Source organism: Pan paniscus, chromosome 12 (assembly GCF_029289425.2).
Source record: "Pan paniscus chromosome 12, NHGRI_mPanPan1-v2.0_pri, whole genome shotgun sequence".
NCBI lineage: Eukaryota > Metazoa > Chordata > Mammalia > Primates > Hominidae > Pan > Pan paniscus.
The window spans coordinates 18,055,913-19,209,345 of record NC_073261.2 but is presented as its reverse complement, the minus strand read 5'-3'; the positions used below and the strand labels follow the sequence as shown (position 1 = coordinate 19,209,345).

Below are 1,153,433 nucleotides of genomic sequence, written 5' to 3'. Positions count from 1 at the left end.
AACCGTGTTATCAATTTTAAATTGCCCAATATTAAAAATGAAGTATTACCATTCAAATATTTCTCACTAGCTTTAATCGTCTTGAGAAAAGCAAGTAAATTTCAGCTTAAACTGATAAAGTAAATGATTGACATTTTAATATGCAAGGAATTTATGAACTACTTACCAATGATAAATGATATCTTGCCACAGTGTATGGAAAGAGCTAACGCTGGCTGGGGTTGCAGGACTCTGCAGATGGGCTCTCTGGAGTGGGTGCCAATGCTGGGGGCAAGGGCGGGCCTAGGGAATGTGAGCTTACATGCTCAGCTGGGAGACAGCCCTCATCAGACAGTCCAAGAGGTCCCAACACAAAAATTTTAAGAATACTTAAACTAACGTATATTTCCAACTTCCACAAAAGGGAAAAAATGTGGTAAATACAAGGTGAATTGTGACACAGTTGATCAAACTGATCTTAGATGATTTTGGAAGTCAGCAGGGAGGGATGCGCCAGATGCCTAGAAATGGGAAAGGCAAGTGCTGGGAGTTTCTCAATGTGTTGTCAACATTGCCCAGGACCCCTGAGCTGACACTCAGGTCTTTTGGTCCTCCTGCTGTGTCCCCAGGTTGGGACAGGGGCAACATGCAGGCAAGACTTTTTTTTTTTTTTTTTTTTTTAGATGGAATCTCACTCTGTAGCCCAGGCTGGAGTGCAGTGACGCGATCTCGGCTCACTGCAACCCCCACCTCCCAGGTTCAAGCGATTCTCCTGCCTCAGCCTCCAAAGTAGCTGGGATTACAGGCACCCACCACCACGCCCAGCTAATTTTTGTATTTTTAGTAGAGACAGGGTTTCACCATGTTGGCCAGGCTGGTCTTAAACTCCATATCTCAGGCAATCTGCCCACCTCGGCCTCTCAAAGTGCTGGGATTACAGGCGTGAGCCACTGCGCCCAGTAGGCGAGAGTATTTTTGACTACCTGGCAGTTACCTTGCTAACTATCAAATTTAAATTTAATATCGTATTTTAATCACCAATTTCCTATGCATTTGGTTAAGCAATTCATTTCTCCAAGGCCTAATCACTCATGCCTAAAGTGTCACAATGAATCTGTACATGAGCAGTGATGAGGACACACCCTGAGCATTTGGTGTTCCCAAAAGAAGAGGAGCAGAGAGTTCTACTGAATCTTGTTCTGATTTGTTAAATAAATGGAGCTGAACATGGTTTTAGGGAATTTGGGGGCATTTGTGTGTCTATGGTGAAGCAGCATTAGCCACACTAAATGTTCTGTCTAATGGCCAGTGATAAAGACAATTTCCAGCTTTCTTTGAAAACTTCTAATTAATAAATAAAAGATATATAAGAAAAATTTCAATAAACAAACCAATAAATATACGTCTTTGGCATGGTTATTACATAGAGAAAGCCTCAAGCCAAGAGTTGTTATAATACAGAGCACATGGCTTAGCCTCATCCCTTTGGTTCATAAATCATTCATTCATTCATCAAAGTTTAGGAGATAAAACAGATATAGATCTCTCAGATTGGGAAAGGCAAACACATCTCAACCTCAGGTGGAAGAAGTACAATTTTCCTGAGGGAGACACCTTGTTTTGAGAGTTCTGATAAAGGCAGTAAAAGATAGCTTAAGGGTCAAGGAAGGAAACAGGCAGGGAAGAGTAAATGCTTTGTTGTGGTTAGGAATTTTAAGGCTGCAAGGAAGACAAAAGTGACCTGAGTTCTCACAAAAACACAAAAAGAATTGAGGAATCCAGGAAAGTAATCTCAGCCACCTCCCAGCTAGGCACCCCCACCCCAGCCACAGCACACTGGGACATCATGCAGGGAGGAAAGGACTTTGGGAGGGAAGGTTATCCATACAGCCTTCTGCAGCAGAAGTTCTTGCCCCTAATTCAGTGTTTGTCCATCATGATGAGTCTGCTTACATAGGGTGACCAAATAATGGACTCCCTCTTTCTAAGCCTGAAGTTCAAATTCTGACCAAGCAACCATATCTAATAGTTCAGCCAGCAGGCAGCTGGGGGTTGGCAAACTATGGCCTGCAGGCCAAATCCATCCACCAACAGCTTTGATATCACCTATGGCAGGCATGCACCAACTAGCATGTAGAGTAGCGGACACAAAGCCAGCACATCACTGCCCCTTTACCCCCAACTCTGGCTTCCCTGTTGATGGCTACCTCTTGCCACTGCCTACAACTTGCACTGGTTTCCACTGACACACTAAGGACTCTGCTGCTGGCAACTGCTGAGCACCGAGTGGTGGCAGTCCAGAGACAGTGACTCAGGCAGTCACCTCGCTCCAGCCAAGCTCCTCATGGTGAGACAGCCATGATTTCCAGGGAATCCCTCCAGATCTGGGTGTTACAGTATAGAAAGGGAAACTGACCAGTGCCACCAACTCACCTCATCCTTGGCCTGCCAGGCTCTGCCCCTCAGCAGTCACTCTTCTTCCAGTGGATGCCAGGGGTACAAAGCAAGCTCACCACCAGGGATGACTCTCCCCAGGCAGAAAGGACAGAGCAAGGCAGCAGTTCTCCCTCTTGTTATTGAAGTACCTACATAATATCCTCGATTTTTATGTCTCTACAAGAAAACCTGAAATATTCACTATCTGGCTGTTTACAGCAAAATTTGCTGACCCCTTCTCTACCAGACAGAGCCTGTCTGGCAGAGCTAATGAACTACAACAATTCTGAGGCCACCGAGCATCTTCTAGGTGGGTCAGACACCAACCCCTTATCAGACAGGCTGTTGCCCGAGGTAATGGGTCATTCTGCAGAGCATGACGCGCTAGGAATAAGCAGCTCCCAATGAAAGAAACAGTAATTGTTGCCTCCTAAAGCTCCTGAAGAGTGACAGGCAGGCCCATTGCTGGGCTAGCACAGCACGTCCTTTGCAGGCTGGGCTGTTTCTAACATGTCATTGAACCAACTCTTTGCCTGTAGCTCAGTGGGTGGCACGTAACACAAGAACAGAACAAATATCTATTGTGTGCTTAGCCTGTGCCAAACACTGTTCTAGGTGCCCAAGTACAGTGATAATTCAAAGTCCCTAATCTCCTAGTGCGTCTTTTCCACCAAGGTAACATTTTAAAATTATTTCACTTAACATCACCATGCCCAAGCACAGTGATAATTCAAAGTCCCTAATCTCCTAGTGCGCCTTTTCCACCAAGGTAACATTTTAAAATTATTTCACTTAACATCACCATTCCCAGCATCAGATCACATAGGCAGTAAGAGTCAGGGTGGAAGTGTGAAAATAGCTCTGGCCACTCTGTAAACCATGCCGTTTCTTCTATGGCTTGTTATTTTGAAGAACAGGTGCTTAATAAAAATATTATGTGAAATTGAATTTGAACAAAGCATTTTTGTCAGAAAATATTAAGCCTGCCTCCTCAGCCTCCTAGCATATTTTAGAGCTATGGAACATAAGACAGGATGTTTTGATGAGAAGCAATAGAAAAAACAGGAGCAGAAAGAGCCAATCATGGCTGCTAAGTATAGAGTCAGAGGGGAAAATGTTTAATATTCAAAGGGTAGGAAAGGCGCTAGGCCTGGGGCTGGGGCTAAAGGGGAACACAGGAGTAAACAGAAGATGCCAAACAGAAACTTCACCCAGTTCCATTTTTGTCTAGACCGACTCTGATTATGAGCGTGGATGGGCAATCTAAGTACTGAGACATGGCAGTGACCACTGGATCAGGAGAATTGTTATTAGACAGCCAGAGAAGGCGGTTGTCCTAGGGATTTAGCCCCAGTGATGGTAGCAGAGCATATTACAACATTAATATACAAAGGCTATAATTTTACCGGTAGGTTCCTACAACTGCATAAAACTTCACAGCAAAACCCCAGCTCCTCATTGCTGAATGACTGACTTCAGATGACAGTGCCGGGGGTTCTGCTTGCCTCAGGATCCCCCACCTTTGAAATTCTCAAAAAAAAGGACTTTGAACCTAAATTACAACAGAATTAGGACCCTTGATAAATCTACAACGCTGCTGAAAAAGAACAATGCCTCTTTATTCATAACCCGTAACCTTTATTAATAACTAATACATGCTCAACAATTTATTAGGTTTTCTGGTCATATTTGAGGAAACATTATGTAACAAATGGACTTAAACAGGCATTTCTTTTCTTGTAACCAAATTGAATTGATTTCAAAGTAGTGCAAAATTTTTCTGGAAACCAGGGATTCAGTGAGGTGGTTGTCCTATACATCGGGCTTGAGTCTCTTTCACTGTAGAGGAGAAATACAGGGGCTGTGAAGATTCCACGACAAGGAGGTATTGCAGTACCCCAGGACAGAGTGGGATGAGCAGTATCGGTGAGTTAACACCAGAAAATGATGTTTCAGCAAAAAGTGATTCCATTATCTTGCTGGAGTGAAGAGACAGATAAATGACAAAAAACCCTGTTCATAGGAGGAACGGACATCCATGATTTGTTCTGAGTGTAATAACCATTTGGTTTTATGCGCTACACCATCCTCAGTCACGCAGTCTTGCATAATTACTGCAGAGAGAATAGCAGTAATGGTAACCCTAGGGCATTACAAGAACCTGAACCATTACAGAATGAATTCATGCTCACTGTATCATACTTGCTCTAAGCACACTGATGTTCTTTACGATGATTATCACACTATAAAAAGAAATAAGAAGATATAAAAGAAATAAAACAAAAAAATAAAAATGGATTCTGTTTACCAAAGTATTCAATAATGAGACCAACCTCTCTTCTGAGATTTCTACTTCATTATGATTTTAATGCATGCTTAAGTACAGATATGAGCAATTTCGAGTTTTGCCCACTAAATGCTTTCGTAAACATTCATGTGAGGTTTCGATTACATTATAAAGATGTGTGGGCGTTTATTCAGTTCCATCATGTTCCTTAGTCCTACAACTGTTCCTAAATATTGTTTTATGCCATTAAGATAACTTTTTAATTAGCGATGAAGAAAAGCTGTTGATTTTTCTTTTTTTCCCTTGTAGATTGCCGTTGTATAGAAAAAAAAAAGAATTCCTAATAATCTTTACTTTGTTTGATTACTCCCTGAGTTATTTTCGGTCCTTCATTTTAAAAAGATGCATAATGCATTTGTCTAGCTTGAGGAGCTTGTTCTCTGAATTACAGAGAATGAAGAAAGGAGCAAATTATCATCACTTAAAATTCGCCCAGATAATGCTGGCACACAATGGGACACACTGCTCCCTGAAGCTGTAACTCATGCAGTCCTTTAACCACCTACAGGAGCTTCCTCCTTCTCTCCTTGCAATCCAGGATTTTGAGGAAAAGTACATTTGGGGAAATGCATTTTCCCTCCAGTCTTAGGCAAATATATACTTGTGTTATATGTTAGCGGTATGTCATTACAAAATGTCATTTGCACTCTGCATGAATTTCCCACCTTCAGCATCATCACCTGGGCCAGGCTGAGCTAAGGGGATATGGGTACCAGTATCAGTAGTGAGTGGTCAGTCCTCCAACCTAACCTCTTCAACCTCACCCCCACCTTTGGCTGGCTCTCTGAGTAGCTTTCACCTGTTCCCATTGAGGGTCTCTGCAGCCAACAGATTGGGTTTGCTGCTCCACCTCTGGCACTGCTACCTCCAACCCCACTATTTCTAATGATGCCAGCCCCCTTAAGAGAGACTCAGGTTTGCAGTTTCCATGATCCCGGGGTTCATCTTGCCAAGGAGTGGGGAAAGGCTCTTCTTCAGTAAGTCCTAAAATTACATTATCAAACCCTCATTTAGGAAACATTTTCTGCTTTTCAGCTGTGTTTGATTACTTTAATTAATATTCAAATACAACGCACAAAAACTTGATTAGATTCTGGTGCAAAAAAGAATTACTTGTAAAAAAAAATTCTGTCTCTCAAAAAAACATTGCTTTTCACCCTTCCCACATAAACTTTGAACATATTGTTTTAATAAATAGTATTTCTTCCTTTTTCATGCTTTAATTTCTCTGAATTTGGCTAGTGAAAATTTCTCCAAAGTCGCACCTATGTTTTCTGTTTTACCTTGAAACACTCACATTAGTCTTAGAGCAATTTTTGCTTTCTGGCCTATCAAGATATTTTAGGCTTATATTATATTTTTTCTACTCTAGGCCCAGAATCAGCCATTTCTCTAAGGTGTTCTAGTTACTTTATGTGGGAAAAATATTTAGAAATCAATATCTGGGTGCTCGGTGTGCCCATTGCTGCCAGGGTGTTATTTTAGATTATTTTAGAAGGTAATTCTGGGATACCTTACTCTCTCTCTCTCTTTCTCTCTCTCTCTCTCTCTCGCTCACTGTCACACACACACACACACACACACACACACACACACACATACACACACACACCCCTCTTTTTGAGTTTTGAGACTCTCATTACATATGAGTATTCAGGGATGGTGACAGTCAATAGAGAGTTAGTGATTCAATATTAATTGAGCATTTACAATGAATAGGTATCAACACGAGGAACACACAAATGCAAACATCTATGTCCCTGCCTTCCTGAAGCTATGTTGTACTGTTAGATAAAGATAACAAGCTAATAAATGTACAATGTAATTTCAGATAATTATAAGTGTCGCAAAGCTAATTAAACAAGATATGAGAACCCAAATTGTAAGTTTTCTAAAAAGAAAAAGCCCTACTTTCGATTGATCAGGGAAGTTAAAATTTGAGGAAAGGCTTGACTAAAGTGTGAGAGGCAGTCATAAAAATATCAAGGCAAAGAGAATTTCAGGAAGAAAGAACAGCAAGGGAGAAGACCTGAAGGTGAAAACAAGCATAGCATGTTCAAATATTGTTGAAAAGGCTAACAAGATTGCAATGAAATAAGGATTTAAGAGTGAGGGCACTGATGGAAAAAGAAGCGGAGGAAGCAGGCAGGGCTGAAAAGCTGAAGGGTCCTTTAAGCCATTGTAAAAACTTCGACACTTTTTCCCAGTATGAAAAGATGGAATTGGGCAATTTTGAGCAAAAAAGGAGGCATAACCTGGTCTTCCTGAAACAAGACCACTCTGCCTGTTGATAGGAAACAAGACTAGCCAAAACAGGAAACTGGCCAATACGGTTAGCGTGATAGTTCAGGCAAAGAAACATCAGCTTGAATGCATAAGGTGGCAGTGGCTTTCAGGAAGAAGTGACTGTGTTCGGGTATTTAGAAGGTGGAACTATCAGAAATTGATAATGAATTAAATGAAGGTATGAAAGAAAGAGAGGAAATAAGAATGATTCCTAAGTTATTGGTACCATTTGCTGAGAAGGGAAAGCCTGAGAAAGAAGTGATTTGTAGAATGCATGAAATGTTTTAGTTTGTATCCAAAGTGATCTTCAGATTCAATGCAATCCCTATCAAAATACCAATGAAGTTCTCCATAGAAATCGAAAAAAATACCCTAAAATTTGTATGGAACCACAAAGCATTCTGAATAGTCAAAGCAATCTTCAGCAAAAAAGAACAAAGCAGGAAGCATCACAGTACCTGACTTTGAAATATACTACAAAGCAATAGTAACCAAAATGGCATGGTACTGGCATTAAATGCATAGACCAACGGATGAGAACAGATAACACAGAAATAAATCCAGATATTTAGAGCCAACTGATATTTAATAGACATTAAGAACATACACTGGGGAAATGACAGTCTCTTCAATAAACGGTGCTGGGAAAACTGAATATCTACATGCAGAAGAATGAAACTACACTCCTATCTCTCACACTTACAATGCTCTATTCAAAATGAATTAAAGACTTAAATGTAAGACCTCAAGCTATAATACTACCAAAAGAAAACATAAGGGAAAGGTTTAATGACATTGGTATAGGCAAGAACATATTTGGATAAGACTTCAAAAGTACAGGCAACAAAAGTAAAAATTGACAAATGGGATTATATAAAACAAAGTTTCTGCACAGCAAAATAAACAATCAATATAGTCAAGAGACAACCTAGAGAATTTGAGAAAATATTTGCCAACTATGCATTTGACAAGAGGTTAATATCCAGAATATGTAAGGAATTCAATAGGAAAAAAGTCAAATAATCTGATTATAAAAGAGGCAAGTAATAGGAATAGACATTTCTCAAAAGAAGATACACCAATGGCCAATGAGTATATGAAAAACTGCTCAACATCACTAATAATCAGGGAAATGCAAATCAAAACCATATGACATATTAACCTACACCAGTTAGAATGGCTGTTATGAAAAAGATGAAACATAACAAATGCTGTCAAGGATGTGGAGAAAAAAGAACTCTTATACACTGTTGGTGGGAATGTAAATTAGTTCAGCCATTATGGAAAACAGTATGGAGGTCCTCAAAAATTTAAAATAGAATTACTATATGATACAGCAATCCCTCTACTAGGTATATATCCAAAGGAAATAAAATCAGTGTGCCAAAGAGGCATCTGCAATCTCATGTTTATTGCAGCACTGTTCACAATAGCCAAGATATGGAATCAACCAAAGTGTCCATCAGTGGATGAATGGGTAAAAATATGTAATACACACACACACACAGTGGAATATTATTCAGCCACATAAAGCACAAAATCCTGTCACTGGCAACATGGATGAGACTGGAGGAAAATATGTTAAGTGACATAAGCCAGATGAAGAGAAACAAATTCTGCATGATCTCATTCAAATGTGGAATCCAAAAAACAAAAAAAATGTTGACATCTTGGAAGCAGAGTGCAACAGTGGTTACCAGAGGCTGTGAAGCCAAGGGAGTGGCAGGGGCAGGGGAGAGAGGGAGACATTAATCAACAGGTACAAAGTTGCAGTTAGATAAGAGAAATAAATGCATTTTAGTGTTCCATTGCACAATAAGATGACTATAGTTAATACTAAAATATTGTATATTTAAAAATAGCTGGAAGAGAGGATTTTGAATGTTCTTACCACAAAGAGATGATAAATGCTTGAGGTAATGAATATGTTAATTACCCTAATTGATCATTACACGTTTTATACAAGTACCAAATAATCACACTGTACTCCGTAAACATGTATAATTGGCATGTGTCAATTAATTTATTTTATTTTACTTTAAGTTCTGGGACACAGGTGTAGAACTTGCAGGTTTGTTACGTAGGTATACATGTGCCATGGTGGTTTGCTGCACCTATCAACCCGTCATCTAGGTTTTAAGCCCCACATCCATTTGGTATTTGTCCTAATGCTCTCCCTCCCCTTACCCTCCACCCCCCGACAGGCCCCAGTGTGTGATGTTCCCCTCCCCTTTCCATGTGTTCTCATTGTTCAACTCCCACTTATGAGTGAGAACATGCGGTGTTTGTTTTTCTGTTCCTGTGTTAGTTTGCTGAGAATAATGGCTTCCAGCTTCATCTATATCCCTGCAAAGGACATGAAATCATCCTTTTTTATGGTTGCAATTAATTTTTTTTAAAAACTTTAAAAAAGTTTTGGTTTGAAGCATGCTGAATTTGAGATGCCTGCTAGATATCCAATGGGAAATGCAGAGTGCAGAGTTGGACGTGTGGTCTGGAGCTCAAGGCAGAGGCTGGAGCTGGAGAGGTCAATTTGGGAAACATTGGGCTAGAGATGCCACTTGAAGATGTGGAGCAGAGCAGTGAAAACAGAAAACTTCAAAACTGAGTTTTGGCCCAGCACAGTGGCTCAGACCCATGGTCCCAGCACTTTTGGAGGTGGAGGAGGGAGGAGGGCTTGAGCCAGGAGTACGAGACCGAGACCCTGTCTCTACTAAAAATAAAAAAATTAGCCTGGCGTGGTAGCGCATGCCTATAGTCCTAGCTACTCAGGAGGCTGGGGTGAAAGGATTGCTTGAGCAGAGGAGGTCTAGGCTTCAGTGACCTATATGATTGCACCACTGCACTCCAGCCTGGGCAACAGGGCAACATCTGTCTCAAAAAGTCAAAAAACAACAACAAAAAAAACTGAGCTTTGAAGCCAGGACAAGGAGGAGGACCCTCTAAGAAAGATCCAGAAGGAGCAGTCAGGGAGGCAGGAGAAAAGTCAAGAAGGTATGGTGGCCTGGAAGCCACGCGAGAAAGTGTTTCAAAGTTGGAGTAAATCAGCCAATACAGCAAGTAAGATGAGGGCTGAGAAGTAATCCTGGGATGGGGCAGCATGTAAGTTACCAGTGACCTTGACAAGGAAAATGTTAGTTGGGTGGTGAAGACAAAAGTCTGGGTAACGTATGTCCAATGAGAAGGCAGAAGAGGTGGTGATGTGGAGTAAAACAACCCAGAAAGCTTCTATTATAAGGGGAAATGAAGAAATACAAGGAAATTATCAAGTAGGAAGGGAGATTAGGAGAATGGGCAATGCCTTTTGCAATCATCAATAGCTGGCACAATTCCAAATGAGATGTGCGCTACGGTCGCCAGATGGCTCTAACAAAAATACCCGGCACATATTGTGAAGGTTCATTATGTCCCATTTTTAGTTAATAAGCAAGTTGTCATAATAGCAAATGGTGAAAGTCAAGAGAGTGAGCAATAAAATTAATGCCTAAGCCATATTCAGATACAACAATAAAAACTTTCTTAATTTGAAAAATGCAAAGCATCAGATGCTGAATATTTTTTTAAACTTTTTTTCTCCAAATACAGCACTCGAATACTAGACAATCTTCTTCTAAAGTGAACATGCAACTCTAACAATAATTGTTTCACCATAACTTTCTGAGTAGTAGCATGTGCAATTTATAAGAGAATGTACAGTTGCTTGGGGTGGTGGCTACTCCATTTAAAAAGATGCTTTCTACCTCTAAAAATCTCTCTCATTTAAAGTTCCACTGAGGCCAGGTCTTCATATTACATTTGACTAGATACTGCTAATAAAACTATTAGCATTTTTCATTTTTAAAAATGGCCATTATTGATAATTTGTCTTTTTGCTGAATCTCTCTCTCGCTCCCTTTTTTTCTCACTCCCTCTCTCCATGTCCCTCCCTCTCAACTCCCTCTCTCTGCCACCTCCTCATTTCTTTGGTTTTGAGTAAGTCAGAACTTCAAGGCCAGGTCACATGACGATGTCATTTCCAGAACTTTCCTAGCTTCCCTCACTCTCCCACACTCATGCCTTCCTTCTCTTTTCCATTCTGTTTTTCCCTCACTGCTTCCTTCTAATCACTTAGTCCTTTTACTTTTCCTACCAGTTACTCTGTTATTCATCATTGTTTTCACCTCTCTTTTGACAAAACCTTTCCTATAAGGCATTGCTTCTCAAGACACTTTGCCTTCCTCCCAGCTCAACATTCCCTATGTCTGAATTGCCCTTCTTCCTATTTATACAGGGGCTGCAGAATCCAAACACAGGATGACAATCCAGACCTTTCCACCTGCCAGCTACAGTTTCTTTGTGTGTATAACGGGATGACAACACTACACACTCCAAAGGATTTTGATAAAATTTAAATGAAACGTAGAGTGTAAAAGTCTTAGCATGGCGTCTGATTTGTGTTTATGAAATATTCGTTGTTATTCTTATCATTTCCTTGACTTTTTATTATCTCTGTCATTAGAAAATAATGAAGATTGAGGAAACTTAAATTTTCCAACAACCAAATTCTCAAATGGAACAATGTCGATATGGAGTTTAAAGGCCTAATTAATAATATATGCGATATGTATACCCATCAGGGTACAGACATGAAACATATGACTAACTGAAACTGGAAAATTTGAGGAGAATTTAACAATGGAATATTTTCAAAATGGGCATGGTATAATGAAACAAGAGGTAGTTCAGTACCCTGGGACTAGCAATATCAGGGAGCCCTTACCCAAGGCCCTAAAAGAGCAAGGGGGTGCGAGCAGGTGGAAAAATAGCCAGGAGGTACATGGAGAGGGTTGCCTAGCAGGAATTGTGGCCACAAGGAGAGGATCACATCATGCCACTGGAAAGATCCAAAGGAATAAGTTCTCCAAACTCTGTCCTCCTTGCCTTTGATCCCTGAATGCTCCTGACTGGTCATACCCAACACATAGGTCAGCTTCATGGGATACACAGCAGATGCAGAAGGGTGAAGGATGTATCTAGGGATGGAAATCCTGATTTGATGCTGGAACTTTTACATGAGACCCAGGATGTTAATCTAAGTCTCCCAGTCATGTTATACAGGCTCAATTGCAATTCGCACAATTTCTATGTGCAATTAAATGGATTAAAAAGTCTGCATAGTCTGAGTTTCTTGTCAACTTAATAACAATCTCCATCTTTAAATTTGAACGAAATACTTTACCATGAATTGTTCTAGGTACTTCTAATAAATTCATAACCACATTTATGACCTGACATTACAGCTGTAATTGGCATTATATTTACATATTTGTTATAATGACTATGCAATAAGTGTGCCTTAATTAGATGATGATATTGTAACTAACAACCCATACCACTTAATTTATAAAGGAGATTAGAAACAAAATATCATATGCAACTTGTTTTAATTAGCTCCTCTGAAGCACCTTGGGCTCTACACTGCTATTTGCAATTGAGGCAATTGTTGTTTGAGGAGGGATAAATCAGTGAATTAAATGCACATATCCCTAAAACCGTTTCCTCCTTACTGATTGTTAGAATTAGATAATTTGCCATATATTCTGGTTGCCTTGGCTAAAAGGAAGGTAAAGACTCAGTTTTTTGTTCAGATATTGGTACAATTTAATAATTACAATCAAAATGCTTTATTTTCTTTATAATTTTACTTAATTTCCCCACATTATATTCCAATTTTTATTTTCTTATTTTATGTTCTTTTAAACGACATTAAAGTTTTGAAGGGTTTTTGGAAAATACGTAATGTGCAAATTTTTAATATTTGGAAATTCCAGATCAGGCATGATTTATGAGCTATGTGGATTATTTTCTGATAGATGCCAGTCCCAAAACTGCAGAGCTCATTTTTCATGGAAGATCGATTTGCTTATCAAATTATGCAAAATTGGTACATTTAGCATCTATTGCTTTTCTATTGAACTGAAATCAACCACAAACACATTTTTATGGCTGCACAATAATAATAACAATAACAATATATGGAAGTAAACTTCCAAATAAGAAAACCCTTTAAAAAAAAGAAAACCTCAAACAGCTCAGTGCAGAATTCGGTAATTCCACCCACATGCTATCATCATGAGGAGCAAATGTTTATGTTGCCAAGTTCACAAAAATGGGAGATAAAGCTCTCAAGAGAAGAACATTCCTCACTCATGCAATACTAGACATTGAGAACAAATTTCATTTGTCACTGCTCCTTCATGTTGGCACCAAACAATACAAAACGTTATATTAATAATCAAAAGAAATGCTGGTACATTCAGAGGTATTTAGGCTAGAAAGATATTTGAAACCGCAAAGCTTTTATGAGTCGGCCAGATGTTTCATGATGAATTATTCCTAACAAAGGTGCCAAAAATATTTCAAGTTAGTACTGTGAAATTAGCTTTCCTTATTGATGAGAAGCAAGAAGGTGTCGAGTTTAAGAGTCTCTCTAGATACATTCATCTACCTTTTGGTACAGAACATGCCAATGAGCATTTCCTAACAATTTGCTTTAATCTGAAAGGATGAAATGTTAGCCACTTAAATATTACAAGCTGCCACATTTGTTCTCAGAAGGTAAATCTTTTTAAAACAATTGCAAGTGGAGCCTCTAGGAAAAGAAAACCAATTTCCTACTTAACTTCCCAGTAAAATGTAGCCTCCATCACCAGAATCTCACTTACTCAGTGCTTAGTGCAACCCAATATTTTCATGATGCAAGTCGCTGAATACTTTAAGAGCATCGACTGTTTTTAGCATTAGGCCATATAATCTCGATTTTGGGGGACTTTCTACAAGCACTCCCTAAACAAGAGGTGGGATTGAGGATTAAAGGTTTGTACCAGCAGATGGATAAAACTAAGCTATAAAATATGCATTAGACTGCACTTCACTAATTTTGCTCCAAAAGAAGTTGATTATTTTGATTATTTTAGGCTTCCCATGTCAGGATAGATGTTTTTAGACTTTCAGGACTGTGGATTAGTGGCTTTGAGCAGACAATACATTACAGGAAAAAAAAAAAAAAAAACCAGGAACCGTTCCTTGCCTCGTAAAGTGTAAGATAGAAAAAGACACAGGGTTTTATTTTTAAAATACTTAACCATTTTCTTCAATACAGTTGTTAACAGGAAAATTTATTTTAAAGTGGTGAGGTAATTTCTAGTAGGTAACAGAAGCTTAGGATGCAGGCAGGGTCTGCCTGTCAGGGTGGACACTCCACTTTTGACAATAAAATGACAGCGACTTGCTACATTGCAGCCTCCCTTCCTGGCTAATGATTAATAATCCCATAGAGTCAGGGAAAAAAAGGAGGCCTCTGTCAGGTTGACCCAAGTCTACCTGTGCTGACCTGTTGCCTGGGGGGTTAAACTACTTTAAGATTTGTGAATTTAGTTCAGCATCCTTGTTACAGTTTGTTTAAAGGGAATTTACTGGTCCTGATGCTGGCCATTATGTGGGGTCTTAAGGACTCTATAGATAGGACTATAGGGAGCATTGTCAAATACATTTATCATAGGAGTAACTGAAGAGAATATTGGAAATCAGGAATATCATAGAAAAGCCTGAATTCAGCTAATGTACTTTCTGATCATGCTGCTCAATTTATAATACTGGTTTTTGGTTCTTGATTTGCTTCACATACCTCTGTTTAATATCTCATGTTCTGTTTTTGTTTTGTGGGATGCTCAGCTCTAATGTCCAAAAATAATCAATTATCTGACAAAGATCAGTAAAATGATCTGAGAATTAATATCCCCAAAGCTAACATTTTTGAGGTCTCGTTTTATACAAGCAATGTACTAAATGCTATACAAGCATTAACTCGTGTAATTTCTACAACAACCCTATGATGTATATTTTGTTATTATCTTAGTTTTACAGATGAGAAAACAGTGGCAAAAAGAAGTATTGTAGCTTGCTCAGGGTCATGCAGTCAATATAGAGCAGAAATAAGGTTCAGACCTGGGATGACTCTAATCCAGACCCTTAAATACTACTGGACAAGCAATAATAGAATTCTTTTTATTTTGAATCAGTAACTTGATAGATAGCCAAAAGAATCCTGTGGCATATTTTTTATGTGATAGACCCTAGTGCTAACACCGTGCTGGATGCTGTGAGAAAAAAAAATAAGAGTTAAAGACAGTATCCACCCACAAGAATTTAACAATCCAATGGATAGCTAAGTATTAAATCTGAAGGTTAAAGGAAGGCTATTCGATTTTGGTAAATGTGTGTTGTATTTATATAGAAACACATGAATTTATATACACTTAAATATATCTCAGCCAATTTTGAAAGATTATTGGTTTCCAGATTTGTTAATTAATTTAGATAACTTAATGATGTAAAAGTAATTATGCTAATTTTTTTAAAAAGGAAAATAATCTCATTTAAGTATGTTTAACTCCTACAAAGACAATATTTATATAAAAGCAAGCCATCACATGTTGAAATGAAGACCAATTAGAAAATACATGCAAATGATTACCAAAATCTCCCAGGTTAACATGCAAAAGGAGTAAAATACAAGAAAGGCATTAATATGAATATAATGGAGCTGCCAGGTTTTGAGGGAGTGAAGCAGATATTAGATTAGTGCAAAAGTAATTGTGGTTTTTGCTATTTCAATGGCAAAAGCCACAATTACTTTTGCACCAATCTAATAGTTCCAACTGTGACACACACCATATCTTGGAATTATGGTTAACAGATTCAAGGTTACAGAGGAAAATTTTCTTAATCAAATCTTATTGGCTTGGGTACCACAAAATTCGCCTCTGGTTTCCTGGGTACCTACTGCACTCCAGTAGGAGGGGACCTTCACAATTCTTCTACTTCTGGAAGATCCAGGGATGGAAATCCATGCCTTTGGTGAGAGACGTACTACCGATTGGCTCTCATTTGTGTGCTTCCCAATCCAGCTCCGGGATTGTATTTTGAAAACCTTGGAAGAGACAACGATGGAAATCAAAACTGAAAGAGTTGGAACTCTTTATAACATGAGGACACAAGAAGCATGGCTTTGCTGACATCTAACTGTGTGTAATCCAAGTGTAGGGATGTAGTCTCCCAAGTCAACAGAAACCACTGGGCAGCTTCATTTCTGTGGGCCTCTAAGCCTAGGGGTGCCCTGCAAGAAGAGTTCTGGGTCTAAACATAGTTTAGGGGATGGGGATCCTGCATTAGTCCTTGGTGATGAGACTCAGTGGAATTCAAATTGCTACAGATTGCAGTGAGGCAATGGTAGTGGAAGAGCTGTGTTGTGAGCCTTGGGCATGCATAGATAGTAGCTGTGTGAATTATCTGTCAAGAACAGTGTGATGGGAAATTTATTACAAAATACAAAAATTAAAATAAGAAAAACCTCGTTCATTCAATTTAAAAAATAGATAATTTCCTATTAATTTTTGTATTCTATTTCTATGTTGTCATTCAAGGACACTGTAAAAACTTAAAGATGAGCTTGCAGCCAAAACCAGGAGAAATTGTAAAGTCAAAAAATAGTTAATATGTAGCCAGAGGGCAGTTACACGGTCAATCACTGAAAAGGGTATTAAACAGGCACAGAATCTAGACAGCAGCACCAACAGGGACAGACGTGAGTTCCTGGTTCATTCCTGCCCTGGAGTCCCAAATCCTTCAAGCTTGCAAAGCTCTCTTAAAACTTGCAAATGAGGTACCAACCCTACAGAGAGAAAGAAATCCTTGACTGTTCCAAGGAGAGAACTGCTGCAATTTTCAAAGCTTCCCTTGGCCCTAGGAATAAAGAGTGCTGGCTGAACCTCCAGATTGCTTTTAAAAACGAGATATGAAGACATCCCTTTGTATTTCAAATAACAGATTAAGATAAAACCATTCTGTAATTTGCAACATTTTCAACATCTTACTCTCAATAGCCACCATGGCCTTTTCTTGTTATGTACAGACCATATAGTCATTAATCATTTTTCTGCATAAGGTTGAATTCATTAGTTTTTAAAGCTGATATAGATTCATAGCTGTTAGTCATAATTAGTTGCTTAAAAGAGTGTGCGGGGGGCAGTGGGGTGATTAATGCCTCATTAGCACCTCTCTGTTTCTTCTAAAATACTAGCAAGCAATTAATGCAATGAGAAAGAGACCACTCATGTTCTGAAGAAACTGACCCATCCTAATAAACTGCTTTAAAAATTGTACTTTGTCCTTCTGAACACAAATTATTGAGCTAGAGCTTGAGACGGTGCTTTTTCCCTGCACATAAAGCAAGCGAATTCAGGGGAAGGTTGCTACATTCTTAATTCCAATCAACAGACATTTATGGTCTCCTCGTTGCATGCCTGCTACTGTGCTTATTATAGGTCATACAAGAGAAGACTATCACGACACCTATCTACAAGGAGCAGAAACCTGTCTTTGAGATGATATGGAAATGTTCACATCCAGGAAGCAGTTAGAAAACAACAGAAGGCTTCGACTGGAGGCATCATTATTAAGCTGGCCAGCTCAGTAGTGCAGGGCTGGCTGGCAGAAGATATGCTCCTTAGACTGGCTGGGAGGTCAGGCTTCCAACCACAGCTCTGCTGCTTACTATATCACCTTGGACTGTGCCCTTCATTTTCCTGAGTCTTTTTTTTTATTTCTCAAAGTCAAGCACTGACAAACTATATGAAAATCACTCCTAACATAGTGCCTGACCATAAAGAACTTTGGACAGAGAATAGTGCCAAACACAGCTTTATTAGGAGATGTGTGCGCTGTGCCCTTTAGGAAGGCTTAGTTGGTGGGGATAGTCAGAGAGAGTCCAGCATGAGAGGAGTTCAGGCTCCTTTCTCTGCTGAATCTCTCCTCATAGCTGGGTATTACGTTCATCGTCAGGCCCACTGAAAGGTGAGAGATGTTGGTGACAAAAGAGCCCTGGTAGTCAGGCCCTCAGATGTGAGTGTGCTAAAGATTCAATAAGCTAATACATGAAAAGTTATCAGCAGGTGCCTGGCACACAGTACACATTCAGTAAACATTAGCTATTATCTTTATTGTTATTATTTAATAATAATTAAGTAATATTATTATTTAATAAAATATCTGGTTCAATATAGGCATTCAAAATATAAGATCATAGTATATAAGGAAATATATGAGCGCCTCCAGCCATTTAAAAAGCTTTGCTATAGAAAGAGGCAGTGGAGGCTGGGTGTGGTGATTGACACCTGTAATCCCAGCACTTTGGGAGGCTGAGGTGGGAGGATAACCAGCTCAAGAAATCGAGACCATCCTGGCCAACATAGTGAAACCCCTCTCTACTAAAAAAAAATACAAAAATTAGCTGGGCATGGTGGTACACACCTGTAGTCCCAACTACTTGGGAAACTGAGACAGAAGAATCACTTGAACCCGGGAAGCGGAGGCTGCAGTTAGCCAAAATCGTGCCACTGCACTCCAGCCTGACAACAGAGCGAGACTCCGTCTCAAAAATACATAAATAAATAAATAAATAAATAAATAGAGGCAGTGGAGAGGATTCAGTATTATTTAAGTATACAGGTCTAAACATACTTTAGGGGATGGGGATACTGCATTAGTCCTTGGTGATGAGACTGAGTGGAATCAGTCAGTCTCATCACCAATTTTGCCTATGGCCCCAGCTTCTTTATTGATACGGTCCCTCTCACTCTTAAAAGGATCCCAATTTGGAAGATACTTTGCATAGCCAACCTAGTGTCTAATTATCTAGAATAGAACGGATGATACAGGTGTAAGATGAGAACATGTTGGCGATGGCGAGGAAGATAAACTGAACATCTGGCCAAAGTGGGGTTCCCTGAGAAGACTGAGACCCCACCAAAATGATATGGGGGAAAAAAATAAAGAGGCTGAAAACCAGCCATTTTAAGTGTTACAGTTTTTCTTTGGACGAGCCTGAATGGGGATCAAGAGAAATTTGAGGACTGGTAAATTCCTTGTTAGAATCAGTAGTTATCTTAAGTAATCTTTAGAGTTGTGTTGACGTATTCTGCGGTACACCTCGCTTTGGCTGTTTTCACCAATCCTTAAAATTCTGATGTTCTACTTACTATTTTGTTCTGGGGAACTCTAAAATCTTAAGTGAACTAAAATGAACTGTTCTTTGAGAATATTTTGAGATTTTACAAAAGTCCATCAGATGGTGGGAGACATGTCAGTCTAAGGTGTTACAAAACCAGAATTAAGATGTACAAAGATGTTCATTGCAGATGTGGTGGGTGGGGACAGCTGCCATCTGCTCATGTGTGGGAGAGTGGGCAGACGAAATATGACTGCACATCCTAGAACTCTATGAAGCACCTAGAAGTGACAGATTAGCTGTGTGCGTCTTGTTATAACTGGATCTTGAAAACAGGCTGCTGAGGGAAAAATTGAGAATCTAATTAATCTATTCAACATGAATTTGGTATTCAAATAAATTTAAGATTTATATGCACAGAACAATTCTACGTAACTGACTAGAATGATGCAAAACAATATGAATCGCCTTAAGCACCTTAGAATATTGAGCTGTGGTGGGTGGTTAGGAAGTGGGCTATGGAAATACAGATAATAAATATATGAGTAAAACATGAGCCTGAAATTTGATGGGCAGGGTGATAAAAAAAATAAGAGATCACAATTTTATTGGAATCTATGCATTGTTAAATAATTTTGCAATCTTGAGCAGAAAAGTCATGTTAAATCAAAATTCTTTTATGGCTATTTTATCTCTGTATCCCTTCAATCAGATGAAAGGGAACAATTACTATTGTAAATATTGAACACAGCTAGAAAGTTTGGAACATTGTTTTCCAAGGTTTTTTCAGCTCAATCATTATAACAAAATTGAGCTTGAAACTCAGCCTATTAAATTACATCAGGAAATATTTGTTGGTACAATTTCCAATAATATTCTGTCCTACCTAGGTGAACTTTACAAACTTCAAATTCAGAACTGGAAAAAAAAAAGATTCAGATTAAACACTGGGAGAAACTAATCTGCAGCTATTAAAAGAAAAAGAAAGACCAAGATTGAATCATGAAGAAATAAAAATTCTGAATAGATCTGTTACTAGAAAGGAGATTGAATCTCCTAACAAAGAAAAGTCCAGGGCCAGATAGCTTCACTGGAGAATTCTACCCACCATTTAAAGAAGAATAAACACCCATTCTTCTCAAACTCTTTCAAAAAAATTGAAGAAGAGGAACACTCCCAAACTTATTCTATGAGGTCAGTGTTTATTTACCCTGATACCTAAGCCAGAAAAAGACACTGTAAGAGAAGAAAATGACAAATCAATACCTTGATGAATACTGACGTGACAATTCTCAACAAATACTAGCAAACCAAATTCAACAACCATTAGAAGTATTACACATGTGACCATCCTGCAATGCAAGAATGGTTTAATATATAAAAGCTGATAAATATAACATACTACATTAATGGAAGGAAGGACAATAATGCCTCTGTCACCTCAATTAAAGCAGAAAATTATTTGACAAAATTTAACACAGTTTCATGATTTTAAACAACTCTTAATGAATTAGGAACAGAAGAAAATTACCTCAATATAAAAGAAGACCATTTATGAAAAGCCCACAGCTAACACTTAATGTTGAGAAACTGAAAGCTTCTCCTTTCAGATCAGGAACAAGACAAAGATGCCCAGTCTCGCCACTTCTGTTCAACATAGTACTGGATGTCCTAGCCAGAACAATAAGTCAAGGAAAAAAAAAAAAAACATTGGAATCAGAGACGGAAAAGTAAATTTAACTCTGTTTACAATGACATAATCTTTTGAGTAGAATACTCTAAAGATTTCACACAAAAAAACTCTATTAGAACTAAAACAACAATGCAGCAAATCAGTTGCATTTCAATACACTACCAATGAACAGCCTGAAAAAACAACTAAGAAACTAATCTCATTTACAATAGCATCAAAAAATATAATAAAATGTTTAGGAATAAACTCAACCAAAGAGGCATGAGACAGGCACTGAAAACTACAAAGGACTGCTGAAAGAAATTAAAGAAGACACAAATAAGTGGAAAGATATCCCATCTTTATTGACTGGAAGACTTTATATTGTTAAAATGTTCATACTATTCAAAGTGATCTACAGATTCAATGGAATCCCTAACAAAATCCCAATGGCATTTTTTTCAAAATTGGAAAAAATTTTTCAAAATTATTTAAAAAATGCTAAAATTTATATTTACCTCAAAGAACCCCAAATAACCAAAACAATCTTGAGAGAGAGAAACAAAGCTGGAGGCCTCACACTTCCTGATTTCAAAACATATTACAAAGTTACAATATTCAAGTAGTATGGTAGGAACATACAGTCATGTAGACATATGAAAGAGAAGCTTACATATATCATTGAGTGACCTTTAACATGAATGCTAAAACATAAAAGAGTGCAGTTCAGAAGGGCCAGTTAGCACAGGATAGCCATCCCTCACTTAGGGTCACAGTAATCCTTCCAACTGCATGTTCCTACAATATAACTGCCTAAATACAGATTTACTTTTGCACACCTCTTTCCAAAATAATGAGTGTTTATTTAAATTTATAAAAGTCATTCCTTTTAGGAAATAGTAACAAAAAGGAAAGTAGCCTTTGGGGAGGGAGAGGGCCCAGTGGTGGGGAGGGACTTTGCAGGGCCGCTTTGGGTGCAATGTTTCAGATTCCAGACATAGACCTGCATGGGGAAGATGAGAAAGGAAAGGTCAGCGGCTGGAGACAAAATCAGAAAAGGAGAGATAAACAATGCAAGATCCCCTTGGCATATTAAATAAAATAAATCCACTCCATCATTTCAGAGGAATTTTCAGGTAGAAGATTAGTAAATAAGAGATGATAAGGATACATTTCATTTTACATATCTAGTATTATAAGTTTCAGGTATGCAAAATACTAATGATAGCCTCTTTTTTCTCTTATATTATTAGGTAACATAATCGTACATATATATGGGATACAGTGACATTTTGACACTAGTGATAGCCTTTTTATTTAACATGGTACCATTATTTTAATAAATGTCAAACTATTTTAAACTGTTTTTGTAGTTTTTCTCATAAGCAGGGAGCACCAAATATTATTACCCTATAACATATATAAGGTCCTCAACCTCGAATTTTCTACCGTGGGATTTTGGGATATAACACTTGTAGTTGGAAAAGGAATGTTTTTCCATGATTCCTGTTCATAATGACAACAGGCATATCAGAACATCACATTCACACATGCACACCCCCCCCACACACACCACACAAACCAAACACACACATACACATATCCCAAAACCCAACACACATAGGCACACACACATACACACACACCCCACACCAGGCAGACCAAACACACATATACACACAACACACAACACACACAGGCACACACACACATGCACACTCCCCCCCACCAGACAGACCAAACACACACACACATCCCAAAACACAACACACACATGCACACATACTCCCACACAAGAAAAACCAAACACACACACACACACCCCAACACACACGTACACACTCCACATCAAGCACACAAAACACACACACCCCAACACACTACACACATGCACACCCACACCAGACAAACCAAACACACACACACACCCCAACACACACACATGCATACACTCCACATCAGGCACACGAAAATCACATACACACCCCAACAGACAATACACACATGCACACACTCCATATCAGACACATCAAACACACACACACTGAAACACAACACACACGATTATATTCAATGTATTTTGCGGGGAGAAGAAATTGTATACTAGATACAAGAAATATTTTTATAAAATTTGGTAACACTTTCAGGATCATGAATAGATAATTGCAGATTATATAAAATATTCCCCCTCCAGAATGACACATTCTACAGTCTTCCTGTCACAGGTTCACAGATGCTGGGTGCCCGGTTTTATAACTACCAGCTTTATTGCATAAAAAATAGCATCCCATTCATCTTAGACATTGTACTAGGTACTTTTAAAAATGTTCCCTATTTAATCTTCACAGGAAATATTATAAGACAGGGACTGTGAATCCCAGATTTACAGATGTTAAACCGAAACTTAGATAAGTGAAAAGTTGAGCTTCCCTTGCTGAAGGCTCCAGAAGTCCCCTATAGATATCCTCAGGGCAGCGCTCTGGCCAAGGGCAAGTCTAAGGATGTACACAGCAAACAGTCATGCTTACACAGAAAACAGGCTGTTCCGGAGATCCTGGGTTCATTTGGGACAGCTAGAGGGAGGACTGGAGCTGAGTAGAAAGGTGAAGGTAAAGGTGAAGTCCCTCCCAAGGACCCCTTGACCCTGACACTCCCTGAAATTTTCTCAGCTTCGTTGGGATTAAAATCTAAATCTGCCTGTATGCAAAGTCAATACATTTTGTAGAGAAGAAATCTGCCATCAGAATTGAGAAAAACGAGACTCATTTTGCATTTTTGTGTCAAAGCTCATCTGCAAGTTTTATAATCACTCTTTCTGAAAATTAGAACAATAAAAGGCACTTACGGGTAACATTAATTTTCTAAATTCCATCATTTGAGGACAGTGGGAAGCTGAGACACTAGAGCAGGTGTTCAGAAGTTTGCAGTAAATGGTATCATTCCTTCAGCGTTTCTACTACAACAGTCAAGAGTCAGTGTACGGTCTCCTGTTTCTGGAGCTGTACATCTTCAGATTTCCATTCCATTTATTCACCAAATTTAGACTTTCATAGTCAAGGTCACTGCCTTGATTAATGACTCAAAAGTTAAAATGAAATTTACAGGCAAGAGAAAGAGGAAGCGGCGGTTTGCACTGGGAGGTGGGCAGCACGGGCGGCACAGCAGCACTTCACTAAGGATAATACACTCGCCTGATGAAGATCAATGATGCAGATCTCCCAGCCATTAGTATTCGCTGGCAGTTCATCTCAAATGGAGAGATTGATAGCACCAGCTATTTCTTTGAGAAAAGTTACACAGTTTGACATACTTCCTGTCTCTCTTTTCCCCCGGAGGCTCTCGAACACCACAATTAGGGAAAATTACTGTGTTAAAGGCAAGCAGTACAAAAATCCGGTTTTCTTTGTCCTGTTGGCAACTCTCTGCTTTCTCGTCATTTATTTTTACTTGTATTCTGTGAATAAAAGGGCTAATTTTCTAACAAAACTCCCCTGACAGTTCATTTAATGGCAAATGCTTTACGGATGCAGCCTCAGCAGAGTGATAGTGGTTAAACTGCTGTGTTTACTATGTTTGAAAGACTCCCAATAATACCTGCTCTCAAAAATGGGTATGAGTCAACCAAGATATAACCAAATGTTAGGCATAGCCTTTCAGATCAGAAAGTTTTCCTGACGTTTTTGATAAATGCTGAAATTTTTTTCTCCATGTTATTTCTTGCATGTTTGCATGTTATGATTGCCACACGGACCCTAAATTAAGTCAAACCAATTTAATTCACTTTTAGCAGATGTGATTTCTGTGCTGATCAGTTGCACATACAATACAGCTTTGTCAAAATGTAAAGCAAAGAAAATCTAGGGTTTGTGGATGTTAAAGGGGAGAGTGAAGATCAAAAAAGAAAGTGCAAAGAGTGCCCAAGGACAGTGGGAGGGCAGAGCAAGGCGGCAGTGCAATGGGAAGCAGTGCTGGTGACATCATCTGTGGGGCCAGTACAAAATAAATACGCAAGGCACCTTGTTCAAAACGTATTAAGAATTTCAAGATGGTCACAGTAGAGCGTAAAGCCAAGAATAGAGTTGCATAAAACTGCACAGGTAGGCCAGGGGCAGTGGCTCACACCTGTAATCCTAGCACTTTGGGAGGCTGAGGCAAGTGACTCACTTGGGGCCAGGAGTTTCAGACCAGCCTGGCCAACATGGCAAAACCCCATCTCTACTAAAAATACCAAAATAAAATTAGCTGGATTAGCTGGGAGTGGTGGCGTGTGCCTGCAGTCCCAGGTATTCGGGAGACTGAGACATGAGAATCACTGGAACCCGGGAAGTGGAGGCTGCAGTGAGCCAAGATCACACCACTGCACTCCAGCCTGAGTGACAGAGTGAGACACTATCTCAAAAACAAGAATAAAAAAAGAAACAAAACAAAAAAACTGCAGAGGCAGCATGCTTAGGAAGCAGCTCTGTAGGGAAGGGATGAGAAAGGAGAGCGCATATCACCTTGTACCCAGAAAGGTCTGTGTGTCAAAGGACACTATCAGCAGAGTAAAAGGCAACCTATAGAACAGGAGGAAATGTTGGCAAATCATATATCTGAAAAGATGTTGGTGTCAAAAATATATAAAGAATTCCTACAACTCAACAATAAAAGATACATATAACAACTAAAAAGTGAGCAAAGGCTATGAGAAGATTCTCAACAACAATAATCATTAGACAAATGTAAATCAAAGCCACAATGAGATATCACCTCACACCATTAGGATGGCCACTATCAACAGAGAATTCAGAAAATAGCAAGTGTTGGTGGGAATGTGGAGAAACTGCAACTCCTGTGCACTATTAGTGGGAATGTAAAATGGTGCAGCCACTATTGAAAACAGTATGGAGGTTCCTCAAAAAATTAGAGACAGAATTACCATATGATCCAGCAATCCCACGTGTGTGTGTGTGTGTGTACACAAAGGAATTGAAAACAGGATCTCGAAGAGATGTTTGCATGCCCTTGTTGATAGCAGCATTATTAATAATAACCAAGAAGTAGAAGCAAAGCAAATGTCCATCAGCAGATGAAAGGATAAACAGAATGTGGTGTGTGTATATAAAATGAAAATGGAATATTATTCAGTCTTAGAAAGGAAAGTCTGACACGTGCTACAATACGTATAAGACTCGAGGACACTATGCCAGTCACAAAAAGACAATTGCTGTATGATCCCACTTATATGAGGTACCTGGGGTGGTTGAATTCAGAGACAGAAAGTAGCATGGTGGTTGCCAGGGGCTGCAGGGAAGAAGGAGAAGGGAGATGAGAAGCTGTGGCTTAATGGGTATAGAGTTTCAGTTTTATAAACAAATAGTTCTAAAGACTGCAAAACAATGAGAATGCCCTTAACACCATAGAACTGTACACTCAAAAATGGTTACGATCATAAATTTTGTTATGTGAATTTAACCACAATTTAAAAATAACAGAAATATTTAAAACAATAAATGACATCACAGACTAGTTCTCAAAGGTTACATCCCCTCTTAAACTGGCACTGCACCACTTACCTCCTTAACAGAACTACCGTGTTTTGGCTCATGGGCTAAAGCATATGTTTTCTAAGAAATCCATGTTGCTTCCCTTGCCGAGAAAAAAAACATACACAGTACCCCTTTGGTTCGAGGCTTCTGCTGGGTTTCAGTCCACTTCCTATGTACCTCATTTCCTGGAATCCCAGAGAACTCCTAAACTCAGAAGTTTATCCTTTCTCTCATGACTTTCCAAGTTTGCATTCACCTCTTTTAGCCTAAAGTGGTAGGAAAACGGGGATAGAGATGCTTCATTCTCCTGAGAGACCTCTACGAAATCACTGAATCTGCCAGGAAAAGGTGTGTATATTCTACCAGTTTATATTATAAATATACATACTATTCACCCTGCATCACTGTTGTCTTCTGTCTGCATATTTAGCTCTATGCAGCTTTCAGAGCAATCTTTGCAGTGGGAAAGAATATATTCAGATTCCAAGTTCTGGGAGTTTAGAATGCATAGCATCAGTTTTGCTGTCATGTATGTAATATCCATTCTTCTGGGGTTGATCCCAGGGCTCCCTTGCCCTTCCCCTACAACTGGGGTGTCCTCTCATGCCCATGGTGCTATCCCAGTTTGTTTGGGTTTTGTTTGTTTGTTTGTTTGTTTGTTTGTTTGTTTTTGAGACAGAGTTTCGCTCTTATCGCCCAGGCTGGAGTGCAATGGCAAGATCTCAGCTCACTGCAACCTCCGCCTCCTGGGTTCAAGTGATTTTCCTGCCTCAGCCTCCCGAGTAGCTGGGATTACAGGCACGTGCCACCACGCCCAGCAAATTTTTGTATTTTTACTAGAGATGGGGTTTCACTATGTTGGCCAGGCTGGTCTCAAACTCCTGGCCTCAGAAGATCCACCTGCCTCGGCCTCCCAAAGTACTGGGAATATAGGCATGAGCCACCACACCTGGCCTTATTCCAGTTTTCATACTCAGTTTAGCCTTTAGTTTCCAAGAAATGCTCCCAGAGCATCCAAGCCTTCCCATGATCCCTGGCCCATTTGTCTGAGAGAGATTGTGCAAAGGGATCCATTGAAGCATAGCAAGCAAGTATAACCTCTATTTGCAGTTATATTTAAAATTTTATCCTTTTAAAGTAATTGTTCAGTTTTTGTGCTTGTTTTATGAGGTACGTGTATGATGTTTTGTTTTAAGAAGTACAATAGAACATTTATATAATTTATATAAAATAAATGTGTGTATATTGAGGAAGAAGGTGCTTTTTAAAAAATAGGGGTGCAGGTAAAATATATTGGAACAATGAAGGCACAGTCTCCTTGACAAGTCTTTGGCGCTCAGCCTTGTTCTCTGATGATCCAAGGGTTGGCTGAAGTCCTGCTTTAAACTGAATGGCCCACTGAGAAGCGTGACTATTAAATGTCAAGAGGTTCTGCTACTCTGCTCCAATCCTCAGCTAAGACTTGATTTGGTGTTAAAATCAATCCAGTGGGATCCAAGACTTCTACATCCCTTTGCATCGCTACATCCCATTCCTCACTCTCAGCCTCCAGTATAAAAGCAGTTTGATGGAGGTTAAATCTCTTAGTTAGCCCTTCTCTGCTAATCCAGACTGCAGAACCCCCACATTATCTGAAAAACCCTTATCAATCGTGACGGTTTTATGCCTTACAGGCTGCTGGATGTGTGTGTGTGTGTGTGTGTGTGTGTGTGTGTGTGTGTGTGTGTAGAGGGAAAGGGAAGACTGTGAAATATAGCAAAAAGTAAGAAAATGGACTTGGGGTGGAGGTTAGGTGTAGCCACACTTTACCTACATTTTGCTGCTTTACAATTTGCTGAAAGGCCCCCTTATACCTCCCCGTTAGCACCCTGTATTTATGCTTCTAAAACACATCTCGTATCCTCCCTTCCACTTTGGCGCCACACCTGACCAACCATGATGGGGCTATGGAAGGAATGAGGTGCCAGAAGTTACACCACTGAACTTACATGACAGTAGCCGTGGTCTCATTTCAGTCTCTGAAAAATAAAAGAAAATTCATCCCATCATCTCCCATTTCATATTAACCCCAAGTCTTGAAACTGGTTCAGAAGTACATTTTACTCACTTCTATGTCTATATGAGGAATGTTCTAGAAATGAATATTAAATGGTATTGCCAACAAATATCATATTTCCATTATCTGATGCAATAAATCCTGCCAGATTATATAATACCCCGCTGTTCATTTTCAAGATAATAAGATGATAAGAAGATATAAGAGCTATAAGTGGTAACAAGTTAATCACTCCTGAATCTGCACCAAGATGTGAGCAATTTTTACTTAAATTTTGGCAAAGTCTTAAATATTTTTCCTTCATATCTAATTTTCAGGTTTAATTAGTGTTGGAGCTAGACTCAAGTAAATGGAAGACTTTCCTGGCATCAAAGATAGTTAATTCTGAAGAATAGACTGAAAGGGAAATGGCGTGATGGTGTCCTTGGCCTGAATATGCAGTCCTGGCACCTCAAAGTTTTAATCTCCCCAAGGGACCTGGCCTTAGGGAGTAGAGCAGATTACCTCTCTATGTCATGGATTTCCTGTCAGTCCCAGTTTTATCCACTCTACACCTTAGGGGATCCTTTTCAACATGACATCAGTTGTTGACTACTCTTAGAAAAATGACTGTGATAAATAAAAAATGATAAATCGTTTGAAAGAACCATTTTTAGACTAGTATTTAAACCATGTTAGCAGAAGGGAAAGTTGAAAAATCGTGAAATTTCACTTCACCTTCCATGACAGGACTTGAAAGGCTAATTCAGAGCCAGACAGAACGTAACTGCTATGGACACTAAGAAGTTGAGTCAGACTGCACCGTCTGCCTGGGGCCCGGCATTATCCTCAGCAAGGTTATAGCTGTTACCCCAAACAACAGCTCTCCCATTCTTAAGAGTAAGGTATTATTAGTCCTGTTCTTACATGAGAGGCTAAGGCACAAACATGGAAGTAACTTCCCATCGTGTTAGTGAAGTGCGACAATTTAAGTCGATCACCTCAAAACCCAAACACTTTCCTACTGGGTGGACTCCAGTTGTAGGGCAAAACTAAAGCTGGGAAGAACCCACAGAAAATCAGAGGTTGGCACACTGAGATAGCAAAGGGCTTCCCTGAGCCACAGAATACGGGGGGAGAGTTGATCTCCTTTTGTAGCAAGAAGTAAAGGAAGAGGCCGGGCGTGGTGGCTCATGCCTGTAATCCCAACACTTTGGGAGGCCAAGGAAAGTGAATCACTTGAGGTCGGGAGTTTGAGACCAGCCTAGCCAACATGGTGAAACCCGTCTCTACCAAAAATATATTTTAAAAAAAATTAGCTGGGTGTGGGGGCACACGCCTGTAATCCCAGCTACTTGGGAGGCTAAGGCAGGAGAATCACTTGAACCTGGGAGGCGGAGGTTGCAGTCAGCCGAGATCCTGCCAATGCACTCCAGCCTGGGAGACAGAGCGAGACTCTGTCTCAAAAATAAATAAATAACTATTTAAACAAAATTTAAAAAGGAAATAAAGGAAGAGGTTAAAATAAGTCCAAAATGCATCCTGATGTTATTGGCCCTGGGTTAAGGTACCAGTGAAGAGAAACTAAATCATGGGACTCATCAGGGGCAAAAGAAGGCTTAGGTAGAATCAGTGATGGAAATCCACCCCAGCAATATTTAGAATTAATTGTTTTCTCTTCTTATCTAATAAAAATAGAAGTAGGATATTCTTTAAAAGAGAAAGCTATTTCCAAGTGAAACTATTTGAAGTTGAAAAATAATGTTTTTATACTATCTGTGCTAAACTATGTCTATCTGAAATGTACACCTATGCTACTTGGGGAGCATGAAAATGCAAGGCAAAAATAGTGCTGACTTCCTTGCTGCTGAAACTCGCTAGTGTGTTCATGATTGCTATAGAAATGCCTGCCGTAAACTGTTGGGGGACACTCAAATTAGGCCATTTCAAGATTTGTGCAGACCATAAATATTCAGTAATAAGTGTTCGTGCTTAATGGCTCTGGGAGATCTTGCCAAGTGCCCTATGTTTTTGGCAAGTACCTGCCCTAGATTTAACATCTACTTATGAGCATGACTATTTCTATTTTATTTGTTTCGAGAAAACTAAGAGTTTTCTGCCTTCTGCGCCTTCAGACAGAACAGACTTTGCAAGTTTGTTCCTGAGGGCTGTGCTAAAAATACAAGGCTGCTTTCCAATTACATAAAACCAAATCACACACAGAGAAATGAAGACAACTCCCTCCCACCCCACAAATGCCTAGAGTGGCTACAGCCTACCTCACCAACCTTAGTTTCCATCATTCCACTCTTGGCATCTTCTGCTTCCAGGGGCTGAACTGCTCTGAGGGCTCTGCACAGAACCTGCACATCATCTCTGCACCCACTGTCCTGCTCCTGGAACGCTGTCCCTGCACACCTCCTGGGGTGCACCAACTCTTCACCCTGCCTCGTGGATGCCATTCCTCACGTGGAGCGTTTCCTCTGTCTGAGCATTTCAGGTGGAAGTAATTTCTCTCCTCAGAATTTCCATTTTCCTCTCATCAATAATACTTGCTTATTATCCAAAATTTGGAAACAATAAAGAAAAACAAAGGAGAGAGTTGGAAAGAAAAGCAAAAAAAGATGGAGAGAGAGCAAAAGGAGTAGAAAGAGAACATAAGCAGAAGGAAATAAATAGAAAAGGTGACAAAAAAGAAAAACTCCTCTATAAAAATATATTATGTTGGATTTTCTCTTTTATATTCATTTGATTTATATTTGAGTGTAGTTGTAATTTGTGCTAAGTGTACACTTTTCTATGCTGTCAACCCCTACTCAAGCCCTAACCCCCACACAAACATAACACGGACACATAAAACTGTCTCAAAAGATCACTTTTAGTAATATAATATTTTATGGCTACGTAATTTTCTACCTCTGAGCAATGTCATGATTCACATACTCATTTCCTCTTCTGTGGTGTGCACAGATAATTTTCAATTTCTTTTTTTTTTTGCAAATTACTTTGTCTGAAGTTCTCTTATGCAATATGAAATAAGGTAAAGAGCTTGGCATTTGGAATTTGATCTGAGTTCAGTTGGTGGGTCTGCCACAGAGTGGTTACATGACTTTTGACAAACCACTTACCTCTCTCAGCCAGTGTTCTTTTTCATCTTAAAATGAAAATTGTGATTAATAGTTTCACTAGATGCATTTGATCATATCTGTGAGCCCCAGCTTCCTAATCATACTCTTACAGCAGAGACCTATTTGATAGCCAACACATAACCATTGAGTAGCTATGATTGTGCCTGCCCAATCTAAGCAGGGTAAGAAAAAATGGTGTGGTGCTGCATATTATCAAAGCAAAACATTACTTATGTTTATGGTTTATATTCCCTTACAGGTTAGCATCCCTAGATCCCTGTATCTGTTTTCATTTTTTCTCTAACTTGGAGGGTGGAGGATTCGGTAAATAGTAATTGAATAAATTAAGAGAGTAAATCTTTTGCTAAATAACACAGAACCAACAGAAATAGTAAGCTGCAAGTAAAAACAAACATTTATGGAGTGACTAGTATACGCCGTAATCTGTGCTATGCAAAAGAAGAGTAATTGTTGCCCACCTGGCTACAATTCAGCACCTCCTTTAGTTGCCTCTGCATTGTCGCTTAATATGGAAAATTAATATTTCCAAACTGATCCCAACTCACAAGTTCTTGATAATGATAGTATTTGAATAGCATTTTTCTATTACATATTCTTCTATTGAAAAAAACACTGTGGTGACGCTCCTGAGTCTCTGCCATTCGGTCTTCAAATTTTTAGAAGGTTTAAATGAAATCTGGGGCTTTTCTAACACGTCCTTAAGATGACTGTGCCTGTTACCTTCCCTTTGTAGTAAGCTCCCCACTTATATGTCTGTTTTTTCCTGATGACCTGGCAATCTGCAAACCCAATTTTTCTGCTCATTCCCCTTGTGAGCTCAGGAACCACTGTACCATTGCTACCCAACAGCGGGTGAGTGAGGCTTCAAAGAGGTAGCATCCTTTCGAATTCTGATATGTGGGACAGGTAGATTCTTACTGTCTGTGACTACTACGTGCCACCAAGAACTTCCCACTGGTGATGCCAAAAACGTGGAGCCACAGATGGAGCAGTCTATTTAAAATGGAGTTACTGGAACTGACAGTAGCAGCAGATTAAAATTCAAGGAGCTGCGAAAACACAGGACAGAAATCATATTTAGATAATTCATCATTAAAAATCAAATGATGGCTAATGCTTGCAAGAGGAGATGTGAAAACTGTACAGAACACCAAATGCAAATACACTCCAGGCAGACAACTCTCTCCTCCCAGCGAATACCTGATCAGCAAGGCAGGTCCCACAGAAGGGGGCGAGCTAGAGGGATAGTTATGATTATTCTTGGTGGCCAGAGAGATCCCAGGTCTACTCCTCTCCTGGGTAACACAGGTAGAATGTTGATTGCAGATAAAAGCTGATATAAGAACTATTCTAAGACATAAACTTCCATCTGTGCAATCTTATTCTAATAGGAAAAGCAATAAGGAAATCTCACCGTATTAGTCTACTAAAGCTGCCATAGCAAAATATCACAGCCCAGGTGCCTTAAACAAGAGAAATGTATCTTCTTATGGGTCTGGAGGCTGAAAGTCCAAGATGAAGGTAAAGGTTGGTTTCTGGTGAAGGCTTTCTCTCTAGTTTATAGAACACCACCTTCTTGCTGTTTTTTCAACTGCCCTTTGCTCTGCAGGGAAAGAGAGAGAGAGAGAGTGAGAGAGCCCTCTTGTCTCTCTTTCTCTTCTTAGAAGGACACTAGTCTATTGAAACCTTACCCTGATGACCTCATTAAACTTTACTTAACTCCCTAAAGACCCTATCTCCAAATATAGTCATGTTGGAGGTTTGATCTTCAACATAAAAATTTGGAGATAGACACAATTCAATCTATAACACTCACAAATTCTATGTTGACCACTTGGAAAATTCATTTGAAACTAGTGAAATGACTCACTTTTTGTTCCGCAGTTATCCAGCTTCTGAAGGGACAACTGCCAATAGAGCTCTAAACTGGACTGTGAATTTCAATGCCTTCTTCAGCATCCTTGGTCCTAAAAACCCTGGAAATTAAAGGTGGGACTCTCATGCATCTTCAAACTCCTAAAAGTATGACCACATCTAGCTTTTTATTATTTATGCCTGCTAACACTCACCCATTTGATGTTTACACCTTAGGCTAAGCGCTAATACTATACACAATCAACAAATATTTATTTAACAATCTATTCCACCTGTGATTCTTCATGAGGTGTTTTTAAAATTTATGAGAGTGATTTTTGGCAGTTGGAACAATTGAGAGACCCTACGAGAATGCAGTGATTGCGATTGAGGTATGCTACACTTCATGCAAAATACAGAATAGTCTCATACAGCGAAGCATTATTTTGCATTCTGCTCAACTTTCAAACAACCCAAGGAAAATTTATATGAGTGAAAAAAATCTATTTAAAATTATGTGAGCTAGAACCTAACTCTGTTTGTTTGTTTGGTTGGTTGGTTTTTGAAACAGAGTCTCGCTCTCTCGCCCAGGCTGGAGTGCAGTGGCACGATCTCGGCTCACTGCAAGCTCCGCCTCCCAGGTTCAGGCCATTCTCCTGCCTCAGCCTCCCAAGTAGCTGGGACTACAGGTGGCCGCCACCACGCCCATCTAATTTTTTGTATTTCACCGTGTTAGCCAGGTGTTAGAGACAGGGTTTCACCGTGTTAGCCAGGACCTAATTCTGTTTTTATATAAAAATCATAAAAATGTTGCATGTTTTTATTATACACTGAATTTTCCAGGAATGCAATGCTGTATAAGTTAAAGAAAATTTGTATTTTGCTTTATTCAGAACTTTCCAAAGTTCTGTTCACTATTTTGGAAAATCATATCTCCTGGACAGGATCACTTGTGGTATTTGGGTAGTCTGTATTTGCTACTTTCTCAGTCACTGCATTACATATATTTAAGACTCGCTACCTATGTCTTCTACCGTAATTGTGTCTAAGCACTTACTTATTGAAATATATATCATGCCACAAGTTATTGTCATTCTATTTCTCCAATAAAATACAATGAGGGGATTTTATTGATTTTGAAATCAAGGGTATAGATTCATTATGTTATCTATGATTTTCATTTCAGCACAGTAATGGGACCATTTAAAAATACAGGCATCTCCCATTTTGTCATTAATTCACTTCCTAAAATCAGACATTCTTTACAAAAATGCAAACTAGAAATATTTCTTCCTTAGCTTGAATGTAAAAAAAATGCAATGTGTTGTATATTAAGTCAAAATGCCTAACAAATTTCTTAGCACAATGAAAACACAGTAAAATATTTTACAGAAATAACAAACTATAATGTTAGGATAAAACTTCTCACAAAATTACTTTTTGATCACAAAACAACTAGTATTGTTAAATATATATATATAGTTGCTCTTTGTACAGTTACATATACAGGTTGCATGCTGAACTGTAAATACTATGTTACAGCAAGGCAAATAATAGACAATAAATGAATTAGAAAAATCCAAACAAAGCCTCCAAAAAATCAATGTTATGTAACAAACTATGAATACTCTTAAATAAATAAAGTGGAAGCTTGAAATATGAAGAAAGCTGAGAATTGAAGCAATCATTTTTTCACTGGTGAAAAAAGGTAATAGAATAGAAAATCTGGGTAGTGAAAAGGCAATGTCAAGCATAGTAACAGAATCAACATTGTATTAGTAGTTCCATCTCATGCAATAACACAAAATTAATAATAAATAAGAGTCTATAGATAAACTATTAGCATCAATAAGTAAATATAGCAAATTCCCTATGCCTAAGGTGAACCATCAAAAATCTAATGTATTTCTATATACAAACAAAAGGCAAATAAAAAATACAATTTAAAAATAATACCACTTACAATACAATAAAGATATATCAAATATCTGGAACTAAATACTACTTTACAGAAAACTAAATAGTACATTTTGCATAAACTAAAGATCCTATATCAACAAAAAATATACAATGTTCATGAATATGGAAGACCCAGTGTGCCAGATACATTATTTCTTCAAGTGATGACAGTTTCCCTTATCAAGAATTTGTGTTAGAAAATTGACAAGCTAATTCTACATTTCATATGGTGGACTTACATTAACAGGTAGACTTATTAAAGCCACAGCAATCAAGAAAGTGTGAAATTAGTGCAAAGACAGATAAATCAACAGATTGAACAAAATAAAAAATGCAGAAAAAGACAAACATACAAGTAGTTACTTGGTTTATAACAAAGGTTCTAATGCAGTACAGTGAGGAAAGGATGATCTTTTAAATAAATAATACTGAATCAATTGGATAGGAATATGGAGAAAATAAATTTTTACCTCTACCTCACACTAGGTGAACTGTATACCTAATAAAAGGTAAAAACAATAAAATTTCCAGAAGATAATGTAGAATGACATCTGTATAATATCTTCATGGCCTTAGTGTAGTCAAATATGCCTTAAATAAAATTTAAAAATAAGAATTAACACATGAAAAATTTAGACAGATTGGACTTTTATAAAAATTATGACCTTTTTGTCAAAAGATACCATTAAGAACATGAAAAATTAATTCAGAGAATGGGAGACAGTATTTGCTATACATATACAAGATAAAAAGCTTATACAGTAATATATAAAGAAATATTAAAAATTCAGGAAACAACCTATGCTGGAGAGGATGCGGAGAAATAGGAACACTTTTACACTGTTGGTGGGAGTGTAAATTATTCAACCATTGTGGAAGACAGTGTGGTGATTCCTCAAGGATCTAGAACTAGAAATACCATTTGACCCAGCAATCCCATTACTGTGTGTATACCCAAAGGATTATAACTCATTCTACTGTAAAGACACATGCACACATATGCTTATTGTGGCAGTGTTCCCAATAGCAAAGAGTTGGAACCAGTGCAAATGCCCATCAATGATAGACTGGATAAAAAAAAATGTGGCACATATACACCATGGAATACTATGCAGCCATTAAAAGGATGAGTCCATGTCCTTTGCAGGGACATGGATGAAGCTGGAAACCATCATTCTCAGCAAACTAACACAAGAACAGAAAACCAAACAGCACATATTCTCACTCATAAGTGGGAGTTGAACAATGAGAACACATGGACACAAGGAGGGGAACATCACACACCAGGGGCCTGTCAGTGGGTGGGGGGCTAGGGGAGGAATAGTATTAGGAGAAATACCTAATGTAGATGATGGGTTGATGGGGGCATCAATCCACCATGGCACGTGTATGCCTATGTAACAAACCTGCACTTTCTGTGCATGTATCCCAGAACTTAAAGTATAATAAAAAAAAAAGAAATTGTCAAAATCAGTAATTAAAAGATAATCAATTTAATTTTTAAGTGGCTGAAGTACTTAGACACTACTTTAAGGGAGATATCAAAGTGCCAATAAAAATTAAAATGTGCTTAACCTCATGAGTAATCATTGAAATGTTAATAAAAACCACAATGAGATACCACTTCACACCCATGCAATTAACTAATACTGAAAAAGATAAAAGCAACAACAAAACAAAAACACCGATGATATCAAACAGTGATGGCTAGAATACTTAGCCATTATTGGTAGAAGAAAAAATTGGTAAAACTGCTTTGGATGTTTTTTGGCAATACCTATTAAAATATATATGTGGCTGGGTCCAGCGACTCATGCCTGTAATCAAACACTTTGTGAAACTGAGGACAGAAGATTGCTTGAGCCCTTAAGTTTCAGACCAGTGTGAGCAACAAGGTAGATGCTGTCTCTACAAAAAAAAAAAAAAAAAAAAAAAAAAAAAAAAAAAAAAATTAGCCAGGCACTGTAGTGGACACCTATGATCTCAGCTACTCGGGAGACTGAGGTAGGAGGATTGTTTGTGCCAGGGAGATAGAGGCTGCCGTGACCCATGATTGTGCCACAGTACTCCAGCCTAGGCGACAGAGCAAGACTCTGTCTCAAAAACATTTATAAGTAAGAGATAAGAATAAAAATATATGTACTTTATGAAACAGCAAGTCCATCCCTGGCAATATATTCAAAAATATTGCATATCTATGTTCACCAAAAGACATATACAAAAAAATTCACGGCTGAATCACTCATAAAGTGATAAATAGGAAATGATACAAATGTCCACCAATAGTAGAATAAAAATATAGTGACACATTTATATAATGAATTACTATATCGAAGTGAAAAAGAACTACCACTACACTAAACACAAATAAATTATATAAATATAATGTCAGACAAAAGAAGCCTAATGGAAAAGACTGCACGATGTACTTTTCCATTTATAAAAACAAACCAATCTGACCTTTGCCTGAAAGAAGGTGGCTAGGTAGTAAATAGGTAGGAAATAATAGTGACTTCTGGGGTACTTACAATAGTCTATTTTTTTATTTGAGTGGGTTTAAATTGGTGTTTACATTTTTAAAAATAAGTATCTTTGTGATTTATATATATATTACACTTTAATACAGTTTACTTAAAATCTATATACGTATATGCATAGATGTACATGGTGTGTATGTGTATGTTTTTGTATATAGACACATACAAATATATACATGCACCCACATACATACACACACATAAATACATATATATGTATACATATGTGTATATGTATGTACGTATATATATACGTATATGTATATATGTATACATATATGTATATGTATATATACACATATCTGTGTATATGTATACATGTATATATAAATAGACATATATGTGTATGTGTGTGTATATATATATATATATATATATATATATATATATATATATATATACCGATAGAAAGACAGAGAGAGAAAGAGTAGAGACCTGTAGGCTGGATTGAGACTAAACATTAGACAGCTTTACCTTAAGCTACTGTGAAATATAATTGATTAATGGATTGATAAGGGCAGTATCTTATTACAGAATCTTTAATGCTTTAAGAAAATGGGCATTTTGCTCACTTTGGTCACTGACATACTACTACTGGGAATAGCTAACTAAGCACATTCTAAAAAGACATTGTTCCTTTTGAGAAGGTCAAGTCTTCCTTCATTGTCTTGGTCTACTTCTTAAGGCCATCAGTACCCACCAATCTCTCCATGAGGTAGAGGGACACTTCTCCTACTGTGAATTCTTTGGCATTTTGCTGGGGAGATATATGTTGCGGTTCACGTGGGAATCTGATGATCCATTCTCCAAAAGATCCTTTCTCTTACAGGAATTTAATTTAAATGAAAATTTTTACAGAAATGCCTCTATTCACACATTCCCATAACATCATTTGTACAGGTAGTAATGTTACACATTACAAGGATAGGTAGATTGAAAGATCCATGTGAGTCTACATCTCCAGCATCTTGTATTGTATCAGCCTATTTGTATTGCTGGTTGAATGTATGAGGTATTCTACACTAGGTTTCTTAACTCAAGGTTCATAGAAATGGGAATCTAAAAGTTGGCTTTGGAGGGACTGTTAATTAATAGAAATTACATGTCAATTTTGTGTGTATGTGTGCCTGCAAATTTCTGGTTAGAGATGTATAGCTTTTATGTGGTTATTAAAAGGATCCTCAACTTTAAAAGGTTAAAAATGTAATCTAGTAAATTCTGAATGCCACAATTATCAAGAGAGTGTGAAGTGGCAAAGTAGGTTTGGATAATTTGATTAATAGAATGGTAAAGTAACTTTGGGACACTTACCTGCACCTTGAGTCACTTTGAAGTCAAATAGCAGCTGCTGTCATTGTATAAATTTTCAGGCAATTTGAATTTACTGTGAGCTTGACCCCTTGAGAGTGATTTACATATGTTGACTCTTCAGTCATCACTGCTAGGATGCCAGAGGTGGTGGTCTGGACTGCCTACTGGAGCTCCTGTTTGCCCTCTCTCTTTCTTCCACCTTGCACTTCTTCCCCAGGTCAGGACCGGGCTGGGAAGACCAGGAGATCCAATCTCTGCAGCAGTCAGGGAAATTTTAGCTCCAGATTAAGCATGGGTCCCATGGATGGGGGTTGGTAGGAAGGGTATTAAGGGTCAACTTTGTGCCTGGTACTGGGCTAGACACCAAGGATACAGAAAACATTGATTGAGCAGCTTTTATGGGCACGTACCTGTCCCATGGCAGCTATTGTGAGTGATACAGAGATAATCAGGATAAGAACATACTGCTCAAGGAACATAACTTTTTGTCAAGGAGCTCACACTCAGATGTGGATCTCCATGGCACATGAAAGCTGACATATCTTCGGGAAATACAGCCATTTCCCATGCACTGTGCTAGGTGCTTTACACGTACTCTAATTTAATCCCCACAATATCTCCTTGAGATAATAATTACCTCCATTCCACAAACAATAAAAAAGATGCTCAGAGTAATTATGAAATCTGACTGAGAGTGCCAATATATGTTGTAAAAGAAGATATCATCCACCAAGAACTTGACCCAACAGTCCACCAGTTCACATGTTATTGAATTTCACAGAGAAGTACAATCAAATACCTGTGAGATTAGAGTGAGACCCACATAGCTTAGGGAAGTTCTGTAGGAGAATGTCTGATATTTACACTGCATTATTGACTATTACTATGTTGAAGACAGCGAGTACAGCAAGGAAACAAAGAAAGGATATCTCTCAGGTTCTCTTGAGCCTTCTTGGATGACATGTCAAGTGACTTGGGTTAGACTTTGCCCTTGGTAGTTTCACTAGAAGCAGGACACCATCACACGAATATCAAATCTAAAATTGGTAATGACAGTCACTACTAAGAAGAGATGACCACACTGATTCCTAGGAGCTGTGCTGATTATCACCAGCCACCTACATTGATAGGGAAGGCTCCCTGGACTCCCAGATTTCATTTGGCAGTACGAGAATTTAAAGAATGTAAATCCAACTTCTGTACTTTCAGACATCTTAATATTACTCACAGTGTGTATTTATAAAACTGTTTTCAGCTGCTAATGGTGCCATGATAATCAAAAGTGTTTTAACAAAGATGAAAGATTTAATTTTGAATGGGGCTGTAAGAAATAGATTAATAGGACATAAGGAGGTAAGGAACTAATGTTGTCAAGATGCGACCCCCTTAAAGCAAAACTTCTAAAACATGGCAAAATGGCAAAAAGGACCATTGTCTCAAGCAGTAAGAAGTTGTGTCTAATGAAAGATGGAGTAAGGATTTAGCAAACAGGGATGAAAGATTAGATTCAGCCCACACTGAGAAACTAGCATTTAACCTGTAGTTCCCTAAAAAACACTAAATGAGAGTATGATTTCTCTAAAGTAGTCGGTCATGGAGACTTTTATTATTAAGTAAACATGTGCCTTCCAAACATGAGCACCTCGCCTTACCTTTGTAGTACAGAAGCTGATTTATCTAATCCAGTGGTTCTGAATTTTTCTTTAGCATTTCTATTTTTGTAGTGTTCAGAGAGACTTTACTAAAGAAAATGTTGAAGTTAATAAAGAAAGACCCACCGTACATTGCAGTCTATACTAATCTAAATTTATATAGTATTAGCATGTATATATAAACAATTTTGTCATCTATATAAGTGATAGGCCTACATGGTCCAGTCTTAATAGAAATTGGTTCCCAAAAAATCCCAGTCTGAGCATTAAAATTTTAAAAAGGAAGTAGAATTTAGATCTTTAACTATCATCTCTTGAAAAAAAATTGTTAAATGAGTCTAATTTATTTTACTCTTCCATTAATACTTCCCATAGCCTCGTTTCACCCAACTCTCTTATATTTCGTATGGATCTAGAGTATATTATTAGCCAAAATTACAGCTCCCAAAATGCATTTTTTGGCTCCTCCTCCCTCTCCTATTTCCAAGTTCCTTTCTGTGTAGATGGCCTTGGTCTCAGGGCTGTGTTCCCTTCTCTCTTTCCTCCAGACAATCTGTTCTGGTCCTGCCATTCTCTAGCTCTGCAGCAAAATCTCCAGGAGCAACACTGGCAATAGCAAGACTGTCCTGGAGAGGGTGTGACAGAGGATGGATGGGAAGCAGGAGAGGAAGCACAGGTCCGTGGGCAACAGTAAGGGAAACAGTGGAGGAGAGAGGAAGAGGACTCCCTCATAGCACATGTTAAAAGTGCTGTGCTAAGGACATTCATGAAGAAGCCAGAGTATCCAAATAAGGTCTGCATTTTGGTTAATAGTATTGTACTGGTGCTAATTGGTTAGCTTTGCTGAATGTGCCATAATTATGTAAGATGGTAACATTAACAGAAGCTAAGTGAATAATATATTGGAACTCTCTTACTACCTTCACAACTCATCTGTAAAAAAAAAATTAATAACAAGATATGGAAGAAAAAAAATCACTGTGTACATAGTATTTTGGGTTCTATTTGTGTTCCTCTAAATCATTATAAATATACATTTTCATGTAGCAGCATAATACATATACCTGTTATTTACTGAAGTAGAATTTTCCAAGGTTTTTTTTCTTTGAACTTTTGTTCTATAGAACTATCATTTGAACTATTTTGTCTCTATCCAAGTTACAGACATTTAAAATTGTAACAATCCATAAGCAGAACTAAATACAAAGCTCAAGGAGTGTCTTTGTAAAGACAATTAAAATACATTTATCATTTTCCTAATATATTTAGATGGAAAACAATTTAAATTTAATTCATGGAATGATCTCTAGGTTTTCAGAGTAGGATGTGAATCTCCTTAAATTTGCCTCTAAAGAAAATTTCAAGTAGATAATTCTTAACTTTTTAATAATAGTATGCAGAATCACATCTTCTTATTTTCCTTCCTATAGCTTTTTCCTTTCTATTTCCCAGCTCATTACTCCCTTAGCTAGGCATGATGAACAATAAACAACCTCTTCAGATGGCCAGCTAGAGGAACTAGAGCATAGTATGTTTTCAATGACTTCCCAAGGGTTTGATTAGATCTCTTTAAAAAGGCAGTGTGAAAGAATTATAATCATCACATGGACTCAAAATGATTTGGCAACTGATCCATGTGATTCAGAGCAAAGAGCCTGTGCCTTCAGATTCAGTTTTTTGGCTCACAAGCCTTGTTATCTGTAGGAATGACCATCAGTGAGGAACCAGGAGATGCCGGTGTAGATCTGTCTTGTGTCACCCAGCTTCTTCTCGAGTGTTTGTTGTAACTCTAGAGAGAGAATTGCCCTTTTCCCTGGCTCCGTGTGTCCACTTGGAAGGACATTAGCCAGGTTAGCTTTCTTGGTCTTTCTGCATTCCTCATTCACTCCTCTCCATCAGAAGGAGTGTGACGTATTTTCATTAGTGATTTTGGAAAAAGGAGTAGGGTAGGTGTGTGGCTGGGCCTTTTGTGAGCTTTGTTTTCTTAGCACCTGCCTGCAGAGAAATTTCAATCTGGGGCTGATTTCTCCCAGGCCACAAGGAGTTGTAACTTATTCCTCTCACTGGGTGACTTAATTTAGCTCTGGTGTAAAATATTAGAAAGACTATCATGATTACACACAAAGCCATGTATTCCAGTCTAGGCTCTATTAACAACAAAGCTGATATTTTGATTTTCACTTTGTCTGATATCTATGTCAATTTTTTCAATTAATTCTGAACTCAAGAAATTAACAAAGCGGTGTCTGTATTGACCTTGCTTCAAAATCTCAATTGTAACTAATATTTGTTATTTACAAATATGTACGATTTCATGTATATATATGTGTGTGTGTGTGTGTGTATATATATATAATTTTTGACAACCCCATGAGTTGATTATTTACTTTTTAAATAAACTTTTAGACTTAGAATAGTTTCAGATTTACAGAAAAATTGCAAGGCTAATACAGAGAGTTTCTATAAACCCCACACCTAGTGTCCTCACTAGCTAACATTTTACATTACTATGGTGCATTTGTCACAGATAATGAACCAATATTGAAACAATATTATTAACTAACATTAAGATTTTCCTAGTTTTCTCCAATTCCTTTTTCCATCCCAGGATCTCATCCAGGATCCCACATCACATTACATTTAGTCATCATGTCTCCTTAGCTAACCTTGGCTGTCACAGTTTCTCAGACATTCCTTGTTTCTGATGACCTTGACAGTTTTTAGGAGGAGTGGTCAGGTGTTTTGTAGACTGTCTTTCAATCTGGAAGCATATAATATTTTTCTCATCACCAGACTGGAGGTATGTGTCTTTGAGAGGAAGATCACAGAGGTAAATTTCCATCTTTGTCACATCATGTCAATGTGACTTACCACTAAGGATGCAAAGCTTGATCAAAAGGCAGAGTTTTTCACGTTTGTCCACTGTAAAGTTACTTCTCTGTTACCTCGATTACTGTACCCTTTAAAGAAAATCATTATTACATTATTTGAAATTCTGTATGGGAGATTTGTATATTTTCCCCCATTTATTTGTTTAATCATTTATTAATAACAATACAGATTTATGAATATTTATTTTATACATTGGTTATATTGCAATACTGCTTTGTTTATTTTGTTGCTCAAGTTGTTCCAGGTTTGGCCGTTGAGAATCCCTTCAATTGGCATCAGTGTCCCTTTGAAATATTTCTGACATTGTGTTTGTGCACGTGTGTGCCTGTGTGTGTGTGTGCACTTCTTTATTTTCTGGCACTGCAAAAGGCTTCAGGTTCATCTTGCATATTCCAGCTAAGTGTTAGAATCAGCCATTTTTCCAAAGAGTTCCAATTCCTTTCATCAGAGAATGATTCTCAAAACCAAGATCTGGATGCTAGGTGCACTTGTTGCTACAGCAGTGGCATTGCTTCCAGACCTTCTTAGTACATGAAAATAGGTGTGGATATACTAAATCATGTGTGTGTGTATATATATATATATATATATATATATATATATATATAATTATTGCAATATGTTTTTATTTATATGTATGTTAAGGTAAACATGAATTCATATTAATGCCTCCAACTATATAGTTCAGCAGCATATGGTTCATTCTGGCCCTACTTTCTGTTTATCTGTAACTTCCTTCTTCAATGGTGAGAAATCTGGCTTTCACTTTCTTTCATCCATTTACTTACTTACTCAATTTCAGCATACTTGAGTAGTGGTTTCAGAATTGCGAGCCTATACCTCCATGGAAAACAACTTTATCACCTAGAGTGCAGCAGTCATGTACAAGTCCTTTAATTGTTAGTCTTACTGTCTCCATTCAATTCCAAAATTATGTAGGGCAGCCCCTTTTACTCTATCTTTTTCAGTGAGAATATAACATACATATATAATACAATTAGATTCTTTTATCACAGTCTGCATTCTAGTCTGGAATTTTAAAACCTTTTGCATGCATTAAGGTTTACTCTTTTTGCTGCAAAGTTCTATGAATTTTGACAAATGCATAGTGTTGTGTATCCACCACTTCAGTGTCATACAGAATAGTTTCTCTGCCCTAAAAATATCCTCTGTAGTTCATCTATTCAACCTCCCCACCTCCTCAAACCCCTGATAACCACGTCTCTCTTCTCCAACTTTACCGTCCTGCCTTAAAAAAAAAAAGTTACATAAAGAGAATCATACACTACGTAAACTTTTCAAGATACAGCCTTTCATTTTGCAAAATTCATTTGTGACTCATCCACATCTTTACAAGCCTGACAGGTAACTCCTTTAAATTGCTGGATAGTATTCCAATGTGCAGATATACTATAGGATTTTTGCTCATTCACCTATTGAAAGAGTCTGTCTTAGTCTGTCTGTGCTGCTAGGACAAAACACCTGAGAATGGGTAATTTATAAAGAAAAGAAATTTCTCACAGTTCTAGAGGCTGGGAAGTCCAAGATCAAAGCACCAGCAGGTTCCGATGTGTGGTGAGGACTGCTCTCTTCTCCCAACATGTGTCCTCTGGAGGAAGGGAAGACTGCATCTTCACATGGCAGAAGGTAGGCGGGCAAGACAGCCAAATGCTACCTGGAGCCTCTTTTGTAAGTGCCTTCACCTCATTCACGAGGGAGGAGCCCTCTTAGATCCACCTCTTAATACTATTTGATATAGTTAATACTTAATACTACTTGATATAGTTTGGCTCTGTGTCCCCACTCAAATCTCATGTTGAATTGTAATCCCCAATGTTGGGGGAGGGACCTGGTAGGAGGAAATATGAGGCATATTTCCCCCTTGCAATTCTTGTGATAGTGAGTGAGTTCTCATGAGAGCTAGTTGTTTAAAAGTGTGTAGCACTTTCCCCTTCACTCTCTCTTCCTCCTGTTCCTACATGTGAAGATGCGCTTTCTTCCCCTTTGCATTCTGCCATAATTGTAAGTTTCCTGAGGCCTCCCAGCCATGCTCCCTGTACAGCCTGCAGAACTGTGAGTGAATTAAACCTCTTTTCTTCATAAATTACCCAGTCTCAGGTAGTTCTTTATAGCAATGTGAGAACAGACTAATACACTATCACATTGCAACACTTGAATGTTGGAGGAGACACTTTCAAACCATAGCAAGCATCTTAGTTGCTTCTAGTTTGAGATGATTATGAATAAAGCTGTTTTGAACATTAAAAATGTAGTTTTTCATATCAGTTGGGTAAATACCTAGAAGTTAAATTACAGGATTGTATGGTAAGATAAAGTTAGGCTACGTAAGAAACTTTCAAATTACCTTCCAAAGTGGCTGTGCCATTTCCCATTCCCAACAGCAATGAACAAGAGTTCCTATTGCTCTGCATCATCAGCAGCAACTGGAGTTTCCCATTTTGGATTTTAGCCATCCTAATATGTGTGTAGTGACAGTTTCTTGTCCTGTTGGTTCTGTTTTCCGAAGAACCATGACTGATACGTGTGTCATATCTGAGTCTTCTTCTAATACTTTCTTTGTCCCTTCAGACTGTGTTTCTGCTTGCCTTTGATATGCCTTGTAATTTTTTGTTGTTGTTGTTAAACTACAGACATATTGTAATGGGTCATAAGAATTGAGATAAATAAGCTTTTTATGTGAAGATTGGTTAAGCTGGTAGAAGTTGAACTGTGTTTAAAGTTTGTTGAAACTAGAGATACTAGACATTGCGAAGTCGTCAAGTGATCTTATTTTTGTCTCCCCTTTTGGCCTTGCAGCTTCCTGCTCTGCTTCTCTCAGGGAATCTGTGTCTTGCAGTTCTTCTGGCTATAAACCGCTCTTCCTATACTGGAGGCTTGTCAGGGCAGAGGTGGGGTGTGGGGGAGGGTATGAAGGTGAGGTGTGAGGAGTCTTATCTGACTATAAGAATGCTGTGTCTTAGGGCTGTGTCCTTCATGTGTGTTTCTGTTCCTCTTCCAGAGGTATAGCTCATTCCTCGTTTTTTGGATACAACCTTTCCAACAAATTTTTCAAAAACCATTTCCCTTATTGACTGTGTTCCCCTTTACCCCTTTGGTAAGACTGGCTGGAGTGGGTGGAATTTCTTTACCCAGGTGAGATGAAGTTTGAGAATCTCTCTGTGATGAATCCCTTCCCTTGGAGTCAGTGCCCTTGTTAGGTGAACCATCTAGAAATGTTTCATGGTGGCTTGTCATTCCTTCTTCTTTGAGGGCCACAAGGGGATCTTGCTCAAACCCTCACCATGAGAACCTGGTGGAATTCCTCCAGGTGAAGTCCACAAGTGTGTGGGGCTCCCCTATGTCTGTAGTCCTTAGGAGTTTCTCATGCTCACACTAGTCCATGCCTGGCCTTCAACTATTTGTCAGAATTAATGTCTAAGTGTTTTCTTACTGATTTATGTAGCCCAGTGGCTTCTGCCCCAGGTAAGAAAATCTTGGATGCTGTGTCTCTCTGAATGTACCTGTCATTCCAGGTTGCATGGTGGCAATTTGCCTGGTTTATTTATTTCTCTGTTGATTTCACTTTTCCCAGCTTATTCTAGTTGAAAGGACAGGAGTTGACAGTTTCCAAGTTCTTCATGTTTTGGAACTGAAACTAAAGTCTCGTTATTAATTTTATTATTCCTATTTTATATATGAGAGAGTTGAACTTGTGCATTTTTATACAGCTAGTAAGAGGTCGATGGTTGATTAGCCCAGATCTTCTGATGACACATCTGTATAGTCTCCAACTCCAAGCCTTGATTTCAAATGGCATGTGAAGTGTTTAGGCTTCTATCTGAATTCCTCCTAACTATGGCATTATATGACTCACCAAGCATGTGCTATGCTATGTACAAATCATACCCTACGTGACTTAGGGAGATTCTAAAGGAATAGAAGATAAAGTTCTGCTCTCAATAACCACACTCTAATTGGGAGACTAAATATACATGAGGCAATTCAAAAAACAGTACAAAGCCACATATATGCAAGTCTAAAGTCAATGGTATTACATATCATGTCCTCAGACCCTATGGAACCTGCCAACGTATTGTCAGGAGTCCACAAGTTTGCAATAATAGTTTTTAATTAAGTAAATTTGTTTTGTGATAATATTTTAGAAAATGCATTGTTATCAAATTTTAGTCTCAGTGTTTCTGTTTGATTTGTTTTTATGAATGTGTTGGAGTCAAATGGCCATGTAGAGTGATAGCGTTTAATTTTTAACATCTTGCAGAACATGTCTGTCCACCCTGGAGTCATCATATTGTAACATCAAAATGACATAATCATTCTTCATTTGCCATGGAACTTATGAATTTATTTTACTGGATATAAAGGTGGCAGAAATGAGGGAGATAATTCACAACTGAAAAACACACTTTACAGTAAGACCTAATTTTATAAATTATTTATTAAATCAAAATCCCCAGCAAATAGTCACGCAGCGTCCACATGAATTTCTCCAGCGCCACATGGCACACAACGTTCTCCTCCCCAAGGGAAGCAGTATCTTCCATCTCAATGGCGGCAAGCTCAGATCAAGTGGAAACAACGTAGCCAGCCTTCCGCTTGAGGAGCCAGCTCTGCGTCTCTGGGGTGGCTTGCTTTTATGCTGCAGCAAAAACATATGACAGCTAGAACCTTCCAAATAGACAAAAACTGACGCCAGCTCTAACACACCTTTTGAAAATTGCATATGGTTTGCATCGTATGTTGTCGGCACAAGCATAAAAAATTCTCATCAGATAAACTGGGCTTGTTACCTCATCCATATTGCTGCCAACCTGGAAGGATACTTAGCAAAACTTAAAAAGTTGTATCCCAGCACTTAAGCAAGAAGATCCTTTACTGCTGCTCTGACAGCAGCAGCAACAGGACGTGTAAATCATTATTAACAGTGTTGTGTATATGAGAAAATAACTATATCACACCACTGTTGAGTGAGAGCTGTAAAGGGAGGAAGCTCAGAACAAGTAACAATAATGCAATTAGCCTGGAGGTCCCTTCTTCTGTTGAAGAGGAAATTAATCACATATTTCTAAGCATCAAAGATGCCATCACCCAACCCACACAACTGATGGAAACAGCTTTTGTTCCCTCCCCACAGTTTGTAGTTATGACATTTCAAAAGGCAGAACTGTCAAGGAGAGTCACGTCTGTGGACTACCAGATTCCTCATGGTAATCGTCACGACAAAGTGAGGCAAGCGCCCCTAAGCAGATGCCTAGGCTGAGAATGCCTGAGAAGGGTTGTGCCATGATCCTCTCAACCCCAGATACCTGGGTGGGATGACAGTCTGGGTGCTTTGGGTGGGTCAGTCCTCTTCTAGATAGCAGGCTTCATGCTGGTTATTAACTTATCCTAAAAGCAAAGCAGTTTCTGTCAAGGCACTATTTTCCTTTCTAATGAGGCATCAAATAAATGTTCTTGCATGGAGGCATTTCCCTAAGTCATGTAATGTTCTTTGTACTTCTCATATAATTACACTCAAGAAAGAAGAACTGCCAGGGTTTGTAAGGGAAAACAAGCCATTATTTTCCTTCCTGGGAGACATGAAATTCTCATCTTATTTCTTCTGACTTGATCCTGCCACAGATTCCTGAGGGTGACCAATGGCATAAAGATCGGCTCCTCCTTATGGTGTTTAGAGTAATAGAAAAAGAGAGGCTCCCTAGACGCTTCCTCTACTGCACAGATGCCATCTGCCTTCTGATCTTCTATCTCTCTCTCTACCACTCCACCTCACTTTGCAAGTTCTACTGATTGAAAAGATGTGCCAAGCTGGAAAATTAAAATTATTTTGTATCGGCATTATTAGTTAGAAAGTAGAAGTGACAACTTTGGTTGCCTGCCATACATTCTATAGGGAAAAGAAACCCACGTAAACACTATATTCATGAAATTCTTTCTCCAGCTGGCATGGGAGTTCAAGGCAACAATGAAGCTGGGTAATGCTGGGAAGACAGGCATGGAAATGAGAAAGAGAAAAGCCTAAAGGAGTTAAACAAAAAAATAATATCTCTTAGTACACCCTTCACACAATAGTACTCCATGGATTATAGATTTAACATTCATGGATCTTGTGTCCTTATTCTCAATTCCCCACCACAGAAATAACGGCAAACCCTCTCACAAATCGGGACACTTACAGTTAAATATTTAAGAATGCAGCATATATAATTTTGGACAGAAGGGAATTTCAGGAATAAACTACTCCTTTAAAAATCATAAAAAGTGTCTGGTCTATAAATTATAAAGTTGAGGCTTATTTGTAGGTAAAAGGTCAACTCGCTTTAAAATGCAAACCCTCCTATCATTTTTGTGTAGTTCATGGGAAGAATTATTTTTATTCTCATAAGAAGAAATGTAGAAAAATAGGGGCTTTGTCTATGCCCCAGGTAAAATGTGGAAAATCTCAGCTCATCACTCAGCTGCTGGAGGACAGCTGAGCATCCAGCACTAGGCAGGTAAATATTAAGATGTTTTCCTGGCCGGGCATGTGGCTCATGCCTGTAATTCCAGCACTTTGGGAGGTCGAGGTGGGTGGATCATGAGGTCAGGAGTTCGAGACCAGCTTGGCCAACATGGTGAAACCCCTCTCTACTGAAAACACAAAAATTAGCTGGGCGTGGTGGCATGGACCTGTAATCCCAGCTACTCAGGAGGCTGAAGCAGGAGAATTGCTTGAACCCAAGAGGCAGAGGTTGCAGTGAGCTGAGATTGCATCACTGCACTCCAGCCTGGGTAACAGAGCAAGACTCCATCTCAAAAAAAAAAAAAAAAAAAAAAAAAAGATGTTTTCCTAATAGTTCCTTCCAGATCCTTTGATCCTGTGTAGACCCTACCTTAATAACTTTTGTAAGCCTTCTCAGCATGATCTCCTCTTTAGACATAGCTCTGAAATTATTCAGTAGCAATAATGGCAGTAGCTTTCATTTATTAAGTGCTGCTTGCTTGGTATTTATCACACATTTCTTCAAAGACACATATCATCCAAGATAAATCTGCTCTCATTATATAGAGGAGTCAGAAAGAGGAGAAACATGACCCCACATCATAGATCTAGGAGTGGCAAAGCCCAGGCTGCATCTACACAGAAACCCCCACTCTCTGCCCAGCCTGCTCACCAAATTTTTAACAGTCACAGAGAATTAGCTCAGACAAAATTATTTATTAAGAAGCTGCTCAATTTGGAAGAGTAAGAGCTAATTTTACTTCAGAGACATACTTGTTTCTGTTAACGTGTTCTTTGACATGTAATCATTTGATGTTCCTACAATATTGGTGTTTTGAATGCAGTGCAGTATAGTGGGTACAAGTGTAGAGTTTGGAGACAAACATATTTTCCTGGAGTTTGAATTCAGCACCTGTACCTGTACCTAGGCCAGTAACTAAACTTTCATGATCTTCAGTTTTCTCATGAGTAAAATGAGTATATCAATCAAACCATCTCATTGAGTTGTTGGGGTGATTAAATAAATTAGTCACATAAAATTATTTTGTGCACAATAAGCATTCATCAGATATTATTATTGTCTTAATGTGATTATTAAAATAGTTGTTTTTGGTTATTGCCATCAGTTTGTATGAAAGTTTGGAAGAAGTTGTGTTCTTTTAGTCCTGTATTGATAAAGATCAGGATAAGCCTTGCCCTGAAGACATGCTGTCCAAAACTTTGAGTCTGATCACCATTCCACTGGAATATATGTATTCTTTTGCTGACAGTCTACTCTTATATAAGTTCACATCATTTAGATATCTCTACTGAACCAGTATCCTCTTGGGTTTTTAATGTATATGCAGATTATTCTTTCTGCATTTATTAGGAAGGTATTGGCTTGACTTAATCGTTGCCTTCCCTGATAATACTTGATTCTAAGGGGATTTGCCTCATCCCCCAGGCCGTGCTACCTAAATGACCACATTACGTATACCACAACCCAGGATCTCCGAAGATTTGTAGACCAACAAATGTCCCTTGATGAAAGGGAAGAACATCTAGATTATGGCTGGTCACCTAATTAGTGCTGATTTGAAGCGGTGAGTTGGTCTATCCAGTTATAAGTCCTTGAAGAATGTGAAAAGCAACACAACCACAGCGGTATCAGCAAATGTGTGGCACCCCAGACTCCTCCCCTCACCCACTCCTTAGGTATCTCTTGACCCCTTAATTCCTTCCTCTGTGCAGAGGGCTCTGCCTTTGTCAAAATAGCTCCTTTATCCTTTTGTGATGAAGAACTGAGAAAATAGACAAGGAATCAAAAGAAAAAAAATCTATACATATGGATTTCTGAAAGGCAGGTGGAGCAGAAAAGTTCAGAAAGCAGTGGGTGATTGGGGAAAGTGACCTGCTATGAGCAGATGGAGAGCAAGAAGGGAATGAGAGGAAATGTTCTTGGTAGTGGTGGGGGGAAGGTTCTTTCCCGTTGCAGAAGGCTAGTGACAGGAGACAGAATCATTCACTAATCATTGCTGAAAACTCTATGGGGTCCATTTGGACTGAGCCTCTGAATGGGATGGAACAAGGCGGGGCTTGACCTACTTGGCCGTGCTCCAGTAGAGGTGTGACCTTAGAAGGTGTGTGAGGCTCTGGGAAGAAAGTCACAGATAGCAATGAGAGTGGATGTAGAAAGGAGCCAGAGAGATGTAGAGCCAGAGATATAGAAAGGCTGGCCACAGTGAGCATGTGGAATGCAAGGCTGTGAAGGGACAGCCATGAGCACTCATCCAAGGAGGGGTGGGAAGGAAAAAGAACCACTCAGATGGCCAGAGACAGACTTTCCTTGGTGAGACTGATCTGAGAATTCCTTAAGATGAACTCCCATTTTTGGAAGATGATATGGAAAGCCTTTGTATTTTGGTACCCCAAAAAAGACAAACTAACAGAGAATGTCAACGACATCAAGATGCCGTGGCACCAGCCCTTGTCCTCAAAGAGCTTCTCTCCTGGAGTGTGTGGGTTTGCAATAAGTCACAAGCATGTGTGGGAGACACCTCTAAGACAGCTGCCATGAGGTCCACCACCTTTTTGCAATGTCCTCCCCTTGAGAGTGGGCTGGACCTGGCAATTTACTTTCAAAAAATAGAATATGACAGAAGTAAAGAAATTTTACTTCCAAGGTTAGGTTACAAAAGCACTCTGACTTCCATCTTGAGTGGTCTCTCTCATTCTCTCCTTCACTTTGAGGGAAGCCAGCTGCCATGCTGTGAGCTGCTCTAAGGAAAGTCCATCTGTGAAAGCAGTGATGTTCCAGCCAGCAGACAGCAACCCAGGCCTGCCGGCCACCAGGACAGTAACCTGGAAACTGATCATCCACTGCAGACACCTCAATCACACCTTCGTGAAGGGCCCTCTGCCAAGCTGCACCTAGTTCCTGACCTACAGAGACTGTGAGATAATAAGTGTTTGTTGTTGAAGCCACTAAATCATGAGGTAATTTTTAGGCAGCAAGAGATAACTGATACAGCAGGATTTGCCCCTTAAAAGTGTACAAATCTGGTGGAGGAAAAAAAAATAACTGAAAGAGGATGAAGGGGGTTGATTGCCTTTTCTGAGAACAGATTTCAGCCTGAAATCTAAGGCTGGCTGAGTTTGCAGAACAGAGAGGAAGGAGACATCAGTGTGACTTTGATCCTGCATTTTATGCTGGTGTGGGTGGTGCCTATAGTAACAGTTACGGCAATCTCCGGTACCCTGTAGGATTCTTTAAATCTCGTGGAGCTCCTTTGAAAGGCGTACTTTTGGCTTTATAGAAACTCTTACAGGGAACACAGTCAGAAGAGTGTTGGAAAAAATTACAGGCGGGAACGACAACTTATCCTCATTTCCTGCCCTGGAAATAGAGTAATACAGCCGCCCACAGGCTTCCATTCTAGTGTCCTTCTTACCTAAAATTGTAACTTTCTTTCGTTCTCTCAATTGTAAATTTGTTTTATCAATTTTGTCTGATGGGACCCTCTGTAATGATGAGATCTTAGATTTAAAATTTATTTTCAGTCTTACCTGAGTAATCAAGAGCTTACCTGAAAACCTTCTCTTGTAACAAGAGAAAATAGGGGTATTTATTTGTTGAGAAACAAAAAGCAGAAAGAGGTGAGCATCAAGAAACAGAAAGAGAGAGAGAGAGAGGCTAAAAGAAAATTCATAAGCTGGAAACATATCAAAAATCCTGAACACAGAACTTATAAACCTTGGGGAAGTTGTGTGACCTGCTTAAAAATCAATTAACTCTCTGGACATTTAGGGCCTTTTGTTAAATTTTTCTCTATCAGTCCAAATGGACAGTTTTATTTAGTAAAATAAATCAATGCCCTCTACCTCTGCTGCAGTCAGCCTGAGAAACAGTGGAACTGACTCTTAAAGAACGCCAACAATAATCAACTCCTGACATAATTTCTATTTATTCTTTCTCCTCCCCCTCCTTTTGATTAAGCACTTTTTTGAATTTTGAAAAGAGCTTCATGAATCATTCTGTGGTTGCTTAATATTAATAGTAATGGGATTTATTCTATTGAAATGTGTTCATTATCATGCCAGCTGCCAGGCTTGCATCTCCAAAGAGGTTTCTGGAAATAGGCTGTTCTAAATACCTTTCTTGCAAGAGGGCTGCAGACTAAAATAGGAAAATATACAAATATTGCCCAAGTTTACACTCAGATCAACATGAACTGACAACAATTCAAGCTTATCTAAGCACTCACAGCAGTGTCCCTTGCACTCACGGCAGTGTCCCTTACACTCCCTCTATAGATTTATTTTGGTTCTCTGTCTCTTCCTGAAATTTTCTTACTTCTGTATCTTACTACCTCCTCACCATTCAGTGATCTTTCAACCTACCCAAATCACGTCTCTTCCATAAAGCCTTGCTTATTCTCTCTGGTCAGAAATAATTTCTGCCTGCCTTGTGCATATTTGTGGCATTTGAATCTGTCCTTTCCAGAACATTCTAAGCTCTTTGAAGATGGGGCTGTATCCCTGTTGCAGCATTTAGCACATCACCTGGAGCAGAACCATCATTCAGCACATTGTGTTGAGATCCCTGGGCCGTCCATGGAATTCCCAGCCTCTGTGACTAGCACCGGGCATGGCATTCACAGAATCCAGCATGTGACATTTTAGGTAAATTCTTTCAAATTGGGAAAACTAGAATTAAATTTCACATACAAACAAACAGGTAAAAACATAATTTAGAGACACTGTTGAGCGTATCCACTGAGTTTAAGAAAATCTTCCAAAAAGGAAAGTCACAAGAGGAAGACTAAATTGATTCATAAATTAGCAAACAGGGTAAAGAGTCTTCATTTCCTTTGGACACTATAGGACTTATTGCTTAATTATGTGCATGCCTATTGCCAAGTTGTAAGTTCCCCACAGCAGAGACCACGTGACCGTGCTGGGCACTATGGTAGGTATTATTTGAATTACAATGAAAATTATATCTTTTCATAAATTACTGATGGCCAGATTAAAAAAAGAGAAAGAAAAGAGAAGCAGGCAGGAAGTACACAGCCCTGACAAATTTGAAATTAAACATAACCATCTTTCCTTAGATGCTCTTTAAGCATTAGGTTTCTTTTTTTGTGTGTCTTTTTAAGAGAAGGAGTGTCACTCTGTCACCCAGGCTGGAGTGCAGTGGCATGATCTTGGCTCATTGCAACCCCCACCCTCTGGGCGCAAATGATTTTCCCACCTTGGCCTCCAAAGTAGGTGGGACTACAGATGCACTCCACCACACTCAGCTACTTTTTCAATTTTTTGTAGAGATGAGGTTTCCCTATATTGCCCAGGCTGATCTTCAATTCCTGGGCTCAAGCAATCCTCCTGCCTTGGCCTACCGAAATGCTGGGATTACAGGCATGAGTCACTGCACCTAGCCTCAAAACGATTCTTGACAAGCTACAGACTAACATGTCTTTGCATGTGTATGTATGAGTGTGTATACAAATCCAGTTACATCTAAAATATATAAGAAGAACCGAATACTAAGAGGAGCTCTTTGTCCATTGTGCAAATCTGAATCTTTTTATAGTAAGCTGGCTCTCTGTGGCACTTGCCTATATCCATTTCCAGGTTCAGTGCTCTTTCCAAGGGAAGGGAGAGACGGTTTGCTCTTTGTAGAGAAGCATTTGCCTGGCTTAGCCTAACCCATGTTTAGAGAGACTACACAGCAGGGAGAATGCCAGATGGCAGCAGGGATGGGAAACCTAGATTTCAAAGGGCAAGTATGAGGGAATCGCCAAAATTCTGCTACTAGAACAAGTAGAACAGACCGAGCAGCTGCTCTGGCCCTAGGCGATGGTCGAGGAGGCCAGGTTGGTATCTGGTTCCCTCTTTCTCCAAGGAAAAAAGACTCTGCTGTCCTCTGATGCCATAATCCTTTTCTGATTGTTTCTGTTTGTCTTACATTCTGGAGAGAAAAGTCTTCTACTTAATAAAATGTATTTTTAAGCAACCTTTATGCAAGCTCTTCTCAACATTGAAACATCTAGTGGCACTCAGCAAAGTACCCATTTGCTCTCTTTTCTCCTTAGTGTCTCTTCCTTCTGTCCTGATTTCTTCCTACTTAGGAATCAAGAGATTGATCTTCTTCAAATCTTATCCCATCTCTTTGATCCACTCCTCTTCTTTCTCTCCATTTATTTCTGTCAATAGAAACAAAAAAAAAAGGAGAGACAGAGAGAAAGAAGAAAAGCAACAGGAGGAAAAGGAAGGAGAGAGAAGGCCTTCCTATAGAGGTTAAGGAAAAGGGGAGGGAAATGAGGAGAAGGAGCTGATGGAAACTTTGGAGCATACTTGGGGCTGTATTTTGTCATAAATCCTACAGCACTCATTCTACTGGTTTGCTATTTCTTGGATTTTTAAAAATGTTCTTGTTAAATAAATCATTGCAGAGATAAAATGACTGTTTGTATTGAATTATCTCTTTTGAATGCAATATTATTTATTCACTGTCCAGAGAGATTCACTACATCAAATCTTTGTGTTCTTTCCTTATCTGACCAACCATTACCACCCGGTGAGATCAACATTATCATTATCAGCTCTCATAGGAGAGAAACAGTTGGTGTTAATACCAGCGATTGTAGTCTACTCCACAGGAGGGGTGAGAATTGTGGGAATTTGGGTCCAAGATAGGGAACTCCTGAAAGAGTTCTCCTGACCTCTTCTGGGAAGCTGGGAAACCTTGCCAAAGGCCTGCCAAGCACTTCCTGTAGGCAGAAGTCCACCTTTCCCAGGCCTATGCCAGTTCTATATAAGACAGCTGCTTAAGCGAGCACTGTCCTGGAAGAACAGTCTACCCCAGTCAAAGCAGCAAACAGCCCATCCCCTTATGGTGACTCTATTCAATCACTTGGCTCAATCCGGCACAAGGAAAATGAATAAAGAGAGAAACAAAAAATTAAGAGCAAAAACATAGAATCTGAAATGAAATAAAAACTCAGCAAATACTTTACAAGCATAGTTTCGAATGGTCGAAATATACTCCACTTATTTCTGCAAAATCTAAGATGAATTTTTAATTTATGATTATTATACACTAAATAGTTACATGTTCATATCTGCTGACTTTTAAGCAATAAAGTGTTTTTCCAGATGATTAGAGAACAGACGTGTAAAATTTCTCAAAGGAACTTAATGAGGTGGTAACTTAAGAAAAACTAATGATAATGATGAGAATTTTAGTAGCAATGAGTAAATACCTGCAAAGTCCTGAGAACGTCAACTTCAAAAATGCTAAGTGGGAGCTCAGTGTGGATTCTGAGTCCAGAGAATAAACAGAGCCTCATCTCAGGTGCAGAGATAAATCTGGGATGGACACCCAGGACAGAAGACAGCAACCTAACAAAAGGATCTCCGAAGATACAAATTATGCTCAACTGAAAGGAGGAGACTTGGGATTTCCAGCCACTAGTTCTGGAGCAACTCACACTGTGGTCAAATAATTCCAAAGACCTAAGGAAGGCCGGACACGATGGCTCATGCCTGTAATGCCAGCACTTTGGAAGGCCAAGGCAGGAGGATCGCTTGAGTCCAGGAGTTTGAGACCAGCCTGGAACCCCAGAGATGGAACCCTCTACAAAAAATACACACACACACACACACACACAAAATTAGCCAGGCATGGTAGCACATGACTGTACTCCCACCTACCAGAGAGCCTGAGGTGGGAGGATCAATTGAGCCAAAGAGTTCAAGACTGCAGTGAGCCATGATTGCACCCCTGCATTCCAGCCTGGGTGACAGAGCAAAAGCCTGTCTATTTGAAGGAATGGCTGAGTGGGTAATACAGTGTTTAAGAGCACAGACTCTAGGGCTAGGTATCTGGGTTCAAGTCTTTCTTCTGACACGTAGCAGCTGTGTGACCTCCAGCTAGTCACTTAACTTCTCCATGCCTCAGTTTCCTCATCTATAAAAGGTGAGTAACAATAATAATAATAACACATAATTGCTGATGAATTAAATGAGATAAGGCATAGAAAGCATAAAGTTTAGGGCCTGACACAATAAGCCATACTAAGTGTTTACCATGGGCCAGGTACTGGACGATGTAGAGAAGACGAAGAAGCTCTAGTCCTTGTCCTCAGGGGAGCCTAAGGGAAAAGGCATGATGCACAAAATCACAGGGTGCTTTGAGAAGTTGGAGGACAGCACCCTAATAAGAGAAGGCTGCATGTAAGCTGAGTTTGAAGGGCAAGCAATAGAACTGCTGTACCCCTGATAAAATTATTAGAATCCCCTTAGTAGCCAATCTTGTTGATGACTCTAGCAATTGAAACCATAGAGGTCAAAGATAGGTGTAGTGGTAGCACATCTAATAAATGTGAGTTCTTACCTGGCTTTATGTTATCAGCGTGCTCCAGAAGACTATGCATAAATCAAATCAGGTTTTAAATGCTCTAGAAGAATTCAGGATGAAAGGGACATTACATTTAGAAGAAACTGTCTATACTGGAAAAAGACATATGATGAGTCATTTGTAGAATGGTTATGTATTTCCTCACATACCTGAAATTCCTGCTGTCTCTTCTCTCTGTCCATCCAAATCTTATCCACTGCCAGGTCTCCTGTAAGTGCCTATTTTACCATTAAACTTATCCTGAGCACCACAGCTAGCGGAACTGTCTCCTTTCTGCACAATGATAAAGCCCTTACCCTCTCTTCACCTTCCGTGTGTTCCTCTGTACCGACTGCTTTGTATTTTGGTTTGATGTGTGTGTGCATATCTTTCACACTCCCTGAGCACAGGGACCTTATCTTGCATTCCTCTGTGCTTCTACGGTGCTTAGCAATGTGGATTGGGTATGAGGCACGCAAGGTATGTCGGTAGGTGAAATTCAGATCTTCAGGAATGACATTTACTTCCCATGACTCAAACTGGCATAGATCCCAACTCTAACTTCAAGAGATGAAATGATCATTTCCATCCAGCCTCAAATGCTACAAGAGAGGATAATTTTTATAAGGAGAAGAGAGAACTGAAATACCAACCTCTTAGTAAACAAGAAAATTCTGTCTGAGTGCTTCAGGCATCTAACAAAGAAGAAAAGCAAAAAGAGATGAGGAAAGAGAAGAGTATGTGTATGTGTGTGTGAATAAATGTAATTAACTCACCTTCCATGTGAAAGTCTGGGGGAATGTAATAACTGTCATTAATGTTTCTTCTTCCTGTCACAAGAAGGAAGAGAAATCATACAAGAGTCACTATCTCCACCACACTGCAAAAATGGTAGCCTACCAGGGGATTCCAAACACACGGTCTTCTACAAGGCCGTCTAGTAGAAGAAATTTATTTAAAAATATGTATGTAAAATAAAGCTTGATGGTAGTTATTAAAGGAATCTAATACAGAATCAGGCTGTAGTCCAAGGTTCCAAGGGTGCACAGGACATCTTAGCCATTATAGCTCGTCTTGTACAAACACCTTATTTTTATTCCACACGTGATTAAGCCCTTTACTTTGCAGCACCTCTAGCTAAGCTGCTTTGGGAAAACACCTTAGAAAAATGTTCCCTTCTTACCAAATACAAGCTTGTGTAATCATTGTCCCATATGAAATATGTATATGAAGTGTTTAATACCATAGAGACCTCGAAAGCTGTCTATATTGCTTATTCTAACTCAAGTTTCTCAATGAATAACATTTGATTGATTCTTTTAATTCAATATTTATAGCAATTCAGGAATATCAGTACCTTGGTACTTGAATAAATCTCCTTGAATAACAGAGTAGTCACGTAGATAGGAAGTATCCACTTGCTGGTCGAGGAAAAATTGATTTTACCAATATTCCATGGCTTCCTGACAGGAAGTTTTGTGGTTGTGAAGGCACAGGTCTGAGAATTTTGTGGAAGGTGTCTTTCTAATCAGCCTCGTAACAGACCCTTGAAATACATTGCCTGAGGATAGGACTCGAAAACAGAAGTCTCTCTCATAATGGCCATACTTTCCCCTGAGTACCTTTCTGCAGCATTCTTCCACACACAGCCTAGAATGTCAGAAATGCAGTGTGGCTGTCACGTTTAATATTAGCCTATTAACCGGACACGGCCCTACCCCCTCTACAGCTTTCCTCAGCATGGAGCTGCTCTCCCTCTGGCTCCACCAGGAAAGAAAGTTCTAATCTTTCTAACTCACTGAACCTCACAGTTTCTCCTTCCAGATCCATCATTCCTGGATACTCATGGTCTTTCTCCATCAGAGAAGAGTTCAGGTCAAAGCTGTTTTAGCCTTGCTTTAGTGCCTTTCAACATTCTGCAGAACTGAGATTTTTATCCCCAACAATACAACTTTCGTCAATCTACAGCTTAAGTTATCTACTAGTCTTTCTTATCTGTTTTACTTTTTTTTTATTTTTCTGACTTATCAGCTACTTCATTACCTCTACATCTCTCAGCTCACTCTGTGTGCTCTCTGCTCTTATTGAATCTCTGGTTTCTGTAAAGACATCAAGTACCTCTGGACCTGATGTTCTTAGGGCTGGAGGCTTACATCCGCCCTCGCTCAGGACACTTCCCTTCCCTCCCTGTCCACTGCTCTCACTAGGGATATAAATCCTCTCATCTCTGGCTCTCCTATGTTTCTTTCATGGAAGCAGTTGTATGGATATTAAACCTGCAACACTTCTTCTTTTGTTAACATTTTTAACTCAAGGCAGCTTTCAATCACAATGTTTTTGGATACTTAGGAGTTTTCTGGAGAAGGTCGTGGGGAAGAGATAATGAGCCAGGAGGTAAGGTACTACAGACATACATCTCAAAATTCCGATTCAGTCCACTTATTCATGAGAAAGTAGCCTAAATTATTAGCGTGTCAGATGCATTGGTGTCTTAGACTTTAAACAACAAATCTTCTCTGCAGTATTGCAGTCTCCTTTGAATTTGCATATAATCTATGCACATACTTTAATCTCTAGAGTACACATATGGTATAATACGGTGTAAATGCTGTGTAAATAGTTGTTATTTAAATTTTTATTTATATTATTTTTATTGTTTTTGTTATTTTTTTCAAGTATTTTTGATCTGTGACTGGTTGAATCTGCACATATATTACAGAACCCGAGGATATGAAGCACCAAGTATATAAAATCAATGTGTAAATAAACGTTTTATGGAAATATAGTGTGTGTATATTCATGTATATGTATATATATATGTGTGTGTGTATATACACATATAAATACAGAGGGAGAGGTGCACAAATCATGTGTGTATGCTTCTCAGTGAATTATCAAAAAGTGATTACACATGTAACCACCATACTGGTCAAGAAATAAAACATAATTAGCATCCAGATATATCTCTTTGCGTGCCTTCCCCGAGCAACTAATCCATCCCCCACTTCCAAAAATAAACAAACATTAGTTGTACCATTTTTTTGCCATTACATAGAGGATAATGCAATAGGAGTCATTTGTCTCTGACTTTTTTTTTTTTGCTCAATGTTACATTGCAAAAATTATCCATGTTACTTTGCGCAGCAATTGTTTGTTTTCATTGCAGTATAATATTCTTCTGTATTGCAGTAGCACAGCATATTGATCCTACTGGCTTGTTTCCATTATTTGGCTACTTTGAATAATGGCATAAGCTCAGCAGTCTCTGAGAGAACTCTCAATGATCGCTGTTTCCTAATAGTCACACTCTTTGTGGAGCTGCCTCCTGAAGGACTGGCATTTTCTTGGTCACTCTTGCTGGCTCACTTGGGAAGGAAAGCCAGCTGCTATGTTGTGAACTGCTCTGTGGATAGCTCCATGGAGAGGGAAGCGAGGGTGACCTCTGGCACACATTCCACAAGGAACTGAATCTTACTGCCAATGCTGTGAGTGAGCTTGGAAGGAGATCCTCCCCAAGTCCAGCCTTCAAAGACAGACCATGATCAGCCTTCAGACAAGACCAATGCTTTGCTGGAACCTCATGAGAGACCTTGAGCTGAAGGCTCCCAGATATGCTGCACACAAATTCCTGAACCACAGAAGCTGTGAGATAATAAATGTTTATTATTGTAATCTGCTAAGTTGGGAGGGGACCGTAATTTGTTACTAATATAGTTATATAAACGTTTTGTACCTATTTTATGTGAACAGTTCTATTAGATATAAACAAAGGAATGGCATTGCTAGGTTCAGCTTTATTGTATCCTGACAGTTTTCCAAAACAGCTGAAGCAATTTATTCTCTCTAACACCAAATATCACAGTTCTAGTCCCTCTGCAGCTTTACCAATGGCTGGTATTGTCAGGCATTTTTATTTTAGTAATTGCGACAGATAGGCAGGGTTATCTTTTCTTTTCTTTTTTTTTCTTTTTTTTTGAGATGAAGCCTTGCTCTGTCACCTAGGCTGGAGTGCAGCGGCACGATCTCAGCTCACTGCAACTTCCGCCTCCTGGGTTCAAGCGGTCCTTCCACCTCAGCCTCCCGAGTAGCCGGGATTATAAGTGTGCACCACCACACCTGGCTATTTTTTTTTTCTTTTTTTTTTTTTTGTACATGGTTTCACCATGTTGGCCAGGCTGGTCTCAAACTCCTCAGGTGATCTGCCAGCCTCGGTCCCCCAAAGTGCTGGGATTACAGGTGTGAGCCACTGTGCCAGACCAGCAGGGGCATCTTAAGGTTCCCAAAAACAATAATGTTGAGCACCTTTTCATATAATTGTGGGCCATTTGGATATCTTATCTTATGAAGTGCCTGCTTTTCTATTGAGTTGTGTGTCTTCTTTTCTTATTGATGTGAAATAACTCTTTTTATATTTTGCATATAAGGTCTTTGTTATTTATATAGTTTGCAGATGCTGCCTCCCTAACTAACATGGTCTGTCTACTTTCTTAATGGGGTATTTAGATGGATGTAAGGTTTTTTTGTTTTGTTTTGTTTTGTTTTGTTTTGTTTTGTCTTTTCGAGACAGAGTTTCACTCTTGTCACCCAGGCTGGAGTGCAATGGCGCGATCTCGGCTCACGGCAACCTCTGCCTCCCAGGTTCAAGCAATTCTTCTGCCTCAGCCTCCCAAGTAGCTCAGATTACAGGCGCATGCCACCACGCCCTGCTAATTTTTGTATTTTTAGTAGAGACAGGGTTTCACCACATTGGCCAGGCTGGTCTGGAACTCCTGACCTCAGGTGATCCACCTGCCTCGGCCTCCCAAAGTGCTGGGATTACAGGCATGAGCCACCGTGCCTGGCCAGGTGTAAGTTTTTAATATTGTACGGTTTATCTTTTTATAATTAGCATTTTTTATGTCCTGTTATATCCTCTACTTCAAGGTTATGAAGCTATTTTCCTGTGTTGTTTCCTAGAAGCTATACTGTTATCCTCTACTTCAAGGTTATGAAGCTATTTTCCTGTGTTGTTTCCTAGAAGCTATACTGTTTTACCATTTATATTTAGATCTATGATTTACTTGAGATTGGTTTTTGTGTATGATGAGAAGTAGGGGTCAAGATTTATTTTCTTCTCTCCGAATAACCAATTGACTCAGCATCAGTATTTTGAAAAGACCTTTATTACCCACTGCACTACAGTGCTTCCTTTTGCTATAAATCAAGTTCATGCATACAAGGGTCTGTTTCTGGGCTATATATTTATCTATTGGTAAATATATACCCTTGAGCCAAAAGGACGTTGGATTAATTACTGTGGCTTTACAATAAGTCTTCATATCTGATGAAATAAGTCCTCCCACTTCTTTGAGGTTGTTGGTGCTATTCTTACCCTTTGGCATTTCAGTACAAATTTTAGAATGAGCTTGTGATTTCTACAAAACAAATAAATAAATTATTCTGAGATTTATATTGGAATTGCATTTAATCTATAGATCAATATGGAGGTCATTATTGTTTTATAATATTGACCCTCTGATTCATAAATGTGATATGTGACTTCATTTATTTAAATGGTCTTTATTTTTTAATAATAAATTACAATTTTCTATGTGGAGGATGAACTTTTTTTTTACATTTATTCTTAGTTATTTGAAATTGTTTGATGCTTTCCATTAAATGTCACTTTCTGTTACTTACATTAAATGTTAAAGTGCTTTTTGTAGAGTGGCCATGTACACAGAAGTCTGGCTAAATTATTAATTCTAAGAATGCATCAAGTACATTATTTTGGATTTTATGCATACACAATCTTATCATGAGCAAATAATTATACTTTCATTTCTTCCCTTCTAACCCTTCACAGTATTTATTTCTTTTTCTTACCAGATTGTATCGCTTACGACGCCCTTTAGAATGTTGAGTAGACATAGAGATAGGAGGCATCTTTGTCACCTTCCTGACCACAGAAGAAAAGCTTTCAACATTTCACCATTAAGTACAACTTTTTCTGTATTTAGATAATTGAAATTATCATTATAAAATCACAAAAGTTACCTTTTGTCTTAGTTTTCTAACAGTTGGGTTTGTAAAAAAAATATGGTGTTCAATTTTGCCTAATTTTTAATATATTTATTGAAATGATAATTTACATTTTCTCTTATATTCCATTAAAAAGGTAAATTACATTAATTAGTATGTAAGCATTGAACCAGACTTACATTAGTATGAGAAACACCACTTGATTGTGATGTTATCTTTTGCGTATTGCTGGATTTTGTTTGCCACTATTGTAGGATTTTATCATGGCCATTCATGAGAGATTGGTCTGTGATTTTTCTTATCATTGAATGTTCTTTTTAGACGTTGGTATTTAAGTTTTGTAGGTTTGTTTTTTGTTTGTTTGTTTCTTGAGACAGAGTCTCACTCTGTCATCTAGGCTGGAGTGCAGTGGCTCGATCTGAGCTCACTGCCAACTGCAACCTCCACCTCCCAGGTTCAAGTGATACTCGTGCCTCAGCCTCCCGAGTAGCTGGGACTACAGGGGCACACCACCACTCCTTGCTAATTTTTGTATTTTTAGTAGAGACGGGATTTCGCCATGTTTCCAAGGCTGTTTCAAACTCCTGGCCTCAAGTGATCCACCTGCCTTAGCCTCCCAAAGTACTGGAATTACAGGTATGGGCCATTGCGCCCAGTCCAAGTTTTGTAGTTTTCATAAAATAAGTTGGGAACTATTTGCAATATTTCCATTCTATAGTGGATTCTGTGAAATATTAAAGTTATTTCTTCTTTTGTTATTTGTATAACTTAGTTGGGTAAAGCTAATGGAGCCTATTATTTTCTTAATGGGAAAATTTTTCATTATGAATTTTTAGCAGGTATGAAACAATTCAGATCTTTGATTTATTTTTGTGCTACCAAAATTTTCAAATATTTTGGTGTAAACTTATGTGTAATTTCTGCTTATGATGTGTACGTCCATAAATTTAATAATGATATTCCATTTTGTCATTTTTATATTGGTTTTGTTTGTCTTTTTTTCTTAAATTCTTAATTAGTTTTGCTAAGTATTTATCGATTTTATTAGTCTCTTCAAAGAACTAACTTTTGGGTTTGTTGATGCTTCTAATTACATGTTTATTTTTTATTTAATTAATATCTGCTTTTATCTTTATCAGTTCCTTTTATATGTGTTTGGCTTAATTTGTTGTTCTTTTGTTTCTTTTGAAGTGGATGTTTGGGTCATTATTGCAGCCTTTGTTTTCAACATATACTTTTAAGACTACAAATTATCTTCAAATCTGGGCTTTAACTGCATCCAACAAGTGTTGAAGTACACAGTTTTTTGACCATTTATTATCCCAGTAATCTGGGTGTTTACCAGGGCAGGTAAACACCTGCCCTGTCACAATGTGACAATTCCTCCTTTATGGACCCAGAATTGCAGTCTCTGTTAACCCTGCCTTAAACATAAGCTGAGAGCACAACTAAACATTTCAGTCACTCGGCCGCTGGTAATCACACAGAAGGGAAAGAGGGGGCAAACACAGGGCTCAACTCTCAGTTCCTTCCTCCTCTCCTGCATTTTAATCCTACAATGCAATGCCTTGGTAGCTTTCTGATGCCTTAAAACAGAAGCTTTACATATTTTGACCAATATTTCTAAATGCTGTCACCTGGAAGTTTGGTCAGAAACCTTCTAGTCTAAAATTGCCAGAAGCACAACCTATAGTCATTTTGGCTTACTGCTAAAGTAATGTTATCAAGAGTTTGCCCTTATATTGTTTGATGTGATACAAAAGCTAGTAGCTTCTGAAAGTAAAGTGGCCATATGTATACCAAATTATCTTGGTATTATCAAACAATGCACTGTAGTGGAAAAATTTGTAAGATTCATGAAAGTTGATTGTAGAAAGTTTAAATATAGAGCTCAACGTGAGATCTTTAAAAAGTGAACAAATCATTCTGAATATCATCTACAAATGGAGAAAAATACTACCTTCTTCAGTCTTGTTGAGACCATTGTAAGTTTTGTCAAAAAATAACAATTATTTTTGATTTTAGAGACATTAGGCAATCTGTGAAGTTTACAATCCCACATCAAAAATACAAAATCATTATTATTATCCACTTGAATACATAAAATCACAAACATTTCTTTTTTGAAGTTCAGTAAAATTCCATATTCTTCATCTGCTTTTGGAATATGCTGTCTTCAGGCTTGTGTCCTTGTTAAATTTAACCCCTCCAACACTAATGAGATAAACTCTAATGAGGTGAAATAACCTATAAGAGCTTCTCAATGGATATCATATCCAAACTCATCTATCTCCAGCCTAAGCCATCAAGAGTAAATGATATAAAGCCATAATTGGTCTGCTGAAATTTCTAACTTATTCACTAGTTTACCTTAGAATATGACTAGACAATGTGACAATGATCAGAGTGCGATTGTCTGTATAATACTTCATTCCACTGCCAAGAAAGCTCTGAATTCAAAGAAATAATGTAATAAACTTGGCTCACTTAAACAGTTTGTCTGGAAATTGGAACATTTTTCTAAAATAAAGTCAAGATTATAGACAATAATTAATTACTGTAAAACCTTAGAAGTTATGAAATGAAGTGTAGGCAATTCATAAGCATGTTTCATTAAATATCCTTAAGCAATTTACCTTTTTTATTGTTTTTCCACTATCCATAATAGTCTGATTAAGCAGTAATTCAACCTAAGTTACTGCTATATAAATGTATTTAACATTTATACATTTTAATGTGCGTGATATATCTTTGTTTAATATATTTCCTTTCATCTGTTTTCCATTTTTAAAAACAATACTTTCCAAATGGCATTTGTACTCTGTTAGAAAAAAAATTCATTTTTGACGTATAACAAGGCATATATGAATCTATATTTTACACTTTGAAAGCTGTTCTATTAGAGTGCCTATTTACATCCCAAACATCTTTCAAACCAAGTGATTAGACTATTCATTTCAGAATTCCTGAGTGCTGTTTGCTTCATCCTGGAGTTCATTGTTAACTGAATTATTCCTTTCTGTTTATGAAATATTTTAGCAAAATTTCTCCATAGCAACTAAAATGACATGGAAAAGGATTTACAAAAACTCTGCCATTTTCTTCTTTATGAATGGTTTTACAGTGATTCAAAAAATCAAGGGAATGGTCAGAGTCTTCATATATATATTTGCCAAGGAAGAGCATTCCTAAACCCCTACTTCTAACTTCACTCTCCAAGTCACTGGCACCCTTTTCATCTTAATAGGATCTGAAGTCTGCATTTGGATTTCACAATCCCTGCTGCAGGATTTCAAGCAGCAGAGACATTTTCAATAAGGAGTATAAACAGAATTGCAGCTCAAAGTAGCATTTGGAACATAAACTAAGTCTCTTATTCTTAGCTAGCTTAACAAATTACACTTTACTTGGGCTAGTGCTTTTGTTCCAATTACTTTTGGAACCATTTCATTAGATTTGTTTGATTGTAGTATTCCGAGGCTTCTGAGATATGAGATCAGTATATGAAGATAAAGCATGCATTCTAGCTGTTCCTGATTTCAGCAAACAGGCCACTACCCCAGATTCTTCTCGGGCTTTTCTATAAAATTGAGCATAATTGTGTGTTCTTTTGTGTCCTGTGTGATAGAGATAAATAAATAGAAAAGAAAAGTACTTCAATTACCTTTAAATCAGAAATTTTATCTCTAGATATGCGCATATTGCTAATAGGTCTACGTTAATGCCTTTGTTATCTTGCATTCACTTGCTATCTATAAAGTTCATTTTTAAAATCATTTTTCTACACCTAAATAGTTAGGGAGCTCTCATGTGGGATATCTTCTGCCCCCTGAACGCTGGCATACACTACCTTCGGCCTGAGGCTGAGACTCTCATCTCCTATTCACTTTACCTGGCTAACTTGAATGCATCTATCATGTATCAACCTGAACATTATTTCCTGAAATATCTCTCACCAAAGTAACCAGAGCATCCTGACCTCCTTCTTTCCTGTACTTTGCACCCTTCTAATTACTTATTTATTCATAATTATGTGTTTCATATGTGCACTTCTACCACGTCTGTTTTTCCTCTAGTTACCGTCCCCAAATCTGCCATAAGCATACAGAGGGGTGATCAGTAACAGCTGAGACTTCAGTGGTAGCAACAGAAGGGCTTGGAGTGGTTTTAACTCTTCTCCCAAAAATGTCATGGGTAACCTCCCCAGCCATAGCAGGCACAAATAATTCATAGATTAAAATCTCATGGGAAGGATGAATCTGTGAATCACTGAAAAACATTTAGGTGTTTATTGACATATTACCTACAGTGCATGTAAAAACTCTTTGCTACCCTATGAATACAGCTTCAAGATAAATCTTCCTCCTTCCCCTGCTTCTGACCGTCACGTTTTACCCTGAGAACCCTTGCAAAGTGGTTCCTGTTACAGAACTCAGCCATTTTTATTCCTTGTCTATTTGCAACTTTTAATCCCTGCCTTCTATTCTGCTCCCATTATATTTAGGTGAAACTGATGGTTTCTTATGTCCTTTCCATGACTTCAAAAACTGTATCTTACGGTACCTTTCAAACTGGATGTGCTATTCAGGGTGTAGATGCTACAATATCTCTGGAAAGTAGATCGGTGGTCTTAAAATTCTCATTCCCTTTGATTTAATATTCTCAGATTTTCAAATTCTTCCAAAGAAATCATCAGATGTGTACACATATTTAATCTACAGTATTATTCATTGCAGCGATATTTCTAACAGCAAAAATTGGGAACAAAAAATGCCCAAAATAGAGGAGTAATAACATTCACGGAAATGCTATGTGAATCTTTTTTTGCTCACAACCATTATTTAGGATGATTATATAAAGGAAATGTTTATAATGTCATGTTAGGTAAAAAATCCCATTTCAAATGTGTATACACAGTATGATATTGACTATTTAAAATGAGTCTTTATTGAAAAGGCTGGAAATTTTTCTAATATACTAACTAGCAAGCAGAGCATCTGCATTTGTCAGATCCCTCTGCCCCCAGCATCTCCTCCTTATAGAGTCCGTGTGATAAAGAAGATTCGCTCTGCTCTGATCTCCAGGCTGACACAGTTGTGGTATCTTTAGTGAGTAGTTTTCTGTAAGGTGAGGCTGGTAGGTTACTTCTTCCTTCCATTCCCAACCTGTCTTCTTGTTGCATCTGCTGTCTCAGTTCATCTCCATCTTCATAGCCTTTCATCTCTGCTCAGATACTTCTTCCGCATTTATTTTATAATATCTCAGGATTCTTAGACATGGTACAATAAATTTTACATTTCTAAACTTTTAAACCTTTTATTAACTTACTGAAAACTGCAGATCTGTATCAGCCTTCTCTATGGCTTTGCAGAGCAGCTTCTCATGGCTGTTATAATAAATTACTACAAATGCAGATGCCTTAAAAGAACCCCAATAAATTATCTTACAGTTCTTCATGTCAGAAGTCTAAAATCAGTCTTGCTGGACTGAATCTCTTTCACAAATTGTCAGCATGGCTGCATTCCTTCTGCTGGTCCAAGGCTGAATCCACTGCCTGGCTTTTCCAGCTTCTAGAGGCCGCCCACACTCCTTGGCTTGTAGCCGGGCTGCATCACTCCAAACTCTGCTTCCCCGGACGCGTTGCCCTCCCTCTGACACTCCTGCCTCCCTCCTTCCCTTACAAGGACACTTGTGATTACACTGGCCCCAGGACAGTTTGTCCATCTTAATCAAGATAATCAACTCAATCCCATCCACCAAATCCCAGGTAAGGTGCAGGGATTAGGACCTCACCGTTAGTTTGCCTACCACAGTGTTTCAAACAGTTGACCATACTTAAATGCATTAAAGAAATTATGTGCTTAAATTCAAAGAGTAAAATAATCACTTAGAATCTAATCCAATTACCATAAAAAGTCATGATCACAGGTCACATGCCAGTGTAAACCCCTCTGGACATATAATCATTCTTGATATGGACACATGAAATAGATCTAGCTGAATCTAGAAGAAACAACCTCAAATGGAGTATCTGTATTTACCTCTAGGTTATTTTTTCCTGCTTCTTTTTACTATACTTGCCCAATTTTCCACTGAGTGCATATTGCTACTTCTTTTCAGAATGATGGTTATAGCAAATTCCAAGTAAGAAAGAAAAAAGCAGTAAAGTAAAAACCATACTTTCCCTCAATAATGAGAGACCACCAACATACCAATCTTTCAGGATAAACTCAAATGTGATCTCCTCCAGGAAGCCTTCATAAGACCCTGACCACCACCTCTCACCTCCCCCGTCCATAGAGTTGAAATTTAACAGCTCTTTCCCCATATATCCCCCAGCATTTGGTCTATAGTTTTAAAGCACAAAGAGGGTTCAGCATACGTTCAGATCCATAGATGCAGTTGAGTCTTTCTATTGGATTGTGAAGCCCAGGCAGAGAGAGAACACAGTATATTCATTTCTAAGGCCATTCCACTGCCACCCTCATTTTGAGTCTGCCGCAGTGTTCTCACAGATTATCATTAAGTTGCAGATTATGAGGGTATAATAGATAATGTTAATATGGCTTATCATCAGATATATATTTTTATTATAAAATCACAAAGTCTATAAATGAGCTAATGTCCATGAAATGCAAAAAACCTGGGGTGATTATGCCTACACTGACATTTTTCTACTTAATGGTTTGTTTACTTGTCTTTATTAGGGGACCTTAATTCATTAAAAGGGTACTTGTTTTTTCATTCACAAATAGCCTTGGGACAAAGTAGTAAACCAAAGCAATTTATCACCTTTCCAGGCTAAGCAAACATTGCATATGGCACTGTGAAGAAAACACTAATTAGATTTAACTGAGGGAAATTAACACAAAATCCAAATAGCAAGTATTTTAAAAGAAACTGAATCTTATGGTTTTAAATACAGAATATGGAATCTCCAGCTAACTCTTAATAACCTGCACCAAGTGGCAGTCCTACTGGGCCTGTTTAACAAATAAGGAAGATTACGCTCTACTGAGCATATTATTTGTTTGTGCTCAAATTAATGCTGTTAAAATATGTAATGTTCTCCAAGTTTCTGGCTTCCAGAGTTTTTCTTGTGAAAAGACTTTCTGTTCTCCATTCCAGCCTGTGCTCCCTCACCAGGTAGACTTCTCCCAGTGACATCCCAGGTTTTCCATTATGGTCCCTGCCTACCTCTCAGTAGGTGGGGATTTGGAGCCAGATAGAACTGGAGCTCTTGAAAATCTCATCTTCAGCCATTCTAAACTCATGTGACCCCAGCCTCCCAGCAGGCTGCTTTTGCCATGACATCATCTCCCTCCCTTCCAATAGTGATAGATATCTCTCTTATCTATGTTCCCAGAATACTTTAGATGGGTTATCTTATTTAATCCACACATGGAGCCTGGCAAATACGTGTAGTTGTCTCTTTGGCAGAAGTGGAAACTGAAGCTCTGTGAAGTTCATGACTTAAAAAAGGTCACATAGTAGGTGACAGAACCAGAATACAACTCCAGTTCCATCTGGCTCCAAATCCCCATATCAACTTCTGAGCAGTTCCTGTATCCCCAAAAGTCATCAGCTCCTCCGGTACCCAGCTAAAAAATATTTTTCACCTGGGCACAGTGGCTCATGCCTATAAATCTCAACACTTTAGGATGCCGAGACATGAGGATCACTTGAGGCCAGGAGTTTGAGACATACCTGGGCAACCTAGAGAGACCCCCAACTCTACAAAAAAAAAAAAACAATACAAAATTAGCTGGGTGCAGTGGTATATACCTGCAGCCCTAGCTACTCAGGAGGCTGAGGTGGGAGGATCCCTTGAGTCCAGGAGTTAAGGGCTGCAATGAGCTAGGATCATGCACTCTGGCCTGGGTAACAAAGCAAGACCCTGTATTTAAAAAAAAAAAAAAAATTGACCCCACTTAAGCTTTTTCAGAACTTTCCCAGGCAAAGTTAGCTATTCTCTCCTCTGTTGTTTTTAAATAACTATAAAGACCTTCTGCTCTTCTCTGCTTTGGAGCACATGTGAACAGAAGTAAGCCTAACAAAGACCATGCTCTACAAGGGTGATGCTCATAGCCTGCTCTCCTCACATTGAGGGCAATGGTCAAGTCGATGTGGCTGACAAAGATCTCCACTTCAATATCTGTAAGGGTTCTTTAAGAAGGGACCTACGAAAATAAAAGTTGCCCATTCTGACTTAGAAATCAATATATGTTATTAACTGTTAATGGAAAGAGTATGTTCTACCATAAAAAACATGAAGGAGACTGAGGCAGGTGGATCACCTGAGGTCAGGAGATCAAGACCACCCTGACCAATATGGAGAAACCCCATCTCTACTAAAAATACAAAAATTAGCCAGGCATGGTGGCGTGCACCTGTAGTCTCAGCTACTTGATAGGCTGAGACAGGAGAATTGCTTGAACCTGGGAGGTGGAGGTTGCAGTGAACCAAGATCATGCCACTGCACTCCAGCCTGGATGACAGAGCAAGACTCTGTCTCAAAAAAAAAAAAAAAAAAGAGAGAACATGATTGACTTAAGATTAATTATATATCAGAAGCTATAAAAAATATCTGCTAGGTTAGGTGGTAACAGTTTTTCCTTAGGAAGAGACTAGGGACATACATATGTGTCTGATAGTCACAATAATGATGAAGATAATGAGCTCAGCTGTGTTCTCCATGCTATGAGTTCTATAAGTAGTAACACCTTTAATGATCACATCTCTGCCCCTGTCTGGGACTGATCTGGATCACTATCAAATGGAGTACAGTGAGCCAGGACTCATCTTCGCAGGAAGAATAGCATCCTGATGGGGGCAACCCTGAACTCCTAAAGCTCATTTGTCAGAGCCACAGGCACAATGACATTCACCTCATAAAACCACCACACAACCTCCATGGCTGCTTGAAGTCAGGAGTATTGCTTGCAAGTATTTCACTTCCAATTTTGTGAAGGCTATAACAGAAATAAAGTTAGTATCTCTCTATTCCCAGACTATGGGCTTCTCAAGGACAAGGTCAGATTCTTATTTCCCTTTGAGTCTCCAGTGTCTGAGATGCAGTAAAAGCTGAATGATGTTTCTGAATCAGCAAATGAATGAATGAATGAGTGGAATTACTCAGGAAAGTGGGGAAGAGATTTATGCCCGTGTGTGGGTCAGGCCATCTGTTTACTCAGTCAGACAAAACTTCCCTGTGTGTTTTATTTCCTGGAACTTTGAGAAGGTGGGTAGGAGATTGTACCAAATCATACATAAAGTTCTTGTTAGACCATTTGAAGCTTCATCTGTTCAAAAATTTATTCCTACACATTTTTATCAAATAAAGATGAACTTAATAAATCCCTTTTAAAAACACAGTCATGTTATGCTGGTGCGGTGGTGGCTCACACCTGTAATTTCAGCACTTTGGGAGGCCGAGTTGGGTAGATCACTTGAGGTCAACAGACAAGCCTAGCCAACATGGTGAAATTCCATCTCTACTAAAAATGCAAAACTTAGCCAGGTAGGTGGCGTGCACCTGTAATCCCAGCTACTAGGGAGGCTGAGGCTGAAGAATTGCCTGAACCTGGGAGGTGGAGGTTGCAGTGAGCTGAGATCACGCCACTGCACTCCAGCCTGGGTGACAGAGCAAGACTCTGTCTCAAAAATAAAATAAAATAAAATAAAATAAAATAAAATAAAATAAAATAAAATAAAATACAGTCATGCACCACATAATGATATTTCAGTCAACTATGGACTACATATAAGATGGTGGTCCCATAAGATTATAATGGAGCTGAAAATTTCCTTTTCTATATTTAGATATGTTTACATCTACCAATACTTACCCTTGTATTGTAATTGCCTACAGTATTCTGTGAAATGACATGCTGCACAGGTTTGTAGCCTAGGAGCAATAAGCCATACGAGGGAGCCCAGGGGTGTAGTAGGCTGTACCACATAGTAGGTTTATGTGAGTAAACTCCATGATGTTCACAGAACAACAATGTCACCTAAGGATACATTTTGCAGAATGTACCCCCATCATTGAGTGATGCATGACTACATAAGTGTCCCTCAAAGAGAGATTACATAATCAAATACTAAAATAAATTAGGGGGCCTATGGGACTCCAGGTTGCCAGGATGGTGTCTGGATCAGGTGGGGAGATGTCCCAGCCGAAGTGGGGGTAAGCCAGGCACAGAATTACTTAAAAAGCCCTGAAAGTACATGAGGGTGACTAGAAGGGAGGAATAGACATTGGAGATTAGAAATAGAGGCAGAACTGCAAATGAAATGAAGCAAAAACACAAGAAACCTGTTGTCGTTCTACTTGGGGCCACACATGAACTAGGAGTGGCTGTGGCCAAGATTGGTGGGTGCAGCTTCACACCCAGTTAACCACCCTGCACCACCTGCCTCACCAGGCTAGTACAGTCTCTGTGCTTCCTCCGCTCCTTCCTGGGTAAGCCTCCTCCAAGTTTAAGCCTGCCCAGCCTGGGCTGGGAGAACAGGGAAAGGGAAGAGGGGTAAGAAAAAGAAAGCAGCATGTTGAGTGCTGCATCGCTCCTTCTCTTGTATTATTCCTCGTGTCTCAGCAAGAACTCAGACAACCCTTGAGCTCTAGAGCCTTGGTTAAGGAAGCATGAGAGGGAAAACCCACATGCACGTGAGCATATGTATTTATGTGCGTGTATGCACGCTTGAGTGTATATGATATTGCAATTGAGTCTAATCTTTCACTCTGCTACATAACATTTCCATGCATATTTAAATTCCATTAAAACATTCTAAATTGCTGAACATCAAACCAAAGTGTCCCAGGAAGAACATGTGCTTTGTTTATCCTGTGATTTCTTTTACACCAAACAATTTTTGCAACATTCAGTTTAAGGAGTCTAACAGTATGTTCTATTTTGGCATGTTCTTATTTCAATTTCAATGAGAAGAACCGTACATTCCTATCAAGAGGGCAAGATACACTTGATATTTTATTCCCTAGTTAATTCAAACATCTCTTCCTTTCAATCTTGTCCCCAGTATTAATGTATTCATTAAAATTGCTTCCAGTGTCAGAAAAGGAAACTTGAGTCCAACCAAGCCACATGTTGACAGATCCCACACTTGGCTCTGGGCAAGGCTTCATTGCAAAGGGCAGAGGGGCTGCATCTTGGCAGGAGTGGGCATCAGCGCCATGTGGCTGGATTCCCACACCACAGTCAGGAACACAGGGAGCTCCTCTTCTCCACTGTCTATGGGGTCCTTCTGCCAAGGAAACACCTAAAGAAGCAGATACATAGCAGCAGTAATCCCTGTATTTCAAGAATAGTGATAATGAAAATGCCTGTAATTGGAAAGTCTGATTGAGCCTTTATGGAAAAAACAAAGTGTTGGACAACTGAAATCTCAAGTCCACCTGTAAAACCCCTTATGTAAACTTTTACATTAAAATAAAGTTAAAGACAACGCAGTAAATGTATAGTTTCTAATTGATGTGTTTTGTATTACTCAGATAAACAATACTAGGCCCTCCACAATTAATTTCCACTTGAAACTTTAAGGTCCTTAGTCTCCCATGCTTTCAAAGCAATTCCTGTCAGGTTTTGGTTTGAAAATTCAGGTAAGAGGCATTCTTTTCTCACTAGGAGGCATTTTTTTCCTGGGTCTCTTTCTCCATCCGGAATGTTCCAAGGAAGAGAACAAAGGGAGAATGAGGTGTGAGGTGAGTGGAGGTTTGATGGTCTGGCTTCCCCACCAAATGCATCACTCCCATATGTGTTGTGAATCTCCAAAAACGGGGAATATTCTGTGCTGAAAACCAGATCTTGGGAACTTTCTACAATATTTCTTATTCGCAACATATCTGTCAAAACAGGCAGACCCCTGCCCAGAACCTCCAAAGAAAGGATCACAATTGTGTGGTCAAACAAGTCTGGATCCAAGTCCTGATATAATGGGACTCACCTTCTCCTGAACATGTGTCTCTTCACCTGTGAAAATAGAAGCACTTACATTTTCCTCCAAGTTTTATGGTGAGCACAAACTGGAGGGCAGAAATGATGACTCCAGCTTAGCATCTGCTCTATCAGGTGCTGAGCAAACGCTGCTTGATTTCCTCATAAACTCCAAGATATGTAACATCATAAGTACCACAAGCACAGAAAACAATCAGAGGATTGGGTATTCCTCAAGCAGAACAAGAGAGGCACCCTTGGGTAACCACAAAACACCTGGAAAAAGCAAAAACACGTATGAAGGTGTAGAATATGTATGTGAGTATTTGAGGAGGCACGGGAAATTGCCAGGAGAATGAATCAGGGAAGGCTTAGAATATTTTGATAGACTTTTTGTAAACCTACATGTAGATATCAACCAGAATAGAGTTTGGTTAGTTATCTGAGGTCAAAAGCAAAGCTTCCAGATCAGAATGAATGGTGATGATGTGAGTGCCTAGTCTTCTGGAGAATAGCTTGGCTCTTGTTCATTTCATAAAATGCATTGAGATACTCTCAGCTACTTCATGTATCTGCCTTATGTTCTTTCAGAATGAAGCAGCAGACATCTGAATGGGGAAATGGATGATTGGATGGATAGGCTAGGCTAGCAAATAAATACCATTTATCTGCCATTGTTAAGCTACTGACCCAGGAAAGTCAATTTAGAATATCAATGCAGTTCTAAATTGGCTTAGAAAATTTGAGAAGCGGTACCACCAAATAAATGCTATGTACCAACAGTATGTGTTTACCTAGGCTTCCTCAAAGACAGCCTAAATGAAGATCCAAGATTCAGCAGGCAGCATGTGAAAACTTTACAAACTTGGCCTTCACCTGTGGAATATCTGTGGCCCCTGCTCCTGCTCACCACTAAAACACTCCAGAACCAGACCAACAATTCCTTGCAGTAGAGACCATCCCCACTCATGCCTTGCCCCAGATCCAGCAAGAGCAATCAGTCAGGCTTAGCAATGCCATCACATTGGATATATTGCCACATTTTCTGACATGGCAACACTTTGCCACAGTGAGGCCTCCACAGGGTGCTGCCTTGATTATAAAACCTAGTTTGAGATGATAGCATAACAAACATGTAAGCCTGGACTTATAGGAATGTGATATAGGCAAGCTTGTTGAGAGTGGTTTCAACAATGCTCAAAGGTCCATTTCCTTTTCATGTACCCTCTTCTCGTGCTCTGAACTTCATAATTCCACTTTCAGATATTCCTCTCTATACCTGAGGACTTTGGTCTCTGTAAAATTATAAATATTCCAGGGAAGTACTTTAAGGCATCAGTCATTTGAACTCAGTGCAAATTGTTTATGAGCAAGATACAGAGAGAAAAGGTGAGTTCATAGTCCAGTCTAGGCCCTGCTGGAAAGTCAGGGAAATAGGTATAAACAGATGTTAGGGAGCCAAAAAACAAGCCCCTGCCACTTCCTGACTTTTATAGGCTCAGTCCTGTTCACAATCTTGTTCAATTCCATTCAATTTTGCAAGGGAATCTGCTGAACTGTGTACTGGATGCCCAGGTATACCTATATCTAAAGGAACTTAAGTGTGCTGGGTGTAGTAGGCATGTCTAAAACTGACTTATGTAGCAGAGTTATGAGCAACGTAGGAAAAGAATGGCCAGTTCTGATTGGGACCGTTCAGAAAAGGATCAGTGAAGGTGAGGGCAAAGAAACTCATCTTTCATTTTCCGTTTCTCACTGTGTGGTTTTCAGAACACGGCCCTTGGAGGAAGGCCATGCAAAAGGAAGAAACAGGCAGAACAGGAAGTCATGCATTCCTATCTGGGAACTATTGTAAGCAAAGGCCAAGAGAGTGAAGAAGAAAGAGCATGTTCGGTAAATATGATCCAAACTAATGTGGCATCCCAAGTGTCACCCAACAGTGGAAAGGATAAAGGCTGATCTATCTACACAGAGGATAATTAAAAGGTAAAACTACTGATATACTCCAAACGTGGGTGAATTCCAAAGAAATTACACTGAGTGAAAGAAGCCAATCTGAAAAGTTTACATACTGCATGATTCCATTTATATGACATTCCAAAAATGACAAAACCATAGGGATAGAGTGCAGATTAATGCTGACAGGGAGTGGGGTAGGGGGAGGGTCTGAATGCAAAGTATTGAGGGGAATTTGTTTGGGTGATAAAAATTGTAATTATGTTTATACACATCTCCACATATGTTAAAACCCTTATAACTGCACTAACACAAAAATTAAATATTATGGAATACATTTTTTTAAAATAAAAATTTATTTTTTAAACAAACAAATTCAAACTCCTCTCAAAAGTGGCAAGGTCAAAGGATAAGAGAGGTACTATAATAATAAGTGATTCCATGTAAATGAAAAAATCACTTATGGCCAGATTATGAGGGAAGTTGAACAGCAGTGGCCTGGTAACTGCAGAGAAAGGCCGGGGATTCTGGGCATATCCCATTTGCTCTACATCAATATCCTGCACTATGCAGATCAAGAAGACTGGACTTGGAGAAACTAATTTCTTGCCAATGAACATGAAGTTATTAAGTGGCATACCAGAATTATAACTCATGTCTCTGTCTCTCCTAATTCTGAGCTGTTGTGCTAAAACACAGAAAACAGGGGAGTACCATCTCTATGACATCACTGGTAGAACACTGACGGTACATAAATGGCTTAGGGTATGTTGTTTGCTGTTCTTTGGTTGTTTTGTTTTAATTGTCATACTTGGAGAAAAACCAGAACTTACAGTAAAACTATTGATTATATATATATACACACACACATACATATATGTGCGTGTATTTCTAAGTATATATATGTGTGTGTGTGTATTTCTAAATATATATATGTGTGTGTGTTTAGAAGAGTATTTCAAAAGTGAGCTGGTAGCCAAATTATTCCAAGCAGAATTATTATTCCAAGCAGAATTCAGTGCCAGAGGATTTCAACACAACTAGAAAATAAAGACAGTGCTTTCATATGGAAGAATGAGGGTATCAGAGCTACCACAGTTCAAGAGCAGAGAAAGAGATGATGGAAAGTTGTGTAGAAAATGGATGAAAAAGATGATGGAAAGTAGTGTAGAAAATTCCCTGTGACTTTCCAGTTTTCATCAAATAGATGTGACAGTACTGGTTACGGGTGAGTCAGAAAAATAGATATTTTCTTGGTAATGTAGAAACAATCTTACTGCCCAAGACTAAAGTGGGTTCAAAATTTCTGACATCTTTTAAATCATTCTATGGAGGGAAAAATCAGTATAAACCTTGAAGGAAAAAAAATGATTTTCTGACTTTACCTAGAATAATTACACAAAAAGTCAAATTCAGTTGTTGGCCGCTTCTGAAATCTGAAGATTAAAGGCACTAAAAGAACAGCTTGCTGTCTCCCCCAGAACAGTTAAATCTTTCTATTCACCACAGCACAAGCCTATATTTTCAGATCCAAGCATATATCTTCCTGGGTCTTAATTCAAAATAGCATATGGCAGGTGGCCCTGGGAACCACCTAGAGGAAGACATGGCTCCTGAGATGGTGGTAAACCAGCCCCTTTCAAAGCCTGAATACTCCGATAAGCATTTCTCATGGCAGTGGGGTGATTTAATGAATTTTCATGTACTCTTTTCATTATCTGAAATCTGTTACACTTATCTGAATCTTTTTCCTTTTTCTCTTCCACAGTCTTGGGTTTTTAAGGCTTGGCCAATAAAATTAAGACAGTGCCCTCCTGCTATTCCAAAATGAATCTGTGTTCCTCTCTGTGCATTTCTCCATAATTACGGAGACACTCTGTTGGGGACATAATGTGTGTGTGTTTACACATGAAAGTCCAAGGAAGAGAGTAGAATGAAAATACTACACCTCAGCCTGTCTTAGTCATAAAATCCTTTCTTGAGTGGTGACTATTCACCTTCATGGCATTCTTATCTACCTATTGTAGTTTACTAGTATCTTACAATGTTGTTCCTTTTTTAACAGCTTTATTTAGGAATAATTTACATAGCATAAAATCTGTTTAAGTGTTCTACATTGGGGTTTTTAAGATTATATTTCTATTGCTGCCATAACAAATCACTGTAAACTTAGCAACCAACACAAATTTATTCTCAACAGTTTCTATAGTTAGAAGCCTGTCTGGGTGCAGCTAGGTCCTCAGCTCAGGGTCTCAAGGCTGAAATATAACTGTCAACAGCGGTGCATTCTCTACTAGCAGCCCTGGGCAATAATCCACTTAAAATATTTTGCAGGTGGTTGGCCAAATTGAGTAGCTTCTGGTTGTGGGACCAAAGTCCCTGTGTCCTTGCTCACTGAGAGCCAGGGCTGGTCTCCACTCTCAGAGGCTGCCTGCTTTCCTTCGCATGTTCTTTATGTGGCTCCTTCTGGCAATGGTGCATTGAGTCCTCTCACAGTTCACTTCTTTCCAATTGCTTCTTTTGCCTCCTCCATCTGACTCCAGCCAGAGAAAGTTCCTGGCTTTTTAAGAGTTCATGTCATTAGAACAGTCCCATATGGATTACCCAGGATCCTCTTCCCATTCTAAGGCCCATACCTTCATTACTTCCACAAAGTTTCTTTCGCTACGTAACACACATTCACAGCTTCCAGAGATTTGGGCATGGACATCTTTGAGATGGCATCCAGCCCACTTTTATTTTTATTTCTCCATGAATCGGATCCTCCAAAGATCTGATTAATGGGGCAGCTTATAGCTTTCATGAAACGTCATAGCATGTGGACTGGCCCAGTACTGGAGTTTTCTTTTTCTTTTTCTTTTCTTTTCTTCTTTGTGTGTGTGTGTGTGTGTGCGTGTGTGTGTGTGTATAATTTGATTCAAGGTATACTGACTTCTTCAGGGCAAAGGGGTAAGAATCTGACATATTTTTGTTCCTCTCTATGCCAAGCACTTTCAAATCAATATTCTAATATCAAATCAATATTCTCACTTTATCCTAGTACCATTATTGTCCCTATAATACAAACAAATGAGAACGAGTGAGGGTAAGTGATTTGCTCCAGGTCACACTCGGTAGAAGAGCCAGGATTTGAACTTGGATCTTCTCTAAAATCCAAATTCTGTCCAGATGAGGTAAAATATGGACAAAATTTTGTCACCATTTCCTAAGTGTCTCAGCTTCACCACTGAAAAGATTTTGTCCTAGAGACACAAATCCTTTGATTCAGTCAGCACGTGTTTATGGAGCTCTTGTTTGCGTCAGCTACTCTTTTAGGACACTGAGGATTCAGCAGTGAAAACAAAAACAAAACAGGCAACACGTCTGGCTTTTGTGGAGCTCACATGCAAATGCTGAGACAGACGACAGCCTAACACATAAATTAGTTATATGGTGTCCTTAAAAAGCAATAAATGCCACTGAGAAAAATGAAGCAGGATATGGGGCGGGGGCAGAATTGGGATGGGGTTAGATGAAACGGGTAGGACTGAGAATTTTAAATGAGAGAGTCAACGTAGGCTTCACTATGAAGGGGATGCTTGAGCAAAGAATTAAAAGGGAGAGGGCACACACATAAGCAAAATGTACATAGGGACAGAATAGACTGCTACACAGAAGCCGGAAACACGGTAGTGTCATTAAATCAACTCTCATTCTTTCCCCAGGCTTAAAGCGATTTGTGCTCTAAGGTCAAGATGATCTGTGGCCTCCTGATCATAAGAACAAACATTTATCGAGTAGGTAGAACATGCCCAGGCTAAGTACTTTATATGCCTCATAACAACTGTAAAATAAGCATCTGTCATTGTCCCTGTTTTTACAGAGGTGTTATAGTGTTTATCCAACGTCTCCAGGTCTCTGGGTGGCCCACACCCCATCATAGGCTTGGTTCCCTGTTTTGTTTGAGGAGGGACAGTAAAAAGGCCAGTGATGTCCTTCAGACACTGTACAGAATGCCCTGGTCTCCACTGCACGTCTCCATTCACGCAAAAAATCCCCCAAACAGGGAAACATAAAATTGCAGGTTAAATCCTAAATGCACTCACAAACTAGAATCGACATGCAAGAAATTTACTTTTTATATTGCGCTTTTATGAAGGGAAAGGGCTTGTGTACAGGAGGGAATCTTTTCAAAATTTTATACAAATCGGGACAGCTAAGTGCAAGGCAAAGGACAGGCAAAGGGCACCGTGAGGTTACAAAATCATAAGTTCTCCCAGGCAGCTTTAGCAGCCTGGTGATGGTCTCAGACCTCACCAGTTCGTGTTTTGTTTTCACTGCTTCAGGAAATATATCCCCTAATTTATTTGTCAAAACAAAGCAGATCCCATCAGATAGGGCAAAGCTAGTAAATAGTTCACAAGTTCATCTTACCTACTAACTCACATGAGAGTTTCTAAATTGCAATAGTCTTTTTTGGAAAGGCAAACAAAAGGGAAAGCAGAGGGAAAAAAAAGAATCAAATGAGAGAAGAAAGAGGAAAAGAGAAGAACAAAAGATCAAAAGAATCAATTTCCATTATGACTTTCCCTTTGCAACTTAACTTTGCCCAAAGCCAAGAAAGAAATGCCTATTTCTTAGCTCAGATCTGTTGAGATTATAGTGTTTATTTCTTTGAATGCCAAGTCTCATATTTTTATATTACTTTTTATCAATGATCCAGTGAAGGCAGCTTCCTAGACTTGTTTCTGTCCTTATTTCTCTCTTCTTTTAATAACTCAGAAATCAAACATTCTCTGCCCAAATCCATTGGTTTTTATTTAAAAAATGAAACATTTCTTGGATAAAACTTGAAATGGCATAACCTGCTCAACTTAAGTTGATTTCATTCTTATATCTTGCAAGCAGTGGCAGAAATCTCAAAGTTTGGTTTGAATGCTTTTATAAAAAATTTTTGGAAAACATCCCTAAAAAAAAGATTATGGCTTTAAAAGAACACATTCACAATAATTCTTTGACCGTCTTTTAAAGGTTGAAAATTCAAGTTCTAGCTTGAAGAGCAAATCATGATTTGAATGGATGAGATTTCGGGTTTCTTCAGGCTGAACATGCGCAGAATTGAGAGGCAGCAAGACAGGTTCTGGGGCAAGTTACATAACTGTAGAGCCAAAGGTTAACAAGAGGAGAAAATTATTCACCAGGTCTGTATGTAAATAGGCATTTTGAGCATTTCCACTGAGTAGGGACCCAGTACTCTTACTCCTTCCTTGGTTAACACATTTGGATGCTGCAAGTTGACAATGAATAACACTACTTTCCTCATGTAATTAAAAAAATCACATTTATTTAGGTGTAACATTCAAACAGAAAATGCAGAAATCTTAAGTGCACAGACTGATGAATTATGACGAAGTGAACTCACCTTGTAACGTGTGCCCAAGTCAAGAAATAGCTGTGTGTCTTTTTGCACTAATAATTTTGTGTGTGAGCTAACAAGTTGCCAATTTATATGTCATTTATTTATTTATTTATTTATGTGCTTATTTATTTTTACAGAAAGGGTCAGACTCTTGCCCAGGCTATCCTCACACTCCTAGGCTCAAGCAGTCCTCTCAGCTCAGCATCCCGAGTAGCAAGGACTATTGGTGCAGGCCACCGAACCCTGCTAGGTTGCCAATTTAAACATAATTTAAAGCCTGCCTGATGGGCTGAGATGCTCCTGACCAAGGCCAGTGTGCAGGAAAGCACAAGGTCCCTGGGGGAAAGGAAGAAACTGCCTGACGTTCCCAGCAGGGTGTCAAGGTGGGCCCTCTGTGAGAGGATAACAATATCCCCTCATTCCAGTGCCCCAGGGATAGTTCACCCCACTCTCTCCACTCCAGTTACCTGGGAGGATTTTGAAGTACCCAACATCTTGGGCTCAGTTATTTTGCCGTGAAGTTCCCTAATTAAACTTAACACAGACACACACTAGCTCTTTCCACCAGCTAGGAAATAAACCAGGCTTTCAGCATCACAAACATTAGCATAATCCAGCTTTTCATACTGACTACAGGTTGGAGAGTTGGAATATATAAAGGCAGCTTGCAGTTACATAAGCCATCTGCTCCTTAGTTGAAACTAATTAAAATCTTGATAAGCAATATTGTTTGCAAATCTGAAGTTTAAAACAAACTATAAAATATTAAATTAAGTCAAAAATCAAACATACCACAACATATCACATAATTATTTTAAATTTTTAAATATTGATTTGAATGTCAAAAAGCCACCCCAGTTAGATTTACCAAGAGGTTTTTTGATCATTGCTTGATTAGTATCACGTGTTTTTTAGAAATTACACAAAGTACAGGAAACATTTTACGTTTTTTACAATATCTCTAATGAACCACCTTAACAGCTCTTAAAAGGGAAATGGAAACAAGTGATCCACAAAATAAGGAAAATTATAACACAAATTTAAAGTGCCCAGAAATGCCATGGATAAATAAAAAGATATCCTTGTTTTTGTGTGAAAATACAGTTTCACAGGAGAGACCTCTACAGAGAAGTTAACCTATTTGTGTAAAGAATTACACTATTTTTCAAATATCCATAAGAAAGAATACAGGATCCCATAAATAGCTATTGATTTCCCATGAAAGAAAAGAGAATAGTCAGTGATAAGACACGATCAAGAGCTTCTGCTCTGGCCTTGTTTTTATGACCTTGTCTGCTTAGGTTTCGGATGGAGGCTGGGTTGTCCATGTACCCACAGGCCTGAGCAAAAAGCAACTGAGCTGTGGGAGAGTCCCATGAAATCTGAATGTCTTGTGCCCTCAGCCTGAGCTCGCTCCTCCTGTGTAGCGGATTACAGCCAGAGCCAGAGTGCCCCGTGTCAAATCTCTCCCATGCCACTGACCTCTGTGTGGTCTTGGGCAAGTGGCTTAACCTCTCTGAGCTTTAGTTCCTTCTCTGTGCAACAGGTATTGAAAGACCCCCACTTCCTAGTGTTGCAGTGAGGATTAAATGAGATGACATATGTCTACAAGAGCAGCTGTCACTTAGTAAGTGCTCAGTAGAAAAAAAAGCTTTTATTGTTATTTTTGTTGGCAACAATTGCCGATGCTGCAAAATAAAGTTCAAACCCTGTCATTCCTCACAAGAACTACTGAGCTTGGGAAAGAATGGAATGCACTTAAAGCTGACAAACACCAGCCTCGAGCAAAGAATATGAGATGAAGTGGCGGAAAGTCTGATTATGATCAGGGTCTTATGTCACAAGTTTGCGGGGGCTCCATCCAAGGCGGGAACAAAGAAAGCAGGCCTGGACATAGGAGCCATCCGTGCCATGGCTGGCCGTTGGCCTGGCTGTCTCTGAGCATAGGCCTCTGTGCACCCATTGAATCGGTAAGCCATCCCACGTTCTCACATTCTGTGACCTGCAGTTGGGTATGGGAAGGATGTGAGACCCCACCAGGGAACCCCATTGCAAATATAAGGATTCACTGAGTCAGGAGACAGAAGAAAGGATGCAAGAGAGCTGTGGCCTGACACTGTTCCCACCATGAGCCATGCAGATTATTGTTGTCATCGGGGAAGACAGCAGGCTCCTCACTATGAGTGGCTCTGAAATCCAGTTCAAAAGCAAATCCTGAGAAGTAGCCGATTTCCCCCAAACCTGCTGTTCTCCATTCATCCCTTATCTTGACATGAGAGAGATGACAGTAGGCAAAGGAGTAAAAGCCTGAACTTACAGGCATGTTCAGGGCATATGGAGAAGTGTACTGAAGCATAAGGCATATTGAGGGAAACAGAATAGAAAGGGAATGCTAGGACAGATTGTCAAGGGCCTTGACTGCCACATTATAACAGTTAGACTTCCTATGGCAGGTCACAGAGAAGTCGTTAAAGTATCAACACCATCTGTCCACTCTCCAAAGCCAAAACAAGGGTACATTTTCCCTTCTTCCATCATTGGGTCCCTACCCTAGTGTAAGACAGCGGTAACGAGTTGTATAATTCAGCAAGTTTGAGCCACGACAGGAGAAGGTGCTGGAAGCTACGTCAGCCACCACAGAAGAAGTCAGAATCCAAAGAAAAACATCACTGCCCAGTCAGTGCAGGACCAGTGACTGGAAACACCACTATCAGAAGGTGTGGGTGACAGGATGCTCTGAGGGAATAACCATGTGCCAGGGGAGCCATGGCACTGAGCAGAGCCAGGGCCACCAGGGGCCCCCAACCAGGGCCCTCCGTGCAAAGGAGGTGTGGGTATCAGCCCTAATTGCCTGAGATTTCTCTAAAAGACATCGCCTCTATGTGAAACACAAATGGTTTCAGCCTAGAGGCTTCATATGAAAAGGTTATTTATCTTTCAACATAATTCTCACCCAGACAAAAGAATAACCTTTCCTTAATAAGGAACTTACTGTCTTAAAAGAACAAATATATTGGGGTGTGCGATGATTCAACTCTGGAAACATATAAAGATAATCTGACCTTCAAATTCCCAACAGAGACTGTGGCTCAAGAACAGAGGATTATAATAAAAAGGAAAAAGAAACTATGGTTGCAGAAGGTAGTTACCCGGCTCTCTAAGCTTACGTGTCGCTTAACAGCACAATCATTTAGAGAATCCTTTCCGCGTCTTTGGGAAGGCATTTGCACAGAGCTGCAGGAGCTCCAGCAATAAAACAAGCTAAGAAAAATATTGAGCATTAGGTGTGTGTCTGCTGGACTAGATATAAATAATAAAGCAAAGGCATATTGATTATTCTCAAAACCTGACATAAATACAATTAGCTGTGTCCACCTCTGGCTTTTTCTTCTGTTTCTGCCAGACATGTTTTACTGGTGTGCCTCCTAGTGAAATGTGATTAAGTTGGGCTCCTCTTGGCAATAAGAAATAATGAAGATGACAAACTTCCCCATTTCAGGGCTTCTATGTCAAGTTTTTGTTGTTGTTGTCTTTTTTAACGGATGCTTGATTTTAAAAGGAAAACCTTCGTCCTCTGCTGCGCATGGCTGAGTGCACAAGTGCTCATTAAGAGCACACAATGCACACTCTCTCTTCCTAGACCATCAAAGTACCCGCACTTGTAAACAGCAAAGGATGGCAGTCAAATAAAGAACTCTTTTATTTCACAAAAGAATGCTGCAACTTTGAACCCAACAGATGAGATGGCTTGCACTGCAGCAGTTACATGCATATCCCCACATTTATTTTAAAAGCAGAGTTCTGGGAGCAATCTAAATGCATCTTTTCAGCAGAGCTCTGCTGGGGGGCACCAAAATGCAAGGGAAAGCTTTATCCCATCTGAATTCCTTGAACTAATTACTACAGGGCCATTCCTGTCTCTCCTGCTGTCATTTCCATAACAAGGTAAGAAGGTTTACCAGAAAAATTAAGACTTGGGTATCAAAAACAAAAGGTTACTTTCATTAAAATGTGCAGACTGCTTTCCAAGATAACTTTTATCTTACACATAGGGAAGTCGAAAAGATAGACATGAGCTGAATTTAGTGAGAAAAGATTCACAAGATCAAGAAAGAAAGACAAATACCTCGAAATGGTTTGTGTTGTGTATAACTGCCACAGAATGGAGGAGGAGGCTTTCCTGCGAGCAGTGCTGCAGTCCCAGCTTTCTAGGGCTCAGGAGAAAGGGGCATGGACCCTGCTCCTGGAACAGGGTCAGCTCTCTGGCACCATCCCCACGTCCTGAGTTGATCTGACCACACCCACAAGCCACACAAGGGTGCTGAAGCCAGCACCTTCCTTTACAGGGAAACAGGCTGTGCCGGAGAGTTTCTGCCAATCTTTCTTGCCGCTGCCTCCGCGGGTTTAAATCCCCTTTCTCTGTCTCCTTGCCTCTTCTGCACACATCCAAAAATGTTTAATTAATGTTAGGTTAAAACAAATTTTAAGCAAATGAGAACAAGATGGGATGATGGCCCTCATGAACAAAGGAATGCATTCTTTAAAAAAAAAAATAAAAATTTTTTTAAAAGTCTGTAACACTCTAGAATAAATGTATATTTAGAGAGCTGACCTCACATATTCCCAAAAAGGACATAGTCCCAAAAATATACTCCTCACATGCTTCCAAAAAAAAAATCTTAGGAGATTTTAATGGCTCCTTATTCCATATAGCAGTAGTTTTTAATTTCCTTTTTAAGTCATTAAACTCATTTGAATCATTTGTTCAACAAATATTGATATTTTGTGCCAGGTTCTATTCTAAGTTTTGGGGTTGGGGAGAATGCTGGAAGGGAGGGGAAGAAGCGGGGCATAGTGCAGAGGGAGGGAAAAGGTGGAGGGCCAGGCCATGAGGGGCTCTGGCTAAGAGAGTGTGGGCTTTTACTGTGAGAGCAGAAACACCACAGAGCAGTCTTGAACATGCCACTCTGTTGAGGCTGGATCATAGGCTAAGGATGGAGCCTGGGATATGGGTTATAGGAATGGAATATTTCAGGAAAGCCCAATGCAATCCACATAGGATCAGCAGTGCCTTTCTGTCTACCCAGCAGAGGAGAGCAGAAAGCTGAAGAGTTCACCTGTTATCTCCTCAGAAAATCTTTGTCAGAGAATTCCCAAGGGGTATAAGAGCACATTCTGAAAACACCGACCAAAAGGATGCCTCCAGGTTCACAAGTCTAGCTATAAGAACCAAAATTCAGTGAGTCTGTCTTCAGGATTATCCTAAGTTTCTGTCTTGAATGATTTTTTCTTGCAATAAAGCTATATTCCATATGCAAAAATAAATATATGCATATTTAGAGTTAGATATATAGTTTTGTTATTGAATAAAAATTATTTGAAGTATGAAAAAAATCTATTTCCATATTCAAGGCTCCTCACCATTTGGCTGCAACCCCCATGTCCATTTTTTCTCACACCTGAGCCTATCTAAGTATTGATGCTCTATCCACTTATGGGTAGTGAAGGCCCAGGGGCCCTGCCACAACCTCCTCACTCTTGTGCCCCATCCGAGACACAGTTCATTTCCCACATTGGTGCCTCTGCACTTTCCTGAACCTTCATGCCGGCCTCTATCTTCACCGGCTTCATGACTTGATTGATCCCTCCTATTATAGCAGACATGGTAGCCAAGACCACTCAGAGTTCAATCACCACATCCACTTGTATTTGATCATCAGACATCAGTCCGGCTATACTTAACCTCCAAGTCTGTTTTCTCAACTAAATTTTAAGTTAGACAAGAGCATGTCATACACTTCTTTGCAATTCCCATGGAGTTTGCTTGTAATGCATCTTCAATAAAAATATCATGACTGTTACAAAATTCTGAAAGCCAGAGGGATGGTGAAAATCATCTAAATTAGTGCTTCTTAACCTCTAGTGAGCAACCCTCCTAGCTTAAATCAGGAAGAATTAGAAACCCTGAACAGACGAATAACAAGCAGCAAGATTGAAATGGTAATTAAAAAAAAACTACCACCACCACCAACAACAACAACAAAGCCCAGGACCAGACAGATTCACAGCTGGATTCTATCAGACGTTCAAAGAAGAATTGGTATCAATCCTATTGAAACTATCCCACAAAATAGAAAAAGAGGGAATCCTCTCTAAATCATTCTATGAAGCCAGTATCACTTTAATACCAAAACTAGGAAAGGACATAACAGAAAAAGAAAACTACAGGCCAATATCCCTGATGAACACAGATGCAAAAATCCTAATAAAATCCTAGCTAATTGAATCCAACAATATATCAAAAAGATAATCCACCACGATCAAATGGGTTTTATAGCCGGGATACAGGTATGGTTTAACATATGCAAGTCAATACATGTGATACACCACATACACAGAATTAAAAACAAAAATCACACGATCATCTCAATAGATGCAGAAAAAGCATTTGACAAATTACAGCATCTCTTTGTGATTAAAACTCTCAGCAAAATCAGCATACAAGGGACATACCTCAATGTAAAAAAAGCCATCTATGACAAACCCACAGCCAACACAATACTGAAAGGGGAAAAGTTGAAAGGATTGTCTCTGAGAACTGGAACAAGACAAGGATGCCCACTCTCACCACTTCTATTCAACACAGTACTGGAAGTTCTAGCCAGAGCAATCAGACAAGAGAAATAAATAAAGGGCATTCAAATTGGTAAAAAGGAAGTCAAACTGTCACTGTTTGCTGATGATATGATTGTATACCTAGAAAATCCTAAAGACTCCTCCAGAAAGCACCTAGAACTGATAAATGAATTTAGTAAAATTTCAGAATGCAAAATTACGTTATACAAATCAGTAGCTCTGCTATACATCAGCAGCAGCCAAGCTGGGAATCAAATCAAGAACTCAACCCCTTTTACAATAGCTGAAAAAAAAATTAAAATAATTAGGAATATACCTAACCAAGAAGGTGAAAGTCCTCTACAAGGAAAACTACAAAACACTGCTGAAAGAAATCATAGATGATACAAATAAATGAAAACACAACCCATGCTTATGAATAGGTAGAATCAATATTGTGAAAATGACCACACTGCCAAAAGCAGTCTACAAATTCAATGCAATTCCCATCAAGATATCACCATCAATCTTCACAGAACTAGAAAAGACAGTTCTAAAATTCATATGGAACCAAAAAGGAACCTCTATAGCCCAAGCGAGACTAAGCAAAAAGAACAAATCCGGTGGCATCATCACATTACCTGCTTTCAAACTATACTATATGGCCATATTCACCAAAACAGCATGGTACTGATATAAAAATAGGCACATAGACCAATGGAGCAGAATAGAGTACCCAGAAATAAACCTAAATACACACAGCCAACAGACCTTCAACAAAGCAAACAAAAACATTAAGTGGGAAAAGGACACCCTATTCAACAAACGGTGCTGGAATAATTGGCAAGCCACATATAGCAGAATGAAACTGGATCCTCATTTCACAGCTTGTACAAAAACCAACTCAAGATGGGTCAAGGACATAAATCTAAGACCCAAAACTGTAAAAATTCTAGAAAATAACATCAGAAAAATCCTTCTAGACATTGACTTAGGCAAAGACTTCATGACCAAGAACACAAAAACAAATGCAACAAAAACAAAGATAAATAGTTGGGACTTAATTAAACTGAAGAGCTTCTGCACAGCAAAAGGAACAGTCAGCAGAGTAAACAGACAACCCACAGAGTGGGAGAAAATCTTCACAATCTATACATTTAACAAAAGACTAATACCCAGAATCTACAAGGAACTCAAATAAATTAGCAAGAAAAAATAAAACAATCCCACCAAAAAGTGGTCTAAGAACGTGAATAGACAGTTCTCAAAAGAAGATATACAAATGGCCAATAAACATTTGAAAAAATGCTCAACATCACTAATGATCAAGGAAATGCAAATCAAAACCACAGTGCCATACCACCTTTCTCCTGCAAGAATGGCCACAATCAAAAATAAATAAATAAATAGATGTTGGCATGGATGCAGTAAAAAGGGAATGCTTCAACACTGCTAGTGGAAATGTAACCTAGTACAACCACAGTGGAAAACAGTGTGGAGATTTTTTAAAGAACCAAACGTAGAACTACTATTTGAATCAGCAATCTCACTACTGGGTATCTACCCAAAGGAAAAGAGGTCATTATATGAAAAAGATGCTTGCACATACATGTTTATAGCAGCACAATTTGCAATTGCAAAAATCTGAAACCAGCCCAAATGCCCATCAATCAATGAGTAAAGAAATTCTATATATCTATATACACATACACACACACACACACACACACACACACACACAATGGAATACTACTCAGCCACAAAAAGGAACGAATTAATGGCATTTGCAGCAAAAATAAAGAGGGAATACTATTCAACTATAAAAAAAATGCCTTTTGTAGCAACTTGGATGGAGCTTGAGGCTATTACTCCAAGTGAAGTAACTCAGGAACAGAAAACCAAACATCGTATCTTCTCACTTACAAGGAGAGCTAAGCTATGAGAATACAAAGTCATAAGAATAATACAATGGACTTTGGGGACTCAGAGGAAAGGGTGGCAGGGGGGTGAGGGACAAAAGACTACAAATTGGGTTCAGTGTATACTGCTCGGGTGATAAGCGCACCAAAATCTCACAAACCACCACTGAAGAACTTATTCATGTAACCAAATACCACCTGTTCCCCCAAAACCTATAGAAATAAAACATTTTTAAAAATTTTAATGCAATAACTAGATAATAATGAGAATAATGTATTACATACATGACAGTAAAAGATTTAGATTACGTAGTTTCAAAATAAAATGTAAACTGTGTGTATGTTTGTGTATTGTGAATTAAATAAATTATGCTTTCTGGGAATAATAAAAATAGTATGTATAAAAAAACAAATAAGAGGAGAGAGACTACTCAGTAGATGGTAATGAAAAATATGGAAAAAAAGAATGCTCTACCTCAACTGAACAACTACCCCACCCAATACAATGTGAATCCTAGGAGAGTAAACACATAAAAATGAAATGTAAAATTAACAGAACAAAATGTAGGAGAATATCACTGTGAGTTAGAAAAATTTTAAAAACACAAATATAATAATGCAAAAAAAAGTGCTTCAAAAGAAATAAATTTTAAGGCAAACTTTCCCCTCTTTTATAATGGGGAGACAACAGCATCTTAAGTTGACTGGAACACCAAGGAATTATTTTGAAATATAAAAATCACCACAAAAAAGTTTTAAATCAGGAACACCAAGGTATTATTTTGAAATATAAAAAAGTACCACAAAAAAGTTTTAAACAATCACAAAATTAGTAAACTTTGATTACTGTGGAATGTGGAAATTGAATTCTGGTAATATCCAGAAAGTGTTTCTTTTCATTTGATAACTTTGAATATCCTTTGAATGTTGTTACAGTGTACACCAATCACTTCTAAAGACTTTCCTCCTCCCTCCTTGTGCATAGAAACTTTATCGAGCAGGAGAGAAGGTCATTATGAGTGGAATCTAAAATCAGATCTAGAATCAGGGAGCTTTACTTGTTTTAATCACCTAGAAAAAAAATGCTGTAATAAAAGGTTTTCTTTTTATGCAAAATAGAAAGTTGAATATTCTGTTTATTGATCAGATCAAGACTAATCCGTGTTGGGAAGTCTCTAAGTTAATGAGATCATTTAAGGAAATTTATTTTTGGTCAACCTTTTTTAGAAAGGCCATCACCAAAAATGCTCCCGCCATCCCATCCCCTTTCCAGACATCAATAAGTACCAAGTAGAAAGAGGGAAGGTGGGAAAAGGAGCACTTCTTTTATTTGAATTGTTTCCTTTTATGGGGCTTTGCAGAAAATCCCATGTAACACTTGCATTTCCATCTCCCTGCCCACCACTTTCTTACATTCCTATTTAAAATCTTCCTCCTGGCCAGATAAGTTTCATGTATTCCCAGTATCATCTTGAAATTGTGTTATCTTTAAGAAAGGTGTAAATGTGTAAACCGAAAGGGTGTGAGTATTGATTTAAGTTATTAAGTCTCTACAATTTCTCAGTTACAGAATATTCTTCGAAATCCAAATCCTTAAGTTGAGAATTAGACCTAAATAAGTTTATGCCTACAGACTAAGCATCTACTCACTGTGTATAAATTATTTCATTTAATATTTTAATTGATTTATAGAAAAAGAAAGCCCATGTAAATTAATACTTAATGACTATACCTGTGGAACTAAGTCTTCAGGAACCGTCTCGTTCTCTATCTTAGGAATATTTTGTTATGCACACTTTACTATACAGAGACTACTATATGGCTTTAGAATTCATATAATGCCCTAAAAGACAGTATTAGTGGATTTCAGGTTACATAACACAGTAGCCCTATCCAGTGCCAACTAAACTTAGCATTATAAAAGAATATCAAACAGGGAGCATAAGAGCTTGCAAGAAAAAGCTTTTTGAAAGTAGCCAGAAGTGATCATCAATGCCCAAAACACAATGTATGTCTTGATCTTGAGAGATGAGCACTGACACACATGTAAATCACACCAGCACAGGTAACTCCCCCATCTGGGAGTTGTCAGCTTAAATACATTGCTAGTTTTGTAGCACTTGGATAGATCAGTATCCTGTTTTTGTTATTTAATGCAGCTAACAGTAAATTACATGTGACCAAATAAACAATCTGGACAACCAGGAATGGCATGCTTAGGAACGTTCTCAGATGAAATCAGTAACTAGCAACCCAGCAAGACTCTCATTTATTTCCAGGGGATATATTCCTTCACTTGATATTTCAAAAATGTTGGCTAAGGATCAAATTGTTCTTCAGCATCCTGGAGCCACAGGAAGGATTATAGTGCAGCTCTTCAATTCCTTCACAATAAATAACTGGTATTTCAAAATATACATTCTTCCAGACAACTACACCAGTAAATATAAAATACTGCAGTCAGACTCTGTTCCTAAATAAGATGTTTATGTTATATTCATGTTTGCAATACTTTTACCACAAGAAGTACTACTGTTAAGTGCGTATAATTTTTCTACAATAGTGAACAACAAAGTAAAGTTCCATTAATGTACATGATAGATATATTCCAAGTAAATTATATTTAGTGGAACATTAGAGATTGACGTTCATTGGATATGTTTTATATCTACTCTCCCCCACCTCTGCCCCATATACTACATGCCTATGGTACTACTTCGGTCATCATGAAAATTTAAAATTTCCCCAGAAATTTAAAAACTACCATCTAGAACTGGGAGAAAGATTAGATCATGATAAGCTAGTTGAGGACCACTTGCCAAAAGTAGTCTATTTACAGCTTTTACAAAGTGGATTTAATTATTATTTCAATTAGTTTTGGGGAGAAACAAACTATAATTTATTAAAAGCCTTTTCATGAATTAAAAAAGTCAATAAAAAGCCTTTAAAGTTTAGAAAACCAAAAACTACAAAACAAAACAAAAACACAAAGAGTAGACCTCCACTCATGCATTGTCTAGCCCCTATCACAAATCTCCATCGACAATCACTTTAAAAAAAAATGTTTGACACATAATAATTGTACACATTCATGAATACATACCGATGGTGTAACACACGTATACAAATCAGCTGAGGGTAATTGGTATGCCCATCAATTCAAGCATTTATCATTTCTTTGTGTTGGGATCATTCAATGTCCTCTTTCTAGCTATTTGAAACTTAACCTCTGTATTTAGCTACTTATTCTGGTCATTGCATCCATATTTTCAAGTGTTAAGTTTATCATGTTCTTTTACATTTATTAATTTTAAATATTTTATTGAGTTCATAACATGATAAATATTTATTTAGACCTTCACCATACCCTTCTTTAACTTTTCAAATAGTTAACCACTATTTTTAGTTAAATTAATAAGTTATTGAGCAATTTTAGTTAAGTCAATAAACAACATTCCATCACTTATTCCTATATAAATACTGTTCACTATAGAACCTAGTCAGATACAGCTTTTTGTTTTCCCTTGAATTAATAATTGCCTCTTTTTCATTTGCATGTTTCCATTAATCCACTTACTTTTTCTGGATGTTCTATCATCTACTATCTCATCTAATCTATAAAAACTAAATTATCCAGGGGTCCTCTTGTGGTCCTCTCTCCTGCTAAAGGCTGGACTAGCTGCTGTCTAGATCTGTTGCAGTCCAGTGAATTCTCTCCAATCCTCTTTATTTAAAGAAAAATTTCTGGGATTCTTTGTTTTCTACTTTTTACAATTATTATTAAACGTTTGTTTAGCTAAAAGAATCCTATGGCTTTCTAAGGAAGGATACAGAAAGGTAAAATTAGAGTCTTTGCATATCTAAAAAAATTATTAATCTGCTTTTTCAGTTAAGTGATAGTTAAGCTAGGTAGCAAATTCTGCTGAAATTTTTTTTTATTTTCCCAACATTGGAAGTTATTCTTCAATTTATTGCTGTTTGGGGTATTCTTATTCCTTTTTTAATTGTCAAAGTTTTTTCAGAATCTTTTCTATTTCTGGTAATTTAAAATATTATCATGATTAGGCATATTGTTCTTTTTTCCCCTAGTGATTCCATTAAATTGATTAGCAACTAATCCTTCATAATCGGAAGAAAAAATTCTATTTAACAAAAGCTTCTAAGGCTATGTATTTTTCCCTGAGTGTAACTTTGACTATATTCCGTATGTGTTCAAATGAAATAGTCTCCTTTTAGATTTTCTGCTTGTTCAGTTATTGTTTATTTTGTTTTTTATTTTACTTTAAATTCTGGGTTACATGTGCTGAACGTGTAGGCTTGTTACATAGGTATACATGTGCCATGGTGGTTTGCTGCATCTATCAACTCACCATCTAGGTTTTAAGCCTCGCATGCATTTGTCCTAATGCTCTCCCTCCCCTTGCCCCCACCCCCCCTACAGGGCTTGGTATGTGACGTTCCCCTCCCTGTGTCCACATGCTCTCATTGTTCAGCTCCCACTTATGAATGAGAACATGCAGTGTTTAGTTTTCTGTTCCTGTGTTAGTTTGCTGAGGATGATGGTTTCCAGCTTCATCCATGACCCTGCAAAGGACATGAACTCATTCTTTTTTATGGCTGCATACATTCCATGGTATATATGTGCCACATTTTCTTTATCTAGTCTATTATTCGTGGGCATTTGGGTTGGTTTCAAGTCTTTGCTATTGTAAATAGTGCTGCAATAAACACACATGTGCATGTTTCTTTATTGTAGAATGATTTATATTCCTTTGGGTATATACCCAGTAATGAGATTGCTGGGTCAAATGGTATTTCTAGTTCTAGATCCTTGAGGAATCACCACACTGTCTTCCACAATGGTTGAACTACTTTACACTCCCACCAACAGTGTAAAAGTGTTCCTATGTCTTCACATCCTCACCAGCATCTTTTGTTTCCGGACTTTTTAATGACCGCCATTCTAACTGGCATGAGATGGTATCTCACTGTGGTTTTGATTTGCATTTCTCCAATGACCAGTGATGATGAGCTTTTTCTAATATGTTTGTTGGCTGCATAAATGTCGTCTTTTGAGAAGTGTCTGTTCATATCCTTTGCCCACTTTTTGATGGGGTTGTTTGATTCTCTCTTGTAAATTTGTTTAAGTTCCTTGTAGATTCTGGATGTTAGACCTTTGTCAGATGGATAGATTGCAAAAAGTTTCTCCCATTCTGTAGGTTGCTTGCTCACTCTGACAATAGTTTCTTTCGCTGTGTGGAAGCTCTTTAGTTTAATTAAATCCCATTTGTCAATTTTGGCTTTTGTTGCAATTGCTTTTGGTGTTTTAGTCATGAAGTCTTTGCCCATGCCTATGTCCTGAATGGTATTGCTTAGGTTTTCCTCTAGGGTTTTTATAGTTTTAGATTTTATGTGTAAGTCTTTAACGCATCTTGAGTTAATTTTTGAATAAGGTGTAAGGAAGGGGACCCATTTCTGTTTTCTGCATATGGCTAGCCAGTTTTCCCAGCACCATTTATTAAATAGGGAATCCTTTCCTCATTCCTTGTTTTTGTCAGGTTTGTTGAAGATCAAAGGGTTGTAGATGTGTGGTGTTATTTCCGAGGCCTCTGTTCTGTTCTATCGGTCTATCTATCTGTTTTGGTACCAGTACCATGCTGTTTTGGTTACTGTAGCCTTGTAGTATGGTTTGAAGTCAGCGTGATGCATCCAGCTTTGTTCTTTTTGCTTAGGATTGTCTTGGGTATACCGACTCTTTTTGACTACATATGAGTTTTAAAATAGTTTTTTTCTAGTTCTGCAAAGAAAGTCAATGGTGGCTTGATGGGGTTAGCATTGAATCTATAAATTACTTTGGGCAGTATGGCCATTTTCATGATATTGATTCTTCCATGAGCATGGAATGTTTTTCCATTTCTTTGTGTCCTCTCTCATTTCCTTGAGCAGTGGTTTTTAGTTCTCCTTGAAAATGTCCTTCATGTCCCATGAAAGTTGTATTCCTAAGTATTTTATTTTCTTTGAAGCAATTGTGAATGGGACTTCACTCATGATTTGGCTCTCTGCTGTCTGTTATTGGTGTATAGGAATGCTTGTGATTTTTGCACATTGATTTTGTATCCTGAGACTTTGCTGAAGTTGTTTATCAGCTTAAGGAGTTTTTAGGATGAGACAATGGGGTTTTCTAAATATACAATCATGTTGACTGCAAACAGAGACAATTTGACTTCCTCTCTTCCTATTTTAATACCTTTTCTTTCTCCTGCCTGATTGCTCTGGCCAGAACTTCCAATACTACATTTAACAGGAGTGGTGAGAGAGGGCATCCTTGTCTTGTGCCAGTTTTCAAAGGGAATGCTTCCAGCTTTTGCCCACTCAGTATGATATTGGCTATGGGTTTATCATAAATAGCTTCTATTATTTTGAGATATGTTTCATCAATACCTAGTCTATTGAGAGTTTTCAACATGAAAAGGTGTTAAAAACTTTTATCAAGGCCTTGTCTGCATCTATTGAGATAAGTTCAACATACACAAATCAATAAACATAATCCATCACATAAACAGAACCAATGACCAAAACTACGTGATTATCTTATTCCTTATTTTATTCAGAACTTATTTAGAAGGATGTTTCTAAATTTTCAAGCACTTAAGTTTTATCACAACTGTTGTTTTTTGACAGGAGTGTTGTTTATTTTTTTCACTTTTTTTTTTGTTTTTCTTTTTACTTTTACCATATATTTATTGTTGATTTTTAGTTTTATAATAAGAAAACATGACACATAAAATCCTAGTTTCTGGGAATTCATTAAATCAATATTTTTAAACTTTTTTTTAACATAATAGTATACTTAGAAATAATATATAGGGAGGGTGGCCGGGCGTAGTGACTCACGCCTGTAATCCCAGCACTTTGGGAGGCCAAGGCGGGTGGATCACAAGGGCAGGAGATGGAGACCGTCCTGGCTAATTCGGTGAAACCACGTCTCTACTAAAAATACAAAAAATTATCTGGGCACGGTGGCGGGTGCCTGTAGTCCCAGCTACTCGGGAGGCTGAGGCAGGAGAATGGTGTGAACCCGGGAGGCAGAGCTTGCAGTGAGCCAAGATCGTGCCACCGCACTGCAGCCAGGGCAACGGAGTGAGACTCCATCTCAAAAAAAAAAAAAAAAAAGAAAGAAATAATATATAGGGAGGGTGAAGCAAGATGGTGGAATAGAAGCCTATACCTTTTGTCCCCCTCACCAAAGACCAAATTTTAACAACTGTCTGCTTACAGGAAAGCACTGTCCCAAGAATCAAAAACCAAGTGAGCAATCATAGTACCTGGTTTTAACTTCATGTCATGGAAAGAGGCATTGAAGAGGGCAGGAGAAAAAGTCTTAAATCGCTGACGCCACCCTTCCCACATCCCCTGGTAGTGGCCATGTGGCATGGAGAGAAAATCTCTGCACTTGGGGGATGGAGAGTGCAGCCACTGGGGGACTTCACATTGAACTCAGTGCTGCTCTGTCACAGCAAGAATAAAGCCAAGCTGGGCTCATCTGGTGTGCATGCACAGAGGGAGCATTTGCTCCAAGCCACAGGCAAATTGCCTGTATCAGTTTTCAGAACTTGAGTTTCTCAGGAAACCTAGCTACCAGGGGTTTATTTGTTCCGGGGTCCTAGGTAAATTTGTAAGGCAGTCTATGACACAAGGTCTGCAATTCCTAGGCAATTCCTAATGCTAGACTGGGCTTAGGCACAGTGAACTTGGGTGACGTGTGACCTAGGGAGATATCAGCAGTCATGGCTAAAAGAAGGCTTAGCTTCTTTTGCACCATTTCTTCTCCACCCCCAGACAGTGCAGGTTATAGCAATGACAGTGACTGCTTCCTTCTGCTTACGGGGAGGAGAGCAAAGAGGACTTTGTCTTGCATCTTGGATACCGGCTCAACCACAGTAGGATATGGCACTGGGCAGTCATCAGGCCCCCCATTGTAGGCCCTAGCTCCCAGATGACGTTTCTAGACATACCCTGGGCCAAACAGGAACCCACTGAATTGAAGGGAAGGATCTAATTCTGGCAGGATTCATCACTTGCTAACTGAAGAGCCCTTGGGCCCTAAATAACCACCAGCGATACCCAGAGAGTATGCTGTGGGCCTTGTCTCTGAGATGTGCTGGCTTCAAGGGAGACTCAGCACATTCCCAGCTTTGGTGGCTATAGTGAAAGATTCCTCCTGCTTGAGAAAAGCAGAAGGAAAAGTAAAGGGGAGTTTTTCTTGCACCCTAGGTACCAGCCTGGACACAGTGGGGTAGAGCAACAAGCAGGTTTTTGGGTCCCCACATCAAGGTCTAGGCACTCAGACAGCATTTCTGAACTTGCCCTGGGCCAGAGGGGAGCCCACTCTCCTGAAGGTTAAGTCCTAGACCTGGCAGCATTCACTACAAACTGATGGAAGAACCCCCGTGCTTTAAGGGGACATCAGCAGTGGACTTGTAGAATCCCCCATGGACAGTGGATGTGGTAGCCACAGAGAAAGGTTTCTCTGTCTGTAGAAAGAGGAAAAGCAGAAAGGACTTTATATTGTAGTTTGAGTGCCAGCTTAGCCACAGTAGAATAGAACATCAGGTAAATTGCTAACGTTATTGACACTAATCTCTGGCTTCCAAACAGCATCTCTGGATATTCCTGGGCCCTGGGGAACTCACCATCATGAAGGGAAGGGCCCTTGGCAAGGCCCAGTGTTGTGCTGGCTTCAGTTCTGACCCAGCAGAGTCCCAGTGGTGATGGGGCAGAGGTGCTTAGATCACCACACCCCCAGTTCCAGGTGGCTCATCACAGAGAGAGCATCTTTATATTTTCAGGAGAAAATAAAGGAAAAACCATAGCGTTATTGCACTTTGGGTCCAAGTCCCTTTGAATATCTGGAAAGCCTTCCAAAGAAGGATGGGCACAAACAGTCCAAGACTGTGAAGACTAAAATAAATGCCTAACTCTTCAATGCCTAGACACTGACTAACATCTGCAAGCATCAACACTGTGCAAGGAAACATGACCTTGCCAAATGAACTAAAATAAGTCACCAGGGACCAATCCTGGAGAAACAGAGATATATGAACTCTCAGACAGAGAATTCAGAATTGCTGTATTGAGGAAACTCACAGAAATTCAAGATAACACAGAGAAGAAATTTGGAATTCTATCAGATAAATTTCACAAAGAAATTGAAATAATTAACAAGAATCAAGCAGAAATTTTAGAGTTGAAAAATGCAATTGACATATTGGAGAATGCATCAGAATCTCTTAATAGCAGAATTGATCAAGCAGAAGAATCAGTGAGCTTGAAGATAGACTATTTGAAAATATACAGTCAGAGGACATAAAAGAAAAAAAAAGAAACACTAAAGTATGCCTATGAGATCTAGAAAATAGCCTCAAAAGGACAAATGTAAAAGATACTGGCCTTAAAAAAGAGGCAGAAAAAAAAATAGGAGTAGAAAGTTTATTCAAAGGGATAATATTGGAGAACTTCCCAAATCTAGAGAAAGATATCAGCGTTCAAGTACAAGAAGGTTATAGAACTCCAAGCAGACTTAACCCAAATAGGACTATCTCAAAGCATTTAATAATCAAACTCTCAAAGGTCAATAATAAAAGAGGATCCTAAAAGCAGCAAGATAAAGGCAACAAATAATATACAACCAAACTCCAATATATCTCACAGCAGACTTTTCAGTGGAAACCTAACAGGCCAGCAGAGAGTAGCATAGCATATTTAAAGTGCTAAAGAAAAAAACTTGAGTAGTATATACACTGAAAATATCCTTTATGCATGAAGAAGAAATAAAGAACTTCTCAGACAAACAAAAGCTGAGGGATTTCAGCAACACCGGACCTGTCCTACACGAAATGCTAGAGGGAGTTCTTCCATTTGAAAGAAAAGGATGTTAATAAGAAGAAATCTTCTGAAGGTATAAAATTCACTGGTAATAGTCAGTACACAGAAAAATACAGAATAATATAACACTGTAATTATGATATATAAGCTTCTCCTCATTTAAGTAGAAAGGCTAAGTTATGAACCAGTCAAAAATAATAGCTACAAAAACTTTTCAAGACATAGACAGTACAATAAGACAAAGAGAAACAACAAAACTGAAAAAGTGGGGGAATGAAGTTAAAATGTAGAGTTTTTATTAGTTTTCTTTCAGGGTATTTGTTTGTTTATGCAATCAGTGTTAAGTCGTCGTCACTTTAAAATTATGGGTTATGGGGTAGTATTTGCAAACCTCATAGTTACCTCAAATTGAAAACTACAACAGATACACAAAAAATACAAAGCAAGCAATTAAAGCATACCACAAGAAAAAAATCACCTTTTCTAAAAGGAAGATAGGAAGGACAGAAAGAAGGAAGAGAAGACCACAAAACAATTAGAAAATGAACAAAATGGCAGGAGTAAGGCCCTACTTATCAATAATAACATTGAATGTAAATGAACTAAATTCTGCAATCAAAAGACATAGAGTGACTGAATAGATACAAAAACAAAAAAACAAATCTCAATGATCTGTTGTTGCCTAGAAGAGATACACTTTGCCTATAAAGATACTACAGGCTGAAAATAAAGCAATGAAAAAGATATTCTATGCCAATGGAAAGCAAAAAAGAGCAGGAGTAGCTATACTTATATCAGACAAAATAGATTTCAACACAAGATATATAATATTTGCTTTATATATCTGGATGCTCCAGTTTTGGGCACATATATATTTACAATCATGAATTGGCCCCTTTGTTGTATTATTGTATCATTACACAATTTTAAAGGGGCCAATTCATGATTGTAAATATATATGCACCCAACACTGGAGTATCCAGATATATAAGGCAAATATTTTTAGAGCTAAAGATAGAGATAGATCCCAACACAACAATAACTGTACACTTCAACACCCCACTCTCAACATTGGACAGATCTCCCAGACAGAAAATCAACAGAAACATCAGACTTAAGCTACCCTATAGAACAAATGGACCTGATAGATATTTACAGAACATTTCATCCAATGGCTGCAAAATATACATTTTTCTTCTCAACACATGGGTCATCCTCAAAGATAGATCACATGTTAGGTCACAAAAAAGTCACCTTCTCTGACCACAATGGAATAAAACTACTTGTTATTAATTCCTCATCAATAACAAGAGGAATTTTGGAAACTATGCAAACACAGGGAAATTAAACGATATGTTCCTGAATTACCAGTGGGTCAATGAAGAAGTTAAGAAGGAAATTGAAAACTTTTTTGAAACAAACGATAATGGAAAAACAACATACTAAAACCTATGGGATACAGTGAAAGCAATACTAAGAGAGATATTTATAGCCCTAAGTGCCTATATCAAAAAAGAAGAACAACTTCAAATAAGTAATCTAATGATGCATCATAAAGAACTAGAAAAGCAAGAGCAAACCAAATCCAAAATTAGTAGAAGAAAGGAAATAATAAAGGTCAGAGCAGAAATAAATGAATTTGAAATGAAGACAACGATACAAAAGATCAATGAAGCAAAAAGTAGTTTTTTTGAAAAGATAAGGAAAATTGACAAACCTTTAGCCAGACTAAATAAAAAAAGAGAAAAGGCCCAGATAAATGAAGCAGAGGTGAAAAAGGAGACATTACAACTGATACTGCAAACATTCAAAGGATCATTAGTGTCTAGTATGGGGAACTATATGCCCATAAATTATAAAATCTAGAAGAAATGAAGAAATTTCCAGATACATACAGTTTACCAAGATTGAACCATGAAGTCTCCAGTTAAAACAAAAACAAAAAACTGGGACTTGATCGCTTCACTGCTAAATTCTACCAAATGCTTAAAGAATTAATACCAGTTCCACTCAATCTGTTCCAATAAACAGAGGGTGGAGGAATACTTCCAAACTCATTCTATAAGGCCAGTATTATCCTGATACCAAAACCAGAAAAAGGCACATCAGAAAAAGAAAACTACAGGCCAATATTCCTAAGGAATATTGATGTGAAAATCCTCAACAAAATACTAACAAACTGAACTTAACAACACATTAAATAGACCATTCATCATGACCAAGTGGGATTTATCCCAGGATGCTGGGAGATAATTCAACGTATGCAAATCAATCAATGTAATACATCATATTGACAGAACGGTGGACCCAAACCATATGATCATTTCAAATGATGCTGAAAAAGTTCAACGTTCTAAAATTTGGAAGCAACCTGAGTGTCCATGAACAGATGAGTGGATAAAGAAAATGTGGTATTTATACATGATGAAGTACTATTCAGCCATAAAAAAGAATGAAATCCTATCATTTGCAACAGCATGGATAGAATTGGAGGTCACTATGTTCAGTGAAATAAGCCAGGCACAGAAAGATAAACATCACATGTTCTCACTTATTCTGGGATTTAAAAATCAAAACAATTGATTTCATGGAGATGGAGAATAGAAGAATGGTTACCAGAGGCTAGGAAAAGTAGTAGGGGACCAGGAGCCTTGTGGGGATGGTTAATGGGTACAAAAATAAAATAGAAATAATAAATAAAAATAAGACCTAGTATTTGACAGCATAACAGGAGAACTGTAGTCAATAAGACTTTAATCATACATTAAAAAATAACTAAAAGAGTATAATCAAATTATTTGTAACACAAAGGATAAATGTTTCAGGGGACAGATAAAAATTATTTTTAAATTTAATTTTATCAAAAAATGATATTTATATGACACATTGGATAAATGGATAAGATTACCTGCAGTTTGGAGTCCTGACTACCCCAGCCAGGCATTGCCCAACTTTCTGTATAACTCAGGGTTAAATAAGACCCTAATTTTATTTAATTTTTCCATTTTGCAAAACCAATTATTAAATAGTTTATTTTCAAAGATTTCTAATGCTTCCTCTATTAAATACCAGGGTCATTTATATGCTTTGGTCAGCTTCCTGAGTTGCCATTCTGCTCTATTATTACATTTATCAACCCTGTATTTCTATTTATTGATCTAATAAAGACAGTGTTGTAGTATCTTTTCATGTGTAGTAGGGTAAATCCTTTTGCTTTCCTTTAAAGTTATTTTTAAATTTATTCTGATGCATAAATTTTAGGAACTATTGCTCAAATTTCATAAATAATCTTATTGGGATTTTTTAAAATTTGATTTGAATTTACAGATTAATTTGGGTGAGAATTAATATGATTATCATATTGAATCTTCCCACTCATGAACATCATATATTTTACCATTTATTTAGATTTTATTTTATGTTCTTTGATATTATTTAATAATATAATCTGTAAAGATACTGTATTTCTTTTTAAAACTTCTTTTTCCTAGACACTTTATAATTTGTGTTATACCAACACAATGCAGACTAAGACAGGTTCCTATTATTTTTTCCTATTTGATTGTGCTGCTGTAACATTTTTCATGTTTTTTAACATGTGAATTTAATCCTTAATGTTCTGCAGTTTCATTGTGAGAGATATAAGTAAAGATTTTTATCAATTTGTCAGGATACATTGTCAAGATACATTCAAATGGAGAAAGTTTTATTTTTAAAATAAACTGTTGAAAACTCTTCGCCATTAGTTCTTCACATACTACGTCTTCAATTACTCTAGTCAGTACATTTAGACACATGCAGGAGCCTCTCAATTTGCTCAATGCCTCTTGACATCATAAACATATTTTTATCTATTTATCTCTCTGGGATGCTTATAATCTTTCTATTTCATCTTTATATTTCAATTGACTATCTCACTCTGTGAGTGTCTAGATGAAATTTTGTTACATTTAAGTTTTTCTTCTAAGTTGGTGAGTACATTTTCACTAATCAATAATGTAACTTATTATTGGACTGCTTTATTTAATAATTTCTCACATTAGAATTATGAATATTATACATCTTTATATTTTAGCATCTGTATGTCTTATATATGCGATATAATTCTAAAGTATCTCTATGAACAAAAGAAGGCAGTAAAGGAGAAACAGAAGAATAAATCTACCTGTATATTGATCTATTTTTTGCAGTCTTTTGGTTTCCCAATTGTCAGCTTGTTGGCTGTATTTCCACTCTTTCGTGTGTATCTATACCCCTATCATTTAAAAACAAAATTAGAGTGTACTGCACATTAACACTCCCCTCTGGCATTGCATAGTCTTCAAATGCATTGTTTTTTTATTGCTTTGTAATATGCAGTGACATGAATGGTCCTTAATGTAGTTAACCGTTTTTCTATTTTTGTCTTTTAATTTGTTTCCAACCTTTTACTTTACCATATATTGGATTATTTCTTTAGGATAAATTTTTAGGGCAAAATCACTGGATTAATAGATTGGAACATGTTTTATTTATTTCAGTACAAGTATTATATAGCCATTTGGAGAAAAATTAAACAAAGTTATATTTCTATCACTAGTGTTTGAGAGTCAACTGTACCTTTACCAGTACTGACATGTTTTTTTGTGTTTTTTTTTTATATGGAGTCTCGCTCTGTCAACCAGGCTGGAGTGCAGTGGCGTGACCTCAGCTCACTGCAAACTCCACCTCCCGGGTTCATGCCATTCTCCTGTCTCAGCCTCCCAAGTAGCTGGGACTACAGGGGCCCGCCACCATGCCCGGCTAAATTTTTTGTATTTTTAGTAGAGACAGGGTTTCATCGTGTTAGCCAGAATGGTCTCGATCTCCTGACCTCGTGATCTGCCCGCCTCGGCCTCCGAAAGTGCTGGGATTACAGGAGGACATGATTTTTAAATTTTGCTTGTTTTGAAATGGAAAAAATGGTGCCTGGTGATTATTTTAATTTGCATGCCATTTATTATTGATGAAGGAACCTATGTTTGTGTTTACTAACAATTTTCACATTGTTTTTCTTCTCTGAATTTTCTATTTACAACTTTAGAATATTTTTTAATTGGTGTTTTACAGTTTTTCCTTTCAACCGTCTGTGGGCTTTATATATTACCCATTGTCTCAACAATTTTATGTCAGAAAGAATTGTTTTGATAATGTGAGAGGATGGAACAAACTAAGACACGTATCTTAGAGCAGTGTCTGCCTCACAGAAAATTTTCAATGGTTATTAGCTATTTTTTAATATTCACATAACATTTTTATTGCTACACTGCAATTGTGTATGTTTATGGTGTATACTTTGATGTTTCAATACATATATATTATAATGATCAAATTAGGGCAGTCAGTGTATCCATCACCTATGCATTCATTATTTCTTTGTGGTAAAACATAAAAAAGCCTCTCATCTAGCTATTTTGTAATAAACAATGCTTTACTGTTAACCATATGGTCACATTACACCATAGAACACCAGAATTTATTGCTCTTATCTAATTATAGTGTTTTACCCCTTGACCAACCTCTCCTCATCCTCCCCTTCCTCTCCCTTTCAAAGTCTCTGGTAACCACTGTTCTACTCTCTGCTTCTGTGTCAACTTTGGATTTTGTTTTGTTTCATTTTGTTCTAGATTCCACATATGAGTGAGATCATGTGGTATTTGTCTTTCTGTGTCTGATTCGACATATTTCACTTAACATGATATTCTTCAGAGTCATCCACATGGTCACAAATGACAGGATTTAATTCTTTATAGTATTCCATTGTGTGTGTGTGTGTGTGTGTGTATTATACACCACATTTGCTTTATCCATTCATCCATTGCTGAGTACATAGGTTGATTCCATATCTTGGCTATTGCAGTGCTGCAATAAACATGGGAGGGCAGCTCTTCCACATACTGATTTCATTTCCTTGGGATACATACCCAGTAGTGGGATTGCTGGATCATATGGTAGTTCTAGTTTTAATTTTTTGAGGAACCTCCATATTGTCTTCCATAGTTGCTGTACTAATTTACAATTCCACCAACAATGTGTAAGTGTTCACTTTTTACTATGTTCTCACCAACACTTGTTTTCTTTTGTCTTTTTGCTAATAGCCATTCAACTGGAGTGAGGTAGCATTTCTTTGTGGGTTTTATTTGCATTTCCCTGATGATTAGTGATATTTAGCATTTATATATTATAGATATAGAAGTAGATATGTGCCATTTCTTTATAAAATGTCTGTTCAGATCTTTTGCCCATTTTTGTATTTATTTCTATTTTCATTTGGGGACACTTTCATTTAATTTTATTTTTTTTAACATTTATTTTAGGTTTGGGAGTACATGTAAAGGTTTGTTGCGTAGGTAAACACATCTCACAGGGTTTGTTGTACGTGTTAATTCATCACCCAGGTAATAAACCCAGTACCCAATAGTTATCTTTTCTGCTCCTCTCCCTCCTCCCACCCTCCCCCTCAAGTAGACCCCAGTGTCTGTTGTTTCCTTCTTTGTGTTCATAAGTCCTCATAATTTAGCTCCAACTTATAAGTGAGAACATGTTGTATTTGGCTTTCTGTTTCTGCATTAGTTTGCTAAGAATAATAACCTCCAGCTCCATCCATGCCCCTGCAAAAGAAATGATCTTGTTCTTTCTTATGGCTGCATAGTATTCCATGGTGTATACATACTACACTTTCTTTATTCAACCTGTCATTGATGGGCATTTAGGTTGATTCCATGTCTTTGCTATTGTGAATAGTACTGCAGTGAATATTCACATACATGTGTCTTTATGGTAGAATGATTTATATTGGTCTGGGTATATACTCAGTAATGGGATTGCTGGTTGAAATGCTAGTTCTGCTTTTAGCTCTTTAAGGAATCACCATACTGCTTTCCACAATGGTTGAACCAATTTACACTCATACCAGCAGTGTATAACTGTTCCCATTTCTCTGTAACCTCACCAGCATCTGTTATTTTTTTGACTTTTTAATAATAGCCATTCTGACTAGTGTGAGATGGTAAGTACCTCACTGTGGTTTTGATTTGCATTTCTCTAGTGTTCTGTAATGTTGAGCTTTTTCTCATATGCTTGTTGGCTGCATGTATGTCTTCTTTTGACAAGTGTCTGTTCATGTCCCTTGCCCACTTTTTCATGGGATTGTTTGATTTTTCTCTTGTAAATTTAAGTTCCTTATAAATGTTGGATATTAGATCTTTGTCAGATGCATAGTTTGCAAAAATTTTCTCCCATTCTGTAGGTTGTCTGTGTGTTGATAATTTCTTTTGCTGTGCAGAAGCTCTTTAGTTTAATTAGATCCCACTTGTCAATTTTTGCTTTTGTTGTGGTTGGTTTTGATGTCTTTGTCATGATATCTTTTTTCATTTATATGTCCAGGATAGTAATGCCTAAGTTGTCTTCCAGAGTTTTTACTAGTTTTAGGTTTTACATTTAAGTCTTGAATTCATCTTGAGTTGATTTTTGGATGTGGTGTAAGGAAAGGGTTCAGCTTTAATCTTTTGCATATGATGACCCAGTTATCCCAGCACCATTTATTGAACATGGAGTATTTTCCTCATTGCTTATCTTTGCAAGCTTTGTCAAAAATCAGATGGTCATAGATGTGTAGCCTTATTTCTGGGGATCTCCATTCTGTTCCTTTGGTCTATATGCCTGTTTTTGTACCAGTACCATGCTGTTTTAGTTACTGCAGCCTTGTAGTATAGTTTGAAGTCAGGTAATGTGATGCCTTCAGTTTTATTCTTTTTGCCTAGGATTGCCTTGGCTGTTTGGGCTCTTTTTTTGGTTCCATATGAAATTTAAATTAGTTTTTTTCTAATTCTGTGAAAAATGTTGGTAGTTTGATAGGAATAGCATTGAATCTGTAAATTGCTTTGGTCAGTATAGCCATTGTAATGATATTGGTTCTTCCTACTTATGAGCTTGGGATGTTTTTCCATTTGTTTGTGTCTTCTCTGATTTCTTTGAGCAGCGTTTTGTAATTGTTATTGCAGAGATCCTTCACTTCCCTGGTTAGCTGTATTCCTAGGTATTTCATTCTTTTTATGGCAATTGTGAATGTCTTTCTAATTTGCCTCTTGGTTTGGCTTTTATTGGTGTATAGGAATGCTAGTCATTTTTGTACACTGATTTGGTAGCCTGCAATTTTGCTTAAGTTGTATATCAGCTGGAGGAGCTTTTGTGCTGGGACTATGAGATTTTCTAGATATAGAATCATGCCATCTGAAAACAGTTTGACTTCCTCTCTTCCTATTGGATGACTTTTATTTCTTTCTGTTGCCTAATTGCTCTGGCCAGGACTTCCAGTACTATATTGGATAAATGTGGTGAGAGAGGGCATCCTTGTCTTGTGCCAGTTTTCAAGAGAAATGCTTCCAGCTTTTGCTTATTCAGTATAATGTTGGCTGTGGGTTTGTCATAGATGACTCTTACTGTTTTGAAGCATGTTTCTTCAATACCTCTTTATTGGGACTTTTTAACATGAAGGAGTGTTAAATTTTATCAAAAATTTTGGCATCTATTGAGATAATCATATGGTTTTGGTCTTTAGTTCTGTTAAAATGGTGAATCACATTTATTGCTTTGCATATGTTGAACCAACCTTGCATCGCAGGGATGAAGCCTACTTGATCATAGTGGATTCGCATTTTGATGTGCTACTGAATTTGGCTTGCAAGTACTTTGTTGAGAATTTTTGCATTGATGTTCTTCAAGGATATTGGCCTGCAGTTTTCTTTTTTTGTTATGTCTTTTAGCCTCATAGAATGAGTTGGGAAGGAGTCCCTCCTCCTCAATTTTTTGGAATACTTTCTGTAGGAATTGTACCATCTCTTATTTGTAGCATCTCTTATTTGTACATCAGGTAGAATTTGGTTGTGAATCCATCAGATACAAGGCTTTTTTTGGTTGGTAGGCCATTTATTACAGATTCGATTTTGGAGCTTGTTATTGTTCTGTTCAGGGAATCATTTTCTTCCTGGCTCAGTCCTGGAAGCATGTATGTGTCCATGAACTTATTCATCTCTTCTAGGGTTTCTAATTTGTGTGCCTAGAGGTATTCATAGTAGTTTCTGATGGTTGTTTTTATTTCTGTGGGATTAGCAGTAACATTCCCTTCATCATTTCTAATTGTGTTTATTTGGATCTTCTCTTTTCTTCTTTATTAGTCTAGCTAGTGGCCTATTTTATTAATTTTTTTAAAAAACCAACTCATGAATATGTTGATCTTTTGAATGGTTTTTCATTTCTCAATTCCCTTCAGTTCAGCTCTAATTTTTGTTATTTCTCATCTTCTATTAGCTTTGGGGTTGATTTGTTGTTGACTCTTTAATTTTTTCAGTTGTGAAGTTCAGCTTTTAATTTGAGATCTTTCTAACTTTTTGATATGGGTGTTTAGTGCTATAAATTTCCCTCTTAATACTGCCTTAGGTATATCCCAGAGTTTCTGGTATGTTGTATAATTGTTCTCATTATTTTCAAAGAACTTCTTGATTTCTGCCTTAATTTCATTGTTTACCACAAAGTCATCCAGGAGCATGTTGTTTAATTTCCATATAATTGCATGGTTTTGAGTGATTTTCATACTCATGACTTCTATTTGTATTGTGTTGTGGTCTGATAGTGTGTTTTGTATGGTTTTGGTTCTTTTACATTTGTTGAGGATTGTTTTATGTCCAATTATGTGGTCAATTTTAGAGTATGTGCCATTTGGTGGTGAGAAAAATATATATTTTGTTGTTTTGGGATGGAGAATTATGTAGATATCTATCAGGTCAATTTGATCCAGTGCTGAGTTCAGGTTCTGAATCATTCTTAATTTTCTACCTCAATGATCCGTCTAATACTGTCAGTGGATTGTTGAGGTCTCCCACTGTTACTGTGTGGGAGTCTGTGTCGCTTTGTGGTTCCTTAAGAACTTGCTTTATGAAATTGGTGCTCCTGTGTTGGGTACATGTATATTTAGGATAGTTAGGTCTTCTTGTCGAATTGAACCCATTACCATTATTAATGCCCTTCTTTGTCTTTTTTGATCTTTGTTCGTTGGAAATCTGTTTTGTCTGAAATGAGAATTACAACCCCTGCTTTTTTCTATTTTCCATTTGCTTGGTAGATTTTTCCTTCACCCCTTTACTTTGAGCTTATGAGTGTCATTACCTGTGAGACGGGTCTCTCAAAGACAGCATACCATTAGATTGTTCTTTTTTATTCAGCTTGCCACACTGGGGTATTTACCCCATTTACATTCAAGATTAGTATTGTTTTGTGTGGATTTTGATCCCATCATTTTATATTAGCTGGTTATTACGTTGGCTTGTTTGTGTGGTTTCTTTACAGTGACAGTGGTCTGGGTGTTTAAGTGTGTTTTTGTATTAGCTGGTAGGGGTCTTTTCTTTCTGTATTTAGTGCTCCTTTCAATATCCCTTGTAAGGCAGATCTGGTGGTAATGAATTGCCTCAACATTTGCTTATCTGACAAGGATCTTATTTCTCCTTCACTTGAAAAGCTTAGTTTGGCTGGATAAGAAATTATTGGTTGAAGACTTTGAAGATTTTTTTCTTCAAGAATGTTGAAAATAGGCCCCCAGTCTCTTCTGTCTTGTAGGGTTTCAGCTGAGAGTTCCACGGTTAGCCTGATGGGGTTCCCTTTGCAGATGACCTGCCCTTTTTCTCTAGATGCCTTTAACATTCTTTCTTTCATTTCTACCTTGAAAAATCTGTTGATTATGTGTCTTGGGATGATTTTCTTTTGTAGAATCTTGCAGGAGTTCTCTGTATTTCCTGAATTTGACTATTGGCCTCTCTAGCAAGGTTGGGGATGTTTTCATAAACAATATTCTGAAATATGTTTTCCAGATTGGTTGCTTCTCCCCCTCAGCCTTTCAAGAATGTCAATGATACATAGATTTGGCCTCTTTACATAATCTCATACTTCTCAAAAGTTTGTTCATTCCTCTTCATTATTTTTTCTTTATTTTTGTTTGACTGTCTTATCTCAGAGAACCAGTCTTCAAGTTCTGAGATTTTTTTCCTCAGATTGGTTTATTCTGCTATTAACACTCATGAATGCATTGTGAAATTCTTGTATTGTGTTACTCACCGCTGTCAGGCCCATTAGCTTCTTTTTTTTTGCTGGCTATTTAGTCCTTCAGCTCCTTTACTGCTTTATTGTGATTGTTATTTTCCTTGGATTGAGTTTGGCCATTCTCCTGAATCTTGATCTTTGTTCCTATCTATATTCTGAATTCTATTTATGTAATTCTAGCCAGTTCAGCCTGATTAAGAACTCTTGTTGGAGAATTGGTCCAGTTGTTTTTGGAGGATAAAATAACTTTGGCTATTTGAGTTACCAGAGTTCTTGCATTGTTTTTTTCTCATCTCTGTATGAGGGTGTTCCTTTAAGAGCAATGTATGTTGAGTACAGTCAGTAGACTTCTTTTCTGGATATTTTTACTGGGCTGAGGCTTTGCAGAGGGTCGTTATTTGAAGCTTACCTCTTGTCTCTAGTTTCAGAGGGGAGGTATGTTAGTAAGGTATTTTTGGTGTTGAAGCTTTGGAGTGTGATCCAGCAGGTGGCATTTGGCTTATTGGTAGACTCTTCCTCGGTTGTGTGGCTTGCCTATGTTTTCTCACAGTTGCAGCCATGTTTCCTCTCAATGCTCTGAAGCTGTGGGTTCCTCTCCCCGTCGAGTGTTGGCTGTAGATTATGACTTGGCACTACTGGGCTGCCCACTACAACTCTAAGGTGATCTCAGTGTTTATGTTCCTTCCCCAACTTGGAGAGAGCAGGGTAACGGCTCTTGGTAGTGGTTGTGGCCAAGGGTTGCTTGCTGGTCTCCTGGGAACTCCACCCCAGAGGGATGCAGGTCAGCAATCGCTCAATGCAATCAGCCCAGAATGAAAGGTCTGTGGTGTGGGTCCAAGCCAGGGGTTCCCTGTCCTGTGACAAGCAGTGGGAAGTGTGTGGGGCCCGTGAGAGATGGACTTGCCTCTTCTCCTTGAGTTAACTGCACTTTGTTGGAGGTGTGAATAAGGCACTTATCTTTCACTCCTTTGTTAGTCCAAGGGTGGCAGGGGCAGTTCCACAGCAGATGCAGTAGCAGAGAGGCTTTCAATTGCCCCTAGAGACTCTGTCGAGGCTGTTTCTGAGTTGGTATGGCTTGATAACTTTAGCAGTGGGGTGGCTTGAAGCCCAGACCTGGAGGACTTGCCCAGTGAGAGGATATGGGAAAGGGGACTCAGGTCACAGTCTGGCCACTTTCCACAGGGCTCCCGTGGTATGCTTGAGGACCACTCCAGTCCCTAGTTGCCTCAGATTTTCCAGTACCTAGAAGTATCAACAGTGAAGGCTGAAAACAGCAAAAATGGCAGCTTGTCCCTCCTTCTGGGAGCTTCGACCCAGAAAGATACAGGCCTGTTGCTGGCTCAAAGGCACCTGTAGGAGGTGGCCGGAGACCCCAGTTGGGAGGTACTACCCAGTGAGGAGGAATGGGATCAGGGACCTGCTTAAAAAAGAAGTCCAGAGACATTTTGGTACAGTAGCTATGCTGTGCTGGAGGTCCACTTCAGCCCCCAGTTGCCTCAGACACTCCAAAGCCCAAAGGCTGGAATGGCTATGTCACCAAAATAGCAAAGATGTTGGCCCACCCATCCCTCTGGGATCTCCATCCCAGGGAGGTTGCAAATCTCTGTTGGCTGGAGAACACTGACAGGGATGACTGGAGTCCCCAGTTGGGGGGTCCCACCCAGTGAGGACCTGCTTAAAGAAGCAGTCTGGCTACATTTTGGTAGAAGAGCTGTGCTGTGCTGAGGAATTCCTTCCTCCCCCGGTCAGCTCAGACTCTCCAAAAGCTGCAGACTGGAACAGCTAAGGAACCCAAACAGCAAAGATGATGGCCTGCCGCTCCTCCTGGGAGCTCCTTATTTGGGAGGTACAATGTCGCTACTGGTGGCTGGCTGGAATCCCAAGCCAGTGGGTCTTATCTCATGATGTGCCCTGGAAGTGGAGCCTGCAGGCTGTTGCTGCTCAGCCGCTTGGATTCAGCCTCTTTCTTAAGGGTATATATAGAAGTCTAACAACCTACTTTGCTGGAACTGCAGCCACTTTTTCCAGAAAGCCTGAGTATCTAAGGCTCCATGGTCTCCCCACATGACTGAGCAGCTGCTCTGCCAAGATTCCACATAGCTCTTTCTGTCAGAATGAAGGCCCTGGTGGAGTGGGTTCACAAGGTCTCCCGACCTGAGGGTGCAAGGATCTATGGAGAATGCATGGTTTCATGAAAGGTTTCATGAAAGCTTTCAAGAAAGCAGTTTAATCCAGGGGGCTGAGCAGCAACAGCCTGCAGGCTCCACTTCCAGGGCACGTCACGAGATAAGGGTCACTCATTCACTCACTGCTTCCTTGGGCAACGGAGGTTCCCCTGGCTCCATGTTGCTCCTTGGTAGGCTGTTGTTCTGTCTTGCTTTTCTTCATTCTTCGTGGGTCAAGTTGTTTTTTGATTAGTCTCAATGCAAGTACCTGGACGTTTCAGTTGAATGTGTTGTATTTATTCACCCCTTCCATTCCTGTCTGTGCAAGCCACTCACACTGGCTGCTTCTAGTCAGCCACTTTGGCCACTCTTCTTGCCCACTTTTAAATTGGGTTTTTTGTTTGTTTGTTTGTTTGTTTGTTTTGCTGTTATTTAAGTGCCTTATATATTCTGGATACTAACTCCTTGTCAGGTGTATAGTTTGCACATATTTTTTTCCTTCTGCCGATTGTCTCTTCAGTTGTTAATTGTTTCCTTTGCTAGGCAAAAGTTGTTTAGTCTGATATAATCCCATGTGTCTATTTTTGCATTTGTTGCCTGTGCCTCTGAGGTCTTAGGTCTTATTTTAAAAACCCTTGCCCAGACCAATGTCATGAAGCATTTCTCTTATGTTTTCTTCTAGTAGCTTCGTAGTTTCAGGTCTTACATTTAAGTCTTTAATCTATTTTGAGTTGATTTTTTTATATGGTGGGAGGTAGGCATCTAGTATCAGTCTTCTGTGTGTGTGTATCCAATTCTCCCAGCATCATTATTAAAGAGACTGTCTTCTCCCCAATGTGTGTTTTTGGCACCTTTGTTGAAAATCAAGCGGCTATAGGTATATGAATTTGTCTGGGGGCTCTCTATTCTATTCCATTTATTTATGTGTTTGTGTTTAATGCAAATACCATACTGTTTTGGTTACTATACCTTTGGAATATATGTTGAAGTCAGGTATTGTGATGCCTCCAGCTTTGTTTTTTTTTTTTTGCTTAGCATTGCTTTTGTTATTCAAGGTCTTTTGTGGTTCCATATTAATTTTAAATTTTTTTCTATTTCTGTGAAAAATGTCATTGGTTTATTGATAGGGATTGCATTAAATCTGTAGATTGCTTTAGGTAGTATTGCTGTTTTAGCAATATTATTTTTTTCAATCCACAAAGACAAGATGTCACTGTTTTTGTTAGGAATGACAAGGTGTTGCTTTTTATGTCCTAGAGGGAAAATTTCAGTGTAATCTTATAAATCAGTCCTTGCAAATGAGATTCACGTTGGGGGAAGGGTTAGGCTCTAATATGAATATATAAGGTGAAAAATGCAAAAAGTAAAAATTTGGTATGAAAATTTCTAAAGAAAGTAGGGACATGGATGAAGCTGGAAACCATCATTCTCAGCAAACTATCGCAAGGATAAAAAACCAAACACCGCATGTTCTCACTCATAGGTGGGAATTGAACAATAAGAACACATGGACACAGGAAGGGGAACATCACACACCGGGGACTGTTGTGGGGTGGGGGAGCAGGGAGGGATAGCATTAGGAGATATACCTAATGCGAAATGACGAGTTAATGGGTGCAGCACACTAACATGGCACATGTATACATATGTAACTAACCTGCACATTGTGCACATGTACCCTAAAACTTAAAGTATGATAATTATAAAATAAAATAAAAATAAAAATAAAAGAAAGCACCATTTTTAGGGACTAGCATCTTGTGGGTCTAAATGTGTCAAACATTTCCAGGATATCTACCAATATTGGAGTGATTGATATTGGTTTACTTCCAGGGACCTTGTTATAACCCAAAATTGGAAGTTTAAACAGCAGAATCAAATTCGCAGCAAAGAGTCACTAACTCAGAAAAGCACTTCAAAATGTAGACTGAGGTAACAACAGATTCACATCTCTGCACTGTGTTTACAAACTTTTTGAAAACAATGTAACATTTTTTAAAAGTTTCCCCTCTGCATAAAGTTGAATTCAGAAAACTTATTTACGCATGGCAGATTTTCAACCAATATTTATTTTGTGGACCTAACTAAAGACATTGCTTTAAAAATCTGTCACCACATCTTAAAATTACTACTGTGTTTTAAGGAGTCACAATATTAAGTAATTATAACTTTCAAATATGTATAATATTTGAGAGCAACTTTTTTCAGAAAAATTTAAATTATAATGAGAATTTCAGCTTTTACATTTTTTTAATTTTCCTTTGTTCCTCACTCATATGTGTGTCCAACACTGCAAATAAAAACATGATGTTAGTGAGCATTACTTGGTTGAATCAATTATTATAAAATTATATAACCAGGTATATTTTCTAAATTTAAAAATTTTGTTCTTCCTCTGCTAAGATCAATACAATAGTTTTTGTTTGTTTGTTTGTTTGTTTGTTTCCTGATACAGTTCTTTCTCTGCAAAGGAAAAGTAGTCCATATAAAACAATAGCATTGAGTTGCTATTGTCAGAGAAGGGGTAAATTATCAGGTGACTAGAGCTTATCTCTAGCATTACAAAAGCTCTTTTTAAACTTTCAGCCATTCTGCTGAGGCCATTATGATATTTGCAACATACATCCTTGCTTTATTTAACTGATTGCTCGTGACCTTGGGTTTGCAGGGCCAATCTTATATAAACTCTATTTTATTCTTAGAACTATCTTTCTAATTTAGGAAGTTTCCATTAGCCAAATCACAATGCTTCTGACAATGTCACATGCATGTCTCAGGATTTCCTCAGGTGTGAATAACTGGCACAGTTTGCATAACATAGAATTCCCATAAAATAAGATAAAATGTCATTATTAAAATATTAATATCTACTAAAGTGACAGTCAAATTAATGGTTTAAGCAATATAAATCAAGATTTAAGGAAACAAAACTATGTAGGTTTAAGTCATTAAATTGATTTTACAAATTACTCATGTAGACTTTCATATACAACATATAAACTCTTTAATTTATATTTAATATATGAACAATATGTTATAAATAACTTTCTAGGTATCCTTATGTTACTTTAGAAAGATAGTTGCCAAACATTGCATGATAGTAATAAAGCATAATGTATCTGATTATTCCACTGTTGTTGGGCATCTAGACCATTTACTGTTGCTTCATTTAAATGTTTCATTTTAATATCACAATTAATATTCTCATACATATCTCCTTATCTACTAGTACTTTTTATTATAATTATAATACTCCCCTTTTCACCACCACCAACAACAACCAAACATAGTGGGACATGGAGTAAAAAGCAAAAGAGACAAGAACCTTCAAACTCCCTTCAGAGACCTGCCACTCCTGGACAGGTCCGTGCCTCCGGGAGGTAACTGCCACTATCACTTTGGTGTTTATAGACTTTTATCTAAGTATTTGTAGCAGAGGATATCTTTACACAGCAATATTAGTGAATATGCCTGAATATTTCTCAGGAATGTGTTCTCTTGAGTCTCTAGGTCAAGGGATCAGTATAATTTAAATAACCATTCTTTCACAAAATAAAAAATGCTGTTCCAACTTAAAGAATTAATCAGCAAAAAACTAGAGAAGGATCTGTTTTTCCCATGACCTTGCTGACGTTGAATATCTATTCTTTACTTTGTCAGGTAGCTCTCTTCCCTCTGCTACCACGATCATCCAAAAAAGAAAAAAAACAATACCACCCATATACCACTCGATTTGCATTTCCCCATTAAAAATGAAACTGCCTTTTATTTGCATTTCTCCATTAAAAGAGAAATCCCATTAAAAGTAAAACTGGCTTTTCATAAGTTTCTTTGTTACTAGAATTTCTGTATTGGTGAATTACTTTTTATAGTCTTAGACCATTTTTATATGATGTTGCTGTGTTATTTATATTGATGCATAGACATTATTTGTATGTATGGATATTAATCCATTACCTCTTATACCCATTGCAAGTAATTTCTTCCACTCACTTTTATGTCTTTAACCTTAAACTGAAATTTCATTTTTAATAATTTTCTTCATCTTCTTAATCTCATTTAATAATGTTGCCCCTAGGGCAAGATTTTACAAATATTTTCTTATATTTGATTCTACTTTTGATTTTGTAATTGTCTCTAGTTTATACAGATGTTTCATATGTGTATGGTGTGAGATAATAATCTAATTCCGTTTTTTCCCAGATAAATTTCACTGTCAGCTTTTTACATTCCATGAAAAGACTCTGTTGGGATTAGGGTTGGTATTGCATTGCATTTAATGATTATTTTAGGGAGAATTGCCATCCTTACACCATTTATCGTCCTCATTCCCACCCCTACCATAGTTTGGCCCTTGGTAAATGACAACTTTGCCTTCTATTTGCTGAGGATAAATATCATCATGTTCATCCCTGATTAGTCCTTGTTTTGCCTACACCATATCCAAACCATCAGTAACTTCTCTTAGCCCTCTTTTAAAATCCATCCAAAGTCTGACCATTTCTCAGAAAGTTCCCTCCCACCCTGCATCCTGAGGAAGCTTGCTGCTTTCACTATTAAAAAATCCAACACCGCATGTTCTCACTCATAGGTGGGAACTGAACAATGAGAACACTTGGACACAGGAAGGGGAACATCACACACTGGGGCCTGTTGTAGGGTGGGGGTAGCGGGAATGGATAGCATTAGGAGATATACCTAATGTTAAATGACGAGTTAATGGGTGCAGCACACCAACAGGGCACATGTATACATATGTAACTAACCTGCACGTTGTGCACATGTACCCTAAAACTTAAAGTATAATAATAAAAAAAAGAATGTTAAATAAATAAATAAATAAAAATAAATTCCTTCTTTGAGTCATTTCTCAGTTTAGTTACCAGCATGGCCCTCTTAAAATGCAAGTGGACTGCCTCCTCTACTGGCAGTCCATCAGTGAGTGACTTCCCATTCCTCAGGCAGAGAAGCCAAGGGCCCCGAGTCTTTCCAGGGCTCTACAGCCCCACAGGTCACCTTCCTCCCCTGCCCACTCACAAGCTCATTGTTCTCTGATGCACAACTCACCAGACACTTGCCTGCCCTGCACACTCTTCCTCTTGAAAGCTAATGATCTAAAATACGACCTCCCTCATGAGTACCTTGATGAACATTCTATTAATATTTAAATGGCATTCCCACCCTACGCATCCAGCACCCCCAATCCATTTTCACAGCATTATTTTTCCTCCAAAATACTCATCATCATGTGACATACTATGTATTTTTACTTCTGTGTTTAATGTCTGTCACTCCCTTATTGCAGGAATTACTTTTTCTTGTGTTGTCTTCAGTATGTACTAAAATGTCTAGTTTATAGTATGAGCTTAATAAATATTTGTTGAATAAAGAAATATTGAGTATTTATATTCAGAAACATACTATGTCTCTTAATTTTGTCACCTTAATTTTGGTCTTTCAACTAAGTTTTTAAAGTTGTTATATAGGTTTCCATGCTTCTATGTGAAAAGGATGCGTTTTCTATCATATTTTAAATTGGTTATTAGTATAGAAAAGCTATTGGTTTCTGAATATTGATCTTTGATTCAGCCATCTTGCTGAAAATTTTCATTATTTCCTTTTCCAATTTCTTGATAGATCATAGATTTTCTGCAAACAATGCCAATTTTTCTTTTTTCCAGCATTATTATTCCTTCCTTTTTTGCACCTTCCATTAAAATAGTGACAGTGGGCAGCTTTTCTTATTCCAGGCTCAAACAGGAATGACTGATGTTCTACTGTAAATATGATGTTTCCCATAGCTTTCTAGTAGACAATCTTCATGAAGTTAAGGAAATTACCTTTTATAAGGTTTAGTAAGTATTTTATCAGAAATGGTAGAGTTCGATTAATTGTTTTTTTGGCATCAGTTGAGATAATCACGTTTTAGCTTTATTTTTCAATAAATAATTAATTCTCATAAATCAGTGTCCTAATGTTAAACCATTTATGTATTCCTTGGATAAATGCTAGTTGGTCATTGATATAGTTTGGCTCTGTGTCCCTACTCCAATATCATGTTGAATTGTAATTCCCAGTATTGGAGGAGGAGCCTGGTGGGAAGTGATTGAATCAAGGGGGCGGACTTACCCCTTGCTATTCTCATGATTGAGTTCTCACAAGATCTGGTTGCTTGACAGCATGTAGCACCTCCCCATTCTCTCTCTTTCTCCTACCAGTCAAGTGAATATGTGACTGCTTCCCCTTCATCTTCTACCACGATTGCAAGTTTCTTGAGTCCTCCCCAGCCATACTTTCTATACAGCCTGCAGAACTGTGAGTCAATTAAATCTCTTTTTTTTCATAAATTACCCAGTCTCAGGGATGTCTTTACAGCAGTGTGAGAACAGACTAATACAATTATAAGGTATTATTCTGAAGTATTATTATTTTTTAAATTTTTTTGTATAGTTGATGCATGTGTATGTACAGATTACAGTTACATTATGAAGCATTATAATAAAATCAATAGGCTGGGTGTGGTGGCTCACACCTATAATCCTAGCACTTTGGGAGGCCAAGGTGGGAGGATCACCTGAGGTCAGGAGTTCAAGACCATCCTGGCCAACAAGGGAAAACCCTGTCTCTACTGGAAATACAAAAACTAGCTGGGCATGGTGGCATGTGCCTGTAATCCCAGCTACTCGGGAGGCTGAGGTAGGAGAATCACTTGAGCCTGGGAGGCAGAGGTTGCAGTGAGCCGAGATCTGGCACTGCACTCCAGCCTGGGAGACAGAGCAAAACTCCATTTCAAAAAAATTAAATTAAATTAAATTAATAATAAAAATCCTACATAAGAAGAACTAACCAATACCATTGCTATCATCTCCTATCATCTTCCTGATTCCCCAACTGCCCTGAATTCTGTAATTGTCACTCCTTTCTTTGTTTGTTGATAGTCTCATGCACACACAAACACACACACACACGCGCGCACACACACACACACAATTACTTAACGTCTCAATATAAACAAACCCTTCAGGGTTTTTAGATTTTCTTGTCTATTTTTATAGGACCCAGTTCAACATGGAGGAAGGTCTTTGAGGATCCCAAGGGAAGAAAATACATAAGACCAAGGGGAAACCATATTATTCCGTGGTAAAGCATGCCTGTTTCATTTTAATTATCTCTTTTAAATATTTTCATAGACAGTCAATGATCTAGAATGGAGGAAGTTGCTATTTATTATTCAGAGGTGGGTAGTTCAAAACGGAATCTTAGCCTGTTTTCTTTCTTCTCTCTCTCTTTGATCTGTGAATTGGCTCCAATCTTGCTTGTGTCGAGAGGCAAAACTATGGCTCCCTGCCAATTCTTTTATCTCTGTACCCTGGGCAAAGGTCTTAAAAATGAACCCTAGGATGTTGTATAGACACTATATGAGCTCCACATGTGTCAGCTTGGAAAGAATACTGTTCTAAGATATTTAAAAGTCACCACAGATGTTCCTTTCAGAAGCAGACCAAACTGAAGTTAAAAAAAATAAGCATACTTACAAGAATTAGAGAAAAATCCAGATAATTACTGAACAATCTGTCAGTGGTCTGGAAGCCAAGTCTTGCAGAATACTATATAATAAAATTATTTGATTGTTGAATTTAATTGAAGAGGAGAGTTTATGTAATTTAATATATTTTAATATGTATCTGCTTTCATATGGCAAAAGGAACATACTCCGATTCTTTGATTAGCAAGGATCAATTCAACTGGAGGAAATTTAAAAAACAAACAGGTTTTTTTGGTTGTTGTTTTGTTATATTTTAGTTTGATTTAGTTTTTTGTTTTTGTTTTTGTTTTTGGTGGGGGGATTGTGACAGTGACTGTTCAACTTTGAAAACTTACATAAAATTGATGGTATATTGAAATTTATGAATTTATGGTACATAAACTATATCTCAATAAAGCTCTTAGAGGAAAAAATTGTTATATTTCACAACATACAATGCCACAATTACATACTTGGCAAAGTTTTCGATCTCTCACCAATAAAATTTAAATGCACAAGAGACAACTTAAAAACGTTTTAGTAAAACAGTATATTTGTAGGCAAAGTTCACAGTGAAAACTGAGCTTGATTCTAGCACTTAGCCAGCAGTGTGGGGTTAAGTGTTGCTTGGGGAATTTACTGTTCAACTACTCTGTGGGACTACAGATTACTTGTCAGTTTTTGCCAGTTCAGCACAATTCCTTACTTCTTTGAAGTCCTACTCAGCAATAATTCACAAGGTGCTGACATGGAATATCAACACAAAGATAGAAAATGACTAAACTGCAGTTAAAACTACTTGACAATGCAGCTCAGAGCATAGAAAAATAATTTTAGGTATTTTATATGTGTGGAGATTTGTGTATATTTGTACAAAAAATATCAAAACAGTAACTGAGTGTTGGCTGGACAGTTAGCCTGTTAACTGTGCAACTAAACAATATTCCCAAAGGAGGCAAAGGTAAATGACAGAAGGGTGGGAATTTAGAAAGACAATTGAAATGACAAAATTGGACAAAAGAATTGCTGATGACTGGAATGGGTTTCAACACACAAAAATATATGATTCTACCTTCAACTTAATATGAAAACAAAACAACAAAACATGATTCTGGGTAAGACATTAATTCATGTCTTACTCAACGTTAGTAAATTGTTAAAGAACCTAATGCCTGGAATACTCTTTCAGGGTGGAAAGGCCTCCTAAATAAACCACTCCTTGTTGGATGCCTTCTGCAATCTTCCTGACAAATCATGACTCTCCCTCTTTTTATTTGTGGTTCTTACCTCCCAGCATTCATTTTGGTATTGGGAACCAGCCCTTTCCACACATGGGAATAGCAATCCCTGGAGCTGTGCAGTGCACAACTGCACACATGGCTCTCACTGGCCTTGCATAAGACAAAGTGAACCATATGATGCAAACTGGACCAATCAGATGCCTGTGCTTAACTTGGAATCAGAAACTGAGTTGAGAAAGACATTCAACCCAAAGGTGACATTCTGAAAAGATACCCCATTCGTTTTTTTTCTAGCTAGGTCCCAGAAGCTGCCCTGGTTTCTGTTGAGACCTAGTTCTTTAGCTTTTTTTTTTTTTTTTTGGTATTCTGGGGTACTTGAAATCCAACCTATATATATTTTCAGAGACTGTTTCTATTAATGGCAATCTAAGAACCATGCCTGATGCAGTGCCTGTCCTATGATGGGAACTCACCCATTCTCCATGAACCTTGTTCTTTGAACAATTCTGCATATAAAGTACTGCTCCATCATACTGAGCTGACATTTGTCTTCCAAAGACTCCTAACCCATGGCCCTAACTCTGTTTCCTGAGGCTATCAATGAAATTGACTCCTTTTCCATGTAATAGGTCTCTAAATTTTTAAAGACTGGTTCAATGTTCACTCTGCCCAAATTTGGTTAAATCTCCCATTTCTCCAGCTGCTCCTTTGTTAGCATGTTGAATCCTCTGTAGATATTCCTTTCACGCTCCTTCACTTTGCATGAAGGAAATGTATAATCCATGGCCCCCAAATATAGCCTAAAACTTAACAAGCACCTTGCTAGGTATATTCTTAGTTGTAATTGATGCTCAGTTGAATGAATGTGGATATTTCAAAAGGTGTCCAGCATCCCACCTGGGAACGCAGCACAAATCAACAAGGAGCTATGGACAGGTTTATGGGAGTTTGGATTTTTTGTCAGTAAGACTCCAGAAAACTACTTTGTACAGAACAGACAATTTATAATTAGGCCTTCTCTTTATCAACCTGAAGTGGTTACTTCTGCATTAATTCACTTTACAGGTTAGTTTGTGGGCAATAATTTCCTTACAATGAAGAATGTTCGCTTGAGAAACAGGGCCCCTTGTTTACGTTAGCTGAGATTCCTGGCTGACTGCATACTTTCTAGATTAAGATCCTCCACTTTTACGATTCTTTATGACAGTTAAGATGGTAAATATATTCAGCTCAAGGCTCCCAAGTCCGAGGTGTGAGACAGTGGACACGATGACTCAGGGGTGATACAATGACTCAAGGGGCGATACAGTGACTCCTCCAACACACACCCCAGATATCTTGGCTTCCTGCAGCCAGAAAGACTTTACAAGCTTCAGGGTGGGTGGGTGGGTGGCCTCGCCTCTGAAGTCGACTAAACTCAGGTAGTTTCTGCCATCCTGTGCATTTTATATCTGTTGATTTAAGTTAATGTTTTAGCTTATGTGCATATGTACTAAGGGAGTTGCAAAAGTCCATAGTTGTACAAGTCAAGTCAATAGTCATGGTAAATACCAATAAAACCAAAATATCATACTGGGAAAAATGAATCAACATGTACTCTGTGGAGATTCTCTTTGTGAATTGAAATAAAAAACTTTTCCATATTACCGATTTGTAATACATTTATTCAAGGGGTCTCCACTTGTTGCAGTCTACACAGGATAGTATGTTTTGCCAGTGGCCACTACTGTGCTCCCACTTCCTACCCATCTGTGTCAGTCCACAGCAAGCCCACAGCCCTGATTTAACTTAGGACTTGGGGCCAAAATTCTGGGCCTGTGGATGCAGGCAGGCTGAGCCTTCTGTACCTCTAAAAGAGTGATTCTGTCTCCTCTTCCCTGGACCATCCCATCTCTCTCGAAGGCTCCAGGAACACCAGGACTGCAACACAGCAAGCCCCTGGCTCAGGGAAAGACTTGGAAGATAATGGCCATTAACTGCTTCCCAAAGCCACGTTTCCCTTTGCAGCAGGCCCTTTTGTGAATACGAGTCCTTAGTTACGTAAGGCAGGCCCAGCCTCTTCCACAAAAGACAAAACCCACCCTGTGTTTCTGGAGCATAGGAATGAGATAATAAATAGAAAGAACTCAGGATTAGTATTCAGGACTTTAGAGCTCTATCCTGAGAGGTACAAATATGTAGGAGTGTAACCTTGGACAAAATATGAAATGTTGCTAGGCCTTAGATTTTTCATCAATAAAACACAGAATACAGACTAAGTGACCCTTAATGCCTTAGATTCATATGCTATGATCCTCTAGCTTCTTTCCAAGGAATGAAGAGAAAGTGGAATTGCATCTGCTTCTCTATGCCCAGGCATTCATTATTACAACAGTAATCATTTGTAATAGGGTTTCATTGTTATTAAAACACTGATAGTTTCAAAGACTTACAAAAGGGAGGTTTTTTCTTCCTATATATGTTTGAGAACTATCGTTTCATAAAATCACAAATCTATTTTGTGGAGGCTTTGTCACTTGACTAGGCTGGACTACTGTTTGCAGAACTCCCTTCTTTGTGTGTTTCTGGTTCTGTTGGGTCACAAGAGACCTTCCTTGCAAGATCTGGTGGCAGAAGTGAGACAGCAGCCATTTGGTACATGATGCGTATTACCTTATGTGATGGCTACCTCATTGGCCTGGGGCAACAGATGGAACTGAAACTGTGACACCTCTCCCTGAATCCTCCCTCAGTTTCTCTCACTCCCTGGCCCGATGTGTATTTGGCTCTATGATAAAGGTTTTAACTTGTCCTGTAGGACCCCAACCATCAAGGTCAGAAGCAATCTGATGGACTTCAGCACATTCTCATGGATTTCAGTCTCTCCCTGCTGTCCTCCGCTTCACACCACCTTCCATCCCATCTGCCTGTGCTGTAGACTTCAAGGTCTGGCACCAGCTACAAAGGCTAAAGGCTTACAGAGCCTGCTCAACCAATTCCCATAATCTGTGAAGTTCAAGTTCCTGTAACAAGTTCCTTTTTACCTGTGCATATGCCTCCTAATGATTCTGCTTTTCTTATTGAATGCTGACAGATACACACTTCTTTAAATAATTTTTAAAGGAAATGTTACCTTATCTGTCCCTTTTTAAAACATTTGACATATATTAGACTGGTAGGAATCTTAGGAAGAGGTCATGAACATCAACCCCTTCATGTTAAGAATGAAGAAACTGAGGATCAAGTTTGTAAAGACATATACTATTAAAAACAATTATTAAACTATAGACTTGCTGAACCTAGCTCAGCAGTATAAAACAGGACTTTTGACATCCAACCACATTTGCAGAACAACTTTTTAAAAGCTTACTTGCTAATGGTTGTCAGAAAGACAGATATTTGGTCACAATTTTCTAAATTAAAATTTGACCAAGAATTTGACTTATGAATTGTTCTTCATTCAGTAGAGATTCTAATTTGTGTTCATCAGTGACATGTTTATATATGTATCTGCATACGTGTCCCCTGATATTAAGAAACTTAGCACAACTTAGTAAAGCTGTCTCCTTAACCTTCTGTTAGCCTCTCCATTCTTCAGTGTGGAGATGCAGTTGAGAAATGACTACTTGTATACTTTTAGAAGACTTTCAAACATATAAGAAGTTTGGTATTGTAGAGCTTACACTTTATGGAGTAATCAAATTGGTGATATTAAAATTTCCATTGGTCCTGCTGAGGGTAAACCTTCAGCCCAAGTACTTATGTTGTCAACTAAGGCAACTAATAATTTCTTTTTAAGATTCCGGGAGCTCAAAGAGGAAGGGAGGAAAAGTTGAAGACTGTATATGGTAGGAGTTAGGTAATCCAATCCTAGTTACTTTAAAATATGAAAAATTTATGACTTACTTTAGGGGAAAGCAAATTGAATGCTGCCTGTCTCAGGAAAGTACATGAGCATTATAAGTCATGGCAGCCAGTATAAATCAAGATTTGATTATTTTTTTCCTTATGGAATATCTAACAAATTTTAGATCTTAAAAAATAGAATTCTGTGGGTTTAAACAACTGACTGAATGAGAAAACAACTTTATAATAATCAATATGTGTCCGTATGATATGGTTTGGGTCTGTCTGTGTCCACGCCCAAATCTCATGTCAAATTATAATCCGCAATTTTGGAGGTAGGGGCTGGTGGGGGGGGCGATTGGATCGTGAGGGAGGATTTCCCCCTTAGTGCTGTTTCCCTGATAGTGAGTTACCATGAGATCTGGTTGTTTAAAATTGTGTGACATCTCCCCGCTTTCTCTCTTGCCTGCTTCCCCTTCACCTTCTGCCATGATTGTAAGTTCCCTGAGGCCTCCCCAGCCATCCTTCCTATAGGGCCTGTGGAACCATGAGCCAATTAAACCTCTTTTCTTTATAAATTACCCAGTCTCGGCCGGGCGCGGTGGCTCACGCCTGTAATCCCAGCACTTTGGGAGGCCCAGGCGGGTGGATCACAAGGTCAGGAGATCGAAACCATCCTAGCTAACACAGTGAAACCCTGTCTCTACTAAAAATATAAAAAAAAATTAGCCGGGTGCGCTGGTGGGCGCCTGTAGTCCCAGCTACTCTGGAGGCTGAGGCAGGAGAATGGCGTGAACCCGGGAGGCGGAGATTGCAGTGAGCCGAGATCACACCACTGCACTCCAGCCTGGGCGACAGAGCAAGACTCGGTCTCAAAAAAAAATAAAAATAAAATAAAAAATAAATTACCCAGTCTCGGGAATTTCTTTATACCAATGTGAGGACAGACTAACATACCATGTATTTCTAAATGTTACTATTTATGCAATTATACTTACTTAGAGTGAAATGAAGCACACTGTTAAGTTAAATTACTAAATCACTGGGAGAATTTTTCCAGGATGTTTCGGTTTCTAAAAACAAAATTGCCAGCATGATAGGAGTGATCTCTATTGTTCAACTAAACTCTCCCCTTGGTGATGGGCATCTAAATGAAGGTGTCAAAAAACACCAGTGTCATTTATGTCAGCTAAGGTACACAAAGAAATATAGGCACCCGGGGAAGCAGGGTCCGCAAGATCACCCTGCACAGTTGATTGAGATCAGCCACACTGGGGACAAGGGTACTCAGAGGCATTTAATAAATGCTTGTTTTTTAAAAAATCACTCAAACAACACAATTAACAAACGAAAAAAAAACTGACTTTACAAAAACTTAAAACATTTATGCATTAAAGTATACTAACAAGAGAGTGAAAAGACAACATACAGAATAAGAGAAAATATTTGCCAAGCATATATCCAATGAAGAAATAACATCCAGAATATTTTTTTTAAAAAAACTTCTATAACTCAGTGACTAAAAAAAAAAAAACCCACAAATAACCCAAATCAAAATTTGCCAAAATATTGAATAGACATTTCTTCAAGGGAGATATGAATGATCAATAAGCACATTAAAGATATTCAACGTTATTAGCCTTTGGGGAACTACAAATCAAAACCACAATGAGATACCACTTCACACTCATTAGGATAACTATGTCAAAATAAGAAAATAACAAGTGTTGAAGAATATGGAGAAATCAGAACCCTCATGCCTTCCTGGTGGAAGTGAAAAATCATGCAGCATCTGTGAAAAACAGGTCAATGGTTTATTTATTTATTTATTTATTCTGAGATAAGGTCTCCCTCTGTCACCCAGGCTGGAGTGCAGTGGCTCGATCTCTGCTCACTGCAACCTCTGCCTCCGAGGTTCAAGCAATTCTCCTGCTTCAGCCTCCTGAGTAGCTGGGATTACAAGCATGTGCCACCACGCCGACTAATTTTTTTTTTTTTTTTTTTTTTTTTTTTTTTAGTAGAGACAGGGTTTCAGCATGTTGGTCAGGCTGGTCTCGAACTCCTGACCTCATGATCTGCCTGCCTTGATTAAACATAGAATTACCATGTGATTCAGTAATTTCACTTCTTGGAATATACCCAAAGAAATTGAAAGCAGGGACTCAGAAACATATATTTGTACACCAGCATTCATAGCACACTATTTACAATGGTGAAAATGTAGAAACAACCAAATGTCTATAATTGGATGACTAAATAAACAAAATGTGGTACAATCAGCCCCTTGTATCTGTAGTTCAGCACCCACAAATTCAACCAATCTCAGATCAAAAATGTTTGGAAAAAACAATTTAAAAACCAACAAAAAATAATACATATAAAAATACAGTATAACAACTATTTATATAGCATTTACATTGTATTACATATTATAAGTAATCTGGAGATTATTTAAAGTATACATGACATATGTGTAAGATATATGTGATTACTACATCATTTTATATCAGGGACTGGAGCACCTTCAAATTTTGTTATCTGCAATGGGTCCTGAGTCCAACCCCCGAGTACTGAGGGTTGACTGTGTATATGTACAATGGTATATTACTTGACCTTTAAAAGAAATGAAATTTCAATGCATGCTACAACATGAATGAAACTTGAGGACAGGCTATGTGAAATAAGCCAAACATAAATGGACAAATACTATATGATTGCACTTCCACGAGATATCCAAAACATTCAACTTCATAGAGGCAGAAAGTAGAATAAAGGTTCCAGAGGCTGAGGGGATGGTAAAATGGAAAGTTCTGGTCTTGTATTAGTCAGGGATCTCCGGAGGGACAGAATATATATATACATACACACACACACACATACATATATATATGTATGTGTGCGTGTGTATATATGTATGTGTATATATACATATATAATGTGTATATGTGTGTGTGTGTGTATATATATATATATATAAAGTATTAACTCACGCAATCACAAGGTCCCAAACTAGGCCATCTGTAGGTGGAGGAGCAAGGAGAGCCAGTCTACTTTCAAAACTGAAGAGCCTGTCCAATGTTGGAGGGAAGGAAGCATCCAGCACAGGAGAAAGATGTGGGCTGGGAGGCTAGGCCAGTCTCTCTCTTTTCACATTTTTCTTCCTGCTTTATATTCTAGCTGCACTGGCAGCTGATTAGATGGTGCCCACCCAGATAAAGGGTGGGTCTTCCTTTCCCAGCCCACTGACTCAAATGTTAATCTCCTTTGGCAACACACTCACAGATACAGCCAGGATCAATAGTTTGTATCCTTCAATCCAATCAAGTTGACACTCAACATTAACCGTCACAGGTTTCATAGGTACTATGTTCAGGATGATAATAAAGTTCTGGAGATGGATGGTGATGATGGTTGCCAAACACTGTGAGTGTACTTAATGCCACCAAATTGTATAATTAAAAATGGTTAAAATGGGAAAGGTTTTGTTATGTATATATTTGGCTACGACTTTGAAAAAAATAACTTAAAAATGAAACAATTTAGAAAAGTTTACTTCTTTAAAATGTTGAAAGAGAAGTATAAACTCTTTTGTTTTTCCTTTATCTATGTGGGCTAGATGGAATTAAACCAAGGGCTGGATTATGGGATAGAGGTTCATCATCCCCAAGCAGTATAAACAGCCTTCAGCAATGTTGACTTTTCTTAACTAAATGGAAGAAAAGTAGTCACAGCATTAAGATTTGAGAAAGAAAAGGAAAATAACGCAGAGAGGAGTGTGTTGTGTTTTTTACATAAAATCAAATAAACATTTGCACCCTCTGCTTTCTGTTGTGTGAATAAGTAATTTTGTGAAGTTAAGTAATAGAATATTAAAATATGTGCCTATCATCAGATAACATTACTAAACACAGTAGCTGAACTTGACTGCATGCCCTTTAAGAGGCAGGCATTCCACCAGGTATGTTTAACCCTTTTAAAAAGATGTGTGTGAACTGGGTATTAATACTAAAGCCAATTTACAAAAAAAGAAATGAAATGAGAGCGCTTAAATAATGTGCCACTGAAAGCACACCTAGAAATGGTCAAGGTAAGATTAAAATCTAGGTTTTCTAAGATGAAAAATCCAGTGTCTGCTCCACTTCACTATACATGGCAAAATAAAACACACACACACACACACACACACACACACACACTTTAATGTTTTAAAAGAATCACATATCCAGTTTTGATCATTCATCTGATTCAGATTCATCTAATCCCACTTTTGGCCTGCCTATTTGCACATATAAACCCACATAATAGGTGAATTCGTGTGTCTGTGTAAGTATTTGGCAGCCTGTGGAAAGAATGTAAATTTCAGCTATTCTCATCTGCTGACAAAGGAGACCACCAATCTCCCAACCTCACTGGGCACGCCCTTTCTGAATTAGCTGAGGCTGGTGTTTATGCTTTTCTGGATTTGATCCACCCTACTCATCAACATGATTCCACTGGGACCTTAGAATGATCCACCTTTAGTTTCAAATTGCAAGTGGTGACTATTTCACTCCAAGCAAACAACAAAAACACAAAGGTGGCAAACCGTCACATCCTCTGCCTTGCTGTTATCTCTGCATCTTGTTGCCCCCTGCTTTGCCTTTAAAGGATCAGGTTTTAAAGCCTGGAAATTCAAAACCATCAAGGCAATGAGGAGGACTGGCTATCCTTGTAGTAATTGAAGGTCCCCTCAACTGGGCCAATAGTTCCCCAGGGTGAACCAACCTTGACTCTCAAAATAGAACTACTCGTTGAGGCAGGTTTTCTTCACCCTAAACAGTGCGATTTCCTTCACCAAGGTTGTCAGCATGTGTCGATTTATTATCAAATGAGATTTGCTTTTGAAGTTGCAAGTATCACATTACGTTGATTTTTGTGTGAGTCTTTAATGAAATATTGCAAATTACAAGGTGCTCTGTTATGCCTTGTCCTATGTGTGTGCTGATTTCACTGACCTGACACGGCTTGAGGTACAGCCCAACAGCTGTCTTGAGAACAAATCCTCCAAAGCCTATAAATTCACCCAGTCTTCATTCACTTTAAGCCATCACATGCAAATATTTGTGTTGTTTTCCTTGATGGTACTATTGGGAAACCATATTTACAACAATCGAGACTTTTGGCAGTTATTTCCACAATGAAAATTTGCTATTCCTCCTTCTCATCTTATTAAACAAAATTCCATTTTACATGAGATCCATGTATTTTTCTATTCTTGTCTTAATCAGGGGGCCAGGGGAAGGGGTCAACATTCAACAAAGTTCTGCTTTGTATTTTCAAACATACCCATGACTGCCTTGCCCAGTTAGCATGACATTCTGTGGCCTCATCACCCTTTCTAGCTCTGGAAGACACCCATAAATATGATTTACATAAGACCACCCTGCAGTTATTTGCCAAACAGACAGCAAATGATGTTCTTGGCCCAGACTTCCTCTCCCAGCCACCACACATGCATCAATTATAGGGGCTCCATGCAATGGGAAGGCATCTTGCCTCTGTGCTTCCACAGATGGGAGTTAGACTTAACAAAAAAAAAAAAGTGTTCTCTTCCTATCACTCCCAATTTCTGATGAAGCTCCTTTCTATAATCCTTCCCAGAAGATAATGCAAATCTTCTCACTTTCCCTTCTATCGTGTCATATGCAGCTTGATTTCTGAGGGCTGGTTTCTGCTAAATGAAAGCTAAGCACGAAAGTGTGGCAAACTGAGTCAATAACAACCATAACAATGGGGGTGGATAATTCTTATGTACTATTCATTGAATATGCATGTCTGCAACACCCTAGAGCATCGTGTAGTTCTACATCAAATCTGCACATATACCATACTATGACCATACACATATCTGTGTGCATGATGCCTGGGACCCACTTGTATTAGTCCATTCGCACATTGCTATGAAGAACTACATGAGACTGGGTAATTTATATTTTTATATATATATATATGTATATACAGGAAACATGACTGGGGAGGCCTCAGGAAACCTACAATCATGGCAGAAGGTGAAAGGGAAGCAGGCACATCTTACCTTGGAGCAGGAGAGAAAGGGCGAGCAGAGGGGAGTGCCAGACATTTATCAAACAACCAGATCTCATGAGAACTCACTATCACAAAAACAGCAAAAGGGAGATCTGCCACCATGATCCAATCACCTCCCACCAGGCCCCACCTCCAACACTGGGGATTACAATTCAACATGAGATTCGGGTGGGAACACAAATCCGAACCATATCACCACCACAACCAGAGACCTCTGCTAGCTGGCTTACAATGAGCCAATGATTCAGTTGCCTGGGGATGGGAGAAGCTGAGGGCATGTTAACAATCCAGAGAGAAGAAATAATGACTTTAAACATTCCAGCACCTCTCCCTCATGTAGAAAAGCTCAACATGTATACAGGTGGGTCTACAGTTTCCCCTTTGCAAGGGAATGAGGATGCAGAGTCACCTCTGCCAGTGTTCCATCATCATTGTGTGCATCATTCAGCTTACATGTAACATACCCAGTGCTGCAGGATAATGTGAGGAAGGGCGGAGGGTAGAAGGGAAGGAGGTAGGAAGGAAGGAAGGAGGGAAGTGATGGTTTTTGTAACACAGAATGAAAAATTGAGAAAAACATATTAATTTAAAAAATCTATACTTATAATATTACAACATCAAAAAGTGCTGTTTAATTAGAGATACATGGTGTTCAAAGTGAGGATAATAGAGAGACTTGACCTGGTTAGATCAGGAAAGGGATATGGAAAGTCTCCTTTGTCTTATGAAGCAAGACCACTGTGTATCTGTGGGGTGTGTGTGGTGCGTGTGTACGTGTGTGAGTGTTTGTTGGAGGGAGTTGTCTAGAACCCAAATGAAGACCTCAAATACAGTGAAACAACTGAAAAGCCATATTTCTTTTCCCCATAATATTGCACACCTCAGTTATCAAAGGATTTGAGGGGGTATTTATGCCCTTCTTGTTATTTTTCATCTTCCTTTTTAAAAGTGATGCATACCGATAGGTATTAATAATGGAAAACTGGCTGTTGAGGGAGTAGAATCCTGCCCAGAACCCAGGAAGGCTCTGTAAATGTCAGGCACAATTGTTATGTAGGGGGCCTGGGAGTGGCCTCAAAGAAGGCCTGCCCAGCCCTGCTCCAGCCAGGAGTCCTGGCATTGGAAGCCATAAGTTGCCCATGAGCCGGTCTCTGGAGTTTCCCTGGCACAAGGTAGGGCTAAAATTCTTGAAGCAGACTCCCCTCCAGCTGCTCTGAGGTTGAAGTCTTCAGATAATACCCAGGAAAACGCCCCAGAGGCAACACTTGTCTATCGGAGCAGGCTTGCTTCAATTTTGAAAGATGTCATCTGAAGCCCTCCAAGGCTTCCTCCACACCTCAGACTCTCTTTGGGTTCTTCCGCCCTGGGTGCCTCAACCCCACTCCACCCGTAAGTGCTCTTAATTTCCCTCTCTTTCATATTTCCTGGGTGTTTTTGTAGATTTCTGAAATCAATCAAAAAACTATTTATCATGAATATGATGGTGTCAGGAATTGTATGAGCATGAACACGCAAACACTAAGTGGAAACAGCTGATGTGCAAGATCGTGAAATTTTTTTCCTTTTACAATCAAAGCCTTTTGTGTTGTTGTTAGTATGTTAAATATACATGTTACAATTGAATCCAGACTGTATTTTACTATATCAAAATAGGCAGAGAAAAACAAACACAACATGATTACATTACATTTTAAAGGAGCCATCCTGATAGTGATAGAAAAGGAGGGAATACCATTCAATATTTCTGTTGTTTAATAGTTATTTAAAGATATTTTTAAATCTCAATAATAATATAAAGAAAAATTCTTTAAAAAGTGTCATGCATTTATTTTCTGTCTACCACACCCCACTACATGTCTTTAAGAAAGTGCCAGGCAAGGAAACAAGACTCTGGAATGACTGAGTCACAGAGGAGACACCTGAACCATCTAGGATTGTTCTAAAAATGCCCTTGGACAATGGTCTTTGTAACTTTGGGAATATCTGAAACTTGATGAGCACAACTTTTCTCATTCATATTTAATAATCTAGATGGATTAAATGTCCAAGACTGAAACAATAAAAGATACAGGAGAAGAAATGCTCCCACCAAAACACTTAGCCTATGATAACTCTGAAAATATACACACTATGGCAATTAGCTATACTCTAGAGATGATATGTCCTTTCCCTTTGAACCTGGAATGTGAGACTTCCTTTTGACATGACCAAAGGCTTGAGTTTTTCGAGCTGTCCCTAGATTAAAAATGATGCAACTTTTGATCATTTGAACATCGCTATTAAGTGGTCACAACATTTTAAGCAGACTATGCTAAAAGACATGCTATGACTCTACCATATTACATCATCATGTTCTAAGGAAATATTTGTGAAAACATAAAAAACATAACCAACATATGAGAACCAATTACATTTAAAGTAAATTCTCGTTAATTAAGAATTTGCTAACTTAAAATTACTGGTAATTTAGACTGTGTGTCATTGGGCTTCCTCAGCAGTTTTGATATCTTTGAAATCTTTTGACCAAAGTAACAGTAAACAATAAACGACAATGATAAGATGACAGGGGACATTTGTGAATGTGGTAGCTTTTCCTTTAGACTCGTTGCATGCCTTGCATTATCTGCCTCAGTTAATGGCAGTGCCAGCCAGCAATGCCAGTCAGTCGGTCTTCCATGCAACCAGTACTCACCAAGGTTGTGCCTGGTGCTAGGCAGGGAAATGAAAGATGAATAAGACCCAGGATGTGTGCTCAGAGAGCTCCCAGTGTAGCATGACAGTTCAACAAATAACCACAATGTGTGTAGGCGGCACTGTGATTGAGATAACAGGTATTTGCAGAGCACAGATTAAGGTGGACAAAGCTGCTTAGGAGAGTCAGGAAAGGGGAGAAGAGGACCCTGAGCCAGACCTTCAGTGATGGGTCAGAATTTTCTCCACCTCCTTGTAGGCCCCATCTTGTCTTTCCTGGGCTGTTGCCATCACCTCTCTTATTCTCCCAACCAGACTCCACCAGTGGAGCCTCAACACCCCTTCCAGAGTAATGTTATTGAAACCTGCCTTGAAATCTCCTCTTCTACTGTTGCTCAGGACTGTTTCTCAGCACATTATATTATATTCTAACTCATAGCTGGGAATTGAACAATGAAAACACATGGACACAGGAAGGGGAACATCACACATCACACACCGGGCCTGTTGTGGGGTGGGGGGAGGGGGAGAGGGATAGCATTTGGAGATATACCTAATGTTAAATGAAGAGTTACTGGGTGCAGCACACCAACATGGCATATGTATACATATGTAACTAACCTGCACGTTGTGCACGTGTACCCTAAAACTTAAAGTATAATAATTAAAAAAAAAAACTTAAAAAAAAAAAAGAATCCGGAGACTAAAGATGGGGGAGCCACACCCCCAAGGGTGTCTACTGGCTGAGGGCCAATGTGCTGGCTGCATCTACAATGTGTCTCTGAAGTCCCCTGCTTTATGTATCCAACATAGATAAATTTTGAATTATAGTTTATATGATGCCCATGCTTATTTCATTATAAAAGTAGTTTTTATGTTTTTTGTTTGTTTGTTTGTTTGTTTTCCCCCAAAGCATTTAAGGAACTTGAATCTCCAAGCAAGTGAGTCACGCTGACATGGTTGCTTCCCCCAGCCCTGTGAATGGGCACCAACCCCCTCTAAGAGAATGCCCCGGGCCATGGGATGAAACCCAGCACCTCAGGACAACATGCAGTCCTCACAGTTTTATCAGGCAGAATTGTCCAGAGAATCAGAATCGAAAGGAAGGTTATACATAAAGAAAGTTTTATTTTATTTTTTATTTTGTATTTCATGGCACACCTCTCAACTGTGAAAGAGAGATTTATTTATTTATTTATTTATTTATTCGCTGGAGTGCAGTGGCGCGATCTCGGCTCACTGCAACCTCCGCCTTGTGGGTTCAAGTGATTCTCCTGCCTCAGCCTCCCTAGTAGCTGAGATTACAGGCATCTACTACCACGCCTGGCTAATTTTTGTATTTTAGGAGAGAAGGGGTTTCACAATGTTGGTCAGGCTGGTCTCAAACTCCTCACCTCAAATGATCTGCCTGCCTCAGCTTCCCAAAGTGCTGGGATTACAGATGTGAGCCACCACACCCAGCCAAGAGAGATTTATTTTAAAGAGTTGACTCATGGAATTATGAAGTCTAGTAAGTAAAAAATCCTCAGGGTGGGCTGTCAAGCTGGGAACCCAAAAGAGTTACTGGTGCTGTTCAAGTCCAAGGGTTGTCTGCAAGCAGAGTTTCATCTTGCCCAGAGATGAGTCTTTTGTTCTATTTGAGCCTTCAGCTAATTGGACAAGTCCCACCCACATTATGGATGGCAATTTGCTTTCCTCAAATTCCACCAATTTAAAATAATCTTATCCACACAAATATACAGAGTCTTCACAGAAATATCCAGAATGATGTTTGGCCAGTTCTCTGGATGCATGACCCAGCCAAGCTGATGGGTAAAATTAATCATTACCACTCTAGTGTTTGTGCCTCTCAGACTGTGTCCTCCTCCCACCTGCTCGAACTACCTTGTCTTGGTCATGCTAGGACTTCTTATCACCATTCATTTCTTCAACATTTATTGTGGATACTACAGAGCAAAAATAAATTCAATTCCTGGCTTCTTGGAACATATATTCTGGCAAGGAACTTCTAATGTGTCTAGAGAACCATTAATCACATAAACATAAAAATGAAGGCAAAATTTCAAGGGCCATAGCTGTTATCAACTGGAAGTACAAAGTGCTAAAAGGCAATGATGCAGAAATTTGACCCAGCCTGGGAAGTGAGGGGAAGTATCCCCAAGGGAGAGGTGCTTGATGGGGAGAGGAAAGATGTGTAAGCATGCTGAACTGAGTCTCACAGTATAACTTTTCACTGCACCATCCATGTCTTCAAGATGTCACGTCAATGTAGCATGTGTCAATGTGTTAAAAATTACAGGAGCCACATTTAAGAATGTGCTCAAGTCCTCCCTTCCATCCCTGGGGTAGCATTGTTTGATTCAATATGGGGACTGAGAAACAAGGAGGCCTCAAGAATGCCTTCCAGGGTTTTCAAGGGCAGAACTGATGAGACTGAGCTTTTATTCCATCCAGACTGCACTAGAGCCACAGGGAAAGAGGTCTTCAGGGAGCCAACAGCCAAGGAGGGGAGCAAACAGGTGAACAGTTAATTATCTAATTTTTTGAACCCTGCACCAGACTCTGTCAGGGTGTTGAAGCAGTCCTGGGGAGGCTGAAGGAGAGGAAGGGAGGTGATGGGCAGACAGATGTCCCAGAGGCAAGCTACAAGCTAAATCTTAAAAGATGAGTCCTAATTACCTGAGTAAAGGAGAGAAAAGGCAGTTCATCCTAGAGTGGAAAGCTTGAGCACAGGCCCAAAGGGAAGCAAAACGTCCTAAAGCTTCTGAAGTAATCTGTATTGGCTGGAGGTCCAGAAGGAAGAAGCTGTCTTTGAAAATAAAGAAGTAGTCAGGAGGCTTCTGAAAAAGTGTTTTCCAAATGTGTTTGACCATGACCCATTGTCAGAAATGCATTTTGCCCCAAGACCCTGTACACACACACACACACACACAGACACGTCCATAAAACACAGCATAAATGTGATGAGCTGGGATGTGTGCTTAGACTGATTTGCAATGCATTTTAATATTTCCTATTCCAGTTTGTCATGGTTTTTATAAGATAATAGTCCTGACTCACTAAATGAATTTTATGACCCACATCACCGTTGCTTATAGCATTTTGACAAACATGACTCTAAGATATGCTAAAAAGTATTCATTTCATCTTGAGGGCACTAGAGAATTATTCAAGGATTCTAAGCTGGGTGGGAGACATACAAGGCTTACATTTTATGAATATCCTTGTGGGAACGTTGAGAGAAGGAAGTAAGGGGAGCCATATCTAGGGTCTCGAAGTCAGATCGAAGGCTATTTATGTTAGAGCACAGCCTGAGAACTTGCATTAAAGGAGCGGAGTTGTTGCTAAGGAGCTAGAATGCTCCAGACCAGGGACTGAAGCTAAGGAGGGAAGGAGGGGAAGCAGCAGTGGGACATTAGTTTTCTGCATGAGGCAGGACATGGACTAAGGAAAATGAGATGCACATGAAGGGGGTCGGCCTTGGACATGTCAAAGCACACATGGGTTGGTCCCAGTGGAAGTGGCCACACAGGTGAGGGCTCAGGAGAGAGGACTGTGTGATTTGGGGACAAAGTGTCCATCCCCAGGAAACTTTCAGAAGGCTTAAAGGGGTCAAAGCAGTTTTATCATAATGCTACGGTGTCATTTGCCTCTTTCACCTTCATTCTTTCATAACTGTACAATGGTCACTTCCAGAGGTTTCGCAGCATGTGGTTTTGAAAAAGGTTGACTGCAGAGGCAGATGTGAGTATCTGGCTGTTTGCTCTGAAGTTAGACATCAAAGACATTGGCCACTCCTCTCATGAACTTTTTGTTTTGGGAAACGTATTTATTTTTCATAAAATATAGTATTTATGACAACATGTAATAATACCTTATTATGTTTTAAATGAATAAAGAAATATTTTAAAATATAAACATTTCTCAGTTTTAATTTCTGATTAGTAAATATCAGTATATAGAACACATTGTTCTATAAACAAAATTGTTAAGATTGTAAAAGTCACCTGGGACCAAAAAATTTGAAATTCACTGACCTAGAAGATCATCCCCTCCCTCATCCCCTTCTTCATCCCCTCCCTCAGCCCCTCCCTCAGCCCCTCCCTCAGCCCATCCTTCAGCCCCTCCCTGGCTTCCACTTCTCAGCCACAACTACCATTGGCCTAAGTTCAATTCTTCCTTCTAGGTTAGGTTCAGGTGCCCCTTGTCTGTGGAGTCTTTGCTAAGTCCGTCAGCATAATTCAGGGCTGCCTCTTCTGGGCTCACCAAACCTTAGCTCTACATATCTACTACAGTACTACTGCTATTATTTTTTTAAATATTTGTCATTGAAAAAATGTGTCATTTACACTTCAGAAGATATTTTGAGCAACCTACTCAAAATATTTGTAGCCACCACAAATAAATAGGAACAGCATAAGAAACAGGCCAGAGAGAAAGACCAATCCAAACTGTGGGTTCAAAGTTACCTCGCAGTTATCAGAATTCCCTGACAGAATCTGGAGGCTTGCTACTATTCTAGCACATAAGGACCTGTGAGTACTGAACTATTAAAGAGGAGCATGTGCATTGTTAGGGAAGGAATCAACAGAGGGAGGACAGGAGGAAGGGAGTGAGGAAGGGAAGGGAGGGAGCCAGTTTTCAATTACCTGTGGTGTAAAAAGACAGGATTAGGTTTAGTTAATGATCCTCATGGATAAATAGACTCCTAGAAGTCTAATTTTAGCAAACAATTTCTTTCCCAAACTTGAGATGTTGGCGTTTCTTTTCTTTCCTTTCCAGGTACTAATGAGCAGTGAAGATATAGCAAGAAAAACAAGAAGCCTTAATAAGTTCAACTTTTGAATCTGGAAGTAGTACATCAGAGCCAAACAGTTGACTTTCCAGCCAGAAGATGGTGAGGATCTACGTCATAATTGAAAGATTGCTCATTCCAACCCAACTACGTCATCACTAATGTCTGTGTGGATTTTGCCTAACATAAACTTATTGTTCTGAGACTACTATGAATTTTAAGAAAAGCCCCTACTGCAATTCAATTTATTTTCAAAGACCTATCAAGGAGTTCACTATTCACCCTCAATATTTGCAAAATTAGTGTGCAGTGTCAGCCTGCTTCACTCTGGAAAAGTCGAATACTTTTCCAAGAACAAAATGACTTCATGGTTTGTTCTGAACTACAAAATTGAAAGATTAAATGATACAAGCGTATTTAAAGCAGGTTATGTATATACTATTTTCTCAGTCATGTTTTAAAGGCTTAAAATGTCCCCAGTAAAGCTTCAGTGAGCTATGCACGAAATAATACATGCAACTGCCAACCAGATTCCTAACTTGTGGTCCACAAAAGAAATATACAAGTTTCTGTGTCAGACAAAAGAGGCCAGACTCAGGGCAGCAATACCAGGTGGGTCCTCACTCACACGTACTCAGGGAAAGATCTCTTCCTAAGTGACACTTTAATGAATCTCTTCATAAATATAATAACTTCTAAAGTATCTAGAGCACACTTTTCATTAATGTCACTAATTATGTAATGAAATGCCATCTAACGTTTAGAATTTTGTGACATTTCATGTAAAGAAATTTACAAATCTGAAAAATTTTTATCAAACTATGAGTCTCAATTTGGATTCCTAAAAAGATGGTCAACATTCTTATAAAAGGTCCCTGGACCTCGTGGGATGGGATCCCTGATCAACTAGAGACGCTGCAGAGAGGACCAGCCTGGCTCCACCCTGTTAAAATCCCTATGTAACATTTAGAGTGTGAGTGGCTCAGAGCAAAGAATAACAACTTGCCATTTCTGTTTTTAAAATGTTGTCGTAGTAAAAAAAAAAATTAATTAATTAAAATGGAACAGCTTATCTCTCTAACTGTCCCACCCTTCCTTTTCACTTGCTCTTATGGAAAAATGCTGGATCACAAATGGGCAAATGACAGCCCGCCGCCAGGTCCACACCAGCCACCTGTTTCTGTATGGCCTGTAAGATAAAAAGCTTTTACATTTGCAAATGCTTAAAAATGCCTAAACAAGAATTTCATGACACATAAAGCATGAAAACTTCAAATGTCAGTGTTAATAAAGTTACATTGGAGCACAGCCAGGTACATTCATTTACAATATCCTCAGTGGCCACATCCTGGACGCAGCATAGTAGAGAAGTTGCAACAGAGACCATGTAGCCCACAAAGCCTAAGAGATTTATTACCTGGCCCTTAACAGAAAAGGGTGCCCACCCCATGCTTATAACCTGAGCTCTCAAGAAGAGGGTTGTGCACAGAGGAGCTCATGCCACCTGTTCATGTGACTAAATATTGGGAACTTGTGAGGATGCTCTGCAGACTTAACCTTTGAAATGCTGTCCAAGGCAACCAAGAAAAAACACTCTACACGCTGACAGATACTACCTTTGTCCTCCTTTCCATGACATTTACATCATCTAAATTTTAATAACAGGCCGATCATAGACAGATAACCCTTATGAGTCATCCATGGAAGAGCATAAACTTTGTTATGTTTCTAGTCTCAATTTCTTCAGGAACATCTGTTGCAGTCTAGAGCTTGACACTTTAAGAGGGATGTGGGAGCTTAGAGAATATTGAAAGAGATAATATAAGAATGACTGGGTAGTTGATTCATAAAGTCAACAATCCCTACATGAATACAGATTGAGAGTGATAATGCAAAAGCCTAAGCAGGATGTGATGTTTAGCAAGTGTATGAACAAGCTCTTTTGCAAGTAAAGTGTATGACTTGTCTCTGAAAACATAAGGACCAGATCAAAATGAAATCAATGAAACAGGCAAGAGTGTGGAGACTTGCTCTAAGGGACAAGATTTCCTGAGAGTGACTAAATGTTCAAATAAGTCCTGGAGATTCCCTACTGGAGTCTTTCAACGGGAGAACGGTTTCTTGTCTTGAGGGCTTCACTGGAGGCAGAGAGAAGGAATAGATGCTCCTTCCCTACACATCCTGAACTATGACCCTTATGATAAGGAAAGAGGTTGGTTCTTTCCTTTTGGCTGGTCCCAGGCAGGATTCCGACCCTTTCCCCAGGATAAGTGGAGAGAAGAGACAGTAAAAAGCCTGGGAGGCTGCTCTTTGGGGGAAAAAAAAGTGAGATTGTTCGTCTGTTTTCCTTATAATATCCCTGCTGGGTATATTTAATCCTGGCTGACAACATTATCCTGCTCTTTTGGAACTGGTGTCTGTGATGGCTCAGAAGAGAAGGAGAAGCTGAAATAGGGGAAGTAATTTTTCTGAATCCAGAGGGGTTTGCTCTTCTCAAGGGTGTGCACATACACACCTGCCGGCTCACCTGCCTGGTCTGGGGGTCAAATGCACATGTGGGTGATTCAAGGTCATCATTCAGATCTGCAGAATAGGTAGAAAAACCAGATGCCTTGTCTTTGCTATCTCTTTTCACTGCAAAACTCGATTCTTTTATCTAGGAAGAGGGTAGGAAAAATGAGAGGGAGAAGGATAAAGCGGCATTGACTATGAGTTGACTGTTGAAGCTGGCAGATGTGCTCATCAAGTTCATTGTATTATTCTCCCTACTCTGTTCTGTGTTTGAAAAATTCTATACTAAAAATTAAAATGTAGTGCTGGTGCTCCATCAAGTTGGTAAATTTCCTGATTCCAAAAATACATTATTTTATCAAATTATTTTTTTCTCTCCAGTACTTAGAGTTTCACAAACCTTGAGCAAAATTTGATACACATGCTTCAGTTTCACTTGCTCTTTAAAATAGCAAAGTGTAGGATTTCTCTTTAGGAGCGATTAGATGTCCCAGATGGTTTGGCTCAGACTGACAAAATCCTCCATCCTAGAAGCAGGAAATCACAGCTGCCAAACCAATGTTAATCTGAACTTCTGGATCTAAGAGACCTTTGAGGAGCCCATGGTCATTGCAAAATCATACAATGCTCATTTTTCCTTTGCTCAGGTAATGTATAGCAATAGCAGAATCCAGGAAATTTTCAACATTTGTATCCTATACAGAAAGAAAAAGGTGAACATTGTGTCAACATTTTCAAGGGTGGAACTGTTAATGATAATGGCCCAGTGATATCTCATCTGAATGTGTTTCTCATCCTCTGTATTCTTGGACTCTATCAACCAAAAGGCCCACCTGCTTCAGATCCCAAATCAGCAATATACACTGTTATGTCCATAAATTTTGTAAAAAGTACAATTTTTGAATACTGTGTTCTGAAATTCTGGAATTCTGAGTGAATTTAGATGGTATGTTAACATTATATTATAAAATTATGCTGGTTATACACTTGTCGTTTCTCAGTGACACAAAGCCAGTGGGTGCTGTCCCTCCCTGGCCCCCTGCTCCTTGTGGAGCTGCCACTCATGCTGTCCCTACCACAAAGAGAGTGGCCTCCTCCCATCCTCCCTCTCTAAGGTCATGAGAAGTTGTCCAGGGCCTCAGGTCAATAAGGGACTGGCTGTATTGATTTTCTATGCTACATAATAAAATATCACAAATTGAGCAGTTGAAGACAACATACATTTATCTTACATGCCAGTGATGCAGGATTTTTCTCGGCCCCTCCATTGGACTCACGACAGGGGTGAACATTTACTCCGACCGCCATACTCAACCCCTTGTGGGAGGGAGCACATGAATGAGGGAGTGCAGGACCCAGCCAACCACTCTGGGCACCAGCAGGAGCAAGCTCTGCGGGGCCCACGGCCAGACCAGGTATGAGTGAGTGAGTGTGGGATCTGGCCACCACTCTGAGTGCAAGCTCCACACAGGCCTGCAGCAGTGACCAGATGGGGGTGCCTGTGACCCCGAATCCCCAGTGGGAGTGTTACATTGCTGTTTTAGCCTCCCCCATCTGTAGACGGCTGTTTGTTTATGGCTTAATTGGCCCAATGCCTCGTCACATAGGGTGGCTGCCCTCCACCAGCCAGGGCAAAGGGCTGGTGTGACAGCCTTTTAGGGTGTCCGCAGTTGGTGGGTCCTGAGCTCTTGTCCAGCATCCAAGAAGAATGAGATTGTGCAGATATTTGAAGGATGGTGAAAGCAGAGAATTTTACTGAGTGATGGAAATGGCTGTCAGTGGAAAGGGGAGGTGAAGAGGGGACAGGAAGGGCAAGTGGTCTTCCCAGAAGTCAGGTCATCTTCTCCCCGAAGTCCAGCTGTCTCTTCCCTGACATCAAGCCGTCTCTCTTCTCCAAAGTCTGGCCAACTCTCTCCCCTACCAACTGAGTCTGGGGTCTTTATAGGCATAGGATGGGTGTGGGGCAGGCTGTAGTTAGTTTTGGAAATGGCAACATTCGATTGATAAAAAGACATTATTCGGAAAGAACCAATCGGGAGAGAGCATGCAAACAGGAATAGAAGTTCTCACTTCTGGCTGCAGGTTTCAGACTACTTTGGCTTGAAGGTGGGGTTTCACTGTGGACCTGCCCCTGTCTCCCTAAAATCTCCCTGCCTCCTGTCTCTATCACCAGGTGTTAACAGTCTAGGAACAGCTTAGCAAGGCCCTCCGATCAGGGTCTTGTAAGGCTACAATCAAGGTGACAGCTAGGGCTGAGGTCTCATCTGATGTTTAGGGTTTGCTCCCAAAGGCATTGTTGGTCAAATTTGTTTCTCACTTCCACAGAATGCATATCAGCTTCAAGGCCAGGAGGAGAGACAGTATTTTAAAGAAACTGATTAGGACAGGTCTACTCAGGATCATCTCTCTTTTAATTAACTCAGAATCCATTGATTGGGGACCTTAATCGCATCTGCAAAATCCTGTCACTTTTGCCATATAAGTAATCTAATCGAAGGAGGGACACCTGTGATATTCAGAGGCTGCCCCCATACTCAGGGGAGGGGAAAATACTGGAGGTACCCCCTGTTGGGGGTTGGAGAGTGGGGATCTTGGGAGCCATGGAGGACTTGACTCTACCATGGAGTTCAACACTTCCTAAAGGCTTTGAGCTCTTTGGCTGTGAGTAAGTAAAGACAGCACTGGTAACAGACAGGGACAAGTTCTATCTTCAGATAGGATGAGTGGTTCTAAATGCTACCTGTACTAGAATCATCCGGGAGATTTCAAAAATGCTGAGCTAAACCCAAAGACCAGAGACAGTGATATGTTGGTCTGTGATGCTGCCTGGCACTCTAAGACTCCTCAGATGATTATGCTGTGCAGCCAGGGTTGACAATCTAGCCTTGTAGGAAACATGTTTTCTCCCACTCAGTCCTAATGAAGAAGGCCATTCCAGAAAAAGGAGGGTGGTAACACAGTAGTGGCAGGTTTTGGACTTTACAGTTTGGCAAATGCAGAACAAGTTGCATCGTACAAAACTGTATCTCAGATGATCCTGAGAAAGGGAATCTGTTGGGGCAGATAATTCTTCTCACCACTTTTTTTTTTTTTAAGATAAAAAGATGTAAATCTGAGACTTACTCCAGATCACACAGCTGCTAAGGAAAATAACAAAACTAGGATTCCCCTCTCCATATTTACTGGTTGTCTAACTTTGGACAAATTGCTGAATTCCTCTGCTCCTCACTTTCCTCATCTATAAAAGAAGGGAACTTTAGTGCCCAGCTCAGAGCATCGTTGAGAAGATTAAGAGAGTTGCTTTGTGGAAACAAATGGCTTGAGCCCCAGGCTGAGGGGTCCAGTAACAAGTCCCTGGTGCTCAGAGTTAGAGTAGGACAAAAACTTTGTGACAGTACAGAAGAGCTTGGCCATCCTTGGAGTCTGGATTAGAATTTGTATACAATTGGATTAGATTTCACTGGGAATGGATTGAAAACTAAAGGGGGAAGGGTGCACTGTCTATTTGATATTCTTGATTGGGATTGGCTCTAGGCAAAGGCAGAGTTGAATTTGCTTCAGTATCCAGCTGCCACACGTGTCCTTTTGTCACATCTGAAGTGCCTTTTTATCATCCTCCACCCCGACTCAGACTAGCACCTCACTGATGCTTCTTCTGCCCTCCACCTCCCGAGAATCCATACTCTAAACAATTCCACCCTGGTCCTCACCCTTTCTCACAACTGAATCTAGGTATCATTTGTATAATTACTGTCCCCACACTGCAATATCTAGATCCCTTCCATTTTCAGACTCTAACTCTGCATTCTTAACTACGGACTTGCAGTATGCAGTCCTGCAGCCCATAAGCATCTCAAACTCCACAGCTAAATCTGTCCCCTTCTCAGCAAATGTGCCTTCACCCTCCTCAAGGCCAAATCTGGCACCTGGGGCCAACTTAGAATCCTCCGCTTCCTCACCCAGGTGGCCGAGCACAGTGGGGTCCTTCCACATATGTGCCCATCTCCTCTGGCCTGTGGACAGTGCTTCAGGTGTTCAGTGACTTCAACAGCCTTCTCCATCTCGAGTCTTACCATCTTCTCTCCAACTGCTTCCTGCACAGCAGCCACAGTCACCTTTGTAAAACATTCCACAAAAGGGGCGATGTCACCTCCCTCTTTAAAAGACCTCATCACCTCTCTGCAGAGTTCCAAAGCTCTCCTCCCTCCCACAGCTTTCCATGGTGCAGTCCCCACAGTGGGGTTAGCTGTCCTTCCCAGGTCCCCACACCTACCACGAGACCAGCACCATCACAGCTCTGATCTCCCTCTGTTCCTGAGTCCCATCTCCCCTGCTAAACTGTGAGCTCTGTGAAGGCGAGAGTGGCTTGGCAGGTACAATGCCTATATACAGTATGACTCAGTGAATATTTGTTTTGTTTATTGATGCTACAGTGCAACAAAACCTAGCTTCCTGGGGTATCTGTATTTCAAGCCATAAGCTTTTGAGGTAATGGAATATATTAACTTCTCAGCTCCAAGCTGGATTAATTCCCCTCCTCTGTTCTTCAGTGAGGCACCCATATGTATAGGCCACTTTTAAGACATTGTCTCAATCACGAAAAAAATTCATCAGGGTCAGTATTGTGGTGACCCTTTAACACATGGCAAAAGTATGTACTTTAAGAGAGTCTCAGTCTCTTCCTCTTAGAGCATAGGAAGAACCCAAACTAAAAATGCCCTATAGACTATGGACCTCAGAGCAGGGTGATGACTCTCCTCTGTTTAGAACCACAGAAGAGGAAAACAAGGCCAGCAGGCTGGCTCCCTTGATGTGGTCAAAGGAAGGACCTTCCAGCAGCAAGACAGGTCTCAGAAGCCCAGATTGGGGGCAGAGGAGTGCATGTTGGGGAACACCTCATCCAAGGAGAAGGCAGTGCTATCCATAAAGCTGCTTCATCTTGGTTATGTTTTCCTTCCATTAAAATAAGTAAAAATTTCATCTTAAGCATTTTTCAAAATTCCTTGAGCCAAATCTAGATTCTTTTTGAGGCTTGGGGGAGGCAAGGGAAATGCAGCCGGGTTTAATAATAATTAATGGCGCCCAGAACCACGGCTGTGCACATTGATGTTTTGCAGGAGCAGGTGACTGTGTTTCTGCCGTCTGGCTGAATCTCATCATCATGAGTGCTTTCGGATATAGAGCATGTTTCCAAAAATAAGTGCCCTATATTTCTCAGGGCTGGTAACTGTGCCAACAGCTGCAGCAGAACTAGGCAGGCACTGAAGAGGTTAAGCCAGCCAGCAGCATCTCATCAGTGGCCCAAATAGCTTAATGGCTCCATTTTCTGTGTGTTTCCAGTTCTCACCTACTTCCTGAGCAATTCATCAGGAGTGGAGGGGCATGTGCAGGATCGCCATGTAACGTGAATCCTGATTCCACGTTTGCCTTTTGTGGTCGGCTTTACAAAGTGGAAATGCTTCCAGTCGGTTTTATGACCTGCAGCCACCTGCCGGAGGAAGCTTCTGACAACCAGGCTTTCCAAAAGGCAGGATTGGTTTGTTTGTTTGTCCTGTGGGATCCTCCTCTCTCCTATTAATCTCCAATCAGCTAATGGCATCACAAGATCGCCCTGGGTAGGAAGCAATGTGATAAAGGACAGGTGAAGGAAGTCAAGGAGAGAAATGATGTGGAAGGCTGGAGGGGAGGCTCCCACCCACAGACACAGGGGCCACAGTCGGTCCTGGACACACAGAACACCTTTAAGAAGGCATAAGAACTGGAAACCTGAAATTACTTTCTTCTGACATTGTCTCTTTCTGGATCTGCTCAGCTGGAAAGCCCAATGCAGAGCGATTTGTCTTTGTTCTGACTTCTGTTGTATTCCATGTGAAGCCACCACCCCAGGAGACTCGAATTTCCTGTGGATGTTGATGTGCCCATATCTGCAGTGACAAATCAGCGAGTAACTTATTTTTAGAGATCTTGTGTTCACCCTGCCAGAAATACCTTTTTTTCAAAAGGGGAAAATAAATTACAAACACGCTTTAGTCATCTCTCTCAGCCGTACAGTGTGAAAAATGTGTGATTTATGACCCTGTTTTCTCACAGCCTATTATATTTCCCTAAGCCTTTCCCCAAGACCTGCTGGGGGCTCCATTAGCCTACATGGCCATTTCAACACACATCACATTGAATACAGTTCCCAGGAAACTCGGGGTTTCTGGGATGGGAGCTGAAGGGTTGCAGGGAGCTTGGGAGGGGTGAGAGAGCCTGAGGCTGCCACAGTGGCCTTCCAGGCACCCAGAACAGCCCTGTACCACTGACTCCTTGATCAGCGCTCTCCTTCTCCTGCCCGGGGACAAGCCCTGCATTGTCTTGGTTCTAAAAAGAACTAGAGGTTAGCTGTGGTGGTTACATGGTGGAGGAATTAACTTGAGACAGGTTGGTTCCAGAAATCTTCAGCAGAGCCCCTTAATTTAATAAAAATAAATGTGTGTGAGCTCTTTCAGGTTCTATGGTATTTTTAGAGCCTGGAATCCTGTCTGGCTCATAGTAGCGTGGCTCACAGTTGCCTACGGTATCAACATGGGTATCATGGATATTCATTGATCGCCTATTAGTGCCCTTCATCACAAACTCTGTGGAAAGTACAGCTACACACTGTCCTTCACTGATTCTATTTTTTATTCATTCAATTAATATTTATCAAGCATCCTTTTCTGTACCAGCTATGGTTAGTCACAGGATCTTCGCTGATGGATGAGACCTAGTCCCCAGGTTGCTCACAATGTTGAGGGAGATACAGATGTAAATAAACATGAATCATGTGCTGAGTCTTGAACAATATTATGAAGAAAATGTTGCAGGGGTAGCTCGGTAGAGAATGACTAACTTGGAGCTAGAGGATTCTACAAACAGTACGATACTTGAATTGGACCAGAGGATAATATATTAGTCAGGGTTCTGCAGAGAAACAGAACCAATTGAATGTGTGTATGTGCATGTGTGTGTGCACTGAGAGACAGAGAGAGCGATGTATTGTAAGGAACTGGCTTACTCTATCATGGGGGCGGGCAAGTCCAAAATCTGCAGGGTTGGCTGGAGACTCAGGGAAAACAATCAGTTCCTGTCCAAATGCAGTGTTCTGGCAGAAATCCTTCTTGCTCAGGAGACCTCAGTCTATTTCCTAAGACCTTCAACTAATTGGTTGAGGCCCACTACTTCAGGGAGGGTCATCTGCTGTACTCAAAGTCTACTAATTTAAGTGGTAATCCTCCCCACTCCTCCCATAATCACCTTCACAGAAACATCTAGAATACTGTTTGACCAACTATCTAGGTACTAGGATCCAACAAAGCTGACATACAAGTTCAACCATCACAGATAGAGGCAAGAATTGGAAGGTCAGGAAAAGGAAAGACAGACTTTTAAGTTTTTTCACCGCCCTTCCTGGTCTTCAAGATGAACACCACATTCCTTAGCAAGCTAGTCAAGGCCAATCACGGAAGGCTCCTTGGCAGTGTCTTCCAGCCACACATTTGCCACTTCTCCATGTTAGATTCATACACCAGCCAGAGCCAACTACTTGTAGCTGCTGAAGGGGCTCTGTGCACTTGTAGCAGCGGGGGGCACCCTCTTCCCTGGCCCAGCCCACCGCCAGCCTGGACAACTCCCAGAACCCTGTAACCTGGGAAGCCTCCTCTGCTCCCCAGCTGAGTCAAAACCTTAAATTGCAAACCTTAAATTCTACAGTGAGGCATTTCAACTTTATCTCTGGTCAAAGGGAGTCATTAAAGTTTTTTAAGCAGGTCAGATTTTTAACTCAGATCTGGTCTGACTTTCTAAAAAATCACCATGGCAGCAGACAAAGATGGATTCGAGGAGGAAGAGGCCACAGGCAGGAGCCAGGTGGTAAGGTAATGAACTCAGGATGGATTCGTGGAGATAAAAAATGTATAATCAGGTAGAAAAAATATCAAAGCCAATGTGAAGATCATAAATTTATACCCTCAGAGTTCATGTGAGAGAAAAGAAAATAAGCATTTATGGAAACCCTGCTCACACATACCACCTAATTTTATGCTCATAATAGCTCTTTTTAATAGTATAATTACCCATTTTCAAACCCGCAGAAAATAAATTTAGAGCAAAATTACCCTAAGTCCCAAACTAGATTCAGTTCAGGTTTCATGAAGTCTGAAGTATTTTTTACAATTTTTGGCACTTCTTGGAATACAAAATCATAAATATAAAAGTAGATATGAAAGTGCACATATACTTAAAATGAGAAAAAAACTACAACTTCTTTTTTTATTTTTATAGATTCAAAGATACAAATGCAGTTTTGTTATATGCACATATTGCCTACTGGTGAAGTCTGTGCTTTCAGGGTACCCATCACCGGAACAGCAAACATTGTACCCAATAGGTAAGTTTTTCAATCCTCAAGCCTCATCCAGCCTCCCTGCTTTTTGAGTCTCTAATGTCTATTATTCCTCTCTGAAATTACAACTTTTAAAAGCAAACCAATAAGTCCTAAAACCCAGTAAAATAACATGTTTTCAAGAGTTAACTATCAACTTTTGTAATACATTTCCCCAAAATGTTTATGTGTATATTCCTTGATCTTTTCTATCACCATGGTTTTATAATATTTTCTATGAAAAGAATAGAAATATAATTCTACATATTTTTCTCAGCTTATACTTGATGAGGTGAGTTACCCCAGGGAACATTCCTTGAAGTCAATCCCATACTGGGCTAGCAATATATAAAAGCATATAAATAAAAATAAAAAGCAATATACAAAAGCACATAAACATACCCCTCTAAAACTAAATTAAATACATTCCTCACTCAACTCCTTTTAGCTACATCCCAAAATTGATCAGAAAAGAAAGAAAGTTTCTTTTACCTTCACAACTCTATTTTGTAATGTCACGTAAGTTTTTACGATTATTGTCAAATTTGGGGAGATTTTCATCAAGTTTCTTTTTAATATGATCTGCAAGCTTTCAGAGCTTTTCAAGTCTTACTCAGTGACTCATCTTAGATTCTCTTTGAATTGTAAATGGTTGGTGCTTCTGGCTCCACTCAGATATTTTCCATGCCAGGCACCATAGGATTTTTTTGCCACAGGACGTCTAGCCCCAAATCCCTTTGTTACTATACCTGGTGAGATGAGTTAGCCCAGGGAACATTCCTCAAAGTCAATCCTATACTGGGCTAGCAATAGCTGACCAATATACAAAACCACATAAACCTACCCTTCTAAAACTAAATTAAATACATTCCTCACTCAACTTCTTAGCTATATCCCAAAATTGCTGGCTGCCCTTTCAATGGCATTTGAAGTGAGAAAACGTATAAGACAGGGAAAGTCAAGTGGAAAGATAAAATGGCCTTATTAACTGAGATGAAACAGCTTGTTTTTGTAAAATTTGAAAAATATGTGCCTCAGTTAACATGTTGCTAGAGCTTCTCTCAATACCTTGGAAGTGGCCTTTGCAAGAAGGGGCCCCAGTCAAAGTCAAAGTCTATGAGAATCAAGGTCAAATCTAGATCCACTAACTGAAAAGCCCATTCTTTTTCTAAAACTCTGAGTAATCCTCAAAGCTACTTTTTAAAAATTTACCTGTTTAGCAATTTTTTAAAGTACTGTTCAGTGGCATTGAGTAAGCTCATATTGTTGAGCAACCACCACTGACATCAGTCTCAAAAGCTTTCATCTCGTAAACTGAAAGTCTACACCCATTAAACAATAGCTCCTGATTCTCCACTGCCTTCCACCCCAGATAATCTATAAATTTGACTGTTGGAAAGTGGAATCATACAATATTTGTTATATATATATATATTGAGATGAAGTCTCACTCTGTTGCTAGGCTGGAGTGCAGTGGTGTGTTTCTTGGCTCACCACACACAACTTCTGCCTCCCGGTTTCAAGCAATCCTCCTGCCTCTGCCTACTGAGTAGCTGGGACTACAGGCGTGTGCCACCATGCCCGACTAATTTTTGTATTTTTAGTAGAGACAAGGTTTCACTATGTTGGCCAGGCTGGTCTCAAACTCCTGACCTCGTGATCCACCTGCCTCGGCCTCCCAAAGTGCTGGGATGACAGACGTGAGCCACCGCACCTGGCCACAATATTTGTTCTTTTATATCCGGCTTATTTCACTTATATGTTTTCAACGTTCATCCATGTTGTATCATGTATCATAATTTCTTTTCTTAAGGCTGAATAATATCCCCTTGTATATGTTTGAACATTTGGTTTATTCATCATTAGGCATTTGGGCTGCTTCCACTTTTTGGCTACTATAATAATGCTGCTATGAACATGAGTGTACAAATACCTCTTCCAATTCCTGCTTTCAATCCTTTCAATAAATATCCAGAAGTGAAATTTCTGAATCATACAATCATTCTATTTAATTTTTTGAGGAACCACAGTATTGTTTTCCATTGCAGCTGTACCTTTATACATTCCCACCAACAGTACACAAGAGTTTCAATTTGTTGACATATTTGCCAATTCTTGTTATTTTCTAATTTTTTTGTCTTATTTTGTTTTGTTTAGATAACAGCTATCCTAGTGGATGGGATCTCATTACAGTTTAGATTAGCATTTCCCAAATGATTAGTAATATTGAGCATTTTTCCTTGCCTTTATTAATATTAAAGCCACTTTTAACAGACTTATCCAGTTAAGTCCATTGATGCTGTCATGAAAACTTTGATTTTTAAAAATTAATTAGTTTGTTCACTCAATAAAATAAGCATGACTAACTTTCAATGGGTCAGACAACAGAGGATTCTCTTGAAGGATGAGGAGTGGGTTTCAATCAGAAGAAACAGAGTCCTAAAATATACAGTCACTTCAAAGCATATCTGGACTGCAGACAATACAATTCAGGATTAGAGTCACTGCATTCATGGATTTACCATGAATAGGGGGTGTTTCAGTGGGAAGAATACTTAGTAACTCTAAATTTTGACAGTATGGTTTAAAGATCCCTAGAGAGCCTTCTAGCTTATTCTAGAATCTCTATCTCCAATTGGAATAGTTCATAATCTCGCCCATAAATATGTGTGTCTATTATAAAAGCAAGCTACCATCTCCTTTACCAACATGTGCCAGTGTTTGTCAATCTTTGCTGTCAGGAAATATTAGACCACAGGCATTTATATCAGGTCTCTTCACAAACATGGGGTAGAGCCATGGGCAGTGTCACTGTTCACATTGACATCCTTTGGTGGAAAACACATACTTGCGGTCATGTTTTAGTAGCAATCATCTGTAGACCTCCTCTGTTTCCAGCAGCCTCACAGAATGAATCAGACGCCAGATAGGATACCGTGCAAATTAATTCAGTCTGACCTCCTGTCTCACCATCCATTTGGCAGACATGAGCAGTGTCTGGATTGGTTTTCACTCTAATACTGTCACAAAAGAAGAGTATAATAGGCAACTGCAGAGGCTAGGACAATGGGTACAACTTCCTTAAGTATTAATTGGCCTAACATTACACTATATATCTGAGAAGTAGAAACTATTTCTCAGTCAATAACTTCAAAGGACATAATGGAAATGGTGCATTTTAGCCTGGAATGTCTAGAACAAGATAACTAACACATGTATGCAGTAAGTACCAAGAAGAGTGGCCACTTACATGGCCCCAACATAAATTTCAGAGAACATTGCTGTAACTGAGGATATGGTTAACTTCTTCCCAGTGCAGGGGCACCTGTTTAACACAAAAGTTGTAAACTGAATGCCGAAGTTAGGTACAGGGAAATGCATCTACCAGAATGTTCAAAAGCTTCTACCAAGATTTACTAATAGAATTGTGAAACACTAGAGCCCATTATACAAAGAAGGATCCTGTTTATGATCGGACTGGGCTGTCCAAACTGAGTTACCACAGTGTTTATTAGTGTTTATTTCAAACACCACTTTGTGAGGATTTATACTTCAGTCAGTTTATGACACTCAGAACCAATCTTCTTCATGGCTCCAGCTTTAAAAAGAATTTTATTTAAAATTTTTAAAATTGCTTTAGTCAAGTATTAAAAGTTATGTCTCTATAAAAAGTTAATTTTTAAATGATTTCAGAAGAACACTCAAAAAGTTTTGCTTAATATACCCTTCAACGCCTTATTTCAATCGGTGATTTTAAATGTCTATTTTTAATATTGCAAATAGTTACCAATTTGCTAAAGTCAGCAGTTGCACAAGTGTCAAATCATGTCAGTTTAAAGAAAATGAACATCGTTATAATTTGCAATTATTATAAACTCAAATAAAAAATGCTGCTGGTACTTGTGACAGTTTCTGAGATCTACGTATTAATTTATAGTAAGAAAGGAATCTTTTTAGCTGAATGCTTCCTTTTAAGTGATTTTTCAATCTTTTAAAAATACTTATAATAAATTCCCAATCCCTTTGAAAAATAGAAAATGGCTTTGTTACACTGGTCTTTAGTTTTTGAACACTAAGGTGGGAGTTAACCAGCTCCTACTACTTTCTGGTAAATGAAGAAAAAAAAAGTTGATGTTCATCCTTCCTGCAATGTGAATCCACTGAGTCCTCTAAAACACAAACCATGCAATGCTTCCTCTGAGTTTCTCAAACATATATGCAAAAATTCAAGTATTTTGGACTATGATATTGTCACCTTGCAAAACTATGGCAAAATCTAAATTCAAATGGAAAATGAATACTTTAAATCAATTTTGTCTTCAGTTCCCCAAAAGGTAAATTGAAAACCTACAGCTATAGTATAGTTCAACTGAAAATAAATACTGCAATTATCCTACTCTTGATTATTATAAAGATAGTGCTGATCGGAGAGGTTAACACGCCAACACATAGAGAAAAGTTAAAGTTGGAGGGACAGCTCCTATCAAGAGTGTCAGGGGAGCAAGGCTTTGAGCCTAGGATTTAATCACCTTCCTGTCTCGTCAATCTGCTCTTAATTACAATTCCCTTTGGTGGAGGAGACAGTGAAAGCACACTTCCTTATGCAGATCTTTCTCGGCAAGTAACCCGTAATTAAAATAAAGGTGATGAAAAACAAACAAAACATGAGAATGATGGGAGATCAAGCCCAAATCATAAAACTGCTTTTGCAATCCTTTAGAAATGCAAATAGAATTTTCCTTTTGCATTAGCAGACACCATGAAATCTCAACAGAGACTGGCCAAGGCTTCATGCCTCTGACACTTTTGAATATTCATGGAACTCATGGATCAACAGCACTTCCAGATAAATCCTTGTAGATAGAACCACCTACTCCCAATGATCTGAGATGGAGTAAACAATAGATAGATTACTTTACTTGCTTTCCTGTTTCCTTTAGTGGGAATAAATAATTGCAGTCAATCTTCACCTCTTCTGGAAATAGGATTTAAAGTAGAGAGAGGCTCCCATCTCTGCTCATCTGAGCTCCAGAATGAGCCCCCTGCTTTCCCATACGTTTCCCTGATTCTCTGCCCAGTACCCCAGGGTTTGCTATGTTCCAGATTGTTCTTTCATCTCCCTCTTCCCCAGACCAAATTTGATTGTTTATTGATTACCCTTCCCAATTCTGGAGGCTCAATACTTTATGTAAAGAAATGTCCATAATTTGCAATTCCAGGCAGAAATTTTGAGAAAGGGCATTCTTTGTGTTCCTTGTAAGATGCCCTCAAATATCCCTGCAGGTTCCTCCAAACTCTAGACCAATAGTCATTTGCCCTGTCTCCCCTGACATCTCTGCTGCTATCTCCACCCCCATATTGAATTACAAAGTTATAAACTCTTGCCCCTTGTTAATAGTGTTAGTTGTCATTTTACTATGTCATGTCCTGTACCAGGCATTCTACAACTATCAGCTCATTTAATTTTCACAGAACTTTACCAAAAAATTTGTTAAAGCTACTGTTAAAAGAAAAGTTTTAGCCAAAATAAATTTAAAAGAGTTTAGCTGAGCAAAGAATGATTCACCAATCAGGGAGCCTCCTGAGCCAGAGTAGGCTCAGAGACTCCGGCGCAGCCACATGGTGGAAGAAGATTTATGGATAATAAAAGGAAAGTGACGTACAGAAAATGTAAGTGAGGTACGCAAACAGCAGGATCAGTTATAGCTAGGCATTTGCCTTATTTGAACAGGGTTTGAACAATGGCCACCTTTGAATGGCCAAAACTTGATGATTGGCGCAAGAGGCTACAGTCTTTTTACAGGGTCACTTAGGTTATAATTCATGATGTACAGAAAAATCTTTAGGCCAAACTAAAAATGTATAAGGAGGCAGCTTCAGGCTAAACTTGATTTAACACTACTATTATTCTCATTTTGCAGAAGAGGGGATTGTGGCTAAGATCACAGAACCGGTATTCAAACCCAATCTGTCTTCAGACTCCATCACTTCCCTCTCTCACACTCCCACGGTGCCCTCCAAAAGTGCTCTCATAGAAGGAAAGTACTAAATAAGAGAAATGTTTAAGATTCTGCTCCAGTTATGAAAAAAAAGATAGGCCACAGCCCCCTTGAGTTATCTCATCTGCCAAATGAGGTGGCCAGATTAGTACTAAAACTCTTATTCACAGGGAAAAAACTGTATCATTGCCTTGTATTCTGCCTTGGTCTTAAAGTCTGCATAAAAAAAGAAGAATGTTTGAGCCCTTCTTTTGTCATTATCTCCCTGAACTTACATTTTCTACTGAATTTCGTGTTCTTCATAATTTCCCCCTAGTTCTATGATATTGGCTTTCCTCTCTTGCCCTGGGTTTTATTTGTACTGCCCAGAGCTTGTCAGTCCCTTTTAATTTTGCAGTTGAATGTGGTTTCTAACAGGCATCTGAGCCCAATTACAAGCATTGACTCTGATCTCCAAGTGACATAGTTTTATTCCCCGTGTAACTTCAAGGTTTGATCTACAGATCCACCATAGGAGTGGTTACCAGGCTTAGACATGAGGGCCAAGATGCTCTTGGGATTCCTATTTCTAACATTTATTGTCTAATGTGAATTTGATAGGTTAAATCTAACTGCCAGAGAGTAAAGAATTGCTCTGGAGAAGCCAAATTTAAAATAGACTATTTCAAAAATTCTCAAAACCACATCATTGTGTAATTATGTGCATTGCCTTCCACGAGGAGTTTACACCAACTCAGCAGCTCAAGTTCATGTGTTTGCCAGAGACTTCGGACACCAGAGAATTGTGCAGAATGTGACTGGGATTTCACTGATAAACAGCACGTACTTCCACAGGAGTTACGAAGAAGCAGAAATTAGGACCACACCATGCATAACACTGTACTGTGTACTATAGACATTTGACTCCTACCTTCCTACCTGCTGCATGAGCATTTCCTTACACTAAATTTATGATAAGTTTGTATATCCCTAACCCCCCAAAATATAAAAAAGATGTCATAAATTGTGGCCAGGTGCAATGGCTCACATCTGTAATCCCAGAACTTGGGAGGCTGAGGCAGGTGGATCACCTTGATGTCAGGAGTTCAAGACCAGCCTGGCCAACATGGCGAAACTCTATCTCTACTGAAAATATAAAAATTAGCCAGGTATGGTGGTGGGCACCTGTAGCCCCAGCTACTCTAGAGGCTGGAGCAGGAGAATTGCTTGAACCTGGGAGGTGGGAGTTGCAGTGAGCTGAGATTGTGCCACTACACTCCAGACTGGGCAACAGAGCAAGACTCCATCTCAAAAATAGATGTCATAAATTGCTTATATTGTTAGTCAAAGCATAGATTTTTTTAAGTTCAACTGAACCATTTCTCCTGGTTTTTATTATTCAATAAACAAGTTAAACCAACAATGGTATTAAAATAGCATTAAGATTCCTAGAACAAAACAAATTCTAAGAAGCTTTCAAAGTTTTGCCCTAAGTAACATACCTACTATGAAGGAACTGTTCTCCCGCTGGTTTCCCAGTATCCCCTGATATTCTATTTGAAGAGCACTACCATGAATGTAATATCATATATAATATTTTAAAGGTAATGATACCATCACTAAATACTTTTTAGACAGGAAAGTTGTATCTTAACTCTAAAGGATCAATGGCTACATAAAACCAGCTGTGGTTTTTGAATGCCAAATTATTGTCCTATAGAGAGAAAATATTTTTTGATTGTATTTGAACTAATTTGAGAATAGATTGCATATCTAGTTTTGAAATAAAGCAAAAACAAACTCTAAATAAAATCAACATATAAAACCCAGATTTGCTTAAAAGGAAGAAGAGGAGGAGGAGAAAAAGAAAAGAGTATCTCACTTCCAAAATAATTTATAACTATTTTTTCTGAATCAATAAAATGTGATTATTACTTCCTGTTTACAGAGATGAATACAATCTTTTTTGAAGAGCAAGATAAACCCTTATGAAAGTCACATAATTTTTATTTGTTAAGAGGCTTATAACATAATTAAAATCCAAAACCCCTAGCCTGGCATTCAAAGCTCTTCACAGTCTGCTTAGACCTAATGTTGCCAACCTCATCATCTCTCATTGTAGCACATCCCTCACCATTTTCCAGCTACATACCACTGCTTGCTCTCTCCAGAAAAGACTGTGTCTTCATCTTCCACACATTGCTCCCACATTTCCTGCACCCTAGAATGCCCTTCTTTTCTTTTTCCTTTCTCTCTATTTTTTTTTTCTAATTCCAACCCCTTCACATTTCCCCTGTCCAACACTTAGAAATTATTTGGTTTCTTCTCTGAAAGCCCATGTCATTTTGCTTGTTCTATCACTGGTGTCACTTTAGTTGTTTGCATCTCTGTCTCCTCTGTTGAACTGCCTCTGAGCCTCAGAGGCAGGAGATATCCCATAATTATCCTCGTATTCTCAGAGCCTAATGTAAGTGTTGGCCCATTGTCAGTGAACAGTAGTTGTTGAAAATGAATGAAGAGGTAGAGACTGAACTACTCAATGAGTTAATTTTTACAAACACTGATCCAAAGACCTCCTTTTGAAAGAAAAGCTGTGTCACAAAAAGATGTTGAAACCACAAGTATCAATATCTGTAATTTTAATATCAATAATGCCTGAGCTCTGAATCCCAAAGGGCATACTTACATTGAGCCTTAATTCTACACATACATCTGTCCTGACAGAATGCCTTATATTTTATTGTAAGCAATAAAAACAAAGTGACCTAATAATAAACAGTTATCTCACAGGAACAAATGTTCCAAAGAAGAACAACTCAAGAATCGGCTCACTGAAGTCATCAAAGTCCCAAGTTCTTTCCATTTTTCTGCTCTGCTCTTTGCAGCACATTACTTTTCCCATTAGATTGGCAGTCTTCATGGTCTCAAGAGGGCTGCCCGGTTCCAGCCATCACTATCAGATGTGACATCACCCTCGGCTTTATGCTGCAAGTCCCTTGTAATAGAACCCTCTCAGTCCCAGCAAAACAGGAAGGTTAGGCACTTTACAGCAAACTCAAGACAAATGGCAAGTTTTCACGCACAAGTCTTTAGAACCTAAGAAGGTATTTATGGGAAAGGGCTTCACCTTATTTTGCTCATATTTCACAGAACACCGCATAGTCTATTAGGCTGAAAACCATTGTAATTATTATTTAAAAAGTAAAGCACTACCAACACATAGACTGATTACTAATATCATCCTGCGATAAAAGGAACCAGGTCTCCCAGGAGAAATGGCTGATTCTAAGACTGTAGCATGGAGCATGCAAGATGAGCCTAGAGCAACTTCAAGTGTGGAAGTCAAGATGTGCTCAACAATGACACAAGAATGTCAGAAGGTCACAATAGTCACCCTGAAAGAACTCCTAATGGCCAATGCTGGAACAATTTGAGCAACAAAACAACATAATACTAGAGTATAATGCAAGATTGAAGATATCCATGAATATCTACTGATATAAATAAATAAATGGTGGCGGTGAGGGGGAGACAAATCTCCTATACGAGAGAATTCCAAATAATTCATGTAGATACCACCCCCCTCAAAGAGGTGTGCTTAGTTACTTGCTTTCAAAAAGTAAAGTATGGAAAAAGGAGGATGGGGTCTTTACAATGCAGAAAACTGGCAAACACTATTTTGGCCAGATGGTCACGATTAGCATCATTGGTGGTAAAGGATATTGACAGCATGTACCTTAGTTACAGGGTGATGAGAATGGCACTTAATCTCTGCGGTCATTTTCTTAAACACCCAGAACCCCAGTCTAATCAGAGGAAAAACATCAAATGAATGCAAATTTCAGGAGAGTCTACAAAATATCTGACCGACTCCTCAAAACCATCTAGGTCATCAGAAACCAGGAAAGTCTAAGAAACTGCCACATACCAGGCAAGGCTAAGAAGACCTGATGTGACTAAACCCAATGTGGAATCCTGATTTAGGTCCTGCAACAGAAAAAGAAAATTACGAAAAAACTACTGAAACCAAATAAGTGTGGAGTTTAATTCCTAGTAATGTACCAATATTGGCTTTTTAGTTGTGACTAATCTACCATAGTAATGTAAGATGTTAAAATGGGAGAAACTGAATGAGGGCTATATGGGAACTTTCTGTATTGTTTTTGAAACTTTTCTGTAAACCTAAAACTATTCTAAAATTAAAAGTTTATTTAAGAAAATATAAGCCATACCTGTTGAAAGCATAAAAGGTAAAAAGGGAAAATTAATAAACTAGACCTTATCAAAAGTTAAAATTTTTGCTCTGTGAAAGACCCTGTACAAGATGAAAAGACATACAACAAACTGGGGAAAATATTTGCAAACCACATATATGACAAAGAACTCATATCTACAACATGTAAAGAACCCTCAAAACTCAACAATGAAAAAACAAACAATGCAACTAGAAAATGGGCAAAAGACATGAACAAACATGTCAAAGAGGATATACAATAGCAAATAAGCACATGGAAAGATGCTCCAATGTCAATAGCTATTAAGAAAATGCAGATTAAAACCAAAATTTCACAACTACTATAACTGAAAAATAATACTAATGAAACACCAAATGCTAATGAGAGTATGGAGGAGTGGAATCTTCCATACATTGCTGGCAAAAATATAAAATCATAAAGCCACTCTGGAAAAGAAGAAGGCAATTTCTTAAAAGATAAATATGTACTTATCATAAGACCCAGTGATTATTCTCTCAGGCATTTAACCCAAAGAAATATTAACTTAGGTTAACAGAAAAAAAAAATACACATAGCAGCTTTATTAGTAATTGCCAAAAACTGGAAACAACTCAAATATCTTTCACTGGGTGAATGGTTAAACAATTCTAATACATCCATACCATGATGATTATTAAGCAGTAGGAAGGAATGAGCTATTGATACATATAACCTAGATGGATCTCAAGGAAATTATGCTGAGTGAAAAAAAAAATTCTCAAAAGGAAACATACTACTATATAATTCTATTTATATAGCGTTCTTGAAATGACAACATTATAGAAATCAAAACAGATTATTGGTTGGCAAGGGTTAGGAGAGGGATGGGGAAGGGGAGGCAGGACACGTGTGTATGGCTACAAAAGGTAGTGTGAGAGATTCTCACAATGGAACGGTTTCATATGTTGACTATGTTGGTGTCACATGAATCTATGGATATGATAAAATTGTATAGAACTAAATACACACATACACAAATGAGTGCATATAGAACTAGTGAAATCTGAAGAAGGATATTGATCCTATCAATACCAATTTTCTGATTTGATATTGTACTACAGTTATATAACATGTTACCACTGGGAAAAATTGTGTGAAAAATATACAGGTTCTCAGTGTATTATTTCTTACAACTGCATGTGAATTTTAAATGATCTCAACATTAAAAGTTGCAAAAAAAAATGTAATCAATGTAGAAGAAAACACCAGGCTATAACAGGCGATTTTTTTTTTCAGGATTGAAATATCTGCATTTTCACCATCTAGTTTTATCTAACTAATTCAGAGGAAAAGAAAAATAATTAAAAGTGCCCTAAAATGCAGCAGCTATGTAATCCATCCCCTTCTGCTATGTCATGTCAGTATATCCCAGGGACCACAGGCTCAGCAAATGGAAGCTCTACAAGAAGCCAAGAACATAGCATTTGTATAATTCTGTTGTTGGCTTGTTGTATGAGCCTTTAGGAAGAAATTTTCTATTTAACTCTCTGTAGGACAGAGCCAGAATTCTATGGCATATTTCTAGGTTCCCCTAGGTTGATGTTGACTTATTAATCTCTACTCTCCAGACACAATTGCTCAACCAGTTATAAATTTACCTATTGACAGTACTGTTGAATACATTTTTTCCTCTATAGCTATAAGCATGTCAGTTTTTAAAAAGTGTTTTATTGAAACCAGGATAGTCTCCATTTATAACATTTCCTGATCTATATTTGCCATATAAAAAGCCTTCTTAAAAAATGTGGTTAATCTGGCATGGCCTTGTTTTACATAATCCATTCTGACTCATTGAGATTTCTCTCTTTCTTTGAAATGCTCTAAAAATATTATAGAGTTTGTTTCAGGAACAGTACTCAGTTTTCTTATCTCTAATTTAAAAATGTACCCTTATTGTATTTTTTGAAAATTAGAACAATGATAACTTCCTTTACAAATATTCACAGTCCAAAAGGATGGAGAGACACAAAAATGTACAAACAGGGAGGTGAGGGACAAGAGTAATTTTGCCTTAGCCAGGAGATTTGGGAGTTTTAGGCTTCCCAGTGCAGCTAAGCTTTAAGCAGATTGTAATAAACAACAACTGCTTAATTAACAGTTGTTGAATATATGATTAATGAGAAAATAAATAAGAAAAGTAAGCTCATATTTGTACAAGATATATGTGCAAGTATGTTTTCATTTATAATAGAAAGTAATTCAAACTAAGTGACATTAGAAAGGATCTGTAATCCCAGCACTTCCGGAGGCTGAGTTGGGAGGATCACTACAGCCCAGGACTTCAAGACCAGCTTGGGCGACATAGTGAGACTCTGTCTCTAAAATAAAAGAAAAACAAGAAAAAGGTAAAAGAAAAGAGTTTGGTTAAATGACACATACCATGTAATTATAACAGTTGTTAAAATAAATGAAAAAAAGCTGTAAGTATTGATTTGCAAAGACACCCAAAATATCATATTAGGTAGAATAAATGAAAATAGAAAATTGCAAAGATATATGCATATATGCATGCATAACCTTATATGCATGCATAACATATATGCATGCATAACATATATTCATGCATAACCATATAAACAATATCATTTCATTTAAATATAATAATAGATTTGTTGTTATACATAGAAATCTAGAAAAATACACAATAAGTTATTAACCATTGTCTGTGTGGGGAAAGATAATGGGTACTTTTATATTCTTTTTATTCCTCTGATATTCAACTTCTTAACGTAAGCTTTGTTGAGAATGAAAAAATAATCAAGATACGTAGGCGCTGCATCATCAAAGAAGCGAAAGGTGTTGTAGCCTAGGAACAGTTTCCATAGGTGTCACACCTAGGAGACACCATGTCTCCTGATACATCTAAGGCCTGGTCTTGGAGTTGGAGGCCGAAGAAAAATGTTCAGTAGCATCTTAATTTATACGTTTGGTGTTAATATTTTCTATAGAGCATGGGATTTTAAGAAGGGGTAAAATCATCAAGCCTGCATTTTAAAAGGTAATTCATTCATGTTTTCATCCTTGATGATGGCACCTCTGCCTATCTTGGGGCTATATTTTGAGGTCCCTTGAACCATACTCATTTTTTTGAGATGTCACTTCTCTGCCTGTTCCTCCTCTATTTCTCACTGGGCTGCTATGTAATTGCACGGTAAGAGCCCTGTTCTTGAGAGCCACCATCCCTCCTGAGCCCTCTTTCCTTCACAGTGTAGTGCCTTTTAGCTTTTCTCTGAACATTTGGAAACCTTTATTTTCTTTAAGTTATGAGTTTGTAGTTGATTCTGCCCCTCCTCTCTTTGCTTCTATAGTTTCTAAGGTAACGTGATCACAGTCCCATTTTCTGTCATTTACTCACCCTTAGCCAGTTTTTCCTTATTTTCCAAAGTAAATCAAAAAGAAATTTTTGTCACTGATGCTTCCAACTCCCAAGGCCCAGCTCCCTCACTGCTGAGTTGAGATGACCGATGCCCCGAACAAGCTAAACGCCCATCCCAGAGGCAAAACTAGAATTGCGATGCCTTGCTCTCACTTTCCACTTGGCATTTTTCCTCTATATTGAATGACTCCCAAAGGGGCAGATGGCATGGTGGCTGGAGGGAGGTTAAGGAGCAATTTTCTTCTTTAAGCTGGTGCTTTTCTCTCACGTAGGATGTGAGAGAAGAAGATGAATGAGGATGCATAAAATGAATTATACCTTATTTTTTTAAATAATTTAAATCCAAGATAGACCATTTCTTGTCTTTACCTCAAACTCCAGTCTTTGAAAGAGACCAATTTAATATCCTCTTACAACATAATGTAAGGCTCTGTACTTTAATAGGAGTCGACTAAGGCATCTAAATCCTACTAGTCTTGTCTCTTGAGCTCTTTTTTACTCTATAAAATACAAGCCAGAGAAGATTTGCAGTGGAATATTTCTACCTATTCTCGTCCACCTGTCTAGTGCCCTACAGTAGTCAACTTCCCCATATGCCACCACCAGCACCAGCATTTTTCGCTGGGAAACAGCAGGGAAAACCAATTTGGCTCACATGCACTTGAGATTGTGTTCATGCCTTCAGAAGACTCAGCTCTGCCACATGCAGACTTCAGAAATGAGTGGAATCTAAGAAGCATCACTAAAACCCTGAGCTAGCATTTCTACCAACACGAGTGCTGTGTCCTCCCACAACCGGAGGCCTCGCCAGGTAATAAAGAGAAGTCCGCAGCTGAACGAGGAGACCGGAGCTCCCATGACCATGGCTGCTTATGATCTGCACTTAGGAGCGAGAGCCAAGTCGCGGATGGGGCAAAGTCCCAGCAGGTGCAAGTGATGCTTATAGGGGACCTGTCATTGTCTATAGGATTTTATGTACTTTTAGTCACAAATGGATGTGCACTTAAGAGAAAACAGTGTCGTAATCCCAGCACTTTGGGAGGCCGAGATGGGCGGATCACGAGGTCAGGAGATCGAGACCATCCTGGCCAACATGGTGAAACTCCGTCTCTACTAAAAACACACACACACAAAAAAAATCAGCCGGGCGTGGTGGTGGGCGCCTGTAGTCCCAGCTACTCAGGAGGCTGAGGCAGGAGAATGGCATGAACCCAGGAGGCAGAGCTGGCAGTGGCACTCCAGCCTGGGCGACAGAGTGAGACTCCGTCTCAAAAAAAGAAAAAAAAATAGAGAAAACAGTGTCCCTCCAACCACCTAGCTAGACTCTCTAGTTAGGTCTTGCAAATAAATAAAATATTAATATTTCACCAGCCCACAGCTCTGTGCGGTCAGTCTTTTTTGGCCACATGACATAATTTAATGAAATAGCTTATATGATCATTCTTATTTATCTAGAACAAATTATTACTTTCCCTCCACCAATGGGCAATTTAGTTATATACAACTCAATGACAGCCAATCTTTATGGTTCCTTGGACATGGAATCATAGGATTCCAGATCTCAAAGGAGCCTTGAAATGTATCCCGCATCATTCCACGCACCCCCATTATCACCAGCTGGCTCCTGGGTCCCAGCCTCCCTTCTCAGCATCCTGGATAGGCTCTGTGACTTTGCCATCAGACTTTTTGTTTGGAACAACTTTTTCCCATGTTCTGCCTGAAAAATTTTCTCATTCTTCTAGGTGCAGGCTAAGGGTTACTTTCCTTGGAAGACTTCCCAGCAATCCCAGATACAGACACAGCTGCTCTGGACTCTACGTGTCTTTATATATATTTTTATTACAACACATAAAACACTGCATCGCAGTTACTTGTTTGCCTATCTTTCTCCTCTATTCTCCTGAAAAAAATTCCAACAAGCCTCTAATGTATTTGAGGACAATGACTTTCTTTTATGTTTTAATCATGTTTGGAGGCAGAGAGATTAAGTGATAAAGAAGAGGGAGGAATCTAAGTGACAGTGAAATCAGGGTGGATATGAGCAATTATATCTGTATACATGCATGTGAACAGATTCTTTATATACTTATCTGTGGCATGCTTTTATGTGGCTGCGATGTTATTATATGATTAGGGATAGTATTTTTAGCCATTCACAATACTTTTAAAATAAAGATCTATGAAAAGCAGGGCGGGTTTTCAAATCCTCTCTTAATCATTGCAAAATAAAAGGAAAAGGTGATTGTGTGCTTTTCGTGAACAGGCTTTTCTGTTTCAAGTCTGAGCCTGAGGCATCCACTTAAAATGGCTTCCAAAAGCAATTCTAGATATAGCCTCTCCCTTCTTACCATGAAAATGTTGAAGAATACAGAAAAAGCCTAACTCTTGTACTACCTCCCAAGATCTAAGACTAACAGTTTGATTGGAAGAATCTGGGAAAATTTCCAGATTCGCCAAAGTCACTGAACACAGAGCCCAAAGGTGTAGCCCATCCACACTCTGATGCCACAGTCACCATCTGTCCATGGTGCCCTGACACCAACCCTACAGCCCTTTACCCCACCCCTGACACCCAGTCCCATCCTCACAGACTCAGAATCTGAAGCTGTCTTAATCTAGGGTTGTCTGCTCACCAGGCAAAGAAACCTGCTGAAACTGGCCCAGGTAAAGGAGTAGTAGGTGTAGCTCAGAGAACCCCGGAGCAGGAAAAACAGCCTCAGGTGCTTAAACTGAAAAAAGAAGCTCAAAACTCACTTTCTTCTTCAGGTCTCAGAAGCTGCACTCTCTAAGCTATGTGGGTTTTGTTTGTTTGTTTGTTTTTGTTTTTTTCCTGTGTCTCCCAAGAACTTCCTGCATGTGGGGCTCTGATGACTTCCCTGAGGCCTGACGACCCATGATCTCCCAGTCCAAGAGCTTCACAGAGCTCCAAGGCCTTGTTCTGCACTTTCAGGGGCAGGCTGTCAGCTGCCCAGCAAAATGGGGATGCACAGTGTGGCTAGGGAGAAGGGGTTGCATGCAGCAATACAGTGTTCTTCAGCCTTCCAGAAAACAGCTATTGACGGGCCTCCTCAGATTCTGGAATGTGTATGTACTCATTTGCTAGGGCTGCCATAACAAAGTACCACAGACCGGGGGCTTAAACCACAGAGATTTATTGGCTCACAGTTCTGGAGGCTGGAAGTAGGAAAGGGTTGGTTCCTTCTGAGGGCTGCAAGGAAGCATTTGTTCCAGGCCTCTCCCCTTAGCTTGGAGATGGCCATTTCCACCCTGTGTCCCTCATATCTTCTTCCCTCCACGCATGTCTCAGTGTCCACATTTCCCCTTTTTATAAGAACTATTTGTCATAGTGGATTAAGGCCCAATCTAATGAACTAATTTTAACTTGATTACCTCTACAAATACAGTAGGTCCAAATAAAGTCACTTTCTGAGGTCCTGGGGTTAGGGATCCAATGAATGAACCTGGGGAGCAGAGGGAACACATTTTACCGCCTAACAGCACAGTTCCTAAACATGAAATCTTTTTGCATAGACCCCTGGGAAGTCCAGTGTTTGATGGCCTGCCACTCCATGTTTGGTGGCCTGTCATGTCAGAGTGGCAGCCTGTCTTGCTGCATCTAGAACTGTTCAAGCCAAATGCTCATCAGAAACTGAGACTCAGATGAGGGGTGTATGGGCACCAACCTGCCTTTCAGGTGTGGCTCTGGGAAGAGGGCTTCCAAGCATGCTCAAGTGCCTAAGAGTCAGCCTACTAACTAAAATAATACAAAACAAGACAGCAACAAGATCACATTTATGTCGATCATACTGGCAGAATGTTAAGACAGGACTGCATTTTGAGAGGAGCACACACACCACGCATTGCTCATGTCAGCAAAAAGTGGAACCACATTTCTGGAAACAATTTGGTGATGTCATCAAGGGCATTTTAAAAAGTTGTATAATTTGACCCAAGATTCCTGATTTTAGAAAGTTTTCTTAGGAAACTAACAAGGGCTACATTGAAAATTTTCTATTAAAAAAAATTCTTCTCAGCATCAATTTTAATAGTTAAAAAAAAAAACTCTGGAAAACAGCCTCAATGTCCAATAAAAAGGGGATATGGCGTATTCATATGATGGAGTAGTGCAATGAAACTAGGAGTTTTCAAATAATTAGATTTAATGACAAATTTTTTTGATATAAGGTAAAATATTAAGTGAAGCAAGCTACAAACTTATAATACATTATGTAACAAACTATATTTAAAATACTCATAAAAATAATGGAAATTTTAGCAATTTTTTTGGTGATAAGATTAGAAACTTTTATTTTCAAATCTCTGTATTTCCTAAACTTCTTGCAAAGAATATATTTATACATTACCCCTGTAAAGCAGAAAGAATAGCAATTTTTTTTAACTGCGTGCTTCCTTTTCTATTTTCGCTTCTCTTCCTTCTCCTCTACCCTTACTTTCAACCAAGGCTAGAGGTTGAACAGTGACTTAATGCTCACAATGTCTATTGCCCTATTTGACCCAATAGCTTTAGGTCTATTTCTCATTATTATTGCATCCACTGTAACTTTTTCCATACCCTGATGCTCATGCAAATTACAAAAGAATTTCCAGTTGTTTAACCTGTTATTGTCTGTTCAACTTGTGATTCACTTTCCCGTTGCTTTGGCTTGTATAGTGACACTGGTGAAAATGCTTTAGTGAATGAGAAATTAACTAACCATGGAATCATAGTAAGAGTTATAAGGACTTGAAGTGGAAATACCCTGGTGGAATTACTGTCACATATAGACTACATTTTTCTATATTTCTCTTGTAATTCCTAACTTTGAGTTCCTCCCAGTAGGAATACACTGTCCTTCATGTACAAATATAAATATATAAATATAGCAACATTATAGCACTTCAAACTTGTCATGAACTTTTCCAATCTTTTTAAAATTCTGACAAGATGACTTTCTAATGAAAGAATTTGATCATGTTAATTCCCCAGTTTAAAAATCTTTTAGTGGATGTTGGGCTATGCTACCTAGGTCCTCCTTTGGGTGCTGTGCTGTGCTACCTAGGTCCTCCTTTGGGGCTGAGCACCCCTTCTCCACAGTTGCCAGGAATGTTGGGGCTAATGTCTGTCAACTGAGTGGTTCCCCAGAAGGTACCCTCAGCTGAAGACAGCAGCTTCACCCAGGGCCACACCCCCTCCCTAGGAACAGCCAACCTCTGATGACTGGTCAATGCAGGGCTGTAGAGCTTGACCACCTTGCCTTCAGTTGGGGCAAATCTGAAGGGTCATCTCAGCTCTAGAGCTCCCTGTAAGATCTGCCCTGCAGGTCACTTCTTTCCCCTGCCCACCTCTCCTTCCTTCATTTGCCTACAGATATTGTTCCCATGAACACTCTCTAATAAACACCTGCATGCAAATAAATGTCTGCCTCTGTGTCTGCTTCCTGGGGGAGCTCATTGTAAGACTTTGTACCAGGAGTAGTCTGAGGAAGCAGACTCTAAAATGGGGGTCTCTAAATAGAGTATAAAGTGGGGACGTGGATGATCCCTGATCAACTGGTTATGAGAATCCTATCACAGATGGTAAATGGAGCATGCATAGCCACAGGCATCCTGTAGCAGTGAAATTGCTAAAGCTTTTCCCAGTAGTGAACTGCAATTGGATACCAATGGAAAGGAATGCACTAGGGTGAGAATTATCTCAGTGCTTGAGAAACTTTAGGAAAGCAGAAATTCTAAGAACTATGGAATCAGGTATCTATTTTTGGGTGCAATCAATACACTGAAGGAAAATAGTTACAATCTGAGGGTTGGGGAGCTTAATCTAAGAGTTGGAGAGCTTCATTGGCATGATATAGAGTTCCCCTCATCTGCTGAAGAAAAAGCTTCAGATCAAAACCCAGGACCTGCTTATAAGAGAGTAACAGAGCTTCAGAGGAGGTTGAATCCTAAAGCTCATCAAGTCTTCTGCTGCCAAAGTCAGGGCTCTTGGAAAGGCACAGGACCCTGAGACATGGGATGGGAATATCTGAGCTAATGCACTTGAAATCTTAAATGCCAGATCCCTGTGAAATCTCTGCACCTGCTAACACAGTCTCCTCTTTACTGTTACAGGGTAGCCCCCCTTCCCCACCTTGATTGAAGATGATGAAAAGCAAGGGGGAAGGTCCTTGCCCTTACAAGATAATACACACCTCTTTAAATGCCTACTCCATATCCCCTCCTTGACACACACAAATAACTAGGATTAAGTCATATCATAAATTTGTCAGGAAGGTAATAGGCTTGCTAGGAGAGAAAAGAACTATTCCCTAAAGAAGCCACAGGACCTAGCCAACATGTACCAGCAGGATCTGATAGATGAGACTACATCTTGAAGGCACTGGATCAAGGGAGGTGGCAAAGTGGTATATAAAAGAAAGTTTATTGATATAGAAGTACTCTCCCATGATACAACATTTAACACCCTGGCAAAGACCCAGTCATGCTTGAATAGATTTTGGAACCTTGAAGAAAGCAATGGTCCATGTATATAAGGTCAACATGGAAGAAAGCCCATGGAAGACAATAAAATAGATGATCAAAAGCTCAGAGAAAGGAATGTGGTAGAAGGAATGTACTATGCAATGCCAGAAAACCAACTTGCTGACTATGTTCTGTGGGCAGCATGGGGAAAAGCATTCACCAAAGCAGTAAAAAATGCACTGGTTAGAGGTACAACTGCATCCCTGAGAATCTCAGAAATGGCTGCGTTCTATAGGCCAGGGCTAACAGTGGGAAATGATCTTACAGAACTGGGCACCCTGACAGCAATAAGAATGATAAAATCCCAAAATCAGAGAGGTTGGATGGCGCACTTAAATATTAGAATCAAAAGGGAACAAGTTTTCTAATAAAATACAAGGTCATTGTAGCAGTCCAAAAGCTCTGGGGGTAGTAGAACATGTCACACAGACAGTATAGATGAGTAGGCAACAAGGTTAATGTTCAGTTTGTACAGTCTACATAAATCAAAAATGGATGATCAGAGGACTGAGGAAAGCTGTCCCAGTAAATCGTCATACTCACTTTTCCAGCTTCTGGACCTAAGCATTCAGACCCAGATCTCACAGACTGAAGTAGAGACCATGTCCCCTGAAGAAACCTGCAGTCCTATGGCAAGTGCCTCCACTAATGATATCTCCAGTCCTTTTCCAAAAGGACACAGGGCCTTTTAAATGAGTAACCATACAGTGGGGAAAGGAAAATACCAAAATACTTTATGACTGGTACACAATGTGCAAGCTGAGAAGATACTGGGAGACCCATGATCCCCCTTTTAGAGAGGGGTTAAAGGAGGACTGAGTAATGAATGAAGCCCCGGCTCAGATCTGGGTTACAGTGGGTCCAGTGGGTCCATGACCCAGCCAGCGGTCATTTCCCCTGTTTTCTAAATGTTGATTGGGAGGGATACATGTGACAGTTGGCAGAAACCACACACCAACTCCTTGCCATGTGAGGTAAGAGCTATCACAGTGGGGAAGGCCACATGGAAGTCTCTAAGCCCTCCCCCTTCCGTCATCGATACAGTTGTGCACCATGTAATGACATTTTGGTCAACTATGAACCTCAAATATGACAGTGGTCCCAAAAGATTATAACGGACCTGAAAAATTCCTATCACCTAGTGACATTGTAGCCACCGTACCATCTTAGTGCAATGAATTACTCATGTGATTGTGGTGATGCTCGTGTAAACAAACCTACTGTACTGCCAGTCATATGAAAGTCCAGCACATGCAATTATGTACAGTATATAATCCTTGATAATGACAATAAACAACTATAGGCCTGGTTTATATATTTAGTGTACTATCCTTTTTATCATTATTTTAGCATGTACTCCTAATTAAAAAAAAAAAAAGTTACCTGTAAAACAACCTCAGGCAGGTCCTTCAGGAGGATTCCAGAAGAAGACACTGCCATCACAGGAGACAAGAGCTTCATGTGTGTTATTGCCCCTAGAGTCCTTCCCGTGGGACAGGATGTGGAGGTGGAAGACAGTGATATTGATGACCCTGACTCTGTGTAGGCCTAGGCTAATGTGTGCTTTTGCGACTTAGTGTTTAACAAATGTTTTAAAAAGTAAAACATCAAAATCAAAAATTTAAAAATAGAAAAAAAACTTACAGAATAAAAATATAAACAAGAAAATATTTTTGTACAGCTGTACAATGTGTGTTTGAAGCTAAAGCTAAATATTGTTAGAAAAGAATTCAAAAATTTAAAAAATTAGCTTATAAAGTAAAAATGTTACTGTAAGCTAAGGTTAACTTATTACTAAGAAAAAGGTTTTTGTTTCATAAATTTCGGGTAGCCTAAGGCACAGTGTTTATAAAGTCTCTAGCAGTGTGCAATAATGTCCTAGGCCTTCACATTCACTCACCACTCACTCACTGACTCACCCAGAGTAGCTCCTAGTCCTGCAGTGCCCTGTATGGGTGTAACATGTCTTTTCTTTTATGTAATATTTTTACTATACCTTTTCCATATGTATATATATTTAGGTGGAAAAATATTCAGCATTATGTTACAGTTGCCTGGAGTATTCAGCACAGTACCACGGTGCACAGGTTTGTAGCCTAGGAGCAACAGACTACACCATTTAGCCCAAGTGTGCAGTAGGCTGTACCATCTAGATATCTGTGAGAATGCTCTATGATGTTTGCACAACGATGAAATCACCTAATGACACGTTTCTCGGAACATACCCCCATCTGTAAGCAACACATGACTATATAGTAAATCAGGCACAGTTTAGCATAATGAAAATATTTCAGAGATTATTATTACCATTAAAAACATAGAACACAGCAGGGCTGGCCCCCAACATAAACCCATTAATTCACCAGTTTAACGGAAAGCAATCCAGAGAGAAAGCAATCCAGAGGATTGGCAGTGGAGTGTCACAAACTCAGCCACGTGGTAATACCAACTGCAGTCTGTGCCACACAGGGCATCTCTGCTAGTGTACAGCCACACTGCCTCAGGTGTGTGTTTTGCCACCATTGATCTGATAAATCCATTCTTTTCCATCCCTACTGAGGAAGAAGATATGACAGAGTTTGCATTCACTTGGAACACACAAAAGTATAATTTACAGTTCTTCTCTCTGAGAAGATCTTACCACCTGGGTATCCTGTCCACTACAGTGGTGACATGATGCTAATCATACCAGATGAGGGAAAAGTAGCAAATATGTTACAGACCTTCGTAATTTACATCACATCATTTCAGAGGATGAGAGATAAATTTTATGAAGATTTAGGGGCCCACCATTTTAGTAAAATATTTGTCGGGGCATGCTGGACCCTTCATTGTAAATAAAAAATTGCTGCATCTGACACTTCTTATCAGGTGCAAGGAAGCATTATGCCTATGACCCACTCTAGGCCTTGGGAATTTCTATGCTGGGGTTCAGTCCATTTACTAGGCGTATTGGTCAGGGTTCTCCAGAGAAACAGAATCAATAGGATGTGTGTATAGAGAGAGAGAGAGGAAAGAGAGAAACATTTATTCAAAAAAAATTAACTCACATGATTACGGAGGCTAAGTCCATGATCTCAGGGTAGGCAGGAAAATTAGAGACCAAGAAAAATGCTGCTGTTGCAATTTTTTTGATGGCAGTCGAGTCTGATGGCCACCTGCTAGCAGAATTCCTTCTTGTTCCAGCAAGGTCAATGTTTGTTCTATTCAGGACCTCATCTGATTGGGCGAGACCGACCCACATTACAGAGGCAACATGCTTGACTCAAGTCCACCAATGTAAATGTTAAACTCATCTGAAGAAACACTCTCACAGACACATTCAGAATAATGTTTGACCAAATATTTGGATACCATGGCCAGCCATGTTGAACATAAAATTAACCAGCATACCAGGTAACATCAAAGGTTGCCACCTTTCAGTGGGGCCCAAAAGAGAAAGTCAAAGCTGAAGGCAAGAAGCCCTATTGTTACAGTAGGCAGCTAGTCAGGCAGGAGAGGGCCCTCCCACCCCCAACGAATGTCAAGTGACCATATGGTCAGGTGGTTGTCACACTGTCTCTAAAATAATAATTGGTCACAGCCAGCACCAGGGAAAGGCAGTCTCTCAATAAATAGAAATACCAGAAACTGGTGATAAGATCTCAGAAGTTGGGGAGTGGGCCCAAGGATGCGCATTAAGAGGCAAAATGGCAGAGTTTTAACTGGTATATGACCTCCTAGGGACATTCGACCAGTAAGGGAAGAACACCTCAAGTGAGCATGTGTATAACTCCAGTGAACACACTGTGCATGCTTCCCTCCCAAGGGCTAGCAGGCGACTGTGCATGCAGACAGACCACCCCAAGCAGAGAATCAGGCAAGAAGGGATGCAAGACCCCAGAAGCATGCCAATGTACACCTAAAGGTATCAGGGGTAGGAAAAAAGGTGCATGATCATAGGGTACCAAGTGACCATACAGACAGAACTTTCCATTATGACCTGTGTTGTGTAAGACTCCCCAAATCACAGTATCACAGCAAAGCAAAAACAACTTGTAAAATGCAAATGTTACATCTGAGACCAGGCATGAATAGGGCCAGAAGACACAGATAACCTACATGAACAAGTGGCCCAGAACCCGTTGCGATCCACCACTATGGCATGGGTGCAAATCTTTTAGTTCAAATCTTTAGCCACATGGGGTGTCCCTTATGACCAGCCCACCAAGAGGGAGAGGATTTGTTTTAGTTCCTAAATGCATCGGCTCCACAGGTGGGAACAAGCTGGAAATTGACTGCCATTGCTCTCTAGTTCTATAGCAGTGAGGATAAATCCTCCCAATGGGCAGAGCTGAGGGCAGGCTCTGTGTGGAAAGAGAAGTGACCCAAGGTAAGAATGTGTAACACATGGGAGGTAACAAATAGCTAAGCTGGTTAGTTGGGGCCTGGAGGGAAGATTGAAAGATGGAGACAAGGAAGTCTGAGGAAAGGCATTTAGGTGGCCTGGTAAAAGTGGGCAAGAAATATGAAGATGTTTTTATCTTATGGTAACGCCTACCAGAGAGTATCCCCCATGGAAGGAGTACTATACAGCCATGCAGATACATGTGTCAGCCAATCAACACCACCAACCTCTGCCACTAGCCATTCAGGCCTGGTACAGTGGGAGCATGAGCAGAGTAGCCATGGCTGCAGGGATGTGGGTTTCATAACATAAACATGATTGAGTCAATCACTGGCCACCTGATTGAGCTCAATCTCCAGTCCATCTCCCCTCCTTGAAGGTGGAGCTGTCCCAAAATTTCAACCCTCTAAATACGTGATGGCCCCCAGTCTGAAGCCATCCAGGGGCTCACCCTGAGTTACTTCATTAGTATAACAAAGACAGTCTTACCACTCAGGAAATTCCCAGCCATTCTGAGCTCTGTACCAGGAATTAGGAAAAAAGATCAGATGCGTTCCTTATACCACACAAGGTGACTGCCCCTCCTTGAGGGCAGCCTGCATCCAATGGCTTCTCGATGGGAGATGTGAGCTTGGAGCGAACTGCCTCATGGTAGAACAACTCTGAAGAGCCATCCGGCTCCAAAGCTCCTCTGGCATCAGCTGTAGCTTTTGTTACAGTTTAAGTTCTCCAATTCTCAGGAGGCGTTGACATGGAAAAGCAATCTCCAATAAACTTTCCCCATGCCTGCCTTTTTTTAACTCTACTTCCAAGGTAATCTAACCTAAGACACTTTTCATCTACTGGCAGGACAAAATTCAGACATCTCAGGAAACAAGGTCATTCATGTGCTCACTACCTAGTTATCTAACATCAATTTGTAGAATCTTTGAACTTTGCACTTCGCCATATTGAATTTCACTCTAAAGTCCCTGAACCCCTTCATTTAGCTGCTGAGTTGCCTTCATTTAGCTGCTGAGTTGTGTTAGCTGGTGCACTGGGTTAATGGGCACTCTCCAGCCCCCTGTAAACTATGCTGGCTGCTTGCTGCAGGTGGACTATTCATAAAGATCCCCACACAGCTGTGATTCCCCAGTTGTATTAGTGCACACCTGGAAATAGTTCTTCCCAAAATGGTTTATGCTGGCACTTATTGTCATTGCCATAGTATAATTTAATTTAAAACTACATAAATCAGTAAAATAGGAAGATTAAAAAAAGAGATTGTTTCTATGAAAACTAAATTGAATGTATTAAAAAGGCTTGACAAAGGTGAATTTCTGATTATATTGGCTCTCTAATTTGGATGAAACAATAATAAAACAGTGAGAAAAGGGTATAACTCTCTAGAAAATGTTCTCAAGGAGCTTGTTTCCCCATGACTTCAATTTCTCACTCCACTTGAAAGGAAGAGAAACAATAATTCAGAGGGTACATTAAAGATGTATGTTATGCAAGGAGAAAAATGTAGAACAGTATATATACAATCAAGCAAAGTTACCCTTTATAAAAAACTAGACAAACATAAGTACACTTACATGTTTTAATGTAATATGAAATGTTTAAGGTACATGTGTCTTCCTTTAATAATAATGTGTGTCAACCAGCAGTCTGAACCTGAACCAACCAGGCTCACGTCACATGAGAACATCTCCCCTGGGTGCTCATTCCTTCAGGCTACCCACCCTGCTTCTGTCTAGGCCTTTCCACACACTGCTGGAAGTCCTGAAAGCTCTCCCACCCTTTCAAAACTCAGCTCAGCCATCACTTCCTTCAGGGAGCTTTCCCAGACTTCCTAAGATTTCACAGGCTCCTCCTTGCCCTCTGGATGGATGTACATCTCATAAGTACTTGGGGTATTGCATTTGTCTGCTGATTTGTCTTCCCCATAAAACAATAAGCAATGCCTGCCTCTCAGTCCTCCTGACAAACCTGTGTGCATTGTCTGGCACATGGTCAGAATTCAATAAATATGTTTTCATTAATAAGTTTATGCATAATTTGTCGATATTCCATTTTCTTTCTGTAAGAAATTTGCACACAAACCCATATCCCCCCCTTTTATTCTGGCTGCTGTCCTCCCTCCCCTTACATAAGAAAATGAACTTGTAGATGTCAGGGACATTTTCAGATGGTAGAAAGTGAAGTCAAGATAACTGTGAACTTTAGAGGTGAAATTGGAAAACAGAATCTCGAATATTTACCAACAATAGCCAAGAAAGGTAATTAACACAGGGTTTATGATAGCATCCTTATAGCATTTTTAAGTTAATGAAATGGAATCGCAACTTACCTCAATGAAATGTATCTTTGGAGGAAAAAATATACATTGATGGGTTTTACTAGCTTGGGTAAAAGAAATATAGACATAAGGTCATTTTTCCCTGTCTTCCTGTTTTTGGAAATAAAGCCCAAATTATCCCCCATTAAAATGCCCACAGCTGCCAGATCCTTTTTTCTTTGATTTTTTCTTTCTTTTTTTTATTCCTATAAATATCTTGAGAACATACACAATGGCTATAATAATCCTAATATTCTAATTCTATGAAATCAAGTTCATATAATGGCCCTTTATTGATTAAGGAAGAAGATTACACTTCTTCAGGAAGATAACTAACCATTGCCTTCAGAAAAAAGGTGCAATTTGTTTGTAAATTACTGTGACGCCAGTAGCAAATTGCATTAATTAATCTACCCTCCACACACAGCATTTCACCATTCCTAGAGGGATCAAACAAGTTTTGGTGCACTTTGTGTAGAACTTGTTACCTGATGATACATTGCTATAATAGCTGAAAATTTCAGTAGTATTCTTGACAGTGTTGCAAAGTCAGTACGATGACACTGTGCCAACTGGATTTCAACTGGAAAGTAACAAGGAACTTCTGTCATTTGTGACTCAGTGTTTTTAGTAGGCAGAATCCTGCCGGCTCCCTTCCTCCCCAATCTCCATTCAGAAAAGATGCCACTGCAGGAGGTTAGTGGCAATGTCCCAAACAGAGATCTGCACTTACCTGCTTATTATGAACTCTGAGATTGCTGCTCTATCAAGCAGTTAGAACAGAGAACAAACAAACAACAATGATAACAGTGACAAAAAAAGAATTCTTCAGTTTGTCAGCATTTAGGGAAATTCTTAAGAGCTCAAGAAAAATCCTCAGAAGCCGTGCATGTTTTCAATTCAGATTTACTAATATGAAGAGTTAATAAAGAGTCATAGCAGATGCAGCCAGCTTGGTGTTGACTGTCCTTAGGCTTCCAGACCCACTTTGCCTGTGGTAGGGGAAACCAGGAGTACCTGGAAACTTGGGGGGTAGCCCTTTATCCACAACTGAGTGGGTCAGTGGCATAAATAATCGGCTACTTTGTCCCTGATGGCTTGAGCCAAAGTTACTTTCCCTGGGGCCTTGTTGGTAGCATATTTTGATTGGTCTCCTGCCCTTTCCCTCCCAGCAAGGGTGACCAACCACCCTGGGTTGCCTGGGACTACACCCGCTTTAGCGCTGAAAATTCCACATTCTAGAAAACTCTTGGACAGTTGTTCATCTTGTGCTTTTCTGATCCTGTACCACCACATCTCCTGAGAACGCTCCCCAGTGAGTTGCCTTCACGTGAACCCTCATCTTGGGATCTGCTTCTGGGAAACCCAAGTGAAGAAAACAATCCTTAAAAACATTGGCCACCTAATAAGAAAACCTCTTTAACCGTCTGCACATCCACCAGTACAACAGAGCACTTCAACAAGCAGAATCGACCCTCAGAACACTTACAAGGAGAGGAGGTTGATCTCTTAAGACACAAGCAGACCTTGTCCACTTTTCTTCCACGCCCACTGCCACCTCCCACGACCAAACCATTATCATCACCTCTTGCTGGGACAACTGCAGTAGCCTCCTTGGGTCCCTCTTCTTCTGCCGCTGTGCCTGCAGTTTATTCTCAGAGTAACCTAGTTAAAATATAATCCAGTTCATGGCACCCGTAGTCACAAACCTCTACAGTTACTCCTTAGCTTACTCACAGTAAAAGTGAAAGTTCTGCTGGCATGGTGGCTCACACCTGTAATCCAAGTACCAGAGTACCAGAGGCTAAGACCAGGAGTTTGAGTCCATCCTGGGCAACATAGCTAAAAAGAATAAAAGGGGTTTTTTGTGAGTACTCTTTAAAATTATTTTTATTTTTATTTTTTGAAATGGGGTCTTGCTCTGTCACCCATGCTAGAGTACAGTATTACAATCATAGCTCATTGCAACCTCAACCTCCTGGGCTCAAGCAATCCTCTTGCTTCAGCTTCCTGAGTAGCTGGGACTACAGGCATGGACCACCACACTGGCTAATTATTTTTTGTTAGAGATGGGGGTCTCACTCTGTTGCCCAGGCTTGTCTTGAACTCCTGGGCTCAAGTGATCCTCCCCAGTTGGCCTTCCAAAGTGCTGGGATTACATGTATATGCTACCACCCAGCCAAAAGTTTTTTTTGTAAAAAAAAAAAAGCTAAAGTCCTTACCATGAGCCTACGGCTCCCCAGTGGGCTGCTCTGACCTCTCCTTCTGTCTCACTGTGGCCGCCTGGATCTGTGCCAGATGTGCCAGCCCACCCGAGGGTCAGGAGCTTACTCTCCCCTCAGTCTGGAAGATGACTGACTTCTTTTGGGTCTTGTCTCAAGTCACCATCTCAGCAAGCCCTCGTTTGGGGTCCCAGCTAAAAGGGACATGCCCTCTCCTCTGTGGGCAGCCAAGCTCTGTCCTGCTGCCACCCCTCTTTTTGTACCACTCTTCGCTTTCTCTCCTTGCATCTGCCCTGCAGGGTGTAAGCGCCCTGAAGGCAGGTCTGTTTATTTTTTGGGTTTTTTTTTCCCACATATTGTTTATTTAATAGCAATAAAATGAGGTTGCATTAGATTAGAAAAAACTTGGGTAAAAAGTATGATTCCTTTGCTTCAACTAAGACAGGTGCCCTTGTACATGGAGTTCCCAGACACACAGTCAGCTTCCTTCCTCCTGATTAACTGTGGCCAGTGAGAAAGAAAGGCGTGACAGGGAAATTGAAAGAGCCAGATGGATACCTCCATATGAGAGAACTTTTATGACATTTTAAAAACTCACACTTCCACTTTAACAATTAAGAAACACACCAATCCAGCCCAGAGTTTTTGTACATAGTGAGGAAACACTGGGGAGGTGGTCAAGAGACTGCAATAATTATCCTCCTTCACACATAAAAGAAGAAATATGTCCTCAGATGCAATCAGTGTTCCATTCTTCCTTATCCAAGATTCCTCTCAGACTCCCAGAGACCAGTCCCATGAGTCAAACACATCCAGCTCCCAGTAGTGTTTCCCAGAGGAGAAGCCCTGGACTCCCAGTGCAGCAATATAGTCAGATCTGTCAGAATTCAAAGATCCATCTTCCTGTCATGTCTAAGCCACAAACTTCTCACATCCTCAAACAGCCTCATACTGCGATTTGTTACTTCATTACTGAAGGAAATCCCTACCATGGAAAGAAGATAATGTTCCAATCTAATGCAGTTTATAAACTCTTTTTTTAATGTACTAGCCAAAATTTTATTAAATACTTATTATTTGCCATGAAAATACATTAATGGGTAAACCATCATATAAATCTTCTTTAAAATTTTTTATTTACTTATTTTTAATTTTACTTTAAGTTCTGCAATACATGTGCAGAATGTGCAGTCTGTCTGTCTGGTGCCTGCCACTCACCCCAGTCCTTGACAGTGCTGGGATCACAGCAGATGCTGTCATGACTGGTGGTTGTTCTTCATGTCTCTCCATCCTCCTACCTTTGCTGAGCCTCTTGAGACCAGGGTATGGTGTCAGAGGCCCTAGCTGAGTTCCCCACATGGTTGCTTGCCAGTGACCAATAGTGATTCACACAGTTGCTCCTGCCCCATGCCTGGGCAGCCCAGGGATGCAGCAGGCTTCCCTCCAGGCATCCCCTCTAAGATCAGGAGTGCAGTTGGCAAACAATAACCCAAATCAAAACAGAATATCCAATGGAAGAAAACGAAGCTCAAAGCCATGTGGGTGCATTTGGGCAAAGTCAGCTGGAGAAGCATTCCTCTTCCCAGCCCAGAGGCATGCGCCTTTGATGACACCTTACACTTCAGGTGTAAGACAGCCACAGCCCAGCATAGCACAGGGCTTCTCAAAGTGAGGTCCCCAGAACAACAGAGCCAATATTACCCGGAACTTGTTTAAAATGAAAGTTATCAGGTCCCACCATAATCCCTGGATCTACTGAATCAGAAACTCTGCGGGTGGGCCCAGCAATGGGTGTCTCAACAGTCAAAAGCCCTGCCCCCCCCAGGAGATTCTGACACACTGAGTCTAGAATCACTGGCCTCACAGGTAGTTCACATTGGGAATTATCTCTCTAGAAAACTCTTACTATGGTTGTTTCATTGCAATCCCCTAGATCAGTGTTTCTCAACCTTGGCACTATAGACGTTTGGGGCCGGATAATTATTTGTTATAGGGGAGTGCCCTGTGCCTTGTGGGATGTATAACAGCATCCCTGGACCCTCCGTGCTAGATGCCAGTAGCACCCCTTCACCTCTACCAGTTGTAACAAGCAGGATGATCACCAGCCTTTGCCAAATGCCTCTTGGAGGACATAATCACCCCTCGTTGAAAATCAATCCCTTAGACAATACTTGGAAGGCAAGAACAGCCTCAAATTGTGATGCCACTGAGCCTGCCAACATCAACAATTGGAGGCAGCCTCCCATTTTCAACAGCTTGATCCCAGAGCATCTGTTACAGGTTGGGCTCCCTGGGAACAGACTTTAAGATTGGCATGCAGGAGGTTGAGCGGGCAGTTTGCACAGGAATGACTCCTGTACGGGTGAGGAAAGCAAGAACAGCCAGAAGGAAAGATTGGGCTGTGATACAACTGAAATGGAGGCTCCATAGGGAGCTCTGGAGCGGGATGGCCCTGCAGTGTTGTCCCAACAGAGGCACAGGAAAAAGCCCTTTACAGCCACTCCAATTGATCCATCATACCATAGATCACATGCCATTTCCCTGAGCGTAATTATAGGTGAGCTGAATTCCTTCAGCTGTGTCAGTTCTCGGAGAGGGACTGAGCTGTGAGCTCTCAGCAGGAACACACCAGGTATCAGCATACATGTCCTGGGTGACATGCCACAGAATCCACAACAGCATCTGATCTCCATGGAGCTGAGACTTAATCTTATCAGAACACCTGTGACTCTAGTGCATGCTATTAAGTGCTTAAATCCCAACCACAGTTATCTAAACACTTGAACAAAGAACGTTTGTTTATTCAAATGACATGTTATTATTCTAAGGCACATTGTGAACAGATCCAGTAGTTCATACTGTATCACTCTGTATTTCACTGGAGTGATACTTGTTCTCATAAAAATATAATCTGTGGAGTTGTCCTCCCCAGATCTTCACCAAGGAGCCGGTGTGAATCAGGCCCAGGGATTGATTTTCTGGCTCTGATATGACTCTTCTCTGGAGGAGCTAATTATAGTTGACGAGAAGATTTCTGGGTGTGCAGAGTCTTGTCTTCTGTTTGGTGTCTGTTCAGAATGACAAACAAACGAGCAGTAATTAGCACTTGTCAGTTCAGACCAGCCCTGCTTACCCAGAGACGGGACTGAGGTCTTCAGCCTGCAAACGTAGTACTGTCTGCCTTTGAACCAATCAGAGTGGGGCCCATGTTGTTCTAGAAGTCACAGACTCCTCTGTAGGAGCCCCTGGAATTTGTCTGGTCTGCTTCCCCAAGGCAGATATCTGGATATTTGTGTGTGGGTCAACATGCCCTCAAAGAGGAAGTCTCCCTCTCATTAATCACTGTAAGTAAAAATATACATAAATGAAAGCTAGCATAACATGTAAAGGAGGAAATGCCTTTTGTCTTTTGTCTTTTCAGGAATTTGCCCCCAACACAAACTCTTATCTCATCACCTAGCACCATTTCTTGAAATGATGAGTTCATGTGGCTGTTTCCACCCTAGAGTATAAGCACATAGAGGACAGGAGCCACAGACTTATTTCTGTTCCAATTGTGTAAGTTTAGGAGCTGGTGGGTAGTAGTTAGGGGGATGACAGTCTGAGATAAGGGAAGACAAGAGAACTGTTGGAACCTCAGACATACCATTTGTAGAAGATTTTGTAGGAGCTTTGGCTCCTCCTCTGTTTGGACTCACACACAGCTTTGTGAATGTGATTCATTTTCCTCAGCACCACCACACCTACTGAACTTATCTACCTTTGCATAGACCTTTAGGGGCTTCATCAACTTCAGACTGCCCACCCACTCTGAAGTCCAGGAAAGAATTCCAAGCCCCCAGACAGAAGAGGTGCCTGTAGCTCCTCTTACCTCTCCCTGGCAAGTGAACTACCTGACTTTCTCAGAAGCACACAAGAAGATAGCATGTTCAACCACTTTGTGTTACGGCTGCATAAAGTTAACACCAAGACACATTCTGTGGAGTGAGTAAGAGCATTGAAGTGTGACACACGACTTCCATCACTCAGCTCTCAGCCTGCATCTATTTTTGCCTCAGAAATATTTGGAAGAGTGATGGCCTGTAAATACATATAAGTGCATAATCATGGAGTTTCACAGAAACCATTTTCATAGAATATAGAATGTGTCATTATGAAAATCTTCAGAGGTATTCTCCTCCCAACAATATACATTTTAAGAAATAAAAAAGTGGGCAAAATGACGATTAACTCATATACCAACTGATGGTAATAAATACACTCTTCACAGTATATATGTATTCACATTCCAAGCATTCATATAACAATACGTCAAGTCTAATCTCTTAGTAACTCAGATCTTAATTGATTTTTCATTGTTAGAGGAGAAAAGAAAATGCTGCCTTGGGCTCAGAATTTGATGTTTGGTTGTGGCTTACACATCTTTTGACAAAGTTTTTCAGGTTGAAGTAAAATTGTTTAGAGAATAAAGCATAGATCATTTTTACCAGGCTCCTCACCTAAGAAATTCTTCAACATTACTCCCCCATTCTCCATTCATGAAATCTTCTCCAAGACTCCTTTTTTACCTGTTTAATTCTTACTGTGATGATATAAATACTGGCAATTTTGCCCTAGAAAAGTCGAGTTGTCTTTCAGGAAGGGCATAAATTCAACTGCCTCCAGGAAGCCATCCAGGAATGTGCAATCCATACACCACTCTCTCTCTCTCTTTAAAATTCCTATAGCACCTAAAGTTCATAACACTCCTTTCAATAGTAAATTGCATAAAACTTGGTTTCAAGTATGGGTAGCATCAGCGCAACCCATTTATGTACTTCCTGAAGGCTGAACTCCTGGCTATAGAATGTCCAAATGTGTGACCCTGAGCAAGTCCCATCAACTCTGAACCTCAGTCTCTTCCCTGGGGAAGTCTCATTTCAGGGATATTTTGACGATTGAAAAAATTTCTCAGCATTGAGAAATTTGTCAGGAATGGACAGTAAAATCCACAATGCTATCAATTTATTTCATGAACAATAATTGTGAAATTCTTATCTGGAAGAGAATGCTTATAGTACTTACCAAAGTTGAATCGCCATCTTAACTAAAACTAATGTTGTAGTGTGTAGTAACTGTCCTGGTAAGCACAGGCTAGAGATATCAGACATTCTGGAAAGCTTCTATCCCAAATTCAAAACATATTAAAACAAACCACTTATGTCTGGGCACGGTGGCTCTCACGTGTAATCCCAGCAATTTGGGAGGCTGAGGTGGGTGGATCACTTGAGGCCAGGAGTTTGAGACCAGCCTGGTTAACATGGTGAAATCCCGTTTCTACTAAAAATACAAAAATTAGCTAGGCATGGTGGTGCATGCCTGTAGTCCCAGCTACTTGGGAGGCTGAGGCATGAGAATCGTTTGAACAAGGGAGGCAGAGGTTGCAGTGAGCTGAGATCGTGCCACTGCACTCCAGGCTGGGCAACAGAGCGAGACTCTCTGAAAAACAAAACAAACCAAAAAAAAAATCAAAAACAACAACAACAACAAAAGCACTGCTTATAAGCCAGTTTATGGAAAAATAAAATGATTTTTGTCTTAAAATGTGGTCTCCAATATAAAGAGATGAGTCCAAATATTTCTGTATACAGATATCTGTTGTCAGATTACATATAAGATTAAATACTAGAAAACATCATACATTTCTAAGAAATAGGGTCTATACAATGTAATATTATTCACCCATTAGAAGAACATTTTAGAAAAATATTTAATGACATGGTAAATATTAAAAATATATAACATTATGTACAATAGAATTTTGGGTTTATTTTAATGTATTAAAATCTGAAGAAAAAAGTAAGTAATTTTTAAAAAATACAGTGATTAGCACCTGGTAATGGGAACTTATTCCTCATTTGCATCTTTCTGCATTTTAAAAATTTCCACAATGTACATATATTACTTTTATAATCAGAAAGGAAGTAGTAAAGATATTCTCAAATAAATGTGATACTCCCCTGTTGAAAATATAGTTTTTAAATAAAACTTCCGGTTCTAAAGCATAATTTTTGTTAATGGCAAGAAAAATGGTGAGAACATAAGGTTTTCTCTGATACATTTTTAAAAAACAGAATTTTTTTCAATAGATTTTGTTTTAGAAATATGTTCTCCAACAACAGAAACCAGGGATCTTCAGGGTAATTACTGAATTCCAGGTCTAAGGCAGGGAAAGTACAGAATGAGCCTGGAGCATCTTAAGATGCCAGAGACTAAGGACATGCACAAACAACGACGCAGATGTAGCAAAAGACACAGGCGGCAGCTCAAAGGGCTCCCAACATCCAAATTTGGGAAAAGTTGAGCATGAAAATAATTACAGAAGTGAATTATAATCCATAGAATGAAACAGATGTCCATGAGTCTATACTGATATGAAGAAAGATGATAGCAGATACATAGATAGATACATACAGATACTTAAGTGGATACAAAGATATGTAGGTAGATAGACATATATAAATAGATGAACAGATAGAGAGTAATAGATTTATTGATTGCTTGATTGGGAGGTAAATAGAGATGAATGAGAGGGAGGAAAATCTTCTTACTGTAGAATTCCAATTAATAAAAGTAGTTTTAATTATTGTACTGTGGGTACATAAAATGTTACCATGTGATGAGGTTTGTTCTAGTTTGGCAACTTTTTGTAAATTTAAAATTATTTCAAGATCAAAAGTTTAAAGTTAAAGTAATCTAAAGAAAATGGTATAATTAGTTTATATTACGAAATTGGTATATTTATAGAAAATAGAAAAGGAGAAAAAAAAATCACAACACATAGATCTATGATACAGAGATGCATTTCTACTGTCTGTGTTTTCTCCTGGCTACTTTTAAACTAATACTTAAAAGGCAAGAATCTAAAAAGATCTAAAGAGAAACTTGTGATGCATCCTGGGTTTATTCAGGTCTATGACCCCGAGCTCTTAAATAGGATGCTAGACAGCCATACTTCTGGTGCTCTGAGTCATAGAATTAAAGCCACATGTGAAAACATGGGAGGAATCAGGCCAGAATCAGGAATGCCAAAGAGGGCCTCTTCCGAACCACTCAGAGGAGGTTTCCTGCCTGGAAACCACCATCACCATCAGCTCTCCCATCTGGAGAGCATTAGCAGGAATTTCCACTGGTAGCATCAAAATCCCCTACAGGCATAAAGGAGTCTTCTGACAGTCTGGAGATAGTACTAAGATTTCCAGTGGCAGAGAAAGAGTGCAAATTATGTTTAAATTATCTAAAATTGCTTCTCTTAATATGGAAACTTGATCAAACACCATCACATCAAAAATAATTACCAGGCGTCTACCTGGTCAGTGTCATTACATGATTTGTAAGCAAACAAACAAGAGGCATTGAAACAGACTTTGCCTCTATTCGCATCCACTAGAACCGTATTTGCTCATAGGATATTGTGTGCCCCCATCCCACGCTGCCGAAATGGCAGCTTACAGCTGGACAATGGGGAAAAGCAAGCTTATAGTTCTGTGGGAGCCAGCGCAGCGATCCTGTTCTCTCCAGCAGGAACTAGGTTGTTGCTATAGCAACAACCAAATGATAGACAGATTTTTGAATGTGCTGTGGTCTACTGTGATAAGAGCTCCCAGGATATCCAGTCAGTATTTTCAAAGTGTGCTAAAACATGCACACTGTGTAATTATACTAAATGCTATGTTTCAAGATCAATTTTCAATGCCTTTCTTTTAAAAATTGAAATGATAGAGAATCTGAACTATTTTTAGTTCTAAATAACCGTTTGTGCTAATATCAGTTTTATTCACTACCATGTCAAGTCAAAACTTCCATTCTTTGTGCAGCACTTATATGCTTTAAGGAAGTTTGAGTCGAATTAATGAAAAAGTGTAATGTCTCCAAGATAATAGTAACTTCTTGCTGAGGTGAATTTCATGGCAGGTGTTGTATAGGTTCTAAGAAATCAACATAGTGAAAACAGGGTAGAATGCTTTTGACCTTCTCTTGTTCTATATATTTGGCTTGTTCTCTTAAGAAAATAGTGTAACTACAAAGCAATTTCATTGCGGTTGAACTAGAAATGAATAATGCCCATAGTACAGTAGCATTTCTACGCAATCAAGATTCAATTCTCCAAGTTTTACGCAAAATGACCCTGACTTCAATACATCTAAAATACTTTTAACACCCCACATTAGAAAAAAATGCAGTGAGATTCTTAGAACTGCTAAAATTTGGAGCAAGTAGCTTCCTCAGATCACTGCTTAGCAAAGACCCTCATCATCATTTATGCCATAGCTAAGGTCTAAAGGAAAAATCTTAAAATCCAGGCAAAACTTTTTGTGATTTGTAATCATAATTTAAGTTTCTTGGATGGAATGCAGATTGGCTTTACCAAGAACCACAGGTTAAAAATCATCTATCTTGAGGCGAAGATTTTCAGACTGATAACTGATTTTTTTTTCTTTCTTTTTATAGAGTTGGGGACTCACTCTGTTGCCCAGGCTGGAGTGCAATGGCACAATCATAGTTCAAGCAACCTTGAACTTCTGGGCTCAAGTGATCCTCCTGCCTCAGCCTCCTGAGTTGCTGGGATTCAGACTGATTTTCTTAAATAAAAGTTTTATTGCAGTATGTTATATTCAAATAGAAAGAAGTAGCCATATCATAAGTATAATCAGCTTAATTCATTTTTGCCAATATAACAACATACTGTGTAACCAGCACCTAGCTTAAGAAACAGAACAGTATAAGATCAAAAGGAGGCCCTCGCTTTGCATATGGGGGATGACTAATGATCCCCCAATGATAACTATATCTTGACTCCATGGGTTAGTTCTGCCTGTGTCTAAACCTTATATAAGTGGAATCATACAGTATGTGCTGTGTTTGGCTCATTTAACTTAACATTATGTTTGTGAGATTCATCCAAGCTGTCACTTACAATAATTATTTGTTCATTCTCATTGCTGTACAGTATTTGATCCATGGATTCATTGGAAGAAAGATCTGGGTCAACTCTAGGAAATGGTTATAATTTTCAAAATAACTTTTTCTTGATGCTAGATAGCAAAAGAAGTAACAGAAAGTTGGGAGGTGCAAATGTGCTTTTCTTCGAAATTTGAGTGATCATTATTCCATTTTACTGTTTGGTGGGAGTTAGAGCAAACTTCAGACATGATAGACTTTAAGAACTGAAAAGTGAAGAGAAATATCAGTATTTTTTAAAGTCATCCTAATTTTTTGTGTGTGATATGTTCAAATCCCACATATTTTTCCACTTCTTAAATGCATCCTGGTATTCAGTAGAAATGTTTCAGCAAGATGCTAATTTATTTCTTCTTCTTTTTTCAGTCTAAAAGGCCTAAAATGATTATTGGCAAGGAAAAAAATAACACCCTGTCAGCATGGATATTTTTATATGACCAGTCAGAAGAGGCAAAATTTCCATACCTCTGGACCTGTTCTTTATCTTCAGAGATGTCCCCGTTTTTATTATGATTGTTGGAATTGTCAAGGGACAATTTGCAACAGCTCCAAAATAAATATATTATTTTCAGAGCCTGTAACATCTTACACAAAGCACAACTCTAAATTTAGATTGCTTTCTTAGAGATTGCTTCTACAAATTTCTACCATATCATCTAAGAGGAGATAACATGGTCAATGATTCATTCAAATGCCTAATATTCTGAATCTCATTTCCATAAAGAAAAATGTGGCCTCTGTGTCTAAAGGCAAATATAGACCAAGGCTTAAAAGTCAAAATTAATTCTACTTTTTACACTCTGCTGCATTAACTAACGAATCAAATACAGGCTCTCTTTTCTGAATATAAGAGCTTTAGAAACCAATAGAAAAGAAACCAGGAAAATATTTTATCTTACATTTACTCCAAAAGATTTAAAAATAAAATTCTATTTGCCTCTGGGGTCAAGACTAGCTATGAGACTTTTGGATCTTGGTTTTCTTATAAAGTGAAAGGATTTGACTATACAGTCTAAGTTTCCCTCCAAAACTAACATGCTTTCTTTCTATTTCAGGAATAATAAATCAAGTTGTGAAAGCCAGGTCAAAGCAGAGGCCAGGAACTTGGGTGATTACAGTTAGAGGGAGCAGAAGCCCTGGCAAGTCGGCAACAGGTTAAGAATAAATAATTCGACCTCTAGGGATTTGGGAGAGGATTTGGGATCTAGGAACGCCAATAGATATGCCAAAATGAGCCTAATCCTAGTGATCTTTGAATTTCCTGCTGAGTAATGGTGTGTGCAAGACACAATAGCAACAAAAAACTGAGTCTGTCCCACGTGGAGGCAGAGTTCGGGGAACAGACATGACAGGAAGGTGTAGCTCCTCTGCCCTGTTGGAGAGAGGAGCAATTCAGGGTAGGATATGGGATTTGAATTTTTTTAATACAATTTATAAATAATAGGAAAGTTGAAGAAAATTGCAAAGATAGTACAGAGATTTCCTACCGAGTGTCGCCATTACTAAAATTATTAGTTATTATGAAACATTTTTCACAATTAATGACCCAATATGGGTACATTATTATTAACTGAAGTGTATGTTTCATTCGAATTTCCTTAGTTTTTCCTCATGTCCTTTTTTCTGTTCCAGGATCCTACCCAGGATACCACATTACGATTAATCATCACATCTCCCTAGGTTCCTTTTGGCTATGACGGTTTCTCAGGCTTTTCTCATTTTTGATGACCTTGACAGCTTTGAGGGGTATTTGTAGAATGTCAGTTGGGGGTTGGCTAATGTTTTCTTAATGAATCAGAGTTGCATTTTGGGATCTGGGGAGAAGGACTATAGTGATAAAGTGTCCTTCTCATCACATCATATCAAGGATGCATACGGTGAACATGGTTTACCGCTGCTGATGTTAGCCTTGCTCTTAACCAAAGTAGTGTTTGTCAGGTTTCTCCACTACCAATTTACACTTTTTTCCCCTCTTCATGCAGTAATATTGAGAAGGAAGCCACCATGTGCAGCCCACAGGAAAGGGTGAGGAGTTATGCTCCACCTCTTTGAGAACAAAGTATCTGCATACATTATTAGGAATAGTTATATCATCATGGACTCATGGGTATTCATTTTACAATTTGAGTTAAAATCCAATAGTACTTTATTTTCTTGTTTGAATTGTTCCAGCTTTGACCATTGGCAGTTTTTTCAGTTAACACCCTCCCATGTCCCTGTGACATACCACTATCATTGCGGAGTTGTTTCATCTGACAACTTTGGAAATTTCTGGGACCTGGGATTTGCATTTTGATAAGAGTGGCTGACCTAGGATAATTTGGTCTTATGCGCACTGTTTTGTTCCTTAGCTTTTTGTCCTGCTTAACTTTGAAATTATCCAGATAATCTTTACACTTAGACATTTTCAGATTTTACTTAAATATCAGGCAACAAAATGTAGGATTGCTCTCTAATTGCCTTATGCAAAAAAGATATTCTCCATGGCACATTATAGTCAAACTCTCAAAAGTGAATGGCAAAAAGAGAACTTTAAAAACAGCAAAAGAAAAATGTCTAGTCACTTATCAGGGAACCTCTATCAGAATAACAGAATAATAATTTCATGGAGGATGGTGAGTATTTCTCAGCAGAAACCTTATAGGCCAGGAGAGATTGAGATGGGATATTCTAAGTGCTGAAAGAAAAAGAAAACTATTAGCCAAAGATACTATACTCAGTAAAGTTTTCTTTCATAAATGTATTTCCTAGACAAACAGAAGCCGAGGAAATTCATTACCACTAGACGGGACCTACAGTACATGCTTAAGGGAGACATGTACTGGAAACAAATGGACTCTATCATCACGAAAACACACAAAAGTAAAACAAAACAAAACAAATCAAAACAAAACAAAACAAAACCTGTTAGAGACTGGGCACGGCGGCTCACACCTGTAATCCCAGCACTTTGGGAGGCCGAGGCAGGCGGATCACAAGGTCAGTATGGCAATTTCTAAAGGATCTAGAACTAGAAATTCCATTAGACCCAGCAATCTCATTACTGGGTATATAACCAACGGAATACAAATTATTCTACTATAAAGACACATGCACGTCTATGTTTATTGCAGCACTATTTACAATAGCAAAGACATGGAACCAACCCAGGTGGATCACAAGGTCAGGAGATCGAGACCATCCTGGCTAACACGGTTAATACAAAAAGTTAGCCAGGCATGGTGGTGGGTGCCTGTAGTCCCAGCTACTCGGGAGGCTGAGGCAGGAGAATGGTGTGAACCCAGGAGGCAGAACTTGCAGTGAGCCGAGATCATGCCACTGCACTCCAGCCTGGGTAGATGAGTTTCTTGTAGACAGCCTAGAGTTGAGTCATGTCTTTTTTATCCGCCAGCCAATCTATATCTTTTAGGTGAAAAATACAAAGGATCAATAAAACAAAAAGTTGGTTTTCTGAAAAATAACCAAAATCAACAAACTGAAAGCCAAGCTAACCAAGAAAAAAAGAGAGAAGACTCAAATAAATAAAATCAGAAACAAAAAAGTGACAGTAGAATTGATAACACAGAAATAGAAGAGTTCATCAGAGACTGTTATGAACAACTATACACTAACAAACTGGAAAGTCTAGAGAAAATAGATAAATTCCTGGACACACACAACCTACCCATTGAATCAAGAAGAAACAGAAAACCTAAACAGACTAATAATGAGTAAGAAAGTTAAATCAGTAATTTAAAAAAAAGTATCCCCAAAAAGAAAAGTCCAGGACTGTACAGCATTAATGCCAAATTCTACCAAATATAAACAGAAGAACTAAAACAAATTTTCTTTAAACTATTCCAAAAAAATGGATGGAACTCTTAGAACTGCTTTTGCTGTATCTCATTGGTTTTGGTGTATTTTGATTTTTATTTGTTTGAATAATTTTTTGGTTTTCCTGCTTAATTTATACCTTGATTTCTCAATGTGAGAATTCGCTGAATTCTCCCTTACTCATTCTGTGATGCCACAATTACCCTGATACTAAAACCAGACAAAGATGTAATATATATATATATATATATATATATATATATATATAAAACTAAAACATCATGCTATTGGTATTAAAAAAAAAACACATAGACCAATAGAACAGAATAGAGAACCTAGAAATAAGTCTACGTATTTATAGCCCACTGAGTTTGGACAAAGGTATCAAGAACATATGTTGGGGAAAGGATACCCTCTTCCATAAATGATGCTGGGAAAATTGGATAGCCATATGCAGAAGATATGCAGAAGAATGAAATTGGACTGCTATTTCTCACATTGTACACAAAGCAACTTATAATGGATTAAAGACTTTAAATGCAAGACCTGAAACTATAGAACCACTAGAAGAAAACTTACGGGGAATACTTCAGGACATTGGTCTAGGCAAAGATTTTAGCGCTATGACCTTAAAAGTACAGTCAACAAAAACAAAAATAGAAAAATGAGACTATAGTAAACTAAAAAGCTTCTTCATAGCAAACGAAAGAATCAACAGAGTGAAGAAATGACCTGCCAAATGGAAGAAAATTCACAAACTATTCATCCAACAAGGAACCAATATTGAGAATATACAAGGAACTTGATGTGGTTGGGCTGTGTCCCCACCCAAATCTCATCTTGAATTGTAGCTCTCATAATCCCCACATGTCATGGGAGGGACCTGGTGGGATGTAACTGAATCATGGGGGCAGGTTTTTCTCATGCTGTTCTCATGACTGTGAATAAGTCTCAGGAGGCATGATGGTTTTATAAAGTGCAGTTCCCCTGCACAAGCTCTCTTTCTTGCTGCCAAATAAGGCATGCTTTTGCTCCTCCTTCACCTTCCACCAAGATTGTGAGGCCTCCCCAGTCATGTGAAACCATGAGTCCATTAAATTTCTTTTGCTTTATAAATTACCCAGTCATGGGTGTTTCTTCATAGCAGTAAGAAAATGGACTAATACAGAACTCAAAAAGCTCAACAGGAAAAAATTAATAATATGTAATAAAAATGTAATCAGATTAATTACATGCCACTGGTTGCAAAGCGGGTAAAGGACAAGAATAGACATTCCTCAAAAGACATACAGATTGCCAATAGGTATCTAAAAAATGCTCAACATTACTAATCATCAGGGAAATGCAAATCAAAACCACAAGGAGATGTCCTCCTACCACAGTTAGAATGGCTATTATTAAAATGACAAGAAACAGCAAATGCTGGTGATGTAAAGAAAAGAGAATTCTTACTGGTGGAAATGTAAATTAGTACAGCCACTATGGAAAACAGTATGGAGGTTTTTCAAAAAAACTAAAAATATAATTACCATATGATTCAGTAATCTTGCTACTGGGTATTTATCCAAAGGAAAGGAGATCAGTATATAAGAGACACCTGTACTCACATCTTTATTGAAGCACTATTCACAATAGCAAATATATGGAATTAACCTAACTGTCCATCAACAGATGAACGGATAATAAAAAGTGGTATATATGCACAATGGAATACTATTCAGTCATTAAAAAGTATGAAATCATGTCATTTGCAGCAACATGGATGGAACTGGAAGTCATTATGTTAAATGAAACAAGCCAGGCACAAAAAGACAAATATCACATGTTCTCACTCATATGTGGGAGCCAAAAATGTTGATCCCATGAAGGTAGAGAGTAGAATGACACTTACCAGAGGCTGGGAAGGATGTGTAGGTGGCAGGGGGAGGGATAGAGAGAGGCCGGTTAACAGGTAGAAACATACAGTTAGATGGAAGGAAGAAGCTTTAGTATTCAATAGCAGAGTAGATTGACTATAGTTAACAAAAATATGTGTTCAAAATAGCTAAAAGAGAGGGCTTGAGGTGTTCCCAACACACAGAAATAACAAGTACTGGAGGTGACGGAAATCTTAAATACCCTGACTTCATCATTACATAGTCTATGCAGGTAACAAAGTATCACATGTACTCTATAAACATGTACAAACATTATGCAACATTTTTTAAAATAAAGTATAAAAAGTTATTTGGGCTAGTTTCTTCTCCCTCTTTGTTGCTGTAATATTTTTTAACACTTTCTTTTTCTTTTTCTTTTTTTGGTGGGGGTGTTTCTAATTCCTGTTACTTACTTTATTTTCTTTAGTATGCATTTGGTGATGGTTTGCTGTTTTGTTTTATTTCTATTCTGAGTTCTGTCAGGCTGTGTTTAATAGTGTCTTGCTTTCTTACATCTCTTCCCCAAGTTCCACTTCTTCTTCATTGTATACTTTTTAAATGGCATTTCTTTGAAATTAATGAAAATTTTATTTTTTGTAATTTTGGTCTCCCCCATAACAATAATTTTCTGGGGAATACTCTTCTTCTTTGGGTGTTCTTTGCTGTTCTTTTCTTCCCCTTTTGGTCGCATCTTTGTATAGATGTTGTATATAAAAGGTTCTAGTCCCTTTTCTAAAATACCATTCATATGACTGGGTGTTTTTGAGCCAGCTATCTGCAAGAGATTTTTGTAGGAGGAGTGAAGCCTGTGTAAGATTCCAAATTTGTTGCTTTCCACAAAGCACACATTCATTCTCTGCTCCTCAGCCTCCTCATGCAACTGCTTCCTGCAAAATTTTATTTCTATGCAGTTCTACATTTAGGCCACCTCTTTTGCTTTGCTTTACTGTGTTACATCATTTTCATACTGTCTTTTTTTTCCCAATTTTTCCCTCAAGGTGAGCAAACACTTTCTCAGACTTTACTTTTGTTAGAACTTTTCCAAGTCTGCTGCCACTGAGTTCTGTTGTTGGGAGCCTTTGCTAATAGTTGTTGTATCTATATTATATTTTCTTATGCCCTTGACCTCTGAAGATTACAGCTGCCTATTGCCAAGAGCTAGTAGCTATTTTCCTAAGGCACCAACTGAAATGGATTTAATGTATTCATCTAAAACAGTGCCAAATTTGTTTTTATAGATGTAACTGTTCCCAATATTCTCAGGCTAGTTACTCAAAGAGCAGAGCCTGAGGCATAAGCCTATGTGGTATTGCTTTATTAAGCAATGTGATCTCATGCACCAGGAGTTTGAGAAAGAAAGCAAGGAATGGGAAGAGACAATGCAAGAGTTCATTCCTGGCTGGCTACCACTTCACATCAAGCAAGCCTGACTGTTCATATTTTGTTACTGTCTTTTGAGAGGCCCTTTCTGAAGCTTTTATTATAGTTGGTACATAGAAGAAACAAAAATATCCACTGACTTCCATTGCTAAAAGACTTGCTCCAAAAGGGGGTTAATTTTCTCACCTTACAAGTTGCACATGCATGGGCACTGCTATGGTATGAATATTTGTGTTCCGTCCAAAATTCATGTTGACACTTAACTGCCAATGAAACAATATTAAAAGGTGTGGTCTCTGAGAAGTAATTAGGCCATAAGGGCCCCACCCACAAGAATGGACTTCTGCTTTTATTAAGAAGCTGGAGGGAACTATTTAGGCTGTTTTGTCCTTTCACCTTTCACCATTTGAGGACTCAGCATTCAAGGCACCATCTTGGAAGCAGAGACCAGACCCTCATCAGACACAAAACCTGCCATTGTCTTCATTTTGGACTTCCAGCCTCTAGACCTATAAGAAATAAATTTCTGTTCTTTATAGATTACCCAGTCTCAGGTATTTTGTGATAGCAGCACTGACGGACCAAGACAGCACAAAGCTCAGACTGCTATTCTTACTAAACTTCAGAGTCAACAGAGAAGCACCAATAACAGTACAGGTGGGCAAACAGAAATCTCTATTATATGGTGGCTGCAGGACGTTAGTTGCTGACATTCGGATGGCCACAGGTTCTGCTTTACAGACAGAGTCCCAGTTTAGGTCTGTGGTGGCACTGTAGTATTAAAAGCACTTTTTTTCTAAAACTTTTTTTTCTCTAAAACCTCTTTTTAATTTTTTTTTCCTTTTTGAACTTGCTTTTTTTATTATTATTATGCTTTAAGTTTTAGGGTACATGTGCACAACGTGCAGGTTTGTTACATATGTATACATGTGCCATGCTGGTGTACTGCACCCATTAATGCATCTAGGTATATTGCCTAATGCTATCCCTCCCCCCTCCCCCCAACCCACAACAGGCCCCGGTGTGTGACGTTCTCCTTCTTGTGTCCATGTGTTCTCATTGTTCAATTCCCACCTATGAGTGAGAACATGTAGTGTTTGGATTTTTGTCCTTGCGATAGTTTGCTGAGAATGATGGTTTCCAGCTTCATCCATGTCCCTACAAAGGACATGAACTCATCATTTTTTATGGCTGCATAGTATTCCATGGTGTATATGTGCCACATTTTCTTAATCTAGTCTATTGTTGGACATTTGGGTTGGTTCCAAGACTTTGCTATTGTGAATAGTGATGCAATAAACATACGTGTACATGTCTCTTTATAGCAGCATGATTTATAATCCTTTGGGTATATACCAGTAATGGGATGGCTGGGTCAAATGGTATTTCTAGTTCTAGATCCCTGAGGAATCGCCACACTGACTTCCACAATGGTTGAACTAGTTTACAGTCCCACCAACAGTGTAAAAGTGTTCCTATTTCTCCACATCCCCTCCAGCACCTGTTGTTTCCTGACTTTTTAATGATCGCTATTCTAACTGGTGTGAGATGGTATCTCATTGTGGTTTTGACTTGTATTTCTCTGATGGCCAGTGATGATGAGCATTTTTTCATGTGTCTGTTGGCTGCATAAATGTCTTCTTTTGAGAAGTGTCTGTTCATATCCTTTGCCCACTTGTTGATGCGGTTGTTTGTTTTTTTCTTGTAAATTTGTTTGAGTTCATTGTAGATTCTGGATATTAGCCCTTTGCCAGATGAGTAGATTGCAAAAATTTTCTCCCATTCTGTAGGTTGCCTGTTCACTCTGATGGTAGTTTCTTTTGCTGTGCAGAAGCTCTTTAGTTTAATTAGATCCCATTTGTCAATTTTGGCTTTTGTTGCCATTGCTTTTGGTGTTTTAGTCATGAAGTCCTTGCCCATGCCTATGTCCTGAATGGTATTGCCTAGGTTTTATTCTAGGGTTTTTATGGTTTTAGGTCTAAATTTAAGTCTTTAATCCATCTTGAATTAATTTTTGTATAAGGTATAAGGAAAGGATCCAGTTTCAGCTTCCTACATATGATTAGCCAGTTTTCCCAGAACCATTTATTAAATAGGGAATCCTTTCCCCATTTCTTGTTTTTGTCAGGTTTGTCAAAGATCAGATAGTTGTAGACATGTGGCATTATTTCTGAGGGCTCTGTTCTGTTCCATTGGTCTATATCTCTGTTTTGGTACCAGAACCATGCTGTTTTGGTTACTGTAGCCTTGTAGTATAGTTTGAAGTCAGGTAGTGTGATGCCTCCAGCTTTGTTCTTTTGGCTTAGGATTGACTTGGCAATGCGGGCTCTTTTTTGGTTCCATATGAACTTTAAAGTAGTTTTTTCCAATCCTGTGAAGAAAGTCATTGGTAGCTTGATGGAGATGGCATTGAATCTATAAATTACCTTGGGCAGTATGGCCATTTTCACTATATTGATTCTTCCTACCCATGAGCATGGAATGTTCTTCCATTTGTTTGTATCCTCTTTTATTTCATTGAGCAGTGGTTTGTAGTTCTCCTTGAAGAGGTCCTTCACATCCCTTGTAAGTTGGATTCCCAGATATTTTATTCTCTTTGAAGCAATTGTGAATGGGAGTTCGCTCATGATTTGGCTCTCTGTTTGTCTGTTATTTGTGTATAAGAATGCTTGTGATTTTTGTACATTGATTTTGTATCCTGAGACTTTGCTGAAGTTGCTTATCAGCTTAAGGAGATTTTGGGCTGAGACGATGGGGTTTTCTAGATACACAATCATGTCATCTGCAAACAGGGACAATTTGACTTCCTCTTTTCCTAATTGAATACCCTTTATTTCATTCTCCTGTCTGATTTCCCTGGCCAGAACTTCCAATACTATGCTGAATAGGAGTGGTGAGAGAGGGCATCCCTGTCTTGTGCCACTTTTCAAAGGGAATGCTTCCAGTTTTTGCCCATTCAGTATGATATTGGCTGTGGGTTTGTCATAGATAGCTCTTATTATTTTGAGATACGTCCCATCAATACCTAATTTATTGAGAGTTTTTAGCATGAAGCATTGTTGAATTTTGTCAAAGGCCTTTTCTGCATCTATTGAGATAATCATAAGGTTTTTGTCATTGGTTCTGTTTATATGCTGGATTACATTTATTGGTTTGTGTATATTGAACCAGCCTTGCATCCCAGGGATGAAGCCCACTTGATCATGGTGGATAAGCTTTTTGATGTGCTGCTGGATTCAGTTTGCCAATATTTTATTGAGGATTTTTGCATCGATGTTCATCAGGGGTATTGGTCTAAAATTCTCTTTTTTTTAATGTGTCTCTGCCAGGCTTTGGTATCAGGATGATGCTGGCCTCATAAAATGAGTTAGGGAGGCTATCTAGGAAGAATCAGTAGTGGACGAGCCAGGAACAAGTGTCCAAACACCTGAGTCTGAAAAGAGCAGAAGTGGCATCAAAGAGGTGCCTAAGGTGCAGTCTGCAACACTTTTCTGGTTATCTTCTACCTTCAAGTACACTCTCTAATCAGTTACACGCTCTGAGAGGATGAGAATGACTTTTCCTTTGTTGGAAATGTTAATATTGACGTCCTAGGGATCTCACTTTCTTGGCCATTTGCCTGTGAATATTTCTAGATATTCATATAAAAAAATGATAAAATGCATGAGGGAGGGATAGGGTGATGGCCTGCTCTTCCAAAGGGGTTGATGAAGTGTTTATGCAGATGAGTATTCAATGTGACCTTAGACTATAGCCTCAATCTAGTGTGACCTTAGACTATAGCCTTAGACTATAGCCTTAGACCTTAGACTATAGCCTTAGACTATAGCCTTAGACCTTAGACTATAGCCTTAGACTATAACTTCAATCAAAAATGACTGCAATTTCAACCTAAAAATGATCAACTTTTAATATGATTTCAATGCTGACATTCGTTGATGGAGTTTAATTAATGGCCCATAATATACTCCTGAAAAGTATCTCTACTCAAAACGACTTCAAGAAAATGCATGTAATATGAAAAACTGTTACAGAGTTCTAAATTCTGCCAAATCTAGAAAGATCATAATCAAGCAAATTGTATCTTCCTAAATAATCTCTAAATATTTTCAAACAGCCCAGACATAGTATCCAGAGTACTGTTCCGCTTATTGTAATTTTGGCTTCAAAGGTAAAAGTTAATTGGATATATTGAACACCCCAGCAAAACTCCAGAAGTAAAAGTCATCCATTTTAATTAGGAACTGTTCAGAGCATATCATGGTCGGCAATCATCCGAAATGCAGACCATGAGTCATTCTAATATGCAAACCACAAAGCAAGGGGCAAGATTTTTCAAAACGTGTTCTCTCCCACAGACTGGAATTTGCATTTAAAAGCACAAAAACAAATGTCTGAAAGATTTGGTCACAATATCAGCAAAAAGAAGCAAATCAAGAGAAGCGTCAGCTATTAACTGCCAAAAAGCCCTTTTGATATATGACTTGCTAAGGCACACAGAAGGGAGTTCGGATGGGGGCCACAGAGCCCTTCCAATCAACCAACCAACAGACCAAACAATTGTATGTGAGTTTAGAATAAAGTGATTGCAGATAAAATGCTGGAAAATTAAAGCTATGAGAAAAACATGTACTTCCATACTCTAATACAGAAACATATTGTTTCCTCAATTTGATGACACCATCAAATAGAAGCTGCATTATCAATTTAACAGCAGGCTTTTGGAGAAAAAAATGTGCATTTTTTTGTATCTTGTAGGCTGCTTTTTTTAATTAACTAACCACCAACAGCATACATTTCACATAGTAATTTATCATTCTTTCCTTTTGCTAAAATTTTTTTACTTACATAGACACAGAATTATTCTAAAAGACTTTTAACATTATGGTGGCACACTGCCTTTCAAAATTCATGCTTGTTTGGTTTTTGATATATTTAGCAGCTTTAGGATTACAAGCATAACTTTGAAACATTTCAGAAATATTAAATTTCCTATGATTAAACGTATAGCTTAATTTTTGTCTTATTTGAACCATATTTTGCTGATAGTCATCCAGTTCTTCTTGAAAGTCAGACAGACATTTTAATAGGTAGGTAGTCACTGTCTGAGAGATAGAAATATGAATTAATTATAGCAACTATTTCAAGCTTTCACTATGAGAGTTTTGGCAATTTCTACTTCCTTTGACTATATTGCCTGGATGTGAAAGGCATTTTTTGGTATACAAAATGACTGTATTTTTAAATCTATAGTTGTTAAGCTAAATTTCTTAAATATTTTAAGCAATGAATTACAGATCCAAAACTAAGTTAAATTGCAAATGCTACTACTACTACCACCACCACCACCACCACCACCACTACGACTAATACTAATACTCTTATAAATAACTCAATAGACATACCTGTATTTAGAGGATGCAAAATACTTTCACAACAAGGCCAAATCCATGGACATTAATCAGTGCTAGTCAATAATCATTTACAGATAATTTTCTCTTCTGGCTATAATGGAGTGGCTTGCAGCAGAATGACATTATTCCTACTGTAAATACTTACAAATTTATTTTAAATCCTTTTAAAGAAATTGGAGGGTGTCTGGGGTACTCCAAAGATTTGAGTGTCCAGATTTTGAAGGAGAGAGGAAGTTCTTAAGGTGCACCTATTTATCTGCATATTGCTTTTCTTCTCAAAATATTTTTTGATTCATGGACCATAGGAAGAGTCTGAGAAGCTGGTCAGTGAGTGACCACTAAGCGGCAGAGAAGCCAGTAATAGCTGTAGGCAACACCATAAGCCTGAAAAGACAAAAAACAGAATTTGGGCCCACCAAGGTAGCCAAGATAGGTTTTCACAGAATCAACATTCAACCTCTTTAATTTTCTTCATCACTTGTTTGCTTACTTTTGCACTGATTTCTGCTCTTCTCAGCTTTCTCTTATAGACAGCAAAGATTTGGCTCTGCCTTTTGTATTCAGTCTGAAAACCTCTGCCTTTTAATTGGAGTGTTTATATAATTTACATAAAAAGTAATTATTGAGAAGGTTGAATCTAAATAAGCCATTTTGTTATGGCTTTTCTATTATTCCCATCTGTTTTTTGTTACTCTTGGCCTCTTTTCCTGCCTTCTTCCAACACTTTTTCTTTCTCATTCAAAGAAAAAGAATTTTAACTCAATATGTAATCAGGGAGCCATTTAAAAAAATTAATACTCTAAAGGCATAAGTAGAACAACCTTAGATGTCATCATGCACTTTCCCAGGGTCATTTCTTTCCTGAAGAAAGGAGGTATATCAACAGAAAGGGAACACCAAGTTGCCACGGATTTCTATGCTTAGGCATTCTGCCCTGTTTGTGGATCTTCATTCATAGCCAAAGTAAAAACTACCCTTTACGGTAGTCAATAGTGATGTTTAGAAAAATTCAGAGGTCAGGTATGGTAGCTCACACCTGTAATCCCAGCACTTTCAGAGACCAAAACAGGCCGATCACTTGCGCTCTGGAGGTTGAGACCATCCTGGGCAACATGGCAAAACCCCATCTCTACAAAATAAAAAATTTAAAAATAAAAAATTAAATTAAATTAAAGAAAATTTCAGCTTCTTCTTCTTCTCTTTCTAAGCACATGGTAGGATCTACTTTCCCTGCCCTTTGAAATTACGCATGGACATGTAACTTGCTTTCATGGTGAAACATGAGTTGAAATAGTAAGTATCACTTTTGGGCAGAAACTCTAAGAGCAAACAAACAAACTGCAACATCTTCTCCAGCACCTAGATCATAAAAGCCATGTAAAGTCAGAGTCTCTGCAGCCTGAATACCTAAGTAGCTGCAACAAACCTCCTGCTGGCCGTGAGAGAAATAGAGTGTAACTAAAAAAAACAGACAAAAGAAACTGTGTGGCAAGTTGCTGATTTGGGGCTGCTTATTACTGCAGCACAACTTAACTCATCCTTTCTGATACACCCTTTAGAATCTTTTGGCCAGTGTCTCACCGTCAGCAGTGGGTCAACTGCAGGCTGCTAAGGGTCAAGTGCCAGCGGCTAAGGGCACGTAAGGAGCTGCTACCAGTTCAGCGTTGGCTCTGGCGTCAGGGTCGTTGTGTCCTGACAACCTCTCTGGTAGCCGTTTCTGAGACAGCAGGTGCAGGTGCGGCCGCTTTAGCCCTGAGCAGGCTCTGCCGCTGCTTGCAGGTCTCTGCTAGCGCCCGACCCTTCTCTTCACGGACCTTGAGCCCACAGCCCAAGTGCTGGGCAATGGCAGCCTCGCACCAGCCCATCAAGGGGATCCTGAAGAACAAGACCTCCAGGACTTCCTCTATGGTGGCGTTGTCGGAACAGCCCTGCAGAAGTGTCCACGAGGAGCTGAGTAAAAAATGCCAGAAGTGTGATGTAATGAACATCCTGTCGACATATCGTCCAGCAGACAAAGACTATGGTTTAATGAAAATAGATGAGCCAAGCCCTCCTTACCATGGTATAATGGGTGATGATGAAAATGCATGTAGTGATACAGAAACCACTGAAACCATGGTATCAGATATCTTAGCTAAGAAATTAGCTGCTGCTGAAGGCTTAGAGCCAAAATATTGGGTTCAGGAACAAGAAAGCAGTGGAGAGGAGGACCTCTTAGCTGAAGAATGAGAAAAAAACAGACAATTTGAAATGAAAAGGAAGCTTCACTACAGTGAAGGACTCAATATCGAACTAGCTAGACAATTAGTTTCAAAAGACCTACATGATGATGACGAAGGTGAAGAAATGTTCTAGACTACAGATGGAGAAAGCACGAATACTAAAGAATCAAATTAAGGATCTACTGCAAGTGACCAACGGCTAAACAAATCACGAAGTTCATAGATTTGTTCAACACTGCAACTGTTGGATATAAACCCTGTTACTATAATACATTGCTTCTGGTTTTCCACAATTCATGACTTAAGTACCAAAATGCATACCAGTTATTATAAATTTCCAAGAATTAAATGATAACCTTAGAGACTGATTAGACTGAAAATGCCTAATTGATATATATATTCTTGTGTCTAGTACTTTACCACAAATACAGTGTAATATCATCATTCCAAAACTGCATTACTTATGTAAAACACTTGTTAATATGTATAAGATAGTATATAGCTTTTTATGCTTTAGAAGTTAAACAGTATCTTTAAGGGGGAGAGGAAGTAATTTATTTTCATCACTCTAAATGTGGTGGTATCTCTTATAAAGTGTGTTGGGTTTTTTTTAATCAAAAGCCAATTGAACAACAGGATATATAGACTGATAAATATTAAGGCTGAATAATATTTTAACAGTTGTCTACAACTTGATTTGTCTGTTTAATTGAAAAGGATTATAAGAGTTACTGTTGCATTTTCTGGCCTACGAACTTTAAAATTCCTGTTGAGTTTCTTTGTATTTACAAGGAAAGGACTGAACTTTATCTCATCAAAACTAGCTTTTTCCCCACAAATAAATTATCAGATTAAACTTGCACTAATGTCGGCTCTGTTTTTTATTTTGCTTTATTTTGCTTTTTGTTTTTTATGTTTTTGGTACACTGGGCAGACTTCAGAGCAGTTTTTTTGAAATAAATATTCTAATGGAGCTATCTCGGCATTCCCTTTAAATATGTGTCTTAACCTTCTTCTTTTATTTTCTACTCCTTTCCACACATACGCACACAGTCCTTTACCTTTTAAAGGATCATTAAGATTGTCACAACATTAGGAACTCTTTCTCTCACTCTTCTGTCATTTGCTGTGATATTGAAATTCTTATTTTGACCATCAATGCCTATTAATTCTTCTAATACATGAAGAAAATAAATTGAGTAGCAGCAGTACTATAGACAGGAAATAATTTAACTGCTGAATTTCTATACCTCCCTGATTTACAGCTTGCTAATTAAATTGCTATTATTAGTTTGTTTGGCTTACTTAGACTTAAGAAAACAACGAACTGAGGTTTTTTGGTTGTTTTTTTTTGGAGGGGTTTTTTTTTGCATGAGGAGAGAATTGTGTGTAACCAGTGATACGATTATTCATGAATGTACAGACAGAAGTAAGCCTGACATTGTTTAATTTAAAAATTTTAAATAGTCCCCGCTTTAAGGGAATACAATAATGTATACTATGACAAACGTACTTTATTCTTCTAACACAGTAAGAATTACTTGGAAATTTTTTTCCTGAAATGAAGTGCAGGAAAGCCCTGTGTGTCTTGGTTTAGTGATGGTTTCCTCTCTAGCCAATTCTTTGTATCTTAATTTTTGTTAGTACCAAAATAATCTGTTACATAAACAGACTTTTAAAATAATTTCTGTATACTCTATATATAAGAAGGCTTTTATTGAACAGCTTATCTTCCACTTGCAAGTTTACAGAAATATCAGTATGTCAAAATAAATAAAAAGCGGGAGAATTCATTGCTGTTAGAAGAATATGCTTATTATTTTGATTTTTTAAATGGGATATAATCAAAGTACTGCTGAACTATAGGTGCAGTATTCTACTAAACATTTCATCTAGTAATACCACTGATTTAGAAACAAAACTGTTTATCTCTGCTTTCTGAATTTAGAATGTTGGGATTACCTGTTAAAATCTGTTTTGGCGGATATGGAGATTAAGTCTGTACATATGTGGGCACATGTATTCATGCACCCAGACTTCCGATATTGGTTTTCCCATTTTTGAGTTCTTTGAAAGCATCCACATACTCCTTGTTTTTGGTAGAAGTAGCTTGTTGTGCAATGAAGAAAAGATAAGACTTTAAACAGTTGATTCTTTTTGTGTTTTCCTCAAACTATTTTTTGAAATGTAAATCACAAGCAAACTGATTTTCTGGTTTTTAGAAAGTAGATGACTTTCATCTCATTTCATTTCAGAGGAATAAGACATGCCAAACAGCATGCTCAGTAGGATTTTAGATAGTCAAATGCATCTGAGGAAAGGTATTTTCAAGTTATAAGTGGCTAATTGACATGGTATGAACTAGTCAAAATATGAACCGTTATGATTCAAGTTAGATTTTCCTCTGGAGAGATAGATCTGAATGTTCAGTTCTAGTCAAGGTAGATTTTACTTTCAACTTTTTAATCAATATCACTGTATGTGCTTAATTCTTTGGTGTTACCTTGTCTCTTTTCAGTTGTCTAAAATTCTGCAGTGATGACTAAAATTTGACATAATGGTATAAATTGATTGTTAAGAGTAACTTTAAGTTGAAGATTGAAGCAAGATGCCATTTTCCCCATGACTTTAATTTTGTTTACATATATCCCCTTAAGTTAGTATACACTACACATATTGTAATAAAATACAATAATATGAAAATAAATAAATTTAAAAAATATTTTAGGTGAGATAATGCAGATTTTACAGCTTTGTGTGCAGACAAACACACAAAGACACACATAATTTGAGTTTCTTCTAAAACATGGTTGTGTTATATTTTGCCAATATTCATGGTCTGATTTGTACTTTCATACTCAACTTTACTCAACATAGAATTTAATTTTTTGGCTTCAGAAATTATTGTGTTAATATGTAGAATCACATGCTTTGGGTTATCATTAGTGCTTTCTGTCTAGTCCTCTTATAATTACACCTTTCATTCTCAATATTCAATCTAAAAAAATCTATTCTTAGAAAAAAACTAATTCATCAAAAGGAAAGTTTTGGGAAAGACTACTTAATATGTATATCCCATAGGTAGTCTATATATTGCCTTATTACTCAAAGACAAGAAAGTTATTAAAATCACATTTTGTCAATGAAAAATGTTAAATATTGGGCTTAGTAAGGCATATTATTGGATTCCAACATATCTATATTTTTAACAATGATCTGTAAATTACAGAATAAAAACTTTTAGCCTGTACCAGCCACTGAGATCTGTTAATAGTAAAGTTCCAAATCAATGCAAATAACTTTTATAGAATCATAAAATTATAAACCTTATTTCTTAATTCAATATATACTAATTAACATAATTCTCAATCATTACTTTTTATGTAACTTATATAAACACTCTAATTAAAAGGCAGAGGTTTTCAGACTGAATACAAAAGGCAGAGCCAAATCTTTGCTGTCTGTAAGAGAAAGCTGAGAAGAGTAGAAATCAGTGCAAAAGGAAACAAACAAGTGATAAAGAAAATTACCGAAGTTGAATGTTGATTGTGTGAAAACCTATCTTGGCTACCTTGGTGGGCCCAAATTCTGTTTTTTTTCTTTTCAGGCTCATGGTATTGCCTGCAGCTTTCTTGCATTCTTACAGAGGAGTCAGATAATAAATGTATTTATATAGTATAACATATATAAGATGGTAAGACCCTAGAACATTGTAAGTCATCAAAAATCTGAGTTTTCCTCTGCTCCTTATGTGTCTCAGTTCCTCTGTGCTTCTGCTTCTTTAGTTTAATTATACTGTTTCCTCCCTTCTGACTTCTTCTATTTCTATCCAAACATTCACTCTACATCACGGCTTCTGATTAGCCATAATTTTTGTTTTCTCCTAAGTTCACCTTCCTTAGACTCATATTCTACCTCATGGTCTTTCTTGAAGCATCCTATTAGTTTCAGAGCCAAGTTCCAGCTTGTTCTATCTCTTCATATTTTTCAGCTTAAATTTCCAAGAGAGAGATTCAGATTGGTCCAGCAGGTCTTGGCATAAACCACTTACAAAGCATGTAGACCCCCCATACTTGGATGAGATGCCCACCTCAATCAGTCAGAACCTGAGGAATAATGTCTTCCCTAGGCACACAATGGACTGGGGACAAAAGGGTCAGAAGCAGGGACATCTCCCTTGAGGAAGCACTAGGCCTGGACCAGGATTATTCTGCCAGTTATAAGTGTAGAAAGAAAAAAATCACCTCTACTTAGACTACAAGTTTTTAGCTACCTATTCAATCCAAAATAAAAATGAGGAGTATGAGGGTTAATATTGAGTGTCAACTTGATTCGATTGAAAGATGCAAAGTATTTTTCCTGGGTGTGTCTGAGAGGGTGTTGCCAAAAGAGATTAACATTTGAGTCAATGGACTAGGAGAGGCAGACCCACCCTCAATCTGGGTAGGCACCATCTAATCAGCTGCCAGCATGGCTAAGATAAAAGCAGGCAGAGGAACGTGGAAGGATTAGACTGTCTAACTTTTCTGTCCTCCATCTTTCTCCTATGCTAGATGCTTCCTGCCCTTGAACAGCAGACTTCTAGTTCTTCAGCTTTTGGACTCTTGGACCTACACCAGTGGTTTGCCAAGGGCTGTTGGGCCTTCAGCCACAGACTAAAGGCTGCACTGTCAGCTTCCCTACTTTTTAGGTGTTTGGAATTGGACTGGCTTCCTTGCTCCTCAGCTTGCAGATGGCCTATTGTGGGGCTGCACCTTGTGATCGTGTGAGTCAATACTCCTTGATAAACTCCCTTTCATGTATACATCTATCCTATTAGTCCTGTCCCTCTAGAGAACACTGACTAACAGAGGGAGCCACTACAGACTCGATATGTTACAATGGAAAACTAAACTTAAACTAAATTAAATTAAAAAGCCAACACATCCATCAAAACATGGTGTTTCAGTAGGACAGGTTAAACATCACCTTCATATAGAAAAAACAAACAAAACAAAAATTTTGATTATCTGCGCTATGTATAAACGTAGACAAAATCTGTTTCTGTAATAGATGGCCAGCTATTCCCCCTGCAGTTCAAGAAAAAATAAAACTGAAGATCATCAAAATAAGAGCAACTGAAAAGGTTATGGAGATGGGATGGGCTAAACACTTGAAACTACTCAGATTGGAAAGTCAGAGACTCAAATAAACAAAGGGACAACAGCCAGACTGTATATAACATTAGGACTCTGACCTACGATCTGTAGCTAATAGTCTGGGAAACCAAATCACAAAGTCTGCCACAATCAACTCATGTTGGCCAGGACTTGGTCAATGACTGGCAGCTCCCCTACTTTTTGCTCTTACTTCTAACAAAGGGCCAAAAAAAGAAAGCCACATATGCTCCCAAATCAATCACAAGGGATGCCTCATTTCTGATTAGGTTGTCTCCAGCTTCCCCAGGTCAACAGTCTTCAACAGGCCAACAAGCTTCAATACTTTAAGCCTTCTCTTTTATCACCTTATAAAGCTTTTATACTTGTACTTGACTTTGCATTTCTGCAAAAAATAAGTAATAGCAACTAACTCCCTGGAACAGATAGCTTTGACTAAATCACCTCTGTTTATTTTCTGTTAGTGGTCTTCGTTTATTTCCACAAGAAAAAAGGTAAGATGACAAATATCCATAAAATCATAAATGATCTGCATGAGGAGAGCAGAGATTTAAACAATAAATTTTGTTCTTTGATGAGGATGTAATAAGTTACTCAGTGTCTCTTAAGATTAAAGTCAAGGTCAGGAGATGTTCCCTGTGAAAATGATTATAACAAAGTAAATAAATCATATAGCCATAAAGAAACCTATTCTTAAGAAATTACTTGTAAAGTCGATATTACTGTATACAGTGTTACTTCTGTTTCCTCCAAAATCAGGCCATCAATAAAAAATTTGATTGAGACCAGTAAAGTAGTAACTCCATAGTGACATACAGAAACCAAGATATATGAGGGTTGACTCTGGTCCCAATCCTCTTCCATGAGGTTGTTCCAGATCTTTTCAGTGCTCTGCCTACCATCTATACTGCCCTTATAGACCATGGTCTCACATGACCTATACTCCATGTTGCATATGATGCATGAGTGAGTGAATAATGGCCCATGGGTCTTGCTGGTGTTTCATGAGTTAATAATTTCAGCTCCCTCAAGCAAATGTTAATTCTCTGAGGATAAAAACATAGAAAGTACATTTCCCGAACTACTTGCTTAGTAACAACACAGTTTAATTAAGTCAATCATAAAGTTTGACTTCAGAAGGAACCACTGTCACATGTACTTATGATACAACTATGATTACCTACATCACGGTTGTATATTGCAGTTGTTTGTTTTGTTATTATGTCCACTACCAACTAGAAAGCCCTTAGGGCAATAACTGCTTTGTCATTGTTGTTCATTTTGCATTTCCTGTACCTAACAGAGTAACTGGTTCATGATAGGCCCTTGATATTCAATGTCCTGTTTGCTGTCAACTCCTACCAGAAAAAGAATTGTATATGAAGCAGCAGTGATCTGACCTAGGTAGCAACTGGTGCATTTTGCATTTCAGGGGTTAGAAAACTTTACCTGAAAAGAACAGATGGTAAATTTTAGGCTTACAGGACATAGGGTCTTTGTAGCAACTACTCAACTTTACCCTTGTCAGCCAAAGCAGCTCTAGACAATAGTAAACAAATAGGGATGGCTGTGTTAATAGTACTGTCTTTACAAAAACAGATAGAGGACTGGATTTGGCCTGAGGCCTGCAATATGCCTACCCATGAACATGGAATATCCATAGTTCAAAGAGAGATAGGAATTGTATATACTCTGTAAATCCAAATATAAGCAATACTTCACAAAGCCATAATTGGGGCCCCCAAACTGTTCCCAAATGTGATGCAATTTGCTGCCTATATTCAAAATGGAGGGAAATGTTAAATTCCAGCTTGCGCTTCGTGGAAATACAGATGGACCTTGGCTAAATAACCCCTGCTCTAGGAGGAATGGAATTTACCATTTTTCTCCATAATAACACTGTTTATTGAAGGACAACTTACTATGAACCAAACTTTTAGTATACATCATTTATTCAATCCCCAAAGAACACTACAAAGTAGGAATTATCATTTTTATTTTAGACATAAACAAGTAGCAAAATAGCTTAGTGAGTGTATTGTTTGAAGTCACGAGATTTGTGCAAGAAAAAGACAGCTTCAAGCCCAGGACTACCCAACTGCATGAGTCGTGTGCTTTGCAGACTGCAGATCCCTCAGCAGGAGAGGGGAGAGCTGGTGTCGTGGAACGTGTGTATATTAAAACAATGACCTACATTGATCAAATAAACATAGCTTCGACTGAAAATGTGATATTTAATTTTCTTTTAGACCTTGAAATTTGTCACCCAAAGATTGGAAGGAAAACGTATATGATGAAATGAAACTCTCAGGAATGAATTTAACAACTACATTGAAATTCTATTCATTATCTATACAAAATGCAACAAGTTGCACATATTTAAATAAAGAAGATTTCATATTAAAATAGTTCTAGCTATTTCTAAAATAGAAAATACAGTTTTCTATACTAAATCAGACTATTTTTATTTAAACACATTTGAAAGGTGTTTAAAAGTCCTACTTTGCAAATTCTCACTAGTGAGAGATTGAACTTTTAAAATGTAACATTCATACAACTTGCCATGTACTCCACTTCTGGTAGATTTCTAAAATTTTTCCTTTCCTATCCATGGTCTTCCTTGATACAGATTCTACTACAAAGAAGCATGAGGATTTTTCTTGCAAACACACACACACACAGACACACAAACACAACTGTTATATAACTGGCCCAAAATTCACTAAAATATCTCTGAAAGTTAGTTTGTTCTCCAATCTATTTTGACCTAAACTGAAAAGGAGTTCCTTTTTGAAGAATGCAACTTTATAGAAGCAATGCAGAAGCAAATGCTAGATTCCCAGTTGTACTACTGGAACTTTTCTTTTTGAGATGCTAATAAAGAGGGGTTTTGTTGCAAACACACACACACACATACACACACACACACACACGAAAGCATATATACACACCTCAATAGTTCAAATACATTCTTTGTTAGAATTCAAACGCTTCCAAGCCTGCACCCTCCTGCTCTGGAGACTTCTCACTGACTCTGTACCCACCCCCGCCCCCAAGGAGCCCTCTTGTGGCAGGGGCACCTCAGAATACTCCTGCTCTCCCAGAAGTCTCCATTAACCTTCCCTGCAGACATTAGGAAACTCTTCACCTATGGTATCTTTTCCTTTCTTTTCAATGGTTTTTAAAAGTCAAAATTTTATCTCTTTTTTTAAAATAGCAACTTAACATTCAGGTTGTTTTGAAGCCTCCCCAGTCAAAGACTGCACAAATGAAGGCTCTTTTAGCACTCTCACCCACATGGTCCATATGTTATATTTTGAATAGGCAAGATGTTATACACAGCTTTGGTAAATGCAGTGAGGCTAAATGAAGTCAGAAATTGTGATATTTGCATTTACTCTTTAACTGTGATTTTGCCTCATTGTACCAAATAGAGACAGACAACTTTGAGCACAAGAGGCAACAACAATAACAAAAAAACACCCACTTGTCTATTTGGGTTGGTGTTTTGTATTTTTTTTAACCACCACTTTGTGAACACATTTAAAGTTTCAACTTTATTACCTCATTCTAGTTATTTTTTATTTTTGTTTCTTCATTTTATTTTTTTTAGTTATCTCATTTTTATCTTCTTTTATAGCCTCCTATAATACCTAGAATATAGAGAAGGGAAGTAAGGAAATAACATTACTGGATAATAATCTCCAGGGCTGTTTGGAGTTCAGATTAGAATGCAGCAGATTAGACTTTCCTTGAACTCATGACTCACATGATGTAAGTTACCATCAGGATGAATGCTGGAGTGTGTTTGTCATTCAAGGATACTGATATGACCGTATAGTGAACGGAAAAGCTGAGGAGGAGTGTATCTTTGTTGTTGGATTTCAAGTATATTCCCAAATGGCTCTTGACAATGACAGAAGAGCAGCGCTCAGATACTCTCCTTGTCAAGCTGTGCCAAACATCTGGGTGAACACTGACAAAGAAAAATCAGCCAAATCACCTGTCGTTGAATAGTCATGAAGTGAAATGCTGCCTTCGGAAACATCAAACACAACCTTTTGATGTTGTCTTTGAAGCTAAAATTCTATGAAAGATGCTTTGTGCTTCTCACATAAAAATCACAGTGTCTCATGTACAGAATGAAATCACTTAGAGAGGAGTGGGAGAGTGAGGGAGAGGGTGTTCTTGGGGCTGATGTATCCCCTAGCAGAGAAGATGGGAGGCAGAGAGCCTCCTCCCAAGGTGCTGCTTTTAAGAAATAGAATGGGTGCACCACCAAAGAGAGGCTAACAGTTAACATCTAATGAGATCTCTCTATGCCTGCATGGGGCCAAATATTTCACATACATTTACCCATTTAAGTAAGCCTGAAAACAACTGCAGGGTATAGTTTGTACTGCTACTATTACTGCTAATAATACTACTAATAATAGTAGCTATGACTTAGAGAGTGACTGCTATATATCAAGAACTGTTCTAAGCACTTAATATTGATATTTATTCATTTAGTCCTCATGGCAACCAATTAAATGACCCTCATTTAAAAGATGAGGGACTTGAGACCCAGCAAGGTTAACCTACCTGAATCAACGTACCTTAGGGAAACAGGAATCTGTGTGAAACAGGTGCTCTTGTTTTTTGTTTTGTTTTGTTTTGTTTGAGATGGAGTCTAGCTCTGTCACCTAGGCTGGAGTGCAGTGGCATGATCTAGGCTCACTGCAACCTCTGCCTCCTGGGTTCAAGCCATTCTCTTGCCTCAGCCTCCCAAATAGTTGGGACTAGAGGTGCCCGCCACAATGCCTGACTAATTTTTGTATTTTTAGTAGAGACGGTGTTTCACCATGTTGGCCAGGCTGGTCTTGAACTCTTGATCTCAGGTGATCCACCCACCTCAGCCTCCCAAAGTGCTGGGATTACAGGTGTGAGCCACTGCGTGTAGCCAAAGCAGGTATTCTTACAGTGTGCTAGAAAGCATAACACATTGTATATGTCCCTGGAAATCTGTGACGGCCTCCATCTAAAGTATTCTGCCAGGAGATCACCCTTTGCTTATTCACCAAATAATAATTAGAAATAGCTATCCCTTATGGAAAGTTCATTGTGCAAATAAACACTGCACTAAGTGCTTCACGTGTATTAAATTTCTGTATTTTATTTTTTGTTTCTATTTAGAAAACTGAAAGTCAGAGGGGTTAATTAACTTGCCTAAAGTCACACAGCCACTAAACAAGATAGACTGGACTTATGCTATGAGACTGAAGTCCTGCATCACACGTGGCAGTAAGCACCACGCTATGTGTTCATTTTTGAGTAAGTATCATGGTAAGGTCTTGGTTAGGTATCAGAGATGCTGAGATGAAAAAGCAAGCTCCTTGCCAGAGAGGAGGTAAGGGTCCACTGAGCAAGACATGGACCCTTGTCCATGTGTAAACCAGCAATTACAATGTCTTAAAAATGGTTGTTTTAACTAAATGGGGTGCAGCATCAGGAAAGCACCTCCTATAGGACATAGCACTTGACCTGCCACTTGAGTGCTACATGGGAAGTTAACTGTCACGGTGACATTGGGCTAGAGGCAAATAAGGGTCTGACAGAGAATAAGAATATGCTTTTTCTTGTTTTAAATATCAGCCTTCTAATGATGTCACAGTTGGAAAAACATGTTTAACATGCAAGCAATATTTTACTATGAAGTATTTTACTATTTTGCATGGGCTTATACCATACCATGGCCTGGAATGCCCCTTCATCCTTCTCTCAAATTTCCATCTCACCCACCCTGTTTTTACTCAGATATAAGACTCACTATTCCTAGGAAGATTCAAATCATACCCTCCTTTTACGAAGTGTTTGTTTAGCTCACTATATTGCAATTATTTCTTTCCATCTCTATCCCACCCATTGGATTGTGAGCTTTAGAGATCAATGGTGAGGCCCTACATATTTATCAGTTTTAGTTTCAGGAAACTCATCAGGTTCTCAGAATAAAGATTGGAAAAGCAAACAAACAAACAAACAAACAAAATCTCCCCTCTTGCTTCTGTCAGGGGGAGAGGAAAAGTAACATTTTGAAATATGCTCAAAATTTTGACCTCCTTATGATGTTTGCCCTCAAGGAAAACTATTTTACCAAAGCCTAAGTGATTTGGGATTCACAAAGCTCTAATAAAAGGGAAGTAAAGTGGGGAGGGAGCTGAACAGCATTCATGAAGGTAACAGCTCAGGGGCACAGTCTCGTGAAAAACCTGAGACCTTGTCAGAAGACTATAGAACATCTCCTCTTCACCAAACACTTTACACTACCTATAAAGGGCTCATTTATAATAACAAGACTATAGCTAAAAGAACTGAAAGCCTCTCTAAAACCCTATTTAAGAAGGAGTGTCTGGGGAAACCCAGTAAACACAGCCTTACACCTAGTCAGATAAACATGAAACCTCACACTCAAGATCTATTTACTTGAGTTCCTTTACTGAATATAACATGTCTGACATTCAACAAAAATTATAAATCATGCTCACAGGGAAAAAACACAGTCTGAAGAGATAGAGAAAGCATCACAGCCAGACTCCGATAGAGCAGAGATTTTGGAGTTATCAGACTGGGAAATTAAAGTTCCAATGATTGATATGCTAAAGGATATAATGGAAAAAGTGGAGAACATGCAAGAATGGACAGGTAATATAAGCAGAAAGATGAGAACTCTAAGAAAGAATCAAAAGGAAATCGAAACACTATAATAGAAACTGAAAATTCTTTTTATTAGGCTCATCAGTGAGTAGATACTGCCAAAGAAAGTGCCAGTGGTCTTAAAGATATGTCAATATAAATTTCTCAAATAGAAAAATCAAGAGAAAAAATGAAATAAACAGAAAAAATTAAGAAGGTTGGGACAATTACAAAAGGAATAATATATGCATAATAATAGTATCAGAAGGATAATAAAGACAGAAAAAAACAGAAGTATTTGAAGTAACAATGTCTGAGCATTTTCCAAGATTAAAAACAGACATTGTACTACAGATACACAGGAAGTTCAGAGAACCCCAAGCAAAATAAACACACATAAACATTTACATCAGGACATCTCATATTGAAGCTGCAGAAAATTGAAGACAAATAAAAAGCTAGAAAGAAGCCAGAAAGCAGAAAGGGGAAATCAAAACACTTCACCTATAAAGGACCAGAATTAAGAATTACATCAGTCTTATTTTCAGAAACAATGCAAGTAATAAGAGAGTGGAGTAAAATATTTAAAGCATTGGAAGATAAAAACCCACTAATCTAGAATTCTATATCCAGCAAACTTTTCAATAGTTCCCCCAATTTTTGTCAATGTGAAGGGGAAATAAAGACTTTCTTAGAGAAACAAAAATTGAAAGAATTTGTTGCCAGTAGACCTATTATGCAAAAAAATGTTAAAATGTTCAGAGAGAAAGAAAATGATACAGGTTAGAAACTCAGATCTACATAAAAGATCACTGAGAAATAAAAAGGTAAAATAAAACCTATTTTTCTTAGCCTTAGCTGATCTAAGACTGGTGGTAATAGCCTATAGATAATTTAAATGAGTGATAGAAATGTCATAAGAAATAGGAAGGAGAAATTAAGAATACTCTGTTATAAGGTACTTACAGTGACCATGAAGTGGTATAGTGTTACTTGAAAGTGGATGTAAATTAGTTGTATATTGTATATATTAGTTGTATATGCCAACACTAAAACAAACACTAATTTCTTTAAAGAAGTATATTTGATATGCTAAGAGAAAAGATAAAATAGAGCCATATAAATGCTCATTTAAAGCCAGAGAAGGCAGAAAAACAGTGGAAGACCAAAAGGAAAGAAATAAAATATAAGTGCACCAAAGAAAAAACAGTTATAATATGGTAGATATTAATCCAACTATATCTATGATCACTTTAAATGTGAATAATCTAAATATACCAATTAAAATACAGTCTGTTAGAGTAGATTAAAAAAACTATATGTTTCTACAAAAAATCCACTTTAAATATAAAGATACAGATAAAGTGAAAAAAGATAAAGAAGATGTACTATGTGAATGCTAATCAAAACAAAGCTAGGATATTTATATTAATTTCAGACAAAGCAGCCATCAAAGCAAGAAAAATTATCAGAGATAAAAAAGAGAATTATATATTGACAAAGTAGTCAATTCTCTAAAGACATTACAATTCTTACTGTATATGTACCCAATAAGAGTGTTACATAAGTGAGACCAAAAATGATAGAACTATAGGAAAAATAGACACACTACTATTGTAGTTAAAAATTTAGGATACCTCTATCATTAATTGACAAATCCAGCAGGCAAACAATCAGTAACCATGTAGTTGTGTTATGGGAAGGCAGGGGCCCCGAACAGAGGGACCGGCTGGAGCTGCGGCAGAGGAACATAAATTGTGAAGATTTCATATTAATATGGACAGTTACCAGTTCCCAAATAATACTTTTATAATTTATTATGCCTGTCTTTACTTTAATCTCTTAATTCTGTTATCTTCGTAAGCTGAGGATGTATGTCACCTCAGGACCACTGTAATAATTGTGTTAACTGTGCAAATTGATTGTAAAACATGTATGTTTGAACAATATGAAATCAGTGCACCTTGAAAAAGGACAGAATAATAGCAATTTTTATGGAACAAGGGAAGACAACCATAAGGTCTGATTTCCTGTGGGATTGGGCAAAAAGAGCCATATTTTTCTTCTTGCAGACATGCAAGTAGGAAAGATATTGCTAAATTCTTTTCCTAGCAAGGAATATTAATATTAATACCCTGGGAAAGGAATGCATTCCTAGGGGGAGGTCTATAAACGGCCACTCTGGGAATGTCTGTCTTGTGCAGTTGAGATAAGGACTGAAATAAGCCCTGGTCTCCTGCAGAAGCCTCAGGCTTACTGGGGTTGGGAAACCCCGAGCTGGTAAATTTGTGGTCAGACCAGTTCTCTGCTCTCAAACCCTGTTTTCTGTTGTTTAAGATGTTTATCAAGATAATACGTGCCACTGAACATAGACCCTTATCAGTGGTTCTGCTTTTGCCCTTTGTTCTGTTCCCTCAGGAGCATGTGATCTTTGTTAGACCCTTATTAGTGGTTCTGCTTTTCGCCCGTTGAAGCATGTGATCTTTGTACCTACTCCCTGTTCTTACACCCCCTCCCCTTTTGAAACCCTTAATAAAAACTTGCTGGTCTGAGACTCAGGCAGGCATCATGGTCTTACCAACATGTGATGTCACCCCTGGTGGCCCAGCTGTAAAATTCCTCTCTTTGTACTGTCTCTCTTTATTTCTCAGTTGGCCGACACTTATGGAAAATAGAAATAACCTACGTTGAAATAATGGGGGCAGGTTCCCCCAATATAGTTGAACTGAACAACACTATCAATCCGTGGTGTTTATTTGACATTTGTAGAATACTTCATCAACATCAGAATGCTTATTCTTCTCAAGCTCACATGGAACATTCACCAAGATAGAGGGCATCTTATAACGCACAACACATTTAGAAGAATAGAAATCATAAAAAGTGTGCTGTAAGAATACAATGGGATTAAACTAGAAATCAATGAAATAGGTAAAAAAAAAAAATCCCAAAATATTTGGAAGTTAAACAACCCACTTCTAACTAACACATGGGTCAAAGAATTCTCTAGAGAAATTTTAAAAATATTCTAAACTAAATTAAATAAAAATATTACTTATCAAAATATGTGAGATGCACAAAAAGTTATTTTAGAGAGAAACAGCATTAAATGCATATATTAGGGAGATTTAATATATATATGGAAATAGAAAAACATATAAAATTAAATCAAAAAATGCAAGAGAAAAAGATTAAAATTAAAGCAGAAATAATTGGCATTGAAAACAATTGGAAAATAAGTCAATGAAACCAAAAGCCAATCCTTCAAAAAGATCAATAAAATTAATAAATTTCTAACCATGCCAACCATGAAAAAAGAGCAAAGATATGAATTATTAATATCAACAATAAAATAGGGATCTCTATTGATCCTGTAGACAATGAAAAAAATAAATATTTTGAATGGCTCCATGCCTATAAATTTGATAACTGACATGAAATGGACCTATTCCTTGAAAGACACAATATACCAAAACTCATGCAAGGAGAAAAAGATAGTCAAATATCTATCTAGCTATATATATATGTGAAATTAAACTAATAATTAATAACCTTCCAAAAACAAAACTTTATGCCCCGATGGTGCCTCACTGACTAGGTGTGTGAAACATTTAAGAACGAAATGATACCAATTCTCTACATCTGTTTCAGAAAATAGGAGAGAGAATATTTTCTAACTCATTCTGAGAGTCTAGCATTACCATCGTACTAGAACCTCACAAAGACATTACAAAGAATGAAAACTACAGACCAATATCTCTGATGAATATAGACACAAAAGTCCTCAGTGAAACATTAGCAAGTTGAATCCAAGAATATATAAAAAGAATTGTATACCACGACCAAGTGAGATTTATTCCAGGTATGCAAGACTGGTTCAGCATTCAAAATCAATTAATATAATTCATCATATCAACTAACTAAAAAAGAAAAATCATAATATCAATAGATTAAGAAAAAGCATTTAACAAAATTTAAAATCTATTTATAAAAAATAAATAAAACTCAGAAAAACTAGAAATAGAAGTGAACTTCTTCAACTTGATAAGCACCTCTACAAAAACGTAGATCTAATATTATATTTTAATGATGAGAAACTAGAAACTTTTCTCCTAAGATAAGTAATGAGGTGAGGATGCTCACTCTCATCACTTCTACACAATATCATTTGCAAGCCCTAGCTAATGAAATAAAAACATTTAAAAAGTCATAAAGATTGGGAAGAAATAAATAAACTGCCTTTGTTTGCAGATGACATAATTAGCTATGTGGAAATTTCCCAAGACCTAACAAAAACAAAATAAAAACTTTGGAACTAAAAGGTGATTGCAGCAAGGTTGCAGATTACAAGGTTAGTATACAAAAACCAATTGCTTTCTTACAAACCAACAATGAACAATTAGAATTTAAAATTAAAAACACAATACCACTTACATTAGCACCAAAAAATGAAATGGGTATAAATCTAACAAAATATGGATAAGAGCTACATGAGGAAAACTTTAAAACTGTGATGAAAGAAGTCAAAGATCTAAATAAATGGAGATGTATCCAATGTTCACTGATAGGAAGACTCAATACTGTCAAGATATTAGCTCTTCCCAATATGATCTGCAGACTAAATGCATTCTCAATCAAAATCACAGCAAGTTACTTTGTGGCTATCAACAAGCTGATTCTAAAGTTTACATGGAAAGACAAAAAATCTATAGTAGTCAAAGCATTAATTTGAAAGAACTTCAAAGTCACAGGACTAGTACTATCTGACAAGAAAACAATAAACTAATATTCCTAGTACATACTGAAACAAAAATCCTCAATGAAATACTAGCATATCACATCGAATAGCATATTAAAAGGATTATACACCTTGAGCAAGTAGAGTTTCTTCCCACAATGCAAGGATGTTTTAACATGTGAAAATCCATCCATGTATTACACTACATTAACAGAATGAAAGACAAAACCACATGATTATCTCAATTGATACAGCAAAGGCACTTAACAAAATTCAATATCCTTTCATGATAAAAATACTCAACAAACTAAAAACAGAAGGAAACTACCTCAACATAATAAAGTCCATGTATGAAAAGCCCACAGCTAACATTACACTCAATGGTGCAAGATTAAAAGCCTTTCCTCTAAAATCAGGAATAAGACAAGGATGCCTGCTCTCGTTACTTTTACTCAATAGAGTCCTGAAAGTCCTATTCAGGCCAATTAGTCAAGAATAAGAAATAAAAGCCATCCAAATAAAAAAAAAGTAAAATCAAGAGGATGACATAATCTTATATGTTGAAAACACTAAAGAATCCACACAAAAAACTGTTAGAACCAAGAAACAAATTCAGCACAGTAGCAGAAAACAAAGTTAACATGCAAAAATCAGTTGTGCTTCTACACACTAACAATGAACAATCTGAGAAGAAAATTAGGAAAAAATCCCATTTACTGTAGTAACAAAAAGATTAAAATACTTGGGAATAAACTTAACCGAGGAGATGAAAAGCTTGTACACTAAAAATTACAAAACATTGCTGAAAATAATGAAAGAAAAGAATGAATGGAAAACCATCCCATGCACATGAATGGAAAGACTTAATATTGTTAAATGTCAACACGACCCAAGGCAGTCTACAGATTCAATGTGATTCCTATTAAAATCCCATTGGTATTTTTGTTGCAGAAATAGAAAAAAATCATATCAAAACTCATGTAGAACCTAAAGTGACCCTAAATAGCCAAAACAATTTTGAAAAAGCAGAACAATGTTGGAAAACTCACAATTTTTTATTTGAAAACATAGTACAAGGCTACCATGACCAAAACCATGTGGCATTGACAAAAAGACAGACATAAAAATTAATGGAATAAAGAGCATAGAAATAAATCTATGCGTACATGGTCAACTAATCTTCAACAAGAGTGCCAAGACCACTAAATGGGGAAAGGACAGTCTTTTCAATAAAAGATGCTGTACAAACTGGAAATCTACATGCTAAAGAATAAAAGTGGAACTTATCTTACTCCACATACAAAATTCAACTCACAATGAATTAAAGGCCTAAATATGTGCTTAGTGTAGGTTGCTATGAAAGAATAGCACAGATTAGGTTATTTATAAAGAAAAGAAGTTTGGCTCATGATTCAGGAAGCTTGAAGGCCTAAGGGCCTTGTTCTGGCTTTTGGTGAGGACTTTCATGCTGCACCATAACATGGCAGAAAAGCAGAAGGGTGAGTGAGAGCATGTGAAAGACCAGAAGCATGTGGGACAGACTTGCTTTATAACAACTGACTTTCAGGGTAACAATAGTAATCCACTCATTAGTGACCCAACCCCATAAGCCAAACACGTCTCAGTAGGTCCTACCTCCCAAGAACACTGCATTGGGAATCAAGCTTCCAACACATGAATTCTGGGGGACAAATACTCGAATCATACCAACTATAAGGCCCAAAACTATAAGTCACCTAGAAAAAAGCATAAGGCAAAAGCTTCATGACATTGGATTTGGAAATAATTTCTTAGATATGACACCAAAAACACAAGCCACAATTGTAACAATAGACAAATGAGACTACATTGAACAAAAAATTTCATGAATCAAAAGACACAATCAACAGAGTGAAAAGGAAACCTAGAATGGGAAAAAGTACTTAAAAATCATATATTTGATAAGGGGTTAATACCCAGAATATAAAAAGAACTGCTGCAACTCAACAACAACAAAAAAATCAAATAAACTTGTTAAACAACAGGCAAGACTTGAATCAACAGTTTTCCAAAGATGATACAAAAATGGCCAACAAGCACATGAGAAGATATTCAACATCACTAATCACCACAGAATTGCAATCGAAAGCACCAGCTATCATCTCACACTCATTAGGATGGCTAATACCAAAAAAAGAAAGAAAGAAAGAAAGAAAATGACAAGTGTTGGTGGGGACGTGGAGAAGATGGAAGCTGTGTGCTGCTGTTGGGATTATAAAATGGTGCAACCACTGTAGGAAAGAGTATGAGGGTTTTTCAAAAAGTTAAAAATAGAATCCAGCAATCTCACTTCTGCATAAATATTCAAAAAGAAATGAAAGCAGGGTCTGGAAGAGATAGTTGCACGCCAATGTTAATAGCAGCATTATTCACAATAGCCAACAGGTGGAAGCAACCTAGTGTCCATTGTTGGATGAATGGATTTTAAAACGTGGCATATATGTACAAGGTAACACTATTCAGCCTGTAAAAAGAAGAAAATCTTGTCACGTGCTACAACATGGATGAACCTTGAGGATGAAGGAGTGACAAACATACCACTCTGGCATATTTACTACTTACATTAAAGGCACTTTCAAAATGGCAGGTGCAAAACGATCACTCTGACTTTTTTGCTGTTTCTTAAAAGCAGAAGAAGAAATTCCCATTGAAATTTGTCCTCCCTATGCTAAAGAAAAAGCAACATTCTTATCATCAAGGATGAGAAAATTGAGGCAGAAAGAATTTTGTACAAACAAGCCTTGTTAAACTAAACTTTATCTTCCTAGCAGTTTCTCCACCCAGTTAAATTTCCTACCACAATCCCCTTTGCTTTATCACATCTTTGCAGCTTACTATTCTTTGTCTTATTCAGGTTATAAGTAACTGACTCTAACTGCTTCTTTGAGTCTTCATTTCTTTATGAATGCTCCTGTACCACTTAAATCTTGTATTAGATATATTTGCATGCTTTTCTTCTGTTAATCTGTCTCCTGTCAATTTAATTCTTAGACTCACTAGGACCCTAAAAGGTAGAGTTTCCCCCCACACACAAAGACATTATACTAAGTGAAATATTTGTGTCACAAAAAGACAAATACTGTATGATCCCATTCATATGAGGTACCTAAAGTAACCAAATCCATGGAGACAGAAAGTAGAACAGTGATTTTTCAGGAGTTGGGGGAAAGAAAATGGGGAGTTGTTTAATGGATATAGAGTTTCAGTTCTGCAAGAGGAAAAGGTCCTGGAGAGCTATTTCACAACAGTGTGAACATACTTCACTATGGAACTGCACACTTAAAAACAGTTAAGATAGTAAATTTTATGTTATGTATTTTTTATCATATAAAAATAACCCTTTTTTTTTGAGAAAAGGTCTCACTCTGTTGCCCAGGCTGTAGTGCAGTGGCACGATCATGGCTCACTGCAGCCTCAAACTCAAGCGATTTCCCCACCTCAGCCTCCCGAGTAGCCGTGACTATAGGCACGCGCCACCATGCCTGGCAAAAAAAAACATTTTTAAAATTAGTAGTTGCTAGAGGTTAGGGGAAGGTGAAGAGGAATAAATGGGTGGAGCATGGAGGATATTTAGATCCATGAAACCATTATTATAATGGTGGCTATGTGACATTATGAATTTGCTGAAACCCATAGAATATACAACACTTAATGTTAACTGTGGACTTTAGTTAACAGTATTGTATCCATGTTTGTTAATTGTAGCAAATATGCCACACTAATGCATAATGTTAATAATAGAGAACATTGAAGAGAGGATGAGGTGCACGGAAACTCTGTACTTTCTGCTCAATTTTTCTGTAAACCTAAAACTGCTCTAAATAATAAAGTCTATTAGATAAAATTAATTAATTAATTAATTTGTAAAGAAAGCAAAGATGAGAATACATGTCTTTTCGAGCTCTGTGGCTCCATGCTACCCACGTGTCATCTATTCCTACCAAGACCCCTAGTTTTAGAAGTCCCCCTTGGCATTCATATGTTCTTCCACATATGTTTGTATACTATAGTCTATATCTTAATTTAAGCATTGCAGAACTTTAAAAATCATTCATTTTAAAAACAAACATACTGTCCATGAATTTGTCATCTGTTTCTGCCCACAAGGGCCAGCTTTACACTCTCTCACTCCTAGATGTCCATATATTTCTCTCCTGTTTAATGTATCCAGGGGCATAAACAAGCATAAAATTCTGTCTCCAATAACGGAATTAGAACATCCTGTTACACACACCCCCAAGAAAATAAAAGATTAAAGTACACCAAGTTAGAAGAAGGGCTCCTCAAAGGTGCTCCATTTGTGTCTCATCGGACTGAGCCTCTGTCCCTTTGGGTCCTGGACATTTGCTCTGGGTTGTTTTCAAGGGTACTACATACAAATGCATCTATGAGCAATCTCATGACCACACATAATTTCATCTCGTCTCTCCTTCCGCTCCCTGTCCTCATACAGCTCAGCAGTAAGAGCTCCTTTACTCAATTATTAACAGTACTGAATAAATTGAAAAAAGACACAGGAAAATCAACAGAAGAGAGGGATTTTGGTTCTTACTTTATTCACCATGATCTTGACAACTCATACATTTTTAAATGTTAGCAGGCAGTGCTCTAATATTTACTATGCATGTGTCTTACACTATAATATATTAATATAAGTTCCTTCTTTTTAAGGATGAGATCTTTTGGTTTGACCTTTTAGAAAAAAAAGAAGCATATTTCATTATAGTGCCCTGACTTCCCTTTCAGATTTACACTAAGTGAAAATGACTTTCAGGTATTTATGTCATCCTCACATTTTTCACGATTCACACAAAGCTGAGAACAGGAATTCATGTGGGCTTGTTTACCTGGAAAAGGTAGACTATTTCAGCTCACTATCATCAACCGGGCCAAGTAAAGAACTTTAGTTAGCATCACCAAACGTTAACAATATCATCCAGTGTCCTCATTTGTAAATAAATCAGGAGAATGGTGAGAGAATTGTGCCCAGAATCATTTCACCAAAGAGGATTTGGGGGTTGAAACTAAAACCAGGGCACCATCTCTGAACCTGCTGCTGTGTGACAATTATAATGCTTTTCTAACTTAACTGTTAAAATCCAAGCAGCACAGGCAATTAAAAAAAAAAAACTGAGGCAGAATGCTTTGAGCCATTTAGCTTAAACAATAAACAGATTTATTATGCCATAAAATGAGAAGTCCAGGTGCAAAGCAGTTTGACAATTGGCTGAGAATCACAACTGCCCCAAGGACTCAGGTTTTCTCCACTTCTTGTTCTGCTATTTGACTTTTACCACCTCACTTGTCCCTTCCACGACTGCAAGAAGGCTGAAGCAAGGTGAAGCATCCTATCTTCACATAGCAACATCCAAGACCTAGAAAGAGAATGGTCCTTCTTCATGCCACCTTTTAATAATGAAGGAACCCTTTTTAGAGAGCCCCAGCACCGCTACTACCAGTATTGAATTCTGTTCAGATGTTAGGCCCATTTAAAAGTTGGGTTGTTTGTTCTTTTATTGCTGAGTTTTAAGAGTTCTATGAATACTTTGGATACCCATCCTTCATCTGATATGTGTTTTGCAGAGATTTTCTCCCAGGCCATGGATGTCTTCTCATTCTCTTTACAGTGTCTTTCACAGAGCTAAACTTTTTCATTTTAATCAAATCCAACTTATTCATTTTTTTTTATTTCACATATCATGCTTTTGGTGTTGTATCTAAAAAGTCAACAAGAAACCCATGGCCACCTCGATTTTCTCCTGTTATCTTTCAGAAGTTTTATAGTTTTGAATTTTGCAATTATTGTTATTCTATTTCTCTTATCCGTGATTGCTGTAGGAATGGGCAGAAATATATTTGCATTCCTACAGCCATCTCTGGTAAGAAGAATGGACTGACCATAATTGTTTTCAACCATTGACTATTAAATTTCTCCTGACGTTCGAGTCATCTGGCCTATTAGTCAGGATTCTCCAGTGAAACAGAAAAATGGGGATGTGCATCGAGACTTATTAGAAAGAATTGCCTTACATGATTATGAAGGCAGGGGGTTACAACATATGCAGTCTGGGCCAGTACGTTGGAAACTCAGAGGAGCCAATGATGAGCTTCCAGTCTGAAGGCAATCTGATAGAGAATCTCCCCTTGCTGGGGGGAGGGGGAGGTATCTTTTTATTTTTCTATTCAAGCCTCCAACTGATTGGATAAGACTGACACACATTGTGGAGGACAATTTGGTTATTTAAAGTTCACTTATTTAAGTGTTAACCTCATCCAAAAACACCCTCCAAGTTGACACAGAAAATTATCCACTACATGTCTAAACTTGTCAACTTGGCACTCACATGCATCTCTTTAAACCGCACGTAGCCTCCTAATAAACACAAGAACAGTCACACTTCAACCTACCCTGAGTGCACTAACTGCTTTCCTCAAAAAGGATTAAAAGTCCTTTTTTGATGTTCTTGATGATGTTTACTCTTCTCGATATCTTATAACTTATATACTATGATAAAAAGCCAATACAACTTATGTTACCGGATAAGGGGAAAAGAGATGGGAGAAAACAAAGATATTTGTTATATATGTATGTGTATGTATGTACTCATGTGCCACATAATTCTGTTTCAGTCAGTGATGAGCCACATATATAATGATGGTCCCATAAGATTACCATATACTTCCCATTGTGTTACAGTTGCCTACAGTATTTAGTACAGTAACATGCTGTACAGGTTTGTAGCATGGGAGCAATAGACTATACCACGTAGCCTAGGTGTATAACAGGCTGTACCATCTACATGTGTCTAAGTTCACTCTATGATGTTCACACAATGACAAAATTGCCCAACAATGCATTTCTCAGAACTTACTCCCTCATTAAACAACACATGACTGTATACACACACACACACAAACACACACATACACATATTTATAACAAAATACAGAGAACCTACTCATAAACATTACAGTCCTCATTTTTGTATAAGATTACTTATACATAGATGGTATTCATACCACATTCTTCCACTATTCATTTCATATTCTCTTTCTCTTTCTCTCTCTCTTTTTTTTTTTTTTTTTTTTTTGAGACAGGGTTTTCCTCTGTCACCCAGGCTAGAGTGGAGTAGCATGATCGTGGCTCACTGCAACCTCCACCTCCTGGGTTCAAACGATCACCCCACTTCAGCCTCCTGAGTAGCTGGGATTACAGGCACACACCACCATGCCTGGCTAATTTTTGTAGTTTTTGTAGAGCCAGGGTCTCACTGTGTTGCTCAGACTGGCATTTCATATTCTCTTTACCTTCAGCAAGCACCTCAGCTGGCCATGGTGCTTTAGCTGGTGGGGTGACTCAAACCTTCACTCCTGAAAAGTCTGGTCCACTCGGATTCTGAATTGGGCTATTGTCAATTCCTATTGATTTTAATCACAAGGCATTGCGATACTCAGAGATGCCCTAGGGGATCTCCTGAACTCCAGACATGTTCTTCCTAATCTCCACTGTGGAGTAGTCAGGATCAGTCCCTCCTGTGAGCACAGTAACTTTCTTCTTTGCCTGCTAATTGAGAGGTATAAGGAGTCCAAAGTGGCTGGGTGGCAGTCAACTTCCAGTTTAGTGGAATCATTTTTATGTTTCCTGGTGGAAGGATTTCTTCCTTTGGAAATAAGTTCTCTAGATCAGCAGAGAATAAAGTCATGAGGAGAGAAGGCAAAAATTTTGCTAGTGGGTTACTAGGGGTAATGGCGAGTGGTGTTACTCCCATTTCTGTCCGTTGATTTCTAGACCTGTGAATCTTGGATATGAGAGAAACAGGATGATACATTGTTGCTGATTCAGGGCATACACAGCCTCCTGGACAATATTGCTCCAGCCCTGCAAGGCATTGCCACCTTGCTGGCACCATACTGAGTCTTCAAAAGGCCATGCCAACATGCTATCAAACCAGCTGTTTCAGGATGGCAGAGAACATGGTGAGACTGGTAGATTCCATGAGCTTGGGCCCATCACTACACTTCTTTTGCTGTGAACTCAGTCATTTATCAGAAGCAATGCTGGGTGGAATACCATGACAGCAGATACGGCATTTTGTAAGTCCACGGATGGTAGTTTTGGCCAAAGCAGTGCATACAAGGAAGGCAAATCTTTATCCAGAATAAATATTGAATCCAATAAGGGCAAATTGCTGCCCCTTACATGATGAAATGGTCCAATGTAATCAATCCACCACCAAGTACGTGGCTGATCACCCCAAGGAATGGTGCCATGTGAGGGACTCAGTGTGATCACTTTTGCTGGCAGATTGGGCACTCAGTGGTGGCCATAGCCAGACTGGCCTTGGTAAATGAAAGTCCATGTCACTGAGTCCATGCATCATCTCCACCCCTGCCACCATGGCCACTTTTTTCATGAGCTCATTGAGTGATGACTAGAGTGGCTGGAGAAAGAGGCTGACTGGTATCCACAGAATGGGTTGTCCTATCCACTTTATTAAAATCCTCGGCTGAAGTCATGGCACGCAAATGTCTCCATATTTTTGCCAAATTCAGAGAAATCTATCCATATACCTCTTTTTGAAATTTCTTTGTTGCCAAGTTTTCTCATCACGTTCTTTCCAAATTCTTGACCATCCAGCCAAACCACTGGCCACAGCCCGTGAATTAGCACATAATTGTACTTTTGGTTCTTTCTCTTTCCAAGCAAAGTGAGCGATCAGGTGCACTGCTCAAAGTTCTGCCCACTGGGAGAATTTTCCTTCACCACTGTTCAGGAACGTCCCAGAGACAGGCTGTAGTGCTACAGTTTTCCACTTCCAGTTGGTGCCCATATGTTGTGAAGCCCCATCTGTAAACCAAGCCTGAGTCCTCTCTTCCTCTGCAAATGGATCCAAAAGAACTCCCCATGAGGCCATAGATGCAGGTTAGGAGAGTGAGGGCAGTATAGCAGGAGTGGGGCCATGGGTACTTGGGCTACTTTTTCACGTAAATTACCTGTGCCTTCAGGGCCTGCTTGAGTTCAGCCTTATATATACCACTTCTATTTGACTGTTGCTGTGCCTGTCAATCTTAATGGCTTAGTGGATCAGATTGCACTGGTTCATGATGGGCAGGACATGTCCCATAGTAACTCCATGGTCAATGGTTAAATGTTCAGTCTCCACTAAGGCCCAGTAGCAAGCCAAGAGCTGCTTCTCAATAAAAGAATAGTTATCTGTGCACTGTGATTCACCTGTAGGGACCTGCCAAAGGTGCCAAACAGCATGCCTATCTGCTACTGATGCTTCAACCACCACTGGATCTGCTGGATCATATGGCCCAAGCAGTAGAGCAACTTGTACAGCAGCCTGGACCTGTTGTACAGCTTTCTTCTGTTCTGGGTCCCACCGCTCACCATTACCCCTAGTGACCCACTAGCAAACACTAGCAGCTTTCTGGTTCACTCAATAAATGGGCCACAGCAACATATCCAAATGAGAATTACATTGCTTTCAAAATCCCAAGAGGCTCCCTAGGCTTTGTGCCTATTGTTTGTCTGTGTGTGTGTGTGTGTGTGTGTGTGTGTGTGTGTGTGTGTGTGTGTGTTTTAGGAGGGGCCAGATGCAACAACTTATCATTTACCTTAGAGGGGATATCTCAAGGTGCCCCACACCACTGGACCTCCAGAAATTTCACTGAGGTAGAAGCCCTCTGAATTTTTATCAGATTTATTTTGCATCCTTCAGCATGCAAATATCTCACCAATTTGTCTAGAGTAGTTGCTACTTCTGGCTCACTAGGTCCAGTCAGCATAATGTCATCAATGTCATGAACAATGTTATATCTCAGGGAAGGGAAAGGTGATCATAATCTCTGTGAACTAACTTATGACACAGGGCTAGCGAGCTGATAAACCCCTAAGGCTAACTGCTTATGGTGGATCTTATGGACAGGGAAGAAGAAAAAGGGATTTGCCAGATCAATAGCTACATATCCGGCACCAGGAAATGTGTTAATTTACTCAAACAATGTAACCACATCTGGCGTAGCAGCTGCAATTGGAGTCACCACCTGGTTAAGCTTACAATAATCCACTGTCATTCTCCAAGATCCATCTGTCGTCTGCATAGGCCAAATAGGAGAATTACATGGGGATGTGGTGGAAATCACCACCCCTGCATCTTTCAAGTCCTCGATGGTGGCACTAATCTCCACAGACCCTCCAGGAATGTGATATTGCTTTTGGTTTACTATTTCTCTAGGCAGAGGTTGTTTTAGTGGCTTCCACTTGGCCTTTTCCATCGTAATAACCCTCACACCATAGCTCAGGGAACGAATGTGGGGATTCTGCCAGCTGCTGATTAAATGTATTCAAATCATGCTTTCCAGAACTGGTGAAATAACCACAAGATGAATTTGGGGACCCACTGGGCCTACGCTGAAATATATCTGAGCTAAAACTGTATTGATCCCCTGACCTCCGTAAGCCCCTGCTCTGAATGATAGACCATAGTGATGCTTGGGTCTCCTAGAATTAGTGTCAGTTCAGAGCCAGGGTCCAGCAGCTCCCAAAATAACTGATTATTTCCTTTTCCCCAATGCACTGTTACCCTAATAAAAAACTGAAAGAAAGATAGGAGAAAGATGAACAATATAAATGTTTGGTGGTATATAAGGGTCCTTCCTCAACAGGATGCAATGCAGCCTCCCCTTCATCCAAGAGGTTCTAGGTCTGTAAACTGACTCAAGTCTGTAATCAATTGAGTGACTTCTATTTTTACAGTTTAGGTTAGACTTTTGTTCACTTGACCTAGAACTTTCTGCTTATACAGATCAAGTAAACATTTAGTAGGCTTGCTATCTATTTTGGTTCTAGGAACACCATCATCAGCTAGCCCATGCCCTAAGTCTGCAGTAGTCAAACCCTTCTGCTTGCTGCCTTGACTCTACTGTCCGTTGCCTTAATCATGCTCACCTTGCCTTTGATGGTTGAGTGCAGCCCCCACTTGGCCCTTGCCACCCTGGGATTCAGTTACACCCATTGCATTTAGGTTTCTCAATTAAGTGGCCATAGTTCCCACTGAAAGGTCTGGACTACAGAGAAGAGCAATTACGGAGCTCATCAACAATAATCCAGCTCTCTTCACAAATATATTTCTCACAGTATTGGTGAAGGCAAGTCTTCTTTATCCTCCCAATGTGGATGAGTAGGTCTTAAATGACATATCCACCATAACATTCCACTGTAAGCCTTTGAATCCCTTCCTCCACATTAAATTAGGATGCACTAGACATTTCCAGGTTGCTCACCATGGGACATCTTTTGGTCTGTATTTCAGCCAACCAACCAGACAGAACCCTTTATGACTCTGCAAACTGCAATATTTAATGCCAAATCTCTATTTAGTGAGCTCATATCCATAAATTGGACCTGATTCAAATTTATTTTCCTTCCACCATTATCCCACACTCTTAGTGTCCATTCCCATTCCCTTTGGGTCAAAGGTACAAAGCATATCTTGTCATGGGTCAAAGCACACTTTGTCGTGGGTCGTACTTTGTACCATTAGGAGTCTTCTGGGATTTGAAGTAATGGTCTAGAAACAATGAGAGATGGTGTGGTGGGTACTGAGGAGGAACAGTGTTGTCTTGCATAGCAACTGCCTGAGGAGAGGCTATTCCACTTTACTCAGGCAACACAGCATTATATCCCTGAAATAGGGGTGTAAAGGCAGGTATCACTAAGGGTGGGCTGCTGCCATGGGGATGCAGTAGCTTTTTCCACTAGGGGTGGGGAGACCTCTTTCACTAGCAAAGAAGACTCAGAATTTAGGGGCTCAATTTCCACAACTTCACCAGTACTTTCCTACATGTCCCCAGTTCAACTTATAGGGTCCCATTCTTTCTCAGTCAACGCTCTCAATCTAACAGTAGAACACTATGAGGCAGGGGATTCAATTCAACCAGTGACAAGATGAGATTCTGCATTTGATTTTCAGCAATCTCAGCTCTGCCGCTACAGGAGATAAGGATTTCCTTCCAGGCACACATTAAAGCCTTTGAATCATTTATACGGGACTGGAGCCAGGAATTCAAATCGCCGAGCTCAACCTTTTCTTTCACCACTTTATCCAGTGACATTAGGAGCAATTAGCCAACCTTATTATGTTCATTAGTTTTCCAAAAATATTTCAAAATATTACATGTACAGTTACCCAGCTTCTTGCTTCTTATAAGTGGTTCATAAAGAGTACCCATGCAGATATATTGCATATTATTATTGCCAGATCACACCATGAACAATCAGAGTTCTCCTTAGTACTGAAAACAGAGTCATCAGAATTTTAAATCTAATCAGAATACAGAGCGAATTCCAGAAACCCCAGAGCAAATTCAGAAAACTCATACTTAAAATTATATTTCTCTATAACTGTTTTTGCTTCCAAAATCCCTGTGAGTCAAGGATCTCCAGAGAAATAAGACCTATAAGTTTTATATATACATATATATATACACACACACACACACCTATAGTGCTCTCTCTATATATATGTATATATGTATATATGTGTATGTGTATATATATATGTATATATGTGTATGTGTATATATATACACACACACATCCATATATCTGTAGATAGATACACACACACACACACACACACATATATATATACACACATACATACATATAAAGAAGTTTATTATAAGGAATTGGCTTATGTTATTATGCAGCCTTGTGAGTTCAAAATATGCAGTGTGGGCCAGGAAGCTGGAAGCCCAGAAAAGCCTATACTGCAGATTAAGTCTGAACACAGTCTGCTGGAGAATTTCCTCTTGTTTAGGGAAGTTAGTCTTTTTCTTCTATTCAGGCTTTCAAATGATTGGATGAGGTCCATTCATATTATGGAGGTCAGTCTGCTTACTCAGAATTCACTGATTTAGATGTTAATCTCATCCAAAATTACCCTACAAGATTATGCATAAAATTAACCATTGCTCCTGGTGCATTTTATAAAATACTGATGCCCAGGTCCCATCCCCAGAGATCTGGATTTTCTTGGTCTGGGTTGCAGTCTGAGCATCTGGAGGTTTAAAAGTTCCCAGAATGTTTCTATTATGCTGCCAAGGTTAAGAACCTCTGGATTTGATCAATTAAGATTTACACCCTAAAAGCTGGAGGACAGCCTGGCCTTTCTGGAAGCACAGGCCTCTGGATACCCAAACAAAATTGGGGTTAGCAAGAAGCAAGAGAGACGTGCCACAGTTAGTGACTCGTTTTATATTAGGAACCCATCATCTCTACCACAAACCTTAAACATAAATTATTTTTCTCGTTGTGTATTAATATTTGCCATCCTCCTTGATTTATACGTGACTATTTAAATTTAAGTGTATATAAATTAAATATAAATAAAACTAAACATTGGATTCCTTAGTCACACTGGGCACTTTTCACATGCTCAGGAGGCACCTATGACCAGTGTCTACCATATCAGTCAGTGCAAAGATAGGCTATTTCCATCTTCACAGAAGGTCTGCTTGTGCAGCACTGACCTGGAGTAACACATATAAGCCCAGTTCAGTTTGCTCTGTGCTGAAAACCGAAGACATAGAGATTATTAAGGCCCAATTATACCCGCACAAAGCTTACCATGCAACTGAAGGAACATGGGATGCAAATGAATAATTACAGTAAAGTGTGATATTAGCAATCATAACATATTCACTCCACAAATATTTTGGAGGAAAAAGGTATCATAATCTACTTCTTCATTTTTTGTTTTTTTGTTTTTTTTTTAATTAACCATCTACTTTTTAAAGCATTTCAGGCCCATTTTCCCCCTAGGTATTAAAACAATACTTTCAAAAGAAGAACGTCTATAAGCTTAGTTAACAGAGTGAGTGGGATAAAAGAGACTTCTTTTTTTTTTTTTTTTTTTTGAGACAGAGTCTTGCTCTGTCACTCAGGCTAGAGTGCAGTGCTGCAATCTCAGCTCACTGCAGCCTCTGCCTCCCAAGTTCAAGTGATTCTCCTGCCTCAGCCTCCCGAGTAGCTGGGACTACAGGTGCACACCACCATGCCTGGCTAATTTTTGTATTTTTAGTAGAGACGGAGTTTCACCAAGTTGGCCAGGATGGTCTCGATCTCCTGACATCATGACCCACCCGCCTTGGCCTCCCAAAGTGCTGGGATTACAAGCGTGAGCCACCGCGCCTGGCAGACTTTTCCTTTTTTTTTATACTTTAAGTTCTAGGGTACATGTGCACAACGTGCAGGTTTGTTACATATGTATACATGTGCCATGTTGGTGTGCTACACCCATTAACTCTTGATTTACATTAGATATATCTCCTAATGCTATCCCTCCCCTGTCCCCTCACCCCACAACAGGCCCTGGTGTGTGACATTCCCTACCCTATGTCCAAGTGTTCTTATTGTTCAATTCCCACCTAACAGTGAGAAAATGAGGTGTTTGGTTTTCTGTCCTTGCAATAGTTTGCTCAGAATGATGGTTTATAGCTTCATCCATGTCCCTACAAAGGACATGAACTCATCCTTTTTTATGGTTGCATAGTGCATCCATGGTGTATATGTGCCACATTTTCTTAATCCAGTCTATCATTGATGGACATTTGGGTTGGTCCCAAGTCTTTGCTACTGTGAATAGTGCCACAATAAACACACGTGTTTTTATAGCAATAAACATGTGTCTTTATAGCAGCATGATTTATAATCCTTTGGGTATATGCCCAGTAATGGGCTGGATGGCTGGGTCAAATGGGATTTCTAGTTCTAGATCTTTTAGGAATCGCCACATTGTCTTCCACAATGGTTGAAGTAGTTTACAGTCCCACCAACAGTGTAACAGCATTCTTATTTCTCCACATCCTCTCCAGTACCTGTTGTTTCCTGACATTTTAATGATCACCATTCTAACTGCTGTGAGACAGTATCTCATTGTGGTTTTGATTTGCATTTCTCTGATGGCCAGTGATGATGAGCATTTTTTCATGTGTCTGCTGGCTGCATAAATGTCTTCTTTTGAGAAGTGTCTGTTCATATCCTTTGCCCACTTTTTGATGGGGTTGTTTGATTTTTTCTCGTAGATTTGTTTAAGTTCTTTGTAGAGTCTGGATATTAGCCCTTTGTCAGATGGGTAGATGGTAAAAATTTTCTCCCATTCTGTAGGTTGCCTATTCACTCTGATGGTAGTTTCCTTTGCAGTGCAGAAGCTCTTTAGTTTAATTAGATCCCATTTGTCAATTTTGGCCTTTGTTGCCATTGCTTTTGGTGTTTTAGACATGAAGTCCTTGCCCATGCCTATGTCCTGAATGGTATTGCCTAGGTTTTCTTCTAGAGTTTTTATGGCTTAAGTTTAACATTTAAGCCTCTAATCCATCTTGAATTAATTATTGTATAAGGTGTAAGGAAGGGATCCAGTTTCAGCTTTCTACATATGGCTAGCCAGTTTTCCCAGCACCATTTGTTAAATAGGGAATCCTTTCCCCATTTCTTGTTTTTGTCAGGTTTGTCAAAGATCAGATGGTTGTAGATGTGTGGTACTATTTCCGAGGGCTCTTTTCTGTTCTGGTCTATATCTCTGTTTTGGTACCAGTACCATGCTATTTTGGTTACTGTAGCCTTGTAGTATAGTTTGAAGTCAGGTAGCTTGATGCCTCCAGCTTTGTTCTTTTGGCTTAGGATTGTCTTGGCAATGCAGGCCTTTTTTGGTTCCATATGAGCATTAAAGTAGTTTTTTCCAATTCTGTGAAGAAAGTCATTTGTAGCTTCTTGATGGGGATGACATTGAATGTATAAATTACCTTGGGCAGTATGGCCATTTTCACTATATTGATTCTTCCTATCCACGAGCTTGGAATGTTCTTCCATTTCTTTGTATCCTCTTTTATTTCGTTGAGCGGTGGTTTCTAGTTCTCCTTGAAGAGGTCCTTCACATCCCTTGTAAGTTGCATTCCTAGGTATTTTATTCTCTTTGAAGCAATTGTGAATGGGAGTTCACTCATGATTTGGCTCTCTGTTTGTCTGTTATTGGTGTATAGGAATGCTTGTGATTTTTGCACATTGATTTTGTATCCTGAGACTTTGCTGAAGTTGTTTATCAGCTTAAGGAGATTTTCGGCTGAGACGATGGGGTTTTCCAAATATACAATCATGTCATCTGCAAACAGGGACAATTTGACTTCCTCTTTTCCTAATTGAATACCCTTTATTTCTTTCTCCTGCCTGATTGCCCTGGCCAGAACTTGCAACACAATGTTGAATAGGAGTGGTGAGAGAGGGCATCCCTGTCTTGTGCCAGTTTTCAAAGGGAATGCTTCCAGTTTTTGCCCATTCAGTATGATATTGGCTGTGGGTTTGTCATAGATAGCTCTTATTATTTTGAGATACATCCCATCAATACTTAGTTTATTGACAGTTTTAGCATGAAGGACTGTTGAATCTTGTCGAAGGCCTTTTCTACATCTGTTGAGATAATCATGTGGTTTTGTCTTTGGTTCTGTTTATATGATGGATTACATTTATTGATTTGCGTATGTTGAACCACACTTGCATCCCAGGGATGAAGCCCACTTGATCGTGGTGGATAAGCTTTTTGATGTGCTGCTGGATCCTGTTTGCCAGTATTTTACTGGGGATTTTTACATCGATGTTCATCAGGGATATTGGTCTAAAATTCTCTTTTTTGTTGTGTCTCTGCCAGGCTTTGGTATCAGGATGATGTTGGCCTCATAAAATGAATTAGGGAGGATTCACTTTTTTTCTATTGATTGGAATAGTTTCAGAAGGAATGGTACCAGCTCCTCTTTATACCTCTGGTAGAAATTGGATGTGAGTCTATCTGGTCCTGGACATTTTTTGGTTGGTAGGCTATTAATTATTGCCTCAATTTCAGAGCCTGTGATTGGTCTATTCAGGGATTCAACTTCTTCCTGGATTAGTCTTGGGAGGGTGTATGTGTCCAGGAATTTATCCATTTCTTCTAAATTTTCTAGTTTATTTGCATAGAGGTGTTTATAGTATTCTCTGATGGTAGTTTGTATTTCTGTGTGATCAGTGGTGATATCCCCTTTATCATTTCTTATTGTGTCTATTTGATTCTTCTCTCTTTTCTTCTTTATTAGTCTTGCTAGCGGTCTATCAATTTTGTTGATCTTTACAAAAAACCTGCTCCTGGATTCACTGATTTTTTGAAGGGTTTTTGTGTCTCTATCTCCTTCAGTTCTGCTCTGATTTTAGTTATTTCTTGCCTTCTGCTAGCTTTTGAATGTGTTTGCTCTTGCTTCTCTAGTTCTTTTCATTGTGATGTTAGGGTGCCAATTTTAGATCTTTCCTGCTTTCTCTTGGGGGCATTTAGTGCTATAAATTTCCCTCTACAAACTGCTTTAAATGTGTCCCAGAGATTCTGGTATGTTGTGTCTTCATTGTTATTGGTTTCAAAGAACATCTTTATTTCTGCCTTCGTTTCGTTTTGTACCCAGTAGTCATTCAGGAGCAGGTTGTTCAGTTTCCATGTAGTTGAGCGGTTTTGAGTGAGTTTCTTAATCCTGAGTTCTAGTTTGATTACACTGTGGTCAGACAGACAGTTTGTTATAATTTCTGTTCTTTTACATTTGCTGAGGAGTGCTTTACTTCCAACTATGTGGTCAATTTTGGCATAAGTGCAATGTAGTGCTGAGAAGAATGTATATTCAGTTGATTTGGGGTGGAGAGTTCTGTAGATGTCTATTAGGTCCGCTTGGTGCAGAGCTGAGTTCAATTCCTAGATATCCTTGTTAACTTTCTGACTCGTGGATCTGTCTAATGTTGACAGTGGGGGTGTTAAAGTCTCCCATTATTATTGTGTGGGAGTCTAAGTCTCTTTGTAGGTCTCGAAGGACTTGCTTTATGAATCTGGGTGCTCCTGTATTGGGTGCATATATATTTAGGATAGTAAGCTCTTCTTGTTGAATTGATCCCTTTACCATTATGTAATGGCCTTGTCTCTTTTGATGTTTGTTGGTTTAAAGTCTGTTTTATCAGAGACTAAGATTGCAACCCCTGCTTTTTTTTGTTTTCCATTTGCTTGGTAGACCTTCTTCTATCCCTTTATTTTGAGCCTATGTGTGTCTCTGCATGTGAGATGGATCTCCTGAATACAGAACAATGATGGGTCTTGACACTTTATCCAATTTGCCAGTCTTTGTCTTCTAATTGGAGCATTTAGCCCATTTACATTTAAGGTTAATATTGTTATGTGTGAATTTGATCCTGTCATTATGATGTTAGCTGGTTACTTTGCTTGTTAATCGATGTAGTTTCTTCCTAGCATTGACGGTCTTTACAATTTGGCATGTTTTTGCAGTGGCTGGTACTGGCTTTTTCTTTCCATGTTTAGTGCTTCCTTCAGGAGCTCTTGTAAGGCAGGCCTGGTGGTGACAAAATCTCTCAGCATTTGCTTGTCTGTAAAGGATTTTATTTCTCCTTCACTTATGAAGCTTAGTTTGGCTGAATATGAAATTCTGGGTTGAAAATTATTTTCTTTAAGAATGTTAAATATTGGCCCCCACTGTATTCTGGCTTGTAGAGTTTCTGCCGAGATATCTGCTGTTAGTCTGATGGGCTTCCCTTTGTGGGTAACCCGACCTTTCTGTCCAGCTGCCCTTAACATTTTTTCCTTCATTTCAACTTTGGTGAATCTGACAATTATGTGTCTTGGAGTTGCTCTTCTCAAGGAGTATCTTTGTGGCATTCTCTGTATTTCCTGAATTTGAATGTTGGCCTGCCCTGCTAGACTGGGGAAGTTCTCCTGGATAATATCCTGCAGAGTGTTTTCCAACTTGGTTCCATTCTCCCCGTCACTTTCAGGTACACCAATCAGACATAGATTTGGTCTTTTCACACAGTCTCATATTTCTTGGAGGCTTTGTTCATTTCTTTTTACTCTCTTTTCTCTAAATTTCTCTTCTCACTTCATTTCATTCATTTGATCTTCAATCACTGATACTCTTTCTTCCACTTGATCAAATCAGCTACTGAAACTTGTGCATGCGTCACATAGTTCTCATGCCATGGTTTTCAGCTCCATCAGGTCATATAAGGACTTCTCTACACTGTTTATTCTAGTTAGCCATTCGTCTAATCTTTTTTCAAGGTTTTTAGCTTCTTTGCGATGGGTTCAAATATCCTCCTTTAGCTAGGAGAAGTTTGTTATTAACGTTCGTCTGAAGCCTTCTTGTCTCAATTCGTCAAAGTCATTCTCCGTCCAGCTTTGTTCCATTGCTGGCAAGAAGCTGCATTCCTTTGGAGGAGAAGAGGCACTCTGATTTTTAGAATTTTCAGCTTTTCTGCTCTGGTTTCTCTCTATCTTTGTGGTTTTATCTACCTTTGGTCTTTGATGATGGTGAGGTACAGATGGGGTTTTGGTGTGGATGTCCTTTCTGTTTGTTAGTTTTCCTTCTAACAGTTAGGACCCTCAGCTGCAGGTTTGTTGGAGTTTGCTGGAGGTCCACTCCAGACCCTGTTTGCCTGGGTATCACCAGCGGAGGCTGCAGAACAGCAAATATTGCAGAACAGCAGATGTTGCTGCCTGATCCTTCCTCTGGAATCTTCGTCTCAGAGGGGCACACAGCTGTATGAGGTGTCAGTTGGCCCCTACTGGAAGGTGTCTCCCAGTTAGGCTACTCGGGAGTCAGGGACCCACTTGAGGCAGACGGTCCATTCTCAGATCTCAGACTCTGTGCTGGGGGAACCACTACTCTCTTCAAAGCTCAGTTGGAAATGCAGAAATCACCCATCTTCTGTGTCACTCATGCTGGTAGCTGCAGACTGGAGCTCTTCCTATTCAGCCATCTTGGAACCTCTCCCCCAGCAGACATTTTTTAAGGTATCTGCCCATCCCACAAAAAACGACCTGCCCATCATTTTCCTCAGATCAGGAGTTGACTCGTAGCAGCCATTTTTGTAAAGTGTGAACCCAAACTCTTAGCCATATTTGATGGGACAAGGAAGACTTCCATCTTAGTGCATCTGTGTTGCTATAACGGATTACCTTAGGGTGGGTAATTTATAAAGAAAAGAGGTTTATTTGACTAATGGTTCTACAGACTGTACAAGAAGCAAGGCACCAGCATCTGCTTCTGGTGAGAGCTTCAAGCTGCTTCCACTCGTGGCGGAAGGTGAAGGGGAGCTCGTGTGTGCAGAGACCACATAGTAAGAGAGGAGGGAAGAGTAGGGGGTGCCAAGATGTTTGTGGAAAACAATCAGTTTTCAACCTGAATGGGAATGAGAAGCATGAATCCTGAAAGTTCACCAGGTGTTGGCCCTCCCTTGGAAAAGCCAGAAGACACAGAGGTCTGCAACCAGAATGCAGCATGCCAACTCTGACATTTACAGTTAAGCTGATAAAGACATAATTTAGGCACTCTGGTATAGACAAGCTCTCTGGGCAACCCAGTCATGAAAGGGTTGTGTGGCATTACAGTTATTCCATTTGAAAAGGGCAGTCTGGGGTGGCCTGGAGTGCCACTGTCACACACACAAAAAAGAATACTCATCAGGCTGTCTAGACATACCAAGAAAACAGGGACCTCAATAGTGGAAAAGAGAAATGGACCCATTTTGGAAGTTTGATTTTTTGGTCAGCCGGTGAAATATTCTTTGTCTTCACTCTTTCTTTGGCCACTGACTCAATCCTTGCCACTAAATTTCCTAGCAGAGACCTGTTTTAAGACATTGTGTTAGCTCTTGTTTTTGCCACTCCACACTTCCCCCCTCAGGCTGAGATAGATGGTCCCAGGACCTTGGTCTTGCCAATCAAGATCTTCACTCCTGATAGGTCTGTCTGGAGCTGACCAGGGGTGGGAGGTGACCAGAGGCCTCTGATCTCTGCAGTTGTGGAGGTGACCAAATGAGAAGGTGACCTCAATTCTTGAAGCCCTGTCCCCTGCCATGTGGAGGAAGCTTCTTGCACTAGCAGAGAACAGTGGGCATTTGGAAATCTTTAGAGGAATTTGCAAATCTTTAAGTGGATTAGTAATGTTTTTTCAGAGAGCAGAAATGCTGGAAAGGGAAAATATAAATAGAGAATGAAAGATGTTTGCTTTTCCAATATAGCCTACTGTTATTACAACTTTAATTCTGGGAAGTATATCTTAAAAAAAAGTGCTGAAGTGAATTGAATGATGGTCCCTAAAAAGATATGTTCAAGTCCTAATCCTTGGAACCTATAACTGTGACATAGTTTGGGCAAAGGGCATTTGCAGATGGAATTAAGGATTGCAAGATGAAATCACCCTAGATTATCCAGGTGGGCCATAAATCCAATGACTTCATAAGAGACACACAGAGGAGAGAGACCTAGAGATACAGAATGCTTTGTGAAGATTAAGGCAGAGACGGGAGTGATACAGCCTAAACCAAGGAATACCTGGAGCCACCAGAAGCTGAAAGGGGCAAGAGAGGATTCTCCCTAATAGGGTCTTCAGAGGGGGTCATCTTACCAAAAGCTTGATTTTGGGCTTCTGGTCATGAAAACTGGGAGGAAGTAAATTTCTATTATTTTAAGCCAACGGTTTTGTGGCAATTTTGTCTTCACTCTTTCTTTGGCCACTGACTCAATCCTTGCCACTAAAATTCCTAGCAGAGACCTGTTTTAAGACATTGTGTTAGCTCTTGTTTTTGCCACTCCACACTTCCCTGCACAGTTTTCCAGGGGAAAACTGATACAAATGCTGCATAAAAATCATGGTTTGCTGAATCATTCAAAACTTTGGCTTTAGGAGCTATATACCTCAAAACTTTGGCTTTAGGAGGTATATACCTAAAACCAGCTTCCTGTTTGTGTTAATTCTTGGTCTAACATTAAAAGAAAATTCAATAAAATGTTTGGTGTTTATCCAAAAATATTTTCTTTCAAGCTAAGCCAGATTTGGGGAAAGTCCTGACTTGGTTTCACTGATTGGCTTTGAATTCTATTTCTTAAGTGAAAATCCATGTCATTTTTGACTGCCATTAGAGGTAGCAGATAAAGAGAATTTAAAAGAGAATCTTTATCTTTAAATCAATTGGCATTTAAAATGGTGTTCCTTGTCAGATTCCATAATCTTACATTTCAGGCTAAGATAAAACATGCAGAAAGGGTAAAGTTGCTGTTACCCTTTAGGAAATAGGGGACACAGTCTCTTCCATACATTTCTTCATATGTTTACATGTTTCTAAGGCTTGCAGCAACCAAGGAACAGAAATGGTACCTCCCTCTTACAAAGCATCATAGGGTCCCCAGCAAGGAAATCATCCTATGTGATTGTAGGGAAAATTAAACAATTATATTTTAATTGATTCTTACAATGCCCCAGTGTGGTGGTTCATATTTTTTCCAATCTCTTGATGAAGAACTGAAGTGTTAAATTATTTTCCCCACAACCTTCAGTGGCTCAGGAAGGATAGAGCTCTGCCTCTCAGGCATTTGCTTTAGAACACCAGGTCCTAAGTATTAATTTAATCATCCATATTGCTCACCTGCCTAATCAAATCTTCAGAGAGGCACTGCTTGTCCTTAAGTTGAAGCCAGATGTGGACTGCTTCCAGAACAGCTGTAGGTGGCGACCCATTTGCAGTTGCTTATGTCTGTTATCAAAGCCAGAAAAAATTGAAGCTGGCATCTCCCTCCCACCCCACAACAGGCAGCCACTCTCAAAGGCTCAGATGCCTGAAATGCCATTAGATCCTCACTCTCCTCTCAGAATGCAACTCAGCCTGCAGTGATAACACACTCAATTGCTATCATTTCAGCATGGATTTGTCCAATGCTATATAAAGAGATTAAGCGTGGGGTTCTTGAGAGCACGGGGATGCTCTTGAAGAAGACTGGGACAGGGAAAGTTCTCACAAAGGGGAGTGGAGATGCTGAAGCATTCCTCCTAAACAATGCTCCCATCATACAGAGAAACAAAAATCATGGAGGAAGGATGCAGCCAAAGGAGGCATTTTTTAAAATCCAGGTATTTTATGCTGACTACCCAAATGTGGCAGTGGAGCATTACAGGTACCATCTAGGTAATGTTGCTGATGCTGTGGTACAGTGCCCACCCTGCATCAGGCTTTGCCACTGTAGTGCACCAGGCTGACTTCCAAAAGCCATTATTCCTTTTTTTTTTTTCTTTTTTTGAGACAGTCTCGCTCTGTCGCCCAGGCTGGAGTGCAGTGGCGCGATCATGGCTCACTGCAACCTCCGCCTCCTGAGTTCAAGCAATTCTCTGCCTCACCCTCCCGAATAGCTGAGATTACAGGCACCCACCATCACGCCTGGCTAATTTTTGTATTTTTTAGTAAAGATGGCGGTCTCACCACCTTGGCCAGGCTGGTCTTGAACTTCTGACCTCATGATTCACCTGCCTCGGCCTCCCAAAGTTCTGGGATTACAGTCGTGAGCCACCGCGCCTGGCCCAAATGCCATTATTTCATCTTTGTGCCAGGGAACATTCTCTGGCAGCTGGAGTCCTGTCACTCCAGCTTGGTAAAACCCCCTTCATCCCCAGGCAGCCCTTGAACAGAGACTCATGCATCCATACCCCAGCTGTTCTGAAGCATTCCTCCTAACAGGAACAGAAAATCGTGCATCCACACCCCAGCTCCTCCACATTCTGAGCTATGCGTACCGTGCTGGTACCCACAGCATCTCAGCAAGATCGAGCTCCAATGCCCAGGTTGGTCATTTGCCTCACGGTGCACTCCTTTTTGGCTGTCTTTCTTTCCTGCCTTCCTTTTCCTTCCTATTAGTGTTTCCTGAGATCACCTCCAAACAAGCACATGCTTGTCTCAAGGTCTGCTTCTGGGGAAACCAAACTAAGAGGGTTGGAAAAGTTGTCTGTAGGGAGAACCTCTCTTCTGCCTAAATGACTTCTGGCTTTGCATTTCCAAAGGCTTCTCTGTTGAAGTGCGCTCTCATTATTTCAAAAAAGCGTCAGCCAGAATAGTTATCTGGTCTAAATTCATATTTTCCTTCTTGCCTTACGATTAATTGTTGACAGATAAATACTTTCAGATCTATCATTTTTAATATACCTAGAAAGGATAATATGCCAGGGTACCAAGGTGGTATGGGGGGGTCGGGGGGACTAGGTGAATACCTAAACTTTCTCCCTACCCAACAACACCGGGGAGTCTGACCCTGACCCCAGCTATCAACAGAGCCAAATGAAGAACTGGGGCTTTCTCCACCACCTTGAGAGTAACCAACTGACAGTCACTTTTCCCCAATGGAATGGTGTCAGATGGGCCCTTCTGAAACACAGAATTTAAATAAGATCCTGAATCTTATATTAGTCAAAACTCTCAAGTTTCAATAAAAAAATCTCTTGTCATACAAAACACTAGGAAGATCTCAAACTAAATGAGAAAAGGCAATAGACACCAACATGAAGATGAAATCAATGTGAGAAATACCTGACAAGGATTCAAAGAAGCCATGATAAAAATGCTTCAATGGCCAATTATAAAAAGACTTAAAACAAATTTTTAATATGGAAAAATCTCAGAAAAGATTTGAAGATATAAAGAAGAGCCAGAAAAAAATGTTTAGAACTAAAAAATACAATACTATGGAGAGGTCTACACATATAATTTTGACAACTGAGATGAAATGAACCTATTTCTCAAAAAATACAAACTATCACAACCCACTCAATGTGAAATAGTAGATGTGAATTGCCCTACAACTATAAAGGAATTGAATTTGTAATTTTTATTCAATTAAAATCTCCAGGCTCAAAGGGGAATGGAGAATTCTAATAGATGTTTTAAAAAGAATTAACACCATTCTACACAACATATTCCAAAAAAAAAAAAAGAGAAGGAATCGCTTCTCTTTTGATTCAGGTTAAAGACCTAAATATGAAACAAAACAAACAAAACCACAGTCCAATATCCCTTAATAATATAGATGTGACAATTCTTAATATAATATTAGCAAATAGAATGGTCGATATTATAAAGACAAGGTAGGCCTTTATGTCATGACCAAGTAGGGTTTATTCTAGAGATGCAAGACTGGTTCAATATGCAAAAAGCAATCAATGTAATCCACTATATTAACAGGTTAAAGAAGCAAAATCACGTGATCATATCAATTGATACAGAATTGACAGTCAAATATAACACTCATTAATGACAAATACTGACAATACAGAAAGCAATGAATAAAGAATAACTTTCTCAACTTCATAAAGAACATTTCTAAAAACCTACAGCTAATATCATACATAGTGGTGAAAGAGTCCATTCTTTGCCCTTACCACCAGGAAAAGGCATGGATTTCCACTATTAACACTGCTATTCAACATACTACTAGAAGTTCTAGACAGAGCAACAAGACAAAAAAGGAAATAAAAGATAAACAGATTATAAAGAAGAAATAATACTGCCCATATTTACAAATTTCATGATAGTCTATGTAGAAAATACCCAAAATAATCTACAAAGAAACTCGTAGAACTAATAAGTGAACTCAATGAGTTTGCACGATACAAGATTGACATACAGGCATACATTGTATGTTTATATATTAGCAATGAACATGCGGATGAAATTCTTAGAAATAAATCTAAAACCTGTACAGGAGTTGTATGCTAAAAACGACAAAATACTGATGAAAGAAATCAAAGCAGATAATAAATGGAGAGGCATACCAAATTTATAGATTAGAAGACTCAATAGAGTCAAGAAGTCAATTTCCTCCAAATTGACAAATGGATTTAACAAAATTCCTATCAAAATCCCAGGAATAATTTCTGTAGATATAGACACCATTATTTTAAAACTTATGTGGAAAGACAAAGAAACTAGATAAAATAACTAAAACAATTCTGAAAATAAAGTGGGAGGAATCACTTAACCCAATTTTAAAACTTAGAAAGCTACAGTAATCAAGACTGTGTAGGACTGGGGTAGTAATGACACAGAGATCCATGGTTCAGATTAAAGACCTACAAATAGCTCTATGCAATTATGACCAACTAATAACAGAGGCATAAATGCATTTATATGAAGGAAGGCTAGTCTTTCTAACAATCAGTGCTAGAGTGATTGGCTATCTATTGGCAAAAGGTGAACCTAGACCTAAGCCTCAAACCTGACTCAATGTAGATTTAAATGGTAAACATAAAACAATTAAACTTTTTAGAAGACAGTAGATAACATCTTTGGGACCTGGGTCTTGGTGAATAGTTCTAAGATATAACACTAAAAACATAATTCATAACAGAAAAATATTGACACAGTGGACTACAACAATATTTGAAACTTTTGCTCTGCAAAAGACCCTGTTAAAATGAAAAGACAAAGTAATATTTGTAAATTTCATATTTAACAAAAGTCTAATCTATACTGTATAAGAAAACTCTCAGAAATCGACATTAAAAACATAATCCAATTTAAAAATGTCTAACAACATGAAGAGATATATGAATGGCAAATACTCACATGAGCAGATGTTCAACGTAAGTAACCATTAGGAAAATGTAAATTACGACCATGATGACATATCTGAACACATGTACCAGAGCAACTAAAATTAAAAATGGGGACAATACCAAATGCTGGCAAGGATACAGAGAAAATGGATCACTCATACATTGTTGGTGGGAATGTAAAATGATCCAGCAATGCTCAAAGGACATGCATTCTTTGTCCTTTGTCTGAACTATTTCACTCAACATTATGTTTGTGAGACTCACCTATGTTGTTGCATGTAGCTATAGTTTACTTATTTTTATTATTGTATAATATTCCACATATGGATATATCATATTTTATTTATGTTTTATGGTTGAAGGACTTTGGAATGCTTGCAGATTGGGATAAATAGAAATAATACAGTGACAATATTTATAATTATTGGTATCATCAGTCTTTTATTAAATTTTAAGAATTCTGTTATGGAAAATAATTACAGATTTAATTTTCATATCTCTGATTACAAAGGAGGTTGAACATCATTTCAGGTTTGTGGGTCATCTGCACGTCCTCTTTTGTGAGTCACCTGCTCAATCTTGCTTATTTTCTATAGAGCTGCTGTGCTTCTTCATTTGTAAATGTTGCAGGTGTCTTCTTCCATTCTGTGAATTGCATTTTCTCTTAGTAATGTCTTTGGATGAGCCCTTTTTTATACAGTACAGAGAAATCTCCTGTTTCAAGGGAGGAGAGAGGCCAAGGCACTACCAGGTTTCCATAAAAATGGTGTAGTTTTAAGAGCCCGCATCACCAAGTCAATCCTAAGCCAAAAGAACAAAGCTGGAGGCATCACGCTGCCTGACTTCAAACTATACTACAAGGCTACAGTAACCAAAACAGCATGGTACTGGTACCAAAACAGAGATATAGATCAATGGAACAGAACAGAGCCCTCAGAAATAACGCTGCATATCTACAACTATCTGATCTTTGACAAACCTGAGAAAAACAAGCAATGGGGAAAGGATTCCCTATTTAATAAATGGTGCTGGGAAAACTGGCTAGCCATATGTAGAAAGCTGAAACTGGATCCCTTCCTTACACCTTATACAAAAATCAATTCAAGATGGATTAAAGACTTAACCATTAGACCTAAAACCATAAAAACCCTAGAAGAAAACCTAGGCATTACCATTCAGGACATAGGCATGGGCAAGGACTTCATGTCGAAAACACCAAAAGCAATGGCAACAAAAGACAAAATTGACAAATGGGATCTAATTAAACTAAAGAGCTTCTGCACAGCAAAAGAAACTACCATCAGAGTGAACAGGCAACCTACAGAATGGGAGAAAATTTTCGCAACCTACTCATCTGACAAAGGGCTAATATCCAGAATCTACAATGAACTCAAACAAATTTACAAGAAAAAAACAAACAACCCTATCAAAAAGTGAGCGAAGGACATGAACAGACACTTCTCAAAAGAAGACATTTATGCAGCCAAAAAACACATGAAAAAATGTTCATCATCACTGGCCATCAGAGAAATGCAAATCAAAACCACAATGAGATACCATCTCACACCAGTTAGAATGGCAATCATTAAAATGTCAGGAAACAACAGGTGCTGGAGAGGATGTGGAGAAATAGGAACACTTTTACACTGTTGGTGGGACTGTAAACTAGTTCAACCATTGTGGAAGTCAGTGTGGCGATTCCTCAGGGATCTAGAACTAGAAATACCATTTGGCCCAGCCATCCCATTACTGGGTATATACCCAAAGGACTATAAATCATGCTGCTATAAAGACACATGCACAAGTATGTTTATTGTGGCATTATTCACAATAGCAAAGACTTGGAACCAACCCAAATGTCCAACAATGATAGACTGGATTAAGAAAATGTGGCACATATGCACCATGGAATACTATGCAGCCATAAAAAATGATGAGTTCATGTCCTTTGTAGGGACATGGATGAAATTGGAAATCATCATTCTCAGTAAACTATCGCAAGAACAAAAAACCAAACACCGCATATTCTCACTCATAGGTGGGAATTGAACAATGAGATCACATGGACACAGGAAGGGGAACATCACACTCTGGGGACTGTTGTGGGGTGGGGGGAGGGGGGAGGGATAGCATTGGGAGATATACCTAATGCTAGATGACCAGTTAGTGGGTGCAGCGCACCAGCATGGCACATGTATACATATGTAACTAACCTGCACAATGTGCACATGTACCCTAAAACTTAAAGTATAATAAAAAAAAAAAAATGGTGTACTTTTGGAAGACGGATGAAGCCCATAGGTGAGGATGCTGCTTGGAGCACCTTTGGTGTACTGAGACAACAGCAAGCAGCACTCTCAAACTGTGGTGCCAACCCCAGGACGCAAAGGAGACACCGACGGCTTGAAGGGCAAACAATGCTCAGCAAGGACTGAAGCACATGAAAGCTTTTCGTACACAAATGAGATCCTACCCTTCCCTCCTTCCTCCAAATTCAGGAATCCTGGAAATAAAATGGGCAAGACTGAGACAATGCAAAGTGTCTAGCGATAAGGAACCAGAAAACGAGCTTGCAAAATTCCACTTGTTAGGGTTGATGATGCTAGGATATTGTGACCTAGTGGGGAGCAAGAAAGGTGGGCAAACAAGGAAATACTTGCTTGGATTTCAGAGAGTTACCAGTCTCATGATAGAGGTAGCTGTTACGGTATGGAAGCCAAAAGGGGAAGTGGCCAATGTCAAGAAGGGATAGCTCCATTGGGTTGGGAAAGAAAACTGAGATATACATAACTTGGGGAGGAGACAGGTTTAAATGAAAGTTCCTCAAACTTAGTTTACCATGACCTCTAGCGTCTCAGAAATGCTTCAAGGTGCATCTAAGCCAAAAGAAATGTCTAATAGCATAGCTCCATTTAATCATTAGTTAAGTTCGCACAATTTAAAAAGTATCTGTTTTGACAACTTACAGAGGATCCTCATTGTTTGCCTACTTGCTACGTGTTTGTAACCCCAAGACCAAGCCTCGCAGTGCTTTTTCAAGTCACTCAGGGACATGCACAAGATGGTGAACATTTTGAGTCACTTGAGCCACATGTTCCCAGCAGAGGTGACAACACGTTGCTCTGTCTTCCTGTTGAAGTGAATGTCCTTTCTGTGGTTTGGTGCCACATTTCTCTCATTTTTTTGTGCTTTATGTTAGTGAATTTGCTGTTTAAAATGACCCAAAACATAGTATTGGAGTGCTTTCTAGTGTCCCTAAGCTCAGGAAGGCTGTGATGTAACTTAGAGAGAACATATATTTGTTAGATATTCTTTGTTCAGGCAGGAGTTACATTACTGTGCTGTTGGCCAAAAGTTCTATATTAATAAATCCACTATAAATAAAACAAGGTGTTTTTAAACAGAAGCTCACATAAAGCAAGGTTATGTATTGGTTGGCTGATGAAACTGTTGTGGTCAGAAGCTTGCAGGAACCACTCCTGTATTTCCCTTAGGAATAATAGTTCAGTATTTGCTAATTCACTGTCTGGGGTGACTTTATGGAACATAACTACTGCAGCTAATGAGAATTAATTGTAGTTATTTGAAAAACAGTACATATAAATTGAAGGAATAAACATGCCTTCACTTCATTCTTAAATATCCCAAATTGCTTAAGAATGTGTGTTCTTGCTAAGTGCTACACACGTTCTCAAATGTAGAATCAGATTGAGAACTGCCACCTTCATTTCTGGTTCCACTTTGCTTTTCACATATGTTTAATAAGAGCAATCACTGGAAACACAATTTCAAGAAGATATAATATCATTAATACAAATATTGCATGATCTAATGATGAGACTGGCAAGTTACATTATCCCACAGGAAAATTGTGTATGCGTATTCTGTGTTTCCCATGGAAATTTAAACTATCCTGCAGAATCTTAGTAAATTTGCTGTGACTTCCTGGGCACCTCAGCACACTGTTTGGGAACTGTGGGTCTAATTAAAGAACGTATAAAGCCAGAGTGAAATTAAATGCCGTTGGCCAATGAACAACATAGATTTGAAATGCACGGGTCCACGTATACATGAATTTTTTTCAATAAAAGTTACAAGTGGCTGCATTGTATTCCATGGTGTGTATGTACAACATTTTCATTATCCAGTCTATCACTGATGGGCATTTGGGTCGATTCCATGTCTTTGCTATTGTGAATAGTGCTGCAATGAACATACACATGCATGCATCTTTGCAGGGACGTGGATGAGGCTGGAGGCCATTATTCTCAGCAAACTAAGACAGGAACAGAAAACCAAACACCGCATCTTCTCATTTATAAAGTGGGAGCTGAACAATGAAAACACATGGACACAGGGAGGGGAACAACACTCCCAAGGGCCTTTTAAGGGAGGGCATTAGAGAAAAGAGCTAATGCATGCTGGCTTCAATACCTAGATGATGGGTTGATAGATGCAGCAAACCACCATGGCACACATTTACCTGTGTAACAAACCTGCACATCCTGCACATGTACCCCAGAACTTTAAAAATTTTTTTAAAAAGTTACAAGTGGAGTGTGCTTGCCTCTCCTGCCTCCCCTTCCACTTGCCTCCTCCAACTCCTCCGCCTCCTCCGCCTCCACTGTTCCTGAGACAGAAAGACCAATACCTTCTCTTCCTCCTCCTCAGCCTACTCATCTTGAGGATGCCGAGGATGAAGACTGTTAGGATGATCCACTTCCACTTAATCAATAGTAAATATATTTTCTCTTTTTCATGACTTTCTTCATAACATTTTCTTTTCTGTAGCTTGCTTATTATAGTACTGTTCATAATGCATATAACATATAAAATATGAGTTAGTTAACAGCTTATATTATCAGTGAGGCATCCAGTCCATAGGAAGCCATTAGTAGTTAAGTTTTAGGGGAGTTAAAAGTTATATGTGGATTTTCAACTGCACAGGGTTTCAGCACCATAATGCCTGCAGCAGTCAAGGATCAATTGTATTCTGTTTAAGAGATAACCAATATGGTTATTTTTCCAATATAGAAAAATTATAAGAAATGGCAAAAATGTGGCTGGAAAATGAATTTTGAACTAGCAAATGAATACCATCTTGAAAGTGTTTAGTTTTTGTTCTGAAGCTCACAGATTCAAAGAAAGTTTTAAAGAGGAGAGAGTGGATTGGTAAATCTGTACATAGATAAGCTTATACATAGATATTTCTATGCATAGAGATAGATAAACTCGTGTGTGTGTGTGTGTGTGTGTGTGTGTGTGTGTGTGTGTGTGTGTATTATTTTTATGTTTTAGGAGCATAATATGGTGGCCATGAGGGGTGGATTGAATTGAGGAGAAATTATAGTTAGGGAGACTGGCCCATATAATAATTTTAGTGCAAGTTGAATAAGAAACTTACCCAAAGCATTAGGAAAATATTCTTTTCAAGAATATATTAAATTGGCTGGATATAGTGGCTCACACTTGTAATCCCAGCACTTTGGGAGGCCGAGGTGGGTGGATAACCTGAGGTCAGGCATTTGAGACCATCCTGGACAACCAACATGGCAAAACTCCATCTCTACTAAAAATCCAAACCTAGCCAGGCATGGTGGTGGGGGCCTGTAATCCCAGCTACTCAGCAGGCTGAGGCAGGAGAATTGCTTGAACCTGGGAGGTGGAGGTTGCAGTGAGCCGAGATCGTGCCACTACACTCCAGCCTCGTTGACACAGTGAGACTCTGTCTCAAAAAAATAAATAAATAAAAGAATATATTAAATAGATTATGTGAATACAAGATCCAAAGGATTTAGTTAGCTATTAGAAATAAAGTGATGTATACATATCCTCTGACTCCTGGCTTCTTAGATTGGGCACCTAGGTGGAAGAGGATGCTATTAGCTAAGCTACATCCTGACCTGCCTTTTGTATTCTTTCCACTCCTGTGAGCTGTGGATAAATTAAAACTCAGTTTAGTCTGCGTGTCAGCTGATCTCTAACATCATTGCTGATGTCCATCACTGTTTCATTTTCTATCAATGCCAAACCATATTCCATGCTGAAGACATGGAATATTGTTAATTTTAGTTTCAGGGGCCCATTCCTATACATTCCAGGCTATTTTCAGATTTTGTTTTCAAGTCAAGCCTTATTAAGTCAAACCTATGCCCATTGGTAAAGGCACCCACGCAACTTTTCTATAATGAGCACATATGGGTAACAGTTAACACCGGCCTTCCTTCTGGATTGCAAACACTGCCCATTAAACACAGAGACAGGGCTTACTAGGGGAGAAGGAGGTTGGCGTGAGTGTGGGCTTGGGTAATGAGTTTGACCACAGTCAAAGCCTGAGGAGTTCTAGGTACCCAGTGGGCAGACACACTCTTGATCTGGCCTTCAGAAGAGGTCAGCAGGTGCCCCCCCCCCCCCACAGACAGGGAGACATCATCTCAGGAGCAGGCTGGTATCCTGCTGCCCCGCTGAGGAGCTGAGCATCCCTGCTGAGGGAAGCCTCCATTGGCAGGGTAGGTTGAGGGAAAGAAACTAAAGCAAGGGCAGCCAGTTTTTACAAGCAAGAGGACAGTGTACTTAGATGGAAGCTACCTCATGAATGTCAGGTGAAGAGGCAGAGCTAGCACTGATCATTCGGCATTCGCCTAACAAATATTTACAGAACACAGAACACAACAGATGACATCCTCGCTATTATTGATTCAAGCAGGGAAAGAGATGTCAAAGAATATATGTAATTACACTTTAAAAGTATTTACCGCCTTAATATTTAATAAATAGCTCACCTCTATTATCATTGCTTCTTGTTATTCCTTCTTCTCCTGATATCCAGGGGCTTGATCTTGTGGGATTTTCTCATTCACCTCTTCAGCAAGGATTTCGCCATGTTGGCCAGACTGGTCTCAAATTCTTGGCCTCAAGAGATCCACCTGCCTCAGCCTCCCAAAGTGCTGGGATTACAGGCATGAGCCACCGCTCCTGGCCCCCAAAGAATTTTTATTTGTGTGGGCTTTATCAGCTTTATCTATTGATACGTATTGTACTTGAAATCAAAACTGCGAAATTTTAAAAATAATTCATTTAAAAATAACAAAAATAAGCTATTACAGTAGCCTCGCCTTCCTGGTGGGGCATCTGTTTCAACACCCCCAGTGGATGCCTGAAACCAAGGAAAATACAGAACCGGATAGCTGTCAGTCTCAACATGTTTCCCTTTGTGTCTTCCACCCACAAATTTAATGACTTTTTCACCTTAACTAAGCCCCTAGCACTCACTGTGGCCATAACTTCTGCAGTTTGAGATGTGACAGTAAAGCCAGTACAATTTTTTTCTTCATTGAAATTTCATGGATAGAAGATTCATTCTCACTGCAGATCTTAGCAACCTCAGCATCTAATTTTTTTCTCAGTAAGTCAGAAACTTTCGCTTTTGCTTAAAGGAAGAAATTTATAGCTTTCTCTTTGGCATATCCAAATTGCCAGCGTCACCACTCTTGTCCTTTGCGGCCATTATGAAGTAAAATAATGGTTTCTTGCACACAAATACCACAATACTCAGACGGTGTATCTGATCGCTGAAACAGCTGAGTGACCAGGGGGTGGGTGGCAGAGACAAACGTGGAACCATTGGACAAAGGGAGGATTCACATCCTGGGCAAGACAGAGTGGCACAGCAAAGATTTCATCACACCACTTAGAACAGTGCACAACTTAACACTTAGAAATTGTGTATTTCTGGAATTTTCCATTGACTATTTTCAGACAGTGATGGACCATTTCTGCAGGTAACTAAAACCTCCAAAACAAAAACCAAGTTTAAGGGAGGAATACTGCACATGCTAACTGAAAGCACATATTTTGCTGGAAAAGTCACTCTATTTTTTAAAATCTCATGAGATGAATCACATCATTGCTCACTTTTGCAAACTGTTTTAATGTCTGGCTTAAAAACCAGGTAGATCCTCATGGCTGCATGTGCAGTCACTGTGCTGCAGTATCACATGCTACAACCTCAAGAAAATCCACGTTGCCTCACGAGAGATAGCGAGTGAAAAAGGCAAATGACACTTAGTAGTATTACAAAAATAATACATCTGACTCCACCAGCCCTTTGGACAGGGCCTTGAGCACCCCCAGAGCCCCTGGCCACACATAGAGGCCTGTGGCCCCAAGAACCTGCCTGCATGTGGCCAGCCCATGCTGACATCTTTGGACTGTGCCTTCTAGAGCATTCTTCCATGGACGTTACCATTCTCAACAGTAGGAAAATCATGAACTTATATGTATTTTTCCTCTTATCATCTCTCAATGACTCATAGATAGGAGCATCCGGAGCATCCTCCACCACCCACGTGTGTCAGACCATCCTTGCATTGCTATAAATAAATGCCTGAGGCTGGGCAATTTATAAACAAAAGAGGTTTACTGGCTTGCGATTCTGCAGGCTGTAGAAGCCTGGCGTCAGCATCTGCTCAGCTTCTGGGGAAGCTTCAGGGAGCTTTTACTCATGAGAGAAGGTTAAGCAGGGTGGGTGCATCACACGGCCAGACCAGGAGCAAGAGAGAGAGTTGGGGAAGATGCCGCACACTTCTAAACAACCAGATCTCTTGAGAATTCACTCACTATCAGAAGACAGCACTCAACAAGAGGTATCTGTCCCCATGACCCAAAAACCTCCCACCAGGCCCCACCTCTACCACTGAGGATGAAATTTCAACATGAGATTCAGAGGGGACAACATCCAAACTATATCAGCATGTAAACTAGAAAAAAAGGGCACATTTTAAAAAGTGCTAACCTTTTCAGAACAAATTATTCATTATGTCTCATCAATACTGCCACCATAAGTTAAGCTGAACTGAAAGGGTGGAAGAAATTGATTCTTTCCCTCTCATATTTCTACATGTCACAAGATAATTAGTTCCCCTAGCCAAGTCACTCAAAAATTTAAAAATTGTTTCTTGCATGTAATGTAATGCAGTTTACTTTGGTATTTTTTTCAGTTTTGTTTATTTTTTGAATTAAGAAATTTATGGATATCTAGGCCAGGCGTGGTGGCTCATGCCTGTAATCCCAACACTTTGGGAGGCCAAGGTGGTAGATCACGAGGTCAGGAGATCGAGACCATCCTGGCTAACATGGTGAAACTCCATCTCTACTAAAAATACAAAAACAAAATTAGCCGGGCGTGGTGGTGGGCTCCTGTAACACCAGCTACTCGGGAGGTTGAAGCGGGAGAATGGCATGAACCTGAGAGGTGGAGCTTGCAGTGAGCTGAGATCACACCATTGCACTCCAGCCTGGGTGACAGAGCAAGACTCCGTCTCAAAACAACAACAACAATAAAAAAGACATTTATGGCTATCTAAATTGTGCTATTTAATATATAACTTATGATCAATCCCAATCATGTAAGAATACTCTTGGGAAGCATGTATTGATTTTAAGCTGTGTTGGAGACCTAGAAATATACTGGGGGGAATAACTTGAGCTGAACAAGAGAAATATGAGGCAATCTAGTACTACTTTTAAAAAACTGTGTAAGGTTTTTGAAAAAAAAATTAGTCCGAAGTTTCTACTTTGTATTCATACTTCTGATATCTCTTATATTAGCATCATTATTTTCCATTAGTTTCTATAACTAAAGCTATTTTATACCAGTTCTATCATTGACTGAAAAAAATTAAATTGCTGTAGGATTTAGACTTCTGAAATGGAATGGTGTTTTCAACTCTGCTGCAATTGTGCGTCAGTACAGGCTGCTTCACCTTAGAGTGATTAGGGTTTTGTCAGAGATGTATAACAAATTGCAGGGCTAATCAAGGGAAAATTACCCAGCAGTTGAGGTGGGTTTTAATTAATTATATTGCTAGCTTGTTAGGGAGAGGTCTTTGAAAAGGTAATCAAAGAAACATCACATATGAGCTGTTTGTTCTCTTAGCACTATTTTTAAAATGGAAAATTCTTGACTACTCTTCAGTCCATCTTCAAAGCCTCTCAAGGTCTTGGAGCGGAGTTAGGTGTCCTTCTGGTAACTTTCCGATTTGTCTCCCTTCTGCCTGTGTGGAAATAAACAAAAACCACTGAAATAAGAACAAACGAAGGGTGTTTGTTCAGAGCTTGCCATAGCAAGGGAGTTGGCCACCATCACCTGTGTTGGCAGAGACTCAAAGGCAGGCAGAGGAGTGGGAAAGCTTCTTGGTGGAAAGAGGGGAGGGAAGGCTCCAGGTGTGCCCTGATTGGAGGCTGTTGGTGTGGAGGAGCTGGAAGTGACTAACTAGAAGTAGGGCCTCCTGTGTGATTGGTTAGGGGGGTATGTTTGGCTTACTCTGTTGCCTGGAAAATATACTAGACAGTAAGAGCAGGCACCTGTTCCATTATTAACATCTATATCCACAAATTCTAGAACTGAACTCCTCTTTAAAGGAAGGTGACAGAAAGCACTTGCACATGGTGGGGGCACAGTGGCGCACACCTGTAATCCCAGCACTTTGGGAGGCTGAGGCAGGTGGATCACTTGAGGTCAGGAGTTCAAGACCAGTCTGGCCAACATGGTGAAACCCCATCTCTACTAAAAATACAAAAATTAGCTGGGCGTGGTGGTGCATGTGTGCCTATAATCCCAGCTACTTGGGAGGCTGAGGCAGGAGAATCACTTGAACCCAGGAGGTGGGAGGTTGCAGTGAGCCAAGATCACGCCACTGCTCTCCAGCCTGGGTGACAGAGCAAGACTCTGTCTCAAAAAAAAAGAAAAGAAAAGAAAAACACTCCTTTTTATTGCAAAACACTAACCACAAAGTGCAAAGGAGCAATGAAAGAAGAAAATCACCAGCATTGCAGGTGGAACCATAAATGGTGGCTAAAACTAGCAATGACTGTTTCTCACCTTCTGTTCCTCTTTGAGACAGCCTCCAAGTATGTCCACATACATTACCTTTTAATTTGAAAGGAATGACTAATAACTTCACAGTGGGGAAAACTGGTAGGTACCACCTTAACCAAGTAACCAGTTAACCTCACCCAGGCCTGGAACAAATAAACATAATGGGCCTTTTGCAAAGCATGCACTGAGAGGAACATAACACTCTGTGGCCTTCCTGGTGAAAAAGATAAAGATACAGGACAAAAAGCATAACCTAAATTTAATCTAACTCTGATCATGGGGGAAACAACAGATGAGCCCAAACTGAGGAACATTTAACAAAACAAATAGTTTGAATTCTGCAAAAATGTTAATATCATGTAACCAGTACACAGAGGAACTGTTTCGGATTAAATAGGCTAAAGAAACATGACAGCTAACTAGAACACCTGATTCTGGATTGGATCCTGAATGGAATGTGGGGTTTCTTCTTTGTTTTTTGCTTAAAGGACATTAGTTGGATAATTGGTGAAATTTTAATAAACTCTGAGATTAGATAATAGTAGTATTATCTATTTCCCTAATTATGCTATTTCCTTAATTATGATAACTGCACTCTTGTTACATAAGACAATGTTCCGGTTCTTAGGAAACACAAAATGAAGTATTTAGGGTTAAAGGGGTATGTTGTATGTTACTTGCTTTCTGACAGTTCAGGAGGAAACATAAAACAGTTGAGGAATGATAAAGCAAACACAGTAAAGTGGTGATATTTGGGAAATATGGACAATTGGTATTATTTATCTAGTTTTTCTGTAAATCAGAAAGTATTTCAAAATAAAAAGTTAAATGTGAAAGAAATTGAAATAAAACCTGTTATGAGGATTAAATGAGTTAATGCTTACAAAGGATTTAGAACATAGACCTTAAAATATTAATGATTAGATGTCATTATTATTACCATAGAATTAAGAAGTGGCAAGGCTACCTCTATCCGGCCTATACACCCTTATCCTTAATTCCCTCATCTCTGCACTTCATCATTCAGAGTTTGGAGAAATCCAATGAGACAATGGATAGAACTGTGAAGTGCTGTGGTTTGGTGAATGTCTGTAAGCTTGGATATGAACTCAGATTCTTGTGTGCAGCTATCTGATGATGTTTGTCTCTATTGCTGATGAGGTGGTTCTTTGGACTCAGAAAGTTCAAATAACATCACTAAAGGGACAAAGTCAGGATTAAAACCCAGAGATACAACTTTCAGTTCTGTCTTTTTAATATTGGATAGTGGGCTGCAAGGAGAAGTTTAGGAAAGGATAGTTTCTTTCACATACTGACACGTTTTTCTATTGCTCTGTCTGGTACAGCTCATTGCCAGCTGAGGTCAGGTTGTGGCCCCAGGACCCCGCCTCTGAGGCCAGCCTCTATTTCCTGGACGGCAGCCCACAGACTAGCGCGGGTGTCAGCAAGCCTAAGGGTAACCAATTGCATTTTGGTTTTATTGTTCCTACTGCAGATACTGAAAATGGCATCATTCCTATATCTGATGCTAAAAAATAATGTTTTTCTCTCCACCTGAAAACACTGACAGAAAGGTAGAAGAAGCTCCTGCTGGCTGAGGATTTTGTCTCCTATACATATGCAAATACCTGAAGCATTTTTTTTTCTAATGGTGGTCTATTTCCTTATGAACATTTCCAAAGACAAAGGGAACTACTTTTTTAAAAAAAAAACCTATGGGTTGGCTAGGAAACAAATGTTTCTACCTAATCTTGTCAGTGGATAACGGGTTCCAAAAAGCAAGAATCTGAAATTCTTTTTTTTTTAAATACTGATCGGCCACATGAAAATCCGTTTCACTGATTAAATAGGAGGAGCCCAGATATAGATTTTCCTTTCTGAGGTACTAATTTCTCAAGCAAGGGAAGAAATCAATGTGTTTTTGCAATGCTACAGATGGAAAATCCCAGGTAAATCAGAAAACGAAGGCATCTTGTTTAGAGAAAGTGGCCCTGAAAGTTTCTATCGGTGAGTTTTCCCATCTGTAAAATAATCTATAGTTTTATTGTGAAATTTGAGTGGCATAATGAATGGGAGAAAAATATATTTATATGAACAATAGGTAAGTGAAATAAAATAGCCCAGATTCACCAATGGTGGAGTTAGAAAATATTTACTCTTCATCCCTGTCCCACCTGAATGCTTCTCAGCTGAGTAACTGAGCTTCCTGATTTGGTTGATTGTTCATGATGTGCTTCAAGTTCCTGAAACAGGAAGGAATTGTCCCTGTGAAAGCTCAGCTGGTTAGTTAACACAGGGTGAGAAAAGGAGAATTGAGGAACCCTGAATTTAAAAAAAAAAAAGAAAGGAAATTCATATTATTATGAGCAAATGGATAACAGCAAGGGGATTTCTGAATGCTGCCTATCTGTAGGAATAAGTTTATTGTGTTTTGTTGTTATTGATGATTTTGTAAGGAAAATAATATTATAGTGCCAGAGGAACTCAGGAATTCCTCATGAATCTACAGACCAATAAAATAATTAAATAATCTGCTCCTTGTGTCTCTGAGTAAACTAAAGGGTGCCAAAATATTTTATTTACCATTACACTTTGACAGAAGCAATCATCAGCATATAGCTTCCTGTATATAAACTGGCTTTGTGGTTCCTTTGGGAAGCAATAGATTTAAGTCGGTTTAGTGACTGTGTATTTACTACCTTGATCATAAGTAATGAACTCAATCCACTTAAAGTTTTACAACAGTAATTTGCATATTTGCCTTAAGATGGTAGTTTTTCTACTTCTATAAAGTTGACTGTTATTTGGACACTTTTATTTAACTCATTAAAATTTCTTTAAGATATCAACTTTGGCAGCATTTACGCAGAAAGGATAGTAAGTGTATAAGATATATATACACTATAAAAAGTGTACAACTTTTTCTGTTTCAAGCTAAAGTGTTTTAATAATGGCCACTGTCATTTATTAATTACTACAATGTATTAGGTATAATATGTCAGGCACTGGGGGAGATGCTTTTAACACTTGCTCTCTACTTACAACAAACCTTGAAGATAGATACTATTTTTTTTTTTTTTTTTTTTTTTGAGAGGGAGTCTCTCTCTGTCACCCAGGCTGGAGTGCAGTGGCACCAGCTTGGCTCACTGCAACCTCCGCCTCCCAGGTTCAAGCGATTCTCCTGCCTCAGCCTCTCGAGTAACTGGGACTACTGGCGCTTGCCACCACGCCTGGTTCATTTTTGTATTTTTAGTAGAGACAGGTTTCAACATTATGGCCAGGCTGTTCTCGAACTCCTGACCTCGTGATCCGCCCGCCTGGGCCTCCCAAAGTACTGGGATTACAGGTGTGAGCCACCGCGCCAGGCTGAAGGTAGGTACTATTACATCCATTATACAGAAGAGAAACAGAAGCCCACAGACTTTGCAACCCCCTCTGCGCCCCTCTACTATTAAGAAAGTGAGTCTTTCTGCAGTATTTCCTTTCTCTATCCCCACCAGCTATGGGTCTCTATCAGGTTGTTTGTTTCTGTTTTGTTTTGGTCACTTTTAACCACACTGTATGTATTTCACATTTATAAAATATAATTTTTCTTTTTAAAAAAAATATCTGTGTAACACATTGTTCATTCAGGCAGTTCCGCAGAATTCCATGTGTCAGACATAATTAATACAATTGGGGAAATACTGAGTAAGCGTTTTCGGCCAACACTTTTGTTTGAACACAGTGCATTATACCCACTCGATTTTAGTTTAATTTCCGTGCTGTTTTACATTTCTGTAAACTCTTTGAGGGAGTTCTGGGCGCCCACTGTCTAGCTCAGAGTTCCAGGCTAAGGTAGGCACTAATGAATGCTGAATGAATTGGGTAGCCAGTTAATTGCTTTTTCCCCCCTAAAAAAAGTCTAAATTACTTGAATAAAAGTACTTGTGGATTTTTAAATAATACATTTAATGGAAGATCTCTGTCTCCAAAACGTGTGTCCTTCTAGCGACTGAGGGTGTGGGGTGGGGTGAGGGGTGACTAACCAGTCCCCCTGAGATGGGCCCAACCTTAGCAATATTATCCATCTACCTGGGATTCCCCTACACCTGAACAGCTCTTTGGGTCCGCGAGAGAACCAGCGGGGTGGGGCGTCCAATGCCAGGAGTGCGCGCGGAGAGACACGCTGAAGTTCACAGGAGAGTATTTACCAGCAAACAAAGGGCGGCGCGGTTTGCGGTCCTAGGACCAGCTGCCGCCGTCTCGAGAAAACGCAAGGGCCGCGGTGACAAGTGGACATTCCGCACGCGACCAGACGGACTACTCGATGGGCACCTCCCCGCGGCCCCGCCCGCAGGCTCCAGCTGCCCAGCTCGCAGCCGCCCACTGGCTCCGGAGGCTGCTTCACCACGTGTCCCGCCGGCTTCTACCCCAAGAACTTTCCGTCCCTCTTGGGGTTGGGGACCGGCAGTATGGAGGGGCGGGCAGGTGGGGGTCTCCAGGGAGCACCGTCACCGGACTTGGCGAGCTACCCTTCCCAAATGAAAGGTGGCCCGCTCCCAAGTCCATCCCATATCCTTAGAGAAGCTCTGGGAGCGAGGGCCAGGCGGCAGCGCGGAGCCTGGTTGAGCGAGATGAACAAAGGGAGCTAGCGAGCCGGGGAGGATGCTGCGCTCCCCTGCGCCCCACCCAGCCGGCTGCCACGCGCTGCCAGGCGCGCAGGTAGCCCGGCCTTCGGCGCTGGCGGGGGGAGGTGTTGGAGAGGGTACACAAAGACTCACTTCCGCGGGGGCAGGCGCCGGGACTCCCTCTCGGCCGCCCACAGCCTGTGCGCATTCCTGCATTCCTGCCGCCGCCCGGGACCCGAGTGCCCCGGGGGTGTCCAGGCGCGGTGCCAGGCGGGTACTGTGCAGGTAACCTTCGGCAGAACTAGGGCTGGATGGAGGCGGCGGCCGGGGAGAAACACGCCTTTTTAGGCAGCCGTGCTGCCCCGCACCGCCCCACGCAGCCCAAGTCTGCAATCACTCTCCGCGACAAGCAGAAATCCGCGCGCAGCCAGGGAGCGCCCCGCCTGCGCTCGCCGGCGGGCCGAGCTGCCGGGCCGGGGGCGCGGGGAGGGGGCAGCCCAACTTCCCAGTGCCCGGCTCCCGCCAGCTAGGTGAGCCTGGAGCGGGAGGGATGAAAGGGATGGCGGAGAGGGAGGGGGCTCTAGGGCGAGCGGAGGGGGCGAGCGGAGCTCGGGGGCGGGGCGCGGCGCAGCCTCGGTGCGTGGGCCGGGAACCGCCGCCTCTCCCCGGGGCTCGGGGCCGCGGTTCCTCTGGCCGCGGGAGCCGCCGCCGCGCTGCCGGAAACAATGAGGCGTGCGGCGCGGGGCTGAGCGTAGCCTCCCGCCGGCTTTGAGGCCGAGCCACCCGCTGTGCCCCGCTGCCCGCGCTTGCAGCTGCCGCCGGCGCGGAGCAGCGCTGGCCCCGGAGAGGTGATCCCGCAGGCCGCCTGGGACGGGAGCGCGGGGCAGCTCCGAGACCCCACGGTGGCAGGAGGAGGACTCGAGCCTGCGGCAGGACGACTCCCGCCGCGCACTCGCCTTCTGCAGCCCCCAAGTTCCGCGGCGTGAGTCGGGGACCCCGGCCAGGGTCCCAGCTCTAGCGGGCGTCAGTGTGAGTGTGGGAGCGCGTCGCGCGCGCACCCGAGCGGCTGCCGGGGAATAAAATGTGACACGCACGCCTCGGACTCCAGTGCCGCGCTGCCAGGGGGAGCGCCGAGCACCACGGTGTCGTGCGCTTCGAGGCGCGGCGTGGGGAGAAGGCTGGTAAGGGAGGGCACTGGGTAAGGGTGGGCGACGCCTTCCTTGGTGGCGCTGCAGTCTCCGCGCTGCTGTGCGCGGAGTTACACTTCGTGTTTAGGAGCCAGACCCGTGTGTGGGGAATGTTGAAGGTGGTTTGGGGAAAAGCAGGAAATTCTGGAGAAGCGAACGGGAGGACGGCTTGCGCTTTGGGGACGGGCGGATACAGTTGTGCCCCTGTGGCTCAGTAACGGTGATCTTTTATTTTGGTTCTTTTGGCTCTGGAAGGGAGTGAAGATTTTTGTCTTTCTTCAGCCAACCCCCGTACAAAACTGCACTTCTTAAAGGTTAAAGTGTGTTCTGTTCATTTCTGGTTCTCTGTGGCTATAATGTTTGGGGTAGTAGGGATCTTTAGAATCCTAAATACCCGAGTGTTAATTCTTATGTAGTTGGCAGGCGGCAAACTCCGCTTTTGGGTTTACTTTCCGCGGTGTACGGAGTGGATGTTTGATGCATTCTTTTGAGTAGGGAGTGTGACGTCCATCTCATTCGGATTTGCCGGTTCTGTGTTGGGGGACTGAGTGAAGTTAAACTCAATGGCTCCCGCAAGTGCTGCCTTCCAAAGAGCTGAATAGCTGTGTTTGGAGAAGCTGTGCTTTCCAGGAATTTAAATGAGACTTTTTGTGATTGCCTTCCAGGTCTCTCCTCCTAGTACCATATTTGTTTTGTCAGGCTGAACTTTCAAAGCTGTTTTGTAATCTGAGAAGCACTTTTTGGGGGAAAGTAATGCTTGGCTGGATTTTTGTGAACTTATTTTTATTGGACATGCGAAAAATTTGGCGAGAGGCAAACCATATTTGGTTGAAATCATTGTCTTTTGCACCACTGCCGTTCTGACCATAAAGGGGCATGCTGGCCCTCCTCGCCGAGGACTGCCTGCTTGGGTGAGGGGGGTCTTTGGTGGGCTGGAAGCACATTTTGTATTTAGAGAACTTTCTGCACACTTGAAAAACCCCATGCTGGTTACTTTGATGCTTCCCTTTTTTGAAATTCTGATCAACATTTTTTGCCAACTTGAAATATAATTTATGACCAAGGAAGAATTCCAATAAAGTGAAGTGCTATATATATATGATGTATATGTATATACATACACATATTATGTATATGTGTGTGTGTGTGTGTAGTGTATATATATATATATATGTGCGCTGCAAATTTAGGGTTAAAACTTTTTTTAAAGGAAAACTGATGTGTGGCCTTGAACCTGTTTTTACCCACTCTCCTTCCCCCATTATTTTTCTGGAACTGACAACCAAAATTTTTATATACCACTTGAGGAATTTTGTACTAATGCATTAAAAGAAACTGTTGGCAAAGGTGAATGGATATTGTGCTCAAAACTGATGAAACTCTAAAATAATAGGTGAAGTGCCTTGAATTTTACTGCAAAGTTAAAAAGGCACTCTATCCAATTTTTGCCGCAATAGATACAAATGGTAGCATCTTACATTTTTGCTTGGTGCTGTGAAAGCTTCTGGAGTTTTGAGTTAAATCTCTTGTAGAGATTGTGATAGGAGTCACTGCTTGATATGGAGTACTGAGCTCCACAGTTTAGAGAGGCTTTGGATGGATACTCCTGGAAAGAGTGAGGTCAGAGCAAGGACCAACATTTGGTGAGTTTGCTATGTGGTGCACAGGATCTAGGAAGCAAGGATACAAAATTCAGGATTTTTAGACTAGAGGATTCAAAGTTGAGACAATTTAACATTTGAAAATATGTGACTGATTTATTATGCAGAAGAGGGCAGTTATCTGTGTTGAGTTTCTGATGAGGATAATTAAGAGGGAAAAGGTTTACTCTGTGGGGTGAAGACATAAGTTGAGTCTAGGGAGTTGTGGCCAATCCAGCCAGCAAAGATTAGTTAAATAGTGAAGGGACTGCTGAAAAAATTCCTGTACGTGCTTGTTTCTGGAGGTTCCACCCCCCCACCCCCGAGTTTCTCCTCTTTCTGAGATGATTTCAGTGTGTGAGGCTCTGGTCTATTGCTTATACTGATACTGACTGAAATTTTACCCTCCAGGTTTAGAATTTATCCAAGCATTTCTCAAATGATTAAATCTTTTCTGAAAGACAAACTGATTTCTAGGCTTCTGCCACTCCTGCTTAGGTAAATAAATGATAGGTTCCTTTCCAAAAACTTGGAGATATTTGTCCGCTGGGAAGCTCTTAATTAGTTTGCAGATTGCTACCTCATGGGTGAGACTTTGAATAAAAATATCTTATGCATGATAATAAGGACAGTCTTTGTTAATGCATTTGCTCTTTAAATGTATTGTGTTATTCCTGATTGATTGAGTTTTTTCTTTTCCTGGATTTTCTGTAATACGATCTTAAAATTTAATTGCTTAAATTAAATTAAGTACTTAATTCAGCATGCATAAATGTCTAAGGGAATCAGATAGTACCCTCATGGCAGGTGTATGTTAAGCTTTGATTTTCTAAGCATTGAAATCTGAAATCTCATCCCTTAGAAAAAATGGGATGAAATTCCCAAATGACTATAAAAGTAACAATCGCATATAATTATATACTAATTTTGGAAAGTGGAAGGGAAACACAGATGCATATTTGCACAGAAATTTTCAATGTTCTTACACCAATTGTTGATATCAATGCCAAACACTGAATGGGCTGTAGATGACCAGCCACTGTTAGTGGATTACCACATTTTCAGTTTAATATACCTACCATGTTTCCGAAAGCTCTCCTTCCAACTTTTGAGAAATTTCTTTCTAAATGTTATTAAGTACACAATGCGAAGATATCAGTGTTAGAGAAACACGGATTTATTATGCCCCTTCCAAAATTTGAAATTTACCCTTGCTTGGTCCCAGCCACCTCCCACCCCTCCCATTGAATGGATAGGGGAACAGTTGCAATTCAAAATACTTGGCATCTACCTAGTCCACAGGTGAAATACATTTAAAGGGGATGAAGTGTGACCTGGGCAGTCCTAAGGCTTTGCAGGAGTTGGTGATCTGGTCCAGCTCCAGCATTGGTCCTAGCCCTGGTGAAAGCAGGGTCCCAGCAGTTGTGACTATTATCTTCACTTTGCCACCTGCGGGTTTCTGATTATCCCACAGTACCCAGGGCCTACTGGTTGGTTGGGAGAATTGTTCTGTGCATGGAAATGACATCAGAGGCATGCTGCCCACTGTGGAGGACTTCTATCTGGATGGAACTGTTCTGTGCCATCCTGGCTTCTGCTGCCCTCTGTGGTCTTGTCTAGGGAAGAAGTCCAAATTGAAGGCATGCAGTGGCTTTACAAAGCTAGAAGCATGTGAAGGCTAGGTTTATAGTTTTGCACTGGACTTTCTTAGAGAGCAAAGGAAAGCTATTGGCCAGTGCTTCTGCAGCGACCAGCACTGGAGAAAGACAGCCTTATCAGAGCTCAGTTTCCAAGGCTGGAAAAGGAAGGCTTACATTAAATCCTTTCCCACATGTCTTCTGGTGTGAGATTCCACAAAATTGTTAATTGCAAGTTGTGGCATACTTAAAAGCTAATTCCTGTGCAGCCCCAGGAGATGGTAGTAATTCAAAGAATAATAATAGTAACTAATTTGTACTGATGATGTACTACATCCTGCCATTTGCTTTGCACAGATTATCAAAGTGTACTTTAGCCACAATCCTGGGAGGTATCATTGTGCCCATTTTACAGGCGAGAAGACTGAATGAACCTCAGGAAGGTAAAGTGCCTTGGCAGAACTGGGATTTGAACCTGTGTCTGGGTGTCCAAAACCCATGCTATTAGACTGAGATCCCCTCAACAGAGGAAAACAAGAATGACAACTCCTGTAATTGTGTGGGGCCAGAGACCAACTAAGACTATAAATTTTCATGTCCTCAAATCAGGCTGAGCCTGCTGGATGGGGAAGATTGTATATGATGGAAGAGGATGTCAGGGAGCCCATATATACAGAAAGCATGTGTTCATCAGAACCTGGAAGCAGAAAAAGTTTTAAGCTGCAACTTAAAAATGGGCTATGAAATGTGGAATATCCAGGCAGTCATTATTAGAATGAAATTTGGGCTGATACGAAGCATGTCATATCAAGTGAAATTTCCAAGGAAAAATTTAGGCTAAGATTCAAGAAAATGATCCATCTGCTTTGAGTTACTGGATTGGTAAGGAGAGCAAGTTCAAAAAGTAGTCTCCTGGGACATTTAAAAATACATTGGCTAAAGCATTAGAGAATACACTGTAAAGAAAAATTCTGCAATATCTTAATTATAAGTCTTTGTTTTCAGAAGTTTATAATTCACACTAAGTTCTACTCTGGGCTGCTTCTACTGTTTGAGCCCGAGAGAAAAATGCTTTATTAAATTTAAAACAATTGGTTTTCCATGTTCAAATTCTACAAATTTTTCAAGTAGAGGTTCTTGCATGTTGGTAATTGTGGTTTCTAAAATGACTTAGCTTTAAATTAAATATGGGAAAGGGTAAGTCTCTTAGATAACCCAATAGCTTTCATTATTCAGAAGTAAAATGTAAAAGTAGCTTCTTTGAAAGTGTAATGATGACTTTTCTGAAATGTAAGTATATTGCTATGTGCCAAAAACCCATAATTGTGCCACTGACCTCAAATGGGTAGAAAAAAGTACAGTTAATATGGGATTTGTTTTCTAAATGATAGAGCTAACCCAGTTACAAAATGGAACTGTACATATAGGATTAAATGAATGGATTTGTTTGTACTGTTAGAAGAGGGATCTTGCTATGTAAATTATATTTTAAAATTAGGGAAACTATACCCCATTAGAAATCTCTGTATGGGCCTGGTGCAGTGCCTATAATCCCAACACTTTGGGAGGCTGATGCAGGCGATTGCTTGAGCCCAGGAGTTTAAGACTAGCCTGGGCAATGTAACAAGACCCCCGTAACTACAAAAAAAATTTCAAAAATTAGCTAGGTGTGAGGGCATGCACCTGTAGTCCCAGCTACTCAGGAGGCTGAGTTGGGAGAATCACCTGAGCCCTGGAGTTTGAGGCTGCAGTGAATCATGATCACTCTGTTGCACTCCAGCCTGGGTGACAGAGTGAGACCCTATCTCAGAAAATAAATAAATAAATAAAAGAAATTTTCATATGAAAAAGAGGAATGTCTTTCAAAAGAACACATGTGCACACATACACACACAGACACATTCACACACTTGCAAGTAGGTACCAGAGGAATAAATTCCTGCATTATGTGTTGTTACATCAGCAATCAGGAGTGGGAACTTGAATTAGGATACTTCAGCATTAACTGTTGGGATTCATGGCTATTGCCTAACAAAGTCAGGACAAGAGCCTAGCCCTTCTAACTGAAGGAAGAACATTCTTTTTCCTATGTGGCTTATCTTTGGGAAAATTTTATCTTCCAAATTACATGGCTTTTGAGAAACCAACAAAAATGTTTAAGGTTTAAACTTTCTCTTAGTTTATTATAAATAGGATACATATGGAAAACATACTTACGTGTGTACATATATGTGAATGTGAATGTTTGTGTAAATGTTCTTTATGACAACAGCAGACATCATGCTCAACATGCAAGAACCTCTACTCCCTTGGTCCCTTTGGTGAAATGCAGAATGCATTTGACTGTTGAGACTAACTTTTGAGATTGTCTTCTCAGGCAGGTCCTTCGGGGAACCTGGCCCCAGGCTGATGACTGGAATCCTACATATTGGTTAGCTGTTCTCTGTGATGACAGAGATGAACCACTTGAGATGTTTTAGGTCAGCCAGAAGTTCACCAAATACTATAGGTTATTCAGTCTTTTTTCTGGAGAGCAGATGACTATTTGGAATTGCCCTGAATTATAGTGTCTTTTAGTCACTATAGACATAGGCAAAATAATTAAAACCATAAGCCTAAGAGTTATTTTAAAAGAAAATTATATGCTCTAATTTCTAAGGTAAATTTTAAATAATTTATGAATAAATGGGAAATAGACAAGTGTAATATGGTTTTCTTTTAAAAGTATGTCAATATATGTATAGATATGTATATAATTGGTCTATAATTTTATTATATACATTAGATATGTATATAATTGGTCTATAATTGTATATAATTGGTCTATATGTATATATAATAGTATGTAATTGGTCTATATGTATATATATAATAGTATATAATTGGTCTATAAGTATAATAGTATATAATTGGTCTATATAATTGGTCTATAAGTATAATAGTATATAATTGGTCTATATGTATATATAGGTCTATATGTATAATAGAGTATAATAGTTTATAGATTATCTATATATAAATTATCTATATATAATAGTATATAATTGGTCTAGATAATTGGTCTATATGTATAATAGTATATAGTTGGTCTATATGTATATATAATATATAATTGGTCTATATAATAATATATAATTGGTCTATAATGTATATAATTGGTCTATAATATATAATTTCTATTATATACATTAGATATGTATATAATTGGTCTATAATATGCATATAATTGGTCTATAATTTCTGTTGTTTACAGGGCAGCTTACCCCCTCTGAGTGACAGGGTAGTTAAAAAACATTCTTCTGCCTGATGTTCAAAATTAGTAGCTGGGAAAGTTGAACTAATTAAGTAATTGGCCTGACTCAATACTTGATATGTTAGAATAACATTCATGGGGTGCCTTTAAGTAGGTTATTTCATTAACTATTTGAGGTGGGAGAGTTTCCAAAGTTGAATTGATAGTAGTAGGAAAGTGTCAGAAAGGTATGGCTTTAAAATAATGTGATTGCTTCCGTAAGTTAAATCTAAACATTTGTTACTTGCTTCACTCTACACTTTGCCCCACAGAGTTAAAACACATCATGCTGTATTATCATCATATCCCACTAATACCCCATATATCACCATTGGATACATACACAGAAGAGGCAGGGTTAATTTTTTTTGTTTGGCATTTTTTCAGTATTGTCTCATGACTGTTAAGCACAGTATTTGATGTAGAACCAGAAGTGGGTGAAAGGAAAGCTTTAGACTGTATTACACAATGTGCTTCTTAAGGGGTAATGGAAGGACTCCTGGCCTAAGGAACCTCGGTTGTTTCTAGATGGTGTGTATCTATCCCAATTATAATTTGGAAGCCCATGAGTATAATCAAGTGCTTAATGTGTGTGTCTTACAGGTAAAACTAAACAAACTCATTTTACTCCATGTCGATCCCTGTCTTTCAATTGCCCGAATTAGCTCAATCTTGTTCTTACCACACTGTGTTGAAAATGAGAGGTGGGTTTATGATGTAGAAATATAGTCATCCCTCAGTATCCTTAGGGGATTGGTTCCAGTATTCTCCATGGATACCCTAATCCATGGATGCTCAAGTCCCTGATATAAAATGGCATAGTATCTTTGCATAACCTAGGCAGATTCTCCTGTATATTTTAAATCAATTGTTTCTAGGTTACTTATAGTACCTAATACAATGTAGATTCTATCTAAACAGTTACGCTGGTTTTGTTTTTTTATTTCTGTTTGAGAGATAGGGGTCTTACTGTTCTCTCCAGGCTGGTCTTGAATTCCTGGACTCAAGCGATCCTCCTACCTTGGCCTCCAAAAATGCTGGGATTACAGGCACATGCCACCACGCTCAGCCTGGTCTTTGTCTTTTACAATCAGGGTCTCACTCTGTTGCCTAGGCTGGAGTACAGTGGTGCAATCATGGCCCACCTCAGCGTCAATTTCTTGGGCTCAGACAATCCTCCCCACTCAGCCTCCTGAGTAACTGGGATTACAGGTGGGCACCACCACACCTGGTTTTAAAATTTTTTGGAGAGACAGGGTCTCACTCTGTTGCCCAGGCTGGTCTTGAACTTCTGGTCTGTAGCGATCCTCCCGCCTCAACCCCCAAAGTGCTGGGACTACAGGCATGAGCCACTATGCCAGCCTATACTGTATTTTTATTGGTATTTTATTGTTGTATTCGTATTTATTTGTTTTTCCAAATGTTTTTGAGTCATGGTGGGTGGCATCTGTGGATGTGGAACCTGCGGATGCAGAGGGTTAACTGTGACGGGCGTACAGATTTCGTTTGGGAATTACTGTGTGCATCCAGCACCTAAGCAATAGCCGCTGAATTTTCAGGGTGGTGGGCACAACCTCCAGCCAGGCACCAGGGTGCAGCCCTTCAGGTCCCTGCTCAACCCAGACAGTAGGACCTTGGTCACAAGGCTGTTTCTTAGAACTGTTCCTCACTGAACTGAAAGGCATACCCATATTGATTGGTTTGTTTCTCCTTTAAGTAACATTCAAATTTGTCTGTGTGGAGAGGTTGTAGGGAACAGAATTGTAGGAAGGTGCTCACGCCTGTTTTTGTTTGTTTGTTTTATGTATATATGGTGGGTAGAAAATAAGGATGAATGAATGCAGTAAGGTATTTGAGCACTCTTGTTTATCTTGTGTAGGTGCCAACCAAATATTTTTATAGAGATGTGGTTAAGCCTCTTGGCATGTTCAACTGTGCACTTCAAAATAAAATTTTCTTCATTTGGTACTGACAGTCTCTAAGGTGGGGGAGAAATAGAGACTAAGTCACAGGCCCCATTGTTTATGATGGTAGAATGGGAGGTAGATACTAAATTTTACCAAAAGAAGCTCATAGGTGCTGATGTGTTCAGACGCTTGGGCGAGTAACATCATTGCACACAATGAAGGTGTGGAGCTCGCAGGCCTTCTATCGTGTGTATATACATGTATATGTAATATTTTAATCCAGATTTACTTTCATGTGACATTGTCAGCTCCATGTAATCTCACATGTCAGAGTTCATCAACTTCAGGTACAAAAGACTGAGGTGGAATATTGCCCCCAAACCACCTTCTGGGATCGAAGGTCTGCAAGAAGCCAACTTGGCTATATCCCCAGCTTGAAAATCACAGAAGGCCATAAGAGGATTTCCTAAACTTTCTGAAGGTGGTATTGTAGTCAGTAACCGCTGGCCCATGGGGTGCATTCCCCTCATAGTCTTCAAACCAGAAATGTCAAATGAACATCTCTGCATGATGTCAAATGGAATTTGGGAGGAGAAAAGGCTACAAAGAAACATGTCGTCTTTACTCCCCCACCTACCACCGTTTTTCTCTCTAAATAGCCTCTTTGGAGTCCTGAACGTTTCTCTTCCTCATTTTCTGCCTCTCTAAGCACATGTCTTTCTCACCAATGTGCTGCTTCTGTCCACAATGCAGAGGAAGGAAGCTGTGGCGCCTGCTACCTCCAAGGCACAGGTTTACTCCGGCTTTTATGCAGTTACCCTATCTGTCGTGTTTTCTTCAGCCGTATACCTTAACCAGAAAATTGCTACATGAAAAAATTAATTATTAAATCTTTTGCCAGTGCCAACTTGCACAGAGCATGCGTACGGTTTGATGAATTTTCATAAACTAAATATACCTATATAACCAGCACATCAAGAAGCAATTCTTACCAAGACCCCAGAAGCCTCCTGATGCCCTCTTCTGGTCACTGTCCCCCAATGGGTACTCACTATTCTGATTTATATCAAAGCAGATTAGTTTTGTGTCACCTGCTCACCAGTTTATGCTTAAAGTTTAAACGAAATAACTTTTAAACAATTTATCTTTTTTAAAAAATAATTAAGGTAAAGTTAACCAGGAATGAAGTATTGGTTGTGCTATTAAAATACAAAAGTTCAATATTTGTTCATCATTGAAACTTTCATGCTGTCTGAAGTTCATTTCGTTATAAAAACCCCAGGATTGCTATAACAGAAGAGCTTAGTTTTGCCGTTTGTTCAGTGCTTTAGATCTTCCTTCAGTAGACTATAACCAGAAGACCAAAAGTAAATTTTAAAATGCAGTGCAAGCCAGTACATTTTACTCTAAATCTTGAAGATGTATTTTAAAATATTCCAGTGTATTAAAAATAATGCTGGACATACAACATTTATATGAAAAAAACACTTTAAACATGAAATTTGTGTCCAGGCATGGTGACTTGCACTTTTAATCTCAGCTTCTCAGGAGGTTAAGGCAGGAGAATCTCTTGAGCCTAGAGGAGTTCAAGATTGCAGTGAGCTATGATTGCTCCAGTGCATTTCAGCCTGGGGACAGAACGAGACCTCATCTATTTACAAAAAAAGAAATCTACTAACTGAGTTCAATTTTATTTGGCATTTAACTTGTAGCCTCTGAATTGTGAATTTGGAAAAAATTTAATATTGCAAGTGGACATTGATATAGGACTCTTAGCCCAAGGAATCTCTGTTGTTTCTAGATGATATATTTCTATCCCAATTATAATATGGAAGCTTCCTATATGGTCAGTTCTAGAAGCTTTTCTACATAATATAATTAGAATTCTCTTAGGAGATGTTTTAAAGAACTAGCTCATCAGGAAAAGTTCATCAGGACATGGAAGATTAAAGTCATATAGATTCCTTGTAGTTTTGTTCTTATAGAGAAATTCTACATTACAATTTGGAAATAATGAATGTAAATATAAAAACCCAGTCCAGGCCTGTCCCATACCCCATCAGTTGCTGGTCTGTACTTGGAGTGTGCTGACCAGCTTTGAGAGATGTGTCCATGATACCAAAAACTAAAGTTCAAAGGAATATAAAGAAAAAGTGGAATGGGCTGGGCGCAGTGGCTCATGCCTGTAATCGCAGCACTTTGGGAGGACAAAATGAGTGGATTGCCTGAGCTCAGGAGTTCAAGACCAGCCTGGGCAACATGGTGAAACCCCATCTCTACCAAAAATAGCAAAAATTAGCCAAGAGTGGTGGCACTCACCTGTGGTCCCAGCTACTCTGGAGGCTGAGTTTGGGGGCATGGCTTGATCCTGGGAGGCGGAGGTTGCAGTGAGCTGAGATCACACCCTGCACTCCAGGCTGGATGACCAAAAGGGTGGGACCCTATTTCAAAAAAAAAAAAAGGAAACAAAAAAAGTAAAGTGATATCTTAAAATTTAGTAGAATGGAAGAGAATAAGAATAAATGTGATTTCAAAAGTGAAAAAAGGAGAACAGACAGACTGCCTAATGAAAATCAGATGTACTCATATTATATTGTATAAATTCAGAATTTTCTTAAAGCCAAAGAAGTTGGCTTAAATACAGAGCCAGATGTAAATGGTACCATTTGGTATGGAGCTGCATATTTGGCAGCCAAAGTTGACACAGCGTTAAGGTTCTAATGATTTGGTGTCTGTTTCCTGAAGAGGAAGCTGCCTCTGCTACCTGCTGCTGCAAATGCTGGCTTGTCTATAATGTGCCCTTGGGCACGTGCTATTTAAGTGGCTTGAAAATATGTGATTATGCTTCATATGCTTGTCCACAGTCTCTGCCCTTATGGAAACAGTGACATTTACAGTTTCTAGGGAGTGAAGAGTTTCTTGGGCTTCAGCATCACCTGTTTATCCTACTCTTTAAGGAAAAAATTGAGGGGAAGCAGTGCACTGCTTATAGCTAACAGAGCATTTTATATTAGAATTCATTTTACAGATGTCTCCATACACTCTTCCGCTCCTGCATACCCATCCCTTTGCCGCTTTGGCCAAGAGTCCTCCTTCCAAACCTTAAGCTCAATTGTGCTGCATTCTCTTCTCCTTAGATTCCCCAGTCGTCCTCCATTGCATATGGAACACTGTCTGCCATTTTTAGAACATCATGTGCTTCTGGCTTGGATCCAAGCTCATGGTCTCCACTTTCCTACTCCCCTCTTAGCCACAACTACCTTCAGGATCTCTCCTTGACCCGATTGTTATGGACTTGGTTCCTTCCCTCTCCTTCTGCCCGCCTCCCAACCCCTAACTTCCACCAACTCCCATTAACTTACCAGCAAGCCTTCCCTGACACACACACACCTAACATGATTTAATGATCCCTACTTGCAGCACAGCATCATTTCTCTGTTGCTACACTTGCTACTCTGTTATAATTGACTTTGCTCCCTTCCCATCCCTGCTAAACTGTAAGTTCCTTGCAGGCAGCCTCCAGAACTCCGTGTCCCAGCTATCGAGCATGTTGTGTGGTACTGAGCCCTGGAGGTTCTTCATAAATCTATGTCGAATGGATGGATCTAAGAGTCCTATTAGACTGAAAGGATGGCTGCCCACTCCCTAAATGTGATTTCTGAAACAAAAGAGAGTAGGTTGGATTTTTTCCCTCTTTCTTCAAGTTGAACCTCCATGAATAGAGCTCCTCAAATTCTAGTGATCTATTTATAAACAGAACATTCTCTAAGGACAAGAGACCATGGCCCAGATGGGCCATTCTGCACATACACTGTCTTATACTTCAGAGTTGCCACTAATCACTTTGGAGAAACACATTTACTAGCAATGTTAGGAAATCACTGCTAAACCATTCAACCTCATAATTTTTGTGCCACTTGTGAATCTCACAGAGAAAACCTGAAATTCTCATTTCTGTTGAAAATGATTAAAAATAGCATTCAGCATCTTTGTTTCTTCCTTCAGCAAAGCATTCGAAACTAATGGACATGTGTAATCAGTAAATAATTAGAAATATATTGGGTTGGATCTGTCCATGGAGAATTTATAAAAGCACTTTGTCTTGGATTCATAAATGTTGTCAAATCCTACAATTAGAACTACATACATTTTCAGCACCTGGTGTGATAATAAGGCCGTTCCAGAACGAATGGGCTCAGCAGTGTTTTGTTATTATGCTGCCTGCCCAAGAATCATCTATGAAATTTGAAAAAGGTAGTTCTACACCAGTGGGAGTATACAACATCAGTTGTCCATGAAGAATTATAAATGCAGGGCCTCGATCTTGGGTTTAGCCCAACCCCATTGCAGATGGAGAAACTAACACACACCTTTAGCTTAAAGCCCAGGAAGCTGCTGTGCTGTCCCCTGCCTGTGAGTATCAGATGCATGGCCACAACCTCATTCTGCCATCGCTCCCTGCAGGAGACGGCCACAGGGCTGGGGACATCTACGGAGAGAGATGAAGGGTTAGTGAGCATTTGGAGTCATTAGAGTTTATGTGGAACTTTGTATATTTTCAGAATCTCTTCCCAGACTCACATCCTTCTGAGTAAGCATTTTGTTTAGTTTTATTTTGTTTTTTTGAAATTTTGCAGCTTCCCAAAGGCGAGGCTAAAATCAGGGGAATGCCTGGCACATGTCAGTTAATTAAAAGGACTCTTTTCCTTACTCTGAACCTGTACTAGAATCGAAATTTAAAAAATTACCTGCAACTGAAGTTAGGAACATTAAGTGATCTTCAGTATTAAATAGAACTTCACAGGATGTAATGAAAGCACATGAAGTTTAAAACAAAAGGAACCTCGTCTCTACTAAAAATACAAAAAATTAGCTGGGTGTGGTGGCGGGCACCTGTAATCCCAGCTACTTAGGAGGCTGAGGCAGGAGAATCTCTTGAACCCGGGAGGCGGAGGTTGCAGTGAGCCAAGATCATGCACTCCACCCTGGGTGACAAGAGCGAAACTCCGTCTCAAAATAATAATAATAAATAAATAAATAACAAAAGGATGTATGTGGGGCATTTGAATAAATGATGTCACTTCTCCATTTACGTTAGGCACAGGGACCTCTTGTACAAGTGAGGAAAGAAGAGCCTAAGTGTGGATGTCCTCACATCCGTGGAAATCATTTTAAGTCACCTTCATAAGCAACTTAAAAGGACTTCAGTGACTTCATGGATGCTGACTGTTAGTGGTTGTTATTCTGACTGTGTTAGCTTGGCAGTCCCCACCACTGCCTGAGGCTGTTCCTGATTTCCACAACATAAGCACAAACTCAGGTTTGGCCCTGGACTCATGCACCAGGCAAAGAAGAAAACTTGATCTTCTATTAGGAACCTAAGTTGGTTCCTAGAGCACTTCAGCATTGCTGTTATTTCAGATAGTATACGGTCAAGTGCCACATACAACATTCAGTCAGTGACAGACGACATATAACACAGGGGTCTCCTGAGATTATAATGGAGCTGCAAAATTCCAATCTCTTAGAGACTTGTAGCTGTTGTAAGGTTGTACTGCAGTGTGCATTACTGCATTACGTGTATTTTAGTAGTGATGCTGGTATAAACAAACCTACTATAAGCCAGTCATAGAAAAGTCTATCACATACAATTATGTACAGGGCATAATACTTGATAATGATTATAAACGATAATAAAGTAATGGTAATAAATGTGTTACTGGTTTGTGTATTTACTGTACTATACTTCTATTGTTCTTTTAGAGTGTACTCCTTCTAATAAATAAAAAAGAAAGTTACCTGTAAAACAGCCTCAGGCAGGTCCTTCAGGAGGATTCCAGAAGAAGGCTTTGCTTTCATAGGTGATGGCAGTTCCATGCGTGTTACTGCCCCTGAAGACCTTCCAGTGGGACAAGATGTGGGAGGTGGAAGACAGTGATGTTGATGACTATGACCCTGTGTAGGGCTAGGCTAATTTGTGGGTTTGTGTCTTAGCTTTTAACAAAAAAGTTTAAAAAATGAAAAATAAAATAATTTAAGCATAGAAAAATGCTTATAGAATAAATATAAAGATATTTTGTACAGCTGTACAATGTGTTTGTGTTTTAAGCTAAGTGTTACAAAAGAGTCCAAAGTTCTAAGAAAATAAAAAGTTTATACAGTTAAAAAGTTACTAAGCTAAATTACTAATCTTAAGCTAAGATCTATTATTGAAGAAAGAAAACCATTTTTTTTGTAAATTTCATGTAAACTTACACTTTGTCTAAGTGAACAGTGTTTATAGAGTCTACAGTAGCAAGTAGTAATGTCCTAAGACCTTCACATCCACTCACCACTGACTGACTCACCCAGAGCAACTTCTAGTCATGGAAGTTCCATTTATGATAAGTGTCCTATACAGCTGTACCATTTTTAAATCTTTTATACCATATTTTTACTGTACTTTTCCTATGTTTAGATATGTTTAGACACAAATACATTGTGTCACAATTGCCTAGTATGCAGTACAGTGACATGCTGTACACGTTTGCAGCCTAGGAGCAAAGCAATAGGCCATACCACATTGCCTAGGTGTGCAGTAGGCTGTACCATCTAGATTTTTTGTGAGTACATGCTGTGATTTCATACAACGATGAAATTGCCCAAGGATGCATTTCTCAGAATGTGTCTCTGTCATTAGCATGGCATGACTGTATTAAATTTAAAAATCTGTTAAAATTCTTTCACTTTGCTTAATGATCTTAGATCCCCGCACACCCCCAAGCCCTTTTCATTTTCCTTATGAGCCGTGCTATGCCATCTTAATAGGGTTTACATTGCTGGTTGGTTTCTCTGCACTTTTTAATTATATTGTTGTCCTGGAGAAGTTTTTAGATGACTGGATGTGGTTAGAAAGGTCTGTGACTGTATTCCGGAATGTTAATGTCTAGGAAGCCCTCATCCTGTGCCTAAACCAACCTGTGAACCTGAAGAATGTTGCACTCTTCAGGAAACCCATAATCATTGGATATTGGCACTGGATTTGAAAGGATCTCAAGCTTTTGGGAGAAGAGATGAACTTGGCCTGGGCACACCTTTAGTAATGAGTTTGGTGTTTTGCTTGTTTATTTGTTAGATTGCTTTTTCAACTGATTTATATTCCTTGAGAACGTGTACTCTCAGGCAGTGAAAGTAAACACAATTTTGTGGCTTCCTAGAAAACTGGTAATAAATAATATGGATCTAACAAGAAGTGGCCTGGGTTTACCTGTTTGCATTTCATGACTATCCGAGCTAACTGGAAGTTTTCACATTTTTCACCCTCTTAGTGAATTACTATTAAACATTCAGTTTATACATCAAAATAACTATCTTTATTCGTTTTTGGAAAGAAAGGCTGTCTCTTGGTGTCCAGGAAAAAGAAGACTAGCATCAGGCTGGGGGCTCTGCACAATTCCAGGACTCTCTCTCTGGCCAATGAAGGGTGGGAAGAATCTCATTCTGTGGGTATCAGACGATTCCTATGCAAAAAGCAGCAGACTGTAGCGCCCCCCATCCCCCAGGTGACTGCCTGTACAGAGCTGGCTTTCCCACCCTCCTCTCACTGGCCATCTTGCAGACAGACCCCAGGTACGTCACCTTCGTTAGTTGTGTTGGTCCATCACACCACCGAAGTGGAAAGTGGCACAGCACAGTGGCTAGCCTCATCGCAGTCTCCACAATTTAGGATTGGCTGTCTCCCTGGCTCAAAGGTCAGGTGCCTTGTGGGCAGGGCCCTCTGTTCAGTCCTGCTTGGTGTCGGGAAGGGGTGAGGTGCAGAGAGGACAGTCGGAGGCCCAGCCATCTGGGCAGGTGCGAGGGACAACGGCCAACGGGTGTCCCCTTGGAGCTGTCTAGGCTTAAACATTAGACTTGGATGCCCCCCACCGCTGTGTGTGAGCCTCCCTATCAGTCAACTTAATGAGAAGAGCTTAAAAACAAACAAACCCTTTCTTCCCTCCCCAGGGTCTTTCATGTTCTCAAAGGTCTGACTGACAGCTTTGAAGGCCCTGCTTCTGCCCAGAGAGCCAAAGCAGCAGCAGCAGGAGGGGGCGTCTGCACTTTGTAAACAGTCAGCCCATGCCCTCCCTGACTGGGTGGGAGCTGGAGCCTCTCTGCCCCATTTCCAAATTGCGGGCTTCCTAGGATGGGAGCAGTTATCCCTGAGTTTAAAGGGCGGTCGATATTTTGAAGTTCCTGCGGGAGAAGATGAAAGGATGAAACAAGATGTGTTACAGTTTGCTGCAGAAAATTAACAGAGTAGCCCTAGTTTGGTTTTTGTCCAAATATCTCAATGGAAGAAGACAAGCTCTGTGCACAAGGAAGCTGCCAGAGGCCCACACCCCTTTCCCCATTGGTTGTACCTGTTTGAAAGGTGCCCCTCCCCTCCAAATGAAGAATTCTAGGGAGTCTGCAGCTCCCTTCCAGGCCTTCCTCTCCTGGAGTATCTGTCTTGTACTTGTGGAATATTCTGTTCACCACTCCCCAAATCCCCTCCAAAGCCCACCACCCCTCCCCTGCCACCAGTTCTTAAGATATGGGAGCTCATCTCATTTGCCTTTATATCCCCAGTGGTTAGCAGATTTCTTCCATAGATGTTTGTTAAATAAAAGAAACTCCTTTCACCATAGATTTGGCTTTATTACAACCTAGCAATGGCCCACCACCAGTCTACTTTGAATCTTACCACCAGCTTAGAGCAGAATGTAATGACACTCCCTCAATGATGCATTTCATAAGTGGTTTTTTTTTTTCTTTTTTGTATTGCACTCCGTGATTCATGCTGTCTAGCCACAATTCACACATGTGGGGGCACAATTTCAGACATTTGAAAAACAAGTTGACCTATGATGTTGTCTCTGAAACCCCCAAACTCTACACAGATGGTAGATTGATGACAGTTTTGTCATATTGGATTCTCTCCTTGGCATTCTTCAGTTTCTAGTCTCCCAATCTGTTTCTTTCTCATCTCCCATCTCTGTCTCTGATAACGGCAGTTCTAAGTATTAGCAGCAAGCATGTTTGAAGCACTGCTAGAGGCTTCCGGTGCAGCGATCTTCGCTTTGGGACTTGTACACAGATATTTAGTTTATTATGGCCGGTTCTAAAATTTTATGACCTATGAAGAGTTTATTTTCAGTAAAACTGAGGTCAGAATTGGACATTTAATCTGAAATCCATATGGCACTGAGATGCGCGGTGCATGAATGCACTTTGTAACCTGTAGAGGGCAGCCTGTGAGGAGAGACTGGGGCTTTGGAGTCCACAGATTTAGTCTCAAATTCCAGGCCCTGCACCTTGCGGGGATTTGTGTGAGTTACCTTTTTCTCTCCTTCTTTCTTTTCCTTCTGTTTTAACAAACCGTGAAAAAATTAACCGTATTCCAGGCTTCCGTTCCTTCCCCTGTAAAGTGAGCGTAAATGATCTGGTTCCTTTTGACAAACAGTATTTTAAATTGCCAGCCAGCACAACTGTGCTGGGCTCAAAGGTAGCATTTGTGGCTAGTATGTATCATTAGGACACAACAGAAGAATTAAAAGAAATAGAATTGGCGTCATGTCTAGTACATTTTTTGGCTCTTTCTTAAGCAGTGTAAGTGGCATAGGGTTTTGTTTGTTAGTTTCGCTCTTGCCTTACCTTCTTATATAATACCTTATTCTTTGTGATGACTTATGATTGATTTAACTTACAACCCAGACAGTGGCTTTTGTGGGGGGAGGGAGAGGTTGAGGAAGAAAAAAAAGAAAGTCCTGGATAGAAATCCCCTGACTTTGAGTCCTCCAAGGGACACAAGCAAACAGAATTTTAATCTGCTGCTTCTAGTCCACATTTGGTGTTCAGTGGAACAAACCCTCTTTGAAACTGAATGCCTACTTAGCAGCCAGTGCTCATTTTGGCGGCTGGGGTCGGGCTGGGGGTGGGTTCCTAACCACACTGTGCCCTGAAAGATTAGACCTGCATGAAGTGCAGCCTCTGCTTAGAGAGGTAATCAAGTATTAGGAGGGAAAAAAAAGCAGAAGGACTTTGAAGTTGCATAAACCTCGTCATTTGGGATTTCTGAGGTTCTTAGAAATGACTTCGCCTTTGTTGTCTCCAAAATCATAGGCTTTGCCGATGCACCACTGGGTAACAGAGTTAGATGTCCCTGGCACAGAGTGAATACTTGTTCAATGAATGGAGAAAGCACAGCTGAAATGATTCAGAGAAAGGGGAAAAAATTAAGAAAAAGAAAGAGGGATAAACAATTGTCACATGTCCAGATTGCCAACAGTGGAATCATGACAAAAATTTTCTGAAACTGAAGAGCCCTGTTGTTTAAAATAAAAGGCTGAATAAAATGGGGTCAAAGCAAAGGAGCTTTGGAGTCAGTTTGGATTGAGATACTGACTCTGATGCTTCCAAGTTATGTGACAGCCAGGGCTGGCTGTGGGACCCTGTGTGAAATTAGAATGTGGAGCCATTTATTCAAAAAACAGGAAAGAAGTGCCCTCCAAGGTACTAAAACAAAATGTTTTGCCCTTTCCTTCCCACTGCTTCCCTGCCCTCCTTTCCCTTCTCTTCCTTCCTTCTTGAATTGTCACAGTATTTTTAATGTTCTAAGTAAAGAAAAATTAAAAGTTTAATTATTGGGATTTTTTTCTGTTATTGTTAACTCGTGCAATGCCAGTTTTAAATGCAAATTTAAAAGCATTTAACTTGTTTGCATAATCACTGAAGTTACACAATTTGTATTTCATAGCTGTTACATTCCTATGTATTTCTTTCTGACCAGAACAGAGGAAACACTGCCAAAAACTAACTCTGTTGTTTTTATTTTACTTCTTGATACATGCGTGTTTTACCAACACGTTCTACCTTCAACTTCCTGATGAATAAGGCAGGGATTTCCTTCTGTGTCACCATTTGGAGCACAAGTGTTTGGCCAATACAAGGAAATAAGAAAGGACATGATACGGGCCTTGGTTGGTTGTGTTTCTTAAAGTACAATTGCCTTACTTTTGTGTTTGAAGCTAGTTCTGGTTCTGACAGAAAGCATGGCCTCTGGGAGCTGCGGGATCCTCCACTTGTCGTAGAGGTACCATACTCACCTTGCACTCGTTTTGAGTCCTGCTGAACTCCCAAGCATTGTGACCTCACCAGAGTCCTGTGCTCATGAGGCATCATGAATGTTAGACAACTTTCAAGTGGGCAGCAAGGAACGATGGACAGGATGTGGCACACATATGACCCATGTCTGCTTCATCGTTCCACTCTCTCCCATCTGACTTGAGGTACAGCACACAAAGTCAAAGACAGAGTTATTGAGAACTTCAGGCCAGTGGCAGGAGAACATTAAAACAAGTGTGGCTCTTCTGGGTGTCGGGTCCCACATGACTGCACAGTCACATGCCCAGCAAGCCAGCCCTAGAAACTTCTGATGGATTCTTAACCTCAAGGAGTCTTCATTTCTTCATCATAAAATTGAGGCCATAATATTACCTAACTCATAGGTTGTTCTTCTGTTTAAATGAAGCCATCTTTATAATTTATTACTAATATCCTTGGTACCTAATAAGCCTTTAATAAAAGTTAATTCCTGCCACTTCTACTGCTGAGCAAGTTTTCCAACGTGATGGCTCTATGGTGGTAAAGACAACCTAATGCAAATGCAAGTCAGGGTCATTAAATGTCACCTCCGGAACTGAGCAGGCTGCAAACAAAATTTTATAAGTCACAAATATATTTTATTATCTCTTGAAAACAGTGTACAAATGAATAAGCAAATGAAACATAGTAGCCTAAAGGCTTTGGAGAATTAATCCATTTTATAAAAGTATAAGGCCTGAATTCCAGTCCCACATCCCTTTAAGTGTGGGCAACTTGCTTTCCTCCTCTGTACCTTCGTTTCCTTGTGTCTAAAGTGAGAGTGTCACACATGTCTGACATGGGCCCTAAAAATTGTTACATCGTGGCTTAGTGTCTTACAACAAGGATGGACCTAAGGTAAAAGTTAAGCCACATAAATAAATGTTCGTAATAAGGATGAGATGGAGAGAAGAGGTGTAACGAATTTTACTATTGCTTACTACCTGTTACTGTTACCTGCTGACCGGGTGTTTTCATGTGTTAAGCACTGTACAGCTTTCTTTCTCCCCAGACAAGGCTCTTCCCTAGCAGAACTGATGCACATGTACAGCACGTCAGTATCACGTAGACACATACTGTTTTGTAGCCACATTTCACCCCTGTAGAAACTCTAAGCATGTGCTCTCTGCATCTGTTTAAAGGGTCCTGCATAAATAAAGCTCTCTAGGTAGGCTGAAATGCCTGGAATTAGTACCCTTCTAAGGGCAGAGTTTTCTTGATGGAGTAAGATACAGTAGTGTGCAGGAGTTGGCTTGTACGTTTTCAGGAATTTTGTGAGCCAGTTTAAAAACAAAGATGGCAAATACTCCACACTCATCACTTTCTGATTCTTTTATTTCATTTTGCAATTTATTTCGTATTATCTGCGCTCTCGGAAGTTATTTACTTTTATTGTATCTGTGTGGTGGAAATACTCATACAATGATGAGCTCTTGCACATCGCATCCCAGTTCCGTTCAGTAACATCCCATTGGTAGTTTGAAATTGGCTATAGTGGAAGCGTTTACACCATAGAATGGGCAAACACTAACAATCAGGGTTCTTCCTCCACTCCCCTCCCTGAGAGATGATTGTAAAGCATTTGATAGCACACTACTGAGTAGGAATCAAATTTACTGTCGGAGTTCCTTTTGGAAGATTTGTTAAAAGCTGTGGCTATTGCAGACTATTAGAGAACCCATTAGAAAGCGTGAAAAGGGGAAAGGACAAGAAGAGAATGAAGATTCTTTGAGCATCTGTGCCTGGCGGTACATTAATTGCCTTTCCCGTGGAGCCCAATTAAAATCTTCCTGAAGGCGGGCTAGGTTGTATGATATTACATCTGTCTTCCAGTTGAAGAAACTGATCTGAGGTGTAATAACCTGCCCAAGTTGATACAGCTAATAAATGAAAAAAACTTATGTTGGAAATGTATCTGAATCCAGGTATTTGTTACTCAAATGCTTATTATCTTTGCCTTCTCGAATGGGAAATGTGAATACATTTTGCAAAAAGAATAATGTTAAATGCTATAGTAAGATTTTTGTGAGTATAATGAATTCCACGTTGTGTCTTTCATTCAAGTATTTGTACATCACACGCTGAAAGTAAAATGTGCCGATCACTGGTCATGGAAAGGTTCTACCCAGGGAGGAATAGTTACCTATGAAGTATTGCAGGAACAGGGGAGAAGACCAAGGGCCATCAGAGCAGGAGGCTTAAGAAAACAACCCTTGCATAGGCTTGCAGGTGTGTGTCTGGCAGTGCCTGTAGTCTCCAGGGCTTGAAGTGCTGCAGGGAGAGGGGTTGGTTTTGGTAGAGGTAACAAGAATTACAGGATTGCGATCAGGCAGACATCTGTGGGTAGTTTGGAGATTCCAGCCAGTGGGTTGAACATTGTTTCTGTGGAATGCGGTTGCCCATCTTGCCAGCCTCCTCTGGCTTTTACTCCCTGGATCCCTTCTAGTGCAGTCCTAGGGGCATGCAATCCAAAGGAAAGTTTTGACATGACAGGATCATGGGCCATGCCCACCCAGATTTCGTTTCAGTGAGTCTGGGATAGAACCCAGGTAGTTGCGTTTTAAACACACCTCCTTAGAGGTTCTGAGGCAGCACCAGGCACCACACTTCCAGAAATAATATTGTTTTGTAGCTTCTGTGCTGTCTTCCCAAGTAAGAGGAAAGAACATGCATGTAATGATAATAATATCTCTTCCTAGCTCCACATCATCTTTTATACCCAGTCTCTATCAATCCCCACAATTACCTTGTGAGATGTTCAGAGCAGTTAATTACTCTTCTTACTTTACAGTTGGGAGAACTGGGGATGGGAGAGGTTAATGAAGTAGTGCCAGGTCCTACCTTTAGCAAACGGAGGACCCAGATTTCTCAGTGTTTTGCAGGTGTATTTCCTTGGTTGCACAGTGCCCCATAGTGGCTACTGCCTACACGTTCTACAGGTGCCACTTCATCGTGGTCTGCTCTGGAACCAGCCTCAGAAACATTGTGCGTTAGACAGGGGGTCACCTGTGCTCCCCCAAAATATTTTGAACCCCGTTGGAATGATTCTACACACTTTACAGTGTGTAGTTTTGTTCTTGAGGTTCCTCATTCCCAGTTTCTGCAGCATCCTGTTTAGCTACAGAACTCCAAAACACTCAAGAAGCAAAAATCCTGATCCAATCTGTTCTGTATCATTGGATGACAAGGAGCATATCGTGAGTGGAATAGATTTCTGTAGGTTGTTAAGTATTTCGGTCCCTTTCCATCACTTAATGACAGAGAACAAGAGAGCAAACGTGAGCCAGGCAACCTGTCCTCTCATTCTGTGTCTGCCTCCAGCTAGCTTTGTAACCATAGGTAACTCGCCTCATTTCTCCAGACCACGGGCTCCTCATTTGTAGAAAGAAATCTGGAGTCCTTGTAAGGCCTGTCCCAGCTGTAACACACATGATGGCAAACTACCAAGGGAGAAAAATATCCCCAGGAATACCATGTTCTTTAGCTTTTCTAATAGAAAAAAAAAAAAGACATTTACATTATAAGCAATGCACTCATGATTCTATTATTGTATTCATTTATTTTTAGGTTGGGAAAAACAGAAACATATTTTATCAAATTAATTAGATTTAAAATAGCTCGATGACTTGTTTTCTCCAGCATTTAGTCATTTTCTTGGCTGATTCGCCCTGTCTCTGTCTAGAAATGTTTTTTCTATGCCCGGCCTCAGATTGGTGCCCGGGTCATAAAGTAAAGCCTAATAAAAGTAAAATCCTCTCAGCCCATGCTTCTTACTTGTTTTCACTTAGACTGATATTTTGTTTTATTGCAGAATTGGGACTAACGATTTTATTCTGAGTTAAGCAACCAAGACAGAAATGCTTTTTTTTTTTTCTTCACATAATTCAGTGTAAACCCATAGTAGCCATACATGCCTTAACTTGAACTTTACATTCTGAGAGAGCCAGAACATTTTTAGGGTATTTTTTTTCTTCGAAATCAAAGTAATAAGCCTACGCTGTTCAGAAATGAATTCTAGGTATAGATTTTTGTCAAATTCATCTGACACTTTAAATAAATTTCAGACTGATGAATTCAGTGTTTGTTTGATAGAGATCATAAACATTTTCCTTTCTTGAAAAGCAATCTAGGGAGTATGTATTTGTACTGTAGTTAATGCTGTGTTAAGTCAGTGTAATATAGCTGCTGCAAACATTTGTAGAGCAAAGAAAAAAAGCCTTTATTTAAATCTTGCCAAGAGCAGAAATAAAATGAGCAAAAGCACACTGGAGTGAGAGGCAACATAAAGATTGGTACTGCTTCACGACTCTGGTGCAGCAGCATTAGCATTTCATTTAAGCTGCATATCATATACGGAATGATCACTCGTAATTTCATGTCTGACTGTGTGGCTTCAAGAGATGTTTGTTGAGTGAATAAATGATGGATTAGTGCTTTCTTTTGTGATACAGAACTGTCATTTAATCAGCGTGGAAATTAGTTGCAGATATCCTTATTGTAATTCCATTTGTATATTTACATAAGAGTATGAAATAAGAATGAATGAGGTTGGATGCCAATAAGAATGAATGGATTGGAGGCTCATGCCTGTAATCCCAGTGCTTTGGGAGGCCAAGGGCGGGCAGATCACTTGAGGTCAGGAGTTCAAGACCAGCCTGGCCAACACGGTGAAACCATCTCCATCAAAAAATACAAAAATTAGCCAGGCTTGGTGGCGGACACCTGGAGTCCTGGCTATTCGGGAGGCTGAGGTGGGAGAATCTCTTGAACCTGGGAGACAGAGGTTGAAGTTAGCCGAGATCACGGCCGCTGCACTCCAGCCTGGGTGACAGAGTGAGACCCTGTCTCAAAAAAAAAAAAGAAAAGAAGAAAAAGAATAAATGAACATCTATTTTATTTAGTAATGAAATATTCTTGGCTGACACAGGCACAGTGAAGACTTCACCAGTTATTTCCACTGAATTATAGGATCATGGAAGATAAGGATATGTTGTATTGTCTTTTCAGTCCCCACCATCTAGCACAGTGCCTGGATATATAATAAATGTCTAATCCACACACACAGACACACAATTATATATAAAAATGGGTATTCTCATCAAGGGGTAGGTTGGCAGTTTATATGCCATGACTTATTCACAAATTGGGAGAAAGAGATTTCTATAGGTCAGAGAGAGATTAGGGCAGTAAGGAAAAAGGGCCAGGATGGGCTGAGATGAGAAGATAAACAGATTACTTGTTTAATATGGATATCAAAGCAGAATTCCTCAGGCTTTGTGATTCTTGGTGTCATCTCAGACACACAATTTTTAGATGGTGTTTTTCTTCCCCTTTGCTGTGCTATTTTCCTGTGTCATCCTAGTTAGTTTTATGTTCATAGTCTGATGATTTAGCCACAATTAGGGTCTCACTCTTCTACTCTTCTTTTAATTTTTATCACTGACATTTCAAGAGCAGACTCAGGTTTCCGGCATTTGGCGGGGGTGCCTCCTAAGTGTGTTAGACTGTAAAACTGCTGAAGCCAGCAAAAGTTTTGTGCAGTCAATCAAAGCAGGGAGGGTATAACTATGTTACTGTTTTCACTTTTCTCTTTTTCTAGTTCCATGCAACACACAAAATAAACTTTCAGACATACTTCTAAGTTTCCATATCCATTGTATGTGGTTGAGTTTTAGCCAAAACCATTTGTGAGGGAAGGCCTTTACTGATCTGGGATGGGGATGCTGAAGCCCATTGCACCTTATTCATGTCATTAGATGTGATAAAAACATTAAAATTATATTTCAGAAGTTGTTGTTAGTCTATTTCATAGAAGCTTCTTTCCATATCACAGTGGATATGGAGTGTTTATGGAGTCAGTAACAAGTGGTTTGATCTTTATAAAGAGCACCTGTGATACGGCCATGTACCTGCCCGTGTTGCAGTACGTGGTGTACAGCTCTCAGCTGCCCTACCCTTTGCAGCTCTTGTTTCCTCCATGTGAGATGTACTCCATCCCCAAGTACCTAACCCCTCACTAGCCATTTGTTCCCTGCTTAAATTTTTCTGCCTGCAAAAGACCTTCCCAGGCTCCCCCATTGAAATTGTGCCCTAAGTCTTTTGTCTCACCACAGCACCTTAAGCATTTCCTCCTCAATCTCCTTCCTGGACTGACTGAGTACTTACTATGTGCCAGGCACTGTTCCAGGCTCTGAGGATGCTTGGTCAGCCAGAAAGACAGATCACCCTGCAGGAGCTTAGAGCTCACTAGAGAAGAAAGGCAGTAAACAAATAAGCATATCCAGTGGCATCAGTACCAAAAATCCAAACAAAGATGTCCAAGAGAGGTAGAGAGAAAGGGACGCAAACATGCTGGAGGGAAACCCTTACTAAATAGGTGGCATTTGAGCTAAGACTTCAACAAAACTAGGAGGAAGCCAAGCCGGGTTCTAGAGCAGGCTTGTCCCAGGCAGAGGGAAGGGCCCAAGCAAATGGCCAGGAGCTGTGTGAGCTGACTCAGGGGCAGCAAGGGGTCGGGTAGGAGGGAGCAAGGAGCAATGGGTAAGAGAAGAGAGCAGAGAGACAAGCAGGAACAGAGCCTTGTAGGCCACGACAAAGGGTATCTTGTTTTTTTTTTAATTTGAAGTATAAGGAAGAATAATGGAGGGTTGAGCACAGGAATTGGCCATGTTAAAGTTCCATTTGAAAAGTGTCACTCCGACTGCTGCATGGAGCATCTACAGAAGAAAGACAGGATAGAAGCAGGGAGACCAGTTCAAAAGTTCTTCATAGTTCAGGTGAGAGGCGACTAGGTCCACATGGGGGCAGTGGAGAAGGCAACGTATTGTCAGAGTCTAGATGTGTTTTGGAGTTAGGGTTATCTGGGTTTGCTGGTGGTTGGGATTGGATGTGGTTGTAAGTGGAAAAAGGAATCAAGAAAAACACCAGAGTTTTAGACCTGGGCAACTGAGTGACTGGCCATGCTATTTACGGGATGGGGAAGACTAAGGAAGGAAAAAAAGAATAACAAATATTTGTTTGGACATTAAGTTTGAGATTCTCAGAACACATTTAAGTGGCGATATCACATAGTTTATTGATTATGTGGATCTGCAGTCCAGGGGAGAAACCAAGGGTATAGATATCAACATCAGTATATAGAGAACACAGCACAATTATAACTGTGCATATGTGTAGCAGATGTGTATTTTCCATCCACTTCCAAAAGTATTCAAAAAATGGAACTTTAACTAAGTTCAACTTAGGCTATATTTTGAGACCCCATTCCACTGAGAACAGGGAAGTTTTACTGTCAATTCAGCCAACGCTTTTAGGTGATTAAATAAAGTTGACATTGTAAACATAGGTTCTTTATTCTCCCTCTAACTCCTGGGGGCATAGACAGCCTCATGACATCAGGAAGATTGTCTAGTCCTTAGTTAGCATCCACTTGCACATATGTTGTACTGTCGCAGCATTGGCAGCCAGCCTGGTCTCCTGCTTTGTGAAGCATTACAACATGTGCTGCCATCTGCTGCCTGCCCCCACTCCCATGCCTGCACACCTTCTTCTTTCGTTGTGCAGATTTTTCCTTTTTTGGGGCCCATCTGGCTGTCCTCCCTTGCCATTCTGAGCACAGACAACTCTGGCTCACACATTCATCACAGTGCTTCCATTTCCAGTGGGGTGGGGAATTCCTGCAAGATCCTCACATCTAAGATGCAGAGGTGCAGAGTGGATCACGATCCCTTCTACATTCAATCCCCAAACTTACCTAGGGCTCTAGTGTCCTCTTCCTCTTGGTGCTAGCCCAAGAGGGTTTGGTGTTGGCAGGATATGGGAATCCTCTTTGGAGACACTTGCTGGTATCTAACTCATCTACTTCAACTCCCACTCTTGTTATCCATCAGCCCAGAGATAATTTTTATCTTCCCTTGGCCAAAAGGAAACTGGCTTAGCAAGTATTCTTTCCATTTTTTGACCTTCCTTCTTCACTCCTTGAAACACAGCTTTTGAACTTAAAAGCCAAGAATTGACATTACTCCCCTCTGATTCCTTTGCCCCAATTATCCTTTAGGGCTGGGGAGTCTTGTGTTTATCACTGTGAATGGAGGAAGGTTGTAGGGTAAAAGGGAATGGAAAAAAGTCAAGTAAAACTACACAGTATCCTGAAGAATTTGTGTAATTTCTCTCTTTGCCACATTACTGTCAGCTGAGTGCGGGAGAAGTTCTTTTTGATTTGCTCAGCATTTTTACCTAGACTTCAATACAGAGCAGGTGCTCCAGTGTCTGCAAAATGAGTAAAGTGAGTAAAAAACATGAGTAAAGTGAGTAAAAAAGTAAAATGAGTAAAGTAGGTGAATGTGTAGTGCATGATCAGTTCTGTGCTCATGTGTACACATGCGCACATATACAAAAAAGCTTTTATGCTGCTGTTCACAAGGGAACAGTGACTCACTGGCCATGACTGGAGTTTATTGTTAAGAAGAAGATATGACAGCAAGCTAGTCCTCAGAGGTAGAAACCTCAAAAATTATTTTGTAATATTCAGAAATTGCTCATAATCTAGTAGTATCTTTCTTACTGGCATTGAAAAGTGAACACTGGACAAGTAGACTGGAGAGAAAACACCTGACCTGTGTGTAGGTTATTCTTGTCAGCAGCGAGGCGTTGTTCTTGAGTGTCACCCCAGCAACCTCCTTCGGCCATGCTGCTCACACCTGCCCAAAGAGGCCACTCTACGGACAGAGAACACTCAGGTCAAGATGATCAGAGGGCAGAGCCTTGAAAACCCTACACTAAGAAATTTCTTTGAAGGGTCATATTTTGTATTAAATATTCAAGTTGATTTTATATTTGACTCCAGAACATGTGTGTATATGTGTGTGGTTTTTTTGGTTTTGTTTTGTTTTGTTTTTGAGATGGGGTCTTGCTGTGTTGCCCAGGCGAGTGCAGTGGCACAATCTCAGCTCACTGCAACCTCAGCCTCCTGGATTTAAGCAATTCTCCTGCCTCAGCCTCCCGAGTAGCTGAGATTACAGGCATCTGCCACCACACCCAGCTAATTTTTGTATTTTTTAGTAGAGACAGGGTTTCAGCGTGTTGACCAGGCTGGTCTCAAACTCCTGACCTTAGATGATCCTCCCACCTTGGCCTCCCAAAGTGCTGGGATTACAGGCATGAGCCACGGTGCCTGGCCGTATATGTGTTTTAATATAAAAATTAATGAGTTTCTCTCAGCCCAAGTCTTCTATTAAAATCAACACCTCATGGCTGGCTTTTCCAGTCACTTCTATGGATAATGTATCCCATCATAAAAAGCAAGATGTTAGGTCATTAGCAACTTGGCATTTTCTTTGAATAAGGTCTTAAAATTCCATCCTCAAAAATAAAACTTAAGTAATGTCGATACTACTCTACCACAGCCTTTACAAAGCCTTGCAAAGCAAACAGCTTCCATCTGCACATGCCCAGAAAAATGCTTACCTGTCTATGACTTTCACTGGCACCTCTGCATCTGCCAAGGTGATTTTTGTGTATACCAGGATCATCTTTTCATTTACACTTATTTTATGAAACCAAAAATTGACCCAGATTCCTGTGGCATATTATTAAATCTAAATATTGACTGTTCCTCATGTCATGAAAATTGAACAAATTGGTAGAATATCTAAATTCAAAATGTTCTTGCCAATGCATTTTTTCTTGGTTATTTTTAACAACACTGGGAGGTGATGAGAGCAGATGTCATTGTCAAATGTCCTTATTTTGACTGCCTTCAAAGATACCAGGTCCTGTCCTAGCTTCACCACACAGTAACAAGCAGTGCTTTTAAGTAATTAATACCTTGCTGTCACTCATTTTTCTCATCCATAAAATGGGCTTGATCATAGCTCCTCAACCATAGGATGTGAAGGAAACTGAAATGGTAACTGCTCAACACCATAGTTGGTGCCACGAATGTCAAACAGAGGAGGGTAAAATCTCAAGGGTATTAGTGAAAAAGCCAGGTGAAGCTTTTGTCCTGGAGATGAGCAACAATTTGGGTAGCCAATCCTCCCTTTTCCCTTCCACACTCAAGTCTAGATCTTGAACAAACCCATTTGAGGGACAGTTTGGGTCTACAGAGACTCACACCATGATCCGTGTCTCTCAGTGGACTGGGGACTCCTTTTCTGTGGGAAGGATTAAAAGGTAGAGTGAGAAGCCAGGGTTGTTACCCTTGGGTTGTCTCTCAACATGGAAAGAGGAGAGATGCCATTATCCTAGGCAGTTAGGAGCCAAAATGGAATACATGAGTGCTTAGCTCAGCCTGCAGGCACACAGCAGAGCTGGGATTTTTACATATCTATTGTTTATGGGAGTTATAGTTTATTTGCATTTTCTCTTTTAAAATATGTTATTCTATGACAACTCTGTGAGGTTGGGATGCTCTTCATTTTACAGAAGATGCAGCCAAGGTGCAAAGAGGTAAAGAAACCTGTCCAAGTTTACATGGATAGTAAAAGTCACGATTGTAATCGTTGTTCCACCGGAAGCTCAGCACTCTGTGAAGCTTTCATAAAGCATTATAGCATTCAGTAATTCTTGTCTTGACTGGTCATGTCAAGACCAGGAGAAAGCTTTAACTAAATCTGGAGTTCAGTGTAAAATGTTAGATGTATGTTTTGTGTTACCAGATCAGCAAGAATTGTCACTTAAGGGGATTGATTTGGAAATAGAGATGTAAATATAAATGATTTGTCTTATTTTAGAACTTTTTACAACTTTTATTACAACTTTACTTTTATAAATTTTCATTGTTTAAAATTATTAAATACTTTAAATATGTGGTAAAATAGAAAAACTAATATAATAAGAGTTTATGTACCTAGATGTAACACATATTAATATTTTGCCATATTTACTTCCAATTTTTGTTTATAAGGAAGGAATACTTTAGTAATGAAGCAGGCATCCCCTCTCTCACTCATCCAAACCCCTTTCCTCCGTCCTCAGAGGTAGCTACTAGGTGATTTATATTATGTGTTTAAACATTTTACATAAATGGCCTAGTTCTGTATGTTTGTTTTGCAGCCTCTATTTTTCTCTCAACTGTTACACAGGAAGTTTACCCACAGAGATGGAGCTAACAGATTTAGCTTTGCTTTATCTTTTTAAGTGTAGCTCTTACCACATAAAACACCATTTCCAAAGAGAGAAACAAATGCCATGTGGGGCCTTTGCAGTCCTCTGAATGGGTGCCCCTAAGCACCCTTTCTTCCCTGGGTTCTTGTGAGAGGCCTCACTGGTCTGGACTGAAGAGAGATTCTGGAATTTGAATCTATAGTATCCTTTCGTTCATGCTTGTTACTCAAGCATTTAAATACTTCCCAAGAATGAAGTCACTTCTCCATGGGCAAGGTATCATGTGCTATATATGCCACCTTATGATAGACTTAATAAATATTTGCTGAATTATAGCAGCATAAATTATAATAAGCTGATTAACACAGTGAACCCATTAGAAGACATTTATCAGGTATTCAGTCCCTGACAGGGTTACTTTTTATGACTGAGACACTAGAGAGAGGTCTTTATTTAGGCAGGCCTTATTCTGTGCTTATTAGCTTGAGTCAGACACTCGTGTTTATCTAAACCGGGGCGTGTTAGTTTATTGTCAGTTAAAGAGAGGTGCCTCCTGGTAAACCATCAGGTTTATACACATGGCACCAATACGGTGTATTATAATACATATAATGTAACATATAAATTAAATCACTGTATGTAATAGATATTAAATTATTTAGTATAATATACGGTAATATCATACAATACAACACACTAATATACAGTGAAATCCATGTGTGTTATGCCACCTTTTCCACTTTTACAGAATTTCAAAACTTGGACTGAAAAATATTTATTGTGCTCTCTTTTTGGGCCAGGCACAGTGCTAAGCACATTACTTTATTCATTCATCTCATAAAGCAGTGATGATCTTACAACTCACATTTGATGAAACAGGCTTATCCGAAATTAAGGCTTATCCAAAATTATGCAGGTGCCAACAGGCTTTCTGGTCAACCGTGCATGGCCTTTACTCCTCAGAATAGGTGGCATTATCTATCTCACTCTGTAACACCCGCTGAAAGAAATGTGGCCTCTGCTGGTACAGAAGCCTCCTTGTAAAAGCCACCTGCTGGCCACCTGTGCTTTTACCTCAAAGCCCACTTCACATTTTAGGAGTTCACCTAACCTTTCAAGTCTCAATGGCAGGTATACATCTTCCATCTTCTTAGTATTAGCCATCAGGACTGAAGCGAATTTACAGCTCCAGTCATGAGCCTTGGCACATTTCTGGTATGAAGTATAAATATTTGAATGCTAATTATTGTAAAACAAACAGGCCACTGAGTCCAAAGCAGATGAATGCTGTTTCTGGAAGCCAGCAGACCCTAACTAGTAGGCAGCTTGTGTTGTGTCTCTGCACAATCACTGATAGACGTCTGGAATCATTTCCACCTCCCCCTTCCTCAACTGGGAGATGCCCAGAGTGGCTCACATATGTGAATCTTTGCCTTTTAAACTAGTTCCCATCTGCCCTGTCTCTTGAGCAAAAACCCTGTACTGCTGGAATGACCTGACCCAGAAAGATAATGGTATCATCTTCTAAGAGCAGCTCACCCTTGTCCAGCCCCAGCTCACATGAGTCTGTCCAGCATACACATTCTCATCCCTGGCACACCGGGCCCAGGCATTCCACTGGCTTGAAATCACTGATTCTCCTCCATACCCGTGCATCCTTCGACGTCCAGCTCTGGACCTCCTCTTCTTTGAAGCCTTCCAGGCTTACTTTAATCCATATTGCTTGTCATTTATTCAGCAGTCCTGGGACCATGCAACAGCAAAGGCAGAACTGTTTTGCCTTCCTACCGAGGTAGAAAACCCCTGCAACCATGGGCCTAACACCTGTAGTCTCTTTGGAAATGTTAGTAAATTGGTAGCCCATTCTGCCTAGGCAAAATCCGCTTGGCAGGTGTCCGAAAACTAAGCTATCTCTGACGAAGGCAGGGCATGCGAAAGTATGGATTGTAAAGCCTAACTGGGAACATCATTTACTCCAGCAAACAAAGATACGGATGCCAGAGGATCACTTGTTCTGCTAAATGTAGGGAGCTGGAGTGAAATTAGACATAGTACTTTGTGGCCAAAAGGAAAAATAAATCTTATTAAAATTTTAAGGCTGGTGCTTGAGTTGACCCCAGCAATTTTTTCTGGCTTCGTGTTCTAGTGAAAAAAAAAGACAGGGGCTTTGGGACAGTAAACCAGAAGGGAACCACTTGGAGCTTTCATAGGCCTAAGGAGACAAATAATGTTTACTAAGGAATTTGTTGTCAAGATTAAACCGAGACGAGGAATTGAGACAATGTGAGTGAGGTGCTAGATACAGCGCCCAGCACAGCACAGGCATTTGGCCAGTGGCAGCCTGGGATACCTTCGCTGCTCGTGCACCCACCAGCCCCCTGACTCCTGCCATGACTGCTGTTAATGACTCAGGCCTAGCCCTACAACAGCCTAACCATGATTTTGCCTGGAGCCACCCAGACACCTCTGCCAGGCTGAGCAGCACAGTAAATGAGGAACCCTTCCCCTCCTGAACCAACCAACAGACCCTGGTCAGGCAATGCCATTACAGTACATTCCCCCCACTTATTTTCTTAATTTCAGACATTCATTGATTGCAGGAGTATTTACTGGGAACCTTCCACAGGCCAGCCCATGTTGGTTGGTGGGAATACAAGAATGAATAAGATGTAGTCCCCACCTTCGGGAACCTTACAGTGGGTTACTCAAACATCTGAATTTTACATTAACCGGAAGCCCAGCCACCAGTGTTTTAAACTTATGCCTCAACCAAGCGAGGTCACTGGCTCGGCCAGCCCTAGCAGTGCCCTTCCTAGCAGGTGGGATTGCTCCATGCATTCTGGTGTCAAACAGCGCCATCACAAGGAGGGGGCACTGCCTGCAGGGGGGCTGCCCTTCTGAGGAGGCAAGGACTTGGCAATCCCGCAGGACTGTACTCCTTAGAGAGGGGGGTGTCCTCCCGCTACCACAGGCTCCGCTGACCTGGCCGACCTTTTTCTTTCTGTTCTTCTGGACATTAGCTTAAGAATGGGCAGAAACTAGAGGGATAATGAATAAGGGAGTGCCTCTTTGGTGTTCTGCCTTTAGCAGTCTGGAGACTTTCTCACATTTACCAAAAGCAAAAGAAAAGAGAAGGGCCCATTTGTAAAAAGTGCCAATAAGGGTGTTAAGAGATAAAAGAATTCCAGCTGAGGGAGGTATCTTCCTCTTTGCTGCAGACTGGGTGTTTTCTTGGATATGTGACAAGAGCTAATTTTAGAAAAAATGATTCTCGAAAGAAAATGACTGCTGAAGGCCATTAAGATACACGAGTATCTCACCACAGCTCACATGCTAAATCTTCTTTATTATTTCAACATTAAAATAAATACTTAGACTTAGCATTAGTCCAGACAACTCTTTGACACAAAAAAAGGACGTGAGTGTGTCTCAGACCCACAGAAGACTTGGCCAGCTGGCAATTAATAGCAGACACATCAATCAAAATGTGAAGAAAAAAAAGAAGAAGAAAAACACTCTCCAGTCAAGAAAATGGGCAATAAAGCTTGTCAACCACAAGGCTTAAGAGGGACATCGTTAAAGTGGTAAGACCTAGAATTAACTTCGCTTTGCCCTTGAACAAAATAAGAAGTTAGCTGCATTAACCTTAAGCTGCAGTGTAATGTTCCTCTGTGGCAGTGTTTACATTTCATAGTTTCATCTGACAACTCGTAATAAATTGTGCCTTTTGGAAAATGTGATTTCTCTCAGAACAATTTGAAGGAGAATTTAAACACTCTTTTGTGCTAGTTTAACTATCGCTAAGAAATGTGACTCCTGTCTTTGGGCATTAGTATTTAAGATATGGGCACTGACCTTCCTAAGCAAGTGGAACAATCACCGTGATTTCCAGCAGTGAGTCACTTTTGATTTTGCCTCTAAAAATAGAAGTTCCCTAGAGGCCTGGCCAGAAAGGGCAGAGAACAGGGAGAAAGAATGGAAATGGAAAAAAGTAGTCCAAATAGGCAGAGAACATCCACTGGGAATTCAAACCTTTGCATTGCCAGGTAATAATGTTAGAATTGCAGTGGAAAGGAAAAGAAAGTCACACCCAATCCAGTATGAGTATAATCTTGCCAGTGCTCTTCCCAGGGGAAAACTGGCAAGAACTCGACAGCCCCAGTCACTTAAACCATCGTAGACAAAGCACATGTGAAGGTGTGATTAAGGAGCACTGTTCCATTGGTGCCTGGGGATAGATGATTTGCCTGATGGGTCTCTTATATCCCCCGATGTCATTTATATCACACCAGCTAATGATGGGATATGGCAGTGAGTATTACTGACGACTTTCTTTAAGCTGTATAATTATAATATTTCAGATATACTATATCAGAGGAAAAGATGTGTTTTCTCTTGCTTAGCCGAGCCTTCCTATTAGGCTTATGGTCATTTCAAGGAAAACGATGATCCAGGGCTGTAACATTGATGATGTCCCTTGCCTCTCTCTAACCTGGATTTGTTACAGATATGCTGATGACTGAGACCCATGATGCAGATCGTGATTTCTGTAGCATTTTGCTAGCAGAGGATTTGACATTGCCTTGAGACTTAATCATTTTGGAGAATGTTCTCTCAATTGGCAGCAGAAGGTTTGCAGCTCCAGAGGCTGCAGTGGAGGCTTTTGGATTATTAAAAGTTGAGACCTAATCACAAATTGAGGCAGTGCAGCAAATCCACTCCTTCCTATTATTCCTGTGCATTAGGAGCCACTTAAGCTCCACCTAATGAAGAGTCTTCATTCTTTGCATTGTAATACTCCTTTAAAGATGCTCAGAGAGCTTCACAAATCCTGCCTCTTTCTACTTCCCAGCACAGCGGGCAGAGAGAGCAAACTCTGCCACAGGGTCCTGTCACCGACGCAGCCCCCTCTATCCTGCCAGGTGCTTCTTCTCTCTATTTGTGTCCTCTGACATCCTCTCATTCTTCTCCCTTCCTTTCCCGTATGTCATCTCCCCATGACAAACAAGGGTAGTTTCTTCTGGGTAGAAACTAGGCGTTTTCATGTAATGGAGGCTATGTCTGTGTTGATGCAGAGAAAAACAGAAAAGCCCTGTAAAATATTTAAACCTGAGCCAATGTGAGTGACCATGGCCCAGGGAACAGTCTTAGGAAGTTCTGAGAACGTGTGCCCGAGGCAATTGGGTCACAGGTTGGTTTTACACACTTTAGGGAGACAGGCGTTGTAGATAAAATCATTAATCAATACATGAAAGGTGTGCATTGGTTTAGCCTAAAGTGGTGGGATATTTTGAAATGCAGGTTTATAAGTCATAGGTACATTCAAAGATTTTCTGATGGGCAGTTGGTTGAAAGAGTTAAGCTTTGTCTCAAGGCTTGAAGTCAATAGAAATAAATGCTTGAGTTAAGAGGGGTTGTGGAAGCCAAGATTCTTGTTATAGAGATGATGCCTCATAGGTAGTGTCCTTCAGAGGGGATAGATGGTACATGTCTCTTTTGGGAACTTAAAGGTGTTACACTCACATTTAATCTCTCCTAGGTCCAGGAAAGGCCTAGAAGGGGAAAGGTAGGTTGCATTAATGGAGATTCTCTACCAATGCAAATTTCCCCCACAAAAGGCAGCTTTGCATGGCCATTTCAAAATATGTCAAAGAAATATATTTTGGGGTAAAATATTTTGATTTCCTTCAGGGTCTTCTGTCACGTGATGCTATACCAGAGTCAGATTGGAATTTGGCATCTTATCGCCACAAAGAGTTTGGTCAGCTTATGATGTCTATTTTAATATTAATCCTGGTCAGTTGTGTCCACATATCAAAGGGAGAGGGAATGTATGGAGGCCTGTCTGACCTCCCTTCCAGTCATGACTGGAAATTCAGTTTTTCATGTTTCTCTGGGGTCCATCTGGCCATGAGGGGGTCTGTTGGGTCAGTTGAGGTGCTTAGGAATTTATTTTCAGTTTACATCTGTGTCAACCTTAAATAATGAGGTTCAGGAAATATGATTAAGTACAGAGTTTATTTGAGCGCAAAGCTTGAGGCTGGCCACCTGGGAAACCACCAACTTCAGATGAATGGGGTCAGTGTTTCCAAAACAGAGAAGTTAAAGTTTCAATTATATAGGCAGAGTCAGAGAAGTTCCAGCAGAATCACAGCATTTTCCATACAAGACCAGGTATATATGCCACAGCTGTTTGATTGGTTACAGATTGTTCCATTTTAAGCAAGAATACTTTATTATTCCATGAGGAGGTGCAGTGATCTGAGAGGGTCTTATCTCTGGCGCTGCTTGGTCTTTCTAATTATTTGCAGGAACAAAAAGGCAGAAGTTGCAGCTGTCTGACGCAGGCTACATAGCCACATTCCTCCCAAGGCTCAAGATAATTTTGAGTTCCAATAGCTTTAAGTTTGAATTATTTTAATTTTGAATTATTTAATTTTACATCTGATCATTTGAATCCTGCCACGAAATTTCCCAAGTTCACTTTCTCAGCTCAAGTTCCTGCGGCTTCTTGACTCGTCAAACCAAGGTCATATTAGATTATCTGGTGTGGCGGCGGGCACTGGCTCTCAGCCCCAAGCCCTCTAGGCCAGAGATTTTGAGCTCCTCCCAACAGGTCAAAGCTTTGTTTTTGTTGTTTCACTTCCCACCACTGTGCACACATCTCATCTTTGCCTTTGTTTTTAAAAAACATTTTCTGGAGCAAATGCGGAAATCAGAAACCTGCATTTCTCATTTGTTAGTTGCCCACCAGAGCTGTTGCTCAGTGCAGGGAAACCAGGAAATGGTGACTACCATTCAGAAACAAAAAGACTGTCTTTTAAATCAGCTGCTGCAGCCTTGGTATTCCCAGCATGGAACTTCTAAAACTTTTGGAATTTCCTTAGCGATAGGACTGTTTTCATTCTGCTAATGAGGGAACTCACTTTGTGCCCTCAGATAGCTTCAGCTTGGGCTCTGATCACCAGAAGGATCAACCAGATGAAATTGCAGGGTTTCAGGAGGCTGAGGCAGGAGAATCACTTGAACCCGGTTGGCAGAGGTTGCCATGAGACAAGATCGTGCCACTGCACACTCCAGCCTGGGTGACAGAGCGAGACTCTGTCTCGAAAAAAGAAAAAGAAAAAGAAATTACGGGGTTTGAACTTTCTGAACTTTGGGCTGCCCGACATCCAGGGAGAAGAGTGGCACTGGAGATTAAGTTCACTCACATGGCCAGTGATTTAATCAATCATGCCTATCTAATAGGAACCCTAATAACAACTTTAGATTCTGGGGTTCACTGGAGCTTCTGGTTCATGAACACACTGATGTGCTGGGAGGGTGATACACTCAGATTCCACAGGGAAAGAGGGTGGAGCTGCATCTCCCCCAGATCTCACCCTGTGTGCATCCTTTACAATAAAACCATAGCCATAAATCTAGTACTTTCCTGACTTCTGTTAGTCATGTTAGCAAATTATCGAACCTGAAGGGTGTCCTAGAGTCTGGGGATTGGTAGTTGAACAGTTAAAAGTGTGAGTGGCTTTGAGTAACTTGTGAGTAACTTGCCCAGAACCACAGAGCTAGCAAGCAGCAGATAATTACATGCAAATCCACACAGCTGGCATGTGAAACGAGGGCAGTCTCCTGGAGGCCTGAGCCCTTAACACATGGGGTCTACACTAACTCCCAGTAGCAAGTGTCAGAATTACACTGCAGTGCACCCAGTGGGATGCAACAGAATAACTTTTATTAAGGATAATTTTGCAATTTCTTAATAGAATTCTTGAAATATTAGAAACAGCTTCTAGACCTTTATGTTGGTCATTACAGCTCAAAGCACTGTCCCTGGGTGGACAGGTTAGACAGATCATGTGGAAGGTGCTACTCAAAGTGTGGGCCCAGACTAATGCACATCCACAACTGTTCATTACCAGTTCCTGGTAAGATGTTTACAGAACTTGAGAGCAGGCATTTAGAAACTTTTATAGCAATTGTACAATGCCAAGACATTCAGAAATGGAAATATTAAAATATCACACAGTGACAATTTGGGGGAAAAATTACCCTTCACCACAGATAGTTTGGGGAGTGTAAATTTAGAAAAGGTAGCCTTGGTTTGTATGACCAGATGGAATCAGAACTTACTGTGAAAGGTGTGAGCCATAGGATGAAGCAGATGGATTTGCATGTAATATCTGCTGCTTGCTAGCTCTGTGGTCCTGGGCAAGTTACTTAATTGCTCTGGGACTCAGTTCCCTCATCTAGAAAATGGCTATGACAGTATTTCCTATCTAATTCGATGCTGGAAAGACCAAATAAAATAATCCAGAACAAGTGCTAACCACAGACCTGTATATATAGTAATCTAACTGCGGGTATTAATTCTTCTACGCTCGCTTCTTGGCATCTGTGGTTCCGGCTTGGTTAAAGTATATTCTGTCTATGTAGGTTTGATGTATTACTGTATATAAAATCTATAGCCTTGCTCTCATGTGAATACAAAATAAAGTAAACACAGTTTAAAAGCCACAATTTATACATGTAAGCGAATGTTGCATTTTGTAGAATCCCTCTGAGATGCTAGAGTCTTATCTGAAAATGTTGCAATTGTTGGAAGCATTTTTAGGACTTCTTCTTTTTGGCTTAATTTTTCTTTTTAATTATTATGGGTATAAGATAGTTGTATATGTTGCTGATGATTTCTGGAACTTATTTAACATTTCCATTAGAACCTGTTCCAGTGATCTTCTGATGTAACAAATCACCTTAAAATGTAGGAGTTTACTCAGCATCGTGCAATATGCCCCTGTAACAAACCTGCACATGTACCCCTGAATCTAAAATTTAAAACAAATACATATATAGGTATATAAATGTATTTATACACATCTATACATATCTCAAACAAAACAAATAAAAAATAACTTCGTGGTTTAGAACAACAATCTATCATTATCACTCACCGTTGACTGACTGGGCTAGACCGGCTCTCCTATCCGGTCTTCCATGGGGTTGCAGTCAGATGTTGGCTGGAGATGGAGTCATCGGAAAGTGCAACAGACTGGACATCCAGAATGACTTCTTTGCGCTTCACATTTGGTGCCTGGGCTGGGATGGCTGGGACGGCTGGAACAGCTTGGGGCTGGCTGGGTATCTCTCATTCCACGTGGACTTTCCTAGCCTGGGCTTCCTCGATGCATGCTGGGCTAAGCTTAGGGATATGTCTTCACTGGTGTCTGGCTTCCCCCAGAGTGAATGTCCTGAGAGGCAGAAAGTGGAAAATGCTAGACCTGGGCCTGGTAGCTGGCATAGTATCACCACCGCCATATTCTACTAGTCCAAGCAGTCATCGAGCCTGTCCTTATTTAATAGCGGGAGACACAGAACCTGCCTCTCTCTGGGTGGAGGGTCAAAGAATCTGTGTCCACCTTTAACCTGCCATAGAGCCACAAAAGGAATGTAGTTTTCTTAGTTTAGCATGTCCTTTCCCACCAGCGACATTGTATGACTTCCCAAGGTGACCACGTTGAGGTAGGAACATTCATTTTGATTTCAGTTCCTATCTTTTTTAGTGAAAGCACAACCATTGTATTACAGCCATGCCCTACATGCCTTTGTGTTTTGGCATTGGTCAGCCTGTACTGGGGAAGGAGCGTGGGGGTCACACATTTCCCCTGGCAGACCCTCCCCTCAGAATCACCCTACTTTCTGAGTATCTGATTTCTACTAACGACTTCCTTGCAGTCTGTGTTGCCTCCCTGCACTCTTCTCTACCTTACTTACCACCAAGGAATCTCCTGAAAGCCCATGGAACCAATGCATAACTCCTTTGCTCTCAGAACTTCACTCTCTCCCTATTTCTTATACGGCATGTGCCCCAGACATCCAGGTAGGCACTCCACACCCTCCACAGCTGGAAGAGGATAGCTTTCCAATTATGTTTTCCCCAAATGGTCTTGCTTCTTCTTCCAGCACCCCCACCAAAACACCCATCATAGCCACAGACACACAAGGCCCTCTGCAAAACACACACAAACACAAGCTCAGATCATTTACCCAGCCAATATTTATTGAATATCTGCCTGTGCTTGGTTTGGTGCTCAGCTTGAAGTTCCAGCAAGCTTAGTTATTATTCCACAAACATACCTTAGGTTATTTTCCCTTTCCAGGACTTTGCTTAAGTTCCTGAAGTTAGGAGCATTTCTTATTAATGTTTTTGTGTTTCCTTTGGTACTAAGTGCTGTGTGCTTCCCACATAGCAATACATATTAGTTGCAATGCTGTACAGAGGAGAGGTTCATTCTCTTTCATTGTATCTTACTTTTCATCTCTGCCCCTTTTGTTACCCTTTCTCTGAGTCTCGTCTAGAATCAGCAAGCTCTCTCCTCATCTCTCCTCCTATTTCAAGTTTTAATGTACTTCCCTCTTATCTCACCAAAAGTTCACGGTAAGGGTGAAGTAGGAGGGTAGTCTTGGGGGCATTGTTGAAGACAACAGGCACCCTGAAATAACATTCACCCACAGACACAGTCACTGAAGCATTGCTTTATTCAGTGCCATCAGTGGACTTCTGGTATGTTCTAGGCAGCCTTCCAGACTGGGGAGAACAGGAAGAATCAGATAGGGTTGTCACTCCTTAGAAGTGCACAGCAGCGCTGCTGTAAAATCTATGAGCTCTGAGCTTTCGGTGGTCTGATAAGCAGACAAAAGAGGGCAAACCATGCTTACCTCTCTGGCTTTGCTTTATCAAATTGGAATTTTATAATCTCAGAAGTAGGGGGAACTTGTGGGCAGGGGCACTACTGTCTATCAAAGTGGGAAGGCAGATGTGTCCCTGAGTCACATGGGGAGGATTTTGCAAATATACACTCATCCATCGCCTCTCTCCAAAGACTCACCTGAGATGGCGAGATCCCTTGTTTTGCAGAGGTTGGTGGGAGGTGGGGGGCGGGGAGGGGGACAGATATGACACCTGGATTTAGCTAAAACTCCTGGATGATTCTGGTTTCTAGTGCCCCTTCTACAACCCCACCCCACCACCTACAGAAACACTGCTCAAGATAGAATGTCCCCAGCAGCATCTGAGCAGATGCCCCATGTTGGCTAACTGCCATCTGGCTGTTTTTCAGGTTCATTCTGCCACCCATCTGCATTAAGACACAAGGTGCTGACCGCAGAGACCTGCCATGAAACCACACTTGAAGCAATGGAGACAACGAATGCTTTTCGGAATATTCGCTTGGGGGCTCCTCTTTTTGCTGATTTTCATCTACTTCACCGACAGCAACCCCGCTGAGCCTGTACCCAGCTCCCTCTCCTTCCTGGAGACCAGGAGGCTCCTGCCGGTGCAGGGGAAGCAGCGGGCCATCATGGGCGCCGCGCATGAGCCCTCCCCGCCTGGGGGCCTGGACGCACGCCAGGCGCTGCCCCGCGCCCACCCAGCCGGTTCCTTTCATGCGGGGCCTGGAGACCTGCAGAAATGGGCCCAGTCCCAAGATGGGTTTGAACATAAAGAGTTTTTTTCATCCCAGGTGGGGAGAAAATCTCAAAGTGCTTTCTACCCGGAGGATGACGACTACTTTTTTGCTGCTGGTCAGCCAGGGTGGCACAGCCACTCTCAGGGGACATTGGGATTCCCTTCCCCCGGGGAGCCAGGCCCGCGGGAGGGGGCTTTTCCGGCTGCACAGGTCCAGAGGAGGCGGGTGAAGAAGAGGCACCGGAGGCAGAGAAGGAGCCACGTGTTGGAGGAGGGCGACGACGGCGACAGGCTGTACTCCTCCATGTCCAGGGCCTTCCTGTACCGGCTCTGGAAGGGGAACGTCTCCTCCAAAATGCTGAACCCGCGCCTGCAGAAGGCGATGAAGGATTACCTGACGGCCAACAAGCACGGGGTGCGCTTCCGCGGGAAGCGGGAGGCCGGGCTGAGCAGGGCACAGCTGCTGTGCCAGCTGCGGAGCCGCGCGCGCGTGCGGACGCTGGACGGCACCGAGGCGCCCTTTTCTGCGCTGGGCTGGCGGCGCCTGGTGCCCGCCGTGCCCCTGAACCAGCTGCACCCCCGCGGCCTGCGCAGCTGCGCTGTCGTCATGTCTGCAGGCGCAATCCTCAACTCTTCCTTGGGCGAGGAAATAGGTAGGTCTCAGCGGGGGGACCAGGTCGCCCTGTCTTGAGCCAGTGTGTCCCTGGGGGCCGGTTCTTTCTGAGCGCGCCTCTGGATCTCTGACGGGGCAAGCTGGGGTCTCCGCACCAGGTGTTCCTAATATTAGCTGGAGATTCTTCAGGTGCTTTCCCATTGCTGGCACAGAATGAGTCTGCCTGGGGTCACAGCAGAAGTACTCTTCGGGAGACTCTTAGAGCAGGGATTTGGGGAATGCTAGGGAGCAGGAAGGGTCCTCCCCATAGCTGATGCCAGTAGGCAGTGGAAGGAAAGCGCCGCCCTTTGCCCCCGGCGTCCTTCTCATTGTTCAGACTTCGTATCCCATAGAAACCGCAGTCTGCATGGATATGCCCCCAGGCTGTGGCCCCTGAAAGCCCGGTGAACCCATCCTGCCGTGGGAATATGGGAAGGGAACAAGAGGAGGAGGCAAGAAAGCAGAAGCTGCCCAATCAGGGCGTCAGCTCCAAAAAGCAGGGTGCATGAAGATAATATTGGTTACTGTGGGCTCTGAGAAGAGCCCAGCTGCCGTTGGGAACATCTTTCCCATGGGAGAATAAGTTCCGGCCTCCCAACTGTTGGCGCAAATCCAACCTTTGGGGCACTGCCAGTGCACCTACCAGGGACCTTCTCCAAGATGGTAAATAACATGCAACACCTGGTCTTCCTCCCTCCCTGCCAGGCTCTGTCTTCACATCCCTGTCAAGAGCCCTGGAGCACATCTGTTTCCCAGCTCCTGTATCAGTCAGGGTTCTCCAGAGACTCACACCAAGAGGATATGTGTCTATACAGAGACAGATTTATTTTAAGGACTTGACTCTCATGATCGTGAAGGCTGGCAAGTCTGAAATAGGTAGTGCAGCCCAGCAGATGGGAAACTCAGGCAGAGTTTCTGTGTTGCTGTCTTGAGGCAGAATTGTTTCTTGTTTAGGAAACTTCAGTCTTTGTTCTTAAAGCATTCACCTGGCTTGAGGAAGCGCACCTGCATTTTGAGAGTCGTCTGCTTTTCTCAAAGTCTAGTGATTTAACTGTTAATCACATCTTTAAAACACCTTCCCAGCAACATCTAGACTAGTGTTTGACCAACCAGCTGGGCACTGTGGCCTAGCCAAGATGGCACACAACATTAGCCATCACTATTTCTTCCTAGTTTTCAAGTAAAATACCAGTTCTAATCTTTTTTGATTGATGGGGGCATGGCAGGGTTCAAATACGTTTCCCTCCTGCAGAGTGGTGTAGGTTCTGCACCAGATGGGCCTGCATTGGCTGTCCTCAGAATTCCCCTTCCTCGCTGGATCACATTCATTTCCCCACCTGCCCCAGACTCTCACCCTGTCTTGCCAGAGATACCCAGGCTCTTGTGTTGCCATAGCTGGGCTCTCCCTCAGCAGTTTCAGATCCCTTTGCTCCTGGAACTCCCCTTCTTCCCAGGCTAATTCCACTGCTAGACCAGTCAGCAAGCAGCTTGGCCCTTTAGGCTCATTCATTTGACAAATATGTGTTTAGCCCCTAATATGTGCTTGATTCTGTACTAGGAGCAGTAAAACAAATGTGAGTCAAATACAACGTCAGCCTCAAGTCCAGATATAAAACAATCATGTCCTGTACACTCTCACAGTAGGCGTTGTTAGGGCATAACTGGTCTGGAAGTGACATTCAGGGAGTGTTGCTCCCTCTTTGCAAATAAGTAATCTTTGTTGTCTTCATTTTAAGCGGATCCATTAGTTGTTCTGTGTCCTTGAAGAGTGGCCTATGTTCCAGAGTTCTCTCGGAATAGGGTGAAGCCACTGTAGGCAGGCTCAGAAGCCCAGATCTCAGCTCAGCAGAAGTCCTTGGGCATGAGGCTGAATGAGAAATATTTGTAAAGTTAAAAAAAACAAGACAGTGAGTCTGGAATCAAGATCTGGGGTACCTGTGTCCCTGTGCTGACATTACAGCAGGCTCATAATAACACAGTCCATGTGTCATATAAGCTTGTAGCCAAAGCCGGAGCAGAGCAGCCTGCAATTTATTAAGAAGAAGCAGTGGTTTAGAGGTCCCTGGGGTGAAATAACACCACAGTTCTTTCTCATTTCTGAGAGCCAATATTAATAATGTGGAGAAGGAATTTAAGTATTATGCTTGAAGCAGGCAGTAACTTGCTTCCGGTTTGGTTTTGTTTTAAACACCTCTGCATCAGAGGTGAAGATCTGGATTGCTCTTGCATGTCAGTGAGCAGTCCCTCGTTCTTTTTTTCTGCATAAATATCCCTGACCAGAATCTTGTAAACTCTGTTTACAATTTGGAAGAGAACATGAAAGACGCTGAGAAGTCCATGTTTCTGGGAAACTTGAAATGCCAGTTATATCTTTGTTAATTTCTAGTATCCAAATCTAATTTATTTGGCATGCACTTGCATGAGTCTTTATGATTAGAACTGTAGAATCACAACTGAAGAACATGCCTGGAAATTTCTTTAAAATTCTCTTTATTGTTTTGTCTAGGGTCGTTTGGATCAGATTTTGTATCTACTATTTTAAGAACATGTAACCATAGCATGGCTCAATTTGTATAAACAAAAAGTTTCATTTGTATAAGTTGGTATCTCAGCATCAGCAGTGTACATGCCAGGTGCCGACCTCGCTCCTTCCTGTTCACCTGAATATATGCAAGCAAACCCACATAGTTATGAATGGCTTGCAGAATATAAACAAACTCTGGCAGCAAATTCCTTCAGGCAGCTTAGAATATTGGGGGCATGGTGTAGCTAAATTCGTGTTGGCCCCTAAGTATCTACTTGTGAATTGGCTAAATGAAGATCAAAAGACTTAACAAAGATCACGATCTTATGAAAAATTGAAGGCAGAGCTAGGAAGTGTCTCAGATGATCAGTGCTTATCAGCCCTACCTATGTTCTGCCAGGAGGACCCCTCTCTATGCTGATGTCAAAGGGAGACCCAGTCAGTCTCAGGTTTGCTTACTGGCTGCCCTTTCGCTCCCCCTGGTGTTTGCTCCACTGGCAGTGCAGCCCCCATCCCCCTACCCTTCTGTTGGAACTGGGTCACACAATGGAATTGGTTTTGGTTAGAAAAGTAGAGCAGTTGTAAACACTTCCACTGTGAATATGTTATTGAAAAACAAACTAATTGTTTTGGAAACCTGGATCATTCTTTCCTAGAGTTATAAGATGATCTGTTTTCACCCATGCATATAAGCAATAATAATTTGCTTCTATGCAGTGCTACTAGCATTCATGTGGAAACATGTTACAGAGGAGAAAGGTCTGCTCTGAACCACGAGTAATAGCCTTCATGTGGGAAACCAAGATCTGTGTACCTGAAACTCGAATTCTGGCAAGTGCATGGGAAATGGGACATGGAGGGAGAGACTAGGGGTGGGATGCATAGACTGGTGGAGAGGGCTTGAGATTTGACATGTCCTGTTACCTTTTAAAAAAGCAAGAAAGAAGAAAGCAGTCCATATACTCATCCAATTAGCATTATTTATTGATCACCAACTCTTCACCAGATCCCGGGCTAGACACAAAAATGAATAGGTCACAGGCTCAACTATCCATACCGGCACACTTCAGTGGTAAACAGACAATTCCAGTGTTGTGGGTTGGAGAAGGACAGAGAGATATGTAGGCTGACAAGGCAGAAATGACAACGGATTCCTAACTCCCCTGAGGGCTGGTAGAGAGAAGAGATTGGTAAAGACTGCTCCAGGGAGAGGAGACCAAGCTGAAGGCCCAGCATCATATGGAAGTGAGAACCAGCATGTTGTGCAGGTGGTGAGAGCTACAGGGAGTACATGGGCTCGTAGGGACAGAAGAGAGAAGCAGGCTTGGAAGGCAGATCATCTTCCTGGATGCCCTTGCAAGCCACTCTATGAAAATTAGACTTCACTTAATTGAAATCAGGTACCACTTATAGTACAGACAAGGCCCTGTTCAAAATGCTCTTGGTTTTTTTTGTTTGTTTTTTTGTTTTTTTGAGATGGAGTCTCCCGCTGTTGCCCAGGCTGGAGTGTAGTGGCACAATCTTGGCTCACTGCAACCTCCACTTCCCAGGCTCAAGCTATTCTCCTGCGTCAGCCTCCCGAGTAGCTGGGATTACAGGCACGCGCCACCATACCCGGCTAATTTTTGTGTTTTTAGTAGAGATGGGGTTTCATGATGTTGGCCAGGCTGGTCTTGAACTTCTGACCTCAAGTGATCTGCTCGCCTCGGCCTCCCAAAGTGCTGGAAGTACAGGTGTGAGCCACTGTGCCCAACCCAAAATGCTTTTTATGTGCTAACTGTTGTAAACCTTACAACCCTAAGTGATAGATAACTTTGTTCCCATTTTACAGATAAGGAAATGAAGGTACCTCCAGTCGCATGTGCAGAGTCTGGATTCAAACCCCAGTCTGGGTCTCCAGAAACACTAGCTCTCACCCCTGTGCCCATGATGTGCAGCCATTGCAGATAGTCACTGTAGAGAGATCACTCCAGAGCCTGGACTTGAGGGTGCAAGGGAAGTACATCAAGAGGTGAGGGTTACAGGTCCTGGGGAGAAACAGGGCTTCCAGGGTGACGGAGCTCCCAAAGCGATGCTTTGTCCAATCCCAGGCAGGCCATTCTCTAGTGACTGGAGAGGCTTGCTCTCCTGCTGTTTGAATTTTCTCATAAGTGTAGGAGAGGGGGATGATGTGGTGAATGGGGCCTGGGGCAGGGCAGTGACCGGGTGCTGGCCCAGCAGCTCCTTGAAGGGCTTTAATTTTCCTTCCATGGATGCACTTGTCTGGCTCCATTCTCAAGGACAACACAGCATGGTTCTGGCCTGGAAATGCCTTCTCCAGAAATGAAACTTGACTTTCTTCCCCTTGTATTTGCCGTCTGACCTATTCCTTTTTTTCTAAATATGAATGGACAGCTTCTATTCTCACAGTGCATTATCAAGGAATGCACAGCCAGGTGTACGTTTACAAAATGTGTCTGTGTGAGAGACAGTCTCAGCGCACCCTCCCCTTCCATCCCAACCCCACGCTGCTCGTAGTGGCTGTTCATAGAGGGCTTGCACTGGGCCTAGCCACAAGCCTACATGACCCTGCCTCCCTGCCCTCTCCATGCAGGTGGCCTTTTAACTCTGCAGACTAATACCACCTCCAAAGGAATTACACTGCGTTATCTTTCTGTGCCCTGTGCCTCGTGAAGTCCTTGGATGGTTTAGAGCACAGCTCCACAATAAGACAATGGGCATTTAAATGCTGGGATGTTTTCAAGGGTGATGCAATTAATTCAGATTTATTAGTCAAATAATAGAAATGCACCCACCGCTTGAGGCCCTTGGGTAGGCTGTGTCTGAGGGGTGGGTAGCGTGGTTTGGAGAGAACTGAGATTGAGGATTGCTGGCATCACACTTCCTCTCTGGCTTAGGGCTGATTCCCTCCCAGCACCTGCAGTCACCGCTAGTGGAGTCTCCTCTCACTGTCTGCAACCAGAGGGTTTCCCTAGCTTAGCAGTGGGAACAGTGAGATCTAAGCTTACCCTTAGCCTTTGCAAGGCCCTTTCGAGGGTCCATGAGAAAAAACTATTCTGGTAAGTATACTCAGAGTTCTTTTCCTTTCAGTTGTTGACATTTGCACTGGTGGTACAAACACAATGAATGATGCATGAGACTGGGGCTTCTTAGCACAAGTCAGAGCAGCAGAACCCAAAGCTCAACCTTTGAATACACGTGTTTTTCAGATTCAGTGGGGCACATGGGGAAATAGGAGAAAAGCACTTATGTGTGCCAGTTCACAAAGGAAAAGCCCTTGGGTAATTGCACTGTGAGCCGAACTAGCCACTTTTTTCATGAAATACAATTTTAACTTGAAAAGAAACGTCAATTATTCAGACTTGGATATTTGGCAGATATATTCTCAAAAAGGAATCAAGCGAGCCTGTCACTTTTAGGAAAATAACTGATAGTATTTGTTGCCAATGATAAAATTCAAGCTTTGAACCATGAACTTGGAAGTTTTCCAGACTTTAAAAACTGGGGAACTCCATGGTGATACTAATCAATGTGGTGTTTCAATTCTTTTTTTTTTTTTTTTTTTTTTGAGATGGAGTTTTGCTCCTGTTGCTCAGGTTGTAGTATAATGGTGCAATCTTGGCTCACTGCAACCTCTGCCCCCTGGGTTCAAGCAATTCTACCTTAGCCTCCCGAGTAGCTGGGATTACAGGCGTGCACCACCACGCCCAGCTAATTTTTTTTTTTTTTTTTTTTTTTTTTTGTATTTTTAGTAGAGACGGGGTTTCTCCATGGTGGTCAGGCTGGTCTCGAACTCCCAACCTCAGATGATCCGCCCACCTGTTCCTCCCAAAGTATTGGGATTACAGGCATGAGCCACCATGCCCAGCCAGTGTTTCAACTCTTTATAACAAAATGCATCACTATTTGGAATATCTGACTAACATATTATATATATATAACTTATGTATAACTATGCCTAGCTGATAGTTTTCAGCTGATCATTGTACAATATTATACAATTATGCATGAGTGAAAGATCCATTTTAAGAGAAAAATAGACCACAAGTTTTAATGTAACAGAGCACAAAAAGTTCATTGATAGGTTTCAGATTCCAAATTATAACCAACCCTAAGAAACTAGCCCTCGTAGTTTTGTTAGGTATCAAAGAAGAATATTCACAGTTCTTTGGAAGGATTCTTTAAATAGCTCTCTCAATTCAACAGTGTGTCTGAGCCTTCATATACTTCAAATAAAACAACATATTGCAACAAGTTGAATTCAAAAGCAGATGTGAGAAACCAACTTTCTAAAAAACCAGACCTTAAAGAGACTTGCAAACATTTAAAACGGTGCCAGTCTTCTCAGTATTCTTTTGGTTTTTGAAAATATAGAGGTTTTTTAAATTGAAAAAAAAGCTATTTTAAAATAAATTAAGAGACATTTTAAAATTCCCTGTTTTACTTTTTAGTATGGTAAATATCAGTAGATATATTCCGTCTGCCTAAAAAGTGTTTGGATTATCAATAAATTTCAAGAGTCTACTGTTTTGGGTAATCTAGTTTTTCTACCTCAAATATTATTTGAATTTTTTGACAAAACATTATTCAATAAAAATAAATAAGAACTCCATTACCTCAATAAAGTATGAACAAATCCTTAAATTGTGAAGTAAAGAACTGGTTTTAACTTGGAGGCATTCATGTATTTTGGCATCATTCACACAAAGAATAGATCCCGTTGAACCTAGAGATTGGCAGACTTTTTTACAGAGCCTGGTAGTAGATATTTTTTGTTTTGTGAACTGTATCTCTGTCTCTGTCTCAACAACTCAACTCTGCAGTTATAGACAGCGTGTACAGTGAGTGTGTCTGTGTTATGGTGGAACTTGATTTACTAAAACAAGTGGCAGGTCAGATTTGGCCAGAAGGTCATAGTTTGCCAACTCCTGCAAAATTTCCCCTAAAAGAACATTGCAGGGTTTTGATGACACAGCAACCTACGCTTTACGCATTCACGTGTTCCAGAAGTGAATTAATTTTGGTGCTAAAGCTGGAATTTGAATTTTTTTAAGTTTAGGGTTTGTCAGTGAAGGCACCTTTTTAAACATTGCTTTAGTGGGGGCATGCATGGTGAGTTTCTGCTATTTGGGGAGCAAGAAGACAACTCCAAAGGAGCAGATAGCAGGAACTCAGGGAAGAAGGCAGCTGCCTTAGGCACTTGTGCGGGCTCGGGGACTATAAATGCAGCTCCCCTTGGGCATGACAGAAATACCTCTTTTCACCTCTCCCTCACAGACAGGCACTGTCCTTGCTCCAGGCCGAGCTTGGAATCTGCATGAGATATTTAAAGCTAAAGATGGCCCTTAGAAAATTGCTTTCTTCCTCATTGACTCTGGCTTCAGGCTGGTTTCTAGGAATTTCAAGATGCCTGTATGTTTATAGGCTGCCTTCTGTAAAGGGAACATATCCCCTAGTCCCAATGCTAAATCAGGTGAACCCACTTTCCTGTGCGTCCCACTCTTCACCTCCTTGTCAGCCTCCAGGATAGGGGTACCTTGTTTTCATCCAGGACCTTCCAGCCCAGCATTCAGAGAACTTGGGCAAGTCGGGCTGTCAAGTTGAATGAAGTGAGATGTAGATTTACGTTGCATTCATAGTTCAAGTTTGGTGAAGCATGGTGTGTGGTTATAGAACATAAGAGCCCTGGCAGCTGGTGGCATTGGTGGTCTCTCCATCTCACCCATCCTCAGGGGCTATGGTGGTCTAGCAGGCTCTTGCTGCTAACGCAGAATGCTCTTAAGGTTGCTCCCACACAGGTCTTCTTGCCATCGGCGGCAGTATGTAAGGCTGCGTCCAAGTCAGGGCTGACTTTCTTTTTTCAACATGACATGCAGAATCTCTGCTTAAGGGCTGGCTTTCTTTTTAAGCATACACCAGCCCCAAAAAGCAGCCCTTGCTTTCTAGTGTCTTTATCTGCTCCAGTACTGTCTCCCTCAAGATGTATTGGAAGCTTTGGGAGAATGGCTGCATCAAGCATGTCACTTGTAAGAATGTTGAAAAGGTAGCAAGTATCTAAATATCACTTAGATCATACAGTCTCGCCCATAATTGAACAGATTTTATATCTGTATATATCCATATTGATGTTTCCTCCAGCCAAGATCTCATTCTCAGTGAAGAGTAAATTCTCTGAAAATCATGTGGGGATATCTTAACTTTATTGGTGATGTATAATTAGCTTCAGGTATTGAAAGATTTGCTTTAACATTTTTTCCTAGACTATGTGATTCTACAGAGAACAAAAGTAAGCTTGTCACTTATGTGCCCTTAGATTCTCATGATGCAGTTTTGAGATTTAACTCTGCTCCTACACGTGGTTATGAGAAAGATGTTGGGAATAAAACCACCGTACGCATCATTAATTCGCAGGTAAGACAGATGGAGTGCTTTCATGGATGTATGTTTCTTAGGTTTAACTGGATGAGTGAAGAGAAATGAGTTTAACCGGATGAGTGAAGAGAAGTTACCTGGTTAATTATGACCGTGGTACTTGTTTATTTCTATCAATCTTATAATTAATAGAAATTAATGAAGAAAACTGCAGAGAAATGGGAATTTAGACATGACATGAATAGGAGGAAATGAATAAAATTAAAAGGAAAAATCAGTAGAAATAGAAATATATATTTATAATCATAGACTTAGCATGTTGCATTTTGTGAACTGACAAAAGTTAAATTTAGAAGAAATGGCAGTAAAGAAAGCAGAGGATAAAGGGGAGAAAAGCAAAGTATAAAATCTGAGTTCATAGGAGATCTTTGCAACTTTAGTCTGCCATTTGGAAATTTGAAAAAATGAAAAGGAATTGTTTAATTGGAAAGGAAAATACCTCGTTTCTTCACGTTCTTAATGAGAATGCCTTGCAAATTTATAGCAAAATTATCCTCAGAACAAACCACAACAATTTCTGGAGTTTCAAAATATGTAGAAAAAAGTGAGGTGATGAGTGATTTATGGTGAGTTGCTTACAGAACAAAAGATTAGCTTTCTGCACAGTTCACTGCACCAGGCAGCCTGCCACAAGGTAAGAAACAATTACCATATTTCCTTAATTCAGAGATGTCATTTGACTGTAAAATCTGCCATTCATTTAATAACAACTTTTTACAAAGGAGGAGGTAAATGCCACCAAATTAGAATACATATCATTTGTAACATACATTCTAACTGAGAAACTTTAACATGTGAAGGAAAAAAGTACATCGTAATAATGGTTAAAAAAAAAAAGTATCTTAAAACTGAGGGAAAATAATACGTTGTTTTTTCCTGAAATAATAATTTTAAAAAGATGATTGGCAGCTGAGATTGAAGAACTCATTTAGAACTAGGTAGGGCCACAGAGGGAAGGCTGCGGCTGGCACCCTGGAGGCTCCTTCTGAACTCACTTCATCCACACCTGCAACTCTGTCTCCAAATTACATGTGAAGGCAATTGTAGAAGAGGTTGTGCGGCTTGAATTAGCTAGGGAGTTGCATCGTTCAGGATCTGGATTCAATACCACTGGACATGAGTACATTGCTGGTGAAAATGTCAGAACTTGTGCTTTTTTTAAAAAAAAGTAATTTCCTCAAACGTTCTTTAAGTGCTTCTGCATGCAATGCCTGCCTCTCTCCCTCCCCCAGAAGAAAATACAACGTCTGAGCCACCTTTTTCTTGCCCCAGTTCTTTTTAATTTTCACCTCTTTTTAAAATGCAATTTTTAACAACCAAACCCTGGCTTTGAAATGGTTTTTCTGTGTGTTTGCAGATTCTGACCAACCCCAGCCATCACTTCGTTGACAGTTCACTGTATAAAGACGTCATTTTGGTGGCCTGGGACCCTGCCCCATATTCCGCAAATCTTAACCTGGTAAGTGTTTCCCTGGATTCGCCCACCCCAACGGTCAGACAATGGCTTTGACTAATTAATCATAAGAGCAAGGCAAGGATTAAGCTTTGACAGACAATGAAAGTACCCATCAATATCAATTTAATGCATGTCTGTGAACACCACGTTGATACCCAGTTACAGTAGCACACTTGTGAGCATTAGTCATCTAATGCCAAAGTGCTTTTGTGCAGAATCGGTGGGCAGGGCAGCCGGGTGGGGCAAATGTAGAATATCTAAATATTCAGAAATTTCTAGTTACACTAAAGGGTTGACTGATTAAACTCAGAATTGTTTCATTGTGATAGGGCTACATTACCTTTCAAGTCGTTGGAAGACCTTTTGAAATAAATTGAAAGTGATGCACGAAAATCTCAACTTTGTGAATCCACAGCTCATTTTTATTTAAATGGGGCCTGTTCCAGGCTCTTCTTGAGTGTGTTCCTCTGGCCTCTGCTTCTGAATCTGTTGAATTTTATGCAATAGGGCTGAAACAAATTTATTACTAGCCATAAAAACACAAACAGGTTATATTTGGGACATTCTGGTAAATCATTGCCTGTCTAAACAAGCAGCCAGCTACTTTTGATGAAATCTTTCATGAAAAGCCAGCATGCTTGTTTTTCAGTGAGGGCTGGAAAAGATGGATAGTATTTAGCCTAGTAAGAGATGCTGTCAGTTCTGTAAATGAGTGTCTTTGACTTGTTTAGTCAAGACCAGAGAGGATGCAACCTTCTTAAGATGAGTGTCAGGGAAAGATCTTTGCTTCTGCGAGAGGTAACCTCCCAAGATAGAAGCGGCTCCTGGAGAAGGAGCATTTTGGTCACTGTTGACCTAGAGACTGAGGCTGGACATTTACCTCATATGATTACTTACAATTCTTGACCAGGAGTGCAAGTCAAAATCACCTGGAGAGTATTTTTCAAAATCTGTCAGAGGCCCATCTCCAGAAATGGAGGATATATATAGCCTCAATGTATATTTTTTGAGAGGGCTCTTTGATTCTCATATGTACCCTCCACTGAGAATCAAGCATCAGATGGGTGTTTGAACCTTTCAACTTCCTTTCCAGCCTGAGGTTCCCTGGTTTTAAGCTCTCACAGCTCTCTTGCTATTTGTGAACAGACTTGAGAGTTTCTAGCTATTGGACCTTATTTCTTCCTCTGTTAGAAGCAGCTCAGCCCAGGGCACAGAGCTGGCCACCCAGCAGTGCTAAAATCCCAGTGACAAGGCCGCTTTCTGTAAGGCCTTTGCTGCCATGTGAGGCCCCAAGAGGAGGGAGGGTAAAGGAGCGACTCTCCCTCTGGCCCCACATTCCTCTTGCTCCCTTGCCAGTGCCACATGGTTTGGGGCTTCATTTATGAAAGATACTCTGGTCCAGTCATTCTCAAAGCTTTTAAAGCGACAGTGCCATTTCACTAGTGGAATATTTCCTGTGATCTTAATATATACCCATTATATACCCCGATGTCTGTTTAAAGGGAGTTTGATGAGCTAAGCTTCTCCCTACCCTCTCCAAATCCATGTCATGGTTACAGCTGAGATGCTTCTGAAAACTTCCTTTTTAGAAAACATCTTTATTGATTTTTCATACAATAACATACATGGTGTAAGCAAATATAAATGTACATTTTGATGAATGATAAATTTATACACTCATGTATCTACCACCGCAATGAAAAACTGGAATATTTCCATCACCCTAGAAAGTTCCTTTGTTAATCAATCCTAGTTAATCTTCCCAGCCCCAACTCAGGCCCAAGCAGCAACGATACAATTTCTGTCACTGTAGATGAAATTTGGAAAACTCGTATTTGAAATACACTGATCCAGTCCCCAGGGGTCAACAAACTATACCCATGGGCGAAATCTAGTCACCACCTGTTTTAATAAATAGTGTTTTATTAGAACACAGCACGCCCATTCAGTATTTATTGTCCATGACTGCTTCCGTGCTACGATGGTACCGTTGAGTAGAGACGACTGACTCTATGGCCTGCAAAGCCCAAGGTGTTGATTATCTGGCCCTTTGTGGAAGAAGTATGCTGATCCGTGATCTAGTCCATTTTCCTCATTTACTTAAGCACAAAGCATTATATCTGCTAGGGCGAGCGCCCTGGTCTGTCTTTGTTCTTGTCCCCTCATCCCAATGAGGAAGTGTCTGTAGATGTCATGAGTCATGACCTTTCCCCATCCTCTAGCCCCAGCCTGGCCCCTCTGCCTCAAATCAATGAGCCATGCCCTGTCTCCTTTCACAGTTTAGTTCTTTCTACTTGACTGCATTGAATTTTTTTTCCTTAGTGGTACAAAAAACCGGATTACAACCTGTTCACTCCATATATTCAGCATCGTCAGAGAAACCCAAATCAGCCATTTTACATTCTTCATCCTAAATTTATATGGCAGCTCTGGGATATTATCCAGGAGAACACTAAAGAGAAGATTCAACCAAACCCACCATCTTCTGGTTTCATTGGTAGGTGTTATGTTAAAAATTGGAATGATTGGGGGGCAGACAGGATGAGATCTAATATTTAACAAATATACAGTTGTGTTATACAGGTTGAGAATACCTTATCTGAAATGCCTGGAACCAGAAGTGTTTCTGATTTTGGATTTTTTTTTTCAGATTTCAGAATATTTGCAGATATTTAACTGATTGAGCATCTCTAATCCAAAAATCCAAAATGCTTCAATGAGCCTTTGCTTTGAGTGCCATGTAGGCACACAAAAAGTTTTGGATTTTGGAGCATTTAAACTTTTGGTTATTCAGATTAGGCATGTTCCACCTGTATGGTAAGAGCCATTAACAGGTGGCTTTGGAGGGAAGGTAGGTTAACTAAGGAAAAAAGAAACACTCGTGTAACAGACTACTCTGAAATTCCAAAGTGTAAAAGCAAGAACCGTTTTATTTTTCTCATGGTTTTATGGGTCAGGACAGGCCTGGCTGGGCAGTTCTTTCTGTTCTATATGGCATCCATGGGGGTTATCTGGTGTATTCAGCTGCTTTGTGGGATTACTTCACACCCACATCCATCCAGTCCCTTTGCAGGGATGGCTAAAGGCCCAGCTCAGCTGGGACAGTTGACCATGTGCCTTCCCATAGTCTCTCTTGCATGGTGGTCTCAAAGTAATTAGACTTCTTAAATGGCAGCTTATGGATCCTAGGGAGAATGTTTGAAAACACAGAAAATCAAGAATTTGAATTCTTCTCTGCCACTGCCAGTTTCTTAAGGCCAACACCTAGTGACTGGTACAGCATCACATGTGCAATTCTATTGGCCAGAGTCACTGCAGGGCTCACTTGATTCCAGGGGACAAAACATAGACCCCCGCCTCTTGAGGGAAGTGAGGGAGGCATGTCCAGGAATGTGCAGCATCGTGAATCCACCATCCATGCCTGTTCACATAGCTTATGCCATGCTTGGTTGTGGAGCTGAATCTGTGACCACAGGATAGTGTGTTGTGTTTCAAGATTATGAGTAGGTGCGGGCTTTGATGAGACTAGTTCCAGTACCTCATTTAGCTCTCTTAACCGAAGAGTACGCCATCTTTCATCTACAGATGGGTTTTATATAACAAGAGCATCACACTGGGCCTACATTGTTTTCCAGTCTAGCTTTGATCCTCAGAGTTTTTGGGTTTTACCCCATTTCTTTATCTGTGTTTTAGCTAATCACCCCATTGTTTCTTTGATATTACCCGAGTAGGGTAATATTAACGAATATCCTAGACCCTTTTGGCAATATTAAAACCTATACAAGAACCAAAGGGTATTGGTTTTGTCTTTAAAGAACTGTAATGTTCTCTTCCCCAATTTTAATAAATTTACACCTCTTTTCCTTTCTTGGGCTGCACAGTAGTTCCCCATGAATAAAGGAAAGATTTGTGGAGATAACACTGGTTTGGTTATGAATTCAGGACACACAGGTATCCTGAATTGAAGCTTGCAGATTTTAGAGTGGGTTTTGGTATTGTAATAATGTGAAATATTTTACATATAATTTAAAAACAAAATATACAATATGACTGCATATTATTTTCCTTAAGCTCAGCTTTTTTTCTCCCTTTTAAACTCATGCCTTTGACACTCTTTGTTTCCAAATCACTCTTTTGAAATCCTAAGTTCTTTATCTTTTGTGTGGTTTCATAGGATCTTGTTGATTTAGGAAAGAAAGTATAATCTAGTTTGTCAGCAAAGGATAAACAGGATAGAATAATGCCTAGACAGCATAATAGGATGTGACAGAAGTTTAATAAAGTCTTTTTCATATTGTCACCCTCTCATGAATTCATGTGGCTAATATTTGATTAGAGCAAAAGTTTTAAAGCACAGTTAGAGGGGCCTGTCAGATACACTTATTATCAACATGGGGTTTAAAAAATTCAAGTTAGATAGTCATAACTGAAAAAAAGTACTTTCCTATGTTGTTTTTGTTAAAAGATTTCATGCCATATATAGCCAGCTTCCTTTTAAAGCTATTTACTGAGAATTTAAAGTTTCAGAAGCTGAAGATTATCTTTAAGCCTTCTTTGACATGAAGAAGGGGCTGCAGTTTGATGCAAGAAGTTGAGGTTGTGCAGGGTGGGTTGAGTTTGAATTCCCCTCTGCTGCTTCCTAGCTTTCTGACCTTGGGCAAGTTAGTTAATCCTCTGACCCTGAATATCCACAGATGAGAAATGGAAATACTAATAATCATTATTATTTTCTAACACTGTACTGACCAATATGGCTACTTATGTTTCAATTATGTCAAACTAAATAAGAGGAAACCTTTTGTTTCTCAAACTCACTAGCCCAATCTCAAATTCTGAGTCACCGTGTGCTCCTGATGGCTGCCATATTGGACAGTGCAGAGAGAGAACAATTCCATTGTCCCAGAAAGTTATGTAGACAGCACTGTTACGTTTTGCTAGTCACAAAAGAAAGAAAAACAGCAAGTTGATAAGAAATCCCTCAGTTCCCACTGGGCAGGCTGTGCTCTGTGGGTAAGGGTTGGGGGTGGGCGAGGATAGAAGAGGCAACAGAAGATGTGGTCTGGTGTTGTTAAATTTATTTGTGGCCCTTGTGCCTTGTCATGGTGAAGCATGTGAGAACCCTCACCAAGGATGGGCAGTGGAGACAGCTTGGATGAGTTCTGCTCAGAAAAACTCCAGCACCTTCTGATGACTCACAAGACTGCAGTAGTCTTTGCCCCTCTTCTTTGATCTTGATCATAAATAGGCTGAGAGCCAGAATCTGTTTTATAATTTATCCAACATCCTTAAATAGCAGTAAAATGATGTCACCCACATCTCAATCTGTCTGCTGTAAGAATTTTAAAAATCAATGACTGGTTTTTTTTCTGCTATCAAAAAGTGTTTTCCAAATGCCCCCTTCATGCTCTGAGGTCATGTTGAGAAGGTTTTGACTTGTTGTCTCAGCACCTCATTGTTTCCAAGTGCTCTAACCTCTAACGTCAGCTCCTGAATGAAAGAACTCATCGAAGAGCTGTTAGAAGGGATTAGATCATTTCAGTTTGCACAGTCCCATCTTCAGCCCTGGGTACACCAGTCAGCAGGACGGTCACCATCGCAAAAGATCACCCTGGCAGTGTCCCTGGCCTCCGGTTGTTCTGATCCACAAAGGGCTGCACTGGAGGTGAAGCAGTGTGCCCCATTTCCTATACTGATATGCTCATTAGATACATGTATATACACATAGCTGCACACATGGTTGGCTTCATAGTGCTTTTGTTTTCCAATATTTTTGGCTGAAACCTTTACTGATATGTTCATCCTTATAGTCTCCCATGCAATTACTTATATTTCTAAACCCTCTGACATAGTTTGGATATTTGTCCCCACCTAGATCTCATGTTGAATTGTAATTCCCAATTCACCTGGGCCTGGTGGGAGGTGTTTGGATCATGGGGACAGATCCTTCATGGCTTGGGGCTATCTTCATGATAGTGAGTTCTTGTGAGATTTGGTTGTTTTCTGATTTTTTTTTTTTTTTTTTTTTTGAGACGGAGTCTCGCTGTGTCACCCAGGCTGGAGTGCAGTGGCACGATCTCAGCTCACTGCAACCTCTGCCTCCCAGGTTCAAGCAATTCTCCTGCCTCAGCCTCCCAAGTAGCTGGGACTACAGATTTGGTTATTTGAGAGCATGTGGCACCACCTCCCGCCCACTCTGTCTCTTGCCCCTGCTTTCAACATGTGAAGTGCCAACTCTGACTTTGCCTTCCACCATGAGTAAAAGCTTCCTGAGGCCTCCTCAGAAGCAGATGCCAGTGCTGTGCTTCCTGTACAGCTTGCAGAACTATGAGCCAATTAAATCTCTTTCCTTTATAATTTACGCAGTCTCAGGTATTTTATTATAGCAGTGCAAGAACAGACTAACACATCCACTGCATACATTTAACAGGCTAACACAACCACTGCATACATTTTCTTTAAACACGCTTAGGAATCTGCATGTTTGAAATAGAGAGACTCTAAAAGTTGACTCTTTTGAACACGAAAGACATTTCTTTGTATGGAGATTATCCAGCGGCAGTTAGATTCCCAGGGAGAAGTTACTGAGCCCCTTAAATGTAGTGCTATTAGTGCAATTCAAGGCCTTGTTACTGGGGCCTGAATCCTTCATATAGGCGAAAGGTGGTGAACAAGGAAGGTAAGGGTCACTGTCAAGTGGATATTAATTGCCCACTTACTGTGTGCCAGACACAGGACTGGACCCCAGAAACCTGGTGGTGAAGAAACCAGACAAGGGTCCTGCCCACCCAAAATTTGCAGGACAGACATAAATAAAATCATTATAAAGTATGATAAGTCCAACGAAGGAAAAGAAAAGGATGCATCAAGGAATGGTCGGTGTCTGTTTTGCTCATCATTGTATTTCTGCTGTTAGCCTGGTACATAGCAGATACAAATAATAATTACTTGGTGAATGAATGAATGTTTTAGCTCAATGTTTTTCAAAATTTAGCATGTGTCAGACTCACACAAAAGGTTTGTTTGCTAGTAAACCATTGCTGCAAAGCAAAAGTTAGATACTAAAAAGATTAATAAGCATTTATTCTCTCACACAATTTCCATGGGTCAGTAATCTGGGAGAAGATTGGTTGGATGATTCTGGCTCATAGTGTCTCATAAGGTTACAATGAAACTGTCTGGATTCAGGCTGGATAATGTGTTCCCAAGATCACTCACTTGCATAGCTGAACACAAGAGGCCTCAGTTCCTTACTGCATGAACCTCTCTCCATAGCACTGCTTGGGCATCCTCACAACATGGCAGCTGGCTTCCAGAGAACAGGGGATCTGAGAAAGAGCAAGGAGGAAGGCCCAATGTTTTTATGATGTCATAAGCTAACACATCTGCTACATTATCTTTGTTATACACAAGTCAGCACCATTGTTATGGGAGGAAACTATACAAAGGCATGAATAGCAGGCACGAATCATTATGGAGTCAGTTTGGAGGGTGGCTGTCACAGTTTTGTAAACCAGATTACCGGGCCCACCCCTAGTGTTTTTGAGTTGCCGGAGGTTGTGAGAATTTGCATTTGGAACAAGTTCTCAAGTGATACTGACACTGTTGGTCCCGGGGCCACGCTTTGAGAACCATTCTTTCAGCTTTTTGGAATCTTAAGAACTTTAGAAGTCTAGTCCACAGGCTCCGTACTGATGGAGGTACCAGCAAGGTGATATGCATTTGGCTCAGTAGGAGGACACAGGAATCTTGAATAACTACTAATCATGTACTTATTGCAATCTTTAATCCCAAGTGGGATAATTATTTTTATTTGTATTTAGTTAAAACAATGTAATGTATTACTAAAAATATAACATTTTTATATATTTTCATCTTTTGAAATTCCATAACATTAAATCCTATATTCCAGCAGTATCGATGTTTCTGTTTGTTTGTTTGTTTGTTTGTTTTGAGACGGACTCTCGCTCTGTCATCCAGGCTGGAGTGCAGTGGAGCCTTCTCGGCTCACTGCAACCTCTGCCTCCTGGGTTCAAGCAATTCTCCTGCCTCAGTCCCCCAAGTGGCTGGGACTACAGGCGCGTGCCACCGTGCCCAGCTAATTTTTTGTATTCTTAGTAGAGACGGGGTTTCACCATGTTAGCCAGGATGGTCTCGATCTCCTGACCTCGTGATCCGCCTACCTTGGCCTCCCAAAGTGCTGGGATTACAGGCATGAGTCACCTTGCCTGGCCTATTCCAGCATTATTGGATGTTTTAACTACAAATACAATTATTCTTTTTGTTTCTTTGGAAGACATAACTATAAAATTTACTTGCTTTACTAATGAACTCAGTTTTTGTCCTTAAAACTTCTTGTGAAATGACATACATTACAATGTGAACTGTAAATCCTTTTCTTAAAAGTGCATTTGTGTTTGTTCCTATCAAGTGGGGACCCAGATTCTTGAATATACTGATTAGTGGGGTATAAGTTTGCAAAAAGCAAGCAAAGTTCCAACTGTCATTGATTGCAGGAAGGCATTCTCTCACTAACATTTGGGCAGATGCAATTTGGTGTGGTCGACTTGAATGTTTCTCCCTGTAAAATTTATATGTTGAAATTCTAACCCTCAAGGTGATGATATTAGGAGGTGGGACCATTGGGAGGTGATTAGGTCACGAAGGTGGAGCTGCCCTCATGGACAGGATTAGTGCCCTTATAAAAGAGACCCCAGACAGCTCATTTGCCTCTTCTTCCACTGTGTGAAGACACAGCAGAAAGATGGCCATCAATGAACCAGTAAGTGGGTCCTCACGAGACATTGAATCTGCTGCATATTGTTCTGGGAATTTCAGGCCCCTAAAACTATGAGAAATAAATTCTTGTCATTTATAAGCCACCCAGTTTATTGCATTTTGGAACAGCAGCCCAAATGGAATAAGACATTCAGCCAACACCTCCCTCTCAAAAAGCATAACATACTTTTTGCACTTTCATTAGCAACCCCTAGCCCAGTACCAGTAGTCTCTTTGATGGCTCATACATCATGTGTTCTTGCCTTATTGGATTAGGAAATCTCTGTGTGTGTGTGTGTGTGTGTGTGTGTGCCGCGCTCACACACACATGTGTGTTTTCTGCTGGGAAAAGGAAAGCAATAAATGTTAAAGGGAAAAGGAGTATAGAAACAACTTCTGTTCAGTGCACCAGTCTGAATGTTTCTTGGTTAGTAGGCCTGGAGATATTGTGACATCAGAATTGTCATGATCTAGTACCCCATAGGCACGGCTGAGCTTTTTCTTTGGTGCTGTAAGATCTGTGCATTATTTCCTATGGAGAAGAAAATCAGATTTCCTAGTGAAATCAGATTTGGACAGAAATACTTAGTTTGCAACCAAATAAATTCTTCCTGTTTTATCTGAAAATAACAGGGCTTCCTTTTCCACTTCAAGAGAAAGAACAATAAGTTTCAAAATGTGAAGAACACATTGACCTAGCATTGAAGAAAGCAAACTCTAAGAACCTCTTCACCAAAAGTCATTTTATTGTTGGAAAAACACCTGATTTCAGAAGTTTGCAACTTACGTACATAGAAAATTTATCAAAGATAACAATGATTCTGTTTTCCTTACAATAAATGAATTCTAAAACATGCAAACAATTACATTATTGACATAATATAAATACATTTTAATATGAAATTAAACTATGCTTTCATTACAAGCTTACTTCAATATTAATAAGATTCTTATTAATGGAGAAACTGCATGGCAAAAATGGCAAAAACCACAATTACTTTTGTACCAACCTAGTATAGTTTGAAGTCAGGTCATGTGATTTCCCTAGTTTTGTTCTTTTCACTCAAGATAGTTTTGGCTACTCTGGGTCATTCTATTGAATGGGTCTTTTGTGATTACATATAAATTTTAAGTTTTTTTTATGTTTCTGTGAAGAATGTCATTGGTATTTTGATAGGGATTGTATTTAATCTGTGGATTGCTTTGAGTAGTATGGACATTTGAACAGTATTGATTCTTCCAATCCATGAACATGGAATATATTTCCATATTTTTGTGGCCTCTTCAACTTCTTTCATGGATGTTTTATAATTTTCATTATAGAGATCTTTCACTTCTATGGTTAATTCCCATGTATTTTATTTGTAGTTACTGTAAATGGGATTACCTTCTTGATTTCTTTTTCAGATTGTTCATTGTTGGCATATAGAAATGCTACTGATTTTTGTATGTTGATTTTGTATCCTGCAACTTTACTGAATGTTTATCAGTTCTAATAGTTTTTTGGTGGAGTCTTTAGGTTTTTTCAAATGTAAGATCATGTTGTCTGCAAACAAGGATCATTTGACTGCTTCCATTCGAATTTAGATGCCCTTTACTTCTTTCTCTTCTCTGATTGCTCTAGCTAGGACTTTCAGTGCTATGTTGAATAACACTGATGAAAGTGGGCATCCTTGCCATATTCCAGATCTTAGAGGAAAAGTTTTCAATTTTTCTCCATTCAGTATGAAACTAGCTATGGGTCTGTCATATATGGCTTTTATTGTGTTGAATTATGTTCCTTTTATTCCCACTATTTTGAAGGTTTTTATCATGAAATGATGTTGAATTTTATCAAATGCTTTTTCAGCATCGGTTGAAATGACTATATGTTTTTTGTCCTTCATTTTGTTAATGTATCACATTGATTGATTTGCATATGTTGAACCATCGTTGCATCCCAGGGATAAATCCCACTTGGTTGTGATGAATGGTTTTTTAATGTGTCATTGAATTCAATTTACTAGTATTTTATTGAGGATTTTTTAAAATCAATATTCATCAAAGATATTGGCCCGTAGTTTTCTTTTTTGATGTGTCTTTGTCTGGTTTTGGTATCAGGACGGCTTGTAGAATGAGGTTGGAAGTATTCCCTCCTCCTTTATTTTTCAGAATGGTTTGAGTAAGATTGGTATTAGTTCTTCTTTAAATGTTTGGTAAAATTCAGCAGTAAAGCCGTTGAATCCTGGACTTTTCTTTGCTGGGAAACTTTATTACAGTTTTGATCTCATTAATTGTTACTGGTCTGTTCAGGTTTTGGATTTCTTTATAACTCAATCTTACTAGATTGTATGTGTCTAGGAATGTATTAATTTTTTCTAGGTTTTCCAATTTATTATATACTATTAATATATATACAATTTAATATATACTATTATAGTCGCTCATAGTAGCCTCTAATGACCCTTTGGATTTTTGTGACATCAGTTGTATTATGTCTCCTTTTTCATCTCTAACTTTATTTATCTGGGTCTTCTTTCTTTTTATCTTTATCTGGCTAAATATTTTTCAATTTTGTTTATCTTTTCAAAAAGCCAACTTTATGTTCCATTGACCTTTCTATCATTTTCTTCATTTCAATTTCATTTATTTTGCTTGATCTCTATTGTTTCTTCTACTAATTTTGGTTTTGGTTTGCTCTTGCTTTTCTGCTTTTTAAAGATACATCATTTGGTTGTTTACTTGAAGTTGTTCTACTTTTTTATGTAGATGCTTATAGCTATAAACTTTCCTCTTGGTACTACTTTTGCTTTATCTCATAGGTTTTGGTATGTTGTGTTTTCATTATCATTTGTTTCAAGGAACTTTTAAATTTTTTTTCTAAATTTTTTCACTGGACCACTGGTCATTCAGGAACATACCATTTTATTTTCACGTGTTTATATAGTTTCCAAAATTCGTCTTTTTAATTCCAAAATTCCTCTTGTTAATTCTAGTTTTATTCCATGGTGGTCAGAGAAGACACTTGATACAATTTCAGTTTTTTCAAATTTTTTAAGACTTGTTTTGTGGCCTAACATATGGTCTATCCTTGAGAATGATCCAGGTGCTGAGGAAAAGAATGTCTATTCTGCAGCCATTGGATGAAATGTTTTGTAAATAATTATAGGTCCATTTGGTCTGTGATACAGATTAAGTCTAATGTTTCTTTGTTGATTTTCTGTCTGTATGACCTGTCCAATGCTGAAAGTGGGGTGTTAAAGTCTCCAGCCTTTATTATTTTGGGGTCTAGCTCTCTCTTTAGCTCTAGTAATATTTGCTTTATGGATCTGAGTTCTCCAGTGTTGGGTCCAAAATATATTTACAATTGCTATATCTTCTTGCTAAATTGACCCCTTTATCATTATATAATGACCTACTTTGTCTTTTTTTTATAGGTTTTTGGCTGGAAGTCTATTTTATCTGATACAAGTGTAGCTACCCCTGCTTTTAGTTGGGAGGTGGGTTCCATTAGCATGGAATGTCTTTTTCTATCTCCTTATTTTCAGTCTATGTGTCTCTTTATTGGTGAAGTGTGTTTCTTGTAGGCAATAGATCATTGGGTCTTGTTTTGTTATCCATTCAGCCACTCTGTGTCTTTTGACTGGAGAGTTTAGTCCATTTACATTCAGTGTTACTATTGATAAGTAAGGACTTACTCCTGCCATTTTGTTGTTTTCTGATTCTTTTGCAGTCTCCTCTTTCTTCTTTCCTTCCGTCTTGTCTTCCTTTTAGTGAAAGTGATTTTCTCTGGTGGTATTTTAATTTCTTGCTTTTTACTTTTTGTGTACCTGTTGTGTGTTTTTCAATTTGAGGTTACCATGAGGTTGGCAAATAATATCTTCATTATTTTAAACCAATTGCATAAATAAAGAGAAAACCAATAAAAATTCTACATTTGTGTCGTCCTCCCACTTTTTAAGTTTTTGTTGTTTCTCTTTATATCTTTTTTTAATGTCTGTGTCTTGAAAAGTTGTTATAGTTATTATGTTTGATCATTTTTCAGTCTTTCTACTCAAGATATGAATAGTTTACAGGCTATAATTATTATAATATTCTATGTACTTAATATAGTGAGTACCTTTTGTACCTTCAGATTTCTTATTGCTCATTAACATTCTTTTCTTTCAGATTGAAGAATTCCCTTTATCATTTCTTGTTGGATATATCCAGTTTTGTTGAAATCCCTCAGTTTTTGTGTGTCTTGGAAAGTCTTTATTTCTCCTTTATGTTTGAAGGATATTTTTGCTGGATATAGTATTCTAGGATAAAAGTGTATTTGTTTTTCCTTCTGCACTTTAGATATGTCATGCCACTCTCTCCTGGCCTGTAAGGTTTCCACTGAGAAGTCTGCTACCAAACATATTGGAGCTCCATTGTATGTTATTAATATTTGTTTTTTTTTTCTCTTGCTGCTTTTAGGATCCTTTCTTTATCCTTGACCTTTGGTAGTTTGGTTATTAAATTTCTTGAGGTATTCTTTTTCAAGTTAAATCTGCTTGGTGTTCTATAATCTTGTACTTGAATATTGGTATATTTCTCTAGGTTTTGGAAGTTTTCTGTTATTATCCCTTTGAATAAACCTTCTACCCCTATATCTTGCTCTACCTCCTCTTTAAGACAAATAGCTCTTAGGTTTGTCCTTTTGAGGCTATTTTCCAGATCCTGCAGGTGTACTTTATTCTTTCTTATTCTTTTTACTTTTGTCCCTTCTGACTATATATTTTCAAATAGCTTGTCTTCAAGCTCACGAATTCTTTCTTCTGCTTGAATAATTGTGCTATTAAGAGACCCTGATGCATTCCTTGGTATGTCAATTGCATTTTTCAACTCTGGAATTTCTGCCTGATTGTATTTAATTATTTCAATCTCTTTGTTAAATTTATCTGATAGGATTCTGAATTTCTTCTTTCTGTTATCTTGAATGTCACTGAGTTTCTTCAAAACAGCTATTTTGAATTTTCTGTTCAAAGGTCACATATCTCTGTCTCTGTGGGATTGGTCACTGGTGCCCTATTTAATTTGTTTGATGAGGTCATTTTCCTGGATGGTTTTGAGGCTTGTGGATGTTTTCTGGTGTCTGGGTATTCAAGTGTTAGGTATTATTGTAGTCTTCACAGTCTGGGCTTGTTTGTATCTAACCTTTTTGAGAAGGCTTTCTAGGTTTTTGAAAGGAGTTGAGTATGGTATTATGATCTAAGTTTTTGGTCACTTCAGCTGTATCTGCATTAAGGGGCACCCCAAGCCCAGTAACACTGTGGCCCTTGCAGACTTGTAGAGGTACTGCCTTGGTGGTCTTGGATAAGATCCAGATGAATTCTCTGGATTGCCAGTCAGAGACTTGTTCTCTTCCCTCACTTTCTCTCAAACAAACAGAGTCTTTCCCTCTGTGCTGAGCTGCCTAGAGTGGGGAAGGGGGGACAAAAGCACCTCTGTGACCACCATCACTGGGACTGTACTGGATAAGTTTTGAAGCCAGCATAGCACTGGCTCTCACCTAAGGACCATGGTAACCACTGCCTGGCTACTGCCTATGTTCACTCAATGTCCTAGGGCTCTACAATCAGCAAATGATGAAGCCAGCCAGCTTGTGTCCTTCCCTTCAGGCTAGTGAGTTCCCCCTGGCCCCAGGTGGGTCTCGAGATGCCATCTGGGAGCCAGCGCCTAGAGTCGGAAACTTAGGATTCTACCTGGTATTGTATTTAGTGCAGCTGACCTGGCACCCAAGGCACAAGACAGAGTCCTCCCCACTGTTCTTTCCCCTTTTCACAGCAGACGGGTGTCTCCCATGGCCACTACTAGCCCAGGCTCACAGTGAGTATTGCCTGGCTTCCACCAATGTACATTTAAGGCCCAAGGACTCTTCAGTCAGCTTATGGTAAATGCTACCAGACCTGGGATTTTCCTTTCAAGGCAGGGGGCTCCCCTCTGGCCCAGGGCAGGTCAAGAAGTGCTGTGTGAGAGCCAACGCCTGGAATCTGGCACCCCAGGAGCCTGCTTGGTGCTCTAACCCACTTTGCCCAAGCTGGTACCTTTGCTGCAAGACAAAGTGCCCTTTACTCCTCCTTTTCCTTTTTTCAAGCGGGAGTCCCTCCCTGTAGCCACCACCACTGGGAAAATGCTGAGTGTCACCTGAAGCCAACATGGCTCTGAGTCTCACCCAAGGCCCACAGTGAGTACTGCCTGAGTACCACTGCTAATTATTCAAGACCCAGCAGCTCTTTAGTCAGCAGATGATGGATCCTGCCAGGACTGAGTCCTTCTCTCCATGAAGCAGGTTCCCTTCTGGCTCAGATGTGTCTAGAAATGTCAGCCAGGAGCTAGGGCCTGGAATGGGGGCCTCAGGACTCTATCTGGTGCCCTATCCTACTGTGGCTGAGCTGGTATCCAAGTTGCAAGACAAAGTTCTCTTTACTCTTCTCTCTCCTCTCCTGACAAGGAAGGAAGGAGTCTCTTCCAGAGCTGCAGCCTGTGCTGCCTGGAGTTGGGGGAAGAGTGGTGCAAGCACTCCCTTGGCTGCCCTAGCTTGTGTCTCGCCAGGTCACATGCCTCCAAGTCCACTGGCTCTGAGCCCAGCACAGCACTAGGACATGCCCAGGAATGGAAGTCCTTGTGGCCTAGACTGCCATTGATGTTTATTTAGGACACAGGAGCACTTTAGCCCCTGGTGACGAGGCTTGCCAGAACTCAGGTTGTGACCACTGGGATGGATGATTTGCCTTTGGCCAGGGCTGGTCTAAATGCTCCTTCCATAGGTTCTGGCTGAGTTCTGCCCGGTGTTGCTTTCTGCTGTAACAGGGCAGCCCCGAGTTCCATTGCAAAGTCTCCCAGTCACTGCACTTTCCCTCCCCACAAGTGCACAGATTCTCCTCCCTGCTGGGGGATGGAGGAGGCACGGTGTTGGCAAGGTAAGACTGAGTTTCCGACTCTCTTCAGTGCTCCTTTCAGTGATAGAAAATTAAAACCAGGTACTGTGATCACTCGCCTGGTTTTTGGTTCTTACAAAGATGCTTTTTTTGTGTGGATAGTTGTTGACTTTGGTGTTCCTGCTGGCAGGACAATTAATTGGTGGAGGCTTCTATTCGGCCATCTTGCTATGCCTCCCTATATCCTTATTAAGGTTTTAAAACTAATGTGTACTGAAGTTAGCCCTCTCAAATTTCTAAATTAATATTTTTAAATCTTGTTTTCTGTGTTTTTAACATCAGGTTTTTGTTATTACTGAGCAACTCCACCTCACAAAATATTCTCAAGAATCATTATTAGAGTTGACTATTTACTGCAATTAATCATGGAAACCTGACTCAAAGTTGCATATCAATTATTGATAATTATCTTTCAAAACATTTAAACCATAACTTTGCAAATATGTTTTGACTTTTAGTATCAAGATTATTTCTTGGAATTCAGTAAAAGCCTGACTAGCTTTTTAACAAATCCCATTTTATTAACATATGTAAGGCTGAGGAGGTTTAGAATTACTATTTATCCTCACATAAGTATGTGTCCAAAGCTTTCACCAAACCTTAAGGAAGAGAATGACTCTGCCTTACTTTATTAGTTTTTCTTTGCAACTTTTGGGATAATCTCCTAGAACTTTGCAGTCCTTATAAAAAGAAGCAAAATAGTAATATAACTAAATGTTTATACAATTTTAAAAACACCAAATAACTCCACCTCCCTTTCTGGTACTGCCATCCTGACTTTATTTTAGTGTATACCCTTCCAAATCTTGAGCACATCCAGATTTTAACGTTGTTGTAATGAACACGGCTCCCTCACTGTGAAGCAGCACAGCACAGTGCATGGTGTTCCCTGATTGAAAAAACAAATGAATGAATGGGAGGCTGTGATTGATGTCATCTTATAGACTCTCACCTTTGATTTAACTGGTCTCATATGTAGAAGGGTGGCCACCCTCCTGGCCTGTCACTTTATGTGTGCACTGTGGCTAAGACCTTAGATTCTACAGAGACCAGAATCAAGTCTTGGCCCTACCACTGAGTAGCTATATGACCTTGAACAAGTTACTTAGCATCTCCAAACCCCAGTTCCTTCATCTGTAAAATGAAGTTACTGATAGTACCTTTAGCTTTGAATTATCATGTGCCTAAACACAATAACTAATGTTTACTATTTGCTGTTATTGTAATGCGTGTCATCTGAAAATGTATGCTAGGTCAAATAAGACTCTTTCCCAAACAGAAAAGGACTGTTCTTTCATTAAGACCTATAATCAAGGTGAAAATAGACTTTTGTTTTCCTTGCTATTACAGAGATCATATAATTACATCAAACAGGTGTATCATAATATATGCCTTTGTTTAGTTGTTGATATTCTGGTTGTTTCAGAGTGCTTGATATTATCAAACAATTATGTTGACAAGTCATTACTCTATGTATGTACTCATGCAAATTATGTGCAGTAAGTGACTATATAGACTTTTCTTTAAACTATTTCCTTAAGATAAATTCCCAGGAGTATTAGTGCCAGTGCAAAGGGTATGGCATTCTGGTGATTATTGATAAGAGCTGATATATTGCTTTCCCAAGAATTAGGTAGTTGAGTTTCTAATTAGACTCCATATTTGTCCTCTGGGTTCACAGAAGAAAGTACACTAGTAGATATATTGGATTGTGTTACATGTACTATCTCCTTCTCTAGAGAAGCAATAAAGGAATTCATACACCTATTATTGGACTGCACATGTATTTTTAAAACTAAAAAGATGTAACATGAATCAGGGTAATTTAGATGATCCATAAGGACTCGTTTCTTTGGAACAACTTCTCCATCTCATTAGCTTCCTCACACTCAGCCCATTGGGAGCTACTTGTTCACATATGAAGAGCATTTCTCTCTTTCATCCCTAGTCAGATACTAGAGATTTTATCTTGTTATTCAGTGCAATGAAGTCATTTTGACTGTGCCTGACTGAGGATAAGGAATAATTTACTTGGAGTCCTGTAGCTTCTATTTTGCCCACGTAATGACATATTTTTATAGGTGAGTGATCTCACCTGGGGTCTTCATGCACAGCTGGATGGGTTTGCCACCTGCATGCAGTAGGGCATCCAGGCACACCAGTAGGCACCAGCCTCACCCACCCCGGCTCCCAGCCTGAGTGTTAACAGGCAGACAGGCCTTGTAGCCAGGGCCTCCGCCCAACATACACACACACGTGGAACTCCTTTTTAAGGTACAATTGCCAATTCTTTTTATTGCAGAAGCCAGCAACACCCCCACCTTGCCTTTTTTTTTTTTTTTTTGAACGCAACCACTACTCGTAATATTGTAACTAATATTTCTGAAGTTTACAGGTGCAAACACTGTAATTTCAGGCCAATTTATAGATGCACAAGAATAATAGGCTTAAAAACACGTCATAACTTCTTTCTTTTCCATTTTATATTGGCTTTTGGAATCTCATTTTTTAATGTGTCACCCAAACTCAGAACATTAACACAAAATAATAAGCTACTTAACATCTATATTTAGGATCGTGTCAAATGTGTCACAGTTTTGTTGGTTAGGAACAACTTTTTGTATTTTCCTGTAAATAATGAATCCTGAGTGTGTGATAACAACAAATAATGCAGTGTAAATGAGCTAAAAATTGACCTTCCAGTATTATTCTTGCATTATACTATTTTGTTTAGGGTGGTAGAGTCTTCTTAAATTACATCAGGTTCAAATTTCCAAACCATCTTTTAGTTACAAATATTTTCTAGAACTACCACTTAAAAAGTCACTTTTATCTCTTTAAGAATCTCAAGTGTAGCTGTCATTATTTTCCATTTTATGATTGAATTTAAGGAGAAACCACAAAACAGCTGCTAGAGTTCTGTTAGTCTGGCATATTTAATACACTTAGCCTTTCACCCTCACCCCTCATTCGGAAAAGTGTTCTGCAGTGTTCTATTGGTGACTCTTAGAAACTGCTAATTTACTTCATGTGTGAGTTATATTCCAGTGTTTATTAGAATTGATTTAAACTGGTAGTTTTCCTGTTACTTGTATTATGTTCTGTTTTATATCCAGAGCTCATTTTGCTATTTAATGAAAGGCTATTTTCATCAAGGAGAAAATTTTGTTTTTCTCAATGATTTGGGATGTTATTTTAAATATTCTGCCAAGTGGAAAACAAGATAGTTTTGGCATAACCACAATTAAGCTAAGTGCTAAATGATTATACTAGACTCTGATAACACATCAAATATATCTATATATGCCAATTAAAGATGTATAAAGGAAACCTCAGTCATCTAGAATTTGTGATAATCTGAACATGTGTTAAAGTTTGCCTTTTATTCAGGTTTTGGAGCAAATAAATAAGTGCCCATTCTGCTTATTATGCTGAATCATATAACATGACATTTTATCAAAACCAGTAGAAATGCTTTTTAAATGGTTTGATAATTATCTTGCATTATATGATGTTTAAAAGCATACAGTTCAGCAAATGAATGCCTCCTGAGTCACAATTGCCTAGAAAATACTAATACTTATTTTCTTCAAATGAATCCCTCATATAGACTCATTTGTAAAAATTGGCCATATCAGAGCTTGCAGTGAGCCGAGATCACGCGACTGCACTCCAGCCTGGACGACAGAGCGAGACTCCGTCTCAAAAAAAAAAAAAAACTGGCCATATAAGAAACTTAACATTCATATTGTTTAAAGATTCAAAACAGCTGGCCCCATACCCATTTGATTGGCTTGAAAAAATACATTAAAACGTGTCTAAATCTTGATCTGCCTATCAAAAAGTCCAGCCTCATGTTGAAAGCAGTAAAACTTTCATTAGTGATTAAAGTTGTTAATTTTTTGTAGTTCTTAAACAAAATTACTTAACAGTTTCTTAAATGCTTTTTAAAAGCTGTCCTTTACTGAATTGCATGTTATTAGATGATTTGTATTCTTCTTGCATTTTATGTAGTCCTGAGCAGACATAAGAGAGGAAATAAAAAAACAATCAATAACATTTTTAGCATAACCAGATGTGAATTCCCCACATCAGTCTGGCATGGGGAAATGATTACAAAGTAATGTGATACTTTGAATTTGTGCATATATGGTATCCGGGCAGAAAAGACAACACCGCCAGCTTGACTGCTTATCCTCAGGAAGGCCTGCTTATAAGACTGGCCCTTGGCTGATGTCTGGGAACTTGGATTTTTTGGGAAGGTTCCCACCCCTCTAACTGATAAGCGTGGTTCACTATGTGTGTACTGTTTATGCAAGAAATGTGGTTTATGCTGGATACTTGCTTTCCTTCCGAGAGTCTGGAATTTTAGTACATGCCAGGCAGAGACTGCTGACATGACCAGTTTCAAATAGAAACACTGAGGACTGAGTCTCTCAAAAGCTTCCCTGGTTGGCAAAATTTCATTTGTGTTGTTGTCTCCATTATTTCTGGCTGCTATAACAAATACCATAGACTGGGTGTCTTAAACAACAGAAATTTCTCTCTCATGGTTCTGGAGGTGAGACGTTAGAGAGCAGGCGCTGGTCAGTTTGGCTCCTCTTCCTGATTCAGAGACAGAGCCTTCTTGCTGGTTCCACACATGGTGTTGTTGCAGAGAGAAATCATCTCCACAACATCTCTTCTTACAAAGGCGCTAATCCCATTCACGAGGGCTCCACTCACGTGACCTAATCACTTCCCAAGGCCTCACTTCCTAATACCGTCACATTAAGGATTAGGAAGGATCTCAACCTGTGAGTGGGGATGGACACATTCAGTTCGTAGCAGTGGTCACCACTCATTGCTGGCGGAATTCAGTCCCTGTGCCACTCCCTGGGAGTGGATTCTTGAAGCTCGCACCTGGTTCCCCTGGACTTTTTACCCTGTACACTTCTTCCTTGTGGTGATTTTGCTTCATATCATTTTGTACAAATCATCATCGTGAGTAAAACCCTATGCTAGATTCTGGGTCTTCCTATTGAATCATTGAACCTAGGGGTGTGTTGGGAACTGACACAGGACCTTAATGGTGGTGACTCAGAGTTCATTTGAGAGCTGTGTGCTGTTGGTAGTCATTTGTGAATGACAAGGCTCAGCATTGGGGCATTGCAGAAGAGATCTGGTGGTAGTTCATAAACATTTTTCTCAGTATGACGTTTAGGATACTTTCTTCAAGGCATCCTAAGAATGGTCATGGGCCTTCTACTGTCTTTAAATTTAAAGGTGAAATCTTTAGTTTTATTTAATTTCGTTACCTTTTTAAAGAAAGGTGCTCTAAATTGCCAATGATTAGTACTGTGGTCAGCTTCACAGATGTTGAATTTAATTGAGGAGGCCTCAAACAGCACTTAAAGACTCTATTCTTCCCTAATCCTGTCCCCGTCCTGTCTGCCTGCAGTATCTACTCCCCACATACCCCATTCTGAACCATGTAAGAGCTATTGTTATGTATGTCCAAACATTGACATCTACCTAGTTCTCTTTTGCAAAGTATGAAGAAATTTATTCTTCAGGTGTTTGTGTATTGCTAAGTACTATTATTAACTCTTAGGAAAATTGATATGTAATTTAATACTAATAATTTTCACTATTTATTATATGACAGAGTCTGAATCTAAACTCAAATTTATGTATAACAACAGCCTTAAAGAAAATTAAAAGACTATGCATATGCTAAATGAATTGATCATGCTGCCTGAAAAAAAAGTTAAAATTTTGTTAAAGAATATTCTACATCTTTGGCACCATAAATCTCCTTGTCTACCTTTCACATTACACAGTTTTATTATTACTAGTTTTATTATTTATTTATTTATTTATTTTGACAGGATGCCACTCTGTCGCTCAGGCTGGAGTGCAGTGGCACAATCATGGCTCACTGCAGCCTCAACCTCTGGGCTAAGGTGATCCTGCCACCTCAGCCTCTTGAGTAGCTGCGACCACAGGCACGAGCCACCATGCCTGGCTGCTATTTTATATATTTTTGTAGAGACGGGGTTTCACCATGTTGTCCAGGCTGGTCCCAAACTCCTGGGTTTGAGTGATCCACCTGCCTTGACCTCCCAAAGTACTGGGATTACAGGCGTGAGCCACTGCACGCCCTACTCCACAGTGAGTTTTAAATTATTTTTTTCCTTTTTTTTTGAAGATTCCTCCATACCAATTCCGTATCAGTGGCTGCAGCTGGCTGCCGCCTAAACACTCAGGGTAGACTCTACTGTTACTTTAATTTTAGGATGCTCCAAGCCATGGTTCATAGTTTCAGGGAGCCACCAATTCATGAGACTACAAAACAAGATGGAGAAATCATTGTTGCTATATCTCTATCTGATAGGCAAAGATCAGGAAGAACTGTGCAGAAAACTCAGGACAAACACCCACTCTCATAGGATCTATTGGCTTTCAATTTGGACTGCCATGAGCTAACTGACAAATCCCTCTATTTCTGAAGCTGAAGAAGTTCTTTTTAAATATAGAGTACTTATATAAGAAAATACTAAAAGTGTACCTATTTACATATATTGAAAGCATAACTATTTGCATAGTCTATGACAAAATCTATATTGTATATTTAGCAGATAACATGATTTAAGATATAACGGTTAACTAGCAGCAAGGGTAAAATTTTTCTCTGGAAAAACAATCAGATTCAAGCATCTGATAGCTCTTTGAGTCTAAGAGGATAGCAAGGATGTATAGGGAAGCTCCCCAGAGTTACTTGGATTTGGTAGCAGTTCAAATCTAGATCAGATGTCAACATGCAGAATGTCTTGCTACCTATGAGACAACTTAGGGATTCCTCAGCAGTTTTCAAAAAATATGTGTGTTAAAACAACCTGGTCCTTAAAGCATGGAGAGTAGACCAGCACTGGTCCAGGAACGTGTGTTACTGGCCTACAACTAGATTAGTGTAGAAAATGGAAGGGTTTAGACACCTTATAGCAATTTCACATAGCCATGGTTTGAAAACCATCCAGTTTAAGAACCAGAGTTGCAAAGGTCACAACTCCAACACAACTGACTCCAGTCCTTACGGATGCCATTGTGTTATTAGCTCATAGAAATGCCCAAGTAGCAAAGAACTGTGGTTTCTGGGTACAGTTCCACTGCTAGGTTATACAGTGACTTTGTGTAAAAGACACCCTTGAAGCCACCCCCCTGCCATGTGCAAGGAAAGTGTTGTAATAAATATATTGATTAATGATGCCCGTGATGAAGTCCACCCCCTTCAACGTGGTTCCTTGTGCAGAGCTGGCAGAGCAGATGTCATGCCCAGGAGATGGGGAGCTCCCAATGCTGGGCAGTGCACAGCAACTTGGTCTGTAGCCCCTGATTAGAAAACATGAAGCCGTCCTCAGCTCCACAGACACAGGCTCTGGGAAAACTTCAGCCACCAGAGAACATTCACACCAGAGCACTTCTTGTTTGTTTAGGTTTTTTTGTGGGTTGTTTTGTTTTGTTTTGAGACAGAGTCTCGCTCTGTTGCCCAGGCTGGAGTCCAGTGGTGCAATCTTGGCTCACTGCATCCTCCGCCTCCCAGGCTCAAGTGATTCTCCTGCCTCAGTCTCTCAAGTAGCTAAGATTACAGGCACATGCCACCATGCCCAGCTAGTTTTTTGTATTTTTAGTAGAGACGGGATTTCACCATGTCGGCAAGTGACTGGAAATAAAAGAATGTAATTCTCCATGGGCAGATGTCATTCACCATGTGAATTCCTTGTTTATGATTTTATACAGGGGAGAAAAAATGTTTGAGAGCAGTCATTACTAATCAGGAGGCAGACTTTTGACCACTGCACTCATGTTTCTCCACGGGTGCAGACACTTCGAGCATCTGGGGGGTACTGCTTCCTTTTTCTCAATTGGTGCCACCCGAATGCCTGAATCACAGTGCTTTAGGCTGATCTAAGGGAGGGGCAGCAGCCAGGCAGCCATGGAAGAAGGAAGGAAACTGGTAGAAGGACCTGGGAGAAAAACAAGAGGAATTGACCCAGTAACTTGAGGTTCTGACCATCGCTCTTGAGAGCAACTTGACTGCATAGAATTTGAAGTGCATAATCCCCTTGTCTTTGTTAGGAGTGTGTTTTACTCTCAACTATGATACCATATCATGACTCTGACATCTACTACACAAGCTATCCTTGCTGACTCTGGAGCAGTATCCCTTCTCCTGTTTCCTTCTACCCCTTGTCCACCAGGCAGCCCCTTGAGCTTCACACTTCTCCACCTTTGGGCAGCCTTTCTGGATCCCCTCAGCAAAATTAGGCCCCTTCTCTCTTCTCTCCCAGTGTCCCTTGTACAGGACTCCTCTGGTATGGGATTTTTGTGTTGCACACATGGTTGGTTAATTAGGGAATATTACTGTCATCTTCAGATAAATATTGGCTATAACAAGAATAACTGTGCTGCTTTATGTTTTTTATAACAAGGGACATCCCTTTCAGAAAAGAGATGTCTTTTTTTTAACTTTCAAGTTAATAGTGGCATGGTGGTGTTGAGAAAAGAAAGAAAGCCATTAGTCTAGATAAAGAATAAAATGTACTCAGGCCTGGCGCGGTGGCTCATGCCTGTAATCCCAGCACTTTGAGAGGCCGAGATGGGGGCATCACGAGGTCAGGAGATCGAGACCATCCTGGCTAACACAGTGAAACCGTGTCTCTACTAAAAATACAAAATATTAGTCGGGCGTGGTGGTGGGCGCCTGTAGTCCCAGCTACTTGGGAGGCTGAGGCAGGAGAATGGCGTGAATCCGGGAGGCGGAGCTTGCAGTGAGCCGAGATCGCGCCACTGCCCTCCAGCTTGAGCAACACAGTGAGACTCCGTCTCAAAAAAAAAAAAAAAGAATAAAATGTACTCAGTGATGATTAGCTGTTATAGCTGATTATTTGAAACATTAAAAAATTAAAACTCTAACACTGATAGTTCAGTGAGAAAAATAATTTTAATATGAATCTTAAACTCTGTCCCTTTAATTCCATTTCTTTCCATTCAGACAACTATAGTATAAGAGCTGATCCATTGTACAGTTTTATGTTACGAGTTTTCAAACAACTGTATTATAGTCAATTTATAATCAAGCAACTATTTTATAATTTAGTTTTTATGGCATTTCTTTCTTTGGAACATAACTGTCCCATCATTGCAAACCAGATGGGACATGTGTATAGAATGTGATACAGGAAACTCTGATTTGGGGGTTGCAAATCTGTCCTTCACTAGCGTGTGGTTCCCTTAAGTTCACTGACTTCTTTTCATCTCTCCTTACCAGGCCCACAGTGATAAATTAAATGAGCGAATAGATATATATATATAGTATTACATTTTAATATGCCCCCATACTCCATGAACTGCATACACACCACTTAATGGAAGTTATAACATTGCAAATGCAACAACAACAAAAAAGTGAGTGCAAAGCAAGTGTCTCTTGCCACAGTCATATCCCATCACCACCACCCCTCCCCCAAAAAACTCATCCCTCTCACATGGAGTTGTTCATTAGGTTCTAATTTTTGATTTTCATGTCAGGAATCCTCATCATGATGTCCATGTGCAGAGAGGTGCACGTGTATGAATATATCCCATCCGTGCGGCAGACGGAGCTGTGCCACTACCACGAGCTGTACTACGACGCAGCCTGCACCCTCGGGGCGTACCACCCACTACTCTATGAGAAGCTCCTGGTGCAGCGCCTGAACACGGGCACGCAGGGGGATTTGCATCGCAAGGGCAAGGTGGTTCTGCCCGGCTTCCAGGCAGTGCACTGCCCTGCACCAAGTCCAGTCATTCCACACTCTTAAAAAGGGTTTCTTGGGAATCAATGTGCAATAAGGTACTACTGTTGTACTCAAAGTCACAAAAGAATACTTGAAGATAGATTTTAGACAGTGTAGTTTTGAGTCTTTAAACAGTAATTTAGTGGTGGTCATGAGAATCCTTCTCTTTCTAAGCCATTGAGTATGTATTACTGCTTTGAACATAGAAATGGTTTTTTTAAAAAAATAAGACTCAAGAAAGATGCAAAACCAAGGATAGCTAGAAAGAAAACACGTGTATGACCATGGGTATGATGATACCTCCAGAAATGTTAACAACTTATTCTTCTGCCATGAGTACCCCTCGTCAGGGTTGGTTTCAATGACAGGTTTTGGTGATGTTCCTGACCATATGAAGTGGTTTATGTTTAGAAACATTCATATTGAGGGACATCATTTACAGCATCGAGTGTGTCAGTTATACATGCATTCATCATTAAATATCCTAGGTTTTATGACAGACATTGAAATTATCACTCCGATGTGTTTAACAGCAAAAAATTCCCAGCACATCCTGGCAAAGGCTTTTATTTCCAACCGTTGCATTCTTCATCTCTGCCTCCCATTGCCCACTGAATGCTTTGCTTTCTGTGCATCAAGACCGAGTTCTAAAACCAGAAAACATCCATCTTGAAAGGTCCAAGAAAAAGCCAAATTCCATATAGCACCACAGAGGAGGCCCTTTGTTTCCCTGCAGTATTTCAACCAGGAACATTAGTATCACATCCACCAGGAGGCACATCACTGGCAAGTAACATAGAATCACAGGGCTGCAGGTGCCCCTGGACACTCCCCGGTTCTGGCTTTTCTGCCTTGTACCTCCTCACCTGCAGATCTACCCTGCAGCTTTTGCATAGTCAGTGACACACTTGACAATTGGCACAGCTGCGCTGGGGAAGACGGGAAACACCTTGCTCCTTCCAAACTAGAAGGAAAGATTTTGGAGCCATCACCCTGTGCTTCTAGGGATGCACGCCTGTCTTTATTATACAGGTTTCTTGCAGGTTTTTATCAGCCAGTGGGAACTCCACAGTGATGAGCACTGAATCTTCACTAAATCTTCCTACAGACATTTAGGAATCCAGTCCTTGCTTTTGCAGATATGTTTTATGTCAGCAGCATGACAAAGCCATATAATTAAATAATTTATGTGAAAGCATTGCTTATTAACAAGGAAAATATGTAGATGCGTCAGAGGGAAAGGCAGCTAGAGGGAAATTTTCATCCCAATATGTTAGCTATATTCAGGGTTGATTTTTTCTTTAATCTCAACTGTCACTGATACATTGAAAAATTTTTGCTATGAATATAGTGAAACAGAAACATTCTGTAATACCTTAATTAAACATGCTATTATTTCAATGTATAACCAAAACATATCTCCATGGTACAGTTAAGACTTGTTGCAATGACAATAGCAGCTTAATTAAATGCGTTCTCCCTTGCAAAATGTATGAATGTCAGGAGAGTTTAGTGGAAAAGTTTTCTTTGTTTCAGGATTGGTTTCTTCTAGACTGTTCTCAGGACTACTTTCTTGAGCAAGAATGGCTTACAGAGACTGAAGGCTTCTGTTTGGTTAGTCTATTCAGCAGATATGGAGCTGGAAAACAAGACATCTCCTATAGCTTGTTATAATAGTGAAGGAGAAATTGGAAAGTTTTAATCACAATAATATCCAATAAAAGCCCATTTTGAGAGTTTTGTTACTAAGTCAATGAGAAGGGATAGGTAACTTTGTCCTATATATTAACTTACGTCTAAATAGACATGGTTAAGCCATGTTCCTTTCTAATTTCTTTTCTTTTCTTTTCTTTTCTTTTTTTTTGAGACAGTCTCTCGCTCTGTCGCCCAGGCTAGAGTGCAGTGGTGCGATCTTGGTTCACTGCCAGCTCTGCCTCCCACGTTCACACCATTCTCCTGCCTCAGCCTCCTGAGTAGCTGGGGACTACAGGCACCCGCCACCACGCCCAGCTAATTTTTTGTATTTTTAGTAGACACAGGGTTTCACCGTGTTAGCCAGGATGGTCTCGATCTCCTGACCTTGTGATCTGCCTGCCTCGGCCTCCCAAAGTGATGGGATTATAGGCGTGAGCCACCACGGTGCCCGGCCATTCCTTTCTAATTTCTTGAAAAAACTTTGTCTTGTCCTTATGTTTACATGTGTGTAATAATTTCAGCAACTCTGGAATGTGGGTGAGGTGGCTCTGGTGGATGAATGTTACTCCCTACCCTCCTTGGATCTTTCTAGATCTTCCAGGCCATTAAATGCCCCTGACTATTGAAGCTCCTTTTATAGTTTTGCAAGTGGATTTACTTGTAGACATCCTTACTATCCAGCACAATCCCCCTTGGCTGACATGAGAACTTGGTTAGAGGAGTATTTATTGGGGTCAGTGTAAATATTCAAGTTCAAAAGCCTCAGAACCCAACACTTTAAAGATTTTTAAATGGAATTTTGTCGTAGTCATTGTACTTTTAAAATAGTACTTTCAGTTTCATTGAGGTTACAAGAAAGACTGAAGAGTACAAAGGGAATTTAGTTACAATTTTTGCATTTATTATGGCCTTAAAGACTCTTGGGAATCAGGGTCTGTTCAACAGTCAATAAATGTAATACACACATTAATATAGTACTGACTGGGCATTCTTCTATAAAAGTTTAAGTTCTTTGGCTTCTAAGAAAATGTTGGGCAGTTATAGTTAACTTGATGACTACTTCTAGTATTAGCCAAATGGGTCCTAAGTGGCAGCATTTTGCCAGACATTGACTAAATCCTTACATGCCACATTTACTGAATTCCAATAAACATACAGTTCTTCTGTGGAGTAGTTAACAGTAAGTGGCAGCTCACTGAATTTCTCCCAGGTTCTGTCTCTTCCAAAATCTTCCATCCTCTCTTATGAAGGGAAACTGATAAAAAAATCCTCTTGGTGCAAGCTGAAGCTGTTAAGGATTCCTTTTTTCACTCTCAGGACCAACAAACATTCTTTTGTATTTCAAGATAATTTCACCCGTTGTTGTTGTTGTTGTTGTTATTATCACAAAGAAACAAATTTTGAGCAGCAATGACAATTCAACCACATCTAGATTCTCCCTAACTTATTTCTCCAGCCAGTCACACCAGGTAGGTGGGTAACCTTTAACAGACCTGGTGTTCTCACGGAATACCGATGCTCGTCCCAGGGAGCTGACCTTTCCCACTATGTCCTTATAGAGCTGCTCTTACAGAGAACTTTGTGCTTAGGACCAAGGGATGGTCAGTTAAAAGTTGCATGTAAGCATCAGGCTTGTGCATTAAAATGGGCAAGGGAGGGCTTTTATACATCTTTGAATGACCAGGTCTTTCCTTGTCTGCCTGAAGGCAGAGCTTCGAGAAACAGCACTTCCCATGTGTCTGGTCCTCTTGGTCTCTCAGCCAGACACTTAATCAATCCTGGACTCTCCAGTAGTCCTCAGTCATTGTAGCCATAGCATCTGCAAAAAAAGAAATGCTAAAATAATCATTAGCGTTTTCAAAATTAGGAAATCAAAGTAGCTGGGTCACTCTCTTACATGTGTATGAGCCAGTTCATTCTGCTGGACAGATCATACTTACGCTGCTGATTGACTCTTCTGAGCAGTAACACATCTCCTGAATTAATTAGGTAGGTCCCGTTTGGGTGCATTAAGTGGGATCAGTCTTAGATGAGTGCCAGTATGTGATCGAATTTCATACGCACAAATGCCATGATTCAAGTTCTCTCTCCAGTTTTTCTTATAGATCAACACACAGTACATGTGGTCAGTTACTTGGTTGAATTTCTGCTTAGCTGTGGTAAGAGACTGAGAAAGGGAGTGAGGTGGGACCAGGGGAATTATCAGAAAGACATGAGTGAACCTATTGGCCAGGTAGCTTCCAGGTATGTTCTATCGTATTGTCTGTTTTGATTCTGATAGTTTAGAACTCTTTCTGATAGTTTAGAACTCTTACCCAGTGGTTACATGACTGATCAAGGCAACTCCATCTGGAAATTAATTGCTTAGGTAAAATGTCCCTGAGTTTCAACTTGTCTTTTATACTCTGGATGTTCTCTTATGAGATTATTATGCATGTTTCTGTCACATGGGCATTATTTACACACTTGATAAATGAAAGGTATTTCTCTGTCCGTTCAAGGAAATAAAATGTAAGTTCTTGTTTTATTAAATGAATGAAGCCTTTTGGTTAAAAAAAAAAGTAATGTAATATGTTTCTGTTCAAACTTGAGCTAATGACATTTAAGGAATTAAAGACATTGATCTAGTTCTTAGTATAAAAAGTGTACATGTAGTAGATATAGTTATATAATTGTGTATATACATATCTACACACATGGTTGGTTTTATATTGCTTTTTCATCAATATTTTTGACTGAAACCTTTACAATAAATTTTATTTTAATTATGTAACCACTAATATTTTGAGAGAAGGAAGCAAATGTTATATGTCCTTCTGTTAAAAGAAAAAAAAAATTCAGTCCTCCGCCAACCGCTTCCCACACACTCATACTCTGCACATCTTGGCTACATTAAAATGGTCTGACAGAATTATTTAAAAGGTACTATGAAGGTAGAACACTACCTTAATATTTTATCCTAGTCAGAAGCCTGATTTAACACTGAACTTTGAAGGGAAGCTTAGCTATAGCTCATGGCTTTCAAAGATTAGAAGAAACATTTACTGGTTCTATGGAAAATAGTCTTGCTAGGTAGATTGGAAACAAAGAAATTGCATTGGTGGTGTTAAAATCTAACATTTATAACAAATCCTGTTTTATTCTAGATGAAATACTTAGACAATTCTTCCAGTGGAAACCAATGAACTTTTTTAACAGCTTTGGGAATTCTTTTGTATGATAATTTTTAAAATGAAATGTGTACTCTTCAAACTAATTAAAGCTTGAAGTTTTCCAGGAGTCGCATTTTAAAAGTGTTTGTACACATTTTAACACTTTGATATTTTCTATTTTGGTTTTGTATATTTTTATGTATACACAATGTACAGACTTTTTTCTTGTAAATAAAACATGTTTTCATTTGTCTAGAAGTTTCTTGTTTTAATTCGTAGAAGTTACACATACAAATGAGCAAGTGGCAAAATAACAGTCCATCCCTAGGAAAACAAATGGCGAAGCTGAAATCTAATTAGAAGACTGAGTGGCGACAGAAGGAACAGCAGCAGGCCTTCAGCCATGAATATGGACACAGCCTGGGCCTAAAACCACAGGTGGGCAGGTTTCTTTCTTCCAGGGATTAATGGCCACATGCCGGAGAATGAAAGTGGCGAAATCAAGTGGAAAAGGCATATTTAGGCTAACAAATCTTGATGTTGACTTAATAACCCAAGATTTTGATGAATGCATGGCTTTGGGAGACTCTTCCTCAGCTTGACAGGGCATTAAGTCTTGGAAAACATAAATAAGTTATTCGAGGAAAGCCTAAAGACAGCTGAGTCACCTACAACCCACCACAATGTCAAATTGGCCTTGGTATTTTCATACTTGTGACATGAAGGGAAAATCAGTTAATTAGGCTCCTGGAAAGAAATTCTCGGTCATTTGCGCTTTCTGTTTAGAATGTGAGGAAATCCTCAAATCAAGAAAGTCTTTGGGGTTTTTGATGTGAGGACAGTGTGAGCAGGTAGGAAATTCAGAGTCATCCATCACCTCAAACAGCTGTGCTGAATCAGAGAGGACTCTCACCACCTTCATGCTGTTGTGTTTCTTTCCCCACAAGATGACCACTTTCTTCCAGCTAATTAAAAGGTAGACATGGCTGCACCAGCCCTGATCGGGAAGGGCTGGAGTGGATCACTGGAAGGATACTGTTCCATGCTCTCGGAGAAGCCAGGCATGCGCATACTCCAGGGACTCTGAGGGGCACACACAGGAGACTTGGTGTCCATTAGCACTAGATGCTGCTGGAAGGATTCAGAGGAAGAGAAAGGAATTGTATAAGATACGTTGCACTCAGAGACAGCAGGAGCTAGGGGAAGGAGGTGAAGTGAACAGCAGAGAGAGAGAGAAGGCTAAAGTGAGAGGGAATGAAAAGTAAGTCCAGGGGTCCCAGATGCCATTTGCATATCAAAATCATCAACTCAGAAACAGAACTACCTCACAACCAAAGGCATACCCAGTCAACCCCACTGAATGCGCTGAAGTGCTATGTTCAAGAGACCCTGGTGCACAAAATGTGGCAGGGAGAACGCCCTCCTGCACTAGATCTCTGCAAGCCCCTCATTGCCTAGAGCACGGGCTGGCCCACAGCCTACTTTTGTAAATAAAGTTTTATTGGAACACAGCCATGCTCATTCATTCACATGTCTATGGTTGCTTTCACCCTACAAGGGTAGAGTTGAGTAGTTGCAACAGAGACTTTGCAGCCACCATGCCTACCTGGCCTTTTACAGAAACAGTTTGCTGACCCCTGATCATGAATACAATCTGTGGAAAACTCTTTAGGCTGGTCTTGTGGTAGACGATGTACATGTAATCCTCATAAGACCACCTTCTAAAATAGGTATTATATTAGCCCAGGAAAGTTGAAGTCAGAGCAGTTAGGTGTCAGCCTGTGACACACAGCCAGGAAATGACAGAGCCAGACATGCAATCTCTGACTGGCTTCAAAGCCTTTGGTCAGGAGCATTGTGTTAGTCTTCTAATAGCAGCCTTGCCCTGGGATGCTGCCCTAACACTAAAAAATTCTACAGAGGATCATTGCACTTTGAATATTGTGAGAAACTGTGCTTTCAAATTTATGGAGACTAACATTGGGCTTTTCCAGAGGCTTTTCCAGTCCTCTAAATCCCCAGAGCCCCGGAGTCTTTCTGAACTGTATGTGTCAATCAAGTACAATTATTTTGTCATAAGAAGGCAGCCTCTATGATTGTCACGGCCCAATATAAAGAGTGCCTCTGATGTGGTATAGAGAAAGCAGCCAGGAAGGATTGACATTCCACAAGCTCTATGCCCAGCCACTCTCCTAGCTCATTGTATCATGTTGGAGAAACAAGCAGTACTTAAGAATGAGGAACCCCCTGAGAAACTGATCAGAAAAGTCAAAGCAAAAGAAAAATCAATGACTTTGGAAAATATGTCTTTTCTTGTTATTGCTGGCTTACCATCCCAAGGATGGGGAAAAAAGGAGATAGAAACAGCAATATGCCCTTTAGTTTTTAAAACAACGCTGGCATGAAGAGGTTAAAGGGGGTATGGGAGAGCCCAGGAGGGTGCTGGAAAACCTAGAAGAAGACATTTCAGGGACCTCAGCCACCCACGTGGGCCCAAGTAGAGGAAGAGCCAGCAGTGATGGTGACTCACTGAACTCATTTTTAGGAATATTGTGCAAGAAATTGCATTCTCAGACAACTTTCTTCCAAAAACTACATAGTAGGTATGTGTGAGAAACAAATATTTTTCCCTAACTAAATTTATTTCTTACCTTAAATCCCCTTTTCAATGCAAGGTAAAAACTACCCTATTTCATCTAATCTAAGACATCACTAAGCATAAAATGCACCATTCTTTTGCACCCCAGTACAAATAAAAACGTAATCAAACTAGAACATGAGTCTCCTGTCCCACTTAGGTGTGCACTGTGAAGCACAGTAGCCATGAGCCACGTGTGAATTTGGCGTAGTTGAAATGTGGCCAGTCCTGAATTGAGGTGTGACATGGAAAATACAGGCTGGACTTCCAAGACTTAGTAGGAAAAGGTGAATGTAAAATACCTCAATAACTTTGTTATATTGAGTACATGTTGAACTGATATTTTCAATATATTTCTTCAAATAAAAACATGTTACTGAGATTAATTTTGACATTCCTTTTTATATCTTTGAACATGCTTACTAGAAGATTTAAAATTGTCTGCTCACATTATATTTCCAGTAAACAATAGTAACTTCGAAGTTTGTCAAAAAAGCACTTTAGACTTATTTAGGCATAGATTTTTCATTATATATCACCAAGGGTTACAAAGGAAAGCACAATATGTGTGAAACTGACCATTTAAATTATTAAAACATTTATACTTACAGTAATTCTCTTTCGAATCACTTTTTGAATGAGTCATTAATTTCTATGATTTTTCCTTTTTTTTCTTTTTTTTTTTTTTTGAGTCAGAGTTTCACTTTTGTTGCCCAGGCTGGAGGGCAATGGTGCGATCTTGGCTCAGTACAACCTCCGCCTCCCGGGTTCAAGCGATTCTCCTGCCTCAGCCTGCTAAGTAGCTGGGATTACAGGCTTGTGCCACCACGCCCGGCTAATTTTGTATTTTTAGTAGAAACGGGGTTTCACCATGTTGGTCAGGCTGGTCTTGAACTCCTGACGTCAAGTGATCCACCTACCTCAGCCTCCCAAAGTGCTGGGATTACGGGTGTGAGACACTGCGCCTGGTCAATTTCTATGATTTTTTTTCTATCCCAAATTGTCTTCTGAACCATCAGAAGCAATGGCAATGCACTAGTTTTAAAGAGCACTCCACGACTGTTTCCAGGATTTTCTTCTAAGGTACTGGTACATTCTGTAATTATAACCATGAGTATGCCTGAAGATCAACAAAGCAAATTTCTGAGCTAAGAATGATAATTAATTCCTCAAGTTTATAATTTATCTTCATTCATGACTTAATAGTTTTGTCATTTGCTGGCATCATTAGCAGACAACAGTAGGGGCCAATCGCTTAAGAGAAAAATATGGACGGTATACTTTACATTGAGAAAAATTTAGCAATTATCATAGTTTTTACACCTGCAAATGAGGAAATGATTGCTATATTAATAAAGCAAGTTGTTGTTGTAACAACTCCCAAATATAAGATTTGGGTTGTGCATCCATGATAGTTCAATAGGGTGTTTGGCCAACATCCTTCCACATGGGGAATGCGGATACAGGTTCTACACCTTGAGGCTCTTCCCCCTGCCTGAGGGCTGCAGCGCCCCCCACTGCAGCCTCTGCATGAGCCACCAGATGGGGAGAGAGCAGCAGGACCTCGTGGACACTTTCGGGCCTAGCCTGGGATGGTATGCAGGTCTTCTGCACACTGTGCTGAAATCAACACATGCTAGCTACGTGACCTTGTGTATATTACCGGATTTGGAAGATGATGTTGAATAGTAAGAGCTAATATTTATTAAGCACTTCATGCTGCCCATTGTCCTGCCATATCACACCACATGAAATGATGTATTTAATCTTATAGACAAAGTACCATTAATTTTGCATTTGACAAATGAGAAAACTGAGACATGGAGAAATAACCTACGTTACAGAGCGGGTAAGGGGTAGAGCCAATCCAGGTAGCTGGCTCTGTAGCCCTTGATCCCTTTGTTGTGCTATTACTGTGTTATCGACTGTTAAAAGGAGCCTGCCACAAAGCCCTATTAGCCACCAGACATACTAAAGAGCCATACTTATGGACAATATGAGACAAATAATTCGCTTTCAAAAATTAGCCTCTGTCTCCCTTCTCCAAGGAAAATAAGCCTGGAAAGTAGAAAATAACATACATGTTGAGACTGAACACCCACTATGTAGCAGATGCTGCACCAACATTACCTGATTCTCAGGTAATGAGAATCCTTGGAAGATAGATATAATCACCCCCATTTGATATAGAAGGAAACAGAGGCTCTAGGAGGCTCTCCTCCTTGATCAAGGTCACTGTGGCAGGGCAGGGTATGAGCCCAGGTCCTTTTTCTCAAAGTCTGTAATATGTTCACCCCCCACTTCTTTGCGTAAGGAACAAAGTGAATACAGGTATAAAGATGGGGGCTTGCCTGTGTCAAAAACATGGGGACATCCACCATGAATGGGATTTCCAAGAAGATTGTCTTAGACTCTAGCTCTTTTATGTCCTAACTCAGAGAAAACATCATAGAATGACTGCAACAAAGCCTTGGGGAGTTCCATGCAGCCGTTAAAGCCATGTCTAAACAAAAGTGCATGATGCGGGAACTAATATGATGTAATGTTAAGGGAAACAAGTAGGATAGAAAACTGTATCTATGTTGTAGTCTCTTTCTTATTCATATAGACACACATATTTCTTATAAATTTATACACAGATATATGTACATGTCATACCTATATACTTCTATGACTTAAAAAATCTTTAAAGATGGCCAGGTGCAGTGGTTCATGTCTGTAATCCCAGCACTTTGGGAGGCCAAGACAGGCAGATCACCACCTGAGGTCAGGAGTTCGAGACCAGCCTGGGCGACATGGTGAAACCTGTCTCTACTAAAAATACAAAATTAGCCAGGCGTGGTGGCAGGCGCCTGTAGTCCCAGCTACTCAGGAGGCTGAGGCAGGAGAATCGCTTGAACCCAGGAGGCAGAGGTTGCAGTGAGCCGAGCTCGGGCCACTGAACTCCAGCCTGGGCGACAGAGCTAGACTCCGTCTCAAAACAAACAAAAAAACAAAATCCTTAAAGATGCCAAAATAATTGTAACAATAATTATCTTTGGGCAGTGGGGAAAAAGGGTACTTTCTGTCTTGTCCTAATACCTTATATTACACACATTTTTAAAAGGACAGTAAATATAATCACAAACTTTAAAAAGCAAGTTTAAAAAATATTAGGGAAGACTTTGGGTCTAGTGAAAAGAAACTGGGCTCTGATAAATGGTGTGAGTGATCAGAAAGGAAAATCTACATCCTGATTTTTGTTTATTCATTGTTTTAATCCAAGTGTGATGAGGGCCAGAGCCCCAAATGTCCACAGCAACACAGGCTGCATAGCACCCAGTGACCAGAATTGCATCTATATCCAAGCCCTTGGGGCAAGCACCTGGGATCACATTATTGATTTGAAAGTCATGGGTCAGTCCCTGCCTCCCAAACTAGCTATGTGACCTTGTGTATATTACCTACTTTCTCTGAGTTTGGTTTCCTCATGTGTAAAGTAGAGATAATGACAGTACCTACTCATTGAATTATTGCAATTATTAATTTAGACACAGCATGTAAATTATCTAACACAGTCTGGCACCTAGTGAATATGAATTGTTGGTGGCATTATTATTATATTTCGATCTCCCCAGCCCAGTATATCTAAATAATTAATAGAGGAGAACACTGATGAATGCTAGACGTTGCAGATGGTTGCTTTTTCAGGGAAGTTTCATCTCCTTAAATTTTAGAAGTGAAATAAAACCAAGTCTTTGTGGTGATGATTTGTTTTCAAGGCTCTCTAAACAAAACTGCAGGAATCCTTTTTCATGAAATGAGAAATATAGGTAAATATGTTTTTCAACATTTTTTCTTGTCCTGTTTTTTTTGTTTGTTTTATTTCGTTCTGTTTTGTTTTGTTTTTTCCATATAGAGGATCTGTGCCTGCTGTCAAGAGGTCTCCGATTCATGGCTCCAAGGACGAGGTCAAACATATCTAAATGATCCTTGTCAGAATCTGCACACTCACTAAAAATGAAGCTAGCAAACAGAGGGAGCGTTGTAAACAGTACAGCTACCCTCTGCATTCTCTTCTTTCCAGTTTCGCACTGTATTGGAGCTTTCCCACTGTGGTATATTGGTTATCTTGCGGCACAACAGACCATAGTGGCTCAAAAAAAGAATGATGTGTCATTCCTCATGCTTCCACAAGGTTTTGCTGGGCAGTTTCTCTGCTTGCTTCTCCTGGCACACTCCAGGAGCTATGTTCAGCTGGAAAGGCAGCTGGGCTGGACGGTTCAAGATGGTCACATTCACATGTCCAACAGGTGGCACTGGCCATCGCCTGGGTTCCCTCCTTTCTCCTCCATGGAGCCGCCCAGGCTCCAGTGAGCCAGAGTGGCTCCCTTCCAGCAGACCTCGAGGTACAGCCCTAAGAGGGTAAAAGGGAGAAGGTGGCAAAGTGACCCTGGAAAAGAGACATGCGTCAGGACGGAATGATCTGTGGCTGTAGAGCAGCTCACCACACTTGAGTGTGAGCCCTCAGTTCTTCCGTTGCAAGCCAATTGTTCCTTGCCCAAGTCACTGTATTTCCATTCTCCCATGACTTTATCCAAATTGGGAGCAAGATTCCCCACCCATAGAAAAGCAGAGATGTTCTCGCACATGACAGTCTGCAGTTGACTAGCTATTGCCAATGCTGCACCCTGGGGTCCCCTCTACTCTGCAGTAAAGAAGCTGTGCACCCCATCTCCCCAGAATCCTCACTCCATGTGGGTCTGGGTAAGACTATCAATCAGAGGCACTCAGAGGAGATTTCAAAGATAAAAGAGAGTGAAGGGCCATGAGTTTCTAGAGGCAACTGGTGGCAAAGGTGTGAGCAGATGCGTGATTCACAGTGGCTTCACAGCAACTTCTGGAGACCCCCCTACTTCATTGCTCTTACGGGGAGAATGGCAGGAGCTTGCTAGAAGTTCTGGAGAATTATGGGGCTTCCTGGGGTGCACTTAAGAACCGCCCTCGGGTGTGCCAGCTTGAGATCGCTGGTGGCAGCTTCCCCAGCCTTCACTCATAGTTCTTCCAACTGTTTGTGCAAGCCACTATTTCCTTACATTAAAACCTCTAAACCTTGAGAGCATAGCGTGGCTTCTGTTCCCTATCTGAATGTTGAAGGATACAGTTTTTCTTACCAGAGGATTCCTCAGATCTGACCAAATATGAACGTAGCGGAGACCTTATTGCCAGTGGAAAATGGGATGTTTACCACCCATGACATGTTGTGGCAAAGCCATTGAAGTTCCCAAATGCAGTTAGTTGCCTGGAACCAAGTGCCTATAGAAGGCCAAATACGGGAAATTGAGCAGCTGCTACATGGAATGTTCTGACGGAAATGAACAGCCCAAGGTTTAATGTGGGGCTTAATGGTTATTTCTCACTGGAACGAAGATTTGGGGAAAAGGCAGTGACACGCTTGTCACTTTAAATTCTCATCTTAAGGCAGGCATACAGAGGTTCAATGGCTGTCCTCAGGAAATCCCTTATTTCTCATAGCTGAACAACCAGGACTCAGGGAAACTAACCAGGCCAAAATTGAATTCTGCGAGTAGCCAAATTATAATACAAATTGAAATTGCAGTGTTTTCTGGTATCTTACGTAAAGTTAAAGTGTTAATCAGGAAAGAACATCCCTGAGATTAGAATGGGATCAGTATGATCCTGTTCCTATCATTCTGAGGACCTTGAATCCCACGTCCCAGCAAGCTCCACCTGCCAGAGTAGCCCTTTCTCCCCAAGCAGAGTAGGTGAGCCTCCTCTTACTTGAAGACTGTATAATACCTGCATCTGAAGTAGTTAGCTTGCAAGGGGTGACGATTCTCCCTCAGACCCACCTCACCAACTCTTAATACTTTCACATCTGTAATTAGAGTCTAATAACAGCTATGGATTCACTGTGGACTTTAAGGGGAGGAGTATAAAATGTGATCTCAAAAGAGATTCTATATGTGATATGGTTTGGCTCTGTGTCCCCACCCAAATCTCATGTCGTTGAAGTGTGTAGCCCTCCCCTCTTCACTCTTTCTGTCTCCTGCCACCATGTGAAAATGTGCTTGCTTCCCCTTCAACCTGCCACCATGATTGTAAGTTTCCTGAGGTTTCCCCAGCCATGCTTCCTGTGCAGTGTGTGGAACTGTGAGTCAATTAAGCCTCTTTGCTTTATGAATTACTCAGTCTCATATAGTTCTTTATAGCAGTGTGAGAATGGACTAATACAATATGCAACAAAATAATTGCAAAATTTTATTGGTTTACATTGAGTGTAACCTGAGGACTATGTATAGAAATAGATTCTGAAATAGATTCCTAGTCAAATTTCTATTTGACCATACTGTTCCAACCTGTTTCCCGAGTTACCCATCAGGTTGCCAGATATGAATGGGTGCCATAGTTGCAGAAGGCTCTGTAGCTGATCTAGCCTACTGGGCAAGATGCCTTACATAGGAGCCATATGTCTAGCAGGTCCACGGTGGGCATTAGCAGACCCTGATAGAAGATTACGTATGGGAAATCCCTTAAAATTTTGGAATAAGATCATCCACTCCTTCATATAACTCCTCTCCTTTTAAGAAATAGCTCCTAACTTGCTTCTGGGCCCTGGTAGCATCTATGTAGCTCAAGATGCACATTGAGAGTTGCGTCTTGCCTAAGTCAGTGGTCCCCAACATTTTTGGCAGCAGGGACTGGTTTTGTTGAACAATTTTCCCACAAACAGTGGTTGAGAGGGGGTAGGATGGTTTCAGGATCAAACTGTTTCACCTTAGATCATCAGGCATTAGATTCTCGTAAGGGGCGCACAACCTAGATCCCTCGCTTGCATGGTTCACAATAGGGTTCCTGCTCCTATGAGAATTTAGTGATGATGCTGATCTGACAGGAGGCAGAGCTCAGGTGATAATGCTCACTCACCCACCACTCACCTCCTGCTGTGAGACCTGGTTCCTAACAGGCCACAGACCAGTACCAGTCCATGGCCCAGGGATTGGGAAGCCCTGCTGTAAGTCACTGAGCCACAAAGCTGGGCATGGTAGCTGCTGTCCATCATCAAGTTGAACTGCTATGTGGGAAATTGGGCTTAAAGGCACAAGTAAGTTGCTTAAACAAGTGGCTTCAACTTCTGTGCACCTCCTTCTCTTGCACTGATACCTTTACCACAACTCACACCTGTGGCCCAACAGGAAGTTCCCAGTGACCAGGGGATTGAAGAAGAAGAAGAAGAAAAAAAAACCTTGACTTCATTTTCATATGGTTCTGCTGGCATCTTTGAAAGCCAGCAGCTGCAGCTCTACAGCACCACAGGGGAGTGACCTCAAGGGCAGTGGAAAGGGGGGTCCTCCCAGGTTTGTTCACTATACCTGCAAGGAGAGGGGCCAGAGGTATGGAACCACATTGAGTGAGAGGTCACGCCCAATGGCATCACTGGATGTTCAGGGACTTGGAAGTGAAAAATCAATGCTCTGGGAAAACAGTGTTTGAATGGACCTTTCTGAAGTCAGAGCATGAGGACTTGGGAACCTCGGAAATTCTTCCCAACTATGGTAGAGGTGGCTCTTATCAAACAGCAGAATAAGGTAGCCTGATGAGTGGCTATCAGTCACTCTTTTTGCCACCTCCCCAAAGTGGGCCCACTAGACTTGCATGCGAAGTGATCATACTGGCAGGTTTGATGGTCAAGTGTGAGCTCAAAAATACGAGCTTTCCTCCACCAAGGCTGACCTGGCCATAGCATCTACTGAGTGCTGACCCTGACCACAGCAGAGGGTGACACCAAGCCCTCTAATTTAGCAGCTTTCTTTCTGGCAGTCAGCTGGCCAGCTGGTTGGATATATTGGACCCCCTCCCCCATCACAAGAGGTAGGGGCAGAAGAAGGTATGTGCCTTCCCTGGAATTATCACTTCCTCTGAATATGGATTCACATTCCCTGCCTGAAATACCTCTGCTGGTGCCTCTATTGGACTTTTAGAAGGCCTCATCCTCATCCATCCACAGGACAAGTCTGACCAGGTAACTCATTTTATAATGCAGGAAGTGTGTGATGAGCTTATACCTATGGAATCCACTGGTTTTACCATATACCTTATCACTACAAATTGTAGCATCAACAAGCTAACAGCAATGTGACCAGAGACCGATATATATTGTCATTTTTGCCTGTAACTAGAATACATGGATCAAGGAACTTCCCATAAACCGCCAACAAAATATTGGCTCCCCATTTCCACCTCATTGACCTTGGACGTTGGTTATGGGACTCCTGATGCCAATGGAGCATGAATAGATGTGCCTATGTCCAAGTCATGCATTTTTCTAACCTTATTTTTTTTGTTGGTGAAAGACATTTTGCATTTAAAGGAAAGGCCACAAATTAATTTTTTGTTACTGAAGCTTTATTCTTACAACCAAAAGAAGCCTAGATGATTCACCCAAATCTCCATTTGGATTTGATGTTTCCTCCTTAAGTGGAAACACTTAAGGAGTGTCTGGCAGTGGATTCTAGCACATTACTGAGAAGTGACTGAAGATCTTTCAGGCTTGTAACCACTACCCATGCCTTGCCCATGTTCCTTCCCTCCTCAGATACCTTACAGGAGACCCCAAGTGTACAATCTGCCATGATTCAGTGCTAAACCATTTATTGTGCTCAATTAAATGCTTATCAAGAAGGATGCAGGTGCTAATGGGATGTGTATGCAGGATGAAGCCTTGACATTTTGATTTATATCTTTGCTAGCTAGTGGCAGTGGAAAGGAGCTCTGGGAAGGTTAAGAGTTAATATACTGCTACAGCTCCTGGGGGACTTAGCATAATAGTGACATGGACAGCTGACCCTGGAGTTTCTAAAAGGCAGCATTTGAAATTAAAAACTTCATGAGCCCAAATGTCAAGTCTATAATTCCTTTCCCAAAGGAGTGAGCAGATAGTGTATTATATTCCCCAAGCTTTACTTGCAGGCAGTACTTCAATGGCAGAGAGGAATACCTGGATATATGTGAACAGCCTTGATGGAGAAAAGCCTCCCCTTCCCAGTCCTTACCCCACAAAGAAAAATAACAAAAGCAAAACTCCAAGGCTACAGGAGATCAAAAATATCTTCTTTGATATCCTGTGCCCTACCCAAAAGTGTTGAGAACAAGCTTCTCTTTCTAATTGTGGTCAGCATTGTTAGTGCTCTGCAAAATCCAGGTTATTTTCTTTCGGAGTACAAAATAATTTTATTCTGAGGCTAAAACATATGTGTCAGTCTTTATTTGCAAGGTGTTACATCCTACAGGAAGGAAAATGCTGGGTGGAGGGGATTGTATGGGAACTTTGGGTAATCTGGGTTGTGAGACCTCAGAGCTCTCATACAGTTTCACATGTCTGAGGCCAGCAAGTAGGTCAGTATGAGATATTCAGATTGGGGAATGGGCAAGGATGGAGAGAATCCTCCAACAGAAGGATGTGTTCCTGGGGCTAAAAAGCAGTCAGCCTCGGGTTTTACAAGAGTAAGTGGGAAGTTACTGGGCATGAGTAGTTTCCCAGGAGCCTTGACTCAAGATACACACAAAGACTTCATTTCCCAGCCTTCCTTGCAACTGTCAGTAGTCACATGAACGAGTTTAGCCAATAGAATGTGAGCAGAGATGGTGCACACCATATCCGCCCATAGCCTCTGCAAACCTGCCACATTGCATGTCCATGTTCTTTCCCCTTCTGCAACCAAGTGACAAAGGCCATGTGACCTTGGGAAGCCACTCTTTGAAAATGACAGACCTTCCATCAGCCTGAGCTCTACAGCGATACACATCCCCGTTAGGTCAGACAAAAACTTTGGTAAAATGGTTGCTTAACACAACTTGGAAAGGAGGGAAACCAGCTAAAATGCTGCCTGCTGGTGCATTTAACATGATGCAAGAAAGAGATGAATTTGGGAAATTCTGGCAAGTTTGTAAGCAAAAAAAAAAAAAAAATCAAAGAGAGAGAGAATAGAGACTGTGCATAAATTTAGGGTCTAGCAGGGTTAAAAGGGGCAGAAAATAGCTAGACCACACATTTTTAGGAAAAAGACTAAAAAAGGCTTCCAGCAATAATGACCCATTAAATTTTCTCAGTTAAGTGGCTTGTCCTGTGGCAAGTATCAGATCAAGGGTGGAGCTTTTTCTCCCCTACCCTTACCAGTGGTTCAAATGGCCTCAGAGCAGCTGCCATTACATTGAGGCTATAATGGAGTCCAGGAAGAAAATAAATTCAGACTTGATAATTACATCTAGGAAAAGTCTTATATTCCTGCACAGAACAGAGTGGAATCACACAGATTAGACAGAAGCCTTCGGATGTTTGAAAGAATTACCTTGCCAAGAAGGCCGGACAAAATGAAAACAAAAACAAACGCCTGTGATGGTTTGAGTCTTACTGCAACCTTGGCTCCTCAAACTCACATGAGCAGAAAGTGGGCGGTGAAAGTTCATGGTCCCTAAGAGGATATCCTCTCTAATACTCTGAAGTTCCCTTCTGCTGTGAACACATAAAATAATGAACAAGAAAGCCCTCCCAGAGGACAGAAGCACAAAAATTGATGGATAGGGAAGTTCCCTCTAGGCTACATAGAAACAGGATTGCATCAAGAACTCTGCCCCATGCCAGGGCAGAGGCTTGCAATTCCTGCCTGTAAGGATTTTATTATTGCTACGGACCAACGACTGCTGTGTGTGCAAAACCATTCATTCCCTTTTTCAACAGAGACATTTTTGTTGTGATTATCTTATTCCTGCTTCAGCATTAGGAGTGAGTGTAATGGAGGATGCCTGGCAGGATAGGAAGAGGATAACTTGTCTTTTAGTTTGTCAAACCATACAAAGCTACCCTCAGACCTGATAGAGTAGACTGCACATAACCAGGAAAACCTGGACTTTAAACTTGATGTGGTATCAGGATAGGTCTTAAATTGTCTCCTCTAGGGAGAGAAGAAGAAATCTTCTCTACCTTCTTCCCAGGAGCCTTGACTCAAGGTACACACAAAGCCTTCATTTCCCAGCCTTCCTTGCAACTGTCAGTAGTCACATGACTGTGTTTAGCCAGTAGAATGTGAGCAGAGATGGAAATAAGGATATGAATGGATATTTGGGGAGCTAGCAGAATGATGGACTAGGACCGAGACTGCTGGCATCACCCCAGACTTCATGTTCTATTCTGCCTTTTGTATACTCAGCTAGACAGTATCTCCCAGTCTCCTTTGGGGCAACATGACTGAGTTTTAGCCAATGGAATGTGACTGAAAGTGATAGGTACCAATTACTGGGCTGGTCTATAAACACTTCTCATGTGTGATGAGGCTCCAGGTTCTTTCCTGAATGGCTGCATGGAGCCAAACTCCCCAAATGACCTGAACTACTAAGAACTGCAATATAAGCAGGAAACAAGCTTGTCTTAATCTAATGTGTATTTTGGGGTTGATGTATTAGTCCAACTAACCAACTAACATTACTCTAAATACACTGATTGTCCCCTTCTGTTTTCCCAGTTTCCCAATTCCCTAGGCCAGTAATCAAGACTAAACTTATAAATATGCATTTAATTACAATTTTACCAATAATTGTATGGCCTCTCTCTCCTCCACGTAGCCCCTTTGTGCTCCATTACCCAAAGCTCCTCTATTGGGTATTTCTTCAGTTTACTTTCTTGTTGATCTCAGGCAAAGCAGTTAAGCTCCTGAGTCTCAAAACCATGGGGGTTAATAGCAGAAATGCCTCACATGGCTATGTGAGGAATGGCTAAAATAAAATCTAGCCCATATTGAGCACAGTGCCTGATACGCAATACATATAATGGGGAAAAGCTTTTTCTCTGCCATCTTAGGTTCAAACCTGTAGACTGTAAATTAACTGACAAAAGATTAATAAGAGAAAAGACATACAATATTTGTAATATTGTTATGTGCAGAGAGGCTTCACAGAAAAGAAGTAAAAACCCAAAGAATGTTAGACTTGAGGGCTACTATAAAATTTTAAGAAAGGGTTAGAAATTGTGGAGAAGTGACTAGAAAAAGGAAGGAGGGTTTGGGCTTCTAGGCTCAATAAATTATGGGAAGAGAACTAGGAAATATGTGGGGGAAAACTAATGGAAGGTAAGAGTTATTTTAGTAAGGTTCAATTATGTAAACTTAGCTCTAGTTCTCTGTCTATGGTGATAAGAGTCGCTCTCCCCATCCTGGTGTGGGGACTGGGGTTGGGGGTATTTTAGGCCACTTGCACAAAGGGAAATTTATGCTCTGCTTTTAGGCAGAAAAGGGGAAGGCAGAGAACCTTTCTTACGTGTGTTGATTCTCAACTGCCTTTAGCTCACAATAATCCTCATGCCAAAGTAGCATATTTTGAAGTGGCGTATTCTGGACCTCTCCATATGTGTTCAGTGTATTCTCTGTATGTTCAGTAAATGTGACTGTTATTGTTATCTTAAAGAGACCATATTCATTTGAAAATACCACTGGTCTGAATTCACCCTTCAAAGGGTGAAAAGGGTGTGCTTCCATCATGCTTGAATGGATAACTTAAGACTAGCTGGGGACCCAGATGGGGAGAGTTTTGGTTAAAGGAGCAGACATGGAATTGAACCTGTCACTCAGGAGAGGGCCTGGGAACACCACAGCAAAAACACCTATGGTAGGATCCAATGGCAGAGCCAGTTAGGGGTGAGGCAGTAGTCATTTCTAACAGTTGATCTTCATCTAAAGCAGACATCTGGTAGCTGAAGGGATAAGGAAACTAGGTTTGGGAATAAACAGAATCATAAAGAAGTAGCAGGGATGTCGGAGAAAATAGTTTAAAAAGTAAATAACTAAGCTGTGGGAACCTAGAGACTCGGGAGCCACTCTCTTGGGACAAACTTATGTTTGTTCTTTGACTAAAGTCAGAACAAGACCCATGTAAGCTCAGTGAAGGAGTGTGGGAGACAGTCAGAGGTGACATCTGAGGTAGAACCAAGCCAGTCAGTAAGTCAGTCAAGTCAGGCAAAAAGGCCTACTACGGGTAGTTCCAGAATCTCTAAATTTTTAAAATAAGAATGGCTTGGGAGCTGTCATCAGGTTGGAAGCTGCGTTCGTATTACACAATACTGAGAATAGCTAAATATTCATATAAAAGATTAGTAGGTGGTGTTTGTTCTGTTTTACCTAGTATTTAGAGGCATTTTGTAGAGTGAGAGTTCCCAGGGTACCTATTTCCCCATATTGCCAGAAACAGAAGTCTGTGACCAGACATCTATTGAGTTTGTAATGAAAAGCCACATTTTGTTGATCTCAGCCAAGCTTCATAGAGCCCAGAAATAGCAGACATTTGCTTCAGATTCATCTTTCTCATCTCCACCAACATCTATTTTTTCATAATGCCGCCCTCAGGCCACTTATATTATAATACAGGTTCTTAGGCCACATTCCTAGACCTCCTGAGTCAGAACCTCTGGCTGTGGAACCCAGAAATCTGTATTGTTAACAAGACTTTTAGTGATCTTTATCACTAGCATTTGTGAGCTATTTGTCTATGCAATAGTAGATGCTCAATAAATGTTCATTTGTTTTTTCCTCCATGTTTTTAAAGAACATTTGAAAAGATCCTTGCCCCTGGAGAATTATCTCCCAGTTCCTACAAAGCCGAGTATCAGAAAGAAATTGAAATTGACTCCTTTACTTGCATATAAATGCCTGCTGTGGCCTGAATGTTTGTACCTTCCCACAAATTCCTAATTATCAGTGTGAACAGGATTAAGGACCTTATAAAAGAGGCCTAAGAAAGACCCCCTGCCCCTTCCACAATGTGAGGACACAGCGAGAAAATGCCTTCTGTGAGCCAGGAAATGGGCCCTCACCAGATACCAAATCTATTGGCACCTTGTTTTTAGACCTTCCAGCCTCCAAAACTGTAAGAAATAAATTTCTATTGTTTGTAAGTTACCTGGTTTATGATATTTTGTAATAGCATTCCAAAACAGACTAAGACAATACCACTGCCCTGGCTGTTTCCAAAGGAGCTGTGCTCTAACAGTTATCTCTTTTATTTTACATAACTCCAACCTGATCATGGAAAGTCAAAGACCTAAGCATTCTCAGTTTTTTATTAGCTTTTGTGTGTTTCATTGACTTTGTATCTTCAGTGCCTGGCACACAAAAGGTACACAATGTGTGCTTTTTGTCATGTATTGAGTTTTAAAATAAGACTCAAACTAGAATCTCGGCTTAGTTTATTGCTACAATTCTATTCATATCATTCATCATTTATCAGAAGTTCTATAGCAAAAGTTCAGCAGCTTTAGTCTCTTATGAAATAGCATTGTTCTTAGTGTTCTTTCTGTGCATTTCACTAATCACTGTGACTCAGTAATATATAATTATCAGAGCAAGCTCTGCATACATATGAGCACTTATTGCATCTATGCATGCCTATTAAGACATGCCACAATTTTTAACAATAGGAGAAAAAAATATTAAAATTGCCATGGAGATTTTATTTGCTCTTGTTTATGAAATGTGCCCCGATTAAGACCATCAGTCTTGAATTCATTTTTGATCATTTCATTCTAACTACACTCTTAAAATAATTCTTGAATAGGATACTAGTTTTCGTCACTCACAATGGAGAAATAAAATATCAGAAAAGGAAAATAATCAGCACTGAATTCATCCCAAGAATTGTATCTGGATTTTGGTGTGATGCCTTCAAATAGCATGTACTGTGTATCAGGTACTATTCTAGCAGATGGGGCATTCAAAGAAGAGAAACACAAGATCTCTGCTCTTTGGGCATCTCATAGGAGAGATACAAGTGTGTGCAAATAGTTGCCCAATGGACACCAGTGCTTGTTCTCTCTCTCTTGTTTACCCCACACTAGTTAATAACATGGATCCAGGGGAAGTAAGAGTACACAGTTTATACAGCACCCTGAAGAGTGGCATGCTCTGTTAACCACCCAGAGTCAGTTAGGAGAAGAGGTGGGCTGGTAGATGGAAAGAAATGGTTCCTACTCTTGGGGAATGCTCTCTCTAGAGGAGAGAAAGGAATTGTAGTACCATCAGCATTTCCTTAAGAAAGGACAGTGCATATACGTTACATTGGGAATGGGGCACAGGGCGGGATGCCTGCCCAAAGCCTGGTACACAGGACAGGCTCAGCAGTCAGCTGTGGGGCTTGGCTTTAGCACTGGGGTTTCCCGCAGCCCTGGAATGAGCACCATGAAAACATTCCTGTCCTCTAGAAGCTTATAGTACAGTTGAAATGACAGAACAAATGAACCGTTCAATTAGAGATCATGGAAGGACCAAACTGCAGTGACGATAAGTTTATGGTCCAGTCCTACTCCCCACTAACAGCATGTCAGCTGGTAAATTGCTGAAACTCCCTTATTCTCTTGTTTTTATTACAGTGAGGGTATATTCATAGCCCCAATCTTTTGGGTTGTGGTGTTCGATGAGTGGACCTGGATAAAGTGCTTGGGAGACAGCCATCATACAATGCTTGCTCCACAAGGGTGAGACCTGTCTATTCTTTGCTGAGCAGCAACCACAGAAATCTGCCCAGGCCAATACTGTGCCTGAGAGCTCTCTAAGTTAAAAGAGATTCCCAAACGGCACTCACTTCATGCTACTAGAGAAAGAGGTTGTGGTTTTCAAGAGGAACAGCAGCCGTTCATGACTGTGCAGGGACGGCATCCTTACCTTCTTCTTCGGAGCAGGTTTGTAAGTGAGCGTCTTATTCCACAGGTGTGGGCTAGTGACATAAGGTCATCCTCTCCAACATCAGTGGCAAAGAGACAACAGTCAACATGATATATGTTTTTTCTCAAAAGAAAGACTCCTAATTCCTTCCCATGAAAACCACATTTTAGTAGCAGCCTAGTTGAATTAAAGGCATCTCAGGGCTTAATTTAAAGAGAAAATAAGGTTTGCCACAGTAATTAACCAAAAAAGAGACAAGATGTCTTAGAAGAGAGATTCAAATTATCCCAATGCTGAAGTTAATAGGAATGCTTTTTTGCTTTCCTCCCTAGAGGCTATGTCGATCTGGCAAATTAGTAATGTGCCTCAGCTCATTGGTATTCTATGCCAAGAACTTGTGCTGCAAGATAAAAGAATGTGACTGTGGAAGTAAACCCTACAATAATGACTTTCCCTGAGCTTCTCTAGGGGGTTTCTGGTTTATTCACCCTTCCCTTTCTCAGCCTAGTGATTCCTAAGCACTCATCCATGAATCCCTATTGTAAAAGAAAAGGTAGATAGTAAGCATAATTTTCATACCACAGGCAAGAAAGTCAAAGAGTCATAGCCTAAGGAATAGTCATAAATAACCAAGAAAACAGCCAGTGTGGGAAGACCCAGGGACACCCAATTGCTACATAGTACCCCCCGCAGCCCAGCCCCATCTCCAGGAAGCCTGACTGCCCTTCCACCAAGCTTTCTTTCCTTCATTTATTCATCCATTCATTTATCATTTGTCAGATATTGAATGGCCATCTATGATGTTTCAGGCACTCTGACACCTATTCGGGGTACAGGCATAAATTAGACAATCATGGTGTGTCTTAGCTGGGGTTAGGTGTTTCCCAGCTTCAGTCTTCTGTAAATCTGTCCACCTCTCTCAGAAGCCCAGTTATAAATTCTATCTTTATTGTTCCTTGAATACTGATGTTTTAGTTAATACGTCCTTTCATTTTTTCTGGATCTACTTAACAGACATTTCAGATATTGAGTATTTTTTCAGATGCTCAAATCCAGTCTCATAGCTTGAAATTCTATCTACACACCAACAACTACCAAACCAATTCTTTACCTTTTGGATTCTAGAGTTTTATATCCAAATGCTTTCTTGACATCTCTACTTGTAGAGACTTGTAGATCTCTACGTCTAACAGAGATCTCAAAGTTAACATGTCCAAAATTGAACTCCCCCAATCTTTCCCCACAAAACCTCCCACAGACCTCCATCTTCATAAATACAATCTCCCTTCCTCCATTTGCCCAGAAAAGGAAGAATAAAGTCACCTTTGGCTCCTCTCTCTCACACACTTCCGTATCCAATTCAGTCACAAATGTTGCTAGTCTTCTACCTTTGTAAGATTTTGAACATCAACACTGGTCTAAGCCATCATTCTCTTTTCTGAGAAATATTGAATGATCCTTCTAATTGGCCTTCATGCTTTCTTTCTTGCTTTCCTTCTGTGTAACAACTTGGAAAAAAAAGTTCCAAGCCTATCACAGTTAAGCATTAAAAGTGTTTGCTTACATAATAAAGAATGTTGGAAATTTCTCATAATCCAGCAGGTTTTGTATACTATTGCTATATCAACTGGGTGGTTTCTTTCCTGAACTTCAATATATGGTAGCTCAACAAAGAAAATCACACCATGCTTTGGACTTAAATTCTAGGGAGTCCCATTACCACGTTAATTAACCAGATCTACTGGGCTTCCTCCTTAAATGCTGCATGGGTCCACCCCTCAAAAGGAGATGGTGCCCAGTAGTGGCTGGCACCCTCTTCCCAGAGTAGAGGCTGCTGCATCCTACCCTGGTCTGTCACTCCTGTGCTCCGGCACCCCCATCTCAGCCATTTGCTTTGTGAATTCCAACTCCTGCTGCTGCTGTAAGCTCCAGATGAACAAGCAGCCTCCCCTGTCTGTTTTCTGGTTCACTGATTCCTCCACTTGACTTTAAATTCTAACCAAATACCTTTTCCTACTTCTTTCCTGGGATTCCTTTGTCCCCTTCCTCTGGGCTGTGTGTCTGAGTGCTGTCATTATCACCTAACTCAGTGGAGGCATTTCAGAAGAAACTTGAGACAAAGCACAAACATCATAATGAAACTATAATGTATGTCTTTATGACTACCATTATCTTCATATAAAGAAGCAATCGTTTTTAAGAGATTAATAAGTGGTGTTGAGAATTTAGGAATGTTAATAAATACATGTGAATCTGCTTTCTGTTAAAATTTACAGCTTATAGGAATAAAGCTTGGTTACTTTATATAAGGACAAAAAAGAACAAGAAAGAAAGAAATCACTGACAAACTTCCCAGGAGACAATTCACAAGATTGATTTTTTTAAGCAACATTATTTCTTCAAGTAAAGAGTTGATGTTTAATAAAGTCTTTGATACTTTTTGCAAAATGCACTTCCTTAAATTTTATTACATTCTGTTGTTCTTGAGAAAAACTCTCCAAATTTAAAAAAAAGTGATAGATTTCTAACAAAGCATATTTTCCAGACGTGCATTAAGTTACTGCTCATGCATATTTATTCACATTCAGATCAGAGTCTTACTGACAGAGAAACTAGCTTTTTTCATTTCTGCAAGTGTCAGAACATTTAAGGTCATTTAGCAAACAAACAACTGATACATGCTAGGAACCACTTTAATATTTAGGAATCAATGACCACCAAACCAGAAATGCCAAAGAATCATGGCAGCCAAAAACTCAGTAGACTACTTCCTGCCATATGGATGGTTGTGACCGCAGTGTGTACTCCCAAGCTGAAATCTACCACTTCTAGTCTATTAGACACAGGGACAGCTCTTGAATTTCTACTCAGCATAGTGGATAGCAAAGTTCTGAAACAAAAACTATCTCAAGATGTGATAAAATAAATACACATAGGGAGAAGATTCTGGCAAGATGCTGAAATAGGAAGCTCCAGGAATCTGTTTACCCATCCAGACAACAACTGCACTGGCAGAATCTGCCTGATGTAACTATTTTGGAATTCTGGAGTCTACTGAAGGCTTGCAACTTCCAGGGAATGTCTTAGAAGTAAATTTCAGTTAGTTTTGGTCAACTTAGACTCAGCACAGTAGTAACTACCTATTGACCACCCCAGCCCTGTGGCAGGCAGCTGTGCCCATGACCTGAAGAAGACTGCATACAGCTTGTGGGAGCCAGGGTGGGCAATTAAGGACCCAGTCCTCCAAGTATTTGTGCTGTGATTACTAATTGCTGCTTCTCATCACAGAAGTACAGACAGAGGCAGGTGGCCATTGCTATTGCCCCACCCTCATTATTGCTAGCCCCTCTCTCGCTGAGGTGACTTCCAGGGTACTTAAAAGCCCAGCATTCTTTTTCTTCTCCTTAATTTTTATCTTTTCCCCTTTTGGGAGCCATCCATTAGAGACTGGGACATTCCAAAGTGACTGCATATATGGGGGATACTGGAAGGTGACTATGTATGCCCAGGGAAACGCACAGGCTCAGAAAGACCTGAGAAGACCTTAAATTTACACCTCAGGCTAACCCTCAGCACTGAGACAGCCTACAACAATTAAAAAAACAAAAACAGTAAGCAACAACAACAACAACAACAAAACAAAACCAAAAACAAAAGCCCAGTAAACCCCAGGGAAGGGAGAGAACCTAATTTCCAGTGTTATCAAATCATTAGCTTCAAATGTCCATTTTTAACAAAAAAAATCAAGAGACATACAAAAGAAAAGGAATGTGTGGCCCATTTTAATGGGAAAAAAAGAAGCAGCTCCTGAAAAAGACCTGATGTCAGATCTACTAAACAAAAACAATTACCTTAAAGATACTGAAAGAGCTAACGAAAGATGCAGAAAAAGCCAAGAAAATGACATAAGGACAAAATAGAAATATTTGCAAACATATAGAAAACCTATGAAGAAACAATAAATTTGATGCTAAAAAGTGTTATAACTGAAATAAAAAATTCACTAGAGAGATTCAAAGGCTGATTTGAGAACGAAGAAGAATCAACAAATTTGAAATAGGACAAAGGAAATCATTGAATCTGAGGAACAGAAAGTAAAATGAAGAAAAGTGAACAGAGCTTAAGGGACTTCTGGAACACTGTTGAGCAGAACAACACATGTGTGGTGGTAGGCTAAGAAACAGAAGAGAAAACAGGAAAGATAGGTTATTAGGAGAATTGATGGCCAAAATCTTTACAAATTTGATAAAAGACATAAGTAAAAATATTCAAGAAACTCAGTAACTCCAAGTAGGATGAACTCAAAAAGATCCACACTGAGACACAATATAATCAAACTGTCAAAAGCCAAAGACAGAGTCTTGAAAGTTGCAATAGAAAAGTGATTCATCACATAAAATGATCATCAATAAGATTATAGGTTCAGAGATATAGTGTAGATAGGGGAATAAGTTCTAGTGTTTGATAACACAGTGGAATGACTAGTTAACAATAAAATATTTTATATTTCATGATAGCTAGTAAAGAAGATTTAAAATACTCCCAACACAAAGAAATGATAAATGTTCAAGTTGATGGATATCCTAATAAATATCCTGATTTGATCATTGATTGTATATTGAATATACAGCTTACACATTGTATATTCTTGTATCAAAATATCATGTGTATCCCACAAATATGTTTAATTACTGTATATCTCTAGAAATATTTAAAAATAATAAATAATAAATTATGAGATTAAAAAAAGAGAGTCTCATCATAAATACTGGAGACCAAAAGGCAGTGGGCTGATATATTCAAAGTGCTAAAAGAAATAAAAATATCACCCCCAAATTCTATATTTGGTAAAAATTGTCCTTCAAAAGTGAAGGAGAATTACAACATTCCCAGATTAACAAAAGCTAAGGTAATTTGTTACTTCTAGACATACCCTAAGAGAAACACTCAAGGGAGTTCTTCAGGTTGAAATAAAAGGACACTACTCAGTAACTCAAAGCCATATGAAGAAATAAAGATCTCAGTAAAGATGGACAAATAGGCAATTACAAAAGCTAGTACTATTATAACAATGGTTTGTAACACCACTTTGTTTCATACATGATTTAAAAGACTGTTTTTTTAAATTTAAACAACAGCAATTTATTTTCTCACAGGTCTGAAAGCTAGAAGTTCAAGATCAAGTTGTCCATAGGGTTGGTTTCTTCTGAGGGTCGTTTAACTTGGTGTATAGATGACCATCTTCTCCCTTTCTTCACATGATCTTCAGTGTATGTAAAAGACTATTTAAAAAACAAAATAAGAAATGATTAGTCTAAAAGCTAGAATTACTGTAACTTTGGGTTGTAACCACATTTTGTTTCATACATAATCTAAGAGACTAATTCACTTTTAAAAACAATTGGTTTATGTTGTTGAACATACAAAGTATGCAGATGTAATTATGGTACATTAACAACTGAAAGGGTAGAGGCAGAGATGTAAAGAAGCAGTGTTTTCATATGTTATTGAAGTTAAGCTGGTTTAAATACAAATTAGAGCATTATAACTTTATGATATTAAAGATAATCTCAATAGTAACCACAAAGAAAATAGCTATAGAATACACACAAAAAATAAGAAAGGAATTTAAACATTTCACTATAAAAAATTAACTAAACACAAAAGAGGACAGTAATGCAAGAAAGGAAAGACAGAAAAGCTATAAGCCATGTAGAAAACAAATAGCAAAATGACAAAAGTAAGTCTCTCCTTATCAGTTAGCCTCAAGAAGAAAGGAAATTCCAACACACACTACAGCATGAATGAGCCTTGAGCATATTATGCTCAGTGACATAAAACAGTGAAAAAAAGACAACTACTGCATTATTCCACTTGCATGAGCCAAATAGAGTAGTCAAAATCATAGATACAGAAAGTAGAATGGTGGTTTTAAGGGGCTAGAGGAATGGGGGATGGGGTTATTGTTTAATGGGTACATAATTTTGATTTGGGAAGATGAAGTTCTAGAGATAAATGATGGTGATAGTTATATAACAATCTAACTGTACTTAATACTACTGAACTGTACACTTAAAAATGGTTACAGTGGTAAACTTTAAGTTATGTGCATTTTACTACAATAAAAAAATCAGAAAAGAAATGAATACACTAAATTAATGAAGCATTATGATTTATGGTTGAGGAATTTATCGAATGTCCTCAAAAGGAAGACACAATGTTTTAGCATTGTTGTTCTTCATGAACATTTGAAGTGATACTATGGTGTCCACAGATATTTCTTTCTACTATTATCAATATCAGAAAGATAATATTGGGTAAGAAGAACTATGATGATGGTCTATGTCTTTATGTTAAGTTTCATACTGAATGCTTAGTCCAGTAGAAATAAAATTGTTTTGGCTTGCTTGAGTGAGGAAAGCCTTTGAATGCTGTGCTTTGCAACAACATGGATGAATCTCAAAATATCATGCTGAGTAAAAGAAGCCTTATCAAAAGAGTACACACAGTAGGATTCCATTTACATGAATTTCAAGAAAGGGCAAAACTAACCTATGGTGGGAAAAAAATATCAGAAGAGTGGTTGCTTTTTAAAATTTACAGTGGCTGTAAATTTAACTGAAAAAAGACAGATTGGCCGGACATGGTGGCTCATGTCTGTAATCCCAGCATTTTGAGAGGCCGAGGTGGGTGGATCACTTGAGGTCAGGAGTTTGAGACCAGCCTGGCCAACATGGAGAAACCTCATCTGTACTAAAAATACAAAAATTAGCCTGGCATGGTGGCACGTGCCTGTAATCCCAGCTACTTGGGAGGCTGAGGCAGGAGAATTGGTAGAACCCAGGAGGCGGAGGTTGCAGTGAGCCTAGATCGTGCCGTAGCACTCCAGCCTGAGCAACAGAGCAAGACTCTGTCTCAACAACAAAACAACAATAACAACAAAGAATGTAAAAAGACAGATGGACAGAAACACAAAATGTTTTAATGTTTTACACACATGGGAGTTCACAGAAAAGAAGTGAAACTCAAAGAAGCAGTTAGACTTGGGGCTTACATACCATTTTAATCATTTTAACAAAGGAAAAAAGGTTTGAGCTTCTAGGAGTGATAAATTATGGGAAAGTGACAGGAAATATTAGGTTGGTGCAAAATTTATTGCAGTTTTGTCATTACTTTGGCAGAAACTGCATTACCTTTACACCAACCTATGTGAGAAATTAATGGAAGCTGAATGTTATTTTCCTTCGGTCTGTTTATGTAAACTCGTTGATGCCAACTCTGTCTCTGGTGATGAGTTGCTCTCATCTTTCTTGTATAGGACAGAGAAACACCTCACAAAGGGAAATTTATGCCCTTCTTTTAGGCAGAAGAGGGGAAGAAAGAGAACTCTTCCTGCATCCATTGAGTCTCAATTGTCTATGGCTCAAAATAATCCTTAGGCCAAAGTGGCATATTTTGGGGAGGCATACCTTGATCCCCTGCAATATGCACACTATGGTATTTTTATTTTATTTTAATTTTTTGAGACAGAGTTTCACTCTTGTTGCCCAGGCTGGAATGCAATGGCACAGTCCTGCTACTTCTCAACATCTGCCTCCCGGGTTCAAGCAATTCTCCTGCCTCAGCCTCCCAAGTAGCTGGGATTACAAGCGTCCGCCACCATGCCCGGCTAATTTTTGGATTTTTAGTAGAGATGGGGTTTCACCATGTTGGCCAGACTGGTGTCAAACTCCTGACCTCAGATGATCCACCAGCCTTGGCCTCCCGAAGTGCTGGGATTACAAACGTGAGCCACTGCACCCAGCCACACACTATTTAGAAGGATGTACACTGATGTATGGAATTTACTTCAAAATGCATCAAAAATAAGAGGAATTATGAATGGAGGATTTGATAAAGAAATAGATGTGTAATTTTTTTTTTTGAGATAGGGTCTCACTCTGTTGCCCAGGATGGAGTGCAGTGGCACGATCATGGCCTACTGCAGCCTCGAACTCCTGGGCTCAAAAAGTCCTCCCACCTCAGCCTCCCAAGTAGCTGGAACTACAGGCACATGCCACCATGCCTGACTATTTTTCTTATTTTTTGTATAAATGAGGGCTTTCTATGTTGCCAGGGTTGGTTTCAAACTCCTTGGCTCAAGCGATCCTCTTGCCTCCACCTCCCAAAGTGCTGGGATTACAGGCATGAGTCACCACACTTGGCCAATTAAATATATATATAGCGAGAGAGAGGGAGAGAGAGAGTAAAATGTTAACGATAGAACTAGGTAGTGAGTATATGGGTGCTTATTATACCATTATCTCAACTTTGATGACTGTTTGCAAATTTTCATAAGAAAGTGCTGGAAACTATGCTGTGTTCATTGATAGAGCCTCTACTGTCCAGAAAATGACATCTGGGTGACCCCTTTTGTAAGGCTGCCCCACTTGCAAGACCCACAAGCCCATTCCATGGCTTCTTAATTATTTCAATTGTCTCCCTAAGAATTCTGCATTTTTCTGGAGGCTCTCATTGTGCATACAGGCTTCTGATTTGGACTTTTCTGCTTCTCACAAATTGCCATTCACTACTTAACAATCTGTGGCTTCATAACCCCACTTCACACCAGAGAGAGCTGAACTAGCCTCTTACCCTTTATTTTCCTTGAAAGCCTCTGAGCAGATTTTCCTGAAATTCAAGAGGGACAAAGAGGGTTCACATCACTAACTTGAAAATAATGTAAATGAATATTTGGATTTCCTGCTTTTAACAAGTGTCCTCTGCTCTTTCTGCCAATTCAAGCTCCTATCTCCAGCTCTGTGGTTTTCCTCCTTTCTTTTCATGCCTTACTCTGTGGACTATTTTCTCCCTTTCCAAGGGTCCAAAATAATTTGCTTAACAAATAACTGTTTTCTCCCTAGAGCAGCTCTGTCCAATGGAAATGGAATGTGAGCTGCATATGTAATTTAAAATTTTCTATTAGCCTCATTAAAAAACAAAGAGAAACAGATGAAATCAATTTTCATGAGGTATTTTATTTAACCTGAAGCATTCAAAATATTGTCATTTCAATGAACAGGATTAGGATATGCCACCCAAAAATGTGCTACTGTGGCATATTGATTATGTTGAGCTGATGGCAACTGAGAAACGGCAGGAGCAAGATGAACTCTCTGCCCTCTCCTTTTCTGCCTAAAATCAGAGCGTAGGTTTCCCTTCTCTCCTGGACTACAATGAAGAGGGTGACCCTTATCACTGGATACGAGGAGCCAGCACCAATTAAACCTTACTAAAATAACCCTACCTTCCATTTGTTCCCCCTATAGATTTCCTCGTCACTTATTAGCCCTGGAAGCCTCAACTCTTTCCTTTGTCCAGTCACCTCTCCTCAATCAATAACCCATTGTTAAAAAGGTATCAACCAGGCGCGGTGGCTCACGCCTGTAATCCCGGCACTTTGAGAGGCTGAGGTGGGCGGATCACCTGAGGTTGGAAGTTCAAGACCAGCCCGACCAACATGAAGAAACCCCGTCTCTACTAAAAATACAAAATTAGCTGGGCGTGGTGGCGCATGCCTGTAATCCCAGCTACTCTGGAGGCTAAGACAGGAGAATCACTTGAACCCAGGAGGCGGAGGTTGCGGTGAGCCAAGATTGCACCATTGCACTCCAGGCTGGGCAACAAGAGCGAAACTCCATTTCAAAAAAAAAAAAAAAAAAAAAAAGGTATCTAAGCCGCCAAGTCTAACAGCTTTCTGGGGTTTATACTTTTCTGCGCAGTACTTGTGCACATAAAAATATTAACATCAATAAAAATGTATGTGCCTTTTCTCATGTTAATCTTTCTTTTTCCAGTAGCATTTTCTCATCCCAGGCACTGAATCTGAGAGGACAGAAGAAAAGTTTTTATCCCCTCCACTCCATCAACATATAACCAATATGAACACTATCAATGAGATATATTTTTTTAATCTTTAATTGTTTTACTAAATTCTTTGAAATTCTGCATGTATTTTACAGTTACAACTGTGAAAGGAAAATATCTTGGGCCCCCAAAATCACTAAGCTAAATGGAAAAGTCGAGCTGGGAACTGCTTAGGGCAAACCCGCCTCCCGTTCTATTCAAAGTTATCCCTCTGCTCACTGAGATAAATGCATATCTGATTGCCTCCTTTGGAAAGGCTAATCAGAAACTCAAAAGAATGCAACCATTTGTCTCTCATGTATCTGTGACCTGGAAGCCCCCTCCCCGCTTGGTGTCTTCCTGCCTTTGCTTCGATTGGTCCCACTTTTCCAGACTGAACCAATGTACTTCTTACATAAATTTATTGATGTCTCCTGTCTCCCTAAAATGTATAAACACAAGCTGTGCCCTGACCACCTTGGGCACATGTCCTCAGGACTTCCTGAGGCTGTGTCACGGGCGCGCATCTTCAACCTTGGCAAAATAAACTTTCTAAATTAACTGAGACCTGTCTCAGATTTTCTAGGTCCACACAACTCATCTCAATTTAGACTAGCCACACTTCTGCATGTAACCCTAACCACCAAATTCTACAGTGCAGCTCGAGAGGAATTCTACCTGTGGCCTTTAGTGTGAGTGTGTGTGATTCCTGTAACATACATACAGAGAGAGTAGATTGGCACCTTTTGTTCCAAGGGAAATAACATAATCAGGCTTCCTTCCATGTTTATAAAGGCTTCCCTGCTTCATATTTAGTTCAAAGGTTCTTGGGATGGGGTGGACAAATGCACACAGGGGCCAGGGAACCTCCTGGGGAGGAGAGGAATTCACACACACACACCTTCAATATCATCACCACACCTCTGAAGAACAGGGATGACTTCATATAAGAAATCTGGCAATCAGGACATCAGGGACCTGAAAGTCACTTACAGCACAAGAGAGAGAAAAGCCTAGAATAGTCCTAGGCTCTACTTTCGGGTTTAGAGTGTGAAGGGAGAAGACTCATTCTGTTTACAGCATGTGGTCATGTTGGAAATGCTAACACTATGGAAGTGTGTGTGTGTGTGTGTGTGTGTGTGTGTGTGTGTGTGTGTGTGTACAAAGCTGTACTGGTGGGGGTTGAGTCCTCGGAGTTACAGAGTGACCATAGTACTGTATGCAAGAGACTTTCTTTAGAGGGAGCCTTGAGATGTCTGTCGCTGACACAACAGTGACAGCAGTGCAGCCTTCAGCCACCTGAGTAAATCCCACCACGAGCAGGTAGGGCCCTGGGATACAATAGGGCTTGGGGGACCAGATATACACAGCTCAGCAATGAACAAGGGCCCAGCCTGCCATGATAGGGCCTCCTCTTGCCTTGCTGCTCTGACTGTGGTGTACAAAGTGGCAGTGCAGGGATCTCCAGGGAGGTCATCAGATATGTGGAGTCTTGGGCCTCCTTCCCACCAAATCAGAACCTGCATTTCAATAAGGTCTGCAGAGGCTTTACATGCACATGGAAGCTTAAGAGATTCTGCTTTAGTGGATTTTCCAGCTTTCTAGAAGGCACTAAACACAAGAACTGACATCCTGGATTAATTTATCACCCAGGAAGTCAAAGAAGCAAAATGCTTTCTTGGGTTTGGCAGAATGGGGGCTCCTAGGAGTTAAATTTGATTAATAAAAGTAATGCGACCTACTGTGTACCCTCTACCTGTGATGGGGGCATATCTGTTATACTAACAATAACATTATACTAAACTTGAAACCAAACTGCCAAATGTAAAAATGTTGAAGGTAAAAAAGCATATTACATATGTGTATATATATATGTGTGTGTACATATATGTATGTATTTATATATCATATTTATTAGATATATTATCAGAAACTGGCTGGTTGTTCTTTGCCACCATGTACTACTTTGGATGGAGTATTCAGGGAAGGCTTTAGAGACACAAGTGTCTGGCTAGACCTTGAAGGGAGACTTTAGATGGGCAGAGCAGTGGAGACAATGATTAATAAGAGGAAAAGCTTTGGTCATAGAGGCATCAACTGACTGCAGTCACCTGCCCGTTTAACTCATGAGGATCATTTCAGTCTGTGTCTGTCTCCTCCAGAGACCCCAGAGCCATGATCTCTGACAGATAGACTAGCAGGAGATCAGTGAAGCTTTGGGTATTGGTTCCCACAAAAGATAGATGGAAATGCTTCCATCAGGCCCTTCATTCAAAACATGTTTAGTAAGGACCTAGTATGTGCGCTGGGAGGGACCTTGGATGGATGGGGCAGGAAAAAGTAGTATGTTTTAGACTGGATGGGCCTTCTAAGAGTTTGCAACCAACAGTCAGATCAAATTAAAAGTGGAGTGACACTGAGTGGACTGGAAGGGCCAAGATCAGTGATATGGATAATAGGTACCACAGGAATTTTCAAAGAGAGATCAGTGAGGCACAGCATTAGAATTTAGACCCTCTCAAAGAAAAAAAAAAGTTATTGTTTTTATTCATCTGTTTAAATTACTTGTGCATCAGAAATGCACAATTATCACTGATATCAATGATGAGTACATACTCAGTGTCAAGCATGAATGATTAAGAAAAAGATCACAAGAAGGACAAACTGAGTCTCTTTCAAAAGACAAAAATGAAAGGAATCTCTCCCTCCAGTATCTTCCCTGGAGGGCCACAGGCGCCTGTCCTTGGCAGTTCAGTATAGCTGTTGAAGAGGGGTTCACTTCTAACAAGAGCAGTGCCCTAAAATTCACATGGTATTACCGAGCCAAGGTTCCAGAAGCTTGTCTACCCATATCTGTGAAGATTATCAGCAGCAGACTGCAATGAGACCACTTCTCTCTGAAGTTCCATTTGAGGCTCCACCTTGAATAACTTCAGTGACCAGATTAGCCTGAAATCCTTGGGATAGAGAGGGCTATCAGGGGCTTATTCTCAGGTCAGAATGACTTTTCCAGCTAACATGCTTCTGGGCTTATGTAAATTTAAACCAAGTGGGAAGATGGATGACAGAGGGATGGAGTGGTAAGTAGACACACAATAAAGCAAGGATAATGACAGTGCAATCTAGGTGACGGGTGTAGATTGACACCTTTTGTTCCAGGGGAAATAACATAGTCAGGCTTCCTTCCATGTTTATAAAGGCTTCCCTGCTTCATACTCAGTTCAAAGGATCCTGGGATGGGGTGGACAAATGCACACGGGGGCCATGGAACCTCCTGGGGAGGAAACGGATTCACACACATACCTTGGATTTACAGTTCAATATCATCACATGGCTCATATGAGTTTGCTGGGGTTGCCATAACAAACTGAGTGGCTTAAACAACAGAAATTTGTTGACTTAGAGTTCTGGAGGTTAAAAGTCTATGATCAAGATGTTGGCAGGGCTGGTTTCTTCTAAGGCCTTTTTCTTTGCCTTTTTGCTGTGTCTTCACACGATATTCCTTCTATGCATGTGGATGTCCTAATCTCCTCTTCTTCATAACGACACCAGTCAGATTGGATGAGGGCCCACCCTAACACATAATGGTAACTTGGCTACCTATTCAAAGAGCTCATCTCCAAATACAGTCACATTATGTGATACCCGGGGTTACGACTTTAACATAAAAATATGATTCAGCCCATATCACAGATGTTCACCGTAAAATTCTTCCAACTTTGCTATACGGTTAAATTTCTTCATAATAAAACGATGAGTAAAACTTAAATCAAGCAAATGTATCTCTTGTTTACAATTCTTCCAGACAGTTTGGCCAGGGAGGAGACTACCAACCCTCAGCCAAGTGAAGCTTAAAGAGTTTTACAGATTTCACATCCTCCATGTCAGCCCTTGTCTCTCTTCCCAGCCTCCAGCAGCAGAAACAAGAGGCTGGGCTGCAGCATTTTGCATTTTATTTACAGAGGCTGCTAAAATACCATGATACTTGGTAAAACATCTTAATGTCTCCATATGGTAGAAACAGACAATATCAATTGCTGTCATAGTCTTGAGACTGCAGTGCCTTCATTTATAGTGAAAATTCTTCAGTGAGACTCAGGTAGCTCTCCAGCCTCCAACAACACCTGCTGACAGTCCAGGACAGGAAGAAAGGTACAAAGTCAACTGCAGAGGGAGGAGCACACAAACATGTGATGAAAACTCATCTGCAGACCCTACTGGACACAGTGGGATGGGGGAGTGTGAGTCTCTTAAGGATCAGAGCAGGGTAGGACTCCAGCCCTGTATTGCCTCTGAAAAAAGGTAAACAATCCCCAGGCAACCCCAAGGGGTCAACCTAAAACAGCTCTTGCTTGATTCTGTCCCTGAGATACATTCTGAGGACAGCTCAAGGAGTCTGTCATGTCTTCTTATTGTTTTTAAATGTTCAAAGCAAATTTGTCTACAATCACACATGTGGTCCGTTGTAAACTTATTTCCTAAAGAATAAACTTCACTTTTTTCTATTAAAAACAATCAAACAGATACAGTTAAGATCCAATTAGTATCCAGAGTGATTTACCAATACGTAGTAAATATGGCACTTACGAATTGGTACATTGCAGAGTTCCATGCTGCTATTTTGGGGCCATGAAAAATTTCTAATTATAGTGGGAATAGAGGAGCTGGGGTGACGAGAGGGGAGGAGCTGCCTAAAGAGCCCCCAGTGGGCTGCCCAGAGTGGTCACCGATTTCCAACAACATCTGCAACCACAATAGGCTCAGATTTAGGGCTGCCTCAGTCCATTTGCAGTTCTTCAATAAAGTGTGATGGAAATCAGCTTTTCCTCAATCAGTATTATGTTGGCTGTGGGTTTGTCATAGATGGATTTTATTACATTAAGGTATGTACCTTCTATGCTGATTTTGCTGAGGGTTTTAATTATAAAGGGATGATGGATTTTGTCAAATGCTTTTTCTGTGTCTATTGATATAATCATGTGATTTTTGTTTTTAATTCTGTTTATGTGGCATGTCACATTTACTGACTTATATATGTTAAACCATCCCTGCAACCCTGGTATGAAACCCACTTGATCATAATGGATTATCTTTTTGATATGCGGTTGGATTTGGTTAGCTAGTATTTTATTAAGGATTTTTGCCTCTATATTCATCAGGGATATTTATGCCAGTTATTTTTGTTTTCCATATAATTCATCCCATGGACTAATCATACCAGGCAGAAAATGGACACACTTCTGGGTTTCTGCAGAAGTCTAAGAAAGCCATAGGGAAGGCAGGAAGCCAGAGCCTGGATGTTGCCCTCGTCAACAACTTGCAGTGACCTTGAGAAAGTCGGGCTTTCTGCTGGAGTTGGCTTCTCTCTTAATTGAAGATGACAGTTTTAATCTATGTCCCAGGAGAGCTGAGAGGAAGAAAGGACTCAAAATATCCTGAATGTCACTGTCTGTGACATCCCACACAGTAAGATTGATGTGCAATATAGGACACATACAGCTTATTTCATTAAAAATAAGGGAGAACTTTCAAAATATGAAAGTTTAGCTTACCATGGTAGAGGACTAGGAGACAATATGACATTTCCTTAGTGTTACACACAGCCATTTGATGTGGTTTGGATGAAGTTCATTGAAAACACATATGAAGGAGCACTTGAGGTCCACAGGTATGTGAGAGTCCAACTGGGGGAATCCTGGCTGAAAACAGACATCACACTCAGATTGCATCATTCAAGGAAGTTTAATAAAATGATTATAAAGGTTTGGGTGTGGTGTTGGAGACCATAAGGGATAACACAGGACCTGGGCACCTCTGGAACTGAAGAGGCAAGAGAAAGAGGGATCACTCAAACCCAGTTCACAGAGAGGGCCACCTGAGAGCACCTGTGACCTAGTCCAGGGATGGAGTCCAGCCTGAGGTGACCCTGGAGGAGGGGATCAGGATGAATAAATGCCCAGTCTCATCTTCTCCTCTCTTCGACCTCTGCCCATCCCCACTGACCCAAGTCGACAAGAGGCTAGAGGTCAAGGAAACCCATTGATGCCATCCATATGGGCCAGGCTCACAGACCCAGAAAGGTGTGGGAAGGAAGGAGGGTTTGTGGTCAGCACAGACTTTAAAGGAGTCCATTGTGGGATTAAAAACATAGGCTCTGGAGTCAACTGCTGAGAACTACTCCTGACTCCTCCACTTACACGAGTTGTGTGAATTATGCAAACTTCCTGCAAACTGCTGATAATACTATTACCAAGTGAGCCAAAAATCATTGAACACATAAAAATTGTGCCTCAAGGAGACAGGAGGAAAGAGTGGAAGCTGCTGGCCTTGTATCCATTCACTTGCTTAACAGTAGAATGCCTCTGGTCTGAGCTTTGTGGCAATGAAACAAATGGGGAAAGAGACTAACAATATCTGCTAGGAGGAAGAGACTTTATTCATTAAATGCCATTAACAGAATGTCCCGGCCTAATGAATAACTTTGAGCAAATAAAACCAGAATCTACAATGCAAGGCTCCCTGGGGAGAATGCCACATAAGTAGTATAACTCTCTGGGGCACAGTATGGAATGGCTTCAGCATCCACACTGTGTGGATCCTCACAGAACCTCACTTGGAGCCCATCTAGTAATCTCACCTGACAGTGTCTCTGACATGGGAAGGAGGGTCTTGGGTGCTATCCAGGCTGCCCCACTCCTCTCTCTGTCTGTGACTCAGAGCCACCAGAGCCCAGAATTACCAGGAAAATTTAGTATGAGGTAAGATCTCTCATCTGGATGAGGTTGATTTGATAAGCAAATCAGAACAGGAACTAGAGGAAGGCAAGCAAAATGTCTATGACACAAATTGAAGATGACACTCACTCTCACAGGCAGATGGGTACCTGAGAGCAGGGGTTTCCTTGGATTTTGTGCCCTGGTGCCTGTCATGCCTCACCCTAGTTCTGCCCTAAACCATCCACCGGGTTAGCTCACTTGGCCATTTGTGAACCTTGGGCAGTTATCCCTGTCATCTTGAAGATGCTCAGTAGCTGCCCTTCCTGTCTTGTGGTTCTATCAAGTCTGTTTTCTGGTTCTCCACAATTCATGTGTGCTCTAAGAAGTGGCAAAGTGGCATCAGCTTGATCTGCAAATTCTCAGACCCCACTTCAGACCCATGAAAACATTATCTGCATTCTGACAAGATTGCCAGGTGAGTTGGGTAGATATTAATGTTTGAGACACTCTGCTCTAATTAACTACAGTCTTTTGTGGCATATTAATGATTGAAATGGCAAGCACATTCAGCTCTTCATTGTCTCAAAGCTAAGTCAGGAGGCAATATTTAGTGCAAGGCACATACATGCTGTTCTTGATGGTTTTCATATAAAAGCTAATTTCTTAGGAACCAATTTGCTATGGTTTGAATGTATTTCCCAAGAAGCTGGTGCTGGAAACAATCCCCAATGCAGCTGTGTTGGGAGATGAGGCCTAATGAGAGGTGATTAGGCCATGAGGGTGGAGTGAATTGCCACTACCACTATCACTGGAGTGAGTTTGCTATAAAAGGGGGAGTTTGGTGCTCTCTCTCTCTTTCTCTCTCGCCCTTCCACCTTCTACCATGAGATGACACAGTAAGAAGGCCCTCACCAAACGTTGGTCTTGGAGTTTGGACTTCCCAGCCTCCAGAACCATGAACCAATATATTTCTGTTCATTATAAATTACTCAGTTTTGGGCGTTCTGTTATAGCAACACAAAACTGACAAAGACACCGTTTTTTAAAGGGCCCTGTTCCTTTTATATCTCTGTGTACCTAACTCATAAGGCTGTTATTGAGAGTAAGTGAATAAATGGATGCAAGATCCCTGTGTGGTACCTGGTGCATGGAAAGCATTTGGTGAGCATTACCTCTTACTACTTTAGATGGATTTTACATAAGAAAAAAAACTGAGTTCTATGTTTCATTGATTTAAGGGAAGAAATTGAGAAAAATGTAGCCATTAAATATTCTTAACTTTTTTACCCTAAAATCAACAGCTTCTCACCCTGTTCCCAAATTGACATGCAGATCAGTATACTCAAAGAACCAGGAGGCAAACAAACCAATCACATGCAGCTAAGGATGATGCACCACAAATGGGCATGCTTCATAATTTTTCACAGCCATGTTTGAGGATTATTAATACACAAAGGGGATTCGTTGAATGCCGGGGCTCATATTCCTGTCACTCTGTACCAGAAACGGAGATTTGTAAAGGCAGATTTTATGCCAGTTCTTGGTTATTGAAGTTTTTCTAGGCAGTAAAGGAGAGAATTTTCTGGCTTTCTCTAGAGAAAAGCTGTCTACAACCTCATGAAAGGACAGAATGCTTTAAGTTTGGTAGGAGCCAAGCAAAACAAAGTCATATACTTTTATTTTAAAATCAGATTTCATGTGTCTATTCTGTTGTGAATTTATTGTATAGAGTCTTTTGTGACTTTGGAGTTAACAGAGGGTTTAGGCTGTCATATCTAATTCATTTATAATTGTATCCAGCAAGTTATGTCAGGACAGGGCTGACCTTGGTAGACACAACGATTCACAATTCCTCACAATAAGACCTTTCACCCAAGTCCCTGGAAGTGTAATTAGTAGTGCAGATAATTTCTGCTGTTGACTTTTAGTTCTCCCTCAAAGAATTCCAAGGCTCAGTTAGGGCAATGTGTGTTTACTATCTCCTCACGATTTTAAAGCAAGGCATCCACTGGGTCTCTCATCCAATGTCAGCAGCTGATAAACATTCTTGAAGCTGTGAATTGCTGGGAGGATGAGAAATGTTGTTTCAAACACCAGTTTGTGAACCTTAGCCTTCATATTAGTTGGATGTGAAAACAAGACCCTTGATTTTCAGGACACTGGCTTGAAAAATCACACAGTCGGCCCACTCAAGCCTGTAATCCCAGCACTTTGGGAGGCCGAGGTGGGCGGATCACCAGGTCAGGAGATTGAGACCATCCTGGCTAACATGGTGAAACCTCGTCTCTGCTAAAAATATTTTAAAAAATTAGCTGGGTGTGGTGATGGACACCTGTAGTCCCAGCTACTTGGGAGGCTGAGGCAGGAGAATGGCATGAACCCAGAAGGCGGAGGTTGCAGTGAGCCAAGATCGTGCCACTACACTCCAGCCTGGGTGACAGAGCAAGACTCCGTCTCAAAAAAAAAAAGAAAAAGAAAAATCACACAGTGGATTACCACTGAATTATTTACCCTGCTCTGAAGGATCACAGTGTTAACTGGCCAACTTCCGCTCTATGGAATAAAACTGGTAACACATCAGGAAGGGGCATTTTAAACAGGAAGCCATTTCCAAGGAACAGAACTTTGACAGCGAATGAGATGTATTAAATGTATTATGTAAAAATTATAGGAATAAAAAGAGTTTCTAAGAAAGATGTGGTATAGTTTCAAAAAATGAAATCCAGAATAAATAGCTTAGGAGGGTAGGAGGGGGTTTGGAGAAGGAAGGTATGAAACCAACATCAGCTCCTAAGAAAGTTTCACTAGTTTGTAAGAAACTTGAAAAAAAAGAAAAGATAATAAAATATACAGGCTGGTGTTCAGGTTTGGAGTTCAATTTTTCAATGAATTGAGTTAAATTCCCATGGGACTTCAAGTCAAACTGATAGGGCATTTAGATTTTTTTTTTTTAATTAGGCAGGAGATGCTGATAGAAGATGGCAAAAAAAAAAAAAAAAAAAAAAGAATTACAAACAAAGTGGAAGCAGGGAAGGCTAGGATGGAATGAATAAACCATTTCAAGCTTTGCTCCCTTGCCCAAGCATGTGGGGGACTCCACAGCACCTCAAGAGCCTGGGCATAAGTTCTACCCATTCCAAAAGAAGGGACTTGTTATGTTATCCTTTTCTTAGAAAGGGAAACCACAGTTCTTGGTTCTCTGTTATCTGCCATATGTGCACTTGATTCTCATATCTAGATCAGAGGTCATCTTCTATCTCCACAGTTTCCAGGGGAGGAAGCAAGGTCAGAGTTCCTAAATACCTTAGCAAGGTTGAGCAGCCAGCCAGCCCCAAGCAGGACTCGGCATTTATTTGATCTTAGAGCCCACTATTGTCCCACTATGACATCTTAGTGGGAAATGGGGCCCAGGGAATGAACTGTAGGAGTTTTATAACCATAGCAAATTAAATAAATCACCTGAAGGCAGAAAAATATTTCATCAATAGACAAATAGTAACCCATTTACTGGAAAATGTCTTCCTTTGTGTAAAGAGATTGATAGGACCATTGCAATATTATTATTTTTGCTATTTGTAAGTTAGATGGAAGTCAAGAATCATATCTAAAACCATTTGTTATAGGAGGCCATAGGATAAATTCCTGGATTCAGAAGAACAAGCCAATGAAATGGCCAAAACTCCTCCACCTACATCCCTTTCCCCTTATTTCATAATTATGTATACAAGCACATGTACGCAGTGACATCCCTTTCCACTGCCCGTCGGCAACAAGCTGCCCTGTTCTCTTACCTCTAAAACTACCACCAGCTCTGTCATGGGGCAAATCCCAAAACTGGTGTTCAGCCTAGGAGGCTATGTGGGTTCTTGGCTCCACGCAAGAAAGAATTCAAGAGCAAGGAGACAGAGTAAAATGAAAGTATGTTTATTTGGCCAGGTGCAGTGGCTCACCCCAGTAATCCCAGCACTGTGGGAAGCCAAGGTGGATGATCACTCGAAACCAGGAGTTTGAAACCAGGCTGGCCAACATGGCAAAACCTCATCTCTACAAAACATACAAAAATTAGCTGGGTGTGATGGTGCACACCTCTAATCCCAGCTACTCAAGAGGCTGAGGCTTGAGAGTCACTTGAACCCGGGAGGTAGAGGTTGCAGTGAGCTGAGGTCATGCCACTACATTCCAGCCTGGACACAGAGCCAGACTCTGTCCCCTACTCCCCACCAAAAAAAAGGAAGTATGTTTATTAAAAAGTAAAGAGGCTGGACAGGTTTTAGCAGGATTCTCACTGCATGCTGTTTTATCAGCAGGTCTTTGTGATCCGTGTAAATGAAGCAGTAGCTGAGACAGGTCTCAATCAATTGAGAAGTTTATTTTGCCACAGTTAATGACATGCTCGTGACACAGCCTCAGGAGATCCTGAGGACTTGTGCCCAAGGTGTTTGGGCTACAGCTTGGTTTTATATATTTTAGGGAGACACAAGAGGTCAATCAATACATGTAAGATGTAGATTTGTTCAGTCAGGAAAGGCGAAACAACTGGAAGTGGAGGGAGGGGGCTTCCAGGTCATAGGTGGATTCAAAGATTCTCTGATTGGCAATTGGTTGAGTTTATTTAAAGACCTGGAATCAACAGAAAGGAGTGTCTGGGTTAAGATAAGGGATTGTGGAGACCAAGGTCTTTATTATGCAGATGAAGCCTTCAGGTGGCAGGCTTCAGAGAGAATAGATTGTAAATATTTCTTATCAGACTTAAAAAGGTGTCAGACTCTTAATTCTCTCCTAAATCAGGAAAAAGACCTGGAAAAAGAAAGCGGTTATTTGCAGAATGTAGATTTTCCCCACAAGAGACATATTTGAGGACCATTTCAAAACATGTCAAATAACTATAGTTTGGGTTTAATTATGTTGATTTCTTTTAGGGCCTACTATCCGTCATGTTGGTATCTTATTGCTACAAAGAGTCTGCTTTGTCAGTCTTAAGGTCTCTTAATGTTAACACTGGTCAGGCGTGCCTGATTTCCAAAGGGAGGAGAGTAAAATGAGGCATGTTTGACCCCCACTTCCCATCATGACCTGACCTAGTTTTTCAAGTTAACTTAGAAATGCACTTGGCTGAGAGGTGGGGTCTGTTCTATTGGTTGAGGGGCTCAGATTTTTTTTTTTAATTGAGATAGAGTTTTGCTCTTGTCACCCAGGCTGGAGTGCAATGGCGTGATCTCAGCTCACTGCAATCTCTGCCTCCTGGGTTCAAGTGATTCTCCTGCCTCAGTGCCCCCAGTAGCTGGGATTACAGGTGTCCACCACCACACCCAGCTAATTTTTCTTATTTTTAGTAGAGACGGGGTTTCACCATGTTGGCCAGGCTCGTCTCAAACTCCTGAACTCAAGTGATCCACCCACCTGGGCCTCCCAAAGTGCTGGGATTATAGGCGTGAGCCACCTTGCCCAGCCCTAGAATTTTATTTGTGATTAACACCTGTGTCTTGTTAAACAAGTTCTACCAAATTTCTATCTCACCTCCATCTTCACAGACAAACAACAGCAAAAGGGCATGAAGAAATACAAGATTATGAGGCACACCAAAGCTGCCAAAGTGTTCTGATTGAATCCTAGACAATGTCTAAAGACAAAATCACAGCAATTTAGTTTAAAGATCTTACTTGGCCTATATTTGTGATTCTAGAATCAGGCAACACTTTATTCTGTAAAACAGAATGAGTGTTCTGATAATCTGAGCAGAGGAGGTTGGCTTTACAGACAGAAAAGGGCTGAGAAATGCAGACAGAGGGAACAAAAAGATTGGTCATTTCGAAGTTACTTTTCTTATAGGGTTCAAAACAGAGGGGACTGACTGGGCACAATCACTCACACCTATGGAGAAAATGAAAATATTCTGCCCCAAAATATATTTCTTTGGCATATTTTGAAATGGCTGCCACCTAGGCATCCTGACAGAAGTGGCCTTTCAAAGCTGCCTTAAGTGGTGTATTAGTCTGTTCTCACACTGCTATAAAGACATACCCAAGATGGGGTAATTTATAAAGAAAAGTTGTTTAATTGACTCACAGTTCTGCATGGCTGGGGAGGCCTCAGGAAATTTACAATCATGGTGGAAAGGGAAGTAGGCACGTCTTACATGGCGGCAGGTGAGAGAGTGTGTGTGGGAGAAATGGTCAAACACTTATAAAATCATTGGATATCCTGAGAAATCCATCATTATCCTGAGAACAGCACGGGGGAAAACCACCCCCATGATCCAGTCACCTCCTACCAGGTCCTGCCCTTGACACATGGGAATTATGGGGATTATAATTCAAGATGAGATTTGGGTGGGGACACAGAGCCAAACCATATCAAGCGGGGAAAATGTGCATCTGTAGAGAATCTCTGTTAATGCATCCAGGCCCCTCCCCTTTCTGTTTCTTTCCCCAGATCCGGGAGACATTGAGAATCTGACACCTTTAAAAGTCTGAAAAGAAACAGCTTACCATCTATTCTGTCTGAGGGAGGCTTCATCTACATAACAAGTCCTCCTTTGCAGCCAAGCCTCTTCTCCACCTCCCACACCCTGTTTTACCAGAATCTAAGCCTCTAGTCTTTCTGTAACCTCGAAATGGTATACAAGTTTCTTAACTCACTGGGAATTTAGATCTTCATTCTGTAGACTCTTGTGTATGCACATTAAATAGATTTCTATGCCTTTTCTCCTATTAATCAATGTGCCTCATGTCAGCGATTTTTAGTAAAACTTTAGGGGGCCAAGGGCCTACAGCCCCAACACCTCTAATCCTAGCACTGTAGGGAGCTGAGGTGGGAGGATGGCTTGAGCCCAGGAGTTCAAGACCAGCCTGGGCAACACAGAGAAACCCCTATATCTACAAAAAAATTAAAAATTACTTCGGTGTGGTGGCACATACCTGCAGTCTCAGCTACTCTGGAGGCTGAGGCAGGAGGATCATTTGAACCCAGGAGTTTGAGGCTGCAGTGAGCTATGATCATGGCACTGCACACTCAGCTGGGTAACAGAGCAAGACCCTGTTTCAAAAAAAAAAAAAAAAAACAGAGGGGACTTCCTTATTATACCGAATCAGGTTGACTAGAATCTCCTGTTTTTAGGAAAACTGTCCTATTTCAATGTTCACTTTGATTACATGGCACTTAGCACCACTGACTCCATTCTGGTTTGGCCTGATCTCCTAGGGCCCAGTGCAGGAGGCCAGCCCAAAACAGTGGTCTCTCATGCGCTTTGTTTCCCAGCACAGATGTTCCAAGGACAGAATGGACAGCAAAATGTTTCACTTCCATTCAACAAATTGCTTCATTTGGAACTGCGTCAAAAAGTTGCTAGCCTGTTTTTACATTGGTGATATTCCCAACATGTAGTCATATTTTCCTACATCTTAAGGTTTTGCTTCCAAAGAAGCAAGAGCTTGGAATTCTTTACAGAGAAAACATGTCTAGTGAGTTGAAATCTGCTCCCACCCTGCACTGAGATTCTATACCCCCAGTAGACTGACCTTGGGTCTGACATTCCCTGTGCTAGAGCTAAGGCCTTTCAGGATTTAATATAGAGTAAACTTCTATTTTCTTCCATTAAAATGGCAGTCCTCCAGCATTTTTTTTCTCATCAGTTGGCAGTGAGTGTAAGTTCAGCACTTACTTATTTCCCTGGCTCAGCAAAAAGATATACATGCCACTTGACAATAAAGATTTAGTAAAAACTCATTTTGGAGGAGAATTACTTATTTGAATTTTGCCAATGAAAGTGAGATAATTTCAAAATGAGTCCATATGTTATGTTGCATGGTTAATGAGAATGGAGTCATTCCAAAATGATTGGACATTTTATTTCTAATTTTACAATTCTTTGAGTTATTTAAAACTTCTCCATTACTTCTCTATTGCTTATCTAATTTGTCCTTTTTTTCCTGGAAACTATGTATTTTTTTCCTCAATTGATGGATTTGTTCTTATCCATCAAAAATAGGTAAGGATTGGCCAGGTGCGGTGGTTCACGCCTGTAATCCCAGGCAGGCGGATCACAAGGTCAAGAGATCAAGACCATCCTGGCCAACAAGGTGAAACCCTGTTTCTACTAAAAATACAAAAATTAGCTGGGCATGGTGGTGGGCGCCTGTAGTCCCAGCTACTTGGGAGGCTGAGGCAGGAGAATTGCTTGAATCCAGGAGGTGGAGATTGCAGTGAGCCAAGGTCACGCCACTGAACTCCAGCCTGGCGACACAGCGAGACAGTGTCTCAAAAAAAAAAAAAAAATATATATATATATATATAGATAGATAAGGACTGAATTATATTCAATATACTATAGAAACATATCTTATCTCTATGATATTAGTTTAATTTTTCGTTCCATTCGAATCAATTCATTTATTCTTACTTTGTTTCAATAACAAATATGAAGAAAATATCTGGGGATAAATTCACTTATCCTCAATTTTTTTCTTTTTTTATATTCTTTCTATTACTTGATAACCTTAGTCCATAATCAGTCCTGTTTTACAATCTTGTAATCACCTTTGCTTTCCTAAAAGTGATCAGTTTAATATTTAGTTAGTTGCTGGATTTGAGAGAGAAAGAGAGATCATGTTTATTTCACCTTAAAAACCAAACATAAAGATATTTGCCTCTATAGCATAATGCTTTAAACATCAGTGCTACAGTGGCTATTACAGATGGAACCCTAGCCTATGCAAAGGCTGTGGCCAAGAGATCTCTGCCAGAAGCCACCCTGTGGTATTCCTCAGGCCCCTCTCTCTGGAAGGAATTTTTACTTCCTACATCCAGTCTCCTCCCGGGATATTTAGTGGCCACCTAGGCAAATGCTAGGACCTTTGGCTTTCTTACTCCCCACACACCCAGGACTTTTCCTGCCCTTGTCACGTACAGCTATATGTTAAAGAGTTTGTTTAACATCCATGCCTGTGGTCTTCCACATTACTCCAACATGAAAAAGAGTTGTCAAAATGGACAAATAAACTTTAATCTATTCACTTTCTCCAAAATGACACTGAACATTTTCTCATGAATTCAGATGACCAGTCAGAGAACATACGTTAAAGTCAGGGGTGGTCTTCCTTCTTGGGGCTTTGGTTCACTAATCCTCCACTATGCACTGATTCTTGATTCTAAATGGCACCAGTGATATCTTACAGAGGGAAAGTCCAACGTTCTTTGCTTCTTGTCCATCTGGGATAATTTTTTTCTCTGAATTCCCAATATTTTTTTCTTGTTCTTCTCATTGATCTATTGTTGATTTTTAAAACTACCATCCCCATGATTCTGCTTCCTTTCTGATCCTTCATCATTTATTCTGCCTATAGACAGAAAGGGGCTTTAAGCTTCACTTGGGAAGCCTGTCCAGGATTCCCTGAAACATCACTTCCAACTATTGGAATCCAGAGATCTCAGATGTGTTTAGTGTCTGTGGTAGGCAGACCAATGGTTGCCCAAGGACGCCCACGTCCTAATCCTTGGAACCTGTGAATATGGCACTTTACACGGCAAAAGGGACTTTATAGATGTGATTAACGATCTTGAGATGGGGGGTCATCTGGATTATCTGGGTAGCCCCAATGTGATTTTATAAAGGAGCAAGAAGTTAGAGTTAGAGGAGATGTGCAGACAGCTCAGAGGCTAGAATCACACGCCACCGTGAGCCCAGGAATGCGGGGCCTCTAGAGGCTGGGGAAGACCCAGAGCTGATTCTCCCCAAAGTCTTCAGAAGGACAGCGGCTTTGCTGACACCTTGATTTCAGCCCAGAGAGACTCATTCTGGGCTTCTGACCTCCGGTACTGTAACATAATAAATTTGTATTCTGTTAAACCACCAACTTTGAGGGACTTTATTATAGCAGTCATAAGAAATGAATGTTGTGTCTTTTATTTCTTCGTTTAACTACCTTAGTTCTTTTCATGCTATCATCACTTGCTCTTTAATGTCTGTTTTTTGTTAATGTCCTTTCCCCCTATTTTTTTCTGCCTGTATTTCACAGAGGATCTCTTAAGTTCTGAGCACTGACACCATCCCGTAAACGGCCAGGTGCTGCTCCTGCCCCTAACAGTCTTCTGTCTTTGTTTCCCGCTAATTATTACATTCTGGAGGCGAGAGCTGCACAGTTGTTGATAGGGGCTCAGCAACACTTTTGCCTCCTTGCTTTAAACACACATTGTGCTCTCTGTCTCCTTTCCCAAAATTGTTTTGTCCTCTTGAAGTTAATTAATCCTTTTCTTTTCGTGAGATTTGAGAAAAGTGCCTCCCCTCACCATATGTCCCATTTTTCATATTTGTCTACTGGATAATGGATCTTGTCTCTCCTTTGCATTCCTAGAAGTGATTACTTTGGTATTTAGCTGTTTGCTGGGTTTGAGTGAGAGAGAGAGAGGGAGGGAGAGAGAGTAATATAAACCCTTTATCTTTCCTTCTAAGGTTTAATCTTTAGCTAATTAACTTCAGGTAAGAAATTCCCCATCTTCTAAGTCTAAGCAACTACTGTGCTACCCAAATTTATATCTCTTTTCTGTTTTTAATCCAATCAGCCATATCTTTCATTTAAAATGTAAAGGCATGCACATATTCTCAGACCATCCTTCTAAAAACTCACTTCCTCCAAGATTCAAAGTCTTCTGAGACTGTATATTTCTCCTTTGCTTATAAAGTTTCATTTCTCATGAGACAAATAGGTAGTTTTCTTTATCAAACTGTCTGTATAATGAGAGTATAAATTGGTAAATTTTTCAGGCAAGCAATTGGACCACAAATTTCAAGGCCTTGAAAACCTCAGAGCTTTGTCACAACAATCCATGAATAAATTTCATAAAGTTAGAATTTCATAGGAATTCATGACATAAATTTACTTGTTTACTTATGAAATAAACTTATGAAATAATTGGAGACATGCACAAATATTTACACATACGTATTTATGATTGAATTATTTATACAAAATGTAGACAACGAAAACCCAATAATAAATGTGTAACCTTATAAAATTAAACACTGCGCAGTAAAATTTGAAAAATCAGATTTCTAAAAGGTCAGATTTTCAAAAATTATTTAATGACATAGGAAAGTGTCCATGATTCAAATCTTAAAAACAAAAACAAAAGCAAATCCCAAGGTATAAGGTGAGTATAATATGAACTCAATTGGGAAAGCACAGACACACTCATTCACCCACAAAATGGAAAGTACCATAAAGAAATACACCAATCTGTTAACAGTATTTATCTCTACATGGTGATGATGTTAATAGTGACATTTTATTTTTTTAATTTAATTTGATTATTATTATTTTTTTGAGACAGAGTTTCACTCTTGTCACCCAGGCTGGAGTGCGATGGCGTGATCTTGGCTCACTGCAACCTCCGCCTCCCAGGTTCAAGCGATTCTCCTCCCTCCACCTCCCCAGCAGCTGGGATCACAGATACCTGCCACCAGGCCTGGCTAGCTAATTTTTGTATTTTAGTAGAGACAGGGTTTCAACATTTTGGCCATGCTGGTCTTGAACTCCTGACCTCAAGTGATCCGCCCGCCTCAGCCTCCCAAAGTGCTGGGATTACAGGTGTGAGCCACCATGCTTGGCCCATTTTATTCATAATGTTTTCTGTATTTTCCAATTTCTCCACAATAAACACCTAAAACTTTAGGAAACAAATCTAAAAACAAAACAGTTATTTGAATGTTGACCAGCATAGTCAGTGATAAGACTGCAGACTGGAGCCCGACTGCCTGGAGTCACAATCCAGGCTCCAAACCACACAGTCTGTGTAAAGTGCTTAGACTGTGCCTTCCCCATAGTGAGTCCTAGGTGAGGGTCCTGACTATGGACTACAGTGGACACTTTCAGATTATCAGGCTGGGACCTCCACCCACACAGGTGGGTGATGATCGCAGGACCTTCAGTGCCTTCCTGGCCAGGCAGCAGTAAAACATCTGGTGAAGGGGGCCAAACGGTATTTTCCCACTAGGAATTCTGGAAATGAACCCAAGAAAGGAGTCAGTCTACCTTGACTGCCTGGTCTGTGACATGTAAAATTGGGAACTGTTAGACATTCCTCTACCCTGCCTCACTTGCCCCAATACCTGTACCATGGGACCCAGGTATATTCATATATATCCCATCTGTGTCTATGAGGAGGCAATGAAGTCTAGAATTATAAATACCATTGTTTTATTGTATATTATAAAATCAAGATATAACTAATTATATATTAATAATAAATATGTATCATAGAAGCACATGTATTATATAAATATGCATGAGCCATGATTCTAGACTTGGTCACCAACCTGCAAAATGAAATAGAGAAGAGCAGAGGTGAGGAACCTGAGTGCAGCCTGGCCCACATGGTCTAGATGCTCAGCAACCCCTCTGGTCCTATTACCTCGCCCTTCTTGTAAACCCATCTAGGACTCTGCAACCACAGGAATCCTAACTAGTGCAAATCTGGTTGACGGTGGGCTCTGCACAGTCCCACAGCTGCAAGCTTCTTCCAGTCCCTCTCCCTGTGGCTCGTGAGAAAACACGCACCAGAGGAAGCTCACAGATGACAAGCTGTCCAGGAGGTCTGGGGGCTTGGGAGCATGGGGAGGGCAAGGAGCCACAAGTCCAGGGAGCAAGGAAGTGACGAGAACAACTGGACAGCTGCTTCCTATTAGTGGAATACTGCTTCCTGTTAGGGAAATAGACAATTACCTGGACATACTCAAGTGGAGGACCCAGTAAGCTTATCAGAGTGTTTGTATGTAGAGGCCTGTTCCATTAGATCTTCACAGACTCGAAACTTTGAGCTTTACTAATACCCAATTTGAGTTAATTTACTTGAGATTTCAGAATCAAAGTCAAAAGATTTTGAAAAAGCCAAAATTATATGATACATAAATATTAGGTTGGTGCGAAGTGATTGGTTTTTGCCATTACCTTTAATGGAAAAAATGCAATTACTTTTACATCTATCTACCATTATGGTTTGCTAAGTTTTTATAAGTATTAATAGTTACAGCATGCTTAATTTGTTGTCTATGTGTCTTCTTTAGCCGTTAGTATATTCTGAATGTTTTTTCTTTTCTAAATAGTGAATACTTGAGGGGACACGCTTTGAGGCTATGCAAATTTCTGGTTCTCCTTAAACTTTTGTCCTCTAATATTAGCATTCATCAATGGACTGCACCTACGGTAGCTATTACTGCGGTGTCCTCATGGTCACTGTCTACTTCCCTCATTTCTCCTGCGCATATTAACTGCGCCTCCCCTGTAATGAAGAGTTACACCCTTTCCCTCATTTGTTTGTCTATTAAATCATTTACGTAATATAGACTCACAGATGTTTATCTTATATATTATTTTTTTAGCTCATTGCTCAAATTGTTCCAGTTTTGTCCATTATAAACTCTTTAGATTAGGTTTTGTGTCCTTTTAATATACTTTCCTTTTTTCTTTTTTCTTTCTTTCCTTCTTTTTTTTTTTTTTTTTTTTTTTTTTTTTTTTTTTTTTTTTTGAATAGTACTTATTTACTTTCTCTTGCCACAAGATGCTCCAGGCTCATCCTGGATTGTTCGATTGTTCCTGTCACAGCCTTGGTGAATTAGTCAGCTGGGCTGCCATAACAAAATGCTATAACATATGAGTGGCTTAAACAACAGCAGTGTATTTCTCATAGTTCTGGTGGCAAGAAGTTCAAGATCAAGCTGCCTACAAGGAAGACTTCCTTCTGAGGCCTCTCTCTTGGCTTGTAGGAGACTGCCATCTTGGTGTGTGCTCACATGGTGAAGAGAGAGAGCACTCTCTGGTGTCTCTTCTTATATGAGACTTCATCTAACACTAATTACCTCCAAAAAGCCACATCACAAAATACCATTAAATTAGAGGTTAGGACTTCAACATAGGACTTTGAGGCAGGGGACACAAAAACACTTAGTCCATAACACTTAGAATCAAGCATTTCTTCCAGGAGCCCTGGTTTACTTTATTAGACAATGTTTGTATTTAGAAGCCAAGACCTGGACATTAGGATTGCTTGTTGCTACTGGGGTGTTCCTGCTTCTAAGTAACATTAGGAAGAACTAGGAAATATCTGTATATATACTAATTTATGTGTATACACAATTGTTTATTGATTTATTAATAGACTTTATTTTCTAGAGCACTTTTAGGAGTACAGCAAAATTGAGTGAAAACTACAGATTTCTCACATACCCCTGTTGCCACACATGCACAACTTTCCCCACGATTTACATCTCACACCAGAGCGGTACATTTGTTATAAGCAGTGAACCTACACTAATGCATAATTATCAAAGTCCATAGTTTACATTAGGGTTCAGTTTTAATCTTTTGTATTCTATGGGTTTTGACAAATGTATAATTTCCAGCATCGTAGTGTCATATAGAGTAGTTTCATTGCCCAGAAAATCCTCTGTACTCTGTCTATTCATCTCTCATCTCTCCTTCTCCCAATTTAATGGCCACCATGAATCTTTTTACTGTCTCCATTTTCCTTTTACTTAATGTCATATAGTTGAATTACACAGTGCATAGCCTTTTCGGGTTGGCTTCTTTCACTTAGTAATATGCATTTAGGGTTTCTCCACACTTTTTCATGGTTTGATAGCTCATCTTGTTTTAGCACTGAGTAATATTTCATTGTTTGGATATTCCATGATTTACCTATTTACCTACTGAAGGACATCTTGGTTTCTTTCAAGTTTTGGATTGTTGCTTCCTCTCTCTAGGCCATTATGAATAAAGTGTCTATAAAAATATTCCAAGTAGGAAGTTGTGCACACCCTAAATCACTGGGAAAGGTTTTTGTGTGGACGTAAGTTTTCAGTTTACTTGGGTAAATATCAAGGAGCATAATTTCTGGGTCATATGGTAAGAGTATGTTTACTTTTGAAAGAAACTGCCAAACTACTTTCCAAAGTGGCTGCACCATTTTGCCTTCCCACCAACAATGAGTGAGAGTTCCTGTTGCTCCACATACTCACCAGCATTTGCTGTTGTCAGTGTCCTGTATTTTGGACATTCTAGTAGGTGGGTAGTGTTATTTCATTGCTGTTTTAATTTGCAACTTTCTAATGAGATATGATGTTGAGCATCTTTTCATATGCTTATTTGCCATCTGTATATCTTCTTTGGTGAGGTGTCTATTTAGGTCTTTTGACTATTTTTCAATCAGATTGTTTGTTTTCTTATTGTTGAGCTTTAGGAGTTCTTTATTTTGGAAAACCGTCTTTTATCAGATGTGTCTTTTGCAAATATTTTCTCCAAGTTCATGGATTGCCTTCTCATTCTCTTGAGATGCATTTATCATTATTGTTATTTTTAAGTTTTATTTTAAGTTCAGAGGTACATGTGCAGGTTTGTTATACAGGTAAACTGATGTCATGGGAGTTTGTTGTACAGATTATTTTATCACCCAAGTATTAAGCCTAGTACCCATTAGTTATTTTTCCTGATCTTCTCCCTCCTCCCATGCTTCACCCTCCAGTAGACCACAGTGTCTGTTGTTCCTCTTTATGGAGACACATGTATTTTAATTATAATGTAAAGCAAAATAATAAATAGTAAAGTAACATAATGTAAAATAAGCTATCATATTATTTTTTACATTTTTATAAATGTATTAAAAATACCATGAGTTCATACCAATGCCTCTTGATATCACAGGCTCATTCTAGCTTTGTCCTTTGTCATTTGTACTGATCATCTATCAATGAGTAATAGGAAGCAAAAGGAGGCTTAGGACCCAGAGCCTGGGTGGAGCCTGAGTTCAGCTTGCAGATCATGGTGATGCTGCTTGTGAGGCTGGGAACCAGATATCTCCAGGTCCTCTGAAGTACCCTTGCGGGGACATATTCGAACTCCTTCAATTCCCAGAACTTCTGTGACTCCTTCAAAAGCCTGGAAAAGGAAAGGTTGTTCTCCCACTTCTTAAATAAGGAAGAGGTAAACCAAGACACTTGTACTCAGCGAAACCTGGTTGGAATCATTCAACACTGAGAATTTATTGCCTTGAGTGCAAAACTATTTAGAGGCTAGTTAAGAATTTTCTGGAAAATCGTAAAGTACAAGAAAAATGCCTATTGAAATAATAAATGTCATTTAAATTTGTGTGTGTGTGTGCGCGCGCATGTGCATGCTATGGATTTAGTTCTTTTAGAATAGAAGAATTGAAGGCTTGTCAAAGCTATTCCCTTGGGTGTGGCGGTGGCAAAATGTTGTAAAATGAGGATGATAAATTAGTAGTTTGGAGGCAACTTGCGAATTGCACCATCTCAATTCCAGCCCTGGTGCTTCCTTGACTCACAGTGAGAAACTGAAGTATTTTTTCTCAGATTTACTAACGTGAGGGCTCTGACAGGTGAGAGAGGGCTCTGATCAATGTTTTCCTTACACACTGGAGTGCTGCTCTTTGCCCCCAGTGTGGCCACATCCAACTCAAAGCAGCTCAAGTGAGAGTCTCTATGGCCTAGCCTTCTGAAAACAGAATACTATACACACACCAAGGGGGGAAAGATAAAGAGTCAAGGAAAAGACATCACAGCTGCCTATTTGGGCCCAGACCTGAGATCATTTTTGTGACTTTTGGCTGTAAGATTTCAGGAACAGTCAGATTTTAAATTTTAACGGGCAGTTTCTAAGGAATTACTTTTCTGGCAGCAAAGGTAAAGGCACAGAGGGAAGCTCCCAGGACTGCCTAGGGACACTTTCGGGCCTACGGAGACAAGGCTGCATCTTCTTTATCACAGTAGGTGTCAGCTGTCACTGGAAATAATTGTTCCCCTGACATTTTTGCCAACTGCAGAGTTACAAAAGGCCCTTTCACTATTTTTATCTTCATTCAGACTCTGGTAATTTTTTATAATTTCTGAATTTTCTTTTCACTTAAAAATATTAGTCTACTAATTCCACTTTTAGAAATTTATCCTAGGTGTATGTTGAGAAATGCATGAAAATATTTACCACCTGTGAAGTTCATCATATCTTTATGTACATTGTACAAGATATTAAACAATCTAAGTGGTAGTCCCGGTTAAGTAGATTACGACAATGGAATATAGCGCGATTATTTCACAATTTTTTTCAAAGTCTGTTTAATAATATTTCTATCAGTTCAATAAGACCTCTTTTACCTGTGTGCCAGAGAGACTTTATTGGACTGATGAAAATGTTCTAAAACTGATTAATAGTGATGGCTGCACAACTTGGTAAATTTACTGTTCACTGAATTGCACACTTGAAGTGGGTGAATTATATGATGCGTAAAATGTGTCTCATTAAAGTTGTAAGAAAATTGCTGATTGCTGAGACCTAGATCACTGCTGCTATCCATGGGTCAGAGTAGGGGTGTCATGGAGATTAGTAAATATGTGCAGTATAGACCGAGTTCCCTTGGCAGTTGTTGAAACGTCAATCATAGCTCCTCCTAAGATTATTCTCCTAGTTCCTAGTTTCAGGCTCCTATTCTCCTAGGAGAATATGCATACTTGGAATTGTTATTTTCAGTACTGGGATAACTCCCATATTGGCTCCTAGACCCACTGAGTAGAAAGGAAAACTGAGAAGTCCGTGAACCTGTTACAGTGATGAAATCGCACTCTGGCTCTAACCAGTAGGAAGCGGTGCGCACCCTAAATCACTGGGAAAGGCAAACTGCCAGAGGGAGGGAGATGAGCACCACGAACATGCAGGGCTCACCCTGATAAAGCACTGGGGTCTAGTGTCCTGGGGCACATCGGGATACCCCTCCCAGACAAAGGAGACAAAGGACAAGCTGCTAAACCTAGAGCTCCCCACCTCCAAGAAGACAACACGTTGGACTTTGGATATATATATTCCATAACTTTTGGGTGGCCCATTTTGATTCACTTACTGTTTTTTCAAATTACTTCCAGTTTGATTGGTACCCAGAGGAAAAATCAGTTTTTCAAGTGATGCAGCTGCAGTAAAAGCAGCTGGGTTCATCAACTTACAAACTGGAAGAGCCAACTAAGGGCAAAGTACCCAAACAGCTTGGCTGCCGTCTGAAGCCTGCAGTGAGCCCCAGTGGAGAATGAGAGCCTCTGCATTCCATCAGGAATTACCTTCCCTTTGAGAAAACATTTCTTAGTTTGTAACTAGGCTCTGTGGAGACTCAGCATCTGACTATATCACCAGGTGCTGTAGACACTGTTGGCTGTCAAACCAATTCCTATGTGCTCAAACCCTTATCCCCACGTCTGTATCATTAGCAGGACTGGAGGAGCTATATTATCAAATATTCCTCCACTTCTGTAGATGAGGGTGGGGTAGGATGCCACAGGTCACAGATTTGGGGCCAATAAGACCAAAGCAGAAGTCCCTGCAAAGATAACTGCAAAGGTGCTGGTCCTGGGTCACCGAGCCTGCATCCCCTCCGACTTATTTCTACAAGAGTACAAGAGAAAAGCAAAGCCCTATGTGCTGAAGTCACTATGAGTTGTATACTCTGTTGTTTGCATCCTGAAGCATCCCTAATTGATACACCAGGCATCTGTGTGACTTGAGCAGCCCTTGCTGACCTGGGAAATGTCAGTTTCATCTTAGAGAAGCTTTGCACCCCATTGTCTAGCAAGCCTGCAGCACCCAATCTCAGAGAGCCTCATCCCACCACCTTGTTCCTTTTTCTTCAAGCTTCACTTTTATCTTCAGGGTACATTCCTGAGGAACAATTCATTAGGAAGAAACAGATGACTCTGCATGGCATCACAGCTCAGCAGTGGCACTAAAGGACAGTGGAGGAGGAACCTCCCTGTGGTAAGCAGAACTTCAAGCCACATATTTCATTCCCCACATTTCCTGGAATGAGGGGTGGCTAGAGATAGGGGTGCACAGTTCATTCCAGCTCAATGCTTTGGCCAAATAGCAAGGGATTTAGAAGCAACAGAGTGGACCTGGAGACAAAAAGCGTGGAAAAGAGGATATGGGTTGTCTTTTCAGAATGGTGCAAGAGTAGCAGAATATCTGCGTTCTCTGCGGCTGCTCCCAGGCTGGATGAGATGTCCTACTCTGTCACTGTGGGTCAGCATCCTCCTCCAACCAGCCAATCTCTTGCGTGGTGGTATTCTAGAGAGTGGCCAAACTGTCGGAAAGGAGGTGACGAAATGGGTCAAAAGCAATTCTCCACAACCTGCTTTGCCATCCCCTCTGCATAGTGCCCAAGCGGCTGGCACCATTCACCAAATTGAGATTTTAATATTTACCATACCCTAGGAACAGCCAGCTTCTTGGTAGCACAGTGACTGCACCGAGCATCTTCCGTCATAGAAGCACAGCGATCTGCTTCACTGGAATTAAGATGAACTCTGTGCTTCAGTTTGCATTCATGCTACTTTCAGCATCACTACGTCCCAGACTTTCTAAACATCTTATATGTTGTCATGTTGCCCCACATTACATTGCTTCTGACAAATAATTAATTTTATAAAAACAACTACCTTAATGTTTGTGGTTTTCACAGGATTTATCAGGTGTACTATCCTCCAGATATAGGCAGTATATATATTCTTAAATACATATTAAAAACTCAGTTTTGACCCCAGCTGGGAGAAGAGCATCTTGTGAGGCTGGGATGCTGTCCTGTGGGTGCAATATGTCCACTGAACCAGCAGTCAGTATGTGGTGCTTTCTCACCCTTGGCCAAAATACATGGATCTAAAGGTAAGAATAAAGGTGGCATGCCTCATGATTAGACCTATAGCCTAATGAAACATTTGTATTTCCAGTCCTTGTACTTCAGTGTTTTTCTTGTTTGGAGGTTTACTAGCTATGGAAGAAAGCCTTCTATTAAGGATCACAACAATGTCTTCAACTGCTTGGCCATTTATGTTTTCAGGCCATTTGGCACAAAGAAAAAGAAAAGAAAAAAGTAAAGAGGAGAAGTTGTAGTGTTTGGGGGGCATAGGTCCTCACTATGAAGGAAATACTGAAGTTTTTTACACAATGGCAACAGGAAGGCAAGTGAATGGAGCCCAGGTGATTCTCCCAGGTCCTTACGCAACCACGCCCAATGCTATCACTGTATATGGGCTAGAATGCCAAGGGTTGATATTCGTTGGTAATGAAAAGTTGAGTTATCCCAACGGGTAAACAACAACTTAGTTATTGGCAGAAGGCAGAAGGAACATAGAATACATTATGGGGAATGCAGTCTCCATTGACGTTGCCTTCCATGCTGGGTCATGCTATGTTCATAATTTTTTTAGTGATCTTTTCTTTCCCATATTGTATATAGGTGTACAATAAGTCCTGGTAGTACTAACACTGAAACTGAGAGCATAGGTTGCAGGATACTGAGAGGGCACTGCAATTGCTCTAGAAGACTGTGTATTACTCAAGGAACGTGGAGTGGTTGAAGTAAATGACTACAACCTGGATTATATTCCACTGAGGAGTGCTGTACTTTTAATCATACAAGAAAGGACTATATTATTTTAGGCAAGAGTACTTTCTTCCATAGGATTGAAGAAAGGTTTACATAGGTGTTGAGTGGTCAAAGGGAGGGGATGTAGAAATATTTCACATTTTCTTTAGAGGAGGGCCGCTACCTTGATTCAAAGGCTCTTCCAGTTTTGAAGGAGTGCCTCATTACCAGGCTTTATGGGAGGCAGAGCCCTCCCTCCCAGGCCAGAAGCAGAGAGACCAGATGCTTCCTCTCACCCCTAGCCTGCCAGCAACCTGGGCTGTGGGCAGGTAGCCAAGGCTGGAGTAATCTGATGCTCTTACCCAGGACTCAAATCCTGCTTTTTGGGTGAGCCTCTGAGACAGCTGAGATGTGAGCCCTGATGAAATCTGCACCAGACTGCTCTCGGCAGGGAGCTCAGCTCGGTCCGGCTGCCTGGTCTCCTGCTTCTCTCAGACGGGCTTTTGAGCCTTCTCACTGCTGCTGTAAACTACTCAGCATCCTTCCTTCTCTGATTAACTGACCAGTCAATTTCTATCACTTGCAACCAAGAATCCTGACTAATGTGCCAAGTAATTTCTCTTTACTCTGAGCACGCCTCAAAAATGAAACACTTCTCTAAAAACAACTTGTTTTTCTTACCACAACTGTTTGAAGTAGTTTGATAACATTGCTTGGCCTAATAATTGCATAAATTATCTGGTATTCTGAGCTCACACACAACCAAATCAGGCCCAACCTAAGAATGTTAGAAAATTGTCTTTTGCCATGAAAATGTTTTCATAGTCTATGTATGATATGTGTGTAATCCACACATCAAACATTTATTATTCATCTCATAGATCCCAAGAATGGACGCTATTGCCTTTCAAGAGTTCAGAGTACAGAATAATTGAGTACTACATGTACCTACAAGATTTGAGAATAGTTGAGAAGAGTGATCAGCACAAGGTTGGGGTTGCAAGGAGCATCCCCAAGAAGGTGAAATGCAACATGCATTGCACTAGAAAAATAAGAGCATTTCTTCAAGCAGAGGGCACAACATATGCAAAGGAATATTTCACACACTGTGTCAGGGAACTACGGGATGTTTGAAGTGGCTACAGCAAGCTTAGGAAAAGAGCAGTCAAGGAAAATGAAGTGAGTGTTGGGCAGAGGTCAATTCATGGATGGCTCTGTTGATTTTTTCCTAAATGTAAAAGGAATGTACTAGTTTCTCAGCGCTGCCATAACAAAGTGCCACGGACTAGGTGGCTTAAACAACAGACATTTATTTTCTTTCAGTTCCGGAGGATGGAAGTCTGCAATCAGGCTGTTGGCAAGGCTAGTTTTTCCTGAGCTCTCTCTCCTTGGCTTGTAAATGCCACCCTCTCCCCGTTGTCTTCACACGGTCCTCCCTCTCTGTGTGTGTGTGTGTCCTAATCTCCTCTTCTTATAAAGATGCCAGTCAGATTAGATTAGGGCCCGTCCTAAAGACTTCATTTCAACTTAATTACCGCTTTAGAGACCCTGTCTGCAGATAGTCACATTCTGAGTTACTGGAGATTAGGATTTCAACATATAAATTTTGTTGGGGATAAAATTCAGGCCAGATACAGTGGCTCACACCAGTAATCCCAGTGTTTTGGAAGGCTAATGTGGGAGGACCACTTGAGGCCAGGAGTTCAAGACTAGCCTGGGCAATATAGCAAGACCCCAACTCTACAAAATTTTTTTTAAAAAATTAGGTAGGTATGATGGCACGTACCTGTAGTCCTAGCTACTTGGGAGGCTGAGGAGAGAGGACTGCTTGAGCCCAGAAATCCAAGGCTTTAGTGAGCTATGATTGTACCACTGCCCTCCAGCCTGGGGGACAGAGAAAGACCCTGTCTTAAAAAAAAAAAAAAATCAGCCCAAAACAAGGAACACAGAAGGGTTTATACAAAGGAGTGACATCATTAGAGCAACTGTTTAACAGGCCCACTTTAATGACAATTTGGTGCCCTAAGTATGTGTACGTAATTAAAGTCAAAATATCCCATTGTCTACAGCAAGGAATCAGATAAGTGAAATGACACCCAAAAATAAGCCTTTATTGAACAAATTAAAATTTAAATTATTCTAATTCACTTTATCCTAAATTGAGCTTTGATTTAAATTCAGATCACACCATGGCCAGAAGGGAGAAGTAAAAAGGCCTGAGAGAAAACATAGTAAAAATCAATTTTAAAAAGTCTTAAACAGTCAATCTCAGTTACAAAGCATTTTCAGATAGCAAATTCTTGCTGAGTTTCTCTTAATTTCTATACTTTTGAGAGACTCCTTTTCTATACCAGTGTAGAGAGGAAGAAGCAAGGGCGTGGACAGAGTAGGAGGCAGAGGTAATGGTAGCATAAAATCCTAGATTGCCTACGTACTTCCCTGTTTTATTCCACAATTGATTTTACATAGCCAATTTCACCTTTAATCATGAAGTTTTAAATGGCTTTCATTTCAAGATCCAAAAGACTATTTTAAAACGTGACATCCCATACATCTTCATTACTCACTTTTCACCAAAAACTTTGAATTATCAAATAGTTTCTTGAGGGTTATAAATGTTAATCATTTTTATTCCCCACAATACCTTTCATAGTATCCTGAGTGTGTTAAATGTTGCTCAAATATGTTTTATTTAATTATTAAAATAAGAGACACTTCAATTTCATAGCTAGTAAAATCATTTAAATGTGTACGTGTGAATATACAAAGACATACACGTGTATTACATAGCAAGATTTATTTCAAAGCATTTTGAAAACTATAAATGGTTATACCAAGGGAAAACATAACACAGCTCTGGTTGACCCACGGTTGCCCTCTGATGTTTTCAAACCATTATCATAATAAAGTGGAGAATTTGTCAAACCCAAGAACTCAAAAGATGCGTTTCAGAAATTTTCATATGGACAAAAAAACTTGAGAAATTATTTATCAAGGTATCACAGATGATAACCAAATGTCAAAATTTTAAAAGAGCAGAAAATGATAAATAGTTCTGTTGCTCAGGAGGAAGTACAAGAATGTCCATGTGTGAGAAAATATGTGTATAAATATATTTCTATACATACACACAGACACACACATGCACACACATATACATGTGTTTATGTGTATGTATGTGTGCATATAATATATGCATATGCATATCTATATATCTTATTCCATTATTTTTATAGTGTCCCCAAATTTTGTCTTTTCATCAACTTACTCTGAAATTTTGAAACAAATTATAGTGTACATTTTGAACATCAGCTTTAATAAAGTTTCTAACTGCCCCATTTAAGTTAATTTCTGACTTATTAAAACTTCCCTAATATTTTTAAAATACACATGCTTAATAAGACATAATATTTTCTGCTTTTATAGGAACGTTTTGAGAGAGTTGATTTTTCTCTGTAACTTATATTAGCAGTAATTTTATGAACTTAGTACATGTGCTTGATATATTGTCAGTGTTATTGAGCAGGCTGGTTGATAGTTTGTCATCAACGTGGTGCTGTATTTCTAGAAATATTAAGAACTTAACCAATTCAATTTTGCACTTGGAAAAAAAATGAGTTCCAGAGGCAAAATTCCATGTCCTACATAAGAATATCCAGGCCTTCAGGAATCCTAATCCCTTCACAGAAATGGTGACAGCTATGTTTTTATCCCAGCCCCATGTCCACAGCTCTCTCCTCTCAACAGAGGCTTTCTTGACAGAGGTACTTCTGTAATCAACAGAGCAGGGAATGGGGAATGTGGCTAATTCTGTGGTAGCTCTTTTTAAAGCTTCCACCCAGAAGTGCCACACATCAGTTTTCACATTCATTGACCAAGACTAGTTACCTGACCAAACCTAAGTTTTAGAAGAGAGGAAAGTTTAATCCTTCCATGTTCGCAGAAGGAGGAGAACAGGAAATATTAGTGAGCAATGCTGATGACAGGCAGTCCACCGTAATCCACAAGGACTGATAACAGCATCAGTCAGTGTAGCCTGGGGAAGCAATGGCTACAGGATTTTGGTCAACATATTCTTAGAAATAGTACACTTGTCTCTTCTATTTATACCAAACAGGAAAACCTGATGATGATTTTTATTATCTTATTGACTTCCTAATTCCACAGGCCTGGTAAAAAGACTCTATTCCCTAGTGAAACATAGGTACTTTTTAATGTACATGACTTGGTTGAGAGATTGAATTCCGCTAAGTTACAGGAAGTGTAGAACACAGGGCCTTCTTTGTTCGCTTATCAGTATGTAGATAATTGGGTTATATACAGGGTCTTCTTGTCAAAATGAATGGTATAGTACTTATGACTGGTGACACCATTCCAGGTGGCCCATATGTAGCAAGTAAGGCAACATTCCATAGACCATCCCCCAAATGAGAAGTCAGATGACTTGACTAATGACCATGAGGAGAATGTGGTATTCCCTTTTCTGAGGAGCAGTCTTCTTGGTTTTCCCAACCTGAATGTATATCATTTAAATCCTGTTAGTAAAGTTTTAAGATTTCTGTTAATGGCTCAAAAGACAAAAAATAGAAATCATAGATAGTCCTTTTATCCCCAAATACAGGTTTTCATTGAATAGTAAAGGTGAGTAAGATCTGTAGTTTACAGATGAGATTATGAGACCTAGTTAATTTAAAAACCTTATACCATTTATTTGAACATAATCTCAGCAATAGTTAATGAAATTTAATCATGAGTCAGAAAGGCTACACAGTACTCCCCCTTTATCTATGAGGGATACATTCCAAGACCCTCAGCAGATGCCTGAAACCGTGAATAGTACTGAACCCTATATTATATATAGGGTTTCAGGTATATATGTCATAGTATAGTATATGGACATATATACTACATATGTTTTTTCTATACATACATACATACCCATGATAAAGTCTGATTTATATATTAGGCATGGTAATAGATTAACAATAGCTAATAAGAAAATAGAGCAATTATAACAGTATGCCAGCATCACAACTCTTCCACTTTGGGGCCATTATTAAGTACAATAAGAGATACTTGAATGCAAGCATTGTGATACTATGACAGTTGAATGACCTGATAGGTGAGATGGCTACTAAGTGACTAGTGGGCAGGTAGCTTAGATAGTTTGATATGCTGGACAAAGGATGATTCATGTCCTAAGTGAGACAGCGTGAGATTTCACCATGTTACTCAGAATGGTGCACAATTTAAAACTTGTGAGTTGCTTATTTCTGGGATTTTTTCATTTACCATTTTTAAACCACAATTGACTGAGGGTAACTGAAAGCATAGAAAATGAAACCACAGATAAGTGGGGACCACTGTGCCCATATTGGGTTTTTGTTTTACAAACTATTCAACGGTTCATAAATCCCTCAGCATAAATAAGAGAAATGGATTATTTCCCCAACTCTGTAGCTTTGAATGTTACAGATGTAGTGGAAAAAATGTTTTTGTCAGCTGGGTGTGGTGGCTCACACCTGTAATCCCAGAACTTTGGGAAGCTGAGATGGGTGGATCACCTGAGGTCAGGAGTTCAAGACCAGCCTTGCCAATGTGGTGAAACCCTGTCTCCGCCAAAAATACAAAAGTTGGCCAGGCATTGTGGCAGGCACCTGTAAGTCCAGCTACTCGGGAGGCTGAGGCAGGAGAATCACTTGAACCTGGGAGGCAGAGGTTGCAGTGAGCCGAGACTGCAACATTGCACTCCAGCCTGGGAGACAGTAAGACGCTGTTTCAAAAAAAAAAAATGTTTTTGTCTCTCTTTATGTCACAGAAACTCTGCCCACCTAGATGCTAATTATCTTGGAGTGTAATTAATTACCATGACCTGTAGCTACATAAGTAAAACAACCAGGCTAAGGTTCTATGAAACAATACACTAACCAAGTCTTCCCATGGACTTGGAACTAGGAAAGCCTTTTTCTATTACTCCTAGCGATTTAGAGATCATTCTCTTCCGCATCCTTTTCTCCTAATAAGCCATTAAAGGACCTTGAGATATCCATGAAAGAATCCTAAAACTCTACTTCTATAGGAAATAACAAGAGTTTTCTAAATTTCTCTGAACAACATCTCACTCTATTCCCAACCAAACTAGATTTGATTAGTTTGCAGACAGGCAGTAAGTTTTGGTGCTCATTATTTTTTTAAATCTCAGCAAAACAATAGATAATTATTAATGCTTTTAAAGAACAAGTTTTCAATGACTGCTCACTTACAAAAAATATGTCTAATACTATATAACAGAATCACTGGCTCATGTAGAACTGCCTCATCCTAAAATAGTCAGACACTACATTATAGTATTTGTGCTATGTGTTCATATGCAGTCACATATAACATATATTTGGCATGGCATGAGTAGTTTCTGAAGGTAAAAATAAATAAATTTATATTAATTGTCACCTTTAGTTAAAACTATGCACTATAAAGAATTGTGGAAGCAAAAGCTTAATAATAATGAAGGGTGAGAGGATTAAGATTTCTACCTCAATGACAACATAGTAGAGTTAGTGGGGCAAAGGTGAACTAAATGGTAGTTAATGTGTTGATAATAAAGCATCACATTTGAGCTTCATTTGCCTTTTAAAAACTAAGTTACTTCTACTTACAATTAGCATCCAAAAGAGTAAAATACATAGGAATAAGTTTAATCAAAGAGGTAAAAGACTTATACACTGAAAACTATAAAACATTGCTGAAAAAAATTAAAGAAGACCTAAATATATGTAGACATCCATGTTCATGGATCAAAAGACTTAAGATTATTAAGATGATGATACTACTCAAAGCGTTCTACAGATTCAATTCAATCTCTATTAAAATTCCAATGTTTATTTTTGCAGAAATGGAAAAGCCAATTCTCAAATTCATAAATTCATTATTACAAGGAACCCAGAATAGCCAAAACAATCTTGAAAATGAAAAACAAAGTTGAAAACAATTTCAAAACTTACTACCTGTTACAGTGATAAAAAGAGTATGGTACTGGTATAAAGATAGACATATAGACCAATGAAATAGAATTGAGACTACAAAAATAAACCCATAAACCTATGGCTAATTGATTTTTAATAAGGATGCCAAGACAATTTAATGGGGAAGACTGTCTCTTCAACAAGTAGAGCTGTATAACTGCATATCCACAAAATGTATTAATGATCTACCTGTAAGTGATAAAAACCAAAAAGCCCTTAGGAGAAAACATAGTAGTGAATTTTCATGACCTGAGATTTGGCAATGAATTCTTAAATGTAGCACCAAAAGCAAGTGCAACAAAAAATAGATAAGTTGGACTTCATCAAAATTAAAAACTTTTGTTTACCAAGGTACATTGGCAAAAAAGTGAAAAGACAATCTATAGAATGGGAGAAAATATTTGTAAACATCTGATAAGGGTCTATCTAGTATCCAGAATGTATAAAGAACTCTTACAACTCAGCAGAAAAGAAGTATCCCAATTAGAAAATGGGCAAAGAATGTGGACAAATATCTTGCAATGATACGCAAGTACCAAAAAACACATGAGAAGATACTCAACATCATTAACCATTAGGGAAATGTAAATCAAAACCCCAATGAGATTCCATTTCAAATGTACTAGAATGACTATAATAACAAAAAAAAAGGAAGAAAGAAAAATTGAAATAACAATTGTTGGTGAGGACATGAAGAAACTGAAAACTTCAGACATTGCTGGTGGAAATGCAAAATGATACAACTGCTATGGAAAACAGTCTGGCAGTTTCCCAAAGAGTAAATAATAGAATTACCATATAGCCCAGCAATTCCACTCCTATGTAAATACTCCCAAAAATGAAAACAGATACTAAAAAAATACTTGTACATGGATGTTCATTGTAACACTATTCACAAACGCTAAAAGGTGGAAACAACCCTAAATCTATTAAACATGAATGAATAAACAAAATATGACATACACATAAATGAAATGTTATTCACCTATAAAAATAAATGAAGTACTGATGCATCTTACAATATGCAAAAACTTCAAAAACACTATACTAAGTAAAAGAAGCCAGACACAAGAGGTCACATATTGTGTGATTTCATTTTTTATAAAATACCCAGAGTAGGTAAATCTATGGAGACTGAAAGAAGAATGATGGTTGCCAAGGCTTGGGAAAAGGTGAGAATAACAAGTAACTGTTTAATGGGGTTTCCTTTTGGGGCGATTGCATTAGTCTGTTTTCACACTGCTATAAAGATACTATCTGAGACTGGGTAATTTATAAATAAAAGAGATCTAATTGACTCACAGTTATGCATGGCTGGGGAGGCCTCAGGAGACTTACTATCATGGTGGAAGGTGAAGGGAAAGCAGGCACCTTCTTCACAAGGTGGCAGGAGAGAGAGAGATAGAGCAAGGAAGTGCCACATTTAAAACCATCAGCTCTCTCATCAGCTCTCTGATAGTGAGAACTCCCTCACTATCAGGAGAACAGCTTGGGGGAAACCACCTCTACGATCCAATTACCTCCTACTGGGTCCTTCCCCTGACATGTGGGGATTACAATTTGAGATGAGATTTGCGGGGGGACACAGGGCCAAACCATATCAGCAATGAAAATGTTATGGAACTTAAAATAGGTGGTAGTTGTACAATGTTGTGAATGTACTAAATACCACTGAATTGTGCACTTTAAATCATTAATTTTATGTGAATTTCCCTGCGGTTTGTTAAACTAAAAAATAATGGGTTAAAACGAGCTTAAGGATATTCCAAAATTGTATCCCTCTCAATCACTCGAATTTAGGTAGAAGTTTTTGAACTGCAGAGTGAATCAAAGGCTGGAAGTTTTGGGTTGCCCAAGGGAATATATTACACAGCAGTCCGTCATTTGTCATGTATGTGGTTAAAAAGGACAAAACACTTGGCCAGGACTGTAGGGTCAGCTCTAATATCCCAGGCCCTGATGATATGTGATGATGGTTTTTTTTCTCTGGGATGAGGGTTATCAGATTTGCTTACATAATCAAGAAATTCTTCAATACAAAAGCTTTTAGTAAAGCGGCAACATTATTAAAATTGCTATATCTCCATATGCTCATATGAAAACACCAATGTGTTGAAAATTTTCTTCTTTGATCCTCAAGTTTTAGGGTTTTGCCTCAAATATATTTCCTCTCAATAACATTTAATATCCCTAAACACAAAATGGAATGATGCTAATTCAGTCATTCTATAACATCAATACAGCATTTAAATCTGAATAAAGGATGTCCCTCATTGTTTAGGTGCATCTTGAATTCCCTATCTGTCTGGTGCAAGGAAATGAAAGGGTAATAAAATCAGAGTGTGCATGGAAGCATTTGATCAAACTCCAGGAGCTGCTGCTGGGGCTTGAAGTGGGGGTGTTTCCAAGTGGACCACATAAGGTTGTGGCATCATTTTGGATAAACACTGAAAATATCTAAAGTGTAATCTATTCAGGATGATGGCACATTACAGGGAAACTATAATGGGTGTGAAGAATTCATAGGCGTCTGCCACGCACAATTTAACTAAACAATTTGCCAGTCCCATCTTTTAGAGTGGCATTTTTAACACCTTCATAAAACAACCACATAAAAGAAAGAACAATCTACATCTATTCAAAAAGACAGCCAGCTTTCCCAATAAAAACACAGCAAGAAACATAGATTCCATGAGTTAATATGAGGCAGAGCCACACAGGAGTCCCTGGAGTCATTAAGACAATTAAGTCACTAAATGACGTGGAGAATCAGTTGAATTCCTTCGTCAAGAAAGAAATAAAAATTATTCACTTAATACAGGTTTACTTATTTATAGTACCACAGGAGTCATTTTTTGTTTTCTTCCTCTATGTTTTTCTCTGAATTTGAGAGCCCCGTACTTATGTACAGTTTCAAAATAACAGATGATTCAGATCAAGCCTTAATGCCTAGTCAGTAGGAAAAAGAAGAAAGATCTTTACTAATAAAGTTACCAAGACTCTGACAAGCTGTTCCCCGTGGATTTAAATTCCCACAGATGACCAGCTCCAAATCCCAGAGAAATTTTACAAAATGAGCATAAACAGGAAGGTTTAATTAAACAAGAGTGCTCTTTCTAAAATGAGAAAAAACTTATTTTTATGTGAAGAATAATCATTTCAAAAGAGAATCTACAGGTAAGAATCATGTGTTCTCAAAAGCTGAGGGAAGCAGAATTACTTACTGTTGCCTAAAATGAAACTCAGCTGACATCATCATCCTTACCCCTTTAGGTATAATGAGAATATTTTTAGAAACCATATTTCTATATATTACTGAACAAAATTTGAGGGGCCTCAGAACCTGGTAAGTTACCATCTTTCAATGATAATCCTGCAGAGACCCAGAAGGAAAAGCGATCCTACAGGAAGGCTACTGTTCTTTCTGTGGCTTACCTAGAAGGAAACTCTCCAGGTGGATTTGAGGAATATCAAGGCCATTCCTTTTTGTTGCCTGTTTCTCCAAACCTTTCTCACTCTGAGGGAATAAGCAGCTGGAGGTGCAGAGGGAGAGATACATAAGACAACTTCCCATTCTGAATGGGTACCACGGGTGCCACTATTCTCTCATTTCGCCAAAAGGTTGTGAAATAAGGGTCAATTCTGGGATTCATAAGTCCTTTCCTCAGTACATTCTAAATTTTCATTAGCTCTTCCTGTTAATTCACAGAACTCAGACTTCCCAAGCAGGGGGCAGGAGGGTGGCAGGGTCCTCTCTTCTGAAGAAAATCTTTCAGCCGGGGATACTGAGGCACTCTTCTGGGGCCCTGTGCAGAGCGACTACCTGGAATGTCCAGACAGGGTTGGAGAGGTCTCTTCTCCGTCACCCCCTCATCCCTAACCCACCTCTCCTCTACTAGGTCCCTAACTTCATACACAGTATAAACTCAGTGTTGAAGCATGATGGGGCACCATCTGCTACTGAGTGGGGAAAGGAAAGTGAGTCCAGACAGGGTAGAAGTGACACAAGGTGAGTCAGTGAAGGCTTTATTCCGAAAAATAAAGTCACTCCAGGTGCTTCAAACAAGGAATTGAATTCTGCAGGTCAGGAACAAGATAGTGGAATTGCTGAAAGACTAAACAAACAAACAGGGATAGTAAGGTCAACCAGAGGTTCATCCCTCCTGCAGCTGCAGGGACAAAGGAATGAGGTGGTCACCCACCCGAAGCTGGAACTGCAGCAGGCCAGTCTGGTGGGAGCTGAGCCCACAGAGGCAGAGCATGCCTAGGGGATCCTGGGTCCACCAGGGGACTTGGCCAGAAATGCCACAAGGCAGAGTGAGAGCTTCCCCCATCTCCTTGCCTCCAATTTTTGGCACATGCCTCCCATTGGCAAAACCTACCTGAAAGACAAAGGCAAAGAGACATGGAGAATATTGTTCCCTGAGATACAGAGCAGACTGGAGAAAGCACAGGGCGGACCGAGAACCAGCACTCTGGCATCTGATGCAGAATTCGGGCTCAATGAGTTTGCAGTCAGTGTAGTGAAGACAAAGATGTGTGTCCCTGTCACAGTTCAGCTTCAATAGTCCCTGTTGCTTACAGAAACTATGGTAAATAAGTTACCTTTTGTATGCTAATTCTGACCAATTAGCTGTGGTTGCCTGGAGCTGTGTGTTTCAAAGGATTTTGAGGCTAAAATCAGACTCAGCAGGAAATGGTGCTGTGACCACTTAATGTTGTTTGTCCTGAATGTAGGAAGGATGTGGCGGCATATGGACACTGTACTGTTCCTGTAAGTTGTACTTTCAGTCAATACTAGACACGTGTAGCCCACCATACATACCATGTGATAGCTCACCTCCTTGCCTGTTTCATATTGTCCCCTCTAGGGGAGTACCTGCCTTTCCTCCCTGTTATATATAGAAAATGCTTATCCAGTTTTTAAGACTCAGGCCAGTATGTTCTCCACTATCTATTCTTCTTCCCTAAGTGGGATGAAGCACCATTAATCCATCTTCACATTCTACCGTGTGCCTGTCTCTCTCATTGTATTTCCCACATTCAGTGTACTTCCCACATTCTATCATGTGCCTGTCTTTATCTACTTTCCACATTACATTGCAGTTATCTCCTGATGTGACTTGTCTCCTTCTCACCAGAAAATGAGTTCTCTGGAGACAGAGACCTTACCTCATCTAGCTCAAAATCCCTGGCATTTGGCATTGTGAGTGTCCAAAACTTAGTAGGTAATCAACACATATTTGTTGAAATAACAAGTCAATAAAGTGGGGATGATATTCAGATAGCTATGGTTGCACTGCAGGAGACATGCACTTCAGGCAAAAGGTAGGCTGGGAAAGATGGTCAGAGGTGGAGTCCAGCCTCACAGGGAGGTAAGGTTCGGCTTGAGAGAGGATTCCATATCTAGCGGGGACTAAGATGCTAACCAAGAGTTAGGTAGAATTTATCTTTATTACCAGGAAACCATGGCTGTAGCTTAATAGTATGTTGGAAGAGGGGCTTATTGGGTGAAGGGAACACTCACTGGCATGTGAAAGGGTCTTGACCCAAGAGGATGTGAGTAAGGCAGCACGGTAAAAGTGACTGCACCAGGACTCAGTGCACAGGTGTGGTGACAGGTGCCAAGGCACCTACTGCTCAGACTAGCCCAAAAGTTTCTCTTCAGACTACTCACCCACATTTCTTCCAGATGGCAGAGCCCACCTGTGGCCCTGCTCTTCTAAGGGTTACTGTTGTTTCTGCACAACTTGTTCCTTTTTTTCATCATCAAGTCCAATACCGATCTATTTACTGTCATTTGCTTTGTTCTCTGGAAAACTGTAGTCCCTTTCTGTTTGAGTTATTAGGTCCATCTCCTTGGCTTTCAGATAAATGATTGTCCCATAATCATGTAAACCTTGAACATGAGCCATCAACTGGACCCCTGCAACAGAAGACCCCCAACTAGCACTGTCAGTGTTGTGGGCATAAAACATGCCACCTGGTCCCACTCATAATCAGCCCATTCTGACTTCCCAGCCTGGACTTCTTTCTTCTCCTCTACCTTCCCTTCACCTCCCTTTCTCTCCATTTCCCTTTCATTTAGTTTTTCAAAATGAAAGTTCTAAAAGAAATGACTTTTCAACACCATGACTACATATAATCCCCAAGAAGGACCTCCAAAACCTCCCCCCAGGCTTAGGAGCAGCCACCAACCCCCTACATTTCCCTGCCCCTCAACATTTCCCTTCTTTCCCCCATCACACAGCTTCACACGGGCCAGGGCTTTGGCGGACACTAGCAGACAAACCTGTAACAGGAGTCTACATCCTTCCCCTCAGATCACCTACCTACTTTAAATTCTATATATGCATTTCCCCCATATGCCCCTTTTAACCAGCAGACATTGAGGCATATTTCTGTGTTTGAATGTTTGTCACAGGGATTCCCTGGCATTCTTATCTTGGCATATGAAGAAATGGTTCCATTGATTTAGTTGAGGGCCCTGCAATCAGATTATTGTAAAATGCTTCAGAAGCAACAGGGAATTTTTCACTTTATTTTTATTTACATGTTCAACAGAAGTTTCTAAAGATTTTCCTAGGTTTACTTTTGATTGCTATTTTAAACTCTCAATCTTCACAACTTCTGGTTTCTCGTGACTGTGAAAGAGTGAGTTGATGTGATTAGTGTACCTTCTTGAGCATATGCCTGAGATATCCAATGCACAATGTCCCCTCACAATCCCCTCACACCAGCAAACACCCTGCCGTGACAGGTGGTGGTGGTCTTCCTTTTGTCTCCACTGTGTAGACATGTTAACCCACTATCTTCAGGCTTTTTAGTCATGCAGAGAAGAAGCCTGGTGTCAACTTAAGGCCATTTGCCTTGTAAGTTATTTTCCTTAGATCTTGGTTTTTAAAGGTTTACTTTTTTCTTCTGAGAATTCAATATTTCCAAAGAAATTCATCCTATCTGGCACTTGATAGCCCTTTTCATTAGCAGATCCAAATCTTTCTTTTGGTTAGATGTTCTAGCCAGGACCTTCAAGGAATTTACCTTTTTGATTATGATTTTCATGGGTCTAGGCTTTGATACTTTTCTTCAACTTAACCACTTAGGCAATTAATTTGGTTTTCAAGAATGAGTGCTCTTTCATTTTATCAAATTATTATTATCATTATTTTTGAGAATGAGTTTTGGTCTGTCACCCAGGCTGGAGTACAGCAGCATGATCTCTGCTCACTGCAACCTCTGCCTCCTGGGTTCGAGCAGTTCTCCTGCCTAAGCCTCCAGAGTCTCTGGGATTACAGGAGTGTGCCACCACTCCTGGCTAAGTTTTGTACTTTTAGTAGACATGGGGTTTTGCCATGTTGGCCAGGCTGGTCTCGAATTCTTGGCCTTAGGTGATCAGCCTGCTTTGGCCTCCCAAAGTGCTGGGATCATAGGTGTTAGCCACCACACCTGGCCCAAATTAACTTTATTTGTTTACTTATTTATTTTATTTTTATTTTTTTTGAGACGGAGTTTCACTCTTGTTGTCCAGGTTGGAATGCAATGGTGTGATCTCGGCTCACCACAACCTCCATCTCCTGGGTTCAAGTGATTCTCCTGCCTCAGCCTCCAGAGTAGCCTCAGGTGATCTGCCCGCCTCAGCAGTCCCCAGCCTTTTTGGCACCAGGAACCAATACTGTGGAAGACAATGTTTCCACAGACCTGGGGAGCGGGTGGTTTCGGAATGAAGCTGTTCAACCTCAGATCCTCAGGCATTAGTTAGATTCTCATAAGGAGTGAGGAACCTAGATCCCTCGCATGTGCAGTTCACAACAGGATTTGCACTCCTATGAGAATCTAATGCCACCCGTGATCTGACAGGAGGCGGAGCTCAGGTGGTAATGCTCACTCGCCAGCCACTCACCTCCTGAGGTGTGGCCAGGTTCCTAATAGGCCACAGACTGGTACTGGGTTGGGGACCCCTGCTTTAAAAGATCATGTGTCTTAGCTCTGAAAAGCCCGTTTTTATCTAACTGAATTCCTTTAATTGCCCCTATTACTTTTTGTTGTTATTGTTAAAGTCGTTGCTGACTTTGTCGACTCCTTAATTTCAACAGCAGCCCCTATTCTAGGTATTTTGCTTTGTCTTCTCCCTTCTGGTAGCCAGGTCTGCATAGGTGAGGTTTGGCTTTGTTTCTAGTTTGCCTGCTTTCCGCTCTGTGAATCCTGTGTGTCAGAAAGTGCTCATTGCCTTCCAGTGTCCTTCTCTGCTTCTGCTTCTTCTTACCAACAGAACATTTTGTTGCACCAAATCTCCCAGCCTGCCTTCAGGTAGGAAGAGCACAGTCTTAGCCAATGGGATATAAGTGGAAGTTGCTACAGGATGGTCAGTGTCAGCTGACACGCTGGTTGGCCTTCTCTTCTTCTGACCAGGTTCAGGAACTTGATGCTAGAGCTAGAGAAGTCATCTTGAAAACTACAAGGTAATAAGCACGCTGCTGCTAACTGCAGTTGCGCAGAAGAACAGAAAGAACCCAAGTCTCTGACAGCATCATGGACCTGCTATGCCAACCTTGAAATGCCTAGCTCTGGACTACCTGTTACGGTGAAAAAAATAAAACCCCTAATTTGTTTAAGCCAATCTATTAATAGCTACATTTTCTATTATTCCTAGCTAGATGCAATCCCTAACCAGTACAGTCTCTGCTGTTGCTACCTCTTGGAAAACCAGCCGGTGTTAGAGAGGCAGGGTGATTTCCACCCCTCTGAACTGGCAATAAGCCAGCCCACAGTAACCTGTTGCCCCAGGTCATGGGCTGAGCAGAGGATTTGGGGGCCCATTTCTCCTGAAATGATAAGTACCAGCCCCTACCAGCCTGAGAGATAAACCGTGAATTAGTCAGCTTGAACAGCAGTAACAAAATACCACAGGTCGGGGTCTTAAAGAACAGACACATATTTCATCGCAGCCCTGGAGGCGGGAAGTCTGAGCTCAGGGTGATGGCGTGCCCAGATTCTGCTGAGGGCCTCTTCCTGGCTCCCGGATCTCCTCACTAAGTTCTCAAATTGTGGAGCGAGAACTCTGGCATCTTTTCCTTTTCTTTTAAAGGCACCAGGTTTATGGGAGCAGGGCTCCATCCTTATTACCTCATTTCACCTCAGTCACCTCCTTAAAGGTCCTGTCTTCAACACACTCCCTGGGGGTTTAGGGAGGACAAAATATGAATTTGGGAAGATACAACTCGATCCACAGCAGACAGCACCTCAGCCCTCCAATGCCGCTCCCTACAAATGTGCTGGGGCCAGCAATTCCTGGCAGACACTGCCGGGGTCACACACTCATGGTGGTAGGAGATGGTCAACTCCACTGCCCCCCATTATTTCCAGCTCCTTGTGGAGAGCCACTCTTCTTGGACTGAAGCTCCTCAATCGACACTTCAGGTCTCTGGGCCCCTCAGAGATAGAGCTGATCCCACCTTCCCACCTTGTCCAGGGGTCCACAGCTGAAGCCCTGGCCCCCAAGCCTCCTTCATTGTGCACCAGTGCCAAACCCAGGCAAGGACTCCAAACACTTTTGCACATTGCTTCTTGGTATCAGAGTCGCCAAGCACTGTCTGGAGTGATGCTTTCACTTACATAGGGAAGAGACCAGCTTCAGTACTGTGTGCTGGTTCCCTACAGCTAGTGAGTCTCTCCAGGCAGCCCATGCAGAGATGTGACTACAGACACCCTGTTCATCCCTCAGCAGAAGGACCCCATCCCCTCCTTGTGGAGGACAGATACAGCAGTGAGGTTGGCCAGGTGCCGTGTGAGGCACACACTTAAGCACAGCAAATGGGAATGTACTAAGCTTGCAATGGGGAAAGATATCCCCACAAAGGCAATTAGTCTGGCACAGGTTGTGTGGGCTCATTATCTCTGGGAAAGGCACTGTTCCAGGCACAAGGGTCATTTTTATGTGGCCAAAAGAAGTTGAGAGACAGCTTGCACGGGATGGCCTTTCCCAGTTGTGCTGTGTCAGGGGATTTAGAGAGGGACTAGATACGGGGAATGAACATTCAGGCCACTATCACATCTAGGACAGGGCGGTCCCCAACGGTTTAGCCATTTCTGCTGTCTAGGATCACTCATAACAATTGCTAACTAGATCTCATTTGGAAAACTTCTCTGTATTGAAAAATCTCTAACTACTTAAGATTGTCCTGCCTCACATGGATGGAGCAGGCCCTTTCTTATTAAATGGACTGGTTCTTTCAGAGAAGGAATGAAATGGAGCATACTCATGGCCTTTTCAATGTTCTTCCAAGCATAAATTATCCACTATCTCTAACATCCGAGTCAAACGCTCTCCGGGAAAATGAAATAGCAACAGGCAAAACGTGACATCCCAAACCATCTACCAAATTCCTGGGAAATGGAGATGGAAAAAGGATTTGTTTGTAGGGTCTATGGTTTAAAAAATTCATGCAATTTCTTCCTTTCTTTCTTCGGTTTTCTGAAGCCTTTTCTTCCCTTCATCATTCAATAATGAAAGGCTGAATAACAGCAGTTTTATATTGAGCGCTTATAAATTGGAAATGGATTTTAAGTAATGCAGCAAAATCCTGTACCACAAAAATCGATACACTCCATGGACTGCGTTATGAGGGATTTGACCTATTTAAGGAAAGTACTAAAGGATTAATAAAGTATAGGAGCAAGTCCCGGAGTGCTGGGTGTTTCTCTGGCTTGCCTTCCCTCCACCTGCCTGTACTTGTAGGGGTGGAAGGGACTCAGGCCGTCAGACCTGCACGTGCTGAATGGAGCTGCTTGTTGGTACTCACTAGTCCCTGCTCCAAGGCCAGCCTTTCCACCCTATTTGTTCGTACTGTGCTGTCCCACCTAAGCAGCCCTCTCCTCCAAAGACCCTCTTGTCCATGCCACCTCCTGCTTCTAGAAGCAGCTCACCATCATCAAGCTTCACTGTGCATACATCTTTCTCATTGAATGTGGCTCAGCATATTCCTGTCCTGTGTGTCCTCCTCTGCCACCACAGACTCCTTGAGGGCAGAGACCACACCACAGCTGCAGCGCACGGCACTGGGAACAACCCTGAATTATTTTAATTCAGCACAATTAGCTGAAATAAGCACATGGCCCTCTTCTCACCTCCAAGTTTTGGCTCATTATGTTTTATAATCTACTAGACTTTTCCTTGTTCTTTTCTCTGGCTGTGCAACTACTACCTGCCTGGTCCCACCTCCTCCATGAAGCCTTCTATGATTATCCTTTATTGATTTATTTTCCCCTCTAAAATCCCATAGCACCCTTTACAGGGCTTGGCTCTCAGTGCAAAATTCCTTACTTTGCCTACTTGTGTGTTTGCCTTTTCTCTCCAATTATAGTATAAGGTCCTTGAACAGAAGTCTGTATTACTGAGTGATTGAATATGTGTTTCATGAGTAAGAGGTCTGTCTCTGCCCAAGTAGTAATTCCTGCATCACTTGGGCCATTGCCCAAGCGCTGGCACACAGCCACTCTCCTTGGCCACCCTACCATAGTCCCCAGTCATTCGGCTACTGTGCACCAAGACTTAACTGTGAATCCCTCCAGCCTGTTCTAACCCTGGCTGGTAATATCTGTGTTCCCTAGTTTGAGATGAGAGTAGGGTTGAGTGCAGGGAATTTGTCTCGGCATTCCGATTTCTAGTACTAGGTGCCAAACTTCCCTGGGCCAGATTGACAAAGGCCGTGAATGACAGTGAAACCAGTGACCTAAGCAGCAAGCTAGGCCATATTCATCATTAAGACAAACCACCATTATTTTGTAGTTGAGGGAACTGAGATCCTTCCCAAGGAATTAATCTCTCTGAAAGGGCTCTTAATCTGGAGTCTATGACCCATCAAGGGCAGTGGATGGAATTCAGGGATCTATGAACTCGGGTGGTGTCTTAGTTTCCTACTGCTGTTTTTTACAAACGAACACAAATTTTGTGGCTTAAAAATCACACAAATGTTTGTCCTTCCAGTCCTGGCAGTCAGAAGTCTGACATCAAGGTGTGGGCAGCACTGCATCCTTCTGGGGGATCCACGGGGGAAGCCACTTCTTTGCTTGTTTCCAGCTTCTGCAGACTACTGGCATTCCTTGGCTTGTGGCTGCAACACTCCAATCTCTGCTTCCATCATTGCATCTCTTTCTCTAACTCTAATGCTCTTCTTTACCTCTTATAAGGACCCTTATGATTACATTAGGTCCAGAATTACCTATTTCAAGATCTTTAACTTAACTACATTGGTCAACTTCCCTTTGCCATGTAAGGTAATGAAATAGAATCGTAAGTTTCCATGATTAGGAATGGACGTCTTTGAGGGGCTATTATGTTGCCTACAACAGGTGGAGAAATTACATCTTTATTTTCACTAATGGTAACTGAAATTTGGTATTTCCTATTATTATGGATGTGGGCAATCATTGTAGTACTAGAAATACTATTGTTGCAGACGTCTTACAATATCAATTATGTTCGTCCCTGCTTCAAAATTATTGTAATTATCAGACTTACCACTGAATCCTGGTATTTGTTGTGTCAATAAAAATTCACATACTATGTCACAGTTAAAGAAAAAAATACTTTGTCAGTGAATTTCCAGTTTCCTTTGTATCTTAGGTGAGGTTTTCCAGACAAAAGATTGTGAGTTGAGGGCTCATGTGCAAGCGTTTTATGAACGCAGAGCTTCCAAGAGAAACGGGAGAAGGAGTGGGGAAGGAGAGGGAAGGAAAGAGGACAACAAGGTTCAGACTTCCCGTGAGGCCTCAGCTTCAGCCTGGTTCCACTGGGAGGTCTGGAGTGAACATTAGAACTCAGAGTATGTTTCAACCAGAGGTAACAGAACTGGGGTTTCGAACTCTGGGCACAGTCAGTTATTAGCTTAGGGAGCTCAGAACCCATAAACTCACAGTCACTGCTAGCTTTCTGTCTATGGGCAAAGAGCTCCACCTGGCCATGAGCAGTCGTCGGAAGAAACTCACAGGTCTGGGTCAGGATACAGCACACACAAAATCTGGGAAATGAGCACACAGAAATGGTACAGGGACTCCAAGTGGATTTGTGAAGAGCACCAACAGTACCTGCTATACTTTGTGATTCTATGTATTTCATTTTATGCATTTTAAAATACTTTGAGGAGGGGTTCATCATCCTCACAGGACTACCACAGAAGTGAAGTACAAAAAAAGCTCATGGTACAAAAAGTTAAGATCTTCTGTTTTAGGGTCTGCTATCATAAGTGGCTTGTTAAATGGCTGGGAGTTTCCATTCCGCAAATGTAGATGCAGAGGATAGATTTCAGCAGGGTAATTATAACCATCAGCATCCCTCTCCACATAAGTTATCACGTGTGTTTATTTCAGCACAGTCACACCAGGTCTGTATTTGCCACATCTGTTTAAGGACTGATATGAACTCAATTTGTGAATACTAAAGTGTTTCTTGTAAAAGATATATATCCATATATTATTATCCATATATTATATATATTACATATATCAGTGACTATGACTATGATATTTTTTTATTTAAAAAGTGCCTTTGAGAGATACAATTTCACAAGGTTAATTTAAAATCCAATGTGCCACTGAGATTACAATGGAAAAAAGCAAAGGCTGCCTGGCTTATGGCATTAGGTGTGCACGCCAGCTTACTTACAGCACGCTCAATTAGAACAGCCATGTAACTCCAGAGAAAGGTTCAGGAGAGAACAAGGGAAACCCAGGCCAAGAAACTAGTAGAGAAAAAATGGCTTCTATTTAAACACATTCATGGAATTATTTTATCTATGTATATGAAGAATTATTATCTCAAAGCATATTTATCCTTAAAAAATATTTTTTAGGTTAAAATATTCTTAATTTTTTATTTAAATTCCAAATTAAAAGCAAAGCATGTAAGAACCAAAATTATTTAAGTTTATTTAAAAAAATGACAGCCTTTTTCAGTTCAAATGAAATAATAAATTTTAGAAGGGGGAATGAATGTGAATAATCAGGATTACCAGAGTATTCTGATTTGGGAGTTTTATAAAGAATAAAAAATATGTACTGGTACTCGCCAGTCCCACAGGCACAAGAGCAGGAAACATCATTGTTTCCCTAGATTGGGTTTGTGTTTCATGGTGCTCATGTTCCTCTCAATGAAGAGTTAATTTAGAAGCCAAGTGTGCTATTTATGAAAGAAAGCCTTCTTCCCAATAATATAATGGATGGAAGAAAGAAATGAAGTACACATACAGACACACATGCACAACACATGCACACACTCACACACAGGCCCACTCCTGCATACACACAGATGCACATACACACTGATACATACACATTCATACAGACACACATACACATTGACACGCACTCATTCACACAGACACGCTACACACACACTCATACACACACATTCACATGACACACTGACACATTCACACAGACACACCACATGCACACACACAGACACACTCGTATACATGCAGACACACATATACACTGACACACACACTTTCACACAGACACACACATTCACCGAAGATGTCGAGATAAAATTATTTATGTAAAATATCAGTAAATGACAAACCCTATTTATAACCAGGATCCAAAATAGTATGTTGCAAATATAGGCCTGCGAGGAGAATACAACACACAACATTTTTCTTGTCTTTTGCTCTGGCTTTGAAACTTGCTAAAATTAGCAGCAGCACATTAGCTGAGAGCAGAAGAATGTTATATGCAAAGGACTATATATCAAAGAGCTAGAATCTGTGTGGCTGAATCATGCCAAGACTTCTAGATTTTGGAGGTTGTTTTTGAAAACTCCCAACTATATATTAAATCTCATCTCCTCACTGATCTCAGAAAACTTGATTATAATGATTCCTTCTCTCCCTTTCTACAGTATTTTTACCATCAATGCTTACTCTGAAAAACTGTGAAAGCCTGAGATTTGACTCTGCTTGCAAGCAAACAAGTAGCTTGCCATGATTTTATGGATGATGGGAGAAAACACAAGACTCCTGGGTCAGAGGCAAAGGATTTTATTACTCACAGCAAACAGCACAAGCACCAGCCTATTGACATTGGTTTACTGAGCCCCAATGCCCATAAAATAACGTGAAAAGGGCCAAGTAATACCTGGGGTCATTTCAAGGTGCATTATAGGAGCCTTGTGCTTAGGGAAACCAGTTTTTCATAGTGAGCCCTAAAGCCTGCCTGAGATTTTCCCCAGAGGGAGACATTATCTTGTTGACTGACAGTAAACAAATCTACCCCCTGATGGGAGGAAAACACTGTCTCTATCTTCCAAGCCTATTCCCCATACAAACATTCCTGAAAATATAGTTTTGAACAAAGGCAGTCAATGCCTCTGCTTGCAAGATGCACAGGAGTGTGAGAGACCCATGAAAAACTGTCCCCCAACACTTAAGTCTTTCTCATTAGTAAAAAAGAAACTCCTCCCATCCTTTATCTTCTTCAGTCACTGCCCTATCACCATCCTCCACAGCTAAATGTCTCAGAGCTGCCATTTGTTCATCACTCAGTCACTTCTCATGCAACTGCATTTTGCCTTTCCTCCTCCTCCTGAGTCCAGGGGACCCTATGCCTTTCTCATCCAACCTGTTCTCTCAGCAACTTCCACACTGAGGATGACTCCCTTCCTGAGCCTCTCTCTTCCTCGGCTCCCCTGAAGTCACATGGTTGCATCTTTCTTATGGACCCCTTGTTGTCCTTCCTCGTCTGTTTGTTGATTCCTCCTCCATTCCCTGTTAAACTTTGGATTTCCTCCAATGCTAGAACTTCTCTTACAACTCTACACTCCATCTTTTCATGATTTTACCCATCACTATATTGTCACCATTGTGTAGGTAGTGTTTCTTCCTATATGTATATTGCTAACCTAAATCTCTCTTTTTAGTTGAATACATTCAATTGCCTTCTTGGTCTCATGGTTGAACAACTTTAACGGTTCAAAAATGCAACCCAAGAAATTTCTTCCCCAAATCTACTCTGCTTCCAGCAGTTTTCACCTTTGTAAGCATAATCATCCCTGTAGCTGTACAAATTAGAAAAAAGGTTTCCCTTCCATAAGACACTTTACTTTCATCTACTGGAAAATTTTCATACTACAGTTGACCCTTGAGAACACAAGTTTGAACTCTGTTGGTCCACTTACGCACAAATTTTCTTCAATTTTTTTTTCAATAAGTTACACCAAATGTGCCTGCGTCTCCTGCCTCCCCTTCCATCTCCTCCATCTCTTCTGCCTCTGCCACCCCTGAGCCAGCAAGACCAACCCCTCCCATTTCTCCTCCTCCTCAGTCTACTCAATGTGAAGACAATGAGGATGAAGACCTTTATGATGATCCACTTCCACTTAATGAATAGTAAATGTATTTCCTCTTCCTTTTGATTTTCTTTATAACATGTTCTTTTCTCTAGCTTACTTTATTGTAAGAATACATTACATAATACATATAACATACAAAATATGTATTAATTGACTGTTTATATTACTGGTAAGGCTTCCAGTCAATCGTAGGCTATTAGTAATTAAATTTTAGGGGAATGAAAAGTTCTACAAAAATTTTCAACTGGGCAAGAAGTTAACACACCTAAACCTTGCATTGTTCAAGGATTAATTGTGTATTAATTTTGTTAGGACAAGACATTATCTTCACCAGCTGGAAAACTGTTGTTATAAAAATAGAAATTAATGCTGTCAGAGGTATAAATGTTGTCTTTTAGAAGCAACACCCTTATTCACTGCACAGCCTCTGCAGCAAACCTGGTCACCCTAACCCACTGAAATACAGAAGATTTCTCTGTTAGGAAACACTGTGACATTTATCCAGGCATTGGTTCTGAATGTTCACTCAATAGAATGGAATAATTAACCCATCAGATACTTCCATGTTTTAAAAAAAGGAAAGAAAGTAAGAAAAATGGGGCATTGTTAAAATCCTGCCTTGAAAGTTCCTGGAAATGAACAGAAACATTAGTGTGGTATTCTTTTCACTGTGAATTTCACAGCCAAGAAGACAGAAGTTCTCTAAGATGCAGGTTTTTGTTTCTCTGCTTTCCCTACCTATCTCCTTAAAATGTAAATTTTGACACTGCAAACACAAAGCTGACTCTTAAAAGTAAAATAAAAGAGAGAGGGCCTGTAATTCTCCAGCTTCAAAAAGCAATAACAAATTCCTACAATGATGCAGCTGAACAAATGCTGATTAAAAGGCAACCTCAGAGGAAACAGCAATTTTCAAAACAATTATTAACGCTAGAGACCCATAGATCATTTGATAAATGTGAAAGCCTTTTTCTGCTTTTCTGCAGCCTCTAGCTGTATGTACTTGAGTCTTTAAGAAATGTTAAAATATAAATCTCAGTAGAATTTTCTAGCATCTGCATCTGTGTCTCAACTACTGTAAGAGTTAGCTTTACTTATATAGACTATATCAAATAATTCCGTTTTTGAAATTTTCTATTGATTCCATTTTGTCATTGCTTCAGAAATTATATTCATATCCCACTCCTTTATATGTTTTAATGCATCATTGATTTTTGTCTGTATTCATATTAAATATGTAATAGTATTTTATTAACAAAAATGTCATTAAACTATCGGTATTTTATATTCTAAAACACAACTATCAAATAGAAAACAGTATATATTGTAGCACATCTGTAAAAATTACCAACTTACAATTGGATAGGCTACACTGCAACATTCAAACTTGCTCTTTGCAGATACAGGGCATTTCTTAAAACAGTTCAAAAGTATTCACTACCACTACGTGTCCATTCTGACAATGCCGTAGCCTGCCTAACTCAAAATGGAGGGAAAAACAACTCAGGAAAAAACGGGAGTTTCCCAAATTAAAATCTTGACAATGTACCTGCAAAGAATGTATATACAGAATAAAAGAGAAGAAATAAGCTAAGAATGATGCTGCAAGAAGAATCTTGTGATAAATTCAGATTTTTTAAAGGAATAAAATCTGTACACAAAGTAAAACTATCAAAAGCTTCTAATGAGGACTAACAATACCCAACTTTAAGACTTACTATGAAGCTATCATAGTCCAGACAGTGAGGTATTGACCAAAGAATAGACACATAGGTCAATGGAATGGAATAAAGAGCCCAGAAATAGACCTATACAAATATTGTCCACTGATCTTTGGCAAAAGAGCAAAGGCAATACAATGGAGAAAAGAGCATCTTTTCAACAAATGGTGCTGGAACAATCAGATATTCGCATGCAAAAAAAAAAAAAAAAATCTAACACATGCCTTACAGCTTTCATGAGAACTAACTCTAAATGGGTCATAGACCTAAATGTAAAATGCAAAATTATAAAACTCCTATGAGAGAATCGGGTGACCTTGAGTTTGGCAGTGACTTTTGAGTTACAATACAATCCATGAAACACACTCTCACACACACACACACACACACACACACACAAGCACAATCCATGAAAAAAAGGATGTTATATTTCATGAAAATGAAAAACTTATTCTCTACAAAAGGCATTAAGAGAATGAAAAAACAAGCCACAGTCTGGGAGAAAATATTTGCAAAACATGTATCTGATAAAGTACTTGCACCCAAAATATAGAAAGAACTCTTAAAACTCAACAATAAGAAAAAAAAAGCAATTTAAAAATGGGCAGAAGATTTAAACAGACATCTCACCAAAGAAGATACACAGATGTCAAGTAGCATACGAAAAGATGCTCAAACTCATATGTTATTAGGGCATTGAAAATTAAAATAGCACAGTGCAGTAAAATTAGAAATCAAGATCACGAAAATTACTAAAAAACCATACAATTTCATGGAAATTCAGTAACCTGCTCCTGAATGACTTTTGGGTAAACAATGAAATTAAGGCACACATCAAGAAATTCTTTGCAACTAATGAGAACAAAAATACAACATATCAAAATATCTGGGACAAAGCTGAAGCAGTGTTAAGAGAGAAATTTGCAGCACTAAACACCCACATCAAAAAATTAGAAAGATCTCAATTTACCAAGTCCACATCCCAACTAAAAGAACTAGAGAACCAAGAGCAAATCAACGCCAAAGCTAGAAGAGAACAAAAAACAACTGAAATCAGAGCTGAACTGAGGGACACTGAGACATGAAAAATCATTCAAAAGATCAACAACTCCAGGAGTTAGTTTTTTGAAAAATATTAATAAAATAGACAGCTAGCTAGACTAATAAAGAAGAAAAGAGGGAAGCTTCAAATAAACACAATCAGAAATGACAAAGGGGATATTACCACTGACCCCACAGAAATAAAAATAGCCGTCAGAGAATATTAAGACGACCTCTATGCACACAAACCAGAAATCTGGAAGAAATGGATAAATCCCTGGACAAAGGAACCCTCCCAAGACTGAACCAGAAAGAAACTAAATCTTTGAACAGACCAATAACAAGCTCCAAAGTTGAATCAGTCATAAATAGTCTACTGATGAAAAACAGCCCAGGACCAGATTCACAGCCGAATTCTACCAGATGTACAAAGAAGAGATGATAGCATTTCTGTAGAAACTATTCCAAAAATTGAGTAGGAGGAACTCCCTCCTAACTCATTCTATGAGGCTAGCAACATCCTGAAACCAAAAGCTGGCAGAGACACACACAAAAAATTCAAAACTTCAGGCCAATATCCTTGACGAACATCAATGCAAAAATCCTCAACAAAATACTGGCAATCCAAATCCAGCAGCACATCCAAAAGCTTATCCACCATGATCAAGTTGGTTTTATCCCTGGGATGCAAGGCTGGTTCAACATACACAAAACAATAAATGTGATACATCACATAAACAGAACTAAAGACAAAAAACACATGATTATCTTAATAGATGCAGAAAAGGCTTTCAACAAAATCAACACCCTTCATGTTAAGAAGTCTCAGTAAACTAGGTATTGAAGGAACATGCCTCAAAATAATAAGAGCCATCTATGAGAAACCCACAAACATCATACTGAGTGGACCAAAGCTGCAAGCATTCTCCTTGAAAAACAGCACAAGACAAGGATGCCCTCTCTCACCACTCCTATTCAACATAGTATTGAAAGTCCTGGCCATAACAACAGGAAAGAGAAAGAAATAAAGGGCTTCCAAATAGGAAGAGTGGATGTCAAACTATCTCTGTTAGCAGATGACATGAACCTACATCTAGAAAACCTTGAAATTAAGGCACAAATCAAGAAATTCTTTGAAACTAATGAGAACAAAAATACAACATATCAAAATCTCTGGGACAAAGCTGAAGCAGTGTTAAGAGGGAAATTTGCAGCAATAAACACCCACATCAAAAAATTAGAAAGATCTCAATTTACCAACCCCACATCACAACTAAAAAAACTAGAGAACCAAGAGCAAATCAACCCCAAAGCTAGCAGAGAACAAAAAGCTCTTGGCCCAAAAGCTCCTTCAGCTGATAAACAACTTCAGCAAAGTCTCATACAAAATCAACATGCAAAAATCACTAGCATTCCCACACACCAACCACAGCCAAGCCCAGAGTCAAATTAGGAATGTAGTCCCATTCACAATTATCACAGAAAGAATAAAGTACCTAGAAATACATCTAACCAGGAAGGTGAAAGAGCTCTACAATGAGAACTACAATATACTCCTCAAAGAAATTGAAGGTAACAAAAACAAGTGGCAAAACATTCCATGTTCATGGATAGAAAGAATCAATATCATTAAAATGGCCATACTTCCCAAAGCAATTATAGATTCAATTAAACTACCAATGACATTCTTCATAGGACTAGAAAAAATAACCAAAAAAAGAACCTGAATAGCCAAGGCAATCCTAAGCAAAAAGAACAAAGCTGGAGGCATCACACTATCTGACTTCAAATTATACTACAGGGCCACAGTAATCAAACAGCATGGTACTAGTACAAAAACAGACACATAGACCAATGGAATAGAGCAGAGAGCTCAGAAATAAATCTGCACACCAACAGTCATCTGATATTCAACAAAGCTGACAAAAACAAGCAATGGGGAAAGGACTCCTTATTCAAAAAATGATACTGTGATAACTGGCTAGCCATATACAAAAGATTGAAACCAGCCCCCTTTCTTACACCTTCTGTTAGACAAAAATCAACTCAAGATGGATTAAAGACTTAAATATAAAATCCAAAACTATAAAAACCTAGACAATACCATTCAGGACACAGGGTGTCTCCAGAAGACATTAGCGTTTGAATCAGGAGACTGAATAAAGGAGATTGGCCCTCACCAACATGAGCAGGCATCATCCCATCTGTTGAGGGCCCAAAAAAAAAACAAAAGGGTGAAGGAAGGGCAACTTCTCTCTTCTTTGGCTGCGACTTCCATTTTCTCCTGCCCTCAGACATCAGGGCTTACAATTCTCAGGCCTTTGAACTCCAGGACTTACACCAGTGGTCCCTGGTTCACAATCCTTCAGACTCTGGCTGAACTGTGTCACTGGCTTTCCTGGGTCTCCAGCTAGCAGGTGGTAGATAGTGGGACTTTTCAGCCTCCATAATTGGTGTGAGCTAATTGCCATGATAAACCTCCTCTTATATATATCTATGTATCTCCTTTCAGTTCCTGGTGAACTTTGACTAATACAACTATGGCTTGAATTAATAATATATTAATATTGATTCATCAGTTGTTAACAAATGTATCACGCTAATGCAAGATGTTAATAATAGGGGAAAATCCATATGGGAAGGGAAAGGGAGAGATGGAAACTCGATTTTCCATTCAATTTTTCTGTAACCCTTAAGCTGCTCTAAAAGATAAAGTCTATGCCTAGACCACTATCATGGAACTTTTCCCCTATGTTTTCCTCTAGTTGTTTCCATAGTTTCAGGTCTTACACGTAAGTCTTTAATCTATTTCGAGTTAGTCTTTGTACATGGTGAGAGATAAGGGTTTAATTTCATTCTTCACCACATGGATATATAGTTTGCCCAGCATGATTTATGGAAGAGAGTAACCTCTCCCTATTTTGTGCAATTGGCAGTTTTGTCAAAAATTAGTTGGCTGTAAACATGCAGATTTATTTCTGGGCTCTCTATTCTCTTGCAATCATCTGTTTCTGTTTTATGCCAGTACCATGCTGTTCTAGTTAGCATAGCTTTGTAGTATGTTTTGAAGTCAGGTAGTGCAGGTAGTGTAATGATTCTTTGTTTTTTGTGGTTTTTTTTTGGTTTGTTTTTTGGTGGGGGTGGGGAGGGGGGCTTAAACAACAAACATTTATTTCTCACAGTTCTGGAGGCTGGGAAATCCAAGATCAAGGTGCTGGCAAATTTGGTGCCTGATGACAACCTGCTTCCTGGCTTGCAGATGGCAGTCTTCTGTGTCCTCACAGAGCAGAGAAAGCAGCAGTCTCTCTCATACCTTGTTAGAAGGGCCTTAATCTTATTCAGGAGGACTCCACCCTTATGACCTAATTATCTCCCAAAAGCCCCACCTCCAAATACCATCACGCTGGGGATTAGGCCTCGACATATGAAGTTAGGGTAAGGGTGACACAAGCATTCAGTCCCTAGCAGGGAGCCTGTAAAGCAGAAGGACCCAGGTTCTTTAGGAGTGTGGCAGATTAACTCTTATTGCAACTTCAGCTAGTGTCTCACTTTTGAAACATTGTTTTTATCTCATAGGGTGGGGACTACAACAGAGACAATCTGGGCTGCAGTGGTCATAAACTTATTCCAGGCAGATTCTCTGTAATTGTATTTTTCTCTTTCTTTCTTTAAACCAGCCCTTGCCTGATTATTGGAGAAAAATTCTTTCCTTCCTATTTGTTTCATTTCATTTCACCTATTGATGACTTTTAAACATGAGAGTAGTATGAATAAAATATTTTAACGCCCAAACAAAACCCTGTGTTTTGAACTAAAATTAGCTAAAATTGACAGTGACAGCAACCTCACCAAAAAACCCTGAAAGACACTTAGAATTCTCCTTAAGGAAGTCTCCATCTGACTCCTCATCCTACTTTCATTAACTCTCCTCTTCCCTAAGCTGAGCCACTTAAATCAACCGGTGGACTTAACCCCTTTTCAGTTCACTATCTCTGTTTTTTTGCTCTAGATTGCTTTGGCTATTTGGGTCTTTTGCAGTTCCATACAAATTTTAGGACTTTTTTTTTCTATTTCTGTGAATGTCATTGGTATTTTTGAGAAGGAGCGCATTGAGTCTGTAAATCGTTTTGGGCAGTATGGACAGATATTTATATATATTGAGACATCGTGTTGGACACCATAAATATGTACAATTTTCATGTTTCAATTCTAAAGAAAAAATAAAGTCAGTGAATTTTTGTAAAACAATAGATTCTAGTGTGCTTATTAGGGCTTGGGGAGGTGAGTGAGAGAGGGCAAGGCTGGAAAACTGTAATTGAAGGGAAAGAGAAAGGCATTTACATTTGTTAAGGCGCTACCATGGGTCAGGTCCTATGCCAGGCACTTTCCATGAACTTTTCTCACTTGAGTTGTTCCTGACAACACCATCCTTAAGGATAGCCATGTTGTCCCTGCTGTGAGGTCAAAGCATCTGCCCAAGGTGAGTGGAAGTGGGGCTAGTCTGATTTTGCAGCCTGTATGCTTTTCACCTTACCAGTTGTTATAGACTGAGTTGTGTCTTGGGCAACACAATCCATATGTGGAAGCCCTAACCCCCCTAATCTTACTGTATTTGCAGATAGGGCCCTTAAGGAGGTAATTAAGGTTAAATGAGGTATAAGGGTGGGGCCCTAATCTAATAGGACTGGTGTCCTCATAAGAAGAGAAAGAGACCCCAGGGACGCTTGGGCACAGAGGAAAGGCCATGTAAGGACAGACAAGGCAGCATCTGCAAGGCAACGAGAGAGGCCTCAGGAGAAACTGCAGGCACCTTGATCCTGGACTTCCAGCCTCCAGAACTGTGAGAGAATAAATATCTGTTGTTTAAGGCCCCCAGTCAGTGGCATTCTGCTATGGCAACCCTAGCAGACAGGGACACTTGTAGATCCCATGCCATGCTTTATGGAGCCTGGGGGGCTTGTGAGACTCTATTCAGGGATCACCTTAGAAGGCAGAGAAGAGAAGCCTGTGTCCCTCCGCTGCCTTCACCTCCTCTCCAGAAACATCAGTCCTGCTCATTTCCTTTTTGTTTCTTTACTCTCTGCTCTAAGATTTCTCTTGGCCAAGCTTGAAGATCAGTGGCCACCACCACCCTTCCACAAAATGGGAAGAGCCCTGTGATGCCAACTACAAACCCAGTACTGTGAGAATGATGTAGGACATACAGCAACTTACATGGACACACAAACCTGTGAAGACTGTTCATCCTTGCTGGTCATGTAGTCTCTATAAAAAGCTCCTCTCTGGGGTGGCCCGCTGTGCTCATGCTGTCTGCTTCTGCTTACTGGATGTGACCAGCCACTCACTCTGTGGGTGTCTTCAAGGGCTGGGTTTTGTTGTGGGCATGTTCTTAGGGCCCCTTAATCAATTCAGCGTATTTCTACATGGTGAATGTGTCTTTTCATCCTTTTCTGATTCCGATTCCCCCCTGAAAGGTCCCAGATGTTGCCCTCTGGGTCTCTGAAGCCAGAGCTTAAGGAGAGACCCCTCTTGTCCCCTCAGCATGTGCCAGTGGGACCTAAGCTGGATGTCCCCACCTGCTGCAGGGCCCTGGCCCTTCTTCTCCTCTGTGCTGTGTGTCCCAGATAGCTGACCCTAAAGGTAACATCAGTGGGTCCTCGCCTTCTAGGCTGGTTCTGCCATTGGATGTGCTGGCAGACATCAGAGGGAGCAAGCAAGTAGATGAAGCCTGATGTATTTGTTCTCCGCATGTGTGTCTCTCCAGAAATCCCCCCTGAAGGCCACAGCTGCTGTCAGGCAGTCCTCTTCATAGAGCTACACACTCAAGGCTGGGAGCCTTCATCTTGCTCCTCCAAGGCTGTTGAGAGCTTTGGGGAACCGCACTATTGCTCATTAGTTTTTTGTTTTTAAAAAGTTGTGGTAAAATTCACATAACATAAAATTTATCATCACAGTCATTTTTAAGTGCACAGTTAGTAGGGCGACATATATTCACAACCAATCTCCAGAACTCTTTTCATCTTGCAAAGCTAATGCTCTGCACCTGGTAAATCGCTCCCCACTCTTCTCTCCCCACCAACCCCCAGTAACCACTATTCTACGTTCTGTCTTTATGAAGTTGTCTGCTCAGGGACCTCATGTAAGTGGAATCATACAGAATGTTTCCGTGACTGGCTTTCACTCAGCACAATATCCTCCAGGCTCATCTATATTGCAGCATGCGTCAGAATTTACTTCCTTTTTAAGGCTGAGTAACATTCCACTTTATGGATAGACCCCATTTTGTTTATCCCATCTGTCAATGACAGGGGTTGCTTCTAACTTTTGGCAATTATGAATGACAACTTGTTGATTTCTAAAATTCTGCCATTATCTCTGACAGTAAATCTGCATTAAACTCTCCTCAGTTACCCAGTGAATGAGGCATCTGTTTTCTGCTGGGATCCTGATGGACGCAGAAGCCAGGTTACCACATCAGCCTGCCTGGCTGCCCAGCCAAGAAAGAGGACTCAAGAAGAGACAGCTTAGAGGATACAAGGAAGTTACAATTCAGAAAGACTTCAACAGGTCGAATGACATCTCCAATTTCAACGAGATGAAATCTGATACAAATAAAACTCTAGCTTTAGGTTAGAAAATTACACATTGACTACTCAGCAGCATTTCACTTTAAAAAAGAAAAAATAACTGGGAATTGCTCCAGAGCAATGGGTCTCATCAGGGAATATCTTCCAGGGGATGTTTGGCATACGTTTGGTTGTCACAACTAGGGAAACCTCTTGGAGTCTAGTGGGTAGAGACCGGGCATGATGCTAAACATTCTACAATGCACAGCACAGCCACCACAACAAATATTGGTCAGCTCCAAACGTCTATTGTACCAAGGTTGAGAGGCACCACCCTAACCTATGGAAAAAAATGCATAACTAAGAAGGAGGAAGCTTTTGACTTAATGTTGAGAACGAACTTTCTACTTCTATAGATGCCCAGCGAGAGGGCAAACTGTGTCATAAAGCCATGCTTGAGCAGGACGCAGAAGCAGAGGCCTGCGATTAGGGCTACGGCAGGGAGGCACTGGGCTGGTCAAGGTCTGAGCAGAACGGCTGCTAACTCTCTTCCAAACTTGGGATATCTCCTTGCTTTTTAATTGGTCAGCTGCTTGTGTCAGTAATTGTTCTCAAAGCCTTAAGAATAGACAGATTTTTTTTTTTGGCAGCATCTTACTCTAAAAATTTTAAAACCTATGGCAAAGTTGAAAGTATTTTACATTAAGCACTTACATACCTACAACATAGATTCTACTGAAGCTGCCTTTGCAAAAATATGACAGTGAGCGAAGTCAAGCATGGCTGACTCAGTCTTGCTTCAAGCCTCACAGGCTGGCTGTCTTCACTTCTGGATGTGCGCCAAGCTAATCATGGAGGGAATTTAGTTTATAGTTTAATTAAGCAAGGGTGATAACAGTTTTTCCCTAAAATCAATCCCCTTCTTGTTTAGGGACTGAAATGGTCTTTGTAAGATTAATGAAAGGGCACAAAATTAGGATTATGTGAGAGACCTGAATTCTGCTAAAATGACTCCCTTACTGCTCAGGAGTCATGTGGTCAGAGGTCACAAGACTTGTGACTTTTCCAATTGCTCTTGTAGATAATATCACTATTGTAGAACCTGAGATTGTTTTTTAAGATGTTTTTCAGACTTTTGCATTCTGGCAACCAATTGACCTCACCCAGACCCATGGCTCATGACTCAACCGGTCCTGTAGCTCCAGCCCAGAGGTAGACTCAGCACGAGGACCATTTCCCATACCCATATGATCTCTTTCTCAACCTATCAGCAGCACCCATTCCCTAGCCCCCTGCCCACCAAATAATCCATAAAAATCCTAGTCTTTGAGTTCTCAGGGAGGCTGATTACAGTAATAATAAACATCTGCCCTTCCACTTGGCCAGCCTTGTGTTAATTAAACTATTTCTTTACTGAAATAATGCTGTCTCAGTGGATTGGGTTTATCTGTGCAATGGGCAAGAAGAACCTGCCCAACAATTACACTACCATTCAGATATTTTTAAGAAAGACTTTTTCTTACCTTTTTTACCTTTTTTCACATTTTCTGCTGGAAAAAAATGAAATGTCAGTATCTACATGGACTTTTAAATAATTTAGTTGCTCATGTTTTTTAAAGGTAATGGGATATAATGATGATTCTTGACATGAAAATTTTACTCAGATGATACATTTGACATAATTGGGCCTATAAAACTAAATTTGTGGATTTTTAAGATGTCATTTTTGAGGACATGGATTGACTCTTCATTCTGTTATGAAATCATCAGAGGTAGGTATGTCAAATACAGAGGTAGCTTTATTAATGCACATCCAAACTACAGCTCCTTATCTAAACAGAAACCCAGGAACCAGCAAATTGCAGTTTGATGCTTACAACTCACCAACCCTGATTGTCAGTGAAGTCAAGTTTTGATAATAACCAAAACTATAGTGAGTCAGTAGCATTTTATCTTTGTTATTTAGCATTTTTATAACATTTTGTGTTTTCAAAGGGAATATCATCACCATTTCTCCTGGTCATTCAAGAGAATATCTACCTGCATATTTTCTCTGGTATGTAAGAACCACCATAACTGTTCATTTCAAGCCCTAGCACATATTCTGAAAATGTTTTTAGTTCTTTCCTCCAAAAGGAAATGACCTTAAGAAAACTTACTTTGCAATGAAAAGGATTCCAAAAGGAAGATACACACACACACACACACACACACACACACACACACACACACACACTCTGGGCTATTTGGAGGTTTGTATAGATTAATTGAAATGTAGCCCCATCCTGTAGGATCCATTTGGTTTTGTTTCACATACATATATTGTAGAAGCAATTCTTACACTGGGCTTTTCTTCTTCTTTTTAGACCCAAATTCTAATCATTAGGAATATTGAACATTCGTGTCCAAAGAGAAATTTGTTTTAGCCAAACTTCTCCTCTTTCCTCCACATCCTCCCTCTTCACTACCCTCTACTATTGTATCACATAGCCACTTACCTCATTGATTTTATAAACACCGAAAAACAGCAAACAAACAACAATGTCAACTCCAAGAGGATAGCTCAAGGGAGTTAATGGCTCAAAGTCAAGTTCATCTTACTGAATGATGCAAAGGTTAAGGCTTTCAAGACTTGGTAAACGAGAGGAAAGTGTCACATGAAAGAACTGTTGAAGAGCTCCTCTTAAAGAAGCAAAGGCCAACTGTAACAATCATCACAGTTGACGAAAGCAGCTGAAAGCAAAAGCAGAGGAATTTCCTTACTTTCTTGAGCTCCAGCTCCACAGAATAAATCAGGTTTCCTGAGAAGACTCAATCATATCATTTGATGTGCACCAACTACTATAATCTGAAAGCAATTTAATAAAAATATGTGAAGACTTATTGATAGGTTAATTGTATCCTACAGCCAAAAAAACCTACCTTAAAATGCACAAAAACCAAATCAAATTATTCATCATTTTGTCTATGATTAGAAAGAAGAGGGAAGCTAGGAGGAGGCAGCTTCTGCTGGTACCCACTTGAAGAAGACTTACCCTAGAGGGAGCAACTCAGAATTTCATCATGCATTTATATGAATCTGCTGCATCTCAGGCAGCTTTTTATTGTAACTAATAGATTATCTGAGTTAACATGAGCAGAAAACACACTGGCCCATCATTAATCATTTGTACACTTAAAGTAATTTGCATTAGAGAGCACCTCACTCCTGATTTGCTCTTACATCTTTACTAGACTTTAAGATCTACATAACTTATAGATATTTCAGAAGCTATTTTATTCTCCTCTTCAGATGATTTACTATTTTTCCACCTTAATGTGGCTACTTATAGCTAGGATTAAAGACTAGGTGAATTTTAATACGTATTAAATGTGTATACATGCACAGGTGTGTGCATAACACACATGGAGCTGCAAGTATTTTCCATGGTGAACTGAATTTGAATTTTCTGAACTGCTTTCAGGTGCATTGCTTCTAATTCTTACATTGATTGTCTATTTCAGGAATTTCTATTTTTAAATTTTCTTGAGAAAAAGTCAACACAAATGACATCTAACTGGGGTGTTTGTACATTGACATTTAAAATTTTATGTGAGATGATAGAAGAAAACACTATATGGAAATTAAGCATTGGAATTGTGTAATACAGTGAAGAACTATATGTATCAAACTGAATCCTGTCACATAAATTATCATATTTCCAATTTCAACTCTAAAGTCTATTTGAACTTGCTCCATCTACAATGTGGAGACAAAATACATGTAGACAGTAACTTGGACTCAGCCAATAATGCAAAGGTGCAATGATCTCAACACTGAGTTAGCCTGGAGTTTTATTGTGTTTGATCTCTTCCGTAGCTGTGTTTGATAGAGAACACAGATGTATTTATTTAAATAAAGTACACATTAAAAATATTGCCAAATACTAAGATTATATATGTTTGCCAACTATCACACCTTGCAATGTCAAATACAGGATTGAAAACACAAAATTTCAGTTCTAAATAGAAGGCCAATGCAAGTTGTTGTCTAATGTGTATTCTACCCAACAGATGATCCAGTCAGTCACAGACACATTGATCTCTTTTCTGGCCATGCCTAGTACTAATGTGATTTATCATGAGGACATCAGTCTGTTAGCAACCACAGTGAATGGCAAAGGTTTCATATATGCGATATATGTGAGAGACTAAGCTAATTAGAACTAATCTACAACCTACAACTGGGGACTCTGGAATACAACATTGCAATGCCAAACCATGCAGTCTTCGACAAGAAAAAAAAAAATTAAGAAATGTGAATTACGTTTAAGGCATTTTGCCTCTTACCTTGATTTGTGGCATGGAGGTTATGTTGCTACTGCTGTTGTAGATCTTAATTGATTTTTAAAAGATTCCTGCAGAGTGAATTTCCTGGAAGAGTTCTTTTTTCCTACTGTCAGTACATTATAGTCTTCATATTCATGTTTATTTTTAAATTACAGGACTAGCTTTTTTTTCCAATTTTATGATTATTCTGCACATTTATACAGGGTGACATCAGTTTCCCTTGCAGGGCTCAGATACACCAAGAGCAACCCTACTCAGGGTGGGTAGAAGATCTCAAGACCCCAGGGGAACAGACGGCTGCCATCTAAGGGAGCTCAGGCAGAAAGATGAGGGAAGCTGGTGTGGGGACTGTGGGGCACAGCTGGGAAGGTGCTGCTGTGTCTCACATCATAAGTACAAGGGAAGTCCAAGAAGGAGAAAATTCTGCCAAAAACTAGGAGAAAAGATGAGAATAGGAGGATTGTTGATTCCCAGCCAGAAAGTGCTGACACTTCTGTTACATGCTGCCTGGTGTGGAATCCAGTTGCTTGGCGGATCCTTAAAGGGCCCCACAGGAAGAGCAGAGGATTGATCAATCCGTCCTGCAATAAGGGAGGATTTGTGCCACACCTACTCTTGTAAAGGGTTCCAAATGACTCTCCATTAGGGTGACTGAACAATGGGAAAGTTGTCAGAATCAAACTGGAGTCACTAATGTTAAGGTAATCCTGACAAACAGAACCAGGGAATGCCATGAAGAGGTCTCACACTGGCATGCCTGATAACGAAAAAGACTCTGCATAAACCACAACCTTGCACAAAGACCATCACAACCTTATATACAACAAATGCTTCTGGCAAGTACTTCCCAGCAGCTTCCTGTCCAACCTAGGACTGGCACCAACCTTGTTACTAATCTCTGTAGCCAAGAATAATTATTTCAGAACAACTATGTAGCCTTCCTCATGTTTTAAAAACCTTTGTCTTCCTTTACCCCCCTGAATATGCACATAGTTATTATGGTATGTGTAATCCTATTGCAGTGCTATATTACCAAATATCTTTTGTTTAAGAGAATCTCTTTCTGCTGTTTTTTAGGTTGACAACAACATGGTAGAGGTGTTGGCTCACTGCAGCCTTTCCAGATGTCCCTCCTTGACATTCTCAGGAGACATGTCTATTGAATCTATCACGTTGGATCCCAGAGGGTAAGTCTTTATTTCCAACATGTGCACTGTGGCCCTATCAACCAGGAGAATGTCTCAGGAGTCTCCCAAAGCTGTTAGCATGAAATAGAAACCAGTGGAGACTAAATAAAGAACAAGAGGGAAGAGCGGAGTTTGAAGCTGAGCTAACTGTTAGCACCAGGTCCTTGTCCCATCCTTTCTAATCTTAGAGACTTGGACCCAGTTGCACCAGGGCAATTATGTCCTGCCACACAAAGTGTCACACAGTTGCAGCTGTGGCTTTGCACAGGACCAAGTCATATAGGGGAGGGAGGGGACACTTTTGGGCAAAACACATGCTGATCTGCACAGTGATGTTGGCATGGTCCTTTCTAATCCTGCATAGAGGATTGTCTCATGTGTCAATATGACTTTCAAACACACTTTTTGCCCATCCATGGATGGTGTCCTCCTTCACTCTTGGAAAATTAAGGTCCAGAACCTCACTTGGTGAATTGAGTACTGAAATGGTCATATAAGCTAATCATCACAGGCAGGGGAGGCATCATGAAAGGCAGCAGGGGAAGGCAGCTGCACACAGGTGAGCCATGTTCCCAAGGCCCAGACACACTGCCACCATGCACAATGGCACTTCCGGCCTAGCCCTGACTTTGCAATCTCCGTGATTCCAGTGCCCAATCCCTTGTCTGTCTCATGAAATGGGTTCAACAATATAGGTCTGTCCGAGGAATTGTTTAATCCTATTTATCGCTTGATGCATCATTTTTTGGGGAGGACACTTCCCCAGAATTTCAAAAGGCAAAGATAAAATGTTTGTGGTGCCTCTAAACCACCGTGTAAGAAGATGACGAGGCACATTACAGAGAAGTTTGCACTTCAGGCCTCAACTTGCCTTCCCTAATCATCTCCAAGGAACCCGTCATGTTCCTTCTGATACAGTTCACCCCAACTGTTCAATTTGGAAAGAATTGTACATTTCTATGCTGAATTTTCCTTTGTTGCAAAGACCATATGTAATCTTTATCCTTTTCCCATCAAATAAAAACCTACAAATTTAAAAATGAGCTCAATTTGTGTTTCAAGCTGTTCTCCATGAACTCTGAATCAACTTGCTGAATTAAGAGGAGAAAACAAGTATTTCCACCAGTTGTGTTCTCTGCCATTTAATGGGTATCAATTTCCAAAGGGAGCATCCCTTTGTATCCATTCAACATTAAAGCTTGCTTACAAGGAGTCATGAAAACATTCACAGAAAATGCATATTATGAAAAAATTATGCATGGATTTCAATTTCTGGCACCAACGCATACTTGTACTAACTTGTTATGACATGTCTAATGAGGATCAGTTTGAAAAAGCCCATAATAAAGCAACATGAATTCTGCTAAAATTGAAGCAAGAATAAGCATAAAACTTACAGTGAACCTTCAGAGGAAGAATGGTGAAACATTGATGCTTTATTTATGGGGATAATGACCCAAAGAAATCAGCAATTTACAAATGGATAACTTGTTTTAAGAAGGGATGCGGCAATGTTGAAGATGAAGCCCACACCAGCAGACCATCCACATAAATTTTCAAGGAAAAAAATCATCTTGTTTATGCCCTAATTGAAGAAGATTCATGATTAACAGCACAAATAATAGCCAACATCATGAACATCTCAACTGGTTTAAGTTATGCAATTCTGACTGAAAAATTAAAGTTAAGCAAACTTTCTACTCAATGAGTGCCAAAACCATTGCACCCAGATCAGCTTCAGACAAGAGTAGGACTTGCAATGGAAAATTTAAACAAATGGGATAAAGATCCTAAAGGATGTCTTCAAATAATTGTAACAGGAGATGGAACATGGCTTTAACAGTATGAAAAAAGCACAGTCAAAGCAATGGCTGCCAAGAGGTGGGAGTGATCCAGTCAAAGCAACAGTGGACTAGTCAAGAGCTGAGGTCGTGGCAACGGTTTTTTTGGGATGCTCAAGGCATTTTGCTCATTGACTTTCTGGAGGGCTAAAGAATGATAACATCTGCTTATTATGAGAGTATTTTGAGAAAGTTAGCTGAAGCTTTTGCAGAGAAACACCCAGGAAAGCTTCACCAGAGTCCTCCTCCACCACAGCAATGCTCCTGCTCCTTCCTCTAATCAAACATGGGCAATTTTATGAGAGTTTTGATGGGAAATCAATAGGCATCTACTCTACAGTCCTGATTTGGCTCCTTCTGACTTCTTTTTGTTTCCCAATCTTAAAAGAATCTTTAAAAAGCACCCATTTTTCTTCACTTAAAATATAAAAATAGACTGCATTGACATTAAATTCCCAGGACTTTCATTTGTTTAGGGATGGACTGCATGGCTGGTATTTTGCCTTACGAAAATGTCTTGAATTTGATGGAGCTTATGTGAAGAAATAAAGTTTTTTTTAAATTTTTATCTTTTAATTTTATTTTTCCACAAACTTTTTGAAGTCCCCTCATATCTCAAAACCATGGTTGAGAACATAAGAAACTAAACTAAGAATAAATACATAATCACTACATCAAAAATAGTGAGTAGAGAATCTAGAATTAGCTCTTGGAGGGGAAAAAAAAGCAATATGTCCATATGTATTACACATAAAAGCAAAGCAAATACTGTATTCTTGGGAAAGGTATATATTCCTATTCTGCATAAAAATATAATTTTGTTGAAGAAATGAGACTAGAGAATGAGGCATTGCTATGAAATGTCTACTCCATAAAAATCAGTTATTCATTAGAGTAACAATATGACTCAGCATTTATTTTTTAATTGCAATAGTTTTGGGGGAAGAGGTGGGTTTTGATTATATAGATAAGTTCTTTAGTGGTGCTTTGTGAGACTTTGGTGTACCCATCAACTGATCAGTGTACACTGTACCCAGTGTATAGTTTTTTTTATCCCTCATCCCCCTCCTACCCTTCCCTGAGTCCCCAAAGTCCATTATATTATTCTTATGACTTTGCATCCTCACAGCTTAGCTCCCAATTATGTAAGAACACAATTGAATATTTAATTTAATAAAAATAAATTGACGTCAGATTTGAATTAATGGAAAAATTCAATGTGGATCACCTTGAGAGACCTCGTGTCAGAGAAGGAGAACCCAACAACTCAGCTACACCTCTAAAGACTGAGGTTCCTCAACCCTTTAGGAAAGAGGATGAGGAGGAAGGTTAGGTCACCCTCGAAGGTGTCTACAAAGAGCAGAAATGAGAAAACGAAGCAGGACTTCCTTTAAGAAATATTTCAAATACTAATTGAAACAGTTAATAGCCTCTTTAAAGTCTAAAGAGTGAGTATGTGAAGTGAAATATTCATTACTTTTTGGAATTTATGTAGTGCGAAATTTAATTAGTTAATATATTTAACAATAAAATACAGAAAACCAGTATTTTTTGAGAATTTCAACATTGATTACAAATTTGAATCATTATATGTCCAAAAACATTTTAAATAACAAATTTAGCAGGCCATATTCCTTTCAATGGTTCAAACACCTGAAGCATCAGAAAAATAAAAATGTAATGGCCACAAAATACATTTATTCAGGTATATTCAAAACTAAACTATGAACAGCATGGATTTATTTCATTTCTTTTTTACTTCTATACTGTGTTTATATGTTCCGAGTGTTATTGACATGCTTATTCTAATATCTTTGCAAGAGTTAGGTAATAATACTTTGATTCCTCCCTGGGACTGCAGAAATCTTGCCAGACTCCAGAGAAAGAGAATTCTTTCTCAGGCCAACTGCCTTCTGTTCAGTGAGCTGAGATATCCAGCTACTCGACATGGTTTCTTCTCCCAAGCGAATTCAAACTGGAGCTGCAAAGCATCAACCTGCATTTCCTTTTTGTAATTAAATTGCAGTTAGACTTCTTTTATTGTGATAAGAATATTTAGTATGCAATCTACCCACTTACAAAATTTCCAAGTGCATAATACAGTATTATTAGCTATAGGCACACAGTGTTCTACAGCAGATCTCTCGACCTTATTCATCCATCTTGCATAGCTCAAATGTTACATTTGTTGAATAGCAGGGGAAATGGGGGGTGCTGTTCAATAAGACTTTTAAATTCTAGACCTTGTACTTAGGTTTTAGGTTTTGCGTTTTGTTTTAACCAGTATTGGTCATACTCCCCACTGTCATGGATAGAATAGTGGTCCCCCCAAAAGATATGTCCCTGGAACCTGTGAATATGAACTTATTTGGGAAAGGAGTCTTGCCAGATGTAATTAAGTTAAGGATCTTGAGATGAAAAGATAATCCTGGGTTTTACAGGTGGGCCCTAAATGCCACAAGAAACACTCGGAGGAGATTTGACCAAAAAAAAAAAAAAGAGAGAGAGAGAAAGAGGCAGTGTGACCATGCCACAGAGGCAGAGATTGGAGCGATGCAGCCACAGACAAGGATCGCCAGCAGCGGCCAGAAGTGGATTTGGAAACTTCCCCAGAGACTTCAAAGGCAACGAGGCCCCACTGACACCTGGATTTCAGACTTTTGGCCTCAAGAACTATAGAGAATGAATTCATGTTGTTTTGTACCACTGAGTTTGTTGTAAATCTGTTACAGCAGCCACAGGAAGGTAATATGCCTCCAAGCAGTAATTTTAAAATATGACTTGGCCTGCATTACATCGTTCAGAGTCCATGCTTTGGGATGTATTGCTAAGTATAGTCTGTACACATTATTAAACACATACTAAATTATAACTAGTACAGCCATATAAATATTTCCTGGAAGAAGGACTGAGTCTACATAATTAGTTTTCCTCTTTAGGACATTTAAGTAATTCTTCCCTTTGGAATATGTGGCCCATCTCTATTTGTAGGTGACCACAACTTACTGTTTGAGGTTTCAGTATCTACCTTTTCTGGAATTCTCTGGTTTGTTTACAGTTATTTTGGTGTATTCTTATGTACGTGGATAGATGCAAGTGTATATTTGCTCTTTAAAATTAGACTTACAATACAAGAAATATCTACATATTTTGACGCTACCTACTTATTAAAATCTATAAAGTAATGAAAACCATTTCACTATTTTCATCCTTCTTTTGTGTTACAATTACCTGTCTGTGTTTTTCTTATTGACTTTTCTCTTTGGGGTATCTTCATCAATTCATGGCTTTAAGGACACTTTATCCTCATTCATCATAACTGTATTTATATTTGAGACCCAAATGATTATAGCCATAATCACATTTGATATTTATATTATATAAAACATAAATATATTAAAGACTATATAAATTATATATAATTATATTTGATAAAAAAGATTACAACATAATTCTATTTGAGGCTCAAATGATTATAACTTGGCCAGTGGGTGTCTCTTTAAGTTGTCTTTAAGTTGTTCTCTTTGTTCTTTCAGCACAGCCCTTTGCTTGTTGGCCACTAAATTTTCCAGATCCATCCTGATTTTACCCTGCTACAGGTATGGAATCAGCCACCCTACAATGATTCTTGGTTCCTTTTGTGGGGAACAGACTAGACACTGAAGTCTGGGCGCTGGAGGAGCAGGTGATGGGAAGCACCCTCCTATTACTTTGGCACCATGTTTAGTAAAGACAGAGCTGGGAAACACAGACCTTGTTAAAAATCCCACGTGCACTTGAGGTTTCTAACAGTTCTGCTCATTCTCCACCTGTCCTCTGCATCCATCCTCTCCCCTTCTCTGTTCTGCTCAGTACCCCCAGGAGGCTGAGTGCTGGAGTGGCCATCATTATGGTGTCCTTACCCTTGGGCTTCGGCTAGATTTGGCAAACAGCAGGGACCAACAGGAGGTCGGTGAGCAGAAGGGGAGGGAGGCTAGAGTGCACTTCTCCTTACTCACCCCACTCCAACTTCACATGGCCATCTGGGCAGAGCTACACTCTCATTTTTACTGCTCCCCTTAGGTAGTCTCTCCTCCATAAATCCAGTGAGATTCTCTTGTCAGCTGCCCTTCAGACACTGGGGTGGGAAGAGCTTCCTGCTGGTAGAGCCTCTCCTCACCCTTTCTAGATGTCTTGACCCTGGCTCATACCTCTCTCTTTAGTTAAACGTTTGGAGTGGTGGTTGGTTTTTTGTTTTGTTTTGTTTTTTTTCTGTTGACCTGGCAACTCAGACTCCAACACAACACATTGTTTTCCTATATACCAATTTTCTAACAGTAAATAGTTTCATCAACTGATAAAATTTACTCCTACATTGACAGAAGCCTTGTTTTCATTCTTTATTCCATGGTGAGGCTTAAAATTTATTCAAAGAAATGCTACTGTTAAGTTAGCCTATGCAAACAGAGAGAACAAACTGAGCCAATTAGTGACCAGCTAAATTGGCACCACGTCAAACAGTTTCTCTAAGACTAGTTGGACCTTGAGGGTGTTTTGCACATCCTGAAAAGCAGCTCTCAGTAGTTTTATTACATATAATAAAAGAGTTTTACTATATACAATAAAACAAAGGGGATTTCCTGTCAGTTCCTGTCAGGCTGCCTTTCTAGTGATCAAACTGACCAATGACCCAGGAACAGCAGAGATATCTAAAATGTGGGGAGACTGAGAATAAAAAAAAATCTGTTCACACTGAAATGGGGAGCTGAATTTTTTTAATAAATCTTTTTTTTTTTTTAGAAATAAAGTAACTTCATTAGAAACTTCAGTTTTTAAGTTACAGATTTGTAGAAAAATTATAAAGATAGTGCAGAGATACTCATGTATCCCACACTTAATTTTCTCTATTATTAACACTTCACATTAGTACGGTACATTTACTTCAATTAATCAACATGACACATTATTATTAATTAAGGTCCATAATTTATTCTGATTTCCTTCATTTTTACCCAATATCCTGTCTCTCTTCCAGTACCCTGTGCAGGAGAACATGTGACATTTAGTAGTCATGCCTCATTAGGCCCCTCTAGACTGTGACAGTCTCTCAGAGTCTCCTTGCTCTGATGACCTTGGCAGTTCTGAGGAGATTTTGTAAATTGGGATTTGTCTGATTTTTTTGTGTGATTAGACCATTACAGGTTTTTGGGAGAAAAACCACAGAAGCAAAGTATCCTTTTCATCACATTGTATCAAGGTACACTCTGCCAGCATCATAACACAGTTGCTACTGACCTTGATTGTCTGACTGAGATAGTTTTTCAGAAGGAAGTCACCATGTGCAGCCCACACTTAAGGGTGGGAGTTGTGGTTGTGTTACACCTGTTTGAGGGCAGAGTATCTGCATGAATTACTGGAATTCCTCTGCATGGGAGATTTGGCTCTTCTCTCCCATTCAGTTATTTAGCAAATAATTGATTTATATTAGTATGAACTCACAGATATTTATAACTTGCGTTGTAGTTTGGTGCTGCTTTATTTTGTTGCTCAAATTTCAGCATTGGCCACTGGAAGTTCTTACAGTTGGCTCCTGAGTCCCTCTGACATACACCCATCTCTCCTGCGCCTTCCTCCCTTTTTTTTTTTTTTTTTTTTAGCATTTCCTTCTTTTCTGGCACTAAAAGATGCTCCAGGCTTATATATTTCTTGCTCCAGTCCTAGAATCAGTCATTCTCCAAGGTGGGAGGCTAGATTTTACAAAGTAACATTTAACATAAATAAACTTGAGTTCCTTCTGCATTCCTCTCCTCAGCATCTAAATCTCCATCCCAGCCAGGAGGGGCTGCAACACAGAGAAAAAGATCAAAGGAATCAAAGCAATCACCCCAACGCATACGCACACAAAAGGCCAGAATAGGCACTACTTTCTTAGCCACTTATCACCAAGAGTTTTTGAATGTTCTTTGGATAAAATGTGTTTAAAATGTATATATGTTATTTATGAGTTGTACAGATAATAAGTAAAAACCCACAGTTAGAATTGAAAATATCAGACTGAACTTCCTACTTACCTTTAAATATATATATGTGTGTGTGTGTATGTGTGTGTGAAACTATATACATACGCACATATATTTCCTAATTGTATACACTGAACAAGCCTAGAAACAAAGACAAACCCAGTAGTGATTACATCTTGGATTGTAGACTTCAAATACCATTTCTTGCAACGGAAAGTAGGGCTCCTTGAGAAATGCCTGGTTCCAATGTACAAGAAAAGCCTGGAAGATCTCTTCATGCCCGAAAGCAAGGAACCTGTCAAGACTACTAGTGTCTTATCAAAAAGACTGAGGAACTAACTTGAATAGGCTCCCACTGGCCGAAAATGAAGCAATTTGAATATTAAAAAAGATTAATACTTGCAATGGATTGAAAGACATTACATATGATTTAATACAGGAGTTTATAATTATACTAAAAAAGAAAAATTCAGCTCATTAATCAACCTTGGATACATGCAGAGAGCCAATTAATTTTTTTAGGACTGATTTTTTAAAAATTAGGGAGAAGAAATGGAGCAATTATCAGGCCTTCCCTATAAAATCTGTTTATCTGAGTATCCAAATAGTTAATGAAAGAAAAGTATCTTTCTGGAATTATCTCATGAGTAAATAACTGAGGTGAGATAAGACTATCCATTTGCAATACTAATTAACTAATGAATTAAAGGATCTAGGCAAATAATTTCAATGGTTGATAAGCATCACCAAAAAAAGAGACAATTAGATATACCTGCCTCTTGATGGAAGGACACCATTGCAAAGTAGCATGGTCAAGAAAAAGAACAAAATGAAGACTAAGTCTGATCAAATGTCTATCTATCAACCTATAGGAGCAGGGAACAGAGGAACGTGCTTAAAATTCCATGGGGATAAAATAAACAAAATCCAGACTGTGCGAAAACCTACATCCTACCCAGTTTCAACAGAAAAAAATGATGTAGAGGAATTTAAGAGTGATGATCAAAAGGTGGGCTTCATTTAGTTCTCCATTTAATAAACTTTAAAAAATTAAATATCCAATTAGGGAAATGTGAAAATAAATATAGGATGATATTCAGGAATTATTGCTAGGTTTTTTGATATAATGATGTTATGATTAGGTAGCTGTAATACTTTTAAATATATTTGAAAATTCGCCTTTTTTCCACAACAGGTTTGCCACCAGAACACAGGTGTCATGAAAACTACCCCTAAAAGCCAAAATGGGAAAGGAAAAGACTCATACCAACATTGTCGTCATTGGACACGTAGATTCGGGCAAGTCCACCACTACTGGCCATCTGATCTACAAAGGCGGTGGCATCGACAAAAGAACCATTGAAAAATTTGAGAAGGAGGCTGCTGAGATGGGAAAGGGCTCCTTCAAGTATGCCTGGGTCTTGGATAAACTGAGGGCTGAGTGTGAATGTGGTATCACCATTGATATCTCCTTGTGGAAATTTGAGACCAGCAAGTACTATGTGACTATCGTTGATGCCCCAGGAAACAGAGACTTCATCAAAAACATCATTACAGGGACATTTCAGGCTGACTGTGCTGTCCTGATTGTTGCTGCTGGTGTTGGTGAATTTGAAGCTGGTATCTCCAAGAATGGGCAGACCCAAGAGCATGCCTTCTGGCTTACACACTGGGTGTGAAACAACTAATTGTTGGTGTTAACAAAATGGATTCTACTGAGCCACCCTACAGCCAGAAGAGATATGAGGAAATTGTTAAGGAAGTCAGCACTTACATTAAGAAAATTGGCTACAACCCTGACACAGTAGCATTTGTGCCAATTTCTGGTTGGAATGGTGACAACACGCTGGAGCCAAGTGCTAACATGCCTTGGAACCATGCTGCTTGAGGCTCTGGACTGCATCCTACCACCAACTCGTCCAACTGACAAGCCCTTGCACCTGCCTCTCCAGGATGTCTACAAAATTGGTGGTATTGGTCCTGTTCCTGTTGGCCGAGTGGAGACTGGTGTTCTCAAACCTGGTATGGTGGTCACCTTTGCTCCAGTCAACGTTACAACAGAAGTAAAATCTGTCGAAATGCACCATGAAGCTTTGAGTGAAGCTCTTCCTGGGGACAATGTGGGCTTCAATGTCAAGAATGTGTCTGTCAAGGATGTTCGTCGTGGCAACGTTGCTGGTGACAGCAAAAATGACCCACCAATGGAAGCAGCTGGTTTCACTGCTCAGGTGATTATCCTGAACCATCCAGGCCAAATAAGCGCTGGCTATGCCCCTGTATTGGATTGCCACACGGCTCACATTGCATGCAAGTTTGCTGAGCTGAAGGAAAAGATTGATCGCCGTTCTGGTAAAAAGCTGGAAGATGGCCTTAAATTCTTGAAGTCTGGTGATGCTGCCATTATTGATATGGTTCCTGGCAAGCCCATGTGTGTTGAGAGCTTCTCGGACTATCCACCTTTGGGTTGCTTTGCTGTTCGTGATATGAGACAGACAGTTGCAGTGGGTGTCATCAAAGCAGTGGACAAGAAGACTGCTGGAGCTGGCAAGGTCACCAAGTCTGCCCAGAAAACTCAGAAGGCTAAATGAATATTATCCCTAATACCTGCCACCCCACTCTTAATCAGTGATGGAAGAACAGTCTCAGAACTGTTTGTTTCAATTGGCCATTTAAGTTTAGTAGTAAAAGACTGGTTAATGATAACAATGCATCGTAAAACCTTCAGAAGGAAAGGAGAATGTTTTGTGGACCACTTTGGTTTTCTTTTTTGCGTGTGGCAGTTTTAAGTTACTAGCTTTTAAAATCAGCACTTTTTAATGGAAACAACTTGACCAAAAATTTGTCACAGAATTTTGAGACCCATTAAAAAAGTTTAATGAGGGGAAAAAAAAGGTTGAAAAATTGTCATGACCCCAAATGTTCTTGCTTAAGGTCACCCAGATAGTAGTGTAACAGTGCAACACTAAAAACAACTAACATGACTGACTCCATTTTTGTTTAAGAGGGCTTTACCCATTCCCGCACATAGGTTAGAATAATTTTAGAGCACTGAGATTACATGCAGAAACAGCAATCATGTGGTTTTTAAACTAAGTCTGGGATTAAGGAAAGAATGCAAACAACTACTATGTCTTGTTAAAGATTTGTAGGAGCATTGTGACACGACCACGGACAAAGAGGTTCCCCATCTCCTCCATCTGTCACTGGAGCCCAGATGTCTACAGACCTCTGTCACCTCTTGATACAAACACCCTCCTCTTCCCTATATCCTTCTCCCATAAAAATCCTGCAGCCAGACTGGAAATTTGAAGGTGGTACTTTAGAATGCTAGTTCACCATCTTCTTGCTTTTCCTCCCACCAACTTCATCTCTCGTATTTGGCTTTCAAGTAGCAAGCACCCGAACCTGGGTTTGGTTATAGTAATTTCTGAAGCTCAGGTTGAAACACTGTGAATTAAGACACAAATAAATGAGTCACCCCAAACCAAAGAAAATTACTCTGTATTGGCAAACCAATTTTTTTCAAAGCAGTTTCTGATGTTCTTCAGTAGTTGAGACCTATAGTTCTCCAATCCCATTGCCCTGAAAGTATTCTGCTAACTGTCCTTAATCTGCCTTGATATCTGGGAATGGAAGTTGAAATGCATATAAATGTTAATTCAAGAGCTTTTGTCTCAGGCATCACATCTGTCGGGTCACTTCCCTGAGCAGCTTTGAACTGGCACAATCGTATGGAGTTAATTTTTTTTCTTGGCTTTTCTAGTTAGCCTGAATGAACCAGAAGGCCCTTTGGGTGTGTCGAGGATAAGTCAATACAATAACACTTTTTAATGGCATTCAATTTTACTTGAAACCTGACAACCAAAACTGGGTCGGCATGAAGGCCTCCCAGTCACCCTGGTGACTTGGACTCAGAAGACACAGTAGGTATCCCAGTTCCAAAATGGGTACATTGTTTTAACCTTACATAACTTTTTCACAAATATTACTTAAAACAACAATTTCCTTTGTGCCATAAAAGATTTTAAATTATTGATGAGTAGTTTCATTCCATAGAAAACTGCCTAAATTAGCAGTAAAACAAATTAGAAATAATTGTGTGAGCTATGTCAACGTTCTAAATATAGAACACACAGCTAGATGTTCCTAGTTACTTCTTAAAGTTATCAGGAACTTTGTAACATTGGAAAATATTACAGTGCCTTTTCACTAGCATTTTTGATAATCAGATTTAATAAGAATGATGACAGTAATGATGATAGTACTAATGACTAACATCATTTAGGATTGTTATGTTCTAAATACTGTGCTCAGCATTTTACATGTTTTATCTCATTTAATCTTCATAATATCCCTGTCTCTATGAGGAAGGTTATAGTAGGTCCTATTATAATTGTTTTACAAATGAGCAAAAAGGCTTAGAAGTTGAGTTGCATTTTTTAAATGGCAGGACCAGTACTAGTAGATATTACAATGCTAGTTGGAAAAAGCAGACTTCTTTCATAGTTCCCGTGAAAATGATCCATACAAGTGAATTTCAAATATATATAATTTTGGCAAGACATTAATATAAAGCCTCGTATAAAGATGTGCTCATCCTGGGACTGAACAGCCTGGAACACACAGAAGAAACTGGATTGCACAATAATAAAAGAAATTTGCACCAAAGCGGAAGAGCAATTATTGTCTGCGAAAGGTTTCACTAGGTCTTTAGTATGAAAGACTTAGAAATTGCTATGAGAATCTCGCTGTCAATCATTTATGTTTACTGCATATAATTATAGTTGGATTATATAGTTCACTGCATTTGGGCTTTACTCTCCAGCAGTCTCAGTTAATTGTTTTTGCTGTTCTCATAAAACGTTTCCATTTGTGTTGTGGGTGGATATTTAGAACCAATCCAATATCTTTTAAGTGGCCTTCCATTCTCCTTTGAATGTACAGGGTCTTATCAAAGGAAACCTGTCTGAATATCTCCCCTTAGAGAATTTCTCTAGTTCTGCTTCCTGTTTTCCCCCTAGAATCAACTTATCTTCCCAGTGAACCCGGTTCTAGGAACTTCACTTTTGAAGCTAAGTTTTGCTTCTGTCAAGCCCCATTTTGGTTTGGCAGTTCTAGGCTGGAGTTTGATCTTTTCCCTTGGGTGCTCTCTTCAGACCACTGGGCTCCGTATCTTGGAGATGGGGAGTGGATCTGCACCTCTGCCCTGTCCAGCCACCAAGCATTCTGAACCCCAGCCAGGATGAACCCCTGTGATAACAGAAGAAACCAAGTCAAGCATGTCTTAAAGAATGTTGTCTCTACAAAGAAGCTTATTTCTGATGAGAAGACCTACAATCCACACCTACTCATAATCACTTACCTAAATAAAAACAAAACAGCCCTAGAATTTGTAAATACATTATTTTTCTTCCTAAGAGTTCAGAAGCAACAGTAAAAACAATGGACAACACCAGGAAAATTTGGAAATAAACAAAAAAGAAGTGTCTTCTATTTTTAGCATGTGATGTCTTGATGAAAAATCTCATGCCAATGTGATTCTCAGTTGACTTGTTTTTCTCTAAAAGCCTTTATCTTAATATTTTGAAATTCCACAATGATGTGTCTATGTCAACACTTTTTGCCTTTGTTGGATTTGGTACTCAGTAAGTTTTTTTCCATTTAAGAAATAGGGTTACCTTCAACTGTATAGAAATTTTTATATTATTTCTTTGGAGGAAAAAAAATTGTTTCCCTCCTGTTTGTTGTTACTTTTTAGAAATCCTATTAGATGTTTGATCTCCAGTCTTGACTGTAGTCTCTCTGTCTTCTCTGTCCTCTCAAATTTTGTACCTCCTTATTTTTGATCTGGGAGATTTCTTTAATTTTCCTTGCGGTCTCCTACTGAATTTTGTTACTTATCCCATTGTGTTTTTAAGTTCCAAGAACCCTTTCCTGTGCCTTTGTTCCATAGCATCCAGTTCTTACTGAATGGATACAATGTCTTTTATATTACTCAGTAATAGTTTCTTTAAGTCTTGTTGGTTCTCCATTTTTCTCTTTCATTTTACAGACCAAAAATAAGATTGCATCAAACTGAAAAGCTTCTGCACAGCAAAGGAAACAATTAATAGAGTGAAGAGACAAACTATGAAATGGGAAAAAATATTTACAAATTATGCATGGAAGATTTAATATCCAAAATATACAAGGAGTTCAAACTATTCAATAATAGGAAATCAAATAACTCTATTTAAAAATGGTCAAAGGACTTGAATAGACATTTTTCAAAAGAAGACATAAAAATGGCCAACATATATATGATAAAACGCTTGACATCTCTAATCATCAGAGAAATGCAAATTAAAACCATAATGAAGCATCAACTCACACCCACTAGATTGACTATTATCAGAAAGATCCAAGATAAATGTTGGTAAGGATGTAAAGAAAAGGGAACCCTTATACACTGTTGGTGGTATTGTAAATTTGTACAGCCATTTTGGAAAATAGGATGAACTTTCCTCAGAAATCTATAAACAGAACTACCGTATGATCCAGCAATTTCACTGCTAGTCATGCACACAAAGGAGGTTTAATCACTATGTCAGGAATATCCGCACTCCTATGTTTATTGCAGCATTACGCACAACAGCCAAGTTATGGAAACAACCTAAGTATCCATCAACCAATGAATAGATTAAAAATGTGGTATACATACACAATGGAATACTATTCAGTCAGAAAAAGAATGAAAACCTGTCATTCATAACGACACCAATGAACCTAGAGGCCATTATGTTAGGTGAAATAAGCCAGGCACACAGAGACAGATACCCTGTGATTTTCCTTGTATACAAAATATTTTAAGAAGTCAAATTCATAGAAGTAGAGGGTAGAATGGTGGTTACTAGAGTACCGGAGGCTGGGGTGGGGAGTGGTGATGGGGAAAGGAAAGATGTTGGCCAATGAGCACTAAGTTAGTCAGAGAGAAAGAAAAAGTTCCGGTGTTCTATTGCATAGCAAGTTGACTATAGTTAATAATAATGCATTTTATATTTCAAAATTGCTAAAAGAGTGGATTTAAAATATTTCCACCACAAAGAAATAATAAGTATTTGATGTGATAGACATGCTAACTACTTTAATTTGATCACAGCACAGTGTATAAATGTATTAAAATATCACTTTGTACCCTACGAGAATATACAATTATTATTTGTCAACCAAAAATGAAATAAAACTAAAAAAAAAAAAAGAATATCCAATATGAAGGCTAGTGGGAGTCCTGGGGGAGGAGCATAAGGCTTCCTGACCAGCAGGCTTTGCTTGGGTGAGCAGGCTGGGGCACGAAGCCCAGGATGCAGAAATTTAATTTAATTTAATTCAGTTTAACTTAAGAGTGCTAGTTCCTTACTAGAAACTACACTAGTTTTCCCCCAAAAATAATTTTAATTTATTTAGAAAAAATTCATGTGGCTCTTTCGTTTTTCCTCTATTTGGCTTGGAAGCTGCATTGCTGATGGTTAGACATTCATCTTAAGGTGGTGGTGCAGGGACCTGGGTGGGCAACAGACTATTCTCTATTAGAGACCTTTGAGTGGTCTGCTTGTTTTAGGCTCAGCCCTCCACCTGCCCCTTCTGCAGTGGGCTTCTCTGGGCATTCGTAAGGTTGTGGATTTGCTCGTATTGTTGTGGCATGAATGGAAAGTATATGCATGTTGATACTATACTTGTTGGATTTAATTACATTTCAAATGTCTTTAAAAAGTTACATTCTGATTTGGTTTTAAAACAAACAAAAACAAACAAACAAACAAAAAACCCAAAAAGATATTGGGTACACAGAACAGCATGACAACGAGGAGCTGAGTGAAGATTTAATGTTAGTGAAGCAAACATTCACCATAAGGAAATGTGCACATTTCCAGTTAGTTTGGAAAGCAACATCCAAATTCTCTATGGGCTCTGAGAAGAACAATTTCCTGGAGTGGATGAAGCTGGGTTACATTCTGTGACTGTGACCCGTGAAGGAGAAAAGCTGAGCACACATTCAGCGGTGCACTGAAGCCCAGGGAAGTAACCAAATCCCTCCAGTGGACAAAGGAGACTTCGAAGGGACAAGAGGTTTGTTGAGGATCAGTTCATGGATTGGGAAGGAATATTGTTAATGCACTGTGTCATAACTGATAGGCAACAATTTTTCTATTTATTATGATGTTTTATATTCAATTTAACATAAGTTCTTTTTCTGGTTTCTCCTCACCTTCCTGAACGACAATAGGAAAAGTGCTCTGGGGCCTATTCTTGGCCCGGTTTCCCTTTTTCTGTCTACACCCCTGCCGTGGAGGAGCTCGTTGGTCATCATGGCTTTGAACACAGTCCGTAGTAAGAGCTGCTGTCATCCTACCCAGGTCACTTCCTGGCTGATATGGGGAGGTGGGGGTGAAGGGGTACAAATGGCCATTCCAGTGCCCCACAGTGGCACACTCTGGTGCCATTTACTCCCAGAGCTCAACGGGATCAGGCTGAGGCCAGATGTCAGCTGAACCCATATCTTTTTGTTGTTGTTGAGACAGAGTTTCGCTCTTGTCACCCAGGCTTGAATACAATGGCACGATCTCGGCTCACTGCAACCTCTGACTCCCTGGTTCAAGCGATTCTCCTGCCTCAGCCTCCCAAGTAGCTGGGATTATAGGCACATACCACCATGCCTAGCTAATTTTTGTATTTTTAGTAGAGACAGGGTTTCACCGTGTTGGCCGGGTTGGTCTCGAACTCCCGACCTCAGGTGATCCACCCGCCTCAACCTCTCAAAGTGCTGGGATTACAGGCATGAGCCACGGTGCCTGGCCAAACTGACATCTTTGCCTAGCTTCTTCCCCCATCCCATCCTACTTCCCTTGCTTTCTTACAGATCTCATCTAGGGGCTGTAATAAATCATTCACCCAATCCCTGAGTAAACCATTTACACAAGAACCCCTGTCTTGGGCTCTGCTTCTAAGGAACCAGACTTAAGGCATCATCTATATACTCAGACATTCAAATTTGTATCTCTGGACTGGATCTATCTGCTGAACTTCCTTATCAAGATTTCTACATGGAAGCATCTAATCTTAACATGCCTAAGAGTGAGCTCCTGATCACTTTTGCTTTACCAAAACTAGTCCTAGAGATTTCCTCACTGTCCTAAATGGTAACTGATACTGTTTGGCTGTGGCCTCACCCAAATCTCATCTTGAATTGTAACCCCGTAATCCCCATGTGTAATGAGAGGGAGCCAGTGGGAGGTAATGGAATCATGGAGGTGGTTTCCCCCATGCTGTTCTTTCTTTTTTTTCTTTTTTTTTGAGATGGAGTCTCACTCTGCTGCACAGGCTGGTGTGCAGTACAGTGGCATGATCTCAGCTCACTGCAACCTCTGCCTCCCCAGTTGAGTGATTCTCCTGCCTCAGCCTCCCAAGGAGCTGGGATTACAGGTGCATACCACCATGCCTGGCCAAGTTTTGTATTTTTCATTTTTCAGTAGAGACAGGATTTCACCATGTTGGCCAGGCTGGTCTCAAACTCCTGACCTCAAGTGATCCACCTGCCTCAGCCTCCCCAAGTGCTGGGATTACAGGTGTGAGCCACCACGCCCAGCACCCCTATGCTGTCCTCATGATAGTGAGTGAGCTCTCATGAGATCTGATGGTTTTATAAGCATTTGGGATTTCCCTTGCATTCATTCTCTCTCCTGCTGCCCTGTGAAGAGTGCCTTCTGCCATGATTGTAAGTTTCCTGAATCATATGGAACTGTGAGTCAATTAAACCTCTTTTCTTTATAAATTATTCAGTCTCAGGTATTTCTTCATGGCAGTTTGAGAACTGACTAATCCAGTAACCTTATTATTTCATTTCCCTGGTCTAAAAGCCATGGAGTCGACTTTGACTCCTCTGTTTCTCCTGCACCCGTGTTGAATCCATCAACACATCCTGCCGGCTCCTCCTCCAGGTAGGTCCACGCTTGTCCTTCTCACCATCTCCACAGCTACCATCTAATCCAGGCTATCATTATCTCTCTCACCTGGGTTATTTTAACAGCCTCCTAAATTTACTTCCTGTTTTTGCCTTTGAACTTCTTTCTTGTATTCTCAATACAGCAGTCAGAGTAAGCCTGTTAAAATATAAGTCTAATCATGATACTCTTCTGCTCAAAATCCCTGAAAGCACCCCACTTTGGAAGAGGCCGTCCACATGGGTTCCTGAGTATCCCTGCCTGTTCCTGCTTAGTGTGCCAAACTGCAATTGTAATCCGTCCTCTGAGAGTGAGCAATTTCTCTAGCTGGCCCTGTAGGCCATTAAGTTTCCTGGAGGAAGGGAGACTGGCTTGTTGGCTGTTTCATATAAAGTTTGCTGCTCACTCAGAAAGTGCTAGGCTCTTGGCTCTGAGTTCTTCTCCTGTAACACAATCCATTGTGTGTGCAGACACCCATGATGGGGCCTTGGGCTGCCTCTGTGCAACTTAGCAGGGAATGGATAGCTGTACACAAACCACTATGAACTCTGGCTACTGTTGTGCCATCTGTCTCTGGCCCAGGAGTCTCATGTCTTCTGTTTGCATCCATGAAGTAACAGGCATACTTCTTAGCTTACAAGGAAGGTAAAGTTCCAGGCTCTGTGCAGTTCTTGACACCCATCACATTCAGAGTAAAAGCCCCAGTAGCCTACAAGGCCCCACCACTTGCCTCTCCTGATCCCGTTGCTTATTCTCTGTCCCTGGCCCACACTAATCCAGCCACACAGACCTCCTTCTTTTCTTTCACACATGCTCAGCACTCTCCAGCTTCGAGACTTGCAGTTTCTGTTCCTTCTAAAAATAGCCCCCTCTCCCAGTCATCTGCATGGCTGGCTCCCTCACCTCCCTCCTGGCTTTTCAGATATAACACCTTCCTTGAGGCCTGCTCCACCCCATCATTCTTCTAAAAACTGCAACCCTCAGACCCTTATCTCCTTTCTTGCTTTTTCTCCTTGATATTCATAATCATCAAACCTCTATCTAGTTTACTTACTTATTTGTTCCCAACCTAGTCTCCCGCATTAAAATGTAAGCTATAGGGAGCAGCGAGTTTTGCTCACGTTATTCACTGCTGCTTCCCCAGTAACTAGGGCAGTGCCTGGCACAGAGTAGAAACTCTAAATGTGTTGAATGAATGAACTTCTGGCGAACACAATCTGCTAACTTGTATGCTATTAAACCTACGATCACCTTCTGAGGAATAAGCAGCAGTGGGGTCACATATGAGCAAAACAAACACAGTGTGTTCTACATGGGGTTTACCATTTTGTCAGGAAAACATATTTATCAAATAATCATACAAATACATAACTATAAATCATGGAAAGAGCAATGAACGAAAAATACAGAAAGCTAATAGGCCACATTAAATAATGCTGTTCTCATGGTGTAGAGTAGTTACTGGGAAGCACCTCTCTAGCAAAGGTCTATATTTCTCAACTTACTTTTTATCCAGGTGCAATTACGTGATCAGTTCTCACCAAAGGAGTGTGAGAGAAATTAGTGTACATCACTTGTGGACTGGTGTTTCAAGGACAGAGGTGTGCCTTCTCTACTTTCTCCCCATCTGCTATCTGGAACCAAGAACTGCAAGATCCTGAGGAATGGAGGAATGGCAGGATAGAAAAGGCCAGGGTTCCTGAATTGCCACTTGCAGGAACCCACTAAACCAACCAGGAACACTGCCAGAGTAGCATCAAAAGTCTACTGGATAGTCAAGACTTTCACCACCAACTAGTGGTGATGAGCCCACTATGTCATGTGTGAGTGGAGATCATGTGAGAAGCAGCAATGAGAAACCCCTATCCCATCCAGCCAAGTTGATATCAACAAACACATAGTGGGGATCTTGAAATCCTAGCCCTCCCAGGCAATAACAAGGTGTCCTACTCATCCAGGGAGTGTCAATGAAGACCAAGTAGGAAACCTGGACTTCCTCCCACATCTGGCAGTAAAAGAGTGGTACCCACTTCCCCTGCCATTGAAATGTCAAAGGAAACCTATTAAAAGAGTAGATTTTTTAAAAAAGTAGAGTCTCATAATATTCGATATTCAAAATACCCAGGGTTCAATTGAAAATCACTTGTATCAAAACCTGGAAAAATCTCAACTTGGATCAGAACAGACAATTAACAGGTACACAACAGAAATGACACAGAGGTTAGGATTATATGACGAGGAATCTAAAGCAGCCATTATAAAATTGCTTCAATGAGGAATTACAAATACAGGCCACAAACTAAATAAAAATAGAAACATACACAAACAATCGCAGCAAAGAAATAGAAAATACAAAGACTAAAAGAAGTTTTGGAAATTAAAAATACAATAACCAAAATTAGAATTAAATAAATGGACTCAAAATCAGAATGGACAAAAACAAAGTAAATAATTAGGAAACCTTAAGATAAAACAACAGAAATTACCTAATCCAAACAATACTGAGAAAATAGACTGAAAACAAATGAGCAGAGTCTCAGGGACTTGTGGGATGATAATAAAAGGTCTTGCATGCACATCATTGATGTCCCAGAAAAAAGGAATATATAAGATGGGATGAAAAAGCCTTTGAAGAAATAATTACTGAAAATTTCTTATATTTGGCGATATGGTTTGGCTGTGTCCCCAGCCAAACCTCACCGTGAACTGTAATAATCCCCACATGTCAAGGGTGGGGCCAGGTGGAGATAATTGAATCATGAGGGTGGTTTCCCCCATACTGCTATTGTGGTAGTGAGTAAGTTTCATGAGATCTGATGGTTTTATAAATGGGAGTTCCCCTCCACAATCTCTCTTGCCTGCCACTACATAAGACATGACCTTGCTCCTCGTTCGCCTTCTGCTGTGGTTGTGAGGCCTCCCCAACCATGTGGAACTAACTGAGTCAACTAAACCTCTTTCCTTTGTAAGTTATCCAGTCTGGGGTTTGTCCTTATTGGCAGCATGAGAACAGACTAATACACTTAGAAAATGCCAAAATTCTACAGATTCAAAAAGCCTAGAAAAATTCTGAACAGGATGAACTGAGAGAAACCCACACAAGATATATCACAGTCAAATGTTTGAAAACTGAAGACAAATGTCTTAAAAGCAGTGATGAGAGAAAAATGATCCCTAACCTACAGCGGAAAACCAATTAGATTATAGCAGATTTCCCATTAGAAGCCCTGGAGGCCAGAAAGAAGAGGCACGTATTTTTCAAGAAATAAGCCAACTGTCAACTCAGAATTCTATATCCAGGAACAATGCATTTTGGAAATGAAGGAGAAGTTAAGATATTCTCAGATGAATGAAAAGTAGGAGAATTTCTCCCCAGAAGACTTACTTTAAAATAAGGGCTAAAAGAAGTTCTCTAAACAGAAGAGGAGAGATAAAAGAAGGAATCTTGGGGCTGGGTGTGGTGGCTCACGCCTGTAATCCCAGCACTTTGGGAGGCCGAGGCAGCTGGATCAGAAGGTCTGGAGATCGAGACCATCCTGGCTATGGTGAAAGCCCATCTCTACTAAAAATACAAAAAATTAGCCAGGCGTAGTGGCAGGCACCTGTGATCCCAGCTACTCGGGAGGCTAAGGCAGGAGAATGGCGTGAACCCTGGAGGCGGAGCTTGCAGTGAGCCGAGATGGCACCATCGCACTCCAGCCTGGGCAACAGAGCGAGACTCCATCTCAAAAAAAAAAAAAAAAAAAAAAACGGAATCTTGGAATATGCAGAAGGAAGAAAGAAAAATAAAAAGTAAAAATATTGATGAATATTTTTCCTCTTGAGTTTTCTAAACTATGTTTGAGAGATAAAGCAAAAATTATAACACTGTTTGACGTGGTTCTCAATGTGTTGGGAAAGGCAGTCATGCACAGCTCCTCAGCCATTGAATGGCTACCTGAGAGTAGACTTAGGCCTGGAACATTTCCTTACAAAGAGGTAAAGAGCCCTCATAACTAATGCTGGGTTTATCGCCTTGTGAGAGAGTATCTTCCCTGTTCTGGCCTTGATGTAGTTACTCCTTTGTTATGCCTAAGCATGTGTATGTGTCAGTGTCCTCAAGCATGTCCCTGGCTTTCTATATTTCAGGTCCCCATGGGAGAAGGAGAAGGTGCTTCTTCTACTGCAGGACAAACTAGAGCATGTGTAGCCACACTGCCAACATCGTATGTGCAGTGGATCTGCTGGCCACATGGGGGCCAATGCATTGCAAGGGGCTATATCTTGTGCTCATGCTCTTTCCTTTTACTGCAAGTAAACACCATGCAACTTGAGCCTGATATGTCTATTGTCTGTTCTCAGCTACCTCAAATCATGCATTGGTCTCCTTCCTTGGTGGCACTAATCAGCCTCTTAACTTTGTTCACACAACCTAGCCACCCAATGAACAATGAAGCACCCTGTATGTGCATAATATATACAAAACAATTATAAATGGGGGATATTAAAGAAATGTGAAGGGAGTTAAGAGTTTGTAAATTCAAACTGGTAAAATGCTGACACCAGTAGTTTGTGATAAGTAGTCCTTCTAAAAATTGTATAGATAATGCAAAAGAGAATTCTAAGTTCACAGAAATGAAGAAAAAAGAAAACAGAGAAATAAAAAATGAACAAGCACAAAATAACAACAAAAACACTCATCAGACTTAAGCCCTTACGTATCTGTAAATTGCATTACATTAAATGCAAGTGATACAAATACACCAATTAGAAAACAGAGATTGGGAAAATAGATAAGAGCAAAACAAACAAAAAACACAACTCCATTATATTCTGTCTGTAAGAAACTCACTTCAAATGTGAGGTTATAAGTAGGTTGAAAGTAAAAGGATGGAAAATGGTATACCATGCAAACTTTAATCAAAGGAAACTATGAATAGCTACATTGTTGTCAGATAAAGTTGACATCCAAGCCAAAAAAAAAAATTACCAGGAACAAAAAGAAGCATTACATGATTTCAAAAAACAGCAATCTACCAAGAAGGTATAGCAAATCTAAATCTGTATGCACCCATGTGAAGCAAAAATTGAAATAACTAAAAGGAGAATGTACAAACCACAATAACAGAGACCTCAATACTTCTCTCTCAACAATTGATAAAACAACTAGACAGAAAATCAGCAGAAGAGCTCAGCAAAATTATCAGACAGGATCTAATTGACATTTGTAGAACATACCATCCAACACCAGAATATGCATTCTTTTCAAGTGCCAATGAAATGAAACATGCTGTCTAGGGCAGTTTTGAGAGGAAAATCTATAGCACTAGTAGCACACATTAGAAAAGAGGAAAAATCACAAATCTGTAGTTGAAGTTTCCATCTTTAGAACCCAGAAAAAGACAAGCAAAATAAACCCAAAGCAAGCAGAAGAGAGCAAAAATTAAGACAAGAGCAGAAATCAATGTTATTTAGAACATAAAAAAAGTAAAGAAAATCAATTAAACAAAAACTTGATCCTTTGGGAAAATCTTTAAAATTGACAAACATCTAGTAAGGTGTTTTTGACAAAAAAAAAAAAAAGAAAGAAGACACACATTACCAATAGCAGAAATGAAACGCGAATGTTGTTACTGCAGATAAGAAAAGGATAATATAAGAGTACTAGGAACAACTCTACAAACATAAATGCTATGTCTTAGAAGCAGCAGATCAATTATTTCAGAAGAACAAAGTATCACAACTTTCCCAACATAAAATAGTTTGAATAACCCTATAATGATTAAGAAAATTGGATTTATAACTTAAAAATCCCCCCCAAAAAATTTCCAGGCTCAGATGGCTTAATGGGAGGATTCTACCAAATATTTAAGAATTAACACTAATTCTACACAATGTCTTCCAGAAAAAAGAAGAGAAAGAAACATTTCCTAGCTTATTCTAAGAACTCAGCATTATCCGGAAACGAAAAAGAGATAAAGCAAGGATGTCCACTCTCACCACTCCCATCCATTATAGTACTAAAAATAAAGCAAGAAAACAAAATAAAAGGCATGCAGACAAAAAGAAGAGGAAGTAAAACTGCCCCAATTTGCAGATGACATAATGGTCTACACAGAGAAACCCAAGAAATCTACAAAAACTTTAGAATAAGTGAGTGAAGCAAGATCTCAGGGTAAGAGATCAACATATAAAAATCAATTGTACTTATATATATTAGCAATGACATGGGGAAACAAATTTAAAATATAATATCATTTATTACTGCCCCCAAAATACTTAGGTGCATGTCTAACCAAAGATATAGACTTGCACGGTGAAAACTAAAAATTACTAATGGAATAAATCAAAGAAGATCTAAATAAATCAAAAGACATGTCATATTTGTGGACTAGAAGTTTAATATAGTAAGGATGTCAACTCTCCCTAAATTTATATACATGTATAATGCAATTACTATCAGAAGCTCAGCAAGACTTTCCGTAGACATAGATAAAATTGTTCTAAAATTTATACAGAAGGGCAAAGAAACTAGAAGCTAGATCAATAACTAAATCAATTTTGAAAAAATGAAGAAGAAAGTGGAAGAAATTATTTTTCTCAACTTCAAGACAACTACAAGACATAGTAATCAAGATTGTGTGATATTGGCAGAGGGAACAGACACATAGATTAATGGTACGTAATAGAGAATTCAGAAACAACCCGATACAAGAGTGCCAACTGATCTGATTTTTTGACAAATGTGCGAACACAACTCAACAGAGGAAGAATAGTCATTTCAACAATCACGCCAAAGAAACTGCATATTCACAGGCACAAAAATGAACCTCAGCATAAATCTTATACCTTTTACAAAAATTAACTCAAAATGGATCATAGATTTAAACGTAAAACATTAAATTATAAAACTTCTATACAATAACACAGGAGATATCTTCAGGACCTAGGGCTTGCTGAAGAGTTCTTAAACCTAGTACAAAAAGCATGAATTATTGAAAAAAATTGTGAATTAATATTCATCAAAATTATATTTTTGCTCTGTAAGAAACTTTGTTAATAAAATGAAAATACAAGGCAAAATATCTGCAAGCCCTATATCTGACAAAGGGCTTATATATATAATATGTAAAGAAGCCTAGAAATTCAACAGAAATTAGAATGTGCAAAAGATCTAAAGAGACATTTCACCAAGCACACAGAAATGTTCAATATCTGGCCACTAGGAAAATGCAAATGAAGACTGTCTTGGACCATTGGTGCTGATATTTAAAAAATCACAAACTGGGTAATTTGTAAATAACAGAAATTTATTGCTTGCAATTTTGGAGACTGAAGAGTCCAAGATCAAGGTACCAGCAGGTCTGGTGTCTGGTGAGGGTAGCTCTGTGCTTCCAGATGATGCCATGAATGCTGCATCCTCACGGGGTAGGAGGCAAGAGGGCAAAGGGACTAGCTAGCATTCTCCAGTCCTTTTATAAAGCACTAATAAAAAACACTAATCTATCAGTAATAGATTAGCAATCTATTACTAATATTACTATAAGTAATAAAAAACACTATAAGTAATAAATATAGATTACTATAATAAAATATCTTATAAGTAATAGATTACTAATACGTAACAAAAAAACACTAATCTATCAGTAATCCATTACTTATTACTTATTTTTTCCTCCAAAAGGCCCAATCTCTTAAGGCTACCACAATGGGTTTAAAATTTCAACATGAGTTTTGGAGGGGACACATTCAAACCATAGCAAAGACCATAATGAGATATCCTATGCACCTACTAGAAATGCTAAAATTAAAATAATGAAAATATCAAATGCTGGTAAGGATGTGGAGAAATGGGATCTCTCAGATTTTGCTGTTGGGAATGTAAAATGGTACAGTGACACTGGGAAACAGCCTGACAGCCTCTCAAAAAACTAAACATACACTTACCACACAACCCAGCATTCACACTCCTTGGCATTTATCCTAGAGAAATGAAAACTTATGTCCCCACAAAAAGTTTTATAGCAGCTTTATTTGTGATAGTCAAAAATTAAAAACAATAAAAATATTCTATAAATCAATGAATGGTTAAACAAACTGTGTTACATTCATACCATACACTTCAGCAATAAAAAGAAACAAACTATTGAGACTTGCAGCAACTTCAGTGGATCTCAGGGACAACACATGAGTAAAAAAAAGTCAGTATCAAAGATAGTATATTCTGATTCCACTTCCATTACATTCTCAAGATGATAAAATTGTAGAGCTGGAACACAGATTAGCAGTTGCCAGAGTTAGGAATAATGGGGTTAGGGGAAGGGTGTGGAGACATAGGGTGTGGTTGGGGCTACAAATGGATAACACAGTGGAGTCTTGTGATGATAGGACAGTTTTGTAACTTGATTGTAGTAATTACGTGAATCTTCTACATGTAATAAAATGATGCTGAACAAAACACACATATTGCACCAATGTCAATTTCCTGGATTTGGTACTGTACCATCAGTATTTGAGAGTATTGCATAAATGAACTAAACACACATATTGTGTCAATGTAAATTGCCTGGTTTGGGAAATATGCCAACACATATTTGATAGTATTGCATAAGGTGCAACCATTGGGAGAATCTGAGTGAAGGGTACATTAGGATATTTCTATGCTATTTTTGAAACTTCCTGCGAATCTATAATGATTAAAAACATTGTTTTTGTATCCTGAGACTTTGCTGAAGTTGCCTATCAGCTTAAGGAGATTTTGGGCTGAGACGATGGGGTTTTCTCCTTAGGGATCTAGAACTAGAAATACCATTTGACCCAGCCATCCCATTACTGGGTATATACCCAAAGGATTATAAATCATGCTGCTATAAAGACACATGCACACGTATGTTTATTGTGGCACTATTCACAATAGCAAAGACTTGGAACCAACCCAAAAGTCCAACAATGATAGACTGCATTAAGAAAATGTGGCACATATACACCATGGAATACTATGCAGCCATAAAAAATGATGAGTTCATGTCCTTTGTAGGGACATGGATGAAGCTGGAAACCATTATTCTCAGCAAACTATCGCAAGGACAAAAAACCAAACACCGCATGTTCTCACTCATAGGTGGGAATTGAACAATGAGAACACATGGACACAGGAAGGGGAACATCACACACCGGGGCCTGTTGTGGGGTGGGGGGAAGGGGGAGGGATAGCATTAGGAGATATACCTAATGTTAAATGACGAGTTAATAGGTGCAGCACACCAACATGGCACATGTATACATACATATGTAACAAACCTGCACGTTGCGCACATGCACCCTAAAACTTAAAGCATAATTAAAAAAATAAAAATAAAAAAAAAATAAAAACAAAAGTTTTTTAAAGTAAAATATTCAAGTAAATAATAAAAACACAAAGTATGCAAAGTAAATATCCTTTGATATAGGACTGAAAGGGTGATATAGTATGATGCCTTCAGGACACTGCATGTATGTTAGCTTTGCTGGAGCCTCAAGTCCTTGTGTGAACTGTTGAGTTACTGCTACACTACAATTGAGTTTTACTTTCTTTTATTTTTCATACTTTAACAGGGAGAACCATTGGAAATATAATTAATGGATTGAATTTGCTCACATTAATGGAACTCATTAAATGGTCTGAGTAATTAACTGGCTTAATATATATTTACAATAATTCTGCTTGCAATGCAAGTCATAACTATTTGACGATTTAATTTTATACGTCAACTTTTTGAGAGTGTGGCCTTTTCAAAAAAATGTGTCTATTAATTAAAAAGTAGAAAAAAGATAAAATGTGTCATATGATTGATTTTATAGTTACTTTTAAAAGGAAATCTACTAGAATAAAATTACTTATAACCAATTAAAGCAAAAAGTGGTAAACCTAGATGCAATAAATCTACTTTCTGCAATTTTTCTAACTTTTCTCAACTTACTAAATGTTTGTTAAGAACTATCAATATACAGGACCCTCTCACAGGCTTGGTCTAGATCAGCCCTCAAAAGCTTTTCTAAGTAAGCTCCAAACCAGTTATTTAATAAAACTTTCTGCAAGGATGAAATTTGTCTTATATGTGCTATTCAATAAGGTACCCACAAGTGACTGTTGAACACTTGGAATACGACTTACAAAAAAAGACACGGAATTTTTTATTTAATCTTATTTTAATTAATCTAATTTTAATTTTAAAAAGTTGTAGATGGTTAATGGCTGCCATATTGGGCAGCTCAAGATATTATCAAATAGATTTTGGATATTAACCCCTTATTTTCAGAATACTTTCCTTCACAAGTTCACACAGAAATCTTCACTGTAAACAGGGAAATCCTCTGTCAGATATTTTCCTACCATGATCCCCCTCGCCTTTCCTCCTTGCTAGCAGAGGAAGCCTGTGTTCACAGCTGTCAGATATGCCAGATCCAAATTATTGGGGCAGCTCTGGCCAATGGCACGTGAAAGTGAGTCTCCCAGATGATTTCTGAGACACGTCTCCGTGCCTGATAAAAAGAGAATAATAAAGAAGAGAAGACCTTTTTCCTCTCTAGGTTGCTTGCAGCTGCTATGGCCATCTTGTGACCATGAGGCAAATAGTGAAAGAAAGAAGCTTACCCTGACATCATTGATCCATGGAATTAACTCTGGATCAACCAATACCAGCTGCCTATTTTGTAGAAAAAAATAAATCTTTATTGTTTCAGCTATTTTTTGTCAATATTTTGTCAGTTGCCATCTCAGCTTCCAAACTGGATAGAGATCCTTAAAATTCATATGGTAGTTAAGGTTGGGTCATTCCATTGTAGTGCAAGTGTATCAGTGTGGGGGAGCAGAGAAGAAAAGGGAGGAAAGACAGGAGATGCTATAAAGACCAATAGTTTTGTAACTACTCTAGAGGGAAACTTTGGGACACAAGGGGTGACACAGCTCTAAACTGGGGTGGGAGGGCATGGCACTAGTGAGGATCTCCAAGTGTGGCCCAGGCAAACTGGCAAAGAGGGTGAAGGAGATGGAAGACCAGAGGAATAAGCAAAGTTCAAATCGTGAAGGACCTGGAGGGACATAGTGACGTTTTGGACTGATTTATAAGGGCCATAAAAAACCACTGTTTTTAAGTTTTAAGTAAAGAACATGGTCACATTTGCATTTTCAAAAGCTTATTCTGGCTGCAGGTGGAAAATGATTTGGAATGGGGCAATTCTGGAAATAAATATCAGAGGGAGTACATCATATCAGGGAATCATGATGTTGATATGATGTAGTATATCTTGATGTTAACTCTGGTCACTTGTTAAGATGGCTTTTGTTTTTTGGTTTTTGTTTTTGAGACAGAGTCTCACTCTGTCACCTAGGCTGGAGTGCAGTGGCATGATCTTGGCTCACTGCAACCTCTGCCTCCTGAGTTCAAGTAATTCTCCTGCCTCAGCCTCCCAAGTAGCTGGGATTACAGGCACACACCACCACACCCAGCCAATTTTTGTACTTTTAGTAGAGACAGGGCTTCATCATGTTGGTCAGGCTTGTCTTGAACTCCTGACCTCGTGATCCACCCACGTCGGCCTCCCAAAGTGCTGGGATTACAGGCGTAAGCCACCACACCCAGCCTTAATATAGTTTTTAAATCACTGACTGGTAGTTTCAAAGTCTAAAAACAATTATGTAATTTAGCAAGAAAACAGCATATAATAATGTTGGCAGGTATGCCAGTGTCAAAATATAAAACACAGAGAGTTTTTCATAGGACTTGGAATGTTAATTCTAGAAATTATATAAAGTAGCAAAGTATGCCATATGCTCCTTCAGACCAAGAGATTGCTGAGCTAGCATCATGATGAGAGGATCAAATTCACACATAACAATATTAACCCTAAATGTAAATGGGCTAAATGCCCCAATTAAAAGACACAGACTGGCAAATTGGATTAGATAAGGAGTCAGGACCCAACAGTGTGCTGTATTCAAGAGACCTATCTCATGTGCAAAGACACACATTGGCTCAAAATAAAGAGATGGAGGAAAATTTACACCAAACAAATGGAAAGCAGAAAAAAAGCAAGGGTTGAAATCCTAGTTTCTGACAAAACAGACTTTAAACCTACAAAGATTAAAAAAGACAAAGAAGGGCATTACATAATGGTAAAGGGATCAATTCATTAAGAAGAGCTAACAATCTTAAATATATATGCACCCAATACAGGAGCACCCAGGTTCATAAAACAAGTTCTTAGAGACCTACAAAAAGACTTAGACTCCCACACAATAATGGTGGGTGACTTCAACACCACACTGTCAATATTAGACAGATCGTCGAGACAGAAAATTAACAAGTGTATTCAGGACATGAACTCAGCTCTGGGTCAGGTAGAAATGATGGATATCTACAGAACTCTCCACCCCAAATCAATGGAATATACATTCTTCTCAGTGCCACATGGCACTTACTCTAAAATCGATCACAAAATTGGAAGAAAAACACTCCTCAGCAAATGCAAGAGAGGTGAAATCTTAGCAAACAGTCTCTCAGACCACAGTGCTATCAAATTAGTACTCAAGGTTAAGAAACTCACTCAAAACCACATAACTACATGGAAATTGAACAGCCTGCTCCTAAATGACTCCTGGGTAAACAGTGAAATTGAGGCCGAAATCAAGAAGTTCTTTAAAACCAATGAGAACAAAGAGACAACATTCCAGAATCTCTGGGACATAGCTAAAGCAGTACTAAGAGGGAAATTTAAAGAACTAAATGCCCACATCAGAAAGCTAGAAAGATCTCAAATCCTAACATCATAACAAAAAGAACTAGGGAACCAAGAGCCAACAAATCCAAAAGCTAGCGGAAGACAAGAAATAACTAAGATCAGAGCAGAACTGAAGGAGATAGAGACATAAAAAAAACCTTCAAAAAATCAGTGAATCCAGGAGATGGTTTTTTGAAAAAAATAATAAAATAAATAGACTGCTAGCTAGACTAATAAAGAAGAAAGGAGAGAACAAATCAAATAGACACAATAAAAAATGATAAAGGGAATATCACCACTGACCCCACAGAAATAAAAACAACCATCAGAGAATACTATAAACAGCTCTAGGCAAATAAGCCAGAAAATGTGGAAGAAGTGGATAAATCCCTGGACACACAGACCCTCCCAAGACTAAACCAGGAAGAAGTCAAATCCCTGAATAGACCAATAACAAGTTCTGAAATTGAGACAGTAATAAATAGCCTAACCAATAAAAAGCCCAGGACCAGATGGATCTATAGCTGAATTCTACAAGAGACACAAAGAGGATCTGGTACCATTCCTTCTGAAGTGATTCCAAACAATTGAAAAGGAGGGACTTCTCCCTAACTAATTTTATGAGGCCAGCATCATCCTGATACCAAAATGTGGCAGAGACACAACAAAAAAGAAAACTTCAAGCCAATATCCCTGATTCAAAAATCCTCAGTAAAATACTGGCAAACCGAATCCAGCAGACATCAAAAAGCTTATCCACCACGATCAAGTCAACTTCATCCCTGGGATGCAAGGTTAGTTCAACATATGCAAATCAACAAACGCAATCCATCACATAAACAGAATCAATGACAAAAACCACGTGATTATCTTAACAGATGCAGAAAAGGCCTTTGATAAAATTCAAAATCCCTTTATGTTAAAAACTCTCAATCAGCTAGATATTGATGGGACATATCTCAAAATAATGAGAGCCATTTATGACAAACTCACAGCCAATATCATACTGAATAGGCAAAAGCTGGAAGCACTCCCTTTCAAAACCAACACAAGACAAGGATGTCCTCTCTCACCACTGTTGAACATAGTATTGGAAGTTCTGGTCAGGGCAATCAGGCAAGAGAAAGAAATGAAGGTATTCAAATAGGAAGAGAGGAAGTCAAATTGTCTTTGTTTACAGATGACATGATCCTATATCCAGAAAGGCCCATTGTCTAGGCCCAAAAGCTCCTGGCTGTGGGTTTGTCATAAATGACTCTTAATATTTTGAGATATGTCCCATCAATATCTAGATTATTGAGAGCTTTTAACATAAAGCAATGTTGAATTTTGTCAAAGGCCTTTTCTGCATCTATTGAGATAATTATGTGGTTTTTGTCATTGAAGTTGATGAGCAAATTCAGCGAAATCTCAGGATACAAAATCAATGTGCAAAATTCACAAGCATTCCTATACACCAACAACAGAAAAGCAGACAGCCAAATCACAAATGAACTCCCATTCACAATTGCTACAAAGAGAATAAAATACCTAGGAATGCAGCTAACAAGAGATGTGAAGGACTTCTTCAAGGAGAAATACAAACCACTGCTCAAGGAAATAAGAGAGGACACAAACCAATGGAAAAACATTTCATGCTCATAGATAGGAAAAATCCATATCATGAAAATGGCCATACTGCCCAAAGTAATTTAAAGATTCAGTGTTATTCCCATTAAACTATCCTTGACATTCACGGAATCAGAAAAAACTACTTTAGGCCGGGCGCAGTGGATCACCCCTGTAATCCCAGCACTTTGGGAGGCTGAGGCGGGCAGATCACCAGGCCAGGAGATTGAGACCATCCTGGCTAACACGGTGAAACCCCGTCTCTACTAAAACTACAAAAAAATTAGCCGGGTGTGGTGGTGGGTGCCTGTAGTACCAGCTACTCAGAAGGCTGAGGCAGGAGAATGGCATGAATCCAGGAGGTGGAACTTACAGTGAGCCGAGATCGCGCCACTGCACTCCAGCCTGGGTGACAGAGCAAGACTCCATCTCAAAAAAAAAAAAAAAAAAAAAAGAAAAAAGAAAAAACTACTTTAAAATTCATATGGAGTGCCACTGCACTCCAGCCTGGGTGACAGAGCGAGACTCTGTCTCAAACAATAAAATTAAAATTAAATTAAAAATAAAATAAAATAAAATAAATAAATAAATAAAATATAAAATAAAATAAAATAAAATAAAATTCATATGGAACCAAAAAGAGTCTGTGTAACCAAGACAATCCTACGCAAAAAGAACAAAGCTGGAGGCATCACGCTACCTGACTTCAAACTATACTACAAGTCTACAGTAACCAAAACAACATTTTATTGATACCAAAACAGACACATAGACCTATAGAACAGAATAGAGATTTCAGAAATAAGACCACACATCTACAACCGTCTGATCTCCGACAAACCTGACAAAAGCAATGGGGAAAGGATTCCCTATTTAATAAGTGGTGCTAGGAAAACTGGCTAGCCTTATGCAGAAAACTACAACTGGGCCTTTTCCTTACATCTTATGCAAAAATTAACTCAAGTTGGATTAAAGACTTAAATGTAAAACCCACAACCATAAAAACCCTAGAAGAAAATCTAGGCAATACCATTCAGGACATAGGCATGGGCAAAGACTTTATGATGAAATCACCAAAAGCAATTGTAACAAAAGCAAAAATTGACAAGTGGCATACAATTAAACTAAAGAGCTTCTGCACAGGAAGAGAAACTATCATCAGAGCTAACAGGCAACCTACAGAATGCGAGAAAATTTTTGCAATCTACTCATCTGCCAAAGGTCTAATATCCAGAATCTACAAGGAATGTAAACACATTTACAAGAAAAAAAAAAAACAACCCCATCAAAAAGTGGGCAAGCGACATGAACAGACACTTCTCAAAAGAAGATATTTATGCAGCCAACAAACATGAAAAAAATCTCAACATCACTGATCATTGGAGAAATGCAAATCAAAACCACGAGATGGCGCCATCTTATGCCAGTCAGAATGGCAGTTATTAAAAAGTCAAGAAACAGCAGATGCTGGCGAGGCTATGGAGAAATAGAAATGCTTTCACACTGTTGGTGGGAATGTAAATTAGTTCAACCATTGTGGAAGACAGTGTGGTGATTCCTCAAGGATCTAGAACCAGAAATACCATTTGACCCACCAATCCCATTACTGCGTATGTACCCAAAGGAATATAAATCATTCCATTACAAAGATACATGCATGTGTATGTTTATTGCAGCACTAGTCACAATAGCAAAGACATTAAATCAGCCCAAATGCCCATTAATGATAAAGTGGATAAAGAAAATGTAGTACATATACACCATGGAATACTATACAGCCATGAAAAGGAAAAAGATCATGTCCCTTGCAGGGATGTGGATGAAGCTGGAAGCCATCATCCTCAGCAAACTAACACAGATACAGAAAACCAAACACCACCTATTCTCAGTCATAAGTGGGAACTGAACAATGAGAACACATGGACACAGGGAGGGAAACAACACACACTGGGGCCTGTTGGCGATCAGGGGTAGCTAGAGCATCAGGATAAATGGCTAATGCATGTGGGTCTAAATACCTAGGTGATGGGTTGATAGGTGCAGCAAACCACCATGGCACATGTTTACCTAGGTAACAAAACTGCACATCCTGCACATGTATCTCAGGACTTAAAATTAAAATAATTTTTAAAAAAGCTAATCACTATCCTGACCTCTGCTGATATAATTTAGTTTTGCTTATTTTTGAACTCAATATAAATTGAATTTATAATATGAAAAAAAGAGATTGCTGAGGAAGGACAAGGTGAGATAACTTGTCAAATATCAAGACTTATTAAAGCAATAACTAAAATGTTGTGGTATCAGCTTTGAATAGAAAAATAGATCAATGGCACATAATACATATCAGAAATAAATTCACCCCTGTCTAGAAACTTGATAAATAACAGAGGGAATTACAGATCTTTGAAAAAGGAAAGTATTCTTCAGTAGAGTTTGGTACTGAAAATGCGTGTAGAAAGAATGAAATTTGGTACAAATCTCACAGCAATTACAAACATCAGCTATAATAGTTCCATGTGGATCAAGGATTGAATGTGTAAAGCAAAAATGTTAAACTTTTAGATGAGGACATAGCATAATACTTCTACAATTATGTGAGAATTCATTGAACAAAACCCGAAGAGATTGATAAACCTGACCACTTTAAAATTTAAAACTTCTGTTATTGAAAGAATACCATTAAGCATCTGAAAAGATAAGATCTTTCTGACATACATAACCAGAGAAAGGTTAGTATCCAGTATTTATAAAGGATTTCTGAAAATCAAAAGGAAAAGAAGTCTTAAGAAAAAAAAATGGAAGAACAATATATCAACAGGCACTTCACTGAAAAACACGTGAAAAGATTAACCTTGTTAATAAACAGGAAATAGAAATTAAAACCAAATGATACATAATTTTACCTCTACTAAGATTGGAAAGGATGCTAGCCAATGGTACTCTCATCCTATGTAGATGACAAAAGTATAGCATTACGTTATGCAGCCGTTTTTCTCGTGCCCATGTATTTTGAGGGACCCTTGCATGGGCACCACAGGTTTCACACACAGGAATGTTCATAACAAAATTATTTTTACTAGCAAAAATTGCAAAGAATCCAAATATCCTTGGACAGAAGGATAAAATGGTGGCACAGTGGAATACAAGACAGGAGAGAGAAGAAATCAATTACAGCCATACACATTACAGATTAACTCACAATATAAACACTCAGAAGGGTGAGGAGGTAGGAGGGGGTTTGTATTAGTCTATTTTCACACTGCTATAAAAAATACCTGATACTGGGTAACTTACGAAGGAAAGTTTAATTGACTCATGATTCTGCAGGCTGTACAGGAAGCATAGCAGCTTCTGGGGCAGCCTCAGGAAACTTTCAATCATGCTGGAAGGCAAAGGGGAAGCAGGCATTTCTTACATGGCCAAAGCAGGAGGAAGGTGTTGGGGGTGCCATACACTTTTCAACAATCAGATCTCATGATAACTTATTCACTCACTCTTGCCATGACAACACCAAGGAGGATGGTGTTAAACCATGAGAAACCACCCTCATTATTCAATCACATCCCACCAGGCCTCACCTCCAACACTGAGGACTACAATTAGACATGAGATTTGGGGGGAAAACAGATCCCAACAATATAATTCCACCCCTGGCCCCTCTCAAATCTCATGTCCTTCTCACATTTCAAAATACAATCATGCCCTTCCAACAGTCCCTTAAAGTCTTAACTCATTCCAGCATTAACTCAAAAGTCCAAAGTCCAAAGTTTCATCTGAGGCAAGCCTCCCTTCCACCTATGAGCCTGTACAATCAAAAACAGGTTAGTTACTTGCAAGACACAATGGCGATACAAGCATCAGGTAAATATTTCCATTCCAAAAGGGAGAAATCACCAAATAAAGGAGTCTACAGGCCCCATGCTAGTTTGAAACCCAGCAGGGTAGTCATTACATGTTAAAACTCAAAATAATCTCCTTTGATTCCATGTATTACATCCAGGCACACTGATGCAAGGAGTGGACTCCCAAGGCCTTGGGCAGCCTGCCCCTGTGACTCTGTAAGGTTCAGTCCCTGCAGCTGCTCTCAAGGGCTGGTGCTGAGTGCCTTTCCAGGCATAACTTTTAGGTGCATGGTGGAAGCTCTCAGTGGATCTACCATTCTGGAGTCTGGAGGACAGTAGCCCTCTTCTCACAGCTCCAGTAGGTAGCACCCCAGTAGGGACTGTGTCGGGGGATCTAACCCCATATTTGCTCTCTGCACTGCCCTAAGAGAGGTTTTATATGTGGGTTCTGTACCTGCAGCAGGCTTGTGCCTGGACACCCAGACTTTTCCATACATCCTCTGAAATCTAGGTGGAGGCTCTCAAGCCTCAACTCTTGCCCTCTCTGTACGTACAAGCTTTATACCACATGGAACCTGCCAAGGCTTATGCCTTGCACCCTGTTAAGCAAGAGGCCTGTACTGACCCCTTTTAGCCAGGAGTAGCTGGGATGTGGAGAGCACCGTCCTGAGACTGCAAAGAGCAGCAGCAGGGCCCTGGTCGCAGCCCACAAAAACATTATTTCCTCCTAAGCCTGTGGGCCGCCTTTGATGGAAGGGGCCACCATGCAGGTTTCTGAAATGCCTTCGAGGCCTCCCTCTTTTCTTGGCTATCAGCATTTTCCTTCCTTTTAGTTATGCAAATTTCTGCAGCCTGCTTGAATTCCTCCCCCAAAAATGGGCTTTTCTTTCCACCATATGTCTTGGCTAGAAATATTTCAAATTTGTATGCCCTGCTTCTCTTTCAAATATAAGTTCCCATTTCAGATCATGTCTTTGCTCACATATATGAGCATAGGCTATTAGAAGGAGCCAGTCCACATCTTGATGGCTTTGCTGCTTAGGAATTTCTTCCAACAGATACCCTAAATCATCCTTCTCAAGTTCAAAGTTCCACAGATCCCTAGGGCAAGGGCACAATCCAACCAGGCTCTTTGCTAAAGCATAGAAAAAGTGACCTTTACTCCAGTTCCCAAATAAGTTTCTCATTTCCATCAGAGACCTCCTCAAGCCTGGGCTTCACTGCTCATATCACCATCAGCATTTTAGTCACAACAATTTAACAAGTCTCTAGGAAGTTCCCATTTTTTTCTCATCTTTCTGTCTTCTTCTGAGAACTCCACACTCTGTCAACCTCTGCCTGTTACTGAATCCCAAAGTCACTTCCAGATGTTCAGGTATCTTTATAGCAATATCCCACTCCTGGTACCAATTTTCTCTTTTAGTCTATTCTCACACTGCTATAAAGAAGTACCTGAGGCTGAGTAATTTTTAAAGAAAAGAAGTTTAGCTCATGGTTCTACAGGCTATACAGGAAGCATAACAGCTTCTGGGGAAGGCTCAGAACACTTTCAATCATGGTGGAAGGCAAAGGGCAAGCAGGCATATCCTACATGGCCAGAGCAGGAGGAAGAGAGGGAAAAGGGAGATGCTATACACTTTTAAACAACCAGATCTCATGATAACTCACTCACTCACAATTGCCATGACAACACCAAGGGGGATGGTGTTAAACCATGAGAAACTGCCTTCATGACCCAATCACCTCCCACCAGGCCCCATTTCCAACATTAGGGATTATAATTTGACATGCGATTTGGGCAGGGACTCATATCCAAACCATATTGGGGTGGATGATGATAAATTACTTAATGGATACAATGCATGTTATTTGGGTGATGAATACTCTAAACACACTGATATCACCTCTATGCAGTGTACTCATGTAAGAAAATTACACTTGAAACACATAGATTAAATACAAATTTTCAAAAACAAAGCAAAAAACAAAGTTGAATAAAAATGCAAGATGCAAAAAATAAACACACAGGATTGCATCACTTACATAGAGTTGAGATACATGTGATGCTATATTGTTTATAGACACATCTGAGGTAAAACTCTAAGAAAAATTAAAGATGTGATAAGCACAGCATTCACAATAGTGGTGGCCATTGCTGAGAAGAGAGAGTGTGGGGACTGAGGAAGGTCTGCAAGGCATAGTGTTCTGTTAATTACCCTGGGACGTGAGCACATATATGATTATTTACTCTCAGTTTTTAAACCTTATGTATATACTACATACAGATATTCAATTAAATATTTTATAATAAAAAAATGAAATTAATAACAAAAGACTTCCAGGTTTTCGTTTTGAGGAGCTAGATGGTGTCACCATTAAGATAATATAATCCTGACCACAAAATTATATCGATTCCCCAATGGGAGATACATGTGTGTGGTTCCCTAAGGACAAACATTTTTGTCATGGGAATATCCACCAAGAGAATGGCTACAAACCAGAAACCTTATCTTATTTGGGTCAGACATAAGCTCTAACCCCACGACCCCATGTTTATTATAGTCACTGAATTTTCTAGGAAAACAATGGTTTAGCAGCATATACTCTGAAGAGCATTCATACTCTTTTCAATTTTAGGATGAACCATAAAACTTGTGTACACAGGTTTTGTAGGTTTGAGTATAACATTATGGATGTGAAAACGGTTAAGAGAGCAATGTCCATAGAGGAGAAATAGGAAATTTTATGCTTTGTCAGGTGGAAACTTTTTGAAAGCAAAGGTAATGTATGTGAAAGCAATTTGTATTAAAAATATAAATATTGGTTATTATTACATGAACAATGAATTCTGCTTACCCGGATACTGTTTCTGAATACCTTTATCTGTCCCTGTAACAGATTTATTGAATGAGTTGAATTTTGTAGGGGGCAAGCAGAAAGTCAGTTTGCTTTTTGGCCAGCTCTGTATTTCCTCTGTTCTATGGCAAATCTCCCACCTCTAGCCCTGGAGATAGCCTTGAGTAGATCTCACAATTACTGTGGTCATTCCCAGTTATTACAATTAGTCTGATTTTTTAGGTATTAAAAAATGCAGATTAATTCAATATTAAACTTTTATCTTGCATCGACTTCAAAGTTTATCCCCTGTTCTAGCTCAGTCCTGCCTCAGATGGGGAAGCCTGCAATGGGGCAGGAGACCTTTATCACTATTATCTCCCACTCCTCTTCCATTTCTCCTCTCAGACTCATTGTGCTGTCCCTTGCTTCTTTAAGTTTGAAGATTGTGAGAGGAGGGACAGAAATGTCCCCAATGGACTTGGATAGTTGTAACATGGCAGGAGTGTCATCTGGGTGTGGCAGCAGATTACTTTATTTTTATGGAGTAACTTGGGTAGGTTCTTCAGAGACCCTTTTTCGCCCAAGTTCCTTGAGTCAATGGGATGTTAGAAGTCATAACACATGAAACACACGTGTATGACTGGACTTCTCATTCTTGCAATTGTGCCACTGCCATAAGACTATGGAGTACAAAAAGCACATGGAAGCCAGCAAAGTGGTGTTCACCTATAATCTCAGCTATTTTGGAGGCTGAGGCACTTGAACCTACAAGTTTAAGGCTACAATGTGCTATGATCACACCTGTGAATAACCATTGCACTCCAGCCTGGGCAACACAGCAGGACCCCATCTCAAAAAAAAAAAAAAAAAAAAAGTTTGTTCTTTAAAAAAAAAAAAAAAAAAAAAAAAGCACATGGAGCAGAGCCAAATCACCAGGCCACCCTGACCCATACTCAGACCTGAGAGATATCCCAGCTGATATCAACAGAGCTCATTAGTTTGCTCCCAGCTGACCACAGGCATGTGAGCAATAAACACTTATTGTTCGTTGGCGAGGTTTTGTGGTTATTTATTATCCAGCATTATTGCCATGATAGGTAGCTGACATAACTGTGAGTAGGATTTATTTTACTTCCACTTCACAGATACAGAAATAGGCATTTGGAGAGGTTAAAATTACACTACTCATGAAATGACTAGAGCTACATTTGGACCCAGATGTCCAGGGCTGGGCTGGGGCCAGGTTTGCTTGCACTATCAGTTCCCAGTGCTACATGAAGGGTTGCTATATATTGAGGTGGTATAAATGTTTGCTGACATTCTAACAGTACATTTCCTTCTCCTACAAAAAAGCTTGGGGTCTGGGCATGGTGGCTCATGCCTATAATCTCAACACTTTGGGAGACCAAGGAGGGCATATCACTTGAGCTCAGGAGTTCAAGACCAGCCTGAGCAACATAACAAAATTCCCATCTCTAAAAAAAAAAAAAAAAATACAAACAAAAAACAAAAAACAAAAAATTAGCCAGGCATGGTGGTACACGCCTGTGGTCCCAGCTACTAGAGAGGCTATGGTAGAAGGATCAATTGAGTTCAGGAGTTCAAGGTTGCAGTGAGCCATGACTGTACCACTGTACTCCAGCCTAGATGATAGAGTGAGACCCTGTCTTAATAAAGAAAACAAAAAGGCCTGGAATCATAAAGATCCACCGAGTATAGCCAAACAATCTTAAAAATGAAGAACAAATTTGGAGGACTCAAACTTGCCAACTTCAAACCTTACTACAAAGCTACAGTAATCAAGACAGTGTGGCACCAGCATAAGGATAAACACATAAAGATCAATAGAATAGAGTGGAAAATTCAGAAATAAACCTTTACATTTATGGTCAATGGATTTTGGACAAGGTTGACACAAAAATCCAAGGGAGAAATGGTCTTCAACAAATGGTAGTGTGACAGGTGGATATCTACATGCAAAAAGAATAAATTTAGACTCCTACCTCACACCATATGAAAAAGTAACTCAAAATATGCCATGGACCTAAACTTATGAGTGAAAATTATAAAACTTGTAGAACTAATCGTAAGAGTCAATCTTTATCACCCTGGTTTAGGTAATGATTTCTTAAATTTAATACCAGAAGTCCAAGAGAGAAAAGAAAAAAACAGATATTGCACATCATTAAAACTGAAAATATTTTTGCTTCAAAAGATACCATCAAGAAAGTGAAAAGGTGGCTAGGCGCAGTGGCTCACTCCTGTAATCCCAGCACTTTGGGATGCTGAAGTGGGCAGATCACCTGAGGTCAGGCATTCAAGACCAGCCTGACCAGCATGGTGAAATTCCATCTCTATTAAAAATACAAAAAATAGCTGGGTGTGGTGGCACACACCTGTAATCCCAGCTACTTGAGAGGTTGAGGCAGGAGAATTGCTTCAACCCAGGAGGTGGAGGTTGCAGTGAGCTGAGATCACACCACTGCACTCCAGTGTGGGTGACAGAGCAAGACTCTGTCTCAACAACAACAACAAAAGAGAGAGAGAAAGAATGAAAGAAAGAAAGAAGGAAAGACAGAGAGAGGGAGGGAGGGAGGGAAAAGGCAACCCACAGAATGACAAAAAAATTTTCAAACTGTAACTTATCATCTGATAAGATGTCCAAAATATAACTCTTATAACTCAACAATAAAAATACAAATAATCAATTTAAACATGAGTCAAGGAATTGGTTAAACGTTTCTCCAAGGAAGATATACAAATGGCCATTAAGCACATGAAAAGATGTCAAAATCACCAGCTATTAAGTAATGCAAATCAAGACCACAGTGAAATATCACTTTACATCAAGTAGGATGACAATAATAATAATAATAATGGATAATAATAAGTGCTAGCAAGGATGTGGAGAAATTAAAACCCTTATACATTGCTGGTGGAAATGTAAAATGGTGCAGCCACTTTAAAAACCATCCGGCAATTCCTCAAAATGTTAAACAGACTTACCATATTACCCAGAAATTCCACTCCTGGGTGTATTCAAGAGAAATTAAACCATGTGTCCATGAAAAAACTTGTACGTGAATATTCATAGCAGAATTATTTATAATAGCCAATGTCAGATATCCAAGAATAAAAGGAATGAAGTACTGATACATGTTACAATATAGATGAAACTTGGAAACAATGTGCTAAGTGAAGACGGCAGTCACAAAAGACCACACATTTTATGATTACATTTATAAAAAATACACAGAATAGGCAAATATATGTAGAGACAGAAAACACATTGGTGGTTCCTTAGGACTGAGGGGTTGGAGAATGGGGAGTGACTACTAATAGGTATTAGGTTTTCTCTTAGGGGAAATGGAAGTATTCTAAAGTTAGATGAGGTGATGGATGCACAATTCTGGATATAGTTAAAAACAACGAATTGTACACTTCAAACTTAAAAGGGTGAGTTTTATACTGTGCAAATTATATCTCGATAAATCTGTTTCTTAAAGTTTCATGCAAAAAACAAAAGCCCTGGCACAATGCAATTGAAACATTTCCAAAAAAATAACAATTAATGAAATGTATGTGGGCATCAAAATCTCCCCATCTGCCATTACTGCAAAATGACCAGGAAGTTTTATGAGTGATTCTACCAAATGCTGTAGCACATACATTCTCTATCTTATACAAATCATTCAATAAAAGATAAAAGGGATAAAAGTTATCCAACTCACTTCATGATGCTAGCAAAACTTTCATACCAAGTCCAGATAAATAGAGGAAGTTAAACAAAAATGTCAACTGACAAACGTCAATGCAAAAATACCAAAGTGTGAACTATTTATCCAGCAACATCCAAAACAAATTAATCATCAGAGGTTTAAACCTCAAGAAGTGTATTAGTCCATTTTCACACTGCTATAAAGATACTACCCAAGACTGGGTAATTTATAAAGGCAAGAGTTTTAATTGACTCACAGTTCTGCATGGCTGGGGAGGCCTCGGGAAACTTACAATCACAGTGAAAGAGGAAGTAGGCAAATGTTACAAGGCAGCAGGTGAGAGAGAGAGTGTACAAAGAAGGAACTTGCCAAACACTTGTAAAACCATCAGATCTTGTGAGAACTCACTCAGTATCACAAGAACATCATCGGGGAAACTGCCCTCATGATCTCATCACTTCCCACCAGGTTCCTCCCTTAACACTAGGGGATTATAATTCAATATGAGATTTAGATGGGGACACAAAACCTAACCATATCATTCTGCCCATGGCCCCTCCCAAATCTCATGTCTCTTTCACATTTCAAAACAAATATGCCTTCCCAACAAGTGCCCCAAAGTCTTAACTCATTTCAGCATTAACTCAAAAGTTCAAGTCCAAAGTATCATCTGAGACCAGGCAAGTCACTTCCACCTAGGAGCCTGTAAAATCAAAATCAAGTTAGTTACTTCCAAGATACAATGGGGGTATAGGCATTGGATAAATGCTCCCATTCCAAATGGGAGAAATTTGCCAAAACAAAGGAGCTACAGGTCCCACACATGTCCAAAATCCAGCGGGGCAGTCAAATCTTAAAGCTCCAAAATGATGTCCTTTGACTCCATGTCTCACATTCAAGGCATGCTGATGCAAAGGAGAGGCTCCCATGGCCTTGGGCAGCTGCACCCCTGTGACTTTGTACAACCCTCCACACTGGCTGCCTTCATGGCTGCCATTGAGCGCCAGTGGCTTTTCCAGGCATACAGTACAAGTTGTTGGTGGACCTTCCATTCTGGGGTCTAGAGAATGGTGGCCCTATCCTCACAACTCCACTAGGCAGTACCCCAAGTAGGGACTCTGTGTGGGGGCTCCAACCCCACATTTCCCCTTTGTACTGCCCTAGCAGAGGTCCCCATGAGGGCTCTGCCCCACACCAGACTTCTGCCTGGACATCCAGACATTTCCATACATCCTCTGAAATCTAGGCAGAAATTCCCAAAACTCAATTCTTGACTTCTGTGCACCTGCAGGCCTAATACCACAGGGAAGCCACTAAGGTTTGGGGCTTGCACCCTCTGAAGCAATGGCCCAAGCTGTACCTTACCCCTTTTAGCCACAACTGGAGCTGGAGCAGCTGGGATACAGGGCATCAAGTCCAGAGGCTGCACAGAGCAGGGTGGCCCTGGGCCTGACCCACAAACCATTTTTCCCTCCTAGGTCTCCAGGCCTATGATGGAAGGGATTGCTGCCAAGACCTCTGACATGCCCTGGAGACATTTTCCCCATTGTCTTTGGCTCCTCATTACTCATGCAAATTTCTGCACCTGGCTTGGATTTCACCCCAGAAAATGGGTTTTTCTTTTTATCACATCATCAGGCTGCAAATTTTCCAAACATTTATGCTCTGCTTCCCTTTTAAACATAAGTTCCCATTTCAAGTCAAAGTTCCACAGATCTCTAGGGCAGGGGCAAAATTACATCAGTTTCTTTGCTTAAGCATAGCAAGAGTGATCTTTGCTCCAGTTCCCAATAAGCTCCTCATCTCTATCTGAGACCACCTCAGCCTGGACTTCGCTGTCTACATCACTATCAACATTTTGGTCAAAACCATTCAACAAGTCTCTAGGAAGTACCAAATTTTCCCACATCTTCCTATCTTCTCCTGAGCCTTCCAAACTGTTCCGACCTCTGCCTGTTACCGAGTTCCAAAGTCACTTCCACCTTTTCAGGTATCTTTATAGCAGTATCCCATTCTCTGTGGTACAAATTTCCAGGATTAGTTTATTCTCACACTGCTATAAAGATACTACCCCAGACTGAATAATTTATAAAGGAAAGAGGTTTAATAGAATCACAGTTCTGCATGGCTGGGGAAGACTCAGGAAACTTACAATCACTGCAGAAGGAGGAGCAAGGAACCTTCTTCACAAGGTGGCAGGAGAAAGAAGAATGAGCAAAGGAGGAACTTACCAAACAATTATAAACCCATGAGGTCTCGTGAGAACTCACTCACTATCAAAAGAATAGCATGGGGGAAACTGCCCTCATGATCCAATTCCTCAACCCAAGTTCCTCTCTCAATACCAGGGGATTACAACTCAAGGTGAGATTTAAGTGAAGACACAAAGCCAAACCATATTAGGGGGAAAATGGCATTATCTGTTTGAGCTTTAGATACACATGTGTTCTGACTCATCAATTTTACTTCTAGATATATACCCTAGAGAAATTTTCGCACATGTGCTCTTGTAGATATGTATAAGAATATTCACAGCAGTAGAGTTCACAATTACCAAAAACTACATCAATGTTCTGCTTCAAAAGAATCAATGAGTTGAAGTGATGTCATACAATGAAACACTTATAGTAATAAAAAGTAACAAACCTACATGCAATACATACAAAAAATTGCAAATAAAACACTGATTAAAAGAACAAAATAGGCCAGACGCGGTGGCTCACGTCTATAATCTCAGCACTTTGGGAGGCCAAGGTGGGTGGATCATAAGGTCAGGAGATCGAGACCAGCCTGGCTAACACAGTGAAACCCCGTCTCTACTAAAAATTAGCTGGGTGTGGCAGCACGTGCCTGTAGTCCCAGCTGCTCAGGAGGCTGAAGCAGGAGAATCACTTGAACCCGGGAGGCGGAGGTTGCAGTGAGCTGAGATCTTGCCACTGCACTCCAGGCTGGGTGACAGAGCGAGACTCCGTCTCCAAAACAAACAAACAAAATAATAATAATAATAATAATAATACGTTCTATATGAACCCACTATATAAAGTTCCAAAATAGGCAAAATAAACTATTCTGTTTAGAGTTATTTATTGCTGGTACACAGATAAATAAAAGTAAGAAAAAATTATCATAAAATTGGTGGTTACCTCTAGAGGGTAGAGGGGAGGTGTAGTCAGTGGTAAAAACACATGACTCTATCTTCCCCTCAGAAAGTACATAAACCTCTGAGATTCTGACTCAGACTACAATTTAATGGTTTTAATTCAAAAATGCATCAAACCTTTAACATGTTGCAAAAAAAAAAAGTGTTGTGGCTATTTTTTTCTTCAGCTTTTAAGTTCCAGGGTACATGTGCAGGAGGTGCAGGTTTATTACATAGGTAAACGTGTGCCATGGTGGAGAGATACCATTTTATTTCAAGAGCTTAAGACTACTAAATTTTAACTGCCCTTTATTTCTGAGATTTAGAAAAAACATGGCAATAAATAATGAAATTTTCAACATATCAGAAGGATGGAAGGCCTATAACAATACAATTTTTATAAAAATTCCAAAAAACTTGAGGGAAAATTTACCCTACAGCCTTCCCCAAATGTCAGCCCAAAACAGAAAATTACATTGGTATTTGTTTCATTTATTTTCATTTTGATCAGATTCCTGGACTTTTATGGGTAATTACAACACTGTGCTGTGTTGTCGTTCACTTCTGTTTTGGAAGAATGAGATGTAAGATAAGTAGTCACAACACTTATTACCTGAGCTGATTAACAGAGTTATTCAAACGACAGCCTCTTGTTTGGAGTAGAATGAAGACAATATAAATTCAACATTCTGGTATCATAACAAAGCATTTGCCTTCTCTCATTTTCTTAATCTGTATCCACACAGAAGCACATGTACATATGGCTTTTCTTCATTACTAAGCCAATATAGTCACTATAAAATGTAGCTCATCATCCCAGAAATTAATTCATTTCATTACTTTGCTGGAGGGCCAAATCAACCATATGTTTGGTCCTATAAGACCAAACATAAAAGAAGTGGGATCTCCAAGCACCTTGGTATTGGGAATTATTTGTGTGGGCTCTGGGAGGAAGTGCCTCAAATACAATTATGGAAGCCTATAGTTTGATAAGACTTTACACAGTGCATAAAAACTAACAATTACAACTCCCAATAGTTTTAGACTGATTTAATAAGATTTAATGACTATACCAGTTGTGCATTCTAAAATAGAAATGGTAATGTGGCTCAGATGTTCTATTGAATAGACAAGAGACTAATAGGCTCTGGATTAAATACCTTATTCTGTGAACATTACTGCAGCTTTCTATTGGCAATTTTTACCACCTTATACATAAATGAATCATTCCTTCCAGAAGTCGGTTCAATACTTTACATTCCTCCTGCTTCACAGTTTAAACCACTTCACCGCTTTCCAATTCCTTTGGTGTTTCTTGTGTTGTTATTCTCACAACAGCTCTCTCCCACTTGGTCACTCTCCTAAGCAGAAATTATCTTATGGATCTAAACAGATACTTACTTCTTTTAGGCCAGCAGTCAGAACCTCAGCCCTGTTTCCACATTGAAAACGTCCTTTTATTTCCTTTCAAAGCAGGAAAATCCCCATCAAAAGAATCCACCATGAATTCCACCTGGAACCAAATAAGAAGAGAAAGAATGTGTCAGCAGAGATAAATTTCTGGTACCCTCAGGACTTCAAAACAGGGTTGAAAAGGGCAATTAGACTTGTGAGTATTCCCAATTCTATAGTCCATCCTAGTCTGTGGTTTAATAAGTCCTTATTCTAGTCCCAAAAGCTTAATAATTTAATTAGCTTTTTTGGGTTAGATTGGGAACCTAGCAACTTCTTATCATATTGTGGCTATGGCAAAATGCATTCTGATTTTTAAACAAGAAATTTATTAATATAAACCATATTTGGAATGTCCCCATGTATGTGCATGTCAGGGACTGCTTGTATTTCATTTTTACTGTAGCTCTAAATTCTTTATGCACACAGTAAAGATATATTCCTCACAGTTGGTAGAATGAACCCTCAAGAAATCAGAAATACTGGAAAGGTACACAGTAAGTGAATGTGTAAGCAACAATGCACACAAGGAGTGAAGGCAAAACACTAGCTCATAATCTGAATTAGACAGTGGTAGAGCATATCAATTCCCTGTGAACAGCGGCATGAATAAAGCTGAAAGATTAACCTGCTAGACAGAATACATAAAGAGAAAGCAGCAATAACATGCAACCTAGGGCCACAGCTCACCTTGCATCCGCCACTACAGCTTCAGAAATGCCGCACTTTTTTATTTCTTTAATGTTCACTTGCAATACAATCTGTCTTTTCCTCAAAGTCTGAGTTAGGTGATCCAGGGATAGTTAGAAGTTTGGCCTGAGAGGAGCCTGATTGGCGTCCCAGCTTCCCTGTCTCTCTCCTCTCTCTGTATTTGCTATGAGACCCTCTATAATAATAGAACTAATAATTTCTTTATTCAAGCCTAAACACTAGGAATTCATTTCCCTTTTGTTGGTGAGAGTAGGAAAAAAATGAACCTAATATAAAATAAACATGAAACTCTGAAAAATAATTATGATGGAAATATTAGCCAACTACCAATTGAAGATCTAAAATCTATACACCTAAATATTTTCCTTTCTTCATGTATGTATTCCTTCATGTATTAAACATCTTTTAAGTGTTTAATGTTTGTCTCAAACTCTTATCCTTAAGTCCATAGTAATTTTAAGAACCAAATTAAACATGCAACTATTTGAAAGAATCAGACTCTTACAAATTCAAGACAATATTTCTTAGAAGAATACAACTACTAAGAGTCATTGGAGTAAAAGGAGTGGTAAACAGTCAACCAGAAAATAGGCAAGATGAACATAGGTGGGGGTAGGGAAGGCCGGATGAGAAAGAAAGAGTGATGGGAAGAGGACCCATGCTAGGTGGGTCCCAGGTGCCAGGACAGTAACAGATGGGACCTGCCTACAGTCATATTTCACAGGAGTCGGTTTGGAGGAGGCTCTGCAATGGATATTGACATCCCCCTTCCAGCAGAAGGAAGGAAGCTCTCCCTGGATGTCTTCTTAAGCCCAGACCATATCCCATACCTCTGCCCTTTTTTTTCTAAAGGAGAAAAAGATTTCATTTATTCAAAGGCAACCTGTGTCTCTGAGCATAAAGCAACTCAGTGAGTACACAGGCAATGTCCCTATTTCAACAACCACATTAAAAAAAATACCTATTGAACATTTTTCTGTGTCATATAGTATTCTAGGAGCCACATTCCAATATAAATGACAGGCCATAAACAAGAAAATAAAGAAGCAGAACCATTTCAGATAGGAATTAGTGATTACGTGATTTGTTGGACAGGAACAGTGGCACAAGAGCAGTGTTGGTGATTTATATTAGATGGTCAGGGGAGCCCTGACAGAAGACATCACACAAGCTGAGAGCTGAATGGCCAGAAGAAGCAAAACCAGCAAAGACCCAGGGAAGCATGTTCCGTAGCAGAATAAGTCTCCAGGGCAGTATAAACTCCACCTGTCAGGTAAACAGAAATAAACACAAGGGCATGCAGCATGGTCACAAGAGGAGGAGAGAGGGTAGATGGACATCTGACCCACAGATTTTCATTGTCAGTGTGCCTTAATCTAAACTGAAAGAATGCCATTTAAGGCCAGACATGGTGGCTCACACCTGTAATCCCAGCACTTTGGGAGGCCGGGGCAGGTGGATCACAAGGTCAGTAGTTCGAGACCAGCCTGGCCAACATAATGAAACCCCATCTCTATTAAAAATTAAAAAAATTAAAAAAAAATTAGCCGGGCATGGTGGCATGTGCCTGTAGTCCCAGCTACTCAGGAGGCTGAGTGAGACGGGAGAATCACTTGGACCCAGGAGGCAGGGGTTGCAGTTAGCCGAGATCGTGCCACTGCACTATAGCCTGGGTGACAGAGTGAGACTCCATCTCAACAACAACAACAACAAAAAGAATGCCATTTATACAGGGGAGGACAGGACAGGATACAATTTACATTTTTGAAGATCATCCTGTCTGGGGTTTAAAGATGGAAGTGATGTGCTCAGCAAGAGAAGAAGCAAAGCTTTAATCTAATTTACTTGGTGCCTGGATTAATGTAGAAAGGGGAGATGGCAGTCCAGAAATAGAGTGGTGACAGTGGATTTGGAGACTAGAGAAAGATGGGTGGATTCTGAAGTTATGTTGAGAGAACTCCCCAATAGAGTGAATGGGGAGCAGACAACAAGAAAATAAAAAAAGAGGATTAATGATAAGTCCTAGATTTTTGTTTTTGTTGTTGTTGTTGTTTGAGACAGAATCTCACTCTGTCGCCCAGGCTGGAGTGCAGTGGCATGATCTCAGCTCACTGCAACCTCCACCTCCCGGGTTCACGTGATGCTCCCACCTTAACTTCCTGAGTAATTATGACTACAAGCACATACCATCACGCCCAGCTAATTTTTATATTTTTGGTAGAGATGGTTTCACCGTGTTTGCCAGGCTGGTCTCGAACTCCTGACCTCAAGTGATCGACCTGCCTCGGCCTCCCAAAGTGCTGAGATCATAGGCAAGAGCCATCACACCCAGCCAGAGTCCTCGGTTTTTGATTCTGCAGTTAAATAATGCACCAGGGTAAGGGAATGAAAATACCAGAGTATCGTGAGTGCGTGGGCATGTGAGAGAGAGAGAGAGTGTGTGTGTGTGTGTGTGTGAATAAAAGGTCTTCTTTTGATCATGTTAGGTTTGAGATATCAACAAAACATCCAAGGGATGTCAAATAGGCACTTGCTATCTAGAGAGAAAACAAAGGAGTAGGGGAATTAGCAACATGAATATCCAAAACATAAAACAGCTGCAGAATTAGGAATATAGATTAAGAAGAATATAGGGTTTCCTAAAACTCACTGCTATAGATTTCTAGGAAAATGTAAGAATCTAGAAAGGTAAACACAGCTCTCTAAGAGTATTTGTTAGCAACCCCTTGCCCCAGCTACCACCACCAAAAAGCTGTGAGTTTGAGCTGTAGTACTGGCCATCTCACAGGGCAAGAGACTACAGGTCAAATTCCAGACCTGCCCAAAGTGGAGATTCCAATGAACACTCAGTCACATATTAACTGGGGACTACCAAAACCAAGACTCAAAATATGAAAATAAACCAGGAAGTTATTGAAATCAGAGCTCTTATCATCTGCATGATCCAGATAACATCAAACTTTAATCTTGCATTAAAATCATCCACAAACTGGTAGTGTCACTAAATGCCTGATAGAAAGAAATGTGAATACACTTTGGAAGAACATACCCTCATCTTAGACCTCACATTATTCCTACAAAAACAGTTTAAAATACAATGACCAGCACACAGTCAAAGATAACCTAGTACACACACACACACACACACACACACACACACACACACAAAGACACTAAAATGGAGAGAGAACAGACAAGAGAAACAAACCTACAAAGACCTGATGTTGAAGTTATTACATATGACTAAGAACGCAACTATAATGACCACTTTAGTAAAAAACAAAATTCGAGCTTGAAATTACCAGCAGGGAACAGGAAACTATTAAAAATGATATAAGTAATCTGAAAAACAAAACAAACCCAGAACATCTATGATTAAAATATTAAAAATTTTTAAAAGTTCACAAAGTATGGTTTGCCAGCAGATTAGACATAGCTAATGAAAGCATTAATGAGTTGGAAAGTAGGTCAGAAGAAACTATTGAAAATAAAGTACAGAGAGACAAAAATATAAGAAAGAAATGCAGAAAAAAAAGGCACAGAAAATAGGACAAGGTGGTCTAGCATACTTTTAATCTACATGCCAAAAAGAGGAGAGAATGGGACAGAGGCAATGTTTAAAGAGATAATGTCTGAATTTTTTCAGAATTGGAAAAGAATTGTGACAACTGTGTCAATCTTCTTCTCAGTTCTTGAATTGGCTGCTTAGCTAGCTAGTATTCAAAATGCTTTATTTTCTAATGCATTTATTGAAAGCTATAAATTTCACTCTGATAACTTTTAACTGTAGTACAAATTTTTTAAATATAATCTTTTTCTTAATTTTCCTCATCACCTCTCTTATAACTTATGGATTGTTTTGAATTGTAATTTTTCTAAGTATTTTTATAAATATTTGAGAGTCTTTTATGTATTTCTAATTCTTTATTTTCATTGCACTGTAGTCAGAGTATGGGTATATGATATTAATTCTTTGGGATTTGTTGCAACATTTTAATGAATATATGGTACTTTTTTTAAGTTTCATATACACTTGAAAAAAGTGTATTCTTTGTCACATGCAAAATTCTATGTAAAACTATTAGATCAAACTTTTCAAATGTGTTTTTCTAAATGTCTATTTTTTTAGATGTTTGAGTCATCGTTTTCTGAAGGAAGTATGTTAAACTTCCTACTGTTATTGTGGCTTTGTCAATTTCATCTGTTATTCTGTCAGTACTTGGTTCAAAAATTTGGAAATAGTTATTATTATACATAGGATTATTATTGATATAACTTCTTGGGATTTTTTTAAATTTCTTTTTAAATATTTTCTTTTTCTGTTTTAATCTAATATTGTTTTTGGTTATTAATCTTTATCATTTTATTTTCATATTTACCTGGCATATATGTTTTAGTCCTTTGTCTTTCAACATTTTTGCATCCTTATGTTTTACATTTGTTTCTTGAAAATATAGACTAGATAAAATCTGAGTATATCTGTCATTTACTTTTGTTTATCCATTCATATATTTTATGATTTTTTAATATACTTGAACTTATTTCTGACACCTTGTTCTGTTTTTCATATATCTTCTATCCACTTCTATTTTATTTTTTGCTAGCTTCCACTAGGTTGATTAAACTACATATATTTTCTGTCTTTTCCACTATTTGTTTATAAATTATCTACTATATTTTTATTATTTGTGTATCTACGCATGTTTTTTACATACATACTTACATTTCTGTTGTACAAACAAGTATAACATCAATCAATATCTCTATTCTCTTCTAAGACAAAAAAATTAGTAATAACGTCCGTCCAAACTTTCTACACTCTCAAACCTCAATTCACGATTAATATTGTGTTATTTATTTCTGTACAGCCTATAAAATCATATACAAACAAAATATTTTTCACTTTTGCCCTCATTACTATAATCTTATTTTATCGTGGACATGCATTTAAATATACCACCACGTTCTACAGTGTTTCTGTGCTCACAATTACTTCTTGCACCCCACTCCTTCTTTATGAATTCACATATATTGCTTAAGTATATTATTTTGTATATTTCATCTATCTTGCTGTAATCTTATTTTTATATATTTATTTACTAATTCATAGGGACAGGGTCTCACTCTGTCGCCCAGGCAGTGTGCAGTACTGCAATCATCGCTCACTGCAGCCTTGAACTCCTGGGCCCAAGAGATCCTTTCACCTCAGCCTCCTGAGTAGCTGGGACTACAGGCACATGTCACCATACCCAGCTTGTGTGTGTGTGTGTGTGTGTGTGTGTGTGTGTGTGTGTGTGTGTGTGTGTGAAAGAGACAGGATCTCACTATGTTGCCCAGGCTGGTCTCGAATACATGGCCTCAAGCAGTCCTCCCACCTCAGCCTTCCAAAGCTCTGGGATTACAGGCATGAGCCACTGTACCTCTCATTTAAATAATAACAAGTATTTGTACACTAAAAATATTTTTGTTTTGTCCACATTCTTACATATTCATTTATTGGCAAGAATTTTAAATGAAAATATTTCCTTAGAGTTTTAAAACTTGATTTCATTGTCTTATTTCTTCATTTATTTATCATGGAAGCCTATCAGATTGTTGCTTCTTTATCAGAACTCTGAATTTTCTCTGTTGTGTTTTAGGATTTTCTTTTGAGGTTTTACAGTTTAATGACAAGATTTCTCCATATATTTACACAACTTATTTATATTATTCAACCATTTCAATCTGAGAGTTTCTTCATTTCTGGAAAATTGTCAGTATTACAGTTTTAAACATTAACTCCACTATTCCCTCCATAAACTTCTGGAACTCCAGTTAAAGGTAATTGGACCTTCTCATTTTCTATTCCTTCTCTCTCATTTTTTCTTTTCTATATTTCATCTCATTATGTCTCAGTGCTGATTCCTGGAAGGTTTACTCAATCTATCTTCCATTTCACTGATTCTCCCTTCAGTTTTGCCTAGTCTATTATTTAATCAATCCCCCAAGAATTTCAAATTACTATATTTTAGGCTATTTTTTACATTTGCTTGCTCCATTTTATAACCTCGTGTTCTTTCATCGTGTTCACTATTTCCTCTTTTATCTTTTTGGGCTGCTTTTAAACATACTTACTTAGTCGAATTCATTTCTTCTCTTAGCTCTTGCTTCTTAGTTATGCATTCACCAGATGGGAGGAGGATGTAGGCTGATTTTCTTGGAACTATCTCAAATATTGTGTCATCCTCCTCTATGACCTTGTTTCCCATCATAGGTCCTCCTTGAGTTTCTTTCTCTGGGTCATCAAGACCTCTCTGGATACTGGTCTATTGATTGCCTTTGCTCAAACCCTACTGTGGACCCTTGCCACTCAGTCGCAGGGAGAATGTAAAGCCGGGTCCAGCAACCTGATGTTCACAGGTCTGAGGTCATAGATGTTTCCGGTTACAGCTCTGAATGGGAGTGGTCAGTTTGCTCTTTGCTACGACTGAGGCTGGAGGACAGATAGCACAGTCCCTCGTCAAGAACAAGCAGCAATTTTCCCAGCTTGTGGGTTCACGTAGGAGCTCAGTTTCTACTCCTTGCTCAGCGTGACTCCTACAAACTTGTTTCCCAATCCCATACAGGTGTCAAAAGCTGGCCATTGCCTGGGGCCAGCTCAGTTTATCCTCTGCTTCCATCTAGAGTTTCCTACATGATGCTTGCACCTTTGAAAGCACTTTAAAATATTTCATTCAGAATATAAGAAGGTGACTGGAATATAAGAAGGTAATTTGTTACATTCAATCCACCAATTTGACTAGAAGTCAAGAGCTACTTTAAAACGAATATTCCATTTTGTTTTAAATCTTGAAACATCTCTGCATGTCTGAACTTAGTTGATACTGGAATACAGACATATCCGTGAGTAGAATTAAGCAACCCTTTGTGCTCAGATGTCTGTCTGTTCCCGTCTACTTGTATGGGGTCAAGGGGCCTCATGGGGAAAAAGTTCAAAAGTATTCGATAGCACCATTTCGGTCCTTAGATAGAAATCTGAAGCACAGCAATAGGTATGTTAAAAACTAAACTGTGGTGTGGATTTTAGGGACCCAGACTGGACTAACAACTTTGTGGCAAATATAGCACTGAGAAGCAAAATAATGTATAAATTAAAAGAAATATAAATCCCTTGGGCCAAGCAACTGTAAAGCAAAGCCCCTCTGTGAGGGTAGACATCAGAGTAGTAGATTCTAGTTCCCCATAAGCAAAGGCAAGGTAAGTAATAGCAGAGAGTATGCAGGCAGTAGAGAGAATGGAGCATCTAAATTGGCAAGTTGCATGTCACAGGCAACAGCACCTACAAAATAGCTGTGTGACTGGCATCTGGCATGCATTAGGCCCTCGCTTGTTTGCTGCTGGCCAACTGAAAAGAGATCAAGGGCATTAGGCTGAGTGGGGCACCAGGGATGCAACTTGTGACAGAGACAGAGAGAAACAGTGAAAATGACCCCTGGGAGGTTGAGAGCAGGTGAAGTGGAACCAAGTGACAGTGGAGACAGCCACGTGCTGACTTGAGAGCCCGTGGAGACATCCTGACTACATGAATCCCACTGCTGTGTGAAAGAGAACTTCTTAACAAGGCAAAGAATTCCAGATGTCAAAGTGCCTCAATGGTGCCAGAGACGAGGGGAGGCCTGTGTCACTTGTGTGATGGACGATTTTGGTAAAATAAAGATTTGCCAGATTCTTAGAGGAAATAGTGACCAACAAAAGCTGAAACAATAACAACTCTATGCAAAGGTTTCAGAAAATTAAATACTTCCACATTATTCTACTTCACTGTCACAGTAACTATGTGAGAAAGTCACTGTTAGCCTTTGTTTTTACAAATGAGAGAATAAAAGTTGAAGTTAAGTGACTAAACTAAGATATCAGATTTAGAAGGGGTCAGAATCTGAATTCATAGCTACCTTATTCCAGAGACAATGTTCCTTTAACTATAGCTTCCTGCACCATTTCCCACAGACTGTATCTATTAATATATGATACTCGCACACACATTTTCCTGTTTATGGTGATTGGCTTTAGCTTCTCATGTATCAGTAAGTTAGAAGTATGTACCAGCATACCTTGTTTTATTGCACTTGGCTTTATTGTGCTTTGCAGACACTGCATTCTTTCCAAATTAAAACTTTGTGGCAATCCTTCATCAAGCAAGTCTACAGGCACCATTTTTCCCACACCATGTGTTCACTTTGTGGCTCTGTGTCACATTTTGCTAATTCTTGCAATATTTCAAGTTTTATTATTATTATATCTGTTGTGGTGATCTGTAATCAGTGATCTTTAATATTACTATTGTAACTGTTTGGGGGGGGCACCGTGAACCACAGCCATATAAGATGACAAACTTAATTGATAAATGTGTGTGTTCTGATTGCTCTGCCAACTTGCTGTTCCCCCATCTCTCTCTCAACACAGACTTCTCTATTCCCTGAAACACACAATATTGAAATTAGATCAATTAATAACCCTACAATGGCATCTAAGTGTTCAAGAAGGAAAAGTCGCACACCTCTCACCTTAAATCAAAAAGTTAGAAACAATTAAGCTTAGTAAGGAAGGCATGCCGAATGTCCAGATAGGCCAAAAGCAAGGCTTCTGTGCCAAACAGCCGAGTTGTGAATGTAAAGGAAAAGTTATTGAAGAAAATTAAAAGTGCTATTTCAGTGAACACACGAATGATAAGAAATCAAAACAGCCTTGTTGCTGATAGGGAAAAAGTTTTAGTGCGCCAGATAGAAGATCAAACCATCTACAACATTCCCTTAAGCCAAAGCCTAGCCCATGTAAGGCGTAACCCTCTTCAATTCTATGAAGGCTGGCAAAGGTGAGGAAGCTGCAGAAGATAAGTTGGAAGATAGCAGAGGTTAGTTCATAAGGTTTAAGGAAAGAAGCCATCTCCATAACATAAAAATGCAAGGTGAAGCAGCAAGGGCTGATGTAGAAGCTGCAGCAAGTTATCCAGAAAATCCAGCTAAGATCATTGATGAAGATGGCTACACTCAACAACAGATTTTCAATGTAAACAAAATAGCCTTCTTTTGGAAGAAGATACCATGTAAGACTTTCATAGCTGGAGAGGGGAAGTCAATGTCTGGCTTCAAAGCTTCAAAGGACATTCTGGCTCTCTTGTTAGGGGCTAGTGCTGCTGGTGACTTCAGTTGAAGGCAATGATCATTTGCCATTCCTAAGGTCCTTTAGAATTATGCTAAATCTACTCTGCCTGTGCTATATAAATGGAACCACAAGCCTGGATAACAACACATCTGTGTGAGACATGATTTACTGAATATTTTAAGCCCACTGTTGAGACCCATTGCTCAGATAAAAAAGATTCTTTCAATATATTACCACTCATTGACAATGTACCTGGTCACCCAAGAGCTCTAATAAATGTACACAGGAGATTAACGTTGTTTTCATGCCTGCTAACACAACATCCATTCTGCAGCCCACGGATCAAGAAGTAATTTTGACTTTTAAGTCTTCTTATTTAAGAAATAAATGTCATAGGTTATAGCTGCCATAGATTATGATTCCTCTGATGGAACTGGGCAAAGTAAATAGAAAACCTTACGGAAAGGATTCTCCCATTCTAGATCTTGTTAAGAACATTCGTGATTTATGGGAGGTCGTCAAAATATCAAGATTAACAGGAGTTTGGAAGAAGTTGATTGCAAACCTCATGGAGGACTTTAAGGGGTTTAAAACTTCAGTGGAGGAAGCCACTGCATATAAGGTGGAAATAACAAGAGAAGTGGAATTAGAAATGGAGCCTGAAGATGGGACTGAATTGCTGCAATCTCATGAGAAAACTTGAACAGATGAGGAGTTACTTCTTATGGATGAGCAAATAAAGTGGTTTCTTGATGAAATCTACTCCTAGTAAAGATGCTGTGAACATTGTTTAAATGACAACAAAGAATTTAGACTATTACATAAACTTAGTTGATAAAGCAATGGCAGGGTTTGAGAGGACCGACTCCAATTTTCAATAAATTCTACTGTGAAAAGAAGGCTATAAAACAGCATCACATGCTACAGAGAAATCTCTTGTGAAAGGAAGAGTCAATCAATGTGGCAAACTTCATTACTGTCTTATTTTCAGAAGTTGTCACAGCCACCCCAACCTTCAGCAACCAACACCCTGATCAGTCAACAGCCATCCACTTGGAGACAAGACTGCCCAACAGCAAAAAGATAATCATTAGCACTTTTAAAGTATTTTTAATTAGATTGTGTGCATTGTTTTACACATACTGCTATTGCATACTTACTAGACTACAGTATAGTATAGTCTGTTATACATAACTTTTATATGCGGTGGGAAACCAAAAAATTTGTGACTCACACTATTGCAATATTCACTTATTGCAGTGCCCTGGAGCCAAGCCTGCAATATCAGCATGGTATGTCTGTATTAACATTTTACAATCACTTTCATCCTACATTTTTATGATGTGAATAGAAATATGCAATGAAGTTAGCATTTTCCATGTAGCAAGTTTTAATTTAAGGGATATGGCATGCTGTAGCCCTCATTATACTATAATTAGTTTCTTTGCCTTTTATTTCTCGTCCTTTCTCAAAGACCTACCTCCCATGAGTTCTTTGAGGGTGAGGACTGTGTGTCTCATTCCCTTTTTGTCTCTAGCACCTTGAAGCTGCCTCCCACAGAGTGTGAACCCAAAATATGTTACGAATCAATGAATGATCAGGGCAATGATTTGTATAATGCAATAATTACCTAAAGGGAATTTTTAGAGCATCTAATTTATATCCTAGTTATAAATTAAATGCTGGGAGTTATGGTATTTGTTTGCTTATGGCAAGATTTTTCAAATGCTTTCATAGTTAATGCATTATATATATGTGTGTCTGACGATGAAGGTAATGACTCTCTTATCACTTTATCTTTGAAAGACAGTTTTTGATCTGAGAGGAGCTTTCTGTGTAAGCTGGTCAACCTAGTCCTTTCACCAGTGATAAAATTTTGATGTAGAAAATTTCAGAGGGTTTAAATGACCTGCTTAGTCATACAGGGAGAGATAAGAAGAGAGTTAGGGTGAGAGTCTCACAGTTCCCAGCGTGGAGATCTTTTTACTCTCACAGACTGTCTCTCAATCCTGAACCCCCCAGTATTATCTATTCCCTAAAGAAAACTCATCTGTCCCTTCCACAAAGTGAAATGTTTGTTAGATTCAATTAAATATCCCAGGCACCCACACAGCAGGAAAACCAAGTTCTGTCAGCAGGGATTTAACTTGCTTTTAAATTGCTAAAAGAAAGTCAGAACCATTTGCACAAGTGAACACACACACAGTCACACACAGCAGGCCAATATTTAGTTGCTGAAGTTTTGTGATTGTGGAAATGTTCTAGCAGCAGAAGCCTCACTTTTGAGCAACAAAAGTTTTTTTTCCCTGCACATTCCTGGATATAGTGACAAGAGGGCCAAGCATGATGTATTAGTCCAGTCTCATATTGCTATAAAACACACTACCCGAGACTAGGTAATTTGTAAAGGAAAGAGGTTTAATTGACTCATAGTTCTGCATGGCTGGGGAGGGAAGCCTCAGGAAACTTACAATCATGGCAGAATGGGAAGCAAGCACATCTTACGTGGCGGCAGGTGAGAGAGAGCATGTGAGAGTGCAGGAAAAAACTACCATTTATCATTTATAAGACCATCAGATCTCGTGAGAATTCACTCACTATCACAAGAACAGCATGGGGGAAAACGCTCCTATAATCCAATCACTTCTCAACAGGTCTCTCCCACAACACCTGGGGATTACAATTCAAGATGTGACTTGGGTGGGGAAACAAAAGCCTAACCATATCACATGGGGACCATCAATCTATCTGCCAGTCCCTGGACAGCTCAGATTCTGGTAACAGAGTCCTCCCAGCAGAAGCAGCACACAGACCTGCTCACCACTCTGCATATGTAGCTGGACATAGGCAGCCACCACAGGCTCCTTTCCAATCCCATACCTGCCCCTCTGGCCTGTGGCCTCACAGTCCCTGCACAAGAAGAAAGGAGCTTGGTGCACTAGCTACTCCAGTCTGCCTCAACCCAGCCTAGGGTGTAGGGTCAGAACTGGGTAAGACCAAGTCTATAACCAAACTGATCTTTACAAAGAATTGACCTCTGCAGAATACAGAAACAGGCATAAGTCAGTTCCTACCAGATGACAGCCAGAGAAAGAACCACTATCAGATGCTCATCACAAGTTAATCTACTTCTTGATCAATCTGTAACTTCTTCCTTTGTACAGTTTTATTATTTCACTTTTCATGAAATATTTTAAATAAAATCTTAGCAAGTTTGCATTACACTTGAATAATAGCATCACATATTTCCATTAAATCTCATTTGATTGATATTCACAGTTGCAACTCACTAACTCATTTAGTGTGTGTTATTAGGAATGTAGAACTAATAATATCCGGTTTGCCCTTTGGGGTTAAAGTTTCATAACATTAAAACCAGAGATCAATCATTTTGCTTCCCTGGGGTCAAGATCTAGACTAAAAACAGTTTCTACAGTGGAAAGTATACTAATCAGGAAAATAGGCCAATTTTCCTTTCTGCCACCCAGGCAAAATCAAATAGAATAATGTTTCACTTAAGGATTGGAATATGACTTCAATAGAAATAACTTTGCTTATCAGGTAGGCTCAGGTAAGTAATGCACATCCTCTGCATCAAGGCTAGTAAAATGGTGTGGAAGAGGCCAGGAGGTGGTGGGGAAGTTTCCTGGGTGGGCTCTGTAGGAAGAGAAGCCACAGAAACTGGATATATATATGGCTTTGAGTTGAACCTAAGTCTCTCCAGTGAGGAGAAAAGAACAAAGCCTCTACCTTTATGAAAGCCGCAACAAAGACAAAAATGTCAGAGAAGTGCTTTGTGGATTTCCAAGCCAAGGTCAGGAGCAATTGAAACTGTGATCCAGATAGCTAAATAACTAATAGTAGTGATGTTTATCAACACCCTCTGACTCACTGACATTTACAAGAAATTAACATGCATAGAGGGAGCGTGCTCTGAGAAAAGTGTACTGAGGTGTATGCTAATGGAGCATCTAATCACATCATCTGTCCACCAACAAGTGCCCCATTAGCTCACACACAAAGAAGTGGGAAGAAATAGAAGCCAGGAGAGCTGAGGCCATGCTGATATAAGGATGCCATGAGAACAGAAGGGATGTTCATGAAATATGGCAGCACCTCGATAGACACAGAAATTGAGTTCTGTGAATAGAGCAGATGCACTATTAGCACTCACAAGGCAGAACACTCATAAGAACAGAGGGGAATAAGAAAGTAAGATGAGGAAAATATGTGTTTGCATATACAGATACATTCATTTGAGATCACATTTTTACAAAAACAGATGCTAATTTTAAAATTGCACCTGCACTTGAATGCACACATCAGCGTGTATTGGTAAATAGACGTAAGTCCTTAGAGAAAAGAGAGAAAGATGCAAACCAGAGAGCTAACATGGGTTCCCAGGGAATGGTGGAGGAGAGGGAAGAAATGCATGCACACACACACGCATGAACACACTCTTGCATAGTGCACACACATGCACATGTATGCACACACGTACATGCACACTCACATTCACACATTTATACCACTACAAATAAAATTGCTTGTATGGTGTGAATTATAGATGTGCATGTATATGCATAAAGCAAATCACAGAGAAATAACTAAAAATTGTTAATGACAGTTAGCGGTGGAATATCAGACGATTTCACTTTCTTCCAAATACATTTTGAACACTGTTTGAATATTTAATAGTGCACAAGTGATATATGAATGACCACATGTTATTTGTATAATTAGGAAAAAAAACAAGTATTTTCATTGTGAGAACGTCTTTCCTTGCATCGCCATGATTTCACAGCACTAAGGAGGCAGCTGCCAAATGTAATCTGGAGCTGGGTCACTCTTTTTTACCAACTACCCCCACAGTCTCAGAACATGAATTACTTCTGTCCATCTCGCTCCCCAAAGAAATCACCAATCTTATCAGTATCAAAGTTCACCTACGATCATGAAATTCTTTTTATTTTAAAGCAAAAGTTCAGAATCAACCGAGTAAATATAATTGCACATGATAATGTTTTTCAGTCAGCAAAATAATCAGGGTCATTTTAAAAGGTTTCTCTTCCCCTCCCTTTTCCCCTCCCTTCCCACCCTCACTTCCACTCTCATCTTCCTTTTCATTTCCTTCCTGGCATTGTGAACCCTGGTAGTACTATTCTGACCAACAGAAATACCTTAGACTCCCAGATCTGGTTTTTAATGCAGTCTTCATCTTCATGGCATTTCTGACTTTTCCAGCAATTCTCTGTGTTCTCCTATCCAGCTCCTTTGCTGGGCTTATCTGTGCATCTGCCCCTTGGGGACTGTTGTGGGCCAAATTGTGTCCCCTCAAAATTCTGATATTGAAGCCCTGACTCCTAGCACCTCAGAGGTAGACTGTATTTGGAAATAGGATTTTTGAAAGGTGATTTAGTTAAAATGAGGCAGTTAGAGTAGGCCCTAATCTAATCTGGCTGATGTCCTTATAAGAGGAGGGAATTTGGGCACACAGAGAGACACCAGGGATGCACTTAGAGGAAAGACCACATGAGGACACAGCAAGAAGGTGGTGGCCATCTGCAAGCCAAGGAGAGACGCCACAGGAACCACTAAACCCGCTGACTCCTTAAGCTCAGACTTCCAGCCTCCAGAACTGTGAGAAGGAGTTTCTGTTGTTTACACCTCGCAGTCGGTGGGATTTTATGATTGCAGCCTGAGCTAAGAATAGTGTTGTGCCTCTTCTACATATAAAATATATTTTATACATATATAATATATATATATATATACACACACACACAACTTAAGAGTGATCCTTGATTCTCTTCCCCACTCCACCCCACAGAGGGTCACAGCAAATTTTATCAGCTCCACCTCCTAGGTAGATCCTAAACCGTATCTCTTGTCAAAACTCCACAGCTATCACCTTAATCCAAGCCACCTTCCCCTACCTCCTACTCCACAGCAATGCCTGCCAGCCCATCTCGCTGTCCCCAGCCCTGACCCCTACAGCTAATCAGAAAGGGGCTTTCAATCATATATCAGGCACCATGCTCCAGTGGTCTCTAATTTCACTTACGATAAACTCTGACCTCCTTCAGGTGTCCTGGGGGCCTACGTGCTCCGGTCCTACTGTCTTCCCCACCACCACACTCAGCCACAGCAGCCATTTCCCTTGTTCAGAACCCTAAGTTATTCCTGCTTCAGGGCTTTGGACTGTCTGTGCCCTCTGCCTGGAGCCCTTGTCCCCACTCTGCCATGGATGGCTCCTTCCTCTTTATCGGATCTCAGGGAGGCTTCCCCGACCTCCAGTCTGAAGGGGCTCCCTGTTCTACCCATTACCTTCTATTCCACTGCCTTATTTTATTTTCTTCAAGCACTGAATTCTGCATAAGTGGTATTATTTTTTGGTCTGTATATTTGTTTATATTGTTGCCTTCTGCCACTAGAATGCAACCTCCGTGAGGACTCCATCCTGTCGACTGTATGGTGCGTCCTAGCTCCAGCAGGTGGTGGCATTTCATACGTGTTGTTCAGCAGATACATTCGTGAGCCTGCAAAGCACCTGTAACCCTATTCCTAACCTAGGAGGTGTGCAGCGATTGTTCAGAGTTAACCGATGAATAAATCCATGTTTTGAATATATGAAAAGATATGCCTTTAGTGCAGATGAGTAGGAGTATACTAACTGGATGTTTCCTTAAAGAGATAATTTATCCTTCATTTTCACTCTTGCTTAATCTAAATTTTAAATTACTGATCAGATGCAATCAGTTTGGATTACACTCATGAGCATGATTACAACAAGGTTTTGTTTTTTTTAAAAGACATTGTCAAAAATATTTCTAGGTCTCCTCCTTTAAGGAGCTTTAGGTGTTATAAGGAAAGCGTCTCAAAAATATAATGCCAGGGATTATATTTATAAAATTTTTTGTTAGTTTTTTTATACTAATCGAAAATATAAAATACAAAATGTAAACACAACATGATCACTAAGAAACTCTTACAACTGTAGTAGACACCAAGAGAATACAGGTGATGATATGCTTCGATGAAAATAAATGTAACTTCCAGGTCTCTTGCTGCAGGGGGCAATACAGCTTGCTTAATGAGAGATCAGTGAAGCTTCTGGGAAGGCGATAATTTTCCCAGGGAAAAGATACCAGTTCATCTGGTTCATCATAAAGATTCATCGTGTGCTTGGAGGTGGTACCACCTTTGCATAAGGCTTTTCGAACTCTGCGTTCACAAGCCTTATGCAAAGAACAGAGCAGAAAAATAAAACTGTTTCCAGGCCGGGCGCGGTGGCTCACGCCTGTAATCCCAGCACTTTGGAAGGCCGAGGCGGGTGGATCACGAGGTCAGGAGATCCAGACTATCCTGGGTAACATGGTGAAACACCGTCTCTACTAAAAACTCAAAAAAATTAGCTGGGCCTAGTGGAGGGTGCTTGTAGTCCCAGCTACTTGGGAGGCTGAGGCAGGAGAATGGCGTGAACCCAGGAGGCGGAGCTTGCAGTGAGCCGACATCAGGCCACTGCACTCCGTCGCCTGGGCGACAAAGCGAGACTCCGTCTCAAAAAAGAAACAAAAAACAAAAAAACTGTTTTATTGGTGGCAACTGCATATAGCTACTCCATCCTCGGGTCCCTGCCTCTAGATGTATGAGGGAAAAAACAGCTCCCCATTTGGTTAAACATCTGTAATAATGATTCATTTATGTGCAACTGAAAACAACCCTAAATTGATATAAAACAATGTCCACAGAAATGATAATGTTCATTTATTTATTCAGCCCACAAATATTTGTTCAGTGTCTGCTTTGTGTCAGACACTATGCCAGAAGCTCTGTAAACACAGAACAAGACACATGGCTCCCACATCCTGGAACTCACATGAGAGTAGGAAGACCAGGCCATTTACCCATGAATTCAAAAAGGTCAACTCTTGGTACATTCATTTCTGTATTTTTTTCTTTCCAATAGTTTCTACTTGCTTCATTAGTCAGGGGCACTGCATTACAGCAGGAATGCAAAGGACAAGAAACAGTTAATATCCTGATTTTAAACTTCCAAATATGGATCTTGATCATAGGGTAAAGGGTGGGATAATCCAAATGATAAAAAATGATTTAAAAAAATGAGAGGAGAGACTGTGAGCCATAAAAAATAATGTAAACAGAGTGGAGAGAGAGGCAAGAGCTTCCCTTTCCCAGGAAAACAAGAGAAGGGTTTTATAGGGTAGGTGGTGAGAGAGAAGGTTGTGGGAGCAATGTGGGCAGATGTCAGGGGCTGAAACAAGCAGACAGATCCTGGGGGAAGGAGGGAGACGGGAAGGAACCAGAGCTGAGAGATGACATGACCTCCAGTTCCAGGGAGGAAAAGGAAATCAAGCTGAGGCATGCTGACCGCCCCCTATTTGGGGGAGCTCATCAATCAAAGGCAGACTCCTGCGTTCTTCTCATCCCTGCAGGAGGAAGGCTTGCTAACAACAGCTGCCTGCACTTCCCCTGTGGATCATCCAGCAGCACACGCATAAGCTTCCTGCAAGGGTTGTCCACTGAGTAAGCCCAGGGGCATCATTCTCACACACTGTGTTGGGCATGATGTCTCCTGTAAGTGTGCAACACGGTGTCCCTGTTCATGAGGATAGCCCCTTCGTGATAGGCAAGGACAAAAAGTACCCCTCATTAAAACAAACAAACAAAAAACAGTGTAGGGCCTGGATTAGCAAAGAGGCACAGTGGTGTAGAAAAAGAAGGCCGTGAATATTGGAATGAGGGAGAGGCTGACTTAAAGTAGTGGGTAATTCCATGTCTTCTGGTATAAACTTTTAACATCTCTGGGGTGACAGAGGTCATCAGCTCTCTGGCCTCTACTCCATTCTCCTTTCCATGGACATGCAACTTGTTTTTTTCAACTACCCACTTCATCTAACCTCCTAAGGCCCCATATTCCACCATGCACTCCAGCAACCTAGCAGGGAATTAGAGAATCTTTTTTTTAAAAAAAGTACTGGGATCCTGATGATAGCAAGGCCAGGCCCAGCACTGGTACATCGCAGAAGATGCGAACTGGTACAGTGGTTTCAGAGATTCATACCCCACAGGAAAAAATTTCAGGACTTCATTAAGAGCACTTGATCATCAAACCCTAGGAGATTCTTCCCCCTGACCCTTCTTAAGGGAGAGGCTTTCTGGGGGAAGGGTGCCAGCTCTGCTTTTTCCATAGGAAGAGTCACAGGCAGTGAGCCAGCCATGGTCTGCGGATCCTTCCAGGCTCTCCTTCCTTCCCCTCTGTGTGTTTCTCCATCACTGAACTTCTCAGAACCTTAGTGTCCATCTTGGCTTATGCCTGTCATCTTGACCTATGGCCATATTTTTGGTTTTGAACCACTTGCCTCAACTGAGTCCTTGCTGTACCTTCAGGACCCTCCTTTAGAATTCTCACCCTGGTTCCATACATCAACACGGTTAAGCAGCCCACCTTGTACCCCAGGATATTATGAAGAAGGCCTTGTGTCCATCTGAACAAACCCTGTTTGGGGAGGGACATTGATATCACTTATATAATAAGAACAATACAATTATCTCCCCCAACCCATTCCCCACACACTAATTTTACATTGATTTAAGTTATCATTTGATTTGCAATTGTCTTTGCCCTAGGTCTGTTGGCTCCATGAAGAGTGCAACTTTTTGCCCACCAGCGTATCCCTAGTACCTGCTGTGTAGCATAGCCTCAATTGAATATTGGTCCTCAAATTCACTTCCGTCTTGTTTTACATGCCAATAAACCACTGATTATTTCTAACAGGCTCATCCAGAATGACAACCCATATTGTGTTCAAGTAATTAGGTAATAGTAGTATACAATCTTTAGTTTGTGTAATTTTCTTAGAAAGATCATTGAAGTGCTCTAAAATAGCCCATGCATAGCTTTCTTTTCTCTGGACATAATGATACAAAAAAGCAAAGGGTAAAAACTCTATCTTTCCACTGCAGGGCTTTCTCAGTGCTAACCTGCGGCCCAGACATCCCATTATCACCTAACAATTTTAACCTATACAAGAGGGCTCTGGATCCCATAACAAGGAAGCTCTTTCTAAGCCAGATTTTCTCAGCCACAGCCCTGTTGACATTTTGGACTGAATAGTTACTTGTGGTAGGGGCTTTCCTGTGTTGTAGGATGTTTAGCGGCATCCCTGGACTCTCCCCACTGGATGTCAGTGGTAGCCCTTCTCCCAGGTGTGACAATCAAAAAATGTTTCCAGGTGTTGTCAGATGTCCCGAGCGGGGCAGGGGACAAAGCCGAGAACCACTGCTCCGACCCAGGAACACTGATGGGATCCCATGGCTAGCACGTGCTGGGTGGTCAATAAGGCCTTTACTTGGAAGGACTTCTAGGAGAGCAGTTGGCTTTCAGCTTTCATCATCATCATCATCATTCACCTTGGTTACCGTCCCCAGAGATCCTTCCATAACAAGGGATCTCATCTTCCCATTCGCCTGCTTGGGAAGATTGTGCTGCTTCTTGTCACACTCACAAGAAAGTACCTTCTCAACTCAAGGTTTCATTATTTCAAAGCATATACTTTGGGGAGAAGAAAGACGTTATTCTATCTAAGAGACATTTTTGCATACAAGGAAAATTACCTAGGGCATTGTTTTCTCAAGTGAAGGTGAATCGTTGAAAGGAAGAGACGGGATGAGACCAATGATTTAGAGAGAGTGGATGTTTTCTCCTGTTTAGCAGTGAAGAACACAGATTTATCTCTTCCACAGATACTAGTTCAAAGAAACATCAATTTAGTGGACTATATATATGAATAATATATGTAACATGATATATGTATTATATAACATGTATTCTAATATATATGACAATAAAGTTTAATCATTTCAACAACTTATAGAAGAATGTTTATCATAGGGCATTCTAGCGTCACTTCTACTTTTGCCTGTTGAATTAGACAAAGTAAACGAAAATTATCCAAAAACTTTAAAAATCTAAAAATTAAATAAGGTTAGGAAATCAAATCAAAACCAAACTTCCATATCCATATTTATTTGTCTTAAGAATTTCTAAACCTCTAAGTGAGGGCAGTTTTAAAACTGCTGATCACAAGATCAAGTCACTTGTTGAGGCCATTGTTTTATAGATGAGGGTTTTTATTTGTTTTTGCTTTTTATTTGTCGGGGAACAGTGCATGGGTTTTTTTTTTTTAAAAAGGGCAGTGACTTATTTTAAATGTGGAACAACTTATGAATTTGCTATGAAAATGGCTATGAGTAGAAGATATATACATACATTAAATTAAAATAAATAGTTATAAATCTTACTTTGGCCAGTAATTCAGGTTGGATGATGGTAGGGTTGTTTTGGTCAACCTTCAGTACAAAGCGAAGACTATGGGAAAAGCTACTATGTTTCAAGCACTGTGCTTGATTTTTTTTTAAAGCTGTCACTTATTGAGTCTTCACAATTCCAAGAGACAGAAGGCACAATTTTTAAATTTTACAGATGAGAAAGTCAAGACCCTGAAACATTGACTCCCTAGCTACGGAGCTAGGATAAGCCAAACAGTTCAGCTCCAGAGTTGCTGGCCCAACTGTGATATTAAACCACCTTCTGCGGCTGAGACACTGGCTGGGTGTGTGTTTTATCAGTAAGTGAGGATTTGTGACATTAATGACAGGCAGAGTAAATAAGACTAGCACCATATTATTCATTCTTCCTCCTGCCACCACTTGTCCATTGTCAATATAACAGTATTTGGAGAAAACCAATCTCAGATAATTGAACATACAAACAATCTTTCCTCTAAATTGATAGTTTCTAGAGCCAGTAGCTGTGAAAGAGATGAATCTATACTTTCACTGTCATCCAGGAGATAACACACACTCTCTAAATCCTTGGTCTTGTGTACTTACTTACCTTTCTTTCAAGAGTTCACCTTCACTTGAGAAAACCATGCATTGGGCAATTTGCCTTTTTGCAAAGAGTTATCTCTCTGTGAGATTAACTTCTCTTTTCTCCCAAAAGTGTATGATTATAATGACCCAAAATGACCTTTGCTTTTTAGAATAGACTTTTTTTTTTCTCTGAAAACAGATATACTTTAAAAAGATTAATGCTGGCTTCTGCACTCTCTTCTGTGGAGAATAAAAAAATCTGTCCATTCTCTAAATATTTTCAGGGTAGATTCTAAATTCCCTTTAAAGGAGAAATTCAAATTCCCTTATTACCATAGGAGAGATTTTATTTTATGTAGCTATTGGGATATTTACCTCTAACAACAAAAATAATCCAATTTCTCTGAACTTAGGGATTAAGATTTCCCGTCACATTTCCAACAATGAACAAATCCTCGGAAATATGATTCCAAAATAAGCTACAATTTAAAACGTAATAATTATTTTAAGTAGTATCTCACCCATCATTTCTCTCTTCTAAAAGGAAAACTGGTTTTAAAAAGATGCAACATTGCCACCTAGTGCTCTGCATACAAAGTATGAAATCATTATTAGAAAGATGCCAGTAGAAGAAATTTCACCTTTAATCCTACACTAACCAGAGTACAGTGAATACATCAGTGCATAAATAGGAAAAATTTCACCACATAGCAACTTTGTCCCATAGTGCCTATAGCATAAAGGTGTAGGTAGGATTTAATAAACTGATAAATTTAAGTCGTTCCATACTATGTATGGAATGTTTACAGATATGTCTGCAAATTTTAAAATGTACTTATTCTTTCCCAACTTGAATTTCTACTTATATTCCTTCCACAAATAGTTCATCCTGCCTATGACCACCAGGTAGAATACAAAATTATGCAGTTGGGAATTACAAAAATCTTTAAAAAGCACTCATCCAGTTTATGCTTTTTATAGAGGCGGCTGCTGAGCCCCAGAGAGATGAAGTAGCAGCCAATCCACACCTCCAGGGAATGGCAGAATTGGGACCCGAAGCCGTCTCAAGAGTGCCCGTTTAAAGAACTTTCACGTGCTCCCCTACATGCCATTTTTATCATGGCTGACCAATGTCTTGTGGAGTCAACTGTAAATTCCATCACCTAGCTTCCAACGCCCATACCCTCAACCTTCATACTTCATAGATTCAAAAAACTGCAGAAGACGAACAGGGGCACACGTGGCAGAAGCCATGGGTTCAAGACATTAGGGAGTGACAGGGACTCTATTTAACTGACGTGACCTACCTAAAGCATTTGTCACAGTGTTTGCCATTTACTTTTAACTACTTCAAAACAGTGTAATATTAGGTGTGTTCACTCAAGCTAACAAGTTGCTGAAGATAAAAATGTGCAGATCAAGGACAACCCACCAGTTTCCTGATTGGCAGCACAGTGGCTGCTACAAGAACTCCTGTTATTCACATCACAGCCAACACTTGAAGCTTTTTTTTTTTTTTTTTTTTTTTTGAGATGGAGTCTCACTCTGCTGCCCAGGCTGGAGTAACAGTGACGCAATCTCAGCTCACTGCAACCTCCACCACCCAGGTTCAAGCAATTCTCCTGCCTCAGCCTCCCAAGTAGCTGGGACTACAGGCACATGCCACCATGCCCAGCTAATTTTTGTATTTTTAGTAGAGACAGGGTTTCACCATGTTGGCCAGGCTGGTCTCAAACTCCTGACCTCGTGACCCACCCACCTCAGCCTCCCAAAGTGCTAGGATTACAGGCATGAGCCACCATGCCCGGCCCACTTGAATCTTTTCTAATGATCCTACTGAGTATCAGGGAGAGGTCTTCATCAGAGAAGATGGTGACCTGTCATAGCATGATGGAAGTTAGAAATAGGCTGTCATTGGGAAAGATAAATGTACTCAAGATATGTGGATTGACTGAAATAAACTAGGCGCTGCCTGTCTTTGCATCCATGGAGTATATCCAGAGAGACTTGTATCTGTTACATCCACCTTGTCCCTAAGGAACCCTTGTTCAGCCATCAGTTCCCTGATACCAGCTATAAGGCTGGAGAATCCTGCTCTGTAATGTTGTTGTGCTAACCTAGAGTTGTGGACAAATCCTTCCTGCAAGTGGTGGCCTGAGCTCCAAAAAGACGGAATCCACAGGCTTCATGGAGCCTGTAAGACAGGCCATGTGGTTGTTCAGTTAATGCAGGTATGAGAGACTGATTTTTTCTGAGGTTTGCTCTTGTTAACGCTTGGTAGTAAAGCGAGTATGAAGCTTTAAGGGAGAAAACTAACTCTCTTTACCCAGCCCAAACTTCTTCGTGACGACTATACAGTCCAGAAAAAAGGGCTTAAGAATTGTCAATGACCAGGTTGGCTTAGGTCCTTTCCAGGCAGAATTCAAAATTATATTAAAAACATTGTGCCACTGCAGCAGATTGCATCCGTGAAGCAAACACTTTAGTGCTATTTAAGCATATGCAGGGCCAGCTACACAATTGGTAGGGCCCAGTGCAAAATAAAAATGTGAGTCCCCTTGTCCAAAAGTCATTAAGAATTTCAACATATAGCAGCAGCACATCAGTCAAGTGTCAGGCCCTTCTGAGAATGGGGCCCCATGCAACTCTAGGGGTGACATGCCCATGAAGCCAATCCTGACCACATGGAATACTTCTCCACCCCCACCCTAAACCTAACTCTCTAGGCCAACCTCACATTTTCCCATTTGTTTATTCAACAAACTCTTTTTGAAGACCAAGCTCTTTGGTATCCTGGGGATGCACAGCTGAAAGACACTGCCTCAGAGAGACTCCATTCTGCATTCTCGGTGAATCTCTATGGCCACACCCATGCCTCTTCCTGGGACCTCCCACAGCATTATCATCAGTGGGATAGGTCTGAGCATTTTATTGTATTATTGCTGCTTATCTCCATTCAATGTCTAATTTCCCCAACTGGATCATAAACCCCTTGAAGCCAAAGAGTATGAAACATTATTTCTTTGCACTCTCTGTGGAGTCTACATTGAGCTACACATCTGAGGAATGTTTAGTAAATGATCCCCCAATTGGACAGGTAGAAACTGGTAATACATCTCTTCAGACCTAACGAAGTCAGTTTAATATTTTTCTCACTTGAGCAATGGCATCTGCCTTCTGTTTTGCCCACGATTTCTGTTTTGCCACATGATTAAATTTATTTCCCTAGACAAGCAATCAATAAAAATGTATTATGTACCTACTATATGCCAGATATTGCACTATGTATTGAGAATACTATGTTAAACAAAACAGAGTCACTGCCCTCATGGAGCTCGCAGTTTAACCTTAAGCTCAGAACTTTGGCCAACAACTCTGTGAAGGTACGAGTCTTTTCACAGGTTTAAATATCAATACACCTTTTTCTACTTCCAAATTAATTTGATTCATAATAAATGCTGAGGAAATATGAGTTTATTGTCAGAATTCCTGCTTTGTCTTTCTTCAACTGCACTCTATAAATCCAATGTTGTTCTTTTTAAGATTTACTATCTCTTTGATACCAACATCTCAAGTCACTTCTGAAATAAATGAGGGGATTAAATGTATACATACGTTAAGAACACTTATAAAAGTGTGTACTAGTTTGCTAGCGCTTCCATAACAAAGTACCACAGAGTGAATGACTTAAACAAGAAAGATTTATTAGCTCAGTTCCGAAGGCAAGATGTCTGAGATCAAGGTGTCAGCCGGGTTGGTTCCTTCTGAGGGCTGTGAGGAAGACACTGTTCCATTATCTCTTTACTAGCTCTTGGTGGTTTGCTGGCAATCTTTGGCATTTCTGGGCTTGTAGATGCATCACTTCAATCTCTGCCTTCCTCCCTGTGTGTGGTCTGTGTCCAAATTTCCTGTTTCTATAAGGATGCTGGTGATATTGGATTAGGGCCCACCCTATCCAGTTTGTCCTCATCTTAACTGATTACATCTGCAATGACTCTGTTTCCAAATAAACTTCCATCCTGAGATATAAGGGACTAGGACTTCAACATATGAATATTGGTGGGACACAACTCAACCCATAACATGTAGTGAGATTGACATGCTAAAGAACAGACTGCAAGAGGGAAGGGAGACACGTGATGACGGGTAGGAGAGTCCTTTGGAATGAGGACGTAGTCCCTGATATAAGAAATTACTCATCTGAGTGAGATATTACGATTCCATATGAGAACCCAAGACAAAGAAAAGGAAGATGAGGAAGGAGGAAGAAGGGGAGAAATTTAAAGAAGGGGGAAGACAGAAAAAGAAGAGGAAGGGGAAGAAGAATTTGGATTAAAATTATAATTGAGCAGAAAAGAGACATTTCTCTTCAGGAGTAGGAGAGGTCAAAGTGAAAATCTGAAATGCACTCCACCAAAATTCTGGTTAGGTAACAGATATGTGTATATTTACACACAGAGGCAACTCATAGTTGTGTAATAACTGATGAACAATTAGCTTCATAGAGCACCTTGGGCCATGTAAAGAAATTCCTAAGCCGAGTCAAGGCCAATGAAATATGTGGTCAAGATCCACCGGGCATTCACAGCTCCACCCCATTCTTCTGGGACATATTTACATACTTTTTACTTGTATTGTTTTTATTCTTTCACCAAGAAAATAATATTGTAACTATAGCATTCTACTAAATACCACATTTTTTCATGAAAACCCACACATACCTTTCCAGAGATGTTTGACCATATCTTCTTAGGTGCAAGAAATAAAATGCACCCTTACCTTCTCTCCACCCCAACACCTTAATAGAATGTCTGACTGCTATTCAGTCAGTTCAGTCGGCTCACTCAAATATTACCTTCAAGAATCAGTGTGATGCACACCTTTTAACTAGGTTTTACTGGCTTTTAATGTCTTCAAGAGGGCTGGCTATCCCTGGCCTAGCTAGGGGAATTAGATACAAAAACAAATCATTTTTTTCCCAAAAAGCATAGTGTTACATTATGTAGGAAAAGGCAGCATTATATGATATTTACACTCTATTTTGCATGGGCTTCCCCTAGAAATTCATCTTAAATGTAAACAAATAATATTCTGTTTGCCTAAAGCCACAGTCAAGGCCAGAATCAAACCAATCCCAGAACTCACTTCTTCCATGCCTCCTCTCTCACCTATATTATCTCATCACCCACAATCTTTATAGGGTGTCATTCACCTGGAACTTACTTACCATCTTGTGTTGCTATGTTTTCCTGTGTGAATGATTTATATCCAAACCAGCCTCTGAAGCCTTGAAGGCAAGGTTCATGTCTTCAATGGGATCTATGGGATCAACCTTCCCAAAGCACCACTTCTCTGTGCTCCTCCTCTGCTCAGAAATGCCAGCTGTCCGGGCTTGGACACGGCGCAGGTAGCAACCTCTCCATGCAGCATTAATATCATTACTAATGATGAAGACGCCAGCACACATTTGTGCTTCCCAGGGCCAAGAACCTTGCCACATAGTACCTAGGGCATTCTATCTCACAGTAACCCATGAGCCAGGTATTGTCATCAACACTCCACTTTACAGATTAAGGAACTAGGACTTGAGAGATGAAGTGACTGGCCTAAGGTCACACAGATGGCAAGAGTTGAAGGATATCATTTAAATTCTGACAAACTGATCCCAAACTTCACAACTTTTTAAATTTACAGACTTAACCACTACCGTAGATACATAGGTAGGTAGGTAGGTAGATGATAGATAGATAGATAGATAGATAGATAGATAGATAGATAGATAGATAGATTATAGACAGACAGAGGTAGAGATAGAGAGAGAGCGAGAGAGAGACCTAAGCTTAAAGTTGTTTTAATTAACACAAGGTATATGAACATACCTATAACAATAAAGGGTCCTCCACATATAGGCTTGTATAAAACCAAATGCATCTTTTGTTTGACTATAAAGTCCAAATCTGTTGCAACTTCTGAACTCTCCACCATTTGGTCCTAACCAACCTTATTAATCTCATCTCCTCCTAATTCCCTGCACTTAGTTCAGCCTCAGTCCCCTAAATATTGTTGTTACTGAAATGCCAGGGGTCCAGTTTAGGTCCCATTGCCTGCCACATAGAAAACCAATCACTGAGACAATAAATATTGCCAGGGAAGAAAGGCTTTACTTGGACGATGTCAGGAAATAGGAAAGAAGTCTCAAATCCATCTCCCTAACCAACTAAAATTGGGGGTTTATATAGCAGGGAAGGAATGTAACTATGTGCAGGAAAACAGAAATTAGGGAGAAGTAAGGAAGAGGAGTTGGCCTGAAGAAAGCAGGTGGTCTGTAGGAAGAGAAGCCATAGGAACTGGATTTATGCCTTTCAGTTGAAACTAAATCTCTCCAGTGAGAAGAAAAGAACAAAGCCTCTACCTTTCATCATGATAGGTGAAGGGTCTGGCATGTCATTGTCCACTTGCTGTGGGGTCTGGTGAGTTTTAGCTCCTTGATACAATCTGAGAGACATGATGGTTCGTTTCCTAAGAAAGGAACTTGGATATGACAAATGTAAGTTTCAAGCTTTAAGACTGGGATGGTCAATTTCTATGTTTATTCAAAAATACCATAAACATCTGTTCTATGGGGAAAGTAGGCCAGTTTCAGTGTTGCCTTTATAGACAAGTCACCCCATCCTCCTTACCTGAGTGCTTGCCCCATTTACAGCTGTCTGTCTCACTGCTCCCCACCCTTTGTGACTAGGTCAGCTTCCCCCCGTCAGTGGAGCCTTCCTGCACACTCTGGCAATCCTTTCCTTAACATACTAATGTCTTAAAGCTCACCCTTTTATTTTATTTCTTCATGGAGTCTTCACTCCATTGGCATGTTTTCTGAGGATACAGGAAACAAACAAAATGTCCTTGTCTTTAGCAACTTCCAGTCTAAAAGGAGATGGAAAAAAAGCCTACCAAAAATTACCATAGAGTTGGACAGTTCCCTGACAGAGCCAAGCACAGAGCTGTGGTAGGTTAGAAAGTGGCCTACGTCCACATGGCTCCCCACATATAAGTCCTTTCCAATGTGACTTTGCAGCTCCCCAAACAAGAGGAGCTCCCCTTGCATCAGAGCTGGCCTCATAACTTGCTGTGGCTGACAGAATGTGGCAGAAGTGGCTAGTTCTGAGCCCAGGCCTTGGAAGGCCTTTGATACATTCCCTCATTTTCTTGGAGCCCTGCCTATTGGCCATGTGAGGAGGTCCAGGTTAGTCTCTTGGAGGGGTGTGTGGTTCCAGCTGAAGCCCCTGCAGGAAAGCCTGGAGGCTGACCACAGACGTAGGATTTAGCTCAGGTGAGACCAGAAGAACTGCCCAGCTGAGCACAGGCCAAAGTCTCCAGTCCTGCCCAAATCATGAGCTTAATATGAGCTGTTCATTTTAAGCCACTAAGTTTTGGGGTGGTTTTTCAAGCAACTATTGTTACTAGTGTGGAAGCCCAGAAGCAGGTTCACCTGGCACAAAACAAGATCTGGTAGATGTAGGGAGGGAGAAGATGAATTCAACTCAGGAGAGAATGAGTATAAACATCTACACTTAAATATTTTGCCAGTATTGATAGATATACCAACAGCATTTTTCACTGCCCTCTTAACAAATAATATTAAGCCTAATTTAACCATCTCTTAATGCCTGCACATCATCACAATGAAGCTTTACGATCTCGCACCACTGTGCTGCACATGCTCACATTGATACTCCCAGGGTGATTAAGAAATACAGAAGTGTTTGTTCCCATACATTAAGTGGCCCCAGTTTGCTGTGCTTGGATTTTTAATTAACTTAGCTTCTACTTATAAAATGCCAAGGTTTTCTTCACTGCCAGTCTATCAACTGTCTCTCCTTGATCACCTGCAACTCTGTGGCAGCCTCCCATAGCCATGGTTTGCCCCATCTTTTTCCAGGGCATGTGGAGCCCTGTCTGCCCATGGGTCAGCTAAGGCCATGGAGCTGCACTGCAGGTCTAGGAGGGCTTGGACGAGGAGGTGCAGTGAAGGGGTTCTCATGTGCAAAGCATGCCACTAAGCACCAACTACGAGTCTTCAAAATGCTTTAAAATAAACGGATGCTATTTTACAACCTCCCTGTGAGGCAGACATTGCCGCCACCACCTTTACGGGAGGGGATGGCAGAGGGTCACAGCACTGTGCCAGCTCCAGGATCTTCAGCCTTCCAGGTCACAACCTGAGCTCAAACCTTTGTGCACTTTCCAGGATCTTAGGATGTCTCAGCTTTCATTTTGATAATTCATCTATCGATAACTCACAAGCTTCCTTTTGTTTTTTAATTTTGACCCTTTCTTCAATTTTTAAATGTGCCAGATCAAAAACCAATAAGAAATATGGTTCTTTCTCTTAATCATACAGGTACCTAATCCAGTATTTATAATCAGTAAATAAGAAATAGTTATTATAAATCAGCTTACATGGGAGCAGACTTCACCTGTTCCCTAAAATCCCATCTCATTAATATTCCCCAACTGAAAGAGAAGGAACCTGGGCTTCCCAGCCGTACATTTGAATGAATCCCCACTCCGCTGCTTCCCGTGCTGAGATGTGGGCTGTATTATAACAACACATGAGATAGGCTGCCTGAACTGCTCCATTAAAGAATTCACTTGTGAGCTACCTAAATCCATCAGCAGAAACAGCATGAAGAAGGAGCACTTTCCTTTCAGCACGTCAGTCAGCCTATGTTAAGGGAATCCAGGGGTGACAAGAACAAGAGACTGTCAAGCCAGTGCAATAATTTACAAACTTGAAAAAAAGTCAGATGTAAATCACTTCAGACCGCAGATGGCTCGTCAGGACTGACAAAGAACATTTGTCTTTTTTCTCCCTTTAAAGCACTCCTAGAGACGTTTTGGAACACGCTCTGCTCCAAAAGATCTTCACTCTGGAAAATTCCATATGCCCTTTAGCTTCAAAGGTGCAATTTAGAAGGTTTTACAGTAATGAGCACCTTGAGAGTCTGTGAATTTATACATTTGCCAGAGGTAGAATGACCCCTGAGAGTTTTCAAGCTACACAGTGAAAATTGAAAGTTGTTACCCAGAAAAGACTCACCTCTCCTTCTATCCTTATCGCTGTGCCTACCCTGCCCTCTTACTTCCTACCACCTCCCTTAACTCCAGGGGCAGAGGGCACTGCAATCTTGCAGGCCTTCCAAGTGGGTGGATTCTCCATCTGTGGATTCAACCAACCACAGGTCAAAAAATAGTTGGAAAAATAATGGATGCTTGTAGATGCACTGAGTATGTACAGACTTTTTTCTTGTCACTATTCCCTAAACAATAGTGTAAAAATCATTATGTAACATTTACATTACATTGTATTAGCTATTTAAAGTAATCCAGAGGTGACTTACAGTATAAAAAAAGGGGGCCAGGTGTGGTGGCTCATGCCTGTAATCCCAGCACTTTGGGAGGCCAAGGTGGGCAGATCACGAGGTCAGGAGATTGAGACCATCCCAGCTAACATGGTGAAATCCCATCTCTACTAAAAATACAAAAAATTAGCCAGGCGTGGTGGCAGGCATCTGTAATCCCAGCTACTCAGGAGGCTGAGGCAGGAGAATGGCATGAACCCGGGAGGCAGAGCTTGCAGTGAGCCGTGAGCCAAGATCGCGCCACTGCACTCCAGCCTGGGTGACAAAGTGAGACTCTGTCTCAAAAAAAAAAAAAAAAACAACCAAAAAAAACCACAAGGGTATGTGCAGGTTATATGCAAATACTACACCATTTTTTATCAGGGACCTGAGCCTTCCACAGATCTGGTATTTGCCGGGGGGGTCCTGCAGTTAATCCTCCAGGATACTGAAGGACAACTGTTCTTAGTTATGGCAGCTCTAGCAGAATAATACAGACACACCATTGGGAAAAGGCCAGAAGAGGGGCGAGATGCTTCCAAACTGGATCTACCCCAAAATCCTGTCCTGTGAGAACTCAGAGTGGGCCAAACAGAAGAGGGGCTGAGCTCACATGGCAGCGAGGCTGGCAGTGCTGCCACCTTGACACCTTTCTGCTCTCCTCCCTGCCTGTTTGAGGCTGACAGGAGGCACACTTGGGGATGCCCATGGCTCCTCAGAATGTTACCAAAACACCAGGGGTTTGGTCTAGGTCCTGCTGCTTGCTGCACAGAAAGCCAATCACTGAGATGAGTATTGCCAGGGAAGAAGGCTTCAATCGGGTGCTGCAGCTGAGCAGATGGGAGCTCAGTCTCAAATTCACCTCCCTGACCAACTAAAATTAGGAGTTTATATAGCAGGGAAGAAATGTAACCATGTGTTGGAAAACATAACAGGCAGCAGGTGGTCACTTAGGCAGTCATGATGGGTGAGGGGTCTGGCTTCTCATTGTCCAAACACAGGGATCTGGCAAGTTTCAACTCCTTTATGCTATCTGGGTTCCTGATAGTTCCTTTCCTGAGAAAGGAACTCAGATAAGACAAATGTAACTTTCTCAAGTTTTAAGACTGAGAGGATCAATTTCTATGTTTATTCAAAGAAACCATAAACATCAGCTCTACAGGAAAAATGGGTCAGTTTCAAGAGCTCAACTGTGGTAGGTCAACTGGGGGCAAGAAGCAAGAAGGGGTTGAAGACAGAAGAGGAATTCTGCCCACAGCACGCATCTGCAGAGATGCTCCTGCAGATCTGATCTACATGCAGGTAAGACTCATCGCAGGGTGCCCACTTGGCACTAATGAAACACATCAACAGGGTCCCTTCTCTTTTTGGTCTCCAACAAACCCAAAAGGACTCCTCAATGCTGTCCCCTTGCGTGACATGTGGCACAACCTGCCCCAGCTCATCCACAGGTGGCTGGTGGTGACCAGTCCATGCACAACAGAGGCAGGAAGGCCCCCTCATGCCTGCACAGGCCAAAGCCAACTCCAGCTGGGATTCCAGTGTTCTCCTCTAGAAGTATGGGACCTAATCCTGGAGAAGTCTGCAAACCAAGGTATGCCCACTTCTTCAAACACGGAAAGCACTGGAGGCAGTTGTTAAAAGTAAAAAATCCGAACTAGAGAACAGAGCTTGACTGTGCATGGAAAGGCAGAGGTGGCAGATCTGCTTTGTAAGCAAAAGCCAGTCAGACAGAAGCAGTCATGAGTTTGCTCATCTGGGCTGTGAACTTGAGTACCTGTTTTCTCTTAAAAACTGTATTACCATGCCTGCAATCCCAGCACTTTGGGAAGCCAAGGTGGGTGGATCACAAGGTCAGGAGTTCGAGACCAGCCTCCCCAATATGGTGAAACCCCATCTCTACTAAAAATACAAAAATTAGCCAGGCATGGTGGCATGCGCCTGTAGTCCCAGCTATTCGGGAGGCTTAGGTGAAAGAATTGCTTGAACCCAGGGGGCAGAGGTTGCAGTGAGCCGAGATCATGCCACTGCACTCCAGCCTGGTGACAGAGCGAGATTCTGTCTCAAAAAACAAACAAACAAAAAAACCAAAAAAACTGTATTTACAATGAACACCATAACGATGCTGAAGGCAACACAAAAGGAAAGAACTCAACTAAGTGATGGCATAAAACAGTCTACATACTGTGGGGATGAAGACCAAAAGAACCACATATTAATACTGTAAGCTAATTAACAAACATGTTTCTCACAGGAATGTGAGTTAGAAATCCTGAACTAATTCATGGATATGCTAAAATCGGGAAAACAAGGAATATTTTGTAAACAAGGAGAATCAGGTTGCTCACTGTTAGAGGGAAAGCTGCAAAAAAGGAATTGGAGAAAGCTAAATGGAGCCCTTGGTGTTGGACCGGAATCAACTTTCAGTATAAACCCATGGTTTTCACATACACAGAGACAGATAGATAGACAGATAGATAGATAGATAGATAGATAGATAGATAGATAGATAGATGATAGATAGATGATTGATAGATAGAGATACAGAAATACAGATATGTGCATAGGCATGTGTTTGCATGCTCATGTTGCTCCAATTCTGTCTGCCGACAGGGCTGGAAGCAATGACTCCCAGCAGTGATAAACACTCTCAGTGCTCAGATCTTATTTCTAAATGCCCTTCACCAATAAAAGGAACCAGAGCTCTTTGAGAAGTGGTTGGTTCCAGGTCTACAGCAGGGAAAATACATACAAGGTGAGCCTGAAGCATCCTGTGGTTCCAGAAAGAAAATTATATATATATGTGTGTGTGTATATGTATATGATATCCTATATATATTATATATATATATGCGCTTATAGAAAGACCACAAGAGCCTATCTGAAGATCATCCTAATGCAAAAGCTGGAATAATTTGAGGAACAAAATAGATTGTGATAGAATTAGATTATAGCACATAACATAACATAAATATCCATGAGTCCCTACTGATATAAAATTTAAAAACTGATGTAATAAATAAATAAATGGAGGAGAAGAGAAACCTCTTCGTTTTGGTAGAATTCTAGTTAATGAATGTAGAAGGAAAGAGGGGAATAGAAAATCAGCATTAGGCAAACACTACAGTAATTGTTATTGCAGGAAGGATCTGCTGGTGAATGTTAAAATTAATAGGCAAAGTTTCAGAAGAAACAGGAAATCATAAATATCCCAGGATATTTACTAACTGCAAAGGGAATGACAGAAGTCTTACAATGAAGAAGCCCCGGCAGAAATCACCTTCACCAAGTGACGAAGGTCAACATCACCAATAATTAGACACATTGATCTCTGGAACCTGTGATACGATGCGCTGAGAACACAACCTTCTTCAGTATTCTCGGCAAAAGTGAATAGCCTCAGGCCAATCTGGAGAAAACATCAGACAAATCCAAATGTAGGGGATATTCAGCAAAATAACTAACCAAAATTCTTTAAAAATGTCAAGATCATGAAAGACAGGAAAAATTGAGGAATGACAGATTTCAGAAGAATAAGGAGAAATAAAAACCAAATGCAATGTGAGGTTCTGGTTCGGATGCTGGAACATTAGTGGAAAAAAATGATGAAATTAGAATAAGGTCTTTACTTTGTTAACAGTATTGTACTAATGTTAATTTTCTGTTTTAATTATTGTGCTATACTTATTTAAAATGTTGACATTAGAAGAAGCTGGGTGAGGGGTATCTGTAAACATTCAATATTATTTAGACTTTTCTGAAAAACTAAAATTAGTTCAAAATAAAACATTTTTTAAAAACCAAGCTCAAGCACTGCTGAGTGGATAGCCTGAATGAATTACCTTGTGTCCTTTCAGTGTCACTCTTGCCTTGCTCATCATAAAATCTATCTTGAATATTTGTCTTTGAACCACATACACCTAATGAAATTAAGTTTCCAGTGAACAACCAAGGTCTTGAATTAAGAGAATGCTGAAATGCCTATGTTCTTGCAATTTCCTCTTCAGCTATCACACCGTTGCCATCCACTATTTGTTCAGTTTACCATATGTTCCATTATCTTTTACTTCTGTGAAATGCATTCTGTGATCTCTGTTTTATTGGTCTTCTAATTTTACAGTAGGTTGAAGGGCTAAATCCCATTTTATGGCTTACCTAAGCAGGGTAGTGATATTTGCTTTTCTGCTGCCTAATTCTGAACAACTACACAAGAGCAATTTCCTTCATATAGGCTGTGGCCAGTGGAGAGGTAATTCTTAACCGGAAAGTCAGAGATGGAAGCAGTTAACAAGTATGAGCTGTCATGATTCAGACATTCACTCCATAGGACTGACAGCATTTCATACCCACAGTGTTTACCATTAGGGAGCTGACTTTGAGCTGCTCTCTGGATGGAAATCACCTTAGTCTAACAATTCTGACAGAATTCCATTATGCACATGGTGGCGGCAGAGGGTGGCAGGCAGAGATGAGGAATCATAGGGCAGAAGAAAGATAAATGTACATTTTAAGAAAACAGCTATCTACACACCCAGCTTGCAGACAACTTTAATTTTACAAAGTATTTTCTCGCTTATTATCGAATTTGATGCAGCCAAACGTTGCAGTGTATAAAAGATCTTATCTCTATTGTGCAGGCAAAAAGAACAAGACCTTGAGAAAACTTCAAGTGCTTCAGGACAAAAAGTAACTTAATATGGAGCCAGACCAGCATCTATTTTGATACAATCTTGAATTCTTCTAATAGAAACTCCTGTTGTTTTCTTTCCCACAGAAGCCATATCCATCTGTCATATGACAAGATGGAGGTGCCCAAGATACCGCTTTCTTTGCAGTGGAAGCCATCTTCAACTGTCCTGCCCTCCATCTGTGCCCAGCAGCTACATTGTGTCAGGGCAAGGTGAATGCCTGGCCATGCCTATAGATGCTACACAGCCTGGAGCAGAGTCAAAGGAAACCAACATGGAACCCTGGCAATGGAGACAGTAGGACTTTCCAATTGATGATGACTAATGTTACTCTCACAAGGTAAATTGCCAAACCACATCACCTTTATCAGTCAAATGTATGGGGTCTCCAAGAAATGAAAAGCCCTATGCCCACATCATCCCTCCACGCACTTGGACTTTCCCTTTATGTGGGCTAAAGGAGTCACTTGGATGGAGGCCATAAAGCCCATGAAATTTAGCAGGACCCTTCCAAGTCACATCAGCACCTCCAGCTATCAGGGAAAGAAAATGAAAAGTAGATTTCTGTCTGTGGATCTTATTTGAGAGATGAGGGGCAGACATTCTGGCATCAGAAGAGCAAGAGCTCTGGATTTCAAGAGTTAAACTCATAATCTCATACCAGGAGACTGTCCTGAGCTCAAACCTGTCTCCTGCAAGCCTCCTCCTTTCCCCAGAGAGTTGTGATCGGGATTAAAGGAGAGAATTAACCAAAAAAAAAAAAAAAAAGATATTTTAGGTAAATCATTAGCAATATGCTGCTTCTTGCTAGAGCCTGCTTCCCCAAATTATATATTCGATATGTGCTTGGGTAGATGTCAGTGCCAATGCAGGTGCAGGGAAGGTGCTCCAACACACATAAAAAAGAAAAGTCACTCTTTATTCCTTCTTATTGCAGATTGTAAAATATTTCTCAACTACACTTCTTATAATGAAGCCAATGGCTAAAGCAATTATTGTTTTTCACATATAGTTCAAGCTGTTGCTGGGATTCACCATAAACTTTCAATTTGAAAGCACAAATGAAAACAGGTGTGCAGGAAGCAGAAATGCACGCTCTTCCTACAATCTGAAAGGCATTGTACCCTTAGTTTCTATAGCAATTGTCTCTGCTTCATCTCTTCTCTGCAGGCTGGGCAATTTTGATCATTCACAATGAAGATGTTAGTTGTTTCCAGTATGAATACTAATGGTGTCTGATTGAATGTTTGTTTATTCTTGAGATAATCAGCAAATGATTTTGATTTGAAAATGTGTATACAAATAAGTATATACATCACAGGGAAAGGAACACAAGGTGTGTTTGAAATTTTTATTTTAATAATTACTAAACAAAGGTAGAATAAAACATATCCCTTCTCCCTAGTGTGCTGATAAGCAAGTTCGTACTCCTTTACAGTTGGGAACAAATAGGATGCTATGGAATTTTAAAACTTTAAATAAGAAAATACAGAAAACTGCTCATGAAATTAGTAAATGTTGTTTATATAAACTCACTGATAAGGAGTCAAATGAAATCAGCAGGCTCACATCTTGCTAGCAGAACTGTAAACCGGTGTACCTTTTCAAGAGGACAGTTTGGCAGTATAGCTTAGGACCCTTAAAACTGTACACTGCAGCCAGGTAACTGCTATTCAGGAAATATTCTAGATAAATAATCCTAAATATGGGGAAAGATTCCCATATTGGGGCTTATCACAGTATTTACTATAACAGTGGAATATTAGAAATAATTGGTCAATCATAGAGAGATCAGTGAATAAATGTCGGCATCTTAAATGGATGTTACACCTCCATTCAAATTGTGTTTATAAAAAGTTTTGCACTAATATGGAAAAAGCAATTATAATAGCATGACAATGGAAGCAACAAAATGTAATATTGCTTTTACTTTGAAGATATGTAGAATAAATCTCAAGATAGATGCAAAGCCATGAAGAATTTTAATCAGCAATTAAAAAACACTCAATTCAAGGTTTGAATTAGCAGAGTAGGATGACTATATTTTAAAAAAGTATATTGTACTTAGGTGATGAAAACCCTGAATACCCTGATTTGATCACTACACATTATATACATGTAACAAATTTTCTCTTATACCCCACAAATTTACACAAATTGTTTAAAGAAGAAAATTTGGGCAAAGAACAGTGTTTTGTTCTCTACTTTTCCATTGACTGACCTATTGAAATATCATTTTGTATTTAATCCTTATTAAATGTCTTTAAATCCCAATATTTGCAAATTAAATTTATATTTTACAAAGCACTATTAATTCCTAAAACAGATGATGCTATCGTTATTTCATGGAATTTATTTATTTTATTATTATTATTATTATTTGAAACGGAGTCTCGCTCCGTAGCTAGGCTGCAGTGCAATGGCACGATCTTGGCTCACTGCAACCTCCACCTCCCGGGTTCAAGTGATTCTCCTGCCTCAGCCTCTCGAGTAGCTGAGATACAGGCATGCGCCACCACGCCCTGCTAATTTTTGTATTTTTAGTAGAGACAGGGTTTCACCACATTGGCCAGGATGGTCTCGATCTCTTGACCTCGTGATCCACCTGCCTCAGCCTCCTAAAGTGCTGGGATTACAGGAATGAACCACCGCACCCAGCTGGAATTTACTTAAACTCTAGGGAAACCACCAAATATTTTTTGAAAGAATTATAATTGATAGGAAAGAAAACAGAATGATATAAAATGGTCATTTAAAATCAAAGAAAGCAGAAAATGATTGCAAGAAAGAAAAAGCAAAAAAGATGAATAGAAAAGTTATAAATGTAGTAGATATTAATCCAACAATATCAATAATCATCTTAGATGTGAATGTTCTACATATACCAATTAAAAGATGGAGACTATAAGAGTGGATAACCCTTCCCCACAATATCCAAATGTATGTTGTCTATAAGCAGCCCACTTAAATATAAAGACAGATAGAATAAAAGTAAAGAGATGAAGACAAACATGCCATAACACTAATCAAAAGAAAGGGGAGTAGGTGACTCAACTTCAGACAGAGCAAATGCAGAGCAAAAATAAAAAACTCATCAGGGATAAAAAGGTATATTATGTCGTGATAAAGGGCCCAGCTCTCCATGATGAGATAGCAATCCTTAATGTGTGGTGCCTAACAACAGAGCATCAAAATACATGAGGCAAAAACTGATCAAACTGCGAGGAGACATAGGCAAATTTACTGCCATAAGTTGGAGACTTCACTACTTCTGTATGTGTAATTGACCCATTCTGCAGGCAGAAAATCAAGAGTAGAGTTGAATTGAACACCACCATCAATCAATTTGATCTAATTGACATTTATTGAATACGTCATGCAATAAGAGCAGAATATACATTCTTCATAAGCTCACATGGGACATTTACTAAGACAGACTACATTCTGGGCCATAAAACACAACTTACAAAGTTAAAAGAATAGATATCATGCAAAGTATGTTTTCAGACCACAATGAAGCTAAACTAGAATTAACAACAGAAAGATACCTAGAAAAGCCCAAAATGTTTGGAGATTAAACAACATACTTCTAAATAACACATGGTCAGAGAATTCTCAACAGGAACTTAAAAACTCTTTAAACAAATGAAACTAAAAATACAACCTATCAAAACATGTGGAATGTAATGAAAGCAGTGCTTAAAGGGAAATTTATAACATTGAATGCATGTATTTAAAAAGAAGAAAACTCTAAAATTAGTAATCTAAACTTTCACCTTAGAAAACTATAAAATTTTTAAAAAAGTAAGTGCAAAGTAAGTGGGAAAAAAAGAAATAATAAAAATCAATAAAATTAAAAACAGAAAAACAATAGAGAAAGTCAATAAAAACAAAAGCTGGTTCTTTGAAAAGACCAATAAAATTGACAGACCTCTAACCAGGGTAACCAAGAAAGTAGAAGACGTTAAGTCACTAACATTAAAAATGAAGAAGCCATCACTACTGATCCCACAGACATTAAAAGGATAATAAAAGCTATTACTAACAACTCTTTACCCACAGATTTTATCACTTACATGAAATGGACCTATTTCTTAAAAAGATACAAGCTACCAAACTCACATAGGAAAAATTGATAACCTAAACAGGTTCAATTTTCAAAATATATCTATTTTAAAAGTGAGATTTATTCCAGGTAAGCAAGGATGGTTAAACATTTAAAACTCGATTAATCTAATCCACCATATCAACAGGCTAGACAAGAAAAATCATATGATCATATCAATAGATGCATAAAAAGCATTTGACAAAATTTAACACCCATTCGTTATGATGAAAAATTATCAGCAAACTAGGAATAGAAGGAAACTCTAGTTTGATAAAGAACATCTACAAAAAAACCTACAGCTGACATTTTAATTTAACATTATAAAATATATCTATTTTTTAAAAATTGAAGCAATAATTAGTAGCTTTCCAGAACAGAAAGCATCAGGCCCAGATGTGTTCACTGGTAAATTCTACCAAATATTTAAGGAAGAAATTACATCAATTCTCTACCATCTTTTTCAGAAAGTAGAAACAGAGGGACTACTTTCTAACTCATTCTATGACCAGCATTACCCTATTACCAAAACAAAGACATGACAAAAAAGGAAAACAATAGACCAACATTTCTCATGAACATATACACCAAACCCTCAACAAAATATTAGCATATTGAATATAATAATGTGTAAAAAGGAGTTTACACCACAAAGTGAGATTTATTCCAGGTAAGCAAGGATGGTTAAACATTTAAAAATCGATTACTCTAATCCACCATATCAACAGGCTAGACAAGAAAAATCATACTATCGTATCAATAGATGCATAAAAAGCATCTGACAAAATGTGACACCCATTCATTCAGGATTAAAAATTATCGGCAAACTAGGAATAGAAGAAAACTCTCCAGTTTGATAAAGAACATCTACAGAAAACCTACAGCTAACATTTTAATGATGAGAAACTAGATGCTTTCCCACTATGATCAGGAACAAGGCAAAAATGTTCTCTTTCACTACAACTATTCAACATTGTACTGGAAATCCAAGCTAATGCAACAAATAAGAAAACCAAATAAAAGGTATACAGATTGAGTGGGAAGAAATAAAACTTCATTCACAAATGGCATGATTGCCTATGTAAAAGATTTCCAAGAATCATCAAAAATCTACTGGACCTAACAAGTGATTATAGCAAGGCTGCAGGATACAAGGTTAATATACAAAAGTCAATTGCTTTGCTATATACCCAAGATGAACAACTGGAATTTGAAACTTAAGATAACACCCTGTACATTAATACCAAAAATTGGAATACTTAGACATAAATCTAACAAAGTATGCACAAGATTATGTTAATTATATCATATGATTTTCTGTATTTTTGATGCTCTGTTATCTAACGCTTCCCTGACCAGGGAAGATCTGCCCCTCCCAGTGTTAGCTAATTTCTAGAGATAGTAAACAACTCGCCCAAGAGCGTGCATTTCATATGCAAACTAAGCAATCCAAAGTCCATATCCCCTGCCCCCCCCCACCCCCAAATTTTCTCTATGGAACTCTCACACTCAGGGCGAATATTTCCATGCCCTAATTACACCAGGTCTGGATACCCTATACCTGAGAGCCTGCTGAATTATTCAAATGTGCCAATCCTACATGCTTAGCCTGCCTTAGCCATTTTTCGCCACAGAAACCACAATAAAGCCTCTTGTTATATTTTCCTCCCTCTTTCTGCTTCCTGACCAATCTTAGCACTTCCTTGTGTGGTGCCTTCATGATGTGGTGTGCCCTCTCCTCTTGGGAATGATGAGTGACAAACTATCTTTTCAATGGCAGTCATCTCCTTATGTGCTATGCTCACCATATTTGAATAATAGTAAAACCTGTCAGGCCTCTGAGCCCAAGCTAAGCCATCAGATCCCCTGTGACCTGCACTATATATCCAGATGGCCTGAAGCAACTGAAGATCCACAAAAAGAAGTGAAAATAGCCTTAACTGATGACATTCCACCATTGTGATTTGTTTCTGCCCCACCCTAACTGAACAATGTACTTTGTAATTTCCCCCACCCTTAAGAAGGTTCTTTGTAATTCTCCCCACCCTGGAGAATGTACTTTGTGAGATCCACCCCCTGCCCGCAAAACATTGCTCCTAACTCCACCGCCTATCCCAAAACCTATAAGAACTAATGATAATCCCACCACACTTTGCTGACTCTCTTTTCGGACTCAGCCCACCTGCACCCAGGTGAAATAAACAGCCTTGTTGCTCACACAAAACCTGTTTGGTGCTCTCTTCACACGGACGTGTGAGAAAAAACCTCCATTTCTATTTCTTTTCCCTCAGCCTTATTAAGGTATGATTGATAAAAATTATATACTGCATATTTTCAGTGTACAATATTAAATACACACACACACACAGGGAAATGACTAAATCAAGTGAATTAACATAGCCATCACCTCACATACTTATCTTTCTTGTGGTGAGAACATTGAACATTTAAGAACTACCATCTTAGCAATTTTCAAATATTTAATACATTATTGTTAACTATAGTCATCATGCTGTAAATAGATCACCAAAACTTGTTTATCCTGTTTAACTGAAACTGTGTACTCTTTGGCCAACCTCTCCACATTTATTCCCCTCACCCCTACCATCAGGCTCTGGTGACCACCATTCTACTGTCTGCTTCTACTTCTCAACTACTTTAGATTCTACACAAAAGGGAGATCATGCATTATTTCTCCTTCTGTCCCTGGCTTACTTCACTCAGCATAATGTCCCCTAGTTTCATCCATGTTGTCACAAATAATAGAATTTCCTTATCTTTTAAGGGTGAATGGTATTCCATTGTGTGTGTGTGTGTGTTTGTGTGTGTGTGTGGTGTGTGTGTCACATTTTCTTTATCCATTCATCCTTCAGTGGACACTTCATTTGATTCCTCATCATGTCTACTGTGAATAATGCTTCAATAACAAGGAAGTGCAGATATGTCTTTGACATACTGGTTTTACCTCCCTTGGACATATGCCCAGAAATAGAATTATTGGGTCATATTTAAAAAACAACAACAACAAAAAAAAACCCCTACATTTTAAAACAAAGATCTATATAAGGAAAACTACAAAACTGATGAAAAAAAGCAGTTCTAAAAAATTGAGAAATATTCCATGTTCACGGATAGAAGACTCAATATCATCAAGATATTAGTTCTTCCCAATGTAATATATAGATTCAATACAAACCCAATCAAAATCCCAACAAGTTACTTGTGGATATGAACAAACTGATCTCAAAGTTTACATGGAGAGGGAAAAGTCCCAGAATAGCCAAAACAATGTTCAGAAAAGAAGTGCCAGTCAGAGGACTGGCATCACCTCACTTCAAAACAGTGTGGTATTATAAAAGAATAGACAAATTGGTCAATAAACCAGAATAGAGAGCGCTTAAATAGACCCACATAAATGTAGCCAGCTGATCTTTGGCAAAGGAGCAAAGGTAATAAAATGGAGAAAATATAGTCTTTTCAAAAGATAGTGCTGGAACAATTGTACATCCACATGCAAAAAGTAAATAAATAAATCTAGACATTGATCTTATGCTTTTCACAAAAATTAACTCAAAAATAATCATATACCTAAACGTAAAATACAAAACTATAAAATTTCTGGAAGGTTATATTTGGGAGATAAAATAGTTAACATTGTGTTTGGCATGACTTTTAGATACAACATCAAAAGCACAATTAATGAAATAAAATATTGATAAATTGGACATAATTAAAACTTCTCTGTGGAAGACACTGTTAAGAGAATGAAAAGACAACCCACCGTCTGGGAGAAAATACTTGCAAAACACGTATCTGATAAAAGACTGTTATCCAAAATATAAAAAGAACTCTTAAAATTCAACAACAAGAAAACAACCCAATTAAACAAGTGGCCAAAAAAATGTGAAGCGATGAAAGAAGATAATACAGTTGACAATCAGCATACGAGAAGATGCTCAACAGCATCTTAGGAAATTGTAAATTAAAACAATGATTAGATACCACTGCCCACCTTGTAGAATGGCCAAAATTTAAACCACTGACAACACCAAGTGCTGCCAAAGATATGGAGCAACAGAAATTCAGTGCTGGTAGGAATGCAAAATGGAACAACTCCTTGGAAGACAGTTTGACAGTTTCTTACAAAACTAAACATAATCTTAACTGTAAGATCCAGCAATGACACTCCTTAGCACTTTCCCAAATGAAATGAAAACTTAAGTCTACACCAAAACCTTCACATGCATGTTTAGAGTAGCTGTATTCATCATTGTCAACACCTGAAAAAAACCAAGACATCCTTTAATGCATGAATGGATAAACAATGTATGGTAGATCCATACAATGGAATATTATTCAGCAATAAAAATGAAATGGGCTAACAAGCCACAAAAAGACATAGAGAAGCCTTATGTCACTTTGCAAAGTGAAAGAAGCCAAAATGAAAAGGCTATATACTGTATGATTTCAGTTACAGGGGATTCTGAAAAAGGCAAAACTATAGAAACAGCAGAAAGATTAGTGTTTGTCATGGGTTGAGAAGTGGGTGAAAAGTGGGATGGAATGAACAGGTGGACCACAGAGGATTTTTTAGGACAGTGAAGCTATTCCATCCATATCATATTGTATTGGTGGATACATGACATTATACATTTCTCAAAACCTATAGAATATATAACATAAACAATGAGCCCTAATGTAAACTATGGACTTTAACAATAATACTTTCATGTTGGTTTATCAATTGTAAAAAATGTACCACACCAATGCAACATGTTAGTAATGGAGAAAACTCTAGGGTTGGAGAGGGAGTATGTGGAAAATCTCTGTACTTTCTACTCAACTTCCTATAAATGTAAAATTGTATAAAAATATAGTTTACTGATATTTAAACAATGATAAGGTAATAAATTCAAATCTGAATAGCAATCGAATTGCTAATCATACATAAATAATAACGTATTTGTTCCACTGGCCTAAGAAGATGGTGTCATGGTTCCACATGATCACCAGGCAGCTATCGCCTTAAGCAGGCCCAATTTCTCCCCACATCCACTCCTGCCACTCTGCCACATGACTCCTAAGTGAGCTGCATCTCCAAGCAACTCCTCTCTCCACCATTAGCCCCAGGAGCTGTGTAGAATTGTTCAATGCTGGTCCCTTGTCAGGCAGAGACTCAGAAGTCAGCCATTGCAAAGTGTTGGTCTGTTAGCTGTCCAGGCAGGATATGGGATTTTTCTCTTCCCAGGCTGCCCTCACCCAAGCACATGCGATGGGTCCTCTGGTGGGGAGACCCAGTATCCCTTCTCCTCAGTCTGAATCCACTGATGTAATTATACCAGTTTTCTTCAGCCTGTGAGTGAAGTGGAGCTGCCACTCCTGCCACATTCTGCAATCCTTGAGTGCACCCTCATGCCCTCAGTGTTGCATGCGTCCTTGCCCTGCCCCAGCCCTCCTACCTCCCCAAATCTTCGACTGTGACCTATGGGCCCCAGCTTCATAGGACACAGAACAGCACTCCCAAGCCTTTGCCAGTGACCCTTCCTGTAGGTACCCTATTCCACATAGAGATCAGGCATTCCTGCCACCTCAGATACCTCAGGGTCAGAAAGTAGAGTTCAGATGCTTCTTACTTCCCTCAACCTTCCATTTTATTGTAAAGCAATCAAAAGAATACATAAAAATAAAAATAACCTTGCTCTTTTAAAACTGTACGTGCTGCTCCTCCTTGCTGAACTCTGGTTCACCCTCCCCACTGGCTGACCACTCTGGCACCTGGCTTGCATTTTTTCCTACCCTCAAGCTCTGCCAATAGTTGAATTTGACATTTTGATTTTCACAAAGTGCTAATCTCAAAACCCATTTTCCTCCACTGCTATCAGGTGTCCAACACATAACTGCACTCTGGACCTTTTCATTTCTTGTAACGGTGCCAAGTCCAAAAATCATTAACTCAGACACCACTCGCCTACAATCGCTCTCTTTCCAGCCTGCTTGGCAACTCCTCCCTGAGTTATGAAGTTTTATCTCCTCTCCACTTTCCCTCTATCCATGATCATTTTCTTCCTTTACCTACTTTATTCAGCCTGTATTCCACGATCATTGTCCAGTGGCACAATTGCCTTAATTCCTCTTGACTTTCTGCTTCTATGCTTGCCCCTGAGAACCAACTGCTGCTGAAGAAGATCACACCACAGTGATAACTGATTTTATTATGAATTTTTAAATACTTCATGTGGGACTTTGATGATACTGGAAAACCTACTAGATTCCTCTACTCAACTCATTCTCCCAACCCTTCAGTGTTTCATAGTTGCTCTGCTTTTCTCAAAAGATGAAAGTCATCATTCTTCTTCCATCCCAGCCTCTTTCTCAGCAGAGGATGAATTATTTCTATTTGCAGAGAAAAAGAAGTCAGGTGAGACAGCCTCGCCTTCCGAACCCAGGTACATCTCACACACCCCGGCTTCCCCTCTTTCGTTAACAGTAGGGATGCTGCCCTTCCTCCTACCTGGGGCCAGAACTCCCCTGGCCATTTGTTCCACTGCTTTCCAGTTTTTCAGGAACCCAGTACACCTATATAATGATTATGTGTGAATATGCACAGTAATCTAATCTTATCTCTGCACATTCAACCTCTTCATCCCGAGTAGATGAATTCCTTCTGCTGGCTTGAATTAGCCATTTCCTACTTTGATAAGATCCTTCCCGTTGTTTTTTTGTAAGTTACTGATGCTTTTTTTAAGTGCACTCTAATGTGACCCTCACTGTACCTAACACAGTATCATATCTCCCTTTGGCCTTTCATGTCTTTAAGAGCTATTTCAAATATCCAGATGGAGTAATAAATTCATGTTTTGATCCACCCCCTCTTCTAACATCAGTGATAATATAAAAAGAGAAAACCAAAACAAAATAGCCTGTTTCAAATAACAAAAACAATAAGAACAAACCATAAAAGCAGACATTTATATGCCTGTACACATTAAAATTTAACACATCTGTTCAAAGAAAGACAACAAAACAAACTGAGGAATAAGGCACAGATTGGAAAAATGTATTTGTAATGCACATTCCTGACAAAAGATTAGAGCCCAGCATACATAAAGAATTCCTGTAAGTCAATAAGGAAAATAATAAAAATCTCCAGAGAAGAACAGACAACAAGATAAAAAAGCAATTCAGAAGAGGAAATCAAGTTGCCAGAAAGTAGCATAAAGATGATCAACTTCATGAGTAATGGGGAAAAGAAATTAAAGCCACAGGCCAGGTGTGGTGGCTCACGCCTGTAATCTTAGCACTTTGGGAGGCCGAGGCAGGTGAATCACTTGAGCTCAGGATTTGAGATCAGCCTGGGCAACATGGCAAAACCCTGTCTCTACCCAAAACGCAAAAAAATAGCTGTGTGTGCTGGCACACACCTGTGGTCCCAGCTACTCAGGAGGCTAAGGCGGGAAGATTGCTTGAGCCTGGGAGGCAGAGGTTGTGGTGAGCTGAGATCACCCCACTGCACTCCAGCCTGGGTGACAGAGTGAAAACTCATCTTAAAGAAAAAAAAAAGTAAGGAAAAACAAATTAAAGCCACAGTGAGATACCTTTTCCCATCCATCTGAAAGGCCAAGTTAGAAAGTCTGACAACACCAAGTGTTGAGGATGAGAATGTGAAGGTAACAGAAGCTCACTGCTGTGGGTGATACTGTGAGAGCCACCAGCATGCTCTGGGAAAACTCCAGGTATGTGACCTCCCATCACAGCATTCCCATTCCCAGGAATAGTTGGACACAGGCATGCAAGGGGGCACATACAGGAATGTTCAATGCAACTCTGTTTGTAATTATAAAAACTTGGATACAGTTTAAACATTCATCAGTCCAAGTTGCTAAATTAAGGCATGTTTATAATATAAATAAACCTGAGCTACATCTTCAATGGATACATCAATAAATTTCTAAAGTATAATATTGAGCTTAAAAAAGCAAGTTGCAGAAAGCAATATGATATATAATACCATTTATATTCAGATTGCAGACCTGCAAAGCAATAGTGTATGTTATTTATACAAACATATAAATGAAGTGATAGGATTACATATAATACACAGAAGTGAAAGACACCAAATTAACAATAATGGTTATCTCTGGAAGGTAGGAAGTGGGATTGAGAAGGAGTATACAGGAAAAGTCGAGTCACTGTGTATATTTTTTCAATCTAAAGCAAATATGATGAAACATTAAGAACTGATAAAGCTAGGTGGCAGGTACATAGGTGATCATTATACATTATTTTCTAATTATATATTTTATATTTTAAAAATACAAAAGTTATCTATAGTCTTTATATCCACTTCTTTGCCTAGCTCCCATCCCACTGTACTCCTAACTGGTTTCCAGAACCACCAATCCACCAAAACTAACAATGCCTCTGACTTCCTGTGTACATCGCAATGCACATTTTCAGTCTTGCTTGACCTACCAGAAATGGTCTCCTGGCTTTGATGACACAGCTTCTCATTTTTCTCTACCTCATTGGTCTATGCTTCTTTCCTTCAGCAGCTTGCTGAAGGACAGCAGGGATTCTCTTCTATCCCTGCTGCTCAAAGTTAGTTTTCAGAGAGAAACTTCCAGCATCACACTATGAGAAACCATGCAGACATCTGCCCCCCCGCAACCCCTGCCACCAGCAAAAATGGCAAACATCTTTTTAAAACAACCATTTAAAGTCTCTGGAAATGGTCCCAAAAGCATACAGCAAAAGAAGAAATAAATGAAGAAAATCTTTAAAAATGTGGTAAGAATAGTGAGTCTGTGGTATTTACATTGAAACTCACTCTCTTCCTCCCCTGTCCCAACTCAGTGTGATAGAAATTCTACTACAGACTGGGGCAGCCAAGAAAACAGCTCCTCTCCTCCTAGCAGCTAGTAAGAGGGCTTTCTTCCCAGGAGGGGCAGGATGTCAGCATTTCTCATTCTGCTTCAAGCTAACTGTTGTTGAGGCTCCAAGTTCCAGGTGAGTATGGCCAAAAGGTGCAAGCTCCCCCTTCTTCTGCCCAGCCCTCACCCATATGACAGATGCTCTACCTTGAGAATACCAGGGTCTGGACTGCCTTTGTGCTAGCTCATAAGGCACTGGTTCCTTGCCAGGAGAGGCAAGCCAAGAAGACATGAATCTACTGCCTGCTACCTCCACCAAGCACTCAGCTCCTTTAGTGGAAATGTCGCTCAGAAAGAAATGCACTGCTGTCCTCATCCTCAGCTACAGATTCCTGGCTCAGAAGTTTTGCCTAAGGGGAGAAACAGGCCATAAACCTGAAGCTACTAATCCCTTCCCAAAGAAACTGATTCCATTTGCAACAGCGTGTAGAGAGGTTCAAGCCTAAGGGCACTCTCAAAAATAGTGGAAGTCATCATCAAAGCCAACTAAGAGGAGATAGATTAACTGAAGGATTAGATTAATTGAAAATACACAACAAACTGCAGGTCAGCTAGTTTGCCCAAGAGAACCCAGAAAAGAGATAGCCCGGAGGAACCCACCTGGGATCAGAACAAATATCGTACATGGACCACAGAAATTATTCATTTAAAGAAGCGTAATATAATCGGTTTGATCTACGGGGCAATTGATGACTCAGGGCATTGACGAAAACAACAGGGCAATCAGCCAGCAATTAATAGAGTCTACCAGTTGGGTGTGGTCAGGACAAGCAACAGGCAAAAAGACCCCTGCCAAAACCAGTGCCCAGAGAAATGTAGGACACTGTAAAGCACAGCAACATATGCATAATGGATGTCACAGAATGACAGGAGACAGAGAAAAGAGTATGACACATATTCAGAGAAATTATGGCTGACAACCTGCAAAATATAATAAAAGTTAGCCTCCCTCAGAGTTCAAGCCTAAACTCTCTCTGCTTCTGTGTACTCTCTCCCTAAATAACCTGATATCTGTGTGTAAGATATTAATGACTTGGCTGTCTGTGTCTCAGTTCAGAACTCTCTGAGCTCCAGACCTCTATATTAGACTATTTCACATCTCTTGTTGTGTGTGTCAAAAACTAACCTCAAATTTAATGTCTTCTCTCTTTTCCACAGCCACCATCCCTAGCCTATGACCCAGTAGACTTTCACCTGGATCACCCCAATGATCTCCTAACTGTGCACTTGCAGCAACTTACTAGATAGTACACCTGCACCCTCTCCTGCTCTGCATCCCATTTGTTCACTTCCTGCAGCCAGAGTGTAGCTGAGTCTAAAGCTTGTGCCATTCACCACTTGATAGCCAACAAGTCAAGAGACAGGTATTGGGGCAAGAAGGTGACTTTATTTCAGAAAGCTAGCAAACCAAGAAGATGGTGGACTAATGTCCTACAGAATCATCTTAAAAGACATGAATCTCAAGCTTCTTTTTATATTAGTGGAAGGGGAATAAGGAGGGCATTGAAGTCAGGAGGTAACAGGTGACCACAGATATCTGGGTGTCAGCAGAGGTTTGAGAAGTTGGCAAAATGTCTTTGCACTTGGTCAGGTCACAATGCTTCTATAAATCTTTAAACATGATTACTTTTGTACACACCCTCCTTACCTTTTCAGGGGTAGTACTGGGAAGAGACTGTAATCATCGTTGTAGTTAAACTATTAACTAAATACCTCTCATGGTTAGCTTGGCCTACTTTCAGGAATGAGTAAAAGCAGTTTGCTTATGAGGTTGGAAGCAAGATGGAGTCAGCTATGTTACCTTTCACTCTTACAAGAGTGGTTTTCCAAACACAATTTGGTGGCATCCAGCCTCTCCTCCTCATGGGGAATATTAACTCACTCTAATTAACATAAAATTCCTTAGTTTGGCCTACAAGGCCTGTGGGGTATGGCCCCCTCTTCTAGTCTTATCTTGCACCATGTTTACCACCAGGTGGTACACGCTGGCCTTGCCTCAGGCGTAAGTATCCAGCATGCTTTCTCCACCATAGGATTTCTGTATACACCGTCCCTTCTGCCTGAAACACTTCTTTACGTCTCTTTACCTAGTGACTGTTACTCTTCCCAGAGTAGATCAAATGTCTAGTCTTCAGGGTAACCTTCCTGGATCCTCAAGCTAGGCAAATTCCCCTGTAATACATTCTCCAAACACAATGTTTTTCTTCTTCATATCCTTAAAGAGAATTGCAGTGTTAATTGTATTTGTGTGATTAATTGATTCACGTCTCTCTCTCGTGTGTGTGTGTGTGTGTTATTCCAGAGTTCAATGATGGCAGAATTTCTGTCTGCTCTGCTCATGATTGAACACCCAATGTCTAGCACATTGCTCAGTAAGAATTTGTTAGATGGATTCAGTTTATTGAGAATGGCAATGGACTGAATGCTTGTGTACCCTCAAAATTCATATGTTGAAATCCTAATGCCCAAGGTGATGGTATTATAAGGTGGGGGCTTTGAGAGGTGATCAGGTCATGAGCGGAGTCTTATGAATGGGATTAGTGCCTTATGAAAAGTACCTCAGGCTAGGCAGTGACTCTTGCCTACAATCCCAGTACTTTGGGAGGCTGAGGTGTGAGGGTCGCTTTAGGCTAGGAGTTTGACACCAGCCTGAGAAACAAAGTGAGACCTCCTCTCTACAAAAAAATTTAAAAAGTTAGCCAGGCATGGTGGTGCACACCTGCAGTCCCAACTACTCACTGGGGGCGGGGAGGCTGAGGCGTGAGATCACTTGAGTGATCGCTATGATGTCACCACTACACTCCAGCCTAGGTATCAGAGCAAGACATTGTCTCAAATAAATAAGTACAATGTTTTAAAAACGGGGGGGCCTCAGAAGGCTCTCTTGACCTCTTCCCACCATGAGGGTACAATGAGGAATTGGCAGTCTGTAACCCTGGAGAGGGCCCTCACCAGAACCTGGCCATGCTGGCACCCGGACCTGAGACTTCCAGCCTCCAGAACTGTGAGAAATGAATTTCTGTTGTCTACAAGCCACCCAGTCTGTGGTACTTTGTTATAGCATTCCAAACTGACTAAGACAATGACCCACTCTGAGCCATTTACAATGGAAACAAAATCCCTGTCTTCATCTTGCACTGATTGGAACAAAATGGAAACTATATAATTAGATTTCAAGTGGCTTGAAATTACATTTTTTTCCAAGCATCTTTCTATCAATAATTATTATTGGGCAAATTCTCTCTCCTAATAAAATATATTGGAACTACAGCCTATTTGTGTAAGGCTTGTAATATTAAAATAATTCCAACCATCTCCGTCCCCTACAGAAGTCAACAAAAGGAATTAAGTTTAATAAATATTGCTCAGAAGTCTGCATGAGTCTGTTCAGTAGGTGCAAAATAATGGTCTCTATCGCAGCATCAGATAGATTTATATAGAGATTATTGGAAGAAGAGATGTAAGGCTTTAGTCTAACCTAAGTCATAAGTGGATGATTTCAAATCTTTATTGAGTTTGCTATTTCAGTAGATGAGGATTAATACGTGGAAGGAAGAATTGAATGTCTCACAGAAGTTCCATTGCTTTAAAATTCTGCTCCCTGGCAGCTCATTTAGAAGTTGGAAATACTGTGAAATCATGTTTCTCATGAGCAAAAAACAGTTTCTGAAACTGCCTTCAGGCTTCCCCTCTTCCTACAGTCTAAGATTGATACGGGTTAAGATGAAAATATATCCATCGTCTTTCACTAAGTTTTACTGTGGAAGCATGCTATCTCAAACTTGCATTGCCATACAAAAAAGCTTCACAGTCAGCTCCAAAAGAGAAGCACTTTTGCTCCTCTCCCTAGTGTTTTCTTCATCCCGGCCTGCATGTAAAAGGAGCTGGTCCATCTGTACTTCATCTCACTGCAGAGGGGAGAGGTCAAAGGCAGCCCAACTGTACTCCTAAAGTATCCACATGGATGCATTGTGGGTCCTGTCTGCTCACAAGACTCATGGCTAAGGCCGATGCCAATGGAAAGGAAGACACTCTCCACACTAGGCACTCAGAAGGCACACAGTTCTGGGTGGGGACACCTGCTCTTTTCCTGGGGAAAGCAGGAGCCAATAAAGCCACGCCCATCATTTGCTTATTGTCAATGGCTGCTTTCCAGATACAAGGTAGAGCTGCAGCAACAGACATGTAGGGCTTGCAAAGCCTACAATCTTTTCTAGCTGGCCATTTATAGAAAAAGTTTGCAGCCCTGATCTAGAACTTAAGCCAACAAAAGGCAAAGCACAGTAATAATAGAAGCAGACAGATTCGGGTTAGATTTTCTTTTTATTATTATTCTCCATTGATAATGTACTCCCACCTCCCAAACCCCACCCTCTCCACCCCTCCCCATTACTAACTAAATCTACGATGGGCATTCCTACTGTCCCACCTTTGGCATGCCACCGTTGATCATTGTTACATTTTTGGTTTTTATGAAATTTGAATCTCTTATATATCATATATTATTTAAAAGGATTTTCTTCTTTGTGCCAAAAAGTTATTACAATATACATAATTATGTAATCTGGACAAAGCCATTTTAGTCCATTTGTAATTTTTTTCCAAATCGCAAAAAAGATATTATATGTAATTTAGCTTTCTGTCCAGTACACTTACTTAGATATAGATGCTTCTAATGGATAGTTTGAGAAAAATGTGTATTCCCCTTGCTGCTTCAGAATGATTGAGATCAGCAAGGAATCCATTTAAGCACAGAACACTTTCCTGATGGATGTCAGGCTACATTAAATTCAAACCATAAAACGGTTAGCAACTGCTGCTCGTCCATAAATAATTTGCTTCTTAGGTTCCACACTCTCCCATACATGTCCTCACTGACAATTAATCCCCCCTATCTGCATTGTGTGATTCAGCAATGTTCAGAAGAAAAAAACACAATAAATAAACAACAGTGAAACAAGATAAAAATAAAAAATATAGTGTAGGAATTATTTACACAGCATTTACACTGCATTAGGCATTATAGGTAATCTAGAGATGACTTAAAGTGTATGGGAGGGTGTGCATAGGTGATGCTCAAATGCTGTGCGCCATTTTATACCAGGGACTTGAGCATCTTTGAATTTTGGTATTTGATGGAGGTCCTGGAACCAACCCCTGTGAATACCAAGGGATAACTGTATATTACAATGAATCTCATTTTACATACCTATTCCTCACTTTAGTTTCTTCTGATTTCCCTCCACTTTCTCCCTGATACCTCCACATAACCCTGTTGGCTCCCTGTGGTACAATATTGTACTGACTTTTGGGGGGAGAGGACAATAAACAATGGAGGAATTTTTGTATCATCATGGCCACAGAAGTGAAGCCATCAATACTTGATTTTTTTTTAATGAACCCATTTGTTTAGATCTTCACCACTCCTTGCAATATGACCTTATGACCAAAAAAACACCATGTGAAACCATTTTAGTTACTGAGTGTATGCCACTGTACAATGCAAATTAAAATAAGATAATCTTATTTAAAGCAATTGTTTTGTAAATTGTGAATGAACTCCGAAAAACTGGTGGTAATATTAGAAACAATAATGGACACAATAATCTTCCATACATAGATTGGTAATATTTTCTTTTCTCTCACAGTAGTTGAAAATAGTCATAAACAAAGATTGAGACCTCACCTCCTTAAAAGTACCTGCTTATTCCTTGAGACCCTTGAACCAAATATCCTCAAATTAACAAGTTAGATAACCTGAGTAATAGCCATGCCATGAATGGAGAATATTACTAATTTAGATATATCAATGCCATTTTCTAATCTTTATGAAACACTCATATGTGCATACAACCCTGTACTGTATGACATACTTTATATAAATTTCTATTTTACTATCAGCATGGGTGCAAGGAATTTAATAAACTCAACTGGTTCAAATTGGTGGTAATCTACATTTAGATTTTTTATTATAAAAATTTTCAAACAGCAAAATTAGAAAGAGTAGTAAAATGAAACTCCTCATTACCCTGACTTTTTAAAAAATTCCTAATGCTTGATTTATCTGCGTTGAGTCATGTACAATCGAAATAATAGCCCATTCTAATACATTTTGCAAGTGTGATTACTTACCTTATTCCAGGCATCTCCGTCTCTCCTGTTCAAAGACTATCCTCTATGACTGGAAGTGAGCAATTATACAATGGACCTGAATTGGGCCCCTAAAGGGAACTTAGTGCCAGTTGGTCATCACTCTAGGGCCCCAGTTGAGGCTAAACTTCATAAACTTGAGTTTATGAAGATCTATCCACCTTAACTAACCCTTCCTTATCATGTTATCTTTCTTTAACACAGTAGTCTTTCAAAAAATTGATCTCATTAAAGCATACACATTCCATATATTACAGCCGATGCAGTGTCTTATCACATTAAATTATCTCTTCACTCATTCAACATGTATGCATTGATTATGGACTATGTGTGATATGGTTTGCCTCTGTGTCCCCACCCAAATCTCATGTCAAATTGTAATCTCCAACGTCAGGGGAGGAACCTGATGGGAGGTAATTGGAGCATATGGGCATACCTCTCCCTTGCTGTTTTTTGATAATGATGGAGTTCTCATGAGATCTGACTGTTTGAAAATGTGTAGCACTTCCCCCTTTTCTCTCTCCTGCTGCCATGTGAAGATGTGCTTGCTTCCCCTTTGCTTTCTGCCATGATTGTAAATTTCCTGAGCCCTCCCTGGCCATGCCTCTTGTACAGCCTGCAGAACTGTGAGTCAATTAAACCTCCTTTCGTTATAAACTACCCAGTCTCAGGTAATTATTCATAGCAGTGTGAGAACGAACTAATACAATGTGCTAGACACTATTTAAGTCACTAAAACTAAAGCACAAATGGGAGAAATATTTGACCGAAATGATTCTCAGTATTTTAAAAGCATCAACATCAAATGCTAATATACTGTGACTCTTGAAAGATTCTCATTCATCAAACTGCATTAACTTTAAGTCTGTTAAATTATTTTTTCCACCAGTGAGCCCACATTCTTCAAGATTTCTGAATTTATTGTCTGTTCTTAATTGAATTTAGTTACAATATTTCATGTTTTATAGATTTGTGATATTCCAATAAAAAAGTCCACTTTACAAAAGTTCAATGCCTTTTTTTATCATCAAGGAATATGCAAAAGGTATGTATCTATAATTTTATCTTAAAAACTTCCTCAAAATAATTTAAATATATCATTATACAAAAGACATTATTGAATTATTTCACCAAAATGTGTGATGTCATAAATAATTATGGGCATCTTTGATTGAATATTTTATTCACTTCATGAAGAGGATAACCATATAAGTTGTTCTCTAAATAAGGACATTTATGAAAGAGGGTGCCATTAATAGTTACACCAGGAAAACAAAAGTAAGTGAGATCTTACCTGGGCAAATGATTTTTATGAGTCACTTTAAGTAGTCTTATTTCTAAATGGTTCTTTCCCAAAATTAAACCCCTATCAAAGGCCTCTTGTCTAAGTTTTAGGATTGTACAACTATCTTCCCACTTATATCTCATGTGGATGTCTGACAGGCATTTTGAATTCAGCATTTCCAAAATCAAACTCCTCATATGGCACCCAAACCAGCTTCTGCTGCAGGCTTTCCCATTCAGTGAATAGTAATGCCAACCTTACAATTGTTCAGGACTGAAGCACTGGTGTCAGGTGGATTCTCAGGCCTGCAATTCCCAGGGAGCCTTAGGCTCTTGTGTGTGCATCCTCTGGGGCTTTTTAAAGTGATGATTAAAAAGGTTCCATTTGGAGGCTGGCAGCATGCAGAGCTCCATGAACTCATATCCACTGATAAAAGCATAACTAGTAGAAACTATTTAAAAAAAAAAAAAAACCAAAGCTTCTAAAACCTTGGAAATTGTCCTAAGGAACAATTTAGCTAAAGAAGAATTACCCAAGAATAATTTATTCAAATCTACTAAACTCAAGTAAAATAGTGAAGATCTATAGCTCTTAAGCCACAAACTGCTCTCTCTCTCCTGCTACACAGCTTGACAGGAGCTCTGCTCCACGTGAGTGTAACAAAGAATAGGGCCCTTTACTCCTGATTTTCCAGAAAACTGCTATGTGTCTTCCCAGGATGGGCAGGCTGCCACTATTTATCTTATCCTCCAACTCAACCTGCAGAGACTAACTTCTGGTGAGTGTGGCCAAGAAGTCAAAACTTATACTCTAAAAAACTACAAAACATTGTTTTAAAAATTATAGAAAATCAAAATAAATGGGAAATAAACATAAATGAATCAGGAGATTTGGCATTAGTATGGTGATACAGTTTGGATGTTTGTCCCCTCCAAATCTCATGCTGAAATGTAATCTCTAATGTTGGAGGTGGAGCCTGGTGGAAGGTGTTTGGGTCATGCAGTGGATCTCTCATGAATGGCTTGGTGCTGTCCTTGTGATAATGAGATTTTGCTCTAAGTTCTTGCAAGATCGGATGGATTAAAAATGTGTGGCACCTCAACCCTCTCTCTCCCTTGCTCCCACTCTCACCATGTGATGTGCCTGCCCTACCATGATTATAAGCTTCCTAAGACCCCCATCAGAAGCCAATCAGATGGTGGTGTCATGCTTGTACAGTCTGCACAACTGTGATCCAACTGAATCTCTTTTCTTTATAAATTACCCAGTCTCGGGTATTCCTTTATAGTAATGAAAAAATGGACTAACACTGAAAATTACTGCCAAGGGGTGGGGTGTTGCTGTCAAGATACCTGAAAATATGGAAGCAGCTTTGCAACTAGGTAACAGGCAGAGGCTGGAAGAGTTTGGAGGACTCAGAAGAAGATGGCAAGATGAGGGAATATTTGGAACTTCTTAAAGATTGGTTAAACAGTTGTGACCAAAATGCTGACAGAGATATGAACAGTGAAGGCTGTGCTGATGAATTCTCAGATGGAAATGCAGAAGTTATTAGAAATTACAGTAAAGGTCGCCCCTGTTACATCCTAGCAAAGAACTTGGCTGCATTTATGTCCATGTCCCAGAGATCTACGGAAGTTTGAACTTAAGAGTGATGGCTTAGGGTATCTAATGGAATAAATTTATAAAGAGCAAAGCATTCAAGATGTGGCTGGACTGTTTCTAACAACCTATGATCAGATACAGAAGCAAAGAAATGACTTAAAGTTGGAAGCAGAGCATAAAAGTTCAGCCTAGCCATGTGGCACAGAAAGTAAAACCATTTTCAGAAAAGGAATGTAAGTAGGCTATGTAGCAACCATTTGCTAAGGAGATTTGCATGACTAAAAGAGAGTCAAGTGCTAATATCCGAAACAATGGGGAAAAGGCTGTGGAAACATTTCAGAGATCTTAGAGACAACACATTACATCACACGCCCAGAGGCCTAGGAGGAAAGAATGGTTTCAGGGGTCAGGTCTGGGGCCTTGTTGCCCTGCTCACCCTCAGGACACTGTTTCCTGAATCCCAGCTGCTCTAGCTACAGCTGAGGCTCAAAGGGCCTCCAGTACAGCTTGTGTCTCTGTTCTGAAGGGCACAAGTCATAAGCCTTGGTGGCTTCCACAAGGTGTTAAGCCTACAGTTGCACAGAATATCAGCATGAAAGAAGCTTGGCAGCTTCCCCCTAGATTTCAGAGGAGGTATGGGAAATCCTGGGTGCCCAGGCAAAAGTCAGCCATAGGGGAAACTCCCACAGAGAGCCTCTAGTAAGGCAGTGATGAGGGGAAATGTGGGGTTGGAGTCCCCACACAGAGTATCCACTGGGGCACTGCCTAGTGTAGCTGTGAGAAGAGGGCCACTATCTTCCAAACCCCAGAATAGAAGATCCACCAACAGCTTGCACCTGGAAAAGCCAAGGCACTCAACACCAGCCGGTGAGAGCAACCACAGGGGCTGACCCTGCAAAGCCTCAGGGGCAGGGCTGCCCAAGGCCTTGGGAGCCCACTTCTGACACTACTGTGCTCTGGATGTGGGATGTGAAGTCAAAGGAGATTATTTTGTAGCTTTAAGATTTAATAAATGCCCTGCTGGATTTCCAACTTGCATGGGACTTATAGCCCCTTTCTTTAGGTGAATTTCTCCCTTTTGGAACAGGAATGTTTACCCAATGCTGGTACCTGCATTGTCTCTTGGAAGAACATAACTTGTTTTGGTTTTATAGGCTCTTAGTGCGGGGGGAAAAAAAAAAATCTCCAGATGAGACTTGGGAATTAGGACTTTCAAATTAAAACTGAAACGAATTAAGACTTTGGGGAACTATTGAGAATGGATGATTATATTTTGCATTGTGAGAAGAACACGAGATTGGGCAGGGCCAGGGTGGAATGATATACTTTGGATGTTTGTCCCCTCCAAATCTCATATTTAAACGTAATCTCCAGTGTTGGAGGTGGGGCCTGGTGGGAGGTGCTTGGGTCACAGGAGTGGATCCCTCATGAATGTTTGGTGTGGTCCTTGTGATCACAAGGAATTATCACTCTGAGTTCATGGGAGCACTGGTTATTTAAAAGAGTGTGGCACCTCACACCTCTCTCTCTCCTCTCTCTCTCTCATTCCTACTCTCATTATGTGACCTACCTGCCCCTGCTTCCCCTTTCACCATGATGGTAAGCTTCCTTAGGTCCTCACCAGAAGCCAAGATGTTGCCATGCTTGTACATCCTGCAGAACCATTAGCAAATTAAAACTTTTATCTTTATAAATTACCTAGTCTCAGATATACCTTTATAGTGACATAAAAATGGACTAACACTGATGCCAATACTTCCCAAATTGATCTACAGACTCAAGGCAATATCTATTAGAGTCCTAGGGAGCTTCTTTATAGAAATTAACAAGCCAGTGTTAAAATTCATGTGGAATTTCATGGGTGGGTCCCAGAATGGCAAAAACACTCTTGCAAAAGAACAAAATAGAACAATGTATACTTCTCAATTCCAAAACTTAGAATAAAGCAACAGTAATCAAGACAGTGTAGTATTGGCATGATAATAGACATGTAGATCAGTGAAATAGAATTGAGAGTCTAGAATAAACCCATACACCTATGGTTAACCGATTTTTTATGAGGGTGCCAAGGCCATTCAATTGGGAAGCAATAGTCTTTTCAACAAATGCACTGAGTCATTTGTATAGCCACCTGCAGAACAAATTTGGAGATTTACTCTATATAATATGCAAAACGTAACTTAAAATGGCTCAAAGACCTAAATGTAAGAGCCAAACCTATAAAACTCTTAAAAGAAAATAGGGAAAAATCTTCATGACATTGAATTTGGCAATAATTTTTTGGATATGACTCTACAAGCACAGGCAACAAAATATAAAATAGATAAATTGGACTTCATCAAAATGGAAAACTTATTACCTGAAAGGATACCATCAAAAAAATAAAAAGACAATTCACAAAGTGAGAGAAAATATTTCCAAACCATATATCTGATCAGGGAATTGTATCTGGAGTATACACAGGATTCAAAAGAACAACTCAACAATAAAAATATTATTAAACAACCTAAGATATACTCATATAAATACTTTTAAAAATCTATAATAAAAAGAAAAAAACAGATTTAAAATGGGCAAAGGACCTGGATATACATTTCTTCAAGGAAGATGCACAAATAGCCACTAAGCATATAAAAAGATGTTCAACATCCTTAGTCATCATGGAAACGCAAGTCAAAACCACAGTAAGGTATCACTTCAACTAGCACTACGATGGCTACAATAAAGAAGTCAGATAATTACAAATGTTAGTGAGATTATGGGAAAATTGGAGCCCTCAGCACTGCTAGTGAGAACGTAAAATCGCAAAGTTGCTTTGGAAAACAATCTAGCAGTTTATCAAAAGATTAAGTAAAAAGTCACCATATGACTCAGCAATTTCACTCCCAGTCATATATCCAAAGAAAGAATTGATAGCATATGTCCACACAAAAGCTTGTACATGAATATTTGTAACAATACTACTGAAATAGACAAAAGGTGAAAACAAGCTGTGCCCATCAACAGGCGAACAGATAAACAAAATGTGGTATTTCCACACAATGAAATATGATTTGGTCAAAAAAAAAGAAGTAAACTACTGATATAGGCTACAATACTTATGAATCTTGAAAATGATATGCTAAGTGAGAGAAGTTGGTTGTAAAAGATGACATACTATATGATTCCATTCATGTAGAAGTCCCAAGTAAGGAGACAAAAAGGAGTTGGTGTTGCTCAGGGCTAAGATGGGGAGTATAGGGTGGTGATAACTAAAGGTCATGGGGTTTCCCTTTGAGGTGATGAAAATGTTTTAAAATTGACTGAGGTGATGGTTGTATATGTCCGCGAATATACTAAGAACCATTAAATTGTATGCTTTACTTGAATTGTATGGTATACAAATTCTATCTCAAGCTGTTAAAAAAGAATAAAAAGAATATTACGAAATCCTATGTCAATAAATTTGACAAATTCCTTGAAAGATAAAAACTATCAAATCTAGCTCAGAAATAACTTGAACACTTACGTATCTTTTAAAGAAACTGGCCAGGTGCGGTGGCTCACACCTGTAATCCCAGCACTTTGGGAGGCCGAGGCAGGCGGATCACGAGGTCAGGAAATCAAGACCACCCTGGCTAACACAGTGAAACCCTGTCTCTACTAAAAATACAAAAATTAGCCAGGCATGGTGGTGGGCGCCTGTAGTCCCAGCTACTTGGGAGGCTGAGGCAGGAGAATGGCGTGAACCTGGGAGGTGGAGCTGGCAGTAAGCCTAGATTGCACCACTGCGCTCCAGCCTGGGAGACAGTACCAGATCCCGTCTCAAAAAATACTAATAATTAAAAAAAAAAGAAACTGAATTTATAGTTAAAAACTTTCCAACAAAGTCAACTTTTGGTTCATTTAATGGCTTCATTAAACCTATAGCTGTAATGCAACTCCACTCCATCCCAACAAGCTATTACGTACAAATTGACGAATTGCTTATAAAATGTATGTAGAAATACAAAAGAATTAGAACATCAAAAGCAACTTTAAAATGAAAATTAAATTAGAGACATCTGATGCTGAAAACTAAATATGTCACATCCTGCAAAAGCAGAGCTTCAATGGGATCCAATGATAGATGTATTTCTGTATATATATACAAACAAAACTACATGCATACGTACATATACACATCACATGTATATATACATATGTTGCACTTACATTATATATGAACACATAACATTTACATTGCATACAATTACACACGTGTATGTTCATACATACACACATGCATTACATACATACAAACTTACATGCATTCTTGCACACCCATTGCATACATTCAAACTTAATTATACACATGCAAACTTAATTATACACATTCATGTTATATGCATACATACATACACACACTATATATACATCCAGAAGCCTGGTCTTTGTCTTATTCCCACAGTGTCCTCCCTCTTTTGGCTGCCAATAACTCCCTTAAAGACAGTGGATCATATATTGTTATTAAATCATATTCTGCAGGATATTTACTTTGAATTCAAAGACCAAAAGGTAAATTAAAAATCCAAAACAATAAATCTGTAAAGGTGAAATGACAAGTAAATGCTCTTATTTTATGTTAGAACATCATCTCTTTCCTTTCTCACCTTCAATTTAAACCAAATCTGCTTCTAAGCCCAGCCAAATTGCAAACACTAGTAAGGAAATGAAATTAGTACATTAGAACCTAAAAAGCCTCCAGCAATTTCAATGGGCAGACTGTCAGCTTATTAACTGAGTTCTCATTTTATTTCTTGAAGTTTAATTTACTAGACTTAAAAACCTTTAGTTACAAAAATGAGGAAACTTCACAGGTACCTTCAGCCTTAAAGCATGCACATGATGTGTCTAGGAGGTATCTTTGAAGAGAAAATTAGATTTTAAAATAAAAGCATTTAACCCAATACACCAACAGTTCTCTTTCCTCAGCTCAAAGTGAGGCTATAGCAACATAGCAGAAAGGCCAAGGATACGAGAAACCCACTTCACAAAAATATTAATCATTCTTTTACTGAGCTGGTAATGATTTCATTTTGTAGCAAGGATTGCAGGTGGTACACGGGAAAATTTGGAGTAGGTATGCTTACAGCAATTACTGCATGCATCTAATCATTTACCATAAGATGCATTGTTTTCTCTAAGACTCTAGTTTATGGCCATACCTTGTATCTGTCACTGTATGAGATGTGTTTTTATTTCAAAGAGTTAAATTCAACCATAAATATTTCAACAGATCATATAGTTCCAAGACTTTATAACAAATGTGTTATTGCACCGGAATGGTATTTTTGCCAAGACCGCGATCATGTCTCTTTTCTCATAGCCAGGAATTTATACTTGTCACCAACTACTAAAAATAATTGTATTCTTGAGTAATGATAAAGGTGCTATTATCAAAAGAGTCCTGTTGTTAAAAGTTACTTCCACCTCTTTGTAGACTAGTACAATACCTTACTTCAAGTAAGCATCCAGTCAATGTTTATTCATGGTGATCATTGCAAAAATCATCACGATGCTTACAAATATTCAGTTCTCTCCTTGTGGGCACATGGTAGAATTGCATCTCTGGCCCCACCGAACAAATGATCACATTACTTGTTTTGGTAAGAATGTGAGCAGTATCATCAATTGCCACTTTGCCGAGGAAGTGCTAAGGGCCATTCTCTTTTCCTACTACCATAGTGTCTAAGTGTTCCAGCAAGCGACTCCTCCAAAGACCTGGGACCCAGAGTATGGATAAAAATAGAGCAGAGCAAAGCCCAACTTTTCTGTGATGGGCAGGCAGTGAGCGTCGGAAACAGACCTTTGTTGTTATAAACTACTAAGATTCAGAAGTTGTTAGTGGCTGCAGCATAACCCAGCTTACCTTGACTAATACAATCATTATCAGATGTAACCAGGAGAGCCTCATGCATTTGTTGGTATTAAACGAATCCACTCTACCCTATAAATATTTATCAACCATGTACTTTGTGCTAGGTATTATTTATACTATGGTAAAAATAACTATGTGCCAAGCGTTTTATATGCACTAACTGATTTGATTCTTAACACAACCCTACAAAGTAAAGAACATTACTATCATCCCAGTTTTTCAGATTATCTAGAGAGATTAGGTATCCTTGCTAAGACCATACTCTCTGTGCCAAACCCCAGCAATATGGTAAAATACAGAAAGAGTTAACCCAAATACTATAGCTGGACTGAAAACCAAGAAAACAGTTCTGTGAACCAAATCAAAAGACAAATACCAGGTCATAAGAGGAGCAGAGGCTGTGGGCCTCCTAGCCTTCAGGGTCACAAGAGATAGGTGAATAGTAACCTGGCTACTGCAGGGGAACAAGCACTAGAAGTTCTTTAGCAAGAAGGTATCTTGGAGCCAGCTCATGGTTGCTGACTAAGAATTAAGCTGACCACTTACTCTATGGCCACCTTCTCTCTGTGGTTGGCAAAAATGTGAACTCCAGATGAGAAACTAAACCTAGCTACCTCTAGTTATTTTAAATAATATTCCCAGTATCATAATGGAACAGAAGTCCTTGAAATCCATCATGGTATTTACTTAAGGCCAGGAGGCTTTAGGGGCTGGCTGAAAGCAAGAGCAAAACTAGAAAATTAGCAGATAAGAAAAGAGACTCAGGGAAAAGCAAATAAAGAATAGAACTGAACAAAAGCAAGAAAATATCCAACTCAAAGGAGCTATTCTCTAAGAAAAACAGTCAATAACATTTTAAAAATAGGACTGTGAGTTCACACCAGCTGAAATTAATGATTAAGCATTGTGTTCAATAAGTATAATTATGATATCTAAGATGATAAAAACACGGCTTCCATTAATAAAAGTATAAAATAAATTTATAAAATGTTAGATAAGTATAAAAAAAATTATAAATTTGGAAAATAAAAACATTATCAATGAAATAAGTAAACCCAGTTAATGGGATAAACTGTAAACTGGACACAATAGGGAAAAATTATTTAATTGGAATATGGTACTGATATGGTTTGGCTGTGTCCCCACCCAAATCTCATCTTGAATTGTAGCTCCCATAATTCCCACGTGTTGTGGGAGGGACCCTGTGTGAGATAATTGAATCATGGGAGCAGGTCTTTCCCATGCTCTTCTTGTGATAGTGAATAAGTCTTACAAGAGCTGACGGTTTTCAAAAGGGGTGTTTCCCTACACAAGCTTTCTTCTCTTGTCTGCTGTCCTATGAAACGTGCCTTTCACCTTCTGCCATGACTGTGAGGCCTCCCCAGCCATGTGGAACTGTGAGTCCATTAAACCTCTTTCTTTTGTAAAGTGCCCAGTTTTGGCTATGTCTTTATCAGCAGTGTGAAATGGACTAATAGAGGTACCAAGAGATTCACCCAGAATGCATCATATACAGACAAAGAGAAAAGAATGTATGGAAGAGCAGGTAGGATTTATGGAGGACAGAGTGAGAGGCTCCAATATATGTGTAACAGACATCCCAAAAGCAGTATTTGTGGAGATCATAGTGAGGGTGTGGTCTGGCCAACCTCAAGCTGCCACTTCCAGCCATGAGCCTGGTCCCTGGGCAGTCTGTGGGCTTCCTGGTAACACAGGATGAGGCGACATGGAGGAAATGAGCAACTGCTCCATTATAATCTTGGAAAGTCGTGACTCCATGGTTGACCTCACAGGATGCCAAAGGCAAGCAATCCCAGCAGGTTAGCCACTTGCTCCCAGAGGCAGCTTCATCCCTCTAACATGTACATGAAAAAACAGTGAGAAAACATCAGGCAAGCAGAAGTCTATATAGTAAGCCAGAGGGCCAACCTCAGATGCTGTTGTGAAAGCCCCACTCTGCAGATATAGCTACTTACTTTAGAGAACAATGAACAAAGCAAAAGCAGCATCATGATAAAAGATATAGGTTTACAAGTTAAGACAACCAAACTGAACAAGGAATACACTTTAGATTCTCAATGAGTAGAGGAATTTTTAAATCAAGAATCAACAGCTTGAGTGAGCAACGGAAAATCCTGATAGCATCAGAAATTTGCAAGGTTCATTGAGAACCCAGCATGGTAACTGAAGATGATATGCAGTATCTACAAGAAATAGTGAAGATTATTTGAATGTTTTCCACTTTTTTTCTCCAAGGATGCTTCCCTCCAGAAGAAAACACCACTAAAAAAGGGCTCACATTTTTAAAATCAATTCAAACATGAAAAATGTTTGAGTGGGCTCAAGCTTGTCTCTTTTAGACACTGAGAGGAGAGAAATGCAAAGGAGAATTATTAAAAGCCATGTTTCTAATACTAGATCACAGAAAACTAAATCAAATTCTGAAGACGAGCCCCAGACATGGCAAATTAAGTTGCTTCAGATCAACCGTCCCACTGAGACTTAAATATTTTAAATTTTTTATTTTTATTAAATATTTTGTTAAATATTTTGCAAAGGCTACATAATGCATAACTTTTTAATGTTGTTTAATGTTTTTGAGATAAATTTATAAAGATAGAAAACAAAAAAAAAGATAGTGTTCTGTAGATCAGTAGGGCAACTATAGTTTATAATAATCTATTGTACATTTCAAAGTAACTAGAAGAGAATAATTCAATGTTTCTAGCATAAAGAAATGACAAATATTTAAGGTGATGAATATCCCAAGTGCACTGATTTGATCTTTACAAATTATATGAAAGTATTAAATTATCACATGCACCCCCAAAACTATGTACATCTATTATGCATCAATTTTTAAAACTGTAAAAAAAAATAGCAAACAGATTAGTGGTAGGCAGTCACTAGAAAGTGGTGCTATAAAAGGGTAGCAAAAGAAATTCTTAGGATGAAACTGTTCTGTATCCTGACTGTGGTGACATCACAGGAATCTACAGGTGACAAAATTGCATAGAACAAAAAATACACACAGACACAAGTAAGTGCATGTAAAACTGGTGAAATCTGAGTAAGGTCAATGGATCCTATCAATGTCAGCCTCCTGGTTGTGAAATCATACTACATAGTTACACAAGATGTTACCATGGGGGGAAACTGGGTGAGGGGTATATAAGTTGTCTGTGTTATTTCTTAAAACTGCATGTTAATAATTAATTTAGAAAAATTAAGTCAATTCCATATATTAATTCTTAGAAACAAAATTAAAATAAAATCACACCTGGACACACAGTGGTGAAACTGCAAAACATTAGGGATGAGAGGAAAATCTAAAAGCCTACCAGAAGTAAAAGACACCTGCCCTACCATTTTAAAAAAATTAATAGGAGACTTCTTCTCAGCAATTCTATTGTCCAGGTGTTTTCAGGCATAAAGTCTGATCTCAATTTAAAAATAACTAGAATTCCCAGAATAACCAGAAATAATCCAGCTTCTGGTAATGGCAAAGTAGCTTGATCAGACTAAGTCTCCTTCAGAAATAAAATACAGTTAAAACCAAACAAAATGACTATGGAAGGCACCTGGAGCCCAGGCTAATGCAAGCAGAAACTGGAGGGATGTCCAGCCTTGAAAGATGGAACCTAGAAGGGAACATGTATGAGTCTGTGGCTTTTTGCCTATGGATACCACCCGATACGTGGGCACAGCTTTTGAGGGTCAGAAAATTGTAGCTGTTCTGGCAAGAAGTGCTAGAAGACAGAGTTTAGAGTCTGGTAGAACAGCTAGAAAAGTATAAGGAAAATCCTGGGAGAAAGCATACCCCAGAATCTACATGTAATTATCCTCCAAATGTCTGGCTGACTAGTAAACTTCAAATGTATGGGTGAGACCCCAGTAAGCCAACAGAAAACGTAGCAGCTGGAACCTGGAAGAATTGAGCCAAGACTTTGCTACCCATCATTAAGATACAATAGATAAAACTGAAAGTATTAGTGTGAGTTTGGAGTATTGTATTGTCCTTGCTTTTAGCGTAATTGTAAGTTCAGATAACTGAACCTTAATAATGGTTGTGCTTAACTACAGGCTAGCAAAATTCCTGAAAATTTAACAACTGGCTCCCACGAGCTGGTTCAAGCTGGCTCCAGCACATCACTGAAGCTACCTCATTATTGGAGGGGCTGATTTTGTACTGTAATCTTATCTAAACTAGACCCCTATTTTCCAAATTTCCCTTCCATGTATGACACCAGATTGGAGCTGGCTGTAAGAGAAATCTGTGCAAGATGTGGAAATTGACATGAAGCCGCTGCCATGACGGTTAGAACCTCAACATACGGCCCCAACACAGCAGCGGACTATGCGCATTGTCACTGATGTGTCGGCTCAGCCTGTTAACGTGGGATTGCACGGGGTAGCAGCCTGGCCTGCAGCTCCCCCAGCACCTGCCAGATAATCTCCTTCTGTGCTCCCAGGCCAGACATGTATATAGTTCCAAGATGAGTTTTCTGCTGTTCAAACACATCTTCAAAGTTAGATTCCATGAGAGACAGACCAGGCTCCAGGGTGTTCTCTCGCTTATCTCCGTGAGTTCCAGTCTTTCTCCTTCTCCACCTTATGTCCAGTGTTTGTTCCCAGCTGCCTGCTCTGCGGGCCCACAACCACCACTCAGGACCTCAATAGCTGAAGAGGCGACAGCTTTCCTCAGACTTGTCCACTTCTCCCCTGTGTAGTTCTGAATCACTGTCCTCTTTCAGATCTTTACTTCTCCAGTTAAGCAAAGCTTCCCAGGCACCACAATTGTAATTGTGTAACTGTGTAAAAGTAACAAGCCCTATAAGCAATCTCATATTCTATAATACTCACGGTGGCTCTGCTTCCCTGATTGGACCCTATGCAGTGGGTCTTGACTATCATTTTTTTTTTTTTTTTAAAGACAGTCTCTCTGTCAACCAGGCTGGAGTGCAGTGGTGCAATCTCAGCTCACTGCAACCTCTGTCTCCCAGCTTCAAGCAATTCTCGTGCCTCAGCCTCCTGAGTAGCTGGGACTACAGGCACACGACCCCATACCAGGCTAGTTTTTGTATTTTTAGTAGGATGGGTTTTTGCCATGTTGGCCAGGCTGGTCTCAAACTGCTGACCTCAGGTGATCTGCCCGCCTCAGCCTCCCAAAGTACTGGGATTACAGGCATGACCCACCGTGCCTGGCTTGACCATCATTTTTAAATGGAAGGAGATGGAATAGGATAGCATAGGTTAGTGATATGGTTTGGATATTTGTCCCCTCCAAATCTCATGTTGAAATGTGATCTGATCCCCGATGTTGGAAGTGAAGCCTGGTGGAAGGTGTTTGTGTCATGGGGACGGCTTCCTCATGAATGGCTTGGTGCCCTCCCCACGGTCATGAGTGAGTTCTCACTCTATTAGTTCACATGGGAGCTGGTTTCTGTAGAAGCCCAGCACCACCTCCTTTCTCTTGCTTCCTCTCTCACCATATGACACACTTGTTCCTGTTTAACCTTCTGCCATGAGAAAAAGCTTCCTGAGGCCTCCCCAAAACCCAAGTAGATGCTGGCACCATGCTTCTTGTACAGTCTGCAGAGCCAAATAAACCTCTTTTCTTTATAAATTACCCAGTTTCATATATTCCTTTATAGCAATGCAAAATGGACTGACAGTTAAGATAGGACAGGATTGGACAGGATAAAATAGGATAATGTCAATGCATCATGGAGAGTAAAGGTAACTTATTTATAAAGATTTTGCTTCAAATTTTTAGATAATCTAGGTCACCTTGGGTTTAATCCCAGAGATATCAACCCTCATTCCAGCCTGTATAAACGATGCCCTCCAGAGCTGTGCAGTGTGTAGCCTGTGTGTTTATTCAAATGACATCAGTCCTGATACAAAAAGTATTTCTATATGTAGGGGTGTCTTTGTTTTAGACCGCTATAGAATAAAACTACAGACTGGGTAATTTAGAATGAACAGAAACTCATGTTTGTGGAGTCTGGGAAGTCCAAGAGCATGTGCTGGCATCTGACAAGAGCATGTGCTGCATCACCCGGTGGCAGAGGTGTGAGGATGAGAAAGAGAAAGAAGAGGGCCAAACCTCATCCCTTTATCAGGAACCCACTCCAGGAATAATGGCATTAATCCACTCACAAGGGCCCCGCCTCCTTTCAGGGTAAAGAAATTTAGGAGCATAAAACCTGTATTCAAAGATACCTTCTGATCTGTAACTAGGTACACCACTACATAACCCAGTTTTTGACTGGACATCACATCTTAGTCCTCTGAACCTAAACTCACATTGAGGAGAAAGACAGCTGTGTCCATATACAGCCAAATAGAATTCATGGTTAGGCAAATACAAAGAAAAGCCCTCTTCTCAAATGGAATGTGGTTCCACAAGCATCAGGGCAAAAGGATCTCCAAGTTGGAGGCAGATACATAAGCAAGATGCTTTAAGGACAAGTCCTAGGGAAGAAGACATAAAGACAACAGAGGAATGGGCACTAACAAGGTTCAGAGGGTGCAAGACTTTGTGAGATTGCAGGAGCAGGCAAAGATTTGACAAGTGAGGCACATAGCTGAGGATATGTTAGTTCCCCTGACTGCCCATAAGCCTCAGGATTCTGAGGGACACGGTGCCCAAGAATGACATCATTTTATTATTAAAAAATATCAGCTCTTCCAAAGTCACTTCTGCTCTTCCATCTTTTGCCTAGTCTCTGCTCTGCAGGCAGATATGTCCTGTTAAAAATTTAGCCAGATCAGCTGGGCATTGGTGGTACACTGTTGTCTCACCTACTCAGGAGGCTGAGGCAGGAGGATGACTTGAGCCCAGGAGTTAGAGGCTGCAGTGTGCTATCATCATGGAAGAAAAAAAAAAAAAAAAGCCAGATGATGCCACTCCTCTTTGAGGCCTCCGTGTGTCTCACCAACAGTCTCTGAAATCCTGTGAGACCTGGCTTCCACCTATTTCTCTGACCCATTTCCTACAACACATCTCCCATGCACACACTCTGACCAGCCCCACTGACCTCCTGCTCCTTCCGGAATGGGAAGCTTTCTATCTCAAGGCTTTTGCACTTGCTTTACCCTCTGCCTGGCGTGCTGTCCCCCCAGAAACCTGTGTGGCTCTCTCCTTCCCCACCTCCGGGTTTTTACCAATTTACATCTTCTCCATGAGGCCTTCCATGATCCCTTAAAGTTGCAGCCCCACGCCCACAATCTTCTTCCTTCTTCCTCACTTCTGCATCTTCCAGGGGCCATAACACATCTCACTTAGCATATTTTACTTATTTGTTAATTCTCTGTCAATCTTTACTGGAATATAAATGCCAGTGAAAACAGGGGTTCATCTGCTTTGTTCAAGGCCATAGTCTCAAGGCTAAAGGGGCCTAGAGGAAAATCCACACTCAATACATACATGTTGAATGAACTCAATTTCCCAGCTGGTTTTGCCGACATAGAGGAATGGTGCTGTACACATATGTACTTGTACATGTACATACATGTTGGTATTCTGCCAGCTTAGTGAACTTTATTATTAGTCATAATACTGAATTAATTCTCACGTTTTTTAATATAGATGTTTACACAATAATATCAAAACATTCCTTCCTAGAAGCAATGAATCCCAGACCGACCTAGCTGTTTTGTAAACGGTAGTAATATTCAAGACTAACAGGGAGGTAGAAAAAGAAATCAGACTTTCAAACAATATTTTAAAAATATTATCCAGCCACTATAGAGAAAGGGCTTCTATCAGAGCCAATTGTTGATTGGATTGCTGATTCATTTTAAACAAAATAACTTCACGAGATAGAAAAGTGGCTTTAAAAAGATTTTTGTGTATTCACTATAGATTCAATATGGTACTAATAATGCCAGCCCAGGTGAACCTCAAAAAAATAACTAGTATTAGGAGAAGGGTCCTAATACTACTAATTTTTTTTTTCTTTGAGACGGAGTCTCGCTCTGTCGCCCAGGCTGGAGTGCAGTTGCACGATCTCAGCTCACTGCAAGCTCCGCCTCCCAGGTTCATGCCATTCTCCTGCCTCAGCCTCCCGAGTAGACTACTTCTAATACTAGTTCTTCATCAACCACATGTCAAGATAGAAGCAATGAGAATATTTATCAGGGAAGGAAAGAAGTTGAACAGTAACTGTCAAAGAGGAGTATGGTTATATTTCCACCATTGGTGGCAAACCTCTGCCTGTGTGACTTGCGATATCAGCTAATGCTATTATGAACCCATCAGCATTAGACACTAAAAGACACTAAAAGACATTGAAAGACGTGAATAAGGATGTTGAAAGACATCCTTATTTCACCTTCAGCTCATCACTTAGTACTCGTATACAAGTTATGAGTAAATATACATATTGGGGGTGCACAGTCCAAAAAGTTTCAATGTCACTGCTCCAGAGCAATGTATATTAAACTTCTGGGAATATGAACCCTATACAGAATCTGGTGAAAGCCAAAGGTGCAACCTTAAATAAATACGCATTCCTGCTAACTGTCACGAGGGCTTGGTCACCTCCAGGAGGCCCACCCGCATATTTATTTCTTTTATTTATTTATGAGAAGGAGTCTCACTCTGTTGCCCAGGCTGGAGTACAGTGACGCCATCTTGGCTCACTGCAACCTCCTCCTCCCAGGTTCAAGCGATTCTCCTGCCTCAGCCTGCCGAGTAGCTGGGACTACAAGGCACCCGCCACAGCGCCACCACCACACCCAGCTAATTTTTTGTATTTTTAGTGAAGACGGGGTTTCACCGTGTTAGCTAGAATGGTCTCAATCTCCTGACCTCGTGATCCACCCGCCTCGGCCTCCCAAAGTGCTGGGATCACAGCTGTGAGCCACCGCGCCCGGCCACGACCCACATACCTTTTAAGGGTCCGTGGACTCCAAAGGTAAGAAAGAATCCGTACTCTTGTTAGAAATGTTGGCTTATACTTTGATTTAGGTTAAAGGGTGGCGAGTGCTTTCTGTTCATTCTTCTGAAGTGAACAGAAGCAATGAAAACGTAAGTCTCATATTTTAGACAAGAAACGAGACATAATGGGAAGGTTCACAGGCGGCATAGGATTTCCCCACTCGCTGCGCATACCCTGGATGGGCAGCAGGGGGCAGCGGAGCACAAGAGGACCGGGACCACAGCGCCCGGAGGCTGATACCCCGCAGCTGATCCACAACACTGCAAGCTCACCCCAAAGAGGGGCAGTGTGTGAACCCAGAGGACTCTCGTCAAGTGAAATAAGACAGGCATGAAGGACAAACACCGCAGGATCTCACTCATATCTGGAACCTTAAAAAGTTGATTTCATGGAGGTATAGAGTAAAATAGTGACCAGGCGCTGGGGAGAGCAGGGAGGAGGCAGGGAACCAGAGAAGTTGGTCATCCGGGCAAAGTCACAGTTGGGAGGAATGATTTCTGTTACACAGTAGGGTGACCATAGGAAATAATGTAGTGTATATTTCAAGATAACCAGAAGATACTCAATGTTGTCACCACAAAGAAAGAATAAACGTCTCAAGTAATGGATGTGGTAATTATTCCAATTTGATCATTGTGTGCATTGAAACATCACACTGTACCCCATACACTTGTACAATAATAATGTGTCAATTATACATTTTTTTAAAATCCCATTAAGAAAAAAAAGAAAAAGGAAAGAAGAGGGACCAATTGTCCTCTGCCAAACTGAGCATTCTAGGCTTGGCTAGATCTGTATGGCCAAAGAAAAATGAGGCAAAATAATTAAACTCTCACATGTCACCTAGAAAAACCAACAGCACACACTATCTAAACCCACGTAGTTATTACGTGGGAAGCCGAGGCACGAAAATTGCTTGAGGTCAGGAGTTCCAAACCAGCCTGGGCAACATCTACAAGCAACAATATCCCGTCTCTACAAAAATACAAAATTAGCTGAGCATGATGATACTGCAGTCCTGGCTACTCAGGAGGCTGAGGTGGGAAAATTGCTTGAACCCAGGATTTTGAGTCCGCAGTGAGCCTTGATGGCACCACTGCACTGAGCCTAAGCCACCGAGTAAGACCCTCTTACATACATACATAAAATACATAAATACATAAAATCTATTTAAAGCAATTAAAATTTCTACTGCTACTATAGTGTAACACAACTAGATTCAAAACAGTCTTCTCAACAAAGCAGAATATTTTTCAAGCAACAATTCTAAGCCACACGCTGCCGTCCCCTACTCAGTATCCACCCCTAGCCCACACAACTCGCTACCCTCGGCCCTGACTCACTCAACTACCTACCCGACCCCACTACCCACCTACACCCCGTGTAAACCCACGCACTATCTACACCGTGCCCCATTCCACTCATTTAACTCCACGCTTATTAACTTACCTTCCCCAAACACATACCTGCTCACAACCTACCTCATTCCAAGTAACAAATATAAAATCATTGTCAAAAGCATTGACATACTTGCAGTACTCTTTTCCCTGCAAAAATACTATCTTTCCTTTTACTGAAATCTTTTGTGACCCTCCGGTAAATACCAGTTTTTTTATCTACGATTTTATGGCTTCTGTTGGCTTAGTCTATTTGTTGTTGTAAACAAAATATTTTCCGTAACATATTCAACATTGTTACTGCAGTGTAAGGAAAACAATTGACTTTTATCTACTTACTTTCTACGTTGGCACTTTTCTGAACTCTTGCTTATAAGTTTGTGAAACGATTCTCGTGAGTCTTCCCTCAAAATGTTTTCACATATAGGAAATGTTGTTGGAATCACAGCAAAAAGAGTGGTGATGAACAGAGGTGGAAGGAGCCAGGCGTCACGCTCTTCCTTCATGGTTCCACCCCCTGGCCCAGCCTCTGGGTCACACCCTTCCTTAAGGCTGCCCTCCCAGTTCTCCTGTCTCTCTCGGTTGAGCAAGCCCAGGGTCCTTTCTTGCCAATCTGGACCTGGTGCCGTGTCCGGAATTGGTGGGTTCATTGGTTTCGCTGACCTCAAGAATGAAACTGCGGACCCTCACAGTGACTGTTACAATTCTTAAAGATAGTGCGACCAGAGTTTGTTATTTCTGATGTTCGAAAGGGTTCGTAGTTTTTCCTTCTGCTGCGTTCGTGATCTTGTTGGTTTCAGGAGTGAAGCTGCAGACCTTCGCGGTGTTACAGCTCTCAAGGTGGCGGGTCCACAGTTGTTCATTCCTCTCAGTGAGTTCGTACTCCCGTTGGCTTCAATAGTGAAGCAGCAAACCTCTACAGTCAGTGTCACAGCTGACTCAAATGAAAGCACTGTAGACTCAAATGAGTAGCAGCGGCAAGCTTTACTGCGAATATTAAAAAAACAAGGCATACACGGCCCACAACAGAACCTACCCTCATTACCACTGCTGCCTCAGGCAGCCTGCTTTTATTCCCTTATCGGACCCCACCCAAATCCTGCTGATTGGCCCATTTTACAGAGAGCTGATTGGTCTGTTTTACAGAGAGCTGATTGGTCCGTTTTGACGGTGCTGATTGGTCCATTTTACAGAGAGCTGATTGGTCCATTTTACAGAGAGCTGATTGGTCCGTTTTGACAGGGTGCTGATTGGTGTGTTTACAATCCCTGAGCTAGACACAGAGTGCTGATTGGTGCATTTATAATCCTCTAGCTAGACACAAAAGTTCTCCAAGTCCCCACTAGATTAGCTAGACACAGAGCACTGATTGGTGCCTTTACAAACCCCAAGCTAGACACAGAGTGATCATTGGTGCATTTACAATCCTCCAGCTAGACATAAAAGTTTTCCAAGTCTCCACCTGACTCAGGGGTTCAGCTGGTTTCCCCTAGTGTATCCCCTGCCCTAGGATCCAGCGCACTAGGATCCCGCCCCAGGTGCAGGTGGAGCTGCCCGCCAGTCCCCCAAGGCGCAGGTCTGCACTCCTCAGCCCTTGGGCGGTGGAGGGGACCCAGCGCCCCTGAGCAGGGGGTAGCGCCCCAGGGCAGGGAGCAACGCGGGTCAGGGAGGCTCGGGCTGCGCGAGAGCCCACTGCGGGAAGGTGGGGCGCTCGAGCATGGCGGGCTGCAGGTCCCGATCCCTGCCCCACGGGGAGGCGGCTGAGGTCCAGGGAGAATTCGAGCAAGGCATGGGCGGGCCCACACTGCTGGGGGACCTGGCGCGCCCTCCACAGCTGCTGGCCCGGGTGCTAAGCCCCTCACTGCCCGGGAGTGCGCGGCCCGCGGAGCCCGCGCTCACCTGGAACTTGCGCTGGCAAGCACCGCCCTCAGTCCCGGTTCCCGCCGGCGCCTCTCCCTTCACACCTCCCTGCAAGCAGAGGGCGCTGACTCCGGCCTCAGCCAGCACAGAGAAGGGCTCCCACAGTGCAGCGGCGGCCGAAGGGCTCCTCAAGCGCGGCCAGAGTGGGCACCGAGGCCGAGGAGGCGCCGAGAGCGAGCGAGGGCTGCTAGGCTGCTAGGCTGCTGTCACCTCTCACTGCCACCACATCAGTGGGCCCTTCTTACTTAAAAGGTGTCCGACAGCTAACCTGAGGACTGACTATTCTGTTAACAGATCTGCCTTAGATGCCTAAGGCATCCCTGCCTTTGAAGAGCTGAGGTTCGCTCCATCCTAAGCCCGCCAAGGCCTCTTCCAGCTTCTGTGTTTCCACACACAGGCACCTGACGCACTTGGGCCATGACAGGTGAGGTGCTGTTTTAAAGGAGCCTCCTAATTCTTGAAAAGCACTGATGGAAAGACATAGCCTCTTCTTTGTGGATTGTGCTATGTTTGATGGGAGTGCATACCTGAGGCCACAGTTTTGACACCAGGAAAGGAGGGAACCTGAGGTACAGCAGTCACAGGAGGCATGCAGGACCTGCCAGGAGCATTGCAGAGAAGTGGAGCCGGAGCCTGACGCCCTGGGACTTCCCTCCACTCTATTCCTTGCCATGGGCATGGCCAATGGTCTTCTAGTGTGGGCAGGGAAAGTATCCGCACTGATCATCTGAAGGATGCAAAATCAGCACAATCACAAAAAGGCTTCATGGAAGGACTCATCATTCAGCAAATGATTTATCACTAGCTAGGCGCCAGGACTCTGTTTATCTCTTTATCTAGATCAACAGTACTCCCAAGGCCAAAAGCCATAAAGGAGAAGATGCATGGACATAACCAGAGTATTTCAAAATGCCTTCAAGACAAAATTATTTTCAAAACATAGGCAAATGCAAAAGTCAAGTGAAAACTGGAGAAACTGTTTTTACAAGGAATCTAATGAAAACCCAATTTCCTTATGACATAAAAAAATTATCAAATCAATAGCAAAAAGTAAAACAAAACCTAATAAAAATAAAATAAGCAAATGACATGATAGGACACAATCCTAAATAGATAAATACATAAATAGATGACTTTAAATAAGTTCTTAGCAATTTCAACCTCACATTTTAAAATTCACGAACTAGTTATTATAAGAGATCCTTTTCACATATCCAAGTAAAAATTGTTTTACCAGCTTGACCATACACAATGTTTGCAGTGTTGGAGGGAAAGGTACCCTTACACACTGTAGAGGTAAACAGGCGCCGCCTCTTTGGAATTTGGAATTTGTCAAATACGTAAGCATTTTAAATGCATGTAACCAATGACCCAGCTATCATCCTTTCTAAAATTGGTTTCACGGATAAGCTCATTCCTTTTAAATAACTGATTTAATAAGTGACCTTAGGGCACAGATTATTTGACAAGAATATTTATTGTCTACTTGAATTCAGAGATCTTGGCACTGTGCAAGGCACACATGGGGCGTCTATAGATATGTGAATAAATAGCATCCCACCAGACAGCTAAGGACAGAATCATTGCCTGGAATTCTTTCCTCCGGGTATTGTCAATGCGATGTAAGAATATAAAACAAATAATGAGAGAATTCTAAAGCGAGAGGAAATAGAAAACGCTAACCCAAGGGGTTTGGCCGCTTTACCTCATCCTGACTCTAGATGGCAGCATCCGCTCACTTCCCCCAGCTGGGAGACTAGCTCCGGAAGCAGCCTGAGTCCGAGCGAAATTGGAAGTTTTCCATGTAGGAGAATCAGCCGGGCACAGGCAATCTGTTCAAGCCCCACGTGCAGTTAGGAGGATTCTCCCCACTTGAACGAACTCACAGAAGCAGTTATCTGACCCCACTTTGGTCCGTTTACTCCATACATACAAGCCAAGGCATTTGTTTCTTTTTTTTTCTTTTTTTTTTTGTGTGTGGTGGAGGGGCGCTGTGATTTGTTTGGTTATGAGCCAGAAAAATGCCAGATATGTCCTGAGTGCTTCCCAAGCTCAATCACAGATAGGCACTTCCTTGACCTAACTGAGCTTCAAAAACGCATCAGCAGAAACACCCACGTAAGATGTCCGAAGGGAGGCACCTCGGGACATATCCTAGGCAACAGCAGGGAGGCCCGCTTCCTCCTGCCGGCCGCGAGCAGCGCAGCACCTCTAGGGCCCGCGGAGAGAGCGAGGTCTCCCTGCCATGCGTGGGGTGGAGGCGGTGCTGTGCAGGACTCCCCTGCGGTCCACCTAGACTCTCAGCTTTAAAACTCCATTCCCAGGCTAGAAGGAAAAGAAAGCACTGGGAGGAGAAAACGGACAAGAAGTTCAAAATTCAGGTTATGGAAAAAGAGATAAATGAATCCTCACAGAAGCAATTTAGACTAGAGGCTTGAAAAGCCCAGGGTTATCTGGAAGAAATGAGATTTCCCCTAAGCATAAAACCTATGGTATGGAAATGAAACTGATTGAAGAAATACGTTGTGTGTGTGTGGTGGGGGGTGTCTATCTTTCAGTGTCTCTCTGTCTCTGTCTCTGTATCTGTGTCTGTCTATCTGTCTCTCTCTGTCTCTGATCTCTGTCTCTATCTCTGTCTCTATGTCTCTGTATCTCCCTATCTCTCTGTCTCTGACCTCTGTCTCTGTATCTCAGTAACTCTCTGTAGCTCTCTCTGTCTCTATCTTTCTGTCTCTCTCTCTGTCCCTGTCTTTCTGTCTCTCTCACACACACACACACACACACACACACACACACACACACACTCCAAACAAAGTGTAGTGAAGGAGAGCTGGATAAATTACTGCGCACATGCTGAGGGAAAAGGCAGATTGATAGACAGGGGTGGCTAAAAAGCAACCCTGCGATCCGGTTCCCAGCAAATCTGCCACTCAAGTTTCTCATCTCATCAGGGATGGGAAGGAACAGAAGGCTCCACTGCGGTGCTGGCTGTGGGCTTATACGCTGCCGATCCCTGGGGACTGGACCTAGTGCTATTCTGCAGAAGGTAATTGAAGAAACCCTACTAGGAATGAAGAAACCCAAGTGAAGGAAAGTGACAGATGGAAAGGAATGCTTCTAAGCAGTTTTCGTGCAGGGTTGTGAAAATGAAGCGTCTATAGAGGAAAAGGACATGTTTCACAGGCTCAAGGATTTGAGTTTAAGCTTCAATAAAGATGAGAAACAGAGTAGGAATTTCCCTAGCAGTTCTTTGTACAGAAATTAGTGTGAAGATCTGAAGGGCTTCGGTACTGACAGCAACTTCCAAACTGCTTCAAGCCGCTCACCATCAAAATGAGGTGAATATCCAAAACATTTCCTCCCTAGAGAGAACTTCTGACAAGATCAGGGAAATGTAAGTTTAGCGACTAAACCAGGACGCGGTGGGCAGGCTCACGGCAGCACCCTCCACTCAGTGTGGCTTCCTTCCTGCCCCTGTCACCACCTGTGAGGTGTGGGCCTTGCAGCGAGATTGGGGTACTCACCCAGTTTTCTTCCTTGAGTCTAAGGGAGGATTGCTTGGTAGACACTAGAATCCACAAGCATAAAAGGTAACATTGCAGGGGCTGAGGAAGCCACTGCCGTCCGGGGAGCCACAGGACACGGAAGCTGCGGGACAGATGGCAGAGCCCTCAGAGGAGCTGAGCTAAAGAGCTTCTAGCAAAACTGCAGTTGCTTGGGGGGACTGGGCACTAAGATTATGAGAATTTAGCATTAAGTATAACCCGGATAGGAGTAATTAAGCTTAATATTGCAGAAACAGCATTTTAAAGAAAAAAGATGGACATGTGGCCCAACGAAGAATTTTTTTTCTGATTTGTGGATTTATGAGTGAAAGTCTTTCAACAAGGGGAAAAGAAGGGATGGGAGGGGAGGGGAGGGGAGGGGAGGGGAGGGATATAAGGCATGCTCATGAGTGGTTTCCTCTGTAGGCAGCTGGGGCCCCAACCGGCTGGGTCTCCTGGACAGTGTGGACACACCCCAGGGCTGCCTCGCCTGAAGGCAAGGATGCTGGGCACACCGGCTCTTGTTAGCTGCTTTAGTGGATGCTCCCGGTGGTGTCAACTGCCCTGCACTTCTGGCATGTTACAAGCATGAAACAGAGCAAACAAAACCCTTGGTGGGGAACCTCAGATGCCTGGAGTATAGACCTTCAGAGGGTTCTGGAAGGGCCACTCCCGAAAGCCTCTGAGCAGGAGCATCCACTATGCACCCGTGTAAGAGAGCAGGCTGCCTGGTTATTATGGGGTGCCACAATCTCCCCAGCTACCAACATACGAGATGATCCTAGAGATAACCAGAGGCACCATGGACTGGCTGGTTCACCATTGTACAATGGATTGATTTGGCTGCATTTAAAGCTGGCCCCAGTCCGAGGAAAAAGACAGACGCCTGGCTGGCCTCTGCTGTCACCTTCAGAGCAGGGTTGCTCTGTTTTTCTAACAGCTGGTTGGATTCATCTAGATAATGTCCACTCTGCCTTTTTGTCAGCAGATCTCTTTAGCTGCAGTTTTGACCCAGGTCGCCAGGCCACTCACCAAGATGAAAAGTGGTCGTGTATTTTTCTGTCAGCCAGCCCAGAGGCTGCCAGCAGTGCCCCTCGGCCAAGGGCTTTGACCTTGGACGTTAGCGAGCAATGACCCACAGGGCAGCAAGCAAGGGGAAGTGTTGCTCTCTTGCTTCCTTCTTATTTCTCATGCTGTCTGGGAGTTTTCATAAATTTGAGCTAGCTTGAAATCATGTACATCGTGTTTATGTGCAGAAAAAAACCTACACTGTATCGATAACTTAGTTTACAGTTTACACAGATACTTTCACATTCTTTCTTTATCTGAATTCAAATCTGCCCATACACTTGTCTCTCCGTCAAGCCTAATATTTAAAGGTCAATTTACAAACAGCGTGTGTAATCTTATGAATTCTTGCCACACGGTGCCATCTGAGTCCATCTCCCAATCATCTTTGAAAATCTAAGAGAAATTCCAGATTGTTTGACTTTTAGTCTGATAATAGATGATCTCTAAACAGTTTACAACATAGTCATTTTGAGATTAAAAATATCAATCTTATTTTTTTGTTTCACAATGGCTGCTGCCTTAAAAACCAATCCAGTTTGCTGTATTTATTGTCTTATTTGCTATAAATCTAGAGCCAATTATAGCAGTTTCTCATACATTGCCCTTAAAAAATGCTATGCTATTTCAGCTTTTCAACTGATGGATACTCTCATAAGAAAATTAGAAAGCTTCCAACAATGGGTCTCATAGATGACTACTACTTTGTCCACATTTCCAAATGACACAGTCATCTAAGGAATTAAAGGAACTGGAAGTGGAGTGAGTTTTTATGTGTGTGACGAAGAATGTTACTTTCAAAGTACAGATGCAACCCAACTTACACAATGGGGTTACATCCCGATAAACCCATGGTTAAGTTGAAACTATCCAAGTCAAAAATGCATTTAACACACCTAACCTATAGAATATCATAGCTTAGCCTAGCCCACCTTAAACATGCTCAGAACACGTACATTAGCCTACAGTGGGGTAACATCATCTGAAATCATAGCACCCTGTACATTATCAGCTGTTTGCCCTCATGATCATATAGCTGACTGGGACATCTGGCTCATTGCCCTGCCCATCATTCTGAGTATTGTTCCGCATATCCCTAGCCCCAGAAAAGATGGAAATTAAAAATTTGAAGTACGATTTTTACTAAATGCATATTGCTTTTGCACCATCATAAAGTCAAAAAAGCCTAAATTGAACCACTGTAACCGTCTGTAGTTGGTAGCTGATTGGCGAGACAAGACAACAAAGACATATGTCTAAATAAACATGATGTTTTCTGAAGCGTTCCTATTTATCTTTTCAAAATATTTAGCAAAGCATCATATATGCATTAAACACTCTGCTGGATGCCGAGAAAACAAAGAGAAAAAGTCTTGGCTTTTGCTGTCAAACAGGGAAGTTGTTTCAGAAAGGGAAATGCGCGTGCAAAGTGACATAGGAATGAAATTGCGATCTTCAAATCAGACTTCCATTCTGCTGGGGCGTAAAGAGGAGGGCAGGAGTAGTAAAGATGAGGCCAAGCAGGTGGGCAGGAGATTGGGAAAGTCAATCCCATGTGCCCTGGGACGAGCCTGGTTAATATGCTCCTGGCGCTGAGCGGCCACAGAATATGTGCGAGAGTGGCCAGCTTTTTACCTGAGAAACTCACCGTAACTACGATGTGGAGTGAAGCAAGATGCTTGGTGTATGCCCATTGTATGTCCAGAGGATAAGTGGCACGAAGGTGGGAGAGAGACATGGGACCTGTGAGGCATATCAGGCAGGCTGGAGGGACAATCAGATTCGTAGATTCAGAAAGAGCCAAATCCAGGATAAGGCTCAGGTTTCTGACTTGGGTAAGAGGTGCATGGTGAGGTGCTTCGTGGAAATGGAGAGAGGAGAAGGAGCCGGTTAAGGAGAAGTCAATGGGTTCAGCCCTTGCCACCCTGAGCTACACATGCCCCAGGGGCTTTTGAGTCCATGACATCCATGACACGCGGGGGTTCAGGAGAAATGTCTACGTGGAAAATGTAGAACCTCCCTCTCTAGAAAGAGGAGAGGAGAGAGGGCTGAGGACACAGCCCATCGTTCACAGGTGCCCACAAAGGAAACTGAGTGAGGGACACCCCAGGAAGAGGAGAAGGTCATGAACTAAACCTTGCCAATCATGCTGCAAACACCACACGCCCGTCATCAGGCTTCACCCATCATCCGTGCATGAACCAATCTTTTTCTCTTACACTTCAATCCACTTTTTCTTCCCCAGATTGGAAATAACTCCCAGACATCAGAGCTTTTGAGAGGTGAGGCCAGCTGGACTTCCTGGGTCCAGTGGGGACTTGGGGGAACTTTACTGTCTTACAAGAGGCTTGTAAAACGCACCAGTAAGTGCTGAGTAAAATGCACCAATCAGCGCTCTGTAAAATGCACGAATCAGCAGGATTCTAAAAGTAGCCAATCCTAGGGAGGATTGAAAAAAGGGCACTCTGATAGAAGGGAAATGGAACATGGGAGGGGACAATAAGGGAATAAAAGCTGGCCACCCCAGCCAGCAGTGGCAACGTGCTAGGGTCCCCTTCCATGCTGTGGAAGCTTTGTCCTTTCGCTCTTCACAATAAACCTTGCTACCACTGACTCTTTGGGTCCATGCCATCTTTAAGAGCTGTAACACTCGAAGGTCTGCGGCTTCATTCTTGAAGTCTGCCAGACCACCAACCCACCAGCAGGAACCAGCTCCGGACACACTTTCATCTCTAAACGCAGGCGTGTGTGGCTCCAGAAGACAGGACTCTCTTTTAAAAAACACAACCTTAGGCCGGGCGCGGAGGCTCACGCCTGTAATCCTAGCACTTGCGGAGGCCGAGGCAGGTGAATCATGAGGTCAGCTTGGCCAACATGGTGAAACCCTATCTCTACTAAAAACACAAAAAAATTATCTGGGCGTAGTGGCGGGCACCTGTAATCCCAGCTCTTCAGGAGGCTGAGGCAGGGGTATCGTTTGAACCCAGGAGGCGGAGGTTGCAATGAGGCAAGATCACGCCACTGGACTCCAGCCCAGGCGACAGTGCGAGACTCTGTCTCAAAAAAAAAAAACAAAAAACAAAACTTAGTTTCGCTCCGTTTTGTGGCCCTTTTGTCATATTTTCATCATCTCAAGGGACTTTTTTTGCGTGTATGGTCTGTTTTCTTATGATAACTTTCCATGTCTCTTGTTTATTTTTATGATTATGATATGAGTATTTTAGCAACAAGAGTTTCCCTGAACATATTGGCAGGAGCTGCGAGTCAGCATAGCTTGTCTGTCTTCTGTTGTTTTTGGAGAGTGGTCAAAAATGGCCTGTTCTCTCTCCAATCTGCCTCTTCTCCTTTCGTTCTTAATTGACAAATAATAATTGTGTATATTGATGGGGTACAATGTGATGTTTTCATCTATGTCTACATTGTAGAAAGATTCAGTCAAGCCAATTAACATACCTGTTACCTCACCAACATACTTTGTTGTGATGAGGACGTTAAAAATCTATTCTTTTAACAATTTTGAAATACACAACACATTATTATCAGCTGTGATCTTCTGCTTTTATCTGGACCTTCTCCTCTCTGTTCTTACCGTTCCTGTCTGAGTGTAATTGGATTCTCCTTCCAGTGTTTGCCTCCCTGTGGATCTGTTTTAGAAGGGAGTTGAATTCCTTGGTCAGGAGACTGTATAGGTCAGGTTTCTCCCACACCATCAGGCTGATTACATCAGAGCCTCTGGAACGGGAATGCTGCAGACGCCCCCGCAGTGCCTGTTTGGCCCGACCCACCTCCCACAGTGGCAGATGGAGGATGGGGAGCCGCCTCCCAGGGCAGTTGGCTCCCCTCCCTTCCCCTCCTCTCCCCTTCCCTTCCCTCTGCTTCCTCCACACAACCGCTCATGCCACATTGGTCCTGGGGCTGCAGGTGGTCCCATCCTGCGTGCTTGCATTCGGGGTGTGTGGGGTTCCTTACCACCCACTTGGCTCTCTGGGAGATGTTGTCTGAGTGTCTTTGGTTATGCTATCCTAAGTGCCTTGTTTGCTTTTATGGGCAGATTCTGGAAATTCAAACCCTACCCTACCAGGCTGCCCCTGCCATCCTTCCAGAATCCTCTCTAGATGAGAGCACTGAAGAGAGGAGAGAGCAGTGTGAGACACTAATAGAATTAATTAAGTGCTGTCCAGTCGCGGTGGCTCACACCTGTTATCCCAGCATTTTGGGAGGCCGAGGTGGGCGGATCACTGAGGTCAGGAGTTCGATACCAGTCTGGCCAACATGGTGAAATCACAACTCTACTAAAAATACAAAAATTCACCGGGCATGGTGGCATGTGCCTGTAGTCCCAGCTACTTGGGAGGCTGAGGCAAGAGAATCACTTGAACCCGGGACGCAGAGGTTACAGTGAGCCGAGATCATGCCACTGCACTCTAGCCTGGGCATCAGAGCCAGACTCCATCTCGAAAAAAAAAAAAGACAAGTGCCATAAAAGGCTCACATTTTCCCAATTAAGCCCAGCCTAAAACTGTCTCTTTACATATTTTAAGTTTGGCCTAAAGGTTTCTCCATACACAGTGAACCATAACCTAACTGTATCTGTAAACAGACTGTTACTGACTCTTCTCAGCAGATTAGCTCAACCATGCACAGATGTCCAACTGTTCAAGCCACGTTCAAATAATGCAAGCACCAGCTGTAACCAATCCAGCTATTTCTGTGCCTCACCTTCTCTTTTCTAACCATGAATGTTATCTCACCATGCAGCAGCCCTGGAGGCACTCTGAACCTATTCTGGTTCAGGGGCCTATCCCACTGGAAAATCATTCTTTACTCAACTAAACTCTGTTACATTTAATGTGTCTAAAGTTTTTCTTCTTTCTTTCCAGCTAAGATACTACTGTTGTTAAATGTCTATGCCCCCCACCACCACCCCCAGTTGATAAACTTTTTGAGGGAAGCTATCATATTTTATTCAGCTTTCTATATCCAGACCCTATTGTGGCACCCATCATGTAGGAAAGACATGATCAAATTGGGTGCATTGAATTAAAGTAATATTTCTTGCTGAAAACTGTGTATCTACCTATTTTTTTTTCTGCTGGGGCTAAACAACTGCTAGGAAATAAAAAATGGGTCTAGTTCATGTGTATTTGTAGTTCCAAACGGATTTTCTTTTCCAGAAGGGAAAGTAAGAGTATAATAAACCAAAGAGACCTGAGGTCAAGTAATCAAGGAATTAAAATTTAAGAGATCCTAACTGATAACCTTTACTGATGGTGGCTCCCTGTTTTAGAAAATGAATTGGTGCAAACGTTTTCAAAATTACCCATTAAAAAGTCAGTGCCGCCGAGAGTGGTGGCTCATGCCTGTAATCTCAGCACTTTGGGAGGCCAAGGTGGGTGGATCACCTGAGGTCAGGAATTTGAAAACCAGCCTGGCCAACATGGCGAAATCCCGTCTCTTCTAAAAATACAAAAATTAGCCAAGAGTGGTGGTGAACGCCTATAATTCCAGCTACTCAGGAGGCTGAGATAGGAGAATCACTTGAACCCGGGAGGCAGAGGTTTCAGTGAGCCAAGATCGCACTATTGCACTTCAGCCTGGGTGACAGAACAAGACTCCCTCTCAAAAAAAAAAATCAGTGCAAAAATGATAGTAGTTATTATAATTCTTTTTGTTTCATTGCTACTGTGCAGTCTCCAAACTGGCTTCATATAGATCATCTTATGTGAGGCTCACAGCATTTGTGTGAAGTTGGTGGCAAATGAGATGAACTACAATGATGCCAAGAGTTAAATAGCTCTCTAGAGACCATATACAGATTCAGATTCAGTCTTCCAGGAACAGCAGACTATCTCTCATTAATGCTTAGATTTCTGGCCCCACCCTAGAGTAGCTGATCCAATAGGTCAGGGTGGGGCTTGGAAATTCACATTTATGACAAGCTCCTAGATGATGCTGATGCTGTCAGTCAAGGGACACACTTTGAAAACCACAGGTCTTCTGTATTGGTTAATAATGCTTAATGATGCAAAATGATGGTTAATGATGCAAAAGCCGGCGTTGACGGAGGTGGTACAGTCAAGCAGGTAAAACTTGTAGTCAGATCAGTTCAGTGAGGTCTGTTCATGGGCCAGGAAAATGGTACACAGTGAAGGCAAGAGAATAATTTGGGGCATATTGATGGGAATCCTGGGCTGTTGGAGCTCGACAGGTAAGGCAGGTGAGCTGCAGAATTGGGTGGTCTGCCTGGGTGGCAGGGCCCCTGCTACCGGTTGGGGCATAGGTAAGGGCCATAGTCCTTTGGAAGGAGTTGAGCAGTCTGCCTCAGAGTCCCCTAAAAATAACACATCTGGCAAAGGGACAAGGGAGGTAGTGCTGGAGCAGTGCAACAAACCATGTATCTCTGGAAGCCCTAATTTGCTCAACAGAAAGGTATGCCAGCAGTCTACTCTCAGGAGTGTTTGGGAAGCAAAAAAAGGTCTTGCTACTGAGAACCCAGGTTTAAGCAAATGTGCCAACATGAACATTTAGAGAGAAAGGGGCCTGCCATCTTAGGTTGGATAATAGTAAAAGGAGGGAACTCTGGGTGTAGTCAAACATGAACCAGAGTAGACATGATGAGTACTCACCACCAGCAGCTTTCCCATTATTCTGGAACTCAGAAAACGGTACTGGCAGCCCCCTTGCACTTGGGAGGCCATATGACTAGGTCTGTCCAAGGACGGGTGGGCAGAAATGGCACGGGTCATTTTCAGGTGGAGGTGGTGAAGAAGCCATGCCTTACTCTGACATGTCTCTGGCCAGAGCAAAAAAGGTGGAAGAAGCTGGGTCCCTGAGTCTCTGTATGGAGGACATGACTTTGAGGAGCCGACCAAACCCACAGTGAAGGGAGAACACACTCTTGTGTGTACTGTTGTATGACTTGGGGCTTGTGTGTTAGGGTGGGGCATAGCCCAAGCTAGCCTAACTAATATAGCAGGTTTCAAGACTTTCTGAAACACATTAAAGTATAAGCCCATGCCTAGAAAGTCCAAGACAGAAAAAAATCTCGAGTCATTAAAAGGTCTTAAAGAAAACCCCCAAAACTCTGATTCTACAAATAAATATTATCCCAATGAGGAAATGAGGAGTGAAGATACCCAAAGCAGAAAATGTCATTGAATCAAGAAGACCTCTGAAATGCTTAGGAATAAAAGAGACGTGTAAAAAATGAACATAGAATATTTGACCCACCGCAAATGCAAATGAAGAGCAGTGAAATGAATTGTTTCAGGAAAACTGGGACCTCAAAATAATGGAAACTTGTTGAAAAAGCAATGGGCCTTCAAAAGCCCTCAATTAGATATGATCAAAGAAAACCAATGGGAAAAAGGACCACCAATGGGGGCTAAGAAAAGAAAAAGAAAGCACAACTGCTCAGCTGCTATTTTGCTTCCAACTTCTCTCTAGGTGGGAAAATCATGGAACATGAAGGGAGGTGAAACATGATTGGATTATTGTGCTTGATGCTGGGCACATTTTTAGAAGAAATCTAACCAGTTAGCTCTTCTCCGAGGAGAAACTATCAGAAAAGTAAAAGGTCACAATCCTCTTATATTAGCACAGGTTGAAGGCCGGGTGCAGCGGCTCAAGCCTGTAATCCCAGCACTTTGGGAGGCTGAGGTGGGTGGATTACTTGAGCTCATGAATTTGAGACCAGCCTGGCCAACATGGCAAAACCCCATCTCTACAAAAATACAAAAATTAGCCAGGCGTGGTGGTGTGTGCCTGTGGTCCCAGCTTCTTGGGAGACTGAGGTGGGAGGATGACTTGAGCCCAGGAGGCGGAGGTTGCAGTGAGCCAAGATCATGCCATTGCACTCCAGTCTGGACAACAGAGCCAGAGCCTGGAAAGAGGAAAGAAAGAAAAGAAAGAAAAGAAAGAAAAGAAAGAAAGAAAGAAAGAAAGAAAGAAAGAAAGAAAGAAAGAAAGAAAGAAAGAAAGAAAGAGAGAGAGAGGGAGGGAGGGAGGGAGGGAGGGAGGGAGGGAGGGAGGGAGGGAGGAAGGAAGGAAGGAAGGAAGGAAGGAAGGAAGGAGAGAAAGAAAGAGAGAGAGAAAGAAAGAGAGAGAAAGAAAGAAAGAAAAGAGAGAAAGAGAGAAAGAGAGAGAGAGAGAAAGAAAGAAAAGAAAGAAAAGAAAGAAAGAAAAGAAAGAAAAGAAAGAAAAGAAGGAAAGAAGGAAAGAAAGAGAGAGAGAGAGAAGGAAGGAAGGAAGGAAGGGGGAGAGGAAGGGAGGAAGGGAGGAAGGAAGGAAAGAGAAGATGTAGTGGAGCATAGGGGCTGCAGTCATTGAGTGTTAGGCATAACTCTTGGATTCAAGTGTCCAGAATCTAACCTGAGAGGGAAAAATCTACCAGCTCAAGGACCCCCAAACTCTGGACTAATATGAGCATAGAAAGATCCAAGCCCTTAGGTGCTCTCTCAAATTCACCTTCCCTCCCTCCCTACTTCCTTCCCCTTTCTCTTCTTCACCTTTCACTATGCTTCCATTTCAGGCAGACACGTTCTACATGGCAGAAAACAAGACCACCACAGCTCCAGGATCACAGCCCCCTCCATCACTGTGGGACACATGTTTCCAGATAGCTCCAGCAAAGCTACTTATGGTAACACTGAGAGGCTCCCATGAGTCATGTTCTCTTTATTAGACCAGTCATGTGGCCAGGGCGATGACATCGTCTCATTTGCTGGCTCATCCCTGTGCCTACAGCGACTGGGAGAGGGACAGCCCCCAAAGCGTAAACACAGTGGCCTTACCAAGGAGGGGGCAAGGGTCTCCAAACTACAAGATGCTGGCCTGGAAAAAAATGAATAAAACATGTCCCATACAATACATTTGAAAGGTTTTCACATGGATTTGATTTGAAATATTCATTCCTAGGCAGTATTACTCAGTCCAAGTTGCAGAGATTTTTATTTAATCTAGAGAAACCCTTTTTTAGAAAAATTGGAACTGTTTTTTAAAACGGAAACAGAAAAAGAGAAGAAACATTCTGCTTCATAAAGTAAAGAGCATGGTTATTCACCTGAGATACTGAGGTGAAATTCTTGCTTTGAAAGAGAGGCTGAGTCAGCTGGCTTTCAAAGTCAGTTTCTACACTGACATCAAAACCCTAGGATTCTATTGTATTGTTCAAAGAAAAAAGAAAGCACATAACCAGAAGTACAACCAGGAAGGCAAACTTCAGCAAGATTAGGCTGATAACAAATGTTTTCTTTTTTCCCCCCTGGATAAATACAAACCCACTGTGGGTCTGCTGTTCTCTAGGTACCAGCGCAGCTTACTGGCTTGAGTGTCAGGGAGCTCTGAGATAGCTTCCTTGTGGACACAACACTCTTACTTAAAAATGGAACCTTTCAACATATGATTTTAGTTTTGCTGCCCCTGAAAGTGTAAGGTGCTCCCCACATTTCAAGGTGATGTTCCTGACCACAGGGTCACTCCCATCCATCCTGTGCCCGGCAGCACCTGGGCCCCTGACATGGAGTTGCACCCAGCAGAGGTATTTAATAAATACTGGTTGGATTCATGCATGAATAAATTAGTTGTTTGACTAATTAATGAAAAGCCTTATTTAACATTAAGATGGAATGAGCTCATAATAAGTGTTTCTGGAAATGAGGTAATTATAAGCCCTTTGGTCTAATTTTAATGGATAAGAGATATTTTAGAACTTTTTAATTCAAAATGAGGCCAGGTGCAGTGGCTCATGCCTGTAATCTCAGCACTTTGGGAGGCCAAGGAGGGCGGATCACCTGAGGTCAGGAGTTCCAGACCAGCCTGGCCAACATAGTGAAACCCTGTCTCTACAAAAAATATAAAAATTAGCAGGGCATGGTGGTAGGCGCCTGTAATCCCAGATACTTGGGGGGTTGAGGCAGGAGAATCGCTTGAACCCAGGAGGTGGAGGTTGCAGTGACCCGGGATCGTGCCACTGCACTACAGCCTGGGCAACAGAGCAAGACTCCGTCTCAAACAAACAAACAAACAAAATTAAAATGAATTATATCATGCATTAACTCATTTCACAAATCGTCCAGTCTTAAACAATGTGAGTAGCTCATTGGTAAAGATCTGAATGCAGCTGATGGAACATTGTAGAACTTTAAATTTATTCCATTATGTAACAGTTCATGATTAAAGTAAATAAACAAAAATTTTGGCCCAATTGTCCATGAACAACAATTTTGTTCAACATAATTATCAGACATCTCTCTGAGTTACTTTCTCTATATTCGCAGTGAACTAGTTAGCAGTGAACTAGTTAGCACTAAACTTATCCCCACATTAGAATTTTACTGCACTCCTGTGTCTGAATTATCTGACTTTTCCCTTTTTGTGTAGAATTTCCCATTTGCTGCTAGTTGAATACTGTTGCTTTGATTAAATGCTTTTGCCCTGGGAATGGTTGGCCTTTTACAAACTATTTATTAAACTAATAAGTGGACTTTTTTTTTCAAGGCTAACTGGAAATAGCAGAACTCTAGATTTTCTTCACTAAGAATTTCAAAGATTTATCTCTTAAAAGCTACTTAAATGTACTTCCTTCCTCTGTGTTAATTATAGTCCTCTGTGAACTTCAGAGAGAAGTTCAGTAGATGGAAGAATCAAAGTAAACTTTATTTATATGCTGTTACTTGTCTTTTTAGATTTTTCATTTGTTATTCTTAAGAAAGGGAAAATGTGGGATGTTCCCAGGTGAATATCCATGTTCAATATTCCAGGCGTTTAACTTGGCTTGAATTTTTTATTATTACAATTTCCAAACATGATTTTATTCTTTCCCTTTGATTTACTCAACCTCAAAGAAAAATCCTCTGAAATTTACACGGAGAGAGGACTGTTTGTTCAATGGCAAGGCCATGGTGCTGTTCCACATTCTTGAGCCCAGAATAAAATGAACACATGAGCAGACAAAGCTTCCTTCTGGGGCTTCACTTTTGGATCCATCTCCCCTGCAGTGCCACCTTGCCTCTCCTTCCTCTTCTTCGGGGCTGTCTGTACCCTCTTCCTGCCCTTGCCCTCCTGTTGTCAGTATGCTGCTGTTTTGGACATCACTTGAGTAAACTAAATTGTACAATAGAAATTATAACAACTTCAAGGGTTAATCCCTCCACTATCTGTTGCATGTAATTGAAGACAATTCATTGGTAGTAGGTGCGGTAGGTGGTGGAAGGGGCAGGAATGGCGCCCTCCGAGAACTGTTTCCTGTGAGCTTCATCCTCGTGAGCTCATGCCACACCTAGGACTGGTCAACTCCGGGAGCCGAGGGATCAAGTTTCCGAGGCTGCAGGACCAAGGACCAGTGTAAATCCAATATGGTAGGTGACTGCAGAAGAGGCCAGGCTTCTGGGCGCCACTCCTCTCCTTCTCATTAAAGTCTCCTTTCAGACTTTTACAGACCTTCCTGGCATCTGCCACAGCCTTCCCCATCCTCCCAGACCCCTTCAGTGCCTCAGCGTCTCTTTCCTTTGCCCACTATGCCCCACTGTGGTCACCAACTGAATGACCACTCTGTGAATATTACCTGTCTCCTCCCATACTGGCCTGTGAGCTACTTTTTACTTTCTCTCTGCACTAAGTACTTTTAAAATTAATTCATGAGTGAGTGAATAAGCTCCTCACGTGGGTTTGACTTGAAAGACCTTGAAAAATTGGGTCCAGATGTCACTCCCAATGAAATTGTAAAATTGAAGCTGTCTCTACAAAGATAGACCCATCCATTTCCCAAATTGATGCTTGCCCCAAAACAGATCCACATCCTACATAGCACCCAATTAATTACAGGCCCTAAGATGCCTGGAAGCCCAACAGGCATAGCTGAGGTCTGTGTGGCTGAAACTCATACTCTAACGTGCAGAGCCGCCTTTTGGGGCTGACGAGTACAGCAATTTTCAGCTAACAAGTTCTGAGGAGCCAGTTCCCCAGTTCATCCCAGTGATGAATGCTCTCCTGTGCCTGTTCCTTCCCGTTCGGCTGGGTGCAGTGCTGAGCTGGGGAAAGCTGGTAAGAGAGGTCTTGGGTTACATTAATCCCCCGACCTAAGGAAGAAAGAACATCCAAGCCTTCTTTTCCAAATAAGTCAAAAGAAGGTCAGAGAGACTAGAAAGTGATTTTGAAGAACATAAAAAGTAATCTTACAAAAGATTGCAGACTTGTGCTTAGAGCTATAGTCAAAGATTATTCCTTCATGGCTGTGTTTTGACCAAAAGAAAGCGATTTAACATATCCCTTTACCCAGGGGTCAGTACATTTTTTCTACAAAGGTTTAGGTAGAAAATACTTTAGGCTTTGCTAGCCATATGGTTTCTGTTGCAACTATTCAACTCTGAGGTTGCAGCATAAAAACAGCCATCAACAAGACATAGAGCAACGTGCGTGATTCTGTTCCAAGAAAACTTTGTTTACAAAAGCACGTGGCAGGCCGGATTTGGCCCACCGGCCATAGTCTGCCAACTCCTTCACCTTATTGAGTAGGACACAGTTGTACTTGGTAAGCCATGTTACAGACTCAAAACAGATAACAGTTTAAAAACACAACACAACTCTGCACTGAGAACCCATCAGAAATCAAATGTAAGATTCTCTGTTACTAACCTGACATATGTAAGATTCTCTCTGTTTAGAACAGAATTTCTCAGCCTCTATTCACATTTGGGTTGGATAATTCTTTGCTACAAGAGCTGAGCTGGGCACTGGCAAGAGGTTTAGCTGCATCTCTTGCCTCTACCCACTGGATGCCAGTAGTACGCTTTTGCTGCCAAGTTATGACAATAATAAAGTGTCTCCAGACATTGCCAAATAGCCCTGAGAGAAAATTGTCCCCTGTTGAGATCCACTGATTTAGAAACACAGACAAATGCCATCTCGTCCAAATGGCAAGCTCAAGGTGTCAAAACACTGACCAACCAAACTGTGCTAATATAGCGAATGTTCATTGTCAGCAGAAAAACCTCTCATCCTGGAAGAACCATTTCAACTATTTCCTTTTCCATGATGCTTTCTATGTGTGCTGACTTCCCCACTGCCACAGAACAAACACCATGGGAAACTGGTATCATGACAGGGCCCTTCTGAAGACAACCTTAGTCCAGTGGGCACGTCTATAATGGCACATTGGGAGGGGCGTTACTAACAAGGCCTCTTGAAAGCAAATGGGACCTGCAAATGGTGCCAGCATTGGGCACTCGTAAATCTCTCCTGTGCTGACAGCTGGGGTGGTGCGAATGGGAGGGACCAGTGTCATCGTTCAGGCTGCCTGGATTGACGGGCTGCCGGAGTGTGCCAACAGCTGCTCACTGCAGAAGTGCAGGGCATACTGTTTCCACAGAACCACAGCCAGCAGGCTGCCAGAACGCACACACCACATATGCTCACATCGTGCACACAAGGTACTCATGAATGTGCATGATAACTGGCAGGTGCTTAGAGGATGCCCAGCCAAACCCTGAACTCTGTGCTCTCCACCCCGTCCCAGGCTCTGAGATGTGGATGCTGATCCTGCTCCCACCCTCTGTGGGCCAGATTTTCAATAACAGAGTCCCTGCCTCATGTCCTTGTTCCTTTGTCTCTGTCTTATCCCCAAGTCAAGCTGCTCACGTTCCTGTGTGACTGGATTCCGAAGTAGCCCAAGTCCTCGCTGGCACACATTGGGTGTCTGCTGTCTTCTTTTCACACTGTCCACCTGCTGAAAGCTACCTGTCTTCTCTGGTTCCCCCTTTCTGTCTGCTGCTGGGCCCTGCTCTGGTAGCCTGCCTGCCCCTGTAAGCCTGTAGTATCTGGGCTTACTTTTCTGACCACTGACTACTCTGACCTTTCTCTAAACTTCCCAAGACAAACATATCCCTGCTGACACCCGGAAACACTGCCATTGTTGGGAAAGCATTTTTGGCTGGAGCTAGATCTATGCCGAGGATAAGCTAAAGTTGATCTCTACAATACATTTTCCCAGAGGAGAATCAGCCTGAAGGATCTGTACTAGGTTTTCCATCAGAGTTGGTGAGATCACTGGAAATGACACCTGGTCCCAAGCCATACAGGTTAGAGTGCTGTGACCCAAGGAGGCATGTGGTGGAAGAACAGGAGGATGGCATCCCTCCTTGGCACCCTTGATGCCAGGAGCAAGTCCTAAGGAAGGTTAGGCTGCACCCCCTCACTCCCTCTCAAACCGCATTCATCTTCCATCCCAGGGTCCTCAAAATGGGGCCCCAGTCAGCACTTGCAGCCTCACCTGGGAACTTGGTGAGATTAAAATTCTTAAGCCCTACCCCAGACCTCCTGAATCAAGGACTCTTTTTTAATTTTAATTTTAATTTTAATTTTTTTTTTTTGAGATGGAGTCTCACTCTGTCACCCAGGCTGGAGTGCAGTGGTGTGATCTCAACTCACTGCAACCTCCACCTCCTGGGTTCAGCGGTGAATCAAGGACTCTTGACAAGGGGCCCCAGCATCTGTGTTTTGACAAGCCCACCAAGTGCTCCAATGCATGCCCCAGGGTATAATCACCTGGGAAAAAAGAGGGAGGGAGGGAGAGAGGGAAGTGTTAGAAATGCTTGTTCCCTGGTGCCATAAAGAAGTAGCCCTTGAACATAAGTTTAATTTCCTCAGCAAGGCCATTTTTACTTTCTGCAGAAAGGCTACACTCGCCAGCAGTTTAGCCATGACAGTACATCGAACAAAGGAGACAGGGTCATTTATAACCTGACGCGTCCACTCTACTGCTGTATCCAGTTTCCATTGGCTAGAATGGGACTTCAAATTCTGTATTTGTCCCGATTGGCTAGCAACTTAGAACTTTTTAAAAGAGGCAAAGGCAGAGAACAAAGGAAGGAGGAAGTAACTTGTGGAATGCTGAGAAAGGTAAAAACATCTACAAATAAGGAAGAGGAACAGGCTATGACCTAATGCTTGCTTGGACCAGTATAAGCATGCCAGGGCAAATATTCAGGCTAAACTGTGGGAGCCAAGAACATAAAGTACATTGATTGCTTTATTATGGCTAGCAGATATTTAATAATGTTAGCACAGGTCTTTGAATAAATTTTGCTTCTAAAAGAAGTTACTATTTATTCCTAATTAGATGGGGAGGAAAGTCTTTGAAGAGGAACTTCTACTTTACTTCGGAAGGAAGGAAGAAAGAGAAGGGAAGGGAAGGGAAGGGAAAGGAAGGCAGGAAGGAGGAAGGAAGGAAAGAAGGAAGGAAGAAGGAAGGAAACGAAAGGAAGAGAAGGAAGGAAGGAAGGAAAAAAAAAGAAATGGAAGGAAGAAACGGATGAACAGAGGAAGGGAGGAAGGAGGCCCTGGGTCTCCTGCACAACTTTATGCCTTTTGAATCTGAATCTCCCGTGGTAGGATTCAGGTAGTCATGCACTTATTTTTTAAGATCCCAGGTGATCTCAGTGTACAGCTGAGGTAGAAAATTATTGATCAAAGCCAGTAATTCTGAACCCTGGCTGTACTTTACAAACACCTGGGAGCTTTAAAAAATCCAAGTGCCCAGGGTGCACCTAAGACCAGTCACATCAGAACCTCCAGAGGTGGGACCAGGACATATTCTACACCATGCAGGAGATCCCAATGGGCAGCCACATTTGCAAACCACAACTTTAGGCCAGTTCCGTTCCACTCCATGCTATCTTTAACAGACGGGATGACTTGGATAGAGGTGAAGTCCCAGAGGTAGGCATCACACACGAACGGCAGTTTAAAATCAAGCCAGTAGGCCCAAGTCACAGTCTCTGACACAGCCAGGCCTCATCAGGGCTGTGAGAGGAGGAGGAGGAGGAGGAGGAAGAGGCAGATGCTCTGGCAGCAAGGATTCCAGTCACATCCACCTTTACTCTGTGTAGACATTGGGCCTTCGTTCCAAAAAAAAATGTTGATGAGTAGGTTGGTCCCACAGTTGGAGCAACAATTGAAATAAATAAAAAATGAAAAATAAATAATGAACAAATCAATAAATCAAAAAATTGAAAACCGCTGGTGTAATAATAAACCTAATTAACACTGAGTGCACCCTAGGTGCCAGGCACTAATCTAGAACTTCCCACAAAATCCCATAATACCACAGTTATGCAAGTTGTTACAGAAAGAAAATCTAAGCACCGGGTTACCAAGCACCTTTTCCAAAAGGACTTAGGGAAAAAAGTGTGCAACTGGGATAAACCCAGGTAGTTTTTGTGAAGGTCACCTGAGTCACCATTCCAACTCTGCCAGGAATAGACTCACCTTCAGCAAATCACACTGCACCTGGGTTTCTCACCTGTCAAATGGGGGCATGGAGGTGGAGGGAGTTGTCAGTGGAAGAAAATTTTTCCACGGACCAGGGCTAGAAAATGGTTTCAGGATGATTCCAGTGCATTACTTTCATTGTGTACTTTATTTCTATTATTATTACATTGTGATATATAATGAAATAATTATACAACTCACCATAATGTGGAATCAGAATCAATGGGAGCCCTGAGCTTGTTTTCCTGCAACTGATGATATTATGTGGGGGTGATGGGAGACAATGACAGATCATCAGGCATTAGATTCTCATAAGGAGCGCGCAACCTAGATCCCTCCTGTTTGCAGTTCACAATAGGGTTTGTGCCCCTGTGAGAATCTGATGCCACTGCTGATCTGGCAGGAGGCAGAGCTCAGGTGATAATGTGAGCCATGGGAGCAGCTATAAATACAGATGAAGCTTTCCTTGCTCACCTGACACTCAACTACTGCTGTGTGGCCTGGTTCCTAACAGGGCACAGACCACCACAATTGGGACCACAGACCATCCTAACATCCTAACAGGGCACAGACCACCACAATTGGGACCACAGACCATCTACTCTGCTCCCAATTGACCAGCCATGGCAGCAAATAAAAAGGAGCGGGCACTGCCTTGCAGCCCATCCCGAATGCTTGCATAGTTTATCTGAGTGTGAAATAACTAGGCCAGGCGGGTGGGGACAACCATCAGCATAAACACAAGATGGAAAGCTTCCATCAGCAGCAGGGATGCTTTTGTTTTCATGAAAATGACACTCTCTTGTTAAAAGCTGAATTAAAGAATAGTCGGTGAACCCCTTCTCAGGGGGTTAATTCTGACAAATTAACCTTCTCAGAACACCAAGTTTTTACATAGAGGGTCCTGGAAAAGGGGAGAATACTCAATGCTCTCTCGTTACCTTCATCATTGGGAAGTGAAAAGAACATGGTTTGAGCTAAGGATGGGATTCTCAGGAGGCAACACGATTTATAAAATAAACCAACTTGTTTATTTAACTTTAGAAAAGAGAAAATTGTCCGGGCTCAGTGGCTCACGCCTGTAATCCCAGCACTTTGGGAGGCCGAGGAAGGTGGATCACAAGGTCAGGATATCGAGACCATCCTGGCTAACACGGTGAAACCCTGTCTCTACTAAAAATACAAAAAAATTAGCCAGGCATGGTGGTGGGCCCCTGTAGTCCCAGCTACTCGGGTGGCTGAGGCAGGAGAATGGCGTGAACCTGGGAGGCGGAGCTTGCAGTGAGCTGAGATCGTGCCCCTGCACTCCAGCCTCGGTGACAGAGCAAGACTCCACCTAAAAAAGAAAAAAAAAAAAAAGAAAAGAGAAAATTAAGAGATCTTATCAAAAATCACAGATATCACCTTCACCCCACCCCATTCCAAAATCCATCTCTTTGATATCTTTTTAAAGGCCTTGGACTTAACATCAGCTTCTCATCTATCCTGCCAACTTCACCCCCTCCTCCCTGGCATTTAGGACTTTTCCAGTTTGCTCCCTCTTCTCCCTCTTGAGTTCTCTGGGGAAAATATTATCTCCTTTGATTCAACAATTCTACTTCCAGGAATCAATGCTTATAAAACATAAAGAGATGAGGCTGAAGATATATATACATGGAAGTGCATCAGTGACCTTTTAATAATACGGAAAAACTTCTAAGTTCCACACACTGTGCTAAGGGCTTTTCATGCCTTTTCATTATCTCATTTAATCTTCACAAAAATGTGTGGTGAGTATTATTATTCCCATTTTTATAGGAATAAAGAAACAGATACAAAGAAGTCAAAAAACTTATTCAATATTATATCCAGATTTGTCTAACTTCTAATCCCATGGTTTGAGCTAAGGATGAGATTCTCAGGATGCAACATGAATCATACAAAATAAACCATGCATTATCTCATGTAGAGCTCCTACACTATACTACAACATTTATAAATGTTATAACACTACACATTTTATAAACTATGATACCACATTTGTTAATCTTGTAAGTGTTTGTGTGTGTGTGTGTTCGGGTAGAGATGATAGAGCTACAGATAGAGTTAAAGATATGGATACAGATACACACATAGGGACAAGAGTTAAAGGATATACACCAAAATGTTTATATTGGTTATTTAATAGGGATGGAAAACTTTATATTTTTAAAAATTTTATTTTTCTGTGTTTTTCAAATGTTCCTTATTACATTCAATTTAATTCAGCAAAAATTTTTTAAGCTTTAATTATATGCCTATCACATAGTAACATATAAACAAGTATTACTCTTTAATGCAATAGAATTGTATTTCTATTTTACATCTAATTGTATGGTGGAAACACAGAAAACAATACAAGCTAGCAAAAATGAATGGATTATCTCTTATGCAATTGGTAGCATTCGTTTACAATGCTCATCTTAATGTCTTATTCATAAGTTATGATATGATATAAATGGCTAATAATAGCAAAAGCAAGTAAATAAAATTCTACTTCTGTGTTGTCTGTTGGGAAGAAAAATTACTCTTAAAGCAGTCTTTCTGAAAAATTTCCCTAAGTCTGTGTTTCCAAATTCAGTGTCAGCAAAGGTATTTAACTCTTAGAGTGGGCAAAAAGGAACTCATCCAGAAATAAAATTTTGATCATCCCAAATGGAGGGAGACAGAAGAGAAAAAGAATGCGAGTTAATGGATGAAGGGCAAAGCACTGCGTCTGAAATATGAGAGGTGTGGGAACACAGCATGTGGAAGCCACATCTCCATTTGTGTGTCCATCGTGTGGCACCGAGCTCTCAGGGCATCTGCATGCCTGTTCTCCAAATGAGTTCCTTCAGACCTAAGAGGAAGAAGTCCCATCTCATCAAACACACATTCACTGCTCATTATCTCCAGCAGATTACGATAGTGACCCAGATTCCAAAAACGTACTTTTTTCTGTGTTGCTCCCAGAAGTTCTTCCTAACCTGTCTCCTTGGTCTATTTTGCAAGTCAGAGTTGGAGGGCATAGAGAGGGATGCAAGGTGGGGAGTGAGAAAGCAGGCGAAAGGATAGAGGTAGGGAAGAGCCAAGGATGTGTCCTAAGGGACAGCATCTGAACTAGCAGAGGCACTCTCCTGCAGCATGTGTGAGCCTTGTCCAAGAACACCTGCAAAGCCAAGACTACCTGTTCAGAGGGCTCCAAAGTGAAAACTTGCCCACCACCTCCAGAAACCCAGCCACGGCCTGTTACAGTGGGAATTTGCCTGGCTAGCAATAAAGAGGCAATTCAGTCCTGCTAGGAGAAACAAGTGTTCCCACTCCATGTCTTCTTACAGGCAGACACACCCCAGAGAGCACTGGTTGGAAGGCTTGGTCCCTCTCCTAGCTGAGCCATGGGTTCCAGGCCAGACTCTGGCTTTTGCTCTGTTATAGAGTAAACCTCTTTGCCTCAGTTTCTCCATCTGTAAAACAAGGACATCTGACTAACCAACTACTTTCAAGATACCTTCTGGTTCTGGAGGTCTATGATTCTATAAGCACCACCAAACACATGCATGCTTCAAAGTCTTTATCATCAAATTAATGAAAACAGCTCCAAGTTTGACTGCAACTCATGCTAGTGATATGACTACTGCTTAGTCTCTCTGAGCTTCAGGTGCCTCATCTATAAAATGGGAACACTAATATCCACACTTGGAGAGTTTTGTGAAAATCAAATCAAGTAAGATTGAAATATCTAGTACAGCACCTGCTACATAATAGGAGTCCACATCTTCCCTTTGTAGTATAGTAATGTGCCACGTAACAATGAACTGCATATAGGACCATGGTCAAATAAGATTATAATGTCATATTTTTACTGTACCTTTTCTAGGCTTAGTTTAAATACACAAATTCTTACCATTGTGTTATAATTGCCTATAGCACTCAGTACGGTCACATGCTGTAAACGTTTGTGCCTCGGAGCAATAGGATAGAGTACAGCCTGTACAGCTGAGGTGTGTAGTAGACTATACCATCTAGGTCTTTGTAAGTTCACTCTGTGATGTCCACAGAATGACAAAATTGCATTTCTGAGAATGTATCCACATCATTAGTCAGTGCATGACTGTAAATGATTCCAGTGGTGATCGTTTACTGTCACACCAGGGTTCCTCAGCACTATTGACACTGGGGGCTGGAGAGCCCTCCGTTGTAGGGCTGTCTTGTGCCCTGTAGGATGTTCACCAATTTCCCTGGTCTCTGCTCATTAAATGTCAGTAGGACACTCTCCCCGCATACAGTTGTGAACACTGAAAATATCTCCAGGCATTTTCCCCAGAAGGACAAAATTGCCCCCTTTGAGAACCACTGACTTATGCAGATCCCAATTGCACAAAAGAATGGGGGAAAGACACCTTGCATAAGATCATTCCTGCAGTGAGAGCCAGAGCTCAGGTGAGAACCCATCTCTTCAGAGCTCTGGTCCAGGTGTGACTGCCACTACCTCTTGGGATTTCTGGCCTCAGAGGGCAAGAAAGCAAGGGAAGGAAGAATGGAGCTAATACATTGTGCATCTTCTATGTTCCAGAAACCATTATGGATGCCAGTTGAATAATCGTACCAACCAATTGGCAACCCAAATTCTTACCTTAAAGCAGGGGTATCCAATCTTTTGGCTTCCTTTGGCCACACTGGAAGAAGAAGAATTGTCTTGGGCCACACATAAAATACACTAACACTAATGATAGCTGATGAGCTTAAAAATATCGCAAAAAACTCTCGTAATGCTTTAAGAAAAATTACGAATTTGTGTTGGGCTGCATTCAAAGCCATCCTGGGCCAAACGGCCACGGGTTGGACAAATCTGCCTTAAGGGTATACTGAATTGATAATGGGAACAGTTTTTCAAAGCCCAAGTGAGAACAGAAAAGGTGCTTGAGTCTTGCAAGCTTTTGAGTTGGCTGTACATAAAAAGATAATAGAATCCAGTCTTTCACCTAATAAGACTATAGTTAGATTCGTTCTTGCTATGGTTATAGTCCGGCTCAGTGGCATGATTTCAGATGATTGATGCGTCTGCCCAGCACGTGTTCATTCCCTTGCTTCCCCATGTTATTTCTGCATCAGATTGAATTCATTAGACTAGATTGGACTGAAATTCCACTTTTTCATTTGTTTCTCTTCAAAGGTATCGTCACAGATAAATGGCTCTGGCATTAATCTTCCTAGAAAAAGAAAGTCACAGCATAAACCAGCCCATGCTGATGGCAGCCAACTTGGAAAATGTTTAACCCTTTAGAAGAAAAAATAAAGAAGCACAGCCGTTCATGCTACCCTGAGATTCTGCCTAGGATGTCATGCTTCATCAAGACAGTTCAGCTTCCCAAGTTGTAGATAAAAGACATTCCATGAATTTAGGATGCTCTTTGTCACCCCTGGTGTTAAAGGGAGTCACCAGGTCACAGGAGCAATGTGAGCATGAAACGGGAGGAGGAAAAGACGTGACAACAGCTGGGAAGAGGATGTGAAACAGGCCCATCAAGAATGACGGGGTGAGTGCTCAGAAAGGGCCTTTCCAGGAGAAGTTTCTGGAGAAGAGAGGGAAAAGTGCAGAAAAGCAAGATTCACAAAATATTACAGTGCCAGTCACAGACACGCAGATAAAGGATGAAGGTGAGTATGCATTTGTAACATATACCCGAATCAACAAGCTGAACTTCTACATAAAGCATAAGCTACCAGGAGGCTTTGGGCGAGGCCATTCGATATCTTAATGAGCTTTATTTATAAATGTTTGAGTGTAGTTATCAGTAATGATAGAAATTATCATCACAGGCAACTCCAGGTAAAAACATTCAGATGTGTGCACCGTCAGATTTGAAGGGCATAGATCTGGAGCTGGAGAAAGTAACACAGCTCAGTTCAGAGCTCACTGAGCCCCATTTGTGGGGTATGTGAAAAAGTGCAGACTCAGAATAACTGGCCAGGCACGGTGGCTCATCCCTGTAATCCCAGCACTTTGAGAGGCTGAGGTGGACAGATCACCTGAGGTCAGGAGTTCCAGATCAGCCTGGCCAACATGGTGAAACCCCATCTCTACTAAAAATACAAAAAAAAAAAAAAAAAAAAAAATTAGCCAGGCATGGTGGTAGACACCTGTAATCCCAGCTTCTTGGGAGGCTGAGGCAGGAGAATCGATTGAACCCAGGAAGTGGAGGTTGCAGTGAGCTGAGATCTCACCAGTGCACTCCAGCTGAGTGACAGAGCAAGACTCCATTAAAACAAAACCAAACAAAAAACAAATCAGAGCCCTGTACTGATGTCCCAGGAGACAACAGCCGAAGCCGCCTTGGGGCTGACGGCCCATTTGGCACTCCAGTGATGTTTAACTACAGACCCAGGACATGACCAACCAATGGACAATCTCTCCTACCATGTAAGGAATTTCATTCCTTTCCATGGATGCATTTCCCGAGGGCCTCTTGGTGATGGAGTTTCCGCAAACACCAAGGCTATCATTTCTCAAGCAGTCCTAGCCTCTCTTGGCCTAGGATTAATGTAAATTTGTATAACCTAACAGGTCAGAAAGTTGACGAGTTCTGAGGACACTGGGCAGGATACAGAAGCTGGTGGGGATGGGAAGGGACATAGTGAGTGCTGGATGTCACAGGAGCAGTGAGAAATGTGAAACCAGGAAGGATGTGAGAGGCCTCAACTATACGGGTCCAGGTCAAAGTTTAACCTGAGCAAAGAAACAAAGTGTTACAAAATGTTTTTCTTTACCTGTGGCTGCTTGAGCCTGTGCACCTATTGGTGTCCTGAGGGCTGGCCTTCCAAGTCTCCTTTTTATCCCCTCTTAAGGACTGGGCTCCAGGGCGTGGTCCTACAGGAATGCTGAGTATTTCAAAAAGACGCCTTCTTGAGGGCCAGCAGCCCCTTACTGCTCACACAGGCCCCACACATAGGAGGAGAGAGGAGCATGGGTGCTGCACGCCTTCATCACTCATGCTCAGCACATGCCTCTAGCCTGACCCAGGCATCCAGTGAGGGTGCCCCCTCCTCGCAGTACTGTGGGTCTGGAGTTAGAAGGCCGTCATCAACTGCATCTACCCAGCTGCCTCTGAGAGCAGCTACCAGCCAGGATGAATATTCCACTTCAAAATCACCCCAAGGACTAAGAAAAGTTTGTCAAAACATTTTAATTGCCTTCATAACCCCAAGTGGATTTTTATGCATGCGTTTACATCTGATTTTTTTGAATAAGCGTTGGATCAAGTATCACGGAAAATCCATCAAGACCACTGGACAAATGCCTTAAATCCCACTCAGCAAATGGGTTTGTAAAGTTTAATTTTGTAAGAGCAAAAGCTATATTCCTCTTAGAAGCTGAGTGAAGTGAATGCACCATAAAATAAAAAACTGCAGCAGCAGTAATGCAACTACAAAACTAAAAATTTTCTTTTCTTTTTCTTTTTTTTGAGATGGAATCTCGCTCTGTCCCCAGGCTGGAGTGCAGTGGTGCGATCTCGGCTCACTGCAAGCTCCGCCTCCTGGGTTCACACCATTCTCCTGACTCAGCCTCCCGAGTAGCTGGGACTACAGGCGCCTGTCACCACGCCCAGCTAATTTTTTGTATTTTTTTTAGTAGAGACGGGGTTTCACCGTGTTAGCCAGGATGGTCTCAATCTCCTGACCTCATGATCCACCCGCCTCGGCCTCCCAAAGTGCTGGGATTACAGGCGTGAGCCACCGCGCCCGGCCAAAAACTTTATTTTCATCTCTGATGTACAGAGTACGTGTAGATATGAGCGCATGATGAGAGCTGCTAGAAGATCCAGCGGCCAGCAGTTGTGATTTTATATATAAGTATTGTGTATATATATATATATATATATACACACACACACACACATAAACCTCGTAATGTACTCCAGAAACAAAAGTGAGGCCAGCCACTGGACTGGTGGATGAAGACTTTCTCTCGGTGACTGATGATAGGGACACATTCAATTAAATCAACATGATTTAAATCCAAATTCATATAATTACTCAGAGAGATAATTCAGATATCATATTGAGTGCATTTTTTCAGAGCTCAGAGACAGGCAGCTAGAAAACATATTTTTCTCAGGCTGGGCACGGTGGCTCACGCCTGTAATCCCAGCACTTTGGGAGGCCGAGGCTGGTGGATCACCTGAGGTCAGGAGTTTGAGACCAGCACGACCAATATGGTAAAACCCAATCTCTACTAAAAATATAAAAATTAGCTGGGCGTGGTGGTGGGTGCCTGGAATCCCAGCTACTCGGGAGGCTGAGACAGGAGAATCACTTGAACCTGGGAGGCAGAGGTTGCAGTGAGCTAAGATCACATCACTGCACTCCAGCTTGAGTGACAGAGCAAAACTCCATCTCAAAATAAATAAATAAATAAATAGATAAATTAATTAAATACAATAAAATAATAAAATAAAATGTATCCCTATTGCTGTGTGAGCCCATTTCTTTTTTTTTTTGAGACGGAGTCTCACTCTCTCTGTCAGTCTGGAGTGCAGTGGTGTGATCTCGGCTCACTGCAAGCTCTGCCTCCCGGGTTCACGCCATTCTCCTGCCTCAGCCTCCTGAGTAGCTGGGACTACAGGCGCCTGCCACCATGCCCAGCTAATTTTTTGTATTTTTTTAGTAGAGACGGGGTTTCACCGTGTTAGCCAGGATGGTCTCTATCTCCTGACCTTGTGATCCGCCTGCCTTGGCCTCCCAAAGTACTGGGATTACAGGTGTGAGCCATCACGCCCAGCCAAGCCCATTTCTTTTATTGATCGGTAATATTCCATGGTGTGGATATACCATAATGTTTAGCCACAAATGTGCTGATGGACATTTGGGGTGTTGCCTGATTCTGGCTATTACGAGGAGAGTTGCTATGAACATTCATGTACAAGTTTTGTCATGGACTTATGTTTTTGTCTCTGGTTAAATTCCTCAGGTGGAATCATGTAAGTGTATGTTCAAAATGTTAAGAAACAGCCAAACTTTTCCAAAGTGGCTTTACCAGTTACATTCTCACCGGCACATGAGGGAATGCCAGTTGCTCCCCAACCTTGCAACATTTGGTGTGGCCATTCTTGAACTTTAGTCATTCTAATAGGTATGGGGTGGTATTAATTCCTCAAAGAGCTAAAAGCAGAACTACCATTAAACCCAGCAATTCCATTACTGAGTACACACCCAGAGGAATATAAATCATTCTACCCTAAAGACATATGCATGCAAATGTTCATTGCAGCACTACTCACAATAGCAATAACATGGAATCAACCTAAATGCCCATCAATAACAGATTAGATAAAGAAAATGTGGTACATATACCCCATTGAATACTATCCAGCCATTAAAAAAGAATGAGATCATGTCTTTTGCAGGAATATGGATGGAGCTGGAGGTCATTGTCCTTAGCAAACTAATGCAGGAACAGAAAACCAAATACCATATGCTCTCACTTATAAGTGGGAGCTAAATGATAAGAACTTAAGAGCACAAGTAAGGAAACAATAGAGACTAGGGTCTACTTGAGGGGGAAAGGTGGGACGAGGGAGAGGAGCAAAAAAGATAACTAGTGGGTGCTGGGTTTAATGCCTGGATGATGAAATAATATGTACAACAAAACCCCATGACACATATTTAACTACGTAACAAACCTTCACATGTACCCCCAAACCTAAAATAAAAGTTTAAAAAAAATGTGCATTTCCCTACTGATGTTTAGAATCTTTTCATGTGCTTGTCTCTCATCTCTTTTTCTTCTTTGGTAAAGTGTCTGCTGAAATCTCCCTATTTTTTGTTGGCTTGTTGTTTTCTTATCATTGAATGTTCAGAGTCTTCATTCATTCCACAAATACAGATAGTAGAACTTACTACACACCAGGCACTGTGCGCATCAAAGAAAAGGCAGACAAGATCTTTTTCCTCCAGGGAATGACATTCTAGGGAGCTAGTCTGCCATGGTTCTGGAAGACAATAGTGAGTCATGCTGTAGCAAACTGCATTTTTAAAAAATGGTCCCAGTATTATTTCTGATCTCAATGATGTCCCAGAGGATTGCCACTCATTATCACAAGATGGAGTCAACTTCCCTTCCCGTCTCCTGGGTGGCCATCTTTGGCTACCTTAATGAAGAGGCGCAGAAGTGACACCACAGGACTTTAGAGATTGGGTCACAGAAAGTGGTAGGGTTTCCACCTGGTGCATGCTCTCTCTCCCTCCCTCTCTCTCTCTGTCTCCAGACGATTGTCCTCAGAGCCCGTCTCCCATATCATGAGAACCTCAGGCCACATGAAGAGGCCACAGGTTGGAGCCAGCAGCCCTGGCAAAGGTCCCAGCAGACAGCCTGCATCCATTACACAAGTGAGTGAGCTCTCCGTGTCTCCAGCCCGAGCCTTCGGACTGCCTGGGAGGCTGAGCAGAGCCGAGACGACGCTTCCCTGATGAGCCCTCCTCAAACTGCAGATTCATGAGTAAAATATATATTACTGCTGTTGAAGGTTGCTATGTTTGGGAATGATTTTTATGCAGCAACAGATGACCAAAACACCAGCCACAGCAAAAAATAGCATTGTTATATTTAATGAAAATAAAATGTTTGGTATTCTGAATAGCTTCTCCCATAATAGATAGGTATATTTATGTAACCACACACATATGTATTTAAATTTTAAAACATGTGTGAAAACTATAAGTGAGTTCTCCTAATTTTATAAGCGTTTGCCTTAGAAACTTAAGATACTTGTTTTGCAGCAAACAGTCCGAGACTCTCAGAATTTCAAAGCTGAAAATGCTATTGGAGTTTATGGGCTCCAGTCCTCATTTTACAATCTAGAAACCGGAAGCCAGCAATCTTTCTGTTTATCTTGCATGACCTGGAAAATAAAGACACACATTCCTGCTTTGTCACTGTCATTATAACTTCTCTGTTTAGGATGAATTATACTAAATGTGGTAAGAAAATATCATTTCCTTCCTTATCTAAGAAAACACTTCTGTTTAAGCAGCTAAATTTGTCTCCAAAGTTATTAAAATTCCAACTTACTCACTGCCCACCGACAGTCCTGAGGCTGGTGGTGAAGGCGGCAGGTGCCGGGTGGGCACTCGGTCTGGGTTTACATCCCAGCTATGCCACCTACCGCCTGTGTGACTTTGCTGGTTTCACTTCATCCTTTCTGGGCTTACGTTTCCTCATCTGTAAGATTAAGATAATAATATAGCATATAGGCCTCATAGGATTTTTTGAAGAAAATAAATGAAATACCCTATATCAAAGCACCAGAAACAGCTGATATTCAAAAAATGGCAGCAACTCTTCCAACTCTGCCACCCACTCCAACAGCTGCCCCTGGAATTCCATTCATGGGTCTTTCTTATTGAAAAGATAAAGTAATTCATCTTTTTTAGCTCTCTTATTTAGCTTTTCAAGAAGTACATGAAAATCAGTGTGAGCCATCCGAAAGGGTTTAGGCCTTATTGGGATGGGAAACAGGAGGCATTAAAGTGGTTTAAGCAGACAAGAGACATGTTCAGAAGTTGCCTTTATAAATGATTGCTTGGAATGCCGTGTGAAGACAGGACTGGGATGGGTGGCTGACTGACTAGAGGACCAGAAATCTGTGAGGAGGCTGTGCTCATAATTACGGTAAAGCATGTCAGTGGCCTCAGTTAGAGTAGTGGCAGTAAGGCATAAATAATAATAATTATTACTACAGCTGTTGTTTGTCGGCCATCTATGTGACTGCTGAAAGAGGACTCATCCTAGGAGATAGAAAAGCAGGAGAAAACTATATTGTTGCAGAAGCAGAGTGTGTTTTAACGAAAAAGTAGACAACAATATGGAATTCTTTTTTTTTTTTTTTTTTTAGATAGTGTCTTGCTCTGTCACCCAGGCTGGAGTGCAGTGGTCCAATCATTGCTCACTGTGCAACCTCAAATTCCCAGGCTTAAATGATCGTCCTGCCTCAGCCTCCTGAGTAGCTGGGACCATGGGGCTACAGACACATACCACCACACCTCGCTAATATTTTAATATTTTGTAGGGGTGGGGTTTCACTATACTGCCTAGCTGGTCTTGAACTCCTTGGATCCAGCAATCTTCGGCCTCTCAAAGTGCTGGGATCCTCTTGATCAACAAAGAGAGGCCTGGAATTGTAACCGCTTGCACTGATGCCCACTGGAAAGCTATCCTACCCTTTACCGTATGGCCTGCACCCATCTGTTGATGGTTCTCAATCCCCTGTACAATAAACAGTGAGGTCAAGTGTGTGGGGTCTGTGAATAGTCCACAGAGGGAGAGGTCGTTCAATTCTTATTTAAACGGTGACATTTAATGATTACGGCGGTCAATTCTACTCCTTTCCACATCGCCAGGGTCTGCTTTCTTCACTGTGCGATGCTATAGCCATGTGAGTCATATCAGTGAAAGGAGACGGTGGCAGGCTCGGAATATGGATTAAACACTTGTTGCTAGTACTTGCTGTCAGCATCCTACTGGCTTTTAGCAGGAGCCTACTACAGAGGATGGCATAGCAAACCCTGTGACAACAGCATGGCTTCCCATGTCCCCTGTGTTTCCCACAGGGGGCGACACCAGCCATGCAGAGTGAAGATTGCACCAGGTGGGAGGTGCTCCTTGACGTCTCACCTGAGGACTTTTGGGCATGCTCCTCCTCTGAGTGTTGGGGGGCTCTGGCTCAGCACCTGCATTTGCAAGCACTGAAAGTTTACTGAAGAACCAGCTTTCTACAAGCATCCCCCAAAGGTCAAGGCTCCAGACCTATGGAGATCCACTCTGGAGGACGCCTTCAACAGTCAACACCCAAAAAAACCTCCAGGAGGTGAGATGACTCCTGAAGGTCCCCTCCCCGACATTTACTGCCATTCAGAGAGCCGACAGAAACAGCCCACTCCCACCCTCTGCCTTCTCCCAGTTCACACCAGGCTCCCTCACTTCTCCAACGCAGGATCCAGAATCTCTGAATTGGATGAGGCCTCAAAGACCATCCAGCCTAGTCCCTTATTTCGCAGATGAGGTTGTGGAGACGTCAGAAGCTGAAGTGGCTTGCTTCGGGTCATGGGTAAGAAAGTGGATTCGACTGGATTCAGTGTCCAGAAAGGTAGCCTCGAAGGGCTGTGCCTGTCCTCCAGAGGAAGCTGAGAGGAGGCCAGACCCCAACAGCCCAGCTGGGACTCCGTCCGCTTCCAACCTGGGCCTAAGCCTCAGGAGTGAGTTGAACAGCTCTCCCCGCATGAGAAGACACATAAACCACCCACTAGTGTGGTCAGAGTTGTGATCTGTGAAACTGGGCTAAAAACAGCAAGCTACATTTAGTCATTAAGACGTTTATTTCTGCAACTGCTTCCCACATTCCAAATCTATTCAAAAACCTATTCAAATAACTAAAACCTTGTTGGTAACTTTTTTACAACTCCCATGCAGCTTCAGGATGGCCTCGCTAGACACGCATGCAGTCTGAGCACCTGTTCAACCATACTCCACCAAGTCCTGCAATGATTGATGATAAGGCTGCACACAGGCCACCCACGTGCTCTTGACCAAAGCGGATCAGGCAGTCCCAGTCCCTCGCTAGGCATCCATGGGGAAATGTGAAAACACTTCACAAGATCTGGGTCTGGAAGAAAAATAGGCCTTTCATGAGTAGAGAAGAACAATCGAATCAGATGGAAAAGATGGGCAATGTACATCACAAAACTTTCAGTGTATAAGCACAACAAATCCACAGAAATCCATCCAAGTTCATGGAACCTGTGAAACTCATAGAAAGCTTGAAATATAAACTGTCCAACTAAGACAGCCCTAGCTCCAGTCAATAAGAGTAATTTCGCTGGGTTCTCCATGGTCCAGGGCTACTGGAATTCAGAAGATCCTGATATTTACAGCATGGATTGACAGGCTTTGGATATTTTGTTTCTTTTTACTTTTATATTCTTTATTTTGTTTAATTAATTTATTTATATTGAGACAGAGTCTCGCCCTGTTACCCAGGCTGGAGTGCAGTGGTGCCGTCTTGGCTTTGGATATTTTGTTTCTTTTTACTTTTATATTCTTTATTTTGTTTAATTAATTTATTTATATTGAGACAGAGTCTCGCCCTGTTACCCAGGCTGGAGTGCAGTAGTGCAGTCATGGCCCACGGCAGCCTCAACTTCCCGGTTCAAGCAATCCTCCAATCCTCAGCCTCCCAAGTAGCGGGGACCATAGGTGTGTGCCACCACGACCGGCTAATTTTATTTTATTTTTTTGTAAAGAGGGGTTCTTATTATATTGCCCAGGCTGGTCTCGAACTGCTGGGTTCAAACGATCTTCCCAGGAGGCCTCAGCCTCCCAAAGTACTGGGATTACAAGCGTGAGCCACTCCGCCAAGCCTGATATTTTATTTGAAAATACCTAAGCCTCACTTGCAGGACTTTGTAGCAGTTCCCGGCGGTCAGGATACAAAGAGAAACATGAGAAGCCCGGGTCCTTCCGCATTGAAGTTACTTCTTCTCAGGAGAGAACTTCCAACTTTCTTTACACTGTTAACAGAGCCTATAGCGAGTGGCAATCATGACTAAATACTTGTTCCTTGGGCTCAAAAACAAGGGACATTAACGCGAACCTCCCGGACCTGTGCGGCATGGCCGAGCGCTCCTCTTTCTTTATGCAGTTCTGCGCTGGAACACACGGGGGCAGCAGAGTCTAGCCTGACCCTGAGCAACGCACCGAAATGTTAGGGGCACTGCTCAGTTGATAAGCCGGGGCTGGATGATGTGCGCACATGTATTCACTTATACACACATACGTACATATACGTATGTAAAATGTATATACTTTTATATTATATATACTTCATATATAGTATGTATTTCATATATAATATATTTCATATATAGTATGTATTTCATATATAATATATATTTCATATATAATATATACTTCATATATAATATATACCTATATATTTATATAACCTATTTTATACATTATATAATATATATTCTTCATGGGGAAGGATTTCTTTACATCCTTCTGGTCTACCCAAAGTTGTCTTTAATAGGCATGTATTTGTTAAATAATCAGGAAAAAAAAAGAATTAACTTGAAAGTGGAAGAAAATGCACATTAATGAAAATCCAGGATATATATTGAGAGTTTTTCCTCACAAAAATATATTTCAGTTTACAAAATAATTAGTAATATAAGGACTCTAAGTAACAATCTCTATTCATGACTGTATTAGTCAAATGCCTTTGAGCACCTCATATGTGTATAAGTCACTCTTTTAGTTTCCAAAGATGGCAAGAGAAGTCAGATCTAGTTACTCCCCGCAGTGAGCCCACAGCTGACCAGCCGTGAACCCCAGATAATGACTGTTATATCAGAGGGATGCGCAAAATGCTGTGCAGACAACAGAGACGGAGACCGTGAACTCTACAAGGGCTGAAGTCCATGAGGATCTACAGAGGAGGGGAGGCTGAAGGTTTGTCTTCAAAGGTTAAGTAAGAATTGACCAGTTAAAGTGGCAAGTGGCGTATCAGACAGGGAACAGTCAAGACAAAGTTTATGGAGAGTTGGAAGAAGGAAAAGTTGGCTGGAGGTAGAGTGAAGGCTGAGCCATGGGGAACGGTGGTCCCGCCAGAGAGTGAACAGCCTTGACCTCTCGCTTACACTGCAATGGGATGGCTGGCAGAGGCTGTAGTTGAAGCCATGCCCGGGCTCTGGATACAGCTCTGCCAAGATAGGGCAGATTCGTGGTGGAGTTGGAAGGATAGAAGGGATGAAATATGTTGGTGGGTTCTCTATTCCAGTGACTTTCCAACTTTCTAAACTGCAACCTGCAATAAAGAATACCTTTTACAATGCCACTCAATATACAGAAATATACATGCATGTGTGGTGGACATTCATATAATGCAAACATACATACAATATGTAATGCACTCCGACCTTGTATGGTCTCTATTTCATTAATAGAGAGAGATTTCATAATCCACTAACAGGTCGCATCTTACAGTTTGAAAAATGCATTCTAAAATGGTTTCTCAACCTCATACCTTTGACATTTTGGGCCAGGTGATTGCTGGTTGTGGGAGCTGTCCTGTTCATTGCGCAATGTTTAGCAACATACCCGCTAGATGCCACTAGCATCCCCTTCCCAAGTTCTGACGGCCAATAATGTGCCCGGACATTGTCAAATGTGCCCTGGGGTGCAAAACTGCCCCTTGGTTGAATACCACTGCCCTAACCAAAGGGAAATAATCTGGTTTTAGGGGAAGAGGACGTTTGACCTCACATTCAGGAGTGAGTGGCCCTACTTCCATAGGGGGTCACTAACCACCAACAAGAGAGAAGAAACTGACCAATTTTGAGCATGAATGACGGAGAGGGATCTAGAGTTAGTGGGAGGTCCTAGTGATACACAGATACAAACAGGCATGCTGCAGACCTTGTCACACAGCCAGCGTGCCACCGTGGCCTACCTCAAACCACACCTGCCTGCCTTCCTCTGCCCCAGCCCACCAAGCCTGCCCACCACAGGGCCCTTGCACATCTAGCTCCCTGCAAAACTCTTCATTCCCTCTCCTCCTGCTGGGCTCCTGTGGACCATTGAGTCTCTTAAAGGTCATTTTCCCCAAAAGGCTGTCTCCACTCCCCCAGCCTAATGAAGCTCCCCTGATATGCCTTCAAGACACCCGCTAGTTGTCACTTTGAATACTTACTGCAAAAGGTAGTTATAAGAGTATTTGGGGCCGGGCACAGTGGCTTGCGCCTGTAATCCCAGCACTTTGGGAGGCCGAGGCAGGTGGTTCACAAGGTCAGGAGTTCGATACCAGCCTGGCCAAGATGGTGAAACCCCATCTCTACAAAAAATAGAAAAATTAGCCTGGCGTGGTGGTAGGCACCTGTAATCCCAACTACTCAGGAGGCTGAGGCAGGGGAATCACTGGAACCCAGGAGGCAGAGGTTGCAGTGAGCTGAGATTGCGTCACTGCACTCTAGCCTGGGTGACAGAGCAAGACTCCATCTCAAAAAAAAAAAAAAGGAGTATTTGGATGATTATTTGCTTGATTTACTTTTTCCCCCTCAAGACTGTGAAAGTCCTGAAAGCAGGGGGTTTGCCTGCTTGGCTCACCCAGAACAACAAGCCGACTTGCTAAATGAGGGAGTGGTACTGCCAGTTGACTTCATTCTTGGTCCTATTTTTATCTGTTTTGAGATGGACATTAATGCGCCTTTGGTGGGCTGGTCTCCTAGGGCTAATTGTCATTTCTTTGCAGTAAGAAATGTTGAAAAGCTTTTTAAATAAAATAATGAAAATACGAATTTCTCACAAAGGCTGAGTTTCTAATAACATAATTATTCCAACGCTCATCTTGAGACCACATAATTAAGAAACAGTAATACTTGGATATTTTTTTTAATTTGAGAGGTCTACATAAACGATTCTCTGCATGATTCTTTCTTTGATCATTGAAGCTGTCATTTTCTTTTTTCATTCTTAGGAAATCATTCCACATAACAAAATTGAATTTCTTTCAAGCCATAAAATTATTGGAACATAACATCTACCGTAACTTCATCTACATAACATGAAGTATATAATTTCCACTCAAAATTAATTCTCAATGTAAACAAGAATAACAATAAACCAAAATTCACTTATGTTTACTATGAAATAGATTTAACGATCAGGAAGTCCCATGACAAAAAAGGGAGATTCAGTGACGGGAACAGTGATTAAGTTAGCCAAGATGCTCAGCAGTAGGAGAATACACTTTTTTTTCCCACTTGGCAAAGCTTAAATAATTTTTTAAGTGTCAGATTCTGTTCTTATTTTATCAGCCAAAGGAGGCTTGGTTTCCAAGCCGTGTATCCATCAAGAAATTGGAATTCAAGCAAACACATATTTTGAAGTTTGATGCATTGAAGCCAAACACTGTAGAGACAATGATAAATATGATATGGTCCATCTTTAAAATGTTTTTGGTGTTTGTGTGAAACATCCTGTAAGCTGGAATTAAGCAGCAAAGAGCAATGATGCCCAGAAGCTGCAGCCCCGTGTGGCCCCCTAATTCCACAGTAAGACCCCTTATTTGTCTTCAGAATAAAAGATGAGCACACAGCACACATGGTATTGTGTCCCAAGTACATCAACTTTCCATGTTTTGGCGTGGAAACAAGAAACATCTTTACTTCAATTCCATAAAGTAGTTCTCTAAATTTTAGAAATATAAATATGTTTGCCTTTTGGGACCAATATATATATTTCCCCTTGAACTCACTTATTCATCCACTTATTGCACAAATGTATAAGGAGCTTGCCCTGCGCTAGGTGCTGTGATACCTGCTGGAGACACAGTGGTGAAGAGACACAGGACGTCTCAGCACACAGGTGAGACCCACACACGGGCCCCGAGTGCTGTGGGGGCACCAGGCACTCTGCTGAGTGCTTCATGTGCCTCGTCATCAACACAGCAACTCCATGGGGCAGGCACTGCCCTGGCCCTGAAATGAGTGAGGCCAAGGTGTGTAAGTGAACACGTGTTCACTTGCGCTGTGACCAGGTAAAGTCAGAAGTTCAGCCAGCACACACCAGCTGCAAGAACCCGGCTCTGAAGTCCTCATGTGTCACTAGTTCATGAGCTACTGATCACACACATGCAGTCACACAGATAAACAGTCACACCGTGCACAAGCTCTGGGAGGGGGACACACTGCATATGAGACTGTTTCAGATGGCAGTGCCCGGCCTGATGAGGAAGGGCAAGGAAGGCCCCCAGGGGATGCCTTGAGGCAGTGTGGAAGGGTGGGTGGGTGGAGTGCATAATATGAAGAGGGAGGGGTCCAAGCTCAGCACAGATGCCAAGAGCCAGACCTTTGAAAATATGTGGCCAAGACGCAGGAGTGCCTGGACACACGGAAGCCAGCTGTTACCAGAGATAGTGACATGCAGGTGAACATCTGGGGAGTAGGAGGTAGGGAAGGGTGTTACAGACAGGACACTACTCAGGACACTGCTCGGCTCTAGATAGTGCAAAGGCGAATTTTCCAAGGTAAATGCACTTTATAAGATCTCAAGTGCCACACAGATTCACAGTCACCCTTATTACAACATGGGGAAATTTTAATCACTGCTAATAGTAGATGCTCAAGTCCTAAGATCTTATGAAACAAGCCAAGAAAGCTACTTCTGATCAATTTCAAGAACAAGTAAAGAGAAAAGCAGGCCATTTGTGTACTGTTTCAAGCAAAAAGCAACAAGATGAATATTCTTCATGTATACATAGCCTTCATAGGCTGAAGGCTCCATCTCAAAATTCCCCTTCACAGCCTAAACCTTCCTCAGCCCCTGAGCTGACCACCCTGCCTATACCATATTTTTGCGTTTTTCAAATCACTGGCAAGTGTTATTTGGGAATTGTGTCATATTGGCTAGTTTTGTGCCGCCATGAGGAAGCTTGCAAGGTCTTTGGTAGTCAAGCTGATGACTTACGCTTCCCTAGACCAGCAGCTTTGTCTGGGCACACCCAGACGCGTGCAAACACTTTGAGCACTGAAGGTCCGCAGACCTCCGCAATCACTGAGCATTTGAGACAACTCTGGGGCCATGCATCCACCAGCTCTCAGTGCAGATCAGAAAAGGAGCCTCACAGAGGCTTCTCATTTATTTTACATTCATTACCCTGCTAATTTCCAAAGCGAGGTGCCTGAAGCTAGCTTAGCAACAAGCAGGCGTGACGGCTGTCCCACGGCTGATTCTGAATGTGCTTTGTCAGTGTGTTTGTTTTTCCTTCGTGCTAACTTTATCTTCAGAACCTATTAAGTTTAATCCCAGCAGTACTAATTAGAGGTGGCAACAACAGAAATCCTCTGCAAGGGCTTTTAGAAATCGACCGCCACTTCAGTAAGAACAGCCATGCTCTTCTTTTCATTCCTTGTCTCTTCCTCGGGCATTCCACAAGGAGCTAAAATCTGGTGTTTAGAGAGCTGAAGGGCACTTATAGAACCAAGCTCTACACCAAGTAAAAAGAGATTTTAAGCATATGTGGATTCAAATGAGAAATCTGTGCAAGTGTGCCACACACCTCTCTTAACCTCATTTGGGGATTTCTGTGCATACTGTACTTAAAACTAAGTAAGATAAGCTGTTTTTAAGGTGTCGTGTCTTGGTGGCGTTGAACCATAATTTTCTGCCTCCTCAGTGGAAGTTCAAGCTTGTGGTCATACAAGGAAATGTAAACTCTGAAACTGAAGAGCTTCACTAGGACTACTAGGGAAGTGCAAGTTTAGGGAAATGAAAGTTGTCTCCAGGGTATGACATCATCTGATGACCTTGTGATGAGCCCATGGTTTATTAAATGTGTTTAAAACACACATAGGGAAGTGAGGGGTGAGAGACGGGGCAGGTTAATAGCAGGGCAGCATTTGGGGGGAAGCCCAGAGCATGAGGCCTGGTTAGCACCATATTCACATGTCCTGTCTTCCTCTCCCACATCGGTTTTCCCTGCTGATGGGGTGGTGACGAAGACCAGATTTGGAGTTGGATCAGGGCCTCACAGACAAAGGGCACCTAAAGCCAACAGCACAGATGTGTCCTATTGGAGAAACACAGCAACTTGTTCTTCTGAGAGATGTGCTGCACTGGCTATAGCTGCAGGTCGCCAGTTAGCCTGCTGGACAGCCACAGTTTGATTGGCATGCTCTGGGCTGATGCAGGGGTAACAGAGCTGTCAGTCCAGTGAGGGCATGATCAGTAACACTATTTGCGCCATCATATATTCCATGTAAGACTTCTGTCTTCAATACATCACACCCATAATTAACTCACCATTGAACACATTGATGAATCTGCCCTTACTTCACAAGCCACTTCTCAGTCATTTCCTTACCCTAACACACCCTTTGAGATGCACCTGCACCTCATGAGCTGGCAGCTCGCCTACCCTCTGTGCTTAATATGCTTCTCAGTTTCACCCTTTTCATCTATTCATTGTTCTCTACAGCAAAGCTGAATATACTCGATACAGCAAAGTCATGTCACAGTAAGAATCTAAAGTCCATTAGGAGTAAGTTTTGGGAAACCTCTCCCACCAACCTATATCTAAGCTGAAATGGTTTGGGTCTGTGTCCCTGCCCAAATGTCATGTCAAATTTAATCCCCAAAGTTGGAGGCAGGGCCTGGTGGGAGGTGATTGGATTTTGAGGGTGGATTTCTCCCTTTGCTGCTGTTCTTGTAGCAGAGTTCTCAGGAGATCTAGTTGTTTAAAAGTGTGTGGTGGCCAGGCGCAGTGGTTCATGGCTGCAATCCCAGCACTCTGGGAGGCCAAGGCAGGCAGATCACCTGAGGTCAGGAGTTCAAGACCAGCCTAACATGGAGAAACCCCATCTCTACTAAAAATACAAAATTAGCTGGGCGTGGTGGTGCATGCCTGTAATCCCAGCTACTCAGGAGGCTGAGGCAGGAGAATTGCTTGAACCCAGGAGGCAGATGTTGCGGTGAGCCGAGATTACACCATTGCACTCCAGCCTGGGCAACGAGAGTGAAACTCCGTCTCAAAAAAAACAACCAAAAAACAAAACATAAAAAAACAAACACAAAAATTAGCTGGGTGTGGTGGCATGCACCTGTAGTACCAGCTACACAGAAGGCGAAGGCGAAGGTGGGAGAAATGCTTAAGCCAGGAGTTCAAGACTGCAGTGAGCTATGATTGGTGCTGCACTCCAGCCTGTGTGACAGAATGAGACTCTGTCTCAAAAAAGGAAAATAAGAAAGAAAGAAAAAAGGAAAGTAATTATAACTGCATTCTGGATGGTCCAAAAGTTAGAGACATAAAAATGCAAAAAAGAGATAAAAATTACAGTGTATGAGATGAAATATAAACTGGATAGGACTAATGTCAGATGAGATACTGCACCAAAAAAGATGAGTGAAATTGAAGACATAGCAACAGAAACTATCCAAAATAAAATGCAGAGATAAAAGAAGGGGAAAATAATAACAGATCATCAGTGAGTTATGGGACAACTTCAAATGGTCTAATATATATGTAACTGGAGTCCTTAAAAAAGAGGATAGGTGGAAACAGAAAAAAAAATGTGAAGAAATAATGGCCAAACTTTTTCCAAATTTGATGTAAACAACAAATACAGAGAACCCAGAAGTTCAATAAACTCCAAACACAAGGCATATAAATAAAATTACACCAAAGCCTGTCACAATTCAATTGCTCAAAATCAGTGATAAGGGCGAAAATAGGAACAAAAGACACATTACATACAGAGGAACAAAGTTAGGATGATCACAGATTTCATGTGGGAAACAATGCAAGCGAGAAGGTAGGGGAGCAACTTCTTTTAATGTACTGAAAGTAAAAACAAACAAAAAAACAACAGCTAAAACTGTGAACCTACAGTTCTATACCTCATAAAAACACCTTTCAAAAATGAAGGCTAAAAATAAAAATAAGAACACTTCAAAAGTAAAATAAATATTTTTCCCCCAGACTACAGGAGCTGAATACTATACCAGCAGATCCACACTAGAAGAAATGATTTTTAAAAAAGTTCTTCAGGAAGAAGGAGAATGATGCCAGATAAAATATAAAGACCAAAAAATGAAGACCACTAGAAATGGTAACTATAACGCATAAACATGTGTTTTTCCTGGTTATATAAATCTCTTTGTAAAAGATTACGGACTGAACAAAAATAACAACAGTGTAGCAATGGTATTTTAAGATACATTAAAGTAAAATATTTGACAACAGTAGCCAAAAATATCTGAAGGAGAAAATGGAATATATGTGAAATGGTATAAATCACTTGAAGGTACACTGTGATAAGTTAAATATGTATACTGTGAATCCTAAAGCAACCACTAAAAGAACAGAAAAAGAGCTATGGCTAATAAGCCAAACAAAGAATAAAAAATAAGAATCATAAAAATATTAAACATAGAATCATAAAAATATTAATATTAAAAATATAAAAATAATATTTTTAAATGAAGAAAAAGAAGAAAAGGAGAACAAATTACAGATAGAACAAATAGAAAATACGATGCAATTAAACCTATCCATTTGAATGATTCGATTACATTTTAATGGACTTGTGGGTTATTTTATGTGTATATATGTGTGTATATGTACATATATATAATAACCTACACACATACACACACACACACACACACAGGTTTTTGTCATGATTTCTGGCTTACAACTCCCATAGTCCTGGTTACAATCTTTTGCTATGATGTTGGGTGCTTTACGCCTCAGGGGCAGGCCTCAGAAAACAATCTCTCTGACCTCTTCCCGCCCTCCTTTCACCTGCCTCAATGCAGGACTCTAATCTTCCCCATCTTTCTGACTGTGGGTCATAAGACCCTTATTACAAAGGGGGTCCTGACCCATAACCTGGAGGAAGGAATGCTGACATCATGAAGCTTCCACAAAAAAACAAGAGAACAGGGTTCAGAGAGCTTCCAGATAGCTGAACATGTGCAGGTTCCTGGAGGGTGGTGCGCCCAGGGAGGGCATGGAAGCTCCACACCCTTTCCCTCTATATCTCATCCTCCGCATCTCTTCATTTGTATCCTTTGTAATATCCTTTATGATAAACTGGTAAATATAAGTATTTCCCTGAGGTCTGTGAACCGTTCTAGCAAATTAATTGGACACAAAGCTGAGGTCATGGGAAACACTTGGTCAGTCAGAAGTTCCAGAGGCCCAGATTTGTGATTGGCATCTAAAGGCTGGGGACGGGGTTGGGAGGGAGGGGAGGCCTGGGGATTGAGTCCTCAACCTGTGGGATCTGAAGCTATCTCCATGTAGTGTCAGACTTGAATGGAGGACACTCAGCTGGTCTCCGCTGCAGAGCCGACTGCTTGCTGGTGGAGAGAAATCCCCACATATATTGGAGTGGCCGAAGGCTTCTGTATTGACCACTGTGTTGGTAACATGTATTGATTGTTGTGTTGTGAGAGAGCATGTTTTAAAGTGTGCTGCTATTATCTCCTATGTAAAAGAAAAGATTACCTATACATAACACGGCTAAGTTTTGTCACTAAATGCTTTTAAAGTATGGAGGAAATATCTTTCCCATTTTCATCAGTCGCCTCAATAATTTTCTCCTCCAGAGACAAAGTCCAAACAAAGCAAAGTTTCAACTCTCAGTCAGGCCACTGGGAAGGGTTTGTTGAATCACATGTCATTGGGGGCAATATACATTCTGAACCCCAGGAATTACCTCCTTCAGTAGTGCTGGCTAGAATCCAAGGGCTCACTGCAGACCAGCCTATTTCATTCATGCAGGAAACACCAATGCTGTAATTAGCCAGGGCTTGCAGCTGCTTGATTTGGTACAGATGTGGTGAGGCAGAGGTGTTAAAAATCATGACTGAGCCATTACTCAGCGGATCAGCTTCCTTGACCTAAACGAAGAGTAAACATGAGGACCGGGCTCATGTTTGGCTCATTCTGGCTATTATATGGAAAGCGACTGTTTCACATGTGTGTTCAAGGTCCCAGCTCAGTTTTTCTACCCAGCAGCATGTTCCCAATTCACAGGCATAAAAAGATTGAACCTCTTCTTGACCAATGCTGACTAGTAACTCACTGGCCCTTCTACAATTATCTGGAAATTATTTCAAAAATTAAGATTTAAAAATATAATTATTGGCTGGGTGTGGTGGCTCATGCCTGTAATCCCAGCACTTTGGGAGGCCAAGGCAGGCAGATCACCTGAGGTTGGGAGTTCGAGACCAACCTAACCAACACGGAGAAACCCTGTCTCTACCAAAAATACAAAATTAGCTAGGCATGGTGGTGCATGCCTGTAATCCCAGCTACTCAGGAGGCTGAGGCAGGAGAACTGCTTGAACCCGGGAGGCGGGAAGTTGCGGTGAGCCGAGATTGTGCCATTGCACTCTAGCCTGGACAGCAAGAGCGAAACTCTATCTCAAAAACAAAAAAACATAATTATTGTTAATTTTTTAAAAATTGTATTCAGCTGTGCATGGTGGCTCATGCCTATAATCCCCACACTCTGAGAGGCTAAGGTGGGAAGATCGCTTGAGCCCAGGAGTTCAAGACCAGCCTGGGCAACATAGTGAGACCCTGTCTCTACAAAAAATAAAAAATTAGCCAGGCATTTCAATGGGTCAGAATAATTTTCTAAAAGTATTCATTTTTAAAATATGCACGATGTACTTTCAAAAAGCATTTGAAGCCTTTGGAATAAAGCCCACAAGCAACAGAACAACTTAAAAGTTCCCTCTGGGAAGATGTTTACAATATACTGGAATACATGTTACAATATCAGTTTGGAAAAGAATTATTAACATTAAAGAATCTTAAAAGCCTAATTTACTGTAAGGGTTGAGTTTAGCTGCACACACAGCCTCGTCATGAGCTAAGTCCTCATAATGCGTTCATTTTTATCCACATTTATATTTATCTTGCTCCATCCTCTCCCTGGCCCTTCAGAGAGCCACCGCTTGCCTCATTTTGCTGCTCAACGGCACCCCCATCAGAGACTGAGCAGAAAGGAAAGACTGGAAAGCCTCGAAATGCTCCTGGTGTGGCAGTTCCAGTTGTGTGTGTGCATGTCTTTGTGAGACGTGTAGTGTGTATGTGTGTTGGGGGGCAGAGGGGAATTCCTGGGTTACAGTGATGCTTAAATTTTATTCACCCATTCTTCTATACTGCTAACAGTGTAGAATCTACACACATATTCTCATTGTCTCTCTCTCTGTGTCCCCTGTGTGGTCAGCAAAGCGCTCAGACCCACCATGTGTAATAGGAAAATCTTAAAATTAGATGAAGAGTCTAATTTCCATGTTTAATTTCTTCATACAGCACTCCTTTGTGCTGTAATTCTGCCAGTGAGAATCCCATTCTTTAAGCTTTTCACAAGGTGAGATGTAAAACTGTCAGACATCTCATAGGTAAAGTTCAAAACCAAAAGCAAAAAGTGCAAGAACAATTGGTGAAACTTCTCATTCTTCCAGCTCGGTGGATTTTAAAAGGCCTTTTTATGATTGTCTGATTAAAGTTGATTGTCGGCTACAAAAATGTGTTATTACAGCCTTTTAAAATTTTAGAAAAACAAAGCACTCCAATTTTTAAGTATTTAACACAAAACTATTGTTCCCATTACTTTCTCCATAGTTCTCACCACATTCACTACCTCCAAGACTATTCACGGCCAGTCCTCACTAGTAGCAACAAACAACAGATTTGCAGCAGATTATGAAAAATGGGGCTGGCAGAAATGCTGAGGAATTTTTGAAGGTTTGGTGGAGGGAAGGGCAGTGGAGAACAGAACTGCTTTAGTTCTTTGCCTGGCTCTTAAAGTTTGTTTCAAATTGCTATGTTGCCCCAAATTATAAATTGCTTATGTAATTTAACGTGCAAAAAGTGGGTGCACTGTTTAAGAATTTTTCATTTGAGTAAATGAGCTTTCAAAGGAAAATCTCAAAGGAAAAACTTTTAAGTAACTTACTTGACTATAAACTGAGCTTTCCAGGTATTCCTAAAAAACATCTTTGACTGTAACAGGTGAAGGCTAGTCAAGTGCATTCTCGATCAAAAGAGAGAAAATCTACATGCTGAATGGAAATAGAAACCTTTTAGCTAAGAGAAAATACTTGGAATGTGTTTATTTAGCATTTTTCCCCTTTCTTTTTCTTTTGGGTAAAGCCTGGTAAGTTTATTCCAGCCTCCTCAAGAAGTGCATCAGCGATCAAACTTGAAATCTGTTCATCACTCACTCCCCAAATAAGCTGTTCAAGCAGAATGAAACCGGCCTTCCTTGCCTCCACGTATCAGTCCAGCAGCTTGTATTAAAATGCCTGGAACAAGCCGGGCGCGGTGCCTCACGACTGTAATCCCAGAACTTTGGGAGGCCAAGGAGAGCAGATCACGAGGTCAAGAGATCGAGACCATCCTGGCCAACATGGTGAAACCCCGTCTCTACTAAAAATACAAAAATTAGCCGGACGTGGTAGCGCGCGTCTATAGTCTCAGCTACTCGGGAGGCTGAGGCAGGAGAATCGCTTGAACCCGGGAGGCGGAGACTGCAGTAAGCCGAGATCGCGCCGCTGCACTCCAGCCTGGCGACACAGCGAGACTCGGTCTCAAATTTAAAAAAAAAAAAGCCTGTAACAACACTTCGCTGAATCCAGATAAACGTAAACGCTGCCGAGCACTGTAAGTTCGGTTCTGCCATAACAGGAGTGAAAAGAACGCTCCCCTTTTCCCACACTCTCTGGGTGCCCCTAAAAAGGGATACTAATAATGCCCGTAAGGGCCCATTGGGAGCAGCCAGGACTGCCGTCCCCCCCTGGCCGGTCGCTCGGCCTCAGTCTATCGCGGCTCCCGGACTGCGACTCCGACTCCCGCAGCCCGTTCGTTCGCCCCGCGCCGGTCCCTCGGGAGACCGGATCTGTGGCCCCCGGAACTCCGGCCAGAGCGGGGCCCCACCATGCAACTCTAGTGGAAAGTTCTCGTCGCATTCCAGACCAGACCTGCTACCTACGTTCCACTCGTAGGAACTTCAGGACTTGCAGCGCGCCCGGCCGAGCTCGATTTCCTCCTCTGCGGTGAAGAGGGGAGCCTGCAACGCCGACCCCGACCCGGCTTCACCACGATGCGCACCCACAAGCCAGGCTGGGTACCCTCGGGACGCTTGAGGCGCCGCGGTCAGTGGACGGTAGGTTCGCCTACGCCCCCTTCTCTGGCAGCGCAGTGGGTGGAGGGTGTTTGCAAACTTGTCCAGCAGCCAGGCGCGCCCCTGTGGACGCGCTCCCTCCCCAGAGGCCCCTGCTTCCTCCCGGGAGCCCCCACCCCCTCGCCTGGCCCCCAGCCGGGCGCACTCACCTCTACGCCAGAGCGCGGGGAGGAAGAGGCCCAGCAGCAGCGGCAGCGGGGCCGGCCCCATCCCGGGGCTGCGGATCTGTAATTTCTCTCCGGACGGATGGGCAGATGGACGTCCCGAACCTGTCCTGTCGCCGGCCAAGCGCGCCAGCGAAGCTCCCTGTCCAGGCGGCCCGGGCAGTGAGTGCCGAGTGGCGGAGCCAAGCGGCCGGCGGGAGGTGCCGAGGGCTGGAAGGGGCGGGCCGGGGGCCGAGCCGAGGCCGACCGGGGCTGGAGGAGAGGAGCGGGCAGGGGGGCGAGTCCCGGCGGGCCCAGCAGGTTGGGGTGGGAGGGGGCGGGAGGACGAGGGGGAGGAGGGGCGTAAAGGGGAAAGGGAGGGGGTTGGAGAGAAGGGGCGGGCCGAAGGCCACCGCTGGGCGGACGGCGGGGAAGGGGGCGGAGAGGAAGGGGAGGGGGCTGAGAGACCCGGAGGGAGCTGGAAAGAGAAGTGAAGGGGAGGGGTGGACTGGAGGTACACAGCAGAAGGCTCTGGCCGCTGCGCGGGTCCGGAGCCCCACACGTGTGGGTGGGAGATAGGGAAGGACAGAAGGTGGGAGAGGAGTAGAGGATGCCCGAGGCAGCCCCCAGACCCAAGAGGAGGGTCCAGAGGCGCCCCCGCATTCCAGGCTTGGCTGACACGGAAAACCCTGGCCGCGCCGCTCCCAGAGGCCGAGGCCACGGCGGCAGCGCCCCCTGCCGAGCGCTCCTCCACATCCATTCCGCCCCCTGCCGAGCGCTCCTCCACATCCATTCCGCCCCCTGCCGAGCGCTCCTCCACATCCATTCCGCCCCCTGCCGAGCGCTCCTCCACATCCATTCCGCCCCCTGCCGAGCGCTCCTCCACATCCATTCCGCTCGCCGCCGAGCGCCTCCTGGGTACCCGGCCCGAGGTGCGCGACACGGCCCTGGCGTCGAGGAGCTCACCTCCCCAGGGGGAGGGGTTCCTGGGAAAGGACGCTTTGCCGTGGCTCCGTGACGAGCCAGAGAGAGGTGACACTCAAGGAGGGAGATGAACGTGAATGACAAAGTGCAGAGCAGGAGTGGGGAGAGGGGGAACCACAGCACGTTACTCTCATGGACCTCCACAAGGTGTGCAGGGTCCAAGAGGCGGTAGCAGAGAGTGAATCGTAAGAGAAATGTAACTACTTACGCTAATAATGGCAACAGTAACTTAATTTATATACGTAGTTTCTTAAAGGTAACACTTTTAGAATGAATGTATTTTAATGTGGTCCCTTTAACAACATAACATGAGCCAAATCATGTCCCGCTCCTCAAATCTCCCTAAACCTATCAGTGGTTCCTGCTGTCTCTGCATAAGCCAAGGTTCTGCAGTGGTCTACGAGGTTCTACGTGACCTGGTCCCCTTTCCTCTTTGGCCTCATCTCCTTACGCCTCTTCAATTTACGTTGGTCTCGTCAAGCGGTCCCTTGACCCCTACACTGGCTGGACACTTCCCGTAGATTTGGCTACGGGAAGGAGACAGGCAGCCCAGATGGGTTTAGACAGGTTATTACTTACACCGACAGCAAAAGCAAAATGAGTGTGGTGTCAGCTCCATGCATCCTTAGGCCTACAAGATAACACCAAACTGGAAGGGTCAGTGTTATCCTATGGGTCTACATAATTTAACAAAAATATAAATAAATAAATAAATAAGACAACATGAGCCCTGCCGCTGAGTAGCCAAGTCTAAATTACACCAAGCAGTTTTATAGACTTCACAGGAGCCTGCCGCTGTATGCTTGGAGGGAAGCGGGCTGGGCGGTGGACGGAGGGATATGGAAAGTCCTGCAGTCAACTGAAACGTTGGAGAAGGAAGAGAAATGGCCTTGCAGCAGTCTCCCATGGGGTAGGGATAGGAAACTGCCTACCAGTGGCTCCTCACCAGGCTTACCTATCCCTGCTTTAGGGGAAATCACAGGGCAGTCCAACAAGACTTGGGTCAGACCGTGGTCATACCTTGCCTACATGGCCTCGAGAGATGTGCAAGATTGCCAAGGACACCTCGGCAGAGCTGTTCTCCTGCAATTTCCTTGCTATTGCTCACATATACCAAGCACTCCTCCGCCCAAAGGTTTGCACTGGCTGTTCTCTCTGCCTGAAATGCTCTTCCCCTAGACACACAGCTTCCCAGTTGGCTCTCCTCCAAGTCAGCTCAAATCTCACTTTCTTGTTGAGGCCTGCCGTGTACAATACTCTCCAGCTATCCACCGGTGTTTGATTTACCACCCCAAACGTAGTGGGAGTAAAATGTCAGCCATTTTATTAGATTCCTGAATTCTGTGGATCGGAGGTTTGGACAGAGCACAGGGGAAATAGGTTGTCCTTGCTCCTCCATATCTGCCTGGGACCTTAGGCTCAAATGGTTGGGGATTAGAATCATGTAAAGTAAATTATAACCTGCGGGCCTATGGCTTCTTTTTGCAAATAATCGTTATCGAAACACAGTCATTCATGTTGGTAATTGTGACAGAGATTATGTGGCCCACAAAGCCATGCAATCTGGCCCTTTAGATAAAAAGTTGGCTAACCCCGATCTCAAGGCTCATTCACTCACATAGCTGCCATCTGCACTGGGATGACTTGGGCACTAGGGCTGCAGACTAACTGGAGCACCTAAACTAGGCTTCTCCATGGTGGCCTTGGAGTAGCTGGAAGTCTTGCATGGCAGCTCAGGGCTCCAAGAGCAAGCATTCCAGTAAACAAGGAGGAAGCTTCGTGGCCTTTTATGTCCTAGCCTCGGAGGTCACATAACTCCACCCTACTCTCTTGATGGAAGCAGTCACAACCCCACCCTCATGGGGAGGAGCCATAGAGGTTCAAGCCCAACCTCTTGAAGATAGAAGTGTCAAAGAAGTTGCAGTTATGCTTTTAAAAATCTGCAAATGCCAAAATTTAGCTGAACTGAGATGTCAGCTCTACAATGTTAATTTTGTACTTGTGCGTCCAAATGATATTGCAATTTAATGTCCTAATTATTCAAGTGATCAGAGTACATGTAGGAAAATATGAGCGACAAACAAACAAACAAAAAACAACCCGGACCCCATATTACATAACTAGTTCCAAGGCTGTTGTGCAACTTCAACAAGAAGACACTTACCTGGAACCCATTCTCCAATGCCCACTGTGTCTCCTGTGTCAGCTAAGACTCTGTGCTACAAGTAGGAGCCCCTACTGTTTAATACCTAAGAAAAAGAGAGAATGTTAAAGGCCTGCTGCAGTGTTCATCTAAGGGCTAGGGAAGATTACCCCCACTGATTCAAGTGTGAAAGAGCTGTAACCAAGGTAAAGTGGCATTGTGGTCACAATCTATGTGTCAAACATGTTCAACGTATCAGTGACAGGACTTGAGGCTTCCAATTGAGGGTCCCATAGGAGCACGCCAGGCCACACACAAATGAAATGTGTGAAGACGTAGTCCTCAATGACCCTATGTCTAAACCCATACCTTGCTTCTCTTTGTCCTCTTACCCTGTCCCCTACCCCTTTCAGCTCTGTCTACAGCTATACCTGTAATTTATTTCCCCCTCCTGCCTCTAGTCTACCGTGTAGACCCCCCAGTTCACCTCCCTCAGAAATCTATCCCATCAGCTGGGTACAGTGGCTCACACCTGTAATCCCAACACTTTGGGGGGCCAAGGTGGGCAGATTACTTGAGGTCGGGAGTTCGAGACCAGCCTGGTCAACACGGTGAAACACTGTCTCTACTAAAAATACAAAAATTAGCTGGCTGTGGTGGCGCATGCCTGTAATCCCAGCTGAGGCAGGAGAATTGTTTGAACCTGGGAGGCAGAGGTTGCAGTGAGCTAAGATGGTGCCACTGCACTCCAGCCTGGGCAACAGAGAGAAAGACTCCGTCTCAAAAAAAAAAAAAAGCAATCTTCAGACCACTTTGGCACTTCGGACCACTTTGGCACTCACTCACTCAGCAGCTAGCATCCATACCACAATACTCTAGTAACAGCAGCCTGGTTTTCCTTTGGTGAACCATGCTTCCTACACTCACCTCCCTGTCCCTGGGTCTGGATGTGAGATTCTCTTTGCTGTCTTAAGACCATTATGTGTCCCTACTCTCTAGTCTCTGGCTTTGACTCTGATGTCATTAGACTAGACCAGCCCTGCTTGCTGCAGCCACGTAGAGACTCCTGAGTCTCTCCTAATTCTCTGAAGATGCAGTGCCTGCATCACGGTCACTCCCTTTACACTATCCCTGCCATGACTTTTGGTAGTTTCGGTACCTTATAAATGGCATTTCAACACCACAGCTTCTAAACCCCTTGACCTCTTGTCCTTCATTCGGTATTCTGAGCAATATATTAGAAATGTAAGTGCCAAGTTCTTAAAATTTGCTGGATAACTGGAATGGTGCCCGTAAGAAAAGTCAACTCATAATGCCAAAAATCTTGAGGGAAGTACAAGCATCTTGTAGTTTCTTGCATAACACAGACAGTGCATGGAAGAGACCCTGTTCAATGTGCTGAACAACATAATGGGAGTATAGGTTTAAGGCCTTTGGGGGCATATATTTTAGGTAATGTAAACCATTTGAAATATTGAATCAAACACACATACACAAGTGCAGTCATATAATTGCCTTTTTTTTTTTTTTTGAGACCGAATCTTGCACTGTCACCAGGCTGTTGTGCAGTGGCGTGATCTTGGCTCACTGCAACCTCCGCCTCCCAGATTCAAGCGATTCTCCTGCCTCAACCTCCCGAGTAGCTGGGACTATAGGTGTGTGCCACCACACCCAGCTAATTTTTGTATTTTTAGTAGAGACGTGGTTTCACCATGTTGGCCAGGATGGCCTCCATCTCTTGACCTCATGATCCACCTGCCTCAGCATCCCAAAGTGCTGGGATTACAGGTGTGAGCCACTGCGCCTGGCCAGTTGTATAATCATTAAGTGGAAGTTAAACGGTTTCACTGCTAAAAAATTACTGACCAGATCCAACATCTCGAGTTTGTTACAGCAAGAGGACACACTATAGCAAAAAGCAGTAAAGTAAGAATAAGCATCTCAGTCAAAGGCTATTCATGGCCAGATAGGCCAGGTGCCAGCTCCTTTGTCCTAATTTCTGTAAGGAACGTGGCAGGATGCACTTTCTCTGTTGGATCAAAAACCATTGATGTGTGCATGGAACACCTCGGAAACGGGATCCAAAATGGAGTCTCAGCTGCGGATTTTTATATTTTGCTGGTCATCGGCATAGTCTTCAGGCATAACCAGCCTCAACAGCAGAGCCCTGTGGCAGGGGTTGGAGGGGTCTTGCTGAGATCAGGTGCAAATCATTTATCTCATTGTTTTTGAAAAGCAAAGTTGATGGTAGTACAAGTTTCTCTGAAGCTCCTCAGACTGATGGTTAAAAAGCAACATTATTAATCAATATGCTTCATGCTCTTGGCCAGGGGTCATTGCCATGCAGGAACTTTAAAACAGTTCAAGCTAATTTCAGGCCTGCTGGAATTAACCCTCACAGTACAATAGCTTTTATAGTTGTTGTAAAGTGAAATAGTACAAGTAAAACACTCCATTCAGCACAGTGAACACGATACTGGAATAAAGTATTTCCTTTAGTGGTTTCTTGGAGTGTCTTTCAAGATAATCCATCCAATAGGCTGAAAAACTCATTGGAAGTAAAATCTCACTCTCATCCCATTGGAAATGGGGCAGCACCATTTAAAGATGCTCCTCATTGTGTTGAACAAGGTACAGAAGGCCAATTGTTGAGCTTTTATAGTTGGTGGGTAAGTGACAACCCATTTAGCATCCTGGAAGAGGCATAAGAAGTGTATCTAAGTGTTACAGTTTGTTAGAAAAATGAGCTAGGGCCAGGTGCGGTGGCTCACGCCTGTAATCCCAGCAGTTTGGGAGGCCAAGGCGGGCAGACCATGAGATCAGGAGATGGAGACCATCCTGGCTAACGTGGCGAAACCCCATCTCCACTAAAAATACCAAAAAAATTAGCCAGGCGTGGTGGCACATGCCTGTAGTCCCAGCTATTCAGGAGGCTGAGACAGGAGAATTGCTTGAACCTGGGAAGCGAAGGTTTCAGTGAACCAAGATGGCACCACTGCACTCCGGCTGGGGTGACAGAGCGAGACTCCGTCTCAAAAAAAAAAAGAAAAATGAGCTAGTGGGCTAGGCATGGTGGCTAATGCCTGTAATCCCAGAACTTTGGGAGGCCAAGGAGGGCAGATCACCTGAGGTCAGGAGTTAGAGACCAGCCTAGCTAACATGGTGAAACCCTGTATCTACTAAAAAAAATTAAAAAAATTAGCTGGGCATGGTGGTGCATGCCTGTAGTCCTAGCTACTCGGGAGGCTGAGGCAGGAGAATCACTTGAACCTGGGAGGTGAGGTTGCAGTGGGCTGAGATCACACCACTGCACTCCATCCTGGACCACAGAGCAAGACTCTATCTCAAAAAAAAAAAAAAAAAATGAGATAGTGTATTTTTTCACTGTGCTGAGAAGTACAATGGAAGTTGCCTTGTCTGGCACTTGTGTCTGTTATGGAATTGAGAGTTCTGTCATGATACTTCCTTTAACATGCTCAACCACATACTAGGAGGCCAAGAGCCCAGTTTTTGAAATTGTTGGGGTGTAATGATGGAGAACCTAGGACATTTCATTCCATGTGCTGAACAACAGACTGGAAATACTAGTATCCAGCTTATGTAATTTGTTGGGGGGAGGTTGGGGAGGCAAAGTCAGGTTGTGTGTTTAAAAGGCTCAAATCACCACAATCAACTGCATATGGGAAGTACAATTATTAGAGCATGTAGAGGCTGCATTTCGAGAGGTGAACAATAAAGTGGAAGGATCAGTGTCTAGCCCTTATAGCTTTTGGAAACTTGAGATAGTATAGGTACAAAACTCCTTTCACTATGCTGAACAATATCTATGATGTGCAAATGTTTAAACATTAGGGTTCACTGGGGCACTGAAATGATGCTTAGAGGGGTCTCAAGTCAGCATAAAGTCATACTGGAAATACAAAGTCTAGCACTTGAAGATTGAGGGAAAGTGAGATGGTGGATGTAGGCTGGGCACAGTGGCTCATGCCTGTAATCCCAGCACTATGGGAGGCTGAGGCAGGCAGATGCTTGAGCCCAGGAGTTCGAGACCAGCCCAGGCAACATGGTGAAACTCCGTCTCTACAAAAAATACAAAAATTAGCCAGGCATGGTGGTGCATACCTGTGGTCCCAGCTACTCAGGAGGCTGAGATGGGAGGATCGCTTGAGCCCAGGAGGTCGAGGTTGCAGTGAGCCAAGATTGTGCCACTGTACTCCAGCCTGGGTAATAAAGCGAGACTCTGTCTTTAAAAAAAAAACAAAAAGAGAGAGAGATGGCTGCTGAGACCAGCTCGGTCATGGAGACCACAACCCAGTGGGGCTAGAGGAATTAAAGACACACACACAGAAATATAGGGTGTGGAGTGGGAAATCAGGGGCCTCACAGCCTTTGGAGCTGAGAGCCCCGAACAGAGTTTGACCCACATATTTATTGACAGCAAGCCAGTGATAAGCATTATTTCTATAGATTATAAATTAACTAAAAGTATTCCTTATGGGAAACAAAGGGATGCCTCGAAATAAAGGGATGGGCTCTGGCTACTTATCTGCAGCATGAACATGTCCTTAAGGCACAGATAGCTCACGCTATTGTTTGTGGTTTAAGTAAGTAGTTTTCTGCCCTGGGTGGGTCAGGTGTGTTCCTTGCCCTCATTCCGGTAAACCTACAACCTTCCAGCGTGGGCGTCAAGGCCATCATGAGCATGTCACCATGCTGCAGAGATTTTGTTTGTGGCTAGTTTTGGGACCAGTTTATGGCCAGATTTTGGGGCCTGTTCCCAAGAGATGGCAGATGTAGAAGACTCCATTCAGCATGCTGAAGAACATACCAGAAGCACAGAGGTCTAGGTTTTGTAGTTTATTGGGAAACTGCACTTATAATTTATTGGGAAACCACATAATGCCTGTAAGCAACTCCATTTAGTTTCTTGAGCAAAATACAGTAGTCTAAGTGCTTTGTCTTTGTAGTTTTAGAGGAGTTGAGATGGCGCATACAAAAGGATTCCATTCTACCTGCCAAAACCATCTTGGAAATAAGTTTCTTGTTCTTATAGTTTGTTGGAGAAATGGAGATGTTACACATAAGAGATTCCATTTGCTGTACAACACACTGAAATTAGAGGTCTGGCTCTTGTCATTTCCTGGGAATGGCTGGTGATTTGGTGATCTGTCAGGTGGCAGACAACAGGAAATCAACTGATAATAATTTTTTTTTTTTTTTGAGACAGAGTCTTGCTCTGCCCAGGCTGGAGTGCAGTGGCAAGATCTCAGCTCACTGCAACCTCTGCCATGTGGGTTCAAACGATACTTCTGTCTCAGTCTCCCGAGTAGCTGGGACTACAGGCACGAGCCACTATGTCCGGCTAAATTTTTGTATTTTTAGTAGAGACGCGGTTTCACCATGTTGGCTAGGCTGGTCTCGAACTCCTAATCTCTGGTGATCTGCCACCTCGGTCTCCCAAAATGCTGGGATTACAGGCATGAGCCAATGCACTGAGCTCAATAATGACTTTTTTTTTTTTTTTTTTTTGAGACGGAGTCTCCTCTGTCACCCAGGCTGGAGTGCAGTGGTGCGATCTTGGCTCACTGCAAGCTCCTGGCATTCTTTATGGTATTTCTCTTGTTTGCTTGCCACTAGGAGCACAATTATGTCAAAGAAAGAAAGAAAGGAGAAAAGGAAGGCAGGAAGGAAGGGAGGAAGGGGAAAAAATTAAAAAAAAAAAATGTGTGTGCATGATGGAGCTGCTGCTAGATTGGTGAGTTTTTGAGTTCTGAATTTCCTTTGGACCTGTGGCTGAAGTTGTAAAACCTAAGCTTGTGGTTGTTTTTGTGTGTAAAAATTAAAAATAAAAAGCCTTTTCCCTTCCTCATAAAAGCAAGGTATAGTAATTAATCTTTTATAATATCTTGTGTGTAACTCTTTCTGTCTGTTTCTCAACTTTGGAGACAGATAGGTCACAAACCTATATGTGCCATCTAGGGGTATCTAGTGTAGACACACAGAATTTTTTTGTTTTTGTTTTGAGACGAAGTCTCGCTCTTGTCCCCCAGGCTAGAGTGCAATGGCATCATCTCAGCCCACTGCAACCTCTGCCTCCTGGGTTCAAGCAATTCTCCTGCCTCAGCCTCCTGAGTAGCTGGGATTACAGGCGCCTGCCACCGTGCCTGGCTAATTTTTTTTTTTGTATTTTTGGTAGAGATGGGGATTTCACCATGTTGGCCAGGCTGGTTGCAAACTCCTGACCTCAGGTGATCCACCCGCCTTGGCCTCCCAAAGTGCTGGGATTACAGGTGTGAACCACTGTGCCCGGCCTTTTTTTTTTTTTTTTTTCTTTTAATCACAGTTCTTAACAAACTTCCATAAATACCCAAAAAGGGAAAAGAAATTTGAGAATATGAAAGAGGTTAATAAATAGCCAAATATGTCAACCATTGAAAGGACACCTATTTTTTTTTTAGATTAAACCACTGATTTGCAACTTTTATTGAAATAAATGTCATTTGTTAAAAACAAGGTTAATTTTGTAACTTGATCTCAACTTGTTTTTTTAATAGCAGTTAAATTTTTACATAAAACATTGCAAAACTTCAACTAAAGGCCGGGCGTGGTGGCTCATGCCTGTAATCTCAGCACTTTGGGAGGCTGAGATGGGCAGATCACGAGGTCAGGAGATCAAGACCATCCTGGCTAACATGGTGAAACCCCGTCTCTACTAAAAATACAAAAAATTAGCCAGGCGTGGTGGTGGGTACCTGTAGTCCCAGCTACTTGGGAGGCTGAGGCAGGAGAATGCGTGAACCCGGGAGGCAGTGCTTGCAGTGAGCTGAGATCGCGCCACTGCACTCCAGCCTGGGAGACAGAGCGAGACTCCGTCTCAAAAAAAAAAAAACAAAAAAAAACCTTCAACTAAAGAACAAATAAAACATTCAGACACAAGTTGACACTTTAAAAATTCTATAGATTTCAACAAATAATGAATGACTGTATATTAATTTATATTAGTCCTGTGGTCAGAATACATTTTCCAGTTAAAACATTTTTAATACATCTTCTGTACGGCACGGATAGCTTCTAGTGGGAATTAGTGTATAGTCTGTTCTTGATGAAGACAACACTAGACAGATGTTGCCTGATATCTGGACAATGCTGAATGTGACAAAACCAGCGAGATGAGACGCATTAAGATATTTCTTCTTTTCTTGAACTGTCAGGTCAACTATAAAGCGATGAAGTCCATAGTACAATAGGATATCTGCAAAGGTAGTTATATCCTATAAGGTAGACTTTATCTTCAAGATATGAAATAAGATCCTTCAACAGGGTGTGGGCTGGGCATGGTGGCTCACGCCTGTAATCCCAGCACTTTGGGAGGCTGAGGTGGGCGGATCACAAGGTCAGGAGATCGAGACCATCCTGGCTAACATGGTGAAACCCTGTCTCTAATAAAAAAAATACAAAAAAGTTAGCCGGGCGTTGTTGGCGGGCGCCTGTAGTCCCAGCTATTCGGGAGGCTGAGGCAGGAGAATGGCGTGAACCCAGGAGGCAGAGCTTGCAGTGAGCAGAGATAGCGCCACTGTACTCCAGCCTGGGTGACAGAGCGAGACTCCGTCTCAAAAAACAAAAACAAAAACAAAAAAACAGTGTGTGGCTATCATTTTTACTGGAGTGACTCTGTATTGTAACCATTGCTGAACTATTGCTTTTTCTTCTGCAGTACTCCCTAGCAAATATCCTTTGTTAGCTTGCTTGACTAGATGAGCTGCTATAGTAGTCAATCCTCTTAGACTTGGACCATTGTTTGTTTGAAGAACCGGAATCTGTCACTCGTCCTGAGCACTTTATTTATTATTCCCCTTACTCAGTCCCAGGGACTTCTCTAGTAGTGACAACTTGGCGGCTGCCGCCATCTTCTGGCGGTAGCTCGTGGAAGAGACCAACGTTTAACTTTTTGAGAACCTGTCAAACTGTTTTACCAAGCGGCTGCACCATTTTACATTCCTATCAATTATGTACAAGGGGTCAAATAACTCCAAATCTTCATAAACACTTGTTATTGTCTGTCTTTTTGATTATAGCTATCCTACTGGGTGTGAAGTGGTTTTGGCTTACATTTCCCTAATGACTAATGATGTTGGTCATCTTTTATCGTCCTTTTTGGCCACTTATATAATATATTTTTGGCAAAATGTCTGTTCAAATCCTCTGCCCATTTTTAGACTGGGTTGTCTTTTTATGTTGAGTTGTAAGACTTCTTCACATATTCTGGATAACAGACTCTTATCAGATTATTTGCAAATCTTTTCTCCCATTCTGTGAGTTGTCTTTTCACTTTCTTGACAATACCTTTGAAGCACAAAATTTAAAACTTTTCTCCAACTTATCAATTTTTTTCCTAGGTTCCTTGTGCTTTAGGTACCATATTTAAGACATCATTGCCTAATCCAAGGTTATGAAGATTTACAGCTATGTTTTCTTCTAAGTGTATAGCTTTACTCTTTTTTTTTTTTTTTTTTTTTTGAGACGAAGTCTCGTTCTTTTACCCCAGGCTGGAGTGCAATGGCGTGATCTCGACTCATTGCAACCGCCGCTTCCCAGGTTCAAGTGATTCTCCTGTCTCAGCCTCCTGAGTAGCTGGGATTACAGGCGCCTGCCACCACGCCTGGCTATTTTATTTATTTATTTATTTATTGTATTTTTAGTAGAGATGGGGTTTCACCATGTTGGCCAGGCTGGTCTTGAACTCCTGACCTCAGGTGATCCGCCTGCCTTGGTCTCCCAAAGTGCTGGGATTACAGGTGTGAGCCACCGCGCCCGGCAGCTTTACTCTCATATCTGGGTCTTTGATGCACTTTAATTTTTGTATATGGTGTGTAGTATGAATCAAGATTCATTTTTTCCATCTGAATATACAAATATTGCAACACTAACTGTTGAAAAGATGCTTCCCTCCTTCATTTGCTTTTGCAAGTTTGTAAAACAACAACAAAATCAACTGGCCTCACTCTGTAACTGAGGGCTGCACATATTGTCTTCCTTCCAAAGAGTACAATATGGAAAGTGGGGAAATGTAACATCATAGTAGAGAAATCTGACAAACACTATCTCAGTTAGGTGATCAAGGTTGACATCAGCAGTGATAAGTGATACTGTTGATAAGTACCTTTGATATGCTGTGATGAAAATGACACTTTATGATCTTCCTTCCTGAAATTCATATCCCCAGGCTAATCATGAAGAAACATCAGACAAATTTCAGTTAAGGGATATTCTACAAACTAATGCAGTGGCTTGCACCTGGAGTCCCATCTGCTTGGGGGGTTGAAGCAGGAGGACTGCTTGAGCACAGGAGTTCAAGGCTGCAGTGAGCTGTGTTTGTGCCAATGCACTCTAGCCTAGGCAACACAGCAAGACTCTCTTAAAAAAAAACTGAATAAAGTATGAATTTTAATTACTAATAATGTGTTGATATTTCATTAGTTTTAACAAATGTACTATACTAATGTAAAATACTAATAATAGGGAAACTGGATGTAGAAACTGGGTATAGGGTATGTGGGAAATTTTTGGACTATCTGCAGTTTTTCTGTAAATCTAAACTTTTTTTTAATTATTATACTTAAAGTTTTAGGGTACATGTGCACAATGTGCAGGTTAGTTACATATGTATACATGTGCCATGCTGGTGTGCTGCACCCATTAACTCCTCATTTAGAATTAGGTATATCTCCTAAAGCTATCCCTCCCCCCTCCCCCAACCCCACAACAGTCCCCAGAGTGTGATGTTCCCCTTCCTGGGTCCATGTGTTCTCATTGTTCAATTCCCACCTATGAGTGAGAATATGCGGTGTTTGGTTTTTTGTTCTTGCGATAGTTTACTGAGAATGATAATTTCCAATTTCATCCATGTCCCTACAAAGGACATGAACTCATCATTTTTTATGGCTGCATAGTATTCCATGGTGTATATGTGCCACATTTTCTTAATCCAGTCTATCATTGTTGGACATTCGGGTTGGTTCCAAGTCTTTGCTATTGTGAATAGTGCCGCAATAAACATATGTGTGCATGTGTCTTTATAGCAGCATGATTTACAGTCCTTTGGGTATATACCCAGTAATGGGATGGCTGGGTCAAATGGTATTTCTAGTTCTAGATCCCTGAGGAATCGCCACACTGACTTCCACAAGGGTTGAACTAGTTTACAGTCCCACCAACAGTGTAAAAGTGTTCCTATTTCTCCACATCCTCTCCAGCACCTGTTGTTTCCTGACTTTTTAATGATTGCCATTCTAACTGGTGTGAGATGGTATCTCACTGTGGTTTTGATTTGCATGTCTCTGATGGCCAGTGATGGTGAGCATTTTTTCATGTGTTTTTTGGCTGCATAAATGTCTTCTTTTGAGAAGTGTCTGTTCACATCCTTTGCCCACTTTTTGATGGGGTTGTTTGTTTTTTTCTTGTAAATTTGTTTGAGTTCATTGTAGATTCTGGGTATTAGCCCTTTGTCAGATGAGTAGGTTGCGAAAATTTTCTCCCATTTTGTAGGTTGCCTGTTCACTCTGATGGTAGTTTCTTTTGCTGTGCAGAAGCTCTTTAGTTTAATTAGATCCCATTTGTCAATTTTGGCTTTTGTTGCCATTGCTTTTGGTGTTTTAGACATGAAGTCCTTGCCCATGCCTATGTCCTGAATGGTAACGCCTAGGTTTTCTTTTAGGGTTTTTATGGTTTTAGGTCTAATATTTAAGTCTTTAATCCATCTTGAATTAATTTTTGTATAAGGTGTAAGAAGGGATCCAATTTCAGCTTTCTACATATGGCTAGCCAGTTTTCCCAGCACCATTTATTAAATAGGGAATCCTTTCCCCATTGCTTGTTTTTCTCAGGTTTGTCAAAGATCAGATGGTTGTAGATATGCAGCGTTATTTCTGAGGGCTCTGTTCTGTTCCATTGATCTATATCTCTGTTTTGGTACCAGTACCATGCTGTTTTGGTTACTGTAGCCTTGTAGTATAGTTTGAAGTCAGGTAGTGTGATGCCTCCAGCTTTGTTCTTTTGGCTTAGGATTGACTTGGCAATGTGGGCTCTTTTTTGGTTCCATGTGAACTTTAAAGTAGTTTTTTCCAATTCTGTGAAGAAAGTCATTGGTAGCTTGATGGGGATGGCATTGAATCTATAAATTACCTTGGGCAGTATGGCCATTTTCACAATATTGATTCTTTCTATCCATGAGCATGGAATGTTCTTCCATTTGTTTGTATCCTCTTTTATTTCATTGAGCAGTGGTTTGTAGTTCTCCTTGAAGAGGTCCTTCACGTCCCTTGCAAGTTGGATTCCTAGGTATTTTATTCTCTTTGAAGCAATTGTGAATGGGAGTTCACTCATGATTTGGCTCTCTGTTTGTCTGTTATTGGTGTATAAGAATGCTTGTGATTTTTGTACATCGATTTTGTATCCTAAGACTTTGCTGAAGTTGCTTATCAGCTTAAGGAGATTTTGGGCTGAGACAATGGGGTTTTCTAGATATACAATCATGTCATCTGCAAACAGGGACAATTTGACTTCCTCTTTTCCTAATTGAATACCCTTTATTTCCTTCTCCTGACTAATTGCCCTGGCCAGAACTTCCAACACTATGTGGAATAGGAGTGGTGAGAGAGGGCATCCCTGTCTTGTGCCAGTTTTCAAAGGGAATGCTTCCAGTTTTTGCCCATTCAGTATGATATTGGCTGTGGGTTTGTCATAGATAGCTCTTATTCTTTTGAGATATGTCCCATCAATACCTAATTTATTGAGAGTTTTTAGCATGAAGAGTTGTTGAATTTTGTCAAAGACCTTTTCTGCATCTATTGAGATAATCATGTGGTTTTTGTCTTTGGTTCTGTTTATATGCTGGATTACATTTATTGATTTGCATATATTGAACCAGCCTTGCATCCCAGGGATGAAGCTCACTTGATCATGGTGGATAAGCTTTTTGATGTGCTGCTGGGTTTGGTTTGCCAGTATTTTATTGAGGATTTTTGCATCAATGTTCATCAAGGATATTGGTCTAAAATTTTCTTTTTTGGTTGTGTCTCTGCCCAGCTTTGGTATCAGGATGATGCTGGCCTCATAAAATGAGTTAAGGAGGATTCCCTCTTTTTCTATTGATTGGAATAGTTTCAGAAGGAATGGTACCAGTTCCTCCTTGTACCTCTGATAGAATTCGGTGAATCCATCTGGTCCTGGACTCTTTTTGGTTGGTAAGCTATTGATTATTGCCACAATTTCAGAGCCTGTTATTGGTCTATTCAGAGATTTAACTTCTTTCTGGTTTAGTCTTGGGAGGGTGTATGTGTCGAGGAATTTATCCATTTCTTCTAGATTTTCTAGTTTATTTGCCTAGAGGTGTTTGTAGTATTCTCTGATGGTAGTTTGTATTTCTGTGGGATCGGTGGTGATATCCCCTTTATCATTTTTTATTGCGTCTATTTGATTCTTCTCTCTTTTCTTCTTTATTAGTCTTGCTAGCAGTCTATCAATTTTGTTGATCCTTTCAAAAAACCAGCTCCTGGATTCATTAATTTTTTGAAGGGCTTTTTGTGTCTCTATTTCTTTCAGTTCTGCTCTGATTTTAGTTATTTCTTGCCTTCTGCTAGCTTTTGAATGTGTTTGCTCTTGCTTTTCTAGTTCTTTTAATTGTGATGTTAGGTTGTCAATTTTGGATCTTTCCTGCTTTCTCTTGTGGGCATTTAGTGCTATAAATTTCCCTCTACACACTGCTTTGAATGTGTCCCAGAGACTCTGGTATGTTGTGTCTTTGTTCTCGTTAGTTTCAAACAACATCTTTATTTCTGCCTTCATTACGTTATGTACCCAGTAGTCATTCAGGAGCAGGTTGTTCAGTTTCCATGTAGTTGAGCAGTTTTGAGTGAGTTTCTTAACCCTGAGTTCTGGTTTGATTGCACTGTGGTCTGAGAGACAGTTTGTTATAATTTCTCTTCTTTTACATTTGCTGAGGAGAGCTTTACTTCCAACAATGTGGTCAATTTTGGAAAAGGTGTGGTGCGGTGCTGGAAAAAATGTATATTCTGTTGATTTGGGGTGGAGACTGTAGAAGTCTATTAGGTCCGCTTGGTGCAGAGCTGAGTTCAATTCCCGGGTATCCTTGTTAACTTTCTGTCTCGTTGATCTGTCTAATGTTGACAGTGAGGTGTTAAAGTCTCCCATTATTATTGTGTAGGAGTCTAAGTCTCTTTGTAGGTCACTCAGGACTTGCTTTATGAAACTGGGTGCTCCTGTATTGGGTGCATATATATTTAGGATAGTTAGCTCTTCTTGTTGAATTGATCCCTTTACCATTATGTAATGGCCTTCTTTGTCTCTTTTGATCTTTGTTGGTTTAAAGTCTGTTTTATCAGATACCAGGATTGCAACCCCTGCCTTTTTTTGTTTTCCATTTGCTTGGTAGATCTTCCTCCATCCTTTTATTTTGAGCCTATGTGTGTCTCTGCACGTGAGATAGGTTTCCTGAATACAGCACACTGATGGGTCTTGACTCTTTATCCAATTTGCCAGTCTGTGTCTTTTAATTGGAGCATTTAGTCCATTTACATTTAAAGTTAATATTGTTATGTGTGAATTTGATCCTGTCATTTTGATGTTAGCTGGTTATTTTGCTCGTTAGTTGATGCAGTTTCTTCCTAGCCTTGATGGTCTTTACAATTTGGCATGATTTTGCAGTGGCTGGTACCGGTTGTTCCTTTCCATGTTTAGTGCTTCCTTCAGGAGCTCTTTTAGGGCAGGCCTGGTGGTGACAAAATCTCTCAGCATTTGCTTGTCTGTAAAGTATTTTATTTCTCCTTCACTTATGAAGCTTAGTTTGGCTGGATATGAAATTCTGGGTTGAAAATTCTTTTCTTTAAGAATGTTGAATATTGGCCCCCACTCTCATCTGGCTTGTAGAGTTTCTGCTGAGAGATCTGCTGTTAGTCTGATGGGCTTCCCTTTGTAGGTAACCCAATCTTTCTCTCTGTTTGCCCTTAACATTTTTTCCTTCATTTCAACTTTGGTGAATCTGACAATTATGTGTCTTGGAGTTGCTCTTCTTGAGGAGTATCTTTGTGGCGTTCTCTGTATTTCCTGAATCTGAATGTTGGTCTGCCTTGCTAGATTGGGGAAGTTCTCCTGGATAATATCCTGCAGAGTGTTTTCCAACTTGGTTCCATTCTCCCTGTCACTTTCAGGTACACCAATTAGACGTAGATTTGGTCTTTTCACATAGTTCCATATTTCTTGGAGGCTTTGTTCGTTTCTTTTTATTCTTTTTTCTCTAAACTTCCCTTCTCACTTCATTTCATTCATTTCATCTTCCATCACTGATACCCTTTCTTCCAGTTGATCGCATCGGCTCCTGAGGCTTCTGCATTCTTCACGTAGTTCTAGAGCCTTGGCTTTCAGCTCCATCAGCTCCTTTAAGCACTTCTCTGTATTGGTTATTCTAGTTATACATTTGTCTAAATTTTTTTCAAAGTTTTCAACTTCTTTGCCTTTGGTTTGAATTTCCTTCTGTAGCTCAGAGTAGTTTGATCATCTGAAGCCTTCTTCTCTCAACTCATCAAAGTCATTCTCCGTCCAGCTTTGTTCCATTGCTGGTGAGGAACTGCGTTCCTTTGGAGGAGGAGAGGCGCTCTGCTTTTCAGAGTTTCCAGTTTTTCTGCTCTGTTTTTTCCCCATCTTTGTGGTTTTATCTACTTTTGGTCTTTGATGATGGTGATGTACAGATGGGTTTTTGGTGTGGATGTCTTTTCTGTTTGTTAGTTTTCCTTTTAACAGACAGGACCCTCAGCTGCAGGTCTGTTGGAGTTTGCTAGAGGTCCACTCCAGACCCTGTTTGCCTGGGTAACAGCAGCGGTGGCTGCAGAACAGCAGCTTTTCATGAACCGCGAATGCTGCTGTCTGATTGTTCATCTGGAAGTTTTGTCTCAGAGGAGTACCCGGCCGTGTGAGGTGTCAGTCTGCCCCTACTGGGGGGTCCCTCCCAGTTAGGCTGCTCAGGGGTCAGGGGTCAGGGACCCACTTGAAGAGGCAGTCTGCCCGTTCTCAGATCTCCAGCTGCGTGCTGGGAGAACCACTGCTCTCTTCAAAGCTGTCAGACAGGGACATTTAAGTCTGCAGAGGTTACTGCTGTCTTTTTGTTTGTTTGTGCCCTGCCCCCAGAGGTGGAGCCTACAGAGGCAGGCAGGCCTCCTTGAGCTGTGGTGGGCTCCACCCAGTTGGAGCTTCCTGGCTGCTTTGTTTACCTAAGCAAGCCTGGGCAATGGTGGGTGCCCCTCCCGCAGCCTCACTGCCGCCTTGCAGTTTGATCTCAGACAGCTGTGCTAGCAATCAGCGAGACTCCATGGGCGTAGGACCCTCCGAGCTAGGTGCAGGATATAATCTCCTGGTGTGCCGTTTTTTAAGCCCGTCGGAAAAGTGCAGTATCAGGGTGGGAGTGACCCGATTTTCCAGGTGCCGTTTGTCACCCCCTTCTTTGACTAGGAAAGGGAACTCCTTGACCCCTTGCGCTTCCCGAGTGAGGCAATGCCTTGCCCTGCTTCAGCTCGCGCACGGTGCGCTGCACGCACTGTCCTGCGCCCACTGTCTGGCACTCCCTAGTGAGATGAACCCGGTACCTCAGATGGAAATGCAGAAATCACCCGTCTTCTGCGTCGCTCACGTTGGGAGCTGTAGACGGGAGCTGTTCCTATTCGGCCATCTTGGCTGCTTCCGCCCAGCATTTTTCAAAAAGCAAGGCTACAGTAATATTTTCGATCCTGTGTATTCTTCTAAAACCTTGCCCACACTCATCAGAAAGTGGAGTCTATTTCTCTGATCCTTTCTCTGGGTGTGCTCTTGTAACTGCCTTGAGGAACAGAATGCTGAGGAAGTGCCACTGCCTGCCCTCTGAGGCAAGATTGTAAAAATGAGACCTGGCTCACTCTCCAGGGTTGCGCCACCCTGGTGCTCAGTTAACATGGAAAGGCCACATAATGGCGTCTGGCGAAGATCAGCCAGCACTGACTGCAAGGCACACAGGCCTTCTGCGGACCCCATATCCAGCCTTTGGGCTGAGTGGAAGAGAGATAAGCTGTTTCTACTGAGTCCTGCCCAAATGGCAGATGCATGAGCAAAATAAATAGCACCATCATTTTCAACTACCACGTTTTGGGGTAGTTCTTTACTCCACAAAAGACAACTGCAACATTTCACTCTGACATCCTGTGACAAAGCCATATAAATGCTGCTCCTGTTCTGGGTGTGTAAGAACAGGCACGACAGCACAGCTATCCCAGGCCCACCAGATGATTTTCTGGCAAAGAGCAAACAAACAAAAAGAGGGCATTAGCTGCGGGGGTCTGCCTGCAGACCCTGACCCAAACGACGGATGAATGAAATGTACACTGACACACAGATACACTGTTTTGCCAGTCCTGCTGAGTGTCCAACTGCCTACACACCAAGAGAGGTTTGTCCACTGCAGCCGGCCACTCAGCTGGACTGGCAAAACAGAATATCTGTGTGTCAGTGTATGTTTTATTCATCTGTTTTTTGGGTCAGGGTCTGTGGGCAGACCCCTGCAGCTAATGCCCTCTTGTGAGGAGCAATACCTCAACTGGTGCCCTCTCTGAGGCTCACAATACCTCAATAAGTCATGATTTCAAATATTTGGAGAGTCATGTGGACAAGGGACCAGATTTCATTCCCAGTTGCTTAGAGAAGGGAAAATAGATAAAAGTTTCTGAAAGATGGACACATGCCTGGTATGTGGAAGGACTTTCTAAGTCGTGGGATCCCATAATAAACCAGACTGTCATTTGAGGGGGTGAGGCTGGCAGTTCTCCATCACTGGCAATGTCTAGGCAGAGGTGGTGACCACCTGGCTGCAGGGGTGGTGGTGTGAAACCAGGATGGTTGAATGAGGGAAGTTTTAAATTTGACTCTGCGATTCTATAACGGACTTGCCTTTGCAGCATCCACCAGGCTTTTCTTGGAAGGCATCGTCCTAGGCGCAATGAGGCTCTGACCTGGCTTTTCAAGAAATATCTGAGAGCTTGGTAGGAGCTCTGGGGAAATGCTAAGACACTTTGTCAGGCATGGAGTTCCTGGATAGAATGGCCACTGAGGCACATGCAATGTTCAATATGCATTTTATTCTAGAAAGGTCTATGTATTTAACTACAGAGCAGAATGGACACAACTCTTGGCACATTCACAATCCATATCTCTCTCACAAGGAAGGGACCGCCATCATCCTGTCCGTGAAACAGTCCCATTGCTCTTCCCCCGAGGTTGGTTATTCTACTTTAGCTCTATATCTTTCATAAAGGATTTCACATTTTTCTAAAATACACATGAGTATTATTTATAATTGACAATCTCCCCTTGGATGATTTAGGATATACTTCTGCCAAGACAAGAATTCAGATATTCAATATTATCCAATGTCAATTATGCTGTGATTATGCTGGAAGCTTTTTTTATATTCAATTTTCATTCATTCGCTCATGACTGTAATTTAAATAAGGGATTTTCTTTACTGCATTAAATGTATTATCAATGCAGTGCTATAGCTTAATAACTGTACCATGCCTACAAGTTTAAGTATTTTCCAAGATCTTAAGCCAAATTAAAATAAAGTATATTATGTCTCCAAATTGGAGAAGAAAATTTATTATAATTCTTTTGAAGACTGCAAAAGAAAACACAGACAACTGCAGGATTATTTTTAATACTGAAAAAGATTTTGAAATATTTTCGTCACAGTGCTATGGAAACTGCAGTTGGTAACAAGGAGATACCTCATCAGAGTAAAATGTACATTGCTTTAAGTTGAAAAAATTGCCATTGTTTATGAAGATTTTTATGGACCAAAAGAAATGTAATTGAATGATGTATCCCATGAATTTAAACAAATTCATATTCAAAATGTTCTTAATGTTCCAAGTAATCATTCAGGCCTTCACCTGTTCAGATTAAGAGAAGTCCAGATATTTGTCTTGGGTCCTCCCTCTGAATTGTCCAAGAACTATGCAGCCTGAAGGGGCTGGCTCCAAGGCCATGCAGAGTGGGAACTTCAGGATGTGACTACCCACTGGGTTCCTCATGGCATCCCTGCTCACTGCAGGCTACCTGTAGGGTGGAGTCACCCGGCCCAACTCATTTGTAAGAGGACGGGGAGGGCCTCCCAGTATAGGCCCAGCTGGCCTGGCTTACCCTGCCAGGGGCCTGGATTCACTCTGTTTAACAACCAGGGCTTTGGTGGATGACCAGGGACTCTTCCAGGGGTCAACCCCTCCCCTCAGGCCACCTGGAGCCCAAGGGCTTCCTCACAGGTGAATATGCCACATTAGCCTCGCATACTCAGTTGTGGTCCCCAAGGATGTAAGGTAGAGACGGACTTCCAGCCTCAGCCAAGTGTTCAGCCAGGTTGGCCTTCCCATGACCGCCCTCCACCCCCAGGGTATCAGACCAACCTGCACTTCTTCTTGGATGAGTGGGCACCTTGTGCTCTAGGTGACCTTTCCTTCCAGTTCACGTCCATCAAAAAGGCCTCCATGTGGTGAGCCGAGATCGTGCCATTGCACTCCAGCCTGAGCAAAAAGAGCGAGACTCCGTCTCAAAAAAAAAAAAAAAAAAAAGCAGCCTCTAGGTGAAGGGTTGAGGAGGCTGTGGAAACTGACTCACCACCGCTCAGCTTTGTATACCAAGAGGTACGGGGAGGAGGGGTCCTGTTGACTTTCCCCAGGCAGCAGATACCTACTTCCCTCACATGTCCAAAGCCAAGGGGAACACTCAAGTACTTCTTCCTGGTACAGAGAAGCCCTGCACCAGGTAACTGGCAGCTTTGTCTACACAGTAAAGAGGGTGGCAACTCATGCAGTGCAGCTGTTGCAGGTTAAGAAGTGAAGTTCTGGCTGGGCGCGGTGGCTCACGCCTGTAATCCTAGCACTTTGGGAAGCCGAGGTGGGCGGATCACAAGGTCAGGAGATCGAGACCATCCTAGCTAACATGGTGAAACCCTGTCTCTACTAAAAATACAAAAAAAATTAGCCGGACAAGGTGGCAGGCGCCTGTAGTCCCAGCTACTCGGAGGCTGAGGCAGGAGAATGACATGCGCCTGGGAGGTGGAGGTTGCAGTGAGCTGAGATCGCACCACTGCACTCCAGCCTGGGCGACAGAGTGAGACTCCATCTCTCTAAAACAAAACAAAACAAAACAAGAAGTGAAGTTCTACCTAACCAGGGACCTGGGTATCTGAAAATTAAAAAACAAAGTCTTAATTTTAACTCCTTTCTAGGAATAAAAAAAATCCTTCACTTGCACTAATGATATTTACACTGCAATTACCTAGAAAAAATACCTGCAATTAACTGCTTTAAAAGGTTAAATAGGTGCACAGCATCTGTTTCTCAAACTTAAGAACTTTCCTCTGTCACCTTCTCTGTCATAGGAATGGCAACATTTGTGTAGCACTAAATCACATCTGTAAAGCATTTTGCAACCTGCAGATGGAGAGTGTTCTGAGCAGCTCAGTGACTGATGAGACCCCCTGCTACACGTTCCTCCCGATCCTCTGTCCTCTGCTTAGCAAGTGGGAAAGACTTTACTGCAGTTTCCAGAGTAAAAACCAGGGGTTACTCTTCTCCCTGTAGGCTTCATCTATCACCTCCAGGAAAATGACTCCCAGATTCACACCCCCAACCCTAACCTCCCTCTGGAACTCTGTTTGAATCACATCTCTGACTGCCAGACATCTGTACCTCCCTGCTTGCCAGCACCTCTAACTTATGTGTCTAAAATAAAACTTCTCCTCCTGCTACCTCTGGCATCTAATCAGTGGCCGAGGAGGCTATCTTTTTTCATATGTGTATTCAGCAGGTGTCTACTGAGTACCTGCTGGTGTAAAGCACTGTGCTTGCTAGCGGGAAGGATACAAGCTTGAGTCTGCTACTCAAGGAGCTCAGGTTCAAGAAAGCGAGACAAAGCAACTGTGCTACATGGGAGAGAGGGATCAAGTCAGGATGAGAAGAACAGATGTGGTTTTAGAAGGGATTCAGGAGGGAACACGCTTTTGTTGAAAGAAATTTACAGGTAGTGAGTGCCCATTGTTTGCTCAATATTTTCCACACTGCTGTGGTTTCCCAGAAGCAGATCTTAAGGGAAGGATTTGCGGGCAGGTAGTTTATTTGGGAGGGGACCCTAGGAAACATCAACAGGGATTGGAAAGGGACTTAGAAAGGAAGTGCCAGCCAATCAACAGGTTCACTGTGGGCAAGTTAGCTTGGATGAAGCTTAACCCTGCTGGGGGACAGTGTAAAGCTATTCCTCCCGAGGGGCAGGAGAGCTGTCATCTGCCATTGCTGAGGACTGCCCCTGGTGTTTGGAGCCTGTGCATGTGGGCACAAGCCCAGAGGTGTTGGGTAGCAGGGATAAGAGAATTCAAGTGTGGCTTGACAGCCTCCACTGTATGGGTTTGGTCTTACTAAAGCCCCCATCAACATAGTAATTTAGGCCAGCTGTGGTGGCTCATGCCTGTAATCTTAGCACTTTGGGAGGCCAAGGTGGGAGGACCACTTGAACCCAGGAGTTTGAAACCAGCCTGGTCAACATAGCGAGACCTAGTCTCTACAAAAATTAAAAAAATTAGCCAGACATGGTGGCATGTGCCTGTGGTCCCAGCTACTCAGTAGGCTGAAGTGGGAGGATCCCTTAAGCCCAGGAGTTCCAGGCTACAGTGAACCATGATTGTGCCACTGCACTCCAACCTGGGTGAAAGAGGGAGACCCTGTTTCTTTCACACCCACACCCACACAAAAACCCAAAGCCCAAACCAAACAATAAACAAGATAATTTAACACCATAGTGTTTAATTCCTCTCACCTCAAGTTGTGTCTTAGGCAGCCTTGGTAACTTGCACAGTGACGGCGAACTAGTAACATGAGAAACAGGCTTGAACTCATGCCTGGTGGACGATGTAGCCCACAGTTGTGCCTGACATCACACAGCTGGGAGATCATGGAAGACTGCAGGGAGGAGGAGGCATCAGAGAGGAGTGGTGAATGCGTGTGGCCATCCTCAGAGTGCAGGTATCAGCCGTGGCTCAGAGGTAGTGACACCCTCATATCCATCTCCCTCTGGGTGCTAACTAGACAGGTGCCCTGAGCTCTCACCACCCTCTTTTGCTCTTTCCCAAGCCTTGTGTCATACCAACTCAGCCTTCCTCACTGCGGCTTTTCCTTCCTTCCTTCCTTCCTTCCTTCCTTCCTTCCTTCTCTCCCTCCCTCCCTCCCTTCCCCTGAAGCACAGTGCTCCCTGGGGTCTGCCCCAAGCATGCCTTTCTCTCTCCTCCATGGATGAAAGCATTTGCTCCTCTGGGTCTTCCTGCTGCCTATATGCGGATGAATTCAAGTCTGTATTTTTAGCTCTGGTCTTATTCATGAGCTCCAGGGTTTGGGTGGATGTAAAATATAGACTCAAGTCCCCCACTTTGGATGCAAGTCTTGATTATTCCACTCAGTAGCAATGTGACATTGGATTGGTTACATATTCCCTCTCTGCCTCAATTTCCTCACTTGTGAAATGGAGGTACCACATTAATACTTGCCTCATAGGGCTGGGTGGTGGAAGAATGAGTTCACCAGGATGGAGAGCATGGTGCTGTGGCTGGCTGCCAGTTCTCACCCATGGCTGCACCTGTTTTGGACAGTTTCATCCTGCCCTTCTAGAATGCCAGTGCTTCAAGGGAAGGGCTAGGACCTTGCTGGTATACAGTTGGTGCTCAATTTATAGGTTGTTGAATTAACTCCCATGGACATAACTGAAACCAAGGTTCTTAGCACTGGACTCTCTACTCCTATGCTATTTTCTTTTCAGTTTTATTTATTTATTTATTTATTTATTATTTTTTTGACACAGTCTAGCTCTGTCATCCAGGCTAGAGTACGGTGGCACAATCTCAACATGCTGCAGCCTCCACCTCCCGGGTTCAAGCGAGTCTCATGCCTCAGTCTCCCGAGTAGCTGGGATTAAAGGCACATGCCACCACATGTATTTAATTTTTTTGTTTTTTGAGACAGAGTCTCGCTCTTGTTGCCCAGGCTGGAGTGCAATGGCACAATCTTGGCTCATTGCAACCTCCACCTCCTGGGTTCAAGCGATTCTCCTGCCTCAGCCTCCCAAGTAGCTGAGGTTACAGGTGCCCACCACCACATCCGGCAAATTTTTGTATTTTAGTAGAGACAGGGTTTCACCATGTTAGTCAGGCTGGTCTCGAACTGCTGACCTCAGGTGATCTGCCCGCCTCGGCCTCCCAAAGTTCTGGGATTACAGGCGTGAGCCACCGTGCCTGGGCTAATTTGTTTTATTTTTAGTAAAGACAGGGTTTCACTATGTTGGCCAGGCTGGTGTCGAACTCCTGACTTCAGGTGATCCGCCCGTCTCGGCCTCCCAAAGTGCTGGGATTACAGGCATGAGCCATCGTGCCCGGCTGCAGTTTTGTTTTAAAAATCGTCGGAAAATACATAACATAAAAGTGACCATTTTACCCATTTTAAAGTGTACAGTTCAGTGGCATTAAGTGGATTTGCTTTGTTGTCGTCCTGTGTTGGTTTTTAACCAGTAACTTCCAATCTTGTGTCTCCCTGTATCAGATTTCTTCTTGCCCCAAATGAGCACATTTAGGGTTGCCTGACTAAACCTTCCTCAGCCCCACACGGTGCAATGCCTAGTGGAGATCCTCCAGGGTTCTGCAACTATAGCTGCTGTTCAGTGCAGTGATGATTGTCTCATATAGAGGGGCTTTGTTTATCGTAAATAATGTGCATCAATTTGGGTTCCCAGTTGAAAACAACAAAAATGGACTCTGGTTGATTTAACAAAAAAGAAACTAAGGAAATGAAATTGGAAAACCCATAGGATCAACAGCAAGGCCAGGAAAGCAGTGGAGGCTACAGTCCAGGCTCACCAGGCAGTCACGTCCGGGGTTGGCCTGTTGCCAAGGCGTGCCCCCACTCTGAGATGCTACAGGCTGCAGGCACTGCTGCTGCCAGCCACCTGCCCCATAGCTGCTGAACTCTCGGTGCTTCCTCTGCCCACGTCCCTCCACCTCCCAGAGTGTGGTGGGGGAGGTGCAGCTTTTGACTAGCTGAGCCTGTCACATTCCCACACCTTAGCAGAGTTGGTGGGGGGTTAGAATTATCTGACTATCACCATGTGGAGCGTCTTCCAAATCTAAAAAGAAGTTCAAATTTTGGGCCGCCAAAAACCTGACATACAGCCGTCCAGTCCTGTTTCCTCTGAGCTTTTTCTCCTTTGGACAGACGCCCTGTGTTCCTTCAACTGAAACTCATGGATGAGGCCTCCGGATCCCTTACCACATCGTCATTAATTTTTGGTACCCAGAATTGGAAGTAATCTCACAAGTCTGAGGTACAATGGGATTATTTTTTTCCAAACCCTGACCACCCCCCACCTCAACTTTCATGAAGGCATCTGAAGATTTCATTACTTCTCTAGTCAGCCATACTACATAGATGACTCATGTTGGCTCATACAATGCTTGTGGTCAACTGAAATCCCCAGATCTTTTTAGGAATGGCTGTAAAGCCAGGTCTTCTCAATTATTTACTTATATAATTGGCTTATTGAACATGTGCAAATTTAACCGAGTAACATAAGACTGTATTTGTAATACTTCAACTATTTAGTTCACACCCTTAAATTCCCTCACGCTGTAGCATAGTGTACTTGGCTACTTCAACCAGAAATTGCAAACTGGCGGTCTGTAGGCCAATTTGACCACACATTTATTTTGTTTGGCTAATATGGGGGTTTTTGAGAACTAAATCGGTTGCCAACTGTTGAACATCAGGAGATGTCATGTAAAAAGCAGCACTTCCAACTTCTCTTGAAAGGTATGAAGATCTAACAACATTTGGTCGTCATTCCCCCAGGGCTGGAGCTGGGCAGCAGCTACTTCCTCTGAAGGGTGCAGACAAAGCTCACTGCAGTCCCCACCAGGCCCTATTGCCTGGGGTTCACCCTGCTTCATTAATTTCATGCCCTGCCCAGTCACTGTGGACATCTGGGTGCATAGTCTGTGTGTCCTGTGGGTGCTGGTTATGGCAGGGGCAAAAGGGGTAAAGTGGAGGCAGAAGAAAGCTGGGAAAGGTGGGCTTAAGTGGCTCTCTCTTGCTCTTGTCTGTCTTGGGTCGTGCAAGATAAAGATGTACTGAGGGCAGAGATGTGGCGGTGAGCTTCTGGCACGGGCATCTGTGGTTCTGACTGCCCAGCACAGCAATTCTTCTGGAAATTCTCACTTCTCCTGTGTGACTACAGAGAGTGCTGCCAGGTTTCACATGATCCTGCTCCTGTGGCCAAGGCACACGGGTCCAAAGAGTGACCGCTGGTCCATACTAGTGATAGAGTTTTAGAACTTCCAGGAGTGGCTGATGTTGTTGGAAGAAAGGCTCATGAAGATTTGACCGCATTTTCTGTCATGTGGGTTGGGAAGCAGAGGCAGCTGGTGCAAGAAAGTGAAGGGTTGAGTCATCAACTAGAGACAGGGACAGCAACACACACTGCGGGCTCTATCTGTGCTAATCTGGCTCAGCTCTTAGCCTGGGATCCTATGAGATGCCTCGTATTATTAGTGTATATTCTGCTCCCTTTAAAATTTACCTAGAGTTGGTTTCTGTTGCTTGCAACCAAAAGCACCAGGGCATGTCATCACAGGCAGTCCTTGCTCTCTGTGAGCCCTTCCAGTGCCTGATGGGCCCCCTCTTTATGCTCCCCCTTGTCTACCATCTGCTCTTGGATCAAGCATCCTGGGTTCTCTAAACAATTCCCCTCGTTCCTGAGCAAGGGTAAGAGTGAAAGGTGGCACATGTGAATGTTTCCATGCACTGCGAGGTGTGTGCCCTTCCTTCGGCCCTCGAGGGAAGCCAGGCAGCTCTGCGATGCTTTCCATCTCACCCTGTTGTTGGCGCTGATGTAAATCATACAGATGGAAATCCACATTGCTGAGAGACATCCAGGTTAAGAAAGCCACCTGCTGCTATCAGAAGCAAAGTTTCCAGGGACTAGCATCCTGATATAAGCACAGGATATGTGTAATTGAGATACTAAGATCTGCCTTCAAATCACCAGTAGGTGATGAGAGAGAGAGAGAGAGAGAGAGAGAGGGAGAGAGAGAGAGAGAAAGAGAGATGTATCCTTTCATTCATTATACAAATATTTATTGAACACCTACTATATGCTAGGCACTGCCCTAGGCACTAAGGATATTACAGTGGAAAAGATCTGTAGCTTACAGAGAGCTTACATTCTAATGGCATGTAAACTTTATGTGTTAGTTCTGTGGATACAAAAATGAAAATTCAGCCCCAATGGCTTTACAAGTATGAATATCACTTTCCTCATTTGTAAAATGAGTTTAAAATAATTATCACAGGTTGGGCACCGTGGCTGGCGCCTGTACTCCCAGCACTTTGTGAAGATGAGGTTGGAGGAGCTCTTGAGCCCAGGAGTTTGAGACTAGCCTGGGCAACATAAGGAGACCCCGTCGCTACAAAAAATTTAAATTAAAAATTTAGCCAGGCGCGGTGGCACGCCTGCAGTTTCCACTATTCAGGAGGCTGAGGTGAAAGGATGGCTTGAGCCCAAGAGTTTGAGGCTGCAGTGAGCCGTGATAGCACCCTGCGCTCTAGCCTGCCTGACAGAACGAGATCCTGTCTAAAGCTATGGAAGTAAATATAAATAAATTAAATAATTATCTCGCAGAGCTGTTTAGAGGATTAAATAATATATAGCACGCTCTTGGCCTTTTAGCCTCAACAAATACTACTTTTTTCCTTAATAATAACAGAAAGATCATACAACTTCACAAACCACAAGGACAGGCTGGCCGATAGGCAGGCCCTCCACGACTCTTCTGATGTTAGCCCTGACTGAACTCGCTGTGCAGCGTCCAGCCAATCCTGGTTTGTGCTGGGCCCTGGACTGGAACCCAGCCCTTCCCGACGGGAACGCAAAGCGGCCACGAGGGGGCAGCGCACGGCAGGGAATCTTCGCCGCCGACCCCAGCCCACCGCCAAACTTCCCTGCTGCTCTCGGTCCTCCTGTACGTACTTCCGTTGCTCTGACGCTCCCAGAAGCCGGGGCGTCGGGAAGGAGAGCGCGAATTCACCCTCCTCTGCGCCTCCGTAGGAAAAAATTGGAGCGGGGTTCACGAGACTGCGCCGCGGCGGGCGCTAGAGCCCCTCGCACAGCGCCGCCAAGGGTGCGGCGTGGAGCCGGGCGCCTGGCGCCAGGGTGCTGGTCGGCGGGCAGCGGCGCCAGCCTCCGACCCGCGACTCCGGCGAGCCAAGGCTGCGCCGGGAGGAGTCGGCGCGGGCCCCGGGGTGTCCCCTTCAACTGGAGCGCCTTCCCCTCCTGCCTTGCGGGGCATCCCCACACCTACACCGGAACGAAGCTCCGGGGCTGTCACTTCTGCGTGCTTCTCGGAAAGGAGTCTGAACAGGGAGCGCTCCGGGGAGTCGTCGGGGAGGATGCCCGGGCGTCGGCTGTGTCCCCAAGCTGCTCGCCGGCGCTGGCGAGGAAGGCAGTCGGGATAACGCCGCCCAAACTTTCCTTCGCAGCAGCGTTGGCAGGAAACGTCCCTCTCTGAGGCTCACGAAAAGCCGAAAAAGACTCGGACGCTTGGAGGAGGCAGGGCCAAGCCTGCGCAGGAGAGGTTCCCCGGAGCCCTGGAGATGTCCTAGGGGACCAGGCTAATCGCCGGCTTGCGCCCAAGCGAAGGGAAGTCCTGCAGGCACGGCGCCTCCTTCCCTGAGCCCCGCAGTGACCGTGACCTCCGCGCGCACCCCCGCGCACGTGCTCGCGGCCGAGGAAGAGGAACGGTCCTGCTGAATCCTCTAGAGGACAGCGACTAGCGAGCAGGCCAAGAGCGCATGGAGGTGCCGCGGGGGCGGTGCGGCTCGCCAGCTGCGCGGAGGAGCGTGCACGCCGCGCCCCGGCCTCCCCGGGGACCTGGCCGGCCGCTGCCCGCACTTCCTGCCGCTGGTCTTCCAGGCGCGAGCCGCCGCTTGCAGCAGAGAACCCGTTGAGCTTCGTGCCCGGCAGCACCCCCGGTCCCCCGCGCGGGGCGGACTTGCGGCGGGACAGGTGTAGCCGGCAGCCGCAGGCGCTGCGCTCAGGACTGGGCGGGCTCGGCTCGGCTGGCCGGGTGTTAGCTCGCCGCGCGCGGAACTCCGGTCCCCGCCACGCAGGCCGGTCGGTGAGCCACTTCGCACCGCCACAGCCCTAGCATCGGGCCACCAGCCGGGGTGAAGAAAGTCACGGCGGAGCCCGGCTCCCCAGTCCTGATGCTGGCTGCCGGTGGCGGGCTCCACGCCGGCCCCGGGACCTAGGCAGCCGCGCGAGACCGCTGCGGGCACCTCCCCCATGCTGCTCGGAGCGTCCTGGCTGTGCGCATCCAAGGCGGCCGCCGCTGCTGCGCAGAGCGAGGGCGACGAGGACAGGCCAGGCGAGCGACGGCGGCGTCGGGCGGCGGCCACCGCCGCGGGGGCGGGCGAGGACATGGACGAGTCGTCGCTGCTGGACCTGCTGGAGTGCTCCGTGTGTCTGGAGCGCCTGGACACCACGGCCAAGGTGCTGCCATGCCAACACACTTTCTGCCGCCGCTGCCTGGAGAGCATCGTGTGCTCGCGCCACGAGCTGCGCTGCCCCGAGTGCCGCATCCTGGTGGGCTGCGGCGTGGACGAACTGCCCGCCAACATCTTGCTGGTGCGACTGCTGGACGGCATCCGTCAGCGGCCCCGCGCGGGCACCAGCCCCGGCGGCAGCCCGCCCGCGCGTCCCATCCCAGGCCAGAGTGCGGCCCCCACGCTCGCGGGCGGCGGGGGCGGCGCGGCAGGCAGCAGCACCCCGGGTTCCCCGGTTTTCCTCTCCGCGGCCGCGGGCAGCACCGCCGGCAGTCTGCGGGAGCTGGCGACCAGCAGGACCGCGCCGGTGGCAAAGGTGAGTATCTGTCTCGGCGGAAGTGGCCACGGCACGTGGGAGTGTGTGGGTGGGTGCTTGGGCGTGGGGGGCAATGATGAGGTGCGGAGGAGACCAAGGGTGGTCCTGCGTTGGCCCACTCCGCTGTTGCTCTTCCTCCAACTTCGCTTGCTTGGTGGCGGCATCCGGCCCCAGGGCAGCTCGCCGCTTGTTCACGTGTGTCCCATCCTCCTGTGGAGTGGGCACGCCTTCCTGTCCCGTCGCTCACCCCCGATTCCTTGGCCGGACTTGTTACCCTGCCTCTTAAACTTAGCATCGCCCTTGCATCTCCCTAGAAACGGGGACCTTCTTCCTCTGGGTCCCCAGACACTCCCTCTGCACACCCTGGGCCTGCCTAGAGAAAAGTTAGCCCTTAACGTTTCTGACAGGGCTCTGATGGCTGCTCTGGGAAGCCCGCGGGCCTCCTGCCTGCGGTGTGGCTAAGGAGGGGAGGGCAGAAGGCAGAGTGGGACTGGGGTTTGGAGGAATGCTTCTAGTAGTCTGGAAGGAGTTACTCTGGAGGCCCCAGGAGCCTTTGGACCCGGCCCTTTTGGACTTGGCAGTGTCTAACCAGAAGCCAAAGTCTTCTCCTGGGCTCCCAGGCAGGGTTCATTCCCACGGGGGTCATTTATTTTTATTATTATTATTTTTGGTACAGCCGCATTTTAGGGCCTTCGCTGCTTCTGTTTTAGACGAAAGATCTTCTCTGGATGGCTTCAATGATTTGGTTTTAAAAGCTTCTTACAGCTTGTTATTACACACCCTTGCCACCTTGTGAACAGTTACCAGGAGAGAGGGCATGGGATGCTGGTTTAAATGAGAAAAGAAAGGACCCGGGTTTTGTTAATTTATTTAAATGGAGAAAAGCACTTAAATGTTAAAAGAAATACATTGTCTATCTATTGGAATAATCATTTGCTTTAGAAACACAACTTTATTCCTCTACTTTTGACCATTTAAGGAGTTGGTGATGCCTAGTCCTTCCACTATGTGTAATCCTGAAATGCTGGGAACATTCTAGCACCTGGATTAGGCAGTACTGCAAATCTCTAAGGTTAAGGTTAGGAACTTAAACCCTTGGATGTTGAGCTTGAGTTAAATGCCATACTTTGCTGCAATGGGCTTTTTTTTCTATGGATCAGGAAGAATGGGGACAGTCAAGGATAGTCACTGGGGGTCACTTGGGGGGCACTGCTGAAGGGGAATTTTTTTCTTTGGTTTTAATTGTGATTAAATCCAGCTAAATGCTTGCGTTAGAAATTTTCAAACTTTTCCTTCCTGGCCTTGCTGTTTTTGATGTAAGGTATTTATAATTAAATATCTTTATTTGCAGAATAAGTGGGTTACCTTCTTCTGTTCTGATAAATTATATGATATTCGGAGCCCCGCTTCTAGTAAAACGCTGGGACATTCTGATGACCATCTGTTTACAGATGTCCTCTCAGTTTATCTTGGGGGACTTTGTGTTTGACCAGGAGGTTAGGAGGTAACCTCTGACATGTGACAGGCTGAAGCTTTGATGCCACTCCGGGAATTCTGTGGCATTTGTAGTACCTTTTAGAACTTGTCAAAGGGGTTGAAGCTTGGAACTTTTTAGTAGTGACATTTAGTATTAGCAGGAAATTGATGTTTTACTCACCATATGTTGAGACCCTTGGTTGACTTTCTTTATGCGTGCATAGTCATGTTCATGACTTTTTGTGTTTTTGGGATGTTTCTGGACGTTGTTTAATAGACGAGCACTTATTTAACTAATAAGCAGGAGTCCTGCATGGTGTATTCACACTACACTAGCACTATACTACCATACTGGGATAATAGCATTAGGTCCAGCATATACTTGAGGAGTGGGAAGGATTGTAATAGCATATCAGGCATTGAGCAACCCTATACAGTTGGTTGACAAAGATTTCGGCTGAAAATTACTTTTGGTACTTTACTGTCCACTGGAATTGCTTGACTCCTGCCAGGAAAGTTGAATGCTGGATGTTGTTGCATGTTGTTTAATAGAGGGGCACTTATTTAACTAATATGCCATGATAGAAGGTAACCATAAATATTACAGTCCCATCGTTTCCCAATTAGAAGCTCCTTACATCTTCTTTTGGGCCAATTAGGGTATGTATACTTTTTAGGTATATAGGTAAGTATTGGCATAGCTTGTTTACTTTATTAATTTTGTTACAGTTCAATATTTTGACAGCTTTATTTAAAAAAAAAGTTTTAATTTCTGTTTGGTTTTACTGGCAGGACACAAAACAGTGTTTTCCTGAACTCTTTACCTGTTGTTTTTCATCGGTTTTGGTGATCACCAGAGTACTTGGAGTCCCCTGACGTGGTTAGCAGAACCTCTCAGCTCTGCTCTCACCTGAGCCATTTGAGATAAAGCGCTTTTGTGGAGTCAGTTAACGATGCTACCCCTGGAAATCATATACCCAGTGATGAGTACCCATAGCCTAAGATCAGGAGTTGGTCTTTTTATTTGCCTGTTGGCAAATACTATATGTGTGTTGCTTCTTAAAGTGTGTTCATGTGTGTTACTTCTTGAAGTGACCTTTAAACAGTCCTGTTTCAATGGTACTGTCTAACCCTTGCAGTTGCTAATGTATGCTAAATTTCTCAGGCTAACTTGTTTGTTTATTGTTTTGTTTTCATTATTTTGCAAGAAAATCCCTTTAACATCCCAAGCTAGCATCAGTCAAATTGTTTCAGTGCAGTGAGAGTCTTGCTAAAAGAGTTTTGTGGTTCCACATTGGGTAATTCAAAACATGCTTTTTAATGTAAGTGATTTAATAAGGACTTGAATATCAGACAATTCCAATTTTTTTTTGAAAATTTTTTAAATCCTTGACTTATAGTTGAGCCTATACAGAACATCTTCTGCAGTTCACGTAGACTCTGCTAGGCACTATTATAGGTAAACAAGACTGGCTTGGGCTTTCTGGATGGAGCTGACAGTAGAGGTAGTGAGTGGTTGCAAGCTGTCTGCCCAGCTCTCAGAAGGTACCCGTGGGCACTGACCGGTGTCACTCCAGAATTCTGTGAGGGTTACAAGGAAGGACATTGTCACAAATTAAAGAATTCTAGAAAGCGTAGGCAGTGCCTTTGATGATATAAAAGTTGGCATTACAGCCTAATAAGTTTATCTGTATTTTGTATCTTGAGGTACAGTGGTATATGTTCACATTGGATCCGTTTGAAAATCTCTTCTGTGTCTCTTTGACAGTGTGACTGGGACTTAATAGAGAAAATAATTTAAGTTGGAGAATCATAAAATTATATATGTTAAATATTTTATTTTATAAGCATACAGGTGTATGATTCTTCCACCATTTTCCGAGTACAGAGCTGAGAACCTTTCTTTGAGTTCCAGATTGTCTTTTTAGCTGAACACAGTCACCTTTTATGATTTTCTATTTGTTTCTTTCAAATAGAGTGAAGACTAAGATTTTCAAAGGATTCTGAATAGAGCATCATTTAGATTTTAAATAGGGCCTCTCCACTAATGTTTGATGTTCTCATTTACACCTGACTTGACCATTTTGTTAGTGTTTGAGTCTTTCATACATGGTCATCTTGATTTCCCAAGGGGCTTTTTTTTTTTTTTTTTTTTTTGCATTCAAACTTCTTCCCCTGTTACAGACTATTGAATTACGGTGCATATTTAGCATTATGAGTACAACTTGCATTAGCATAGTTGGAAATAAGGACAACAGATCCCTGATAAGCACAGGCTTCCCCAGGCAGGAGTGGCTGGCCCAGCCTTGCCGGGCTGTAGTCTCCGGTGGGTGTGGGTGACTTTGGCTGTGTTACAGAGGACGTGGAATGTTGGTTAGTCCAGCTGGTCAGCTAGTGGAGGCCAGGATAGAGGGTGTCTCTGGTATCTGGAAGCTAGTTACCATGTTCTTTGGGTCTCGACAGTTGAACTGCTTATATACCCGAGATTTTCTGTTGAACATTTACTGAGTGCCTGCTGCATGCTGGGCACTTTGACATATATCACCTTATGGAAAGTTCACAATAATCCTGCCAAGTGGCTGGTATAATTATTATTTTGAGGCCCAGAGAGATTGATATTTGGGCAAGTCAGAGAGCTAGGAAGTGATTGAGTTAGGATTCTGTTCCTCCGCCCTTCTGTCCAGTTTGGCTGGATGGTTGGGGTGTTGTCGTGGTTCGGTCTTGGATATAATAAGGACTCCAGAGGAAAAGGCCGGCACTTGGGGGCCTCACCAAAAACCAGACAGCTCACAAGAGAGCAAACGAGTGGCTGATATGACAGCTGAGTTACAGCGAAGTCCTGTTCAGAAGGCCCCTGAGTGTGGAAACAGCAGTTTGCAGCCAGCGAGTGAATAATCTAAATTATTATTTATTGAGCACCCAGTGGGACCAGGTGTGTATGAAGCCTCTGCTGTGGGCTAAGGGTTGAGCGGTGTTTTAAGTGTGGCTCATCTGGTCCTTACTGCAACTTGGTGAGGTTGCTAGTTACGTAGGTACGGAAATTAAGACTCCAGAATTTCATTGCTGAGCGGCACGCAGTTAATGAGGGTGTTTTTTGGAAGATTAACTTTGGCCTTGGTTAGAAGAGTCCTCTTACTCTACCGCAGGCTCAGCTCGTTGGTAGCACGATTCTAAACATAAGCAGTGGCCACCCCTTCCATTCACCGTGCCTCACGGCTGCAGATGCTCTTCTATGCAAGGCTGCTGTCTGCACGGAGCAGTGTGGCCACAGGAAACAGCATCAAATCTGTTGTGGCTTTGGCTGCAGGTGACAGGCAGCTCTATTAATATGTAAGTGACATGAACAGGACATTAGTCTGAGTGGCCTAGCTGGCTAACCCAGCAGCTCTGTGCTCTCCTCACTGATCCATACTTGGTCTGCCCTTCTGCTCTGCTCCTGTGTTGGCTTCATTCTCATCCCTACCCAGTAGGTCTCAAATAGAGGCCGTGGCTTCAGGTGTCACAGTCCCATGATAACACCCAGTAGTGGAGACAGCAGGGTTTCTTCCCCTTGTACTTAGTCTCCAAGTCGGTGAGCAAACGGTGACCCAGCCCCAACCCCATGTTTCTTGTTACACCCCTGGGGACAGTGTTGCCTCCCAGGCTGGTGTCTGAAGCCCGCACACAGGACTGCCTTTTCTCCTGAGGCGGTGGCCTGACACCTCCCCCAGGACACGTGGAAGGAGGGGAAGGGGTGGTGGGAATCCCACTGAAGGTGGTTTTAATCTTGGCTTCCACACTTCCTCAACATCTGCCCCGGGGCAAATGGGCTAGCTTTCCTGAGACTTGTTATCAGTGAATTAGGGATGCTATCTGCTTCTTAGATAAATAGGATAACGTATGTGCAGTGCCTGGCACACGTGATTGGCTGTCGTTTCAGTGCCTGTTCCTAATACGAAAATCTTCAAGTCTCTTATCACGCGTGAGGCACACCTCAGAGTGCCTGCTTTGCTGCTGGTGGATTTGTGGTATTTAGTATTCTAAGTTAAGGGTGTGTGCGTGTACGTGTGTGGATGTGGATGTGCATGGGGGTGTGTGTGTGTGTTGTGAGTCTGATATCATGCTTTGCCTCTAGATTCAGTCAGTCCGTGTTGTGGAAACTGGATCGTCAAGCATTACTGGGCATCTATGCGGAGTAGTTGCTTGAGTCTGTTGGTTTCCTTTTTAAATTTGCTCCAAGTTTATCTTTATTATCAGAGGCAGTGTTCGTGATTCTTACAAACTTCATTAAAAGGGAAAAAACGTCTAAGCCATAATCTGCTTTAAAAAAACAGCAGGGGAGAATAATCCTGCTCAGTTGCTGATCCAGCCTGTTGGCAGGCTATCCTGAAAACGAGCCCACCTCTGTCATCCGTAGGACACAATAGCTTGTCTACAGCTGCCTAGAATCAGGCTGCTTGCTGTGATGGAGCTGAGCAGAATTCTATCCAATTGTTTCTTCCTCCTGGCTTTTGAGAGCCTGCCTGCTTGCTGGAGCATGACAGATTCGGGGCTCAGTTTTGCAATTGTTTCTAGTGTGTGTTTCCGTTCAATCTGTATTTAATCTCTATCTTTTACAGTTAACATGATCTTTTTTGAGGTGCATTAAAAAAAAAACCCACACACATCAGCAAGCATTTGCTGGGGGAAATGCTCTTGATAGCACCACTTGAAGAGGCCAAGGTCAATTTTTATCAGATTTGCCTTGCTTGGGAGATCTTCAGATTTGATGAATGTGAAATGCATGCTTGATGGGTATCCTATTGGAATTTTAATTAACTTTAAAAGAACAGGGTGTCGAGCTGAAGGTATTGGCAATAGTGAATGGTTTACAGATCATGCAGGCACCCCATAATGTGAGCCTCCCTTTTCCCATTGAGTGAAGTTGGAATGAAAAAGTGTATAAAGTTGCAGCATGATTTGTATTCTGCTTTCTTTAGGCTCTCCTGGCCCTTGATGGCTCTGCACATCCTTGGAGGCCATTTAGAGCTGCAGCTCTCCTTTGGGAGACCTGAAGGAGGCCCAAGAAGAGTCGCTGCGCTCTTGGGTAGCACGTGTTTACATTGTTAACTGATGCAAACGAAGATATGATGGTATTTGCATTTCCACTTAATGTAATGTGTGCATAAGGCTCACATGAATTTATGTGAGTTTAAATGAATTAGGATTGACCACAGGAATTCGGCTCAGGAGGAGGTGTGAGAGAATTTAGAAGCATGCTTGCACCCGGGCACCTGTAAATGTGCTGCAGCCGGGCTCACTGAGAGCAAGACCTCACCAGAGAATCGGGGAGTTCGCAGGGAGCCGTCTTTACCCTGGTTCAAGGAATGGGATGCTGATGCTTTTCTCTCTCTGGCTTCACTGCACACATATTTAAGTACCTGCTGTGTACCATACACTACAGTGGACACTGGGGGCTCCAGGGACAGCGATTGCATTGGTCTCTATTTATAATGAAATGTAATTTTTTTTCCATTTAGTTAGGTGACCAGATATGCTGCAGAGGAAAACATGTGTCTATATCTTTTTATTCTCTGTTTATCTGGCAGGAATTTCTAATGAGGAAAGTGGTATTGGTGTGATTTGGGGCTTAGTGAGTTTGCAGTGGGTTCTCACCTCTTTTTGTTTATTCTTCCATAGTCTAGATTTGCCAAATGAAGACTTTGCACTTCTTCTTTCTGAATCTTTCTGACTTTGTGGTGGGGAAAGAAGATGATGAGGCAGGTCCATCCCACAGCTGGAGGCTTTCTGAGAGCAGCTTGGTGTTGCGGGCAGCACCTTTCAGAGAAGGTGTCTGCTGTTTGCTAGTTCTGGAGCAGATGCTCTGGAAGTGCCACATGCTCAGGAGACAAGAGAACTTGCTGCTGTGGCTAGAACGATGGAGGTCAGGAGTGTCCAGCACGTTTTCTGAAGCTTCTTTTAATTTTTTGTTGGCCATCAAAGCACACCACCTTAGGTGAGAATTATTTGGATTTATCATTTAGGATCTAAGATACATTCATGGGTGACTGCATTCCATTTGTTGCTCTAAGATGAACCCAGAGATACTGAAGAGACAGAAGAAAGATGAGGGAGGCTTAGGCACATTTCAGTAAATGGTTGCAGGTTAACTAATCTCATTAGACACCACCCGTCCTGATCAGCCGTTGTTTTTGCGTTCAAAGACTAATCGGTTAATCCTCCAAGCTTTGCCTGCCACTGTTGCTGTTTGATTTGAAGGGTCAAGGAATCCTTCAGATGATTACTAAACACTTGGAGTGCTCACCCATGTGGGCTGAGGAAAGTACTCCTGAGGCTGGGCCAGCTAAATCTCAGGCCAGGCCGACTTCTGGAGGTGTTGCCTGTGTGGAGTGCCTTTACCCATAAATGCAGTGGCAGACACATACATTATTTCTCAGATCAAAATTTCTTTTTTTTTTTGAGACAGAGTCTCGCTCTGTTACCCTAGCTGGAGTGCAGTGGCACGATCTCGACTCACTGCTACCTCCGCCTCCGGGGTTCAAGCTATTCTTCTGCCTCAGCCTCCCAAGTGGCTGGGACTATAGGCGAGCACCACCATGCCCGGCTAACGCCCGGCTAATTTTTTTATATTTTTAGTAGAGAGGGGGTTTCACCATATTGGCCAGGCTGGTCTCGAACTCCTGACCTCGTGATCCACCCGCCTTGGCCTCCCAAAGTGCTGGGATTACAGGTGTCAGCCACTTCGCCTGGCCTCTCAGATAGAAATTTCTAAAAAATCTGTAGGGAGAAAGTAGTGGGGTTTCAGTTTTGCATTTGGGAAAAACAAAGGCTTGGGAGTTTAGCTGTAAAAGAATGGACGGTTGCTGTTGTTGCTGGGACTTCAAGGTGTTGTAAAAATTAGCTTGGTGCTGCATTTGCTGGCAAAGTGGCAAGCAAATTTTGAGTAATATTCTGGACTTCATGTATTGTATTGAACTGGATCTTTTAGAGAGGGGTCAGGGCAGCCCCTGGGCAGCCCGCTGCTGCTGGTTCATTCTAGTCTTCCTGTTCATCTGCAGCGAGGAAGTGGGTCACTCTTCCTCTGGGTCTGCACACCCTGCCTGCAGACTGCAGCTGTAGGGAACACACAGAATGAATGGTGGCCCAGGTGCTGGGGCTGTGGAGCTGTCACCATGGCCCTGTGTGAGTGCTGCTCTTGAAGACTGGCCCAGAACGAGTGATGTTAATAATTAATTCAGTCCACACATATGTGCTGACTGCCCACCCTGTTGCAAATACTGTGTTAAGCACTGGAATATACATTGTTCACAAAACCAGAAGTGATCCAGGCCTTTCTGCAACTGACCATTCAGGGGACACTGTAAACAAATAGCCAATAGGTATCTCTTGACATGTGGTAATAAGAGACGTGAAGACAAGGGGCACAGCCTGATGATGGCAGGGGACGTGGAGTCATGGGTGATGTCTGTGGATTTAATTATGCAGCTTATTTTATTTATCAAAATGTATCCACATCTTTACTCTTTTATGGATAAGCCACTGGATTCCTTAACTCTTTATAATCATATCCCAAATCTGCGTAACTTAAAAATTGCATCCTATTTTCTCTTCCCAAGCACAGCCAAAGGTAATTAAAACCAGATGTGTTTGCATGAGATAATGCGTGCAGAGCACGCATCAAGAATGTAGATTGTGCTAAATTAATGTCGCCTTAACAAAGATAGCCAATGAGACTAACCTTTTTTTTTTTACTGAGTTCATGATGCCCATGGGTTAATTTTGTCACTAGCAGTCATTGTCTGGACCAAGTTTGTAGTCTAAACATGTGCAGTATGAAAGGTGAATGCTCTCACACAGTCACACTCCTAATAGGAAGAGAACCCTCTTGTATCCTGAGCAGCATCGCCCTTGTGCCTTCTGTGGCTGAATTTGTGTTGTGGACTATAGCAGAGGGAAAACTTCCAATGCTAGAAATCTGGGTTTTAAAAATTAATTTAAAAAATGTGTTCCTTATGGAATTGGGAGTGTATCTGCTGTCTCAGTTTGACAAACTAAGCTTTGACTTGTGTACAGTAACAAGAGTTTTCCTGGATTTAAAGTTGTTGTCCCCAGCATATCAAATGAGGTGACGTATATCAGATCCTGTGGTTGAGCCTCACAGTGCAGAAGGGCACCTGCTATGGGTCAGCAGCCCATTGAACAATGGAGTTTAAGACTTGTAGTTTTTGAGCTTTTCAGTCACCTCTTTGCCAAAGACCAATGTGTCCATTGCTTGGCAGTTTGACATCTGGAGTCGTGTGGACAGGGGTCTACATCCAAAGGGCAGCGCCACTGGGGCCTAATTTGTTCAGGTTTGTGTTCCTAGGCAGATGGAGGCTGTTTGTCTCAAATATAGCTGCTTTAAAAAAACAGAGTGGTTTATTGATCAGAGGTAGTGACTCATGACGTTGAAACTGTGCCTACATAACTCACATGACAAGGCTGGGGTGAAGAGGACAGGTCTGCGGAAGGCTTTCCACTTAGTCCTGGGAGGCCCCTTTTCCCTCTGTCCACCGTCCCCTCCTGCACCATCACTGTCACTTCTTTTCTGAAGGCTGCATTGATGCACATGGTTGGTGCATATGGTCGATTGATGCATGTGGTTGCATGTGGTTGACGCACGTGTTTGGAGTTCTCTCTCTTCCTGAGATCAGCTGCATCCAGCCATGGACCTTCTCTTTTGCCGGTTCTTTGTGAATCGTAAATCTACTTATAATGCCTTTACATACTGATGTTCTTTTTCTATTTTTCCCAGACTTCAGCAATTTCTTGCCTTTTTTTTTTTTTAGAGACGGAGTCTTGCTCTGTCCCCTAGGCTGGAGTGCAGTGGTGCGATCTTGGCTCACTGCAGGCTCTGCCTCCCAGGTTCACACCATTCTCCTGCCTCAGCCTCCCGAGTAGCTGGGACTACAGGCACCCACCACCATGCCTGGCTAATTTTTTTGTATTTTTAGTAGAGACGGGGTTTCACCGTGTTAACCAGGATGGTCTTGATCTCCTGACCTCATGATCCACCTGCCTCAGCCTCCCAAAGTGCTGGGATTACAGGCGTGAGCCACCATGCCCGGCCAATTTCATGCTTTTAAATTTATGGGAAATAGAATTTTTTCCCTTCTGCAAAAGGCCTGTGTGCTCTACACGTGGTTAATAGCCAGTCTATGCAATATGATTGATGTTAAAGGTAACATCTCCTCTGTGTCCCCAAACTAATCAGTGCCCCATCTTAGACTATCAACACCTACACAGTCTGGCCCCAGGGGTATCAGTTTTCCACTCGGTACTATCACTGCCGTAAACAACTTCATGGGCTGAGAAGCCCTTGCTTTCATAACCCCCACCTTCCATCCGGGGCTGCTGTGAACTGGACACCCCTAAAGCATCCTGACAACCAGACCCCTGTTGGGCAGGCGGTATCTGGCTGGTGTGAGCCATTTACATCCGTTGTATTGAAGGGATCAGTGCTATGCTGGGACCCATCCTTGGTGACCTCATTTTAGTCGACTTCATCCAGGTAGAAAGATGCAACCACACCCCCCGGAGCCCAGGTTTCTGCGGATTCCTCTCTTTTGTCTCCCTTCTGTGCAGTTTCTGGCTCCATTTTTATTTCTTCAGGCTGTTTCAGTGGCCCTTCCTCACTCTTCCCCTCTGTGGGCTGTGCGCATTCCTGGCAACCACTGCTCTGTCGGCTTTTGCAGTTGCCACCGGCTGGCTTTCTGGAGGCAGCCTCTCGTCTCTGCCTGGGTCGCTCTTCCTCCAACTTGCTCAGTGATGAGTGAGGCTCAGAGCCTCACTCACAGGCTGCCCTCCGCACCGCGCCAAGCTCATGGGAGGGGCTCGAGACCTCTGCAGCACCTAGGCACATGCCTGCCTTTCCCAGTGACCAGGCCTAGCCCAGAGCTGAGCCCACAGCTGCAGAGATCACCAGTCCCCAGGCTGACCAATTCTTTACAGGTGTAGGCCGAAGCTCCAACCCACTGCACTTTTCTCTATCGTGAAATCGGATGTGAATTTAGGGTGCAGATCCCAGGAAGAGTGATGACGCCTGGGGATAACAGTGCGTCTTGACAGAAGAGTTAGGACCCAAAGCCAGCATCTCCCAGGAGAAAGCAAAATAGTCATTTTCTAGACCCCGGGGAACAAGTCTCCTGACAGTATCAATAGGAGGGGGTACTGGTTGGAGAAGGAGGTCAGGGTGACGGTTGTGTCTAGCTCAGCAAAGCCAGGTCCTTGCCTCCTTTCACCCATGGGACCCCCCAGATGTGCCAGTCTGCTGTCAGCTGCCTGCTTCTCCTACCTCCTGCAAGCTCTGCAGGCGGCAGGGCCCTTTCTACACTCACAGAAGTCTCAAGGAAACCTCCTCTGGTGTGTGGCCATCATTTCCAGCCCCCTGCCCAAGTCCTCTTCTGGGGTCCTTGAGTCTCCTCGGGGGGGGCGTCTCAGGTATGTGCCTAGAACTTCTGCTGTAGCCCCTGGCCTGTCCCCTGGGCCCCACCCTGAGTCACCTACTGGGTGGGGTCCCTGAGTCCGTGGAGAGCAGCAAGGGAATGCTTCCCATGGTCCAGCCCCCTGGGCGGACTCTCGCTCCTTTGTGACTGGGTGAGCTGTGCATTTCCAGTTCTTTGCCAGCTGCCCCACCTCCCCACCCACATCCCTTCCACTGGTGTTCCCAGGAATAGGTGTTTACAGTCTTATTTTTTTCTTAAAAATTCCCATGCATGTTATATTCTACTCTAAAATGTGCCTCCTCTGATTTTAATAGGACCCCAAAGCACCCTGTGGGGTTAGCTCCCCAAACTTGGAATCAAATATGTGTCCCGTGACTTCTTCCCATTCCCTGGCCCCCAGCACCCACACAGGCACCCAGCTTGCAGGCACAGTGGCCGAGAGTGAGGGAGGGGCTGCCTCCTGGGCTCCCCAGGGACAACGGGGCACTCTGCTTTCCCCAGTGGTTGAGGGAGGAGGATTCTAGTCCTGTCACCAGAAGCCTCTCTGGGTTCTCTGGGGGCAGAACGCCTCTGCTGGGCTGCACCTCGGAGCCCTCCATCCTGGAGTCACCTGTGAGGTCAACTGAGCGGAGCATGGGCTGTCGGGCCCGGGTTTATTTTCTGATCGTTGGTGTCCTCTGGCTTCACCTGCCAAAGCATCGAGGATTGTTGTTGACTGATGGAAGTGCTATAGGCTTGTCGGTAAATGTGGGGAAAGGTGGCTGTCATTGTGGGACGTTTTCACTCTCTAAAGTGGGAAATTGCTGTCAGGTTGAGGAATTGTCAAGGATGTCGGCTTTCAAGGTGACAATTGTCGTGCTGACAGATACAGCACATGGGTGGTAGTGGAGTGCCGGGGGCTTGGGGCTGGCGTCCTGGCTGCTGGAGTGTGATTTGACACTAGAGATGAGGCAAGGGAAAGTGCCACTGGGGTGCTGGTATTCCTGGTGGTGTCCCTGAGCCCGGGAACCCAGTGTGGGGGGCCTGCCATGATGGCCACAAGGTAACCTCAGGAGGAACCTGGGAAACGTTTTATATTAAAGTTTTCATTTAATGGTCCATTCTGTTTGTCAAGTGGTGCATATAGAAAAATTGTGGCAGTTGCATGGAATTTCATTTGGAAACAAATTTAAATAAAAAGTGAGTCAATTTAAAGGAACTCATTAAGTAAATATTGTGAAACTGAGACTTGGAGGACCATAGTTTGGATAAAAAATGCCTTAAGTTGAAGTGAAATCAGAACCTCAAAGCGAGATGTGCAATCTCATGTTCATTTCAGCATTATTCACAGGGCCAAGATCTGAAAGCAACCCAGATGTCCATCACCAGATGAATGGATAAAGAAAGTGCAGTGGGCTGGGTGCAGTGGCTCATGCCTGTAATCTCAGAACTTTAGGAGGTCAAGACAGGAAGATCGCTTGAGCCCAGGAGCTTGAGACCAGCCTGGGCAACATAGCAAGTCCCCATCTCTACCAAAAAGAAAAAAAGAAAAAAAGAATTAGCTGGGCATGGTGGTGCATGCCTGTAGTCCTAGATACATAAGAGGCTGAGGTAGGAGGATTTCTTAAGCCCAGGAGGTTGAGGCTGCAGTGAGCCGTGATCGCACCACTGCACTCCAGCCTGGGCAACAGAGTGACACCCTGTCTGAAACAAAACAAAACAAACAAACAAACAAAAGGCTGCCTGTGCTGTGCTGTATACACACACACACACACACACACACGTATATACACAAACAATGGAATATTATTCAATCTTAAAAAAGAAGGAAATCTTTCCATTTGTGATGGCATGGATGAGCCTAGAGGACATTATGCGAAGTGAAACAAGCCACAGACACAGAAAGGCAAATACTGTGTGATCTCATTCATATCCGGAATCTAAAAACACTGAATTCATAGAAGCAGATAGTAGAAAGGTGGTTACGAGGCGCCGGAAGTGTGGGAAGAGGAGATACTTGTCAAAGAGTAACACTTTCAGTTATAAGATGAGTGAATTCTGGAGTTCTACTGTGCAGCATGGTGACCATAGTTAACAATACTCGATTATATACTTGAACTTTGCTAAAAGAATAGATTTTAAGTATTTTCATGACACCACGAAGGTAACCACGTGAGGTGATAGATATATATTAACTGGAATGTATATGTATATCAAATTATCACTTGTATACCTTAAATATATACAATTTTTATTTGTCTATTATACCTCAATAAAACAGGGGAAATATAAATTTAACATGATAATGAAAAGTATTTTTAAAAAACACACAAAGCTGCCTCAAGTCATAGAACAAGCAGACCTAGCTTTCACCATGGCGTCTCTAGGTTTGTCCTTTCAGCCCTGGTTTCCTGTGTGTCTGAAGGCTCACGCCCAGCTGTGGATGTGCTGAGGCTTTGTATGAGGGAAGAGTTTGAACGAGGTGAATATGAGGAACAGGGCAATTTTATGCTTGCAAGCAGCTTTGGGAAAATTGCTTTGTTTGATTTTTAAACCTAAATGGCAAACATGAGAAACCCAGCCTTTGGGATTTATTTTGGACATGACAGGTGTTCCCCGAGTCCTTATGCCACTGCACTGGGTCCAGGTTGGGCCACTCCCAGGCCCACCTCCAGCTGGTGATGCATGCCTGGCAGGGGCCACCTCACACCTGTCTGCATCAGTCAGGCACCAGGCTGGAGCCTGAGCCACAGCAGAACACTGACCCGGGGTTGAGAACCAAGAGACGGGCAGGGGGCAGAAGGCATGGTGGGAATAGGCCTCGCTCAGCAAGCTTTGTTCCCAGAGCTGGGGTGCTGGGGCGGTGTGGACACTGCACACTGTGGGGTGAGCGCGTTCAGTGCCGATCTCAGGGCAGCGGGTTCACACCCGGCTCCTGGGCTCTAACAGGTGTGGCATAAGAAACTCAGGGCTCCGTATCAGGACGGGCCCTTTGGAGAAGCTCGTAAGCAGAGTGTTAAGGGCCCTCTTACGGGGCCTGGAGTCATCTCTGAGTCTTCCCTCACTGGCTCTGTCTGTGTCTCCAGGTTTGGTCATTTCTTTCTCTTGAAAAGGGCAGTTCACTCCTGCCTTTCTGCTGCTTCTGAGACAGAGCCGTGTCCTGGCTGGGTCCTTCCTGACCACGGTCTCCCCGGTCCATCTGTGCCTGTGGCCCTGGTGATTGTCTTAAAATGCTGTTTGGTGGTTACAAGCCCACTCAGCCCCCTTTAGTCCGGACTTCATGCCAGATTTGCAGTCCCATGGCCCTGCTCATGACCCTGTGAGCCCTGCCCCTCTCTTATTCCTGCAGTGTGTTCATTCCTGCTGTTGGCTCTTTGCTTATGGAAGACCGGTCGCCTTCACCATTGGTCTGTCTGTCCGTGAGGGAATGCCGCCTCCTTTCTCATCTGTGGGAGGCTGCAGAGAAGCCCTCATGAAAGGGGCTGCTTCCTCACACATCCTCCACCCCTAGGCTGTCCTGGGGGCCTCACTGTTCCACGCATGGTCGAGCGACCTTTGGCACTGCTATCGCCATGCGTTTCTAGACTCTCATGGACTTCCTAAGGAGCACTTTTCTAGAATTTATCTTCTGGTTGTTTTACAGGTCTTGGGTGTTCTCACAGGTCAGGACCACACCATCCGTTGAGCCTCCCCACCCGTGTGAAAGGGCGGGAACCCAGGAGCAGTATTGGTTTGTTGGTTGGCATGGGCTCAGGGGTGTAGTGGCCAGTGGCAATGCTTCCACATCACCAGGCTGAAAGGCAGGACGGAGCCACAGAGCTGGGGAGGCTGCGTAGGGCTATGGGTGTGTGTGGAGCCCTGGAGCCCGAATGCCTGGGTTCATGTCTCCCTCCCCACACATTGTTGCTGTGTACCCCTGAGCAAGTCAAGGGGCTTGGCAGTGTGACCTCCCAGCCGCAGTGTCCTTGTCTATGTGGGCCGAGGGAGTCCATGCGGGCCGAGGGAGTCCATGCAGGAAAAGTGCTGAGAGAGGTACCAGCTGAACAGTTAGGTTTAGTGAAGGTGAGGTGTCACCACTGTTACTGTTCTTGAGTCTTAAGTTTTCATTAGAATACGTATTAGAATGCATGGTACACTAATAATGGCCATTATTATTGGAGCTAACACTTGTTGGTCACTTAGTTCTGGCTGCTCTTATAGCCAGATTAAGGGTCAGGCAAAGGGCATCAGTAAAGTTCCCTGAAATGTTACTGGGACAAATTGCCAAAGGGATCATTCCAGCTTCCCAAAGGTGGCCAGGGCCTCAAGAGCAAAAGAATACTAGTGACTAATCACTCCTCTGTATCACTGGCCCGTTTCTGTGGAGTCTGTGGAGTCTTCTTGCATCAATTCCATGCCAAGAGGCCTCCAGTGTGGTGGACAAGCTCATGGGTCCCGTGAATGTTCAATGGCAGGAGGAAGGGCACTTCCTAGCACTTTCTTGTTTCTGTTTAGGATCCAAGAAGCCTACCTCTGAATGCACGCTCTCCCCAGCACCACCTTCAGGCCCAGCCCTTCCTCCACCATGGGTCTGCACCATGGGTGGCTGACTGACGATCTCCCTCTGCTTGAGGCTGCTTTGGTCCCCAAAGTCAGGCTGGGACCCTGAGGAAGGGCCTGGATTGGGGGGCCCCATAGAGTCTACATCTGAGTATCTTTTTTTACAATCCTTCCTTCGAAAAACTGTGGATCTCTCCTTTCTTTAGTGCCCCCCCGTTCCTTCTGTTTTCCTCTGTCCTCCCCTTCCTAACCCTCCACTCCCCTCCCCTCCCTCTCTTCCCCTCTTCTCTTCTTTTTTCCCTCCCCCCCCCCCCCCCCGCCCCAATATCCTATGAAGGCCTCAGAGTCCTGTTAGAAAACACTTCTGGCAGTAACTGTTCCCATCTTTCCTCCTGGGCCCTTCCCTGGGACTCATCTCCCAACCTGATGATGTCTCAGGCTTTCTCCTAAGTAGAGGCTCTGCCCTCCCAACAACTGTCCAAACAAGTTCTCTTCTTCCCTGTCTCGTTTTCCCCTCTTGGTGACCCTGGAGCGAGTCAGAGGGTGGGTTTCTTTTTGTCCAAAAGACAGAGGTTGGCTGGCACTTCCTCAAGGTGCCTGGGAGAAAAGACCGGGATGCCTGGACTTTCTTGGAATTACAGCTGTCCGCTGTTGCTGAGAGGTTTGCTCGAAAGATGTAAATATGGGGGTGTGGGGAGGTGGTGCTGCTCTCTCTCTATCAGAGGCACATCAGGGAACCTCAAATGCTTTTGTGGACGAGACTGTCTCTGCGCTGATAAGCACCTTGTTGTTGCTGGGGCCAGATGAAAGATAGTTGTTGAGTTGCAGCTTCAGTGTGCTGTTTGTATACTAGAGAAACATCATATCTGTGCATATTTATTATTTTCCATCTACCACTTGGTCAACAGATCTGATAAGAAGCCCACACTTGAGGGAATTAGCACTAAATGGAATGCTAAACATAGTACCGTAAATGGTCCAAAAAGAGGCCTAGTCAATTATTCAGGAGGGACATATCAAGGTCTCATAGCGTGTTATCGATTCCCAGTTCTCTTGAAAATGATTTATTTGTCAATTGCCCATCAAGTGACCTTTCTTGTATAGTTTCTGGCTTCTGGGTCTTAGGGCACTTTGGTTTTGTAATTTTAATTTCTCTTCTAAATATTTACGAAGTTAACAAGCAGTTGTTTTAGCTAAAATATCCCGAATTGGAGCCTAGCCCATTGGTCTGTCATTTAATAACTCCTGCAGATGAGTATGCATATGCATTTCCATATATACATATAAAGTTAGACCTTTTATAAACTCTGCGTTTATAGTTATTGATTGGCAGTTCATCTCTTTAAATGAAGAGTTTTGGGGACTAGCTCATTTCTGCTGATCTTTACAGATTTGCTTAAGATCTGTGGGCCCCTCAAAATCCATGGTATCATGGACAAGGTCAGTCGGGTGGTTTGTTGCATGGTGACTGTGGAATTCGAGTTCAGGGAAGGGACCATCTGGCTGGGCTGCCAGCCGGGTCCTACACAGCCCCCTTTGTGTGGCCTTTTGGTCTCATGCACCCAGTATGCAGTGTGTTCTTACCGATGGTGGAAACCTGGCTCTCCCACCTGCCTGCTCTAGGACTCAGGCAAATTGGGTACCTTCTGCAGTATCTGTTTTCTCTTGTGAGATGGGCCCCGATCATGCCACATGAGCAGAGCACGTGAGGGAATCCACCGGGATGGTGTGCAGCAGCCAGCCCAGGCCAGACGGTATGCAGCAGCCAGCCCAGGTCAGACGGTGTGCAGCAGCCAGCCCAGGCCAGACGGTGCGCTGCAGCCAGCCCAGGCCAGAGCGCCATCCGTGGTTCTTCATGTCACTATGGCAGAGCTCATGAGCCAGCCATCATAGGGAGGGCTTCTTAAAGGCATTCTTTTTTTTCCTTTTTGGACAAATTGGTAAGATGCTGTAGCTCAAACTGTGTACAAATTTCTGCACGTGTGGGCTGATACTTTGGAAGAATGAAAGAAGGGTTGAGTAATTGGCTCTGGGGAATATTACTGCTGACTGGTGCCATTTTGATGAGTAATAGACCCCATTAGATCACAGTAAAATACTCGATTATGTATAATTAAAGATGGCATTAGTCAGGCAGAAGCCACAGCGTTTAAAAATGTGAAAGGGATAATTTCTAATGCTGAAAAGTGCATTCATGGCTGAAGAAGCAGAGCGTAATGTGTAGTGAATTGAGTTCTGAAGTTACTGGGGCTCGGTCATAGACAGATGCTTGTTTAGCAGGACAGCTGGTGTTCTTTTATTTTTAGGTCTCAAAAATGTGTAGGGACAGCAATCATGGCAGTGTTTTTTTTAAAAAGTATTTTAGGTGAATTCATGGCTTGTGGAACAATTCTGATTGGTGGTTTTACCCCAAAAAAATCAAGTTTTAGACTTTATTCTTTGTGGAGCAGACAGAGCCCAGGCAAGCTTTGGGAATCTTTGTTTCCCTGTTTGCACTTCTGGCTTTCAACTGCAGATCCCCCTTTCTCTTCTCATTTATTCATTTGCTCTTTCCTTCCTTCAGAAGCTTCAATTGAGTGCCTCATGCAGGCCAGACACTGTTCTGGGCTCTGGGAAGGAGCAGGGAGCCAAGCTGAGACTGGCCTAGGAGCTCACATTGATGGAGTGGGCAGGACTCAGGGCAGGACCACACTGCTGTCCTTGGTCCACACCCACCGCTTTTATTCGGACTTCTCTAGTCAGACACTAAGAATGTTCTATGGCCCCCCGGGACCCGTTCTCTAGGAGATCCATTGGCTTAGAGCTGAGAAGTGTCTTTGGCTTGACTTGAGCTCCTCCACTCCATTTAATCAAGAGTCAAGTTTCTGGCAGAGACTTCTGTTATTAATAACGTAGCTATTAATATTCACATTGACAGTCATTTGCACTTCTAAACCTCTTTAATCTCAGAGGTTGCCACAGCATTTCATGGACCTCAGATGAATGGCTTCAAAGGAAGGCACAGGGCTCTCTACCATGAGGACCCAAGGGGAATTCGCTTGTTTGACGGAGCAAGTGTGTTAAGGCAGCCGTGCCTGGGTCTTGCATGCAAGGTCCAGCAGGAGGACAGCTGAGCATCTCCCTGCACGTGTCCATTGAGCACCCACATGTCCTTTGGCTCTCTGTGGCAGCAGCAACGTTGCAGAGAGCAAGATAGTCTGGCCTCGTGGTGCTTACGTTCTAATTGGTGCCATGGGGGCTCTATCAAGACGTTGTGAGTAAGTGACAATTGGAAAACCTTAGCTACGGTGGAGATGCTTTGTAGTGCAGGTATTTTTGTACTCCAGTTGGACTTAATTAAGATTAAAATATCAGGGGGTTCTTTTTCTGCTCGTGGATATTTTTTGTCCCAGTGGAAGGTTGAAATCACTTTTTAATTGCAGCTGTGTTCTTTTATTAAACTAGTGGTTCTTGACTTGGGGTGCATGTTGAAGTCCCCTGGGGAACCTCCCCAAACACTGATGTCTGTCTCAGCCCAGGGCCCTGTGATGGGTCTGGGTGCAGCCTGGCATCAGATTCAACGGTCCCCAGGTGATGCCAGTGCTGGGGTGAGCAGCACTGATCTAAACTGCAGAAGGCCAACAAAAGGTGGTGTAGAGGAAGTGGTTGTGAGAGCCAGCACCTGGAGAATCCTGCCAGATCTGCACCTGGAAGATGAGTTGGACATGGCCAGGTAAAGAGGGAGGAAGAGTGTTCCAGCGGAGGGAATGGCAAGCATGGAAGCCTAGGGTCCTGAGGAGCTTGGAGCAAATGAAAGGAGGGGAAGGGTTGGGGGAGGGGGCATGAGGCTGGAGAGGATGGCCGAGGCAGGTGGTGCAAGACCATGCTAGGGATTTTTGTCTATAACCTGATGATAGTTGAAGCCATTTTATTTATGAGCCTGGAACTACTCTGCTCATTATTTCACTTAAAAAACAATTTCTTAGAAAAATAGTTTTTTTACAAAAACGAGGAATTCAACTTATTAATTCACTTAGTCTGTTTAAGCACACAGTGGGACAGGTATAGATAGGTGCTATGATTACCCCCATTGTGCAGACGGGGAAAGTGAGGCCCAGAGAAGTTGAGTAGCTTGTCACACAGCTGGTGAATCGTGGAGCTGGGATCTGAGCTCAGGCCGCCTCTGGTTCCAGTCTGGCTCTACATTTCTGGGGGATTGGTGCGATGAGCCTCATTTCACAGAGCAGGAAGTGGAGTTGTGGGTTGGGGTTAGAATTCTGTTCTGATCTCCTCAAATCTCACACTGTTACCTCCTTATCAGGCTGTTCAGACTTGGGGAGAAATTAAAAAAAAGTTTTGTGCTTTTACCATACTATAAATGTGAAAAAAAATATGGGCATATAAGTCAGTGGGAGAGCTTCATGGCTGAACATAAAGAGCATTCAAATAAAGAAGCTAGTTATTTCAAGGTGCTGATGGGGGAAGTCAGGTGGTACCTTTTCCATTGCTGAAACATTGATGAAGGTCGACACTGCTTATGGAGTGCAATGCAAGGGAGAGGCTTTTATGGATAATATTGCATCATTGCACAAAAGCCAACAGCCACACCAATGTATTTGCCCTGCATTTGGTGAGGGGTGGTGGTCCTTGGGTTCTTGCTTATATTTGATGGGTTCTTGATTCACAAAGTGCAATGAATATATTGAAAATATGTGTCCAGTGGCCCAGGACACTGAGGTATCTGTGCTGTCTTCTTGTCCGAGGCTTTTTCATGTTTGTGGGGCTCCATATTTGTGGCCATGGAAACAGACTGAATACAGAATTTTTTCCTTCCTGGAAATCTGTGCCTACACGTCTCAAAAACATTTATGAAAAGCTAATGGTTTAACAGGTGTTCAAATAAACCATCCTTTGATGGTTCAAATTCCTAATTTTATACTCCAAAGCAGCACCATCCAATACAAATAGAATTTGAGCCACATATTTAATTTAAAAATTTCTAGTAGCCACATCACAAATGGTAAAAAGAAATTGGTGAAATTAATTTTAAGAATATATTTAACCCACTGTATCCAAAATATGTCGGCATGTAGTTACTATGAAAACTTATTAATTTGCATCCTTTCATCCATGCTGAGCCTGAAGCCCATGCGTATTTCACCCCTGCAGTACATCTGAGGTCACACTTCCCGGTTTCCAGGGCCCAGTAGGCATGTGGTGCCCACAGGTGGCTGCTGTATGGAAAGGCTCAGCTCTGACGGATCAGACCACTTCAGATATCATAATAAAGTTCTGGCACCAGTGCACTTTTTATGACTCTAATAGATTTGCATCTGCAAATTGTGGTTTATAGGCAACAATATGACATTTCCTATGATTTCCGAATTGTCATCATGATAGAATCTGCAGAGGACTGCAGGAATTTTTGGTTTGAAGTTAATATAATAACAGCCTGGAGGGCTTATAAAATGCATGCTGAGAAATTGGTCTGAAACCCAGATTGAGCATATTTTTCATACCCAGCTGATTATTTAAATTTCCCAATGGGAAGTTATTACTTCTCTGACAAGTCTCATCAGCAGTCTATTTTCAGTGGTCTTGATGGACATGGAGTCTAATTTTGTTTTTCTCCTAGCCTCTTTTTGGAGAGGATGAAATTTGGTGTCTGGAATTACATTTCTTCCTAGGAAGAGTGCTCAGTGTCTTAGAAATAAATTATCACAAAACTGTCACCTGTCAGGTGGTTCATTTTCCGAGGTGACAGTCAGTACCTATAATCATGGGAGGTGGGCATGTTCCCCTTGTCGTTGTGGTGTGTCTTTATAGTTTTGGGGAATGTGGGTGGGTGGCCTGCCCTTTCCCTGGTGCATTTGGCAAATCCCTCTTATAGTGCTTTTGTTAGCTGACATGTACAGCAAATCAAATAAATAATTCTGGGCTCCGATCTCAAGTTGAGAACGAGAGCATAATAGCCTTGTTCCGGGTGCCTGATGGGCCTACAGTGGCATTACAGCATTCAGAGCGAAAGCTCATTTACTGGAAACAACGAAGTGTTTGAAAGTTCACTGCATGGAAATTGGATTTTTGCCTTTTTATTATTTACATTGTGTATTATCAGATTTATATTTAAAGCTGTGGGGATTATCATTCTCTTTAAACGGCATTATTTAATAAAGAGTAAGCATTTCATGGTTTCAAGACTGCTGAACCCAGCTCATCATTGGAAATTGAATTAATGGGTTCCAACTTGAGTAGGCATGGGCAGAGGGGCGGGGGGGACCCAGTGTCCCCTCCCAGGCCTGATGGCATGATGGTGGGGTGCCTATCACCGTCTCCCACATGGGCCCTCTCACAGTGAATATCACCTGTCTTTCAAACTTTAAGAGTAAATCTTAGTACTTGCTCCTTGTTCTCGATGGAGGCACGCAATTGAAAGCTTTAATCTCTGGGATGAAAACTTCTGGGAAAGGCAGTACTTTAGTGTGAAGTCATTGTTGTTATGATGCAGCTGAGTTTGAGCCTGTCTTAGAAGCACGTTTTGATGGGCAGAAATGGACCCAGTCTACAGACAAGGGACCATCTGCAAAGACAAGACAGTCACTGTGAAGCTTTTGTCAGAAAACCCATTCCCAATGGAGGGGGAAGGAATCAGTGGGGCAAATATTTCAATGGAACAGAACCAGCATCTACACTTATGCACTGCAGCGTTCTGCTAAACCCTGCTATGGGTGAGGCTGAATGAGTACATTCATTTCTAATAAAAGAAATTACATTTATTCTTGAAGGGAATGTAGGTGTTTAAGCTGTCACTGGAAACCCATTTCTGAGAAGAAGCTAAAATTGCATGCCTTTTTTTCTCTCTTTTTCTTAGTGATTTAAAAAAATTTGTATTTTTGCTGAGGTTTGGAAAGGCAATTACGCTGATTTTGCCCAAAATTTGGACAGATTAGTTCTGCTGAGAAAGAAGTAACGAAGGTATGAAAGGACATGAAATAACTGAAACTTGCCAGGAGAAATATTAAGGTCAAAAGCAGAGGAAGCACGGGCTCGGCTCAGTGTGCAATGCCTTATCACCGGGTCACCTGCCCCAGGAGGTGGGCCCGACAGATGCCCTGTGTGTGTGGAAGCTGCCGCTGTGAAAGAGTGTGGCATAGTAAAACATGAGATCACCCCAGTTATTTTATTTCTGACACATTGGGAATGAATCTTGATCTAGTCTCCAGGGTGTGTACTTGTCTGCTGTGCGTTTTGTGCTGAGCTGGGTTCTGGTGCATTTTGGCTAAAGCCACATTAACCACCCCCCGACCCCCGATGCCACCATCTTGCTGGAGCTGAGATTTCCTGCAGACCTGCTTCCTTAGGGCTGACTCCTGGTCTCCCACTGCCCTGGGACATTAGCAGTCGGGACTTGCTACACCAGTTGCAGGGCCGAGGACAGAATGAAGTGCGATTATAAAATTATTAAGAATTTCATTACGTGACCACAGAGCATTAAGCCAAATTTGGGCGGCAGCCAAGTGACCTGGTCAGTGATTCTGGTTGGTGGACATGGAACTGCAGACAAGAACCTTCTGTGTTGATGCATCAAAGTATGAACACTGTCAATATGCTGTGGTTGCCAGATTTTTATCTTGTGTGTTTAAAACTGGTTTCTAGAGCTTTGTCTTGGTTAGGGTTCAAAATGTCATCCCTACATGGGGCTCAGCAGATGGGTGTAATCAGGCCTAGCATCCATGTGGTGCTTTCTGTCATTTCTGGCCTCACTTGGGTGACCACATTGGATGGAAGCTGGGAAATGGAAGGACCAAGGAAGGGAGCCCCTGTTTCCCAGCTTGGGTAGGTGATTGGGGTTATCATGGAGGGGGTGGTTTTGGGGAAGCTTCTGGGTAGGGAGTACAGATACACAGAAGGCCCCCCAGCCCTGCTGCCATTGTCTGCCAGTGTTGAAGCTGCGGCATCATGAGCACGGCTCCTGGGAAGGGACCACCAGCCTTTTTGAGGGGCCAGGCCTCGAGGCTTCCTCAGCTGGCTTGAATTCTTCACTGGTGAAGAAACCAAGGCTCCCTAAATTTGAATGGGCCCTAGTTCATGGCCAGAAGCCCACTGAAGGTCACAGTGCCCTGGGGTCTGTCTTTCTCTTTGTCCTGGCTTCTGGCCTCCAAACGAATACTTTTGGCCTTGCTGTAGTGCTGGCCAGGGTTTGGACAAGGTCAGGTGGGACCAGGGTTTGGACAAGGTCTGTGGGGGGTGATGGTAGGGACTTTGGGCCATCCCTTAGAAGTCTCAGAGCGTATGTGTTTTTGGAGACCTGTGGTGACACCAACCTGCTGCATAGAGCCTTCTGAAGCCCCACTTTCTGCTATGGCCTTGGATTGCCCTAAGGAAATTCTTCGGGAGCAGAGCGAGCTCCAGCTTCCTCAGGTGGCCTTTGGAGAGCGTTGGCTTTCCAAATCACGACTTGTCAAAAGAGGCTTTCCAGATTTCAGGACATGTTGGATTGATAGCCAGCCTTCATAGGAGTCATTTTTCTGTTGGGTTCATAAAACAGAGTGGAGTGTGTTCTGGTGTGCTCATGGAAGCTGGGGCTCTGGCCTCCCTCCGGGCCAGGGCAAGGGTTCCATGAGCCACGTAAAGGCATTTTGCAAACTACAACTTGCTATGCTGATGTTCGGTGGTGTTCTCATCCATGGGCACCTTGCATCTATGCCTATTTTATAGTATTTGTGGAATAATTTTCCCATTTTAAGTGATTATAGAGTTGGAAGTTGGATCTTTGTTTTGTTTTGTTTTAGAGATGGAGTCTTGCTCTGTCGCCCAGGCTGGAATGCAGTGGCGGGATCTTGGCTCACTGCAAGCTCCGCCTCCTGAGTTCACCTGCCATTCTCCTGCCTCAGCCTCCCGAGTAGCTGGGACTACAGGCGCCCACCACCACGCCTGGCTAATTTTTGTATTTTTAGTAGAGATGGGGTTTCACGGTGTTAGCCAGGATGGTCTCGATCTCCTGACCTCGTGATCCGCCTGCTTCAGCCTCCCAAAGTGCTAGGATTACAGGCCTGAGCCACCGTGCCCGGCCGGATCTTTGTTTTGATGACACAATTTTGGCTATTTGTGATTTATTTCAAGCAGTGCCTGGCCTGTAACTCCATCTTGAATTGTAACACTGTTCCCATGGGAACTTCGATAGGGTTTCTAGCAGTACTTGAGAACAAAAAGGGAGTTCCCACATCCTGCCAATGTTGATCATAGCACACGTGCTGGTGTGTGTGAATAACGTAGAATGGAAGATGTTCCAGAACTAGGTGGTCACCCTTCAAACTGCTAAAGCTTTGTTATAACTATTTTGGTAGCTGTCTTTCCAAGATGGTCATACGTATTGTAACAAGTGCTGTATTGGATCGGGCTGAGGTTTCCTTGGCAACTCAGGATCATTCTGCATGCTGTCACTGAGCTCTGCAGGGATTCTCTGGGGCCCCAGAGCCCCATGCTTCCCACTGGGGTCATTTTGCCCCTGCCTGAAATCACCCTTACTTTGGGAAGCTGGGTCCTCTCCTCTTTGGCTGCCACTTTTCAGGATGCTGCCTGCTTGCTAGCCATCCTCCCAATTTCTGCATTGTCTGATTTGCAGTCCATCTCAGCAGTTTGGAGCTCAGCTTCTTAACTCAGTGAATTAGCACTCGGTGTTGAGTTGTGGGTTGGGGGTGCTGGCAGTGCTGCCTTGGCTCACACACAGTCCAACCACCAGAGATCGAGTTGCTATCTCATCTTCAGTGTTTTCTCCGTCCCTCGCATCTTCCCCTGTTGGGACTGTGCTTTCTCTTCTAGATGGTGATCTTGCTGGAGAAGGAAGTATCCACTCGGGTGTTTGTTTCTGAACTTTTGAGTGATTCAGGGGAGAGGATACACTAAGGGATGAATTTTAAGGTGTTTTTTTTTTTTTTGAGATGAAGTTTTGCTCTTGTTGTCCAGGCTGGAGTGCAGTGGTGCAATCTTGGCTCACTGCAGCCTTTACCTCCTGAGTTCAAGCGATTCTTCTGCCTCAGCCTTCTGAGTAGCTGAGATTACAGGTGTCCACCACTATACCTGGCTAATTTTTGTATTTTTAGTAGAGATGGGGTTTCACCATGTTGGCCAGGCTGGTCACGAACTCCTGACCTCAGGTGATCTCGCCTCGGCCTCCCAAAGTGCTGGGATTACGGGCATGAGCCACCGTGCCCGGCCTGAATTTTAAGTTTTTTAAAAAGGGATGTGAAGGGTTGTTGTAGGAGATAGAAACGTAGGCTCTCTGCTGACCTGATTGCCAGTTTAAAACTAGACCTACTCACAGAGCTGAGGAATAGAGGAGGCAGCTTGTGATTTATTGCTAATGGCTAATGGAGGCAGTTAATGCTTTCTTTCCAGTTCAAATACTATTTCTTATTTAAAGACTACCAATAAGGTTAATAAAGGTTTTTATTTCCCTCTGAAATCACACATAAATGACATATTACTCCAGGTCATTTTTCCATCATAGGATTTGCATCATCTGACTGTGGGAAGGGCGCTCCTTGGTAAACACAGGTGGCTCCAGGCTCATAGCACCCCACAGGACCTTCTTAGGTTTTAGGATGAGAGCACTTGAATTTGATGTCCCAGAGTGTTAGAATGTTATCAGAGGGGATCATAGTATTGACTGGGGATATTCACCGTCTCTTCTACTCCTCAGCTCTGCCGGTAGGTCTAGTTTTAAACTTGCAGTCAGGCCAGCAGAGAGCCCGCATTCCTGTCTCCTACAGTGATCCTTCACAGCACCTTTTTAAAAACTTAAAATTCAATATTGCATTACAAATATTGCATTCGCTTTATAGACTCCCACGTGCCATCCATAAAAATCATTTAAAAAGGTGAATATGTGTAATGTTGCCTTGAATATAAATGACATTTTCAATCTGTAAAAATAAAATATCTACATTTCCATACTGTCTGGACACCCTCTGGATCTGAAACTGGCCTTAGAGATAATCTCATTGGGTCTTCAAGAACATATGAGGAAAAAGATTTCCTTGGTCTCATCTGGTTATTAAAAGAAGGAGATTGGAACTTGGGCTTCCTGAATCCCAGTCTAGTGTGCTTCCCAGACACCTGAAAGGGATATAAAGATGTGATTCAGTTGGTTACTGAGCTGCCTGTTTTATCACCTACAATTGAATTTAATAGGATCATCCTGAGGTGCCATACAGATTTCTTGATGTCATCAACAGGGACTTTGCCCTCATCATCCAGAGGGTAAAAGGACACCTTTATCAGGATTGAGGATTGTATGGGAGGAGCACTGCAAAGCATGTCCAGGATCGAGGCCACACAGCTCTCCTAGGAGACCCTCAGGATGGCTTTTCTCTGTGGCAGCTGCTGGTGTTTGATTTGCAGGCCGCTAATACAAATCCACTGTTTAGTGACGAGGGAGTACTTGCCTTACTAGTAAGTAACCCTCCTTGAGCCAGTGGTATGTTCTAGTTCTGGGCTGCGTGCTTCAATTGCGCTGTGTCATCTGGCTCCTGAGCCTGGAGCTGGACTCCCATTTTACAGACAAGCAAACAGAGGTGGCAAGAGGGTCCCATAGCTAGTAAGGTGCCAAGACAGGACTGTGACCCAGGCATGTCAGACTTCAAAATACACGACTGCAAGCTGTGCTGGGAAATGATTGCTCTGGGGAGGACACTGTCCTCAGGCTCCTGTGGATGACTGACAGGAAGTCCAGGGCCACCTCCAGGCTCCCGGTTGCCACTTGTCTCTTTCTGGTACAGGTGAATCAGTGATGGCTTTGGGGACTCCCTCAACGCTTAGGTGTCCTCTTCTCTCATCCTGGGGAGAATCCAGTGTGTAAGTGCAGGAGTCTGCATGGCTTGCCTTCGTGGGTCATTGGGCACCATCCTGGGGGGCAGGTTCAGCTGAGGGCAGGTTCAGTCCCCCAAGGCCCAGCCACTTCATCCTTCACACTGAAAGATGCCTTGGCTGGGGGACCTGGATGGTGTCATGTCCAGAGGCGCTCAGGGCTGTCTGACTTGCAGACAGAGGGTCTTCACCTCGCTGCCTGGGATGATAAGGCTTGTGGCTCAGGACTTTGAGGCTTGAGGGATCTAAGTCATGAGAGCATCCCTATTTCTTCTGATAAGAGATTTGAGGATTTCTGAGAATCAGATGTAATTATGCCACATCATGGATGAATGTTTTAACACATATTCTGGAAGTTGCTAAGTGTTTCTTTCAAAGCAAGTAGCAATGGCTGATTCCTGAGTGTGCAGTCTGGACCAGCCCTGGTCTACATGCTTTATGTGTAAAAGTTCAGTGTGTCCTTATGACAAGCCAGCCAGCTGTGAAGTCAAGGCGGGTGGATCACCTGAGGTCAGGAGTTAGAGACCAGCTTGGCAAACATGGTGAAACCCCGTTTCTACTAAAAATACAAAAAATTAGCTGGGTGTGGTGGCACACGCCTGTAATCCCAGCTACTTGGGAGGCTGAGGCAGGAGAATTGGTTGAACCCAGGAGGCAGAGGGTGCAGTGAACCCAGATCGCACCACTGCACTCCAGCCTGGGCGACAGAGTGAGATTCGGTGTCAAAACAAAGAAACAAAAAGGTGCCCTTACACAGTGTTCACCCATGAGAAGGGGACTCAGGTACAGAGCAGGGTCTGAACCGTGGTGCCAGGCTCTGCTTTGAGCTTCCCCTCCCTGTGCTCTACTGCTGGCCTTCCTGCATGGGCTCTATCCCGGCGCAGCTGCCTCTCTCTCAGGACCGCTGCTGTACCGCGGTTTCCTCGTCCTGCCGAGAGGGTGCTGCCTGCCCTGCCCAGCCCCAGGGCGAGGGTGTATGCGTGCAGAAGGGACTTGGGAACCAGGGCGGGCATGAGGCTGTTGGCATTTCTGTAACGGAGGCCTCCTGCATTACTGTGGATTTTAGTGGGGGAAGAATTGGCTTGTTTTACAAGTCAGATTTCCTTGTTAATGAGCTTTCCTTGTTGCTCACAGCTTATTGTCCATGTAGTGAGTACAGTTGAGAAATCTGGCAGTTATTTATGACAGGGGTACCCAATCCCTGGGCCATGGACTGATACCAGTCTGTGCCCTGTTAGGAACTGGGTTGCACAGCAGGAGGTGAGTGGCGGGAGAGCGAGCAAAGCTATAGCTGTATTTACATCAGCTCCCATCACTCCCATTACCGCTTGATTTCCATCTTTTGTCTGATCAGATTCTCACAGGAGCACAAACCTTATTGTGAACTGCACATGCGGGGGATTTAGGTTTCACGCTCCTTATGGGAATCTAATGCCTCATGATCTGTCACTGTCTTCCGTCACGCTCAGATGAGACTGTCTAGTTGCAGAAAAACAAACTCATGGCTCCAACTGATTCTACATTATGGTGAGTTGTATAATTATTTAATTCTATATTACAATGTAATAATAATAGAAATAAAGTGCACAATAAATGTGATGCGCTTGAATCATCCCAAAACCATCTCCCCGCCAGGTCCATGGAAAAGTCATCTTCCATGAAACCAGTCCTTGGTGCCAAAAAGGTTGGAGACTGCTGATTTATGACATTATCAGTCGATTTATGGGCCCAGAGTGTCAGACCTGGGCCAGGATCTGCATGGGCCAGGTGTCACCAGGAAGTCACATCTCTGCCCTCAGGAAGCTGAGGGTCTTGTGGGATGAACAGCCAGGTCAGTTGGTAGCTGCTGAGCAGGGTGACCCATGGAGTGTGACAGACAGGCATGAGGTTGCTGCCCAAGACAGAGGAGGCCAGAGAGGGCTTTCTTGGGGTGCAGCCCATGCTTTGTTGGGTGAGAAGGCAAGAAACACATTTGTGTGCCCAAAGCAGGGCAGGGCTAAAGTTGGAAATGGAAGTGAAGGAGCAGGTAGCCATGCAGCCTTGTGCTTTCCAGCAACAGGGTGGACACTTGGTCCCAAGAGGACGCAGCTGAAAGACCCTCTGGCAGGGAGAACGTGTGAGGACTCTGTGGTGGATTCTGAGTTGTGCCTCTCTGGCTTAATCTCATCTGATTCTAGCAGTAACTCCAAGAGGTAAGCACATTTGTGAGTCCTGTTTTCCAATGGAAAAGCTACATGAGGCCCACCAGGTCCCAGAACTCAACAATGGTGGGGCTGGGGTTCAAAGCCAAGATCTCTGACTGCAGGGGCTGTGCTCTCAGCCTGTCCCTGCTCCTACTCTGGGAGCTGGTCTGGAAGGGTTTGGGGACTGGCTGAGAAATGTGAACATCCCCAGGGGCTGAGGCGTGATGCTGGAAGAGGTGCATTTGGGGACAGTCATATCCAGCTGTAATGGACAGGGCCAGGGGAGGCTGCAAGGCTGCAGGTGGGCCACTGTGGCAGGAGTTGTTTGAGTGTCTGGGGATTAGAGGATTAGAGCCTCAGCCAGGGGTGTGGCTGAGAGGAGGGCGTGGCAGGGGCTCAGAGAGGTGGGGGATCCCTGGGAGAACTGAGCCTGGCACTAGCTTGGATGTGAAGGCTGTGAGAGATGGAGAGGCAGAAGTGGGTGAGGGTGCTTGTGATCGCAAGGCAATTGACTGTTCATTTAGAAGAGAAGCCGTTTGAGGCTTCCTGATGTATGCTTGTTACTAGGCATAAAGCATGAGCAATGCCAACGAGACTGGTTCTTTCGGAACAATAGTTAAATCCTGGGGGGCAGGTGAGAGGTGGGGAATCCCCACCTTGTAAGTCAGGCACGAGTATGCAGTGATGAGTTGAGTTTAGTTCAGGGTGCTACAGAGTTAGGAGTGTGTAGGAAGACAAGGTGGGGCTAAGTGTGGTGTGCCCGGGTTCCTCTCTCCCACCTACCAGCTGGGTGACTCCAGGAAGAGGGGCAGCCTCCTGAGCCTTCGTTTCCTTTCTGTCCAGTGGGAGTGTGATGCTTCCTGATGGTCTGTTCTTCCCCTGTACACCCTCCCTGGAGCATGGTTGGGTGACGTGCATTACGTATCGTAAGGCGATGTTTCCTGGGGAGGGGAACATGTCTTAGTCTAGCACCTACCTAAGTCTGTGGAAGTTAATAAAGAAAAAAAAGGTTTATTTGGGTCACAATTCTGCTGACTGGAAGACTGGGCAACTGGCAAGGGTCTCAGGCTACTTCTGCTTGTGGAAGGCGAAGGGGAGCTGGTGTGCAGAAATCATACAGTGAGAGAGGAAGCCGGGAGCAGGACATGCCAGGCTTTTTGTAACAACCAGCTCTCAGGGGAACTAGTAGAGCAAGAGCTCACTCACCACCACCCCCAGGGAGGGCATTAATCTATTCATAGGGGATGCAAATACCTCCCATCGGGCCCCGTCCAACATTGGGGATCACATTTTAATACAAGGTTTGGGGGACAAATATCCAAACTATAGCCTATCACCTATCACTCAGTGGTGCCTCCTGGGGAGGGGAGGGTTGGGGGCTGTGTATCTTATATGTCGCAGGTGTCTAAAAACGTAGACGGTGTCAGAAAGTACTTCCCCTCCTCCAGCCCCCTCCTTGGGATGTGTCCTCAGGATCTAGAGGGAGTTTATGGATGCTGATTTGGGAATTCTGCTGGCGGGCAGAGACAGGAGCTGAGGATGGACACCTGCTTGTTTTCCTTTACAAATGCTTTGGCTCTAACATCGACCTGGAAAGACGCCAGGACAGATACCATGGACCTTACTTTATGTGTGCCTAGGCTTGATCTCCTTAGAAAGTCTCACTGAAGACAAGTGATGGTGGAGCATCTCAGCAGAGCTGTTAAAATTCCTAAAAGGCGCTGGTGTAAATACAGCTACTGCGAGAAGTTGCTCTGACACGTAAGCCCTCAGAGAGCCGGGCCTCTCTCATTTTTCCCCTCTTAGGGCTCCTCAACCTTTTTTAAATTTATTTATTTATTTTTAATTTTTTTTTATTATACTTTAAGTTTTAGGGTACATGTGCACAACGTGCAGGTTTGTTACCTATGTATACATGTGCCATGTTGGTGTGCTGCACCCATTAACTTGTCATTTAACATTAGTCCCTACAAAGGACATGAACTCATCATTTTTTATGGCTGCATAGTATTCCATGGTGTATATGTGCCACATTTTCTTAATCCAGTCTATCATTGTTGGACATTTGGGTTGGTTCCAAGTCTTTGCTGTTGTGAATAGTGCCACAATAAACATACGTGTGCATGTGTCTTTATAGCTGCATGATTTATAATCCTTTGGGTATATACCCAGTAATGGGATGGCTGGGTCAAATGGTATTTCTAGTTCTAGATCCCCGAGGAATCACCTTTTAACAATGAGAATAATGTTTAGCCCCTTGACTGGGTCCTTTTCTCACCTTGGTATTGCAGGGTTAGAGATGATTACCAAAAAAACCACCTCTTCCTTAGCATGGCTTGGTGGTAAGAGCCTCTTGGCTGATGCTTTTCAAGATAGCTGAAATTGTCACCTCTCCAAGGGATTTGCACCCTCTCTGACTGAGGGACTTCTTTGATTTGGAGGGAAAAGTCCCCCAAAGTCTATATAGTGATAGCTGGGGCACTGATCCCGCCAAATAGGAGGCTGAAGTTGAGAATAATAGAGCCTTGTTGACCTTGGCAGCTTTTCCACAGTGGAATTGCAGGACCCAGCAAGGAGATCCCACAGAGTCTGAGAACTGAGCTCACCCCCGAGGCGGGAATAGGAACTCGCGGGCAGCTTTGGCACAAGCCCAGAACTATTTTTGGTGTGTGGTGTGTTGACTGTAGGGCTCTGCCATTTGTTTCTTCTCTAATGAAACAGGTGATTACCATGTTGAAAGAAAGGAAATTGCAAGTGCAAGTTTAAGGGCCATCAAAGGGCGGACTGGAGTTCTCAATAGATTCACCAAGAGCAAATATTCTTAAGCTTGGAGACTTCACGATTCCACAGTGAGTAACTGGAATCGCCATCCTGTGTGCAGTCGGCAGCTCAGGATAAGAATGAAACTTCTTAATAATGGCTCTGCTTCCCTCCAAACAATGTGTTTTCCATGATCTCTCTGGTCTATTACCAACTATTTGTGGTTGGACCAAGTATGAATGAAAGAATGCACTTAGAGTTTGATAGATGGGCTAGGACTGGTTTCAGTTTTGTGATCTGGATATGTTTTTGCTTCTTGATGTCCTTCCCTTCCCCCTACATCCTCTCCAGGGCTTTAGTTTGTTTGGTACAGTGAGATTCTACATGATTTTTGTATTTATAAATTTGCTTCTAAGGTGAACCCCACTGGCTGTGGGGGATGGAGGGGGCCTATTCTTCTCTTATGTCTGTTAAATCCTTAAGGAATTATTTTTGGTCCAGGAAAACTCTGATGCCTCTCTCTTTTTTTTTTCTTTTACTTTTTTTAAAGAGTTGGGGCCTTGCTCTGTTGCCCAGGCTGAAGTACAGTAACATGACTGATCATAACTCACTGCGGCCTCGGCCTCCTGGGCTCAAGTGATCCTCCCACCTCAGCCTCCCTGAGTAGCTAGGACTACAGCACAGGCTGCAACCCCTGGCTAATTTTTAAAAATTTTGTTAGAGATGGGGTCTTGCTGTGTTGCTCAGGCTGGTTCCAAACTCTTGGCCTCAAGCAGTTCTCCTGCCTCAGCTTCTTGAGTAGCTGGGACTACAGCTGTGAGCCACAGTACTTGGCCCTATTTAATTTTATTTTTCTGTAGACTCTTTGGCCAAGCCTGGCTGTTTCCCAGTTTACAGCTAGTATTCACTCTTCTACCCATTCAAACTTTCACCTTTTCTAGAACTCAGCCAGGCGGCAATGTGATGGTAAAGGTGTAAAAATTGGATCTTTGGGAGGGGGAAAAAACAGCACTTACTTGTATCAACTGCCAGTTTCCAAGGTGTAAATACTCCCATCATGATCAATCAGGCTACCAATGTGATATCACCTGGCTTGCAGAACCTCTGCAATTTAATAGTCAGCCCTGGCAAGCTGGCAAAAACTGCCACTGGCACCCTATTGAGCCAGGAAGTGAGTTTCTAACTTCCCCTTTCTTCCTGTTTCTAATCAAGGCTGCAAGTTCCTTTAGGGTTTCAAAGGCACTTATGGATGATGGTCATGACACTACAACTGGACCATTGCAAATAAAAATGACAATGGGGAGGTCGTAATTGTTTCTCTTTTTAAAGCCTCTTCTTAGTCATCGTCTTCCTTGGAATATAAATGAGGAAGGCCAGTTTCCTTCACGGAATCATTTTCCATCTCTGTTGGCAGTGGGCCTGGACAGAATTCTGTGTTCTTACTCCCAGGGCTAGTTGTTCCTGGCTTCCCCCCTCCTTTGGTAAGGACAAATGAACTTAGGTCATCAACTTGCTGCCTAAGCCACATTAAATCATCACCCTCAAAAGCTGAGGGAAGACTGTGCTAATCCTGCAAAGAAGTCTTTACTAGGTGTATCAAGAAGGTTCAGAGTCATTTTGCAGGAAAGAGTAACTGCTGGTGCTACTGGCAGGGCCACTGTTTGCATTTTCTCATTCCCTCCCTCCTCCTTCCTGCTGCAAACAGGAGATGTTGGCGGATGCTGTCCATTGACAGGGTGGTTGGAGAAATGAGGATGGTGTGCTCAGAGACCCCACCACCCCTGCTAGAAGGAAAGTTAAGTTTGGATGGAAGGGGAATAGAGAGAAGTCTTAAGACAGGAGCTGGCAAACTATGACCAGCAGTAGTTGGGACCCAGCTACACTTGCTCACAGATGCCTTGTCTGTGGGGGACTGTGTGGCCAGCAAAACCCATAACATTTTGACCCTTGACAGACATTGCCAACTCTGCCTTAGAGCACCGTGCTGCACTGACCACAGGAGTGAAAAGGCCACACTTGGAGCCCACATAGCAGGTCCCCCATGGCCTGGTGGTATGGACGAGTGGGGAGGCTTTCTGCTGCCCCCACTCTCCCCACTCAGATCCTTCTTTTTTTTAGTTACTTAAGAATCATTATTTAGCATGAGTGTGTTAAATGAGTTTATTTCAGCACATTTCAGTGCTTCTGTGACTCACCCTAGACATTCAGTGCTCTACGTGTGCCCAGGCTGGATGCCTGTGCAAGAAGACCATGTTGTTTGTGACATGGGTGGTCACTAGTTTTATGTTTTAGTGTCTGACTTTAGCTCTGTCTTCCTTTCCTTTTTTTCCCGCTGCTATTGCATTATTCATTTTTCCTTTTCCCCCAGTTTGCTGCTCATTCTGTAGATACATACCTTGGTGAGCCTCACTGGAGAGCTGTGGCACCATTCAGAGTGGAGACTGGTGGGGGCAGAGCTTAGGAATGGGCCAGGCACAAAGAAGTAGTGCAGACTTCTTAATATGGTTGTCTTTTTTCCTCAGTGCTCAGTGTTTAAAAGGAAAGATGCAGGCCAGGCACGGTGGCTTATGCCTGTCATCCCAGCACTTTAGGAAGCTGAGGCAGGTGGATCACGAGGTCAGGAGATCGAGACCATCCTGGCCAACATAGTGAAACCCCGTTTCTACTAAAAATAAAAAAATTAGCCGAGTGTGGTGGTGTGTGCCTGTAGTCCCAGCTACTTGGGAGGCTGAGGCAGGAGAATCACTTGAACGTGGGAGGCGGAGGTTGTGGTGAGCTGAGATTGTGCCACTGTACTCCAGCCTGGTGACAGAAAAAAAAAAAAAAAAAGAAAGAAAGATGCCCTTCACCTCTATGTCAAGCTCATTGGTAGTGTTACAGCTCTCTCTGCTCAATGTCAGCCATGCTGAGTCATGGAAGAGTCAGTAAGAAAAGATTATTCAGAAAAAATTTACAGAAAATATTTTGAGACATTCCAGTGAGGGAGTGAAGGGGAGAAGTCCTGAGCAGAAGGAATCGAGGGAGCAGAAAATAAAGACCTCAAGTTCTTTTTCAAAGCAATTTGGAATGTCTTCTTCCTTTTTCCACATCTTATTGGTGATTGCCATAGGTTCTGGCATCTAGCTTCAGTTTTCAACTATATAGGTTAAAACTGTAAGTACAAAACTATACTTAAGTATAAAACTATAATCCCCCATATATGATTTTAACAAGATTTTTAAGCTATACATTATACTTAGGGCTTACTACTTTAAAACATGCCATTACTGTGTTTATGCATGCAACATGATGCATCCATAAATCTACCTTCTTGTAAAAGGGCCATCCCCTTTGCCTCCAGCAAGCTAAGTAGCTTGAGCAATGCTAAAAGAACAATACACACCACTCATCGGTGTCCCGTGGGAATACCATGGAGGTCAGGCCAGTGGGAACCCAGAAGTTAAATTAATAGCAGAACTGGTTCAGGAGTAGTTCTAGTAAGTGTTCTTTATGATATGGTTCCTGGCATATGGGATTTCATTTTTCCATTTTTTCCAGAACCAGGATAGCCATATTTTTAAAAAGGATGATGGCGGAGAAAAGTGGCATTTTTAGACCAAAATGTAGCTACCAATTTATGTAGTTGCTTGACAAATCATAGGTACAGGAGATGCGGTAGAACCAATTAGAACAAGACTTCTCAGCACTTGCAGGTGGAACATGAATTGAATTATTAGCTCTCTCTGATGCCTGGACCATATTTGATATAAAAGTATTGGGGAGACTTGAAGGTTTATATCCTGGCAAGGGGTGATGATTGGTAGAAATAACCCCCAGGCTAGGAGAGCTGGTGTCTTATTCATTATTTCCTGTTTTACATTGTATTTCCCCAGTCATCCCCCATTGGTATTGTTTAGTGTCTGAATTCTTTTATTTAATTCATTTATTTATTTAGTTGTTTATTTTTGAGACAGTGTTGCTCTGTCACCCAGGCTGGAGTGCAGCGGCACGATCTCGGCTCACTGCAACCTCAGCTTCCTGGGTTCAAGTGATTCTCCTACTTCAACCTCCCGAGTAGCTGGGACTACAGACACCTGTCACCACGCCTGGCTAATTTTTTGTATTTTTAGTAGAGGTGGGATTGCGCCATGTTAGCCAGGATGGTCTTGATCTCCTGACCTTGTGATCCACCCACCTCAGCCTCCCAAAGTGTTGGGATTACAGGCGTGAGCCACTGCACCCAGCCTAGTGTCTGAATTCTCTCCACTTGACCGTAAGCTTCATCAGGTAAGGAGCTATAGTTGTGTTTATTGTTGTATCTTTCACATGTAGAGAAACATTTATTAAATGTTGAACATAGTGATACAAGGTGATCTCTCTAAATGTGGCATGGGAGGGAAGCCTGTTCTGTGCAAAGTCTCTGTGGGACTTTCATTTACTAAAATGAAATCATCCTACACACCCAACTAAGACAGGGCTTTTATGATGCGTTGGGTGCCTCCTTGTTAGGCTTAAATTGTGTGCTTTCAGGAAGCCAAAACAGCAATGAAGACTGTGATTTGCAAACGTTGCATCATTGGGTTACAAATTCAGAGCTTTTCTGGAGAGATCAAAACTATACATTTTCACCACCTGATGGGGGTCTGACTGTTGGGAAATGACATTCCTGTTCTTGCATTATTTCTGGTCATTTGGTGAGTGATCTCAGAGTGCAGTGCTGTCTTTGTTCAGAACCCAGCTATCAGGAGTGAGATGAATGGAAAAATATGATGACTTCAAGAGCCTTGCTAATGCTAGCTAGATTCCTGTGCTTGCGAGATGGGCTCTTGGCAGGAGGGAGAGGGCAAGATGGGCTCTCAGCAGGAGGGAGAGGGCTTCCCTGTTCAGAGGGGGACCTTCTGCAACATCTTCTTACACTTGACCTTAGTCTCTTCCTACTTCTAATCTTCGGACTGTAATGTTGCCCAGACTGACTGATCTGGCCATAGGTGGTAAGAATCTTACAAATCCATGCCATGGACTGGCAGCTGCTCAAACTGAAAACCTTTCAGTTCAGGAGTTCCCTTCTCTTGGGTCTGTTGTGATGCCTTCTGGCACTGGCTTCTGAGAGGCCATCAGTACTGTTGGCCCTTCTCATTGCCTTCTTCACAGTAGGAATTAAGCCTGAACAGTACATCTCTGTCTTCCTGGTGGGCAACTGTGTTTTTTAAGACCTCAGTGAGAGTTGTCTTTGGAAACAAATGAATGGAACGCTGCATGCTGGCCTGTTCTCTGCTGTATCTTCAGGACTCCTGAGCCAAACCTGATTTCATCATCTTCTCGAGGGCTCAGTACACACTGAGCTGTCACCTGTGGTGTGTGGCCTGGAAGAAAGGCAGCTCATGAGTTTGCCGAACAGGACTCTCCCTTGGTCACTGAGGGCTGAGAAGTGGCACTAGGAACCACCACTGAGGCAGCCTTTGGAGGAGCCAGAATTCTTTGGAGCAGGATTGCTGGTAGATTTGTTAGTTGTAAGGCCCACATCTCGTCATATGTACTATTTAATAATACTGAGTTGTGACTTTATTTGTGGTTAGAAAACCAGCTATGGGACAAACAGTGCTGCTTTGTCTCTAAGCATTTAAAATCATTTGGAAAGTGTTTGTACTTGCTGAGAGGCGGGTATATTATTTTTGCCAAGTTCACAGTACCATCCATTGGTGGTATGAAATTAATTTCTGAGCCCACCAAAGTTTCAGGAAGGGTCCCTTGCTCCGTGCTATGATGGTGATGATGTGGCTGATGATGCTGTGCTGGTGAAGAACACAGCTCAGCTCCCTGTGGTGGAGGAGGGTGTTGAATTGTCGGGGAGGAAGCTGGAGGGAGCTTCTTATCTCTGCTCTGTGCTCTCTTGGTCATGGGTCCATTTTCATTTCTGTAGCTTCTAAGGGGTCCAGGCTAAAGGCATAAAATTGCTTTATGCTGAACAAACTGACCGAGCTTAGCAAGTAGGATAGCTCTCCATAAGTTTAATAGGGTTGGGCAATGTATTTGAACATAGCATGTGTTTAATTGTTTTCATTGTTTGGCTATATATCTCTCTCTATATATATCTATATATATAACCAAAATACATATGTATAAAATAACCATACACACACACACACACACACGACCCCCCAAAATCAAATAGGCTGATAGATTACTCAGAAAAAGATAAGTCACATAGGAAGTGGGCTATATAAAACCAGAACTTCCATGAACACAGATGCTCCCTCCCACTGGCACCTGGCATGCATGGCAGGTGCTTTATATTGAAGTGCAGAAGTATATGAGTTTTAAATCTTTAAGAGACTTTAATGTTTTACTTGATAACAAAAGAAACATCACATCCTATTTTCCTGAATAGTCCTTTATCTTCATATGGCTCATAACTGTTATAGTTTTGATAATCATGGCATTTTGGCCAAAACACTTTGCCAGAAAGTATAATCTCTACAAGTTTCCTTAGGCTATGAAGGTGTTTTAGAGGATTATAATTTTACATACCCCTAATACCATCGTCGGCTCTTGTTTCCTTATCTGCAGATGAACGAGATGTTTTCTTTCTTTTTTCTCTTCTCTTCTCTTCTCTTCTCTTCTCTTCTCTCCTCTCTCTCTCTCCTCTCTCTCTTTCTTTCTTTCTCTTCCTTTCTTTCTTTCTTTTTTGACAACATCTCGTTCTGTTGCCCAGGCTGGAGTGCAGTGGCACAATCTCGGCTCACTGCAACCTCCGCCTCCCGGGTTCAAGTGATTCTCCTGCCTCAGCCTCCTGAGTAGCTGGGACTACAGGCGCACACCACCATGCCTGGCTAATTTTTGTATTTTTAGTAGAGACGGGGTTTCACTATGTTGGCCAGGATGGTCTCGATCTCCTGACCTCGACCTCGTGATCCACCCGCCTCGGCCACCCAAAGCGCTGGGATTACAGGTGCGAGCCACTGTGCCTGGTCAACAGAATATTTCCTAAGGGTTCATCCTGCTCCACAGTCTGAGGTTGTTATTTGTTAATTAAATAAATATTTGTTGGGCATTGACCATGTGCCAGGCACTGGGGCTCAAGGGGTGCGGATGACCCATCTGTTTCTCTCAGGAAGCCGACATCCAGGTGCACAGGGCATAGTTTACCTGTGAACAGAGAGGGCACTTTTCTCCCCTCAGTAAGCTACCTTGCGTCACCTTCCTCTGTTCAAAGAGGACTGATAAATCACCTCACTAAGCAGCTGTTGCCTGCAGGTAGCCCACACCGGGCTGGGTGCTGAGGCACAGAGGCACACAGGGCACTCCTCCCAGGAACCAAGCCCGGGAGGCACACCTGCATGCCAGGTGCTGGGGGGCTGGGGGAGTGTGTCCTGGTTTGGTTCATGGGCATCCTGGTTTTATGTAGCTCACTTGCTGTGTGACTTATCTCTTCCTCAGTAATCTGCAGCACCTAGATCATTCAGGTTTTGTTTTGTTTTATATATATGTACATTTTTTGGTTTATTTATGTATATAAAGTACATACATCACCAAATATAACCATATTATGGCTGTATTTGCTTACATGTATTTGGTTGTTTTGGTTATATATGTAGAGTTGAATGTCCTTTTATTTCCTTGTCATATCTATTTCTTATCTATAGCCTGTTAAGAATTCAAAGTTTTTGTCATCTCTATACAAAATGATGGCAATTTGTTGTTAGTGACTATGAATATTCGGAGAAAATTATCTGCATATTGACTTGAAATACTCTTCCTAACAAAAATGCTTCCCCTCCTGCTCCACGCTTGCCCCCCTACCCCGACCCCTCACTGCTGCTGGGCTCGCGGGCATGGTCAGCGCCGTGGCTTCGCCCGCGGTAGGCCAGGGAAGTGCATTAGAACACGGAGCACACGGAGCTATTTCCTTCTCGCCGCCCCTGGTCTGTGCAGAGCTGCCTCTGAGACATTTCCTGTGCGGGAATGAATCCAGGGCTCCAGGGCTGTTTAGTCTGGGCCTTTGGGAGTTCGGTGCAGCTAATGCCTTCCAGAGGCCCAGCCCCTGCGCCTGGCGCTGCCCTCCTGGTGCCCACCCTGGCTGGCTCCCTGCCGTGCGTCCCGGCCACGCTCACTTGCAGCGGGGAGTGGCTGCCTGCCCCAAGCTGGCCTGTCATCCAGGAATGAAGACGTTCTATTTGTGTTTTATATGGATTCACTTTGAAACTCTCATTCTGTGTTCCCATAAAGGGCATGCATGTGCCGAGCCCAGCCCTGACTCCCTCCTTTGGCTGTGGTGAGCTTGTTTATTTTCAGCGTGATTCTCAGCTGAGTCGCCCGTTTCCCAATAAAAGGCAGGGCCCAGCACTGTGGGCTCCATGAGGGCCTGTTTGGTTGCTTGGTTTGGAGCACGAGGGAAAACTTGATATGCACGTCATTTCCCAGTTCCAGGCAATGACCTGGGGCAGAGCGGGTGGGGAGCGGGTCTCCCGGAGCCATCTGGAATATGCCGATGAGTGAGCTGTGCATTAGCTCTCAGACCAGGGTCCTCTGGCAGCCAGGCCTCTGAGCACAGTGTCTGAAGTATCAGCCGCCACAGGGATCTGCGGGCAACAGCCGCGTGTGGCCTGTGCTGTTTCTCTCCTGACAAGGACCTTGCAAACGGCGTGGAAATGCGCGAGCCAGCAGTCAAACCCCTCTTCACCATGCACGGAGCTCAGCCGTCCTCTCCCTGCTCCTGGAGGCCTTCCTTTTTCTGTGACTGTAACCTAAAAACATTAAAATATGTTTATTGGGATAGCAAACTTTTATCCTCTTGGTGTTTGCAGTGAAAATAGTCCTTAATGGTGTAATTTTCCTTTCTTACCTCCCTCCGCTTGTCCCGTCCTAGCTCTGTTATTCCAAACAGTGTGGATTATTGGGCTGCACCTGGCCACCCAGGCTGGTGTTTTTAATCAGCAGCATCCCCTCTCCGGAGCCCATAGCAGGAAGCAATTGTTTGGAATCTGATACTGCTGGGCTCTCATTTTCCTTGTCTTGGAAATGGGGACACATGTCTGCCCATGTTGAGCTCTGGCAGGGATGCTGGACTTTTTGTCCTAGCTAAGAAACCAAACTGCATGTGGGTTACGGAAGTGGTCGAAGTTTCCCAGTGCCAGCACGAAGCCTCGACTGGTGAGTATTGTAGAAGAGCACTGCCTTAGCTGAGTCCAGTATTTCTCTTCCAAAATAAACGTGCACGTTCAAAGCAATTGCTTGTCTGTGGGTATAACTGTTGTGTGACTGGTAGCTGTGGGAACACAGTGAGTGTCATGTATGACCTTGCGCTTGTCTTCACGCAGATGTCAGTAAGACTTCCAAAGTCTGTGTTGGTCATCCCTGGGTGGTGGGATTTAAGGGAAAATTTTACTTTCTTCCTCATGTTTTCTGATCTATTTAAGTTTCAATAAATGAACATATTTTTTTAACTCAAATTTTAAAAATTTGTAACTTCTAGGGCTTTGGAATCTTTTTTTCTTCATGGAAATCGAACACAGACTGAGTCATGGTTCTTAGAATTCTGTAATTATCAAGTTGAAAAGAACCTTAAGAATTGTCTGGCTCAGAACCTGGGATTGAGATGAGAGGCTCCTGAGCCTGCACTTGCGTTTTCTCCTCAGACTCTCCTTCCTGTGCTCTGTCCGTTATCAACCGAGCCGTCCCTGCCCGGGTTGTCTATCGTGTGACTGTTTCAGACAAAGGCGGGTTATCTTGGTTTGGAAGAATTTGGATAAATGACATAGTTCTTCATTGCCTCTCCAGTTAACTCTGCCTTACCCACAGGCAGATTTAAGACCAGGGTTGGCACACTGCCTGCAGGCTATGTATTGTCTGTGGCTGCCTAACAACAGAGCTCTAACAGCAGAGCTGGTGGCTGCGGGGAAGGCCACACAGACCCCGCAGCCTGCAGTGGTTACCGTCTGGCCCTTTCATGGACCCCTGCTGAGACTCATTAGACAGTGGGATGTGAGCAGGAGACCCACGGCAAAGACAGTGAATGTAAGATGGGAAATCCGCTGTCTGGAGGGGCAGTGTCTAGGGGGACCAGGGACTGTGGTAGCCTGCCTGTGGTGTGTGCCGTGAGCTCAGTGTCGGCCCCTGACCAAAGGCATGCGATGGGGCTGGAACGCTGCCGTCGTCCTTGGAATTGGATGTTCAGACTCAGCTCTTTTGCTGTTGCTTCATCTGGAATGTTCTTGTTAGGAATGTGAAATCCGGTGTGGGCCAATTCTTATGCCCTTTAAAGCAGATGTCGGGTTCAGGCTGTGGGCACTGAGTCCTGAGACTGGCATTGGTGGCGGAAAGCACTGGGCTCAGTCCTTGATTCAGAGAACACACAGTGGTGCGGTCTGGTGGCTGCTCCCACAGTGTCCCCATAGTCTTCCTTGCCTGTGCAGTGGCCCCAGTGGCTTCAGGACAGCAGGGCTGTGCCATAGGGCAGAGCCTCCCAACCAGAGGCTCCAGGATGTTGTGGAGTTCATGAAGGTAGCCATGGATGTCCCTGGCCATTTTACTGTTTCGAAGAGTGAGGTGGACATCACAGTTTTATCTATGACTGGGAAACACAGGCAGAGAGAAGGACTAAGTTGCTTTGTTTTGGCAAGAGGGGAGAGGAACAGACATGTGGGGATGCTTCCTGTGTACCAGACTGGGTGCTGGGTTTTTGACTTCCTTTCATTTTTTTTCTATACCATACCTCATGCAGTTGGCAGCCAATACTCCACAGCTGGGGCGTGGGTGGGACCAGAGTGGTGCCCTGATCAGAGTAGGCACCAGGCCACACTCACTCGGCTGCTGCCAGGCCCAGCCAGGGCAACAGGCAGTCCTGGAATCAAAGCCTGTGGTCTTTCTACAACAACCCGTGGTGTCTGGAATTCCCTCCATTGTGGCTATGGTGTTCATATCTAGGTGGCTGAAGCCTTGCTATGTTTGATAAGGAACAGGAAGATAAATGTTTAATAAATGTAATATATTTGGAAGATGATATTTTCAGGATAGGGCGCATGCACTGAGGTGGGAGATTTTAACCCAGCGTCTTTGGAGGAAAAGTTGGAAATGATGCCTTGTGTGGCTCACTCGCTGGAGCCCTGCTGGCAGACCCATGAGGGCAGGGGCTTAGCGTGCAAGCTTCAGGGATAGGATAGCAGGAGCACAGGCAGTTTCTTTCTGCCCCTCTGTCAACATATTTCAGATTCTCTTTTAGGCTTGTCTAGCACTGATGTCATCTAATGGGGAGAGTCCTTGCATTTGCCTTAAATAGGGTATATTTAAAGAGTGATTTATACCTTTTTCCAAAACAATATATTGCCCAACTGTCTTTTGGCTTCCTTGAGTAGCCTTTATTTGAGTCGCACAGCAAAATCCCATATTTAAATGATTTTGAGATGCTGCTAAGAAGTGCATTCGTGCCTGCTAGTAGTCCCGGTCATTATCAGTCCCACTAAACCGGGACCTAGTCCTGGTCCAGACTAGAAATCAGAGTCCATCATTTCAGAGTCAGTGGTGACGTCAGTTTGGTGCCATGGCCTGCGATGCTTCATGTTTTCCTTGCCTGGTACTTGTACTTCATCCTTTCCCCTATTGGCACGCTAATCTTTGCATGGTTTTATCTTGATGAGATGTCTGAGGGGTTTGTATTTCATCCTGCAGCACAGAAACAAAGGTTAGCTCATTGAAAAGCAAACGCTGGTGAATTCAGGCACACTTGGAAATAAATGCAAACTTTTTGGCAGTCGTCTGTGTAACCAGGAAGCTTCACGAGTTGGCAGGTGGTTTCACATCTGTTTGTTCCTTTACTCAACAAGTATTAACTGAGAGCAAACAAGGATGAGCTCATGGCTCCCCTGAATGAGACCAGCACTGTGGCTGCTCAGGTGCAGGAGCTGCAAATCTGAAATCTTAGGTTATTGCTTTGGCTGAAAAGTGCAATCTCAGTGGAAACCTTATTTTTAAGGATCTCCAGAATCAGTAATAGGACACATTTTGGGTTACCTCAACTAAGGGACTTTTCTAGGTAGAGTGTACATAAAAATGAAGTAAGTAACTTTGAACAGTGTAATTGTAATCTATTGGCTTCAAAGAGAGTCTAGAGTAAGGAGTAATTCATCTTTTAACAGCTGTAAGCTGCCATGCCAGTAATAGTTTTTTAAACATGCCTTTTAGTTTTGCATCTTAATTATTTATTGGGTATGCACTAATTAATTTTTTTCCAGGGAGTTCTTTGAGTATTTTATAGTAATACTTTATTTTTCTGGATCACGTGTGCTGAAGCAGATCAGAGAGCAAGCAGAAAAGATGATCCACGTGGTCTAATTGGTATTCTGCATGTTATATCCTTGAGACTCTGTCTTCACTGGGGGCCTAGCTCCTTTGGGTTTTGGTCAGCACACTGGAAAGCCTCATTCTGTCCACCTGCATTTCCTGGGTGTCTGCCCTTTACTTGGCCCAGTGCTAAATCTTGAAAATTCAAAGGGTAATAACCAACATACAACCAGTGGGGGAAAAGCAGACTTGTGCAATGATTATTTAGTGATTCTTGAGTCAAGTAGCAATTGTAGAGTTTCATAAAATAGAAAAGGGTACAGAGGAGGAAGCCAATTAATTGAAAGATTATTTCATTGACAGCTGGAAGGAGGTGTTTTGAGAGAAGACAGCTGAGCAGCAGTGAGATACTCTGAGAGAACACCATGTGCAATGGAATGCTGTGTTTTTAGGAGCCCAATAGTTGCTCACAATTTCTTGATCAAAAGGCATAGGGGCCAGCCATGATGGCTCATGCCTCTAATCCTAACACTTTGTGAGGCCAAGGTGGGAGGATCACCTCAGTCCAGGGGTTCAAGATCAGCCTTGGCAACATAATGAGACCCTATCCCTACAAAAAATTAAAATAAAAAATTAGCCAGGTGTGGTGGCGCATGCCTGTAGTCCCAGCAACCCAGAAGGCTGAGGCAGGAGAATCGCTTGAACCCGGGAGTTTCAGACTTCAGTGAGCTATGATGGTGCCACCGCACTCTAGCCTGGGTCACAGAGCCAGACCCTGTCTCTAAAAAAGAAGGCATGGGGGCATGGAAACAGGAATGGAGGCTGTTCCACTGGCAGAAGTTAGGCTCAGCCGTGAACCTTATCTTATGTGACACGGCATTGTTGAACAGTTTTCAGCCCATGATGTGTATTTAGGGGAGAAAGATCACTAGCTGAAGGGTAGGGATGCATTTGTCAGGGTGAGACTGGTGGAAAGGAGATTGATCACTTGGGAGATTTGGCATTTTAGGTGAGGTATGATGGCCTCAAGAGAGCCCTGCACTGGGGTGAGCAGGCTTTTCCCCAGCTTTGTCAGCCACCTGCTGTGTGACCTGGTGGAAGTTACATTTAAATGTTCCAGAGTCTGAGACAATAAGCTCTGTTTACTGGGAAAGTCACTTGTGTGGTGCTGAGATTAGCCATCTGCCTTTATCTTTTCTTTACAGACACACTCAGCCCAGAGTCAGAATAAGGGGGACTGTGTTTTCAGATGCAAAACCAGGGACGATGATAGCTCCTGTGCAGGATTGTGAAGCAGGAAGATTAAATGCCAGGCCTGGGGCTGGTGCAGAGAAGGAGCCCAATGCATGGTGATTTTCTTTTATATCTACTAAGAAAGATACTTAGGGTGGTACAAGGGACTGCAACTAACCGGGCTCTGCCATTGTAGCATGAATAAGTTGGACATGAAATAGTCTGGGGCAGAGATTTTTTAGACTTGGGGCCTGTGATCTGCCAGAGGGTTCATGCATGGACTTGGCAGCTCCGTAACTCCTTGGAACTGTGTGTGAAGCCACTATTTAACTTCTCTGGGGAGTGTGACTGTCACCTGCTCTGGGGGGGGCACCATTCCTACAAAGTTAGTATCAGTGGTCCAGAGAAAGAACAAGGCCACAGGGTGTTGAGGTGAGGGTGAGGGTGAGGGGAGAGATGATAGTGTCTAGACCACACAGAGATCCTGCTTGTGTAGTAATCTAAAAACTCTGAATAACTTAGGACAGGTAGACTTCCCAGGAAAATGCTAAGAACCCCCTTCAACTTGATCCTCTAGTAGATTTCAGATGTAAGAAATATTAAAGCCTATTAGACAAGGCAATTTGTTTGATTTATTCTGGCCAACTGCCAGATGGCTTGTAGGTCAAGAGCAAGTAAAGTTGTTTGTTTAATTCACCTTTCTCCTTTGAGGTAGGATTTCTCCATTAAATTGGAAGTTTCTAGCAGGAGTCTCATTTGATTTGCCAACATATCTCCCAAATCGTCTAACATAATCAGAAAATTAGACCTAAGCAAAGGGCCTAAATCTTTTCTCCCAATTGTTCAAGTATGTTTCTTTGCTAAGGTATAAGCAAACAAACAAGCCTACCCTAAAACTAAAAATATTTTCTCTTTCTATATCCATATCAATCTGTGCTGCTCTACAACAAACCTACCCCTTCTTAGGGTAAGGAAAAAATATGAGGCACCAATGTACCAAACAAAATATTTTCATATGTATTTAATACATTGCAGAGTCATATTCTATAAATTTCAGGAACTTAGTTGTCAACGTTTTTATCTGCCTCTTTGCTTTAATTTTTAGAGCTCTTTTATGAATGTTCTCTATTGCAATTCATTGAGCCCCCATGAATAATACTGCTTCTGCTAGAAATGATATATACTCAGTGTGGTGGAGGAATATTGGTGGTATGCTTTAGTTTCCTTTTTTTTATTGTTTTGTGAGCTCTAGATGGTCTCCTGTAGCAGGTCCTCCAGAGATATTATACTTGGATAGTTTATATTCTCTAACCGTATTTGTCAGAGATTATTCCCAACATTGCTATGTTTTATTTATGTCAACTCTTTAACCCAAAGCCTTTGGACTCAAATACGTTGTTTTTCAGAACCAAAAGAGTCTGTGGTGAGACAGCAAGGCAGGGCAGTTGGCTTATTTATTGATCATGCTCCTTTTCCTTTCCTCCCAGGAATTCACTTTGTCAAAGTTCTTGTGTCGTTCACATAGATCTAATTAACATTTTTAATTGGTGTGTCGTGTAGTTCTGGAAACTGCTTATTAGATTTCATAGGTGTCTCTGGCAGCACAAAATGTTTAATGAGCAAAATAATTGTGTTACAGTGAAATGAATATGGACATATTCACTGAATTAATAAATGAATTAAATGATGACTTCATGGAAACCTCCTGAGAAAGTAGTTATGGACCATCTTCCCTGTGTAAGATATTCAAATTAACTTTTCGTGTTTGTGTGAAGGTTTTGGGGGAAATACTTTTTTTCTTATAAAGTATAATAATGTGTGTGCATGTGTGTGTGTGTGTGTGTTTTTAAACCAGAATGAGAGTCTGTAAGTAAACTGAGATTCACATTCTTTAATTGAGCCTCAGAAGAGTCTGTGAAATGTCATGGCAGCTGGAAGGAAACGAGTAGGATGTACAATGTCCCTGACCAGAGAAATACGTATCTTGCAGCTGCGTGGAAATTGAGATAATCAAAATTAGGTTCTACTTCCTGTTCTGACATGTGATCCTTTTTATCCTCTGATTCTGGAGGTGATGGCCAAGGAGTAAGAGGATATATAAAGAAAGGTAGTCTGTAGATTTTCAGAGCTGCTGACAGTGAGTCCAGACTCTTCCTGTATTAGATGAAAAAGCAGAACGTGAGAGGACATGACTTGCCCAGAGTGGTGGCTCGGAGCTGGGGGGTATCCCTGAGATCTCTTAACTGCTGCCCAGCCCAGTGTCCTTGTCTTTGTGTGTTTTCTGTTGCTATAACATAATACCAAAGAGTGGGTAACTTATAAAGAAAACAGGTTTCATGAGCTCACAGTTCTGGAGACTGGGAAGTACAAGAACATGGTACTGGCATCTGATGAGATCCTTCCTGCTGTGTTGTAATATGGTGGAGGGCATCACATGGTGAGAGGGCAAGAATGTGCTAGCTAAGGTCTCTCTTCCTGTTCTTCTAAAGCCACAAGTCCCATCATGGGGGCCCTACCCTGATGGCTTTATCTAATCCTAATTACCTCCAAAGACCCTGCCTCCAGATGCCATCAACATATGAATTTGGAGATTGTGTTTTCAACACATAAGATCTGGGGGACACATTCAAACCATAGCCCTCTTGGCTAAACCACGCTGTCTCTTACCCCTCAAAGTGCTCCTTATCGCAGGAAAATACGGGGGTCAAAAAAGTCACTGATGAAAGAACTAGGGCTATTAAACAAGACAGAGGCTGGATCATTTGGACCCAAAGGTATTCTTAAAAAGACTCTTTGGGTTGCAAGAATCAGACCCATTCAAATTACCTCAAGTGGTGGGATCTTATTGTAAGGTTTCCTCTCTGTGGGGACCCAGGCACAGCTGAACAACTGGGCCTCCGTGGGGTTAGGAACCACAGGGGAAGTTGTTTTTTTTTTTTCTCTAGTCTGCCAGTCACACAGCTGGGCCCTGTTCTCTGTCTACTTCCCTCTCTACCTGTGCTGCCACTGAACCACTGCCCTCCACTGGTGTTCCCCACCAGTCAGGGCTTCGGCCTCCTTCCTTTGCCCACAGTCTCTGCTTCTTTCTGAGTCCGCTGCCTTTCCTGATTTGGCAGATGGTATTGATGACTTTTTCTTTGTTTCCTGATTCCATTTCCCAAAAGGGACCATCTCATTGGCTCAGGGAATTACTTCACAGCAGGTACACAGAGGCCATTAGCTAGCCAATGAACTGGCTCCTCAGGGCTCAGGTGACTTCCCCTGGCCCAGTGATATGGTTTGGCTCTGTATCCCCACCCAAATCTCATCTTGAATTGTACTCTCATAATTCCCACGTGTTGTGGGAGGGACCCAGTGGGAGATAATTGAATCATGGGGATGGTTTCTCCCATACTGTTCTTGTGGTAGTAAATAAGTCTCATGAGATCTGATGATTTTATAAGGAGAAACCCTTTTTGCTTGGCTCTCTTTGTCTGATGTCCTCCATGTAAGATGTGACTTGCTCCTCCTTTCCTTCCACCACCATTGTGAGGCTTCCCCAGCCATGTGGAACTGTAAGTCCATTAAACCTCTTTATTTTGTAAATTGCCCAGTCTCTGGTATGTCTATCAGCAGTGTGGAAGCAGACTAATATACTCAATCAGCTAAGAGTGTGGTCACAGGGGCTTCAGGGGCTGAGTCCAGGGCAAGCTTACTTGGAAGGGACCACCCCATGTAGAGAGCTCTGCAGTGGGATTTATCAGCAGATTTCTCCATGCAATATGTTTACCCTGATGCAAGCTTCCTCAGATTGATAACATTCCAATCCTACTTACCAATTTTCCCCTTCTTGACAAAGTCCTTTGATGGCCAGCCCGCTGTGCACACACCGTACTCACAGACCCTCCGTCAGCATGAGCACGTGGAGGTGGTGAGGAGAAGTGATGGCTCAGGCAGGTCCTTCCAGCTAGCTCGTCTGTGTTCGGTGTTCGGTGTTGGACTTCTGTGTCAGAGTTTTTCAAATAAACCTGTTATTTGGGAATGATTTTAGGTTTATGGAAAAGTTGAAAAAACAGAACAGAGGATTCCTGTATACCCCTTGCCCAGTCTCCACTAATGTTGATATCTTATGCTACCATGGTACATTTGTCAAAACTAAGCAATTAACATGGGTACATTACTGTTCACTAAATTACAGGTTTTACTAGGGTTTCAGCAGTCTTGCCACTCACGTCTTTTTTCTGTTCCAGGATCCAGTCTAGAATGGCATGTTGCATCTGGCTCTGTAAGGGTTTGTGTGAAGGAAGGATTCCACTGGTGTAACACACATACACACACACGCACACTAACAACCACAGCAGAAAAGTACCCAAAAGTTTCTTTATCCTCTGGTCCATGCCACACTCCTACTTTCACCAGATTCCTCTTTATTAAAAGTTATGTTTTTGCCTATTCACTCTGATGGTAGTTTCTTTTGCTGTGCAGAAGCTCTTTAGTTTAATTAGATCCCATTTGTCAATTTTGGCTTTTGTTGCCATTGCTTTTGGTGTTTTGGACATGAAGTCCTTGCCCACGCCTATGTCCTGAATGGTAATGCCTAGGTTTTCTTCTAGGGTTTTTATGGTTTTATGTCTAACGTTTAAATCTTTAATCCATCTTGAATTGATTTTTGTATAAGGTGTAAGGAATGGATCCAGTTTCAGCTTTCTACAAATGTCCAACAATGATAGACTGGATTAAGAAAATGTGGCACATATACACCATGGAATACTATGCAGCCATAAAAAATGATGAGTTCATATCCTTTGTAGGGACATGGATGAAATTGGAAACCATCATTCTCAGTAAACTATCGCAAGAACAAAAAACCAAACACCGCATATTCTCACTCATAGGTGGGAATTGAACAATGAGATCACATGGACACAGGAAGGGGAATATCATACTCTGGGGACTGTGGTGGGGAGGGGGGAGGGATAGCATTGGGAGATATACCTAATGCTAGATGACGAGTTAGTGGGTGCAGCGCACCAGCATGGCACATGTATACATATGTAACTAACCTGCACAATGTGCACATGTACCCTAAAACTTAAAGTATAATAAAAAAGAAAAAAAAAAGAAAAAAAAAAAAAAAAGTTATGTTTTTACCTTCCCCTCCAGCATAAGGACCTGCAGTAGATGCCTGTTGCCGAACACACCAAATCCAAATTTCCCTCCCAGGCACAGGGGGTTCCTATTCTCTGAGTCTACTCTCCTGCCTCCTCTTTCTTCTCCAGCCGTGGCAGTGGATGCTAGGTTCCATCTGTCTCCCTGCCTTTTTCTTGACATCTCTGAGCATACTTCATCCATGCCACATTCTAAGACCATTTTTCCATGACCTACACCTTTTTTTTCCATCCTGGCAGGAATTAGGTTTATGTGTTAGTATATTCTCTGGTTTTCCTTTTAGGCTTTACTGTAGTTATATTGTCATGGCTGTAAGGGCCTTGAATGAGCAACCAAAGGCCAGTTTGGTGATGTTTGCTTATTGCTCAGGGGAGGAGGAGCCTGATTTTGAACTTTAAAAAAATTATCTATGTGATAAACATATGTATGCTGTAAACCTGAATAATTTTTGAAAAGTAGGTAATTGCTTCACCTGTTGAAGCATGAAGAGGTTTGTCTTAGTTTTCTGCTGCTATAAAAGAATACCACAAACTGGGTAACTTATAAACAATAGAAGTGTATTTGACTCATGATTTTGAAGGCTGGGAAGTCCAAGAGCATGGCGCTGGCATTTGGTGAGAGTCATCCCATGGCAGAAGGCATCGCATGGTGAGATAGTATGTGTGCATGTGAGAGAATGGGGCTGAAGTCCCTGCTTTTATAACTAGCCCACTCCCATGACAATGGCATTAACCCACTTAGGAAGGTGAAGCCCTCATGACCTAATCACCTCTTAAAGGTCCAAACCCTCTGCATTAGGGATCAAATTTCCAACACATAAACTTTGGGAGACACACTCAAACTATAGTGTCCTAGAAAGGTGTCTGCATAGTATAATCTCACATAGTCAGGTGTTTTTCTTCCTGGATGTGCTTGGGACATAGAAAGCACATGGAACTTGCACAGGAGATATTTTGCATTAATTGCAAGAATGAATCGATGTTGCGTAAATTGGTGACTAAAGGAATGAATGAGTGGGTAAGTAATGGCTCCAGTTACATTGTAATGCTTTGAGGCTAGGCTGGTATTTCCTTGATATCAACTACCGCAGTAGTCTACATATAAAGTAATTCTCAATTTAAATGATTTCTTATTTTTAATTTTAAAATTAAAGTGTCAGGCCAACTTGGATATTTGAATTTCTAGGAAATAGAATGCTCAACTGCCTGTTTCTAATATATAGTTTATTTCCATATGCATATTGCCATATAAAATTATACTGTTTTTCACTCTCATATTTCATAAAATAAACGTTTCCCATGAATCTTTGACATTGGTGTCTTCATCATCACAGGACCCCATTTTGGGTCTCCTAACAGGTTTCAGAGCTCATCATCCTTCCACATGACTGTGTCGTGAGATGTATTTTCTAGTCGTCTTTATCCCAAGCCACAATGACTAATTTATTCAGCACTAAAAATTAGCTTTTTAAAAGTAATCTTTAGAAGATTGTGTACAAAACTGTCCAGCACTGTCCAAAACTGACCCAGAATTGTGGGTCATTCCTTCTGGGTTAATTACTGAATCTGTGTTAACTTGCCTTCTTGTATACTGATTCTCAAAAAGCACATCCTGAGATGACTGTCAGTTGAGTTAGTTTCAGGCTTGTGTATTTTCTCCATATACTGCTTTGGTGTTCTTAATAAAGTAACTGGTAAGTGCTTTGCAAGGTGAGAGTCTACACAGGGAACCAAAGAGATGGTGACCTCTCCCTTGCTGCTGGGTGATTTTGGAAACAAAGCTCTACCTTATATCTAGATGCATATAGTAGTTCAACTCCCACACAGTAAAGATCTGGAAATTGAAGCCTGGAGAGGGAGAGGTTTCAGTGGCCTTTTGAAGGCTGTGCCTTTTGTGTATAAACCAGGACTAGAACATTTGAGTCTTACCCCAGCTCTTCACAATTCAGCCTTAACTTTTATTTTTGAGATTAAAAAATGAGAAATTAACTTATTTTATCCTGCCCGTCCACTCACTCTTTGATTCTGAAAATGTACAGTTCATCCCTGAAAACAAAAACAAAACTGATGAGTCTCTCAGCACTTTCCTACATGGAGCATTTGATCCTCCCAGCAGCTCGGTCAGGTCAGGAATTATTTATACTCTTTACATATAAGGAGGTAAGGCCAAGGGGGTTAAGTTACCTGTCCAGGGGCCCCTGCCAGGCCACTGTGTTGTCCCTGGGCCATTCTCTCTAGGGCATTGTCCCAAGGAAAGTGGGCTCTAGAATCCCAGAGACCTGTGCCCCCACACTTACCAGTTGCAGGTGAGTGCCCCAGCTCCTCAGAGCCTCAGTTATTCTCTTCCGTAGAATGGAGCCCTGTGGTCCTTAGTGGGGTTGAGTGACACGGTGTGTGTTGAGTGCTAGGTGCTGTCCAGGGTATCACGATCTCTCTGTGAATGTAGGGTGTTGAGCCCATGTGGTGGTTCCATGTGCTTCGCAGTCTCCTGCATGTGCTTCAAGGCACTGCCCCAGTTGCCTTGGCTGGCCCTGTGATGCTTGGGTAAATCCATATCTCCTCCCAGGTGGTCTGAATTTCTACACTCCCTTGGGAGTTCTGGGAGCTTCGTGGATAGGTGACTGGTCAAAGCAGTGTTCAACTCTGTTCCTTCTCCCTTACTTCAAATGACCAAGTTCATATCCTTGTTCATAAAAATAAGACGTTTATCACACAAAGGCCAGGAGTTTCCTAGCAGGATGAAATGCAGAAAGGCAGCTTTTCAGGTGATGAAAGCAGGTATGTCAGATGTGGTCTTTGCTATTGTTGTGGCGGGGCCCTGGGAGAGCTCTGGTCCCCTGTCTGTCCCAGCCATGGGTCTGCTCAGAGTCCTGTGGGGATAGAGCTGGGCTGGGAGGCTGAGCTGTTGCTCAGCTTTGAGCCCCTCTGATCCAGGTTGTTGGCTTCCCCCATCCAGTGCTGGGGTGCTCCTGTGCCTCCATGGGCTTCCCAGAGAGTGAGCTGGTCCCACCAGAGGCCCCAGCCCACACTGGGCTGCCTGCTTCCCTCTGCCACCAGGAAGCAGCCTCTCCAAGTGCCTCCCGTGAATGTGCAGCCTCCTATTCTGCCAGAACTTTCTGGTTGGGTTTGCAGAGTTCAGGGAGTTGTGCCACATACAAGAAAGTATTTGCCAAGCCCAATGAGGCAGTTACGTGGTTGTCCAGAAAACTGAGCAAAGACAGTTTGTCATTGAAGCTGGTCCCTCAGCGAAAAAGGCCTCATCAAACAACCAGGAATGTAAGAAAATATATACATTTTCCATTTATTTCCACCTGAAAAATATGAAAAGAATTGTAGGTGTCTGTGAATATACCCATATTGTAGCACCACCTACCTGATTAAAATATGGAACCTGCTTATTATCTGTTTGTGTATTTCGATTCCCTTTGTTGGGGCTGTTACACCGTGGAGATAGTAAAATGTGATTAGAGTGGAATATATTCATTTGTAGACAGTTTGGATTGCATCTGAGATATTTTCCTGATTGTTAGAATTTCTCTCCCATTGGGATTTAAAGGGTGGTTATTTTTCCGTATATTTATCAAGTGGAAGAATAATTTGGCAGGGACATGTTATCAGGTAAGGCATCTTTCCTAATCGATGTGAATAAAATCCCATGTAAGAGGAGCTCAGTGTGTTTGCATATTTTTTTAAACAATAAAAGATTGGATTGTTAGAGCATCAGAGAAGAGTGAAGACAGCTGTGCTCTTTATTGCAGGGAACCTAAAGAAAAATTCTTACTTTAAATCCTTGATCTGAAGAGGCAAGTTAATTTAACAAAATAAACTCAGGACATCACATTTACTTGAGTCACAGAGCATGTTGAAAGGTGCAGACATCACAGGGCATCAAAGGATTTCACAGAATGCTGGGGGTGGAGTCTCTGTCTCTTTGGCCAGGCGTTGGTTTTCCTGCCTCTGGGGTTGGCAGAGAAGCCGGAGCCAAGTCCCTGGACAGGACAGCCCTCAGACACTCCTGGTTCACCTTATTTCACTAGGCACGTGGCTCTTGGTGGAAAAGACGATTTCTGGAAAGGAAGTGGGAGACTTTAGACAGACAAAACTCATCCAGGATTTTATATTGTGATTTCAAATTAACTTGGCACACTAATACTTCAGTTATTAATCTTCTGTGGCACTGTAGGAGAAATGAGGCGACAGTGTCTTGTAATTAGGGGCATTCTTGTGCCTGTCAAAGGGGCCAAGTCGGGTGGTGTGGATGCATCCTCCCCCGGCTCCTGGGACGGCTGGCCCTGTGCCCTGTGCCCCATGCTTGGCCAGCAGAGGCCTGGCCTTGGCTGTCACGAGCACATTTCATACCATTCTCTGGGCCGTTTTTATTCCCTTAGTCACCAGGATCCTGTTTTGTATTTAACCCAGTGTCTTGACTTGTGTTGTACATTCCCAGGGTGATTTTAACTTCAGGAGAGGGCAGGCCCTGTCTCTGTGTCCTTGAAATGCTCCTTTTAATAATTTTCCCAGCATTTGAAAATGTCGTTACTGAGATTTCTGTTTTTGCCTCACTGAAAAGAAGACGAAGTGAACTGCAGTGCTTCCCGTGTACGAGATGCTTTCCTTTGCATTTGCCCAGATGAATTCATGTAATCCTGACTGCAGCCCTAGTGGCAGGTACTGCCATTATCCCCATCCTGCAGATGAAAATGCTGAGGCACGGAGAAGTTGAGTATCTTGTGTGAGGTCACATAGCATTAAGAGGCGGAGCCTCGATATGAACCTGAGGAGTGAGGCTTTAGAGTGCAAACACTTCACCGCCGTGCTGGACCACCCGTGGGAGTTCAAGGTGTGTGTAAAATAAAAGCATGTAGGGCCAGTTACCCAGACCTTGATTTAGAAAGTCAATTCTGTTTTTGACATTTCCAGCAACCAGTAAAGCAAACAAATATCCTCCTGCCCCCAGTTTATTAAAAAACAGATCCTGTTGGAATGGGGTTTTGGGTTGGGATGGAGCACCCTAGGAAGACCCTGCGGGAAATGCATCTTACTAGCTTTTCTCAAAGGAGCCACACACACAGCTTTGAGGTAACCATTTTTCTTGGGGTACTCTGAGGACTGGGCAGCATGTGGGAATGCAGAGGCTCCGGTGAATATCACTGCCTTAGGTTCCACCTACAACCCCAGCACCAGTCTCACCTCCCCAGCTATGGGGTCAGAGTTCAGTTTCATTTTCAGTAAATGTGTGATTCTGTGGGTCCATATATTCACCCAGTTTATAGCAAAAAGGCGTGCTAGAACTAATTGGAAGCGTAGAAGCCATGATGCTGCCTCCCCAACCTGTGCCCCTAGAAGTTTGCTCGTCTCCCAGAGGCGGAGCTGGGCCTAGCCCTGGCACCCCACCCCATAGGTGCTGGCCCCACCTGTCACGGATCATTTAAGCATATTTTGCTAGCATCATGACCACACTCTTTGCTGGCTCCAGAGCCACAGGGTGAGGGACACAGGACTCTGTCCCCACGGTGCTGACCACTTCGTCGTCATTACAAGAAAGTATTCCCAAAGGCATCGGTTTACTTGTTATCTTAGGTTGAGTTTTAAAATCTACTTGAAATTCCTATAATTGCACAATTTAAAAAACTCTTCGATCTGATATGACCTGTTTAGTCTTTTCTGTTTAGTCTGAATTAGGAAAGCTCTTTTCTCCAGAGTGCAAAAGACAACCACAGACTTTTTTTTTTTAAAGGTATTATTTAGAAAAAGCTAAGATGGTGCTTAAGGCCACACACACGTAAATACAGTCATGTACTGCATGAAGACGTTGCTGTCGTTGACAATTGCATATACTGTGTGATAAGATTATATCTTTACTGTACCTTCCTTGTGTTTAGATACAAACATTTACCATTGTGTTCCAGCTCCGAAGGTGTTCAGTACAGTCCATGCTGCACAGCTTTATAGGCTAGGAGTGTAGGCTGTGCCACATAGCCTAGGTATGTCTTAGGCTGTGCCATCTGGAGTTATGCATGTACACTCTGATGTTCACACAATGATGTCACCCAAGGACTCATTTTTCAGAAAATATTCTCCTTGTTAAGTGGCGCATGACTGTGTATATATGTCTGTATGTCCACACACAGGCACACAGGTGGGCTTGCTTCCGACTTCCCTCTGACACCATCCTCTGCCATTGTGACCACACCCCGTTCTCAGCTTATCAGCACGGACTGGGTGCTCTCTTCCTGCCGCCGTCACCGTGGGTGTTAAGCCTGCCTGTGTTGTGCCTGTCAGGACTCTCAGGACCCCCTCAGAGCAGCCCGTCTTTGGAGGGCGGTAGGGATTGTAAGGAAGGGGTGCACAGCGGGGGTTGCCTCTGCTCCATCTCACCTGCTTGGGTGGAGTCTGCACCGGCTTGCAGCCCACCCCGTGAGCGCAGTGAGTGGTCCCGAATTGCAGATGTGTGCTCTGTGCGGTGCTCTCGGACATCTAATGAGCATGGGAAACAAAACATGACTTACAGCAGTGTATTGACTTCCCAAGAACCAGACCTTGCTCCCTGGGCCCGAAGGGCTTTCCTGCTGCAGCTTTGCCATGTAGCAGGGGTGCCTCTGAAAACTCCACCGCCACCCCAGCAGACAACTGTGCCAGTCTTTCTGTGGGATCTGGGACACAGAAAATGGAAGCTGTCTGTCCTGGAGCGTGGTCTCTTGGTCCTGTCTTCCTCACAGTGATCACCACCTCCAGGGTTCCATGGGAGGCTGCTGCTCAGCGGGGTCTGGGACCCCATGGGTCCAGCCATCCACACAACAGGCGTGGATGAAGCATGCACATTGTTTCCCCCTGGGGTTTGTGTTGTCCCTGGGTTTGGCTCTTGGTCTGGATGAAAGAGACCATGTGCAGAGAAGCGGCATCCCCTGTCATTGTGGCGGCATCCCCCGTCATTGTGGCGGCATCCCCCGTCATTGTGACTGCATCCCTATGGAGGGGCAGGGGTCCCGTCCCCTCTCTGGCAGCAGTTTGCCTATGGTGAGGGTGCAGTCATCCACCTGGGCTGCATGCCGAGGGCTGGAATGCAAAGCGCTGGGGTTTGCTCCTGACTTGGCAAGACCACCTCCCACCACGTGCTGCTTGCCGTCAGCGTGCGCTTTGAGACTCTGAGAGACACCATCGCAGAAGCCAAGCGTTACAGTTTGGTTATTTATTGACATCCATGAACAGATTAAAAACTGTTCCTACTTTCTAGGGTGCTTCTCTCTGTGCAGTTGCCAGGGGGAACGTGTTCGCTTTGCCGGGGCATTGTGTGGCAGCTGGCATTTAGTCTCACACCTTTTTCTTTGTTTAATTAAAAAAAAAACCTGAAAATGTTTGTGAAGTGCTCTTTTCATCTTGTGAAATGGAAGCCGCTTCTGAGGGAAGCAGGCAGCCTCTGTCTTCACCAGCCCCTTCCACCCTCCCATAGGAGTCCCTCCAGTGGAAACCCACTCACTCCCCCTGAAGCCACTCTCTGAGAGAGATGCCTCCACTGCCTTGCTAGCAGAGGCTTCCCCAGGCTGTGACCTCGCTGACAGTGTTGTGTTTCTTCGGGGATGGAAAATGCTGCTTCTGATACCCCCGAGACAGAGGAGGCTCTGGTGTGTTCGGAAGGAGGTGGCGTGAGGTCTGGCCAAGCTTGATCTGGAGTTAGCTGGCCTTGGCCTTCTGATTGTCAGGCTCCACCTGACACCCCCCACCATCTACCAGGCAGACAGGAGAGGAACTTACGTGTTCAGTCGTTTGACTTTTTTTTTTTTTTCTTTTTTTTGAGACGGAGTCTCTGTCGCCCAGGCTGGAGTGCAATAGCGCTATCTCGGCTCACTGCAACCTCTGCCTCCCGGGTTCAAGCAATTCTTTTGTCTCAACCTCCCGAGTAGCTGGGATTACAGGCACACACCACCACGCCCAGCTAATTTTTGTATTTTTAGTAGAAGCGGGGTTTCACTATATTGGAAAGGCTGGTTTCGAACTCCTGACCTCGTGATCTTCCCTCCTTGGCCTCCCAAAGTGAGTCCATATTCTCTGTTTTAAAACTTTACCCCCTATCAATTTAATGTACTGTGTAATAATCAAAGTTGAATGTAAAAGCCCATTAAAAATAGCTTTTAGGTTTGCATCATTATCTGCACCGTCTGGAGCTTCAAGCAGATCTTTTACAAATTCCCCAACAGTGAGACCCACTTCTCAACACTGGTCAGAGTTCTCAAGCCGACAGTGGCCAGAGATCATGGTTTAAGCACATCTAGTGGTTGGCATAAGGTTGGAGCGATCATACTTTCTGCACTTGATTGCCTAATGGATGCCTCCATGAGGTTGGATGCAAACTCTGTGTGGAATGTTCCCCTGGTGTTTCTCTAACAGATCTGCTCGTGGTTTATCATGGAAGAAGCCTACAGAACTAAAAAGGAGAGGAAACTTCCAGGTGCTCTTTGATGTTGTAATTGTCGTTGCTTTAAACTTTTCCCGTGATCATATGGGATGATTCTGTGTAGGTGAATATTAACAAACACTGTGATAAGAATCTTTCCCTCTATTACAATCACCTTGACATCCTATTTTTTTTTTTTTTTTTTTGAGACGGAGTCTCACTTTTGTTGCCCAGGCTGGAGTGCAGTGGCGTGATCTTGGCCCACTGCAACCTCCGCCTCGCGGGTTCAAGCGATTCTTCTGCCTCAACCTCCTGAGTAGCTGGGATTACAGGCATCTGCCACCACGCCTGGCTAATTTTTGTACTTGTGGTAGAGATGGGGTTTCGCCATGTTGGCCAGGCTGGTCTCAAATTCCTGACCTCAGGCGATCCACCCGCCTCGGCCACCCAAAGTGCTGGGGTTATAGGCATGAGCCACTGTGCCTGGTCGACATCCTATTTTTATAGATTGTTTCCGATGGGTTGTAATCTTCCAAAATGTTGATTGTGTTTCCTGTGGAATTGTATAACACCTGAGTGAACAGATTGTTAATGAAGATGGGTAAATTACCACACTCCCATTGCACCTAATTATATTGCAGCGACTTGTTGAAAATCTTTCTTATTGTTTCATTTCTACAGTCTATGTGCATTTAAAATCACCTGCTAATTGTCTTCAAAAAAATTTGCTAGGTATTGGGTGTCTCCCTTCTTTTTCCAGTCACATGACTCACACCCATAGAATGGGATCACCCATAGGTGTTGCATAGACCCAGGCTCAAATGAATCATTTTTAAGGAGTGTTCAACTCAGAAAACATCTGGTTAAGCACTTACTGTATGTAAAGCACTGTGCTGTACCTAATCAGAAAATATGAAGAGTATTGTGATACTTTGCCCACTAGATGCCCATATTTTTATGGGGGAGATAATTCTAATTCATTTTAATAGTTGCGTCAGGCGAGGAGTTAGCACATTGTTTCTGTAAAGGGCCAGAGAGTAAATATTTCAGGCTTCTTGGGCCACATAGAGTCTAACCTCTTCTGTTGTATTCGGAAAGTAGCTGTAGACAGCATATCAGTGAATGGAGAGAGATCCAGAGGGAGAGATTGCCAATGAGAGTAGAGGGTCCCCAACGTGCTATCAACCGGGTAGGAGGAAGGATGCAGTGATGCCACTGGGATGGGTGACACGTAGGACATGTGCTTAAAAAAGTGGACGGGAAGGTTGTTTCTGACACCAAGAGGAAAGGGAGTTGTTGCAAATGGAAAGTAAGTGTGCAATGCCCTGGAGAATCATTAGGAGCTCCGTGAGGACACTGGAGGGGCCTTGCAGTCCCAGCGGAGGTGCTGGTCAGCTTAGTCTCTTGCATACTTACTGTGAATACTATTTAGAAGAAAGTGGGGTGAGTTATAAATCAATGTGTTTGGGTGCGGCCAGGCTGTATTGTTGAGTGATTCATCTTCCATCCTCATTCTCACAGCTTGGGAAAGGGGTAGGGTGCCCCTCCTGAGGGTCTGCTCAGGCTTGACGCTGCCTCCCACATTATGTGACTTGAGGGGCAGGCATTTCCCACCCTTTCACATGAAGAAAGTGGAATTGCAGCAAGGGCAGTCCCAATAATTGGAGCCACTTGCCCATGGCAGTGTAGCCGGGTGGTGTGACAGTGAGGACCAGCGCGTTTCTCCTCGAGGTGCTGATGTGAGGGGAAGCCCTGAGCCAGGCTCCAGCAGTCACAGGGAACACAGTCACAGTCACCTGTTGGGCAAAGTCCCCAGGTTGGGACTGAGGATTCCTCTTCTTTGTGGTTATGAAAACAATAACGCTTTAAGGTCACTGAGACCAGCATTTTTGAAACCTTTACTATTATTATTTTCAACAGAAGACCCTTCTGCTTAACAAAAACAGTTGAAAGTGGTGCTTCTCGGATTGATAAAAAGGGCCTCACACTCCAGCCCCTACAAACCCTCCCCCTCCACCTCAACCCCCGCAGTCATTTTGGCGAACACAATTTGAAAAGCATTGAATTTGTCTACCTGCACCTTCACTTTGCAAACCAAGCGACAGAAGTCAACTTTGGTTAATTTTGGACTCAGAGTTCTTCACGGTACCCAATATTGGTTCGAGAGCGGTTCTACATATGGCACTAACTTGTCCACTCCACAGGCTACTGAACCTCTTTATGATTCTGTCTGTATCTAAGCAGGGAACCTGTCCCCGGCACTGCATCTCATGGGATGTTTGGAGAAATCGTGGCTTATTGGAAAGTGATCTGAGATGCTTGGATACAAAAAGCAGAAAATGAGTTTTTAAAAATCTCTTCTTTTGAGCAGGCATCATTCTCAAAATGTTGAGTATTTATAGCATATGTTACTCATAGAAGACATTAACTTCCCAATTATTAAGAGGAAATGCACTTTTATTATTAGAAATTTAATTTGTATTAGCCTGGTATACATTTGTGTTGGATCAGAGTAAGCCTTTCTTATAGAGATTTGGTAATTTCTATGCCTGTGCCAGCGTGGTCCTCGTGTGGAATTTCTGTCTTGAAACGGCATGGAATAGTCTATGAGATAAAGAGAGAAGCTGGAAGTAAATATACAGAAGGTAATGCAAATAGACCTTCCAACTGCAGAGGAAGACTCTTATAGATGACTGCATTTTTCAAGGACTTAAATTTTAAAATCTGGAAACTTACTTCAGTCCCTGGGGCTTCCAGTGCAGCCACCCATGGAAGTCACAGCAGTGACAGACGAGTTCAGACTTTGACAAATATGAATGGTCATTGGGATGGCTTTGATTCACCATACATTTCTCTAGCACCTGTTTCTGTGCACCGATTTTATGAATTTTCAGTTTATGACATTCCAGTGATATGCCAGTTACTATCATCATAGCTGTGGTTAAATTAAGGGTGTTTTGCAAAAAGAAGAGGTATTGTGATGAACCTCTTGTGACTTGGAAACCTGCAAGTTGGAAAAGTTGTAATACAGATCCATCAACAGATGTCAACGTGCCAAGAAATTACTTAGTGTGGTTCAAAGGTGAGTAAATAGAAGTTAAAATTATGAAGGAACATTCTTAACTCACAGCAGTTGGATTTTGAATCCCAGAGGAAAGGCCAGAGGTCTCACATTTTAAGAGAACTGGAATCAGGGCAAATTGTCTGCCCTTCCTGGGAAGATCAGCTGAGTGAGTGAGAGAGAAATAGGTTCCTGTCATTTAACCACCATTTACATTTTTTTCTTTTAAGGCTTTATTGAGACAGAATTCACATACAGTGAATTCATCCATTCAAAGTGTACAATTCAGTGGTTTTAGTATATTCAACAGATAATGTGTAGCCATCGCCACAGTCAATCATAGACCATTTTTATCACCTCTAAAGAAACTGTTCTCCTTACTCTCACCCCAGCTCTGGGCAACTCTGTGGGTCTCCCTATTCTGGATTTTTTCATATGAATGGAATCATACAGTTTGCGGCCTTTTTATATCTGGCTTCTTTCACTCCCCATGATGTTTCTGAAGCTCACCCATGTTGGTATGTGCCATTCATTTTTTTAATGCTGCATAATATTCTGTTGTATGGATGCACCACATTTCTTTCTCCATTCGTCAGCTGATGGACATTTGAGTTGTTTCTACCTCTGCATTTAATGATGGTCTAGAAAGATCAGTATGTAGTATATACATTCTGACCCCAAATCATTATTTTTCTCACAATTAAAGGGAGGGCAATTAAAGGGAAAAGAACATTTGTGCAGTGCTTAGTGCCTTAGAAAGGGTGTTTTCTACCCAGCACCTGATTTAAGTCTCGTCTAGCCCCGGGGATGGGTTTTCTGATAATCTCCGTTTACAGGGTTTGGCAGGCTGCGAGCCTTGCCCCAGCTCTCCTGGCAGGGAAAAAGTGAGGTCAGTTGGAGTCCAGCTGCCATGCTCCTTCTGGGGCACCAGAGTGAGTGACTGACTGCTGAAAATAAACTTTTGAAAGCTTTAGAACAGTCTGTTCTGCCTGTGTGTGTGCACAGTGTGCCAAATCTCCAGGTCAGGATATTCTGAGAAAAACTCCCCAAGACGCTGGATGCATGGGCAGTTGCTGTTGATGGAGTCACTGCCTCACATGTGTCCAAGCCCTTCCCAGCACTGGTTGGAATCCCTGAAACAGGCACAGGCACTTCCCGTGCAGACCACGTTTCAGGAACTCAGCATCCGTCAGCCTCATAACACAGGTGGATTCGTAACACAGATGCCGGTCTTGTGTTTCTTACCTGCAGGAGACTTTCGGAAGCTTGGGCTGCGGTGTCCCCAGCTGTGCCCCGTTTCCCTGATCTGTGTCTCTGCTGCCACCCCTGCTTCCCAGTGGGCTGGCCCTCAACCCCTGCCATCCACAGTCTTTAGCCGCGCTCTCAGCTGGCTGATGGCAGCTGTGTTGAGGCTCTGTAGAATGGAGAAGTCCTCTGACAGGTGGGTGGTGCGCATCTGAGGAGGGGCATTTGCTCCAGCAGCATTGAAGGGCGAGGAGCACCCCCACTTTCAGGGCCTGGCAGGTGGGCTGGGTAGGGAGGGCAGGCACACATGCACACACAGGCACTTTGTATCTTCTGAATATACAGGAAGAGACGGGTTTGGTGATCAGCAGAACTTAGGTTTCATCAGGGCAGGTGCTGAGCTTCATTCCCTCCACCCTAAACACTGCCCTGCAGGCCAGGGATGCTTCCGATCCTGAATGCTCAAGCTCTGCCCAGAATGTGGTTGTCAGGGCAACCAAAATTCACAGGACGAAAAGATTCAGAAGCTTACAGTGCTTGACATGCCATATAGAGAACCCTTAGCTTGCTACAAACTCAATTTTTAAAAATGCTACTTGGAAAAGAAAAAAGAAAAAGAAAAAAATCCAAGGAAGGGAGAAAGTAGAGGAGCTGGGGAGGGAACCCCAACTCCAGGATCCTTTTTTTGTGGATTTTGAGAACACACAGCTTTTTAGAAGTGGGGGAAATGAAAATGGAAGGGGAAGATGGTTTTTAAAAGGAATCCTAATACCTTGGTTCTTTGACTGTAAAGAAGAGCATTTTACAAATATATTTGTAGCTGGCAGGTGGATAAAAACTAATAGGAAAAAAAGGACAATTTGGTTCTCTCTGAAGTAATAAGCTCATTGGAGATGGGGCTAGGAGAGTGATAGGACTAGGACTAGGACTAGGACTAGGACTGCCTTCACTAGGACTGCAGTCCATGGGAACAGGGAGGTAATAGGAGGGTCCCATAGCTAGGGTCATGTGGCAGGCAGTTCCTGGGAGGAAGGAGGGGTGACAGCCAGGACAAGGGGCAAGTAAGGAGCTGCTGCCAAGCTTCCCTGCCCTCTGGGACCAGGCAGGCCCTGGCCTGAGGACACCAGCATCTGCCACTCATGCCTGAGTGTCAACTGTCGAGTGTCCCCACCCCTTCTTGGCCTTGCCACATAAAGAGCTGTGGGCTTTATTTTGGAAACCTACGTTCTTTAGAGGCCTGCTTAATTAAGTTTCCCATTTGCACCTAACCCTGGCATGCTTGATGGGCTTCCCTTGCTGGAGCTATTTTTGCATCGTTTTCTGGAAGGATGCCTCTTTCCCCGCAGGCAGCCTCTGACCGTGTGCCAGAGAGCTCTGCGTTTGCATCTTATTTTTCTGAGCACTTGCTATTTTTATTTTTTTTTGGTACTCATTTGACCTGGACTTCTGATAAGGCGTTTAAAAATAGCCTTTGGACTTCCTGTGGGTAATTGGGCTTCTCAAAATCTCCCCTCTACTTTTAAATACCTGCTGATTTGTGTCGCCTGATCCCGGCATGGAGTCTGGCTATGCGTTTGGAAGGTCTCTCGAATTTCCCTTCCACCTCTCAGGGTTGCATTGTCTCATTACTGACTGAGCACCTCGCCCTGCAGCGAGAAGGGCCAGGTACCTTGCGGGCCTTCTGGAGACACCACCAGAAACTCCCATTTGCAGTAGCAAATCTGTACGCACACCTGTTTTTCCAAAGTGGGAATCCAGGTGATGTCGAAGGGCCCTAGAGGGAACGCAGACCACCTGGCTCTAAGCCTCCTTTAATGGGACGAGGGACAGAAGCCGGCAGGCACACGTCCCACTCAGGGTCACATGGCTGGTTGGCCATGGCAGAGCTGCAGCCTGGAGGCCTTGTCCACCCTTGAGGCCATGTCGGGGGTGTTTGGGACGGCAGAGACTGCCCACCCTCCTGCACCCGCTGCTCTCCTGGGCCCCTGGGCTGCTCCAGGCCAGCAGCCCTGGATTGGTATAGCTCCCCTGGCCCCAAGGCCTGGCGTTGGGCTGTGGCTTGCAGGCCTGGCTCGGTCCTACCACTGGTCCTTCTATCATTTAATCCCGTGGTGGGCAGCCTCCTGCTGTGGCATGGCTTCCACAGCCCTTCCTCCATCCTGGGCAGCCCTGCAAGGGAGAAGGACACAGGTGACTCCCTTCCAGTCTGTTTCTAGAGTGTCTGGGACCAGCTACTTAGCACCTGTGCTGAGAGGTCCGTGGGTTTGTCGTCCTGCAAGAGTGGCCCTACATCATGTGGCTGGATGTGGAGTTGGCCTTGAAACTCCGAGTGCTGCTGCGCTGTGGTTGCGGCTGTACCTGGCCTGGCTGGCTGAGGTCTGGTTGCAGTGAGGGGCTGGCTCTGTGAATCCTGAGCTGGTGTGTGCCTCCTCCGGGAGGAGGGAGCTGCACCACATGCCCCGTGGCCTTCTGGGCCTACTTGTGGCCAAATGAGATCAGGCGCCAATAGCATACTGTCTGACTGGTGACTCTTTGGGGCACAACTCACAGGGAGATCCTGCCGAGAGACAGAGGTGGGCCTAGATGGACTTCCTTTGAGGACCCCGGCACATCATAGAGGCTGGCACTACTTGCTGAGTAGTGCGAAGGCTTCCCCTACACAGTGTGCGCCTGTGCTGGGCACTGGGAACAGGTGCTTAGTTTGATTTCCCTTAGCCCTCACCATAGCCCTGTGAGTGGGTGCCACTGTTTTCCCTTTTCTGCAGATGAGTACACTGAGGCACAGAGAGGTGGAAGAACTGGCCCAAGGCAACACAGCTAGTAGAGGCAGAGGTTGGGTTTGAACCTGTGCAGATGGCTCCTGAGCTCCTGCTGCAGCCCTGCGGCCCAGGAAGGTGTTAGTCTTGTTGCCCTTCCTGCCAACCCACTGCAGAATCTCAGGGACCAGGTCAGGGGGCTGCCAGGGTAATTCGTTGGTCGTTAGGGATGCTGGGATGCACTTGGCCTCATTCTGGGAGGGCTGCTGTTCTGCCTGACACAGGAGGGGTTAAGAAGGGAAGGGAAGGGCCAGACCCACTTGGACTTTAGTCTTTCCTCTGCCACTTGCAAGCTGTTTGTCCTCGGGCTGGTGGCTTAATTTCTCTTATCTTGTTTCTTCGTCAGTAAATGGGGATGAGGCTCTCCCCAACCCCAGCAAATGAGACCCTATTTGTGAAGGCTACTCAGGAGTCAGATGCCCATATTCCCACAGCCACCCTTGATGCAGGTGGCCGGGGAGGGGTGGGAGGCCCTTTTAGGGGGACCTGTGCTTGGGGTTTAATGCTCTGCAGTTGCTGTCTTGAGATTCTTGGATATTTACCTTTGCATTTGTGTTTTGTGAGATGTGTTGGGACAGTAAGCCTGCCAGGGCCCAGTAGGGCCGGGTGTGTGCCCTGCTGGAATAGAAGGGTGGCCCTGGCCCCTATGAGGCTCTGCACTGGCCCTGCCTGAGGAAGCCTGGCATGAAATAGCAAATTAAAAAAATGCTATGGTGGGTTGGGGAGGAACTCCAGGAGAAAGGAAAAAGCCTTACTTTTGCTTTTTGCACAGAAGACTGCACTTGCCTTTTGCATCAAATCCCACAGAGTATGTAGCCGGCCCCTTGGGCAGCCTTGGTTATTTGGCATCTGGGTGAGGCCCAGGAGGTCAGAGGGGTTGAGGTTTTTCACAGAGTTGGCCTGTAGTTAAGTAAGCGGCAGGTTTCCAGCAGCGTTGTGGCTAAGCCCAGTCCCCATGCAGTGTGTCAGTTGGGGGTGCTCGGGAGTGTGGAGCCTGCTGTGACATTTGAAGTCTCTCAGTACCCTAAGCAGAACACTTAGAAGTCCTGCCCAGTGCAGGGATGGCCACCGCAGGGACCTTCTGGAACCCTCAAGACATGACCTGCATAGGTTGTAAATCGAAGCAAACCAGCCAGCCAGCCTGTGATCTAAGCCCTGTGAGATCACAGCTGCAGTGTCATCTCTAAATGACAGGAATTTATGACCCTGAGGAATAAATTATCAACAGTGCAAGACAGGATCACTTCAAACATCCTTGTGACAACTTAAACATAAAACTCAGTGAGCAAGGGGTGTGTGCGAGAGGTAGAGGGGCACAGTGGGCTACTTCTCGGGTACCCTGCCAGCACAGATTGGAGGATGATAGCTGTCTGAGTTTCTCAGGCTGCTATAACAAAATGCCACACACTGTGTGGCTTAAACAGCAGACATCGATTTCTGTGAGATGTTTGTTTCTCATAGTCCTGGAGGTGGGAAGTTCAAGGTCAAGCTTCCAGCAGGTCTCATTCCCAGTGAGGGCTCTCTCCCTGGTTTGTAGACAGCCAGCGTCTTGCTCCTCACATGGTGGAGACAGAGAACATTTTTCGTGTCTCTTAAAAGGGGACTAATCCCATTCGTGAAGGTTCCACCCTCATGACCTAATCACCTTCCCAAAGGCCTCACCTCCTGATACCAAACCTAGGAAGTACAGCCTTTGACACACCTAGGCTACGTGGCACAGCCTGTGTTCCCCGGCTGCAGACCTGTGCAGGATGTGACTATACTGAACACCGTAGGCAGTCGAGACATAGTGGCAAATGTTTGTGTAGCTAAATGCAGAAAAGGTACAGTAAAAATACAGTCTTATGGGACCCCATGGTATATGCAGTCATCATGGACCACAGGTCTTCACGTGGTGTGTGACTGTATTTACATGGTGGCCTTAAGCACCGTCTTGAGTTTTTCTACACAGTTCCACTTAAAAAATGGTCTTGGGGGTCCAGGCATGGTGGTTCATGCCTGTAATCCCAGCACTTTGGGAGGCTGAGGCGGGTGGATCACAAGGTCAGGAGATCGAGACCATCCTGGCTAACACGGTGAAACCCTGTCTGTACGAAAAATACAAAAAATTAGCCAGGCGTGGTGGCGGGCGCCTGTAGTCCCAGCTACGGGAGGTGCTTGCGGTGAGCCGAGATCATGCCACTGCACTCCAGCCTGGGTGACAGAGTGAGACTCCATCTCAAAAAATAAAATAAAATAAAATAAAATAATAAAATAAAATAAAACAAAACAAAATTGTCTTCGGGATTAGGGCTTAGATGTAGAAAGCTTAAGTGTACACAACCTTCAGTCCATAGCACCCTCTGTACAGCACGTGTCCCTAGGGACGTTTGCAGTGTCTGGGGACAGTTTTGGTTGTCACAGCTAAGGTGGGGTGGGTGCTGCTGAGCATGCTGTGATGCATGGGACAGCCCCCCACAGAGAAATGTCACCAGTGGCCAGGGTAAGAAACCAGCATTTTCCTTCCAAGCCCTAGTGATGTGGAGGAAATGTTACGGACATGCTCCTAAGGTGACTTTGTTGGTATGGAATATTTCTAGTTTACAAGAGAACAGAATAAGAAACTCCAGAACACCCCATCCGCAGAGTCGCCAGAGGGGCCCTATCCTGCACCCGTAGTTGGGGCTTTCAGCAAGGTGTTCTCAGTGGGCGTCTGTTTGCTCAGAGGCCTTCGCAGACCCTGCCACAGAATTCACCAGCAGCCTCCTTTCCATAGGCTCCTTCGTGGGGTTGCCTGTGGTTTTCTGTCATCTGCCTTGTCTTTCTCTCTTTCTCTCCATCTCTGATGGCTTCTGTGTCCTGTGTGGTCCCTGGGTATGGCTGTGACCTTCATTTCCTTTGTAGTCCCCTGTGTCCTGCTCAGTCGGGGGGTCCAAGCCTCCGACTCTGCCCTGTGTGCAGAGCCTCCAGGCTCCTGGCCTCCAGCCTTGCTCTTCTAGGCACCGCCGACCTTTTCCACCTGGGGATGCCACAGCCTCTTAAAGGGAGCTTGTCCCAGCAGCCTGCCCCACCCCTACCTGGCCAAGCTGGAGGCCTCTTTTCTCCTGGTGTCCCTGCACTCCGGTTGGTTCACCTGCTCACAGGCTCTATGTCTTGCTGCCCCTCCTCACCCCTCATGCCCACTCCATGACCAGGTCCTTTAGGGCCGGCTGAGCACAGAAGAAAAACACAGGGCCCTGAGTTCACAGGACAAGAGAAAAGCTTTTCCCCTAAGTGCGGGCTCTCAGCCTGTCATGGGGTTTCCTATGTGCTGTTTCATGTCACTCCTCCTTGGGCCCTGGGTGCTGTTGGGATAGTGCAGACCTCGCAGTGGCCCGGGGCCCACCCACACTGGCACCCGGGCTGCTGCTGGGGACAAAGGGGCAGCAGCAGCAGCTAAGTGGCTGTGGGGACCTGGGTGGGACCCTGTGAGCTGGAGCTCCAGGCTGAAGCAGCCGTGCTCAGGGACTCTCAGTTCTCTCCCCTGTCCCTCAGCACAGACCTTATTTTATATCAGGTACGGCTCTGGCTTCACACGTCTTCCTTCCGGCGTGTCCTCTGCATGGCTGCAAGATGCACGGTCCTGAAATGATGCTTTAGTTTTGCCTCTTCTGCACTTAAAAACTCATTTTGCAAAGTGAAAATTTTGCTGGCTTTGTATTTGAAGCCTTTCACAGACAGACCCCAGCCCCGCTCTCCCACAGGCCTCCCTGATCTGTGACCTAGAACCCACAGGTACATGGCCTGGGCTTTGGGCCTTGGCCCCTTGCCTGTGTGCAAGCTGTTTCCCGGATCTCTCTGTCTCCAGGCACACATCCAGGTATCTCAGCCGCCACAGGCCAGCAGTCCCACCTCTCTCTCTCTTATCTCTCTCTCCCCCTGGCTACCCCAGGCCACCCTTGCTGTCTCCTGCTAGGGTCTCCCCTCCCTGGTTTGGAAGTTGCTCTCCTCCTCTTTCAGTTTTGAGGTCTCTGAAAGTGTGATCTGGGACCATGCCGGGCCTCTCACAGCATGGCCTTCGTTTGGGATGTTTGTGTCAGGAGGCAAGTGTCTGCCCACTTCTCTAGCCCGTCAGCAGCATGGGAAACGCTGCGCCTTGCATGGAGAGCCACGTACAGCCCAGGGGCACAGCCAAGCGGTGAAAGGAGCATTGGTAGGAAATGAGCTTTGGGAAGTGGGTATAAATGCTGCTCAGCTGATCTCTTGGGTTATTTAAATGGGGCATAGTGCCCTCCCTCCAGGGAGAATTATGTCCTGTGTTGCTAAGCCTCCTACCAATGAGTCTGACACATCTGAAATCAATACAAGGACCCGTGGCATCATAAAAAAAACTGGTTGAGAAGCAAATGTTTTAATTAAAGTAACCTGTAATATGTCCAAAGGAAACGGGACACAGGCACAGAACCTAGGCCACATTGTATTTGCCTTGGAGCCTGGCTGGGTCTCGTGACAGCACAGCTGGCAGGAGGCACACAGCCTCACCTCGAGGCGATCTCGGCCACTTTCTCATCTTGACAGATCAGCAAATGGACGCACTTACAGCTTGTAGATGAACACGGGGAAGAAAACAGCCCTTCTCTTCCCTCCCTTGTTTCCCAAGCCACCTGTGGACTGCAGAGTGAGGATGTGGCCCCTACCTTGCCTCCAATGCTGCCTCCCAGGTCCATCTCGGCAGCGTCTGGACCCCTTCAGAGGGGAGCGATGGATAATGAAACTCCCTAGGAGTGTGTCTCGGCTGCTTTGGGCTTTCCACTCTCTGTTTGAGATTTTGTGAAGGGACACCTAATTGCCTGAACTTAATTGTACTTTTTAGTACAATTACTAAATGTAGTACAATTACAATTACACAGTACTTTTTGTCTTTGTCCCTGGGGCGCATTCTTGTTCCTCACATGTCTGGGTAGCTGGTGGGTGGTCAGCATGGCTGCTTTCTCCTTCCCCTCCCAGCAGTCAGCAGTGATTATTCTTTAAAAATTGAGAATTCCTTTTTCAGAGCATAGAGGGTGAAGCGTCAGCCCGGCCCCAGGAACCTGGGTCCTGGGCAAACAGCCAGCACACAGCCTTGGGTGAGCACCTTCTCTCCCTGAGCCTCAGTTTCCCCATCTGGAAACGCCACGGCCTTCCCGTGGGGCTGTCGACAGCCCTTTCCATACTATGGAGCTCTTAGGATCATACACACATTTAAGCAAAGGGGGTCGAGAGCCCCATTCCCGGGAAAGGGCCCAACTTTAAGTGTTGCAGAATTTATGGACTGAACAACTGCTTGGCTGATTAGCACAGTTTTGTCCTGATAGTAATGTTTTAGAGTGTAGGTGTCATGGAAGGAATGCAAACACAATGGGAGCTGGTCTTGTGCCTGAGGATAACACTTGTGCCTAACAAGCTAACACTTGTGCCTGAGGATACTGGCCTGGCCGTGGTCCTACAGTGATTGGAGGGGAAGAGGCTCCCAGGGCTACAGAAGCCCCGTCGAGCCTGGAACACTGGTGGCCCTGCACGGTGCCCTGGGCCTATCCTTGTCCTCAGCAGTCAAGGAGCACTGTCCACTCATTGAGTGACATCCTCACTGAGGATGCCTTGCCCACAAGAAGGACCCTGCAGAGAGCCAGGAGCCTCTTCAGAGAGCCCCAGGGCAGCATCAGGATGAGGCAGGCTGTGTGGCTGTAATTAAGAGGCTACAAGTGGCTCTCTCAGGTGGACGCAGCAGACAGTGGCGCAGATGCGCGGAGCTTGCTAGTCCTTATGCTGCCCTGTTGTGAGACGGATGGCCTTGGGAGGGTGTTTCCACGTCCCTATGAGCGCATCACCTGTGGTCAGGCAATCACTGTATCCCTGGCCGTGACATATTCTTTAAGTCGCTTCTTAGTTCCTAAGTCCTACAGCTCCCCATTGCCTCCTGAATGCAGTTGCTCTGATCCCAGGGCCTGCATTTGGAGCCCTCTGGGACAGCTCCATGTGGTTCGTCCAGCTCTCTGGAACACTGTTCTCCACTTTCCCTTTGCACGACAAGCATCGTGGCCCTGTGTCTCTGTGCACCCCATGTGAGTGTCCTGGCCCTGTGTCTCTGTGCACCCTGCACTTCCACCCCCTGGGCCTGGAGCCCCATCTTCTCTCCATGGGTATGCTCTGCCCAGCCCACAGAACCCACATACCTTTCACACCCTCGGTCCATCCATTCCTGCCCTTTGTCTCATGCATGCCTCGACTCTGAAGCATTTGCTCTCTTGTGTGGGTGCCTCGCTACCTACCCCTGGGCCCTTCTTGTTCCCTGTGTGGCCTGGCAGCCCTTGATGGCAGGGCTGATGTGTGTGCTGTTGTGGCCCCAAGGCCTCCCAGCAGAGCATCTGCACAGTGCTCAAGTGTGAAGCATTTGTGGGCTTGAAGGGGCTCTGAGTGTGAAAACCCGAGTAGTTTATATCTTTGAAACGTCAGGAGGCCATTCAAAAAATGCCTGGATTTGCACCTCCTGCCCACTGGCTGTCTTGAACAGTCTCAGACAAGGTGAAGAGGGAAAGGAGAATCCAGTGAAGGTCTGTCTCTTCTCCATTTAGATTCAACCCTTAATTCTGCCACATCTGCTCTTTCCTTTTATCTGTCTATATGTCTGTCTGTCTGTCTTGGGTGAACCATGAAACTTACTTTGCTTATGCCCTGTTGCTTCATTCCTAGATAATTTAGCAGACACCTCTGCAGAATAAGGGCACTCTTCTGTGATCCTGTTATCTCACCTAAGAGAGTTAGCAGGAATCTCCTTATCTTATCTCTTAAATCATTATCAATACCAGTTCACATTCAGGTTTTCCTGATTGTCCCTTAAAAATCTGCTGTAGTTTTTGTTAAAACTGGGTTCACTTGTGGCTTTTGTTATGCCCCTTCAATCTCCCTTATTCTAGACTAGTTTCTCAACATTGTACATATATTTGTGTGCAATGTACAATGTACACATAAATGGGTGTGTTCAGCAGCGTCCCTGGTAGTGCCACCTACTCCACCACCAGGTGTGACAACCCACACATTGCCAGGGACCTGCTGGCAGGCAGGATGCCCCATTGGAGAACTGTTCTAGCAGTCTCTTTCTTTGCTTTTGAAGGTATTGACCCTTTGAAGAGACCAAGCCAATTATTTTGTCAAATGTCCTGCATTCTAGATTTATTGGGTCATTTCTTGATGGTGCCATTGAACTTGTTTCTTGATTCCCTGTATTTTCTGTAGCGTGGAAGTGGGGGCTAAACTAAAGGCTTTATTATATTCCAGGGAAATAATTTTAGAAGTCTGCCTTTTAAAGTAGAGCAACTGGGTGGGCATGGTGGCTCATGCCTGTAATCCTTGTGCTCCAGGAGGCTGAGGCAGGAGGATCACTTGAGGCCAGGAGGTTGAGACCAGCCTGGTCAACATAGTGATACCCTGTCTCTACAAAACTAAAAATATTAACTGGGCATAGAAGTACTTGCCTGTAGTCTCAGCTACTTGGGAGGCCGAGGTAGGAGGATGGCTTGAGTACAAGAGATTGAGGCTGCAATGAGCCGTGTTTATGCCGCTGCACTCCAGCCTGGGCAGCAGAGTGAGACTCTGTCTCTAAAAATAAATAAATAATAAAATAAGATAAAAAAATTAGAGCAACTTATGTGACTTTTTTTTTTTTTGAGACTGAGTCTTGCCGTGTCGTCCAGGCTGGAGTGCAGTGGCTCAATCTCAGCTCAAGCGATTCTCCTGCCTCAGCCTTCTGAGTAGCTGGGACTACAGGCATGCATCACCGTGCCTAGATAATTTTTTGTTTTTGTTTTTTATATTTTTAGTAGAGACAGGGTTTCACCATGTTGGCCAGGCTGGTCTTGAACTCCTGACCTCAAGTGATCCACCTGCATCCACCTCCCAAAGTGCTGGGATTACAGGTGAACCACTGTGCCCCACCCAACTTATGTGACTCTTTATGCTCACACAGAAAGTACATTCTAGGGGTGCAGAAGGGTATATTCATCAGATGGGAGAAGGCCGCGGTGAGAATCACATGGCTCAGTCTGTTGGTGTCAGGGTCTGCACCGTATCTGCCCTAGATCTCTGGGCAGAGGTGTTGTTTCGGGGCAGTGCACTTTGCTCGCTGGCAGGAAGGCAGCCCCGCTCTGTGCAGCCTTCCCCAGCAGCCTCCCTGAAGCAGCGGGGGGATCAGAGACAGGGAAGCACACTGTGTGTGTAAAATACTCTTGAGCCTAAAGTTGGAATTTTCTCCTTTCCGCTTCCTATTTTTTCATAGAAACCAACTGAAGGGTTATGAATTATTTGTTGACTTAAAAAAGTAGGTGTGTGTTTTTCTGAGCTCTGTGTAACATTGAGATTTACCATGTTTACTCCAAAAGTGTTTCAAGGCCAAGTAGTAGTTGGAGACTAACCTGGTGAACTGTCACTTGTACCCTGAGATGCCTTTCCAGCCTCCGCGGTGGGCATTGTATGACCTGCACGTGAATGGGTGGGTGACCCAAGCCACCCCTCTCTCCCTGGAGGTTTTGCTTGGTGTAGAATGTTATTCTGGGGACACAGCACTATATTTTTAACTATGGTCAAGATTAGAGGAGGCCGGGCCGGGCACGGTGGCTCCCGCCTGTAATCCCAGCACTTTGGGAGGCTGAAGTGGGCGGATCATGAGGTCAGGAGATTGAGACCATCCTGGCTAACATGGTGAAACCCCGTCTCTACTAAAAAATACCAACAATTTGCCAGGCGTGGTGGAGGGCGCCTGTAGTCCCATCTACTCAGGAGGCTGAGGCAGGAGAGTGGCGTGAACCTGGGAGGCGGAGCATGCAGTGAACCAACATCGTGCCACCGCACTCCAGCCTGGGCGACAGAGTGAGACTCCGTCTCAAAAAAAAAAGAGAGAATTAGAGGAGGCTGGCTGTGGTGGCTCACACCTCTAATCCCAGCACTTTGGGAGGTCAAGGAAGGAGGATAGCTTGAGGCTGGAGTTCAAGACCAGCCTGGGAAACATAAGCAAGACCCTGTCTCTACAAAAAAATTAAATTAGCTGGGCATATTAGTGTATGCTTATAATTCCAGCTACTCAGGAGACTGAGGTCAAAGAATTGCTTAAGCCCAGGAGTTCAAGGTTACAGTGAGCTATGATCGTGCCACTGCACTCCAGCCTGGGTGACGAGAGAGACACTATTAGTTACTTAACTCTGGCATTTGCTATTTCTGCACTAATTGTCAAAGTTGACTGAGCATTCTCAGTGCCCCTTCTGCCCAGTCATGGGCCATAAGCTTGTTTTGGGGATAGCATGTCTCTGTGTCATGTGTGGCTTGTTATGGTTGCCTGGAATGAACTTCAACACACCTCTGTTTGGCTGAGCGCTGCATTTGCAGGAGGTGAGAACCACTCAGGGCCTGAGGCAGAACCTGACCATGCTCATTTGGAGGAGAGGGCCTGGGAGCTTAGTGCGCTCAAGAAGAAGGCGGATAGGGCTGTGTGTGCTGTAGAGGATGACAAACTGGGGGTGAGGGTGCAATGACGACACAGTGCCACATTTTAGAACTATGCTCTCATCTTGTGCAAACAGGTCTGTTTACAGCAGTTCATTTTTATGAGTTACAATTATTATTTCTGGATAATTTTGGTGTATGGTAATCATTAGAGTAAGCTGTGTGTCTGATTAAATAAAGAATTTGTCTCTAATTTATGCCAATTTAAAGATGTCTTCTGTGTTCTCTTTGTCTCTGGGGGAGGGAAGCAGGTTGCTATGGAGACAACATAAGAAAAAGTGACAGGCAAGAAGGCTTGGCAGTTTCGATTTTGAAAATATTTGTGATGTAGGTAATTATATATGTAATAATGTTATGCAGCAGAACCATCTGCCTTTGGAGAGATGCGTGTCATGGAATTTCATGGTAAAACAGTGTTTCTCTTAGGAACAAAATGTTATTTGTGTGCTATTAAGATATTGAAATTGTGGAAAATAAAGATGCAGTGGAGCCCTAAGATTGTTTCCAGGGGTGCAATTGCTGTATGATGTAAGGTGCCACCTATAGAATTTGGAAAGCTATTTTCACATGGAAACAAAACATTTGTATAGGAAGACTTACCTGAGACTGAATTATTTTATGTTGTAAATTGCTAAAATCAACTGTATTCAGGTTTATAACTGATTTTGATCAGTTTAAATGGCACAATTTTCTTTTTTAAAAAAAATTAAACTATACCTCATATTGTTTGGGGACCAATTTAACAAATTGGCCTATGGCAGTTTCCCTGTATCATCATTTTCCCAGGGATCTTGGCTAAGTTTTGCTCTAATCTGGAATTCTTTCTTTTACTCTTACACAGTGGAGCATTCCCCCTCCCCCATTTTTAAATTCTGGTGAGATTTAAAAGAAGAAGAAACTTTAGCATGCGATTTGTTAAATTTAACAATTCTGCAAATATTTATGGAATGCCTGTGCTGGACACAGTGCTGGGCCCTCAGACACACATGCTGCTGCCCCCATGGGCTCAGAGTCTGAGCTTAAGCTCTGCTGAGACAGCATGCAACTGCCCTGTGGCACCTACGTGGCTCTGCTGGCAGAGCAAAGCTGAGGTTTTAGTTCACATCTTCATGTGATGGATTCGATATGGTTGCAGAATTGCAGATCCACAGACACTCCTGCCACCTGCAGGTGGGGCATATCCCTTCCCTTAAACCTGGGCTTCATGGCTGCTTTGACCAATCAAATACAGCAGAAGTTTCCCATGCTCGGTCTTCAGGGATGGGCAGCTTATGCTTCCTGTATCTTGGAACACTTGCTGTCTAGGAGCCCAGCCATCATGTGAGGAAGCCCAAGCAGCCCTGTGGAGAAGGGCAAAGGCTCCCAGTAACAGTTACAGCTAAGCTCCATGTGATTGAGCTTTCTTGGAAGTGGAGCCACCAGCACCAACCGACCCACCTGCAGCAGAGCTGTTCCCACCAAGCTCTGTTCAAGTTGCATATTTGTAAGCAGTCATTTGACTTTACTGTTTTAATACACTAAGTTTGGAGCAAGTTTGTTATGTAACAATAGATAACCAGAATACTCAGTTTTTTCTGTAATCCTGTACTGTTGCTGTGGGAATATGCCAGTGTCTAATTTCCTTGTCAGAGGAAGTGAGGTCAAGGGAATCTTGCCCTAGAAATACATGTGTTGAGCAGATGTCTCAAGCATGAGATACTTAAGCATCTCCAGGAAAAGGCAAATTCAGGTTCATTCTCTCTTACTGGCCTGCTAGAGAAGATCCTTAAAAAGGGCCAGTGTGGGTATCTGGAGAAGGACTGTAGGATCCAGGCCATCAGACAGAGGTGTCTTTGGCCATGGGCAGGTGGGGTTCATGTTGACAGAGGCCCAACATCAACACGGACATATGGACCCCGAGTGAACAGTGCTGGCCCCAGCACCTATAGACCCACACCAGCTCTCCGTGGCAGCCAGTACCTTAAATAAAACCCACAAATGTTGCCCAACTTTTTCTACTGTTGCCACTGGGAAGTGGGTCCAAACCCTCTGTGCTGTGGTCTGCCTGGGCATCATAGTTGTGTACCTGAGGCTGGTGGTCTCATATGCCGTGGCATCAACACCTGTTTATGGGCTGTAGGAAAACTGAGAGGTCATCACATTCAGAGATTCCCTTGTGCCAGGTCCTGCGCGGGTGATTTTGGTGACCATGACTGAGTTTTCTTGGCTCCAGTGGTGTGCTGGCAAACGTTTAACAGTTGGCTTCCTAGGAAGATGCCCTGAGTGATAGTGTTTGTCCATTTCCAGGGTGTAAACACTCCCACCTGGCCGATTCCAAGCTGCTTATGTGATGCCATGGGTTGGGAGAGCTGCAAACACTCCTAAGCTGGGAGAGCAGGCCTGGGTACAGCAAGGGAGGCGAGAACTGTGCAGTGTGTTATCTGAGGAAAGTTCCTAGCTCTCATGGGGAAGATTTTCCTTCCTTTTGAGTTTCCTATCCACTCCCTGCTGTGTAGGTGGGGAGGAAAGGGAGAAACGCTGTGAATCAGTCGACTGCTCCTCTGGCAAGCACGACCCATTTCTAAAGTATGAGTCACTACAAAATGTAGCTTTTTAGATGGAAAAATCTATTTACAAACCCTAGGTGAGAGTAAATGGTTTGTTCACCTCCTGTGCTTACTTGGTAGAATGACAAATTGGACACTCCAGTATTCCAAGATTTATTATTGTGACAAAACATATATTACATAAATTTTACCATTTTTAAGTCTACAGTTCAGTGGCATTAAGTACATCCCCCCTGTTTTGTAACCACTGCCACTATTTCTGAGCAACACCTTTCCAAACTGTGTCCCCATTAAACATGAACTCCTCCACGCTCAGCTCCCCCAGTAACCTCTGTTATACTTTCTGTCTCTGTGAATGACTATTCTAGGGACCGCAGAGTCAAACAGTATTTGTCCTTTTGTGTCTGGCTTATTTCATTTAGCACAGGGTCCTCAAGATTCATCGACGTAGCCGCATGCGCCACAATCTCCTTCCTCCTTCATGCTGAATAATATTCCATTGTATGGCTAGACCACATTTTGTGTATTCATTCATCTGTTCACAGACATTTGGGTGTTTCTGCCTTTTGGCTGTTGGGAATAATGTCACTATGCGTGTAGGTGTACAAACATCTGTTTGAGTCCTTGCTTTGAGTTTTTTTGAGTATAGACCTAAAAATGATATTTCAAGATTTTTAATGTCACTGATCTGTGAAGTCCAAAGCGGGAAAGCCTGGTCTTTTCCGTGCTCCCTCGTTTTGTCTGTAGGCATTGAGCACAGTGAGGCTACATGTTGTTTTCAGAGTTGCCCAGCAGCCTGGAGACTGCTGGAGCTGCATCCCAGGGAGACAGTGGCTGGAGTAACACCAACCAGACAATGAGATGGGACATCTGGGGCTTTCAAGAGCTCAGGGCAAATGGCCTAAGCAGGTGGCCCTGCAGATGTGGATTGTGTCCAGCTCAGGGAAGTGCCTGGGCCTGGTGGGGCCTGGAGTAAGGGGAGAGGTGGGGTCTGATGAGCTTACTCCAGGTGGGAGGCCCAGGAAGGAGGTTGGGTTTTCCTCCCGGGGTTCTCTCTGGGTGTAGGCAGGGAGGAAAGGGAGAAACGCTGTGAATTAGTCGACTGCTTCTCTGGCAAGCACGACCTATTTCTAAAGCATGAGTCACTACAAAATGTAGCTTTTTAAATTTAAAAATCTATTTACAACCTAGGTGAGAAATCTTTATTTTAATTGTGAAGGAAAACACAACCCCACTTGACACATGGTGGAATTGCTGCTGTCCTTTCCTGTCAGAGCCTCCCAGGGGGCTGGGTTTGGGGATGGGTGGGGTGCACACCCGCTCTGCTCAGTTCCTTCTTCCTCCTGGCACACAGGGGTTGATGACAGCTCTTGAGTTGAGTCTGTTTTGCTCTGTCTGGTAGGGAGCACACCTTTTTGGTTAATATACCCATTTATGTGTGTCTATGGGGCCTCTGAAGAAAACGTTACTTGCAGAATTAAGCACAATTAAAGGAGAAGTGAGCCCTGCTGACCTGAAAGCAGGTGGGGGCTGCTCCTTGGCTGGGATAAAAGGCAAGGAGGCAACCCTGATAAATGGCAGCTGGCTAGGTGGCGAGGGGATGTCCTGCCATTTGCAGCAAGGCATTGGTTACAAGCCTGGATTTTGTTTAACATCTTTATTAATAATGCTGGAGGCAACAGTAAACAGCAATTTAATGAAATTCACAGAAGATGCTAAATCAGGAGGTGTTATAAACAGCAGGGAAGCCCTGGCGAGGAAAGAAGCATGGAGAGGAAGGAGTAGGGGCCTTGTCTGAGAAGAATGCAGATGGGCGCAACTGCGGTGGAGGGGGAGCCCAGTCTTCCAGGTATCCAGTAGGAGCGGATCAGCAAGCTCCGGGGCTGTCACAGAGCAGGCAGCTACGCGCTGGAGAGCACAGCAGTGGGGAGCATTGGATAGACAGATGCACATGAGCCCTTCGGCCCTTCCTGCATTTCTTTCTTTCTTTTTTTTTTTTTTTTTTGAGATAGAGTCTCGCTCTGTCACCCAGGGTGGAGTGCAATGGTGCAATCTTGGCTCACTTCAACCTCCGCCTGCTGGGTTTAAGCAGTTCTCCTGCCTCAGCCTCCCTGCGTAGCTGGGATTACAGGCATTCACCATGCCCAGCTATTTTTTGTATTTTTAGGAGAGACGGGGTTTCCCCATGTTGGCCAGGCTGGTTTCAAACTCTGGACCACAGGTGATCCGCCCTCCTCGGCCTCCCAAAGTGCTGGGATTACAGGTGTGAGACACCGCACCCAGCCCCTTCCCACATTTCTGTTACCTCTTTCTAGAAACCTGAATGTGAATGCCACTGAATTCAATAAATGACTGATTGAGCACCTGCACTGGTGTAACGGGTGGGCTTTGCGGAATTCCAGGGAGATATTGAAACTTGGAATGTAAGCTGGTGAACGGGTGGTTGGTGCGGCTTGCCGGGCAATGGTCCGAATCGAGCCTCTGGGTGGCTGCGGTTTTGTTTGGCTTCTGGATGACTTGTCAGGGTACCAGCCACTGGTGTCTGATCTGGGATTTTCTTCCTCCTCTTCTTGACTCCTCGCTTCCCTCCAACTCCATGAAATGAGGCTGCCCAGAAAAGGCTGAAGGAAGTCAGTTGGCTCGCTATGGAGGAGGGAAAGGCTGAAGGAAGTCAGTTGGCTCGCTGTGGAGGAGGGAAAGGCTGAAGGAAGTCAGTTGGCTCGCTGTGGAGGAGGGAAAGGCTGAAGGAAGTCAGCTGGCTCGCTGTGGAGGAGGGAAAGGCTGAAGGAAGTCAGTTGGCTCGCTGTGGAGGAGGGAAAGGCTGAAGGAAGTCAGTTGGCTCGCTGTGGAGGAGGGGCAGTTTTCAATTAGAGTCTGACCATGTTGTCGGGAAAGTAGGGGACTGCTTTGGCTGGTTATACGTGACTATAAATCCCAACTCGGACAGTATTTCATTTGGAATCCTGACAAGGAAAAGCAATACAAAAGTCTCAAAATGAATTTTTTAGCAACCATCCTGACTGCACTGTGGGGCTTTCCGACAGCTCCAGGGAGGTTGGCTTGAGGTAGCTTTGCCCAGCTGGCTGGAGAAATGAGATCAAGTGGAGTGGCTTGAGGAGAAGTCGGCTGACCCACACATTTGACAGATCTTTTGGGTTCATTGATCTTTGTCAATGTTTCTTCTCCAGATAGCAACCTCCCTTTTCTTGTGTTAAATGGACTCACCTGATTGTAATCACAAAACTAATTGTTGTATAATAAAGACCCATTCTCTCTTTGCCCGTGGCCCAAAGCAGCCTTCTCCCCCACCCGTCAGTTCCCTCTGCCCCTAGTATTTCCCTGCTGGAGGAATTAGACCTGCTGGTGAGCTGGTGTGGGGTAGGTGCCATACCAGGCTGGGCACTGGAAGGACAAGGGTGGATCAGACGCAGTCTTGGCTTTATGGAGCTTCTGTTGGGTGGGGGGGAAAGATGATTGGAATATAGTGCATGATGAAAAGACAGCTGCCCACACATCCCAGGGAAGCCCTGTGCTGAGCGGTATGCAGGTGTCGGCAGCAGGGTAGGAGGGCACTCTGAGCAGGTGGAGGATGCAGTCCTGGGAAGGCTCGGAGGAATCTGAAAGCACAGTCAAGCAGTTGCGTCACTTTGGGCGCTCTTGGCTGCAAGTCATGAACACCCAGTTTTTAAACTGGGTTTAAACCACACGGGCACGGTTGCTTATTATCTTCCTTGGCAAGAACTCTGGAAGTAGGTGGTCCCAGGGCTGCTTCTGAGCTCAGTGATGTACTCAGGACACGGCTCTTCCTCCCTCTTTGCCCTTCCACACCCTGGTGTGTCCATAGCATAAGGCTATGTGTACGCCAAACGCAGCCCGGGCATCTTGTCCTCCAGTGATAACTGCTGGGTGACAGGAGGGACGGACCAGGGCTCCTCAAACCTCCCTCATTTTATTAGGGAAGAAAGTGTTCCCAGAAGCATCCAGGACACTTCCCCTTATATCTCACTGGTGAGGACGTGGCCCCAGGATCTGCAGGGAGCCTGGAGAAGGGCATATCTGCCATCTGAAGCCTCTATCACCTAACAGGGGGCTGGGCTCTTAAAGCAAGAAAGACGGGGGCATTGGGTGGACACCAGCTGTGTCCAACACAGCAGGCACCTTTGAGCCATGTCAGGGCAGCAAACTGTGTGTCTACACAGGCATACTAAGGTCAGGTCAAGATGGCTTCATCTGTCACGTGTCAGAGCCTGGCCTTTATCCTTTACCTTGAGTGGGGAATGTGGGGATGGTTTTAAATAGGAACGTGACATGGTCTCACTGTGGTGTGGTGGATGGGCTGGAAGGGCAGGGTTACAGCCTGTGGGTTTTTCTGAGGTCACGGAAGTAACCCAAGCCCATGAGGCAAAGCCTCCCGGGACCCTGGTGTCAGAGTGTGGAGGAAGCTGACTCAGTGACTGCCATTAGAGGCCTGGAGCAGTCCCTGCAAAAGACCTGTGGATTGGGTGGACGTGGCGAGCAGGGGAGGGAGGAGCTCTGAGACCAGCCCTGCAGTTCTGGTTGGAGGAAATGGAGGGCAGGCAGTGGTCACTGGACGTCGAGGAGGAAGGGGTGTTTCTGCCAATTGTCTTGGGTGTGCCGGGTGCCCCCATGCTGCGTCTAGGTAGGGGCCTCAGCAGGCTGTTGGAGGTGAGGCTAAGACGCAGACTGGAAATGACTGGAAATAAAGCTGTCAGCATGTGGTTTATGGGTAAAACCACAAGAGATAAGATCACCCGAAGGGAGTGGCCCCAAGAGCTGGGGCAGAAGGGCTTGCCTCATTCTCCTGGGAGCATTGCTGCCCTGGCAGAGGAGGGGCCTTGGGGCTGTGGGGGCAGCAGGAGGCCGGGGCCACGTGTGCTGTGTAGAGACTTCTTGTGTAACAAACCTGCACACTGTGTACATGTACCCTAGAACTTAAAGTATTAAAAAAAAAGAGTCATAGAAAAGAGAAAAAAAAAAAAAAAAGGAGTGGAGCCCAAGCCAGCCAGGCCCTGGCGTAGAAGACGTGTGAGACAAGGACCAAGAAATTTCATTGACATGAAACAAAAGGGGGGTGATTGAAAGACAGCCAAACAGGGATCGGTTTTGAGGAGGACATCTGAACAGCCCTGGAAGAACGTCTCTGCCTGACGCTCTTGCTGGCATCTGTGGGCTCTCTCTGTCCCGTGGACAGGACAGTCAGAAGATGGGCTCCACTCCAGCTGCAACTCTGGTGACATTTAGCTGTGTGGCCTTGAGCCTGTGGCTTCACCCCTCTGGACTTGCGTCCTCACCCCTAAAGGGGAGCAAGATCTATGTATATTGGAGACTGAGTTCCAAGGGCTGCTGGGGGTGACGCGGACAGCAGTGTTTTGGGAGATCTGAGACTTGGAGGGCGGTAGGCACTGACACCACAGCCCAGGAGCTCTGCACCAGCTGCAGTGAGCTGTGGAGAGAAGGGGCACGTCGCTGAGCTCACACATCTTGGTGGAGGCAGAGTAAGATCTCAAATAATCTGAGAAAACAGCTTTTGTACTTCTAACCAGTAAAGCTGTCCATGGAAAAAATGAGCAGCGTTAAACCTTCAGTGGGACGACTAACCTCCACACACATCACAATTGACCGTGTTAAGCATCTACGTGTCTTTCTGTGTTTCTCTCTCTCTGAGCATTGCTCAGTTATGGAATAAGAAGTCTGTAACCTCCCCTCATGGTCCCTGCCCCCTTACTAATGTCACGGGCAGAGGAAACTGGAGGGTAGGGGAGAAGGCCGCTTTGGGTCATGGGTGAAGAGAGAATAAGTCTTCATTATACAATTGTTTTGTGATTAAAATCAGGAGAGTTGATTTAACACCAGAGAAGGGAGGGTGCATTCTGGAGAAGGTACATTGATAAAGATCAGTGAACTCAGATGCTTTGTAAAATACTCGCGCTCGCTGACCCCTCCTCAAGCCACTTTACACCATCGGAACAGGGGTGGGAGGTAGCCGGGCCCTGATTTCAGCAGTGTGTACTCGGAGTGCACTCCTGCTTCTATGTGGGTTCCTCTCGGGAGAGCCCCTGTCTGATGTAGTTTTTTGCCTGTGATGAGTGCCTCTCTGGGTAGAGTTCTTCCTCGGTGACTCTGGATGCCAGGAAGGGTGCTGGGCTCTCACCTATGATTTTACCGAGAAGCTGCTGCTTCTGGAATCCTACACCCAGACCGTGTGACTCACCCTGTGAACCACCACTGCTAGGACATCTAACAGGGGACATCGCTGCACACTTGTACATCTAAGGATGGAGGGATGAGCTGGGATTTGCCCTGTGTTCAGGTTGCACGAGTTTGTTCCTTTTCTTTCTTCTGACATGGAAGCAGATGTTAGGAGTCCCGAGGAACCGGCATACAGAGTGGGGTCCACACAGAGCTGCGAATGTGGAACTGGGCTTCTACCGTGCCAGCGGCCACGTGAGCTGGGTGCCCACGTCCCATGGCTTGTTAACTTCCAAGTCTAGAATTTTCCCATGGCCATGACTGCACCCATTCGTGGGGGAGCTGGGGCAGGAACAGGTAAGACAGCCAAGCAGTCAGTCTGAAGAACGGAGCCTGTCAGCTGCTGGAGGAGGAACCCGGGGGACATCGTGAGGTCTGGTTCCCAGCTCAGCATCAGTGGGGAGTGAGTCGGGAGAGAGAGTGAACTGGGATCCACTAGGCACCTGCCCATCATTGCATCTACTGTTGCCTCCCTGCCTGCTTCCAGGTCCTAACTACTTCCTCTCTGGCCAGCTCTAGCCCTGACTTAAAGGGAAGGGGATTAAATGAAATAGCATTCTCAGCTTAGTGATCCCACCTTGAGGACAGTGTTTCCACACCTCACAGCATATCATTTATTTAGCTCCAAAACCACCCTCTGTATTAAAACGGTGAGATCCACTTTGCAGAGGAGGAACCTGAGTCCAGGGGAGTTGGTCACTTGAGGGTGGTGCAGGGCTTATCCATGGAGAAGTGGCAGTGCACGCCCACCTGGCCGCAAAGCTTAAGTGCCTTGCTTCTGTGATACAGAAAGTCAGCAGAGAACACACAGCCCGAAGCCTGAGGTGGGGCAGAGCATTTCCTGAAGGTGAGATGGCCAGCCATGCTCTGTTGGCTGACGGGTGCCCACCCTGCATGCTCACTGGAACCTCCTGCCCTCTCTAGCCAGTGCCCAAGGCAGGGTGAAACTGTGGGGTCACATGCTTGTCTGATCATTTGCTAGGACCTGATTTAAATTGGCATACAAATATATTTTTTTAAATTGTGGCAAAATATACATAACATAAAAATTTACCATTTTAACCATTTGTAAGCGAACAGTTCAGTGGCATTAAGCACATTCTCATTGTTGTGAAACCATCACCACCATCCATCTTCAGAACTGTTTTCGTCTTCCCAAACCGAAACTCTGTCCCCATAAACACTTAACTCCCCATTCCTCCACCCTCCAGGCCCTGGCACCCACTCTTCTACTTTGTTTCTTTGAATTTGGCTGGATTTAAGTGGAATCACACAGTATTTATCCTTTTGTGTTGGCTTATTTCACTCAGCACAGTGTCCTCTAGGCTCATCCATGCTGCAGTGTGTGTCAGATCTCCTTCCTCTTTAAGGCTAAATCCTATTCCATCGTACGGTCATCCACATCTTGTTTATTCATTCGTCTGCTCATGGACACTTGGGGTTGTTTTCTGTAGACAATATTCTGGGAGCAATCACTCTTTTAATAAAATTCTGTCTTCCATTGAACCTTTTGGGTATCTTTTATTATGGTTTTTCAAATACAGAGTCCTTGGAGAACCTTGGTTGTTCTCTTTGTAGATACGTATTTGGAACTGTGCTTACCATATCGTGAATGAGGCTATAGGTCAAATTCCCATCTGAACATCACCCTGATCTTGACCTTAGTCTGCTCACCAGATGGTTTGTCCCAGCTCCAGGTTTATGGCCACGATTGGTAAATAGACTCACTCCACATCTTAGTAATAGGAAGACGTCATCCGGGGCTTCCCCAGACCTCAAGTATCTTTAGAATGTTGAGCTTCCGGCAGATTTTTCTCTACCAGGACCTACCACATCCTGCATGTGTTATAAACAAAATCAGTCCACCAGAATGAGAACAACCTGCCAGTGATGGGAATGAGATGAGGAAGCTCTCTCACCGGCTAGAAGACCAGATGTCCGAAGACCTTTTTGGGGGAGGGTGGGGTGTTGCCTAACACCAAATAACTATGGCCACTCAACTAATAGATCATTCTTCTCCCGCCTGCATCTGATTGCTGGCCTGGCTGTGGTGCCGGGCAGGCTGCACACCACCAGCTTCCCCCAGGCAGGGGAGCCCCCATCTCCCCCATACAGGGGATCTCTGTTGTGGCCTGGCACAAGGGAGCTGGCCCGGCTGTGGGCGGCCTTGCAAGGCAGCTCAGCCAGGACCTTTCCCTCAAGGGCTCTGCCTTGCTCCTGCCGGTTGCCTTCCCACAGGTGTGCGGACTCGAGTCTGCTTGGATGGAACCAGGTGCCGCAAGTGAAGCAGGTGGCAGACAGCTGCGGGGAGGGGTGCTGTGTTGTGGTAAGAGTAGTCAATAGAGGTTTTTGGAAACTGAGTAGAGACAGAAAACCATTGTCCTCTCCTTTTCTGTTCTATTAAAAAAAAAATCCTGCCTGGCCTCACCAGTTTCTGAGGCACGTGACAAAATTTAGTTTTCATCAGGGTCCTTCATGTGGCATGGCACAAAAAAGGACATTTCAGTATTTATTTGAAACTTTCTTGGCTCTCTTGCCCTCGTTTTTGTGGCTTAGAGGAAGGTGTGGATTTCTTCTACTTCACCAGAATTGTGCTTTCAGTTCAAAATATGGGCTTCTGAGTTGCTGGATGAAATGTTCTAGAAACAGTCTTTGAGTGAAAATGTTATGCTTAACAAAACGAGCTTCAGTTTCCACTTCCTTTCTGCTGTACAAACCTATGTGGTGCTGCTTATTAGGCAGAAATAGAAGAGCAGATGGAAGGGTGTGTGGTACGGATGCCTTCTGACCACAAAATCAAACAATAGACCTTTTCATCTCTCAGTCAAAATACAGCCTCATCACCTCTCCTCTCAGCCAAAAAGCAACACAGAAATGCACAGTTTGGGCATAGGAGCAGGCCCTGCCGGCCAGCAGGAGTGAGGGAGGGTGGTGTTTTCTTGCCCTTTCATCATGGCTGGACTTTGGCACTTTGTTCTCTAAGTGAAAACAAAAATAGCCACTGACTTGGGCTCTGACTATATTTGCTATTTATTTAATGCTTCTCTTCCTTGCTAAAAATACATTCGAGGTGATTAATCAAACACACACACAAACACACAAACCCACAATCAATGCAATTAAAAATATATAGGTGGAGAAAGACAAGAACCAGGTGAGAGCCCTGCCTTCCCTGCACGGACCAGGCTTATAGAGGGGTGTGTCTCTCTTCCTCACTGTTTCTGTTCTGGGATTACGCCTTTTATGGGCACTGACCTCTCTTTCTTGGCTGCAGTGCCGTTTGGGGGCTCAGTCCTCATTTAGCTGACCTTAATTTGGATGGTTCCCAACTTTCCATCAACTGGCATTGCACATGACTGGCTTTGTGGAGTTCCACCTCTCTCGCTCACACCCCATTCACAGTGAGGATAGAGGGGCTACCGCCTGGAGCATGGGAGGATCCTGAACTTGGGAGCTTCCATGAGAGAATGTATTTGAGTTGTTCTCAGACTACTGTTTTTGCTCAGCACTTTTTTGGGGGGCTCAGTATTATTTCCAAAACATTTTGTGTAACTACATAAGGTTTCTACTTCTTTAATTTGCCAAGTAAAATGTTAAAAAATTTTCACCATCACTTAATAAAACAAGGAACATTTTAGTATTGCAAAAGGAGGAAGAACAGCCATTTTTATCTGACATAGAATTGGAAGCTCTAGACAGAGAAATTAGGGAAGGAAAAGAAATTATTGGCTTCCAAATTGGAAAAAAAAAAGTAAAATTATCTCTGTTTGCAGATGACATGATCTTATGCATAGAAAACTCTAAGGAGTTCTCAGAGTTTTCAGAGCTAGTAAATGAATTGGGCAAAGTTGCAAAATATAAAATTAAAGCTCACAGTTCAGTTGTATTTCTATAGACTTGAACAATCTGAAAAGGAAATAAAAAATTGAATTTGCAATCTTATCAAAAAGAATAAAATACTTGGGAATAAACTTGATCAAAGAGGTGAAAGATTGGCACACTGAAAACTGCAACGTGTTTTTGATACAAATAAGTGGAAATGCATCTCTTGTTCATGGATTGGAAGACTTAATATTGTTGAGATGACACTACTACTCAAAGTGATCTACAGATTCAGGGCAATCTCTATCAAAACCCCAATGGTGTTTTTTAGAGAAATAGTAAAAAAGCACTCTAAAATTTATATGGAATCTCAAGGGACCCCAAATAACCAAAACAATCTTGAAAAGGAGCAGCAAAGTTGGAAGACTCACACTTCCTGATTTCAAAATGTACTATAAGCAATAGTAATCAAAACAGTATGTTATTAGCATAAGGGATAGATATGTAAACCAATGGAATAGAACAGAGATCCCAGAAACAAACTGTCACATGTATGGTCCATTGGTTTTTCAACAAAGAAGCCAAGATCAGTCAATGAGGAATGGGCAGCCTTTTTATAACAAATGGTGCTGGGAAAACTGGATATTCTTATGCAAAACAATGAAGTCAGACCTTTATCTAACATGGTCTAGAAAATTAACTCAAAATGGGTTAAAGATCTCAACATAAGAGCTAAAATTATAAAACTGTTGTAAGAATACACAGGTAAAAACCTTCATGGCCTGGAATTAGGCAACGATTTCTTGAGTGTGACACCAAAAGCACAGGCAATACAAGAAAAAAATACATAATTTGGATTTCATCAAAATGCAAAAGTTTTGTGCTTCAAAGGATACCATCAAGAGAGTGAAAAGATAACCTAAAGAATGGGAGAAAATATTTGCAAATCATTGTTTAGTAAATGATGAATATCTGGAATATATAAAGAACTTCTATAACTCAATAATAAAAAAACCCAATTCAAAAATGGGTCAAGGTTTTCAGTAGGCATTTTCCCAAAGATATACAAATGGCCAGTAAGCACATGAAAAGATGCTTCATATCATTTGTTACTAGAGAAATGCAAATCAGAACCACAGTGAGAAACCATTCCCACCTGTTAGAAGGGGCATTTTCCAAAAAGTAGAAGATAACAAGGGTTAGGATGTGGAGAAATTGTTATGCTAGTGGGCATATAAAATGGTGCAGCTGCTGTGCAAAACAGTGTGAAAGGAGTTTGAACATGCCATTACTGTATAATTTGAACACAGAATTAACTATATAATCCAGCAGTTCTATTCCTAGTCTTATACCCAAATGAATTGTAAACCGGGACTGAAACAGATATGTGTACACCAATGTTCATAATTGCATTATTCATAATAGCCAAATGTCCACTGACAGATGACGGGGTAAACAAAATGTGATATGTACACACAGTGGAGGAATATTCAGCCTTAGAAAGAAATGAAGTTATGACACGTGCTGCATGGATGAACTTTGAAGTCATTATGCTAAGTGAAATAAGTGAGGTGCATACAAGTCATGCACAGAGGAACCATGGACCTGGAATAAAAAGTCAGTCTTCCACATCCTAGTCAGCCTCTCTTAATTTTTTTCTTTTCAATAACAGCAATTCTAACTGGGTGGAGGTGATATTTTATTGTGGTTTTAATGTGCATCTTCCTGGCTGGGCCAGGTGACTCACGGGTGTAAACCCAGCACTTTGGGAGGCTGAGACAGGCAGATCACTTGAGCTCAGGCGTTTGAGACCAGCCTGGCCAATATGGCAAAACGCTGTCTCTACTAAAAATACAAAAATTAGCCAAGTGTGGTGGTGCACACCTGTAATCCCAGCTACTCGGGAGGCTGAGGCAGAGAACTGCTTGAACCTGGGAGGCTGAGGCAGAGAACTGCTTGAACCTGGGAGGCAGAGGCTGCAGTAAGCCGCGATCGCGCCAGTGCACTCCAGCCTGGGTGACAGGGTGAGACTCCATCTGAAAAAAAAAAAAAAAAAAACCAGTGTGCATCTTCCTGATGGTTAGTAATGTTGAGCATTTTTTCATAAACCTGTTGGCCATTTCTGTGTCTTTTGAGAAATGTCTCTTCCTTTCCTTCCCCAATTTTTAATGGGATTAAGGACATGGAGAAAAGGGAACTCGCATATACTATTGGTGGGAACATAAATAAGGCAGCCACTATGGAAACCAGTAGGAAAGTTTCTCAGAAAACGAAAACTAGAACTACCATATGATCCAACAATCCCACTGCTAGGTATGTATCCAAAGGAAAAGAAATCAGTGTATCAAAGGGATACCTGCACCCCTGCATTTATTGCAGCACTAGTCACAATAGCAAAGATGTGAATCAGCCCAAGTGTCCATCAGCTGATGAATGGATTAAAAAAAAAACACAGGGGATACTATTCAGCCTTTCAAAAGAATGAAATCATGTCATTTGCAGCAACATGGATGAAACTGCAGGTGGTTATGGTAAATGAAACAAGCCAGGCACAGAAAGGCAAATATTGGACGATCTCACTCATATGTGGAAGCTAAAAAAGGTGCTCACATGAAGACAGAGAGTAGAGTGCCAGATGCCAGTGTCTGGAAAGGATGTGTTGGTGGTACGGAGGTAAAGAAAGGTTGGTTAAGGGTATAAACATACAGTCAGAAGGAATGAATTCTCGTGTTTGATAGTACAGCAGGGTGATTAGTTAACAACAATTTATTGTATATTTTACAATAGCTAAAAGAGATTTGAATATGTCCCAACACAAAGAAATGATAAAGATTTGAGGTGATGGATATGCTAGTTACCCTGATTTGATCATTACACATTGTATGTATCAAAATATTATATGTACCCCATAAATATGTACAATTATTATGTATCAGTAAAAGTTCCTCCAAAAAAAAAAAGAGTCCATCCTTCAGCAGAGGGAGTGCATTGTTGGAGGGGCAAGGGTGAGAGGCCAGGAGAGCAGGCCCTGGGCTTAGCCTCCAGCATCCACAGCATGCGTGTGCCCTGGACTGGGCCTAGGAAGGGTGGTGCCCTGGTGGCCTATGCTGGCCTTGTGGAGCCTGGCCAGGCCTTCCCTGTACCTCCTCCCTAAAACCCTGGGATGGCGTGGGCTCCTTTTTTCTACCACTGACATCCAGTGTTTCTGTTAAATTAGGTGGTCTGCCTAAGGACTTTTTGGTTTGCTAAAAGACAAAACAAAACACAGGAAATAAAGCACATTTTCCAGTTCTCAGCCAGCAGCGCAGGTCCTCTGTGACCACATGGCATCCCCAAGGTGTCCGTGTGTATCCCACATGGGGACTTAGCCAGCTGTGAGAGGGATGGACCTGCCCCTGCCTGGGGCTACGGTCCCCATACTCTCCCATCAACAGGGTCTGTACTCACTGCACCCTTCAGGGTGAAGAGGACACTGTCCGCCCCTGTGGCCGTCAGATGGTGTGATCCCACCTCTTGGCAGAGGCTGGCACCACGCCCTGATGCTTCTCCATCCCAGACAGGGGGAAGCAGGTGGTTGGAGAGAGGTGGGAGGATGAGGTTGCCACCTTCTCCTGACACCAGCATGGGTGCTGCTGCCACAGATCATGAATGCTTTGTCCCCCTTTGCTGCCGTCCCATGCAGTCAAGTGCCCTGATAACCAGGAGCTGGCTGTCACCAGATCCAGAGCCCTCAGAGGCTGCGTGAGCACCAGCTGCGTGAGCACCAGCCACGTGAGCAGCCTACCTGGTGTGTTTCCCAGAGCCGACAGAGCCAAGAGGGGCGTTCTGAAGCCCGGAGAAGCAGGAGTGGCCACTAGGAGCTGCCGTGTGCTCGCTGTGATGGAGTTGCCGAAGTGCTTTGATTCCTCGGTTATTTCAGGCATTGTACCCCTTTGGGAGTGGGCATGGCCTGCCCATGTTGGTCCTAGGTCAGTGGCTGGAAATGAGCAGAATGGAAGCGTAGGAAGGGCTTGAGGGGCGTGGGCACGTGCTTCAGCTGCGGGCTCCATTCAAGCATCGGTGGAGGGCAGTAGCACCGTGCAGACAACTGGAGCTCCTCAGTGCTCCCTGGGTGGCCCTGCACCTCTCCATGGCTCTCCCCTGAATTCTGCCCCCCACGTGATGCTGCCCCGACGTGGAGATCCGGGATGTGTCGTTGTCTTTCCTTGCAGAGCCGTGGAGGACAGCCTCTGAGCCATCCCTGCTAGTCTCTGCTCCTGGCACATGAAAGTGTTCAATACATGTTTGTGCAGAAAGTGAAATTAAAATCTGTCCACTTGGTAGCTGGACGTGGTGGCACATGTCTGTTGTCCCAGCTACTCGGGAGGCTGAGGTAGGAGGATCAGATCACTTGAGCCTGGGGGGTGTAGGTTGCAGTGAGCCATGATTGTGCCACTGCACTCCAGCCTAGGTGACAGAGTGAGACTCCATCTCAAAAACAAATTCAATCAATAAAATCTGTCCACATGGCTCATTAATGGATAGAATGTTAAGAGCTGGAATAGCCAGGGTTTACCTAGCCTAGCCCCTTGTTTTACACAAAAAGAAACTGAGGCCTGGTCTCCCACTTCTGCCCCTGCTTGGCAGGCCTAGAGAGTGTGTGTGCATGTGCACATGGAGGGGGTGTGGGCATTGGGAGTTTAAACTTGGTTTGAATAGCTAATCAGATCTATCAAAATTAGGTTTTTACCAAGCATAGTAAAATAAGACTTGTTTGGTATTATTAGTGATGCTAAAACTATATGTCACATATTGGACAAATGAGCACATTTTCAGATACGCATGTGGGATTTTGATTGCATGCTGGGTTTAGCCCAAGATTAAATCTGCATTTTGTTCTGATGTAAAAGGGACTTGAAGCAGTTTTTGAGGTCATGTGCATAGCAGCAGTGATGGAAATGTCCTGTGTCTGCTCTGTTCAGTACAGTAGCGACCAGCCACGGGTGACTACTGAGCTCACGAACGTGGCCGGCGTGGCTCAGGAACTGGCTTTTAAAATTTCATTTTGCCAGGCGCAGTGGCTCACACCTGTAATCCCGGCACTTTGGAAGGCCAAGGCGGGCAGATCACTTGAGGTCAGGAGTTCAAGACCAACCTAGCTAACATGGTGAAACCCCGTCTCTACTAAAATACAAAAATTAGCCCAGCATGGTGGTGGGCACCTGTAATCCCAGCTACTTGAGAGGCTGAGGCATTAGAATCGCTTGAAACCTGAAGAGGGAGGTTGCAGTGGGCTGAGATCATGCCACTGCAGTCCAGCCTGGGTGACAGAGCAAGACTCTGTCTCAAAAAAAATTTTTTTCATTTAATTCTAGTCAATTAAAACTGAAATTTAAATAATTACCTGTGGCTAGTGGCTACTCTAATGGACAGCTAGAGAACTGCAGCATAACCTTATCTTTTTAAAAATCTTATTTTAAAAAGAATTTTGTGGGTTTGAAGGAAAGATTGTCTGGAAGAAGGAAGTGACTGAGACATAGCTTTTTGACACCTGGCCTGGAGCCTTTTCGTTTAGACCAACCAACTAAGCTGGATGACACCAGCGCAGTCCCTTAAATTCCCTGGCCTCAGTTTCCTCTTGTGTAAAATGAGGTTCTATGGCTTCTGCTAGTTCTGAGATTCTATCTTGCCCCATTCTTGGCAACTGGGATATGAAGAGCTCTATTTTAATAACGATAATAATAAAGAAGGCTTATTAAACACTGGGGATCCGGCTGAATAGTCCTCAAACCATTGTACTCAGCTGGGTGGAGAGACCTGAAAGTAACGAAGGGAAGTTTCAAAATGTGGGTTTCTGGGCTCCGCTTGGACCCATTTCACAGGGACCCGAAATCTGCATGTTAACAGGTTTCACAACGATTCTCACACAAACAACTCCCTTTAAAGATACAGGCCAGGCCGACTCCCCACTGGGGACTGGGTGGGCTGACCCACCTGGCCCACTCACACTCACCATGTGGAGTTTTCTCCTGAGAGTTAGGCCAGGGAATGATTTTTAATGTGGGATGCTCCACATTCCTCTCTGGGACTTCCCATTTGCAATGTCTTAAGTCACTTTCATGTTTGAATTTAGAAAATCAAAAGATGACCGTCTTGTTTCCTGTAAATATCAGGAACAGAGAGAAGAGCAGGTGGTGTGTTTGTCCTAGACTTAATTTTAAGATTTATTTTTATAAGTTAGTTTCAAGTTTGCTTTCTTTCGTTCTTAAAATTGAGATAGGGTCTCGCTCTGTTGCCCGGGCTGCACTGCAGAGGTGCGATCCCGGCTCACTGTAGCCTTGACCGCCTGGGATGAAGTGATCCTCCCCTCTCAGCCTCCCGAGTAGCTGGGACTATAGTCGCTTTCCACCATGCCAGCTAAAAGTTTGCTTTCAAAGAGTCCCTATTCTAATCTGTTGTTGGAGCTCTCCACAATGAATCACCAAAATACCATTTTAATATTAGAGTAGTATTTTGTCAGGAAAAAATAGGCCTGACCCTGAACAACTTATCTGCATAGCTGTAATATTGTCATTTTTGACTCAGGCTAAATCACCTGTTAATTTTAGGAGGAAATGTCAGAGGAGGTTGTCCCCAAATAGCAGTTATTATCTGTTTCCCAGGTTTATGAACCCAGCTCACAGCTCTGCTTGTCAACATCTGCAGAAGGAACTTAGAGAAAGACTGGCTCCTTTTACATTTTTTTGTTATAATAGTTAATGTAAGAGTAGTTATGTAAACAGATCATTAAGCTCATTTTGAACATGACCCTGCCAACTGTTTCAAAGCTAAAGTCACATTGACTCAGGAAGGTCAGCTGTTTCATCTACAGTGTCTGTGGCCCATGGAGGAACTGGAGCCAATGTGAGGTCTAATGACACACGTGGCCCATGTGCAGTCCTCATCGTTAAGTAAGTACCCTGCTGACCTCTTAAGACATAAACCAAAAATAAACTGTAGCAACCACCTCTTTTTAAGTCCCTTTAAAGTTTAGATTTTTACTGTTCTTAGGGTGACTTTGTGGCTCATCACTCTTAGCTTTTTCTCGTTGCTTCTTGAATCGCTCCCCTTTCCTGAGTGTTTCTTGGTCTGCCATCTTGACTTCTCCCGGGGCCATGCATCTGCTCCCTTTGTGGCTCCGTTTGCTCCTAAGTCTTTGCAGGATCTCCACGCAGAAGGCGTGGTGCTGGATCTTTAGGGGACATTCAGATATAGACATGCTTTGTGCCATTAAGGAACTTGTGGCTTAGTAAGAAGAACAGCTGGTTACAGAAATGAACCAGGACCCCTACAGCTGCAGGAGAGAAACTAACTGGAATCAGTCAAAACACAGAGAGAAGCAAAGCCGTGTGGTGGCCCAGATAACCAAGGGTCCTGAGGTAGATGCATCCACCATGGCCGGGTTCATGGCTCAGATGATGCCATCAGGACTTGGTCTCTTTCTAGCTCTGGGTCCCACCAAGCTTTTCCATGGTGGCCTAGCAGCTCCACTGTCCTCTTCATAGGTGCAAGAGGGCTGTAGGGGTCTTTGTCATGTTTCTGGGGTCTTTGCTGGAACATCTGCAGAACTCACGAGATTCACTCCGGCTGAGTGAACTGATGGCAGTGGCAGTGGTTGGCTCAGACTAGGGTGTGTGTTTTCTCCTGAAATTGAGAGGATCCCACCCAGGCCTCAGGGGCTGAAAGTTGGGGGAAGGAGCTAAGAGAAAATTGGTGCCTGTAGCTAGAAGAAGCTCTGTGAATGTCAGGCACACAAAGCTACACATCCATGCCAGAAAGTCACAATACTAAGGGACTTCTCAAGTCCTGGTTCTCAGGTCCTTAGGGGTCCTGGTTCATTTCTGTAACCAGCTGTTCTTCTTACTAAGCCACAAGTTCTCACAGTCAAGTAAAAACCAAATGCGACTGGAGTTATGAGGATGGTGACATTGAAGCTATCAGGGACTGCTTCATGTTGGGTGCTTTGTGTGGGCTCCCGGGTCTGCCTGTGCCCTGCCCTTCATCCCTGTCTGCTTCTCTGGGAGATCCCTGGCTCTTGGGATTGTCTGTGTGTGGGAGATTCCCCTGGATCTGGCCTGGCCATGCCCACTGGCTTCATGGGGTACACGGCAGCTCCCCTGCTTCTGTGCTGTGCTCCCTGCAGGTCACAGGATCCACTTCTCTGCAAGTGCCAGAATCTTGTGCAGTCCTTTCGGGTCCAACGCAAGTTCTTTTTCTGGGTAGGTCACCCCCCAGCCAACTGGAGTCAACACTTCTTTCCCGAATTCCCGCTCACTCTGGCAATCTCCCTTGGCCCTTCGGTCGCTCCGCCTTTCATCGGTTTGTCTGCAACTGCAGTTCCCTGTAGGCTTCATGATGGTGACCGTCATTCCTGATGTTTCCGAAACAAACGTGCATTGGTGCTTTTCTGGCTCAAGGGGCATGGGATTTACATTTGCTGTGGGTAGGAAAGAGTGGGGAATAGTTCAGTGTTTTCCTTTATTTGTAGGAAAGTGATGCCCAGACACAGGTACGAGTGTCTGGTTTGATACTTTTACTCTCTCTTGACACATACAGGCAATCTCTAATGGCTGTGTTTTCATGCTGCAAATGATGTACTTGCAACGTTTGGCAAACATTGTGCTACTTGCTTATAATACTGTCAGAAATTCAATCGGCAGCCCTCCTAGTCCCCAGGAATGTGCTTGGTGGCAGGTGTTAGCAGTGCGTGTCTATCCCCCAAAGGCTTTTATTGTCTCATTAATGAGCAGGTGCAATAAATGTGTTGTAGACAGCATCTCTGTTAGTCTGAAGATGTTTGGGGTGTGTGTTCTATTTCCACATGTCACCCCGTAGAGGAAAACCAACTGTTTTCCTTGATACCCACAATGCACCCAGAACACTTCTGATACCAGATGTGTGTGGGGTTTTGCCACACCAAGCAATTCTCCAGTTGTTTGCAGATGCCAACTGGGTATTCATTTCAGTTCTGACCCCTTCCATGTGGAGCTAGTATGGACCCTGCAGGTTAAGGGCTCAATCTCATCAGGCTGCCTTCACTTCAGAGGCCAGTTGCAAGAGGTGTCTTCAGGTTACCTGGAACTTCTGTGTGGCGTGGCTGCAAATCTGGTTTATTATATTAGTGGAGGGCATGATAAAAGATACAGGCAAGCAGCCAGATGGAGAGGTACATAGGGCGAGATCTGGAAGGGTCCTGAGCACAGGGGCTTCCGTCTCTGTGGAGTTAGATGTACCCTCTCCAGGTGGGTGGATGCATCCACCAGCCAGAATCTCCCCAAACTCCAACTTGTAGGGATTTTTATGGAGGCTTCTTCACACAGGCATGATTGGTTATCAACACAATCTCCAGCCCCTCTGCCCTCTTTGGAGGATGGGGTATGGAGCTGAAAGCTCCAAGTTTCTGGTCATGGCTGGGTCTTTCTGGTGACCAGCCTTCATCCAGGAGCCACCAGAGTCACTTCATCAGCACACAAAAAAGGCTTCCATCACCCAGCAAATACCAAGGGATTAGGAGCTCTGTGTTGGGAACCTCAATCAAAGACCAAATATCAGAACAAAAGATACTCCTAGCCCTGCTATCACTCAGAAAATTACCAGGGATTTAGGAGCTCTGTGCCAGGAATCAGGGACAAAGACCAAATATGTATTTTTATTATGTCACACAGTTGTTCCCTTCCCCCTTTTTAGTACACTTCTTATTTAGAGCAGTGGTGAATAGAGTATGAGGAATTCGGACATACCCACACCCCACTTCCTCTGTTGTTAACACCTTACATTAGCATGGTACTTTTCATACATTAACATGATAGTTCTCCATTTGGAAAGCTGTAGTTTTTTCCTACCATCCTTTTTCTGTCCCAGGATCCCATACTGCCTCACAGTTGTCATGTCTCCATGGACTCCTCTGGCTATGACAGCTTCTCAGACTGGTCCTGGGGTGGTCATGGCAGGTGGATAGTGGCCTGGAGCTTGAGAGCCCGATACGGGAGGTATTTGGGATGTGGGCTCTGAATTGGTGGGTTTGCATTAAAAAGGCACACTCATGAGCAAGCTGTTCACTATCTCTAGGAATTGGCAGCCCCTCCAGGGTCAGGAAGGCCTCAGATGTGAAAGCATCAGCATACAGAAAATAAGACATGGTGACTACATCTAGGTACCTCGTATAACTGGAATCATAGAATATTTGTCCTTTGTGTCTGGCATGTCACTTAACATCATCCAGGCTCATCCATGTTTTGGTATGTGTTTAGATTTTTTTTCTTTTCTTTTTCTTTGTTTTTTTTTTTTTGAGGCAGAGTCTCGCTCTGTTGCCCAGGCTGGAGTGCAGTGGCGCAATCTTGGCTCACTGCAAGCTCCGCCTCCTGGGTTCACGCCATTCTCCTGCCTCAGCCTCCCGAGTAGCTGGGACTACAGGCACACACCAGTACGCCCGGCTAATTTTTTGTATATTTAGTAGAGACAGGGTTTCACCGTGTTAGCCAGGATGGTCTCCATCTCTTGACTTCGTGATCCGCCCGCCTCAGCCTCCCAAAGTGCTGGGATTACAGGTGCGAGTCACCGCACCTGGCCGATTTTTTTTTCTTCTTAAGGTGGACTAATATTCCGTTGTATGGATATACTATATATTGTTTATCCATTCAAATACGGACATTCCTCAACTTGGGATGGTTTGACTTTAGAGTTTTTGACTTTATGATGGTGCAAAAGCCGTATACTTCTAGTAGAAATCTGTAACCCTGGCCAGGCATAGTGCCTCACGCCTGTAAACCCAGCACTTCGGGAGGCCAAGGTGGGGGGCTCTCTTGAGGCCAGGAGTTTGAGACCAGCCTGGCCAACATGGTGAAACCCCATCTTTACTAAAAAAAATGGAAAAATTAGCTGGGCATGATTGTGCATGCCTGTTATCCCAGTTACTCGGGGGGCTGAGGCAGGAGAATTGCTTAAACCTGGTAGGTAGAGGTTGAAGTGAGCTGAGATAGTACCACTGCACTCCAGCCTGGGCAACAGAGAGAGACCATCTTAAAAAATAAAAATAAAAAAAGGAAAGAAAAGAAACTGTAACCCCATTGTAAGTCAATCTTCCACTTATGGTGGGGTTATGTCCTGATAAACCCATTGTAATGTCAGAAAATCGTAAGTCGGGGATCATCAGCTGTGTCACCAGCATTAAGTACATTTTTTAACTTATGATATTGTTGACTTAAAATGGGTTTGTCTGGACATGACCCTCTCATAAGTGCTGGAGCATCTGTGTTTGTTTCTAGAGAAGATAAAAAATTCCACTTCATTTCTAAATCCCCTAGGAGTTCACCGGCCAATAGGACTCCCTTTGGGGGCTTTGAGGGCTTCTCCCATCTCGGCTAAGGGACAGCTCAAACAGGAAGGCAGGATAGGTCAAACTCATTTGCAGTAGGAGTTGGGTTGAATTGTGTAAGACAAAAGTACACTTTGTTATGTGTGATTAATTGTCACAGTTCCTGAATGTCAGCACGGACAGAGCAGCAGAGTTGGCTTCTGGGACACAGTTTCCATCTGCTGTCCCTGCCTGGAAGGAGGCTTAGGTGGCTTGCCTAGCATGGACTTAGTGACCCCATCTCCTCCCCTCCCGGAGCCGGGCCAGAGCGGCTTTGCCGAAGTCTCGGATGAACTGTCAGGCTGGAGCAGTTCTTCATCCAGGGGCTGTTTCCTGCTCTAATTACTGCTCTTTCTTCTACAGCTGAGAGGAATTGGTGGGCGGATGTGGGAGAGGTGAGCTAATGCGATGACATTTTGACAAGTGTGTTACAATAAAAAATAACTCCCCTGGGAGAAGGTTAATGCAGTTATCACCACGTTCATGTTGGTAGCCTTAGATCTGTGCCTGGTTGGGGCAGGATGCTTTGCTTTTCTTGTGAAGTCCAAGTCTCACCCACATTCTAATGGATAGTGCTTAAATTTTTTTCCAGAAACATCTATGAAGAATGAATATCGTGCTCTGTTCATAGATTTTTCCACTTGGGCTTTTTGCTGTATTTCTTTATTCCATGATAAGCTACTTCTTTCCACCTACTAGTTAAGTAGGCTGCTTCCCTCTGCTCTCAGATGACATGTGGCTGAGGACTTCATACTAACATTAGCCTAAGTAAAAATATAATTAGTATTTTTAGTCTGCTTCCAAATTAAATCTTACCGTGCATGCCAAAAGAGACTACAGAGCATTTGGGATTTATTTGTTGTGTTGGATCTTCTATTCCTTGTTCTCCTCTTATTCATTTTTAGTAATGTAGAATTTACTCTAGCTGGATTAGATATTTGCCATTAAAAAAAACAGCTTTATTGAGATGTAATTCACATGCCATGTAATTTGCCCTTTTAAAGTGTTCAACCTAGAGGCTTGCAGTGTATTCACAGAGTTGTGTCCATCACCACAGTACATTGTAGAATATTTTATCCTTTTTAGTACTGATGTGTATGAATCTGCCACGTTTTATTTATCCGTTCATTAGATGATGGACATTTGGGTTGTTTTCACTTTGGGGCTATTATGAACAATGCCGCTACAAGTATTTATGTCTAAGTGTCTGTTTGGACTTAAGTTTATGTTTCTCTTGTAGTGGAATGACCGGATCATGTGGTAACTCTGTTTAACCATTTAAGGAACTTCCAGGCTATTTACTAAAGTGGCTGCATCACTACCACCCAACAACATAGGAGAATTACAGTTCTCCATATCCTTGCCAACACATACTATGAACTGTCTTTTTGACTGTAGTCATCCTAGAAGGATCATTTTTTCAGAGTTGGAAAATGGTAGAGAGTAGTTGCTAAAAGTATAAATATGGTTCAGGTTAGTACTTATCACTAACTGTGTTACCTGGCTGAGTCACTTAATTTCTCTGAGCCCTGGTCTGCCTATCTATCTGTAAATAGGAGATGGTTACACCTGTCCCGTAGGGTGCTTGTGAACACTGACTGAGGGGGAAATGAAACAGCACAGCGTCTCCCATGCCGTAATGTTCAATAAGTGTGGACCTTTCTTATCATGCCTGAAAGGAGACCAACTGTGAGTCTCTGCCCCTCCTTCTACCCTGTCCATCCCTTCTTTCTGGAAAGGGGTGATTGACTAACAATATGTTTTAGAGAAATGTGGGATCATCCAAAGCAAAGATGAGTGGATAAGAAGCATCATGGTGATGAAACCAGGAGCTCTATGAGCTGTTTCTGGATATTCCCTGATGATAATTAAAGGGTCCCCTAAACACAGCCGAGACTTCCATTTTATACTTGAAAACTAAATTTTAATGCAAAATTTTATCGAGGTTCAATTTATACACAGTAGAATTCACACTTTTTGGTTTACAGTTCTGTGAGTTTTGACAAACAACTGCAGTTGAGTGAGCACCACTGAGACAGGAGAGTTCCCTTACCCCTTTGTGAGACTTGCGATAGGGGTGTGGCTTGCTTACTTGGCCACCATGTGCTCAAACCCCTTGCAGGATGGGAAGCACGCAGATGAGTGGGTGCTGGGGCCGGAGCTAGTGCTTTTGGGCTCCATCCCACAGCAGTGTCGAGGGGTGTGTTACAATTAATGCTCCTTTAGCAGTTGCTGTCCATGGATGGCTAGGTGTTAACCAGCTCAGTGGACAGTCAGGGTGACAGCTTTTTACACCTTGTCCTCTTGGTACCCAGGTTCTTGTCCAGCATCATGGAAGAATCAGGTCTCATGGACTTGAAGGATGGTGAATGAAGAGGTTGTATTGAGTGATGGAGGTGGCTCTCAGTGGGTTGGGGACCTGGAAAGGGGAGAGAGTGGGAAGATAATCTTCCCCTGGAGTTTGGCTGTCCCCAGCTGAACTCCTCTCTGACCATCCCCAGCTGAATTCCTTTCAATGTTCAGACACTTCGTGTCTTCCCTCCTCTGCTGCACTGCTCTACTTCTCTGCCAGTGGAGTTTGGGGGTTTTATAGGTACAGGATGGGGGTGTGGTGGGCCAGGGTGGTTTTGGAAAAAGCAACATTTGAGTGGGAAAACAGGGATAACTGTTCTCATTTAGGGCCACGGTGTCCAGGCTTGAGGGTGGGGCCTTTGCCGGGGAACCACCCTCTTCTACCCAGTATTTCCCTGCCTCCTGTTCATATCACCACCACACTCAAGATGCAGAGCTCTATCCTTTTGGCTCGGAATATTCATCAGCTGTGGCCACCCTGGCAGTCCCACATCAGCTTTCTGTTCCTGCCGTTTTGCATTTCCAGAATGCCATATAAATAGGATCACAGAGTATGTAGCTCTTGAGTCTGGCTTCTCTCACTTATGTAGCACATTTGCGATTGGTCTGCATTGTTTTGTCTATCAGTAGGGTGTTCCTCTTTATTGCTGCATAATATTCCATCATATGGAGGTACCACAGTTTGCATATCCATTTAACACTGAAGGATATTTGAATTGTTTCCAGTTTTTGGCAGTCATTGATAAAGCCACAGTAAACATTCACATGAAGGTTTTTGTGTTAATATGTTTCCATTTCTCTTGGATAAATATTAACATTTAGGAGTAGAATTGCTGGATCATAAGGTGAATGTGTGTTTAATTTCCTTATAAGAAATGCCAGATTGTTTTTCAAAATAGCTATACCATAAAATTAATAGTATTTTAATCAATAATAGGCCATTGGAATCTCTGAATTTGTTATTAGTCAGTTACTTTTCTGAATGGACTAGATTCTGAAACTGTTACTAAGGATGCCAGTAAATGCACCTTTCATGGACAGTTCATATAGGAAAACTTTAGGTTAGATGAAGTGAAACTGTTTCTTTATTGCAGGATTCTTAGTGCCTAAAACATAAGGCCCTTAAGGGGACAGATGAAACAGGCAATTTCTCTAAATTTTTTTGACCACGAATGTCTCATGGAGCTAGTGTTCTTTGGAACCAATTTTGGGGAACACTGGGCTAGAGAACACACATTCTTCTCAGCGAGTAGCTTGTATTTTATCTGAAACATCTCTGTATTGGTCAGGATAGGCTCTGTTGTGCTGCAGTAACAGGCTGCCCTCGTTGACAGCTGTTTAAAACAATAAATGTTTGTTTCTCATTCACGCTGTTAGATTATCTCAGCAGGCAGAGGGTTCTGCTTCTTGTTGATCTCACAGGGGTGTGGGCTGATGAGAAGAGAGTGAGGCTGATAGCACACAGGCTCTTGGGGTCTTCTGTGTGGGAGCAGCACACACCACGTTTATTTGCTGAAACAAGTTACATCTTCACACCTGACTTCCTGGGGAAATTCAACCATGATATGTTCCTGAGAAAAAGAGAGATGGAATATTAAACAGTTCTAGTTGCCACCTCAGATTCTAAAGGATTCAGGGCAAACTAGTTTGTTCCATTTTGTGTTTCTGTGTATCTGAGTTGTTGTATGAGTGTCCTAACCTCAGCACCTGTTGTCACCAGATCCCAAAGTTTGACTACGGCATATCTTTATCTGATATCTTTAGAAGCTGCCCTGGTCCCTTCAGCCCAGTAGGCCATCATGTTCTCCTTTATGGTGAGGCAGAGCTTTAGAACCAGACCACAGAGCAATAAGCAGTACGGTTTTAGAGTTGGGAGGGGGGCCCTGGGAGACTCTCTGGCCCATGGTTTCTAAACACTTCAGAGCGGGAGGAACCTGTCTTCTAATGAAGGTTTAAGGACAGCGAGCATGTAAAATAGATCAACCCTGAATAGTTCTGGGAGGACTGGCTGGTGGGCCAAGAATTCTCACTGCAAGGTCTTTCTTCTCCCCTCCCCCTTCCTACCTCCTCTTCATCCACCCTAGGGATCTCTAAGGGCCACTAAAGAGACCAGTTTGAGAGACCCTAATCTTTTCAAAGCCTTTGTGTGTGTTAGCTGAGGAGAGTGACTAGGTACCATACAAATCAGGTTACTTTTGAGAGCAAGGGGCCCTATTAACCCTCATGCCAGGACAACGGGTGTGGGTGGCACATGGGGCCATCTGGTCACCTGGAGAGCAAGAAGCAGGTGCTGCTGGAAGTGACTGGTAAGATGGTTCTGCTGGGTTTGAGAGATGCCATGGCATGGGCCTCGAAGGCTGTTGTTTGTTTGTTTTGCTTTTGCTGTTTTTTGGTGTCATTAGAGGGAGAGAGGGAGAGTGTACATGTCTACCAACATAAAGATTGAAGGTGTGCAGTCGAGGCATCCCTGTGGGAAGTGTGAGCTCTGGTGACAACACTTGTTAGACTCTCTACTGAGCCCCTCTCTCCCTGTTCTTATTTCATCTTCACGTGCACTCGGCACCAGGGTGGGCCTCCTCTCCTACATGCTTGACTGATAAAACCTCTTAACCCTGCTAAGCCAGACTGCACAGGAGAGGGTCTTCCAAGCTCACTGCCCTTACTTTAAGAGGCTGTGGGGTTGGCTTCACCTTGACCTATTACAATATGCATGAAGTTATTCACACTTTGAACCTCTCCAAGATCAATAGTTTATTTCTGGGGGACATTTTTAGAACTCTTAATCACTGCCAAAAGAAAGAAAACTTTCTGGAAGTGAAAACTGCCTCCCAATTACAATGTAATGTACTTGCCTTTGGACCTCTTATTAATGACCAAATTCCCCTCGGCCCTAAAGTCCAGGTTGCTTCTGCATGCAGTGTCGGGGCAGGGGAATAATGAGCAATGCCCAGCAGTGCCTCCAGAGTGTGCGAGCATCCCAGTGAAGCACTCTGGAAGAGCTCCCATGTCATTGGAGTAAGCTGTGCATCACTTCCCTTCTCTTTCTCCTCAAACTTCACCTTGAGCACACAGCTGTGAGCCGTGTTTTTTAGGAATCAGAAAAGGTGGTCTTCTTGGGCCAGTGCATTGTAGGAAATAAATGGTATATTTTGTTTTGGTTATTTCTTTGCATACACTTGGTTGAAGATGACAATGAATGAGGGCTTTATTTTGTTGAGAAACAGGGACAGTACCATTAACATTACCACGAGAAGATGCTGCCCAAATGGGGAGATTAAAGACGCCTAAAGGTCAAGGTCGAAGAAAGGAAATCCCAGGTGACACTGCCCCTTATTTTATTCTTACAGCCTGACATGCATGGACTGTTTCCTGTTTGCAAACTGGTGCTGCCCTGAAGTGAGGGGTGAGCCTCCTTAGCCAGGAAACAGCCTATACATTTAAGAGGACTCTCCTCAGAGATCAAAATTGCAGGTACAGTCTCCGGCTGTGAAACGCTGCAGTGACCTGTACTTACAGCTCAGGGGACAAGGCATAAGTATAGTTCTAGGACAGGGAGAGGCAGTCCCCAGAGAAATTTCAACTGGCCTAAGGGTTTAATATTAAAGACCCTGGACACGGAAAGATCAGGGGAAGCTAAACTTAGAAGGTAGAGAAGCCAACACACATGAAAGCAGTGACATCATCTCACTGCAAACAATGTTAAAATAAGAAATAAACAAGAATGTCAGGCCAAAAGACAAAATACACATGGAGGAAAGATGTTCACGGAATAGATTTTAAAGAGTTAATATTTGTAATATATGAACACTCTGTTAAAAGTGGTTGTTTAAAACTACTAAAACCAGACCACCAGCAAAGAATGTATAGAAATAAGTCAATAGAGGAACTGACAATAATTAATGTTGGAAGACATTTATCTTTATCAGAAAACATGGAGAAATGTTTGATCTTGGTAATCAAAGAGGTACACATTGAAAAAAATGTTGTTTCTCAGCTTTCAAAGTAACAAAGAGTATAAAAAAGTGCACAGTCTTAACAAGTCTATGGAGAAGGTTGGTGGAAGGCTGGTGAAATAATGCTTTTGGGAACCAGCATGACGGATTGGAAGTCTTTAAAACAAGCTTGTCCAACCTGCGGCCTGCAGGCTGCGTGTGGCCCAGGGAATGGCTTTGAATGTGACCCAACACAAATTCGCAAACTTTCTTAAAACATTATGAGATTTTTGTGTGTGTGAATTTTTTTAAAGCTCGTCGGCTATTGTTAGTGTTAGTATATTGTATGTGAGGCCCAAGACAGTTCTTCCAGTGTGGCCCAGGGAAGCCAAAAGATTGGACACTCCTACTTTTAAATGCCCGTGTCTTTGATTTAGTGATGACATCTGGGGATCTTCCAAAAGAAAATCATCCTGAAAACAAACACAAAAAACAAATACTTTCTACACAAAGTTTCCATTTTAGTATAAAATAAAGCAAAAAATGAAGAACAACTTGGATATTATTAATAGTGTGGAGATTGCTAAATAAGATATGGTATATAAATTAACTTAGTGTTATGCCACCAAATTAAAATGGTTTTTATGACCACGCAATGGCTCATGCTTGTAATCCTAGCACTTGAGGTCAGGAGTTCAAGATTAGCCTGGGAAACATGATGAGGCCCCATCTCTACAAAATATTAAAAAATTAGCCAAGCATGGTGGCATCTGCCTGTAATCCCAGGTGGGGCTGAGGCAGGAGCATTGCTTCAGCCTTGGAGTTGGAGGCTGCAGTGAACCATGATCATGCGGGTGCACTCTAGCTTGGGTGACAGAGTGAAGCCTGTCTCTTAAAAAAAATAATAAAATAAAATGGTTTTTATGAAGACTAATTCAATAGAAAAGTGTTGGCTCTAAAAATGAAGCAGGATACCAGATGGCAAGTACACTAATATCACTGTATTTTTAAAAACCTTATAAATCTATGCACAGAGACAAGGCTGGAAGACAACTACCAGAGCATGACAGCTAGATTGTGGGTGCTTTAAAAATTTTTCTCTTTTTCTTTAATTTATACATTTCTTGTTTGTTATGTATATTTGTGTGTGTGTGTGTGTGTGTGTGTGTGAGACAGAGCCTCACCTTGTTGCCCAGGCTGGAGTGCAGTGGTGCGATCTCTGCTGGAAACTGGAAACTTTGGAGGGGACATTTTTTCAGGAATTCTTTTTAGCATTATGGATGCCACTGTTCAGAGTTTCTTAAACCCAGAGTGTGATGAATGGAGGAGGAGAGTGCTCACAGGATGGCCTCACTCCACAGAGGACCGCATGCCCTTGTTGCTCAAGCCTTCCTTCCCCCAGGCAGCTGCTACATGCTTGCGTCCTCTGTGGCTCTTGCAATACAGAGGCGAGGCCCCTGATGAAACCCGGTGAGGCGTGGTCTGCCCTGGAGGACAGCAGCCAGTGTGGGGGGCAGTCCCTTCTCTCTGTCCCAAGGGAGGATACAGCTCCACTGTGGTCACTGGCTCTATGTGAGGGGGTGCATGCATCAGAGACAACAGATGAGAGGGCCCTTCAGTTGACTTTTCTGCCTCCAGTTCTTTCTGTTCATGAGAGGAAAAGCTACTGGTAGACAGAACAATGTTAAATGTAATAAAAATAAGCAAGTTCCCTGGGTTTATGCAGTGCCAAATGTCAAGATGGTTGTATACAGGAGAAGACGTCCAAGACACGTCTTTCCCGAGTGTCCCAGAGCTCAGAACTCTGTGAGCACTTTCAGCTTCCCCCAGACCTCTTTCTTCCCTGGGTGTGAGCCCTGCACAGTGCTCCGAAAAGAGCTGGGGTCCATAAATACGGATGGCAAACAGCTCACCTGGGTTTCTCACATGGATTTGTTTTCTTGGGGGTCTCTGTAAGGAAGCTTTCATCCCTTCCTAGGGGGCTATAGGAGTATTTTTGTTAAGATTCAATGGGTCATTTCCAAAGTAGTCATTTCTTTCTCCTCACACAAAAATGAACTGAATAAGAATAAGGATACAGTTTTCTAGTGAAAATTGGGGGCTTCCCTGCTCCCGGCCTCCAATCAAGTAAAAGCTTTTTAGAACAAATGGACTACAATATTCTGAAGTGATTTTGAATTTGGCCCCATATTTGACTCTGCGGTCCAATGAGGGACACGGGGCTAGTGGGCAGATACCATTGTTTGCACACACGAGACTGGGTACAGAGCCAGGCGTGATCATCCAGGAAAACAGGGAGGAAAGAGAGGCCGATGAAGGCACTGATTTTTAAGAGCTTGCTTGGTGGAGTAATAGATTTTAGGGAGGGGGTTGCTCTGCCAAGTGCTGCAGCTTAAATGGAGCCAACTGTGGAAAGGAGCTGGCGGCACTGCTCTGGGAGTCCCTTGTCTTTGGGAGGGGTGTTTCACGGCCACCTGCCTTTCATCCCCACAGCTCACAGCAACTTACAGAATTTCCGACAGTCTCCTTGGAGACTTAGAGAAATGTGTGCTGAAGGTGAGGAGTCACTCAATCACTGGCAACCAGGCGGAGGTGACTGATAGCGAAATGTGCTCTAGTTGTAGTGGGGCTTGCAGCTGGGTATCCTCTGTGGAATGCTTGCTGGCTCATGATAGATGAGTCACTTGTCTGTAGCGGTGGCCGGGGCTCTGGCCCAGACCCTTCTCTGTTTTCTTATGTGAGTGAAGGCTGTTGTATTGCATAGTGGGTGAACCACATCTGGGGATTCTAGACTTGGCACTGCCCTCTCTTCCTGTGGAACCATGGGTCACCCATTTATCACCTCTGGGCCTCAGTTTTCTCACATGCAAAATCAGGGTTGAAGCCAGGCATGGTGGCTCACGCCTATAATTTCAGCACTTTGGGAGGCCCAGGAGGGCAGATCACTTGAGGTCGGGAGTCCAACATGGTTGAAACCTCATCTTTACTAAAAATACAAAAAAATTAGTCAGGTGTGGTGGCTCATGCCTGTAATCCCAGCTACTTGGGAGGCTGAGGCAGGAAAATTGCTTAAACCTGGGAGGCGGAGTTTGCAGTGAGCCGAGATGGCACCTCTGCACTCCAACCTGGGCGACAAACAAACAAAAAACAAACAAACAAAAAAACAAACAAACAAAATACAGACAACAAAAACTAAAACCAGAGTCAGGGTTGGGCTTGATGGTCCCTATCAGTAGCAGAGTCCCCTGGTGTGGCACTTTGACTTGTGGATAAATAGGTTTTTCATTGCTGCAGTTTCAAACCTTCAGCTTCTCTAATATCCCCTGACACTGACGGATTATTTCACACGAACCAGAGAGGCCATTAGGTGAGAATGCCTTCATCTTCCCTCCCTCCCACCTCTGAGCACCCTTCTGTTTCCTTCTGAGCTTCTTCCTATTTCCTCCTGTCGTCTTCTCCTCTCTGGACCCTGAGGGGTTTCTCTTCTCTTCTAAGGTTTCTTCTTCTGACTGGACTCCTGACACCCCCACCCCCACCCCTGCCCTTGGGAACTTGATTCCATCTCTCTCTCTCTGTCTCTCTGTCTTGCTCCCCGCTTTTCTCATGTTCCATCTTCTTTCTCCCTCACCTCCTTATAATCCACATCCAAACAAGTCCACATCTCCCCAAAAACTCCATGCCTCCCTTTTGGCCAAAAAGAACTCTACAGAGCATCAGAAGAATAATTACTAAAAATATATGTTTAAAATAAGTGGCCTTAGTAGTAAGCTCTGAGAATGAGAAGCTTCATTGTCTAGTAAGTTAATACAAATTAGTCGACAGTCAATGGTGACAAGAAGAGAGCGAAATAAGTTGGTACTTACATACCTCAAAACAAAAACTCTCTGAAAAAGCAGTTTGTTTGTCTCTTGACCTAACAATTCCAGCCTAAGAATATAACAACAACAACAACAACAACAGAAAAGACAAATTTGTTTGTAGTAATGGCCATTATAAAAGATGGAAGGATATTGGAGCATTTGAAGTGGAAAAAAAGGATACAAAATTCATCTTGTTGTGGGACCCTCTCCCCTTTTCTAGGGCCATATGGGTATAGATGCATTGGGGGAAAAATGGCTGGAAGAAATACTTTAGGAATGTCCTTTTTTTTTCTTTATATCTTTTTAAATTTCCTACATAAGCTCGTATTACATTTTGTTAGCAGAAAATCAGATTTATAACCATCCTTCTTCCCTCCCACACAACCTTCTTCCCTCCCACTTGGCCTCAGGCATTGAGGTTTGGCTTGGTTTGGTCAGCTCTGCTGGGAGGGCCCCTGGGACTCTCTGTCTCCCGGCCTCGCCATGGTGAGGGTTCGGCAGTTCTCTCCCGCAGTCCCTGCAGTCCCTCTTCTCTGGCTTCTGTATCTGCCAGTTTTCTGTTCCCACCCTGCGTGTTTCCCTAGTGTCTTGAATAATTTTTTTTTTTTTTTTTTGAGATGGAGTCTTGCTCTGTCCCCCAGGCTGGAGTGCAGTGGTGCGATCTCGGCTCACTGCAAGCTCCGCCTCCCGGGTTCACACCATTCTCCTGCCTCAGCCTCCCGAGTAGTTGGGACTACAGGCGCCCACCACCTCTGCTTGGACCTGAGACACGATGTTCCCCAGAGTGCTGCTTTCATGGTGGTTTTCCTGGCCTGACACCTGTGAGTGATCAGACTGGGAAAGAGGATTCCCTTTCCCAGTCCTTCGTCCTGCAAGTGGCTGGCTCTGGTGTAGACGGGGGTGTCATAGGTAGCCTGCCACACAGGGTGGCTCCTCTGTTCGCCTCCTGTTTTCCCTGGTCATGGCGGGCTCCCTGAGGAATCACTTCCCCTCTTGTCTGTGTTGGTGTCCTAGCTTAGGTGGCCCCTTTTCCTGCTGTTCTCAACTTTGGTAGCACCTTGGCACCATCTGGGGAGCTTTGTAGTCCTGAGGCATGGGTTCCCCCTAGCAGTTTTAATGTCACCAATTGGGTGGAAGCCAGGCCTGGGAGTCTAGAAGCTCCCAGCTGAGTCTGCTGGCTGCTACACTGAGGACCTTGTCTCCTGTCTGTGTCGTGCCTCGTTGCAGATGGTCACACCCATAGAGCAGCCCGTGCCTAGAGTCCTGGGCCTTGGGGCTCAGAATGGGGCCAGGCCTTCCTGCTGAGCCGCCCCAGTGACACAGGCACTGATTGGCCACTGGAGAAGCGGGAGTGAATGGCAACAAGGCCAAGTGGGAAGCCTGTGTCTGCACTGACCGCCGTGCCCCAGGCCGGTCTAGCCCAAAGAGACCTCCTGCTTTGACTTTTCCTTACTGGGCTGTGCCTACCTTGTGAAAACTCCAGTAAAATTAATCCAATGGCTGCTTGGCCAGACAGTCAGGACACATTTCGTGAGCCCTGGTCTGGGCTCAGAGGTTTGGAGTCCACAGCTGGGCCTTGATCTTCTTTCCCCAGTGACGTCCTCAGGCTGGGGTGTGGCAAGCTCGGAGAGGATGGGGACCCTCACTCTGTGGCCCAAATAGAGCAATAGGGCCTTTTTCTTCTGCTTCAGATTATCTATTCTCACAAAGGGAACAAGCGTCCAAAAACCTCACAGAACAGCATTAGGAAATCAGGAATTGCAGCCAAAGGACTCTTGTCCTCTGTGTGAGGCTGAGTCGGACTTCCGTGACTCATGGTTCTGTTATTCTGAGTGTTTGAGACTATTAAGGAAATTGAATTTAGAGTGTCGTGATTTGTGAGAACAATGAAATAGGCTGTTCATATTCCTGTAGCGTCAGCAGCAGATGAGATGGGAGGTGTTGTCTTTCAGGCAGACAATTGGGAGCAGGCTATTGCCTTGTGCAGGTGTCTTGTAAGGGCTGAGGAAAGCTTCTTGAGGTCTGAGCAGTAGCTGAGAGGTCTGCAGATCCCCTGCCTCAGTAGAGGGACCCATCAGCAACTGCCAGTCCTGGGCCAGAGCCGGCGTCAGCCATACACCGCATGGATCCTGAGACTCCCGTGTGCTTTCGCAGCCCTGAGATTCCATGTGCTTAGTCTCCTTCTGTTCACCCCTTACCAGATATTCCCGGGGCACATGCTGGAGTGCCTGTCCTTTCTTCTTGCATCAAGTGTGTGGTGGCAAATGAGGAAGGGATTTTCGTATTCTCCTCGTGTGCATTCCAGCCAGGGAGGCCAATGAACAGGAAATGCTCATGAAAAAAGTCAGATGGGGCAGGTGACATACAGGTAATTAACACCATGGGAACATATAATGGAGAATGACAGAGAATGACTTTTATGTTTGGTGGCTGGGGAACATTTTTAAAGAGATGGTGTCTAAACTGAGAGCTGAAGATGTGAGTGGTGAGAAGGGGCCAGGGAGGCAAAGATCGGGGACAATCGCCTGGTGCAGGGAGACTAAGGAGAGATTGAGCATGGTGTTTTCAAAGAACCTCGGGGTGGCCCGAGTGGTTTTGCAATCCAGGAAAGGAGTTTGGGACATGTTCTCTGTGCGTTGGGAAGCCATTGAAAGGCTGTAATCAGGACAATACGTGATCTGGTTTGCTTTAGAAAGTTCTTGAGTGAGTAAATAGATGAGTGAGTAGTGAGTGAGAGAGGCTTAGACACCAGAAGAGCTCGTGCCACCGACGTGCGGCCACGGGCACTTGGTGGTTCTGTTTGCCCTGCCCAGCTCATGTGCTCATAGGTGAAGTTTTTGCCATCAGCAGTGATCATTAAACAGTGAGATGGGTAATTGTAGCGAGGGTATTTTCTCTGTTGGTCCTAGATTGCCTAGAATCCTGATAGAAAGAATAGTTTTCCTTGAACTTACAATTGAGCAAATCCTCTGTAGCTATTTTTTTTGTACTGTTTGAAGGATGTACTATTTATGGCCTGCAAAACAATAGATTCTAATCCGAGCTGGAGATAAAACATGACGGGGGCATAAAACATTAAGAAGCACACATGAGACACAACAAAGCATTATGCAACAGCTTCTTCAGGCAAATGTGCACATTTTGCATCTAGGAGCAGCTGAGAAAAGTGACACAGAGCAGAATTGTCCTAATATATAAACCTCAGGTGGTATTATGAAAGTAAATACTATATTCAGTCTTTAGGCAAAACCATCAGTACTGATTTTTGCCCATGAATGCAATTCTGTCTTCCTGATGTGTTGGAACTACCCCCAAACAAATGCCAAATGTGAGATTGAAAATTAAATTTATAGGGCCCTAAGCTGTTTGGAACTGTTTTTAAGATGAGAGCTGTTCCACCTAATAGTTGCTATAGGAATAAGCTGGCAGGATGAGGAAAACCCAAGAATGCCAGTTAGCAGGAGAAGATATCGGAGTTTCTGTTAGGCAAACACAGGGAGGAAATATGGAGATGGTATTATTTGCGGCACTGAGAATCACAGCCTCCAGAGACAGGAGTCAAAGTCACTCAGAACCTCAATGCCCAGGCCCTTGAGGCAGCCTGTGGCCCAGGGCAGGTGCCCCTCCTGCTGCTGGCCTTGGAGGGGTGGCCTGAGAACAGGGGAGATTTTACACACCTTTCCCACTGCAGCCTGTGCCATCATCATATTCTGCAGGGTGTGGACACAAGTTAGAAGCAAGACAAAGTTGGCTGGCCCTGAGCTTGCCCTTGGGTTTGAGACTTGATCAGGTGCCAGTATCTCTATGGAGAACTGTGAGTACAGTTCTTGCTGTCTTTGTTGTTGGATGGCGTCCCCTTTAAGTGTTTAGTCCTGTTGTCTGGGCAGCCTTGTGCTGAGGGACCCATTGCTGAGCAGAGTGTGCCCAGTTCTCAGCAGATAGAATGAGAGCCCCTGCACCATCTCACGGGAAGCTCCCCTGCTGGAGCCCACTTGGGTTCTTGCCATGTGGCCTCCGTGCTCCTGGTGAATGTATAGCTCCTGTCTCTCTAGGGTCATCTTACTGGCTGCTCTGAGGTTTTCAGACCACAGAGACAGGAGTAGAGCTGTCTGCTGCCATGGTCAAGGTGAGGCCCATGCCTGTGGTCATTCCCTCTGTCCCCAACTTGGGAACAGTGTCAACCTCTGCTGTAACTGGAATTCCCTCTTGGTGCTTTCATGTAATTTTTGTTTCTTTGTAGTTTTTGTCTGGATATTCAGACCCTTAGAGTCTGGCAAAATAATTTGCACATTAGTGCTTCCTATGTGGGTTGATTATTTTCTTTTCTAAGAGTCAACTAGAAATCAAAAGTAAATTAAGTTTTTATTTTTATTGGACAAACTGCACCTCTAGCCTGACATGTTATTATAGGAACTTGGGCTTTGAGGAGACAAATTTAAGTCTATATATAAAATAACTTTACGAGTTTTCATATTTGCTGCTTATCCCTTGAACTGAGACCATATTTGTTAAGATTTCTCTCTGAAATTGGCCACAATAAATATCTTAACAAATTCAGGAAATTCATTCTAAGTCATCATTTTTGCTATAATTCCTGGACCTTCAGATTTTCTGGTTAAAGTTGCCTCAGGGGGACCCTCAGATCTTTTATGGAGTTTGTAAATCCATCATGAGAGATTGAATCTAGAGTACTTAACACTTGAAATCTAGAGTACTTAACACAATCCCGGGCATCATTTACTGGTCTCAGGAAATCCTTTGAGGGAACAAAAAAAAATTACTGCTATAATGAAAGTCTCTAAGCTGGCTTATTCACAAAAAACCAGTGTGGTGAAACAAAAAAAGAGCATGGATTTTTGAAATCAAGACACCTGGATTCATACTTCAATTTTACACCTAGGACTGTGATAACATTGGGCAAGTTACTTAGCTTCTTTGACTTCTGTTTCTTCATTTGTGAAGTGGCAGGATACCTGCTTTGCAGGGTGGTTGTGAGGTTGACGGAGGCTGCCTTAGGCTTTTCAAGCTGTTGTAACAAAATACCATAAACGCAGTGGTTTAAAAGTGGCAGCAATTTATTTCCCACAGTTCTAGACGCTGGTCGTCCAAGATCAAGGCACTGGCAGATTCGATGTCTGGTAAAGACTGGCCTCCAGGTTCACAGATGATGCCTTCTCACTGTGTCCTCCCATGGTAGAGGGGGCAAGGCAACTCTCCGAGGCCTCTTTAGTAAGGCACTAATCCCATTCATGAGGGCTCCACCCTCACGATCCAGTCACCTCCCCAAAGGCCTCAGCTCCTAATAGCATTACCTTGGAGGTTAGGATTTAACATATGACTTTTAGGATGACACATACATTCAGTCCATTGCATACTCCAAGGAATATCACGCCTAACAGGATGGCTGGAAAGTGTAGATGTTTCACCACTGTAGTACCCTCCAGCCTTCCTTTCCACACACAGCCAGTGTATCTCCCTGCACGTGTCTCATTTGACCTGTGGAGTTAACGTGCCTGGTGGAATTGCCCTGGCTCGTCCTAAGGCTGGATGTCTCTGCTCAGATGGACTGGGAGGCAGTGGGGATGCCGGGGTAGAGATGATACCTGAGCCTGGAGAGCCTCGCTTGCTCTGAGTTGAACTGCAGTCAAATGCCCTAGCTCATCCATGTGCTTCTGTTCTGACAGCGATGCTGGGGGTGTCTTCCTTCCATTCGGTGACACAGGCTTGATGCTAGGACCCCTCTGACTTAGGGCTCCAGGCCAATGCTGCAGCTCAGCCTTGAGGAGGAGTTCCCAGAGCATGAGGAGGACTCATGTTGGAGGATGCTGGTTAGTTTCTTTCTGGTCGGACCCTCACTTTTTGAGATGATGTGACATCTTTCCTGTAGTCACAACTACATTCAACTCTAAAACCATTTTAATTTTTCATTTTCCCATGTTTGGGGAATTGTAATCCCATGGGTGTATGGATATTATCCAGAGACATGAAACATGGATTTTGGGTTTGCAGAGGACAAGGAAGCTATGAGATAAGGGAGAACAGAATGAAGTCACACCCCACACAGATGCCCACAGATTATGTGCTGCAGTGAGTCCTTAATGTCCTGGAATCAGCGACACACCAAGAATGGCTTTCAAGAGCTTTCTTGAGCCCTTTATCCAAATCTCTGCAGCCCCCTCCCTGAACTTCGTTAGTTTCTAGATCAGTTTGCTTCCTAAGTAACCTAGCACACTTGTGTAAGACCAGCTGAGCTTCCCAGATGAGCCCTGAATGTCACGGCTCCTGACCATTCCTCTGAGGACACTTCCTGGAAGTTTTTGTGCAAAACCATTCTTCTTCCCACCTTAAGACAGGCATGGGTGGTCACGTGTCAGTCCAGCCTGCTGTGCTCTTCCTGTGCAGAAACTCTTGCCTGGTTACACTTGGCGGCTTCTCTTTATAAACAAAGGTGTGAGTGTCCTTAACACCTCACAGTTGACGGACTGACTGCGTTAGCTCTTCCTTTGTTAGTTTCTGATTGCCAGTGAAGGAGAACATCTTCTATATGTTTTTCCCTGTATCAATTAGGATTTGCTGTATAACAGACAACCCAAAACTTAGAGGCTTAAAATAATACCTTTTTATTTAGCTCACCGTTGTGTGTGTTGGCTGGGATTACTGGGGCAGCAAGGATGGCCTGGGTTCCTCTCCACATGGTCTCTTATATCCCCCAAAGGCTAGCCTGGGTATCTTCATGTGGTGGACTGAAGGTCCCAGTAAGCAACAAGAAAAGGCAGACTCCAGTGTGCAAGCGCTTTTTAAACCTCCATCTGCATCATAATTGTTGTTGTCTCATTAGCCAAAGGAAGTCACAGGGCTGCCAAATCTAGAGGCAACCTTGGATGGAATATTCCAAGGGCCTGGATCCAGGGAACATGAATCAATTGGAGGCTGTTACTCTACAATCCACCACAAAGTCCACTGCCTGTTTTCTTTTGATTGTTGATCTTTTATATTAGGAGGAGTCTTTTTAATATATTCTGGATATTAATTCTTTCATTGCTATATATGTTGATTCAGATGAATAGGAGTTCTTACTTTTAATAAACAAGGTCACTTCTCTCAATCTTTTTCTTTTCTGATGTGCTCATTTTGGCTATTGTTTTAAAAATCTTCCCCACCCTTGAAGCCATACAGATATTCTTCTTATTGTTTCCTGAAAGTTTTATGGTTTTGCCTCTCGTGATTATGTGTTATCGCTCTCATTTTTTTCCTTTTGGTAGGATAATTAAGAAGGTTTTTATTAGGTAAGCTCCATTTTCTCACCGCATCAAAGTCATTTATGCAGGCCTGCTCTGCAAGTGGCATTTTCCACATGGAATTAAATGGATGTTACTACCCTGTAGTTAATTCCAGTCTAAGACAATTGCAATGCAGACAGAAACCTTGAGACATTAATTGACCAAACATGTATATTAAATAGGTTTGAATATTCAAGTGCAAGCAAATAATTAGTACACTTGGTGAGTGAAGAGAAAAATGAAGTACTGCATTTCTTTCCTTTCCTTCTTTCCTTGCCTTCTTCTTTTCCTTCTTCCTTTCCTTCTTTCCTTCCTTCTCTCTTTCTCTCTCTCTTTCTCTTCTTTCTCTCTCTTTCTCTTTCTGTCTCTCTTTCTCTCTTTCGTTTTCTCTCTTTCTCTCTTTTCTCCTTTTTGTTTTCCTTTTTCCTTTCCTTTCCTGTCCTGTCCTGTCCTGTCCTGTCTTGCTCTGTCACCCAGGCTGGGATGCAGCCTCCACCTCCTGGGCCTAAGTGATCCTCCCACCTCAGCCTCCTGAGTAGCTGGGACTATAGGTGCATGCCACCATGCCCAGCTAATTTGTAATTTTGTGTAGAGACCACAGCTCACTATGTTGCCTAGGCTGGTCTTAAACTCCTGGCTTCAAGAAATTTCCCTGTCTTGGCCTCTCAAAAAAGGATTGATTACAGGTGTGGGCCACCACACCTGGCCAAGAACTACATTCGTTAACTTCAGCTAAGCAACCCCCGCCCCCGACTCCTACCCTGTTCTTTCTTCAGGTTTCTGTTGAAAAGTTATTTGGTAAAAGAAGAGGGCCTGAGCAGTGATTCTTAAGATGGAGGGAAGGAAACCTAACACATAATCTTTGCAAAAATCCCCGAGCAAGTTGGTATTATTGCCATGACTACATGAGGAAACCAAAGCTCAGAGGATCTGGAGAACTGTTGAGCAAGGAACCCTTCCCTCCTGCACCAGATCTTTTTCTTTCTTTCTTTCTTTCTTTCTTTCTTTCTTTCTTTCTTTCTTTCTTTCTTTTTCTTTCTTTCTTTCTTTCTCTCTCTCTTTCTTTCTCTCTTTCTCTTTCTCTCTCTCTCTCTCTGTTTCTCTCTTTCTTTCTTTCTTTCTTTCTTTCTTGACAGAGTCTTGCTGTGTCATCAAGGCTGGAGTACAGTGGCGCGATCTCAGCTCACTGCAAGCTCCGCCTATCAGGTTCACGCCATTCTCCTGCCTCAGCCTCCTGAGTAGCTGGGACTACAGGCGCCCGCCACCGCGCCCGGCTAATTTTTTGTTTTATTTATTTATTTTTTAATTTTTTAATTTTTTTAGTAGAGATGGGGTTTCACTGTGTTAGCCAGGATGGTCTCGATCTCCTGACCTCATGATCCACCTGCCTTGGCCTCCCAAAGTGCTGGGATTACAGGCGTGAGCCACCGCACCCGGCCTGCACCAGATCTCTTTCTACCAAATTTTAAGTCAGTGAAATATAAATGAAAACTTGTTATTTTTACCGTGACTGACATCAGTGTTTTTGAGGGCAAAACAGTAGGTGTTCCTTTTTTTTTTTTTTTTTTTTGTCTAATTAGAATTCTTGTTTTTATCTGTCCTTAAGGTTTTTCTCTGTCTTTAAGGCTTTTCTCCACTCCTAGGAATGTTCCCTAAGGTTTTGATATAATTCAGGAATTTGTATTTAGGGAAAGGCAACTGAACCAAGTTACGAGAATTTTTAGAACTTTGGAAGCCCTGGGGAAGACATCTCGCCCATTGCTGGTCGGACAGAGCCAACGTGGGGGTTTCTAAACATGCACAAGCTAACAGTCTCCATCAGCTCTGAATTCACTTCTGAGCTTAGCAATGTAAGCTTGTATTATATACGACTTCGTTTCTTCATGAAACAATCATCATAATAAATTTTGATATACTCGGAAAACTTACCAGGTTTAAATATTTATTATTATTATTAAAATAAATGGAATAATAATGGACTGGATTTTAAAGGATCTAGAATTTGACTGTTTTTCTTTTTCAAAACATGATAAATACAGAAAAACCTTTAACAAAATAATAACAGTAATAATAATAATAATAGTGGTATGTTTCCTGGGCTAAATTTAGAAAACTATTGAGTATGAGGCAAATATGGGAAACATATTTATATCAAAGGAGGACCTAGAAGCAAACTACCATAACTTGCCAAATTCAACTTCTATGTTTGTTATAATTTAGTAATTAGCTGTTTTAGAAAAAAAAAAGTGCTTCAATAGGGAATTAGGATTTTCAGAATTTTGAAGCCCTGGGAAATAATTATATCCAGTGCTGTTTAGGTAGAACAAAAAATCAAATCACTTACCTGGAGTAAATCCAAAAAAGTGAAACCATTTTAAAAATTATCTTTTTAAATTTCTAAATTAACATTGTTTAGGCATATACATTGCATTCTGTATAGCTTTTTTTTCAAATTATTAATATTTTTATTTATTTTTTTTTTTTGAGATTGAGTCTCACTCTGTCGCCCAGGCTGGAGTGCAGTGGCATGATCTCGGCTCATGGCAACCTCTGCCTCCTAGGTTCAAGTGATTCCCCTGCCTCAGCCTCCCACAGTAGCTGGGATTACAGGCATCTGCCACCATGCCTGGCTAATTTTTTTATTTTTAGTAGAGATGGGGTTTCACCATGTTGGCCAGGCTGGTCTCGAACTCCTTACCTTGGGTTATCCACCCGCCTCAGCCTCCCAAAGTGCTGGGATTAATTACAGGCGTGAGCCACCATGCCCGGCCCAAATTATCTTTAATAAAGAAGTAGAGAGATGCAAGACACCGGGCCTACCGCGGGAGCATGAGGGAGTCCGTGCATTCCTTTCCAAGGCATCTGTGAGTGCATGGAGTAGACACCATGAGCAAAGCTCACCCTCCCGAGTTGAAAAAATTTATGGACAAGAAGTTGTCATTGAAATTAAATGGTGGCAGACATGTCCAAGGAATGTTGTGGTCATTTGATCCCTTTATGAATCTTGTGATAGATGAATGTGTGGAGATGGCGACTGGTGGGCAACAGAACAATATTGGAATGGTGGTAATAGGAAATAGTATCATCATGTTAGAAGCCTTGGAACGAGTATAAATAATGGCTGTTCAGCAGAGAAACCCATGTCCTCTCTTCATAGGGTCTATTTTACTATGATGTAAAAATTAGGTCGTGTACATTTTCATATTAGACTTTTTGTTAAATAAACTTTTGTAATAGTCAAAAAAAGAATTAGATAATACTAAAAAATACCAAATATTTAATATTTTTAATACCAATTTTCTAATCCCTTTAAAGTACATAATGAGTTTTAAGAGGATGGTTTCCAGGGTTCTAGACTTTGAGTTCTCAACCTTATGTTCTTAAATCAGCAAAAGTACCCCCCAAATTAAACAAGATAAAACTTTTACTGAACACAATGGCTCATGCCTATAATCCCACCACTTTGGGAGGCCAAGGCAGGAGGATCACTTGAGCTAAGGAGTTAGAGATCAGCCTGGGCAACATAGTGAGATGCCATCTCTACAAAAAATACAAAAATTAGCTGAGTGGGGTGTCACAGGCCTATAGTCTCAGCTACTCAGGAGGCTGAGGTTGGAGGATGGATTGCTTAAGCCTGGGAGGCAGAGGTTGCAGTGAACCAAGATTGCACCACTGCGCTCCAGCCCAGGTGACACAGTGAGACCCTGTCCCAGAGGAGAAAAAAAAACTTTCAACATTATAATTTAAAAAGATGTTTTAGGCTTAATTTAGAAAGTTTACATTGTTCAACAGAAGCCGGGTTTATTTTTAGAGGAATAGTTGGGTGCAAACTCTCAAAATTTTCTGAACTTAATGTTTACTTCTGAAACTGCTTCCTCAGGCTTGTTTTATAAGCTTTGTCTTTTTACAGGCCTTCAGTTTTAGCTTTATCATGGGTTGATCAGCCGTCCTGGTGTTCCTGGGACTGAGGAGTTTCTTGGGATGTGGGACTCTCAGTGCTAAAACCAGGGATATTTCAGGCAAACTAGAATGACAGAATGAGTTAAGATGGATTATGTCCTGATAAACCCATCAATAGTTGGAAGTATCATAAGTTGAAAACGCATGTAATACACCAAACCTACAGAACCTCATAGCTCAGCCTAGCCTAATTTAAATGTACTCAGAACAATATACATGAGGCTGGCTAATGTAATCAGCCTACAGTTGGGCTGAATCGTCTAACACAAAGCCTGTTGTATAATAAAGTGTTGAATATCTGTGTCATTTACCTAATACTGTCTTGAAAGTGAAAAACACTGGTTATATAGGTATGTGAAGTACCGTTTGGGTATTGTATTGTACCATCATAAAGTAGAAAAATCCTAAGTCAGCCCATCGTAAGTAGGGGACTGACTGTAGTCAATCACCCTATTCTTCTTGAACCTCAAAAAGCAAAATCCATCAGTTTAAATTTAGACCCACATGTGTAGCCTTTACTTTTTTTTTCTTTTTTTAAGAGCTGGAGTCTTGCTCTGTTGCCCAGGCTGGAGTGCAGTGGTGCGATCTCAGCTCACTGCAACCTCCACTTCACGAGTTCAAGTGATTCTCCTGCCTCAGCCTTCTGAGTAGCTGGGATTACAGCCACGTGCCACCATGCCTGGCTAGTTTTTGTATTTTTAGTAGAGATGGGGTTTCACAAGACTGGTCTTGAACTCCTGACCTGAAGTGATCCGCCTGCCTCAGCCTCCCAAAGTGCTGGGATTGCAGGCATGAGCCACCGCGCCCGGCCTAGCCTTTAAATTTGATTAAGGTGCTTTGATTAGTTTATTTCCTTGGGAGGCAGAAGTGTTTACAAAGAAGAGGCCCCAGGATAGGCTGTGTCCATGTGGTTTCGGGACGTTGGGTGCTGCTTTCCGGGTGGGCTGGTGAGGGCATTTTTTGCTGCCCAGCTCTCATGTTTCCCAGGCTTGCTATTTGTTTTCTAATCCAGGCAACAGAAACACCACATGTGTCCATGATTTTCATGCTGGATCTAAGATGTTGAGGCAGCAAATTCTTATTCTGACTAATTTAACAGTCTTTCGGTTTAGCCTGTGCTTGGGGCTGTGCTTAGAATTTTGATAAAAATGGTTGTATCTGGGTCATTTGGAAAGGAATTTGGCTGTCTGGAAAATAGAACATATAATAGAACAGGTGGTTATTAAAGCACCAGGCCAAGTGGAGACCATGATTTCTCTTTGATTTAGATACAAAGATTGCTATATAGGTTGACACACAAAGATTTACAATTTGTAATTTAAGATAATAATTGTTCAGGGAGCAGAAACCAGAAAGTAATATATGAGTATTTTTTCTTGAACTGCATTTTCTTCTTTCTAAAAGCATGGAAGTCTTTAATTCCCCTTCCACAGCTCTTAAGGCTGTCAAATGTAGTGGGAATGGGGCCTGGCCCCTGAGATGTGTAGGTTATACATCATACAACTCAGGGGCCAGGCACCATTCACATCACATTTATCCTAGATTTGTCTTGAAGGGTTGCTTTTTCTGACCCACACGAGAATTTCCCTGGGCTAGTGGCAGCCAGCATGACTGCCTCACCAACCCCTCTAGCAAGGACTCTTAGAGGAAAACATGAAGAAAATCACATTTTTCTTCTGCTAACATTTTATAGACTTCTTCACTCCACTCCAGACCTTTGGATGTCTGACCTGAGGACAATCAATATGTTTTTCTAGAGTTTTTAGCATGCAGCAGCATAGTGGCTTAGAGTGCAGACCAAGGAGTCAGTGCCATAATTTTCTACCTGTATAATCCTGTGCAAGTTGGCCTCACTGTGCCTCAGTTTCCCCATCTGTAAAATGGGGGCAGCACATTCCTCATTGGACTGTTGGGGAGGTTAAATGGATTAATGCTGTAAAGTACTTAGAATGGGGCCTGACACATTGCATGTAAATGTTACCAGCCTCGTTCAGCTTTGCCTCTGACACTGAGCTGATGTACCTGGGTCTGGCAATACAGCATTGTAGATGCTGATTAAAACTTGAGGCACATGTGAAGAAACCATGACTATTCCCATGACCCCGTGAGAAGGTTGGTCACATAATTTCTTTGTCTTCTGCTGGGTTTCACTTCCTGCTGTCTCAGCTGCACCCCCTAACGTTGGTGTGTGGTTGTCTCTGTGCCAGCCGCTCCCATGAGAGGAGCCTCTCATTGCCGGGACTTTAGTGGCTCGGGACAGTGCCCCATGAGCGCTCCAGTTAAGCCAACAGATGGGTACTTCTAGGCTGGAGGCACTGCCTCGCCAGGGCAGTATCTGCTCTCTGTGGATGTCCGAATTCTCACGGGTGGGCTCAGCGAGACAGGACGCTCCATGTGACCCACTCTGGTCTCAAAAGCTAGAAAAATGCTCTGGAAGGATATTGAACACCTACGTGGGGCTCTGTGGTTCAGGTTAGGTTACTCCATTAGATCATTTGTATCTGGAAAGAACAGGGATGGCTCCAACACTGTACAAGCCTGCAGTCCTCCTAAGGCTAAAAGACACAAGGTGGTACCCGTGTCATGGTGGTGGGAGGTTAAAGATTAGTGTGTGTGTGTGTGTGTCTGTGTGTGTACATGTGCACGTGTGCAACTCTTGCTTTGTGTGTGTGGCATTTCACTTTCCTAATCAATCTAGGCAACCTGTTGGGGCTTCGGAATAGTGCATCTGGGTTGGAAGTATCTCCCAGTGAATGGGTCACACTGTCACACTGGGCTTCCAGCAGACCCCATACCACCCACCGGTGAAACTTGAGTAAAGCTACTCTAAGAATACAGAGCATTGGAGAAGTGCTTTATTCGGTTAACTTTACCACCACCAGGGAATGTCTGGGTTGTTCTCATTTTAATGATCAGTATGAAGGTCTGTGGGGTTGTGGACACATTCAGGGTTGGACTGGGTTTCGTATTAGTCAGTCGACTGGGTATCTTTATTCACAGAAGAGGCAAAATTAGCAAATAACCCCATCAAAATCATCTTGATAGTTGTTCTCACCAAGGTTGCTGTCACCTCTATAATTATGAAAATGTTTTATGAGGTAGGCTTGGGAATTTGGACACCTTTTGAGAACTGTTGGGAACAACCTTCTCAGTTAAGTAAAGAAACTACTTACCAGAAAACATGTGGAGGACGCTGGGGTGATAACTCATGGTCATTTCCGATAAGCTACTTCTAGGGCCAGAATCTCTGCTGAATCTCAGCTTCCTGATTTAATGAAGACAAGGAAATGAAACCGCCCTGCCGACTGTTTGTGCTTTTAATAGGCCGAGTTTTCAGAAAGAGAAGACAGTTCAATTAGTTTTCCTTTTTGCCCTTTGCATTCTCCCTGCTTCTGTCCTGCAGATCAAGGCCTTTGAAAGGAAGGGGAAGAGGAAGTGTTTTCTTGCTTAGTGAATAGGATGCACCTTTCCCCTGAGGAGGATTCCCTGTGTGTGCTTGTATGTAAATGTACATACTCTCTCACTGTCCTCTTTTTCCTCCTCACAAATGTAAGCCTGTATGTGCTTCATATTAATACTTGGCATTCCCATGAGCCTGCAAAGTCTGGAGGGAGAGGCCAGGCCCGTGTTTCTGGCCGCTGTGACCCAGCACCTGGCGGAGGCCCTCACTGAGTCCTGTCCCCTGAGTGGAGGTGAAAGGTAGACAAGGAAGACCCCACAGTTGGAGAGCCTGCCATGGACAGGTCGCGCATTGTTTCACCTGGGCCTGGTTGAGCGTATTCCTGGGAGTGGGGGAAGTTGACGCTGTGACGTAGTCCTGGGGCGAGCTTGGAAGGTGCTCTGGGCTTGTCAGTTGACAGTGTGTCATGAGGGATATGAGCGGCAATGCGATGTCCTCCCCTGCAAGGAAGGAGATGTTTCAGACTTACCATTGACTGAAACAGGGAGACGAGTGCTCTCTCATGGAAACAGGGCAGATTTGAGATCAGTCACAAACACTTACCAAGGCCCAGGTTCAGTCCACTCCTGGAGCTTTGAGGGGCTAGTGTGTAAAGGGCACTGAAGCCCTTTTGCTAGGTGCGCTGGCCTGAGAGCTTCGAGGGGATTTGCCAATGGGATTGTGCCACAATTTTTATTACTTTTTCCCTAGTCTTCGTGGTCTAAGTTTTGTTTTCTCAATCTTTCTTTTCTCATCTTCCTTGTGTGGAGTTAACTTTTAATCAGGGAAAGGGAATACATTGAGCTATTGATGAACGAATCACTGGAGAAAACAGTGAAGTGGGATTTTTATTTCAGGGTGTCTTAGGTGGCAGTGCCGGGTGACAGGTGGGGGTGTCCCTTGTCTTCCATTGTCCCGGAGACTAACCATCAGCCTCTACCTAATTGAATGGCATTTTTATGTGTTTTTCATGAACGGTGGTGGATGGTGATGTGTGGGGGACTAGCAGCTCTTCATGCTGGAGGGAGTTATTCCGCCTCTGCTCTCAGACAGCCTGTGACCAGGCACGGGTCACATTGCTGCTCTGGACTTGCACTGTATGGCATTTGAATGTCATGTAGGGGTACCGTGTATTTCAGTGGCTGTGTCTAGGCAGCCCGAAAGCCACTGAATCCCTGTTGTCCACTCTGCAGCCGACATTCACTCAGCATCCTGGAAAAGTGCCCACTGGGGCAGGAGCTTCTCTTGCTCATGTGGACATGACGGTAAGTCCTTCTTGGAGAGGCAGCATCAAGTCATGTTGTTCGTTCTGTGGCCAGGAGGTACAAAGTCAGCTGTTTCTGCTTTTAAGTGATGTGGGCTTAAGGAAGAGGGAAGGAGGAATGAAGGAAAGAAAGGAATTGAGGAGGGAATGAAAGAAGGAGAGGGAGGGAGGGAGAGGAAGGGAAGGAGGGAGAGGAAGGGAAGGAGGGAGGAAGGAAGAAGCCCCATGGCTTTCTTGTAAATAGCAGCTGCCCTGAAGTCTGTGAAGGGCACACCAAGAGTCTGGCTGGGAAGTTGTCAGCCAGGAAACTGTGGCCCAAGTTCGTGGTGAGTGAGGAGTTACTTTCTCCCCTTGACCACTGGAGCAGGATAGACTCTGCCTGCCACCCGTCCCATGAAGAAGACTTTCCTTCTGAGTGCCTTGGTTTGCGCTTCAGGGAAGCCACTGACACGTTCATTACCTGTTTCCTGAATTAGACAGTTAGAGCTCCCTGTCTCAGTGTCCAAAAAAACCAAGGGGCCCCAAGTGCAGAAACAAGGGCTGAAAATGCATGTTTTACGGACAGGAGACAGCCAGCCTGTTTAAGTGGAGGCTTTTTTGGAAACCCCACTTTCCCAGTGAGTCACAGTAAACACAGACAGAGCACACTTCTTCTCTGACACCAGGGCCAGGGCTGTCCTGGGCTCAGAGTGAATTAGACCAGCTTGCCTTTTGTGTTCACCATTCTAGCATTTCTTTCCCTGCTTGATTGTCACCACATGTGCACACACATACCCACATACCTGTGCACACATGTACACTTTCTTATTTGCTGACCCTCGCAGCCCTGCCATCCCTGGGCTACCAGGCAGACTTTCTGATCTGGAGCTTAACCGGCCCAGACACTGGAAACACCAAGCAACTGGTGGCTGGTAAGACTTTTACTCCATCAACGAGGCTTACGAAAGAGTAAACTTACCTTAATAATGCCTAGTGGCCAGGTTTCCAGGAGTGGGGGACAGCCTGGCGCTGTTTGTAGGGGCTGAAGGGAATGTTTACTGAGGGGATCCTGATGCAGTGGCCACTGTGACAGCCAGTCAGGAGGTCTTGTCCCCATTCTAAAGAGCGAGAAACTGCAGAGTTGAGAGGACCACAAACCCTAGTGCAGCCGGGTTTTCTGCAGGGGTCTCTACAGCTCAGAGCCTCTAGGCTTTGTCACCTCCTGGGTGTTGGAGGCTTCCTTGGGCCCTCAGCACAGCCCACACCTACCAGGGCCAATCCAATCATGTAGGCTGGCCAGGGCGGTGAGCCTCCGAACAATGTATGGGTGGTGCCACCAATCCTTGTCCTCACTAGGAATCCAGTCAGTCATCCCGCAATTCCCCAGGCCGGGCCACAGCTGGCTGTGCTCCTAACATCCCTGCACTGACCAGCAGGTCACCAGTACCTCTGGGAGCCTGACTGTGTGGCAGCCGTGTCTGAGTGATGACTGCCAGAAAGTTCTGGTTTGTTATTCAGACATGTAATACATGCTGCTTTGAAGACAGTGGCCTGCACTGCTGTTGTCCTTCCTAATAGGGGTAGGGTCTTGCCAGGTCAGAGCAGGACCCATCTAGGGGCAGTGACCTGTGCTGATGTTCTTGGCTGTGCTGGATTTGACCAGAACACTCTGTGGTCAGGGGTTTTGCCTTTCAGCTCGAGCTGCAGAGAGACCCTCTCTGTCCTGCTGCTTCCCCAGATTCTGCCCACGGGGCATCCGCATGCCCTCTCTAGCTGGGTGAACTATGTGGGGTCAGCTTACTGTGTAGGCTGCCTCGGGAAGGAGGGAGAGCCTTGTGCTGCCAGGGCCCTAGTTTCCATTTGGCTTCATCAGAGAGTTTCTGACACATACCTACTGCCAGATCACATGTAATAGCTGCAACATGCCACGCGGCTTGTGGCTGAAGTTACTTACAAAAGCCGGGTTGAGGAATCCATAAAGTGTAGGCTTCTCTGGCCTTCATGGGTCAGATTAAAGGGTGTCCTGACCCTGAGGAGCACCCAGACCTGCAGCTGCTGCTGGCTCCTGAACAACTGGCTCTGAGTGTGCAGAGGCCTCGCTCTGACAGTTGAGCCTACCTGAAGCCCTCTGAGACCACCATCCAGAGCCGGAGGCATCCTACATACCTGCATGCAAGGGGAGGCTGGGCCTCCAGGGCTGCTCTGTTGTGATTTCTGCTGGGTTGTGTGACGGTGGTGCATTGGCTGTTGTGGGCCTGTTGGTGGACTAGAGTCCTTGATTTTCCTTCTGTGCAAAGTCAGGACTCTCCGGGGCCCTTCATGCCTTAACATCCCAAGAGGCTTGTTTTGTTATTTTCTTCCACAATGCCCTGGAGTTACCATGTTTGGGCGGCATGTTATTTATGGAGAAGTTGGTGACAGGGAGACCCTGATGTAACTTGAATTGTGATAATGTCTATACTTGCTCTCACGGCCTACGGAAGAAGAATTTGTTTTTCTTGATTTGGTTCTTTTCACTTCTTTTGCTTCATGGAGGCTTCACGTAGGTGCATGTGGAGGGAGCTTTATTCAGACAAGTTTCCTTGACATCTCTGGGAGGTCTCTGTTTGTCTGGCTCTGAGAGCATCTGGTGTTTGGACAGCCTCTGGGCCGGGCGCTGTGGGAATGGCTCTGGAAACTGTCAGTCATGCGTGTGCTACACCGTGCACAACAGGGGCTCTGCAGACGATATCCATGTTCTCAGACGCCCAGGGGTTTTCTTTGCTTAGGTTCTCTTTTCTTCCTTGGCCAGAGATATCTTTTCCAAGTAGTAATTGTAATTTTTTTGGTGGAGGGTTATTTGTGATGTTTATCTCAACCCTGGGAATACCTTTTTGAGAGTAGAGAGGCTCTCTGGGATCTTTTCATTTTCTAAATTCTCAGTGTATTTAGGGAATAAATGCATTCCCGAGACTTTCCTGGCGGCTGTTGATAAGCCTGCAGTGCACTACTGATGGTTGGCAGCCCTGTGATTTACCGTCCTCTCCCTAGTGGAAAACCATGCAAACTGACGCCTAAACCCAAGGCGCCATGCACAGTCACTGCTGATCCCAAGTGCTAGGCAAGGCCCGGGTGAGGTGAATGAGGGAGACCTGTGACCCAAGGTCAGGGAGCTGCATGTGCCCTTCCAGGAACCACCAAAGCAGGAGAGCAGGTGCAGTTGGCTTGGATGGGTTCAGGGCCAGAGAAAGGTGGAGAAAGCATCTGCCTCCCAGTGGCTGTATCTGGGTTTTAATTCCAGTTCCATACTTACCCTCTGTGGAGCTTAGCACTTTCACTTGTAGCGTGGGCACAGGGACACCTTGGTCATAGGCAAGAGGGCTCCCGATCTTGTATGTGGAGTGCCTGATGCAGGATCTGACTGGTGAGGTGGCCCATGGCTGAGAGCTGACAGGCTGTCCAGGGCCAACGGAGGCCCATGGGAGAAGCGGCCTGCAGAGGGTGAAGAGAAGACTTGCAATCTTATGGCCTGATACTGTCCATGGGCAATCCAGGGACAGAAGGCACGGAAACTTCAGGTGACCCTAGCGTGTGTCTGAACCAAGTTCCTAAGTGCATGGTTTCAGGGGAGGGACTTCTTCCTCCCCTACAGAGAGTAATGGAAGGTAAATGGTTGAAGCCAGGCAGGCAGGTGACTTCAGAACCCCATCCTGCCCCTGCTGTGAGAGGAAGGCCACTCTGTTTACAAGCAGTGAGGCTGGTCTGTTTGAGGTGTTCTCAGCCCCATGTGCCCTTCTCTGGGTGGAGAGCTTTTCCCTCCCTTTAGAGGGCGCTGTGTCTGCAGGAAGGAGGTCAGTAGCATGAGCACTTGGCCTGAAGTGACTTACACGGGTCCATTTCTGCCAAGACGCCCAATGGGGGCCCAACAGCCAGGCCCGTGAGCTAGCCTTCTGTTGTGTGGACACATCAACATTTCTGGCTCTGTCACACAGGTATGGTCAGGGCCCTTTGTAGTTGCATAGGTGTAAAGCGAGGGCCCTGGCTGGTGGCTCTTCCTGTCAAGCAGAACAAAGCAATGATGTGGAGGTGATTGTCCCCTCCCCAGAGCTCCAGGAAGCCTTGATCTGCACACTGTGCTGAACAGCACACAGCAAGAGCTCTAGCTAATCATGAAGATTGAATTTTGTTTGTTTTCATTGTAATTACAGCAGAGCAGTAAAATGTGCAGTCTGTGGAGCTGGACAGGCAGAGGTCAAGGATGTTTGCTTCTTGGCTTTGGAGGTGTCAGACGTGTGTGAAATATGCTCAGCCTCCCACCTGTGTGTGCAGCAGCCAGGCACCTCCCATCTCCCAGGGACAAACACAAACAAGTGCATTCGAAGGGAAGGGTGTGCCCAGAAAGAAGTGGCATGGGGCTGCAGGTGGTGTTCAGTGTTCATTGAGACTCTGATGGCTGTGTGGTGGCCAGGCCCCATGACGACAGGTAAAGCTTAGGACTCTTATTGAATTGGATGTGTATTTAAAATTTGGCTCATTGAGAATCAGTGTAATCGGCAGGCATTTCAAGCCTTTGTCATGGATTTATACAGTGTTTGGGAGGTGGGTCACCCTACTGGTCAGCCTCCCCACCCCTTCACTTACAGTAGGGAAACTGAGGCTTGCCTTTTTTAAAAAAAATTTATTAATTGGGCTGTCTGCTGATATGAGACATGTTGATGCATTCAGTGTGGTGTGTATTAAGATCTTTACTGGATGTGTAGCATTCCACTTCATTACATCAGAGGAAGGGCCACAGAGCTCTATAAAACCAGGTCCCCTAAGAGTGGCCAGAGCAGGAGACAGGTCGGTGGCCCGGCTGCTGATGCACCAGCCCCAACGGTGCCAGCAAGCATGAGCAAGCCCACAGGTGCCCCTCGGCCTCAGGGCAGGAAAGCCCTGGGAAATGCTTATTATTACAGTGCTGGGGTCTTTCCTGTTATGGTTACAGTTGTATTTGTCTAACAGTCTTATTTAAAGAAGACCAGCATCATGATTCTGCATTTAACCATCTGAAGCTTGAAAGCTTGGAGAGAAACCAGTTGTCTAAGTGGTTTGTAAATGGGAGAGATAAATGTCTCGAGTAACCACGGTGGAAAAGCACGAGGAGGGTGGTGCTTTCACTGTACCTGGGGGCAGCCATGCTGATTGCAGGAGCTTTGGGGTTACTGCCTTCAAACCCTGCTTTCGATGCCCTGGGAACCTCTCATGGTGCCTGTGGGGTACCCAAGAGCCCATAGGACAGTGTCCGGAGGCCCCACTCTCTGCAGCCAGGTAAACCTACCCCGGCCCTTTCCTTGCGGCCTCATCCTTCAAAGGTTTTCTTGTTTTATTATTTTATGTAATGTTGTTTCTTTTAAAGAAGCTGAGAAATGAAAGAGCAATTATATGTCTACAACTTTTGTGATATTAACCTTATTTTGAATTTCTGGTTTACCCCATTTGTGTTGGTGCATTCAAGTTATTATCAGGAGATAATTCTTTATCCGCAAATAGCTTTGTTCTCACTCACCTCCTTGGTTCCATTATTGGAAAATATATTACATTTATGTATGTAATGGGCCCAATGATAAAATTATATTTTTATTTTTATACAATACTTTCTTTTTTCTTTTTTATTTTTTTGAGACAGAGTCTTCCTCTGTTGTCCAGGCTGGAGTGCAGTGGCATGATCTTGGCTCACTGCAACCTCCGCCTCCCGGGTTCCAGCAACTCTCCTGTCTCAGCCTCCCACGTAGCTGGGAGTACAGGTGCCCGCCACCACACCTGGCTCGTTTTTTGTATTTTTTTTTGTATTTTTCGTAGAGACAGGGTTTCACCATATTGGCCAGGCTGGTCTCGAACTCCTGACCTTAGGTAAGTCACCCACCTCGGCCTCCCAAAGGGCTGGGATTATAGGCGTGAGCCACCACGCCCAGCCGCAATCACTTTGTTAAATGAGTTAAGAACGGCAGAGACATGCATTCATACTATCTTTTATAATGACCCGGCTGTCTTTACTAGTGCTCTTTGTCATTTTATGTTGCTTTAAATTATTATATGTGGTCACTTGATTTTAGCCTAAAAAAGCTTTCATTGCTATTTTCTATAAGGTGGGTAGATCAACTAGCATCAGATTTTCTCAGTTTTTGTATATCTGGAATGTGTTTATTTTGTCGTTGTTTTTGATAGGTAGCTTTTCTGGTTGTAAAATTCTTGATTGACAGCCTTCAATCAAATAAGTAATGAAATAGTAGCTAGAATATGGAGACTTTAAAATGTCCTCTGTGGATTAGGGGGCTGATGCATACATAGAAAGATTGATTCTCTCAGTTTTATTCCTGGGGAGCCAGGTAGAGAATTTGCTTTTAGGAGGTGGATTTTCATTCCTTGAGCAAAGCTAATAGATGAACTTAGCTCATTCTGCCAGGACAGTCTGTCAGTGGAGAGACTGTACTATTAATAGAAAGGAATGTGAGGCCGGGCGCGGTGGCTCACGCCTGTAATCCCAGCACTCTGGGAGGCCGAGGTGGGCAGATCATGAGGTCAGGAGATTGAGATAGACCTGGCTAACACTGTGAAATGCCGTCTCTACTAAAAAAATACAAAAAATTAGCTGGGCATGGTGGCGGGAGCCTGTAGTCCCCAGCTGCTCGGGAGGCTGAGGCAGGAGAATGGTGTGAACCCAGGAGACGGAGCTTGCAGTGAGCCAAGATCGTGCCACTGCACTCCAGCCTGGGCGACAGAACGAGTCTCCATCTCAAAAAGAAAGAAAGGAATGAGAGCTGGACAAGTCATTCCCTGGTCAGGACACTCCAGAAGCCCTACATGGTTTGCAAAGCCATCTGGGCTGTTCCAGCTCCTCCCTGTCTTTAAGCTACAGATCTCAGTCTGTGGGTGCTACCTGTCCACCTCCCCAGGATCCACGTCGAGTCTGTGGGTGCCCCCCATCCACCTCCCCAGGATCCACCCCAAGTCTGTGTGTGCTCCCCGTTCACCTCCCCAGGATCCACTCCGAGTCTGTGGGTGCTCCCCGTCCACCTCCCCAGGATCCACCTCGAGTCTGTGGGTGCCCCCATCCACCTCCACAGGATCCACCCCAAGTCTGTGTGTGCTCCCCGTTCACCTCCCCAGGATCCACTCCGAGTCTGTGGGTGCTCCCCATCCACCTCCCCAGGATCCACCTCGAGTCTGTGGGTGCCCCCATCCACCTCCACAGGATCCACCCCAAGTCTATGTGTGCTCCCCATCTACCTCCCTATATGTCCTGCTGGGCTTCTTACCCTTAGAGGTGCTCGATAGATAGAAGATGGCAAAATGAATCAAGTCTCAGGGCCAAAGCCAGGCTTTTTGTAAGATCTCAAGGCACGATTTAAAACCATGTGCATGAGCTGACAGTTGGATGTCAGGAGGTCAGGAGTCTAGGTGGTGGTGAATTTTACAACAGAGATGATAACAGCCCCTCCCACTGAGCCCAGTAGATGCTAGATGTTTCCGTAAGGGCTTTCTGTGTATCCTTAGCCAGTGCCCTTCCCAGGCCCACCGGGTGGGCATCTCATTCTTCTGAGGGCCGTGGAGTCTGGCCATCACCTACCGTGCATGCCGCACCCTCCTGAGGCTTTCTGGAGTGTGCTATTTTCCACTTCCTGTTGGACAGACATCTTAAACATCCTTATGTTTCCCAGACATCTCAGTCTGCCTTCCTAGCATAATTCTTCTTGTAAGAAATGTAGGATTTTGTGGGTGGCAGGGGGACTAGGGAACATGCATCAGGGATAGCCGCATGCTCTGTCTTAGAGGCATCATCAGCCTGGGGAACCTGGCCAGCTCTTGTGGACCGCAGTCTAATTGGCCTGCTCCCTGCAGAGTGAGTGGGCTGCTTAGACTTTGCCCCCTTGAGGCGTTGCGAAATAGGATGGTGTGTGTTTTATTTTTTTTTCCTTGTTATTTAAGAAGGAACATTGAAGAGAGCCAGGAGGGTTCCTAGTGGAAAGGAAGGCAGGGAGAACAGCTGCACATTAGGATTAAAGGGCCAAGGCAGGACAAGGCCAGGGGAGCTCTGAGGGCAGCTCGTGGGCTGTGTTCGCCAACTGCTGGAGATGGGTGAGATGCGGAAAACAAGCAAAATACTGCAAAATGGAAGAAAAATTGACCTTTCCTGTTATCCATTCTCCTCACAGTTTATCAGATGGTGGAAGGAAACACTGTAATTCTAGAAATAAGCCCCACCCTGACAGTGAGCCCCCACCTCCCAGCGTGGAAATAACCCATTCAGGGCAGTGGCACCCTGCTGCCCACCCTTAGGCTGCTATAGGCCAGTATAGGCTGGGGTCCCTGCAAGCCCAGGTCTCCTTCAGGGCAGGTGTGGCTCTTCCTCTCCCAGATGACTCAGAAAGCCCCCCAGGGGCCTGCATGGGTCCTGCCAGGTGGCCAACGCTGAAACAGAATGTGTCTTTGATTTGGGTTGAATTTATAGCCACAGGTCATCTGATTATAGTCAGAAATTCTGAAGGGAAGTTGCAGGTTTTTATCAATAAAAAATGTTTAATTTAAAAAAAGAGATTGGCACATAAAAGCTTTTAATATGCAGGGTTGCAAGGGCAGAGAGAAATAATGAGAGGTCCTGGGTGGGTCAAGGGGGTGGACACCACTGAGCTGGGGCATTGAGACCCTGCCAGCACCAGCTGTGCCCAGTCTGAAGTTTCAGAGATTGAAGGAAACTTGAAATTACCCACCGAGCCCTGGAGAAATCCTTGGGAGCCCAGACATTTGCTTATGTGCGCATGTGTGTCATGTGCATGTGTGTGTATTGTGTGTATATGTGTATTCGGTGTGTTGTATGTGCATGTGTGCTGTGTGTGTTGTGTATGGTATGTGTGTTGTGCGTGCATGTGTGTGTTGTGTGTATGTGTATTCAGTGTGTTGTAGGTGCATGTGTGCTGTGTGTGTTGTGTATGGTGTGTGTTGTGCGTGCATGTGTGTGTTGTGTGTTGTGTGCATATGTATGTTGTGTGTATGTGTATTCAGTGTGTTGTGTGTGCTGTGTGTGTTGTGCGTGCATGTGTGTTATTTGCATGTTTGTGTTGTGTGTATGTGTTGTGTGTGTGTTGTATGGTGTGTGTGTTGTGTGTGTATGTATGTATACACAGGATCCACTCTGCATCTGACAAGAGGCTGCCCCAAGCAGGAGTGTCCTCCGATACAAAAAGACTCGCAGGAACAAGTCTGAGGACTTGACAAGGGACACCTATGTTTGGGAGTGGTCCCAGAACGGCATCCTTAATCTGCCCCTTCACTGCCTTCAACTCTCATTGTTCTCCTCAATACAGTGAAGTCCTTAAACCACTGGTGACACCAGGGACGTTTTGTGCCTGATGCCCGTCACTGAGACCTTGGAGTGCAGAGCAGGGCTCCCCTCAGGGCTTAGCTCAGCAGAGTCCTCAGCACAAAGGGCAGCTCAGGAGCCAGTGCTCAGCCACAGATTGGGAAGGCTTCCAAGCCGTAGTCAGTGGGCAGTGACACGGCCCACGCTTGCTTCATTAACAGCCTAACGAGAGACAGGGGTGAGCGTGTGCCCACTCGCACATGCATGAGAGAGCCAGGGAGGGAGTCACCTCATGTTATTTAATCACCCTCCAAATATTCAGAGCTGGAGACCACTGCTGCAGACCGCCTCCCACTAAGGACAAGCTGATGTATGTCCCTGAGCAGGAGAGGATGTCTGTGAGCTGGCTTATTTACAAATACGTGTAAGTGGCAGTTCTTAATTTGCAAATCTGTGTCTTTATAAGACTTGAAGAACAAACAATAATACCTGCAGACAGAGGTGGATAAAAGCATTGCTCAGTACTGAGATACATTATCAGTGAAGGCACCCTGAATGCCTCTGGTCTCTGATGGGGATCGCTCAGTAATCAGCCAGGGAGGTGGTCAAACAGGATGGGAGTTGCTTCCGATCGGTGATTTCCCCATGTGTGCTTAGGTTTCGTCATATTTTTTAGGCATCTCCCTTCCTCTGAATAGGAAGTGCGTGTCAAGGCACACAATGGAACCAGACATAGCTTCCTGTTAGGTCTGTGGGAGGTCATGGCTGGTGAAAGGGCAGGATCCAAACACAAGCATACCAGGGGAAGAAAACCCAAAAAGACCCCAAAGGTGATCACTGTGCGCTTTGTACAAGTGCTGAGCTTGCCCAAAGAAAGAAAGAGACGCAAAAGAGAAGCAGCACTGAGGAAGCCTGGCTCCCGGGCTGCTTTTCATAAAGACAGAGTCAGTGTTGCTGAGACACAGGTGGAAAGTCTTTGTGCTTGCTTCTTTGATCAGCCCCACTCCCTTCCAACAGAGCCTATCAAGTTTGCTTCCTAATGAGGGCCCCCAAGTGCCAGCTGTGATGGGTGGACCAGGCTGAGGGAGGGCCGGGAGCCAGGGGAGCCACTCCCAGCTGCCACCCCTGAGGTCTGGGAGGCAGGAGCCCCACCCGTGATCCCCTTTCCCTTCTTTTACTCTCCCTTCCCTGTTTCTCAGTGCATGTCAGGGAAGCATCAGACAGAACACAGTTCTGCATCTGTCCCTGGAGCGAGGCCGAGTCAAGCCCTGTTGGGGAGGGAGAGGCCCTGTGGTCGGGCAATGGGGCCAGGCTCCTGCTGGACAGAGGTTGCTTGGGAGGCCACTGAGGGGAGAAAGGAGCTGCTGTAGCGCAGCCACACTCCTGGGCCCCTGGACAGGACAGGATGGGAGAGGACAGAGCACCCCAGCTCTCAGCCCTGCTGCAGTTGTGCGGGTGAAACGGACATCCCCACTAAGGGTCCTTGGACTCTGTGTCCAGTCCTTGTGGGTGAGGGGGTCTTCCAGACTGTCCCCTAATCCCACCTGGAGCCCAGAGAAGGGGCCGATGGGGAGGAAGGGGCTGGGCGGCTCCACTCACCTCCTTTGGTCGTCACTTTTGCTGATGTTTGTGATGTTAAAAGAGATGGAGGGGATGGGCAGGCTAGAATAGGTTTATCTTCCCCAGTGGTTTCTGTGTGGAATTGAAAACCCTGAGCCCTGCCTGCTGAAGTGAGGTGCAGGTGGTCCCCCACTTAACAATTTTTAACTTCAAGATGGTACAGAAGCGATACACATTCAGTAGAATCTGTACTTTGAGTTCCTACACAACTACTCTATTTTTCACTTTCAGGGCAGTGTTCAATAAACTGCATAAGTTATTTAATACTTTATTATTAAAAAAAAGGCTTTGAGTCTGATGATGTCGCCTACTATAGGCTAATGTGCGTGTTCTGAGCATGTTTAAGGTGAGCCAGGCTATGCTATGAGGTTTGGCAGGTTGGGTGTATTCAATGAATTTTAGACCTAATGATATTTTCAATTTATGTTGGGTTTATCAAAATGTAACCCCATTATAAGTCAGGAAGCATCTGTATCTTTTTCCCTTTTCTGGGGGACACAAATGTCCGAGGAGGACCTTCTGAGCCCTAAGACATGCCCAGGTGATGAGGCTTGAGGACAGCTCCTCCCAGGCACAGCCCTTTCTCTTGTCCCGCACTGTGCCCTGTCCATGGAGCCACGAGGCACAAGGGCCACACGTGGATTTTGTGCTGAGTGGCATTGGAAGCGTGGGCATCATAGGCAGTTTCCCTGGGGGAGAGGGACCACAGGCTGAGATTCCTCTCCAGCCTTCACCCTGGGAGCAGCTACTGTGATAGAGCCAGATTCCCAAGTTCTCATTCATGGTATTTTGAAATGACATAAAGGGACTGCCGCCAAACAAGGCAGGATAGCAGCAGCCAAGATGGGAAATCCTTGCCTTCCCCCTGGGAGAACAGAGGGAGCCTCCCCACACACCGTTTAATTTCCAGAAAACACTGGTGCTTCTCCATGGCTCTGCTGGCCGACCACATCCTCCTAACCTTTTAAGAATCCAGCCCCCCTTTCTTCTGACTTTAAGCACCAGGTAGTGCTTAAAAGATAGTTGCCAAGCCAGGTGTGGTGGCTCACGCCTGTAATCCCAGCACTTTGGGAGGTCAAGTCTGGTGGATCACTTGAGCCCAAGAGTTGGAGACTAGCCTGGCCAACACGGTGAAACCCCATCTCTACTAAAAATAAAAAAAATTAGCCGGACATGGTGGCGTGTGCCTAGTCCCAGCTACTCAGGAGGCTGAGGCACGAGATTCGCTTGAACCAAGGAGGTGGAGGTTGCAGTGAGGTGAGATCGTGCCACTGCACTCCAGCCTGGGTGACAGAGCAGCCGGGAGGGGTGAGGGGCACTGAAGATAGTTACCAAGATACTTGTGCATTTTAGGAATTGGGACCAAGACTCCAGAATGTTCGTGTGCTCAGACATTTGTTCATTACATCATCCTCAGTCCCAGTGTCCCCTCATCCCCTCCCAGGAAAGCAAAATGTAACTACTACTAATAAGCTGGTTGTACAGAGAATTCCTAGCTGTACAGAAATTAATGAAGCCCTAGGAAAGAGAATGTGATGAAATACTTAATAGATTGCGATTGAAGCCACTGTCTGAAGCTGAAGGAAGCAGGACACCGTGAGCTTGGCTGCCGTGGGGCAGGGGCACCAGTCCCTCTTCTCTACCCAACCACCCTCCTCCCAGCAGTCTCAGCCCCCACCTGGGGGTGTTGGAGGAGTGTTTGGATTGATGATCAGCAAATTGGGGCAGCATGTGGCCTGTCACAAGGAAGATCTGGGGGGTGAGGATGCTGGTTAGGCTGGAACACCTGAAGCGTAACCTCCTTAAGGCGAGTCTGTGGTTGCCTGAGGTGGCAAGCAGCCCTGTTGGAGTGCCGGGCATGGGGAGGATTGCCATTCAGAGGCAGAAAGCTGCCTAGCGGGATAGGCAGGCTCATAGAGTGGCTGTGATTCCTGCTGTAGGACTGGCTGAGGGTGCCTGCAGCTGCCACAGGGAAGGAAATGTTCCTTCTTGTTTCCGCTGCCTGAGCTGGGGCTCTGAGCCACTGGACTTAATGTGGACAGGAGGGTGAGTAGAACCCATCACTTCCTCTGTGATCAGCAGTGACAGCCCGGGGCAGTGTGGCCGTTTCAGGTCAAAGCGGACTTCATCCCAGGAGGCCACAGGTGCAGGGCATGACCCAGAGATACTGGGTGCTAAGCAGAGGTATGACATAGGTGTCTTGGCCCCGTATCTGGGCCACGCAGGTGGTGTCTGGAGCATCCTTTGGAGACCGTTCCTGGACTGTTACTCCTCTTACGTAGATTGACCTTTCTCTAGCTGGGGATGTTGGGCCAGGCATACCTGCCCATGGAAAACCAAAACTGTTACAGACAGAAGTCACAGTGACAGAGCGTTGGTAGGATGGAGTGGCCAGGGAACCTGTGAGAGGAGCCTGTACCGACACTGCCCGCCTCACACAGCATCAGGAGGGAGACACCGGCGGGGCCCTCCATGGCTAAGTGGGTTCTGCTTCTGAATTGCAATTTCTTTTATATGTTTATTCCATTTTCTGGGTCACCCCTCATTGAACATTTACTATGTGCCTGGTGATGTCCTGAGTATACATTAATCTAAGGCGGAGTCAGTGTTGATCCATTCCACCCCAGCTCAAGCACCCAGCCAGCGAACGGGGCGAAGTGCAGGCAGAGAGCCAGAAGCAGTGAGGGTGTGTGCTTGGCTTCCTGGAGTATTTGCTAATGAGCAAAACAAGGTTTGCCGGCTCGAAATGGAAAAGCAACAGGAAACCAGGAATGAACTGCTCCAGAAAAGCCCTGGCCCTGCACGCAGGAGTCTCCTACCTTGTTTGGTGTGAAATCTGTAGACATCTCCTTCCTCAGAGACACAGCTCCTCCCAGGAGGAACCTAGAGGGATGTGCAAAGAAAATCTCAACCCAAAAGCTCAAAACTGTAGAGTAAAAACATTTCACATTTGGCTTTTGGAGTAAGAGTTTTTAAACAATGGATACAGACCATATTGCTGTTCACTTTCCCGTAAATCAACGTGAGACTTTGCTGTCAGCCAACATGACAGCAGTGAACAGAGCCCAGGGGACCCCTCAAACTCAAGATAGTCAAGTTGTAACTATGGCATCCCAGCCAGGACCTTCTGGAGTGGGGACCAACAATGGGGTGAGGCCCCGTGTGGTTCCCAGGATGCCAGAAGCCCCATATCCAGATACGTGGTGGGTGCTGCATTGTCGTTTAGGACCAAGGGCCCCCCTCTGCCAATTCACTGCCTGTTTGCACAGAAAGTCGTGTGTCCTCAATATTGGACTTTTGTGGTATCAGTATTGAGGCCCACAATGTATCTGACCATCTTTAAAATGCTGTACAAATCTGAATTGAATATAAGTATCCTATAACTGGAGTATTGAATGCGGCTAGAATCATCCCAAGGCAGAATTGAGATTCTAACCGCTATGCACACACACTCACAGCCCTGGATCCTCCTTTGTGTGTGTTCTTTCAACATGGTGATGGATAATTTTCAGAATGGGGTCTTTGGGTACATCTGGTATGGGTGAACCATGTCTTGACACTGAGTGACATTGGGGTGCTGCCCTGTCCCATCCCTGTGTCATGGCCGGGCCTCCTGCCCCCACCACTCAGGGCAGCCCGTCTGCCTCTGGCCAGCTGTCGGAGCTGGACTTATCCCTCCCTGGTCTGAGGAATAAGATGTACCCTTGGGTCAGAACCCCCCACAGCCCTCTGCAATGACTGTCTGACAGCCTTTTTCCTAGTAAGCTGCTGCTTGCTTGTCTAGGTGAAACCTCTAGCAATTGCCCAACCAAAAACTGGGTCTTGGAGCTGATGGCTACGCATCCCCTGAGGGTACCTCTGAAAAGCAAGACCTTTTGAAGGATGGAACCCTGAAGAGCTGGTGCAGAAGCAGGACTGTGCAGGCACCATGAGGGCAAGCACGAAGCCAGCCGTCGGCACAGGCCCGCCAGCGTCCTGCAGCTCCACACCGCTTTCCTGGTGTGCGGGACGCAGGGAGCCCCCTTCGCCTCTAACTGTGTGCTGCACTCACAGGGGCCGAGTAGGGTGTGTTTCTTTTGGTGATGATGTCTGCTTGGGCTGAAGGCTCAGAGCGCTCGTTCCTTTGGAGACCCTGCTGCAGGCGAGTGGTGAGCACGTGCTTCCGCACAGACACAGCTGCCAGCGGTCCTCCTCCACACCGGCGCTGAGTTGCCATGGACACAATACAGGCTGGGCTGTGTGTGGTCAGCAGAGGGGCACTGGCCCAGCTGGATGGGTATGTGAGAGGGTTTATGAACCAGCGTCAATGCATCTCAGTTAAACAGCCCCTGGTACTGCCGCACACGCAGGACATCAGGCTTGGTGTGTGTGGGTTCCCGGACTGGTGTTCTGTCGGCAAACGTTCTCTAACATCCCTGACCCGGTTCCCTTGTCATGCCAAGACAGTTTCCTAGCAGCCTTAATCATGAAAGGAATCACAAAGGACCCATATTTTTTCCCTATTAAGCTACTGGAAGAAATTAAAACAGGGAAAGAAAATGGTTACCTTTAAAAAGTTGGTTTTAATTTTACCAGTGGGAGAAAGACCAGTAGTCAAATAGAAGTTGTTTACTGAGTATTTCGGGTTGAAGAGATACGGGTTCTTGATGACCATCTGGATGATTTAGGATGAATTTTAAAATCTGCTGTACAGGAAATTAAGGCAATGCTCATTAACTAGGAAGATCCTAGGCCTGTCCTGAGAATAACTGCACAGTCGTCTGTTCAGTGCTGCCTGCCAGGCTGGGAAGGCACATGTGTTTCTGTGGATGTATCTGTGGGGCACTCAGGGCCCTGGAGGCAGAGTCTTCCTGAGCTTGTCTGGGAGGAGTGCTTCCCTTGGTCATCCCAAGCTCCACTGAGCCTTAACGCATGGATGAGGGGGGACGCAGGTCTCCAAGGGGACCCGGAGACCCATGCCTGCCCCCAGGAGGTATGCGGGGCTGGGCGGAGGTGGGGAGAAGGGAGAACTGAGAGCCTGCAGCATGTGCCAGTGGAGGACCAGGTGAATGCAGACCCCACTCACTGGGCACGTGTTTAGTGAATGCATGTGAGGTGCCAGGTGTCTTGCACAGATGGGGAGTTTTGTGGTGGGACAGGCTTAGAGTCCTCCTCTGCTAGAGCTTATGGCTTCATATGATGATAGACATTAAACATGCGCAACTGCTGATGGGGACACACGTTGTCAGGGACGCATGAGATCTATCAGGTTGCAGGGTAGGAATCACATTTAGAAGGTCATAGATGTCCCTTTCATATGGTGACAGGGTATGCAGGTTGTGACTGAAATCCAGATATGCTGCTTGAGACCAGGCTCAGCATACATACTGATTGCTTATAAAGGGGTTGCTTGAAGTGAAAGGAAACAAGTAGGCTACTAGATGAAGAATATGGGCTCTGGTGTGGTAGGACTGGGTTTGGTGCTTGCTTTAGGGCTATGTGACTTTCTGTATGGAAAATGGAATACTAATTATGCTGGCAAGGATAACACTTACCATAGTTCTGGGCTTACAAAAGAGTGCCAGTAATATTACCTCCTATGTGTGATTATTATTAACATTACTGCTATTTTATTATCTTTATTGTCATGTCAAGGAAAATCATTTGTGGTAATATGTCAAAGGCAACTTGTAGTTCTGGAAATCTTCTAGGATCTGGATTTCTTAGAAAGTTAAAAAGTCATTATTCCTTGGAACAAACATTATGGAGATTTGAGATTTCAAGTTCATTGGTCCTAAACATGTTATCATTTTTTTTGTATATCAAAAGTGAATTCCTAGGTGTGTGCCCAAAAGAATTAAAAAACAGGTGGTCAAACAAGTATACAAATGTTCATAGCAGCCCTATTTACAGAGTAGCCAAAAGGTCGGACCAGCCCAAGTGTCTATCAGTGGATGAGTGGATAAACAAAATGTGGCCTGTGCCTGCAATGGACTTTTATTCAGCCATCAAAGGAAATGAAATTGTCATATATGCTGCATCTTGTGTGAACCTCAAAAACATTATTATTTTGAACCTCAAAAAAAGCCAGCCACAAAAGGTCACATATTGTATGATTTCATTGGTATGAAGTATCCAGAATAGGTAAATCCATGGAAACAGAAAGCAGATTGGTGGTTGCCATGGGCTGAGAGGAGGCGGCAATGGAGCAGAATTACTTCACGGGGGTAGGGCTTTATTTTGGGGTGATACAAATGTTCTGATAGAGGTGGTGGCTGCATAACATTGTGAATGTAGTAAATGCCATTGAATTGTTCACTTTAAAATGGTTATTTTCATGTTATATGAATTTTGCATCAATAAAAAAGCTAGTTCTAAGCACCATTTATACTGCAATATTTATAGATTACCATAATGTAAAATTGTCCCCTTAGAACATCTCACTTAGAACAGCTTCCACCATTAAAAAAAAGAAAATGTGTTCCACGCTTGTCTGCCTTATTATCACCACAGCAAGAGCCTGAGGTTGACCTTTCATGAAGCTTTGCACAATCATCATGAAATGTGGTTTCTCGTACTTTGCTGCATACAGTGAGGCCCCGCAGAGGCTGCCACGTGAGACTGATATTCATCCTACCCTCTCTTGTGATCCAGAGAAGTAGGAGAGCCTAGAGGCACACCAGGGGAAATCAGATCACCAGGCTTCACTTTATATTTGTGATAATGTTGATAAGTTGCTCAGAGCCCTGCCTGTTGGTTAGTGTGATGTGGCCTGAGGAGGGTTCCGTGACCCTCCATTCAGTTGGACCGACACCGGAAGTCTGCTGTAGGCCAAGGCAGCAGCTTAATCAGGGCCTTATTTATTGATTCTGGGTTGTAGGTTGTTCCCGATGACCTAGTTGACTAGAAAGCGTCACAGGAAATGTGCAAGTTGGCTGATGAGCACTCAAAGAGCGCCCCGCACCCGCCGTGCTTCTGCCCTTTTCCTGCCCTGCCTGGGGAACGGTTGCACTTCCAAGTTCAAGGATTAGCTGAGGTTGTCTGGATGCTTGATTAGCGCGTCCTTTTAAAAGGTTCATTCCTCATCTCGCTGTTTGCCGGCGTACCCTTCCTCTCCCGGACAGCTGCACCTGCTTCCCTGTGCTAATGACAGTTTATGAAGCGAGGCACAGTGAGAGGGATCTGAAGGGTTCGCAGGGAGCTGGTAATAGGATCTAGGCTTTTCCCTTCAAGGTCGGTTGGTTTTTTGAGTCCACTCTATGTTTATGGAGAGGAAAATTCATTATAATCTGACATTATTTGGCTATGGCCATGGAATGGATTTATAGCCCACGTCATGTGCAGCTGGGTGAGGGGAGACGAACATGCCCCCATTTGGTCTCCAATCCTGGAGAGGATTTCATGGTTCAGTTGGCAGAGAGGAACCCAGCAACCCTTTATTCAGGAGGCAGTACTCTTCCCAGGAAGGGGGATCTCGGACCCAGTGATGGTAGAAGGCATTCTTTGGCTGAACCCACGAGGGTTCGAGTTAGGAGCAGGCATTCAACTTAAGACCTGAGAAAACACCAGCGTTCTCCCACATCACCATATGTGTGAGTCTGAACGTCCCTGGAGGTGGCATACGCTCATGTCTTAGAAGAAGAAAAAGTTATTTGCTCTAGAAAAGGGTCACGATTAGATGGATATGGGATTTGTCCTTTGAGCTAGGAATGGCATTGATGGCAAATATGTGTCTCGTAGTAGATGTAGCAGCTGTCACTGGGTGATGGCCTGAGAGTGACTGTCAGTCCAGGCCCGTCTGAAGGCTGTGACTGTCCTCCGGGACCCAGGGAAGGCAAGAAGCTTTAGCCCAGATGTCGCTGCATGGAAGGCCTTGTTCAAGCCACTTAGTGATGTATTTTCTCACCTGGAAAGTAGATGTAATAGTAACTGGAGAAAACTTGTGTTTCATTTGTATATTGTGAAACTAAATGGCATGCTTATTATTGTTTTACCATGGTGCTTTGGGCTAAGGCGCTGGACAAATCTGAACTGTTACCAGACAAATATTCTAAGTCAGATAGAGACCCTTTTTGGCTTGTTTTAAATCACATTATTCCAGCTTTCGTGATACCTCAGCCTTCTCTGTTGTTTTGTTTCTAGAGAAAACAGTTTTGACTTACATATATATATACTACCTTTTTCCTAAAAGGATCTAAGGGGCTTTATACAAACAATATAGTTAAGCAAGATAAAATAATCTAAATTCACATGGAAAAAAAAATGAGATTAAGAGAGTAGAGATGACCAAGGTTCATGTTTCGGAGAGGGTGTAAGAAGGGGAGTCCTGAGCTGGGGGACTCGGCTTCTCCCTGAAAGGAGTGGTGGGCAAATGGACAGAATCAACAGACTTCCCTCGAGCACCCGTCAAATGGCAGGCACCGTGCTCTGTGCTGGGATAAAGCTGAAGTCAGCCCCACGCCGGCGGTCCCTCAACTGTCCAGAGCCCTCAGGACCGTAGGAGGGGGCATGGGGTGGCAGGTCAGCCTTCTGTATCTTCATTACGTAGTTAGAAACAGTTCCTAGAATTTCAGTCGCATCTGTGCCTGGTGTACCCTGCATTTCGGATGTGTCACACTTGGCCTCTCCCTCACTGTACAGGAACCTGGATGTGGCTCTGGAATCAGGATCACTGAGGTTTGCAGATGATGGTTTGATTGGATTTTGAAATGATTATTTTCTCAGTGTCATTTCATTTACTGCTCTTTATGTGACCCCGGCCTTGGTGATGGAAATCAACTTTGTGTTCTCAATTACTACGACTGTATAATTTCATAAGATTTAGTATCTCCTGTGAAGAGTCCTACTTCTGCTAGGACATTGGGCAGCTGCCGCATCTCCGAGCAGTCCGTGGAATACCAAGTGACAGGCGCTGGTCCGTTGAAAGTGCCTCCCTGAGACTTACGTGTACACTGTCGTTATCTATCACCCTGCACTCCTCCACGTGCGTAGCTCAGAACTGACTCTGAATTAAACAGGCCGTGCTTGGGTTTGGATGTCCTCTCCCACTCAGGGTGCCTCCCATTCATGAGGAGCCCCAGGTGTATTGTGACAACAAGATCATTACCACAAGCATGGTTGTGGGTGGATGTGTAGGTTTTGGGAAATGATTACTTGGAAAATTAAATTCTTATACCTGGCAGTCTTACCTCTTAAAAGTGGAGAAACAGTGGCCAGGTAGACTTTGCTGTGAATTACAAGGGCATTTCTTCTGCTGAAAGGCATTTCAGGCCGGGTGTGGTGGCTCACACCTATAATCCCAACATTTTGGGAGGCTGAGGCGAGAGGATCAGTTGAGGCCAGGAGTTAGAGATCAGCCTGGGCAACAAGGAGACCCTGTCTCTAAGAAAAAAAAAAAAAAAGCCAGGCATAGTGTCATGCACCTATAGTCCCAGCTACTCAGAAGGCTGAGGTGGGAGGATGGCTTGAGCCCAGGAGGTCAAGGCTGCAGTGAGCCAGGATTGTGCTACTGCAGTCCAGCCTGCGTGATAGAGCAAGACCCAATCTTTAAAAAAAAAAAAAAAAATCAATTTCAGTAATTCACCGGGACTATTTTCTCTGCACTCCTTTGTGGAGGATGTTTCCCTGAGCCCACGGTAGGCACTTTATCGGCAGGGCCCCGTGCTTCAGCCACCCTGGTGCACACATAGCAGCAGGCTGGTGCCCATAATGGGGGTGGGCCCAGGGGCATCCCAGTGGGGCTTGCCAGTCTGCAGTGGTGATGACACTTCTGAAGGAATGGGATAATTTCATCTAACTTGGTGTTCAGTGCTGTCTGTTCAGCTAAAATAAATGTGCCCGATGAACAAAGACTCATGGTTGATGATGAGGCACAAGGATTCAGCAGAAGGGACAGCCAACCCTGGGGTTACTGGAATGTCGGGCCCCAATGTCACTGCATAGCGATGTATCCCAGGAGTCAGCGGCATATAGGATAAGCACCTGCTATTCACAGTCACTTGTGAACATCTGCCTGACTTGGCTTCAAGCTTTGATTCGGTCCAGGTCTGCTGAATTTTACCTTCTTTGGACCAGCAGCTTCCAGAGCCATGTCTTCATGGTGAAAGGCAAGTCCCTAGGGATGCAAGCCCATCTGTACCCAACTGAAACCCATGTTACCCTTCACCTGTATCTTGTTTGTGGGTATTGCATCGGCCAAGGCAAATCGTGGGGCTGAGCCCAGGGTCAAGGGTGGGGACGTGCACTCTGCAGAAGTGGAGGGTGGGGATGAGTGTTTGCTGGGCAGTAGTACACCCGAGGCTCCGTGAGAATGTCTACTTTGAGCAGTCAAGAGAAGACAGATTTTAGACTTGTAGGTTTCCTCATTCCAAAGTTGGTGTGCTTGTACTTGATTTTGAAGTGATCTTTCTTCCAGGGTGATGGGGGAGCATGAAAGTAAGAGGATCTTGGGAACTGCTGTGCCCATTAATTTTATGGCAAATCCACGTATCACCTGGAAAACCATCCATGGGATATTGAGTAGTGGACCAAGAGCTGTGGTCCGGATTCCATGCATACGTTTTGGGAAGAGGCTGACATGAAGTGTGCTATTAGCTTGTCGAGAGCCCTGCTGACTTCTGAATGTGGCTTAGCTCCAGCCACATCCTTTGTTCTTCCAAGGCTAACTGCTGCAAAGGGATTGCAGTGGCCAGTGGAGGGCTAGTGAAGATTCAAGCACACTGACAATTAGGCTAAATCGGCAGTGGCAGGTTCTTGCATGGAAGTTGCATCACCTGCTGGAGTGACTGTCCCTTGACCTCCTCCTGTCTACTGGGTCTTCCTCCACCTCACTTTAATGCTGCTGTGCTGCTAATGTGAACTCTGAGGCTTTAACTGGGGAAGTCACCACCGCCCCCTCCATCACCCTTGTCCTACAGGTCAGGGCTGGAATGAGGAGCACTTGCAGTTGCCTAGTGGGTGGGATTTCAAGGAAACGGGATACCTTTCTTCCCCACCCCTTCACCTTTTCCCAGAAATGGTCTCATCACTGTTTCCTTTTCGAATTCTTTCATTGGAATTTCCTGCTTTTGCAGCTCTTGCCAGCTTGCGTTTCTTTTGAAATTCAGTACGCTTGGGAGCAGTGACGCGAAACTATCGCAGACGCTGACCTCGCTGACAGAGCCAGGCCGGGCAAGAAGAGGTCCGGGAGGATCTATCAGGAGTGTGGGGGCTGGTGGGGCCTGCCCTGTAGCGAGGCTTAGGATATGGGCCCCTGGGGGGTGAGGGAGGACAAGGGATGAGAGTTGGGAGGTAATTGGGGGGCGGTAAGAGGTGGAGGGTGAGGGATGAGAGGGCCCCAAAAACACACCCCCTGGGCCACGGTTTCTCTTAGGCTGTGCTGCCCCAGGGTGGGAGTAGAGGAGATTCTGGACTGCAGAATGCCAGCCAGGCTCCCCTCCTATTTTTTTCTATCCCAGAGACAACAGAGTTCTTTTTTCTGCGTGTTTTTTGGGGGCTCCTCTTTTCTTGCTGCAATGCTGTCAGAATCATAAAGAGCTGACATCTATAATTAATGTCAGTGGCCTGCACTAGTGAATGCCCGTGGCACACAGAACACCTGGCTGTGGAGAAGCAGCAGCAGGACCTAGCATGTTGGCACTGGAAGGAAACGCAGAGGCCTTTCCCCTCATTTTACATGCAAGGAAACTGAAGCCCAGAGAGGGGGCCCCACAGCCAGCCAGTGGCAGTGGGCTCTGAGGGGCTCTGGACAGCAGCATCCCACCTGAGTACGCTCTTGGCTAGGCAGGGTGATGGGGCCCCAGTCTGGTGGACGCTCAGCAATAGGAAGGGGAGCGGTGGGGAATCCCTTCTCGTTCCCGGGTGCTGGTCTACCAGACTGGGGCTCCACTGGGGCCATGGTCCAATACCAGTCCTAGCAGTCATCGAAATATGGGGTTTCAGGCTCCCGATCCTTAAAAACCCTGTGTAAGGAGTCTCCAAGCTAAAAACAATCTACACTGATAGATCTGCTCATCAAAAGATTATTTTGAGACCATTCGGGTAATGTAAACAACCTTTCTGCTTTGTAGCACCCAGCAGTGAGTATCTGGAGACGTTGGAAATGGGGCTCACCCGATGAGGGCTGTGAGCATGAGCCTCGAGGGCGCTGCAGGGTTCATCTCATTTCTCTCTTCATTTATTGAGCACCTGCTGGATAACAGTGGTCGGCTGTTTTATGTCCGTTGCACATTATTGCATACCGTGTCTAATAAGCCTGCAGAAGTGGGTGCATTATCCTCACTGCAAATGTGGAAACTAAAGCTTGGTACTAGGAACTTGCATCAGGTTCCCTAGGTGGCAGTGGTGATGCAGAACACACACAGATCTGCAGACCTTAAAGCCTCACGCTCCTGACAACTGAGCCATGCTGTCCCCAGAGCCGACCTTGTATGCCATGACAGGGCCAGAGAGAGAGGACTGGTTACTTACTGCACACCCTGAGAGACAGGAATGGGCACAGTTGTCACCTATGCCATAGGAAATGTAGTGCCACCTGCACAGTGCAGTGAGTCACGGTTCTCCCTGTCCCTCCTGCGACCCCAGCTTCTGCCCTGGGCTGCTGGAGGGCACACTTAGGGGCACAAACATGCCTGACAACAGGTTGTGGGTTTTGTTGGGGTGGAGCACCCTCAGACCCCTCTTGCCTCTTCCTTCCCCGGGCCCCCTCCATTCTCCATCAGGAATTCTACTCTTGGGACTTGGAAAGTGAGGAGAGGGAAGGACTAGCTCTGCCGATGTGACAGTCTCAGAGCAGGATGTGACAGTCTCAGAGCAGGATGTCCCTCTAGTGTCCTGCATCCAGCACATGCACAGCACGTGTACTGGAGGCAGCTCTTCTGGTTCTGACTCTGTGGGTGCCTTTCACCTGCTGGTCCTCAGCAGAGCATGCAAAGGGATGAGGGAGGGTGATTCACTGTGGGAGAGTTAAGGATGGGAGCCTCCGGGATCGAGCTCCAGGTCTGCTGTTTGGTAAAGTGCTTTACTTAATTCGAGTATAAGTGTTTAGAGTGAGCAGCTGCTGAATTCCCCACAGTTCTTAGATTCAGGGTAGAGGAAATCAGAAGAGTCCGTATCTGATTTCCATGATGGTGGAGTGGGTGCAGGCCCAGAGAGCAAGAGCAAGCCTGCACAGAGGTTCTGTGCCAATGGACACACTGACTGTCGGGGGCACGCTGACCATGGGAGGGTGTTGGGGAGCACACAGACCCCCGGCGGGCTAGAGCTGACGGTTCCCACTGAGAGGGAGGCAGAATGTAGAGATGGCCATGTGGCAGGAGCTGAAAGGCCTGCCTGGCTCTGTGGTTTGTAGAGCAGAAGCCCAATGGCCGAGCGCTGGGCCAGGCTTTCGGGATGCTCCAGGGCTCAGGTTCAAGATGCTACATCTCTGCTTGGTGTCAGAGGGGATGCTGGTGGGATATGAGTGGGGGCTGCATGGCGGAGCCTGTCTCTAGTTGCATTCTGGCTCAGGGAAGATGGGCTTGCTTCCTCCCTAAGGAGCAGTTTCTGATTGATGATGGATAGCAGCTATTTTTCTTTTTATCTTGTTGCCATGAGTGTTTATTGGGGTTAAACCTGCATCTTTCCTTTACACATTAATGTAGGGAGATATTGGCTTTGAGAAATGAGTGTAGATTAGATTGATTATTTAGTCTAACATGTTGATAATTGGTGCAAGTTGTCTGCATTTTCTTAACCAAAAGAATCTACCCCAGGGAAAAAGTGGACTCTGGTTTTGCTGAGATACCAAAACATGGGTGTGAAGTAAATGGGAGCGCTCTAGGAATCTTCTGGTCCTGCTCCACCACTGCCAGGTCATGAGCACTGCAGGAAGGCCCGAGGGTCACCGAGATGCCGGCCTGCCCTGCGGTGGGAGGACAGGGGAGGGGTGGTACTGCCCTGTGCCTCAGCTGACTGCAGGGCCTGGGAACACTGGCCAGGAGAATGGTGCGCGGAGCCAATGCACGCACTCCACCTCTCGCCTCCGTGGTGGGAGACGTCCGGGCACCCTCGTTTGCGTGGAGCACTTCACTTAAAGTGGGTCTGGCTGGTCATTTTCTTGCACTTACCAGCCTTATGGCTTTGTTTCATAGTTTAGTCCTCAGAACGGCCAAAGGAGAAAGCTGCAGAAGAGCTCACCAGGAGGTGGACCATGTCTGTGTCCTCCAGGGCTGGCAGGCAGGAGGAGGTGGAGGGGTAATGGTCCTCCTTTGAGGAGAGGAGCTATGGATGGGGAGTCTGGTGGCCCCTGTAGACTCAGGTGACAGTGAGGAGGAGAAACTCAGTGTACCAATGGTGGCATTGGGGCTGGCTTGTTACTCTCCCTGGGTCCTACTCCCTCACGTGGAGGAAGGGGTGACTGTTTGGCATGGGTTGGCAAGGACTGCGTGAACTGTGTATGCAGACAGAAGGTAAGTCCAGGCTTGGCCAGGGCCAGAGTCATGGGCAGCAGCGGTGATGATGGCAGATGATCAATCCTGAAAGATAATAAAAATGCCCAGGGTACAGCCCAGAAATGCCTGTGATAGTCCCAGAGGTGCCTGGAGCATGCCTCTGTTCGCTCCCTCCAGGCCCCAGCCTGGCGGTCTCCCCACTCTGGGTGCTTGGGCCATGGCCACAGCCTTCCCCCCACTGAAGGCCTCTGTTCCCACTCCCTGCTTGTGGGCCTGCTGGACATCTGCTCCCCTGCTCCTTCCTTGCCATCCCATTGCCAGCCTCTGCCAGGCCTCACCTCACTGCGTTGAAATTGAGTGTTTTGGTGGCCAGCATTGAGCTCACAGAGGGAGTGGAGCTTTGCTCCCCTGTGGAGGAGCACTCAGAAATGCTGGTGACCACAGAGACCCCTGGTGTTGTCCACAAAGGTCTCCAGAAGAGAGTAGGGGAGGGGTGGGCTACCCAGGGCCGAGGTAAGACCCTGGTGAGCAGGATGGGGGCACACTTCAGCCCCTTCCTAAAAGCTGGGGCTGAGGGAGAGCGCTGCAGGGAGCTGTACTGTACTGTGATTCAGTGCACGTGGGGACCTGGAAGCAGGGGACAGTAGCCCCCTTTTGTGGTCAGAAAATTTGAGAATTGGGGATGCTGAATCGCTGGCCTGAGCCACAGAGGTGCTACATGCTGCATTTGGGATTTGAACTTGGCTCTCTGCCTGGCTCCTTGTGTTTGTTCCCTCTGCTCCCTGGGAGGATTTGCCAGTCTTGCTGCTAAGCCACCGGGGATGCTGGGGAGTGAGTATTCTATATGCATCAGCTGGTGAAGCGCTTATCAAATGACCCCCAGATTCCATCTCACTTGGGGAGGCCGTGTTTCCGGCTCCCTCCTGTCCCCACACCTCTGCCCGTGGGTGTTTTTCCAGGAGAGCTTGCCCTGGGTAGGAAAGCCGAGGGGAGGGTGGCATTGGGCTGCCTTCTCACTTGCTGTCACCTCCCTTGTCCTGCCCCCTGGGCCTTCCCAGATCCACTGTAATGAAGGACCTTGAAAGAACACATCCCTCAGGTACTCAGCCCAGGGTCTTACAGAGGGGCGGTCCCAGGGGAAGGGGGTTGGGGCCTGCAGTTTTCTCAAGTGTGGTGTGCCCCTCAGGAATTTCTTTTTGGTGATCTTGTCATTTTGGTGGGTGTTCGTTTCCTTGAGCATCTTCACTGTATTAGTAGCCGTGAGTATTACTGAAAGGCATTTTTATTCTTAAAGCATTCAGGGACTGATAGCAACCAAAATTATCAGACAAGCTGCAGGAGATGAAATCAATGGAATTTGGCAATTGTGGGGCAGGACCTTATTCCCAAAGGTGGCTGGTCTAGGGCGTGTGGACTGGGAGGCGGGCATGCGGAAGGGGACACACCCCTCCCATCACTCTCCTCTCGTCCAGCCTTGGAAGCCACTGGAGTCACATCTGCTGCAGGAAACCCTGTGTTTGAATGATGTGTGGAGCAGTCACCGGGTGGTTTTGGCTGGACGAAGGACATAGAGTGGCATCTAGAAGTGCATGGGAGACCATTGCCAATGTCATGGATTAGACCATGTTTTTGAGGCTTTAGTGATTTTTTTGAGACCCTTCCCAGTCTAGGCCAGGCAGATCATCTTCTGTGCACACCTCTGCAGGTGAAGTCCCCGCATGGCTAAGCACATGTGTGTGGAGTGTGTGTGCTTAAGGATGTGTGGCCTCGTGTCAGATGACGTGTGTGGGGTGTGTGTGTTTAAGGATGTGTGGCCTCATGTCGGTTGATGCTCTTGAACGTGCTGGCTTTAAAAAATCCACACGGGGCTCGTCTGCTTCCCTGATGACAGAGTTTGGGGAACTAATGAAAGACATTCTGGCCTTGTGCCATCAGAAGTGAAGTCAATGTGGGGAACAGCTGCCTCTGGGAAGACGTTGTCTGTGCACTGTGCCGCGGGGCCTCTGCTCCATGGCCGGCCACGCAGCCCTGTCCTGGAAGAGGCCCAGGCAGCCGTCACCCCTTCGCCCAGTGTGGAAAGAGCCCAGGGTCTGGAGTAGGGGTGACAGTGAGGCTTTCTATGGAAGCTGCTTTAAAGAAAGAACAAATTGAGCCTGGCACTGGCCTTCTGGTTTTGGAGACTGAGTTGCCCTGCCCTGTGCTTGCAGATCCACCCAGTGTGAAGGGCAGGACAGCTTCCCCTTTCCACACCTCCCCATAACCTCCTGGGAAGCTGCTGAAATACAGGTGTTCACGGCGGGGTTAAGCCAGCTTGTGAGTCATTAGCATGCCTTTCCACAGCCAACGCACAAAACGTTTGTCTTATTTAGACTTGAGGCACAAACCGCTGATTCTCCAGTGCAGTGTGCCCGCTGTGCCGTGCGTTTTTGTTAGTGTGTCTGGACGTGGTATTCATATATTAACAGTGCATGCTGGGGCACTTGGACTGCAGGGCAATCGCTTGCCTGGCGGTGGGAGCCCAGAGGCTGAGGTGGTGCGTCATGTTCTGGCCACGGTCAAGCCCCGGAGTGTGTCTGTGCTCTGTGGGGAGCCTAACCTGTCATCTGTGTCAGTCCTCTCTGAGTGTCCTGTGGGGAAAAGTTCACTTGGGGCTCATGAAAGCTTGCTTTTGCATCTGTCCCTGAGCCTGGTCCAGTGTGAGCAAGCTGATGCCTTGTGGAACCTGGATCCAGACCCGGCAGGGTGTGAGTCTGTGCGTTAGACAGCATCCTCCTTCCAGTCCTGGCCTGTTGGCTTCACTGCCTCTGCGTGGCTCCAAGCCTGACCACTCCCTTCCTCCCATGCCCCCAGCGTGCCTCCTTCTGCTGCATTCAGATTTTTGTCCACTCACCCGGTTTTCCTCTTTTCTGCCCTGGGTTCTGAGGGTCCATGGCCTGCAGGACAGTTTGCCTAGGATAAGCCATGACACATCAGAGGCTGGTGGAAGCCTGATCTGCTGCTTAGAATCAATGGTGTTTCTGACATGGAGAGGTGGACATTCAGGTGCCTATCATTACATGGCAGTAGGAAGGTGCTTGGACCCTGCAGGCCTGGTGCTTTGTACCTGTGGATTTTCCAAGTCACTTTATTCAAGGATTTCATTTCACTTTCAGTTCTTAAAGTAAGGGCCTGGCAAAGGGATAGGCAGCATTCTATTTCTCTGAGGGAGGTAATGCTCTGCCATCAGCAGATTTCCTTATGATGATGGAAAAGTGTGTTTGACCCTCCTGTAAGAAGAATGAAGGTGTGCTGCCCACTCAGTGGTCACTCCAGGGGGCCCTTGGTTGCAATTCGAAGGCAAGCAGGAACCTGGAGGCCCAGAGGGGCAAAGGGCATGGGGCTCAGGTCCTGTGGTCACTCAGCACATGCTCTCTCAGCTGCACCACAGTCCCGCACAAGGCCATCTATGCTTATCACCTGGGTGCAGAAGACCAAGTCACTAAAACCCCAGAGCCAGGGTTTTGCTCCAGGTGGGCCTGGACTTTCAGCTAAGGCCCCTTCTGGATTGGCACATGGTGAGGGGAGCTTCCACACCCATGATTCTAAATCCCAGGAGCTCTGAAGCAGGAATCTTTTCCCCCTGTTTGGCATAGCTCATCTGCTAGCAAAACCTGCTTTGAGCTACCAGGATCCCCAGTACCTTTGGGAGTGTTGGGTTTCCCTACAGAGATGTGGTGCAGAGTGGACGCTGCCCCATACCTCCCGGGAGGAGTGACATCTCACAGGGCCAGTAGCCATTCTACCTTTCCCAGATCCAAACTTCTCCAACTCTAAATTCGTTGACCGGTCTGTCCCCAGAGAAAGCAGTCAATGCTGTGAGTCTGCATCTGAAAAGACAGTGAGCATTTGTGGACCCTGCCCAGGTGGTTCCTGCCACAGACTGGCAGCACTGAAATGGGACGTGCAACTGTCCCTGTCCTCAGCTCTGCACTACTCTTCCCTCTCAGCAACTTCCTGATTTGCATCCATGCTTGCTCTCCATGTTTCTGTGATCTCATCTGTGACACACAGATGACAGCCATGGTATTGGCCTCATGGGGGGTTGTCCAGAGATAAAAAAGACCCAGTGATTATATGCCACAGAATTTTGCATCCAAAATTTGCATTTTAAATTTTTCCAAGGGACTTTTTTCTGCTCGGGTCTAGCGAATGGCCCCTTGGTCTCTCCTGTGTAGTGTTTTGTGGTCACAATAACCCTGGATTCCTGATGCCCTGGTGGAGAGGCGATACCAGTGTCTGCAGACCATAAGAAAGTACATCTTGACTCTGAACCACAGCTATAAATAAATTGACATGTTTATCTGTGGGCTTACAGTGACATATAAAATCTTTTCTTGAGGTGCTTAGGTATCTCTAGGCTGCCTGAGATACCTAAGAGAGATACCTCTCTTCTGAGAGCACCAGGTTGGGACACTACGCTCAGGTGACTTCCATGCACCCTGCAGAGCCACCCTCCCCCTTGACCCTGTTCGTGCTGGAGACTGCATCGTCTGCACTATATACCCAGGCACAGGTGGTTGGATTTGTCCAATGGGAGGCGGGAGGGGAACTGTGAGATCAGGGTGTTCCCCTTCTGGGCCCTCCCTCGGATCCTATCAGAGGCCTCAGATCTCATCAGAGGCCCTCTGCACAGAGCTCTTCTCTGTGGCCTCTGCAGAGCTTTTCGGCCCTTCCCTTTCAGGCCTCAGATATTAAAGCTTCACACTGTTGCCAGTTTTAGGGCGCTGGACTCTCCTGTGTGCAGTTTCCTAAACCCCACTCATAGTCCTATAGTTTTTCTTTTGCTAACTCCCCTTAGTGACCCAATTAAGTGTGCCACCTCTCTACATCCAGGACCTGCCTGTTCAAATAAGCAAGCCAGAGAAAGGTTCAAGTTCTTATTTGAAAGGCGGAGTGAGCTCTGGCATGGGCCATCCCATGGCCTTTTGGCTGACTGCCACCAGCAGGTTGAGCTGTCCCATTGTCACATCACTAGCCTTAATATAGTCTCATGCCCTGAAATTGTCTTGTTTGCCCAAAAGACAAGGCTATCAGGAAAATGCTGTGAACCTGATTTCCAAGAAGAACTCAAACTTAGATGCGTTGTGTTTGCAGCCATTCAGAATAGGTGCAAGGATCCAAATCCCTGGGCCTCAAGAACAAAGAAAGTTAAAAACCGAGAAGACTGTCATTAACTGTAATTGCTTTTGCATAACTCCTTTCAGAGTTATTGCAGGCATGGAGTCCGGGGAGTTGCCCATAGTTCTTAATGTATTAGGGAACAGGAACACTCAGAGGTATTCTCATCTAAAGACCAGTTCACAAAGGAGGCATTTGAATGTGAATATGCCAGCTTTAAAACCCGATAAAGCCAGAAAGTATGAGAGCCCACAGAGATGTCATTAAGGAAATTATTTCCTCCCAAAATAGAGGCACCCCAGGTGACCTCTCAAAACAGAATTTTTGTCATGTCGGTCTGGAGTCACCTCCATTTCCTTTCTGTTGAGAATTGTTCTGTTTCCTGACAGCACACTGGGATTTTTGCAAGGCAAGGCATTGTCACCCAAGGAGACTGACTTCTTTTCACTCAATTACGTTTTTTTCTCTTTGCCGGGAGCCTGGGAGATTGCTGGACCTGACCCCTGTCTTAGGAACATGGGTAAAAGTTGTCATGATGGAGGACACATGGCTGGGACAGCAGATGGCTAGAAAGCTACTACAGGAGGACTCAAATCACTTTCTTATTTAGTAGCTTCTGGAAATCTTTATGCCCATGTGGTAGAAAAACAGATGGGTGTTCCGTAAAGAAAGCGGCACCAGTGTCTGCAGAGCATAAGAGATTGCATCTTGACTCCAACCCATAGCTATGAATAAATTGACAAATTTATTTGTGGGCTTATCAAGGACATAAAAAATCATTCTGGCTGGCAAATGAAAATGGCATTGTGTTGCTCACTAACATTCGTTTGTCAACTGTTCCTGGAATAGGTGCTAAATTATAACTGAGGAGCTGGCGTTATAAAGCTGAACTGGATTTTCCAAGCTGTCATATGAAAAGAAAATTATTAACTATCTCCTCCTCCATCCCCCGTCTCTCTCTCTCTCTGCAGAAAAAGCCCCTTTCTCTGCTGTCATATGACTTGGACTGCACGCTCTATGTGCACACGGTGTAATGAATGCCACATTATCACCCACTGGCTGGGGTGAGCCTTCTTGTTATTTATTTCCAACTGGAACAGGATTTCACATCCCATGCTCCCACACAAAGGCATCTTAGAAACAACCATTTCAGACAGTTCCTTGCATCAGAGTTTTAGGGTACTCTTCTGCACACAAACTGTTGTTGGAACATGAGCTTGGATTTCTTGATGCTGCATGTCACGGATTGGCAGGAAATGGTCTGGGTGGTGCTGCTCTTATACGCACTCTTGGTCAGACATTGTGTGTGGTGGAAATCTGTGTAAGGATCTTAGCAATTATGGGGACCACGGTGTAGCGCTGGGATGTCTTACTTTTCACTTAGATGTCTCTGCTTTTGGTTTTGAGACATCACGTGGAAAGCTATGTTGGTTTTCATCCTGTTCCACGGCTCTCTGGTGTTGGCAGGCTGCACTTCATAGCATAGAAGATGAAACATGATATGACTTCAGGAATGCATGCTGAGGGAAGATGTGTTGTCATGAAAATACACTTTTTTTTTAAGCTGGAAACTGGGTGACAGTGAAATCTTAAAAACTGGGGAAATCGGGAAATCAGCTAACTTTCTCAGATCTTGGTTTCCTCATATTGTGTATCGCATTGCGGGTTTGAACCAGAGGATTGCTGAGGTTCCTTCCAGCTCTGCTTCTAGTTCTTAAATCCAAAGCCTATGGGGCTCTTGGAGTAGCTCAAGGCTTCTAATGTTTAAGTTGCAAACAGACCACTGGGGGGACCTTGTTAAAATGCAGATTCCGATTCTATAGGTACAGGGAGATGCCTGGAATTCAGGATTAACCAAGGAATCTCTCTCGTGATGCCAATGCTGCTGGTCCATGGACCACACTTTGATTACCACAGATATAGATGACCAAAGTTGCATGGTCCTGGATGAGCCAGATCCCTTCTTTATCCGGGTGGCTTAGGTCTGGGTGGCTCCTTCATATCTTCAGACACATCACATCATTCCTTCTCTTTGTCAGTAAAGACAGACAAGGAAAATGAAGTGAGAACTTCTCTTTCTAGTAATATAACACATTGCTCCCAGGCACGTAATACATATTTATTAGAGTAAATGAGTGATAAGAGAAATTAGTGTAATCAGGGATGAATGTACCATAAATACTCAAAGTCCCTCCAACCTGCCACACACGAACACACACATATATGCATGCACCAGATTTCATTACCCGGAATCCTCATGTTCGTATTCTATAGCGCCCAACTTCTATTTTCCTCACTGTCTCCTACACATATTATGCCTAGCTAGGCCATGTCCTCTGACTATCCTTTGGCCTGCCCAATGCCTATCATTTTCTAGATCAATGCAAGTCCTAAGTCTTCTTGAAGCCTCTGGATTCCTCCAACTCGGACGCCCTCCCTCCCTGTTGTATCCATGGTCTTTGGGAGCAAGGATGCAGACCCAGACCTGACTGCTGCACCTGCCCAGCTGCACTCAAGGGAGGTGCTGCTGTTGCACCCATACCTTTCCTGGGCTCAGGACTGGGCTTTAGAGCCTTTACAACACAGCACTCTTGATGGCTTCTAACAACTGCCTGAAACATCTTTTCCATCCCTGATTTAAGGCTTTAATATTATTTTTATTCTTCGTGTATATATTCTCTTCCTGTTTTGCCAGATGGTAAATTCGTTGAGAATAGCTGCTTTTTACTGTTTTCCTGGGGTGCCCGGCAATATGCCAGGTACATAGTAGGTGCACATTAAATGATGAGCTGACTGCCTGGAGCAGCACTGAGTCATACATTCTCATGTGCTGGGGTAATGCCTAACACAACAAATAATCCCATAGCTTCCTTGACCCCAAAGGTGTCCAGAACCAGTCACTTAACAGCTGAAATGGACCCTGATTTGGGGCACTTGTCTCATGAACGTGGGGAGAGTGAGAGGGCACCATCTCACATGATTCCTTTGAAAATGCTGTCAGGATATTATGGAGAAATGCCAGAAAGCAACAACAGAAGGCTGTTGGGAGAAAAAGAAACAGAGTAATCTCTTTTTTTTTTTTTTTTTTGCATTATGCTTGAAGGAGGTTGTTTGCTCTTCAGTGTTCTACATGCAGCTGCCTCTATTGCTTTTGGTTGGACCAGGCCCATCTGCCCAAACAGTGAGTGGGGATTATGCATCTCAGTTCCTGCAATCTCGCCTGGCTGCCGTGCAGGAGTCAGATGGTAGGGCCAGGAGGACCGGGCTCAGGGCCAGGGGCCTTCGGGCACGTGCTGCGGAGGAGCGCTTGTGAGATGCACATGCCATGTCTGCAGCCGGCGATGCCCTTGGAAGAAGCTCCTGCTACTGTCCCTGTGATCTGCTGAGCCCAGGCAGCCCCTCGTGGTGGGGAAATGTGTGGAGGAATTTTGGAAGACTGGATATTGTTCCAGTGCGGTGTGAGGTCCTCTGGCCTTAAGTCGCTCCTCTTTGCTCCTCTTTGTCTCCCAGGCCAGGCTTATCCGCAGGTTTCAAAGTGGGGAACCTGAACTTGGTAAGGTCTCCAGTTTCAGGTGACTGTTGTGTCTCAGCTCTGTCAAGGAGCAGCTCCAAACTGAGCCATATTTCATGCCTTCTCAGTCTAAAGATAATATACTTTTTTGTTTGTTTGTTTGAGATGGAGTCTCGCTCTGTTGCCAGGCTGGAGTGCAGTGGCACAATCTCGGCTCACCACAAGCTCTGCCTCTCGAGTTCACGCCATTCTTATGCCTCAGCCTCTCGAGTAGCTGGGACTACAGGCGCACGCCACCACGCCCAGCTAATTTTTTGTATTTTTAGTAGAGATGGGGTTTCACCGTGTTAGCCAGGATGGTCTCGATCTCCTGACCTCGTGATCTGCCCACCTCAGCCTCCCAAAGTGCTGGGATTACAGGCGTGAGCTACCGTGCCTGGCCCCAATATGTATTTTTAAATGTTTCTTTCTAATTAAAAGCATCATTTATGTTCTCTACAGAAAATTTGTAATGTATAAATGTATAAACATAATATTTTTAAATAGGAAATAAGAGTTGCCCTTTTCAGAATCCAGAGAGTCCCCTTGTTAGTGTATTGGGGTTCCACATATGTGTTTGTTTTTCAAACATGGCTGGGATCATATAAACATGAAGTTTTGTATCCTGGTCTTTTCACTTAATGCTATGTTTAATTGGAATATTTTCACTACACTAAAATGTTCTCAAAATGGGATATTTCATGGCTGTGGAAGAAATCATTGCGCATATTTCCCATGATTTCTGTAACTGTTCACCTATCTGATGTTTAGCTTGTTCCAGTTTTTCTCTACTTTAAATGACATCATCTCCTAGTTTCACATTGCATTCCCTGATTCCTATTTTGGGCATTTTTCTTTCCTCTTTTGCCAATTTTCTATCTATAGACTCTGCCTAGAAAAGCGTCTTTTTGGGTTGGTGCTGAGGGGAGCACAAACCGGCCTGGTCCATGTAACAGCAATTTGACATGTATTTATTCATTTTTTATTTTTTTGAGATGGAGTTTCACTCTTGTTGCCCAGACTGGAGTGCAGTGGCATGATCTTGGCTCACTGCAACCTCTGCCTCCCAGGTTAAAGCGATTCTCTTGCCTCAGCCTCCCCAGTAGTTGGGATTACAGGTGTGCGCCAGCATGCCTGGCTAATTTTGTATTTTTAGTAGAGACAGGGTTTCACCATGTTGGTCAGGCTGGTCTCGAACTCCTGACTTCAGGTGATCCACCCATCTCAGCCTCCCAAAGTTCTGGGATTACAGGTGTGAGGCACCACGCCCCAATTTGACATTTAAATGGCATCTGTCAGCTGCAGTTCAGGGAGGGTCCCTGCACAAGCAGGAAGGACTGTCTCGCCATGACACTGCAGGGGACACACTAGAAGGAATGGGACGCAGGGACAGAGCTCCGCAGGCAGTGCCCTGGGCCTCGGATGGTGCTGTGTGGGGCCCTGCAGACAGACTCAACTGCCTTAGGGCACCCGTAGGAGGGAGGACACAGGGATAGTGGGGGGAAAGCCCACAGGGATGGTGGGGGGAAAGCCCACAGGGATGGTGGAGGGAAAGCCTTCTGCTAAAAATACCCAGCACTGCACTGCGAAGGGGTTTGGATTACAACTTGCAGGACACAGAAGTGTCCATTTGTGTGTCATCAGAGGCCAGAAAAATCTGGGAAAGGGGCTGCAGCCCTGTTCTCTTGTCTGGACTGATCTGGACATTGAGTCCCTGATGTCCAGGCTACCCCAGTGGTGACCGGGCTGCCTGCCCTACCCTGCCCCCTTCTCTCTCCACTGCCAGGGGTGGGTCAGCCCCCATGTCAGGCAGTCATCCTCTGTCCCCTGCATGCACTGACCGCTAGAAAACAAAGGGTGTGAAGCCCACGCCAACCTGGGAAGCCTCTTCCTGAAAGTAAGTCAAGTTTCCAAGACTCCTTCATTTGTCTTTGGGCAGGGCCCTCTCAAAGTGGGGATGAGTTACATCGGAAAGTGAGTGTCCTGTCCTAGCAATGTCCATGTTGGCTGTCAGCCTTCCCTGAATCACCTGCTCAAAGCCATGTGAACAGGGTGCACCCTCTCCCAGCTGTAGGTGAACGCTGGGGCTTTGTTACAGATCAGGAGTCGGGAATGCTGGGAGCCACAGCCCAAGTGTCTTGCTCCTCTACCTCACATTTCCCTCCTGTGAAACAGCCTGAGGCTTGTTGCCGAGTAGCCCTGACTCTTTACCAACGGCCGGCGCCCTCCTCTGTGTTCTCCAAGAGCTTCCCTGGGTGGGGGTCTAGCATCCAGGGGGCAGTGCTTGGCCGAGCAGCTAGTTGTGTCACATCCCTTCTTGGAATGGTCTTTTCTCTGCCTGGAAAGTGACCTGGATTCTTCCTTCTGACATGTAAGATGGAGCTCTGTTGTGGTTTATGATTGCTCCTTGGGCCCCTCCATGTAATCAGTTTACTCTGCCCGGAAGTCTTTCTTCCACTGTTTCAAAGGAGGAATTTGTGTGTCACATACAGCTCCTTGGTGGGGGATTTTGCTGGAGACATGGGGAGCTGCTCTGAAGACAGTGTCCTGCCTGTATAAAGAATTGCTGTGCCGTGTGCGGTGGCTCATGCCTGTAATCCCAGCACTTTGTGCAGCCAAGGCTGGTGGATCGCTTGAGTCCAGGAGCTCGAGACCAGCTTGGTCAACATGGTGAAACCTCGTCTCTACTAAAAATACAAAAATTAGCCGGGCATGGTGGTGGGTGCCTGTAGTCCCAGCTACTTGGGAGGCTGAGGCGCAAGAATCACCTGAACCCAGGAGGTGGAGGTTGCAGTGAGCCAAGATCACACCACTGCACTCCAGCTTGTGTGATAGAGGGAGACTCAGTCTCAAAAAAAAAAAAAAATTTAAAAAAAAGTAAAAAAAAAAAAAGAATTGCTGTGAGAGCCATCCTTGCATTCTTCCATCACAGGCTTGAGCACCCTGCTGGGTGATGTGGTGACGGGGCTGGGCTCAGCTGGGAGGAAGACAGACACAGCCCTACAGGGGGAGCTAGGGCCACACCCAAGAACGGGGCAGTCACGACCCGAGTGGGAGGATGGCTCCAAGTGAGGAGGCACCGACTCAGCCCAGGCTTAGCCAAGTCTCTGCCCCAGAGCTGGGCATCTTGGGGTGCACAGAGGAGGTGCTGCATGAGTGAGAAAGACTTAGTGAGGAGAGAAGCAGGGAGGGAAGGAAGTGTGTGGCAGTGGAAACAGCACTTTCCCAGTTGTTCTTTCAGCCGATGTTCATTCAGGGCTCATGGTAGCCAGGGCTTTTCCAAGCTATTCCATGGATTAGCCATCCCTATGAATTCTCAGGATCCCTGCAGGAAATGCCACTGTCGTCCATGTCACAGATGAGAAAATTGAGATGCAGACTTAGAGTATCTCACCCAGTGGCATGCAAGTGGTGTGGTACGGAGCACCCACGCCTGCCCTGCAGGTGCCTGCCCCTCTCCACCCCTGTCCAGTGATGAGCGAGCTCATGGCAGGCATGCAGGCACGCTGGGCTGCTTTGCACACACTCCCTCGCTTGGGCCTGCAGTGGCTCCAGGAAGCAGGTACTCTTGTCATCCCCAATTTGTAGATGAGGAAACCACAGGTCAGAGAGGTTAAACAATTGCCCAAGTCACACAGCTGGTGAGCACCAGCCAGGCTGTAACCCAGGCCGCCTGGCTCTGAAGTCTTCAGTGTCTAAAGAACTCAGGGCGGGAGCCGAGGGGCACGCAGGGCAAGGAGAGGACCCTGGGAGGTGAGGCTGGGAAAGGAAGCAGGGCTGGACCCTAAACAGCTTTGTCCTTCCTGTGAAGAAGGGGGCTTCATGTTGAGAGAAGGAGGTCTCACTGTGGAGGGCCAGGTGGTGATCCCAGCCACATGCTTGTAGCCACCTGCAAGTGCCCAGGCATGCTGCAGACTCACTGCAGCCCCACAGGACAGGGGCCTGCTGCCTGGTTGGTGTCGGGAGGCCAGCATTTGGGGACATGAAGATCAGGGAGGGGGAGGTTTACCTGGGGAGGTTCACCTGAATCTCCCATGGTTGTGAGATCTTGTGGGCACGTCTGTGGTGGACTCTGGCCGGCTTTACGGATGGCTGCAATTGGCACTCCCTGCATGGGCATCTCTGTGTAGCTTGAAGCTGGACTCTCTCTCACGTGTAAGTGGGAGCTCCTTAGAGGTGGGGCTTGAGGACAGAACCCAGCCTCCTGCCTGTGCCAACACTGCTCCCTCTGTGACTGTGAGAGACATTGCAGCCCTTCACTATAGCTTGGCTGGAGACTGACATCTGTGAAGGATTGATGGGAGGCTCTGAAGGTGCTGTAATGAAGTTTCCTCCCCAGGATCCCTTCCCTGCCCCAGCCAGGTTGGCCCCCCAGAAGGCTGCTGGGTCCATTCACTGTTCTCTACGTCTGTGCGCAGCCCCCAACCCCGCCCATGTCAGCATTATCCCCTAGGACCCAGAGCCTCCTCCCATCTCCTGGCTTCCACTCTAAACAGAATGACCTATTATTATTATTATTATTAGAGATGGAGTTTCACTCTTGTTGCCCAGGCTGGAGTGCAATGGTGCTATCTCGGCTCACTGCAACCCCCGCCTCCCAGATTCAAGTGATTCTCCTGCCTCAGCCTCCCGAGTAGCTGGGATTACAGGTGTGCACCACCACACCCAGTTTTTTGTGTGTGTGTGTGTTTTGTATTGTTAGTAGGGATGGGGTTTTACCGTGTTGTTCAGGCTGGTCTCAAACTCCTGATCTCAAGTGATCCACCTGTTTCAGCCTCCCAAAATGCTGGGATTACAGGTGTGAGCCTCTGTGCCCAGCCTTCAGAATGACCTTTTAAAGGTCATCAGGGCATGATTCCTGCCCCTCCTTAACATCCACCTGTGGCTTCTCAGGGACTCAGGGTAAATGGGCTGGGCCCTGCACCATCTGTTCTTGCTCCCTTTGCTCCTGTGGGTGGAGGCAGGTGTCATGGGCAGCAGAGGTTCTGCAGAGTCCCCTGTGAGGTGAGGGGAGTGCAGAGGATTCGCGTGGCCTGGGACTTGCCATGGCGTGTGGGAATAGGCAGTGGTCAGCTGGGGACACTGGCCACACTAGCAGAGCTGCTGCCAATGGCCCCCAAGGCGTCTCACCTCCTGACAGCACTGCTATAGCATTGCCAGATGTTATTTTGAGTTTTAAACACAGGAGTGTGGATTGGGCTGCAGTGTGGATTAACTAGGCCTGGGGACCTACCCTGAGGAGCTAGTGATTTACCTATTTCCTCCTCCATTCCTGTAGCATTCTCTTACTGAGCACCTGCTGTATGCCTGGCCCTGGGTATTTGGTGGGGCCAACTAGATTGCAGCTGTTGGTCCAGGTGGGGGGTGACCAGGATGGGAAGCCCAATACGGCTCCACAGAGAGTAAGAAAGCTGTGGGGGCAGTGAGCCAGGGAGGACAGCAGAGAGAGCAGGGCCTCTGCAGGGGGGTGAGTTCCCCAAGAAGACCCTGCGATTCATTCAGCTGTTTTTCATTGACACCATCATCATCATCATCATCACTGTTAATACAAATGCTGTACGTAACAGAGAAGACTGACTTCTGCTTCCATCTTCAATGAGACCCTTTGCTCAGTTGAGAGAAAACCCACCAAAGAGGGGAAGGGAAGGAGGAGAGATTCTGCCCCCGAGGGGAGCAGCCCACATAGCCGCCTGTGAGAGGCCTGTGTACCCACCCTGGGCATACCTCCTCCAGAGCCAGAGGGGTGCCTGGTGTTGGTCAGTGCTCCCCACCAGACCAGTGCCCCTGACCCAAGTCAGTGCCTCCCACCCAGACCAGTGCCCCCGACCCAAGTCAGTGCCTCCCACCCAGGCCAGTGCCCCCCACCCAAGTCAATGCCTCCCACCTAGGCCAGTGTCCCCAACCCAGTCAGTGCCCCCAACCTGGGTCAGTACCCTCTACCCAGGCCAGCCCCATCCCACCAGGCCAGTGTCCCCCACCCTGGTCAGTGCCTTCCACTGGGCCAATGCCCCCCATTCTGCCCATGCCCCCCAACTGGGTCCGTGCCTCCCACCAGGACAGTGTCCCTTATCCAGTCAGTGCCTCCCACTCAGTCATTGCCCCCAACTAGGTCAGCTCTCCCCACTAGGTCAGGGCTCCTCATCAGGACAGTGCCCCCGACCTGGGCCAGTTCGCCCCACCCAGGCCAATACCCTCCACATGGGTCAGTGCCCACAACCATGTCAATGCTCCCCACCCAGATGTGTGTTCCCCCCCACCACCACCAGATAGTGTCCCTCAACCAGGCCAATGCCCCAGGCAACCTTGGGTTTGCGCCTCAGCTGGTGACAGCTGAGGCTGGTGTGTGGTACAGTGTGGGAACGTACCCTGTGGGATGTTCTGCACTGGAGGTGGGGATCTGTCCCACTCAAACTTGCTTCTCAGGGGGATGCAGAGGTGAATAGGGCATTGCGGCAGCAGCCAAGGGCGGGTGGATGGCCCAGCTGGCAGAAGTAGCTGGGGATAGAGAAGTCACCAAATAGATGCAGAGAAGGGAAGGAGAGGCATGGAGAGTAGGCAGGAGCATGATCTCAGCTATGTCCCCAAGGAGCAGAGAGAACTCCGTGGCTGGCTAGACAGGCGGGAAGGGAAGCGCGTCTATGTCTGTCATCCTTGTCCCTGCAGTTCTGGAGCCTGGTTCAGTTTCTGCTGGGGTAGAAGCGCCTCAGAGCAGAGTGATGGCTGCCCTAGTTCCCATGGTCTGTGGGTCATTGAAGGAGGGTCCCTCACGGCTCAGGGAAAAACCATTTCTGAGCCCAGGCTGGGTGGGGGATGATTTAGGTCACTTTGCTCCAGGTGGTGATCCCCACCCTGACCTTGACTTTGGCCAACTGTTCTCTGCCAGCCCTGCAGGAGGATGAGCCCCGGGGTCCTCAGGGAGTCCCAGCTGAAAGGGGTGTCAGTCAAATGCTCCTCGGAGCACACACGTTCCGTGCTCCCTCTGGCCAGGACTTCCCTGGCTCCTGTGGGTCCAGGTCCATTTCCCCACACTGACATACCCCATCAGCTCACCCTGTGAAATATCCCTGATCTAACCTTCTTCCACCCCTGGTCTGGTCCCTCTGTGTCTCTCCCCAGGATGACAGAGCTGCCACCAGAGGGTCCTGTTTCTGCCCTTGCCCTAGCATCTATTCTCAAACAGCGACCAGAGTGATCCTGTTGAAAGGGAAGGCAGATCATGCCAGTCCTCAACTCAGAATTCCCCAGTGCCTCCCATCACTGTCAGAGAAAAAGCCAGGCCGTATGACACGGCCCACGCCGGCCTGCACCAACCCCCACCCACTGCCTCCCTGGTGATGTCTCCCCCCAGTGCCCTCTGGGTCACCTGCTTCAGCCACACCAGCCCTGTCTTCCCCACAAGCCACTGGGCAGGCTCCCCCAGGGCATTTGCAGACAAGGCCCCCTCAGCTCCTCTCCCCATGGGTGTTGCCTCCATGCCACCTGCTCACGGGGCCTCCTCTGACCACTCCAGTTAAAACTGCGACCCTGCCTCCCCAAGGACTGCCTGCTGCTTTCTCCAAAGGACCTCTCACTCTTTAGCTTTCTTGGGATTTTATTTATAGATTTTATTTTGTTATTTCAGATGAAAATTTGAAGCTTGCAGGGGCAGGGATATTTTCCCATTTGGGTTACTGCTGTGATCACATATTCCAGAAAGTGTTTGGCACATCAGGGTCCTTGACACATCCTTGAGTGGCCATCCTTAAGATCACCCTAAGGGTGATCTTAAGTCTGCCAGCCAGCAGGGCCTTTTGAAGCAGGGAGACCTCCCATGATGTACCCCCAGACCTTAGCCTTGCACCCCAGGACAGAAGGACTGTGCTCCCAGGGGAGTCACCAAGCATCATCATGGGGTGACATTTCCTTCCATTTCCTAAAGTTTCCTTGCATGAGCTCACAGGAAACCTTGAATTGTAAGGCCCTTCCTTTACCCGGTACTTGCCGAACCTAAAAGCCAGTTCTGCCCGGAATGTTCTAAATAATCAGGGGGATAAAGAAAGAGAATCCTCAAGCAAGGCTTTTCTTTCACTCTCTGCTCAGTTGGCAGCACAGATGGAGGATGTGGCCGTGGTGTGGGCTCATTATTTATTGATTAAAATGCTTACAAAACCCAGCATGTACAGCCAGGCTGAACATTCAATTAAAAAGCCCAAAATGAAAATTCAGAACTCCTGAATGACAAGTAGGATGTGCAGAGCCAGCTGTTAGCAAAGGAATAAGGTGATAAAGCTTTAAGCAGGGATTTGTTCTATTTATTTATTTCGCTCTTTCTTCAAGAATTTGGAAACTGGAAGGCACTGCACAGTGCCCAGTCACTGCGTGGGTGAGTGAATGAACAAAGCTTACACAGTGTTGGGTGAGCAGCAAGGATAAGAGAGGTGGACATTTGATGACAGCTAGGTGCATGTGTCCCTGCACACACAGGGATGGGAAGAATAATGGCCCTGAGATATGCTCTCGAGAGGGCATCCTGAATTTTTTTTTCTTTTTTTTGAGATAGAGTCTCACTCTGTCACCCAGGCTGGAGTGCAGTGAACCTCCACCTCCAGGGTTCAAGCAGTTCTCCTGTCTTAGCTTCCCGAGTAGTTGGGACTATAGTCACACGCCACCATGTCTGGCTAATTTTTGTATTTTTAGTAGAGATGGGGTTTCACCATGTTGGTCAGGCTGGTCTCCAACTCCTCACCTCAAGTGATCCACCCACCTCGGTGTCCCAAAGTGCTGGGATTATAGGTGTGAGCCACTGCGCCCATCTGCACCCTGAGTTTTTATACCAGGTAAGCCCTTGAGTGAGGAAAAGACATGAATCCATGCTCCAGAGATGACAGGCATCCTTTTCCATAGGGGATGGTTAGGGGTATGATTGGCAAATATGCACTGGGACTTCAAGTTCTTCCTGGTGGTAAGAAACCACTCCTCCTCCATCCATCTTCCTCTTCCTTCTCCATCCAACCACCTTCCTCTTCCTCCTTCACCACCTTCCAACATCAGACTGAGCACACTCTTCAGAGCCCACCAGCTGGAGCAGACTTCATGTGGGTTGGGCTCCACCTCCTTTCTCAGAAGTGAGTGTCATCACCTAGAGTGTCATTACCATAGTCTTTGCCTTCCAAGGCTCCTACTAAATCAGAACGACTTAAAAAGCAAGCAGAGTGCCCTCTCTGCTGCTTTGGAGGCAGCTGGGCCATGGTTAGAAGGTGAGGGCCACAGCATGGCTGCTGGCTACCAGCTGCAGATGCTGGTGCCGACTAGCCTTGCCTGAGTCTGGCTTCCTCATCTGCAGAGGGGCAGGGTGTCTCACTTTAAAGTTGGGAGACTTCAATACAGTTGTGTATGAAGTGTCCAGTACAGTAAATTCTCAATAAATAATCATTGCTATTTTAATACTGTGGGAATAGAAGGCCAGCTCACTAGCTGCAAGCCTTAGATTAGTCCAAAGACAGCAGAGTCAAGAGGGGGATTGCCCTGGTTCCTCTGCACAGGCTGATGTCAGGGGTTTGCTGATCTCTGTGCACCAGGACTCAGACTTTCTCCCGTGTGGCCACACTTGCTGTGTGTGGTGTGTGTCTGTGTGTGTATGTGGTGGGGGGCGGGCTGTGTATCTGTGTGATGTGTGTATGTGTGTGTGTATGTTTTGTGTGTGGTGGGGGGACCTTGTGTCTCTGTCTGTGTATGAGCTCATGTAGTCTCCCCTGCATTCCTCTCCTCTGGGGATTGCTGGCCCCTTCGCTGTTTGATGGCAGGTGTCTGAGGATGGAGAGGGCAGTGCCGCAGAGTGACAGCACAGGGCATGCCAGGACACCAGGGTGCCCAGAGCCCATAAACCACAGCCTCTGACAGCCTAGTGTCTATGCTACCACCATCCCCAGGGCCTCTGTGGGCTCAGAGCATTCTCCCCACCTCAGGCCATGCCGAGACCACTAGGCTCCTTTGCATAGAAATTTGAGCTGTATTTTGTTGTTTTGAGGAGAAAAGTGGTTTCTCAAAGGCCTTTGATTCACATGTATTTGCTAAGCTGGCCTTGCACTTTCCTACCCATCCTTTTTGGGTGGGTTGCCCACAAGTACCATCCTTCTTGTCTTCATTCTGGCCCTGTCTTGCCTCTTTAGCATGTTTGAGAATTTTGGACAAATGGAGAGAAGTCTGTTCTCAAGGGTGTTGGCCTAAGTAGCTTCCCCTGTGCGGGACCGGGGTCCATTTTCTGCCCTCCTTCCCGCAGCCTCTCCTGCATGTCTTCCTGGACCTGTGCTGATTTCAGCATCTTCGTTGTGTGACTCAGTTCTTCTCAGGAAGCCATAGAGGTTTTTCTTTCTAGAGCTTTGAGCATTTGAAGAATTCTGCCCACCGTGTCTTCTCTCCTCCCACTGCAATCGATAGCAGAGAATGGAGAGGCTGGTCATTTTTTCAGACTGCTCTGTTGAACACGGATCTGCAAAGCTGGCGTTGGTACTCCTACAGCCAGTGCTGGGACACATACAATTTGTGGTGTGTGATGCTTTCAGGTTGCTCTAAGTGTCAGTTTGACATACCTGAATCCTGGGGCATTTTTTTGTGACTGTAATCATCAATAACAGCATATCTGTGATGGATCAGTCAGGATGGGAAAGTTAGGCTGCAGAAACAGCAGGGTGAAATGCTTGCCGCTTCTGTTCATGCTGACCATACCCAAACACAGAACTGGTGCAATCCTGCCATGCCGTGGAGGCAGAGAGCCAGGAATAAGCAGGCACAGCGTGTGCCTCCTCTTAGGGCCCCCATAGTGGAGGGCTCTCCCTGCACCGAAGATGCTCCACAGCCCTCTAGGAGCTTGGGGACCAGGCCAGAGACCCTGTGCTGTGCTGCTGACAGTGCTAAATTTTGACAGTGCTAAATTTCACTGCTGCGTAGGGGATTAGCCAGCCCAGGCCGCCAGGTCTGGCTCGGGATGGCGCGACCTCTGGAGTTTTCCACAGTCCTGCCATTGGAAGTGATCCCAGGAGACAAGGCATCATGGTGCTCCTATGTTCTTCCTGTTTTCAGACACGACATTTCACCTGCCTCTCGGAGGCTGAAATAAGTTAAATAAGGTTATGCTGGAGAAAAGTGGACATTCTAGTGATCTCTACATCTGAACATGAAATCAGATTATCTGATCTCCTTAGCTTTTGTTGTTTGTTTGTTTTTTGAGGCAGAGTCTTGCTCTGTCCTCCAGGCTGGAGTGCAGTGGCATGATCTTAGCTCACTGCAACCTCTGCCTCCCAGGTTCAAGCGATTCTCCTGCCTCAGCCTCCCTAGTAGCTGGGATTACAGGCATGCACCACCATGCCCTACTAATTTTGTATTTTTGGTAGAGGCGGGGTTTCATCATGCTGGCCAGGCTGGTCTCCAACTCCTGACCTCAGGTGATCCGTCCGCCTCAGCCTCACAAGGTGCTAGGACTGCAGGCGTGAGCCACCGCGCCCGGCCGATCTCCTTAGTTTTTAAACTCCACTGTAGCCAAAGAACTTTGGGAGAGATTCACTTGGCCCCAACAGGATCTGAGGACCACCTCCCTCACATATGCTTCCCAGTGAATTTGGAACGTCCATCCATGTGAGGAAAGAGCTTGCCTCTGGCAGGGTTAAGACAAGGTGTGCGTTCAGTTGAATGAAGGTGGGCACTCCCCACTTTGGGGGCCAGACTTTTCTTCTTCGCTCACACTATATTTTTAATGTAGGATGATCTTTGTGTAGACTGGTACATGGCAGAACACTAAGAAGATGAAACTTTTTAAGTGAAAATATTTTCAGGCCTAGGTAGCCAGTAAGGTGACCCTGCAATGGTCTGTTTCCTTCTGAGCCTCCAGGAAGGAAACCCACCCGATGATGCCCAAGGGACGGGAGAGGGCCGCCACACGGGCTGGCGAGACAAAGTCAGGGAGGCAACAGAGCCAGCTGGCAAGTGCAGGAGACTGCCCACATTCGGGTTTTGTTTTGCTTGGTATTTTAGTTTTTTAAAAACCACTTTGTTGAGGCCTGGTTGGCATATAAAAAGCTGGGCATATTTTACATACTTAATTTCTACATCTCGATGAGTCTGGGGGTGAGTCTGTGAAGCCATCACCACCATCAAGACCGTGAACAAGTTCATCACATCTCAGAGTTGTGCATCGCCTCCTGCCTCCTTTGTTATTAACATTGTTATTATTCTTGGTAAGAATCCTTACTATAAGATCTAACCCCGTCTCTACTGAAAATACAAAATTAGCCAGGCATGGTGGCACTTGCCTATAATCTCAGCTACTTCAGAGGCTGAGGCAGGAGAATTGCTTGAACCTGGAAAGCAGAGGTTGCAGTGAGCTGAGATCGCGCCATTGCACTCCAGCCTGGGCAACAGGAGCAAAACTCCATCTCAAAAAAAAAAAAAAGATCTACTCTGCTAGCAGTTTTAAGTAGACAGTACAGTATTGTTAGCTGGAGTCACACTGCTGTACAGTAGATCTCCAGAACTTACTCATCTTGCAGAACTAAACTATAGTCTTGGACCAACACCTCCCCATTCCAACCCCAGCCCCTGGTAACCACCATTCTACTCCCTGCTTCTAGGAGATTGACTTTTTAGCTCCAACATATAAGTGAGATCATGTGGTATTTGTTTTCCTGTGACTGGCTTATTTCGTTTAACATAATGTCCTCCAAGTTCATCCATGTTGTCACAAATGACAAGACTTCCTTCTTTTTTAAGGCTGAATTGCCCCACGTTGTCTGCTAGGGGTTCCTTGTTCCCTGTCTCTGGACCTGCTTCCTGAGTCTCCTTTCTCCAACCCCAGGGTGTCAGTGATGTTGGCTCTGACTGGGTAAGAGTGGTTAACTCCGCTGCACCCATCGGCACTGCCCTCACCCTCTATCTTTAAGTTCAGACTATTTAGAGCTATTTGAGTTTGAATTAAAATGAATTAAAATTAGATAAAATTAAACATTTGATTTCTCTGTCTCACTAGCCACTGTTCAGTGCTTGGTGCTTAGTGACCATAGCATATAGGAGCTAAGCTAGGGAGAGGTGCGGCCCGTGGAGGAAAGGAGCAGGGACCCGGCTCAGCCCTGCCTGGGACAGCTGTGAATTGCTAGATTAGACCTCGTGAGAGCCACTTCAGGGGGAAATGGGAGCTCAGAGAGCCACCTTAGAAGACATGGGGTGACACTGCTGAGGTCAAGAGCCAGAGTGAAAACTGCTCGGTTGGTTTCTGTCCTGTCCGTAAAATCAGCGTCAACTTATGCGTAGGAATGTTTAATGTGTGTCGAGTGCCTCATTTGTCTGGATATCTGGTTTCACTGGTACTTCCCCAGCCTGGGTTTGTTGCGGTTCCCCGTCTGAATGTTATTTGGGTCCATGCTGTAAGACTGCCTTCTAAGAGACTTCTGATTATTCTGATAATATTAATCTCTTAGAAAGGGGTCCACAGTGGAGGGTATGTTGATCTTCTGGATTACTTGCCAGGGTTGTGATGTTCTAATATATCTCTTTCTCAGCTGGTTTTAACCTGCTGACGGTTTCCCCCTGGGAAGTTCAGTGATTCATTCCAGACTGGAGGCGTTTTGACTGAGGCCTATCATGAAGTCCCCTGAGAGGATCAAGCGCCTCTTCTGTGGTTACCTTTAATGGCAGGTATGGCCATGGAGGCCCATACAGGTGTCTCGGGGCAATCAAAGGCCCCTTCTTAGGGGAACATCGTGCTTCCTATTTCCCTGTCTCCAGCCCAGTTCTGGCCCCTGGAGGCTCAAGGAACACCTGCTAGTTTCCTTCTGGTCTCTCCACCTTACTTCCCACTCTGGGCACAGAAGTGCTGTGTGGAAATTATGCACCAGGGAGCTCCGTACAAGCAGTAGAGAGTCTCAGCTAAGCTAAGGGAGATGAGAATGCAAAGCTCTGGCAGGTCCTGTTGACTGTGGGCCTCATCTGCACTCAGCATTCACTCAGTTCCACTGCATGCCTGTCAGTGTACACTCCTTCATGTGCGGCGTGTGGCTACAATGCGGGAGGACGCACATTCCAGGCAGTGCTCTCTGCGGTTGCTGAGACAGATGCCACAAAACTTGCTGAAGGTGGTCTCAGAGGCTGGGGCTGCTCGGCATCTCTCACTGAGAAAGAGCAGGTGACAGAGAAGAAAGCAATCCACGCAGAGCCCTTTCCCACACCAGGAGTTCCCCTGAGCTCTGCCCTTTGGGCTGCTCCTCCAGCTGCCCCTTCCTTGCTCATTCAGCACAGTATTTAGTAAGCACAGTAGATCTGGGCATTACAGAGCTACGGGTGACTTCTGGAGTGATTCGCTGCCTTCTGCTGGGCTCTTACTGGCAGCGACAGTGGGATGTGCTTAGGATATTGCTTTTGTCCTACGTCACGCCAAAGTTGTTTCATTCAACGTCAGCAGGAAGCAGATAACATTGTCAACACTTCGCCATTAATGGTAAAGGGATCAATTCAACAAGAAGAGCTAACTATCCTAAATATATATGCACCCAATACAGGAGCACCAAGATTCATAAAGCAAGTCCTGAGTGACCTACAAAGAGACTTAGACTCCCACACATTAATAATGGGAGACTTTAACACCCCACTGTCAACATTAGACAGATCAACGAGACAGAAAGTCAACAAGGATACCCAGGAATTGAACTCAGCTCTGCACCAAGCGGACCTAATAGACATCTACAGAACTCTCCACCCCAAATCAACAGAATATACATTTTTTTCAGCACCACACCACACCTATTCCAAAATTGACCACATACTGGGAAGTAAAGCTCTCCTCAGCAAACGTAAAAGAACAGAAATTATAACAAACTATCTCTCAGACCACAGTGCAATCAAACTAGAACTCAGGATTAAGAATCTCACTCAAAACCTCTCAACTACATGGAAACGGAACAACGTGCTCCTGAATGACTACTGGGTACATAACGAAATGAAGGCAGAAATAAAGATGTTCTTTGAAACCAACGAGAACAAAGACACAACATACCAGAATCTCTGGGACGCATTCAAAGCAGTGTGTAGAGGGAAATTTATAGCACTAAATGCCCACAGGAGAAAGCAGGAAAGATCCAAAATTGACACCCTAACATCACAATTAAAAGAACTAGAAAAGCAAGAGCAAACACGTTCAAAAGCTAGCAGAAGGCAAGAAATAACTAAAATCAGAGCAGAACTGAAGGAAATAGAGACACAAAAAACCCTTCAAAAAATTAATGAATCCAGGAGCTGGTTTTTTGAAAGGATCAACAAAATTGATAGACCGCTAGCAAGACTAATAAAGAAAAAAAGAGAGAAGAATCAAATAGACGCAATAAAAAATGATAAAGGGGATATCACCACCGATCCCACAGAAATACAAACTACCATCAGAGAATACTACAAACATCTCTATGCAAATAAACTAGAAAATCTAGAAGAAATGGATAAATTCCTCGACACGTACACTCTCCCAAGACTAAACCAGGAAGAAGTTGAATCTCTGAATAGACCAGTAACAGGAGCTGAAATTGTGGCAATAATCAATAGCTTACCAACCAAAAAGAGTCCAGGACCAGATGGATTCACAGCCGAATTCTACCAGAGGTACAAGGAGGAACTGGTACCATTCCTTCTGAAACTATTCCAATCACTAGGAAAAGAGGGAATCCTCCCTAACTCATTTTATGAGGCCAGCATCATTCTGATACCAAAGCCAGGCAGAGCCACAACAAAAAAAGAGAATTTTAGACCAATATCCTTGATGAACATTGATGCAAAAATCCTCAATAAAATACTGGCAAAACGAATCCAGCAGTACATCAAAAAGCTTATCCACCATGATCAAGTGGGCTTCATCCCTGGGATGCAAGGCTGGTTCAATATACGCAAATCAATAAATGTAATCCAGCATATAAACAGAGCCAAAGACAAAAACCACATGATTATCTCAATAGATGCAGAAAAAGCCTTTGACAAAATTCAACAACCCTTCATGCTAAAAACTCTCAATAAATTAGGTATTGATGGGACATATTTCAAAATAATAAGAGCTATCTATGACAAACCCACAGCCAATATCATACTGAATGGGCAAAAACTGGAAGCATTCCCTTTGAAAACTGGCACAAGACAGGGATGCCCTCTCTCACCACTCCTATTCAACATAGTGTTGGAAGTTCTGGCCAGGGCAATTAGTCAGGAGAAGGAAATAAAGGGTATTCAATTAGGAAAAGAGGAAGTCAAATTGTCCCTGTTTGCAGATGACATGATTGTATATCTAGAAAACCCCATTGTCTCAGCCCAAAATCTCCTTAAGCTGATAAGCAACTTCAGCAAAGTCTCAGGATACAAAATCAATGTACAAAAATCACAAGCATTCTTATACACCAACAACAGACAAACAGAGAGCCAAATCATGAGTGAACTCCCATTCACAATTGCTTCAAAGAGAATAAAATACCTAGGAATCCAACTTACAAGGGATGTGAAGGACCTCTTCAAGGAGAACTACAAACCACTGCTCAAGGAAATAAAAGAGGATACAAACAAGTGGAAGAACATTCCATGCTCATGGGTAGGAAGAATCAATATCATGAAAATGGCCATACTCCCCAAGGTAATTTACAGATTCAGTGGCATCCCCATCAAGCTACCAATGACTTTCTTCACAGAATTGGAAAAAACTACTTTAAAGTTCATATGGAACCAAAAAAGAGCCCGCATCGCCAAGTCAATCCTAAGCCAAAAGAACAAAGCTGGAGGCATCACACTACCTGACTTCAAACTATACCACAAGGCTACAGTAACCAAAACAGCATGGTACTGGTACCAAAACAGAGATATAGATCAATGGAACAGAACAGAGCCCTCAGAAATAACGCTGCGTATCTACAACTATCTGATCTTTGACAAACCTGAGAAAAACAAGCAATGGGGAAAGGATTCCCTATTTAATAAATGGTGCTGGGAAAACTGGCTAGCCATATGTAGAAAGCTGAAACTGGATCCCTTCCTTACACCTTATACAAAAATCAATTCAAGATGGATTAAAGACTTAAACATTAGACCTAAAACCATAAAAACCCTAGAAGAAAACCTAAGCATTACCATTCAGGACATAGGCATGGGCAAGGACTTCATGTCTAAAACACCAAAAGCAATGGCAACAAAAGCCAAAATTGACAAATGGGATCTAATTAAACTAAAGAGGTTCTGCACAGCAAAAGAAACTACCATCAGAGTGAACAGGAAACCTACAAAATGGGAGAAAATTTTCGCAACCTACTCATCTGACAAAGGGCTAATATCCAGAATCTACAATGAACTCAAACAAATTTACAAGAAAAAAAACAAACAACCCCATCAAAAAGTGGGCGAAGGACATGAACAGACACTTCTCAAAAGAAGACATTTATGCAGCCAAAAAGCACATGAAAAAATGCTCACCATCACTGGCCATCAGAGGAATGCAAATCAAAACCACAATGAGATACCATCTCACACCAGTTAGAATGGCAATCATTAAAAAGTCAGGAAACAACAGGTGCTGGAGAGGATGTGGAGAAATAGGAACACTTTTACACTGTTGGTGGGACTGTAAACTAGTTCAACCATTGTGGAAGTCAGTGTGGCGATTCCTCAGGGATCTAGAACTGGAAATACCATTTGACCCAGCCATCCCATTACTGGGTGTATACCCAAAGGACTATAAATCATGCTGCTCTAAAGACACATGCACTCGTATGTTTATTGCGGCACTATTCACAATAGCAAAGACTTGGAACCAACCCAAATGTCCAACAATGATAGACTGGATTAAGAAAATGTGGCACATACACACCATGGAATACTATGCAGCCATAAAAAATGATGAGTTCATGTCCTTTGTAGGGACGTGGATGAAATTGGAAATCATCATTCTCAGTAAACTATCACAAGAACAAAAAACCAAACACCGCATATTCTCACTCATAGGTGGGAATTGAACAATGAGATCACATGGACACAGGAAGGGGAATATCACACTCTGGGGACTGTTGTGGGGTGGGGGGAGGGGGAGGGATAGCATCGGGAGATATACCTAATGCTAGATGACGAGTTAGTGGGTGCAGTGCACCAGCATGGCACATGTATACATATGTAACTAACCTGCACAATGTGCACATGTACCCTAAAACTTAAAGTATAATTTAAAAAAAAAACACACTTCACTTATAGAGAAAATCCACTAAAATGGTCAGAGCAGACCGTCTTTCAGAAGAGATGCAGTCTACCAGATGCAGACCCCAGGAAGTGTCAGCAGTGGGGCCGGGATGAGGGGTGGATAGAGGGGTGCCACGTGTGCGTTTGCATTCCACCCTGCGATGTTGTTCTGACCTCTGCGTGTCCCTGCCTCCAAACCCTGCGCATACTCCAGCAGCACCTGCAGAGTGCTTGGAGATTCCTCCTGGAGGCTTCCCGGGGCTTCCGATTCCATCCTGCTGCTGCCGTTGTAGGCAGGCTGCACATACCGCAGAAGGTATGGGAGCAGAGCAGGTGCCATGGAGGGGCAGGGCAGGGCCTCTTTGTCCATACATCTCCGACCTGCCCTTGTGGTTGCTTTTTCTCTGACTGTACAGTGGCTGGTGGTGGTCTCCAGGCAGGAAGCTACATGCCATGGCCGCAACCCACTGTTATGCAAGTATCAGAATGATTTCATGCTGTTAGCAGTCGGTGGACTCCAAATGCCCAGTAACCTAGCATGTTACTGAAGACAACTCCAACCTGGATGGCAGAATCACATTTCCTGTTGCTTGGTGATTCCACTAGGGGATGGTGCAGGAATAAACTGAAAAACTACAGGGACCTTTGATAGACTGGTTGATTACGTATTTTCTAGGTTGCTCTGGTCGACGTGTATGTTGAGTAAGCCGCAGGAGAGCCAAAGCTTGGTTCAACAGGTGTGTGGTGCACGGCAGGGCCGCGGCATGCATGCCCGTGTGGATGGCTGATGGTGTGCTATGGAGGTGTTTTTGCTCAATTGCTTGCCGCTTGGCATGAACAACACAGGTAACATAATTGAGGGCACACATTACTATGGCAGTGCAGTTTTAATTTATAAATGTGAGGCTTTTGTGTCTTTATTGATTCTTTGTGTAATCAACAGACATTCTTTCTCTCTTACAGTGGCTTGAAATTAAAAAAATAAAAAGTGCCTGTTGTACTCTTCATCAGGGAACATTCACATTTAGTTTCTACTGCTGGGAGGTGCACATTTGAAAATTGAATATTCATAATTACCTTTTTGCAAATTGGACTTGTGTGTAGCCACATTGATTTAATTCGCAAATTTGCGTTGTAATATATGATATTGAAGATGTTCTGCTAGGATGCTCACAGGAGCACTTGGCCAGAAGTTAGGAGGGGAACAATTTGTGGGCAAGCAGAACGCTACGTCCATGCTCTGGGCGGCAGCTTGGAGCAGATAAGATGCACTTTTATTCCAGCTTCCTAAAAGCAATGGCCCTTGATGGCAAGACTGAAGGACTGCTGAGCACTGAGAGGAGACCCAGTCTGTGGACATGCCTTTCTGACTGGTGTACCCTGGTGGTGGTTTTGCTTTTCCTTGTCTGACTTCACTCTGAAAAGGGCGCTAATTTCAAGCGATGAGCAAGTCATATCAAGGCTACCCATATGGCAGAGACAGCAAACTTTACTAAAATGGTGGTTTGTCCCTTTCTTTATTGTTATTTTTTAAATTAAAGCTTTGAAGTTGTTTTCTCGTTTTCTTACATCCACATTTTCTTCCATGCCCTGCCAGTGGATGACATGGAGTCACAGATTTTGGAGCTGATGTCTTCCATGAGTCGTGGCTGTGTGGTGGTGAGGTCGGCTGCTGCTGGTGCTGTCCAGTTTTGAACTGACTTGAGCGTTGTGGTGGCCGGTGTAGCAGTCAGCCATAGACTAGGGGAACCTTGGTGTATGTGTTTTTATGGTTTCCTTTAGCATTGTTAGTTCAAAAGTATGTCACCTATTCAGAACTGGTTATTTAGTTATTTCAGAACTCCAAATCTTACAAAGTCTAATAAAAATCTTACACAATCTTACACAGTTTAGTAAACAAAACACACAAGGCCAGAGGGACAAATGTACCTCAGAGCTGGGGCTCTGAGTCCTGCCCACTTTTCTTGTGAATGAGCTTCCCACTCGAGGTTGGCTTGCTCCTCTTTCTAATAATTCTAACAAGTTTAATGGGTTTTTTATTGTGGTATAATACTCATAACATGAAAGTCATTATAAAGTGTGCCAGTGGCATTTATGTTTTATTATATTAATGATGTTGCGACCATCAGCACTGTCTAGTTCCAGAAGTTTCCTTTTGGGAAGTTTTCATCTCCCCAAAAGGAAACTCTCTACCCATCAGCAGCCACCCCCCGGGCCCCTTCTTCCTGGCCCCAGGCCACCACAACCTGCTTTCTTTCTCTGTGAATTTGCCCACTCTGGAGATTTGATATAAATGGAATCATCCGACACATGGCCCTTTGGTCTAGCTTCTTTTACTTCGTATTTTCGAAGTTCATCCAGGATCATAGAGTATATCAGAATTCCATTCCCCTCTATAGCTGAAGAATGTCCCACTGTATGGTATTTCCACATTTTGTTTATCCATTCATCTGCTGACGGACATTGGGCTGTTTCCACCTTTTGGCTCTTGTGGGTAGAGCTGCACTTAACATTTGGGTACAAACATTTGCTTGAACACCTGTCTTAGATTTTGGGTGTATACCTAGGAATGGAATTGCTGGGTCACGTGGTCATTCTAGGTGTATGTTACTGAAGAGCCGCCCTATGTTTTCCACAGCAGCCCTTGGATTTCACTTTTATCTACAGTAACGTGGAAGAAGGGGGCTGATTTGTGACAGGTGGGCAAATCTGCAGTGTTAAGAAGAGGCAGCAGACAGGGAACCCCATGCAATCCACATACTTCAGAGGCAGGTGGTGCTCCTGGCTCACACTGTAGGTAATATTTGCCCTGTGCCTGTCAGCTTCATCTGTGTGCATGGGCTGAGCTGGGAAGAACCAGGGGACCTGGAAAGGGGTTAAGGAGCTTGTCTATGCCAGCGTCCTTGACACCGGCATGATATCAGGATCCTTACTCCTCTTCACAAGGCCCAGGCCTTACCCCAAACCTGCTGTACATCCATCCCAAGGGGGGAGGCTGGCGTCTGTGTTTCTTGCTGCATTTATTTAAATGTAGTTCAGCCTAATGCACAGCCCGGGATGAGACTGCAGGTGAAGTGTCATATTTTAAGATGTGCTCATGAGAGGCATGGATACAAGGCCAGGCCTCCATGGCTGACATTTGGGTGCTTGCCATGGGCCAGGCCCTGCCCTCCTTGCTGGGTGGGTGCTGTACCAGTTGGTCATCGCAATGGTCTTAAGCATCATTGAGGAAGACATTGAGGCCCAGATAGGGACTGTCCTTGGCCAAGGCCTCCTAGCCTTGAATAGGGGCCCCGGCCAGCAGTGGGGCTCACTGCCTCTCAGGCTCAACATCCCAGGGGGATGGGAAGAAAACATTCTGGGAGATGAGTGGAGAGAGACTGATTCTCTGTAGGTGATGGCATGTGCCTTGAGCTGCAAGGTGCTTCCGATTTCTTTGTAGCGATGGGGTCAGCTGCTCCAGGCAGCTGTGGCAGCATGAGTGAAACAGAGGGGCTTATTCCAGTGCATGTGGGGGAGAGGAGGGAGGTGGGCTCAGCCAGAGCAGAGGGATTTGAAGAGTGGCAGTGGAGGAGATATTTGGAAAGGTGTGTTGGGACCCGTATGCAGGGTGCCGTGTTTGGACTTTGTTTTGTAGGGCACAAGACAGTTGAAGGCTTTGGAACTGGGAGGAAAGTGACAAGAAGGAGTACCAGGCTGTGGGACACTGGACACTGAGAAAAGGAAGAGGCTATGGGGGAAGAGAGGGGCCGTGAGACCCGGGGCAAGTGTGGACTTGGGGGACACAGTAGCGGAAAGCAGCAGGCCTGGGTAGTCACCTAACTGCAGGTGCCAAGGTCGTGGTCTGTGTCCCAGGAGACCAGCGGGTGGGTGTCCAGAGATGGGGGCACCAGAACCATGTGGCTCATGTATATTTAATGCTGCCTGCTTGAGAAAGCAGGGGCTTGGCATATGTTTTAGGAGAAAGTTTTATTTCTTGAAATGGTTAAACTGATAAATCCTCAGTTATCCCAAAGGCTCAGGGTTCCAGAAAATGGCTCTGTTGAAGGGTGAATCCCGTAGATCTTATAACAGTGATTGTAACCCTGCCTTGGTATAGCCAGGGAGCAGAGATAGAGGGTAGGAACCAGATTGCCCTGGGGAAAGCAGGTCAGCCTGAAACGGCATGACCTTTGATGTCACCTCCGTGCAGGAATGAATTTCTCTACCATATGAATAGCACCATCAACTAATACATTTTTATTATTCCTGCCACTTCATAAATAGTGTCTCCATCTTAATTTGCATGTGTCTGTCACTCTCCATGGTCTTTAAAGGTTTGTATAAACTTGTAAATTAGTCCTCCTTTACATGCATAAGGCAAACCAGCTCCTTGATGAAACCTTTGATGAATCTTTTTACAAGTGCATAATATCCACCAGGCAATTTCTTATTCTGTAAATTATTTTGCCATTTTGGTTTTGTTTAATTTAGGGTGACAGTACTGGCATCATATTTCTGTCTAGTGAATAGGAGAATCAGACCACCAAAATATTAGAGGAGACCCTCTGAGTTGGTAGAGATTGAAGCAGAGCTAAGCCCTCGCTGGTGACCAAAAGAAACTTCGTCTCCCCGTATGAATCTCATTCTTGGCAAAGCCCACAGTTTGAGAACCCCCAGCAGGCATTCCAGAGCTGCACTGTCCCGTAAGGTAGCCACCGACCACACTCAGTGAACAGCGACCACATTGAAGAGCCCATACACGACACGTTTCCATCAGTGCAGAAAGTTCCACTGGACAGCACTGCTCCACAATAATGAAGAAAAAGGAAACCTGTTTTACTTTACTGAGTATAATTAGCAGAAAGTCTAATTTGATGACTTTTCTCTGGGTCCCCCTTGTCAAGTGTGAGTCCTCTGAGTGGAGAGGGCTATAGTCTCTCCATAGTAAGGCAGAAAGAAGTGCCCACTGGGAAACACCCAGCAATTTAATAGGGCCCTGGGTCCAACACCAACTTGGGGTTCTTAACTAATGCCAAGCCAGGTAAAGTGCTTTGTTCATTGAGTCTTGCAACTCCATTAGTGATTCAAAACAAAGTAAACCTCTGTCCCTATCTCTGTAGGATAGTTGCAGGGAAGCAATAGCTTATGTCTGTAGAATGCACTTGCTTTTACTAAGAGGCAGTAAGGAACTGTCTCAGTATGAAAATGTGCATATACAGAACGACCATCCGTTTTTGGTGTAAGCAAAGGGGACCATGTGTGCCTGTTGTGCACTGTCTGTGCAGAACTTTCAGAAACTGTCAGTGATGCACAAGGATGTGTGTGTCCAGAGAAGAGATGCCTGTGCAGGCTTTCCTGGCAGTCTATAAAGGGGTGAGCTCTGTCTCAGTCCAGGCTTTCCCACCCAGGGTTCCTCTGGGGCTCTTTCATCTCATTATGTCTAGCTATTGTGACATTTAGAGCATTCAGGTGAATGCTGGTTGCTGCCTTGGTGTGGAAGGGACATCGTCGCTTTTCCACCCTGGAATGACCTTTGATCTTACCTGTCAGGACGTGATCTAGGCATCAAAGCCACCAGTTCCCAGAACATCACCTGTGACCAGCGTAGGTCTCTGTCTCTGTGTTGTTTTGGAGAATATGAAGCCTTTTGAGATGTATTAGCAGAAGTCTTTTTGGTCTGACTGTGTGAGATTATATGTGCATGTATCAGGGGCCTTTTTCACCCAAATTGCAAAGATTCCCAGTATTTAGAGATTAGATGTGGTTAGAAAAGTGCATTTCCAGTATGCAATTGTAAAGCAGGAAAAACCTAAAGCTTTCAAAAAGAGAGGGCAAGGCAGGCTGGAGGAGGTGTTCAGAGCTGGTTTTGTTGAACTTTTGGGCCTGGGGAATGTTCCACCAGTGTCCTGGCTCTTGGGCTTCATCTCTCACAGCAGATCTGCACAGCTCCAACTGGGCTATCAGTGCTGTGGGCCTCGGTCCAGGAGGCTGGGTGGATGCTGGGAAGGGGATGGAGGGAGGACATGTTGCCAGGTGATGGTGGCTGGCTCTACATGCCCCTGCTCCTGGAGAAGCCCCGGTGTCATGTTTCTCCCTGGCTCTGGCTTCCTGTCTATCACAGGTGTGATGTCAGTGTGATCTTCACTACACACAGCCTTTAACAAGGTAGCCCATGACATGGAGAGAACTTATCACTCCTCTTAGAGATTTCCTCTGCTTTTCTGTTTTAAATAGACTTTCTGTTTTAGAGCAGTTTTAGGTTCACAGCAAGATTGAGCAGAAGGTACAGAGAATTCCCATAGACCTCCTGCCCCGCCCCCATGTGCAGCCTTTCCATCAGCATCAGCCACCAGAGTGGTGTCACATTAGGGTTTACTCTTGGTGTTGGACATTCCACGGGTTTGGACAAATCTATAATGCGATGTATCCACCATTAGAGTTTCACACTCAGTACTTTCCCTGCCCTTAAAAATCCATGTGCTCTACCTGGTTATCCCTCCCTGGCCTCACCCTCTGGCTGCCGTGGGTCTTTGTACTGTCTGTAGTTCTGCGTTCTCCAGAACATCATCCAGTTGGAAGTATACAATGCGTAGCCTTTTCAGACTGGCTTCTCTCTCTTAGTAATTCATGTTTGAGGTTCCTCCATGTCTTTTCATGGCTTCATAGTTGATTTCTTTTTATCACTGAATAACACTCCATTGTCTGGGTGGACCCCAGTTTGTTTATCCACTCACCTCCTGAGGCTATCTTGGTGGCTTCCGCATTCTGGCAGTTATGAATAAAGCTGCTCTAAGCTTTCATGAGTGGTTTCCTCATGAAATGTTTTCATGAGATGTAAGTTTCATGAAATGTTTTGTGGATGTAAGTTTTCATCCTGTGTTTTCATGGTGTTGGGGTTTTCGGGACCCCAGCTTACCTCCCACCCGGATGGAATCTCCTAGTGTAGCATTTCCTGCTTGTGCACAGATAGCGTCAAGTCTTGCCCATGGTGACAGGGCGACAGCAATGCCTGTCCCTGAGGGGGCGTCTGTGGGCAGGTGGGCAGGTGCTGCCCCAGTCCCAGGGGGTGGAGGAGAGTCCAGAGGTCTGGGGCTCTTTTTCCCTGTTAGTGCTCAGAAGGGACACTGTCTACTCCATGCTGGGGAGGCCCAGCCCCCCACCCTGCTCTTCCCCTGGGTCTGGGAGGCATAGCTTTGGCAGCAGCCCCGCTCACAGCAGGGACTTGGTTCTAGGTCTCGTTCTGCCGGGCCTGCCTCATCTCTTTCCCTGCTCCTTCTGAGGTACAGAACAGTCAAAGTCCACCTTGGTTTCTGTGACTTGCTGGGCCTGGAAAAAGAGAACTGGCTGAGTTTAAATGACTTCAGGTACATAAATATTAGTTGCTGCAGTTTCTCCACCACGGAATCACAGTGAGGTCAGTGTGGAGTGCGAGGGTGCTTCCCTGTGAACAGGCTTCTGCTCGTGAGTGCCTTTGTAGTGTCCTGGTGCTAACTGGGGATGTATCCTAGGACTTTAAGAACTAGCGCATCCGTCTTGGGTCAGGTTTCTCAGGAAGGCACATAACTGGAGTCCCAGCCAAGAGGAAAGATGTATGTGGCCAGCAGCAGCTCGCTGGCTGCACCGCTGAGGGGACTCGCACAACTCTGCCGCTTGTCCTGATGGATTCTGTGGCAAAGGCCAAGGAAGGCCTGCATCTGAACGGAAGGCCAGGCATTAAAAAGCACAGGGCAGGGAGGATCATCGTGATCCTTTCTCTCCTCTATTTTTCTAAGCCATGAGCATGCTGAATTTCAGTACGCAAAAAAAAAAAAAAAAAAAGCCCCCTTTAAGCAGAAAAACCATTCTAGGGACATTGAGAGACTAGAAATCCTTGCCTAATTTCAGATTAAGCAAAACATAAGCATTTGGCAAATGCCGAGATTGTAAAGTTGTGCAAGCAGAAGAATCACTTTGAAATTTGAGCGCAGCCCCAGATGTTCGGGAGCATTTCCATGCGGCTGCTCCTCCTAGCGTGACTGGCTGGTGCCTCCCGGCCCCCAGCCCGGTCCCCAGTGCTTGTCCTCTGCCCACTCGCTGCACAGACCTGGGGTGAGGAAGAAATGCCGCCGAGCGCCAGAAGATTAGGAGGGAATTGTGTGAGGCCTCCTCTCAAAGCCAGGGTGGCTCTCGGCATACGCGTTTATCTGAGTGACTGAATCATAGCACACTCATTTTGGCGACCGTGGGATAAACGCTGTGAGAGAACTGTGGTTTGTCCTTGCGGGTGTGTTGGTTCAAAGTCATGTGAGTAGAGCCAGCTCCTGAGGGGATCGTCTCATGCTCACACTGGGGGCAGCATTTGTCTCTTGTCAGCTGTGAGATCAGAGTCCTAGGGAAGCCAGAATGGTCTCTCAGATCACGCCCTGGCCAGAATCTGGGGCTGCCCTGGCCAGCCGCCAGATACTGACCCTTCTGGTCTTATCCAATCTAAAGACAAAGCATGAAAGCCCAGCCCTGATGAGCTCTGGCCTGAGGCCACCCATCCACTCAGAGGCAGACATTGGCTTGGAGAAGAAAGAGGGATGAACTTCTGGAACCAAAGCCAGCTGGAATTCCTTGCCTCTGGTAGGTGAGCCAAGTGAATTCAATATGTAATGAAACTGTACTTCATAACTTCCCTGAGAACATTTGTATTTCAAGTGTCTGTCCCAGAACAGATCAAAGCCCTCTGCTAACTGGGATTACAGATGGGAAAGGAGTGGCTCTCCATCGATCCTGGTGTTTGTATCCTGCCTGGAACAGCTCACTTTAGGGACAGCAGCTGCTTGTAGGTGTCTGCAGAAGAGGCACTCCCATCTCTGCCTAGATGGGGGCATGGCTTAGTAACTCTCCAGTACCCTGTTCTTGGCTGTCGCCCTGTATATGCCAGATAGTGACAGTGGCATCGTTTTGCAGTACCAAGTGTTAAGCTTGCTGCATTTTTTGGAGTTGAGAAAGAGTTGGTTCCTGGCATCGTGATATGAACTCTACATTTATTTCCCCTCTTCCTAAGCCAGTGCAGGTCAGTTGACTGCAAAGAGACAATGTCCTGAGCTGTGTCTGCCTGTGGGCTCAGTGGGGTCCCGGGGATCACCCAGGCATCCTTTTCAGCCTGCTGGGCTGAAAGCTTGGATTTACAAGTGATTCGTTTTCTTACTCTTGCACTTCTGCTGGGGTAGTGACGGTCAAGAGAAACACATGTTAGTACAGATGTGTATTCTGAGTGAGAGGGGGCTCACAGGGCTGAAAACAAGCCCAGTGGGGCTCGTTCCAGAACAGAAAGCCCCACACTCCCCCATCTTCTCTTATCATCCCTGTTGTTTTTAAACATTCCCCTTATCATCTCCTCCTCTCTTTTTAAAGTGTGCGATCTTGAAGAGTGCCGTGCCGGAGCCAAATCGTGTGGGCAGGTGCAGCCTGCCTGCCCCCAGCCTGTCCAGGCCGTGTGTGGCTGTTTCCCTTCACTGCCCAGTCCAATCTGGAGCTTTTTCCAGCCAAACAAAGGCACCTCTGTCCCCTTAGAGGAAAGAGAGCCAGTAGGAATATCAGCCCATTTGCCCTGCATTTGGGACCTAGAAATCCCCCGGTGGTTACATCTGGGGTCCCTCCTTGCAGGGGCAAGGTGAACGAGCTGCTGTGAGAAGTAAGAGAAGTCAGAGTGGGTGATGGAGAGTGGGGGGTGCTATTCTGGAGGTTCCCAGCTGGAGCTGTTTCCATTCTAGGTCTTCACGGAGCTACTTCCTCGAAGCTGGGGGTGGCCTTTTATGGTCCCTTCCTTAGGCCTGGAACCAAGTCCTACTAGTGCTCCTGTAAAGCCTGTAGAAGCAACACAACTCTTCTCTCAGCCCAGTTCTCATGGCCGTCACAGCCCTGGGCTTGCCTCTGCTTGGCTCATTGACTCTAATTCCAGTTTTGAGGGCTGCTTTCCGGGCAGAGGATGGTGGTGGGAATGAGAGCAGAGGTTTCCTTCCTGTTCTCTGCACAGCAGCCAGTGGCCACCTGGACTAGAGAGGGAGGTACAGGCCCTCACCCTTTCCCAAGCCCACCTGAGCAGCAGGTACAACGTTTGATCTCACCACAGTGAGTGCAAAACCATCTTTCCTGCTGGAACCACCGCAGGCGCCCATCCTCAGTGGTGAGCCACAACTTCCTCCTCACGTCTTCTTAACCAAGGCCAGTTATACCCTTTCATGCTCAGAGGGAGGCTGTCCTACCTGCTGGATACATGTTTGTTATCTGGGAGAAGTTTAGGCCTCTCCTCACCTAATCAGAATGTCTAAACCCTCTGCTTACTAGGTCACCAAAATCAGTGCTGGATTCCAGCTCTATAACACCCAATATGCACAACTGTTGTTCTTGTAAAATTACTGGCATTCCTCTTCTGTAAAGATATCAGCCCCGCAGATGAACAGACAAGTAAGCAATGTCAGGCAGATGAACTTTCTGCTGGGAGAAAATAAAACTCGAGGCACATTGCTTTGCTTGCTGTACATGGACAGGCAGAGTGGTCAGATGGAATGGCCATGGACTCGGGCACCAGACCAAGATTCAAATCCCTGCCCTACGATACTCATCACCTGGGTTAACCTTCTGAACCACAAACACTTCATCTGTAAAGTGATGGTAATATTGCCATCTTGCAGGGTTTTAGGATATGGATTAGATTGTATGTAAGGCATCTACATACCTACATAGATTGTTCCATGGGAGCTCAAAAATGGCTGCTCTTACTGATAACTTATAGACACGTAAGGAATGATTACTACTGATAATGATTAGTGATAAGTAGTATTCATGGAAGAAAGACTCACGGACACACAAGACGCCATGTGCATGGATGCATCTCTCAAACGCTTCTTTGCAGCTCTTCACATTCTTTGAGGTATGCAGTCAGTAATAGAACTCAAACCTTATATCCTCGGATTCACTTTTAATTAGGCTGTTCTCATCAAAACGCCATTCCTTTATTATCTTGCCACTTAATTTAGTAAATTGGTAGAGCAAATGTGGCATGCAGATTGCCTCTTCCATACCAGAACGTCATCATTCATTGCCAAAGCCTATGTGGATTAGGAGCATTTGAAGTGGAAATTAGTTGAGTTCAGGGCATACAGTTGTTGAATTTTGATTATCAGCTTATAGTATTTTTAAAATTAGATTATGCTTTGTTTCCGTTTAACAAAGGAAGATAAATGTTGTGGTTGATGTTTTTATTAAAATAGAAATTTAACAAACATTCTCCAATAACTGGATGGATTACAGGAGATGAGACAATCAATAGAGGATTACATTTTGCAAAGCCAATTTAGGAACCTTGTCTAGATAAAACCCTCTTGTGGCAGAAGGGATCTGGCAAAAATGAATAAATTTGTAATAAGTGTCAACCCTGGCCCCCTGCCGTGCAACTCAAGTATAGACAGATTTTTGGAGGGAAGATCTACTTCCAACTACTGTTATTCTGCTAGAGAGATGTGTTCGCGAGGGATTGGTCACATGTTGACATCAGAGGCTGGCCATGACAATCCCAAGGTTCTGCCAAATTCCAGTGGATTCCCACTGCTTGCTTCAAGTCCCAGTGTGGTCAGGACTTCAGGACTTCTCTGAAGGGGAGATGGGGCCCTTTTCTGGAGGATCAGAGCTCTGAAGATGATTGGTCCTCGTTATTCAGTATGAAAGCAAATACCACATTTCAAGAAGTGGATGGCTCTTTTTAAAATAAGTCACCTTGGCAACTGGAAGGCACAGCAAGGAGCGAGAAAGGGTAAGGGAGAGAAGCGGGGAGAGGGAAAGAATGAGGAAAGGGAAAAAGAAGGGTAAGGAGTAAGGGGGAGGAAGAGAGAGACAAGACACGGATACACAGGAGACTCAGCGTCCCTTCAAGCATTCTGGAATCCCCCGAATAATCACCACTCCTTCTTCCTTCTTGCTGGAACTTTGTGTATTTTGCATTTCCTGTTGAAGTCATAAATCCACATCCTGCTCTGTAAACCCATGGAGTCTGAGGGCAGCCAGGGCCGGCAGAGGCAGAACATTTCAACATGTGCCGAAATGTTCCCACAGGCAGACTAGGCAGTTGGGGTGGCAGGAATCCAGGATGCTGAACTAGGAGGCGGGTGAGTTGTCTTTGCCTGAGAGTTGAGCTTAAATCAGCCAATAAAATTGTCCGTCTTAAGGAAGCTGAAATTTCTAAATAAGCCTATAAATAATTTCACAAATAGGGCCTGTGCTGTGTAATAGTGTGCACTGATTTTGAGAGTTACTGCAAGAATAAATTTGCTGAATGAATAAATCTGCAATAGTCGCCAGTCAAATGTCAAAGGCTGGTCTCCAGCAGAAATAACCTTTTAAAAAGGACTCATTAGCTGAGCACACAGGGCACCCACATAAGTGATTTCTAATTCATTAAGAGGTAGATGATCAGCTCATATTTTGCTTTTCCAGCAAATAAGAATTCAAATAAGAACCCTTCTCCAACTCAGAAATCAGCCTTCTCTGGTGCCTGCAAATCTCCCCACATCAGGATATGGGCAGCTTTATTGCTATCAATTAAAGTTCCATGCACAAACCTTGTAATGTTAAGATGAGGCCAAGAGGTGGCTTTTCCCTGGCTAGATTGGAATTTAGTGAGAGTGGGCAGGCAATATAAAGAGGCCAAGTCTGACTGTGGGCAAGGCTGCTGAGCTGTGTTGCAGAGGGATTTTCTTATACCCCTAGGTGGTCTCATTGAAATGTTATATCAGAGACAGGAGGGAGCTTGCAGACTTTGTGGGGCTTCTGCTTTTGCCACTGTGCCCGGGCTCCCAGTATATGCTCCAGAGAGAGGCCTCGGCTTCCAGAGACAATGCAATGGGTGGGAAGGGGAGGTGTGTATTTCTGGAGTGGGAAGGAGGGCCGGGGGCCATCAGGACCTTCTGGCTCATCAGGTCTTGGGCTGGGAGTCATTGGGTGTATAGCAGGCACTGACTGGCACAGGGGCAAGTGTCTATGAAGCAGGTGACACAGAGGAAGACAAACTGAAGAAGAGACCCGTATGACTCCAGCTATAGGATCCACATATTCACCACAATGGGTATTTGTGTAAATGAAGAATCACAAACACACATATGCACATACTATCTCAAAGAATATTCAGTGAGATTTAGAAAAACAACCAACCAAAGTGCATTCTCTGTTAGTGATTGGTAGCATGCTGTCCCTCTCCAGGAAGAATATTGTAGGTAGTGGTAGATAGGGCATAAGTCTGAGCCCCCAGCGAAGCTTGAACTCAGCTGAATGTGCATCTGCACTGGGGCTGGAGACTCCTGATGTGCATGGGGTTTTGGTGAGGTTGAGCTGTGTGTCTGCCAAGCTCCCTGAGCCTGTGCCTCGAGGAGATAAGGTGAAGGTGGCCTGCTCTTCCACCCTCCTGTAAGAGTGGGCATGAGGATGCTTCTCTAAGCTGTCAACATGTTTTATAGATGTTAATTATTTTTGTTATTTTAGGTCTCCAAATATTTCAGAGTGCTAATCTTTTAGCTTTTCTTATGTTTTTATCTTTTTAAAAGTAATTCGTAGTATAGTGACAGAGCTGTGCAACCACCATCACTGTCTAATTTCAGAAACCTTCCGTCACTGTAAAAAGAAATGCCATACCTATCAGTAGTCACTCTCTGTTCCTCTTCCCCCAGCCCCTGGAAAACACTAATGTAATTTCTGTTCCTGTGGATCTTCTTTCTGGACATTTCTATGAATGGAAGCAGATAATATGTGGCCTTTTGTGTCTTACTTCTTTCACTTAGCATAATATTTTCAAGGTTCGTCTTGGTTGTAGCATGTTTCACTACTTCATGTTTTTATGGCTGAATAATAATCCATTGTGTGGCTAGACCACATTTTGCTTATACCATTAATCAGTGGATGGACATCTGGGATGTTCTCACTTTTTCACCATCACAGGTAGTGCCCTGTGACTATTGATGTACAAGTTTTTTGTGGACAGGTTTCCATTGCTCTAGGAGTAGGGGTACTGGGTCGCATGGTAACTCTCTTTAACCTTCTGAGGGGCTGCCAGGCAGTTGTTCCAAGTGGCTGCACCATTTTCCATTCCCACCGGCAATGTATGACATTCCAGTTTCTCCACATCTTTGTCAACACTCATTATTGCCAGTCTTTGTGATTTTAGCCATCCTAGTGGATGTGGAGTGGTTTTGATTAATCTTTTAGATTTTAAAATAACAATGAAAGTTACAACTGTCATCTTAATAGAAGGAAAACCAGGTTGATGATCTGTTGACTAATATTTGCAAAGTGCTAATAAGCCCTTTGAAGACAGTATTTGAAGAAGGCGAAGTTGATCCTTTCTCCTGGAACTCCTTTCTCCTGGATCCCGAAGCTGTGGATCCCTGCTGGTAGTAAAGTAGATGAAATTAGAATTGCTGCATAAGCGCCAAATGACTTGAAGGAGAGCATGAATGTCCAGACGGGGATAGAGACCAACTATGAATCTGCCTGTAACTCCAAGGACAGTACTCTCCGTCCCTCTCCTTGAGGTGTGTGCAAGCACGCACGCTGGCACACTGTCTCCTGGAAGGAACAGTGGAGCTGTCGCTTCCCCAAACCCTCTCCCCTTGCCATTCGTATACAGTAATGACTAGTATAGACAAATGCAATCACGCAGTTTTGGCAAGGAAAAGTTTGTTCTGGGAGAGGCCTTTGGCTTGCGTAAGAGATGTTTTTAAAATGTGTGTGGTTTTTGTGTCTTGTTTTTCCTAGAGGCTAGAAGGGAGGATGCCATGGCTCTGACAAGGCCCAAGAGGTCAGGGAGGGGTCCCTTGGCCACATTTCCTCTGCAGTGCTCGGAAACAACTCACTGGTCTTTAATTTTCTGTGAAGATCAGTGTCTCACTTCATCCCTCCAGCTGGCATGGCTGGAGTCAAAGTGAGTCGGTTTACACAGAGTAAGCCAAGAAATCGTAGAATCCCAGGAGTCATTGGATTTCAGGGACTGCCATTTAATTTCTTTCTTTTTTTTTTTTTTTTTTTTTTTTGGAGACCAGGTCTTGCTCTGTCACTCAGGCTGGAGTACAGTGGTGTGATCATGGCTCACTGTAATCTCAAACCCTGGGCTCTAGCAGTCCTCCCACTTCAGCCTCCTGAGTAGATGGGACTACAGGCATGTGCCACCATGTGCAGCATATCATTTCCTTTTTTGGTTCCCCGCTTCCCCCAGTGACACAGCCCCTTTACAACATCCCTCAATATGGCTGCTCTGAGTCTGCTTTAATCCAAAACAGTTACAGAACTCACTCACCACTTCCCAAAGCAGCCTGTTCCATTCTCAGCACTGATCGCTAGAAGGTTCTTTTCTATATGCCCACTCATCTCCTGGTTTCCAAGCCAGGCATCACTACATGTTCCTTGGAATGTCCTGCAGACTCTGCCAGCCTGGAGTAGTGTGTAGGGGTTCAGGTGCCTGCTGCACCCTCCTTGCAGGGCAAAGATGCTGGCCCGAGCAGGGACCACACCTCCCTTTGTTCCGAATCACTCCTGGGAGAAAGTTCAGAGAGGGTTGAAAGTATGCATAGTGTTTCCATTAGAAATGAATAGTCTTTCTGCTTTATTTTTAATGATATTTTCACAGTGAACCGTAACGTATATGTCATGTTTAAAGAAGAACAAACAACAAACATTAGTATATCTACCATCAGCCTAAGAAATGTGGAGACCTAGAGGCCCTCCAGGGGTATCCTGGGCGTATGCCACATTTTCTCCACCATGGTAAAACATTTAAGGACACACACGTATGTGGGTCTACATTGTTTATTTGATTTTATCTATCTGTGCTTGGTGCTGAATATTACAGATTTAGCCTCAGAAGGTGTTTTTCTGTAACTTGCTTCTTCCACCCAACAAGGAATCAGCCGTGTTGATGTACATAGATGTCGCTCATTTGTTTTTTTATGTAGTGTACAGTTTTTCATGGATCTGAGTATATCGTAGACTATCTACTTCACAGTTAATGGGTATTTCAGTTGTTGTTGTTCTTTTTTTTTAATGTTCATGTAGAAGTACATCCTTACCCTGGAGAATACTATGTTCTTTGGAACAGGATGGCTTGGCGATCAGGCAGCACTTTGCACTCCTACCAGCAGTGGTGAGAGACGTTTCCTTCTGCGCCCTTGCCGACACTTGCTGTTGCCAGACTTTTAAATTTTTGCCAATCTGGTGGGTGTGAAATGGCATCTCATTGTGGTTTAATTTGCAGTTCTTGGATTACCAATGCTGTTGAGTCACTTTTCAGGTCTTTGGGGACCATTTGTGTTCATAGCCTTTTCTACAATGCCTGTTTAAGTTAACTTATCTTTTTCTTGAAAGATCTATCTGTTCTTGAAGATAGATGGGTAGTTCTTACCTGGTGTTTACTGCCACTGTTCTAAGTGGTTCTGGATACAGTAACTGTTTCAGTCCTTCCCAATAAAGTAGGTTTTCTTAGGGGGACGCCTGTCTCATGGGAGAGTATCCATAGGTGCGCACAGCCACTGGCCCAGTGTTCCCCAGCAGGTGAGGGGAGAGCAGGGGCTCACACCTGAGCACGCTGGCTCTACCATTCGGTTCCAGTTCAACTGCTGGGTTATTGACATATTTTGGATGCTAATACCTTGTTTCTGCAATGTGTTGTTAATATCTTCTGTTTATGGATTGTCTTTTTCCTTTGTATTTAATGTCTTTTGATAAATGGAAGGTTTTTAAAAACATTTAAATGTTGTTCCACTGAACATTTATGGTCAGTGTTTTGTGTCTTATTTAAAAATCATTTCCTACCCTGGAGCTTTTTATTAACTTTTAAAAGTTTTATAGTTTTGCTTTTCACATTTAAGATGTTAATTCAGCTAGAAATAATATTGTATATAGGATGAGGTGGAGGACAATTTCTTTTTCCATCTAGATAACCTAACTTGCCAACACCATTGATTAAACAGCCCAGCCTTTCCCTGCCGCTGGTAAATCACATCATCTGCACATGTTTGTGTGTCTGGACCCTCCCTTCAGTTCCATCGATCTATTTGTCTATTGTTGATTAAACTATTCTTTTGTAATTACTGTAACTTATTTAAAGCTTTGATATTTTAGCAGGGCAAGGACTTTCACTCTTCCACATACATTTTAAATCAATTTGTCAAGTACTTTGTCAAGTACTTGAAAATCCCGTCGAGATTTAAATTGGAAATGCATTTGAACTATACATCAAGTTGGGAGAAAATTACAGCTTTTCTGAGTCCTCTTACTCAAGAACATCATATTTCTTGCAATTTATTTAGGCCATCTTTAATATCTTTTAGTAAAATTGCATAATATCCTCCATAAAGGGAATGTACATGTTTGGTTAAATTTCTACCTAGTACCACTTAAAATAGCAACAAAAATATAAAGTATTTTTAATTATATATTTTAGCTACTTGTGCATGGTAGATAGAAAAGCAGTTGACTTTTACATATACATACCACTTCCCAGTGTTCCTGTTTTCATGTTTGCCCTTTGCATAAACTTTTCTTTTGTGTCAGTTTAGCAATTCATTTCTTTTTCTTGTTATCATGGATACCTTCAAACATACACAATCATGGAGGGTCTAGGACAATGACCCTGTGTCAGGCGATATCCAGCATCAGCAGCTGTCAACATGGTGCCAAGCTTATTCCATATGTCCCTCCACTTTTTTTGTTTTTTGGGGAATCCTTTAAAGAAAATCCCAGACATCATATTATTTTATCCTTAAATATTTCAGTATGTATTACCAACAGATGAAGTCTTAAAACAAAACAAAAAACAGCCAAACCATTGTCAACACTGTCAGAATTAACAGTAGTTGCCTGATATTAGTCCATGTGTGGATTTCCCTCATAGTCTCTAAAATGTCTTTTTATGGTTGTTTTGTTCAAACCTGGATTCAAATAAGGTCCACTCATGGCATAGGATTCCATCTCTCTTACTTCTTTCTATTTCTGGCAGTTCCTACTCTTTTCCACCTATTTCCTTCATGCCGTTAATCTGTTGAAGAACCTGGTCCCTTGCCCTGCAGAGCTGCCCCACCCTTGACTATGTGGGCTGCATCCTCATGGTGCTGTCTCCCCTGTTCCTCCATTCCCTGTATTTCCTGTAAACTGGTAGTTACATCTGAGGACTTGGCTAGATTCATTTGTTTATACATATGTTTGTTTTTCTAAGAACACTTTCTAGGTGGGGCTGTGAGCCTCTGATTTCGACAGTGCATTCAGAATCATCTTTGTACTTTCTAATCTAGTGTTCCAGGTTATCCAGGATGCCTAGGTCATGGTACTAATATAGGAAGGGAATTCCAGAAACAGCGTGGGATGATGCCATTCACCATTGTATGCTCCTGGTCATCACCGTGTCCCATGATGTGTCATATGGTCCTCTTCTCCCCCACATTTGTGTGTGTGAACCACAGTGGTTCATGACCACTTTGGTGGCAGGAACATGAAAATATTTCACCTGAATACAGTGTTATCCAGAGGTGGAATGTCTGAGTGTCAAATATATCCCTGGACTCCCAGTTCCCTTCTCCATGCTCTGAGCAGGGCTGAGAGCTGAGGCTTCCCTGGGGTTGTTAACGGGGTGGTCATGACAAGCTTGGCCACGTCCTTCCTCCCACGTCCTGGTGGCTGCTCTGTGGTCTTCTTGAGGAATCGGCCATGTGTCCACAGAGGCAGTCATCTTAGTCCAGTGGCCTGGAATCCTCTCACATTTCTTCTGGGAATATTTATCTCTTCCTTTTCTTACGCTTTCATCTCCAAATGTCCCCCTCTCTCCTACATTGGTTTCTCTCGTGTGGTTTCTCTGCGCATTTGTTTGGTGTTCCCTCTGTGCTCAGCCTTCTCCTGGTTTTCCCAATTACCAGGTCCAGTCTCTGACCAGACCCCATGAAGCCTGGTTGATTGCTTCTAAATCTCTCCATCTGAGAAACATCCTGGAGATGTGGAAAAAAACACAACTCACGAGAGGAAAAGACTTTTTTGCATTGAGAGCAAATCCACATGAGGAAAAAGTCAAGCCCCAAAGAATCAAGTGGACCTGCAGGTGGGGTTATTCACCAAGACTTTTTCAATGAGATGTAAATCAGTGGCTTCAAATGGTTCCAGAGGCCATGGCTGGAGCGGTGTCTTTCCCTCTGTGCTGGCTGGAGAACAACTGAACACATCCCCCCATTCTCCCTTCCCTGCACTGGGGTGCAGCCTTCCTGCAGCAAGTTTCAGAGGTGGAAGGCTGATGATAAGTCTGGAGCTGACAGGCCTCCCTCAAGGGAGGACACTTTAGCAGAGAGATTTGCACATTTCTAGAGGCTGCAAGAGGGCAGTGCTCAGCTTGATTTAGAGCCAAGAAGTAAGAAAGCAGGAGGAAGGTGAAATGAATTGCAGGAGTGTGACACAAAGGAGGCTGGAGATGCCTTTTCTTACATAGGCCCAGCCTCACTTTCAGCCCACCTTCAACCCAGCTTCAGCCAGTTTTGTAAGGTTTGGAACTGCACAAGAGAGAAATAAGTTATATGAATGTGAATGGTTTCCAAAAGTCTCTCTGCAGAACCTCTTAACTTTAGGTGCAGATAAACTGCAACTTTCTTCAATGGGTTCTTGGACCCCTAGTCATGGTGACAGTTTGACTAGCATTGAGAGAATGTTGACCAGAAAAAGTCAACATCCCTGGCCCTTACAAAACATTGAATTTCATCTAAGTGGAGCAAATGGTTTAAAAGTTTAAAACATGTAATGAAATATATGTAGCACGGGCATGCATTTCCTTTGCTCCCACTCTGGGGCAGCTGTGAGATACTTGGAGGGAACATGCTGGAAGGAATGTCTTCTGCCCAGTGTCTGTCCCGCTGGAATGTGTGGTAAGTCTCCCCAACTCTGTGGGTTGCAGAAAGAAGAATGTTGCCTTTTCCTCAATTTTGGTGTGCATTTCAGATGTTATTGCGAAACTAAAGAAAAGGGGCAAAATTCTTCTCTTGTGCCTATCTCTCTCCGTCTCTTCCTTCTTTTTTTTTTTTTCTTGTCTTGGCATATCTCAGAATTATCCAAGACTTTCATCCTGTTGATTATTCCTTAGTCATGTATATTCGATACATTATGACTCTAAATAAACATTCCATCTTCCTTACGAACTTTGTAAGAATAGGGGGCAGGGGGTGTCCCCCCTTGTATTGTTAGATGTCTAGTACCTCACACAGGCCTGGCACAGACAAGATAGTCACTGTTTGCATGGGTGGATGCATGGTGGATCAATAGGTGTGTGGTGGATGGATGGAGGGAGAGACGGAAGGGAGGGATGATAGATTGAGGAGTGATGGATGGATGGATGAATGATGGATGGATACATGACGGATGGATGAATAAACAAATAAATGGAGAGATGGGTGGATAAAGATAATTCAAATACATACACAGATACACAACTGGACACCATCATTCCCCACACACTCCTAAAGAGGTGTGTGTCTTCTCCCCCTGGGTTTCATCAATAAGCAGGATCCCTCTTAAGGGACCAGTTCCTCTGGTAAGGGTCTGCAAGTCACTCATCTGTGTCTGGCACCTTGCACAGTGTGTGCAGTGGAAGTCCCCAGCAAGTGTGTGTTGAATAAAGGTTGTGCCATGCATTAGTTCATGGTCTAAGTCCATATAAAAAGCCAGGTGTTTGGAGTTATTGTAGTATCTGTTGACTTTCGCCCAAAATCTAAAAAGGACTCCTCAGCTTTTCCTTCCAGCATAGCAGAAGCTCTTCCAAGATGGCCAGGAGATAAACTCAAAAGCGGTTTCATTCTTCCCCATCCTTTACTTTTGGATCTGTTTCCTGGAGCATGGGGAATGCCGGGTGTCTTATTTCTCGAAGCTGAAATTTCCTGATATTGTGTACAGACCCCCACCCGCCTGTCCCGCAGGGCTGGGTGCCAGAGCAAGATTCAGGAATTGGCCATCAAATGAGTTCCTCATTTGCAATCAATTAACAGCCACCTGGCCTGTTTTCCTGCCTCCCTCCTCTCCCCTTCTCTCCCTCCCCTTGTTTTGCATCATGAACTGATTGGAGTGTGAGAACTGGGGCCTTAACCAGGTTTGCAACTTCTCCCTGCCAGGAGCACTTTCTCCCGAAACCTCAGGGCTCCCCTGTCTCCTCCTTCAGGCCCTTTCTCACCCTCCTGAATTTAAAATTGCAACCCCCACCGCCTTCCAATCCCCTTCTGGATATATTTTCTCTGGAGTACTTACGGTCTTCACTATACTACGTATTTTTAATAGTTTATTTTGTGTATGTCTCTGTCCCCTTATAAAGTGTATGCTCCCTTAAGGTAGAGATGTTTTTACCTATTTTGTTCCTATTTTCTTTATCTATTTTGTTAGTTCCTAGAACCATGTCTGGCACATATTAGGTGGCCAATAAGTACTTGGTGACTGATTGAATGAATATAATATTAAGATGATTTTTTAAAAGTCTCGTGTTCAGATCTTTGCCAGGGGCACCCTGTAATGCCCCTGGGGTCTCCCCTGAGGAGAGACCTCTCACCAGAGGAGCTGCAGCCCACTGCCTCTCTGGAGGGGTTTGCCTGCACCCTCAGCACCTGGCCGATCCTCCGACGGGTCTTCCTGGTGCTGTGACTGTCTGTGACTAGTCGTGGATGCCGGCTGAGCCCGGGAGCAGCGGTTACCGGAAATCTGTGGCTTTCTGCTTTAGCTAAAGAGAGAAGACTGCATGTGTTTGCCAGTCTTTTGGGTGCTTCTGTTTAGCATAGACATTGGCCAAGGCTGCTGGTAAACAGCACCAGAGAGGCGCTTTACCCATGAGAGGGAAGCATCTGCGGCCCGGAGCCCTCTGCAAGCTGCCTCATGGGACCCCTAACAGACCTTCTTGCCTCTCTTGAGTTCAGGGTAGAAACAACCTGCTGATCCGTCTGTTTCCCTCTGGCATGCCAACTCTCTCCTGAGAGAGCTCCTCCTCCTGATTCTGTGTTCTGAGAGTTGCGCCCAGGGGTGCTGCACTTGCTTCTTCCTTCTCAGCCTGTAGCTCAGCTCTGACACTCCTGCGACTCCCCCAGCACCCCGAGCAGGGTGCAGGTCTTCCTGGACGGGCTTGGGGCTGAGTGCAGCAGAAGCAGCACAAGGCTCCTTTGCCACCTCTGCCCCTAAGGAGTCCCAGGATGTGTGAGGAACAGAGCTTTCTCCTGTCCCGAGCTCCCCGCAGTTCAGCCCTCCTGGACTAGACACTTCTGCCTTTCTTAGCTCACTGTGCTGTGCTAAGGAAGCCAGGGCTGCCCCGTGGGTGGAACATCCTCTGATTTGCCAGGCAGGAAAGGATGGGGCGATGAGTCACCCTTCTGAGTGATTCCTGCCGAGCTTCCTACAGAACATATCCAGGAGCAGCCACCCCGCCCCCAGGGTTAGTGTGTGGAGGCACAGGTGCTAGTGTGGGTGGTGAGAAATAGGACTCGGAATCACCCTTTTTAACGTGCACAGTATGTTAATTGTGTCCTCACAAAAGTGTTGAAGTGTTTCTTGCCTTATAGAATAAATGGTCAGAAACCAATGGATTCCTTTGAGCTGTTTTGATGGGAGGAAATTAACTGTGACAGTGAGACCTTGGTGGTCCCAACATCAGCAGGATGCAGAAGACAGCCTAGCCTGCTGGGTCACGTATTCCTCTTCGGCAGCCTGGGATTGGGAATGCGCGTGAGTGCAGAGCTGCTCACTGCCTGGTGCCCTGCAGCTCCAGTGCTGCCTCAGTGCGTTCCAGGAGAGACCTCAGTTTCCAGCCCTAGCTCAAGTCCCAGGGTTGATCTTGCTCGCGGCAGCACCAGGCCTGCACCTCGGAAAGGAATGATGGACTTACCTGTATCTATCAGGTTCAGGCATTCTCCTGCCTGCAGTTGAGAATTCAAGTTCAGGGTGATTAATTTCACCTTTTAAAAAAGCCCTAGCATATCCTTGCTGGATATATTCATTGCTGAAATGCACAAGAAACTGAATGTGATCAATGTAATGTATTGGTTTCAGCATCAGATGTTAAGAAAGTTAATCTGTTGAGATTCTTGCTTTTAAAAACACAAAATAAAAAAAGCCTAACCTTAGTCAGTCATCCTGGACTTGAGATCACATTTCACAGTCTACAAAGTGAGGTTTCACATATAGCATACCCCACCTGTTTGTGTAAGTAAAGTTTTATCGGAACACAGTCGCACCCACTAATTTACATGGAATCTCTGGAGCTCTGGCTGCTACAATGGCAGAGCTGAATAGTTACAGCTAACACTGATGGCCTGCAAAGCCACCTCGCTCCACTAGAGACAAAGTTTGCTGACCGCTGGCATAGAAGATAAGGGCACAAATTCTGAAACCAAACTGCTAGAGTTTAAATCCCAGCTCTGCCACGTATTGGCAGCATGACCTTGAACATGTTAATTAACCTCTGTGTGACTTAGTTTCCTCCACTGTAAAATGGAGATAATATGGAGATAATAATATCTCCATTATAATATTAATAATTATAATTATGATGATATAATAATGATATCACCAAAATAATACTTGTCTCCTAAGGTTGCTATGAAGTTCAGAAGAATTAATAATGAGGACATGCTCAGAGTACTTTCTGACAAGTGGGAATGTGTTAATTTTTAAGGAAGCGGGCAGGTTTCTAAGACTTTAGGAAAGTCCAGTCGCTTCCTCAAATCACAGACAATTCTGCGTTTGAAGATCACCTCAAAACCAGGTTCAGTGGCTCACGCCTATAATCCCAGCGCTTTGGGAGGCCAAAGTGGGAGGACTGTTTGAGCCCGGAAGTTCAGCCTGGGCTGTAACATGGTGAGACCCCATCCCTACAAAAAAATAGAAAAAATTAGCCAGGTGTGGTGGCATGCACCTGTAGTCTCAGCTACTCGAGGGGCTGAGGTGGGAGGATTGCTTGAGCCCAGGAAGTCAAGGCTTCAGTGAGCCGTGATCACACCACTCGACTTCAGATTGGGTGACAGTTTTTTTTTTCCTAAAAAAAAAAAAAAAAAAAAATCTTAAAAAAAAATAAAGACCACCTCATCATCAGGGTACCTCCCATAGGAAACACAGCCTTGTGGGTGTCTTGGCTTCCTGTTGGTCCAGAACCCTGCTGACTTTCCTCGCAATAAGGGCATGGACTGGCTTGGCTAAAGGAAGGGTGCTAGTGGTGCCAGCCAGCAGGGGAACCCTCACCCGCTCCGGGGATGCCAGGGATGGAGTGAGGCCGCCACAGTGTCCACTGCGCTGATTCCAGCAGGGGATGGCAGCATGGTGACAGGAAGTCACACTTAACAATGCAGACAAGAGGGAAAGGAGACCCACAGACACAGGGAGAAAAAGCTGCAATATGCCTCTTCAACTCATGAGAACAGGAGGTGATGGGCCACAGAGGCTGCTGAAGGAGTTTGTTCCTGCCCCTGTTTCTCTCTCCTTCTCCAACTAGAATGTTATGTGCCACTTGCTCCCCTCAGTAGCACTTCCGAGACAGGTGGACTACATATTTGTGGAACCCAGTGTTTTTATTGAGAAGCCTTCTTTTTGCTTTTTAGGCTGGCCTTCCTGGAAAGGTTCTGCTTTTAACTCTTTGCGTGCCTTCCCAGGCCATGCGTCCTGGTGCGAGGCTCTGAGAACGCGATTTATGTCACCGCGTTGGCGACTTACATGTGCTCCCTGATCATTGAAGACACGGTTTTGTCTCTGCCTAGGATCATGGTGGTCATACCACTCCCTGCTTCAAAACCGAACATTTCGTGTTTTCGGAGCAGATTCGTCAGGACGTTTTGCAGCATCCTGGGGTGTTACCCGTTCCTTGCGCCTGATCTAGAGTTCCGAGGCCTACGCACCTCAGAGGAGCAGCTGTGGGGACTGTGGGGCAAGGCCCCTCGCCCGTCCCACACGAGAACAGCTCTTTCTAGCATGTTTTCTCAGGTGTCTCTTTATCCTCTCCCTATGCCTCAAGTTTCCACATTGAAAACTGTCAATGGCGTTTATTTCCTTCTGAGTCTCTGCTGGGCTGTTCCAGCCCTTCCACAGCCCCTACCCTGGGAAGCCCGTACCTCTTCCACACGCCGCCTCCTCTCTGCCCCTCAGGGCTGGGACATGCTCGTCCACTAGCCCTTGCTCATCCACGTGTCGCTCAGTTACCTTCTTGATGATGACGTTCTAAGATTTCACCCTATCCCCATCCCAGTGTTCATGTCCCCTCCCCTGGTTTATGTGTCCCCTTAGCACTTAACCACTTTCTGACATTCTCTAGATTTTACTTATTTGTATGTTTTGTTGCTGTCCCCCTGGCTGGAACATAAACTCCACCCGGGTGGGGACCTCTGAGTGTTTTGTTCACTCCCAAACCCCACGCCAGAACCGCACCCCGCAAGTAACGGGCACTCATTCCGATTTGCTGACTAACTGCATAAATGTCCTAAAACCACTTCCTACCTTACACGGCTGTAGAGAGGATAAGAATGAAAGTTAAATAAAGCCTATGAAAATGCTTAGAAAACTTGAAAGCATAAAGTGAATGTGAAAGATGTATTTATGAATGAAGCAGCTCAACAAAAAAAGACACTTGGGGGCTGGGAGTGGGATATGTCAGTGAGACTGATAGCACGATGTTGTCGAGACATGCGGGCTGATTTAAGTGACTGGCAACATCTGGAACCCATCAGGAAAAGCTTTAGCGTAGAAGACATTCCTCTCCCTACATTTTGAAAATTCAGGCAGGCCTAGTAAGCTCTTTAATATTTTAGGAAGTTCAAAAATATTTAATATCTTAAAGAAAGTCAAAAATACTTACTACTTTGGGAAGTTCAAAAATCACCACGTGCCTAGAAGCTGGCCTGCAGGAGAAGGATTCTTCTCCCTCACTGGGGAAGACGTGTCATGCTGGGAAGGCTGTCTTGTTCTCTAGACTAGGTAAAATGACAACCAAAGACCCATTTTTACTTTAAAATGAGTTTACAAAGCCACATTAAAGTGTGAAGGCTTCAAGAAGGAATTTCTCACAGATAGAACAGAAAATAACTGGATTGACTCACTAGCATGCAAAATACATTTGGAAGGGAAGCTGCCACCAATAAGTTTCTCCCTTGGGTACAAAGAAATGTCCTGGTGTGCCCACGGCTAGCACGTGCTGAGGACTCTCTGTGAGGCCCCGTGTACCCCACAGGCTGCTCTTGAAGGAACCAGTTTCCGAGGGAGGATGATAATGCCAGCCCTGGGCAGTGTTTCCACCACGTTGAGGCAAATGCTCTTTGCAGCAACCCAGGAGAGCATTTGTTTGTTTCTCTGCAGTGAGACTATTTGCATTAATAACTTACTTATGAAGTTTACCTTAAGTCTGTAAAAGCAACTGCAACATCCAATTTTGTGGAGATTTCCATTACAAAGTTGGCAAAGCGTTTTGTAACTAAATATCTGGAGTTAAGGATTTATATAAATCAACATGGAAATGGGGTGCCGAGGGACCCTCTCCTGCTCCAACCGTATCCGTCAACACCTGGTGCAGTGAAGAATTCTGCTCAGTTCCTCCTGTCCCAGAGCAAAGGGCAGTCTGCATCCCTGACAGCCAGGCCATCATCCTCTGTGGGCAGCAAATTGCAGAATTAGTGTAAAGCAGACAAATGCAATATCTATGTGAAATAAGCCCAAATCATTAGGTATGCTTTGATTCAGGCTTAACGTTTTTTAACATAATAGCAAACCGTATTTAGTATCCTAAATGTAAATTCAGGACTTGTAGTTTTCACATTTTTGTGTTATGTATCTTAAATGCCTTTCTAGAGAGGGAGGTACGAACTGGCTCATTGGGTGATTTTTTCCTGAGATTGGCCACATGATTTAAAGATTTGTAAAAGCCTTTGGACCTATCTGTATTGAGAGGTAAGAGCTTGGGCTCCCTTGGTCCTGGGACCCTCTCCTCTCCCCACAGCAGGGCTGCCGGGAGCCCTGGGTGCAGGGTGCATCGGGCTGCTGGCCCCATCGTGGCCCTGCTCCCATCTGTCCTGTAACTTCTCTGCATCCAAGGCTAGGTCCTCCTGTGTGTGGTGTCCTTAGCGCCTTGCACTGTGGCCACCCCCTCGCATATGGCGAAATGTTTTCCTCAAATGGTGATAAGGGACTGTGCAGGCAAGGGCGGGAGTCCTGGAGGCACCCCTGGTCACAGGATCACCCTCAGCGTTTTCACCCTGCCCAAGAGGTCTGTGGAGCTTCCCCGAGCCTTTAGCACATTTGCTAGGAAGTCCATCATCCATTGGTGGAATAACCTTCCTTTTTAGAACCTTCTTGAATGGCTGTGCCATATGCTATCAGCATATGCCGTATGCTACCAGGTGGGTTATCTTGGTGGTCAAGTTTGTTTTGCTAAGGCCCTCCTTTTTTTTTTTTTTTGAGACAGGGTCTCACTCTGTCACCCAAACTGGACTGCAGTGGCATAATCATAGCTCAGTGCAGCCTCAACCTGCTGGGCTCAAGTGATCCTCCCACCTCAGCCTCCCGAGTAGCTGGGACTACAGGCATGCACCACCACGCCTGGCTAATTTTTGTATTTTTTTTTTGTAGAGATGGGATTTTGCCACGTTACCCTGGCTGGTCTGGAACTCCTGAGTTCAAGTGATCTGCCTGCTGCAGCCTCCCAAAGTGTTGGGATTACAGGCGTGAGCCACCGCGCCCAGCCTCCTTCTGTTTTTGATGGAGCTTGCCAGTGTGTGTGTCATGTGATGTGGAGAACTTTAGTAAACACGCTGTGTGCTGCTGTCTGGGAGCTTCCCCAGTCGGAAGTTATTTGCTACCAACAGGAGACCATCCTTTGGTACTTACAGTGTGCCAGGCACTGTTAGGAGTAACTCATCTGTATTAACTCATTCGATCTCACATTTAGGATCCCTGTGAGACAGATACTTAGCACGCTTGTTTTGCAGGTGCGGAAGCTGAGGCATGGAGCAGGCAGGATGTGGCAGAATTGAGCTCTTCTGCAAGAAGCTTCATGGCCACCCTCAAAACTCCTTGAGCGCTGGGGACCCAGTTCTAACACAGGCCTCCTTCCTTTGTCATTTGAGCCAGATTCTTAGTGAAACTTTTTTTTTTTACATGCTCACAGATACTTTATTTTTTCTTACCTTTTTGTATTACACTTGACCCTTGAACAATGCAGGAGTTAGGGCAGCAACCCCCGGCACAGTCAAAAACCTGCGTGTAACTTTTTATTTTTATTTTTTGAGACAGAACCTCACTCTGTTGCCCAGACTGGAGTGCAGTGGTACGATCTTGGCTCACTGCAACCTCTGCCTCCCGAGTTCAGGCAGTTCTTCTGCCTCAGCCTCACAAGTAGCTGTGACTACAGGCATGCGCCACCACGCCCGATTAATTTTTGTATTTTTAGTAGAGATGGAGTTTCACCATGTTGGCCAGGCTGGTCTCGAACTCTTGACCTCAGGTGATCCACCCGCCTCGGCCTCCCAAAGTGTGTGAGCCATCACGCCAAGTCTTGCATGTAACTTTTGACTCCCCCAAACTCAACTCCTAAGAGCTTACTGTTGACCAGAAGCCTTACTGATAACACAAACAGTTGATCAACACATATCTTGGAAGAACTATACATTATATACTGTGTTCTTAGAATAAAGCGAGCTAGAGAAAAGAAATTGTTATTTAAAAAATTGTAAGGAAGAGAAAATGTATTTACTACTCATTAAGTGGAAGTGGATCATCATAAAGGTCTTCATCTTCATCATCTTCACGTTGTGTGGGCTGGAGAGGAGGAGGGGTTGGCTTTGCTGTCTCAGGCAGAGAAGAGGTAGAGGAGGTGGACGGGTAGGCAGAGAAGGGAGGCACACTCGGTATAACTTTTGTTGAAAAAAATCCATGTATAAGTAGACCCTTGCAGTTTAAACTCATGTTGGTTCAAGAGTCAGCTGTTTTTTTTGGGGGGGTGGGGGGTAACATGAAAATAATGACATGAAAAATGTATATGTATTAAGATGATGTGGTGGTTGGTTTGGGTTGAAATAAGGACCTACAAGGAATCCTCTGCCTTTAGTCCCCTCCTTCTCTTCCCTCCTGTCCTCTTGGTCTTCTGCGGTGGCTGGAGATCCAGGTCCCCAGTGCAAGGCCCCATTGACCTGAGGCCACCCACAAAGGAGGCCCTCGTGAGTGTGCTGCCCAAAAGGCTGGTGGAAAGGTGGTAGATGGGGCCGACCAGGCATCAGCTGGATTCGGGCCCTGGAGGGTGCCTGGGTGGGGCTGCAGGGGTTGCCGGCAGCGAGGCCTTTGTTCCCTGGGAGGGATCAAGGAGCACTTTTCAAGGTGCCTGGTGGCTGCTGGGGACTTGCTCAAGTACTCCTCTAAGTACCCATTATCAGAACATGCCTGGGAACACTGCAAATACCAGCTCACAGCGTGGGATCTCTTCCCAGAAAGTGAGGAAGTGAGCAATGCATCTCTGAATTGGATAAATGTAAACATATCTGGACCCTCCTGGCCCAATGGATGACCGACCCACAGCTGCCCTTTCCCTTCCATAATTAAACAGATAATTATCAGGGCTCCACAGAGGCTTCCCTCGCCTTTTGGGGGAGTGAGGAGGAGGCAGGTGGTTGGAAGCTGGTTGCCCAGTTACACGCTTTGTGATGCTGAGGAATTTGCCCACCTTGCTACATTTTTCTCACTTATAAAAGGACTATAATTCTTATTTCACAGGAGTCCTGTGAGCAGTAATCGGGTTATCGGGAGTGTCTGGTGGGGAGTAGCAGCTAAATAATGGCTGAGTTACTTTGAGGGGGTGATGTGTGTAGCCGGCAGTGCACAGGTTGGGAGGTCAGACCACCTGGATCCAGTCCTGTCTCTCGGACCTTGGACAAGTTACTGGACCTCACTGTGCCCCAATTTCCTATCGGTAAAGTGCAGATAATATAAGGCCAAGCTCACAGGGTTGCTGTAAGGATCCTGTGGGTCTCGCAGGTAGAGGTAGGAGCAGCAGGCACACAGGAGGTGCTCAGGACAGGAAGGGGCAAGGTCTGGATGAGAGCCCCAGTACTGCTGGAACCCAGAGAAGCACATACCTCAACCCTGAGGGTGAGAGAAGGTCTACACCCAAGGACCATGCATTGGTTCTTTGCTGAATTCACTTATTCAGCGAATATGGGCAGATGCTGGAGGGGCGGTCCTCAGTTCTCCCATCTGACCTTTGCTGCAGTGCATGAGGAGGGATCACCACTGACCACTTCCTACACTTAGAAGCATCTGCCTTTCCTGGCCCTGGCACCCAGGGTCCTGGAACATCTGTTTGCCTCAGCAAGTAGTCAATGATCATTGTTTTTATAGCTCCTTCTTCATTAAGAGACACAAAGCTCTTTTCGTATCATCAGTTTTATTCTCAGCATACTAAGAAGCATGGAAGGGCAGATTTGATTATCTCTGCTTTATGGGAAAACTAAGCCCAAGGTACTTTGTCAAAAGGTGCATTCTAAGGCCACCACAGATGACCTAACCGCTGCTTTGATGCAACAGGGAAACAGGCCACAACAAAGTCTGGGAAAAGTAAAAAAAGGAAGAAAAAAAAAATTTGCTTTTAAATCCTCTCCAATCTGGCTGCAACATGAAAATGCTACAGGCAGCTCTTAGCTGTAGACAATTTATGTCTTCACAGTTGCATCCACGCAACAGCTTAGTAGTGGCCTCGTCACCCTGTGTTTGAAGGGCAAGTCGTGTTTTCATCCTTTGTCTTATTTCATCAATTCTTCATCAATTCTTGGATGAATGAGTGTGCAAATATGGGAAAGGAAGAAACTGACAGAAGAAAAGAGGGGACAAAACAAAAAGTTTGGACCCAACAAGCAGCTTTGAATGAGAAAAAGGGACAGAGGAACTCGAAATATAATTATCTGTAAAACAAAAACCTGGGAACCTCTGGTTGCAGTGTGATAACAGTAACAAACTTCTTCATCGCGGATTAAATCTATAAAGTGGAAGATGGGATACACTCTGGTAAATGCATTATTTAAAATAAGGTAAGGCCAAGAGTTGTGCCTTTTCTAAATCTGAGAGTCTCTGAGTTGAAAGTGCTTTTCAAAGATGACAGCACATAAATGATAACCCTCAACAGTGCTATGAAAGTCAATGCCTTGGCTTGAAAAATGCTTACGAGCTAAAGAAATTGTAAATACACCTGAGACTTCCTGAGTGAGTCAGAATATAAGCTAAGCTGTGAATGAGATCCCAAAATGTGTTGGCTCAGATAAGATCAAGTTTCCTTTTTCTTACTTCATGGTATGGGGGTGTGTTCTGCAAGGTCACCCCAAGACCCAGGTTTCTTCCCCCTTTGCTCTGAGCATAATATTTGATGGAAAAACTGGCCCACCCTACTGTGTCTCCCATGCAGCCCGTGGGAAGGCAGATTTCCTTATGCATGTCATCATAAAACATGCTCCAGAATGTGCAGGAATCACTTTCACTTGCATTCTGTGGACAGAAATGTGGACACCTACCCAGGGCTGCCTGCAGGCAAGGCTGCAAAATGAAGGCTTCTGCTGGAAGCTTGATGTCAGTTGAAATTTGGAATATTCTGACAGAAAAAAGAAGCAGAGAGTGGGTATCAGGGGTCATTAGCTGTCTCTGACCCATTCTCAGACCCCGCAGTGCTTGGTGTGTATACGATTAGGGTCTCACCCTCCGGGGCCTATGGACGAATGTGTTCATCTTCCTGACACTTTTCTGCTGGCCACATGCTGTGCTATACAGGTCTGGAGACTGCAGGTGGGCAGACTCTGTGTCCATCTATAACTCTGGGCCTTTGCATGGGCTGAGCCTCTGGCTGGAATGCCCCACTTCTCATCAGCCATACCTGGGATTTTCCCCATTCCTCCAGGCCCAGCTGCTATTAGCAATAGGATCTTGGGCAACATGGACTGTGAATCTCATATTTTGGGAAAAATAATGGGCCAGATAGAGGCTGTGAGCCAAGGCCCCAGTCCCAGGGGACTGGTTTGCTAGTCTGTGTGTTCATTCATTCAGTAGATATATGGAGCGTATGATCTGTGTCAGGCCAGCAGCGGGGCATCCAACAGTGAGCAAAACAGGCGAGAATCTGTCCTGATGGGCTAATCGTGAAGGGGGCCCTCCATTGAAAGCAGGTGGTGAGAGCCGTGGCAAGTGCTCTCCTTGAAAGATTGCATCCTTAGGGTCTTAAACACAGGGAGCCGGTGCTCCACGCTCTCCACCCCAGCTTGCTGGGAGGTCTGGAATAGGCCAGTTGGGGTCGTGCCCTCCCCACGCTGCAGGCCGACTCTGGCACCCGCCCTTACTCAGGGGTACGGCTTGCCTGAGAGTCCCAACCAGGGGTGTCAGGAGCACATTCATTAGAACCTGCTGCCACATGCCTGATTCCAGTAGAAGCCGGAGATGGCGCCGTTGTGCCCACGTGAGCGCCATCTCCACGGGTAGGACATTAAGTCCAGAGGAAGATGTGTGTGCCACATCTGAGTAATGAGCCATGAAATTGACATTATAAGTTTTAATTATTATTAATGCCTTGCAGGGGTGGCTGATGTTAATTGTCCTGTAGGCATCCCAGATGGGTTTTCCTTTTTTCTTTTATTTCTTTTTCTTAATGTCTTGAGCCCAAATAATGGCGGCTTAGTGACAATGTTTGAATGGAATTCCTCTAAAGGGGAGCACGCCGCAGTGTGAGAAGTTCTTGCAAACACGTCTGTGGGCAGAAAGCAAACAGGCTCTGGAGCAGCTGCCCACCCTCCTGGGTGGGTGTGGAGGCTGGGACATAGAGGCCTCCAGGTTGCTGCCGTGAAATCAGCAGAAGTCTTTTCTCCCCCATAATAGCATCTGCCTGCCGTAGGCCCCTTCCATGGACTAATTAGTTAATCTTATAAAGGGCTTTGAAGATGAAAGACTCTGGAGGTGCCGGGTGTCACCCATGTGAGCATTTCCTGATGAGATCCAGTTTCTGGCTGCTTCTGCTCCTCCAAATAAACTGCCTCTCGGCATCTTCCTTGACTCTTTTTTTTTCTTTCCCTCAGAAATGTGTCCTGCATCTTAAAAAGGTTCATTCCCCCTCTTGGTTTTGCTCTGTCCAATCTGAGTCTGGCAGTATGAGATGGGGATACAGGGAGCTCTCTTGCCTTCTCTCTCCCACCTTCTCTGTCCCCTACCCTTCCCCACTTCTCCTCCTGGCTCACCAGCCAGCAAAGCAAACAGGCCCCACCTGAGCCCGCATGCTCTCACAGCTTGCTTGCTCCAAGAATCATGCTCTCAGTCCCAGACTCGAGCCCAGCAGGTGGGTTGGGGCCAGCAGGTGGGTTACCACCTGTGGAGAGGTGGCCAGGCGTACAATCTCCAGTCTGCCCCTGCTTCTGCCCTGCTCCTGCCCTGGTTTCCTTTTTTTTTTTCTTAGACACAGGTTCTTGCCCTGTCACCTAGGCTGGAGTGCAGTGGTACGATCATTGCTCACTGCAGCCTCGAACTCCCAGGCTCACTCAGTTTTCTTGCCTCAGCCTCCCAATAGCTGAGACTACAGGTACTTGCCACCATGCCTATTTTAAAAAAATATTATTTTTAGAGATAGGGTCTCAGCGTGTTGCCCAGGCTAGCCTTAAACTCCTGGCCTCAAGTGATTTTCCATCCTCAGCCTCCCAAAGTGCTAAGATAATAGGCGTGAGCCACCATACCCGTCCCCAGATCCTTCTTTTCTAACTTTCCCCCCTGTATCCACATCCAGGCCTGACTCAGGACTAACCTGAGTGCCTTTGAATTAACAGCATATAGAGGGGACCTGCTACGCAGGGAGAACACTCCTGGGTCCTGGGGTCATCAGAGTGAACAGCATAGTCTCTTCCTGGGGGCCTTAGTGGCATAGAAGCTAAGGAATTAGGAAGGTGGCTGATGGAGTTAGGATGGCTGGTGAGTGGCTGATGGGTGCTGATGGAATTAGGAGGGCACAGGTGGTGACGGGGGAGCAGTGTGGATTCTGGAGGGAGTGAGAAGGGCAGAGGAAGTAGCATGGAGCTCTGTCTGCAAAGCCCTGCATGTTCCAGGTTCCAGAAGCACAGACTTCTCGTGACCGAAGATGCTGTCTGCCGTGGCTGGGCAGGTATGCTGAGGCCAGCGTAGGGGACCTCGGCTGCCGTGCCGAGGAGCTCGGATCCCCTGAGGTCATCAGGCAGACACTGAAGCTCATAAGCAGCAGGTGCGTGAGCTTGGCCCTGCATTTGGGCATCCAGCCCATGACAGGCTGATGGGCCGGGAGACCACTGAGGAGGTTTGCACTGGGTGCAAGGAGAGATGACAGGCAAGGCAGTGGGAGTGGGAGGGTGCACGGCCCTCTGGGTGAAAGCTCAGAAGTGGAGTTGGCAGGAGGAGTGCCCAGGCCAAGGGAAAGGGTGGGCACAGGGATGACTGAAGGTCCTTGCCGAGCAGCTGAGTGGGGATTTCATGGCCAGAGGAGGTAGGGCTGGAGGGACAGACAGCCTCTAGGAGCTTGCAGACGTCCAGCAGAGCCGTCAAGCAGGCATCTGGGTTCACATCAAGTCCCATGATCAGAGGGGACATCACAGGCACAGGTTGATTTGAGAGCCACTGGCACAGAGGCAGGTTTAGCTGGGGTCTGCATCAGTGAAGGGGGGTGTCAGGGAGGCCTGCAGGCCACAGTGCTGATACCAGTGAGGCCATGGTCCCTCTGGAGAATTCGTGAAAGACAGAATCCCCGTGACTCAGGAGTGTGTGTCTCGCCGTGTCTCTGTCCTGGGTGGTGGCCTACAGCCCCAGGCTGCCTGGTGGAAGATGCCTCAGTCTCTCTGGCTCTGCACCCCAGCTTTACCTGCCACACTACCTAAGTTGGGGCCGCAGTTACACAATGTGGGTGTGCGTGGGGTCTTCAGGTGGCCTTTATGTCAACCAGTCTAGAGAAGGCTGATGGTGGGGAGGCCAGAAAGGAAACACAGTGTCCCCTTCTCGGGGGCATTGCAGGGAGATGTGTGTGCTCAGATAGCACGAGCTGGCCGCAGAAGGGAGTGCAGCGTGTAGGCAGGTGCAAAGCTGGCCCTTCCTGCCCACTGTTGTTACCAATGGTAGCAAAAGTCGCCAAACAGCCACCGAGTCTGTAGCTCTTATAACACGGCTTTTAAGCCTCACCCTTGTGATTTGGGAATGAAAGGAAATGGAGTCATTCCCTGACAAATAAAGGTTTTTTGTGTGCATCTTGTTGAGGCTGGTTTTTCAACTTCACAGCATGTTCTTTTCTTACATCCCTTTAAAACTGCTTGCCTTGATGGATATCTAAGTGTCTCCATGTAGCCAATAGTGAAAATACTCCCATCATGAAAATAAATGTTATATTTAACTTTTAAAGTATTCATAGACTAAGTTCTATTAGAACAGGGAACCTTAATTTGTCTTTTTTGTAAATTTAACCAAACAGGCTGGGCCAGGGTTTCTTAACCTGCTGATGCTCTGGGCCGGGTCATTCTTTGTGGCAGAGGCTGTCCTGGGCATTGCAGGGTGTTTGGCAGTGTCCCTGGCCTTTACTTGTTACATGTTGGTAGCACCCCACCTTCCGGTTGTGATAGCCAAAAAATATCTTCAGACCAAATTGTCCCAAATTAAGATTCCCTGGCTGGCAGCTGAGTGGCCCCTGTGTGGCAGTGGAATTATTCTGATGGCCTGCAGCCAACTGCCCCTTCCCATTTTTTCTGATCACAGTGCTTGTCTTGCAAATTACCCCTTGCCTCCGCTCTCTAAAATTGGGGCTCGTTACACACTATTGTGCTCGCACTACAAAGCTATCCAGAATGAGTATTATTGGAAGCAAACGGATTTTTTTTTCTCTTCGAGTTCTGCAATGAAAAATCCTCTGGTGTTACTGTTTAATTGGTTAGTGGTGGCTGTTTGTCAATTTGCCAGCAGGCTGTCTCTTAACTGCTGTCGTTTGACGTTGCTGAAACATAAATGTAGAATGATTGAGTTGCCAACATGCTATTAAGTCCTCTACAAAGAGTTTTTCGATGTACTACTGCGTCAGGCTTTTGTGCTTCTATTGATTGATTCGAATACTGAAGAACTCCTTGGCATAGGCAGCCCTGGTGAGAAAATGCGGCTTCTGGTAGGAAAATCGTTGGGTATTGACACCCGAACAATGCAAAGCTTTCCTTTGGTTTTCCTCTAGCACAGGATTGACCTCTGGCAAAGCTCCCACAGTTGAGCAGGTATTGGCCACCCATAAAGGAAAAGGAGAGAGGCCCATGAGGCCAGATGGACTTGATGAGACAGGGCCAGTTAGAGAAGCCCAGGAAGTGGAAGAAGACATCACATCAGTTTCGGGATTCTTTGACAGGCTCCTTATTGCTGACAAGCAGAAGCAGCTTAGAATCTTGTTTGGATTTCAGAGCTAGTCATGGTTTGAGACCAAGGATGGCAGAACAGGTGCAGATGGGTTGGTTAACCTCTGACGGATACAAGAACATCACTAATGTTAGGAGGATACAGTCTTATGCCCTTGAACAATTGTACTTCTGGAACAGACTGCTACAAGTACATGCAGCAGAAAGCTGTGTGTCATGGTTGGGGGTCTGTGATGGCCGGGGACTGCTTGTTAGAACCCCTGCGCCTGGGCATGGCCCCTGTGCTCCACACAGGCTGTTTGTCATCGTCCTCGTGTGTGTGCCGCTGGCCATGAGTCCGCTGAGTGGAACGCTCAGCACGACGGATGCCATGCACACCTGCTGCTCAGCTTCAACCCCTGGAGCATGCTCTGAGTTGCTGTGACTATTCAGTAGATGAAGTAAAGAAAAAATGGTTGGATACTTGCTAGAAATCTGGCAGCTTCTTAGACTAAAATCCCTGAGAAATAGGAACCAGTGCAAAATGATTCAGCATAGAGTATTGGGTAAGAAATTCCGAGCCCAGACCCCCTGGGTTCAGATTCTACCTACTGCTCCTAGGTGTGGGCCTTAGGAAAGTCACTTTCCCTCTCTGTGCCTCAGTGTCCCCATCTGTAAATGAAGATAAGCCAGCACCTACTTCAGAGTCCTTTTTGCACAGAATGAGGTTGTCTGTGTGGAAGGCCCCAGACAGCGTCCTTTTTAGGAGGAATGGCTAGGATGGGGACCCTCTTATCTCAGTGGGGCCTCAGAATGTGCGTGTTCCTGTGACAGGCTGTTTCTTTAAAATATTTTCCACTTGCGGGGCACTCTGTATGCACCCCCAGGACACAGAAAGCCCCTGAGAAGCCCCGGCCTGCCCCGGCAGATCCACTGTGGGCATTGGGAAGGGGCATGCCCGGTGACCACATGCTGTCTGTTGCTTGCAGAATCCCTGCCTGCTTCCCTATGGCAAGGCCCTCTACAGCTACGAGGGGAAGGAACCTGGTGACCTCAAGTTCAACAAGGGGGACATCATCGTCCTGCGGCGCAAGGTGGATGAACAGTGGTACCACGGCGAGCTGCACGGCACACAGGGCTTCCTCCCAGCCAGCTATATCCAGTGCATCCAGCCCTTGCCACACGCCCCGCCCCAGGGAAAAGCACTTTATGATTTCGAGATGAAGGACAAAGACCAAGACAAGGACTGTCTGACCTTCACCAAGGTAAGGTGAGCCCTGGGGTGGGCCCCGCCAGCCCATGCAGCCTCTGTGCCACCCAGGGCTCTTCCCAGCCACAGACCTATAGCCAGACAGTCTTTCTTCAGAGTCTGAATCCTGGCTCCTCCCGGAACCCTGGGCAAATGACCCAGCCTCCCTCCCTGTGCTTCCATGAATGGGGTGACGGTTTTTTTGGTTGAATGCTATGGAGGGCACCAGCTTGACACACAGCTCCAGCCCAGAGCTACATAGGAGCTTGAGATAATATAAGCCTCCATCAGCACCAGGAGCAGAACCCTCAGTTAACCTGAGTCATGGCTCTAAGCCAGGTGCAGCAGAATGACGCCTTTCCAGGACTCTTGGGGTCCTGTGAGAGGGGCTCATCAGGGGAAACTGCTACAGAGACCCTGGTCAGCTCACAGGGAGATGATAGCTGGGGTCTCACATCTGTGCATCACAGCCCTGTCCTCTAGGGCACCTGAGGCAGGGCCACCCTGGTGCATAGGGATCCCTGTGAAGCAAACATTTGGGAGCAAACAAAATAGCACTGACAGGTGAAATTGAGTAGGAGGGTTGGGTGAGGTGCAGAAGAGACTGGTTCTGGCTGTCCTGGCAGTTGCTGTTGAATAATCATCTGCACCAAGTGCTCGGCCAATAAGCTCACACTTGGTCTTTACAGCTGTCCCAGGTTCCAGGGGAAGTAGTTGGAACCTCGTTTTCTCCATGTGTAAACCAAAGCTCTGAGAGGCTTTGTAACTTATCCAGGCTGCTTGCTGGGTCCTCTCTCCCTCCTGCTTCCCCTTCCTCCTTTCCATCTTCATCTCCTGTCTCTTGTGTCTCCTCCATCCCCTGCCACTGCTGCACCTGCTCCCCGCCACCCCCAGATGTAAATGACAGAGCCAGAATCCTAATGCAGATCTCTGATGTTAACACTCAGCATTCTTCCCACCCCCCTACACAGGGAATTCTTCCCTTATGTCGGCCTCACTGTATTTTAGATGCCCAGAAGTTGTTGTTTTCTCTCTCCTCACTCGTTCTGTCTTGCCTATGTCTCTCTGTGTCAGTATTTCTCTCTCTCTCTCTCTCACACACACACACGCACAGAGTTGCAAATAACAGAACTAGAATTCTAACTCGAATCTCTGCTTCTAAAGCCCACATCCTTCCTGCCTCTGAGAGGCCATTGCTCTCTCCCCCATCTGCTGAGTGCAGAGTTTGACGGTGGCACTCTCTGGAGGGCGGTAGGAGAACCATGCACAGTGTTTTTGAGCAAAATTGGCATGTCCTGCGTACGGCTGCTATTTATGTCTTGTTCTATTGTTCAGCCTGACAGTGAATAATCTATTTTTCATTCAGGGATTCAACTCCTTCTCCCTTCCTTTTATCAAGGTGTTCTGATGCTAATTCCGATTGTCATTTGGCTGCACAGCTTCCCGGGAAACTGCACTGGTGCCTCCCTCCCTCCCCACTCAGTCGGAGGGCGAGAGCAACAGCTTCCTGGGGCTACTTTTAGGCACACAGAAACCCAACTTGCTTCTCTGCCCAGTGGACTCTTCCCCCTAAGAGAAGACCTGGGACCACTGGTGCCCCAGGTGGTCACTCGTGACCAAGAGCAGGGACCTCTGAACTCTCAGGGTCCGGTCAGGGCCTTGCTAAGGAGACAGACTCCATAATGGCTCTAGGCTCCTCCAGGCTTGGCGGGCTCCAGGCTGCAGAGCCAAGGCCCTCCTCCAGGGGCCTCACAGGCGGAGGCTGTCCACTCGGGAGAACCCACTGTGAACGGGCTGTCGCAGGGCCCTGGAGCCTCTGGGTAGGCCTGCTTCTCTGGGCAGAAGTGACTGCCTGCCTTTCCTGTCATCACCATATAACCTGCTGCATTCCATGGGCCTCTGCCCAGGATGTGCAACCCCAGGCTGAAGGCTAGAGCCCACTGGACAAGAGGACAAAGGGCACCTGCCCATTTATTCCACAGAAACATACCGGGCCCTGACTCTGTGTCGGGTACTAGACCTGCTGCTCTTCTGGAGCCCAGAGTCAGGTGCGGGAGACAGGCCAGTGGAGAATGTGCAGAAGACAGGCCAGAGGCTCACGAGCTGCATCGGATCACCAGGGGCAGGCCGGACATTTAGTGTGGGCTCCTGAGTAGTCAGTGATGGAATTCCATGTTCCATATTTCACAAGAAACAGTGAAATTAGAGCCGTCAGGCTTAGACTCATTTTGCGGTTGGCATGTGGGGTGGGGGTAGCCGAGCAGGTGTCCATCTGTTCCCAAGTGGGCAATGTCACCATCAAGGTGGACATGGTTGCCCAGGCTCTCTGGAAGGTGACCTCTTGGTTGAATTGAGGTCAGAGGCGGCAGCCACGGGAGGCCCAGCATCTCCTGTTACAGGATCTGTGACGGCTCCACAGCAGACAAGGGGGAAGTGTCATATCACAGATTCTTTGTTCAAGGACTTTCTTTACTTGAATCCTGTGAGTTAATGTGGAGAATTAGAGGCCTCTGGGTGTGATCCCCAGAGGGACTTGTGCTGTGACACGACCTTCCTGCCATGCTCCTGTGCCCACTTTGACCCTCTGACCCCCACAGGGTGAGGTCGGGCAGAGAATGGCCACCCCTGCTACCTGTCCTGTCCTGTCGCATCTCTCACTCCTCAGTGTCCGCAAATAAAGGCTCCAAGAGACATGGGCAACTCCACGTGACTCTCCGCTCAGTTCCTGTTTTCCCCCACGGTGGGTCCGACCCACCTTACTTCCCCCATGCCTGGCATGCAGCTGAGACGCACACACTGGCTCTGACAACCTCCATGTGAATCAGACCTCCAGGAACCAAATGGTTCCAGTGCTGCAGCGTAGGTGCTGGTTCATGCCAGCTTGGTCTCCCCTCTGGGGAATGTTTTTATTCTTTGGATATGTTCCGTTCCTGAGTCAGAGAGGAAAGAAGGGTCTCTGAAAGCTACAATGGTATAACCTGCCTTTATACAGCATCACTGTGGCAGACTGATGGAGTTTAAAGTAGGTGGATCAGAGCAAGATTTTTACCTTTGGTGTTTGCTTTTGAATAGTCCTGTTAAAGTGGCATTAATTAAAGTCCTTCTAAAATCTAGTTTCTGCTTTATTTCAGAAGAGAATGAATAATCAGTTTTTGTAAAGCAGCTTTAAAAAATGATATTTTATTACTTCTTAGTAGTCCGACTCCAGAAAGCTGGGCATGTGCAAATAAAAAAACAACAGGCAGGAAGAGCTGTGGGCCCAGCTCTGCCAGCTGGTTTCTGAGGAGCCTCCACACGTGCTGGGCCAGTCACCTGGGAGGGGCTGGCCTTGGCAGGGCCTTGCAGTGAGGGCCCCATGCCAGCTGTGTGACTTAGGGTGACACATAACCTTGCTGGACCAGGAGCACCTCGCCTTCCCAGTCTCAGGATGCCAGTGTGTACTCTGGGGGGTGCCGAGGATCACATGATATAAATAAATTGTGGAGCCTAGGGCTGGGAGCGCAGGAGAAGAATGTGAACTACTCCATTGTTTGAGCAGCTAACTCTATATTGTCTTACTCAGCTCACCTGCAAGATTCGGCAAGGGTTTATTGAACCTCTTCTGTGTAACTTTCAGTTAATGAGAACATTGTGATCGCCTTGCCAGGCAGCTGCATTTGCTATGCAGGGCCCACGCTGCTTTTCATGAGTTCCAGCTGGGATGCTCAGGAATCCTCAGAGGCCACGGGGTTTTCTCAGAGAGTGCCCACTGATCATGGAATCACTTTTGCACATGACTGCAGCGGGGCCCCCAGGCTTGCCATATCAGCCCTAATCCCCACCAGGTGTGCCATGCGAAGGAGCCACAGGGCTTGGTGGCTGCAGCCACTGTGCTGTCCTAACCCTCATCTCACCCTCGATTTGTCCTGATCTGGTCAGACCTTAAGACTCTTCCACGTGACCTTCTTATGCTGCTGAACGTTTAATCATTTCTCAAAAGTATGGGAAGTCTTACCTTTGTGAATTAACCTAGCATTAATTTCAAACTCTGCTCCTCTGATCCTAGGGACAGACATAGATGGATAAAAATCAAATATAGAGTTCAGGCTCTAGCATGAGGTAGACACAGATTCAAATCATGGCACTTTTCTTTAATAATGCATGGTGACTCGAACATTTACTTAGTGTTTGAGTTGCTTTTTTTAACTTTAAATGGAGTTGATATTAGGATTACATGAGCAAAGGCATTTTAAAACCCAAGCTCAAAATAGGCATTCCAATAAATATTTGCTGTCTGCCCTCTCCTTTCTTCCTGTCTCAGGAAAAGTTGCACTTCCATCAGATGGTACATATCACTTTTTATGTTAGCCCAGAATACTCGCAGGAAAGTAAGCCTCCCTTCTAAAGACAGACTGCATGGAGAATGAGAACTTGCAGGACTGGTCTGCTATGCTTTTACTTTCCTGGTGGCTAAATCTCAGAGAGGATTGCCTGGGGGTAGTGGAGCTGAGCCCCTTGTGTGGAGGCCACGGTCCCCTCACCAGCAGAGCCAGGCGATGGGCAAGCTTCCAAATTTGCAGTGTCATCTCTGCTTCTTCCTGACTGAGAATTGGGATGACTTTGGGGGCTGAGAAGATGAGGAAACTTTAGCTTTACCTCTTTTCGTATCATGAGATAAGCTTGTGCAGAGCTCCACGTCATTGTCTCCCTTCCTGGGCACCCCTCTTGGGCTACTTTACCCTGAAGTTACCCGAGAAACTCAGGGAACCAGTTCTCCTTTTTGGCTCCTTGCTTCGTGGATTTCTCCTCCCAGGCTCAGTGCACCTGCAGCCACCTCTGTGCACAATGATGCCTCCCACGAAGGAGGCTCAACTCTCAGGGCACGGGGCAGAGGGGAGCAGAGCACCCTCTTAGCCACTACAGACCACCCTCGCCCAGCCCCTTCTGACAGCAAAGGGAGTTTGGATAAACTGCACAGATAACCGTTTTGATTTGCAGGCAAAGCTTGGGCTGTATCTGAAGCTTTGCCAGAAATTTTCAGAACCTGCACAGAATGTGAGCTCCTCTCCATGAGCACGCCTGGCTCCTGGGAGCGGTCCTGGCCCTGGCCGCTGCAGCTGCCCCACCTGCTCTCCACTGGGTGCCAGATCCACCTCTCAAATCTGTGCCACATGGAGCCTCTGCTCAGAGTCCTCAGTGGCTTCCCACCTGTCCCGGAGTCATGGCAAAGTTGGTGCTGCCCACAAGGCCCCACTCACCCAGTCCTTGCTCCCTCAAGGGCCTGATCCACTTCCGGCCCCCGGCTCATTGCCTGCCCAGCTGCACTGGCCTCCTGGTGGGTTCTCCCTGCAGCCGAGCCCACTGCCTCCCTGGGCCTGCATGGCTGCCTTCCCTAGCCTGGGTGCCCTCACATATTTATAGCTCGACCCTCGTCCTCAGCAAATCTCTGCTGGAGGTGGGGGCTACCCTCTCCCGCTGTGGGAGGGAGCACCCCACACTGAGACTCCCTGTCCACACCCTTTCTCCTGAGAGGTAGGTGTTCATAGTCACGTGACACCGCCTGCCTGAGGGTGGGTTGAGACCCCACCACCGCCTGGCCCCAACATAGGGCAGCAAGGGGCGCCTGGAGGGACGTGGAGGGAAGCCCTAACAGTGGAGTGGGGTGCCCTGTGTCACCTGGCCAGGGCTGGCAGGCCTGCTGGGTGAGAGTGCCTCTGTCTCCTCACCCAGGCTTCTTGGTCCATTCCTTCACTCTTCAGACGTTTATCAACCCTAGACTGCGCGCCCAATGCCAGGGATGCTGTGGAGTGCACTGCCCTTAGGCACTCAGAACCCAAAGACGTGGAGACAAGACGAGAGAGTCTCCCCTGCCCGTGTGTGCATGCGTGTGTCCGTGTGCAGTGGGAGCTGCCGGCAGTGAGAGGGTGTAACCTCTGACATCTCCTCTTCCACCTGTGGCCGCAGGTTCCCCTCAGCCCTGAGACCCCCTGAGGGGCCCCTGCCTCCCTCTGGAGTTCAGATACGTGAACACGATGGGAACACCAGAGGAAGCCCCTAGATGCTCTGGAAAGTCAGAGCCCCCCAAAGTCTCAGTGACAGCAGGACAAAGATGCAGGGCCAGCCCGCTGGGTGGGGGAGCTGATGGTGGCTAACAGTTCCATAAGTGCCCCACCATAGATGGCAGTCGGCTGTCAGAGGCACAGTTTTGGGTTATTTCTGCACCAAAAGGCTGAGGGAGTTTCTGAACTATTCCCTTTTTAATTTTCCCTTCTCCCTGCGACACAGAGTGGTTGGGCCCTGTGTGTGTGGCTGACCTGTGTGCCGCCAATGGATACTGCCTGTGTCAGACTGGGTCACTGCGGTGGAGCAGGCAGCCCATTACCCTGCAGGCCCAGAGGCTGAAGGGGGCCCGGCAGGGTCAGGGGCCTTCTCTGGGCTCCAGCTTGTTATTGCTTCTAGGAAACCACTCGACTGCATGTGAGCCAGAAAAGTGGCGCAGCGTTCATGTGGCCTCCAGGAGAGCAGGGCTGTGGGCCACTCATGGCCAGGCAGGGACTGCTTCTGGCATTTTACATGTGATTCTTCCACACAGTTGACTTAGGAGAGGGAAATCTTAGGCACTGGATGTGGGTTTATCCAGAGCTGCTGAGGGAGCTCTCCAAGGTTTTCAGTGATCGTGGCATTTCATGCTGAGCTCCCAAATGCCTGATATGTGAGCTGCGATATTTGCCAAGATGTGCCTTTATAGTGGTGTCAAAGGGCAGTGTGCTCTGCCAGCCACCTCCAGTGGCATCCTAAAGGGACAGGGAAGGCGAGCGTCGGCACCCTGCCCCGCAGCCTCTGTTCTTCACAAAGGCGCATCTGTGTCTGTGGCTTTCCTTCTCCCCAGGTGGAAGTGAAAACACAGACTTTGGAAGAGCTAGTAAATGAGTTTAAAATGCACTTTAAAGACCCCTTGTAGATGGCAGGTCCTACCATGTCACCTGAATCCTTTGTGAATGTATTATTTACGAAGCTTAGGAAGAAAGGTGATATAGTTTTTTAATAACCACTTTATGTTCATAGCTCAGGCTTACAATCATTTAGGACCACCCTGAGACCACCTGAATACAAAGGAGAGCCACTGCCATATGGTAACGGCATTTGGTGTATTTTCAAAACTTGGAAATACCAGGGAATAGGGAAAACAGCATATGGAAGTCTACGGGCCCACAGTGAGTAATGAGCACTTGACATGAAACCTGTAAATGAAATTGAGCTTTGTATCTGAAAGAGAAATTATGTTGTGGAAACAAGTTTCATTCATATAATTCTTGAATGCTGGCATATTGGCCCAGGAACTTGTCTGCTTCATCTGACTCTTGGTGATGCCTGTGGTTTCTGGTTTGGTTTAGTTCACTCATCTACATCAAGCAAGGGTTGGTGGACTAGGACTCTCTGACCAAATCCTGCCTGCCAACTGTTTTTGTAAATAAAGTTTTATTGGTACACAGCCATAATTCATGTATGCATAACTGCTGTCATGCTACAATGGAGGGTTGAGTAATTGACCTACAACTCCTGAAATAGTCTCTGGCTCTTTCTAGAAAACGTTCCTGACCTGTGACATAGAGCACAGCACTATCAGGGCCAAGGGCACAGGCGTTGTCCCTGTATGCTCCCTTCAGCATGGCTTTCCTCTTCCGCCATTGGGAGCCTCCGGTATTGAGTGTGCATCTGTTGGGAGACAGTGAGTGGAGACCCTGGGGACGCCCTCCTCTGTGAAGCAGCAACTTAACACGCAGGTCCATGCCATGCGGATCAGTCTTGCCGTCTTCATATACAAAGCCCATTTGGTGTTTTGAGGAGGGGTATTTCTCCATATACTAATGAGTCTGTGAAGCAGCTATTTCCTCCTTCCTTGTCCTTCTGAAAGCAATGGCTCCAGGTTTTTGTAACATGAGGACAAATCAGAGTCCTGTTGTGATCTAGCCATGAAAAGTTGCCATTGTTTCCCTGGTCCTGCATTGGGGGTGGAGAATCATTACTGTTTCCAGAACACACCAGATTTATGTTGGTAGCCCTAACATGCTACAGTGAATGTTTTCATTGCCCAGCACTCAAACATTCCTCTTTGGAGGTTGTAATTATTGTGGGAGTTTGGGTTAGAGGCAGAGCTGGGGAAACCTTCCTTGACATTCTTAGAGTTAATTATGGATTTTTAGGTACAGGGAGTGGCTGACTTCCTGCACCCCAGTATTTTCCCAGCCCAGCCTCTACACCAAAATGACTGCCGACTAAATAGGAGCATTCTAGATCCCACCGCCCTCCTGAGGTCCCACACAGCCACAGAAACCAGAATTTCCCACATTGATATTTGAGCCAGAACAGACGCCTGCTGCCAGGTGCCACCACACTGCAGCTAGGTCTATGTTGGACTTGCCTGTCTAGCCAGATGGAGCCATGGCAGGGTCCACTGCTCATTCACTAATCTCACAGTAGCACGACACTCGACATGCTTGGGTTTTAGACGCCACATATGGCAGCCTGGTGGGGTTTTCATGTGCTTTCTCAATACCAGATGCTGACCTTCTCTTTACCACAGGCCCCCTCCTCCTCCTTGGGAGGGGATAGTTTCTTCCTCAGCCAAAGGCCCATCCCAGGGCTTGGCACTTAGGAGATGCTTGAATATATTGGTGACGTGATGAGGAGCAACCTGACCCTGCTGAACACTAGTAGTGATGGCCAACTCCTGGCCTGTGAAGTACACCCATCTTTGGACAGCCCTGCCTCACAGGGAGCCTGCCCACATCGCAGTAACATGGGGTCCTTGGTGCAAATCCCACCCTCCTGGGTGACTGAAAATAAGCCTGGTTCTTCAGCATGGTAATGATGTCAAAGCTTAAAGACATGATCACGGCCCCCACAGCGCTCTCACTTCCCAGGCTGAGCCATCCCACCTCCTTCCCTGGCTTGCCATGACTCGGTTCTGGACTGTTCCGTGATGGTCCACTTCTGCAGCACAGATGACCTGTAGAGACATGCTAGCACTGAATGCAACATTCAAGGCATGCTGCTGCTTGTCCATACTGGATAGACTGTTACCTTTTTAAAATTTTTTTTATTATGTTATATATAATATATATTTAATACTTATACATAACATATCAGAAAGTTCACTAATCATAATTATGCAGCTTGATGATTATCACAAACAGAATATATTCTTGTTTTTTGTTTTTTGGTTTTTTTTTTGAGACGGAGTCTTGCTCTGTCGCCCAGGCTGGAGTGCAGTGGCACGATCTCGGCTCACTGCAAGCTCCGCCTCCCAGGCTCATGCCATTCTCCTGCCTCAGCCTCCCGAGTAGCTGGGACTACAGGCACCCACCACCATGCCCGGAGAATTTTGTGTATTTTCAGTAGAGACGAGGTTTCACCGTGTTAGCCAGGATGGTCTCGATCTCCTGACCTCGTGATCCACCCGCCTCGGCCTCCCAAAGTGCTGGGATTACAGGCGTGAGCCACTGCACCCGGCCAACAGAATATATTCTTACCTAGTGATGAAATGATGGATACTGGGGCTCCTGTGCCTCTGACAGTTACCAGCCCGCCCTTCCCGCATGTCTACTAACACTACAGATGAGTTGTGTTTGCTCTTGAACTTCACATCAAGGAATCACGCAGGATTTATTTTTGTGTCCAACTTTGTTTTCTCTCAGTTTTATATTTGTGAGCTATACCCATGTTGTTGTAGGGCACTGTAGTTTGCTCATTTTCATTGCTCTATGGTGCTATTTTAGATTTTTAAAAAATAGGCGTTATATTTTTAGAGCCGTTGTAAGTTCACAGCAAAATTGAGCAGAAGATACAGAGATTTCCCATAAACCTCTGCCCCTACATGCAAAGCCTCCTGCATTGTCAACATCACTCACCAGAGTTAGTGCATTTGTTACAATCAATGAGCCTATATTGACAAATCGTTATTACTCTAAGCCTATAGTCACTCTTGGTGCAGAGTCTACTGATGGAGATGTCATGTATCTGCTATTATAGGCCCATACAAAGTAGGTTCACTGCCCTGAAAATCCTCTGACCTGTCTATCCATCCCTCCCTCCTCCACCACCCCTGGCAACCACTGACCTTTGTACTGTCTTCATAGTTTTTCCTTTCCCAGAACGTCATACGGTTGAAATCATACAATATGTAGCCTTTTCGTAATGGTTGCCTTCACTTAGCAATTTGCATTTAAGGTCCTTCCATGTCTTTTCATAGCTTAATAGCTCATTTCCTTTTTTATCATTGAGTAATATGCCATTATCTGGATGTACCACAGTTTGTTTATCCTTTCACCTACTAAATGACATCTTGGTTACTTCCATGTTTGGGTAATTATAAATAAAGCCACTCTAAACATCCATATGCAGGTTTTTGTGTGGACATAAGCTTTCAGCTCCTTTGGATAAATACTAAGGAGTGTGATTACTAGTTTGCATGGTAAAAGCATGCCTAGTTTTGTAAGAAATTTCCAAACTGTTCCAAAGTTGCTGGGCCATTTTGCATTTCTGCCAGCCGTGAATGAGCGTTCCTGTTGCTCCACATCCTCATCAACACACTACACACTACACTGTCTTCTTTGGTGAAGTGTCTTCTTTGGTGAAGGTCTTTGACTCACCATTCAATCAGACTGTTTTCTTGTTGTTGAGTTTTAAGAGTTTTTTGTGTATTTTGCATAATAATCTTTTATCATAGTTGTCTTTTGATAATATTTTCTCCCAGTCTGTAGCCTGTCTTCTCATTACCTTGACAGTATCTTTTGCAGAGTACAAATTACTAATTTTAATGAAGTCTAACTTATCAATTCTTTCTTTTGTGGATCATGCTTTTGGTGGTATATCCAAAAAGTCATTGCCAAACCCAAGATCATCTAGATTTTCTCCTACATTATCTTCTAGGAGTTTTGTAGTTTTATATTTTACATTTAGGTCTGTGATCTATTTTGAGTTCATTTTTGTGAGGGGTGGAATGTTTATTTCTAGATTTTTTGCATGTGGATGTCTAGTTTTCCTACCACTGTTTATTTTAAAAACTATCTTTTCTCCATTGTATTGTCTTTGTTCCTTTGTCAAAGATCAGCTGACTGTATTTATGTGGGTTTATTTCTGGGTGCTCTCTTCCATTCCATTGATCTAGTTGTCTATTGCATTGCCAATAACAGACTGTCTTCATTATTGTAACTTTATTTTCAGTCTTGAAGTCATGTAGTGTTGGCCCTTGTTCTTCTCCTTCAATATTTATTGGCTCTTCTAGGTCTCTTGCCTCTCCATATAAACTTTAGAATCAGTTGGTCAATATTCACAAAAGAACTTGCTGATACTTTGATTGAGATTGTGTTAAATCTATACAACAAGTTGAAAAGAACTGACATCTTGACAATATTGAGTCTTCCTATCCATGAACATGAAATATCTATTTGTTTAGTTCTCCTTTGATTTCTTTCATCTGAGATTTTTAATTTTCCCTATATACATCTTGCACATATTTTGTTACACTTATACTTATTTCATTTGTACCTAAGTATTTCATGATACCATTTACATTTATACCTAATGTAAATTGTATCATGTTTTAACTTAAATTTCATTTGTCCATTCCTGGTACAGGTTGAGCATCACTAATCTGGAAACTTGAAATCCAGAATGCTCCAAAATCCAAAATTTTTTGAGCACCAACATGATGCTGCAAATGGAATATTCCACACCTGACCTTATGTAATGGGTTGTAGTCAAAATGAAGGCACACAACACACAGTTTCTTCAACATCCTCAAGGGAAAAAAGACCCTCCCAGGCCCCTTCAGCTGTGATATTTATTTTCCACACATGCCCAGATTCCCCCATGCAAGCACAACCATAAAGGGTCATAAAATGGCACACGTGTAGGCTGCACATGCCAATGGCAGGTTCTCCACGTGAAAAGAGAGATTGCTATGACCATTGTTGATGAGGCAGATGACTGCAGAAAAATATTTTTAAAAGCCATCCAGCAGAATGTTTCCTCATCCACAGAGGACCCACTTACTGATCCCTTAACCACTTCTGATGTTTCCTTGCACCAAAAAAAAAAAAAAAAAAGTATACACTTACCTTTTAATCAAAGCACAGCATCATAGGTAGAGACTGAAAGCCTGCCATTGTTTGTTGTTGCTGTTGTTTAACAGCTGATACAGGTATTCTGGAGAGGCTACTGTGCCGCTTAGTTACTCTGAACATGTAATTTTTTTCACTGTATTAATAATATGTCATATTTTTTACTGCTAAATACTTATGTGTGAATAATTGTAAGAAAATGATTGCTTATTGGTAGCATATAAATTCAGAGTCAGAAGTGAGGCTAATGCCAAACAACCACAGATGGTCCACATGGGTGATACCCTTTGCTTTCTGTAGGCTCGATGTACACAAACTTTGTTTCATGCACAAAATTATTAAAATGTTGTATAAAATTACCTTCAGGTTATGTGTATAAGGTATATATAAAACACAAATGAATTTTGTGTTTAGACTGGGGTCCCATACCCAAGATATCTCATTATGTATATGCAAATATTCCAAAATCTGAAAACATCTGAAGTCCAAAACACTTTTGGTCTCAAGCATTTCAAATAAAAGATACTCAGCCTGTATATAGGAAAGCAATTGACTTTTGTATATTAGCCTTGTATCCTGCAACCTTGCTATAATCAAGTATTAGTTCTAGAAGTTCTTCAGTTGGTTCTTTCAGATTTTCTAAATAGATGATCATGTCATCTGTAAACAAAGGCAGTTTTATTTCTTCCCTCCCAATCTGTACACTTTTAATTTCCTTTTCTTGTCTTATTGTATTATCAAATATTTTTAGTATGATGTTAAAAAGCAGGGGCAGAGAGTACATTCTTGCCTTGTCCTTGATCTTAGTGGGAAAGTTTAAAGTTTCCCACCATTAAGTTTCTCGTAATTAGGTGAACTGTAGGTTATTTGTAGATGTTCTTTATCAAGTTGAAGAAGTTCCCCTCTATTTCTAGTTTACTGAGAGTTTTTATCATGAATGGGTATTGGATTTTGTTAAAAGCTTTTTCTGTATTTACTGATATGAGCATGTGATTTTTCTTCTTTAGCCTGTGGATATGATAGGTTACATTTATTGATTTTTAAATGTTGAGCCAGCCTTGCATACTTGGGATAAATTCCACTTGGCTGTGGTATATAATTCTTTTTATACCTTGTTGGATTAAATTTTGTAATATTTTGTTGAGGATATTTGCTTTTATGTTCATGAGATATATAGGTCTGTAATTTTCTTGCAATGGATTTGTCTGCTTTGGTATTAGGGTAACGTTAACCTCATAGAAGTTAGGAAATATTCTTTCTGCGAAGTATTGAGATTGTAGAGAATTGGTATAATTTCTTCATTTATATGTTTGGTAGAATTCACTAGTGAACCTATCTGGTCCTGGTGCTTTCTGTTTTGAAAGTTTATTAGTTATTTTTTCAGTTTCTTTTTTTAAAATGGAGTCTCGCTCTGTCACCCAGGCTGGAGTGCAGTGGCGCGATCTTCGCTCATTGCAACCTCCGCCTCCCTGGTCGAAGCAATTCTCCTGCCTCAGCCTCCCAAGTAGCTGGGACTACAGGCACACGCCACTATGCCCAGCTAATTTTTTTTGTATTTTTAGTAGAGATGGGGTTTCACCATGTTGGTCAGGCTGGTCTTGAACTCCTGACTTCAAATGATCTGCCCACCTCAGCCTCCCAAAATGTTATTCAGTTTCTTTAATAGATAAAGGCCTATTGAATTATATATTTCTTCTTGTATGAGTTTTAGCAGATTGTCTTTTAAGGAATTGTTCCATTTCATCTGGGTTATCAAATTTGTGGACATAGCATTATTCATAATATTCTTTTATTTTTTTAACATCCATGGGACATACAGGGATGCCCCCTCTTTTATTCCTGATATTAGTACTTTGTGTCCTCTGTTTTTCTTAGTTTGCTTGCTAGAAGCATATGATTTTTATTGATCTTTTTAAAGATTAATTTATTGATCTTTTTTGTTTCATTGATTTTTCTCTATTGTTTTCAATTTCATTGATTTCTTCTATTTCTTTTCTTTTATTTATTATTTGCATTTAATTTGCTCTTTTTTTCCTAGTGTCCTAAAGTGAAGATTTAGATTATTTATTTTAGATCTTCCTTCTTTTCTAATCGATGCATTCAGTGCTATAAATTTCCCTGTAGGTGCTACTTTTGCGGCATCTCACAAATGTTGGTAAATTACATCTTCATTTTTATTTAGTTCAAAATATTTTTTTAATTTCTCTTGAGAGTTTTTCTAAGACCCAAGTGTTACTTGGAAGTATGTTGTTAAATCTCCAAGTATTTTGGGATTTCCAGCTATCTTTCTATTATGGATGTCTAACTTAATGCTATTGTGGCCTGAGAGTAGACATTGTATGATTTTTATTTGTTTAAATTGGTTAAGGTGTGTTTTGCAGACCAGAATATGGTCTGTCCTGGTGAATGTTCCCTGTGGGCTTGAAAAGAATGTGTAATCTGCTGTTGTTGGTTGAGATATTATGTGGATGTCAGTTGTATCCAGTAGATTGATGGTGCCATTAAGTGCTATTAAGTTCAGTTATATCCTTACTGATTTTCTGCTTGCTGTCTCTGTCCATTTCTGATTCAGGGGTGTTAAAGTCTCCAGCTGTAATACTGGATTCATCTACTTCTCCTTCTGTCAGTTTTTGCATCATGTATTTTGACACTGTTGTTAGGTGCATGTAATGTTAAGGATTATTATGTCTTCTTGGGGAATTGACCCCTTCGTCATTATGTAATGCCCCTATTTATTCTGATAACTATTCTCACTCTGAAGTCTGTTTTTTCTGAAATTAATATGGATATCTTTTGATTAGTGTTAGCATGTTATCTCTTTCTTCATTCATTTGCTGTTAATCTGCTTGTGTGTGTATATTTAAAGTAGATTTCTTGTAAACAGCATATAGTTGTATCTTGTTTTATTTTATCAACTTAAAATTTTTAATTTGTATATTTACATCATTAATTTTCAAAGTGATGTGTGATAGAGTCAGGTTAAATTCTACCATATTTGCATTATTTTATTATATTTGTTGCCCTTGTTTTTTGTTATTTTTCCTGTCTTTCACTCTTTTTCTGTCTTTTGTGGTTTTTATTGAGCATTTTTTATTTTCTATTTTCTCTCCTTTATTAGCATATCAGTTGTACCTCTTTTTTTACTTTTTTAATTTGTTGCATTGGAGTCTGCAATATTCATTTACAATGAATTCAAGCCCACTTTCAAATAACTGTGCTGCTTTGCAAGCAGTATGAGTACTTGTAATAACAAAATAATATTTATTTCTCCCTCCTGTTCCTCGTATCATTGCTGTGATTCATTTCTCTTGTACATGAGCATTGTAAGTGTATGTAAACACACACACATAAGCATAAAATGATCAAATACATTGTTTTTATTTTAAACAGTTATTTGTTAAATCAATTAAGAATAGCAAAAATAAAAGTTTTAAGTTTACTGCCATTCCTTCTCTGGTGCGTTGCCTTTCTTTCTGTAGATCTGAATTTCTGACCTATATTATTTTTCTTCTCTGTAAAGAACTCTTTAAAAACAGTTCTTGCAAGGCATATCTACTGGCAACACATTCACTCAATTCTTGTTTGTTTGAGAAATCTTTATTCATGCTTCACTTTTGAAGGATAATTTCACAGGGTACAGAATTCTAGGTTGGTAGGTTTTTTCTGTCAACACCTTAAATATTTTACTCCACTCTCTTGCTTGCATTTTCTTTTGAAAATTCAAATGTAACTCTTTTCCTTTGCTCCTTTATAGGTAATGTGTTTTTTCCCCTCTGACTTCTTTCAGGATTTTTTCTTTATCTTTTATTTTATGTAGTTTGAAAGTGCTATACCAAGGTGTCATTTTTCTGGCATCTATCCTGCTTGTTGTTATCTGAGCTTCCTGGATCTGTGGTTTGGTGTCTGACAATAATTTGGAGAAATTCTCAGTTATTATTGTTTCAAATATTCCTTCTGTTCCTTTCTATCTTTCTTCTCCTTCTAGTATTCCCATTACATATGTATAATTGCCCCACAATTCTTGCTTTGAAGTTGTCCTGCAGTTCTTGGATGCTCCATTATGGTTTTTTTTTTTTCTAATTTTTTTTTTCTGTTTGCTTTTCCATGGTGGAGGTTTCTATTGAGATATCCTCAAGCTCAGAGAGTCTTTCCTCAGCTGTGTCCAGTCTCCTAATAAGCATGTCAAAGGCATTCTTCATTTCTGCTACAGGGTTTTTGATTGCTAACGTTTCTTTTCTGGCTCTTTATCTTTGCTTACATCACCCATCTGTTCTTACATGCTGTCTAGTTCAAACATTAAAGCCCTTGGTATGTGAATCATAGTTGTTTTGTATCCCTGATCTTATAAGTCTAACATTAGTTGCCACATCTCAATCCGGTTCTGATGCTTGCTCTGTCTCTTCAAACTGTGGGGTTTTTTGCCTTTCAGTATGTACTGTGATATTTTCTTGATACCAGACATGGTGGACTGGGTAAAAAGAACTGCTGTAAATAGGCCTTTGGTGCTGTGGGGCCCATGCGGCCACAAATGTTCTATAGTGCTGGGATCAGGTCTCAGTCTTTCAGCAAGCTTGTGCCCCTGGCCTGTGAATTTCCCCAGTGCTTCTCAGTTTCCCCTACTCCTCTGTAGGTGAGACAGGATGGCTACAGTGGGTTGAAGTTTGGTATTTCCCTTGCCCCCAGTAGGTAAGGCTCTCATAAAACCCCAATGGGGGCCAGATGTGGTGGCTCACACCTGTACTCTCAGCACTTTGGGAGGCCAGTGCAGGCAGATTACTTGAGGTCAGGAGTTCGAGACCAGCCTGGCCAACATGGTGAAACCTTGTCTCTACTAAAAATGCAAAAATTAACTGGGTGTAGTGGCACACGCTTGTAATCCCAGCTACTTAGGAGACTGAGGCAGAAGGATCGTGAGACTCTGTCTCAAAAAGAAACACACACACACACACACACACATATAAAACAAACAAACAAACAAACAAACAAAACATCCCAATGGGTGAGGCTGTGGTTAACTAGTTTATCCTGTATGTGGATCTTATTAAGCACAGAATGCTCTGGCATGTTTCACAGTGGTTCCTCTTCCGCTCCCCCTGCCAGAAGCACGAGTGGATTTTTCTCTGATATTCACTATGAAGACTTAGTGGAGCTGCTCCTTGAGGCACAATTCACAAAGGTGTGGGCCCCCCAGTGACTGGGCCCCTGCAGTTCTTACCTCTCAGGCTGCCCACACTGAACCTCCAGCACGCATCAGTTACAGTTCAGGCCCTCCTAGCCGAGCACTGCTTCCCACGGAGGCTGCTGCTTGGGGATTTCTGGTATTTCCCTATTGATCTCTTCAATATGGGGGGCAGCAGTTTGCCCTGTGACCTCAGTTCTCTTACAGATCTAAGAAGAGGAGTTGCTTTTTCAGTTTGCTCAGCTTTTTTACTCATTGTTAAGATGGAGTGGTGACTTTCAGCTTCTTACGTTCTAGACTGGGAGCCGGACACCTCCCTGTTAGCTATTGAATGGTATGTGTGCTAATACACCTTTAACAACCAACTCCTAATGATAGTTACTGTGGCGGTTGTATTTAACTAAAAGCGCCAGACACTGTTTTATTTCATTGATCTTCTTATCAAGGAACATTTATGTTATTTAGTTTTTTTGCCTAAATGCAGAAATTTACAATTTGCATGTATCCGTGGTCCCGGCTGTCGACTGTACTTGTGAACTATCATCCTGCCATCGCAGGTATCCATCCCTTTCACTGTTACATTGCCTGGAAATCAACTTTCTTTACAAAAGAAAAGTATATTTTTGATATTTGGTTTTTCAACATTTAAAAAAATTTCAGAGTGGAAATATACATGTCATTTAGAAGCACAAGAAAATTACATGCTGCTTGCTTTCTTCCTGAATTTGTTTTCTGGCATATAAGACAATTCTGTTATGAAACTATTAAATACTTGGTATTCACTGAGATTATTTGAAAAATAGGAAAGAAAAAATAAATATAAAAGTGTTCCACCTCTTCTATCTCCTAGAGTTATCCATTCTTTAAATTTTGGCATATATATTTTCAAACTTTTTCTAGGTATATATATATTTAAAATTTTTTAACCAAAAATAGTAAAATTAATGATGACATTCCACTTTATGGGCACCATGCAAATGGGTTTGTATCTTACTTTGCTTTTTTCGTTTAAAAATAACTATCAAGTCCACTAAGTAAATTACAGTATATTCATATAATGGAATGTCTCTGTGTAGTTAGGAAGATCTATATGTACTGTCACTAAATGATCTTTAGACTAAATTAAGTGGAAAAAAGCAAGATACAGAAAAGTGTGGTGAGTTCACTACCATTTATATCTTTCTAAAAGGCATGTATGTATGTGTGCATATATATGTTTATGCACGTATACATATATACATACTTGAGGAGAATATCTCTGTACTTCTCTAAGGCTATATAAGAAGCTTTATGGCTGGGCATGGTGGTTCATGCCTGTAATCCCAGCACTTTAGGAGGCTGAGGTGGAAGGATCACTTGAGCCCAGGAGTTTGAGACCAGCCTGGGCAGCATAGTGAGACCTTGTCTCTACAAATAATAATCAACAAAATTAGCTGCGTGTGGTGGCACACGCCTGTGGTCCCAGCTACTCAGGAGGCTGAGGAGGGAGGATCACTTGAGCCTGGAAAGTCAAAGCTGCAGTGAGCTGTGATTGTGCCACTGCACTCCAGCCTGGGCAACAGAGCAAGACCTTGTCTCAAAAACAAATAAATAAATAAACAAAAAGAAACTTATTAATGATTGCTTTGTGGAAGGTAAGCTGAAATACCAGCGATCAGGACTGGGATTCGTTTTTTGAATTTATTTTATTTTATTTTTTGGGACAGAGTCTCATTCTCACCCAGGCTGGAGTGGAGTGGCATGATCTTGGTTCACTGCAACCTTCACCTCCTGGTTCAAGAGAGTCTCATGCCTCACCCTCCAGAGCAGCTGGGATTACAGGCATATGCCACTGTGCCCTGCTAATTTTTTTTTTTTTTTTTTAGTAGAGACAGGGTTTTGCCATGTTGGCCAGACTGGTCTCGAACTCCTGGCCTCAAGTGATCTGCCTACTTCGGCCTACCAAAGAACTGGGATTACAGGTGTAAGCCACTGTGCCCGTCCTGTTGTCTGAATTTTTTACTTTTTATTTTTATTTTTAGATGGAGTCTTGCTCTTGCCACCCAGGCTGGAGTGCAGTGGTATAATCTCAGCTTACTGCAACCTCTGCCTCCCGGGTTCAAGCAATTCTCCTGTCTCAGCCTCACAAATAGCTGGGACTACAGGCACATGGCCTCATGCCTGGATAATTTTTGTATTTTTAATAGAAACGGGGTTTCACCATGTCGGCCAGGCTAGTCTTGAACTCCTGACCTCAGGTGATCCACCGACCTCGGACTCCCAAAGTGCTGGGATTACAGGCATGAGCCACTGTGCCTGGCCTGTTTTTTGAATTTAATATTAACATTTCTCTTTTAATTTCCATTATTTCTCTCCTGTATCATTTTTAATGACCGAGTGTATTCCATTGAATGCACAATACTGTAATTTATTTTACCAGTCCCCTTTTTCTTTGCATTTGTCTCTAGTTTTTCTCTAGTTTAACAAACACTGTAATGAATGTCTTCAGTAACAAATCTTTCTGCACACTTGATTTTTCTTAGAATAGAGTTCCTAAGAGTGGCTATTTGTAGCTCGGAGGGTGCACAGGCTTCCAAGGCTTTGATATTTGATAGGAATCACCGAACTGCCTGCCCTACATTTATATCCCCACCAAAAATGGGAAAGTGCCTGTTCCATGCATACTGGCCACCACTGTGAGTTGGGTTTATGTTTCTCATTGCTAATTTGACAGGCAAAGGAACAAAAGGGGAATCTTCCTGTTTAAAACTGTGTTTCTTTGAATATTAGCCAGGTATGCCATTTTAAAATATGTTTAATGGAAATTTGTTTTTCTTCTTTCATGAGTTCCCTGATTTTTGGCCTTGGCCTATTTTTCTCTTAAGGTATTTGTCTGCCTTTCCACTGTTTTTTTAAGTCTTTATACAGTAAAGACATTAAGCCTTTGTCTCTCATGTATCCTGCAAGTATTTTTCTGTTTATTTGCCTTTTTGTTTTGTTTCTGCTATTTTTAACATTGAGTATTTAGTTTTGCTGTAGCCAAATCTTTGTTATCATACCTTGAAATACATTCCCCAGTTCAAGATTAAACATCTATTCATATTTTCTTCTTGGACATTCAAGTTTAATCCTTATGGAATGAATTTTGGCATATACAGTGGATTAGAGAACTAATTTTATTTTTTTAATGATTGGCCAATTTTAGTAACATTTTCTAACTGATTATTGCTTGTATATGAGAAAGCCAATGATTTTTATGTATTTATCCTAAAATTGGCAGCCTTCCTCAAATTCTTATTCTAATATTCACTTGCTTCTAATTTTTCTAGGTAGAAAATTATATACCTTTCTTTCTAATATTTATACTTCTTGTCTTATTTTTCTATTTATTTGGCTCTAATTTCTAGACCAATGTTAGATACCAGTGTGGATATCATGGTATTTTCTTTAAAAAAAAAAAAAAGAAAAAGAAAGAATGAAAGAAACAAAATTAATCTGGCATTTTCTTCTTTTTGTTTTTAATTTTTATAAAATTAAACTTCTATCTTGTGATATTTTACTGTTGTGACAGCTCTGATGTGTGGGAAGCCTTTGGTTATCTCTCCCTTTATGTGATCAGCGAAGCCTTAGGCCCTTAGGCTGATGTAAGCTGGGCCAATCATGCCTTGGGCCTCTACTGGTGGTGAGCTTGAGAGGCAGGTCAGGCACAGATTTCCGGAGCATTCTGTGGGCGCCTCCCCCAAGCCAGGGCTCCACTCTAGTGCCCTCGTGGTGTTTAGAAAAGCCCTCCCACACTCGGCCGGGCATGGTGGCTCACGCCTATAATCCCAGCACTTTGGGAGGCCGAGGTGGGCAGATCACGAGGTCAGGGGATCGAGACCATCCTGGCCAACATGGTGAAACCCCGTCTCTTCTTAAAAAAAAAAAAAAAAATTAGCCGGGCGTGGTGGTGAGCACCTGTAGTCCCAGCTACTCGAGAGGCTGAGGCAGGGGAATCACTTGAACCCAGGAGGTGGAGGTTGCAGTGAGCTGAGATTGGGCCATTGCACTCCAGTCTGGCGACAGCACAAGACTCCGTCTAAAAAAAGAAAAAGAAAAGAAAGAAAAGCCCCGCACACTCAACGCTGAGCGTTGCTGGAGGGACGCTCTGCTAAATGCCCCCAGACCTGAGGCTGACTTTTGGGCTGTGTGAAGTGATATGATGCTCTTAGAATGCTCTTTACGTTTTTCTGGCCTATAATGTCAGTTGGAAAAAGTGGCATTGTAAAGTCATAAATCTTTTTGGTTTGGGTGTTTTTGAAGCTGGGGGTTGGGGGAGAGGATGGGGAAAGTGAGGGGTGTGATTGCCTCTGGTGGCCCCCACGCTCTACTTGTTCTCCTGGGAGAGGGTGGTTTGGAAGAGGCATGGGAGGAGCTTCCCAGCACAGAGCCCAGCCTGCCCTCCTTCTGTGTGATCCCAGATGGGCTGTCCAGCTCTGTTAGATCAATGCTGCCTCAACTCGGATGGACACCAAACCCTACGGCCCCCTCCGCTCCCGGTGAAGCAGTTTCTCTGATGATTTCTTGGACCCCACCAGCCTAAAACATCTCTCCCTCTGACCCCAAAAGAGGCCTGTAAGTCCCGAATTGCTGCTTTGTGTTACAGCATCAGAGGCTCCTTGGAAAGGCGGGTGGTACACTCAGCTCTGAGGGGCTTCTCCATGAGGCCATCTCTTGGCCATCTCCTCCTTAGCCTGTTAAAGTCACACATGGGCCAGCTGGTCTAAGAGAGAACAAATAACGGGAGCAGTTTAGGCTGACAGGCCTTGGGGCGTTCCATGATGCACCTGACTGCCGAAGGAGGGATGGTTCTGGAGAAGGGAACAGAGGTTCGCCGCTGGTCTAGCAGAGAACAAATAACGGGGGCAGTTTAGGCTGACAGGCCTTGGGGCGTTCCATGATGCATCTGACTGCCGAAGGAGGGATGGTTCTGGAGAAGGGAACAGAGGTTCGCCAAAGGCCCCTTGGAGTGACACCCGTCTTGCCCAGGCCATTGCTGTGGTGGTCTCTGTCTCTGTCTCTTTTTTTTTTTTTCTTTTTTAATATGGAGTCTCACTCTGTCACCCTGGCTGGAGTGCAGAGGTACGATCTCGGCTCACTGCAACCTCTGCCTCCTGGGTTCAAGCGATTCTCCTGCCTCAGACTCCCAAGTAGCTGGGACTACAGGTGCCTGCCACCATGCCCGGCTTATTTTTGTCTTTTTAGTAGAGACTGAGTTTCACCATGTTGGTCAGGCTGGTCTCAAACTCCTGATCTCAGGTGATCACCCACCTCGGCCTCCCAAAGTGCTGTGATTACAGGCGTGAGCCACCGCACCCGGCTGTCTGTCTCTCTTGACACTTGTTACAGCTGTTTTCTCCTTCCCCCAGGGCTCCTCTCTGGTCACGTCCCACTGTGAGTCCCCATCTCTCCTCCGTCCTCTTCCTCTTTCTCACCCGCCCTGCCGTTCGTCTCTGTGTCTCTTGGTACCTGTGACAGTGTCCTGAGTATTTCCTTCCTCGATGACTGCCCATCTCCCAGTCTCAACCCCCCGCAAAAGCCCGCCTTTCCTCCTTGCTGCCTGCCTCTTCCTTTCTCCTTCCATCTGTTTCCACTTTGTGCATTTATACTTGGTATTGTTTAATATTCCAAAGAATTGAAGAGGGTTATTGAAAGCTTTATGTGCCCATGACTCTAAATAAATGTAGTTGGACTGAGTTTTTTTTTGTTCTTGGATGAAGCCAGAATCTTAAAGCCTTTTCTACTTAGCTGAATTTATTTTTATTCCAAATATTTTTATTTCATTAAATAAATAATAGGAGTTGCATTTTAAAGCCCTAACTCTGTGGTACATTGCCAGGCTTTCCCATATAGGGCTCTTTGCAGCTATAATCAATAGTGTCAGAGAGGGTGCTGGCTGGGTTCGGTGGCTCACACCTGTAATCCCAGCACTTTGGGAGGCCAAGGCGGGCAGATTGCCTGAGCTCAGGAGTTCAAAACCAGCCTGGGCAACATGGCAAAACACCATCTCTACCAAAAAATACAAAAATTAGCTGGGTGTGGTGGCACACGCCTGTAATCCCAGCTACTTGGAAGGCTGAGGCAGGAGAATCGCTTGAACCCAGGAGGCGGAGGCTGCAGTGAGCAGAGATTGCACCACTGCACTCCAGCCTGGGTGGCAGAGCGAGACTCCACCCCTCCCTCCAAACAAAAAGAAAGAAAGAGAGGGTGCTCCTGGGTGAAGATGTCAGATACCTGAATGGATAATGCACTCTTCTTGAACTCATTCCTTGGAATCTCTTCCGAGCCTCCACAGTACTAACCAGTGTCTTGTTTCCTTTTTCATTGTGTGTGTGTCCATATGCTTGTGTCCACGGTGGACCCGGAACTGCAGGATGAGATTCTGACGGTGCTCAGGAGAGTGGATGAGAACTGGGCGGAAGGCATGCTGGGAGACAAGATCGGGATCTTCCCGCTCCTGTACGTGGAGGTAAGACCGTGCCGCCCTCCCACACTTGGCTCCTTCTTGCCCACCCTTGTTTCACTACAGTGGGGTCACCTGACCTTGAAGCCCCTTTTCTAAGAGAGAAAGAGGATCCTCCACAATAGCCTCTGGCCAGAGAGCTGCTGTGTGTGGGCTTTGATTCACCTCATGGGGTCAGTGCTGTGAGCACTGCCTTGGCCAGTTTTGAGTGGCTGGTCCCAGGCCTGGCTGCAAATCGTCTCACCACGTGGGCAGTGGCAGCAGGGCCCCCTTGTGCACCTTCCCCGTTTTCTCAAGGGACCCCTGCGCCTGGCACCCATGCTTCTCAAACTCCCCCAAGTGCTGCTGCTCTTTTCTCATGAGCACCAGAGGGGAAGAACCCGTCCCAAGGCAGCATTTTCCCTTCCCACTGCACACGGATTGGAAGGAACCGTTGCTGGCCATCTGCAAAGTCCTCCTTGGACTCAGGGTTATTGGGCAACTCTTCTGCCTGAGAGGCACCACAGCAAAGGTGTTTTGAGGCTAATTCCAGACCTACTAATTTCCTTTCCCTTTTCTGTAACTAAAGCACCAGGTTTCTAGTGAGTACGTTTAGGGTAGCTGCTGTGCAGAAAGCATCTTAACACGTGTGTCTTTAAAACACCTGCTAGCCTGGGGCTGTGTGTGTATGTAGGAGTATTTGCCTATGGTGTGTGTGTCTGCCATTTGTCAGTGCAAGGCCACATGTGCACATTGGTGAGCTGACCACATGCTTTCATGCTGTAACCACCAGCGTCGTCCCATAAGAGTGGCTTCAGTGAATGCTTCCTGAGTGCTTGTTGTGTGCCAGACACTTGGAAGTACCTGCTCATTTAATCTTCTCAGCAACACTGGCATATGAAAACCATGAATGGCCCTGCTTTACAGATGAGCAAACAGAGGTGCAGAAAGGTTACGTAGCATTCTCAAGATCCCACAGCCGAGGAGTGGCAGAACCAAGGTTTGAGCGCGGGCCTCTTGGCCCTAGACTCAGCCAGCCCTTCACTCTCCTGCTCTCACACCATCTCCTGCCTCTCCACTGTCTCTGGCTAATGAACTGCAGTTTACTCAGCTCAGTGCTGGGCTCCATGTGTCCCCCCTGCCTGACACACTTAAGGGCTTCAGAGTTGGCACCGAAAGCCCACGGGTGACACGGCCAGCTTTGCCACACCTACCACACAGTGTGCAGATACTTAAAGATGTTTGTTTAAAACATCTGTCAATTCCCCGTTGCCTGCAGGATAAAGTCCAAATGCTTTAGCTTAGCATTCAAAGCCCTTTGCAGTTAGTCCATAGTCTATTTTGCAGCCTCATCTCTCATTTCCTCCCCTCTTCCTCAAATATTCGGGACCAGTGGTTCTCGCACATTTAGTTTGAATGTGCTGCCCAGGCCATCTGAGGCCCTCCCACAGAAATGGCAGATAATTCACACACACACACTCTCCTGTAAGATTCACATCTGCCCTCAACACTTTGCAAGTTTCCATGTATTTGCACATTTGCTTTAGCTTTTCTGTCCTGGTGCTTAAGACCAAAGAACTTAATGCACGAATACCACTTACAATGTCGTCCAGAAGTCAGAAATCTGAGCTCTCGGACATTTGTAGCTGGCCAAACTTTTTTCTCCAGGCAGAATCTTACTGGGATACCCAACATATACATGAATGTTCATGGAAAGTTCATTACCACGGCCCTAAACAGCATACCACTCAAGTGTCCATCAACAGTGGGATGGCTGAGGACAATGCAGTATATCCATACAATGGAACGCTCTCCCACCATGCATGTGAACAAAAGAGTAATGGCTTTAAGGGCATAGGCAAATCTCCAAGTCAAATTTTTGAAAGAAGCCAGACATAAAAGTAAATGCCGTATGGGTTTTTTTAGGAAGTTCAAAAGCAGACAGAACTCCTCTGTTGTGACAGAAGTCAGAGCAGTAGTGACCTTGGGGATTCTGACTGGAAGAGGTAAGGAGGTTCTGGGCTGCAGAAAGGTTTCGTGTCCTGATCTCGGGAGAGCTGCACAGATTATGCTGCTGTAAAATGGTGTCCAGTTAAGCTTTACACACTTCTAACTGCAATTTCAAAAGCTAAGAGCAAATCTTAAAGGACAGGTAAGATCTTACCAAGGCAGCTGACAGTAGCGGAGGTGGCTGAAGGCTGCGTTGGGCCCCTCAGCCCCTCCTCTGGAAGAAGCTGTCAGGCACCATTGGGAGTCCGCAAGCAGGTGCAGGCCCGAGACCCAGTCCAGCAGGCTCTCTGTCATCTCTTCCTGGTTCCACAGGCACACTCAGAGACAAACTGGGGAGTCAGCCGCATCTGTGCCTTCCTGCAGCATGACTGCCTGTGGGTCTGAAAAGCCACCTTAAAGCCCTCCTCCCTCAGGGCCATGAGCAGAGCTCCATAGCCCCACCTGCCCCCACACCCACTCACAGGTTCTGCCTCCACTCTTGGGCACAGCCCCTTCCACCCACCTGGATAGGAAGCCCTGGACTGTCCTTCAGGCTCAGAGACACAGACCTCCTCCCAAGCATCCTTGGGCAGGGGGCCCCACTGCCCCTCTTGCCCCTTTCTGAGATGGCTGCCCATGCAGTACTGGGCTCCATGCCACACACCCATAGCCTGGCAGCCTCAGCTCTGATACAGGCCCCCGGACTCTCAGCAGCCACTGAAGACCAGCCTGAACAGGTGTTTCCTGGGACTTTTCATTCTTTATGTACTGACTGCTTGCACACCACACACCACATGGATCCTGGTGGATCGGAAAGTCCTGGTTTGGCCGAAACTGCTTCCCTCTGGGAGGCCGCACAGGCATTTGAGGTGGGAACTTGGGTGTTTGCAGGGTTCCTGAGAGAGTCAGACCCACGTGCCAGGAGGGAGCCTGGAGCTTCCATCTTGGGCTACTGCACAGGCAGCCGGCACAGTCCCGGTGATGCTTGTCCCCTGGTGCATGAAGGAATGTAGCAGACCCGTCACCTCACACTAAGAGGATATCTTCTTTCATGCTCACATAAGCTTGGATTGCACGAAGGTGTCCTCCACAGCCGCTCCAGCCGGGATCTGCAGGCACCTGGCAGGGTTCTACCCAGTGCACAGCTGCCCTATGGGGTTCACCGAGGGACTCTCACCTCGCCTGGCCTCACCTGGCCTCAGCTTCCCATCAGCGCCGCTCAGGCCATGATGCTAAGCCCACGGTGGACCTCACAAAGTAAACGAGAGTGTGCCCTGCACAGTGCTCTCCCTCCGTGGTTGTGTCTCCACCAGGGCCTGCCAGTGGCACAGTGAGCTGAAGGGCACACAGCTGGCCTGGAGCCAGCCTGGCCTTGCACTGCTTCAGCTGCTTTCAGAGGAGGTGGACCCTGCCCTGGACATACGTACATTTCCCTCTGCTGTTCTATAGAAATAATCCTCTCTCCACAGCCCCTGGCACCCACCTGCCACAGGCATTCACCCATGAGCTGGGCTTGCTTCCCCTGGGCACTGACCCCATCTGTGCTGTGCTCACCGGAGATACCTCACTCCCTGCCCAGCTCCTCTTCCCATGGCTCCAGCCACCGTCCCATGCCCTGGAACCTGCCTCCTTGTCCTTTTCGCCCATCGTTTTGCAAAAGGATGTGAGAAACTCTCCTGCGGCCGTCCCCATGCCAGGACCCAGGGCACGTCTCCCTGACACCTGTTCATCAGATGCCAGCTGGACAGCACCCCTTGCCAGGAGCCTAGGCTGACCCTGCCCCAGTGTCCACTCAGGGGCACAGAGAGGAGTGGGCCTGGCCTCTCACCCTCTGGAACTCTAGTCTAGCGGATGGGACAAGAACTAAATCCAAACACTCCACCGGGCCTTCCTTCTGGGTCTTTAGCCCTTGAGGTTTTTCAGAATTTCAGAAGGCGCTTGTTCTAAGGGGAGTGAGGATGAGCCAGTCTGAGGAATTCCTCCTTCCCAGTGGGCCAGGGCAGAGTGAACTCACAGGAGGATGGCAGGCGAGGGACTCCGTCATCCAGAGTTCTGCCCTCTCTGTGGCATGAGTGCCGGGGCTGAGCACCCCTGCAGCCCCCCTCTCTTTTTGCACAGGGTCCAAGTTGACCTGCTTGGAGTCAGGCCTCGGCCCAGCCCTCGGCTGTTGAGAACAGGGCCCATTCCTCATAGGCCCTGATGGCAGGACCATGAGCAACCCATGGGCAGTTCAGGGCGATGCAGACTTCAGAGCAGACCTGGCTGGGCCCAGCTTGTCCTACATCACCTGCACATTGGGGGCATGGCCTGTGGTCACCCCCTTTACCTTCCTGAGCCTCAGTTTCTCCCTTCAAACGGCAGTGGCAGATGTCATGGGCTAGCCATGAGGCATAGAGAAGATAAGAACACACAGGCTGGGCTGGCTGGGGTGGGCAGAGAGCACTGTCCTGTGCTGGTGGTGGTGGTGTAAATGTCTGTGGAGTGAAAGCTGCTCCTCGGTCCATTCCTGTGTTGATTGAAGATCATTGTGTCATTCCTGAGCACTGAACACATTTGGCCTGGTTAGCTGAATGGGTTTGAAGGCAGGGCAGTTTCCTGCCTGGGTGAGGTTTGCAGTTGGATGATGTCAACAATACCAGGACACAGGTCCAGGGTGTGGATGCTTAGGAGAGGCAGCCGTCTTGGAAGCTGTCTTTAAGGAGCATTGTCAGGAAAGGAAGCAGCTCGGGTTGGAGAGACTTGGGGGCGGGACACAGGCTGCCTCTGGCTGCTCACACAGAGCCTGGGTGGGTGGCTTGCATGGAGACTTAGAAGGCATGTTAGCAAATACGCCAGTGACTCTTGTCTGCGAGGAAAACCTCTCCATGGGGCCAGGATCCTGATCCAAAAATAGTTCAAAAAAATGATGAAAGACAGTAGACACAAGTGTCAAGCTCTGCCTCCACGTTGACAACATCGGTTGTCCAGGTAGAGTAATGGGGAGACCCAGTTCTCAAGGAACCAACTGAAAAAGACCCCCCAGAGATAGTGCTTTACTTATCCTCAATAGGATATTCAGAAATTGGCTGCTCCCTGTGTTGCTGGTGTGTGCGTGAGTGGTCACCTAGGTAGACCCTCATGCCCTCACCCCACACGTGCATGTGGTGGCATCCCAAGGATCCTTAGAGACAGCCAGCATCTCAGCATCTCTGACAGTAAAGGGCGGGGAGGAGGAACCCCTTCTTTTGTTCCCCCAAGTTTCCGTTGTGAACAGTGACCATCCTGTGCCTAGATAGACCCTAGTCTGCAACGTGAGGACAGACAGAGATGGGGTGTGGAGCACCTGTCCCGGCAGCCAGCACATACCCCAGACAGGTCTGCTTAGGAAGGAACAGAGAGCCGCTCAGAGTCCAGGCTATTTTGCTGCCTTTGGATTTGGCTTGGGCTGAAAAAGTAGGTGCCTTTCCCTGGGGGAAGGTCTAGAATTCAATTAGAGCTGTAACTGTTTATTCTTGGCGTTTTCCATTGATTGTCTCTTTCTAATTGAGCAGCTTTTCAGGGGCATGTGATGGGTGCACACTCCTCTCCACTTGGCTAATAAGAAGTGTGAAGCCTGAGGGTGCTGGACCTCCGTGGGCCAGCGGGGCGTTGGTCTGTGTGGGGAGATGCTGGAGCACGTGGTGAGCAATGGGTCACAGATGAGAGGTGGAGGTGGGGCCCAGCTGCTGCTGATGAGCCTCCTAGTCATCCCAGTGTCTGCTAACCCAGAAAAAGGCCATAGCATCAGTGGCTGTGGTAGGATAACCCCAGGATCCGGGGAAGAAGCAGAGCTGGAGGGGGCAGAAGATTCAGACTCTGTGACGCCAGACCCAAGCCTCTGTCTGATGTCAGGATGCTTGTGCCTTAGTTGGTTGTTGAATTAATATGGTGTGGTGTTCGGGCAAATTGTGGATGGAATGCTGTTTATAGATCCTGGAAAAAATAATGGCAGCCAAAATGAAAATCTTTATTTAGCGAAATAATATAATACCCAGAAAAATAGCAGCAGTTCCTGCTGATGGCCATTTTCCGTTTGAGAGTGCTTATCTTCAGCACAATGATGATAGCGTGCATCATCAGACCACTGGGTTCTAAGCCTTGGTTGATGCAGCAACATCAAGCTCAGTTCCTCCTGCTCCTGTAGCACCGGTGCCTCCTTGTCACTTTATCTTTTACAAAGAGAGGCTATTATTTTGAACCTCTGCCTCTTAAGTATGCTGTTGAGACGTTTGGTGATGACTTAAAGGCACAACGACAACTCTCACTGGGAGCGGATAGCTCGGGCATTGTTGTTAATTGTGCACACTCCGCGTTCTGCACTACCTCAAAGTAGTGAGCAGCTCTGCCGTGGTTGGATTTGCCATTTTACCTTGGTCTTGTGGATTTTCAGCCCTTGCCTGGGCCAGGCAGGATGTGTTCAGGGAGGAAGAGAGGAAGGGTGTGGCTTCTAATGAGAGCCACAAGGGAAGTATCCCAGGTGCTGAACTGAGGCTCCTGTCTCCTCCTCAGCACCTCCAGACCTGTCTGATCCTGTGGTCGGTGGGTTCACCCACCGGCTTGCACTCTGGGTCAGGGAGCTGGCTCATATTCACTGTCCTGGTCTCTGCCTTCCCTCCTCCTTCCAAAGACCCCCTCAGCTTCTCTAAGAGAAACCCAGCATGCCAAGAACCACATAGGCAGTGGGAGAGGGATGGAAGGATGGGGGCTCTAGTTCTCAATTCCCAGTTGACTTTATGCACCCCCACCTGAGACGGGGTTGGAACACCTCCGACTCTTAATCTTGCCTATGAACTAGAGGCTGCATGGGCTTATGGAGCTATGTGATGCTTCTGAGGCACCCTCCTTTTTCTTTGCATGCCTGGTAATTTTCAGCTGGTTACTGACTTTGTGAATTTTACTGTTTGGGGTATTGGACATCTTGGCATTCCTACAGATGTTCTTGAGCTTTGATTTTTGTTAAGTTGCTTAGACTCAGTTTGGTGTTTTTGAGGCTCGCTTTGAGGCTTTGTTAGGCAGAGCCAGGGAAGCCTTTCATGTGGGGCTAATTTCTCTACTGCTGAGGCTATAACCTCTACTCCATGCCCCATGACTTATGAGGCTTCCACTCTGGAAGTTGGAAATGAAAACTATTCCTGGCTGTATGTGAGCTCAGAGATTGCTCTGCCTTCTTCTTGTGGGCAGTTCTTTCCCCAGTGCTGGATAGTTCCCTCATATGAATGCCCTGATCAGCTCTCAGCTGAAGACTCCAGGGGACTTTCTGCAGATCTCCAGGACTGTCTCTCTCTGCAGCTCCCTCCTCTCCAGAACTCTGGCCTGCATCCTGTAGCCACTGTGGCTCCCCAGACCCAGAACTCTGTCTTCTCAATGCAGGGAGAGGCTAGAGAACCCAGAGACAGTAACAGAGCCCATGTTATGGGCTCCGCCGCTCTTGGTGATTGCTGTCTTGTGCGTTCTGCTGTCCCATGTCTGCAAATCTTGTTTCATAGATTTGTTTTCAGTGTCTGGAGCAGGAGGGTAAAAATGTTACCCATCATTTCACCTTGGCTAAGCAGATGTTAGCCAGTGATGCTTTAGGAATTTTGAAATAAGGGTCAGAGGTTCCCCAGGGCTCAATCTCTCCAGCTTCAGTGCCAAAGTAATAATCCAGGACTTTTCCTTAGATGAGGAACTGGAAAAGCCTTTAAAGTCATTGTTTACCATGGAGATGGGTTACAACCAAACGCCAAAGCCCGTCCCGCGGTCCCACTCTCCAGGCGAGCCCCTCGCATGTTTGTTTCACTGCTGGTGTTCCCTACACTTCTGCTGACAGATGTGGCCGCTGCTTCTAAGAGTCAGGACACCCTGATGATGCCACATCAGAAGGGATGTGAAAGTATGAAGGAAAAATACTCAGGGATGTCTGCCAGGGAACGTTGGGGAAGATGCAGTTTTGTTTGAAGTTTCATTTTTTTTTTCTTGCTTTTCGTCATCCTCTGTTTTTACAAGCTCCTGCCGCAGCGACAGCCTGTGGAAGGGATCCCCCAGCCTTAGTGTGGATGCCAATCCTGCTTGCATTTCTGTGTCAGTGTGGACTGTGCCTCCAGGAACACTTTGTAAAGCCCTCCTGCAGGTGAAGCCCAGTCACTGCCAAGAACACTGGGCAGGAAAGCCAGAGGCAGGGACCAGAAGGGAGGAACCAGGCAAGCACCCAGTGGGGTGTCTCCTGGAGTGTGATGTTGTGTCTGTGTCTGAACAGAGTGGTCCAGGAGGCAAATTCTTAGACCTATCAGGGAGAATAAGCAGTGGTCTTGCCTTCACCAACAACCCACTGTTTCCCTTACCTTTCAATTGGATTAATGGCATAAAGAAATAAATGAGTGTAAAGAAATGAGACAAGACTACATAAGAGGGAGACTCCAGTCGCATTCATGGTTGGGGTCTGTACATTTTCTTGCCAGGATCTGACCGCCAAGGCGTGATCCACACATACATGGGTGTTCATTGTAGTTTGGGTTTGTTTGTCTCCAGCAAAAATAGGTAGGTGCCTAGGTACCGGCTCACCCTGATTTCTCTCTTCTTAAGTCTTTTTGAGGTCTTCGTGAAATTAACATCTTATAATAGAATATCTTACATTCCATTGCTGCTGGGAGTCTTGTTGCTGTGATTGTTTTGTCTCCCTAAGCCCCTTTGAGGCCAGACCTGTAACTCACAGTTGCTTCCCTTCTGGGTCCTGGCACAGGGTGGGGCCCAGGCGCTAGCCACCCTGTGCACCTGTGCAGTGTTATTGGGTTGTGGTTCAGTGTTCTACAGAGCTCATCAAGCATGGGGAATGCCCCACTGACCATCTCTAAATGGGTCTAAGCTGGGGAGCTTGCAGCAGTTCTTGTATATCTGTGGCAAGACAGCTTAGTAAGTTTTTGTGAAGCCCCTTGTCCTCGCTGCCAGCCTCCCTGGAAGCTTCTGAGGGGACAGTGAGTAGCCCTGACCGCAGCCTGAGTGGCTCAGTCATCACTGGGGCCACAGCCCACCTTAAATGTTGTCAGGGCCTGGCGAAGGGGCACATGGAGCCTTGTGCCATAGTTCCTGAGGTTTGATCGCACTCTGCCCACCTTAGCCAGGCAATCCCTGCCCACCAGGTGCCCCCCACCACCTGCATCAAACTTTTTAGGTTCCTCCCAAGACCTCGATGCTGGAGAGCCAGACACTAATTCAGGGCCTTTGGAGGCCCCAGCAGGGCACGCACTGGTCCTCAGCACCAGTGCACTCAGCCTCGCCAGAAAGAAGCTGCATGCATGTAGACCAGCAGGAGTCGTTGCTGATTGCCGACTGTTTGGTAACTAAAATGGACTACCTGTGTTGGCTTTAAGCAGTAGTTGTGTAATTGTGTGTCAGGAAGAGGGCTTCCTCCACGGGTCTACCAAGTGGTCTACCACTTGCTGAGTGCAGAGCCTTGTCCTGGTCTGGATGCGACGATGGAAGGCTTAAGTGAGTCATCTCCTGAAGAGACTACTCAGGACTGGAAGTGTGTCAGCCTAGGGGCAGCTGAACACCCAGGCGGCCGTGGGGCAGGCTGCTGGAGCGTCTGGCCTGCAGCCGGTGGAAGTAACTGAGCTCCAACCTTGTGTCCAGACTGCTTCTCCCCCAGGCTTCATCTGTTTTTCTGCTTCTCCTGTCACTCATGTAGACAGTGCACTTCCCACTGAGCAGGTCAATGGCAGGGTTACTTTTACACCTAACTTTAGCTCCTCGCTGGGCCCTGCTGGTCTCAGCATGCACACCCACCCAATCCTACGGAGACAGAGTTCTCACACCTACCCTCCGCAGGGCATCTTGGGCCATCCACGTCCACCTGCCCTCCCTTCAGCGTGGCCATCACGGTGCCCTGACTCAGCTTCCAGTCCCCCGGGCTTCCATGTTCTTGTCTTCCCTTTCACTTCTACCTTTCCTGCCTGAGTAAGTTAGGCTGTGGCTCGCAAACTTCAGTGAGCATTTGAGTGTTGTCAGAAAGGCCCCCAGGGTGGCTACATAGTAGAAAGGACAGCTTTACTGGTGACATCAGTTTGCAAACCAGGAATAGATAGTCCCTGACATGGAACGAAGGTGCTCTCGCTTCGCAGAAGGGAAGGGCAGTTGGATTTTATGGCTCGCAGGGTCTGTGTTACATAGTAGAATCAGACATATTTAGCAGGTTTGGGGGAAAGCTGTGCATGTTTATAAGGGGAGCTGAGTGCATGTGCAGTGGGCAAACATGTACGTAACACACATCTCATGTCACTTTAGGGTGGGGTTTCAGCATTAAAATGAGATGGAATTTGGCTCTTTCCATCAACAGGTGAACTATAGGACACAAAGACAGCCTGTGCACAGCCTCCATAAGCTGCTGAAACTGGCTTGAGGTCTGCAGTTGCTTATGAGAAAGGGGTGTTTGTAAGGGCTGTCCTCTGTCCCATCAGAGTTGCAGTGGTCTGGGTTATAAATCAGAGGGGTCTGATAGCGCCTATTGTTAGGGAGTTTAGCAAGAGTGTGGCTTTCCTTGTAGCCCAGGAATTTAGGAAGTTACCATGCCAGCACATAGGTAACTTTGTTTCCTTAACCACAGGGTCTGTCTTAGTTGCTGAAGGGACATCTGTTTTGGTCTCAGATCACACAAGTCATTGGGAAAGCTGCAGGCCCAGCCCAGGGGAGAGTCTGCTGCAGTGGGGCTGACTCAGCCTGGGGCTGAGGCTGCCTGCACCAGGCCCACCTGCGCCCAGCCCACTGGCCACCCCACCTCCCTCAGCAGCCCACCTCCCTCAGCAGCCCACCTCCTGACCCCCGACGTGGTTGGCCTTTCCTCAGTCCTCATCTGCATGAACTCTCCACACTTAGCACATGCCCTTCCGTCTTGCAGCTGTGTCCCCAGGCCTCAGCAATCTTAAAACAGCCCCTCTGTCACCCCACACAGAGCACCCCAGTCGTCTCCAGGACCTTCCTTTGGAACATCGAGCCCTGTCACATCTTCAAATCCTTCTGGTGCATTCTAACATCCGTCTGCCACTGAATCTTCAGAACAGCCTTAGGGGAAGAGGAAGGCTCCATTCTCCTGACGAGAGACGCAGCCAAGCCCCATCCAGGGCCCGCAGCTGATGAGCAGTTCCATGCCAGAATTTGAAGTTAGCACCCCCAACGTTCTCTGCTCTCAGGATTCCTAGTGCAGAGACATTTGGCTGTTGGATTATGAACCTGCCCCAATCTGACCTGCAGCTTCTCCTCCCACCATCTCATTCTATGGATTAATGTGTGGACCACACTCTTCCAGGCCCATGCTCACTTCTTTCTTGAGTGTTCCAATCACAACGCTCAGGACTTGAGAGTGTGTCTGAACCTGGAGATCGGCCTTAGGAAGTACCATCCACATTTAAAGAAGTTGGGAGGAAACCAGTGTCAGATTCCATGCAGCCCTGAGGGCGGGCCCTGGCTCCGAGGCACTTGTCCCCAGGCAGACCTTGTGAGTGCTTGCAGCTTTTCAGGCATGGAAGTGAAAGCATACTTAGCTGTGGAGAGATTTGGCACTGGGTGCCTGTAGGAGACAGCAGCACTTCTTGGCTGAGGTTCAGGGCTATGTGGTACAGAAGAAACCATGTCTGATTTTTCAGCTGGAACCAAGCACACCCATGTGGAGTCACTGGGGGGTCATGGGGGACCCCAAACATCTTTATTCCAGAGCAGCCCATCTTTGCAGGGCGATCTATCCTACAGGTCTCAGTTGCTGTTGCTGCCTCACCCTTAGTTCTAAGACTTGGCAATGGATTATGACCAAGGTTGACACTCTGGGCCAGTTGCAATCATTCTTCTCTTGTCTTCATGCTTCTCCTCCATGGTACCTTTTGTTAATACTTTCTGTTTCCAATGGATAGGGTGCAGGCTGCTGCGGGCTGAGGCACGTTTAAGATTCGGGTCCGGGAAATGCCCAAACCGTGTGTGTGCCCTGTGGGGCACTTTCTGTAACCACCTGAATTCCACCTGTGATGCAGAATGAGAAACAGCACTGATTCCAGCTTCATTTCGTTTCTGCTCAACCCCCTCAGAGGAGCTCAGAGCTACTCTCTGTTGCTTTTATAAACACCTCCCAAATCCTTGAAAGTGAGAGCAATTAAGAGTCTTAGTTTGAAGCTCTTGGGACATCAGCCGCATTTTCCAGACGTCCTGTTTTCAGTGATCAGTCCGTCCTTATACCCTTTAAGTAATTTCTCATCCCTCAGCCCCTTCCACCCTACCACCCTGCTGAGTCTCCAGTGTCTGTTAGGGAGAAGGTTCTGATGACAGTCTAGAGGCTTCCTGGCTGCCACAAACAGTTCCTTCAGGGCTGGCCCCTCACAAATGAAGGCAGCCCGTCCTTTCCATCTCTGCTTCCATCAGAGGACCACTTGCTCCTCCCACCCTTAGGTTTCTGTTGGTGGCTTAGCTTTTGGTGGAGAGAGCACATCCCACTGCTGGGCAGTGCCCTCCCCACGGTTCCTTCCAGGCCGCCTGGGGTCCCACGTTCATCCAGTCCTTAAGCGCCGGCTGCGGGCCAGGCCCTGGGGATGCAGCCTGAATGAAGTAGAGGAGAACCCTGGAGACCACATCTGCCAGGGAGGACACAACAGCGAAGAAAAGCAAGTCTGGAGGGGATTCTACTCTCTGTGGAGAAAGTAACACCAGGAGAGGAGGAAGGGCCTGGGAGGAGGGAACTGCAGTTTTCCTGTCAGCGCTGGGGAACGTGGCAGGGAAAGCGGCCTTCGGGGAGGGGCAGGGAGGGAGCAGGTTCAGGGGTGGCCTGAGCTGGCCGAGGGACTCTAAGCCAGGGTGACCAAGCAGGCAGGCGGGAGGAGAGGGGTTGGGGCCAGAGGGGCAGTGGGAAACGGGCTTCAGGGGTTCCCGCAGGTCACTCTGAGGACATTGGCATCTGCTCTGCATGTGGGTCTGGGGTCTCTCTTCCAGGCCCCTTCTCTGCCCAGTGCCCGCGACCTTGTGCCTGTGTCCATAGACTCCTGCTGACCACGTCCTTGTCATTCCTAAGCCCACCGCTGCTTTGCTGAGGTGAACTTTGATAGTGTAAAATGCATGTGGAGGGAGCCTTCTAGACTAAAAGTTTTGAGCTCTGGTCATAGGGAACCCACAGGTCTTGAGCCCCTGGGGAGTGGGCAGAAGGCCTCAGGGCAACTCCAGCCCGATGGTTCCCATGTGGCTTCTGAGGGTCCCTCCTCCCCCACAGTTCATTCTCACACAGCCATGGAACCAGGAACCATTTACTTCACTATTGCTTCAAGCCACCAGTGGGGCCCATTGCTCTTAGAATAAATCTAGACTCCTCACTGCAGTCCACCCTGTGGGTCCACCCAGCCTCACACCCTCCCTGCATGCCTGGCCCTGATCGTTGTCCCGGCATGCTGGCCTTCCTCTGTCCCTTCCTCTGTCCCTCTGACAGGCCAGACCCCTGCCCACGTTGGCATCAGACAGTCGAGCAGAAGCTCTGGCTCTCTCTGTCACTCCCTGTGCCTCAGTTTCCTCATCTGTGTAATGGGAGTAATAACCTTACCCACCTCCAAGGGTTCTTAGGAGGATTGAATTGGAGACATAGTGAAGTGCACAAAACAGCGCACAAAGGGAGAACTATGTGTTAGAAATGATTGTTACCTTAATTGTAGTTTGGGGGCCCTGCACAACCCCAGTGTCCCCTGAGTCACCTCCCATGTCACTCTGCAGAGAGCAGGAAGAAGCCCCCATGTCCTGTTGCAAAAATACATTTTAGTAGCAGCGTGTTGTTTTTGATGCTGCAATATGAATATCCAGTCCTCTTGAAAATACAATTTGGAATAGTCTTAGGTTTCATTCTATGTGAAGGAAACAATCACTTAGAGAATGAGTTTCCTTGAACTGTCCAGGGCAAAGGAGCCTGTCCGAAATAATCGGCGCTTTTGGGAAAGGGACAACCAGTGTATTGCAGGCAGAGCCTGAGGTCAGCTGCTTGAGCATCAGAGGCAGGGAGCAGCCCACACAAGCTCTCAGACCTCAAGGGGTTGGCCAAGCCTAAGCCTCTGTGTCCCAGCCAGCCCTGCCAGGGTGGACTGTGTTACGGCTGCAGACTTATCCTGCAGCCACTGGACTGAGGTAGGACCTGGCACCAGAAACAAAAATAATAAACCCAGGGGGTCAAATTTACACGTCCATAAAGCCTTTTTTATTTAAAAAGAGATGGACGTTTGGTTGAAACTCTGCTCTTCTTCATATTTCTTATTGGTAAATTTGCAACACAATGCATCTGTTCACCTGTTTTTAAATATGTCCCTTTGGGTTAAGTTGGGGTTTTAGTTGTAGCAATTCTTCATACCCTGTTCTTGGATCCAGCTGAGGGATGAGCTGGAATGGAAGTGCTAGCTTTAGGATTGAAAAATCTCAGAATGTAGATTGGATCTGGAAGCTAAGGAACGTGCATAGACCTTGAAAGAGAGGGTCAAGGCTGCAAAGCTGACCGCCTTGCCTAGAATTGCTCCTTTCAACAGAGCTGGGGAGGGAAGGAGGAAGTGACCCAGGCTTCTGGCCTTCTTCCCAGTCCCTGAGGATGGCCTAGCCCCGGTGGATCTCCCTATCCGTTAGAGACGCATATGGAGCATGTACAGGTGACATTGTGTGGCTTCTGCAATTTGCTGGAAGCAGCAGGGAAGGGCAGGCCGTACATGAAGCCAAAAGGACCAAACACCAGGGGGCCGCTATGACTGTTACAAGAAGTTTAAAAAAAAAACAAAACACTGTGGCTGCTTGTGTGGCAAGTGCAGTTATAAACAATAGCTCAGCAGGCGGGCTGTCCCTCAAACAACTTTATTTACAAAAACCAGCATTAGCTGGATCTTGGGCCTTGGTTTGCGGCCCTTGAGTGTGAGTCCTCTGCCCACCTCTCTGGGTTTCTGCTTCCCTTCCATTTGGGCCCGGCTAATCCCTACCACTTTCTGAGCTCTTAGAGCTTCTCCTAGGGGCAGCCCCAGGATCCTGGCATCTCCCTCAGGTGTCAGTCCAGGTCTGTGTCCCCCTCAGCTGGTGGCTGTCACCTAGGGCTGGAAACAAAACTGCCCAAGGAAGAGGAAACCTTTGCTAGACCTTGCCTGAAACATCATGCTCTTAAAAAATGACTGCATTCTCACAAAACCAAAGACATCAAAGGCTTTTTAGGGCACCTCACGCTTTGTACAAAATCAAAAAAAATCTGTCACTGCCGCAGCTCAGGAGGTCTCCTCATAGGTCGATGGAGACTCCAGCCTAATCTGCTTTTTTGTTTCTAATGACTTTTTCTGATTATAAAAATAATACCTGGCTATTGCTCAAAATAAGAAAATTCAGAAAAGTGTAAAGAAGAAAATTAAAATCACCCATAATCCTACCAGTAAATATGAATATGTGTGTAGAGAAAGAACGAGGTGAAACGTTGTTAGCATATTGTTCTGTTTCTTTTATTCTTTTCTATGTATAAATTTACATATATTTTGGACAAATTTGAGATTGCGCTGTATCAGTATTTCTGCCTGGCTTTTCTCATTAAATTGTGAGAATATTCTCATAACATGATTGCAGTAGCTTCCAAGTGCCTCACCTGTGCAACCTTTTTTCTCAGCGCCATGGCCGGGGGATCCTGTTGTGTCCCTGTGCTGCTGTAGAGCCCTCCGGTCCCCCATCTCAGGGGAGATCCAGGACCTCCCAGGGGCTCAGAAGCTTCAGCACTAGTTGACCCCATCACCCCCACCTTATTTCTGCCCACGTGTCTGCTCCAGCCACTCTGGCCTTCTTGCTTTTCCTCAGACACTCCAGCCAGCTGCTGCCACAGGGCCTTTGCACATGCTGTTCCCACCTGCCCATCACCCTTCCCCAGATGTGATGGGGCCATCTCCCTCCCACATCTCCTCAAGGTCTTGGCTCACGGGTCAGTTTCCCTGTGAAGCCCATCTGGGCCCCCCATTTAACCTGCAGCCCCTCAGCACATCCTCCTCTCATACTTTTTCCTCCATGTACTTCTCACCATTCAACGTCCTCTATGTAATGAAATATTCACTTATTCCTTGTCTGGGTATCTGGGAGAGCAGGGGTTTTGCCTGTATTTATTTCACAGTTCTAAGCAGAGCCCCTGGCCTGCAGTAGGTGCCCAATTCCACCTTCTTCTTCCAAAGCAACAGCCCCAGATGGTTGCGGGGGGGTCTCCTCCCCCGGCCCATCCACCCGCACACGGCCCTTCCTGACTCGTTCCGCTGCTCCCACACTGGCCCAGATTCCCAACCACCCTGGGGCTCCCCACACCAATTCCAGGGACTCCTCGGTCCCTGTTCAGGAGTCGACAGAAGCTTTGTGTCCATCCTGACTCCTGTTCAGCCCTCACAACCTGAACCCCTTTAGACAACTCTTGACCCCTGTGCACACACATGCACACACATTCACCATCCTACGCCTGCCCACGCCTCTCCATGACCTTGAAATACTTAGGTCACTTATGTCCTTTTGGTTGAAATACTTTGTCACTTTCTATGGTTACGTCCTGTCTGTAACCATAGAAACTGAGTTGTCTTCCCCTCTCAGCCAAGCCTTTCTCTAGTAGCACTTTCATTCAATTTTTCACTGATGAGTTAGTTGCAGCATGCCTGTTCTTAAGCTCCTTTGTGAACATGGAACACATCCTAAAGAAAAGTTCTTGCTGTGAAAAAGCTCCACCTGCCACAGATTGCCTGGCAGAGCTCACAACCAGCAGCAGGTACTCAGTGAGTGCTGAGTGAGGCTTGGACTCATGCAAGATCCACCACCCTCCCCAGCCAGGCCCCCCAGGTACTTTCAGCTGCTGACCCTGTGTCTGAAGTGCGATGTGAGTTACAGCTCTGTAGAGGGGTGAGAAGTGCTGAGCAGTGTTTAGAATATACTCAACAAACAGCCACTGCTGCATGCACATGCAAATGCTAGCTGCATTCATTCAAACACCTATGCATGGAATAGGTGTTTATCGAGCATGTACTTTGCCCCCAGCACTAAACATTTGAAGCATCTGTGAAATGAGACCCCTGCAAGAGGATGAAGTAGGCTCTAATCCTCAGAACTCCAAGGATCAGCTGTGACATCTTGATCTGATCACTTTGGCTTTGTTCTCCTAGGGTTGCTCTGGGATGTCAGAGAGAGACTAGAGGAGAGAAGGGGGTATAGAGACGGGAGGGAAGGAGGAAATGCTTGCCACCTGGAGCTTTCTAGGTAATAGAGATTAGTGGTGAGGAGGTAGCAGGTGAGAACATGAGGGCTGCAGTGCGCAGCCACCACGATAGTCTGGCTGATGTCCTGTAAACCACAGCACAATGCACCATCCCTCCAGCTACACCAGGAGCCCATCACATGCAGCATCATAGGCCCAAGGCCACACAAGCCAGGGTAAGTTCAGGTGCCACTCACCAACCTTGGGATCTGGTTTCCCGTCCCAGACAAGCTGCACATAGAACACAGGTGAGCGCACCTGCAGACACACAGACATCCAGTCCCAGCCCCAGGTGCCTGTGGGTTTTGAGTCAGCTGTGAGGGCCCCTCCTGGTCCTCAGCAAGAGGGGCAAGCGTGGGCCAGGCCCCCCTCCTTGTGCATCAGGTTCACACCCTGTGCAAACAGGAAGAAGAGGGCCTTTTATTTCTACTGGAGGCAATGTCTGTCATCTCCCCTGGGTGCCGACGGCTTTCTGTCTTTGTGGGTGTGACCCACAGTGACACTGCATTTGACATCTTGACCGAGGGCACACCGCCTCAGTGTGTGAGCCTAGAGAAATGGTCTGTGAAGCTACTTCCATACCACATGGACGCATGCCAATATTTATTCTATTCCGTTTCTTAAAAAGGCCGGTCAGGACCCAATCAATGGATCGTTTGAAAACCACTGCTCTAAGCCAGAGATCTCCAAGGTAGGGTGCATGCCACTCTGTGTGAAGAAGACATGAGAAATTCTACTCAAACTTACTGAAATTTTAACTTGTTAGTTTTAATTTCTATTTTATATATTTTTGGTAATCAAATATATTATTTGGTCCACTAGATAAATACACCAAAAGATACACATTACATATGTATAATGCGAGTGATCATTGGTACATTAGAATATAGATGCAGAAATGCTTCCCTGATGGGGGTGCACTGTCAGAGAACAGGTCAGAGCCCACCTGCCTGGGCTGTGGCTGGGCTGGCCCTGGGAGCTCTTTGGGTGGAGCGGCCATCTGCCTTCTCCTGAATCTGTGCCAGCCACTCCTCTTGCTCCCCTTGTTCCTCCTCACCCACCTAAGATCTGCGATTTCTAAGGCAGAAGCGCCCTGGGAAATTAATCACTTTGGTCCTCAGGTTAAAAATGGCCAGAAATCCGCGTGCAGCACACACCCCACCGGAGGGACTCGCCCAGGATTTAAGTGTCTACCGGAGGTCATGCGGGTCCCCACCTGCTGCCAAGGGTCTGAGGTCTCTTCACTGTCCCAACAGAGAGACTTTCCTTGTGGCTGTTCTTGGAGAAAGTGGAGAATAAGTGATGCCCTTCACACACTTCTTTGCCCATAAACTACCAGTTTATCTCCTTTTAGGTTCATCTTCAGGTAAAATTATCACAGAGTCCTTATCCCAGTCTGAAAACTTCTAATCAGCGGTCCTTCTGCTCACAGGACACCCCTGCTGAGGGGCTAATCAGGCCCTTTTGCTGCTCCTGGTACTTTTATGGACTTGGACACATTCCTAGCAAATGAGTGAAATTTTCTGTTTTCTTATTTAGTCCTGGAATCTTCCTTCTGGCAGGTCTTAACACTGAAATGACAGTGTGATTGCCAGTCCAGGAGGGACACATCACCCAATATCAAGAGGTTAAACTCGAAGCAGGTGGAGCCTCATTTCCCTGTGAGGACTAGGGTGGGACCCAGGGAGGAAGACGGGTGACATAACTATGACAAAGGTGCAAGTGGGGGTGCAGTCGGCATTTCTGGTTCTGCTGGAGAGACCCATGGACTCTTGGATGAGGAAGGAGGCATTGACAGCCGCAGGGCAGCTGAAGATTCTTTGGCAGACCTTGGTTTTGAGGGCTGGCTTGTGGGGCCTCACAGGGGTGGTCGCTTCCCGGGCTCCCCACTATGAGATGAGCCTGGCCCAGGGTGTGCAGATTCATGTGCCACATCATAGGGCACTGGCAGAGGGCGGCCCCTGAATTCTCTAGAGGGTCCCGGCATGAATGCCGCTGTGGGCTGTGTGACAGCTGGGGTAGGCGGGCAGGTTTCACAAACTGATCTGCAGCTTGGCCAACTGCCCCCAAGCAGCTAGCACCCAGAGGCGGACAAGGTGGACGGGTGCCACCTGCCTCTCATGGGACCAGCCTGCACCTGACAGGGACAGGGTTTTGTCCAGTCCATAAGAGGGGGCTGAAATGAAAACCATTTGCTCTGACTCCCTCCTCAGATTTTTAAATGTCAACTCTTCCAAAAGCCTTGCCTGTACTCAGGCTTTACGTGCAAAATTAGGCAGCCATTTGTGCAGTGCAGGTCTGCACCTGCGTTTTAAACTTCAGTTATCCGAATAGTCACCTCAGCTTGCCAGCCCATTGGGCAGCCTGACAGCAGCCTGACCTGTATGCTTCAGCCATTACAGGACGGGGACCAGGGCTAGAATGCAAACACCAAGAGGACAGGATGGGAAAGGCACATCTGCCATGTGCTGGAGGGATGCAGGTCACCCACAGGCTTGGGGAGGGGTGCGGGTCACCCACGGGCTCGGGCCCTCACTCTGGCAGGGCCGGCGGCCTCACACAGGTCTCCAGCACACTCCTGCAGTGCTCTAGTGTTGCTCAGCCTCTGTCAAACTGTAACTTCAAGGAGGGAATCTCCTCCAGGGTAGAAACCTCTCCCATAGCAGGTGTGTGGCCACGGCTTGTGGCCGGGCAGGGATCATCAGTCCAGAGTGCTGGCACCAGTGTTTTACAGATGCCTAGGGTTCGATGTCCCCAGGAAATAAGAGTTTGGCATTGTCCACAGGTCTCTGAGGCCACTACTTCTGTGAATAAAGGGAAGGGAAAAGAACGGCCACCCACCCTTGGTAACTATAGCTGGCATCTGTCCCGTATGAGAATTTGCCTGACCCACTTTTCATGTCATTTTTAACCTCCTAAAAAAATGGTCTTCTTTTTTTTTTTTAAATTAAGACAGGGTCTTACTCTGTCACCCAGGCTGAAGTGCAGTGGCGTGACCTCTCAGGCTCAAGTGATCCTCCCACCTCAGCCTCCTGAGTAGCCAGGAGCACAGGTGCATGCCACCACGCCCAGCTAATTTTTATTTTTTACAGAGACTGGGTCTCACTATGTTAACCCAGGCTGGTCTCGAACTCCTGGACTCAAGCAGTCAGCCTGCCTTGGCCTCCCAAAGTGTTGAGTTTACAAACATGAGCCACTGTGCCTAGCCCAAAAAGGCCTGATTTTTAAATACCCACATTTGAATCTCTAAAATGTACCCAACCCATTCCAATAGTCAAGGGCATAGGTATACCTCAGTGAATATATTCTTTTTTTTACATCAAGATGTAGCAAGAGGGGAAGGGCCTCCTCGTACTCTGCAGCGACGAGGGGATGGCAGCAGATTCAATGAGACATCTCAGAAAAGGGGTGAGCAGTGGCAATGTTGCTGCTTGTTCACTGTGTAACTTGGAACAGGTCACTTAACCTCTCTGAGCCTCAGTTTCCTCATCTGTAAAATGGCCACATTGCTGTCACCTCGTGGTGGATATAAGGGTCTGATGGGCACATGTGGGGATGAAGGTAAAGTCGGCTTGGCCAGGGGTGGTCACCAGGCCCCTTGCTGCTGCTGCTTTTTTTTTTTTTTTTTGGAGACAGAGTCTCGCACTGTTGCCCAGGCTGAGTGCAGTGGCGTGATCTTGGCTCACTGCAAGCTCAAGCTCCACCTCTTGGGTTCACACCAGCCGTTCTCCTGCCTCAGCCTCCAGAGTAGCTGGGACTACAGGCGCCTGCCACCACGCCCGGCTAATTTTTTTTTTCAGTAGAGATGGGGTTTCACCGTGTTAGCCAGGATGGTCTCGATCTCCTGACCTTGTGATCCGCCCACCTCAGCCTCCCAAAGTGCTGAGATTACAGGCATCAGCCACCACGCACGGCCCCCTAGCTTCTTACTAGCTTAGTCACTGGCAAAGAGTCCCCGGCTTTGGAAGCCTTTCTCCTTAAAGGTTCTTGGAATGTTCCACACACAACTCTTCAGGATGAGGGGTGCCTATGAGGAGGGCGAAGGAACCAGTGTCAAAGGGAATCCTTCCCTCTCCACCGCCCCTGCTTAGTCTCCTGAAGAATGACGTGTTTTACAACTGGCAAGTGTTGATCGAAGCCCAGCCCAGCCCTGCCATCTTGCCTGCCCGTCTCAGTGAGGAGAAGCTCCTGAGATGTCTCCCAACAAAAGCTTCAGGCAGGCAAAGGCCATTCTTCATCTGCTCCTGAGTTTTTGAAGCTTTAAGGCCAGCAACCAGCCTTGGTGGCCTCTGCCGCACTCAGCCATGAGAGTGGGGGCTTCAGGGGAAGGCGAATGCCCCACAGGAGTCTCTGGAACATGTGAGTCTGGTCCATGGAGGGTTCTCAGGGAGGATGCTGCCATTGGGAAGCCGAGCTTGCAAACAGTGTTCTAGAAGCTTGCTACAACAATGGCATCTGCAAAGAACAGCAGCGTCGTCTCTTGGGAGCTGGCAGAAATGCAGAAACTTGGCAACAGCCCACACCTATTGAGCCGGAGTTGGCCTCTGTGAAGGATCCCCAGGTCGTTCAGTGCACACTGAAATAGAAACTCTTTAGAGCAGGTCTTTGAGCAGAGCCCAGGACACGGTAGGTGCTCAGTCCGTTTTGTTTTCCGAATGGTGCATCCATGAAAAGAGTCATGTGTTGCCTTCTTGTTAAACTGTGAGCACTTGCCCTCCTGCTTGCACCCTTGGCTTCCTGGATTTCCACCAAGATGTGGGTTTCAGGACACGTTCCCTCCCTTGTATCACGCTCCCAAGCCCTGTCGCTCAGTGCTGAGGTTGCTCTTCCTCCACTCTGGGTCAGTGCAGGGGCCCAGGGGGACACAACTACTTTGCGCTGTTTTTCTTTTGAAGCTGGGCACCTCCCACACCACTGCTCTTCTTTTCATGTTACAGCTGCTGTCCTCCCTCATGACTGGCTTGCCAATCTTACTCCTTTTTTAAGAAAAAAAAAAAAAAAAACCTGCATACATTCAGTTTAAAGTCTCCTCAATCAGACCCAGGGATTTGGGGTGACTATACTCTGGCGCTGTCGTGGACCCAGCGCTGAAATTCCCGGGCTGGCCGCACCTCCCCACCGGAGTCAGGAGACCCATGGCTCCAGGAGCTGCGGGGAGAGAGTCTTCTCTATTCAACCCAGCCCCACCCTCGGACGCAGCCACAAGGCTAAAGAGCACTCTAAACCAAGAGTCCATTCTGTAGAACTGTTTAAAGGATGGATGGAAGAAACTCTTCAGTTTTTCTTACCTTTCTAGACAGTTCTGTGGTTGGAAAGTGGTTGTGGAAGAAAATCACATCTAACCTAAGAAAGCTGGGGAGACAAAGTGTTGGGAGGGGCTTTGCTGAGCCAGCAGGCAGCCACTCGAGGTCACAGAGACCATAGGGTGGTAAGCGGGGTCCCCTGTGGGATGGTGAGCCCTGGCCCAACCTTTACTGTCCCATGGACAAGACTGCACCATCCCCTTGAGCTAATCTCCCACCCCATCCAGTTTCATGTTCCCAAGAGCATCGGACTAGGGGGTGGCCCCTGCAGAGGGGCCCCAGAACAGGGGCAGGCTCTGGGAAGGGCACACACCTGCCCAGGTACCAGGAGCAGTCCTCATGATGAATGGATAAAGTTACCAAGATGTTTAAAATATTGATGTTATCATTTTGTTTTCATTTTGTATGGAAGTTGAAAATGTGTTCTCTTTCCATTAAAAAACATGAAAAGTTTCGTTATTGGGTTCATTGGTTATGTGTGTGCACATCTATGTAAGAGGGGGGTGTCCACCTGATGAACAAACAAGGTGACCCCACATGCAGATAGAGCCATTGGAGTCCTTTCCTTTCCAGATGGCACCTTGGTGGGAAGGGCTGCACCCTCAGGCCGAATCCACACCACACGGGAGGGCAGAGCCACCTGGCTTCCCTGCAGCATGGAGGCCTGTGCGCGAGACGAGTCTGCACCAACTTGCAGAGTGAGGAGCTGGGAAAGTGCGGCTGCTCCTAATGGGTGCACGGGAGCCGCCGTCCCGCACAGGCACTGGCAGGCGAGGGCATCCTGTGACCGTGGGCCCACAAGGATGTGTGTGGCCGGTGAGGGGCCTTCTGATTGGGATGGCACCGGTGCCAAATCCAGGCCCAGCTTTATGACGTGACTAATTGGAGCTTGTTGTGAAGACAATGAAAACTTCCCCAGATGGAGAGTTTTGCCCCAGGATCAAGTCACAGATCTGTAGCAGTGCCTGGGACTCCTCAGGCCAGTGCGTGCGCTACTCGCATGCCTGTGTGAGTATGGCAAGCCTGGTCCCCAGTGGTGGGTGGAAAATGACTCCTCAGTCCCATGTGTGTAGAGATGCATCTGCCTGTTGAGGCCCTTCGGGTTAGTCCATTCTGGACTTTCAGAACGAAGACTGACAGGGCAGGAGGAAAGGGGGTCCATGGAGAAGCCCCTTGGCTCAGAAGCAGAGATGAGTCAACAGGATACAGCCTAACCCCTCCTCTTCCTGGGAGACCCCTCGGCAGCGGTTCGCCTGCCTGGCTGCTGCAGGGATGGTGGGGATGCTGACGCTTTGGATGAGGCATTGAGGACTTTCTTTGAGGCAGGAGTTCTTACTTCTCCTGCCGTCTGTTGAAGCTGCCTATCTTGGTGGAAGCTTTTTGCCTTCACTTTCAGCACCGGCCTTTGGCTGGGGTTGCTAAGGCATGAGGGATGCATGCTGTCTCCCCACCCTCACTCTCTGACTCCGCCGTGAAGGGGGCACAGTGCGGTCACTTGTGAGCAACCTCTCGGGGACACGTGCTGGTGGCTGCCCAGTGCTCAGTGACCTATGGCACTGCTGAGGGGCCAGGCACTGTGCTCCTGGCTGCTGTGTCTCCTGATGAGAATAGGGAGCCTGGAAATCCATGCTGACATTCAGATCAGGGCCCCATCTCTTCTGGACGTGCATACAACAACCTGTTGGTGCCTGGATTTCCTGATTTTGAAAACAGTTTTCAGTACCAACTCAAAAGGGTCACAGGAGGACTAAGTGAAACACTCCAGGCCTGTTCCTTTGGGGAGAAGGGAATCATTTGAACCCAGCCTCAGCATTATTGCTGCCATGATTGCTGTGTAATGATGTCCCAAGTGCAGGCGCGTGGCAGGTGTGTTTAGAACGTGCTCCGATGCCAGTGAGTGAGATGAATGGAGGACTGCGCTCACTGTGCCCTGCTGCTGTGTCTTCCTCTATACCCTGTCAAGTGGGCAGAGAACACTGGGGTCCAGAAAGCTGGCTCCCAGGTATTTGGAGAGCCCCACGGAGGGCTGTGGGAGGGAACAGGCACTGGTTTGTTCTCTGAGTAGCACTTAGGAGGAAGCAAATGAATACAGCCATAAAATAGAGCAAAACAGCTGAGCCTGGTTGGAGGAAACATTTCAAAGGAAATAATCCTAGATTTAGATCACACATGTTGGAGCCCGGAGTGAGGTTTTTCATAACCTCCCTCTGAAAGGCAGATATTCATAGTGGAAATGCTGACAGCCATGTGCCTGGGCCGGGTCTGAAGGCAGCTGGAACCTGCAGCCACCCTGCTCCTGTGATCTGCTCGGCCTGCACGGAGCAGCCCTGTGATGGGGCCACCCTTTATCATGCCACTTAAACTCAGCAGGGCTTCTGGGTTTTGTTTGTTTGTTTGTTTTTTTAACTCATCAAGGTGCTACCAGCTGCAAATGCTAGTTCTGTATCTGGCTGAGACCTGGTGTTTCCCTTCACTGATTGACAGCATTGAGGGGAATCTCCTAGACCAGGCTGACGTCAGACTCGACTCCTGGTAGGTGTGGGGGACAGGCCCCTCCTGGCACCTGCTGGCCTCACATGCAAGGGCTTAGCCTATATCCTTAGCCTATGCCAAGTTTACACCCATGGCTGGCCACAGAGCGGGCGTGACTCTGCCCCAGGTAGCCTGCACTTCCATAGCGGCTCACATGGTCCTTCACTTGCCTGCTGTGGTTCCCACCTTTGTGGATTTCACTGACTCACTGCCTCTCTCCTCTTCCTTTCTGAATCCTGTAAGTCCTTCCTGACCACTGCTGAGTCCCGTTTTTCCCATGAAGGCTTCAAAATGCCCCCCGGTGGCCTACCTGCAGTTTTCGGAAAGCCCTTTGGCCACTGGCCTAGGTGCCTCTGTGGTGCGCTACAGCACAGAGCCCAGTCGTGCTGCTGCAGAGACCCTGTAGGCCCCAAACCCAAAACAGTACCCTGGCAGACAGAATGTGCCAGCCCTGCACACAACCACCCCACCCTGCTCAGTTTCCGCTTGGTGAGGAGAAAACTCAAGAGACAGCTCCCGCTTCCTCCTGCCCTGAGCTCTGTGCTCCTCCAGGGAGGTCTGCCCAGAGGGCAGCTGGCATTTACTCAGTTTTTTCTGCTACTTCTGGAAAGGTGAGGGAGAAAGAGTGGAAACTCACAGGCATTTACCCAGCCTGATGGCATTTGCTTAACCCAGCTTGTAGCAATCATCCCATGATGATTCTAGTATCATATTTTCTTCCCAGCCACCTCTGTGTACACAGTAAAGAGTTCCCTCTGCTTTATTCTTTCAAATCACTGTGAGCTCCCCATATAGGTATGCACTTAGGCTGAGCCAAGTACAGCCTAAGAAGGAAGGGGCTCCATTGGGCACCCAAGTGGGAAACTTCCTCCAGGTATAGGATCAGGGGACACTGTCACTCACAGATGGTGAATTGACCTAACTGAGGCCCTGAGCACCAGCCCGGGGAGCCTTTTCTCACAGCTGGTACCTCCCCAGGCTGTGTAATTCACGGACCTTCCCCCAGTGGGTGTGCCTGGGCTGCCCCTCCCAGCCCCTCCAGGTGATGCCGCAGCCCTGAGAGGAAGGATGTGGCTTAGCCGGCCAGGAGGGTTTATTCCCCGGTTGCTCATGGACTTGAACCTTCATGCCACCTTTCCTGATAACCACCACCCAGGATCAGACTTTCGTCAAACTCTTCACTGCACACAACGCCTGCTATCTTGTAGAACAGTGGGAGATGTGGGAAGGAGTCGTGTCCTGAGACCTCGCCAAATCACTCAAGATGACAGATTATTGACACCTCCTGGGGTATGCTCAGGCCAGCTTCTGGGGCTTGACAGCCTGAGTGGAGGCGGTTACTGAAAAGAGCTTCCATGGTTTATGCTGACCAGAGCAGACTCCCCTGCCACAGCCGGTCACCAGCCATTAGAAAGTGCATTCCAGTCACATGCTTTGAAATCTCCTCCGGGGACCTGCAGTGCTCAGGGCAGGCTGGGAACCTGCTGTCATGGAGCATGCAGGGCCAGCCCACGTCTTCTGATGTGGGGCTTCCTTCCCATCTTGTCCCTAGTCCCTCACTGTCTGCAAGGCTGCACTGTGCATCCCAGAAATGGCCAGCAGTTGAAAAGATTGGGGCGACAAGGTAGTGGCCCTTGGAAAACTCTTCTTTCTCTATGAGTCCCCTCTCTCCATCATGGCTCCTGGGGTTTTTGAGCTGCTCCCAAAACCTTTTCAATAAAACCTATGCCACCCCACCAGCCTCTTCTGTGTTTTCCCTGCAGTCTGACGGATTTGAACTCATTGCCAGTTTGTGAATGGAAATGTGGCCTGGAGAGTGCAGAGGGCTGGTGTGGCATGTGACCATGATTTAATGAAGCCTCCCCTCTCCCCTTTCTCACTCAGCTCAATGACTCCGCCAAGCAGCTCATTGAGATGGACAAGCCGTGCCCAGCCGCTGCATCCAGCTGCAATGCCTCCCTGCCCTCTGACTCCGGCGCTGTGGCCAGCATGGCCCCAAGTCCCACTTTAAGCAGCTCAGGGGCGGTCAGTGCCTTTCAGCGGCGTGTGGATGGCAAGAAGAACACCAAGAAACGCCACTCCTTCACCGCGCTCAGTGTGACGCACAGATCCTCCCAGGCTGCCAGCCACAGGCATTCCATGGAAATTAGTGCTCCAGTGTTGATCAGCTCCAGCGATCCCCGAGCCGCGGCCAGGATTGGAGACCTTGCTCATCTGTCGTGCGCTGCTCCCACCCAGGTAACATCCCGCGGGCCAGGGCAGGCATCCCTGGGTTCTCTGGGGTTCTATCCTCAGCTCCGTGTTCAGTGTCCCCCGTTCCTCAACTAGCATGGAGGCCGCCCCAGAACTGCCTTTTGGGGTTGAGTGGGGTTTGTCCCTTGCTACCTGGCACTGGGGCCCCCCTAGAAGTGTGGAGAATGGTGAGTGTGCCCTCCCTGGTTCAGAAGATGGCCTCGTGATGTGTGAGCTGATTCTCAGTGGTCCAGGGAATGTCTGAGTAACACCCACCCACCTCATGACAAGGTTTTTCCCATGTCAGTTGGCTTCCGGATGTCTGATTATGTCCTGGCAGAGTCTTGGCTTAGTGCTAGCATATTTTTACCATCTCTGCAATGTTTGCTAATTTCCCTTTCAAGAGAAAGAAGGAGCCAGAGCTCAGAATCAGAATCAACTACATTGTTGAGTACTTTCGTTACTGTTGTTTCTACAGATACCTTCTATTTCTAGACTCCATTTCCACTAGTTTTTTTTGTAAATTGAAGTAACCAAAGCAAAGTATTTAAAGGCTGGGCACAGTGGCTCATGCCTGTAATCCTGGGGCTTTGGGAGGCCGAGGCGGGAGGATTGCTTGAGGCCAAGAGTTCAAGATCAGCTTGGGCAAGACCCTGTCTCTACAAGCAACCAATCAGTCAATCAATAAAATAAAATAAAATGATTTAAAAATTTTTTAAATAATGAACAATATTTAGTAAGTACTTGCCTGTAGCTCTGACAAGACCCCTCACAGTGGCATGCACAGGGCAGGAGTTGGGCAAGTTTCCCCTTTATGAATGCAGAGACTGCAGCGGGAGATGGAAGGGGCTTTCCCAGTGCCCGGCAGGGTGACCCTGCAGCCACACTCCTGTGCCATTGTTGTCTGACCTTCTGCAGGACTGTGGCAGATGTCCATGGGTGAGCCCAAGGTGCCCACACAATGATGCCCACTCCATTTCTCCCTGCGCTGCAGCCTTCCACCCAGCGGCCCACCCGCCACCACGTTCCACATTCCCTCCAGAGTCCCTCTGGCTGCCCTGGATAGGCCTCAGAGCAAGGGCGCTGATCTGCGGGGAATCCTGGGGCAGACACCAATAAGCAACTGGATGGGAAGAACTGTCTTATTCAAAATCACAACGAACTCAGACAACTTTACACACAGAATTGTCTTAAAAATTGCTGAGCTTCTGGAGAAGGGCCATGTAATCTAGATGTGCCACATCAGCCTAGAAATGCCCCCTACACACACTTGCACACATGCACGCACACACACACATATTACATGGACACTTGAGCACATGCACGCCCGCACATATGCACTCCCATGCACATGTGCACTCACATACACATGGCACACACATATACCTGCACACCCACACATGTGCACTTACACCGCCATCCACATGCACACCTACACATATACACATGCACACACATATACACATATACACCTGTGCACACATATGTACTTATATGCACCCCTTCCACATGCACACACATATGCATGTGCACACGCATGCGTACAGGTGCATTTACACACACACCCCTCCAGGTGCACACCTGCACATACACATGCACACACACGTACGTATACACATACACACCTGTGCACACATGCACACACTTGTGAACTTATATGCGTCCCTTCCACATATACACCCACACATACACCCGTGCACACATGTAGACATTTATACATGCGCGCACACACATTGGTGGATACACACTCACCTGCATGCATATGTGTGCACACACACAAACGCTGGCTCTCATCGGCGGCTGAGGCTGAGGTCTGGAATGGGTGCTGTAGTGTCTGGAGCTGTAACCGTGCACTCATCTGCCCCCATGGTTACCCCACTGCCTGGAAGCTCCCACAGCCTGTGCCTGGGAGCCATATTCCCCAAAGAACAGCCATTGGGGCTGCTAGTGCGTTTTCTGTAAGGGGAAAAGCATAACCTTGGTCCCAACCCTAACTCCACTCCTGACCTGGGCTAAATTCTTCTTGAGCACCTCCTATTTGGAAATTCCTGGGAGGGGCATGGTGACTCAGTGGCGGACCAGCGTGGCTGTGCTCCCTGTGTGTGTGCACATCTGGGGGGTAAAGCCACAAGCAGTGGCTCTTGGAATAGTCTTGCTTATTCTTGCTCAAACATCCTTGACACCGGGCAGGTTGTCATGGTGGTGCTAAGACTTGGGGGAGCTCACTCTGTTTGTCACCAATGACAAAGTGTGATAACTTTGGCCCAGAGCTGGGGTCCCTCCTTGGCAACCTGAGCAGCTGTTGGCAATGTGAACAGTCGAAAGTTGTGTTGTGAAACAAATTTGGCTCAAAGGGAAGTTGCAGCAGGTTTGAGGGGTACCCCTAAGAAGAGGACTGAGGAGCAGCGGCCTGGCCCTTGTGGACCACTTGGGTAGGTCGTTTGTCTCCTTCCTCCTAGAATAGCAAAGGCCACTCTCACTGTAGTCAGGGACCCCCATCAACCAGAGGGAGGGCCCTTCTTCCTGATCACCAGCCAGAGATGGCCCTGGAACTGCCAGGCCAGTGCCTATCCTGACAAGTATCTGGCCTGTGTCCTGTAATTTGTGAGTAATATGTCCAAAGCTGCCCTCGGTGTTCCTTGGAGTTCTAAAAAAGGAGCCCACAGGGCCCATGACTTTGCAAAGCTGCTGCTGTGTCCCAAGAGGGCCAGGGGCATCTTCTCTGCCACTTTCCCACAGGCCCCTGAGATGTGGGCTCAGCACACACAGGTACAGGATCCGGTTTCCTCTCCTTCCTGCATCCTCACCTGCACCAGCCTCTCATGTTGCCATGGCCTCCGTGTTAAAACAAGCAGAGGGAACCTTTCTAAGCTCTCTGCAGTCTGATGTCTATTGGGGCAGGAAGGGAACAGATGTTTCTATTAATTTGCATACTACCTGGCTCCACAGGGATTATATTAGGGATTGATGGGACTGGGATCCTGGGATCCATTTTCCAGCAGTTCGACTTGAAGCGAAAGTCATGGCCAGGCTACTGACTTTAGTTTGGGTCACCTCAAAGGGCAAGAGGTCAAATAAAGCAGTTGCCGCCTGTCTCCCTGTCCTGATTTAATCGAGCTGCCGGGAGACAGAAGGGGCACCTGGTGCAGGTGTGAGCTGTGCGTGCTGCCCCTGCAGGCTCCAGTGTGCTGCTATGGTCTGGATGTGCCCAGAGACCAAGCCCTCCCGGTCTGCCCCTGCTCTGCACTGCCTTCCTGGTTCCTACCACCTTGCTGGCCATGTGCGTCTGACCAGGAAGTGCCTGGCCTGAGGACTGGCCCATGGCAGCCAAGGCGAGCCAGACTCAGGTCCTGCTGTGACCACGGTGCTGCAGGGATTCTCTTCCCCACCATGCTGGCCACAGCCCAGGAGAGGGAGCCCAGGCCCAGGATTCTGTGGTCAGTGGGTGGCACTTCGGCTTTGATCATCGGCTTGGAGAAATTCAGCATTGCTGTGTCATGGGCTCATCCACAAACAGAGGCCCCTCACGTGCCAGCACTGCCATCGTGGGAAACGTGGAGTGGACAGAGCAGGAAGGCCCGCAGCCCCAGGCTCCTCGGTGCCTACAGCATGGGGCAGTGCTGGCCCCAGCAAGGGCCACTGCAGCAGCCAGTCCCCTGCCTCTCACAGTCCCCTCGGGACCCAGTGTGTCCATTCAGGCTGTGATAAAGAACATCTTGACTGACAGGATGAATTCTTGGCACCTGGAGACTGGGGCTGTAGGGGAAGACAGGATGGTGAAGTGTACAAGGCTGGTCATCTGGACCAGGACTTCTGGGCCATGGGGGGCAGAGGATTACAGATCGTGGGTTGTGTGTCCCAGTGCATTTACTTTTGGGGTGAGCATGGTATCGTCCCCGACAGTTATTGAATCCTCATTGAACATTGCACTGGGTTCTGTAGAAAGGTCCAAACAGCAGGCGTCTGCCCTGGAAAAGCAGCTGGCTGGAGTGGAGATGGGCTGCTTGCTGGGCACTGTGCTGTCCAACGCATCGACTGCAGTTGATCCACAGTCAGGGTGGGTGGGGGGATGTGGATGAGGAAGCCCCTTAGCTGGCTGAATTAAGGGCCTCTCGCTGTAATGGACTGGTTTTGCTCTTTCTTTGGTGTTGTCTTAAAATAGAAAGGAAGCGTGCGTCTGTGGTTTCTATAGAAATGAGTCTGAGGCACAGGGGACACTTCCCTGCTTCTCAGAGTGCCCGAGCATCATGAAGCCTGGGAGCACAGCCTGAGAGCCGCGCGCTGTCCGAGGCTGGCGGCCTCCCCGCAGCTGTCAGGGGTGCGTCTGTAGTTTGCCTGTCCCCATCTCTCCTTCGGCTTCTTCTGCTGATCTCACCTCCTCTGTCCTGGCTTGCATCACTTCTCAGCTTCCCCGACTGCGTGGCCCACCTCACCCCACAGTGAGCCAATTGTTCATTGTTTCCACTTCAGAGATGAGGAAGCCGAGGCCCCGGGGGTAGTGGTGACACCTCAGGGCTGTACTTCCGTGCCAGCCCTCCCTGGCCTTCCAGGGCCCCACTCTTGTCAGGACATGGTTATCACTTAACTTTCCAGTTTACTCCGTAAAATGCACAGGGCTGACCTCAGGCCAAAGGAGACACGCAGGAGAATGCCAGCAGGTCCCTGCGGTGCTCCATAAAGTGCCCCTGCTTTGCTTTTCTTTTAGGCTGAGGCCAGGCTCAATGCAGGGTGCTGGGGTGGAGGTGCAGGCTCCCTCTCTCTAGCTGTGTCACCCCAGGAGAGTTGCTGAACCTCTTGGAGCCCTGCAGTTAAGAGCCAGCCTCCAGAGCCAGACGGCCAGGTTGAGCACTTATCCTTGCACCTGCAACCTTGGGTAAGCTGCCTGACCTCTTCCCAAAAACTCCCCTACCTGTCTGTGAAATGGAGCCAAGCTGTGCGCCCCCACCATGGCCACTGTGAGGGTGGAGTGAGGGCGTGCGTGCGGGCTGCCCTCCTTGGTAGGTGTACCTTGAGTGTTGGCTGTGGTGGCTCTTTCTGCTGCTCAGGGAATCAGGGAATGAATCACCAGTCCAAGACACCAGGCACCAGACACATCATCTCTAGTCACTACTTTCTGCTCCAGAAGCCCATCTCTGGCTTGGTGCCATGCTGGGTCCTGGAGGTTTTGGAAAGCTGGTGGTGGGTAAGAAGTGGGTGTGGCCGAGACCACTGCAGGATGGGAAGGAGGGGAAGTAAAGGAAGGAGAAGAAAAAGTGTCAGAGACTGACACCCACACAGCCTGAAATATCCACTGTCAAGCTCTTTGCAGGAAAGGGCTTTAGGCTGAGGCTTTGTTGATGAGAATGCTGAAAAGGAAGAGCTGTGAAACCGAGGAGAGAGCTGAGAGCTGTGTAAGGTGAGCTCGAGGCCCGGCGGGGAGTGGGGCGCCAATGCAGAACAGGCCAGCGCCTGGCCTCTGAGTAGCCATGTGGGAAATGCTACAAGTTGGAGACTGGGAGTCTCAGCAGCCACTCTGCAGGGGCAGGGACAGGGGACAGAAAGATGGGGGGGTGGGGCCTAGACGGAAGTTTTGCCGGGCCTAGGCTGGCCACAAGCACAGTCAAGGTCGCCAAGGAGCTGCTGGGGCTGGCCACTGGGCACCTCCCAGAGGCTGCCAAGGGCACACAGGGCCTGCGCAGGTGGGGTGTGGCCCAGGCTGGCGGCCAAGCAGAGCTGACCCCTCTCCCACTGGGTGCCCCCTCCCAGCACCTTTGCAGAAGGCCCAGTCTCATTCTTCTCTCATTGACCTACTGCTTCCTCTTTCCCATGGATGTGCTCGACTCTCTGCAGTCCGATCTTGCCCACCACCCCGGCTGCTGAAGCTGACCCAGCCACAGTTACCAATGCCCTGTCCAGCATCCTCCTTCCTCATCCACCATCTTGACCTCTTGGCAGCACTTGACGCTGTGGACAGCACCCCTTCCTGAACCTGTCCCCTTTGATCTGTGACTCTTCTTTCCAGTGGAGCCCTGTCCTGGCCCCTCCTGCCAGACCCTCTTTCTAGCCCCTACATCTACACAAATACCCCCCACCTTCTCTTCCCATCCTGGGCATACTCACCCATGGGGGTTCAACCTCTCCAGAACCCCAGCCAACGTCCCTAAACTCTGCCTGCCAGTACCTCTTTTAAACTACAGATTCTCTTCTCCAACTACCTGCTGGCTTCCTGGAGAGACGCCTCAACTTCAGCGCATGCCAGGAGCAACCGATGACACCCCTCTTTCCGCAAACCTGCTTCCCCTTCTGTATTCCATCTGTTCCTCAAGGAGTCACCACTGTCCTTAGGTGCCCTGAGCTAACACTCTTCGTCTTCACTAATACCCTTCGTCTTCCCCAACACTGACTCCCTGCCCCTGAGTTCCCTCCTGAGTCCCTTGGAAGGTTCTGGGGAGCCTTCAGACTGGCCCTTGGTTGCCTCTCCAGCTCCCGGCAGCATTGTCCACTCCCGTGAGCCTGTGCAGATCTGCTCCCTGCGCACCACGCTGCTCTGGCCCTGGTCCATTTCTCCCCTAAACTGCCGTAGCTAATCCCTTCCCACCTGCCCATGTCCCTTTTGCTGCCCCTCAGCATGCATTCTACCTACCAGGCAACACACAGACACATACCTGTGCAGAAGGCTCCTACCCGCCCTTCCAGGCCATCTGACATGTTCACCTCTCTTCACAGCTTTCTATGGCCCCATGTCACCTTTCCACCACCAAATCAATTCCCCCACTGTCTCTTTGCCTACAGGACTTCCCATGTGCCCATGATGGAACATTATTTGTGTGTATGGCCATCCCCCCTTCCTCCCTGGGCTTTTAGGTCCTTGAAGGCAGGGCTAGGTGCCAGTGGCCCACAGGTGGGGCTCTCACACGCTAGCTTCCTTGTTGGGTGGGCCACAAGACAGCACCAGCAGCATTCCTCACTGGATGGTCTTGTACATAAAGCAGCATGGTACCTGAGAGGCTGTGTGGCCTTCCCCAACTCCCGCAGGCCCGGCTGCACATCGATGGCTGGGGAGAGGACACAGCTGCGGGGCTCTGGCTGAAGGTGTCCAGGGCGTGCAGCCGGCTGAGCCTCAGATGGCCCGTCCTGCTCATGTTTGCACCCCTAGGGATTCTTCCTCTGCGACTGGGAGAGGTCAGAGGCTCAGCTGGTGCTCTGGGCATAATGGAGTATCATTCACATGTCAGTGCTCTGCTGGGGGAGGGAGGATAATCAGAGGAGAGGGAAAGAGGCCATTCAGGCCAACTCCACTATGACACATTTGCTTTTGAGGTTATTGGATCAAATCGGGAAATGATTGCTTACATTTTAGAAAAATTTCCTCATAAACCAAGTATGAAGTCAAGCAGGTGCCCGAGGACCCTAAATGGGCAGTCAGCTCTGGAGTGCCCGGGTCCATCACTGAGAGCAGTTACATCACGTAATAAGCAGCCCACGTTCTCGGAGGCACCAAGCTGCGAATGCTTGCTTCTCACTCATACTATGAGTCACCGGTAGAAGAGGGCTTGGCTCTACCATCCTCACCTGGGACACCAGCAAACACCAGGCTGAGACTAGCCACTGCTTGTTTTGGTAAATGAAAGCTTTGCTGGAACAGGGTCACACACGCCCATTTGTATATCATCTGCAGCTGTTTTTAGGCCATAACAGAGACATTGAGGCGTTCTGACAGAGATCGTAAGACCCACACAGACTGAAATGTTTATTACTGAGCCCATTACAGAAAATGCCTTCTGACTCCTGGTGTAGAATGTCTCCAGGACCATAGCAGGGGCAGAAATGAAGCAACCAGTGCAGAGGCTACATGGAAGCCTCTGCTCATGCGCATTTCAGTGGTCGAAGCCAATCTTACAGCCCCGCCCTGTTGAGGGGGTGGGCACATGGAGTCCAGCGGGGCCTTGAGGAGAACCGTCCCCAGGTGCCACTTCCCTGCAACTCAGCAAGTTTGCATTTCTGAGCACAGAAGTTGGGAAGCTGCAAAGGAAGAGACGACACCTTTCCAAAGTAAGGCTAGTGTGGCTCTGACGGCTATGCTTGCACTGCCGTGTGCAAGCATATACCCACTAATACTGCCCATGAGTGTCCTGCCTCTGGGCAGGGGCTCTTGCTGGGTCCAGAGTGTGGTCAGATGCAGGCTGACTCGCCGTCCAGCCAGGACCAGCACCTTCACTGGCCCTTGCCAGCTTCTCTGTTCTGGAGAGCACCATGGCTTACAAATTACCTCCAAATAAGCAACCCTTGGAAATTAGGAACATACCCTTTAAAATCAATGGAAGGGGAAGTGTTTGAAATTCAGCAGGGAGAACATCAAAAGACAGCATTTCTCAAGTCTCTTCGTGTCTGAGAAGTAAATGAGGAGAGTTCCTTATGGAAGCTTCTGGGCAACTTTAAAATGCATCACCACCTGCTATTTGTCTCTATGCAGCTTCCTGTGTTGGCTGGGTCTTATCTCTGCCACAGGACAGACAGACAGATGCTTCAAGCAGGAGGAAGTGCTGGGGAAAAGCTGAAGGAGCTGAAGCAGGACCTTCCTGCCTCAGGCCTGGCAGCCCCCAGACTTACTGCTTATAAGCTGTGCAACCTCCGGCTCCAGCTCCAGCTCTCAACTGCAGAGTACAAGCTGCCTGCATAGCAGAGCACCTGGGCTTATTTTTAGCATTTTCAGAAAGTTATAAATTTAATTACATGCCTTATAGGGAGGCAAAACAAAAAGTACCAAGTGAGCCTGGGATGAATAAAAAAAAATTGCATTGTGAGAATCTTATACAAGAAAACTTTCTTCTACAAATCTGGAAATAGCTGTACCTCCATGACTTACCAATCCTGGCCTTTAAGTGGGGACAGAGGACACCGTGGCTGCCTGTGACCTGGCGTCCTGATGATTTTTGTCGATTGCAAAGCTTACCAATCACAGTGCAGGGTGCTGGCAGTGTTCCTTTTGCTGCTATGACGAGCTAGGAACCAGATCCACGGGTTTCTGCCTGTGCCTCCAGGCCATCCTTGGGCAGAGTCAGGAAAGATCCTTGGGTCTTCTTGGCATTTGGAGAGCATCCGGGAGCTCTGGGTGGGCACTTGCTGGCTAGCAGCATAGAAGAGTCACTCCCTTGTCCTAGCAGCTGTTGAAGCCACATCCTGCAGGGATCCACAGAGGGTTGTTCATGAATGCCCACCGGTAGGCCCCATGGGACCCACCAGGAGACTAGCACACAGTCCATGCCTCAGAGGGTGGAAAGGAGGAAGGGCCTCGATCAGTACAGGTAAAGCAGGAGGAAACCAGGCCACTGAGGTCGGTGTCCTCAGGGCTGTAATGTGAAGACCCATGATGGCCCTGGACGGGAGGACTGTGAGGAGCTAAGAACCTTCTCCACCCAGATCTCCTGACTGCCTCGCCCTCCCTCTGCCAGAGCTCATCTGCCCTCCCGCTCCAGGCTAAACCACCTACCTCCCCACAGGTGTTATCTGGATGCAGTGTGGGTTTGGGAGGCGAGAAAAACGGGGTCCCACACACGCTTACGCCCAGGCCGGGTTCGCTCTCAGGACCTCGTCCCCCCATTCGCTGTCCCCTCTACCAGCCCGTGAGCTTCGCTGCGGCAAGAGAGTGCTTTCCCTCTCTGTACAGGCAGTGCCTCGCACTGGCACTCTCAGACAGAAGGATGGATAGACGGACACACTGAATTAGAGCTGAACAAAAGGGTTTTTCAAGGTCCACCCCTCCTGCAGCCACCGCCTGTAAAGGAGGCACTTTCTGTTTGAAGGCAGAATGGATGCACAGTTGGATGTGGATGAATATTGTGCCTTTTATGCAAAGCTGGATGGAGAAGCCTCTGGCCTGATGGGTGCGCACAGGGAGGGGGGTCGAGGGCCTTCCTACCGTCAGAGGCAACAGGCGAGTGAGAGCTGTGAGGAAGGCCATGAGCGGAGGCCATCCACGGCTCTTCCTGATAGAAGAAAGGCTCCAGGGCAAGATAGGTTGCTTCTTAGCTGAGGCTTGGGAAGCCCCGGGTAGGTGAGAAAGGGGTCCTATAACTTCCTTAACAGAACTCCCCTTTCCTTGTTGACGTTTTGAGATTTTCATTCACCAAACTGGAGTCGGGTTGTGGATGTTCTCCTCCCACATTCCACTGTTTTGATCCATTCGCCTTAGTAATATTGTGGGAATTCCTTGTTAAGCTTTTGATCACAACTTTCACTTTTTGGTTCCAGTTATTGGCCCAGTAAGACAAAGGCAGAAAGGGGAAGAGGTTCATCTTCTCATCATAGACACCTAGAGCAGGGGCAGCAAACTTTCTAAAGGAAGCAGCCAGATAGTAAATAATCTAGACTTTGCAGCCAGGTAGTATCTGCCGCAGTGACTCAGCTCCACCCTGCAGTATCAGAGCAGCTGGAGACAGCAGTGGATGGTGGGCATGGCTGGCTGCCAATAAAACTTTATTCACAAAAGCAGAACACTGGGCCAGATCCAACCTGTGGGTGAAAATTAAACATCCAGCAGCAAATTTCGAACTCCTACGGGGGCAGGTGGCTTGTGGGCAGCAGTGGAGGGGAGTTTTGGCCTCCATCTTCAGCGGCGAGCAAGCAGTTCCCCTCACCAGCTGAGAGTGCTGAAGTTATGTGGGCAGAAGGCATGGCTGCTGCCTCTCCCAGGACAGACCCCCTCACTGGGGCTCCCCGGCCACTGCCCTCCCCGAGAGGGAGATCGAGAGGCACGTGGGGCCTCTGGCTGCACAAGCTGCTTGCTCCTCTTTGCAGAACCAAGCAGAAGAATCAGGCCATAAATGTTTTATTCTAGAGTTTTCTTTGGGAAGCAAGTTCATGAGGGTCTGATTTACACCCCGTGTAATGGAGTGGTAGCGAGTGATGAATAATGCATGCCCATTTCACTGCTCCTTGGGGTGATGACAATGTTTTCTGGACTTACATTAAACATTTAAATGAGGAGATGTTTCTTCTTGGGGTTTTCGTCTGTTCCATAGTGTCAAAGAAAGAGACTCAGAGCCCCCGTACAGCCTGCCAACCCCCAGACCCTCTTTTTTCCCTTTTAGTAATCCCAGCAGGAAACTAATACGGCCTGGTTCCCAGCCACTGCTTAGGAGCCCCATTAAAATGCAGCGGAGGAGGCTCTAGTGTCTGGTTACAACCTGGCGGTTTAGAATCGGGGAACCGCGGCCACAGCACTGCAGCCATTGCTGACACCAGGCTTCCAACCAGGGGAGGCTGGAATTTGATGAAACACATCACCGTCACAGATGACAGCCCAATCTTTACTGACTAGCAGCTCCAGGGCTGTGTGCCATTCACCTGTGAGCTCTGTGATAGGGAGAGAGATGCAGGAGCAGTGGAGCTTGCCTGGATCCAGGGCACTGCACAGTCAGGCTGAGCTCCAGCCCTGACCTCGGTGCGGAAGGCCCCTGTAGCTCCGTGCACCCAGGGGGCAGCATCAGCGTGCACGCTGTCACTTTACTGTTTGCTTGTGCTAAGTTCCATCAGACAGGCCATCCTCTCCTACCTATAGCCCTGCCAGCCGACCTTGCACTACTGGGCTCATGTGAAATGCTCACAGGCTGTGTTGTTGAGCATCCTGCCCGAGGGAGGGATTGCTGGAGTTGTTGTTCTGTAGGGTCAGTGACTCAGAGAACTGGGCCACTGCATGTCGGCCAGCTCCTTCGGAACATGTGTGTCCACTTGCCCAGGCCAAATCCTGGCAGGTATCCATTATGGAGCCTTTTAAAAAGACCGTGGTGCAAACGTACTTTATTATAGTCAGAGCCCTTTCCTGGGCATGGGCTGCTAGGTGCGACTTCGTGGGAGACAGGGCTGCACTTGGCTTTGAAGTCGGAGCAGAGATTTCCATTGGATGATCTTGGAGATAGGATGAACATCTGTCTGAGGGCTGTGTCCCCAATTATTTTTACTCAAAGGCACCTGGAGCTCTTTCTCTTTTCTTGTTTTTATCACTGGCTGACTCCCTCACTCCTGCCAAGTCTTTACTAATCCCTTAAGGCCTAGAATCATTTAAAATTAAGCCATTAAAAATCAAAGCAGCATCAGAGAGGTGGCTCATGGTTAGGAGGAAGCCAGGCCTGCATCCAGGGCCAAGCACCATGGTTGGAGCTGGAGGCAAGGAGCCCTCAAGTCCCTGGTGTCACAGTCAGCAACTCTCAACCTCGTTATGAATACTTCATGGGAGAGGCACCATTGGTTGGGGGCTGAAAGTACATCCTGGCAGTGCTGCAGCTCAGGCTTTGCAGGATGCTGGCCATGTGGAAGCCTGTGCCTTTACTCAGGAGTTCCTGATTACAGTCATTTAAAGGAGAGGCCCCTTTCCCTGCAGTTAGTTCCTGCCAGGGTTAGCAGTGGCTGCTCATCTCTGCCCCTCAGCAGGCCTCGTGTTCTTGGGAGTCACATTCTGTACAGCTGGGCCTGTGGCCCCCAGTAGCGTGCTGCTGAGCCTGTCAGTGGGAGGACCCCTGGCCCCCTCCCACCTTGGCCACCAGCAAATTGCTGCTCGTTTGCATCCGTAGCAACAGAGACCAGATTCAGAGGATGGACTGACCCCATCAGCATCAGGAAGCCACGACCAGTGTGCCACTCACTTCTTTGTACTTTTAGTTTTTATATCCCTGAGGGCAGAGCCCAGCCCAGCGTTGCCTCCTATGCAGCAGGATGTCCCTTGCACCCCTCGCTCTGGGCACCACACCACACATCCATGCTAGGAAGGCCCGCCACACGGGAGCCACGCTCAGCCATGTCAGTTTTAGGCATTCTTCATCTTGACCTTTGGGAAAAAGCATTTCCACACATCTGACCTCTCTCTGCTCTTCATTCCAGCTCTAAGTAATAGCTTACTGTTAAATCCCACATATTTGCTTGGAGCTTTTGCCGTATCAAGTGTCAGCTGAAGTCCAGGATTCCAGTGAAGCCGCCAGAATGTCTCCCTCCTGCTGTCTTTAGGGACAGCCTGTGTCAGGGTGGCCAAGGCCCCAGACCCCTGAATGGGCCCTGTGGCAGCTCCCACTGTCCACACCTCAGGTTCCTTGGCTGAGCCCTCCCGAGCCTCCTGACACCGAGCCCTGTGGGTTGCTTTACGTTGGACTCACGCAGGGCAGTCGGTGGATGCCGGCACAGATGGGATGGTGAGCCTTCGGCCGCCGCGGTCCACGATGCGTGTGCTCCGCACAGTGTGCACTCTCAGCCTAGCCTTCAGCCTCTGCCCAGCAGACAAAACACAGTCTCCTTGGTCTCTCCTGGCCAAACACATTGCCCCCCTTTCATTGGAGTATGGCTTGAGCAGCTCCAGGACATTGGGAGGTGGAGATCCAAGTGCCGGGGCAGGCTTCAGCAGGCCACCCTCCCAGTGTGGCCCCACCGTGGCTCTGGCTGTGCTTTGCTTGTGCTATGCTGGTTTGGGACAGCTTGGCTGTTTCTGGAGCATTTATCTGAACAGGACAGCAGGCATGGTAACAACAGCAGGACCAGTGTGTGCCTATCATCTTAGGTTCCCACTCTTCCTGCTGCTGCAGAGCAGAGTGCCAGTGCCTGGGAGCACAGAACTGCCAGCCGAGCCCCTGCTGGTGCTGCAGGGTCACCCCTGCCCTTTGTCAGCTCCCAGGATCCCCTGACAAAGATGGCACATGGGGGATCGAGAAAGATACGGGCTTACCGTCAGCCAGACCTCAAGTGTTAACTCTGTTATTCTTCTCATACCACTGTGGAAATGTTTCAGGAAACCATTGTCACTTGATATTAAAGTGTAGATTAAAAAATAATAAAATTATCCCAAAAGGCAGCTCCCCAAAGGAGCAAAGTTATGGTTTGGTATGTAAGTTTTCTGACTTTTTGCCATGAAAATACACGTATCACTGTCAGAAATTAGATAAGCCTTCATATGCAATGCTGTCACCTCCATTTGCACTCTGCATACCCTACATGGCCCTCCAGGCCTGTCCATGGAGACCACGGCACAGGCGGCAGTGGGGCATTCTGTGTCCTTGTCAGCCTGCCAGCCCCACACCCTGGAACTTCAGGAGTGCAGGTTTTTCATATCATAAACAGTGCTGCTGCGAAATCCTTAACTGTACCTCCATTCTGACTTGTCTGATTATCATTATTTTATATATATATTTTTTGAGATAGAGTCTTGCTCTGTCGCCCAGGCTGGAGTGCAGTGGCGTGATCTCAGCTCACTGCAACCTCCGCCTCCTGGGTTCAAGCGATTCTCCTGCCTGAGCCTCCCAAGTAACTGGGATTACAGGTGCCTGCCACAATGCCCAGATAATTTTTGTCTTTTTAGTAGAGACAGGGTTTCACCATGTTGGCCAGGCTGGTCTCGAACTCCTGACCTCAGGTGATCTGCTTGCCTTGGCCTCCCAAAGTTCTGGGATTACAGGCGTGAGCCACCGCCCCAGGCCTGTCTGGTTATTTTAGGATTCATTCTTAACAGGAAACTGCCGGGGCTACAGGCTTTTTTTCCTGCTCTGTCTCTGTCTATCTGTCTCTTTCTATCTCTGTCTGTCTACCTCTGTCTCTCTCTGTGTCTCTGTGTCTTCCTGTCTGTCTCTCCCGCTCTAGAATGGAGAACAGCTTTGTCTACAAGCCCAAATCACCAGGACCTGGGGCTGTATGAGAACGTCTCTGGCCCCCACATTCCCCTCCCTATTCTGTGCTCTGGGGCAGCACCCCTGCCCCCACCAGCCCTCCACACAGCATAGACATGTCATGAGGGCCATGCCTTGTAGGACCTGAGTTTGCAGACTTCTCTGTTACTAACTATGGCAGAATGGGACAGAAACCAGGGGACTGTGGGTCCACTGGCCCAAGCCAGGAGTGAGGGCTTTCCCTGCAGGGAGCACACTGGGGTCTTCCGCGTCCCATGAGTGGGATCAAGAGGTGTAACTCCCCACCAGTGGTCCAGCAGGGGCAGTCACCTGCCCCAGGAAGCGCCTGTGCATGTCAGCATTCCCAAGACCGGTGGGTCCTTCTAGGTCCTTGGCTTCCTTGGCCATTCCACAGCATGCAGCTCAATGGACAATGACATTCCCTCTGAAGCACCGTCTCCCCTGGGCTATGGGTCTCCTTCTGTTTATTGGGCTGCCCCATCTTGGCCTCCTTCAGGGCCCTCTTCTGGGTGGTGTCCCGCAGATGGGGCCAGGGCATGCTCCCTCCTCACTGTCTCCCAGGCCACTGCACGGTCTACCCTGTTGGCTTCAGGACGACGATCACGAACCTTTGTTGAGGGCCTGTTCTGTGTACTTAGAGTGACTGCTTTATAGCCTATGGGTTGTCTGACTTCATACTCCAGCTGTCTAGACCATGCAAGCTGCCACGACCCCATCTTCTCATGTCTTGGGGGCTCTGTCCTCCACTGCTTGATTTCTATAGTCTTGGGAGCTATTGATTCAGGTTTCATCTGGTTTTTCAGTTTTTTCAGGCAGGAGGGTAAACCTGGCCCCTGTTACCATCATGGTCAGAGCAGAAGTTCATGACCCTCAATGGACACGATGAGAGATCGGAGGCTCACAGACGCCATCTTGGCTACGGTCACAAACACAGGTCACACACCTGGGAGCTAAGGGCTTTGTCACAAGACTGCACTGCCTCATAGATCAGCTATACATACATGACCCCAGATCTGCTGCCCAGGCCAGTCCCTTCCGAGCTCCTGGTTGGCATTACCAGCACCCTCATCATCCACACTGAGACATCTCCAGGCACACCAAACACTGCGTGTCCAGCACTGAGCCCATGGCCTCTGTGGCCTCTTGTTCCTGTCTCTCCAGCAGCATCTCCATCTGGCCAAGGCTAGAAACCCGGCCCATGCTCCTCCCTCAACGTCCTTCAGACCTAATCTTGTTGGTGGAGAAGGGACTGATGGCCCCCACACATGTCCAAGTGCTGATCCCAGAACCTGAGAATGTGTCACCTCATGTGGCAAACGGGAAAAGACCCTGAGATGGAGATGCTCCTGGATCACCTGGGCCACCGCAGCCACAAAGGCCCTCCCGAGAGGGAAGCAGAGGCCAGAGTCAGGGAAGGGGATGGCGTGGTGGAAGCAGAGGCGAGAGAGAGGAAGACGTGGCACTGCTTGCCTTAAAGTGGAGGGGACCAAGGAATGTGGGCAGCCTCTAGAAGCTGCAAAGGCAGGGAATGGAGTCTCCTCCAGACTCCCAGAAGGAACACAGCCCTGCCACACCTTGATTTTAGAACTTCTGACTTCAACACCTTCTGAGTGATTGTAAGCCCCTGAGTCTGTGGCTGTTTGTTTCAGCAGCTGTGAGGAACTAACACCACGGTGTGGTGGCTAAGCACGTGGCCTGAGTTCAAAATAATAAGCAGGCTGCCTGAGTTCAAAATACCCATCTGCAGGCTTGCGAAGGTTGAAAGCATTGTTCCAGGGGGAGTGCTCAGAGCTGGGCCCAGCCATGGTAGACTCTGCACAGGGCGAGTGCTACCATCACGGGTGCTACAGTCGCGGCTGCTGTTCCTACTAACAGCCCCCTGAGCATGTCCAGACCCCTTCCTGACTCCCTTGCCCTCTGCCGGTGCAGGCTGGGCTCCCTCGCACTTCCTGATGGGTTCCCTGCAAAGCTGCAGGTCCTGGCTGTGGCTGCCTTCTCCCTGCCTGTCTTCCAGGGATGCCGTGCCCTCAGACTGAAGACCAGAACCCTCTCAGGAGGCCCCACGCAGCCTGTCGTCATCCCGTGGGGATACTGCCCCCTTTGCCTCCAAACCGTCACTTCATCTGGCCTCCCACCTTAGCCGGCCTGGGCTCCTCTAGGCCCACCAGCCACCCTCACCACCTCCCTGCTGTGGCTTGAATGTCCCCTCTGAAATTCATGTTGAAATTTAATCCCCCAGGCTCAGCACTGAGAGGTGGGGCCTTTAAAAGGCAATTAGGTCCCAAGGGCAAGGCTGAATAATCACTCGTGGATTCCTGGATTCATGGGAGCAGGGCTGGTGGCTTTCTAAGAAGCAGCAGCAGGACCTGAGCCAGCATGCTCAGCCCCCTCGTCATGCGATGCTCTGCAGAGTCCCCACCAGCAAGAAGGCTGTCACCAGAAGTGGCCATGCAGCATCGCACTTCTCAGTCTCCAGAACTATAAGAAATAAATTCCTTTTTGTTATAAATTACCCAGTTTTAGGTATTCTGTCGTGAGCAACACTAAACAGACTAAGACATTCCCTAACAAGCCTGCCTCATGCCTTCCGAAGCCCTCCCAGCCACGCCCAGCCCAGGTTGGGTACCTGTGTAAGGGGCCTATGCACGCTGAACTTCCTAGGGCTGCTGCATGTTTAGAATTACATGTCCAGGCCGGGTGCAGTGGCTCATGCCTGTAATCCCAGCGCTTTGGGAGGCTGAGGAGGGCAGATCACCTGAGGTCAGGAGTTCTAGCCTGGCCAACATGGTGAAACCCCCGTTTCTACTAAAAATACAAAATATCTCGGCTCACTGCAACTTCCGCCTCCTGGGTTCAAGCAATTTTCCTGCCTCAGCCTCCCCAGTAGCTGGGATTACAGGCGTGCGCCATCATGCCTGGCTAATTTTTGTATTTTTAGTAGAGACGGGGTTTCACCATATTGACCAGGCTGGTCTCAAACTCCTGACCACATGATCTGCCCGCCTCAGCCTCCCAAAATGCTGGGATTACAGGTGTGAGCCACTGCACTGGATATCGTGCCACTGTACTCCAGCCTGGGTGACAGAGCAAGACTCTGTCTCAATACAACAACAACAACGAACAAAATATTAGCCGGGGGTGGTATTGTGCAACTGTAATCCCAGCTACTCAGGAGGCTAAGTCGGGAGAATCGCCTGAGCTCAGAAGCAGAGGTTGCAGTGAGCTGAGATCACGCCACTGCATTCCAGCCTGGGTGACAGAGTGAGACTTCATCTCAAAAAAAAAAAAAAAAAAAGAATTGTATGTCCAGTGCTTGGCCACCTGGATTGCAAGCCCCACACAGTCACAGGCCATGGTGTTCCCCATGGGGGCCCAGGGCAAGTTCCGACTGCCAGGTCATCGAGTGTCAGTGTGTCGAGCCTGTTGTCCCTGTGTTGGAATTGCTTGGTAACTATTTGAATGGGTGAGTGAATGACCCTAAGATCCTGCCCACACATTTCTTCAGTGGCCACAAGGAGACCTGTGGACAGTGGAGAAAGCATCCTCTGCGCAGATGCCTGGGGCTGGGAGGGCCTGGTGGAGAGTGAGGTGGCAGCTTCTCCTTCTCCCTCCCTTGGGGTGTCTCTGCCCTCGTACTTGCCCTCCAGCCCCCACCTACACCTCCATGGATGGTGACTCATGATCCAGACTGGCTCTGGGGAGTTCTCTAGAAGGAAAGTGATCCTGGCATTGTTGGGGACACCTCCTCTTCCCTGTCTCCCTTCATGGAGAGGGCAGGTGTCCCGGGCAGACAGAAGACCCTGGAATCCATCCGTGGGAAGGAATGCCCCCTTCCAGCCCTGTTCTCACACGGCGCTCAGCCTTTCCTGCTTCCGCATGTGGCTGAGGGATGAGGTCCGTGAGGCGCTGCCCTCTGGACACCTGGCTCTCTGAGGATCCTTTGAAAATCAAAGGTTTTTCTCACAGTGTCTGCATTGCAATGGAAGTCATTTGAGACTTGGAGTTACCCTAGAGACACGAAGGGAGTCTCTCGGTTGCACCCGCTCATTCTGCCAGGCGCACTGGGTTTAAACAGGAGGAAGAAATTGTTTCTGACTTTGTAGACGCTGCCCATGTAGCATGGTTTCAGGCTCTGCTATGATTGCTGGTCAGGGAGGGCTGTAACCACTCAGGGAGGGGCAGGGAGGTGGCCGGCGGCATGCAGAGGTTATCAGCTAAGCAAGGCCAGAACTGGTCAGTGAGTAATGAGAAAGCTAAGCTTCTTGCTCCTAAGCTAAGAAGGTGGTGTGAGGCCAGTCTGGGGGCAGGGCTGGCCGCCTACCTGGGGCAACTCCCAGGTGGCTCTCCCATCTGTGTGGTCTCTGCTTCTAGTGCCTTTCGCTCACCTGAGGACACACACTGGGGACACAGGCACCTTCCCCATTCAGAGCCAGGCAGCCCCCGCACCGCACCAAACCTGCCTTTGGCCGAGGTACCTGCAGCCTGGCCCCGTCCTCTGCTCCGGTTTCTGCTGGGACCCCTATTCTGCCCCTCGTCAGGCCTACACGGGATCCTAGAGGAAGGGAGGAGACCCCTGTCTCCCTCCTTGAAGGGAGGTGGACCCCTTCCTCCTCCAGGCTCCCCGACAGCCCCTCTAATGGAGTGTCCTGAGGCTTCCAGAGCAGTACCACAAACTAGGTGGCTAAAAGCAACAGAAAGTTGTTCTCTCACAGCTCTAGAGGTCGGAAGCCCCAAGTCAAGGTGTGGGCAGGTTTGGTTCCTCCTGAGGCTGAGGGGAGTCTGTTCCGGGGCTCCCTCCTGGCTTTGGTGGCTGCCGGCATCCTCAGCACCCCTCGGCTTGTGGATGCATCACTCCTGTCACTGCTCCGTCCTCGCATGGGCTTCCGTCCCCTCCACATCCCGGTCCTCCTTCTCTGTGTTGTAAGGATACTCATCATTGGATTTGGTGCCCACTCCAATCAAGGATGATCTATTCTCAGGATCCTTACCTCATATCTGCAAAGACCCCTATTCCAGATAAGACCACAAGCACTGGTGCCAGGGCTGGGACTCGGACAAATCTTTGAGAGGTACACAGGTCAGACCCTTCTGCCATTGAATGCCTCTGAACAGGAAGACAGGACACTGTCCTAGGGAAGGCCAGGGCAGGGCGAGCAAGCTGGGTCGTAGGGGGACCTGGGGGCAGCGCTGTCCTGCATGGGCTGGGGCTAAGGATTCTCTATGTAGGAATTCCCTTGGCAAGACCATGGTGCCACCCGGATTCCTCCCTCGGCCCCCCCACAGTCCCCGGAGAGCACAGCGCACCCCTGATGCTGACCGTTCCTCGGGTCATCTCCTTTCTTAAAAAACCCTTGAAGCTTGGAGCACTTTGGGGTCTTGGGGGGAGGGGGGCACCCTGTGACTCCCAGTCCTCTTGGCCTGCTGCTCTGTCTGCTGTCATGGGACCAATTTTCTTTAGGGATTAATCTCCAGTTCCTGGGGACGCTCTTTTTAAATAAGCTCTGTTTCATAGCATGAAAGATTTCGTGTGGGTTTTTTTAAACAAACACAATAATAATTAATTCAAGGTCTAAGAATAAAGCCAGGTCTGGAACACGGCCTGACTACAGTGTGATGCTGACCAGCCTAGATGCAGGCCGTAGAAGGCTCCCTGAGCTGCTGGGAAAGGGCTCTTGAAAATCACCTCAGGGCAGGGGTCCCGGGCTGCCAGGCTCCCTCCCATGGTTAGAGAACCATTTTGACAGTCCAGGTAGGCACGGCACGTTGGAGGCCAAACAGCCAGGCAGCTGGCGAAGCACAGGCACCTGTGGATGCAGCCTCATTTTGCTTTTCTCTTTCCCTTGGATGGAGTCTCTGTCTCCTCACTCCTGTCCCCTCTTGTCTGTTTCCAGGATGTCTCCTCCTCGGCGGGATCTACCCCCACGGCTGTGCCACGGGCTGCCTCGGTGTCTGGAGAGCAGGGCACGCCTCCCAAGGTCCAGCTGCCCCTCAACGTGTGAGCTGCCCTTTGTGTCTGTCGGGGTCCTGTGCCTGCAGCCCTCCCTCCTGCCTGGGCTGGCCTGTCCACGTGTGGTTTCCGCAGGGTTTTCCCATGTGTTACTAGTTGGCCAGTATAGTTATGTGCGTCTAATAACACCGCTGAAGGGAGAGTGTGGAAGACAAAAGTCTAGCAGTTCTTTCTGATGTCGTTGTTTCTAGGACATTTCTTCTAAGCAGGGAGGATATTCAGAGTATTCACAGTGCAGTTCCCAGTCAACAGGAGAGGAGCCAGCCATACTGTGGAGCAAGCTCTCCATAGCATGGAAGGTCCGAGATTGGGGGGAGAGGCGGGAGGGAAGCAGGTGCGCAGAGCAGCGGGTAGTCTAGGAGCTTGGGCAGCCACTAGTCACCAACTGCTTGGAAGTGGTTCTGTGTTTCAGCCCCCATCCCAGGGCCTCACCAGCGCATGCCAGCTGCATCTCATCCCCAAATATAACCAGATGAATCAGTGCTAGGAAGTGAGATGTTTATCTTGTTTAGAAAATCTGCCCAGTTAAATTACAGCTCTTAACAGATAAGTGCAATTTTAAAATTCCCCATTTAAATCATGCTCTGAAGAATTAGACTCCCTTTTGCTCTTGTGTTTGGCAGAGCTCAGTCACTTGAATGAGTGTGTTAGGGTGAAGTCTATGAACTTGGCGAACAAGATGACATAATACAGAAAGTTCTGTGAATGCAGGGTGGGTCAGACATCAGAGGGACACTCAGAACCTGTGTTGTTACAGAACAGGATTTTTTGTTGTTGTTATTGTTGTTGTTTTGTTTTGTTTTGTTTTTTGAGATGGAGTCTTGCTCTGTCTCCCAGGCTGGAGTGCAATGGCGCGATCCCGGCTCACTGCAAGCTCCGCCCCCCAGGTTCACGCAATTCTCCTGCCTCAGCCTCCCAAGTAGCTGGGACTACAGGTGCCAGCCACCACGCCTGGCTAAATTTTTGTATTTTTAGTAGAGATGGGGTTTCACCGTGTTAGCCAGGATGGTCTCGATCTCCTGATCTCGTGATCCGCCCGCCTTGGCCTCCCTAAATGCTGGGATTACAGGCATGAGCCACCGCGCCCGGCCAAACAGGATGCATTTCAAGCAAAAAAGTATTTTGAAGAGCAACTTGCCAAGCTTCAAAAGGTCTAGAAGTAGCTCAGCTGCTGGCACACGCTTACCCACCTCTAAGCCCAGTGGAAACACCAGCCTTTCTTAAGTGGTGGGCAGGAAAGCTCCCAATATCCTCCTACTATAATTAACCAATGTAATGAAAAGTATTTGAAATGTACCTATTTTTTACCTAGCTTCCTGAGCAGGCTACTTCCAGATGCCTTGAGACTGATATTCAAGTTTTCACCAGCACTGGACAAAAGATACTACCTCCATCTCCTGCCATGCTCCTAGCTCAGTTCTGGCAGCTTCAGGCAAAGCTGGTGCCAAGGAGGCACATGGAAAAGTGGGGGGTGATGGGGCTGCTCTTCTTGAAGAATTGGATGCAGGATGCTATCTGAGGAAAGAAACCTGCACCCACAGGGGGATAGCCCTGATAGAGTTTCCCAAATGAGAGGCAGGATGCAGGTCAGGTTGCTGAGGCCATGAGTGCTTCAAGGGCAAAGCCCAGATGTGTTTGTTTTGGAGTCCCCGTGACCAGCTGAATGCCTGTACACAGGCTCTCAGTAGCTGCCACTTGTTCTATGAGAGCAAAGGCCTCCCCTTCCTGGGTGCAGAGGGCTCCCCAGCTTGAGGCGAGCTCAAGGCTTAGCCACCCAAGAAGGCTTCTCTGTCCTGGAGACCCAAAACGTAACAGTTCCAGGCATGTCACCCCTCAAGAGTTGTGAATATTCTGGAGGCCTCAACCATGGACAAACCTCCATGTCCTGGATGGCTTCTAAATTTGGTGCAGGTGTGGAGGGACCTCTTCTTCACCCAGTTCGCCTGCCCTGGGGGACAGGGTTGCTGTGACCTCTAGCTCTCCACCTTCTCCCTCTGGGCTTCTCTCCCAGGGGAGGGCACTTTGCACTCAGCTTGAGATTTGGGTAAGAGGGAAGGGAAACTTATGTGTCAGACAACATCCTTCTAAGGATGACAAGGATTTAGGTAGGAATGTGTCTGCAGGTGACACAGTGGCCCTCCATGCAGGAGCTGGATCATGGTCAGCATGACCTGTGACTGGTGATGGTCCGTTCCATGTGTGTTCATGGCTGTTATACTGAGTAGCAGTCACATGCCAGGCAACATTACATACGTTACAGCAGTATGCATGAGGCATTCTGAAAACATGACATCCTTTATTTTATCCCCAGAGAGGAAAAGATCAGACTGACCTCATCAGTTTATGAGGAAGGGGATTAGCCTGAGTGCTCACCTATCCTCTTTAACTCTAAGAAGCTAGTATTCCCACACATACCCTACCAGTGGCAAGTACCTGGGGTGGGGGTCTGATCTAACCATTCTTCCCAAAATAGCATCTGTAAGTCACGTTCAGAAGTCTGAAATTGAACATGAGATGTGCTGTCGTTGCAAAAACAACCACAGCAAACAACAGTGCACTGCTGCCCATTGCGGGTCTGCAGAGAATGATGGCTTGGGGACTCCAGCCAGGGCCCAGATGGGGCTGATGTGAAAGTCAGCCATGGAATGACTTCAGGAGACCTCGTTCCTGATCTTCATGATTGCATAGCTTTGACCTCTCCAGGCCACATCCTGTGCACTGAAACATGAGCCCTTGAGATTAAGAGGCCTAATCCTGTATGGTCAGTGTGTCGATGGCTGGATGTTCTTGCCCCTTCTTCCAGCATGTGAAAGGCTTCCATGGCATGGATTCCCTAAGGGCTCAGTTGCCCGGAAACACAAGAAGGGTCTCAGTTTGCTCACCCAGTGCATGGAGGCGACTGTGAGTCTGCAGAGACATCTCTCATTCCTGCACCCCCTTTCCACCCCCTGCTGTGTTGGGCTGGGGCTTGTCCGCCATTCCTCTGGCAGACCTGCTGTGATTTGGGAAAGCAGAAATATGATTGTCTGCTCCTAGAGGCCATGCTTCTGGGCACAGCCAACCCACCCAGAGGGTCTCAAGGTTGATGAAATGCTGTGAGTAGGTTGCCCCTGATTTGGAAGGGTTGATTCTCACCTCCACTTCTTCGTGGGCATCTTAGAGCCACTGCCTGATGTGAAGGACCAGAGGAGGCAGGGAGAGGGCATAGGGCTACCCTGCAGGAGCCATCCGAGATGTCCCGTCATCACCTACAGCAATGGAGGAGGTGGAGGAGGAGGACGAAACAGGCATCAGACCGACACGCCTGGGTCTGGCTCGGTCCATGTACCTGCAATCTGAGAGCAGCGCAACTCTTGGCACAGAGCCTTGGTCTGGGACTGCATGTCAGCTTGCCATCAGAGAAGGAAACTTCCACAGTCGATGGGTGCAGTTCATTACCTGCAGGGAAAACTAGGTACCCTGTGAGGTGCATGACCACCCAGATGGCACCTGAGGGACCTGGGAGTCCTATCCAGGAGCCCAGAGAAAGACTTAGGGAGATGGGGGGTTGGCCTGCAACAGGGAAAGGGAAGCCCAGGGGAATGGTGGCCAGCGGTTTTCATCCTCCCCTGCTGAGGTGCAGACCAGGGTCCCTGGATCTGGTGGTTGACACTGGTCATGTGAGATGTGCTCTCTGTCATGGCAGGGATGACCTCGCAGACCTTGCTGTGATCAGGAGTGACCCCCTCATGACCCCGCTGCCATTTGTGCGTGTGGTCAAAAGGCCACCAAACAATCCTCAATAACAACAGTCCCCACATTCTGGGACACAGGAAAAGGACTGCTGACCAAACCATGCCAACACAAGACAGGGGCAACTTCCATTCCAAATTCACAGAACAGGCTGGTGCTGCACTCAGCCTGCAATGAACTGTATCAGCGTGAGTTCAAGACAATAAGACTCGGTAAAATAAGTCCCTGCCAGGCTTGGAACGAAGGCCTGGATCAGCAAAATCACCGGGTACTGCCCCCAAGAGGTGTCTCAGAGGCCAGCCGTCCAGCCTCCTTTGACAGTGCCCAGCCTTGTGGTCAGCCTGGCCCCATGGTCAGCCCTTCCAGGCATGGCGGCACCGTCCTCAGGATATTACAGACAGATGCGACCAAGAATATGAGAGTGAGCCTGAGAACCAGTGGAGGGGTGAGTACTCTTCATCCCCACCCCCGCCGCCTGCACCTCTAGAGAGGGCACAGCTGGGACCCCAAGCAGGTGGGGAAATGGAGGAGATGCAAGTGGGAAGAGCAGAGAATTGTATTGAGAGAGTCTCTGGATGACATAGAGCCTGGCGGGCAAAGGTCGGAGACGTCTGGGCCGCTGCAGGGCCGGTTGCAGTGGAGGGAAGGAGATGCAGGCCCTGGTGGTAGCAGCACATCCCCACCGGTACCAGCATTGTCTAGGCTGGGTTTCCTGGAGGCAGACCCTGAGATGGGGAGGTTTGTGGGGAGTGCTCTCAGGACACACCTGAGCTGTGGCTGAAGGGAAGCCTGTCTGATCCTCGGGGCTCTGGAGCTGAGACAGCCCTGCGGAGTTTCCCCATTGGAAGTGAGCCAGCGCTGGCTTCAGGCTGCCCTTTGAAGGGGCAGTCATGGGTGATGCTGCACCCTGAGGGAGATTCCCAGTGCAGCCACCACAGTGAGTGATCAGCCACTCATCGCCCTTCAGAGGGGACCCAGGCTGGGCATCCCTGGACCCTGTCCAGTGGTGGGGCTTCAGCCTCAGAATGCAGCAGAAACACAGGCAAACCTCATTTCATTGCACTTCACTTTGTTGTGCCTCACAGATACTGCATTTTTTTTTACAAATTGAAGCTTCGGGGCAACCCAGCATCCACCAAGTCTAGTGGTGCCATTTTCCAACAGCATGTGCTCACTTCGAGTCTCTGTGTCACATTTCGGTAATTCTCATAATATTTCAAACTTTTTCATTATATCTTTATGGTGATGTGATCAGTGATTTTTGGCGTTACTGTTATGGAATTGTTTTGGGCACCATGGACCATGCCCACATAAGACAGCGAACTTACTCGATAAGTGATGTGTATGTTCTGACGGCTCCACGGGCCCACCGTTTCCCCCATCTCTCTTTCTCTCCCCAGGCCTACCTTTTCCCTTAGACACAACAATATTGAAATCAGGCCTTTTAGTAACCCTAAGTGACCTCTAAGTGGTCAAGTGAAAGCTAGAGTCGAACATCTCTCACTTTAAGTCAAAAGTTAGAAATGATTAAGCTTGGCGAGGAAGTCATGTCAAAAGCTGAGATAGGCTGAAACTTGTGCCAAACAGTTATCTAAGTTGTCAATGAAAAGAAAAGTTATTGAAGGAAATTAAAAGTGCTACTCCAGGGAACACATGAATTATAAGAAAGTGAAACAGCCTAATTGCTGATATGGAGAATGTTTGAGTGGCCTGGATAGAAGATCAAACCGACTGCAACATTCCCTTAAGCCAAAGCCTAATCCAAAGCAAGGCCCTAACTCTCTTCAACTCCGTGAATGCTGAGAGAGGTGAGGAAGCTAAAAGAGAAAAGTTTGAAGCTAGCAGAGGTTGGTTCGTGAGGTTTAAAGAAAGAAGCCATCTCTGCAACATAAAAGTACAAGGTAAAGCAGCAAGTGCTGATGGAAAAGCTGAAGCAAGTTATCCAGAAGATCTAGCTAAAATCACTGATGAAGGTGGCGACACTAAACAACAGATTTTCAGTGTAGACAAAACAGCCCTATATTGGACAATGATGCCATCTAGGACTTTCATAGCTAGAGAGGAGATATCAAGGCCTGGCTTCAAAGCTTTAAAGGACAGGCCGACTCTCTTGTTAGGGACTAATGCAGCTGGTGACTTTAAGTGAAGCCAGTGTTCATTTGCCATTCCGAGAACCCTAGGGCTCTTAAGAATTATGCTAAATCTACTCTGCCTGTGCTCTGTAAATGGGACAACCAAGCCTGCATGATAGCACACGTGTTTACAGCATGGTTTCCTGAATATTGTAAGTCCATTGTCAAGACCTACTGCTCAGAAAAAAAAAGATTCCTTTTAAAATATTGCTCATTGCCAGTGTACTTGGTTATTCAAGAGCTCTGATGGAGATGTACAAGGAGATGAATGTTGTTTTCATGCCTGCTGACACAGCATCCATTCTTCAGCTCATGGATCAAGGATAGTTTAGATTGTCAAGTGTTCTTATTTTAAAAGTACATCTTTTTCTTTCTTTCTTTCTTTCTTTTTTTTTTTGAGATGGCGTTTCACTCTGTCGTCCAGGCTGGAGTGCAGTGGCATGATCTTGGCTCACTGCAACCTCTGCCTCCTGGGTTCAAGCCTTTCTCCTGCCTCAGCCTTCCCGGTAGCTGGGATTACAGGCGCATGCCACCACGCCCAGCTAATTTTTGTATATTGTATATTTTTTTAGTAGAGACAGGTTTTTGCCATGTTGGCCAGGCTGGTGTCTAACTCCTGACCTCAAGTGATCCGTCCGCCTTGGCCTCCCAAAGCGCTGGGATTACAATCATGAGCCACTGCGCCCGGCCAAGAAGTACATTTCAAAGGTTATTGCTGCCATAGATGGTGATTCCTCTCATGGATCTGGGCAAAGTAAATTGAAAACCTTTTGGAAAGGATTCACCATTCTAGGGCCATTATGAACATTTGTGATTCATGGGAGGAGGTCAAAATATCAACATTAACAGGAGTGTTGAAGAAGGTTCTTCCAATCCTCATGGATGACTTTGAGTGGTTGGTTCAAGACTTCAGTGTAGGAAGTCACCGCAGATGTGGTAGAAACAGCAAGAGAACTAGAATTAGAAATTGAACCTGAAGATGTAACTGAATTGCTGCAATCTTATGAGAAAACTTGAACAGATGAGGAGTTGCTCCTTCTAGATGGGCAAGAAAGTAGTTTCTTGAGATAAAAATCTCCTCCTGGTGAAGATGGTGGGAACATCATTGAAATGACAACAGAGAGTTTAGAATAGCACATAAACAGTTGATGAAGCAGCAGCAGGGTTTAAGAGGATTGCCTCCAATTTTGAAAGAAATTCTACTGTGGGTAAAATGCTGTCAAACAGCATCAAATGCTATAGAGAAATCTATCATGAAAGAGTCAATGTAGCAAACCTCATTGCTGTCTTATTTTAAGAAGTTGCCACAGCCACCCCCACCTTTAGCCACCACCACCCTGAGTAGTCAGCAACTATTCACATCAAGACAAGACCCTCTACCAGCAAATAAATCATAACTCCCTGAAGGCTCAGATGATCATTAACATTTTGGGGCAATAAAATATAATTTTTTTTTTTGAGACAAGTCTCACTCTGTCACCTAGGCTGGAGTGCAGTGGCATGATCTCAGCTCACTGGAACCTCCGCCTCCTGGGTTCAAGTGATTCTCCGGCCCTAGCCTCCCTAGTAGCTGGGGTTGCAGGTGCCTGCCACCACACTGGGCTAAGTTTCGTCTTTTTAGTAGAGATGGGGTTTCACCATTTTGTCCCAGCTGGTCTCAAACTCCTGACCTCAGGTGATCCACCTGCCTCAGGCTACCAAAGTGCTGGGATTACAGGCGTGAGTCACCGTGCCCGGACAAAGAAAATATTTCTTAATTAAGGTACTTACATTTTTTTAGACATAATGCTATCGCATACTTAATAGGCTACTGTATAGTATAAATATAACTTTTACATATATTGGTAAACCAAAAATTTGGGTGACACTTTATTGCAATATTTGCTCTATTGGGGCAGTCTGGAACCAAACCCACAAGTATCCCACAGGTATGCCTGTACCTGGAGGGCTGTTGAAACACAGATTGCTGGGCCTTACACCAGGAGCTCCAGGGTGAGGCCCCAGAATCTGCATCTCTAACAAGTTCCAGGTGAGGCCAGTACCACTGGCCCAGGTTCACACTTCGGGAGTCCCTGCACACTAGCCTCACACACAAGTGTCAAGGGTGCTCAGTTGGGAAAGACATCAGCTCCTAAGCTGGCCTCACAGCCGTGCCACCCCAGCTCCTTCCTTCCATGAACTCTGTGATACTCGGTTCTACCTGGGAGAACCCCATCTCAACTTGCGTAACTGCCTGTGGGATCCCAGGAAATCAGAAGGCCCCAGGGAGAACCGAGCAGTTTCTGCTGGCTGGGCTGAGCCAGACCGTGATGTCAGCCCTCAGGGAAGAGGCGAAGGCAGCAGTGCTCCCGGAGCTGGCCATCCTGAGGCCATACCTGCAGCTCCCCAGGTGCTCGTGCACACTCCTCTGAGCATCTGCACTCATCCTCGCCCTGCCTGCAGCTCCTGGTTGCCTCTGAGCTCCTGAGCCTGTTTCAGCCCTTCCACAGGACTTACCCAGCCCTCCCCAGACCCCTGGCCTCCAGTGCAGCCCCTGACAGCACTCCTGCTGTGGGTCTTCCCTGCAGAGTGGGTGCTGCACCTAAATGGAAGAGGTGAGGAGGAAGCACACGCCTCCCTAACTCGAGCCAGCGTGGCCCTGGGAGAAAAGTAGAAGTGGGACTTCTGGTAGGAGAACTGGGAATCATTTACTTATTTTAGAAGAAGTATGAGCAAGCCACCATCTAGAGGAGAAAGGGGATGAAATTAGCGAAGGCACTAAAATACTTTGGTTTACTCTGATTAGAGCGGAAGAGAAATCTGCAGACAATTAGCAGCAAGTAAAGATCTTGCTATAGAAATAAGGAAGTAGTATGGGTAAGCGAAGGCTGTGCTGTTAGTTTCAACAGGCTGCACGTGAAAGCAGACACATGCCATGCCCAGCTGGGTCAGCCAAGTCGGCCCAGCCGCCAGCCTATCCTGTCTGCACCGTCCCGCGTGTGGTGAGCCCCTGGCCCCATGCCTGACTGCACACCTGCCGCGGCCACTTCTGCCTGGAGGAGGCTGTACTTGTCCTCAGCAACCTGCCCTCAAGAGGCGCTTTTTCTCATTGGCATGAAAGCCCTATACACGCTACCAGGTGGTGATGAGGAAGGCTCTCTGATCCTAAAATCCCATGATTGCCTTAAATAAGTATTTGAAGTACCAACCTGTGAGAATCCGCAGAGGTGATGTCTGAGCATGCAGGGTGGCCTTGGCTGGTCTCGAGTGTTACGGAGATGCCCTGAACACTCCGCAGGGCCTGTGTTGAGCTGCCAAGGTGTTTTGAAGCAAATGGAAGGTGAGAGTTGGGCTTAGGAGCCAGGAGGATGTGAGCCCTGCTACCTGCAGGTGCTGCCCAGTTCTCCCTGCCATGCCAGGCCCAGGTGCATGTGTCTACGAAGACTGGCTCGCCACTGAGTGCAGGGGACGCCATCCAGCTCAGCCAGGAGACTCTGAACTGGCAGTCCTGACAGGACTCAACTCACAGACGTTGGTGAGAAACAGGGTAACAGGCGATGCCACTGTGGCTGCAGGGGGCAGCAGCAGAGACCCTGAGAGGTGGGAGGGAGGCAGGTTGGGAAGGGCCGGTCTCGGCACAAATTGCTCTTCAGTGTGGTCCCTCCAAGGCCTCCTCTTGAGTACCTCAGAGAGGACAGCAGATGCAGTTGACCCCCACCTGGGCCAGGGCCCACCCAACACGAGCCGCATGCCAGAAAACAGACCCAGCACATCCATCTGCTTTTGGTGTCCCCTACGAGGCACCCAGAGGAAAAAAAGTAGGCAGAGAAGAGATTTTTCAAAGTGAAGCCAGGCTTATTTACATTCCGGTTCCCCCAGCAACCTACACCTAGAGGCCGAACTTAAAAGAGAGATCAGAGTGAAGGATTACTCATCAGCAGAACGAACTTAAAATAAGATGAAGAGGCCAAGTGCACTAGTGCCCTGGTGCACGTCAGGGCAGCATCTCCCTGCGCGTTGGCCACACCGGGCCTGTGCTTGGAGTGAGGAGCCAACATACCCCATTCAGGACCCCAGCCTCCCCGGGCCACACCTCTGTGCAACTGCGGCTCTCATCTTGCCCAAGTCCTGCCCCAGCTGTGCCCCAGGCCGCGCTGACAGCTCCAGCAGCCCAGCCCTGGCCCTACCCCTGAACATGCGTGACCATGGACAGAAGCTCCATCCCCTCGAGCTTTTGTGTCCGCAGCCGTGAAACGTGTGCAAGAAGGCCACAGACAGCCCTGGGGAGGAAGCATGTTGCACAGGGCCACCCGAGCAGAGGTAGCCCTGCTAGGGGTTCCATGCTTCCAGGCCACCAAGCTCCACGCTGTGCAGAGAGCCTGCAGTAGCCTGGAGGGAGAAGTGGCCCAGCCCCAGTCAGGGGGTGTAGCCGCAGCCAATCCACGGAACAAGGCCTCCACGGAGCACAGCCCACCCCACACAGGCCACTGAGCCCGTAGCTCTGCACCTTGCCTACCAGCCCAGGAGCAGGAGGGAGAGGAGTCCGTGAGCTGTGGTCAGCAGCTTGGGCGTGTTCTGAGCCTGCCTTGGCAGCTGATGAGCCCCCCACTCCAGAGGAAAGGCAGCCCCGGACCCCAGAACCAACTAAAAGGAGCTGTTGGTGCGGCCTGAATTGCATACTGTTGCCCATGGCCAGGAACCAACCCGGCTGCGCATTCTGCATGTGGCCACTGAAGCAAACTGTTTTGACACCATAAAGCAACGATGAGGCTAACTTAAGCAGGATTTACACTCAATTGTATTTCTCTGAGAGCAGGCACATCAATTTGTGCGTCATTGTTACTGATTCACAAGCCTTCCACGGATCCAAGTCCTCCCTGCACTCTTCCTCTCCTCTTCTGCCTTCCTTTATCTCAGCCCAGGCTGTGTGGAAGCCACCCTCCTCTCCTCTCCCCTTCTCTTTCCTCCTCTGTCCTCTCCTCGTCCTCTCCCATCCTCTCCCCATCTCCTCCTCCTCCCTCCTCCTCCCTCCATCTCTCTCATCCCCTTTCCTTCACCTCTCCCCGTTCTCCTCTCCTCCCCTCCAGCTTCCCTGCACAATACACAGGTACATGTTGGCTGCAGTTGTTTGTCATTTTCACTGGACTTTTCCCTTAGTAGTATTTCCTCTATGGTGATCAGAACAGAATCACACCCTGGTTTCTCTCCATTTGTCACCTAGACATAGCATTGAAACTGTGAACGTGGTGGGGTGGGGGGGTCCTCTCCTGATGATTTTGTGTATCCTCCTGAAGCTCAGAGTTGGTCCTGACTTCACTGTCAGTGTTCACCATTTCAAACAGGGAAAGAAACAAAGATGCCAGCCACAGTTGGAGCCCACAGCATGTCCCTAGGGGGAGGGCATGAGGGACACCTATCAACAAAGGAAATAGCCAAGGTCATTGAATGAGGGCAGAGGGCCTTGCTATGTAGGATTAGGATGTTCGAAAAGGGGGGCAGATTTCATATTAAGGCCAAGAAACTTTTAATCTCTACAAGGTTCTCGTGCTATTCCAGAATATTCCACACTGGTTCTTTTTTCCTGCTTGAGCCCTCGTGAGCTGCATTCTGTTTCTGTTTTCACTTCTAAGTGAGGTTCCTCCAGCATCAGGAGGGTGCAGTGGTGGGGTCTATGAGCTTCCCTCACATCCCCAGAGATGCACTGTGTGCACAAGCCGCTGGATAGGGTCAGCATCCCCACCCAGCAGCCTGCACTGGTGTGAGATCCACCAGATCACTCTTCATTAACATTCATCTTTGGTCTCTTAGTGAACTGAGGCCTCCACCAGCTTCCGTGGCTGAATCTTGTGAGCAAATAAAATAATCTGATCGGTTCTCTCCATCCATTCAAAACCAACCTTCCCCAAATCCCAAAACTAGCAGAGCACTTTTGTAAGTATTATCCAATCCTTACAAGGAAAAGATATAGGTATAGTTAAGTATTTTATGAGAGTAGCTTGGCCCATGGGCTGAGTTAGAGGCACAGCATCTAAACCCTAAGCTGGGATTTTCACCACTAAATTTTCTCTTTCCTTATTTGCAAATAAGACTTAAAATTAAGGCTGGTGTAATCCCAGCACTTTGGGAGGCTGAAATGGGAGGATTGCTTGAGACTGGGAGCTCAAGACCAGTCTGGGCAACATAGCGGGACCCCATCTTTACAAAAAATAAAAAACTTAGCCAGCATGGCGGTGCACACCTGTGGTCCCAGCTGCTTAGGAGGCTGAGGTGGGAGAATCACTTGAGCCCAGGCAGGTAAGGCTGCAGTGAGCTATGCTTGTACCACTGCACTCCAGCCTGGGTGACAGGGTGAGATGCTGTTTCAAAAAAAAAAAAGGTCAAGTAATTAACCGTAGCACAATTACTGCAAGGAAGTGTGCAACCACAGTTTTCTAACTTAACCACCTTTCCCTTAAAAAGGGCCTCTGAGGTCTCTTCCACCTCTGGTTGATTGGATAAGCCAGGCAGGAAAACCAGGCCAGGTTATATTAAGTGAGGAAAACACAGCCCAAGAATAGCTTAGCTCACCCTCAGTTTTCCCTAAGATTTCCCTTGCTCAGAGCATCAGACTTTAGAAGAGGAAAACACTGGAAATCCAAAGAGCTGGCCCTGGGATGCAGTTCAGAGTCCTTGAGGGCTTTGGGGTCACTGTGCCTTAGGGAGCTGCCTTCCTATCTGTCAGATGGGCAGGTGGAATCCTCCTAAGGCTGTGGGTGACAGGCACACCCCTCCCCTGCAGGCAGCTCCCCGAAGGCTCCCTCCCTCCCCTGCCTCGTGGGTTTGTTATGAGGAGTGAGCTGGGGGGTGTGTGTGGGGCCTCTGTACACTGCAGAGCCCCCATAGACACTAGTGGGTCTTCTTAGGTTGGGTTCCTCCAAAGACAACCTCCCCCCAGGAATGCCGGCCGGTCCCCTATCCCCAGGAGGGCTCCCACTGACACTGGCCCCATGCTTTGCCCGCAGGTACCTGGCGCTCTACGCCTACAAGCCCCAGAAGAGTGACGAGCTGGAGCTGCACAAGGGAGAGATGTACCGGGTCCTCGAGAAGTGTCAGGATGGCTGGTTCAAGGGGGCGTCTCTGAGGACCGGGGTCTCTGGGGTGTTCCCTGGAAACTATGTGACACCCGTTTCCAGGTGAGAGCATGGTGGTGGCAGCCTGGGCAAGGAGAGGGCAAGGGCCTGCACGCCCTACCCCTGTTGTTACTGCTGGAGGCTACTCTGTGAGCTGGGCCCAGAAGGCAGCAAGGCCACCAGTGCCCAGGGTTCAGCCCCCACTGGCGTCCCCAGGCCCGCATTTCACCTTCTGAGCTGGGTTTGCACTCAACTCCTTGGCTGTCCTCAGCAGACATTGGCCACCAAGGGGAGAAGAATGGGATCAGGAGGAGCAGGGACAGGAAAGTCACCAGAATGAGGTCTCAAGTGTGAATGTGTGTTTGTGTGAGGACAGTGTGTGCACATATATACAGTGTGTTCAGCGTGTATGCTATGCGTGTGCAGTGCGTGCACGCTTCTGTGGGCTTGTGTGCATGGTATTTGTGCATGTGGGCAGAGTGTGTGCATGGTATTTGTGCATGTGTGCAGAGTATGTGCAGTGTGCGTGCCTGTGCATGTGCGTATGCATACTGTAAGCACAAGGTGTGTGCGCGTGTGCATAATGTAGGTACAGCATGTGCGTATGCAGTGTGTATGCATGTGTGTGCAGTGTGTGTCATCATATATAGATGTGTGATATGTAAAACACTATATACATATATGCAAAGGAAAAATGATATCTTCCCAAAGGTCAATGGTTGTTGAGTGGCCGCATTGTGGTAATATATTTTTTTCTTTGTGTTGCCAGTGTTTAATAAGTTCTCAGTTCTACTACTTTTATCAAATAGAATATGTAATTTTATAGTCACTGAAGAGACAAGGGGGTTGTCTGGGGATTTTTCGCTGAGATGAGGATCCACAGCTTGGTGATATCAGTCAGCCTCACTCACAGAAGCCCCTCGTGGGCACGGCCCTGTGTTGACACTGCAGGACACACACACAAGCGAAAGACGTGGCCTTGGGTTTCTCCTGTCTTTGGAACAAGGCTACAGTGGAAATAAATAACCCGTAGACCCTGCATTGATTGCTGGGCTGATTGCTACTTGCAGAGTGGTTTCGGGACACATGCGGTGTTGACTTGAGCAGCTCTAGTTCGCAAGGCGATCTTCAGCCAGGGCCTCTCTCGAGGTGCTCAGAAGGGGGCTAAGGGATGATGGAGTTGCCCAAAGCCTGAAAGGTCTGCAGGCACAAGGCTGAAGGGGCAGTTAGAGATCCTTTGCTCAGGTGATGCTCAGCAGGGAAAAGCTTGAGAAGCAAACTGCAGAGGGGCTTCAGGAAATGCACCCCCTCAAACCAAGCCACCTGGTCAGAGGGGTGGCTACTTAGAGGGTGAGCTGCCCACAGCCTCCTGTGGCTTCTTCAGTGGTGTGGGGTGACTTGCCCAGCGTGCGCAGCCCCGAAGAAGGTCTCTGGTCTGGATTTCCCACGCCGGTAGGAACAGGTTGGCTCTCTCAGCCTGCAACTGGCCTGTGCTTGAAGCCCCTGGCCTGGAGTTGGGCTCACCTGTCGTGTCATCAGATGGCTCTTCCAGGAAAGCACAGGTCACCCCTCTAGGTTAGGGGACTCCATGACCAGCTGGCACCCTCCAGGAAGGCGCAGCCTGAGATGGCGGGTGTCCACACCTCTGGGCTCGCCCGCCCTGCTGGGGGACATCACTCTGTCACACGCCCTACTCTTATATGAGGAGGCAGGTTCTTCCTCCACGCAGCAGGTTAGAGCAGCAGCTTCTGAGGGAGGCCATCGGCTTCCCAGTTTCCAGTTTCTCTCCTCTAATTCTTCCTTTATCTTTGTCTGAGAACTTCCGCAGACCTTCAGAGATGTAAAGCCTGCGGTTGAAATCCAGCTTCCTTGCGTAGCATTGGGACACCGCCTGGCCAGGCAACTCCTGACGTGTGTCAGTCAGTGTCACCACAGGGAGCTCTCTTAGGCGCCCCCCACCCCCACAATACTGGAATGCCTTCCACCCTCTTCCTGCTTCTGAATTAAATCCCTGAATATCCTTCAAGAGCTGGGTCCTAAATCCACTTGCTATATGAAGCCTTGCCTGGAGGCCCTCATCCTTGCCTGTGCTGTAGTCAGGATGGACAGCTCTGCCCACGGTGTCATCCCAAGCAGCCCACTGGCAAGTTCTACAGGCATTCAGGATCCTCCCTCACAGGCCAGTCCCTGGGCCGTAATAGCCATCTCCAGCCTTGTTTACCTGGCTCCTTGCATACCATGTTCATATACGAGGTGCTCAATAAATGCAGATCAAATCAATAAAAGAAATCTAGTTGTTCTGATCAAAATGTCTCCTCAAGAACTGTCTTCTCCTGCTGCCAGGGAGTTTGTTATGGGAAGATCCTCCAGCTCCTGACACTGGAGCACTTAGGGTGGCCCGGTCCCCTCCCTCCACCTCTGCTGTGCACCTCATGGTGGCTCACTCTCCTCAAGCCCTCTTGGTCTGTTTTCCAAAGAATGGCAGAGCCAGGAATAAACATTAAGGAAAAGCCACTCCAAATCTAGCCCCGGTAACTGCAGTGTCAGGAGGTCATTGAGTGTCCTCTCCGGTTCCTTAGAGAAGGGACTGCGCCCGGGTCGGCTGCCCCCAGGTCAGTATGTTGAAGGCCATGGGTCCCTCAGTCCAATCCATAGCTCAGCGCAAAACAGGAAATCTGGCCTCGGTCTTTATCCCCAGAAGTGGAAGACACCTGTCCCCCTCCAAAGCTGTGCCCCCAGGACTTATACTTTCTTGATCCCTACTGGGTTCGGGACAATTGCCAAAGCCACACAGCAGAAGGCTTATCTGGCAGTGATTGGAGGGTGGGCGAAGGCCTACTCCTTCCTGCATAGACCTGGATCCACCAGTTGTGTTTGCCCCCATCGTGCTAGGAGGCCCTGAAGTGCTGGTGGGCTCTTGGGGCTGGGAGTATAGTGCTCAGAGCTGAGCATTCTGAGTCCATTTAAAAACCTGGTGTGGGAGCAGGTATGTGGCTCTTCCCGTGAGGGCACGCACTAAGGAAGTAGGACTAGCCAAGGGTATCTCTGCCATCCTGCCATGAGGGCAGAGGGAAAGGGTTTTCTGCTGTCATGAGAGGCAGATGTGTGTCTGTATCTGTTGTGTTCAGACTTGTCAATATCACCTTGCAAATTAGTGACTCATCATTTGTGAGCCCACTTTATTTAGTTTTTAAAAATGATTTCCTCGGGGAAAAGTGAGCTCAACAGATAGAAAATGGGATTTTTAAATTCATGGTTTTGGCTGACCTGCTAACAAGCTTGATTGCTGGGTGAAGTTCAGCACAGCTCTCAGGGCTGGGGAAGGAGGACACCACCCAGGGTCCCCTAGCAGGTGAGTCCTTTTCCAAGAGGCCCCTCTCGTCTCAGCTGCTATGCAGAAACCCTCACTCTGTGTTGCCGGGAGCTTCCCCGCTAGAGGTCGTGCCCAGTGATACCAGCCACAGGGAGATGGCTGGACCAGGCGCAGGAGACGGGGCAGGCAGCGTGTTCTCCCACCTGTGGCTTCTTGGTGTGTCTTGAAGTAAGATCCTGAAGGGACAGAAACAGGAATTTACCCAGCTCTTGGACAAATGGAAGACATTTAATTCCCCTGAAACTGAATCCACAGAAGCTTCCAAACCCCTAACTCTGCCATATTTCACATCGCTGCCTCCAGGACATGGGTTAATTGCAAATACACAGAGGGAAAGCGTGAAAAGCCCCATTTCCAGAGTGTTCCTCTTGTGTGAGCTGATGTCATCTGGAAACTTCAGAGTGAAAGGGCATCTATTTCTGGTATGGAACTGCAAGCTCCCAGACATTCTCAGAAGGACGTCGTGCTGTGTGTGCCCTTTCCCAGCAGCCAGCAGGTGCGAGGTGGCAGTCGTGCCCAGAGGGGGCCCGCGTCCTTGCCATCCTTTCCCCAACGTGCTGGATGTGTCAAGGCCTCGCGGGACATGACTGAGTCATCTGTTCTTTCTGGATATATCTGGAGACACACAGCTGTTTGTAAGAACAAATTAAGGCAGTAGCTGTGGTATAAAATATTTCGTTCGGCTCATTCCTCTGTTTCTCAGGGCAGCTTTGCTATCTCTTAAATATTTCACACTGACAGTTTGCACCCCATGAAGGTTTTGTAAACGGGGCCCTTCTGCCCAGTGACGGGCATTGTTTTAGGACTTCGTCCCCAGATCAGTTGGCCTTCATCTCTTAAAGCCAGCAGGTCAGAGCGAGGCTCTGCCAGAGGCCCACATGGCACGATTGCCTCTGAGCCTCTCATCAGAATTCCTTCTGCTTTCTCTCCACAGGGTGCCTGCAGGAGGGGCAGGGCCGCCCCGGAATAATGTGGTCGGAGGGTCTCCACTGGCCAAAGGGATAACCACAACCATGCACCCAGGCAGTGGGAGTCTGAGCAGCCTGGCCACTGCCACCAGGCCCGCCCTGCCCATCACCACTCCCCAGGCCCACGCCCAGCACCCCACAGCCTCGCCCCCAACAGGCAGCTGTCTACGGCACTCAGCCCAGCCAGCGGCCAGCCAAGCCCGGAGCACCATTTCAACAGGTACATTCACAGGGGCCTCACCCTGCAGGGCATCAACAAGGGGGCTTCCTGGGACATGCTTGTGAGACATATCTTGGCCCAAGGCTCCAGCAGTGCATGTGCGGCTGGTGGCAGCTTCATGGCAGCTGGAGAAACTTAAGGAAAACCGGTTTGGCCCCAGAATGTTGTGAGATGAAAAGAAATTATGGGGTGGGCCTTAAAGGCATAAAGAAGGTAAGCACATCTTGTCATGCTCGTGAACGTCTGATCTCCAGGAAGTTCACTTGCCTTATCATGTTACCCATCCTGGCAGCTGAAGTAAATTTACAAATATTTACACATTTCATTGTGGCAAGAGGGCCTCATAGACTAATAAGATTAACACCGGCACTTTCAAATGCCTCCCCCATGAATGATTGTGGGCCGGCCACGTGGGTCTTCCATCTGCCGGGCCCTGCAGGGCTTCCCAGCTAGGCGGCATCTCACAGGACAGGGCTGGGGTGAGACTCAGGCCCAGGCTCTTCCCTTTCTGAAGTGCTCTGAGGCAGGAGGAATGACAGCTGTTGATCCTTCGCCTTCATGGCACCTGGAGAAACTTAAGGAAAACCGGTTTGGCCCCAGGATGTTGTGAGATGAAAAGAAATTATGGGGTGGGCCTTAAAGGCATAAAGAAGGTAAGCACATCTTGGTTGGTGGCTTAGTGTTGAGCTAATAAGAACTGCTGATGCTGGATTTGCAGGATGATCTGGGAGCCCATGCCACGGCGTCTTCCACCACGGTGGAGCCAGTGACGCTGACATGATGCCAAGTACCCCAGGACAAGAGGGGATAACACAGAATCTCTCTTCCCACCCCAACCCTGTCCTCTCAGAAATCATCTGTTTTTCTCAAAGTGAGGCTTAAAGGGCAAAAATAATGTAAATTCATGGAAGCAATAAAATATACTATTTCTTAGACCAACGAACACGATGACCCATTAGAAGTGTCCAGAAAGCAGCTTCTCAAGTGTGGAAAGAGGAGACAACACTTAGGTCAGCAGAGGCCATATTTCCTTCCTTATCTTAGCTGATGGGACAAGGGGTGGGAGGTAAATGTCTGTCATCCACTTGCCCACCCAAGTGGGTGCAGGGTAGACTTCAGGTATCCAGTGCCCAGCATCGTCACTGGGTGCAGGTGGACTTCGAGTGCCTGGTGTCTGCTACCATCAGCAGGTATAGGGTGAACTTTGGGTGCCCAATGTCTGGCACCATCAGTGGGTGCAGGTGGACTTCAGGTGCCCAGTGTCCAGCCTTGTGCTGGTGGTGTACCTGTCAAGCAGTGGGTAATTTAGCACTAGGAAAGCTTCATGGGTGGTCTGAGGACTACCCTGGTGTCAGAGCCTTCAAGACCTACTCTGCCATCTCAGATTCTGTAAGTCTCTACTAGTATCTTTTTTACTTAAATTAGCTAAGAATGATTCTTGGTTTTCACAACCCTGGCTCCTGGGCCCTGGGAAAGAATCTGCAGCAATATTACCTGGTGCCCAAGCCCACCCTGCAACCCATGACCTTCTGATCAGCCGTCCTTCAGCATGGTTTACGTGGATCTGTGTTTTCTGGTAGCCTCTAGCTGGGGATACAGTCATTGCAGTTGGCAAGTGATCTGGTGATCTGAAGTTGTGCTCCCTGACTGGTCAGAGGCAGCCAATATGCTGATCTGTTTGGCCACTGGAGCACCCAGGCAGGACCAGGGGAGCAAAAGTCCCAGGCCAGGTCCCTTCTGGTTATAAACATCTCATCCAATCAGCCCGGCGTTCTGTACAAATGTTTCCACATGCACCAGCACTAGAAAGGGCGAGTGGCCCCACTCATCACGGTGAGTCAGCATCCCAGTGCAGTGGCCCTGGGTTGTCTGCCCAGAATAGCCAGTATAATGGTCTTTCCACACCAGGCCTTACTAGAAACATTCCCAATTCAAAGAAGAAATGGAGCCCTGCCAGTCACTTCTCCCTCTGTGGAATAACAAGCAGCATCAAAAGAAATTGGCAAGGCTGTGGGGCAGTGCAACATTGTGTCTCAGTCCTCCATCACCATAGTAACCATGAGGGTGCCACGAGCATTCTCTTCCATCAGTTTAATGTTACATACGGGGAGAGTGAGGCACGGGATGGTTAAACGGCTCCCCAGTGCATCCCAGCCCAGCACTTGTCCCCACGCTATTGCTGTCACAGCCAGGTTAAAGAATGACTCCTACTGAGCCATATCAGTAAATTAAATGCCACTGAGTTCCTGCAGCATTTTCCACTTCATTCTGCATTTAGAGAGAGAAAAAACACTGTTGACAGTCCAAGTAATGGATTGTTCCCTGCAGTAATTGCCCATTTCAGCAGACCCCAACCCCGGTGGGTGGGAGGCATTTCATCAATGTTCTCATCTCGAGCCAAAGTCAGGCAGTTTGACAAAGGCTTAATTGCATTGGCCATAGCATCCAATATGATTTGTTCTACTTGATTAATGTAACTCCTTTCCCAAGGGCAGAGCACCCCCTGTAAAGTGCCAGTGTTCCTTGCACACTCCTGTCTGTGCTTAGCAGGAGTAAGAGCCCAGCATAGCCATGAATTCATCAGCAAAAAAGCACTGAGAAGGAGCTAGATACAGGCAAGGCACCCTGCAGGGGTCTGGAAACAGAGGAAAACCAGACAAGCCCCATTTCCACCCTGGTTAGAGGGAATGACTAGAAAACAAAGTTCTGTGGTGGGTTTGGTAAAGGGCTGCAAAAGAGGCCTGCTTAGGTATTAAGAGAGTGTGGAGGAGGGAATTCATTCCGACTGGGGAGGAAAATAGGAGGGGGATTGGGAGTAGGGCATATGGAAAGTTTTCAAGAGGAGGTGATAATGCCTTGAATCTTAAAGGACAAATAGGAAGTGTCTGAGCAGACAAAAGAGAAAGGAGGTTCAGAGCAGAGGAACCAGCGTGAGCAATGGCCTGGCAATGAGGAATAGCATAACTCTTGTTTTGGGGAACTTTATTTAGTTGTGACATGACTGAAGCAAAGCTATGGAAGAAGGAGAAGTCCAGTGTGTAGATGACAGTTCCCGGCAGAGGCATACTGTCCTTTAAATCTGAAAGGTGGGTAGAGCTCAGCATGCAGCAGTAGGAGAGTGTGGGAAGCACTCAGGAAGGGGAAGCATGGGGAGCTCTTGGGCCGCCGAGGCCAGGGGCCCATGGACGCTGGAATACGGATAGGGTGTGGGAGCAAAGAAAGACCCGCAGTGAAGCTGAAAAGCTAAGCAGAGCAGAGCATGGAGGTTCTTCTAGACCATGTAAGGAATTTAGATGTTTATCCTAAGGGCAATGGGGCACATCAAAGGGTGTTGAATAATAGACATAGTCATATTTTTGAATTTAAAAGATTGAGCTAGACTTCTGCTTATGGCCAATCTGAAGTGATGAGGACAGGAATTACTCTCCCACATGAAACAAATTTAAAAAGCCAAGTATATAAAACAACAGTTTTCAAGACACCAGACAACCAAGGACTGATTCATGAGAGAAGTTGCAGGCAGTGGCAAAGGGAGGCAGGTAACCAGGTGGAGGAGCCCCACAGGCTCTCTGCAGTGAGGACGTGGAGATCAGAGTTTGTGTGACAGAGAGGGCTTGAGTTTCCAGGGCAGTGACCAGAGAGGAGAGAGCAGCACAGAGAGGCTGCAGAGCACGCCCTGAGATCTTCAGCCAACAACTCATCTGCATATGAACATGAGAAACGTACCCAAAGCCAGGAAAAGAATCAAAGAAAGAAAGGATTAGTGCTAACAGTGCCCAAAATACACACCAGCTGGAAATAGTGCCTGTTCCCACCAGCCAGACGGAAAAATTGCAGAAATCACCAGGCATTGAGTAATCTACACAGGACCTTGCCTCTGTAGTGGTCAGACTGAGCACTGTTCCAATTTCACCCAACAGAGCTCAAAAACAACACTCAAGAGTCAAACTATTTCTGATTAATTTATCTTTGTCCCAGAACAAAGCTTAAGAATATTTATAGGAATACAAAAAAAAAATCCAGCTCTCAACAACATAAAAATCACAATGTCTGATGTCCAATAAAAAATTATGAGGCATGCAAAGGAGCAGGAAAATATGACTTATAATGAAGAGATCAGTCAATCAATCAAAACTGACCCCAAATTGACATAGATGTTGCAAAGACATTTAAAAATGATATTACAGTTGCCTTTCACATACTCAGAAAGTTAAGTAGAGACATAATAGACCCAAATCACACTTCTAGAAATAAAAACTACAGTGTGTGAGATCAAGAATATACTAGATGGAATTAATGGCAGATTAAACATTGCTGAAGAAAAAATATTTGTAAACTTGAAGATATAGTAATAGAAGCCGTGGAAAGTGGAACACAGAGATAAAAGACAATTTTGAAAAATGAACGGAATCAGTGAGCAATGGGACAACTTTAAGTGGCCTAATATATGTGTAATTGGAGGTCTCCAATGTAGAGGAGAGAGGTAGGACAGAAAAATGATTTGAAGAAATAATGACCAAAATTGTTCCAAATTTGATGAAAACCACAAACACAGTTCAAAGACAGTTGGTGAACACCAAGCACAAGAAACATGAAGAAAACTGTAACAAGGCAAATCACAATCAAATTGTTCAAAATCTCTCATAAAGAAAACACTGAAAACAGCCAGAGGACAAAAAGATACATTACATGAAATAGAAAAAAAGATAAGGATAAGCATGATGTCAAGAACAGTTCAAGTGAGACGACAGAATAACCAAAAAACATACTGAAAGAAATATAGCTGTCAATCTAGTACTCTACTCCCAGCAAAAATATCTTTGAAAAAAAGCAAAATAAAGAATTATTCAGAAATAGTAAAACTAAAAGATTTTGTCGCTAATAAATCCACACTATTGGCCAGGCACGGTGGCTCACACCTGTAATCCCAGCACTTTGGGAGGCTGAGACGGGTGGATCACGAGGTCAGGAGATTGAGACCATCCTGGCTAACACAGTGAAACCCCGTCTCTACTAAAAACACAAAAAATTAGCCAGGCATGTTGGCGGGTGCCTGTAGTCCCAGCTGCTCAGGAGGCTGAGGCAGGAAAATGGCGTGAACCTGGGAGGCAGAGCTTACAGTGAGCCGAGATCGTGCCACTGCACTCCAGCCTGGGCAACGGAGCGAGACTCCACCTCAAAAAAAAAAAAGAAAAAGAAAAAATCCGCACTATTAGAAAGGTAAAAATGAAATTATTTAGAAAGAAGGCAGATGATACCAGATGAAAATGAAGATCTATACAAAGGAATGAAAAGCACTGGAAATGGTAACTACATAGATAAATATATAAGATGTTTTCTTATTATTTGAATATCTTTAAAATATGATTGTTTAAACAAAAGTGAAAGCAATCTAGTTTGGGATTTAAAACTCAAAAGTAAAATGTACAATAAACAAAAACACAAAGTTTGGGAAGGGAGAAGTGGAAGTTTGGTATACTACTGTAACATTCTTATACTATGAATCTTTATGTTATGAAATCATTTGTAAATGACTATAATAAAATAAAGATGTAAGCAGTCACTAAATATGAAACAAAAAGTTACAGCAAATAAGCTAAAAGAGAATAAAAAGGAATCATGAAAACATCCAAAAGAAAGCATTAACAGAAGGCAAAAGAAACAATACATGGGTCAAAGAGAAAACATATAATAGGATGGTAGGTTTAAACCTAATCATGTAAGTAATCACACTAAATGTAAATGGTCTAAATAACTCTAAATATAATTCAGAGATTGTCACATATTACTAAAAACAAACAAAAAACCAACGATATGCTGTGAGTAAGAAACATACTTTAATACTTCAAGTCTAAAGACATAAATAAGCTAAAAGTGAAGGGATGGAACAAGTTATACACATTCTCATTATTCATGCTAGTTACATTCTATGAAGTTATCATGAACACTGAATTTGTGAATACTGAACTATTGCTTCTAGGTGAAATTGTGTGTGGCATGCGTGCATGGGTGTGTACACATATCTCACATAAATTATCATCTTGTTCTAGTAGATTCTATTTTATTTATTTGACAAAAGAGAAAATGAGGTTCAGAAGGATTAAGTGGCTGACCTGAGGCTGCCCTATTAACAGGTGCCAGAGCTGGGATTCAAATACTGTCCAACTGGCCTCAGAGCCAAAACTTTCTGCATTGTACTGTGTTGCCCCCTATCGGCTCTATCCTCCTGTCATCTCTGTGTGACGCTGAAACAAAAATCGCCTTGTTCAACCTCAGCTGGGAATATGGGTGTCAGGCAACTCAAATTTTTGCCATTCCATGAATGTCTGAAAATAACTGAAAGCACCACAGATAATGACTTGGGGGTTACAAATCGTTTTTCATTAGTAGAAGAATTTGCAAATACAGAATCTGCCAATAATGAGAATAGATTATACGATGCTAATATTAATCAAAAGAAAGCTGGAGTGGTTATCTTAATCAGATAGAGCAGAATTTATAAAAATTATTAGAGATAAAAAGGCAATTTTGTAACAATAAAGGGGTCAGTTCATTAAGAGGACATAACAGTTCTAAATATTTATACACCAAGTAACAGAACTTCAAAACACATAAGCAATATGGATAAAGGTACAAGGAGAAATAAACAAATCTACAATTATGGTCAGAGACTTTCATGTCTCAATAATTGATAGAACAGTTAGATATAAAATGGTAAAAATTTAAAACATTAGAACAACAGTATAATCAACTTAGTTGACGTTTGTGAAACTTTCTACCCAACAATGGCAAAATGCACCTTCTTTTCAAGTGCACACAGAACATTTACTGAGATAGATTATATACTGGGCCATAATATTTTTAAGTTTCAGCACATTTAAAGGGATTCAAGTCATGGAAACTACATTCCCTGACCACAGTGGCATTGAATTAGAAATCATTAATACAAATAATAACAAATATTTGATATACTCAAATATTTGAAAACTAAACAGTTTACTTCAAAATAACCGATATATTAAAGAACAAATCAAAAGGGATATTATAAAGCATTTTGAGCTGAATGAAATGAAAAAGAACAGTGAACTTGGGAAGCTAACACTGATTTAGAGACTTTTTATAAAACTACAGTAATTAAGTTTATGTGATATTGTTGTAAAGATGTTTGTTTTTAATATTTAAAAAGTCAACTCTATGGGTCTATAAAAAATGGAACACACAATAGCCAAGTGCTGAAGCACTGGCCTACTGGCTGTAGGATAAAAAGCAGGCCTTGTTGGCTGACTTTCAACTCCTGCAGGAGCATATGGACAGGAAGCCCCTGTGAGAATCAGAGGACCAGAGCTAGGTGTGCCAGTTCTAAAAACTCCCATCATTTTCCAGGGGATGGGCCATACTAAGCTTCCACCTGGGGTGTGAGAGAAAGAAGAGAGAGCCCCAACCCTGGTCATGGTGCTGAGTTTGAGGATGGCTCTGGCCTGAGGACTAGGACTAGCTCAGCACCCTCTCTGCAGGACCAGAACTCCAAGAAGCCCATTAAACCTAGTTCTAAGGGAGGGTCCTAGAGGCCAAGCAGCACTAACAACAGAACTGCCAGACCCAGAAAAGTAGACAAAGAGCCGCAAGCTCAGGGTGAGCTGGCCCATTAAGATTTCAGAACACAAAAGGGAAACTCACACATAAGTTAGCCAATAAACTCAAGAGATAGGAGGAAAATAAGGGAGAAATCTGAGAGCACCTTTGAAATCAGTATGTTTAAGATCTAAGAGGAAAAGAAGGAATAACATATACACACGCAAAAAAGAAAAACAGGAAGCTATGAAAAAATAGGTGGATGGCTATGAATCAGAAACAACTGGATATGAAAAAGAACCAATTTGAAATTTTGGAGAGGAAAAATATGTATTTAAATACAAAACCTCTGTAGGTAGCATAAACTCTAGACACAGTTGAAAGTGGAATTAGTGAAATTGGAAAGCCATGCAAAGGAATTTATCCAGAATACAGAGCAGAGATGAAAAATGTGAAAGAGATGTATAAACATGGAGGATAGATTGAGGAGCTCCAAACTACTTCTAACAGGATTTTCATAACTAGAAAATAGAAGGGATGGGACAGAGAGAAGATTCAAAGGAGTAGTCCCTGAGAATTCTCCAAAATTGAAGAGGGGCTCAAGTCCTCACACAGAAAGCACAAAGAGTGCTGAGTAGGAAAAATAACCAAAAATCCAAGCCTAAACATGCTGAACTTAAACTTAAAGCATCAAAGGATAAGGAAAATACTATAAAAGCTGCCAGAGGGCAGATACAGATTACTTACATAGAAATGAATAAAAATATAAGAAAGAGCCAGTGTACACACTATTTCAAAAATATTAAGTGTAAAGAAAAATGGGAAAAGGAGGTACTAGCTAAAAGAGGACAAGGTATAGAAGGAAGATTATTTATTAAATGGGAGAGACAACTGGTCAATAAATTATGGGGGAAAGCTAATAAAGAGGCTAAATATATGAGAGAAGGGATGAGCCAGAGAAGGTATCAAGGATGTGGGTGAAGGCATTGACCTGGTGGGACCCAGAGTCCTTGTGACTGGAAGGGAGGGGTGTGGGGAAGTAGAGAGGGGGGTTGGCTTGGAGTTGTGGGAGTTCCGTTTCATCCCTGAAGTGGGAAGCGATACCCCTGAAAATAAGGAAAGGACAAAGCTGGTGATGCAATAGGTCATTTATTCATTCCCCTATCATTTATAAAGCACCTACAGATACTAGGGACATAGAATGAACTGAGTGAGTGCTCACAGTCCTTGGAAGCTGCAGCGGGACTGAAACACACCAAAAGTTTAAAGAGAGGAAAGGGAAAAGCAGGGACCATGGGTGGTGCTTTCCTAAGCAGCCTTCATCTGTCAGCTTGACTTCAAAGAAGGTGTGGGCTACTTTGGCATCACTAACGAGTAGTCCCAGCCAGCTCGGGGTTGGGGCACCCGGGGTGGGTGAAAATAAGGGTAAATCCTGCCAGAGATGAGCACACTCTTCACCAGCCAGTGTCATGACCTGAGCTGTGCCTTGCTTTCTCACGCTACAGTTTTTCTTCTCCGGTGGTTCCATTCTGTGAAATCGGAAGTGACATGGCTGGGGTTCTTTTTCCTCAGAGACTCACTCTTTTATTCAAAAAATGTACAGAGCACCTTCTCCATGCCAGGCACCATTGCGGGCGTTATGGTGAATTAAGCAGCCATGTCCCCACCTCATGGAGCTCCGTTGCACAGTGGGGACAGGCAATGAATAATCAGCCTCCAGCGAACATGTAAATTACACAACTGTGAGGAGCTAAGAGCCTTGGGAGCAAAGGAAAGCTGGAGCTAGAGCAGGAGCAGGGGAGGCTGAGGCTGCAGGGTCAGGCAGCACCGTGAAGGTGGTAGGCAGGTCTCTAGAAGGTGGTATCTGAGCCTTCCAGGCACCCGAGGGTCCCACCTTGCAGCTATGAGGGAGGTGAGGTCTATGGGCAGGGATGCTGGCACTGTGCCTCTGAGGTGACCAGGAGCCAGTCCTATTGGCAGAGTGGCCAGGAGGCCAGTGTGGCTGAGGGGAGAGTATTAGGAGGTGAGGTTGGAGCTTGCTGGAACACACTCCCTCTCTTCTTTGGTGCCTGGGATGAGCAAAGTAGTGCGGCAGGCAAGGGGAAGCCGGCCAGGAGGTAGAGGCCAGCCACGCACAGCCCAGGGGCACAGACCCTGGTGCAGTCCCAGCGCCGAGGGCCACAGCGCTTCCCTGGCAGGCTGTCACCCCCCTTCCAGGGACCCTGGACAGAGAGAAGGGGAGTCAGACAGCTGAGGGGAGAGATGAATAAATCTCGAGGAGCGGCCTCCGAGTCAGGGTTTCCAGGGTGATTAAATGACCCGAGGCCCCTGGATCTGCGTGATTGCCTGACCTGCTCTCCTTGTCAATGTGGAGCTGTGTTGGGTTAGGATCAAATGTTTCAAGTTTCCAACCCAGCTGAAGCCCTGAATATTTAAAAAAAAAAAAAAAAAAAAAAAAAAGAAAGAAAGAAAAAAGAAAAGAAAACAGAAAAAAAAAAACCCACATAAATCAGCCTTTCTGTATTTCACCTCGTAGAAACAGCAGGCTGCCTAAGTCCTGGAGAATCCGGGATCACATAATTAGATCTCACCAGCGCTTCACACACGGCTGTGTCAGAAGAAGGCCCGACTCCCAGATGGAGAGCTTTGTATGTCTCACGGTGCTACTTCCCGTGGCCTCCAAACGCTGTTAGGATTAACGAGTGCATAGTTGGGGGCTGAGAAGATTGTTTTTATTGCATGTATTTTCTTTCATACTCTGAAGCCATGAATGCCACAAAGTCTGCTGGTAGAAAATGATTACAGTATGACATAATTTTTCTCTGCCTTAAGAATGCACAGCAGCTGGATGTGAGCTGCGTGGTGCTGCCCGGGCCACTTGGTATAAAGCAGTGTCTGATGCTCAGCCCAGGTCTCCACTTGGGCCAGAACAACCCAGGACACAAGTCACCATTCCCCTGGGGCCGTTCATTCTCTCCCAGCATTTGTTTCATCCATATTTATTAAGGAGATAATTCCCTGAAATTACTAACACACATAGTAGCAGGATTACTATTAATGTGGTGCCGTGTTTAGAGGGAGCTGTATCTTTTCATATGGGAGATTTTTGTAAATGTTACAACTTTCAATCCCTAACATCTTTAAGAATTGTTTTTGCTGGCAGCAAGGTGGTGGATCCACAGTTGTAAGGTTCCAGTTTTGTAAACCTGGAAGCCCGGTGCTTCGACATGCAGGCACAGCAGCAAATGCAGGCAGATGGCAGCAGGGTGGTGGGTGGCTTCTCCTCCAGGCTGCTGCTGGGAGAAACGTCTGCTGCTTTCTTCCTGCAGTTGTCCCCAGCCAAGGCAGCTCTCACATGCTCAGCCCTCACTCTTGCTGAGTGACATACCCAGTGTGGAAACCAAGGACCAGCCAGGCCAGTTCGGGATCAAGAGTAACTAGAGTCAAGCTTGCTCGGCTTGCGTGCAGTGGTGCTTAATAATTCAGGGGACATCTTGAGGCTTCACTGAGATGCTTTCACAGGCTTTATGTTTATGAGCATTTTACAACCATATTTCAAAACCATATTTTCAAAATTTTTCTGAGTGCTTCAGCTCATCACAGCAGAGAAAATTATTTAGAGCAGGAGTCCCCAGCCTCCAAGCCACAGACCAATTCCGGTCCATGGCCTGTTAGGAACTGGGCTGCACAGCAGGCTGTGAGTGGTGGGTGAGCAAGGAAAACTTCATCTGTATTTACAGCCCCTCCTCAACGCTTGCATTACCACCTGAGCTCCACCACCCATCACATGAGCAGTGGCATTAGGTTCTCATAGGAGCGCAAACCTTATTCCACATACTTGGGATCTAGGTTGCACGCTCCTTATGAGAATCTAATGGCTGATGATCTGTCACTGTCTCCCATCACCTCTAGATGGGACTGTCTAGTTGCAGGAAAATAAGCTCAGGGGTCCTACTGATTCTATGTTATGGTGAGTTGTATAATTATTTCACTATATATTACAATGTAGTAATAATAGAAATAAAGTACATAACAAATGTAATGCACTTGAATCATCCCAAAACCATCCCCTGCCTCAGTCTGTGGAAAAATTGTCTTCCACGAAACGGGTCCTTGGTGCCAAAATGGTTGGGGACCGCTGAGTTAAAGGACTTCATAGAACTGGGAATGTGCCCATGTTCATGGCAACCTTGGCAAAGCTGTTTTAGCTCCACCTGAGGAAAGGGGTGTTTTGAGCCGTGGCAGGGCCCCCTGATCCCTTGGGCTTTGGAAGATAGGAATGCATTTTCAGGGTTTCTTGGCCTGTGTCTCCATCTGTGAAGAGGCCAGGTCTGTCTGGAGAAACTTCAGAGAGAGGCTGTGAGTGCTCGAGAAGGGAGCCTGAGTGTGCATTGCAGCTGCCTGGCAGGCATGGCAAGTTGCAGACTAACCTTTCAACCTGCTGTCTCTCCAACCCCATCTCCAGCTGCCCACTCTGCAGCCCAGGCTCAGGACCGGCCAACTGCCACCGTGTCACCCCTGCGCACCCAGAACTCTCCATCCCGCCTGCCTGCCACCAGCCTCAGGCCCCACTCGGTGGTGTCCCCGCAGCACAGCCACCAGCCCCCGGTGCAGATATGCCCACGGCCGGCCATCCCCCTCACATCAGCAGCATCAGCCATCACACCTCCCAACGTCAGTGCCGCAAACCTCAACGGGGAGGCTGGAGGGGGGCCCATCGGTGTTCTGTCCACATCCAGCCCCACCAACACGGGATGCAAACTAGACGAGAAGAAAAGTGAAAAGGTAAGAGACCCATCCTGGACGAGCCCTGGGCTCGAGGCCAGCTGCTTACTGTAACTTTTTGGCACTAGATGGCAGTGGCATTTGTGCAATTGAAGCTAGAATGTGGGCTCCAAGTGCCTGCCCCTAGATGAACCAGGCGTGTGACAGAGAGGGAGCCAAACCACCAGAGCAGCTGGTTGGAGAGGAATCAGGCAGACCTTGGGTGCTGGCAGGGCCATGCAAGTCCAGCTACATTTCTCATGCAAATCAGAAAAAGGTGTCCCCTCTTGAAAATGCCTTAGTTCCATCTGTTGTAAAATCATTGTAATATACTCATTTTGTTAGAACAGGATATTTATTGCCATGTGCTGGGATATTGTAATAATAAATATACAAATCTACGTGTGCAGTGTGAACAGCACCCACTCCCTTCAATATGTCATCCTTGTGCAGTCCACAACCTGTTCAACCATATGGGACAGGCCTGTTTCCTGAGGAGCAATGAGAAGGAACAGGAGAATGCTGACCTGATGGCTGGTGTGTTTTTTAGCTATTCTTTTAGCCATGAAGTGCTGATTTCATAAAAGAAAATCTGGGCCAGGCGTGGTGGCTCAAGCCTGTAATCTCAGCACTTTGGGAGGCTGAGGCGGGCGGATCACCTGAGGTCAGGAGTTTGAAACCAGCCTGGCCAACATGGCAAAACCCCATCTCTACTAAAAATACAAAAATTAGCCAGGCATGGTGGCGTGCGCCTGTAATCCCAGCTACCTAGGAGGCTGGGGCAGGAGAATCACTGGAAACCGGGGGGCAGAGCCTGCAGTGAGCCAAGATTGTGCCACTGCACTCCAGCCTGGGCAACAGAGCAAGACTGCATCTCAAAAAAAAAAAAGAAAAAGAAAGAAAATCTGAGTCCAAGAAACTTGTTCCGGTTGCCACCCTGCTAGACGTTAGATTAACCAGGATGAGAATCCAGACTTCTAAATCAGTGCTGTCCAGCAGAAACATAATGCAAACCTCAAATCTAATTTTAAATTTTCTAGTAGCCACGTTTTTGAAAAGTAAAATTAATTTTAAAATAAATTTAAAAGGTGAAATTCATTTTAACAGCTTATTCCATTAAACCCAATATCCAGAATATTATTGTTTCAACATGTAACCTATGTTTTAAAATTGTTGATGAGATATTTTAGTATTTTTTTTTTTACATGAAGTTTTTGGAAGCCCATGTGAAATCCAATAAGCAATTCTCCAGGGCTCAGGGCCCACGCACTGCCTGAGGCTGTATCCCTAGGGCGTTGGGCTGTGTGCTGGGCAGGGAGCCACTCTGGGTATTGGCCTTGCTGCCTGAACGGTTTAGGGATTGTTCTCTCTTGGCTTGACTGATTCTGCGGATCTTTTGACATCTTTCCATATAAAATTAGTCTTTGGATCACCCTGGACACTAGATGGTGTGTTCCAGGCAGGGACAGCCTCTCTCTCTTTCTCGAGGACATTGCCAAACCCAGCGCTGACTCGGCGGGCTCTCTGCCCATCACCCTAGAGGCAGGCCCTGCTCCCCTGTCCTCAACATGAGCCAGGAACGCTGCAGACACGGGCCACACCAGGTTCCGCAGGGCCTCAGCACCTCCTGTGTTGTTCAGTCCAGAGCAATGGTTGTTCCCGTGCTGACTGGTGTGGCAGAGCCATGCAGCTAGCAAAGCTCAGGTCTGCTCCAGCCTAACAGGGCACCTGGCATGAAGGGCAACAGCTGCTCTGTGTTTTGTGTGTCTGTTTGAAGATCAGTTCAGTCTTGAATCTGTTCCCTTCTACCCTGCAGCCCTTGTTATGAGATGTGGCTGGGTCTCATCAGGAGGGAGAGGTGGGATTCACAGTCCTACCCTCTCACTTAAGCATTCTTCCTTCTTCCGAGCTGCTCAGGAACAACCAGGGGCAGACTTGGAAAGTGGGGGCCGTAATAGTTCCTTAAGCATTTCTAGTTCTTTGCCCAAGAATTCCGTCTCTCTAGTTTGTGAAGCAAATGGGACTGGCTTCAGTAATACCATTGCTGAGTGGGTTTCTATGACATTACGTCCTGTACGAATCTACACGGAGGATGATGCTGTTCCCCATCACCCACCTAAGTGTGATGCTAATGAACACCAGCTGGGTCTGTTCCTAGCCTGCCTGTTAGACACTTTGTAAATATTTCGCTTTCTCTTAAGGTTTATGCCCTCTAACAGTTGTGCTATATCAGCAAAGAACAGTTGAGTCCAGAAGACACCCCAACATCCCTCTTGATGAAAGGCGACATGCAGGGACGCCCTGCCATGCAGGGAAAGCTGCACATACAGTGGCTCAGCCTCCTCCTCCCGATAGCTCCCGAGCCTCCGTGGGCAGCAGAAGTGCGTAGGCCACGCTTGGGGCTGGACACATGCTGTGGGAGCAGTCCACGCTGCACTCCAGGCAGGAGGGGAAGTGGTTTTTGTGAGGCCCTGTGAGCTTATGTCCAGAGGTTCAGCAAACCCCAGCAGAGAAGCACGTTGCCCTCCCACACATTGTGTGTGCTTTTCATTCCCACCTCTCATAAACAACAAAGACAAGCACTGGTCTACAAAACCACCTGTGAACATTTTTCCCATCTGTGTTCCCACTTGAATTTCTCCTAATTTGCAGCAGTGCCCAAGGCATTTACAGCTGCCATTTGCAGCAGAAGAGCAGAAATGATGGTCATTTTAGTCCACTGCTCAGAAGCAAGTGAGCCAGTGTGACCTGCACCAGCAGACTGTGCTGGGCTAGGGGGCTGGAGCCAGCACACTCCCTGCAGGCCGCTTCCTGAGCCCCACCCCGCCATGACTACACTAAACAGGCTTCCTAACTTTGGGCAACTTGATCATAGATGTACACATGTCTAATTATGGCAAAGGTTTTTTAAAGCATTTGGCAGTATTCTCCAGTCTGTTTCTGTTAAATTTTCTTTGGGAAAAGACAGTGAGCTCCTCACTCCCACATCCACTGATACATATACCTCAGTGCAGCGCAGTTTCCTAGCGCCAGTGCTGCTAAATTCCACCCAGGCCCTTCCATGCATATACCAGAGAGAAGTCAGGGTTGATACAGCTCCTGGGCGCCGTAGAGTAGGGAGTAATTTTCTCCTAGGAGCGTGGGAGATTTACGCGCCATATCCCTGTGTGTGGAGAAGGAAGAAGCCCCAAAACCAGGTCTGTGTTGTATGGTGTCAGTGGCTATGGTCAAGGTCCCAGGAGGCTGGTTCCTGGGAGGCTTGTGCCAGGAGGCTTGTCCCCAGGAGGCTGGTGCTGGCAGGCTGGTCCCAGGAGGCTGGTCCCAGGAGGCTGGTGCTGGGAGGCTGGTGCCAGGAGGCTGGTCCCAGGAGGCTGGTGCCGGGAGGCTGGTCCTTGGGAGGCTGGTCCCTGGGAGGCTATTCCCGGGAGGCTGGTCCCTGGGAAACTGGTCCCTGGGAGGCTGGTGCTCTGCTGCTATATCCAGGGGGATTGGGCCTTTGAGCTCTGTTCCCTGCGTGGCCCGATGTGGTGTGCAGGCCTCTGGGGATAATACAAGTGCAGACAGAGTGGCAATTCTTTCTCCAGACCCATTCCTGAACCAGAGCTCCTCTCTGGGCCCAGGCATCTGCCAGCCTATGCAGGAACCTCTCCAGCCTACTCTCCCAGGTCTCTTCCTGCCCACCTGCCTGATCATATTGCTCCCTGCAGGGGCTGCCTTGTGGCCAGGCTCCCAACACCCACAAGTTACACAGTAGAACTCAAATCTGGTTTTAAAAGGTGGTCTTCAGGATTTAAGTTATCCTTTTGCACTTAAAAATGAATTTTGTGCTTGAAACAACCATGGAACACTGCCTATTGTGTCCATCCATGACAGTTTTCTGGTTTTGAAACTGTGTGAGCACATCAGCACCAGGTGATACGAACCCTCAGGGTACCTAAGTCCAGGGGAGAGTCACCCAGAAGAGAAGGGTGCAATGGGCTGCATGCAGTTGGCATCCCTAACCACCCAACCAGCCATCACTCACTCTCTTACTTGTGCCCCAATCCCTGACTCATCTGTGTATTGCAAAGAGCATGAGGATGTACCTGGCAGAGCGCAGGCACACGGTTCATAATGATGGAAAGGTCAACCCCGGCCTGGAGGAGCCAGAGTATAATACAGGTCACTGTACAGGTAAACAGGCGATTGATTGCAGGAAAGGGTGGGTGATAGACCTGCATGTGGGAACAGAGGGTCCCCGACAAAGGCGCCTGGTCAGCCCAGGTCAGGAGAGACTTCCCGGGGCACAGGTGGGAGGATCTTTGGCTGAGGGTCAGCCTGAGCAGAGGCCAGGGGACATGGCCTGAAGGTGAGGGCCAGGGACGGGAGAGGTAGCAGGCAGCCCTGGGAGGGCCTCGTTGCCAACCGCTCAGCACTGCAAAATCTGCAGATGCTTGGCAGGAGGGTGCCATCCTGTAACTTAACTACTTAAATATCCTGTAACTTAAATACTATCGTATAATAATCATATCATATAAAAGTCAGTGCAACTTACATTACATGGTGAGATAAGAGAGAGAAGAAAACAAAGGTACTGCTTAATATACACATTCACACAGACATATTCATAATAAAATAGGAGGAAATACTTACAACAATTACAATCCTCATTTCTGTAGCTGTTCACATGGTCGTGGCTGGTATTTATAATTACTTTGTCTACTATCCAATCTGTATTCCCCTTCCCTTCAGAAAGCGCCTCAGCTGGGCACGGACCCTTACCTGGTGGGGTGACCCGAACCTTCATTCCTGAAGGGTCTGGGCCATTTTTAGTCCTGTCTGGATTGGGTGGTTATAGTTTTCCATTGACCTCAGGAAGGCTTGAGCACAGGCCATGAGTGGTGCTCCTTGCTTCCTCGGGGTTCTGAGCCTCTTGCTGTCCCTGTGCAGTTGACCAAGTCCACACGGTGAGAGCGCTTCCGCCGGCTGCCTGACTTCTGTGGAGCCCTCTCCTTGGTGCTGAGGTTCCCCAAGGCTCTGGCCTGGCCATGAGTTCCACAGCAGCATTCTTCAAATGATCAATCCAGTGGATTGGGACCCACATTTTTATTTAGATTGGATGGGATAAACAGAATGAAACAGGGTAGGATAGATCTTCATGGTGAGCATACAGTAGGGACGGTACACTGGGGAGCTTCTGTGTTGCTGTGTGCGAGTCCTGACATAAAACTTAATTCAAAAACATCTCGAAGCCTTAGGTCGACAACCCCAGCCCATAGAAGGCACCTGGTGATGATTGTAGACTAAAGAGAATTGGAAAAACTGCTGCCAGTAAGTTTTCACTCTCACGACTTATGGGAAATTCTTTATGGGCCAGAAAAAAAAAAAGTTAACTCTCCCTTTATGGGTGTGGTAGTTTCAGTTTCAGTGAGTAATAGAATATTGAAACTTGAAAGAGCCTCTAAAGATGTTTTATATTAAACTCTCCATTTTCCATGATGTTCCTGAGGCTCAGAGACCTTCAGAGACTTGCCTGGGGCCACACAGCATCGGCAGTGGAGCTGGCACAGGAATGCTGGCCTCGTGCCTCCTGTGTTGGGTCCAAGTGCTGACTGTGGTGACCTCCCAGTCCCTGGGAGGCCATGGCCTGTCCAGGAGTCCCACAGTGAGACATCTGGTGTAGCGGCTGGTAGGAGACCATGAGGTTGGCCTTGGGGGGAGAAAGGGCCCTAGGTGTCTGCCTTCTGGGTCCACATCGGACCCAGCCACAGCCAGAACCCATGCAACAATGAATCACTTACCAGTCCATGTGGATGACAGACATAATCAAGACTCTGCAAACCCACTTTGGTCTGAAAGGAAAAGAGGACCTGACAGAATGACCCATAATGACAGCAGCAAGGCCTGGTCTGGGGCGTGGAGTCTGTGGGACACATGTGTGCACCCACCCATTAAATATATGTATATCTCATATATGTGTGTTACATATGGCATATACACTCATGATATTATATAGGAGTGTGATTATATTTTTAATGAAACCCCAGGAACATCCAATCTGAAGAAATCTTGAGGATGAAGCTCTTTTGAGTAGCCAGGCAGCTCTCTCCAAAGTGAAGAATCGCTGGCTTATAAATGTATTTCCTCTCGAGTGGAGGCACCCTGCAATAGGTAGACCCTTACTCGTCTATCCCAGTTCTGTCGACAGGCAGCCTGGGAAGCCAGCTGCTGCCAGCGCTCATCCCAGCTTCTCCAGGTTTACCAGTGCCATTCACTTCCGAAGTGACAGCTACACTCTGCTGGCACAGGCTGGCTGCATGCTCCCACCAACCAGGGTGGGGAGCGGCCTGCTGTCACCTGCACACACTGGCATGAGAGGTAGAAGGGGCTGGATCTGACCTCACCCAGAACTGATTCACCCACGTGGGAACCATCATGCAGGTCTTAGGGGAGACCTGCCCTGCAGCCTGCTCACGGAGCCCCTTGGCCCATGCTCTGTCATCAGGTGCAGCCACAGTCTGATGCATCCCTGGGCTCCCAGGCCCACTGGGGGCTTGGGAACCTCAGGTCTGCCCCAGAGCAAAGTCACTGAAGAGTCTCATGGTCAGCCATGGGCCATGGAAACCACCTCCGCCCTGGCCACTCGTGCCTGGCAGCTCTGCTGGCTGGTGGCACTGGCGTTGGCTGGGCAGAAGGGGTCGCAGAGTCAGCCCCGTGTGGCTGGGAGCACCAGTGACTCCAGGTCCTCTTCCTGTTCCCCTATTGTCAGGCTGCCTTCCGAGGGATAAGGGGAGCCGGCATGTGCGGCTGAAAATGAACCCATCCTGAAAGCGTGAATCCCAGCTGCCAAAAAACATTTTGAAGTTTTCCAGACAGCCTTTTCTGGAAGGCATAAACTGCTGGAGCATCACTTCACTGGTGACAGGAGTGGCAACCTTTCTCTAAGTTAGGAATGTCCCGTCAGAGCACAGGCCCTCAGTGGGGCAGGGCAGTGGCCCAGCCTGGTCTGAGCAGAGGTCAGTGGTGGCCTGGAGGCTTCTCTTGTTATCTGCGCCCTCCCAGGACAGCAAGTGAAGCTGGCTGTCTCCAGTTCTCCTGTAGAAACTCCGTGGCCTCTGCATTGGGATGAGACTTCTGGATCTCAGCGTGGGGTTGTGAGTGCTGGTGACCCTTTCAGGGTACAAATGTGGACATGAAGTCCAGAGAGGCAAGGTGACCTGCCCAAGGCCACACAACGAGTAGGGCACTGGGAATGAAACCAGGCTCCATGGTACCCACAAGTGCCCACTCCCCATTCTCTGCTACTGCTAGTCAGCTTCTCTTCTGGGGAGAATAGCCTAGGGCTCATGCTGCTGAGCCTTCAGAAAGTGGCAGGGACGAGGGAAGGAGCACAGTCATCTCAACAGCGAGTGAAGCTTGAATTTGGAGGAGGAAGACACAGTGGATTAATCAGCATGGAGGGTGGACCTGGGGTCGGCTGCCTAGTGTGAATCAATCTCCTGTTTACCAATTATGTGACTTCGAGCAAGCTTCTCCACCTTCCATGCCTCAGTTTCCACATCTGTGAAATGGGGATGATAGCACCTACCACCCTGAGTTGTTGGGAGGAGTAAATTTAGTTAGTTTGATGAATGCATAGCGTAGTATTTAGAACAAAAGTATTAGAAATTATTAAGAATTTGATAGTTAATTGAAGTCTGGATCCTAGAAGAATTAAATGATCCATACAGATGTAAAACTTATATCCCTGAGGCTTCTCTAAAAGATCAAAGGAGGGGTTAATTTTGTTATATGAACAATGAAGGGAACTCAAGTAAACTATTATTCAGAAGTAGGGTTTCAACTGCAAAGCATTAAACTAAAATGCATTTTTAAAATAGTAATACACTTTAGAAAATGAAAAGGATTTGTAAGTCAAGTGTAATAGTTGTGAGGGTTCTGCCACCCTCCCCAAAGGGCACTGACTAATAACGAGTAACTAATCAGGATTACTGTGAAATCCTACACTCTAGTGCCACATGAACTGAACAAGCAAGCATGCGTGTGACAGTGTGGCTGGGGCGAGCGATGCACACACTGCATGGCCGGGAGCCCCGGCACAACTCAATTCCCACATCAAGTCTAGATTCTGTTCTGCAAAATTCTACTGCTGTGACTGCCTTCTTTTTCAACTGATATATTCTCACAGTGCTTTCAAAGACATGGGATTTTTTTCCAGCCGTCCATGCCCAGAAAAACTCAGTGATGGCATTAGTTCAGAAGAAAAACAAGCGCACGCCCCATAAACTACATCAGAAGGTAATGCCCACACATCGGACCCAGCCGTCTGTCCCTCCCAGAAGGCAACAAAGTCAGCATGGCGGGGCATCTCTGAACATTCCACAGCACTTGCCAGCGCTCTCCATTTTGGTCCCATAACTGAGGGAAATGCCGAGAAAGAACACAGAGTGCTGGGTTCGGCATTCTATTTGTTGTGGTTTTATTTTGTTTTTTCAGGCACTCAGGCCATGTGGTGCGGGAGCCAGGGGGGGCACTCTGTAACCTCAAGGGAATAAGACGGCTTCATACCATCATCTCCCTCTAGGGGAAGTCACTCCTGGGACAGTTTGGTTTTTATTCACCTGATAAGCTATGTGCTTGCTTAAATTCCTTCCAGGCCGCATCTTAATACATTACAGGACACATTTGTATATAGCATGAGAATGAAACTCATTAATCTTTTCAGAGGATTCACACTCTGTCTGGATCTCAAATAGAACCAATAGGTCAACTTCATGAAAATGTTATTGCTATAGGATTTCTTTGTAAGACCAGCAGAAATGGCTAGATTTATGGCTTCATCACCTGCCTTCTAACTCATATTTATTCTCTGTTTCACTTTAAGGTCACCTTACAACTCCCCTAGACTTCAGTTTATTTAGTGTGAAAATGGGAATAATGTCTTTTTCTACTCATGGAAATACTATAAAAATTAATTATTGGTTTGTATCAGTCAGGGGTCTCCAGAGAAACAGAACCAGCAGGAGACAGAGAGAGAGAGAGAGATTGAGAGAGAGAGAATTTATTTATTTTAAGGAATTATGTGACTGTGGAGGCTGGCAAGCCTGAATTCTGTGGGGCAGCCCAGCAGGCTGGACCCTCAGTCAGGAGTTGCTGTGCAGTCTTGAGGCAGAAAATCATTGTCCACAGGATGCCTGTGATTGCTCTTAAGGCCTTCAGCTGATTGGGCGAGGCCCACCCACATTATCAAGGTATGTACTTTCAGTAATCTCTTTTACTTAAGGTAAACTGGCTGTAGATATTAACACATTTGCCAAATGCCTTCATAGCAACATCTAGATTAGTGTTTGCTCAAACAACTGGGTACCTGCCTAGCCACACGGACATAAAACTCACCATCACCGTCCATCCTTTGTCAGCTTGACATCTCCCTAAACTATACTTAGTTTCCACATAAAGACAAAAGCAAAGTCATACTTCTGCCTAATACGATACAACAAGCCTGACTACACCAACAGTGCATGTGCCCTTCCCAGAAGAGGATTCAGAGTCTTTGAGTGATGCTTCCTCTTCTTCTTGATATCTTGTAACTTAAATACTATCATATAATAATCATATCATATAAAGTCAGTGCAACTTATATTACATCGTGAGATAAGAGAGAGAAGAAAACAAAGGTACTGCTTAATATACACATTCACACAGACATATTCTTAACAAAATAGGAGGAAATACAACAGTTACAATCCTCATTTCTGTAGCTGTTCACATGGTCATGGCTGGTATTTATAATTACTTTGTCTACTATCCAATCTGTATTCCCCTTCCCTTCAGAAAGCGCCTCAGCTGGGCATGGACCCTTACCTGGTGGGGTGATCCAAACCTTCATTCCTGAAGGGACTGGGCCATTTTTAGTCCTGTCTGGATTGGGTGGTTATAGTTTTCCATTGACCTCAGTCACGGGGCATTGTGATTGAGAGCGCGCTAGGAGACACCCCAAGGGATCTCCTGTATCCCAGACATGCTCTTGCCCATGTCCACTATGGAGTGCAGTCCAGTTTCCCACGGTGGTCAGGATCAGTCACCCCAGCCAGCACAGTAGTTCCCGTTCCTGCCTTTGATTCTAAGCCACAAGGATCCCAAAGCGGCTGAGTGGCAGTCTTGAATTCCAGCTCAATGGAATCATTGTCGTGTTTCCTGGTGGCAACATTCCTCTCCCTGGAACCAAGACCTCTAGACTAGTAGAACATAATGTTGTGAGAACAAGAAGCAGACATTTTGCTAGTGGGTTACTAGGGGTCATAGTGAGTGGTGCTTCTCCCATTTCTGCCCCATGATTCCTGGGCCCATGAGTCCCGGCTGTAGGAGAAATAGCACCATATATTTGATGCTGATTCAGAGCATACCCAGCCTTCTGGAGAATATTGTCCCAGCCCTGCAAGGGACTGTCACCCAGCTGGTGCTGTAACTGAGTCTTCAAAAGGTCATTCTACATTCTGTCAAGCCAGCTTCCAGCATGATGGGGAACATGGTAGAGCCAGTGAGTTCCATGCACACGAGCCCATTGCTGCACTTCATTTGCTATGGAGTGAGCTCCTCAGTCAGAAGCAGTGCTGTGTGGAATACCGTGATGGTGGCTAAGGCATTCTGAAGTCCATGGATATTCACTTTGGCAGAAGCATTGTGTGTAGGGAAGACAAATCCATATCTAGAGTGAATAGTATCTATTCCAGGAAGGACAAAACACCATTGCCCCTTCCTTGATGGAGGTGGTCCAAGGTAGTCGCCTTGCCCCCAGGTGGATGCTGACCATCTCAGGGAGTGGTGACATGCTGGGGACTCACTGTTGTTCTCTGCTGCTGGTGGATTGGACACAGTGGTAGCCGTAGCCAGGTTGGCCATGGTGAGTGGAAATCCATGATGCTGAGCCCATGCATCACCTCCATCCACAGTGGCCACTCTGTTCATGGGTCCACTGGGCAATGACAGGAATGGCTGAGGAAAGAGGCTCAGTCATTGACTGTGCTCCACAGAATCCCATCTGTGGAATTACTAAAGTCCTCCTCTGCTGAGGTCACCCTTTGGTGAGCATTTAAATGGCACACAAATTTCACCACGTTTTCCCATTGAAAGAGGTCTTTTCACATGCGCTTTTCCAATTTCCTTGTCACCAATTTTCCAATTATGTTTCTCGCAAGTCCCTGACCAACCAGCCAAACCGTCGGCCACAGCCTACGAATCATTAAACAATCACACTTCCAGCCACTTCTCCTTCCAAGCAAAGTGCACAACCAGGTGCACTCCTCAAAGTTCTGCCCACTGAGAGGCTTTCCCTTCACTGCTGTCCCTCAGGGATGTCCCAGAGAGGGGCTGCAGTGCCGCAGCTGCCCACTTTCAGGTGGTGCCTGCATATGGTGCAGAACCATCTGTGAACCAGGCTCAAGTCTTATCTTCCTGTGTGATCCTATGGAACTGCCCAGGAGGCCACAGGTGCAGGCTGGGAGAGAGAAGGCAGCATAGCAGGAGTGGTGACCATGGGCATTTTAGGCCACTTCCTCATGTAACTTACTGGTGCCTTCGGGACCTGCTCTAACCCGATCATGTGTCCACCCTTCCATTTGGTCATGGAATGCTGCTGTGCATGCCCAGCTTTATGCTTGGTGGGTCAGATAACACCAGTTCACAGTGGGCAGCTCTAGTTGCATGGTAACTGGTGGCTCATGGTCAAGCATTTAGTCTCTACCAAGGCCCAGTGGCAGACCAAGAACTCTCTCTCAGAAAGAGAGTAGTTGTCCTTGGAAGACAGCAAACGCTTGCTCCAAAATCCTAAAGACCTGCGCTGTGATTCACCTGCCAAAGGCCCCACCTAGCATCCCTGTCTGCCACAATAGTGCCTCAGGCACCACTGGATCTACTGGGTCATGTGGCCCGGTGGTAGAGCATCTTTCACAGCAGCCTGGACCTGTTGTAGAGCCTTTATTTGTTCTAGGTCCTACTCAAAACTATCAATTTTGGGGGTCACTTAATAAATAGGCCAAATTAGTACACCCATCTGAGGAGGGTGTTGTCTCTAAAAATCTAAAGAGCCCCACTCACCTCTTTAACTCTGGCTATAGGAGGGGCTAGACGCAACCACTTTTTCTCCACCTTACAAGGGATGTCTCAATGTGCCCCCACACCACCAAACCCCTAGAAATTTCACTGAGGTAGAAGGCCTTTGAATTTTAATTCGATTTATTTCCCATCCTCTGACATGCAGGTGTCTTACCAACAAATCTAGAGTAGTTTCTACTTCTTGCTCACTAGGTCCAGTCAGCACAAGGCCATCAATGTCATGGGCCATCTCGTATGACATCTTGAGGAAGGCAAAGGTGATCACCATCCCTGCAAACTATTTTGTGACATAGAGTTGGAGAATTGATCTACCCCTGAGTTTCATTGCTGGCCTTGCCTGCTGAAGGCAAACTGCTTCAGTCTTTACTAACAAAAAAAGCATTTGCCGGATTAATCACTGCATATCAGATACCAAGAGATGTGGTGGATTAATTTGCTTAAACAATGAAACCATACTGGTATGGCATCTGCAGTTGGAGTCACCACCTGGTTAAGCTTATGATAATCCTCTGTCATTCTCCATGATCCATCTCTCTTCTGCACCGGCCAAACAGGAGAGTTGAATAGGGATGTGGTGAGAATCACCACCCCTGTATCCTTCAAGTCTTTGATGGTGGTACTAATCTCTGCAGTACCTCTAGGAATGCATATTGCTTTTGTTTTACCATTTTCTGAAATAGAGGCAGGTTAGTGGCTTCCACTGGCCTTTCTTGCATAACAGCCCTCCCTCCACAGGTCAGGAAACCAATGTGAGGATTCTGCCTGCTGCTGAGTACGTCTAGGCTAATGATGCATTTCAGAACTGGAGAAAACCCACAGGATGGGTTCAGGGCCATACTTGAACTGTTGTGAGAAGGACATGAGATAAAACTCCACTGATCACCTGTGCTCCATAAGCCCGTCCCTGACTGGCAGACCATAGTGACGTTTGGCTCTCGTCAACTTAGGGTCAGTTCAGATCCAGTGTCCAGCTGTCCCTGAAAAGTCTGATTATTTTCTTTCCCCTAATGCGCAGTCACCCTGTTAAGGTAGATCCCTTTGGGGAAGCCTGGGAGAAAGATTAACAGTGTAAGATTTTGGTATGGCCCTGGGGTCTTTCCTCAAGGAGACCTAACCTGTAAATTCAAGGGATTCTGAGTCTGTAAAGTAGCTCAAGCCTGGGAATTGATTGAAGGGTTGCGACTCTGTTTTGTGATTCAAGTTATACTTCTGTTCACTAGACCTAGAACTCTTCTGTTTATACAGCTCAAGTAAGAATTTAGTAGACAGCCCATCTATTTCTCTTCCAGGAATATAATGGACTGCCAGTTGCCAGTTGATTACTGCCTTGACTGTGCTGTCTGTTTTGGTAACTTGTCTCACGGTATTACCACCTGGTCGGCCTTGTCTTTGGTAATTATGTGCCACCGTGTGGGCCCTGCCCCCCTTGCTCTGGGACCCAGTCACTTCCAGGTTTCCCAGTTCCGTGGCCATAGTTGCCACTGTAAGGTCCGGCCTGTGGAGAAGTGTGACTCCAGAGCTTTTCAAGGGTGCGAGGACTCCCCTCACACATCTGTTTCTCATAGTCGTGGTGAAAGGCGTGTCCTCTGGACCCTCCTGGGGTGGGAGGAAATATTAGTTACTTCCAATTTCTGATTATTGTGCAACTTGGTAACAAACAGGGACTCTGGAAGCAATGGGGAAGAAGCCATCAGACCCCGAGGCTCACAAAAGAGGAGATGTTCATGTTTGTTTCCGCTGCAGTCAAGCTACCCAAAGTTTTTAACACCTTGGAGAGACCTGGCTGCAAATGTTTGTTTTAGGAACATGCTAAGACCATGGAGAATGATGCCCCTGTGACATGGAGAGATGCAAGGGAATTGTCCCTCAGTGGAGGCCCCTTTCTCCCTGTCACAACTGATTCCCTCAGCTGGGCTTTCAGGACTCTGCCAGAGGTGGTATAGACAGGGCAGGGGTGAACATTTAGAGTCTTCTCTTAGAAAGAGGCACCCGTACAAAGTGTGCCTGGCAAGAGGTCACCAGGAGAGGAAGGATAGACCCTCGCTCGGGAGGGTCCCCAATTCACAGAACATAGCTCTAGAAAGGAGAACAGATGGCATCTGTGCTGGTAGACCTGCCAGCCCCCACACTGCCAGCAGGCCGGGCTGCAGCATTTTTACAGGGGATCATTCAGTTTCTTCTAAAATACTCCCAGGGACAAGAGCTCACCACTTAATGAGGGGGCTTGTTTTATGGCTGGACTGACCTATTAAAAGATTCATCCTCTTGTCGGGCAAAATCTACAGAGTCTACACACACAGATACACATCCACACACAAATATACACACATTCATACATATACATACACGTGTACAACATGAACTCACGTACAACGTGAACACATACAAATAACATTCACGTGCAATAAGCATATTTATGTATATACATCTACATGAATACATAACAAAAATACACATACAAACATGATTACATGTACACACATTCACGTACATATAAAATACATGTGCACACATGTAAACATCTGTACACATGTACAGATGCATACACAAATACATACATGCATACATAGCCTCGCATACATACACATCCTGCAGAGTTGATCCACTTCTGCCAATTCTGCTCCCTCACAATCGATTTCCTCTTCTAAAAATAGCCCTTCTGATATTGGAAGTCATCCTTCCAAGACTTTTTTTAAAGAGACTTTATTTTTAGAGCAAATTTAGGTTCACAGAAAAATTGAGCAGAAAATGCAGAAAGTCCTCATATACTCCCTGCTCCCACACATGCACAATCTCTTCTACTATCAATGGCCTACACCAAAGTGGTACATGTGTCAGGACTGATGAACCTACCTTGACACATCATTACCCAACGTCCATAGTTTACGTTAGGATTTACTCTTGGTTTTATCCAAAATCTATGGATTTTGACAAATGTATAATGACATGTGTCCAGCATTATAGTATCATACAGGATAGTTTGACTGCCCTAAAAATCCTCCGTGCTCTGCCTGTTGTTCACTCTTTCCCATCTAACTCCTGGCAACCACTGACCTTTTTACTGCCTTCATAGATTTGCCTTTTCTAGATTGTTATACAATTGGGATCATACACAATGTTGTAGCCTTTTTGCATTGGCTTATTTTATTTAGTGATGTGCATTTACGTTTCCTCCATGTCTTCTCATAGATTAGTAGCTCAGTTCTTTTTAGCACTGAATAATATTCCATTGTCCAGATGTACCACAGTTTATTTATCCATTTACTTACCAAAGGACATCTTAGTTGCTTCTCAGTTTTGGCAGTTATGAATACAGCCGCTATAAACATCTTGTGTGGGTTTTTATATGGACATAAATTTGGATAAATACCAAGAAAGGAGATTGCTAAGAGTATGTAAGAGTATGTGCTGAGGTTGGTAAAAATACATTTAGTTTTGTGAGAAACTGCCAACTCTCTTCCAAAGTGGCTGCACCATTTTGCTTTCCTACCAGCAATGAATGAGAGTTCTCATTGCTTCATATCCTCACCAGCATTCAGTGTTGTCAGTGTTTTGGATTTTGCCATCCTAATAGTTATGTAGTGGTCTCTCATTGTTATTATACTTTGCAATTCCCTAATGACATCTGTATTAGGCCATTCTTGTACTGCTATAAAGAAATACCTGAGACTGGGTAGTTTATAAAGAAAAGAGGTTTAATTGGTTATGGTTCTGCAGGCTCTACAGGAAGCATAGCAGCTTTTACTTCTGGGGAGACCTCAGGAAGCTTCCAATCATGGCAGAGGACAAAGAGGGAGCAAAGAGTCTCACATGGCAGGAGCAGGAGCAAGAGGGGAGGGAGGAGGTGCTGTACACCTTTAAACAATCAGATCTCATGAGAACTCACTCACTGTCACGGGGAGAGCACCAAGGGGATGGTGCTAAATCATTCGTGAGAAATCTACTTCCATGATCCAGTCACCTCCCACCAGACCCCACCTCTAACACTGGGGATTACGATTCAACATGAGATATGGTGGGGACACAGACTCAAACCATATCAACATATAATGCTGAGCATCTTTTCATATGCTTATTTGCTACCTGTACATCTTTTTTTTTTTTTTTTTTTTTGAGATGGAGTCTCGCTCTGTCGCCCAGGCTGGAGTGCAGCAGCGCGATCTCGGCTCACTGCTGCAACCTCTGCCTCCCAGGCTCAAGCGATTCTCCTGCCTCAGCCTCCCGAGTAGCTGGGACTACAGGCGCCCGCCACCACACCCAGCTAATTTTTGTATTTTTAGTAGAGACGGGGTTTCACTGTGTTAGCCAGGATGGTCTTGATCTCCTGACCTCGTGATCTGCCCGCCTCGGCCTCCCAAAGTGCTGGGATTATAGGCGTGAGTCCTGCGCCCAGCCCGTACATCTTTTTTAATGAGATGTCTGTTTAGATCTTTGCTGAGTTTTTATTTGGATTGTTTGTTTTCTTATAAAGTTTTAAGAGTTCTTTGTACATTTTAGATATACCATAGTGGTCTTTTGCAAATATTGTCTCTCAGTCTGTAACTTGTTTTCTCATTCTCTTGACAGTATCTGTTTCAGAGCACAAGTTGTTAATTTTCATGGAGCCCAATTTATTAACTATTTCATGATTGTGTCTTTGGTGTTTTATCTAAAAAGGCACTGCTAAGCCTAAGGTCCTCTAGATTTTTCCTTATGTTATCTTCTAGGAGTTTCATAGTTTTGCATTTTACATTTAGGTCTACAATTCATTCTGAGTGTGTGCGTGTGTGTCTATATCTGTGTGCATGTCTATACTTGTGCATGTGTGTATCTATATGTATGTATGTCTATATGTGTGTATGTGTATGTATATGTGTGCATGTCTATACATGTGCATGTGTGTATATGTTTGTGTGTATATGTGTGTATGTGTATGTATATGTGTGCATGTCTATACATGTGCATGTGTGTATATGTTTGTGTGTATATGTGTGCATGTGTTTTTGTGTGTATGTGTCTATATGTGTATGTGTGCATGTATGTGTGTGTCTATATATCTGTGTGCATGTGTGTGTATGTCTACATACTCTGTGAAAGAGAGAAGGAGGCTGCATATTTAAAGGGTTAGGCTGAGAACCCTCCTGGTCTGCTGGTGGAAATGTAAAATGGCACAACTACTTGGGAAAATAGTTCAGCAATTTTTTAAGAAGTTAAACATGCCACCTATCACTCAGCCATTCGACTCCTAGGAGAAGCAGACACACAGGCCTACACAAAGGCTCCTGCATGAGGGATCCGTAGCAGCTTTATTTGTGACAGCCTCAGACTGGAAATGGCCCAGATGTCAATCAGGTGATGAATGCATGCACAGACAGTGGCTCAACCCTGCAAAGGGGCACCAACTAGCAAGAAAAAGAAACCAGCTGCTGATACACACAGCAATGGAAGGGAAGCGCAAAATCGGTCAAGAGCCAGACAGAAAGCAGAATAGCCACTGGAGGGTCCCATGTCTATAAAACTTTGGAAAATGCACACCCATGTTTAGTGACAGAAAGCAGCTCGGGGGTTTCCTGGGGACTGGAAGAAGCCCTGGAAGGACGGCAGGACCGGGGGGCCTGGGCCCACCGTGAGGGCAGCGGCAATGCACATCGCCCAGATGGTGGGGCTGCTGCAGGGGGATCTGCTATGTCAAAACTTGTCAAATATATATTTTTAAAAGTTAAGACAGCACTTTATTTTTAAAAAGAACATCATGTATTTTTGTGAGTATATAGATTTTAGAGCCAGAAGAGAGGACGAGCATGATTTCCATATCTATTTGAGAATGAGCGTTTGAAGCAGCTCCTCTCTGATTTAATCCCACTGGGCACCTTTTGCCTGATCTGACCGTTCTGCAGTCCCCTGGCAGCAGTCAGGACAGGCTGCACACGCAGAGGAACAGAGCCAGGCTGAGCACCCTCCGCCCTCATTCACCTCCCTAACAGACCTCAGATGCCCGTAGCCAGCTGCACCAACAACACCCCAGGGCGCAGTCCTGTGAACATGCTCCACCTCCATGCGGGCTGCTGGGTCAGAGGCAGAGAGACCCTGGAGGACCTCCTCAGAGCAGAAAACATTTCAGCCCAGAAGTGACACACATCACATTTGCCCGCAAGGTTCCCACAACTCACTCATCAAAACTAGCTAGATACGGTCATGTGTCACTTAAAGGGAATACGTTCTGAGAAACGCGTCGTTTGGTGATTTTGTCTTGTGAACATCACAGAGTGGACTCACACAAACCTAGATGGCACAGCCTGTGACACACCTAGGCTGTGTGGTGTAGCCTCTGGCTCCTAGGCTAAAACCTGCACAGCATGTGACTGTGTTGAACACCATAGGCAACCGTAACACAGCGGCAAGTACCGTGTGTCTAAACATAGCTGAACATAGGAAGGGGAATGTGTTGCACTGTGATGTTATGACAGCTGCGACATCAGTAGGCAACATGAATTTTTCAGTTTCGTTATCATCTTATAAGAGCCCCATTGTGGTCTGTCATTGACCAAAACGTCCTTATGTAACACATCATGCTGCTTGGTCCCACTGGATCTCAGAGGGGGCAGGAAGCAAAATGTTTCCATGCGCCTGGCAAGAAGCGAGCACAAACGATGACCAGTCAGGATAAGAAGGAAGTTAGGCCCAGTGTGGTAGCTCACACCTGTAATCCCAGCACTTTGGGAGGCCGAGGCAGGTGGATCATTTGAGGTCAGGAGTTTGAGACCAGCCTGGCCAACATGGTGAAACCCTGTCTCTATTAAAAATAAAAAAATGAGCCAGGCATGGTGGCGGGCACCTGTAATCCCAGCTACTCAGGAGGCTGAGGCAGGTTAATCACTTGAGCCCGGGAGGTGGAGTTTGCAGTGAGCCAAGATTGCGGCAATGCACTCCAGCCTGGGCAACAAAGCAAGACTCTGTCTCAAAAAAAAAAAAAAAAAAAAAAAGTTAAAATCAGAGCTGCTTCTCATGGTGACGTTTTCAACCCTCTACGGCTTTGATACTGGAACTGCCTTCCCAGTTAGTGGTGGTCTCCTGGGGCTACTAGATGCATGTCAAGCTCAAGGTCTTTTAAAGGGCCGCAGCCACCAGTCTTGGCTCAGGAGGCTATGGGAGCAGGGCCAGGCATGTAAGCTGAGAACACAGGCTGTGCAGGGCCTGAGGTGTGGCTTTGCACCTTGCAGCCCATGCCATGCCTTTCTTCTCCACCCCAAGAATGCGGGCCCCCTGCAGCATCCCATAGCCCGTGCTTACACAGCATATTTCTTCTGTGCATTGTGCGTTATCCCAGAATATTCCTGGATGAGTGAGAATTTATCAGGAGGGAAGGGCCTGGATCTAACTAATCCCTAAAGACACCACCTCACTGTGTCCTCCACTCTGTATCCTGGGGTGTGTGGCATACGGCTGGGCCCCTGTGGCCCTTTACTAGCCCCAGTGCTTTGCTTTGGGGCCAGAACTGCCTGCCTGGTCTGTTGGTTTTCCATGCATGCATCTGCTGCTCTGTCGAGGAAGGGTTTGACAGTAATGCCTGTTGTGCAGGGGTCACACTAATGTGTGCAGTGGGATGGTCTTCTGTGACCTAATTTCATCAAAGCACAAAACTTAGGCTGCCTAGAAAATAACAGTTAATGTGTCCTGTGTGTGTGACTTCTCCTAGGTGGGCTGGCAATGGGAGCTGGGCCCCAGTGGCTCAGAGTGACTGAGCACTGGTCTTGTGTACTTCTGATTAAGGACAAATCCATAAGCTCCAGAAACCCAACAAGCAAATAGTAATAAGTCTGGCAGAACGCTGGAAAGCTTAACCATTATGTTTTTGCTGAACAAAAGAACCCCCAGATCTCATGAAGAAAAGCCAGAAAACCGTGCTTTTCCTCAGAAGGTAGATCCGAATTTTTCCAGCCATTGGTTATGTGTGCAGCTTGGGGCCAGGCGTTTGTCCACTGCAACCACAACCTCAGACATTGTTCTGTGGGGGTCTGAGCCTGGACAGCAGTGTTCTCAGAGCACTTTCCAGGACATGCAAGCTGTAAGATGAATCCATGAGCAGATATGCTTGATCCTGCAAGCTGGAGTTACTTAGTGTTGATCATTTCACTCTTCATGCGTCCTGTCTGAGGGTTAGCTGAGCCCGTTCTGGTGGTGGGCAACCACAGAGCTGTCTTCTGGCTAATGAAGACAAAGCCACCTTCTCAACTACAGGGATTCCTTGTCCCTTCTGGGGTGGCTGGGGTGGCCCTGTCTCCTCACCAAAGGCTCCTGGGACCTCACTACGTAAAGAGATGAGATTACTTTGGAATGACTTATTTCCTCATCAATAAGTGATGGGAATTAGAAGGATGACCCACAGCACCCAGCAGCTCTAGCCACATGTGAAATCCATGCTTGCATTTCGGGTAGACTCCTGCTCCATCTGGAAAAGATCATCTTTTCCAGAGTTTTGCTGGATCTCAACAAGTCCCTGGAAGCACCTTGTCAATCTTTGGTTCTCAGAATTTGCCCTTCCTTATTGCACATCTGGGGAGACACCACCCACTTGAGTGTAGTTGCCCTCTGGTCATTCATTTATTTTTCATCTATTGAATATTTGTGGAGCACCCACTTTGGGACAAGCCCTGGCTCAGTACTCTACGTCCAGAGCTGAACAAGGCAGTCTGGAGGAGGACAGGCAGTTACACCAAGCTCCCTGGACTGGCTCTGACAGTGCCACGCATGGGGTGCCTGGAAACTGCTGTGGCCCGGGCTGGTGGAGGATGGGTCATCACAGAAATAGCAGAGCCAGAGGTGCAGATGTGCAGGAAGTAGAGGCCTCGGCTCAGCCACCCCTGTTCCACAGGCCACAGCTTAGAGAGACCCTTTACAGAGAAGTCAGCTCACAGCAAACAAAGGGTGCTGACATTTCATTCCTTCTTCCTCATGATAAGAAATCTCTTCTGTTGCCTGAGGCAGAGTCAGTGTATTAGTCAATTTTCACACTGCTGTAAAGAAATACCAGAGACTAGGCTGGGTGCGGTGGCTCACGCCTGTAATGCCAGCACTTTGAGAGGCCGAGGAGGGCAGATCACTTGAGGTCAGGAGTTCGAGACCAGCCCAGCCAACATGGTGAAACCCCATCTCCACTAAAAACACAAAAATTAGTCGGGTGTGTTGGCAGGTGCCTCTAATCCCAGCTACTTGGGGGCTGAGAATCACTTGAACCCAGGGGGCAGAGTTTGCAATGAGCCGAGATCGTGCCATTGCACTCCAGCCTGGACGACAGACTCTGTCTCAAAAAAAAAAAAAAAGAAATTAATACCTGAGACTGAGTAATGTATAAAGGAAAGAGGTTTGATTGACTCTCAGTTTCAGCTGGGGGTGCCACAGGAAACTTACAATCATGGCGGAAGGCAAAGGGGAAGCAAGCACCTTCTTCACAAGGCGGCAGGAGAGAGAAGAGAAAGTGAAGGGGGAAGAATCCTCATAAAACCATTGGATCTCATGAGAACTCACTCACTATCACAAGAACAGCATGGGAGAAACTGCCCCTGTGATCTAGTCCCCTCCCTCCAGGTCCCTCTTTGACACATGGGGATTACAATTCTAGATGAGATTTGAGTGGGGACACAGAGCCAAACCATATCAGTCAGTGGCAAAATTCATCATTGGAACAGCTCATGTAGGCCCAGACACTGTTGTATTCCATGGGTGAGGAGGTTGCTGTCCAAGCCACCTGCTCCAGGACACATGCTGCAGCGGGGTCTAAGTCTCTTTCTTTTCCGCTCACCCCCTTGCTGTCTCAGCCTCACATACCTAATAAGACGGTCCCAAGAGCTTAGTCATAGGAGATAGACTAATGCACAGCCCTGGATAGCTTGTCCTGCCTTTTTGCATGGGGCACGTCTTGTTAAACTTTTTCCACACTCTATTTGCTGAGACTATGCAGACACAGGGAGAGCAGATGCCTGGCAGTTCTCTAGAAGGCAGGGGCTGTGTGGACAGCTGTTCATGTAACTTGGTCTGAAGCAGGCCATTTTCCTCCATGGTTATGTTGCCAATTCAGGGAGAAGCAGAGTCCTGGGCCCCCTGCACTGTGTGGTCCTGTAGCAGAGTGTGCACCTGGATTCTGACATCTCAGCTTCTTTCAAATTCCCATCCTTTTCTAATTATTAATTAGATTGTTAATTATTATTAATCAGTTGTTAATGTGATTAACAACCACCTGTGACCTCATGGTAGCAGCTCCTTATGGAAATGTAGGAGCAGTCCCCAGTTAAAAATTAGATAGGGATAAAAGCCCAAATCAGGGCACTTATTCAGGGAGGTGCCGCCTGGCCAGGGTCTGGGCTGCTCCAGGAAGACGGTGGCAGGAGAGGACCCGGCCAGGGGCCTCCCGGGCCCTCCTCACCTGCACTCTCGGTGGTCTCGGGCCGGTGTGCATGCAGGGTGTCCTGGAAGCAATCTTCCTTAAGAAGCACAGAAAGAGGAAATCCAAACCATCCTGCAGAGTTTGCAGGGCTTCCCGACAGGGCTTGGCAAGCCGGCAGCCAGCAGGAAGGACTCGTGGAAAGAAGAGCTTTGATTTATGGTTGCTGCCTCAGAAACCCCGATCCAATTGATGAACCGACCTGCGGCTGCCTTCTGGTTGGATGAAGCGATTTCCATCCATCTGTTTCATTTAAAAAAAAATTCAGGAAGTGAGCTTGCCATACCTGACTAAATAATAGTCTGTTTAATTTTTCCTGTTTCATTCCAGACATCCTTCAGAAGGAGGCCAGATTTTACAGAGATTTCATCTGAATGCATTCCATTTGATCTAATAATTTATGGCTGTGTTGTATTTGTCCTACAGAAAGCCAGCCAGAGGCCCATTGGAAATCCAACACATGGCAAAGTTATCCTAATGGACAGGGCCGTGACACACTCAGACATATCCCAGGGCAGGCAGCCCTGCTCCAGCCTCTTATTTCTGTCCGTCCTACCTTTGGCCTAATCTCCTTTGAAGCAATTTTAAATGAATGAATGTGGTGCTATAAATTCTACCCGACTCGTGGGGCCTTTCCTACCTTAGTGAAAAGATAATGTGTTGGCTGAGATGGCAAGGAGACAGGGTCACATGGTGTTGCAGCCTTTCAGATGCAAGTCCCAAGAATCTAAAGAGAACTGACAGCCTGGCATTTAATCGCCCCTCATTTAACAGCATTAACTCAAGTTAACTCTTGCAAAGCTCTGTGATGGATTTTCCCAGGGAAGCGGCTTCCTGCCTGGACATACGAGCGCTTCACACAGGCCTGGGCTGGCCCCATTCGACGCCTGGGCACCACTGGGAGCCTGGAGCTGGGGTTGGGCCCTGCAGACCCAGAGCCTCTTGGCCATGGGCAGCTGTGCCCGGGCTTGTGGCCGGTTACCAAGCACAAGTTGAAATCGTGTTCAGAATAGGGCGTGCTCTGAGGCCCCCATCAGCACTTGGCACCAAATCGGGACAAATACAATAAGTTCTGAGCCCCTATTGTGTTTGGGGAGGCTGTGGGGGAGGTAAAATAGCAGATATAGGTGATAAGGCCTGAGCAACAGAGCCATGCCAGGGTTAGAGCGACAGAGAGGAGAGAGAAATAAACCCTCTGTAACTGCTCATCTGGGATTCAAAGAAGATGGTTTCTGAATGGGACCTAAAGCACAAACAAGGTTCAAGGGGGAGGGATGAGGGAGCATATGTGTCCTAGGTGGAGGGAGGAAGCAGCGTGCCATGTCCTGCTGCCATGCCCAGCTCACTCAGCCACCCACCCACCCCACCCACTCCTGCCTGCCTCAGGCTACCTCCTCCCCTGTAACACTGAGCCTGAGAGGCCTCTGAGCCCCCCGTGCACAGCCACCACCTTAGCCACAGGCTGTCTCTTTTTTGGAGTGTCCCTGAACCGCTCTCCTTGTGACCCTGAACCGCTCTCCTTGTGCCCCTCGATCATCAGCAGTGCTGTCATTACCCCTAGGGTAATGCTGCCCTCCCACAGGGGCAGAAAGTCTTTATAGACTCTGTCCTGGAAGGTGCTGGAGGCCAATGAGGTTATGACAGGGGCTTTGATGCTGGAGACTTTCTGTGCCTCTGTGTGGCCTCCTCACCTTTGGTTTGGGTGTTCATGGCTTCCATTTGATGCACAGTCTGGGCCGGGCTGAGGAAGGTGGCAGGTGTTCGGAAGATGCAGGTGGCCAGGGAAGCTTGGCCGCACCTGCACAAGAGCACACACCTGTGTGTGGGCAGGTGTAAGCCATGCAGTGGCTCTCTAGGGAGGTGGGTGTGGGCACATTTGTCTGCAGCAGTCCTTTTAGCAGTGGGAGAAAGAGCTGAAGATTTGAGCCGGACAGTTAGTTGTGTGTCAGGCTGTTTGAGAGGAGAAACCCCTGTGGGTTTCTGTGAGCCATTTGGGCTGTAAGTGTGAGCTAGCTGCGTCTAACAAAGCTCTCCCCCTAACAGAGAGGGAGGGGCTGTTTCCACTGTGGATGCAGCTCGCTACTGATGGGAACCTAGGTAGTCCAGAGCAGGCCATGATCCCTGGGGACAGGCGGCAGCAGTGGGAGGCCCTCAGTTGGTCTGAGGCTGGGATTACAGTCTGAACCGCACGGGGCTTATAGCCACAGGCACAGTGTCCCTGCTTCAGACTTACCCAGGTTTGGGCAGGGGGGGAGAACGCAGGTGAAATTCCAGAAGCTTCCCGCTGGTCTGCCCTGGACAGCATCGGGTCAGCCCCTTACTTTTCTCCAAAGCATCGCAGATACTTCACCACCATCACAGGAAACAGTGGGGCAGAGCCAGATGGATCCAGTGACCGGAGGCCCTGCACACCCTGGGACAGGAAGCACAGCAGGACTGACAGCAAGTGCCCAGGGCCAGCGCCCTGTGTGCGCCAAAGTCTACACTCACTCATAGTCCAGCAACCCTCCAGAGCCAGCAGGGAAGGGCAGCACCCCTCCCTGAATCACAGACATTAAAATAGCACCTTTCAGTGTTTTTTGTCTTTTGTTTGGTTTGGTTTTTTTTTTTTTTTTTTTTTTTTTTTTTGAGACGGAGTCTCGCTGTGTCACCAGGCTGGAGTGCAGTGGTGCGATCTCTGCTCACTGCAACCTCCACCTTCCAGGTTCGAGCGATCCTCCTGCCTCAGCCTCTTGAGTGGTTGGGACTACAGGTGCACACCACCACGCCCAGCTAATTTTTTGTATTTTTAGTAGAGACTTGGTTTCACCATGTTGGCTAGGATGGTCTTGATCTCTTGACCTCGTGATCCACCCGCCTCGGCCTCCCAAAGTGCTAGGATTACAGGCATGAGCCACCACACCCGGCTTCAGTATTATCTTAAATCTCTGAGGGCTACAGGACTATTGTGTCTGCCAAATGGATTCTTCATTTCTCCACCTCCTCATGCTCCAAAGCAAACCCACGCAAAGTGGCTACCAGTCCCCCTGCCTTCCAGGAGCTGTTCAGAATTTAGTACCTGCAGCTTCTTGGGTCTTAAAGCAAAAGCTGGGAGAGGAATGGGTTGAGAGGCAGCCTGGGGCGCTGAAGCCACCCACCTACTTCTGCATCATACAGTTGGCTGTGGGAGGGGACAGGGACACATGCCACAGAGGCTGACACCTGCCCTGTAGCCAGGGCTTCTCAACCTTGGCACTATCAGAGCCAGATAATCCTCTGTTTTGAGGACTGTGCTCTGCATTGTAGGATGTCGAGCAGCATCCCAATTTCTACCTTGTGGATGCCAGTAGCACGCTGCTGCACCCCAGCTGTGACAGCTGAAAATATCTCCAAATGTTGCCAAATGGCTCCTCGGGGGCAGAATCACCCTGGTTGAATTCCTGGTTCCTCTGAAACAGTGACTGAGTGTCAGCACTCTGGGGCCTCGCTGGCTCTACCTTGGGCTATGCTGATATTGATTACCTTAAGCAACTCGTTTCTCTTTCCACATCTTCACAAGCTTCACCTTCATCAACAAAAGAGCCCTAGGCCAACCAAAAACTTCCTGCGGTGAAATTTAGCTTATTGGAGCTGACTCTTCTTGCTCAGCTGAAACTGTGTGCCTGCCGATCAGTAAGTCCTGGAGATTGGCTGTGCCCAGAGTTAGCAGTACTGTACGGTATGCTTAGAAACTTGTAAGAGGGCAGATCTCAGGTTAAGTGTTCTTACCAAACTAAGATGAAATTATTTAAAATTTGCTTATTAGCATAGCAAAGGCTGGAGAAGGCTCTACAAGGGATAAGCTGTTACCTGAGTCCTCCACTCAGCCCTGCCCCCACCAGGCCTGCTAGCACCCACAGCACAAAGTTCTCCAGACACAGTGGGGTTGTGGGCACAGTGCCCCAAGGGGGTCAAGTGAAGATCAAATGAGATCATGTACGTGTCAGTCCTTTGACAACTGTGCCTAACCCCAAGGGGAGGTACTGGGTAGCCCCTGGGTGAGGTACTGGGTAGCCCCTAGGGGAGGTACTGGGTAGCCCCTAGGGGAGGTACTGGGTAGCCCCAGGGGAGGTAGTAGTACTCAAATCCCATCAGACTCTTCAGACAGTTCATACAAGGAGGTCTAGAACACAAGATATTTGGACCTTCAGGTGAAGCCTGGCTCTACCATGTCAAAGGCTAAAAGATACTGGACTTTCCTCTAAAGCTCTCGGGCTCTCCATGAGCCTCAAACACATGGTTATGAAGTGATTATGTTACAGGAAAGGGGTCCCAATCCAGATCCCAAGAGAGGGTTCTTGGATCTCCCGCAAGAAAGAATTCAGGGTGAGTCTGTAAAGTGAAAGCAAGTTTGTTAGGAAAGTAAAGGAATACAAGAATAGCTGTTCCATAGACAGCAGCCCTGAGGGCTGTTGGTTGCCCTTTTTTATGGTTGTTTCTTGATGATAAGCTAAACAAGGTGTGGATTATTCACGCCTCCCCTTATTAAACCATATCAGGTAACTTCCTGACATTGCTGTGGCATTTGTAGATTGTCATGGTGCTAATGGGAGTGTAGCGGTGAGGACAAGCAGAGGTCACCCTCATCACCACCTTGGTTTTGGTGGGATTTAGCTAGCTTCTTTACTCCAAGCTGTTTTATCAGCAGGGTCTTTATGATCTGTACCTTGTGCTGACCTTCTGTGACTTAGAATGCCTTAACTGTCTGGGAATGCACCCCAGTAGGTCTCAGCCTCATGTTACCTAGCCCCTACTCAAGATGGAGTTGCTATGGTTCAAACGCCTCTGACAATTGGCCTGAATGACCGTTAGCCTAGGAGAACTGGACATCCTTGAAGCTTACTGCACTGCCCCGGGTTGCACACCCTCACATGGTGACTGTCAGGAACTGGCCCAGAGTGGGGGAAGTCACTCCCCGTTCCTGCACAGGCACAGCCTTCACGCCCAAAGACCATGCCACTCCCTGCCCTCCATGAAAAAAGTGACAGGTATATGGGCCCACCACAATCATTCATTCCCCACAGCCACTGTCCTTGGAGGCTCCTTCATTCTTACCTCCCCAACCCAACCTCAAAGTCCCGAAACGGGCATAGAGTTCTCCCAGCTGTGGGCTGAGAGGCCTCCTCCTGCCAGACACATGCTGAGGTGAGACCAGGAGAGCCTCTCCCAGCAGGAAGAGGGCAGTTAAAGGGACTGGGGTCACAGCGCCTGTTGTAGTCCCTTGAGTTGCTGTAACAAAATGCCACAGATGGGTGTCTGTGTGTGTGTGTGTGTGTGTGTGTGTGTGTTGGTGAGGGGTGTCAGCAACAGGAGTGATTTCCCACAGTTTTGCGGGCTGGAAGTCTGAGATCCAGACACCACAGATTCGGTGTCTGGTGAGGACTGGCTTCCTGGTTCATAGACGGCGCCTTCTCACCGTGTCCTCACATGGTCAATAGGGCAAGGGAGCTCTCACGACCCGATCATCTCCCAGAGACCCCACCTCCTAAGGCTATCACACTGGGAGCTGGGGTTGACATGACTTTGGGGAACATGTGCATTCAAGTGCAGCAGCCCCACACCCTTGGCATGGACCTGCAGGAAAGATCCTGCCCTGCCTTTGCTGGAGGGTTCCCGCAAGGGCCTCCTCCTCGCCTCTCCCCACTGCTCATGAAATATTACTGGAATGATTAGAAAGCTGAGAGAGACCCTGGGGAGGACGTCCCTGAGTGTCCCATCCACCACAGAGAAGAAGGGGCCCTGCCAAGGGCTTTGAGCTCTGCAGCCGGAGAGGAGCTGCCTGATTGGAGGCAGCCTTTGGGGCAGGCGATTCTAGTGCGTTCTATGACCTAACGGCCTTGTTAAGTTTCACACTTCACTCTGGCTCCCAGTGTATTTTTCATTCCTTCTCTCTCTCAGTTCCCATAAAGCCGTCTAGCTGTCCCTGTGATACATTCAAACTTGCACTGTTTGGATTCCCTAGGCTGTCTGAAAATGTGTCCTTTGAGTAAAATCCTTCTCCCTCAATTCCCAGTTACGCCTTTAAATCAAGATGGGCCCTCCAGTCTCTAAACACCCCATCAGTGTGAGATGGCACCTTGTTTGCTTTTAAGACCCTGTGATTTGGTTTGAATGTATTCAGTTATCTAGATGTCTTCATGCTTTCCATGAAAATGTACTGAGGTTCAGTCCTTGGCATTTTTCCGTGCAGAATTCTTCTCCTCTATTATTTGGATGTCTGGTATCCCTACAATTATATATGCTTCCAATATTTCTGTCAACTTTTCCTAAGAAGTTTGTTGGAATGCGCTTTCATTTTCCATCCCACACTTGTCTATCAAAAATACAGTGTGGTGGGGAAGGGAGAGAGGGGGAGAGTCTGAGCTCATAGGTAAGATCTTCATGCTCAGAGGCCATGCGACGGGCTTATCGTACAGGTTGGGTCTAGCCCTGGGAAGCTCATGACAGGTCAGAATGAAACCCGCTCCAGTTACTTTTGCTGCATAACAAATCATCTCAAAACTCAGTGGCTTAAAACCATAGTTTCTTTGTGAAACTCAGGGATGCTGTGGGTTGGGAATTGGGGCAGGGCATGACAGGAAGGCTGTCTCTTGTCCACCATGTTTAGGCCTTAGCTGAGAGAACCTGCAGGTTTCGAGATTTGCTGGCGGGAGCTGCAGCCCCCTGGAGGTGGGCTGGCCTATGTGTCTGGCGGGTGGTGTTGGCTGCTGGCTGGAACCTTGGCCGGGCTGCAGGTCAGAGCACCAGCACACACTTCTCAACGTGGACAGCATGAGCTTCCTCACAATGTGGCGACTGGGTTCCGAGAGTGAGTGCACGGCCTGCCCTTGACCTTGCCTCAGGGTCACGCAGTGGCATCTCCCCTGAGCCCTGCTTGCAGAGGATGTCACAAGAGGTCTGCCCAGCACACAGGGTGGGGACACAGTCCTGTGACTTAGTTAGGGGAGTGCCAAAGGCTTTTTGTAGAGGGGGCTAGGGAGTAGAGACACAGTGTTGTGGCTGTATTTAGAAGATAGAATTTGCCACATGATCTAAGGTTCACTTTTAGCTCTGTGACCTATCATTCTTTCCTTGAGTTCAGTAAGAACGTTTCTTGTCTGGCACAGCTGCCTCCGGTTTGGTACTTTTTAATTAAGTGGGAAAATAAGTTCCACCGTATCTGTTCTCCCTGGGGTGTCGGGATGTCCAGCTTCCACCGGCCTCATGGGCAGAGGAAGCAGCAGCCAGGGCAGGGCCAGGCATGCCCGTACAGGACTGGCAGCCCAAGGCCAGGGGTCAGGGCTCTACTCCCACAGACAGAGCCCTGCACTTTTGTCTCCTCATTTTTAAAAAATGAATTAAATGATCATTTGCTTAATGTTAGGAAGGAGGGAATGAACCCCCTTGTGAACCTGCTAAAAGCCAATTATCCACACTGCTCTTAACTTCGTAATTCTACGGGTTTCGCAGACCCCCAAAACCATCCACAGACCACTGATGAAGACCCCGGGACTCACTGCCCTCAGAGCCTTCATGTGGCAGCACCTAACCCACCTGCAGCACGAGGATCTCCCTGGAGCTCTTGCTCCAGCCCAGCCCGATTTTGCTGACAGCCCCTCTGCAGCCCAGTGGTATGCAGGTGACATGTCCCCTGAGGCCACACGTCATCACAGCCTGAGGGAAGCAGTGGTTTCAACCCTGCTGTGGGTTGAGGACAATTGTCTAGAGGAAAGGACCCCATCCTGGCACTTCTCCTTTAGCTGAGAGGTGATACTTTCTTTTCCAACATAGTGAGAAAGCAACACTTGCATGTCACCCACATTAAGACATCTGCTTTCAGAAAAGAAGGCGTTGTGCCCAACATCTGCATGGCACCAAACATCTGTACTGTAGCCTTGTTGATGACCAGAGCAGGCAAGGCGGCATCTCCCAGGTGCCCAGCACTTGAGCCCCACGTTTGATCCCCACAGCCACCCTCTATGACAGGTGCTGTCGCTATCCCCAGTTTACAGATGGGAGAACCGAACAGAAGACATAAGGCATTTGTTCAAGGGTGCATGGCTGGTGAGTAGTGAAGCCAGCTAAGATGGCCATGAGGCTGAGAAAAAGAGAGTAATAAGGAGAGGAGTCCAGATGCCAGCCCCTGTTAGTCCTGAGGGTGCCAAGGTCATAGGGAGGTGACATCAGACTGGCTGAATTAGTGTCTCAGGGGGCAACCAACACTTGTCACTCAGGAAGTCTCGCAGGGTAGAGGTCATCCCGAGCAGCCATGGGGTGCTCTCTCCTGCCCTGTGGGAGGAGGAGGATGGAGACCAACAATGCTGTACTGGCATGTGGAGGGGTGGCGCACACTGGGTACAGGCTCCTAGCCTCTGTCTTGGCCTCATTCCCCTCCTCTCCTCCTGGATCGCCTGGGCTCACCTGGCTGCTTGCCTGGGCACAGGGACCTGGGACGTTATGACCTCCGGCTCTCTCTAGCTGGGGCCTCATGGAGGGCGGTTTGCTGTTCTCTAGCTTGGAGCTTGGGGCATCTGTGGATGGTTTGATTTGTGTGGTTTCTGTCTTAAAAGAATGTCTAGAAGAAGCGGCAGATAAAAGGCCTGGAGCTCACTGGAGAGTTGGGTTTGAGATACTTCAGCCATGGGAGAGAGAACTGAAGAGCCAAGCTGTGTCATTGCTTCAGGCAAGAGGACACCGATAGGGAAACAGAGGGACAGGCAGCCTGAGGGCATTTCTCACCTGCTGCTGCCAAAAAGAATCTGACAGCTGTTCAGAAAGGCAGGAGAAGAAACCCTAAGACGTGTCAAGAAATCCATGAGAGGGGAACATCTCAATGGGGAGGTGAGGGGGAGGCCGGGGCCCTGCAGACGTCAGGTTGGGTGGCGAGGGTCCCCCCACACAGGTCTCTCTGTGCTCAAGCTCCAGTCACCATGCTGTCACCACAGTTGCTGTGTCTGCTGGCAGCTGGAGGGTGCACCTGTGCCTTCCACTCAGCAAACTGAGTTTGAGCAAATACGGAAAAACAAGTTTATTGCGGCTATGCTTCTGGCAGCGTTCCTGCCCACAGGCCAGAGACTGGTGTATTTCCTCCAGTTTGGAGCTTCTGGTGTGTTCTCGGTGACTGGTCAAGGCTGGGCTATTTCAGGACTTGGAGAACCTCCTCGGCCTGTTACTGCTCGGGAAGTTTCCAGAAGGCTGTAGATGCGTAGCTGGCTGTCCAGTCCCATTGCATCTTCCCTCTTGAGCAAATAGCTAAACGTGCGCTTCATCCCTCCACTCAGGCTGTGCTAATAGGAAACCAAAGCAGCCAAGGGGCTGGACACGTGGATGGAGGGCTCTGCCTCGCAGCACCTCCAAAACAGTTGCCACTTACAGAGAGCACACTAAGTGCAGACGCTGTGCTGTGTGCTCTGCAAATGTCACTCCTCGGCCTCCCCTCTGCACCGAGACAACTGCTACCATGAGAATCCTGTCTTGAGGAAGCCCAGAGGAGCAAGGTGCCTGCCCAGCTCACAAGGTTGATGAGCAATTGGCCAAGTCACTGTTTTATCACCACGGAATCACTGCTGGAGTTTGGTAATGGTCGTTGTATGTGAATGCCTCTGTGCTCCCCTACAAAATGACTGAAGCAGACTCAGACCTCAACAGTGCATTCTAGGGATGCCTTCCAGTTACTGAATGGCGTACTGGGGTTGTGTGCATTGCCTTGCTTAATTTTCACGATGAGGCAGTAGAGCCACAGTTAAAATTTGGCCTCAGCAAGTCCCGGGTTCGAATGCGGCTTGTGCAGCTTTTGAGTTGATTACCCTGTGTCTCTTGTTTAGCATCTCAGAGCCTGTTTTTTCTTCAGGGCGGCTTTGAGAATTCAGTGAATGAATGTATGGGCAAGACTTAGGACAGTGCCCGGCTCATAGTCAGCTCTCAAGAAATAGGTCTCAGCATAGTAATAATTATCATTATATTTAGATAATTATGTAGTCCGTTTTACACATGAGGGAAGTGGGGCTAAGAGCAGTTCAGGAACTTGTTCAAGATCAGCCAACTAATAAATACCAGGGACACCCAGCTCCATCTGTTGCCAAAGCTGTCGCAGCATCACGCACTTCCCGCAGAACACCGTGCTGTGGCTGTTTATCTTCTTGAAGTTCCTCAGGGAGTCAGTCTCTTTTGTGTCAGGAGCTCCCTCACACTGTGGTGAACTTGGCCAGTCATCCAAACCCACTCCCGCGCCCAGCCCGGGGCCATGACCCCTAAGAGGGGGAGAGCAGTGTTCATTTTGCTCTTCACCATCGTTTTGAGTGCTGTAAATGGTAATAATCCTGATGCCCAGGGCTCAGCTTCCAAGAACAAGGATGCCCTCAGCTCCCTGTCCCTGCCGGCGCCTCCGGCTGCTTCCTCTCCTGCAGGAGGAAGGGCAGGGAACAACTGCTTCACCACTGATAACAGCAAGAGAGCAACACGATGCAGCGGTCACGTCTTCCACCAAAAACAAGCTAGAGAAGCACAATAGCTCAGCACTTCACTGGCTGCTGCCTCCCGTTCCCTGCTATTTTCATGAACCAATTTTCTTTATCTTCTGTCTTTGGCAAGAGCAGCATTTTTGAAGATGCATGTTAATGTTCAAAATACCCAATAGCTGGTGCACAATTTTTCTGTTTCTTTTAATTATCTCTTCACTTTTTCCTCTTTATTCATTGTAGATCTTCTATTCCTCTGCTCTCTCTAAAAATGCGTTGCATATTTATATTGTTATAAACCCTCCTGTGCTCTTCCAGTAACTGTTTTCAGCATAACCAGAGAGGTGCCCTTTCCCCACTAAAATTTTAACAGAGCACAGCTTTTAATTACCTTTTCCCCATCTCCGACAGGAAAATTTCCGAACATAAAATAATAATCAAAAAACTTCCAAGTATAACTTGCAACCCGAGAGCCAGACTCAACAAAGATAAGTCCCCGTTTCTTTCTTCTGAATATCTGAAGTTTCCTGCAAGCCCCAGTGGTGCCTCTCACATGTCCCAGGCCTCTGGCCAGGTTCCAGCCTCGCTCACTGCTTGCTAGATATCCCACTGGAGCTTATGCTCTCGGTGCCCAGCAAGAAAAGGTGCTCCCTTCTCTGAGCCAGGCCTCCCTGCAAGACCTTGGCACCTTCCGCCTGTTTTCCTGACTGCCTGTGGGTTGAGGTGGCATATGAGAACTACTTGACTGTCTTTTAAAACTCATGTTGCTTCCTTTGACTTCCTATCTGCTGTGTCGGCCAAAATACTGTTATTCAACAGATTGCTAGAGGGTGGGAATTCGCATAGAGTTTGGTATAAAGTCAAGGCTGGACACACAAAGGAGTCCCTGGCCATGCAGGCACAGAGCACATTCTTGTGGCTGTCACCCAGCTGTGCCACATGAGGTCACAGTCCTTCGACCTGCTGTCTCCATGCCTGTCCCCTCCCCAGGCTGCAGGCGCTGGGGTTGCCTTCCCTGTAAACTCCTCCTGTGACTGTCCCCATCAGCAGCCCCACCATCCCCTGCTTAGCTGGCTTGACTCCTCAGAAGCACCTCTGCAGCCAGGGCCACATCCTGCTGACTGCTTGGCCTTCAAGCCCCCCACAACCCCCGCGATCCCTGTGCCTCCACCTCTATCTCAGCTCCTTGGATGCTCCCAGCGTCCACCAGACAACCCCAGCCTCCTCAGTTGGCCCTAGAGGCACCAAGGTGTGCCATCCTCTGGCCTTTCTTTTTTTTTTTTTTGAGACTGAGTCTCGCTCTTGTCTCCTAGGCTGGAGTGCAGTGGCGTGATCTTGTCGCTGCAACCTCTGCCTTCTGGGTTCAAGCGATTCTCCTGCCTCAGCCTCCCAAGTAGCTGGGATTACAGGCGCTTGCCACCACGCCCAGCTAATTCTCATATTTTTGGTAGAGATGGGGTTTCACCATGTTGGCCAGGCTGGTCTCGAACTCCTGACCTCAGGTGATCCGTCCACCTTGGCCTCCCAAAGTGCTGGGATTACAGGCATGAGCCACCCTGCCTGGTCATCCCACGGCCTTTCTTACCTCACCAGGCACCTCGACCCTCGGCCCATCCACACTCTGGCCCGCACCTGCTTTTTTCTAGATTTACCTGTTCCACACCTCTGACCACTCCCTTGGCCACATCACTCACCAGCCCAGGCCTTTTCATTATCCCTATATCAGCCCAGCTCTTGAGGCCCGCCCCCTCCTGTGGAGTTACCTCCTGCCCTATCAGCTAATCAACAGCAAAGCTTCCCTGGTCCATCATATCTAGTACCATTGTTTCAAAACAACATTGCAACTTTCTCCTTTTTATTTTTCCCCTCTTAAATTAAAAAGAAACTCACAAGTGATGCAATAAATCAAATAACAGAAAAGGGTATAACAAAACTGAAGTACTGCCCTGTCTCCCTCTGACCCTGCCTGCCCTGAGACCTGGTATCAACAGTCGAGGCCCTGTTTATTTCTGTGCTTTCCTGGGACTGTCTGCAGGTGCTCCCAGGCCTCTGAGGATCCACTTGTGTCTGAACATCTCTACCCAGTGACCACTATCTCCCCAGTCTCAGCTCACAAAAACATCTTTGTGTGTACCTGGTGGAGTTAAAGTGTACGATTGTGTTCAATCCTTTATTCCCAAAGCTGGTGAGTTTTTACCTCCCCTTCTGGTGCTGAAAATAGTACGTAACCCATCAGCGTGTGCAGCGCAGCATGTGCAGGGTTCTGCAGATTGAGGTTCTCATGGGTTATCATGGCTAACTTTGCAAATTGAGTCCCTTTCTATCTGCTTCCCATGGTACCTGACCCAGCGTTTGGTGTGTGCCCAACCAATGCAAACTGATCTTAAATATTGCCTGAGGCAAAGAGAATTAAGACGGGAAATCTGTTTGAAAGAAGTGGTGGGACAGCCACCTGTCTCCACATGGCTTAATCAAGAAGGCAACTGGATAAATGTGCACTTACGGGTCACATGTACAGGTTTACTTCATTTTCATGAAATGACTTGTATCTCTGTTTAATGTTGCTTTTTGCAAATCAAATCGTATTCCCTTTGGCTCCTTAAAATTTCAGAGACAATTTTCCATAACTTTTAATTGACCTTTAACTGGCACTGAATCTTAATTTAAGCTTTCGATTGCTTTTGCCAAGTTTTTATACTAATGTTCTATTAAACAGTTAAGGCCCCTAGAGGAGCCCCCATCTTAATCATAACAAAAAAATCTATTACTTTACCATTTGTATAATGTTTTATAGTTTTCCTGTATAGAGTGTAGTATGAATAAATGCCTTCAAAATTCTCCTTTTTAAGTATCAGATTTCTAGATGATTCTTTAAAGTGGAGTACAACTTGATTTCAGGCTTCAGGCTGTGTGTGTGACTGTGAGTGTGTAGGCACACAAACACACATGGCTTTTTCTGGATCTAACTCATAAGCTCTCCCTTCTGTAACATGACAGTGTTCCGTGCCTGGGCACAGGGATGCTTTCACACCTAGATCTTGAGAGCCAGGGCTGCAGCACACCCTCATCGCAAGCCTCCAGTCCCTGGCCCTCCCTGGCCCTTGATCTCCTACACACCTACCAGCACCTGGCTTCTCACCTTGTGTCTGGGAAGGTGGGGGCTCACCTGGAGCCAGCCAGACAGCTCAGGTCCACAGAATCAGTGTGTGCGCTCCAGCCAGAAGTCCAGCACTGTAGGGCCCTGCTTTCAACCCATGTGTGTCCCTGGCTGGGGGCACTGAGTAGGTGTTAGTAACCCTCAATAACCTTTCTTCACCTTCCCAAGGAGCTGACCCCTTCTCTGTGTCTTGACATTACTCTTTGTTGTCTGGAAATCACTTACCGAGTTGCATGACGACCATTGGCTTCTGATTGATCACTTCCTATGTTCTGTATCAGAATCATTTTTCGGTCCTCATTTCAGACCCACAGAAGCAGAATCTTTGGGGGTGGGGCCCACATTTTGCATTTTGTGGAACTCCCTGATTGTTTCTTTGTATACAGAGTTGGAGAGCTGAGAGACCCTCAGTGGTTCGGGTGCTCTCCCAAGGCAAGGCAGGTGGAGGTCTTGGATAGGAATCTCATTTTATTTATTTGACAAAAATATATTGGGAACTAACTAGGTCCTAGGTATTTCGTAAACTATTTAATATTCAGAGATGAGTAAACACATTATAAAAACAGCAACATAATCACCAGATATTGATGAGATGCATTAGTCCTTTAAAAGCACTCCTATAGCTGTCATCTCAGCAGCTCAGCGAGGCAGATGGTACCCTTCCAAAGGTGCAGAAACAAAACGCAGGTGGTGGGGATGCAGAGCCGGGCCTTCACCACACCCGCAGAGTCTGCGCCCAGCAGTGTGGTTGGCGCAGGATGTGTTAGAGGAAAGGGAGGGGGAAGCTGGGCAGGCTGAGGGCACTGGGTGGTGGGGAGGGCCTTCCAGAAGAGAGACATCCCAGCAGGGCGACAGCAGCCCATCACTTCCATGGAGGAAGGACCAGTGCACCTTTCTCGGCAGATCTGTCTCCCGCCCAGGCCAGGATGTTTCAGAGCAAACGAGACGTTTTGTTCCTAAAAGATATGGCTGTTTGGTTTTCTCCCTGTGAGGCTGAACTGATTGGAGCCTGGCCATCCAGAAGGGTCATTGGAATGGAAAGTGATCCCCCCAACAGAGAGGAGTGCAGGCCACAGATGGAAACAGCAGAGTGCTAGGGGGAACATTTGCAGAAGAAAGCAGTCAGGAAAACGTAACAGGGATGCCAAATCCACATCCCACTGGGCTCGTGAACATTGCTTGCTTACTCCCAGTCCCAGGAGAAACCCAGCAAATCCATCTTTCCTTAACATAATCTTTCAGCCCAGATCAGCCCTAAATTGTGTCCTCTAAAACCTGTTCTCCTCCCACGGTGTTGTCCCCCAAATCAATCTATGAGCCTCCCCCCAAGCACATGCCAACTGTCCATTGGCTATTCTTTCCTGCCTCACACGGGACGACCACCAGGGAAGTGCCTAGACCGTCTACCTCCATATTCCATGGATTCCGTGAGCGTGACGATTGTTAGTACTGGGAATTCCACAGCGATTGGTAATAACTGATGCTTAAGGCATTAGCAGAATTCTGTCCTGGAAGGCGGACGTTTTGGAGAGGGTTTTCTAGCCATGACATCAGCGTTTTTCCAAGTTAATTAAGTGTTTAGTTTATTTAATCCTGGAGAATTGAGACAGGAAAATTATCCATCACATTTACGCACCCCACCCTTTCCAAAGCAGACAGCTAAGGTTGGGCCTGACTGCAGATACTCTCAGCAGCTGGGCAGTGAGGCAGCAGGGCCTCGGCCTCTCCAGCTCCACCATACCCCACGTCCAGGCCCACAGGGCCCACGGTGCCCTGGGAGCAAGAATCTGCCCACCGAGTCCCTCTCTACTCAGGGGCCAGAAGGGCTCTCCCCGACGGGCCCAAGAGCCCTCAGCTGGACTCAGTTCATTCAGCAAACAAGTGTTGAATGCCTGTTGTGTTCTCAGCACCGTGCTAGGCGCTGGTGGGGATACTGCAGTGAACCAAACAAACACGACCCCTGTACTTCCAAAGCTTTGATTCTAGAGGGGAGCCTAGACGGGGATGAACAGCCACCAGGCTCCTTCATGGGGAAGAGGAAACAGAAGTGGGCAGAGAAAGGCTAATTCCTTTTCCTTTGGACAACGCAAGGCCACCCAGGTCTCCTGCCTGCCAGGAGGGGAAGAGCGGCCAGCAGCCCCAGAGCCTGCAAAGTGGGCTCCGCCGGGACACCTGGGGCAGGCCTGGCTTCTGTCCCCGCATCCTGGCCTGCTGTCCTTGTGACCTAGGGATCCCAGCCTTAGCACTGATGACATTTGAGGCCGGATAACCCTGCCATGGGGGGTTCCCTTGCATTGGAGTATGTTTACCAACATCCCTGGGATCTGCCCACCAGATGCCAGCAGCACCCCTGAGTTGTGACAGCCCAGATGTCTTCAGACATTGCCACCTGTCCCCTGGAGGCAAGGTCACCCTCTCATCAAGAACTCTTGCTGTGGGTTCAGGCCTCCTGGGGAGCCAGTTCCCACCCCAGGTACTGCAGTTCATTCCTTCCTGGCCTGCGGAGGGGCTGACGGGCCCAGCTGCGGGGTCTCCCATCCCCAGGCCTTATGCCCTGCCTACATCGTGGCCTGAACAAGCCTCCTCACTCCCTGCCCCCAGGCACCCCACTCAGATCCCAGAGTTCTGCCCCCGACCCCTCATGGTTTCTTCTTTTCCTTTCTAGTTTCTACCCAAGCAGTTCCCAATGTGTGTTCCTGGGAACACTCTCCCTCAAGTTGTGCCGCCAACAAGAGTTCTCTGAGAACTAGACTCGGGAAACACCACACTTTGAGCTGCCAGCACATGAAGGGCTGCAACGAAATCCATGTCTAACTGATTGCTCTAGGCTGTTTCCTATTGCTCACAACCTCCAGGGCCTGGCACGGTGCACAAGACCTTCAGGAAGTTATTGGAGGGAGAGTGAGGCAGAGGGGAGATAGGCCGGGAGGCTGCAAGCCCAGTAGCGAAGTCAGGTATCTGGATCCCCGTGCTGCATGGCTCAGAGCTGGGCTGCCTCTTCCTCCTGAAATCACCCAGAACTCCCCATGGACCGTCAGTACAGAGCCTGAAAGCAGGAACAGCTGACCTCCAGGATGAGTCCAGCCTTGGAGGAAACACATTGAGAAAAGTGGGGAGCGAAGGCCGAGACTCAGGCAGTGGAGTTGGAGGCTGGGATCCACACTTGCCCAGGGCACACCCTCATTATATCTCTTTCCCTCTCTATTGCATAAGCAGCAGTGGCCTGGGGCACAGGCTCTGAATGCAGTGGGATTAATGAATACAGTGGAACAAATGCTGGTCACCAAGGGTGATGGGGATGGTCCCTTTAGACACCTTACCCGGTGGAGACCCTTCACCGGGCACTAAGCAGTATCCCACAGCCACAGGCCCCCACACCCTGGCACCGCTGCAACAACAGTCCAGGCATGTGGCCTGGGGGGGACTTGGCTGGGGCCGGAGCAGTTGTGCTCTTAGACAACCAGACCCCAGCGTGGCTTGGGCCTCACGGAAAGTCCCATCAGGAACCGTGTCACCTGTCCTACAAAGTCCACTTAGAAGAGCTGGGGGAGGAGAAAGCAGATGACATTGACTGCTGGTTCCTCTACACAGACAATGACGTTGCCAGGCTTGGCCAGGGTCCCGTGACAGGGCTGTGTTGTCGGGGATGGCCCGTCAGCAGCATCCTTCTCTGAGAATGGCATCACTGGCCTGCCCTGGGGGTCTCGGGGCCTATTTTGGACATTTCTGCTAGATTTTGGAAGAGAAAGGAAAACAAGTGTCGGACAAGCTTTTTTTTTGGCGGGGGGTGGGCGGGGGGGACGGAGTATCGCTCTGTCACCCAGGCTGGAGTGCAGTGGCGCAATCTCAGCTCACTGCAACCTCCACCTCCTGGGTTCAAGCTATTCTCCCACCTCAGGCTCCTGAGTATCTGGGATTACAGGCAAGTGCCACCACACTCAGCTAATTTTTGTATTTTTAGTAGAGACAGGGTTTCACCATGTTGGCCAGGCTGGTCTCGAACTCCTGACCTCAAGTGATCTGCCCACCTTGGCCTCCCAAATTGCTGAGATTACAGGCATGAGCCACCGTGCCCAGCCTGGATGAGCTCTTGGTCTTAGCTTTGTTTTCCTCCTCTGAGCCACTTTACAAGGTTATCTTTAAAGTTTCCTGATGGAACCATTCTCCATGGGTCTCTCACCCTTCTACCCATCTTACAACTGAGATGCCATCTGCTGGCCTATCTTTTCAAGATGTCCATGTAGGCACCAGCCTTGGGAAATAGAAATAATGTCAGTCTTCAAAGCAAAGAGCAGGCATGCTTACTGCTTGACTCCGGAGCAGAGGGCCAGCATCCTCACAGTCCAGTAGAGAGGATTTGGTGTCCCGAAGCTCCAGGTCCTCTGCTTTAACACAGCCTGGTGTGCCTGCAAGCGTCACCTGGCCCTCACTGGTTCACCCGTGGGAACTGAGGTTCAGGGAACTGGTGCAAGAAAATGCTGGTACTCTGGCTACTGCTGTTGCTGTGAGTGGTAAAGTCTTTTGTCTCTGAAAAAATAAGAAATTTAAAAATAAAGTTCCACATAGGAAGATGCATTCCCCTCTCTCTGACAGCAAGGGCATTGGGAAGCATTCACCTGTTTGGTTTCCATCTTGTGTGTCTCCCCAGAAAGAGAAGAAGAGTGGGCTCCTGAAGCTTCTAGCCGGAGCATCCACCAAGAAGAAGTCACGCTCCCCGCCATCTGTGTCTCCAACCCACGACCCCCAGGTGGCCGTGGACGCCCTGCTCCAAGGTGCAGTGGGCCCCGAAGTGTCCTCACTGTCCATCCACGGCAGGGCAGGGTCCTGCCCCATAGAGAGCGAGATGCAGGGTGCCATGGGGATGGAGCCTCTGCACAGGAAGGCAGGCTCCTTGGATCTAAACTTCACATCTCCTTCCCGGCAAGCACCGCTGTCCATGGCTGCCATCCGCCCCGAGCCCAAGCCGTTGCCCAGAGAGAGGTAAGTGGAGGGGCTTGTCTGCTCTGTGGCATGCTGTGGTTTGGCCTCTGAGGTCTGGAGCCACCTTCGGGGAGCAGGGACACTGTGGCCTTGCTGGGATTAGGTTTACCAGATGTACCTCAACACGCAGATCCACATGGTCCCGAGCTTGGGTGGTGAGTGCTGGATGAAACGAGTCTAGGAGTTGGAGTGTTATTTCATGTTCTGCATCCATCTGATTCCTGAGTTTGGGATTGCAAAGGAGCCATCAGGAAATGTGTCAGGACCAAGTGTTTCTGAGTGCAAATAGTGGGAGACTAGGCAGTGAGTGGTCTGTGCCCCCTCAACCCTGGGGGATCCTGGAACGGGCCCCTGGGCTGAGTCCCCAGTGGGCCCATGTGTCCCACTCAGGGAGCAGCTCTTCCCTCGCAAGCCTCAACCCACTCGGCGTCTTAGAATTATGATGTTACTCAAGACGGCTTCAAGTCTATATCCCTTGAATTATCATGGCTTCAAGGGTATATAGTCCGTCAGACTGAACCCTTTGAAATTGCCCATATTCATTCATTTCAATGCTTACTAGCAACTTCACATAGTTCGGCCTAGGTTTTTACCGATCTGGAAACTGAGTCTGGTTGAGGCAACATGGCCCACTAAGGCTGTGGGCTGTGGGGCTGCAGGTGCTTGGGTTTCACCTGGGGCTAGAGGCGTACCTGGCTTGGATCCCCCTGTGTGAGTTATCCATCCTAAAAGGGCTCTCAGATAAAAGCTGGAGGCATCACAGAGAGATACAATGGCTGTCAGGTTAGGATGGTAGGAAGATATGATCCTTACTGAGTGCCTACACATTGTAACGTTGCTGAAATAATAAAACACAAACAACCTCCCAAAAAGACAGTCCTGGTGTTTCTGCCAGAACCTTTCCTCCCTTGGCTGTTCGGGTGCCTGCAACCCGGGAAGGCAGCCTCTGCCCTGAACACCTGCTGCCCTCCCAGACACCATTCCCAGTGCCAGGTGGGGAATGAGACGGGGTCTATCTAGATCAGAGGTCTAGTTTTCTATCCTCACATATTCTTCTGTATAGTTTTCTAGCTTCACAAGTTCTTCGTCAAGGGCCAGATGGTAAATACTGCAGATGTTGCAGTCCTGCTGTGTCTGTGGTGACCACTTCCTCTGCCTTCACGGTGGAAGCGTGGCCACACACTGTATGTAGATGAATGGGCCGGTGTCCCAGTAAACCCCTACTTGTGGACACTGAAATTTAAATTTCGTACAATTTTCGTAGGTCATGAAATAGTCTTCTGATTTCTTTTTCAACCATTTCAAAATGTAACAACATTCATAGCTCTAAGACTACACAAATTAGCCGCAGGCGCAGTTTGCCAGCCCTGACAGAGATGATGCCTAGCGCCAAGCCTATGGGGCTAGGCCTGGGGCTCCAGAGTGGACAAGGCTCTCTGCAGAACCCGCAGCTACTGACTTCTGCTAACCAGTGAGAACGGAAGTCGCATGTACACCTGCTGTTAGCATCACAAGAGCTGGGTGTTCTGCACAGGGGTGACGTTCAGAACACTCAGCAGTGGGCATGGATTCCGGCTACGCATGCCCAGGACAGCCAGGCCCTGCCTTCTATGTTTCCCCAAGCGCTACATGTGTGTACTCTCAGTGAACCTTCCCACAAACCCTATGAAATCAGTTATCCTCGTTTTACAGATGAGGAAACCGAGGTTTTGTAAAAGGCTAGGTAACTGGCCCAAGATCACACAGCTAGTTAGTGGCCAAGCCAGAGATTCAGCTGAGGACTTTCTGACCTCATGGCCCACACCCTGAGCTACCTCACTGTAGGGTGCGCAGTCAGCAGCATCCCCAGTCCTGTGTAGTCACAGGGCCTATTATCAGCTTGTGGACATCGTGGGACATGTCACAGCTCCTCCAGGGACTGCACCATTGTTGGGTCCTGCAGATCCATCAGCACTGCCATGCCAGTCCCAGCCCCTACAGCCACACCCACAGGGAGAAGTGCCTTCCCCTCTACAGGGCCCCAGGCCCTTGGGGGACTGGGTTCACACTGCACACCACACTGTGCAAACATACACTCACCACACATACACCATACAAACACACACATACCCAACATACATCATACAAACACACACACCACACATACACCATAAAAACACAGACACACCCCACAGATACATCATACAAACACACACACCACACATACGCCATACATACAAACATACACATACACCACAGATACATCATATAAACACACATACTCCACATACATCATACAAACACATACACCACACATACACCATGCAAACACACACACCACACATATATCATATAAACACTCACACATTACACATACAGCATATACGCATGCACCACACACACTGCAAACACACACCCCACGTACACCATAGAAACACACACCATACACACCATGCAAATATACATACACCATACAAACACACCCCACATACATCATACAAACAGACACATGCCACATACACTGCAAACACACATGGTACAGACACCACACACACCACACATACATCATGCAAACACAGACTACACACATGTGCAAACACACTCCACATACACTATACATACAAACACATACCCCACATACACCATACAAACACATGCCCCACACACACCATTGCATACCCACACCCTTCACACACCATACACATATATACCATACACACTGCACACACCCCACACACAATACACACACACCACACACACTGCAAACACACACCCCACATACACCATACACACATGCCACACTGCACTCACCCCACACACACTGCAAACACACACCCCACACATGCTGCAAACACACACCATACACACACGTATTGTACAAACACATCACACACCATACACACACCACACACCATACATACACACCATAAACACACACCATATACATTATGCAGACACACACACTGCACACCAAACATGCACTGCACACACACCAGGCAAACACACATAACACACAGATACACACACTATACACAAATTGTACATCAAGCAACCACATAATACAAACACATATTCAGACACACAGCACACACCCACCTTCTCTTTCCTTCTCTCCTCCTCCTCCACTTCCTCCACCTCTCATCCTCTCCTAAGGAGTCTCCTCCGCATCAGAACCTCCCTCCATGGGACCAACACCTGCTGCCTGTGTTTTCCAAGTGGGCCCTGGCCCTTGTCTGGAGTCACAGAGTTGGTCTGCCGGCTCGTGAGAATGACAGACTTTGGGATAGTTCAAAGCTGTTCTCCTGTCTCCCCTAGGATTCTTCTTCCCCAGACCCCTCAACTTTATCTTCAAAGACATGACTTCCAGACACCTCAATAAAAAGTCTTGAAAGACCCTGTTTCTATAAAGTCATGGGCATCTCTGATGAATTAGAAAATTCAGAGACTCACTCCCGTTCTCTGAGTGTTCCATCTAATCAGGGGTCATTGTACCCAGAGACTCTTTGGTGGCCTCCTTGCACCGAAGCACTCTGTAGCACTCATTAAAGAGAAGTGTTTCCAAAAAACAGCCTGAAACCAAACTGCTCATGAGCCCCAGAAGTGCCCCCTCCCCTCAACATGGTAGCCACAGGCTGCCTGGTATCCTGGGGAGCCCTGGCAGGTCGGAGCTGAGGGCATGACTGGGAAAATGCTGACTCCTCGGGCTGGGACAGCACCAGAGAGCACTTGGACTTGGGCCCTGCAGACTTGTGAGTAAAACTTACTTCCAGGCTTACTTTGGAGGAGGAGCTGCTGGGCTGCGCCCTGTGCAGAGCTGAGAGTCCCTGCAGTGGGGCCAGAACACTCAGCTGCCAAGCACTCCTGGAGGGCCTCAGGTGTGCAAGGCCCACCTGTGATCATGAAAGTGGGAATGCAGGCAGCAGGGCAGTATGGGCTGTCAGGGTCAAGGTTTCCACCCCAAAATGCCAAGGAGGAATGGGCAGTGTTGCTGCCTGCATTTCTTGGGCCTTTCCTGTGCCCAGACTCCTCCAGATCTCAACCATCTCTTTCGAGACTCTGGAAAGAGAGCGGGCGCTGCTCTCCTCTCCACTCTCAGAGGAAGGACATTCAAGTAGAAGGTGCTGCAGAGGGAGCTCCTCTGAGAAAGGACTAGGGGAGTGTACTGTGAGCAGCAATCTGGGGCCGGGTCAGCGAGGCTGGCAGGCTCAGCTGCCCTGCCCCAGCAGCTGGCAGGCAGCAGGCCAGTCTCATAAGTAGACTTATGAGCCAAGCCCACGAGCCTGGGGTGTAAGTCACCTAGAGGGCCATGCCCCGTTCCTTCCAAGAGGAACTCATCTTTAGGTGTCTGGCATATTCCTGTCCTGCGGACTATGTGCAGAGGGAGCTGAATTTCCAGAAGTTGCTTGTGGAACTCAGAATACGGGTGTGGTCATGGGAAATGCAGGCAGCAAATGCACATGGCATCAGGTTAGAACCGTCTAATGCCCCAGTTCCCCAGCTACACCAACCCTGGTCTGTTCTGGTGCAGGGCCAGGCAAGCTGAGTTCTGGGACCAGCCCCTCCTGCCCACTGGATGCCTGCCTCCTGGCTCTTCTGCACCTTGGCAGTATCAAGTATCGTAGAGAGGCTTTGAGTAGACAGACACTCTGGGCCACCTACCAGCCATTTCATCCTGAATATCTTTCATTCCTTTTTTTTTTTTTTTTTTTTTTTGAGACAAAGTCTCACTCTGTCTGCTGGAGTGCAGCGGTGCAATCTTGGCCCACTGCAACCTCGGCCTCCCAGATTCAAGCAATTCTTGTGCCCAGCTTCCCAAGTAGCTGGGATTACAGGCGTCCACTGACATGCCTGGCTGATTTTTGTATTTTTAGTAGAGACGGGGTTTCGCCATGTTAGCCAGGCTGGTCTCAAACTCATGGTCACAAGTGATCCGCCCACCTCGGATTCCCAGAGTGCTGGGCGTGAGGCGTGAGCCACTGCACCTGGCCCCCTTTCTTCATTTTTATAGTCCTAGTTTCCACATACATAAAATGGGGATAATAATACATGTCTGGGTATAATACTTGTAAATCACCTAGATTAACACCAGAAAAAGTATGAGTGCACACTGAACAACACAACAATAATAATATACGCTATTGTGTCCAGAGTTGGCTCCTGGTGGGTTCGTGGTCTCGCTGACTTCAAGAATTGAGCCACAGACCTTCGCGGTGAAGAGCAAAGGACAAAGCTTCCACATGGAAGGGGACCCACCGGCTTGCCCTGGGGTGGCCAGCTTTTATTCCCTTATTTGTCCCCTCCCATGTTCTGTTTTTGTCCTATCAGAACGCCCTTTTTTCCATCCTCCCTATGATTGGCTACTTTTAGGATCCTGCTGATTGGTGCATTTTACAGAGTGCGGATTGGTGCATTTTACAGAGTGCTGATTGGCACGTTTTACAGAGCACTAATTGCTGCATTTTATAATCCTGTTGCTAGCTACAGAGTGCTGATTGGTGCATTTTACAGAGTGCTGATTGGTGCATTTTACAATCCTCTTGCTAGCTACAGAGTGCTGATTGGTGCATTTTACACTCCTAGCTGCAGTGCTGATTGGTGCGTTTTACAATCCTCTCATAAGAAAGAAAAGTTCTCCAAGTCCCCACTCGACCCAGGAAGTCCAGCTGGCTTCACCTTTCACTATGACCTCTCTAATAGTAACATATGCTGTGACATCTATGATAATAGTAAGACAGTGAGGGTGAGGGCACCTGCAGCACGGCCTGGCCGACTCCTGCCCCTTTGACCTGCTTCTCCCCAGATGTTCACATCGGATCAGCTCATCCTCAGCTCTTGATGGCCTGTGAGTTATTTGGCTTTGTTAGGATTTCAGCGTTCCTTGCTCTGATCCATTATGTGTGTGGTGAGCAGAATAATGGCCCCCAAAGATGTCTATGCCCTAAACCTTAAAAACTCATGATTATGTTACCATACATGGCAAAGAGAAAGTCAGGTTGCAGATGGAGTTAAAGTTGCTAACCAGCTGACTTTAAAATAAAGAGATTACCCGGGATTATCCAGGTGGGCCCTGTGTAATCACAAAGGGTCCTTATGAGTAGAAGAGAGAGGCAGAGGAGAAGGTCAGAGTGGCATGATGTGAGCACTCCCCTTTGAAGATGGAGGAAGAAGCCTCCAGAGAAGGGATGAAGGCAGCTTGTAACAACTGGAAAGGCAAGGAAACAGCGTCTACCCTAGAGCCTGCAGGAGGAACCAGCCTTGCAGATGCCTTGATTTTGGCCCAGTGAGACCACGTTGGAGTTCTGATGGACGGAACTATCATATATTTTTATAGTGTGATGCCACTACATTTATGGTCATTCGTTACAGCCATAAACAACTAATATGTGTGTTGATATTACAGTTTAGTGTCCAGGGTATAGAAGTATTCTTATCCCCAAGTTCCAAGCAGACACCGCTCTGTTACCAGCACATTCCATGGACTCAGGGGCTCATTCGTCTTCCTGTGTTGGAGCAAGTGCTCTGAAAAGGCTACCACATGGAGGGCCACTTTGCAGACTCTGTTGTCAGGGAGGGAAGCAGACGACCCCCAAGGAAAGCAGAACATCCAAACCTCGCACACAGAGCTAATGGTAATAATAATGGAATGAGAATTCATTCTGATTTTGCCCATTTGGATTCCTTGAGCCCTGTGTCTGAAAATCAGCTGTGGTTGCCATAACCTTAATTATACTCAGCAGGGCAGAGTTGCTTGCTGATTTATGACGCACAGTTGTGACCTGGGAGTAGCTGTCATCCTCAGCTGCTGACACGGACACGACAACGGCGCTCTGTGTCTATAACGGGGAGTATCAATTACTTTCCTGCAGCAGGAAGAACAGCTCAGAGTCTTGGAATGATCTGGACAGAAACGTTAAACACTTGTCTCGTATAAATTCAGCCCACATCCATCTGGGCTCATTAAATCATTGAATTGCTCAGAAGCACCAAATTACATCTTTCTAACAAATTATATTTTTAAAGCTGCTTGTTTATTTCACATCTGGAAGTTGAGGCAAAAGCCAAAACTTGCATTCAAAGTCTGAGAAATCATCTCGCCCTTTGCCTTCCTTTCTTTCCTTGGGGAAGAGAGAGGAGGAGCAGGTGTCTGGAAGAGGTGGAGGATGGCAGAAGGCCACAGGTGGGATGGCGCTGGTCCTGCGGGCCCTCACGGCCTCAGTTTGTGGAAGGCCACAGGTGGGATGGCGCTGGTCCTGCGGGCCCTGGCGGCCTCAGTTTGTGGAAGGCCACAGGTGGGATGGCGCTGGTCCTGCAGGCCTTCGCGGCCTCAGTTTGTGTGCATGCTGTCTGATTCCACAGACCGCTGGCTGCATCCCGGCAGCCATCTGTCCTCCTTGAAGGAGGGCCAGCAGGAAGCCCTCACAGAGACGCTGAGCTGGGAGGAAGGAGGTGCCTCCGCCTGCCCTCCTTCCTTCCCGCCTGCATGTCCCTGAGAGCAGAGTCTGGTTCGCCGGCAGATAGCCCATGGGAACCAGTCCAACCATCGTGCACCTGTAGATGCTCCGAGACACTTAGAGTTGGCTGGTATTCGGGACTGGGACCCAGAACCTGGCCTGTTCTGCTTCCCCAGGAGTAGGAACACTGCACCCCCAAGTCAGCCTCAGGAGCCCATCCTCCATGCCTCCTCCTCTTGCCAGCCTGATGCAAGCTGGGCCTGTGTGCCCAGGGGCTGTGCACTCCATAGGACTGGGCCTTGGTCTCCTGTCTGCACATTTTTCGTGAGCCTGGCACCAAGCCAAACTGCCCCAAAGCCATGGCTTCTGCGCCCCAGGCTCTGTGAACACGTGGGGTGGGGAAGGGCAAAGGCTTCCTCCCTGAGCATGCACTCAGCTCGATTTTCAGACACCAATGTGCAAGCATTCCCTCCCAGAGCTGCTGGAAATCCACATTCCCTAGTTCATTCCCCCTAAGTCGTATCAAGTAGGTCCAGGATGGGCCCAGGGAACTGGGGGGGGTCCTGAAGTACGTGAGCCACACTCGGAGCAGGTGTGCAGTAATCCCTGTGGCGATGGGGCTTGCAGACTGGTGCAGGAGGCAGGATGGGTTGGGTAAACAGGTGAATGGCTGGGTGGTGGAAGATGGTAAGAGCTGGGAAAGGGCAGGCCCCGCGTGGCCACACAGGGAAGGGCGTTCTGGGCAGAGGGAGCAGCATATGGAGGAGCCCTGAGGTGGGTGCACCTGGGGTCGCCAGGGCGCGGCAGGGCAGAGCTGGTGGAGTGGGAAGGGCGCAGTGTGGAGGGCCTGGGAATGCTGGGGCGTTTAGACTGTGGCCCCTCCTCTGAGAGGGATGGGGACTGCTGGAGCCCTCTGAGCCTTTGCCCAAAAGGAGCCTCAGCTGTGAGGCAACTCAGTCCAAGCAGGGTGAAAGCGGGAGGCCCAGAGCGGGCAGCCTCAGGACCAGGAGCCACCCACAGGAGACCCGCACGGAGGCCACCAGGGAAGGCATCCAGAGCCGCGGGGGCCGTGTCTCCTAGACAGCCTCGGCGTCTGTGGAGATGGGTACCCGGGCAGTCCAGTGCTGGTTATTGAGCGCCTTCGCCCTGCCAGGCCCATGTCGGTGCTGCTCAGCAAAGTGGGTGTCTGAGGGACTGTCAGCCAGGGGTTTTTAGGCAGAGAGAATGGCTGCACCCTGCCTGCCACAAAACCCACCGCATGTGGGATCTGGGCTTTAGACGTGCGGTCCGACACCCTGGTGGCCCAGGGGCGTCTTCTCTCAGCCCTTACTGCACAATCCTCACCCACAAAAGGGCTGGGGGCACAAGGCCCAACTGGTTCGTCCTTGGCAGTGTTTTAGAGGAAGGCTCTCCTGGGGCCACCACAGCTGCTTTTCAGCCTTGTTCCTCCTCCTCTGCGGCTTGCAGGATGGGTGTGGGATAGCAGAGCAGGGGTGTGTGTGTGTATGTGCGTGTGTGTCCTGTCAAACATAATCATAGCCGGACACTAGTGAAAGTGGTCAGACAGGTTTTAATCGGCAACATAACGGACATTTGCAATGGGGAATAGGGTCCAGGCTGAGCTGAGCTCAGCTTCAATTGGCACACAAGTGACTGGGGGTTTCCAAGAGAGAATGAGGGAGCAGGGAGGCAGCGAGTGGGGGCTCAGGAGAGTGAGGGAAGTGAAAAGTTACAGATGGTGGAAGCGGGTGGTCCGTGGGAACACATCTGGACATGCTGACGTGCTCACTGAAGTCAGGAGACAGGCCCTGTCCTCAGGTGTGGCTGGAACCCACAGTGGATTCTTTTGGCTGCCGTGAGGTTTCTCAGGCAGGCACTTTAAAGGGGACTGGGGTCAGCCTAGGGATGCCACCTTGAGCTGTTAGAAGCTATGTTAGTGGTTGTTCAAGTTGTTATAGGCAGAGGTGAGGCCCAGCCAAGAAGAGGGCTCAGAGGAGCCAGGCTGGAGTGTGGTCAAGGAGAGAACTCTTGGTCAGTGCCACAGCTGAGTGTTGCCAGGAGCACCTGCCACAGCCCAGAGAGCCCCTGGGGTGCACTCAGAGCTCCAGCACCTGCCACGCAGCACACCCCATGCCCCTGGGTCCCTGCAGGCGGAGGCCATGCAGGGAAGGCCCCAGGGAAGGCTCCTGTCTCTGCTTCCACACTACAGCATATTGGTCTGAAGACAGGGACTCCAAAGAGGCCTCAGAGGCTGCAGGGGGCCCAAGTCTTGTGGAAATGAGATGTGGGGAAAGTTGGGCCTTATTGATGTTGATGTTGTGGCCTCAGCCAGTTCCAATGCTAAGGCACTGGGAAAAAAAAATCTTATGATTTTTGGAGCACATTTAAAAATAAGGACAGGTTGGGCACGGTGGCTCATACTCGTAATCCCAGCACTTGGAGAGCCTGAGGCCAGCGGATCACTTGCACTCAGGAGTTCAAGACCAGCCTGGGCAACATAGCAAGACCCCATCTCTACAAAAAAAAAATTAGAAATTGGCTGGGCATGGTGGTATGTGCCTTGGTCCCAGCTATTCGGGAGGCTGAGGTGGGAGGCTCACTTGAGCCTGGGAGCTCAAGGCTTCAGTGAGCTAGGACCATACCACGGCACTCCAGCCTGGGTGGAAGAGCAAGACCCTGTCTCAAAAAAATAAGGACAATTTACATAAACAATGTTCCAAGTACCTTTCACACATCACATTGGGCCCCAACCTGTGAGGTGGTGCTGCAGTTGAGGGACGTGCTTTTCAGAGGAACCTACAGAGGGAGAGGTGAGGACACGAGCCCAGGGTCTTGACACTGGGATGGGGCAAATGGGGACACAGTTTTTCCTGACCCTCCCCCGCCCCTGCCCCTGGGAGGCCGCAGTCTGGGTGGGTGGGCCAGGGCAGGAGCGTGGATATGAGATGGGGGGCTGTGCTTGGGTGGAGAATCTTCAAGGGGGTGAAACAGTCCAGCTTCTTCGTAGATCAGCGTCTAAAAGGACAGCAGGGGGAAATGCCTTTTAAATTTTTTTTATTAAAAAATGAAAAATTTCAAAAGAGTTTTGAAAAAATTAAAAATAAAGATAAATAGAAATTGTATAAAGTGGGAAAATAGCAGCAAATAACAATAATTAACACCGAGGGAAGAAAAAGAGAAAGCACGACCCAGCAGACGGAGACTGTCTGTGCGGGGCTCACCCACTGTGCTGTTTCCCCAGGTACCGCGTGGTGGTCTCATACCCACCCCAGAGTGAGGCGGAGATCGAGCTGAAGGAAGGCGACATCGTCTTTGTGCACAAGAAGCGTGAGGACGGCTGGTACAAGGGGACCCTGCAGCGGAACGGCCGCACAGGCCTCTTCCCGGGCAGCTTCGTCGAGAGCTTCTGAGAACTGGTGCTCCCTGCACCCAGCTCACAGAGGGGGAGGCCGCCTGGGAAGCTCCACGGCACACAGAGAGGGAGCCACGGCGCCCCAAGGGTTCCAGGTCATCTCCAAGGCACCTCGGGGGGGAATGCCCTGGCCCAGGGTGGGGGCCAGGGACTGTGGAGGTCGTGCCTTCTCCCAAAACCCCCAAACGGAGAGCACACCTGGGATGTTCTTCAAGGAAATGCCCACCCCCTCTGTGGAAACTGCAAAGAAAGCACCTTGAGGAAGAGGCAGGTGCCGGCGCAGGCAGGCCTGTGGCTGTGGTTTGCAGCCATGGCAGCGTTCTCATTTACCACCTAAGCAGGGTTGGAGGTTGGAGGAGGTCTGCAGGCGAGGTGGGTGGCATGGGGGCCAGGAGCGCTGGAGATCATCTTTCTGGGCTGCCCTGGGCTTCCCGCGGGGCCCAGGTTGCTCTGTCACCATTCTATATACCTCAGTCACCTGCCGCCCGGCTGCTCAGCAGGGGTGTTTGTGAGGCCCTGGGGGTGCCCCGGAAGGGGCACCCCACCGCCCCTGTGGGAACCGGAGCAGAATCTGTGGGCTTGTCGCCTGCCAGTAGTATAAGCAACATTTTCTGTTCACCACCATTGTCCCTTGCATTACTTCTTTCTTACAGCATATTTTTAACGTAAAGCTGTTAGACTTTATATATTTCTAATAGGTCAGACATTGCCTATTTTTCATACATCTGGTGCTGCCTTTTTGTAAAACTAATAATGACTTGGTTGAGCTTGAAAGAAAAGATGTCTGAGGCGACATCAAAGGGGCAGAATTTTTATATTTCCCATATGGCTTTGGGAGAGCGCCGAGAAGCCTCCATCCCGCACCTCAGCGCTGGCCAGTACTCTGGGGGCTGGCGGGGTGGATCCATTGAGGGGGTCGGAGGGAGCTTGGAAGCAGCCGGTTTCTTTAAACTCTTACCAAAACCCCGCGCTCTGTCTAGACGGTGATGATTATTATTCAAGACCTGGAAACATTTCAAGGAAGGGCCACTATAATTGTCCTTTTGTGTGGCGGTAGAAGGAGCACGCAGGTCAACCCCAGCCGGGAAGGCAAAATCTTCCCTTTATTGCCTCAGAGAGAACTGCAATTAGCATTCTCAGAAGATGATTTCTTGGTATCAAAATGTGCAGTTTCTACAACAGTTTAGATCACCACCACCATTTTTCTTCTTTTTTAAAAATAAATAACTGCTCCCATTTCAGGCAGTGCAAACCTTCATCTGCTGGAGACCAGAGGTACAAGGAGATCAGGGGGTTGCGGCACCGCTGCAGGCTTGCAAGATCGGGGAGTTGGGAGGGCGAGAGAGGAGGAGGTGCAGCTTTGATGCTGGGACTTCCCTGAGTGGGGCTGATGAATGTATATTCATTAGCACCATGGCTCACTTCCCAGGAAGACTGATCAGGAGCCCTTCAGGGACAATTTTGTTCTCAAGATTCACACCTTAGGAACACATTTTTATCACCTCAAAATTTTGATCCATCACCCCTCTCTCCACCTATATTTTTACAAATACCATTCAGACTTAAATTAAGCTGAACAAACTAGCCTTTGGTAACATAGGGTGTCGTTGGTTTTCAGGGATGTAACCAATTCCAGAAATACCTTCTTTTGCCTGGCACGAAGCCTTTGAAACACGGGCCGCTTATTTTCAGAGTTCCTGTTTTGGGACGTGACTTGGCTACTTGTTACTTCCAGGTGGTTACCACACGGCGGGGGTCATGCCTTTCCCTCCCCCCAGATGATAATAGATTTAATAGACTCAAAGAAGTTGTTCAGAGTCAAAGAAGAAAAAGTCTGGCTTAAACATAGTAACTTCTGTGTGCCAGGTTAATGACAACCAAAAGCTGTCTATTTACCATTATTGCCAAACTTCATCAGTTGCCCATCCTGCACCAGAATCCTGTGCGTGTTTAAATTCACGTTGTCACCAAAGAGGTGCACAGATCAACAACCTGGATGACGCAGGTGTTCTCCAGGGAAACCAGACCAAGTCAAGCCTCCAGGTAACTTTTTTGAAGTCTTTTTTTTAAGGCGCGCAGGTACCAAGCAACAGAATAGAGTAACCTGAACGTTCTTACTCTCCCAGGCATGGCCCACATGGTGCTTCAGGTAGAAACATGCTTCACCCTCCTGGTGGGGGGCGAGGACACAGCCCACTGCGTGCAGCATGGTAGAGAGCTGGGGCGAGTATCTCCATGTCTTTGGAGGATGTCAGCTGGCCCCTTTCAGGGCAGAGTCGGGTGGGCGTTGGGGCCACCTCAGGAAGGAGAGCGATGCGTGGGTCTGGCCAGAGCTCTGGAGCCAATGCCGGGCTGCCTGAGAGCAGAGGAAACGCATGGCCCACGTGCATTTCTGAGTATTTTAAACTCGTTCAGGCCCTGCAGCCTTCATGATGATGTAGCTTGCAGAGAAGAGCAGGAGCAGAATTAGCCCTTTCTTCAGGCCATCTTGCCTCAAAGGGCACACATGTTGGGTGGTTAAGATGAAACTAACCCTTATGTTTCATCCTGGCCCCGTGATGTACACATCTTAGCCATGTAGTGGCCTTGGGGGGCCACAGAGATTTCCTTTGAGGAGCATGGTAGAGTCCACAGCCATGGCTGAAGTCAGTGGACACCGAGGGGACAGGACTGCAGGCCACCAGGGGCCTCTGCCCAGAGGGAGGCAGAGAGGATGGCGGCCACGGGTGCTCTCCTAGCATCCTCATGGGGTGATGCCAGGCCGGGCACTTCAAAACAGGCTCAGCCGACTGGGAGATCCTTTGTACTTTGCACAGTTCACACACACAAACACACACACCCTATCCCAAGTGTTTTTGTTAGACACAAATGTCAGCGTGTGATTTTGGAAGACTTGTCAGTGATGACAAACCATGATGCCTGTGTTTCTGAGTCTTTAAATAAAAATGAACATGGAGAAGCCTTGTGTCTGCATGTTGGGAGGAGCAGGGTCCAGCAGAGGCCAAGAGGGACCCAGGTAGGAGCAGAATCTGAAGGATTGGCCCACCTGCCTGCTGACCAGCCCAGCTGGCTTACACACCTGCCTCTCAGTGCTCTTGTGTGGGGTGCACCGAGTCTGTATCAGGATGGCATTAGTCAAGGAGATGGGAGAGTTGTGACATCAAATGTCTGTACCCAGCACATGCCAGAGACCCAGGAGCTGGGCGGTAAGAGCCAAGCCACAGAAGCCAGCGGTGGGCTGGGTGGGGAGGGTCTCCAGTTCCCCTCTAGGGGCTCATGTGCCTGGAAGGGCAGGGTGGCTTGCTGTAGATGACTCGCCTCCTTTTCTTGTCATTATTCAAGTCCCTCGTAACCAGAAGTGCCTGGTATTAACCTCAGAGACCAGCACTCTCCTGGTCTTACCCTTGTCTCTCTGGCCCTTGGGGTGCCTGAGCCATGGCTGCCATTCCCTGGAGCACAGGATGGGGGTGCAGGGAATCCCACCAACAGAAGAGCCCAGGAGCCCACTGATCTCCAGAAAGGTGCGTCTGTCTCCAATCAGCCAGCCTGACACCTGGCAGAGGGCTGGCCCGCCAGCCTGATCCATGCCTGGAACCACGTGTTTCTTGAAACAGGCTTTCACTGTTCTCTTGGCTGAGACACATCTACATATACATTTGAGCTGGAAGAACACTTAGCAAAGAGCCATTTTACTCTACCATAAAAATTAAGTGACCTTGCCAGGCAGTGGTGCATGCCTGTAGTCCTAGCTACTCTGGAGGCTAAGGCAGGAGGATTGCTTGAGCCCAGGAGTTCAAGTCCAGCCTGGGCAACATAGACCCTTGTATCAGCAAATAAAATAATTTTTTTAAAAAAAGTGAACTCGTACAAGATTAACACAGCATGGACAGTCACTAGGGAGGTAGCTGCAGGCCTGGCACTGTGGTAAGGAGGCCTGCTGTGTGCTCACTCTCCCTCCGGACAAGGCTGTGTGGATACCACTCTTGCCTCCATTTGCTACGTGAGCAATCAAGGTTGTAAGAGGTTAAATGAATTGCCCCAGGTCACGTAGTTCAGTGGACAGCCATGACTCAAACTCAAGTCTACTTATCCAATGTCAAGTCTACCCTCAGAACTCAAAAGCTGGGTGCCAAACCTGTACTCCCTAATAGAATTGATACCTCAAGCACAAGAGTGTAGGAAGAGGAGAGCCAGAGGAAATGCAGGCAATGCCCATCACAGTCTGTCTGGAGAGGGTGCCTGGCAGGCCATCCCAGCCAGCTTGCCAAGTGGAGGTATTCTGCCTATAGAAATTACACAGCAACCCATCAGGGCCTGGTGCCATTTTACATTCAAATCACATACTTCACTGCCTGTTTTCCAGATCCATGCTCCTAAGTAAACAAGTAATTTGCCTTTACTGATTTAGCAACCACAGAGAGAACAGTGGGAGTCAGGGCATTATCTGAACAGTAGTCTACCACTTGGCCTGTGTAGCCGAGATGTTCCTCATTAGCCGCCAGTGAGCTGGGCCTTCAGTTGAGGCCTCAGTCCCTGTGGGTTTTGTGATGGGAGTTGGTATCCCTGCCTCTAACTGACACTGACAGGTGATGTACCTGAACTGCGGAGGGGTGTTGAGTCTTCTTTCTCAGGAGAAAGGCTCCATGGCCAGGCCTATGCTGGGAGCTGCAGGGTGAGCCAGGAGGGTGAGCACCACTAGCTCTCAGCAAAGCTGCAAAGACAACACACAGGTGGCCATGGCACAAGACATTTGATCTTAGAGAGGCACCTAAACAACCTTGTGAGGACCCTGGAGAGAGGGAGCCACACTCCTGGAGGCCTCCCCTGGGGCCTTGCAGAGGGTGGGGCAGGACAGGGTGGGGGCTTCTCAGATGGAGGGAAGGGAGACTATTCACAGCCTTTTATCTGCATAGAGTTGTCACATATGTTATGTCACTGGATCCATACAACAGCCCCCGAAGTGTGGTTCGTATCATCTCCATTTTACAGGTAAAGAAGCTTGATTCCAAGAAGTTCTGTTGTTAGCTCTGAATTAAATCAGAGGCAGAGCCAGGACTTCTGACTTCCAATCTCTGGCTTTTCTTGAATGTAGCAGAAATACTAAAATGATGGTTCTGACAGGGGGCTCTGCTGGTAGCACTTACCACCTAACGAGGTGGGACTGCTATCATATTGTTTCAAAGATGGGGAAACCGAGGCACCACCATCCAATGCTTGGTGTGAGGCCACATGCTAGGTCAAGCTGTGGTTCAGCCCCATGCTCAGCCACCCCAGACAGAGCAGTTGGAGAAGAGGAAAGGGCCCAGGGAGGCCTTGACGGCTGGGCAGGGTCCATGCCAGTCCCGCAGTCTTGGGGGCTGGAGGCTACAGGTGGAGACTGGCCAGGAGTGGTCGGCTCTGAGCTCTACCTAGGGGAGAATGGTCTGGGCAAAACGCTAGCAGGGAGGAGGGTATAAATGCCTCTGCCAGTGCTGAGACCCTAAATGCCAAGACAGAGCACAGCGCCCGCCCACTGCCACGATGTCTGTGCTGCCCCAAGATGCCAGCTGAGGCTTGAGATGCGCCCCCCCTCCCGAGCCGGCCCCACCCCTGGCCGGGCCTCACAGACCAGGGACCGTCTTGGAATCGGTCAGGACCTTCTAGGGCTGAGCAGTCTGTCGGAGTTCTCCTCTCCCGTTTCATGTCACCTTTCCAGGGGGTTCCCTTCACTTCTCAAAGAAGATCACATTCAGCTGACCACAAGGGAAACATCTGGGGCCTGTGAGCTGTTGGAGCCCTGCTTCTGTTCCGCCTGTGGTCCCAGCATCTGAGGCTGGCTGAGTTCTGCTGATTGTCCTCTCTGTGCTCTCCTCCAGCACCAGAAGCCGTGGTCTCCATCTTCCCACAGTGACAGGAGCCTGTGCCACCCAGCCTGTGGCTCCATGCTCTCCTCCAGCACCAGAAGCCGTGGTCTCCATCTTCCCACAGTGACAGGAGCCTGTGCCACCCAGCTTGTGGCTCCATGCTCTCCTCCAGCACCAGAAGCCGTGGTCTCCATCTTCCCACAGTGACAGGAGCCTATGCCACCCAGCCTGTGGCTCCATGCTCTCCTCCAGCACCAGAAGCAGTGGTCTCCATCTTCCCACAGTGACAGGAGCCTGTGCCACCCAGCCTGTGGCTCCAGACCTTGACCCCTCCCTCAGTGAAAATCCTGGGCTCGGCCCTAAAGCCACACCAGGGTCAGCTGGTGTTTAACATGGTAAGGGTTAAATCCCAGACACCCAAGAAAGTGGCAGCAGCTGTTTGTCCAGGGCCCATCATTTGAACCTGCCCCAAAAACCAACTGGAATAAGTCAAAAGAGGACTTCTTGACTCAACTGAAAAGCCGAGGGCAGTCAATCAGACGTGTGCAAATGATGGGGCTGGTGTTCCATGAGGACACTTGGCATTCTGCTGGACCTAGGGATGTGGGACATCTTGCAATGCGTACAATCGTCCCACGTGGCAAAGCCTGTCCTGTCCCAAATGCCAAGAGTGGTGGGTTCACTAAGAAACGCTGGTTTAGATGAGTTTGCTTCAGGCATAGCTGGGTCCAGGTGCTCACATGACGTTTGTGGGTATTGCTGGGCTCTGCTGCCCTCCACGTGGCTCCTTCCTCAGCAGATTTCCCCATCTTACAGCACAATGAGGACCAGCAGGTTCAGGGTGCCATCTGACACCTTCCCCATCCCTGCAAAAATAGGCCTGCTCCTTCTCCATGGGCCCAGCCAAAACCCTGGCATTGACTCTCACTGGCTCCGTTTGGGCCCGTGCTGCCCTCCCTGACTCAGCCATTTTGGACAGGGGACATGTATATACTGATTGATAGCGCCTGAGGTGTCAGCCCTGCCCAGACTTCATGGATTGAGAGTGGGGGTGAGAAGATACACGTAGAGCTATTGGCAAAAACAAAAGGAGCTCGTGACCGGGCAGACAAAAACTGCAGACGCACACTCCCCAGGGCCGCTCCTCCAGGACATTGCCCTGGAACCCCACGGCACTGTGCAAAAGCATGCGTCTTCCGAGGGCCACCATACCATATTTAGGAAAATGAGATACAAAAACTGGATCTAAAAGAAGTCCCAGAGGAAACATCAACAGACGTGGACATCATTACAAATGTGAAGAAAGAACTCTTTATTTGGAAAAAGTAACATTCTGTAATGTTCTAAAAAAAAAAAAATGGAAGCAGATGAAAGCCTGGAGACAGCCAGGAAGTGTCACATGGGACACCCACTCACCACACCCCTCGATGGCCTGGCTTCACCCACTCACTTATCAGATCAGTGAGCAGTCACAGATGAATGTAAGTGCTCAGACAGGGCACCCCAGATAAGGCATGAAAGGACAGACACAGCTGCCCACCCCAGCCAGAGTTCACGTCTGGAGAGGAAGGCAAGCCGTGTGGGTAGTCATGGACTCGGCAGTCTGTGCCTGAGGAGCAAAGGCGCTACAAGCCCGAGACAGGGGGATGCAGTCCACTCCATGATGGGTCCCAGAGCGCTTCCTCTGGACGTTCTTGGCAAGAATACACAACACCAGCACATGAGGCAAGGAGCTCACAACCAGCTTACCCATTCCTGCTGGGAGAAATGGAAGGAAGTGCCCATCCGTCAGGGTCACACAGGACTTGCCTGGGTCTGGGCATCTTCTTTCCACCCCTTCCCACTCTACTCATTCATTCAACAGCTACTTCTGCTCTGGGCCCAGCACCAGGGTCACGGAGATGAATCCAGGCAAGAGGACCCACCTCATGTATTCAGGCCTTCCTGGAGGTCTGCCTGGTGGGGCCCAGCCGCCTGTCAGATTATGCGGTGTTTGGTGCTATGGAAAGAAGTGTGCAAACCCACGTGCCTGTATCAGTCGCTTGGGCTGCCATATCAAAATACCATGCACTGCGTGGCTGAAACAACAGAAATATATTCTCTCACAGTGCTGGAGGCTGGAAGTCCAAGGTTGAAGTTGCAGCAGGGTTGGTTTCCTCTGAGACCTCTCTCCTCGGCTTGCACACCACCGTCTCCTCACTCTGTCAAGCAGCTGTGGCGGGTCGTCTTGCCCGGATTCATCTCTGTGCGTCTGTATCCAGTATTCCTCTTCTTTTTAAAATGAATTTGTGTAAATTTATGGGGTGCAATTCTGTTACATGCCATAGTGGTCAAGTCAGGAGTTTTAGTGTATCCATCACCCGAATAACATACATGACATGTCCCATTTAAGCAATTTCTCATCCTCCACCCCCTGCACCCTCACCCTTCTCACAAGGACACCAGTCAGGCCAGATTAGGCCCACCAATGGACTCATTTTAATTTAATCTCCAAGCAGAGACACACGCTGAGGCACTGGGGGCTAGGACTTCAACATATGAATTTTCGGGGAACATAATTCAGCCCATGTGCCTGTGCTCATGGAGATCAGGTCATAATGAAGTCAAAAGTTAAATTAATCAAAATAACTAGGCAATAGCTACCGGGCAAATACTATAGGGCAAAGTACTAAGGCATCGCAGGAAACTCTTATCTAGTTGGAGAGGTGAGGGGCATGGAGGGCCACTTAGAGGGTGTCCCGGTCTTATCTGGACCTCCACACTGTAGTCTTGTTTAGAAATTCACAAGGCAGGAAGAGGGGAAAGAATGTTCGGTTGGCGGGAACGGTGTGTGTGCACACCCCAACCCGAGGCTGGGGAGAGCTTGGCAGGATCAAGAAACGGAGGGAGCCCAGAGCAGGTGTGGAGGAGAGGGCTGAGGTGAGAACGGCCAGGGGTGGGTCTCTGAGCCTTCCAGGCCAGAAGCGGGAGGCAGTGTTTCCTGGGCTCTCAAGGGGTGTTTAGATGCAAACTGTGTCGGGAGCTCCCTCTGTTGGTGGCACAGGGAATGGCTCATATGAATGTGGGAAGCTGGCACAGCAGATGCTGGGCAAAGGGCAAGGTGTCTCTGCCAAGGGGGCGGTGAGGGCATGTGGGGGAGCAGACAGCCCCGAGGGTCCTTCGACAAGTCAGTCCGATGTGGAGGCCGAGGGGAAGCCTTCCACGTGTCCTAGAGGGAAACCCCGAGGTAGCTCTTCTCACATTTGTGCAGTGACTACCAGACTGAAGGAACCCCAGTTCCATCCTCACCCTCTGCAGCCCAGAGGGCTGATGGGGTCCAGGGCTTCATTTCTGTTCCTAGCCGGGACCAGGGGCTCTGAGCACCCACAGCCCCTTCCCAACAAAACAGCCACTTGTGTGTGCCATGGGGTGACCCCTCCTCCCTGCCCAGCCTGGGCTGGGGAAGGGCCCCGTCTGACCAGGAGCTGGCCTCCTCCAGCTAAAGCCAGGGTGAGCAGAGTGGGGCCCATGCTGGGTGACTGCAACAAAAGCAAGAGAGGCTTTCCTGCAGGGGAAGTGGCAGAGAGCAAAGGTGGGACGGGTGGCCGGAGCTATGGGGAGTGGGCCCTTCCAGGAGCTCCTGGCCTCCTCGTGGGTGCTGAAGATGGCAAGTGCGTGTTAAGCATGTACTAAGCCCACCCTCTGCGCCCGCCCCAAGCTTAGCACTCTACATCCATTGCCTCGTTTTTGTCCTCACATCAGGCTTATGAAGTAGGAATTATGACCATGCAATTTCACAGATGGGGAAACTGAGGCAGAGAGCAGTTAACCAACTCGCCTCAGGAAGGGGCAAAGAGGTGCGGCACCTAGGATTCAAGCACTGGCAGTCTGGCTCCAAAGGCCGCACTCCTAACTCCTCAGCCTGTTATTGGCCTCTGGAGGCCTGGCTGATGTCAGGGCCATTGACACTTGTCCCTGTCTGACTTGCTGTGACAGTGCTCCCTGAAGCCTGACTCGGGACTGGAGAATGAGGTCCCACAGCCACAACAAGTTCTCAGCTGTCCTCTGTGGCCTCTGATGACAGCACCAGGTGGCCTAGTATACCACATGCCCCCACCTGGTGACAACATACTCTTTGATCAAAAAGAACAAAAAGTTCTCCCGCAATCGAGTGTGCCTCTGGTCAGGCCTACAGGCTGGCTATTGGTGGCCTTAGGGGTGGTGTCCTTGCAGTCAGACTGGGAGAACCTGCCCACCTGAAGGTGCCTGGACCACATGGCAATCAGCTAAGGCCAACCACTGTTGTGGCAAGGCTCAGATCACCTGCAGAAGGTGGGGGCCTGCAGGGAGGAATAGGGAGGGGCACAAGCCCTGGGGTCAGGGGCAGGTTCTAGCCCCGCTTCTGCCTCCAGCTGGCTTTGTGACCCAAGGTGAGACCAGGGCCAGGGCTGGCCATCTACTGTAAGTCTTTTCTATGGAATTGCTCCACAAGTCCTTGTCCACACCCTCCCTGCATTTTCATGGCTGCTGCCCCATGCCCCCAAATAAGGAATGGGGGGTGGACAGAGAGAGAGGTGAGGTCCTCCATCCTGGGAGAGCACACCCAGGAGGCCGAGGTGGGGGTGGCCTCCATGTGTGCCTCCTGGCACCCAGTGTGGTGCTGCTCACAGCAGGTGCCGATGCACACGTACTGCAGAATTGCCCTAGATGGTGTTGCTGCCCAGAGGACTCTGGGACTCCCAAGTGGGAGTTGAGCTGGGCGCCAGACCTATCTCCAGGGCACATAGGAGTCCCATCATGTGTGATAATAAGCTTTCTCTACAACTGTAGTGGGGGCTATGATATCTGTCTCAACATCCAAACACTTTTAGGGGGCTTGTCCGCCCTCCTCGGCCTGCTGGAAACTCTCTTCCTGGCTCTGGCCTGGGACCCTGGCCCTCCTCCTGCTGGGCCCTGGCCCCACTGTCCTTTGCTGCATGCATGCCTCGGTGACTGACGTGTGGGCCCCATGTGTCCCGGCCCTCCCCGCCCTGCATCTCTGCTGCTCCCAGGGTGCCCTCAGTGTGTCCTTCCTCCTTCTTCTGATGCCCAGCAAACCACCTGATGTGCTGCAGCTGATTTCACCTCTCACTGTGGCCTCCGCCACCCTCCTGCCCCCTCCTGAGTCAGGCTCCAGGTATGCCAAGGGATGGTCCCAGGCTGCCTGGGGGTCCACTCTGTACCGCGCTGGGCACCCAGGGATTTTAACATCACAAGTCCCCCCACTACCCTCCCTGGTCTACTGCATTTGCCCCCTGGTCTCCTGGTCTTCACTGTGTGTCTCTCTATCTACACTCCAGGTTTTTCTGGGACATTCTTGACTAGACCCGGCTTGCTGGGCCTCGTGGGAGGCAAGTCAGCCACAGAGGCTGAGCAAGAAAGAGAAGCCGGGCAGGCTGGGCACCCTGGAGAGCCCTCAGGTAGCATCTTTGACTTTCCCCCTCCCAGGTGCTCCTGTCTCTCCCAGGGCCTCCACCCTGGGTGCCCCAAGACCTAAGACCCCTCACATGACTCCGACCCTGACCCCTCCTCACCCCCTCCTGGGCCAGCAGGGGAGCGGCCGCCTGCTATTCACCTCCAGTTCTTCAGGTCCACCATGACTTTGGCCATTGCCATGGCAACCATCTTGCACGTGGGTGGCCTGGCAGCCTCTTTCTGTCCTGGGTGGCTTCTCAGTCACCTAAGGGAGGGAAACCTGCAGGAGCCCACACAACACTTTCCCCTGCACAGCGCTGAAGGTGCAAGGCCCGAAGGAGCCAGCGGACGGATGTGCTGCCCTTCCTGGGGCAGTTCTGAGGCACCCCATGCCGTGCCACCCCAGCTCCTTCCCTGGCACAATGCCCCGACCTTCCACTCCCGTGCCCTGGAATTTCTTCCCAAAAGAAAGCACCTGCACAGTAGACCTGTCTCAGCACCCAGGCCCCATGGATTCACACCTGACACACCACACACACCTCATGTGCATGCACACACATCCCACATGCACACACCCCACACATGTACACATGCATGCATATACTCTACATGCACACACCTCACACATGTACACATGCATGCACACACCTCCCGTATGCACACATCTCACATATGTACACGTGCATGCACATACTCCACATGCACACACCTCACACATGTACACATGCATGCACACACCTCCCGTATGCACACACTTCACACATGTACACATGCATGCACATACTCCACATGCATACACACTATATGCACACCACACACATCACACACGTGCACATATAGACACTCCACATGTACACACACCACATGTACACACACCATACACACATGCACACACTATGCACATACACACACACTGCATGCACACACCACACAAGCCACGTGCATGCACAAACACACATGCACACACTATATGCACATACACACACACTGCATGCACACACCACACAAGCCACGTGCATGCACACATACACACACTATATGCACATGCGCACACATCACTTGCACATTTGCACACACACCCTTCTCCCAGTTCTAGGACACCTGCGTAGATGAGGCTTTGCAGGAGGAGCGCCACAAGGGAAGGAGGGAGGAGGGTGCCCATGGAGGCTGCAGTCTGTGCTGCCTCACCTCCCCAGAGCCAGCCTGTGGCTACAGAGGATGTGGCCAGGGGTGTAGGGGATTGGGTATCACCAGCAAACCAAGCCCTCACCCACAGCCACATTCTAACTTCAGCATCCAACAAAGCACTTCAGCTACCCCAGGGGGACCACCGTGATGGTGGCCGATGAGCAAATCCTAGAAGAGCAAGCAGCCGGGTGGAGCCCAGGCAGCCTCCTGGGCCTGGGGGCCTTCTGGTCCCCAGTGAGTCTGCGGCTCCATGTCAGAGTTCTCCTCACCACTCAAAGCTAGAATGGAGAAGGGCCTTAATGTGGGCATGTTCCCACAGTCCTTAGAAAGGCAGTAAGCCTGGTTTATGTTGCTCCATCAAGTGCTCTTGCAGCTCTGAGGTTTGGTTGAAACTTAAACTCAGCATCAAGCTAGCCGGGCCAGATTCTGAGCTTATGTAACGCCCTAGAAACTCCCATGTGCTGGACTGGCTGTTTCTGGAATCTTATTATGATTCATAACTTGGTTACGGCTCTGAGCTGGTAAATACGGAGTTTCTGCTGTGGACTCAGAAAACCACGTTATAAAACAGAGACCAGGGCTGTTAGGAAAACGCAGCCCCGGGTGTGCAAGTGCCCACAGCTGCGGCCCATCCGCCCACCGCCCCCAGGGCTAGTGAATTACGACTGCGCACAGCTCAGACCTCCATGGATGAAAGGCAGACTCACAGGGCCCTGTACGAGTTCAGTGTGGGGCACTTGGCTGTGTGTTGGAACCAGCCTGTATGCAGGCCAGGCGGGATGCCGCAGGGAAGCCCTGGTGTGGGACCACGGCCGTCCCTAGAGTTGGGCTCTTTCCCCTGTGTACAGACCCCCACACAGGGACCTCGAGCCTGCAGTGCTCTGCCAGAGTGGCCTCAGGTGTGGCTACAGCCTGGACTGGAGTTTTTCTTCCCCTCATTTTTCACTTTCAGTCGCTGTGGGACCGATTGGTCTCTGGACTCTTCTTGCAGCTTTATTCCATGGTTTGAGGTCCACAGCTTGACTCCCTTGGGGGTTTGGGTGCCAGGGGAGAGGGCTGCCCCCCAGGCCCTGGGCACGGCGGTCACTTTCTCACTGCCTCCTCCTTCCCCTGGTCAGGTGGTGCTTCCCACCCTCCCTCCCTCTCATCTTCCCCCATGCCCCTCACACCCTCCCCTCTCCTCAAGCCCCTGACTTCCATTAGCCAGAGATGCCTGGGACATGGAGCCAACCACATCTGCCAACTCTCATGCCCAGAGCCCTGCCCTTGGGCCTGAATGCAAGTCCAGGGATGACCTTTGCCCTGGAAATCACTTGTGGCCTCTGCCTGCTGGGCGCAGGGCTCACCGCACATGCTGGATGTGGGTCCAGGTCTGCACTCAGCCCGGATGACCAGTGGCGGCCAGGGCCAGGAGGGTTCTCCAGGCATTGGGAACAGACTCAATGGAAACTCGGCGGCATCCAGCACCCCGTGATGGCGAGCTTGGCAAGCCCCGTGACTCCAAACAGTGTGCCCCACATGACTCAGTGTAAGTTGAGGAGGGAGGGCCTACAGGCAGCGGCTGAGAGAAGGGGGCCTGCAGGCTGGGGGCAGAGGGGCTATGCCCTCCCTGGAGGGTCCGTGGGGGATGTGAAATGTCCTGCCTATTGCTAACTCGCTTCATCTCGTGGGTGGCCAGTCTCCAGGACAAAGCCCTGGTGGAGTGGAGGACAAGAGCCATTGGCAGTGCAGGCCCTTCCTGCCCTTCCTAGGCCCCAGATCTCAAACCCACCTCCCCACTGAGGACCTCAGGAGAGCGCCTCATCCCCTCAGCCAGATCTCCAGCACCCCAAACTCAGCCATGGCTGCAGAGACGCTTCTTCCCAGGGTAGGAGTAGTAGTCTGTTTTGCGTTGCTACAAAGGAATACCTGAGGCTGGATAATTTATCAAGAAAAAAGGTTGATTTGACTCATGGTTCTGCAGGTTGTACAGGAAGCATGGCACCAGCATTTGCATCTGGTGAGGCCTCGGGAGGCAAAAGTGGAGCAGGAGGGGTAGGGGCTGTGGCGGACTTTTTCAAACGATCAGATCTCATATGAGCCAACAGAGCAAGAGCTCACTCATTACCGCCAGGAGCGCACCAAGCCATTCCTGAGGGATCCGCCCCACGACCCAAACACCGCCTGCCAGGCCCCATCTCCAGCACTAGGGATTGCATTTCCACCTGGGGTTGGAGGGGACAAACAACCAAACATCCAAACAATATCAGCAGGGATTCTTTGTGCTAACTACCTGCTTAATGCTTAGCACTCAGCTCCAAGGTCTCTAGCTGAGTGGAATGGTTATGATTCAGGGGTCTCCCCTGGGCTAAGAGGCATGGGAGCAGCCTATGAGTCCTGGAGCCCCCAGCCACCCTTGAGTGGGCTGCTGAGCCCACCAGGCCTCCTGGCACTCTACAACACATGGGCCCGAGCAGGTGATGTGTGGCCCATGCTGGGCCTGAAGGACCTAAGTCCCACCCCCCGTGCCCAGGGCCTGGGGGGCAGCCCTCTCCGCTGGCGTCACTGATGGTGCTGTCTTAGGCCAGAGTCTCCGCATCTGGAAAATGTGGCCATGACCGGGCATGTTCTGAGGCTTAAGGGTTTGTAAATGCCTGGTGCAGGAGAGGTTCCACTGGCACAGAAGCACGGGCCCACAGCTGGGGCTGAGCACTTCGGCCTGTCCTGATATGCGGACACTCAGTCTCCCAGGCTGTGGCCACCGGGTCACAGAGAGCCCGCCCTTCCTCAGGCAGGGCACAGGCAAGGCGGCTGTGAGGGCCGCCACTGGAGGGCGTGCTGGTCCCACTCCGGCCACCCCAACGCAAGGGAGGCTTTCATTACTGAAGAAGTGGGAAGGAGGTGAGCGTGTGTCTGGCCTCTCGCAGGAGCCCCCAGCCCCAAAGCAGGGCTGGTGTGTGAGGCGCAGGTAACTGCAGTGCAAGCGGGATCCCCTCGACCGAACAATTCAAATTAAGGGCAACTTCCTGTCTCTTGCCTTCAGATGAAATCTGCTAAACAATGGCTGCATTTTCCAAAACTGACAGATCAGTTACTTTCCCACAATATTTTTAGTGCAAAAAATGGTTAAACACTGCTCCTCATCAGTCTCAGTGGATCTTGATGCCAGAGGTAGGGTGGGCAGCATGGCCCCCAGAATTCCTGGCCTCAGCAAAATGAGCCCCAGCCCAGTCCTCAAGTGTACAGTTCGGGTAAGGGTGATCGCAGCCCTACCCACTAGGAACACGTGGCTGAGCTTTGCTCCCCTGCAAACTGCCTTCCAGGAACACTGGCCAGCCCTCACCCTACAGGCCTAGAACCGGCCAGAAACACTGAGTTCTGGGGGACTGGTGTCCCTGTACGAGCCTTAGAAAGGGTCACCCGGAATGTGCAAAGGGTGTACACAGAGGCCCCGCCCAGCCTCTGGAAGCTGCTGTCCTCCCCTGTTGCCAGCATCGCCTGCCCCCTCCCACGCCATCGCCCATGACTTCAGTGACCCTTTATCTCCACACCAGCCACCCTCTTTATCCCCGGACTGTGCGGGGCCTGGGACTTGGTTCATGCTCAATAAAGCCTGACAGGTTCATTGGTCATTCATGTGTCAACCTGAGGCTTGCAGGAGTCTCTGCTGGAATCTTCCGGAAGCTGCCGAACCACCGCAGCAAGGAAGGCCGGGTGAGTGAACAGAGTCCAAACACCGCAGGTTCGGACCCGTGAACCCCGCCTGGCTGCGTGCTTGCTTCAGCCCTGTGCAGGGAACAGCATTAGAGCAATGGCTGCACTCTGACATTGGAATCCTGCCCAGGCCCTCCTCTCATGGCCCCTCCGCAGCTCAGCAGGGGTGTGAGCTCCACGCCTGCAGACCCCACGGCTGTCTGCCTCTGCCTGAGTTCTTTACTGCTCCGTCCTGGGCTGGGTTCTGGCTGGAGGTTCTGATCCCACGGGGCTGGGTGGGTGTCCCAAGTGCCCATTGTGCAGCACAGGCTGACACCCAATGCTGTCGAGAGCCTGGAGCACACCCACAAACACGAGGCCTGGTGTTCCACAAGGACAATGCCATCCCCAGGTGACTAGGAAGCCTAGATAACGACGCCCGAGGTCTTTACAGCTTTGTGTGGCCTGCAGGGTCCCAGAAGGTGCAGCTGCAGAGGGTATGCCCCCGATGAGAGCTCGAGTCCCATTTGAGAACTTCAGAGGAGCAGACGTGGATGAAAACAAGTGGGCTGAGCCCAGGGGCTGAGGCCCTGCAGATACGAGCTGCAACTCGCTTACCTGGTGTGCAGCCATGAAGCCACAAGCTACAAGGTCTGCTTTTCTAATTGGCGGCATTTGAATCCTTGCACACATCTTGCAACAACAACTCACAGGGTAAAATATAAATAAGTGTGGGCAATTGTTTCTTTTCCGGTTTCCTTCTATTCAGCATGAAGCCGTTTCTAAGCCTTCCAAAAGGGCTGTTCCTACACATCTCTTGTTTCTCCTCCTACACAGGCCGGCCCTCCAGGGTGAGGGCATTAGCTGTGTTAACTGAGCACGGTGCTGGGCCCTTTACTCCATCATCTCACTTTACAAGCACCCTATGAGGACTCTCATCATGGTCATTTTACAAATGGGAGAGCAGGGGTTCAGAGAGGTTAGGTAGCTTCCCCCAGGGCTTACAGCCAGCCAGCAGCTTAACTCAGTGCCTGCAGACCTCAGAGCCTATGGCCCAGCTCCACAAATACCCGCGGCTTCAAGTCTGTAACTCCAACAGGGGGCATCTGCTCTAAGAACCATTGCCTTGTTGCTTCTGATGGACATTCCCACCATTAGCAGCACTAAATTGTAAGTAAAGCAAATATGTGCATACTGAATCAAAATTTCCAACTGAACTTTGTTGTAATTTTTTTTAATGCATTCTCACAGAATGTGTTTTGGGTTCTGTATGAGTCCATTCTTGCACTGCTGTAAAGAAATACCCAAGACCGGGTAATTCATAAATAAAGGGGGTTTATTTGGCTCACAGTTCCACAGGCTGTACAGGAAGCAACTGCTCAACTTCTGGGGAGGCCTCAGGAAACTTACAATCATGGCAGAAGCAGGCATATTTTACATGGCCCCAGCAGGAGGAAGAGAGAGATGGGGAAGGTGCTACATACCTTTTTTTTTTTTTTTTTTTTTTTTGAGGGAGTCTCGCTCTGTCACCCAGTCTGGAGTGCAGTCGTGCAATATTGGCTCACTGCATCCTCCGCCTCCTGGGTTCAAGTGATTCTCCTGCCTCAGCCTCCCAAGTATCTGGGATTACAGGTGCCCGCCACCATGCCTGGCTAATTTTTGTATTTTTAGTAGAGATGGGGTTTCACCATGTTGGTCAGGCTGGTCTTGAACTCCTGACCTCAGGTGATCTGCCCACCTCAACCTCCCAAAGTGCTGGGATTACAGGCTTGAGCCACCACACCCAGCCTGGTGCTACACACTTCTAAACAACCAGATCTCTCCTGAGAACTCTAACACGAGAACAGCACTAGGGGGATGGTGCTAAACCCTTAGAAACTGCCCCCATGATCCAATCACCTCCCACCAGGCCCCGCCTCCAGCATTGGGGATTACATTTCAACACGAGATTTGGGTGAGGACACAGATCCAAACCAAATCAAGTTTAATGCATATTTCTTGCTGTGTGATTTGCCCAAATTTGTATTTCTAGGAACATTGACCTGTATGTCATCCTATTGTTAAAAGAACTGCACCTCGAGAGAGAGGCCTCATGAACTCAGCCCTGGCTGGGCACCAACTGTGTCCCTACAGTTGCTGGGGAGATCATACTGGTCTCCAGGGTCAGTTGTGACTTGAAAATTCTGTTTACACCCTTTTAAAAGAAGAGCAGACACGCATTAAAAATAGATATAACCACATATGTCACTCGGCTAGTTAGCATTTCATTGAGAGGCCCAGACCCTGGGTAAAAAGAAAGACACAGGACATCCAGCTTGCTTTTGTCAAGGGCATGTGAGGGCGTTGCTTTCTATTGCCTGCTCTTGTTGCTGTTCCATTTATGTAGCATCCCTGAAATTACAAAATGATAGAGATGGAGAACAGATGAGTGGTTGCCAGGAGCTGGGGGTGGGGTAAGAAAGGGAGTGAAATGATAGCTGTGGCTGCAAAAGGGTGGACTGAAGCATCTGTGTGAGGATGGGTGGTTCTTTGTCCTGACTGAGGAGGTGGTTGCATGCATCTATACGTGAGATGAAATTACATGGAAATAAATACTGGTGTGCATGCACACACATGCTTGTTAGCATGATATCTGAGCAAGGCCAATGGATCGTACAAGGCTAATTTCCTATGATACGGTACTATGTGTAGTTTTGCTAGATGTTGCCATTGGGGAAAATTTAGTGAAGGATATGTGGGATCTCTGAATTTATGTCTTAAAACTGCATGTGAATCCACAATTATCTCAAATTTTAAGTTTTTAAAAGGGAAAGAGGAGTTAAACCTGAATTCAGAGCAGAAAGATAATAAAGGTGGGTGGGAATAAGAGCTCTGCTTAAGAATTATGATGTTGGCCGGGCGCGGTGGCTCATGCCTGTAACCCCAGCACTTTGGGAAGCTGAGACAGGCAGATCATGAGGTCAGGAGATCGAGACCACCCTGGCCAACATGGTGAAACCTGTCTCTACTAAAAATACAAAAATTAGCCGGGGGTGGTGGCGCATGTCTGTAATCCCAGCTACTCAGAAGGTTGAGGCAGAAGAATCGCTGGAACCCAGGAGGCGGAGGTTGCAGTGAGCCGAGATGGTGCCACTGTACTCCAGCCTGTGGACAGAGCAAGACTCCAACTCAAAAGAAAAAAAAAAAAAGAATTATGATGTTGAGGCCAGGCACAGCGGCTCACGCCTATAATCCCAGCACTTTGGGAGGCCAAGGCAGGTGGATCACCTGAGGTCAGGAGTTCGAGACCAGCCTGGCCAATACGGTGAAACCCTGTTTCTACTAAAAATACAAAAATTAGCCGGGCGTGGTGGTGGGCGTCTGTAATCCCAGCTACTCAGGGAGGCTGAGGCAGGAGAATCGCTTGAACCTGGAAGGCGGACGTCACAGTGAGCCAAGATCGCGCCACTGCATTCTATCTAGCCTAGGTGACAGAGCAAGACTCCATCTCAAAAAAAAAAAAAAGGCCGGGCGCGGTGGCTCACACTTGTAATCCTAGCACTTTGATAGGCCGAGGCGGGCAGATCACGAGGTCAGGAGATCGAGACCACAGTGAAACCCCGTCTCTACTAAAAATACAAAAAATTAGCCGGGCGTGGTGGCGGGTGCCTGTAGTCCCAGCTACTTGGAGAGGCTGAGGCAGGAGAATGGCGTGAACCCGGGAGGCGGAGCTTGCAGTGAGCCAAGATTGTGCCACTGCACTCCAGCCTGGGTGACAGAGCGAGACTCTGTCTCAAAAAAAAAAAAAAAGAATTATGATGTTGAAAATGCTGAAGAGAAGACAGGTGGAGGAGAATGACCTTCAGATGAAGCCAAGAGGGGCAGGGACAGCAGGGCTGGCAGCAGTGTCCCAGGCTGTAAAGGGCATGGTGGCCAAGTCACCCGAGTGATGATCAGGCTCCCCAGGGTGCTGAGACATGGTCTGGAATCCAGGATTTCCTCACCACTTCAGTAGCACCACCGAGCTGGGGCATGGGCTGCCTTGTAGGGCAGGAAACCCACACCCCTGGAAGTGTCCGAGTGAAGCCAGGACTGCCGTGTGCCAGAGTAGATGATCACACGGAGCTGGCACTCAGTGCATGCTCGCTGTCCCGAGATTTCACTCTTTTCACTGAAGTCTATTCTATTCTACAGTGTTCTATTTATTTCCACCCCTTTATTTGACACTTGATGTTTTTGATGATCAAACGAAATTGCTGGCTGGACGTGTCACCTGGAAGCCTGCTTTCCAACAGAAAGACGGTGTGTATCCAAGAAAGCAGGGTGGAGTCCCCTGAGCAAACCCTAGCAGCAGATAATCTCCTTGGGGGTTGTGCTTTTGACACTTTAATTACAGATTTAATCAGCTCATTACCTAAGTACCTCTCATTAGGACCTGTTATAGTCGGTGTTAATTGAAGCTGAGTCTTTGAAGATGTATTTTCTGCAGGGATGGGGAGGGAGGGGTCGCAGCTGCCGCCCTGCCCGCTGATCAGCTGGGCTCCCAGACCCACCCGAGGGTCCAGGACAGCTACGACTTACATGGGACAGCTGTCACTCCACAACGGCAGCGTTTTACTTCACAATGTTTAAAGTTTTGATAAAACTGTTTTTCAAAATTTAATTTTAAAAAAACCTGCTGAATGAACATATGCAAATTGAGCCTCCTACCAGTTGAGATCAGTCCAAAGTTCCAAACTTTGGACTTTGAGTGGGGTATTTTGTTTCTCCGGTGATCTGTGTCAATCCTAGCTGCACATTAGCATCTGAGAAGAAAATACCAGTGTCTGGCCCCACCCCAAAGGTTCTCTTTTCTTTTAAAAAAAAAAAAAAAACCTTTTTTTTTTTTTGAGGCGAAGTCTCACTCTTGTCCCCCAGGCTTGAGTGCGATGGCGCAATCTCGGCTCACTGCAACCTCTGCCTCCTGGGTTCAAGAGATTCTCCTGCCTCAGCCCCACCCCCCAAGTATCTGGGATTACAGGCACCTGCCACCACACCCAGCTAATTTTTGTATTTTTAGTAGAGACGGGGTTTCACCATGTTGGCCAGGCTGGTCTAGAACTCCTGACCTCAGGTGATCCACCTGCCTTGGCCTCCCAAAGTGCTAGGTGCTGGGATAATAGGCATGAGACACCGTGCCCAGCTTTTTTTTTTTTTTTTCCCAGGCTGGTCTCAAACTCCTGAGCTCAAGCAATCCTCCCGCCTCGGCCTCCCAAAGTGTTCAGTCCCACCCCAAAGGTTCAGTGCATCAGGCCCAGGATCAGGCCCCGGCATCAGCATCTCCCACAAGCTTCCCAGTGACACTAATATGCTCCTGGGATTAGGAACCATCGCTGTCTTCATTTCAAGAAAATGCAACGCGCAATCAGCAGCACCTGCCCAGGGTGGAAGCACGTGGCGGCCAGACTTAACTAGTGAGGATGACCAGGAGAGAGAAGGGTGCTTCAAAATACGCGTGTGTTTAGACACAGCTGTGCAGATTCAAGTTCCACTTAGGAATTGTAGATGGCCCCATTTAGAGTAAGTGCTAAAAGGCACAAATCTGTGAGTCCGTGTCAGGCACTGTCACTCCATTTCCTGCTGTAACTGGTCTGTCTACCCCTCGGAGTCTTTGCTTGCTCCACTGACAGGCAGCCCTCTGTGGTCCTGGAGAGGTTGCCTGGGGGTAGTCAGAGCAGATGCGGCTGATGGCAGGCTCCTTCCACAGGGCCCCAAGACTCACAGTGCCCTTGAATCTCTGTAGGTTGCTCCTCCTCCAGGACCACTATGTCACAGTTTTTGCATATCATGTGGCGGAGAGGCTGCAGAAGCTGCCAGTGGCTGAGGCCCACACCTAGGGGAAGTGACCCGCTCATGGGTTGCTGGAAGGCCTTGGAGAGCTGTCCAGGCTGGAAGACCCCCGTGGCCAAGCTGTGCCATCCTCACTTGGTGAGGATGCTCAGGGTCTACATGGAAAAGCCGGGTCACCCAGGTGACTAGGTGATGCTGCACCTGCTTTCCCTGGTCCCACAGGGACTCAGGCTGTGCACAGGTGGTCACCCAAGATGTGCCGTGATACACATGCTGTTCCATTGATTGATCTTATGTGTAGAATGGGTAGGTGCCCCTGCTCCAGCCACACACCTTTCAACCATAACTCATTAGCTCTTCAGAAGGACCTGAGAGGTGGAGACCTGGGAATTCCCACTGGACACATGAGCCGCTGAGAAGCAGCTGCTGGCACCTCGCCCAGCTCTCACACCCAAGCCCTATCTGCCCACCCCCAGCCCCAGCTCACCCCTGCACCCCATCTCCCTGAACTGCCTGGGTACAGTCTCAGCAAAGCTGGGGAGCATCCCTGACACCCATTGAGGCTAATACCTCAGAGACTGGGACATGGGCCACCATGCAGCCTGCGACAGTCTCCCTCTCAGATTTTCCTGTTTGCATCTCAGGGCCATGCTTGTCTGCTCTGACTGCCATGGTTCCTACCGAGCCAGTGTCTGTAAGGAGCTGTGGTGCACAGCCCTGCCCCATGTAGCTGTCTGCATCACAGCCGCCCACCTGCATCCTTCAGAGTCCTGGGCCACCTCCTGCCTTCCCCGAGGGACAGGAGCAGGGGCTGTTCCATGCACGCCTGCCTGGTCTCACCTCCCCAGCCTCACTGGGACTCTGTGGGCCTCCGTTCTGCACATCATGCATAAGGTCAGGGCCTGGTGACGCAAGAGCAGGACACTCCCTCCATTGCACAAATAAAAACTCAGGCTCAGGGAAGCCACACAGCTTGTCCAAAGGCTCTAGCTGGTAGGGAGGACCTGGGGCTCAGAGGGCAGTTCTCTGACCTCCATCCACTGTAAGGACGGCTCAGTGGTCACACGCTGCCCACTGTCACCTTCTCATGACATGGGGATTTGAATGAGATCATGTGTGTGAAAGCCGGAGTGAAGCAGCCATGACACGCTCTGTGAATATCAGCTCCTGCTAGGGATCTTAGGGTGACAGAGTGGGACCCTGTCTCAAAAAAAAAAAAAAAAAAAAAAAAAGACTGGGCGCGATGGCTCACGCCTGTAATCCCAGCGCTTTGGGAGGCCAAGGTAGGCAGATTACTTGAGGCTAGGAGTTCGAGACCAGCCTGGCCAACATGGTGAAACCCTGTCTCTACTAAAAATACAGAAATTAGCCAGGCGTGGTGGAGCATGCCTGTAATTCCAGCTGAGGCAGGAGAATCTCTTGAACCTGGGAGGCAGAGGTTGCAGTGAGCTGAGATCGCGCCACTGCACTCCATCCTGGGTGACAGAGCAAGACTCCATCTCAAAAAATATATAAATAAATAAATTAAAATTAAAATTAAAAAATCTAAAAAGGCCTTCCATTTTTAAATTTTTAAGGGTTTCTAAATGAGAAAGTCCTAATTATAGAATATATAGAAAAGAAGGGAAAAGAATCAAGAAGGAAACAAATGGCACATGGAATCCCCAAGCCCTGGGTTCCTCCTCGGCGCAGATCTTCAGTTACGTTCCTTTCAGCAGGGTCAGGATTCATCCGTCCTCTGCATCTTCACCCAGTGCTTCTGCAGCTGCCTGGTGTCCCCACATCACAGACTAGTTCAACACTTTCCCATGGTGGGCATTTAGGCTCCTTACCGTTGTTTTTTTTGTGTGTTTTTTTTTTTTGTTTTTTTGTGGTTATGGATGAGGCTTCAGCAAATATCCCTTGACATCATTTTTGTTTTTGTTTTTGTTTTTTGTTTGTTTTTTGAGACAGAGTCTCACTCTGTCACCCAGGCTGGAGTGCAGTGACGCGGTCTTGGCTCACTGCAACCTCTGCCTCCCGGGTTGGAGAGATTCTTCTGCCTCAGTCTCCTGAGTAGCTGGGACTACAGGCATGTGCCACCACGCCCAGCTAATTTTTTTTGAATTTTTACAAGAAATAGAGACAGGGTTTCACCATCTCGGCCAGGCTGGTCTCGAACTCCTGACCTCAAATGATCTGCCCACCTTGGCCTCCCAAAGTGCTGGGATTACAGGCATGAGCCACCATGCCTGAGGGCGGAAAGTGCTAGTTACCTGCACCCTCACCAGCCGGAGCCCCACAGGCCTGCACTCCCCGAGCTGACGCCAACCACAAAGTGGTGGGCTGGTGACGTGAACCCCAGGGCGCTGCAGCCATGGGGAGGTCCAGCACCCGGCATTCAGGGCAGGATGGAAACATTCCTGGACAACACCTTGGTCACCATCAGGGTAGCTCAGGACAACCTGCTTGGTGCCCATTTGTTGTAAGATGCCAGAGAGGAGGCTCTCAGTGGCCCTCTGGCCACTGTCCTTACTAGCAAAAGCAGCCTCCTCCCTAAATCATTGATGCGTTTCCTACTTGCACTTCCTACCTGCTGGAGGCCTGTCCTGGATGTGGCTCCGAGTTTCCTTCTCTGTTCAGGTTTTGGGATCTCTCTGGTCCTACCATTGTCATTGGAAGCAGATGGAGGATAATTTTCTTTGTGCTGCTATTGCTAATTTTCCCAGCTCAGAAGCCTCAGCATTAACAGTCTCTGCAGCCCACTGTGGCCCAGTGAGTGGGGAGGTGGTGTCACCCAGGTTCTGGAGCTTCTCGCAATCCCGAGCACCACAGCCACCACAACCAGTCACCATCAGGGCCCCTGACACACGCCCACAGGTGACCAGGAATCGGGGCACAGTAAGCACCAGACTAAGTTCCTTATGTCTTTTCACAGATTCTATTTCCCTCTTTTGTCTCTCAGGAAAGCTCATCTGCCACCCTCTGAGACCTCAAATTCGAGGCACAGGCTTCCTTTCTTGGGTTTAAGCCCAGGGCTGCCTGCTGTGGCCTGTGGCCGTGGGCAACGCACCAGCCTCTCTGAGCCACTCTCACCTCCTTTTTATTTTTTATTTTTTTGCGATGGAGTCTCATTCTGTCGCCCAAGCTGGAGTGCAGTGGTCTGATCTCAGCTCGCTGCAACCTCCACCTCTGAGGTTCAAGCAATTCTCATGCCTCAGCCTTCCAAGTAGTTAGCTGGGACTACAGGCATGTGCCACCATGCCTTGTTTATTTTTGTATTTTTAGTAGAGGCAGGGTTTTGCCATGTTAGCCAGGCTGGTGTCGAACTCCTGACCTCAAGTGATCCACCTGCCTTGGTCTCCCAAAGTGCTGGGATTACAGGTGTGAGCCACCACGCCCGGCTCACCTCCTCTTTGAATGACACCAGAAAGCCAACTTTCTGGAGGCCCAAGGGTGGGAGGAAGTGCATGGATGTGTCTGCCATGCACTCTGGCACAGGGGGCTCACCGATGACAGCTGCAATTGATATTCTCCCCGGCTCTTGGGTCCCCAGATGCACCCTCTCTCCACCCTTGCCTGGGACCACCTCAGCCTGGTGAATTCCTATTCAACCCTCTGGTGGGCTCCTTCCTCTAGGAGACCCTCTCTGATGGCCTACAAATGTGTTCTCAGAGATGTGTCTGCCTCAGCCAGCACGTGTTCAGCTCTAGCATGAGGCACGAGCCTTCCTCGGGTGGGGGCTGAGTCTGCACAAGGACTTGGTGTAGTGTCTAATCAGGATAGTGCTTGCCATAAAGCTGACACTTGACAAATTGTGCTTGCACAATTAAATGTCTTAATTTAGCTTATAGAAATAATGGATTTTTACAATAGCTACCAGATGACCCTACACACACACGTGCACAAATACACATACCTACAAATGTTTACATGTGCAACACCTCGCACAAACCCACACGAAGCAGATGTGTGTGCCTGAACCCAGCTCAGCCAAAGTTCATCCATCAGCTGCCGCACGCCTTCACTGTGCTGGTCCTGGAGACTAAGCAGAGAGGCCTGGGCCCCAGGCAGCCCATCTCTGGAAAACCAGTTGCTTGCCTAGGAAGCTGACACAGGCAGAACATGGTATGTTAGGACAAGGATGGTGTTTGTGTCCTTCCCCTGCAGCGGGAAAGGAGTTTGAGTAAGATAAAGAAACAGACGTGCTGGAGGCATTTCCCCACACCTGAGATGTGTCTCACAGATCCTAAACTCCAGAGACTGGGGAGCCACCATGCACTGGAGGACCCCCAAGAGGAATAACGCAGGCCCTGTGGGACCCTGGGCATGAGAACGGATGTCACTGGAACCACAGCCACATTAGGATGAATCCCATAGGTGAGTTCATAGTATCGAATCATGTGAATTTTCTAGGGTAGATTGTTTTAGTCACGTCAGGTGTTAATGTCGGGGGAGTGGCGGGGAAGGCATATGAGATTTCTGTACGAATTTTGCAACTGTTTTGTAGGTCTAAAATTATTTCAAAATAAAAGATTTTTTAAAAAAATAAATAGATGTGGCTGACAGGTCGCCAATCTTAGCAAGTTTGCTTTGCAACTGATTCCCTATGAAGGTCCTCAAGTCGTCGTCAGAGTCACCAGGGAAAGAAGCCACTGTCAGGAGGAAACAGAGTGGAAATAACGACTGAGGAGCCAGGGAGGGCAGAGCAGGAGAAGCCAGGCAAGGGCTGGAGGGCGAGGAGGATGTGCAGAGTGGAGACCCCTGCAGCCAGGCGGGAGGACGGGTGGATAGTCTGTGGGCTGTGCCCATGAGCAGCTTCCAGAGTGACTGAGCATGGGCTCTTCCAGGAATGCACCTGAGGCATCCCAGCAGCTGAAGGGAGGTCATCAGGGTCAGCTGGAGGCCCAGATGAGTCATAGTGACCTGGGAGCAGGACTGGGCCCATCAGGGCTTCAGCCAGCACAGATCTGATGCCCCATGTCACCAGGTAAAATTTCAGCTAAGTGGCATGCAGGAGGGATACCCTGTGCCCCCCTGTGCCCTGCCCTGAGTGCACACTCCATCCTGACCACCCCACAGACCCCAGCCCAGCACAAGGCCCAGCAGAGCAAGGGGGTCTGCTCTTCCAATTGCCCACAATAAACATGAGTGCCAAGTCTAAAGGTTTGCCATTTTAAAGCTATGCCAACATGGCCCATGGGAAAGTGTCGTCAGAGCCCAATCCTTCCGTGCCCTGCCCTCCTGGGAAGGATCAAGCCAAACGGGTGCAAGACCAGGATGCCCGCCACAGCCAGTCCCAGGACCCCGCTGGAAGGGATGGGAGGGGTCTGCGACTTAGAACAGTAACTCTGGCAACTCTGAGGCGGTGGGAGAAGAAAGGGAAGGAATCAGGCCCAGGAGACTATGGTGCTGCAGCTGTGGGCAGAGCCGAGAGAACAGGAGGAAAAGCAGCGGGGCCGTGGGGCAGGAGGGGTCGGAGCAGAGGCGTCCTGCAGATGGAACCACGGTCCACAAAGCGTCCTACTCCCTCCCCAGACCCTGCAGTCACATCACACGACAAAGGGGGTTAAGGTTGCCAATCAGCCCATCTTGAGATGGAGACACCATCCTGGATTATTGGGGGTGGGTGATGTGGTCACAGGGTCCTTGGAAGTGACCATGGGTGCAGAAGGGTCGGTGTAGGCCGACACGACCTGAGGAGGACTCCACCAAGGAGGGGCTGAGCTGATGACTGCTGCGGCCTGTCCATGCCTTGACCTTAGCGCTCAGACCCATTCTGGGCCTCCGACTTCCTCCACTATAGGATAAGCTTGTGCGACGGGCGCTGAGTTGGTGGAGATTTGTCACAGCAGCCACAGGAAACAAGCCCAGAGGCCATGGCTGCGGCTCCATCCAGGCACCCGGTGGCTGCAGGCTGCTGGGCCCTGCAGGTGAGTCCTGCCACTTCCTTGATGGTGGCGGGTCCTGGATGGGCTCAGGGACTAGAGGTGCCTGCAGGGCCTGGCACATGGGGTGCCCAGTCTGGTCTTGGGCCTCTGAAGGGATGGGGTGGGTTTGTTTGAACATAGACAGGGTGGGGCAGCCAGGCCAATGTGGACAGCCAGCCAGGAGTGCAGAGGAGGAGGAAGGGCTACAGTGTAGAGTGACCGGCAGTGTCCTGAAAGGGCGATGGAAGCTGCGGGAACAGATGGGACCTTGAGGGAGAGCCGGGGAGGCCAGAGGGTGGGGGCAGGGGAGAAGCTCGGAGCCCAGCCCCTGCACGGGGAAGGAGATAGAACGGCCTGGGCCACAAAGGGAGGTGTTTCAGGACAGCAGAGCAATAGGGTGCTGAGGAGGTCCTGAGGAGCCAAGGACATGTGGTAACAGCTGCAGAAAACAGTGGCGTTTGGGTTTCATTTGCTTTGCTTTGCTTAGGACAAAGGAAAGCTGTGCATGTCTACAGGTCACCAGGAAGGGGGAACTGTGGAAGGCGTTGAGGGGCGGCTGGGCAGGAAGGGAATCTCAGAAGGAAGGACAGACCCTGAAGGTCAGAAGAGGTCACCTCACCTGTCACAACCCTGGGGCTCAACCTGAGGGGGTGGGGGCTGTGGAGCCCCTTCCCAGGGTCCTGCCTCCAGCCCTCACTTCCCCACTGGGCTGAGCCTTCTTGCCCTTTGAGGCATGGAAACTTGTCTGAAATCATCCCACATTCTACCCACACTGCTGTTTCTAGAATGAGTCTCATGTGCTAGGTCCCTTGGGCCATCAGCCTTTTAGCAACCATAACGACTGTTTTCTTTTAAAAAAAGAAAAATAAACAGCTCTTGCCTGACTTTTAAGACAGATGTTTCTGCTTTGGGTCTGATGAGTCTAATGAACAGACAGTTCTTAAAAAAGAAATATGAATGGCCCTCTCCCGCATAGAAGATGTTCAGCCTCACTCATCAGCAGATGCAATTCACACAACACCAGACACTGCGTTTGCCCTCAGAGTGGCCAGAACTCATGGGTGTGGCAACGTGGTGGGAACACAAAAAGCATGGCCCAGGGAGGCGAGCTGAGCCACAGATCACCTGTGCACAAAGGAGCGGCATGTGGTCAGGCAGTCACGGCGACGTTTGTTGTGACATCAAGCAACTGACAGCCACGTGTCCACTGATCGGGGCCACGTGAGCAGGCTGTGGCTCCTCCACTCCACGGAGTCCAAGCAGCTGCAAACAAATACAGAAGTGAGGACGGATTTGCAAAGTTCACTGTGCAGATTACTAAATGAAGAAAGCAAGGCTCAGAACAATAAAATAGTGTACTCTCTTTTGTAAGAAAGTGCAATAAGAAAACGTGTCTATATGTATCTATCTTGATGTTCGCTTTATGTAAGAAATACCGGAATGATATGCAAGGTTCTAATAAAAATGGCTAAGGGATAGGAAGAAACCAGCTGAGAGAGCCGAGGGGGCATGTGCTGTCTCTGGGTGTACCTTTCTGTGTGCTGTTCACTTTCTAACCATCTAATATCTTACACACTGAAAATTGAATTATTTTGGAAGTCAAAGCTGACCACTGACTGCTTGCTCCTTCTCTCTCTCTCCCTGGTATTTACTAAGGATCACTAAACTGAGTATTTGTCTTGCCCCACCCCAGACATTCAAGAGGAAGGGCCGGGCCAGGGCAGTTGTTGGGCAGTTCCTGGAGTGGCCACTGCACATCTACGGAGAGGGAGAAAAGGAAGGGAGAGCTGACCCTCAAGACAAGGAGCTTCTCGGGAAATGAAATAGAGACTCTGGAAGAGGGAAAGAGGGAAAGAGCATCAGAGCTTCCCGAGGAGGCTGGGCTTGATGTCCTTCCCTCACCTCTCTAGCCCACACCCAGGCCTTGTGGGACCCCATCTCCCATCTAGCAGGGAGGTGTGGACCGAGCAGGAGAGCAGAGCACAGAGCCAGACTAGCCCTTCACCCAGGATCTTTGAGAATTTGGCACAAGGGCCCCTCTATTTGGTCTCAGAGCCTGTCCCTGAATATCAGAGCATCTCTCTTTTTTGATGTTCAAAGGCACAATTCTGACACTTGGTTTCTGATGTGAAAACATCCCACTCTACAGACCGGCTCTGCATTTGATGTCAGACCTTGCAGGGCTCAGGACGTGGTATGTGCAACTGCAGAGGTGCCAGCTGTAAAGTCTCACCCTTGGCCACTTCTCTCTTCTCTGATGACAGCCATCTGGCACTGCGCACTTACAAAGGGAAAGACAGGGCTGACCCACAAGACTTCTGAGTTGCTGAAATCATGGCGAATCCAATCCTCCACCCTGAACTCAGCCCTTTCATCTGTCTCTTGGATATGCATCGTGGCCCTAATCAATGTAAATCAGTCTGGGCATGACTTTCTGGCTGCTCATTGGAATCATGATTGATTATATTTTTTCAATAACTCATCAAAGGACCTTAGGTTTTAATCAAAGACTTCAGAATCTTCTGTGGGGCCAAGTTAAATCATTGCCAGCCTGGAGGGAAGTCTCCAGTGGCATACCACAGGGCTCTGTCACGTCCAATACTTCTAGAATTTAGATAAAGACGTCAATGCATAAATATTGCATCTACTGATTACCCAAAGCTGAGCAGAACAGGTAGATACAACAGATGGCAGAATCGAGGTCATCATGGTCACCTCAAGGGGAGGGATTAATGCCCCAACATCAGTGAGCTCTGGCTCAACCCACATAACTGTAAAACCTCATGTATAGAAATTGATTGCACTTGGCCAAAGATCTTTTTCAGGGTGACAGGTTCTTCCAGAAGGATGGTGTAGCTGTGACAAAAGTGAATACACAGATGCCTACATGGGTGGACACACGGGACCCCCACGGCACCAGGCCAGAGACAGTCCAGATGAGGTGGCTGGCACATCCTGGGGGCATGTGGGAGCCACCAAAGGACACAGAGCTGTGAATCCTGGAGAAGGCTTGGGAGGATGTAGCATGATCTTGGGACTCAGGGGCTAGAATTGCTTCTGGGCCCTCCCAGGAGGTGTGGGCAGAAGCATCCCCTGCAAGGGACGAAGGTCTCTCTTCAATTACAGACTCGGTCACTACCAGACTTGGGAATTATCCATCAGTAAAAACATTCACATTGCATCAACCAAGTAAATTGCAAAAGAGCTGTTTTAGCTTTTATATTTCCAAAGCCCTAGAACTTTTTGTTCAAATTAAATCTTATCTAGAAGCCGGGTAAGGTTTATAAACCAGATAAGAGTGGAGTTATCCTTCTTGAAATGGCAGTGGGGGCCTAGAAGCCCTGTGCGTGGGTGCCCCCATCTGTGACTTCCCTAAAATCTCACGGGGAGCACAGCCTGAAAGCCACTGTGACAGAAGGGCCCTGACCCTGGTGTGGGCTTGCTCCTTATTTCTCTCAGGTGAACTCAATGTGTCTATAATCTAAAGCTGCCACGTATGATGGGGACACATCAGATGACGCCCAAAGGCCTCGGGAGAGAGAGCCGACCTGGCAGGGAGACCAGGATAGCACAAAGGAGCTCTTACCAAGCCCTGGGAAGAGCCGACGATGCCCTAATAACCTCCTGACAGATCTTGTAAGGAAGTTTGGACTTAAATGTATGATGCAGAATTGCTGTCATTCTGCCCTGTGACGCCTCCTCTACCCTTTGGGCAGTGGACACCTCACACAGGAGCTCTCACCATCTTCGGCCCCAGCTGCCTAAAATCTCCTGCTTCCTTCTGTTTAGTTTCTGTTAATTCATTCAATAAACACTCACTGGCCAGGTGCATGCTTGGCCCTGGGATACAGCAGTGAACAAGGCAGATAAGGTCCTGCCCTCTTGGGGCTCACACTCTAGAGACCACCCTCACAGACACAAATAGACACGTCAGGTGATGACCAAAGGCCTCAGGACAGAGAGTTGACCTGAGAGGGAGGACAGGATAGCACAAAGGAGCTCTAAAACAGAAAGGGAGGAAGGGAGGAAAGAGGGAGGGAGGGTAAGCAAGCATTTGAAAAATCCATATACCAATGTATACCCACACAAGAGCTACTGCCAACACAGCCCGTGGAGGGCACTTGCCCTGCTGCTGGATGGAGGAACAGGCTGCACTCACTGCTGACCTGGGGATCCCATGAGGAACAGCAGGACGTCTGTTTATCTTTTTTGTTAGTGTGCTCTCTGTGTATCTTTAAAAGAAGTACTAGACACGTTTTGTTTCTGTTAGAAAACACGATTAAGTTTCATTTGTCTCTGCTAGTCAAGAACAAAAGAACATCTATCTTCTGGCAGAAATGTTGGTGTGGAATGCCCCAGGCCATATTGACAGAACCATGGGCCTGAGGAGGAGGCTGCAGATGGGTAAAGGTTCAATATCATGGGTGTTATTCCCATAATATTCTAACAATATTATCCACTCAATGTCATGTCAACTTTTAACAGAATAAACTTAAAAGCTTTAAAAGAAAAAATTAGCTGTTAGCGAATACAAACAGCTAAGGATGAGAGTGACAGCACTGTGAACCCACTTACCCATGTCAAGCGTAATTTCTAACAGTTAGAAAAGCAGCCTTTACTATGATTGAGTTAGATAATTGAAAAGGTCCCGGGGGGGTACTTTCAAGATTTCTCCAGCTCCTGATATTCCTGAACTCCCACAGTTCAAATTTATTTGTCTTGAAGATTTTTCACTCTTTAAGCCTGTCTTTGTAAAGCTACTTGTCTCCCGCCATGTGGAGTGGCCCCTAGCACTGAAACTCACACTGCCTGGAGGGGAAACTGGGAATGGGCAGAGTCAGTGAGGCTGGACTGGGAGGAGCCCAGGGCAGCGCTGCACAGTGCCAGAAGCGGGTGAGTGGCCCCACACCCTCTCCTTCTGTCGCCCAGCCTCAGGGACAGTACTAGCTGCTTCCAGATGTCCAAAAGGCATTCCCCTCAGCTCACTTCTGCCTGGAGACCTCATTTCTGTGGACGAGCCTCTGCCAGTGTGTAAGACTGTCAGAGCCAAGCTATGATGATAAACACCTACACTGTTTCCTCAGAAAGACCTAGAAATGCCTGGTTTTCTCAGCCTGGTATGGAGACAGGTGAGGTGCAATTCTCATCTAGCTCTGCCACTGCCGTCTCAAGTCCTTAGGGTGCTCAGCCTCAGTTCCCTAACCCATCCACCTGCATCCTGAGGTTCTAGTAGGATCACAGGCATTAGAGCAATCTGAAAATTACAAAACTCTTTATAAGCAACTAAGAGCTGGGAGGACAACAGAATAAGCAATATTTATATTTCAGCCAATGCTATTGAAATGTTTAGGAACGGCTGGACACCGTGGCTCACACCTGTAATCCCAGCACTTTGGGAGGCCGAGGTGAGTGGATCACTTGAGGTTAGGAGTTCGAGACCAGCCTGGCCAACACAGAGAAACCCCGTCTCTACTAAAAACACAAAAATTAGCTGGGTGTGATGGCACTGGCCTTTAATCCCAGCTATTCAGGAGGCTGAGGTGGGAGAATCGCTTGAACCTGGGAGGTGGAGGTTGCAGTGAGCTGAGGTTGTGCCACTGTACTCCACAGAATGAGACTCCATCTCAAAAAAAAAGTTTGGGAATGAAAGTTTTTTGTTTTTTGTTTTTTGTTTTAAGTATTGCTATCACATCACTGAATGGTTTGTTTCTTACCTGACTCGAGCTGGGTAATTTGGGAGAGTGGTGATGGACATAACCCTGAGAAGGCCCCCTTCCCTCCAGCACTGCTTGTGAGTGCAGGACATCTGCAGGACTCTGGACTCACTCAGCAAGCCCATTTGGCTCTCAACTCGCTCAGCCTCTATCAGTGATCGAGTTGACACTTCACCTCCAGGTGCACTGTTTAATTTCTTTCAGAACCCAGATGAGGAAGATGGAGGCTATTAGGCCCCTGGAAAATTCTACCACTTAGGGCACTGGTCAGAAGCGTGGAGAGAGAATTCAAACAATGGACGATGCAGACCAAAAGGAACTACCTAGTGTGTGGACCTCAGTATGCTGGCATTTTCTTCTCCCTTTATCCCTACTTTATTTCTAAACATCTTGTTGAAGTATAACGTGGCAGAAAAGTGCACATGTACATGGTCAGCTTGATGAATCTTCACAGAACCGTCACCAACACCAAGACCTAAAAATGCACCAGCCCCCAGAGCCCTCCCAACTCCCTCCCAGTCACTATGCCTCCCATGGAATGCACATTCCTCAGACTTCCGGCTTCACACATTTGACACGTGTAGGGCTGTAGCTTGGTGTCCTGTGATTGTACTAGGCCAAGTGGGCTGTTTTGAGTTGTGTAGTTGGCTTCCAACTTCTGGACTTGGGCTAGAAAACTTAGGGTCCAGGGCACAAGCTGCTTTAACTTTGTGGGTGATGCTACCTGTAGGGGCTGTCTCCACAGGTGTGTTTCTGCACAGCCAGGAATGTAAGAAAAGTCTGGCCCTTATGTGATGCTGCTTGGGCCTCAGCAAAGGCACAAGGGCATTTGCATGAGCCCAAAAGAGAGTGGACCTTGAAAGTGGACCTTGACCTTGAACAACAATTAGCATAGGTATGTGGCAGCAGGAGCCTGAGTACACACAAGTAAATGTCAGTGCAGCTGTCAAGGCAGAAGGCAGTGGGTGCAACGGAGCCAAGAGCCAAGGATGCAATTTAGGGAGAAGAGAGTCTTTGCACTGGGAATAGAACAGAATTTGGGGCTTTTAACGTGGCAGCTTCCATGTGGTGTTGAACTTGCAAGTGCACAGAAGTCAAGAATTGAGGTTTGGGAACCTCTGCCTAGATTTCAGATGTATGGAAATACCTGGATGTCCAGGCAGAAGTTGCTGCAGTGGGTGGGGGTGGGGGGGTCTCTCAGGGAGAACCTCTGCTAGGGCAGTCTGGAAGAGAAATGTGGGGTCAGAGCCAAACAGAGTCCCTACTGGGGCACTGCCTAGTGGAGCTGTGAGAAAAGGACCACCATCCTCCAGACCCCAGAATGGTAGATCCACTAACAGCTTGCACCATGTGCCTGGAAAAGCTGCAGACACTCAATGCCAGCCCATGAAAGCAGCCACGAGGGAGGCTATACCTTGCAAAGCCACAAGGGCAGAGCTGCCCAAGACCATGGGAACCCACCTCTTGCATCACATGACCTGGAGGTGGGACATGAAGTCAAAGGAGATCGTTTTGGAGCTTTAAGATTTGACTGCCCTACTGGATTTCAGACTTGCATGGAGGCCTGTAGCCCCTTTCTTTTGGCCAATTTTCTCGCATTTGGAATGGCTGTATTTACCCAATACCTGTATCCCCGCTATATCTAGGAAGTAAGTAACCTGCTTTTGATTTTACAGGCTCATAGGTGGAAGGGACTTGCCTTGTCTCAGATGAGACTTCAGACTGTGGACTTTTGAGTTAATGCTGAAATGAGTTAAGACTTTGGGGCTGTTGGGAAGGCATGATTGGTTTTGAAATGTGAGGATGTGAGATTTGGGAGGGGCCAGGGATGGAATGATATGGTTTGGCTGTGTCCCCACTGGAAGCTCATCTTGAATTCCTATGTATTGTGGGAGGAAACAGTGGGAGGTAACTGAATCATGGGGACGTCTTTCCTGTGCTGTTCTCATGATAGTAAATAAGTGTCACGAGATCTGATGGCTTTAAAAAGAGGAGTTCCCCTGCACAAGCTCTCTCTCTCTTTGCCTGCTGTCATCCATGTAAGATGTGACTTGCTCTTCCTTGCCTTCCACCATTATTGTGAGGCTTCCCCAGCCACATGGAACTGTAAGCCCAATTAAACCTCTTTCTTTTGTAAATTGCCCAGTCTCGGGTATGTCCTTATCAGCAGCGTGAAAACAGACTAATACACCTGCACTGGCTACAACTTCCAGTAAAATGCTGAATGTAAGGGGATAACTGTGGCCATCCTTGCCTTGTTCCCAAAGAAGAAGGTTTTCAATATTTCACCATTAAGTATGATGCTTGCTATTGGGTTTGGGGGTAGATATCCTTTATCAAAATCAGAAAGTCTCCTTCTAGCCAGTGTTATAAGAGATTTTTCTTGTCAATTTTCTAAGTCTTAAAATGATGCTTTTATTAATATTTTCTGTATCTATGGGGATGACGATGATTTTCCCTTAATGTTTGTACTATGAATTACATTAATTTCCTAATATTAAAACCACCTAGCATTTCTGGAATAAACCAACATGGACATGAGGTACTATCCTTTTTATATATTCTTGGGTTCCTTTCATTAGCATTTTGTTTAGGATTTTTGCATTTCCTATGAGTGAGACCAGACTATAAATACCCTTTCTCAAATGTCCTTACCAGGCTTTGAAATGAAAAGTCATACTGGTCTTATGAGTTTGGATTTTTTTTTTTAACGTGTTCTTGGGGATGCATTAGTTTTCTATTGCTGCCGTAACAAATTACCATAAATTTGGTGGCTTAAAGTAATACAAATGTTTAGGAACAGCTGGGTGCGGTGGCTCACATCTGTAATCTCAGCACTTTGGGAAGCTGGGGCGGGCGGATCGCTTGAACTCAGGAGTTCGAGACAAGCCTGGGCAACGTGGCGAAACCCTGTCTCTACAAAAAATGTAAAACTTAGCCAGTTAGGTGTGGATCTCCACCTGGGACTCCAGCTACTTGGGAGGCTGAGGTGAGAGGATTGCTTGAGCCCAAGAGGCAGAGGTTGCAGTGAGCCACGATTGTGCCACTGCACTCTAGCTCAGGCAAAAGAGCAAGATCCTGTCTCAAAACACACACACACATACACACACACACAAACACACACACACAAATTTATCTTATGGTTTTGGAGTTTAGAAATCTGACTCACGCCTCACTGGGCTAAAGTCCAGTTGTCAGCAGGGCTGTGTTCCTTCTGGAGGCTCTAGGTGGACATCCTTTTCTTTGGTCCTCCCAGCTCCAGAGGCCACCTCCAGCCACTACCTGGCTTGTGGAAGGAGCCCCTTCCTCCATCCTCCAAGCCAGCAGCATTGTAACTCTCTGACCTGGCTTCAGCTGTCACATCTCCCTCCTGCTCACAACCAGAAAAGGCTCTTGGCTTTCAAGGACCCAACCAGACCTAGACAGTCCAGGATCATTTTTCTATCTCAAGGTCTGCAGCCTTAACCACATCTGTGAAGTCCTGTTTGACAGGAAGGGGAACATATTCCCAGGTCCAAGAATAAGGCTGTGGATGTCTCTCAGGGCCATTATTCGCCGACCACAGGGAGAGTTTGTGAAAGACGGGCTTTCTTTAAATGTCTCAAAGTATTCACAAATAAAGTTATCTCAGCCTGACCTTCATGGGAACTTTAATTATGCCTTGTCTTTTATTTTTGAGACAGTCTCACTCTGTCGTCCAGGCCAGAGTGCAGTGGCATGATCTCGGCTTACTGCGGCGGCCTCTGCCTCCCAGGTTCAAGCAATTCTCGTGCCTCAGCCTCTGAGTAGCTGAGATTACAGGCATGCACCAACACACCTGGTTAATTTTTTATATTTTTAGTAGAGACGGGGTTTCGCCATGTTGGCCAGGCTGGTCTTGAATTCCTGGTGTGAAGTGAACCACCCCCTCAGATTCCCAAAGTGCTGGAATTACAGGCATGAGCCGCCACAGCTGGCCTGCATTGTCTTTGTTGTGAGATTTTCTATTCTTATATTAACACATTAATCTTCTACACAAATTTGTCATTTCCTCTGTATTTTCAAATGTATTGACAAGGTTTTAATGTCTACCACATTTGCAGTGATACACTTTTTTATTTTTACTTTTGAAGAAAACAGGTTTGCTGAGGTATTTACATATCATAAACAATATTTTGGCTGGGAGCGGTGGCTCACGCCTGTATTTCCAACACTTTGGGAGGCCAAGGCAGGCGGCTCATGAGGTCAGGAGTTCAAGACCAGCCTGACCAATATGGTGAAACCCTGTCTCTACTAAAAATACAAAAATTAGCTGAGTGTGGTGGTGCCCACCAGTAGTCCCAACTATTCGGAAGGCTGAGGCAGAAGAATCGCTTGAACCCAGGAGGCAGAGGTTGCAGTGGGCTGATATTATGCCACTGCACTCCAGCCTGGGCGACAGAGCGAGACACTGTCTCAAAAAGAAAAAAAAATTTGAGTACACAGTTCTATGAGTCTTTACAAATGTATGTAGCCATGTGACCACCACAATAAAGAGATGGAATGGAACATTCTACCACCCCAAAAGGTTTCACGTGCACCTTGAAGTCAACCCGTGAAGCCTGGCAACCACAGCTTCTTGTTTTCTGAGGCGGATTCTCACTGTCACCCAGGCTGGGGTGCAGTGGCACGATCTTGGCTCACTGCAACCTCTGCCTCCCAGGTTCAAGCAATTCTTCCACCTCAGCCTCCCAGGTAGCTGAGGCTACAAGCACGTGCCACCATGCCAGGCTAATTTTTGTATTTTTACTAGAGACAGGGTTTCATCACGCTGGCCAGGCTGGTCTTGAACACCCGACCTCAGGTGATCCGCCCACCTTGCCTCCCAAAGTGCTGGGATTACAGGAGTGAGCCACCGTGCCCGGCCACAACCAGTTTTGTCCCTGTAGTTTTGCTTTGGAAAAAATGTCACATAAATGAAGTCATGCTGTATGTAGCCTTCTGCATCTGGCTTGAGAGCATATGATTGGGACTCATCTGTGGTTTTGCACGCACCAGTAGCTTGTTCCCTTTCATTGTATGGATGAACCACAACTTGTTTATGTGTTCACCAGTTGATGGACACTTGGGTTGTTTCGGGTTTTGGCAGATGATGAAGGCTGCCCCAAACTTTTAGACAGGTCCTGGTGGGACATGTGTCTTCATTCCTCTTGAGTACACATCTAGGACTGGGATTGCTGGGTTGTATGGTGCTGAGCAAAACAAGTTCCCTTAGAGACAGGAATTTTTTAGCTTTTTATTATTGATTTCTACCTTAACTGTATTATGATCAAGAATATAATCTGTCTTTCATTCCTTTAAAAGGTATTAAGGCTTGCTTTATAGTAAAACAGTCAACTCTATGCTCCACGTGTGCTCGAGGCATTCCCCGGGTGCACTGTTTTATCTACGCTCACAAGGCCAAGGCTGTTGCTTGTTTTCTTCAAGTCTCCCATATCTGCACTAATTTTCAGTCTGCTTGTCCTGTCATACACAAGTGGTATGTTTAAATCTCTCACTAAGTGTGAATCTGTATTTTCCTATACTCCTATCAATCTTTGCTTTAAATATGCTGAAGCTATTATTTTGTACATAGGGATGTACAGTTGAGAACTGCTATTTATTTTACAGGTCTCTCTTCATCTCTAGCAATGCTTTTGGCCTTCAAGTTCTCTTAATATACTGAAAATATGGCCAGGCACAATGGCTCATGCCTGTAATTCTAACACTTTGGGAGGCTGAGGTGGGAGGATCACTTGAGGCCAGGAGTTTGAGGCCAGCCTGGGTGAGACTCTGTCTCTACCAAAAAAGGAAAAAAAAAAAAAATTAGTTGGGCATGGTGATGTGCCTAAGGCAGGAGGACTGCTGGAGACCAGGAGTTTGAGGCTGCAGTGAGCTATAACTGTGCCACTGCACAACAGCTTGAGCAACAGAGCAAGACCCTGTCAAAAAAAAAAAAAAAAAAAGCTACACATTAGCTTTTAGTTAAAATTTGCATGATGTACCTTTTCCCATCTTCTTTTAACCTTTCTCGTCTATAAAGACAAAGTTCTAGACTGTTCTCTTGTAAACTACATACAGCTGCTTTTTTAGGAAACTTATCTAAAAAAATTGAGCATGTAATCCAAGTACTTACTGATACATTTGGGTCTAAATCTACCATATTACTACATGCGTTCTGGTTGTCATACCTGTGCTATTTCCTGCAGTTTCTTACTTTTTTCTGTATTGGCATTTTAAAACCAGTTTTCCTCCTATTAGCCTGGAAGTTACACACATCACCATGTTTCATGGTTACCCTAGAGATGGCAAGAAGCAATTCTGATTTACCTGTGTGACTGGGACTCTTAACCACTTCCCAGTTAATGCAAGAACCTGAGATCCCTCGATTTACCCCATTCCTCACTTTCATGCCACTATTTTCTCATATTTTAATTCACTATGTATTTTCAAGTCTGTAAGACGTTATAATTGCTTTATATGGGCTATTCATTTGGATTTATCCATACAGCTACCATTTTCATTACTATACATTCCTTTCTACATCAGTATTGTTTAAACACTCCTTAGGTGAGTCTATTGTATCTCTAAAGGGTTGGCCTGCCCCGGCCCAGCTCCCCCTGCCTGCCAATATCTCCTTCCCATAAACCCTGGAGAACACCTAACCTTGTGAGGCCAAGCCTTTCAATGGCTCCCACTGCCTGCCAGATGGGATTTATAAACTCTCCTGGGATTTATAAACCCATTCCTTACCTGCTTCTGAAACCTGGCCCTTACCGGAGCCCCACTCCTCGCTGGTACTCTGATGGTGCTCAGCTACTTTCCAGTGCACACAACATGCTGTGCCTTGTACTAGGAATGCCTCCTTCTTTCATACTCTGGACAAACTGCTCCAGTCCTTCAGGACCAGTCACTTCTTTGGACGGCTCCTTGTGATCTGTGAGGAGAGGCAGACACCCTTTTGAGAGTGCCCTGCTCCAAACCTACTTGGTTGTCCAGCCTGCTCCAGCTGCTCCATGAGGCATGGATGACCTGAATCATGTGTGTGTCCCCATTTCCTGGCCCAATAGGAACACGGGGCTTACACTGAGTTCATCCACAATATAGTGATAATAATCCCTGTAATGCTTTTTCCTTGTGTTGCTTTGAAGTTCAAATCCTAGTCTATGTGAAAGGGCTTTAAAAGTCGGAGGGAGTACGTACCAGGATTAACGGCTGTTAGTTAGAGACAACTGTTTCATAAGCTTAATGGGAAAAATGTTTAACAAAACATGACTAGCTTTATTTTATTCCCAGGAGATTATGCCTCAGTGGATAATTCATTTTCTAATCTTGTGCCTGATAATAAATTTGCTTTGTAATAAGAAGTCATTAAAAATTTTGTTGTTCAACTCTTTTAAAATAAAATCTTACATGGAACCCAAATATATGAAATAAATTAAAAATTCACATTGCAGCTGAAGCAGGAGTGAGGCTTTCTCACAGCAGTCATCAGCAGTACAAAACGACCGCCCTGCTGTTAAGTCCAGAGAGTCTCAGGCAGGTTTATTACGTTCTTTTCAACTAGAAACTCGAATAACTGTTTACCATTCCAACAACCCATCTCACATTTCAAAGTACGTTCTTCAGAGTTAAGGAGAGCTGCTTTATAAACAGTATGGTCAAATATAGCCACATATGTAACAAACACTCCCGCAGTGTCATCGAGCCCATCTGTGAACAGTCTGCTCAGCTGGCACTAAGTACCGTGACGCTGGCCTGGCTCTGTACCTCAGGTCACCTACCCTCCAGGACTCCCTGCCTACCAGAACCTGGGTGTCACTGATCTTGTGAAGAAACTTCTGAGCTTGTTCTGTGACATGTATAATTTAATTTACTGAAGTTTTAAAAGACTGAGAGACATCTGTGAATTTCAAATGCAAAAATAAAATTTAAAGTGTACAGATAAATTGTGCTATGCAAGGTTTTATTTACAACTTAGATGACTCTATGATTGCTCAGAATCTGACACAGACTAATAAGTTTCATTGTCTGAAAATACTCATAAAATACCTCATCTCCAAAATAATTCAAATACATAATTAAATGAACGTTTTTAAAATGAAAGTTTTCAAAAAGGAAAATTAAACACATTTTAGTAAATATGTTTTATTTGTCAAGAGTAAATGTCAGTTTTATTTAGAATATTCAAGTACAAAAAATGAAAATGTATATATCTATGACTGTTAAGAAATGTTAGAAATCATTAAAATGTTCTGAGAATACCAGTAAGGCACTGAATGTAAATACCACCTGAAATATGAACTATGTGCATTTTTATATCTTTAATATTCAGATGTTCATAGTTATTTTCTTAAAAAGTATTTTTAATAAAATGATTCAACCTTATTATTTTTACCCTGGAAGACAGAGTTTAAACAAGTATGTAATGAAAAGTTTTCCTAATGAAAGCTGTGATACACTCATGCTCAAAGGTACTTTATCCTTAGGAAAAAATAGCTTATATATCTGGATGTTTTAACTTTTAAAGATATTTTGTTTCACCACAGTAATACGTCAGCCATAATAAGGCATAATAAAGCATGAAGTCATCATATTAAATAATCTGACACAAAAGCTTAAGATCATATCACCAATTGGGTAACTGTATAAAAAATTTTTAAGTTCTATAAAACTATTAAGAGGTTAGAGTTTTAGCTCCATAATACATCCCAAAACATATTCCCCAAAATTTTTAGCATATATAAAAAAGGTTCATCTTGGAATATAAATGTAATCAGATAGCCACGATATTAATGGGTTCTGTATTTTCAGTGGCACTGACACTTCGCTCTTTGGTATAATGCACTGCAGTGACAATAGCTTGGTAGCAAGAGAAAAGATTTAGATTCATCACAGAACAGCAACTTAAACATTTCTAACAACAGTGAATATATATGAATATATAGGTACAAGCTGAGTATCCCTTATCCAAAATGCTAGGGACCAGAAGTGTTTTGGATTTCAGGTTTGGAATATCTGCGTATACACAACGGGACCCGACTCTAATTACATAATTCATGTTTCACATCCACCTTATACATATAGCCTGAAAGTAATTTATACAACATTTTTAATAATTTTGTGCAAGAAACAAAATCTGTTTAAACTGAACCATCAGAAAGCAAAGGTGTCGGGTGGGGAATTTTCCACTTTTGGGGTCAAGTCAGTGCTCAAAAAGATTCAGATTTTGAAGCTTCTGGATTTCAGATTTTTGAATTAGAGATGCTCAACTTGTAGTATCATTCACTCTGGCTTATGTATTGACCTTGTACTTGAAAGTACTTTTCCATAAATATCAGTAACTGTGGTTGTTCACCAAATATAGAAGTGATAAAACAACAGCAAAATCAAAGCACACTTCTAGTTTTTTTTTAATAAAGTTTGCTTGTGATGATGACCTTCTGTGCTCTGGAACTTCTGTTTTACAAAAAATTGGAGCTGGAAAGAAAAAGAACCTTTTGATTGGTACAATTTTAAAAAAATTCAAGTAAAAATTAGCAAACATGCATCTAGTATATTATAGGATATCTGGCCATGGGACTTTGAAAAAGAAAAGAAAAAACCAAAAACACCAAACCATATTTTCTTGAAGATAAATTCTTCTAGAGAGCTCTCAAAAAATATGGGCTTGGTCCTGATTTTGCAAACAACAGCAGGGTTCTCAAGTGGAGCAGGGTGATAATTTTTACAAGGTAAATGTAAATTATCTTTCATATAGGGGAAAAAATGGGAAATCTAATTTTAGTAACACTGGGTTAAGATGAAAGGAAGAAAGGTATTAATAAAAGATCCATTAGCTTTAAAATCCAAAGCATGTTGAAAAGCAGTAATAAATTTATAGTTTATCTTTCTAAATTCAATGCTTGAATAAAATACAGCTTTTATACTATTTATTCTTTCAAAAATAATTGCATGCCTACTATGTACCAGACAACTGCTCTAGGCTCTGGGGATGGCTTTATCAATGAACAAGATAAAGATCCATGCCCTTGGAGAGCTTACATTGAAAGATCATACATGAGAATTCCTTCCTCTTTTCCAAACAAACAAACAAACAAAACCTGTAAAATATATAAGCCAATAAAATCTGCCAAAGTCCTGTGATTTACTTCTCTATATTTAAAAAATTGAAAGCCACCAATGGGCCAAGGTTATGTTTTCCTATTTTAAAGTTGAGTTGCAATATTCTGAAAATGGGTCTGAAATAGATGCAGTGAGAGCATTAAACCAGATGTGTTGCTCTGTGGGGAACATGGAAGCATGCAATGCTGCTAGCACAGAGGCAGCTAGAGTAAACTGAGGCAGAGTCCCCCAAATGAGCATTCTGAATAGAACAAGGCATGATGAATTTCCTCAACAGCCAAATAGTTAAACCGACAGGGATACTTAAGTGGGAGAAATAAAACAAGGGACACAAAGTACAGAAGGAAATTATCAAAAAGGAAAAATAAACTTATTTTCTAAAACTTGGGTAACTGATTTTAACACATACCCCAAACCTACACGCCTTGCGATTATCATCCACATGCTACTCATGGCTGCCCCCTTGCACTGTGGCCCTCTCTACCTTTCTCTGCGTCTTTACGTCCACCATTGGTTTCACAAGCTCTGACATCAATGCACAGGAGTTCGAATCGACAGCCTGGTTCCCTTATTAAAATAAAAATTCTCACAAAATCAGTATCAGTAGAATTTGTTCTAAAAAACTGAACCTAAGAATTAATTTAATAAAATACTATCTTATGTCTATAATTCCCCAACAAAGGGCACAGCTTTATTTAGACATGAAATTCAAAATAATTCATGGTAGGTCAGCAGCCATTAGCTGTGTACTAGGGCCACGGCTGGGCTATTGAATAAGAGCAGCCATTTTCCCCCCAGCTAACTGATCCTTTTCACACTGTGATGTATTTTTATTTTGTTCATTCATTCATTTTGGCAAATACTGAACACATAACATGTGCCAGGTGCTGTTCTGGATGCTGGGGAAACAGCAGTGAACAAGAGGGACAAGGTCTCTCCTCTCCAGGAGCTGACATTTAGTTGGAGGAGAAGACAAAGCATAAGGAAGCAGAAGTAAGAAGCGCTAGGAAGATCCGACAGGGCAATGTGACAAGTGTGGGCAGGGCTGCCAGGGAGGGTGGCTGGGCCTCTTACTTCTTACGGTCCTTGTCCTTCCTCAGGTTGCTGCCTGTTGCCAGAAAGGACTGGCTGTGAAATATCTCGGAGGTAGCTTTCTTTTTAGAGAAAGCAATTATTTCTTCTTCCAAAAGTCTTCTCTTTTCTTCAAGCTTCATTCTCTCTTCTTGGTGAAGTCTCTTAAGGTGCTCAAATTTGGCCTGTAGCTGGAAACAAAAGTGCAATCCCCACTACTGACACAGCACGGCAGCAGAGGCACGCTCTCCAGCTCAGCAACACAAAGGCGGACCCCATAGCGCAACACAGAATAACCTACACAGTCAAAATCTTTCTGAAGTCTCAGAAGTTCATAGTTCAAGGAAAAGTTTACATATGGAATTCCCTTGGTAACTTTAATTTTAAATGAGTTCCCATGCAAAAAATGCTTAAACTAAATATAATAAAAATCATAGCTTTATGTACAAAACTATTTTTAAAACATTGTGAACTTTTCCTAGAGTTTTTATTTTCTCGGTGTGTATTTTCCCTACAAAACTTCTTAAAGTCTCTCAAGTCCATGCTCAATAAAAATAAGAGATGCAAAGTATAGAAAGAAATTACCAGAAAGGAAAAAAACAACAACACTATTTTCCAAATAAAATATATGCAGTAAACAGTTATTGAAAACTGTACCGGTAAACATCACTGGAAAGCAAGTGTCAATTGTCAACTACGTCAAGAATGTTAAAACTGTATTCTATTTTTCCATAGTCTTTCAATGTCCTGAGATCTAGGCTTAAAAAAATCCTAAATTCAGAGAAAGCTTTACATATAAAAATACTCATCATAGTAGAATTTACACTATAATAGGAAAACATTGCCCACATATCCAATGAAGATAAAGAATAAATTAATGCTAAATACATTTGATGCAGCCGTAGGAGAGCAGAATGTGCAGGACTGTTGAGCTGAGGGCAACTAAGAAGCAGCAGATATAGGAAAGCTCTCTGACCTCCCTTTAGGCGCCTAAAGGCAGGATACAGATGTACAAAGAAAAAAGGTATCCAGCCCCCTTCCCCAACCAGGGAGAACAAAGGTTAACCACCAAAGACAACTTCAGACCCTTTTGGGCCTGGAGACTGGTACCAGACAGCTCTACATTAACTAGCTTTACTGACTAGCCTTCATCTGCCAGCTATGTGCCTTCCTCCAAGTTGCTGCCTCTAGAGACTCCAAGTCCTTTTCCTTTGTCTTGTCATTTCTGTAAAAATTAACTGTTCTTTGTTGAAGATGCTATAGAAGGTAGAATGCAGTCGCCTCTTTGAGAACTACTCATTGACTGTATCACCCCTGTATATGTGAAATATACATGCTAATAAACTTGTTTTTTTGTTTTGGTTAATCTGAGAATAAGGGGTCATTCCAATTAAGAACCTATAGGGGTTATTCTTCCCGTATACAACTGTTAAATGAGTTTCAAGAGATTTCTCTTAAGTGAAAAAAGCAGAAGAAAAAATTATTTAAAGAATACAATTCAGCAGTTTTTCACCTCCTTGGGGCTGAAAATCATCTTGATAAACCATATAAAGGGAGCAACGTCAGCTTAGATGTCAATTTTGGGGCAGGCCTTTTACTTTATTTTGTTCCACAACTTAAGGAATGCCCTATATGGATCATAGAAGGCATATTTCTCAAAGCTATGAAGGGCATAAAACTCTGGAAACTTACAAATAAAAAGAAAGCTTTAAAACAACTGGGATATACCAAAAGAAAACATCTATCTAACGTTTTTACCATGATGGCTGGCACTGAGTAAGCACTCGATAAATATTAGCCATTGTTAATAACAAAAAATAGGAAACTCAGCTTGCTCCAGCTGCCACCCTGGGTAGTTCTTTCTGTGTCCTGTGCTCTGTTACAGGTGCAAAAGAGAAACCCTTAGCACACATGTGCTGGGGTAACTGTGGGAGCAACGTCTCCCTGAGGATTACTTAGGAGCTATGTCTTTTTCATTTTTATACCCCCAGCAGAGCACACAATACTGCTCATAAAAGAATTCTAAAAGATGTAGAAGAACTAGCAATGAGAGGAAATACAGATGAAAGTTATGTGAAGTTCTGCATGCAGTTCAAAGAGACAAGGTCCAAGGAAGAATGTAGGTGGACCTGGTTTAATTGTGGCTTACCTCAAAAAAAAAAAAATCTAGGGTCTTAAGCCAGCTCCATAGGAATCAGCTGTGTGCTGTGCCCTCTAACAACACAACCTGTGTCTAGAATCTACATTTTAAAAGATAACCTTATTTTTGGTCCTCTGATCTGGTTAGGTAAATCTGACATTAACATTTTAGTTCTGGGTAGAAACCTGGCATTCATGCAAACAAAGCAGGACTTGGTGTCTAGAAAAAGACGACATAGCTGGGCGTGGTGGCTCATTGAGGTTTACAGGCTCATTGGCTCACGGAGGTTTACACGCATGAGCCACAGCGCCTGGCTATGTTATCTTTTTCTAAGACACCACGTTGTCTAGAAAGGGGGAGACGTTTGGGAGGCCGAGGTGGGTGGATTGCCTGAGCTCAGGAGTTCAAGACCAGCCTGGGCAACACGGTGAAACCCCGTCTCTACTAAAATACAAAACATTAGCCAGGTGTGGCAGTGCGCGCCTGTAGTCCCAGCTACTCGGGAGGCTGAGACAGGAGAATTGCCTGAAGCCGGGAGGCCGAGGTTGCAGTGAGCCGAGATAGCGCCATTGCACTCCAGCCTGGGCCACAGAGTGAGGCTCCATCTCAAAAAAAAAAAAAAAAAAAAAAAGACATAATATTTGAGGAAATATTTCACTGAAAATCAGAGACTGAGGGAAGAAACCAGAGAGCTAAACTCTGGTCTAATAAAACTGTTATGTTCCAAATGTGGAATACGTTGTCCTGTGAGCCAGTGAGCACCTGATAGGAGAAGTATTCCAAGGGAAACAAGGATAAAACAGATAATCGATTAAGGCCCTCCTAACATAAGATGCTTTTATTCCAGAGGATGCCTTTTCAGAGAAGCATCAGTTCCTTAGTATTTGCTTATTTAAATGGTTCCTGCTTTTAAAAAAGTTACATGTTAGGTATGTGTGTGTGTTTAAAGGGCACACTCCCCAGATGTCATTCAAATCGGTGGCACAAACAAAGAGTGGCAGTCCTCTGCACACGTGTGCATCGGTGATGTGGGAGAGGAGCAGGAGTGGGACAAAGTCTGGAAAGGAAGCAGCAAGGGCAGGTTTCTATCACATGACTGGAGATAGCTCTCTGGTTACTCAAATGGAGGTTGCATACCTCACATGAATATTAAAATATCTTGAAAGGTCACAGAGCACTTTATACACCATTCATGAGGTTGACTAAAAAATTCCAGGAAAACTACAAAGAGGGAAACATTAAACAAGGGGGCAGGGAGGTGTGAATGTGACTATTATTCACACTGGGTGGCATTTCCAGCCCTGGCTATCAACAACTATTCCATACACATGAAGCATGCATTCATGGTTCCATTATTCACTACCACAGGCAGTTAATTCAAATACATTTTCAAATTCTCAAAACATTAAAAACAAGGGATCTTTTGTGCTATCAATAGTCACCAATTCTCTTAAGAATATTAAGTCATCAATATGGTACCATAGTCCCCCCTTTTCCATGGGGGATACATTCCAAGACTCCAGGAGGATGCCTGAAACCACAGGTAGTACCATGCCCTATGTTTTTTCCTATATATAGACACCTATAGTAAAGTTAAGGCACAGTGTGAGACTAACAATAATAATTAATAATAAAATAGAACAATCATAACAATGTATGTAATAAAGGTTATGTGAATGTGGTCTCTTTCTCTCTCAAAATATCTTATTGTAGTATTTTCAGACCGTAGTTGACCATGGGTAACTGAAACCTCAGAAAGCCATACTGAGTGTAAAGGGGGACTACTGTACAATGCTGTATCTTTCGTAAACACTACTTTTAAGGACACGACACATTCTCGTACTCAAAGATCCTTTTAAAAGTATCTTTTTTCTTTGGGAGGCCGAGGCAGGAGGATAACGTGAGGTCAGGAGTTCGAGACCAGCCTGACCAACATGGAGAAACCCCGTCTCTACTAAAAATACAAAATTAGCTGGGCATGCTGGCACATGCCTATAATCCCAGCTACTCGGGAGGCTGAGGCAGGAGAATTGCTTGAACCTGGGAGGCCAAGGTTGCAGTAAGCTGAGATTGCACCATTGCACTCCAGCCTGGGCAACAAAAGCAAGACTCAGTCTCAAAAAACAAAAAAAAAGTATCTTTTTTTTTGTTTTTTGAGACGGATTCTCGCTCTGTTGCCCAGGCTGGAGTGCAGTGGCATAATCTTGGCTCACTGCAACCTCTGCCTCTTGTGTTCAGGCGATTCTCCTGCCTCAGCCTCCTGAGTAGCTGGAATTATAGGCATGTTGCCACCATGCCCAGCTAATTTTTGTATTTTTAGTAGAGATGGGGTTTCACCATATTGACCAGGCTGGTCTCAAACTCCTGATCTCAAGTGATCCACCCGCCTCGGCCTCCCGAAGTGCTAGGATTGCAGGCGTGAGCCACCATGCCCGGCCCCATTTTTAGAAATTAGAAATAAATGCCAGGGAAAATATTTCTCTCTGCTGAGCTAGCAGATGACTTCCATCTAAACTCTGTGTGGTCCCTTCTGCCCTGCCTGCCTAGAAGTTAGAGCCCAGTCTTTGTGTTCACTTAAAAATTCCCTCAACCAGGGCTCTCAGCTGCCCTCTGTGCAAACCCCTTCTTCATACCCTGTATTATAAGGCTCCTGTTCTCCTCATGTTCATGGTTGTAATGTAGCTGCATTTTTAAATTGTAAATTACCGAGCATACTTTTTGGAAATACAAGGGGCATAAATGTTAAATGAAAAAATTATTCCAAGATACAGACAGACATATCAAATTGGGTAGTAATAATAATGATGGTCATGTAACCTGAGGAATAAATATAAACTGTACTTTTTCTTAAAGTGGGGAGGGTATATAGGAAATCCGTGTGTCATATGCAACATGCCTCATGAGTTCTTCTAGAATCTTGTCAATAAAGGAATAGGGAAGACAGAACGTCAACGATATTTGGAGACATCATTTGTTCTGTGCATCTCCCCATTCTAGTCATCTAATGTTCACACACTATTATCTAAGCACACATCATTTTACAAAGCTACATATAGAAATATGGATTTATACAAAAGATAAATTAAGGGATATTTGTTTCACAACAATATTGGCAAGGACATATTTAAATAACCGTCCTTTAATATAGAATTAAATAATGTTTTGAGTGGTATCTTTTTATTAGTGAATTGGTAAAACTAAGATTCATGCTATATGAGAAACTCTTGAATAAAAGAAACTAAACAAACATAATACCCATGTACAATATGCAATCTGTGATTGCATCCTGGTTCAAAAACAAAAACAGAAAAATCACCAAATAAAAAGGAACGATTTTGAAAGCCAATCTTGGGGCAACTGGGGAAATCTGAATAAGGACTGAAGATTGGGTGAGATTATGGTATTCCTGTTTTCTTAGGTAAGGGGAAGGACATAGGTATCCTATACTTTGACTTTTCTGTTGTTTGAACTTTTTCCAAATAAAACATCAAAATTCGCATTATAAATAAATTAGTAAACTATTACTTTTACAAAACCATTTCCTGCACAGTTCATTTACATAGCAAGTACTGTAAGTGTATTTGAAATAATAAACTAGCACAATTGGATTACAGATTAACTCTTCAAGAAATCATGTATTTTCAAGAAAATAGCTTTACTCAAAACCTAAATTGCTGCTTCAGAACTAGAAGCAAACAAAACTACGGAAGTTCAGTGATTTTTTTGGTGCCAGGGCTACCCCAAGGTCATCTAGACCAGGGGTCCCCAATCCCCAGGCCGCGGACCAGTACTGGTCCATGGCCTGTTAGGAACTGGGCTACACAGTATAAGGTGAGTGGCGGGCAAACAAGCATTACTGCCTGAGCTCCGCCTACTGTCAGATCAGTGGTGGCATTAGATTCCCACAGGAGCGCAAACCCTACTGCAAACTGTGCATGTGAGGGATCTTGGTTGTGCGCTCCTTGTGAGAATCTAATGCCTGATGATCTGAGCTGGAACAGTTTCATCCTGAAACCATCTCCCCTGGTCCGTGGAAAAACTGTCTTCCAGGAAACGGGTCCCTGGTGCCAAAAAGGTTGGGGACCACTGATCTAGACCACCTAACTACATCCTGAGAGACCGAGTTCAAATGGAAAGTAAAGCTACTTCACAGCCTTCACAGATATCCATTTCAGGGCAAACAACCACCCCAGCGACACTCAAAAAAGGCTTTATTAAGCCATAGTAAAAATGTTTATAGCTCATGGTTAAGATACTTCTTAGTAACCTAGTCTATTACAAGCCCTTGGTAAACCATTTCTAATGGAAGAATATTTGCTCAAAAGGCCAAAATTCTCTTTGGTCTCAGTCAAAGGAGTGAGATGACAAAGGGAAGGTCATAGTTTGGGAAGCATCACAGTAAGACGCATACACTGTGTTGCCACTGTGGCTGTGAGGCCCACCACCCTCAGGAGTTGGCCTGTGGCAAATGTGGCTTACCCTGCTAGGCATAAGAAAACATCCAGTGGTGTTTCTTCTTTTAGCCTTGGCACTAACAAAGACAAACCACCACTGAGACTGGTTGAATGAGGCACCTAAAAATTGTATACCGTGGATTCAAGGCATGGATTTCATGAAAGAAAAATGTGTGCACCCAAGAGGGTAGCTGCTGCAGCTTCCAGTTCATTGTAAGAATTTCAACGATTAGTGACTCCATAAATGTACTGCTTTAAAAAAAAGAAGGCCAAAGTTTTCATTTAATTTCAGGCTATGATTCTAAGTCAACATTCAAATACTATGTGTTGGAAAAGCTACTCTTTAAAGAACAAGTAGCCTACAAAAGAGTCTCAAGCAAATTCTTGGAATAAATCCTCCAAATTAATAGGACATCTAAAAAATAAATGCAAATCACATCAAACCAGCATACTTGCCTCTCTCTCAGCTTCTTTCAATATGGCTTCTTTCTCCTTTACTCGCTGCACAAACATCTGTTTCATTTCTTCTTCCTTCCTCTGACGTTCACCATGGAACTCATGTCTTTTGGCTTCATAGGTCTCTTGAAGACTAAAAAGTTATTTGTGTTACTCTCCTGCTAAAAAGTGATTAGGTCGGGTATGGCGGCTCACGCCTGTAATCCCAACACTTTGGGAGGCCGAGGCAGGTGGATCACCTAAGGTCAGGAGTCCAAGACCAGCCTGGCCAACATAGTGAAACCCTGTCTCTACAAAAATAAAAAAATTAGCTGGGCATGATAGCAGGTGCCTGTAATCCCAGCTACATGGGAGGCTGAGGTGGGAGAATCACTTGAACCCAGGAGGCAGAGATTGCAGTGAGCTGAGATCACGCCACTGCACTCCAGCCTGGGTGACAGAGCGAGACTCTGTCTCAAAAAAAAAAAAAAGTGATATAATTGGCCTGGCCTGGTGGCTCACGCCTGTAATCCCAGCACTTTGGGAGGCTGAGGTGGGCAGATCACCTGAGGTCAGGAGTTCAAGACCAGCCTGGCCAACATGGTGAAACCCTGTCTCTACTAAAAATACAAAAAATTAGTCAGGCATGGTGGCGTGCGCCTGTAGTCCCAGCTACACGGGAGGCTGAGGCAGGAGAATTGCTTGAGCCTAGGAGGTGAAGGTTGCAGTGAGCCAAGATCGCGCCACTGCATTCCAGCCTGGGCAACAGAGCAAGACTCTGTCTCAAAAAACAAACAAACAAACAAAAAAGTGATACAATAAACTTTCAAAAATACAAGTGCTCACCTAATGCCATCAATAGGTTCTTGAAAACTGTAACTTTAAGTGAAGCAATGTATGATTAAACCAATTTTTACCGTAGGGTAATTGATATAAACAAGAATTAAGTTCCTATGGCATATTTCTGGTCACAAAAACATTACCAAACTTCTAAATAAAGACTCAAAACCCTTCTAATATTAAACACTGAAATAAATGTTAGCTATATACACATTTAAGAAAAATTAACAAAAATAAGAAGGACAATTAATTACCCAATTTTTGGTGCATCAGTGAGTGATGGCAGTCATTATGGTGGAGGTGAAATCAGGGAATAGATGTTTGCAAAGGGAAAATTGTAAAGATCATCTCCTACCACGATGTAATTCAAAAACAATAACAAATATGGCAGGGTTACTGAGCACTTTCACACCGCATTGCTTATTGTCCTACATTTGTGTATTGTATACACAATGTATACAATAAATTTTTATGTTACAATAATATGTATTCATTCACTCATTCTCCAACCTGCTTAACTCCAGTTCAGGGTCATGGGTGGCTGGAGCCTATCCTGGAAGCTAAGTGAGAATCAGCCCTGGACAGCATGCCATTCCATTGCAGGGCACACTCACACCACCCCCACCCAACTCAGACTGGGACAATTTAGGCATGCCATGAACTTAACGCTTACAGCTTTGGGATGAAGAACCCAGAGAAAACCTGTAGATACAGGGAGAATATGCCAACTCCACACAGACAGTGGCCATCGCCGGGAATCAATTTTTTTTCTTATCAATGTTACAACAAAATGACATTGAACAAAACATTGTTATTCAAGAACCTGCTGTACATCTCATGTTCAGCCTCATATATGTAACAGGTACCAATATTTTTTTACACATGGTAACCCAAAACATGAAATTTCCTATAGCATGAAATATGAAGCCACCCGTGTTAGTGCTGATATGGAGTACTAGAGTCACTGGAATCACTGTATGTAGAAACTTGGAAATCCTAAGTCATCTTTCACTCTTCCCTTACCCTATTCTCCCTATCTTATCAAGGTCCATTAGTTCAGCTTCTGAAGCTAAGTCTCTTAATATAACCTTCTTTCCATTTCTACAGATACCAGATTACAGCCGAACCTGATCTTTGTGATTTTCTGCCTTCACTACTGCAACAATCTCCTAATTCATCTCTGAGCTTCTAGTTCCTCTTTCTTTCACTTTGTTCTTGTCACCCTCTAGATTTTCCACCAAAAACACAGATCTCATTATCTTTTCTCACCACATTAAAGTTATGCTATCTATAGAATAAGGTCCCACCTCCTTTAAATTGCACTCAAGAAACTTTATAATCTCTGGCCTAATTCTACCTTTCCAGATTGATTTCTCACCAAACAATTCTGATATCCTATCCTCAGGTTTCAGCCACACCAACCTGTTCATTGTTCCTAGAACGAACCTGGCATTTCAGGCTTCAGTTTGTGGCCACTGTCCACTTTCTACCCCCATGCTGTCCTGCTCATCCTCTACCCCTCAAGGGCAAATTCACGTGTAACTTCTTCTGTAAAGTCTCCCCCACTCTCCCCTGTTGCAGGCCAAAAGAATGAGGGTCATGATCAACTCAGTATACCACTGGAGGCTATATTAGTAAAGAGCAAACTATTCTCATAAATGCAGAATGTTAGCAAACTGACAAACTGCGTCTGCCATCCAGAAGGAATGCTGAGGGCAGTCACGACCCAGGCACAAGTGTTTCTTGTGATTATCTACAGGGCACATCTGAAGCCTGTTAGCAATAATATGAACCTGTGATCAATTACGCAGCTGACCAATCGTTACCTCTTCCTCCCTGTTCTTTCTACCCAATAAATACAAACGGCTTAAGAAGCTTGGGGCGGCTGCCTTTGCTCACTAGAAGCAGGACGCTCTCTTCTTCTTCCCCTGGCCCCTTCCTTTAAAACAGTTTCTTGTAAGTTTTCATTTCTGTGTTCATCCTCCTTCGTTCAGTCCCGTAGTGACTGCCACACTCCCCAGTTAGAATTAACTGTTCCTTCCAAGCACTGCCATGGCATTTATATCCTGCCCATCTCTCCCTTCTCATAGGTCACAAATCTTGAGAACAGAAAATGAAGCCTCATTCATCTCTGTGACTATCCAGCAGAGCTCTCTAGACATTTCAGTTTCTCTATAAATGTTCATAGAATGACAAATTTCTGGGAAGAGGAGGAAGATTTAACCAGCATAACCAGCAGAGAAAGGACTATCCTGGAACTCTACCAGTAGCTGCCCTTTCCTATGTGTAGAATTTTGGAGGTATAATAAGCCTTCTTATATGTCAGAAACACTGAGCCCTTCCATTTGGGCTTGCTATAAGAATATCCCAAAGGTTTGACAGAGAATACAAATTCACTTTCCAGCTACATTAGTGAGAAATTTCTATTGCTTATAAAATCAATTTCAAAATATGAATTAAATCTTATTAATCTTAAATTTTATAACTGGAGACATTAAGCTTTTAAGTATAGAATTCTGTAAGTTCAAAGAAACGCAGAGTAAGAAATACTACACAACAGCTACCAAGGCTGAGAGGTGAGTTTGAGGCATGTACAGGAGGGGTTCCAAGCAGGAACAGATCCTAAACACTTGCAGAAACATGTTCTTTAAGAGCAGAGATTACAAATGTGCAAAATACCCTAGACATCACATGTCTCACACCCCAAGGAGGCATTTTACTTAGTATCAGGCCTTTTTTTTTCTGTTGTGATCTTTTTTTTTTAAAGAAGCCCCTATATTTATCAGCTACTTTCTTCATCTTTAGAAACCTCACTACATTTCACTAGTCCAACATGACTGATAGTCTTTAAAGACAAGCTTGATGTAAAAATATCTTGAATTCAGACTGGATTAAGAAAATGTGGCACATATACACTGTGGAATACTATGCAGCCATAAAAAAGGATGAGTTCATGTCCTTTGTAGGGACATGGATGAAGCTGGAAATCATCATTCTTGGCAAACTATCGCAAGAACAAAAAAACCAAACCTGGCATGTTCTCACTCATAGGTGGGAATTCAACAATGAGAACACTTGGACACAGGAAGGGGAACATCACACACCGGAGCCTGTTGTGGGGTGGGGAGAGGCGGGAGGGATAGCATTAGGAGATATACCTAATGTAAATGACGAGTTAATGGGTGCAGCACACCAACATGGCACATGTATATATATGTAACAAACCAGCACGTTGTGCACATGTACCCTAGAACTTAAAGTATAATAAAAAAAATTTTTTTTTAAATTATTTAAAAAATCTTGAATGCATAACAAACATAAGTTTTTTAAAACAATGCTTCATTAATCTATACGAGCACTTGAGTTGTTCACAAGGAAAATACATCCACCTGGTGAAGAGAAGAGACCTAACATTTGTTGAATATCTGCTACTGGCAGGGTACTCTTCTGGACTCCTTTATGTTGACTATTTAATTCCCACAGCAACCCTGAAGAACAAGCCCTGACATTCTAAATAAGAAAACTAAAGCACAGAGAGTAATCTGCCCAAAGGAACATAGCTGAAAAGTAAAAAGTTGGGATTTGAACCAGATTAGACTTGTTCCAAAATCCATATTCCCAACTACCACAAATCAGATTGCCCCAATGTGGTGTCTCAGCAGCAGAAAGTAATGGACTGCTTCTGCATATTTTGCATCTCATCGTGCTGCTTTCCAACTTCTGACAATGTAAATTTACAAGGCCAATTTCAAGTAAAGAAACTTGTACTATTTTTCAAAAGGTGGTAAAGAAAGTCAGATCTGAAAGAGAATGGTCTATAAAGTTAGTATTCTAAAACTAATGCAATCAGTTTCTTATCATAGATTTATTAAATAAAAAACATTTTCTTGCTATACTATTCCCTTTTCTAGCATAAAAGTAGCTTGCTGTCATAATTTTCTTTCTTTTTTTTTTTTTGAGACGGGGTCTCACTGTCATCCAGGCTGGATCATCCTGCCTCTACCACCCAAGTAGCTGGGACTATATGAGCATGCCACCACAGCTGGTTAATTTCTGTATTCTTTGTAGAGACAGAGTTTTGCCATGTTACCTAGGCTGGTCTCAAACTCCAAAGCTTAAGTGATCCACCCTTCTGGCCTCCCAAAGTGTTGGGATTACAGGCGTGAACGACTGCATCTGGCCTGACATGAATATTTAATGCCAACATACTACTGTTGTTGCAAATCTCACTGATTTAAAGTTGAAAACTAAAGAGAAAGAAAGAAAAAAATCTCAGATGCTCATGTCATCAAGAAAAGTCCTTTCCTTCAATTGGGACATGTTTGTGTTTCAAGTACAGTTCCAATAAGCCTAGTGAACTTTTTCCAAGTCTACTATGGACTACCTGAAGAACTATTTAGTTCTTGAGAGTTCCAAAGACATGAAGTTTTACTAAAATTACGTCAAATACTTAAACAACTCTAAACTACTAAGCATAAATCTTCCTTTCAAAGCTACAGGTCCCACAATACTTCGATGACAGTGATTTTGTGCTAAAAAGTTAAAGGTGATTAACTGTGGGAAAGAGATTAGTTAGGTTAATCTTTAATTATTAAACTTGGGGATTTAAAGAGTTTTATAAAGGCATGTTTCCAATGGTTGAAATAATTAATATAAAATGTTAAGATCAGTTAATTAAACTATGACTATAGTGCTATTTACGTGGGCCTCGTGACAAGCCTACGCTTGGTGCTGGTAGATTAGGATACCCACCATGACTCAGCATACCCATTCAATAAAATGTAAGTGGAAAAACAAACGGAAGTTCTGGCAACAAAGAGGGCCAGGAAGTACAGTCACATAAAGGTCACCCAACAGGTTTGCGTAACTTGTCTTTACTGCTAGATAGATATAATACTGAGGGACAGATTTTACATGGCAACCAAATTACAACAACTACCAAATTAAATAGGAAAAGACTCCCGAGAGAACAAATATAAATTTTTTTTTTTTTGAGATGGAGTCTCGCTCTGTTGCCCAGGCTGGAGTGCAGTGGGGCGATCTCAGCTCACTGCAGCCTCCACCTCCTGGGTTCAAGCAATTCTCCTGCCTCAGCCTCCCACGTAGCTGGGCTTATAGGTGTCCGCCACCACACCCGGCTAATTTTTGTATTTTTAGTACAGACAGGGTTTCACCATGTTGGCCAGGCTGGTCTTGAACTCCTGACCTCAGGTGATCCACCCGCCTTGGCCTCCCAAAGTACTGAAATTACAGGCATAAGCCACCACGCCTGGCCAGATATAACTTCTTGAAACTATAAAAAATAAAAGCTTCCTAATACATCAGACAATAATGAGCTACAAAAGCCTTATCAAATCATTTAATCACATATGACAAAGAACCAGAAGAGACATTTTGCCTCAACTTTACCCAAGTGATCCAGAAATACAGTAGAAAGGTCTACTCTCTTAGGAAGACAATAGTGAGCCACTGCTCCCACTCACTCTGTAGCCTGACCTAAACTTACTGAGTTTCTTCCAGCCACTGCTCCCACCCAGTCCGTAGCCTGACCTAAGCTGAAGAATCTCCCTTTCTAATTTCCCCTTCTTTGTGTGATCAGTGAGCAGGTGCTTCCCAACCTGAAGAAATGCTCAGCAAATGGATGTGATGGGCAATCTATGATTTCTGACTACCTATCATTGAGTCCTTTCCTCTTGGTACCAGTATCCATTATCCTCATTACCTTTTTGGGGGCTACCTCTCCCCCATGGGATACAGTCTTGTGGGACAATTAATCAGGTTCACACTCACTCCTAAACAAGAGATGGGAACATGACCTACATCAGGCCTACTGGACATTCTTTCCCTGGACTATGAATTGTGAGCAGTGAACAAAAAAGGCTGGCAATGGTTTCAGTTCATTCATTCCACTCCCAGAGCTGGAACAAAAATGGTTTCTACCTGTTGCAGGCCTTCCCTTCAAATCTGCAAGTCCAGACCTATGTAGCCTCCAACCAATGCCTTTTTTTTTTTTTTTTGTCTTTTAAGATGGGGTCTCGCTCTGTCACCCAGGCTGGAGTGCAGTGGCATGATCTTGGCTCACTGCAAGCTCTGCCTCCTAGGTTCACGCCATTCTCCTGCCTCAGCCTCCCAAGTAGCCGGGACTACAGGTGCCCGCCACCACGCCCAGCTAATTTTTTGTATTTTTAGTAGAGATGGGGTTTCACCGTGTTAGCCAGGATAGTCTTGATCTCCTGACCTCGTGATCTGCCCGCCTCAGCCTCCCAAAGTGCTGGGATTACAGGCGTGAGCCACCGGGCCTGGCCCCAACCACTGCCTTTTTTAACTGAACACAAAGTGGTCTTCATTATTCTCCAAGAATTGTCAAGGAAGCACCTCTGTACTTGTGCAGCATAAACCTGGCCCTCAACTTTGACACAGCAGCAGACTCCCTCTCTCTTGATCCCCTCTGTCAAGTTCCAAGACGTGACACTGCTGGTTTTCCTCCTCCTCCCTTCTCAAGCTCTCCTATCTGCTCCTCCAGCTGACAAATACTAAAGGGACTCAAGGCTGTTTCTGAGTCGCCTTTCTTTCTAGATGTATTTCTCTCTACAGGCAGTCTTATCCCTGGTCACACATAGAATTAATCATTTAAATACCCATGACTCTTAAGCTATTTCTTTGGCCCATCCCTTTTCTGACCTCCAGAAAGATACCCCAAAGTGCTTACTTGTAATTGTCACTTTGCTGTTTCAGAGGAAACTCAAAGTCAACAGGTCCCAAACTGTGACCTCCATTGTGCCTACCACTGCTGCCTCACACACACACAAAAAAGCTAGTCCTCCTTCAGCCATACCTATCTAGATGAATGCACCTAGCCATGAAACCATAAATTCAGGAGACTAGGCGTCTCCTTCTAGCCTCCTGCTTTCTCACTTTATTATATCCAAACAACCACTAAGTTCTTCCAATTTTACCTTCTAGTCATCTCTCAAACATGTCCAGCTCTTTATTTTCATTGATCTCACTTTAGTCGAAGAAATGCTCTCCTAACTGGCCTCTCCTAAGCATCTCTGAACACCCCTTCAATACCTCCTTCACATTAGAGCAAAGAATAATTTTTAAAATGCAAATATTATATTATTCCTAAAATAGCGTTGCCTTCCCCTTAGGACAAAGATCAAAATCCTCCCCAGGGCCTCCACAGCTGCTGCCTGCCTGTTCTCTTCTCTCATCTCACATGAGCCCAGGCCTGCCTCATCTGTCCTGCTGTACTGCAGTGAACTGATCTTCTTCCGGAGTCTTACAGATGCCATTCTCTCTCCATCTTCAGCCCTTTGTATATGTCTTGCTCTGTTTTCCCCAAGTTACTACAGCTCAAAATAGCCACTGCCTCAAGAAAGTCTTCCCGAATTTTCCAGCTTAAATTTGGAACCCCCCCACCCACACAACCCATTTTACACTGTCTGCCTCTCCTTTAGTGCTTATATCACAGCTACAATGTACTGTGCAATTAGGTGTTTAATTTTTGAACTCCCCTACAAGAACATAAACTCCATGTGAAATAATAGTAATCTCTAGCATTTAGCAGAGCCTTTTAAAAAAAATACCTAAGATTTTACCCAGTATTATTCACTGCTGACTCCCAAGTTACTATGGCAGCCCTAACTTCTCCCTAGCTCCAGATTCATGTGTCTAATAACCTACTCAAACTCTTCACCTGAATATTTAATAAGCAGCTTAAATGTAACATTTCTAAAACCTCTGGATTACCAACTACACCCCTAAACTCTCTGATTCCCATCCTCCTCAGGTCAATAACGATCACCACCAGTCACCCCATTTTCTAGGTCAAAGTGGTGACTGAGTTATCCTTGATCCCTCTCTTTCCTTCAAATCCCCTATGCAAAAATAATTTATCAGTGGGTCCTATGGACTTTAATTTCAAATTACATATCCTTAGCCAGGTGTGATCCATCACTGTAATCCCATCACTTCAGGAGCCCAAGGCAGGCAGATCACTTTGTATTTTTAGTAGAGATGGGGTTTCAAGACCCCAGGAATTCAAGGCCAGGAATTCCTGACCCCAAGGCCAGGAATTCAAGACCAGCCTGGCCAACATGGTGAAACCCTGTCTCTACTATAAAAACACAAAAATTAGCTGGGGGTGGTGGTGCATGCCTATAGTCCCAGCTACTCAGGAGGCTGAGGCATGAGAATCGCTTGAACCCGGGAGGCAGAGGTTGCAGTGAGCAGAGATCATGCCACTGAACTCCAGCCTGGGCAACACAGTGAGACTCTACCTCAAAAATAATAATAATAATAATAATAATAATAATAATAATAATAATAATAAAATTAAATTAAAAAAATACATGTCTTAAGCATGCTTCTCACCCCTCTGTCACTACCCCTCTCTTTCACGCCTCAATCTTCTCATGCCTGGACCACCATGGCAACCTCCTAACTTGGTCTCCCCACTTCCACCTGCCCCCCCACTTCCACCTGCCCCCCCACCAACTCTCTTCTTCACATAGGGGTCCTCCTCCCACCCCTCAACAGAGACTCTACACAAGCAGGGTCTCTATTTGATCCAACAGTGCACATACACCCAATGACTAGCATTTGGCTGAGCAGACAGCAGACAAACTATTTGCTGAATGACTAAGAATTCTGACTGCAGATTTCTAGGCTTCATCCCTGGAAATTGTGACCCTGCATTTCTTAATCATCCACAGGTGACTGATGATGACTCCACCAGACACCTAGGCCTGTCTCCTCAGAGAGGACTTCAAAGTTGTCCCTGCCCACTCTTACTCAGGACCCCTTCCACCTCAGTGCAGAGAGGACTTCAAAGTTGTCCCTGCCCGCTCTTACTCAGGACCCCTTCCACCTCAGTGCACAGAGGCCTCTGAAGTGACCCTGAGACTTGGAAGAAATGAGAAGTGAGTCTCCTCTGAGAAACACTAGGGAAGCTAACTCGAGATGATTAATCTTTAGTGAAGACAATATCATGAGAAAATTGTCAGTTTACGAGAATGACTGGCCCACAACCAGAAGCATCCTATGCCTGAATTTGGTGAGGGTGGGTTAAGTACACACAATGCTTTTTTTTTTTTCTTTGAGATGGAGTCTCGCTCTGTTGCCCAGGTTGGAGTGCAGTGGCACGATCTCAGCTCACTGTAAACTCTGCCTCCCAGGTTCAAGTGATTCTCCTACCTCAGCCTCCTGAGTAGCTGGTTTTACAGAAGTGTGCCACCATACCCAGCTAATTTGTGTAATTTTAGTAAAGACGGGGTTTCACCATGTTGGCCAGGCTGGTCTTGAACTCCTGACCTCAAGTGGTCTGCCCGCCTTGGCCTCCCAAAGTGCTGGGATTACAGGCATGAACCACCACGCCCGGCCATAAGTATATACAATTCTTAATTCATTATGCTACCAGAAGTGAAAACATTAATTAACTCCATAGACTGAAGAAATTTAAAAATTTAACTTCATCTAAGATTAAGTCTTCCAAAAGCTTATATGCAACAGCGGCACTAATTTGATGCACTCCTCCCCCTTTCTTTTGTTTACTCTGGTGCAGGTGCTAAGAACCAGGGAAATAACAAATGCAAACAATGCAATGGAAAAGGAATCCTCAGTCTCATAAGAGAGTTTAAAATAGCACTTGTCCCAAGGATCTCATGCTTTCCTGCATGCAAACACTGTTCTGGAATGCTACATCAAATTGATCTGATTCAGTACACTAAGGATTGGAGTTGCATAAAGTCTGGGATACAGCACCATATAAAATTACCAAGGAAGTTTCTACAACTTTTAATGCTTTATATTACTGAGCAAGGAGGGGTTCAGATTCTAAAATTCTTATAACTACACTGTAATATGGCAAGAAACAATCTAATCTCCGACTCCCTACAAGCACTCTCATTCTTCCTTTATAATATGTTTTGCTAAGCTTCACTCATTCCAAAACCTTTACAGAAGAAAAACCAACAGAAAATGTTTTAGTTTATTTTAAATGATTCCTGAGGACTGGTATGGAGGCTCACATTTGTAATCCCAAAGCTTTGCGAGGCTGAGGTAGGAGGATCACTTGAGGCCAGGAGTTTGAGACCAGCCTGGGCAACATAGTAAGACCCTGTCTCTACAAAAAATAAATAAATAAAAATAAGAAAATGATTTGTGTTCCAACTTACCTTTATGACAACAGTTAAATATATCATCGTCTCAGATAAATACAAAAAGAAATCAAATAATGAGGGTATTTTCCTTCAGTTACTCATGTCAGCATGAACTGAAACAGGGGGCCTCTGCCATACATTCTTCATCATATTTAACTCTTTTTGAGTCAGACAAGGACTTAAAAAGCAAGACTCTTCAAAAGCAAGAAGGAGTCAAGTGATTCAAGAAGCACAATAATTAGTCATTACCAAATGATTCTATATCATGGTTTTGGGAGATTCTAAAGAACACATGCCCCATCATCCTGGATATATAAAAATATGCAATCCTCTCTAACTTCCTCTTTGGTTGGCTTCCCAAGAACCCCACCCTACCTGACTGGCTTGTTTTCTGGGCCCACATCTGTAAAGCCCATTTCCTCCAGTTTGCAGCGCCTGTAAAGCTCATAGTGCCTGGTATGGGTCTGCTCTCGCAGGTCCTCCATATTTGTACAAATGAGCATTTCCCGCAGCTTTACAAAGTCACAGTGGTTTTCATTTTCCACTAGCCAAAAAAAAAAATAAGAAAAAAGCAACACTGGATTTTAATTCCTGGCACACAACTAAGTGTTTGCTGAATGAACAAATAAATGAAAACATGTGAAACAACAAATAGCAAAATGATCAGTTTGATTAACAGCTACGATTATTTTATACAAGTAACCAAGGAAGAAACGCTTGCAGTATAAATACTGTATCATAGGCAATGTGAATTAACAGACCAGGAGATTTACTTTAAATTTAGTAGCCAATGGATCACCAGGAAATACCAAAAAAGACACAACTTATTGTTAACCAAGTGTTCTAGTTATTTCACACTAATATTTTGTTAGCAGTTTACAAACTATCCTGAAGACATTTCACATAATGTTTAAAAAGAGTATGTAATATTAGTTCACTAAAACTTCAAAGTAGTAAATTCTGCAAACTCAAGAATACTATCCTTCCCTGCTATAATTATCAAATTCTTTTTATAGAACACATTTATGATCCTGTGTTAGACACTATTCAAAATTAGTGAACACACTTACATGATCCTTCTTCTATGTTTACGGTGACCAGAGGACTACAAATAAATATATTTTATTGTGACCAATACTCTTTAGTATAATTATTACTTTTACATTTTTTATAAAATTAAAAATGTTATATTTTCTCAATTTTCTCATTAATTACAAAATTTATCAATTAAGAAAAAAATCAGCATTTGGAAATCTATACTAGTAAGGGTAATCTATTCACCATTAATTAGCACTATAAGTAAATGAACCATATAATACTATTTACTCATTATAATGTCAGCTAAATAATCTAAATGTCAAGTAGATTTAACTTTTTAAGTTGGCTGACTGGCTTATTCTGGAAATAGCTGGCAATACTTTGATCAGTAAAAATATATAAATTTATAAGATGGTTGACTGTTCTTATACTTAAGTGGTAATTAGTGATGTTTTATGTCTGAACACTACTTCCCACATTCACATTTTGGTCAGAGTGCCCCACTGGTGTTTCCCACCTACTAACAGGGTACCGTGGGGGCGGGGGTAATGTGTGTGTGGCATAATGAGAAGGGGGAGGCTCTACACGGCCTCCAGACTTTGGCTAAAATAGTACACAGCCAACTCCTCTGACAACCAATCACATCCAAACTAAGCATCACCCCAAAGAAGGCATGACAGGTAGCTTTGAGATTACTAGATAGATACATATTTCTAGTCATCCGTTGTCTCATTTACCTTGTACAACACCCCAAGGGTACTGGCGAGCTTTGACCATCTTGTTTCCGACTTTTACCTCATCCATACTTCCCACAACAGCAAACGGCAACTGTCCCTGAAAAAGAATATCGAGCACATCTTCTCATACCACTGTGATAACTGACTAGATAAAATAAATTTTATGTAAGAGAGAAGAGAATAATTAAATAACAAACCTATTAAAATCGAACGGTCAGCTATGCCTCAGATTTTAAAACCTGCCAGTGAATATGTGCTAACTGTTCTACAAGAGTCATCTTTGGGCCCCATAAAGAAAAGTATTTACATGTAAGGCATTATGCTATTAGGAATACACACAAACAAAAAAAATTTTTTATTTATTTTTATTTTTATTTTTTTGAGACAGAGTCTCACTCTGTCGCCCAAGCTGAAGTGCAGTGACACGATCTCAGCTCACTGCAGCCTCCACCTCCTGGGTTCCAGTGATTCTCCTACCTCAGCCTCCCGAGTAGCTGGGATTACAGTTGCCCACCACAACACCCAGCTAATTTTTGCATTTTTAGTAGAGACGGCGTTTCACCATGTTGGCCAGGCTTGTCTTGAACTCCTGACCTCAGGTGATCCGCCTGTCTTGGGATTATAGGTGTGAGCCCTATAATCCCAAAGTGCTGGGATTATAGGTGTGAGCCACCACACCTGGCCGAAAAAGAATTTTCCCCTAAAAGACAAAGATAATGTTGAGGAAATTACACATACACACACCCACAGTATACAAAATGTATATGTAACTATACAATAGCGTATTCCTATTGTTTGTGTGTATGTGTACAGTGTGTGGGTGTTTAGATATGGTACTAATATAAAGTAGTATACAAAGTCCCAAATTAATGTCAATATAGTAAATGTCCTAGAAATTGAGAGGAGTGAGAGATCACTAGGAGCAGGAAGACACAAGCTAACCCAGATCAAGAAGAACAAGATTTAGATGGATAAGCAAAGTGGGAAGAAATGGCTTAGAAAAGGAAAAGATTCTGAACAAAATGCAATAGCTAGGTTCAGGGGCAGGGAGTAGACTGGTCTGTCTGAAGTTGAGGATTAATACAGGGGAAAAGTCTAATGTAAAAATTATTAATTACTATGTTTAATATTTTAAAATTGACATATTTAGTTTCTTAATGGTGGCTTTCTGAATATTCTAGTTGAGCACAAGAAATAAAATTAGATGTAAAGACAATTTAACATACAGGAATTAAGATCACCTCATTTACATTAGTCAGTTTTTTTTTTTACAGATTTAGTTTAGGTACACTAATATAAAAGTGGTATGAAAAATCAGAAAAGGAAAATAGAAGAAATGGAATGAACAATTATTGAAAGTCACTGTTAGGCGCTTAACAAAGGTGACATCATTTATCCCTCACAACAACCCTTAAGGTGGGCAGTATTAACCTAACTTTGTAGATATGTTAAGTCTCAGGGAGGTTAGTAACTCCAATGGACATATGGCCAACCAAGCCTGTCAGATTTCAAAACCCATGATCCTACAAAACACAACCAGGTGTTTTAAAAATGTGTTAGCTTCAAGAAAGTAAAATTAAGAACTTAGTCACCTTCCATTGTATTAAACTAAAAGTTATATGAATGTAACTTGACACTATGAGAGAGAAGGAGCATAAATACTAGTTTTAAGAGACCTCCTTAAAGATTTTAAGATTTTACAGCATGCAAAGGGAGGCTGTAAAGTCTTCTCATGTTTATAAAGACAGGGTAGGAAGGTGTCATCTTTCTAAGGCAATTACATACGGCTGCACAAAAGGTATATCCCAGTCTCACAAATGTATCACTTTATTTTGGTGAAAGCAGAGTGAAAGAAAAATATGCTTAAAAATAAATTCTCCTTACACCTTTTCCAACTTAAAAAACTAAACATTTTCTCATACTGGACTTTTTGAAAATTCACCTTGTTTGAAGTCTTTTTGGAAGACACAAGTGAAAGTATATTAGCAGCAATATTACTCACAAATTACAGTTTTATTTTCACATGGAAAACAGAATTAACATTCAATCAGGAGCTCACATTCATTGCAGCGTTGACCTTAGCAATAGTGTCATCATCCGTTGGGAACTGGTATATCTGGACGCCATTGCTGACCAATTCACTCATGAGCTTGATCTTAAACTTCTGTAATTCAGTTTTAGAAACCGTATCTGCTTTGGCAATCACTGGTATAATGTTTACCTATTAAGAATAAAGAAAAACAAAATCTTACTGAGGATTTTTTTTTTTTTAATCCTGCAGCTGTTTTTTCACTCAAAACTGTTCATTCTGACAATGAATTTCCCTAAACCTAGATCGGGGGGCTGGCAAACTACGGTCCATCTCGCTGTTGATCTTGATACATAAAGATTTACAGGAACACTGCCATGCCCATTTGCTTGTGTACTGTCTACAGTTGCGTTCACACTACAACAGCAGAGATGAGTTGCTGCTGCCATAAACCACAGGGCCTGTGACGCCCAGTGTATTCTCAGCCTGGCCCTTTGCAGAAAAGGCATGCCAACCCTGACCTAGATGGCCATTCTCCTGTATATATACACCCCTTATACACTCATTCCTACAGATGCCAGCCACAGAATCTTTTTTTTTTTTTTTTTTTGAGATGGAGTCTCGCTGTAACCCAGGCTGGAGTGCAATGGTGCAATCTCAACTCACTGCAACCACTGCCTTCTGGGTTCAAGCGATTCTCTTCCCTCAACCTCCCAAGTAGCTGGGATTACAGGCACCTCAATCAATGCTTTCAGAAAGCAGAACTCTTATAAGATTAATCTTTCATTTGAATTTAGGTTTAGAAATCTCACATTTTCTTATCTCTCAAAATCTTGCAATTTCATCATACACTTAAAAAGTAAAATGTGACAAAAGGTAAACTGAATTGCCTCCTCAATTCGCTAAGAATTTTTATTTTTTAATAATCTAAGCACTAAGTAACCAGGGTGATTGATCCCTCAGCAAAACTAAAAGACAGGTGAAGCTTCTCTTTCTGCCTCTTGTTTCAGGACTGACTCCATGCCTACCTGTGCCCCACTGTCACAGACTTACTTAGACAGCAGAGGAAGGAAACTGTAAGTACTACTATCTTAAAAGTGTTCATGATGCAAAGGAATAACTTTCTCAGTATTATTTGAAGTCCTATCACTGACAGAGGGCAAGAGATTTGGGGTTGTGAAGACCGAATAACTTGTAAATCTAGTTCTATACGATTAATATCCCCACAAAAGCCTGATAGCTCCACAAATTTGTGACTGGTGGTTCTTAAGTTTTTTAGTTTGTTTTTCATCAAAAACCTCAGGCTAATCAGTCATATGTATCAAGACAGTAAAACCTCAATGTAATTTTCAGATTAAAAGTAAAAAATTGACTGGGCGTGGTGGCTCACGCCTGTAATCCCAGCACTTTGGAAGGCTGAGGCAGGTGGGTCACCTGAGGTCGGGAGTTCGAGACCAGCCTGACCAAAATGGAGAAACCCCATCTCCACTAAAAATACAAAATAATTAGGTGGGCATGGTGGCACATGCCTGTAATCCTAGCTACTCGGTAGGCTGCGGCAGAAGAATCGCTTGAACCCAGGAGGCAGAGGTTGCAGTGAGCCGAGATCGCGTCATTGCATTCCACACTTCAGCCTGGGCAACAAGAGCAAAACTCTTGTTAAAAAAAAAAAAAGGAAAAAATTATAATTCCTATTCTAAATTTTTTTATCTTCTCAAATTTCACATTGATGCCAAGTATATATCTGAATTTATCAGTCTTCCATATGCTCCCAAGGAGAGAAATTTTTTCTGTCTATGAAATTGATGGCAGAAAACTTTCCAGCAATCCTAAGTAAACAACTTTCCTGTTAAATTAGTCAAAGTACATAAACATTTTGGTGCCAAGTCCTTAGTTTCAATATTATATACTTAGGTATTCAACAAATTATGCCAAGTTAATAACTTATAATTGCTTGCACAATAAACTGCAGTAGACTGAATACTAAACATCAATGTTTACATGACTATTAGAGGGAGGGAAAGTAACAGGTATTGCCCAAAGAGGGTCGCTTGTCACCAATGGCGTAAGAGAAGATAACTTTCCATGTCAAGCAGTTGAATGTTCTGCTTTTTAGTAACAGAAGACAACTATCTGGAGGTGGCCTGGGGAGTGGCAAGATGAGGTCAGCAAGGACACCACCTCTCATCTTTATGTAGTGCCCTTGAGTAAGTGAAAATTTCCCTACACCTGCCAACTGCCCCTACAAAAAAAACCTGTGTATTGCTATTTAAAATGGGCCAAATCAAGTAATTTCAGCATATCCTAGTTTTTCTTTTAAACTTAAAACAAAGCTTAGGGGTTAACTTCCTGTCTAGTTTGTACAATAGAAAGCTAAAGGCAGGATTTTGATAAGGTAGTCCCAATTTTAGAATTCGTCTCTCATCAACTTAATAAGGCAGAAGTGAGTAGTGACCATCTTTAAATGAGTGCATGATACCCATGACCTTTACCGTTACCATAAAATATTTCATTTTGGTTTGAATGAAATAAGGTATTGGTCAAAAGGTAATACTGTAATGCTCATTCATGTCTTTACAGTTGCCCCCCTCATCATCTGTGGGTTCTGCATCCACAGATTCAACCAACTGAGGATCAAAAATATTAGGGGAAAAATTTTTTTAATGACAATACAACAATAAAAATAATACAAATTTTAAAATACAATACAACAACTATTGACATAGCATTTACATTGTATTAGGTTTTTTTTTTCCCAAGACGGAGTCTAGCTCTGTTGCCCAGGCTGGAGTGCAGTGGCGTGATGTTGGCTCACTGCAACCTCCGCCTCCCAAGTTCAAGCAATTCTCCTGCCTCAGCCTCCCGAGTAGCTGGGATTACAGGTGCCTGCTACCATGCCCAGCTAATTTTTTTGTATTTTTAGTAGAGATGGGGTTTCACTGTGTTGACCAGGCTGGTCTTGAACTCCTGACCTCGTGATCCACCTGCCTTGGCCTCTGAAAGAGCTGGGATTACAAGCATGGGCCACCACACCCGGCCTGTATTAGGTATTATAATGCGTAATCTAGAGATTATTTAAAGTATATGCAAGGATACAAGTAGGTTATATACAGTCATGTGCGGCTTAACCATGGCGACATGGTTTGGATTTGTGTCTTCACCCAAATCTCATGTAAAATTGTAATCCCCAGTGTTGGAGGGGTCTGGTGAGAGGTGACTGGATTATGGGGACAGAGTTGTCCCTTGCTGTTCTTGTGGTAGTGAGTTCTCACGAGATCTGGTTGTTTAAAAGTGTGTAGCACCTCCCCCTGCACTCTCCTCCTCCTTCTCAGGTCATATAAGACATGCCTGCTTCCCCTTCGCCTTCCGCCATGGTTTTAAATTTCCTCAAATCTCCCCAGCCAGGCTTCTTGTACAGCCTAAGGAACTGTAAGTCAATTAAACCTCTTTTCTTCATAAATTACCCAGTCTCAGATAGTTCTTTATAGCAATGCGAGAACAGACTAATAAACATGGTGATAGAAATGCGATATAAATATGATCTTAGGTGATTTTGATGTTGCGTGAACATCACAGAGTATACTCACACAAACCTGGATGTTATAGCCTATGACACACCTAGGCTGTATGGTATGGCTCATTGTTTCTAGACTATAAGCCTGTACAGCATGTAACTATACTGGATACTGTAGACAACCATAATACAATGGTAAGTGTGTGTATGTAGGCAACTATAATACAATGGTAAGTACGTGTATATCTAAACATATCTAAACACAGAAACATATAATACAGTACAGTAAAAATAAGGTATAATCTTATGGGACCACCATTCTATATTTGGTCCCTTGCTGACTAAAATATAGTTTTGCACTGCAAGACTGTCCTACACTATTTTATATAAGGAATTTCAGCATCCTCAGGGTATCGAAACCAATCCCCCTTGGATACTGAGGGATGACTAGGAAGCATCTAGAACTAGTTGTTATAAGAGTTTGCAGGTTGAACTGCTGGTTCAAGGTGGACTGCCTCTGAACAAGTGCTCATTAGCTCTTCCATTTATTCCTGAAAATCCACTAAGGGACTACATCAATATAAATTGCTCCTGGCTAACACTTCTTAAAGACTTTTGATGACTCAAAGGTGGTTGGGTTGGCCAGTTACCTCGAATACCAATATGTAAATATCATCAATAAACTGTGCCTGTTAATTTTTAAATAAGTTTTAAATAACAAAACAGTAACAGAGGTGCTTCATATATGCCAGGCATTGTACTAAATGCTTTGTAATATTCATCTCAGCTAATCTTCCCAAAAGTCTTAGAGTGAGCTCTCTCTAGCTCCCCACCTCTTTTTGTTTTTTGAGATGGAGTCTCGCTCTGTCGCCTAGGCTGGAGTGCAGTGGTGTGATCTTGGCTCACTGCAAGCTCTGCCTCCTGGGTTCATGCCATTCTCCTGCCTCAGTCTCCCGAGTAGCCGGGACTACTGGCGCATGCCACGACGCCCGGCTGAATTTTTTTTTGTATTTTTAGTAGAGACGGGGTTTCACCGTGTTAGCCAGGATGGTCTCGATCTCCTGACCTTGTGATTTGCCCGCCTCAGCCTCCCAAACCGCTGGGGTTACAGGCACGAGCCACCGTACCCGGCCTCTAGCCCTATTTTATATATGAAAAATTGAATCCAAGTTTGTCCAGGGCCACATAGCTGCTAAGTGGCGGGGCTGAAGCAGAATCCAGGCAGTTCAGCATGACAGCCATGTCCTAACCCCTCTTGACTGCCTGTTTTATACCCGGACAGGTAGACTTCAGCTAACTTTTAAAACAACCTTTTTTTTTTTTTTTTTTTTTTTGAGACGGAGTCTCGCTCTGTCGCCCAGGCTGGAGTGCAGTGGTGCAATCTCAGATTACCACAACCTCCGCCTCCTGGGTTCAAGCAATTCTCCTGCCTCAGCCTCCTGAGTAGCTGGGGCTACAGGCATGTGCCATCATGCCTGGCTAATTTTTGTATTTTTAGTAGAGACAAGGTTTCACTATGTTGGCCAGGCTGGTCTCAAACTCCTGACCTTGTGATCCGCCCGCCTTGGCCTCCCAAAGTGCTGGGATTACAGGCATGAGCAACCATGTCCAGCCCAACAACCTTCTTATGTAAAATAAGAGGCAGGTATTTTTACAGGGTAGTTTACACTTTTATCATAAAAAATAAAGAATATATTTAAATCACCAAAGTTGGAAAAGATTAGATAATATATACTTACACAGTATACTAAAGCAAACTTCTATGGCAGATAGGCTCTTACTGGGTATGCCTATTTGCTAAACCCTCTATTTACATGGATCAATTTAATTAATTTTCATATCTGCCTCTTGAGGTAGTTCTTCTCCCTAGTTTTTATTTAAAAGTGGAGGACACTGAAAATCACTTAAGTCCACTGAGGCTCAGAGGGCTAAAGAAACTTGCAAGATCAGACAGCTAATAAATGACAGAGCCAATATTTAGAGCCATCCTCCACTGACACCAGCTTCTACAAATTTTTATACAAATTACCTCATGTTGCTCCACTCTAGCTAAGACAAAACTGCACACTCTTGTTTTTATGTTCCTTTAACAAATATGAATTTCCATATAATCAGACTCAACTATGAAAACAACTGGCTAAATGGTTAGAACATCTGATCACATGTGATCAGGTGAACAGACTGTCATATAAGCTACATCAATTTTTGCTAAAACCAGGGGACCAAGCAACTAGTCAAAAGTAAATCGACCGATGTGCCAAAGCTTCACTAGGCAGGCCTTCAGGCTTTCCATACAGGTTTCTGCAGAGAAAGAAGCAGCATCCAGAACAACCTTGGATTTTTAATTCAACTTATACAGTTAGTAACCAGGATCATGAAAGCTTCATTTCGCATACCATTTGAGATTACGGAAAATTCTAACGTTTCTTTAATGTAAGATTACTGTCTTCAGCCATTTTTTAAACAAATATAAAAATCTGAAGTGAGTTAGTTTATGAATTTTTCTATAGCTCCCTAAATTTATATATAGCTCCTTGGCTCGGAAATTCAAAAATAGGTTTTCTCAGTATGGTCCAAATTAAAATGTATTTTACGACAATATCTAATGCAACATTAGACCTTAATCCTTGTTAATGAAGTTCTTCTCACTTAATAGTGGCATAAAGTAAAATTAGTATCAACTAAATTCTGCATTAAAAATGCAGAGAATACCCATGTTCTGGCATGCAATTTAATCACTACAAAGGAAACTAAAATTTTATTGCAATATTCCTTCTTTGCATCTCATCTTCCAAATTGAATTTCTCTGAAAAAATAAGCTAGATGGAAATATAAAATGTTTTAAAGATTTCCAGGCGCTGGGCATGGTGGCTCATACCTGTAGTTCTAGCACTTGAGGAGACCAAGGAAGGAAAATCACTTAAGCCCAGGAGTTTGAGACCAACTGGGCAACATACCAAGACATCCAACTCCACAAAAAAAAAAAATTAAAAAGTTAGCTGGGTGTGGTAGTACATGCCTATAGTCCCAGCTACCTGGGAAGCTGAGGCAGGAGGATCGTTTGAGCCCACGGGTTTGAGGCTGCAGTAAGCCACGATCTCACAACTACCTCCAGCCTGGGTGACAGAGTGACTTTATCTCTAAAAAAAAAAAAAAAAAAAAAATTTAAAAAAGATGCACAGGATAAAAGTTACAATACATATCCATATTGTAAAAATATTTTAACAGTTAAAAATAAATATTAAAGTATGGTAAGTTGATTCCTTTCCTCAACCCACCTTGCTGTCAAGGTTCTTCATGGTTAAGAGATCAAGTGTCTTCAGAGAGTGGCCTGTCGGTGAAATGAAGTAGAGACACACATGGATGCGAGAATCATGGTAGGTAAAGAGAGAACGCTTAATCTTCAGTTCTTCTTGGAGATAGGCCTCAAACTGAGCATCTATGTAGTCAACTATTGGTTGGTAGCTGAAAAATTATTTAAATGTTTAATACAACATTATTTGTGCTACCTTAAGATATCTGTGCAACTCTTAGAAGTTTGAGGTCTATATTTTCACTAATTAATAAACAGTTAATATCTATGCTGAACAGACAACTTTAGTGATTAAAAAATGTGCAGAACATGCGCAAAAGCTATACAAATGCTTCTCAACTTACAATGGGGTTATATCCTGCTAAATCCATCACATAAGTTGAAAATATTAGCTGAAATGCATTTCATATCCCAATAAACCTATCATAAAGTTGAGAAATCATAAGTCAAACTATCCTAAATTCAGTATCATTTGTACTTCCGAAACCATCAGGGCAATCTGTGCTTGAAATGGTATTGAATTTACACTGATTCATTCTCATAGTCATTCACATGCTGGGTCCCTTTCTGACAAAGCTTCCCACACTTGCCAGACTGCTCGAAGGGGCTGGCAGCAGTCTAATTTGTAATCAAACTGGTACCTGGCTTATTATTTAACTAACTGAGAAAATGCACAGGCATCAATAACTCAAAAGATGTTTAAGTCAAAGTCCATGACTCTTTGCCTCTTAGATTTATAAGGCACAAAAAGCCTAAGTAAAGAAGAAAGGCATACATCAGTATCTAACTAGTAATGCTAGCATGTTTTTATTTTTATTTAATTATAAACAAAGGAAAGGCCAATTACATCCTCTGCTCAGGTAACTCCTCCCTGGAAATGCAGTCTTCCTTCTGGCTGTCTCAGGTTATTCAGCCTTCAAGATGCAAATCAAATCACAGTGCATGTGCAGAGCAGTGTGCTAATGCTGTTCCAAGAATGGTGTGTGAGCATTCCATTCAGTTCTGATATGCTAAACCACTGCCTTTGCAATTCACTTTTCTACTCTTAACTATTCTCATTAAACAAATCTGGGTTTCCAAGTGAAAATAACAGCAAACAGTTCCCATGTCAAATTCCCTGGAAACCTTTGTAATTATCTTTCTAGCCCTATAATGAACCAGTACCTTGAGCAGCTGAGGTACTTAATAAATGTGTACAAAATTAAATTCTTCTATAAAGTTGCCCGACCTTTTAGTCCTTGAGGATCATCACCTCTTTTAAAATTATAGAATACACATTGTTCTCCCTATGCAAATGGTAAACAATGTGAGGACTGAGACAGTATCTTATACATCTGTATTTTCCACCAGAACTAGCATAGGCCAGGCTCAGTGGCTCACATCTGTAATCCCAGTGGTTTGGGAGACCAAGGCAGGAGGATCACTTGAGGCCAGGAGTTCAAGAACAGCCTGGGCAACAACACAGCGAGACCCCCATCTCTACTAAAAAACTTTAAAAATCAGCCAGGCATTGTGAGGTGCCTATAGTCCTAGCTACTTGAGAGGCTAAGGCAGGCAGATCCTTTAAGCCCAGAAATTCAAAGCTGCAGTGAGCTGTGATTGTGCCACTGCACACCAGCCTAGGTGACAAAGCAAGATTCTGTTTTAAATGAATTAAAAATATATATATATAGACAGGGTCTCGTTGTGTTGCCCGGGCTGGTCTTGAACTCCTGGCCTTAAGCAATCATCCTGCCTTGGCCTCCCAAAGCGCTGGGATGACAGGCGTGCCACACCCGGCCTCAAAAAATGATATTTTTTTTAATAAGTAAATAAATAAAAGAAATAGCATAAAACCTTGAACATTACAAGAATTCAATTCATCATCAAAGTGATTATTATAACAACAGTTAAGTGATCCTTTGGAAAGTGGTCTAAATGTGACCCAATAGGATTTACTTTCCAAAAAAATAAGATGGGAAAAATTAATCTGTTAAGTATATATTTCACATGAAAATTCCAAAGAAGCTTTTATTAATGACCTTAAATAGGTCAGTAAGAGGACCTATTATATGACCTAAATAACCATAAATGTACCTCTATCTGAATGTTTTGTCTTATGCTATTCAAGCATGAAAACCGTAAAGATTTTCTGCTAAATAAATAATATGCCATTCTTTCATAATCTGGACAAAAAGATAAAAAATATGAACCAGAGCGATTAAGAGTAAAAGACACAGAAGATATAATGAGAAGATCTAACATATATTTCATCAAAGTTTTCAAAGGAAAAAAACAGAAAAGAGGGCAGAAGCAATATTTACAGAAGAAATGTCTGAGATTTTTTAAAAAGAACTGACGGACACACTATTCAGAGTCAAGAACTCAAACATATCACAAGCAGGGTAAATTAGAAATAATAAAAACCCAGGTACAGCATAGCAAAACTGGATAACAATAAAAACAAAGATCTTAAAAGCATTAGAGGAAAAAAAGGAGAGGACCCTTAAGGGAGACTTCTTAATAGCAAAGATAGAAGCCAGGAGAGAGTGGAATGATATTTCCAATGGAAGAAAGAAAATAACTGGCAACCCAGAATTGTACATCCAACTAAAATTTCAAGTATGTGAGCGACACAGAAATTTTTGGTTAATAGATGGTAATAAACATATACTGGCCATATAATAATACCTCGTGTAGTTAAAAAATAGAGAACTCGGCCGGGCATGGTGGCTCACTGTAATTCCAGCACTTTGGGAGGTCAAGGCTGGAGGATCACCTGAGGTCAGGAGTTCGAGACCAGCCTGGCCAACATGGTGAAACCCTGTCTCTGCAAAAACACAAAAATTAGCTGGGCATGATGGCAGGTGCCTGTATCCCAGGTACTCAGGAGGCTGAGGCAGGAGAACTGCTGGAGTGCAGGAGGTGGAGGTTGCAGTGAGCCGAGATCGCGCCATTGCATTCTAGCCTCAGTGACAGAGTGAGACTCCACCTCAAAATTAAAAAAAAAAAAAAAAGAAAAAGAAAGAGAGAACTCGGTTGGGTAGTGGCTCACACCTGCAATCCCAGCACTTTGGGAGGCCAAGGTGAGAAGATCGCTTGAGGCCAGGAGTTTGAAATCAGCCTGGCCAACATGGCAAAATCCCATCTCCACTAAAAATACAAAAATTAGCCAGGTGGGGTGGCGTGTGCCTGCAGTACCAGCTACACAGGAGGCTGAGGCTTAAGAATCACCTGAACCCAGGAGGGGGAGGTTACAGTGAGCCGAGATTGCACCACTGCACTTCAGCCTGGGTGACGGAGTGAGACTTTGTCTCAAAAAAAAAAAAAAAAGAGTTAATATGTAATAGCAATCAGGAGAAGCGGTTAATGAAATTTAACTGTTCTAAATTTCATTTCATTGTCTATTTGTATTATCAATGAGAAGTATAAACACTCATCTTCAACTTTAAGTGAAAGATTATGTGTGATAATGTGTAAGAGAACCACTATAAGCATAGAAATCAGGCAAGAAAGGAAAAATAAATATAGAACTGGCAGGACAAACAGGAAACACAAAAAAGATGGTAGATTTAAACCTAAATATGTCGGTAATTACATTAATTGTGAAGGAATTACACGATCAAATAAAGGGTAACCATTGTCAGATTGTGTTTTAAAAGGACAACAATATGCTCAATAAGAAACATGTCTAAAGCACAAGGGCACAGAAAGGTTGAAAGTAAAGGGACTGAAAAACTACACCAAACATACAAAGGAAAGCTGCAGACAATACTGACACGGAAGCATTACAAGAGAAAAAAGGTCACTACGTAATAATAAAAGTGTCAATGCTTCAGGATAAAATAAAAATGGAGATTAGAAATCTACTGAAATTGTTGGCCAGGAATGGCAGGCTCATGCCTGTAATCCCAGCACTTTGGGAGGCCGAGGAGGGTGGATCACCTGAGGTCAGGAGTTCGAGGCCAGCCTGGCCAACATGGTGAAACCCCATCTCTACTAAAAATACAAAAATTAGCTCGGAGTGCTGGTGGGCACCTGTAATCCCAGCTACTCAGGAGGCTGAGGCCAGGGAATCGCTTGAACCTGGGAGGCGGTGGTTACAGTGAACCGACATTGTGCCACTGCACTCTAGCCTGGCCAACAAAGTGAGATTCCACCTCAAAAAAGAAAAAAAAAAAGAAATTTACTGAAATTGAAAATACTATGTATCAAACTTGTGGAATGTAGCCTAAGCCACGCTTACAGGGTAGTTTATAATACTAAATGCATAAGGCTGAAAATCAATGAGAAATTGGAACAAAACTCCAAAAGTACAGACGTAAGAGCAGAAAGTAATGAAACAGGAAAAAAGAAAAGCATAAAACTGAAAGGATCAATACAGCCAAAATTTGGTATTTGAAAAGATTAAATAAATTGACAACACTTTGTCAAGACTAATCAATCAGAAAAAGAAAAGCAGCACAAACAACTATTATCAGGAAAGACAGAATATCATTACAGATGATAAAGACAATAAAAAGATATTAAGAGTACATTATCAATATTTTTAAACCAGTAATTTGAAACTTTAGATGAAATGGACAGATTCCTGGAAAATTATAACTTACAAAACTGTCTCTAAACAAAATAAAACCAACTCTGAATTGTCCTATAATCATTTTTTAAAAATTAAACTCAAAATCTTCTTAGAAAACCCCAGGCACTGATTTTTTTTATTGGTTAAGTTCCATCAAATGTTCCAGGGAAAAATAACTCTGATCTTGTAACTCCAGGCCCTCATTTTTTTTTTTTTTTTTGAGATGGAGTTTCGCTCTTGTTGACCAGGCTTGAGTGTAATGGCCCAATCTTGGCTCACTGCAAACTCCGCCTCCTGGGTTCAAGTGGTTCTCCTGCCTCAGCCTCCTGAGTAGCTGGGATTACAGGCGCCTGCCACCACACCTGGCTAATTTTTGTATTTTGGTAGAGACGGGGTTTCACCATGCTGGTCAGGCTGGTCTCAAACTCCTGACCTCAGGTGATCCACCCACCTTGGCCTCCCAAAGTGCTGGGATTACAGGCATGAGCCACCACGCCCAGCCAGGCTCTGATTTTCATTGGTTAGTTCTACCAAACATTCCAGGGAAAAATAACTCTAATCTTATGCAAATTTTTCCAGAAAATAGAGAATGAAAACTCCTTAAACTCCTTTTAGAAGGCTAACACAATCTTGATTTAAAATAAATAAATAAATAAAAGGCCAGGCGCAGTGGCTCATGCCTGTAATCCCAGTACTTTGGGAAGCTAAGGCGTGTGGATCACCTGAGGTCAGGAGTTTGAGACCAGCCTGGCCTACATGGTGAAACCCTGTCTCTACTAAAAATACAAAAATTAGCTGGGCGTGGTGGCAGGCGCCTGTAATCCCAGCTACTCGGGAGGCTGAGGCAGGAGAATCGTCTGAACCTGAGAGATGGAGGTTGCAATGAGCCTAGATCGCACCACTGCACTCCAGCCTGGGCGACAAGAGTGAAGTTCCATCTTAAAAAAAGAGTATAAGACAAGAATACAGGCTAAAAAAACTTCACTGATGAACACAGATGCAAAAAAAAATAAAAGAAAAATATAGCATAATATAAAAAGAACACTATATTATGATCTCAGAATGGTATCTAAAATTATAAGGTTAATTTGCCAATAAAAAAATCAGTTACTCTAACTCACCTTACTAAAGATTAAATGAAAGAAGTCACAATTTCTCCATAAAATGCAAAAAAAAAAAAAAAAAAAATCTGATGAAAGCATATATTAATGATTCTTTAAAAAAAGAACTTTTACTAATAATATAAAGGAATTTCTTTATTTTATCTAAAACAAAACCCAAAACCAACCAAATAAACAAAAAAACCACAACAAAGCAAGCATGGTACATGGTAAAAAATAAAGTTTTCTCTTTGGGATTAGGATGATGAGGGGATGGTGCCCACTACCATCACTGACTATCCTACAAAATACTGCAGGTCCTACCCAGTACAGTCCAGCATTAACAATGAAAGAAAGAAAAATAAAGCCTGTCTTCAGTCATGATAGAGGAACTGGGACTGGATTTATCTTCTCACCTTAAATAACTAGAAACCTGAACAAAATAAATGAAAAAAAGGTTTTAAAACACTGGGAAACAGGCAGCATAAAACTGTGACCACTGAAAAAGGAAATAAATGCCCTCTTTTATGAGCCCTACCGTGTCCCAGCTTCCTGACTGGGGACAAGTGTCCCGGGCAGAGCGCAAAGACAGCACAGAGCCTGGCCATTCACTGAGTTGAGGAAACCCAGACAGGAGTTCAAGGAGGCAAAAGCAACATCTGTAGGTTGGAACAGAAGAGAAGAAAGCTGCACAGGCAGGAAGCACTGCACATCTGGAGAGGGCCCCCAAGTCCCTGGCTAAAGAATAATATGCATATGCAGGACAGCAAAATATCCATGACTACGGCTATTTCCTATATTAGAGCTATGCTAGTGGTTACAACATGCTATATGCTTCTGAAAATTCATTTTGAATGTACACTTAAAATCAGTAAAGTTAGGCCGGGAGAGGTGGCTCACGCCTGTAATCCCAGCACTTTGGGAGGCTGAAGTGGGCAGATCACCTGAGGTCAGGAGTTCAACACCAGCCTGACCAACATGGTGAAACCCCGTCTCTACTTTTTCAAAAATTAGCCGGGTGTCATAGCGGGCACCTGTAATCCCAGCTGTTTGGGAGGCTGAGGCATGAGAATCACCTGAACCCAGGAGGCGGAGGTTGCAGTGAACCGAGATTGCGCCACTGCACTCCTGCCTAGGCGACAGAGTGAGACCCTGTCTCAAAAAAAAAAAAAAAAAAATCAGTAAAGTTTATTCTATGTAAAGTATATATTAATAAAGCTTATTTAAAAAGAACTAAAGAAAGGTCTGGGAAAAAAAAAAAAACCTATTTCAGAGCAGTGGCTCCTCTGGGGGAAGAAATGGGACTGAACACACGGGAATGGCTAAAGTGCATTCCAACTGATTTGTACCATTTGGTATTTTCACAGAATCGTATTTATATACTGCTTCATTAATTGATAGAATACAAACAATCCAACAAATAAGTTAATGAGAAAAAACAAGTTATAAAATAGGCAAAAGATGAAAGCATTCCCCTTGAGAACTGAAACAAGATATGCCTGAGCTCACCATTCTTATTTCACACAGTACTTGAAAGTCCTGGCCAGAGAAGTCAGGCAAGAGACAGAAATAAAAGGCATCCAAATAGGAAAAGAAAAAGTCAAATTATCTCTCTGCAGACAATATAATTTCATACCTAGACAACTCTAAAGACTCCGCCAAATGGCTCCTGAACTGATATACAACTTCAGTGAAGTTTCAAGATGCAAAACCAATGTACAAAAATCAGCAGCATTTCTGTATATCAATAATGGTCAAGCTGAGAGCCAAATCAAGAACACAATGCCATGTACAACAGACACACACACACACACACACACACACACACACACTCACTCTCTCACGCAAAAACCTAGGAATATATCTAACCAAGGAAGTGAAAGGTATCTGCAAAGAGAACTACAAAACACTGCTGAAAGAAATCACAGATGACACCAACAAACTGAAAAAATGCTCATGGAATCAATATAGTTGGAAGAATCAATATAGTTAAAACGGCCATACTACCCAAAGCAATCTACAGACTCAACGCTATTGCTGTTTTTTTGTTTTGTTTTTGAGAAGGTATCACTCTGTCCACCCAGGCTGGAAGGGCAGTGGCATGATCACGGCTCACTGCAGCTTCGACTTCCCAGGCTCAAGTGATAGTCCCACTTTAGCCTCCCGAGTAGCTGGCAGTATAGGTGCCCACCAACATGCCTGGTTAATTTTTTAAAATTTTTTGTAGAGACGAGGTCCCACCATGTTGCCCAGGCTAGTCTCAAGACTCCTGAGCAAGCGATCCTCTCTCCTTGACCTCCCAGAGTGCTAGGATTGCAGGCGTAAGGCACCACAACTGGCCTCAATGCTATTTCTATCAAACTACCAATGTCATTTTTCACAGAATTAGAAAAAACTATTCTAAAATTCATAAAGAAACAAAAAAGAGACTGAATAGCCAAAGCAATACTAAGCAAAAGAACAAAGCCTGAGGAATCACATTACCTGACTTCAAACTATACTATAAGGCTACAATAACCAAGACAGCATGGTTGTGGTATAAAAACAGACAAATAGACCAATGGAATAGAACAGAGAACCTAGAAATAAAGCCGCACACCTACAGGCATCTGATCTTCAACAAAGCTGACAAAAATAAGCAATGGGGAAAGGACTCTCTATTCAATAAATGGTGGTAGAATAACTGGCTAGCCATATGCAGAAGAATGAAACTGGACCCCTACGTTTTACCATAAACAAAAATTAACTCAAGATGGATTAAAGACTGAAATGTAAGACCTCAAACAAAAGAATCCTGGAAGAAAACCTAGAAAACACCATGCTGCACATTGGCCTTGGAAAAGAATTTACGATTAAGTCCTGAAAAGCAAATGCAACAAAAACAAAAATTGCCAATTAAACTAAAGGGCTTCTACATAGCAAAACAAACCATCATCAGAGTAAACAGACAACCTACAGAATGGGAGAAAATTTTTACAAACTATACATCCAACAATAGTCTAGCAGCCAGAATCTGTAAGAAACTAACAACTAAACAAGGAAAAAACAACCCCATTAAAAAGTGGCCAAAAGACATGGACATACAAGCAGCCAACAAACATGACAAAACGCTCAACATAACTCATCATTAGAGAAATGCAAATCAAAACCACAATGAGATACCATCTCACAACAGTCAGAATGGCTATTATTAAAAAGTCAAAACACAACAGATACTGGTGGGGCTGTAGAGAAAAGGAAATGCTTGTACCCTGTTGGTGGGAATGTAAATTAATGCAGCCACTGTGGAAAGCAGTTTGGAGATTTCTCAAAGAACTTAAACCAGAACTACCATTTGACCCAGCTATTCCAACTTGGAATATATCCAAAAGAAAATACCTCATTCTACCAAAAAGACACATGTACTCATATGTTTCATCATAGTTCTATTCACAATAGCAAAGACATGGAATCAACCTAGCTGCCCATCAACGTGGACTGGATAAAACAAGTGTGGTACATACCTACCATGGACTATTACACAGCCATAAAAAAGAACAAAATCAAGTCTTTTGTACCAACATGGATGAAGCTGGAGGCCGTTATCCTAAGCAAATTAACTCAGGAACAAAAAACCAAATACCATATGTTCTCACTTATAAGTAAGTGGGATCTAAACATTGGGTACACATGGATATAAAGATGGCAACAACAAACACTGGGACTACTAGAGTGGGAAGGGAGATACCAGGTAAAGGCTGAAAAACTAACTATTGGTACTATGCTCACTACCTGGGTAATTGGATCACTTGTACCCCAAACCTCAGCATCACACAATATACCCATGTAATAAACCTGCAAATGTACCCCAAATCTAAACGAAAAATTGAAATTATTTTTTAAAAGGAAAAAAATTACTTACAAAAATGGAAATAAGACTGGGCGCAGTTGCTCACACCTGTAATCCTAGCACTTTGGGAGGCCGAGGTGGGTAGATCACCTGAGGTCAGGAGGTCGAGACCAGCCTGGCCAACAAGGTGAAACCCCGTCTCTACTAAAAACACAAAAAAAATTAGGTGTGGTGGCAGGTGCCTGTAATCCTAGCTACTCGGGAGGCTGAGGCAGGATAACCGCTTGAACTGGGGAGGTGGAGGTTGCAGTGAGTCGAAATCATGCCACTGCACTCCAGACTGGGTGACAGAGCGAGACTCTGTCTCAAAAAAAAAAAAAAAAAAAAAAAAATTGAAACACATTTCAAAAAGGAAAACGAACAAAAAGTTATTGCTTTACCAATCCTTTTCCCCCTTTCATAGTTTAAATTTGATAGAGCATAGAATCTCTACTCAATCTTTATACGACCTTAGGAGAAATATTAAAACAAATAGAGACACAAGGTAAAATATAAATTAAAATTTCACTATCAAAACTTTCCTGCAATGATTAATAATGTAACTGGCTAATTTGATTATAATTTTACAAAAAATTCAAGCATCATGTATTTGGCCATTGTATATATTGTTCTTATATGTCTTGTATTTTTTTTCTTCAAGGAGATAAGCCCTGCCTGAAAATTAGTATAATTAATATACAGTGAATTTGCATGTCAGGAAATAATTAAAGCTACTTTTGCTGAAATGCACATTTTAATAAGGTGATTCAAATTATTCTAAAGAAATTAGACAAATGGCTAGAAAAATGTCAATGTGCTAATAAGAACAAAATATTGTTTAATTATTTTATTTTTAAAACAATGTGTGGAAGGAAAGGTATGAATTACCATAGGAGAAAATCAAATGATAGTTCATGGGGCTATAAGGCGAATGTCTTGAAATAAGAAAAACTTGTTTTATTACAAGAAGAAAACACATACCTCTCTTCTTTATTTATTTGGTCACCAAATCCCACTGTATTCACAATGGTCAATTTCAATTGAACATTACTTTCCTGGAGTTCATATGTCTGAGCTTTAAGTTTAACATTTGGGCAAAAATGTGAGGATTCATAGTCTTCAAAATTAGTATTAAACAATGTGTCAATCAGTGTTGATTTTCCAATTCCAGTTTCCCCTGAAACACACAAACGTACATCTTTATGGTTGCATGAATGGCTGAAAAGAAATACAACTGTAAATGCCTAGAGTGGTTTCAAAGATCCCAAATATTTCAAAGGCCAGGGTGCGCATGAAAGAAATACACACTACGGCTGGTCCCCCAAGTCATGAGCAGAGCATAGAGTAAGTGTGCTAAGCTACTCAGGACTCTGACAACAACACTGAGATGTTTATATAACAAGCCAAAAGCTTAAAGCTAAGAAAAACAAAACTAACAGAATCTAAACAACTAAAGAGAATCCCTGGGATCATGATTTCAAATTGATAACATGAGCATTGTTCTGCCCATGACAAGAATGAAGTGAGCACAAGGAATATGAAGGAACAACTTAGAGGAAGAGTAGGTGGCACGTACCCACACAGAGAATATTAAAGCAGAAACCTTGCTGAATCGATCTGTTCACCAGCTGATCAGGCAAACTCTCAAAACCAACATGGCCAGACATAGTCAACGAACGAATGTTTTCTCTTTTCTGAAGGAAAATAAAAACAAAAACAACAGCAATAAAAAAAACAACTTTGACTTAAATAGGATGTAGGCACACTTGAAGGACAAATATATCAAATAAATGAAAATTTTTATAATCATTATACCTCACCTAAGATACAAGCGATTAAGTAAATTTTCAGGAAAAGAAACCTGTGTCCAGATCCTCAAAACATACATTTCTTATCCCCTTCATACAACGAGAGTCTAGCACTATGTATAACATTAAAACATTCGATTTCCAAAATAGGAAAATATCCAACTATGGCATATTCACTTACAAAATAAAAAGTTAAAGTCCATTTGTTTATGATAAAAACTTAGAAAATTCTTACATTAAAATGTCAAGTGAAAAAAAAGCACAAAACAAAAGTACAGATACAGGTTCAGCTCCCGGTAATGGCAGAGTAACTTAGGTCAAACTTACCTGCCTACTGGTAACAATTACAAGCAACCCTTTTAAGTCACTAGAGTGCAACCAAAGGCAGATAGACACTGGACAGAATAAGACTTGAGGGAAGGAAACTTATCAGGTGAGATGAGTTTATCTAGCTTTTTCCCTGAAGGCACTCCCTAGTCATTATGGCAAAAGGAAGATAGAGCTCAGGAGGGAAGTTATAGTCTTAATGGGTTAAGATGTCCATTGGAGATTGGGGCAGGCAGATTGGTTGGGAATTCAGGGAGAAAATTCCAGAAAGAAGGGAGTCCAAAATCTACAAACACACTCCACTCAAATCCATGGCTGATGGCCAAACTGCACACATACAGAGGGAATACAAAGATCCCAGAAGGGGGAAAATGGGAATTGGGAGGAGCTATGCAGAGTTTTCAAGTGCCATCTTGGAGAGATGGACAGAGCTTAAATTTTAAGCCTGTAAGTTAAAGAGTCTCCTGTAAACACCCTAGGCCTTCTACTGAAACCCTAGATGGGCCACATTTTAGGAGTAAGGTCCATAACTCAGCAATCAGAAAGCACAGCTGAAGCAGACCTGCCTTAACAAAGCCTGTAACAAGGCTCAACATGATCAATGTGATCAGTCAGCAATTTAATTGCCTGTTAGAACAAAGTTCAAGACTCTGCAGAAGAAGAAAACAGAATCTAGCATCTCTACAGTATCTAGTATACAATAAAAAAATTATGACAGGAAAAAAACAGAAAAATGTGATTCACAGTCAAGAAAGAAAGTCAACAGAAAGAGAGCCACAATGAACCAGATGTTTAATTAGCAGGTAAGAACTTTAAATAATGATAACAAATATGCTAAAGAATCTACAGGAAAAAGATGGATATAATGGGTGGCATGACAGGGAATTACAGAAAGATATGAAAGAGCTCGCAACGACAAAAAGCAGCAGACAGAATTTCTAGAATGTAAAAATGCAACATCTGAAGTAAAAAATATATTTAGTACTAACAGCAGATCAAATAATGGAAGACAGATTTGTTCAATAGTTATTATCCAAGCTAAAAATCTCACAGAAAGAAAAAAGATAAAACTATGACAGTCTTAAAAACTTGTGTGAGAGTATCAAATGATCTAACATACCAGTAATTGGAATACAAGAAAAGTTAGAGAAAGAGAGAAGGTGAAAGTGGGGGGTAGGAGGGAGGGAAAAAATATCTAAGTAATAGTGACTGAAAACTTTCTAATTTTCTAAACTTGAACTCAGAGATACAAGAATTTCAGCAAACTACAAACAGGAAATATCCAAAGGAACTCACATCTAGGGACATCACAGCAAACTGCTAAAAAACAAGGATAATGAAAACTTTAGGCCTGGTGTGGTGGCTCACGCCTGTAATCCCAGCACTTTGGGAGGCCGAGGCGGGTGGATAACAAGGTCAGGAGATTGAGACCATCCTGGCTAACACGGTGAAACCCTGTGTCTACTAAAAATACAAAAAATTAGCCAGGTGTGGTGGCACGCACCTGTAGTCCCAGCTACTCAGGAGGCTGAGGCAGGAGAATCGCTTGAACCTGGGAGGTGGAGGTTGCAGTGAGCTGAGATCGCACCACTGCACTCCAGCCTGGGTGACAGAGCAAGACTCCATCTCCAAAAAAAAAACAAAAACAAACACACACAAAAATTACCCGGGCGTGGTGGCACCTATAATCCCAGCTACTCGGGAGGCTGAGGTGGGAGGATCACTTAAACTCAGAAGGCGGACATTGCAGTGAGCTACAGATGTTGCTTAAGAAACAATGCAAACCAGAAGACAAAACAACGACCCCTATAAAATGCCCCCCCCCCAAAAAAAAGACAATGTAGAATTCTACAGCCAATGAAAACATCCTTCAAAAATGAAGGCAAAATGAAGACAACTTCAGATAAACAAAATCTGAGAAAATCCACTGCCAGTTGGCCCACAGTATAAGAAACGATCAAAGTTCTTCAAGAGAAAGGAAAATGACAACAGATCTACAAAAAGGAATGATAAATATGTGGGTAAATATGTGGGTAAATGTAAGAGAGGTTTTTTTAAACTTCTTGAAAATACAAATGTTTAAAGCAGTAACAAAAACAATGTGTTACAGGTTACATGCACAAGTAAAATGTATAAGAAACACAAAATACAGGAGGACTGAAGGAATATTGTTATAAGGTTTCTACAGTATACATAAAGTGTTATATATACAAATTTTTTTTTAAGATGGAGTTTTGCTCTTTCGCCCAGGCTGGAGTGAAGTGGTATGATCTTGGCTCACTGCAACCTCCGCCCCCCAGGTTCAAGGGATTATCCTGCCTCAGCCTCACGAGTAGCTGGGATAATAGGCGCCCACCACGCCTGGCTAATTTTTGTATTTTTAATAGAGATGGGGTTTCACCGTGTTGGCCAGGCTGGTCTCAAACTCCTGACCTCAGGTGATCCACTTGCCTCAGCTTCTCAAAGTGCTAGGATTACAGGCGTGAGCCACCATGCCAGGCTAAAATATTATATTATTTGAAGGTTGGGTGTGGTAAGTTAAAGCCTAGGTCAATTACTATCAAAAAAAAAAAAAAAAGCGAAAGAGGTATAGCTAATAAGCCAAAAGCAGAAATGAAATTGAGTCATAAAAATTCTCTATTAATCCAAAAGAAGGTAGGAAAGAAGAAAATGCAAGGACAATGGCACATATAGAAAATTAGTTATCAAGAAAATGTAAAATGTCCACCTCCCGAGTTTAAGTGATTCTTCCACCTCAGCCTCTGGAGTAGTTGGGATTATAGGCGCCACCACGCCTGGGTAATTTTTGTGGTTTTTTTGTTTGTTTGTTTGTTGTTGTTGGTTTGTTTGTTTTGTTTTTTGTTTTTCTTTTTTGAGATGGAGTCTCACTCTGTCACCCAGGCTGGAGTGCAGTCGTGCGACCTTGGCACACCGCAACCTCCACCTCCCAGGTTCAAGTGGTCAGGTCAGGTGCGGTGGCTCATGCCTATAATCTCAGCACTTTGGGAGGCCAAGGCAGGCAGGTTACTTGAGGCCAGGAGTTTGAAACCAACCTGGCCAGCATGACAAAACCCCATCTCTACCAAAAATACAAAAATAGCTGGGCATGGTGGTGCATGCCTGTAGTCCCAGCTACTCCGGAGGCTACAGCATGAGAACCGCTTGAACCTGAGGCGGAAGTTGCAGTGAGCCAAGATCCTGCCACTGTGCTCCAGCCTGGAAGACAGAGCAAGACTCTGTCTCAAAAAAATAAATAAAAATAAAAATAAATAAAAAGTAACATTGAATATCCAACAAAACAGCTAAAATAAAAAGGCTGAACATGTCAAGTGTTGGAGATAATGAAGAAATGGAATGCTGATAAATTTGCTAGTCTGCAAAATGGTACAGTTGCTTTGGAAACTAGCTTGGCAGTTTCCTATGAAGTTAAACACATATTATTATATAGCCAAAAAAAAAACCCGCTTGGAGGTATCCAAAATAATGAAAACATATGTCCACCCAAGAACTTATGCATCAATGTTCACAGCAGTTTTATTCCCAATGGTCAAAAACTGGAAAGATTCCAAATATGAAACAAGTGGTGAATAGATAAATTGTAGTATACTAAACTACTGATACATGTCACAACATGGATGACTAGCTAGGTATCCCAATAGTGATTTATTTACTGAGGTCAGAGTTTTTAAAAATATGCATTATGTGCATTTTTCACATAATCATATATATATACACACACATATATACACACATATATATGTGTATATATATACACACACATATATGTATATATATACACACATATATATGTGTATATATATACACACACATATATGTATATATATACACACATATATGTGTGTGTATATATATACACACATACAGATGTAAATGTCTCGAAGGGTAATGACAGACTATTGCGAGTGGTTACCAGTCAGCAGTAGACTTACAGGTTGGGGTGAGAAGAAATCGCTTTTTATTGTATATGGTTGGCAGAATTCTGAGATGGTCGCTAACACCGATGCCCCTGGTGCACACAAACTTTCTCCCAGTTATTAAATCAAACGCTAACCTAGGTGTCTCTGAGAAGAGATTTTACAGAGTGATTAAGGTCCCAAACCAGTCAGTCTTCGGAAGGGAGACTATCCTGGTTGGGCCTGACCTAATGAGGTAAATCCTTTTTTTTTTCCTTTTTTCTTTTGAGACAGAGTTTTTGCTCTGTTGCCCAGGCTAGAGTGCAATGATGTGGTCTCAGCTCACTGCAACCTCTGCCTCCTGGGTTCAAACGATTCTCCTGCCTCAGCCTCTCGAGCAGCTAGGATTATAGGTGCTTGCCACCACACCTGACTAATTTTTGTATTTTTAGTAGAGACAAGGTTTCACGTCGGTCAGGCTGGTCTCGAACTCTTGAACTCAGGTGATCCACTCGTCTGGGCCTCCCAAAGTGCTAGGATTACAGGTGTGAGCCATTATGCCCGGCCATGAGGTAAATCCTTAACAGGGCCTGGGCACTTCCTGGCCAAAGACATGAAGCATGAAGAGAACTCCACCTGCCAGTTCTCCCTTGCTGGCTTTCAGAATGGAGTGGTCTCTAGGAGCTGACAACAACCCCCAGCCAGCAGGGAACTGAATTCTGCCAACAACCAGAAAGAGTATGGAAGGAAAGCCTCCAGATAAGAATCCAGCAGCTGACCCCTTGAGTATGAAACCCAGAGCAGAGAAGGAAGATGGGCCACGTCTGGCCTTTGACCTACAGAACTGAGAGCTAACAAACAGATGCCGTTTTAAGCCGCTAAATTTGTGACGATTTGTTATGCAGCAACAGAAAACTAGTATACTATACTCTCTTTTGTGCCATTTGAATCATTTTTAGTCATGTAAGCATGTTATCTTCATATTTTTTTAAAGAGCACTGAAGAAGCACTAGGCTTCTTCCTCGTGAAAGTGTTCAAGATGGTAAGAACTTCATAACTTGTTAAAGTTGTTATCTGATAGGCATATGCTTATTACATAAAAGTTGAACTAAATGGCCTCTAGGATCCCTTCTAGTTCTACAATGACAGGATTTTAATGTCATTGGAAAAAAGCATTTCAAAAATGAGGGTGTGGTCCCCATGATGTAACACAAAAGAGGGGCCAGGGAAAAAGAAACTAAGCAACAGCCACTGGATGGACTAGTCACTAAAGATTACTAGTGACTCTGACAGTAATCTCTGGAGGATTAAACATCATTCAAAAAGTCTGTGAGGAAGATGGAATAGACTGTTAGTACCATTGATATATGGAGAAAGAGGGAAAAACAAGAAGAGACTACAGTTATTGGAGCACAGAACTAAAGGAAATTATTTAATCTTACTGAATTACTGGCCAGGCGTGGTGGCTCACGTCTGTAATCCAAGTGCTTTGAGAGGTGGAGGCAGATGGATCACTTGAGGCCAGGAGTTCAAGACCAGCCTGGCCAACATGAGCAAAACCCCGTCTCTTAACAACAGTACAAAAATTGGCCGAGTGTGGTGGCACATGCCTATAATGGGCTGAGGCATGAGAATTGCTTGAACCTGGGAGGTGGAGGTTGAGTGAGCCGAGATTGCACCACTGCACTCCAGCCTGGGCAACAGAGTGAGCAAGACCCTGTCTCAAAAACAAACAAAATAAAAAACAACTTACTGAATTACCTATGTTTGTATTTGCAATTTTCTTTCTAGTTACTCACCTCTTTCACCAAATTTACTTCCTATTTTTAAATACAAATTTCAATATGAATTACCAAACCCCTCCCCACAGACCCTTAGAAGCATCAGGTCTAATCTTGCATCAGGGAGGCAGCTGGCAGGACCACCCAAGGGCTCCCTAAACTTTGCCATTCACAGGAGTTCTATGCACCCACCACATTCTGCAGTGTGCTCAAAAAACAAATAACGGCCGGGCGTGGTGGCTCACGCCTGTAATCCTAGCACTTTGGGAGGCTGAGGGAGGCAAATCACTTGAGGCCAGGAGTTCGAGACCAGCCTGGGCAACCTGGCAAAACCCCGTCTCTACTAAAAATACAAAAATTAGCCAGGTGTGGTGGCACACACCTGTAATCCCAGCTACTTGGAAGGCTGAGGCATGAGAATTGCTTGAACCCGGGAGGCAGAGGTTGCAGTAAGCTGAGATTGCACCATCGCATTCCAGCCTGGGCAACAGAGCAAAGCTCTGTCTCAAAAAACAAAAACAAACAACGAATGATAAAAAAGAAACTGGGCTGGGGCAGTGGCTCACGCCTGTAATCCTAGCACTTTGGGAGGCTGAGGTGGGCAGATCACTTGAGGTCAGGAGTTCAAAACTAGCCTACAAACATGGTGAAACCCCATCTCTACTAAAATACAAAAAAGTTAGCCGGACGTGGTGGTGGTCACCTGTGATCCCAGCTACTCGGGAGGCTGAGACAGGAGAATCGCTTGAACCCAGGAGGCAGAGGTTGCAGTGAGCCGAGATCATGCCACTCCACTCCAGCCTGGGCGACAGAGCAAGACTCTGTCTAAAAAAAAAAAAGGAAACGAAAAAAGAAACAGAAAAAAAAATTTCCTTAATGTCAGAATATTGTGGATACTCAATTAAGAATATTGTGGATACTCAATTATTCAATCCATCATCGACTTTTCACTTGAATCAACAGAAAAATTAATTCACGTTGGAGGTAAGTACAAACAGAAGTCTCTATCACAAGAGTCTATAAGCACTCCAAGTAGTTATTTTAAAATCATAGAAGCATTTAGAGTACAATATGGTATCTATTTAAAAGACATACTCACTATCTGTTCATCATCTGATCCTTGTGAAGACATACAAGTTGTTTTCGTTGCCATGTGAGACTGAAAGAGCTAAAAAAGGAATACAAAGGCTTAAAAGGAAACAGAAACATTACTCCCTAAAACCCATTATCTGAATAATATATTTACATGAATAAGGTGTTATAATAATGTTGTTATCACCAAGTTTTGAGGTGTAGTCTACATTATTGAATCGTGTTTGAAATTGTGGCTTTCTTGCTGGATAGGTATCTACGTAAGTAAATTACATATAATATTCAACATATACAGTAATATACCTGCACACAAAAAAATTTTATGAAATTAGTAAACTTCCATTTACAAGTAGAGAGAGAAAGAACTTTTTTTTTTTTTTTTTTTTTGAGACGGCATCTTGCTCTGTCACCCAGACTGGAGTGCAATGGCATGATCTCGGCTCACTGCAACCTCCGTCTCCCAGGTTTAAGTGATTCTCCTGCCTCAGCCTCCTGAGTAGCTGGGATTACATGTGCGCGCCACCATGCCTGGCTAATTTTTGTATTTTTAGCAGAGATGGGGTTTCACCATGTTGGTCAGGCTGGTCTCGAACTTCTGACCTCGTGATTGGCCTGCCTCGGCCTCCCAAAGTGCTAGGATTACAGGCATGAGCCACCACGCCTGGCCTTTTCATTTTTAAAGATACTCTAAGAGCCAAGAAGTCCCTCAAAATTAGGTATGTTCCACTGCAGCGTGTCAGAGGAAATACAAATGTCAAGAATGCTACAATTGTGGTGTGGTGGGGAAAGCAGGGATTTTATAATTTGAACAAGTACCTTAGTCACTAAAATAATCATTTATAGAACTCATATTACACGTCCATATCACTATGCTAGCTCATTAAGTTTATTTTCTTATTTAATCCTTACAATACATCTGAGCTATACATATTAACATTCCCACAGCCTAGATGAAAAAATTCGGATTCTGAAAGGTTGAGTAATTTACCCAAAATCATATAAGCCAGTAGTGTATAGACACAGGTCTGATTTGACTGCCAAACTGGTGTTCCTTCTACTGCCTCAAGTTGTAAACCAAATGGATATTCACTGTTCGCAACAGTAGAGAATGAGGGAAGAGAGGTACAAGAAAAACTGTACTAATTCCAAGGTACTGCTATCCTACTTCTGAATACAGCACAAGATAATGAGGAAATGTCACATTATTTAAAAAGTAATATTAATATGAATGTGGTAAAAAGAATTGCAAATGGTGTCAATGAGAATACAGTGCACAATTACTCCCTTCCCACTCTTGATTCTCTAATAGCTCAGCGTTCTTCCCGAGAGGCACCAGACCCTTACGCATCCTTCCAGAGAGAGGCTGTGCATGTCTAAGCAGGCCTCCTTTGTTTATATAAATGGTAGCTGTCTACTGCTCTGCACTGTGGTTTTTTTTTGCTATCTCTCCTGGAGACTGTTTCGCAGTACTATTTAGATCTACCTCATTCTTTCTACAGCACAGTGTTCTCCTCTGTATACTACAGTGTGGTGTATACATATCGACGCTCTTCATTGAGACTGTCCTCTCCTCTGCAATTACAATGAACCATGCTGCAACAAACGGCATTGCAATGAAAGAGAGAACCTGGGTGCTCCCACCACCTCACCGTGATCCTCTGTGCGGGCGCGTGCACGCATGCGCATGCACACACACGCACACGCGCACACACACACACAGTGAATAAATCTTACACAGACAAAATAGTGTACATCGTGACTAAATTTCATATATGCTAACAACAATCTTTTGCTGGTACATTTTGATAAAATAGGCTGACCTTGTGACTGAACACGCCGAATAACAATGTGTTTTTTTTTTTGAGACAGAGTCTCGCTCCGTCACCCAGGCTGGAGTGCAGGGGGGCAATCTCAGCTATTGCAACCTCTGCCTCCTGGATTCAAGCGATCCTCCTGCCTCAGCCTCCCGAGCAGCTGGGATTACCGGCAAGCACCACCACGCCTGGCTTATGTTTGTATTTTTATTAGTAGAGATGGGGTTTTGCCACGTTGGCCAGGGTGGTCTCAAACTCCTGACCTCAAGCAATCCTACCGCCTTGGCCTCCCAAAGTGCTGGGATTACAGGCCTGAGCCCCTACGCCCAGCCAACAGTGTTTTCAAATCCTAAGTTTTTCCAACACAAAATGACACTTGTCAGTTGGAAGATGCTCCTATTTAAAAGCACGCAAAAGCTCAGTGAGGGACACAACAGTTCTGATGGTGTTTTCACAATCTAAAAGGCAAAAAGTATGTAAATGATACAAAGCATATCAGAGACTAGCCTGATTTTAATACCTGGCTTCAGGCTTTAGCTTTTAACTACACATATACTTCATTTACACCCTGCCATTCTGAAAGGCCCCCCAGTCCCAGTCATCATGTGGTACCTAAGCAGTATCACGTCCCTCTAGTCTGTAGGACAGAAACAAAGTGAGAGCCCCTGGAAACAAACAGTGGTGGTTACAGAAATTTGGAGAAATTAGAGATCACTGAAGGCAGGAGTCAAAGAAGAAAATGACTTTGAAGTGAGTCAGGAAAGAGGTATAAATCTAGATGAGAAATTTAAGGTAGAAAAAAATCCCTAAACACCAGAAGGCAGAATTTCGTACTTGGAGAAAGTACAGTAAGTGTAAGAATTTGAAGGAAAAAACGAACAGATTAGAGACAATACCTGAGTGGCAGACTGAGTAAACCAGAAATGTCCATTTAGAGTCTGACTTTCTGCTAAACGCTAAGTGCCACAGATAATATCTGGCTAGGGGCCCTGATCAGAGCCCTGCATTAGACACAATGAGGAGGAGGGTAGAACATTCCATGCTTGTCGTTAATTCCGGACCTAACATACTACCTGCTTACCTCTCAGCATCTGTGTCTACTATAAGTGATGCACCACACATATAATTCACTGAGGCTATATTATTTTGACTTGTCAAGTATAGAACTTTAAGGAAAAGTTTAATATTTATTTTATTTTAGAGAAAAGATCTCCCACTATTGTTTAAGCTAGAGTGCAGTGGTGCGATCACAGCTCGCTGCAGCCTCAACCTCCTGGGCTCAGGCGATCCTCCCACCTCAGTCTCTGAAACAGCTGGGCCTACAGGCATGCACCACCACACCCAGCTGAAAATCAAACTTTAAAAATTACTGGTAAAAAAGTGGTTTTTAGTTTTTAATATAATGATAGCATATCATGAGTTTTGGTGAAATGTTGCTTAGTGTTGATAAGTAAAATTTGCTTAGAAAAAAATTAGAGGCTTTAGGCCAGGCATGGTGGCTCACGCCTGTAATTCCAGCAGTTTGGGAGGCCAAGGTGGGTGGATCATGAGGTCAGGAGATCAAGACCATCCTGGCTAACACAGTGAAACCCCGTCTCTACTAAAAATACAAAAAATTAGCCGAGCGTGCTGGCGGGCACCTGTAGTCCCAGCTACTCGGGAGGCTGAGGCAGGAGAATGGCGTGAACCCAGGAGGCAGAGCTTGCAGTGAGCCGAGATCGCGCCGCTGCACTCCAGCCTGGCAGACAGCGAGACTCCATCTCAAAAAAAGAAAAAAAAAAAGAAAAAAATTAGAGGCTTTATACTCATTTGCCATTAAACTTAAATAAAATATAGGTTAAATTTCTGTCATTTATGTAAGTTCATATCAAATATCTGCTTTTGTTTATTCATTTACTGTGTTTCTGAACATCGGCCAAAAAGCCTACTTAAAATCTCAGTGGATAAATGTTTTGATTAGTTAGTTTAAATGAGTCACATTAAAGTAATATGAATAATTATTTCAAATATTTTCCATTAGTACTACTTGGTCAGTTAAATTTCCAAAACAAGTTTAATACTGGAAAAGGTTTTCTTAATTTTTTTTAAATTTATTAATTTAGTTATTTTAAAAACAGGTTCTGGCTCTCCACCCAAGCTGGAGTGCAGTGGCATGATCTCGACTCACAGCCGAGATCCTCCACCTCCCAAGCTCAAGCTATCCTCCTGCCTCAGCCTCCTAAGTAGATGGGACCACTGGCACATCCCAGCACACTTGGCTAATTTTTTTGTAGAGACGAGATCTCACTCTGTTGCCCAGGCTGGTCTCGAACTCCTGAGCTGAAGCAACTTGTCTGCCTCAGCCTCCCAAAGTGATAGGATTATAGGCATGAGCCACCATGCCTGGCTGGAAAAGGTTTTTAATAAATTAGCAGGAAAAGTAATAATAGGACAAGAGTTGGCTGAATCCCTCTAATGGCAAACAGAGCTCTGTGTAGGGCTAAGAAACACTAAATTAGAAAAAAATTAAAAATCTGCAAGAATTCTGGCCTGCTCTATTGTTGACCACCCACTTAGTATGTGTAAACCACTCAGCTAGGCTCCGCAGTCTCAACAGTAGTAAGACATGGTCCTTGACCTTGTGACTGTGTCTCAGAGAAACATGAATGCACAATAGGTGACCACAATCTCGTTTCAACGCACAAGGGGGTAAGGAGACTAACCATCTCAAACCACCTTTCACTACACAGTCAATTTGCTTTTCCTGTAGCTTCTATTTTAAAGATACATATATATCACACACACACAAAACCATATATAAATCTACACACCTACTTTCCAAAAGGAAAAATCCCATACAGTAACTTAACTCCTAGCAAGGTCTACCATATACTTTTAAAAAAGTTGTATTATCTATGAATCCTAGAAAGAAGTGCCAGACGTGGGATAGCTGGAGGAAGGTCAGGTGCTGCACGTTTTTTAAAATCTCAGTTTGTGGGATACAGGCAATGTGACAGACACACAATTCATCCTAGGGCCCTTGGGAAACATGGCCTTTTCCTGTCCACCAATTACAGATAAACTTCTGATGCTTCTTTCCCAACAGGCCCCTAGGTAACAATTTTCCTTACCCTGCTGGGAAACATTTCTGAAAATGCCTTACAGCCACCCCTTAAGCAGACCAATGAGCCTCAGGAAACAGAATCCTGACTTAGCTTTATGTTTTTTTGTTTTGTTTTGTTTTTTTGAGACGGAGTCTCGCTCTCGTTGCCCAGGCTGGAGTGCAATGGCATGATCTCAGCTCACTGGAACCTCTGCCTCCTGGGTTCAAGCAATTTGTCTGTCTCAGCCTCCCAAGTAGAGTAGCTAGGATTACAGGCATGCACCACCACACCCGGCTAACTTTTGTATTTTTACTAGAGACAGGGTTTCTCCACATTGGTTAGGCTAGTCTCGAACTCCCAACCTCAGGTGATCCGTCCACCTCAGCCTCCCAAAGTGCTGGGATTATAGGCGTGAGCCACCGCGCCCGGCCCTATAATCACTTGACTTTAACTTCACTTTTCCAAAATTTTTATTATTATAAAGTTAGTCCAAAATATAGAACCAAAGTTTTTAAACTGTCCCTTGGGATTCTATGAGGTCTTTTTTGGCATTCTTTAGGATAATGTGAGCAAGAGCGAGAGAGAACAAAAAGCAAAAAGTGGCCTAAATAATTATCATTGGGAGGCCGGGCGTGGTGGCTCATGCCTGTAATCTCAGCACTTTGGGAGGCTGAGGCAGGTAGATCACTTGAGGTCAGGAGGTCAACACCAGCCTGGCCAACATGGTGAAACCCCATCTCTACTAAAAATACAAAAATTAGCCAGGCATGGCAGTGCATGCCTGTAATCCCAGCTACTCAGGAGGCTAGGTTCAATTAATTTGCTCATTTGTTCCATTTACCAGGAGGCAGGAGAACTGCTTGAACCAGGGAGGTGGAGGTTGCAGTGAGCCCAGATCACACCACTGCACTCCAGCCTGGGCGACAGAGTGAGACTAGGTCTCAAAAAAAATAAAAATAAAAAAAATAATTATTATCTGGGCCTATTTTATGAGTTTCAGGAGGGTGGGGTATTTGGCTTGAAACAATACTTTGAAAGATTCCACAGACTCATTATTTAAAATCATTTTATAACATCTTCAGGTTAAGGGAAAATTCAAGTTAAAATAAAGTTACAGGTTAACAGTGATCTAAAATTTTCCTAAAACAAGTAGTAACATTAAGTTATTCAAGTTAATGCAGACCACACTGCTAGAAGTGGATGCTAATTACAACCCAGAAAAAAAAGAACTCAAGTGGAGGCCGGGCGCGGTGGCTCACACCTGTAACCCCAGCACTCTGGGAGGCCAAGACCGGTGGATCACTTGAGGTCAGGAGTTTGAGACCAGCCTGGCCAACATGGTGAAACCCTCTCTCTACTAAAAATACAAAAATTAGCCAGGCATGGTGGTGTGCGCCTGTAATCCCAGTTACTTGGGAGGCTGAGGCAGAAGAACTGCTTGAACTAAGGAGGCAGAGGTTGCAGTGAGCCGAGATTGTGCCACTGCACTCCAGCCTGGGCAAAAGAGCAAGACTCAGTCTCCAAAAAAAAAAAAAAAAAAAAAAAAAGAACTCAAGTGAAATTACCAAGAGTGAGCAAGATAAGGCAGCAGCAAGTTGGCCTCCAGTGTGCATGGCCTGTTTGCATATCCTCCGGAGGGTGTCAGTACAGCAAGGCTTAGGGTTGTCCAATCCCAGCAAAATAGCACCTCCATTATACCATCAAACTCCAACAAATACATCAAAAGTTAAAGGATAACTGCAAATTCTACTTTTTAGTCTCAAAAGATCATCAAGATGGGGAAATTCTTGATAGTAGTTCATATAAAAGAGTTAAGAGTCTCAAGCTTAACAAAAGCTTGCACTATAACAATGACAGTTTAAAATACAAATGCAATCTTATTTTAAAATTACTCCTCCTAATTAGAAATTTATTATAGAAAAAATATCATTTCTAATTTGTGCTGTTTCAGTAACACTGCAATGAATGTTCCAATTTGTGCTATTTTACTAACACTACAACGAACTTCCTCTCATGGCAGCCAAACAGGTGCGCCATTCTGATTCTCCCTTCAAGCAATACCTAGTCCTGTGCCTACAAAGATTGCAGCTTGCTGACCGTCTCCACCTGTAGAGCCTTTGGAATCTGCTGCAGTATAGACCCAAGACCACTTTCTCCCTAGGCAGCTGGTAGGTGAAGACTGGGCACAGTAGGGATGTCAGGGCTGCCTGGCCCAGACTTTGTCAGATCCACACTGTTCTGCAGCTCTCACTGCTCAATTGGGCTTCCTCCCTTCTTTCCTTGCACGGCTATTAAGATCTGGATCAGGGCTTGAAGGCTTTCTCCCCAACACCCACATGTCCTGCTTTCTTCCCTCTTCAACTTTCACAGGCAATACTACCCCTGCCCCTCATCTCCAAGAAATCTCCTACACTGCTAGCTCCTCCTCCATGTCTGCTTCCAGAATTCCATCCAACTCACCTGTATAACCATCAATTATTCTGTGCATCTGACAATATCTTCATGATAAATTCCTAGAATATAATTCCTGTTCCAAGCATACTGCCAAACTGCCCCTCAAAAAGACTGGACCTACCTGCTTATATTTCTAATATTAGCAATGAGTTGAAAAAAAAAAAACACAAACTGTTTTTCCTCTGCTCTCACACAACACAGGATAATTCTGTGACCAAATGTGGGAAGTTTTTTCCCACCCACCCACCAAGCAATCAGTTTTGTAGTAGACACTAGCTGGGTGCCCTCTAATTTAATTCTGACTTCTCTACTTGGTAATAGAGTGAGATCCCACAGACTGAGGGCTAGTCCCCAAGACTCTGCCCCATTCCCACTTCAACTCTGCTCATCGCCAGCCCCAGGTTATTTTCCAATGCTTCTAACAAACGGCTAGAAATCAGGGTCCCCACAACCCCCATCTCGGGTTCAATTAATTTGTTCATTTGCTCCATTTACCAGTTTATTACAAAGAATATTTTAAAGGATACAAATAAACAGCCAGATAAAGAGATACAAAGCTCAACATGTGGAAGAGTCCCAAGCCCAGGGGCTTCTGTCCCCATGGAGGGGAGTATGCCACCCTCCCAACACATGGATGTGTGTAAGCCTCCATGTGTTTGGCTATCTGCAAGCTCTCTGAACCCAGTCCTTCTTGGTTCTTAAGGAGCCTCCATTATACAGGCATGGCTGATTAACCACTGGTCACTGGTATCAATTAACTTTCAGCCCCACTCCCTTTCCTAGAGACTGGGGGATGAAACTGAAAGTCCCAACCCTCTAATCTTGCCTTGTTCTTTCTGGTGACCAGCCCCATCCTTAAGCTACCTAGGGGCTGCCAGCCACCAGTCATCTCTTTAGCATACAAAAGACATCACTTTGGAAGTTTTAAGGATTTCAGCAGTTGTATGTCAGGGGTCAAAGACCAAATACATATTTCACAATAATCACAAGTGTATAAAAGGGTCCATTTCATTATATATTTATCAGTACAGGGTATTAACAATTTTTAAATTTCTGTCAATTTGACAGGCAAAACTAACATCTTAATTTAACTTCTGGTATTTTAAACATTTTTCAGCTTACTTGCCATTTCTCCTATATTTCCATAAATCACCAATTCATGTTTTTCCCACTTGCCTATCAGGGTACTCCTTCTTTGTTTCTCTTATTAGTAAGAGCTGCTGAGTATAACTCTTTGCTTGTCATGTGTATCATAAATATCTTTTCCTGATTTATTACTGACTTTCCAGTTTTCATAAAGACTAAACTATAAATCTTTTCCTTTACGGCTTCTTCCTTAAATATAAAGCTCAAAATATCTTTCTACACCCTGAAGTTAAAAAAAAAAAAAGTAACTAAATCTTCTTTTATGATGTCTTACAGATTAAGTTTTCTAATACTCTACAAGTTACTTTCTAGCACTGTATGACTCAAGGAAATATGACTTTTTCCCAATATTGTTAGCCTATTGCAGCATAAGAGGATTAAGGGACAGCAAAGTATATTCAGTCCGTCATATGGAAATGAGCTTCCCGAGGGAAAAACCAGGACCCATGAATAGACTAGTGAGGCAGATTTTGACACAAGGAAAGGAAATGACTGAAGGACTCAAGTTGTCTAACAGAGAAATGAGCTGCCTAGGAAGCACTGAGCTCAGACCCTGGAAGGGTTCCAACAGCGGCACAGTAACCCCTATCAATACTACAGAGCTGATTTCTGTACTAAGTGGGTAACAAAGGTAACAATTTTCTAAGATCCCTTTCAACTCAGATTTTATGACTATAACTTGGAACAAGCAATGAGAGAAAGTTTGTGATGTGAAGAATGAAAACAACTTACAGAAACTGCATGAACAGAAAGGGAGATTAAGGACAATAAAATTAAGATTAAGACAATAAAATTGCATCTTACTGATGTGAAAAGACCCTGTGGAACTAAATCTCAAGGCTTATTTAAATAAAAAGTAGGCCGGGCACGGTGGCTCACGCCTGTAATGCCAGCACCTTGGGAGGCCAAGGCGGGTGGATCACCTGAGGTCAGGAGTTTGACACCAGCCTGACCAAAATGGTGAAACCCCATCTCTACTAAAAGTACAAAATTAGCTGAGTGTGGTGGCGCATGCCTATAATCCCAGCTACTCGGGAGGGTGAGGCAGGAGAATCGCTTGAACCTGGGAGGCAGAGGTTGCAGTGAGCCGAGATCGCACCATTGCACTCCAGCCTGGGCAACAAAAGCAAAACTCCATCTCAAATTAAAAAAAAAAAAAAAAAAAAAGGATTACTAGATGGCTCGAATTCCTTCAAAAGAGAGCATGTTCCACGCAGGCTAGGTGACAGAAAAGCCAATGAAATTTGAGAAGTCATTTATTTAGCCCAGGAAAAGCAAATGAGAGAGGAGCTGAAGAAAAGGGGAAGGAAGAGAAATAGATACCCATTAAAAGGAATTAAAGCCTGAACAACATAGGCAGACCCTGTCTCACAAAAAAAAAAAAAAAAAAAAAAAAAATTAGCCAGGCACAGTGGTGTGTACCTGTGGAAACTGATACTTGGAAGACTGAGGCAGGAAGATCATCTGAGCCTGGGAGGTCAAGGCTGCAGTAAGCTGTGACTGCACCACTGTACTCCAGCCCGGGCAACAGAGCAAGGCCCTGTCTCAAAAACAAAACAAAAAAACAAAACAAAAAAGCATTAAAAGGACCTAAAGTTGACAGGAACATCTGGGAAAAAAGAATACTTTGGAATCAGTGTGAAGTCTATCAGTGCTTATTGTTTTTCACTTACTCCACAAATGTACATAATGTTATTATTATCATTATTATTATTATTTTTTTTTTTTTGAGACAGTCTCACTGTGTCACCCAGGCTGGAGTGCAGTGGCGCAATCTCAGCTCACTGCAAGCCCCACCTCCTGGGTTCACGCCATTCTCCTGCCTCAGCCTCCCCAGCAGCTGGGACTACAGGCACACACCGCCACGCCTGGCTAATTTTTTTCTGTGTATTTTTAGTAGAGATGGGGTTTCACCGTGTTAGCCAAGATGGTCTCAATCTCCTGACCTCGTGATCCGCCTGCCTCGGCCTCCCAAAGAGCTGGGATTACAGGCGTGCACCACCGCGCCCAGCCTCACAATATTATTTTTAAAGCCTTACATTTTAAGGACAGAATAACAGACCCCAGGCATTGTGGATCAAAGCTGTATAAATCAATATCCTTGCAATTTAAATCTTAGTACAATTGGGAGATATACATACAACTAAAAATCTGGAAAAGACACTCAGGGTATAATGAAATCTACATAGTCAGAGAAAGCACTGGCAAGAAAAGGCTTGAGCAGAGACTTGATGAAGAAACAGGAAATTTCCTAGCAAATAAAGACAAGACAGGCTGGGCGTGGTGGGTCCTGAGGTCAGCAGTTCGATACCAGCCTGGCCAATATGGTGAAACCGTCTCTAATTAAAATTTTAAGCCGGGCACGGTGGCTCACACCTGTAATCCTAGCACTTTGGGAAGCCAAGGCGGGCGGATCACGAGGTCAGGAGATCTAGACCATCCTGGCTAACATGGTGAAATCCCATCTCTACTAAAAATACAAAAAAATTAGCCGGGCGTAGTGGCAGATGCCTGTAGTTCCAGCTACTCGGGAGGCTGAGGCAGGAGAACGGTGTGAACTTGGGAGGTGGAGCTTGCAGTGAGCCGAGATCATGCCACTGCACTCCAGCCTGGGCGACAGAGCGAGACTCTGCCTCAAAAAAAAAAAAAAAGAATTAAAAAAAAATTAGCCAGGTGTGGTGGTGTGTGCCTGTAATCCCAGCAACTTGGGAGGCTGAGACAGGAGAATTGCTTGAACCTAGGAGGCAGAGGTTGCAGTGGTTGAGACTGCACCACTGCACTCCAGCCTGGGTGACAGAGCGGGACCCCACAGAAAGAAAAGAAAAGAAAGAAAGAAAAGAAGGAACGGGAAGGGAAGGGAAGGGAAGGGGAGGGGAGGGGAGGGGAGGGGCGGGGAGGGGCGAAAAGAAAGAAAGAAAAGAAAAGAGGCAGGGCGTGGTGGCTGAGGCCTGTAATCCTAGCACTTTGGGAGGCCGAGGCGGGTGGATCACGAGGTCAGGAGATCGAGACCATCCTGGCTAACATGGTGAAACCCTGTCTCCAGTAAAAATACAAAAAATTAGCCAGGCATGGTGGCGGGTGCCTGTAGTCCCAGGTACTCAAGAGGCTGAGGCAGGAGAATGGCATGAACCCGGGAGGCGGAGCTTACAGTGAGCCAAGATTGAGCCACTCCAGCCTGGGTGACAGAATGAGACTCGGGAGGGGAGGGGAGGGACAACACAGTAGTGGAATCTGCGTGTGCCAAGGGTACAAATATAACTGGTATGGTTGGAAAATCACAGTGAGCTCATCACTGAAGCCCAAGGAGGCTTACATGTAAATGCAAGGACAGCAGAAAAGGTGAGGCTGCAAGAAGCTGACTTCATGATTCTGAGTCCAAGTGACTCAAACTAAGGTCACTGGAGAGACGTCACTGTGAAGCAGGAAAGAGAATAGGAGAGGAATCAGCACAGGTTTGATGCAACTTTGGAACTACTGAGTTTAAGGTTCCTATGAGCACCTTGGATCCCTCAAAGAACTTTTATGTAATCACCCAAATCTTTAGTCAAGCATATAATTAGGGTAAATTTTACATTATCAAAAACAAATATACGTGGCCCAGTGGTAATTCTCACTTCTCTTGAAGTTTCCATTGATTCCTTGAGACTTGAATTGTTCTACACTGATAAGAGCATTAAAGATTCAGCTTAATTCATCAAGCCAGTCAGGCTTAGTTTTTGGGCTGAATATAATTATACCATATTACTAGTATGATCAGGCAGATCACCTGAGGTCAGGAGTTTGAGACCAGCCTGCCCAACATGGTGAAACTCTGTCTCTACTAAAAATACAAAAATTAGCCAGGCATGGTGGCAGGTGCCCGTAACCCCAGCTACTCAGGAGGCTGAGGCAGGAGAATCGTTTGAACCCGGGAAATGGAGGTTGCAGTGAGCTGAGATCGTACCACTGCACTCTACTCTGAGCGACAAGAGTGAAACTCCATTTCAAAAAATAATAATTAATAAATAAATAAATTGTACTTGAATAACAAAGTTAATTCATAAAAGTATAACATAATTTTCTGACTAAAAGGTAGGTAAATGGGAAAGTGTAGCTAAAAAAGCTAATCAGAATACCTGAGGATAAGCTAAATAATATCTGTATAATTTTTGTAATCAACAAAAAAGAAAATATATAGCAAAATATGCAAATACAAAACAAAATTATTTTCTCCAATTGTTCAAATTATAATGCTGTATTAGGTTCTTTAGTCCTCAGAGTTACATGGAAACTGTAAATTATAATTCTTTTCTATACAACAGAATTTCTGTTACTATGTGACAAGCAGCCTATCTTCTACCAAAACAGAGAGCCCCTAGAAATTCTCTCAATGATCCATGTCACAAAGAAGAAGAGTTAGCATGACATCAGTATAAATGTATGTTAAGAAGGCTGTTAGTTAGAATTAACTGTGTAGTAGCAACAGATGCAAAATGCTGCATCATTAAGAACTGCCAAAGCCTGGAATGAGGTCTGGGGCAAGGAGGTACAAAGACAACATGGAGGAAACAAGAGACATTTCGTGCAAGAATGTGTGAAAGTTGCATCTCATCCAAAAAACTGGAGATAACAATACTCAGCTCATGGGCTGGGAGAATAAAATGTGATAACACAGGCCGGGTGCCGTGGCTCATGCCTGTAATCCCAGCACTTTGGGAGACCAAGAAAGGAGGATTACGAAGTCAAGAGATTGAGACCATCCTGGCCAACATGGTGAAACCCCGCTTCTACTAGAACTACAAAAATTAGCTGGGTGTGGTGGCACATGCCTGTAATCCCAGCTACTCTGGAGGCTGAGGCAGGAGAATCGTTTGAACCCGGGAGGTAGAGGTTGCACTGAGCCAACACTGCACCACTGCATTCCAGTCTGGCGACAAAGCAAGACTCTGTCTCAAAAAACAAAAAATAAAAAATAAAATGTGATAACACAAGGGAAGTACTTGCCATGGTGAATGCACTTCAGCATCTGGTAGCATTCAATTACTATAGTGAACATAGTTATAGCCATAAAGGACAAGTCCACAGAAAAATATATCTTGACTACTTTATTACCTGCAAAGATCTTCAGAGATTACTAGACCACTAAAAGTTGAAAATAATAGCTAAAAAGTTCCCTTTTATTAAAAAAAAATTGCACTAAAAATTTTAAAGCTTTTTTTTTTTTTTTTTTTTTTGAGATGGAGTCTCACTCTGTCACTCAGGCTGGAGTGCAGTGGTGCAATGTCGGCTCACTGCAACCTCTGTCTCGCAGGTTCAAGCGATTCTCCTGCCTTAGCCTCCCGAGTAGCTGGGACTACAGGCACGCACCACTAGGCACAGGGTTTTACCATGTTGACCAGGCTGGTCTCAAACTCCTGACCGGAGGTGACCCACCCACCTCAGCCTCCCAAAGTGCTGGGATTACAGGCATGAGCCACCGCGCCCAGCAAAGCTATTTCTTTCATGAATAGTGAAGAATTGAAAGGCTTCTCATGTTATTTTAAGTTTGAGCATATAAACAGTGTCAGACAGTGAATATTCTTGCTGTCTAAAATGTCTAGCCTGCTCTTCTCCGCTAATCCATGGCCATCGCTTCCTTTACTATTTAGCTCAATATTGAGCTTTTTGTAAAAAGCTTTCATTCTACTTATTTAAAGGTAGTATAAATCATAATCACACAAATAATTTGTATTTTCCAAAAATTCATATTAGTAAGCTGCTTGGAGTAAGATTACAGTCTCCACAGAAACAATATTACAAACAGCTAAGGTCCTGAGTAAGTTCTTGAATGCCTCATTTAACTTATAATGTACTGAGTATTTAGTCTTAGACTGTTTTCAAATCTAGTAGCAGACTCAGAAGAAAAAACATATGTTGCCCTATTGCTAGGATGGCTAACTATGGATCATGCATTCTCAATGGGGGCAGTACCTGTATTCTCTCTCCCCCTAAAGAGAGCAGAAATCGGTTCTTGGGAGGACAAAAATAAATAAATAAACAAATGGTCTGTGGCCCTCACCAAAGCTCAACCTTATCTGGAAAATGTATATTCTTTAGTACTGGATTCCTCCCATTAGGGAGAACTTAATTACCTGGGCTAATTTAATAAAAATTAAATCTGTTATTAATTAATTACATTTTATTTAAATGTAATTTTTCTCCTGAGGGGGTAGTAATGAAAAAATGTTGAGAAACACTGTTCTAGATAAACCTTGAAAAAGGCAAAGTTTAGTCTTTCCTCACCTCCCTTTTTGCAGCCCTCCCCTCCCCTAACTTCTCACCCAACCTGCCCTAAATCAAAACTACCTACCTGTGTTCACCCCTAGGGAAACTCTGACTTCCTTGATTCCCAGGATCTCCCTAGGCGTTAGGAAAGTCACCCACTGACTAACTTGTCTGGAGGTATCTATACTTTTATAAGACGACAAAAGGACTTTCTATAAAGTAGATTTCATGCAGTGCAAATGGGAAAAAAAACTGAAGATTATGCTGGAGATGGGGAAAAGTTCAATGTCTGTTTCTGAAGCCGTGACTCATTCAGATTGAGCAGAACTAGCTACTAATTTGTCAATGAGAACATTTCTCATCTATACACATAGAATTAAACTTAGTCAACTATTCCTCTTAAAGGTCTTTTATAACAAAAGCAGCTTTTTATTTTAATTTTCAAAAATCATTTGAGTAATTCTGGCCTAATTTAGAGCTCAAGGCAATGTTCCTGCCAAATAGTATATATGCAGCTAAGGAAAAATGTCACCATGCACAGCTTCTATTTGTCCATGAGAGACTGGGATACAGTTTTCTCATGGACACTCACAGAACATTCAAGGTATCCATCAATATACTCCCTACCTAATATTTCACAATTTGTGAACTCTTTCTATGTAACACGCACTCTAAGACAATAGGACTTTCTTGCTATCCCCATAAATACAGACCACACAGAGGGCAGGATAAACTTGATCTGATTCTTAAGGGAGGAAGGTAAAGGAAATCAGAAAATAGCCACATTTCTACCTTATCTTTGGTAAGCTCCTTGGTCATATGATCTTAGGCTGAAACTAGTGTGGAGGGGCTGGGGAGCCCATCCTACCTGGCACAGACCAGGTAGCCTGACCAGGTAGCCTATTTACTAAAAGTAATACCAACAAAGTATAAGTGCTATATCCCAAGCTATTAAATCATATTTGTTTTAAGGTATTTAACATTAGAATTTAAAATATTTTACTTTCGTCATTATGACTATGAGATACGTGATTCCTCCTCCAAAATCCTTAAATCAGCAGTAGATACAAATCCTAAAAAAAAATTAAATTTTCTAAATAAAGCATTATCTAAATCAACCTTCCAGATATTATCAGAAGAAAGTGTAAGAATTAAAGTTCTCATTACAAAAGCTTTGCGCATCAGGCATTTTATACTAGGAATGCTCAAAATCTAAAGCAGAGATAAATTACATTAATATGGTTGAAAGCAAGGGTCCTATATGTATTCTTAAAGAGAGGGAATCTATCCTGCAGTAGATTATAAAAATTTAAGAGCATCCTTCTCCTTCTTTCCCACAGACCAAAATATATCAATCAATCAATCAATTAATCCAAACATAGCCTGGGACTATGTTATAATGAAAATCGGTCTGGGAATATCTGAAAAGTATGACACTATCAGTGTTTCAGCCTAGGGAAAGTGGGGCTTCATTAGAACATACGTGTAGATGAACAAACAGCTCCTGGCTGCCTGCAAGCATTTATAATTTATTCATTTAACATTCAGCAAGAATAAAATTGTCCAAGATAACATACTTTCCATATAAAAAAAAATGCCTGTCCTCAAAGATATATGAGTATGGCTATGGAGGATACAAAGAATAATACAGGTTGCTCTTACAGAAAACAGATCATTTAATTAAGGACAAAAAAATGCAGAGCTTACTTGATGCAAAAGGTTAACAATACAAAAACATAAATTAGGAGGTACTGCAAGGTAGCATATGACCAAATACCAAATGAGAAGCAGCCTGGCTGCCAGGGGCTGGGGTTATCTGGGAAAGCTTCAGAGGAAGCAGCATGGGAACTGAGTCTTTCATTATACTACAATGATTATAGGATCTCCAGATGAAGAGATGGGGCTATCCGAAGGTGCGGAGGTGGTAATTACCAGGACGTGAAAGAAAAGAACAGGCCGGGCGCGGTGGCTCACGCCTGTAATCCGTAATCCCAGCACTTTGGGAGGCCGAGGCGGGCGGATCACGAGGTCAGGAGATTGAGACCATCCTGGCTAACACGGTGAAACCCTGTCTCTACTAAAATTACAAAAAACTAGCCAGATGTGGTGGCCGGCGCCTGTAGTTCCAGCTACTCGGGAGGCTAAGGCAGGAGAGAATGGCATGAATCCGGGAGGCGGAGCTGGCAGTGAGCCGAGATTGCGCCACTGCACTCTAGCCAGGGTGACAGAGCAAGACTCCGCCTCAAAAATAAAAAAAAAAAAAATCAAGAAAGAATTAAGAATCACAACTTCAAGACAGAAAGTAAAACAAATGAGAAGCCTCTTAGATACAAAAATTATCCTCACTGAAGAAAAACTGAGAAGGAATGAGAAAAAAAGTTCAGAAGCATTGTAGCTAAAACAGGAAATGACAAATGCGGACAGGAATTGCAAAGATTTGGTCACCACTTAAAAGGTAAGGATAACTGAAGAAGTGGAAAATTATGGCTGTGTTTCTCGGGAGATGAAAAAGCAGTCAGTGGACTGTACTCAACACTATTTCAAGATCCACTATCTCAGTCAACAATAACTAATTATACAGCCAGGATCTCCTGAATCATAAAATGATGCAATTCCTAATAAGGAGCATGGTGGAGATAATGGCAGGGACAATATGACAGAGAGCAGATCTCACAATCACTAGCTGCGATTCCTTAAGCGAGACACTAAACTTCCCTGAGGTGTTTTTTTTTTTTTTAGACAGAGTCTCACTCTGTCGCCAGGCTGGAGTGCAGTGGCGCGATCTCGGCTTACTGCAACCTCCACCTCTCAGGTTCAAGTGATCCTCCTGCCTCAGCCTCCCAAGTAGTTGGGACTACAGGCGCATGCCACCAAGCCAAGCTAATTTCCTGTATTTTTAGCAGAGATGGGGTTTTACCATGTTGGCCAGGATGGTCTCAATCTCTTGACCTCGTGATCCATCCATCTGGGCCTCCCAAAGTGCGGGATTACAGGTGTGAGCCACTGCGCCCAGCCACTTCCCTGAATTTTAATATCCTCTTCTATTAAAAAAAGGTCTGGGCCGGGCATGGTGGCTCACGCCTGTAATCCCAACACTTCGGGAGACTGAGACGGGTGGATCACCTGAGGTTGGGAGTTCAAGACCAGCTTGACCAACATGGAGAAACCCTGTGTCTACTAAAAATACAAAAAATTAGCCGGGCGTGGTGGCACATGCCTGTAATCCCAACTACTCAGGAGGCTGGGGTAGGAGAATCGCTTGAACCAGTGAGGTGGAGGCTGCAGTGAGCTGAGATCATGCTATTGAACTCCAGCCTGGGTGACAAAGCGACATTCCGTCTTCAAAAAAGAGAGAGAGAAATGAAGAGAAATACTATGTACATGAGTTAGAAGATTCAACATAGTAAAGCTATCAATTCTCCCTAAATCGATATAAACATTTAATGTAATTCCTCTCGAATCCCAGCAAAATTATTTGTAAATATAGATAAGACGATTCTAAAACTTACACAGAGAGGCACAGAACTAGAATAGCTAAAAATCTGGGGGAGAGAAGAATAAAGTGGGAGAAATCAGTCTACCTTATTTCAGACTTACACAGCTACAGGAATCAAGACTGTGTGCTAACGGAGAACCCAGAAACAGACTGAAACAGACCCACACAAATATGCTCAACTGACTTTTGACAAAAGTGCATCAACAATTCAATAATGGAAAGGGAGCCTATTCAACAAATGGTGCTGGAGCAACTGGACATCCATAGGCCAAAAAATGGCCCTCAACTTAAGTCTGACACCTAACAGAAAAATTAACTCAAAATGGGTCATAACATAAATGTAAAACATAAACTATAAAACTTTTAGGAAAAAAATAAGAGAAAATCTTTGGGATCTAAGGTTAGGCAAAGAGTTCTTAAACTTGACACCAAAAGCACAATCCATAAAAGGAAATAATGATAAATTTCAACAAAACTGAAAACTTTTGCTTCGCAAAAGACCCTGTTAGAAGATGAAAAGATAAACTACAGACTGAAAGAGAATATTTTCAAATCACATATCTGAGAAAGGACTGGAATCTAGTATACCTAAAAAACTTTAAACCCAACAGAAAAAAAAATCTAACTAGAAAATAGGCAACATGTTGGGAGGCTGAGACGGGAGGATCGCTTGAGCCCAGGAGTTTGAGACCAGCCTGGGCAACATGGTCACACCCCTGCCTCTACAAAAAATACAAAAATTTAGCCGGCTGTGGTGGTGCACACCTATAGTCCTAGCTACTTGGGGTGGCTGAGGCAGGAGGATCGCTTGAGCCCAGGAGATTGAGGCTGAGGTTGAAGTGAGCCATCTTGGCATCACTGTACTCTAGCCTGGGTGACAATATGAGAAATCCAAGTTAAAATCACCATGAGGTGTCACTATATACCTATTAAGAATGGCTAAATTAAAAATAGGGACAACACCAAATGCTGGTAAGGATGTGCAGAAACTGGACCTCTCATACTTTTCTGGTAGGGATGCAAAATAATACAGCCATTCTGAGAAAGTCTGGCAGTTTCTTACAAAACTAAGCATGCAACTACCATATGACCCAACAACTGTATTCCTGGGCATCTATCCCAGACAACTGAAGACTTATGCTTACATTATGAGTTACTGTACATGAATGTTTATAGCAGCTTTATTGCCAATAGCCAAAAACTGAAAACAACCTAGATATCCTTCAAACTGTGGCACAATCATACCATGGAATACTACCCCAGCAAACTGCAGATATATGCAACAACCTGGATGAATCTCCAGAACTTTGCTGAGTTAAAAAAAAAAAAAATCCAATCTCAAAAGGTTACTAACTGGGTGATTCCATTATATAAGTCTTGGAATGACAAAATTAGAAGAGTAAAAACGAATCACTGATTGTCTGGGGTTAAGAAGGAGGCAGGGCAGGAAAGAAGTGTGTGTGGTTATAAAAAGGCATTAAGGGATCCTCCTGGTCCTGGGAACATCCTTTATCTTCACTGTATCAATCAATGACAATATGCTGGTTGTGATATCGTACTATGTGTTTGCCAGATATTATTGTGGAAAGGTGGATAAAGGGTACAGGGTTCTCACTATACTGTATTATTTCTTACAAGTGCATATTAATCTACAATTAACGCAAAATACAGTTTAATTCGAAAATAAGTAAAGTTAGCCTCAAAGCAAATTAAGTACAATTAAAAATAAATCTAACATCAGCTAAATGAAGCGTTCTCTTCTGCTCAAGCTTGTTTGGATACGTAATCTATGAATCAAAGAATTTATAAAACACATTTTCCTCACCAGGACCCCTCAATTCTCCCTCACTCACACATGCACACAAACACAGCAACTGAGACAAGGGGGTCCAGACAGAAAATTTGAGATTTTTTAAAAATACGCGATAGAATGAAAAGAGACCTGGGCTGAATCAGGGAGAAAAATCTTTGTCCAGGTTCTATAAAACAAACCAACGGTGTCACTTTGGACGGATCCTCTAATCTCTCAGCCTACAATCTGAACTGTTTCTACAATTTAAACTTCTCATGTAGGAGGTTGCTTAGTAGAGTAGTTCTCAAAACTTTTTGGTCTCCAGCCTCCAAAGAGCTTTTGTTTACTTAGATTAAAACCACCAATGTTTACTATCAAAAATTACAAGGGAGAATTTGTTTTTAAGAATACACAGACATCGGCCCTCCAAACGGCGGTGAGATCATTCCACATCATGTAGCCTTTGGAAAACTCGATGTACACGACCTTGGTACTATTAACGAAAATAGTTGTAACCACACTTTGAAAACCGCTGGCTTACTAACAAGCGAGATAAATACACAAAACCAACTGGAAAGGTTCAAAACAGTGAACAAACGCGTTCTTTTAGAGTACAAAAGAGTCAAGGCGGGAAAAAAACGGTTTAAAATCCCAATGGAGGAAAACTTGGACGACCACCCCATTGGATAAAACGGGAGAGCTTTTGAAAAGCCAGGGAAGCCGGGCTTTCTCCCGGCGGAGGGAGGCTCGGAAGTGCTCACGGCTGTAAAAGATGACCGCTATTCAATCAGTCCGCACTGCGCCTTCAACTCCGTTATAGCCATGAGAGACCCACAAACACCGCTGACTTTTGGCAAACACCGGGAAGTCGTTCAAGAACTCTCCCACCGTCCCGACGCTGGCGCCGCGCCCCGCGAACCGGGGTCCGGCCGCGCCCAGGCTCCGCAGAGGCTCCTCTCCCGCCCCAGGCGCCCGGCCGCCGCGGAAGCCGGGGAGCACTGGGCGGGCGGGGCCGGAGGGGGCGCGGGTCGCAATCCCGGGCCGGACCAGGGGGCCGGTGGGTCGAGGGCGGGAAGTCCCGCGGGGGCCGGGGAGCGCGGGGCTGGGGCCCCGGCGTCGGCGGGACTCACCAGGTGCCGCGCCACCTCGGAGGAGGCCATGGTCGCGGGCAGGGGCACGGTGAAGCGGCTGTATCAGCCCGGCCCCGAGCGGCTGGTCCCGGCGACGGCGGCGGGAAGGCCGGAGGGCTGCAGCAACGGGCGGGGCGCGAGGCTAGGCTGCCTCCGCGACGGGGAAGGGACAGGGGCGGGGCCGAGCTGGAGGCCTCCGGGGGCGGGGTTGGGGCGGACGCCCTGTGGTGCGCGCTGAGCGTTTTGCGTGCGCCAAGCGAGCCCCTCACAGGAGCTGCCCTCGACGCCTGAGGACTGAGCGTCAGCGTTGGGGCGGGCTGAAGGAGAGCTGGGACTCCAGGAAGACGGCGCGAGGAATGCAGGCGGGAACTGCGGAGCAGTGATTGCGGCCCTCCCGAGGCCGGAAGTGGGCGGGCCCTGAGGCGAGGCCGCCCTAGTAGGTGTGGCCGAGACAGCGGGGAGCGGAAGTGGGCGTGGCCTGGTGGCGTGGGCGCGGGGCGGGGGTGCGGGGGGCGTGTCCGCCCGGGCGCGGCCCAGTGAGGCGGTGGCCGAGTCCTCTGGCCTCAGACGCCTAGGCTGGCAGCCCGCTGAGCCCGCCAGACTCCGCCGCCGTCGGGAGCCGGCCGCTGGGATCCCGTCCCTATGGGACCGCGCTGAGCCGCCCGCTGGCGGGGGAGCAGCGCGGTCGAGGATGGAGGGGCCGGCAGAGTGGGACCCCGAGGCGGCGCTGGGCCCCGAGGCGGTGCTGCGCTTCCTGGCGGAGCGCGGGGGCCGGGCCCTGCACGCCGAGCTGGTGCAGCACTTCAGGGGCGCCCTGGGCGGCGAACCGGAGCAGCGCGCCCGCGCCCGCGCGCACTTCAAGGAGCTGGTGAACGCCGTGGCCACTGTGCGCGTCGATCCCGCCGACGGCGCCAAGTACGTGCACCTCAAGAAGAGGTTCTGTGAAGGGCCGTCCGAGCCCTCCGGGGACCCGCCGCGAATCCAGGTGACCGCCGAGCCCGAGGCCCCCGACGGCCCTGCCGGGCCCGAGGCGCGCGATCGGCTCCCCGACGCAGCGGCCCCGGAGTCGCTCCCTGGACAGGGCCGCGAGCTGGGCGAGGGAGAGCCCCCCGCCGCCGCGCACTGGCCGCCCCTGAGCGCCGGGGCTCGCAGGAAGAACTCGCGGCGCGACGTGCAGCCCCTACCGCGGACTCCAGCCCCGGGGCCCAGCGAGGACCTGGAGCTCCCGCCACATGGCTGCGAGGAGGCGGACAGGGGCAGCTCCCTTGTGGGGGCTACCGCACAGAGGCCGGCCCGCCAGAACCTCCGTGACCTGGTGATGGGCAGCTCCCCGCAGCTGAAGAGGAGCGTGTGTCCCGGGGGCAGCAGCCCGGGCAGCTCCTCCGGGGGCGGACGCGGCAGAGGCGGGGGCGACTCAGACAGCGCTTCGGTGGCCTCGTCGTCCGCGGAGGAGGAGAGCAGCGGCGGAGGCTCCGTGACGCTGGACCCCCTGGAGCACGCGTGGATGCTCTCTGCCTCCGATGGCAAGTGGGACAGCCTGGAGGGCTTGCTCACCTGCGAGCCGGGCCTGCTGGTCAAGCGGGACTTCATTACCGGCTTCACTTGCCTGCATTGGGCCGCCAAGCACGGCAGGCAGGAGCTTCTGGCCATGCTAGTCAACTTCGCCAACAAACACCAGCTGCCGGTGAACATCAACGCCAGGACGAGCGGGGGTTACACCGCCCTGCACTTGGCAGCCATGCACGGCCACGTGGAGGTGGTGAAGCTGCTGGTGGGGGCCTACGACGCCGATGTGGACATCAGGGACTACAGTGGGAAAAAGGCCTCCCAGTACCTGAGTCAGAGCATCGCCGAGGAGATCAAGAACCTGGTGGGAGCCCTGGACGAGGGTGACGGGGAAAGCGCCGCGGGTAGCGGCGGTGGGCGCTGGAGGCTTTCAAAGGTGCTTCCCTCGCATCTCATCACCTACAAACTCTCACACGCCCTAGAAGATGGAGGAGACCATCACCACCATCACCATCACCACCATCACCACTCGGCTGAGGGCTGGGTCGGAGGCAAAGCCAAGGATCCAGGGCGCAAAGCCTCGGGCAGCTCTAGTGGACGTATAAAACCCAGACTCAACAAAATCCGATTCAGAACCCAGATTGTCCACACCACACCCTCTTTCAGGGACCCAGAACAGCCACTGGAGGACAGGGGGGAGGAGGGAGTGGAGGAGGAACGGTCTGGTAAAGGCCACTCGTCCTTCAAATTGAGACCAAAGTCCAATGTGTTTGGGTAAAAATTGTTGCTTTTAGAAAATGCAAAGGTGTATTTGTCTTAATAAATTGAATACTAGGTGTTGTAAGGAAATGAGACCAGAAAGACAAGCTAAATTATGCATTCTTACTTGAGGGATTGGAATGGATGGGGCGGAGTTCTCTTCAGGCTAGCCTTCTGGGGAAAGTGGATTTCGTTTTAAGAGGTTCATCATACCTTGACCTGTGCCTCTTCTCTGCCCTCCACTTCCCTGCCCTGGAGTCCGTTTCTGGAGACTAGAAGTGTATCTAAATTGGGGGAACAGAATGAATGAATGAATGAGAGTTCCTTTGCTTTAACCATTCCTGGATGCCTGCAAAGTAAGGAATAATGCAGTTTTTATGTATCTGATTTTATAAGGGGTTACTCTTTCAAGAGTAACAAAAAAATGCAAACTGTAATGAAACTACATTGTATTTCTAAGTGTGAAAACGACAGGCTGCCCCGTTTTTACTAATTGCATTTGCATTTTAAGGTACTACTGAAGGTCAGATCAAAGTTGAAATGCAAAAATACTAATTAGAGAATAATGTGAATAAAATGGGAATCCTCTTGGCATTTTATGTGTATTGTAAGTAGCAGTTAATTTTTTTAAAAGCAATTTCAGTTTTAATCACTGAACAAAAGAAACAGGCAACATTCACTTCTGTAGTATGGTTTCCACCTATCTCTAACACCACTATTAAGGTACACCAGTGTTAAGGTACATTAATAACTACACAAAATTTTATTTAAAGAGAGCACTTAGCAGCCTATGATAGTTTTCAATAAAATGTTGCCTCTCGTTCGGATTCTCACTAACTTTTTTTACTATTCTAAAAGTTTGAATTTGCTGGGGTGTTTATTCTGAGGATTATTTAACCATTGTTCTATTTGGCATAACCCTATTTAATGGTGCTTAGAGCTGAATTACCTACAGAAACTGTTTCTGGTTTAAATAATTAGCACAAATTGGCCTAAGTATTCATGAGCCCATGTTTCTGTGAAGTAATTATTAAACCAACTTAATGATTCTTACGTAAGGTACACTTTTTATTTTAATACATTGGTAGTCTCTATGACGTAGCAATGTTTTACAAATGTTTAAAATGCTAAACTTAATTTTCCAACCTTTTCTTGACAATTAGATACCTATCCTGTAGTTACTGAAAATCTGGGTAGTAAATCTACCCAGTTAAAATGGCACTTTATAAAAGGGAATAGAGAAGAGATGGGACTATTTCTATATTTAAATGCTGCTGGCTATTCCTTTGTATATAAATGAAAAATACCATTCATTAAAATTAAGTACTTGTTTAAGTATGGTTCTTAATTACATTTCATTCATTTATATTAGAGTAAATGGCTTCATAATTACTTTAAAATTTAACCCACAAGCATATTAAATCTGTTTGTTATAAGATTGGAAACAATTTTTGAGAGGGACTAATTTAAACAAGTCCTCCTTTAGTCTTTTGGGTCGCGTAGTTGCTGAAACCTAAGTACCTGCAGCCTACAGGATAAGGAAGTTCACAGCCTGCGGGGTGAATGAACCCATGTGTGAACTGCACAGAGCAATTCATAGAAAATGCATAGAAATTTGTAACACTTTGGTCACATCTGTCTCTAGATGGTCATTGAATTTGTTTAAAGATGGATGAAAGGCCGGGCATGGTGGCTCATGCCTGTAATCCCAGCACTTTGGGAGGCCGAGGCAGGTGGATCACTTGAGGCCAGGAGTTTGAAACCAGCCTGGCCAACATGGTGAAAACCTGTCTCTACTAAAAATACAAAAATTAGCCGAGCGTGATGGTGCGTGCCTGTAGTCCCAGCTACTTAGGAGGCTGAGGCATGAGAATCACTTAAACCTGAGAGGCGGAGGTTGCAATTGAGCCAAGATCATGACACTGCACTCCAGCCTGGGCAACGGAGACTCTGTCTCAAAAAAAAAAAAAAAAAAGATGAATGAAAATACGAAATATATAAACTAGTATCCATTTGTTTGCATTTATTGTGGGATTTCAGATATGAACGGTGTAAATTTGAGAAGCACTTATGCATACATTTGGGTGAAAAACCAATCTAATTTCGTATAAATAAAAACAGGCTCCTGGAAGGTGAAAAGTAGTCATTTGTTCTAAATCTATACATATTACTTGTATCTAGTGCAGAATAAGCTATAACATCCCATTGAGGAATCTTAAATTTCATAGACATGTAAAGCTGAAGTAACTCTACAGAGTAGATGCTTCAGAACCATCAGAAGATTCTGGTCAACAGTCAGTATTATCTCTTAAATGTATATGTTGGTCACTAACTGCACAAAATCTATAATTTGCCAGGGCTTTAGAGATTGAGTCAATATGTCATTTACCATGGTTTTCCCACTAAAGGCTTTAACTTTTCTGATAAAATAATATTTTAAATTTTCAAAAACCCATTCCTGAGGATAACTACTTCTAGCATTCCTTTTCATGATGTGCTTGTGTGCAGTAAGTAGCATTTTCGGCTACTTAACCCTACATTCCTCTTATTTTTCAGTTTCCAGTCAAGATTATAAAAAGCAAATGATTGATATAATTTGATATTCATAGAGTTGTGCCTACCTTTAATGGAAAAATATGTGTCAGATACTTAGATGTTTATTGATATGAGACTATGTGGTTAAAAAACCCAAGTATGTCCATGTGTTTCTTATAAGGTACACTTGAAACTAGTGAGTGTTTGTCACATTTCACTTTCATGGTATGTAAAATGCAGTTCGCATATATAACTTGAATATCTGGTACTAGTTTTTTCACGCCTGCAATCTTGGAGTCTAGGTTGCCTTGTCTCTCCTATTTTTAAATAAGTGAAATTTGGGAGATTGTAAAATCTGTAAAGTTTGTTTTGTCAAAATAAAATGTTCACAGTAGAATTTTTCTCTGAATTGTCTAAGTTTCTGTCGTCCTTTAGACTTTTTACATATACTGTGTTTTACAGTTCACAAAATGCTTTTTGAAGTTTCAGTTTATTTGACCCTTTTCCTATCCCTTAAGATTATGGGCCATATATTCTTGACTTACAGATAAGAAAATAGAGGTTAATGGTTGTTCAGGGTCACACAGTAAAAAGCCATTAGTAAGATTGTAAGAGTCAGGGCTTTCCCACAACGTTATCTTTTCTGCACATTGAATTGCCACATTTTTAGCAAAACTGCTGTAGTTTGGCACCAGTGATGGAGGAATCAACTTGGAGAGAAGGTAATACCTCCACCACTACCTAAAAAAAAGCTGTATGGGTTTTGCACACACCACCTGCCATAAACCCGCCCTACCCAGGGCTGACTTCAAGACAGGTGTAGGAATACCGTTTTTCATTTTTCAGCCTCTGTGAAGCATTGAGAGTTAATTTCCTCATCAAGGCTTCCTGTGATCTGTATTTTTAGCAAAATTCAACTCTGTTGAATGGCAAAGGGATGTGGTAATCCTTGGTGTAATCGCCCACTATTGCTCTATCCGGGAGATCCCACTGTGATGGCTGCTGGGGTTATTGTTGTTTTATGATAACCCATAAAATATTTTTCAGGATCACTGAAAGACTAGATAAGTAGTTTGTTTTTCTAGAATAACTTCTTTCCTTAGAAGTACATGTCTTAAAAGGATTTATTAACCAGTTCACTTAAAGATATTTTTGAAATTTTCCTAGTAAAAATTATTTTTATTTTGCTAAGTAAATAGCATTATTTGGAGTTTCTTACATGATTAATTCCAGGATTAAATACTTGGAATTTGCTGTAAACCAGTATTCCTTCAATGAGCACCCAAGTCTTCATAAATCACTGAATATTAGAGGGTTGGAAGATGACTCTACAGAAACTTGTTTCTCAAGATACAGAAGTCATGTGGTTCACACAACTACCTGCTTTTTCCATGAAGAACACTATACTTTTTTTCTCAATCTTCTCTTTAAATGTCAGTTTCATCTCAGTAAGTAGCTTTCCTGTTCTGTTAACTAATAGCCTATTTTTCCACATCGATGCATTGGTAAGGAATGTGTGACAAATGTTCTACCCTTGCACAGTGCCTGGCATGTTGAAGGTACTCAGTAAGGGTCTTTTAATGGAAAACATTAAATATTTTATAATGTTACATAATATGGATAATTCAATTACATGCATTCATGCTATGTGAATAGTTTTTTTATATAACATGGCTCTTAAATGCCAGCCTACCAGTTCATCTGCAGCTCAGCCAAAAGAACAGCAAGTTATTCCAATCCTGAAGATAAAATCAGCTTTATTAGAACTGTACTTCGTAAGCGATTTAAGAGATTTTCAAGAGTAAATTTGATTATAAGAAAATTTTGCTGGGCGTGGTGGCTCACGCATGTAATCCCAGCACTTTGGGAGGCCGAGGCAGGAGCATCGCCTGAGGTCAGGAGTTCAAGACCAGCCTGGCCAACATGGTGAAACCCAGTCTCTACAAAAAATACACAAATTAGCTGAGCATGGTGGTGCATGCCTGTAATCCCAGCTACTTGGGAGGCTAAGGCAGGAGAATCACTTGAACCCGGGAGGCGGAGGTTGCAGTGAGCTGAGATTGTGCCACTGCACTCCAGCCTGGGCATCACAGTGACTCTTTCTCAAAAAAAAAATAGAAAGAAAGAAAGTTTCCTTACAAGCTGACTGAAGTCCAAGACCTGTAGGAGAAATTATTCTAATTGGCCTTAAATAGTCTAAGTACTGTCAGGTATACAAATGACTACTTATTCTGTGAAATCCCAAAGAGCAAATGAATAGGGAAATGAAGTTTAGTTTAGCATGGAGAACTTTCTAATAATCATTTTAAACATACCATGGACTGCCTTGTGAGATAGAACATTCAGCCTTTGGAAATGTGTCAGAGGTTGCATGAGCACCTGAAAATTTAAAATAGATCATTTTAAAGCACACTTGTGACCAGTTCTGTCTCAAGAAACACTGCTCTAAACCATATTCATTCTGACCAAAGCTTTGGCCAAAAGCAGCCTAACTTAGGATAAAGTTAACCAGTGCTTTGCCAGTGGTATAAAGTAGAATCATATAAGTTGTTGGTTTGTTGTTGTTGTTTTCTTTTTGAGATGGAGTCTTGCTCTGTTGCCAGGCTGGAGTGCAGTGGCCTGATCTTGGCTCACTGCAACCTCTGCCTCTCTGGTTCAAGCGATTTCCCTGCCTCAGCCTCCCGAGTAGCTGGGACTACAGTCGCGCGCCACTACGCCCAGATAATTTTTTGTATTTTAATAGAGACGGGGTTTCACCATGTTGGCCAGGATGGTCTCGATCTCCTGACCTCGTGATCTGCCCGCCTCGGCTTCCTAAAAGTGCTGGGATTACATGTGTGAGCCACTTTTTTTTTTAACCCAACTTTATGCTATTCTGATCAAAGAACCTGGGAGCCCTCCATTAGAATAGTCTTCTGGATCTCTAAGAAACTTTGAATATAATAGTTTAGAAACATAATTGAGCATTCTTGAGATTTGTCCAGAAATTTCTGATATTGATGTTGGATCTTTGAATTTGCATTTAAGAGACAATGATGGCCAGGTGCGGTGGCCTACACCTGTAATCCCAGCACTTTGGGAGGCCAAGGCAGGTGAATCACGAGGTTAGGAGTTCGAGACCAGCCTGGCCAACATGATGAAACCCCATCTCTACTAAAAATACAAAATATTAGCTAGGCATAGTGGTGGGCACATGTAATCCCAGCTGCTTGGGAGGCTGAGGCTGGATAATCTCTTTAACCCGGGAGGCGGAGGTTGCAGTGAGCTGAGATTGCACCACTGTACTCCAGCCTGGTCCACAGAGTGAGACTCCATCTCAAAAATAAATAAATAAATAAATAAAGAGGGAATTATTTGGTTGTAGTCAGTTCAGCACTATTGAGCAAAGAATCACCTTTGGCTAAGCCAGGTTTAGAATCACCTAGGTGCTGACATGGCAGCAAGACTAAGGTTAAGACTAAGACGGCTAAGACTTTCAGGAAGCTTACTATATATACCCGATGAGGTTTCAAGTACTTTATAAAAAGCAAGCTGTTTAACTCTCATAATACCCCTTCCCTGATTCTAGTACCTCACTTCTACTGATGGAGAACTGAAATGCAAAAACCCAAATAGCTGCTACTTGCTCAAGGTCACAAAGCTAGTTCTTAGCAGTTCAGCTTTGTGCTCAGGCAGACTGGCTCTAAGGTTTGTGGGAAGAACTAGTGGTACAGGAAATACCACTTCTTTGGGAACATAAGAGACAGTCAACTGGCCTGAAGTTTATGGGGCTAGCACCTAATGAAGTACAAATGATATAGGAAATTCATACTACTGCAGAAGAGAGCAAACTAAGAACCAAAAACAAGCATTAATGATTGAGACAGATAATGACTTGAACACTCTGTTGTTACTTCACAGCAGTAGGGTTAGAACTGGATTTTTAGGGGTTTGCATTTTCCAGTGTCACCTAGGATCAAATTAATTTGGGTCAGGAAAGAATATTTCTTCAGCTCAGAATGGTGGAGCTGCTAAAATATTTGAGGTGTAGTTATATTTCTTTGTTTAGGCTCACCTCCCCTCTGTCCAGTCCCCTTTCACTTGTCTAAGCACTTAAGCATTAACGGAAGGGCTTAGCCCACTTCCACATAATCATGAGATTAAACGCCAGCGTAGAAGAAAACCAGCAACACGGCATCTGGTTTTCGTACTATACATTTATAAATTTGCAACCCACTAAAAGAATTTTGATAGTTCATTTTGAGGCCGGGCACAGTGGCTCATGCCTGTAATCCCAGCAATTTGGGAGGCTGAGGCAGGTGGATCACCTGAGGTCAGTAGTTCGAGACCAGCTGGCCAACATGGTGAAACCCTGTGTCTACTAAAACTACAAAAATTAGCCAGGTGTGGTGGCACAGGCCTGTAATCCCAGCTACTCGGGAGGCTGAGAAAGAAGAATCACTTGAACCCAGGAGGCAGAGCTTGCACTGAGCTGAGATTGTGCCATTGCACTCCAGCCTGGGCAACAGAGTGAAACTCTGTCTCAAAAAAGAAAACAACAACAACAACAACAAAAAGATAGTTCATTTTGGCATAGGCAGGAGTGTTATGTTTGTTCTATCGGAATCTATTACAAAGGGTGCTATTTTCCCTGCCTGTAAATCCCTAGTGGCCTCTTCCTTGAGCCCATACCCACCCCTGGCCACTTGTCAGTGTCCTCCTCTGCGCCCTTGCATGTCCCTCTCTGGTGCACCACCAGTTTTCTTGCCCACTGTCCAACTGCTCTCCAGAGTGGATATCTCAGCCACACAGCTATCCTGAGCAGGCTTGTACTCGGGCTGTTTATGGGTTAACAGAATGAACAGCTCTTCTTGCCAGCTGGCCTCCTGCGGTCCGGACTCTGCCCCACAATTCTTGGATCTCTAAGAGGGTGACCTATCTGGAGCTTTCCCTAACTAAAACCCAGAGTGACCCTGATGGATGGCTTTGGGCAGGCGACTCCAGTTTCTGTGTGGTCAGATGGAATTTGCCTAAAAGCTATCCCACTCTGATTATTCTTCCCAATGTCTGACCTTGAAATGGCTCATGGCTTAAGGTGTGCACCCAGGTGGGTGCTGTGAGAGAATTCTGTCCGGGAAAGAGAATGCTTTGGTTCATAATCAACCTCTAGAAAACCATGATGCCTTTATCAAGAAGGTGGATACCACCATGGAAGCCAAAATCAATCTCCTAAAAGAACTCCAAAAACAAGGTTGGTAGGTTTGGAGTGAGGAGAGGAAAGGAGAAGGGAGAGGACCCAGGAGAGCCCAGGATGGGGTCTGGACAGCCAAGAGGTGCTCAAGAGAGTCTTTGGCAAAACACAGGGGTCTTCCCCTATGTCATCTTTGTGCCCATTTAATTTTATAACAACGTGATAGGTGCCTTCTGTGCACTGCACAGTTTGGGAAGGAGATGGGTCTGCGGTTGACTCAGAGCTTTGCAAACTTACTTCTTCAAAAGAGGCCAAGGGAGCATGGAGGGTGGCCTGAGGCTAAGACAAAAACAAACACCAAAGTTCAGCCCATCTTACAAAATTGTTCTGAGATAACCTTCACTCAGGTGGTGCTCCAGGGAGGGGTGGCAGGAGGCAAGCAGAGCGGAGCAGGTAGAGGCCATCTGGCAGAGCGCTTTGAAAGCTAGCCTGAGAAATTGATTCAGAAAGAGGCTCTGGGAAGCTTTTTGAGCAGGAAGGTAACATGATGCATATTATATTTTAAGAAATTCACCTGGAAGAATCAACCGCTTTTACTACTCTGACCATTATTCTGAACCATGACACATGCTTTCAGCTGAACTTGCCCATCTCACAAACATGATTTCACTACTAGAGTGTTCTTCAGGTTTCCATCTACAGCCATCTGTGAGTTGTCTGGAGAATGTTGCTTGAGGTCTGCTTCTCTTTTTCTTCCCTTGTAGGGAGGTAATGAATAGTCTAGATATCTGAGATTGTGGTCTGATCATACCAAGTGCTGCTAAAGATGTGGTGCAAAGAGAACTCTCATACACAGGAAGGGAGTAATTAGTGCCACCCTGGTGAGTAATGTGGAAAAACTACTTGGAAACGCAGTTGAAGACACACATACTCTTCACCTCAACTATTTCACTTCTCATTGCGTATGCTGCACCAGTGGTGGCCCTGGAACCAGCAGTATCCTCTTCTTAGAAATGCAGAATCTAGCCGGGCATGGTGGCTCACTCCTGTAATCCCAGCACTTTGGGAAGCCAAGGTGGGCAGATCACCTGAGGTCAGGAGTTCAAGACCAGCCTGGCCAACATGGCGAAACCCCGTCTCTACTAAAAATACAAAAATTGGCCTGGAGTGGTGGTGGGTGCCTGTAATCCCAGCTACTTGGGAAGCTGAGGCAGGAGAATTGCTTGAACCCAGGAGGTGGAGCTTTTAGTGAGTGGAGGTGGCACCACTGCACTCCAGCCCTGGTGACATATCTCAACAACAACAACAACAAAAAAAAAAAAAAAAAGAAAAGAAAAGAAAAGAAAGAAAAGAAAAAGAAACGCATAATCTCAGGCCCCTCCGAGTCCTACTAAATTGGAATCTGCATTTTAGCCCCTGGGAATTCCCAGGCACTGGCCTGGAGATCTCAAACATATGTGCATAGGTATTTGTTGCAGCATTGTTTGTAATAACAGCAGAAAAGGGAACAACCCAAATAGCCAACATATGGAGAACAGATAAATTGTGATGCTGTCATACCATGACATGTATAAAGCAGTTAAAAATAAATGAAGTAGGCCAGGTGCAATGGCTCATGCCTGTAATCCCAGCACTTTGGGAGGCCGAGGCAGGCGGATCGCGAGGTCAGGAGATCGAGACCACCCTGGCTAAGATGGTGAAACCCCGTCTCTACTAAAAATACAAAAAAAAAAAAAAAAATTAGCTGGGCATGGTGGCACGTGCCTGTAGTCCCAGCTACTCGGAAGTCTGAGGAAGGAGAATCGCTTGAACTCGGGAGGTGGAGGTTGCAGTGAGCCGAGATCACACCACTGCACTCCAGCCTTGGTGACAGAGCAAGACTCCGTCTCAAATAAAATAAAATAAAAATAAAAATAAATGAAGTAGAGCCATATATGCCAGCATGGGTTGCATCCAAAATCATAACATGAAGAGAAAGAAAAGCGAATTGCAGACTGAAATGTAGAGTGGGATACACTGTATACAAAATGTAAAAACAAAACAATAATATTCTGTTTCATTTGGGGATACAAGCATGCTTAGTCAGAGTATTGACCATAAAGACCAAATTAAAGACATGGTTACCTCCGGGAGAAGGGGAGTGAAGTGGAGAAACTGAACTAGATCTGTGGTGTTCCCTTTCTTTAAGAAAAAAATTAGAATGAAACATAGCAAGATGTTTAAATGTGATAAAGCTAGAGTATATATTTGTCTACTACATTTTTCTGTGTTAGAAATATGGTATAAGGGGAAAAAAGAATTAAAATGACAGGTGGACCTTGGTCTCCCTTGCTATAACCTTCCTGTTCGTCCTTATTTTGTTGTTTCTTGAACTCATTGACAGTAACATCTAGATGATAACATCCAAATGCCCCTGAGAAGGGCCAGGCGCAGTGGCTCACACCTGTAATCCCTGAACTTTGAGAGGCCGAGGTGGGTGGATCATTTGAGGTCTGGAGTTTGAGACCAGCCTGACCAACATGGTGAAACCCCATCTCTACTGAAAATACAAAAAATTAGCCATGTGCCTGTAGTCCCAGCTGCTCGGGAGGATGAGGCAGGAGAATCACTTGAACCCAGGAGGCGGAGGTTAGAGTGAGCTGAGATTCCGCCACTGCACTCCAGCCTGGGCAAAAGAGTGAGACTCCATCTCAAAACAAAAAACAAAACAAACAAACAAACAAATGCCCCTGAGAAGGCTGTCTTTCCATTCTTAACACACCAGACAGAACTGAACTGAAGAGGTGGACATCAGCAACATCAGCCAGTCGATGGGGAGGTGAGTTAATGGGGAGGTAAGGCTGCTGTGCAGACTGGCCACTCAACTCTATTCCAGCCCACTTGCCCAGGGCCCCCTTCCAGAAGCTGGTACATTTCTTAGGCTCAAAAGGATGCTGCTCAGACCTGCACTTCTGAGGATTTTCAGTAGACTGGCTTCTGCCAAGCTGCCTTGCAGATGAGGAAGGTAAAAGTAAAGTGCAGGCTGTTTTTCTGCCATCGTCACTCCTGCAGGCAAGCTGGCAATAGGGCCTTTCCTGGGCAGGGGAGCCCTTGTTGGGTCTTTAGCTTTGTGGGTGTCCATAACGGTGTACAGGTGTCCAGTCTGCTGGAGTGGGCTACGGCTGGGTGGTGTGTGCTCAGACTTGTGGTGGAGGCAGTAGTCAAGGAGTAGTTGTGACTTAAAAACAAACAAACGAACAGGGCTGGGTGTAGTGGCACACACCTGTAATCCAAGCTACTTGGGAGGCTGAGCCCAGGAGTCCAGGAGTTCCAAGCTATAGTGTGCAATGATCACACATCTGTGAATACCCACTGCACTCCAGCCTGGGCAATATAGCAAGACTTCAGATTACAAAAACAAAAACAAAACAATTATTTGTGTATTTATTTAGTTTGAGATGGGGTCTCGCTCTGTCACCCAGGGTAGAGTGCAGTGGTGCTATCTCAGCTCACTGCAACCTCTGCCTCCCGGGTTCAAGCGATTCTCCTGCCTCAGCCTCCCAAGTAGCTGAGATTTTAGGCATGTGCCACTGTACCTGGCTGATTTTTGTATTTTTAGTAGAGATGGGGTTTCACCATGTTGGCCGGGATGGTTTCGAACCTATGAGCTCAGGTGATCCACTCACCTTGGCCTCCCAAAGTGCTGGGATTACAGGCATGAGCCACCATGCCCTGCAAAAAACAATTTTTAATGGAAGAATATAAAAGGCCTGAGGAAAGCACATACATTCTGTATATATAATGATGATTTTTCATAAACTAAACACATCTGTGTAACCAGCACCCAGAACAAGACAGGAAACATCAGCTCCCCAGAAGCCCCTCTTGTGTCCCTGCGAGGCATGATCTTCTTCACAAGGGTGACACTCTCCTGACTTCTAACACCTTAGGTGATCTTCCACACTTTCTGTATATCCACACAAATGGAATTATGAAGTACATATTATATGTCTGACTTTACTCAGCAATGTTTGTAAGATTTATCCATATTGTTGCTTATAGTTGTAAATAGATAGACGGTCTATTCTCATTGCTATATAGTTGTATGACTATAACACAATTTATCCCTTCAACAGTTGATAATCAATTGAGGAGGGCTATCATTTGGGGGTGTCACTGTGAACATTCCAATGAAAGATTTGTGGTGAACATACTTACAATTTGTGCATTGCTGGGCTTGAGAGGGTGCGTATCTGTGTCTTTGATGGACATGGGGCAGTGACTTCTTGATTTTCTGTCTTCTGGATGGTAACAGTGGTGGCTGCTCCTGTGGCCCATCTCATGGACATCTTCTGGGAGGATCCTGAGCGCTGGGCCTGTAGCCACCCTCCATCATGCAGAGATGCTCCAGGCTACTAAACCACTGCAGAAAATCACATTTAAAAAGATAGATTCCAGCTGTGTGCAGTGGCTCACACCTGTAATGCCAGCACTTTGGGAGGCTAAAGTGGGTGGATCACTTGATGTCAGGAGTTCCAAACAAGCCTGGCCAACATAGCAAAACCTCATCTCTACTAAAAATACAAAAATTAACTGGGTGTGGTGGCTTGCGCCTGTAATCCTAGCTACTCCGGAGGCTGAGGCATGAGAATCGCTTGAACCCAGGTGGCAGAAGTTGCAGTGAGTGGAGATCGCGCCACTGCACTCCAGCCTGGATGACAAAGTGAGACTCTGTCTCAAAAAATAATAAATAAATAAATAAATAAATAAATAAATAAATAAATAGATTCCCACTATTCCCAGTATGGCCACATTCAGTTTATACTAATTTAAGCCTCCATCATTTGTATCCTCATTTATATTCTAATACTTTCTCAGGTGGATACATTTTTTCTGCTAACCTCGTCCTCTTTTTCTCAAAGCTCTCTGCTTGCTTATATATATTCCAACCTATCCACGTTGTGCTTCAAGGCACTTTGCCAATAAGATGACATGGTACTTTTTCAAAGCACATTCCAGGTAGTGTGTTTATCTACTTTTATACAGTAGATTTTTTTTAACATTACCAAAAAATATTTAAGTGAGTGAGAGTTATTTTTCTCTTCCTTTTGACGGAGTTCGTGCTCTTGGCAGGCAGGTTGGCAATCATTTAAAATGTCTAACTAGGCTGGGTGCAGTGGCTCACGCCTGTAATCCCAGCATTTTGGGAGGCTGAAGTGGGTGGATCACCTGAGGTCAGGAGTTTGAGACCAGCTGACCAACATGGTAAAACCTCGTCTCTACTAAAATTACAAAATTTGCTGGGCCTGGTGGTGGATGCCTGTAATCCCAGCTACTCGGTAAGCTGAGGCAGGAGAATCACTTGAACCCAGGAGACGGATGTTGCAGTGAGCTGAGATCCTGCCACTGCACTCTGGCCTGGGCGACAGAGCAAGACTCCGTCTCAAAAATAAATAAATAAATAAATAAATAAATAAATAAATAAATAAATAAATAAATAAAATGCTTAACTAACATTTAAATACTGAAGAGCTGCCAGCAAGTACAAATGTCACCTGGCCTAAAGATAGATAGATAGATAGATAGATAGATAGATAGATAGATAGATAGATAGATAGATTTTTTTTTTCATTTTCCTGGACCTCATTTTCACAAGCTTGAAAAATTGTAAATCTTCATCTTAATATAACAATTAACTTACAAGTATTTACTAAGTTGAGAATTGATTTTTAAATCTCAACACCATGCTGAACAAATTTGAATAGTAAGTATGAAAATGTGTGTATGAGGCCAGGCACAATGGCTCACACCTGTAATCCTAGCACTTTGGGAGGCTGAGGCAGGTGGATCACTAGGTCAGGAGTTTGAGACCAACCTGGCTAATATGGTGAAACCCCGTCTCTACTAAAAATACAAAAATTAGCCAGGCATGGTGGTGCATACCTGTCGTCCCAGCTACTCGGGAGGCTGAGGCAGAAGAATCGCTTGAACTCAGGAGGCAGAGGTTGCAGTCAGCCGTGATCACACCACTGCACTTCAGCCTGGGCAATAGAGCAAGACTCCGTTTCAAAAAAAAAAAGAAAACATGTGTATGAGTATGGTTTGGTAAATACACACATACGTTATGTACCCCGCTAATATTTATTAATTAAAAAGCAATTCTAGAGCTCATACTGGGATCAACAGTGCCTCCCCCATGGAGAACGCAGTGAGCTAGATGTCCCAGGCTCTGCCCTGAAGGGACTCACAGTCAGAAGTAAAACACAACACGCCCACACATAACTACAGTGCAAGAAAGAATGAGAAGAAAATCCATGTGGGCTAGACAGACAAAGTGACACTAAGGTTTAGGAGACAGGAGAAATTCCAGCTGGAGGATTGCATGTATTATGTGTGTAAGCGTGTGTATAATTATAATCCTCTAGCTGGAATACATATATGTGCACATATATATATATTTATGTATATTATGATGTTTTGACATCTTTAAAAAACCCTCCCTGGGGCAGCCAATCCTTGGAGATAAGAAATAACAGGCTCAGGCCGGGCGCGGTGGCTCACGCCTGTAATCCCAGCACTTTGGGAGGCCGAGGCGGGCGGATCATGAGGTCAGGAGATCGAGACCATCCTGGCTAACACGGTGAAACCCCGTCTCTACTAAAAATACAAAAAATTAGCCGGGCGTGATGGCGGGCGCCTGTAGTCCCAGCTACTCGGGAGGCTGAGGCAGGAGAATGGCGTGAACCCGGGAGGCGGAGCTTGCAGTGAGCCGAGATCGCGCCACTGCACTCCAGCCTGGGCGACAGAGCGAGACTCCGTCTCAAAAAAAAAAAAAAAAAGAAATAACAGGCTCAGGTTGGAGCATGCCTTTGACAGGCAAACAAACCAACCCAGAGCCAGCACTCCTCTATCTGGCCTGCAAACCCTAGCAGACGGCTCCTCTACCTCAATCATCCCAAGGCCAGGTAGTACTCCAGGCAACCAGGGACCATCCCTAGAGTCTAGAGCCCACCTGAATTATCTGCTCTAGCCAATCCTATACTGTCCACTCTGCCCTGCCTTGCGGTTCCTGTGGAAACCACCATAAAGGCCATGGCCTGACCCTTCCCTGACTCCTGTCTTCTGCCTCCTGGCCACCCTGGTGTCTGCTGTGTGGCCTGTGTGGCGCGGCATGCCTCCTTTCTCTAGGACCGATGAGCATAATGCACTTTGCTCTCCCTAGTCTCTCCTTTGTTGCCTCTCATAGCCACACCTGACTGATGATTTCCTAAAAGAGTACAAAACAAGGATCAGGAAAGACTTTGTGGAGGTAACGTTGAGGGATGGATAGTATGAGTATAGAAAGTTTTCAAGATTGAGGCTGGGCGTGGTGGCTCATGCCTGTAATCCCATCAGTTTGGTAGGCCAAGACAGGCAGATCACCTAAGGTCAGGAGTTTGAGACCAGCCTGGCCAACATGGCGAAAACCCATCTCTACTAAAAATACAAAAATTAACTGGGCGTGGTGGCAGGCACCTGTAATCCCAGCTACTCGGGAGGCTGAGGCAGGAGAACCACTTGAACCCGGGAGGCGGAGGTTGCAGTGAGCCGAGGTCATGGCACTGCACTCCAGCCTGAGCGAGACTCCATCTTCAAAAATCAAAAACAATAAACAAACAACAGAAAGTATCCAAGATTAATAACTTGAAAAGGAAAAAGGGCTTGCTGTTGATGATTAAACAGACATGATATCATTGCTATATGACCTGGAAGCTGACTGTGGCAGTCACAGGATTGCAGATGTCATCTCATTCAGCTCCGAGATAAGGGATAAGTCACCTTGTGGCAGAGCCAGGACTTGGACCTACAACTGCGGATGCTCAGCCCTACACTCCTACCTCCATGTAGACTATTTCCTACGAATTGGAAAAATTATACTTTCTTGTCATATGAAATATTTTGAAAAGAAGTCTTATTTGTAATCCCAAGTCTTTTTGGAAAGTGAGTTAAGTATATAGATATCAATTAATAGGTTGAATGATGACATCTATAATAATTTATCAAATTCTGGCCAGGCGCAGTGGCTCCCACCTGTAATCCCAGCATTTTGGAAGGCCAAGGTGGGCAGATCACCTGAGGTCAGGAGTTCGAGACAAACCTGGACAACGTGGTGAAACCCTGTCTCTACTAAAAATACAAAAATTAGTAGGGCGTGATGGCGGGCACCTGTAATCCCAGCTACTCAGGAGGCTGAGGCAGGAGAATCGCTTGAACCTGGGAGGCAGAGTTTGCAGTGAACTGAGATTGCGCCATTGCACTCCAGCCTGGGTAACAAGAGCGAAACTCAGTCTAAAAAAAAAAGAAAAAGAAAGAAATCTCATTATCTCTGTTGTATAACAAAGAATTTGTCTAGTCTTTGACCTGAATTCCTGGTATGGAGACTCTAAAAACCCTTGGGGTTTTTTGAGTGGTAGGGCTTTTTTATGCTACTAAGGTGGAACCCTAGACAGCCTCAAGATGGGGGCTGGTTACCAAAAGACCCGCCCAGCCTGGTGATTAGAGGGTTGGGGAATTTGAGTCACCTGACCTTGAAGAGAGGAGGGGGGTCTGGAGGTTGAGATTAATCACAGGTTCAGTGGTTTAATCACTTGTGCCTACAAAATAAAACCCCAGTAAAAGCTCTGGAACCGGAGGCTTCCAGGGCCTCCTGGTTGGTGAACATGTTGATGTGCCAGGACGTGATGTGCCCTGATTCCATGAGGAAAGGCCACTGAAGCTCTGCATTTGGGACCCTCCCATATTTGTATGCTTTACAGTGAAACTAATCATAAGCATTGCACTTTCCTGAGTCTGCCAGTTGTACTAGCAAATGATCAAACCTAAGGGGGTCATGGGAACTCCCAAATTTGGAGTCAGAGTACAATTGCCCTGAGGACCCTCTGAGACTTGTGGCTGGTGTCTGAAGGGGACTAGGGGTCTGTGGTTATCTTTGCCCTCAATCTGTGGCATCTGCACCAGCTCCAGGAAGTTAGTGTCGGAATTGAATTGCTGTACACCCAGCTGGTCAGGTCAGTTTGGGTGGAAACAGAATGTCATATTATCTATTTAAAACTTGATGTCCAGCCGGGCGCAGTGGCTCACGCCTATAATCCCAGGACTTTGGGAGGCCAAGGCAGGCAGATCACAAGGTCAGAAGTTCGAGGCCAGCCTGGCCAATATGGTGAAACCCCGTTTCTACTAAAAATACAAAAATTATCTGGGTGTGGTGGCGGGCGCCTGTAGTCCGAGTACTCAGGAGGCTGAGGCAGGAGAATCGCTTGAACCCAGGAGGTGGAGGTTGCAGTGAGCCGAGATCACGCCACTGCACTCCAGCCTGGGCAATAGAGCGAGACTCTGTCTCAAAACAAAACAAAGCAAAACAAAAACTTGACGTCCAAGATGAAACACACACTAATCATTTTAGATTTCTTTCCCTTCAAATTCTTTCAGTTCCCAACTCTTACCAGTTACCACAAATGTGATACCTTCTTTGTATTGTACTCGCGCTCTGTGGAGAACAGCATGGCTTGGAGAAGGGGAACTACATTAGGCAGGGTTTTGATGGGAAATAGAAGGCACATCCACTGGAATTTTTTTTTAAAGTTTTGAATGAAGACATGATTTTAAAAAGAACAGACAGGGACGGTTGTGGTGGCTCACACCTGTAATCCCAGAACTTTGGGAGGCCATGGCGGGTAGAATCACCTGAGGTCAGGAGTTCAAGACCAGCCTGCCAACATGGCAAAAACCTCATCTCTACTAAAAATACACAGGTTAGCCGGACGTGGTGGTGCTCGCCTGTAGTCCCAGCTACTCGGGAGGCTGAGGCAGGAGAATCACTTGAATCCAGGAGGCGGAGGTTGCAGTGAGCTAAGATCATACTACTGCCCTCCAGCCTGGGTGACAGAATGAGACTCCATCTCAAAAAACAAAACAAAACAAAACAAAACAAAAAAACAGACAGAATGAAGGGAACAGGCAGGAAATGATGCTGAGGCGCCCAGGGGAACAGGCAGGAAATGATGCTGAGGCGCCCAGGGAAGCAGCTACCACCCTCAAGCCTGAGGTATCATCAGTGCCTGGGTGGCAGAGGACCTCAAGAAGGGGCCATCCAGCAGGACCTGCCATTGCAGAAGGACACAGCCCTGCAGAGCCACCACCAAGAGGGAAGGGACAACCCCAACCTCTCTCTTCTCTCCTCTCCCAAAATAAAGCCAAGATAAAACGGAAACCCAGATGACTCAGCTCCCAGGTAGAGGATGAAGCTGGGGGAAATGAATGATTTAGCGTTGAAATGAGCATAGGTCATTGTAAGAGACTGCTAGATTCCAGGACTGTCACAGATGGGTTGATGTTCAAAAAGTCAGCCTGGTGCAGTGGCTCAGGTCTGTAATTCCAGCACTTTAGGAGGTCAAGGTGGGTGGATCACAAGGTTAGGAGTTCGAGACCAGCCTGGCCTATATGGTGAAACCCCATCTCTATTAAACGTACAAAAATTACTGGGTGTGGTGGCGGGCACCTGTAGTCCCAGCTACTCAGGAGGCTGAGGCAGGAGAATCACTTGAACCCAGGAAGCGGAGGTTGCAGTGAGCCGAGGTCGCGCCACTGCACTCCAGCCTGGGCGACAGAGTGAGACTCTGTCTCAAAAAAAAAAAAAAAGAAAAAAAGAAAAGAAAAAGATACAATAGCTTTGATTGAATATATTCAAAGATATAATAGCCAGGAATCTTTCCCAGTTGATGAAAAATACCAATCACCGATCAGGAAGTCCAACAAATTGCAAGCAGAATAAATAAACAGAAACCAATAGAAACCCACACCTACACACATCATAATAAAATGTTAGAATGCCATTTACAAAGAGAAGACATTTAAAAAAGCCATAAAGAAAAAGATTATCTCCAAAAAAGGGTGATTAGGCTGAATTAGTATCTGAATCACATCACTGAGGGCCAGGAGGCCAGGGAATGAGAGCTTCAGAGCATGCACAGAAGTAGCTCTCAGCTGTCACAGAAGGTGGAGCTTCCAGGACTTTCTAGATGGAGAGCAAAATAAAGATATCTTTCAAACAAATAAAAATGGAGACAGTTTGCCTCCAACACAGTTACTCATTAAAGAACTATACTGGGGCTGAACTAAAGTAATCCCAGATGGAAATCCTGAGACTCAAATGGTGATGTGTATATTGGTGCATATATGTGGAAAAATCAAAAGAATATTGACTGCATAATACAATAATAACAACAACTCATGACGTTAAAAAGTAAGAGAGAACTAACATGGGAAGGAGGCTTAGATTGGCATAAAGATTATAACCAATATTTACTATAACACTAATTATTTGCACATAATACAAAGTCACAACCACGAATGCATATTCATGAAGAAATAAAAGGACGAGTAAACAATTATGATTGTCCCTTTATGACTAAATATTCCTTTGCTGGCATGTTTACTTATTTTGTCATCTACCAGCAATCATTCACAAATAGGCTATGGCAAAAGCCTAAGTGATAAGACACATTCATGGAGAAACTTGAAACTAATGATGCGCTAACATTTTCTGTAAATTGCAAAAATAATGTTTTGTCACTGACCTAGGTGTTTAATCTACCATATAAAACTCCAGTGTTAAAAAAAAAAAAAGAAACTCCAGTGTTCAGCAGAAGTGAAAGAGCCTCTTGGCATGTATTATTTTGTTTTATTTATATTTATTTATTTATTTTGAGATGGAGTCTCGCTGTGTTGCCCAGGCTGGAGTGCAGTGGTACCATCTTGGCTCACTGCAACCTCTGCCTCCCAGGTTCAAGTAATTCTCCTGCCTCAGCCTCCTGAGTAGCTGGGATTACAGGTGCATGCCACAATGCCCGACTAATTATTGTAATTTTAGTAGAGACAGGGTTTCACAATGTTGGCTAGGCTGTCCTCGAACTCCTGACCTCAGATAATCTGCCCACCTCGGCCTCCCAAAATGCTGGGAGCCACTGCGCCCAGCTAGCATATTGTATTTTAAGCAGGCATTTGTTCAATAATCCAACACCCATCAAGCACTGGAGTGAGTGGCAGATCCTCGCTGTGAGAGCGTTTTCCTAGTTCATGAGGAGAGCCAGATGCTACATCCAAAAAGGGAGCTGAGCCATAACTGGGTTGTCTGACCCAACCTCGTCTCAGATGGTCAGTGGGGGACACAGAGCAGAAGTCAGAAAACTGGATTGTGCAGATGAAGTGGGAGTACTCTGTGCCTCAAAAAGAATTCACTTGAAAAATATTACTGGATTCCAATTAGATGCCATGCACTTTCCCGGGTCCTAAGTTGCAAACATGAATAAGATATGCTGTCTAACTTTTCCCACTACTGGAAAGTGGTAAGTAAACACAGAATTGTATTATGGTTATTAAGTGCTATGGCATGAATGTTGGTAAACTCCAAGAATTCCTATGTTGAAATCTTCACCCCAATGTGATGGTGTTAGGAGGTGGGGGCTTTGGGAGGTGATCAGGTCACAGTGGAGCCCTCATGACTAGAATTAGTGCCCCTACAGAAGAGGCCCCGAGAGCTCCCTCTCCTCTTCCTCCATGTGAGGACACAGAGAGAAGGCACCATCTGTGAACCAGGAAGTGAGCCCTTACCAGACACTGAACCTGCTGGCACCTTGATCTTGGACTTCCAGCCTCCAAAACTGTGAGAAATAAATGTCTGTTGTCTATAAGCCACCAAGTCTGTGACAATTTGTTCTAGCAGCCCAAATAGACTAGGACATTAATAATCTGATGATGGTTTAGAACTCTCATGTTTTTTTTCACTGAGAAGAGCATACCAAGATTTATTTTTTTCTATTAAAAATAATATGCCTTCTGATAGGATACACATTACTTCTATGAAAAGAAGAACACATTACTTCTATGAAATCTTTGCCAAAAATGCATAACCCAAAGGAGACAATGAAGAACACTTGACAAACCCAAATGGAGGGACTTTCCTAATCCTGGCATGTACTCTTCAAAATGCCAATATTGTAAAAGACAGAGACTGTGGAGCTCTTCCAGATTAAAGGAGACCCAGAAATATGACAACAGAATGCAACATGTGACTCAGACTTCTGCTATGAAGGACATTATTAAGATAATGGCAAAATCTGAATAAGATCTGAAGATTAAAACAGTGTTGGCTGGGTGCAGTGGCTCACACCTATAATCCCAGCACTTTGGGAGGCTGAGGTGGGCGGATCTCCAGAGGTCAGAAGTTCAAGACCAGCCTGGCCAACATGATGAAACCCCGTCTCTACCAAAAATATAAAAATTATCCAGGCGTGTTGGTGGGCACCTATAATCCCAGCTATTCAAGAGGCTGAAGGGGTGGCCTGCCCCTCCACACCTGTGGGTATTTCTAGTTGGGTGGGACGAGAGACTGAGAAAGAGAGATAAGACACAGAGACAAAGTATAGAGAAACAACAGTGGGCCCAGGGGACCGGCGCTCAGCATACCAAGGACCTGCACCGGCACCGGTCTCTGAGTTCCCTCTGTTTTTATTGATTATTATCTTCATTATTTCAGTAAAAAGGAATGCAGTAGGAGGGCAGGGTGATAATAAGGAGAAGGTCAGCAACAAACATGTGAGCAATAGAATCTATGTCATAATTAGGTTCAAGGGAAGATACTATGACTGGACGTGCATGTAAGCCAGATTTGTTTCTCTGCACCCAAACATCTCAGTGGAGTAAAGAATAACAAGGCAGTGTTACTGCAAACATGTCTCGCCTCCCGCCACAGGGCAGCTTTTCTCCTATCTCAGAGTTGAACAAATGTACAGTCGGGTTTTACACCGAGACATTCAGTTCCCAGGGGCAGGCAGGAGACAGTGGCCTTCCTCCATCTCAACTGCAAGAGGCTTTCCTCTTTTACTAATCCACCTCAGCACAGACCCTTTACGGGTGTCGGGCTGGGGGATGGTCAGGTCTTTCTCATCCCACAAGGCCATATTTCAGACTATCACATGGGGAGAAACCTTGGACAATACCCCGCTTTCAAGGGCAGAGGTCCCTGCGGCTTTCCGCAGTGCATTGTGCCCCTGGTTTATTGAGACTAGAGAATGGCGATGACTTTTACCAAGTATACTGCTTGTAAACATTTTGTTAACAAGGCACGTCCTGCACAGCCCTAGATCCCTTAAACCTTGATTTCATACAACACATGTTTTTGTAAGCTCCAGGTTGGGGCAAAGTGGCTGGGGCAAAGCTACAAATTAACAACATCTCAGCAAAGCAATTGTTCAAAGTACAGGTCTTTTTCAAAATGGAGTTTCTTATGTCTTCCCTTTCTAGATAGACACAGTAACAGTCTGATCTCTCTTTCTTTTCCCTACAAGAGGCTGAGGCAGGAGAATCGCTTGAACCCGGGAGGCGGAGGTTGCAGTGAGCTGAGATCGCACCACTGCACTCCAGTCTGGGTGACAGAACAAGACTCCATCTCAAAAACCAACCAACAAACAAAAAATAGTGTTGCGACGATGCTAGTTTCCTTATTCTGATCACTGTTCTGTGATTGTGTAAGAGAATGTCCTTGCTGCA

The 1,153,433-nt window shown here is 43.5% G+C and overlaps 8 protein-coding genes, 2 long non-coding RNA genes and 3 pseudogenes across 45 annotated transcripts; 6 read left to right on the top strand and 7 right to left on the bottom strand.

Annotated features, from left to right (window-relative positions):
- Window positions 1-24,657: 24,657 nt before the first annotated feature.
- LOC117978999 (uncharacterized) lies at window positions 24,658-31,706 on the bottom strand. The gene is made up of 3 exons (XR_004669623.2): window positions 30,618-31,706; window positions 28,283-28,312; window positions 24,658-26,049 (listed from the first exon to the last, which is right to left on the bottom strand). It is a non-coding gene; the product is annotated as an uncharacterized LOC117978999 (long non-coding RNA).
- Window positions 31,707-204,017: 172,311 nt separating this feature from the next.
- On the top strand, window positions 204,018-206,001 carry LOC106634482 (protein phosphatase inhibitor 2 family member B-like; annotated as a pseudogene).
- Window positions 206,002-262,259: 56,258 nt separating this feature from the next.
- Window positions 262,260-349,110, top strand: ST6GAL2 (ST6 beta-galactoside alpha-2,6-sialyltransferase 2). Of its 11 annotated transcripts, none has more exons than XM_008959529.5 (6): window positions 262,260-264,126; window positions 307,058-308,057; window positions 316,894-316,991; window positions 318,370-318,471; window positions 320,791-320,965; window positions 343,758-349,110. In XM_008959529.5, exons 2-6 carry the CDS (start codon window positions 307,115-307,117, stop codon window positions 344,027-344,029), a joined length of 1,590 nt encoding a protein of 529 aa, XP_008957777.2. In that variant the 5' UTR covers window positions 262,260-264,126; window positions 307,058-307,114; the 3' UTR covers window positions 344,030-349,110. The 11 variants fall into 11 exon arrangements, with proteins under 11 accessions (XP_008957777.2, XP_003807476.2, XP_063450616.1 ...); XM_003807428.5 differs by lacking the exon at window positions 262,260-264,126 and adding an exon at window positions 264,209-264,317; XM_063594546.1 differs by lacking the exons at window positions 262,260-264,126; window positions 343,758-349,110 and adding exons at window positions 264,209-264,317; window positions 337,798-343,751.
- Window positions 347,719-616,585, bottom strand: LOC117979235 (WW domain-binding protein 11-like). 14 transcript variants are annotated; one of them, XM_063594550.1, is made up of 8 exons: window positions 614,416-616,582; window positions 489,512-489,623; window positions 405,982-406,103; window positions 382,629-382,775; window positions 380,380-381,203; window positions 372,346-372,473; window positions 349,730-349,983; window positions 347,719-347,854 (listed from the first exon to the last, which is right to left on the bottom strand). In XM_063594550.1, exons 1-2 carry the CDS (start codon window positions 615,299-615,301, stop codon window positions 489,598-489,600), a joined length of 912 nt encoding a protein of 303 aa, XP_063450620.1. In that variant the 5' UTR covers window positions 615,302-616,582; the 3' UTR covers window positions 347,719-347,854; window positions 349,730-349,983; window positions 372,346-372,473; window positions 380,380-381,203; window positions 382,629-382,775; window positions 405,982-406,103; window positions 489,512-489,597. The 14 variants fall into 14 exon arrangements, with proteins under 14 accessions (XP_063450620.1, XP_063450617.1, XP_063450619.1 ...); XM_063594547.1 differs by lacking the exon at window positions 405,982-406,103 and having other exon boundaries at window positions 614,416-616,581; XM_063594549.1 differs by lacking the exon at window positions 405,982-406,103 and having other exon boundaries at window positions 349,730-349,980; window positions 614,416-616,581.
- LOC100982018 (elongation factor 1-alpha 1-like) lies at window positions 451,442-453,120 on the top strand (annotated as a pseudogene).
- Window positions 616,586-619,984: 3,399 nt separating the features above from the next.
- Window positions 619,985-626,400, bottom strand: LOC117979025 (eukaryotic translation elongation factor 1 epsilon-1-like; annotated as a pseudogene).
- Window positions 626,401-642,775: 16,375 nt separating this feature from the next.
- On the bottom strand, window positions 642,776-644,864 carry LOC117979233 (uncharacterized). The gene is made up of 2 exons (XM_063594700.1): window positions 644,805-644,864; window positions 642,776-644,767 (listed from the first exon to the last, which is right to left on the bottom strand). The coding sequence occupies exons 1-2, from the start codon at window positions 644,862-644,864 to the stop codon at window positions 644,039-644,041; spliced, it is 789 nt and encodes a 262-aa protein (XP_063450770.1). The 3' UTR covers window positions 642,776-644,038.
- Window positions 644,364-1,018,828, top strand: SH3RF3 (SH3 domain containing ring finger 3). Its single transcript, XM_034953589.4, has 10 exons — window positions 644,364-645,574; window positions 862,138-862,413; window positions 886,072-886,167; window positions 913,081-913,434; window positions 933,962-934,065; window positions 946,922-947,092; window positions 951,337-951,590; window positions 963,628-963,947; window positions 1,004,696-1,005,027; window positions 1,015,699-1,018,828. The coding sequence occupies exons 1-10, from the start codon at window positions 644,999-645,001 to the stop codon at window positions 1,015,865-1,015,867; spliced, it is 2,652 nt and encodes an 883-aa protein (XP_034809480.2). The 5' UTR covers window positions 644,364-644,998; the 3' UTR covers window positions 1,015,868-1,018,828.
- Window positions 734,439-739,697, bottom strand: LOC134728633 (uncharacterized). Its single transcript, XR_010109239.1, has 2 exons — window positions 737,060-739,697; window positions 734,439-737,028 (listed from the first exon to the last, which is right to left on the bottom strand). It is a non-coding gene; the product is annotated as an uncharacterized LOC134728633 (long non-coding RNA).
- Window positions 766,645-767,130, top strand: LOC112438910 (small nuclear ribonucleoprotein G-like). Its single transcript, XM_034953591.3, has one exon. It carries the CDS (start codon window positions 766,779-766,781, stop codon window positions 767,004-767,006), a length of 228 nt encoding a protein of 75 aa, XP_034809482.1. The 5' UTR covers window positions 766,645-766,778; the 3' UTR covers window positions 767,007-767,130.
- On the bottom strand, window positions 858,694-859,382 carry LOC100968977 (uncharacterized). Its single transcript, XM_008959192.2, is given in 2 exon segments — window positions 858,694-859,088; window positions 859,091-859,382. Coding segments are annotated over 2 exon segments (687 nt in total).
- Window positions 1,018,829-1,057,565: 38,737 nt separating the features above from the next.
- Window positions 1,057,566-1,129,378, bottom strand: SEPTIN10 (septin 10). Of its 13 annotated transcripts, XM_055107445.2 has the most exons (12): window positions 1,128,899-1,129,322; window positions 1,107,748-1,107,816; window positions 1,100,395-1,100,512; window positions 1,099,800-1,099,995; window positions 1,089,258-1,089,444; window positions 1,082,496-1,082,657; window positions 1,080,437-1,080,533; window positions 1,079,037-1,079,205; window positions 1,067,680-1,067,812; window positions 1,060,633-1,060,820; window positions 1,060,043-1,060,125; window positions 1,057,566-1,058,913 (listed from the first exon to the last, which is right to left on the bottom strand). In XM_055107445.2, exons 1-12 carry the CDS (start codon window positions 1,128,926-1,128,928, stop codon window positions 1,058,771-1,058,773), a joined length of 1,575 nt encoding a protein of 524 aa, XP_054963420.1. In that variant the 5' UTR covers window positions 1,128,929-1,129,322; the 3' UTR covers window positions 1,057,566-1,058,770. The 13 variants fall into 13 exon arrangements, with proteins under 13 accessions (XP_054963420.1, XP_034809472.1, XP_054963421.1 ...); XM_034953581.3 differs by lacking the exon at window positions 1,060,043-1,060,125 and having other exon boundaries at window positions 1,128,899-1,129,378; XM_055107446.2 differs by lacking the exon at window positions 1,107,748-1,107,816 and having other exon boundaries at window positions 1,128,899-1,129,297.
- Window positions 1,129,379-1,129,410: 32 nt separating this feature from the next.
- On the top strand, window positions 1,129,411-1,134,095 carry SOWAHC (sosondowah ankyrin repeat domain family member C). The gene has a single exon (XM_034953579.3). It carries the CDS (start codon window positions 1,129,590-1,129,592, stop codon window positions 1,131,180-1,131,182), a length of 1,593 nt encoding a protein of 530 aa, XP_034809470.1. The 5' UTR covers window positions 1,129,411-1,129,589; the 3' UTR covers window positions 1,131,183-1,134,095.
- Window positions 1,134,096-1,153,433: the final 19,338 nt, after the last annotated feature.

What these genes read in the sequence shown, in the direction of transcription:
- LOC117979233 (XM_063594700.1), bottom strand. Translation starts at nt 644,864, where the DNA reads ATGCTAGGGCTGTGGCGGTGCGAAGTGGCTCACCGACCGGCCTGCGTG. An exon ending in CCTGCGTGGCGGGGACCGGA is followed by an intron (nt 644,768 to 644,804) that starts GTTCCGCGCGCG and finishes CGGCCAGCCGAG; the next exon opens with CCGAGCCCGCCCAGTCCTGA.
- SH3RF3 (XM_034953589.4), top strand. Translation starts at nt 644,999, where the DNA reads ATGCTGCTCGGAGCGTCCTGGCTGTGCGCATCCAAGGCGGCCGCCGCT. An exon ending in CGTGCGCTGCTCCCACCCAG is followed by an intron (nt 913,435 to 933,961) that starts GTAACATCCCGC and finishes GTCTGTTTCCAG; the next exon opens with GATGTCTCCTCCTCGGCGGG. An exon ending in GTCCAGCTGCCCCTCAACGT is followed by an intron (nt 934,066 to 946,921) that starts GTGAGCTGCCCT and finishes CTTTGCCCGCAG; the next exon opens with GTACCTGGCGCTCTACGCCT.
- LOC117979235 (XM_055107450.2), bottom strand. Translation starts at nt 615,301, where the DNA reads ATGGATGTGGAGGAGCGCTCGGCAGGGGGCGGAATGGATGTGGAGGAG. An exon ending in CCCCGCGCTCTGGCGTAGAG is followed by an intron (nt 600,169 to 614,415) that starts GTGAGTGCGCCC and finishes TTTTTCTTCCAG; the next exon opens with ACCCAGATCTTGTGAAGTGT.
- SOWAHC (XM_034953579.3), top strand. Translation starts at nt 1,129,590, where the DNA reads ATGGAGGGGCCGGCAGAGTGGGACCCCGAGGCGGCGCTGGGCCCCGAG.
- ST6GAL2 (XM_008959529.5), top strand. Translation starts at nt 307,115, where the DNA reads ATGAAACCACACTTGAAGCAATGGAGACAACGAATGCTTTTCGGAATA. An exon ending in TACGCATCATTAATTCGCAG is followed by an intron (nt 316,992 to 318,369) that starts GTAAGACAGATG and finishes GTGTGTTTGCAG; the next exon opens with ATTCTGACCAACCCCAGCCA. An exon ending in ACCATCTTCTGGTTTCATTG is followed by an intron (nt 320,966 to 343,757) that starts GTAGGTGTTATG and finishes TTTTCATGTCAG; the next exon opens with GAATCCTCATCATGATGTCC.
- SEPTIN10 (XM_055107445.2), bottom strand. Translation starts at nt 1,128,928, where the DNA reads ATGGCCTCCTCCGAGGTGGCGCGGCACCTG. An exon ending in CAAATAAATAAAGAAGAGAG is followed by an intron (nt 1,089,445 to 1,099,799) that starts GTATGTGTTTTC and finishes ATAATTTTTCAG; the next exon opens with CTACCAACCAATAGTTGACT. An exon ending in CCCTTGGGGTGTTGTACAAG is followed by an intron (nt 1,079,206 to 1,080,436) that starts GTAAATGAGACA and finishes TTTTTTGGCTAG; the next exon opens with TGGAAAATGAAAACCACTGT.
- LOC112438910 (XM_034953591.3), top strand. Translation starts at nt 766,779, where the DNA reads ATGAGCAAAGCTCACCCTCCCGAGTTGAAAAAATTTATGGACAAGAAG.